This window comes from Ursus americanus, chromosome 4, assembly GCF_024610735.1.
Source record: "Ursus americanus isolate L20-20 chromosome 4, mUrsAme1.1.p, whole genome shotgun sequence".
Classification (NCBI taxonomy): Eukaryota; Metazoa; Chordata; class Mammalia; order Carnivora; family Ursidae; genus Ursus; species Ursus americanus.
The window spans coordinates 77,351,666-78,505,098 of record NC_142130.1 but is presented as its reverse complement, the minus strand read 5'-3'; the positions used below and the strand labels follow the sequence as shown (position 1 = coordinate 78,505,098).

The 1,153,433-nt window shown below is 34.8% G+C and overlaps 1 protein-coding gene, 1 non-coding gene and 3 pseudogenes across 3 annotated transcripts; 2 read left to right on the top strand and 3 right to left on the bottom strand.

The window, feature by feature from the left end:
* Positions 1-4,163: 4,163 nt before the first annotated feature.
* Positions 4,164-4,276, bottom strand: LOC123784446 (U4 spliceosomal RNA; annotated as a pseudogene).
* Positions 4,277-166,011: 161,735 nt separating this feature from the next.
* Positions 166,012-166,555, top strand: LOC123784353 (ADP-ribosylation factor 2 pseudogene; annotated as a pseudogene).
* Positions 166,556-393,255: 226,700 nt separating this feature from the next.
* On the bottom strand, positions 393,256-394,064 carry LOC123784400 (small ribosomal subunit protein eS4, X isoform-like; annotated as a pseudogene).
* A 28,152-nt stretch (positions 394,065-422,216) lies between these two features.
* NCAM2 (neural cell adhesion molecule 2) lies at positions 422,217-929,142 on the bottom strand. Of its 2 annotated transcripts, XM_087861739.1 has the most exons (18): positions 928,911-929,142; positions 635,114-635,188; positions 631,639-631,845; positions 629,081-629,224; positions 622,384-622,521; positions 595,958-596,075; positions 585,204-585,364; positions 582,888-583,033; positions 552,613-552,763; positions 526,453-526,640; positions 521,750-521,846; positions 504,439-504,612; positions 479,917-480,036; positions 475,947-476,068; positions 465,370-465,550; positions 438,166-438,370; positions 428,810-428,929; positions 422,217-425,422 (listed from the first exon to the last, which is right to left on the bottom strand). In XM_087861739.1, the coding sequence occupies exons 1-18, from the start codon at positions 928,963-928,965 to the stop codon at positions 425,311-425,313; spliced, it is 2,514 nt and encodes an 837-aa protein (XP_087717865.1). In that variant the 5' UTR covers positions 928,966-929,142; the 3' UTR covers positions 422,217-425,310. The 2 variants fall into 2 exon arrangements, with proteins under 2 accessions (XP_087717865.1, XP_087717864.1); XM_087861738.1 differs by lacking the exons at positions 422,217-425,422; positions 428,810-428,929; positions 438,166-438,370 and adding an exon at positions 452,862-458,919 and having other exon boundaries at positions 928,911-929,084.
* LOC123784456 (U6 spliceosomal RNA) lies at positions 580,996-581,102 on the top strand. Its single transcript, XR_006777450.2, has one exon. It is a non-coding gene; the product is annotated as a U6 spliceosomal RNA (small nuclear RNA).
* Positions 929,143-1,153,433: the final 224,291 nt, after the last annotated feature.

The following is a 1,153,433-nucleotide window of genomic DNA, read 5'->3' as shown; positions in this document are numbered from 1 at the left end:
AACAAAAAGAACAACAAGGTTAATGATGGGGCTGTGAACTCCTTTGGCGTTTTTGACTCACAAGGTATAGTTTCCTTTTGTTAGGCATTAAAACCAATAGCAGTTTGAAATGTATAATTTGTGATATCTAATTAATCAATCATTCACATTCAATTCTAAAAATTCGTGCTGTAGAATAAAGGGCTGTATCATGCATACAAGTGGAACGGAATAAGTTGCTTTCAGTATCAGCCCAACTTGTGGCCTAGGAAATCATGAATTCCCCGAAGTGTCCAAAATAACCTGTAACGAAGGTTAAAATGCCTCTTAAGGAGGCCAGGCTATGGCGGACAAGCATTCTCTTCCACACTTGGACTGTAACAATCACAAATGTCCCTGGCGCTTCATAAACCAGAGGCAGTCAATGGTTTCTCACTTCTCTGCTCTTAGAATTCTCATCCTTCATTTTCCTCTTTGCTACTACAGTACTATACAGGTATCATTGCATTTATTATGATGTGTTATAATTTATTTCCTTATTTGTTTATCTTCTCAACTAGATGATGAATTATTTAAGGAAAGGAAATCAGTCCTATACTGGTCTATTCACAGTATCTTTCATTTGGGCCATTCCTGGTCAAGTGAGGTGACGTGGGACAACTCAACCCATTTGAGCTTGCCCAAGTTAATTGAATTTGAAAACAAAACAAAACAAAATAAAACAAAAAATAGGTACTGCTGGCATTTTCAATGGGCCTCTTGGATAAAATTAAACAATTTGAAGTCAGAATCAAAGCCGTGTAGCCCACTCTCCCAAGCTTTGGGTTCAAAACATTCCAATTGAAGTATCCAAAAACCCTAGCAGTGTCTTTAAAAACATATTTCCACATCCGTAATTTCTGTGAAGTTGTAATATAAAAATTGGTAATTGTTATTCCAATAGCTGCACCTACTCTTTCCTTCTTATGAAAGTGATTATCAATAATGATTTTAATTTTTCTATACAATTGGCCAGTCTCCTCTTCTGAAACTCAAAAGACAATAGTTGATACATTGAAATGTTGAACCTAAAATTATTTTCTTTCTATAAGAGTGATATAAAAAAAAATCATACCTGACGGCAAAGTGGAAAATTGTCAAGTAAATTGTCAATTAAAAAGCCAATTTTAATATGGCTGTACCAGTTTGCTAGGTCTGCTTTAAGAAAGTATTACATTCTGGGTGACTTAACAGAAATGGATTTTTCTAGAGTACTAGTGGGAGGCAGAAGTCCAACATCAAGGTAACTACAGGCCTTTTTTTGTCTTTTCTTTTCTTTTCTTTTCTTTTCTTTTCTTTTCTTTTCTTTTCTTTTCTTTTCTTTTCTTTTCTTTTCTTTTCTTTTTTTCTTTCTTTTCCCTGAAGGAAGGATTTGTTCTAGGCCTCTGTCCTCAGTTTGCAGATGATCAATTTCTGTCTTCACATCATCTCTGCTTTACATATCTGTGTCCAAACTTCCTCTTACAAGGCATCGGTCATATGTGATTAAGACCCATGCCCAAAGACCTTATTTTGACTTAATTACCTCTATGATGACCTTAACTTGAAAAACACTCATATCTGAAGAAATGGATATTAGGACTTCAGCATATGAATTTTGGGAGTGACAAAATAAAGCTTGTAACAATGGCTAAATCCATTCTGTAAATGCGTTAAATGGTATATAGATTTTACTGAATTACTGAGATTTGCAGTGGATTTTCTCTTCTCTGACAAAAGAGCCTCAGTTTTGCAAATTGAATGCTAAAGAAAATAATGTGATTTCTTTCTAGAAAGATCACACCTATGCAAATATATTTCAAATATATATTTCAAATATATTTCAAAATGTTTATTTTGGACAGCTGCATTAGGAATGCAAAGCTGCCATCACCTTGCAACATCGCATTTTCACTTACTCATGCTGAATGCCATACGCAACATTTTAGAAACACACTCACTTCAGGTGGTAAAAATTCATAGTAAGATTGCCAGGTCTGCTGCCTTAAGAGAACATCTATGCAGCTCATCTTCATTCCTCTGGATATTTTATTTTGCACATTAACAACTGATAATTTGACAAGTACTGACAACTGCTTTTTGTAGAATCACCTATGCCAGGTAATATATATGCCACTAAAATTTCACAATAACATCTGGCTAGAGGAATGTGATATAAATGTCCAGACACATCATTCTGTGATTTTACTTGTATTTCACCTTTATTTGCTAGTGGCAATAAAATGAAATGATAATATACTTATTCCTTCCGTCTGGGTAAAAAGTACTTAAATGTCTTAGAATATTAGTTATTTATGTCTAAAGAAATGCAATTATTTGACTAATAAAACAAACTGCTAAATAAACCAGGCAATCATATAAACTATAAACCTATGTAAAGCTTTCAGCCCTCACAATGAGAAATCTTTCCTTATAAAATGATTGTGAATGATTACTCTGTGCCAGACCAAGGTTGAGACTCTTGAAATATATATTATCTACTAACATATGTCATTTTACAACTACCTTATCAATGAAGTCTTATTATCTTGATTTTTACATATGCAGAAACTGAGGCACAGAGGGATTAAGTAATTTACCCAACACCATACTACTGATTACAAAATTGTGTGACCAAAATTCAAACCAAGGCAATGTGATTCCAGAATTAAGACTATTAGCTACTTCACACACTCCCATCTCTGAGCACCATTTGAAAATGTACTGAAGATTTAAACACATTGACTTTGTTTGCCTGTTTGTTTGTTTAAGTAGGCTCCATGCAAAGCCGTGGGACTTGAATTCATGACCTTGAGCTCAAGACATGAGCTGAGATCAAGAATCAGAAGCTTAACCAACTCAGCCACCCAGGCACCCCAAACCCATTGGCTTTTGATCATGAAACTTGAATTCTAATACTATCACTCATTATCTGCGTAACCTCCCAGAGTCTCAAAATATTACTACCCAGTCTTAACCAAGTCAACCATATCTAGCCAATATAGATCTTCTCTGGGGTTGCCAGTCTCCTTGAAGTTTATTCCAGATGCATCCCTTCAAGGTATTATAACTCCTCCTTCTATGATAAGGTATCTTATGTATTGCTCTTGGATTAAAAGTGATAATAAACTGAAAAAGCTTATGATGGTCCCAGTCACAGAGTAACCACTTAGTTCTTAGCTGTTCCTATCATTAATACTTTTATCAGTATTGTTACCAGTGTACTATTATTAATATTACTACCAGTACTGATTATACTGCTACTAAAATTGAACCACAGACTTAAAATAGGTAATTAAAATTTTAATATTTTCTAATGTAAATCTTCTTCTGTAATATAAAGTTCAATAGGAAAAATACATTTTATACATATAGCCGTGATGCTCAGAAGATAGAAGATAGAAGAACATGTAAGATAGAAGATAGAAGAACATGTAAGTCAAAACTTCAAAAGAAATGCTGCTGTGGTTTACAGATAAGAGGAAGGATTTCCTTGAACTGCCTTTCACAACCACTAATGGTTCCTATGTTGTTTTGCTGGGTGAGAGTTTCTTTCTAGACTAGGGAAAAATAAGAATTTGATTTTGACTGGATCCCCAATATGTTATATATAAATACATTTATTTTGTTAATAAATACACATACTTACACTTTACTGATTCATGGTCTATCAAAATAGTAGTGTTAAAAATTTTGTCAACTTCAGGAAATCATCAACTACTCCTATTTTTCTACGTTTTAATAATTTGTATTATTTTATTTTTCATAGCTAGTATTATAACTTGGTTCATGATGACAGTAAGGAAATGTAGGGATTTAGATTATTCTTTATTTTAAATTTTAAAAACATAAAAATTATGTACAGCTGAAGATTTTTTAAAAAGCCTGTCAATTAGAAAAATGACTCTGATTATTGAGGATAATCATACAAAAAATATGACATAGAAGAATTAGAAAACAAATATGCTTTCCCACGTCAGGGATAGAATTTGCAATTGAAAAAAGTAAATAAAACAAGTAAATTATTAATGTTATAGTTACTAATAATGAAATTTATTTTGTAGTAGGACTATCTGGAAATTTTCATTCTATGCTAAACAATGATGATGATTAAAATCATAAAAAGTATTATTTATTGATATCTTACCAAATAAAACGTGTTATTGTTTCTGAAAAATAGTTTATATATTAACCTGTATATTTTTATTTAGTTTTTAATTAGCAGTAATCGTGCCTCGGAAAAATCTCATTGGCTATGATACTGTCAATGTGCAAAGCTATATATATATATTTTTTTTTAATGTTTTTTATTATATTATGTTAGTCACCGTACAGTACATCCCTGGTTTCTGATGTAAAGTTCGATGATTCATTAGTTGCATATAACACCCAACGCACCATGCAATACGTGACCTCCTTACTACCCATCACCGGTCTATCCCATTCCTCCACCCCCTTCCCCTCTGAAGGTCTCAGTTTGTTTCTCAGAGTCCATCGTCTCTCATGCTTCATTCCCCCTTCTGGTTACCCCCCTTTCTTTATCCCTTTCTTCCCCTACTGATCTTCCTAGTTCTTATGTTCCATAGATGAGAGAAATCATATGATAGTTGTCTTTCTCTGCTTGACTTGTTTCACTTAGCATTATCTCCTCCAGTGCTGTCCATGTTGCAGCAAGTGTTGAGAACTCGTTCTTTCTGATAGCTGAGTAATATTCCATTGTATATATGGACCACAACTCTTTAATCCAGTCATCTGTTGAAGGGCATCTCGGTTCCTTCCACAATTTAGCTATTGTGGACAATGCTGCTATGAACATTGGGGTGCATATAGCCCTTCTCTTCACTACGTCTGTATCTTTGGGGTAAACACCCAGTAGTGCAATGGCTGGATCATAGGGTAGCTCAATTTTTAACTTTTAAGGGACCTCCACACTGTTTTCCAGAGTGGCTGTACCAACTTGCATTCCCACCAACAACGTAGGAGGGATCCCCTTTCTCCACATCCTCTCCAACAATTGTTGTTTCTTGCCTTGTCTATTTTTGCCATTCTAACTGGCATAAGGTGGTATCTCAGTGTGGTTTTGATTTGAATTTCCCTGATGGCTAATGATTTTGAACATTTTTTCATGTGTCTGTTAGCCATTTGTATGTCATCATTGGAAAAGTGTCTGTTCATATCTTCTGCCGATTTTATGATTTCTTTATTGGTTTCTTGCATATTGAGTTTGAGAAGTTCTTTGTAGATCTTGGATACCAGTCTTTTATCTGTAGCATCATTTGCAAATATCTTCTCCCATTCCGTGGGCTGCCTCTTAGTTTTTTTGACTGTTTCCTTGGCTGTGCAGAAGCTTTTTATCTTGATGAAGTCCCGCAAGTTCATTTTATCTTTTGTTTCTCTTGCCTTTGCAGGTGTGTCATGAAAAAGATTGCTTTGGCTGATGTCGTAGAGGTTGCTGCCTATGTTCTCCTCTAGGATTTTGAGGGATTCCTGTCTCACAACGAGGTCTTTAGTCCATTTGGAGTTTATCTTTGTGTATGGTGTGAGAGAGTGGTCAAGTTTCATTCTTTTTTTTTTTTTAAGATTTTATTTATTTATTTGACAGAAGTAGAGACAGCCAGCTAGAGAGAGAACACAAGCAGGGGGAGTGGGAGACGAAGAAGCATGCTCATAGTGGAGGAGCCTGATGTGGGGCTCAATCCCATAACACCAGGATCACGCCCTGAGCCGAAAGCAGATGCTTAACTGCTGTGCCACCCAGGCGCCCCAAGTTTCATTCTTTTGCATGTAGCTGTCCAATTTTCCCAGCACCATTTATTGAAGAGACTGTCTTTTTTCCACTGTATGTTTTTTCCTGCTTAATCAAAGATTAGATGCCCAAAGAGCCGAGGGTCCATTTCTGGGTTCTCTATTCTCTGTTCCATTGGTCTATGTGTCTGTTTTTGTGCCAGTACTATGCTGTCTTTGTGATCACAGCTTTGTAGTACAGCTCGAAATCTGGCATTGTGATGCCCCCAGCTTTGTTTTTCCTTTTCAACAGTTCCTTGGTGATTCGGGGCCTTTTCTGATTCCATACAAATTTAAGGACTATTTGTTCCAGTTCTTTGAAAAATGTCCTCGGTATTTTGATTGGGATAGCATTGAAAGTGTAGATTGCTCTGGGTAGCATGGACATTTTAACTATGTTAATTCTTCCGATCCATGAGCATGGAATATTTTTCCATCTTTTTGTGTCTTCCTCAATGTCTTTCAAGAGTGATTTGTAGTTTCTAGAATATAGGTCCTTTACGTCTCTGGTTAAGTTAATTCCAAGGTAATGTATGGTTTTCGGTGTTATTGTAAACGGGATGGATTCCCCAATTTCTCTTTCTTCAGTCTCATTATTCGTATATAGAAATGCTACTCATTTCTGAGCATTGATTTTGTATCCCGCCACATGACTGAATTGCTCTATAACTTCTAATAGTTTGGGAGTGGATTCTTTTGGGTTTTCCATATAGAGTATCATGTCATCTGTGAAGAGAGACATTTTGACTTCTTCTTTGCCGATTTGGATACCTTTTATCCCTTTTTGTTGTCTGATTGCTGTTGCAAGGACTTCTAGTACTATGTTGAATAATAGTGGCGAGAGTGGGCATCCTTGTCGTGTTCCTGATCTTAAGGGAAAGGCTTCCAGCTTTTCCCCATTGAGAATGATATTTGCAGTAGGCTTTTCATAGATGGTTTTTATGAGATTGAGGAATGTACACTCTATCCCTACACTCTGATGGGTTTTAAACAGGAAAGGATGCTGCATTTTGTCAAATGCTTTTTCTGCATCTATTGAGAGAATCATATGATTTCTGAATTTTTCTTTCCAGATGAAATCTAAGACCCCGATCGATTTGCGAATGTAGAACCACCCTTGCATCCCAGGGATGAATCCCACTTGGTCATGATGGATAATCCTTTTAATGTACAGTTGGATTCTATTAGCCAGGATCTTGTTGAGGATTTTGGCATCCATATTCATTAGGGAAATCGGTCTGTAATTCTCCTTTTTGATGGGGTCTTTGCCTCGTTTGGGGATCAAGGTAATATTGGCCTCATAGAATGAGTTTGGTAGCTTTCCTTCTGTTTCTATTTTTTGAAATAGCTTTAGGAGAATAGGTATTATTTCTTCTTTGAATGTTTGGTAGAATTCCCCAGGAAAACTGTCCGGGCCTGAAGTTTTGTTTTTTGGAAGGTTGTTTATCACTGACTCAATCTCTTCATAATTAATTGGCCTTTTAAAAAATCAATTTCTTCCTGTTTCAGTCTTGGTAGTTTATAGGTTTCCAGGAAGGCCTCCATCTCTTCCAGGTTGCTTAATTTATTGGCATAAAGCTGTTGATAAAAGCTTCTAATAATCCTTCCAATTTCATTGGTGTTGGTTGTGACCTCTCCTTTTTCATTCATAATTTTATTAATTTGGGTCCTTTCTCTATTCTTTTGGATAAGTCTTGCCAGTGGTCTGTCAATTTTATTGATTCTCTCAAAGAACCAGCTTCTAGTTCTGCTGATCTGCTCTACTGTACTCCTGGTTTCTAATTCATTGATTTCTTGGGGCGCCTGGATGGCACAGCGGTTAAGCGTCTGCCTTCGGCTCAGGGCGTGATCCCGGCGTTATGGGATCGATCCCCACATCAGGCTCCTCTGCTATGAGCCTGCTTCTTCCTCTCCCACTCCCCCTGCTTGTGTTCCCTCCTCGCTGGCTGTCTCTATCTCTGTCGTATAAATAAATAAAATCTTAAAAAAAATAATAATTCATTGATTTCTGCTCTACTCTTGGTACTGCTTCCTCGTGCGTGGATTAGGTCTGTCCCTCTGTTGCTGTTCCAGCTTCTTGAGGTGAGAATATAAAAACTGCATTTTAGATTTTTCTATTCTTTTGAGTGAGGCTTGGATGGCTATGTATTTCCCCCTTAGGACTGCCTTTGTACTATCCCATAGGCTTTGGACCATTGTGTTTTCATTCTCGTTGGTCTCCATAAGTTGTTTAAATTGATTTTTGATTTCCTGGTTTATCGAATCATTTCTGAGCAGGAAGGTTCTTTTTTTTTTTTTAAGATATCTTGTTTTATTGACCATCTAAGTGATTAATGAAGAAATCTCTAATAAACAAGATAACATTTTTTAATTAAATTACAATTAATTAATTAATTTTTTGAGAGAGACAGAGAGGGGTGGAGGGAGAGGGAGAGAGAGAATCTTAAGCAGTCCCCACGCCCAGTGTGTGAGCCTGACATGGGTCTCGATCTTGCAACCCTGAGATCATGACCTGAGCTGAAATTAAGTTGGACACAGCCAATTGAGTCACCCAGGAGCCCCTGTTGTTTTTTATTTTTTTAAAGTGGTTCTATATTAGAGAATAATACAACACTTAAATAGTAAGGAATATTGTTATTACCTATAATTTAAAAGTAAGCACTCTGTAAATTACTAGTTAACAGAGGAGACCCCAGTGGTGACATATTTGGAAACTATTCTAGATTGCCTTGGTAGCACCTAAATAAAATATGCCTTCCTTTGTTCTGAGTGTATGTTTATGAGCAAACTAACTGCATTTTAAGTGTGGAATTAAGAATGGGATCAATGCCATCAGTGTTAGTTCTGTAACATTAAAATATATAGACCAAATGATTTCACTTGTGGATCGTATATTCTCATGAAGTAGGTAGAGGACCAAGAAAGAGAAATATTTAGAATCTATACACATAAGCTTCATTTCAAGTATATTCTCATACAGGCCTACATCAGAGGTAATGAGAGACTCTCACTAAGCTTGAGACAAACATGAAATCCATCAGGGGACAAGGTGAAAAACTGAAGTTAAAGAATAAATCAATTGATTAAACCAGCAGGCCTGACTTTTAAGCAACCTGTACCCTTTCCTAGATATACCACCTATCTGCTGACAGGTTGGTGTCATGATAAATTTGAGGTCTTGACCTAATCTGTCAACAGATTTTTTCAAGATAGTGGCCTAGACAAATGCTTCTCAAATTGTCTGGGGGGAAGAACTATACCTGTTAATTTCTAATTCTACATGTGTAACATACAACAAAAGTAAGTAACTAGGAAAACTCAACTAAAAACCGTAAATAAAGAACACAGACTACACTTTTTAAAAAATTATTGGATCCTGTGACCATAAATGACTGTTGTATTTAAAAGTGTTCTAAATGTTTATTCTTACTATCTGTACTTCCATTATCACAAACAGATGACAGAATGAAAACTGACTCAGTTGACTGACCACACCATGAGTAGCAGAGGGCTAGATAATGTAGCTGGAATTGCACAAGAGCATTAGAGACTCTGATTAACAGAATATTATGGTTCATAGAACAGGTGATTGTATTGTTGGTGATAGTGTCAGTAGCTTGCTTGTTTTGATGGTTGTTTAGTTTTGTTTTGAGGTTTCTATTATCTAAACTTCTAGGGAACCAACTTAAAAACAAGTCACACTTTTATTCTGCTTCCTTACCAGTTCCCCTTCTCATTGTCAACTTAGTAACCAAAGACAAGCATTTGTGTGATAGTCGTTCAGAACCATGACATACAGCGTGTAGACAGCATTTTCCTCTGATGCGATGGCAGCAATCTTGCATGGGACTGGAGGCACACCTGACCTCATTAACTCCAGCATTTATCCAGTCAAGTTGGAAAAACGTTTTTCAAAGTTGCACAGATTTTTTTTCCTCTTTAATTAATGTGACACATTCATTGAAAAGCTATGGCAGCACTATAGAACAAGAAGTTTATACTTGGCAAATTATATTTTCCAAGAAAATGGGAACTTCATCTCATTCTATTAGATGCAAGTTCTATCTGCATTTTAACTGCAGTCAAGCACAGACTGATACCGTTAAGTTTGCTTGGCAAATATTTGCCAAATATGCAGCTTTGCAAATGCTTTAGAAAATTCATGAAAGTGCCCTGATGAAAAGTAATTTTAGTTTTGGCATACTTGTTTCTTCTGATGCAGCCCCTTTTTATTTCCTTCCTATACCTAGGCAGAATCTACGTGATGATACAACACTGAAAAAAAAAAAAAAAGATGAAGTACAGCTCCCATAGAAACTTCATTCTCATATAGTTAACTTCTATTAATTTTTGGAACAATAATCTAAGTGAGATAGTATGTGGATAGGGACAGATTTGGGAAAGGTCAAACATTTCAAGACACCAAGAGGAATACCCACTGCGAGGGGGTTTTACTGACAAGTTGTCCTTTACTGCTTTGATTTAAGCACTTGTTATTTCAGTGGCATTTTTTTCCTCATTAATGGGATGAGCAACAATTTATGAAATTAGATAGATCACCTCATTCCACTAAATTACTGATGGCACTTAATTTAAATCATTTAGAATGTTCTCTGTTCCAGAAGCTGTGCTTGGAAAAATGTGAAAAGATGTAAATATTCATAAATTCAAGTGTTTTACATATGTAATATTTGAAATTAAATACATGAATAGTTTATTTTTATCCACAGTGATGTCAGAAAGCGTATCAACCAAAATATTCACAACAATTAACTGGTTATCTTTGGTTTATGGATATTCACTTATTTTAACTTTGTCTTCATATTTTTGTATTGTTTTAATTTTTTTCTATTGAATGGTTACACAAATGTTAAATCAAGATAGATAATGCTATTTTAATTTTGTAAAACACAAACATGTTCCCAACATGTTGGGTAATTATGACTGATTAACATCAACAGTAATTTCACTCGGGGAAGATAGTAAAGGGAATACTTGTTAATCATACTCCATTATGTCTCTGGGCAATTACTGATGAGCGCCACTGGTAAATAACTATGGGGTCCAACACAGTGACTACTAGCCACAAGTAGTTAATGAGAGATTTAAACATTGCTAATCAGAATTGAAATATACTTTAAATATAAAATACATAATTGATTTTAAAGACATAGTGTGAAGTAAAGAACGTAAATTAACTTATTAATTTTATATTTATTGCCTGTTGAAATGATAATGTTTTGTACATATTGGTTAAATAAAACATAATTAAAATTAATTTTAGTTGCTGCTTTTTAATTTCTTAATTGAACATCTGGAACATTCAAAATTATATATGTGGTTTGCAGTATATTTCTATTGGAGAGCATTGATTTAGGGTGTATACTGAGAGTGTGCTCATTCTCAGTGCCGTACGCCTACCATGGCTATGCTGCTGAAATTTGACATTGATTCAGGGCTGTTCACTGTTCAATCTCCCTTCCTTTCTATAAAGAAGATGGATCTGAAGTACAAAATATATAATGTCCAAACATATATCTAACAATATCTGTAGAAAATGTGTACAGTGAAAATTGGAAACATTATTTTAAGAAGTTATATAAAACACAAATAAATGGCATCATTCATGGATTGAGATGTTGTATTTTAAAGATGTCAATTTGTTTTGAAACAGATCTCAAGATTCAGAGTAATTCTAGCCAAAATCTCAATAAGCAGTAATTCAATCTACTATGTGAATTTCTTTGACTATACATGGAAAATGTATTTTATCTAAAAGACCATACTTATTTTAAAAGAATTGTATAACAATTTATGGGATCTGATTTTATGTTTGAAAAATGAACTTCACCTTTCTTTCAGCTCTATTTCATCTAAGCAGTTTCATGATGCTTGAATTTCTACAATTATTTTGTTTCACTAATTTAAAAGCTTCTGTTTTACCAACCATTTTTTACACCCATTCAAATCCAACAACCCCTGAGAACTATAGCTATTTGAGCTATAATGATAATTTACAACTAGTAAGGAAAATGATTTCAGAGAGGACTTTTCATAAGGAAATAGGAAATGTGGAGTATAAGAGAATAGGAAAGAGTCCAAATGCAGCTGATCCTGAACTGAAAACTTTCCTTTATAGCAAAGAAATTAAAATTCCGGTGCACTGAAGATAAACTTTGACTTTTTAACAGTTTTATTCAGTGACAATGTTTTTTGACACCCATTAATTATAGTTGTGGAGTGTGTCATTAATGTATGCTATTAAATATATTGTTCTTCTTTCTTCTGGAAGGTTCAAAGCATAAAAAGGAAATAATTGATCATTTTTGTGGTAAAAGTCATTATTTTCACTGTCACAAAACTGTAGAATAAAACTCACGTGTATCTCACTTATAAAATAAGAAATCATTACCATTCATATTTGATGTTTGAATTTTGTCTCTTCTTAACATCAATTGCACACATTTTCCCATTCTCTTCTTTTGTAAATACTATTTATTGTTCTACATTAATAGCATGTGCTATATCCTTGCATTAAACCCTAAACCATTATTTGAACTGAATATATATCATTGTAACAATAAATAAATATATAATATAAATATAAAAATAATTGTAATTTATTCATTAACTTATGCAATATTTATGGCATCAAGTAATTTTTAAGATGTATTTATTTATTTTAAAGAGATTGAGAGAGTGAGAGTGCACAAGCAAGGGGAGGGGCAGAGAAAGAGGGAAATGATCCTCAAGTAGTCTCCCCACTGAGCTTGGAGCCAACACTGGGCTCTATCCCAGGACCCTGAGATCATGACCTGAGCTGAATCCAAAAGCCTGACATTTAACTGACTGAGCCACCCAAACTCTCCAACATTAAGTTTTTTTAAATTCCAATAGAGGCATCACTCTATATAGATGAGAATATATGAGTGAGTGCTGGATTTCCCTCTATGTGTGGGATGACACAAAAGAAATACACTTCTTTCTCTCCTGATGCAGAAAACTGAGATTTGCTTCATGAGTGGAGGGTGGGAGGCAACTGGAAGAATAGCAGCCAAGACTCCTGGAGGGCTGGAGGACATCAAAGTGACATAGATCCTATTACCCATGTCACGAACCCTATCAGGAAGTCTGCCCGTGAGCTACTTGGGATGTCTCCTTTGCAGATTTCCAAATTAGCCCACAGGTACTGTCGATGCTCTACGGACCTCACCTGCACATACCTCACCCCCAGTCCAAGGCCAACTACTGGTGCATGCCTCCAGTGACACTGAAACTGAGCTTTTACAGATTGCTAATGACCATTCCCAGAAAGCCAGCCCAACTGCAGAATTGGAAGCATGCAAACAGATGAGTATTCACCACTTCCCTAGGGAAAGCAAGCAAACAGGAGGCTGTCTGCATTTGGCCTGGCTTTGCTGGATTGAGAGAAAGCACACAATCTTAAGAGTTCCTTCCATGAGGGAAGAAGGAATGTGGAGCAGGCATATCCATATAAAAATGTTGGAAAATGCCTCAAAATCTCTAACAAGCCTGATGAAGCATATTTCTCTCCCAAACACTAGTCAGTAGAGACCAGAGAAGTTTACTGCTTCTTCAAATGTGAAGACATCAATGCAGGATTTCAAGTAACATGAAAGATTAAAGAAACATGAAAGGTGTCACCAAAGAAATATAATAATTTCCAGTAACTGACCACAAAGAAATGGAAATCTGTGATTCAAAATAATTGTTTTAAGGAAACTTAGTAAACCACAAGAAAAAAAGACAATTCAATAAAATCACGAACACAATACACAATTGAAATGAGTTTATTTTTTTATTGTTTTAAATATTTGTTCATTTATTTATATATTTTAGGGAGAAAGAGAGCATGCATGAGAGGGGAGGAGGGGTAGTGGGAGGGGAAAAGAATCTCAAGCAGACTCCCCACTGAGCATGGAGCCCCATGCAGATTTCAATCCCATGACCCTAAGATCCTGACCTGAGATGAAATTAAGAGTTGGATGTTTAACCCAATGAGCCACCCAGGTGTCCCAAATTGAGAAGTTTAAGAGTGATATGGAAATTATAAAAAATAAAGGAACCAAACACCAAGCTAACTGGAATTTAAATAAAAACTTAAAAAAATAGAAATTCTGGAGCAAAAAGCTTATATATAGAAATAATGGCTGAGAACTTCCCAAATCTGGGGAGAGAGCTGAGCATCAAGTTCATAAAGTATGCAAGTCTCCCCAAAATTCAAACCAAAAAATATTCTCTAAGACATATTATAGTAGAACTGTCTAAAATCAAAGACAAAGTTATAATTTTTAAAGCAGCAGGAGAAAAAATACCTCACATACAATGGAGCCTCCATAAAACTATCAGCAGATTTTTCAGCAATACCTTCTAGGTTGGAGACAGTGAGAGGATGTATTTAAAATACTGAAAGGAAAGAAAACTGCCAACCAAGTCTACTTTACTTGCTAAAGTTGTATTTCAAAATGAAAGAGAAATAAAGACTTCCCCAGAGAAACAAAAGTTAAGAAATTTCATCATCACTAGAACTCCTTACAAGAAATGATGAAAATGTTTCCAGCTGAAATGAAAGGACACGTTAGTAAAAATGAAAACATCAAAGTACAAAACACACTGGTAAAGGTATGTAAATAGTTAACTTTAGAATACTCTACTACTTTAATATGGTGAAGATCATTTAACTCTACTCTAAAGGTTAAAGGACAAAAATATTGAAATAAATCGAACTACAATAATTTGTTAATGGATGCACAACACAAAAAAGGCTAAATTGTGATGTCAAAAACATAAAATATGGGGGGTAGTAAAAGAATAGAGTTTTTGTATATAATTAAATTATCAGCTCAAAATAAGACTGTTAATATCTATAATATGTTTTAGATAAGCCTCAGAGTAGCCACAATGCAAAAACCTACAGTAGATACAAAAAAGACAAAGGGAATCAAAGCTCACCACTGAGGAAAATCACCAATTCAGAAAGGAAGAGAGAAATAGAAGATGAAAAAAACAAAGGAACCACAAAATGGCCAAAAATAAGTTAGTTTAAATTTTCCAATCAAAAGGCAGAGAGCGGACACGTGGATAAAATAACAAGACCCAACAATATGCTGCCTACAAGAGCCTCACTTCAGCATTAAGGACACACATGAGCTCAAGGTGAAGAGATGGAAAAGATATCCCATGTTAAAAGAAACCAAAGAGAGCAGGTCTAGCTATGCTTAAATGAGACAAAATAGACTTTAAATCAAAAAATACAGCAAGAACTGAAGAATGATAAAGGGGTTAATTTTTATGAGGATAAAGCAATTGTAAATATATTTACAACCAACATCAGAGCACCTAAATATATTAAGCAAATAAGACCAGATCTGAAGGGTGAAATAGATGATACAATAATAGGAGGGGACTTCAATACCTCACTCTTAACAATGAATAGATCAGCCAGACAGAAAATCAATAGGGGAACATTGGCTCCAACTATACTTTAGATCAAATGGATCAATACAGAACATTACAGACATAGAGAACATTCCTTCCAATAGCAGCAGAATACACCTTATTTTCAAGTGCTCATGGAATATTATTTAGGATGTTTTCTACATACAACTTTGATCGAATATTCCATATGTCTTTAGACTCCCAAGTCAATGGACTTAACATGTGGAGATTATCTGTGTGGGCATAATCTAATCAAGTATCAGTTGAGCCAGTAAAATTAAGAAGAAAGTTTTCATTAGCTGGTAGCAGAGTAACTCTGAGATATTCAAAGAAAGGGAATTGATATGAGGCAGGTTTTCAATTGTTAAGATAGAGGGGTCACATCCACATGTGATGCTGAGATGAAATATTTGAGGGTATTGTTTAGAACATGAAAGTGGTCCCTGACTCACAATAAGAAAACCAGGACCTCAATCCTACAGTTAGAAGAATTTGGATTCTGCCAACAACTGAATGAACTTATAGATAGTTTTACCCCCCGAGTCTCTAGACGAAGCAAGGTTTCCCTAAACCTTGATGGTAGCCTTGTGAGAACCTAATCAGAGAACCCAGTGAAGCCTAGCCTTCTGTGTGTGGATCTGTGAGCTAGTAAATGTATTGTTTTAAGCTGTGAAGTTTGTGAACACTTGTTACACAGCCGTGGAAAACTAATACAATTTGCTAACTGAGAAGGGCTATTCCCTCTAAGTAGAATTTTGGTTTATTTATTCTCTCATTCCACGGCTTTCTAATATAAGCAAAACAGTAATGTTTGTAATTATCCACGTTTTCATTTTACTGCAGCAGCACTAGGGTCTACCACTACCAGCAACATTCCAACTGCTACCCAAATTTGCACTCTAAAACGTAAACAAATGGATAACAATAAAGAGAAATATAAGTAAAATCGGCTGGATGAAAACGCCTTCTTATAAGAAACTAAGATAAGATTCTGGGGGAAAATGTTTTCAAAGAACTAAAAAAGAATAATAACAAATAAATAAAAAAATAGGACAAAAAAATAAAAATTTTTATTAGTAACCTTGGCATTATAATTATAAAAATATGTTGATTTTATTCATAATACTTTTTAAAAGTTTTATAAGTATGCATTCACTAATTTCTCACAAGAAACTTATCAGATAGGCAATGTTTTATCTGTTTTATTGATACAGAAATTAAAGCACAAACACTAGTCAAGTAAATAATTTGTGTAAATCGAAGCATATAGGTAAAATCAGAAATAGAACTTGAATTGAAAGTTTAAATCCAGATCTGTGAAGGACAATACACTCAAAATAAGGAATATTTAGAAAAACAAATATATACATGCATACGTATATGTATGTATTTATACAGAAATATAAGAAGTTACAAAATATTGAAATGTTTAGAATGGTATCTAGTATAAGAACCATACACAAATATAAGAGATACAAAAACAATAGGGGCACCTGGGTGACTCAGTGGGTTGAGCGTCTGACTCTTGATCTCAGGTCAGGTCATGATCTCAGGCTCCTGGGATTGATCCCTTCATCAGAATCTGCAGGCTGAGTACGGAGTCCACTTGAGAGTCTCTCTTCCTTTGCCCCTGCCCCTACTCTCTCTCTAAATAAATAAATAAAATCTTTAAAAAAGAAAAAATCTGAAAACAATAGGGATATAAAGTGATCTAGATAATGAGTTCTATGAAATTGAAAATATAGAAATCATCAAAGAGTAATTGAAGAAACCTTCCCAGATTTGAAACTCATAGCAGTTGTCCAACAAACACTGAAATGGATAAATTTAGACCCATGCCTACACATACCTCAGTAAAATTTTAGAACACTAAGTTAAAAAAAAAAAAAACAGTTTAAGAAAGTACAAATAGGTTTCTGAAGAAAAAGAAAAAAGAAAAAAACGCCCAAAATGACATTAAAAAATAGTTCTTCAAAAATACTGAAATCTGACTGTCATTATTTGTCATGATAAGAACATTTTCTTTTGAACGGTTCATGTGTTGCAATAGTACACTAATGTTCCTTTAGCCGTGTAGTGAATTATATCTACACTGCTATGATAATGTAAGTGAATTTCATTTTTTTTTATTTTTTTGAATCAACTGTAGCTAAGAACCAGAAAACAGTAATAGCTATAGAACAGAATATAACTATTTGTGAATATGAATACTCAGACAAAAAGAGAAGAGAATGGCAGCATGAGGGCATGGAAGCTAATATCTTTACTTTTCATAAGACAAATAATTATCTAAAACTTATAAATAAATATGTATTGCACAAAACTATGATATAAATCATAAAGGCATGCAGCTAAAAACTACATATAATGATGTAAATATCAAACTATGGGATGGGTATATGAGATAAACAATGGAAATTTAAGTTAGTTGCATCCTTATCTTTCATAGCAGAAAGTGAATAGGTATGTGCTAATCTGAAATATTAAGAAATAGGCAGTCAAGCTTATTGTTAAAATTACAGATGTATCAATCCTGGGGGTGGGTGAGGGCTATGGGGAGAAACAAAGGTTTCTGATTATAAGTACTTATGTATTCCTTTGATACAATAAATGTTATTTCTTACAGAAAAGTTTTTGAACAGCTTTCATCAAATCACACATCTCAACTCTTTTCTGGATTCAAGTGCACAATTATAATCATAGGTCATGTCTTCTTGATTAAATGTATATTAAGAATGTGGAGTAATAAGCTACTTGTTTTTTTACTGTGAAAAATTCACCGGTAGTGTTCCCACCCTATTTTAAATCCTATTAGAGCTGATACATCTAAAATTAATACTTATTTCACAAAAACATGATTTTTAAGATCAGTAGATCAGTATGATTTTATGCCATATCCTTATAAAAGCGTTGAATCAGAATTATAGACCTTAAATCTTCCACTTATTATTTTGATATTGTTATACAAGTACCCCAACTATTTGGTGTCTCAAGACCTACCTGTAACATAGAATAATAATGCCTTACCAACCTATCTAATAAAATTGATATTCAAACAAATTTATCATATCATTTGAAATATTACATATATTTAAAAACTATTTTTGAGTATTTTACTCATCCATTTAAAAGTGTTATGTAAATGACAAAACTCTGTATGATGTTAAGTAATTACTAATGCCAGTTTTATCCAAAGTTGAGATATTGATTCAAGAATGGCTAACATGCAAAAAATAAGATATGGAGAAATTTACTAGGTATGGATTGATAGCATTTCATTTAAAGTCCAATTAAACAAAATAAAGTTATTGTATGTATGTATGTATTTAAAGATTTATTTATTTATTTTAGAGAGAGAGAGTGAGCAGAGGGGAGGGACAGAAGGAGAGGGAAAGAGATTCCCAAGTACTCAAAGCTAAGCCTGGAGTCTGATGCAGGACTCAATCTTGTGACCCTGAGATCAGGACCTGAGCCAAAATCAAGAGTTTGTCGCTTAACTGACTGAGCCACCCAGGCACCCCTAAAATAGTTATTTTAATTGTGAAAATGTTGGGGATACAAACAATCCTCAATTTTGGAATCTAGAATACTGTTAGAAAACAATTTTCCACATAATTTAATTTACATGACAAAGAATAAAGGCCATATTTTTTAAAGTGTTGTAAATGTAGCCTAGAGAAAATGTTATAAATGTATTCTACAGACTTACATAGGCATGTCTCAAAGGTATTTTATATTTCAGCAAAAAGTGACCGTTTTCTGAATGTTAAGGATACTGTCAATGAGAAACAAGCAACTAACAACTTAAGAATTATGAATAGTGGTGTTTGCCCTCAAAAACTGGGAAAACAGGATATTAACTCAACATCAACATACCCTTAATTATAATCATATTATGGCTAAATAACCATTCATGTTTAAAAGACTTTTTGAATTAGATTACCGTGAGTTTCCAAAATACACAGTTCCATTGACTCTAGCATCTAGATACACACAAAGTAATCCAACTTCACGGTACAGTATGTGACAAGTGTTGAATATATTCTAAGTATTTTCATATCTAAAACTGCAATTTATTATTACAACAACATCTTGAAGTAAATCGGATTATGGTCTGAACATAACAATTGAGCAGGTAGGAGATTGAGTCAACTATCACTGTAATTGGTATTGACACCAACCGGGCTGACTGTTTTCCAAAATGTGGAAGCTGTGACAATAATAAAAAGAGCATCTATGTCTGAGTGTTTTACATACATCATCTCATTTTACCCTAATTCAACAATCAGTTATGTTGCAGTTCATCAGCCCATCAAATACTTAACGCTCAGATCCACATTGTATAAAGGAGAAATAAGGTCAAAATAAAACCAGCAGTTACTCTAAATCCAAATAAGCCCCTTGCCAGTTTCTGTTTCCTGAACTATCACATACTTACTGAAAGATTATTTCTTTCAAAATATAAAGGGAGATGCTAGTTAAAATTCCTTTTCCACTGCAGAGGCCTGTCAGATGCTCTCACTCTGAGACAAAGATAGCACCCTGCATTAGCTCCAAGTAACATACAGATTACTTAAGAATTTTGCATGAAAAAGTTACCATATTCTAGGAAAAAAATATCCTTTATGAAAAAAATCAGTAAAAACGAACCATCCCAAAACCAATTAGATTAGTGTTTTGTGACTTATGATATATTGGCTTCTTTTAGAACAGATTTCATCCATTTCAACTCATTTGTTCAGCCTTGAAAATATAAGCATTTTGTGCCATTGTTTTCTAAAGGGCAGATCATGCCTTTTCTATTTGGTATACTATTTTCAAAATGTCACAAAATGGCAAACAGTAAAGAATCCTAGAGACCAAGAGAAACAAGTTTTGCATATTTAATTGCAAAAGAGTGAGCAGAAAAATATTCTCAAGGTTTTTAAGTAATTTTTACCTAAAATATGTGTGAATACTGCATTTATGGATATATCAAATAGAGAAATAATCATCTTGATTACCTGTACACAGATATCATGCTTAAATACATTTATGATTGAAAACATTCAGAAAAATTATTCTAAAGGAGAGCATGGATAGGATTATCATTGTTTTCAAGTCTTTGCATCTGTATCTTCCCACTTCCATGTCTGTTAAGATAGACGATGATAACTGGTGTAAAGTTATGATCAGACAGAATTTGGGGAAAACATTTTGCAACTTTCTCTCCTCTTATCTAAAAATATAATTTCTTCCTTTGATTCCAATTATTTTCATGCTGTCTAATAGTATGTCACCCTCCTGATGATACCCAAATTTTAAGGCCCTCTAACAATTCAAACATATATATTTAAACACTGTATACATTGTTAAATTATCACCACTCGTGTAACACAAGACAAACACGGCCCAAACTGAACTCTTGATTTATCCTGGCTGGATTCTGTTCTTTTCTGCAATTCACGACTCCATCTATGGCATAATCAGTTAGTTACATTCAAGCTGAAGCTTTTGAAGACGACATTGATTCCTTTGTTCCCATCACTTCTTTGTGCATCAGTCTTTAAATTCTGCTGATGCCATCTCAAATTGACCCCCCCTTTTTTTTTGATAACTCTATGTTCACCTTTCACTGTTCCCTGAGTAGGATTATGCACTATCCTGTTAATATTAAATTTCTTTCTACAATCCTGATGATCTTATTATTTAGCCCTGCCCACATTATCCCCTTCTTCCCGACCACATCCATTATTTTCTGCAAATATACTATATCACAATAGTAATTACCTATCTTTTTTTTTAAAGATTTTATTTATTTATTTGACAGAGAGAGAGACAGCCAGGGGGAGAGGGAACACAAGCAGGGGGAGTAGGAGAGGAAGAAGCAGGCTCCCAGCGTAGGAGACTGATGTGGGTCTTGATCCCAGAATGCCGGGATCACGCCCTGAGCGACTGAGCCACTCAGGCACCCCAGTAATTACCTATCTTAAAGAAGATAGGATTTTGCATTATAAATACCATAGCATGACGTAAAATGTTCATCACCATCTGGTTCCAACCATGCTCTCAGATTTTATTTTCTGTTTTGCCCATGTATCTCATGAAAAATACACCATAGGCATAATAAAATGCTCTCCTGTCATTAGTTATACAATTTATTTTATTATTGTCCCTTTACACATACGTTTTCCTTTGCCTGAAATTGCCATTCTGCATTCTTCACCCAACAAGCTTCTCTTTTTAAGTTATGTTTACTATGCCATCTTAACTTTCTATTGGCTTTCCTTAATATTTTTCAAACAATCAAAATTTATGGAAAATTTTTAAGTATACTAAAACTTATTTTCCTGAATCATTTGAACCACTAATGTACCATCCAGAGTACAACCAGGGGAGCAGAACCAGTAGAGGATAAAGATATTGGGAAATACACTATAAGGAATTTGCTTTGTGATTTTGTAGGTTCCCTAAAGTTGTCTGAGATCCACAAAGCAGGTAAGCAGGAAAGAAAGGTCATGAGCAGGCTATAATTCCATGGGCAGGTTTTAAGCTTTTGTCTATGGATAGAAAGGGATTATCTCCCTAGATTAAAGTCAACTAATTATGACTTCGCATTGCAAAATTATTTATCAATACCCTAACTTGTTGTTTGATTGAATGACTGGGAAAAGGTATGTGTTGGCTAAAAAGTGATTGCAACCCTCCCTTCCATTTTAGCAGTTTGGCTTAAACAAGTTGACTCAAAGAAACCATCACAACTAATGACCTATTACCCCAAATATTTAGTGAGTATTTCCAACATCAAGATTTAGAAGTTAACATTACTATATATTATCTTCTAATTCTCGGATCCTACTCCTATTAATGTTCTTAGTAATGATTTGCATAGCTACTTTGAAAGACATTTTGATACTTTCTTACAAGACTTAAAAACACTATTATTATGTGATCCAGGAATTACATTCTTGATATTTACCCAAAGAAGCTGACAACCTATATTCACACAAAAACCTGCAAGCATTTGTTTATAGCAGCTTTATTCATAATTACCCAAACTTGGAAGGTATCCTTGAGTAGCTTAATGGATAAATAAACTGCAGTTCATCCAAACAATGGAATATTATTTCAGGCTAAAAAGTGACCAAGCCATCAGTAACCAAGCCATGAAAAGACATGGACAAATATTAAACGTATAGTGTTAAGTGAAAGAAACCAATTTGAAGAGACTAGATACTTTATAATTCTAACTATATGGCATTCTGGCAAAAAGTAAAAGTACAGCAGTGGTTGGAAAGGATTGGAAGGAATGAATAAGTGGAGCTCAGTAGAGTTTAGGACAGTGAAAATATTCTGCATGATACCATAATGGTGGATATATATTTTCCCAGATCCATAGAATGGACAACACAATGAACCCTAAGGTAAACTATGGACTTCGAGTAATTATGATGTGACAATGTAGATCCATCATCTGTAATAAATGTGCCACTTTTGGGGGGAATGTTGATAATGAGGAAGGCTCTGCATGTGTGGAGGCAGGGAGTACAAGGGAAATCTCTATATCTATCTTTCAATTTTTCTACAAACCTAAAACTGCTCTAAAAAATAATGTCTTTATTCTAGTGTACCTGAGTGGCTCAGTCGATTAAGCATCTGCCTTTGACTCAGGTCACGATTTCAGGGTCCTGGGATCAAGCCCCACATGGGGCTCCCTGCTTAGCGGGGAGTCTGCTTCTCCCTCTCCCTCTGCCCCTCCCCTTGTTTGTTCTTTCTCAAACGAATAAATAATCTTTTTTTAAAATAATGTCTTTATTTAAAAAATATGTGTGCACCCACTTGTTGTGATCTTACTTCAGCTTACTAAGTGTTACCCACAGATTTTGGATGAAGTCAGCAGGAAATGAACAGTATTTTATTATATTTTTGAGAAAAAGGTTTACTCAATTTTAAGGTCTTTTTTTTTTTTTTATTGGTGTCCAATTTCTTCATCTGACTTGCTTTTGTAATTGTTGACAGGCTCGCTTTGCTTTTGTCTCTGGTACTTATATGGTCCCTGTTTCTTGAATACATGAATTCAGACTAACGGGTAAGTGGCAACAGGTTAGCGTTACTCAGGAGTCACAGTGATAAGTTTGTTAAGAAAAGAACCAGTGTATTTTAAGGTACCAGTAATGTCACAGTGTTAGTTCTTTTGTGGCTCCTCAAATAGGAGGGACAAAAAATAACTATAATAATAAATATAATAAAAAATACCGCAGGGAGAAGAGAACGTCAATGGTATGGCTTTCTAGTTTTGGTGAAACTGCTATTGATAATTAATCTTGGCCTCCTGTCAGGGATTCTGAGCCCCTGGGATCTAGTCACCAATTTGCTTATTTCATGTCATTTCTGATTGGTTTTGAACATGCAACTGTTTCTGTATTTAGGTATTTTGCATCTTTCCACATCTATTATTTTCTGCCATGTGTTGGTAAACAAACATCAAGATCTGAGTAGCATAAAGAATGGAAAAATCAGGTGAAACCTGCAAGTCTACTGAGGGCAGAGGTCAAGTCCACCTAAGAGAGCTGAGAGCTGATAGGAAGAGGATGGGGCAGCCCACAGGGAATGAGGCATAGGGTTCAAGCACGTGAGCAGTACTAAACAGACCTAACTAAACTGACCATTGATTCTCAGGTCACAACCTTGCTAGTTTAGCCCTGGGTGGAGACATTTGAAATGTAACCACAAAATATGTTTGAGGCCTACAGGAAATTTCTGTTTCTGATTCAGACCAGCATAGGCACTGCCTGATATTGAATCATATTTCTAACCTGTAATTTCATTCTGACAGAATTTCTGGGCACTGCTAAAGATTGAAGGAGTGTGGTTTGTAGCTTTCATTTGCTGTACTGCTTCCATGTGCAAAAGGCTTGCTTAAAACCCTATTTTAAAACTCCCAGAGCATTTCTTTATCACAATTTCCAGAAGGGTTGAAGAACATGCCACTAGATGAGCGATAAGATTTAAAAGTTTCTATTAGAGAAAAACATTAGTACCATTAAGTCTATAAGGGAGAAAGCTATGGGTATCTTGACAACTTTCCTCATACATGCAAAGTTACTAAAAGTTAGCATCATCTTAATCAACTATTTTCCAGTTCCACCATGGGACTGAGATGTGGAAAGGCTATTACAACAGAGAATGGATGGAAATTAACTATGGAAGAAAAGTAATCTGGCAGCAAGTGTCTTTCTAAATGGAATGCACTAATACATTTTCCTTCCTTAAGAAAGAAGCTAACATCACAGAAGTGTTGTAAGGTCCTTTCTCTGAGAGTTTGATTAGGTAATCATAGGAGATCCTTTTAAATTCCTTAAGTGCAATTTTCGCCCTTGTGAAAGCAGTAACTAATGAACTGAGAGCGAAGAGGAAAAGTAGTCTCAGGCAACTAGAAAGGAATACTGCCCATGCTACATGCATCTTAAGAGCCTTTTATATTCCAAATGAATATATGTCCAAATCATGAAGAATAACATTTAAATGTTATATTTGGATATTATAAGAAAGTCTTACTTTGTATTTTTGTCTTTTAAAATAATTTAAATTTTGTATAATATACAATATTTTCACAAGAGTTATATTTCACATTTGAACACCTATCATCAAAAATAGTAAATTTAATATTTGACTTTACCAAGATATTTAGAGATTTAGGTACATAGCATTTGCCAGGAAAACATAAAAATATTTATTAGTTATTTGTTTCTAACAACATGTAGTTATTTATGTGAAATCAAAATACCAACAAAAGTAAGATTACTTTCAAAAGAGTGGAGGATACACAAAAACAAAGTGAACATTTTTACAAAAAATGAAAAGTTATAAAATAATATAAATAATGTAGTTAGACCAAATTAAAGTTTTACTGTAATTAGGGCACTTCAGAAAAGCTTGCTCTATTGAATGTTATTCTTTCTGCTCTATAACAGTAACTCAGGCTTATCAAAATAGGTCAGTAATTGTTTTCAAATTCACCATTATTCACCACATGCTGTGTGGACATTTACATACTCATTTTCCTCCAGTGGAATAAAAGTCACATTCTAGTTATGATATTCCAAACTAATAAAAAACAAGGTATAGCATTCAAATGAATAAGGACTTCACACTGAAATCACATTGAATGAGATGGAGGAAAATTAATATTTAAGGATTTTGCTATTTATTTTGTTCATATGTAGTTATTGGAAATAAAGTATTCTATATAATTTTTAATCAAATCAATTTATTTGCAAGTCTCTTGTTATATAGATAGCAGGAAAAGTGGAAAGGGTTGTGGACTAGATTCCACTGACGGCCATGATACTTGACTCCTGGTACAAAACTTATAAAATATCAGATTTGAAGCAGGCCAAACCATCAATGAATATATAATGTCACTTTTAAGTGTCTGCTCTCTAGATAGTTCTCATTTATGACAGTAAATATTAGATCAAAGAAATATTTTTAAATTTAAAGTTAAAATATATTGTGAAAAATACGTGATATGAGCAAGAGTAATGAAAACATTAGTGTGGTGTATCAGTTGACCATTGCAGAAAAAAATTGAAAAATGTGCATTTTGTACCACTCATGTAGAAATGACTTTTTTATAATGTGTAAGTACACTGAAAACCATACTTTAAAAAAACAAATACAACATTTTCAGGTCACTAGAAAATCATAAGTATATGTAAAAATATTTTCTATGCTTCCTGTATCAAATTTGTAAGTTGGAAATCAAAATGATAACATTTTAAAATTTGATTTAATAAAATAAACCACAATGTATTTAATGAAAAATGAAGATGTCTACAAAATACAAATGATACAAAATATTTGCTACACATTTTAAAATATGTAATATCATTTAAAATTTCATATAAAATAATAAGATAATTTAAATTCCAAATATAAATAGACAAGGATAATGAAATACGTATATAAAACTGTTGCAAATTATTAGAAGTTAACAAACAAAGATAGAGAAATGAGAACACAAGGTAGGAAGAAGAACATGAGCACATTAAAATGAGAAAGAGTAGGATACATTTAGGAATATTCCACTGGTTTGGTTCTATGTAACCATGTAGACTTTAAGGCTGTGTGGTGGTGAGAGTTAAGATTAAAGTGTAAGCAGCACAGGTGTTAGTGTGTGATAGTGCTTATATGTTCTTTATTTTGTTTGTTTGTTATGGTATTTAATTTCTCTCCCTAAAAAGAGTAGAGTGATGTATCTGACAAATGAATATGAGGATCATGTTTGCAATTTTAAAAGATCACCAAGGAAATTTATGCCAACCAAAACTTAGGAAAATATGATAGCCCAGAAAAATGACTAGCATTAAAAATCAATATCACCCTCAGAGTATTTACTAATAGGAAAAAATAGAGTTTAAAATAGCTGAAAGTTAGCCAGCTTAGTTACTTAAGAGAGACGAAAGTCACAGCCCAATGCACTCCTGGATGGAGACTGCAAGTCTCCACACACCCACACTCACATATGAAACACAAATCTGGGACTCTAGAAGACCATATCCTAGGATTTGGTTTAGACTGAATGGGAAAGAAGTTTGTCTTCCCATGGGCTTGCCAGCCTGAATAGTTTTATAAGGTGTGAGGAACCTTAATTCTTGAATTTGGGTTAAAATTACTCTGGTCTAGTAGGATATGGACTCCTGGGAGTTGCTGGATTCCTGACCCACAGCACATGTAAATTCTCTTCAACAGAAGATTCTTTTGTACCAGACTTCAAATTATTTCTATAAATGATTTTTCAGATAAATGGCTGGTATCCTGTCAAAGATAATCAGAGACACAAGGAAAAAAAATAGAGAAAACATTATGCTCAAGACCCAGCAGTAACAGTCATGCATTGGTTTCCAAATTAGAATTATCATACACAGAATATGAAACAGGTGAAGGGGATTAAGAGTACACTCCTCATGAGGAGCACAGAGTAATGATGTATAGAATTGTTGAATCACTATATTGTATACCTGTAACTGATATAACACTGTATGTTATCTATAATGGAATTAAAATAAAAAATGTAATAAAAAATGTAAAAAGCTATGTTTATAATCTATAAATAAAAGCAAGATTAGAATATCTTCAGGAAAGAGAATACAACAAAAGATTATGTAGCATATTAAAGTACGTATAACAACTTACAAGGAAAAAAACTAAAATTAAGAATTCAATAACTATGATTTATAAGAGTTTAAGCAGAACAAAAGTGGGAATTAACTAATTATAATAAAAATAAAATATTTACAGCTTTCTTCTGATGATATAACCAATAATTTTAGAAAAGAGTAACAGTCTCATTCCTCATCTTTTTATTACGTATTGCTTTATATATGTATGTGTTACCTATACTAAGTATACCATTTATATAGCAGTCAAATATCTAAGATACTTTAGTCAATACATGATACATGTATAGAAATTTAACAAAACTAAAATGCAAAGTGTACTAAATTTGCCTAGACTTTATTTCCATGAATCTAAACAGATATAAAGTGGAGATGATATCTTATTCAGAAAGCGAGAAAACTAAGAAAAATATTGCATCTGGCATTCCATATTGCCTGTTTCTTCCTCGAAATAAAACAAGAATTAAAACACGAGTATTTGTTTCCCTTCTCAAAATGTACAGTTCTACAGTGCTAGAGATTACTTCAGAGACCTAGAATTTAACAAATGGATATAGCTTTGTTATTGATCAAGCTTGCAGAGATGAATTTAGATTCAGTATTTATCTGGGAATTTTATGAAACTCTAGCAATGAACTATTTTTGTTACCAGTCACATTCATCTACCTCCTGCCACGTGTAGGAAGTTTCATGACTTAAACTCTTGGGTCATTAATGATAATTATCAGGACTTTCAACGATGTCATGTTATTCTCATATTTGTGTGTTGTTTTCTCATAGAGGAAGGAAAATTTTACAAAGAATACCATGAATATATTTTCTCATCTCATGCCCTTTTCCTCTACTGCCAATGCTCCTATAAAAACAGGCTTTAAAATTAATTTTTGGCTTAATTTGCATGTTTTATATATAACAAATACATAATATTATGTAATTATATAGTACATAATATATGAATATATAATATATATAAATATGTAATAAAACATAAAATAATTTTCCCATATTTATTTATAACTCCAAAATGCAATTCATCTTAGACCTTAAAGCCATTTTGTAAAACCTTCCATTTGAATACTTTTTGATCATTATATTTGTTAAAAGACAAAAGAATAAAATATTGGACTCCTTGAACATATTGTATTATTAAATATTTTTTTAAATGAATTGCCCCCACTTTCTCTGTTCTCTGATAGTACATGTATGTGCATTGGGAACAAACCCTCCCAGAAACCTCATATAAGCATTATGTTTAAGTGTTCTGTGGATTCATGAAGTAATACAAATTTGACCACTTTAAATACTTTTGAGAGTGCTGATTTTTTTGTCTTGTTATCAGGAGCTTAACCATTTAGTAGTGTGGCTGATAAACATTCTGGTCTTTCCTAACTTGATTTCTAAGAAAAAAATCATGAAGAAAGAAATATTTTGTTATAGCTTCTGTTTTATACAAGATTATTGCATGCACTCAAGGAGAAACTGTTCAATTCCTTATGGTGTGTGTGTGTGTGTGTGTGTGTGTGTGTGTGTGTACGCATGCACTGTATGTGGGGACAGACACAAGGAAGATTGAATAGGGATAAAATTTGATTGATAAATATCTTAAGAGCTAGCATTCTCTACCTAATGATGATAACTGTTCTTCATATGCTCTTAAGTTGGAAAAACAAATGACTTTCATTTGAAAAGAGTGAAGCATCATTGACAAATTTAGCATAGTTAATATATTTGCACTTGACTGTCTTGTGACTGCAAGGTAGGCAAACTTACTGTACCTTGGTCTGGAAGGCAATGAGCTATATTGCTCGGACATACTGCTCCAACGACAATGTTAAATGACTTAACAGAAATTGATTTGACAGTACAAAAATGGCAATCAGATTCTAGCTCTGTCTCCAAGGAGATCATGTTCCTCCCTGGCCAAAGATAGTTAGATTCTCTCTATACACAGCCTTCAGGCTGAGGAAGACCTATCACACTAGTCCCAGGGAATTAAACAGAGCCTTTTGAATGTTGAATTCAGTGGGTGGACAAAGATTAAGAACACTTTAAGACAGTTAAGAGCAGACAGGACACCCAGGCCAAGTAAGAACTATAGGATAAGCCACATTCATTCAAGAGTACAAAATTATTTATTATATTATATTTATGATTTTAATGGAAACTGGCATCCTAATATACTATAGTTCTATGTAGAAGAGATGTTAAGAGCACTGGCTTTGAAGTCAAACTGGTCTTGGAACTCTAGTTACTTCTGTGTTCCTTTTAAATGCCAACACAATTGTGAAAATTCAAATATATAAATTGCTTAAAATAAGATGTGATACATTATAAACACAGGATGAATATTATTCATAGATGACTAAATTTGGTCACTAATACATTGGTTCTTTTCTATGGATTAGTTTATAATATCCTCTCTCAAACCACATAGGGGAAGCACTATTATGTCTTTTGAAAACGTAATAACACAAGGTAACTGAGAGATAGTTCGTGTGACTTGCTCAACTCCCATAGTTTGAAAGTGACAAAACCAGGATTTGGACTCAGTTTGACTATATTTTCTGTTAATGTAAAAACTTTTCCATGTTGCCTATTATTTTGCACACTATAAAGTTTAGACAGATGATAGCTAATGGAAAATATAGATAGATGATAGATAGATGATGATACATAGATGATGATAGATAGATAGAGATGATGATAGATAGTTAGATAGATAGATGATAGATAGATAGATAGATGATAGAGATGATGATAGATAGATGATAGATAGATAGATATAGATAGATAGATAGATAGATAGATAGATAGATAGATAGATAGATGATGATAGATGATAGATAGATAGATAGATAGATAGATAGATAGATAGATAGATAGATAGATGATAGATAAGAGACAGACAGACATGGACAAAACCATGTTAGCAGAGCAAGGACAACCAAGGAATGATATTCCAGAATTCACACTAAACCTACAATTAGCAGTCTGCCTATTCTTCACTTAGATTTTAAGAACTTACATACAAACCATATTTTCACATTGTTGAAAATTAGGGAGTGCTCCTTGTAGTCCTAACTAATAATTTTATTGCCTTCTTTTTATAGTTTAGTCGTGGTGTGACTTTTTTCGTTATTTGGCAAAGAGCAACTGGAAGTATATTGCCATCACCACTAAATTACTTGTAACAGTGGCTGTGAATACAAATTTCTTTTCTCCAAGGACGTGTTTCTTAAAATTTAACACCAAGAATTAAAAGTTAAGAATTCTGTATGGTCTATAGGAGGAAATATAAAAGACAACTATATTAACAACACTGGTGTTAAAGGGGGTGCTAACAGTTCAGATAAGAATGTTACCCTGTAAGTATTCAGAAATGATTCAAAAGAAAAATTTTGTTAGAGTTGATAATATTGAGATCTTATTATACCAATATAGGCATAAATTTTAATGAAATGTTTCATTTACATTTCCATATATTTTCCCTATATTGAATACACTTCTGGAATTCTATGTTAAAGAAGACATTTACGATAATAAGTGATAAAAAATGATTGAAATAGTAGTTAATTTTTATCAAACCATGTTAAATACATGAACAGATTAATGAATAAAGAATTAAAGGTCTGGTGATGATGCATTCATATAATAATCTGAATTTCCTTTCTTGAAATTTGAGTTATTGTTATCCTAAAACCTTAAACACACTTAAATGATATAAAACTTATGTTTGAGAACATTACACAAATATGGTGGGGCAAATCCAAAATTAACTTAATTGCAAGTTTTGTCATTGTTGCTTATGTGTTTTGTTGTGGATTATATTATTTGTTTGTTTTTTAGGACATTCCGAGTTTATACCTCTTGGGATGGAACACTAATTATAATAATTATTGTTATGAATAATCTAATTAATAACAGAATGATTGTTGCTTATATGTTTTGCTGTGAGTTTTATTATTTGTTTGTTTTTAGGACAACCCAAGTTTGCACCTGTTGGAGTGGACATTAATAATAATTATTATTATTAATAATCTAATTAATAACAGAGTTCCTTCCATTCACAAAAGTGCCTATTTCAAAAATAAATTATATGATCACTCTATCTATTATCTACCTATCTATCTATCTATCTATCTATCTATCTATCTATCTATCATCTATCTATCATCTACCATCTATCACCTATCACCTATTGACCTATTTTATAAATTGCTTTTAAAAACAGATTGGCAATAATTTCTAAAATAGAAAATCACATACTGCACATCTATAAAGACTATCTTTGTCTTGAAAAAAAATTTGTTTTCAAGTTGAACAAGAAACAGAATGTTCAAGGGAACAATTTTTTAAATAGGTAAAGCCTGAAAACAACATAGATACTTATAAATAAGACAGTGGATGTTTAAAATAAGGTATACTATTGTCATGCTGTATCATATAATAGTTAAGATGAATAATTTATAGAAAAATAATTTTAAAGCTACATCATTGTATATACGATCATCTTGTTTAAAAAGCAAAAAAATTCAAGAGAGAAAAATTTACATTGTGAGTATATGTGTGGATGCTATAAATTTCGTTTTAAAAAAGTAAGATTATTAGTATCAGCTTTCAGAAAATGATCTTATCAAAGTTAGGATGGGATGAGGATGCAGGGAATAGAATGGAGATGTGTGTATAAATTTACCCTACTCCCAGGTCTTAGCTTGTGGTTGTTGGTGTGGGTGTGAGTGGTTTTATAGGTTCTTATTGCATCATTAAAATAACTAATTAACAATAAAACAGATTATGTGTAGACCTATGATGAATGTGTTTTGTTCAAGAATTATGATAAATTCACTTCTATGGACAGGGTGGCCCCCAACATACCCATACATACAGACCACAGACATACATACGTATCTATAATCAATGCTAGTTAATGGTAACAACACTTTCAAAGCAAATGTGAATCAGTTACACTAAATGTGATTATCATGAGAGCTGTTAGAAGCATCAAGCATAAAATATTTAAAGGTTATATTTGACAAACAAATTATTTCTCTAAATTGCAAAATATTTCTGGGTCATGTCTTACTTTGAGATTATAAAAATGAAAATTCAAGTTCAGTTTTAGAAATAATAGACATTCAGAGGATTCACTTATCTCTCTATGTAACTCTCATGTTCCACTTTTACAACAAGATGTATCAGTCAGATTCACAGTAATAAAACCAGTGCCACTAACAGAAATTGATCTCTTTTAATATATACAATTTCTATTCTTTTTAAAAATATGTGTTGAACTTGGCAGATGAACGTTCAGTTTTAAAGCATTTGACCATATCCATCACTCTCAAATAGTCAGTGGTCTCTTATGGGAGCAATTAGGCTGCATACTCTTCCTTAAACATGAGATCTACAACTGGCTTCAAAAATATGTTTTTCCTTTAAAGCTGAGAGCACAACAAAACGTAAAAGATGTTTTATGTAGGGTACTGTGTCCTTTAATTAACAGAAGTCTCTATAAATTATGAAGCATCAAACACAGGAATGAGCAGATAACTAATTCAAATGGGTATCTGAGATTCAGACCATTTTTAATTGAACCTCACATTATATTTATTCAACACTGACACTAATATTTTCAGATTAGTCAATTAATTTGTCATTTAATTAATGAAAAATGAAAATAGGCAACCTGATTTATTTTTACATGGTAACCAAACACACACACACACACACACACACACACACACACACACAACAAACAAACAAAATGTGATAAAGTCACATTTTTTAAATTGTAGCAAAATACATACACAATTTACCAATTTAACTATTTTAAGTGTACACTGAACAGTATTAATTGCATTCACATTGTGTGTAACTATCACCACCATCCATCCCCAGAACTCTTGTCATCTTGCAAAACTGACGCTCCACACTCGTTAATGATAATTGCCCATTCTTGGTCCCCGCAGTCCCTGACAACCACCCTTCCCAATCTTTTGTAGTGCTTTTGCCCACATCTATTGACAACATTTATTCAATTTTTTTGGTCTGTTTGTTTTGCTTAAACAACATTTATTCGTAACAGTTCTGAAGTGCTGGGAAGTCCAAGATCAAGGCACTGGCCAATCAGGTGTCTGGTGGGACTTTTCTGGTTTGTAGCTGGCCTTCTTCCTGCATCCTACGTGGTAGAAAGCACAGACAGAGAAAGAAAAAGAGAGAGAGAAAGCCCTTATGTTCCTCTATTTTTATCTTCCCAGCTTTGCTGAGGTATCATTGACGACCAAAAATTGTATAAATTTAAGGAATACAATCTGATGACCCAACTGTCCTGAATTCACATAGAAACACATTACTTCTCCTTTAATCACGTTACTATATTCTCTTGCCAAATAAGTTGATACTTATTTTAAAGTTGCTATAATGAACGACTTTCACAGAGTTTGTTTAAAAAATGTTAAAATGTGTTATTTAAAAAAGCATTTACGCAAATAATGAATCATGGAACATTGCATCAAAAACTGGGGATGTACTGTATGGTGACTAATATAACAAAATAAAAATTATAAAAAAATAAAAAAATAAAAAAGCATTTAACACAGAACTTTTCAAATTAACAGAAATCTATAAATATAGATGACTAAAATTTGTATAAACATTTCCATTTTTTGCAAATTGAATAATACATTAGTAACAATTAACCAGAAATATTGTGTTATGAAAAAATATTTTAAATGAAAGAATAACACACTGGGAACTCTGTAAATAGGCATCCTGGAAAATTCCCCTTCGATGATTTTAATTACTTATGTTCTTGCCTATTCTAATAATTAAAGAAATATTTTAAGGAAACTGCATTTTGTTACTTTGTACTGGATTAGCTTAGATTAACTCAAGTTATGTTTTCCAGAATATTAAAAGTTAAATAGTTAACCTTGGACAGTAGGTTTAATAATTACCTATGATAATAATTTGAACCCTTATTCTTTCTTTCTCTGTTTACATATTTTAAAAATGTTTCATGGGAGAATTTAGAGGGCATTTGATGATAGTCAACACAAATAAATTGGTAAGAGAGTACAAATCGGCTTTTTAAGATATCTATACCTGTTGATGTTTTTCACTTTTTTTGGAGCCCAAATAACATATGCCCATTTATTTCTAAGGCTTTTATTCTACCTCACACAGTGCAGGTTCCTTAACCACATATCTGGGAACTGATATTTAACCTTGGCTGCAGGATATTACAGCCAACTCTCAGTTATACAAGACTTTATTTTCTTACTTTCCATTTTTAATTATTATTTTGTTGAGTGTTGTATTAGACATCCGGGGAAAGTGATGTTCCAGTTATAAAATGAATAAGTTGGGGAATGTAATGTATAGCATAAGGAATACAGTCAATAATATTATAATAACTCCCTATGGTGACAGATGATAACTACAATGATCTTGGGGATCATTTCATAAAGTATAAAAATAAGGAATCACTATGATGCACACCTTAAACTAACAGGATTTTGAGTATCAATTATACTTCAATAAAAATAAATAAGTATTTTTTTAGAAAGGAAGAAAATTGAAATGAGTCTGAGACTGTTTCTTTTTTTTCTAGATTTTTCAAGATTTTATTTAAATTCTAGTTAGTTAACATACAGTGTAGTATTAGTTTCAGGAATAGGATTTAGGATTCATCACTTACATACAACGCCCAGTGCTCAACATAACAAGTGCCCTCCTTCATACCCATCGCCCATTGAACCCATCCTCCCACCCACCTTGCGTCCAGCAACCCTCAGTTTGTTCTCTATAATTAAGAGTCTCTTTAATGGTTTGCCTCCCTCTTTTCTCCCCGCTCCCCAAGTTCATCTGTTTTTTTTTTCTTAAGTTCCACATATGAGTGATCATATGGTGTTTGTCTTTCTCTGAATGACTTATTTCTCTTAGCATAATACTCTCTAGGTCCATCCACATCATTGAGATTGTTATTGAGGGAAAAAGGGAAAACTGTCACTGTGGATATCCTACCTCATCTCTATTTAATACAAATCAATATTTTATTCTTTGAAAAGGAGCCTTGCTGAGCTCTGGCAGTCTCTTGCGGTACCAGCACTTCCACTCACATCTAAATTGACATCAGTGTTCTGTCAGTGGTAACACTCCCCCATTTATCATTTGGATCACCTTTGCATCAACATTTTTATAAACAGTAATTCGTACAGTTCTTTAATGACCCACTTCTCTGTGCCAAATATCATACCTTTGCTACCAGCTTGTGATAGAGTTCATATAGTAACTACATGCATGTTCCTTATACCTTCATTTTATGCCTTCAAAATAAACTTAACAACCTTTTAACAGATAAAAATAAGCATTTCTTACTCTATTGCTTCATGAAGAATTTCCCTGAGAAGACTGTCTCTACCATAAATTCAAGCTTTAATTAGGAGGCCATAGGTGTCTTTTATGTGTTTTGATGGATTTATGGCTCCCACTATGGAAGTGAACCAAACCATGCAAAGCTAATCTTCCTAGCAGGAATAAGCCTCCACTACAGGACAAATGAAAGACACCTAAGTAATAGAGGTTCCCTATGTTCTTCATCAAATGTGTGGGGAAGTATTTAATCAAAGAAAAGTACCACCTAATATTAAATGTAAGTATTATTTTATATACCAAATAATGCCTCAAAATCCTACCACCTATAGAAGTATGTATATAGAGTACATAGACATGGCAATTCAATTGTGGCATTTACCTTTAGTTAATTTTCTCAGAATATTTTTGAATGTCACCATTTTTTCAACTTTTGTAAAATAAAATTGCCTAATAGCCTAGCAGGATTGCAGTTCGTTAGCATTTCATATTTATAAGTCACTTGAAGGGATTCATGAACATTCTCTGGTCTTTCCCTACATAATCCCCTTAACTATCCCCTAAAAAAGCATAAACAGACATCCAAGGAGCAATGAAGTGATTACTAGGTTATGTAAAAAACAGAAGCTCCCTAGGAAATATTTTATGACACTTAAATTGTTGAGGGCAGAGACAAAGTAGAAAATAATACTGGAGAGAAGATGCGTGAGTCTGATAAATTTTAAAAGTGTAGCTTTATGAATTCTGTTTCTCTCTTTAAATATCTCTGTTCTGCTGGCCTCTTGTCCATATTTGACACTTTTTTATCCCAAATCCCATATTGAATTATTTGCTATTTCCTTCACATGCTATGAATATTGAAGTCACTGTATAAGATCATTTTATATACTTCTCTTTGTATTATTTCTGCATATTTCCACTCTAGATCTTGCTTAAAATTCCTATTACCTTTACTTGCAACATACTTAGTTTTAATGCCAAAGTAATATTATTCAATTCCATAACTAGGTATTTTATTTGTTTTTAACAATTTTTATATCCTAAAGTTACAACTAAATTGATTACTCTGAATATTTGTGTCTCCTTTAGAAATGTATATAATTGAAATCATATAGTCTGTACTATTTAGTGTGTGGCTCTTTCTGTTCAAGTTCATTCGTGCGAAATTTATCTCTTTGCATGTTTGTGTGTGTGTGTGTGTGTGTGTGTCTGTGTGTGTTTGTTTACATGTAACAATATGTTTCTCTTTCTTATTGATGCATGGTATTAGATGGAATGAACATATGGGAATAAATAATTAATGTTATGCTAATTAAATATTAATTATGTTAAATCAATACATCAAGTTGCCAGGTATACCTTGTTTTATTTTTTCCTAAATTTTATTTTAAGAATATTAAACTTACAGAACAGTTACAAGAATATTTGCCACATTTTTCTGCTTTTTCTCCTTCATACATACATATATTTTGTTTTATTTTGCTAAACCATTTAAATAGAAGTTGTAAACACCTTTAAATTTTAACTCTAAATATTTAACATGTTTCTCCTCAGAGGGGAAATAAATTTTCCTACATAATTGCAACAAAGTTATCACACACAAATGTTAAAGATATTGCAGAACTCTTGGGGCACCTGGGTGGCTCAGTCGTTGGGCATTTGGCTCAGGGCGTCCTGGCGTTAGGGGATCGAGTCCCACATCGGGCTCCTCCGCTGGGAGCCTGCTTCTTCCTCTCCCAATCCCCTGCTGTGTTCCCTCTCTCGCTGGCTGTCTCTCTGTCAAATAAATAAATGAAATCTTTTAAAAAAATTTAAAAAAAAGATATTGCAGAACTCTTATCTGATGAAATATTCATATCCAAATTCTCCAATTATTCAATATTATTATTTTAATATAGTTTTGTTGTCATTGTTGTTTGTTTTCTGTTCTATTTTTTAAATGTTTTAAGAGGTGGGATTCAATTTAAGATATTACCTTATGGTTAAATAACAAGATTTCGTAATGCGTCATCTAGAACACTGCCTCTGATTTCCTTCATTTTTTACCTTTTGCAATTTGTGCCCAACATACTTGATGAAAATAAAACAAAGCAAAAGAAAAAATATAATGTCCTCCGAAAGACATTTTAAAAATGAGTTATCATATAATGAGCCAAGCAGTTCTTTACTTTTTGGTGTAAAATGTCACTACTGAAAAGTAGTCTTTAATCTCTCTAAGAATAAGAGAAGATGAAAACAAATATGGAATTCATTGCTAATACATACCTTCGCCCAGTTAGTTAACTCCCTGAGTATCCTTTGCGTGTCTACTGTCATCCGCGTTCTCTGTCTTGGCGCGTGTTCTTTCTGCATCCTCCAGTTTCGTAGGTCCAGTTAACTTCAGGGAAGATTAGATTAGAAAACCGAAAAAACCTGAAAACTGCACTGTTCCCTGGGAGGGAAGACGTCCCATTTTATTTTCTCTAATGATTTGAATATGTAACAAAATAGCTTAGAAACTGTTAATACAAATGCTCAATATCAAAACAATGCAAAATATAATCTTAAAATTATTTTTACCTTTATTGGCATTTATCTAATAATTAATTTTGTTAAATATCTTGTCATGGGCCTATTGGCCATCTGTATGTCTTCTTTGGAAAAATGTTCAGAACCTCTGTACACTTTATAATTGGGTGATTTTTTGTTGTTGTTGTTGTTGAGTTGTATGAGTTCTTTATATATTTTGGATATTAACCCCTTATAAAATATATAATTTGCAAATATATTCCTCCATTCATTGGTTTGCCTTTTCATTTTGATTATGGTTTCCTTTGTTGTATGGAAGCTTTTTAGTTTGATGTAGCTTATTTGCTTATTTTTGCTTTTGTTTCCCTGGCCTTTTGCATCAAATCCACAAACACACCACTAAGACGTATGTCCAGGAACTTAGTGCCCATATTTTCTTCTGGAATTTATGGTTTCAGGGCTTACATTCAAGTCTTTAATTCATTTTGAGGTATTTTTATGTAAGTTGCAAGGTAGTGGTATAGTTTCTTTCTTTTGCATGTAGCATTCCAATTTTCCCAGCACCATTTATTGAAGAGACTAACCTTTCTCTACTGTGTGTTCTTGGTTTCTTTGTCATTAATTAGTTGCCTATATATGTGTAGGTTTATTTCTGGCTCTCAATTCTGTTCCATTGATCTGTGTGTCTGTTTTTATGTTAACACCACACTTTTTTGATTTTTTTTAAAGATTTTGTTTGTTTATTTATTTAAGAGAGAGAACAAGTGGAGGGGAGACGTAGAATGAGAGCAAGAAGCAGGCTCCCTGCTCAGCAGGGAGCTGGACACAGGGCTGCATCCCAGGACCCTGGGACCCGAAGGCAGACACAACCAGACACAAAACAGGTGTCCCTGTTTTTATTATTATAGTTTTGTACTATAGCTTGAAATCAGGAAGCATGATACTTCCAGATTTGTTCTTTTTTCTTAACATTGTTTTGGCTACTGGGATCTTCTGTAGTTCCACACAAATTCTAGAGTATTTTGCTCTACTTCAGTGAAAAAAAAATGCCATTGAAATTTTTATAGTGATTGCATTGAATCTATAAATTGCTTTGGATAGTAGGGACATTTTAACAATATCAATTCTTCCAATTCATGAGCATGGAATATCTTTCCATTTATTTGTGTCCTTTTCAGTTTCTTATATCGGTGTCTTACAGTTTTTAGTGTACAGGTTTTTCAAATCCTTGGTTAAATTTATTCCTATGTATTTTATTCTTTTTGATGCAATTATAACTGATATTGCTTTGTTAATTTTTCTTTCTGATAGTTTATATTAGTGTACAAAAATGCCACAGAATTATGTGTATTGATTTCATATCTTGCAATTTTCCTGAGTTTGTTTGTTAGTTCTAAAAGTTTTTCAGTGGACACTTCAGGATTTCTCAATATAGTATAATGTCGTCTGTACATAGTGACAGTTCTGCTTCTTCCTTACCATTTTGGATGCCTTTTATTTTCTTTTCTTGCCTTACTGCTGTGGCTAGGACTTCCAATTCTATGTTGAATAAAAGTGGCAAGAGTGAATATCCTTGGTCCTGGCCTTACAGGAAAATGATTCAGCTATTCATCATTGAGTATGATATCAGAAGTGGGTTAGTGATAAATGGCCTTTATTGTGTTTAAGTATGTTTTCTCTAAATCCACTTTGTATTAAGTTTTTATAATAAGCAAATGTTGAATTTTATCAAATTCTTTTTTTTGCATCTATTGAGATAATCATATTATTTTTATTGTTTTATTTTGTTAGTGTGGTGTATCACATTGATTGATTTGTAGATGTTGAAACTTCCTTGCATCCCTGAAGTAAATCCCGCTGGATCTTCGTGTGTGATCCTTTTTAATGGATTGTTGAATTTGATTGGCCAATATTTTGTTGAGGACATTTGCATCTATGTTGGTCTGGAGTTGATCTTTTTTGTGATTTCCTTATATGGTTTCAGTATCAGAGTAATGCTGGCCTCATAAAACAAGTTTGGAAGTGTTCTTCAATTGTTTGGAATTGTTTAAGAAGGATAGGTATTAAATATTATTTGAATGTTTGGTAGAATTCACCAGTGAAACTATCTTGCCTTGGACGTTTGTTTGTTGGGAGATTTTTGATTACTGCTTCATTTTTCTTACTAGAAACTGGTCTTTTCAGATTTTCTTTTTTTTTTTTTTATGATTCAGTCTTAGAAGATGGTATATATCTTGGAATTTATCCATTTTCTCAAGGTTGTTCTGTTTGTTGGCTTATAACTCTATAGTAGTTCCTTATGATTGTAATTCTATCATATCAATTGTCACTTCCCTTTCATTTCAGATTTTATTTATTTGAACATTTTTTTATTCTTGGTGATTCTAGCTAAAGACTTGTTAATTTTGTTTATCTTTTTAAAAACCAGCACTTAGTTCCATGGATCTTTTTATTTTCTTTTTAGTCTTTATTTAATTTTTCCTCTCCATTTTTATTATTTCTTCCTTCTACTAACTCTGTTCTTTGTTCTTCTTTCTCTATTTATTTTAGGTTTAAAATTGATTGTTAATTTGAATTTTTCTTGTTTCTTGAGTTTGACCTGTATTGCTATGCAATTCCCCCTTAGAAATGCTTTTGCTGCATTTCATAGATTTTGGTATGTCATATTTCTGTTTTTATTTGTCCCTAGGTATTCTTTTTTTTATTTCTCCTTTGATTTCTTCAGTGACCCATTAGTTATTCAGTAGCATGCTGTTTATTCTCCACATTTTCCCCAGTTTTCTTCTTACAATTGATTTCTAATTTCATACTATTGTAGTTAGAAAACATGCTTGATATGATTTCAGTCTTCTTGAATATATTGCAATTGTATTGTAGTCTAATGTGATATATCCTGGAGAATGTTCCAAGTGCACTTGAGAAGAATTCTGCCGCTTTTGGATGGAATGTTCTATAATCTACTAAGTCTATTGGTCTAATGTGTTGTTTAAGGTCAGTGTTTCCCTATTGATTTTTTCTATCTAGATGATGTATCCAGTGATATAAGTGGGGTGTTAAAGTTCTCAACTTTTATTGTATTGCTGCCAGTTTCTCCCTTTAGGTCTCTTTATATTTGCTTTATATATTTTGGTGATCCTAGGTTAGATGCATATGTATTTATAAATGTTATGTCTTCTTGCTGGATTTATTCCTTTATCATTATGTAGTGTCTTTATGTTTTATTACAGTCTTGCTTTTGAAGTTTCTTTTGCCTGATATAAGTATAGCTACCCCTACTTTCTTTTCTTTCTCATTCACATGTTTTATCTTTATCCCTTCACTTTCAGTCTGTGTGTGTCCTCACTTCTCATTTCTCTAGTCTTTTATAGGCAGCATATAGCTGGGTCTTGTTTTTAACCCATTTAGCCATTTTGTTTGTTGAATGGAAAATTTAGTCCATTTACATTTAAATTAATTTTTGATAGGTATTTACTTATTGCCATTTTGTTAATTGTTCTCTGGCTTTTGTGTAGTTTCTATTTCTTTTTTCTCTTTCTTTCCTTGTAATTTGATGGCTTTCTTTACCTGCTCTATTATTTCACAAGGAAAATGGAGATCTTTATTGTTTTCTGATAATCTCTAATTTTTATCTGATTAAACAGGAGCATTTACCACATGTCTGAGTGAAACTACTGTACTCTGCTAAGCTTTACATTCATTCTGTTTTTATTAGCATTTTTCAAGACATATCATTCATTTGGTTTCTTCATAATTGTTTTATATTTGCCTGTAAGGGTCTTTGGTATTTTTTTAAATTTACATATGATTTCTCTCATCTATGGAACATAAGAACTAGGAAGATCAGTAGGGGAAGAAAAGGATAAAGAAAGGGGGGTAATCAGAAGGGGGAATGAAGCATGAGAGACTATGGACTATGAGAAACAAACTGAGGGCTTCAGAGGGGAGGGGAGTGGGGGAATGGGATAGACTGGTTGGTGATGGGTAGTAAGGAGGGCACGTATAGCATGGTGCACTGGGTGTTATACGCAACTAATGAATCATCGAACTTTGCATCAGAAACCAGGGATGTACTGTATGGTGACTAACATAATATAATAAAAAAACATTAAAATAAAAATAAATAAATTTCTGATTTCAAACTAGTGTTCCAGGGACTAGATAAATTTTGAATCCCTTAATAAAAATCTGTGTGAACAATTTGTTGTAAGTAGAATAAACACAATGGTATTCTACTTTTCTAGAGGAAAACATACTTCACAATAACATTGACTTTTTAATGATGTGTTTGAATTTTCTACATTTACTTTATGCAAACTTGGCTGTAAACTCTGTTTATTTTTTCCATCATTTGAATCACAGATTCAGTGTTAAGTCAAAATACAGGATAATTTGCCATATAATGTTAAATCCTGCTTCATTGAATGATGTTCCAAATGTTAATATGTATTATGTGATGCTTCCTGCTGTTAGCATTAAAAAGTAGACAAACGTACAGGCAGATTAAGAGACTTCCATCAGCTTTACACAGAAATCACTGTCCTTATTCAAGCAGGACTGTCATTTATCCTGTACATATACTTGGTTACTTTATATGACTTATTACATTTTATTCATTAAGGAGGATATCTATTTGTGCATTTGCATGCAATTACAATTAATTATTTCACCAAATAGTGGTGAATATAGGTATTCTACCAAAATATTTATGGAAACACATTATTTGAGATCTGGGATTTCAGAATAATGCAATAGAGAAGAGTGGGTGGTGGTAGGGATGAAACAGTATTAATCTTGAGTGGAGGATTGTTGAAGCTGAATAAGGATTTATGTAGATTTGTTGTACTTTTGTATATGTTGAGATCTTCATTTAAAAAAATAAGTTTAAAGAAGAGAGAGAGAGATACTGTTAGTTAGAGAAGGTTTTTTTCTCCAGTGAAAAACTACAAATGATCCTTGGATTTTTGATACCAACTTCTGAGTCCAAGGCTTTGCTTTTCTAATATGCGAAATACTTACAACAATTATTCTCAAAATAATAAGTCTCTTTGTTTTTCAATGTTGCTGTCTGGTATGGTCATTTTGCTAAAATAAAGGAAAGAAATGCATGCATTAATAGGAAGCTACCCTCCATGATAATAATACAGCATCAAGTTAGTCAAGGACAGAGATCAGGAAGGAGTGGAGCAGTAGAGAAACAGTCAAATACAAAGATTAGATGAAAGGGTTGCAGAGGAAAGACAGAGAAAGGAAAAACTATGCCCTTCTCTTTCCCCCCAACACAAAAATGCAAAAAAAAAAGGGGGGGGGGAAGATTGGACAAATTTTTTATTTTCTGTGATTTTCATATAGTAATACAGTTGCCTCCACCCTGCCTGGCCTGAAGACTTTCAAACAAAGCTTGTTGCGTTGTATGTGAAACTGTCACAGAGTAGTACCATGAAAAAGTAGGTAAACGGATTTCAAATTCCTCTTGTAGAATTTTGTATAGTTGTCTCTTAAAATATAGCTTGCTTCTATTAAAAATTGAAGTAGAAATAAAATCCTCCGGTTTGGTGGGAATTTTTAAAAATTTGGCCCAAAGAATCTCAATAATTTGGCTCAAAGAATAAGAGTTTCATCCTACTTTTTGTTGTCTCTTTCACCATTTTGCCAATTTTATGCTGGCCCCAGGGGACACTGCCTCCTTATTTTATGCTACCCTCAGGTTCAAACTGCTTCTTGACTTTTAGTAGGGTTTGATTCTTGAATAGACTCATGTCTATTTGAAAGTATACTGCTATAGCTATTAAGCTGAAGGCTAATGTTCCAGTCTTTCCAAGACATCTGCTCATTTTATTAGAAATTTCTTTTTCTTTGCCATGTTAATAGTTGCCTTGCTTCTGATCAGTATACTTTGCAAGTCCAGCCTACTCAATTTATGTTTAGACATCATGACTCCCATGGTAGTGTCCTGGCCACCTGCCCAGAATGTGTTATTGGTGACCCCGTTGTTCTCTTTTTTAAACACAAAGTTAATTATGACTTGTTGGAGCCTCTAATGATATCTGACGACCTTTGAGACATCATACTCTCCCTTGCTAATCTTCTAACAAGTAGATCAGATTCTATGTGAGAAAGTACCTTCTAAAAAGTGCCAAATCAGACTAAGGCAAAGCTAAATGGTCCCTTCTGATGAAATAATGCTATTTGTGAGAATATACGTTCTTAGAATTAGATTGAATTACATGGTGTTCCAAGAGAATGGAACTCTCACTCCCTCACTTCTGATTAGTATGTGCTGAATTAAGTATGAACTAGAGTAATATGGTTGAGGAAAGAGGATTTTACAATACTGGCTAATTTTTTCTAAGAAGCCTGAATTTGTATGGGTTTATATGATATCCCAGTCCTAAATTAGATTCACTTTACTGGTTAATTTTGTTCAATTTGTATCTAGATATATTAGATATCAGAAACAATTTTAGGGATTGATATTAAATTTCATTTTAGGTTTAAAGTGCTCTATGCATATATGAATTAATACATGTTTTTTGTGAAAAATATGTTTTCATGTAAATCATTTAGAATCCAACACAGTAGCAAGGTTAGCAGATGGATTCATATTCATGTGATATTCCTAGTATGTGATTGAAAAAATTTAGCAAAATGTATATCATTTCATTTAACATTTTCATACAAATATGGTATTTGCTCTTAGTATATGAAGATTTCTTGAAGTGATGCATCTTTCCCTTAAAGAATAAAATTGAATGTATTCAATAGGAATATATATTTATTTATTAAGGTATTTCTAGATCATGGAGTATAATTATTTTGTATTGAAATCATAAAATAATAAAGAAGCTATTTTTGACCTGTTCATTTTATTAAAGAGTAAGCAAATCTATATGTATTAGAAAGAGATATACCTTCATCCATCACAACTGCAAATGTATTTATGTTTACCTTATATTCATAACATTGATAGATCTGAATTTGGGATGTCGTGGATAATGAACAGATCTGCATTTAGTTATTATTTACTGCAACCGTGTCATCATTATTTGGGCACATGGTCTGTAATATGACTTTATATTAATGACAAATTAGTTGATAAACCTGCTGCTGCAGAATATGGTATTTTGTCTCAAAAAAAAAATAAACGAATATAAATGATATTTAGAAGATGACTGAAAGGAAATGTGATGCAAATTAAATGATTACATCATTATGCAATTAAGGGCAGGAAACTGGCTGATAGCAGTTGGAACAAGTGGGAGACCAAAAAAATAGATGGTTTTGAAAGACAAGGGAATAATGAGCTAATAAATACTCTCATGCACCTTTCTCTTCCCAAGTAACATTGACACTTTCTACTTCAAGCAGTTACTTGTTGGGACAATGCTCTCCAGAGAGAATTGACCCTACATGTTTTTCAGAGGCTCCTAAGCTAGGTCAGTTGTAGCAGAAGTAGCATAGGGAGCAGATCCTCAGTTTGCAATACTCACCTGTCACTTGGCCACAGGATCCTATTGCTGAAGGTAAGTAGGCCATGTTAATCCAGGGTGTGTCTTAACATTACAATCCTGAGGTGGTCACTTCGAGGGACTGGGATGAGACACAGGTAGAAAAAGAATGAATGAGTTATACTCTTGTTCTAGCTCTTGAACAGAGTGAAGTTAGTAGTGGGGATGAAAACTTCAAAGTTGATTGGTTTCTGTGGTCCTTGGAAGCCTGAAATCAAAAAGATTTATGTGAGCCAAATAGTACTCAAGGCATACTATGGAAGTCAGAGGCTTTGAAAGTTGAAGTTTTGCAAACATTTCTGAGAACCGCCCAAACAACTGCTTTGGTATTGCAGACTGAGAACCTGGATGATGGTTGTACTGATCTTTATCCCAACAATAACTGAGAAAACCTATAATTCTCTTCATTCAAGCCTGCCCTGTCTGGGATACATACAGGGGCTTCTAATTCCTGATTGAATGCAGAAGGGGCCAACCCCCTAAAATATGTTAAGTCCTCTATTTATAACCTCATTGTTTTATTACAACTGTAATTAAGTCATTATATCTATATCTCTATAGAACAAGTGTTAATTTCTTAAAGACAGAGACTATGCGTGTCTGGCTTATTTTTCACTTTATATCCTATGCTACAGTATTTACAATTTTTGAAGTTTTACTCAATAAAAACTTCAAAATAAAAAAGTGGACAAACGAATGAATACCAAAACATGTTATAATGAATACCAAAACATAAGGGAAACCCTCTGAGGTGGTAGAATTAGTCTAAGGCAATTTATAGGCTCAGGAATAAGCTCTGTGCATAGCAGGCTCTTAAGGGAAAAAAAATAAAATGACAAAGAAAGATAGGAGGTATAGGAAGAAGAAACAAATAGAAAGGTGAAGAATTTGAATGACATGCGATAAAGATCAATAAAGATGTTTGCATTAAAAAATGAATGAAATAGTAAAAGCACATTATATATAATTTTACATTTTATTTATCTGATATTTCTGACTGACTATTTTGCTTTATTATTTTGAGATCCTTCAGAAATGAAATTAAAATGCTTTTATAACTCAAGCATTGAAAGAAATATTACTTGTCTATAAAGTCACACGTGTTATATCAAGAAGAAAAGTAAAGGAAATCTGCTCGGATAATTTCTGCTTTTATTAAGTTTTATAAAAACCCAAAAATAAGGAGAAAATGTCAAATGAATGTCAGGACAGAAACTTAAAATAAGTAAATATGAATGGGTTTTTAGAGTTTTTTCCATAAAAAAATTGATTTATAGGTTAAGACAGGTATGGTGACTGTGAGGACTATGTAAGAGGCAGCTCTGAAATCTACTGTGTCTATCTTCTCCCAGCTCATTGTAATAGTAATAACAACAATAGACTGACTGCTGTGTCACCTGTGGCTTGACATTAACGACTAGAATGCCAGGTGTATTGGTTGGCTCCAACTGTAAGTCTGGGTTCCTTTCCTCTTTCTAAACTTTATCTACTAAAATGCATTAAACCATTTGGAGAAAAGATAAATTACCAGGTCTTATTTTAACGATGTAAATGATTTTCCATTCCTGGAATGTTCTCAAGTCAAGTTAATGCTACTTATAGGTTTTGCACAGAAGAATTCTTGTTCATTGGTTTCCTTTTGTTTTGATGTGTGGTTTCACTAACTGATATTACACATCACTTGTGACCAGGATCAATGTTGAGTTCACATTGAACTTGAATTCTGAAATGGCAGCAGAGGTACATTTCTGACAAGAAAGGGAGAGAAAGAAAAACTACGATTATATATGTGGGAAATAAGATGATATTTAAAAAATAAATGAACAGTCAGAAAAATACTAATTCAGGAATAAATGAAAAGAGATTTAAGAGTAAATTTAAAGTGACTCATGTTGGACACCATCTCCTTGCTGACCACTACAGTTTCGTTGTGAGTAGAAACATTTCATTTAGGTCTTTTCAGATTATTTCTCAAAGAAAATTAAGAAAAAAAGATGAAAATTAAATTGTGTTGAATTGGTTAATAAGTAAAGGATAAGTAAAGGTACAGTATCTTTTTTTTTCCTTTGAAGAAGCAACCCTGTGATTTCATTCTCTTTCAAACACAAAGATATTAGTCAATTGTATTAGTTTCTTTTAACTGCTGTAAAAAAATAGCACAAATTAGGAGGCTTAAAGCAATGAAAATGGATTATCTTATACTTCTGGTGGTCAGAAGTCTTATTTATGTCTCATCAGGCTAAAATCAAGATCTAAGCTGTGTCCTTCTAATGGTTCTAGAGGAAAATCTCTTTTCCTATATTTTTTACTTCTAGAGGATCTCTGCATTCCTTGGCTCATGCCCCTTCTCCATCTTCAAAATCTTTACCTTCAAATCCAGCAGGGTAGTGTCTTCCAATCTCCCTGTGACTCTGCCCTGCCTGTCTCTCTCATTCACTTCTAAGGACCCTTGTTACTAAATTGGACCCACATGGATAATCTAGGATACTCTCCCTATCTCAAGATTCTTAATTTAATCACAAGTAAATTCCTTTTGCCACGTAAGGCAAAATATTCATAGGTTTGAGAGATAAGAAGATGGATACCTCAGAGGATTGTTATTCAGCCACCTTACCATTATTTATTTCAAATTATTCATGCTTTCTCAGAAATAGATGAAATTACAATTAAAAATGCATTGCTCTTCAGTGTACTCTATCTTCATTGATCTTTTCAGTACCAAACTGACTATCAATCAGTTTTTTACCTCTCAAAATATTCAATAGGGACCTCATTCAATAGAAGAATTGTAACAGAAAATAAAGCATGAAAGTTGGGATGGTTAATTTGTGAAGGGTCAAACTTGACTGCGCTAAGAGATAGCTGGTAAAACATTGTTCTGGGGTGTGTCTGTGAGGTTGTTACTGGAAGAGATTGGCATTTGAATCTATAGACATAGTAAAAGAAGGCACCAATGTGTGTAGGCATCATCCAATTTGCTAAGGGCCCAAGTAGAAAAAAAAGGTGGAAAAACGGGGAATTTGCTCTCTTTGCTTGAGTTGGGGCATCCATATTTCTCTGCCTTGGACATTGGCTCTTTTGGTTCTCAGGCCTTCAGACTGAGTGAATTATACCACCAGCTTTCATGGTTCTCCAGGTTACAGTCAGTAGACTGTGGGACTTCTGGGTCTCCATAATCACATGAGCCCATTCTTTGTAATAAATCTCCTCATATATATATATGTGTGTGTGTGTGTGTATATATATATATACATATATATATATTAATATATATGAGAACTTATTGGTTCTTTTTCTCTGGAGAACACTGACTGATACATAAGCTAAAATAGGACATAATATCACGTGAATATAGTCATATAGTACAAATAGTTTCCTATCATCTCATATACTCTATATATCTATTGAGATATACTGATAAAGAGATCACTAGAAGTAAAACTAATATTGCCCATTATCTTTCTTGAGCTCTAAATTTCTTAAAGACATGACATTATGAAAAAGACCATGTTCTTTTATTCCAAAGGAGTTTATGTATTTGATGTTTTGATATTGTAGTTCTTAAATATTACAAATTAAGATAAAAATTTATTTGAAATCTACAATGAAGAAACTCCAGCTTTGTTGGGACAAAAGGATTAGTTATTAAAAAAAGAACACAAGTTAAAAAAAGAAAAACAACACAAGGTCAATGATTTTTTTGTTGTGATTTAGAAAAGTGAAAACTAATATTTGACGACAGCCTGAGAATGCTCTGTCTATATGCCTCTGGAAATTAAAAGAATAAAATATAAGTTTTACACTGCCCTTTTTTTTTTTAAGTAGACTCCATGCCCAATGTGAGACTTGAACTTACAACCCTGAGATCAAGAGTCCCATGCTTTACAGACTGAGCCAGCCAGATACTCCCCGTCTTTTTTTTTTAAATAAAGATTTTATTTTTAAATAATCTCTACACCCAATGCAGGGTTTGAATTCACAACCCTGAGACCAAGAGTCACACACTTTACTGACTAAGCCAGCCAGGGGCCCCTAAACACTTATGAATGCAAGTGAAAATTAAATTAGAATAGACTATTTAAAATAATGTAAAAATAATAAAAGTCACACAGTATAATCTTCCAATTATACTTTTTCAGTTTTAAAATAGAATAACAAGGTAAGTATGTTCTTACAAGGCTATAATGGTTTGTTCAAAAGTTATTTCAGCACACATGTATTGATGGCTTATTTTTCAAAGCACATTGTCTTAGATGAGGATGGACCCCAATAAGACAGATTGCTTCTAATCCAGTGGAGGACATCATCAACCTCATCAGTGCAATTCTGTGTAAGAAGGGCTATAAAAAGTTCAAGGAACTATATTTGCTTATATGTGGGAAATCTGACCCAAACTTTGTGTGCCATTGAAGGCTTCTCATAACTTTCATTTCAGTTTGTTCAATAATTTCCAATTCTATAAACGTATTTAAACCAATTGTTAGGCTTGTATCTATGTATTTCTTAGTTTGAAATCTCAAAGCAGAATTCTAATATATTTTTATTTTGATAGATCTTTCTTTATTTTAGCCGAGAATGTCAGGTAGTTTATTATAGAAGAGTTCTGTTAGCTATCTCTCTGAGTTCTTTTGGATCTTTAAAAGTCTTCCTCTTGCTTTCAAGATATCTGGCCCAGTGCAGCAATTTTGGCTAACAACATGTGCTTATGTTTTTCTTCAGATTTCTGTTGACATCCCATTGTCTGCTAGCATTTAATCATGAAGATAAGTTGTAGGCCAATCTGATTTTCTTCCTTTTTCTATCCTTGACTTATTTTTTGCCTGAAAATTTGTGGGAGTTCTTATTTTTGATTTTTGAAAATTATGATAGAATGTCCTTTTCTCCTCCATGTCTACTCTTAAGTTTATAACTAGATTAGGAGCATTCTTTTGTTACAAATAGACTGTCCGTTCTGTTATCTCTGGAATTAAAATTTTCCATAGGGTAAGTATCTTAGATTCATTTTCCTTGTCTTATATGTTTACAATACTTTTTAAATCTATTTTTCAATTTTTTTTCATTTTCTTTTTTTTCATTCTTTAGAACAATTTTTGAATTATTTTTAATGTGACATATTATTGGCACAAAATTAAATCTATTTTTCACTGTTTCCAAAGTGAATTTAATTTATTCATTTAATTTAATTCATTCATTTTTATTCATTTTAATGTGTTGAGTGTGCCTTTTATGTTCAACTTACTTTACTGCATTAAAATTTTTCTCATTAGCATTTGTCAAGGCTTTTTAACGTTTTTGATAGGTTTTTAAATATATTTACATTTTAATGAGCTGAAACATATAGCTTACACACTGAAATATGCTTACCATACATTTAATCTGGGGTACCTTGAACAAATAGTGGCATTTATAAGGAAGAAAATAAGTCACAATTGGACTCAACGATCACAGCAACTTCATGCCACACTTCAGTTAAAACCCAGTCTCTAGGGGCGCCTGGGTGGCGCAGTCGTTAAAGCGTCTGCCTTCCGCTCAGGGCGTGATCCCGGCGTTCTAGGATCGAGTCCCACATCGGGCTCCTCTGCTCGGAGCCTGCTTCTTCCTCTCTCACTCGCCTGCTCTGTTCCCTCTCTCGCTGGCTGTCTCTCTTTCACATAAATAAATAAAATATTTAAAAAAAAAAAAAAAACCCAGTCTCTAGGGCGCCTCAGTGGCTCAGCTGGTTGAGCATCTGCTTTAGGATCAGGGCTCAGGTCCTGAGATCAAGCCCTATGTTGGGCTAGCTGCCCAGTGGGAGTCTGCTTCTCCCTCTCCCTCTCCTTCAGTGCTCTTTCTCTCTCTCTCTCTCTCTCTCAAATGAATAAATAAATAAAAGTTATTTTTAAAAAAGTCTTTACTGACCTAGAAGTTTAGAATGATCTTTGTCTCTCCTAACTCTATACAATTTGAACTGATCTCCTGAAATTCCTCACTTTCTCACATGCTCCAGCCACACTGGCTTCCTGCTAAGCCCACACCAGGTCAGGCTCATTGCACTTAATATTCCTTCTTCATTGAATACTTTGCTGTCTGGTATCTATACTTTAGTTCCCTACATTCTTTAGTTTTCTGCTTCAATTTCACTTTTGGAAGGGTCTTCTGACTTCCCTGTCTAAACTGGAATTCCTTCTTCTTGACCCATCAAAACTGTCACTCTCTAGCTCTTTGTTTATTTTTATTGGGAGTTCCTTTCACAAGTTGACATACTGTATACCATTTTCTTTGTTTATTTGTCAAATCCACAAAAATATAATCTAGCTATAAGATCACTGTTATTTTGAATATCTAGTGTTTCTCCAATGCTTAGAACAGTATCTGACATAAGAGCCTTTTAATTAATATCTGTGAAATGGTTGAATGAAATAGATTGCATTTTAATTTGTATTCTTAATATTTAATTACTTTGCCTTTGTTCAGAGTGATGTGCCAGCATAATGTGATATTCCTTAATTTAATAAAAACATTTTTAAAGAAGTCACTGAAAAAATATATTCTCTGGTTAAAGCAGTTCTTTTGCTCTGAGATAATAAATAAGTTATGACTTCCTAGTGCCTCATTGAACTGCCAAAGGGTAATCATGGTTACAAGAAAATAACAGAAGCTTGTTTAAAATTAAACATTGTGTATTTTATAAATCGAGAGAGCTGCAATAAATTCCCTATCCTCTATACCACAATATGGCAACGAGGCACTTTCTAAATCAAAGCTTTTACTATGTAAGTGGTAAAATAAATCAAGCCATTTACCAACACAACGTAAGTTATTGAATCTTTGTTGAAGAAAATGTCACTTCAGTTAGAAACCTCCTTTGTAAACATGGCACCATCAGGGTAACTTCAACCAACACTAAATAAAGACTTGCACATACCCTGAGTGGCTTTATAAATAGTATTCTTCCAAAAGAAAATGTCACTTTATGAAAATGACAACACTCAGCAAAGTAGCAGCTATTCTGTAGCGCTAGTCATTTAAGAAAATAATAGAATTTAGATGATGAGCTATTCGAGGTAGAAAGAGTATTAATGTGACATTTTTATCAAGCGAAACACGACAAAATAACAGGATAAAGAAAATAGGCGACAGCAAATCAAATCCTTCCATCCTGACTGTAAGATGAATGTTGGTGAATCGTTAATCTTTTAAAACTGTCTTTTGGGAAGAAATTACATTGTCAAATGCATTTGTTACACTACTCAGTGTTGCATTTATGCACTATTAATATACCACACATTAGATTCTCTCTTCACCCCAGCAACTTTAATTGCTGCTTCTCATTTTCTTACTGTGGCTGAAACTGGTATCCTGATGAAGGTGTTACCATACGAAAGGAATATTTGTATATAGAAATGACAAACTGCCCCAATATATCACAGGACAACTACTCTACTCTAGAGTAGCATTAGTTAAGGCCATAAATAAAGTCTTCCATCTGCTAAACAAGAGAAAAACATCAATGACATTAACTGTCCAGTTGGAAAAAAATACGTAAGTGAATATTCCCAAAGGACATCTTAGATGATAAAAAAAAATCACTTCTTCAAGACTGTAATATGAATTCAAAACACATCCTTACAATTGTCAAGGTCAATACATTTTCCCCATGTAAGTTTATTGTTTAGATAATGCAAGTCAAGACTACAAAGTGATATTTGCACATGTTTTTTTTTTAACCTATGCAGTATACTTCAGAGAACTTTATTCCTAATCATAAAATCATATATATATTTTCAATATAGTGGTTGTTTTGTGTTCATCTACTCATTTTTTTCTTCAAATAGCATTTTCCAAGGTGAAAAAAAAGCTTGTCATTAGTCATACTACCACTCCTGCTTTATCCATCTGTGTGATTTTTTTCAGATGTAGGGAGGCCTAATCCTGGTGAACCAAACCAAGTATTCAAATGTTCATTGCATTTTCCTTTTACTTAATTTGATTTCTTGATTTATTTTACTTTATGTTGTCAGAAAGCATGAGAACACGAGAATACAATTTTGAATAATTTTGTATAATACTTTACCTGTTTATAAACTGTCCTATTTCACAAAAATTTTGAGAATGCTAAGGATAAGAGCAGAGGCAAAAAAAAAAAAAGTAAAATTACTAATAGAAATATACCATTAGTGCAAGAAAAAAGATAAATAAGTACACAATATTAAGGATTAGAGAAATCACATCTTATAAAAAGATTACAGAATTGGTTAAATAAACCCTGTTTGAATTTTAACTTCCTAAAAACCAAAGTGAAAGGGAGATGTGACCATTCCATTGGTTTTAGTAAAAAGAGAAGACTACAGATAACTTAAGGAAAGCAAATAATCAACCCATGAGAAAAATCTCAAATACTATTACCACACATTATTTCACATGTTGACAATTAGGAGTCTATTGAGGAAGGCCATTAAAACTATTGCTGTGACAAAATCAAGAATTGGTTTTACATTATTCTTTATTAACATGATTTTTGATCACTGTAAGGTTATTTTGGGAGACTGCGTAATATCCTTTCAGTAAATTGCTTCTTGGGTAAAAATAATTCTTACAGTAGCTTTTAGATAAAGGGATAGATTCCTTTACTGCAAAAGATTTTCTATTAACACCATATTTGTATGTCTATTTATGCTTCTTTAAAAGCTGGGTAGGAGATAGTTTTTAAGGAGCCTGTTCAGAACTGGGGTCTAGAAGGAGAGCTAGCCCCCAGTCCTGGGTGGGTTTTGCTAAAGATATACCATCAGACAAAGTGAGGATCGTTTTTCCTCAGAAAAGAGATGTGAACCTAGTTAAGTACACGAATGATTAATTAACTAAAAATCTAAAATTATGAACCATACAGCATGTTCAGGGTAATTTTACCTGGAGAATTTCAAAATTCATGTTATTATCAGTTGTTTACAGTGGCATAAAGTTAGAAATGATCAATAATTCCTCCATGGAAAGTTAATTTTACGCAGCATTATGTCTCAATAATTCCAGAAAACCTCATTTGCGAGATACATCTGATAAGTATGTGAAAAATCTGGACTGCCATAAACATTATTAGAAAAAACTAAATAAGGAAAACATATAAAATAGGAGATAATAGTTTTATGTAATCGATAATCAGAAATTTTGGATTGTTTTATAGTCATTACTTATTTTAACTCATAGTTAACTGTACTAACTTCCAGTTAATGACTAGCACAATACATAGGATTTATATATCCTGGTTATTTACATTGGACAGCAATAGTTTCTGAGAGTGGTGTGCTGGTAATTACTCTGGGGAGAGAGGGTGGTAAGTTCTGATTTGCAGGTTTGCCAATTCTACAGTATAAATACTCCCAACATAGCAAATTTCAAGCTACCAACATGATGTCGCTAAAAGTAGAAGTGTGAAGAGATCATAGCACACTATTATATAGCATTTTCACCATACAGACCTCAATACAGTTTTCACTGCACCAATATATTTAAATAACCTTGAGTTAGATAAGAGTAAAATGTGATTAAATAATTATAAATGAAGAGTTCTAAGTAGCTTTTATTTGTAAGCCTATATTGTTTAATTTTTAGACCAGTTGTGTTTAACTGGCTAGCAAAATTCCTGACAATTTTATAGTTGACCCTTATGAGTCTGTACAAACAGGTTCTAGCACACATGAAATCATCAAAAGACAATGGAGAAGGACTTAAAAAAAGGGCCAAGCATATATTGACCCTGAATTTGCTAAACAGTAATATATATATATAGTGTGTATATATATATCAAATATAAAACCCTAACTCAAATATTAATAATGTCCCTTTTACTATCCTGAAATAAAATATATAGCCATTAACTTACCTAAGTGTACATTTAAAAAATCAATAAAAGTTACAATTAGAATGTAAAAAAACAAATTATAAGAAAAGTGATTTACAGTAATTATATATATATATAAAATATATATATATTTATATATATTACATAGGATATAAGCCCTAATAACAAATTATAAGAAAAGTGATTTACAATAATTATATATATATAATATATATATATTTATATATATATATATTACATAGGATATAAGCCCTAATGAATCAGATTTTACATCACATCTGGGCAACAATACTATAGACACAAAACTATTCCTAACCTGAGTCAAAAGTCAAGAAAAAGTTTAGAACCAAATAGCACAGAACATGTATCTGTGAAGGGATGTGGAAATAAATTTTTCCTGTTATTTTAGAATTGTGGCTAAATCCACAGAGGTGAACCAGCTGCGGTTTAGTGCCTCTACATTTTAAAGAGAACTGCTGGACACATTTTTCTATTACTTATAAGAGTTAGCAGAACCTGCTTGGTACTTCATGAAGCTACTACTCACCAATCATGCAAGCAGAAAACAGAGGAATTTATGATTAGGGTTAAAAGTTGTAGACCTAAATAATGCAGTAACTCCCCTGGAACCTCAGGTACGTCTTGCCCGTTTTCTTTTTACCATGGACTGATAGATATATGGGGCACACTGACCAGACATTGCAGAGGCAGATGTCAAATACAGGAATAATTTGTCAGCATCCCCTTTTTGCAGAAACTCCTATTTCTGCAATCCCTTCCATGGAGGAATAACAAAGAGCTCATGTATTCAACCACACCTGGAGATGCTTATAGGAGCAGTAGTTAGGTAAGACAACAGTTGTATCCCCCACATCTTCCCTCCTTGCTTTGGACTGAATGTTTGTGCTCCTCCCCAAATGCGTATATTTCAATCGTAACCCCCAATGTGATGGTATTTGGAGGTGGGGACATTGCTAGGTGATTAGGTCATGAGAGGATTAGTGCTCTTATAAAAGAGACTCCAGAGAACTCCCTATTTCTTCTGTATGTAAAGACACAGTGAAAAGATGACCCTCTATGGACTAGGAAGCAGGCTTTCACCAGACATTGAATATGCTGGCTCCTTCATCTTGGACTTCCAACCAGAACTGTGAAGAATAAATTTTTGCTGCTTTTTAGCCACCCAGTCTATGGTATTTTTGTTATAGTAGCTTGAATGGACTAAGATACTCCCAGTCTCCAATACAATAAAAGAGAAAGATCCAAAGAAAGAGATGGTACAGAGTGAAAGATCAAATTGTTATCCTTCTCATTCCAAATTCCTCAACTCAAGCTAGTAATGTGCAAGAAAATTTAAGAATGTGAACCCAAAATTCAAAAATTTGAACTTTATGGAGTAGTTTATGCCCAAATTGTCAGAATCCCTATGGGATCTGTCCAACATGCAGCAGTATAATATATAAATATTATAATATATAATATGTAAATATAAATAAAAAATATAAATATGTAATATATAGATACATATGATTTATATATTAACTTAATATATGAATTATATATAATTATATATACATATTTGAATATGAATTATATATGTATAATTCATGTTTTAAGTTAATATAGCAATTAACAAATCCATCTTCCAGAGAAAATAATTAGTTTTGTAAAACTATAATGAAACTCATATGTTACCCACACAATATATTGGTTTGATAAAAGCTAATAACTACTTAATGTATGTTAGGAAAAAACATGTAAAATTAAGATGTAGTAAAGAGGTATGAAGGCATTGCCTTTTGAAAATGAGAGAAATATACATTTAACATTTCCATACTGGATCATAATCATGAGGTTATTCGGTCTCAATGTGTAATAACCATACCTTCTACACACATTCAGAAAGACCTATTTGTAATTCCATTTAAGACATTCTGTGATGGGAAAACATATATTTAAAAGGAATTCAAGTGAAATGCTTTAATTTATAGCACATTGGTTTCATATTCAAATATAAAACCCTAACTCAAATATTAATAATGTCCCTTTTACTATCCTGAAATAAAATATATAGCTATTAACTTACCTAAGTGTACATTTAAAAAAATCAATAAAAGTTACAATTGTAATGTAAGAAAACAAATTATAAGAAAAGTGATTTACAATAAAAATAAAGGCTCATTTAATTTCATTTCAACTGTTCTGTAAAAGAACAAGAATAAATCACCACAAGACACAATGAAGATTCCAAGCACTTGTAGTTATATGTAGAATCACCAAGAAAGTTACAGCTCTATAGACCAATGAGGTTGTAATAGGTGGATCAAATACCATAAACAGCATTTCCACTGGGGATAAGAGTTTCCAAGATGGTAGGCCACTCTTGAACTTTGAACTTTTTCTTGATTAAAGTGTATTTTAATTAGTGGGAGATTTTGTATATATTACAACTTCAAAATATATTTTATGTTGATATCTATTTTAAATAGGTTCTAAATTAGATAATTATAAAGAGGTGTTTCATTTCCTTGAATGCCCAGTGGTCATTTTAAATACTGGTAGAATGTATGGCATGACCTTCCTTGCAGTCTTCAAGATTTCTTATCTACTACCCACTAAAGGACAGTGATGCTCTCCAGTAATCTGTGACAATTGGAAACAACTCCATAAATAATTTGCAAGCTATCTCCTACCAGTAGCACTACAGGCAATGAAAATACAGTGTTAGTGAGCATTATAATGGGAATCAAGATACCTGGGCTGCGGTTCTGTCTATTAAAATAGCAAGTGCTTCAGTTATCTTTTACCTGAAAGATAGTTTTTGGTGTTAAAATTATTATTTCAATAGTATCCAATTAATGAAAATCAAGGTATCAACAAATTATAAAAAGGCTAATTTCTATTTCCTCCTAGTAATTCCTAAATTCATTAAACTTGAAATTTATGTGTGAACATCATTCAACAAAAATTTACTTTCACTAGCTCTGTATTGCCTTTATTAAAGATAGCCACAATATGCCATTGGGATTGTATTTCTACAATTTGTTGAGGTTATATTCCATAAACCACTTAGAGCCAAAAAAGACGTAAGTATTGATTTCTGTAAGTAAATTAGATTTTGATTGTAAAGTGTTTGTCCATGTGATTGCTCACCCATTTAAAAATGACATTTTGCAGTACCCTAATTGCTACCTTGGTTAATTTATTTCACATAAATATACCGTTAACCACCTAAAGAAACCAAGGGAAGTGCAAGACATAATTGCATCTTAAAAATATAAGTATAACCTTCTGTATCATTCTAAGCTTCTTTTGAGATTACAAAGTAAAACATGTAATTTTCAATAGCTTTTAAAGCAATGGTGCTTTTCAAATAGGCAGTTACATTCTGGTGATATTTTCAAAGCTTCACATGAATTAAAAAATAAAACAAGCTCTTTTCTCATTGATGTATAAATTATTTCTGTTTCACAAGTCTAAAGATTTTTAAACTGTGCAGTCTGATTGTTTTTACTGATCCATTTGATAAAAGCAGGCAAAACACTTTTTTTTTTCTTTTCTTTTTTTTTTTTTAAATGATTTTTTATTATATTATGTTAGTCACCATACAGTACATCCCCGGTTTCCGATGTAAGGCTCGATGATTCATTAGTTGTGTATAACACCCAGTGCACCATGCAATACGTGCCCTCCTTACTACCCATCACCGGTCTATCCCATTCCCCCACCCCCCTCCCCTCTGAAGTCCTCAGTTTGTTTCTCATAGTCCATAGTCTCTCATGTTTCATTCCCCCTTCTGATTACCCCCCCTTTCTTTATCCCTTTCTTCCCCTACCGATCATCCTAGTTCTTATGTTCCATAGATGAGAGAAATCATATGATAGTTGTCTTTCTCTGCTTGACTTATTTCACTTAGCATTATCTCCTCCAGTGCTGTCCATGTTGTAGCAAATGTTGAGAACTCGTTCTTTCTGATAGCTGAGTAATATTCCACTGTATATATGGACCACAACTTCTTAATCCAGTCATCTGTTGAAGGGCATCTCGGCTCCTTCCACAATTTAGCTATTGTGGACATTGCTGCTATGAACATTGGGGTACACCAGAAACAAATAAACAAATCAAAAAATGGGCAGAAGATATGAACAGACACTTTTCCAATGAAGACATACAAATGGCTAACAGACACATGAAAAAATGTTCAAAATCATTAGCCATCAAGGAAATTCAAATCAAAACCACACTGAGATACCACCTTACGCCAGTTAGAATGGCAAAAATAGACAAGGCAAGAAACAACAATTGTTGGAGAGGATGTGGAGAAAGGGGATCCCTCCTACATTGTTGGTGGGAATGCAAGTTGGTACAGCCACTCTGGGAAACAGTGTGGAGGTCCCTTAAAAAGTTAAAAATTGAGCTACCCTATGATCCAGCCATTGCACTACTGGGTATTTACCCCAAAGATACAGACGTAGTGAAGAGCAGGCAAAACACTTTAGCCATGTAGCGTCAACCTTAGACATTACTCTCAATTATGCTTTATTGATCAATGTATACTTCCAAATGAATCTCAGATGCCATCTTTTTTTTTTATCATGACCTCATGGTCTTATGGCTGGAACAGATTCATAAACAGATAATTTGAATACAAAATGTGAAATGTTCATAGGGCATTATGGACTCATAAACTAAGAGACTATGTAAATTAGAGTAACTCAAGTGTCTATAAAAAGTAAATCTTAGAATACCTACATGTTCACATAATAGAAGTTTGTTTTTCACTCACATAAAGTTCAGAAATGGTATCCCTGAGCAGTTCCCAGGGGGAGCCAGAAATGGGGCAGTTCTCGGCATCACTGAGTCACTCAGAAACCGCAGTTTCCACCACTGTTTCTGGAGTCATCAAGGTGCTGATTAGATGCTAGCAGAAATGAGTGGGGATTAGGAATCTGTTTCCCTAAAAAGCTTGGACTGAAAGTGACACCCTTCTTTCAGTTTATACTCCATGGTTAAGACCCAGCCACCTGGCTATCCCTAACTGCAAGAGAGGCTGGGATGTGCAGTCTAAATGAGCTTGATATATGTATTACACACACACGCACACATACGCAAAGAGAAAGAGAAGCGGAGAGGAGGGCATTGAGGGGAGAGACAGAGGGAAAAAGGAAAGAAGGGAAAAAAGAAAAGAAGAAAGAAAAGGAAGTCAATTTTGGAGACTACATAGCATTCTCTGCTATTCTCCTGAGTTTAAAAAAAAAAAAAAAAGCTAAATCACAGCTGTAAGCAATAGGAGATTTTAAAGTTTTAATCAGAGAAGTAACATGATCAGTTGTGCATTTTAGATAGATCATTCTGGCACCTGTGTGTCTGAAGGAATTTGGGGGTGACACATTTCTGGGAAATTATATTTTTAGCCATCAATTAACACCAAGTCTGAACGAGGAGAAATTAAACATAACACAAGTGTCCTCATCTAAATATTCTTAAACTGACGAAGTGGGGTGCATAATAGAAAAATCATTTTAATGAGGGTCACATATTTCCATCAAACTCTTCCACCAGTGTTTTTGTCTTTCAAGTACCAACTCATTAGATAAATGAGACGATTTTGACCAGTTAAGCCAACAGATCCCTTCCAACCCTACTATTGCAGTCTATCTTGAGAAGTGTGGTACACGATGAGTTAGGGCAGCTCTAACACTGCGCACTGGACTTTTCCAGGAACATACAAACCAGTCAGAGTGGAAGGATTCTGATTCCAGCTAATTCCAATGTGTGTGTGCGTGTGTGTGGGGGGGTGCTGTGTCTCACCAACAGGCAATTCTCTGGACACCAGCTGGTGTCCTCAAATTCACCTCAATTCCAACACTATCTACCCAGAAACAGGATCAGATTCTATAGGTGAAGGGTTCGGTCCTACAAGACCTCCTACCCCCAGCAGACTAATCACAAGTCCATGTTGTCACCTGGGTTTCTGACCAAATAGCTATAAATTAGAGGTTCCCATGACTCATCCTGGGGTTCAGTTAGTTGACCAGAGTGGCTCACAGAACTCAGAGAAACATTTTACTTACTAGATCACCAGTTTATACAAAAGGACATAACTCAGGAACAGCTGGATAGAAGAGATGCACAGGGCAGGCTGCATATGGGCTTAGAGCTTGCATGCTCTCTCCCAGTGCTCCACTCTCTATATATGTCTGCATGTTCACCAACGCAGAAGTTCTCTGAACCCTGTCGTCTTGGGTTTTTAGGGAGGCTTCACTACACAGACATGTTTGATTGAACTGGGAGTGAACATTCCAACCCACTAATCACACGGTTGGTTCCCCTGACAACTAGCCCCCATCCTTAGGGAATTTCCAAAAGTCACCTTGTTAACTTACACACAGTTGTGATGGAGAGGAGCTTGTTGTAAATACTAGGACACTCATTTCACCTTTTATGGCTCTGAAGCAATTGCAGGAACTGAGGACAGGAGACCAAATATTATGACAATGCTCCCATTGCTCTTATGGCTTAGGAAATTCCAGGGGTTTGGGGAGCTGTAAGCCAGGAAGTATGGAAGACCAAATACCTATGAAAAAATATATTTTGGTCATCTGAATAACCAAATATATATTATTTATAAATCATAATATCATGGAGGGTAATTTTGAAATGAATAGCAACAGAATTTATGGTGAACTCCACAACCTGAGGTGGAGGATTTGAAAAATAAATATTTTATTTGATTTTAAAATATAAGAAAGTAAGAAAGGTGCTGCTTTAAACACAGGACCTGAGGCAAGTCATTTCACATAATGTCATGTCAGTTTTTGCTGTAAAATGGAGTTTATAATAGTATTTACCAAGTAGAATAGTAGTTTTGATTAAACTAGATAATCCATGCAAAGCAATCCACATATTTCCTAGTACAGAGTAAGGGGTTAATAAAGGCTAGTAACTGTAGGTATTCCAAATTAGGTTTGTTCCACCTCTCTGTCCACCAGGCCTGAAGGTGGGGTATAATTCAACTCAATTGTGACACTCCCCAGATTAGCATCAGATTCCCTAGTTAAGGATTCAGTCTTCCAAAACCGCCCAGTGCCTACCATCGTAGACTCTAATCACAAGTCCAGGTTATCACCCACACTTCCAACCAAATAGCTGTAATTATCAATATTGCTTCTCCTGGCTTCTTCCAGATCAATCTTCCTTCCCTGCTCCTAGGATCTCCAGCTCAGACCTCATGTCATTACACTATCCCAGGGGCACCCAAATTTTAGTGTGCAGCAGAATCACCTGGAATACCTGTTAAAATAGATACCTGAGCCTACCCAGAATTTTTGATAGTAGTCTTGAATGGGCTTAGAGTATTGCACTTCCAGGAAGGTCCCAAGGATGCTATTGTTGCAGGTCTAGGGACCAGACTTTGAGAATCACTGCCCTATAACAAACACAACCTCTCATTGTCACTAACATTTACAAACCTCTAGGCCTCTCCTCATTTCCTGAGGGTTTCAGTTCTTGGCTCACTCTCACTCTCTCCAAAATACTTTGACATTATCCTTCGTCATTTCAATGAACACTTACATGGCCTTTGCAACTCCCTGGACTTGGAGCTTGAGCAACTGCTCTCTTCCAATATTCCCCTTTTTTCCCCACTGTATCGCAAACTTTCTTTGTATGACCAACCCTACGTACACAAGAACGTGCCATTAGCAGTAACTGCAACATCTCCACTACCTCAATTTCACACATCCCTCTCTCAGATCAGTATCTCTTGTATTTCCAGCTCCTTCTCACTAAGGCTTTGCCTCTAATATCTTCTAGAACTTCATTCCACTCAACTTCATCACATATTTATTTGCTTCTTCTCCAGTTTAATTTCATAGTCAGTTATGATCAAAGAACTGTCAACTTCATTGCTTCCAATTCATTTAACCATATTTCCCTGGGAAAACCAAACAAACAGGATTAAATAGAATTCTTCTCCTACTACGCTACATTCATAGGTCTGAGTACAAAAGGAGCGAAAACAGGGACATACTGACTTGCCTTTTAAACTCATGATCCTTAATCTGAAAGTGCCTTTAACATTGCTTGACAATCAAAGTTTTTTTAGTTTACTCTCTGAACGATTATACTTTCTCCTGTCTCTTATCATCGCTACCGTCCTCTCCCCATTTCCCATAGTATTTTTTCATTTACTTGTAAGTCTAACACCTACCCTCTCGTGCACCTAAGGGAATCCACTCATATAATCTGACTCCCATGAGCCATGAACTGTCAGTTCTCTCCAAAGGGATCTCTTCACTCAGTCATTACAACTTGTCTGCTCTCACCAACTCAAAGACAATACCAAAAATTTGCCTGTATGTCTCCTCATCATTAAATACTTCCCCTCTACAGGATTACTGGTTAAGCATCTGCCTTCGGCTCAGGCTCAGGTTGCGATCCCAGGGTCCTGGATGGAACTCCGTGTCTCAGGCTCCCTGCTCAGCAGGAAGCCTGCTTCTCCCTCTCCTTCCTGCTCATGCTCTCTCTCGCTATCCCTGTCACTATCTCTGTCTGTCTCTCTCTCTCTCAAAAAAGCGTCTGCCTTCAGCTCAGGTCATGATCCTCTGGTCCTGGGATCTAACCCTGCTTCAGGCTTCTCTGCTCAGCAAGGAACCTGCTTCTCCCTCTCCTTCTCCCACTCCCCCTGCTTGTGCTCTCTCCCTCTCCCTGTCAAATAAATAATAAAATCTTAAAAAAAAAAAAAGAAAGAAAAAGTGGTCAAAATTTCAATAGGCTTAGAGAACATCACTTTTCATTGGTTTCCCTGCTTCTTCTTTGGCAGCTAATTGTCACTTCTGTTTGGTCGCATCTACCTAACGTCTTAATGTCTGTTTAACTCTGTTATATCACTAATATCTAAAAGAGAGAGTGACACATAATCAGTGATCAAAAATACACATATTGAGGGATGCCTGGGGGGCTTAGTCAGTTAAGCGTCTGCCTTTAGCTTAGGTCATGATCCTGGGGCCCTGGGGCCCTGAATTGGGCTCTCTGCTCAACGGGGAGTCTGCTTCTCCCCCTCCCTCTGCCCCTCCCCACCATTCATGCTTTCACTTGCACTCTCTCTCTCTCTCTCAAATAAATAAATAAAATCGTTAAAAAGTACATATGTTGAGATCATTATTTTTTTTGGTGGAGGATCAGTGCATGTCTCAGGCTCTAAAGCCAGATTTGCATGGATTTGGAATAAGTTGAGATTCATTAATAACTATTTGATTGAAACTACTTAATCTCACTCTAATACAATTTCCTTCTTTGTAGATTCCTAAGCACATATAATAAGAATTCAACAGCATTCTCTTAAGGTTTAAATGAGATAACATAAAGTACGCAGTGCATTAGCTATCATTATTATGAAGCATGACATTGGATCCTCTAGTTCAGGGTCTCACATCACAAGGCTGCAATCAGGTGTTGGGCAGGGCTGTGGTCTCAGCTGAAGCTCAGCTGAGGAACCGGCCTGCATGGCTACTGGCAGCGTTATTTCCTTGTGGACTGTTAAATGGCAGGATTCAGTTTCTTGTTAGCTGTCAGCAAAAGGGCATCCTCAGTCCCATGCCATCTCTGTCTTTCCAGTATTCCCTTGTGCTTCCTCAAATCAAGCAAAGGAAAGTCTCTCTGCAAGAAGGGAATTGCAATTATACACATAATCATATAAATTCTGTTAAACTGTGCTGTCTTCTACTAGTTAGAAGTAAATCAGGGGTTTCATACACACTCAAGGAGAGGGAATCACCAGAACCTGAGAACTGGAAGGCCGAATCATGGGGTCACCTTAGGAGCTGTCTGCCATAGTACTATTCTAAGTAATTTAATTATTTTTACTTAATTTTTTAATCTTCCTTTTAAAGATCAGAAACCCTCCCTCTCCCTCTGCCTCTCTCCCCTGCTCATGCTTTCTCTCTTTCTCTCTCTTCCTTTATCTCAAATGAATAAATAAAAAGTCTTTAAAGATCAGAAAACCAAATCACAGAGAGTTTAAATAACTAGCCCAACTTCATACCATTAGTTGCATTAGAAGTGAGGTAGTCTGCTTCCAGTATCCATTACTTTAAGAGTTATACTGTACTAATTTGATCATTTTCTAGGAACAGATTGATGTGGACTGAATGTATGAAGAGTTTAATTTTATAACAAAATTAAATAAAAAAACAATTTGAAGGAAAACAAAGAAACAAAAAGACAATTTGAAGAAAAATAGACTGAAATTTTAATTAAAGATTATATTCACATGAAAACTAGATGTTTTTATTAAACTCAAACCCAAGAATATTAGGTGCATTCATTAAAACACATCTGGCCTATTCAATTTATTTATTGAATACATGTATATCCATCGCTGTCAATACCCATTATTTCAGGCACCGGGAACACGCTCATCAGCAATTGCACCAGCTGAAGTGACTTGTGTTTCCAGTATTCCTAATATAGTAATAACTTTTGATTTTTGCTGGACAGGTGGGCACCCAACTATAAGTTGCATTTCCCACTTTACCCTGCAACTAGCTCTGGCCATTGACTCAATTCTGATCTGAAAGACGTCAGTGGAAATACTATATACAAATTCTGTGAAGGGTCTGAAAAAGAGAGAGGGCATAGACTTTGCCCCCCCTTTTCTCCCTGTTGGCTGGTTGAAATACTGAGAGAACGGCTCCCATTGGGGCAACTGTCTTAGACCATGAGGGGACAGCTGCATTCTGTGATGGCACACCAAATCAAAACAGGAACGAGAACCCCCGAGGTTCATAGAACTCTTGCCCCATATGCGGACTTTGGTTATGAGAGAAAGAAACTTCAATTTTATTTGTTACTATTATTTAGGGCTTCTTCACTAATTGAAGCAAAACCAAGCTCACACTGATAACAATAAAATGAAAAGTAGTAAGTGACGTCTGACATTGTCCTTACCTTCATGGAACCATTAGTTCTCATTTATTACATATTTTAAATAATAATCTTTTTAAATCCTAAAGAGCAATCCTGTTGACAATTTAATACTAATAATTATTTAAGTAGAAATTAATATTTAGCTGAAGTAGCTGAAGTATTTGCACATTCAAGAGATTATTTAAAATAATACTGACACTTCCTCTCAGGGTGTTGTTTTTTTTTTTTAAGATTTTATTTATTTATTTAAGAGCTAGAGAGGAGCACAAGAAGGCAGAGCAGCAGGCAGAGGCAGAGGGAGAAGCAGGCTCTCCACTGAGCAGGTAGCCTGATGTGGGACTTGATCCCAGGACCCTGAGATCATGACCTGAGCTGAAGGCAGCCACTTAACCAACTGAGCCACCCAGGCACCCGTCAGAGTGGTTGATTAGAAATATAATAGGGCTTACTGGTGAATAGGCTGTGAAATATTCTATAGTTATATAATTAAGGTGTAGATATGTCCTACAGGCTCTTTAAGCAGATACCAATTTTTTGAAACTGTTGAACACATAAGTACATTCCAGTAGATGGTATCTATACACTGAACACAAAATTAATTTTATATCAGCAAACTGCTGTTTTTAACAAGTTATACAATTCATAGAACCATATAATTGTTCTACTTTCCAAATATGCTTTCTTTCAAACAGAGATAATGAAGATAGCTAAAGAGCAATGCAAGGGGGAAAAAATCACGTTATCTGTTCAATGAATTGTACGTTACAGGTGGTTGGTTGAAAAATTAGCACGTCCTATTTTCTGTCGTAATAAATCCTAATATTTGGAGAAAGCAAGTGCGGATGGATTACCAGTTCATTGCTACTTGCCACATTGCAATGAAGATTTAATCTTTACGGTGAGAAATTCAATCTTTATACAACTGCTATAGTGATATTTAATGTAAAATGCCATCATTTCATTTATAATGTGGATATCATGCTCCTTCATAGTTTTGCCCAATGAAGATATTGGCATTTTGAATAATGTTGTAATTTTAAGTAATTGCAATGGTGTTTGTATGTGAGTTATATGCAAGGTTTTAAAATGGAAAAAGGGAATTATGGTTGCTAAATAATCATAACATGTTTCTGCTGTGTTTACATGAAAACTTCTAAACCATTTAAAAGGCAAATATATTTGTGTCAAGACAAATAAATATGCCATGAATGAGATTTATGGAACTAAATGATGAGTCAGCTCTTCTGAACATTCTGCAATGTCTGATCACAAGGTACTATTGCTCACTGGTTCATGACCTCTCACTTTCTAATATTTAAATCAAAGTTGCTTACTCTTTCAAGTGGGCACATTTTTAAAGGCTATTTTCAGTAGATGACTTTTCAAATTTACAAATAAAAAGTAATTTCCTACTGTAAAGTTCACCTTTAGAGATAAAAATTAAAACAAATTCTGAAGTTGGAGATATTGTACATGTAGGCTTGGAATGGTGGAGGGGAGGTGGTATTGTGGAAGCAAGGACCACAGCAAACATGTTTATACAATGTATGTTGTTAACAAGTAGAAGGTGATGTTTGTCTTACTAAAATGGATTTATCAACACTGTGTAACATATGAGAACATTTCACCTCATTTGTATATAGATCACAGATCTAATTCTAAAGTCAGTTGTTTGGATGCTGTTTTGCAATGTATAAAATATAAGTTTGCGTTTGTATTCATCCCAATGGTCTCTCTCTCTCTCTCCCCCTCCCTCCCTTCTTTCTTTCCTACCCTTTTTCCCTAATTGTTATACTTGTGAGCTTTCTAAGTAATCACATAGTCACTATTTCTTTAAATGTAAAATACTGCAGTAAATTCTTCCAAATAGTATATTTTATGTTATTTTCTCCCCAAGGTCTGTTTGTTATTCACGCATTGCTGACATCTGCTTTGTGAATGTTTCTTAGGACATCAGCTCCCTATCAGAGTCCTTATTGTTGTTGTTGTTTCTCACCCATTGTGTAAGAAATTACTGAGATCTATTTAATAACTCCACTAAAAATATAGATACAAAGTACTTAATTTTCTGGGCCGGAAGACATCTCGGTCTTTTTCTCTATCTTTGCATCACAGAACGTTAGGCTAGTTGGTTACAGTCTTATTTCCTTTCAAGTGAGTTAATTAACTGAGGCTCTTTGATTGACAGAATCATGGTCTAGCTTTACTCTTTGCACCCATTGTGTCTTTTCTTAAAAATATATATATACAGAGAAGAAGAATCTTTAAATCTCCCTTGACCTGTTTCTTTGTTTCATACCTAGTGTAAAACTGGTTAGCCTGGAAGACAGTTAATTTGTTTGTTTTCCCAGAGATTTTTTCCAATTTAGCTTTCAGGCGACATTTTTATTTTCAATGAGATAATATTACTAATGGTTTCATTAGGTTAAGACAAGATGGATTTCTTTCAGTATATTTGCTTATTACAGACTCGGCCATGATCTCATCTATGAGTGATTGAGATGCATGCGTAGTAAACAGAGTTCACAGTTGAACATGTGTAATGAAAGATGTGTACTGATATTTTCATCTCTTTTCTCAAAGCTTTCTGAACTCGTCTTAATGAACATTTCTTTTTCAAGCATACCATTCAGAACACTCAGTGATTAAAGTGAAAAAAGCAGCTCTCAGGCACAAGTGGCAAAAAGCAGCCAAAGCCTTGCTGGTGATAGAGGGAGAATTATGCCACACAGTTGTCCTTACTAGTCACTTATCCAAGCCGGTATGCATGGTCTGTCCAAGGCTTATAAGTCTTCAGCCTGACAGTTGGTGAAAGCCAGTAAGAAACAGAAAAAAAAAAAAAATCAATTAGGTAAACATAAAACATGTACTGGAAATAGAGGATGAGTTTTGTTCCTGTCAGATGTGAAGAGAATAGTGTAAACACTCTTCGCTTTGTCAGTTATTACATATTCTAAACCTTTGCTATTTTATTTTTAGGAATGCTTTTCAAGTTTTTTTTTTTTCAAAAAATCTTTAGGCAGCAATTAATGTGAACAAGCTGAAGTGCATGTTAAATGGAAAATTGAATACTAAATTTGTATCTTGAAAAGTCATTGAACATTTCATCCGCAGAGTGTCTTTGTTGGTATTTATCACTCACCTTGAGTACCATACTGATACCATAACCAAGTCAAAAGTCAAAAGAAGCAGGATAATAGTTTCTACTTTAAAAGTCAGTATTTTCAGAAGCTTATACGCAAAAGAGACAATGTTAAAAATTCTAGCTACAGAAGATACATTTACATGTTATCCTGTGAAGCAAGAATTTTTATTTAGACCAAATGATTGATTTCTTAATTTTTCTCATTTTTAAAAATTGAATATACTGTTGTACATAGAGAAATTAAGTGACATCTATTAATGGGCTAGTTTCTTTGCCGAAGAACTTCACAGTTGAATGAGGCCTTCACCATCACCAGGTGCTTCAAATAGAAAATCAATTAAGTAAATTATAATAATGGATCTTTTTTTATTTTTTATGCATTCCAGTGAAAGTAAAAACTTTGGAATATAATATGTCACAGATGATTTATTTGAAATTATATTGAATACTTGGTAAACTGTAAATAATGTTAAAATTTCAGGGTTGGAGATAAAATGATTAGTTTCTGCATTAATAATACAAATACTACAAAAAGAAATCCATGCCGGAGACATGTACTTTAAATTGATAGTGATGAAAACATCATTTGTATTGTATTCAAAAAAGCATGAATATTTTGCCAGTTGAAACTAAAGCTGTAAGTTGTCAAAATATATAATTTTTCAAAAAATATGCATGGAGTATTGAGCTACAAAATTTTTATGATGAAACTGATGTTGATTGTAGAAAAAGTCTTTAGCATTGCAAATATCCTTCCTTTCCTGTTCACTAAGAAGCAAATTTTAGAAAATATTTGAAGAATTACTTTATAAGTCAACCTACATGTCCTATTAATGGTTTTGAACATTATTGCAAATGAATTCTCTAACTTAAGTTTTCATTTTATTTTTCTAAACTACTTGTGAATCTTTAATCAAAGTATTCAATAAGTGCAACACCCCAGAATTTTCACTTTTGAAAGTGATAGAAAATTCAATTACCAAAAATCATTGTTGTAAATGAGAAAATTCAAACTTACATCTATTAAAGCAAACAAAAGGCAATATCTAATTTTGTGGGAAGAATTACTGGCCAGAGCTCCTATTTTTACCTGAATTAGTTTATATTCTGTTCTGGAATGAAATGAAATTGAGACCATTTGGGGGCACCTGGGTGGCTCAGTCTGTTAGGCGTCTGCCTTCTGCTCAGTCTTGATCCCAGGGTCCTGGATCCTGGGATGGAGCCCGGCATCAGGCTCCCTGCTCAGCGAGAGCCTGCTTCTCCCTCTCCCTCTGCTGCTCCCCCTGCTTGTGCTCTCTCTCTTTCTCTATCAAATAAATAAATAAATAAAAATCTTTAAAAAAAAGAGATGAAATTGAGAACACCTTTAGCATCTTCACTTAGCAATATATTCAAATAATAGAAGTTATTTGAGAAGTTTTTTGTTTTGTTTGTTTTTGTTTTTTTATAATAATATTTTTTTATTATATTATGTTAGTCACCATACAGTACATCCCTGGTTTTTATGTAAAGTTCGATGATTCATTAGTTGTGTATAACACCCAGTGCACCATGCAATACGTGCCCTCCTTACTACCCATCACCAGCCTATCCCATTCCCCCACCTCCCTCCCCTCTGAAGCCCTCAGTTTGTTTCTCAGAGAAGTTTTATCTTGAAAAACTGTTTCTTGAAAAATGGCACCATATGTAAAGGCAAAATGACCTACTTAACAAAATATTTAGATAGAAATATTAATATTGAAATAAAGTAGAATAGAAAATATCTTCTAGCAGAATTTTCTGTGAGTTTACCAGGTACCTCAGTTCTTATAAAAATAATTTCTCAGTTAAGTTTATTATGTTACAAAGAATAGAATCAATTAGCCACTATACTCTTTTTCCAAAATATCTAACACATCTTCATCTATTTATTCCTTCTCCCCTAAAATCTGTTGTCCAGGGACACCTGGGTGGCCCAGTCAGTTTAGCATCTGCCTTTGGCTCAGGTCATGATCCCAGTACCCTGGGACTGAGTCCCACATTGGCCTCCTTGCTCAGCGGGGAGTCTTCTTCTCCCTCTCCCTCTGACTGCCACTCCCTCTGCTTATGCATGCTCTTTTTCTGACAAATAATCAAATAAAATCTTCAAAACAAAACAACTCACATTTTTGAGCACTGATTAGAATTTATTGCAAATATGTAGTAAAACTATTTTGTAAACATACATATCCGGATATACATCCCAAATGTATGTATGTGTATAACATATATATATTATATGTGTGTGTGCAATATATATTATATATATATGTATATAGGCATATGTACATTGAGATTTGATGGAAAAAAAGATTGGGAGATATATAGAGATACATCAAATATCTACCTATCTATAGGGATAGATATCTAAGCATATCTATATATGTTTATATATCTGTATATATGTTTTGATATCTATATATATCTGTATTTATATAAATATATCTACATAGATATATGAATATATACATGCAGCTATAAATGTATATAGACATTCAAGGCCATCTTTTTTGCCATCAAATCTCAATCTACTATCCAGAAAACCCAATTTGAACAAAACTTGGAAAAATATCAAACATCTCCAGTTTGAAAAATCTCAAAATTCACCAATAGCAATATGTTTAGTATCATAATAATTGAGCAGAAAGAGGAATGTCCTTTCTGATATAAAATACTCTATTTACTTTTGACATCCTAAGTAAGATAGTTCAAAGTATTTTTGTTGTTTGTTTGGTTTTATTGTTGTATTTCAACAACACCTTGAAGAGTTTAGAATTTATGATTCAGTAATTGAGAGATTTCATATAAACTACAAAAATCAGAGATAGAGCCCAGTAAACAAAATGGTTAGAAATATAAACTTTATACTGAGTTTTTACTTTTCTACCCACAAACACATATAGCCAAAAAAAGAAAAGGAAAAATCAGAACCAAAGTGGGGTGTGTTCTTGAATGTGGAGAACAGAACATTCAACTTCTTTCAAAATTGACTATTATTTGACAAAGATTTTAGAAATTGAGTTTTAAGACTATATTTTCTTAATAGACTATTATATGCATTGCTGACATATTTCTTAAATTATAATTCAGAAAACATTGAAATATATTTTTTTAAGATTTTATTCATTTATTTGAGAGAGAGCATACACACTAGCAGGGGGGAGGAGCAGAGGGAGAAGGGAGCCCTATGTGGGCTCCATGATACAGGCTCCAGGCTCCATCCCAGGACCCTGAGATCATGACCTGAGCCAAAAGCAGGTCCTTAACCAAGAGGTGCCCCATGAAATATTTTCAATACCTGCATATTCTTTTTTCTCAATGTGGAGAACCACTAGCATAAGCAACAGAAGACATTGTTTCATTATTATTAAGGGATAAAATATATTTTAATCTTATCTATTTGAATGTATTCCACCTAAAATTGTATTAGATTTTGCTGAATTTTTCCTCGGTGAATAGAATATTCAGTTTCTTGATTTAAAATAGTGGAACTATAGAAGAAATAGCATCCTAGAAAAGTTTATCTAGATATTTTTTACCCCTCAGAAAAATCAACCTCAGGATTAAACAGAGCATTTGAATATGACGATATAGACAACATTGTAAGAATATATTTTATCCTGAAACAATTTTTTTTTCCTATCGCCAAAACAATTCCTGAGGTATGGAGAAATTTAAACTTAAGTATTAAATACTATAGTCTACTAGAATATGAAAAAAATTAATTATAAATAATAAAATAGGGAAATTAGAAATATATTTAGCTACAAGTAGAGAAGAGTTTCAGGAAATTTCTCAGTTCAAGGAGGATCATTTCTTTCCTTTTCTCCTATAGGAGCATTGTGTTAGTGCAGTTCCTAAGTATTCATTGCAAAACTGTGAAAATTATAAATTTGCAGGTTTGTTTATATTGGTAAGAATACAGAGAAATAATTTCAAGTTTTTGAATCACCCAAAATATAATAGAGAAGGATGAAGTAACCTCAAAGGTAATATTAGTGTTAAAATAAGATATAACTGGTATGTTACATTGGGAGCTTAGGAATTGAAAGAGAATCTAGAATCAGAGGAGGAGAGCGGACTTCCACGCTGGACTGAAAACCACAAATGGTCAAACTTCTTGAGCAAGCACTTTGGATCACTACACACTTTGCTCAGACCATTCCAAGACAGAGTTTCCTTGGCCTCTCCCATCCAGATATTGTTCAGGAGACTTCTGTTCACTATTTGCGTCCAAATCCAGAGCAACTGATGAGAACTCTCCTGTCACACTCGCCCTTGACTCAATCCTCTCTCTCTTTCTCTCTCTCTCTCGCTCGCTCTCTCTCTTGGCCCTCAAAAAACCTTAGAGAAAAGGGTCTATTACTGTGAGCAAGATGAGCACCTAAGGTTTAAAATTCAAACCCAGGATACTTTCTCATAATTCCATGCAGTCTGAAGGAAGACAGAGCTCATCGTTAGGAAGAAACTTTTTATTATCCATCAGAATTCATTTTAATTTTACATGAAGTGAAGTCATATGCAGAAAGATGTAACCACAGGGCTGGGAGCAAAAGTGAAACTAGCTGATTCAGATATGTATTCAAAAGGCAGCGGGAAAATGAGTCCCTCAACAGTCATTGTCCTGCTTAACATCTGAAAAGAGGAAGCTAGGAACTGCAAAATGAATAAGATAAAGACTGAGTAGGATAATACTGAGGAATAATAACCTGAATACATACATACATATGAGGGAGCCAAAATCATACTCACTTGACAAGTACATATCGGACATTGTTCTTATTATCAATAATATTAAACTTGACCAAGAGGGGCAATTATTTATCTCAATATTTTTGGGTGTGTCTGTGAATTTATATCCACTTTATGAAAGGCCATATGGAAAAATAATAATAGTATAGTAATATTAATTTTGCCTATTTCACTAAGGAGTTTATTTAAAGTAATTGCAAAAATCCCTGAAAATTTGATATGCTTGACTTGATAAATACATTAGTTTCCTAGGGTGGCAGTAACGAAGTACCACAAACTGGGTGGCTTAATACAACAGAAATTTATTGTCACAGTTTTAGAGGCTAGAAGTCTGCTTGGGAGGCAGGGCCATGGTCTCTCTGAAAGCTCCAAGTGGGGGATCTTTCCGTATGTCTTCTTAGCTTCAGTAGTTGCTAGTAACGCTTGGTGTTCGTTGGCCTCTAAATGCATCATTCCCATCTGTCTCTATCTCACACAGACTTTTCTCTCTGTGTCTTTAATGTCAAAATTTTCCTCTTCTTATAAGGACATTAGTCATAGGATTCAAACTCACTCTAATGCAGTATGACATCATTTTAATGTGATTACACTGGGAAGACTCTATCTCTGAATAAGGCCAGATTCACAGTCACCTGGAGTCAGGACTTAAACATATCTTTTTGAGAGACAAAAATTCAATTGCACAATAGGTAAGATAAACAAGGATGGGAAAAATAAAGAAAATACTACAAAGTACATGGTAGGCAGTCCATAGGCTGAAGAGGAGAGTGGAAGGCAGGAGAGAGATGGATATGCCAGGAAAACATGAAAGAAAGGTAAAAGCTGAGACAAAGAAGATGAGAAGCATAAGATTCATGTGTTTAAGACAAATAGCAGAATTAAAGAAAATCATAGAAAAAATTTAAATCCATCTGTACTTAAACACAACTACTGAAATAGATAAGCCAGTAAGAAGACAATTCTGCCTCTATTAGACTTATGTTCCCATTACTATTAACCAGGAACTTGGGAAACTGACTTTCTAAAATCAGACAAATGGTTCTTGCTTTTTATAACCCCAAAATATATTTTTTGTTGCAAATTTGTGTCTCTGGAGTTAAAAGACATCTATGGGAACAGGTATAATATCAAGGCCCGTGCGTTTTTCCATCCAGCTCTATTAATTCAGTTTAGATAAGTTAATCTAGTACAAGACAGCCAATAAAAAGACAGTAATATTTGCATACACTAAATCATTCACTCTTGATTCTTTCATAAAAACTCAGGTATCAATACTAGTCACAGAACTAAGGGAACATCCAGTTAGAAGTTCAAATTTATAACATAAAAGGTAGCATAGGAGCTTGCTGGACTCCAACACAAATTTTACTATCAATGTGACATATGAAAAATATGTTGTACTTCTTTAATATACTAAACTATATCTATAGCTGTAGAAGAACTCAGTGAAATGCACCCCTTCAAAGCTACTTAAGTTATACTCTGGTTGGAAAATACAATATCATTATTCAAAATTACTTTAAAAATTCTGAAATACATATGCTATATATCTGTTATATTTTAAGTGGGTTATTATAATGAACTTTTCTCATAAGTCAGAGCACTTGTATCAAATTAATAAAATGGCAATACCTATATCACCTAATGCCTAATGAAAAGAACAAATAAACATGTACCTATATAGAAACATATGTTACTATTACAGCATATTTTATATAAACCATATTTTTGTACGAATCATATGTATTTGTGTGTATATGTACATGTATGTATGTGTCTGTATGCATGTATGTGTGGGGGAATATTTTAAAATACTGAGTTTCTTTTTTTGAGAATCTTGCTTGCTTGTGGAGAAGGAAAGTTTTGCTTTGCTATTCTGCTATGCAATAAGGCACTTGTCTGAGGGGAGACAGAGGAAGCCCCTTCTTGTCCAACTGGACCATTGACCAGATGTGGGGGTGAATGAATCTAAGTAAGTCACGGGAGTATCTCGGAAGATTCAGTTGTCCCCATATTTAACTGCATTTTAATTAGTAATATAAATGGACATTTTGATTGTTATCTTTCCAAATCGTGAGTAATTATCTCAAAAGATTTTTAACTTGTGCAGGAAAGAAAGGTGTGATTTATCCACCCTCCTGGACTCTGAAAATATTTACACATATTTAACTCAAATCCAGATATACAGATTTATCTAAATCAGAAATCTGAGAGTTATCCTAGAATTCCTTCCTTATCTTCAAATTGATGAGACTCATTATTCAGTCACCATGCTGTATTGCTTTGACCTCCAAAATGGAGATTTTTTTTCAATTTCATCACATTTTCTCCATCCCCACAGCCATTGTTTTGGCATGGTTTTCATCATTTGTTATCAGACTACCGAGGTAGCTTTCTTGCTTCCAGTCTTTCTCTTATCCACATAGCTTATAAAATATTAATAAAACTCAAATGTAATTATGCCACTTCTCTACTTAAAATCCTTTTCTCACCTCTGTCCTTAGAGGATAATGTCAACCTCCCCAAGGTATTTGAGGACCCTCAAGAGCCCTTCCGTTCTTCATCTCCCATCACTTTTCATTTCACTCTATGTAGATATCCTACATAGAAAACCTTGAAAGGGCTATTCTTGGAATCACCTTCCTCCATTAATTCACCTAATTCATAGTCTCAAAACTCAAGTCAAGATATGCAGTGACACTTTCTCCAGTTTTCTCTCTACACAGAAACTTATGCTGCCTCCATGCTTCCATACACCTCTATAAATGGCTGAAGTGGAGCTCACATTATCTCTGAATTATCAGTTCACATACTGTTCTCCCCCAGGACACTGGTAAATAGTCGAGGCAAAGAACCACGCCTTATTCATTTATGTAAGATCCTATTCTAGAATATAACATGTCATATCAGGTGGCCTATATTATAACTATCTTACAACTAAAAGAAATAAACAAAATTTTGATTCCAAGTTTGAGGTTAAAATCTAAGAGTATTCACAGTTTTCAAATACAGAGAAAGGACTAATGAACTCTTTTTTATTTATTTTTTAATTTCAGTATAGTTCATCCATAGTGTTACATTAGTTTCAGGTGCGCAACATAGTGATTTGACAACTCTATACATCATGCTATGCTCACCACAAGGGCATCTACCATCTGTCACCATACGGAGCTATTACAATATCATTGACTATATTTCTCACGTTGTACCTCTTATTCCTGTGACTTATTCATCCCATACCTGGAAGCCTGTATCTCCCACTGTCCTTCACCCAGATTGCCCATCTGCCACCCCTTTTCCCTCTGGCAACCATCGGTTTGTTCTCTAGTTATACGTCTGATTCTGCTTTTTGTTCGTTTATTTTTTTTGTTTTTTTTTTAGATTCCACATCTGAGTGAAACCATATGGTATTGTCTTTCTCAGTCTGACTTATTTCACTTAGCATAATGCCCTTTAGGTCCATCCATGTTGTCTCAAATTAACTCTTATTTACTGAAAATTTAAAAGAGGACAATCACTATGAACCAGAGGAGTTGTATCTCCAGGATTGCACTGACTCCTCAAATTGGGACACACCCTTAACTATGTTGAACAAACACTATGGCAATATAGTGGGAGAGTGAAACCAGAGACAAGAGAAGGTGGTCACTTACACATTGAACACAATGGTCATGTACTCCTTGGCTGTGCCAGACTGAACACAGTGAACATCATGGTCACAAACACTTCTGGATGATGTGTGCAGGTGATTCCGATGCAGTATAATTGCTTGGGGGCAAGGAGTGAGTCCCGCTCTATGGTTTAAACATGCACATACACGTGTGCGCATGCACACACACACACACACACACTCACAGGGAAAATGAAGGGTCATGAATAGGTTGGGCAGTAATATTCTCGGTGGTAAAGTTCAATCAAAATCCACATAATCCCTTTAAATACCTTGTTAAGATATTTGCAAATATAATAAAGCCATTTTTGCTTAAGCACATTCTTCAACTCTTACACTTACTTGAAAGAAAAAACAACTTTAAATTTCTGACATTTAGCATCCTACTATTTTCATGCCACATTTTCAGTAGATAGCAGTTTCTAGTGTGACATGCATTACAATAAATTACAGGGTTTTCGTTAAACACTTCTTCAACTCCCATGCATTGATGCATATTCACACACACACACACACACACGAAATCCTCTCAAATTTTCTATCATCTTTTCAATTAGCATACACTGTTTTAATTTCTTTCACAGATCTTTCCTTTTTTTCCCCTTCTGGGACACTGAAACCGCTTAGAATACTTTCAGAACGGAGTATCTGTTTTAAAGTACATACCAAATGCTAAATGCTAACTGGTCCTTTCTAAGAGTTACAAGCATTGTGTTCTCATTAGAAGACAGATTCAGTTTTCCCAAGAGCATAGTAGTCTCAAGGAGGTCTCTCACTTTGTCCTCTGGCATTAAAAAAAAAAAATTCTCTTAATGATACCAATTAAGAGGTGTGAATGTCATTTCTACATCTTTGTTCTGTTTCAGGTCAGCAAGTCCAGGGCTCAAAACAAAGTCATAACAACCTTGTTAAGGCTTGTATGGACTTTTGTAACATTTGATCAGGAAGGCAGGTATTTCAAAATAACTGCAAATGTCTTAAGGGATTCTCAATAAGAGATTAACATTATTTATACTCTATTTTTATTTATTTCCTCTCTATGAAACAAAAAAGGAAAGGCATGAAATGTGTCACTCTAATCTTACCTGAATTTCTCTTTTAGTTTCTATTAGTTGTGAGTTTAACTATAAGGTATTAACTTTTCTTAAATCCCTTTACACAAATAATGAGATTTTTATGTAACATTACTTTGATTACTCTTTTCAAGAATGACAAGGACAGCCATGCTTTCATACTTTTTTTTTTGACCTTCCATCTAAAGATGTTGATTCCCTCCTCCTTAATGTTTACATGTGCTCATTCAGCAATAATATGTCACTTTTATCTGGATCAGCTTGTGTCTAAGTGCCATTCAAAACTGGTTCTGCTCAATGAGGCAGTCAAGATCTATGGCTTCTAGAGTAAACTGGTTGGCAACTAAAAAGTGAAGTATAGAGAAAAGAGGGTAGGGTCATTTTGCAGGAGGCATTTTAATCCTGCAGAAATTGAAAATGCTGTGCCCCCTGCAGTAAAAAGCTATGGGTCCCTTGTACATAAAATTAATGTCTCCTAATGATAATTGAACAAAAATATTAAAAGTATAAATTTTTACAGTGAATTATTTATTTTTACATAAGCTAATTTTATAGTACATATAAAAATAGCATATCTTTGCATAGTATATAAGTTCTTTGAAAGATTTTTTTTTTTATTTTTAAGGACACAGTAAAGCTAATAAATACATCTAGAATCATGATTACCCTAGGTAATATTAATTGTTCCAACCATAATTGTTAAAAAAAACCTATTGCCAAACGTTTCGGATAGAGAGTAATTACTTTTTTTCTCAGATGAGTTGAAATGTGTAGTCAGTTTTTTTAAAGCAGTTTTAAAGTTTGATACAATCAACTCTCAACACTTTGAAATGCGTTAGGCTATTGTTTCCATTTTACTTATAAGCAACCCAAAACCCATAAAAGTTATATGATTTTCCACGATCACTAAGGAATAAGTAAACAATTTTGGAGCCCAATAAAATATCAGCGACATAATTATATTCAGGTTCCTGTATATTATTTTCCTCAAAATATGATGAAATCATCTCTGAATATTAATTTAAGGGAACAGGTTGAATATAATCAAATTCTTCAATATATTTCCAAGAAGCCATTATAACTAGGTTGAATCAAATTTTATATTGAGGGTTATATTCAATTTCTTTTTAACAGAACTACTCAGAAGTATACTTGGATTTCCTAATTTCTTCAACTTTCTTTTTCACCATTAGAATTATTTCTCTTAAAAAAAAACAAAACAAAACAAAACATAAAACGTAAGGGTTTGAGGTGGCTCAGTCAGTTAAGCATTGGGCTCTTGATTTCGGCCCAGGTTGTGATCTCAGGGTCATGAGATCCAGCCCTGCTTCGGGCTCCACGCTGGGCATAGAGCCTCCTTAAGATTCTCTCTCTCCCTCTGCTACACCCCCACAACTCTATCGCAAAAAAAAAAAAAAAAAAAAAAAAAAAGAGAGAGAGAGAGAGAAAGAGAAAAGTAAAGCATAAACATAGTAAAATGAAGTATATTTAAAGTATATTTAAAAATGAAAAGAAAAGTTCTCTCTCTACCAGAAAAGTATCAGACCCACTCCTCTAGAAGTGAGCACTCTTGAAAATTTCCTTGAATATCTTTCTATAATGATATACACAGAGAAATAGACATGTGTGTGTATATGTATTTATATACATATAAATATAATACACATATAATACATACACATGTATATATAATGTTATTTACATATTTATATATTTAAATATATACTTTGAGGGCTTTTTTCATATATCTTGATGATCTTGTCATATGGGCACATATGATTTTGTTTTATTTTTTCTAATACTAACATAGTGTTCCACCATCTTTAAAACATGGTATATAGTAATTGCTTACCCAATCGTATTATGTATTATATTAGTATAATATATAATATCAAATTATATGAAGTATCATATTGGTTATTTGTTTTTCATTTCTTCAATAATGAACACATTTCATAGTAATTGATGAATTCCCTGCTCATGTTCTAGACCCATATTTCTGTCATGTTTCTGATGATTTGGGTCAGTTAGATTATCAGCAACTCTGCAATTTCTTTTCTGGTGTTTGACTCACTCAGAAATCTCTCACGGCTCTTCTTTTGCCCTAGATGGTCCATCAGTGAGTAGGCATCACTTAATTATTTGCATTTTGTTATCGCCTTTCTTGCCTCCAGGTGTTTCCCAGGCACAGAGACTCAAGAGGATGTCAGTGCTTGGAGCAGTCTTCCTGCCTGTCAGTTTGCTACTATCCTACTTCACATCTTACCTTTCCAATCACTTTCAAAAAATAATTTTGGTGGGAGAGAGGGGGCCTGGGTGGCTCAGTCGGCTAAGCACCTGCCTTCAGCTCAGGTCATGATCTCCAGGTCCCGGGACAGAGTCCCTAGGTTGGGCTTCCTGCTCAACAGGGAGTCTGCTTCTCTCTCTCGCTCTCCCTCTGCCCCTCCATCCCCCCATCTTCCCCCAGCCGTTCTCTCTCTCTGTCTCTCAAATAAATAAATAAAATCTTAAAAAAAAATTTGAGGAAACCAGTCTAGATTAGATGTTTGAACTCTACAAGAGTATTTATCATACTTTATTAATGTTTTTCACTTAACTATTACTTTTCAGCACAGGCCATTTAAGTTTTAGGAATGAAGTCAGGAGATGCGTCTGTACCCCCAGCACCTACTACAACGCCTGGCACACAGAATGCATCCAATAGTTTTTTATCTAAGTAAAATCTCTATTGGATTAAATACATTCTGAAGCTTTTATACACATGTTGAGTAATTAAAAAGGAACAGTAGGATTGGGAATAAATTACATTATCTGTTTATTCAATTATTCATGCTTATGATCATTCTATAAACATAAATAGTCACCTACTATAAATTTGACATTAATAACAAAAATAGCAAGCAATAACACTAAACTATTGAGCAAGTGATTTTTATGTGCTAAGACCTTTGCATGCATTTTGCATTAATGGTTACAAAAATCCTGAGTGGAACACTGATTATGGAGGTCTTACCAAAAAAAAAAAAAAGGAAAGTTAAGAAAGTTTTAATATGTTAGTATTGCAGCCCTTATAGGTAACAGAATCAGGAAAATTGAATTCCAGATTTCATTGATGCTGTTGTCTAGATTTCTTAACCATCTCCATAAAGAAGATATTATTTTTAATAGCCAATGATAGCCGATGGAGACCCATCACAAATAAGATTATGAGTAAAATATTTCCATTACATCCCTTTCTTTAATATCCCTTTGTGATTTCTATCTGCATTTATTGAAATAATGCTATGATTTGTTTTTTAATTCTGGAAATGTATTCAAACACAGTGATTGATTTTTAAAATGTTGAAACTCCCTTGAATTCTTGGAATACAACATTCTTGGTGATAATTTATTAAAATTTTCATGTTACTGGATTTGATTTGCTAGTATTTTGTTGAAGATTTCTGCATCTATGTTTATAGGAATTTTGTTTTAATTTTCAGGTTTTTAAAAAATATTTTGTTAGGTTTGTTATTATGGTTCAACTCTGTAAACATCAGTTGAGAATGTTTCTTCTTTCTCTACTTTCTGAAAGAATTTGTGAGGTGTTGGCATTATTTCTTTTTAAAAGTCATAAAAATATAAACATAAATATAAAACTATGGTCCGGACAAGATGACATACACTCAATTTCTTCTTGCTTCTCCTTGCTTAGTACAACCATAAGCCCTGTGAGTAATGCAAAAGGTAATACAAGGAGAATTCTAAAACATGGAAAAAGAAAGGCAGACTGGTTAGAGATTCCAGAACAAGAGGACTGGCAAGTCTTGTAAAGCCCCACCTAACAGAAGAATGTGAGTCAAGCTTGCTATTGTCTATCCTCCAACTTAGCAAGTGGACTTGGCCAGGTCATCACGCACTTAGATCAAATGGGAATACCACCAATAGCAGGTGAGCCACGCAGTACCGGAAGGAGAGATTGATAGAAACTCCACTGACAATGAACAACCAGGGAAGTGCTGTCTTTCTCCACATAACCTCGGTGCCCCTCACACAAAAAAACACCAGGCAGTTGGTGTCACTAGCAAGTGAGAATCGACCAAAACAAGCATCCAGCCAGGGAAGAACTCTGTCTCCTACAAGCAAGGGGGATCCCACCACAAAAAAAGGCCTCATCCACAAAGAATGTTTGTCCCCATGAGCCCCAGTGTCCCCTCCGTCACCTAGAGATAGCCAGTGTCCAGTAGGCAACAGCAAAGGGATTTCTGCATAACAAGCAGTCCAGCTCCAGAAGCAATTTTTATTACCACAAACCAGAAACTCACTTCCCCACTGTGGCCCAGTCTGATTAAACACCTTCTGTCCACTCAAACACCACCAACTGTGACTCTGGAAGCCCTAGTGGAACCGAATAAACCAAGCAGATGAAACCAGCCATGCAAAGATTCTAAAAATCAAATGGTCATTGGACCCACAGCCCACAAATACAGGCCAGAATTTGTATGGTAAATCTAAACAGAGTGAATTCCTGCTAAATAAAAAATGAAATATGACTCTAGTCTCCTAATACAATGGTCAGAATATCCAGAATATAATTTAAAAAATTACTTATTATGCCTAGAATCAGGAAAATCACAACTTGAAGGAGAAAAGACGTTTGCCTGATATCAATATCAAAATGAAGCAAATGTTAGAATTACCTAACAATATTAAAGCAGCTGCACTACAAATGCATTAACAATCAATTGCACATACCTTTGAAACAAATGAAAAGTGGAAAACATTAACAAAGAAGTACAAAGTACAAAAGAGAACCAAATGGAAATTATAAAAATGAAATACAATAACAGAGCAGAAATCTTCCTGGAAGGATTCAAGAGTACAGGGAGATAAGACAGGATATGATCTTCAAACTGGAGTCCAGATCAACAGATTTTACCTAATCTGAATAGCAGAAGGAAGAAATATTGGGGAAAAAATGAGCAGAGCAGTAAGGACTTGTGGGAAAATAACTTAGGATCTAATATTCTTGTGGGAGTCCCACTTGAAGAGATAATGTGGATAATTGGATACATAAGCCACATGACTAATCTCTTTAGTAAATGGTTATTCCTTGGTCTGTCTCCAAACATGTTACCTGGTTAGGCAGAGACTTTTCCAAATCATCAAATACTTACTCCTTTTTACTTAGCATGCCTTTCTTCAACATAATTCTTTCCTCTCACATTTTATTATAAGCAGCAAGGTTCATACTGTACTTTCCATCCTCTGCTTGGAAATCGAGTCCAAAAAAATATCCAAGTTCATCACTTTCCACCCAACATTAGAACACAATTTAGCCAAGATTCCTGCCACTTGATAATACTGATTTTGGCCATGTCAATAATATGCTCATCTTTTTCTTCTAAGGCATCACCAGAAACACCCTTAACATTCATATCTCTACCAAAATTCTGTTCATGATAATACATGTATTCTTTAAGATCAAAGTTCTCTGTGGCTCTCCTCATGTCTTTTCAAGCCTTAACAATTTCTAATTTCTGTCAACAGTCCCTTCAAGGCAATCTAGGGTTTTTCTATTAAACATCTGAAAACTCTTACTAGCTCTATTCATTACCTGATTCCAAAGCCTTATCTACATTTTTAGGTAATTATTTCAGCCACATCCCTACTTCTCTCTACAAAAATCTATATTAGTTTGCTAGGATTGCCATAACAAAGTATCATGGAATGGGTGGTTTAAAACAACAGAAATGTATTTTTCACAGTTCTGAAGGATAGAAGTCCTAAATTATGGTATCAGTAGAGCCATGTCCTCCCTTCCTTGTGTCTTCCTAGCTTCTGGTGGTTACTAACACTTTTTGGCATTTCTTGGCTTGTAGTTGAATCATACCAATCTTTGCCTAGGTAGACACATGGTATTCTTCCTATATCTGTGTCTCTGCTTTCTTTTAAGGACACAGGTCACTGGATTAGAGCACACTTTAATCAGTAAGACTTCATCTTAATTTAGCATTAGTTACCCAATTTCCAAATATGGTCACATTCTGTAGTTGTGTTTCTGGGAGACACTACTGAACATAGTATACTATCCCTCTCAGGAGTTTTATAAATCATATTTGATGATTGAAGCAAAAATTATAACACCATATTATTCTTGAGATAATACAATTTATAGGTGGTGAAGGTAAAAGGAACTAAATGGAGTTAAAGTCCCTACATTTCACTCCAAATATTAAATGTCTTAAACCCTCTGAAACCCACTGGGCTTGAAATATGTTTTGTGGGAGGATGTTGATTATGAATTCAGTTTCTTTAATTGATTCTTTGGTAAGGTCTTCAGATCCTCTATTGCTTCTTGATTTAGTTTTGCTATGTTATGTTTTTCAAGGAATTCTTCCATTTCATCTAAGTAATAAATATTACCATAAAGTTTTCCTTTTCAAAAAAATAAAGAAAAAGAAGTTTTCTTTTTTCTTTAAATGTGTCTGATTGGTAATGATACCATATTTTTTATTCCTTATGGTGATAATTTTTAACTCCTTGACTAATCTTGGTTTTGGTGTATCAATTTTATTTAAACTTTGAAAGAATCAATTTTTTTTCTTTTTTAAATTTCTGCCTTATATTTCATTAATTTCTATTTCTACTTTTATTCTTTTCTGCCTTTTATTTTAAATTTAATTTGCTTTTTAAAAAAATCTAATTGGGTAGGAACTTATATGATTGTTTGAACATTTATTATTTTTTTTAAATTATAGACATTTACAATTGCAATTTGCCTCTAAGTACAGCTTGTACTCGGAATTTTGGTATTCGGGATTTTCCTCATTAATTTTCTAATATTTTAAAATTACCCTTAGGATATTTCCTTTGACTCACATGTGGCTTGGAAATGTAGAAATTCCCTAATATTTGGCAATTTTCTATTTCTTATTGTGTTGATTTCTAATTTAATACAGCTTGTCAGGGAAAATACTGTGCATACTCTGTATGTTGTGAAATTTATTGAACCTTAGTTGATGGGCCAGGGTATGGTCTTTACCATGCACATTTGTGAAGCATGTTTGATTGTCGAAGTTGCAATTTGGGGGGCAGTTTTCTGTAAATAGTATTATAGGTTTATAGCATTGCTCTGATCTCCTATGTGCATCCTAGATTTTAATCGGTTTGTTTTATTAATTACTAAGATGGGGATGTTAGAATCTCAAGTTAAGTTAAGGATTTGCCTGTTGTTTTCTTTAATTCTGTTAGGTTTTGCTTCATGTATTTTCAAATTCTGTTGTTAGGTGCAGACGTATGTAGAACTGTTAGGTCTTTCTAAAAATCTCCCTTTTATCATTATGAAACGTCACTCTTTATTTCTTGTCTGCTATTTTTTGTGAGGTTTATTTTGTCTGATAACATAGTCTTAAGGCTTTCTTATGCTTACTGTCTGTGTGGTGTATTCTTTTACTTTAAACCTAAATGTGTCTAATTTTAATGTATATCTTTTAGGCATTGTCCTCAAATCAAAGCCTTTCCATTGTCTCTGGCTTCAGGCCCTGGGGATTAAGGAGCCCCTAGTGAGCTTCCTCCCTTCAGGCTGGACTGAATCTTTAGGTCCTTGACCTTTCTTACTCCTGCTACTTTGTTCTCAATTTGGTAACAACTGTTCTGTGTAAGCTTCCTGCCTTTTCTCCCTACACAATCTCAGCCAAGCATTCATCAAAGATTTGTAGGAAGCCTTCATGTAGATTTCTGCATCCCCATCCCCAAACCTTAGAAGGGGCTTTACAGAGCCCTGTCCTGCAGATTCCAGGTTACGTCTCGAGTTCAGTGGTATCACCATGTTTTGCTAAGACAGTTTGTTGTGCTGGTTAGATTTTCATCAGGCAAGGAGCCAGGGTGAAAATGAGGTTCACCTCTTGATTTTCCCCTTACTCAGTGATTAGTCTTTTGTTGCTTGTTTTTCTTTGACTGAAGAAAGTAGTCTCATAGGTTCTGTCCAGCTTTGAATATGACAAGGTCAGTACCAGTTACTCTATCATCAGAAGTCTCTGATTTTTGTTGTTATTTCATCTTTTCATCCTCACGTGCCTTGTGGAAAACTAGCTATGACTCAATAGTTTATTAAGTTCTGACAGCTTAATATCCTCCAGGGGGAGCCAAAACATTAGTCTGCAGGTATGCCGCACCTGGATCTCTGAGGTTCTGCTGACCATGAAGAGATTTCAGAGGAAAATCCTAACTAAGAAATACCGTCCTTCACTTTCTAAACCACAATAGGTATCTCCACCGAATTCAGGACACACACTATTTACAGGAAGGTTTCCTCACATCACAGTCACATCTGTGAAGATGATCTATAGCATGAGAGGAGATTCAAGGCCCTAGGGCATTGGAAGGAATTTTGAATCTTTGAAGGTAAATAGTGGCAAATCCATTATTTGATAAGTTTTTGCAATGAAACTGTGGCAATGATATTGTGAATGTTTGCTGTGATAAAACAACAATCAGGTTGTGAATATGGCGAGTGCATATATTTTATGTAGCACTGTTTCTTTATGTTAAGAATATTTAATCATAATTCTTTCCGAGTTTAATTTATTTACATTGACTGAATTTTGCTTTGATTTTTTAAAAATCCAGGCCACTTTCCATATTTTTTGGCACCGTCCTTCCCATTGATTTATATATTTGTTTGTTTGTCTGTTTTTTTGTTTCATTGTTATTTGTGTCTTCTCACTGCCAGACTTTGGCTCAAGGGTTCCAATCTTTCAAATTAAATTAGATTGTGAAAAAAATCAAGTTACAAATTGTTAAAGTCTGAGCAGGTGCTAGGAAATTTGTTAGAAATGGAAGTAACTTTAGTTTCCTATAGTCATTCTCTAACTAGTCTCCACAATGTTAACTTCACCCCTTCTTAATCCGCCCTCCCTGTTTCTCTGATGTGCTTGCTCTAAATACAATCCTATTGAAATCTCTCCCCACATCAAATTTGGGAGTGGCTGACCATAACCTAGAACTCAAAGTTGCACAAATTTAGGAAGAAATTAGGAAGGCATGATGGAGCTCCTCTGTCTCCATTAATCTTATCTCTACCCCTCTTTTCTCTGCACACTCTATGCGCCAGGCTAAAATAGAAGTATGCTAAATTCCCCAACTGTCTGTTTACTCATAACTTCATGTTTTAATTCATACTGCTCCTCAACCTGAAATTCCAACTCCAACCATATCCATCTGTAAAGTACCTGTTACAGTCTGAAAGTTTTTGTTCTTCCAAATTCATATGTTGATATCCAATCCCCAACCTGGTGGGGACTTTGCAATGTGGGGCTAGTTTATAAAAGCAGAGCTCTTATGATTGTGTGTACTGCCTTTATAAAAAGAAGCTCTATACAGTTTTCTAGGCCCTTCCACATTGTGAGGATACGAAGATAAGCCTATGACCCAGAAGAAGGCCTTAACCAGAACCCTGCCGTACTGATACCCTGATCTTGGACTTTCAGCCCCCAGAACTGTAAAAATTAATTTCTGCTCTTTGTAAGGCACTGGTCTATGGTGTTTTGTTATAGCAGCCCAAGCAGACTAAATTAGTGCCTACTTTCTTTTGTATTACTACTTTTTCAAGTGCTGGCTTTTATTTTAAGACTTTATTGACACCCCTTCCTCCCTTGAGGAGTCTATAATTCTTTATTTTATTATAAACAGTATTTTATAAACATTTCTACTATAGTAAGGGGTTGACATTATTTGTGTAATTTATGTTTTATTCCCCATATAGTTTGTGGTTCTTATATCCTTATGGACTGAACCCCACATAATTCTAAAATTTTAAAAGTCCAGAATTCCGTTTTATTTATTTTTATGTCCCCAACACCTTGCAAAATGGCCTGACGCATAACAAATAACCTGGACTTAGTAAAAGAATACAGGGAAGATGGAAAGGGCCCTATTCATATATAAACAAACTAATATTGAAGTCAAGTACAGTGTAAAGTCCTTCTTAATATACTAGAAGTGAATCGAAACTCAAAAAAAATGTATTTTTTAATCATGATTTTGTTCTTAGTCATAATAAGAAATGCAAGAAAAATAGATATATAATGAGAAATGAGGGGGAAATTATTTGAATATCTCTAGAGGATAATTTCCTTCCCATGTCAGTAGTTGAGCAGGGAAATGACCCAGCGGGGCTAAGAGTTCTACAGAGAGATAAAAGCTTTGACTGATCTCAGGGTTCCTGCAATGCAAAACTGTTCTCACAGCCCTCAATGTATAGACACGGTCCTTGCTATACACATTCCCTATATTCCTGGGCCTGGAAATTTCTTGATATATCTTTTATTTCTTAGGAAAAAGTAGTTACCCAACACTTCTTGGCATACCCTATAGATGTGTAAGACGGAGTAGGAAGAGGGCTTATCCTCTTTAGTGGGTACTCTCCGTCACATGTCCAGTCTGCTGGTCTGGACATACTCCTCCCAGTTAGAAATTCTGGGAAAAGTATACACTACTGTGTCAGGGTCTGTGGAATGAGTTTGGAGGACAATATGCACTATATTTCACCACTGTCTGTGAACTTTGCCCAATAAAATGTGTGTTATAGCTGCACCATGAGGCACTCATGGTGTGTTTCAGAAGACATAAGACAATTGGTGCTGAATGTAGGTCACATTCTACTTCCCTGTGCCATGTTTGTTTTGTTTTGTTTTGTTTTGTTTTGTTTTGTTTTGTTTTGTTTTGTTTTGTAAGTGAGAGAATTTTACCTGGCCATCTTATCACATAGGAAAAAAGACAGGTAACCAGAAAGTGTTGTGACTTAGTAGCGTGTAACTCAGGATTGGGCACAGTGGTGACACTGTCCACTAGCCAACAGACCTCAGATGGAACTGCTGTGATGTCTGTTCAGGGTTCAAGAAAAGGCTGGGTGCCCATAGATTCCACTAGCTCAGAACCAGTAAGGTCTCAGAGATGTCTGCTCCAGGTCTCCAACAGAACAACGGTGGAAAAATCTGTCAGTCATTAAAACTCTAAAACAAGCAGAACATTTGAAGCCAAGGTGGATTTGTCAAAAAGGAAAATCAGGTTAGTAAAACATTTGGTAGCCAAGAAGAAACAAGTATAAAACTGCAAAGTATACTTGCTTTCGACCAGACTCGGAGACTGATAAAAATTAAGGGACAAATAGCTTGTTGAGATGGGAGCTTAGCAATTGAAGGCAGCACTGTGTAGATAAGCTGATAACAAGACCCAGACTTGATTTTAGAAAATTCTAGGGATGGGATAAGCCAGGATAAGGGATAGGTAAGTTGTAGTTCCCCCTTCTTATCCCAAACAAAGACGCTAAGTATTCCTAAAATTCCTAGGATAACAGGGCATAGATAGCTATTACTTTTATGCCTGCATATAATTACTGTTCTTTTGCCAGCCCGTATAGGTGATAGGGATGTTTTGATGATCAAATGTATAGACAAGTCAGTTGGTTAGAATCAATGATATCCTCATCTTTTGCTTCTACAAAAGTCAGTAGAACATAACCAAGCGTGGTCTCTACCTGGGAAGCTTGCCAGGATTGTACAGTTGCAATAATGTCCCAAATTAGGAGGAAAAAATTTCTTGGTCTTTTCACAGGAGAGTTAGTATAGACTGAGATCTTACCCAATATTATCTCTAATGTAACATCCCTGACTGGCCAGTGGAAGCCACTAGTGCTTAAAGTCTGTGTGAAATTTAGAAACTTAACCTAGAAAGTGGCTGCTACTGTTCCCCTTTTACTTGATATCATAATGGTTACATCTTCTGCAAATTGGCATTTGTATATGTCTTTGGATATTGTCGATGCTTTATTTTTGATATCCAGTAGAAACAAAACCAAAATCAATTTCCTTTTACATGGAAAGTCATGCCAGTAACAGGCCATTAATGAAATAGACAAACCTAACTACAAGGTGAACTCTGGGTGGACATAAAGATACTCTCTTGCAATGGTAGCTGCTTGAGAATGACCTCTATTGAAAAACTGTTTTTATTGTATTGCCTTCCATCCTGGCACAAATGAGTAATTGTGATTCTGAATGAAGATAAAACTCAAGTTCCCACCATACAACTGATCATATGGAGAGTAACACAAAAAATATAAAAAATGTGTTGTTGCCCTTGCAACCACCAATTACCAAGAAAAAGACTCAAAATTGAATTGACCTCCTTGGGTAATAAAGACAATACATCCCACATCTGCAAATTTTATTCTAGATTCTATACCAAGACACTAGATAGTTAAATTTGCAAGAAAGTGTCTATAGCTAGAAGCCTTAAAAACAATCCAAACAACAACTCGAGCCCTGCCCTGCAGCCTCATAGCTCCTTCAATCCCCCATGAAATTGTAAATATCTGGATCAACTTCACAGTAGGTTGAAACTTTTGTCAAAAAACTTTTGCCACAACTCTTTCTGCTGCCAAATGTCTCCTTAGTCCCTAATAGAGAAAATTCACACAAGGAAAGGTAATGTTATCAATCTCATGTTCTCATTCTATAATTAAATCTCTATTCAGTACCCTTACTGACCCTCAAAGCTTTAGTCTCATTACTAACAGGTGTCTGCTCATCCACTGGATGCAGAGATAATCTTGCCTACTACTTTAGCTAGGCTACCAGATCAATGGGCTATGCCCTCAAGTCTTGATGCATGAAAATACAATAGGGTTTACTGATAAAAGAATCTGCCTTTAAGGTAGACATACCCAATGGAATACAGCAGTCATCATAATATGGAGGCAAACTCTTTCAATATCCATGGTCTTAGGTACTTTGCTTAAGGGTCTGAACTTCAAATGGTGTTGCTGGCCACAAAGCATACTGTCCCAAGTCTTATTAAAGATATATACAAATTCATGGGCCAAAAACTAATGGCTTAATTCTAAGGTAAGGCCACTGGGCTACTAAAGAATATATTTAGAACAACACATCCAGGTCCAACAATTCACTTATAATCTTGAATTGTATGTCATGTAAAGAAAAGTATGGGGACTATTAGATATGTGCAACTATCACCAGCCCTATAGCATTTTGACATATTTGGATGCTCTTATTATTGCAAAGTCTTTATTATTTTGCAACTATACCAGCTTCTCTAACAAGGATTTCTACAGATAGGCATGTTTGCTGTAACCTTGACCATGCAGCATGTAGAATTTGAACCTGGGTTGTAGAACGATGAGAATTTGGGAGACAGAATCAACTCTGCTATTTCTTCACTAGTACATTTCCCAGATGAACCCTGAGTCATCTTTGCATCATGTGAATCTAGTGAATCATGTGAATCTATACATGACCCTGCTTTGTAAAAAATATGAAATCAAATATGTATATAAGTTTTGAAGACATTATTTTCCACTTAATATATATGAACTTGTATGGAATAAATTAGCCAGTCACCCATATTTATGCAATGCTTGCAAATCTTTGGATCAAATGGGAAACTCATTCAAGTTTGGAATAATATTACATGGCAGATCATTAATTTTAACTTATCACCTATCATTGAGTTAACTGGCTGGAATAGTATATACATTTCTATGTTTTAATTTGACTAATGTAAGAAAATTACAACGTAAATTATTCAGATACACGACCTGACAGTATGTGATTAGCTAACAAGTGTTATTTATCGATGACGAGCATTGCTATTCATGCTCTAGGAAATGTCCAAAAGTAGTGTCAATTGTGAATACTGTATGAAGTTGTCCAGCATGGTAATGACACAATCAAATATTTAAACCATTTCTTGTGACAATTCAGTGAGAAAAATTAACTCTGACAGCAAATCTCTACAGTATACATTCACTCTTCACTGACAAAATACTTCTTGACCTTGGCAACCCTAAGTTATTTCAGGTTTTTTTAAGACATGTATTTTAATTGCTAAAATCAATAAACTAAACTTCCTCTACCAGAGGGAAAAATTATGCTATGCTGGAGTTGAGATAAAGGTATTTCCTCAGAGGTATCAGGACCAGCCTGCACTCAGAACAGTCCTTGACAGGGAATAATTATGTAATAATTTTGTACATGCTAGGATGCCATTGTTTTTATGAGACCCAAAAGGACTCCCAGTAAATAAATTTTGGACAGTTCCCAGTTAATAGGAAATCCCATAATCCAGTGTTAAGTTTTATCGCTTTTACTGTATGTTAGATTGCTTTGGAAATGCACTGAATATAAATGTTTAAATTAATAATTGATCATTATTATCAGTTTTTTTCATGTTAATTCATTGTACCTAATATAATTCATTAATTCAATATAATTCATTATATTAAATACAAATAAGTATTTTATGGAATCCAAAATTCTGCCTGCTTTAAGGAACAAACATAATAGATATACTTAGGAGAGAAAGATACTATTATTTTGTTCTTCAGAAACAGCCTCAATCTAACTGTAAATCTAAAATGTCTATGACCTTTTCTATACTTGCAGGTTGAAACAAGTAATTACATTTGTCTCTAAGCAGTTCTTGTCCATAAAGCTTTCAGAATCCAAAGAAACATCACGATTGTTACTATTGCTTCTTAAGTTCTTCCATTTCTCCCTTTTGGAAATAATAGTACATATATAGTGTTCATCTGGATTTATAATAAGAAATTTCAGAATATTTGTAAAATATTCTATACCTCATGGAATTACAAAATGGGAAGGGTTAATTGCATCAAAAGAAAATGGGTTTGTTAGAAATAGCTTTTCTTTTCAATAGTCACATTTTTCTTTGCCTTTTAGCTTCTCTTATAGTTTTCAAATCCCCATTTTGCTCAGTTGGAACAAGAACAATTATGCCAGGAGGGATAGGGTACTCTCACCATGCTTACTAGAAAGAAAGGCACCCACGCTGCATGACAGTTATCACTGGATTTACTATCTGTCAGCAGATGCTTGCTGAAATGAAAATGTTCCCTGAATTCATGTTGTGCCTATCTTCTCTACTCCCTAGTGCCTTTCCTCCTCGGGGAATTATAGGGATAAGAATCTTTCTCTCTTATAACTGATGTTTTAGAGCTCACAGAGCAATATGTCTTTTGCCCCTCTCTGGGGAGTCATTTATCTCCTCTAAAGCACAGTTTTATTATTTTGTTTTAAAGAGCAAGGTTTGGGTGCACATAACCCATTCAGTTATCGGGGTTAGATGCAATTGTTTCCATCTTCCAGGGTGCCTGCTTTTTCCACATAATGAGTGATTTATAAATGCTGCACTATGTGATTTCTGGCTTTGCTACCTATCCACTAGGAGAAAACCATTATTCATTCAAATACACACTGCACACATAAAAATCCAGTGAAAATTATTTTTACTGACAATATCCCAATTAGATGAGCTGGGAAGAAAGAGGCTAGTGGAAGAAACAGGGTGACAGGCAAATTTTGTAACCTCTCCAGGCTCCTGCTGCTGCATTTAGTTCAGAACTTGTGGTATGGTCTTTTATATCTGATATTCCTTACCCTCCCCTCCTCCTCTTCCTTTCTCTCACCATTGCACCTATTCCTTTTTCCCTGATGTATCTGTGGACTAAGGTGGGTTAAAGAGTAGATTAAGGTGTTAAAAAACTGTTTAAAAGGTATTTAAAATACATCTTGCCCACAGTAATGTTACTAATACTTCTACTATGAATAGGACTGCTGGTGCTACTACTACTAGCAACAACACCAAAAAAAAAAAAATGTGATATTCAAAACATACTTGATATATATAACAAGTCTGTGAGGTAGGTAAAATGTACAAGTATTTTATCTCCATTTTGCAGAGGAGAAAAGCAAGGTTACAATATTTAGCCACAGTCACAGAGTGGGAAAGCAGCAGAGAATCAGATCTGACTCACTTCTTTTTAACTCAGCAAGATCTAAAGAGATTTGCTCCTGAAAACCACTTGGTATTGAAATGCACTTTAGAATGGTCAGGAATGTATCATTTGCCTAACATATCAAGGCTTATCATGGCCCTTTTGTTGTATTCCCAACTCCATTATTAGACTGAGATCCAAAGGAAAGGATCTTATGCATATAACTCATTAGGCACAGTACCTCACGGAGAATGAGATTCACGGTGGGCTCTATAAGCACCCTTGTTGAAAGAGTACATCAAAATCATAGAAAACACCAGCTTCCTCTTGAGAATATTCATAGCACACATAGGGACATGGACAATTTCACACAACCGACTGTTGATTCACATTGGTTGGCTAATTGAATGTTGGTAATCTTCAAAATATATACAGTTTATATCCAAAAAGTGAAAGAAAAGAGATCAGTGTGCAAAGTTGGTTTTTTATATTTAACACATTTTTTCCCATAAGATGTGTTCTAAATTGCAGTTAAATTATCAGACTAGGAAAAAGATGACGTTAAAAGAAAAACATATATTACAATATACACGCTGCTTTTCCAACTCAGGTATGTGTCTAGATTAATGTACATTTATTGTTAGAGGTGTGTGTGTGTGTGTGTGTGTCAAATTTTTTTACATTTTCTTAAGGTAAGTCTTTATTCTAAAATAACTGTTACCACATATTTCAATAATTGTGAATATCTGTTAGGGTTTAGAATACTCCTTCTATGTATGGTTATGCATAGGATGGAACAGCAAGCACTGAATTCGTACATATGTTCCCAGGATGCTCTGGTCCCTGGAGAAGAAACAGTACAATGGTCTCTTCTACTTACCTATAGGATCATTTGAATTTTTTTTTTCAGGAGAATCTCCACATTTTTACTTAGTAATGCTGACTTGATTACGATCAGCTGCCTCTTCAACTAAATACATGCCTAATATTACACAAATGGAGCGCAACAGTTACCAGCATTTTGCCAAGAGCTTCCTCTGCATTCCCAATGCAGGAAAAGATAAGTAGTTATAACCACATTGAAGAGTTTATTCAGTACTTGTGAAGGCACAAGCATGTGTAGTGCAGTTGCAGTCCTCACCATGTTTTGATCAAAAGAAGCTGCTCTCCATGCCTTGTGTTACTTAAAATGAGAAACCTTCGTCAGTAAAGCTACCAATTTTCCATTGATGCCCCTGTCACATTCACCTGCGTCTGTCAAATAAGTCATAATATGATTTTTATTTTAAATAGTTTTTGTTCTCAAAGCAATTTAAGTTGTCAGAGAATAACACAGAGCTTAGGTAAATTTGAGAAAAGCCACAAATGAGAATATGAAGGGCCATAAATCATTTGGCTTTCAGTTGACTAAAACTATTAAAGGAAAAAGTATATATTGAAACAATCTGCCATTTCTTCCTCTGTTCTGGAGACCGCTCTTCCATAACCATGCCCCAGCCCACCCCAGTCTGAGAAAATTATATTATTATTATAATGGACAAAGATTGTTAAAAGTCACCAAATTATTACAAATATGTGACCAAACACTCCCATGATTGCTCTGTCTTCCTTTGTCATTGATGCTTGGGGCTAAGAAAGAATGGACAGCTGGCTACATCAACAACACATATTATCTGAAAAGAAAGCTAAAGATCACAGACGTGATATTTTTCTTCTTTGTTCCTGCAATATCTCAGAAGTCATTGTCAAAATGATCGAATTTACGTAGCATAAAGCGGTGCTTTAAGATTACTTCATTCAAGTATATTTCTGTTTATACAGCTAAGTCACCAGCAGTTACCTTATTTTCGCAAAGGCTTATAAATTTAAACTCCGTAATATTCTAGCAATTTACCCTCTAAAATTTTTCAAAGTATCTAAAATCAGAATCAATCTTATTCTTTACCTTAGTTTCATCTTATCACATCTGCATTTATCCCAAACATCAATGCAGTTGTTTTGTTTTTATTCTTGTTTTTGTTAACATACCTAAAATCTTTCTACCTCAATTTTGCTATACTTTCTAGTCTAATGTGATCAATTAAGTGACTGCCCCCAAATGAACAGAAAGGTTTTTTTCACTTTACACCATTTAGACAAATAAATCAGCATGTGTGCACGTGCATGCACGCGTGCCATAAAATAAATAAAAAATCAATCTTAAACTTTGCAGATACAACCTAAAGACTCAGTTTTCTAGTAGTCTAAGTAAAATACTCACATATAATATCATTGAGAAGCAAAGCAGGTGGGAACTTTCTGACAAAGAAAGAAAAAAGAGAATTGGGAGAATTAGCTGAGATCCTAAGAAAAGCTATGTAACACCTTAATGAATTAATATATTTTTAACGTTTTCTTGCGGCTTTAGGTTATTTGTTTTTTTAATTTTAAAAGGAAGAAAATATCAAGAAACAAAGATGTTATAAACTAAAACACTTTTATCCACTTGTTTCTTTTTATAAAGGAAGAGTTCTCAAAGACATTAGTAAATGAAAAGCATATTATAAAATTTATTTACTTCCAAACTATATGAATTGTTGACTTAACTTGCCTTTGAACTCCCCTCTTGTTCCTATAAAAATAACATTTTAAAATTTAAAACTTACTTGTGTCTAATACTGTGACAAAGTTCCTTTTGTTTTGTTTTGCTTTGTTTCTTTAGTGACTTCAAGTAATCAAGGATAGTTCCTTTCAGTGTCTTTGTGGAGGGTCTCACGGTCTTTCCCTGTTTCTCAATTTTAATTCTTTACTGATAGTTAACAAGCTTGTTTTGCCCGGAAATTATTAAAGAGTTCACCTCTTTCTAGCTTCAGGAAATGTTATTCTGTTTTTCTGCAAACTCAATTTAATGCACTTTCTGTTCTACCTCAGAAAATATATGAGAAATTATAACAGTTTTTTAAATTGATTATTTTTTTCTTCTCCCTATCACTGAGTCTTTCATTGACCACTGGTCTAAAAGTATGAAAGTTTACTATATAGTATTAAAAACTTATGATTGTTTGGTAGAATATCTCTCCCCTATAATTTGGAATATTAGAATAGTTTTAAATGTCTGTTGGTGGGGTGCCTGGCTGGCTCAGTCAGTTAAGCGTCTGTCTTTAGCTCAGGTCATGATCCCAGGGTTCTGGGATCGAGTTCCGCATCAGGAACCTTACGCAGTGGGGAGCCCGCTTCTCCCTCTGCCTGCTGCTCCCCCTGCTTGTGCTCTCTTTCTCTCTCTGTCAAATAAATAAATAAAATCTAAGAAAAAAAAAAAGTCTGATGGTTGAAGTGCTTACATTTAGGTTAAACTTTTGTTGTGTTGATGTGCGTGTCTGCATTGCCCACCCTATCTGGAAGCATACCAGAATGGGGATTCTGAGGAATGTCTTTTAGCCTAACTATGCTGATATAACACAAAGCCATCACAAGATACCAGACTTCTTTTTTTTTTTGGTAGCACTGTAGTTTTTTAGTGTGTCATTCTCACACTTCCCCATCCATCCCACAGCTATTAAAGTGGGCTTGTTTCCTCATCTTCATACCATTTTCTTGGGGTGCCTGGGTGGCTCAAGCACTTAAGCATCTGACTCTTGATTCCAGTTCAAGTCAAGATTTCAGGGTTGTGAGATCTAGCCCCATGTAGGTCTCGACACTCAATGGGGAGTCTACTCGAGATTCTCTCACTTTCCTTCTGCCTCTCCCCTCTCCGTGTGTGTCATGCGCACTTTCTTTCTCTCTCTAAAATAAATAAATAGATAGATGATAGATAGATAGATAGATAGATAGATAGATAGATAGATAGATAGATACAGCTTTAAACAAAATGTTTTTTCTCTGAGGGAAATTAAGTTGAAGACAAAATTAAAACACTTTTTTAAAAGTCATGTGTACAACAACCATGATGTCCTTCAGTAGGTGAATGGATATGTAGATTGTGTTACATCCAGAAAATGGATATTAGTCAGTACTAAAAAGAAATGAGCTATGAAGCCATGAAAGACATGGAAGAACTTTAAATGCATGTTACTAACTGTAAGAAAATAATCTGAAAAGGCTACATGCTATATGATTCCAACAATATGACATTCTGGAAAAAAGAGAAGTATGGAGACAATAAAAAGATGAGTTGTTGCCAGGGGCTGGAGGGCAGGTACAGATAAATAAAGCACAGAGGATATTTATGGCAGTGAAATTATTCTGTATGATACCATAATGATAGACATATGCCATTATGCATTTGTGCAAACCCGTAGAATGCACAACACCAACCGTGAACCCTAATATAAACTATGGAGTTTGGGTGATAATGGTGTGTCAATGTAGGCTCGTCGATTGTAACAAATGTACTACTCTCTGGGGATGTTGATAACATGGGAAACTATGCATGTTTGGGGGTAGTGGCCATGGAAAAATCTATACCTTCCTCTCCATTTTTCTGTGAATCTAAAACTGCTTTAAAAAATAGTATCTTTTATTTTTATTTATTTTTGTTTGTTTGTTTGTTTTTTTAAGTAGGTTCTATGCCCAATGTGGAGCCCGAGGCAGGGCTTGAACTCACAACCCTACCATCAAACGTGAGCTGAGATCAAAAGATGGTTGCCCAACTTACTGAGCCACCCAGGTGCCCCCCAAAATAAAATCTTTTCAACAATAACTATATGAAGCACAACAACCTAAGTCATTTATACAAGAGGTTCTCAAAGTATAGTCCCAGAGCTTTGGTATCACCCAGGAACTGCTTAGAGAAGCAAATTCTCAGGCACTCCTCTCGCCTTATTGAATCAGAAATTCTGGGTGTGAGGTCCAATAATCACCACTGAAGAAGCCTTGCTGATCATAGTAATGCACACTAAAATCTAAGAAGCACAGTGTTTGATGACGTAATTCTAACCCTAGACTACTTGCAAGTCGGATTTCCAAATAGTTAGCTCCTTATGTTCTTGATATTCTATCCGGGCCTTCACCTCGCCCTTCTTCAAGATAAGAAATATTACCATTTTGCTATATTATTTTAAAACCTCTTATATACAGTCTTAGAATTGCCCGTTCCCCACTTGCCTGAAAATTGAGTATTAGCTCCTGGTATCTTCTCTCAGCCTCATCCAAATTTCATTGTATCAGGTAGATATTTCAAAATGTGTGGGATGATGCTGGGAGCTTGTCTAGTTTCACTGTAGATGAAGTTTTCATCTCTATTTTATTGTGATTTATATCACCTTAAATGTCTGTCAAACAATTTTGGAAATATGCACCAACTCTCTATCTTTCCTGGAAGTCTCTCAGTGCACTGCATATTTATTAGATACTAACACCTAATGGAATGTAACTTCTTTGCTTTAAAATATAAACTTCCTTGCAATGTCATGGTTTCAGGTACACCTGAGAGCTATTTCAGTGCATCGTTATCTCCACTGAAATGGAAAAGGGATCTAGGGGTTATTTCTCTCTAACAGAAGAGAGGTGTACCCGTCTGCTGGAAAGTAACATAGGTTGTCCCCCAGTATTGACCAAAAAGAAGCTAGGATTTCGAAAGAGCGTAGTCCCACCACGTATTAGAAGGCTCTGAAGAATTACATTTGTTTTGCTATCTTGCTAAGAATACAGGTCACATATTGGCTTCTCACTGGTGTTTTTAATAAGGAAAAGTGTACTAAAGAGAAACTGGAGAAAGAAACTACTTAGGTTAGATAAAAAGAAATGCACGTAAAACAACTGTAGAAAAAATACCTTCTCTCGCAGTCAAAACCTAAGGGATAGCTACCCTAAATGCTGCGCAAAGAAAAACACATGAGCCAAGGTGCTCAGCTGTCACCTGACCTTCTTTCCTTTACTCACTTTGCTGGCTTTTCCTACAAAAACATGCTTTTCTCTTAGTAGGTGTGGCCCTGGATCCACTTGCATTGTTTCTTATCATCTCAGTATTAAGACTTTTACAGGCCTTGTCAGGGTGTAAACTAATTTTCACTTTTCTCATAATGATATATTGATGTTTTTACCAGGATATCAAAAACAAAGATTTTCTGAACAATATTTGGTCTTTTTGTGTGTACTTAAGACCACTGACTGTATGATCCGGCTGTGAGCGTGGAGTAATATTTTTGATCCTGAGCTCCCGCTAGCCGCTGCCTCTATCCTGGAAACATTGACCTTCATAAGAAAATAAGGAGTGTCCATTCAGGGAGCACCATATTTCCTGTGGAGAGAATATATGTCAAAGGCAAAATTCACCTTAAAATTTCGGAGACAGAGCAGTTGACGGTGTGGTGAAGCACCAGGATAAGGAAACGTAGACAAGAAAATGAGTTTTATTATAAATGTATTTGAGGAAATGTGTTTTATAATTATTAATTATATAAATTATAACAATTTATAAATTATTTTACTATTTATGTAAACAATTATTACCTTAACAATTAATTAGCATATTCTGCTTTTCTTGTTCCTGCCATATGTTTCATATACACAAACAAGCTCTCCTACTATTGACGATTCTTTACAAACTTCAAAAAAATGTGTTAATTATTCATTGAGAATACCACAATCTCATAGTTTATCAGGCAACCATTTTTGAAAATTCAGTATTTTCAAAGCATTTTATATATAATAACTACGTTTTAGAAAACAATTTTAGAGATAATATCGGGTGTATAAATTAAAACATTCTTTGTGTAAATTAACTTCTAACACAAAACAATCCATCTTCTCTCATACAGTAAGCCAAATTCCTAATGAACATAATATAAATAAAATTTGTATATCTGAAATTTAATTAAATATAAGGGATAGCATGAAAAATTTAAACATGTAAACGTTAGTATAGTATTATTTAAAATCTTATAGTAATACATAAAGATTGAAGATATGTTGAGAGAAAGTTTCATAATGAAGTAATTATATTTGTGCATCATCTAACATATTTCATTTTGAGAACTCTTTGATTTAGAATGTGGTATACCATAATTCAGTGTAAATTTTACATTTTAATGATAAAACATAATATGGTAAGATGAATATGTCCTTGTAATACAGCAGAAATTGTCATAAAATTCACCAGTGTATTTTAGTTGCGTGACTTTATGCAATTATCTTTCTGAGCTTAGTATTCTTATACAGATATCAAATTTCAAGTGTGTGGGCATGCTTGTGTTTGTGTGTGTATACAGATTAAATTATATAACATTTCTGAAAGCACATACAACAGAATTTTTTCAGCTGGACATATGTTTTTTTATAAATTCAAAGATTAAAATAATAAGTCATATGATAATAAAATTCTGTTTTCTTACCTTTTATTACCCTTATTTTAGGTGAAATGGCATTTTTGGCTTGAATTATGCACATGAATCTCTCCAATTTCTATTATGATTAACATACATAGATAGACATGGCTTATATAGATATGCACTATGGCCCTTGTTTGTCATTTTTATATCGAAAACAAAGCAGCAAATTCATGATATAATTGGTGTCATAAATAACAGATGCACTTGCAGTACTTTTTCACTTGAATAGGTACATTTATTTTTCATCTGGTATTAGATAGTGCTCTGCTTATATACCCTTGGGAAACAACAGAGTTATCTCTTTGTATCTAGAGAACAACTAGACTTTGATAAATGGAATGGGGCAGAGCTCATGTACCATAGATTTCATATATTACTTCCCACAAAAGGGTTTTTTTTGGTATATCAACAATGTTTTATTTTATTGACATTATTAAAAGTTATTAGTTACTGAGTACAAGTTTTGAACAAGCGTAGATTTTTCAGTGGGAAAATTTGTAGTTGGGGGAATTTTCCGAAATAAAGTAGAGAATACTTTTACGTTCACAACAATGCGGGGAACGAAAAGTACTAAACTAAAAAAAAAAAAAAAAAGCAACTTCATAATCCATGTATTGCTACTGTGACCTTGTTTTCCACAAATTACAAGTGTGCACAAATGAGTTAAGAGTGTGCAAAAATATTTATCCCCACTGGGAACCTAGTTAGTTGAATAAGACATAAAATATTAAGCCAGCTGCCTCTAACATCAAGTAACTTACTCATTTTTTTTAATATGTCATATAATTTTAACATTTTCTATACATGCCATGATATGAAATATTTGAGAAACAATTTAATGAAAACAACTCTTTAAAAAAGAATTGTCAGATAAAATATTTTTAAATGATATTCAAAATACATCACTGATCTTTTTTTTTTTTTTCCTTTAATGTAAGGTATCTCCTGAGGCCAATAATAAAGTAAAAGTTGGATCCCTGGAGAATAAGCAAACCCCTAAGGAAATCTTTCTCCCTGTGGCTTTTGGAAAAACTCTGGTGAAATTTAGACTGTGTAGGGCAAGAAAGAAAGGAGAATACCCAAGAATGCCTAGGAAATTCCCAAAGTAATAGTTCAAAGAGTCAACCCATATATAGTTGGGCACCAAAGAAATATATCTTCAGTTTGTGTGAATATATTCATGAAGCAGAAAAGAGCAGCAAGGAATCTTGGCCTTAGTACTAGATTGAAAGAAAAACAATCTTTTCTGAGAAATCATGACAAACTAGCTCAACATAGATTCTGGACTGAATCCATTCTACTTTAAGTTCTGAAAATATTAAATGAAGAATTAAAATGTTATGTGGCTGTTAATACCTCTGGAAACAGAGAGAAACACAAATTCTATTTTGAGGGACACAATTTTATCCAGGCCTCAAATAACAGCCAAAAATAGAGTTTCAAAAAAATAATAATAATCAGCATAAATTCAAAAATTACCAATAAAACACACAGAGGTACAATACCATGAGTAATTACCACAAGGTGCAACGGAGATTAGAATCAAACCAATAAAGGTTTTAGAATTTAAGCTTACTGAGTGTCTGGGTGGCTCAGTGGGTTAAGCATCTGACTCTTGGTTTTGGCTCAGGTCATGATGTCACAGTCATGGGATTAAGCCCCACCTCCTGCTCTGCGCTCAGCATGGAGCCTGCTTCAGATTCTCTCTCTCTCTCCCTCCTGCTCACATCTTTCTCTCTCTCAAATAAATGAATAAGTAGAGAATCTTAAAAAAATAATTTAAGCTTATTAGGAACAAAATTTAAATAAACACTTAATCCAATTTAAAATTTATTTGCGATACCTGAACATACGGAAGAAAAACTAGAATTATAAGAAATAATGGAACAAATTTTAAAATAAATAATATGATAGAATTTTTGAGGTAATAACTCTAAAGATATAAAGCTGAGATGTAATGAATTAGTCAATCAGTAGATTAAATATTATTAAAAAGGAAATTACTGACCTAAAAGATAGATGCAAAGATGCAAATGTAGTCCAAAAAGACAAATAGAATTTCTCAATTTTGCTTATTTAAAACAGATTAAGTTAATTCCAAGGAAATTTGCAACTACATAAATTTTAAAACTATGGATTATTTGGTAGGGAGTTACGAAACTGAACAAGTTCAACTGTATTAAGATAACTAGGTATATCAACATTTAAGACAAAAACACAAGAAGATAATATGATGTTAGAAATAAGCCCAAAAAGATCAGTAATCACAATACAAGTTAACAGATTAAACTTGAAAAATCAAAGGTCAGAAATCACAATAAATAAATAAAACTCAGTAGTCAAGGAAAGGATTTTCAGAATGTAAACAAAAAGAAAATTCAGCTAAGTTTGTGAGGAAAACATTCCAGTGTAAAAGAATTTTAAACCATGCTTTCAAGAATAGCCACCCGCACTTCCAGAAACTGGGAAACATTAGACTTTGTATTTCCAACATAAAAAATTCAGGTTTCTTTTATACACAAGAACAACTTAATACTGCTCCAAAAGTTGCTCTGAGATAACAGTTGGGGAAGGATCTTGTGATATTTAAGTAGGAAAGGTGAGAACTCTTGAGAGCTCAGAGCATTATCAGATCCTGTCTTTATTTAAAATTTAAAATATAGATATTTTCTTTGTTATGGATATTCATATTAAGTTTAATTTTTAAAATATATGACAAAATATAATTAATCTATTTAAACCATTTATCTAAATTTTGGGGAAACCTCACTTGCCTCACCCTGCCCTTGGCAATCCTTATGTATGTAGTAAGCCATTCTTGCCTCAAGGCTAAAATTAGCACAAGGTGATGGCAACATATGTGTGTCTTTCAAAGCTTCCGCAGGGAATTCCATTGCAATATACAGTCATGTGCATGCATGGGACAACTTCAAAGGACCTAGCCCACGTGTTGGCAAGGAACTTATTTTGCTGCAATTCCTTTACATAGATTCAGTCTTCAAGCTATAATATTTAACTTAGTGTGGAGTCCAGTATTAGTCTATCAAATAAGAAATATGCTAACATGATTTTGATATTTTGTGAATCCTTGAAAACAAGATATAAAATTAAATTGCAAATGGGGAACAGACCTCCAACTTCTGTTTTACTCTGTTATTTGCAGAGGTTTTTCCATTTTACAAATAGCACGTGTAAGGCAGCACAAAACATAAGAATTTTTATTGACTGAAAGCCACTGTCCTCTCTACTATATGTTATATGAAAAAGCCACACAAAACATAGAAATGAAGTTAAATATAAAAGAGTAAAAGAGTTTTATTAAGCAACTACTAATACGAAAGAAAGAAACAATAAAGTCAAACATTACTTTTCTTTTATGCAATACTAAAATGTCAATCCCCAATTAATTAATAACGCATATTTATTGCTTAAAAGCCTAAAATATTATATTTTATCTCTTTTTTTAAAAAACATTAAGTGACAAACAACACCCACACACACAAAATGTCAGAGGCACTCAAAAATGCATTCATATTTAGCTCATGATCTATAGGTCACCACGTGGCTTTACTGTGCAGTTTTTCTGGTCTAAAATGAATTTACTCATATAATTGGTCATCAGCTAACTGCCAGTTAGTCTGGATGGTCTTGCTAGAATGTTTCCAAAAGACTGGCCTGGGGATGATCTCATGTTAATCAGCAGATAATAAGAAACAAGCACAATCGATCAAGCACTGTTCAAGCCCATATCATGTTTGCTAAAACTCCATTAGCCAAGGAAGACAAATGCCAGAGTCAAGTGGGAGAGTACTGTAAGGCATTGTAGGGCACACAACAAAGGGTACAGATTCAAAGACAGGTAAAGCATCAAAGTTACTAATGCAATCACTCCTCTATAATTATAAAAGCAACTACAAGGCAAAATCAATAAGTTCTCCATTATGTGCAGGTATTTTAACCCGTTTCTCCCAGTAATTGATAAATCCAGCAGAAAAAAAATGAAGAACTGAAATATTTGAATAACACAGTTAATATGTTTGTACATTTGTAGAACATAAAAATACCCACATTTCTACCCAGCAAGTATGGAATATTACCAACGGTACGCATATGTGGGGCCATGAAGCAAACCTAAATAAAGTTGACATAATTCATATCATTCTCTGACTCTAATGAATTAAGTTAGAAAATAAAAACATATGATTAATTATACCAAACAGATAGAAATTTTTTAAAAAACACACTTCAATGTATTTATGGCTTAAAGAAAAATTCACAATGGAAATTAGACATTACTTAGAACTATCATTAAAAAGATACATCATGACAAAACATAGAAGATGGAGACAATAAGTACCTAAAAGAAAATTTTACATAAAGAATTAATTTAGGGGCACCTGGGTGGCTCAGTCGGTTAAGCACCTGCTTTCAGCTCAGGTCATGATCCCAGGGTCCTGGGATCAAGCCCTGCATTGAGCTCCCTGCTCAGCAAGGAGCCTGCTTCTTCCTCTCCCTCTGCCTGGTGCTCCCCCTACTTGTGTTCTCTCTCTCTCTCTGTCAAATAAATTAATAAAATCTTTTTTTAAAAAAATAAAATCTTTAAAAAAATTAATTTAGAGAAGAATGGATCAAAATTAATGAATAACCAACTTAGAAAGATTAGAAAAAGATCAAAGTAAACACCCAAAAGAAGAGAGGGAACAATAAACTAAAAACCTAAAAAAAAGAAAAGAAAAAATGAGAGAGAGAGAGAGAGAGAGAGGGGAATAACAATTTAAGGAGGGGAGAAAACACAAATTAACTAAAAGAAAGCAAGTTATAAAAAGAAAAATAAAGGATGCCTGGGTGGTACAGTTGGTTAAAGCGACCCACTCTTGATTTTGGCTCAGGTCATATTCTCAGGGTTGTGAGATAGAGCCCTGCGTTGGGCTCTGCACTCTGCAGGGCATTTGCCTGAGATGCTCTCTCCCTCTCCCTCTGCTCCTCCAGCTCATGCTCTCTCTCTCTAAAATAAATAGAGAAATCTTAAAAAAAAAAAAAAAGAGTAAAACATTCAAATTTGATTGTTTGAAAAACTGACCAAATAGACTAACCCCTGGAGTAATTACCAAGTAAAAAGAAAACAGTACATATAAGTAAGTAATGTATACAACAGAGATTTAAAATATAGTGCATATGATATAAAACTTTATACAAATACATTTGAAAAGATAGATAAAATATATAGATTCTTAGAAAATTAAAACTCACCAAAAACTGACTCAGTATGAATAGTATAGGCAACCTAAACATTTCCGATTATTTAAAGGTACTACATCTGTAATTTCAAATGCTTCATTAAAAAAAAATCTGCTGGGTGCCTGGGTGGCACAGCGGTTAAGCGTCTGCCTTCAGCTCAGGGCGTGATCCCGGCGTTCTGGGATCGAGCCCCACATCAGGCTCTTCTGCTATGAGCCTGCTTCTTCCTCTCCCACTCCCCCTGCTTGTGTTCCCTCTCTCGCTGGCTGTCTCTATCTCTGTCAAATAAATAAATAAGATCTTTAAAAAAAAAAATCTGCTACATTCAAATGGGCTTGCAATTGAGTTTTACTTAATATTCATAACACTGATTATTTCAATCTTACACAAACTCTTCAAGAAATTAGATGAGGGATTATCCCTAAATAAACGGCATGCACATGGCACAAACTGGAGACTGAAGGGAAACAGGTATGTTTTCCTCAAAAGACTAATTCAAAGAATAATATCTTCTAGGCTAATTGCACTGCAAATGAGATGTTCTACTTGCCTAGATCTTTTTTTTTTTTCCCCCTAGTTCTCTGATCAAGGACCACCTGGCAAAGGAGTCTGGGTTTACTTTTCCTGAATTTTTGCCCTTTGCTGATTGTTTCCTTCAGCCTATGGGAAAAGAGCTTGGACATTAGGCTGCATACTTATACCTATAGGTCCATTATTTACTCTAGAACTCTTGTAGTCTATTATGAAAACATATTATGAAGAAACTGAAATGTTATCTCTGCTAGAGTAAATAATTTCATTTATTTTAATTTTTAAAGAAAGTGGCAAATTTATTATTTTAAAATACTGTATTCAACTTACATATTTTAAACTTTTATTTATATGTGGATGCACATTTATAGTATTTTAAAGGTCATAACAAATAATTCAGATTGAACAGAAATACTTGAGTTTTCTCATTTCCACAGGAATGCCCCAATATGAGTAGACCATGACAAAGTAAATAATACTCTTTGGGATATTTTATTGATTCTGTTATTTTGATACTTAGTTATTATAATATAATTCTATTCAAATAATTGAAGACAACCTGAATTTTCAAACTGATAATATTCTGCATATTTGCAATTTTTTAGATGCATCTTTTATCCATTTTGAATAAGCCAAAGTTGCCACTGAGATTATGTTTACTCACTAGATAGAAAGTGGAGCTTTGTAATTATTTGGTTAGCTGACAATCAATAGGAGATTATAAGCACTAAAGTGAATTGAGGGGGAAGGTGGTGCTAAATTGTCTGTTTGGTTATGGGTATTGATCAACTTAATAACACAACGGCAGAATCCCTACTTCCTTCTCTAATATACATTCAATTCCAAATGTATTCGTTCATTTATTCCTTCAAGAAATATACAGAGGTCTATGATGCTCACTTTCTCTTTAAAAATATGTCATTTTTATTGTATCTTTATTTGTTCAGAGAGGCATCACAAGACTGTATTTTGTTCTCTCCCATTTTATCCTTATTTAATTATTTACTCATTGTTTACTACTTTGCTCCATTTTCCCACTCTCCCATTTGCTCACTCCTTCCCTATTTAAATTGGCTTGGCCTGTTTATTTTGATGTTTGCCATCTTGTCCTTATCATTTTCCCACCATACTGAGGTTTTCCTCATTCTCAGATAATCACAGTTTGTTGGGATTTCATCACAAAGAAACTAAAGAAGCAGGAATATTTTGGTTACCACTGATTTGCCACCTGCTTTGTCAAAGGCAGAGCTAGCTGTTTCCTGAATACATGAGTCTCTCTACTCTTGGCTCTGTTCTCCATTTGTAAAATAGAAAGTCAGAAATCCTCCAACGCTTGATTAAAATGGAATTTAGAATCTTAGTTAAAACCTCTATGTAACTTATAGCTGAGTAAACCACTTAATACGTAAGTCCTGCTATATTATACTCTACCTCTGTTCCGTGACTGCAATTTTCAACTCTTCCTATGACATTTGTTTGGCTTTTCAGTTTCTCTCCCTGCTCCCCAAATACACAAGAACAAAGAAGCTAAAGATTTCTGCTTTCTTCAGGTTTTATTAGACAGCTGATGAATATAAGCTTGGGGAAATAAAAGTACAATAAATGGAAAATTCCTTTGTTATGGTTTTGACTTCAGAAGTTTTAACATTTAAGTCAGTCTTTCTTTTGTTTCTGTACCACTGGGTTGAATCCCTGATGTCTCATTTCTACCTGCATGGAATTAAAGCCTAAGGTGTTTTAAGAGCTTTATATTCTATTTACAGATGTTATGTCAAAACAAGAAAGAATGTGTTTTCACTCAGTTTATAAGTAGGCTGTTTCTTTTAAAACAAATTTTAAACATATGAATGACAATAAAAATGGCATAATCTTCATAAATTAAGAGAATATAATGAAAAAGGTGATGTTCATAGAATAACATTTTCAAACATCTGCTCTAATAGTGGTATATAGATCTCTAACCCTTAGGGGTAGAATACTCTATTCAAAATGATATATTAAAATAAGCCTTGGGTCTTTAGGTGTCTTTGTCTTAAGAACTTAAAAAAGATCTTTACTCTATGGTAGGAAAAGCAATATATTAGAGCTTATCTGAACAAACCTTACAGCTTAACAAGATATTATATTTTCTTTGAGAGAGAAAGCATACAATGTTCAAAACTGTATATTCTTGAGTTCATTTTATTTTTACTTTGTATCTTGAGGATGTTATCTTTCTTGTGTATTACATTATAATTCATACATAAATGCATGAGATTCCCTAAATCCTTACCCATATCTCTGTTATATGCGGTATAGGCTCTCACTACATAAAAACCAAAATTAAAAAACTGTGATCTCCTGATCTGCTAAAAGCTTGATCATATTAATACTTAAGCTGTAACTGATTTTCCCACCACCAGATCTAACCATCAGGGTGAATGATTTTGTCACCTTGCAGTCTCTGGTGACCAATCCTATTACTCCACCCCATCCATTGAATCCACAGCAATTACTATGACTTCTTTCTGTATACTTTTATGGATCTTTCCTTTTACATCACCACTAGGTAAAGGACAGACTTAAAATCAAATATCCATAAATTCAAATCGCAGTTCTTATAATTCCTAGTTATGGTGGCATGGGTAGTTGACATTTTCCTTGACTTCTTTGTTTTACAAGTCTGGGTATTCTACAGGAAAAAAAGAGATCGATATGATGAAAAAGATTGTGACATCCTAAATTTATTCTCCCATTTCTTCAAAGGTGCTGCACATAGCTCAAGACTCCTGATCTAAAAGAACCTTCGTGTCCACGGAGAACACATTTTATAAAAAAACAAACAAACAAACAAAAAAACAAAGGAGATATCAGTGATCTCATATTTGGATTCCAATATTTTTCTTAAGAATTTTGGGACAGATGTCAAATACCACTGTGAATCCCTAGTCTTTGATCCAAGTAAATTTTTACTGAATTATTGAATCTAGCCCTGGATGCCTTTGTTGATCAAGCAGGTAATTTTATAAACAATAGAAACTACTACAAAGTACCCTGTTTTACTGGAGAAACTGCACTTCAACAAAGAAAATCTGGCTTCCCGAAATGGACACATTAGATAAGGTATTTCTTCTAAGCCTCAGATTCCATGCAAGTAAAATGGAGATAAAATCTTATTACAATAAGATTTTATGAAGTTTAAATGTGGTAACAGGGGCCGCTGGGTGGCTCAGCCATTAAGTCTGCCTTCAGCTCAGGTCATGATCCCAGGGTCCTGGGATGGAGCCCCACATCGGGCTCCCTGCTCGGTGGGAAGCCTACTTCTCCCTCTCACACTTCCCTTGCTTGTGTTCCCTCTCTCGGTGTCTTTCTCTGTCAAATAAATAAAATCTTTAAAAAAAATAAGTAAGTAAGTAAGTAAGTAAGTAAGTAAATAAATAAATAAATAAATGTAGTAACATATGGAAAATACTAAGCCAGTGACTAGCAGAAGCAAAGATTTAAGAAAGGTTAGCTATTATTATTATATGAGCTCTGCTTTTATTATTTTAAAAACATGGGATGATTAACTTTACAAAACTCCAAAGTTCTTCCTCTTGGAGAGCTTTTGCTTGCCTGTCATAATTTTAAATCACACACGAGAGAGAAGAAATTAGTTTCTTCCAAAAGAAGACCATGGATAAACTGCATCTTTAATTATGGGGACTTGTTGATTCTAAGATATATTTTGTCTTATCTGGATTGATTTGTTAATGTGCAGTTTAAATCATCTTAATATGAATATTATTTAAAACACATGATTATAATATATATGTGTGTATATATATGTGTGTGTGCATATACATATATATGTACATATATGTGTATATATATATACACAGTACACATACATATACGTGTATGAGCGTGTAGGGGTGTGTGTGTGTGTCTGTGTACATATATATATATATTTGATTTTGTCATCTCAGTGCCATACTTTAAATTCTCTGAGGGAAGGGAATAAACAAATCTCTAAAAAAATATAAATCCCTTACCACCAAATATAAAGATCCACACTCTTTGGACAAGTTGATTTTCAGCTGATTGCTTGCAAAGAATTTGTGTTGCTTATTCTTTCAACAAGAGAAACTGAATCATTCCTTCCACCTTTCATTGTAACACAGAAGAATAAGTCAGTTTCTAGTCTTCCAAATCATCAGTGTTGGCAGAGTCAGCAGCCCAATCATCTCTATATGAGAAAATCGGCATTTGGGAACTGAGCAATCTTTATGAAATTTGAAAAAATATTTTACTGAACTTTAGTTTTTGAGACCATAAGCTGAGCACTTTTAATCAGAGAGAATGTATAATTTTGCACTTCGCATTATTTTACTTGAAATTGTATTGTAAACATTTTCCATATGTTATAATACTCCGTTATACCTTTATATGCTGCATAATATTTTAAAAATTTATGAATATTCATTTAGCTAAAAATATTTTCCCAGTATTTCACTATTTTTTATACTGCAGTAGTCGGCATCACTGTTCATGTAATTTTGACTTCCTAAAATGTCCTTAAAGTAAAATCTCAGGACTACAACTATTAAGATATTAGAATTTGTACTACTCTTATTAAAAATATATTCCAAAGTTGATGAAAATTTACAACACATATTTTATTGTTTGATAACTTTTTTTCAGATTTTATTTAAATTCTAGTTAGTTAACGTACAGTGCAATATTGGTTTCAGGAGTAGAATTAAGTTCTACTGAATTCATCCCTTACATACAATACCCGCTGCTCATCACAAGTGTCCTCCTTCATACCCATCACCCATCTTACCCATCCTCCACCCACTTCCCTCCATCAACCCTCAGTTTGTTCTCTATCCTAGGAGTCTCTTATGGTTTGTTTCCCTCTCTTCCCCCCCATATGTCCATCTGTTTTTGTTTCTTAAATTCCACGTATGAGGGAAATCATATGGTATTTGTCTTTCTCTGACTTATTTTGCTTAGCATAATACACTCTAGCTTCATTCACATCATTGCAAATGGCAAGATTTCATTCTTTTTGATGGCTGAGTAATATTCTGTTATATATATACCACTTCTTCTTTATCCATTCATCAGTCAATGGACATTTGTGCTTTTTCCACAGTTTGGCTATTGTTAATAATGCTGCTATAAACATTGGGGTACATGTACCCTTTTGAATCTGTATTTTTGTATTCTTTGGATAAATACCTAGTAGTGCAAGTGCTGGGAGCTAGGGTAGATCTATTTTTAACTTTTTGAGGACCCTCCATACTGTTTTCCAGAGTGGCTGCACCAGTTTGCAGTCCCATCAGCAGTGGGAGAGGATTTCCCTTTCTCCACATTCTTGCCAACACCTGTTGTTTCTTGTGTTGTTAATTTTAGCCATTCTGACAGGTGTGAGGGAGTATCTCATCGTGGTTTTGATTTGTATTTCCTTGATGATGAGTGATGTGGAGCATCTTTTCATGTTGACAACTTATTTTTAAGATGTTGCCACGCCCAGGAATAAACCTATCTCTATCATTTTATTTTACTTGACCTCCAAGAGATGCTTATGCTATTCAATGTCATGTTAAATCATCATATTTAATAGACAGAATGTAGTTGTGACAAAAACTATTTGGGAGAATCATACAGAAGCTAGAAGGAAGATTTCATATCTAAGTTCCAGGATAATAAATTGCATTGTATTGAATTCCCATTAAATACTGAGTACTGTGATAAGACTAAGGAATGTTTTCAAGACCTTAGCCAGGGTAACTAAAGAAGACTCTCAACTTATTTTAACTTAAATAGTGTGTCAATTAATCAACTTGTTTTATTGATTTATAAAACCATATCTGCTACTCTATGTACATTATGTACATAATGTACTCTATGTACATTATATCCTCTTTACAATATTGATAGATGGTAGAGGACCAGGAGAGGGGAAGTTATAGTTGTCTAGTAGCTTAAAATTCAGCTCTAATATACAAGTTTTTAATTAAAGTAATTAGTTATTTATTCGACCAACACATACTTATTGAGTGATAACATTTGTCCAGTAATATTCTACACACTAGATTTGTTAACAAAAATAGGCAAAGAACAGCCAGAAATTATACTATTTACTAATTTATACTTCTTTAAAGTAACTACGATGGGATACACGTATATTTTTAAAGTGGCCTTGACTGAAAATAAATTGATGTGTATCTTCAACATGTCATCCTAGAATGTTTAATTTTTCTAAAAGGTAAAAGGAGAGAAGTGACAGCAGGAACAAAGCCTCGGAAATGGGGCTAGAAAGGCTTATGTATGGAGAGTTCAAACCTGGTTTAGAAATGAGCATGCTTACGATTAAATGTTCATACATCCAGATGTATATAGACATAAGCTGGTAAATAAGTAACAGAAAGCTAATAATAATAGTGATAATAACAGGGTGTCTTGGTGGCCCAGTCGGTAAAGCATCTGCCTTCAGCTCAGGTCATGCTCCTGGAGTCCTGGGATGGATGGAGCACCGCATTAGGCTCCCTGCTCAGCGGGAAGTCTGCTTCTCCCTCTGCTCCTCACCCCGCTCCCTTGTGCCCTCGCCCTCTCTAGCTTCTCTCCCACTCTCAAATAAATAAATACATAAATTTGATAAAAAATAATAATGATAATAACAGTAATAATATACAATATTTGTGTATTCAGTACATATTCTGTAACAAGAGCGACCCCCAGGTATTTTACATGAAATAGTTGGGGAAATACAACAACCCTCTGAGTATGAAATGATATTTTCAAATCCATTTTACAAATAAGGAGACTGAAGCTCAGATAGATGAACTAATTGTGCTTGAGATGATATTTTTCGTAAACCGTAAGAAGGGTGTACATTGAATACACTCCTCCTGTTATTAGAGCCTGACGTCTTAGAGCTATAACCTAGATGTGACCAGCCTTCTTAGATATGCAGGGGATGGCAAGATTGACTTATCTGTGAATATCACAAGGAAGCCTATCCTCCTCTAGGGAAGAAACATGTTGAGGCTAAAGAAATGGAGAATTCCTTTTATACCTTGGATAATTTTTTGTGAAAATGTGTTTGTAGTGTGAATGAATTTATCATATCTTTAAATATATGCCCATCTTCCCAAATGGCTAACTTCTCCAGAGTAATGTATCATTTTGTGTGCTGGAACCATTTGGAATTTATTTGCCATAATCTTGTGCAAGTTATAGTGAAATAAAAAACGTAAGCAGGCCATGATAGTCTAGGCATGACCAAATTATAATTAAACACATTTATTCTGCTTTATGTTTTCCCTGAGGAGATAAGTCCTATAGGGATATTACCTAATTATTTAGGTCATAACTTTTTCTTTCTATTTACAAGTAAGAAAATTAAGCCAATGCCAATGCAATGGCAGAATGGTTATTCTTTAAAAAGATTGAACAGTTGCAAAAAAAAACTCCAAAAAACAAAACACTAAAGTTGATGCTCTATTACTGTTACGATGATAGAATCCTGTCGTTTGATTTTCCACTGAGGTTATGGAAGGAAAGTCAGAGTAATGCCTCTGCTGTGCTGAAGCAGAAAGGTCTTTATAGGTCAAATAAATCACAAGAATTAATAATACGTGCACTTGAACTTTGGGAATTGACTGGCACTTTCTGCTTTAGTTTTCAAAATTAATACTTGAAAAGTTTTCTTGGGTCGTATTATGGGAGGTAGTGGCTACAAGGCAAACGTGTACTTAGTTTGTGAAATATAATTTTTGGATACTTTCTCTTAATATAAAGTTGAAATATAAGATAAATTCCCTTTGTAGGAATTTCATGACAAATACCTTCAGACCACAAATAAAAACAATTTTCAGAAATCTGATTTTGCTTGCAGGTCTAAGGAAAGATCTCACCTTAAGTTTGGGAGTTGTGGTTTGGAATTAATGCAATGCATTGCATCTATAATAGCCTTTTTAAAAGCCTGGGTATTTAATCATGTGTATTTGCTATTGAGACTTAAAATTTTATATTTAAAAAAGAATCAGTAACTTGGAGAGTGTTTTACTCGGTGAGATTATAAAAACCTACAAGTGTGGAAGATTATATACCACAGGGAAAACTAGAGTGCCCCATATTATATAATGCTATATAAAAGATTTTAGTAGAGTAATAAAGCTACAGTTTTACAAACCAACCCTAATGGTTGTGGTAAAAAGGATGTCTACATGATTCAGAAATACTGTAACTTTTACTTTATATTAAGTTAATGAATATCAATGAGGAAATGTAATCCCCTACCCTTTACTAAAATATATTTATGATTTGAATTAAATGGAACATTAATATTTTATTTGTATTAAACAAGATGTTTAGTCAAAAAATGAGAAATTGAAAGAAAAACGTGAATGTCATACCATCAGTATTTCTGGTTTACAAGATAGTAGAAGAATTATGCAAATTTCTTAATTCTTTATGTTCACAGCCATCTACATCTAATTATTTTGATCTGTTCCCTCTGAGAGTAGAAATACACAAGATACAGATTTACAGTAGCTGTTTCAAATTCCTTTAAAAATGGTCAGTTATTTTATAACCTAATACTTATGATTTTTCACTCCATTTTTCAGCTTCTATTTGTATTAACTGAAAAATAAGCTCTAATTAAATAAAAATGATTAATTTATTTATACCTGACACCAACTTGTGTGTTTGAAGTTGGCATGCTATTAACTCCACTCATTTTTACATGCATAAGGAAACTCTTTTTCCTTTCCCTTGATAAAATTAATTGCTATTTTGGAGTTTCTTCTTTGTTTTGTTATTTTTTTTAAATTTGCTTTTTGCCTGATCAGAGGTGACCCTACATAGGGGAAAATGCATGGGTGTTGGGGACAGAAAGTTTAATTAATAATTAACCTCAAGGTTTATGACCAAGTAGCTGTGTACTTTATGTCAGTCTTATAAACAAAACACAGAAATCCAGGATCTTTGTGAATATCAGATGAGAAGACATGGATGAATGAAGTTTATAAAATTCAAAGTCACTACAAAATTGCTGATTTTTACATTTTGAAAGACATATGATTAGTCTTTGTAGGCTAATGGAATAATTAAAGTTGTTTAATATTAACAATTAATTTAAATTCCCCAACAAATCTACTGCACTAGATTTCAAAGTACCTGGTCTTAATTAACATTGTCAGTGCTTGGATATATTAGTCAGTTAGAGTGATCTTTTAGCACTATTCAACTTAGAACTCTGCCATATTTATGTAAGGGTGATTTTTCGTGCGTGTTTCTTATATTTGTGAAATTATTGCAATCCAGAGTCAGTGTTGAGGCTAACAGACCAGATCTCTCTGATAATGTAACCTAGTGAGGGGTTGGCAAACTTTCTATCAAGAACCAGGTAGCAAATATCTCAGGTTGCAAGTAATATACCTAAATATACAAGAATAGTAACTATCCTTGCTGGCATACAGTCTCTGTTTCATATTCTTCTTTTGAATATTTATGTGTTTATTTGTTTTCTTATTTGTCTTTTACAACTCTTTAAAATGTAACAAAACAAGTTTAGCTTGAGGGCAGTAGAAAAACATGTTGTGAACTGGATTTGCCCCAGGGTCATCCTTTGCCAAACGCTGGCCTTGAAGTGGTCATGCCATCTGGACCTTCAATAGCTTAAGTTCACAGGTGAGAAATTGAGTTACACTTAAGGAAGATTGACCTGCTTGTCCAAGTACACAATATCCAGGTCTGATCCACTTCTCTGAGTATACACTTACTTTGGAAAACCATTCCTTCCTCATATATTTGAAAATTACATTTGATATTAAAAAATTCAGAAGCCAATGAAGATGAAATAAAATTGATGTTAATTGTTGAAAGCATGTATCTTAATAGAGTTCATGATGCAATGATCTAGGATTTGTAGAAGAATCAATTACGACCTTACGGATATATACATAAATGTTTTCTCATTTCAATTTCAAGTGCTTTCAACAATATCCTGACAGAAGGCAGGTATCCTATTTATGCGTGCACATGGGAAAGAAGAACTAAAATGATTCCATGCAGTGTCAACAAAGAGAAAAATAGCAGAAGTTAGAGTAGAACACATTGTGACATCCAGATTATATCTGGATTTAACTGCCCATAGATGCTAATTTTCAACTGTATCCCAGATGGTGATTAAATTAATAAAATCTTTCATGTGTATTTCAGAACATCAGAGAAGCCATCTGGCTTGACTGTCACCTTAATTTTTAGTGTCTTTATTGTGAATTTTACAGTCCAGCGTACCATTTTAATGCCAGGGAGTGTTGTATCATCCATATTTAATTATTAAGTACCTAAAAGCACTGACATTCTGAAACTAGATACGGTAAGACTGATTAAGATCATGCCCATACATGCCAAATAGTGTGTTGGAAAATTCTTTGTAACTTAAGTCAGAAGAATATTGACCTGAAATAGTCAGGTACCTTAGATGGAAGTATTATATAAACTGCATTATAGCTGTGAGTGTGACAATTCCCCAATTCACTGTGTGCATATAGACTCGGTTATAATATATTGTTAAGTTGCTTTCATAAAAATTCATGAGCAATAATTGTTGTGTGGAAAGTATAATAGATATACTCAGGACCAGGAACTGAGAAAATTCCCTGACTTGAATACAAGTTTGCTATTTGAGGGTAAATTATAGATAATGAAGAATTCATCTGATGCTATTACTATGCTCAAAAATTAAAGATGCTATATGCTTTGGATACTAATTAAAATGTAAAGAAGGTCCTTTGTTGTATTTTATGATTTCTATTGTTATTCTAGAAGCGAGGAAAATATTTGGAAAGATCACCCCACCATCACCACCACCATGCAGACACAAAGTAAGAAGTATGGTTCTTTAATTAATGTCCATAAAGGGATACAGCTCTGAAAGTTTATGGATCAATTTTAAATTTCTATTTTGTTTATATTAAAATGCAGATCTTCTCATAAATTGTACTGTTTATAAACAGCCAGATGAATGTATTGATTTATTACATGAATAAAGTGTGTCAAAAGATACCTGTTTGAAGTGGTAGGTGGAAAGAAAGAAAGAAAGAAAGAAAGAAAGAAAGAAAGAAAGAAAGAAAGAAAGAAAGAAAGAAAGAAAGAAAGAAAAGTCTGTTTTACTATTTAGAGCCTAATGACTTCTACTTTTAGGCGGAGGAGAGCATGCTGTCAATACTGTGTAGGATTTAGGAGCGGAAAGCAGTGTAAGATGATCTGTCAGAGAGATCAGAGGCCAGGACCTATTTTTGCTAATGTATAAATAATTCCTGTAGTCTAGATTGTCCTCAATGGCTCTCTGTAGATTGTGTAACACTAAAGGTGAGGGCTGGAACACGCTGGAGCAGAAGCAATAGTGAAATCGCCAATATTATTAAGTAGCACTTACACTGATTTGCAATTTCCTTTCTTCCTCCCAGCCAAATTGATAGTTCCTTTAACAAGTTGGATGGTGTCTTATTTCTCCCTGTTTCCAGTACACGTAGCCCCGGGCACTTTCGAAATGCTTAACCATATATGGTGAGTTCAACGGACCTACAAAGCTATTATAATCCCATGGGGCATAGGAGTCACCATCAGGAGTTTTATATTTTCAGAGAATCAAGGCCATGTCAAGAGAAAGCAGCCAGTGAAGAAGAAACAGTCAGTCCACAGCTCCATCACAAATGATGGGAGAATAAGGAAACCAAAACTCATAGGGGGAGTGTCAGATGGGAGGGCGGCAGCAGAACTATTGGCATTAGTGACCCAGTGACGTGAGAGCAGTAAAGGGTGTGAAGCCAGAACAAGACCCAGTGGCAATGGTGGTGCATGCAGCAGCTCTGGTAAAAAGTGAAAGAAGTTGATCATGAGGACTAGCAGTGGCCACAGAACCAGTGGAAAATGAGACGGGAGTCAATGATACCGGGGTGGACCCTAAGAATCCATTCATCCATATCGGCTTAGAAGCATCCCTAGAAGTTATGAATACGAGGTAGTGGAGCAGAAGTGGGATCAAAGTGTATTAGGACAAACCGATGAGGACAGTGTACAAAGACCCAAGATTAACCTCACTTTGGCCCAATTAAATCAGTATCCAAGGCAAAGAAAGAACATGAGAGAGCATTTTCCTTTCCAAGGGAATGTGAAACCCTGGAAAGTAATAGACATGATTATCAAGATGCCATTATCAAGGACAGCAACTGGGAAAATTTTCTGACTCTAATTCATGTTCATTTTTTTGAGGCTGAGATATAAACACCAACATGAGACCTGAAAATCCTGAAATAGAATCGGATATTAAACCAGAATATATAAAATTACTTCCTAGAAACATATTCGTCCCCAGAATGTGAGAACAAATACACAAATGTCATTGTTTCCTGCATATACAGATATGCAGCTTTTTCAGCTATATGATGCTAATTAGGCTTCCGTAAGAAATGCAGGTAAACTTCTAAAAGAATGTTTGTGAGACAACCCTGTTTATTCACAAGTGATAGGAAGTAATCTGAGACTATTTCTCTTTACTTGTGAGTTTGTCCACAGTATCTGTAACTCTTTAACATTTTTAGAGTGTACGAACTATATGTAACAATAATGTCAAAGCCAATATTAAGCTTAAAGTTCTAGTTAGTAAAGCTTAGTTTGTGTGTTGTGTTTGCATGCATGTACACCATCTAAATATCTAGCTGAAAAAGAGAATAACGCATGTGATCATAAAGCCATGTCATGAAGGAGTCATGCCAATCAGTTAATAATAATGACTCAGTATACACAGTTCTTAGAAACAAGAGTACGAACAAAAAGCAACCAAGTTGCTCTGTTTTTAAAGACGGATTCTAGGGGGCAGCTGGGTGGCTCATTCAGTAAAGCATCTGCTTTTGGCTCAGAACATTATCCCAGGGTCCCGGGATCCAGTCCTGCATCTGGCTCCCTGCTCAGCAGGAAGTCTGCTTCTCCCTCTCCCTCTGCACACCCCTTCCCCTCCCCCAACACACACACATGCTCTCTCTCTCCCTCTCTCAAATAAATAAATAAAATCATTTTAAAAAAGAGGAGTTCTACTGCCTTCATCATTGAGAATCTTGGTCTTCTACCACAATTACTGGTTCAATAGTGTGGTCCATTTATTTCGTTGCATTGGATGATTCCTATTGATATCACCCAGATGCCGTCACACCATATTACAGACCAAATTCAGTATACCGAAAGACTTTGCTAAAGGTAGTTCAAGGTTTTATTCGTTAACATTCTTTTTTAATTACTAGATCCCCTCATTATAATTTGTGTGTGTTTGTGTGTGGTGACAGGGGTACTTTTTAAAAACTTTTGTACACAAATATAACACTTAGAAATGTATGAAAGCCAAAGGTAACATTTCCATGTTGTAACGGAGGCTGTAACATCTCAAAATGAAGCACTTAAGAATGTGATAGACAGCTGGCGGACCATTAAATTTTCTTAGGAGGTTAGTTAATATTACATGGAACTTCACAGAGAAGATATAAATATTTATACATAATGATATATTCATTGTGAATTGACTTTTAAGTGGGGGAAAAAACTGGTAGATTTGTATAAAGAGATCCACCAGTATTTCCAAAGATAAAAGTTAATTTTCCCAGTGTCTTCTCAATTTGAGGACATCTCAAGTCTCAGGAATAGTTTTTTGTTTTTTGTTTTCCTTTCAGAGAACTCTGTTATTTTATATATGATCTACAACTTAAGTCATATAAAACACAGCAAATAATTAAATTATTTCCTTTTCACCACAATTTCTTATTTCTTACTCCCCTAAAACAGTGTTCCATGTTGAATGGGACAATCTGTTTTGATAGCTATTTCCTTTCTTCTTCAATGTGGATATACTCAAACATCACTAATATAGTAGCATCTTTTACTTAGATCATTTGCTGAAGAATTAGGAGTTAAATTTTGACTCTAATCGGGACTGATAAATGTAAGCAAAGGAAAGAAGGATGTGAAAATGTGACCTTGGAGGTTGAATGTAAGTGTCAAGTCACATCATGGGGGTAAAATTTTGCTAAGAGGATAAAACTGCATTGAATTGATGGCCCATTCCATCCTATTCTCTCATTTATAGTTTATTTTATTTTATTATTTTATTTTATTTTATCTTTATTTAACAAGGAAATCTACAATTCTTTAGAGCTCTGTGCTAGATATTCCCTTCCCTAGTAATGAGTTTGCATTTGGAGAAGACACCAAAATTTTCTAATTTTATCTACTACATAAGAATGAATTCTTTTAAAACAGAGTGGAAAAAAATGCTCTCTTTGATTCGGCCCATGTGTATGGGGGAATCTAAACATCAGGAAGATACGGATTGCTGTGTTTTATCAGATATAATTTAAACTATCTTTTATGCATGTCAACATGGTCAATTTTATGTATCACAGAGAGATATTGAGGCTCTATAATAATCTCATATGTCATTTCTTTTGTCATTGTACAATTATTTACAATCATTACCACGTTATCTCTAAAAGTAATTTGCAATAAAACTATCAAAATTAAACAAATGTCTTAACAGGGATTTCTAGGAGATAATTATATGTAAAATGGAAAAGGAGTAAACATGATTTTCCAGTATGAAATTGTTTTCATTTGTATGCATTTCTCAGGTAACTGAATTATCATTGATTCTGCAGATGTATTATGTCATTTAGGATGGCATAATACATGTCATCAGGGAAATATGTTGTAGTTATCACACATTAAATTAGACTGTCTCCCATTGTCTAAATAAAGCATTAACGAGAATGAATTATAGACGTACCTCAGAGATATTGCAGGTTTGGTTCCAGGCCTCCACATAAAGTATCTCCATTAAAAAAAGTCAAGTGAATTTTTTGTTTTCCCAGTGTATATACAAGTTATATTTTCAGTATATTTCAGTCTTTTAAGTATGCAATAGCATTATGTCTTTAAAAAATGTATATACCTTAATTAAAAGCAGTTTCTTGCTAAAAATGTTAACCATCATGCGAGCTTTCAGCGAGTCATTATCACTGATCACAGATGCCATAACAAATATAATAACAATGAACAAGTTTGAAATGTTGTGAGAATTACCAAAATGTGACACAGAGACACAAAGTGAACAAATGATCTTGTAAAGATGCACTAATAGACTTATTCAGTGCAGGATTACCACAAACCTTCAATTTGTAAAAAATACAAAAAAAAAAAAAAACAAAGCAAAATGGATAATCTGTGAGGGCAATAAAGCAAAGGACAGTACAAGGCCTGTACTGAAAATATCAATGGAAAATATGTAACTTTGTACACAGATTAAATTAAGCTAAATCAATATATTATGCTGTATTATAGTTTTGTAGTTAATTTTGTGGTTTTCACAAGAAACATAGGTATTTCACTAGAAACATAGGTTTCTAGACTGGGAAATGCCATTTTGTGAAGATCTATAAATACAAAGAAGATTTTCTGAGTTATACGATACAGTCATCAGTCACACTTTCTGATGGTCCGAAAGGCTTAGAAATGCTTCCTGTGTTGGTGAAAATGATCATATGGAGAATCAATCCCTACCTAAGATAGAACATCGTCTAACTAGGCTTTCTATCAGTCTTTATTCGGCCATGTGTAATGAGTCCCAGCAATCAGAAATCTCACTTGAGCCTTTTATTCATTGAACTAGAGATGCTAAGAAATGGCCCCCTACCCTTCACGTCTTCTCAATGTCAGTAGAAGCAGAGCTTCCAAAGACAATGCACCTTGTCCAGTATCTGTGACAAACTGAAATGTTCATGCCCAGCTCAGCGCTTTGTGCTTATGGGTCTGGAGGATAGTACTGCCATATGGTTGGAGTATAACTTCTGGTTGTCTAAACTCCAAAACTGATTCTTCAGCCCTTCCTGAGATACCAAATATCATTTCATACATTTATGCTCACTCTAAACCAGTGCTTTTTGTTTCTTTCCTCATAACCAAAAAGTGAAACAAATGATTTAAGACATTGTTTTTCAAACTCATGGGTCATGAAGTCAATTTATCCCTCTCATATCCAAAGAATTCAGTTCTGTCTCATGTTCCAATAACTTTTTACCCCTTGCAGTAGTACCTAAAAATTGTGTAATTGTGCTCATCCTAAAAAACATGGTTTCATCCCCTGGCATGATCTTGGTTTTCTTTCTTAACTCAGAGATAGGAAGCTCTTAGAATTTTTTCTCAGAATGATAAGAATCTATCCTACAGCATTATGTAAGATTATCGAGAGATTCCTTCAGTGAGAAGGTCATATCCAGCTTGTTTGAGTTATTTTATAAAACTCAATAGTTTATTTCCTTTGTTGGGTTCTGTGGTATTTTGTGTTTGAAAAATCTCTCAACAACCATGGATACGTGAAACTATTCCTGGGCAGACAAAATGCCAAAGATCCTCACATCGTGAGGAGATTCTGTCTGACGGGGCATGTGAGAAGTTACTAACATCAAAATAACAACAGCAACTACTGAAGAAAATAAAGTAGACGTAAGCCTCTACCAAATCATTCAGTATGAATAGAATATGTAATTGAAATATATTTGATTTTTCATGTGTTAATTTGGTTGAGAGCAAAACGTAGTTATGATATGGGTGTGTTTGTTCATCAAGAGAGATCAGTATTTGATCAGTAGATCTTGACTTTGGGTTGATTTTATTTATGGCTGGGAAGAAAAACCTACCTTATTAAAGTAAAATGTTTTTAAAATAAAGTGTGCAATTGGTTCACATTTATTAATTTCTCCCTTGCCCCTCTTGTCATGCTTCACTGGGGGAGAATATTCTTTGTCCCATTGACTTTGGGTTTAGTCAAACTTTGATTTGCTCAACGCAATGTGGATAAACATGAGCCGTGAATGTATTTGTGTGGTCCAGTTCTGCTCGCCCCACCACTTCCAACTTCTGCCCTCACCCAGAATAGCTTGCTCAATATAGGAGCTGCTCCTTCGTCATGGGACCTAGAAAGAGAAGACGTAAAAACCTTGGCCCAGCCCAGCCCCACATAGTCGCGTTGCAAATTAAGCATTTCCCTCACTTAATATGGGTAAGAATATAATGAAATCTACTGAATTGTAAAGGCTGTTTATCATTGAATTGAAGACTTATTAATATAGAATGTAAAGTAGTAAAGATTTTCTTGGATGTTTATCTTGTATCATGTAAAAGAGAATTTAAAAATGTAACTCACAAGAAAAATCAAAAGAAAACAAACAAATTTTTTTTAAAAATCTGAGACAATTGGGAGCAGCTGTTGAATTAGTATTTTGGTGCATATAAAAATAAAATCTCTCTACATTTCTAGAAATGTAGAAGCACTTGTGATCTAGATTTTTTAAAAAACATCTTAGTAAAGAAAGAAGGTAGGGCATGAGTTTTGCTTTTCAAAAGGTTCTGTGACCCTCAAAAACAGCTTGATTGCTAATTAGTACTTTGATTTTAACCATTTATGCTGTCACTAAGGGACATATAATAAGCAGTTTAATCTGTTACTGGAAAGGACAAAATAACCATAAAATTTTAGAGTCTATTTTTCCTAATCTGTTAAACTAAGGGGAAATAATATCAGTCTGAGAATTTCTTTCAGTTTAGAATCATATTAGAAAACATACATGGAACAAGGTGATATTAGAACATTTATGATCACAGTTCTCTATTGAGGTTATAGTCCTAAGAACAAAAAGTAATATTTGGTGACTAGCATTTGAGGTAGCAAATTATCTACTGACTTCCAGACTTTCCATGTTTTCCAAATGTCCCCTCCAAGCCTGCTCCTGCAGTGTGCAGCGTTCAACTGCTGCTGACTTTGTCATCCTACTTGCTGAAGTCTCAAACCTTAGTGTCATCCTTGACTCTTCTCATTCACACATGTCTATTTTCATTGAATCGGGTCGACTCTACATTTAAAACATATCGCAAACTTGACAATGTCTCTTCAACTCACTTGTCACCATCCCAGGACAAGTCACATTATCTCTTTGCAGAATTATTGCCAGAGTCTGATAACAGGTGTCCCGATTCCTGACCTTGGGCCCTTCAGAGTACTCTCAACACAGCCATAGTAAAGCATAAACAGGATCATTCCCATCCTTTCCTCAAAACCCTCCAGTGGTCTCTTGTTTATTCAGGGTAAAAAACCAAGAGTCCTTCTTAGTGCCTATTAGGGCCTACTACTGGCAAAGGGTACTTCTCAACCCCACAATTTTACTCCTTTCTACCTCTTTAACCCACTTTATTCCACTGTGTCGACACTGGTTTCTGCAAGATTCCTTGAACATCCAAGCATGTTCTTACCTCAGGGTACTTTGAACATACTACCATTCTGTTTGCAAAGATCTTCTCCTGTATCATCAACAGTCATTTTCTCTCCTCTTTCAGTCTCTACTCAAAAGTCACGTTCTCAGAGAGGCCAGCCCTGAACACCTCTATCTAAAATTTCAACTGCATCCACCCATGTGAATATATATCTTGTCACATTTCCTGCTTATTTTCCCTCTTTAGCACTTATCACCATATAGCACACTATGTATTTAACTTTTATTTTTAAAGTTTCTAAGCTCAATGAGGACAGAATTGGATTTCCCTTTTGTTTTCTAGTAATATTCCCAGTGCTGGCAGTTGTCAGGCACTAATTAAAAAGATGTATTGTCTGGTGAATCAACCTATGTTAAGAACTGCAAAGAAATGCTAAAATTTAATGTTGGCACTCTGACCCTATCATGAGAGCAAAAATGAATAAGCCACCAAGAGGCTTAAGGAGAGAGGGAGTGTGGTTTGGTTGGATGTGGTCTATCAGTGTGTTATCAGAAAGAGTCTTTGTAGAAGGGGTATTGTAAACAGCCAGACCTGGAGACAGTGGCTTCCTCATTGAAAGACTGTTAGTTGGAATTTTGGCAAATGAGGGACCTGAGAAAGCCACAAAGGGCTTTGAGAGAAAGAGCCAGCTGCAATCATCCACTAAGCCAAAGCTATCTTCTACATTGTCTGCCATGTGAGAATGTTTAATTTCTTTTTTTTTTAAAGATTTTATTTATTTATTTGGCAGAGATAGAGACAGCCAGCGAGAGAGGGAACACAAGCAGGAGGAGTGGGAGAGGAAGAAGCAGGCTCATAGCAGAGGAGCCTGATGTGGGGCTCAATCCCATAACGCCGGGATCACGCCCTGAGCCGAAGGCAGACGCTTAACGACTGTGCCACCCAGGCGCCCCGAGAACGTTTAATTTCTAATCCTCACCCATGAACCCAATATTTGGGGAGGTGGGAACAGTAGTAAATGTGCATGCGTGCATGTGTGTGTGTGCACGTGTGCGTGCTGTGCATGGTAGGGCCACTATCTCTAAGGTAGAGATGGGGAGCTGGCTATACCCCCTGCTCCATCTCCCCATCTCTAGACTGAAGCAGTATGTAGCGGGAAGGTGGGGGGAAGAAGATGACCACAAATCTCTGACTCACAGCACATACTCAATTCTATTTCTGGGAGTTGGTAATACTAATGAAAGTGCAGGTTTTCTGCCAAAAGGAGAGGTACAAAAAATATGTACTATCGTTTAGGGAAAAAAACAAAAACAAAAACAAACAGCATTAGCTCGGATGAGAGGGAAGTTTAATGGAGAAAGAATATAAAATTGTCATTGATAATATGGATGGGAAGAGAGATGTTTGGGTTTCAGGGAAGGGGAGTTGGGATTGAGAGAACTGGATGGATTACCCTAAAGAATTCAGGTACAGAAGGAAGAAAAACGTGTTTGTGGTGGACTGAGAACTCTGATACATTTGCTCTGAATTTCTGGTGACTATGTTCAACTGCCTCGTAAATCGGAAACCCAAGGGTTAGTGGTTGTCATATTTGAAATAAAAAAATAAATAAATCAATGTTAAATTCACAACTGTACCAATGTTATTGTTTCAGTAAAAATAGTCTATGTTGATTTATGAGTTGATATGTGTGCTGAGGTTGGCTAGCTGTTCTATGCATCTTATATTCATCAGGCTTTTGATATGTGACAAGTATGTTTTCATCCCAATTTCATCACCAATAGCACTGAAGCATTTTCTTTAAGTGATATAGTTTATCTTAAACTTTTGCTTTACCTTAAACTTTTGCTTATCAATCTAGTCTCTAAATTGGAGTAAAAAGGAATATGTGAATAATAGTCGCCCATAATTAGGAACCAAAGTTAATGATCATTTATGATCATTCACAAAATAAGTGATTGATCAAAAATGTTTTCTTTTTAATGCTCCTATGTGACAATATGTACCAGAGTATAATTAATCTCTAAGTGTATTCAGAGAACATGTATCATGTTTCTATAAGGAATAAGACTAATCTCTGATTTAGGACAAGAGAAAAATAAGTACACTAATTAAAAATAAATTAAACCTAGTTTTATATTTCTTCTAAAAACTTTACAATACAATCCAATTTAAAAATGCTAATAACTGGAGAACTCATGTTGCAGAACAATAGAAATAAGAGCTAGTTTTCTAACTTTACAAAGATGCCCTTAGATAAATTATTAATGTGCCTTGAAAGAAGTTGAACACCTTTTTATGTTTATGTTAAAATGTCCTTTTGTATTTTTACTTATCACTATGGGTTGTTAAGCACATATTGTGCATAAATAATTTTGATAAAAATTTTAAGAGAAACTCATATTGTGTGTGATTGAACAGGAAGGTGGCTACTTCGGTTATATCCCGTAGTAATAACTTTATCTTAGTCAGGGAAGAAGCCCTGAAAGCCTACATTATTGTAGCTACAGAAAATTGCTCTCACATCTCTATGTTAATAATAAAAAGTAGAAATGTAAAATTTGAATGTGCAAATATAACTCCCAAAATTATAATAGAATTAAACATGAAGACATTATGTTTCATGCATATTTAACATTATGCACTAGGTATGTGCTGTATCCTCAATTCTGCTGGCATATTTGCATATTAAATTCTCCTTAGACCTAGTTCACAAAGACATCCTAAGGTGTGATACAGCAACTGCTGTTTCACAACAGATCATTACCATGGAACATCTTGACAGAGAGTATTATTGACAAGCTGAATTTCTGTTTCTTTGCATCTTTGGTAATGACTTTGGTGGCCTTAATCTTCAGCAGCTAAGCTGGTTTGATCACAAGTACAAACCATAGCATGTTATGAATGGCAAGTGTTCAAATTCTCTCTGCAGTTGTATCTCTGAGGAATGCACATAAATTCTCAGGTTTCCATCAAGGGCAGTGAGTTATTTTCTGTGCCCAGTGTCAGCTCTCATGACCAACTGGCAGTTGATGAAGCTCAGTTGTAGGCCCATCTCCCAAGCAGAAAGCCCATTTCTTTGATCATTGCTAGTATTTTCATTTTTCCTTTTTGAACACAATGGATTTTCTTCCATAATTAGTTCAGGGAGCCAGCAGATGCAACAACACAGTTGCAGTGATCTAAATCCTCTGTGAATTAACCATCATTAAAATGGAATCATTTGTGCTTGTAAATAGGATTCTATATCCTTTGGGAATTATATTATTGATCTCATTTCTAACAATCTAAATACTTAAAATATTTAATGCCATTTATCTGTTATAAAGATAGTACCAATTCAATCTGATTGGAATTTTTGAAAATGCACTGAATTGATTAAAGTAGTTAAAAGTAAGTTTAACAAATTCTTAGAAACTGCTGATGCTAACACTAATTACGTTCATGAGTGTTAGTGTGAGACACGTATCTTTGGGACTGAAGACAGCTAACTTTTATAAAATTACGTAGGTTTAAAATAAGATTTTGGAGTTATAAAAACAGACTTTGTGACAAAATTAAGCCATTGGAGTTTTTAACATTTTAAAAATAGTTTTTGTTTTATTATTAGAGGGACATAATCTTTTGCATTCACAAAATGTTATGATTAAATGATATGAAAGGAAATATGGACATTAATAATAATTCAGTGAGAGGACTGTAATTGAAAAGACGACATTTTTAAAAAAGTCTTTGACACTTGTTAATGCATTTATGTGAAGATATGTTCTGGATACAATAGCCTTTTATAAATTTTAAAAATATTATTACTTTTATGCATAAAAATGATCAATATTTGATTCTTTTTTTTAAGCCACAAGACTTTTATTTAATGGAGAGGATGCAAAGGTGCCCAGATTCTGAAACACTTAAGAGTTCATTATATATCTATCATTGTTTCTCAAACTACTGAGGACAACAGGAAGCAATTTTTTTTTAATTTAAAAATCTTGGTCATCATCTTTCAAAATGCTGATACAACAGGTGTAGTGGAGTGCCTGAAATCTGAAATTTTGACTTCAGGGAATTAGTACTCAAGTGATCACAGTTTAAAGACACCAGTGGGGTTATACTCCAGAATATTCTGTATCTCCCTCAAGTTAATACAAAATGGAAAATATATTTATTTTATATTTAAAAAATTAGAAAAACATAAACAAGAAATTTGTAAAAATATTAGGCATGCCCAGGATGGACATCCATTGGTATCTATTTGCTTAAATGTTTTTATCAATAAACAGAAAGTAACAGAAAACCCTGCTTATTTTGCTTAAAAACTAAGAAATAAATCATCCACTATCAAATAGGCTAGAGGTAGAAGTCTCCAGGATTATGAGTTTAGCTGCTAAATTATTTTCTGAAAGACTGATGGACCTTTGAAAATCTGTGATGCCACTCTTAGCGTGTTGGCTTGTGCTCAGGCTAACTCTTCACAAAGCATAGGAAACCTGCAATATTTCCAGCCAACACATCCAGAAATGAAAAGGAACAGTGAATGTGAAGGGAAGGTTTTTTTTAAAAAACATGAGAGAAACCTGTTCTAGAGGTTCCTGGGAAACATGCCTTTTTATCTAATTGGCTAGAATTGCTTCACAAGCCAATGCCTAAAACCATCATTGGAAATAAGAATGGCACCTAAATAATTGATTCAAACTGATCATGTATGAAACCTGGAACTGGAGACAGGTAACTATTGAGTTAGTGAAGGATGAACACAAAAATTTGATTTCTCCAGCAAAGAAGTAAATACCCATTGGTCAGGCAACCGAAAGTTCCTGTTATGGCTTTAGGCTTTTCTTAAAATAGTTATAAAGATTTTATCTTTTTTTTCCCCTGGATCCCATGAAGCATTAATAAACCAGATCTCCATTTTGTATTCCCTGGATTTTTGAATGGATGAGGCAATGTGCTTGCAGAGTGACTAGAATTTGTTGAATATCTCTAACCAATTTGAATATTTTTTTTAATATCATCATTTGCCAAGTCCACTTTGAGAGATTGTAGATGTTCCTTAAGAGTAACAATTGCAGGGGCACCTGGGTTTCTCAGTCTGTTGACACCTGACTCTTGATTTTGGCTCAGGTCATGATCTCAGGACCCTAGGTTCGAGCCCTGCATTGGGCTCTACACTAAGCATGGAGTCTGCTTGAGGATTCTCTCCCTTTCCCTCTGTCCCTCCCCTGGCTTGTGCTGATGCACTTTCTCTCTCTCCCTAAAATAAATAAATAAATCTTAAAATATTTTTTAAAAAGAGTAACAGTTGCATTTGTCCTAAGACTATGTAATATAAGTTCAGCATGCACTCCCCCCCCCCCCTTTTGGCATCGCTGATTATTGTGCAGGATGAAGGGGAGATAACTGATGAAGGCAAGAGTGATGAATGCCCTAGGATAAGGTAATCAGGCTTTCTATTTTAATATAATGTTTCCCAGTCCCACTAGATCCCCCATTAGTCACTATTTTCTATATGCTGTCAATCTCAAAGGATATAAATCACTAGTTAATCACGATGCTTTTTATCGTCCCCTAATAGATCAGCATGCATTTCACACTGCACTAGGCCAGCATGATAGGAATATGGAATGGAGGGACTTTAGGACGTTATGCTTTCTCAGCTGGTACCTATGATTGATGTTATGGCTGCTAACATGGAATTCACGCTAGCTCTTATCAACGTAAGACAATTGGAACAGAATGCTGAAGTAATATTAAAGTGATAAATAAGCCTGTCATCTAAAAACCACATCTTTCTTTAAAGTCTACCCCTAGTTTAACATATATTGCTAAGCCACATGGACTGAGGCTCAGCCTCATACACTAAGACTTTTTCCCTTAAAATGTACATATTGCCCGTGATGATGTTAAATCTACATATTCAGATTGACTAAAATTGGATCAAGACACAGTGAACTAATTTTGTGAGTTAAGAATCACAATTGGCCAAAAGAAGCAATGAGCCCCCAAACTATGGTTTAAACAAATTTTAGAATTGTTTTCACTTACAGGAATTTTTTAAGAAAAGAAATCTGGGACTGATGCTATGGTTCCCACTGGTTTTCAGAGCAAATCAGCCCTTCCTGACATTGTTTCCAACATTTTGGTATGAGTCTCATTCTTACACTTGCAAAATGTCTGCCAGAGGTACAGGTATTAAGCTGGTATTTCCTCTAAAGTAAGAAGGCAAAATACAAATGGGGCTCATGTGGAATTGATGAGGGTTCTTTAAAGGGCTTCTAGTAACTTCTGCATTTATCTTGTTCAGAAAATCTATTATATGATAGCAAGAAGTACAAAGCAAGGTGGAGAAACTTTTTATGGAAATAAGGGAGGAACTTACTAAAGCCAGAAGTGAAGTAAAGTTCTATACTTAGGAGAAAGGAGGGGATGGATATTGGAGAGCACCTCGCTGTTCTGTCACATTTACCAAAGTGAAGGAAGCTTGCTTTTAGCAACTTGCTTAACTGTGCAAAAAAGAAATAATCACATAAATGGATGAAATAAAGTTCACAATCAAGCAGAATTTTGATTGGAATGCTGATAACAGCATAGCCAGTAAAGGGCAAAGGAGAGTAAAATGAATTTTAGCTGCTCCCCTTCAGTCCTACTAGACTCTCATGCACTTCCACAGTCTCATCTATTTTTCTATGCTGATGACTCTCAAATATACACTCATATCTTTTTCTCCTTTCATCATTATTTTATGGACATAGACACCTAAATATCCCAGTGTTGACAAATTTGCATCAATGTGTCCAAAACTCAATCTGATGCTTTTTCTGATTTCTTAATTTCTGTTATTGGCCTGGGCTTTCTTCCTCTAGGATTAAAACTCTAGTTAACCTTTATTCTATATTCCCTTTCATTTACTTTGGACAATTAGCTTCCAGGCCTGTAGATACATCTGCAAAAGTTTCTTGAAATAACCCTTTCATCTGCCCCTGCTACCATTATCTTCAGTCATATCTCGTGATTTTTTTTTTTTCTCCCAAGGACAAATGTTTTCCCAGCTTTTCCTCTTTCCTCTGTACAATTCTTTTATTCAACAACCTTGTGTATTAGTCAGGTTCTCCAGAAAAAATCAACTAACAGGGCTATGGAGGCTGAGAAGTTCTGTGATCTGCTATGTGCAGGCTGCAGATCCAGGAGATGTAATTCCCCTCCAAGCCCAAAGGCCTAAGAACCAAGGGAACAGATGGTGTAACCTTCACCCAAGGGCAGATCAACATCCTAGCTCAATCAGGAAGGCAGGACCAAACTGGGCAAGATCCTTATTCCCCTCTTTTGTTCTATACAGGAGCTCAACAGATTGATCAACACCCACCCACATTACAGAGGGCAATCTACCCTACTGAGTCCACCAATTCAAATGCTAATCTCTTCTTGAAACCCCTTCACAGATAAATCCAGAAATATTTGATCTGGGCACCCCCTTGGCCCAGTCAAACTGATATATAAAAGTAACCATCATGGGGCGCCTGGGTGGTACAGCGGTTAAGCGTCTGCCTTCGGCTCAGGGCATGATCCTAGCGTTATGGGATCGAGCCCCACGTCAGGCTCCTCCGCTATGAGCCTGCTTCTTCCTCTCCTGCTCCCCCTGCTTGTGTTCCCTCTCTAGCTGGCTGTCTCTCTCTGTCAAATAAATAAATAAAATCTTTAAAAAAAAAAAGTAACCATCACACCTTGTTACAATCATGTTGGTCTCGTAAAGAAAATCATCCAAGAATTGCAATACCTAATAAAATGAAAACACCTCTAGGAGGTTTCTAACCTCTTAATAGTATCACCCCAATTCACTTGGCTTATCTTAATTTTTAACCTCCTGTCATGTAATATATTCCAAGTAACTGATGACTTATTCATCAAAAATCCCTTTCTCCTCCATCTGGGCTTATGCTTACACTCTTACCTGTTTGAGAAACAAATTCCTAGCTATATCTGTTGACATTGTAGTCATATTCAATTTAAAATTCAAATAAAGCTTTCTCCATAATGACTTGTCCCCACTGGTTGTATTTTTTTTTTTCCTTTTTACTATTTGGTCGCTAGTAATCATTTATTACAACTTTTAAGGAATTTAACTTAGTATGCCTCTTATTCACGTGATTAGATATAGTTTTATACTCTCTTCTGGATTGTACAGTCTAGAATACACAATTATTAATAGTGCTAATTAATAATAGATCAGTATAGAAATGTGACTCACTTCTATGCCCATACACACAAAAATAGATATTTACAAATCATGAATCAGATCTGTGGCCTGGTGCATAGGATCTAGGTTCAATATCAGAGACCATTATTTATCTTGAGACCACATGAAGTTTCCCTCTGCTACAACATGAAGATAATCTATATCAGTGTTATTTAAACTTTAATGCCCTAATGAATCACTTAAGAATCATATTTAAAATGCAGATTTTAATTCAGTAGGTCTTGGAGAGGGCCCAAGATTCTGCATTTCTTATAAGCTTCCCAGTGATGGTGATTTCTGTCTAAGCCTTGAACCACGTGTTGAATAGCAACCACAATGAATAAAGGAACAGTTCAGAAGAACATTTGCAAGATTTTTTTTTTATGTTTAAGTCTAAACATCTATAAATGGCACTCCAATAAAAATAAGATCTACCTTATGCTATCAATAGATGCAAGTATTAAATTTGATTATGGGTACGAAGGTGTTTTAGAAGCATCATTGTGTTATTCCTTTTAATCAATGTATCAGTTGCAAAAAATAGGTATGAATTTTTCTTTGAGAACCGAAATTAAGTATGTTAAAAATGTAAAGGTATTGATTTGTTGATAAACAAAACACGTATATCTTTAATTGAAATCATTAAAAAACAATATTCTATTGTTACATTTAAGACCTCTTAAAGATCTTTCCACTTTGACTTTTTGATCCAAGTTTTTGGCATCTGAAGTCCCTACCAAAATGATCAAATAAATTTAGAATTGTGGACCCTGGACACTCAGTCCCTAGAAATATTCTAAGTTTCTCTGTAAAATTCTACCTTGTTTAAGCTTTAGAACAACTTGGAAAATTTACACTCAATACACAGTAAGACATATGTAGCTAAAAAGAGGATTTATATGCATTGAAATATTGTCAGTGTGTCAAATCAGCCAAGCCATTTCACAATGAACACCCATAGTCACAAAATGCCGACTAAATCCAGAAGCATGTTTCTCTCATCAAACAGTTCAATTGTTCATACTGATGCATGGTTTAGTCATAGACCAGGTGCTCTGAGCTTTAAATATGAATTCATTTTCTGAAATTAAGTCTGAAAACCTAATGAAAAAAGCTGACTGTAATTGCAAATGACACATTATAATCATGACAATCGCCAGTTGTAAGTGATTCAAACAGCAATTGAGTATGCCTCTAACTTGTTTAACATAGGTAGTGGGAAAAAATTCCTTTAGCCTTACTTTTAGTATTTTACAGCTGTATTTCTGGCAAATATAGAGCCCATTGCCACAACTAAAAAGCCAATGGATGTTCTCTGCATAATATTCCACTGCACTGCCTAATCCCAGCGGGGATACACATTTATCCCATTAAAAAAAAATATTTTGAAAAACCTCTCCAACATTACAATGAAAATTGCAGTAATTGTTGGTGAAGATGATTTCTGTTTTGGTTTTTCACTAAATTAAATGTTTCTTTGTAGCCCAGCATGGTGGCTTTTGTAAACTTTTCAACGCAAAATGAGTTGTTTACTGTTTACTAGAGGGTTTCTTTTTTAAGATAAATGAATTCAACTGATTGAACTGTATGTAGTGAGCAATAAATTCATCCAAAAAAAGTAGAGGTTTATTTGTCCTACTTTGTATCCCCAAGGAATTTAACGTTTTGAAAAACTTCTCCTTTCAACTATGTTATTGTTTTTTGGAAATAAAGGAAGTCATATACAACTTTAGACTTTTTAATTATGAAATGACATATTTATTAGTGACTTGATGAATGAGAAAAAGGTATAACCAAGCCCTAAGTTTAAGTTGGCATGTTAATGTTGGGGAAAAGTCCAAATGGTAAGGGTTTTTTAAAATTATTATATAGTGTTCTTTTTGTAGACTTCGATACTCTTACAAACGATTATCTGAATTTTTAACACATAGACACATATCTGTTTAGTCAGTCTATTCTGAATTTACTAAACATTTCAAACAAAATTGCTAATTTACTTCTCCATGTAAATTCCAAAATGTATTTTAAAAAAGCAATTAATTAAATAGATTACTTTTGATCCCCCAAATCAAAAGTAAATTATATTTAAAGCAATCACAATGATCATGATTTAGCATTCTACGGATTTGAGAATGTGATCAGCAGATATGGTCTTAAAGTTTTCCTGAAACAAAAAGGACCCCCAGTAGTTTATTGTGATTATAAGACCCTAAGGTCAAAGATGAAATATTCTGTGTGTAGATTTTATTTTTCAAAAGTGTTGGAGAGAGCTTCACCCTTTCACAGACACTTCATTGTCTCCTTGGTCTATAATCTGAGGGCACAGTAGCTGCTATTTCAGAGAAGTGATAAAGTTAGATAGCATATTTCAATTCTCTCAAGATGTCTAGTTTTTTTTTTTTTTTAAGATTTTATTTATTTGAGAGAGAGAGAGCACAAGTGGGAGGTGGGGGGAGGAGCAGAGGGAGAGGGAAAAGCAGAGTCTCTCCTGAGCAGGGAGCCTAATGCAGGTCTCCATCCCAGGACCCTGAGATCATGACCTGAGCCAAGGGTAGACGTTTAACCAACTGAGCCACCCAGATGCCCCAAGAAGTTCATTTTTTAAAAAATATTTTATTATGCCTGTATTTTGAAATCTCAGTGAAGGTCATGAACATTATGTTATGGACATTTGTGAAAAAATCGGAGGATTGGGAGTCATACAGAATATTGTTCTAAAAAGTAGCATTCATCATTCTACTTCTTATGATTCTGGCTACTATACCACCAATTTAATAAAAATACGTATTTGTTTTTAATTCGGAAATATAATACTGAGTATTTGTATACTTTAAAGGTCAACTTACTCCAGGAACAATTGAATTTTTTCTAGGAGCCTGCAGGAAAATGTGAATGATAATGCTGCAACTGTGACCCATGAGGGCAGTAATTATATAGCCTGCCTTGAGGAGGGCACTCAACTCCCACACTATCAATTTGAACATTCCCTGACATTGGAATTCACACTAATGAAAGAATGAGTTGGTATTAAAAACTGTAATTCCTGACAGAGGGGAATAGTAGCAGGGAGAGGGACAGGAAAATCAATTCAATTATAAGTGGGATATTTTGAGAACAAAATAATGAAAATAATTACAACTTGACAGATGAAGTTAACAAACAACAGTATTTACTAAACATCTATCATGTGCTAGGAATCTTCATGTGATAAAAACAAGGACAAGTGAGACATTACTTTGTTGTCAGAAGAGCTAGGGCAAGTGTTGCATTGGAAATGTAATAATAATGGAGTAGTTTTGAATGACAGGAATAATAGAATCAAAGAATAATAGATCAAAATCCGACTTAGTTCAACCTGCTATAACAAAATACCATAGACCAGGTGGCTGAAACATTAGGTATTTATTTCTCACAGTTCTGCAGACCGGGAAGTCCAAGATCACAGTACCAGCAGATTTGTTTCCTGGTTTGAGCCCTATTCTTGGCTTTCAGATGGTCACCTTCTTAATGTGTCCTCACAGAGGGGAGCTGTAGTCTCTTCCTGTTCTTATAAAGACACCAATCCCATCATGGGAGCCCACCCCCATGTCCTCTTTGAAAGTAATTAACTCCAAAGGCCCCATCCCCAAATACCATCATATTGGGGATTAGGGCTTCAAGGTATTACTTTAAGTGGTGGAGGGGCACAAATATCTAGTCCATAACAGCTTCCTTCACTGTGAAGAGAAGAAATTTAGTGTTGATTTCATACATATTCTAAATTATTGAAGTTGACCATATCTCTTAATTTTTTATCATCTTCTGTGTAGCAGGGACCTCTTCCATAGTCCTGCACCTCAAATGCTCAATCGGAATAAATCTAAGGAGATGATAAAGAGTATGTATTTTTAGGTCAGAAAAATCCTGAACAGAATCCTGGTTTTACCTTCTGCTGATTGTATAATACTTGGTAAGTTGTTAACTGTTTTGACACCTGCTTTACTATTTGGTAAAATATATCTATTAATATTTACTTAAGAGATATTTCTAAGGATTAAATGAGTTAACATATCCAAAATACTTTGAATCGTTCCTAGCTCAAGGTAGAAGTCTCCGAAAAAGTGGTCAACAAAAACCAAAGGGAAATTGACAGCTCTTTTTCAAACTTAATGATGATTGATCACTCTTTTTCAAACTTAACGATGATCAAATTTAGAAGAGCAGATGTTCCTTGGAATGAAATGCTGATCCTAAAATCAAACAACATTCGTACATATTGAAATAGAAAGTAATCCACTCCAGACCCCATTTCAGAGTGCTAGATGTTACAAAATCAGATGGAATTTTTCAAAGGCTCTAAAGGGTACTCACATTGAAGAGTGAGTTATTGAATGATTATTCTGTAACAAGTGTAAGTCGAAATGCTTTATATGGAGTTTAATTTCACTGTCTTCTTTTGTCTTCGCTGTCTTCTTTTGTCCTCAAAAAAATTCTTTGCAAGTGTTTCTATTATTTTTTCCACTTTAAAAATGAGAAGAGTAAGTCACAGAAAGGTTAATTTACTCGATCATATTCAAACAGCCAGTAGGTAACAAGCCTAAATAGGCAATTTGACTCTGGAGTTTATGCTTTTATAGTTTTCTATACTTATTCTCAAAATTAAGAATGGATATTTAAAGTGGCATATCTATTTTGTTAGGTTGTAATATTTCTAGAATATCTGGAAATCTTATACTATACATGTTAAATATTTCCAAAATGCAGTTTTATTTCTTTAATCATTTGCTTTCTGTCCAGAGAAATAGATATATTTTCAACTCAAATCTTTAAAAATCACAATATATGTCTAGTGATATATAAAATTTTAAGTTTAAGCAATAGCATCTCCTTCCACACTCAACATTTATTATTAAATTTTCAAATATTTTCAATAAAAGTGTAACTTAAAAATGAATTTAATGATGATAATATGGCAATTAAATATCGTGAAATAAATTATATTTTTCACAATATGTATGATCATAACAAGTCAGCATTCTGTATATATTTAGCATTATATTTAGCATTACAAAATAAACTCAGACGAAACCATCTCTTGAAACCTATCCCCCACCCTCATCTTGAAAATATCCAAAGACCTCTAACACTACTAACAATGGGTAAGTAAAAATAATGTCTGAGTCACAATCAGATTTTCTATAGTCAAAATGTTTCAGGTCTCTACACCTTCAGGATTTCCTTCCGCATTGCAATAAATCTTAAAGGAAAGGATTTAGGAGTCACCCAATTGTTTTATCAGGATTGCTCTCTCCAAATACATTTTCTACCACATTGGCATTCACTACAGATCAACTATTAATATCTATAATTCTGATTCAAGACTTTTTTCACAATCTTAATTAGAATTTGGAGCTACTAATTATAATTGGCAACATGAAAATTAAAATACATGACTATATTAAGTTTTTGTTCATAAATAGCAATTTTATAAACATAATAGGCACTGGAAATGTGAAAGCAGCATAATACATATTGCTTTTCTTTATTTTTACAAATTGAAAATTTGGTCAACTTATTAAAAGCACAAGGACTGTTGAAAAGTAAAAAATATACTAATAATTGTGTGTCCTATTTGCACATCTCTTTACTACCATGAATTTTAATATCCAAGCTACTGATTATTTCTTTATTAATTCGTTCAATGTAATTGCTCTTTAAGAAAGATCAGTTAAAGAGACATGTTTTCTTTTCTTAATGTTTTAGGAAAAGCAATGCAGAACAGATTTAATAAACTATTAATCACTTCCACAATCATCTAATGTATGTGATTTGAAGTCATTTTTGAAATGATAGAAAAAATAAAAAATAATTAAAAAATCAAATGATGGAATAATGGAAATAGCACAAAGTTTTGAGAGGTAGGTTATTAACCTAAATGTGTGACAATTGACAGATTTTGTAATTTTTTGAGTCTCATTTCTATCATTTGTAAGATGAGGATTAAAACATATCAAAAACTCAGAAGGCTTTTTGTCAAATAACTACTTTGTGTAAGTTACTTAATATAGTTTTTAAAACTTAGTGGGAATCCAATTTACACCATAATGGATTCATTCATTCAGTCATTCAAAAATATTTATTGAGTATTTATCATGTGCCAGGCACTTTTATGGGTATCAGTAACATGCAATGTGAACAAAATGAACAATGCCTATACTTCATGGTTGTACCTCACACATTATACATGCAGATATGTGCATTGTAGATAGGAATGTTGTAAACAGAGAATATCATCTTAGAGATTTATTTGGATATATCTCAAGTTTCATTAGAATTTAGTGATGTAATAAATTAAAATAAATTAAAATCATCAAAAATCCTTGTCATGATATCTATTTATTTCCTTGAGTTGAATAGAGATGGCTTCTCTGCAGCCATCACAGACTGGATTATTATTATTATTAATACATAGTATTTGTAAGATGAAAATACACCAATTTCTGGGGAGAAAAATGCTTAAGGACTGAGTTAAATTTTCCAAAGAATGCATATTAACACTATAAACAATACCTTTTTATTATTCCAATAATAACCACAATAATATGGATTTTTTTTTAAGATTTTATTTATTTATTTGAGAGACAGAGAATGTGAGCACAAGATGGGGAAGGGGTAGCAGGAGAGGGAAAACCAGTCTTCCTGCTGAGCATGGAGCCCAACAGCGGGTTTGATCTCAGGATCCCAAGATCATAACCTGAGCAAAAGGTAAATGCTTAACTGACTGAGCCACCAAGGTGCCCCTCAAATATGAATTCTTATAACATCTCTCAGAATTTTGTGTGTTTGAGTAAAAATGATTTTCAGAAGCCCTTAGAATTTTGAGGACCTAGAACTTTGTGGCTAGAACTGACGACCTGTGGGTCACAGTTCTCTTCAAACATTTTTTGTTCTAATTAAACAGTTTAGAATTGACTTCCAAAATTTGAATCTCTAGGGACATTAAATTAATATCCAGATTTCAAACTTCTTTCTCCAAACTGGAAGATATGAGCACTTAACCTTCATTCCTACATAGCAACCAGGTCCTCCTTCCTAGAGTATCTGCTACCTCTATAAACAAGGCATATTTTCCAGTCTGCATTGAGTACCTTGGTCTTACAGTCTGCCTACTCCATGTGTTTATTTTTTGTGGTGAAATCCTATAGAAACTGATGTTGAAGTTTCTTCACTTTATCTAAGGAAAAACTTAAGCATTGTATGAGATATGTTTGGTCATTTATTTTTCAAAATTGTTCTTTTACACTTTTTTGAACTTTTGATTAACATGAGGAAGCACAAATTTGGAGCTTATTTTTTCAAATAACTTACCCACAATTGTCAAATAATTAAAATGGATTTATGGTAGATTATCTCCATTCTGCATTGCTATTAATCTCTAAAATTGGAAGACATGTAGCTTAACACAAGACCAATCATATTATAAGAATGTAGGACCATGATAAGGTCTGAACATTTATGTCCTCCAGATTTATATGTTGAAATCCTAACCCCCAGAAATGATGATATTAGGAGGTACGGTCTTTGGCAGGTGATTAACCCATGAAAGTGGAGCCCTCATAATGCCTTATAAAATAGCCTTCTGAGAGATTCACAATCCCCTCCACCATGTGAGAATGCAGTGAGAAGGTACCAGCTCTGAATCAGGAAAAGAAGTCTCATCATAATATGCTGCCATGTTGATCTTGGACATCCCAGCCACCAGAACTTTAACAAATAAATTTTTCTTATTTATAAGCTACCTACTCTGCGGAATTTTGTTACAATAAGTCACAGCTTTAGTGTAGACAAACCAGATAGAAGAGTTCATGCCTTCTTGTAGTTTACATTTTGGTGGCAATACCAAAAACACATCAGCAAAAAAAGTAGATTCTGTTTCTTAAGGAACTTAAGATAACAAATGCAATTTAAAATATTAAAGGTAGTAATAGCAAATGATAGAACATGGGGGATGTGTACCATAAAAGGATAGGTACAGAAAGTCCTGTGTGATGACCCAAGATGTAAATAGTGACATGGAGGAATGTGAGGGATAAGGCTTGTTGCCAGAGGAAGAGCTCTCAAAGCCACTTAATATCACCTTGGTAAAGGTCCAATCACAATACAAACAAGCTTGTTTTCTTGAGAGCTTTTTCCACAGTGTGATAGAACATATAACAAAAATCAATGATGGAAATCCTGTTAACTCCTCATGAAGAATATGTAGAATTATTATTCATAGAGAAAACCAGCATATTATCTGAGACAGACTTGTTGGTAAATTGATATATTGGGAGAGAAGATGTTACCTTTTAAAACTAGTTACATCACACTCTGGAATGGGTAGTAATTGATATCAACCAAACAAGATGGCAGATGAAAAGCAGTAATGTTAAGGATGGTAACCCTGAATTACTTTACACATTGTTGAAAGGAAAGTCTAGATACCAGGATCATAGTATGAAATCAGAGCTACATTTTTGATTCCTTGTTTCAATGGATATTAATTGAGTGACTTTTATGTGTAATGGCTCCAGATCTTGGAGAGTGTGGAGAAAGAAATGATAGGAATTGTGTCTAAGTTTCTGTCTTTGGGGAGGTGGGAGGAGGCAAGGAGAAAAATGTGTAACCAAACCATAACCAGGCTTTGCTGGATATACTTTTCTTGCTTTCAGGTAGAGGACATCATGACAACATTTTAGTAAAGTAAGAACTTAGATGGGCTGCAGATATTCCAATTGGTGTTTCCTTAAGGAAGAATTAGGGGAGGAGAATATGAACTTGCAAAATGTTTTGGGCAGCTATTTGACTTAATATATCAATTAGGAAAGTGGGATTGGTCCTTGGAGAGGGATGCCAGGTGTGAAGGATGTAAAGTACTGCAACAGAATAGCCCATAACCTTGGCAGTCCAGGACGTTGAAATGCCTTCAAGTATTTCTTTTAATCACAGTAGAGATTAGGGGAATTTAAAAACTGTATAATTTTTCTTCATTATCACTTTGAATCTATTTCAAAGCTCAGAGAAAACAGCATATCACATTATAATAATTTGTTCCTTTTTTTTTAAGATTTTATTTATTTATTTGACAGAGAGAGACAGCCAGCGAGAGAGGGAACACAAGCAGGGGGAGTGGGAGAGGAAGAAGCAGGCTCCCAGCGGAGGAGCCTGATGTGGGGCTCGATCCCAGAACGCCGGGATCACACCCTGAGCCGAAGGCAGACGCTTAACGACTGTGCCACCCAGGCGCCCCTATAATAATTTATTCTGTGCATCCAACATTCATAGCCTGAAACACAAATGTGGTATTAATAAAGTATCATTTAACAATTTATAGAGTACTTGTTATGTAATAAGAAAATAGTCATATGAAACTTTGCCCCCTTATTTTAAAATCAGCCCAATTACCAATTGGAAAATTGGTAATTTATAGAACATAACATTTATATAAAGCTTCAGTTATGTAATATAAAATTCATCACAAAATATTTGTGTAAAACTACCTAATGGGGTGCCCAGCTGCAGAATTATTTAATATGTAAAAAGAAATGCCAGGTTATCCAACTATCTAAAATTTATTTATGTTTCCCAAACATTGACAAAGTTGAGTGAGAGAGAAATAAAAACCAAAACATGATGTTTGGTTCACTGTAGCTTATATGTTTTTGGAAGTTATATATTTTTCTTCATAAAATTATGCCGTGTCTTTTGTAAATAATATAACATAGAAAAAGAAATGTAATCTTTGAATACTAAGCAGAACTACTTCAGAATTTATTGGGCATATCTTTGTAATATTTAATAATTTCATAATCATGAATTTTTACTGACAACTTCTACAACCTAAAAAGTCAATTTTGTAGAATCTTCATTATAATTCTGCAACTGTTAAGTTTAAAGTAGTTTGTACTTTTTATTTCCCATTACAATCAAAGATGTTATTTGTTGGGTTTTATTTCATATCCTAACTTCAAATTAAACCCACTGTATACCTGAAAAAATAATCTTGCATACAATAATCTGCTTTTCATATATTTTATAAGAAAACTATATAGTATAAGATTGAAAGTTAACTGTTTACATATATCGATCACAATCCATAAGACCTGATTTACTGATTGATTTTTCTTCTAATTGCGTGTGCAGATACCTTAAAAATAATTGGTATTATATTATTTTTTTAAAAAATATTTTATTTATTTTTTGAGCGAGAGAGAGAGTGTGAGCAGGGGGAGGGGTAAAGAGAGAGGGAGAGCAGAGTGACAGAGGGAGAGGGAACCCTGTGAGGGCCTTGATCCCAGGACGCTGGGATCAGGACCTGAGCTGAAGGCAGATCCTTAACAGACTGAGCCTCCCAGGTGCCCTGGTATTATATTCTACAGTAATAAATAACATGCCCTATCTTTGTCCTAAATATATGTCATGAATACTATAGCTTATTATATAATCTTTCTTATGAGTGTTTTATAAAGCTTCAATATTTTCATGTAAAGTACGTACAATAGATTTTTTCAAGACTTTGTTTTTTCTCTTTGACACATTATAAACAGTCTATTAATTTTGCATAGATTGTTAGAGTATAATCATTGTGCTTTATTTAGCTTTTCTGATTTTCTTATCTATCTGGGATAAAATCTTAGGTTAGCTTATGTAAACAAATTAATAAAATACAATGAAAATCTGTACATACATAAATTTAAATATAATACAATTTCAAATGTAACATGATTACTGACTGGTACCAGTTCTCACACTCTTCCCTTTTCAATAATTGAAATCTATCCTCTTTTGTCTTCTAAAAGTCTTTACTACGCACAAGTCTTGTAGAGAAAGAAAGAAACTGAGGCACATTTATCTGATTTCAAAATGATTTAGCTAATCTTAAAAAGGTACCCCAAAGGGGGGTCCTTGGCTCACTCAGTTAGAAGAGTATGCCACTCTTGATCCCTGGTAAATTCAAGCCCCACATTGGGTGCAGAGATTATGAAAAATAATTTAAAAATAATAAATAAATAAATAAATAAATAAATAAATAAATAAATAAACTTAAATAAAAAACAGAAAAAGAAAGTTACCCTAAACTTGGAAGAATGTCAAAGTCTTATTTGTAAACCTCTGCTCTATTTAAGCAAATGTCTAGATAATTTGTCTTTCTATTTTTTCTTTTTTAAAATCACTTGGTACGGAATGGATATGTTCTTTGTTTTTATAAATGAAAATAAACTATATTTCCACTTTATACAAATAATTTTTTCTATTTTTAATAATGTTTCATTTTGGAATAGTTTTATATTTTCAGAAAAGCTGCAAAGATAGTATAGAGTTCCCATATATCCTGAACCCATTTATCTCACTGTTGACATCTTACTTTAATATGGCACATTGTTCACAACTGATGAACCAATATGAATACAGTTCTATTAACTAAAGTCCACACTTGGTTCTACCTTAGTTTTCACCAAATATCCTCTTTTCGATCCAGGATCCCATACAGGATATCACATTATATTTTGTCATATATTCTTAGAGTCTTCTTGACGATTTCTCTTCCTTGTTTTTCATGAACTTGGCAGTTTTGAGGAGACATGTCTAGTATTTTTGGGGCTGCCTGTCAATTTTGCTTTGTCTGATATTTTTCTCAGAATTAGACTGGGGCTGTAGGTTTTGAGGACGAATACAATAAAGGTAAACTGGCATTTTCAAAACATCATTTCAAGAATTCACGGTATCAACGTGACTTGCCACTGATACTGTTAGCAAAATTCATTTTTATAGTAATTTATACTTAGTGTTATAAAAATTAGAAGTACGTTTCTACTTGCACATATTGATTTGAAAGGTAATGTCAGCACAGTAACAGGAGATGCATATCCCAAGGAAAACTCATTTTTCAAGTATGTGGCACTATTATAGAGGAAAAATGTCATTTTACTTATTTAAAAGGAAAAGGAAAAGCTTTGTGTGTGGAAGTGTATGTACATTTGTAGCATTAAGCAGTCCATTCTTATTTAGGCTATGTGGGTAGTCAGATCATATTTATGGTTGTTGGTGACCATGTAAATAAAACAGACAGGAATAAATGAACTAAGCACTAAAAGGAAATGATGGAGAATAGTTGGTTGTATCCTTCTCTGCATTAAGCAGACCCTTGCTAATAAAACTAGAATAATAATAATTTTAGCCTGGCTAAAATCTTCTGGACAGTGTTTGAATAGGTTTTAGTTAGCGTTTGCTGTAATAATGAAACATAAATGATCTAAGTTTTACTGGTTCACAATTGCCATCATTTATTTCTCACTCATGTACCTGCAGATTGGTGTGATAGTTTTGTTTTTTTTTTTTAAGATCTTATTTATTTATTTGATAGAGAGAGAGACAGCCAGCGAGAGAGGGAACACAAGCAGGGGGAGTGGGAGAGGAAGAAGCAGGCTCCCAGCAGAGGAGACTGATGTGGGGTTCGATCCCAGAACACCGGGATCACGTCCTGAGCCGAAGGCAGATGCTTAATGACTGAGCCACCCAGGTGCCCCCGGTGTGATAGTTCTGATCCAGATGTGGGTTGAATTTGACTCTGATCCTGCAGTTTTCTGATTTCAAAAGTCAGGATGATGGAGCAGTGACATTTGGACTACGTTCTTCTCATGGCAGAGGGAAGAGGCTCAAGGGACCAAGTTAAATCATGGAAATTATTTAAATAAGTCACTTAGCTGTGGAGTGTGTTATGCCTCAAATATTTCAAATATTGGTCAAGGCAATTTACAGTGCTAAGCTCAACACCAATGAGTGGAGATCTGCACTCTTTCCCTAAAGGTCACGGAGGTAGTGAACATTTAGCAAAAAATCAATCTACCAGAGATGAATATTCATATTCTCCTATGCTTCTTGTGTTTCTATATGTAAAGGTCACATGATTAAGGATAGTATTTACCTCATCTTACTTTCTGTTACTCTATCTTACTATATTCATCCAGTTCATATCTAATTTTATGCAGGTTTGAGAAACATTTTATTTCTTTAGAAGTGCTATGGATTCATTATGTGTCATGTAATCTTAATTTTCTTAATTTAAGTTTTTGGTTTGAGTAGTGCCTAATTTTATCTCCTAAGAAATAAAAGCCCATGGTTATGCCATTACACTTTTAAAAAAATATATTTATTCTCTCTGTCATATAGAAAGAAATTTCAAAGTCAACAGATATATTCAAAAATTATAATATATATAAATAAATATGAAATTTATGGACCAAGAATAATTTGCATCATACATTTAAATAATTTTACTAGCAAAGTAATCGATCTCAATATCAAAGTCTGGTTTATACAACAAAATGTCACTCTAGATTTATGATTATTATTTTATTGAAAATATGCAGAAAGGGCAATTCAAGAATAATACATAATTCATCATTAATGAGATAAGAAAATTTAGCTTAGGGACACCTGGGTGGCTTAGGCAGATGACTGTCTGACTTGGTCTTGACTCAGGTCATGATCTTAGGGTCATGAGCTCAAGCCCCAAGTCAGGCTCCATGCTCAGCAGGGAGTCTGCTTGACATTCTCTCCCTCTCTCACAGCCCCTCCCCCCACAAGCTCTCTCTCTCTCTCTCTTTCTCTCAAATAAATAAATAAATCTTTAAAAAAAAAGAAAAGTTAGCTTAAAACTAAAATTTCTATAAAAATAGGAAATATATGTATATGTAATATATGTACATACTAATTTATTTATTTTATGTTAGAAACTCTGGATTGGTTATAATGCTCATTACATGAATCTGAAATGAAAAATTAATGACCTGGAAGACCAAACTAAAATTACGCAAAGTGCTGCATAACTACTTAAAGACATGAGAAATTAAAATAGAAATTTAAAAATATATAATATTAAATGACAATGTCTATTATATGCATAAACTTGGGGTTCCCCATTATTAACACATTCAACCTGGCTGGATACATGGCTCTATCTGCTTCTTTCTACCTCATTAAGTGTCAGTTTTACCTAAGTCATAATAATACCGGCCAGAAATTCATCATTACTTTTTTTCCCCATCTCTCTTCAGAATAGGAAACCCATTTCAGACTGATTTCAAAGAGTCAGTAAAGTCTCACATTGTGCTCTTTTCATTCCTATTACCCTAAAAAAGTCTACTTTGTTTTTCCTTTCTTAGTTTGTTTCCTGATTATGAAAAGAGCAGGCCTGCACGTTTAAACACATGAATTGCTTTGTCTTTAGATAGTCCATGTGTTTTCAGAAGATGTGCTAAGAGAAATAGAGTGATGGGCTCAGGAAATACATAATTTCATAAATATGTAATTGATTAAATAATTATTTGTTAAAAAATAATGAAAAAATAGAATGATTTCCTAGTACACAAAAGCCAAAATAAGTTATTATTAGAACATAAACTACAAGATAGGTTAAAGGAAATTTGTCAGGAGGAAGGAAAATAATACCAAATGGAAATATGGATTTACATATAAGGAATGTAGAATACCAGAAATTGTAACTACATGGATAAAAATATGAGATATATTTCTTATTATATAAGTCTCTTTAAAGATAATTTACTGTTTAAAATAATGCATTGTGGAGTTGATAGCACTCACACATATATGCACACACATATATAAATGCATACATGCATGTAATATTAAAGTACATACACATATATAAAAATGTATAACAACATTTTTATAAAGGCTAGAAAGGAAAAAAAACGAAAGTATACTATTTTACGGTTCTTATAAACTATGTATAATGGCATAATAACTCTTGAAATCAGATGGTGATATGTTGAAGCAATCACTAAAATAAGAAAACAAAGAAATAAAACAGAATAGGCTATCACGGTGATAAAATGCATACATAACAACATTCTGTTCACCCAAAAGGAGGTAGAGAAAGAAGAAAAAACTGAATACAAAGAAGATGAGACAAATAGAACATAAATAGTGTGATATAGACATAAACCTTATTGTATCAACAACATATTAAATTTAATGGTCTAAATACCTCAATTAAAAAACAAGGTTTTCAGATTGTATTAAAAAGCAAGCTCTAACTATATGCTGCCCAAGAGGAAGAAAAACTATGAATGTAAACCCCAAGTTTATAAAAAGTAGAAGGATTGAAAAAGATAAATTAACAGAAAGTCAAAAGAAAGGTGGAATTACAATATCAATATCAAACAATATTGAATTCCAATCCAAGAGTATTACTGGGTATGAAGAAGATAATCTCATAATAATAAAAGGGTCACTTGGTCCAGAGGATATAATACTCCTAAATGTCCATGCATGTAATAACAGGCCTTCAAAGTACATGAAAGTAAAGCCAGTGTACTGCAAGAAGAAATAGAAAAATCCACAATTATAGCTAGAAATTTCAATCCCCTTTAGGATGCCTGGGTGGCTCAGTCAGCTAAGTGTCTGCCTTCGGCTCAGGTCATGATCCCAGGGGTCCTGGGATCCAGTCCCACATTGGGCTCCTTGCTCAGCAGAGATCCTGCTTCTCCCTCTGTCTGCCACTCCCCCTGTTTGTGATCTCTTTCTGTCTGACAATTAAATTAAATAAAATCTTTAAAAAAATTTCAATCTCTCTTTTCCAATAACTGAGAGAACAAATAGACTTTAAATCAATGGATGAAGAAGCCATGACATATATGTACACACACACACACAATGGATTATCACTCAGTCATAAAAATGGATGAGATCCCACTTGTGACAACATGACTGGAACTAGAGGGTAGTATGTTAAGTGAAATAAATCAGACTGAGACAAATATCATATGATTTCACTCATATGTGGAACTTAAAAAGCAAAAGAAATGAATACACAGACAAAAAGCAGAATCTGACCCATAAATACAGAAAACAAACTGATGGTTGCCAGACAAGAGAGAAATGAGGGGTTGGACAAAATGGGTAGAGTTGCAAGAGGTACAGGCCTCCAGTTATAGAATAAGTAGGTCTCAGGAATAAAATGCATAGCATATGGAATATGGTCAATGGTATTGTAATAACATTGCATGGTGACAGATGGTAGTTGCACTTATGGTGAGCACAGTATAACCTATAGAGTTGTTGAATCACTGTTCAAATTAATGTCACATCACATGTCAACTACACTCAAATAAAAGTATTTTTTAAAAATCATTGAGTATATAGAATACTAGAATAACATTACCAAGCAATTTGACCTAATTGACAATTACAAAAATTTCTAACCAACAACAGGAGCACACACAGTGTTTTGAAGTATAAGTGAAACGTTTACCAAGTTGGACCATATATCAAATCTCAATAAATTGAAGAGGATTGTAATCACTTGAAGTATTTCCGACTATTGTGAAAATAAAAACATATATCTGAATTAGTGAGATGTTGCTAAAGCAATACTAAAGGGAAAATTCATGGCAGTAAATAAAAGTCTCAAATCAGTACTTTCAGCTTTGACTTCAAGATACAAGAAGAGGAAAAATAAATAAAGCCCCCAAATAAGGTAATATAAAGCAATGTGTAGAAATCTGTATCTCCCTCTCCCCTTCCTCTATTTTGCTCATTCTCCCCTTCTCCCACCCAACCTGCAGCCATCAGTTAGCTCTTTGTATTTATAGGTGCGATTCTGCTTTTTATTTGTTTATTCATTATTTTTTAGATTCCACTTATGAGTGTAATCATATAATATTAGTCTTTTGCAGTCTGACTTATTTCACTTAGCATAATACCCTCTAGGTCCATTCATATTGTTGCAAATGGCACCATCTTATCTTTTTTATGTGGCTGTGTAATATTCCATACACATTTTCCTTATTCATTCATCCATTAGGTTGCATCCATATCTTGGCTATTATAAATAATGCTATAATAAGCATAGGGTGCATATCTCTTCTCAAATTAGTGTTTCTGTTTTCTTTGAGTAAATACCAGTAGTGGAATTATGGGATCACATGGTATTTCCATTTTTAATGTTTTGAAGAACCTCCATGCTGTTTTCCGTGATCACTGTACCATTTGACATTCTCACCAACAATGCATGAGAGTTCCTTTTTCCCCACATCCTTGGCAACGCTTATTTTGCTTGTCATTTGATTTTAGCCATTCTGACAGGTTTAAGGTGATATCTCATTGTGGTTTTGATTTTTATTTCCCTGATGGTTAGTGATGTTGAGCATCTTTTCATGCGTCTATTGGCCCTCTGTATGTCTTGCTTAGAAAAATGTCTGTTTACATCCTCTGCCATTCTTTAATTCAATTGTTTGTTTTTTTGGTGTTCAATTGTATAAGTTCTTTATATATTTGGGGGATTAACCCCTTATCAGATATATCATTTGCAAATATCTTCTCCCATTTAGTAAGTTGTTTTTTTGTCTTGTCGATGGTTTCATTTGCTGTGCAAAAGCTTATTTTGATATAGTCCCGATAGTTTATTTTGCTTTTGTTTCCTTTGCCTTAGGAGATACATTTAGAAAAATGTTGAGATAGCTGATGTCAGAGAAATTACTGCCTGTGCTGTCTTCTAGGATTTAGTTCTCATATTTAGGTCTTTAATACATTTTGAGTTTGTTTTTGCGTATGGTGCTAGAAAGTGGTCCGGTTTGGTGGGAATAAAAGGCACAGCATAGAGAATGCAATCAATGATACTGTAATAGCAATGTGGAGGACAGATGGCAGCTATAGTTACGGTGAACATAGCATAAAGTATAAATTTGTCAAATCACTAATTTGTATACCTGAACCTAATGCAACATTGTGTGTCAACTATACTCAGATAAAAAAAAAGAGAGAAAGGAAGGATATATAAAAATTACCTAATAGGTTTCTAAAACTCCAAGGTTTTTATTATATTCAGAAGCTAGTTGATTTTATTGCATTATTTTTGTAAATAAAATGATAATTTTTAATTGTAAGTTAATACAAAAGAGATGGATTATTTAAGTTATAGTGTCAGGACAGTATAGTTATTTGAACAAAGAGCTTAGGTCCTTGCCTCAGGTCATACAACAAATTACTTCCATGTGAATTTATAAAGTTAAATGTTAACTCTCTAAAATATCAATAAGGAAGATTTGTTATTGTTCAAAAAAAAAAACAATGAAAATGAAATAACAATAATCAGAACAGAAATCAGTGAAATAGAAAACAGATAAAAAATGAAGAAATATCCACAAAACAAAACTAGTTCTATGAGAAAATCGATAAAATTGATAAATCTCTAGCTAGATTGCTTAGGAAAGTAGACGTCAAAATTCATTATTGAAAGAAATCAGAAAGGTAACAAAATTCAGATTCTTACAAATAATTAGGGAATATCATGAACAACTTGATTCCAATAAGTTCAAATTAAGTTCAAAATTTTAAATTTCTTGAATGGAAAACATGACCAAAGTTTGCTAAAGTAGAAATAGAATTGAAAATAAAAAAGGTCTGGAAAAATATTTCTTTCACATAACCTGAATATTCTATATGAATGAAAGACATTGAAATTTTAGTTAAAATAGTCCTACACAAATAACTCTAGGCCTAAATTGTTCCTCTAGAGAACTTTTTTCTTAAAGATTTTATTTATTTGAGAGAGACAGAGAAAGAACACAAGCAGGAGGAGGGATTGAGGGGGAGAGAAGCAGACTCCCCGCTGAGCAGGGAACCCAACATGGAGCTCAATCCCAGGACACTGGAATAATGACCTGAACAGAAGGCAGAGGCTTTAACCACTGAGCAACCCAGACACCCTCCTCTAAAGAATTTTTTAAGAAGAAATATTTGCACTTTTACAAAAACTCAGAATATTGAAGAGGGTGGAGCACTCATTCTGTGAGACCAGCATTACTTTAAAACCAAGACCAAGAACATTGTAAGAAAAAAATACTATAGTTCAGTATCCCTTTTGAATATAGATGCAAAGAAAATGTTTATCAAAATTTTAGCAAGTAGAATCCAATAATATGTGAAAAGATATTTTACCATGATCATTAATTTAGAAATACAAGTTTGGTTTCACATTTAAAATCATTTAATGTAATTAACCATGTTGAGAAACTAAAAAACAAAAACATAAAATTATCTCATAGATGCAGAGAAACGTTTGAAATTATCCAATATTTATTCATAATAAAGACTCTTAAATTTAAGATATAATCTGATATAAGGCATTGTGGTAAGGAAACTAATGTCCCTTCCCCCTAACTTGCTTATATCCTAAAGCTGCTAAAACTAAAACAATAAGTGAATTTAGAAAGTTTACAGGATCCAAGAGTAACATACAAAATCAATTGTATTTTTATACAGTGACAATGAAAAATTTGAATTAATTAACAAAATTTACATCTACAAAGGCTTTAAAATAGAAAATGCTTAGGGATAAGTCTGACAAAATACATGCATGACCTGTCCACTGTACCCTGTAAAGCATTGCTGAGAGAAATTAGAGACCTAAAGAAATACAAAAATACACCTTGTTCCTAGGTGACAAATCTCAACATTAACATTTAATTCCCCTCATCTAATTGATTGCTCCATAGATTTAATATAATCTCCAAATCTCATTAGACCTTTTTTTTTTTTTGGTAGAAATTATCAAACTAATTCTAAAATTTGAAGAATTTGGAAGGGCCAAAATATAAACAAGAATCTGTGCTAAGGTCGGTTGGGCATCTGCCTTAGGCTCAGGTCCTGATCCCAGGACGCTGGGATCCAGTTCTCCTCTGGCTCCCTGCTCAGTAGGGAGTCTGCTTCTCCCCTTCCCTCTGCCACTTCCCTCTGCTTCTGTGTACTCTGTCTCTCTCTCTCACTCGAGTCTCATTCTCTCTCAAAGTCTATACTAAGGAACAAGGCTTGCAGAGCTAAAGGTTGATTGAATAGAAAGAGATCTCCAGAGACCTACAGTGTTATCTTCCTGGAGATACATGTTTACATTTCAAAGTGAGAGTAAATGTTGAGAATTTGTTTATATTTCAAAGGATTATAAACTAGGGATCTTTATCTTCTCTTCCTAGGGTAGACTTGACTCCACAGAAAAATAAACTGGTTCTTTCTTCTTCTTCCTTCCCCTCCTCCTCCCTCCACTTCATGTCCCCTTCTGTCTCTCTCTGCACTTCAATATAAACCTGAACTTCATTCATATAAGAAAAGGAATTATAATCCAGATCATCATATATTAGTTCTAATAATGCATAAATTATAATTAATATCTGTGATAAAATGAATTCAAGGGACAAATTTAATGTTAGAGACATGGCTAAAATATGATGAAAACTTTGTCTCTTTTTTCAAATTTTTATTAAGACCCTATTAAGATCCTGAACTTTTCTTGGAAGCAGAAACATATCACTGAAAAGGACATACTATTTTCCATTCAACATGTTTGGATTAAAATGGTGTTTTAATCTAAACTTACAAGGTGATTAACAAACTTACAAGGTGATTAAAACTGTGGTGGATGTAACACTGGAGATTCACAGATGATATATGAGCAGCAGAATACAATTGCTAGAAACAGAAATACCAAGATATTTTATCTGTTAGGTGTAGATTTATCTCTCCCACCCCTTTATCCCCCCTTTCCCCATAAGAAGAAATAGGTATGTGCTCATTGCCAATGATGATTCAGGGAAAAGGATGCTAATTAACCTTCCCACCATCCCCTCCACCCAGAACAGAAAGAATCAGCAGCAATAGCATAACATAATGGACAAACAACACAAACTGGTAAAATAAAATAATACAAGGAATGTGCCCTCAATGAAGATCATTGAATTAGAATAGGGATAGGACATACCAGTGGGAAAACATCAAACTGATAGAATGCTCTGACTGTTTGAAGAAGAACTTTTTAGTCCACTCCTGACCTACCTTGTGTAAAATTTAATTTCCCAGAATATTGTAAAAGCAATAAGGTCTATTATTGTGCTAAACTAATTTTGAATAAGAAAGATGAATTGGGGGGGCGCCTGGGTAGCACAATCGTTAAGCGTCTGCCTTCAGCTCAGGGCGTGATCCCAGTGTTCTGGGATTGAGCCCCACATCAGGCTCCTCCGCTATGAGCCTGCTTCTTCCTCTCCCACTCCCCTTGCTTGTGTTCCCTCTCTTGCTGGCTGTCTCTATCTCTGTCAAATAAATAAAATAAAATCTTAAAAAAAGAAAAAGAAAAGAAAGATGAATTGGCCAGTAAAAGATGTAAAATGAAAGCACTGTAACTTGAAATTAGTGATTTTGAATGAATGATTTGGACATGTATCCTAGACTTAAAACAGAAAAAATAGTTATAAACTCAATATCTGAAATCATTAAAATATTTTAAATATTTTTAAAATTGTACTCTGAAAACATAATTTTAAATGGGCCAAATGAGAATAAAAATGGAAATGATGAAATTTCAAAATTAACATATCTAAAGGTTAAGAAAAATGGACAGCACATACCCAAGAAAAAATTACAAATGTCAGGAGTCCATAAATATAATATTAGGAGACCTAAACTTTAGAATTTAATGACTACTTATTAGAAACAGAAGACACAAAAAGAAACTCCTGGCTGTATCTGGAGGAAAAAATGAACAGAGAAGCCATAGTTCTGATATTTAGAAGAGACGGTCAAAAGACAAACTGAAACATAAGATAAAGTCCTCAAATGTTATTTTGAGTCTATTTTCTCTGCAATTTAGGTAGGAGTTGAAAACCACATTGGTAAGAAAACATTAACAAAGTAAATAAAAACAGTAAGGAAAAAAAATGTAAGAACTCCCGTAGCTAACTAGATGAGTTTAAGATTCTTAACTCAGACAAATTACATATCCAGGCACTGAATGAATTTGATAAATTCATTAAACTGATGCCAAATATGTCTGAGAATTATAGGAAGACAAAGAGTTGGTGAAGAAGCAAAATGTAGGCTGAGTTTCAGAGAGGAAGAAGATTAAGCCCAGACTCTGGACTACGTAGAGCTCAATATTAGCCGGTTAATTTGGAGGCACATAGAAAAAGAAATGATGAAAATCTGGAGTGCTATAGAATAGGGATTGTTTAGAAAGATTGTAGATTAAATTTAATAAATCACGGTGTGTAGAGCAAGAGAGAGAATAGGTACACTGTTTTCTGTGCTGGTTATACTCATTTGGAATATTGTGATAAGTTGTTCATGAAATACGTCTAAGAAAAATGCTGACACACTAGAGCAATTTATCTCTAGAAGTAAAAGAATGTTGCAGACAATTAAAGCCAAGAAATTCATGCAGTTTGGGGGACAATGAAGATGTTTAATGAGAAGAGACACTTACGAGTGACAATTGCAAACACATATTTGAAGGGAGAACATTTGGACAAGGACTTGAATGTGTTCTACCTAGTGTCATGAAAAAAAATGCCATAGCAAGAAAATGCTTTCTGATAATTTCCTCCCTCCCCTCATAGTTCACTGGGTATAATTTGATTTGAAAATGTGGATACTAAAGTTGGATTACCACTTACTGGAGATGTTTCATGAAGGATGCTAGAAATATGGAAGCAATAGAACTGCTGACCTTAAGACTTTCTTCCAAATCTTATGAATGAGTGATTGTGTTCTAATAGACACGACTATTGTGCTCACCTGTGCAAGTTTGAGAGAAGAAAGTACAGTCTGCAAATTTCTATACTCTTACTTGACTATTATCGATTTAAAAAAAAATTTGCTCTGGCTATGGAGCCACTTATGAAGAACTATAGCTTATATTATTTAAAACTTGAAAAATTCCTAAAAAATATATGGTGGAGAATACCCTGCATGTCAAGGTGATGATCCAGATGACCCAGTAGGTTTTACCCAACTATGATTTCTTTAGCACTGTAGAAAATACCTGGCAGAAATAAAATATGTAGTGCATCACCCTAAATATCTATTATAGTCATTACATTGCCAAATACAATACATTCTATCCCATTTAATCTGTAAATCTCCATAATTAACATCTTATTCATTATAGAAGCTATATTTCATGTATCATCTATTCACAGGATTAAGTAGCAGAGTTCCCAAGGGTAATTGCTTCATCTATCTATAAAAGAAAACAGAGCAATTGCACATTTTTACTTAAAAAACATTTTCTCTCAGTAAGTGGACTAACATATTTAATTTCATTATAGATATATTTCACTTAGAAAGAAAATATTAGCCAATAAACAATGAATCAAGAGTTATAATTTGACTTCTCTGCTCCACTCTATACACTTAGTGATATTAGAAAAGCTATAAAAAGAGACCATTTAAAGAAATAATCTAAGTTCAAAACAAACATCTTCCAGGACCAAATAGAATATAAACATACAGCAACAGGTAGGTTTAAATATGCAAGCCTACTAGTTTCAGGGCCAGAAACTAGCAGAGGAAGAAAGAAGTGAGGACTCTTTTTGGGTAACAGGATGTAAGAGTTCCCTGAAATACAGGACCTGGATATTTTTATGAAATAAAGATATTGGATTGATTCTCTACTCTGAGAGGAGATGCAAAAAAGTTGTGATGAATCTTCTGGTTGGAGTGATGACTTACATAAAGTGGATATTTAATGAGGTGGAATGAAAGAAGTAGATACAGCCTTGCGGCCAATCATGCTGGGTAAGTTATACACGTATATCACCAGGGGACAGAACTCTGAAACAATCATATATGATTGTTCTGGTTCTCGTTAGGAGAAACTTAAGTATGATATATAAAATCACATTACAAGGAAGGATGGGTACACACACACATACACACAGTTAAAAGAGAAAACCATAAACAAAAATAAAAAGAACCTCTGCTCAGTATAAACTTACAACCCAAAATTTGGAAACTCAAACTGATATTAAGAAATATACCAAACCAAATCAATTGAAGATGAATTTACACTAGATAAAATGAAAATAATAGAGGAAACTGAGAATGACTTTAATATAAATGTTTTGGGGATACTTTCAGGGAAAAAATGGAAGAACACTAATAAAAGAAAAGTTTATAGGGCAGAAATTATGTAAATATATGTAGTATCACGTGAACTCAGAAATCTTGAAAATGAGAAAATATGATCATTGAATTGAAAAAAAAAACAGTTGATAAAACTATAGGCCATACATAATTAAAGGAATTAGTATATCAAAAGACAGTTCTGAGGAATTTGCCTTGAGAGCAACACAGAGAAAATAACAAAAAATAAAGAAATAAAAATGAGCAAAATTTTGAAACAACAGCTCATGTATAAAAGGATGTCTGGAGACTAATTATAGAGGAAATGCCAAAGAAACAGTAAAGTTAAGAATAACCTAGAATTTCCTGATTTTAAATTCTATGAAACCTCAGACAGAATACGTGATGCATGCTGGGAATGATAAACACAAATAAATTGGGGACAATTAACAATAAATAGTAAAGTCATAAGACCTGAAAGGAAAAAAAGAAAAAAAAAAGAAGAAGAAAGAAAAGAAAAGAAAGAAAAAAAAAGATCCTAGAAAAAAAATGATAATTAAATTGGCAGTAAGTTTTTTATCATCAATATACACCAGAAGTCAGGAAAGTAGAATCTTTAAATTTTAAGAAAAAGAACTGCCAACAAAAAATTCCCTATCCAGGTGCATTATTAGTCATAACTGAGGGCAAAAAAAAAAAAAGGCATTTTTCAAATAGATGACTGTGAAGAATGCTCACATACAATATACCTTCACTTTAAAATCTACTAAAGACTGTCAGGTGTGAACTTATGTGGAAGGAGTGAGGTGACAGGAACGATCAATACACAGGGCCCCTGGCTGGCTCAGTGGGTACAGCATCCAACTCTTGATCTCGGGGTCTTGAATTTGAGCCCCACGCTCAGTGTAGAGATTACTTAAAATAAAATAAAAAAATAAAAAAAATCAATACAAAAAAGACCAAATTATAGTAGTAATTTAACTACTACATGCAAGAACAGTAATTGTGACTAGTCCATCATTAAAGCATTAGAAATTAATTCCTAGAAAACTATTAGAAGTTAATTTCTAGATAGAAACATTAAGGAGAATATGGGGAAAAAAACCATGTATTTCCTACATCTGAATATAAAATATTCAAAATATAAAATATTCAAAAATATAAAAATATTTACTCAAATATGTACACTAAAGGTAACTACTGATAGAGCAGAAATGCAGTATTAAAATTCTAAACCATCAAAAGGAAAAAAGGGCTCTGAGCTGGGCATAATATAGCATGGTGGTGGAAAGAGAAAAAATGTACAACTGAATAAAAAGAAGGTAATGAAGAATTAAAAGTCAGCAAGATTAATCCCACCAAAATTACACTAGGATTTGGAGAAATTAAGGTTACTGGCAAAAGGATATGGGCTTGAATCAAGCCTCACTGTGTAATTGGCTCATAGTTGAATTTATTGATTCAGATACTTAGCACAGATGATCATATATATCATATATACATAGGAATATATATATATTCTTATATCTGGAATTCTGTGCACATCATCTAGGTTCACTTTCTTCTTGAAAAAAAGCTTTTGCCATTTTAAAACAAAAATTGGTAGTTAGTTAATTGTATTAGTATTTATATGTCAGAATATACAACACTGTTGATAGTGGCTCCTTCTAGAGCAGTGAACTGAATAGCAGTCATGGGGACAGAATACAGACATCTCTTCCTTTGAATTTCTCACCATGCAGGTGTTTTTCTTGCTGTGCAATGTATCTTCCCTTTGCTACCTTCAATTCACTCTCCAGCCTTCTCTACCTCCTCACTTGCCACGTGAGGTTGACCCCTGTTACCTACATCAGTGAGCATCCTTTAACTCTAGTGTTGTAGTTGGGCTCAGGCAGTGAGGTGCTCTGACAGGAAGTAGAGAAAGGTCAGGGTACTCCTGCCTCTGGTTGCTTCCCTCTGAGGTTGCCTTGAACTGACTGTGTATCTTAATTGAATGTCACTGCTACTCTCAAGGGGTCCTATATTGTACAATTCTCTTCTATCAAGTTATTGTTACTGCTCTCTCTTTCTTTCCTCCAGGGCCATAGCTTGGTGATTGCTCCGTTGCTACCAAGCCCAGGGCACTGCAAGCTTACTTATTCTTCATCCACATCGGGTACAGTATTTGACTGTGCTGTCTGGTTCCTTCAGAAATCTGTTAGGTACACTTTTAATAAATACGTAATTTTTTGAAGTGGTCACAATCTCCATGTGCTAAATGGAAATATTTTATCCTTGACATAGAGGGCATTGAAGGCTTCAGGGAATTGTAGATGAAGAGTCATCATCTTCATTAAAAGTCTCTCTCCTTCAACATCTTAAATACAAAGGCTTCTTACCAATAGTTTATTAACATGTAAATGTCAGATGCTTATCTCCCTAGCAGCCATTTCCCTCCTCCTTTCTCCTTTCACAAAACAACCTTCCATGACCAGAACTGAGGACTATCCAAGTGTGTCTCCCCAGACTTCCTGCAAATAATAGTGGCCAAGCAACTCAGTTTTTATCAATGAGCTGTGTGAGAAGACTGTTTGGGGTGAGAGGGACTTGGAAAAAGATTTTCACTTTAATAAATGTGGGTGTTGAAAGAAGAAAACTTTTGTACTCTATTCTTCATCTTCTTCCTGCTTGAAAAGCTGCCATGTTTGGATCTGCTCCTTTTAGACAGAAACTTGAATTTCACCCATGAGGGAAGATACCGCTACCACATGCAGGATGGAAGAGTGGAGAGCAAGAACCTGAGTGATTTAGGACCTACTGAGGCTGAATCAATTCTGGAACAGCCAAGGTTTAGACTTCTCATTATGTTAATTTAATGTTATTTTTAAGGCATTATGAAGTATTTATTCTGTAATAGCCTAAACCATGTTATTGATAGAGAGGATAAGTTGCAAATGTCACAAAACCTAACTTAAAATATATAAATCAAAATAAGGATTTGAATGAAGATAGTGGGTACTTCTTAGGAACTCAATTATATAAAAACATACTAGTTGCAGGAATAGTTGGAAGTTTTATCAACAATTCTCTCTACTTCTCTGTTCACTGTTGCTTCATTGCTGAGTAGAGCTTGTCACACGACTGAACACTTAGTTGCTAACATCATCCCCGACCCACCTCTACCAAAGCTTTTATATTATTGTGTGAGACACTTAAAATGGTATTCTCAGTTCTAATTTTGAAATTCCACAGAAGCAGCATATTCTATAAACATGCATCAATTTTCCAACCTACAACACTCAACATGACTGATGGAAAGGTGGTGCTGTAGAACGGGAAAGGGGTGGCAGCATTTTGTCCTAAGTGCAACCAGTGGGGTTTGCACTGCAGAGAATTTATGAATAATAATCAAACAGACCAAAAATTATTCTGCTTTATATCGACATCATTTGTCCACAATTCTAAACAATGTTAGTGATACAATAGTCCTCTTTGTTGAGGCAACTACCACCACTCGCTTTTGGCAAGTGACTGGGTGGTTCTAGAAAAGCAGTAAAGAGCATGTAATCCCAGAAAGTAACTATAGTGTTTAGGTACACCGTGAGTATTGAGTGACTCTACTATATAAGCATTGTGCTAGCCAACAGGAAGAAAGTAACATTTAAAATAAGAATATTACCTGCTAGTAGGGAGTTTTACAACCTGGTGTCAGATAGACATTAACCACATGAAACACATGCTTTATTTACATTATATTATGATTATATAGTATAATATATATTATATGTTATAATCTCTATATATGTATATATTTTATATAGGTACAATTATATATTATAATACAAATATATTATACTTTATATTATACTTGTACTTAACACACAAAAAATAATGACAAACACAAATCACTATATTTATATTCTATTTGTATACAATATATTAGCACTAACTGTCAGAACTTCTATGATAGGAAACTAGAACAACTTGACATACATTGGGATTCCAAGAAAGAACTTTGATGCAAGACAATTTTGAGATAACTGAATTATATGCCAGGGGAAGACTAGGTAAGAATGTTATCGATAGTAAATGAAGAATTTGAAATAAGGGAAACCTTGTTTCTACTTATATAACACAGAATAGCCTTTAGAAAAGTGGGAGCAAATTAAACAACAACAACAACAACAACAACTGTATTTCCTTTGGGAGCTGCCATCAATTATCTACTTTATTTTCTTCATTTGAAAAATGGGGATGGTAACTGTACCTGACTCATTAAGTTGTGGTGGCTGATGTAGTAATTATACTGTAGTTATGGCAATACTTGCACAAGAGTATTCTGCAAGCATGTGTTAAGTAAATAAAAATGATGGGCAGGTTGGTAGATAGAAGAAAGAAGAAATGAAGAGAGAGAAGGCGGGACTAAGGGAGAGAGGGAGAGACAGAAGGAAAGGAAAGAGGGAGAAGGAGGCAGAAAGAGGAAAGAGAGAGGAAGATAGCCTTCTTACACATGAGTTCAAGTTTCTTGGCTCAGGTCATGATCTTGGGGTCCTGGGATGGAACCCCACGTCCGGCTCCCTGATCAGCAAGGAGTCTGCTTCTCCCTCTTCTTCTGACCCTCCCCTCCACTCATGCTCTCTCGCTGTCTTGGTCTCTCTTTCTGAAATAAATAAGTAAAATCTTAAAAGTTTCTCGTCTATGATGTAGATAGATAGATGATAGATAATCATAGATCTATTTGAACATGCTTATAACTGTATCTATATCTGTATCTGTATATCTACTGAGAACAGAATTTGTGGCTCTTGGAATTTACACATGTTCAACTCTTTAAGGCTGTTGCCAAACTACTTTGTAAAGATTTTCTTTCTTTTTCTTGTCATTTTCCCCCTACAATTTATGCTTACATGGGTAGTTATGAAGGTTTGTATTTTGCTATATCCCTGCCAACATTTGTCATTATAGGCCTTTTAATTTTTGTTAGATATGAAATGATTTCTCACTGTGTTTCATCTGCATTTTTCCACTTACTAATAAGGTTAGGCATGTTTTTATTCTGTGAAAAGTTTGTTGATGTTCAGTGTTTTCAGGGGATGACCTTTGCCTGAGTTCTTTTATATATCTTATATTCTAGGATTTTTTTTTTCAGTTTTTAGCAAATTTATAAATTTGTGACCTTATTTTCAATCTTTTCATGGGGCACTTTAATTAACAGAAACATTAATTTTATTATATATTCTAAATTATCAATCTTTTCAATTGTATTTGAGATTTTTTTGTCTTGTTTGAAGATATTTTAATACTGGGAGGTGTGCCATTAATCATTTGTATCTTTTTTGAAGGTTTTGAGGTACTGTCTTTCATATTTATGTTATGCTTCATTCTGGAGTTGATGTGCATACAAACCAAATATAATTTTTTCCACATTTATAATCAGTTCCACTGCTATTGACTGGAATGTTTATACCTTTCCCACTGATATGGCTTTAGCTCATGCATAGTTTAAAAATATATATGGGTCTGTTTCTGAGCTCCATGTTAACTTAGTTATATTTCTGAAAAAAAACTATACTTATATATTACTTATTAATGTCTAAATAAATTCATCATGTACCCTGTTCCAAAAATATGTTCTTTTTTGTCTTTTAAGCCTCCATATACACTTTTGAAGCAATTTTCAGTTGTTTTAATTACTGTAAAATTTGGTTATATGAGACTGTGTTCCAAAAAATCTGCATCTTATAAAAGACAAATGTGTATTTTTCTCACTTAAAATCTCCATCCAGTGGAGGCCCTACTCTATGGTATTGTCAAGGGCTGTGAATTCTATTAATTTGTTCATTCGCCCTTCTACAAATTTGCCCTCATCCACATATGCCAAAGCAACTCTGCAATATATCCTTATTCCATATAGAAAGAAGGCAGGGAAGTCAAAGGTGAGGGGCAAATCCCATTTATTTAATGGGAAAACCCTGAAATTGCATACATTTAAAAATTTTTTCTTCAACTTCTTATTGGAGGGAATTTAGTCCTATGAACATACCTACCTGCTAGGGAGTAAAGAAAATGTTATCTTGGGGCGCCTGGGTGGCACAGCGGTTAAGCGTCTGCCTTCGGCTCAGGGCGTGATCCCAGCGTTACGGGATCGAGCCCCACATCAGGCTCTTCCGCTATGGGCCTGCTTCTTCCTCTCCCACTCCCCCTGCTTGTGTTCCCTCTCTTGCTGGCTGTCTCTCTCTGTCTAATAAATAAATAAAATATTTTTTTAAAAAAAAGAAAATGTTATCTTTCTTTTTTTTTCTGGATAATGATATACTCAGGATAAAACTTAAAAATCAAGATTCTGTTACCATGGAAGAACATAAAGGGACAGTGACCTTTTTCATTGTTGTTAATTTATTTCTGTGGCTATCCAAATATCCATGCACTTACTTCTCAGTCATGGAACAAATTCTTTTTCTCCAGCAAGAAAATCCTAAATTAATATAGTAACTAAAAATCCATGAAGAATGAAGAATGTTCAGCAAGTTCCGCTATGGACATTTAGTTTAGACAGCTAAGAGACAAGTAGTATGTTTATACACCCCATGTTGAAATATGGATTAGGAATAGGAACACTGAAATAAAAATTCATTTAGAAAGAGGAAGAAGAAGAAATACAATCGCCTTGTCCAAAGCATTTATCAAATGTCAGTGGGTAGGACTCAGCACTTTAGAAACAACTTTGTTGTTCAGTGTCTAATGCGCCATCTGGCCCTACCTCTGGGGAGTTTTGCCTGTATAGTCATGCCCGAGGTCACATTTAAGAGGAAATTGGAGAATATTCCCCTGAGAGGTTAGTACAGGCTTGGTCTTCTGGAGGATGTTTATTAGTTATATGATGCTTCAGCATATCAAGCTGTCTCTTTGCCAATACAATTACTTGGCTAACTTAAAGTCCCCATCCCTTAAGAGTGTGATGTGCATAGTAACTTCTAAAGGGTACAGTATAGAAAGTTGAGAATAAAAGAATAACTTGACACTGGAGAAAGCTGACAAACACCCCTTCAATCAACTGATGAAAGACAGCATAAACAGTGAAAAGTTATGTTGACAGTAGGTACTCTTGGTAAGACATGAAGAAAACAGCACTTTACCTCTGCAGTCTTTATCCCGCAAACCCATAACCCCAGTTTGACCATGAGAAACACATCAGACAAAATTAAGCTGATGAAGAGTTTATCAATATCTGACCAGTGCTCCTCAAAACTGTTAAGGTCATCAAAAACAAGGAAGGTCTGAGAAACTGTTCACCATCTCGAGGAACCTATGGAGATATTATGAGTAAATGTAATAGGATGTCCTGGATGGGGTACTAGAACAGAAAGAACATGAGATTAAAGGTATAAAATCTTAGTGCGAATAAAACCAATGCTTGGCTCAGAGAAGCAGCCTCCCCAAGGTCGTCGGCGGTCAGGGGTTTCTCTGGCCAGCATCGCTCCCACCGATCTACGTACGGCATGGGGAATTTTTACGCAAAAGTCTTCAAGTGTCTTTTTTGGCAAAAAAGAAATGTGCATCCTCATGGAGGGCCTGGATGCTCTGGGGAAGACCACTACCTTGTAAAACTGAAGCTGGGTGAGATCGTGACCACCATTCCCACCATAGGTGTCAGTGTGGAAACCGTGGAGTACAGGAACATCAGCTTCACCGGGTGGGATGCGGGCGGCCAGGACAAGACCAGCCCTCTGTGGCGCCACTGCTCCCAGACCACACAAGGTCTCATCTTGGTGATTCACAGCAACAACAGAGGGCTTGTGAACCGGACCCCTGAGGAGCTCACGAGGATGCTGGTGGTGGATGAGGTCAGGGATGCGGTCCTCCTGGTGTTGTGAACAAACAGGACCTCCCCAAACCATGAATGCGGCCAAGACAAAGGACGAGCTGGGTCTGCACTCCCTGCGCCCCAGAAACTGGTACAATCAGGCCACCTGTGCCACCAGCGGGACGGAGCTCTATGAGGGGCTGGACCCGCTGTCCAATCAGCTCCAGAACCAGAAGTGAGCCGCGCTCCTCCTCCGCTCTCCTTCTCACTCCCTCCCACCCCTCGCTTTACCTTGTGGGGGGAGCGGGGCTAAGGCAGAAGCTGTCTCCGTGGTCCCTTACAGTGTGCTTCACCACGCTGTAAATGTTCAGGCTTAGCCTGCAGCCGGGTGTTCGTTCAATGTAATTTTGGTTGCCAACGAGGCAGTATTTAGTACTCCTATGCAATATAACTTAGCTTTTTTTTTTTTTTTTTTTTTTTTAAAGAGAGAATCAACCCACTGTTAGAAGGGTTTTTAGGCACACGGGGCCTCTTTAAGAGTCACTGTGTGGGACCAGCCTTGGTACTCCTCCTCTGGGATCCATTTGCAGGGTCTCTGTGTATCCCTGTGATTTGCTCTGTGTCGGGTCATCCCTCATCCCCTAGCGTTTGTGCATGTCCTTGTGATTACACAGCCCCCCAGGAGACGGGTTGGGGGCTGCAGTCACTGCTAGTGGACCCCACGGAGGGCCCCGGCCTTCCCTTGGGTCAGTGTGGGCACTCTGGCTTGCCGCGGGGCTACCTGGGGTCTCACCAGCAGGAGTGAGGACAGGAGAGTGGGACAGTCACCCTAGACCCTCAGCCCCCTGCACCGCCCCCCCACCCCACCCCAGTCTTCATGTGCTTTCACTCCCTCCTCCTGCAAGGGTCAGATTTGCCATCAAAACGAAGACCTCAGCTTTTTTCTTTTGTATTTTGATAAACGCTGAAGAAGCTGAAGCTGTTCAACTTAGGGAAATCCTCGAAACTGGTTTATTTGGTGTCCAGGAACCTCCTAGTGCTTTCAGTACATGATTAGTAGTCAACTGTTTTGTATACTTGTTTTCAGTTTTCGTTTTGACAAACAAGCACTGTAATTATAGCAACTAGGATAAAATCTCTTGAGTGTTAAAAAAGCTATAAAATCTTAATATTTATTGTAGATAAAAATATATCAATAATACTTCATTAGTTTGACAAATGGACCACATTAATATGAGATGTTGATAACAAGGAAAACTGGGTGCAGGGTACAGAGGAACTCTTTCTACTCTGCTTGCAACTTTTCTATAAATCCGAAATTATGCTAAAATAAAATTTACCAAAAATTTTAGTAGTATCTTGTCCATTTGTGAAGGATAACGTCCAAATATTCCCTCTAAATATGATTTAACTCTGAAGTGTTGGGTCTTCAATTCAGTGTTCTCTGCTCTGTCTCGTTTTTTATCCCTCTTGCCCTCCATCAAAATAATAGAAGATGTCTTGCTTTCCCGGACAGAATTTGAATGTTCTTCCACTAGGCATCTATGAAAACTACCCACAAGTGGTAATTATAAGTTAAATTCTAGGCTTAGGGTTTTAAACCACATAAGTACTGTGCATTATGGACCCAGAAATCTGTGAAGGCAGACTTGTCTGTATTTGCCCCTTTACCCTAAACTACTTTCCAAATTTCGATTGCCAGTCATGATTGTTACTTGTCTTTCCCAATGTGGAGAATATTGAGAGATTGAAGATCCCCATAGTGTGAGAACTCTAGTTTAATCAGTAAATTGCCAGGATATAGAATTCTTCCCAGAATGTAAATGCACAGCTACAATTTTAATTTAAGAAAATACTTTTTTAGAATTCATTTTTGTAAAACACCTGCCACACATTTTAAAAAATATTAGAATTGGCTAAGATTGCTCTCATGGCGGGACCACTTGTAGATCTAGTAATCTTGCTGGAAAAATAGAGAATACACGCCCAAGCTCCAAAATTCCAAATGGTAGTTTAATTCCTCTTTATGAAAACCAGGAAAATATGTCAAAATTGTGATGATTTTATTTGCCTTTCTATCTCGGACACCATTAGCAGGTGCTCTTTTATAATGGTTGAGGGACCATAGCAAAGACCAGCAATTACATTGCTAACATCAAAGTAGAGGTTTAGACACAGGGTGGGTAGATTATTTAGTGGAGGATGGAAAGGGAAATGATCATCCAGGATTTCATCTTGTGGATGCATGATTCTGACTCCTACATACCTTCTGTATATATTGTGATCTGTATTCATTTGGGGTTGAAGGGAAACCTACAAATAAAGTTGCCTTTTGTTAGAAATTTTTTCCTACTGTTTTTTCTTTATCTAATTTTTATTAGAATGTCATATGCTCCATTGCTGATAGCCTTCAAAGCAACCCTGTTTTTTTTCTTCGTATGCTCACAGCCCCAATTTTGTCCAGGGTTCTGTCCTGAGACTTTGGTCAATCTTGTTGGAAAGACAGACTATGGTGATTCCACAGTGATCCCACAGTGGTACCACCATGATTGGTACATGAATGAATTCCAGTGACTGACATGTGACTGAATGCTGGGCAGTGAGAATTGGGAGGCAACTCTGCAGTGGTCAGAAGTGTTTTTGGCATAGGTTGTTAGCTCCTAATACAAGAAATGCAAGGTCCTTTACTGGCTTGGTTATTGGTGTGTGATGTGACACCTGACGTGGCTGCAACCATCTTGTGATCATGAGAGAGACTAACCAATACTCCCAGGATGTTAGCATAAAAAGATGAAAATAAGCTGTGAGCTACTGAACTGCTTACTTCCAAACTGCTGCTATGTAATATAATGAATTTCTTTAATGCTTAAATCATTTTGATTTAATATTTATTTCTTGCAAGTGAAAGTAACTACCAATACAGATGGTCTATTATTAAAAAGTTGTGTACTCTGTGAAGTAAATAAAATTTACCAAAATGAAACTGTATGCAATAAAAGTCTGCTCTAATACAGTTAGTTTAAAGTAGGTAGTTATTTTTAAAGGCTACATAGAAAATGGCTTCTTAGAATTTACTTGTTTGATAAATTTAAAATATTGATTATTTAAGTTTCAGTATTTACATGTGTTTTATTAAATTTAAAATGAATACAAAGGAATTAAAATGCATATAGTTGTATAATTAATATGGCAAGCAAAAGTAAATCTCTTTCTTCCCTCAGGTAATTTTTTGTACTTTATAAGGGGAGGAGACTATATGAAGGATACTGTATTCCAAATCTCTGAATACTGCTTTCAAAATATTAGTCTATTTTGTCTCAAATTATTTTCACACATTTTTCATTTACACTTGATAAGTTTTAAAATTGACTCTCACTCTTAACTCTGTAAATTAACTATCATCACATAGTAATAAAATAGAAGATGGTAACAAAGTCCTTAAAAATAGGCAGTATTGAATAATAAGACTAGAGAATTTTGCTATTATATGTGACACAGTCATAAATTATATCATCAATTATGTGATAAATGTATTATTTTCTCCAACCCATATAAAGAAATTAAAAATTCTCACCACCAAAGAGAAGGCTTACTTTTTCACTAAGATGTAATTTTTTTTATTCATTGAAACTCTTTAACTTTATGAAAAACACACTACAGTAATTTTGACAGAGTAATGATAGTAAAGCCCACTGTCTGATATTTCTATCAACGCAAATTACTTCCTTCATATATTGCTTCATTTATTTTATACATTTCCATTCTGGTCATCATTCATTTTGTATCTTAAATCATTTTGTGTCTCAGATCCTAATTCACAGATAGTACCTTAATTATTTTGATTGTATGTCCTGATAACATCCTTTGTGAATTTAATTTTATGAATACATGAATAACTATTTCTCTCTTAATATCTACATTAATGATGAGATTTTATCTGTTTATAAACATCTTCTTGTTAACCTAGAATAAGAATTCACTTCAAAAATAATACATATCCTAACGATTGAAGTCATTCTGATATTAAAAAATAGCCTACAAAATTCTGCAAACTCTGAGACTACTTTTGTTTGAAATACAGTCCAGCTCATTCTGAAATTTGGTCTGAGACAAGGTTCACACAATTGTGCTGATGAAACCATCTCAGAGATGTTAATACATAAAATAAGAATGTTTTATTTTTCCAGATCAGGACACAACCCTGCTTATTAAAACTTGGGAGTATATTGAGTCCAATCTATGATCTTTCAGCCTAATGTTCCATACAGTAGTTTTTATTGTAATTTTATTTCACATAAGCTGTAACTGCTTGGAGTAAGTCTCAAATATGATTAACTGAATTAAAAATCTTATGGGTTTTCCTTATTCAAAAGTCTCATTCACTTACCAAAAAAGTGTATGAAATAGTTTCTATTAACTCTGATTTTAGAAATTTGATGAGACAAAGACCTGCTTTATAATTTTTTAATTTTTTTATTGTTATGTTAGTCACCATACAGTACATCATTAGTTTTGATGTAGTGTTCCATGATTTATTGTTTGCCTATAACACCCAGTGCTCCATGCAATACGTGCCCTCCTTAATATCCTTTTGGTGTGGCTTTATGTATTAATTATATCCCTTTTTGCTGTTTACGTTTCCCCTCAAACTCTTTAGATTTTCAACATAGAGTTTCATCTTCACCTCTAAATCTATTGTGTCTTCTTTTCTTTTTTTTAATTTTTTTTTAAAGATTTTATTTATTTATTTGGCAGAGATAGAGACAGCCAGCGAGAGAGAGAACACAAGCAGGGGAGTGGGAGAGGAAGAAGCAGGCTCATAGCAGAGGAGCCTGATGTGGGGCTTGATCCCAGAACGCTGGGATCACGCCCTGAGCTGAAGGCAGACGCTTAACCGCTGTGCCACCCAGGCACCCCGGGTATTGTGTCTTCTTTTCAATACAATAATTCCATCAAATAGCTTTTTTTTTCCCCAATGGTGGAAATTGTAATTTGAGAGATAGACTGATACACATATATGAATGCATAAAAATACTGTGTATTTTATTTGTGAAGCTATAGTGGCTATTTATTAGATGGATTTTAGTTATAGTCTTTTCATCTTTATGACATCACTAAGTTTGTCTAATTTTCTATCAACCACAGTGAGAGTTGTGATTGCCCAACAGAATGGTAGATTTGACAATATACTTTTATCCTGTTTTTTGATCTTTACTTTACTTACTGTGAAAATATAGTATTAGATGCATAAAATCTGGCATATTGACTTTTCAGTTTGATATGTTTTAATAGTTTATTACTAGTTTATTTGTTTTTCCTGTTGGCTATTATTACTGGTTTGACAATTTTCTTTTTGCTAGTATATTTTCCATGTTTCATTTTTAAATCTGTGTGATCTTATCTTCTGGGTGTGTGGATCATTTATATTGAATATGACATATAAGGGGCCCCCTGACCCCCCCAACACACGCATAGCTAATACAGCAGATTTGGCATCAGAAGACTTTGAATTATTGACACCACATCTCAAAGAAAACTGAAAATTTCTTTCCTGAATGTGAGGAGTGAAATACTTCCTTGACAAACCCAACTTCAAAGACAGCTCTGGGTGTATATATACCCCAGCTCCCTCAGTCCTCTACTAGGTAATTCTGATATCTATGTTTTTGGCAGTTTTCCAGAGGTGCTTTTTTGTTTTGTTTTGTTTTTTGATAAAAGTTTACTTGTTCTGTTCATTAGCAACTGAATGCATATTCTTTCCTATGGCTTCCCCAGTTCCCACTTCTTTGGTTGTGTCCATGAACACACGAAATAAATTACATGTACTTAAATTCTTGTCTTCAGGTCTGCTTCTGGGAGAACCAACATAGATAATCAACTTCCCAATATTCAATTTGTTAAACAGAAAATTTATTTATATTTACATTTATTGTGATTTTTGATATATTAGAATTCATTTCATCATCTTACTTTACCCTTTTAATTTGCCCCATATTTGTAATTTCCTTTATCATTTGGAGTACACACATAGACTAGATACATTGTTTTGGACTTACTTTTGTCCTCATTTAATTTCACCTGAGGGAAAGGAAAATCCAGGAAGTTTGAAGTTGATTTCAGGGGTAAAATGTATTTTTTAAAACAAAGAGGAAAAAGAAGTTTATATGTTAAACTAGAACAAGCATTAGACAAATAAGAGTCTTATTTCAAATTACCACACCAAAAGACATGGAAATAATTATAAATTGCTGAGAAATAGTTTATGCTTGAGCATGTACTTTAAACTTTAAAAAAACAGTTAATATATGAAAATATGATTTATTTTGCAACTTTGAAGGCAGGAAGGAATTGCAAAAATTGAATAAGTAATACTATAATAACTGCAACTATCATTTATCAAGTACTTGCTAGAACAAAGACATAGTGCTCTAACATTATATGCATTCTCTCCTTTACTCTACATCACGACCCTGGGGTTATACACCGTTAATCCCATTTTTTAATTTACAGATGAAGAATCTGAAGTTTCCATACGTTCAGTAAATTGTCTGCATCACAGACAGAACATGCCCAAGTTATTCTGAAGCACATGGTCTCAATAGCAAGAAAATTGAAGCATATTGGAAAAGGATGAAGTTTAAACTATTTTCCTGAAGCAAACATATAAAATGTTTTAAATTATTTAGTACTATTCTGCAGCACAATGTTCTATATTGTGTAGAGCTATAATAAAGATACTGTTACCCAAAAAGCATCTGCTATCTAAACTTTTAAAATTATATTATAAAATTTCAAAAGAGATTATTTTCATTGCTTCATAAATATCCCCCTCAATCTATATTTTAGTTTCATTCTTCAAATTATCATCTATCTATCTATCTATCTATCTATCTATCTATCTATCATCTATCAATATGCTTATCTAACTACATACCTGTCAAAATTTATTCTGCTTCTGCATGGAATCTTCACAAACTGAGTACTACAATTATCTTAGAATGTCATAAATGTTTCTAACTTCCTAGTATGCTGTATTTCAACACCACTAACTACTTAGCTTGAGGTCTAGTACGATAAAATATAAACAAATATTGACTTAAAAGTGAAGTAAACATAGTGTTTCAGAGCAAAGATCAATGCATTTATTCAGAAAAATTTTGAGTTTTCTATGTATTTAGTAATAATAGGCTTCTGATCTAGACTTTTAATATCCCAAACCTCCTCCCCACCATAGCATAAAACTATCTCCCTATTTTTCTGAGTTGTTGTAAAGGTCAAATGAAATCAGGGTAAATGCTGTAAAAATTATCAAGTGCTATATAGGGAAAATAGAATTAGGGTATTATTGTTAATAAAGTAACCATTTACAGGAGTTTCCCACTGATCGTCTCCCCTACTGTCTCTCTGATGGAATGTTTTGCCTTACCCACATAAACTATGTCCACCATAGATAGCCTCTACTATCTTGACTTTTTTCTGATGCCAAAATGATAAAAATCCTGTTCACCACCTGTTAAAATTATAGCAAAATAACCCAATCTGCCAATCCTGACTTTATTTCCCATAAGTTTCCTGTATGAAGATACAGCCTGTCATACTATCGCCCCAACAGATTCAATAGAATTCTCACTAAAAATTTTGGTGATTTTAGTATTAATATTAAAAATCCTTTTAGTTCCTTAACTCTAGAAGTTCTTTAAGTGCCTCAACTCCAATGATCTTGCCCTTCAGCCATTCAATCTGTGGTCATGCCCCCATCTTGTTATTTCCAGCCACCATACCCCTTCCTTAATATCAGCTTCAACCATTCCATTCTCCAATCACTGCCTCCTAACTTCTCAATTTCACTCTTTATTATTACAGTTTTCCAACAACCTCCTTTCTCCATCTGAACCTCCTTCAATCCATTGACCTACAACCAGTATTCATCCCCACGATGTCTTTATTTTCTTTTTTGCCTGACTTGGTTTCATTACAATCACTCTATTTCATGAACTTGCAATCCCCTTCTCTTTTTTTCTCCTTTTTCCTTTATGCAATTTTCGACTTTAGAAAAATTCCAATCTTAGTTAAGTGTGACTCTCTTCCTATTCTGTTGCTGCATCTGAGTGACTCAAAGTGGCTGGAGGAAAACACATACCCCTACCAGCTGATATCACTTTTAACTCATGGCCAGTAACCTCAAATTCCTTCCTGCTCAGAGAGCCTACTTAATGTTCCTTGCCTATATACCCTCCAATTATAACCTCAAGGACTATATCACAACTGTGTCTTTCTTTTCAAACATCTTTTTAAAAAAATGGGAAAGTATATTGAATCAGAAACAAAATTCTAGGATCTCTCTAACTATCTACCTGCATTTGTACTCATATTCTGGTTTTCCTCTTGGTTTAATTTTTTCTTATCTGTATTACTAAGGCCAAATCCTACACTTCTGCAATGAAATTACCCACTCTCAAACTATCTTGTATACATTCTTTGTATTTATTTATCATTTAAATTAATTATTAGTTAAACCCAAATGCAGAATACATTTAAAAATGTTTTTAACTATACATTTCGTGCGTCAGTCATCTGAGGTATTTCAATGGTTAAGCTAAAGTCCCAGTGAAATTTGGTTGTTAAATCAATTGGGCAATTATTTGTCCTCATCTTACTTGATTTATCAGAAACTGACACAGCTGATCACTCCTTTTATAGGAACAGATTCTCCACCTAGTATTCAAGACTTACGTCCTTCCAATTCTCCTCTACCCTCACCTTTCAGCCACTTTTGCTGTTTCCTTTCCTGCATCCTGAGCACTTCATTTTTTCTTAGTCTATATTCCTTATCCGAAATATACCCACAAAAAACATTCCCGTGCTTCGGGGTCGTCACAAACTTAGCATACCTGAATCTGCATTTCTGTTTTCGTTCTCCCCTGAACTTACTTCTCCTTCAATTGTCCCCATTTCAGTACATAACAACTCCATTTTTCCTGTTGCTCCTGCCCAAGACCTTGGATTCATGATGGACTCACCTCTTTCCCCTTCTTTACGTATTAGTAACAAACATTAAATGATTACTATGTGATTATACTGTTCTAGCTGCTATGCACGACAAACACACACATTAACAATCAATTTTTACAATAATTAAGATAGGAAACATAATTATTCTTTTTTTTTTTACAGACAAGGCAACACAGCAAGTTTAAGTAACACCTGGCTATAAAACATGAAACAGCAGTTCTGGGATTTTTAAACCAAAGTAGTCTGTCTCCAGTGTACATGTTCTTAAGTCTGTCTTAGTCTGTTATGCTTTTGAAATATAACCAAGATCCACTCCAAATGGTTCTCAAGATCTTCAGTTACTGACTTGCTCTAAGCAACCACTGTCTATTTCTAGGGTTGCAATGTCCTGTAACTACTCTCCAGGCTTCTACCTTACTCTCTGTAGTTCAAATTCAGAATGATTTGTATTTTAAAAATTTCCATATAATATTATATCTCTCTGTTCAAACCCCTATATTTCCTTCTCATCTGTCTCTCAAAAAAGAGAAAAACAAAACAAAAAAAAAACCAAAAAAACCTTATCCTACAGGCCCTGGTAGATCTGTCCCCCACCACTGTCTCTTTCCTTTCTGACTTCACACCCTACCACTCTCCCCTTCTCCAGCCTCCAGGCTTACTTGCCAAGTTCACTCCTGCTTTCGTGTATTTGCTTGCATCTGCTATTCTTTCAGCCTGGAACACCTTTCCATTAGACACCTGCTTGTCTTGCTCCCCTCTCTGCATCGGGTCTGTTCAAAGGTCACTTTATTTGATAAGCTGCCCCTTAACCCCCAATCTCTCTCTGCTTATTATTTGACGTTGTTTTCTTCTTAGCTGAGGGCTCTGTTAGGACAGATGAGTTTTCCTTTTTTTTTTTTTTTTTTTTTAATTTCCAGTAAGGGAAAAAAATTCCTACAAAAGTACTAGATATTAGTAGATATTCAGGAAATATTAATTGAATAAATTAGTAGTCCATGCATATACTAAAATTATTCTAAGTTGTCCAGATGCCTTCGTTGTTAAGCTAAAGTTTAAATTAAACAAAAATCACATTGTGCATCTTCTTCTTTTAAAGAGAAATTGGCAACATTAGGTATTTATCTAAGTGAAAAAATATTGTTACACATTATGGGATAATTTGATGTGAAGTTTTCTGGAAACTACCTTTCTATCCAAAGGTAGAAGCAGAACAGAATAACTAGTCCACATCCATAACAAGTTTGGAATTCGACAACTTCCTGATTACCAAAGCTGATTTACTAGATCTCCTAAGACAGTTTTGAAAGTCCCCTGATACCATTCAAAAAGCTTTGTGTATACCCTTGGTTGGCTGAGTTTAATTTGTTCTCTGTATTCCCTCAATTAGTATCTTGAAAGTGAGGTGTATGTATTTTCACAGGAGGTGAGCAAGATCAGGGTGCAAGAAGAAAACACTATAATAAATAATATTTAAACATAGAAAAAGAAAGTAATTCTCCTAATGTATAAAATATGGATAAATACTGATCTTCTCATTCCATCCTGACAACAGATGAAGGATTGGCCTGCATGGTATAAAATGTTCCTTGAAGGAAAGGGTGGGAGTTCAACCAGAAGGGATTTACAGGGACAAACTTCTTTTATTCCCCCTGAACAGGTTGTCATGCATTGTGACATACCTGTTTCAGGTTCAGTAAATTTCTGGATAGTATTATCCAGTTTCAAAAAAACGAAGTCTAAAGTGGACTAGAAGCTGAGAAAATACTCCTACAAAGAACCATGAACAGAAAATATCACTAGTAGTGCAAGTAAGAGCAAACAAGAAATAGCAGAGTGTATACTTTTTTACTTAGAGTATAAGTGCTTTGAAAAAAAAAAAAAGCAGAAGCCTATAAGCACTCATCAGCAACTACAGGATAAAAACAGTGCCAGTAGAATAAGATTTAAATGAAAGATGACACAAATTGAAATGATCAGAAAACAATTGGAAAAAAGCATTTAATTCTCATTTAAGTGTGTGTTGTGCCCTGAGATAATGGTTAAAGATACTGTTAAGCCATCATTGTTAACAAAACTGTTAAGAACCAGGTGCTGAGAAGTGTCAATTTTTACTGAGCAATAAATATCAATAATTTATTGTATTGGGATTTTCTTTGTGTCAGTGATGAATGATATAAACTAAAATTTCAAACCATGTAAAATTATTGGATATCATTATTCATTCTTTTAAAACTTAAATTTTTTAAATTTCTATTTTGTGAATATTTTGTAATACACATGCATACATAGCAGTACATCAGTATAAATATATAAAGCATAAACAAGTAGTATACTTTTATTAGGATTATAAACTCAAAACTTTTGATAATAGAGGTACATGATGAAAATGGTTTGGCAATAACTGTCTCAGAATATGAATGGCTCATAGTCTACACATATTTATACAAATCTAAAACCACTAATGGAATTTGTTTATTCAAGCAATTGGTTAATTTGATAAATATTTAAAATCCATTAAAGAGACTGTTTGGCACCATGCAGAAAAAAAGAAAATGATTGCATTAATGCTAAAAAGTCCTGTATTAAAAAATGAGAATTTTGATAATGTTTTAGCTACTTTTTCTCACAACAGTAGTTAAATTAAGCTAATTCATCATATTATACAAACATGAGATTAAGCCTCCAAATACAATATGAAGAAGAGACTTCCTAAAAAATGACAAAAGTAAAAACAAGTAATAATTTACAATAACAGGCTAACAAATTAAAAAAAAACAAAACAGTTGCACATGCATAAACTTACATTGACTTGCAACTTCAAAAAGCTTGAGTCTGTATCATACATTGATAAATTTAACATAAACACAGTATGTAATTGATACTGTATATCATTAAACTAATTTTATTTTTTTTTAAGATATGGGGCTTGAACTCACAACACTGAGATCAAGACCTGAGCTGAGATCAAGAGTTGGATGCTTAACCAACTGAGCCACTCAGGCACCTCTAAACATTACACATTTTAAATACAAATGCTTACATTAATATGAATTATAATTGTTCTTGATTAATAGAAAATACAAACATTTTACAGAAATGCGATTGTGTCTCTAAGGTATTACTAATAATGTTATTTGAGTGTACAATATATATTAAGTTTGTAAAAAAAAATAGTGCAACTCTTAAATTTCTGTACATGCTAATGATTCATATTTGTCTTTTAAACATAAAATCATTTTGTAAATGTAAGAAAAGCAGCTATTGTATTGTACTTAAATATTCAAAATTAATTTAAAATGTGGCTTTGAGAAATAATTTGTTCTTATATGCTTATTATTTAAAGTTCACAGGTATATTGAAAAGAACTCAAGAAACTGCCACAAGATACTAAATCATGCTGTGACACATTGTAAATTTTATTTGCCTAAAATAAAGTCTTTAAACTTCCCAATTAGAATCAATGTATTAATTGTGATTTTTTTGACATTTTGAAGTGAAAAGAATAAAACAGAGCTATTGTACCTTAGAATATTCAAACTCGTCTAAAAGTCTTGGAGAAATTCTTACATCATGCTAACATACATAATATTTAAATTATTATTGTTTTATTTCTTCAGTTGGAAAACAGTGATTTACATTTTATTTGCAAACTGTGGTTTTCATTTTGATGTTTGGAGAATGTTGGGAAAGAAGACTGAAGGGAAAAAGAGTCTCCTGAGCATTTGTAGAATTTTATTAAACCCACTATATTTTTCTCTTAAATACAGAAACTAAAAAATAAGAGAGAAAAAGAAGAGCAGAGAAAGAAACTTCCAATCAAAAAAAAAAAAAAAAAAAGCTTCAAACAAAGAAACACACAATCTATTTTCAACTCCCAGGCTCATTGGTATTTCAATTAAATATGAGATAGTCAAGTAGGATAGTCAAATAAATGTAAGATAATGAAAGATGAAGTGCTCTTAATATAATCATCCTCAATTTAGTGTGCAAATAATAAAGTGAGCGAACTGATGGTAAACCCAAATGCAGAGCAGTCCAAACATTAGTATTTATCATGTTCAAGGGAAGTTCCACATTTGGAGTAACATCAAAGTAGGGTGAAATTTTTTAATACCTTAAACACACAAATTGCATTTCTGTAAAAATGTTTGCACTATCTAATAATCAAGAGCAATTATAATTCACATGGTTGTAAGCATTTGACCCTTAGAGAAAGCTTCTTAGCAAAAAGGCTATGCTGTGCTTTGGATATTAGGATATGGCACCTCCCACATCTAAAATGTTAACTAAATGGGTCAATTTTACCTCCAAAGTACGTGTCCCCACCATAATCCCACCTATCTTTCCCGTGTGCAGTGTACTGTAGTTCCTTTTAGGTGAGATGATTCGATTTCTCAACTTTTCTATTAAAATATCCCCTTTATTCTTAATTGTGGGTTCAAACCAACAACCACTAACACAATCTTTCATTCCTTAAAAACAAAGATACTACTGGCATTCTCTGCTTAAAATAAGAAAATGCACCAATAGTAAGCAAACAAGCATGCCTAAACAAACTTCTATTACCTACCTGTTGCCTGCCAGACAAATGTGTGATCCTGGCTCCTCACCTTCTCCCGAAACATACTAGCCAATTTCCCCCGGACTAATTGTTCAAGATTATCAGTCAAACTCACCCTCCTTTGCAGAGCATCCTGTGATCTTGCTACTCTAAATTTTTTTATTGTTTTTAAATGCCTCTTTTGATTGTCATTCATGAACACATCTGATCTGATCAATGCACTTGGTCTTTACAAATCACAGGTTAAAGAAGTCTCCAAGAAACGGATTTTATGCAATCTAAAAGTATCTTCATCAAAATATGTTTCTATTACTGTAGTGAATTGAACTTGTCCTCCTGTTTGTTGATACTTCTTTTAGGAGATGGAGTTTAATTCTCTTCCCATTGACCTTATTTATGTCCAGTTTGTGCACAGACAGTTTTAGAAGTTTATGGACAGGTATAGGAAATTTATATGTATTTGGAAAGAAACATAAAATTAATCAGATCTGGAACTTCCTAGAATGTTCTAAAAAGGTCCACTTGAATTCGTGTAAATTGAGATTTTTCCATATAATTTATAAAAAGTGAGATCATAAAGGGAGTTATAAAATTACTAGAAAATTATTGAAAACACTCTTGATTATTGATATATTTTTAAGGACGAGATTTGAATTTTTTATTTGTAGTAAGGTAAGAACATAAAACAATTTTTTAAAGTATTTTTTTAAAGATTCATTTATTTGAGAGCGAGAGAGAGAGAGAGGGAGAGAAAGCACAAGCAGAGGGAAGAGGCAGAGGGAGAGGGAGAAGCAGGCTCCTTGCTGGGCACGGAGCCCGAAGCCGGCTCCATCCCGGAACCCCATGATCATTAACTAACTGAGGCACCCATGTGCCCCGAAAGTAAAGCAATTCATAGATATTTTCTTTTCCCTGAAACTTAAATCACACTTTATGGGGAGACTACTGAATTTTAAAAAGCATAGGGAGAGAAAGTTACACTATTTTAAATTAATTTTCAGAACAAATCCATGAAATCAAGTTAAGATACTGTTGCAGGGGTGCCTGGTGGCTCAGTCAGTTAGACATCTGCTTTTAGCTCAGGTCATGATCCCAGGGTCCTGGGATCAAGCCCTGCATTGGGCAGGGAGCCTGCTTCTCCTTCTGCCCCTTCCCACCATGCTAGCTCCCTCTCTCCCTCTCTATCTTAAATAAATTAATAGAATCATTTTTTAAAAAAAGAAAGAAACTGTTGTAGATTTGTTTAAATCATAGACCCATGGGCACATCTAGTTCCCCTCCCTAACTCTTAAGTAACCAGTCAGCACAGACAGATGCTAATGAACTGAAAGACAGTCCTGTGGGAAACTACAAAAACATAGGAAGCTATACAGTAGTGCTTTAGTAGTAGATTTTAAAGTGGAGTTTGTTTGTTTTTTTTCATTTATATCTGAAAATAAAATTACTAGTGTATTAAAGTCTATTTCCTATTGTGTAGTCATCTGGGGACTTGGAAAACTGCATCTCCTTCCTAATTGCTCTATGAATGACTCATTTCTATAATCAGGTCAGTCTTGTCCTTCCTTTCTCTAAGCTAAACAAATCTAATTCATTTAATTTCTATTTGCCAGAAGGTTAATTATCTTTGCTTCTCTTCTCTGACCATCTCCTGTTCTTTCATCTTTTCTTTTTTGCTTTTTAAAGTTCAATATCTAAAACTAGACACAATTATAAAAACCAGATTGATGTAGAACAGCAGGAAGATTACTTTCCACTCCTTCTGTAATTATTTTATTTAATACTTCTCATTATCTTATTGGATTATTTTTTTTATCATGACATTTCACTGTAGATTTCACCTTGGCTATAGATGCCATCTTCAGTGATCTTTTTAATTTTTTTTTCTGAATCTTATAGCATCCTCCCTTCCCAAGAATTTCTCTTCTCTATTCATTCATACATCAACAATTTTGAGGCTCTGACAGTGTCATTTACCTTTGTCTCTATCCTCTCCAACCCCCTTATGTTCTACCCTAAGATTAATCATCCTAAAGTAGCATTGTTCACCATGTCCTATGAGAAACCTCTCCCTGTTAACTGTCAAACTGAGTGATGGCCCTTCTGGGTGCTTACAAGATGTTCCTTATTTCATTCTTGGACATGAAGGTGAGCTACCTATACTAGCAATATCCCTCTGACAATTTCTTCTATAATACTGTCTTCCTCCTCTACTGTAGCATTTATAATACTCTTCTGTGATTTTCTTTTTCTCTTCCCTTCCCTACTCTAAAGTCATTGAGAACTTAGACACTGATTCACTATTTATCTTGATAGCCTGGCATTTTGTACTAGTACTAAGACTGTCAATACGTTTTTGTTACAAGAATAAATGCATAAATTAACATGCAAATGACATTGTGAAAATGTTAAATCGATGTATTTTAAATATTTCATCATTAGAATGTCTCTTCACACCCTTAGACATGTCTAAATCTCAACTTTTGTCTACCTACAAAAGGGGCAGGTGTGATTATTACTTTAGAAGGAGGAGAACATAACAAAGCAATACCCCCTGGTTAAGAAACGCTTGCTCTATGGAGGGTGAAAGAGGAAGAGGGCAAGCAGTCAAACTTGAGGTTCCTGATCACTCATCTGGGTTTTAACTTCATAGAGAAGGGAGTCACAAAACTACAAAATGACCCCAAATAGAGAAGAAATTTGAGTCCATCAGAGCATTTGTTTATATTGCCATTAGGAACTCTAGACCACCTTGAAAACAGCCCCATACCTATATAATTTTAGGAGAAGATAAACAGTGCTTGACTTACTTAGACCCACAGAGGTGTTAAAGAGTATTCTGTCTGCACCTAAGTCAATTTTTAGCCACTTTGAAGAGATAGTTGAGAACCAGTAGGTCTAATGTATTGAGAGAAAGTGATGGCTCCATGGCAAAGGCTATAGTTCAAAAAGCCTAGGACAAGTACTGAACAGAGAACAGGTTGAGTTCTCAGGGCTCAGTAGTACCAGCAAGAGCTGTGATGAGGATGACTTTCTAGGTCTATTTCATTTGTAATTTCAAGAGGTTATTATTTTTTTTTACCATACATTTTAATCCCATACAAATGATTAATTTCCTTCTTAAGTGTACTTTTCTTACTGATTTTGATAGTTGTTTAGACAAATTTAAATTTTTAGTTTATATTGTCTGCTTGTTTTTGTTTTGTTTTTAAATTTTACTATGCAGTCACCTATTTAAAATACACATATCCCTTACATCTGAATATCATTGTAACAAGTCTAAAATATTGTACAAAAAATAAAATGCATGGAACCTGAAGACAAATAGGATCTCTTTTCTTTCCTCTGAGCTACATAGCACTCTCTTAAAAGTATGGGAAATCTAGTCTCTACTTTATTGTAAAAAACGACTAGAAAAATATATGAAGTGCTTTTAAATTATGAAGAATGATAGAAATATGTTATTGTTTGAAAAGATAAGAAATTTAAAGATTATCTAAGTTTCAACTAATTAAAATCCTTTATAAATAATTAAAACAAAAGTTATATCATATTTTGTACATTATTGCAAATGTCAGTAGTTCATCAATTTTTTTTATTATTTTATTATTTGGTTAAAACATAATTGAACATTTAAATCCCCAAATTAGCATGGCAACTATATTGATAGCTTTGATACAGTTATTCTCCTGCAAACTTGCTATATAAGCTATAACCAACTTGTGGTGCATACATGGTCAGAGCATTCATTATGTCTTTATATCTATGAATTTAATATCTTTGCTTCTTTATATCTTCCTTTGAAATAAAAGGAGTGCATGAGGTTAAAAAAAAAGAAAAGGTGGTAGAAGGTGTTTGATGATGGCAATGAGAGCAAATCCAAGTTTAAATGGCCTACCTTCTAAGAGAAGACCCTTGAATGATGTAGAAATAGGTGGTGAGGTGCCAGGAATTCTACCACAGTCCGTGGTTGGGGCATGAAGGAATGTGTGTACACAGATATACATGAACATGCATGAACACACACACACACACACACACACACACACATTTGATCGTTCCTTTTTTTCCCTATATGGAGCACTCTATTGTGCTCAAACAAAGGGCCCTGGGAGATCCTTTACTCTGCCCTCTGTTACCAATCACCATTCTATCCTAACTTATTACAAAAAACAAAAAACAAAAAAGAGTACCCTAAAAGTACCTGGTATCTCAAGCTTGATTTATATATTTCCATTTCATAAACACCCTCATATAATCATATCAAGGTAAGAGAAATTTACTATATGAGATTTATTAGACAATATTGCCTTTTCTTTTTTGTTTTTTAAAATCTTTTAGAATGTCTACTTTTCATGACATAGCATAATCTTCATCAAAATAAGATATCTCTATGTTGTTCATAGAATAAAAAAAAACCCTCATGATTAAAGGCAAATTATAAAGTATAAGTATCATTTCTTTCTGGCTATTAACTCTCTGATCAATATGAAAGTAGCCAGGAAGCATAGGAGGTAATCTATTCACTAATAAACTGTAAATGAAACTCTATGATTTATTATATTTTTAGAATTTAATGTGCACATAAATATTTCAATTTGCTCATTTCAAATATATTAAGAAACATGCTAATAGATATTTGGATAACACCAAAGTCATGAAGTCTGAAGTTTTTCAATTGAATTATTATACTAATGGAAATAACCAGTGATGAAGGACTATTTTTTATAAAGTATCATACTACCTAGTTTTAATCATTTTTTTATTCATATAGATTTTCCCCCATTCTCTCCACTATTCCAAATCCTACAAATCCAGAAAAAAAGGATCTTTTCATATTTTATTTGTGTCTCTCTTGTGGCACACTGCTTTCTATCTGAATTATACTCATGTACCTACATATCTAGTTTTCCATATTAGATTCTATAAAAGGTATACGAGAATATATGTTTATTATCATTTCCTTATTTTCTACAGAACCTTCTACAGTCTCTTATGCAGAGTAAATGTTCCATAAATATCTCTGAGTCAGTATATCTGTAACAGGTTGTTAAAGGGAAGTTTCCTAACTCACTTTTGTCTGAGACATAAAATTATTAGATGCTACATTCCAAAGTAGCTTGTAAGACATAAGTCCAAGAAGACATTTTATAGTAGGTGGTTGAGAACAAGAGGATTCACCATATCTAACATACAAAAGGGTCAGATTTGTCTGCAGAATTTTGTAAGGCAGGGGTTAGCAGAAAGACCTATACTAAAATTCCATTCTACAGCAAGATGGAGAATGCAGGCCACTTTTCTCAAGTCCACAAAAAGCTTACTATTTGTCTCCTGCCATTGGAGATGCAGGGGCTGATGTCTGACTCATGTCTGACAAAGGGAAGGGTTGGGCTGACTAGACCAGGACGGTATCTGGGAATGATCTGCCCTTTTCTCCCAAACCAATCGAAGGTGTGTGAATTCCAACAACCTTTTAAACATTTCCAGTTCCCAAAAGAATTCTACCAGAGGGTGGTATGTCCCCAGAAGAAAGAGATGGAGTATATATTCAAGTACCAAAGCAGACAGGGGATTGAGAGTATGCAAATGAAAGACTGGCATGGTCTACATTGAAAGATTGCAGTAGAAGGGACCCAACATAGGACACATGACCGCAGACCACAATAGCACTATTATCTGTCAGCAAAGACATTTTAAGATAACACTTACGTCCATTAAGCAAGGAAACAAGCTTACATGTTAGGTTTTTGAAAGAACCATCCAGACTAGTGAACATTTACTGTCCTGGCATTGTTGCTGCCACAATGACACAACTTTCACTAGACATGTGGTAGCCATTTCGACTTAGAGCAACCTGACAGAGAAAAACTACACATAGACCAGCCAGTAGAAATTCTTCCAGAGAGCAAGCTTCCCCCGAGAAACTTCAGGTGTCCTGAGGCGTTAAATCAACTTTCTATAAAAAATATTCAAATTTTACATGAAAAAAAAAAAAGATACACCTACGTCCAGTAAAACCTTTTTGACTTTACTTTCCCTTCCTCTCTTCTCTTAGATGACCTCTGGAAAGTCCAGGAATCTTATATTGAAAGGAAATATTAGATAGAAGAAATCAGAAGGACTCCTAATCTACTTCCAAAACTGTAGGCTCTCGGCAGCCTTCAGCTGAAGATGAGGGAGATAATGTCATTGCTTTGTCTTTTAAGAGATTTCTTGAGATGTAATTGATATACAGTAGACCACACAAATTTAAGGTGCAAAATTTAATAAGTTTGACATATGCATGCATCTGTGAAACACACAGGACAACCAAGATAGTGCACATATCATCATCCCCCCAAATTTCCTCATGCTACTTTATAATGCCTTCCTCCCTCTCAGTCCCACACCCTTTTCCATCCCCAAACAACCACTGATCTATGCTCTCTATCACTAGTGATGAGTCTGCATTTTCTTGAGTTTTACATAAATGGAATCGTGTGTATTTTTTTGGGAGAAGGATAGGTCTGATTTCTTTCACTCAACATAATTATTTTGAGGTTCATCCATGGTGTTGATTATATCAATAATTCACCCACAGTTATTGCTAAGATTCCATTTTTTCTGGCATATTACAATTTATTCATGAGGTAATTGACTTTAAATTGTTTTTGCCAATTGCAAGGATCTCTGCTGTGAATAAATGTACAAGTCTTTGTACAGATATACATTTCCTTTTTTTCCTCCTTGGGTAAAACTTAGTAGTAGAATGGCTGTCATATGGCTGATGCATGTTTAAATTTAAAAAGAGAACCTGCTAAACTTTGCCCAAAGTGGTTATATCATTTTCTGTTCATACCAGCAGAGTATGAAAGAGTTTAAGTTCCTTCCCAACTCTCTCAATATTTGATATGGTCAGCCTTTTTTAATATTAGCTATTTGAATAGGCATATCATAGTGTCCTGTGATTTTAATTTTCATTTCATTACAAACTAATGATGTTGGGCATGTGTAATGTATATATTTGCAATATACCTAAAACTGAACATTTCAAATTATAACATTTAGACATTGGAAAAAGAAACTTCTTTGAGTTTGTGATCATTTTGTATTTTACTATGAGGCAAGTTAGTAGAGTGACTTTTCTCTCCAATTTATTACAATCATCCAAGCAGACTGTTGGTACGGATGCTACTGAAGCCTTACTGTTGAGGGTTAATATTAAATCACCATTCTTATATTCTTCTTCCTTATTAGATCAATAATGCAAAAGGTCTAATGCAATATCGAAAGACTTGCATTTATCAAACTGGAAATATCTTGTGGTGCTCCTGCCCCAGCCTGTTTTAAAAAATTACTGAAGGAATTTTATTGAATCAATGAATAACTTTAAGAGATTTTATGAGCCAAGTTAGCAAATAAATTGGGGAAAATGCACAGGCAATTGGTACATAGAATAAAACATAATAAATGTAAGGTTATGTAACATAAGTTCCTTTCTGTCTTATATTAAAAACTGAACATATGTAAGATTTATATGGAAGATCTGAAAAGTTTTAGAACATTCTTAAGTTTTGCTTTTTTAGAAGTTGTAAATACATACATATTTCTTAATTTTCCCTTCTTATGCATATGTTAGCATACAGTATGTACTCTATTGTTGTTGTTTTCACCTGATATTATATGGAAATTACTCCATATCAGTTAATACAGACCTTCTTCAGTTTTTCTATTAACTGCATAGACTCCAGTGTGCCAATATTCTGTTCGTGAATGTGTTTTCCTCCAGTATCTTGCCCTTAGAAACAATGCAGCAATAACTAACCTGTTGCGTATGTATGTATAGTTGAGATATGTCTTCACTATAAAAAGTGAAACTTCTGGATCCAAATGTAAATACATATATTGTTTTAATATATATTGAAACATTCTCTTCCTTAAGAGTTGTACCAACGTGTATTCTTACAATCTGAATGTTCATATTTATGAGAGAGAGACAGAGAGACAAAGAGGGAGAGAGAGCGCGAATTGTTTCAGAGACTCAACCTTTTCAGTAATTTCAGAGATTTGACTTTATCCAGAACTGGTTAACCAGTATTTCTGAATCTGTTCTCTCAGTGTCTGTTTCTGGGTCTTGAGGTCCTCAGGGGCAGGCAGCAGGGAAGGGAGGGCAGATGTCAGGGTGAGAGCAAGCACTAAATAGAACCAAAAGCCCATGAGGAAAGGTTAAGACATGGGTCGGTTGTGGTTGCCTCTACCCTGAGCTGTGTGGGCATTCTACAGAAACTGGGCTCTCCATCACAGAGCTAACAAATACCCGATTTAGGAGCTGGAGAAGCCAAAAAAGGAACAAAGGAAAGATGAAGCTGCTGTCTTACATGAAGATGAGCTAACAGATTAGCAAGAAGGTGTGAGAACAACATAATGGCTCTGCTTCACTTTCACCTACCAGACCTCTCACAGAGTCTCTTCCACAACCCACCCTAACTCAAAACATACAGGGGAGGAAATTATGGAAAACATACTTCAGCATAGTCAGGTTGACACATTACAAAGTCACGTAAGAATCTGATACCAGAGTTTTCTATTTTCAAAATCCAAATTCTCAAGTTCAGTGCTATATGATAATCATTGGAAGGGGATTAGAGACTTCTTTCATGGTTTCTGAGTGTAATTGTACTAGAAGCTGCCGGTATCTGGGGCAATGGGGGAAAAAAATGGAGAAAATGCACTGGAGGCAATGGAGAAAAATGCACTATCAGAGAAATTATATCTAACCAGAATCAGCAATATCTAGCACTGTGCTTAGCGCTATTGTCTGGTAAAAAGTAGGCGCTCAATATGTACACATTAAATGAATGACTAGATTGGGGAAGGTGGAGAAAAGGAAGAGAAACAATTTATAATGAATATGAATGTTGGGCACATGGTGCAAAACAATTGATGCACCTGGGGAACCAAAAGAATGTCTGAGACCCAAATATTCTGAAGTCACAGCTAAAAACCCAGTAAATCAAACTCTAGATTTTTACATGGTACTTGTAATCTAATAAATAGATGACCTTTTTTGGTTTTTAAACTTCTTTCTACATCTTTACATTAATAGGAGCATTTACAAAAGTGTTCTGTGAATTTCATGTTTTCTGGAATATGTACCGGAAAATTATTGTCTTTTCTCTCTACCATCACCCACTTGCACAGATTTGTAAAATACTGATTAGTCTAAAAAATTACAATTCTTCTATTCAGTAAACATCAAGAAGCCAGCAACTGTCCTTTAGAGCTAATGGCTTGTTAGGAAAGAAAAATATTTTATGAAGAATTTTGAGTGAATTAAACCTATAAGTTTCTTTGGTCCATATTTTTTTTGGAAAACATTTTTAGAAATGGTCCAAATATCTTAGTTTATCTAGGAAAACCTTCAGTGCAAATGAAAACTGGTAATTCTTAAAATTTTATTTTTAGTGTTAGATTAGCACAATAGCCTAGTGGTTATAATCACAGACCATTAATTGCCCTAACGAAAAACCATGAAATATCATTGTGACCTGGAGTCCTGTCTTGATGAAGTGTAAAAGCAACCTGCATCAGAGCAAAGTTATTTTAAAAATCAATAGTGTAAGTGTTGGATGGAAAGTGCAAATTTATAACTTTGTGAGCAATAGAGTTTAATGGAACTAACCTACATGGCCAAAAGTGTATCATGTGTCCCAGTTAGAGTTCATGCAGGTGAAAGGTGGGAATTAGTTTTCCAAAAAGCATAGAGAAAAAAATGAAAAGCTAGTCATTTTTTATCTTAAATACCATTGAGTATTCTATTCATTAGACTTTGAAGTTTCCTGTTTTTCCATTGATTATTCAGTGTAATTATAACCATGCATTAAACAAGGTCACCTAGGACACAACTGAATATAGTAAGCTTGAATTTTAGTTTTGGAGCCTCGTTCCAAAATGGAAATGAATGTGGTTAAATAGAAAAATAATTCTCAAACCAATTAACATATTCCCATTCTTTCTTTTATGATGCAAATTACCATTAAGGAGCTGTGCAAAATTTTACTGCACATCACTTAATGAAATAGAAAAGCCTTGCCATCTAACTTTAAGTTGTAGAAGGAGTAGCATTATAAATATTTCTAGCATTCTGAATTGTACCTTAAACATTTCTCACCAAGTAAAACTAATAAACCAGTTATAACTGTTAAGGCACCCTATCATATCAAACATATTAATGTTCCATGAAGTAAAATAGTAGCATTATTGCTCATAAATTCACACACATGTGCAAACACACAACACAACATATCTAGTTCTCAACTTTTAGGTCCTACTTCTTCATTCACCAGAAACTCAGACACCCACTTTTTTTCTTTCTGCCTAGGGTCTGGATTCTTTTTTTTTTTTTTTTAAGATTTTATTGATTTTATTTATTTATCTGTGAGAGAATGAGAGAGAGAGAGAGCACAAGCAGGAGGAGTAGCAGGCAGAGGGAGAAGCAGGCTCCCTGCTGAGCAGGGGCCGATGAGGCTCTCTATCCCAGGACCCAGAGATCATGACCCCAGCTGAAAGGCAGACACTTAACCAACTGAGCTGCCCAGGCACCCCTTAGACACCCACTTTTTAGCTTTTGCTTCATAAAAAGCCATCCCCAAACCCAGGAATTAAAAACACAACCATCTCTTTATCTCTCAAATCTATACCTATACCTTCTGAAAGGTTTCCTGCAAATTAATTAACACATCGATCACCGCACAGGGTTACATTTTTTTTTCATTTTTTTTTTCATGAGAACTTTTAAAATTTCTCCAAGAAAATTTCAATTGTAGAATACAGTATTATTAATTATAGTCACCATGCTATATATGAGATCTTCAGAACTTAATCATCTTATAACTGAAAGTTTGTACGCTTTTACCCACGTCTCTGCATTCTCTCCTATGCTCCAGCACCAAGCAACCACCATTCTAACTCTGTTTCTACATGTTCAGTTTTTGGTTTTTTTGTTTGTTTTTGTTTTTGTTTTTGCCTCATGTAAGTAATACAATGAAGTACTTGTCTTCCTCTTTCTGGCTTATTTTACTTACCATAATGCCTGCCAGGTTCATTCATGCTGTCTGAAGAGGGAGGATTTTTTTTTTTTTTAAGGCTGAAAATATTCCATAATATACATATCACATTTTCTTTGTTCATTCATCTTTGATGAACACATGAGTTCTCTTCATATCTTGGATATTGTAAATAATGCTGCAATGAACATGAGGCTGCAAATATCTCTTCAAGATAGTGATTTAATTTCTTTCAGATATATATGTAGAAGTGGGATTGCCAAATCATATGATAGTTCTTTTTTAACATTTTTGAGGAATCTCCATCTTGTTTTGCATAGTGATTCTACCAGTTTACCTGATATATGGTTTACACACATGTTTCTCCCATTCCGTAGGTTGCCTTTGCATTCTGTTGGTGGTTTTCTCTGCTGTGAAAAGTTTTTTTTTAGTTTGAGATAGTCCCACTAGTTTTTTATTGTTCTTATTCTTTAGCTTTGGGTGGAAAAACAACAACAACAACAAAAAGAACATTGCTAAGACCAATGTCAAGGAGTTTATCCTTTGGGTATTCTTTGAGGAGTTTTAGAGTTTAATATTATGTTCAAGTCTTTAAACCATTTTGAGTTAGTTTTGTGTACAGTGTTAAGAGCTCAATTTCTTTCTTTTGCATGTGGATATTCAGTTTTACCAACACTATTTACTGAAGAGAGCATCCTTTCTGCATTGTGTATTCTGGGAAACTTGTTGAATGTTAATTGACCATATGTTTGTGGGTTTATTTCTGGGCTCTTGATTCTGTTCCATTGATCTGTGTGTCTTACTATTTCAATACCATACTTTTTTGATTACTGTACCTTTGTTGTTTGAACTCAGGAAGTGTGATACCTCCAGCTTTGCTCTTGCTCATGCTTGCTTTAGCTATTTGAGGTCTTTTGTGGTTTCATGCAAATTTTGGGATTTTCTTCTACATCTGTGGAATATGTTGTTGGAATTTGATAGGCATTACATTAAATCTATAGATGACTTAGGGTAGTATGGTGTTTTAACAATATTAATTCTTCCAATCCATAAGCTCAATTATTGTTCCATTTATTTGTGTCTTCTCAATTTTTGCACCCATGTTTTATGGTTTTCAGTGTACAGGATATTCATCTCTTTGGTTTATTTATTACTATGTATTTTGTGGTTTTTAATACTATTGGCAAATGGGTTTACTTTCTTCATTTTTTCTGATGATTTATTGTTAGTATATAGAAACACAGCTGATATGTGTAAATGGTTTTTGTATCATACAACATTACTAAATTCATTCATTATTTCTAACTCTTTTTGGTGGAGACTTTGGAGTTTTCTACATAAAAGTAAGGTTATCTGTGAACAGAAACAATTTTCTTGCTTTTTGTTATGAAAGACTTTTATTTCTTTTTTCTTTCCTAATTACACTGACTAGGACCTCCAGTTATGTTGAATAGAAGTGGCAAGAATGGGCATACTTGTCATATTATTGATCTCAGAAGAAAAACTTTCAGCTTTTTGCTGTTGAATATGATGTTAGCTGTGGGCTTGTCATGTATGGTCTTTATTATGTTAATATATGTTCCCTCCAAACCCACTATGTTGAGAGTTTTACCATGAGATAATGAACTTTGTCAACTGTGTTTTCTGTATCTACTCAGATGATCATATGATTTTTAGTCTTCATTTTGTTAATGTGGTGTATCACATTTGTTGATTTGCATATGCTGAACCATCCTTGCATTCCAGTAATGAATCTCATTTGAGCATGGTGTATGAACCTTTAAATGTGTTGGTGAATTCAACTTCCTAATACTTTATTTGAGAATTTTTTGTATGTTTGTTCTTCAGGAGTATTGGCCTATAGTTTTCTTTACATACAGTCTCCTTATCTGGCTTTGGTGTTAGGGAAATGCTGGTTGCAAAATATATTTGGAAGGGTTCCCTCCTCTTCAACTATTTGGAAGATTTTGAGAAGAATTCATATTAATTAACACTTTAATTCTTAAAGTGTTTTGTAGAATTCACCAGTGAAGCTATTTGGTCCTGGACTTCTCTTTGTTGGGAAGCTTTTGGTTACTGATTCAATTTCTTTACTCATAATAGGTCTTTTGAGATTTTCTATTTCTTCATGATTCAGATGTGTTAGGTTCTATGTTTCTAGGAATATATTCAATTCTTTTCAGTGATTGAATTTGTTAGTATATAATTGCTTATAATAATGTCTTATGATCCTTAGTATTTGTGTATTATCAGTTGGAATGTCTCACCTTTCATTTCTGATATTATTTATCTGGATTTTCTCTTTCTTTTCCTTCATCAGTCTAGCCAAAGACTTGTAAATGTTGTATATCTTAAAAAAAAAACAAAAACAAAAAAAAAAAAACCTAGTTCTTATTTTCATTGACATATTTTATTGTCTTTCTGGTCTTTATTTCATTTGTATCCACTCCAATCTCTATCATTTCCTTCCTTCTACTTTCTTTAGGTTTAGATTGTTCTTCTTTTTATAGTTTCTTGAGATTTAAAGTTAAATTGTTTGAGACCTTTCTGAGTATGTTTATTGTATACTTCCCTCTTAAGAAATTGCTTTTGCTGCATCCCATAAATTTGGTATGTTGTGTTTCTGTTTTTATTTCTTTAAAGACATCTTTGCTTTCCCTTTTTTTTTTTAATGATTTTTTATTATATTATGTTAGTCACCATACAGTACATCCCCGGTTTTCAATGCAAGGCTCGATGATTCATTAGTTGTGTATAACACCCAGGGCACCATGCAATATGTGCCCTCCTTACTACCCATCACCGGCCTATCCCATTCCCCCACCCCCCTCCCCTCTGTAGCCCTCAGTTTGTTTCTCATAGTCCATAGTCTCTCATGTTTCATTCCCCCTTCTGATTACCCCCCCTTTCTTTATCCCTTTCTTCTCCTACTGATCATTCTAGTTCTTATGTTCCATAGATGAGAGAAATCATATGATAGTTGTCTTTCTCTGCTTGACTTATTTCACTTAGCATTATCTCCTCCAGTGCCGTCCATGTTGTAGCAAATGTTGAGAACTCGTTCTTTCTGATAGCTGAATAATATTCCATTGTATATATGGACCACAACTTCTTAATCCAGTCATCTGTTGAAGGGCATCTCAGCTCCTTCCACGATTTAGCTATTGTGGACATTGCTGCTATGAACATTGGGGTGCATATGGCCCTTCTCTTCACTATGTCTGTATCTTTGGGGTAAACACCCAGTAGTGCAATGGCTGGATCATAGGGTAGCTCAATTTTTAACTTTTTAAGGGACCTCCACACTGTTTTCCAGAGTGGCTGTACCAACTTGCATTCCCACCAACAATGTAGAAGGGATCCCCTTTCTCCACATCCTCTCCAACAATTGTTGTTTCTTGCCTTGTCTATTTTTGCCATTCTAACTGGCATAAGGTGGTATCTCAGTGTGGTTTTGATTTGAATTTCCTTGATGGCTAATGATTTTGAACATTTTTTCATGTGTCTGTTAGCCATTTGTATGTCTTCATTGGAAAAGTGTCTGTTCATATCTTCTGCCCATTTTTTGATTTGTTTATTTGTTTCTCGTGTATTGAGTTTGAGAAGTTCTTTGTAGATCTTGGATACCAGTCCTTTATCTGTAGTGTCATTTGCAAATATCTTCTCCCATTCCGTGGGCTGCCTCTTAGTTTTTCTGACTGTTTCCTTGGCTGTGCAGAAACTTTTAATCTTGATGAAGTCCCATAAATTCATTTTATCTTTTGTTTCTCTTGCCTTTGGGGATGTATCATGAAAAAGGTTGCTTTGGCCGATGTCGTAGAGGTTGCTGCCTATATTCTCCTCTAGAATTTTGATGGATTCCTGTCTCACATTGAGGTCTTTCATCCATTTGGAGTTTATTTTTGTGTATGGTGTGAGATAGTGGTCAAATTTCATTCTTTTGCATGTAGCTGTCCAATTTTCCCAGCACCATTTATTGAAGAGACTGTCTTTTTCCCACCGGATGTTTGTTCCTGCTTTATCAAATATTAGTTGCCCAAAGAGCTGAGGGTCCATTTCTGGGCTCTCTATTCTATTCCATTGGTCTATGTGTCTGTTTTTGTGCCAGTACCATGCTGTCTTTGTGATCACAGCTTTGTAGTACAGTTCAAAATCCAGCATTGTGATGCCCCCAGCTTTGTTTTTCCTTTTCAACAGTTCCTTGGAGATTCGGGGTCTTTTCTGGTTCCATACAAATTTAAGGACTATTTGTTCCAGTTCTTTGAAAAATGTCATCGGTATTTTGATCGGGATAGCATTGAAAGTGTAGATTGCTCTGGGTAGCATGGACATTATAACTATGTTAATTCTTCCGATCCATGAGCATGGAATATCTTTCCATCTTTTTATGTCTTCCTCAATGTCTTTTAAGAGTGATTTATAGTTTCTAGAATAAAGGTCCTTTACGTCTCTGGTTAATTCCAAGGTAACGTATGGTTTTTGGTGCTATTGTAAATGGGATGGATTCCCTAATTTCTCTTTCTTCGTTCTCGTTATTCGTGTACAGAAATGCAACTGATTTCTGAGCACTGATTTTGTATCCCGCCACATTACTGAATTGCTCTATAACTTCTAATAGTTTGGGAGTGGCTTCTTTTGGGTTTTTCATATAGAGTATCATGTCATCTGCGAAGAGAGACATTTTGACTTCTTCTTTGCCGATTTGAATACCTTTGATCCCTTTTTGTTGTCTGATTGCTGTTGCAAAGACTTCTAGTACTATGTTGAATAATAGTGGCGAGAGTGGGCATCCTTGTCGTGTTCCTGCTCTTAAGGGAAAGGCTTCCAGCTTTTCCCCATTGAGAATAATATTTACAGTAGGCTTTTCATAGATGGCTTTTATGAGATTGAGAAATGTACCTTCTATTCCTACACTCTGAAGGGTTCTAATCAGGAAAGGATGCTGTATTTTGTCAAATGCTTTCTCTGCATCGATTGAGAGGATCATATGGTTCCTGAGTCTTTTCTTGTTGATATGATGTATCACGCTGATTGATTTGCGAATATTGAACCACGCTTGCATCCCAGGTATGAATCCCACTTGATCGTGGTGGATAATCCTTTTAATGAACTGTTGGATTCTATTAGCAAGTATCTTCTTGAGGATTTTGGCATCCATATTCATTAGGGAAATCGGTCTGTAATTCTCCTTTTTGAGGGGGTCTTTGCCTGGTTTGGGGATCAAGGTAATATTGGCCTCATAGAATGAGTTTGGTAGCTTTCCTTCTGTTTCTATTTTTTGAAATAGCTTTAGGAGAATAGGTATTATTTCTTCTTTGAATGCTTGGTAGAATTCCCCAGGAAAACCGTCCGGGCCTGGAGTTTTGTTATTTGGAAGGTTGTTTATCACTGACTCAATTTCTTCATAATTAATTGGCCTGTTTAAGAAAAATAATTTCTTCCTGTTTCAATCTTGGTAGTTTATAGGTTTCCAGGAAGGATTCCATCTCTTCCAGATTGCTTAGTTTATTGGCATATAGCTGTTGATAAAAATTTCTAATAATCCTTCCAATTTCAATGGTGTTCATCGTGACCTCTCCTTTTTCATTCATAATTTTAATAATCTGGGTCCTTTCTCTTTTCTTTTGGATAAGTCTTGCCAGTGGTCTGTCAATTTTATTGATTCTCTCAAAGAACCAGCTTCTAGTCCTGTTGATCTGCTCTACTGTACTTCTGGTTTCTGCTTGATTGATTTCAGCTCTAATTTTGGTCAACTGCTTCCTCGCGTGTGGATTAGGCCTGTCCCTCTGTTGCTGTTCCAGCTTCTTGAGGTGAGAATATAAAAACTGCATTTTAGATTTTTCTATTTTTTTGAGTGAGGCTTGGATGGCTATGTATTTCCCCCTTAGGACTGCCTTTGCAGTATCCCATAGGTTTTGGACTGTTGTATTTTCATTCTCATTGGTCTCCATAAATTGTTTAATTTGATTTTTGATTTCCTGGTTTATCGAATCATTCCTGAGCAGGATGGTTCTTAGTCTCCAAGTGTTTGAGTTTCTTCCAAATTTTTCCTTGTGGTTGAGTTCCAATTTCAGAGCGTTGTGGTCTGAGAATATGCAGGGGATAATTTCAATCTTTTGGTATCGGCTGAGACCTGTTTTGTCTCCCAGAACATGGTCTATTCTTGAGAATGTTCCATGGGCATTAGAATAGAATGAGTATTCTTTGGTTCTGGGGTGTAGTGTTCTATATATATCTAAGAGGTCCAACTCGTCGGGTATGGTATTCAAAGCCTTTGATTCTTTGCTTAGTTTTTGCCAGGGTGTTCTGTCTATTTCTGAGAGTGGAGTGTTGAGGTCCCCTACTATTAATGTATTTTTATTTATATGTCTCTTTATTCTGGTTAAGAGTTGGCTTGTGTATCTTGCTGCTCCCCTGTTGGGGGCATATATATTTATAATTGTCATATCCACTTGTTGAATACTTCCTTTAAGAATAATATAGTGCCCTTCTGCGTCTCTAACTATAGCCTGTAGTTTAAAATCCAGTTTATCTGATATGAGAATTGCTACCCCAGCTTTCTTTTGAGGTCCATTTGCGTAAAAGATGGTACTCCATCCCCTTACTCTCAGTCTGAATGCATCTTTGGGTTCGAAATGAGTCTCTTGTAGACAGCAAATGGATGGGTCATTTCTTTTTATCCAATCTGCAACCCTGTGGCGTTTTAAGGAAGAATTTAAACCATTAATATTAAGACTGAGTACTGAGAGATATGCTTTTAATGATGCCATGTTGTCAGTAAAGTCTTTGTTTGTATTGGCTGTGACTTTCTGTTCTGTATCACTCTTGGGGCCTTTTTACTTTTATAGAACCCCCCGTAATACTTCCTGTAGGGCTGGTTTCGTGGTTACGAAATTGGTTAGTGACTGTCGATTCTGAAATGTCTTTATTTCTCCATCAATTCTGAATGACAGCCTTGCTGGATAAAGGATCCTTGGCTGCATGTTTTTCTCTGAAAGAGCTTTAAATATGCTCCCCCAACCCTTTCTCTCATTCCAGGTCTGTGTAGACAGGTCTGACGTAATTCTGATGCTTTTGCCTTGGTACGTGAGAAATTTCTTTGCCCTGGCCGCTTTCAATACTGTATCCTTGGATCTAATATTTGCGATTTGTACTATGACGTGACGTGGCGTAGGTTTGTCGTGGTTGAGCTTGGGAGGGGTCCTCTCTGCCTCTTGGACATGAATGTTTGTTTCCCTTGCTAGATTAGGGAAGTTTTCAGCTACAATTTGTTCAAATATCTCTACTAGACCTCTGTTTTTCTCCACCCCCTCGGGGATGCCGATGATTCTAACATTGGATCATTTCGTTGAGTCAGTAATCTCCCGTAGCCAACATTCGTGGGCGTGGATTTTTTTAAGGCCATCTTCTATTTTCATTTTTTCCTCTATTAACCCATCCTCCAATTCACTAACCCTTTCCTCTGCTTCGGTGACCCTGGCCGTCAGAGCCTCTAGTTTTGCCTGCATTTGGCTCATAGAATTTTTAATTTCTGTCAAATTCGCTCTCATTTCTGCCCTTAGGGATTCTATATTCTCAGTAACATTTTCCTTAATACTTTTTTCAAGTCTACTCATCATCTTGACCATTGTTACTCTGAATTCCATTTCTGATAATTTGGTTACATCCATATCCGTTACTTCTGTGGCAGAGGCCACAGACTCACTGTCTTTTCTTTGCTGGGGGGGGGGCTTCTCCTTCTTGTCATTCTGATGAGGAGAGTTTGCGGGGTTGTCCAGAGCCCAAATTATTGACTGGGTCCCAGGCCGTGCCCCTTGTTTTATAGGGATCTTAGAGATGTGGGCTTCTTCTTTAAAGATTTTATTTATTTACTTATCTGAAAGAGGGAGACAGACATTCAGCAAGAACGGAACAGAAGCAGGGGAGTGAGAGAGGAAGAAGCAGGCTCCCAGTGGAAGAGCCCGATGAGGGACTCCTTTCCGGATCACTGGGATCATGCCCTAAGCTGGAGACAGGCGCACAATGACTACGCCACCCAGGCGCCTTGGGTTGTGGGCTTCTTGATTTTTCAGCCTTCCTTCTGTGTTCTGGGGGAGGGGCCTGCTGCGCCGATACTCAGGCAACCCTGTTTGGGTAGAGTCTCCGTGTCCCCTGCGAGGGAGGATGGGGATGGGCACTCTCTGAGCCGGTATTTCCAGGCTTTTGTTCTCTGGCGGCTTTCCCTGGCGGTTTGCTGTGCCTCTTCTGAGGGTCAGAGCAGCAGAGGCTGCATTGTCGCAGAACAGAGGGATTGCGGCCCGTTCTCCACTGATGTTCTGGCCACTTTAACTCTATTACTGTTGGTGCTGCTCAACCCTGCAGCGTCCCGGGATGTGCGCACCAACCCGGCGTCCCTGCCCTCACTTCCAGGGCCGGCGCGTCTCTGTCCTTTGTGTTTCTAATGCCGCCAGCCACCGGCCGCCCCGCGCGCTCCCGGGTCTCCCGGTCTCAGTCTATGCCCGGTGAGCACACCTCGATTCCGGAGTTTCGTGAGAAGCCTGGTGGCGCGCGCGCCCGGTTCAGGGTCTCAGTCTGCTGTTTCGCGGGTGCTGACCGCGAGCCCGCCCGCTCCCCCGTGCAGGTGGCTGCCGCTTCCCGGCGCCCAAACACGGCAGCTCCCTCCCCCTTCCGTTTATCTTCCAATATCTGTGCACGGTTTACAGCTCCCCTTTTGGTACCTCAATACTCAGCGCTGGAGATGTTCATTTGTAGAGATCCAGATGCGTCTTCCTGCGTCTCAGGCTGATTCCGTGGTTATTTAGGCTGGTCTGTTACCTATCCAGCTCGACTCAGGGGACCGGCTGAAAAAGGGGTCCCCTACTCCTCCGCCATCTTAACTCCTCCTCCCTGCTTTCCCTTTTGATTCTTCTTTGAACCATTTTTTGTTCAGGAGCATGCTGTTTAATCTCTATTGACTTTGTGAATTTTCAATTTTTTTATTATTTAAAGATTTTTTCAATTGATTTTAGAGACAGAGAGAGAGAGTGTGTGAGCAGGGGAAGGGACAGTGGGAAAGAGAGAATCTGAAGTAGACTCCCTGCTGAGTACGGAGCCAGGATGTGGTGCTTTATTGGAAGACACTAAGATCATGACTTGAGCCAAAACCAAGACTTGGAGGCTTAACCAACTGAGCCACCCAGGTGCCCTGAGGTAGGTGTTTTTAAAATTGTAGTCATCTTTCTTCCAGGGAAAGACTAGGAGATAGACATTTTGCCTGCTTGTCCTATGAGAAGCCTGCAGTGGATAGTTGAAGAAAGTGATGAGTCTTAAAGGTTTAGGTGCTATCTGTGTAGTCCGGACTCTACTCCTCACAGAGAAACTGGGAGTTTGGGGTTTCCTCTCCTTTGTAAGGTGTTGTACTGGGGATGGGGTTTATGGTTATAATGTACCTCAGTCTTTCTTACCTGTTTTAGTGTGGGTATCTTCTCAGTCATCCAATGGATAGGATTCATTTACCTAGTTCCTGGATTTCTCTCAGAGGGAATTGATGTTTGTAGTTGTATATTCAGTGCATCTGTAGGAGGAAGGAAAGTCAGGAGCCTCCTATTCTGCTACCTTGGCCCATGCCCAAAACAAACCAAAACTTCCTCTCTCTTTATAGATGTTCTTTGGTAGTGCCTTCCCACACTGGAACTGGCCATGTGACTTGCTTTAGCCAACAACATAATAACAAACATTGTACAAGCAAAGCTTTCCGATTGTACTCTGCAACTCTCTCTTTTGTGACAGTTGGAATCATTGTGATTATTCTATGGCATGTAAACAAGATCTGAGTAGCTTATGGATGAAGAGAGGCATGTGGCCAGTATTTCTTGTTCCATTGGCCAACAGCTTACCAACCTCCATCCATGTGAGAAAGAGCTTTCAAGATAGTCCACCCCAGCCAACTCTCCAGCTGACTGCAGACACATGGGAAAGCCTAGACCAAAAATAAGATAGACAGAAATATCATAAGTTTGAGAGATTAAAGAGATGGTTGTAGTTTTGATTCACTGAGTTTGGAGATGGTTTATTATAGAGCAAAAGCTAACATTATGTCAGGCTTTTCTTACCATCCTACTAGAATAGCATTTCCAATACTCTAACATATTATCCCACTTAAAGTTATTTACATAGCATTGGTGAGCAATCATTTTTTTAATTGTTTCTTTTCTGTTTGCATTTCTTCCACTACATTGTAATCTCTAAGAGAGCATGATCATATCTGATTTTTTCACTCATATCCCCCAGAGCAGTTTCTTGATAAATAGTGGGAATTCAATGAATATATTTGAAAGAATGAAGAAAGGAGTGTATTTGTAATCATAAATAGTGTCCATGTCATTCTTTAATATGTTCACTCATTCTTTATGAATTTTCTCAGATACAATTTTGAGTCTTTGCAAGACACAATTGCAAGCATTCAATAAATATTATCTTTATTCTTTTATAGATGAATTTATTTTTGTTTCAAAGTCCAACTCCACCAAGTAGTGAACCCTACATTTCTTTAAGTTTATGGCATCTTGAGCCTCTGATTTTTGAATAAAACTAAAGATATTTTAGGGCCATGGGAGAATAGGCAAAATAGGTGAAAGGGATTGAAAGGTACAAACTTCCAGTTATAAAATAAGTAAGTCATGAAGATGAAAAAGTACAACATAGGGAAAATAATAATATTTTAATAGGGTCATGTGGTGACAGATGGTAACTATACATTAAGTTATGTGTAGAATTATTGTATCACTATGCTGTACACCTGAAATGAACATAACATTGTATGTCAACTGTACTTCAATAATAAAAGAAAAACACTAAAGGAATTTGGGCAGTACAGGTTATTAGAAAGGTGTGATATTTTCTACCTGTTCTTCATCTTCTATCTTTCAAGCATCTTCTGACAAGTCCCCTTTCCTATATGATCTTTGTATATAAATCAGTGTATCTCATAAGCATCCTTCAACATCTGCCATTAATTCTCTCTCTCTTTTTCCTCTGTCTCCTAGCTGTGGAGCACTTTAGCATTACAGAAAATTAGAAAATTCAGTAGGGTTGTCTTAAGCCTTATACTCTCGCAGTCTTACTTTGCTTTACATAGAAAATTATTCTACGCCCTATGTAGTTATGCTGCTGGGGTGTACAGAAAACCTGTGGAATTTTCTAAGACACTCCCACTTTATGGAAACCCAATAACAATTTCTATTCTATTAACTTGAGTCATGATTGTGCATGCAAAATATCTGGGATCATCCCATTACCTTAGGCATAAGTCTGTCCTGAGGTACATTTTCCTACAAGTTTCTGAGTTTCAGTTGTTCCCTTCAAGCCTCAACCCCATGGATAAAACTCTGCTTAGGGACTAGCTTTCTTATCTAACTCTTCCATTTTTCCTATAGCTTTTCCTTTCCTTCCTTAGCCCAGAGGCAAGACAGACTGTCTCTTCTTATCCCCCCAGGGTTTGTAAATAGTATTAGGACCCAAATCACAAAACATGTAATTCTTAACCTATATGTATATATCAAAGGTGAAAATCAAGGTCAAGTTTTCAAGGAATTTTTCTGAACAGACTGCTAAGTCATCGCTTCTCAGCCTTTTGGCTAAGATCAAGTGCAGACTGCTAACTCATCAATCAATTCAGCCACTCCAAATACAGTATGTCAGTGTTTCTCCAAGTACAATACCTAACTCACTTGCATCACCTGGGACTTGTTAGGAATGCAAACTCCTGACTCATACCCCAGAACTACTCAGTGAGAATCACAAGGATGAAGGAAAAGAATCTGATTCTTATGCATTTTAAATAAGTGCATTAATAAATAAATAACAAAACTGAATTCATTAAAAAAGAAACAATGTAAAATGAACATAAGAGCAAGTATGTAAAAAAGATTAGATGACACAACTAATCCACTAATAATTATGTATACACATAAAGTTGTCCATAGGTTGTATAAATAATCCAATTATATTCTCTCCTTTAAAGTAGAACAATCCTGTGCCCTAACAAAAATGCTACAAAAGTGTCAAGAATGCAATGACCACAGAATAGAGATATGTCATGGATCCTTCTGGAAGTAAACCAGACATCTGAAAATAATATCATATTGCTGTTGTTCTAAGGAATTGGAAATTTCAGATACTCTTAATTACCGCTGAATAATTCTGTTTAGCTAATATGAGAGTTCTTATTATTAGCCTAACTGGTTAGCTTTGAGATCCTGACCTTGGATTATTTCCATGGACTTCATATTATAGAAATAGAGTTAATTCATAAACTTGTTCTGAACAAGCTTGCATCTAAAGTAAACCCTAACGCAGTTAAATAACTATTAGCTTTCTTAAAGTAATTAGGTTAATTGATCTATTGAGAGTACCAAGTGTTCACTTTTTTAAAATGAATTTATGCATAATTTCTAGACAAGAATGAACTTTTTAAAGCATCTTACAGACTAAGGTATGGCTTTTCATTTCTGTTAATTCATCTGTAATATTATATTCTTGACTAGTAAAATACTGTTAGTCAAGGCACTGCTGAAGAATGCTGCTAATCAGCATACACTGCTAATACAATTATTTATGCTTTTTGTATCAATTAAAAGCAGATATGTGCATTCAAAAACTGAACAATTGACATGAAGCATCATTTTATTTCTGGAATTGTCTTAACCACATGTGAAACTCAGACAAAAGATTGAGTAAAAACAGACATTAAAGTAATTATGAAAATGCTTATTGAGCTTGCAATATTAATTATTTAGCCTCTATTACAATTTCTAGTCTAAAGCCAATCAACACAAACCATTAGGAAATGGGTTCTGAATTCAGACTTCCTGGTTACAGATTTGAGCCATGTCACAGTATTAAGCTTCTCTAAGTTTCAGCTTCCTAATATAGACAGTTTGAGGATGAAATGAGCTTTAAGTGAAATGTGTAGTTAATGCTCACTCAATGTAGCTATTATGAGAGCCTAGAGGTTTCTTCTTAGTTTTAATCTTTATATATTTCGAAGTAACTAAATATATACATATTTTAAAAGTGGGCCCTTCTAGCTCTGTCATTGTATGTGTGTCAAACACATATTGGAGCTTATATTTTGTGAACTATGTGCCCTGCATCTGATGTGATAAGAAATCAAAATAATGGAGTTGTAAAGATTTCCCAAGGATGGAAGAAAATCTCACATAAGTTATGACATCAAGTTATCTGCAGGCATGATGACTATCTATTAGTTGAAGTATAAGATTCATTTAGAATTTTTCAGTTATCTTAAAACATCTAAAAAAAAAACCCTTTGTTTTGATTTTTCATTTTACAAATGAATACTTATCAAGTAATCAGTATCTCTTACAGCTGATCATCACAGCTGTAGCCACAGAGCCAACAGACAACAGGCTACTCTATTACTTTGTGACGTGCACATTCAGGTGAAAAAAAATCCAAAAGGTGGAGTTCATCTAGTTTCCATTCTCAAGTGATGGTGTATTATAATAAAAAGGAACATGAGAAAGAACTATGGAATCTCAACCATTTTATTAACTACATTAAAGGGAGAGAATTATAATATCAGGTAACAAGAAGGAAAAATATGATATTCTACAGTGAATTTGTATAAAATGGAGTAGTGTGTATTATAATGTGAATGAGATAGGTTTTTTAACAAAGAACAATGTAGACTTCTAATTTTGTAACCTGTGACTTAACTTAAAAGAAATTCTATTTTTCATTTTCCTCAGGCTATTCCAACTAACTTCTTCTTCTAATTTACCAGCCAAATTGGTTTCCCAAATTCTAATGTCTGCCTATGCTAATAGAATCTATAGAGTAATGTAATTACCTAATCCATTCATTATATGGGTTAAAGATAGTACAGTTAAAATGTCAAATAGAATCAAGGCTATCTGAATGAGAAATATTTTCAATTGTAATTTTTCCTTTCCCAAAAGAGATATGAAGGTATAATTTCCTGCATGCATGAAATGTTTTATATTAAGCTTTTGAAAATAAAAGTCTCAGGAACCATTTCAAAGTACAAAGTACATCATATTTGTGACCTTGAGCTAGTTTCCTAAATTTTAAGGCCTCAGTTTCCTCATCCCTAATATAAGAATTATGAACCAAATCATCCCCTCACTATATTAATAACCAAAGATTTTATGAGTCCAGAAATTAATCAATTTTTAAGTAAGAAAAGAATTTAGTGGGATTTAGCAATTTAATGGGATTGAAGGGATTACAATATTAGATTGATTGACATTGGAAGCTGAAATTTAATTGAACAGCATTTTACAGCAAAAGGTTAAAATTGCAACTCAGTATTTCCCCTCATACACTTTAAACAACTCTTATCTCTCCTCGCTACCATGCATCTCCGGAAAAGAATGTGCCCTCGAAGCGAGGTAGAATCAAAAGGGAGAAAAACTGTCTAGAGCCCATTATAGTTATTTTGTGAGAGTTTCAACAGCAATACACTCATTCAGGTTAGAGAATGTGAATTAGAAAATAAAAGTTAATCAACACTTTATGTGCAAAACACACACACACACCCACACACACAAAAACAGATGTAATTCGGGAAATCTCAGTGGGCCCCAAATAAAACAAATTTCTATAAAACCCATAGAGTGTAGAGAATCTAAAGATGAGGACCTCAATTTTAAAGAACATATAGTATATATCCTTTCAATAAATATCTTTGAGTGTTTAATATATTAGACATATATCTAATATAGGTTTGATGTATATTTGTGAACAAAATATTGAAGATACCTGCTCTTGTAAGGACATATGTTCTAGGAAAGGAGGTAGCCTTTAATTACTTGGTTTTTTTATTGTTTTAATTATTTTAAGTAAATAGTAGCCACAATATGAAAAATACATTATATATACATAATATACATATTATATATGATATATACATTATATACATTAACACAGAGACATACAAAAAAATAAAGGATAGTCAGAAAATTGACAACTCAAGGGGATAAAATTCTGAATATCCTTTTGTTTGTTATTTTGGAGTGAGAAAGAGGAACTCTCAAATACCTTGAATCTGACTTTTGATTAATTGCATTTTTGCCAATCTCCATAGCAAAAGTGCCATTTTTCTTACAGCAAAGATTTCAATGATTGTTCTCATAATGGTTGCAATGGTGCCATCCCCATATAGAACACAACGTATCATTTTGCAATTTTACTCTAATGAAAATCCTTCAATGTTATTTTTTCTCTTTGTAATGTAGTAAACAGAGGTGAAACTATTTTATTTCCTCATCTATAGTGAGTATGCATTTAAAATAATAAAGATTAATATTAGACCTTCTGGTTGAAATGCAATTTAACTTTAGTGTTATATTTCAAAACATGCTAAAATCTTCAGCTATAATTGATAAAACTATTTTTATTCAGCCCAATAATTTTAAAAAGAAAAAAATATCTTTTTTCTTAGTGCATTTCAAAAAAATACTAAAATCATCAGTGACAAGGCTAACATTTCAGGGCATTCAATATGTCTTTTGAATATGCATTGTCAGACAAGCCCTAGATACCACCAAAATATGTTTCCCTAACAGTAAATCATCATCATGATTGCCATTATTGATCTGTAGAGTCAGTAACCGAATCTATCCATGAGATTCAACACCATTTATCTTGATATTATATCGCCCCATCCTCCTGCCTAAACCCATTAAACTGTCATCTGTGGGTTTACATCATTTTTATTTGAGGGGCCTAGTGAAACTTTGCACTTTACTTGTTTTCTAAAACACTTCTAAAACCAAACTATCTCATCAGGAAAATTCCATTGTTTCCTGTTAACATCTGTTACCAAGAATGGAGGCCATAATAACTTTAAATGGGAGGATAACCACCATCACTGAACTTAGGATGGCAAAGAGAGTGTGCATGTTTATTTTCATGTCTATACATATACTCATATGAATGTATAATATGATAATAATTTATATCTACTGGAACATAGGAAATATTATTTAAAAATGTCTGCCTTGGGGTACATTCAGAAACAATTAAGAATTGGTGAATGCTATTTAAATAATATTACCTATCTCTCCAAAATAATAAACTAACAACAAGGAAAAGATATTACTTATAAATTATATAGATAATACAATTTGCTTGCAGTTAATTTGGAGATGTTTTGAACTATGCTATAAGGATCTTTTGTTACCTTCATTTCCAAAGATTTTCAGTGATTCATTAATGGGTTTATTTCAATGTGTGCATGGGTATCTTGATAACGCATGTGAAGGATTATATCTATGTGCATTTCTGCTAATTGGTGAGAAAAGTATCAATTGTTTTCAATAGAATCTCAGAATAATATATCATGATCCTTAAATTATTAAGGATACAGGATAACAAGAAAGCATACTTTTTTTAATTTAAAGGATAATCATAAGAATCAATTTGCTGAAAATAAAAATGTGGCATATTTTACTTAGTTTACACTCAAAACATTGAAAGCACTGGATATTGGTTTAATTTCAAAATGAACACAAAACACTGTATATCTGTAACCCAAAGCTCATTGCATGAAATATGTTAAAAGTTTTCAGAAAGGGGCACTTGAGTGGCTCGGTCGTTAAGCATCTGCCTTCGGCCCAGGGCATAATCCCGGGGTCCTGGGATCAACCCCCTGCATTGGCCTCCCTGTTCAGTGGGAAGCCTGCTTCTACCTCTCCCACTCCTCCTGCTGGTGTTCCCTCTCTTACCATGTCTCTCTCTGCCCAATAAATAAATAAAATCTTTAAAAAAAAGAAGTTTTCAGAAAAAAGCAAACACATATAGCATGTAAAAGAAAAGAAATACATATATATACATATATACATAATATATATATGTATATATAAAATATGCCCTTTGGCTTATGAGTAACATTTTATGTTCTTGCCAATATTTTCCTTTTCCATAATTATAAATTCTTTCTTATACTTATAAAAGTATAAAAAATGTTGTTGTAATATAATGCATTTGCCCATTATATTACAGTTGATGAAACTTCGAATTTTTAAATCATAGACATCATATGCAATTGAAGAGACCCATTCCGATCACTATTCTAATTGTGAGATAGGAAAATAAACTATAGCTAACTGAAAATAATCATTCCCATTTACCTTTTACATTTTTTCCCACATCAATACCTTCAGAAAAGATTTGAGAAACAGATAACAACATAGAATTTCCTTGTTCAATTGGAGGGAAAACAAAATCTTACCTGCTCATGTTCGCAAAACTTCACTGTTGTTTCTCAAAGCCCTGGGATCCAGAGTAATGTTTTAACAATCTTTTTTTTTTATTTTTTTAAATTTTCTTTTGGAAAATGTAATCCTTTACATTATGATAAGTTCTCCTGAATTGGACATAATTACGGATTTTCGTCTTTAAATCATCTCTGAAAATTTTCATAACAGATTTAAATGTGCTTTGCTCTAGTAGAATCCCATTTTATACTTTTTTTTAAACAAAAAACATTACTTGAATATATGGTGGATGTATTTCTCACACTAGAGGTTTTAAAGGGAAATAAGAAACTGTCCTAAAAATGTGGACCCAGAAAAATCATTTTACATGAAAGATATCAGGAACTTTCTCAGTTAAACAGATATTTTTCCGGGTCTTAAATTTTAAAAAAAGAAATCATCTTAAACTCTCTACTCAAAATCACTAAGAACTTTAAAGGAAAAAAAGGAGCAACATGTACGAGGGCTCATAGGATGGTTCTTAGAAAGAATCTGGTGCACTACAGGCAGAGGGAGACTGCTCTCTGAGAGTGGGTAAGTGAGGATTGTGGGGGGGGGGTAGTCAGGGAGAAATGCGGCACCAGGTTAATTAATTAAAAGCATTACTCTATAAGCAGAAGAAAGCACTGGAGGATTTGTAAACAGATTTGTTTTTATGAAGTCTGGGTTTAATGCAAGAAAAGGACTCAGTGCAGAGTAGACGCAAGGCAGCAACAAGGATTTTTGCAAGGGCTAAATGAGAGTTTCTAGCTGGCCTAATTCAACCTTTCCAACTTCCCACAATAAAAAAAACACATGAAGACTTACATATCTTCATTCAGTTATGTGTCAAGAATGGCGTAGTGGGAACAGTTTACTCTAGAGAAAGGCAATAAGCAGATGGGTACAATGTCTGTAGGAAAATTGAAAACAATAATAACACTGACTAAAAGTCAGTCTTCTTTTTATTAGCGCCCTGAGCCAACAAAGCTAAATAGTAGCAGAAAATACCTTTCATTAGCCTAAATTCTAAACAATTGCTGCAGTTAATGTTTAGTTTCAGTAATATCTCTGTAAGCCTCAACTTATTACATTTGTAATACTTACCCTTTAATAAACATCAATACAGAGTATTTCTATGTGGAAATTAACACAGAGAATTTCTATAGTTGTAACAGACATCTCCCAGTGCTTTGAAACTTAGCTAGGCATGTTCATCTTGAGAATAAGTTCCTAAGACTTCATAACTGTTTGACCTTCTTTCAGTGCATTTCGTGTCTCCAAACTCAAACTCCAATACTCAAATATATATATATATACATATATATATATTTTTTGCAAGAGATGTATGCAATTTTTCTTTTATGAGTTATCTTTTCCCCCCAATGTGAAGCTTTAAATGAGGTTAATCAGAAGCAAAATATATTCACAAACAGCCTGAATCAGCCTTAAAGCATGTACAGTGAAACACTAAGCTTTGAAATCATTCTTTGAAAATCGGTTCATGGAAATTGTGGAATATGCCATTAATTATGTAGGTACAAAAGTAAGAAAATGGAAACTTCCAAAGAATAGTAGAATCAAATTTCAAAGAAGAATGCTCAGAGAACTGACAAAAGATGCTCATCTTATACTGTCAAAGACATCAAAGAAATATTGTATTACCTTGATTATTTTTATCAGGAACTCATACTCATCCTAAATTAATGAATCAATAATGCCAATGTTCACTATTATTCAGCCATTTTAAAATAATTATTATAAAAGAAAAATAACTTCAGAAGTTTTTAAGAAATATAATTGAAATTTATAATGTTTATTTTGGTTTCAGATATTTTATGGAAAAATTACAAGAATTAAAATAAAATATTATAATAGATCCCTGAGTGAATTTTTATAAATCTCTGCAAAACTTATATTTAAGACTTTTCTTAACAACTTGCATATGTTACTTTATGTGAAAGAATACTTTTGAAAATTAAAGTGCTTTCAAAATTAAAATTAAGGGGGTGCCTGGGTAGCATAGTCATTACGCGTCTGCCTTCGGCTCAGGGCGTGATCCCGGCGTTCTGGGATCGAGTCCCACATCAGGCTCCTCCACTGGGAGCCTGCTTCTTCCTCTCCCACTCCCCTGCTTGTGTTCCCTCTCTCGCTGGCTGTCTCTCTGTCACATTAATAAATTAAAAAAATCTTTAAAAAAAATTAAAATTAAGAAGATGTTTTCTTTGAGAAACAAGGAGAGAAAAAGTATTGATAATTCTGCTGATAATATCAATTGGATGTGAAGACCAATTTTAAAGAAGTCATTGACAAACTTGTGTAAGGTAAGGCTCAAAAACAAAAATTGTAATATCGTCTATCAGTGCAACAGATGAATACATAGGCATGATTGCTTTTAAAAAATACTGCGATTAAAAAGTATTAATCCATTATTTTCCTCTTCATTATACATATATATATATACACATACATATACATATCATATATACATATTATGAAATTCCATAAAATAAAATTCTCACTTTATATTTTTCTGGCCATTATTGTCACTTGTTTCACCTTATTATTATTCCTGAAAAAACTGTGTCATGTAGATAAGGTAGATGTTAAAAAATGATCCACTCCAGCTGTCAAATAAACCAGGCATGCAACTACCTTCATTAGACCTCCAAAAAATTCATTTTAAACCTAACCTTGTGACAACCTCCAAGAAAATTTAAATAAATTCTATCAAAAATTCATCATAGAGATCAGATACTAAGGATACTAAGGAGTTATCATAAATTTTGTTAGGTATGATAATGACACTGAGATTAAATAAGAAAATAACCCTTTTTTTTCAAGATTTATTTATTTCTTTGAGAGAGAGAGAGTTTGAGTAAGGGGAGGAGCATAGGAAGAGGGAGAGAGAATCTCAAGCAGAACCCACACTGAGTATGGAGCCCAGGTGCAGATGAAGGGCTTTGTCCAAAGACCCTGAGATCACGATCTGAGCCAAAACCAAGAGTTGGACACAACTGACTGAGCCATCCAGCCACCCTACCCTATTTTTTATAGTCATACAATGAGTGAAAGGCTAGGAAGTTCTAAATTTGCTTAGAAAAATAAAGGAAAATAAAGGAAGAAGGAAGAAATTAATAAGAGATAAAACAAGTTCAGAAAAATGTTAATCTGAATGATGTATGTTTGGGGGTTAATATCCTATTCTTCCTACCTGTTGAACAACTAGAATTTTTCATAATAAAAATAATCAAAGATGTGTTCACCTTGATATGTGGACCTGGATTGACACACTATGGAATTATATTTTCTGAGAAGAAGCTGACTCTAGCATGACTGAGAAAAAAAAAAAAAAGTGTTATTTTATTGTACTTGCCTCAAAGACCCAAGGTCTAGAGTAAAGGAGTCACAAAAAAGTAGAAGATAGAGAGGCCCCCTGTTGTAATGCATAAAGGGAATTATGAATTAGATTATTCATTAGGCCAGAATCAGTGACAAACTCAGTGGGAATAAGAGAAGAACCCAACTCAATGTGGTAATACCCTACAAATAATATTAGTAGCCTCAGTTTATCACTTTTTATAAACAAGGATCTCTTCTAGTTGATTTGTATATTCCATTTCTATTTCATGAAAAAAATTAAGTAAAGGCTCACTAATTTAAAGAAAGCAAATTGCGCCCCAAAAAAGTTAGGAAAATGTGTGCAACTTGTGTGGCTTTGGACCTAGGAAAAGAATGTGAGTATGCTACACTGAGAAAGCTGAACCCATGTACCTCATCCCTCACCCATGTCAGGTCAGGCAGGGCAGCTAGTACAAAATAGAAAATGTGTTGAGTTAAAGCAATCAGTTGAGTCTTACAAGGCCAAAAACCATAGGAAAACGTGAAAACGGTGAGAAAACTTATGTATATGTAATTGTTTAAGAACTGCTCTGAGTTTTTAGAGGTAGAAGGAATAAGCACAAATCAATTCTGCAGAGGAGGGGGCAGAGAATCTGGAGTTATAAACAGGCAGAGTTCATGGCTGGCTCAGATATGAGCTGGTATGAGACAGAGGAAGTCTTGACAATACAAGTTTTGACAATACTAACACCACCACAGGCTTGGTTATCTATGAGATTGGTGGCTTAGTGGACTGCTAAGGTAGACTTAACAAGATTAGTAGATATAAACAGCTTTAGAATTGAGCAAAAATAAAGTTCAAGATCATATGAACAATTAAAACCAGCAAAAGTCTGAACAGCAAGTAAAGTAAGCAATAAGATCAAGGTTTGGAGCAAACTTGGGGATGTTCCCAGGCAGTATCAAGCAAAAATTAAACCTGAAAAGTTGAACAGATAAGGAAGACTATTAACGATTCTTAAAGAGTGAATGGGAAAGTACAGTCTGAACTCCAATCTGTTGGGGGGGAAAAAGATGGGAGAGTTTTTAAGATGTGGGGTAGAGGATAGTAGGCTATTTCTATTCCTAATCGACTTTACTTAAAAAAAATAAATTTTCATCTATCCTCATGACAGAAAAGAGTTTTACTACTTGGAGTTAGACTGGAAGGTAGAAGTTTTATCTTCCTTAATGATTACATTTCAAAAAGATGGCTCCCAGCTCCTTAAGAAACATAGTCTTTGGTTGTAAAACTGGTAAGAGACTTTTTAAAAAGATTTACATTTCAGTAGGGTAGAGAAAAAATTTTCAGTTACAAATTTTCTAAAATAAATGTTTCTAAAATAAATAAAAGAAGTCAGTAGCCTAGAGTCAGGAAGTCTGTCCAAGATTTAATAAAGTAGAGGGAAATGGTAAGGCTACCTTGGTAAGCAGGCTGTCATTACAATGGGCAACCAAGGAATGAAATGATCTCAATTTGGAAGTTACCTCTGAATTTCTTGGAAGTAAATGCCTTATATACTTCAAAAAGTCTCAGTCGTTAAGATTGGCCGTAAATACTAAAAATTTATGACCTTATGCATTTTTCAGTTGATACTTTTTTTTTCATCAAGGCTTATTTCTCCTTGAAGATTTAGGCAGAGGTATCAAATGGTCCTTCACCAAGGCCTTCAGTAAACCTAGAAGTCAACCAATCCTGGAAGGACATGAATTAATTAAAAGATGAAGGCAAAATGCTGTGAAGATCCTCTTAAGCGTTCACGAAATCATTTTCTTCCTAAATATAAAGCTAAATTAATATGCCTCCCCCCCTACCTTCTAGGAAGGTGAGACGATGTGATCAGGTTTTGGCCAATAGAATGTGGACTGAAAACTTTTAGCTTTCTTCCAGGTCTATTTTTTAAATTTTGTTTACTCCCTCTCTCCCACTGAGGCCTGGACAGATGAAGATGATCCTGTGGAGAATGACATCTTCCTGGAGAGCATGGGAACCACTTATGGAAGAATCAAGAATCAAGAGCAAGATTTCAAGTTGCAAAGAGTAGGACATATGCATTTGTTGTGCTATGCCATTAGTTATTTATTTTGGCAGTATGTGGAGTTCATTGTTCTAGAGCTAGAGTGAGAAAAGGCAAGCCTGGGAATATAAATGTGAAATGTGGCACAAAAAAAAAAAAAAGTGGAAATGCATGATGAAAAAGGAAATGGTCAAACCAAACAACGGTCCAAAATAGAGCCTTGGAAAATAATGAAATTAGGAAACAAAAGGAGAATAACTGTCTATAATGAATGAAAGTAATCTAATTATGGAAGAAAAATATAATAACATAATGTCATTAAAAATAACAGAGTAGAGATTTTCAAATTGAAGCATTAAACTGAATAAATGAGATCCAGCAAAACATTGATTAAATATTTACATGATGGAGATTTCAAAATTTTGTATTCAATTTATTATAAAATTCACTAATGACAGAAGACAATTTATTCAGTGTTCTTAGTTTAAAAGAGATGTGGCTTAATTGATAAAGGAAGGTAAATTATTAAAATTGTGTCATATAACTCTTAAAAACATAGTGTTTTAATCAGAATAACATATCATGAAATTATAAGCCACAAATACTTTTGAAGGATTTGTTTTTTTTTTATATCAAACTCTATGCCAGACACTAAAGGAGTCAATGTAAATAAAAGTAGACAGTGGTTTTGTCCTCTTGTTCCAAGGAAATTATTAGCAATTATTTGGTACTCTTCTTTACATAAGATGATGGAAGCTTTGCTTGTATTATTTTTATTATTAGATAAAAGAGATATCTGCAAATATGCATGTAAAATCCAGATAGAGATAACATATAAATGAAAGCGTGGGAGTGCCAGAGTGGCTCAGTTAGTTAAGCATCCAACTCTTGATTTCAGCTCAGGTCATGATCTCAGGGTTGTGAGATTAAGCCCTGACTCAGGCTCTGCACTAAGTGTGGAGCCTGTGTGGGATTCTCTCTCTCCCTCTGCCCCTCCCACCGCTCGCTCTCTCTCTCTCTCAAATAAATAAATAAATAAATAAATAAATAAATAAATAAATAAATAAAAGAAACAAAGGAGTGATTCTAGAATTTCATGCAATTGTGGATTTTGATTCTGAAATTATCAATTAGAGTAGGGATCTCTAGAGATGATCCCTAAACAAGGTACAGGACATTACTATATTCCTGAAATTAAAAGTATCATTGGAAACGCAAGACATTTCTCCTGGAGAGAGGAGACATAATTTTCATCAAATTTGCCAAATGTTCATGACTCAAAAAGATCAAAAGCCACCATTGTAGTCCATCTTTACCCTTTTTTGGATGAGGTATCTGAAATTCAGACCGATGAAATGTCTTACACAAAATCATGCAGGTAGTTGTAAAACTAAAACCAGAACCTCTGTTTTCTCATCTACAGTCCTTTCTTCTCTTCCATTTATTCTTTTCAGCATCTTTACTATTTTCTGAAGAATTCTAGAAACAGGAAAACATTTCAACTCCAATGATTTAGTTATAGCTATCCTGAGCGTCATGGGATACTGTGCCCTGTTCTTTAAGCTCTCGAAGCCATTATTTGCTGTTGCTTTGTCTATAAAGCTGTTTGGGAGCCATTCTCAAGCACATCCTTACCTGGGCTTGAGGACAGTCATTAAAACTGTGTAGGCCTTTCAGGAAAGATACTTCTGATTCTTCTCTTTCTTTACATATCATACTTTCCATTATTGTTGTATCTCTTCTCTTCTGCAAACCTTCCAAGTCTTTTCCAAGCATTTTTGTGTGCAATAACCACAAATAGAAGGTATGTAAATATTCTAGTAAAATATGCAGTACAGGGAACCTTTTCTATTCTTTGTTCTCTAATTCTGCAGATGTGTCCTTTGTGCAATTATTGCAGTCTCTCTGCAGTTGAAAAAATATTTTAAAAGTATCCATATGTTTATGTGTTGGTATGTGTTTTACTCAGACATGGATTATTTCTTTTTTATTATTATTATTATGTTCAGTTAGCCAGCATATGGTGGTACCTCATTAGTTTTTGATGTAGTGTTCAAGGATGTGATGAGCACTGGGTGTTATATGAAGTATTTTTAAACTACTTTGCAATCCTCTTTCTCACAATTCAATGTGTAACGTTGACTATTTTATTTTACTTCTATGAATCCCCAACTCATTCTTAAAATGGAGGTATTAATACAGAGATTGAAGTTTTTAAACTAGATACATTAATTAGTTAATTATAATGGGTTTAAATTTCCTGGCACTCTTCCTGAAAATTGTATTTCCTCATTAAAACTTAGTGTATCATTTGTAATATATATTAGCACCCTTTCTCAAGGCTACTCATTTATACCAAATGATGACACGAGGCTGGTGATTATATTCATTTATCATCCATATACAGTCTACATTGCTTTTTTCCCCCAGATTTACATGTTCGTGTTGAATTCCACAAATAACTTACTTCAGTGTTTCTCAGTCATACTTAGCCATGAAATTCCTCATTCTCAGGAGATCCTTGATGACCAAAAGATTAAGTAAATAAAATCAAACCTGTCACCATTTAATTGTGAGCTATTCAGTCTGCACCTCATTGTCTCACTTTACCTTTCCCCCAAACCACTAACCCCCCAGAGAATTTATTTCGAAAAGCAATCATTTGGGAATATCTTTATAAGAGGACTATATTTGAACTCTTTATGTTTTCTTAGGTACAGATTTTATTTTCTATAAGAATTTAAATTTTTAAGATTTAGGGTGTGTCTGTGCAGTGTGTGTATGTGTCTGTGATGTATGTGCATGTGTGGTCTGGTGTGTGTGTGGGGGGGGTGGATGGTGATGGTGCCACGTGTCTATCTTCAACCCTGACGTATAGGAACGATAATTTTGACTCCTAAAAAAATTGCTTTTACTTCCCACAACTCCTTATTATCCCATTTCTTTTGCCTAATAATTTATCTTTAAGGAATAATCTTTTTAAAGTTTGAGGAGAAAAAGTAAAATTGTTTTTCACGCTTATACTATTGGCAACCACCACCCCACCATGCCTGAGAAACTTAGATGAAGAATTAGAACACTCTTGTGCAGGCATTGCTTTATTAAAATAGCATATTCCATGTCCCAGAATTTTATTAACTTGCAGCTCTTTGCTTATTTTATTTATGTATTTGCTTATTTTCACAAGTTAATTTAAAATATGTTTGCCAGTATATTATGAAGAATCCCAATAAATAATTGAAACTAGTACTGTGGAAATAGATATATTTTGTAGTCTGAAATATGCAAATTACAGCTTTTGGAGGAAATGAGAATACTATCTTTTTTTCCTAGATAAAGAATAGTAGTCACGTATGTTAATGTCTGAATTACAGTATGATATAGTACAAGGTAGCATAAAATGTCCCAATAACAACACTAGGTACAATGTACCACTGTGCTGTAAACTTTGAATCATTTTATTGATAGCCTAGCAATGTAAGTATGAGTATCTGTTATAATTTAACATGAACAATGCTTCTGCAGGCATTTTAACAGTGGAAATTTTTATTGTTAGTCAAATCTAGGTTTATGGATGGAAGATAAGTGTAAAACAACAAAGACATGTTACTTCATAGTTTAGTGACCAATATTTTCAAAAATATTCTTCCAAATGCAAATAACTTTTGTATTTGTCATGCCAAAGAGATATAAATATTTGTCAATATTGAGTTTAGTAAATGTTTTCTGTTTTACATGTGATTTTTTTCACTGTTCTGTAAGTACATCAATTTTAACCAATTTAACTCTTCATGCTTTGCATTTATATATAAAATATATAATTCTGAATTAATTAGAAAAACATGTCATGGTTCTTGGAAAATTATATGAGTTTAAATATATTAAGTACCTAGCACAGTGCCTGTTACCCAATAGAAACTTATTTCTCTCAGTTTCTTTTTCATCAATTTTAAGTTAATGATTTACTTTCTACAATCTTTTTTTTTTCCTGATGTAAAGTTCGATGATTCATTAGTCGCGTATAACACCCAGTGCACCATGCAATACATGCCCTCCTTACTACTCATCACCAGTCTATCCCATTCCCTCACCCCCCTCCCCCCCTGAAGCCCTCAGTTTGTTTCTCTGAGTCCATAGTCTCTCATGCTTCATTCCCCCTTCTGATTACCCCCCCTTTCTTTATCCCTTTCTTCCCCTACCGATCTTCCTAGTTCTTATGTTCCATAGATGACATAAACCATATGATAATTGTCTTTCTCTGCTTGACTTATTTCACTTAGCATTATCTCCTCCAGTGCCGTCCATGTTGCAGCAAATGTTGAGAATTCGTTCTTTCTGATAACTGAGTAATATTCCATTGTATATATGGACCACAACTCACAATCTTTAAAAAAAATTATTTACTCTCAATCCACAAGTTGTCAGTGCATGTCAATACCCCCCCCCTTTATCTTCAGAGTTAATACAATTATTTTTGGAGAGTCTCATTCAGTTCTTATCTGTAAGCAAATATCTCACAAAATTTAAATTATATCTTATTTTTCTTTCATTTGTAAATGTATTCAGAAGCTTGCAATGTATACATATATCACTATGTATTATGTGTACTATGTGTTATGGTGAACATGGAAAACATAGGGTCAACAAGAAAAATAATTTTCTTGTTCTCATGGGCCTCACATTCTAGTGGGGGAATACATAATGTAAAAAAAGAAAGAAAGAATATAATTTCAGAGAGTACTAAGTACTTTGAAAAACCACAACAGAATCTTGGTCGATGAATGACAAGAAGCCAAGCTACTTGAGTAAGGTGTTGAAGGAGGGAGTCCTTGATGAGGTAGGCTGGTCCTGTGATCTTATTGGTAAGTCATATGAAAATCTGAGGGCAAGACCTTTCATGTAAAGGAAATGCAAAGATTATCCTTTGAGACTAGGAACACGTTTGATTCAGAAAAGGAAAAGAAATTCAGCCAGCTTTAGTTTACATTACAGGAATAATTTTCTATTTCTCTCTTTGCCACCCTGCACAATTCAGACTTACCATACCTGTCAAGCCACGTCAGCTTACATCCTGACTCTCTGCCTGACATCTTCCATCAGTCTTCTCACTCACACTGACTTGATGGTCAAGGGTAGAACCCTTAACAAACGTGTCAGTTCATCGGTTTGCAGTCAGTATTTTTGTAGACTAAGATATAACACTAAAGGTGAAAATTGGTTTGAGTTGGTATATAATCACCATATCTTACTACGTAGTTCTTGTAACAGAAGAGAAAAATCAAGAATGTGCCCAAGATTCTTGGTGTGAGGATCTAGATTAGGAGGTGCAATGTGACCAGGTGCAATCCAGACAAAGACTGGACCTATTATTCCCCTCCCAATTTTAAACTTTTCATCCATTACCAGGAAAATAATTTACTTCATCTTTTTAGACTTTATTACCTACACTGTTCCTATCTGATCAGTAATCAGATTTGGTTGATTATAAGACCTTAATATTTTTTGTACATGTTTTCTGCATCAGAATCACGTATTACCTGTGTTAATATTATCAGCTATCTATACACTGACCTCCCTCCTTTTAATCCTTCTCCCCTTGAAATGATCTTTCCAGAATGCAAATCCAGCTATGCCATGTTCTGAATAAAGTCTTTTGTAACTTTTTATTACCTCCAATATCAAATCTAAAGTTTGCAGAAAGAGATATATATGTGCCTCCATCAAAAGACTTCTGCTTCTACCTCCAACCTCTCTTTTGCTGTATCCTATCTAGACTTCCTGCTTCAGCTATTTTAAAATAATTGTGGGCCTTTAAATCTAAATGTTTCATAATTTTATCTATGCTATTTTTCTGTTGGATGTTTTTTTTCCTCCACCATTGGACATTTATTCACCTTTGAAGACTCAGTTCAAGGGCATATCCTAATGAAGTTCACCTGCCCCTTATTACTCATAGTGTCTTTCATGAACCCATTTGCCATTGTATACTCTTGTTTCTCTTTAGCTTTTTTGATTGCAAGAAATTGTGCTCATTGGCGGCAGAGATGAGTGTTACAAGAATACGGATGGTACAATACGGAAGAGGCAGTTTTCATGGGGATTTAAAGACATGACTCACAGAGAGTCAACCTTCATCAGGACTAGCTTTATAACCTGTTTAGATTCAAGGTCAACGTGGCAAGTTTAACAACATGAATTACTGTCTATTCTCCCTTGCTCTGTATGACCTATTCATATTCTAACAATCTCTCTTTTTTCTTTTGTAAAAAAAATACCTTTTAATTTTTTTTACATTAAATGTAATTTTATTTCAGAATGTAAGGATTTTTTTAAGCTGAAAGTAAAATATTTTATTAAAAATTTTTATTTGAGAATAGTATGGTGGCAGATGGTAGCTATACTTGTGGTAAGCATAGTATAATGTATAAACTTGATGAATCACTGTGTCGTATGTCTGAAACTAAAGCCATCTCACTATCCCTCAGTTTGCTTAAAGTACCTCTTTTTTGTCTTTATAAAACCTCTATTGCTTTGATATACATAAAACTCAATATGTCCCTCTCTGATTCCACTATCCTTGTATAAATCATATGTTTTTAGTTCAAATTTTGGAAAGATAATCAGGATAATCCAGCTAATCTTCCTATGAAATGTGTCACAAAGTCTATATAGGTCAGAGTGAAACTTTTGGATTCCTTGCTTTACATTTTTTACTCTGCATCCATAGCTATGTGACATAAACCAAGGCTTCCTGGATAAAATGGGCTGTGAATCAAAAAGTTTCCAAGATAAGGAAAATGGATGAAATGAACATCAGCCCAAAATATGTAATCCTCTATAATGCATGTTTTCATTTATCTGATACTCATGACATCAGTTATAAAGATGGTGTTTGCTAAATGTAGTCTAACCATCATAACCATAACCATAACCACCTTCCAACTCACCTCACAAAGAGTCTGATCAGAAATACAACTTGTATTAAATCCAGAGGTAAGGACACAAAGCCTCTTTAAAGGTGTTTGCCAATCTTAGAGTCTAGGATTTCCAAGCAGTGTTCATTAATTTCCTACATCTCTCAGAGCCCCATTCTGATATTATTTATAGTTCTTGTGAATCATATGAATAAACAATAAATATAATCACTAGTGGCACTGTTTAAATACAGTATTAGGGTAAGAGTAGAAACCCCAATAGTAAGTTCCATGTATAAAAAGAATTTAAAGAAAGATCAAGGACAGCACAATATATTAGTTGCTGGTTGTATCATTTATTCATTGCTATGGAGAAAAATCACAAAACTTTGTGGACTAAGAGAACAACAGTTATTTCTTTGTCATTTTGTTCATCTATCTGTATTTTTGGCAGGGCTTGGATGGGATTCAGCAGGTAGGTTGTCTTTAATTCAAGAAGTCCAGCTGAAGCAATTCAACTAGAGCTGGAGGATCTACTTTCAGATGGTTAACTCACAGTGGTGATTTAGGACTACCTATCAGTTGGAACCTCATCTAAACTGTTAGCCAAAACTCATGCACACACCGTTTCCATGGACTTTCTCTGGTTTTTCAAGAGCAAGCATCCCAAAAGGTCATGGTGGATGGTCATGGCATTCATATGCTGAGGCAGGAACAAAAAGCGATTCAATTTCAAGGGGAGAGGATACAGATCCTATTATAAGTCACACTGTAGAAAGAACACATGGAATGGAGATATTATTGTACTCATCATTGGAAAACTCAAGACCCCACACTCTAAAATACATCACTGAAATTTCTGGCTCTCATTCTAAAGCAACCAACCAGTACTTAGTGGTAATAAATTTGATCAACTATCTAACAACATGGTAAATAGTACTTTTCCTCATGTGTTTTCCCATTTATACTCATGCCTAGAAATGACATGGTGGGAAGAGTCTCAGTTTATTCCTCATATGAATCATATACAAAATAATGATATTCCAAAGGATTGGAATATTTTGGTAATTCCACTTCCCCCCAAAGTCAGCCCATATTCACCAGTATTATAAAGACTTCCCAACACTGTTTACTTGGAAATAATGACATCAGTGAGGATTCTCTTCCTTAACAGATTTTGTCCAGGCCAACTAATCCCAATTTACCTATCATAGTTCTCAAATACCCAGTGTAACTCAGGTACCAATAGGAAGTAATGCACTTTTACATGGAAACATGGCCCACAATAGCTTTTCTAGCCTAACTCAATCTATTGATCTTTCAGAATCTTATACACCTCTCAGAGTCTTTACATAGGCTTAGCTTGAATTTCTGTGTCAGAAATTGTCCTTGGATATTATCATCTTTATAAGCCCATTTTGCATAAACTGTAGGTGCCTGTAAATTAAATGCTTTCATGATGTATCGTCTTGATCAAATCGCCATGACCATGAAGTGGAAGGTCTAGGTCATACAGTATGAAGCTTAACTACTGAGGCAGATGGAACTAGCGGGATACAGGATGGGGATGAAGCAGGAATAGGCATCTTCTACCACAAAAGTATGTGAGGGAGCAGACATAAATATTAACATATCCAGAATGACAATGGAACTTGTATTTTCAATATGTGGTTTCTTATTATGTTGCATCTCTTTTGCATTCAGGGTACATGTCTAATTCATACTCTGTAACATGGCTGGTACACAGTGATACTCCACTAATGTTAAGTGCATTAATGAAAGAATGAAGAAACCAACGAGTTATCATCTTTACTATGGCACTGGAAGACTATTGTCAATAGAGTTCATATCAAGTCTTATTTAGAATAATATGAAACCATGCTATTTATGATAAAAGTCAAACAATTTTCAAGGACCAAGTCAGGTTCTGTCCACACAATGGAAAAGAAATAATGTGTGAAGTAATTTGCTTATATGCTTGGTTAATTAACTATTTAAATTTTTATTATTAAACATATTATCAGGAGGTATATGTTCTCTAACCTGTCTATTAAAGGAACATTTCAAGCTTAATATCTAATCAGGAGCCAGACACAAGACTTTTCACTTAAGTGCATGCTTACAAATTGATAACATGAATTCTCTTGTATAAAACATTGAAAGACTGACAGAGGAGCTCAATAAATCAGGTTTTAGAAATATTCTGTTCGATTCAGGTGTATCTTCCACATTTTAAAACATTACATGGTTATCTTAGTTATATTTGAGGATGGGCACAGAAGAGTGAGAAAGGCAGGGTTTGAGAAGCTGATCAAGACAAAATGATATGAATAAGTTAGGAGTATTTATTTTGTGTAGTTAGGTCCTGAAAGGGGAAATAACATTGGAATACAGAGAAATAACAAAAAAGTTTGCTGACAAAATGATGCACAAAACACCATATATATTTTTTCTCTGTTATTTTCCATTTAATAGGGTTCTCTAAGTAGAAAAAAAGGACCACTGAATACAAGCCATAATAACAGAGAAATAATTCAGGTTAATGCTTCATATAGAGATTGAAATTCTGGCCAAAATTAGGATTTACACTCTTGGGTGGAAGACACAAGATGGAAATTTTGATCCGCAGATTATAACTGTAGCAATAACATCAAAGATGTGTTTCCAGGAGAAGACCTGAGCAGCTTTAACTTGTCGGTTATATTTCTGCAAATATTGCCCATCCAATGAGGGTTAACTTTAACAACACAATATTTCCATTGATACAAAACACTCATAAGTCCCACAGTCAGCTAATTCTGGATGTAACTATAGTCCCTTTTGAAGGCTAACAGGGCATTTGTCATCTGTTGCGGACCTTCTCTCATTGTGGTATAATACATCGTGCTTCAGGGGCTACAGCACGTGAACTGTTTGCCGCCAGGTGTGCCTATGGAAGGTGGTCATTCTACTGAAATTAAGTCATCCCTGAAAGCACTTGAAGAGGTGGAAGCTCTTGTCTTCCTACAGAGACTTTGAGATTGATTTATTAAACTCACTGTAGCCATGTGTGGGATCATTATATATTTCACTTTGAATATTCATATGTTCAATGCAAATCTGTAATTGTCAATGATTCAACATCAAATTACTTAATTACCAACAAGATAAGACTTTCATTTCAGCACTTTCAGGCATTAAGAACATATATGTGTATTTTTAAAGATATATAGCGCGTATATATGCTTTTTTACATTAGATAACTTTCAAGCTTATGCATCTAATTTATGCATATATTATGAAAGCTATCTAATGTAAAATAGCCTAAATATGAATCAGAAAAAACAAAGGTTATCTGTATTGGCTGTTGTTAAAAATCCTCCTCGATTACTAATCCTTGTTAAGCTGCTTTATACTAAAAAGTTGCATTTTCATCCTTTTCCTAGCAATTTGATGAATGTAGTGTTTGAGGCATTTATTAACACATTCTTTACTTGTGCACTCTGGAAATAATTTTTACATGTTGATCTAGAATGTTTCAAGAAGCTCCTGGAGGCTTCCGAAAGATTTAGACATGACTTTTTTGCATCTCACACTGTGGAAGACCGTCCCAGGGGATCTCTAATAATTCCCACTTCCTGATGTGCACACCTTTGTGTACTCTCCTTTCCTTGTGTGCAGGTGGGATCTTTGAGTTGCTTCTAAACATAGAGTATGGCAAAGGTAATAGAATGTCACCCCTCTGATTAGGTTACATAAGATGACAAAGATGATAGGCTATCCCTTTCATATTTTTAGTAGCCTTAAACAAAAGATTCTCCCTTCCTGGAATTGAAAGTAATCTACCAGGGTACCTGGGTGGCTCGGTGAGTTAAGCATCTGCCTTTGGCTCGGGTCATGATCTCTGGGTCCTGGGATTGAGCCCTGCTTTGAGCTCCCTGTTCGGGGGGTGGGGGGGAGTCTGCTTCTCCCTTTCTCTGTCATGCTCTCTTTTTTGTGCTCTCTCTTTCTCTCTCAAATAAATAAATAAAATCTTTAAAAAAATAAAAAAGTAAGCTGCCATTTCTGAGAGGGTCTATAGAGAAGGCCATGTGGCAAGAAATTACAGATCGTCTCTAAGACCTGAGACCAGCCCCAGCTGGTAGCCAGCTAAAAACCAAGAAGGTTTATCCTACAGACACAGGAGATAAATTCTGTCAATGACTTGAGAGAAATTAGAAATGTGTCTTGTCCTAGTAGAGCCTCTGATGAAAATGCAGAAATGGCCAACACCTGGGGTGTAGCCTCATAAGACCCAGAGAATCCAGTGTATGAATCCAGTTCATCTGTAGCAGGATTTCTGATTAACAGATTCTGAGATATTGAATATTATTTTAGGGGTACATGGGTGGCTCAATCATTAAGCATCTGCCTTCGGCTCAGGTCATGATCCCAGGGTCCTGGGATCGAGCCCCGCATTGGGATCCCCTCTCAGTGAGGAAAGTGCTTCTCCCTCTCCCTCTGCCTGCTGTTCCCCCTACTTGTGCTTGTTCTCTGTCAAATAAATAAATAAAATCTTAAAAATAAATAATAAACATTTATTATTTTAATATGATATAAAATTTGCTTTATATTAATTTATGATAATTTATTACGCAGTACAGAAATTAATACACTTACATATTAATATGTCTGATGCTTAATATAACTCTTCAGTATATCTGAACCTTATGAAATCAGCCATGATTAAAAAAAAACTTTCATCTTTAAATCATTTAACATTTTATAGAGAGATATTTAACGAGGGATTATTTTATTTCTGTAGTTTGTGGCCTATATCCATTAGAATAAGCACCAACATAGGCAAAGAAAAGGAGGTGTTCTTCTCCCCCATTTACCATCTTTAATTGCTATGGTTCTAAAGCAGCACTGTAAACCAGAATCATCTGTTCATGTTATTAGTAAGTCATAATAATAATTAAAACTGATTCACAACCCTTTAAAATTTGGATGGCTGAATGTGTATCTCCACATTCTCTTTCTTTAGAAACACTGGGGAGAGAGCAAGTGGTTAGCCCCTTTCCTCAAATGGAGCAGTTTTTTTTAAGGACTGTGAAGACAAATCTGACATATTCTCCCAATTAACAACTACTATTTTAAGGGCACCCTAGCTCCTGCAAGATGAAATGTGGTCTGACATTCAAGGCTTTCACAGTATGACTCCTCTTACCCTCCTAGTGTCAGCCAGCATTTAAGATATACCAAGATGTTCTGCTCTCCAAACAGCAATAGAATGCCATGATCTTGCCATTTGGTCTATGATCTGCCTGTAATGCCCTTTCTTACTTTGTCCACTAGCCAGTTTCTTTAGTTCCTTCAAGCACGACTCCCCAGGCTATGTCTATGAATACTCCTTTCACACTCCAGTCATGCTACTGAATTCATTCTTCTTTTAGTGCCAAGAATGTTGTGCTGTGATGATTTGTATATATGTTTACCTTTTTCATTGGACAACAATTTTCTAGAGTTCAGGGTCAGTATCTCATTCATCTTTATGTGCTTATGCCTTTTGTGTCAGTGCTTAATAGATATCTACATATTTATATATAAGATGTTATTTTTAAAACAAGTTTTATTTACTTAGGCAATCTATATACCCAAAAAGGGGTTCAAACTCACAACCCTGAGATCAAGAGTCACACGTTCTTCTGGGACACATGGGTGGCTCAGTCAGTTAAAAGTCTGACTTGATTTCAGCTCAGATCATGATCTCAAGGTCCTGAGATCAAGCCTCGCATCATGCTCCATGCTGTGCATGGAGCCTGCTTGAGATTCTCTCTCTCTCTCTCTCTCTCTGTGTGTGTGTGTGTGTGTGTGTGTGTGTGTCTTTCACTTTCCCTCTCTCTCTCTCTAAAAAGTAATTTTAAAAAAGGAGTCATATGCTTTTCTAAATTAGCCAGCCAGGCACCCCTAAAATGTTAGATTGTAAACATCTATGTAGTAGACACTCAATACAGATCTATGGAATCAAAAGATGAAAGAAATATTTAATTTAAATGCCTTCACAAAAATAGAGTCCTTCGGATGAGGATTTTATTCCATAATAATTTACACAAATGTGACAACGGTTCGCTGTCTCTGTCAATTTGGTTAGTGCCCAGTGGTTTAGCCATACATTAGTGTAGATACTGCTGTGAAGGTTGTTGTGGATGTTATTAACATTTAGAGTCAGTTGACTTAAAGTAAAACAGATTACTCTTCACAAAGTGAGTACACCTCATCCAATCAGTTGAAGACCATAAAGGGGAAAAAAAAAAAGGCAAGTTTCCTGAAGAAGAAATTCTTCCTTAAGACTTCAACATACAAGCCCTACTGAATTCCCAGCCTGCTGATTCATCTATAGATTTTGAACTTGAAGACTGCAACATCAGTTCTTACCTGCATCTCTAGCCTGCTAGATTATGGTACATATTTTGGACATACAAAATAAGCCCCCTTAATTGTGTGAGCCAATTGCTTAAAACAAATCTTTCTTTAGATAGGTAATTGATGATAGATGATAGACATAGATAGATAGATGATAGATAGATAGATAGATAGATAGATAGATAGATAGATAGATAGATGATAGATAGATAGATGATAGATAGAAAGATGATAGATAGATAGATAGATAGATAGATAGATAGATAGATAGATAGATAGATAGATGATAGATAGATAGATGATGATAGATAGATAGATAGATAGATAGATGATAGATAGATAGATGATAGATAGATAGATGATAGATAGATAGATGATAGATAGATAGATAGATAGATAGATGATAGATAGATGATAGATAGATAGATAGATAGATAGATAGATAGATAGATAGATGATAGATAGATAGATGATAGATAGATAGATAGATAGATAGATAGATAGATAGATGATAGATAGACAAATGATAGATGATAGATAGATGATAGATAGATAGACAGATAGATAGATAGATGATAGATAGATAGATAGATAGATGATAGATAGATAGATAGATAGATAGATAGATAGATAGATAGATGATAGATAGACAAATGATAGATGATAGATAGATGATAGATAGATAGATAGATAGATAGATAGATAGATAGATGATAGATAGATAGATAGATAGATAGATAGATAGATAGATGATAGATAGATAGATAATGATAGATAGATAGATAGATAGATGATAGATAGATAGATAGATGATAGATAGATAGATGATAGATGATAGATAGATAGATAGATAGATGATAGATAGATGATAGATAGACAAATGATAGATGATAGATAGATAGATGATAGATAGATAGATAGATAGACAGATAGATAGATGATAGATAGATAGATAGATAGATAGATAGATAGATAGATAGATGATAGATAGATAGATAGATAGATAGATAGATAGATAGATGATAGATAGATACATAGATAGATAGATAGATGATAGATAGATGATAGATAGATAGATAGATAGATAGATAGATAGATAGATAGATGATAGATAGATAGATGATAGATACATAGATAGATAGATAGATAGAGATAGATAGATAGATAGATAGATAGATAGATAGATAGATAGATGATAGATAGATAGATGATAGATAGATGATAGATAGATAGATAGATAGATAGATGATAGATAGATAGATAGATAGATAGATGATAGATAGATGATAGATAGATGATAGATAGATAGATGATAGATAGATAGATAGATAGATAGATAGATAGATAGATAGATAGATAGATGATAGATAGAGATACAGATATTTCTTAATAGTTCAATGGTTCCATTTCTCTGGAGAACTTTAATACAGTGACCAAATTGTAATTATTGATGGCTTAATATTTATCCAGTTTTAAAAATTATCAATTCAACAGGAGGTGTAATTCCTTTATTTTGAATCTTAAATAAGATTTTGAATCTTAAGATTTATCCATTGGAATTTAAAAAAAATTTTTTTTTGTCAGTGACAGCAAAGTAAAAATGTCAGATTCATAAAATCTGCTATAGTTGAAAGAGGAAAATATATAAAACAAGGTAAATCTTACTACTTAACAACTTTCCTTATGTAGGCATGTTAATGTATAAATCCAAGTCTTGGATGGCTTGGATGGAAGATTAGATGATTTAAAGATATCATATCGAGATAAACTGCTTTCAAAACGTTTTTGGTTGTTATATGGGCAGGGATATTTTTTATGCCATTGCAATGCATTCTTTGGCAGGATACCTATGTGAAAGGAAAAGAACTATTGCTTTTAACAGATGTATGTCCTGTGGAAAGATGCAGAGCAACAGAAGTTGTGATAGGCCAAGTAGTGCCACCCCCCCCTCAAAAGGTGCCCACTTTCTAATCACCACATTCCATTAATATGTTTACCCTCTATGGTAAAGATGTTGCGAATGTGATTAAGTTAAGGCTCTTGAGATGTGTAGATTAGCCTGGCCCCAATATAATCACATGAATGATAAGAAGGGGGAGAACATTTCCATTTATGATCAGAGGGAGATGTAATAAGGGGAGAAAGGTTGGACAGATGCAAAAGCATGGTCTTTGAAGATGAAATAAGTTAACCATGAGCCAAGGAATGTGGGTGGCCTCTAGAAGCTGTAGAATAGAGGGAACAGGTTCTCTTATGAGCCTCCGAAATATAATGTAGTATGTGACAACATCTTGATTTTAGCCCAGTGAGGCTCATATCAGGCATTTAACATACAGAAATAAAAGGTAATAAACGTGTATTGTTTAAGCCACCAAGTCTGTGGTAATTTTATTATAACATTATTAAAAAATGAATGCAGAGGTTTTCAAAGTAATTATGATATGGAGGCATAGACATAAAGTTACAAATACAACAGAAAGAAACAGAGGATGGATTTTAACGGCGTCTTTCCCATATTCTACAATACTGATAGACCAAAGTTGACAACTTATTTGTTCCGGGGTGAACTTCCCTTCCCCTGCAGTTTAAATAAGGTCATCTAGGACATTGAAAGTGTTTGCTCACACCACTGACATCTTACCATCAGCAGGCAGCTGCGACCTCACCTTCAATGGTTCAGTTGGTAACTACGCACAGTTGAAACTTCATCTTATTCCCATGAAGCAGATCCTGGTTTAGAGCTGTCACCAAGTTATTTGAGATGTGAGGCATTAATGAAGGAAAGAGAAATTTTGGACTTGAAAATATTATCTTCTTTCCTAGCCTATCATGGGCTGGGATTCTTCAGAGTTTCTAGGGAGTTGGTTGGCAATGTTATTGTCTCCAATGGGCAACAGAAGCAATATCCAAAGTGAAATGAGAGCTTGAGAAGTATCGTGAGTCTATGTAGATGGAGAAGTAGCATGTTGGATTCTAAGAGAATGATATCGAGAACACTTTTTCAAAACTGTATAAATTTTGTGAAAGTAAGAAGCGATTTCTTGACTGTGAATGTTGAATGAATGACTAACCTAGGAGTTTAGTTTCTCTAAGCTGCTCTGTTCCCTAGATAGAGGCAAAGGAGAAAAAGAAATGTAAATATAAAATGGAGATAATTTCTGTTTTATCACACAGAGTTATTATGAAGACAAAAATAAAGAAAAAATTTAAAATGACATACATATGGAAAAACAAGATTCTATTAAAAATAATAAAGCTACTGAAGAGAAGCAGAGATAAAAGGAATATCTATCTTTTGTATTGATAATTTATAAAAATTTTGAAAAGATTAATAGTAACAATACCTTTAAAACATTTCCTTTTCTAAAGAAACTTTTGGCTCAATCTTTACAAAATTGAGAGTTTGCAAACAACTAATTATCACCATGCTCTATGCATTGTTATTCTTTGATGTTTTTTAATGCCCAAGTGCTTTGAGATCAGCATTGGCTGTTAAAATGTGAGAATCATATTTACTTTTAAAATTTGGGGGCACCTGGGTGGCTCAGTCAGTTGAGCACCCAACTTTTGATTTCAGCTCAGGTCACCATCTCAGGGTCATGAGATCAAGCCCCACATTGGCTCTGCTCTCAGCAAGGAGTCTACTCGAGATTCTTTCCCTCTTCCTCTGCCCCTCCTCCCACTCTCTCTCTCTTTAAAAATTAATAAATTTATCTTTAAAAATCAATAAATGAATAAATTTTTAGTAGCTGCACTAAAAAGGTAAAGAAAAAAAGGTCAAATTAATAGTAATAATATATTTTACTTAGTCTAAAATATCCAAATGGTATTATTTCAACATGTAATTGATATTCAAAATTATTATTATTGCATTTTACCTTTTCTTTTTAGCATGTCTGTAAAATATGGTGTGCAGATTTTATTTTGTACTAGCCAAATTTCAAGGCCCTAATAACCATATGTGGTTAGTGGTTACCATATTAGGAAGAAGAATTTTAAATGTACTACTTTTATCATCCTTGGCTAAAAAAACAAGCAAAGAAAAAACTAGTCATTAATCAAGTGCAAAGATCTATCCATTTGGTTTCTTAGAAAACAATGTGATGTGCTCCTAGCCAGTAGCTCTCGGAACTCTGTAGTGGAGGTAGGGGTGGTTGTGAGTACTCACCTCTTTCCACAACTTTACAGCTTCAACTAGTATCATCCTAGTTTATTCTCAAAGGCTATATTTTTATATAATTTTTTAACAAACTCTCCTTGATAAAATATATTAATAATAATCTCAAATAACAATCCTTTAAGGTAGCGATCATAAAATAGAAACCATCAACAGAAAAAAAATCATGGATATCATAAATTTGGGGCCTGTACAATATTTTTATTATTATTTCTCACATGAACAGCCACATGTGTAACTTCTTTCAGAAAAAAAAAAGAAAGAAAAAGAAAGAAATGTTAGTTTACACATTCCTTACACATCCCTCCATCAATCACCCAGAGACTCCGCTAGAACTAGTATCTGTTACTAATTCTCAATATTTCCTTGTGTCACCTATCAAATTCCTGGAGAAAATAAAAATTTTAATTTGTGCTCTAACATTAGAAGTAGTATCCGAGACCAGACATCCACAATATCTGCTCATATGAAGAAAAAGTCTGCTTTTTTTTCTAGGTACTTGAACAACACCGAATACTATAACTCATCAAGAAATCTCAAAATATATCACAACTAAACACAAATCCAATTAATAAAAAATTCTGGTAGGTGTGACAGAAATAATAATTCAGGCACAGGAATATCTCAGAGATACTGTAGATTCGGTTCCAGACTACCACAATGAAGCAAGTCAAATGAGTTATTTGGTTTCCCCGTGCATATAGAAGTGATGTTTACCCTATACCATAGTCTATTAAGTATACAATAACATTGTGTCTGCAAAAGCAATGCACATATTTGAATTTAAAAATACTAACCATTATTTGAGTGTTCAGCAAGCTTTTGAGCAACACTTGCCACAGTGCTGATGGCTACTGACTGATCAGAGTGGTGGTTGCTGAAGGATGGGGTGGCTGTGGGACTTTTCTTCAACAAGATGACAATGAAGGTTGCTACATCAATTGACTCTTTCTTTCACAAACAATCTCTCCATAGTACACGATGCTGTTTGATAGCACTTTACCCACAGTAGAAATTCTCTCAAAATTGAAGTCAATCCTCTCAAACCCTGCCACTACTTTCTGAGTAAGTTTTATAATATTCTAAATCCTTTGTTATCATTTCAACAATCTTCAGAGCATGTTTACCAGGAGTAGATTTCATCTCAAGAAACCACTTTCCTTGCTCATCCATAAGAAGCAACTACTCATTCAAGTTTTATTATAAGATGGCAGCAATCCAGTCCCATCTTCAGGCTCCACTTCTCACGCTATCTCTTGCTATTTCCACCACATCTGTGGTTACTTCCTCCACTGAAGTCTTGAACCTTCAATTTGTAAAAAACACAATGTCTTCAAAGCATACAGGTATGCCTACGTAGGCCTATGTGTCAGATTTTAAAGGAACACTAAATAAAATTATATCATTTACCATCCAGTATTATTTGATAAACTGAATTGATAAAATCCAAGAAAAACAATTGATATACTAAGGTCATCCCAACAGAAAAGGCCCCTGTGTAATTGAGAAGTTCCTAGTCAGCTGATTAGTAAGGGAAACTCACTTCTGGCCAAAAGAGTGTAACAAAGAAAGGATTTGCTCTGTCATCTGAGACACCTAAAAATTAGATCAAAATATAAGAACAGGTGTTTTTTAAAACATCAGACATTGGGCAATGAAGGATAGCAATTCACGAGATAGGAAACAAATTGGAAAAACACTGCAATTGTCCTAAATTCTTGCCTTGAGCACGCTGGCTTCATGGCCATGAAACCTGTGCAGTTGCACAGAGTTGAACATTTGGTGCAATGTTTGCTGTCACTGCCTTGAAATCCTTAATAATATTTGAACAAGGGCTTTTGCATTTTCCATTTGCATTGGGCCTGCAAATTATGTACCTGGTTCAGGCTTTGAGACTTTCTACATCACGGTGCAAAGTGGAGGATCCCAGCTAGTGGATTCCCTGAGTGGAAAGGTGGAACTGGGAGTGCGAGGAGGCAGAAGCAGCTGGAATTGACAAGGCAGAATACCAGAAAGGAGAGGACTACACAGATGGAGAACTTCAGAAAACTACAGATGCTGGCCTTTGAGTATTTAGCAGACATGTAACAAAAAGTACAGGAGGCTTGGGAAGAAAAACCTGAAGGGATCAGAGGAAATGGTAATTTGAGACCTGGCTGAGAATAGGGACCATTCTCACTTGCCAAAGTGGAAATCATCTTAATTCATGAGGCACTGGGTTGAATCTTGAGATAAATGCTTCTCTGGTCCAAGCTAACAAAATTTAAAAGCAAATCCCTAAAGGATCAGACTGATTCCAAGTAACTTCGATGCACATTAGAACAAAGTACAAAATTATCTATAGGAGTACACACACACACACACACACACACACACACAATGCAGCATTCAGGAAAATAAACTTCACAGTGTCTGGAATCAAATACAAAGAGGTAAAAAAATTATATCCATAATGAAAAGAACAATCTGTGATTTGAAATTTACATAGAATTGATACATACACTATAATTACTAGATAAGAAAATTAAATTTCAGATATTTAAGCAATTAGAGGAAAGAATGAACATATTTAGAGAGACATGGAAGATATAAGAAAGGCACAAATCAAGGTGTAAGTGCTGAAAACTGCAATGTTCAAAATAAAAACTACATTGGATGGGATTTTCTCCCAATTGGACATTGCAGAAGATAAGTAAATTTGAAGACGTAGACAAAGAAACTCTCTAAAACAAAACACTGGAATAAAAAATAATAGTAATATAAACTCAGAGATGGCTGGGGTGCCTGGAGTCTACTTACCAAAAACGAGAGAGAGAGAGGGAGAGACAGAGAGAGAGATGGCTGACACTTACTTCTTGGGATCAAATTCATAATGTAATTAGAGTCACCAAAGGAAGGGAAGACTAGGAGAAAAAATTAAAAATCTCAGTTATGTTTTATACTGCAAATTAAAGCTCTTACAGGGATATAATATACATTAGTTCTGCTGACAACTCTTGGCCAGATCTTGTCATATGGTCTCTCAAGAGGACCAGTTAGTGTATGGTGTTTCCTAAAGACGGCTAATATTTAGTGAAGAAAACAATGACTACCGGGGCGCCTGGTGGTCATTGTTAAGCGTCTGCCTTTGGCTAGGGTCATGATCCCAGCATTCTTGGATCTAGTCCCACATTGGGCTCCCTGCTCAGCAGGAAGCCTGCTTCTCCCTCTCCCACTCCCCCTGCTTGTGTTCCCTCTCACACTGCCTCTCTCTCTGTTAAATAAATAAATAAAATCTAAAAAAAAAAAAAAAAAAAAACCACCAATGACTACCACACTTGCGGTCTTTGTTATAATGTATATAAGTCCAAATCAGATTTTCCTAGTTCGTTGCTTAGGGAGTTAGAGTAACACTAGCTGATACAACAAAGAAATTCTGCAATTTTGGTAGCTTAACATGATCGGAACTACTTTTTATAACAAAAATTCTACTGTCTGTTGCTTTCATGGACCTGTTTTCTTACACTTAAAAATTCAGGATTTAGGCTATTTTCTTCTGCATTTTCCTAAGACCTCAGATCAGTCTTTAGCCAGGCTTAAAGAAAAAGAGAGAATGGAAAATGCATTCAGGCTCCCTAATTCATTTGGCCTGGAAGTAACACAAAACATTTCCAATCACATTCTACTGGGCATGGACCCAACTTACTGCAAGGGGATCAGGAAATGTACTGTTCACATGGCAAGTTTATTGGGTTCTTACACGCTTTTAAGTAGGCTGCATGCCCAGCATGGAGCCCAATGTGGGGCTTGAACTCATGACCCTGAGATCAATATATGAGCTGAGATCAAGAGTCAGATGCTCAACTCACTGAGCCACCCAGGTAGCCCCAGATTCATACATTTTTTTGTTAGAAGCTATATTTTTTTTAGGGGCGCCTGGGTGGCTCAGTCGTTGAGTGTCTGCCTTCGGCTCAGGGCGTGATCCTGGCATTATGGGATCGAGCCCCACATCAGGCTCTTCCACTATGAGCCTGCTTCTTCCTCTCCCACTCCCCCTGCTTGTGTTCCCTCTCTCTCTGGCTGTCTCTCTTTCTCTCTGTCAAATAAATTAATAAAATCTTTTTTTAAAAAAAAGAAGCTATATTTTTTTTTTAAATCAGCAACAGAAGGAATAATTTCTCAAAAGACCCTGGGATACCACAGTGCACTTCCAACTTAGAGGAAAGACTGAACAACCACAGCACAGGAAGTTCAGGGCTGGAGCCAGAGCACCTTAGTAACTCCCCTCCTATTGCTATTTCTCTTTTCTGTATTTATTTCCTTGTCGCCTTTCTCCTGCTCTGACTTCAGACCGTCATTGCTACATGGTGAAGAAAGTGGTCTCACAGACTCCAAGTTTCACGGTTGATAGCTAGCTCCTCACACCAGAGAAGGAATGGCTTGTGCTTATTCTTATTTCAAATTACAGAAGTCTTGGGGAAGGGCTTTAATTGGTCCATGAGGGTCAGGTACTTCTTCTGGATCACACTACTTGACCAAAAAAAAACCACAAAAAAAAAAAAAAAACAAAGCATATAAGTATATAAGAGCTTCCTTACAGACTCTAGATTTAATGTAGTGCTTAAAAAGATGTTTCTAGAAGTAAGAAAGATGTTCATGCTCAGAGCGAACAATAGCAAACAGTCACTTTGCTATGATCTTTTCTCTTCTTCTAAAGGATTTCTCCCACTGAGATATTCCTGATCTTTACCGAGCCCCCACCACCAAGCATTCCCTGCTATGCAGTTCCATAGCTGGAAGTGATTTTGCCAAGCTCTGTATCCCAATTTCCTCCGTCCCCTTTGTCATTGGGGATGGCATAGCCACTCCTTACCAGAGGGATGTGAGTCTATTGGGCATGAACACTCCAGCTTCCTGCTGCTTTCTGGAGACTCTATTTATATCTAAGTCATGTGTTACCTCCCTTTCCCTTCGTTTCAGAAACTGAGGCACGTCTCATTCAATGTGAAGTTTAGTATCTCCACCTCTACTCTGCCTCCTACAACCTCTCATCACCTCCAGGGCCATTTATTCTATTGTTAGGCCATTTCTTATATTTTCAGATCCTGTTTCTCTTTACATCCTTGTTGACACATTTTTATCCATGTTACATGTCCATTCCCTATCTAGAAAGTGGGCTGCACTTGGACTCAGCTGGAGATTACTCCTACCACCACAGCTTCTGAATTAACTGTAAGGGGTGTGACCTGTGTATCAGGATTCTTCAAAGTTGTTCCCAGATATGCTAATATGCAGAAGTATGAGAACCACTGATCTACATAATTTCTTAGCCAGAACCTGATTCTGATCCTTTAGTCTCTAGTGATACCAATTGCATGTAATTAACAACAAAAAAGCCCTGTTAATCTCATTTTTTGACTATCTAGCAAATTCATTCCCTCTATATATACAAACGACCACCTCTTTATTTGAGGAAATCCTTTTTTCTCGGGATTATTTAATTAACAAAATTAATCTTACTAACCTTGATCTGCCTGTTGGTCAGTAAACACTGCAAATTGTCATCAGACTACTCTTTAATATCACAAAGCAGATATTTCACACCAGCTCAAAACACATGTGGAAATTCACGACTGTGTTTGGCATGGAGTCCACATTATTTATTGGAGACATAACACTATACTTAATCTGGTACCAGCCTAGTTCTTCAGGTCCACTCTTCCTGTAGCCCAGGATTCACCAACAAAGGCCTATGCCCTGACTAGTGTAAACCTTCTTGGATTTCACCACTTCTTAGCTAAAACATCAGCTCATCTATCCAACTTTTTTTGCTTTTCACCTTTTCAACTCCCCCAACTGCATATTCCAGCTTGAGTTTTTATCCTATGCTTTCGTGCCATAAATGAACTTTTTGCCAATTTGCATAAGATCTTTCTGCTTTGTTACATTATTTGCGTATAGGTTTATTTTCATTCTATAGATAGGAAGGCCCTTAAAACCAGGGACCATGCATTATTCATCTTTGTATCATGTTTGTGTCCACCAAAATGGTCATAACTGGATGAATAGACACTATCCCTTTCAAAATATTAATTCAATTCAACAAGAGAAAATATAATGGTGAAAAGTAATGGGTTTCTAATGATGAAATTTCAAATAAGAGGAAATGTTTCATGAATAGTATCCACCAATTAGATGGCAGACTGGCCATATCCAAGCATATGTAGACCTACACTTCCTTCACTAAGCCATTTTATAACCTCGAAGCGTTTCTCCACATACCTGATCTCAAACAATGGTCCTCAAAATGTTTTCCTGGAACTGGCAGCATTATTGCCACCTGGGATTTGGTTAGAAATACAAATTCCTAGGCCTCCCTTTGAGTCCTAATTAACCAGAAACTCAGGGGAAGGAAACAACAATCCATGTTTCAAGTAGTCCTTCAGATATTTCTGATGTCCCAAAATTTGAGAACAACCATAAAGGTCAGGGAAAGAGCTGATATTTGCTACCTGACTGACTTTTTCCCTTTACATCACATGGTGACTGCAAGAGCCAGCTCTGAATGGGAATTATAGCCAACATGCATCATCTCGCTAGCATGAGGAAGTGGCTTAATCTTTTAAACCTAAGTTTCCTTATTTACATAATGGGGTAAAATATTGCCTACCTCAGGAGTTGCTGTGAATATTAAATAAGTTAATCAATAGAAAATGCCTAATACAATTCGTGGAGAAAGTGCTTAGTACAATGCCTGCTGAAACAATTTAGGTGTTTTGTTTTGTTTTGTTTTCTTTGATACTGTGCTATTTCTACTGTTATTGTTACACAGCTCTGTTTAATATCACTACTTCCGTTACTGTTAGTTTTGCAATAAAACTAAAAAGTAGCTACGAGGTGTTGTATTTATTCTCATATTAGGTAGATGGAAACAGGCCAGAAGAGGTAGATTAATAGGATCATAGGGATTACAAAGTGAAACCAAGATTAAACTATGAGTCGGTTTGATACACCGGTGAATACAGTTTTCACGGTAAATATTACTACTTAAATAACTTACATTTCAAGAGAATCAAAATACTTAGAGAAATGATTAGTACCTAAATGAGAAGGAATTTCAGTCATTTGATGAAAGTTATAGATACTATTAAATAATGCAAGGATAGTATCTTTTTTGGAGAGTAGTAACTCAATATGTCAAACTGGACGCATGGTTAAAAGATGACAATAAATATACAGTCTTATGGGCCTATTGATATTTTCTTTTGAGATTTATTTGTAATTATGAATGTCAACCCAAACGCAAGTGTGTAAAAGAAATGATGTATTTTTCACAAGTATTCAACTTATTTTCTATTTTGAGTGCCTATATCGCTGGGGTTGAAGACTTTAAGTCATTCCATCTGGAGTTCTTACTCAGTGCCCAGATGTTGTTCTGATATTTAACCTTTGAAATAATCTCCCAACATGAGAATCCTGAGATTTTCTTCATCCCTTCTGGTCTTCAGTTAGGGATCCATTTCAGTTGTCATTGAAACATTCCCCTTTCCTACCTGTTGACTTTGTTCAGGCTCTATTGTTTTTGCTGCTATTTCCACACCAATACTAAAGTCATGGGCATCTTCTTTGGCTTCTTTGTCACCTGGGGATGGAAATCCTTGGAAGATTATCTGTGACCCTTATCTGCTTAATGCTGAAAACGTCCATTCCCCAATATACATATAAAATAGTCCAAATACTTTGTGTGATAGAGAGGGAGCTACTGAGAGGACAAAATATTATATTTATCACACACACAAAAAATCAGCCACATTTATTAACATAGCATATTTTCTGTGATATTACAAGGCTTAAGTCATACGTCCTTTTAAATTCACCTTCAGTCTGCAGTCACCTAAGCCTATTAGCTTTCCCTCACAAGACAAATGAATAAGTAACCAATCAGCTGATAAACTAATTCAACTCACTGAAACATGAGACACACACAATTCTAATATCTATAATGTGTTTGGCAAAAATGAGAAAAGTTTGTATGCACCAGCACAGACATTCAAATTTTTACCCTGGAGGAAGATGAGGAGAAACATATGGTACTCAAATGTTAGTGATTAAATCTCAAGAAGTAAAGGAAAAAAAAATCATTAAACACTCCTAAAACGTGGAAAAAGGGAGAATATTAATAATGATTCATACATTAGTAGGGAGTTAGAGGGGAAAACAGGCTTAACAAGAAAATGCGAGTTCAAATTTATAAAGTTATTTCAAATGGCAGAAAGAAGTTCAAAATGCCAGCAAGCCCAAGTCTCAGCTGTTGGGAAGAATTGACTTGTAATATGATAATTGGCAGTGGGTCCCTGCACACTCATTAAACAAAAACACACCCACATATACACACACTCATGCACACGTCCTTTACTTTTGATATATGTTTGTAATAACCTTTAGGCCATAGAGTGTAGGTTTATTTATTGCGGCAAATAATTCATACATTTGTTTCAAATTTATCTTTAATAATTAAATTGATATTTTCACCATTAAAGTAAATGAAGTGGTAGTTTATCAGACTGAATGAGCTAACTTCATGATTTGAAACTCACATATCTAATCCCAGTTATTAAGCTAACCCATAAGATTGCTACTGACCCAGAAAGAAAACAAAAATATTCACAATAGGTACTTAATGAGTATTTATTTTTAAAGAAATGAATACATTTTAAAACAGTGAGGGAGGGAGAAAGGGAGAGAAGGAGGAAACTAGAAATAAAGAAAAGGAGAGGAGAGAGTAGAGAGATGGAGGGAAGGGAGAAAGAAAGGAATGAAAATGAAGAATTTTCAGAAGCTCCAGTGAGATAAACATTCAAAACTCCTCCTTGATACTATTCTATTATGGTTAGTTATGTCTTCCTTCAATTAACATAACCTTGTACTATGGTATCAGCCAATTTTTCATTCACAATTTCATTTCACAATTTTTCACAAAAATCCTATTTATTTCAATAGTACCATATTCTTTCATTTCGTTTAACCCCAGAAGCCACTTCTAGAAACTCACTTTTCTTTGACACAGATTTCAATAGCTACTCGTGAACTAATGATACATTCCTCTAAAGCATCCATGTTTCTTTTCAATGTTTGCTTCTACCACCATATTCAGATTGTTATATTCAACACTTTAATGATTTCCAGGCACAAGACTCCCTATAGACCTCCCTACCCAAAAGGCACTTAAAAACTACCAGATTAATTTCCCTCAATACTATTAGCTTGTTACTTCTTTCAACAGTTTCTCTATTTTCTGCAATAACATATCCAAAAGTATACCTTTAGAGTATTCACAATCTGTTCTTCAACTTCATGTCCAAACCAATCTCCCACAATTCCTAGACATAAAAAAATCCATCTCTATGTGGGTTGGCCCCTAAATACTACTTTCATATTCCTTCTTTGCCATCTTTGTTTCTGGGGTTCCCTAATGGGAATATCTTGGGAGCCCTTTCTATCACTTTCACTTTATGAATACTACTCCTTATCCAAAGCTCATCAGCCACCACTCCTACTGCAGACTTTCTGAGTCAGCACAGCGCATGTTACGCTCCAGCTCAGCTACATCCTGACCATAGCCATTGTCAGCACACCCAACCAGCACATGCCCTGTGGTGTTCAGTGTTTCTAGGTAACATTTCCCAGAGGATTGCAATCACCTCCTTGCTGTAGGTAACAATAGCTAACAGGTTTGACAAACAGGCATTATGGCATAGTGGTTAAGAGCATGATGGATACTTAAACCAGACCAAAGTACACACGTTTTGGCATCAGCATTTACTCTCTTGAATAAATTACCTAGCAACTCTGGGTCTCAGTTTTTTGGTTTTGGGGTTTTTTTTTTTTGTATGTCGAAAGGAGATAATAACCATATTGACCTGATAGTTATATTGTAAAGAGTAAATGAGTTGACATATGTAAGGTTCTTTGAACAATACTGAGGCATAATAAATGGTATTTCTAATTTGGCTATAATACTAATGAGCATTATTATTAGCATTTGAAAATAACCAATGTTTTCTGAGAAATTGGACATGATATTTACAATTTACATATATTATGGCATTTCATACTCATAACCCCATTTTATAGAAAGACAAATGGAACTCAGGAATGTGCATAACATTTTCGAGGACTTGCAGTTGTTAAGGCTAAACTCTAAACCCATCTCTGTCTCACTCTCAAAATCTTTAATAATCCCACACTTTGCAGACTTGGCATCAGTTCCTAATAAATGGTTCCGATTTTTTTGTTGTTGCCTTCTTCATCTTGTGAAAAATAATAGTTAATATAGCAAAAGACAAATTTTAAGGCTCTTCTTAGTCATTTGATTCCATAACCCAACAATTAACTTAGTCTAATCTTTTACTTCTCTTTTCCACACCAATTATTTCTGTGACTTTCCACAGTATTGTTTCTAGTTTTTTCCAGTCTTTAAAGATTTGTGATACTCCTGTCTACGTTTTAGTCTCGCTATATGTTGAATTGATATTTCTAAAGCAAGATTAAAAGGTAAGACAGTGTATTAAAATAGTTGGATTACAAGGCAACATAAAATTAATGCATGACTAACAACAATTTAGCTTATAGAAAAAAAAATCGAGAGCTTGTCCATTAAAAATATTGCCAGGTACTAGAATATGTGTTCTGTGAACAAAGAGGGGTAAAGAGTAAAATGTTCTCCTGAGCATATTGCCATATGTGCATTAGGTATGACTTTTTCCTATGAAGGTATCCATGTGTTTGTGTAAACCCAATATGAAAACAGGTCTATAAAATGTATCAATCTATGTTGTCCGACGATTATGTAGCTTCAGAGCTCTATCTACAAATATAGCCAGACTACCTCAAGAAATCAGACCATGTAATATATAAAGTGAAAAAGCACAATATATAATTTGAAAAAACTTAAGATACTTAAAATCTGTTAAACCTTTGAAATAACATTTACCTAAACTATTAGTATCCAAACTCTACTCCAAAAAGAGATTTCACTAAACAAAGTTCGAATATTATGAAACAGATATTTAAGAGAACTAAATTTTCAGCAGTCACTCAACATATTTTTATTCATTGTGACGAAGAAATATTAGATGTTTTATATACAGTTTTGCCCTCCTTTATCATGCCTTGGACCCTCGAACCACTTCAAACATTTCTTAAGCAACAGTATTTTTAGCTGAATATTTCATTAAAATCTTTCTGTCAATCACAATCCTTCAGTTCTTTCAAACAATCCAACTCCAATATTAACTGGTTCTCCATATCCTGCTGGTTCTTTTAATTTTCAAATTAATGAAAAACAACATAAAAACAAACACCTTTTACTGCACAATTTACAAATACCTGATCTTTTATTTAAGAGTTCTATTAACTGTTTTATTAACTCATCATGCATTAGTTTTCTTATCCCTTTAACAAGATTTTTAACTTTTCAGAGAAAATATTTATGATGACTTTTTCCCTAAAAGATTACGAACTACAGAGTAGGTTTCTCAATGACTTTTTTATTTGATTAGGATAAGAATTCCACTATTTTCCTTTCAATCATATAATATTAAATTGGCAATACCTAAAGAGAATGTATCTGACTTGAAATTTATTTCCAAACTAAAATGTGCAAGAGTTATAAAATAGGGTTTTTAGCACTTAAACTGTAATCTGAATTCAATTGGAATCTAAAGCATTTGTATTTCAAGTAGTGATTTCTAAAGGAATTGTTAATCATAATTATACTTAGTTTATAAGATGTCAACTGTGTTTTGTAATCAACTTTATCTTCTGGTTATGGGTCTCATCTATTCACTATATTTTTCCTGTTGTATATTGCTGATGCTCTGGCATCTGGGCCTGGCACTGACCAGAGAGCGACTGTCCATCTCTGGGTTAGCTATTCCCTACAAATGATTAACAATTTTCTAGGAGTGTGCCATTCACATGCAAAGTAATCCAGAACCCATAATCCCCCTACCCCTACCTACATTCTCCATCTGGCTCTTATACTTCAGGTTAATATTCCCTGTCCTAATCACCCCAGGACCAGTAACAAAACAACTCAAGACAGCCCTTGCACCCCACAGACTCCAACTACTCAAACTAGCCTATCCCGAACCTGCTTATCCTATCTCACCCATTCTTTCCCATGGAAACCACAACAAAGGACCAAGTTTTCCTTCCATTCCTTCTGCCTCCTTACTGATAATCCTGGTGCTTCTCCATGGGCATGACATGCCTCCCCCACCCCGATCATTTTGGGAAATGTGGTTAACAAATTATCTTTTTAGTGACAAATCTCTCCTGGTCCATTGTCCTCACCAAACCTGAAAAGAAAAACACCTGAATTTTACAATAATTAGCACACTGAACTGGGTAGTTTAACCTTAGATTGCTCTTGGCTCAGACAGACTGAGATTTAGATGGTTTATGGATGTAGATTTGTCTTTTGGATTGGATTGTGTTTTTACATTTTGAGTGAGAACTAGAATGGTAATTCCTTTTTCAGATGGCTAGAGCCTAGCATAGTGTAGACTACATGGTGCTGTATGAAAACAATGTATAAGTTATAAAATGCCATAAAATATAAATTATTGCTACATCGAATAAGAAAATACCAACAAACATTTTACTGGACAGGTAATATCCCATCATCTGAGATATCGTATATAAACAAGGAATCACTATTATAAAATGATGTGGGAAACAAAGGCAGAAGAAAAATTACTAAATTTCCTTACTACCTATAGCCCATTGACAAGTCCTTGAAACACGCAGCATGATCCTCTAGGGTCTCAACTGTCTTGATGTTGATGCTTTGCTAAGGGCAAAAGGCAACTTTAGCCCAACCCCCCAGGATCCTGTAAGTCTACTTTAACATATAAAAATTCCTCTAGAAATTTCCTTTATCTCTAAACCCCCCAAGACATGTGTTGGCAATCATCCCCCAAGCATATGGCCCATCGATATATATCTGATGGGTCTCATGACTAAGGTTTTATTAGATGGCAATAAATGACTTTTTCCCAATAAGAGCTACCCCCTAAGGGGCCTGGAAACCTTGCTTCCAAAATTCCTTAGAGACTTAGGCCATCTCTAACTCCCTCCCAACTTGAAAGCATATAATGGGCCACTCCTCATGACCCCAGTGCAGCTCTTTCTGCCCATGGGTCCTGTCCCTGTGCTTTAATAAAACCACCTTTTTGCACCAAAGATATCTCAAGAATTCTTTCTTGGCCTTCAGCTTCAAACCTTAACATCTTCCTACATCATAAAATACATAAATATAGGTCATGTTTTCAGTTTTAATTATTTGTAGTCACCCGTGCTTATTAAACTATTCTATACAAGTAAATAAACATACTTAATTTTCAAATTTTTCATAAAATTGATCACTTTACCTTCTGGTAGTATATGAATAATTTACTGTGTATACATAATCACAATATTTATTAAAATCTAATGGCTTGGCTTAAGCTAATATAGGGTCACACCTCATCTAGAATCAAAGAAAGGGCCTGGATGAATAAAAACACTTAACCTCATTTATGAACATGCATTTCTCATTTTTTTCAGTCCCTTAATAGTTAGTATTATGGATTATATATAATGTGTCACAGCATTACATATTCCTTCCCTCATATGTCTTTACTTGTAAACATTTAAAACCTATAAAATGAATACATACCTGTCATTCACCTACCTAGATCCATTAATTTTTAATTTTTTGCAATATTTGGCTTCTTCTACCTAAATGCACATACACAAGCACACACATAATGCTTACACACACACAATAACTCACATGCTGAAATATTAAAAAGCAACCTATACAATTTACAACTGAATACTCTGTATCTACTATGAAATAAAACCCATATTTTCTTCTTCTTTTAAGATACTGGTATTTTTAAAGATTTCAGGCCAGATGCCTTATATGTAGAAATAAGTAGACCACGCAAATGAGAATGAACATTATTATTCAGAGCTTGCTGTACAAGGAAGTCAATCACCATCATTTATGTTTTGGCACATTCAAAGGCAGGCAGATGAGTGGGGAAGCATTATAGCGGAAAAAAGAGAAGGCTTGCAGTATGCCCCGATTGGTGGCATTTACCTGGGGAAGCTGTTAGCTGGGCTAACTAGAAATGAGGTATCATGTGTGATTCGTTAAAGGTACATATTTGGCTTTCACCTGTTAACCTTGAGTTAAAAGTGGGAGCAAAAATTAGGGAAGCTGTCAATTGTTAATCAAGTCCTGGCCATTTGGGGACAATTTTTTACAGGGGTTATTGTTTGACTTTCCAGATTGGTTGCTAAAGAAATGTTCTGATATACAAGTCTTGTAGAGAGAAGGTAGGTAGACTTCCTGGACTGGTTACTATAGATAATGGGTTGACTTCCTGGACATGTCGTTCCAGATTGTAGGTCAAATTCTATTTTTATGCATGATCTAGACATTGCCTAGTTATATATTCTAGACATTGCCCATTTATATATTAGTCTCTTATATGAAATATCACACAATCTGGATATGTGTGATCTGTCCTCATGATTACAGCTACATTGAACTTTATTGCAGATAGTATTACCGTGAGGTATATTTTTGTTGTATAACATATGTAGGTAGTTATATAAAGTCTGTGTGTCCCAATATTTGTTCGTTAAGTTCAGTCACTTGGATACGATGTTCACCAGATTTCTCCATTGTAAAAGAATTTTTTTCTCTTTGCAATCAATAAGTAATTTGTAAGGTGATAATTTGAGATATTGTAAATATCTTATAAATATCCCATTCCCCAATAGTGTTTTATCCCATCTTGAGCTCCATTGATGATTATCACATTGATGGTGGCAAGGTATCTTCTATCACTCTTTCTCTGCATATTAGCTTTCATTGCTTTGTTACTAAGAGCTTTCTCTTTATCCTCCTCCCTTCTTTGTTAAAATATCATTATGGATCCATGGAAACTTTTGTTATTCAAATTTTTAAAATCCATTAACATCAATCATTTTCTTATGTCTTTCTTTCTGTGCTTTTTTTTTCTTAAAATACACAATCTGTCCTAAATTTGTCCCATAAAAACACCTTTGAACCAGATTCTTGCCCTTTTCACACATTCACATTAGAATTTAAATACTCCCTTGCTTTCTGGAACAACATATTACATGCCCATCTTCTACTTTTCCTTACCTAAATATGGAGGAACCAGTCATTTCTCCAAGGAACATTGGTGTCTGTTATTGGAACATATTTTTATTTTGTTTTTAATGCAAAGAAAACTGACATAACACTTTCTGCCTTGCTGGGAATATTTGTGAAGGAAAAGCATATTAAAGAATTAATAATCTTAAACATTAAAAATTCTGCAGTAACCACATAATTAGTATCAATATCATATATATCTCTAAATCACTTAACAATTTTCTAAGCAGTCACTGGTTTATTGAACCATATTGATCTCTGTTCTTTTCTTTGCATATGTAAATACACATGAGTGTTCATGGACTAAATTAATAAAATAGTTAAGACTTGCAAGAGACAAAATTATGTTAAATGAGATGTTTTCCTGACAGAGACTTCCCTTTTCTAATATAGTAGTAAGTAAAAATGACACTATCATTTTTTTTTTCATATTTCTGGGTATGAGAGGAAAAAATGCAGGAGAAGGAAAAATATTTTATGTAATTTTTTAACTACTGCAGGAAGAGAAAATATTTGCTAGTAGTTATCAAAATTTTTGGACTAAATAAGTAAAAAAAAAAGGAATTCCTCACACCTAGCAAAAATTAGAAAATAATTAAGTTTAATTATTTGATTACTTTGAATGAGAATGATGCAGGAAGACCTCAACAATTTTTTTTTTTTGGTATTCTAACTGATGCATGATAAATGAGATATAATTTAAATAATATATACCATTTAATAGGCTTGTTAAAGAAAAGAAAACAGCATGATTTACAGGCAAGTTTAGAAATCAATTAAAATTTGAACAAGTCATTAAAATAATTTTTCAATTTAAATTTGATCTTTTCTATCTTTTATGTCAAGCAGATCACATTTCCAGCATGTTGAACTATCAATAACTCATGTTATATTTTTCCTAAACCCAGAAAAAAAATTCTGTTTAAGCAATAAATTAGTGGGTTGCTATGAAATGATGTTATTACATTTTCATTTAGATTGAAGCAATTGACTTTTCACTTATATTAAAAATAATAATTTATTATGAGAGTTCTTTACATCATTTCCAAGCTTTTTCTTCCCTTTTAAAAGGAAGACTCTGTTTGATATCCATATGGCACACGTTTATTGATTTAATAAACCTCCACTTAGCATATACTGAAAATGGATTAGAAAGAACATGGAGGGGTACCTGGTGGCTCATTTGGTTGGGCAACCCACTCTTGATTTTGGCTTAGGTCATCTCAGGGTCACAGGTTGGAGCCCTCAGTCGGGCTATACATTCAGCTTGGAGGGGGCTCTGTCCCTATCCTACTCGCACACCTGTGTTTTTTGCTAAATAAATAAATAGATACATAAATACATAAAATCTTTAAAAAAAACATGAAGTGCATGAATGATAGTAATCGGAAGAATGAAAATGCATATTTACTATATGCCTGATACTATTGTGTTTGACTACCTAATCAATCTTCCTGACCTCCACACAGGGAGATACCATTACTTTCACCATTTTATGGAGGGGAAAATAAAGTTCAGGTAAATTGAATAATTCTTCTGCAGTTACTTAATCTTGGCTGGTGAAGCTGAGGCCCTAAATCAGTGTTACTCCATCATCTCTTGTCCTAAATCTTGAGATAATAGCTTTGAAAATAGCTTAAGAACAATATTAATAAAAAGGGAAATACATGCAAGATATAATATTAAAATGTCTACACATTTTAACAAAATATTTTGTTTGAAACTTAATAAAGAATGATGAGATAAGCACACTTATTTTTATTTTGCCATTTTTACATAATAAAACTAACCTTCTTTAAAGTTAGGCCACTTGCCAAAAAAATCCAGAAAGTATTGGTACTGGGACCAGATCCCAATCTTCTCAAATTAAATTCAGTTTTACTTTTGTAAGAACATAAAGCCTATTAACGAAAATTATCAGGATTGTGACCAGTTAAATAAGGAAAGAGAGCAAATAATAATAATAATGAACTAATATATAATGCGTTCAGTGTGCTATACACTTCCCTAAGTGTTCTATATTTCAGTGTGTTTAACCCACAGAACAACCATGTGAGATAAGTTTTTATTATTAACCCCACTTCCGAGATGAAGAAACGAAGAACCAAAGAGAATAAATAAATTTCTCAAGGTCACAGAACAAATAACTAGTAAGCTCATTCAGTTTGGGTCCAGAGTTCTTGCTTCCAAGTCCGAGGAAATGCCGACTGTCAGTTTTGTGACTGGGAGAACTACTGGTGGAAATAGAGAGGGCAGAGAAAGCAAATGCTGTCTCAGTTTTTCCCCTAAGAAATGAAGGCGAGTAAACGTTTTACATATGCTAGGCTTGAGTTACCAAAAGGTATGTTATCCAAATAGAAATCACATCAGAAGAAAAATAATATATAAGACTAAATCTTAGCACAAGAATCAGAAGAGATATTTGTGATTCATTTACTAGAGGGGTACTTAGACTGAGAAAGTGGAAATAATAATACTATTAACAAAAATAATTGTTATTGAAAATGTAATATATACTACAATAATTCATTCCTTACATATTTATTTTGTAGTTTACAGCTAGAATTCTTGTCACATATAATCTTATTTAGTTTCATGTACTATTTAATTTAATCTCAGAAATAAAGCTACATATGGAACAGAGAAGAATGCCAGGACAACTCAGGAAACAGTCAGTCAGGAATAAGAAATGGTTGTAGAGATGAGAAATTATCCAAATATAAACCAGATTTCAAGCATTTGAGTAATGAGTGGATGATGAGCTAGTGAAATTGACAAGTTGTCTACATTTTCAAGAGGTCTGCAGAGAAAGGAAAGAGAAAGATTGAGAGATTAATAAGAGTTGGTCAGAACTGAGAAAATAATAACTCTTGGGGTAGAACATACTGGAACATATTTGGAAACAGGGAGAAAGAACTAATGAAGAAAGATGAATTAAAGCATGTAAGTGGGGAAGAGATGGTAAAGTGTTCCTTGAGACATGAGTGAATGAGATCGGAACACCCCATCTTCCCTTCCCATTAGAGGTTATGCAAACTGGTAGAAAAAGGAAGGTTCAGTAGGAAATATGGGGTAGGAATCTAAAAGTTTTTTGCGTTGTCTGGCTTCAGAAAGCTAGCTGATAAATTATTGTGTTGAGAATATGGAATGAGGAAGGAGAGGAGAGTATTGAGAAGAAAAAATGGCGTAGACATGTAAGGAAGTGTATTACAATGTCAAGAAGAGAATCATTTTCAGTAAAGATTGTGGCATCTATTGGTCAGCTTTCTGTCTAAAGCACTTTTAGTAAGAATATAGTTTTTAATCAGTTCAATCTTTTAAAATTAAAAAGAAGGGTGATACTTCAGTGCAATAATAAAATTATTAGTTATTCCTTTAATTATTGTGCCAAGTAGGCAGCCAATGGTAAAATCTAAGAAAGACTGAATGGATTCTCGAATGGGCCAGTAAAGGATTTCTGTCATCATAAAATGTTAAAAGGAAAGAGATTTTTAATAATAATTACTCTAATCTGAACTGGAGCTCAGAGAAGGCAATAAAGTCAATCAATAAATCATTGATCATCAATTAATGTTGCAGTGTCCTTAAGGACCTCACTGTTACTCTATCTCATACTGAAAGTTATATGTGTAACAAATTAACTTTTAAAACTCATTTTTGTGATTATTTAAGCTTTATTTATTTCCATCTTCAATTTGTGAAGCTACTTTCCACCTGTTTGAGTGTCCAAAATATGCTGCATAGCTCTTGTGGGAAAAAATACAAAAATCATTTTTAAAAGAGAAAAAATAATAACTGAATTTTGTTGCTTGTAATACCTAATTTCTTTATAAATTGTGGATTCCACAAAAGTACTAGGAAAATGTAAGCCTGAGATTTTCGAATTTTCAAATGACTCTAGACTAACTGTAGTGCTTTAGCAAAACATATGTTTATTGAATCTCCTAAGGAGTTCTAAGAATATCTAGATACAAATTATGTACAAGAATTAGAGGGAGGAGATGAAGGGAACAGCACCTAATGTGTTTGTGCCAAAATCACAGAGGATATAGTGTCCTTGTGCAATAATGATTATTTTCATTATTGCTTCAGTGTAGAATTATCCTACATACTGAATAAACATCAAGTATACATGAGAATTCTTTATCAAAATGTTAGCTGAAAAAGTAAGGCAACAAACAGAAACCAAATGGAAATTGGTTTTCATTTATAACCAAAATGAAAATTCATTCCCTAAATATATTATGACCTACAAAAGCAAAGTTCACAGTGGTCAATTAAGATAAAACATACCGTTTTTATATAGTTTCTTATGCCTGCTATAACAAATTATCACAACCTTCATGGCTTAATACCATACATATTTACTCTCTTACGGTTCTAGAGGCTGAAAGTCCAAAATCAGTTTCACTTGACTGAAACCAAGATATTCACTGGACCACTCTCTCTTTGGGGACACTAAAGGAGAATTTGTTTCCTCACCTTTTTCCAGCTTCTAAAGTTGTATTCCTTGATTCATGGACATTTCTTTCATCTTCAAAGTCAGTGTCAAATCTTTTTCTCTCTCTGACTCTGTTTCGCTTTGTTTCCATCACATGGCTTTCCTCTTCTATAGTCTGTGGCAAATGTTTCTTTTGTAAGGATGCATGTGATGACATTTAGGGCCCATTTTTTAGAATTTTTTTAGAAAATTAAGACTAATCTACTCATCTCAAGATCTTAACTTAATTTCACTTGGAAAGTTCCTTTTGCCATATAAGGTAACATTCACAGGTTCCATGGATTAGGATGTGGACACCTTTTGGGGTCCGTTATTCATCTTACCACAGCATGTGAGGCACACAATAATCTATCTTGTGATATCCACGTTTTTTTTCTCTTTATCTGGTGTATTAAAGGGAAATTGTGAGGAAAACATTTAATAGTTGAGAACTCGCATACTGAAAGGAGCATATTATGTCAGAGAAGGATGCTTGTACAAACTCATGAAAATCAAAGGCTGAGTTCCCACCCTAAGACCTGTCTCTTCTCCCACAAATCCTTATGAACTGATAACTGTGTGGGCATCCCCAGGCCACAGCCCTTCTATCAAGGACACTACCTAGCTAGTGTTTGCCCATGAACAAAATAATAGAAATACCACAATGAAAGCAAAATATCATGAGATCGAATCAAAATCAAGAACCAAGAGGCTCCAAAATGCAATGTGAATAATTTTTGGAATACATTATCAAAAATCCTGAGAAATTGGCAAAAGGAGGAAATATATATATTTATATGAAATTGGTAATCATATTTCAAGTATGTGTTATGTGACAGTCTGGATTAATGGTGTTGACCTAGTTATTTGTCAGACATTAATATCAGAAAATATAAATGTATTTTAAAATATTTTGTTAAAATCACAAATCACAAATCAGCAAGGGCAGCTGGCATAAACTTAACTTTAATTTCAAATAAGAATAGACAATCATGTTTTGGCAAACAGAAACCTGGATGTATTTTGGCATAAGCTTATTGTGGCATGACAAATATGCAAATTCAGTTTTTCACAAGTTCCTAATCAAGACATGGGTTTCAGTGTCTATGTGCCACTAATTGGGCTATCATGTACTGTTATCTCTCATAGTTAATGCTTTGTGTGTTTATTCAATGTGTCTTCAAGTAGAAGTTTTGTCCTCATGAGATAGAGGATAGCTTAGGCATAAGACATAAGCATGCATAACAATAAATATTCTGAGAAAAATATTGTTTCCCTTTTGACAATAGCAAATCCAAAAGTTCAAAGTGAATTGTGTTCTAAAGTCACTCAAGCAAATCTTTTTCATCTATTGAAATGCCTAGCATAGCACTTGATACACAGAATGTAATCAGCAAAAGGATATTGGGTAGAACTCGTTAATGCAATTTATAGAAAATAATCTGTACCCAGTTAAATAATTTATTTTCAAAACAAGCAAAAAAAATAGTGCTCAACATCAGGAAATTTTTAGACAAATAAGATGCTGTCATGTTTTGCTGTAGAAAAATAATAGCACTCAGCCATGGTTTGAAGACTGTATCCTCCTCACTTTTCATCTACCCTTTAGATTCATGACTTGAATTCATAGACATCACTCAGATTTCTAACCAGGGCTTAAGATAGCTTCTCATAATGAAGGAAGGAGGGAAGATGTTACAGAGACTATTCTATCTGGGCACATAGCCAACCAAAATAAAAATGACATTTCTGAGTGTAGTTTCAGATAGGTATAGTTTTGAAGCTAAATTCTGGACACTGAGGTATAAAAATGCATAACCTTTGCAATGACTGAAATAAGAGTCAAACTTCTCTCTCTTTTTTTTTTTATTCCTTTATGCTGTTTGGAATTTTTACATAATGGTTACAGCTGGAGAGACCATCATGGACTATGAGAAATCCTTGTGAATAGAGCCTTTCAGAGGTTGAGTTGTGGATACTGAAATGGAGTTTGATATTTATTAATGGTGCCTTTTAGATCATCTACAGTAGAACATAGGGCAAGGGAAGAGGATGGAACAGAGGGAGAAGTTGAACTGAGAAGGGGGTCACATAATAGACTCGAACAATCTTAGGAGATCTATCAAGCTAGAGTTGCCCTTCAGAAATAGTCTCAAGGTGGGTTTGAAGTGGTAAGGGCTTTACACTCCTGTATTGATCAGTCGCTGACTGTCGATAACCCTGGGAAGAATGAGACCTGGTAAGAGGCAGTTCTTTGCTCCTGAAACTACCCCTTTAGTGGTTGTTAGCAGTGTGCTGACAGCTCATCAACAACTGGGAAAACAAATCCCTCAGTGATGGAGGTCTAACAGTGCACCACAGTGTTCAAAGCAATGGCGTCATGTCCGATGGATAATAAAATAGAGAAGTATCATGAGTCCTGGACGCCTGACAGAACTTTCCAGTCTTGGACTGCCAAACTCCGTACTTCAACATGAGAAAAAAAAATTCAAACACACTCTCAGTGACATCTCCTCCATTCATAAAGCAATTCATGAATTGACCTTTCCTACCATCTCATGAAATTCCCCATCATACATTCAAAATTCCCTTCAGTTATACCAAGGGGCTATTCTCTCTTTTTTTTCTAATCCTTTGTCCACATCATTCCCTCTTTTTGTATTCTCCTATAATCCTCCCCAGTTTACTTCTATTCACATTTAATATCCCAAGTTAGATTTTTCTGGTCATTATTTCCACATTGTAACAAAATTGTATTTGTATTATTTATCTCCAAAATAAAGCATCATAATCTCATTACATTATTGTGTCTCCAGCTCTACAAAATATGTGGCCCATTGTAGGTCTATATCAATATTGAACAGATAAATGATTGCATGCGTGAATGAAAGAAACCCTTGATTCTATCTATTCCAGTCCCCCCCCCCCTTTGCAGTTCGGTCTTCACAGGTTATAAAAGTAATGAAAAATAAACCTGAAAAATATATTTGGATCAAATAACTGACAATGACAAATATTAGGAAAGGTAAATTAGACTTAATTATTTAGACAATGTGGAAGAATTCTTCAAGCAAAACCTTGAGTTTGAGTTTCAGGCTCTAGGGATGCCGGGGTGACTCAGGTGGTTAAGCATCTGGCTTTGGCTCAGGTTATGATCCCAAGATCCTGGGATTGAGCCCCACGTCTGGCTCTCTGCTCAACGGGGAGCCTGCTTCTCCCTCTCCCTCTGCCGCTCCCCCTCCTCCTGTGCTCTCTCTGTCAAATAAATAAATAAAAATTTTAAAAATAGAAAAGTTCCAGGCTCTAATCAGTTAAAGATAACCAGAATGATAACTGCATACCTGAAATCTTACTAGACGTGTGCGGTCAGTGTTGTGAATCATTTAACAGGAGGAACTCTGAAATCAAGATGATAGAATATCAACTGTGTTCATTAACTCTTCAGAAAACATTAAACAGCAAGAGGGGAAAAGGAAAGAGCTGGAAATTAAGAGAATCTGATAACAATTTAAAGTGACCTCTAGGAGTATACAGACACAGAGAACAAAATGCATTAAAGATAAGGTGAGGGAAATATAAGCGGAGAGGAAAATAAATCTCAAAATGCAAAAATGTAAGATGCACAAGTGTGGCAGATACATAGCTGAGTGTCATAGTAGATAACAAACTAGCCATCATCGGTGGAGCAGCTCCAGGGAAAGCAAATACAGCGCTGAATCCCAAGAAGAAACAGTGCACTCAGACATGATGCAGCGATTCCCAAATTATATTTTCAGGCCCTTGGCTGTCTTTTTTTTTTTTTTTTTTTCCATGCTCTGCATCTAGGAGCTTTGTGGAAAATGCAGAGAAGATTCAGAGGAGGGACATAAAATCTGCTAAGTGGTTTAATTAATAAAGGAAAGTTCAGAAAAGGGAAAGGAAATAAGAGCAACCGTACTGATGGTGACTGAGAGTTAACGCTCTGCAAACGATGGTGTCCAGGCCAGTTCCCCCAAGCCTTCCAGTCTGGAAGGCAGTGAGAGCAAACTGTAACAACTGTGACGTTGATTCCCTAATAGGTGTTTTGTTTTTTGTTTTTTGTTTTTTAATACCAGCAGGAGATGCCACAAAGATAAAAACTAGAACTGTGAGGCTGATTCCCAGTAGGTGTTTTTGGTTTTGTTTTTTTTTAATACCAGCATGAGATGCCACAAAGACAAAAACTAGAACTGATTATAATTGGAATGATTTCAGTAAAATTTTATTGAATAGAAAATGATGAAATAAATACCTTTTTGAACCACCCTTATCCATCATAAACATTTTGATATTATCATTCTTAATATTGGTCTGACAAACTGATTTTTTAAAAAAAACAATGTTTTCCAGTATAGATGTTTATACAGAGAAAAAAACGAGAGTGCTGTGGAGAAAGAGAGTGGCTAACCCTTAGGCAAACGTGATACAGTGGAATGAAGGCCAGCTTCACAGTGATCTTGAAAACGGAGATGATGGCGTTAACAGTGATTTGGTGGGTTCTCATCTGGAACAATACTGATCATATTCAGTGTTTACTCACATTGAATTCTGATGATGATTTTGTAGGTAAATACTATCAGCATTCTCAATTTTACAATGAAGAAACAGAGTTAACTAGACTAAGCAACTTTCCCACACTCATGTACCTGGAGTATATATCCAAATCCATGTTTGTCGGACACGAAAATACATGTTTTTAAGCATAAATAGTACAAGAGTATCAGTCTCAAAAAAAAAAAAAGAGAATTGGGTTTTTTTCTTCTTTTCTTTCTCTATATCCCCACTGTTAAGCACATGGTATTTACTTAAATATTTGTCAAAATAATATTATAATTGAATAAATTAGAAAAATGAGATAAAATGAAAGATCCTAACAAATTAATATAAAGATTACATGTCCTTTGTGATTTTAGATTAGATGATATAAATGGACTGAATCGTGTTCCCCTAAAATGTTGAAGCACTAATTGAAGAAAAATTCTTGAAACTGCATTTAGACTCAAACCCTTTTGTTATAAAAATCATTAAGAGTATTTCCAGTAAGGCAGAATTTCTGGGTTCACAACACCAGATTTGACTTTGGACTTCGTTCTTTCAACAAATTGTAGAGAATGGGGAAAAATAGGTTATTTACAGAAAACAATATCTACATATGCACTCAGGTAAATCTGGTGACAGAAGAGACAAGTACATGTTGGCATCTCACAAGCAATCCTCAAAGAACCTAGTTTTATTTTCTTCAATTGTGACAACACCTAAAACCCTTCTTCATCCTCAATCTTGGGAGCCAAATAATACTTTCCATGTCCCATGCTAGCAATTTTATACTCTACAACAAGGGGTCCATCTGCAGACTTACTGTTGGCTCTAAGAGAGAGCTGGAGTGGCTTTTGTAAAGGAGTCCAGATACCTTAGTGCAACAAGTTAGCTGAAAACTGGCTCATTTCATCTCTACAGCAACAGCTTCCTCCTCTTTATGAACATTACTTATTTCTGACAACTTAATGTTTCTATTTCCAAGTTGTGCATGTGCTAAAGGAATAGACAGGGAGATTTGCTGTCATATCATCATTGTTCTGTTTTTTAATTCCAGGATAGTAACAATGCTCTTAAATTCTCTCTGTGTTTTTATTTTTTATATATTGTTTTCTGCTGATGTTAAACATATCCAATTTTCCAATATGCATGTAATGTATACAGTAATAGAACATTTCCAGAAAAAAATAGCATAAATGTAGGACCATCGAATATCTGTTGGGGTGGGAACACAAAGACATCCCCTTCGTTGTCGTTTTACTTATAATTATCATTCTTTTAATTCTTAATATCACTTTATAGTCTATGATCTTGGTGGAGAGAAACCGGTCTTAGCTTTAAGAGAACCATCCTGACATCTGAGGTTTCTTTAATTCAATGCTCAAGTTGGGATTTGATCAGTACAGAATTTTTAAAACATAGGGTGCTGCCCGGGTGGCTCAGTTGGTTGAGCAACCAGCTCTTGATTTCAGTTCAGGGCATGATCTCGGGGTCTTGGAATCAAGCCCAGCATCAGCTCTGCGCTCAGTGGGGAGTCTGCTTGAGACTCTCTACCACTCCTTCTCCCTCCCCCTCTGTTTCTTTCCCACTCTCTCTCTAAAATAAATAAATAAATCTTTTTAAAAGATGTATATTGGTTTGTCTTTACTTAAAATTCCACAATGAAAAACACAAAACCACCATAATGCCATTTATGGCACTTACTTCCAGTTGGAAAAGGTTTAAATGACAAAAATAAATAAACAAACCACATTGAATTTCTTTCAAAAATGAGACTGAAATGTTACAAGCGATTAGAAGTAAAAATGGGTAAAAATATGTGGAGAGAGTTTGCTCTTTACAAAATATAAATTTGTTGACAGAGATTTGGTTTTATATTCTAAACCATTATTTGATTTTCTGTGTCCCTCATGCATAATTTATTTTCTGAGGAGAAAGACTTTCTGTTATGATGTGATATGTGATCCAATATTTTTAAAGATGTTTTTCATTTCCTAAATATAGAACGAAAAGGCTTTTTGATCATCAATGTAGTTTTTTAATTGCAACTACAAGAAAGAATATTTGACTGACTTTTTAAAAATGTAAACACCTAACAATATATAATCTTAGTTTAATTTTTAATTATTTAGCAATATTGGGAATTTTTACTGTTTTCTCTCTTTAAGTATTGAGCTTCCCTGAAACTGTTGTCCTTATTTATACTTTGAAAAGAAAAATCACATCAATACGGCAGGCAAAACTGACATAAGCAGTACCCCTTTTCCTCCAAAGACATAAAAATACTGCATAAAAAAAACACATTTTAATTCATAACAAAGTTTTTAACATATAGCAACAAAAGATTTATAGTTTTGCTCCAAAAGTATTAGAACAGGTGACATTTAGTCTTATAGAGAACGTTTAATTTTTTGATTCAATTTATTTGGTCTCTAAAATATTTACATGTGTTCCATAAGTGAGTAGTGGCATGTAGATAAAGATTGAAACGTAACCAAAAGTAAATTCATTAAAAAAACAAAATGCATATTCTCGCCTCAGAATAAAGATATTTCAAAATATCATTTTAAAAGGAGAGATTACATAAAGACTCCATATTACAAATATATTAGAGAAATATGAAGCTTGAACCTCATTTTTATAGCCCAAGTAAAATATCTCAGCGTAAAATAATCTTAAATAGCATGTTATGCTACACTAATGGGCAAAGCAAGACCAATTTAATTTCTTGTCAGCTACGTAGGCCAGACAAATCAAGTGGCATTTCGTGAATATCATTTTCAAAATGAAAACCTTTTTTTTTTTTACTTTTTAAAAACCACAACAACCGAATTGATACACAGAAACTTATCATATTTGTAGCAAATTCTATTTTTGAAATGTGCAGTGATAGAAACTTTGTAGCTGAATTTCACTGGTTTTTCAACTCTTAAGTTGCATTATTTCAGCCTCTGAATCTTAATAAGCTTTTACAGACACATTTTTTGCTGTTTGAGTAGCACTTTCCATCAATGTTAATGAATATTTTTACAACATAACTTGTAAAGAACTGTTCTGTCCATTAAATTAGATGGGACTTTTAGCATCATCTTAAAAAGAAAAAAAAAAAAAAAAAGATGCATCAGCTGTTTCCAAGCACTTGTAAATACGAGATGTATAACTTCTAGACTACAAAATGAAGTTGGCAGAACTCATAAAAAATGTTCCTGATACTCTCACACAGAGTTTTCTAAGACTAGTATCAATGGTGAGGGCAAAAGGTTACCTAAAAAAGGAAGAAAACATTGAAAAATCTGAGGAAAAATAAGTAACACTTGGTAAATATGTTTTCAGCCAAAATGGGTGGGGGGAGCAATATTGAGCACACCTGTCAAGGATAAAGAAGATTTAGCATAATATAATGACCTTGAGAAATATACAGGCACAGATAGACTTAACATACGTGTTAGTACATACCATTGATAAAGCTTTTCATTGCTTTTCTTCCCAGAGACTTAAGGAATAGTAGGGAGAGTTTTAAACCTGACTAAATTAAGACTTTTTCTTGCCAAAACCTTTTCTTGCTAGAGGGCTCTGGGAAATAAGTATATGTAACAGAAAGAAAATAAATCTATTATTTGCTCCTGTTTTGTAAGAAAATCCTATTTTTTGTATTTTTTTATAAAAATGTATAAAGGGAAGGAAATCTTTGTTGACTGTTTTCACTGCTTACAAATATTAATAAAAATATTGTGTTTGAAAAGTAAGAATAATTGAAATAACTCAACATTTACTGAATTAAACTGGTGGAAGCATTATTAGAATAAATATTTTATCACACCGTGTTTTGAGTCTACCTTTCAATATTTAAATTTAATAACTATATAGTCCAGAATGTAAAAAATTGAACATGTGTAATAGGTTGCTTCTTTCTCTCAATAAATCTAATGGCAAGTGAATTATGTTTTTGTGTAAGCAACTGTACTTTCTCTGTTCCAGAGGCTTTGGAATAATACATCAGAAAAGTGATGGAAAACAAGTGTCTCCCATGCCATAAAATTATGGCAACATAAAATACATTGTGAAGTCATCCTCTGGACATCAATGAAAAATATATCAAGATGTCTGTATGTGTTTTATGTTTCTCATCCTGCCAGAAACACATCCTCCCATAAACTACAAAAATGTGAACAAGTTTCAATTAAGCATATCTTCTATTTTATGTACATTTCATTATTCAACAAGTTCTCAGATGCACATTAGGGATAGTCAGTATATTCCTCCCAACTCTGTCAATATTAAAATTTAGATCAGATAAAAATTTCACAAATTAAGCTTTTATATATAGTCTCATTTTAGACTTGACAACTAAATCTGCAGGCTTCTCAAAGTATTTCTATCCTAAAAATCCTTAAATTGTTTTTTAATTCATCATGGCAGCCTGGTTTTACCAAACGTCAAGACAGCACATAATATTGGGCATTCATTTAAAGCCATACACCACAAAGTACATTTGAATTCTTTTACTAAGCTTTTTTTAGATTAAGTGACTATATGTTTGCAGCAACTGAGATAAAACATAATAAAATACAGGTGCATAATCACTTATCTGTGATTACAAAACCCCAAAACCTCTGAAAACTGAAAGTATTCTCATATCTCAATGGGCGATAGTATTTGACCTGCTCTGCATTCACTTAGGGAAAGACCTGAGGTTATTTATGGTTTTCTTTCTCACTCTGTGTGACTGTTCATATGATCTTCTGTGAACGTAACACTATGCGTGATGACAGACCTCACCAGGACTGTTAAATACACAGTATATATGCATAGTGCTGCCCAAAGTATCTCCAAAATTCTAAATTCTAAAATAGATCTGGTCTCATAGGTTTCAGAAAAGACATTAGGATACATATAAAGATTTAAGGACATTGGTTGATCTGCATATCTTGAACTATCCTTGTATCTCAGGGATAAATCACAATTGGTCATGATGTGTAGTCCTTTTAAAGTGCTGCTGGATTCGGTTTGCTAGTGTTTTATTAAGGATCATTGCTCCTGCGTTCCAAGGATATTGACCTGTTATTTTCTTTGTCTTACAATGTCTTGCGTTTTGGTATCAGGGTGCTGCTTGCCTCATAAAATGAATTTAATGGCATTTTCTCTTATTTTGGAGAAGTTTAAAAAAGATTGGGTTTTTGTTTTGTCTTGTTCTGTTTAATGTTTGGTGGAATTTACCCCTGGAGCCGTCTGGTTCCGGGCTTTGCTTCCGTGGGAGGTGTTTGATTACCAATTCAACCTTTTTACTTGTTAATTGGCCTGTTCAGGCTTTGCATTTCATCTTGATTCAGAAAAAGTGGTACACATACATACATACACATACACACACATAGGGATATTATTCAGCCATAAAAACATTCTGCCATTTGTAACAATATGAATAAACTGAAGGACATTATGCTAAGTGATAAGCCAGACACAGAAAGACAAATATTGCATGCTCTCACTTATATGTGGAATTTAAAATAGTCAAAGTAGAGAAGCAGAAGGTAAAATGTTAGCTACTAGAGACTGGGGCGGGGGGGAGAATAGGGAGATGTTGGTCAAGGGATACAAAATTTCAGTTTTGCAAGGTGAGTAAGTTTTAGAGATCAACATTGTAACTATAGTTAATAATACTGTATTATATACTTAAAATTAGCTCAGGGTAGATCTTAAGTGTCTCATCATATACACTCAGAAAGAAAGAGAATGGGGGCACCTGGCTGGCTCAGTCAGTGGAGAAAATGACTCTTGATCTCAGGGTCTTAAGTTTGAGCCCCATGTTGGAGATTACTTAAAAAATTAAAAATTTAGAAGTTAAAAAAGGGAGGAAATGGTAAATACATAAGGTGATGATATGTTAATTAACTTGAGCATGAGGATTATTTCACAATATATGTGCATATCAAATCATCAAGTAGTATAACTTAATATATATATATAATTGTTAATTGTTGATCGAACCTCAAGAAGAAAAAAAAAGCAAGGATAATATTCTAGAGTAAGTAAATAAAAGGAGTCTTAATTTTTCCTCATATTCCTCCAATCTGAGCTCATTGTAGCAAGATCAGAGCTATGAAAACCTCTCTGACCTTGGAACTACATCTCCTGCTGTCCTCCCTAGAAGTCGTATATATCTGGTTGACATTATACTCCCTATTTCACTTTTTGGGCAGTCTTATTACGCGTCTTTGGAACCTGGGGTGTCACCAGAGCCCTCTCTTCTATAGTGGTAGAAACGAGCTCCTGTACAATAATTTTCCTTGCTTCCCCAGTCAGAACCCCCCACAAAATGCAGCACTCAGATCTGATCACCCTAGCCTGAGCTGGGGTTACTTCAGGAGACCCCTAGACTGGTGAACCTTTGTCCATGGTTGAGCCTTTAAATTCTCTTCTTAATAAAGCTATTGGTATAAATCATGTAATTCCTTTTATTAAAACCTTGCCGTGGTTCTCATTTCCATCAGAGTAAAATACAAATTCCCTCTGATGACCCAAAGGACTCTTTCTGTCCGGCCTCACCGCCTGCTTCTCTGACCTCATTTTCTATGACACACTCTCTTATTCTCTCCAGCTACATTGGCCTCTGCATGGCTGTTCTTCTCACACAGTCTAAGAATTTTGAACTGACTACTTCCTCTGCTAAACATGTTGTTTTCTCAAATGCCCACCTGGTGAACTTTCTCACACCCTTCAATTTTTTGCTGAAATGTCACCTGTTAGGATTTGAGGGCAACGTGGCTGAGACATCTATCACCCCATTGATCGCCAGGGTCGATTCAGCTGATCCAGCTGGCTAGGCAGGTTTCCCCTTTCTCCCTCATCTCTCCATGTGTGTCCCTCCCAAAGCTGCGCACTCCCTCAAAGAGGACAATCTTCCCCCATAGAGGAGGAGGTTCTTAAGTCAAGGATATAAGAGTAGATGCGTTCCCCTAGTGGAGCCTCCAAACAAGCTCTCAAGGTCCATTTGTAGGAGAAGGTAGGCTAGTCAAGCTTCCAAGACTCCAGACACACCCAAATGAGGAGCTAGGAGTGATAGTCTGCCTTTCCTTAAAAAAAAGAAAAAAGAATAGAAAAGAAAATGTCACCTCTTAAATGAAGGTTATTGATTTTTCGAGTTTCAGCCATCTCTATACACATTCTCTGTGCTCTAAATGCCCCTTAATCTGTTCCATGTTTACGTCCATAGTACAGATAATCTTTTGACGTACTGTATTATTTATTTATTTAAGAGTCACAATAATAGTCACAATAATAGTCACAATAATTGTGACACAGTAGTCACAATAATAGTCACAATAATAGTCACAGATAATCTTTTGACATACTGTATTATTTATTTATTTAATAGTCACAATGGTCACAATTTATTTAATAGTCACAATAGCTCACAATAGTCACAATAATAGTGATTTTCGTCTGTATTGCCAAGATTACGTGACACTTTTTGTCATACAATAAGCACCCACTAAATATTTGTTACATGAATGAATGAATGACTAAAGTAATTGGATTGATATCAATTTTAATTCAGTCTGAATTCAGAAAGTGTCAAATAATTAGAATTAGAAAAAACATTGGATGAACAATTAAGAGGTTTTTTTTATTGTTTGGTTTGTAATTGATTTTGCTAACTTTGGACAAGTTACTTAATATGGTTTCAGTGATATAATCTATTACAACAATAGGAAAAAAAGGAAATTGGATGAGTTCATTTCTATTTTTTCTTTTTTTTTCTCTCATTTTCTACCCTCTTTCTCTACGAGTGTTCTATAGTTTTCCATAAAAAATATAGGAAAAATTCCCAACAGTCAGTTTTTGAATATTTTCAAATCATGACATGTATTTGGGATTGAATAAATAGCTGTTGAATAAATAAATGCATGGATAGATGACTTTTCAAGTGCATCACTTTAAATATTCAAATGATAAGTTATGAATATATTTTGGAAAGTAATTCTGGGACTAAATAGAAATTGGAGATATACTGCCAACTCTTCCATGGTATAAGCACTGAAAAAGGGGCACCAACAATATAAAAGCCATTGATGGGTCACATTCTACTAAGTGCAATGAGAAACGATCCTTGTGGGACCATAGAAAGGATACTTATGGAAATGTGCCATGCCTGGGTAATTCTTTCTTAGTCTTGTTAGTCTTAAAAATGCATCTGTAGTTGAAAATGGATAATGGCCTTTAGGAAATAAAGGATGACTTAAGCTTTCACAATCTTGTTCTGATGAGAGTAAGAAGAAATGTTGCCAACAATTAGTCCATGGGCTGTATTTCTGAAAATGTTGCAGTCACTGTCTCCAAAATAGACAACGTAGTAAATTAATTTGTACTTTCACTATCAATTTGAAAAATAATTGAATTCCACACACCAACAATTCAAACTTGAAAAGTTAGGCAAAGGTTAGTTTAGTCATACTGTTACATAATTTTAAAAAATAATTGGACTCATCAGAGTTTATAATCAGAAATATCTTGACTCAGAATTAGTGGTTTTGTCCTATTAATAATTATGCTATAGTAAAAATAATCACTAAAGATAAATACACTTAAATGTATTAAATCTATTCACATATGAGCAATATGTTGCAGTGAGAAAAATTAGAACTTTGAAAGTATTTTTTTGGTCTCAAATGCGTGATAGATTATTTCTGAGTATTTTCTAAAAGTTCAGGGTAAACCAGGAAGGACCATAATCTGCAGCACATGGGACAACGGAAAGAGACTAAGAGAGTCCTGTGAAATTGGTCAAATCAAGAAGGAGGAAAAATTCAAGGTAGCCTGAAGAAATAAAAATGCAGTGGAAATTTGAAACAAAATTTGAGCAAAGCCAAGTCCATAATCTATGATTCTTAGTATTTATCATATGAAATTGATATAAGTAGTAGGGAATAGAACAATATGTGGAGGTAAAATGTCTGGGTCTTAGGGGTTCCAAAAGGGCAGCAAAGGAAGAGATTCAGAAGCAGACATGGGCAACCTGAGGATAAAATATAAGTGAAATCGGCAGTCCTTTGAGGGTGCCTGTCATATGCTGTCATATACATCCTTTAGGACCCATGTACAACTGACCACACACTCCCACCACCATTGTGTTGCATCTGGGGTTGCATCCCTTGCAGACCCTGTAAAGAACTGCATAGAGCAGATGCTGGAACTATCCTGCAAGAACAGAAGTCTGGGACATTTCTCCATTGACTCCCATCTGCAGGAGACAAGCTTGTTCCCAGTAGTCTTAATGTCTCTGAACTTCTGTGTGGCCCTTCAGGAAGGCTGAGTGACCCTGTTCAGCTTTGGAAAAAGGAGTCTTGTAGAAAGGCAGAGAAACATGACTTTTCAGGTGGGTCAGCCTATTGGATACTGTCTTCGAGGCTGTGCTGAAATCGAAGGTGTGTAGCAGTAACGGGATACAGGGCTTTAAAAACATATCCTGCAACAGGTTAGCTTAATATTATATTTTTTAAATTTCATAAATCATGTTAATGAAAACATAATCTCAGTAAATTCAATGCGTAGTACTATATTATAAAATGCCCATATACCATTTCTATAAATGATCACTATCAAGTGTATGCCTGTATTCCTTCACACAGAGCAGGTTTCATACAAAACAATAGCACCTTCACTCATTAATTTCTTCATTCATTCAACATATAGGTATTGAGAGATAACTATGGTCGGGCACTTTTCAGGCAGAGGAAACACTGAGAAACAGGACAGATAAGAAATTGCCTCCGAAAGATTTTTTTTTTTTTTTTTGAAGGGGAAGCTGGCTCTGGTCTTACATTATGCAAAAGGTATAACCTATTGAATATTCAAGGACTGGCAAGGCCATGGGAAATCCTGTTTTCCTAAATAAAAGTTAATATATCTCATGTTAAATGTTCTGTATTCACCGATAAATAAAGTACAGTGAGTGAGCAAGTCATGAAAATATATTTGATAGGTTGCAACCCCATTTAATTTTTAGCTATTTCATACACTATATCAAATTAAGTGTTTAAATATAACACATTTCGTGCCAATAGTTTGAAGACAATTGAATGCAGGCTCCTTGAATTAAATTTGAATATTGATTGTTCTGGTGATAGTAATAACGGCATCACCAACTGACAGATACTTGCTCAACAGACAGGTAGGCAAGGAGAATTTATATATTGAGAACTTTGGAAGAGGTTAAATGAAATGAGAGCAGAAAAAAATTTAAATTAATAGTGAGGTTAAAAAAAATGATCTGTAAAGCCTAATTCCTTAGTCTGACATGTTATAAATCAGACTCCCTATATAAAGCCTGAGTACACTGTTGCCCAGAAATAATTTTTGCTAAGAACTTAGTACAGGAGTTAGACATTATGAAGTCTGGGATGCAGAGGGGTTCTGTCACTCCAGCTGTGGTATCCATGGGTGAGTAATCTGCTATGCCCCAGTTGCTTCACCAAGTAAACATAATTTTTTACATTTGAAATATCCTCAAAAGTTTCATAACTAAAGTGTTCTCCAGAAGTTCTCTGTTTCTGTGAGTAATTCTTGGGGGGGGAGGGGGTGGGATCTGATCCAATCATGGTCTATATTGGTGAATTGTTGACTTGAATGTAAGCTACAAGACAAGTTTTACTTTACAACAGATCAAGATATTTTCAAGCTAAAAATATCACTTTACACTTTTTATCTTTATTTTTTCAATGCTTATGAATCAAGATTTTTATAGAAGTAATATGGGAAATACTTAAAATGTGAACGTCAGAACTGGTCAATCAATGTGGCTTCTATTGAGATACATATATTTACTCAGGATGAACAAGCATTCAGCATAACTTAAAAGAACTGGAAAAGACACAAAAGATAAATTGCACTTTGAAAATATTTCCAATGTCTTTTCTTTATAGTTGTGAAGGGAGAAAAACCATATCTAAGTTCATACATAGTTTATGTGACAAATGCAACATGCTTTGAAAAATACAATGCACCTTTACTGTCTCCTGGGACTTTAAGAATTCTTCCACTGGGAAGAAATATGTTTACCCTTAATCTGAGTAATGGAGTTTTAGAGTTCAATATTTGAACTACCAAAGAAGGTGCCATTCTTTAGTCTGCTGTCTTTTAACTCCAAACATAGAACTTTTTTTTTTTTTTTTGGTTTGTGATATGAGGACTACACCTTGGCCAAGTCTTTTCCTTCCTTTCTGGCTTTCTGCTATTTCTTCTCATCTTGGGAACCAGATGGAGATCAGAGAGAAATTAGTGCAGAGAAAGGACCTACTCTGCTTTAATTGCAAGCCATTCCTACCAGCTTCTCCCCACAGTGAACATCTGGCCAGGCAGCAGCACGGCAGCTATTGCTTCCAGTTGGAGATCCTTCAGTCCTCAAGGGCCAGCATCAGACACCCTCCCTCCCAGAGGCACAGCAACAGCCAGGCAATGGTTCCTTCTGAGACATCTCAGCCTCGTCTTCAAGGGGTCTCTTCTCCAATTCTCCAGGTTTCCATGAGCACTGCTTCCCCTAGCCTGGTCTGTCTGCATCTGAATGGTTCCCCTTTGACTTTCCAACCTGTCAGCAACTGTGAAACAAATTACCCTACACTAAATTAAGTCTTTCAAAATACCTAATTTGGTATTTCTGTTTTTCTGACTGATAGAAATTATTTCTTTTTTATTTTCATTACCTTTACTTTTTCATCAGATCTCAGGATTTTTTTTCACCCAATCACAACATAGAGAAGAGCAGTATGACAAGCAGGAGGAAAACAACAAGAAGAGAAGAAGAAGAAGGGGAAGGAAGAGGCGGAGGGGAAAGAGGAGAAGGAGGTAAATAGGAAATGAGCAATTTGAGTATCATTGCACTGTTTTGCTACTAATTTTGAAAACTATCTCTTCATTCCTACACTCTGTTTTGTAGGAGATGCATTGCTTTATGAAACGTTGCTCTATGGAACTTAACATTTGCATAGATTTCTCTTATTTTATATCAGGTAATATTGATGTGGAAATGGGGTTCAGAGCAAACAATCAAGAAAGAATTCTTGGGTAATCTTTGGTGCAAAAAGGTAGTTTTACTAAAGCATGGAGACAGGACCTGTGAGCAGAAAGAGCTAAACTGGGGTTGTGAGGGGTGGTCGATTATATACTGTCAAGTTGGGAGAGGTTAGGGATAGGGTAAGTCTCTAAGGAATTTTGGAAGCAGGGTTTTCAAGACCTTGAAGGGCTAGCTATTCTTAGGATTAGGTCACTTATTACTGTCTAATAAAACCTCAGTCATGAGACCCTTCAGGTATAAATCAGTGGGCCATATGCTTGGGGGATGATTGCCAACACATATCTTGGGGGGTAGAGACAAAGGACGTTTCCAAAGGAATTTTTATATGTTAAGAAGACTTAACAGGATCTTGGGGATCAGGATAATGTTAAACTAAGACTGCCTTTTGCCCTTAGCAAACTATCAAAATCAAGGCAGCTGAGTTCTGTTCTTTTCTTTTTTTTTTTTTTTAAGTTTATTTTATTTATTTGAGCAGGAGAAAGAACACAAGCAGGGGAGAGTGAGAAGCAGGCTCCCCAACAAGCAGGAAGCCCAATGTGGGACTCGATTCCAGGAGCCGGGGTCATGACCTGAGCTGAAAGCAGACACTTAACCAACTGAGCCATCCAGGTGCCCCAAGGCAGCTGAGTTCCTAGAGGAAATCACTTTGCCTGTTTCATGGACTTGCCAGTGGGCTCTAAGTAGTAAGGGAATGTAATATTTTCTTTTTCTTTTGTTTCCCACAACAATATGAGAAGCATTTCAATTTTCTTATAACACTTTCAGTCATAAACATGGGCCTTTATTTAAACTTTTACTTTTTGAGACAATCAGGTTGAAAGCAATGACTATCCGCAATGTGAATCAAAGATGGGATTTGCATGTGCATTAGGAGAATGAGAAAAATGATAACGCTCATGATTTCAATATTCGTAGCACATTTCTAAGGCAATTGATGAAGTAAGGTTTGAGAATTTTTGGTCTGCTTTAGACCCACATCAACTTTCACTTGCAAATCAGATGCCCAAAATCTTTTAGTGAAATTTATTCTTCTCAGTCTACCACATTCCACTGAAATTTTTCAACAGAATTACTTATGTGGGCAGTGAGGGCAACATTTAATTTTAAAATAATATTATATCATTATATATTATGTAAGAAATTTTTGATTATGTAAGGTATTGAACAGAAGACTTCTGCATTCTTTTAAGAAATATTTATCGAGTACCTACAGTATGCAAGGCACTATAACAGGTGTTATGAGGGAAGAAACTTTTCAAGACATGTGTAATCCAATGCATAACTATTTTACAGAAACACAGACTTTTCATATAGATTGTCTTCCTTTTTCATAAAACTTTATTTATTTATTTACTTTTGCATGTCTCTGCTTCAACTGCTACATAATCCATATCAACATCCAGAAAGTGAATGGTGAAAGCAGCAGATCTGCCATCTAGTCTCATTTCTGGAAAGGCATTGGTATTCCCAGGAAATAAAAGTCAGGTGATGTGATCTGTTATTCTTGTAAACCTGGTCATGATAGGCTTCCTGGCAAACAAGTTAATGGCATTTGCTAAACATGGCTCCCCCGGAAATGTCATGTAAGCTTGTGACCATCTGAGGATGATGGAGATGGTTTATGACTGAGCTGGCTTTTTTGGGTATAATTTATGTGGCCAGTATCATTTCTTGGAAACCTCACATATTAATCTGAGCCACAACATATTCGATGTCATAAGAAAGCACCTGGTGAGCTCTGTTGCTGTCCCTGACATCTCCCTGCATTGTCTGTGCCTTGTGATTGCTTATATCCTTGTAACTATTAGTAAAACCTAGTTCTGGTTAAAGACTCTAATTTGTGTTACCTGATTTCGAAGTCTGATGCTTTGTGTTATGGCCTCAACTGTGTATTATTCAGGGATCTCCAGAGAAACTGAGCTAATGGGATATATATTTACTATTAGGAATTGGCTCACACGATTATAGAAGCTAAAAAGTCTCAAGATCTGTAGTCAGCAAGCTAGCGACCCAGGAGAGCTGATGGTGCAGCTCTAGTAAGAATGCAAGACCCAGACAGGGCCAATGTTTCAGTCTGAGTCTGAAGGCAGGAAAAAAACCTATGTCCCAGCTCAGAGTAATCAGGAAAGAGGAGTTCCTTCTTATTCATGGGAAGGTCAATCTTTTTATTTTATTCAGGCCTTCAACTGATTGGATGAGGCCTACTCACATAGGTGGGGGTGATGGGCAATCTACTTTCTTAGTCTACCAATTCAAATGTTAATCTCTTCCAGAAACACTCTCACAGAAACATCCATAATAATGTTTGACCAAATGTCTGGATATCCATGACTTAGTTAAGTTGACACATAAAATTAACCATCACACGTAGGATTCAACCTTTTTTTTTTTTTTTGAAATATTGAAATGATACACAACTTTTTCTACACCTTGATTTCCTATCCAAAAATAACTTGAAGAACTCTCTCTCAATTAAACGAAAACAATGAAGATCTCTTCTCCTTAATGATTGCATAATTGCCACGGCACACATATACCATTTTTGTCTACCTATTTTCTTATTGATGATAAAAACTCTATTTCCAATTTTTTGCTAGTTAGAAGTAATTCTGGAATAAATATTCTTATGCATATATCTTTATATACTGTCACTTTTATTTCTTTTGTATGTGTTTCAGGAGTCAGATTGCTGAGTTTAATGATACATGTAGTTTTTTTATTCGAGTAACTGTTCCCCGAAAAAATTCCAAAAATGTATGTGGACAGTCTTATACTTTAAACTACAACATAAAGGACCCTGGGATCATGCCCTGAGCCAAAGGCAGACGCTTAACGACTGAGCCACCCAGGCGCCCCTGCTTTTCTGTTCTCAAGCCCTGGTCATCTCTTAATGACTTCTATGGAACCATGATCTAGAACCAAATGACTCAGGTGGGACATGTAATATCTTTGAATAATCCTCAGTTTAAACGTTGAATCTTCACCCTTTTTTGAAATCAGTGGGCTTTAATTTTCTCTTTCCTTAGGTTAGTTATTTCCCAGGAAGCAACTTATGAAAAGTGGCTCACAATAGCATCTCCCCAAATGTCCCAACCTAGACTCTTTGAATCTCCAAGTATCTCCACCCATGTCTGAATTCTAGAGTAAGCACATCTGGACTGTAGAGTTTTCATCCACACTGTAGAAGAGACTATTGATCTAGAAAAGTGTAACCTTTTACAAAGGCTGCTGAGTAATTGAGGGGGAAAACTTTCCTGTTTTCTGTGAAAGTTGCAATCGTGGAGTCATTGTTGTAGTGGTAAAAGGGTAATGAGGTCAAAATGCAGCAAAGAGTTAAAGACTGGCAGGGAAATTTGATGTCAGTAATAGTGACAAAGAGAAGACTTTACATTAGGGAAAAGTATTTTGAAGGTTAGAAAATCATAAGTTTTTTGTAGTTAGAGAAGGATTTCATGGAGAAAGTTTTGAGAAGCAGGACAGAATAAGGAAAACAGAACAAAATCACCAAAGATGACATGGAATGAAATGAGGACACAGTTGAAGGAATTGGCTTTGGGGAAACTGAAGGTCACTTCTCTTACCAATAGACTAAACTTTCCTACTTGCTACATAACTGGTCCGTACAAAATTTAAATATAAATTAGGTAGGTAAAGCTTTATTTTGCTTTATATCTTTCTTCTCCTACCCAATCAATTATTTCCCATCTAATTTTTGTGTTCTCTATATGTTTTATTGTATAACTTAAGAGAAGTTACCAAAGGGTTCAAACAATTTACTGTTCACCATATGACTTGGTTTTCAAAACCGTTTCTTATAGAAATGTGACCTGAGGCTAGCCATAACACAAATTTAGATATTCATAAAAACAAAATAACTTTAGCTTGATTTATATTATATATTATATGTATTAAAATACATAATATATCTAGGATTCTATATTTATAATTTCTTAATGCTTAATATATATGTATTTATAGTAAGGAATTTATATTAGAATAAAATCTTCAAGGTCTTCACACTTTTTGAAGACTTTTAAGATTTTTAAGACCTTTAAGTATATGTGTGTAGTATTTTGGAATATATTGTAAGTGTATGCCATATGTTTTATGGATGTTATTATGTTCCTAAAGGAAGTAGCTTTAAGCAATGTGAAAACACAAAACACTGTATACAAAATAGTATTTTTCATAATTTGCCTCATTGTCTTCTTCAAATCTTAAATTTCCTTTTCGTAAAAATATGTCACAATTTCATTGTCATTTATGAGGTTTTTATGCTGTTCATTTCTTGATTATCTGTAAGTTCTGTGTTCACATGCACGTGTGGACTCTGTCAATATGTCAGAGCATCTCATTTTAAATAGAATAAGTGGTAAGGCATAGTTCACACAGATAATGATCTAGAATTGAATGGATTTTAAAATTTTTGATTCATATCTGTTAAAGATTCATATGTACAGCATCTTAGAGATATGGTATTACCAAAAAAACCCACCACCACAACAAAAGACACAAGTATTTTAGAAGTGTTATATATATGTTATAATGTCACCACTGATTCTTGAATATAAGTAATAATTAGCCAAATATTAGCATCCTCTGTCATTGAGGTCTAGTATTAGTGTTTTCCACAGAAATGGAACCGATGGGATAGTATTTTATATAAATATGAAATGAGGTTTATTATAAGATACTGGCTCATAAATCCTGAGAAGTCCCACAATCACCATCTGCAAGCTGGAGACCCAGGAAAGCTGGTGGTGTAATTTGAAGGCCTGTGAGCAAGAGAGCTAATGGTACAGATTTCAGTACATGTCTGAAGGCCTGAGATCCAGGAGCATGGAGGGCAGCAGAAAACCAATGTCCCAGCTCAGTTAGGCAGAGAGTAAATTTCAACCTTCCTCTACCTTTTTGTTCTGATTCATGTTCTTAATGGATTGGATGATGACCACCCACATTGGGGAGACTCATCTGTGTTAGTCAAATGCTAATATCTTCCAGAAACACCCTAATAGAGGTACCCAGGAATACTGTTTAGCCAGATATCTGGGCATTCTATGCCCCAATCAAGATGACGCATAAAATTAACTGTCACAGGTCCTATAAACATGTTTTATTAGCCCAAGAACATACAGTGAAGATCTTAATTTATTCAGAATTCTGAATCTTAATCAGGACTCTAAATATTTGATCTTTCTGATATTTCCGAATAGCCTGCCAACTGAGCTCAGTTTTTTCCCCTTACATTCCAAATTCTATTAAAAAAAAAAAAAAAAACCTTTATAATCACAGTCTATTTCAGAGAAGAGAATGTACTAAATTTCATTTTTCATTTATACTTCCATCTGCTGAAATGGTAGCAAAGCATTAAATCAAAGAGTTGATAGAGGTCAGAGTGATTCAGCATACCACAGTTAAATTTTTGTTTAACTATATAAGAAAAGAATGATTTAACCCACCTTTCAGATATCAACCCTTTATAAACATAGTTCTAGAATTTTTTAAAGGCTCATAGATTTATTCCCATAGCTAAATTTTAAACCACTCATGAAAAAAAGATCATGTTATTGATGGATTTTTAACTTTTATTTTCAGTATTGGATATTAAATTTTGTATTGTCCTTTATGGAACCAAATACATTTGTTACAAAAGGGACTATTTTCTTTCCTAAGAAATTGAAATTTCATTAGAAATGACTATAGTGCTCTTATTTTCCAATATTTTTATGAAAAAAATTTTATTCCTGCAGTACATTACGGGTACAAGCTTAGCATAAACTGTGACTCAAAATTGTGCAATGCGCTGATGGGGATAGATAGCTAGAATTTTATTAAGACTGTGAAGAAACTTCTGGGAAAAACTCATCTTAAAGGATAAGGAAGCTGGACAGAGTGAACCTGACCTAACTAAGCCATTGGAGGAAATGGTCATTGTTTCTGTTCTCAGGTTCTTCTCGAGGTCTTAGGGCAAATTTAACTAAATTCAGAAAGAACTATGTCCTTAAAATTGTTGTGAGACATTGAGGCAGAAACAGTAATACTTCAGTACATTTTATGCCAGAATAAATGGTTTATTCTGTCAAAAGCAGCTGAGATTTCTAATATGATATATTAAAAAGTACCCTTTGGACTTAGACACTAGAGAATTTGTTTTGACATTTGACAAGCTTCTTTAGAATAGAGTGACTATACAAAGGAAGGGAATGATGATGACCCTTTCAAAAAATTTTGTGGTGAAACCAGGCGATAAGAAGGATGATAGCCTCATAGATATTGAATGAGTACATTGAACACAGAAAAACTTCTGTTTTGTTTTGTTCAATGTGTGCCTGTTTGTTTTAACAATGAGGAATTTTGAGCCATGTTATATGAAAAGAGAATTAAAGAGTAGAAAGAGAGAAATCAAAGATTTTGAAGAGAAGAAATTAAGTGGCATGATGAGGTGCCAAGAAAGAATGCAGGGATAAAATCCACAGCAGATGTGGAGGGTTTAGTATTTGTTGCAAGCAGATCCTTTCCCATTGTAACAGGAGGGAAAGAGAAAGATGAGGGCAAATACAAAAACCCTTATAAAACTGAGAGCTGAAATTTGAGGTCGCACCCACATTATGTCTTCAATATTCTCTGTAAAGTGAAAGTGAGAGCATTCAGAAAGTTTTGGTGTTCAGATGAGGAAGGAAGCAGGAATGAAGTTCATATATCTGAAGAAAAAGTAAATAGATGGCGGAGAGTTATCTAAAGAGAGATACAAGAATATTTCCCATCTTATACTCTTCCACACTGTGGCATTGCCACTTCCCCATCAATAATTGAAATCTATTTCTTAACTGTATTGAATCTGAGTGGACCTACTGACTGCTTTCACCAATAAAACAAAGGCAAAAAGATTCTGTGCCAGTTCTCGATGTGGCCTTTAATTGGACATTCAGCTTCTGATTCCTGTTCTTGGAAGCCAGCTTCTTAGAAGTGTGGATACTCTGAGCCCAGCATGCTCTAAGAAGGCAAAGCCATGAGGAAGAAATGAGGTACCATGGACAGAGAGATAGGGACAGAATCACCAAAGTACCAAACATCTAAGTTAGGTACCCACTTTGAATGTCTAGGACACTTAAGAATTCAGACTGATCTATCCTTAGACATTATCTGTCTGCAACTAAAATAAATGATTATTCAGTTGAGCAAAGGCAGCCTGTAAAACTATGAGACATAGTAATGAGAGATTATTGATTTAAACCAGTAAGTTTCGGGATTGTTTTTTACATAATTGGAAAAGAATGTAGAATATGTTGTTGTGGAGGGTTCTGGACTGAGCTAACCAGAAAAATACAGTAGGAGCTATGAAGCAGTGTTTTTAAGGCCTAAATAAAGTATGAAACTAAACTTATTTTGGAAACTCTATGTGCAGTTGAGTAAATTAGCCAGATGTAATCATGAGCTAAGTATGAGCACTGAACACAAAGAAAAATACTTGTTCATAATCTAAGGAATGTTTAGCCAGGACAGGTACAAGAAAAAGAAAGTCATTCAAGAGAGTAAAAGATCATAATAAAGAATTATTTAAATTATCTTTTTTAAACTAAAGTGAATGCTTCATTGTCTCTGATTGTTTTTACCATTTTTACTTAAACTGTTCTGGAGTGCTCTAAGTCTCCATCATCGTCACACTGCTATCACCACCACCATCACTATCATCATCATCATCATCCTTACCACCCCACAATATGCTTTTCCGCTGAATCTAATCACGGTTTCTCTCCATAAAAATAGTGGGTGAAAATCACTATACTTTTCTTTTGCTCTGGTGTATAGTTTCTAATCTTCCTCAAATGATTGGCATTAATTATAGATCATCATTCTTTCCAATGGTCTGATTTGGCACTGAAGTTTCTTTTTGTTCCTCCTCAAGTTGATGCTTTGTAATTTAAAATCCAGAAGATTGTATTGAATCTTGAAATAGCAGGCAGGCACTCCTAAGCAACATTTTCCCCCTAAATAAAGTTCTTTTCTTTAATGTAATTTCTTTCTTCCTTCCTTCCTTTCTTCTTCCTTCCTTTCTTCTTTCTTTCTTTCTTTCTTTCTTTCTTTCTTTCTTTCTTTCTTTCTTTCTTTCTTTCTTTCTTTCTCTTTCTCTCTTTTTCATTCTTTCTCCTTTCTTTTTCTTTTTTCTTTCTTTCCTTCTTTCCTTCCTCCCACCTTCCTCTTTTCCTTCCTTCTTTTCTTCTTTCCTCCTTTCCTCCTTTCCTTCCTTCCTTCCTTCCTTCCTTCCTTCCTTCCTTCCTTCCTTCCATCCTTCTTTCCTTCCTTTTTTTTTCTTTTTTTAGGAAATACATCCTGTATTGTTACTTAGGATTATACCTGAAGAAATTAGAGAAACTATCTAGAAAAAGAAATGAACTTTCTCTAGGTTTGCTTTTCTTTTTTTTAAGGCAGTCTTGAGTACATGAAACTGGTGATGATCTTAGCAAGCAACTTTACAATGATTTGTCACACATATGTCACACCTACATTTTCACCACACTCCTGAACTGTGAGTCACAGTCACAACTGCCAAGAAAAAAGAGCACTTTAAATTTTAAGAACTGATTTTCTGTGTTTTCTATTTTGCTGGCTGCCAGAGAGGAACTGCTAGTCTTTTTTTTTTTTATGCCAGTGGAAACCAAAATAGATTGAGACTCATTTACACTGATTGTGCCAAAGGGGAATGATGTGAGAAGCTGATATAAATGAAGTTGAAATGTTCTTTCTAGTTTTATTACTTGTTAGGAAAAGAATTTCCCTAAGAAAATACGAGAATCACATAACAATAATCATTTTGAATTAACTTTTTAAAATGAATTAAAAATTGAATTTGCCATAAATATATTCCCTGTGTCCTTTAGCAATGCACGGGGGTAAATACTTGATGAAAAAAATTTAAAACAATCATTCAAAGAACTATGTAGAACAATAGGCTGGTACTCACTGGATAAAAAAAATGTGACCCCACTTTTTCTCTTCAGCCATGCAGCCTACACAAAATTCCCTAGTTCAGCCATTCTATTAAGTAGTGCAGTCATGTCTGAAAAAGAATAAAATATAAAGGAGGCAATTTGTCTTCTGAGGTACTTTAAACACTAGAATTTATTCCCCTTCCATTTTATAACAGAATCCTGATAGATATTCAAATTTACTTTTATTTACATAATTGGGGATTAGACAAGTCCACATTTATGTTCTCTTTCCATTTACAAATGCCCTATCAGTCATCTATTATTGTCTGATATTCTTCCATAAGGCAAGGACCCCATACATCATTACTATGTGATTTCAATACTACTGTCCATCCTCTAACCTGTAAAGACTTTCATCCATACACAGAAAACATGAGAATCGTACTATCTGTGTTTTAGTAAAACCAGAGGTGCCTGATAGACCACACCTTCCCGTTAGTAAATTATCTTTGAAACATTTTGGACAAACAAATGAATATTGATTATAGTAGTCCCCCTTCTGTGGTTTCATTACCCCCAGTCGACCACAGTCAGGAAGCAGATGATCCTTCTTCTGATGTGTGGCCAGTAGGTCAATAGTAGCCCAGGGCTACGTCACAATGCCTATACCATTCACCTCACTTCATCTCACCCTGTAGGCCTTGTATCATCTCACATCATTACAAGAGAAAGATGAGTACAGTACAATAATATATTTTGAGAGAGCGAAACCACGTTCTCATAACTTTTATTACAATATCTATTATCTTGATTTTGTATGGAGTTCGATGTCACATTGGTAAAGCATTCTGTCTCTCAGATTCACATATTCCCAACAAACCACAATAGATAATATAATCTCAGTATTTTACAGCTACTCAGAAGTAAGAGTGTCAGAGAACTTGCAAAATCAGATAAATAATAACAGAATTAAGATTTAGACTCAGTCAAGACCAAACCCAATATAACCTCCATGAACAAAGAGTAGACAGGGAGAAAGAGAGTAATAAGAAGCAATATGAATTTTATTCTTTTTGAGAGAAAGGAGTTAGACCTTTTTTAAAAATGTAGGTAGATACATGTATTGATACATGATTAATTTTGAAGTGCTAAGTTTTAGTTATATCAAGAAATTTCTTTTATATAACTATCTATAGTAATAGTTTCTAAAAGTTTTTTTCTTTGAAAAATAAAATAAATTGATATGGTCAAGGCAGTATTCTATCTAAACCTGTATGTATTACTTTATTCTTCTTCCCAACTAGCTTTGAGTTTTTTATGAGAATAAAATTTACTGATTAACAAAGTCATCTTAAATGTTGCAGTTTCATCTGTCAGGTGAAACTTTTAAGAAGATACTAACCATAGAAGGAAATTTTAAATAATTCAATACTAAATATTTAAACATAATTCTGGAGCATTTGGATATTATAATTCTTAGTGTTTTTCTAAGATGTAATAAAACGTTCACGGTTAAAATTGTGATTATGCACAGTAATGATCATTCTATAAATAACATTTAACAAAAATATCTTTTATTGTTCTACACTTAATTAAATGATAACATTTAGGAAATTATGCTCAGGGACTATTTTATTTCAGACTTTGAATTTATTCATTTTTTTCATCTCTCTATAGTACATCCTGCTAGGTGAAAAAGTAAATTGTTATTTGTTATTGTTTTCCTTGATGGCTTAAATACCTTAGCCAGTTATAATTTTCTGCATATTTAAATTAAGTATATTTCTACATTAAAGCTAATTTTTCAAGAGCCCTTAGTAGCATTATTTAGTCTGCCTTCCTATATTATCTAGAACAGCACTGTATAATAGGAACATACTACAAGTGACGTATGTAATTTTAAATTTTCTTGTAGCCACATTAAGAAAGGTAAAAGAACAAGGATAATTTATCCAGTAAGATATTTGCATGAACCAATATATTTAAGATATCATCATTTCAACATGTGATCAATATAAAAATTATAAATGAGATATTACACTTTTTATACTGTATATGGAATTTATTGCATATATACATCTCAATTGATATTAGTCACATTTCAAGTGCTAAATATTCGCATGTGACTAGTGGATACCATATTGGACAGTGCAGTTCTCAAAAGCATTAAGTGTCTTTTTTTAAAGATTTATTTATTTATTTATTTGAGAGCAAGAGAGAGACAGAGAGCTTGAGTGGGAGGAGTGGCAGAGGGCAAGAGAATCACAAGCAGACTCCCCTCTGAGTGCAGAGCCCACTGGAGCTCAATCCCAGGACCCTGAGATCATGACCTGAGCTGAAATCAAGAGTTGGCCACTCAACCAACTCAGCGCCCTAGAATGTGTCTTAAGTTACTCCAAATAAACGCATTAAAAAATTGCTTAAACTAAGTGCTCAAGCATTCTCACTTTCTCTAAATATTAACATTGTTTTTAACTTTTATAATGGAAAACTTCCCAACTAATTGAAAAGGAGATGCAAAGAAGAAAGAAAGAGAAGAAGAAAGAAAGAAAGAAAGAAAGAGAAAGAAAGAAAGAAAGAAAGAAAGAAAGAAAGAAAGAAAGAAAGAAAGAAAGAAAGAGAGGAAGGAAGAAAGGAAGAAAGGAAGAAAGAAAAGAAGGAAAGGAGATTCAATAATGTAATAGATCCCTAGCGTGCATTGCTCAGCTGCCACAGTTATCCACTTATAGTGGTATTTCTTCTCAACTCATGTGTCATCTCTATCTCCACCCACTCCACCTCTATTTTCATTATAAAGCACATTAGATACATCATAACATTTCATTCACAGAGTTAAGTATGTTATCTTTAAAAAGTAAGCCTTTTAAAAAATATAACCACAGTATCTTTAATAACCTAAAATATGTGCAAATACTTTAATATTAAGTGTCAGTGTTCAAATTCCAATCATTTCATAAATGTCATAATTTTTTAACAGTGCTTTAAAATATATGTAAATTTCTATTATTTTTTTAAGTTTCTGTTCCTTTACAGATTTTCATTCTCTTTCTCTTTCTCTCTTTCTCCTCCTTCCCCCTTTCTTTCCTTTTCATTTTGTTGATTAAACTGTTTTTGGTTTCTGTGTTATTTCCATTTTGTTTTGTTTTTAAACATTTTCTTCCCGTAGCATTTTCCACATCATGGATTTTGCAGACTGTATTGCAAAGAAGTAATAAAACCACTTTCTCTATGGTATACCCCGTACATTGGTAGGTGAATCTAGATTCAGGCTGGATTTTTTGTTAACAAGATTAAGTTTATAATATATCTGTGTAGTTGTTTTTCAACAAGAGACACATATTTTTCATCAGGCAACACATATGATCTGGTTGTCTTTTTGTGTGTGTGTGATGTTAACAGCTATTGGTGATTAATGCATAGATCCATTATTTCACTGAGGATTGCAAAAAAAAAAATCTTATCCAATTGTTCATTCTTTATGTATTACCTGTAAAATGTCTATACAAAGTTTCCCATCATTTCCTACCTGATTACCTAGTAGGTAGCAAGTACAATTTTTAAGAGAAAAACCTAAACACTTCTTTCTTTCTTCTGATTTTAGGAGCTTTCAACACAGTCTTTACTGAAGCTAAAAAAATAAATTTTTAAAAAACTTAATTAACTTATGGGTGTAAATACATTTGGCGGATTTATTTTTGGTAATGTCAAGCATGTGCTACCTTTGGCCAGTGGAAGCTTTTTCTTTTAGGTTCCTGCATTTTTTTTTTTTTACATGATCCTAGCATTCTTCTAGAGCTTCCTTGCTATCTGATATTCGGATGTATTACCCATAGTTAGGAGACCAGGTGGCTCAGTCAGTTAAGTGTCTGCCTTCTGCTCAGGTTATGACTCCAGGGTCCTGAGATCGAGTCCCACATTGGGCTCTCTGCTCAGCTGGGAGTCTGCTTCTCCCTCTCCTTCAGGCTGCAACTTGCACTGCTTATGCTCTCTCTCTTTTTCCCTGTCAAATGAATAAGTAAAACCTTTTAAAAAAGATATTATCCATAGATATTCACTATAGTTAGAGTAAGACATTTCTCCTCCATATCCTGGCTCAATTTTTGTGGAAAACCTTTCTGGGCACTAGCTAGAGATGCTATTACTAAGGGATAGCCCATTGTTTCTAGGTCTTTTCAGTAGAAAGTGCTGGAAAACTTTTGTTGTTATTTGCTAATTTTCAAGATAAAGTACATAACAAGTTCATGATTAATATTTCCCATTTTGGGGCACCTGGGGGATTCAGTCGATTAAGTGCCAACTTTAGAACTCAGCTCAGGTCCTGATCTCAGTATCGTGAGTTCAAGCCCTGCATTCAGCTCCATGTTGGTATGGAGACTAATTAAAAATAAATAAATAAATAAATAAATAAATAAATAAATAAATAAATAAATAAAACATAAATAAAACATCAAATTATAGGAATTTTACTTAAAATGCTTTACTTTATATTTGTATCTCTTTTACCTGTGATGGGAAGGCTATTTTTCTAGGAGATCAGGAGTGATAGAATTAAAAAATTATACAATTACTCAATTTATATACTTTACAATACATACAACTATCTCAGAATGGAAATATCACCATCACATTAAGGAATATAAATTTTGAAAAATACGAATACATTCACAATTGTTATTTGGTTCTACTACAAATTTATAGTCAAATTACTAAATTCACTTTGCATAATTTCCACCGGTGTGGGTGTGATCAACTTCATGCATGTTTATATGCATTTGTTACACTTTCCTTTTGTTTGTATTATTTTGGATTTTTAATTTAATTTTGTTTAATAATTATATGAAATATTTGCATAGTTCCAAAGTAAAATTTACAAAACAAGGACTATTTAAAGAAGTCTGATTTTTACAGGAGTCCTCTCTATTTTATTTCTTTCTTTATAGGTAACGTTTATTTTTAATTTTACTGTGTTTTTTTCATGCTTCACTTATTATAAGCAGATATTTTTGTATACTTCCTCTTTCTTGGAGTGAACCATAATACAAATCACTTCATAATATATAGACATGAAACGTTTTGACTATTTTTAAACTCAGAAATATTTTAACCAAAAAAAAACTTTTTGCATAGATTGAAAGAGTATGAAACTATTTTTCATATTTTGTATTGTCTATTGTATACTTTCCAAAGTAAGAACTTCACATATATCCAAAGAGATAAAAACTTTATTGTCTCCTTATGAAGGGAAGGTTACATGGTTTTCATATATTACAGACTTTTTATTGGGATATATATTTGAACCCAGGGCAGTCTTTCAGAGAAAGGGACAAATATGTGTTAGAGTTGCTTATCACTTAGAGATAGGGAAAAAAAAAATAGCCATTGTATCCGATTCATCTTAGAAATTGGAGTGTGGTTTCTAAAAACCTCTCATTTCCTTTGAGTTTGAGAATACACCTTTTCTAGCAGGCAGTAAAAATTCCACTCAGCAAGATGAACTTATCTTCTATAAGTATCTTGTATTCAATTAAGCTTTGCTTTTTAAAATAGCATTTATTAATATGTCTCATTTAATGGATGATAGATCCAAGTGAGAACATTTTGCTTTAAGTAATGTAAACCAATTCAGAATTGCCATTAAGTTGTGAATTTGAATTGCTCCAGTCATGGCTAATTACCAAAGAACTAGTTTTAAATTTTTTTCCATTCATCTCCTCTCTTAAATTTACAAAAGAGAGAAGATGTTGATGGCTGAGGTAGAGTGTCATTTGCTCCAATCAGAGAATTTTGTCAGGTGTTTATACTTACCTTCCCCAAAGAAAATTTACATGTCCAAAATGCCTGGAAACAAACCTACTAGAAATTATGATTGTCACATTGCACATCTGGGAATTTTAAATATGTTTGTTTAACCCAAGATGATATTACACACACTGAGAGAGAGCTAGAATTTCTGTAATAACTCATTATGGAAGGTCAGAAATAGATTGATACTTTGCAAATATATAATAGATATGAGTTTGAAAATCAAATACCCTGTCAACTAGACTACCTGTTTTAAAAGTAAACACCTAGGAAATCAGTTCTCTGTCTACTGAATATTCTTTTATTTATATTTTAGTGCTCGAATATGAACAAGGACTTATCAGTTAAAAATAAAGGAAAATTCCCACCAATATCTTAGAGTGGTGCTCGGGCGTGATAAGAGCAGGTGTGAGCAAAGGTCACTAAGGTGTGAGAGAGTAAAATGTTTGATAGAAAGATTGAAGACATAACAAATGCAACTATTCTTTAAAGATAGATAATATTGATAGATAGTATTGGCCTCTAATGAGTATTATATCATTACACGATTCACTTAGTAAGTCATCTTCACAAAGCATTAGTGTATTGAGATAGGGATCAAAGGATGGCATAGATGATGATGATGAATCATGTTTTGCAAAATCCCATAAGCTTATATTGCTTTTGAGATACACTGCTTTTCTAACATCTTGATTTTTGGGAATCCAACCAAAGGAATGAAGTTCAAGTTGTTAGATAAAAAGCAGAGCAATGATTAGCTGAAAGTGTATGCATGGGGTAGGCAATTGAATGTTGAACAAAGTCTCTGTATCTAACCGTATTGCAAAAAAATATTTACCAATTTGCTCCATATTATAATTGTTAAGTTATATGTGACTCTTCCATTACTGTGGATAATTCAGAGTGAATCTAATTCATTTCATTTTTATATGCACCAGCAAATGATTAATTAAAGATTTTATGATATACAAGGAAAAAAGTACCTTGAGGCTTAAAGATAATCATAACAAAAGAGAGCCACTGAAATTGCGGGAAAATGCATGAGTCAAATATCTTATTCCTTTCCATTCCCCGTTACACATTGTCCTTCTGACAATTAAGCTCCTTTTCATTCAGCTCTCCCAGATATCGAATTCTAAATACCGAAGAAACCACATTTCATTGAAAAACGCAACACTTTCATTTTGGGATAAAAGATTTAGTTTATAAGAGATGAAACTTTAATCTGAATCTCCCTTTTAAGGCTATTGCATTCCATTATCTGGATACCCTACATATAAATGGGGAATGATAGATTATTTTTTCCCAACTCAGGATGTTTAGAGATCCTTTCAAAAAATGTTAATTTACTTTTTAGATATGGAGATTTGTTTTTCTGAACTGACAGATTGTTATTTTAAGGCTGAAAATTATTTATCAGTCAACAGAATGCTCCATTCCTCATCTTTAAAGAGTCATCGTCTTCTTTCTCAGCCATTATTTCCAGAAGTGTGGTAGGTGGCCAAATTCCTATTTATAGGACCTTTACTATGCCTCACCCAAGGAACACAGAGACATTGACTATTGTCTTCACTGTTTCAGCTTCTAGTCTTGTCTACTAAAGTATCCAGGAAATGCATGGAGTTCATTGGTGACCCAACGCACCTTATCAACCTGGCTTAAAAGTTCCACGATCAGTGGAAAATGTAGTTTGTGGTTAAATCACTCCATAAAATCTATGTTTGTATAACCCGGAATTAAGAATTTACATAAACTGCAGCTCTAATTTTCAAATTACTGTTAGTACGGAAGTGTAGATATTACTATTTATACCTCACAAGGAAACTCAAGTCCAAGAAGAGTTATAAATCATGCTCAATAAGAAGCAGCTGGAGAGAGTGAAGAAAAGATTTAACCTACAATCTCTAGCTCCAAATCCAGGGTCCCTTGTACCATAGTCTGCTTGAACATGTGTGGACCAGGCTTAGTAAAAAGTGAATGCCTTGAAAGATATATAAACACTTAATTTCTTATTCCCTTTTTACCTCCTAGTGTTGAGCATTTTAGGATTAACTTTAGTCCATTTTGTCCATACCTATTTATATTCATTCCCCAGGCATTTCACCCCTTCCCCCTCAGTGATATCAACAATGGCCTTTAAACTCATGGGATAAAGAAATCAGTACCTCAATCCTGCCTTCTGACTTGTTTTTGTTTTGCTTTGTTTGTTTTGTTTTCATCTTCTTTCCAGCTTTCAGATGTCTCTTTATAGCTGTCCTACTAATGTCTCAAGAGTAAACTCTCAGTTTTTGCTTTTCTTCTTAATTTCTCTTCAATGCCCAGTAGTTCCACATTGCCATTAAACCTTTGTGATTGTCCTTCACCTTGAATATCCCTGATATGTTTGTTTCTTGGGTTAAAGGCATTATTAATCAATCTCTTCTCACCATTGCCATCCTATGCTAACCCTTGGGGAAAAGTGAAATATGACATAGAGACATTTTCCACGGAGTGATAAAAATGTACACGTTAAAAGTAACTTTTAAAAATACCTTCAGTATTTCCTTGCAAAATCTACACCAAAAAATGTCAAGAAAAAATTGTCTTGTGCTACAAAATTTTTAAAAAATCTATGACTGTTCAGCTGAACATATTGCTGAAGCTATTGAGCTTATTAAGAGGTCTCTTACTCTAAGATATTGTCTCTAGATCTTCCAGACTCCTCATTCAGATAGCTCAATCACATATAGTTCACCTTCAGAGGTAACTTGAACTCCAAAGGCTGTTTGTAAAACAGCTACTTCTATTTAACAAAGACCAAGGAGGAAAAAAGAGTTTTAGCAACATATATTGCATTTCCGGTAACCTCACAATTTTCATCTCTCATTTTGTAGATTTTCCACTTTAATTATAATCATTACTTATCACCGTCACAGCCATCTTCTAGTTTATGCAGTCAATCTTTCAAAATCTGCATTGGTCACCCCACCCAGTGATCCTTCCACCCAGCTCTCTGTTGTATCTCTGAGTGGTTTCTAATTTCCCAAGTGTTCTTATCTCAGACAGAAAATGTCCTCAGGTTCATGCTGGATATATTCTTCTATTTTACTTAGGTCATTATTATTTACTTGATCTACGTTCAAGTTGTCTTTTCTTGTTCACCATATGTTAATTCTCTTAGCCATCTCTTCTTGCTTCCATGATTGGCAAATGAACAGCAGCTCCTTCCAGTAGAGGCTAAAATGATTGTTACTCTCTTTTAGAAATCTCTCCATCACTTATAATGGACGGTCACACAGAAACCTGATTGAGATTATTTCTCCTTAAATGTTATTGCCAATAACCTATTTTGCTAAGACATTGATATTAAGCACACTTTTTCTGTTTTCTATTGCTTTCTTTTTCTGTAGGACAATGTCGTGTAGTAAACCGATTGGACTTGGGGTCATATAAATTGTGTGTTACTCTCACTTCTACTACTACTGAATAAATTTATGTCAACTTTTAGGTGAAGTCATTGAAACAATTTGGGCTTTAGTCCTCTCAATTGTGAAATAATAAAGTAGAGTTACTAATATTTAACTTTTCTCCCAGTTTTAAAACATATTGAAATATTTTCATATATCATATTATGTCAGGTCTAGAGTAAATCTCTCAAAATAGAAACAAATTCCATTCTTCTTTCCCTTGTTCATGTGCAGTGCATGAGATAAGATAAAACCTCCCATGCTCCTTAAATATTTAATAATTCAAAAAATTAAGGAAAATATTTCTTGCTATTTGTTAAAGTTTATTTAGCTATTAAATTATTTTCAAAACCTGAATAATGTGCAGCAAGACATGTCACTAGATTCAATCTGACCTAAGTAGACTAATGCTTGGACCAATTATGAATATAAAAGTACTGGAAATAATATTAGTTTCTAGAAATGAAAGAAATATTTTTGATAATATACTTATTTAGTACTTCTAGTACCTAGCTCATAGACTATGCTCATTACATAATTAAGTAATTGTATATTTAAAGAAAATATGATATTTTGTTGTTACACAGATTTTCTTCATTTTTTATGATTTTTCCAGAATATATAGTACTTGCATAGCAATATAAATAAACCTTGCCCAACCTGGCAAAAATGTTTGACCAAATATCAGAAGTATCAGAATATCAGAATTTTAAAAATTTCTTGTTATAATAGTAATTTCTAGAGATGATCACATTTATCCACCTGGGTTTTTTTGTGTTTATTTCTCAAATGTTCAAAGCATTTATTGTATTCTGTGTAAATTTAAACTATCTGCATGCTACTGAGTGACAAAATAAATCTGTAGCCGTCCTCATTCTCTGTTCATATATCTGCATGTTCTACTACCAATTTTTGAAAATACATTTAGCTTTGAATACATTTTACTACTTTTAGCCAATCCTGTCTGAAAGATGTTATTTGGTAAATTCAAATAGAAATCAAGACTTCTGGGGTTGAATTTTGTGAAGGTAGTATTTATTTCACTTTCTGAAAAACTGTACCTTTTAATAAACCAGAGTTTCAGAAGAAACTATATTTTCTTGGTATGCTACCAGAGACCCAGGCATTCTTGTTAAATGTCAAATTTTAATTTACTTTATGGGCCAAAACTAAGGCTGTATTGTGAGTGTGTATTATAAGATCTTTCCCACTCACATAAAATATAAAATTCAGTTAATCTGCTGTCAAAGTAAATTTTCAAAAAGTTAAAAATGTGACTCTCATCCAGGTATAGATTTAACCATATCAGAGATTTATAAACTTATAAATGAGGGAGCCAGTAAGATGGTAAAGCTGCTTCTAAGGGCACTTGAGGAACTGATTATGTATAGACAAAAAAAAAAAAAAAAAAAGCTAATAATGCTAGTTTAGATGTAAAATTGGTTAATGTATGTCTTAGTGGGCAATTAAACCATATCTTTTGAATTACTTTTTCTTACAGACATAAATATATAACTTAGTGTGTAATCCCATAGCCTCTATCCAAATAGCAACATTAAACTAGTTATATTCTCCTACAGCTGGTCCTTAAAATATTTTTCTCAGTAATCCTTTATGATATTAAAAATTATTGAAAACATACAAAAAAGAAAAATTCAAGACACTAATGAGTTTTGTTTTTGTAGGTTCTATCTACTAAAATTTACCATATTAGAAATTAAACCTAACAAATCTTTAAAAATGTTTATTATTTCATTTAAAAATAATAAATCCATTGAGTATTAACATTAATAATATATATTATTCTGAAAAATAAATATATTTCCATAACGAAAAGAAAATGTGACATTATTTTATGGTTATTTGCAAATCTTTTAATATTATAAATAAAACTGCAGAATTTTTATTTCTGCTTCTGCATTCAATATGATGCAATATATTATTTAATTTGAAGTATATGAAGAAAATTTAGCTTCACCCACTACATAGTAGAAACATTAAGGTCCCATAGATGTTTAAAAGGATTTGGGGACTCCTCGGGACCCCCAGACCATACTTTGAGAATCAAATAGTTCTTCGAAGGGTCTGTTAAAACATGCCCAATTAGGAGTGCCTGGGCAGCTACATCGGTTGAGTGTCTGACTCTTGATTTAGGATCAGGTCATGATCTCAGGGTCCTAAGATCAAGCCCCATGTTGTCAAGGCTCCAGGCTCAGTGGGAAGACTACTGGAGATTCCTTCTGTCCCTCTCCCTCTGCCCCTACCCCTCTAAAATAAATAAATAAATCTAAAAAACCCCAAACTTGCCCAATAAAAGAACATTATAGTGAATATTCAATTTTGGCTTATTTCCAAATTTTAGGTAATTTTTCCCAACACTATATTCTTTTGACAAATAATATTATTCTACCATCTTCAATCAATGTCTTTTATTTTGTAGACATGTTTTATTATAGCATTAGTCACATAAAGAGAAAGAAAGGAAGACAGGAAGAGAAGAAAGGAAGAAATTTCATAATCTGTAACAGTGTAAAGCTATTAAGAAACAAAAGTAGTACTTTCAAGAGATATTTCTTCCCACTCTTAAACAGGAAGATGGTGGTGATTCCAATGTCTACCCAAGGCTTATACCCAGCTTAAAGGAAACTGTAAGAGTCTAAGAAATGAAAAAAAATATATTTTTTATTTGATTTGACTTTCAAGTGGTCTATCTACAAAATCTGTGGACTAGAAAAAAAAAAGAAAATGCTCCAAGGACAATGAAGATGAAAAAAGTCCTTACTCAAACTGAGCTTCCAATGGTCTATAACAGCAGTATTCAAATGACTGCGTTCAGTGACAGACTTAGTCCCAGGAAAACTGGAGTATATAACAAATGACCAGTGTACCCTCTTTCATACTGTGAATAAGATTTGCATTACTCGCCATCATCAAGGAGGCATGGTAATAACCACTGAGTGAGTCAAGAGAAGCCAGTACTAACAAGCGGCACAATGGATGATGCACCACCATGAGCAGTGATGTAACCAGCATTAAATAAGTTATGTCAAGAAACCGTGAGGAGAGATTTATTTAGTTGGGGTTTTTTTTTTAGATTTATATAGTTTTAATACAAACAGATTCTGATAAGCCATGACATTGTGCTGTCCTTTTTCAATGTTGGTGACAAGACATTAACCAATGACTCTACATTTGATGATCACACACACACACACACACACACACACATACACATATACACACACACATATTGGTATCCCTATACCAACATAGGAAGAGATGTACCTGAACACTGGAAAAATCTTCACAAGCACTTACTGAATAATAAACAAATATGCCAGTGCCTCTTCTCTACTCATTATTTTAAAACTTCATTGATGAATTACTATAGTTCACATTGACCATATATAGATAGGGCCCAGCAAATACTTGCCTGGCCATGTGTATTCTCTATGTGACTTTCACTTAGTCACAGGTCTGGTCTTCTACTCTTACAGCTAGTTGGCTCCATAAAGTTAAATAGTAAGATAGCATGTTCAAGAGGAAAACATCTATAGCCATAAAGCTCACTGTTTCCATGAAGCTGAATTTACTAATTAAAAACCTATGTCAGGGGCGCATGGGTGGCTCATTTGGTTAAGCAGCTGCCTTCGGCTTAGTTCATGATCCCGGGGTCCTGGGGTCAAGCCCTGCATCAGGGTCCCTGCTCACTGGGGAGTCTGCTTCTCCTTCTCCCTCTGCCCATTCCCCCTCTCATGCTCTCTCTCTCTCTCTCAAATAAATAAATAAAATCTTTAAAAAAATATGTCAAATTAATTTTACTATTCCAGGACATTTCTCAACCAGAAAGATGAGGTTCCAAATAACATTATTGTTTATTTAAGTAGCTTCTTTTATATCTCTTTATCCAAACACTAGTCAGGGTAACTGCCCTCTTCTCAGAGCAATTTATTGTTGTATTTTTAAAAATTATTTCAAAACTCTTGATTCATTCTGAGCACTATACTTAAACTATTACATAACAAACCCTGATTGGGAGACTAATTTTAAGTATCCAATTTAAATTAATCCAAAATTTTTATAAATATCATGACTTTGACGACTCCTCACTGTACACTATCAAGATTACAGTTGTAATAGTGTTTCCTACTGTAGTAAGCGATAAATTTCAGGTGATTTTATTTTATTTTATTCTATTATTTAAAAAAATATTTTATTTATTTATTTGAGAAAGAGAGTGCCCACAGGAAAGGGAGAGAAACCCAAGCAGACTCTGCACTTAGCATGGAGCCTCATGCGGGGCTCAATCTCACAACCCTGAGGTCATGACCTCAGCCAAAACCAAGAGTCAAACACTTAACTGACTGAGCCACTCAGGTGCCCCAAATTTGATTTTAGTGTTGTCTTTGGAAGTTGGCTATTGACATACACTCACAGTTGAAGTTTTTAAATAAATATGTGAATGAATAGATCAGGACATATTTATCCTCTCTGAAATAAGACAATTTTAATAAATATAAAAATTATATATTTTAAACTGTATTTTACAATATTTATTAGAGACCGACTACCATGAATGAGCTAATTAAGCGTCTTTGCATTTTAAGGACAACATTTATAAGAGAGAGGTGTCCTATGTGCATTCTAGTTTCATAACCTATATGTAAAAGTAATACTGTTTTAAGGCAAAAAAGACACTAAAAAATTTACTTCCAAATGGGAGAAAAAGTTCCAGACAAAATGTGTATATTAAATTTATTTAAAACTGTTTATTGTATAATAAGAAAAAGTAGGCCCTTTATCATGCATACCAAATAATTTCAAATACTGATCTCCCTTCTTTGAAGCTATTTTAAGAATTGATTACTAACGTTCATCTTTCCATTTTAATATCATGTTAATCAACATCTTAAAATGTAAAGCTTTCAAAATATCACTTCTTCAATACTAATTTTTCCTCCAGTAGGCTTTCTAATTTTAAAAAAAAGTTTTAGTATTCCTATCTCATAGATTGACATGGTTTAGTCTGTCAAATAAATGTATGTGAAATGTCAAGTCTCACTTTTGCCCACAGAAAGCTCTGGAGCATCCATGATTTTTTTTTTTTTTTTCATCCATGATTTTTAACTTCAGGTTTGGGCAACCAATATGGATGTAAGGATGAATGAGACTCATTCTGTGCCCTAAAGTAATTTATACTCAAATGAAATTCCAGAAAAGTACACAAGAAATTGTAATGTAATTTGCTAAGTATAAAAATTAACTTGGATATTTGGAAATAGATGAGGAACACCCACTCAAGCCTTGGAGATGTAGAGTAGAATCCTCACGAGGAACCACTAGAAAACTAGATGTGATTTGAATATTTCGTGTCACATGCGAGTTTATATAGTTGACAACTATGTTTTTGATTGCCTAGCAATGAGGGGAAACTGCCCATTCACAGAATCTTAGTATATCTGTAACTAAATCATCAAAATATATCTTTAAAATTTTTTACTTCTTTAACATCATATTTCCTTGTTTATTCTTTTTTTACTCTTATTTTTAGAATGACTATGACTCACTTGTTTTCAATATGTATTTAGATATTTCATATGGGGGCACCTGGGTGGCTCAGTCGGTTAAGCATCGCCTTCGGCTCAGGTCATGATCCTGGAGTCCTGGGATCCACCCCTGCATCAGGCTCCCTGCTCAGCAGGGAGTCTGCTTCTCCCTCTCCCTCTGCCCCTCCCCTCTCCTTGTGCTCCACTCTCTCTCTCTCAAAATAAATAAATAAAATCTTAAAAAATAAGTAAATAAATCTTGCATATGTACACTTTATTTTCCTGAAATTTTCCTTTTAAGAGAATGAGTATTTAAATATTTTTTTCAGGTGTAAATTTACCATTTGCTTCAGTCTTCTCCCTTTCCAAAATGTATAGTTAAATCACTTTCCAAATATATATTACTAAGCACTGTAATTTCCTTTGCCTTTGAGTGCAAGGACTTTCCTTTTCCTTTCTAATCTCAAAATTAACAATTGGAAATGTGGGAAAATTTTGAATTGCACTCATAACATTAAAGTGTTAAAACTAGTATGGTATCTCCTGCTTTTGGATGGTGCTCAATCCCTCTTATTTTTTTCTCACAGAAGATTCTCATTAAACAACAAAATACATGCTTCAGGACATGTGCTTTCATTTCTTTAAAGCCTGTGCTTTCATTTCTTTAAATCCTGGCTATACTGGGGGAATTTTCAGACTCCTAAATCCCATCAACTCAAGATTGATCTCAAAAAGCCTGAAAGTATCAGCCTCTATTGGAGTCAAGATTCGGATATATAGCAGTGGTTTACCAATCAGATACATTCAAGAGAGACTTCAGTTTGGAAGGGACTACAGTCGACCCTTGAACAACATGAATTTGAACTCTGTGGGTCTTATTACATGTGAAATTTTTTGATAGACATAGTATAGTACTATAAATGTATTTTCCTTGGGATTTTCTTAACATTTTCCTTTCTGTACCTTACTTTATTATAAGAAGACAGTATATAATACACATAAGATATAAAATATGTGTTAATTGACTTTTATTGGTAAGGCTTTCGGTTAATAGCAGGCTGTTGGTAATTAAATTTGGGGGGAGTCAAAAGTTGTATACATGGATTTTCAATTGCATAGGGGTCAGCACCCCTAAAATCTACATGGTTCCAAGGTCAACTGTAGTTGGAAAAAAGAAACACACGTCCAACTCTCAGAAGTGGTAGTAATTGTAAGTTTGAGTCCTTTCCTATATCTCATCTGCGGCTATGAAACCTTCCTGTGGAGCTTAGTGGGGCATCAGGAGCTTGAATGGTTTCCTCAACAGTCTGTTGTGTGTTTAAGAAAGGTTTGTTTCAAGCCTGGCTCTCTGGACTCCCCCCTCAACTCTTCCACAAACTATCAAAACAAAAACAAAAACTCTCTACTTAATCAGTAGGAGTTATATCTGCTACCAAAAAACAAAAAAACAAACAAACAAAAAAAGACTTTTATGGCTTCTAAATGGTTAAATCATAAAACCTTTGTGATTCACAAACCTATTTTTAAAATCATCCTTGCACTCAAAGAATAAAATTGAAAGACATCAAAAAGTAGCCACAAAATAAAGAGCTTCTAATTGATCTCTTAGAACATGTGCATTCGTTTTCAATGGCTGAATAACACATTACCCCCAAATTTTGCAGTTAACATAACACATAGTTATATTACACTTTCTGTGGGTCAGCTGAGCCCTCTGCTTCTCCCAGGAGGCTATACTCAAGGTACAGGACCAGGGTGCCTGGTCTCACCTGAATTTCAAATTCAGGAAGAAACCATTTATAAGTTCACTTAGTGTTTCTTGTTCAGTCATTTGTGGGATGTTGAATTGAGGGCCTCAGTTCCTTGTGGGATCTTCCCCTGAGGTGGCTAATAGTTCCTTGCTGAACCCCTCTCACATGGCATTTTGCTTCAACAAAGGACAAACTGAGAAGGCAATTGGAAGAGTGTGCTCGCAGTACAAAAGTTACAGCCTTTTGTAAAAAATATGGGAAGTGACACCTCCTCAACTTTCCTGTGTACTGTTCGTAGGAAGCAAATGACTAAAAGGGAGAATATAACTCAAGATAGTATCAGGAACAGGGATGGTTCTTGGCTCTCTTGAAGTCTACCTAAACACAGTTAGACTTTAATCAACCTACAGATGATCCTTCCTATGCTTAGTCAAAAAAATATCTTAACACTACATCAAAAACTAATGATGTATTATGTTGGCTAATTGAACATAATAACAAAAAAATAAGATTTTATGTTAAAAGGTATGGAAGGTATTGACAGATAGATAAAGCAATTGCATTTGTTAAGGCATTAACACAACATTCATTTGGGGGAAGAATTGAACTTCAACCATTTGTGTGGATTGTGCAATTAGAAATTAACGACCTAAGAGCTCTAACATGAAATAAAAAAAATAAATCTGTGTTGTAGTGGAGGGAAAAAGACAGTGTATAAAGTGAGATTTGGAAACTTCAGAAGATATTCACAAACTCTTTAATTACTGCTACAATGCAGATAAAGACATTCCTATTCGATTTGGACTACTGTGAATAATATTTGGCTAAAAACTAGATTGCACAGCAAAATGAGACCAAAAGAAGAAATCCTAAACAATAAAAAGGAAAACACTATAGCCTGGTGAAGGATTTGATCACAACTAGGGAAAATTTTATTTTAAGACTACTTATTATTTGACTGACAAAGGTTTTGTTTTGTTTTTTCACATTTACACATCTTTTTCACATTTACTATGACACAGGCAGCTTAGTCTTTTGACTCCCCAAAAGATCATCAGAATAGCCTATTTAGCAACCAAAGCTGAGTTTACAACCTGGTGTATTAAGTGAAAGTATCAGTTTGACAGGGTTATAGTACTGCCTGGGAAAGGGGAATATAGGGACAAATACTAGTGTCATCACTAATAGGACATATTTTGACCAAGGACAAAAATGTGCAGATAATATTAAATAATTAAAAAATTGTTGGAAAGCGTTTCTTATTCCTAAGGGGGGCGGAAATCCCTCAGAATTTGAGAAATGGATGACAGGAAATTGAACAGCAGTTGTAAAAGGACTCAATTCTATCTTGTCAGGACTTCTATGACTGTTGGCTCTAGATCTCCAGAAGATTACCAGAGTTGATCATGCAAAGTTGACTTTATTGTCTGTGACTACAAGGCATCAGTCTGATGCACCTTAATGGTGTGGCCATGGGAGAATATCAATAGGTGTTCAGTGTCTGGGAGTGGGGAGTTTAAGGTAGACATTTCAATGTGGACACCTGATTGAAATGAGCCAGTTTAATGATATAATTTTTTTTTTAAGATTAATGGACCCAGTCAGAGTCTTGAAAGTGAGTGGGAGCCAACAATGGTTTGTTCCAAAGTTGAATGGTTTGCCTGTTTGAACAAGTTATTGTCCTGTAAAGGGGGCTTTTGGACCAGATGAGAAAACTGCTGCCCTAAAAAGGGAATTATTTGACCACGTTAGTCTTCAGATAAATTGATTTCTGAAAAGTTCCAGAAACAAACAATGAAATTATTTACTGATTTACACACTTGTCTTCTAGGGAAAGAGTTTCCTGGAACAAATAGTAAAATGTAGGCAGCTTTAATTCTTCGTCCTAATAGACGTGTTGTGACTGCAGGCCATATTAGTTCTCAGTATTGTTATTCCCTACACTTCTAAACAGGGAAAATTAAGCTTTTAAGATGTTTTAGTAAGTTTCTACCAAGTATTCTAGAATAAGACCAAAGAAAAAAAGAGCGGGGGAGGGGGAGAAAGTTTTCATTACTGCTAGCAGGAAGATTATTTTGAAAGGAAGAATACTTCGAGTTTCTGAACATGAGTAGACATTTTTTATATATTACACTCATTTAGGTTGGTCATGTGCAAAGGGACGGAAAAGCAAGAATTTGAGTTGGGGGATGGGTGTAAGGCAAAAATGAATGAACAACCCCCAGTCCTGAGAAAGACATGTCCTAAGGGTAAATAATGATTAGGTCTATCAATAAAATGGGTGGTTTAGACCACTGTAAACTTTGCAATATGAGCTTTCTTTTAAGAAGATATCAGAAATAAACACTAAAATTATTGTCAGCACTAGCTCTAAAACTAGAACAAGTATTACATATAACTGATTTTTTATTTAAATGATCTTAAATATGTCATTACTTTTATTTTATTTTTTTTTTTTTAAAGATTTTATTTATTTATTCGACAGAGATAGAGACAGCCAGCGAGAGAGGGAACACAAGCAGGGGGAGTGGGAGAGGAAGAAGCAGGCTCATAGCAGAGGAGCCTGATGTGGGGCTCGATCCCATAACGCCGGGATCACGCCCTGAGCCGAAGGCAGACGCTTAACCGCTGTGCCACCCAGGCGCCCCTATTTTTTTTTTTTTTTTTTTGTCATTACTTTTAAAGTAAAAGTCATATATTTTCCAAACAGGTTATTTATCTGTAAAGTGAGGCAATTATTTACTTCAGTATAAAGTAATATAATGTCCACTATGAAGTTCTAATATGCTCTGATTCTAAATAATAATCAAATCATAATGCTCATGAAAGAAAAACATGAAGAGTAGGGAAAATGTAAAATAAACTGATAGCATTATGCTCACTAAAGTTTACATATAAAAGCAAGAATCTTCAAATTTAAAAGTATGCTTTCATTTTTCTTCATAATGGTATAAGGTTTATTAAATATGTCTGCTGATTGCAATTCACATAGAGGATAGGGAAAAAAGATAATCTTTCATGTACGGGACCCAACTGAAATTCTCAAATAATTTTTCTTAAACCAAGGTCTTTGGAAAATTAGAAGCAGAGTGATTAGGGGGAGCTTATTAAATATAATTCCTGGACAGCACCCAAGACTATTGAATTAGAAACTTGAGGTGGGTCCTAATAATTGTCATTTATAACAGTTGCTCCAGTTATTCTTATAGCTGATGACATCAGAGAACCACCTGGAATTAGAAATAGGGAAAAATGGTAGCCAGTAATAACTACACAATAAAAGTAACAGGCTAATTGGAGACCTCATCATATATGATTTAACTTGTTTTTTAATGAACCTGCCTTGAATCCTTTATTCTGTATCTAGATGACCACTGACTCTATCACTGGAGTGAAGTTAATGAGAAATTTCCAGGACAATATAGAAGTAGATTTTAGGCAACTGTAGCCCATCAGTGGCAGTGCATGTGTTCAGGTAGTTCGAAGGAACCAAAAGGAAGTTTCACATGTTACAATCACTCCCCTATCAACTAACAAACAAAGTTCTCAAGCACACTGCAATTATACTAACTTTCTTAGCATCGACTGTGAAGGGACAAATGGTTCCCCACCACATTTCAAGGGAAGATGTTAAGGACAAAAAAGGGGATATTCCCAAATGCTCCATAGTAAGCCCAATCAAGGGATGACTTATTATCCCCTCAAGCAGAAATGACACGAGTACAAATGTAAGACAAAACCTTTTGTACGACTTTTGCTTGGCAGCCTATTTAAAGCAAACTATTTCAAAGGATTTCATGTCAATAAACATAGCCAACAATTTTAAGAAATACAAGTGAGTTAGAGAATGGTATATTTGGGGGGGGGAATGAGAAGAACTTTAATATTGGATTCTTTCATCTTTCATTGGAGCAATACATTTACAATGTGTATTTGGTAGGATCATTTTGTCATTTGTTCCACAAATGCTCAAAATGCCATTTAAGGTAGTGACCATAACTTTACCAAAGTCGCAGATGAATTGAAAATATGATGAAGATTTTGAACTTCTCACAAACAAAGAGAATATATATATATATATATTCTCTAGGCTATATATATATATATATATATATATATATATATATATATATATATATATATGGAATTTTCATATGTTCCAGAATGTCTTGGAATCTCCTTCCTAAACCTGAATTTTTAGTTTAGAGGATGTTTCTGTGAAATCAGTGTAATAAAGTAATAAATATCAGTTGATCTTATCAAAGATTCAGCTTTTCAAAGTTGGAAAAGTAAAAGGAGCTTTATGATTTTTTAACTGTCAATCACACCATAGCATTAGGTACGTTGTTCTACATATTAGTCATTTAATTTTATCTGTCAAAAGGGGAAATATGTGGGTAGTCACTTGAAAGTTCAAGCAAATTTAAATGAATTAAAGGTTCAAATAAGTAATTACTGTCATTGGATAAAAGGTTACTTAGGATTAAATCTGACCACTCCATCTATTTTATAGTCTCCAGTCAGTTAGGTGGCTGTATATCATTGCCACTCTTTTTTAAAAAGCTGACATAGGCATTAGTATGCTGACATTGAAACTAATTTTACAAGATATTTTGAATGTAACTAAGCATGAGACCTGAGCTCTAAAGATATCCTGTTCCTCTTTAATTCTAAGGACGAATCCCTGACAGGTTAAGTGCTGTAAATCTCCTACAGATGCTGTCATGACCGCCTTCAGATGCCACTCAATGTCCCCAAAATGCTGTCAAGAGAGAAAGATCAATTATGGGTAAACATAAAGGGAAGGTAGCAAGAAAATCAAATTTTTCAAAGAATTATAATGCTGATTTGAATTTTATAAAATGTAAGTCAAAATCCTTGAAGACGGAATTAATGATAGTTAAGAAGGTCAATTACAAGCTCTAAAGCTTTGACAGCAAAATTTTTAAAATGAGAAAAACAAAGGAAACTTATAAATAAGTAAGATTAAGCCTAAATAATGACATGTAATGAATAAATTAAGTTTGTTGAGCATCTACTACGTGCTGAGTATATTTTATTCACAAAGTTTAATCATCCCAAATAAGCACAACACTCCCTTATATACATTGGGACTAATCTCTTATGCTTATGAACCTGAATTTTGCATTTGTAGAAAATAATTGAGCATAATCAATTTCTTTGATGAGCTATATCATCTTCAAAGTTTTCCTGAAATTCTTTGCACCAAGAAGTATTCATGTGCAGTAAAGTTATCACTTACAGACTTTAAGTGTAATGATAAAAGTGTTTCATATTACTAGATTAAAAAATCAACTTTGATTTTTATTGCCCATAACTTTCATTTCCTACCCATTTGTAAGTGACACTTACCAGCACATTAACCTATTCCTTTTAAAAGCTGAGTATCTATCAGCATGTTTGAATCTGTTTTTTCTACAATATTAACTGCTTAATACCTATGATACAGAGATACAGATTTTTACTTTTCCCAGCGTATATACATGAGTACTGCGTTCACAGTATTTCTACGATGACTGATTTTGAAAGTTTTCATAATGGTTATGAATTATTCTAAGTGAAATAAGGAACTAAAATTTCCCCTGAATTAACTCAGAATAAAAATATTTTCTGAAAACACAAAGTTTAAAAGACCTACTTTATGAAAAAAGGAACCACTGTATGTATGTATGTATGTATGTATGTATGTATGTATGTGTGTATTTCTGTATTCATTCATTCGTTATTTTATTTTTTACATAAAATGTAAAGATAATGTGTTTCAATTCCCTTTGCACTTAGCATTTGCCTGGGAAGCTTCAAAATGAAAAAAAAATTGTTAAACAAATTTTTTGTTTGCTAGACGAACTATATATTTGCTAGAAGAACATATACATTTGAGTGAAAAAGGTCACCATGATGCTATCATAAATAGTAAAATAAATAATTCTAGTGTCTTTCCAATATGCTATGTGGACATAAATAAAACCAAAAATGGAGAATTTGCCTTTATTCCTCTTTCTTACACATCCTTTATTAGTAATAAAGACAATACCGTTATTACCTTTTTCTTACACATCCTTTTACTTGTATCTCAACCCAACAGATAATTTTTTTTTCCTAGAAGTGGGCTATCTAGATTAAATATGCTAGATGGGACACTACTTCAGACTCTTTCCTGCTCTGTTTAAGGTTTAGTCTCTCCCCACGCTCACCAGAGCCAATGACAGTTTTCAAACATGACTCCAAATTCTTTGATACTCGTTCTGTTAAGAGTAGTATCTCTATCTCCTTTGCTTACAATCTGCACAGGCTTGTGCCAGCCTCAGCCAAGGAAGTATGGAGGACGTGGTGCTGTAGCACTTCTGAGGCTCATTTACAACAGGTCATGTAACTACCACCTGGTTATCTTGTTTCACCTCCTCTCTGGAGGGTCCCTCTTGAGATGTATCCTCTCATAATCCAAATTCCATTCTGGAAGAAGTTCAGGCTTCAAAGACAGGCATCTGTAGGTGTTTTGGTCTATCTTCCTTGCTGACCCCACCCTTGGAGCCATTCCCACTCAGGCATCAGACATATGAGTAATGGAGCCTCCAGATATTCAATTTTCCCCAGTCATTGGTGTCTTTCCATTAGAAACAAGCCATCCCCTGTGTCTGGTTCTAATTCAGGATGTAGAAAGTGAGCAGTCATCAAGAGATGGAGGTTACTTAAGCCATTAAGTTCTAGGTGGTTTGTTATATCTCAGTAAATAATTTGAACACTTAATAGCTGCTTCTAACCCTGACTGAACTACTGATTATAACCTATCTGTTCTTCTTTAAGCAAGATGCATTTACACGAGCAATTCAAGGTTTTGGATTATCATTGACAATTTCATCATGAAAAGAAAAATAGAGACTGGTAATCCATGAAGGAAAAAAATCTACAACATTGGTAGATCCCTTAAACCACTCCACTTAACATGGGCCCCATAGCTGACTCTCATGCTAGAGGTACTTGCCTACAGATACAATAGGTACTACACTTACAAGGAAGCTTAATTTGTATTCCACATGGCAGTTCAGAGCAAGAAAATAATTATTATAACAAAGTGATTTTATCAAAATGTCCCTTTTAATCTAAAAATTGTTTTAAATATATTGAGCTTAGATTCTCACACACACACACACACACACACACACACACACACACACTAGGAGTTTACTAAACCTAACTGGGAGTAATTTAGTATTCTGCAAGATTAGATGGATGACCAAAATTGATCTTTAGTTCAGCAGTGCAATTAAGTTACAGTCTAGATTACCTGATTTAGTCCTTATTAAGTACGAGAATAGGAAGAAAAATCAGGTATTTTGAAAAGTATATATCTTGCCATTTGAAGAAACTGCCAACATAAATGAAACAAGATAAGTGTATTAAAATCTGTGTGTATGTCAATCGCATTCTAACCCCGCTGGACCTTGGAAAATATATTCACTATTCATACCACTGAGGAACGAACATCAGGCATTCACTGGGAAAATTAAAATTAATCTTACTGTTACATTCCTAAGAATAAAGTAGTTTTCTGTAACTACAGAAATGCCAAAAGTTAATCAAATTTGCAAAGCTGCAAATGGCAGCACTATTATAATATTATAGAAACATTTGTTCCCTATTATACAGAGGAAGCTTAATTTTCAAACATGTATAGCATATATGAGGATAAATTCTCTATTTTAGATTCACAAGGAAACTAACAATGTTATTGAATGAATGAGGATTGGGGGAAAGGGAACAATATATGTAACACAATACTAGTTAATACCTCCAAATACTATCTCATCACACATGCTGTCTTTTGAGAAGTGATTTGCACTTATAAACCACACTTTAAAATAGATGCATTCCACCAGTGACATAAACCAAAAGATAATAGTTTACATTTAAAAAGGATGAAAATCAATACTTAGAGTATGCATTAAATATAAATTTATTTTTTTTTTTTAAATCACATGCTGTTATACAAGGGAGAAGAGAAGGGGACAGAATGAGTGTCACATGAGCACAGACACTTGTAGGACTGTGATTTAGGGTTCTTTACGTTTGCTCATGTTCACACACTTGAGCTAAAAGAGTATCTGTCATCAACTGACGAATGGATAAAGCTGTGGTATATATATATATATATATATATATATATATATATATATACAAAATGGAATATTACTCAGCCATAAAAAAGAATGAAATCCTGCCATTTACAATGATGTGGATGGAACTGGAGTGTATTATGCTAAGCAAAAGAAGTCAGTCAGAGAAAAACAAATACCATATGATTTCACTTATATGTGGAATTTAAGAAACAAAACAGATGAACATAGGGGAAGAGAAGGAAAGATAAAGTAAGATTAAAAACAGAGAGGGAGGCAAACTATAGGAGACTCTTAAGTATAGGGAACAAACTGAGGGTTGTTGGAGTGGAGGTAGGTGGGGGGATGGGGTAATTGGGTGATGGGCACTTGAAGTAATAAGCACTGTGTATTACATACAACTGATGAATCATTAAATTCTACCTCTGAAACTAATAATATACTATACGCTAACTAACTTGAATTTAAATAAAGTCTAAAAATAAATAAATAAAAGAATATGTGTCCCAGGATTGTGAACTATTAAAATGAAACATGTGAGGTGGCAAACATAGGTTACTCATACTTAGAAGTCACATAAATGAATTTGAGATTCTTGAAATTAAGATGAATTTATAACATTCTGGATGTTTGGGTGTGTTTGTGTATTTGCACATGGTTCTCGGACAAAAAGCCACACAGTATCAAATCAGAGGTCTTATGTAAAACATTATAGAGCCTCATCCTACCATAAAATTTCACTTATTTTATTACTCATAAACCTTTATTAGTCATCTTCTTAATTCCAGAAAAATCGGCCATATTTGGTGCTCTACAGAGGGGTGAAGCATATTTTCATTAGGAAGAAAATAAAAATTTGAGACATAGAGGAAATACCCAACGGTGAAATAGTCTTCATTTATTCAAAATACATCTATCACAGCTCCACTCAATGGTAGGCACTAGTTCCAAGTGCTGAATATTATCAGTTAGGACAAGTCTCTGCTCTCATAGAGCTCACATTCAAGTACGATGAGACAGACAACAAACTACAGCCAGTTGTAGTTTGTAGTTTGTAGTTTGTTGTGCTATACCTCTAAAAGTTAGCTGGTGGTATTTTTGTAGAGGACAAAAATAAAATAGCACAAGAGGAAAGGGAATACGGGAATGGAGATACATATGGGTGTGAGAAAGGTCTTTTGAAACAAGTGAAAATTGAGCCTGGAGGAGGTCTCAATACAGCGCATGCGCAGGTTAGCCCAAGGCAGAGAGAAACGCAAATAAAAAGATCCTGCAGTAGGAACAAAGTTGACATGTTTGAGAAAAAAGCAGAGAGGCCAGCAAGGCTGAGCAAAGCAGGGAAGGAAAAGAGTCGGAGGGGAGGGGGAGACTTGCACCTGACACGAGGGGATCTGGAGTAAGAATGCAAGTGGGGGTCAAGAATTTCATGGTCCATATGTAAGATGAATAAATCAGTGCAACCAACTCCCGAATAAAATACAGAGAACCTTCCTACCTTGACAGATTTACTTTCCAAACAAAGAAGTCTGTCTGCATTTAGAATTCTTGGACTCCTTAGTGTTATCACAAAAATACAGTGACATAGAGAAAGCCCGGTAGGGAAACCGGTTAGGATCATACGGCAATAATCCACATGGGATGATGGTGTGGTGGGCCTGCTTGTATTGGTGAACAGTGAGACTTCATAAGGTTCTGGGTGTGTTTCAACGGTAAACTAGATAGGATTTACTGATGGGCAAGATAGGTGACATTGGATAGAAAGAGAGGCCATGGATAAATGCAAAATTTGAACATAAGAAATTGGAAGAATAAAACTATCCCCTCCCTTTTTAGGGCACACAAAAATTTGGATGCCTTAAACATTCAAGTGGGTATCGCAAGTAAACTCTCAGCTATACTAGTCTGGAGTTGAGGGGAAAATTTAGGGCTAGGGTTAAGTCTTTGGGAGTTTTCAGTGAAGAGGTGGTATTTAAACCTGGTGTACTCACTCTGTGAGCAGGTGGGTAATTTGGTGGTCAGAACATGTGGAAGTTCTCTTCAGTTTGCTCATAGCCTCTCAATGAAATAGGAAGCAAGATTATCTTCTGTGAGTAAGGATGGTGGAGGAGCTCTGGAAAGTTTGAGAAGATGGGACAAAGAATGAAATCATCCAGAACCTGGATCAGAGAACAGAATAGAGAAATGTAGCATTCCCATACAGCACTAGAGGTTTATATCTACCAACAAATGCATCTTCCTGAGGACATATGTTATGTATTCACTTCCTTTGTATGCCCATAATATTCATAGAGTATCTAGCATATAACATTTACTAAGGTTTTGTGGAATACACTGAATGAAAGTGAATGCTGCATCATGAGACTTATCCCTGACCTGATAGTTGATGTCTCAGTCTTCTCTAGGATTCTTTCACAGAGTGAGAATCCTTACGTTTGATTTCCTGATTTCCCTTCACCACTAATGCAGAGACTTAGAGATAGAGCCCTAGTGTCTGACGGTGTTGCACTCCATTGTACACGATTTTTGTTGTATTTGTTGCTGACCATCCTTAGAGAGAGATTTGCAAGCTTAGAGTAGTGGAGAACTGCCTTTGCTTACATCATCCACATGGGAGTCAACCGAGGTGATTCTAGGGAAGAAAGCTCAGCAATTTTAGAGCCTTCTTCCTGTGATTGCACTGCTGGTCTTAATCCTTCCGGCCCATTCTAGTATTCTACTTTCTCTTCCCTCTTTAAAAGGTGCTTCCTTTCCAAATATCCTTGAAAATTGAAATGTCCCTCTTCTGTAGACAATTTCAGCTGAGGGAAAGCAAAAATAATAAAGAGAAGCTTCTATCTTTCTGTTTCCCTTTTTCCACTCCTCCCTGGAATCACCTCAGGAACTCATTGTGTGGTACCAGAAACCTGAGAGCAGCTTGCCTAGGGGTGAGGGTATAGTAATTATTCTTTATATGTACCCCTGAGTTTTTTTTTTTTTTTTTTTTTCTGAGCACCCTGGTGATGCTAGTCATGACCATTGAATCAAATTGAATTGTAATTTTAAATGTCACACTGAACTTAATTTAATGTAGTAATTAAAATGACTTATAGCTCAATCATTTTTCACTGCTCAATTTAGATACCCTCCTTTCCCTCCCTTTTACTGAATGCCTCACACGCTGCGCTGTGCTTAGCAGAGAGGGCAGTATTGAGAAGTATCATACTAGATCCTTTTCCTCAGGACATTTACAATGTTAATGGGGAGACAAGAAATATATGCTTAAGAGTTTTAAAACCACTGTCAAATTTCTGTATAATAATGAAGTCTGGAGAATTACATTTTTGGTGTTGAAGATTTTAGTTTAAGTGGTGTCAGTTAAATGGTGTCAGATGATGGAAATGCATTCAAGTGGAAAAGTCCCACCGGCAGTTGAAAATGTAGGACGGATGCTCAGAGAATGGTGAAAATGAGAGATAAAGATGAATTATTCTATTGCATAGAAGTGGGTGGGTTTCTCAAGATGCTTAACTATATAGAGAAAAAAGTAGTAGAGCATTGAAATGACTGGACACATTGGAGAACTTTGAGTCAAACGAGGGATTAGAACCTTACTCTCTATCTCTGACTTCTATATTATGGTACAAATTACTTACCTTCTCAGAGACTCCATTTCTCCATTAAATGGTAAAATAAAACATTTCTACATTGCTATGTATAAAATGGGTGCAAGTTGTCAAGCCATAAAACAAGTGTGAATGGCTGATACCATCAAAAAATAATAGAATAATCTGTTCATCAAGTCAATTTTACTGGTCCTACTACAGTAAGAGAGTCTTAAGAGTCTTTGCAGTGTCTCAGAAGGGAATTATCAGAGGAAAACACTAATAGGTTGTTGGGGTCTGAGATAAAGTAGGTATTTCAGATTACTTTAGATTATTTCCCTTCTTCAAAGAAGAAAATTAATTGGGTTTGGGCAAAGATCGTGACATAATAATTTAAGACTAATGGACACAGTGATTTGAGGGTCTTGAAAGTAAACTGGTGTTTAACAAGCAAGGTGTGTGGCCAGGTTACTGTTGTCTGAAGGGAGACTTCTTTGCCCAAGTGAGCTAACTCTTTGCTTGGAAAAAAAAAAAAATAGCTTGTAAGAATTTCTTGAATAAAAGTAAAATTGTTTATTGATTTACAGCCTTATTTATCTGGGAAAAACTTTGTGGACAAAATAGATAAGTCATGCACCTTGCCTTTAGCTCAGTGAGACTGGTTTTGGATGTCCGACCTCCAGAAATGTAAGATAATGAATTTGTGCTATTGGAAGCCACTATGTTTGTAAAAACTTGCTACAGCAGCAATAGGAATGTAATACAGATACAGCTTCTAAGCTCTTTATATGTCAGGGCTGAAACCAGAAGTCCCAGAGAGATTTTTAAATTTCTCTCCATACTGGGTATACTCGGCTCTTGTAGAGGGATGGAAGTGTGTGAGATCTGATAGGAGGGTAGGAGGCATACATCCCTACCAATATTTTTCAACTCTGACTGCACTGTAGAATTACTCAGAGAATCTAAAACAAAATGGAGTAGGTAGAATTCTAAAGATATTCCCACAAAATTCCCATCCCCTGGTTATTCAAAGACCAGTCTAGGTACTGCTATGAAGGGATGTGACGGGAAAGTAAGGTTATTAGCTTACCTTAAAATAAGGAGATGGTCTTGAATTATCCAGGTGGGTTCAATGTAATCACATGGCCCCCTTCTGATTAGAAGAGGAAGGACAACAGTCAGGGATGTGAAAGAACAGACAGGAGAGATAAGGCAGAGGGCTGCTCAGAGGGATTTGATACATGAAAAGGACTGAATCCAGGGATGGAGTTCAGTGGGTCATGAGCCATGGAACGTGAGAGGACTCTAGAATCTGGTAATAGTTCACAGTTTCTAGCCAGCAAGGACACAAGGAACTCAGTCCTACCTATGCAGGGAATTGAATTCTGCCCACAATCTGAACGAGCAAGGAATTCATCCTCAGATACGAGCACATACCTACTGACACCTTGCTTTTGGTCTTTTGAAATTCTAACCAGAGGGACCAGCCAAGTCATGTTGTACCTGCCCATTTGACCTACATAACTGGGAAGTAATAGATTTGTATTGTTTTAAATCACTAAGCTTGTGGCCATCTATTATAGCAGCAGTAGAAAAGTAGTAAACAAAACAATACCTGTGACCCATCCCGGATCAATTTAAATAGAATCTGTTGCTAGGAGCTTGGATGTATATTGTTCTTGCAAAAAAATCCTAGATAGTTTCAGAAGCAAAACTAGGGTGACCCCGGCTAGTCCTGCCCTGGCCATGGATTTTCCTAGTTTGAGCACACCCTTTGTCCTGAGAAAGACCTTAGTGTTGGACAACAGAGACATCTGGTCAACCCAGAAGTCCTCCCAAATGAAGCTACAGCCATATGGAGTACATAAGAGATAATTTTGGAACTGTACCTTTTAAACTCCCTGCAAATTCTTGTGCAAACATTTTCTTTTAAAACCATTTCAAGAATTCTCGCCCCATCTTCCTAGAAAATGGTCCTCTGCATGTTAAACTTCTGTTTCTTCCAGCATTTTTGTGTTTCTGCCTGGAGCTGAACTAGAACTTTCACCAAATATACTTGGTGTCCTTGCAGGGAGCTTAGTATTGTCATTCACACATTTTTCATCAGCCATTATAGGTTGAAAGTGTTACTGAAACTTTACTATGTTATAATTATACCATGCTGGGCATTTCCACGTAGAATATCGCAATCATAAAATTACGTTAAGAAGCAATATTCTTCCACATTACAGTGAATCCTGGTTCATACATTTGTGAATTGTTTTTACATGATTTGAAAAAAAAATCAAAATTCAGTCTTAGTATACACATGTATGGAATATCTATACAATACCATATAAATGTATTATCTTTTGCAATTCTTGGTGACTAAACTCTTATTGTAGTTAATCTTAAATATGAATACTTATTCATTTGTATTCAAACAATTTGTCCTCAAAAAATTATTTTCTATAATGGACAACATAATGTTATAAAAGCAGCTATTTCCAACTATGCATACCATAAGTACTCCCCTCAATAGTATCATTCTTCACATTTTACTTTAAAATTTTTTTGCTAACCCATATTCAAAGAGGCAAAAAATTTACTTAGCTTTACTGCAGATTTTTCAAGGGAAAAAATACACACACACACACACACACACACATGCATACTTTAAGGCAAAATTACAGGATATTTGCATATCAAGTAATATTTGATAAATGCATCCTCAACATAAAAATGACAAATATATTGATTTAAAAGTTTACATGTTTACATACTAATATAAAATCCGGGGGGAAAATCATAAATTAAAATAATTAGTATGTCAAATTGCTGACTTTGAATTGTATAATCTAAATAAAATAAAAATGTAAAACTAAGCTCTGCAAGGATGTACTGTTAGAATTTTTCCATTTAAAAATGACAATAGTTAAGTAAAGAAAATTAGTCGTTATTTTTGCTAAAGCCACCAAATAAAACTTTGATTAAAGGAATTATAGGCACTAAAATTAATATATCAACCTTCATTTTTCTTTGAGTATACCTTATCCTATCCTTGCTATCACATTCTCAGCTAGATCTCAATAATCATTAAGTTTTGTATTTTACACAAGTCCTTAAGGCAGAATATCTGTTTCAAAAATTGTTATACTTCTTATTAAATATTAATTTTTTTTAATTTATGTTCCATTTGTCTATTTTATGCTTACTCTGAAAAAGTGAAACATGAGGTTAGGAATTATATTCGTCTTTATGTCATATCCTTCTTCATGTATAAATAAACATGATCCTTTTGGCTAAATTGATTTTTAGCTCAGGGAAATATAAATATAGAATGGATATGAATATCCTGTATTATTTTAACCAAAATCTCTCTCTAGCCTCAAGTAAGATTGATTGAATCTTATCTTTTTTCAGACTGTTTCCAAAAATAACTCAAAATTTCTTTTTTTGAAGGACATTTATTCATTATACACTCAAATCAAAGATTTTCTGAACAATTCAAAAGGATTTTTTTCCCACCTTAGAGAGGATCATGCAAAGTTAATATCCTCATATCAAGATAGTTCACACTTTTGAACACTCTCTAAATTTAGTATTTTATATTAAGTTGGATTCTTCATGCATGTTTCCACAATGACATGTTCAAATGACCTGAAAATATTTAATTTGTTCATTGTGATCAGCACGGTCAAATTGCAAGACTGAATCTAATATGAATAAATTGGACTTTGTTAACCCCATCCCCCAATATGGTTATTTTAAAAGCAGGGCTAGTGAGATGTTGAAACAAGGAATTATAAAGTAACTCATGGTGGACATACACAAAGTGACCCCTATGTGTTACTCCCTTGAAAAATCAACTCACCTTCAGTCTGGTGGAAACTCTGACTTGATTGTGCCAATAGAATATAGCAAAGATGATGGGATAGTCACTCCTATGACTATGGTTGTTATATAAGACCCCATCTTAGCAGAGTAAAGCCAAAGAGTCTGCTAGTCTTTAAGAAGTAAACTGCCATGATGAGAGGGCCTTGGGAAAAGTCACATGACAGAAAACCTTGGATGGTCTCTGGGAGCAAGAAAAGCAATACTGTACTCATACAGTAGCAAGGAGATGAATTCCACTAATAATCACATGAACTTGGAAAAGGATCCCAAGCTCCAAAAAGAATTCAGCCTTATTGACACCTTGATTGCAGCCTTGTGAAACCCTGAGCAGAGGACCTATTAAACTGGTACACACACTATGAAATAACATACCCTTTCCAACTCTAGGTTTCAAACTTTATTATTTTGCCAATCCATTATGTATAATATGGTTTCTTCCTCTTTTAATTTGCATTTATCTATTTATAAGTGAATTTGGACATCTTTTATATATTTATAGGGTATTTTAATAGAAACTTTTATTAAGATAATTGTAGATTATATTTTTATATATACCATTATAATACCTATAATGTCCAATATGTATTATGTTTTAAACTAAGTATACTAAGCATATATTGTTATTATTTCTATTTTATTGATTAAATATATGAGCTCTATTTTATTAGTTAAATATTAAAATATGTTTGTTTATTTGGAGAACAAATACACTGAAAAGGCAAAAAATTAAAAATATAATCACATGAATATGTTGTGTTGAAGTCTCTTTCTATAATCACCAGTATTTGGTAACCATATTTCCTCAGTAAATACATCTAATTTATTTCAAGTTCTCTGGTAGCAAGCAACAGCAACCATGTGTGGTACATTAAGCAAGCAACAATCTCAAGTATATGGACTGGCTCGTAGAACTTATAGAGAAGCTAAAAATCATGTTGTATTTTGGACAGAAAATGAATAAGCTTCAAAGATATACTAACAGAGACCAAGGGACAGTCAATCCTAGGTGCCTCTGTAGGGATTAATCAGCTCTAAGTGTTGGGTGCCTATGTCACTCCACTCAAGATCCAGGCAAGTGTAGGGCATCTTGACATTTCTCATCAGCTCTCTGTCCATTCTGTGTGTAGCGGGGAAAGAGGGTAGTAGTTCACAAAGGCTAATTAGTTTGAGTACCCAGAAAAAAGGTCGAATTGATGTGATTCCAGCAGCTACAGCAGATGTCTACTACATCTGTAATGTTATTTTAATGACTTATTAGTATTCCACTTAATGGATTATTTAATCAATCACTTCCTGCTGGACATTAACTGCTTTCTAATTTTTGTCATTGTATTCAACATTGTGATTATTAAACTGGCAGCCAAGGCTTTCTAAGACATCTCCGATGTGCTGGTTCCATGCAATAAAAACTGTTTTCAGCTAACTGTCCATCAGAAAGTTCATACCAATTTAAACTTGACCCCCTAGTTGAAGGGATTTTCTAAACATGTGAAACATTTGATTTATTGTTTTATTTCATTGTTATTTTATTTGTAGTTCTTGGGTTGCCAATTAGATTTTATAAATTGGATGTACTCTTCATGATAAGTTTTTCTTCTGTGTATTGTGTGGCCGAACCATAGCTCAGTTTTTTCACAAGAAAGTTTGTCTATTATTTATTGTTTTATAAAAGGTCTTTAAACGTTTTGTTTGTTAACTCTTTGTATCTTATGCATACAGCAATTATTTTTTTAATATTTTATTTATTTATTTGACAGACAGATCACAGCAGTCGAACGGGCAGGCAGAGGGAGAGGGAGAAGCAGGCTCCCCGCTGAGCAGAAAGCCAGATGCAGGGCTCAATCCCAGGACCCTGGGATCATGACCTGAGCCACACACAGATGGTTAACTGACTGAGCCACCCAGACAATCCTATACAGCAAATATTTTTAAGAATTTGTTTCTGTTTACCATTTTTTATGGTGTATTTCATTATACAGAGGTTTTATACTTATGTATAGTCAAACTATTAAGCTTTGCTTCTGTGATTTCTGCCTTTTGTTGTTGCTTAATATAGTTTCTGGCTGAAATGGAGTTTGTCTTTTTTTGTTTTTAATGATTAATCATTTGTACCTGTATGACGTAGTGATTAATCTATTCTTATATTATTTAGTCGAAATATTCTTCTCATCGTTTTTTAAATGTGAACGCTTGATGTTAGTAATGAAAATTGTCAGGTAGCTGAACACACATAGGATCCTGAATATTCACCTTGGAACTCCCTCTTCTGCCTAAATTGTTTAAAAAGAGGGTTTTCCCCCTAATTTTTACTTAATTGCCCAGCACAGTTCCTTCCCACCACCACATTGAGATGCAGGGGGAAGCTGGTTCTTACCTCCTCCTTAGTGCCTTGCCTGGAATATACAGACTTTGTCACGAGGCGATCTGATGGGTATTTCAAACCTAAATGTCCCAAACAGGACCCTTGATTAACCAACTCTGTCTTCACAAAATCACTCCACTCCTTTCAAAAATATATTATCAAGGAGCCATTCCCATAGTTCTACGCCCACTCCTCTGAGCCTCAAGCTAAACCGGAGATGCTATTTTGAATCTTCAATGGCATTTTGATTTTCCCACAGTAATAGTTTCTGTTTCCAAACTTCTTCAAATTGAGGCTCAACACTGGATAACATGTATTAAGAATAAATGCACAGTGTCCACTCCAAATCCAGTCTAACTTATGTAACACCAAAAGTACACATAAAACTGAAGTTTTGTAGGTTAGACATTAGGTGACCAAAATATTCACTCTTTTTCCTGATTTTTATTATATATTCAAAGGCAAAGTAGATGACAAATTTAAAATGACCATCATAGATAGTATCTTGCAATGATTTAGCATGATAAAACCAACTGTATTTTGGCACTTTATCCCCATAAATGTTTTCTTTTTTTTAAGTTTTCTTTTTTATTTAAATTCGATTAGCCAACATATAGTATGCCATTAGTTTCAGATGTAGTGTTCAATAATTTATCAATTGCATATAACATCCAGTGCTCATCACATCTTAATGCCTTTCTTAATGCCCATCACCTGGTTGCTCCACACCCCACCCACCTCACCTCTAGCAACCCTCAGTTTGTTTCCTAGAGTTAAGAGTTTCTCATGGTTTTTCTCCCTGTCTCCCATAAACTCTTAATCTGAATATAGTTATGCTCCAGAAGTCCTACAAAACTGTGTACCTGTCACTTGCCTGTGAGATACTGACAAAGCACTATTAGCAAAGCAAACTGCATTCCAGAACTGATTTATATAGAGATTTACAAGTACTTGAGACACAACAGCCACAGCCAAACCAACATAAGAACTCTTTTGAATGGTACTTACTTTAAAAAAAAAAAATACGCATGTCCTAATTTCCATTGTTGAAATAAAATAGAAACTCTTGACATTTAAATGTTAATGGAAAGTTCTTATATAGAGTTCAGACACAACTTATGTAATACCAGGTATCACACAATGAACAATTGTATTTTTAAGTTATCTCTTGATATTGTAATATCAAGAATAGGCAGTGTTTTAAAATATCTACTTCTAAAAGATCACTTAAAAACAATAAGATTGGGAATTACTAACAAAATTCATTTCCATTTATTTTCACATATAAGAAAATATGTGAAATCGCAGAGGTCAATACAAAATATATGGTTTTTTTCCTACAGTTTTCTGAATAAACACAAAGGTGTATTTTTTATCTCACAAGCCTGCATTAATGTCAATACATTTTTAAAAGGAAATATTGTCTCATTTCTTTCTCTAGACTATTTTGATATCTCCATCATCCTAAAGCTTGGGAAATTCATTATATAGGTCAGGGTTTTACTATAGTTAATGGTTGGATTTGGCTTTCATAGATTCCTATAATTGTAACAGCAGTGGTATTTCTTCAGTCTACACTCCAGACTCTTAATAAAAAGCATGAAACGTGGACTTTTTTTTTTTTTTTTTTTTTTAATCCTCGATCATTCTTTTCTTCCTTTACTCTCACAAAACACAACACTATTTGGTTCAGGGTGTAAACTATGAAGCAGCTAGTCAACCAGTTTTGGAAGGTCTAGATTTATGCCTCAGCACTTTTTACTAAAGAAGTGACCTATGGAGAAAGGAGTTTGGTACAGTGCATTGAGTAGGAGCTTTGGAAGCAGTAGAAATGCATTCAAAACCAGGTCATTTCTCTTTACAGCTGCGTAAACTTGGCAGGTTACTTAATCTCCTTGAACCTTGGTTATTTTTCTGTAAAACAGTGATTGATGTTTTATGCACATCATTGCTCTGCATCTTAACCAGGAAAACTTTCTAAAAGATTGGACCCAGAAAAAAGTTCTCAAAAAATTGTAGGTGTTTGCCACTTCCCTCACTCTCTGTGCCCCAATTGCTCATCTGTATATAACCCTTCTCTCTGCTTATGTCCCTCTACCCAATTGCCCCATTTCCAGCCCCTCAATATTTTGACCCCAATTTTGTTCCCTCTACCACAGGTAACACCTCTTGAATTCTCATTTTCTGAAAAGGAGACATTTGTGTTTCTATCTGTCCCCCTTACAAACTTCCCTAATTACAGCTGTCATACTCAGCTGGCTGTACTCTCATTTCTAACTCATTAACTTTGGTAAGTTTACACTCTGTACTAAAGCTAGTAGTAGACGGTGTCCATGAAATGATTCTAAAGAATGCACATCAACAGAAAATGCTCCCTTTCCCAATGACTCTGAATATTCTTCAGAACAGAACAGAGGATGAGCAAGGATTTCACTTGTTAACACTTTGGGTTTAATGTCACAGTTCCTGTGCCGCTCAGGGAGAATGTTGATGACATCAAGTATAAGTTATATCTCTGCTTTTAATACCACACACTATGTCTTTAATTTATCCCCAAGATTTTTAGAGTGTCCAGCCATATATCCTTTCCATCAATGCCTCATTTTTACCAAGCAACACTGTTCTCCAGAACCTTAGAATTAAATCAACCAGGGAGCTTTCTGCTCTGTTTCCCTGGTAGTTGTTCTTCTTTCTCCGTATTCATTATTTCCATCTTCTTTATAAAAAGTTCTTTCCTCACCTATTAACTTTTTTCTATCCTCACTGGATATACTGTTTGGAGGAAGATGGAAATGTAGATAAAGAGTTATTTTTTCAGAAATCTTTGTTCCATTGTCTTCTGGTTTCTTACTGATAAAATACCTGCAACCAATTTGATAATTTTCCAGGTCTTTGGTTTACTGTTTGAATATTCTTATGTCATCCTTTGGTCCTAAGAAATTGGGAATCCCACAATGTCATGTATTGCCTATGTATTGCCTCTTTTCGTTGTTGTCCCAGGAATTGTTCTGAACAATCAATAAACCTCTTTCGTCAGAGGCATGGATCCTTAGTCACCAGTGGAAAAGAAATTGATGCTTGATTTTTTTTCTCTGTTCTACTTTCTGATTCTCTATTTTGGAAAATCTCTTAAGTCGGGTATGGAATCTCCTTATATCTTTGCTCTTTTCTTGACTATTTCTCATTTGTCTGTGTTACTGAGGTTTTTCTTAGCTTTCTCTTCCAACCCTACTGTTCTTATTAATTTTAGTGAATTCAAAATTTTCTTTATTTCATGGATGCAATATCTCCTTTCAGTCTTTCCAATGATAGACTTAAGCTTTTTTTTTCTCGTAGTTATATTTTGTCCTTCAATCCCTTCTAATAACACTAAAGTAAAAATACCCCTCTTTATTCTTTCTTAGAGTTTCTCTTTCATATTTTAAAATAAGCATGCCCTTTGCTTAATTTTGAAGTAAAATCATAGAAGTTTTGTTTGTTAGTGGGGTTTTGGTGGCAGGTTAAATCAGTGGATAGAGAGCCAGTCATTTTGCTGAGGGAGATTTATTCTTTATTTTTCTGGAAGGTTGAAGTGGGAAATAAAGTAAAAAGAGATAAATACTCTATTTGCATTTTTTTTCCATTAATTTATATGATTTGGTCCTCACTTCTCGCTATTTCCATACAAGGTATTTGTGTCTCCTTCATCCAGAACTTCCCCAGGATTTTATTAGTAGGACTGCCTCCCTCCTCTGAACAGATCTCCCATATCCAAGTGTCTTCAAGCTATGTCTTTGTGTGGGCTTTCATTTTCATTTTCAGTCAACATTCACCTCTCCTCTCTTAATTCCATTGATTTGTTGAAAATCTCTCATGTGCTAATCCCTATGACACAGAAAGACATCATAGCTCTATTTTACAAATTCCTTTGCTGTCATTTTAACAAACGTTAAGAAGAGATGAATGCATTTTTTTCCCCAATGTAACATCCTGACTTAGGTATCTGAGAATATAGAAATAAATGAAAAAACTGGCCGATGTCTTTATTTGGACTCAGAATTCCACAATTGGATACTTTACAGTGATACTTAGTGAAAGGTGAGGTCCTATCACAACTGCCTGAAAAGCTATAACACCTATGTCCAGCTCCTTTTTGCTTTTACTATGCCCTCCAAGAGAGGGCACACCATTGGTTCCAGGGAGAGGACTCCAAACAAGAATTGAATTAAAACAAAACAAGGGTCCTGGGTGGCTCAGTTGGTTAGGTGACTGCCTTCCGTTTAGGTCATGATCCTGGAGTCCTGGGATCAACTTCCGCATAGGGACCCCTGCTCAGTAGGGAGTCTTGTTCTCCCTCTGACCCTCCTGCCCTCTCTTGTGTTCTCTCCCTCTCTCTCAGTCAAATAACTAACTAACTAACTAACTAACTAAATAAATAAATAAATAAATAAATAAAATCTTTAAAAAAAAAATAAGACAAGACTTGTCCAGGAACCTCTAATAACATTCCTCAAACTTGAAAATCACTGAATACAGACGCGTAGGTGGCTCAGTTGGTTAAGCATCTGCCTTCGGCTCAGGTCATGATCCCGGGGTCCTAGGACTGAGCCCTGCATTGGCCTTCCTGCTCAGCAGGGAGCCTGCTTCTCCCTCTACCCTTCCCAGCTGTTCATGATCTCTCTCTCTCTCCCTCCCCCAAATAAATAAATAAAATCTTAAAAATAAAGAAAAGAAAAAATCACTGAGTACAAAGATTGTTTTTATCTTACCTGTTCAATCTTATCTAAGTACATTCCAACATATCCTCCACTGTTTTCTTTAATCTTTAGCCTGTTGGCACTTTTTCAGAGTTCTAACATCAAACCAAATGGAAGGGGCTATGGTGATAGGCGGGTGTTTAGTATTTCTGCTGCCTGCCTCCAGTGTGCCATCGTCACAGACCTGGTGGAGAGTGTATCAGTTTGCTGCTTCCGGTTAAGAACCGCTGTGGCTCATCTCGCTCACCCTGCTTCCCTTGCTTCCATTTTAAAGTCTCTAGCATTTCTCACTTGTTACTACCTGGAGACAGTAGTTGCTTTCAGCACAAGTTTTAATTATTGCTAAAAGAAAGTCATTTAAAATAGACTCTTTCTTTACATTTCTTAGCTGGTCTTGCTATTAAGAAACTATTTGCAAACCGCTTTTTAATTCCAGAAATATTCCATGAAACCTCTGCCTGAACTTTCTGATACAAAAATGACTGAGAAAGAGCCTGTGGAAATTTCGCAGCAGCAGAAATTCACAAAAAGCCAAGCCAGAAGCCAGCTGCCACATCAACGCGTTAGAAATGCAACATAGACATCCTTTACAAACTTGGAAACAGCACAGTAGGGAGTCTGGAAGCCTGTACCCGTGGTACGTTATAATGGCAAAACTTGAAAGAAAGCATAATGGGAGGCTGAAAGGAGAGGAGAGCTCAGATCCATGGGCAGTGACAGGGAAGGTGTTAGTGTAAAATAGGCCTTATTTTCTTCTCTCAGTATTTCAGGAGGTGAGTATTTGACACTATTATCAAATCACAAGCTTCTCATGAACTCTGAAACTTTGTTTCTGTTGCTTTCTTTGTTCATTTACATCACAATTTTTATGAACATATTCTTTGATGCCCATTTTATTCTGTAGACTCTCCCTCAAATATTTTGATACACAATTAAATACATGTCCTCTGAGTGCCTATAATTCTTATTAAACTAATAGTAAAAATTACTTGTTTCTGTATATGTTTCATATTTTTTAGAATCATATATGCTTACTCTTCCAAATGGAATTATAGATTCCCTAAGGAGAAGTCTTTCTCAACGTGTTTTTTGTACTTTATATATACACAAAATATGGAACGCTAAATGTTGAAAACACAAATGCATCAGATCCAAGGCCTGCTTCTCTTCATATCGAGCATAATACTAGGTGCTAGATAGGGTGTAGTTGTTATAACAAGTGAAAGTTCAACTTCAAAGCCCTTCTGTTTGTGTTTCTGTATACTTCTTTAATGTTCTGGTTCTGTTTACATGCAGTGCCTTACTTCACCAAATGTCAAAATCCATCACTAGATGCCCAGGTTGGACTGATTTAGTGAAGCATGGAGAAGTACGTAGGTGCTGGAAACTTGCACAGAGTAAGAGAAATGCATGGTGAGGCCTCAATTAAGGCTCAATTCTTGGTCTTCTGCTCATTGCTCTATATGCTCAATCCAGGAGAGAACACACACTTTTTTGTCTTCAACTCTGACCTCTTGGCTACTTACAGGCAAATCCCTATCTGTTTCACTCTTCCTCAAAAATCAATTCCATATTCCCAACTACTCCAAGTTGGATGTATTATCTTAGAGACAAATACATATAAAATAAAATTTACTATCTCCACACATTAATTTCCTAACTTTCATCTTTTTTAGTTTATTTATTTGAAACAAGGCCTTAAAATTGAAATTAGAGACATATAACTTGAATAATATTTTTAGTCCTTTGTCTTGTATTTTTTCAATTAAGATTCTTCCCATACTCTTATAAATTATCTGTACATTCTAGAAATATTTAAGCATACCCTCAAATGGAAAGACCACATAATTAATAATACAATAAACTCCCCTTTTTGTCAAATTTTCCCCCCTCCTCTCCTAGCCTGTGTATTCTGTGAGTATGTGACTTATGACTCTACATCCCAGCTCTGGTTACCACTAGGTCTAGAGAGAGCCATCCCATCTATCGACTTTATTTACCTAATTTTCCTATCAGCAAAACCTAGAGAGATTATTGGAACTGCAGACCTAACATTATTATTATCATATCCAATACTGACAAAGGGGATTTGTAAATTTGCATATAACCAATCCAAACAAGGGTGTAGACAGACATGCACTAAAATAAACCAGTAAGGGAAACTGAGCATGAAAACAGAGCATTCATTATGTGCCTTATATAGTCTCCTCATTTCCCACGCCAGCCTTTCTTCATTTCAACATTGCTCTCACCATTATCCATTTTTGTTCATTCTACACATTCACTGTCAAAATATTTCTACCTAGGTGTCAATGCCTTGGGATTCCAACCTCCACTTTCTTTTATAACATAGTTTTGCTACTATCCAATAAGCTTTAGTCAGACCAGAAATCTCTCTCTGAAACATATACACAGGAAATAGCAAAGAGAATAGAGTGATAGCCTCAAATTTCTCCTAAATTCCTTAGGAAAGTCTTGGAATTATTTAAGAATTATACAAAAAACCTTTATATGAAATATTGTATATGGTTATAACAACAGATGAGGAAAACTATTAGTGAGATTTTAATTTCAGCTTTATCGGACACCTTGAGCAAAAAAAAAATGCATTATAGAAAAGAATGCATTGTAGAAAGCTGATATATTTTTGAAGATTTTATTTATTTATTTTAGAGAGAGAGAAAGAGAGAGAGTGCGCTTGAGTACACACACACATCCAAGCAGGGGAGGAGCAGAGGGAGAGAATCTCAAGCAGACTCTGTGCTGAGCATGTCTGGCTTTATTCCAGGACCCTGAGATCATACCTGAGTGGAAACCAAGAGTCCAGCGCTTAACCAACTGAGACACCCAGCCACCCTGAAAGCTGATATTTTGGAACTACTTGTTAACAGTTTGAAGAGGATTATCTTTACACAAATTCCATATAATCACATTTCATTTATTCTTTTTTAAGTTTTTTTTCACATTTTATTTTTGTGATCTCGACCAAAAAACATTTATCTGAGTATGCCAACACTTTTGTTTCCTCTCATTTCTATTTCGATCCAGTTGTGCTTGTTATATCAGTAGCTACATCAATTGGGCAAAAAAGGTAACTGTATAAATATATGAAAACTGCAAAAAAAAAAACCATACTTTAATAAATCATCACTAAATAGTTAAATCTCTTAAACAATTAGTTAATGCATAATAACTCAAGTACGTTTGGATTGTTTTCAAGGAAAAAAAAATCACACTACCATTAATCTAAATTATGTAAAGCTTTAATGACATCAATTTAAAAAAATTCTGGAAAAAATCAAGTTAAGTCTCTTCAAATATGATTATAAACTTACAACATTTCTATCTTACTGGAGTGATCTGCAATTTCATAACAACCATGTTCTGCTCTATAACTTTTCTCCTTTGAATCACTCATAGCAAAATTGGTACAGCAGAAGGGATTTTGTTTATCTCTACAGTATTGTTCTATCCTGCTGCAGGTCATGTTTAATTTCTTCACACCATGGTTTGAAAAATCAGCTTCTGACTTCAAGGGTAGAAGAACAACCCTGAAGGATCCTGTTTGTTTTTACAGCTCTGTAAGACACACTTAATCTTTAGATTCCTACAAGTTCAAGATGACAATGGAGTATGAAACAAGGGTTTTGGTTCTTAATAAAGGTGTTGATATTATAAAATACTTCTTTTTCTGAATAACATAAAATATTTATTAAAATCAGTTTTTAATTTTTGTATTAGCTAGTGTGGTTCTACAAGATAGAGTTTCTAGACTAAATTTATCTTTTAGTTTATTCTCTTTTCCCAGAGGCAGCTCTGAAAAACTACGCTGCCCTTAGAAGTCAGCCTACATAATTGGAGACAAGTGATGTAAATAATTTGCCCTGCATAAGTAAAACTAAAAGACAGCATGTTAAATCTTTTTAGTTCCAATTACTAGGTAACACTGCTATTAAATTATTGAGCTCAAGGTTCCTGGAATAAATTTAGAATTTATACTTGGTATGCAATACCGTTTTTGAAATGTGAAATCTACATCATTATTCTGTCAAGATGTAGGTTTAGTGATTGAACATGTATATGATCAATTTCTTGCTCTGGTTGAACTTCAACCTTATGAGAATTATGGTATTGGCTTAGATTTCTCCGAGAAATATAGTGTGAGAATCTGGGCCAAAATTAATAATCACCCTAATTTTTAACTTCTCCACAGACCCATCTATCTCATCTTGCATGAAACACCCTTTAACTTCAAGGGATTCTCAAAGTTCAGAAAAGATGTATGTGTGCACAAAAAAGGATTATAGGGGACATAACGGCATGTGGCATTAATGCAGCATCTGAATTAAAATAACTTTTCTTTCTTTTCCTTTTTAATAATATATTGATATAGTCATGGCCATTTTTAAAAATTGTAGAGCGGGATAAATGAATGAATGTAGATTTTATATAATGGCTGCATGGTGAAGCTATTGGGTGCAGGAACCAGGTAAGAGCAAACCTACATGAATGTATGTTGTTGTTTGTCTGTATACAGAGAGAATACTTGCATAACAATATTTCCAATGTCCCATATTTCTCTACAAGAGCTCAATCAATAAGATTATAGGTCAGTGGAAGAGAATGGATTCTGAAGTCAAACTTGTGCGTGATCACTGGATCCATTGATGCTAGCATTTCATATAACTTCTTAAGAGTCTTTGAACGAAACTGTTAAGGGCGGAGTTAAACCATAATTCACCTATATTGTGGACAGGAAGGTAGGTTTTCAGTGTAATTTATGTTTCTTTCCTGCTAAACCCTAATTTGCTGAATAACAACTGTCAGTTACCATTAAAGCAGCTTGGCTAATTCATTCAAAAACCAGTTGCAGTGTCTTAGTGAGTCTGGTTTTGAATTACATATGATTATGGTCTGATCTTGGATACCAGCAGTCCCTACTGTGTCTGGTCTTGAATTAAATATGAACTTGATTTGATCTTTGGCACCGAAGCTCACAATGACACAGCTGTTAGTATTTTCTTATCAGAATATCTCTGAAACGGAGTAACAAGCAAAAACTAAGGTGTTTGGGGAAAGAAACATTGGACATCTTTTCACTAGAAACACTTATCTCACCGTTTGTATTAAATATCTTTATGCAGAAAATATTTTAAATATTTTGAAGGACAATAAAATAGCTGTGTGTAAAAGCTTCATTGTAAAAAGAGTAAGTAGGTTACATATTTAGGAGGGCAGAGGCTTTGCTTATAGTTTTGCCTTGAGTGATACTCAGCAAGTGTTGATTGTGTGATTGGCCGTCCCAAGTCAAGAACTAAAATGGGGTTAGATGTTTTTGATGAGTGGGTTCTGGCATAGTGCTTTACTGATTGTGTTTTTAGTACTAGTCAATTTCCACAGTGTCTGTCTCTGTTAGTCTTGTTCATTACAGAAACAATACCTGTGTTAAAGTCTTGTAAATTCTTCTCTGTGCCAAGAACTTCCTTCACATGAATATAGAGTCCCAGCTTCGCAGCCATTATGACTACTGATCCAGCAACATTATCCCAAAGAGGTAAGATTATGGCTTCATGAATAGAAAAGAAATTGTCCCAAATCCTAACCCAATTGAGTGGATAAATTTGACTGACTTTCAAGAAAAATAACTAAAAGAATTGTCACTGCTGTAAATCAACAAATCATGATGTGGGGTGAAGTTCTCAAGGAAAAGGTATAGTCAACATTTGTCTCTATTGTTAGTTTTGCTTTCAGAGATAATGTATTTTTGTTTTTCTCTTTCATCAGGGTCGATACAAACTTTCAAAAGTGTAACATCTTACTGAATGACAACATTGAATTTATGATGAAGGGAATGTTACCCAGACCCCTTATGCCCTGCTACTAGAAATCAAGTTTGCAGATTAGGAAGGATCTATTGTCCCCATCAATAAAACATGGGAAGAAAAAAAAAAAGCATACTCATTTTAGTTATTTGTACTATTTACCTCTTCTCCTTTCTATTTAAATTCTTTTTTCCCTTTTTAAATTAAAGTATAATTAACATACAATGTTGTATTAGATTCGGGTATACTCCACATTGATTCAATAATTCTATACATTACTCAGTGCTCACCATGATAAGTGCAGTCACCATCTGTCACCAATTATCATAATATGATTGACTATATTCCCTATGCTGTAATTTTCATCTCTGTGACATAATTTACTTTATAATTGGAAGATTGTATGTCTTAATCCCCTTTATCTATTTCATTTTAGGCTATCTAAGGAGAATAAACTTTGTTTCCTTTTCAGAGAGATATTAAAGGCTTTTGAGCACAGATCTTAGAGTCATGTAGGTTGAAGGTCTAAATCTTGGGTTTATCTGTGTCTTGTAAACCTCAGTTTATACCTTGTCGAGTGACAATTAAAAAATGCATGCTTCGTGGAGTTGCTATGATTAAATGATATAACGTAGTTAAAATTCTTAGTCTAGAGCCCAGTATATAATAAATGCTTGGTTAATCCTAATTATTGTTCAGTATTATTCAACAATACACATGAAAATTGAAAGTTCAATTATTCAGATTGCCACAGTTATGGGTATTTTCTCTATGATGTGGTATTATGACTTGGATCTGTTCATGATAAATAATCAGGATTTTTTTTTTAATAGAAAGCCCTTGAAGGTTTTTTGTTTTTTTTTTTTTAAGATTTTATTTATTTTGAGAGAGAGAAAGAGAGAATGTGAGCAGGGGGACAGGGAGAGAGAGAATCTCAAGCAGAATCCCCACTGAGTGCAGAGCCCAACCCAGGGGCTAGATCTCACGACCCTGAGACCGTGACCTGGGCTGAAACCAAGAGTCAGATGCTTAACTAACTGAACGACTCAGGCACCCCTAAATATATCAGGACTTTAAGCTACATATGATTGCTTAAAATGTTCCCTTTTCAGTAATAATAATAATAAAAATTTCCACCCCCTTAGACATTTAAAACATAATGTTTGTGTAAAATACCAGAATCTAGTCCCTCAAACCAGTAAGATACTCTTTAAGTTTTATTTTTAGAAGAGATTTCGGACTGTGGTATTTCAATTACTGCCTACCCCTTTGGATGGATATCCAATCGAATGAAAACTAATCTGTCCACAATTACAGTACAGGTCTTGGGACAGCGAAACTACCTCTTTCTTTTAGAAATGGACCATGAATCTTTGCTTGTATCATCTGTATGCAACTTTCACTTGATAAAGAATGCAGCTGATGTTTAAAAATTGCCCTAGATGAAAGGCGTTAGTGTGGGCAAGGTGAAAATCAAGAGCTTGTGAATACATTAAAGGCTTAAAGAATTTTTGGAAACTATTTCTAACTATGTATAACGCAAAATTTCTAAAATGAATAAAAGTTTGAAATAAGCTTTAAATAAGATGTTGAGAAGATGTAAGAAGTGTAGCTACTTTCATCTTAATCAATGCAAGTTGTGATGAGGCAATCAGTCAGAGCCCAATCTACCCAAATGAAACCTCAAACAACAACAGAGGTTATTTTTTTACTTTAGTTTGTGTTAAGAGAAATGGGCAATGTAAGTGCTGTGCAGATTTAATGTGCTAATGAAATCAATTCATCAAGTTTTAAATTATGTAGGAAATTAAAATAAGAAACTGTTCCGTACACAAAAGAGATTTGCCCTAAGAGAATATCCAGCCTTGATTTAAAAAAAAAAAAAAAAAAAAAAAAAAAAGCCCTAACAAATTTAGGTAAGATTTTTTTTTTTTAATGTTACAAATCAGTTGCTTTTAAGGACTTTTTTTTTTTTTTAAGTTTCCTCGTGAGTCTCCAGAATTTCTACTTAGAAGGGAGCCTAGCAATGGAAATCTGAAAGAAGCGGCCAAAAGATCCTTTGTGAAGTTGTGTGGCTAACCAGTGAGGTGCTGTGCCTCAGATCAGTGGTCTACCACTTGGCTATGGGGGGAGTATCTGGAGGCACTCAAGGGTGTGTGGCTACAGACAGTTTAAGGGAATTAATTTTCAAATTAAAGACTTACATCTCTTATATTAAATCTTTCCTAAGAGTCTTTGATGGAATTTTAGGTCCAATCTTCCACCACCATATACTAAAATTGTCCAACTTCAAAAATCAAGTACCTCCTTCCCAACACTAACCTTATAGTGATAATTGATCCAGAATATTAGAATTTATTATTGATTTTGAGAAAATGAAGAATTCTAATGACAAAATAAAAATAAATTTGCTGGGACGCCTGGGTGGCTCAGTGGGTTAAGCATCTGCCTTTAGCTCAGGTCATGATCCCAGGGTCCTGGGATCAAGTTCCGAGTCGATATGCTCTTCCCTCTGCCTGCCACTTCCCCTGCTTGTGCTGTCTCTCTCTCTCTGTCTGTCTCTCGCCAAATAAATAAATGCAATCTTTAAAAGAATAAAAAGTAAATAAATTTAGAAGACCAATGGTTTTTAACTAACTCTCTTAAACCAAATTGGAGGAGTATTTACGTGAATTGTAAGCTGATAGGTCATTTAAAAAGGATATTTGTTGACAAATTAGAACAAGACTTTTTGCATACATCTTAAGAGTTTAAATAATTCAATGACGTTACTAGAATAATACTCTTTTTATTGTAATTTTTTTCTTTTCTTTCTTTTTCCTTTTTCTTTTTTATTTTAATTCCAGTATAGTTAACATGCAGTGTTATATTAGTTTCAGGTATACAACATAGTAATTTAACAATTCCGTATTTCTCAGTGCTCATCACGATAGGGTACCCTTACTCCTCTCTCCTTATTTATGTGAAAAAAGTACTTCAATGCCTGCATGTATAAAAATGAACCAAAAATAAGGAGAACAGAATTTATGGTAAACTCTGTCTCATTCTAACAATAAGGATTCATTCATAGTTATAAGATATAGATATTAGATTTAATGCAACAAAAAAGTCCAACATATTTCATAAAGTGATATGTTTTACATAAAAATCACTTTAATGTGTAAAAGTTATTTATGAAAATATGACTACATTTACATTGTCTATATCAATTAGGTACTAATAATTATCATCATAACTTACAGGCAGTAATAATCACTACAATAATACTCGTGAAAGAATTTTTTAATATTTACAGAGGCTTATGACCACAAAAACAAATTAAGTCAATGAAACTCTTCCTTGCATAAAATATGTCACACAAAGTGACATATTTTATGTGAGGAGTTGAATGAAATTGGTTTTAGAAGAAAAAAATGTAAAATTTCTTATGGTTAAGCAAAACAATGTTGATATTTTCCTAAAAATGGATAATAGTGGGTATTATAACATTAGAGTATCTTGATTCCATTGGAAGTGTTTAAAGGAGTGATACAACCACTTTATTTTTAAATGCCAATATTCACCTTATGCTAGATATTAAACTCTTTGTAATTATTAAAAACTGAGATATAGGAGCGCCTGGGTGGCACAGCGGTTAAGCGTCTGCCTTCAGCTCAGGGTGTGATCCCGGCGTTATGTGATCAAGCCCCACGTCAGGCTCCTCCGCTACGAGCCTGCTTCTTCCTCCCCACTCCCCCTGCTTGTGTTCCCTCTCTCACTGGTTGTCTCTATCTCTGTCAAATAAATAAATAAAATCTTTTTTTATAAAAAACTGAGATATAAAGTATAACTGCTCAAAAGTGTATCTAATGTATTTCATTTATATAAATTCTTGTGTAAACTAAAGCCAGATTAAATATTGATTGGTGTGGCTTAGACATACTTATGGAAATTTGAGCACTAGGAAGAAATCAACACTGAAAACACCCATTTGTCCATTATGAAGTAGAATTTCATTGGTTCAGTATCCTTATGTACACTAAATTTTTTAGTAATCGTTAAAGAATTTACAAATTTTATAGATTTTTATAGTATGCTACCTTTTAAAAAATTATTGAGTAACAAGTATTTCCCATGAATTATTTCATGTAAACTTTCAGTAGGCCTGTGACAGCATCATACTAGAGACATCATATACCTACAAGTGGAAAAGTTGAAATTCAAATCAAAGGACTCTGACCATGGAGTACATATGGATTCTTATCCGTTGGTCTTTTACATCTTGGCATTTCTCAATTTTGAGATAAGAAAATAGAAAAAAAAATCTGCTCACATTATTTGATCTGATTTTTATTTACCAGTAATATATAATAGAATAGTTATAAAACTAAAAGCCAGATTTGGCCACACTTCTACTATGCCACAATAACTTTTCCATACATTTAAGAAAAACTATGGTTTCATTGAATATTATGCTCAATTACTTTGTACCTTGATATATTAGAAAATAATTATATTCTAAATAAATATAATATTAATGTTTCTGTATGTGACTACAGATTACACGTATTTCTAGTAAGTAGGAACAATATAAAAAAAGATTTAAAGTAAAAGACTAATGAAACTATACATATTAAATAAGAAATCTCTTTTACTGAAGTTTCTGTGAAGAATATTCAAAATAATTACTGGAATTGAGAGATTTTATTACTTCCTATGAATTTATTATATTGCAAAGATCTTATTTTTCACAAAATAATTTTATGAAGACAAATGTCAATACAGTGACATATATAAATTTAGTTGTTTAAATTTATCACTCACCCTGTTGATGAATGATGAAAATTTGAAAGGAATTCACATAGACTAAAAGTTCGGAATATTACAGATTCTAACTGCAGAAGACTGAATGTGTCTCTCCCCCCACCAAATTCATATGTTGAAATCCTAACCTCTACTGTGATTATATCAGGAGGTAAGACCCTGCAGAGGTGATTAGGTCATAAGGGCAGAGCCCTTATGAATGGGATTAGTGCCCTTATAATAAGGACCTCCAGAGAGCTCTCTCACCCTCTTTTCACCATAGGAGGATTCAAGAAGATGGCAATCTGCAATCTGGAAAAGGACCTTCCCCAGAGCCTGACCATGCTGGTACCTGAGCTTGAACTTTCAGCACCCAGAACTATGAGAAATAAATTTCTATTATTTACAAGCAACCCAGTCCATGGTAGTTTGTTAGAACAACAGGACTAAGAAAGTAACAATATAAAAAGAAAGGTAACAGAAGCATCAAAGTCTGTACAATTTTCCATCTTTAGCTTAACAATTGCAATGTCATAGAACTAGTTTGTTTTCATTTTGCTTTATTGGTGTTGGATACCCAAACAGATTATTTTATATATAAATGTGGATGTTCAGAGAGCTAATTTGGGCCAAATAACTTATTAAATATGATTTGGTAATTTTTGAGCCTAGAAAATAAATTAAACTCACAATTTTTGACTTAACCATCTGTAACTTCAGCTATCATCATATATTAAAAGGTAGGAAGAAATTAATAAATCTTGGTTAGTTTTAACAGTTCACATAGCCTGTGAAAGAAAATGATTTCTAGATAATGCTATTTGATCTGTTCAGAAATTATTGACCAATTTGCCTCTGATCCATATTCCCCACATTTAACATATCTTAGAAAGCACTAGATCACTGAGAAAGACCAAGAGAAACAATGTTCTTGTCATAATCTATACATTAGACATATGTATATATGTATTGTGTACATGTCTGCATGTGCATGTATATATGCATACATGGATGCGTGTATATGTATGCATATACATGTGTGTATGCATTTGCAGACATATGTGTGTATATGTACACACATGTGTGTCTATATATGTGCATAAGTATGTATGTGCCTGTGTACATGTACACACGTAACTTCATACACCCGTATACTTACACACACACACACACACACACACACAGTGGTTAACTGATGACAAAGAGGATACTGTAATTTTCTTAGACATCGTTAAAGAACATTGCATTAAATCTAATCGGGATTTTTTTTTTTTTTTTTTTTTTTAGCAAAGGACAGCTGTTCTTTTGACTTGCTCAGACTGCCAGGCCTCCTCCTCACCACCATATCCTATTAGCCACAAACACCACACTGAAAAGTATTTACTTCTCTAACTCCCTTCTTCATTTCTATTACTATTTACTAACCTCAGGCCCTTAACATTAGCTCATCATCTCTCAAACCAGAGTCTGCCTTCAACCCAGATACTTCACGAGTATCTGCTAGAAAGATAGCTTTCTAGCATAAATACGGTAACAACATTCAACTTTACGTCTTTACTGACTGTCCATTCCTTTGGCATCACGTTGTATAACACTAATTACATATGCAGACAAAAATTAATTTGGAGGAAGGAATCAAAAGTGGGTTTATGGAAACCAGTTACCGGATTACTGCAACAATCTAGGCAAAGTGATAATAACATGAACCCCAAAAGGTGTGAAACATTTAGAAAGCAGTTAATATATTATAAAGATATTTAATGAGTAAATAAATAGAAACTGATAACCAATTAGGCAAGAAAAGTAAGAAAGTGGACAGCTAGAAAAATCTAGCTCTTCTGACTTTGATCAGAAGATCATTGGAAGGCCAATGAGGACACTTAAAATCTGGGCTACAAGACATTGTAGATGGAAATTCATGGGTTCACTTTTGGATGGATTGAATTAAAGATGTCTGGAAATAACATGGAGATCTGAAGTGAGTGTTTGAACCTAGGAGTATGGATACTCAAGGAGAAGGCAGTGCTGGAAGTCATAGAGGTAGAACAAGGGAAAAAAAGAGTTAATATGGAAAAACTGCTTTGAAAGTAGTGCAGAATTAACATATTAAAGGACCGAGTTGTAAAGTCCAAATAGAAGATGTATAAGACAGGTTAAGCTAAGGTGGAGAAGTGGGAGGAAAGCCAGAAGAGAGATGTTATCATAAAAGACAAGGAAAAAAGGAGGACTTTGGTGGGGCTCAAACATGGGACCCTATCTCCAACGTTTGCTAACAACTGACAATACCTTCTGCAACTTAAAAAAAAAAGTGAGATAAAAAAGATAAGACCAGGGTATATGTAAATATCAGTTGTAAAGAGCTGGTTGGGATGGAGAAGTTGTTTGAGACGTCATGATCACAATTGAAATAAAAGAAGTAATTAACAAGCTTTGGGCAGTGGGTCAAATTTCACTTTCTCCACATTTCACTTGTTTCTAGTGCCCACTTTCTGTTTTAGTTGAACTTTGTGGAATACACCTGCAAGTCCTTAAATTGTGTCGACCACTTTCAGTCTTATGTTTGAGACAGAAAGACAATTTGAAAATCATTACCAATTAAGTGCAGATACGTCAATGCAAATAGAATGAAGCAGAAACACAAGGATTGGGCATCTTTGCATCATTTTTACAGAATTTTTGTCAAATAGTGTTAGCACAGGTAAATAACTAAGGGTATTTGCTTATGTTAACCACTAGTTGTTACTCTCACCCATTAATTACACAAGCACACACCCCCACACACATATGCCTGCCTGCTTCTACAGCAATAAAATAGTAAAACAATGAAAATGATACATAAGCACATTATGGAACAGGTTTCAGTAATGTCTGGCACTTATATTCAAACTTCCCATTCTAAATGATTGGTACGTTGTTTACATAATATATGCAGAGCAGGTGTTCCAACTTCCAAAACAGAAGCTCCACTGAGGTAGAAATAAAGTAATTTTTCTGCTTCAGCAACTGGGAAGATATTTTTTAAGGAAAAAAAATTAATTTTTGCAACTAAAGCAGAAAAGGGGAGGCAAGATAGGGTCAGTCTTATCTTAATTATTGATAACAGACCTGACAAGCTAACTTTCCAAAGGCTTGTGTCATTGACAAGGGTCATTTATTCAAATACTTGCATGTAGAGTTACAAAAAAGAGACTCTGATTTGAATGTATCCAAGTACATAAATATTCAAAGTAACATAAAAAATGCACGTGACTGTATAAATCACTAACTTATTATCTATATATTAGGCTGTAGTTTATTTTGCTGCAGCTGTAATTCCTAGTGAGGAAAAAAATCAAAGGGTAGCAAAAATTTGAAACATTCATTTATAGCCTGTTTTAACTGAAATGAACATTTGGATATTGCAGATGAATTATGATAGTTAAATGCACTCAGTTTTGTGAAGGATTGGCATCAATTAATAATGTATTTTACATTCAATATGTGATTCTATAGCACTTAAAACTAAGATTTTAGATTTTTTCAAGAAAAGGACAGAAATAGTATAAGGCTTTAATTGGTTTTACCAGCTAGGTAACTCAGAACCCCTCTTTGAAGCCAATAAACAGCTGACTATTTTGGGTTTAGAAGTTCAGATACTGCTATAATTACAAGAATCAAGAAACAAAAGACATAAATTTGAAAGTAAATTAATATAAAAGACAATTTAAGATTATGTACACGTTCATGCCATAAATAAAAGAAAAAAAATCAGCTTTGCTTTTACAAAGATACTTGTGTCATTCTTTTTTTTTTCCTTTTCCTATGGTCCATGGAAGTGTTGAAATAACTTTCTAGGCCCAAGATACAGCAGGTCCTGAGCTGAAGCTCAGATAACATTCATGTCCCTATAAATGCTTTGCTTGACGAGGAGTGTAGTACTATAATCCAGTCAGCCAGTGCCCAAGCACAAAGCCCGCTGTGGGTTCCATACTTACTTCCTGGTTTCTCCTCAGTCCAAACAAGGCTGACCATATATGTGGCCTCAGCCAATCAGATAGTTTCTATTTGCCTCTTCCTTGTTTGTTATTCTTTATCTTATAAAAGCTTCCTGCCTTCCTCCCCTTCTGCAGTTCTTAGAATGAAGACTGCAGTCTCATGAATTATTAAATAAATTTTGTTTGTATCACCTATTGTTTTGTTTAATCATTTTTGGAACAAAAGTGAACAAATGCAAATGAAAATAGAGCTATTGACTTTGTTATCTTGAGTCTTGGTATAATAGTAAAAAGTAGCCAAGGCCAACCTATTTATCCATCCTTGACTTGAAATCTGCATAAGAGGCATCCATGGGGTTAATAAGTAAATACAGTCTGTCCTCATTATTCTTGATAATTATGTTTTACAAAGTGTCTGTGAACACTGACGTAGTGAGTACAGAACCATTGTTCTAGGGAAAATACAGAGTTAGGTACTGTGAGACTCTGGTCACAACGTGTGCATCAGCCTTATACATAACCTTTTTTTTTTTTTTTTAAATATGTGTTTCTGTTTAAAGATACTTTTTTTTTTTTTAATATATAGTGCTGGTTGATTAACACTGAACTCAAGGTCAACAACTGTATATCTCGTGTCTGAATGAAGCTTATTGAACACATGTATTTTATCAGTAAGGCGTATCATAATCTTCTTGCCTTTAGGAAATTCAGACCACGCTTTAACACTAGGTAGGGGGCCATTTTAGACAGCTAAATCATCATCAACAACAACCAAAACAAAAATGCAGAAAACATAGCACTAAATAGACTGCAAAAAAGGGTGCTCATTTAGAGTATGAGAGCTGACGCTAGAAGCCAGAGCGGCCTTGGTACATGTCAGCTGGGGAGGTGTGCTCTGGGCAAATCACATTTTTTGTTGTTCTGGGCATGTCTGTGAATGACCTTGAAAGCGCTGGGAATACTGATTTGGGGGTTATATATGAATTTTAGCAAGGAGGCAAATTTGCAAATACGAAATCTAAGAATAATGAGGATTGACTGAATCTCTCCCTTTCTGCTACCAGTCCCTGATAAATGGTTCCAATGGGCATGGACAGCTAGAATTTACCCTGATAAATGGTTCCAATGGGCATGGACAGCTAGAATTTACCCTGATAAATGGTTCCAATGGGCATGGACAGTTAGAATTTAGGTAATTGTCAAAAGCGCTTCAAAGACTTCAGAACTTTAAAAAATTAAACACCTACAGATTAAGAGGAATTTACTCAGAGCTAGTATCATTGAATAAAGATATACAAGACCATAGTTAGGAGCTAAAACTAAGCTGTACATCTATCAACTTTTTCTCTAGTTAAATTAGATGTGAGGTTTTTTGGTGTTTGTTTTGTTTTTGTTTTTGCTTTCATTGGGGAGGAAAAGACGTATGGCAGGATTGATCTCAAATTTGCATTTCTAGAAAAAATAAATAAATAAAAAATAAAATTTGCATTTCTGACCCATAACAGGTCAATGTGTGAAATCAATACCTATTGCATTGAATTGAGATTACCATATCCAGCTGATTGATAGTGAACCTATCTGGTAGCGTGGGACCATCAGGGAGACTGTAAAAAAGCTTTGAAACAGATTATTATCCAAGTTTTCATGTTTCAAACTACCAACAGCTAAAGTTATAATATACCACAGTCTTCTGGGGTGACTGTTTTCTAAGGGCAAATGCCTATTAACTTATTAAGATACCTGTGTATATTTGCAGGCCACTGATTTTAAGGAGATTCTTAAAGTATAGGCATTATTCTATAATCAGTTTTCAAAGTGATTGATGTACCCTTATATGTGACTATAAAGCAAGTCAGGGACGTTACTAAAATCTATTAGCAGAAGCATGGGGACCTGAAAATCATTTCTGAGTTATTTATAATTCTTAATAAAAAGTGAAATGTGGGGACTCTGGAGAATATAAATGGTGAATTTAAGGGACAAAAATGAGTGCATTTGGGGTTAACACTAAGTACCAAGAAGTGACTTTAAGAGATAAAAGAACCTTTTAAAAATGTTTCAAAGATTCTTTGGGGAAAAAAAAAAACAACTTTTCATATCCAAAGAGAATACAGAATATAAAATTCAGATATATGGAGGCAGGAATAAAAGAGATTAAAGTGAATGGGGCAATTTCTAGATAATCAAGGTAGTTTGACCACATGTAGTTATCTCCTCTCCTATTCAAAACTAAAATATAGAAAAGAAGTTTAAATAAAAGTGAAAGTCAATATGTACAAACCCTAATGTGAATTTAACATGTTTTTGTAAAAGTCAGCAGATAGAGATGTAGTAGCCGACTCAGCAGAGAAAGGGGAGGGGCAATTCCAGAGCAAATGACCCCGTTAAAGCCTAGAAAGGTCAGCACTTGGAGCCCTCAGGTATCTTGAAAACAGGACTGAAGATATGAAGCTTGAAGCTGAGATTGAAAAGAGAAGAGGGAGAGCTCCAGAAAGATCAAGAAAGAAAACTGAAGTTGATAGGTTATCGTGATATATTTGAGCATTTGGAAAACAATATTCCTAAAAATTATTTGACAGGTTTGATGGAGCAGAAAAGTAAAACCTATTTGATTAAAAAAAATGCATCATAGTCATAGCCCTGTGTGCCTCAGTAGAGAACAGTATTGACCTAGGCTACATATTTACATAGTCTAAATAAATACTGAGTCATAATGAGACCAAAAATCAAGACTGTATTTGAGCAGAAGTAGAAGTGGGTGTCAACTTGGCAGGAAGACAATAGATGATGTCTGAAATTGAAAATTTAAGATGAAACAGTATAAACATTATGTAGAAATATGAAGCTAATATATAAAGAAACAGCTGGAAGACTTGGAAGTATTTTTCTCTAGGGCTGAAGTCAGGGGTGGAGAAAGGCAAACAAGAAACAGGTAGAAAAAAGGCAGTTTTTACTATAAACTTTGGTAACATTTATTTTTTTTACAAATTCATCTAAATGTGTTACTTTTGCTAAAATAAATATGATACAAAAACAGTAATTAAAGCTGGGGGGAGATTTTGGCAATCCCCTGTAAATGGTTTGAGGTATCATCACATTAAAATTTTACAGGGCCAGTAGCAGGACAAAAACCCATATTCCTGATATATATACAGATATAGATGATGACAGATGATAGATAGATAGATAGATAGATAGATAGATAGATAGATAGATAGATAATAGATAGATATACTTACATATCAAACATTTTTTTTTCCTTCTGATTCGTTATTTGAATTCTTTTTTTATAAGCTTCCTTCACTGATTTCAGTTCTGTGTTCCATTGCTTAAATATGAGTGCCCCTAAAACCATCTGCCAATTGCTACCTCTGCTAAATTGAGTCCTTTCCCTTTCATAAAACTTTGCATCTCTTTCCATACATGAAACCACCCTATATTACAGAAAATTAGACTACAAACTTCCCACTATGGATTTTTGCCCTTTGTACTTTTCCTATCTTAAATATCCTTTTTCATCCTTCCCTCTCAATTGAGTCTTAAACAGCATTCAGGATTCTGTTCAAATCATTCCAAGAAGACCTCTTGGGCCATTTCAGTCTTTTTTTTTTTTTTTTTTAAGATTTTATTTATTTATTTGGGAGAGAAAAAGTGAGAGAGGGCCATTTCAGTCTTCAAGTGATTATTTCTCCTTTGTGAATCAGGACTCATTCATGAATTACGAATAAGAATTTTTTACCAACATGCCTGGAAAAGTCCAGGAGTAGAAGAAACCCTGGGTATAACTACATCCAGGAATACCCATGTTTCTATATCTCTCAATGCTGCTTTCTTTGTCTTAAGCTTTATTCCTAGAAGGCTCTTCTAATTGAGTGACAAAGATGGTCAGGAGGATTCCCATGATTTAATCCTACTAGCCTCTGACCTGCACAGAAATAGTTCCATCAACATTAGTCCAGTAAATCAGGAAGCAGACTTTCATGGGTCCAGCTAGAAGCAGTGTGGCTAGCAAGAAGAATATGCTATTAGCCAGGCAGGAGTCATGTACACACCATTGGGGTTCACTGTGTTCTTATTATATCACATGGTCTGAGAGGGAAGAGGTACATTGCTAAAAAAAAAAAAAAAAAAAAAAAACTGAGTTGATAAAAACATATTTCCACCAGAGATCCTTCCTCTATCATCCTATATTTCTGGTCTATTTAGCATTTAGCATTTACCTTACGTTATTATAACACACTGTATCCATCTACATATATTTATGAATGCATGTGTGTTTTCTCCTCAAGACCATGATAAGCCTTTATGGAAGGCTACATTTTATATTACTTTTTATACCCAGCAATCAGTCCAGTGATCTGTGCAAAATAGGAGTTTAATAAACATTTGTGGTTAATGCAGAATTACAGGAAAGGATATCCAATAATTAATCAGCATATCCTACGCCAACTTGTGTGTGAAAGCCTATGATAGGGAGACGTTTCCATACATATCACATCGCTCAGTATAAGGATCCCTTATTAAAAAAAAAAAACCTGCTATGTGCACAAAGTCTAACCTATTAGCTGTGGCTCTATTCTCCTAAAGACCAAAAATTGATTTAGTTTGTCAAACTGCATATAAACAGGCAGAAAATAATTCTGACCTTATGCAACAATAGAGCTTGGTATTTGTGAAACCAAAAGTTTTAAAGAAACACATCATCTAATAAACTGGAAATGGTGGTGACATTTTATAGCTTAAATGTGAAATGAAAGGGCATTTCATCGACATTCATGATGTTTTAAAAACAAAGGAAATTACCTTGAAATAACAGCATTAAGTAGCCAACCAGTGTTTCTCCACATTGTTGATTATTCATGAAGCCTCTGGATGGGTCTCAGCTGGCTCATACACTGCCCTACCCTGCTCACACTACACCTCATTCTGTGGCCTCCTTCCACTTGGTTACATCAAATCAGCCACTTCATCCTCCAGCTTGGCCTGGACCACCTCTGTGGCTTCTGAAGCCTGCTCACACCTCAGGGCTCCCTGGTTCTTTAGCCGAGACCAGAGCTGCTTATCTCAGGCTCTGCTCTGCATGAATTGAGCTGAGAGTTTCATACAGGCAGAAAGCTCTTAGATTCTAAGACCTTCTCTCCCAAGGGAGCATACACCTACAGGAAAGGTATCAAGGGACATGGAGGGGATAGAAACTCAGAAGCTGCCTAGTTGAAATTAAGATCAAGCTGAACGACGATTGGCAGAATATGGAAAAGCTTCCTCTAAAGAGCAGGGAGACTGTGAGGTAGCTGAGAACAGAGACAGCCATCTAGGAAGTGGTCTCACAACATACCGTACGTTGCAATCATTCTTAAACCATGGTTTGGGGACTGCTAGGTGTTCCAAGACATTTTCATTGGCATCTAAAATGTCAAACTGACTTAATTTCATATAAAAGACTAAGATTTTACTTGTCTTTTACTCTTATTCTCTCAGGAGCATACAATGTAATTTTCTTGTTAGTGTCATCAGTCTGAAGACAACGAATCACATTCTTATGTGTCTTGGATTTTTACGCTTCTCAGTTTAAATATCTAATAAGGTAAGCATCAAGAGATATAAGCTACATAAACAAGTTCTTTGGGTTCCTCAATGCAGGCATTCCTTGCTTTGCATGGTTCTCAGAGACATGAATTTTCCATTAACACTGTACTGTGAAGAGTTGCCTGTAATTTTAAGAGTGTAGAGGTGTCCTTAGACAAAGTGTGTAATGGAAAAAGGATTGTTCTAAGAGACAGAAGGCCTACTTTCAGTCTGACCTAAGATATATAGAATTTATTTGAATTCTTACCTTTTGTTTCCTGATGTAAAGAAGGGCTAAGAATTTCTGTTTAGTCTACTTCATAGATTAAGTGTGGGTGGTTGGTGACTATTAAGAACAAAAAAAAAATGTATTTCTGTGGTGTTGGTTGTGATTTCTCTTCTTTCATTCATGATTTTATTTTTTGGGTCCTTTTTTTTTTTTTTTTTTTTTTTTTTTTACATTTTATTTATTTGACAGAGAGACAGCCAGCAAGAGAGGGAACACAAGGAGGGGGAGTGGGAGAGGAAGAAGCAGCTCCCTGCAGAGCAGGGAGCCCGACGTGGGGCTCAATCCCAGGACCCTGAGATCACGCCCTGAGCCAAAGGCAGACGCTTAACAACTGAGCCATCCGGGCCCCCCTATTTTTTGGGTCCTTCCTCTTTTCTTTTTGAAAAGTCTAGTGAGGGATTTATCAATTTTGTTAAATAGTTCAAAGAACCACCTCCTAGTTTCATTGATCTGTTCTGTTTTTTAAATTTCTATATCATTTATTTCTGCTCTAATCTTTATTATTTCCCTTCCCCCTTTTGGATTTAGGCTTTATTTGCTGTTCTTTTTCCAGCTCCTGTAGGTATAAGCTTAAGTTGCATATTTGAGACTTTTCTTGGTTCCTGAGGAAGACCTGTATTGCTATATATTTTCCTCTCAGGACTGCATTTGTAGCATCCCAAAGGTTTCAGACTGTATGACCAAGTGGAATGTATTCCTGGGCTGCAGGGGTGGTTCAACATATGCAAATCAATCAACATGATACACCACATTAATAAAAGAAAGGATACGAAACATATGATCCTCTCAATAGATGCAGAAAAAGCATTTGACAAAATACAGCATCATTTCTTGATAGAAACCCTCAAGAAAGTAGGGATAGAAGGAACATACCTCAACATCATAAAGGCCATATACAAAAGACCCACAGCTAATATCATCCTCAAACTGAGAGCTTTTCCCCTACAGTAAGGAACCCAACAAGGATGTCCACTCTCACCACTATCGTTCAACATAGTACTCGAAGTCCTAGTCTCAGCAATCAGACAACAAAAAGAAATAAAAGACATCCAAATCCGCAAAGAAGAAATCAAACTTCCACTCTTCACAGATGACATGATACCCTGTGTAGAAAATCGGAAAGACTCCGCCAAAAAATCGCTAGAACTGATGCAGGAATTCAACAAAGTCGCAGGATAAAAATCAATGGACAGAAGTCTATTGTGTTTCTATACGCTAATAATGAAGCAGCAGAAAGAGAAATAAAAAAATCAATCCCATTTACAATTGCAACAAAAACCATAAAATACCTAGAAATAAACCTAACCAAAGAGGTAAAGTATCTGTACTCTGAAAACTATTGAACATTTGAAAGAAATTGAGGAAGACACAAAAAAAATGGAAAAACATTCCATGCTCATGGATTGGCAGAACAAATATTGTTAAAATGTCTATACTACCTAAAGCAATCTAGACATCCAATGCAACCCTTATTAAGATAACACCAGCATTTTTTACAGAGTTGGAACAAACAATTCTAAAATTTATATGGAACCAAAAAAGACTCTGAATAACCAGCGTAATGTTGAAAAAGAAAATCAAAGCTGGAGGCATCACAATTCTGGACTTCAAACTGTATTACAAAGCTGTAATCCTCAAGACAGTATGGTACTGGCATAAAAACAAACACATAGATCAATGGAACAGAATAGAGAACCCAGAAATGGACCCTTAACTATATTGTCAACTAATCTTCAACAAGGCAGGAAAGAATATCCAATGGAAAAAAAGACAGTCTCTTCAACAAATGGTGTTGGGAAAATTGGACAGCATCATATAAAAGAATGAAACTGGACAATTTTCTTACACCAAGCACAAAAATTAATTCAAAATGGACGAAAGACCTAAATGTGATACAGGAATCCATCAAAATCCTAGAGGAGAACTGAGGCAGTAGCCTCTTTGACCTCAGCTGCAGCTATTTCTTATTAGACACATATCCCAAGGCAAGGGAAACAGAAGCAAAAATGAATTATGGGACTTCTTCAAGATAAAAAGCTTCTGCACAGCAAAGGAAACAAACAGAACTAAAAGGCAACCTATGGAAATGAGAGAAAATATTTGCAAATGACACACCTGATAAAGGGTTAGTATTCAAAATCTATAAAGAAGCTCACAAACTCAACACCCAAAAAACAAAAAATCCAGTCAAGAATGTACAGAAACATGAACAAACATTTCTCCAAATGGCCTTCATCCAGAAGGCTAACAGACAGATGAAAAGATGTTCAACATCACTCAACATCAAGGAACTACAAATCAAAAGTACAGTGAGATATCACCTCACACCTGTCAGAATGGCTAAAATCAACAACACAAGAAACAACAGGTGTTGAAGAGGATGTGGAGAAAAAGGAAAACTTGTGCACCACTGATAGGAATGCAAACTGGTGCAGCCACTCTGGAAAACACTGTGGTGGTTCCTCAAAAAGGTAAGAATAAAACTACTCCAGGACCCAGCAATTGCACCACTAGGTGTTATCCAAAGGATGCAGGCATGGTGATTTGAAGGGGAACATACATCCCAATGTTTATAGCAGCAATGTCCATAGTAGCCCAAATATGGAAAGAGCCCAGATGTCCATCAACTGATGAATGGATAAAGAAGATGTGGTATAAATATACAATGGAATATTACTATTACCCAGCCATCAAAAATGAAATCTTGCCATTTGCAATAATGTGGTTGGAACTGGAGTGTAATTATAAGTGAGATAAGTCAGTATGAGAAATGCAAATGTCATATGATTTCACTCATATGTGGAATTTAAGAAACAGATGAACATAGGGGAAAGGAGGGAAAAATAAAATAAAATAAAATAAAATAAAATAAAATAAAATAAAATAAAATAAAATAAAATAAAATAAAATGACAGAGAAGGAGGCAAACCATAACAGATTCTTAAATGTAAGGAACAAACTGAGGGTTACTGGAGGGTAGGTGGGTAGGGAGATAGGGTAATTGGGTGATGGCATTAAGAAGGGCACTTGATGTGATGAACACTGGGTGTTATATATAAGTGATGAATCACTAAATTCTACCCCTGAAACTAATACTACACTCACTATGTGTGAACTAACTTGAATTTTTAAAAATTTTGAAAGAAAAAAAATCATAAAAATGGAAAAGAAGTAATGGTAAATCTAAATGATACACTACCACTAATAACGGCTAACACGTGGGTACTAAAAGACAAGCACCATTCTAAGCAAATCTTATATGCTGATTTAGCCTTATAACTACTGTATGAAATAGGTGTGATTATTATCTACATTCCGCATTTGATAAAACTGAAGTTGAGAGAGGTTAAGAACTTTTTTTTTAATTCATAAATTAAACTTTGAGAAGTTTTATTCATAGAAAAATTGAGCAGAAAGTACAGAGAACTGCCATATACCTCCTGTCCACACACATGCATAGCCTCACCCACTATCTACATCCCCCAGCATAGAGGTACATTTGTAGAAAAATAAACCTACATCGACACATCATTATCACTTAAGGTCCATAGTTCACATTTGCGTTCATCCTTGGTGTTGTGCATTCTATGGGTTTTGACAAATGTATAAATACATTTTTTCACCATTGCAGAATCATACAGAATAGTTTCACTGCATTAAAAATCCTCTGCGCTCTGCCTATCCATCCTTCCCTCTCCCCTAAGCTCTAGAAAACACTAATCTTTTTACCTTCTCCACAGTTTTATCTTTTCCAAAATATCATATACTTGAAACCATAAGGTATATAAAGCCTTTTCAGATTGGTTTCTTTCACTTAGTGATGTGTTGTGTGCTGGCTTCCCACTCTCTGCAAGAAATGGGAGGTAAAGGACAATGTTTCATCCCCAAAATTTCTGTGCCACCCTAGGTACTTAATTTGGATGGCTTACATTTACATTTCCCCATGTCTTTTCATGGCTTGATACCTCTTTTCTTCTTAGCACTCAATACCAGCTCACTGTCTGTATGTACTACAGTTTACTTATTCACTCACCTACTGAAGGACACCTTGGTTGCTTCCGAGTTTTGGCAATTATGAACAAAGTTGCTATTAACATTCGTGTGACTGTACCTTTTCAACTCCTTTAGGTAGTTAAATACTAAGAAGCATGATTGCTGGATCATAGAGTAAGAGTATGTTTAGGTTTGTAAGAAACTACCAAAATGTCTTCCAAAGTGGCTGTGTCATTTTGCATTCCCTGTAGCAATGAATGAGAGTTCTTGTTGTTAAGTAACTTTTTAACTTGCCCAAAGTCACACAGCTAAATAGTGGTTGATGCAGGATTTGAATCTAGTACTAGAGAGCAAGCTTCAGAGTTTGAGATCCTTCAAAGGAAAAATAAAAATAAAATTAAAATGAAATAAATAAAATAAAATAAAATAGTAATTTATATGCCTCTAGCTCTCCACCCCCAATACACATATATTCATATAAAATTGACACACTCAGAGCTTCCTGGCTGTTTTGGAGGCTACCTTGCTTAGTTTAAATAGCCTGGAACACTCTGGAATTGTGTATCAGGAATAGGATAAAAGAATATTGTCTACAAAGATACCACTAAACTAATCCCCGAAGTTTCACATGTATTTGCAAATACCTAGGAAAAAAGATTACAGCTCTAAAATTTCTACTGATTACATAAAATGGGGCTTTTCTGAAAATGATTTTTTCAGTAATCAAGAAGAAACTTGACATAAAGTAACTTAAAGAAAGAATTTCAAATACCTTATAGTGATTCATGACTTTGATTCAACAACAGATTGGAAGGAATGAGAGTGAGTGGAAACATTCAAACTGCCTTTCTTTGGTCTGCAAAGCAAAAACTATGTATTTCGTAAAACTGCTAAAGTGTGTTTGAACAGATATACCATACGTAAGTATTTCATAAAGATTTTCCACTCATCCTAATTTTTGCATTTTGCATTTATGTTTTTGACTTGTCAGTAGTATATCACAAGACAATTGACCAAGGTCCCTGTCCTCTCTCCTTTCTTCTTCTCTTTCCTAACACAGACACATAGATAGAATCTGCAAGAGAAAAATTTAACAAAAAAACATATCTCTGTTACAATATTTGAAGAAATAAATAGTAACTTTTGAATGTAGCCCTGTTGGCTCCACCCTCTGTCATTAATCACTCTGCACTAAACTTAAATGACTCTTTGTCAACTGACTTAGTACAATATGATTGTTGGTGTCTAATGGCTGTTTCTAGCTTGTGCTAGTTGAGTTTTATGCTGGCTTCTCACTCTCTGCAAGAAATGGGAGGTAAAGGACAATGTTTCATCCCCAAGATTTCTGTGCCACCCCAGGTTATTAGTTTTAATCACTTTGGGGTTAAACCTTTGCCCCACTATTTGTATTGGATTTTTCAGTTTTTAGTGAATCGATTTTATTAAAATAAGTGGCATTATAATAAGGCAAAGAGGTTTTGGTAGAACCTTACTTGCATTCCAGCTTCTGCCCAGGTCTCCCTTAGTGATACTGAGGTACATGTACAGTAAACAGAGGTAATTGTGGTTAAAGCTCACCTTGACCATTAATAACACATCAAGAACTCTTTTCTTAGCATTTTCTAATGAGGCATACCTGAAGTCTCCATTTTAAGGTGGCAAGCAACACAGTTGCTTACAAATTGTCTTTAAAAAATGTACCACATGGATTTAAATAGGCAAGGAATACTTTATTTAAGACTACTGCATCATGGGGTGCCTGGGTGGCACAGCGGTTAAGCGCCTGCCTTCGGCTCAGGGCGTGATCCCGGCGTTCCGGGATCAAGCCCCACATCAGGCTCCTCCGCTATGAGCCTGCTTCTTCCTCTCCCACTCCCCCTGCTTGTGTTCCCTCTCTCGCTGGCTGTCTCTATCTCTGTCAAATAAATAAATAAAATCTTTAAAAAAAAAAAAAAAGACTACTGCATCAGGGGAGAGAGAGTGAACTTAACTCCTTGGAAACAAAAGGTCGAGAGCATTTCTAAGCACTGAGGACAGCTAATAAAAAAGTACTGGAGGGCATGAGGGGGCAAGTCTCTCAATGTGATGAGGGCATCTGTGTTTCTAAATTGCTCCTTATTGGTAGTCTGACTCCTACTTTCCCACTGAGACCAGGAGATAGGGACACTATCTTTCTTGATAATTGCATTTCAAAGGAAAGGCTCCCAGGTCCTTGAGAAAAACATTCCTGGGTTGTAAAACTGACAGGTCGCTGGGAAAAGATTTACATCTCAAAGAGGCACCATTGAAAATTTGTGAAAGAAAGAAAAGAAGAGAAAAGAAAAGAAAAGAAAAGAGAGAGAGAAAGAAAGAAAGAAGAAGAAGAAGAAGAAGAAGAAGAAGAAGAAGAAGAAGAAGAAGAAGAAGAAGAAGGAGGAAAGAAGGAAGGAAGGAAGAAGGGAAGGAGGAAGGGAGGGAGGGGGGAGGGAGGGGAGAGAAAAGAAAAATTTTTGAAAATCTTTCAATTTTATGTGATTAAACCATTCACCCATTACCCCTACTTTTAGAATTGTTTCCTCACCCACTGGTCCTCTCCTCAAGGCAAGTCATATAAGAATTCCAGGTGATTTCAATAGCTACAATGATTCTCCCAAGCCCCTGGCCTCTTACTTCCTGGATCTTTTCTTCTCCAAGGAACTTACCCTTCCACAATCTATTCTCATGACCAAGCTTTGATTTTATCATTACCCATAAATCCATAATCCCCATAATCTGATCAAAAGTAAATATTTGCATACTCCATCAATTTGCTTGCCTTTCTCTTGCTCTGTTGTATTCTCTAAGGCACAACCTTAATGAAATCCAGTTTTTTGCTTCTCTTTGGCCCCTTGAACTTGTGCCTTGCTAAAGGAGGAAATAGAACATGCCTTATGTAAATAAAATATAACTATGTAAACCTATGCAGACATTTTTAATACTATACTGAAATCTTAATAAGAAGTTATGTTCAGGTGCGTAAGTTACTTAACTTCCTTCTACCTCAAATATCTCACCTCTGAAAAAGGGTTAATAATAGGCAACTCACAGAACTCTTTTAAGTATTAAATAATAACAACAAAAAATGTGTCATGTAACCAACACAATGCCTAAAACCTGAAAGCCTCAACACCGTTTAGTTTTTTTCTCTAAGTCTATTTTATATATATGCTTTTTCAATCCTTCTTGGTTGATTTTTCTTTATTCAGGTAATAAAGGAACATTCAAAGTTTCTTTGAGGATATTATTTCAGAATTCTGTTTGTTTTTAATAGACTTTCTCTGAGAAAAGCTAAAAACAAAAAAAAACAAAAAAACACTTTTTGATTGAAGATATCAGTCAAAAGATCCATATTGACTTTGAGGTGTTATGGAAACACTTGAATTGGAAATGTTGAACCACACCTTTGATATTTACCCCAGAATCTATGCAGGAGGATATCAAAGGGTGTGTTGAATGCTGTGACCATCACACCTTAGTTTCTGTAGGTCTTTCTTTTCACATTCTTATTCAAAAGGGACTAAACCCAGGTTTTCCAGCCACAACCACACACCCCTACACACAAACACATTTCAAAAATTGTTTTGGAATTCAAAAAGGGGGGAAACCCTAAGTAGATTATATGCATTTGAAGAGAGCTTCAAGTATATATTTTAAACAATAGGAAAGGTAATAGTAATTGAAGTTAAGTACACATTTGAACAAAGACTCATATACGCATTTGAAAACAAAGAAAGTTAGTACACACAGAAGTTTGCATCTGAAAAGGGAGTCATATAAAATAAAAACACACATGTATGTGTATATGCATGACTTTAGGAAGCTGTATGTTTTCAGATTCTAAAGAAATCTGTTTTACTAATCCCAAAATTGATAACTGAAATTTAAAGCCATCAAAACAACATCAATATTTTAGCAGATTAATTTACTTAATTTTAATAAATATTTTAATATGAAAAATCTGCACGAAAAGTGTATGCAGTAGTTTATAACATTAAATGTAGATGAATATCTCAAAATGCCACCAAAATAATTTTATTGAAAAATTACAGCTGTTATTTACATAAAGATTTCTATATGGCAAGTACTATTATAAACTATTTAAAGATTGACTTATTTAGTCCTCTTAGCAACATAGAATTTAATCTCATATTACTCATGTATGAGGAAACCAAGACACACCAAGGGAAAGCAATTTGTCCAATGTCTCCCAGCTAGAAAGTGGTATAGTCAAAATTTGAACACAAACTAGGCCCGAATCCATGCTATTACTTATTTTACTAAAATGTCACAGAAAAGAAAAGAAATAGAATCAAAATATTTCACCCCAAAATGATTTAAAAAAAATGAGTTGATAAAATTTTCCTCTAATTTTGATATGCAGGGAATATTTTTCTTTGAAAAGTCAGTAACAATAACCAAAATTTAGGAGCAATTACAAAGTACCAGTTTCTCTACCAAATGCTTTAACTACATGATTTAATCTCCATCTTACTGTCTATGAAGGTGTTGCCATTCTCCTGTTCCAAAGGAGTAAAGTAAGGCTCAAAAATATAATATATATAATAAAATATAAGGATAGCTGGAAGAAATGCAGGCCGGGACAAGTGGCCCCACCCTAAAAGGAAATCACCCTTAAAGGGATTTTACACCACCCTAGAAGGAACCCTCCACTCTTTCTCACATGACAAAAATTTGACTGGGTGACAGGCTCATGGAGGGTTAATCAGAATAAAAGAGCTCCCCCCAACAAGCCCATAAAACCTCCTAGACTTAGAAACTCCAGAGGCAACCCTCATGGGTCCCCTTCCTTTTTGGGAGCTTTGTACTACTGCTCAATAAACTTTGCTTTGCTGCCCACTACTCTTCATCTGGTCTACCTCTTCCTTAATTGAAGCAGCATGACCAAGAACCTCAGGCACTAAAGGAAAAGAAAACCCATAACAAATAATTAAATAGTAATTTGTTCATAAGCTATGTGTAAATGGTAGGGTCATGACTTTAACCCAGGTTGGCCCTGCTCTACTGGGTGTTGCTTCTACATCATATTGTCTTCTTCCTGTCAGTCATTGTTTTGATGCCAAACTCTGCCTTCTGGTGACCTTCATTCTGCTTGGAATGTGTCTAGAGAGATACCTACCCTTCCTGTTTACCTTTCTGATATTCTAGCCTCTGCTATCCTAACCACTTTCAGCCAACCAACACAATTTCATTCCCAGTACTTATTTATTTAAAGAAAAAGGAAAAGGAAATATCGAATGTTGAACTCTGTTGTTGACAATGCTAGAATGAATAGATTCCCTGCTGGTAAAAGATAAAAGAAGATCAGGGAATTCTCAGAGGAAGATGAGAATCCTAACTATCTCATTGGTTATCAGATGGTATTTTTCTGAATGCGTCCATCAGGCCCATTTTTTTTTGTAGAAAATTGGTCAGTATTTTTCCCACTGACTCCAAGGCCTTCAAAGTTACTAAAGTTGGCTTTTAGGAAAACTGATGCCATCGGTATCATTTCTATCACTCAAAAGATCCAGTCAGATGGGCCCAGGTGTGACTGAGGCATTAGGACACATCACAGCTTTAAAAGGGCAATGGGTCTTCTGGGAAACAGATCTGAGGGATCATCAAAATGTCATATCTCTAGTTAGTAAATCATCAACTGCAAAGTCTGTTCTTGAATCCACTCTAGATTTCTTTAACGATGTTTTTTTCCACATAAAAATGCATATTCAAACATTTATATTCAAGTACAAATTTAATGAGCACAACCAATGTTGATATATGACTTTGATAACCAGACTGATAAGGATATTGGAAAAGGATCACTATGTGTTGTGTTTTCCTAAAAATTGCACATTTAGAATTTTGATCAGTGACAGCTTTGAAAAATTATTCCATCTCTCTCTTGAAACTATATACCTCCAGCCTCCTGACTGAAAGCAATAATGAGAGTTTCCAAGAGGTCTGTATTGTTCCTTCTCTATACCCTTGTCAATTTAATAGTGCTTGACATGGTTTCGGCACATAAAATTCATGCCTTGCACTTATATAATGAGATACTGAGTCTAAAGCTCAATTTGGATGCTGGGCAATGTTTACCAATATTCTAAGACCATTCATGATGGAATAGTTCGTTGAGCTCCTGTTAATGGCATTGTGTCTGGGCCATTTCTAATTCCAATAAAGTGCAACATGTCTGTAGGATACACACAGCTGTAATCAAACAATTTTATACAACCATATATGAGGTCATAGCAATAACCTGAAAGCTGATATTAAGAAATGTGTCATATTTCCTTGATAAATTCAAAACCACCATAACAATATTTTAGAGTTTGTACATAATATAATTATATGCTTTATAATCAGTTGTATGCTATAGGCAGATGTAAAGATAAAAGTCATCTGAGATTTAAAGTTCTAATACTCAGTAGATTGTAAGCCTCTGGAAAGCCTACTATGCTTTGTATCAAACAGCCAAGACCAGTACCTTTTTTAAAACCCCATTCAATTCCAGTGTTTCTTTAGTCCTCTAAATAAAATGTTTGGGTTCTGAATACTAACAGGTTTTCACTTACCTGCAATTGTTCCAATAGCTTTGGCCTTTATTGATTTTTTATTTCTAAACAGTGTTTTGCCTCGTGTGGGCTCCTCAGTGTTTGCCTCACGGTCTTCAAATTACCCTCCCCAACACTATGGCCAGAGAAAAGTGGACCATCCTTTCCTTTCAACCCACACTTGAACAAGACCAGCTACAGTTTTTAATGTTTTCAGAGGTTGCACTTCTAATATTTCATTAGGAAAAGAAAAAAAAACAGGATGTGGAGTTTGCTGAAATACAAGTTTGCAATACAGTTTTCTAGATCATAGTACAGAAACTGCCAATTCAAGGAATCAGAAATAAAGAAATTTTACCTAATTGGTTTATAACTGTCAGCCTCAGGAAACAACACCTTGTGATTCATTCTAAACCATGATACCACAGGCATTTCAAAATGGAATGAAACAAAATTACATGGGCGCTTTGTTCTAAAATAACTAATTATTTGAAGACAGTGATGACAGAACATGAAACCATAAACGAGTCCTCTTGCGTGTGGGATTTCATGTAGTTGCATGGGTTGCAGACTCATCAAGCCCACCATCCTGAGCAGAGGACGAATGTCTATGTGTTGGTATTTTAAACTGTAATTATTAGGAACTGCTTAAAATAGTCTTTTTATACTTTGATGAATTATAAAAGAAATAGTCTTTGGTAAACAAAATCATCCATTTAAGCACACTTCTTTACTGAGAGCCGCACCTCTGAATCTCATGCGGAAAGACATGAACCACATCACGCGTCTTGGAGTGCCAGCACAGCGCGGTGTTGACAATAAACTTGAAGGAGAATGAGGTCATTTATCAGCCAGCTTTGGCAAAGTGCCTCTTCAGAATTCTTAGTTCCTTAACTGCCATAAATATCCATGTTTCCAATCTGTAGAACTGTAAAAGAGAGTTGTAGCCCACTGGAGGTGATTTCTTTGTTAAAAGTAAGGTGAACGGTGGATAGCCCTATCGGGAATAAAGCCCTAGCTATGAAAATAAGTAGGATGGCCACTGCTTGTTCCACAAGGATTACCCTATGTTTTGGAAGCAACTGTGTCAGTAGGAACTTTAATTAAACTAAGTCATTTCTATTCCAGTAGATGTCCAGCTGGAGAGATCATCACCACAGGAAGACTATGAATGTGTTTAATATCCAGAAAGAATGTAAGGAAGCTTTTCCCCCGTTTATGCATAAGTGGTTTTTATACATTTATTTTTGTTGTTCTTATAACTAACATAGCAGTTATAATAAATACATAAACATATAGTTATGTGAAATAAATAGAAAATATAATATGCATAAGTATAATAGTCTTTTTCTTAACTGTTATTTTTAAATTAAACCAAAGAATACCTGTATGGACTAATACCAAAATATAGCTATAACCAAGCTGAATTCAGATTATGAAAGTTTTGGACTCCCAGGTCAGTTTCTTTGAGCATTACTTTAATATTGTGGAGCAGTACATTTGACTAAGTCAACAATTGCTAGTGATTATTATGTTCAAGACATTTTGCTATTTCAAAGGACATACAAAACTGCTAAAGTTATGGTCTCTGACCTCAATGAGCTAACACTTTATTAGGTCTAAAGGGAATATTACTGAATATATGGAGTTTATATTACTGTATGTAACAAGTTGTAATGCACGTTAATATTGACACATGTAATCACATTATAGATAAAGTGTTATAGGAGAGAATGCATGGAAGTGATGATGTATTAATCATGAATAAGAGAATCAAGGTAAGTTTTACAGTGCTGATGACCTATGAGTTAGGTGTTGAGAGATAAAAATTTAGACATAGAGTGAGAAAAGAAATCTATACCAGGAGAGTAGTTGAGCAAAGACACAGACATGGAAGTGTTTGATACATGCGGAAACTAGACATGCAATTTCAAGGGATCCAGGCAGTTTTGCTACAGGCAGAGATAGGTTATTGCAAGATTCCTCTTCTAATACTCCTTTCTTAATTTCTCATAGTCATCATATGATTCTTTCTGTACGAAAATTCATAAAGAAATCTATGGAGAGAAAAAAAGAAGTAATCAGTTCATAAAATGAATGACTTTGGGATAAGCATGTGAATTTCTAATTCAGTTTATATTGTTTAAAGCTGAACCTCTCTTTATCAGATGCCCAAGGGATAAAGGTTATTTAACATGGAGTAGTTAGCTACAATGACTTTTTAAATTATTCATTAATCAAACCATTTAAGATGCTTTATAATATGTTCTTTGGCAGTTATATGGTTTCATAAACGCTTTCACTCTTGTAAAATCTTATTGTTTCCATTTATTCATTCTCCAGTGCCATTTTAAAACAATATAATGAAACCTCAAGAAGAATAACTTAAGAATTGGTTCCAGAAGTTCAAACACATTGCCTCTGGATAGATAGATCTTTGTTTAATTTGTTTGTAGTTATTCTAGTATGTTCCATAAGAACTTCTGAATAAGGGCTCCAAGAGCTGAGATCTTGAAGCACCTCATGAAACATATGGACACTAATCAACTTCTAGTTACTCAAGTGTGAATTTTGGACTCAAATTTTACACATTTTTAGTAACGTCTTCATGATTCGGCTTATTTGTGCCTTCATGGTTCAAATTAATTTTAATAGCTGTTTGTTGTAAGATAATCTTTTCTATAAAGCAAATGATTCCTATTTATAAAAAAAGAGAGATGAGATGGAGACTTATATCAATATGGATTCAATCAAGGTGGGAAGAGAAGAGGAATTTAGGATTTTAGGTTAAGCAACTCATAAGGATATCAGTAATAGTCATAAGGAAATCTGAAAAGGGAGTGCACTGGAAATAGGGAGAATGGGGCCCAGTGGAACACATTAAATTTAAGTTTCTTGGGGACATCAAATTGGAAATACTGAGGAGATGCAGTTGAAAAGGATGCCTGATGAATACTTTCAATATGAGTCCATAATATGAATTAATGTGAGAATGAATAACTACAGTTTTAGAACTCAGGAAAGACTTTATAAACTTCAGTAAGTAGATCACAGTTGAGATAATGAGATTAGATCATCAGGCAGATCATGAGAAGAGAGATGAGAAAACTAACAAAATTAAACCTGAAAAATATCAGTGAATTCTGGTGTGTGAGAGGAATAGGAGTCAGCAGTTTATCCTGAGACTTGGCCAGAAAAAAAGGAGAATCAAAGCAAGCAACGGTTCAGAAACCAAGAGGCATCAAATAAAATGATAATGGAAAGGCCACTGAGTTTGGTTTTATAAGACATATGATTGATCTCAGCCTAGAATATTAGAAATAAAATCCATTTTTCTGTTGAGGTATATTTATTCACATTTATGTTGTAAAGTGAGCAAGGAAGGATATGCGATGTCATGTTGTTACACTGAAATTTTGTTTCGGTTTGATCTAATCATCTCTTGCTTTATTTTATCCATGGTTTCCCAAGCCAACCTAACCCGCTATCCCAGCTGCCTGTGGTCCAGGTCCTGGTCCAAATCTGAGAGCTGATTTTTACTTTGAAATGAGCAGAGATTTGAGGAAGTGCTTAACTTTGAGGAGACAGAGGCAATGGGAACTTGATTTCAAATTGATCCCACTAACAAAACTTAAATACCATTGATATTCATGTTTCCATAACTTATTAAGGCCTAGGAAGACCAAGAAGATTGTATAATTAATTGTTATGGCCCTTGAATATATCCTGGCAGCTGTCATGAGAAATTGGCAAAAGAGTTTTGACTAAACATTTCAGTGTATAAATTCAAACACAAAAATCCAATTAGAGAAGGCTGTTGGAAAATGTTCTGACAGGAAGAAATCACACAGCATGTGTTCAAGTTTTCAGTTTACCACTTAGGAGTTATGTAGATCACATTTTATCCTGAAGCCTAAATTCCCTCATATGTGATACAATGATAATAGTATTTTCCTCACCTACCTCACACAGTTGCCGAAAAACAAAATGTGTGACATTATTTCCATACACTGGGAACTTCTCTGGGGTATGAACAGTCTGTGAGATTTATATCTGAGCACCATGAATATCATAAAAGTGTAATACATTTTTTAAATGTAAGGTAAATTATTTTCAATATCACGGTATCACAAGATTTTCATTTTTAGATGGAAAAAATGCTGAGATAATTCTGGTTAAAGGTTTCTCTTGCAGAACAAAATAATGGGCTATAAAGCTCCATGCCCCTTTTCGCTCATAGAAACATCAAAAACGACCAGAAACTGGCTTTATGAACCTTATAGGGTCTCTGAAAAACAATGAGAAGTCCACAGCAATCAAGCAAATGCTTAATGAAGAACAAGTGTCCTTCAAACCAGTAGGAAATATTGTGGTGTTTTGACTAACCCTTGCCCACACAGATATTTGCAAACCAATGTTCTTAGAGCATTAATCACAATAGCTAAAAAGTGGAAGCAACCCTAATGTCCATCACCAAATGGGTGGACAAACTAACATAATATATATACATACAATAGAATAGCCTTAAAAAGGGATGAAATTCTGGTACATGTTACAACATGAATAAACCTTGAAAACGTTATGCTAAATGAAATAAGCCAGACAACAAAGCGATAAATATTGCATGTTACCACTTATATGAGATACCCAAAATAGTCAAATTCACAGAGACCTGAAAGTACAGCAGAGGTTTGCAGGGCTTGAGGGGAGCAGGGAATGAGGAGTTATTTTTTAACAGGTAGAAAGTTTTGGAATGAGATGATGAGAAATTTCTGGAGAGGGTTATGGGTGATGTAATGCCCTTGTAAATGCACTCAATGAGAATGAATTGTGTGCTTAAAGTGTTTAAAATGGTTAATTTTATAATTTTATGTTATGTATATTTTATCACAATAAAAAGCATCTTCCTAGCATACTTTTTTCTTTAAAATGTGTTTACATTCTTTATTAGTCAATATTTGACTATGTAGATCTTTTTATAATTTAAATTGAATTAGTTAACATATAGTGTATTATTCGTTTCAGAGGTAGAGTTCAGTGATTCATCAGTCTTATATAATACCCAGCACTCATTACATCACATGCCCTCCTTTAATGTCCATCACCCAGTTACCCCATCCCCACACCCTCCTCTTCCCCAGCAACCCTTAGTTTGTTTCCTATGATTAAGGAATGATTCTTGTGGTTTGTCTAGCATACTTTTTTTTTAAGTGTTAGTATTCCTTCACAGAATTGTAGGATTTATTCCTATAGCCCTATTTATCACCAGAGGATAAAAGCATCAATCAATTTGAATTCACTGAGTAGATATTAGTTTTTTCTATTGAAAGGAATTTCAACATTCCCTTCTAGATTCTGTTAGGACAAAAAGGTGCAGAAATATATCAATGTGAGTTTTATTTTATTTTTAATGTCCTTGAGTATAGTTTTGAATGCACAAAATATTATTCAGATATTATCCTTTGGTTTTATAAATTAGTATTCATTAAATATCCAAACACAAAAATTTAGTTCATTCTAAAGGTTTTTAAGTTCCACTTAGAAATACTATTCTATTTACACAGCTGGTGTGTTTTAACCTTTTGCTTATTTCCAAATCTTGAATATATTTTTTAATAATGAATTCAATTCTTAATATAACTGCAAATAATAATTATATCAAACCAATGCAAATTATGCTAAGTGAAAAACTGTTCAAATATTTTCCTGTCATTTTTAAAAGTATAACAATGACCAAATAGAAAACACGGGCCTCAAATGATTACATGAAACTATATATATATATACATATATATATATATATATATATATGACTAGTAACCTACAGAATTATTAGTGTTTTTAAATTTTATATTACCTTGGGTTGCTCAAAATCTACTTCAACAAATTTGATGATTACAACATTCATTTCAACAAGTTTGTTTTCAAAAAATTGCTTAGAGCTGGAAATAATATTAGTGTTATGAAAACATTGCCATAAAATAGAGTAGACATAATTGACTAAAAATACATTTAAATTTTTAAATGATAAATTTGAATATATGAGACAAATGGCTTAAAAAGCTGTTGGCAAAGTAAAGTACACAAATGTTATCTGTCCACTAAATGTTACAATTCCATGAAAGGGAACAGATTATAAATATTCTGTTTTGACCAATTCATTATTTTGATCAATTTGTTTTCAACCAAAATCCTTTCTACAAATTTAGTTTCCATCAGTCCTCCTGGAGCTGGTAGGTGTAGAAGAGGCGAGATATTTCAGCAGCTAGTGGTGGGAAGTTGGTTGGAATTGAACTATTTCATAAGGCAGAGCTTTCCTAATTCTTAGTGAAATAGTCTCTAAAATCTGCAACAATCAGCTGTGAGGACTGGGAGTGAGGAAAGTGGATTAAGGACATAAAAAAGATTGGAACCTGTGTTCGTAGAAGTGAGGACAAAAGAACAGAAGGAAGAGAAAAGAGCAGGATTTATTCAACTGGGGTTTAAAATTACGTACTTAACAGCAGCAGCACATGTATGTAATATGCTGAACATTGTTACGACTCTATAATCTAAACTCATGACCCAGAGGGCACGGTTTGAGACATTCTTCCTCCTCTCTTCCCACTGCAGATGCACCTGCGGCTGTGATTGTGAATGATAGTAACTATTCTAGTGAATCTATTGTATTCTGTGCCTTTTCCTTGAGAGTGGTTTTACTAAATATATATATATATTTTTTTTTCTTTTGCTTCTGTCATCACTCTCTACTTATACAGATGAAATGCTTTCCCCATCATCCAAACCTGTTCTATTCATTTGCCATTCATGATGGAACCACAGCTGCCTGTTTTTTAATGGTGCTTTGTATCCCTAAGGATCTTTAGGTTTGCAATCCATGAAACCTAGGGCTGAAATAACCTCCTACCATTTCCTAAAAACCTAGTAGTTATGAGTACCTGAGGACTTGAGGATATTTATTTCTACATCTTTGTATTCTCCCATAGCATTCATGTCTTTATTTCCCCAACTATTCATCAAGATGCAATTTAAGCCAAGCAATGCATGCGGTCAATTAATGCTTGGTGTTTGACATGCATTCCTTTATTTTCTATTAATTCCAGCCACCGTTTTGTGCATTATGACATGCTTGGTGTTCTGTTGGGTCATCCAGTCACTTCTGGTCCTACTTAAGAGTTGAAAGGGCAGATTGCTAAAATTGGCCTTTTTAATTCCAGTTCTCTGTTTGAGAATGTTTGACTCCATTCAGTATTATTCCTAAAAGCATTTTACTTTTTTTTTTGGAAGTGTGTCTTTCTCAAAATTAAATTTTTATTTAAATTTAGGAGACACAGCATATTTTGGTGAAAGCAAAATTGTGAACTAATATTTTGATTTTGTATGTTGAAATCTCTGTAGTGGAAGATAGTAGAATAGGACCACAATTAGTTGTTTACTGACTTTGGGGAATTAGAAAGCATGAAGGTAGCCAAACAGGAATTATTAAAGCAAGAAAACCTTTCAGCCCTGGACACAACTACAAGACTCTCAGGAAAAATTTTCTACAATGTGTAAATGATAAATAAGATTACTAGGTTTCCTTTCACTGCAGTTTTAGACATTGTCGAATGGTCCTTCAAGGATTATTGGATTTTTTCTGTATTTTCACCTTTGATTGCCCTTCTATTGAATAGATAATTTTATGACTCTGTAAGGGTGGAAGTTAAATTGTAGAATGGATGGAAATGCAAATAATTCTTATCCATTGCAATGTGTACAATATTTTTTAGTGGACATGCAATTAACTTCTGCTCTGTAGAAAATATGACCCCAATTATTGCATTTGCATTTTCTTTCCCTATACAATATGAACCAATTTTGCAACTTTCAGCAAATTTGTTTTGGAATATATAGATATGGCTGTTCTTCAAATTTCTCTTTGAACTGATTTTCACATCTTCCTAGTTTCCACATGAATTAATGAGTTAAAACATTCAATACATGTTAATTTTGTATGTGTATGAAACCCATACTTCACCTTCTTAAAATTATAGTTTAGCAGCACTACTAAGTCACAAATAAGTCACAGATAAGTTTTCTTGACCCTTCCCTCACAGGCTTTGATCCACAAAAACATGGTTTAGAAGGCAAGCATTCCTCAAAGGAAAGAATTGTACAGATTTTATTTATTTATTTGACAGAGAGAGAGAGGGAGAGAGAGTACAAGAAGGGGGAGCAGCAGGCGGAGGGAGAAGCAGACTCTCCGCTGAGCAGAAAGCCTGATGCAGGGCTCAATCCAAGACCCTGGGATCATGACCCGAGGCGAAGCCAGACGCTTAACCAACTGAGCCACCCAGGTGCCTCGGAGTAAAGAGATGTAGACCACTACTTCAAATGAACCGTGGGATCTCTGCATGAAGTTGTTAAAGTAGGAGCACTAGAGCTACTTCTGTCTCAGAAGCAGGAGGGAATCAAGATTAGCTCTTTGCTTTTCCCATTGTTCACTGATCAGGAAGGAGCCTTTGATCCACTGAGTCTGGGGTCTGTGTCATTTATTAACATTTAATGGTACCTTATGAGTCTCAATTGGTTATAATCATATATAACAAATTGTAAAATACAGTTTTGATATCTCTTAGACAAGTTCTGTTCTCAATGGAAAAGTTCGTTTTTACATCTTTAGGGAAAATATCCATCTGAAGTCAAAATTCACATTGGAAATACAAATTTTAAGATTTTTCAAATGAATTTTTTAAATTTTTTTTAAACTGTGCTATCCTTAGATTTCAATAATAATGCATTTTGTCCATAATTCCCATTTTGTTCTTTTGTCCAACTGCAGAGTTAGAGAAGTCTTAATTTATTTTTCTTTTGTTTATAGTAGCTATTCTTTATTATATCTATTTGGAGGATCTATCTTTGAATTTCAAAAATTAGAATTGTCATTTTTCAGTACTTGATATCTTGAATGATTCATTTTCCATATAATTAATTTCCTACAAAGATCAAATCTCTTCTGAACTAAGTTCATTTTTAACAGACTCCTAGAATATATTCATCTCTTTGAAATAACATTTATGAAATAGCATCAGGATAACTAACTTATTAAAGCTCTTCATATTTTGAAGAAATCCAAAAATATTCTCCAACTTGTACCGAAAAGAAACACTAGAGAGCATTTTCATTTATTAACAACTTTGGGGAAAATGGAAATATGAGAGTCAATAAGCAATATTCACATTTTAATATCAAATGTGTTTTGAGTGCTTTAAAAATGAACATTGTACCTAATATCACATTTATTTTGGGTTTTAGTATAGCCAGACTCTGAATAGACATAACTTTTAAACATTGTACATAGATGATTAAGTCCTAGAAATCTGTACAGCGTAATGCCAGTAGTTAACAAATTGTATTCTCTACTTATACATTTGTTAAGAGGGTGGATCTTACATGTCTTTAATCACAAAAAAATTAACATTTATAGGTGATAGATATGTTTGTAGCATTGATTGTAGTGGTGCTTTCACAGAAAGATACTTATCCCCAAACTCATCAGGTTGTGTACATTAAATACAATACATACACCTTTTTGTTTGTCAATCATAACTCAGCAAAGTGGTTTTAAAAAAAGCACTGCACATAGAAATGAATTGTTAGAAATTATTATAGATAAGCAGGCATGGAAATATACAGTTTTAAATTTCACACTAGTTTGATGAAAGCAAACTTAATAATAAATACAAATCATGGACTGAAAAATTTTCTATTTATTTCCATGGAAATTTTACTAGTACATAAAAATTTGACATTTCAACCATATCAACAAAAATGTTGAAGAACCAAACTGAAAATTAAGAACAGAGATATGTGTGCATTCAAATACACATAGCTTGTTTAAATATTAAAGAAAACATTTTCAGCTGTCCAATATTAATAGATGGTTAAAAACATATTTCTCATTCATTCATCTAGTCAACAACATGTAATTATTAAACCAATAAATGAACCATAGTAAGATGAGACTCATAATTTTCCATGTTCATTTGTTTACCGAAAAATAATTATCACTTATGGCACCTGAACATTCCCAAGGTTATATGCTATCCCATTTAATGCCATAATTCTATATGGCTAATTCTATAGAATTTTAAATTTTCCAATGATATTATTATAATAATAGTAATGATAATGCATTTTATATGGATAGGGTTTAAATCTACAGAATTTTTAATTTTTTTTAACTTTTTTTTTTTAAGATTTTTTATTTATTTATTCGACAGAGATAGAGACAGCCAGCGAGAGAGGGAACACAAGCAGGGGGAGTGGGAGAGGAAGAAGCAGGCTCCCAGCAGAGGAGCCTGATGTGGGGCTCGATCCCATAACGCTGGGATCACGCCCTGAGCCGAAGGCAGACGCTTAACCGCTGTGCCACCCAGGCACCCCGTAAATCTACAGAATTTTTTAAATATGATTTTAAAGACCATGAAATATGGGCCTAGTAACTGGTTCTTTTGTTGGCATACAAATCACCAGTGCAGATGTGAATTAAACTTGTAACATACTGTTAAATTATCAAATGGATTTGAATTGGGCAGTAATAAGTCTGTACTTTGAAACTCTAGATACTGCAAAATTTTATGTTCTCTGCCAGTTCTAGTTACCTTTCTGGAGATAATGATGCTTTTGTATCTTTCATGAGCTAGAGACTACTTTAAAATACATGCGGAAAAGCCACTCAGGGACCATGGCCATACAATTGAGTTGGAGTAAAATTACTCACCCACCTTTCAGAGTGCCCTCTTATTCCTCATTAAACACTCAGCTCAGGCTTTACAGATCTCTTCGATTATGTGCATGGAAAAGGCAGTGAGCTATCTTTTCTATTTTAAAACAAAATTTTTAAGTAACAGTACTACAAGAAGTAGGAACTGGGGCTGAAGATGAATTCCTACTTACAGAGGAGAGCATGGGTATCCTTTCTCAACTATTTCATCAATATCTTGGAGTTTTCACTAAACATATCTATCTTTTAGTTTTATTTTCTTATCTTAGCTGGTCCAACAAGTTTTTAGCCTTAACATCCAATTCAACGGTTCTTCTAATTTTTCATACTTTTGCAATTTTCTACTATGTTGACATATCAGGGACTTCTTCTGTAGTTCTAAAATTCATGAAACACTAAAAACTAAAATATTTTTAATAACTCATTTGGAAGCAAAACCTGACCTGACTGACATGAATTTTATGGGGTTTATTTATTGTGAATATTTATTTGTTTTGCTTCAGAATAATATATTGTGAGACACTGTCTTACGACCTGCTGATGAATGCTACAAAATATACCATATATACATTCTAATAACTTTAAGGTCTGCAAATTCAATATTCTGTACACACGTGGTCCTAACAGTTTGGATGAAAGTTTATGGAACTTTACTGTTTATTCCCTAACTTTTTATCTCCATAATTACTTAAGCTAAAAATCTTTACCTTTCTTCTCTCATGAGTCTGTTTTTACTGATTACACTTTCTGTGTCCCCACTGGCATCATCTCCTGCAATGGCTCTACTGGTGGCTGCTGCAACATAGCTAACACAGAACTTAGTGGTTTAAAGCGGCAAGCACTTAACATCATGCATATATGTGCAAGTTGGCCAGGCGCTCAGTGGACCCTCCCTGGTCTCTGCTCCCCATGGAACTCTGCGAGCAGGCTGAGGATGCACAGATTGTGCCCGCAGTGAATGGAGCAACTCCGTTTCCAGGTGCTTCCTCTTCCTCCTGGAACCAGCAGGTGAGCTGCCTATGTTCTTTTCATGGTGAGGCAGAGCTTCCAAAAAGCAAAGAATTACAGAAAAACTAGAAAGATGGAGGAAGTGGGAATAGGGAGGAGAAGAAAGTAGAAATTACAGGAGCCAATGACTGGATCTGATAGATTTTTTTAATGCTAAATTTCTGCTATTTTGGTCCCTCCCATCTACCATTATATCCCTTTGAGTATAGAGATCATAATGGCTTATGGCCTCATGTTATGAGATTATAAGCAGTGCAAATTGGAACGTAAATAAAAACCGAAGAATAAACTATCCTATTTCATTATAACCAACCCCTACCTTTGGAAATTAAGAAATAATGAGATTTTTTACCACCTAACAAAATATTTCCCAACATGACCATTGTGAAGATTACATACGGGAAATACATTTTTCTTTAAAATACTTCCAAGAAGTAAACAAGTATTGATTGCTTTCTGAGAGTTAACTGTATATAGCATACAAATTTGATTTAAGAACACAGTTATTGAATATATGAGAAAAAAAAAAAACCTTGGGGCGCCCAGGTGGTTCAGTCAGTCAGGTGAGCCTCCAACCCTTTTCTTCGGCTGAGGCCATGATATCAGGGTCTTGAGACTGAGCCCCCAGCCAGGCTCTGCACTGGGCTTGGAACCTGCTTGGGATTCCTTCTCCCCCTCTTCCTCTGTTCTCGCCTCCACTCACACGTGAACACACACTCACCCTCTCTGTGCCGCTTTAAAAATATATACATTATAAAAAATTCCCTCTATTTTAAATGAATTTAAATGTTTCATTTACATAAATGCTACTCAACAATTAGAAACTTTTCACAGGTCTGTGAGATTCAATCTTTGTTTTGGAAGTGCAAAGCAATAAACACTTTCAATTAGAATTATTCAGAAACTGTAGGTAACAAAGTTATTTGGCATGAAAAAATTTGGTGTGGTTTCAAGTGATAGAAGAGTTGCTTTTTCAGGTTTTTAAAAAATAAAGTTTAATTTTAATTCACTGGATTTCAAAACTTGTATTTCTTTAAATACAATTCCCTAACCCATCAATTTGGAACAATTGTTAAAAGTGCAGATATCTGCCCCATCTTTTTTCCAACCCTATTGAGGGTAGGATTTTAATGGCGGGGGCCAGAAGTCTTCATATTCATGGGAATTTTGGAAATTCTTAATTGCATTAATGTTAGAGCATTCTGAAAGCTCTATAATGCAAAGTATTTTTGCTTAATGCTACTTAGTTGCTGGCTGAAGTAAATGCATCACTAGTGTTTCAACATAAAACAAATGCTGATTGAATCAAGGAAAGAATGCATAATGATTTATCTTTATGAAAATTACCTTTCTCCAAATATATTTATAATTGTAATAGGAATAAAATGAAAATTAAGTAATCAATTCTACCATCATTATACACTGCAGCTGTGTCTACAAAAGTTGTCAGTCATTCAGGAGTTTTGTTTTAGGTGAGAGCAGCTAGTCCATTTTTGGCCAACATATAAAGATGTTAAGGGGTGCCTGGGTGGCTCAGTCAGTTAAGCACCCAAGTTATGATTTTGACTGAGGTCATGATCTCAGGGTCATGAGATTGAGCCCCAAGTTGGGCTCCATGCTGAGCATGGAGTCTGCTTAAGATTCTCTCCCTCTCCTTCTCCCTCTGTCCCTCCCCACCTACCGCATTCTCCCTCTTTCTCTTAAAAAAAAAAAAGACATTAAGAATTATGTAAGGAAAAGAATATTCTTTCTATATGAATATTTTTATACGTTATAGATAAAGCTTCTCCATAGCAAAAAAAAGGAAGGAAAACTGGCTGACTTTTCAGTAATTAAATTGGCACTTCTGATAGTTTTCTTTGTAATGTAAAATTATAGTATTAATTCAGAGAAGCATCAGGTGTTCGAGCCTCTGATCTGGAACAGTAGGTAAGATTTAAAATGCAGTTAGGTAATTGTGCAGATATTTTTCATTTAGGACACATGGATTAGTCATTTCCACAAAATGGCAAAATAATTAAGAATAATTGTATAAAGACAATTTATAAAAATGGGCTTAACATAGAGTATAGCCTTGGGGGCTACTATAAATAATGGGTCTGCTGTTAGGTTAATCACAGTGAAACATGACCATCAATTTTTGTTTTCACCATCTTTTCAGAAGAAAATCACGAGTAATCCTTTTTCCTAATTAATTTCCCTTCTTATTTTCTTTTCCACTTGAAACAGCAAAAATTGCTACCAGAAAACCTGTAATAATTGTCAAATTTGATATTAAAATTTTATTATGAACATTTTTTTGTTTGCAAATGTTATTACACCATAGACATACGTGTGCATGTTTGAATCATTTTCTATTAGAAACACCACTAAAATATTTATGAATTAAAAAAATATATCCGTATCAGTCATTGTGAAATAATGTATATAAAATTAAAGGGCCTATTTTCTGGTATGAATTGTAAGACTGATGGATGTGTGAATGAGTATTTACTATTACCTTTCCACAGTAACATCCTTTTCCCTTAATTGAAGGCCTGAGTCTACAAAAATCTGGAACAGACCCGATTGCCAGGGAAATGAGGAAACAAAGAAAGGCACAAGAGCTCAGGGAATGTGTTTAAGGTTCCAGCACAGCTCTGATCCCTCAGAAAGCATTCCGTGACCTGGAAATTTGGTTTCACTTACATTGTGCTTATTCTGCAGAAGCTAAAAGTGAAAAATAGTAAAGACAATTTGAGGGCACCTGCTTGGCTCAGTTGGTTAAGTGTCTGCCTACAGCTCAGGTAATGACAGCAAGGTCGGTGGGGGGGGGGGGCGGGAATCTAGTCCCACATCAGGCTCCCTGCTCAGCAGGGAGTCTGCCTCTCCCTCTCCCTCTGCCCTTCTCCCCTGCTCATGCACACTCCCTCTGTCTTGCTCTCAAATAAATAAATAAAACCTTAAAAAAAATTGAGATGTAACTAAAGAAGTTTATTAACTTTTCAAATATCTTATTTTTTCTGTAACTTAATTTTTGAAAATTTAATTTTTAGAAAAGACATTATTATTCACTATAGTGTGTTCCTCTGGCTTCTAGGGTATATAAAAAACTGAACAATACACTGAGAGATGCTAACACCTTCACAAATGCACAGCGATGGGAGGAGGAAATACCTATCATCCAGCATGTGACCTCTTCTTGGCTCGTTTGAGAAACTGGGATGTGGTGGTCACCATTTGTGAGTCTCTTCATCATAACTAACAGTTTGGTGCAAAATCTCAGAGATTCCAATTTATTTCTTTAGGATACAGATCAGCAAATATGGACAAGGAAAGATGATTTTAACAACTTGGCAAATCTTCTTATGTTTTACATTTTATCATGTCAATTATTTATTTCCTACTTTTTCACAATGATTAACAAAAATACTCAATTAAATCAATCTGGACACTTCTTTCCTTCAATACCAGCAAATAGCAGCTGGAAGTCTTGGGCCTAAAAAACACCAAGAATTGGGCAACAGCAGCTTTCAGGGGGAAATGGCAAACAGCTGAGACTTCACAGCCCCTGCAAAGACAGTATGAATCTATAGGCAGCAGCTTGAGCTCCAGAGAGGCAGTGGGCCCAAGGAGGCCCTTCCTAGTGCCCTGTGAACTCTCTCTGCCATTCTGGACAGGTGCCCAGGACTCAAACCCTTTCTCTCTCTCTAGCAAGCAAATGATTGAGAATAGTTTTACAGTACAGAAAACCATTAAAAGGAGGGAGGGAGGGAGGGAGGGAGGAAGGAAGGGGAACACCAATGTCATAATTAGTCATAAATGTCTTGTGGTCAGTGTGTTAGGACTCAGGAGGTGCAAGCTCCTTGCTCTCAGGGTAAGCCACTTCGTTTTTTTGTGACTCAATTTTCTCATTTTAACTGAGACAACTAGATTATCTCTACACCTTTTGAATTTGAGTATTCTCTATCATCCTTCAGTTCTAGTGTCAACACTGGACTTCCCTATGTAGCTGCAAGGACAATGGATCAACTCACTTTAGCTGTCAGTTCCTTCCTCTATAATAATGGGTTGAGTTAATAGTTACCGAGCCTGTCAGATGACCAGAATCACTTGAGGTAGTAGTTAGAAATACTGATTTCTTGGCCCCGGCTATATCTGATTCAGTCTTCTAGAAGTCAGGAAAGCTTGAGATTTTCAACTTTTTGGGTGGGTACAAATTCTAGTCTCCACATAGCAATATCAGCGTCCACTGGAGGAGATATTCAGTTTAAACATACATCCATGATATTCGCCTCAGATCTACTCAGTCTTGATCTCCTGAAGTGATACCAAAAGGTCTATCTTTAACAAATGTTCCAAGTAATTACAAGAGGAATTCAGAAATAGCAACCTCTAGGTTAGATGCCTTCGTATAATATCTACCCATAAGGTAATCTAGCAAAAGGTTACAATCTAGCAAAAAGATAATTTCCAGAGTACTCAATGTTGTGATATTTTGGATTGGCATTGGTCTCTAGTAAATAAGGGTGGATCTCTCAGAGATACACAAGTCTTTTCTTTCATCTGGCTAACACCAGGTACTCCTAACTTGATCCTTTTCTCCTCTCCAGCTGCTTATAGAAGAAACATTTAAGGTGGGCGTGAGGGGAAAAAAGAATGCCTTGAATTATGTGAGGCCAATCAGGTGGTTATTATTACGGTTCCACATATTTCTGGTTATCCTTCTGGAACATAATAGGATTGCATTTTCCTACTCTCATGAAATCAGGTATGGCTGCAAGATTTGTTTTAGACAATGTAATAAGAAGTCATGTGTGCTTATTTTCTATACTGTTTTAGGGTCAGCATTCTTTTGAATTCTGTCAGAAAGAAGGTGACAAGCCAAGGCTAATACTTCTTGTCATCATTACTGCATAATATTATTGTGGGCTTCTCTAGAGAAGGAACTTTTCTCATGAACGTTCAGAATTCTTGGACCTTAGGTCTCTAACACAGCACGTGGAAATATCTTCATGGATTTCCGTCATCATACACATATTGACTGCTGACAAATTTAGCCCAATGAAGTTGTAAGAATACACAAACACACAGAGAAAAATATTTATATAGTGCCTCCAACTGTCCGGATTTGTCCTCCATGAGAAATTACCGTGAGTATGAGATAGAATATGGAAATTTTCTCTTCTCTCTGTTATTTATTTAGGCCTCATGACATAAAATATTTATGGAGTGCCACATTTTCTAGCTACTTGAGATCATTGTTGAACCAAATAAAGATTCCCTGCCTTGGGGAGCTTATGTTCTAGTTGAAAGAAACACAAAATAAATAGTAAACCTAATAAATAAGTAAATTGTGTAACTTAGTATAATTGACAAGTGCTATTGAAAATGGGGAAAGTGGAGTAGAATGAGAAGAGATCTGAAGCAAGGTAGTGTCATTGGAGAGCAAGTTAGGGCATTAAATTAGTTATTTAGGAGGACCCGTTTGAGAAAGTGTGATCTGAAGAAAGACATGAAGGAGGTGGGGGGATTAGCTAATAACATATTTCCATATAGAGGAAAATTTTTTTTTGTAGTTTCAAGTTTTTATTTAAATGCCAGTTAGTTAACGAACATATGCTGTAATATTAATTTCAGGAGTAGAATTAAGTGATTCATCCCTTACTTATAAAACCCAGGGCTCATCACAACAAGTGCGCTCCTTAATCCCCATCACCCATTTAACCCATCCCCTGCCCACCTCCCCTCCAGCAACCCTCAGTTTGTTCTCTGTACTGGAGTCTGCTTCTTGGTTTGCCTCTCTCTCTTTTTATTCCCCTATGTTCATCTACTTCATTTCTTAAATTCCACATATGAGTTTAACCTTATGGTATTTGTCTTTCTCTGACTGACTTTTTTCACTTAGCATAATTCCCTCTATTTCCATCCATGTCATTGCAAATGGCAAGATTTCATTCTTTTAGATAGAAAAGTATTATTCAGCACACACACACACACACACACACACACACACACACACACACACACACATTATGCATTCTTTGTCCATTCGTCAGTCAATGGACATTTGGGCTCTTTCCATAATTTGGCTATTGTTGATAATGCTGCTATAAACATCGGGGTGCATGTGTCCCTTCGAATCAGTATTTTTGTATTTTTTGGGTAAATACCTAATAGTGTAATTGCTGGGTCCTAGGGTAGTTCTATTTTTAACTTTCTGAGGAACCTCCATACTGTTTTCCAGAGTGGCTGCCTCAGTTTGCATTCCCACCAACAGTGTAAGAAGGTTCCCTTTCTCCACATCCTTGCCAACACCTGTTTTTTCCTGACTTGTTAATTTTAGCCATTCTGACCCATGTGAGGTGCTATCTCATTGTAGTTTTGATTTGTATTTCCCTGGTGATGAGTGATCTTTTCATGTGTCTGTTGGCTGTTTGTATGTCTTCTTAAGAAAAATATCTATTCATGTCTTCTGCCCATTTTTAATTGGATTATTCATTCTTTGGTTGTTTCATTTTATAAGTTCTTTATGTAGTTTGAATACTAACCCTTTATCAGATATGCCATTTGCAAATATCTTGTCTCATTCCAAAGGTTGTCTTTTAGTTTTGCTGACTGGTTCCTCTTTGCTTTTGTCGCCTTTGCCTCCAAACATAAATGAAATAGAAATAGATATGATTTGAAGTGGTACCAAAATTTTTAAGCTCAAATTATCCCACTGCCCTCAAACTGATAAGTAACCCAAACAAGTGGTCATGTGAAGGTCAAAGGGCACTGACTTGAGACACATTCCCATCAAAAACAGCTCCTGGCCAGATTTATTTTGCTATGGTGTCAACATATCCAGCAGTCTTCTCTTTCTCTCTCTTTTTTAACATACTTTATTTTCTTATTTTTATACATATTTTTAAATTTTAATTCCAGTATAATTAATTAATATAAGGTGTTATATTAGTGTTGGTGTACAATATAGTGATTCAACAATTCTATTCATTACTCAGTGCTCATTACTGTAAGTATACTCTTAATCCCCTTCACCTGGTTCACAAATGGTGTTGGGAAAACTGGACAACTCCATGCAAAAGAATGAAACTAGACAACTTTCTGATACCACAATCGAAAATAAATGTGAAATGAATTAAGGACTTAAATGTGAGATCTGAAACCATAAAAATCCTAGAAGAGAGCACAGGCAGTAATTTCTCTGACATTGGCCCTAGCAACATTTTTTAGATATGTTTCCTGAGGCAAGGGAAACAAAAGCAAAAATAAACTATTCAGAATACCGTGGTCTTCTCTTAAAACCTAATGAGCTGGGAAAAGGACTCTCATACTGGGCTTTCCCCCTTCAGTCCTGGTGAATGGTCAACTGTGGAACCAGGGCCCCTGACCCCTGGCCAGGCCCAGCTCCTGCCCCCAGAAGAGGTGGCTCCCATAGATCTCCCTTGAAAGAAAAGAGAAATTTGCAGGAGTTCCTGCTTTAGTTCTTGCTGCCTCCCACAAGGACAGAACTCTGCCAACAGCTCCCTGAAGGTGGTACACATGTGGTGGGTTTCCATGTGTCTACAGTGGGTGGCATGCTTCCACAGGGGCCATGTGGCTCCAGTGAGAACAAGTGGAGAGCAGAAGGGGAAGGGGAAGCCCACCTCTACCTCCTAACACAGGATGAATCTGCTGGGGACATCACATCTTCTACCAAGGCCTCCAGGAAGCCAGACAGAGCTAGGCAGTAAAATTCAAAAATATCATATATATATATATATATATATATATATATATATATATATATATATCACTAATCATATATATGATATTTTTTATATTACGTGTATGTGTGTATTCCCAAGAAACCCTTGTACATACACATACAGAGACATAGACAAGAATGTCCACTGCAAATTGTTCATTATAGCAAAATGTTAGAAGTCTCCTAAATGTCCATCAACAGAGGATTCTAACAATGGCCTTAAAGATGGAACTTATGGAAATACGGGCAAAAGGTATCTGTCATGGGGATAAGAAACAAAGTAATCGACACACAAATCTAGGAGAATATAAGCATGTCTTAGAAAGAATTCATGTCAGGTAGAGTGTGGGATTTATAAAGGATATAACATGTGATATATCCATAAAAGGCTGATTAACATCAAATCATGGAAGGTTTTGCATAACATATCAAGAAATGCATACTTTTGTCTACAGACCATCTATAATAAAAGCGTTGAGTCTAAAACACAACCATAGACAATAAGAAGACATATAAATGTACACCTTATGAGGCGCCTGTGTGGCTCAGTGGGTTGAGTATCGGACTCTTGGTTTTCACTCAGGTCATGATCTCATGGGTTGTGGTATTGAGCTCGGCACACTCATCAGGGAGTCTGCTTGCAGATTCTCTCCCTCTGCCCCTCCCCCACCTCAAATAAATAAATCTTTAAAAAAAAAAGTATGTCTTAAAGCAAAAAGACCCATAACAAACATTGGTGAACAAGCACTTTTGCAATGTAGTATCACATTAACAGCAAGAGTATATAATGAAGGAGGAATTATTGTTTAGTAAGAACTAAATCATATTGCAAGTCTTATGCAATAATCTACAAGGTAGAAGAAATGAAAATAATTTTAAAGGAACACATGGCAACATGGTTGATGAGCAAATAGTTCGTGGTTGAAGAGTAATGGCTAAAGTCCTGGGGCTGCTGACTATGTCATTATCACATTGTTCTTGGTCTGACGGACTTGGGTCTGTAGCTCAGTCATCCCCTGCTTAGAAAGAAGTAACGTGTTTCAAATCAGAGACATCTGCTGAAATCATGAATACCTTGTTTACCAAACTCAGTAATAGGAAAAGCCCGCTGTAGCTCAGCTGTTATTGTGCTGCCATAATTAGAAAATAATATCTGAATTCATGGGAAATCAAGAAAACAAGGACAGCATGAAATATCAAAATAGAAAGCTTCAATAAAGAGTGATTTCAAGCATAATTGTTCTAGTCCTCTCTCTTTTATTCAAATAAGTAACAAAAGGGTCATAATCAGAGAGGTGGATACACTTTTTATTTTCTTAGGAACAAAAAGTTTAGAGCTGACTGAAAATATTATGCCAACAGTAAGCTCCACCAAAACAATATTAAACATTGGGAAACATCTGCTAACATATTCCCCAATACATTTTTAAAATATTTTCTTTGACATTTAGCCAAATATGTCTTTCTCTCATTTGCTATTTTTTGCAAGGTAGGTCAGAGCCAATATTCATATAATCAACAAATACATCCCCATATGATTTTTAAAGGGCTATGTTTCCTGAGTGGAAAGTAATGTGAAGTCAATAGCATTACACATGACTTAAGAAGGTATGAACCACTATCACGACTATTGTTGAAAGTCATTTATTAAGCTCCCATGTGTGCAGCTGCTCTCCTGTGCATCGCATAAAGTGAATTGGCATCCATATTTGACAACTGAAGACCAATACCTGTAAAACAAACAAACAAACAAAAGAGGCAACTCTCTTTGGCAGAAATACATATAAAGGCAATGAGGCTAACCTTTTTTGAAACTCAATTTCTTTATACATTTAATAACATTGAATCCTCACCATCTTCTAATGTGTTTGGTTTCACTGTCCTTTTTGTCAAGGTGGAAAAACATCAGCTTGCACAACTGTAACATACAGCCAATGTAGGTAGTGGAAGATTCAAATCCAGACCTCTCTGACACGAAACTTCGGCACTTTACATCAATGTCAAAGCATAACAGTCCAGACATGCTTAACCCTATGTATACCTTTTAGTCTTTGGTCTTGGACACTAATCATTCAGCTGTTCCCTCTTTTGGGACTTTGAACAGGGAGCTTTCCAGATCCATTTCCTCCCTTCAACCACCTTACATTCCTGGGATGTTGGTTCCACGTGCAGATTCGTAATGAAAAAGCCAGAAATTTGCATACAGTCGATACAGAGCAGGACAAGCAACCTGGCAGGTTCAAGCACCAGCGGGTAACTAATGCAGGTGACCTATTAACCAAACTTAGGAAAACACTGTTTTTTTCTCAGGAGCCTTCTCTGATCTCTCAAGCGTAGCAAAGGTGTTCCTCTTGTATTCTCGTTTGTCCTTCTGTTTGTTTATTTTTATTGCTCACCTCACTAGTATTGTGATTGTCCATTGACTTACCAATTCTCTTGAGCAGACTTAAATATGCTTTAGGCAAAGAATTATGTTATTAGTCTTTGCCTACCCTGCACCCAACTCCCTTCTTGGGATATGGTAGATGCTGAGTAAGTGAATAAATGACTGAATGCATGAATGATAAATGCCATTTACAAATGCCATCGATAAACAACTGGCTGACTACTGAACAAATGTTTCTATCAATTTTATCAATTTGCTTCTTTGTTATAAAGAATAGAATCAGTTTTCACTGGTTGAAGCAGAAATATAATTAATTAAAAGTATGTTAGGTGGCATATAGAATCATTATGAGATCTAGAAAAACAGGACTGAGGCTATGCTTCTAAGAAAAGAAAGTGAAAGAAAGCAAAAAAAAAAAAAAGTTCTATGAAGACACTGTTGTTGTTATTGTTGTTGTTGTTGCCACTGCTTTCACCTTCACTTAATGCAAGGAAATTTACCACTCTGCAAACAAAACTGCCCCACACAGATGTTACCTCTGGCTCAAGAATTGACCTTGAACCACTGCTGTCCCCCAACACCAGACACCTCTACCATGGCTTACTCCAGCAAAGGATAGCTTGAGGCAGATCTGTGCTTTCACGCTTCTCACTTAAGGTCTCACATGGGGACATCTGATCGGGGAAACACAGGTTGCATGCCCACATCCTGGCTGTAAGGAAAGCTGAGACTTTGACTTATTTCACTTCTCTGTTGAATAACATGGGAGTTTAGCCAAATATAAGAAGGCTAATCAAAAGATGACAGGTGATGACACATATCCACTCTACCAGTCAAGTCTTTTTCTGCACCTATCATGTGTAAGACATCGAGCCAGACTGGGGATGGGTAGAGTTATCTTCTTTACATTAAAAAAGCTTAGGATTCACTCAGTTTCATAATTACAATGGCTTTAATGTGGTCTTCATGGTGCTGAATTTTTAGAACACCTATACGTTACTGAATTGACACATTTGGATAACCATAAGAGAAAGTATATCCTCCAAAACTTTTTGATTAACTTTAGGAAATAAATTTGAGTGGCACATTGGTATATAAGGGTAAAGCTCTTTCTTGTCTCCTGATAGTATTCATAAAAAGGTGAAAATAAAAACTTGGAAAGACTGACAATAAAATTTTATTGCTAGAATGAACTTATTGGTATGGAAATGAAAGTCAGGTGAAAGTTATTTAAAATGAGGAAAAGTGGAACACCAGATCTTAACAAGAACAAGACAATGCCTCAAACCTGACACACGGAGCATGCAAAGCATCCTCAGAGCATGGCTGAATTAATTTTCAAAATGCAGCCAAAGCAATGATGCACAATTTCTTACATTATACTTTAGTTCATACACACACTGATATATATTATACATTAAATTGATGTGGAATACATTCCTAAATATTCATGCCTGTTTTTCATGAATTCATTCAAGAAAGAAGATTCATTGATTTGCTGAGTTCAATATTTTTCTAATATTTTTATTGGAGTAAAATATATATAACAAATTTACCACTTCAGACATTTTTATGTATAAAGTTCAGTAGACTTTCACATTGTTGCAAAGTATTGCCACTATCATCTCCAGAAATTTTTCATCTCCCCCAACTGAAATTCTGTGCCTTTTGAACACTGACTTCCTATTCCCTCCTTCCCTCAGACCCTGGAAACCACCATTCTACTTTCAGTCTCTGAATTTGACTACTTTAGATACCTCATATAAATGGAATCATACAGTTGTCATTTTGTGACTGGCTTGTTTCACTTAGCCTAAATTCTTCATCTGCAAGTTTTTCCATGTCATAGCATGTTTCTTGAGTTGAATGCTCCTTAAATATGTCCATCCCACTTTTCCTAGGAATCCTGGAAATATTCAAGATAGAAGACATGCTTTCAACAAAGCTGCAGGTCATGCTTGACATATATATGTTTTCTGAACTCCCATATGCAACCAATCACATTGACTGATTATTATTGTATTATTTTATCCCCCAAATAATCAAAAACTATGTTTACTTCATTGCATCTTCATTGGTCCCACAGGAGTACTAGTCAATAAAATCTCTTCACTCTGCTACTCTGATAACTTGTCTACCTTGTTTCTCCATTTCTATTCTTCTCAACCATCTCCATATAACAATCATGGTGATATTTCAAAAACAAATTAGATCATATCATTCTTCAACTTAAAATCTGTCTAAAGGATTCTCAATCTTCTTAGACAAGCTGTTGTTGAAGGCTCTATATGACCTAGCTTCTCCCACCTTCCCAAAAGTTAGCACTTGGCACTCATTCACTCACTTCCCTCTAGCAGCCCCTCAGAGCTCCAAGCTCTCACCCATGTCTCAGCTTCACTCTTCCATTTCCTTGGCATGCTCATCCTGCAATTCTCTCTCAATCTAGCCTTCTTTTTGTTTCTTTACAGAGCATCTGGATGTTCTTTTCACCAAAACATTGACTACAATTTCAAATTTCATACTTGTATGTCTATTTGTTGAAACTATGCATCTCCCACTGGAGTGTAACCTCCATGAACCAGGCACCATGTTGGTTTGTATACTACCATAAAGCCAGGACTTGGCATGGTCCCTGGAACACAGTAGGCACTGTGTGAAGATTAAATGGATGAAGGAGTGACAGTATGTGATAAAGTTGAAGAATAATTTTTCTCTAACATGTATATCTGACCATGAGTAGGTAAGATCACATATAGTTACTGAGAGTTCCAGAGTCACCTCAGGCTATAAATTCCTTCAACTTACTTATTTGAGAAACCAAGCGATGTATATACTTCATGATCATCCTTAAAGTTATTTATATCCACATGCAATGACTTCCTCCCTATGCAAAGTTGCTACCATTGAAAATCAGGTTTAGAAGCTTCCATAACTCTCTTTGATGCCTTAAAGCAAAATTATGAGTCAAATAAATAACCTGGTGCTCAAGGATAAAAAGAAGAAGAAAGGAGGGGATAATACAAAAATTCATATTTTAAAAAAATCAGATAAAATCAAATTTGTTTTGTTCAAAAAAGGACAATGCTTTTGAAGTAAGAATTTGGCTCTAATCTTGACTCTTAACTACTTTGTGAAATTTAATACATTAATTCTTTGCATTTTGCTGTCTTTAATATGAAATGAAATGCTTTTTCTGAAGCTACCTCCCTGGATTGTTGACATCATTAAAACAAAAATGGCATGTTATGCACTTGAAAGGGTTTTACAAATATATTATGATAGTGTGTCTGTGTAGATATGGTTAAGTGCCGAATTCTTATACAATGGTAACACATGTAACATATACATAAAGCAAATCATAATTGCTTTATGGCTAACAGGTAGGAAACATAAAGAAAGAGATTTTTAGAAGAGTAACATTGTCAAATAATGGAATCCTTACAGGTTTGTTAAAGAGATAAATCAGTCAATTCATTGATTTTGCTATTGAATTATTCCAGAGAAAATAGCTGAGAGCAATGGCCACATTGTGTTTGACACGCTCTATTTCACAATATAATTCCCAGTTTTCCACTTCTACTGAGAGTTATGCGAACTGTTTTTCATTAAAACCATGGCATATTTTGATTTTCCACTTCAATTTTCCCAGGGAGAGAATGTCTCTGAGACCACTCATTTGTGCTGCACTCCCCTTGAGAAGCACCACTATTAATTGGAACAAAAACGTTTGGATAGCAAATGTCACTGAGTCTCTCAGGATATCTCATGCCTCTGCAGCTATGTGAAAACATAAAACAAGTCATGGCTGCATTATCTGAATAAGCTAAGGAAACAAGAGGTATCTTAAATTTTGCCAATGAGTTAAAAATAGCCTTACCACTTGGACTGAATTCACCAGTTAATAACATTTACTGCATATCTATTGTTTGTCAGGTATTTAACCTAGTTTTAAGGTTACAAAGATGAGCAAAAAATGGCCCCTGTCCCTATGGGATATATGGTTCACTGAAGAAGAAAGACAAAGTGCAATGTACTGTTGGCACACCAAAAGGAATAAATGTGCCTTAGGAAATGTGGACTAGTTAGTTATTGCTGTGAAACTAATCACTCTGATATTTAGTGGCTTAAAACAACTAGCATATATTTAGCTTTCAAATCTGAAAAGCAGCTAACAACTGGCCTTGCTCTCTGTTCCATATGCTGATTCTGACTTTGCTAGCACATATCTGGGGCTTCAGCTGAGACATTGAGCTGACTCAATTCTGGTCCATGGGGCCACTCCATCTTCAGTGTGTTAGTCCAGACTCGTTTATATGGCTGTCACAGAGGACAAAGACAGAAATGCAGAAATGTGAAAGGAGTCTTGAAACCTACAATGGAACTGGCATTATGTCTTGGCTAAAAAGTCCTATGAGTCAAAGCAAGTTGCAGGTCCAGCTTAGATTCAAGGAGTAGGAAAATGGAGCATGGATACAGGGAGGGGGATAATTGTTGCCGTTTTTGCAATCTGCTGCAGTATACAGTTAAAAAAAAAAAAAAAAGTGATTTTGACCTGTGTCTTGAAGTTCACATTAGACAAGAGAAGGATATTCCTTGATAAGACTAAGGACAAGGATGATTCTGAGTTGAATATATTTTATACATTCTTTCATTTTATTCCAAGAGTATTATACAAAACAAAGATTTTATGGCTAAAAAACGTAAACTCAGAGAAAGAGAAAGTTACTCAAGAGAATCTGTACAGATAACAAATGATGAGTAATAAATTGACCCACGTTGGTTTGACTCCAAAGGTGTTATAATTCCAGTTTTACTGCACCATCTGCTTACAAACAGTACAGGAAATCTCCCGAAATGTAATATTGTCCATGTAGTATGTTCTGAAACTTCTGACCTTCCTTACTAAAAGTAAGATTCTTTACTTTCCTTCGTATTTTTATTTTTTTATTTTTTATTTTTTTTTTAAAGATTTTATTTATTTATTCCACAGAGATAGAGACAGCCAGCGAGAGAGGGAACACAAGCAGGGGGAGTGGGAGAGGAAGAAGCAGGCTCATAGCGGAGGAGCCTGATGTGGGGCTCGATCCCAGAACGCTGGGATCACGCCCTGAGTCGAAGGCAGAAGCTTAACCGCTGTGCCACCCAGGCGCCCCTCCTTCATATATTTAATCACTTATCCATTTGTTAGTTGTATATTATTTGTTCATTTTATACATTTGTTTACCATTTGCACATGACATATACAGTTGTTGCATGGGAAATGTTGACTGTCTACATAGAATCTTTCTTTCATTCCTAAAGGAAATTAATTTGAGCCCATGTGACTCAGGGCCTCTGTCCTTAGCTGCAGAACTATATCCTTCTTATTCTAAGCCAATCAATGCATGATATTCTAATGGTAACTCCCCTTAGTCCAAGGGCAGTCACATGACCTAAATTGAACATGTCTGGCTGAGGTCCTGAACTTTGGAAAGTTGCCTGTTGAGTAGGAACAATGAAATATGTAGTTATGGTTATAATAAGCATTCATTTTGTGACAAGAAAGGAAACCAGACATACATAATTGCTCCCGATTGCTCCCTTATAGGATGGGCAGATGGTGAAAATAATCTGACACTTTATGATATCACTAAGCTATTGATCTCACTCTCACTCCACTTTGGATTTCCAATTATAAGACATAATGCTTTTATAAAAATTGTGTAGGTCAGTTTTGTTTTTGTTTTTGTTGTTATTATTTGCTATTACTTGTAGCCAAGTAAAGATCTGCTGATCTAGTTCTTCTAATGTCCACAGTACCATCCCCTATTCTCTACCGCCACCCTACAGTCTTTTTCTGTTTGGCTTCTTGAATTATTCTTCTGCAAAATAGCTTGACTCCTGTTTACTCCATTATTGACCCAAATTCATTTGGGATCCCTGCTTTTTCTTTATCTTACCCAAAGCTTTGATACCTAACCTAAACTCTTCCTAGAAATTCAACTTCTTACACAGCTTAGACTAGATTTCTTAAGACATGATACAGAGCCCAATACTTGTACCATTAACTTTGGAAGGATAGTAAGGAAGTTGGGGTGGGACATTGAAAGAGGTTAGGTTGGTCAAGTAAATTCAGATTAACTTGTGAAGGGCCTCATTTAAGATTCTAATGAATTTTGTTTTCTTTTTGAGAGTTTAACATTATCACCATTAATGTGAATACAAAAAGGATCTGACAATGGAAAAAAAATTTATGATCCCTGGGAATTCAGAGGGAAAAAGCAATGTTATAACATTGAAGAACTGTCAGTTTGTTTTAAAAATATAGCTAGAAATGTTGATGGATATCATCTAGAATGTAGGTAATATATAAGTCTGAGATAAGATCATTAAGAAATAAATGTAGCAGTAAAGATGGAAATAAGGGAAGAGATTGAATAGTGTTTCTTATTAGTTTCTTACATAATAAAAGAACTACATATAAGCAAAACAACACATATTGTGGCCTTAGCTCACATTACATATATTAAAAGCTATTAAGTGAAATCAAAACTTTCCAAATTATATTCCATTGGATATGTTAGATCAAATGAAAAATGGAAATAAGGTTTTGATTCATAATTCACATCCTATAAAAAGTATTTATCATTATATAAATTGCCATTCAAATAAACATTCTTCCTGGTATGACAAAGTGGTCTCATTTACTGCCTATGATTTTCTGTTTCACGTACTTGTTTTCTACAACTCAGATCAAACTGAACATCTAACTGCATCATCTTAACAAAGACACAATTTGACATTGTAATCCAAAAAAAAAAAAAACCTGATTACTCTGCCTACCATAATGTTGAAATGTTATAATTACTCCATTTAAACTTGATGAATGAATAAAAATGATTCTTCCACTTCTGATCCACAGTAGTCAATAAATGTTCTTATATACCAAACCTCAGTCATTGTATTATATACTTTATAAACCTGGGAAATTTTTTAATCTAAAACAAACATGCATAAAATTTATTTTATTATCACAAAAATGTAAGGCAATATAGCTCATAATAATTTATATTCATGAAATAGATATATTATTAGAATTTTAATGGATAGCATAATCACAAATTTTAAATTATACAGTTAAAATATCCTAGACATTTATGATTGCTTTAGTTTACTCTTGCATCAATATATTAATTCAAACTAGGTTTTAAAAATAAACTGACTTGAAAGCAAAACAAAAAATAGTAGAATTCTTGGAATCAAGGATTACAGTGCATAATTTGTTTTTTAATGGTTCCAAATGTCACTATGTTTAACAAATTTGTTTTGACAAGAAAACTTACCTAGAACTCTCTACTTTAATTAAACTTACATACCCTGATAAAGCATATTCCAGCATAATACATCATTTTCAGAAATAAGACTTTCACTTTGGGGCAAAGAAAGTAATTAAAAACTTGAAGAATTGATTACAAGTAACTTAAGAAAGTGAAGTTTATTTCTGTGGGAAGGGGACAAATTAAGCGAAAAGCATGATTAGCATAAATCAGTATTTGAATGTATGAACATCTGGGAAGACATTTAGTTAGTCTCAGAGAACTGAAAACTTACCACCAGAATGCATAGTCAGCTAAGTCAATGGTTTATTAAGTAAATATTTCTTGAACATGTCGTACATTGCAGTCCATGCCCTACTCCCCTGAGGTTTATTTCCTAGTTAGAGAGGCAGATGCCTTTCACTCTTCTGGATATAAAATGCTCTAAAAAATAATGTAAACAATGATGGAGCAGTAGTATTGAACAGGCCAGGTCAATGTAACATACAAGAACAGTAAGTGAAGTATGGTAAACACCCAACTGGGAGATACCATAACTGTCACAAATGAAAACAGTAAAATAGCTTTGTTTTACTGACATAATTAAATAATAGAATCAACCTACTATGAAAGCTAAATGTGATCCCCTATCAAGGATTTTTCAAGCTCAGCTAACACATCAACCTAGAAATTTGTTTTTATATAAATCGGATATAGACTTTATAATATATTCATATCTGATAAAAGTACAGCATTTATAGAAAGGATTTTGGAATTAGATATAAAAGCACATTTTAATAGCTTGACTGGACTATCTTTAAGGTTAAACTAGTTAGTTACTAAAGTTATTCTCAATCCCCATTGCCTGCTTTAAAAACACAATTTAAATGTTAGCTTCTCTCCTCTACTATGCATTCACTTCAAGAAGATGGCTTCTCAGCTTTGAGTGACAGGGTGATTATTATTCACTAATAGTCAATGAAGGCTTGTGAATATATTCAGGAATGGATAAATGAAGGAATGAATAAATAAATTATGACATTCTGTGCTCTGCATCGAGGAGAGGGAAGGCATGTAACTTCTTGAAGCAGCACACCATTAATATACCTAACAGTTCCCCTACAATGATACTTCCCTAGCTTTTAAAAGTAAATTACTTTAGGGGCCCCTGGGTGGCTCAGTCAGGTAAGTGTCCAACTCTTGGTTTTGGCTCAGGTCATGATCTCAAGGTCATGAGATAGAGCCCAACGTCCGGCTCCCTGCTCAGTGGGATGTCTGCTTCTCTTCCCCTCTCTCTCCCTCTGCTCATCTCCCAACTCATCCTCTCTCTCTCTCTAAAATAAATAAATAAATCTTTTTTAAAAAAGGTAAATTACTTTAAAGTTTCCCAAGGAAGGCAAGTAGTCAGAATATCACATATATATATGTGCTACACACATAGACATGTAATATTTATACACTACATATACAATAAACAACACATGTACACACATATATTTTATATGTATGACTTCCACCAATAACAAAAAGGAAGTCCCCATATGCAGGAAGAAGCCAGGTGGGCATTAAATAACCAGAAGGCCAGAGGGCAGGAGGCTACTTTACACCACTTCTTAACATACCGTTGCTCTAGCTCTTCATTTTATACGCAGATAAAAGCCAAGACACATTCAATCGCCTCGTACTTTGTTGAGTAATTTTGGGATCCACAAAGAAAAGATGCACTTTTACTCAAAAATATACAAACTTTAAAGGATTGGCTAATATCATATATTTAAAAAGTGTCAAAGTACACAGCTTGACAACATAAGAAGCACCAGGAAATGAAGTCAAATCCATATAGATTTTTAAAGGATACTTAAAATATATATTTTGCAAAAAAGGGGAAGCAGAATAAAGGTCAAGTAGAATTTGAAAATACATTTAAAGATATATTTTGAAAATACAGTTAAATGTTATAAAATCTACATTTGTTTAAGAAAATATTTTGTATGTATGCAATGAAGGAGAGTCACAATATTTAAGAAGAATAAATGAGAGTTGGACATTGAGGGCAAAAAACAGTGTTAATGGAAATTTAAACTACTAGAATCTGTGCCATAAACTTCTGCCGATTGTGGAAAAATGTGAATATTATTTGTCATTCTCCCCTTTTGGATATATGAAACCATACATGTATACAGCATATATTTGTTAGCTAGATACTATCAGACTTGGACTGAATTCTGCCACTGTCTCTTCTGGGTCTCCAACTTAAAGATGGCAGACTGTAGGATTTCTTGGAATCCATAATTATGTGAGCCAATTCCTTATAAAAAAATCTCATATATATATATATGTATATAATATATACAATATATATATATTTTATATGCCAATCTCTCTCATATAGATATCCTCATATATATATATATATATATATATATCTAGAGAACCCTGACCAATGCAGGAAGTGATCATTACACTACCTACATTAATTTACGTTATTCCACTTATTCTGTGTAATAGAAGACTCAAGCTCCGAAGTAAGTTAATAATTCAATATTTATCTTCTTTCAACCCTAAAACTTACAATTAAAGTGATCCTAAAAAGTATAATTTGTAGAGTTTTAATGAGATATAGTTCACATAATATATAATTCACCCATTTAAAGGCATAATTCAATTTTTTTAGTATATTCAACGAGTTGTACAACCAAGATGACGATCCAATATTAGAATATATTTGTCACATCAACGTGAATCCTCATATTCATTAGTAGCTGCTCCCCATCTCCCTTCCACCTCCTACAAATGCTTAGTCCTAGTACATCACCAGTCTCCTTTCTGTCGTACATTTGGCTATTCTAGACATTTCAGATCAATGCAATCGTGTGATATATGATATTTGTTGACAGAATTCTTTCATTTAGTGTCATGTTTCTAACATTTATCCATATTGTAGCTTGTATTAATACTTTATTGATAAATAATACCCATTGTGTGGCTCTACCACATTTGATTTACCTATTCATAAATTGATGGACATTTAGGTTGTTTCAACATTTTTGCTATTATAAATAATGCTACTATGAATATTCATGTACAGGTTTTTGTGTGGGCATGCTTTCATGTCCCCTGGGTGTACTTAGGGGTGGAATTGTTAGGTCATATAGTAACTCTATGTCTAACCATTTGAGGAACTTTCAATATATTTTGAAAAACGCTTTGATTTCCCAAGACCATCAGAAATGTGTAAGAGTAACAATATCTCCACATCTTCACCAACACTTGTTACTATCTGCCTGTGATTATAGCCATCTTAGAAAGCCTGAAATGCCATTTCAAGGTTTTGATTTCTATCTCCCTACTGACCAGTAATGTTGAGGGCTCTTTCATATGCTCATTGGCTATTTACATGCCTTCTTTGGAGAAATTTCTGTTCAGACTTTTTGTCCATATTTAATTGTATTCTTTATATTTCTACTCTTGGGCCATAAATTTTTTTTTGAGATCCAAATCCCTTTTCAGAGATCTGAATTTCAAAGATTTACTCCTGTTTTGTGGGTTGCCTTTTCAGTTCTTTGATAGCATCATTTGCAGCACAAAAGTTTATAACTATGATGAAGTATATAATTTATCTCTTTTTTTTTCTTTTGGTGTCATATCTAAAAAATCATTGCTTAACTCAAGGTCAGAAAAAAAATGTTTTCTTTTTCTGAAAGTTCTGTGGGGCCCCTGTTTGACTCAGTCGGTTAAGCATCTGCCTTTGGCTCAGGTCATGATCCCAGAGTCCCAGGATTGATCCTCTTGTTGGGCTCCCTGCTCAGCGAGGCATCTGCTTCTGCTTCTCCCTATGCCCGCCCCCTCTTCCCCACGCCCCACCCCCCAATTCATGCTCTCTCTCTCACTTTCTCTCTCAAAAAAATAAATAAAATCTTTTTTTTTAACCCACTCTGGTAACTGCCTTTTGTTTTTTTAATTTATAATAATTTTTATTATGTTATGTTAGTCACCATACAGTACATCCTTAATTTTTGATGTAGTGTTCCATGATTCATTATTTGCATATAACACCCAGTGTTCTATGCAATATGTGCCCTCCTTAATACCCATCACCGGCCTATCCCAATCCCCCAACCCCCTCTCTTCTGAAGCCCTCAGTTTGTTTCCCAGAGTCCATAGTCTCTCGTGGTTCAGTCCCCCTTCTGTTTATCCCCCCTTCATTCTTTCCTTCCTTCTCCTATCGATCTTCCTGCTATTTCTTATGTTCTATAAATGAGTGAAACCATATGATAATTGTCTTTCTCTGCTTGACTTATTTCACATAGCATAATCTCCTCCAGTCCTGTCCATATTGCTGCAAATGTTGGGTAATCGTTCTTTCTGGTGGCTGTATAAAAAAAATAAATAAAATCTTAAAAAGTTCTGTAATTTTTGCTTTACATGTAAGTCTACAGTATATTTTTAGTTAATTTTGGCGAATGGTGTGAAAAACAACTTCAATGGTATTATTTTCCATGTGCATATCTACTTGTCCCAATATCATTTGTTGAAAAGACTATTATTTCCTTATTGAATTGGTTTTGACACACTTGCCAAAAATCACTTGACTATAAACATAAGGACTTATTTCTGTACTCTCAATTCTATTTCATTGACCTACATACGTCGTCTATACCAACACCACACTGTCTTGACTACTGTAACTTTGTAGTAAGCTATGGACACAGAAAGCGTGAGTCTTCCAACTTTTTCTTTATTTTTAAGATCATTTGTTATTTTTAAGATCATATATTAGTCTGTTGGAGCTACTGTAACCAAATGCTGTAAGTAGGTGACTTAAGCAACAGAAATCTATTTTCTCGCAATTCTGAAAGCTAGAAGTCTGAGACCAAGAAATCAGCAGGGTTAGTTTCTTCTGAAGCCTCTGTCCTTGGCTTACAGATGGCCATCTTCTTGTAGATTGTGTCTTCACATGGTCTTCTCTTTATGTCTGTCTGTGTCCGAATTTCTCCTGCTTATAAGGACACTGTTAGTATTGGATTAGGGCCCAGCCTAATGATCTCATTTTAACTTAATTACCTTTTGAAGGATCCTCCCTTTGAATACGGTCACATTCTCAGGTACTAGGGATTAGGAACTCAACATATAAATTTTGGGAGAATGCAATTCATAATACTTGCAGAACCATATACATTTTAGGATCAGTTTTTCATAAAATGAAAAGAAACCAGGATTTTTCTATGTATTATATTAAATCTGTATGTCATTTTGGGGAATATTGCCATCTTAACAATATTGTTTTCTGATCCAAAACATAGAATGTGTTTCTATTTCTTTAGATCTCCTGTAATTTCTTTCAATAATGATTTGTAGGTATTTTTTAAAAGATTTTATTTATGTATTTATTTATTTGAGAGAGAGAGAGAGAGAGTGTAAGTGAGAGGTGGGGCAAAGGGGGAGGGAGAGAGAATTTCAAGCAGCTTCCAGGCTGTGTGTGAAGCTGGCTCAATCCCATGACCCTGAGATCATGACCTGAGTGAAAACCAAGAGTTGGATGCTTAACCCACTGAGCTGCCCAGGCACCCCTGATTTGTGATTTTCGATATAAAAGTCTTGAGCTTGTCTTGCTCTGTTTTCTAAGTAATTTAGTGTTCTTCGTGCTATTGTAATAAATGGTATTGTTGTTTTAATTTCATTTTTGTATTTTGTATTGCTGGTCTATAGAAATGAAATTGATTTTTGTTTTGTTTTGTTTTTTAAAGATTTTATTTATTCATTTGAGAGAGAGAGAGCACACACAAGCAAAGGGAGCAGCAGAGGGAGAGGGAGAAGCAGGCTCTCCTCAGAGCAGGGAGCCTGATTTGGGACTTGGTGCGGGGCTCAATCTCAGGACCCAGGATCATGACCTGGTCAAAAGCAGATGCTTAACCAACTGAGCCACCCAGGCACCCCCACAATTGACTTTTGTATAGTGATCTTGCATCTTGTAACTTTACTGAGAGCATTTATTAATTTTAATTTGTGTGCATGTGTGTATGCCTATGTGTTTGCATTAGTGTATTCTTTAGAATTCTCTCTCGCTCTTCCTCTTTCTCTCTCCATAGATAGATGATGATAGATAGATAGATAGATGATAGATAGATGATAGATAGATGATAGATATCTTATATAATATTGTATATAGTGGGAAGAGTTTTAATTCTTTCTTCCCAATTCGAATGCCTTTTATTTCACTCTCTTGCCTAATTTCTCTGCGTAGAACTTCCACTGCACTATTGAAGAAAAGCAGTGATAGCAAGCATCCTCGTCTTGTTCCTTATCTTGGGGAGAAAATAGTTGGTCTTGAACTTTCACCCTAAGTGTGAGCTGTGTCAGGGTGATTAGAATCCAGTTTTGTTGCCTGCCTTATTATTTTGGGCAAAGTGAGGGAAGCGAACTCCAGTACTCCTGAATGCACTTGTTAGAATACATCTTCTGCAACACAGAGCTACATGGTATAAAAATTTCTCATGTCCTGTCACTCCCAGATTAGAACTGTGGCCCTAAGACTGAGAGCCATGTGGAGAAGGAGCTCTGTCTAAGCTACGAGCAGAGCAGAGGGGGCAAGTTGAGGTCAAATGCCACAAACGCTTTGTTTTTACTGTGATATAGATTTTCTTGAATAAGTACTTTTCCGTTTGATGTATGCCCTCAGTGCCATTTCCAGAGACTGTTCATGATTTTCGCCTGTTAAATGACTGTTTAGCTGAGACAACATCAACTAAGCTCATTACACAATGACTCTGACATTCCCGGGGCTCTTAAAAAAAGGTAGGTTTAATTGCCTTTAAACCTGAAAAAATTTCACCAGTCTTTCGTAATCTTAAGATCATAAAACTTTTTAAAGATACTTAAAAATATATCCAAGTGCATTCAAGATAACTTGCGTGTCTTCTTGTGCCCAAGACGACAATCTAGAGGATTTCAAATCGGTAAGAGATAAACAACCTCTTAGTTTTATTTACATTTACTAATTTTTATGTTCTTTCTTGGCACAACAATTTAGTGATAACAAAATAATTGATTAGGAAGACTCAGCATAATGCATTCTATCCTCTTCATCTTCATCAATACTGTTGACTAACATCCTTGTGTGTATATTTCATTACAGACTAAAGATTTTTTTAACATTAACTATAAGGCAAATTCAATCCATATTCTTTTGATCTAAAATTATTGCCACTTGGCCAATATGATCCTCTGTTAATTTAGTCTCTGGGTCATTGTCATGAACCAATGAAACTTGAAAGCTGTCTTACCTTCTGACATAGCACTGCATTCTAGGCTTACTCTGTACCTTTCAATTCCAAACATGATGAATTCATTTCTCCAAGGGGTCATGATTCCATTTAGTGGAAAAATGGTAGTATGGAAGAACAAGAGTCTGGATACTTAGATGAATCACAGGTTTGAAATTGCTCCTGGGACATTTCAATGGATATAGCCAGGGAAAAAAGGGAATTTTTAATTTAATGTTATTTAGTAATATTTTACAGACACAATACAGGTAAAAGGACACGGTTCTCTTAAAAATTCTTGTTTCATTAATTCTACTTCTCATTGTCAGTTTTGAAAGAGGTAAGAAAGAGTTAGCTTCTGCTTTGGATCTGCTTGTTAAGCAAAATCATTTTTTCATGTTGTAGAAATTCATCATCCAATGTTATTCCAGTGAAAGCACAGAAATAAAAGGCTGAGAGGGGAGTTTAAGCAGTTGCAGATCCAGACGAGAGAGCAAGGAACAAACACTTGTAGAAGAATTTGTGACAAATATTCCTTTCATGTTCTTTTCATTCTTTCCAAATCTTAAATCTTTGCATGAAATGAGATCTAAACAGGCCTTATTAAGCCTTCGCTAATTGGGATCTCCATCTACTCTATCTGTAGCTGAAACAAGAAAGAGTTGACACAGTAGCGAGTGTCTTGAACTTTGATTCCAGATGGATAAAGGTCAACCTTTGGCTTCGCGACTTTGTAACTACATGATCTGGACAGATTTCTTAAGCAGACTTTGCAGGACTTCCTTTTTTATGTGAAAAGGGGCAGATGATAATTGTTTCTATTAGGGACAGCTGCTATGAGGATTGAATGAGTTCATGTTTACAAATGTATAATCTTAAATGAGTTAATATGTACAAAACACTTATAAACAGTGCGTGGCACAGATTGTTAAATAAACCCGAAATGATCCTTAAAGAATTCTTCCTAACAATGGGAATTGTTAGAACACAGTGTTTTCCTTCATGATGAGTGACAATCTTCACCCAGTCTTTTTCTGAATTATTGAAACCTTTCCTGAGAAAATATGACTAAAGATATTTACAAATATTTTTTTAAAAAAAGCTTGTGCAAAAAGCAAAAGCATGGATAAACTATTTGACAGAAAGTGTTTATCAATCTTAAATACCTATTATTACTACTATATAATAGTTTAAATAAAAATAATTGATGATTTGGGAAAAGAACACTTTAAAAATCAAATTAAAGGTGGCTATTTACTCTGAATATTCATAGAAAACACATAGCACTTCCAAGGAAGATTTATAGCAGTAGAGGAAATGACGCTTAAGGAGGCTGTTCTTCCTTCCACTTGTCTTTTATAATAAGAATTTGCCTCAATCGTTGTCTTTGATGGAGGCTATACCAGATGTGCTCCTGAAGGTTCTTAAAACATACGAGGTTCCTGGGGGTTAATTTCTGCTTCCATGGAAACTACCGTGGTGTGCCCCAGTTTTCAATGACTTCCTGCAGGCTGACACCTGGAGGCACCTGCTCAGAGAAACACCTTTCTTAGGACTAGAGCAACAAACAAAATGAGAAAAAAGTTTCATGTTTACCCTCTTTTGCATTAAATATACCAGTTAACATTTTCAATGTTTAGGAAATGATTTCTTAGCTGTGATATTTTTTTAGCAATGCTGGTATCTTAGCAATCCTGGCAGCTCAAGAACATTCCTCTTGACATGGAAGAGGTGTGTTATCCCCACTGACAAAACAATCATTAGTAGGTCATTTGTTCACTAATTAATTTATCTGACAAGCATTTGTTTGATGTGCAAACAGGATAGGAGGTAATTAGGACCCAGATGCTGACCCCAAGAATCTAGCTATCTGAAAAACAAACCCACAAAAAGGAAATTATTCTAAGAGACTCTGGCAAATGCAATGAGTGCTAAGTATACAGGATAATATGTATTTAGAAAGTATACATTACTAAGCATGGAGAAGGACTGGTCGTGGAAACCTCTTTTAGAGCAGGTAGGAAGCCTAAGGAACAGGGTAGTGAGAGGGCGAGCCAGGCATGGAGAAGAGGAACATTTTGGCTGGATATATGTAGACTGTGGCAAGTTATTGGGATTGTGGGAATAAAAATACAAAGGGGAAATTTAAAAAGTGCTTGAAGATATAGATAATATGAAGAGACACGTTATTGTTATGTTGTGGCGCTTAGCCCATATCTTCTAGGAAAGGGGAGCCCCTGAAAGCTTTAGAGCAGAGAAGCATAGTTAGATTTGCATTTTAAGCAGGTCCCTCTAATGGCTATGTTGAAAATGGGACATTCCAGAGGCCTGAAAGGAGATATATAAGAGGGTTCTACTGTAGGGTTCTAGACCAGAAAACATGAAAGCCTAAAATAACACAATGAAGAAAGCTAGAGGGGGAAAAAGAATAAATATTTGCATGGAAAAAATTCAAAAGAATTTGACCTGAGGAAGGAATGGTTGAGTGGGAGAGTATCCACTGATGTGGGAAGCAAAGGCAAAAAAGAAGTTAAATTTCCTTAGCCCTTATGGTCATTGACAAGTCCTTGAAACAAAGTGACCTTCCTCTAGGAACTCAGCTGCCTCCATGTCAATATTTGGCTAAGAGCAAAAGGCAATCTTAGCTATACATTATCCTGACCCCATAGGATCCTGTGAGCCTACTTTAACATATAAAAATCCCTTTGGAAACTTTTTTTTATCTCTACCCCCCAAGATATATGCTGGTAATCATCCCCCAAGCATATGGCCCCCTAATAAACATCTGAAGGGTCTCATTCATAGGCTTTTACTTAACAGTAATAACTGATCTTTTCCTAACAATAGCTAGCCCCCTCAAGATCCTGGAAACCTTGTTTCCAAAATACCTTGGAGGCTTATGTTATCCTTCACCCCCTCCCAGCATGGAAGTATGTGATCAACCAGTCTTCATGACCCTGGTGCACGGGTCCTGTCCTTGTGCTTTAATAAAACCACCTTTTTGCACCAAAGTCTTCTTAAGAATTCTTTCTTGGCCGACGCTCCAAACCTCACCACTTTAAACCACATCATCCACTAAGACCCTGTGCTCTATTAGGTCACTAGTGATTCCAACAACTGAGAGGGCCAGCCTTGGGTATGATGAGTGCCGGGTGTCCTTGGGTCACCCAGCTAGAGATGACCAGCAGGAAGCTTTATATCTGAGTTTAAAGTGTAGGGAAAACAAGTGAGCTAGACATAAAACGTGGGCTTCACACACATATTGGCAGTCATTAACTTCAAGCAATAGGTGCAGTCCCCCAGCATAAATGAGTAGACAAAACAGCAATGATGCCAGTATAAAGTTCAGGGAATGGTGAACTATCCATGCTGTGCCTCCTAATGGATGGGGTCAGTATAAAAGGGAAAAACAGGTCTCAAACTTTTGGTGAAAAAAATACGGAATAATTGAGAGTTCAGTGGCAACAAGAGAGTTTGGGATTATCATAGTTCATAAATAAGATAGACCATATGCATGAAAATTAGAAGCCTTTCTTCTTCTATCTTTAATCCCAATTCATAGAAATTACCTATGTTAACGGTATTGTTTTTTTATTAATTCTGGTGAATAGTTTTATGACTAGTCTACACCCCCTCCCCTATAAAAGGTTATTAAAGTAGTCCCTGAGTTTTTCTTTTGAATTTTTTCTGTTGTTATACTTATAATATTTATTCTTTGTATTATGAAAGAATATAGTATTTGTATCCTATTCTAAAATTATAATTAAGCTTCCATTTTTAACTATAAATTGTTTCTAACATGAAAAACACATTGCTGGTGTTTACAATACTGTGACTACATAAATATTTATTACTTTCGACCAAACTGTAGGATCGGATCCACAATAAAGGAAATGTAAACTTTGAACCTCTGTGTCCCTTAGAGGAAAATATTATAGACATTTTTAAAATAAAGTGAGTCAGCTTTATTTTATGAGTTGCAGAAAGGGTGACACAAACCAGAATTGTCAATTTAATTTTTAATGTATCACTATTATTATTCTCCCATGTCACATCCCTGCTTTTTAATATTTACTCTGCTTGTGTGTCTTCTGGTTCTACCTAGAAAGGAATTATCTTTTCTTTCTTTCTTTTTTTTTTTTAGAATTATCCTTTCTTTTAGTGTTCTGTGCTGCAGATAATCTGCCAATCTGCTCCCTTTTAATTACCGTTTTCCCCCCAATTTTCCAAATACCTGGTTCAGCATTAGTGTCAGACAAGTAAGATTGAATCACTAAGCTTGGAGGCCAACACTTTTCTCCTGGGCCCTCCTGTACCACAGAGGCTAGAAAGTCAAAAACAAAACAAGCAAAAGCCTAAATTTCCTAAATTCCTTTACAATTTGGGTTGTACAAATTACATTAAAAGGGAACTGATGGGGAAGTGAGTAAGGAAAGGGTTAAGGTATAGGCGGGGAGAGAGAGGGGGCCCCTGACTAGGCTCTCAAGCTATTTCTGGCAGACAGGAGCACTAAGCCTGAGTGAATAAGAAATAAGGCAATAGACCAGACCACCTGGCCCTGGATCCCTGGAGTATTTGCCTTTGGCGGCTACATTGTAATCACAGAAAATGACCAGACCTCAAAGAAGTAAGTCATTAAGGGTGTTGTCAGTTTCCTTGTTCAAACCCACAGGGCACAAGAATCTCAAAGCCACAGGCTTCCTGGTCAAGTTTTCAATAAAAGACAGGCCCTAAAAACCCTCAGTGGCAACCCTGTTGGGACCCCTCTCATTCCTGAGAGCTTTTTCTTTCCTTTCTGCTCTCACCTTCACTTAATGAACTTTCCTTCACTTCATCCTTTTGTGTCCATGAGATTTATTCTTTGACTCTGTGCGACAAGAACCTGGTGATCCTGCCACAGTAGGATAGGTCGCGTGCTCAAGCCATTCTCTGTGCTCCTGAGCACGGAAGCAGAGACCCACTTGCTCTATAGGGCCCACAGTTCTGGTGGATCCCAACAAGGAAGTGCGTGCCTGTGGTCGGTCGGCGTGCAACAGCTGTCATGCTGATTTCAGTAACAGGAGGGGAGTCATTACAATGGAGGTCCAACCTAAAGCCTGCTTTTCTAGCCTTCCAACATGTTAGTGTCTACCAATTTCTGTATATTCAGTACTTTCTGCTTCAAGTGATCATATGCTTTTTGTTATGTGCAGATACCTTTTGCCTGACACACATTCCTTAGTTTATCGTTAGAGTAAAAATACAAAAATATATTACATTTATATGTATATTAATATATTTGAAAATGCATACAAAATGTGCTTAATATAAATCTTTTTTTATCTCCATGAAACTTTAGAAGTTCTGGCATTTAATGAGACCTTGAGAAGGCAAGGAGAAGATATTTGTACCTAGTCTGATATCTAATCTATAAATATTCATATTTTTACTAATAACTGTAAAAGAGGTTGAGCTAAAAGTATACATATTATTATGAACAATTACACCTTACTTCTATGCATCTTTTGCATTAGATGGATTTAACTGTTTCTTTTTTTAAATCTATGTTCTATATACTTCTCACTATGAAATAGATGTTAAAGTTGTGCTGGAATTTGACAGGGAAATATTAACCTCACATGCACATATTCTAGGACTAACGGTTTATGCTCTGTTCTAAATTTGACACTTTAGACTATGAAGAACCTTTGTTTCCATTGTCACTTTATTCATCATTTAAATATAGTATCTTGACAGTTGCTGGAGGCATCTGCAAGGCCCTGGACTGTCTTGATTAAATGCTAATGAGTAATTTTGCCTAGAAATTTCTGTCAGGATAGACTGGTTTGAAAGGCGTATTTTGCTAAAATGTTTCATTGGATACTATCAATCCCTTCTTACAAAAGCACTGTCCACACTGTGGTATAGTTGTTTATCTTTTTCCTTGCTTTTGCAAACATGAAATTCAGCTGTAAAGACTGTTGTTCGATCTGAAAATCTTGGAAAAGAAACAAATGAGAGATTCCTTGGGTTGTACATAACTTTGCAGTTAATTTTGAAATAGACAGAAACACATATTCCAATTAGTTTTAGAAATAGTAACAAGAAAATTAGGGACACAGCAATGGATTTTACAAGAACTTGAAATAGAAGCTGTTTCTTGTCAATGATGGTCTCCCAGGCTCAGTGCTTCAGATGCAAGGTTGAGCATAACAAGGTGATTTAACAAGGCTGGTGAGTTGCACACACGTGCAAAACACACAGAAAATAAAGTGGTGGGGCGCTTGGGTGGCTCGGTTGTTAAGCGTCTGCCTTCGGCTCAGGGCGTGATCCCAGAGTCCTGGGATCGAGCCCCACAGAGTCCTGGGATCGAGCCCCACAGAGTCCTGGGATCGAGCCCCACATTGGGCTCCTCTGCTGGGAGCCTTCTTCTTCTCCCACTCCCCCTGCTTGTGTTCCCTCTCTCACTGGCTCTCTCTCTCTCTCTCTGTCAAATAAATAAAATCTTTAGAAAAAAAAACGTGGCATCTAGAAAGCTCAGTTTTCTATCTAAATAAAAATTAAGTCTTTTATATTAATATTACATTTACTAACTTTCATGAAGTTCTAAGTTCTAATTATATGCTGGGAAATATTGCTTAAAAATATTATACCAAAAGGGATATCAATTTGCATAGGTGAAGACATTATAAAATCTGTGTCAGATAACTAGAGCCACATTTCACATTTTTAAAGTTTATTTCTTTCTCAAGTTTGGGTATAGGACCATAGAGTTATTAAAGGTGGGTTAGGAGAGCAGCAGATAGCAGTTTATTGGAATGGGATTGCTTATTTAAAGGATGAGCTTTTTGCAACAGACTTGGCTTATTCTTTGCAGTGTCTCAGCCTCAAACTAGTTGTGAATGAAAAAATGGTGGCTGAAGCCAAGTCATCATAACGTAGGCCCTTCTGGAATATGTCTGTGTCCAAACCAGGATGGCAACAATCTCCATTCTAAGAACTACAGCAAAGAAATGTAAAAAGAAAGAAAATGCAGAAAGGAGTAGGTACGTGTGTGTGTGTGTGTGTGTGTGTGTGTGTGTGTGTGTGTGTGTGTGTGTGTGTAAGAGGACAGTGGGGATATCTAAGTGTGTAAATATCTAAGGACAGTATGAAGATATCTAAGCAGGTGGAAAAGGGAGGAATGTCAGGGTGATTCCACGATATGCTACTGTGATCAAACACTCACCAGAAGGCACTGAATATCCTCACCATAATGAGACTAAAGCTCTTCTCAGCTCTCATGGTGCATTAATGAGACATAACATTGGGCAAGTTGTTTCAAGAACTAAGATGAGCTTTTCTGTTTTTTGTTTTTCTAACATACTCATATGAAAGAATGTAACCATCACTGTTGAACCATCATGAAAATGAAGGACATTAAGCAAGGAGCCTTATTATTATTAAATACTAGTTAGAATCTGATTAGACAAAATTAAATAAGAACACACATGGCATTTTCTTACCAAAATCATGAAAAGACGCCATTTCCAAAATAGAGCAATATAAAGGTCACATATCCTCTAAAATAGGAATGCATAATTTAAATATGCCTAGGAGCAGCTGGAACTTGCCCTCTAGCTATATAAATGTATTTTCATTCTAATATTTACTCAAGTATTCATTATACATGGTTAATTTTCCATTTGCTTCCCCCCCTAAAATTGCCCACACCATGCCTGAAAACACTGTGTGGTTCTATTTTGAAGAGTTTTTCAGATTTATAAAATGTTTACTACTGAGAGTAAAGAAAAAAACATTACCAAGAGATTACACTTTTGTAGTTTTTTCAGTTTTTATATGCATTTCTATATTAACTGAGTTCCCAAGTAGGTACACTATTAGGTAATTAATGTGTCAACAATTATTCTAAAAGACTTATATTTCATGTTTCCTTTAATTTTTCTGTCACTGAATAATCTTTTCATCCTATTAGGAAAAAATTTACAAACATAACACCAAGTGAAATTGCAAGTAGATAATATTATGGTGCGTGCATGCATTTAAACTGATAGTCAAAGGAAAAAACCCCACATAAAAAATGAACAATGACTGAAAAAAGCAATAGAACTGACCTTTATTGTGCATTTATTATGAGCCAGATTCTGTGTGATGCGATTTCCGCCAGATTATCCTATTTAATTCTCACAGTACTTCTAGGAGATCAACTTTAATAGTCCCCTTAAGGGGAAGAAGAAAACGGAAGTTGGAGAGTCTGATGTGTCTATGACCACACAGGTGAAATACAGAGCAACAGTGATTACTTCTGCTCACCATTATCCCTTTTCTCTGCTCTGGGCTCTGCCAAGATTCCAAACCTTCCTGGGGGTTCACTGGGGCCATGTGACAGTTCTGACTAATGGGTTGTGAGGCAAAGTCCCATGTGTCACTTCTGGTGGGAGCCAGTTCGGAGCCCTTGTGAGTTATCCACATTTTTGGTCACCGATGCTGAAGCCCTTGACATCCAGGAGGCAGAGCAGACTCCTGTGCGCAGGCCCCAAGCAGCACTGGACATACAGTGCAGAGTCAAATGCTTGTTCTGTTAAGCTACTAGAACTTCAGGGTGTACTGATTAATGGAACAGTCCAGTCTTTATTGGCTAAAATATACACAGGAAAGTAGTATCTTTTCCCAGTATTATTAAATAGCAAGAAGAAAAATCATCTTCCAGAGCAAGTATATTCCAGAGCAAGCTAACTTCCTGTGGCCATTTAAGTTTAAGCAAATGAAAATGACAAAATTTAAATTTTATTTAACCACGTTAGTTACATTGCAAGTATTCAGGGGTCACAGGTGGCTAGTGGCTCCTGTCCTGGACAGCAAGGACATTCCCAATGTCACAGATGATATGAAACAGTATGAAGGACTGATCCTCTCTTAACTCCGTACATTCTGGATCTAGACAGGTGGCTTCTGAAATTCTTCTGAGTCATAAATACTTGGAGGAAAAACTATATACTGTACCTAAAAAGAAAGTCATTTGGGGGAAAAATGAAAAAGACAGTCATGGATTTTCCCTCCAGAAATGTCTTTGCCTTTCTGAAAATATAAATATGTACTTAAAAATTGAGTATCCCGATATGATATCTAATTGTAATAGGAAAAGTTATACAGAGCCTCCCAAGTAATGTAAAACTACTAAGTTAATATTTGTTCTTGTCCATGTATCCATATTCAAATGCACACATTCCACTTCTCTGTCCATTAGCATCCTTGATGATAGAATCACTGCATGTAGAAAGAAAAAAAGATTATAAGCAGACATAGGTCTTTTTAATTAAAGTAAAATCTCAGAAGATTTCTTTCTTTTTTTTTTTTTTAAAGATTTTATTTATTCATTCGACAGAGAGAGAGAGACAGCCAGAGAGAGAGGGAATACAGGCAGGGGGAGTGGGAGAGGAAGAGGCAGGCTCCCAGCGGAGGAGCCTGATGTGGGGCTCGATCCCAGAAATCCGGGATCACGCCCTGAGCTGAAAGCAGACGCTTAACGACTGAGCCACCCAGGCGCCCCAGAAGATTTATTTCTTATTACTGCTCCTAAATCGAAGTGTGTGGCTTTTTTTTCTCATGTGAAAGAAAAGGGGGAAAGAAATTGAACCTGAGAAAGGGGTTAACATAAATGGAGAATGAGACACTTTCTAAGCCAAAGACAACTAAGGCATAAATATATCTGTAACATTGCAGCACTGTTTCATCAAAGAGTCAAGCATTTCTTTGATTTTCTTCTTTACCCAACTCTCCATATCAGTAACAAACTAAGAAGTAAACTTTAAGAAATTAGTACCTTGAGCAATTCCCTAGAACAAATTTCTCGATGTTCCAGTTTTGCTTCAAGTTTTAGCCTTCTCTATCCTTATCAAGAAAAAAATGGACTATTATGAAATCCACTTCAGTAACACCTGGAGAAAAAGCAGCAGCTCTTTCCTTCTCAACCCATGAGAGTGGAAAGGAGGAAAAAATGACCACGGGACCCATGGATTCCACTTTTGTTCTGTAGTCAAATGAGTTCTCTTTACCACACGTGGGAGGCTCCAGTCTTGAGTCCTGGTCAGTGACATATGGAGGAAGAGAGGCCATGGGAACAACCTGCAGTGTCTTGAAGAGCATTTTATGACTGACATCGTTTGGAATTGTCAGTATATAGTGACAATAAAAAGTAGAACAAATTTTAGTTGGATGTTTGTGTTTATATTTTTTATCATGCTGTATGATCTTTAATTAAGTATAAAGACTTCCAATCACATCACCTAGGGACCATTCTACCACTGTTCTGTTTGGCTGCCAGTCTCTTTCTCTTCCACCATGGTTGAGGTGGATACCTTTTCCATGGGGAGGGGAAATCCATGGTTTGTTTCCTTTGATGATTAAAAAAAAAATGTTGGAGAGTCGGGTGGCAAAGTTGTTGCCATTGGCAACTTTCATGCGAACTACACCAAAAGAACCAAGGTGTCTCTCTCTGTTGGTGAGCACATCAATTCTTCCCAGGTTGGCACCTCCAGTCACCATACACAGATTACCATATTTGATGAAATCAGTAATCTTTCCACCCTCCAAATCAATCTGAATGGTATCATCCACCTTGATGAGGTGATCAGGATAGCAGATGGTGCAAGCATCATGGGTCACCAAATGAGGGATTCCTTTTGTCCCCACAAAGGTCTTTCTCATTTTGTACAACTTATACTTGGCCTCCTCAGGTGTAATCCAATGAACACCAAAGCGACTGTTGGTGTCATTGATCAGATGGAAATTCTCTCCAGTCTTGTCAGTACTGATGACATCCATAAAACCAGCAGGATATGTCATATCAGTTCGGACCTTGCCATCAATCTTGTTGAAACGGTGTATACAGATCTTCTTTACTTCATCTCCTGTTAGGGCATACTTAAGTCTGTTCCTTAGCAAAAGGATGAGAGGGAGACATGCTCTCAGCTTATGGGGACAAGTAGATGGATGAGGGGCAAACACACTAGTCAGTTTATCCAGCATCTAATGCTGTGGGCCTGCTACATGCTTTAGATGCTTCTTGGGACCATGAACCATGGCTGTACTAGGCACAAAAAGACTTACTGGGTTTTGTTTGTTTGCTTGCTTTGTTTTGTTTTTATTCTCCACAGAAAACTTGTCCCTCAATGGCCTGTATCACTCTTAGAGCCCCATGCACATCTTGGTATTCTCAAACTGGTCACAGGGACATGCTAGTGACATGAGTCTGGGACTGTGTCTGGTTGACAGTGTGGAGGAGGTCAAATATTTACTTTCCTGTAACAAATCTGTGCTCCTATGAACATTAAACAGCATTCTTCTGTTATAGTAGGATTTCTTTTTTTCTCAACTTCTACATTGTGGAATAGCTTCTTTCCATTTTTTTTTTTTTTAAGATTTTATTTATTTATTTGACAGAGATAGAGACAGCCAGTGAAAGAGGGAACACAAGCACGGGGAGTGGGAGAGGAAGAAGCAGGCTCAGAGCAGAAGAGCCTGATGTGGGGCTCGATCCCGGATCGCCGGGATCACGCCCTGAGCTGAAGGCAGACGCTTAACCGCAGTGCCACCCAGGCGCCCCAGCTTCTTTCCATTTTTAATTGACTGTTGATTTAGTCTCAAATACCCTATGAAATATTTTAATTTATTATGTCTATTCAATACTTTCTTGGTTGTTTGTCATGTAGCTTTGAATTATCCTAATACTCTTTAGGGCATAGTTGATATAAACCATACCAGCAAAAGTTAGGGTACGTTGTTTTGAGTCAATGCCAATTAATTTTAAAGGAATGGACTTTCCAACTTTAAGAAAAATGGCTCACAGCAGGCTAAAGATGAGATTTAAAAAAAAAAAAAAAAAACTAAACTAAAACCTTTGAAGCCCTAACATTTATCCTGAAGCATTTAAGAACACCCATGTTAGATAGCTATAGGAAAAAAAATTACTTACTCTCCACATTCAAACAGAATATATCCTGAGATTGAGAAAAGATGAGATTTTATTCAAGTCAATTGCTTTCTTTTTTTTTTTTTTTTAAGATTTTTTATTTATTTACTTGACAGAGAGAGAGAGAGACATCCAGAGAGAGAGGGAACACAAGCAGGGGGAGTGGGAGAGGAAGAAGCAGGCTCCCAGCAGAAGAGCCTGATGTGGGGCTTGATCCCAAAATGCCAGGATCATGCCCTGAGCTGAAGGCAGACGCCTAACGACTGAGCCACCCAGGTGCCCCCAAGTCAATTGCTTTCTATAAGAAAAAAATAGATTAGAGGAAAAACTAATGATAGAAAATATATAACAGTAATTCACTTTAAAGTGAAAAAGTCAGGGGTAAGAATGTTCACTTATTTTCCATTAAACACTAGATATCAAATTGACTGCCATTGAGATCAAATATCTCATAATTTTCTTGTGCCTTTGCTACAGCTTTCCCATTGGCTCCATACCATTTTAGATTCACCATAGCAGTTTCCAATCTAATGGTACTAAACACAGAGAAAAGTTCAGTAAAAGTAAAAACACAGATGGAAGTACAGACTGATTGATAAACTCCTTGAATAAAGGAGAATAACTCAAACAACGTCATGTTGCATTCTTTGATGATGGAAAAGATGGGTACAATGATTATGCAACATGGCACGATGAACAAGTGATCAAAAATCTGTGATAAGCAATCATCCTCTTGCAAATTTCAAGCTTCCCTTCCTCTCTCTTTCTACTACCCTCTGCCAGGAATTCCTAGTCCTATTAATCATAGCACATCTATACAGTATAGAAATTTCTATGAGCTTTTTCTTTTCTTTTTTCTTTCTTTCTTTTTTTTTTTTTTTTCCAATCTCAGGACTTTCTTTGGGATTCAACTCAAAGGAGCTCTAAACTCAAACACTGTAGGTCTAAAAGAGAAGTAAATGAGCACTGCTGAGTTAAATATTTTTTCTTTTAATTTTGAGAGGTTATCATAGACATAATTAGTGACACTTAGAAGGATTTTGGTCAATTTTATCTTGGAATTTAATATAATATTTGCAAATGTCTGGTGGCTTGTGCATAATGCGGAGCCTCATTTATCAAAGTAGTGAAATAGTGTTACTGAGTAGATATCAAAATAGGTAATAGGAAAAACTGATCAGCAGTGATGGGGAGAATAAAGGCCATGGCATCAGACAGGCTGACTCTGACTCCCACTTTTGTTAATTATAACTAGGTGGTGGGATATTGTTACATATTTCACTTATCCAGATCTTTATTTTAGAATCTATATAAAGTGAAGATGTCACTACATGTCTCCATGGATTCTGCTGAGGACTTATTAATGTACAAAAGTGCTACTCACAGGTTTCTGAAATGTTTTAGGGGTCTGCAAAGGTCTAACATTATTTTTGATCATGGGTTTTAAATTGTATGGTGATCTTGAAAATATCAGTGTCAAAATATTCTGTATCAACCAGATGTAGACTGCACAAATGAACATGGCCGTGGGATTTTTGTATTTATTTGCTTTTGTGTATGAGCTTGTCTAGAACAAGTAAAAGTAAAATCATATTATGGTTCAGATTCAAGCAAAGATTTCACTGTGATTTAAAATGAGGAAAAGGTGAAAGAGGTAGGAGACTTAAGTTATCCTAAAGTGCAGAGTAGCATAAACATACTGAACTAAAACAAACTGAACAAACAAACAAACAAACAAAAAACAGGTCACAAAAACTTTATATTTCCAGTAGAATATTATCTGACTATGGTCCTTTTACTTACTAACTTGTAACTGTTCTTTAGAACAGGTATTAATTTAAAATCATCATATTTAGTGGATGCATTATTGAATTAATTGGTCTGCAAGATATGGGGACTGATGAAAAACTAATTTTGTGAAGGATATATAAGCATAGCAATAATAGAAACATCTCACAGGGGAATATATTATGTTCTGAATAGCAATGATCAGGGAAAGAAGTAAAATTCAAAAGATGCATTTTACTGCCAAACCCAACGTCAAAATTACGGTTTCAATAAATCAACAGTATATATCACATAAATGTAATGGTGCTAATTCAAATTTTATTGAGAATGTGATTTTGTTTATAATTAATGCATTTGTTTGGTTTTACATGTGGTTAAGAACCTGAAGCCTAAGAAGTTTTTCATCTGTTTTATGGTGCGCCTGTACATATTTCATTGTGTAAAAATTTAACTTAATAATTGGCAAGATCCTGTTATACAGAAAAATCCCTTTCTAATAAGCAATAATTGAAGCAACTACACAAACTCATAATTGATTTTTAGCTCATTAAAACACCATGTAATGCGAGGATTTTAATTGTGCATGTCTGTTAGTTTTTGCTTAGATTGGTAAGATTGATCTGTCTTTCAGTAATGCTTTTCTCACCCTCCATTTCTGTGGTACATAGACCATTTTTATGTCAAGGATTCCAAACCCACAGGATAGAAAAATCTAGAGTTGAGTAAAACAAACAAGAAAATGAAGGATTTTTTTTTTTAGGAATAAAAAATAAACATTTGTAACATCTTACCTTTTGAATAATTCAAAAGAGGCACACAAGGATATTGGATTACAATAATATTTTTATTGCATCTTCTGCTTATGGAGAAGCAACAGGGTTTTATTTTGCAATTGTGGTATGAAATCACATATAATTGAAGAAAGATGTACATTGACAGGAGGAAATGAAGATTCTGAGAAAAAAAAAGAAAGTTGTTGGAAACAGAGAGCAGAAGATGTGTCAAAATTTGCTGATAAGAAAGACTTAGAGGAGAGAGAGGCACGTGGGTGGATGGAAGCTAGGCGGGAAGCCAGGCCAAAAGAGGAGGAAGAGATGATTCTTTCATTCATTTATTCAGTCAGTCAGTCATGTAGCAAATGAAACAAACACTCCTTTACCAAGAACATATTGAGTTTTGGGTATGTGCCAGGCTCTGAGTTTGAATATGAGTATGTAGTAGGGAATAAAATGAACGCTTTACTCATAGCCTAGTGTAAGAGATAATCAAATGAACAAAGTTAAATGTGTCATTAATTTTACTCATTATAAAAAAAAAACAAAAATGAGACATTGATTTTCTTTAACTCCTGCTTACTTAAGACACAATTGTGCCATCAGGCAAGAAAAGAATATATAGAAATTTATGCCTTAATAGTTTGTCCAAATTTATCCTGTAAGCACACAGGAAAATATTATTCTTCACATTCACATCCTTTTTTTTTTTTAGCTTGTTTTCAGTTTGGGGTGGAAACAGATGGGTTAATGATTTAATTGGAGGTACACTGTTTTTCACATGCTCATATTCACTTGCATTGTCCTTTGAATCATTCATTAATTGCAAAACAGAGCATTATGCGCAGAGCATAGAATGACTGCTTTTATTCTAAAATGTCAAAACCCATAGTTGAACCACAATTTTATTTTTGTCTTTGAGACTGCTAATTCATGCCAACATTTCTAAAAATCTTATTAAGGGTTAGTAATAATTTAGTTTTTGTGGTCATTTTTTAGATCAAATTAAATAAAGCATTATGATCTAGCTTGACCTTTGTGGAAATGTTATCCAGTAAAAAAAACTCAGGATGTACAATGTGAATGTACAGTTTACCCTTGTACCCTTGTACCACCCTTGTACCCTTGTACCCCTGTACCTCATCAACAGGGGTGAGGAACGTGGCTCCCCTATGCAGTTGGAAATCTGCATATAACTTCTGACTCTCCAAACCTATTAATAGCTGCTGTTGACCAGAAGCCTTACCAATAACATAAACAGTTGATTAATGCATACTTTGTTGTATGTACTATATATTACATTCTTATAATAAAGTAAGCTAGAGAAAAGAAAATATTTTTAAGAAAATTCACAAGGAAGAGAAAATACATTTACAGAACTGTACTGTATTTATAGGAATAAATCTGCACATAAGTGGACTCATGCCATTCAAACTGGTGTTGTTCAAGGGTCAACTGTATTTAATGCCATAGAACTATAAACTTGAAATGGTTAAAATAGTAAATTTAATATTATTTTTATTTTGCCACAATAAAAAAGAAAGAAAACCAAAGAAATATGTGAAAAAATAAGATAAGAGTTCCCTACTGTTTCTTGATCTTCAGCCTTCTTAACCTACTCCCTTAGAACCATGGTCCTCAACCTCTGTTGTCCATGGGACACATTTGAGAATCTGTCTGATCAAACGACGGCTTCTTTGTGTACATAAGCAAACATGCACAATGGTTTTGAATAATTTTGTAGGTTTCATAGACATTCTTTAGTCTATCTTTGAGCCTCAGAAAGGATTTGCCGCCCTGGAATAGTCTTGGGATCATTTTTAAATCATTGAATCATTAAAGAAAGATTTCTTGTTAAAAACAAATCTTCAATCAAAGAAACTATACCAAATGAATAACTTCTCTTCTTGTCCAGTTCAGTCTGTTGAGAAATCAGAACAAAATAAATAAAATCAAGGCATGCAGGGGTACTGTGGGAGAATGGGGAAGGAGTGACTGAGTCAGGACAGGAAGTGCATAAATACTAAGCCATGAGCCAGACCATAAGGAATGGAAAGGAGCTTTACAAATTGAGAAGAAAGGAAGAACATTTTAGATTGAAGAATCACCACAAGCAAGGTCTTGAGAGGGTCCACGGTGTAGGCAATGAGAATAGAGATCCCATTATAAATGAAACATATAGAGATTGGGACGGTGGATAGAGAAGAAGCTGGGCTTTAACAGTTTGTATGTATCAGCCTGTGGTGTACGGGACTGATTGTGGGGGTGCAAAATAGGACAGAAATGGAGGCTGAACAAGGAAGTCATTGTCCTTGGCATGGAATTGAGTCTCTTCCAAATGAGCTCACTGCTGGCAATAGAAATAACGTACTTGATCTGCTACTGAGCACAACTTCAGGAAAACCACAATGGAAAATGTGCGTGTGATCATTACTTCCTCCATGGAATAAAAGCCTGTCACCGGGTTTGCCACCTCTCTGGCTATGTGACAGTATGAAGACATAAAATGTGAGGACACATCAGGTTTCATTGATGACCTACCTAATAATCTATAAGAAATATCCATTTGAAATCATACAACTGGAGCCAGAATACAGCTATTTGATAGTTTTTTAAAAAGTATTTTAGATTTGCAAGTCTGGAAAGGCTAAGAATTTAAACAGCATAATTATCTTTTAAATGCTTCAATTTTGATATAATGTATGCTGTTGAGGCAAAATTTTTTATGATCCATAATACAAGTATACTCTCCCTCAACCTCATTCCCATCTTAGGATGTCCTCTATTTAGAGTAAAATTTTGAATAGCAAAACCTTAATGACTCATTCATGTTCATGATCATTTATGGCCATTACAGCATAGGTCACTCACAGCTTCTGTTATTATCAGAACATTAAAAACCCTGCCGGGGCTTTTCATTGTTATTTGTTTGACATCCTCTTATTATTTACCATTGGGAACATCACAGATGGCCCAATTTCCTTCTGATCCTCTTAATGAAGAGTGATCATTATTTTTATGGGTCCTCCTGGGGTACCCTATCTGTAAGTAAATCGCTAGTGGGAAGAGATACATTATATTCAGAGTCATTACCACTTGACCACACCTCAGAAAGAAAGCTGTGCAGTTAAATTGGACCCCAATTCTTTGAACTTTAATCTTCCAGCAAAGTTGTAGACAAAGATAATAGGTTAAATAAAAGTGAAAGCACATTATAATCGTTGCATATACTTAGGAATATTTAGGATACAGATAGAAAGACCTTACTCAAACTGGCTTAAGCTAGGGAATGTGTTAAATTCTCTAATCGAAAATTTCAGAGGCATGGGTGGCTTTGACACAACTTCTTTTAAAGATTATTTGTTTATTTGAGAGAGAGAGAGAGCAAGCTTGGGGAGGGGCAAAGGGAGAGGGAGAGAGACTCCCCGCTGAGCATGGAGCCTGAAGTGGGGCTTGATCTCATGACCTTAAGATCATTACCTGAGCCTAAATCAAGAGTCAGACACTCAACCAACTGAACCACCCAGGCACCCCAACACAATTTCTTTTAGAGGTTCAACTAATGTCATTAAATTTGGTTTCTCTCCAACAATTGATTCTCTTTCTTAGGTTACCCTTTTCAGACAGGAAACCACATGTGAATACAAGATTGGGACCCAACTTTGGGGATTAACATCATCATCTAATAAGAAAGTGTCTTTACCCTGATATTCCCTGCCAAAATCTAAGTATATCTCTTTGCGTGGAATCGCATCTCTTGCCCAGCCCTGAACATAGAGCAACATTCTGGCAGTGTGAAAACTCTTTTACTCGTGGCTCATACAGCCCATATGTGCTAAAAGAAGAGAAAATGGAAAAAAAACAAACAAACAGTTAAAGCAAAAAATTACCACAGCAATGATAAGAAAATAATAAGATACAGTTAAAAAATAACTCTGGTGTGATTGATATCAGTAGTGAATAGTTTAGTCATCAAAATGAATTAAAGCTAATGCCTTTAAAAATCATAAAACCATATATATTTTTAAAACAGCAAATCTTACAAAGGTATATATTTTTGGCTACTCTTTTCATGTAGGCCCAAGACAATTGTTAAAGCATAATGTTCTCAAAAGTATCTTTCTTTCCCAAAACACACATAATAAGCATTCTACCTTCCATTGTTGCTTTTGTAAAGCAAATATTTAAAGATACTTGCAAAACAATCTGATGTCACAATTTCTTTTTTTAACAGTTTTTCCTTCAATTTATATGCTTGTATCAACAGTGAATTTTTTTTAGACACTCAGGGCATTTTGTTACAGGATGTCTTCTTTCCCTAAAGCTCACCTGAAGTACATCTTCTTAGATGTCCATTTTGCTTCCTTTAAAGTACAGTAAGGGACTTCCAGTCCAGACAAGACAGTAGATAGACTCGTTTTTCCCTGTTCTTTAATAAGGCAGTCCAGGAATGTTGATTTCCTTCTTGACTCAAAAGAGAATCCCTCTGACAGCATCAGAGGGAAGGAGGTCAACTGGGAACCCCACAAATAACAAGCAGCCAGCAGGGGGAGCATTCTTTCCTGCCAAATGTAAGACAATCCTTTCAGCAGCCTCTTTGTTTCCCCTCTTTCCTGTCCAGAGACTCTCGCCAGCTTGGGGTAGGAGGAAGTGGGGTTTTTAGTGGAACCCCACCAAATCCCTCTCCTAACCACCTAATCTGGGGAGTTCCCTACTGCCTCCCCGGGCAGCCTGGTCAAGGGAAAGGAAAGTGCTAGTTACAACAGATAAACCAAGTCAACCAAGACAGAATTGCAAAGGCTCTGAAAAGTCCACTGACAGCCTACAAACGTCAGCTAAGACATGGGGCCTAACCCTAAATAAGGAGCCCACTTACTAAAAGAATAAATAAAGGTAAAAACAATGAAATAGGGGCTCCTTGGTGGCTCAGTTGGTTGAGCTTCTGACTCTTGGTTTCAGCTGGGGTAGCGATCTCCGGGTTATGGGATTGGGCCTGCAGGGACTCTCTGCTCAGTCTGGAGTCCACTTGCCCCTCCCTCTCCCTCTTTTCCCTCTGTTCCTGACCACCCCCCACCCAGTCCTGCCCACGCTCATGCTTTTTCTCTCTAAAAAACAGAAAGTGAAATAAGCCCAGAATCTCCTAATTGTGGGGACATAAAACTTCCCTGGTTTCTCAGTATTCCTATAAAAAGGTCATAGTTTCCTAAGACTCTTTACATACCATGAAAATTAGATCTGTAGCCACCTATCTACTTGATTGTTCTGATGCGAAATTATAGTAAAAATTCTTCTCTCTAAGAGGACCAAATGATTCTACGCTGGCTAGGTTTCTAGACAAGTCACCAAGGAGCCCTGAGCACTTGGGGCCATTTTCCTCAATATTTACATTTCAAGGAAAATGAGAACCTGGACCTTGAAAGAGTTCTTCCTTTTAGTCTGAGAAGTCAAGCTATCTGGCACCCATCAAACATTTTATTTACATAACAAATGTCTGGAATAAAGATACATTTTCAGGAATTCAGGAGTATCAACCTCTTTCCCCTTTCTATAAGCAGATAAAATTTTTCTTTCTCCCTCACCTACGAAGAGTCAATCCACTCACAAAGCAAAAAAATCCTGTGGGCTATCATCTTGCTGCCCTAGGAGTAAGATAAAGTCCCCTAGGGGGACTGGCCACTTCTTATTTACTATAAGAGAAGTCACCTGATGCCAACACTGATATGAATTATCTCACATGGATCTTAATGCTTCAGTGATCAGTTACAGAGTCTCTTGAAACAGATTTTAAAAAGAAAAAAGAAAATCCCAACAAAGAGCTAAAATTTGTAAAGCAATCAAATACATACTGTAGAACAGAAAATTAGAATCAAATTTATATTATATAACTGGAAAATAGAATAAAAGATACTTTTGAAAACCCACTAGATGGACTCAATAGCAGAGATGACAAAGGATAGAATCAATAAGCTTAAAGACAGAGCACTAAAATTCACCTCGTGTGAACAACACAGAGAAAAAATAGCCAAAAAATATTGAACGCAGCCACAGGGACTTGTAGAGCAATAATAAAAGATCCCACAGATGCATCATCCTGTGGGAGAGAAGACAGAGAGTGGAGCTAAATGAGCATTTGAATAAATTATGGCTGAAAACTTGCCAAAGTTGACAAAATACGCAAACCTACAGATCCAAGAAACTGAGTGGATCCCTAACAGTTACCCCCCCCTAAAAAAAAACCCCACCACCAACAACAAAAAACAGATATCATAATTAAATTTTGGAAAACTAAAGATGAAGGAACCTAAGTGGAAATGAGGTTTCCACACTCCATGCCAACTAGGAAAATATTATTAGTAGACTGCTGTAAATCAAGTACGTATTTTGTAACATCCAGAGCAGCCCCTAGGAAACTGTAAGAGATATATCCAAAAACACTGTAAATAGAGTGAAAATTTAATCATGCTTTTGAAGCAACCTGATCAAATGTGGAGTTTTTTTTCCTAATTCTGACATTCCTCCCTTCTTTCTTTTCTTTTCTTTTCTTTTCTTTTCTTTTCTTTTCTTTTCTTTTCTTTTCTTTTCTTTTCCTTTCTTTTCTTTCTTTCTTTTTTCTTTTCTTTTTTCTTTTTTTTTTTTTTTGAGAAGGAGCATGCTTCACTGGGGAGAAAGCACTCCATGTGAGCAGCAGATGAAGGTAGCCTGGTGGGTATTACACACATCACCTCAAAAAGAACCAGTGATCCGAGTGCATACTTAGCATCTTCAGTAACCTTTTGTTGAAGAATTCTATGTGTTGCTTTCACATATGGACACTTAGAACTGGAGGAAGGTATATACACAAACATATAAGAAAAAAGGACTGAAATCATCAAGAAGGCAACTTATTATTTTATGAATGGACATTTATAAATTTTGGAGATTTAACCTGTGTTGTAATCATTTCCGAAACAACTCTTCCCTCTCAGCCTTGAACATCAGGAGTCAAAGTAATCTGTTGTATTAAGGTAAACCTTAAAAATAAAATTACTTAGAAAATCATAGTGAGTCAGAATCAGATGTAATAGCCCTGGACATCAACTGCTTGCATTTTTTCAGTTACTGCTTTGTGTTATATTTTTATTTATGTTCGATAATAATTAAACATTTGATAAGAATCTGTTAAATTCTGCTTTTGATAATATTTTTCTTGGGTGGGATTCTTTTCTTCTTCTTCTTTTTTTTGGATTCAAAATCCTGGGGTTTTTTGTTTTGTTTTGTTTTGTTTTGTTTGCTTTTACTGAGGTAAAAATTATATTCAGAGCAAGAAATGCATGCTGTAAAATTAAATGTAAAAATGGATTAGTATTGACAAGTATAATATTAGATAATATTAATAAAACATTGAATGTAATATTAATTAAACAAATAAAACATTTGCATCATCTTAGGAAGCTTCCTTATGCCTCCTTTCAATCAATCCAATAAGCAACCTCTGTTTTTATTTCTATCACCATACATTAGTTTTGCCTGTTCTTGGAGTTCATATATATTAAATCATACACCACATACTTGCTTGTGTCTCTTTTTGCTCAGCGTGATTATGAGATTCATCGCTATTACTGTGTATCTCAGCAGTTCATTCTTCCATATTGCTGAGTAGTATTCCATTATTTGAATGTAACATAATTACTTTATCCATTTCATGTTGATTGACATTTGAGTTATTTTTAGCTTTTGGCAGTTATCAATAAGCTGCTATGAAGACTTATACAAGTCTTCTTTTGTGTACATGTTTCGATTTCTCTTGGGTGCATTTTTCTCCCAGGAGTCCAATTGCTGAGGCATACCCTAAATGTCTACCTTCGGAAATGACTTTTTTTAGAAGTTGACTTTAGAAGTTGTATGTGTAAACTCTAAGCAGCAATGTATAAAAGTTCTAGTAGCTCTCCATCCTCACCAACATTCGATGTGGTCAGTCTTTTCCATTTTAAACATTCTAGTAGATTTGAAGTGGTAAGGTTTACTATGTTTGCAGATTTTTTTTGCAACATGATGACCTAAAATTGTCCATATTAGAGACAGATAATTTAATTTTAAGGCTTATATTTAATTTTTTAAAAATTTGCTACAGATGGAAAGTATCTCTTGAGCTAAAGTCTCCTTCTATAATATAACCAAAAAGGTTTATTTAAAGATAGAGAATGTTTATTTATTTATTTATTTATTTATTTATTTATTTATTTATTTATTTTAATTCAGGTATAATTAACATACAGAATTATGTTCAAACTGGTTTATTTTAAATTATTTAGATCATATAATTTTAAATGATTTGCAATGTTATGGAAATAAATACATGCCTTTTAAATAAAAGTAAATTTCAGGAGAAAATAATAAGAAGTAGCAGAGAAATTTGGAATATAGAATATGGATGGACTTGATTTAAGGTTAGAACTTAAGTAGGTAGACAAAGTAAATGAAGATTATGAAATTCTAGATCAGTATTTGATAAGCCAGTATTCTGAGAATAACTTGCAGATTTTCCATGAGCCTTTAGTATTCAATTCAACTATAGCACCTTTGGCATTAAGACAAAATGAAATGTTACTTCTTCATTAGGCTAATATTTAAATTTTTTCCATTTCTTTTTGTAATATATGCTTTTGATTTTTGTCATTTTTGTTGTTCTATTTTGTCTTTGTTTTATCTTTATTATATATATGTGCGTGTGTGTATATATATATATATATTTAAATTCCAGTATAATTAATGTACAGTTTTATATTAATGTCATGTGCACTATATAGTGATTCAACAATTCTATACATTACTCGGTGCTCATTATGACAAGTGTGCTCTTAATCTCCTTCACCCATTTCATTCATGTCCCCATCCACCTCGCATCTGTTATCCACCAGTCTGTTCTCTATTTTTGAGTGTCTGGTTTTTTTTCTCTCTCTCTCTCTCTCTCTTTTTTTTAAAAGACTTTATTTATTTATTTGTCAGAGAAAGCGAGCACAAGCAGGGGGAGTGGCAGGCAGAGGGAGAAGCAGACTCCCTGCTGAGCAAGGAGCCGGATGTTGGACTCTATCCCAGGGCCCTGGGATCATGACCCAAGCTGAAGGCAGATGCTTAACTGACTGAGCCACCCAGGTGTCTGTGTTTGTCGTTTTTTTCTTTGATCATTTGTTCTGTTTCTTAAATTCCACATATGAGTGAAATTGTATGGTATTTGTTTTTTTCTGACTCACTTATTTCACTTAGCATTATATTCTCTAGATCCATCTAAGTTGTTGCAAATGGAAACATTTCATTCTTTTTTTATAACTGAGCAATGTCCCATTATGTATATATACCACATCTTCTTTATCTATTCATCTGTCAATGGACCCTTGTGTTATTTCCATATTTTGGCTGTTATAATAAGGCTGTAATAAACATAGAGGTGCATATATCTTTTTGAGTCAGTGTTTTCATATTCTTTGGGTAAATACACAGTAGTGGAATTATGGAATCATATGGTACTTCCATTTTTAATTTTTTGAAGTAACTCTGTAGAGTTTTCTACAGTGGCTGCACTAGTTTGCATTCCCACCAACAGGGCACAAGGGTTCTTTTTTCTTTACATCCTTGCCAACACTTGTTGTTTCTTGTTCTTTTGATTTTAGCCATTCTGATAAGTGTGAGGTAAGATCTCATTGTGGCTTTGATTTTCATTTCTCTGCCAGTAATGTTGAGCTTTTTTTCATATATGTGTTAGTCGTCCTTATGTCTTCTTTGGAGAAATATCTGTTCATGCCTTCTGTCTATTTTTTAACTGGATTGTGTTTTTTTGGTGTTGAGTTATTAAGTTCTTTATATATTTTGGATACTAACCCATTATTGGATATATCATTTATAAATATCTTCTCTCATTCAGTAAGTTATCTCTTGTTTTGCTGTGAAGAATCCTTTTATTTTGATGTAGTCCCAATTGTCTGTTTTTGCTTTTGTTTTCCTTGCCTTAGGAGACATATATAGAAAAATGTTGCTACAGCCACTGTCAAAACAATTACTACATGTGCTCTCTTCTAAAATTTTTATGGTTTCAAGTCTAAAGGTCTTTAATCCAATTTGGGTTTGTTTTTATGTATGCGTGGTATAAGGAAGAGATCTAGTTTCATTCTTTTGCATGTAACTGTCCACTTTTCCCAACTCCAGTTGTTGAAAGATGTTTTTTCCCCCTTTGAATATTCTTGCTTCCTTTCCTGAATATTAATTGACCATCTCATTGTAGGTTTATTTATGGGCTCTTTATTCTGTTCCATTGAATACGTGTATCTGCTTTTGTGCCAGTAACATACTGTCATGATTACGGTAGCTTTGCAGTAGAGCTTAAAAACTGGGATTGTGATACCTCCAGTTTTGTTCGTTTCTAAGACTGCTTTGATTATTTGAGGCCTTTTTTGGTTCCATATACATTTTAGGATTATTTGTTCTAGTTCTGTGAAAAATGTTGTTGGTATTTTGATAAGGATTGAATTAAATCTGTAGATTTCTTTGGGTAATACGGACATTTTAACAATATTTGTTCTCCCAATCAAAGAGCATGGAATATCTTTCCATTTGTTTATGTCATCTTCAGTTTCTTTCATCAATGTTTGATAGTTTCCAGAGTACAAGTCTTTCAACTCCTTGGTTATGTTTATTCCAAGGTATTTTGCAATATTTGGTGCAGTTGTAAATAACACTGTTTTCTTAATTTCTCTTTCTGCTGCTGCATTATTACTGTATAGAAATGCAATGGGGGGGGCGCCTGGGTGGCATAGCGGTTTAGCACCTGCCTTCGGCTCAGGGCGTGATCCTGGCGTTATGGGATCGAGCCCCACATCAGGCTCCTCCGCTGGAAGCCTGCTTCTTCCTCTCCCACTCCCCCTGCTTGTGTTTCCTCTCTCACTGGCTGTCTCTATCTCTGTCAAATAAATAAATAAAATCTTAAAAAAAAAAAAAGAAAGAAATGCAATGGGGTTTCTGTATATTGCTCTGTATGCTGCAACTTTATTGAATTTATTTATCAATTTTAGTAGATTTTTTGTTGGAGTCTTTAGGGTTTTCTATATATAATATGTCATCTGCAGATAGTGATAGCTATACTTCTTCCTTATTTGGATGACTTTTATTAATTTTTCTTGTCTGATTGCTATGGCTAGCACTTCCAGTACTATGCTGAATAAAAGTAATAAGAGAGGACATACTTGTCTTATTCCTGATCTTAAGGGAAAAGCTTTAAGTTTTTCACCATTGAGTATGATGTTAACCATGTATTTTTTTAAAAGACTTTGTTTATTGAGAGAGGGAGCAAGAGAACAAGAGAGAGAGAGAGAGCACACAAGCAAGAGGATCTGCAAGGGGAAAGGGAGAAGCAGGCTCCCTGCTGAGCAGGGAGTCCAATGCAGGGCTCCATTCCAGGACCCTGAGATCATTACCAGAGCCAAAGGCAGATGCTTAGACAACTGAGCCAGCCAGGAGCCCCAGCCATGAATTTTTTATATATGGACTTAGTTATGTTGAAATATGTTCCTTCTAAAGTTACTTTATTGAGGGTTTTTTATCATGAATGAATGTTGTACTTTGTCAAATGCTTCTTCTGCATCTACTGAAATGATCGTATGGTTTTTATCCTCTCTTGATGTGATGTATCACTTTGATTTGTGAATATTGAACCACACCTGCATCCCAGAAATAAATTCCACTTGATCATGGTGAATGTTTTTTTTTTTTAAATGTATTTTCGGATTCAGTTTGTTAATATTTTGTTGAGGATTTTTTGCATCTATGCTCATCAGAGATACTGACCTGTAGTTCTCTTTTTTGTAGTGTCTTTATTTGGTTTTGATATCAGAGTAATGTTGGCCTTATAGAAAAAATTTGGAAACTTTCCATCCTCTGCTATTTTTTAGAATAGTTTGAGAAGAATAGGTGTTAACTTTTCTTTAAATGTTTAGCTGTATTCAATTTTGAAGCCATCTAGCTAGTCCTGGACTTTTGTTTGTTGGGAGTTTTTGATTACTGATTCAATTTCATTGCTGGTAATTGGTCTGTTCTAATTTTCTATTTTTTCCTGGTTCAATTTTGGGAGGTTATATGTTTCTAAGAATTTATTCATTTATTTTAGGTTGTCTAATTTGTTGGCACTTGATATTTCTTGATATTCTCTTATAATCCTTCGTATTTCTGTGGTATCAGTTGTTATATCTCTTCTCTAATTTCTGATTTTGATTTTTGAGTCCTATCTCTTTCTTTCTTGATGCATCTGGCTAACGGTTTATCAATTTTGTTGATCTTTACAAAGAACCTGCTCCTGGTTCCATTGGTCTGTTCTTTTGTTTGTTTGTTTTTTTAGTTTCTATTTTGTTTATTTCTGCACTAATATTTATTATTTCCTTCCTTCCACTGGTTTTGAATTTTGTTTGTTCTTCTTCTAGCTCTTTAAACATAAGGTTAAGTTGTTTATTTGAGATTTTTGGGTTTCTTCTTGAAGTAGGCCTGTATTGCTGTAAACTTCCCTCTTAGAAACACTTTTGCTGCATCCCAAAGATCTTAGACTACTGTGTTTTCATTTTCATTTGTTTTCATGTATTTTCTATTTCCTTTTTGATTTCTTTGTTGATGCATCCATTGTTTAGTAACATGCTATTTAACCTCCATGCATTTGCATTCTATCCAGGTTTTTTCTTGTAGTTGATTACCAGTTTCATAGACTTGTGTTTGGAAAAAGTACATGGTATGACTTCAAATTTTGAATTTGTTGAGACTTGTTTTGTGTCCTAATGTATGGTTTTATTATACTTTTTTTTTTTTAAGAGCAGTTCTCAGCTCACAACAAATTTGAGAAGAAGATGCAGAGATTTCCCATATATTTCCTGCTCCCACACATGCAGAGCCTCCCCTATTATCAACAGCAATTGCCAGAGTGGTACATTTGTTACCAACAATGAATCTACAGGAACACATCATAATCAACAAAAGTCCATAGTTCCTTAGGGCTCATTTTTGATGTACATTCTACAGAATTAGAAAAATATATAATGACATACGTCCATCATTATAGTACCATATGGAGTATTTTCCATGCCCTAAAAATTCTCTGTGCTCTGTCTATTCATCTCTCCCTCCCTCACCCAGGTGTCCCTGTGGCTTCTTTTCTTATTCTCTTGATATTGTCTTTCACAAAGCAAAAGTATTTAACTTTAATGAAATCCAGCTTATAAATTATTTCTTTCATGGATCATGTCTTTGGTATCATATGTAAATGGTCTTGTCATACTCAAGGTCATCTAAATTTTCTCTTATGTTATCTTCTAGGAGTTTTATAGTTGTGCATTTCACATTTAGGTCTATGACCATTCATTCATTCATTCATTCATTCTTAATGAACTGACAAAGGTCATTTGTTTTACTTCCTTTTTTTCACCTCGAGTCTTAAGTGATGAAGCTCTTTTCACAAGTATCAGTTTTAAGTATAATTTTTAAGCTACAACTCCTATTCACTTTAATTAAAACTTAATTTTCTATCATAGGTACATTAAAATGTCTCCAAACTGCAAAATAAATATTCCATTTCATTTAGAAAGAAATTCAGTTTTCTTAATTGTCAGAATAAAATAAAGCTTTTTCAGATGGGATATCAAAGAAAGTGAACTTAAAGGCCAAATTATGGTAATGTTTTATAGTATATCTCATTAATTATTCTTAGTAGTTGGATTTTCCTATCTAGAAATTGAAGGGCACTTGATGAATAACGTTTTTATATCTTCAGTGAAAAATGTATGTTCTTTTTTGGAGAAGTTACAACTTAACTTCATCAATTGTTATGTGGTACAAATTTTGTTATATTTCCATCAGTGCCATAGAAATGTATGTTTCATTTTGATGACCTTGTTGAGGCATAATTAGTAAACAGTAGAATGTACATGTGTATTTATACAATATGTCCATTTTTATCAAATGTACATAACTGTGAAAGCATCAAAACAATTAAGATACTAAATACATGTATCATCCCCCCAAATTTGTCCAGTACCACTCTGTAATCTCTTTCTCCTGCTCCATCCCAGTTTCCCCACACCCAAAAAACCCACTGATATTTAATTCACTATGGATTAGGTTATTTCCTAAAATTTGTTTTGTTTTGTTTCTGTTTTTTTAATAAATGGAATCACAAAACCTGTTCTCTTGTTTCTGGATTTTTTCACTCAAGAAATAATTTTGAGACTCACGTACATTTTTTGTTGCAATAATTCACTTCTTTTTTTAAATTCAGATAAAATAGGCATAGAACATTGTGTAGGTTTGATGTATACGATACCTTAACCAGATAATGTGTTATCTAGTCACTTAACAACTTTGAAGTATATAATACAGTATTGTAGGCTATAACCACAACGTTGTGCATTAGAGCTCCAGAACTTATTCGTCTCCTGAATGCAAATTTGTACCCTTTCACCAACATATTCCCAACTTCCTCATCAGTCCCTAGCCCTTGGTAACCACCATTATACTCTCTGCTTCCACAAGATCAGCTTTTTGAGATTCTACATATAATTAATATACGATATTTGTCTTTCTCTACCTTTCTCACTTAACATAGTGCCCTTAAGGTCCATGATGTTGTCACAAATAACAGAATGTTCTTTCTTATGGTATTCTATGCCTGTGCTATAATATTCTATTGTGTGTAGATACTTTATATATGTACTATATATCACATCTTCTTTGTCCATTTATCCATTGATGGGTATTTAAGTTGTTTCCATATTTTGGATTGTACAACTCAATAGAAAGCAAGCAATCTGATTAAAAAATGGGTAGAGGAACTGAATAACATTTCTCAAAAAAAGACACACAAATGGTCAATAGGTACATGAAAAGATGCTCAACATCACTAATCATCAGGGAAATGCAGATCAAAACTACAAGGAGGTATCACCTCACACCTGTTAGAATGACTATCATCAAGAAGACAAGAGATAACAAGTGTTGACAAGCATGTAGAGAAAAGGGAAACCTTGTGCACAGTTGGTGAGAATGTAAACTGATACAGCCACTATGTAAACAGGAAGAAGGTTCCTCAAGAAATGAAAATTTGAAGTACTATATGATCCAACAATGCCACTTTTGGGTATATATTCCAAAGAAATGAAAACATGGTATCAAAAAGATACCAGGACTACCACATTTATTGCAGTATTATTCATGATAGTTCACTCCTTTTATTGGTAGCTAGTATTGTGTCTGTCTTAATATCAAAGCAGATTTCAGAGCAAAGATCTTTTCACAATGATAAAGGAGCCAAGTCATCAGGAAGACATAACAATTCTAAATATTTCTATATCTAATAATGAGCTTCAAAACAAAAGCAGTGAGAACTGATAGAACTGCAAGGATAAATAGACAAATTCACAACTATAGTTGCAGATTTTAACACCATTCTGTGAATAATGGATAGAACCAGGAGACAGAAAATCAGTAAGGATGTAGAACCCTTACATAGTGCTATCAACCAAATTGACATAATTGATATTCATAGAACACTCCACAAAAATGCAGCAGCATACACATTCTTTTCAAGTTTAGATGGAATATTTGCCAAGATAGATGATATTCTGTGTCATAAAATGAGTCTCAATAAATTTGAAAGTAGTCAAGCCATAATAAAGTGTGTTCTCTGAACATTATTTGATTTTTCATTCACCTATTACATAAAATTGAAAATCACAATTATTACTCAATTTGTAAAGTAGAGGATACTTTAAAATCTGGATAAATGATAAAATAACTAATTTGAAATCTCCAAGAAACATGGATTGTTATAAATATGTGTTTTTAAATCCATGACCTATGAATAATTCTTGTCGACAGGAGGAGATAGAACAGACTGCAGAAAAAAAAAAAAAAAGTAGCCAGTTCTCTCCTTTAAAATATTACTGATTTTTAAATATTTCTGGTTTTTTATTATGATATGTTAGTCACTATACAGCACATCATTAGTTTTTGATGTAGTGTTCCATGATTCATTCTTTGCATATAACACCCAGTGCTCCATGGTAGTACGTGCCCTCCTTAATACCCTTCACTGGGCTAGCCCATCCCCGCACCCCCTCCCCTCTAAAACCCTCAGTTTGTTACTGATTATTTTAAGTAATTAGTTTTTCAAACATTCCTAGACTGCAGAATTGGATTTTGAACATTCAGTAACACTCTGGAGTAAAAACAAGGTAGGTGATTATTCAAATTAATTTAATTTTTCCTCTGAATTTTAAATAACCAGGCTTTGACACATGTTCTATAATGTTGTTCCTTATATTTTTTAGAATGTACATATTTTATTTCTTACACTTAAATATATCATCAGCAAGTATATTTTAAAGTTATGTAGCCGATTTTATTAATATTGCTTTATTGCCAAATCTGAGGTATATTCAGAGAGCATAACTAAAATTCTTGAGTTTAAACCAGTTATATTCAGAGATAAATTTTAAATTCATCATTAATATATGTTGTCTCTTGATATGTGATGCTTAATGGAAAAAATCACATTAAAATTTGCTTGACTTGAATTTGAATCTTGTTTCTACCACTTCCCAGGTACATAAAACCAAGAAAAACCATTTCATCTTTCTGCTGATCAGAATTTTAGTTATGAAAACAATGGGAATTAACAATGAGGTGTCTAGTACCTATAGAAACTCTATTATTTATTTCATTTTACTCTGTGATTTTCTTTCTGAGTGTAAAACCTCTTTCTACCTATTGCAACTTTAGTGTTTTGAGCCATTTCACTGCTTGGTAGGATATATTTTATTTGTTGCTGCTAATCCATCATGCCTCTTGATGAAATCCTCTCTCACAGTGACTGGGGGGCCACAAAATTTGGAAGTTGTTGTCATATTAACAAGAGTAATGCAAACAGAAGCTTGATAAATAATTGCACACTGGAATTTGTGCTCCTGAAAAACTCTCTTTTGAAAGCCATTCACCATACTCTAAAGATCTTTGTATTGGATGACAGAATGATTTGAAGCCCTGTGGAGAAAGACCTAGAGAATGGGAGAACATTTTCCACACTCTAGTTTCCCCTGAGGGTCTAGCTGAATGCGTCTGTGTAACTGACTTCAGCACATCTCTAGGGCAAAAAAACATCAAATTGAGCAAAGTCAACACATGAAAATCATAATATAATAAAGTGTGGCTGCTTTGCCATTTTATGTGGGAATGGTTTATAATGTTGATTGATGGGCAGAGCAAAAACCCCTAAAGGATATCCGGGTGCTAATCCCTAAAACCTGCAAATATATTGCCTTACATGGGAGAGAGAGAGAGAGAAAAAAAAAAAGGCTGTGCAGATTTAAGTTAGGAGCTATGAGAAGGGGGGATAGCGTTGGATTATCCAGGTGGACTTAATAGGATCACAAGACTTTTAACAAGAAATAGGGAGGAAGGGAGTATGAGTCAGGGAAGGCATCTTAATAAAAACAGAGGTCTGAGTGATACCGTTGCTGGCTTTGCAGATGGAAGGGTACTGTGAGTTAAGGAATATGGGCAGTCTTCATGTTATTAACTGAATATTTATATCCCCCTCAAATTTTTATGTTGAAACTATAATCTCCAATGTGGTGGTATTTAGAGGTGAAGCTTGTGGGAGGTTATTAGGGTTAGATTAGGTCATGAGAGTCAGGCCTTCTTGATGAGGTTAATGCCCTCATAAAAAGAGAATTATAAATGAGATCTCCCCTTGCCCTTTCTCTCTCTCCTTCTCCCTCTCTCCCTCCCTCCACCCCCTCTTCTTTTACTGTCTGAATGCACACACCAAGGAAAGGCCATATGAGGACATTACCAGAAAGAGGGCCTTCACCAAGAACCCACCCATGCTAGCACCCTAATTTCAGACTTCCAGCCTCCAGAACTGTAAGAAATAAGTGTTTGTTGTTTAAGCCGTGGATACTTTGGTAAACTTGTTATAGCAGCTTCAACTGACTAAGATATTCTAGAAACCTTCAGACTAACAGAATCCTGCTGGCACCTTGATTTTAGCCCAGTGAAGCCCATATCAGAGTCTCACTTTTACAACTATGGAATAATAAATTTGTGGGGTTTTTTTTAAGATTTACTTACTTATTTGAGAGAGAGAGAGAGAGAGCATGAGCAGGGCAGGGGTGGAGAGAATCTTAAGCAGATTCTCCGCTGAGCACGGAACTGAATTGGGGGGAGCCTGATGCGGGGCTCAATCCCAGGACCCTGAAATCATGACCTGATCCAAAACCAAGAATCAGACACTTAAATGACTGTACCATCCAGACACCCTGGGTTTCTTTTTTAAAGTTACCAACTTCCTTGTACTTTCTCATAGCAGCAGTAGGAAGGGCACACAACGCAGGTGAGTGAAAGACAGTCTGTGACTGCAAGTGGGTTACTCCCATAACAAAATCTGACATTTCTGTACTTGGTTTTGTGACTGGATAGGAGCGAGAGGACTGAATGTGGAGAAGTTGCTAGAACAGTTACTATCAGACACTGGAGACAAAGAAAACCACATTTTATACTGATAGAACAATTAGGGAAACTGTTGCCTGTGGTAAATTGGAAAACAGAAAATATAACTAATGAGTCTGTGAATCTGACTAAGGAGATTTCCAGGCAGCATACTGAAAGTGGTTTCTAGCTTTTTTTTTCCCTCTCAGGTATGAGGAGATCTTTCAAGAGAAAGATGTGCTAGTAAGATAGATGCTCAAATTTTCAGCAGAATTTAGAGGAATTATTTTTTACCCAAGACTTGTTCTCTCATTCCCTCACTTAGAGCCGTCACAAGTTGCTCAAAACAATAAATGGCACAAGGATAAATATCAAATTAAGCTATTGTCAGTAAATCATAATCTTGAGGTAAAAAATCACAAGGGTGTCCTTTGTTTTGGTCGCATAGAAATTTAAGGAAGCGCCTTGTACACTTTCTTAATTAGACAAGTGAGCTTTTAAGAATCTAAGAGCATTATTCAATAGCACCCCATTTTGTAGCCCAACACAGAGAGGACACTGTCTTAAAAAGATTTGAGGGTGTAGATTTTTGTCTAATGTAGTGGTTATAATTTGATACATTAAATAAAAACCTCACAGTTTTTAAAGGAGTTGTATCAGCTTGAACTTAATGGGACTTGGTTTAAACGAAAATAGATCTCTAAGTACTAGATATATCTGGCCAGGTAGCAAGATAAGAAATTTGCTCAGCTACAACCACACACCATTTCCTACAGAAAAGGCAGACTACCTCAGAGTTATCCTAAGAGCCACGGAGAGCAGTGGATTTAGTAACTACTCCCAGGGAGAGTAGAACTGGATCCAAACCAAGGAACATGTCCTATGCTGGAGACAAGGGGAACTGGTAACGTTTGATTGGCTGGATTTCAAAATTTCTATAGACACATTAATTGTTGAATTCCTCCATTTCCTCCTTCTTTATTTTAAATGGCAATGTTTATGTTATTTTCTGCTCATGTCTCACAATTGTCTGTAAGGTTTTCCAGGGGCAGTTAAATGGTCTTTTTAGTGCCTCTGTACTGAAAAAGTGCACCCAAGACACAATACCTGAGGAGTCTTATTAACACCTCAAATTTATTTAGTTGAATAAAGTCTGAAATTTAAGCTCGATTCTCTTAAGCTAATGAAATAAGACTGAAAATCTTGGGAAGGGGAGAAGTAAATTTTGCATGTGGAAAAAATGTGAAACATTAGGGAACAGAAGGAGGATGTTTCCATACTTATAATATGAGTGTTGCTCAAATATGTCATGGTCTTGTTACACCCGATTATGCTCACACATTGATTATGTGTTTATTCACCAGTTGAATATTGGAAGTGCGATACAAACAGAGTCTTGGTAAGTATATACACATCGAGGCTTCCATTTGTAGGGTTTCCTCTTGGAAACCAGTAGTCACATTAGTGAACTCAGCTACACCATATGGAGAAAAATAATTGCCAGGCTGAGTCAAGTTAACAGATATGATCATGAAAAATAATATATTAGTGATGTTTTAAGCCATTACATTTTGGCTTGATTTATTATTCAGCAAAAGATCATTGAAACAGAAGTAGAAGAAATAATGAAATGGAAAGCCATGCTTTCAACTTCTCCAATGTCTCAAATTTAACCTACTAGTAAATAATTTAATGGATTGTTAAACAATTTATTGATTTATGGTTAGTCTCTAATGAATGTGAAGTAGCTGTCTAACACAACTTACTAGGATCAGTGTTAAAATATGGCAGATATAGAAATAATCATGGCTACCATTTACTGGTATTTTCTGTGGTAGACACTGCATAAAGAGTTTTATTAACATTATCTCCATAAATCCTTGCATCAACTCTTGGAGATGAATATTATCCACTTTAGAACTAACCACATTTTATAGATGATGAAATCAAGGTTTAAGTTTTTACTTAAATTGCTAAAGTTCAGAGCTAGCAGTAGGTTTAGAATTGGAATGTGAGCCAAGGTATATTCTAATTCTGGGTTCTTATCTGTTTCCTAATATTACTTTAGCAATCTCGGTTCTATCCCTACTGCAAGTTCGTGAGACATTCTTCCCTCGTCTTTTCTTCTGGTGAGTAAAGATATGGGTCTCTTGGTTTTTGAGTTAGTGAAAATTTTGTTTATGCTTTTCAGGTGGTGTTTCTATTAGAATTGTCAGGGGAACTTCACATGGTCAGACTGGGTGACAAAGCTTCCCCAACCCCCACTGAGTGATCTCTAGTATATGTTCCTTTATAAGAGGGAACATTACAACTTCTTTCTACAGCCCTCCACTTTAAAATACGATTCTTCCAAGAAAGTTTGTAATTGCTTGATTTCTCGATGTGATTGGAGTAATTCTGGCAATCCTTCTTTCTTCTATATATCTCAATCTTGCCAGGTCAGTTTTAGACATTGACCATGCTCGTGCAATGGCAGATAAAGAACATAAAAGGATCTGCAGGGGAATATGGAAATTCAAAGTAAAAGAAGAGATGTTGATGTGAACTGAATCATCAAGTTAATCTTTTATTTTCCCCCAAATACTATGATATCTTAATACTAGAAACCTCTGTCTTTCTAGTGGACTAGTAAAATGGATTAGTAAAATGACAGAATAAATTAAATTTTGATTAAATTTAACATTATTCTGGTACAATAGTTCAGTTGCCTTCACCCTGCATCCCCTCCCCCCCCCCAAATATTCTGTCTGTGGAAGATGAGTTAAGTTATCCAGGAAAATGAAAATATCCAAATGTATGCATTTTATTTTGGAAAACAAAGTTATGCCAAGGATAAGAACATATATAAGACACTTCACAATAAACAGAAAACATTATTTATGATTTGAGAACATTCTAACTTGGGTGTTTAAAATTCGTTCAGAAAAATTAATTACATTTAAAAGAAATTTAAAGGGCTGACCCATGTATGACATGAATCTTAGGAGACAAACATTCATTACCTATATTACAAATAAAGAGAATTATAGTAGGTGATGGCTTAGGTTAGAAAGAAATGGAAGAAATTCTCTAAAATATTAACAGAGTTACCTGATCCATTTTTATCATATATCAGAGACTTTGTTTTAGCCTCTTTCTCGTGGCATTTTTTGTATTTTATTATAACTGCTCTTTTAATTAGATACAGGATACTGACAAAGCAAGCACAATATATAAATGCCTTTTTTTCATTCTTCACCACCTATTTAATGTTATTTTTATTCTACATATATACGTACTTTGTGGTATTTGTAAGGCTTATGTTGAAAATTGTTCCCTTGTGAAAATTTGGAATTTCCTTTTTTTTTTTTTTCATTTTAAGAATAAGTTAAAGTTTACACTGGTTAAAAAGTGAAAACACCCTATAAAAGCATGTGAGGAATGGTTAGCTTCTCTTATTTTATAACTCATGAAGTCCTGCAAGAAGATAATCTATATAATAATGAGAAATAAAATTTTAACACGAACTAGAAGTTTTAAACTTCTAGAATGTCACCCAAAATGTGTCCACTGGATCTCAAATTTCTGTGTGTATTAGGATTACTAGAAAGGCTTGTTAAAAAACAAACTCCTTTATATCCCCTTCAAGATTCTTCTGATTTAGGAGGTCTGTGGTGAGGTCCTTACATTTATAAACTTACATTTATTTCTAACAAATTCCCAGGTGCTAATGCTGCTGGTTTGGGGACCACATTTTGAGAATGACTGCTCTTACGTACAGTTTATTATCAAAAGATTATGACTCAGGGTAAGGCAAAATGGCAGAAAGCATTCTTTTTTTTTTTAATATGTAGAAATCAGTTTGGAAATTCTTTAAAAATGAAAATATCTGAAAAAATGAAAATATATGTGAAGTCATAAGCTCATTCACTGCAGAGATGTTATTCAAAATAAACATAAATGCAACACTTTATTAAAGTAAAAGTATCTTTACTATTAATATACAAATGGTGAAGAGTGACAATTTTGATATACTGTAAGCCATACTTTCAATGTCTCTCATAAATACAAAACTTCAACATTTGCAGTATAATTTTTACAGTTTAGACATATATATATACAGCATTTCATAGGGACATACCATATTGAAACAATAAGAAAACTTTGTGGTAGCTAACTTAAGAATATAGAATTTGAATGGATATATATGTTAAAGAAAATAAAAGCATGTTTTAATGCTTACTGAACACAGCATAGAATTCATACACCAAAAGAAAAACAAAAGTTTTTTTTTAACTTTATTTGTAAGAAGTTCATATATTCCTAACAGAGTTTAGAGGCAAAAATGCTAAACCATGAACATTCCTTTAAGAATTGGAACAAATATATTTGCTCTTAACAGTACCATTTATGGTATATAATGCATATTGTTCTTGAAAAAAATCCTATCTGCAAATTTGGATATTAGGTTCTATGTTAATTTTCTCCTCTGTATTTCACTCAATTTTCTCTTTCCATCAATATAATTGTCCTTGATTTTTTATCTAAGCAGTGTTCCTAGTCCTTGGTCCAGCACTTTTCAGACTAACATCCTTCCTATCTATCCCAAATTTTGGAGTTCAGTTTGCCTTTCTTGATTCTTTCAGTACATTGTTCCTCTATTCTACTATGTCTAGCTGTGATTTGAAATGCTCCAACCATTGTGTTACTTATTTTTTTCCCAAAGAAGCCTAAAACAAGATGCAACTTTCAGTGTGTTATGTGTTTTTATTTTAGAAAAAAAGGTGGCAATGTGAAATTTATATTACCAATTTTTATATTAATAATTATGAACATGCTATGGCCAAAATGTTAAAAATTATATAAAAAATTAAAGTGGTGGAACCAGCTAAGGTATTTAAGGTATTGATAAAATTCTATAGTGAATAATAAGCTATTTTTAAGAATGTTAAATGTGTTATCAAATAAATATTAAGCATTATATATAATATAAAAGTTTATGGGGGAAATAATCTATTAGCATTCTCGTATAATGTTATTAAACAGATGCATCTACATGGGTAAATGCAATTTTTTAAAAAGGAGAGGAAGGACCTGGAAGGAAATTGCATTTGTTCAGCAAGTACTACATCTAGGCTCTTTTATAAGTTTCCCATTTATACATATAATTGTTTCATCTCAGAACATGATTAAACCCATGAGTAGAATACTTTCTTGAAAGATTTTCATTTTAGGATTGAAGTACTTCATTTCTGTGACCTTCCATACTTTAATTTTAGCATACTCTGATACTTCCATATGCACTTTCAGTGTGAGATACAATATAATAATGCTTCAAAGGATTAATACAAAGATGCAAACCTTATCTCTCTAAAGATAAAGAATGCAAACAATTCATTTAAAAAAATATCTTCACCTACTCCTAAAGTTTGTTGAGTAAGGACTCTGGGTATGATTGTGAGAAAGAACTCCATGAGCAACTGAAATAGAGACTGTACATCATTCTTCATGAAAAAGAACATTGCAACTTTAATAAGTAATTGTAATATGCTGTTCCATTATTTCTTAAATTAAGAAATAGAGATTATTCTTTCTATCACTTCAGTTGTAGATATTTTTATCAGCGGTTATCTTACCGTCAACGATAAAGGATGATGTATGATTCCCAAACAAATGTACAACAGGGTAATGTAGACCCAAGTGACACTAAAATAATTTACCCTATCTTAAAATGTCACCTGTTGCCATTGTCTCATAAGTGGTAGAACTCAATTTTAACAATAGCTAGAATGTATTTATTATCTAGAACAACAATACAGACAAAATGAAATATATTTTACGTGTGCTTCAAAAGAATTGCTTTGTCATGAGTGAAAATAAGTTACACAGTATAATTCGTTATATTTAGATTTTCTATTCAAGCTAAAGTAATTTGAATTGAGCTTATTCACCACATGTAAATAAGACAGTACCATTTAAGTGTCACAGATATGAGCAAAATATATCAATAAAGATTGCAGTTGTTTTTTTTTCTTTTAATAAAGCAGAATGTCATGCTAATCCAAAGGCACAAATACATCTTAATTATTTAAAATAAGAAGCATAAAATAAAGGTATGATTATAAAGTTACAATTAATTATTGGCACTCAAATAAATAATTCGATTAATAAAATCCTTCTATTTATATAAATGTTTAAATCAAAGACTAAGATTCACATAAACTTTGCTGGATCAGATAGTCTTTGAAAAATGCTTTAATAGGTATTCATATTAAAAATAAGGGAAAACTAGAGAAACATTACATTAATGTTAGACATTAGCATCAATAGAATGGCAATAAATCAATGCACAAAAATAATAAATAAATTTTTAGAAGTCACAATTCTTAAATTCTTTTGCAGATCATTGTAAAATATGTTGACACATTAATTTGTGCCAGTTTTAAAAACAAAACATTTATCAAAATGCTGACAGTACTGTTCTTTCTTATACGTTATTGAACGTAGATTGTCATTGCCTAATTGCACATAACCTATCAAGAAATACCAATATTTTCCGTGATATTTTTCTTCTTTGTTTAAATTAGCATAGGGTTCTGATTATTTAACCCTACTTATATTCAGTCAACTCTTTTGACATTTTATACTAACATTTAAGAGTACTCTCAGACAGTAAAAATAACATTTATACAGTTATATGGCATGTTTAATCTAGAATAAGAATGAAAAATAGGAACAGATTATTTCAGTTCTACTCATATTTTACAATTTACTACAAGCATCTCTTATTTGGAAACTTTTACAAATAGAATAAGTTGGAGCATTCCTTTGAAATGTTATTATTATTATTATGATTTAATCACAGTATTGCCTTGCTCCTGCATGGCACAGATTTCAAGGACAAGAGATAAGGACCACTCAGACAATTGAAACAGTGCACTTGAAACAGTCTGTCTACAATTAGTTTCAAATTATCTGCTAACCTCAGATCATTACTCCACATTAGTGGCAAGAAATTTAACAGCATATATATCTATATGTATATATATCTATGTATATATATATAAAAGAAATATTTAAGAAAATTGCTTTACATGGAAAGTCCAAAGAAATGAGAGAGACAGAATTTTCAAACTGAAGAAACACAAAAATATTTGTTCCTTATTATGACTTCTCTGCTCTTGAAGTATAGCACAAATATATTAATAGTAAACATGCTGAACTGGTTTCTCAGTTCTCCTAATTCTTTCACCATTATTAGTTCAAAACCAGCCCTATCCAGGAAAAATTAGCATTCATGGCTATTGCTTCATGGACATTTTACTAAGCCTGTTTACTTTGCACACACAAATTCAAGTACTTTGACTAGTTATAGCACGTTGGTACAAAAGGGGGAAAAACAGACGAATAAAGCAAAGAGGTGATCAGACAAACATAACTTAAGGAGCAACAGTCAAATCCATCAAAAGACCAGTTGGATAATTTCTACTCAAAGTCCTAGGCAGGTACAGGAATTCTTTTTCTCCAGAATATGCCAGAAAAAAATATCAAGGGGAGATTCCTGCACTATAATCCTGTGAATTATGGCAACGACACTGGAGATTTAGTGCATGAACACGCAGACGGACACATTCTGTCCTGCTAATAACTGAAGGTTTGTAAAATTAGTTGGTTGTCTCTCCTTGCCTGACAGTTTCAAGCACTTGGTAAATAAAAGTGTTCATGGGTAGCATTAATATTGCATTTAATAGATTCATCAAATTACCTCTATAGAGAGACGTACTAAGCAGGTTTCTCTGCACTGTAAAACTCTCCTCCGATGTTCTATTGGTGTGCGTTCCCCAACCAGTCAATATTTGAGCTATAACACCACCTGACTCACCAACGATTAGGAATGTAATGGGGCCTGAAGAAACCTTTGGCTCTCTAGGGTGACAAATAATCTAAAACCTGCTCCCAACTGGCATGTGTATCTAAAATCATAAATACATTTATTTTACCTTACATATGAGTGAAAATCATGTTTTAGTCTTTTACCTCTGGGAGCTTGCATAGCTTGGAAGTTAATAAGTACTTTACTCGGGTATAGGCCCTAACAAGTAATATTAGAAAGTGTGTGTGGAATAGCCAAGGAATTTCTTCAACCAAAGTTGTTTATCAAAATCTTAAAATGACTTCTAGCTACAACATCCAGAAGAAAAACAGATAGTGGCAATTCAGTTGTTTATCACTGACACTTTTATGGCATGTTTAAACGTTAATTTCTTCTTAATTTAGCCACTAAGGATTTTAATTTCCATTAGCCAATTACATTTAAGGATTGACCTATAACACCGCAAAAATGAATTTTTTAAACAAAGATCAACTAAAACAATGGTCAAAGACTGTATCTGAGGATGTGGTGTGAAGTATTTCAACACGAAGAGCTTATTTTTTGATAAAATTATTTAAAAAGTAAAAGATGATCACATATTTATAAATATATCAAGACAACATTGATATTGTTCCCATTTCAATTTACTTTATTTGAAGCTGAGGGCAGAACTCAATATTATTTTCACTTGCAATACATTTATTTTTTTGTGTGTAATCCATTGTGAGTGATTATGGCATATATAAAGAGAGATTTACGGAATCTTTCTAATCTAATTTTACACACGACTAATATTCGTTCAAATGGGTAACAATTTTGATCTGGCACTTCAGTCTATCAAAAATGAACATCGAAATAGCACTGTAACTATAACTTAAAAAGAATTTTCCAAAGTTTCTCTCAATTTTTAATATCTGCTAAAGATAACTGGCTCCTTCAAGCCCAAGTTCCCTGAAATTCTCCTGATAAAAAGTGTACCCTCTATTAACGGTTTTCCTATTAAACTGAAATCCACGTGAATAATTTGTTTGCCCAAGATAGGATGAAAAACATGCAGGGCCTTCTTATGCATTTAGCTCACAAAGCTTTTGTTTTCTTTTGTTTTTTTCTTAAACCCCTGTTTGTTGGAGAGGTTGTTGGGTGAAATATATCGTCCTTAAGAAACAGAGCACTTCAGCTGTATAGTAAACTGTAGTATTTCAATCACAGAATCAAATTGATACCCAAGAGTTGGTTTCAGTCAGGTTTCTATATTGAAATTCATAACAAAATAAACAACAACAATAACAACAACAACAAAAGGTAATGGACCATGGGCAGGAATATTTGATCATATGTATATGTGTACAAGCTATTCCAAGCTAGAAGTTCCCCAAGAATTAAGGTCAATGGAATAGTTTTGGTCATAGGGTCGCTGCAATCGAAACGCTCTGTAGCATTGTTCAAGCCTCTGTGATCTTGGTGTTAGGCTTTGCTGTCGTCTTCTTTTGATTGTATGATGTCATTAGACACCTTAATTTCTATAGTTTCTGGATTTAAGACTTCTTTTCCATTTTCTTCTTTTAAAGGCAATTTTCTGGAAGGAAATATAAAAATAATGAATTTCATTTTCTAAGGCAATTTGAGTGGTACTACTTAATACTGAGTTACTGCCTTCTAGAAGACAATATCTGCAATTATTAGAATGAAAAAATCAGATTTGTTAAACGTAATATCAAAATGATATACAAATAATTAATTAGACGATATTGTCCATTGTAAAATGTGATGTACTGAAGAATGACGAATGAAATAATCTACTTGTAGATTTAGATGCACCAAATCGATCATACAGAGTGACTTAGATTTGATTACCAGCTCTTGATATGAAAAACAGAACTGTTTGAAATCTAAACAAGCCAGTATTTTTATATGTCAACTCGGTGAGTTACTAGTACCTATGTTTTTTCAAATAAAAGCCATTAATAGCTGCTGCCATATTCTGTTACATACTTCAAGAGCTAGGTGAATTAGCTATATTCTTTGGAACTTAGTGAAAGAAATGTATTTCAGGACTTTCTCACTTTTCTTCCTTTACTGTATATGTTTTCTTTAATTGGTCTCTCTCACTATTATTTTTTGTTGTTATTTTTGTATCATTAAAGAGCACATTTTTTGAAAATTGTTTTCAGTTATTACCTATGAAGGAAAACAAGCTTTCTTGCTTTCTTTCTTTCTTTCTTTCTTTCTTTCTTTCTTTTCTTTCTTTCCTTCCTTCCTTCCTTCCTTCCTTCCTTCCTTCCTTCCTTCCTTCCTTCTTTTGTTTTTAAGATTTTCTTTATTTATTTGAGAGAGCAAGAGAGAGAGCAAGAGCAGGGGAAGGGGCAGAGGGAGAGGGAGAGGGGGAAGCAGACTCTCCACTGAGTGGGGAGCCTGATGCAGGGCTCGATCCCAGGACCTTGGAATCATGACCTGAGCTGAATGCAGACATCTGCTTAAGTGACTGAGCCACCCAGATGCCCCTTTATTTCTTAACGATAGCTTCACAAATCTTACTATGATGACAATGATTCAAGATGTATAGTTTTTTCTACCAGTCTTGAATTCAGTGGTTTATGATTATGCCTTGTGTACACAGCTTTGGGAGTTAGATTTCCTCCCTTGACAAAATATTTTTTTCACATCAAAAACAAATTCCAGTTCAATTCTGTACTCTAATGTCACCATTTCATGGGGTAGTGAATGCTACTATGCTAGTTTCTCTGGGATTTACTTGTAATTTCTTTTATATTTTTGAATGAGACAAGCAAGCCATTATATTCTGAAGATCAAAGCTATTACGTGAAAACTAACCAATCAAAAATAAGTCACGGGTAAAAGTTACTACGACTCATTGCTGGGAATGAAATAGCATCTACTTCTTACCTATTAGGGCAGGTGCTTTTATGTATATTATAAGTAATGCCTTCACAGTTATTCCATTCTCCCATTCCCAAGTGCAGCAAATATTGATAATAAAAGATACAACCAACGGGTCACTTCTAAGCAGCAAGACATAGAGAAATTATATCATCCTTTTTGTTTTTGTTTTATTTTTTTGCAAAATGTTGCCCTGTCACATGTTAGGGCATTTTCTTAGCTAGTTTTTTGTTTTGTTTTGTGTTTTTGTATTTTCAAGTTTTTAGTTAAACTCCAGTTAGTTAACATATAGTGTAATATTAGTTTTGAAGTAGAATTTAGTGATTCATCAATTACGTATAACACCCAGTTCTTAGCTAGTTTTCATACACACCAATCTCTCATTGTAAGTGTTAATCAACAGATAGAAGTTTGTTTTGTTGTGTAAAATATTGCTTCATTGAAAAAACTTTTAATTTCTGAAGGGAAAACTACAGAATCCACCTTGTAAAAGCTGCCTCCACAAGAGTAAACCTCAATTTGAAGGTAATAATCTCGAAATGCAGTCACTGACATGACCTCAGGATTTATACTGAAAATTTAGCTACAGAGTAGTACTTTGTATTTCTCTAAATAGTAATTATTTCAGTCCCTCAAGAGCAGATAGCAAGCATTTCTGAATCAAGTTATTTTCTTCCCTTGTGACAACACACAGCCTTCCATTTAGGATGAGAAGCCTAAATCACATTTCTCTGCAAGTGAGTGTTTGCTGGTGAAGACAAAGGGATCCTTCAAACAAACAAACAAACAAACAAACAAACAAAAACAATAAAATTTAGAAGTAATTTTAGTGAGCAGTATTTAAAGAATAATGTGATAGTCATGGTTTTGTTTGCATCCAATATATTCCATAGAATACTATTATCACATCTTAATAATGCCCTTGGCTTTCATCATTTTAACTTTCATGTCGCCTGAACATCATCTTTGCACATGTTCATCATCTTTGCAGATTGAGTTGAAATACCTGCTATGGCTATAATGGCGCTCTGATGGGTACAGAAAGAAAGAAATAATAGAATCTTGAATGGAGAGCAAGCACCACTTCTTATAGACATTAAAATGATACACAATTTAACAGCATTTCTTCCTCTTCCTAATGAACAGTTTTCTTTTTAGGGTAGACTTCTGTACATTTTCATACTATTGATTTTTATTTTAAATTGTGATATTCATATACAGAGTAATGGCTAATTTTCTGACTGCTTTTTATTCCAGTAAAAGTCACATTTTGACACTATCACTTTTTTTTAAGGATTTTTAAATTTTGTTTTTATTTTTTTAAGATTTTATTTATTTATTTGAAAGAGAGAGAGAGCAAGAGCAGAGTGAAAGCAAGATAACACAAGCAGGGCCAGGGACAGAGGAGAAGCATACTCCCCTGTTGAGCAAAGAACCCAATATGGGACTTGATCCCAGGACCCTGGGATCATGACCTGGGCCCTGGGATCATGACCTGGGCCAAAGGCAGACGCTTAACCTCTGAGCTACCCAGGCGCCCCTTATTTATTGATTGATTTTAGAGAGAGAGGGAGCGTGTGAGTGGAGGATAGGGGAAGGGCAAAGGGAGAGGAAGAATCTCAAGCAGACTCTCCACTGAGTGCAGAGCGTGCCCTACACATGGCTCAATCTCACAACCCTGAGATCACAAGCTAAACTGAAATCAAGAGTCAGACCGACGCTTAACCTTAACTGACTGAGCACCCCAGGTGCCCTGAAAGTATCACTTTCTTAAAGAGTAAAATAAGGGAAAGAAAACCCAACTCTAACATGTTCCATCTTTCTGATATGTTTACATAAAATTATAAATATATGTTTGAACAGATTTTCTCTGGCATTGATACAAAATTTTCATGTGGGATGTCTCCATAGAAAATGGTTTTCTATATTCACATGTATTTTCTTTGAAAAAGAAATATTTTTCTACAAATGATGTTATTTGTAAATATATGCTGCAAGTAATGATAATATGTTATCATTTTACAAATATTTATCCAAAACTAGTTAAGCATTTGAAGCTACTTACTCAGGTTCTGTTAGTGGTGTGGTTTCATTTGGCTCATTTACTGGGCTCCCATCCTCATGATTAGTGATTCTTTCATCCTCTGTTCTCATCTCCACTATTGGTTCTTTTGATCCATCTTTCCTAAAAAAAAAATAAACAAACAAAAAAACCTTGCTCATGTAATGTAAAAATAGATGCATTATGAAACATAGTTTAGAATCCGCGCTTAATCTCACCCCCCCACACACACACACTAAAAATCCAACATGGTCAGATTAAGACTACAACTAAGATTTTTTTTTTTCATTTAAATTCATCTCACCCAGATAATTCACATTCAGAAAAAATAGAAAGGGGAAATTCCATTTTATCTAGAATTCTTTTTTTTTCATCAAAATTGTGTTAATTTTTTGCAAAAGTCCAAATTTTACATTTGATTGTGCGGTTTATTTTGGGAAAGAAATAAAAAATATTTTGTTAAAGGAAATGATGACATGAAGTAGCTCTTTCCCCCTAACTAGCCATATGCTTTAGATTTTTTATATTTGAAATATAGCACCAGAAATATTGCTTCTATATTAAAATTTAGAAGATAAAATTTATATATATGTGATGTTTTATTGTTTTAAGTGTTTCTATGAATTATATGAATGATTTTAACTATAATGCGATATTGACTTTACATATTCATGTTTTCAGGAAAATAGTTTACATAAAAACAATATTATAACATATATGCATGATGTTTTCATTCGTAAATTCAAATCCATGACATCTTTATTGGATTTTTAAAATATGAAAATAGGTGTAATTTTACATAATTGTGAAATTTTCATAAAATTAGAAACTTTACTGCAAAGTTTTGTTCCTCAAAAAATGAACAAAACGGAATAAAAATGAGGAAGGCATTTAGTGATGATAAAGGGTAAAGTGAGATATAAGCAGTGGGAATGATACACTCATAATAGAGATTATAATAACACACGTACAAAAAAAATGTAAGGGAGGGTTAGGGGTCCTCACCTCCCCAGGGGCATGGTCTTACTATCCAATCCTGCAACCTTACTCTAACATATTTACAAAAATGAACTGGAAACTTATGCCCATGCAAAACTCTCCACGTGAATGTTTATAGTTTTATTCATATTTGCCCCAAATTGGAACCAACTAAAATGTCCTTCAACAGGGGAATGGATAAAGAAACTGGTACATCCATACAATTGGATATTATTCAGCAAAAAGAGAAATGAGCTATCAAGCCACAAAAACACATGGGAGAACCTAAAATGCATCTTGGTAAGGAAAATAAATGAGTCTGAAAAGGCTACATACTATGTAATCCCAATGACACTGCAGTCTGTAAAAAGCAAACTTATAAAGAACATAAAAAGATCAATGTTTGCCAGGGGTCCGAGGTGAGGGAGGGATATAATGATGGATCACTGGGCACGTTAAATCTAATTAATATTGTAACGACAGATACATGACATTAAAATTGTTCTTAAAAATAAGTAAACTAGGAGTGCATGCAAAAGAAATCAAACAAAACACCAACAATGACAAAAATATTTAACAGACCTTACAAATACTGACTCTTGAACAGGAAAATATTAAGAATGATGAAACACTTCTGATCAGGTGGCAGGTTTGATATTACTCTTATTTCAGTATGTAGGTCCCTCGCATACATACGCATCAAAATCTGAAGAATGGATGCCAGGAGAAATGGAAGAAAATCTGGAACCCTCTAATCTAGAGTTAATAGGGAAGAACCCTCGATACCTCTAAAATGCAAATGTCCGTGAGAACTGATGATTCAGACATGGTCAGTAACCTGAATAGGGACTCGAAGGACGCAAGATCTATATACTAGTAAAGATGATTAAAGAGGCCACCACAATTAAATTTTAGCTTCATGTTGTTTTGTTTGTTGTTGTTGTTATTCTTCAACTGATTCTTTTAAAAAATTCTTCATGATATCAATGCTCTTGATGACGTAGAGGATGATACTGTTTGGCTATTGATGATTCTGAGCAAAAAGAGTGATGAAAGGTTGGATTTTTTGTTTAACTTTGTTGACAACAGGTGCAGATCTATTTGTGTGGATTAAATACGATGGAATGCAAAAAAATTAAAAAGAAGACAGTGAACTTGGATTTTAATTGTATCCTCCTTACTGAAAATAATATGTAAGCAAACCATTTTATGCTAGAAATAATAAACATTACTAAAAGGAAATTAAAGAGTTACAAGAGAACACGGTGAGTTGTCTTAAACTCCTTATTTTTGTTCTTAGTGATCTTTTACATTTTTAACTAGCTTGTCTATTCATATATTATAGAATTCTACAAAGGGCATATAGAGAAAAGTACACCTCCCTAACCATTTCCGATTTACAGGATATTTAGTGACTTATCGTAGAGACGAGCACATTTTCAAATCGTGTTTTCCAGACACATTCCTTCTATTCATATACTAGCATATATGCATGAAAATGCAGGGAGTTATTCTTACACAAATGGTGCATCCTAACTGAATATAATTTTGCCTTTTCGATGAATACTAGAACATTTAGAGCTGCCTCTTCCTTTTTCATGGTGCATACTGTCCCATTGTATGTATGGACCACCATGTATTTGGCCAGTGTCCAACCAACAGACATTTAGGTTGTTACCAATATTTTCTATTGCGATAAACACTATAAGGAGTATAAAGTGCATATTTTACTTACCCGTAGGTGAAAATATCTGAAGTACACATATAATTTACATGAGTCAAATTCCTATCCTGTATAAATTACATTTAATTATACATGAAGTGATATCGGAATTATTACTGATATTTTCTGTGGAATTATAAAAAAGTGATAAGGTAATATTTTATTTAAATTGGCATAAAAATGTATGCCACAATTTATGGACAATTTCACAATGTATAGACTGGTAAAAACTAAATAAATTCCTGCCAGGTTTCTAGATCTGATGATTAAGCAGGAAATGACAAGTACAGCAGAGTGGTTAAGAGAATGTGCCCTGGAACCAAACTAGCTGACTCTCACTAACTCACTGCATAAGCATTTCTGTGTCCTGTTGCCTGTAGAGTAAAACAGAGATGATAATGACACCGAACTAATTTCTTTGGAGTTTAGAATAGCGCTTGACATACACGCGGCACTTAATCAGTAACTGTCTTCAGTATTCTAGGAGGGCAAGGAGGATTTATGTTCCGAAATACATTACTAAAACTTGCAACTTCAACAAAATAAAGGAAAACAAAATGAAAATACCTCAAAGCACACTAAGAAAGAAATATTTATAAAATTCATCAGTTCTCAAAAAGGGAAGATTTATATAATTAATGGCATCATAAGCAAAACCCAAACTTTGGGATAGACTGGGAAAAATATTTGCAACAAATATGACATCAAATAATTAAGGGTCACATTATATAATTAAAAAGTAAGAGAAAAGTTAAATAACTCCATGAACATGTATACAGAATATGAACAAGAAATGCCCAGAAGAAATAAAGTGACCAAAGCAAAATGACAATACAAATAAGCTCAGACTTAACCCAGATCAGAAAAGTGCAAATTTGAAATGATATCTTTCACTTATTATATTGACAAAAATAAAAATAAATTGATAACATTTAATGTTTGAAAAGGTATAGGGAAATATATATGCTCCGATTTTATTAAGGGTATGAATTAGTATAGAATTTTGTGGGAAATTTGTCAGTGTTTTTCAATTTTGATGTACATTCCATGTCTAGGAGCATAATGTATATTTACAACAAGATTTACGTAAAAGTTAAATTCAGACCACGTATTATACTTCAATATGATAAAACATTGAAAGTTTCATCTAAATTGTCATGAAAGACAAGTGGATAAATGCATTATGGTATCTGATACTATGGAATACTAGTTATTTATAAAAAGAATGAGTCAGAAATTTACATGCTGGAAAGGTACCTTTTGAAGCTTCATTGCTATCTGAGAAAACACTGCAATAATAGATGCACATACATATGTGTGTATATATACGAAGCAGTGTGTGTGCATGTGTGCGTAAGCCAGATGTAACTCTTACCTTTGCTTCCTATAGATAAGGTATTTATTTCCTCTAGCTTCCTTCAGGATTTTTTCTTTATCTTTGAATTTCTGTAGTTTTACAATGATAGGACTAGGTATAGTTATTGTTGTTTTCTTTTGTTTTGTTTCAGACATTTGCACTCCTCCATGTTCTCTGAGCTTCCTGGGTCTGTGGTTTTGTGTCAGATACTAATTTGGGGAAGTTCTCAGTCATTAATGTTTCAGATATTTCAGTTCCTTTGTCTATTTCTTCTTCTGGTATTCTTACTATACATATGTTTCACCTTGTGTAGTTGTCTCATAGTTCTTATTCTGTGGATTGTTTTTAGTCTTTATTTTGTTTGGCTTTTTTTTTTTTTTTTTTTTTTTTAGAGAGGGGAGAGGGGCAGAGGGAGAGAGAGAATCTTAAGCAGGCTCCATGCAGCACCTAGCCGACATGGGGCTTGATCTCACAACCCTGAGATCATGACCTGAGCTGAAATCAAGAGTTGGACATTTAACCGACTGAGCCACCCAGGTGTCCCTCTGTTTACTTTTAAGTTTTGGTATTTTCTTTTAAGAGTTCAGAGATTCTATCTTCAGCCATGTCTAGTTACTAGTAAGTGCCTCAGGGATATTCTTCATTTCTATTGGGATGTTCTTGGTCTCTAGCATTTCTTTTGGATTCTTTTTCAGAATTTCCATCTCTCTACTGATGGCCCATCTCTTCTTTCATGCTGTCCTACAGTGTTCTCACCATATTAATCATATACTTTAAAAAAATCTTGGTCGGATAATTCCAATATCCCTGCCTTCTCTGAATCTGGCCCTGATGCTAGTTCTGCCTCTTCAGAATAATTTTTGCCTTGAGTATACCTTTTAGTTTTTCTTGATCCCAGGACATGATGTACTGGTTAGAAGGAACTGCGAAATAAAGGCATTTACTAATGGGGTGGTAAAGTGGGCTGTGAGAGGGTGCATTCGATAGTCCCATCATTAGGCCTCAGTCACTGGTACGTCTGCTCCCCTGGACTCTAAACTTCACAATTGCTTCTTGGGACTCCCCACTGAAGTGAGTCAGGATGGCTGGAGTGCCCTGGAGTTATATTTGCCTTCTTTCCCATGATAGTAAAGGGGGCTGGTTTGGATATCTCTCTCTACATTGAAAAGCCAATTTCACACACACACACACACACACACACACACACACACACACACACTTTGGCTAGTTACTTTCTATTAGTTTTTAATATTTTAGTTTCTTTACAACTTAAGACTAACCAGGAAAATTCTTTCTTTTTTTACATAGCATTTATAACAGAAACTATTTATTTATTCATCCATTTGATTGTTTTTTAACTGAAATGTGTTTCCCAACAGAGTAAAAGCTAGATGATGGAAGGGACTCATTTGCTTTAACTCACAGTTGTATCTTTGGGGCTTAGAATAGTGCCTGATTATGTAGGTGTTCAATAAATATTTATTAGCATAAATTAATGCTTGGGTGAATGAGAGTATAAGCATAGTTTGATAAAGTAGAAATCATTCACCATTTTTATTAGATAAATGATGAGAATGCAGGATAAATATGTTTAATTTAAATTTATAAGAGCCAAATAATGGAATATTCTAGAACTTAACATGAATGACATTCTGTATGTCACTGACTTTAATTTCTCTTTTCTGAAACTTGATACTTTTTAAACAAGAATATTCTAAATGTGTAATTAGCGTATTCTGTAATAAATCTGCATAGTCTTATAATTATGATAACATGAAAGTACTAGTCTAAGAAAGCTTCTGATCATGTTTAGAGGCCAGTAGAGATCCAATCCATCAAATCAGTTATGTTCTATTTCCCATTGTGATTTTATGTAATATTTTTGAAAAAAAATAGGTATAATATTTTCCCAATTCAAACAATGAATTTTTGAAAGAGTTGAAAACTATTTTCCCAAGCAGGGGAAATGATGATATGAAAAGTTATGATGGATAACAAATACAGAATGAACTCCATGTTTTCATCTTCCCAAGTTTTTAAGGTTAATTAAACCCAGCAGGACTTACAAACCAAGTGTTGATGGATAAATTACCAATTAATAGAGTGAAATAACAATAAACGGCAGAACTTGAATATTGCATGCAGTCACCAATATCCCTCCAGTTAATTAAGACAAAATCATGATTTCTCTTTCTTTCACCCTAAAGTCAAATCAATCAATAGTAGTTGACTCTACCTCAGCTATATATATACTTCATACATATGTATATGCTTATAGTACTACAGCCTTGGACCAAAAGAATATTATTTTTTACCAGCAGTATTTCAAGATCCTCTCACTCAGTCTTTCTGATTCTAAATCATTCCTCTACACCTATCGACCTTCCAGTAATTCATTCTTAAAAAGAAACTAAAGTAATCTTTAAGCAGTTATTGGGGGTGCCGAGTCTTTTAGTCAGTTAAGCTTCTGACTTTTGGTTTCGGCTCTGGTCACGATCTCAGGTTGTGAGATCAAGCCCCGCATGGGGCTCTGCGCTCAGCACAGAGTGTCCTTGGGATTCTCTCCCTCTCCCTTACTCGCTACCCCTCCCCCAGCTCACTCTCTCGCAAATAAATTAAATAAATAAATAAATAATACTTAAAAAAAAAACAACTTACAGGAGCTTTCTATTTCAAAAACAATGTTTCTTACTTTGACTGAAGTATTAGATATTTTCGTTCCTAGATAATTCTCTAACCTGACATTTATACTAGACCCTCTCTGATTGGCACTGCTCCTGCTCATCGGCCTTTAACACAGTAAGCTTATTCCTGCCTTAACTTTTGTATCAATTGTTGCACGTCATAGAATGTTCCTGCCCTGATTGTTATATTGTTGTCCTCTATCACTCACTGCAGCTTAAGTTTCACTTCCCCTGAAAGGCCTTTCATGACCCAAACTATAGTAAGAATTTATAACTGTTTTTCTTTTTTCTTTTTTTTTAGTGCTTATTACTACCAGATACTTTCTTTTTAGTTAGTGCTTATTATCTGTTTTCCTAAGAGAACAAGAGTTCCATGTGAATAAAATTCTTACTTGCTTTGGTCATCACTTTACTGCTTGGTTACATAGCAGTGCTTGTTACCTAGTATTTATCCAATAAATATTTGCTCAGTGGTTCAATAAGAATGAAGACATAAAAAATTCAGCTTTATGTGTGTGTGTGTGTGTGTGTGTATGTGGTGTGTGTGTATATATATATATATATGTATATATATATACATATATATATATATCACGTATATATGGTTATGTTATATAATATATGGTGTTCTCAATACGTGAAAAAGAGACTAGAACTGAGTTTGGTATATATTTATTTAGTTAATAAGACAATGTAAAATCACAGCAGGTAATTAAAAAGTAGACTTTGTTCTAATGAGGAAAGCGGGAGATACTGGATAGTGAATTGATTCCACTATGTTTACTATGCACACATTACTATCCCGTTCAAGTGTGAGGTAGAGCCTGATTTCTGTTTGTTCTTTGCTGTGTTCTGTGTCCAACAAGTAAGTAGGTGATATTTTGATTGTGAAATGAATCTAATGTTTTTTGAAATGAAAATGTTTGTTATCTACCTTAGTATCCCATGAGGTGAAACTATCCCTTAGACAGAATCCATAAGAAGTGGTCATCAACAAATTGCATAGGAGGATTGAGATAGCCTCGGGGATGTAAACAAAACACAACACAACAGAGTGCAGCCATGAAGAATGGGTTCTGCTACATCGCTAAGCCTAGAAATTAATGCAGGAGACTCTACTTGTCTAAATGGATGTATAAAAAAACAAATAGAAATGACTCAACAATAAAAATAAATGGATTACTGATAAACAGAAAATCATGAATGAATCTTAAAACTTGATCCTGAATGAAAGAAGCCAGACACAAAAGAGTAAACATTACAGGAATCAATTTTTATCAAGTTCTATAACAGCTAAAAATGATTTATGATGAAAAAAATTAGAATAGTAGTTGCCTGGGGCAGGGTGAGGAAAATGAGTTGTCTGGGTAGAAACATTAGAGAAATTTTGAGGATGATGCTAAGTTTCTGAATTTTGATAGGGCTTGGGTTATACAGATACAAACGTTTGAAAACTTTACCTAAAGAAAACATTAACAAATTTTGAACTGGATGCAATGTTAGGCAAGTTGAACTATAGGGGTTAAGTGTATGGATACACTTTAAAAATGCAAAAAATAAAATAATGGATTGAGGGACAGATAAATATGGGATAAGAGAAATATTTTTTTGTCGAATCCAAGAAGTGATAAATGGGTGTTGGCTATAAAGTTCTTTTTACTCTTTTGTATGTTTTAGACACGTAACAGAAAGACTGTAAGATTTAAAAGGTAACGGAAATGTTCTTAATTCTTCAGAATACTTATTTTTGATTACAGGTTTTAATATACACACATATGTATGTGTATACAAACACACATATATATACACAGAAACATTGTGTGTTTATATGTGAGTGTGCATGCCCTCCCATGCCTTCTAACTTGTGGTTTCTTTGAGCCTATTGTACTCTTGGGATTAGATACAAATCTAGTGAAACAGCACCGAACAAAACAAAAAGTATCAAAACCTCTTTGTTGTTCTTTTACATGACAAAGGAGTTTTCCATAGTGTTCAGCTCTATGTATTTTCTTGGAATTCATATTCTAATTGACTGAGATGCCACACAGAGTGCCAACTTCTAACATTTAGTCATCTTTTGATCAAAATTTGGAAGAGTAAGTTCAGAATCTGTACTAATATGTATTGCATAGCACATATAACATCTCTATACAGACAATCTTGAAACCTCCATGCAGTCATCTCCTACCCTTGAAGGAATTAGCATAATTAATGTTTTTACTCAGTTTACCCAAGTTTTTAACTCATATTATTGTTGGTGTCCTTCTTTTATTCAATATAAACCGAAAAATGATGGAAAATTCATAAATGCAATTGTACCATTGTCTATATTTCTATTTTTTCCTAATTCTACTTAAATCATGACAGTGATTATTTTTTGTGGATCCCATTTTAAGATTTATTTTTTAATCGTCTGTTTTCAAAAGCATTTGGCTCTATACCATGTTATATTTAAGATCATACAGACTTAAGATCAGAAAGCAGACAGTACAGTGTCCAATGGTCTTAGAGTCTCAGAGCTCTTTACTCTGCTCAGAAAAAAAGTCCCTGAACAAAGTATGCAAGTTTGACTATGGCACTTGTGTGATGTAATGCACTGAGAATGTCTGCTACTTACAGGTATGCAGCTTTTCCTTCTTCGAGTTCTTTACTTTTCCCACTAGAGCCACTTTTCTTCCCGCACATTCTCCTCGTGATGCACATCAGTAACCCACATTGTCTAATAAAGAAGCAGCTGACGTCCGTTACCACAAGGATTAGCAAGAGTGCCGCCACGCCCAGGCCAATGACTGCTCCAAGCCCAAGACCATTAAAAAGCGTATCTTAAAAAATAAAAGAAAATAATTTTACTAAGCTCCAAATTAGAAAAAAAATTGACAGTTATTTTGAAAATAAATCTTAACTAAAGAGACAGGAAAAAAGTGATAGTCACTGGTGAACTTTAATTTCATAATTGTTGGGAACCAGTCTCTGGCTGGGAATCATTCTCTGGCTTTCGAACAATATTTTAAGCAACTGACATGTGAATGATTTGCAATATTTTTTCAAACTTTATTTAGAAAAAAAAACCTCTTACGTAGCTCTCTTTCCAATATACTTTTTGATTCCCAGAGGGGAAGATAATGAATATTATCACATCCCCAACTGTACCACAACCATTAATGGATCATCACATTGTTAAAAGGAAAATACAGTCAAAACTCCTGTAAGAGAAGGTTAAGTAAATGTTCTATATGGAATGGAATTATCTTAGTTTTAAGTCTTAAGCTTGCAAATGATGTGTGCTCCAAGCACTTTGTTTTGACAGAGAACACATTTTAAAATATCTGTATATGAATATTTTGAAAATCATCATTTTAGAATAAATGCTTTAGTTGTATTTTTTTTCAGTTAGTATTTTAATAAATCATATTAGACCAGAGGCAAACTATGGTACTTATGATCTTTCTGAAACTTATCATGGGAAGGTAGGGGATGATGGGAGCCATTTTTCCTTGACAGGAGGTTGTGGGAATTCCTGAAAGTCATACAGAAATTATCCATGGAAGGTATGACTGGGTATAAGATAGAATATGCTGACTGACACAGTAGAAATAACAAGAAGCAGAGTGGTAGTGAAAATGAATCAAGTGTTTTATAACTATAGTTGAAGATAAGGGTAGACTACACAGCCACAGGAGTGTGGGCAGTAAAATAAGCACCGTGGAAAGAGATTAAACTGTTGATACTGTGTTATCTAGAGGGAAGAAAAAGAGTTCTTATAAGACAGTTTTAGAGAATTATTCAAAATGATTCTTTTAAAAAAATTTTATTTATTTGACAGAGAGAGAGGGCACACAAGCAAGGGGAGTGGCAGGCAAAGGGAGAGGGAGAAGCAGGCTTCCTGCCTAGTCAGGAGCCCCATGTGGGGCTCCATCCCAGGACTCTGGAATCATGACCTGAGCTGAAGGCAGAGCTTAAGCCACTGAGCCACCCAAGCGCCCCTATTCAAAATGATTTTTTTTTAAAGATTTTATTTATTTATTCGACAGAGATAGAGACAGCCAGCGAGAGAGGGAACACAAGCAGGGGGAGTGGGAGAGGAAGAAGCAGGCTCCTAGCGTTGGAGCCTGATGTGGGGCTCTATCCCAGAACGCCGGGATCACGCCCTGAGCCGAAGGCAGACGCTTAACCGCTGTGCCACCCAGGCGCCCCTCAAAATGATTCTTAACCCAATTACGTTAACATTTGCTTAGATAACATTATAAAATTATACTTATCCTTTGCAATGATAAATGCATTTATTACTCAGCATCATAATGCCATCTAAATTCGTAAGAGGTGTGTAATGCAAGTGACAGGGACAGATGCAGACTTGGTTTGGAGAAAACCACTTCTGGAAAAAGCACATATGTAAAATGAAGTTTTTCTAAGTTATATTTTTAAAATTCAGTGTAATATTTTAATAATGACTTGAAGAGATTGTGAGCTAAAGGAATCAATATAACTCTTTTTATTTTAAATCAACAAGCTGGTGCTGAACGATGACATACCTGTCTGAATCCCAGCAGATTTTTCTACCGAATGACTGAGCTTCACATCTATACTTATTTTATCTTTTTTTCCCCCAGGAAATGCATGCTATATAAAAAAATCATTCTATCCGTGACATGGTTCCTGGCACTTTCCCCAGGCGACTTTGTGGTTCACCTGTGCTAGAACATGGAAGTACTTCTACAGAATCCCTGTGAAGTTGCGGGTGAGGATTCTTCAAGTACTGAACCGACAAACTTGCAACTCTTGTGCCCCAGCAAGTATAAATTTAATTATAATAATGTACTTAACACCTCTAGCACTTATTGCCCAGTACAGAGTAAAAATTTAACAAGTATTGGCAATATTTATTATTATTATTATTATTATTATTATTATTATTACTGCTACTACTATTATTATTTTGCTACTGTAAAATTTTAGGGAAATGAGGTTTTGGTGGAAAAAATAGACCATCTAAAGTTAAACTAGTCTAGAAACATATTTCCTTCATCAGCACCGTAAGGTGGGACACTATCTCTTATTAAACACTGATTATTCTCTTGAGAATAAAGTCATTTTTTTTTACTTAGGTTTAGCTAGTTAGCTTTTAAATGATATTTTATTTGTGACCTTTTTAGCATTAAACCAGTATATTGATCTGTTTCATTTCCATCTTTAGAAAAGCTCTTAGAAACATTATATTTGCAAAGCACCTTATGGTAAAGGAATATTGATGTTAAAATAGCTATTATTTGTTTTCTAACAAAATTATACCTTTTAAACTCATGATTATAAATGTTGAAGGTTACTTGAAGTTATTTTTATGGAAAACCAAATATTTCTTGTCATTGCAGAGGATAGGATATATAGCAAGTAGATTCATGTAATAGATATTTAGTTTTCCTTTGAAAGTTATGGGGTTTTTTAAATTGGCTTAAGAATGTATTTAAATGCTAATATTATCTCACATTCCATGAAATTAGGCTGTAATAACTATGAAAGCCAAATTTTCTAATGTTTTATTTTTATTTTTTCTGCCACCTATTTACTCTGGTGGGGAAGTTTACTCATTTGTCTTTGGTTTTTTCATAAACAAAATCATGACCACATGTAAAATTACATCACTAGGATTTGAGGACTAACAATGATTTATTTTTACAGTAACACGCAGAAAACACTTTCTTTTTAAGTTCAGTCTTAATTATTGAACTAATTGAAACTGAACACAGCAATCATTTAAAGGATTTTAAGTTCAACTTTTTAGCTTTCCAGGATATTTGCACATGTGCTTTATAATATATGATATTTTATGATAGTTTTTACAAGTCCATTACATAGGAAAACAATGTTAAGAGCTCTACTTTACAGATAAGGAAACTGAGGTCCAGAGGATATAGCGGCCTAAGTCATTAGCTTTTATATTGTTTATACCTGTGTTAGATTTACATTGTATATTCATCATCAAATAAACAAGAGAGGAATAACATAGTAAATACATTAAAATGTGTAATTTTCTTACAGAAAAATGTCCATTTTTCCCTACACTGCTAGAGGAGAAGCAACTATTTAAATGACGTACAACAATATAAATCATTTGTTTATGTATTCTTGCTATTAGCTCTCTTTTTAGTGATCATTTTGTATTGTTCTTTGAAAAGGGGCATTTTATATTAGAATTTAATAAGAATAAATAATTTAGGAATTTTAAAGTTCAAACATCTATTTTTTGGTATATATTTTATTATTGAAAGCAAATAGGAGAATCAGACTGACTGAATTTCTATAACTTCCCTCCCACCTGACCTTCCATCCCATGAAATTTAGAAGTTGGCAAGCTGAATCAATACAAGTCCGCAGACCTTTATGTAATCACATCCTAACTGAAATAAACACATAAAATCAAAGCATTAAAATAAGAAAAAAAAACCCTTCATTTTAAATTTGTCACATGCATGTCTTCACGTTTCTGTTGTAGAAGTTAATTCACAAATAAACACTGAATTAATTTTCCATGAAATTTATTACATTTAATAATACTAGGTTTTCAAACACCAGTACACTCTATTCATAAAACTAGACTTGCTTTTTGACTCCTTAAATGGTTTGGTATTTTATTTAACTATTTTCTGTGTGTACGTATCATCTTCTCCAAGTAGACTGGGAATGACTTTCAGGACTTGGAAAAGTAATAAAGACACAAAGAAAAAAAGTTTTTTTTTTTTTTTAATTTAATAATGGAGATTTCATTTTTGCTCCCAGAATAGCAGTAGCTATTTCCATAAAAGATATTCTTAAATATCAGTAAGTAAACAGTGTATGAAAGACAAGAAGACATTCAGAAACCTTTTGGTGTTTCTCATAACATTGCTAGGTACTATACCCGCCAAAATCGCAGTGGGTATACTTGTCTCCTGCTTATATGTTCTTCCTTCATCTTCCTCAGAGTAACAGACTTTCAAACATCAATTGATCTATGGAAAATCTAGGTGTAAATCTATACACCTGTTTACATATATGTGCCCTCCGTGAAAAGAGGTGAAGCAGGTAACTCTCTGCAGCTGGGCTCCACCGAAGCCACAATGATCAGCTACTTTAAAATCAGACATCTGATCATCTCAAGACTTTGTGGCTGCATAGTTAAAAAAAGAGAAAAAAAGGAAAAAGAAAAAAGAGGACTACCAAACCATTTATGCTTCACAAACCTTCATTGAGTACCTGCCTAATTAGCGTAGAAGTAGATGGGCTTCCTGATATGTACTAAAATTGAGCTAAAAAAAATTAACATAAATCTTTAGGTTTATACATCCTTTTAAGTCCTTTTCTACTTACGAAGCACAAGTTCCTAAAATTTAATTTCATTCATTAAGTTCCAAATAATACAACCAAAGAACAAAAGAGTAAGATTTTATATTAACAAGGGCATATGGTTAATAGTAAGGGCTTTCCCCAGAATCATGGTAATCTTGGATTATAGAAGGCACGCTCTAGGGTAATACATCCTTAAAAAAAAAAGACATTGCACTAATTTAAAGACCAACTACTATCCCTAAGGATTTCACACAGTTTCTCATTGTGTTGTTAGACAAGCTGTTTTCAAAAATCACCTGTCACTTACAGAATTGGGAATTATCTTAAATTTATGTTTTGTGAATTTCTCCTAGGATCCCCAAATTAACAAAGAGTAAAAAGGTGTAGCAGGAAGAGTAAAAGTATAGAAATGAGACAAGGGTCTAGACTGTTTCAACAAAATAATAATTTTTTTAAAAGTTCTACAAATTTTAATAAGCCTTTGCAATTTCAAAAATGATGAGGATATTGAAAATAAAGTCTAATCACAACATTCTCCCAGTGTGGACAAAGCTGCAGCCTTTACATTTCTTGACATAACCCACTTTTCAAGAAAGAAAATAATATTCTCCAACCTGTGGAGTTGTGTAGAGAAATGGCTTATTATGCATTTACAAGACTTTCTACTCCCTACTGGGAATCCCGACCTACTAAACAGAACCTAAATCATGTGAAATTTGTCTTTGGACTTGATTAAGTCTTCTCTCAGCTAAACTAAATGGGGAATCAGGCATGTGTAAATGCGATATTTATATATTTTAGGTATTTAGAAAAAAATCATCCAAATATCTGTTTTTAAATATTTGAAAAAACATGACTTTCAGGTCACCTCGGTGACCTGAATCACAAATAAAAGTAAGCTTTGATTTATTAAATATTATAAAATTCACTATTAAAGAGGAAGTGTTAAAACCACTGATATTAGCAATCTGAGCACAAGGTCACGCTATTTCCATTTCTCTAAATACCACATTTCTCTTCTGTGTCATGACCATGGCCTCCTGCATTTATGGTGCCCGGTGTTATCCCTGAATGGATGGATCCATTCCATTTTGATTCATATTTAACTTCCCTGTTTGAAACAAGGGCTTGAACTTCTGAAGTTTCCAATATCTGGTTAGTACCCCTTTAAGTGTATTAATTAGAAAGAAGGAGAATATCATTACAAATTGCATCAGCAAGGAGGATTAAAAATACCATTTTCCATTAATTTAAAAAATTTAAAAATCAAATTGCAAACTTAAGAGCAACTATAATTGGATTTTATATTCTTCCTCCCCTCTAAGCTACTTTTTTTATTGCTTCCCCATACACCCAGAAAAAAAATGGAGTGTACCCTCTTAACATATATGTTTTTCACTTAAAGTATAAACAGGTAATATTTTATAATATATTTATACTTTGATAGCTACAATGCAATGCAACATATTATTTATACATTTTGTGGCTCCCACGCTGCAATTAGATATAACTAAATCATAATTACAATTTTATTGTTTCATTATTGATAAAATACATGTAATAATTCTCATGTATCCTAGCTAAAATATTCTTTGAGATTCATATTGTGAAAACAGTTTAATAATTTCAAAGAACTGCAAAAATACATTATTATTTCATTTGTTATACTTATTACTCTATGCTCACTTTGTAGTAACTTCTTATTTTTGTTGTTTATAGTATTTTCTTTTAAAAAAATAGAATTTCTCTTTTACCCAAAACCTTCCTAGATTTTAGAAGCTTAAACATTTGAATATTGCTAACATTTATGAACTGTGATACATAAATATAATTGTAAATACATATTTACATTTCACAAGTGGTTTTTTATTGTTGTTTCTGATAAACTGTCTTTATTAAGGTCTAAGGTTTAAGGTCATTTTCATTCTTCTGGCTTTAGATGTGCATTTCACTGTGACTAGAACTCAACATGGTTAACATTCCTTTTTCATTTGTTCATTATTCATATAGCAAGTTATCTTTCTGGTCATTCCCATACTTCTGTATGTCAAAATCTTTCCTGAGCTTTGTAAGAGTGATGTTAAATAAATGAAAGCAAAAGAATTACTAAAAATTCTCTTAATGTCTCTGATAGAAGAAACTGACTTTTGCCTCATTTGGGATAGAACATATTCTTTTTTTTGTATGCTCCTGTAATTCACCTGCCTTCCTTACCTCACCATTAGATTCTTTTGTTGCTGCTATTGTTATTGTTTCTTTTGTTGTTATGGTTATTTTGTGCATCTTAGACACATTTGCCTTCACTGAAATAAAAAAGAAGATGGAAACTTTCAACAGATTATTGCTAAGTGAATCAAAACCTCCTCCCTAAAATAAAGACTGTACCTTTTTTGTGTTCTAATCTTTTCTCTCTCATATCTTGGTTCCCTCTTGGACAGCTTCTAGTATTCATGAGATAATGAAAGCATTTACATCATTCAGCGTCCTGACAAAATGCACTTATTAGCGACTTTTTAAGTTCACTCAAGTTCATATTATTCAGATATTTAAGTGCTTACTGAACCAGCTGAATGAAAACTCTGTGGGTGCAACATGAATTTTCAGGCATGAGGTTTTCAATGAACAATGTAAAGATAAAAAGTACGTAATGCTAGTAATATCTGTGATGGCTGTGAAAGACTGTTGTTACCAGTGAAAAGAAAACTGCAGAGTCTTTTATAAGGGATTCCATTTTGGGAAAGGAATCTTGAGACTTTAAAATTTAAAATCTTAAAAAATACATAAAAAATCAAAAGTTACAATCATGAAGGGAGTATACAATTGTATGAAGTTGCACTATTTATAAGTATATTGTGACCATTCTGACAGATTTTTAGTTTTTAGAATCACACAAAATTTGCTGTGCATTAAAGGGACATGTATTGAGTTTACTGGAGCTCTTTCAATAATCTAAAAACAAATTATAAAAGTTCATGTCAGAGATGAACTTGGTAATCCTTGATAATACTATTTGTGGATCCACACATTAGTTTAAAGGTTGAAATTTTCAGATTAAAAAAAAAAGATTTATTTATTCATTTTAGAGAGAGAGGGAGAGAGCATGTGGGGGGAGGAGGAAGAGCAGTGGGAAAGGGAGAGAGAAACCCATGCAGATTCCATGCTGAGCGTGGAGCCCAATGCAGAACTCGATCTCATGACCCTGAGATCGTGACCTGAGCTGAAACCAAGAGTTGGATGCTTAACCGACTTTGCCACCCAGGTCTCCCTGAAATTTTTCGGTTTTTAAATATTATAAGTAAAATTCATCAATAATTTTTCAGCATTATTCAAATACATTAACATAGCCTACTGTTGTTATTTGTATGAGTTTTAAATCCGCAAGCTATTTCAGTATATTTTAATAAGGTAGTCATGTTTTTTCTAGGTATACTCAGTTAAAAAACATTGACGTAGATGGCTTCTTGCTTACTACCAAATTTTTGGGGGGAAGGGAGAAGACTGTATTTTATATCACCTATTTCTTGCCACTGTGTCTCCATTCTTTAGTTATTTTGATTCTTATGTCAAAATGTTCTTTGTATATATAACTATTTTTTACATATATAACTATTTTTTTACATTTATAATTACTTTTTACATATATATACATATAAACTCAATGATAATCCAGAATTCCCATTCAAATCACTTCTCCCTATTAGGAAGTATTATTTGGGAGAAGGTAGGTTAAGAGGGCAGCACAGATAAACCAGACCTTATTTATCTATTTACTCATTTATGTTGATTATCTGATTTGGGGCAAGTCAATTAGCTAATTGAGGATATTTGGTTTGGTAATGGGAAGGGAATTGTAAACATGTATATTATATAAAGGGTATTTCTAATTATAAAACTCTACACATTTTCCTAATAATGTCTTTTCCTATATATGCTTGTTTACAAAGGCAGAGTCATAAATTAACTAACTTTTCAAAATATTTTCTAGTCTTTTGATAGCACAGAAATAATTGTGCCCAAGGATAAATTGGGCAAAAATACATGATCATCCTTCATTTTAGCACAATGTTATTAAACAAGTTTATCAAGCAGTTGTGAAGATAAAATATGAGAAAGGCAAAAGACTCTCTCTCGGGACTCTTATGAATTGGGAGAGCTGAATAAGACATGTAACTTAGAAACTGAAATGCAGTGCAACTGATTGCTTTACTAGTGGTAAAAATTAATGTGGCCTGAGCAGATAGGTGGGAAAAGCATATAAGTTAGTAGTTAATGTCAGGTAAGACATGATAAAGAAGAGAATGTTTGAAAGGTACTGAAGAATCAGAAGCTTCCTGTGTGATGAGAGGAGTCTATTTCAGTCAGAACATGCTGTGACCAAACATGGAGATGTATGAAAATAAATGGTATGTTTTGAAATTAGCATAGATCTACAAATATTAGAGGTAAGATATTGAGGACAATTGGTGTAGGTTGGAGTTAAGTGATAAAAATGATGAAGTTAAAAAGAATAGACCCTGCAACTGAATAGATAAACAAATATATCACCCAAAACAAAATCGACAACCACCACCACCACCACCACCAAAACCTCAAAAGTGTGATCTTTTCCCAAAAGATGGTAGAGGATTCTTAGAGATACATAGACAGGGAAGTAGAACCTGTTGCGGGGGGGGGGGGGGGAACTAGTGGAGGCCTGGGCTATGGCTTGGAATGTCTGTCCAGGCTTCCCTCTCTCCTATTGCATGCCCGTTTCCATAATGCACCCAGGCTTGTCAATCTCTGCTTGGTCTGAAGCAGCGAGGAAATAGTTGACTCAGCCTAGAACATGTGATTAGGGATTGAATCAACATTAGATAAGTAGTGTCCATTAATATATTTAAAAAATAGACACTGTATAAGAGAAAATAATGTTATCATTTACATAATATACATTTACAATTATGTATAATTATTCTGTATACTTTTAAATGGAATGACATTGCAAGTGGCTCATCACCATCACACTTTTTTTTTTTTAAGATTTTATTTCTTCATTTGATAGCGACAGAGCACAAGCAGGCAGAGCAGCAGGCAGAGAGAGAGGGAGAAGCAGACTCCCCGCTGAGCAGGGAGCCCAATGTGGGGCTGGATCCCAGGACCTTGGGATCATGACCTGAGCCGAAGGCAGATGCTTACCTGACTGAGTTACCCAGTTACCCCCCCTTTTCTTAATCTACACAATTCCCCTTAAGGTTTTAGAATTTATCTTTTGAGAATAATTCCTGTAAAAATGAACACTCCAAAATATAAAATTATTCTTCTATGGGAGTGTTAATGGAAACCTGTCACATTCTCAGAAAAAGTTAAAATAATATATTTAACATAAGAAAAGGTATTAAAGGAATAAGATGTGCTAATTTTGAAAAAAATAGTGGGGTAAACACTAATAGATACGCTTTTTTGATAAATGTTTCAAATAACTGAAAACTTTAGAAATGAATATTTGTAAGTGTTGTCACAAATCTGGTGCAACAATAAAACATGAGAGATTGTAAAATATCTGAAGTCCTTACATAATGGAATACCCTATGCTCTTAACTACACGGACATTTCAAATTGCTAAGTGGGCTTGAATGGAAGCCATTGACCATTCCAAAAAAAAGTGAAAGAGATATAAAATATTTTATATGTCATATTTATTCCAACTGCTACTTTTGAAATTTATTCTTGTCTCACTAACTCTATACTTTCTCCATATGCAGTTTAAATCCTATGTATTCAGTTTTCTTTGGTGAAGGTGATTTAGGTATTTCTCATAAGATAATGAAGGTTTTTACTGGCTTATAGAAAAAAATCTTGGATTAGAATGAATGTGACCAAAACAAACATTAGCCAGTGTTAAAAACTGAATAATTTAAATTTTAGTTCCTTGGTTTAACCATTAACTGGCCAAATTCATTTTTTCTGTTAATATTAAAAGGCTGTTCCATATGTAGAAAATGGAATTCTTGGCACAAATACCAAATACCTTTCTTTTTCTTTTCTTTTTTTAAAAAGATTTTGTTTATTTATTTATTTGAGAAAGAGAGAATGCACATGGGAGGGAGCAGAGAGGGGGGGACCAGCAGACTCCCTGCTGAGTGCAGAGCCCCGCATGGGGCCCAATCTCAAGACCCCGAGATCAGGACCTGGAACAAAATCAAGAGTTGAATGCTCTACCAACTGTAACACCCAGGTGCCCCGAAAATACCTTTTTTCTTATACTGTATGGTGACTAACATAACATAATAAAAAATGATTATAAAAAAATACCTGTTTTCTTAAAGACTATGTTACAAAAATGAATCTCACCCATTAAGGATGAAATTACAATTAATATTTTATAATTGAAATTCCAAACTGTTTAATCTATTATGAAATTATTAAATATACATACCTTTGAATTTTATAAATATATGACAATAAATGAAAACATATGAAAAAATATATGGATGGTATTATTTTCCAAGGAATTTATAACATTAGGTTTTGAAAAATTTCCAGTTTTAGACACTCTCTATATTGGGTCTTAGAGACTTCAATTTCTTCATTTGGGTTATATAAAAAAAACCCAGTTACATTTTTAAAATTAAACATCTAAACACATAAGACCACTTATAATTTATATTATTACATAGTGCATCTAAATAATATCTTGTATAGTATACTTCAACTCTTAAAATAGAAGTGCAGATTTTCAATATATTTAAAAATACATCAAGATACCCTACCCTGGGTGAATGGATAAACTGTGGTACATGCAGACAATGGAATATTATTCAATGCTAAAAAGAAATGAGCCATCACATCATGAAAAAACATGAACGAAACTTCAAAGCACGTTACTAAGTGAAAGAAGCCAATGTGAAAAAGCTATGTACTGTATGATTCCAATCATATGACATGATGGAGAAGGAAAAGCTGTAGAGACTGTAAAAAAGATTAGTGGTTGCCAGGAGTTAAGAGAGAAGGAGGGATAAATAGGCAGAACACAGAGGATTTTTAGGGCAGTAAAACTACTTTGTAAAATACTTTAATGGTGGGTATATTTCGTTATGCATTTATCAAAACCCATATAATGTACAACATCAAGAATAAATCCTAACACAAACTTTGGACTCTGGGTAAAAATGATGTCAATGGTGTCAGTTGGTTGTCACTTGTAACAAATGTACCACTCTCCATGTTGATAATGGGGGAAGCCATACATGTATTGGGGCAGGCAGTATATGGGAATTCTGTACATTCCTCTCAATTTTGGCGTGAACCTGAAACTTCTCTAGAAAGTAAAGTCTATCTAAGAATGAAAAAAAATACAGAATCATATCTTTAAAATCTTCCAAGAAATGGCTAACTTGCCTAGATTGACTGGGAATGTCTATAAATTTAATAAATAATCTTTAACGTTCTTTAATAATTAAAAAAAAATGACATGGTACACGATGACTGACACACAGGAAAGTCTGAAACATTTGTAGCTTCCTGTTTTGGTGTGATGGGACCCACCAATGAACCAGACCAGACCCTGGTGCAGAGAAATATTTCTATTCCCTGAAACAAACTTTCCTTCATGACTGACAATTTGATGGCACAGTAAGTCTCAGGCTAGTATATAAAAACCCCCACCATATTTTTTCTGTTTTTCACCCATAAACTGCGAAGCAGAATATTTTTCTTATCATTTTTCAAGAACATCAGAGAGTTTTGCATTTAACCTTCCACGTAACATACATATCCAGTTTAGCCTTTGTGAAATTATATAGAAACAAGAGCAAACTGGAAGTTGTAGTTCATGCATTCATCAAAGCAGAAATGCTAGTTTGAAGAGCTGATTTTTACTTTTGTTAACCTTATCTGAGCAGGAAAAAAATAGCTTATATTTATTATAATATGAATTTTAAAATATTTTAATTATTTCTCTTTATAATAATAAATGAGAAATCAGTAGAGAAGGAAGCAGATAGCCACTATGCAAATTCTGATTTGAAGCCGTTTATTGATTTCTTAAAATGAAAAGGACAGATGCTGATATGAAACCATCTAGTTTAGTTTTTATTAGATAGTATGTAAAAATATTACTTCATATTACTAGAAAATGACCTATGTCTATGAACAATGTAAAAAAGTCATTTTATAGTTTTCAGAAAATGTGTACAAATCATAGAGTGATTACATTTAATTTGATATCCTTTTAGGGTTGTGAACTGAGTGTGAGTGTATTACATTGATCATGGGAAAGCAGCTCTGGGTAGGAGTTTAAGTGAAAAAGGTAACAAGCTGAATTGTTGAAGTACCATGAAGTACCGTGATTGAAGGAACTGCGGTTGGTTAATACGTGGCCTTTCCTGAGCCACATTGATTTTTCATGAGGCAATCAAGAAGAAATCAAAGGAACTAGGTCAAAGACACAGGACCATATAAGTTATGGACTAGGGATTGAGTTATGCCATCTGTGATTCAGTGTAATTTGATAAAACAAAGATAGGAATACTGAGTCAATGAAGTCATTGGGCTTCTCTGATCCTCAGTTTGCTGACATAATAAGATAATAGTATTGATTAGGATATTAGACTAAATTTCCTCAAATCTCTTTAGCTTTTTCCCAGTGACCCCAAATAATAAAGTAATGAAAAGCTAATCGAGTAATGTAAAGTTACGGTGACGGTCACTATAAAAATGTCCAACAATTCCCAGATACTTCCCATTTGATGCCATCTCATTGTCAAGGGGTTTCAGGAAAAACAAGAACAAGAACAACAAAGAAAACATAACTTTCTTTCTCTCCCAATGTACAAAACTTCTATAACTGTTGAATCAATTGAAAGAAGTATAAAAATTTTAACAAAATACAGATATTACATTAAAATTTTCATTTTGAAACGTATACAAATATGTTCTAATCGGGGATATATATATATACATATATATGTATATATAAATGTATATATATATATAAAGATATACATTTGAGGGTGGGCTGTTGTGGAATAAGAATGATTAAGTGTGCCTTAAAATAATGCAAATCTTGAAAATGAACTTTTTCTCCTTTGTAATTTCTATACTATTTCATTTTTATCTGGCAATGCAGCACTTGACTGCATTTATATAAGAGAAATATGTATTCATATCTAAGCCAGCAATTTTTTACTTTATAAAAACTAACTGAATAATGTCCATATTAAAGACGTATTGTTTGAACCCAGGTCTAGTACTAAAACAAAAAGAGAAATATATTTTATTAAGCGCGCTGGACCTGGATGCTAATTGTGACTCTACGTAAATTATCCAACTTCTTTAGGCCTCATTATTCTCCTCTCAAATATGGGAGAAATGATATTTACTTCAGAGGGACTTTATGAGAAGTGGATGAAATGTTCCACACAGCATGTGACACAGTACACATTAAGAAATAGAACCAAAGCCATTTTTGTTTCATACCTTGGCTGTAGATGAGCAGAGAACCTTAGGAATTTTCTACAACTTTATTCTCATGGTGCTTAAACTGAACTATAGTACTACATTAACCAAAGAGATTTGAAAAATCTCTTTAAGCATTTACTTCTGCCTTTATAAGCTTTTGCTAGCAAAGGAAACTACCTAACAATGCTTGCATTATTAAAATTATTAACTATAGTCTTGTATTTTATTAAGATAGTATCTGATTATTTTGATCTCCTACTAGTCATTGAAGTTTCTAAGACGACTCTGTAACTAGTTTACTATGAAAGAAACGGTATTTAGCAGTGTTTCTAAATTATTTTTGCAATCTGAGTCTACTGATGATGTATTATTTGTCTCAAAATAGAAGTCACTCAATGACTATATGTTTATTACACTGCGATATTGGATTTGATCAAGTTAGGAATGAAAACACACAACAAGGACAGAAAAGATTTGTACCAGTAATAAAGAAAACACATATAACAAAGCTTTTCCTCAGTTTTCTTTATTACAACAATGAAGACACAGAGGTACAGAAAATAAAATGACATTTAATATACTATGAAACACATGCATAGGATTACACATAGTGCTGGATATTATGTTGGGGGTTTTAAATAAGAGATGATACTGAAGACAATACATTTATAACATACTTTTTTTTTTCAAGAAAATAAGCTATGATGAAAACAAAGGCAATTAAAATGATCAGAAATAGTCACTTTAAAACACAAGTGTTATACATAAAATCAGTGTAAGATGTGAGATAAAAATATTCTTAAAGAAGCTCATGAATCATGAAGGTTACTTAAAACAGTAATTTGTAACTGCTTGCATTAAAAAAAAAGATTAACTATGAGATTTATTTCATAGTGCCCATTTAGTACACATACAGAATAAAAATAAATGTGATATAATTAAAAGGTGCTATCTCTTAATATTATGCAATGCTTGTAAATGTGTAACTTTATATTTTTATTAGTTAAAATGGAATGATATAGAATAACTTAATTTAACTTGAACATACACAAATTAAGAAACTTCATACCTAAATATACATTCAGTTAGTTCACACTTAAAATGAAATTTGTTTCTACTTGAATCAACCTATCTTTAAAAATTAGGTAAAATAACAGTCTACCAACAAAGCCATAAGGACACCCGTTGCAGTTTAGATCAGCACAGATATATAAGAGAACTCTTGAACATACGTGTTTTCCTCAGCTGTTTTAATGCTTTCAATTTAGGCTTTGAAATTAATTAATAGCCATAGAAGAAAAATGGTTTACTACCAGAAAATCTTTATCTGGTTCATCTTACATAAGGTAATAAAACCAAAGGTATTTGGAAAACCCAACATTGGTTATTACATCCCTATCTCTGTCTTATTTCAAGACAATTAAATTAGATTTAAGGTTACTGAATTTTTTTTGCCTTAGATAAAAATTGAGATGTTGCTTAATATACTATTACAACCTTTAGGTATTTCATCAAGTTTTTAAGTACAATAAATTAAAAGAGATGATACTACTGCTTTATATGCAAAAGTTAAAAAAATGTTAATTCTAAATGTTAACTCTACCAATGTAGATGGTAATACAGAAGAGATCAGGTTAATGAGATGTTAGAAAGATTTTTTTTTTTCTTTAGCTAGGTCCTAAAATTTACTGTGGTGAGACCTTCTGAATTCTAAGATAAACTATCAAGTATTAATAGTGATTAAATAATTCTCTTTATTTTTTATGACATAATCAGCTGGTTTGGAAGTAGAATTTTTACCAATTTCAGTTCACATTGAAATATTTTCAAGGGCTAGTTGTAGAATATTTGTATCTCCAATAATTTGAAATATGCAAATTTGAGCTACCCATTCAATGCATTAGTCTTTCTGAAGGTTTTATGACATATATCCATAGCACAAATGCTAATACTTTAAGATTTACCAGTGATTAATGGAAAAGGAGTAGAAAAAAATAAACCCTGTTTATTCATGGACAGAAACTGAGGGGGAGGGAAGGAAACATGGAGGGGGTGGAGAGAGAGAGAGAGAGAACAACAGGGCAAGAGAGACAAAGAGGAGAAATAAAAGGGAATGTAAGAGAGAGGGAGGGAGGGAGAATATTACAAAGAATGAATTGGAAGGAAGGAAGGAAGGAAGGAAGGAAGGAAGGAAGGAAGGAAGGAAAGAAGGAAGGAAGGAAAGAAGGAAAGAAGGAAAGAAGGAAAGAAGGGAAAGAGAGAGGGAGGAAGGGAGGAAGAAAGGAGGGAGGGAGGGAGGAAAGAAAGGAAGGAAGGAAGGAAGCCAAAATGAGAGAAAACCTACTTAATTTGTAACTATTCAAAGGTTATTTAAAGGATATTACATTATGCCTCACAGATCTGAGCCATAATAAAATACATAAAATGACACATTTAGATATGACCTTCATTATCTTATATCTTTATTCAATAAGTAAAATTATAATACATAAGGGCTAAAGAAAATTATAAATAACATTTAATTTAGGTAGTATTGTAACACACTATTTAAAGCTCTTAATGCTGCTAATATCATAATCAAAAACAAAGAGGGGGAAATTTTCAGATAATTTTACATGACTAGAGAGATTTCTTAATTACTTCAAGCTTAAAGTATTGTTATAGGTAACAAGAACTAACTATTCTTGAAAACTAGACCCAAACATACTTAATGATTGTATTGGTCATATAAATATCTATCTTAAATCACTAAAATAATTTGTAATTTTAAAATTTATTTTTCCATTCCTAGGGTAGGTAAACCATATTAATAAATATGATACTTTTCAGATATGTAAGAGTTCATCCTGACCCAAAAAAGATTAATTACCTCTTGCACACTCTATTTTGTTGAATATAACTGAATAATCACAAATCCAACTGTACAAAGTTGAAACTACTATATAATTGTCCTTATTTCAGTTTTAAATTAAATATGATAAGTGGCCATTCTTATATGGAAAATATTTGAGTTAAATTGTAATGGCTTCCAAACTGACCCAAATTGTATAACCTATGAACTACTGTACATGCTTGTATTTTGAATTCTTAATTAAAAAAAAAACCTTCTGTATATTTAAACAGTAAAAACCATTGCAATTAAATTATTTGTGCATGTATTAATTTTATATGTCCAACTGAAATTATATACATAAACTGTTAATCCAATGTCTAATAATTTGTTTGAAACACTTAAAATACTGTAAGCTAAGGAAAAAAGGGAAATAAATTTTAAAAAATAAGCCATAAGACATTTTAATTTTGTCCATGTCAACCACAAAGGAATGCATTTATGTTCGTTTGTGTCATGTTTTTGAAAATAGGATGAGTGTAGCATTTATAAAATGTACTTATTCCCAATGACTAATATGAGGAGAGAGGATGAAAAATGGCAATTGACATATGATTCTTCTATACAAGAAAAAGTTTCCTAGAAAAGAATTTACTGCTACCTCCAAGGCATAGTCTGTTGGCACATCTGGCACATGATATCGGTGAGCCTTATAGTGATCTGACGAATAATTATGGAGTTTGGTTTGGAGTAAGAAACCACTAAGACTAAATAATAAAAGGAGAAAAGAAGACAGACCAGGCAAAAGCGGGGAGGAGAAAAAAAGGAGATATCCATGTTCATACAAAAAATTAATCCTGCTCTCCACATACAGATGCAGCAATCATCCACAAGCAAATCAGCCTAACTTAATCACTGGTAGACTACGTTCAAAACAAATTCTGGAATTATTTAACATTTGGAGATATGATATACATATCAGTAGACACAGACACATTACATGTAATGACGAACATAAAACTCACCTTAACACACAAGTTCATATTTTATACATTTCAGACACAGGATTTTATTTAAGAATCTACTGGATGAAAAAACTCATTGGATGATATGAGGGAGAGACTTAAAATAAGTTGCATTTTTATGTTTTGCTTACCAACAATCACATTCGTTCAGACCTATAGATGGATATTAGACTACAAAGCACTGTCAGATTACATGGTTGCAATTACAAAACTAAAACTCAGAAAATAAAGATAATTTAGCAACACTTACATATTATTAAGATTTTTTTAAATCTGAGAAGGTAATTTATAATCTCTAAGGTCTCATTTATTGAAATGTTATAGCTGTACTGTTCAGAGTTTTGTGCTTTCCTCTCTCTTGTAGAAATAAACCAAAGCACAGAACCTGTATTTTAAGATTCTAACGTTCTATTTTCAAGAATTTATGCATTTCTCAGAACTGCAAAATAACCATTCTTCTAAGCATAAGTATTTGGTCAAGTGATAGATTGCTTATTAATTTCAGGATTAAAAACTTGATCTGTACTTAGATGTTTATAAAAACTTAATGAAGAATTTATTAAATGTAAATAATTCTGTGAGATGATCAAATTTTAATTTTAGATTATTTTCTCAAGTGTCAAAATATCACTTTAGGTACCATGTAAACCTGACTTTGAGTATTCTTCATATCACTGTTGGTGGCATGGAGTCATAGAATATCAAATTTAAAAAAGTCAACTATGTTATCGGATGAAATACATATTCCATGTTCTCCACAAAAGTATTTTGCTATCATATACTATGTCAAAATAATTTCTACACGAGTCTTGTGGAAACATTTGTCTTATTGGAAAGATCCAGTTCAGGTTATAGTGAACAGGAAAAATTGTTCCTGGAAGAGTTATTGGAACTCTTTACTTTCCCAGCACTTTCTACATATTAGTAACCAACACGTCTACATATCTTCTCCAAATACAGATATCCTGGGACATAATATGCACTTATAATTAGTTCTTTAATTAAAAAAATTTGGCTACGGTGACTTTATTTTATTTTATTTTATTTTATTTTATTTTATTTTGTTTTGTTTTATTTCTTTCTTTGAGAGAGAGAGACAGCACGAGTGGGGAGTGAGAAGAAGCAGCAGACTCCCCACTGAACTCGATGCCTGATGTGGGGCTCAATCCCAAGACCCCAGGATCATAACCTGAGCCGAAGGGAGATGCTTAACCAACTGAGCCACCCAGGCGCCCTTGCTATGGTGATTTTAAAAATAACATTCTGCATAAGCAGGTTAGATTTCCATATTGCATAAGTCTGGAAATCCCTTTCTCAGGAGAGGAAAAGGGAAGGAAGTAGAAGTGTGTTTAATCTGTGGATGGGTTACTTCTGCATTCTAAAGGTCCGTTGCTAGGTCAGAAGAAAGAAGGACAGCAGGGCACAGCAGAGTTTAGAAAAGATAAAGAAGACAGATTACTAAAGGGAAGTCTAGCATTAGATCTTACATATAGGATGCTGTAGCTTTTTTTTTTTTTTTAAGAGTAAGAGAATACTTTCATGCAGCAAAATAAATAGTTTCTGATGAGTGACTCTTAAAGCCTAGCGCCCAATAATTTGATTTACCATATAAGTATGGTCACTCTAGTGATATATGTAAACCTGATTGCTTTCTAATTGTCCTGAATGAGTAGTAAGAATCATTTGCTAGAGTGTGGTTGGGAGTGAAAAGCACAGAACACTTTTCTCATTTTACAACGAATGAAAATGTCAAAACTGAAATCATTACTCAGGATACTCCCTCAAATCCAGCTTCCTCTGAAAAACGGAATGTAGTAACACCTCCTTCTCATCTCAATTTCATCTTCTCACAAGAAGTAGCTAACTAGCTGCTGTCAGTTCACAGCACTGTCCATATCCAGTGAACAGGGTGCAATTTTTTAAACACATTCAAACTTAATTAATTTTTTACTTTGGGACAATTGCAGAGAGATATTTTCAGTAAATGAAAAATGGATATTTTAAAATTGGTGTTCAAATTTAAAAGAAGAAATTCTTTCACTATTATTCCTTATGACATTTTAGGTTAGTTAAGAGGAAAATAGGCAGCACAATAGGGATACACATCTAGTATAATAAAAGTTATAGGGTTTACGTTTTATATAAATGGTAAATGCTATGAAATTTTATAAACGTCCATAAAGTTAGAAATTTACATTTAAAAGAGTAACAATTAAAACCAATTTAAAGATCCACAATTCTACATAATAAAATTACTAATTATACAATGTATGGTCATGGATATTGAATTATATTTGCAAAATAATCAAATAAAGAAGATCAGATGCAGCAAATGCTTACGTTCCAAGTAAAAGTGACATGATATTTAACAAGGTCAACTTCAGAAATTAAAGGAAACTTTAGAATGAAGCAAATTATGCAGTGAACTGTGTCCTGGAAGAAACAATCCTGGTTCTCTTTCTTTCAGTGATTTCCTGACAAATTATCTACTTTAAAGGTTGACAAATTGGGGAAGGGAAAATAGGCTAATTGTTCATGGGTGAAGATACATGCATGATTAGTTGGACCATAGAAAAATTTTTATCATAATTTCAGATTAGCCTTGTAAATTTTCGGGGCATAAAAAGAAATATCATGTAACAACAACATTAAAACATCCAAGACAAACTTATGGCTATAATGAAAGAAAACCCAGCAGCATTCAGCTGCCATGACTGGCTTCCATTTTCGCCTTTATTCGCTTCACAGCATTTATCTGCGTGACGGAAATCGTTTTTGAAAATAGAATAAGAATAAAATAATTAAGGAAGAATAGAGTAGGGTTACAAACATGAAAGTAAAGAAAAAGAAAAAAGTGACAGTAGGAAAGAAAAAAAAGAGAAAATAATTAATGCAAGATTTACACAAAGCCATTACAAATTACCTACAAAAAATTACTTTGATACAAGACATAGAATGGCTAAAATCTGTATAGAACATTTCTAAATAGTTATCACACGTATTAAAATCATAGCTGAGCCTCAATATTGATATTCAATACTAATAATGTTTATTTCACATAAATCAGACAGTAGTTCTGTCATCGATTCTTTAAATGTAAGCATCTTAATTATTCTCAAATGAAGATACAACTTATAAGTGAGAAGGCACCTGCCTTCTTTCACTGTGCTACTGGTAACTTCACATTGCTACTGTAAATATGAGCTCATCATATTCTGCAATGTTTTCGGATAGTACTTTCCGTTGCCATCATATCTTAGAAGAAATACTTAATAAAAGTAGTTATATTTTCAATAGTGAATAAACTACCAAGAAACATCAGTGAGAATTACATATTCACACAATGAAAATTTGCCAATAAGAATAGAAGTAAGGAGACCTGACCCAACCAACCAAAGGCAAAGTCTAGACATATGTCATTGTACCTCTTTAAAAATAACTTCGAGAACAAAAGATCATGAAAAAATAGGTTTACTTTTTCATTATGTGTTAAATTCAAAGAAATATTGCTTTGGGTATAGTATTAACATTTAGCTTTGACTGGGATTTCCAGATAGTTAAAATGAAGTTCTTTCCTATTAACTGAACTTCAGTTTCACTGTTGTTTTAGAATTTCTCTTATTCATATTCTGAACAGATCATAAATTTAACTTTAGGAAGACATTTTAGTATTTGCCATGCAAATTGAATATATTGTTTCTTGTTCATGTTGGGTTATTCAGAACTGTAAGGGTATACTAGTATTGTTTGGAACTAGACAGAGTGCTATCAAAATAATTTTACTCTACAGTTCACTAGAAGTATAATCAAAATGACCATGAAGATACAAAAATAAAAAATCTAAAAATTTTTAACAACATATTTAGTGGTGGCGGTTTATATAATTTCTTTCTTAGCTTCTTAAATTTGAGGAACTCTTATAGATGTATTCCATGCTTGAATTCAGATGGTAGAATTGTTTTATCATCAGATCTTAACAAAGTATTAATGGAATTTTTTGTGAGCAAATTATATTGATAATATTAAAATTAGACATGTTTTCAATTCATAGTAATGAAAGCAGAAAAAGGAAACAATTACTAAGAGAAAAAAAGGTCCTTTGTTTTTGGTTAAAACAAATATTATTAAACCTGTCATACCCCCCCCCCCAAAAAAAGATGGGAAATGTTTTTCAAAATAAGATTATTTATCATCAAGGATTTCTAAAACATTAGCTTATGATTCAATCCATGGAAGTAGTATTTTTAGCTATAGAGATTACAAAACAAGTCCATAAATGTCATTTTATCACACTCTTGTTCCATAGATTTGTAATCATTTCATAAGAATTAATTTGTCCTAACTATTCAATATTCTCATTGTTTATAAATAAAATGAGATGGCATTATGCTGTATGAATATTCCAAAAGAGAATAGGATTATGATTTTGTATTTTAGTTCTACGTAAAACAAGAAACACATCTTTCAAAGTAAACACATGTTTAATAACTAGAAATGAGAAAATATTATTCATCACAAAAGTACTTTTTAAATTAGAATAATAAACTACAGAGAAGTGTGGTATCCACTAAATACATACATAGAAAAGCCATTATTGTCAGTGTAATATATTATATATGAATGTAAGGTGAGCATATTGTTAAAAAAATAGTTCTTCAGTCCAACAAATACATGTACTCTATATTTAGCCTATTGCTTACAAAGGGTTAAATATATTGAATGCACATAAGCAATGACTTTTCAAATTCCAAAGGCTATAAACTTATTTAGACAGTTTACAATGCAGGATACCAAAAATGAATTAAAACTAAATTGACTTGTAAAGTTCACATCTTCTAAAACATTAAAAAAAGACTTAAGGTCTGCTAGTTTATTATAGATAACTTTTTCAGATACGAGTTTGAATTTATAGTATTTACTTTGAGATGGAATAAGAAATCATACAAGAATAATTTTGATGAAGGCATATGCAGATTATTTTCCTTATTTTCCCGCTACATAATTTTAACTCTATAGGATATTGTGGGCGTAAAGTCTCCCAAATTCACCAGCACCTGTCACAGCCTTTAAAATTGCCCCAAGAAACCTTCCAGAGAGAAACCGAACAGCTCTTAAACTATAAAGGCATGTCTTTAATGTGGCTTTCCAGGAGGGTTTAGCAGCCAGTGGATTCAGGATTTGAGTCCATGGCTACTGTTAATTAGACATTATTTTGTGACATTTTTATAGATAAATTAATCTTTTCTTCTTCTTTCCCCTTTACCATGAAGCTGCTATCGCTTTGCATCAGCGGCGCAGTTTAGAGGGGAGGAATTCTTTTCCCTACCTTCTCCGACAGCTTTTTCTGGCTTCCTGACTGCATGATCCCCTTCATCAGCTGTGAAACACGCTCCACCTTTTTTCATCCTAAAAGGCCTTCTGATACTTTTTTTTTTTTAAACTCTGCTCACCTTCATAGCAAACCTTCTTAAAAGCATTAAATAAACATAGAGTCTAAACCTCCTCACCTCACATAAATTCCTCAGCCCACTCCTACCTAATTTCTCTCTCAGCCACTTCAGCAAAATTGTATGTATGAAGGACACTTCACATCTCTTTCGATTGAGTTCCGTTGACCTCTCAGCAGCATCTAAAGTGGCCAAATGCGATTTATAGCTTTTCTTCTTGAAAGATGCCTCTCTCTTAACTTCCAAGATATTAGAGTCTTCGGTTGTTCCAGGAACTCTACAACACCTTCGTCTCATGGGGTGGGGAGTGCTGCTGTGGTTTCCTCTTTCTGTATAATATCTTAGTTCCTTGGGACTCAGTTCTTCCTCCCCTACTCAGTTACCCAAGAAGTACTCCTTGAACATCTATGCTGTGCCAATCACCCTTCTAAGTACCAGGGAGACATCCATGAGTATTTCAGACGTTGACTCCTTTTCACAGAACATAGGCATTACTCATTGTGTAATTTTATCCTCACCCAGGCTTCTGATACCATTCACCTGTTAATGTTAACATCATAGTGTATGTTTCCAATCTATGACTGTCTTCCCATCTTAACACGCACACATATAACCACTACTTGATATTTCAAACTTAAGAATCACCAAGCCAATCTTATGTTTGATCCTATTCTCCAAAACGGGCTCCTCAAATTCTTCATCCTGAGAGACGATGCCAACAGTGTTCCAACTATCCAAGCAAGAAACTCAAAAGTCATCAGTAGCAACTGAATTCAATCTGTGACACATGTAAGGTTAACTTACATCTACACTGTGTCCAGAATTTATTCATGGTTTTCTTTTTTCTACTGCTATCACTTTTTTTCATGTGTTCCTATTCATCTATCTCTTCCTTTTACCCGTATGAGCAAGATTAATCCATCTGTAATGCCTATCTATTCATATAATGTCCCTGCTTCAAATGATTTCTTATTGCCTCTAGGACCTCTTTTAAGAGTGTTTATGTAATTTTCAGAAGACCCTGGATTATCTGGGTCGCAGATCCCTCTTTATCCTTGTTTTTGTTCACATATCTCCAGGTTCTCTGCAGCCATGTTTCATTTAGTTCTTAAGAAGATCAATTCTTTTTTTTCTCTCTCTCTCTCTCAGAGGCATCTTCTATATATGCCACTTTCCCTGGAAGGCTCATTTCCTGTAAGTTTCTTTCGGAAAGGCACTTTCTAAGGGAACCCTTCCCTAACCCCCACTCTCTCACAGGTTACATACAACTGCCAAACCCCTTCAGCATACAGCACCAGCATATCTCTTAGTTGTAATTATTTGATGGTTATTCTAAGCTAGGTTTTATGTCTACTTTCCCTAATAGATTGTAAAGTCTCTGATGGCAACGGCCAGTTCTGTACTTTTCACAGGTCATTCCTCTGTACTCATCACTGTCCTTCTCACAAAGCAAGACCCCAATAAATACCTGGAACAAATGAATGAATCTTAATACAACAGAACCAGAAGAAACTAGCTTAGAGATAAGGAAATGCATAGCCAGAGAAATTAAGTAAGAAGAGCAAAGCTGAAACTATAAACCATAATACTTTCTACTTGTCTTCTAGGTACTGCCCACAATCTGATTGTGTAATTCAAACAAAATATGTTTTTATAGTAAATGTATCACAATATATCTTAGGTGTTTCTGTGCCTGTATTGTATGTGTGTGTGTATATATGTATGTATGTACATGTATGTATATATGTATATACATATATTCTTATTTACTTATTTAAGATTTTATTTATTTATTAGAGAGAGAAAGCGAGCACAAGCAGGAGGAACAGCAGAGGGAGAAGCAGGCTCCCCAGTGAGCGGAGGCCCGATGGGGGGCTCGATCCCAGGAGGCTGGGATCATGACCTGAGCCGAAGGCAGCCGCTCAAACAACTGAGCCACCCAGGCACCCCTTAACAATGATTTTTTTAATAAAAATAGCAGGGACTCTGGAAGTATAACATAAAGGAACATGCCTAAAGTCTATTTTTTTCAAAATTTGTTTGTTACCTATAAAATGTTATTAAAATGCTGTCTTCCAACTTCATACGATATTAGTTTTTATCTTGATAAAACTAATTATTTCCTCCAAACACATGAGCTAAATTTAGGAAAATGGAGTACACTGTTGCAATCTTCCTTTGAAGATTCTGACTCAGATTTAAATCATATTTATACCATGTTGCTGGTATCTGCATAGAGGATAATTACTACAAACATAAAACGTTATAATTGTAGAGATAGTTACTGATGTTTCAAACTCACAGAGGCAATGAACTTGATAGTATATTCAACCACTATTCTTAGGTGTATCACCTTATAAGGGTATTGGATTTGTCATATGACTAAAGTAGCTCTGACCTTGAACAGATCCCTTAACCTTCCAAATTTATAGCTGAAAATGAGTATAACTCTTCCTTCTTCAAGGCAGATTCAGAGATATATAAATGAGATAATGAGACAATAAATGCAAAAGTACTTCGTAAATTTTTAAAAATTCCATTACAACATATCCATTTTAGTTCTAGATGCTCCCAACTTCCTAATTTCACATTATAATCGGAAGCACTTATTAATATTAGCAATACAAAGCCAAATATCAATTCCTTTTAAACCACAGAACCAATAGTAATTATTTTTTAATAGATTAACTGTATAAAGATGATTTCAACTTGGAAAAAAAGATGTACGATATCACAAACTCATAATAATGAGATTAGTATCAATTTGAAGTTACAAGAGGGTTAAACAGCATGACTGAACTAACAACTTTATTTTTTCCCAGTCTCAACAACGTTCTGTAACAACACCGACACTCTACTATGACTTCAATAAGCCATGCTTATGAATACGCTGCTCTCATCTCTACATATATACATATGAGGAATATATGTAGATTACATATATCCATACATGTATGTATAAAATTTACCAGTAAATGTTACGTGTTATATTTAAAGGAATGAGAGATGTTAAAATATGACCCATGTGACAGCTCACAGAGGTAAATATGACTATGAATCAGGACAAATTCTTGCATCTCTACCTCTACAGCATGTATCTGAAAAAAATTTTAATATCCCTCCTGTGGACTTTGATAGTATCACTAGCATATAATGATGCAAGCAGTGTTACTTAATAAAGGTAGAATTCACCAGTGTGCTATGAATACCGACGTTGAGTATCCTGCTACATTGCAAGCCTCCTTGAAACCCTAGTTATAATTTCTTCTGGTCTACATCTGTGGTTGTTTCTGCCTCACCAAATGACTGATTCTATCTTTCCAAAATCAACTGGCATGATCAGTCATGGATGGCCTCATCATTATTTTTGAATGCATTTTTCCAAAAGTGAAGGACCAGCCTCTCCGTGTTTGGTAGAGAGGTCTTCTTTGCGAAAGATTTTCTGGTCTCGACAGAAATTTTTCATGTTGATTTTTGACACTTCACTCTTACCTTCTATCCCCACCCTCTGTTCATTCTCTCTGAATCACTTCAACCACCAAAGTTGCCAGAGTGTGTTTACAAGTTAACTGATACCCCATGGCAAGAACAATTTGAGAAATCTTGAGTAAAACATGTCACAGTAATCATGATAAACCCAGAATTTACACGTCCTTCTACAAAATTATGTTTTCAATATTAAGAAAAAATCCAGAGCACTTATAAAAAGATGATATCACATTTATCTCCAGCCTAAGAAAGTATATAGTTTTGCTTACCTTTAATAATGTTCGGCTTTGGTGGCATGCTGAACTCATAGACTGTCGGTTCTGAATATCCCAATCTATTGGCAGCTGTAATTTGAACTTCATACCCCATCGTCCACTGTAGATGCTCCAAAATAATGTGGTCTTTATTTCCCTGCACTTTTTTCTCTAGCCACTGATCTTCTTTATCTTTCTGTAGAGGCAATAAACAAATATATTTTGTAAATGCACTGAAGTTGTGATTTTTAAAAAATGTAATTTATCTTCAGGTAGAAAAGGTGGTTTTATTAATTTCAAAAAAGGATATTTTATCATCTACAGGGATAAAGAAAGTTGCTTTATCAATGAAGTCATTTCTAAGAATTTTCTATAAAAAATGCAATGTTTTTTTAATTTTAGCCAAAGAATGATTTCATAATTTTTGATAATTCAGTGGCTGATAATTCACCTTCATTAAGATTTTATTTTTATTTCACAGATATCATTTTGCTGTTTGGCCATTTTTTGATTATTAATAGTCATGTGGACAGAAAAAAGGAAACATAATTTACGGAGAAAGCTTAGTATATCCATTAACATAATTGCCAGAGGCTATTGTTTAAGGTTTGGGAGGGGGGAAAGGGAGATAAAGTGTCTTGCAAATAGAAGCTGGATATTTCTTACAGATTTAAATTACCACTAGTATTTTATTACTCTGATGTTTTAGACTCATAATAAAACAATATATAAGAAAAAATATTACCTGTTAAAAATCTTATTAGCAACAGAAAATAAAATGTTACGCTATCCTTGAACATCTACACTTAAATCCTGATTCTCTTTCTAAAATAAATGCTTTAGATCGCATATTTGAATTACCTTTTATTTGAAAAATACACTACGATTACAATTAACACAGAAAAAATAAATTTATACAATTTAATGACTTAAACTATCCTAAACAATATGAACATTTGGCTGTGCCATGTTAACCATCTAAAGACTGGTAAGTTCCTTAACCTCTTCGCCTCATTTCTCTCATCTCTATTACAGAAATGATAGTAACAGCTGTATCTGTCAGCTTTCATGAGAGAGCAATGAGGAAAACCAAGTACTTTGGGTAGTCCAGGGCCTTAGGAATCATAAGCACTTAACAAATGACAGCTATTATTAAGGAGAACCTATTTCCATAATAACTATATGAAAATAAAATAACATTTTTCTGGAATGATGTATTTAATAAATTATCACGGCAATTGCAAATCTCAATTTCTCAGAGATATAATTATAAGTAAATTAGAGCCTGGCTATAGATAGATAGATAGACAGATAGACAGACAGATCAATCCTTTTTAACCTCAGAGCTCAGCCCAGGATTACTTTATGTTTAGCCAATATTTTATGATGTTTCTTTGACTATAAAGCATAACAATGTTTTCAGCATTTACGGTGAAAATTGAGGATTTATTATCTGAAATTAAACTGTGGAAGTTAAACGCATGATTGCATTAAATTGATGGTACTACAAACATGAAGTGTCCATTAAAAGTAGACAAGAAGACATTATTATTTTGATACCATATTATTACTCTATTTCCCTACTTAATTATTTTTGGTTACATACAACTTTTATTACGAAGGCATCGGTTGGCCTATTTTGATATTTCATCTAAAACTAAAGATATTAGCATCTTTAATGCTATGAAGCCATGGGTTTTGTAAAAGCCCTTAAAGTTATCATATAAACAGAAGACATTTCCTTTGTTTTTTGAAATTTATAAATGATTTAAGTTTATAAATTGTTGTCCAGAACTATTTAAGGTATTATGAGGTGTACTGAAGAGGCCATTGAATGCTTACAACTTGCCTACATCACTAAATGACTAGTAAGTCTAAGAACGGAAGTTAAGCGTGCTTTTGAAATGCTTGGGACAGCTGTACCAAATAGCCGTGATTTTCCCAACACTTTCCTTCTTCATCAATTCATCCATCAATTATTCATTCCACCTTTATTGTGTAGAGAGGCTGTTCTAGAACTCTGAACACAATAGTGAACAGTACATGTACGCTCATCCTGGAGTTTACACCAGCCAGGAAGAAAGACATGAGCTTTTTGAAAAACCAACAGTGCTCTGGGGGCATGAAACAGGGAAACTTAATAGAGTCCAGGACCTCAGAAAGCCTCCTCTAGGGAAGTGATGTCACCCTTATTGGAAATAATAAACTCCAGTGCCATTCTTCATTTGTCCTAACTTAGTTAATGAAAAAGTGTGATTCTTTCACAAAGGTTTAGATCCAAAAGTAAGCACAATGATTGAAAACCCTCAGAAAGATGCACAAACACTGGGAGGTAGAAAGATACACACTATAGGCTTATTGTTTTCAGTAATTGTAAAAACACTAGCGGTATTAACCAAAAAATAAAACTTAAAAATATTTATTCAAAAATAATCTTAGGTGATATATTACATGTATATGTGTATATGTGTGTGTGTATGTAGATTTTATTGTGTCTACACACACATATATAGATACAATATATATACACATATATAGACACAATAAAATCTATATAACATAAATATCTGATATATATTCTATACTGCGTATACACATATGCATCTACAGGAAGGAAGGGGTGAGAAGCAGGAAAATTGAAATGTTAGGGATTAGGACAAGGGGTACACAAAGCAGTAAAGAATTGCTCCTATGGCCTTCCTTTTATCCCAATAATTTCACAATTCTCAAGTAACTATGAAGTGCTTGGTGAGAATGAATATCTTGGTGAAAATCCAAAGCTGAGTTTTGCTTTGGATCTGAGTGGAGACATGGTTGAAAGAGCCAGAAAATGAGCCAACAGCTGAGATCTGGATTATCCCAGGATAAAATTTATTCTTCAGAGTGATAGAGAGACTTCTTGTCCTTCACATAATCCTCCAAAAATACTATTTCTGGGAAATGAGCATTTGAAGTGAAACTTCCTGACAAGCACAAGACATGCAGATAGTCTCTTCTGAATTACCCATCATTTAACTCTTAATTGTTGAAGCTCTTAGCATGATAAATTAAAAGCCCCTCCATCATTTTAGATAGTTGGACTGATGGCATAAGAAACCAAAGGGAGTTCTAATATTTCCCCCTATTTAAGTCAATTTCATTTTCCATTCAACATTAGACAAGGAGGCTTTTTAATCCCCTAATTGCTATTCCTAGGGAATAGGAAAAAAAATTAAAGTGGGTGTTACCAAATACTCCCCTAGGTATCAAAATCTCAATTATGCATCTGTAGAGTGCCTAATTTACAGAATTTAAATGCCTAGGGAACGATTTAAGATAATCTAGTTGCAAAATGTTCCCCTAGGTAACTTAATGAGATGATTTGCTGAATAGGGCTATTATTAATAAGCCAATTAAATGTTGAAGGGCAGCTACTAAAAGAAAAATGGTCATTTTGCTTTGATATAGCTTCTCTTAAGCAATCCTTTTTCTCAGAAAATAGATAGCAGGGCCAAATGACAGTTAAGAGCTCTATTTAACAGTTATTTTAAAATCATAATATCAGCATATGGGGAAATATTTGCTATCATCTGTATAGGGAGGAGAGCTGAGAAGAGATGAAGGGGTGTTGGTTTTCTTATTTGTGGATGACTCCCTGACTGCTTTTATTTATAATAAGAAGCCATTCACTAATCCTTCTGGAAGTCTCAGGGAATATGGGGGTCAACATCATCTTACATGAAAACAGAATCAACAGAGGACAATAGAGGAGGTGAGCCTGTACTAACTAGATGAATTTTAAGGTTCTTGTGATTCCCCTGTGTTATGTTTTAAGATTTTGTGTTTCCATGTAAGGTGGTTTCTGGTCCTAGATCTCCTGGTAGCATGGTTCAGCTATTCACTACTTGTATGACCTTTACAAAAGGCCCCAGAATTCTCTACAGCTCCATTTATTACTCTGATTATAAGAGAGGTGATTTAGCAATCACAGACACACACACACACACACACGCACACACACACACACATGCGTTCACGTGCACATGTGCACACATACACATACACTCCATTGTGATTTCAAAAGATGTAAGATTTGGAGGATTTTAGTAAATTTTCAAATTCTAATTTATTTCTTTTTAACTGAAGTAGAGTTGACTCAAATTCTGATTTCTTTTTTTCTATTACCATAACTGATTCAGATGGCCTTTGTTCCACATCCTGAGGCTTGGTAAAATTCTGTAAACTGGACCCTACTTAATCTATCCCTGGCCTCCATCATTCACGTATCTCATCAGGGAAAACTAAAATCTAATTTTTCCTTTCCATCACCTTCTGTGTTCTCACAACCCACAGAAATTCACCCAGTATAACTATTTTTTCTCTTGTGTTCATTATTTCTGAGATTTATTAATCTAATTATAGAATTACATATAATTGCTCAACACAGACCCATTTATTCATTGATTCTTTGATGTATTTATTCATTCAGACAAAAAATAGTCTTTTTGAAGATACCAATACCAGAATGAATAAAACTCATCTACTTCACTAGTGCAAAGAAAAATTATCAGAAAGCTTGGGTCTTTAATGTTCATAGTTATTATTTGAAAATGCTTCAAAGCTTCTACTGATGGCTTTAAATTAATTTCAATGTACACACCTAAATATAAGTTAGAAAATAAGTTATTATTATTAATAAGTAATTAGAAAATAAGTTAATAACAAGAACTCAGTTTTACATATGTACTATTTTAAGACCCTTTTAACATTATCTTTTCTTTTCCTATGGCCATTGGGATACAGCCTTCCAGACTCCAAAGAGCTTAAGAAGGTCAATTAAGACCCAGAAACGTATGCTAGAACACTGTTGCTAGTCCCTAAAGTACCGTCTTCACAATTGATTTTAAGCAACTAATTTTCTTTAGTCCTTCTTAGCTCAGGAAACTTATTTAATGTGCCAACACTAAGTGATAGTTATGATCCCATAGCTATCATCAAATTAGGGAGAAAACAGTGAAAAACTCATGGAAGCATGTCAAAAGCTATTTATTAAATTATATGGAGTTACACTGACTCCACAACACAAAGTAGATGTAAAATATTCTGTACATAAAATAATTTCTTTCATTATTCCGTATACATTATGAAATTCATAAGCTTGCCTTTATTCTTCAAATACATGGTTTAATCCTACTGACTTATTGTCAGAGACATTAATTTTCACAAAGAATCCACAGAGACATCTAATTCTTTTACTACTCTAGTTCTGTTCTCATAAATTCTGTCTTCTTAATGTGTAACTGAACCAAGTCATGTGCTCTATATGTGTTTCCTGATCTACATTAAGTTACACATCTCAATATTAGGATATAATTTGTCTTTCCTCATCCTGGTGAAATGCAGGTTTAATACTTAGATTCAATATCTGCCAGCAATCAACACTCACATAGGGAATATATTATCTCAGTTCTGTTTTTCCTAGGTTGTAAAACATATCGTCCCATGCACGTGGAGAGTTGAAAGATAGGGTCAAAGATGCATTCAAGTTTAAAATCTTTATGATGTTTCTAACTTACTGAATTCCCCTATTTCTTTTTTTTTTTTAAAGATTTTATTCATTTATTTGACAGAGAGAGAGAGACAGTCAGTGAGAGACGGAACACAGGCATCCCCTATTTCTTTTTCATAGAGGCTATACAATTTAAAAATGCATTGCACATGGCTAAATAATTTTTCTAGTTATTCAATTGTACTTTACTCCACTGCGGAATTCATGCAGTTTGAGCAACTAATAAATGGAGTGGCTTGGAATCATACAAAAAGAACAGATGATTAAAAACCTTTTTGAAATAGTTACTATTTCAATATAAGTGCAAATATCAACGTAAAGACTGCCATAAATACCTAGCCGCCAAATCTTAAAATGCAAATTTTTAAATGTGAAGAAGTAATCTGTTGAGAAAGAAAATGTGGAGAAAATTATTCCTTCCCAAGATCTGCTCTTGTTTGACCACGTTAATAGAACTTACATTGAATCATAGAATTTCCTATTAGACGTGTAGAGCATGATGTTTATAGGATGAAGGGAGCAGAGAAGGAAGGGAAAGAAAAAAGAATAGAAATATGGAGATTCTTTTAATGTGCTGAAGCAGAAGGCATACCAAAATTGATATGGTCAAGATAACGTGGGTCACAATGGCTGTACTTTGGACATGCAGAGCTAGCCAAATGAAGTGAGATGGGAGAGTTGAGGGGTCAGTATAATCTTCAGAGGCAGATTTCAATTCAACCCTTACTGCTGCAAAACTGTTTAGATTATAAAGTCTTATGTTTTGGGGCACCTGGGTGGCTCAGTCTTTAACTGTCTGACTTGGGCTCATGTAATGATCCCAGGGTCCTGGGATCTAGCCCAGGATCAGGCTCCCTGAGGAGCCTGCTTCTCCCTCTCCCTCTCCCTCTGCCTGCTGCTCCCCCTACTTGTGCTCCCTCGCTCTCTGTCAAATAAATAAATTAAAAAAAAAAAAAGTCTTATGTTTTGTTATCTGTTCCCCATGCCCACAAAATCACCCACATTCTGTAAGTTTCAGTTTGCCATTAAAAAGTGTTAAAAAGTATCACTTTATTTTTTTAGTATAGTTGAGACACAATGTTACATTAGTTTCAGGTGTACAACATAGTGATTCAACAAGTGTATACATTATGCTGTGCTCACTGCAAGTGTAGCACCCTCTGTCCAGATACATCACCTCTATTACAATATTATCGACTATATTCCTTATGCTGTGTCTTTTATACCAATGACATATTCATTCCGTAACTGTGTCTGCCACTCCTCTTCACTTTATGTTTGATTAATGTGTGAGAAATGCCTTCCTTGAAGTACAAAGGGTGGAGAGGTATTGCTTTTATAAATCTTGCCATAGAAGCCTAAAATTCTGCTACTAAAACTGTGTTCCATCCTAAAATGCTATTAAGTCTGAGAGCAGTAACACAGCAATTGATTATCAGTCAATTGTAGCTATGTTTTAATTATGTAACCAATTATTTTCATTATGATATTTAAAAACAAATCCCCTACCACTTTTTCAAGTTAGAAAGGGCTGGGGATTGGAAATGAAAAGGAGGGGTATGGCAAGACAGAAATAAGATGGAATTGAGAAGGGACTAAAACTTTCTTTTAGTGGTAGGAGAAACGCAGATGTTGAGTAGGCAAAAATAGGGCTCCACTACTATTAGTTTGGTGGGGGGCGGGGGTGGGCAGAGAAAGGAAAAAATGGAAGATACAAATTTACTGAAAATAAAACTTTGTTCAAATTTTAATCTAAGACTAAACCATATCAACTATATATAAAAATTAAAATATTTTCATCATCTTAATGGAAATTTGAATTACTCCAAGTTTTCTAATCTTATTATAGTTAACACTTAAACTTCTTTGTATCCATATATGTTTCACACAAAACTTCTCATAAGACATTAATTCTAATTCCTGTTAAAGAAATCAAAATAAATTTGGTCAGCATTTCAAATGATTTATATTATTAATTAAAATAATACATAATAAAAATAGATAATAATAAAATTATAAAATAAATAAATAATTATAATATATATAATTTCCCTTCGAATATCTAAAATGCCCCCCCCCCATTTTGTGAACCTAATTGGCTCTAAACAGATGCAGTGCTACTCTAGGGAATGTTTTTGGCTTCAATAATGACCAGGGAAACAACTGACTATATAGTGAGAGAGGGCAGGGATGCTAGACATCTGTAATAGGGGGCAGATTTCTGGATTGCTCACTATTATGCTACTCAAAATGCCAATAGTGGGTCCTTTCAGATACAGAGGAGTCATGTCTGATAACCATTGTTATGGACTGAATTGTGTTCCCACCCCAGATTCATATGTTAAATCCCTAAACCCCCAGGTGACTTTATTAGGAGATGTGGCTTTAAGGAGGTCATCTGGGTACAGCTCTAATCCGATATGATTGATATTTTTATAAGATGGAGAGAGATCAGTGATGTATGTGTACAGACAAAAAGTCATGACTCTTAATCATAGGAGACAAATTGAGGGCTGCTGGAGTGGAGGGGGTGGGGGAGGGGGTAACTGGGTGACAGAATTAAGGAGGGCATGTGATGTGATGAGCACTGGGCGTTATATAAGACTGAAGAGTCACTCACCTCTACCTCTGATGAATCACTGAAGCAATAATACATTATATATTAACTGAATTAAAAAAATAAACATATTAAAAAGAAAAAAGTCATGACAGCAAGAAGGCAGTCATCTGCAAGACAAAGTGGGAGGCTTCAGAAGAAAGGAAACCCGCTGGCACCTTGATGGGAATTCCAACCTCCAGACTCTGAGACAACAAATCTGTTGTTTAAGCCATCCAACTATGGTATTTTATTATGGTAGCCCAAGAGGACTGAGACAACTGTTGTGATGATAAAGATAATTCTTTCAACAATTTGCAGCAGACCCCAGACCCTATTGTTTAGTTGACCCAACACCCAACTAACCACTTTTCATTTAGTGACAGTCTTGAGAAATATTTTTGTCTAATGGGACACAATTTTAATTATTCTTGGTAGGGTTTTTAGAAAATATGTACTGTATTGCTGGAAAAGAAAGACAAATTCAGCTTGAACAACCTATTCCCCTTTTGTTCTACTTTCTTCATATTCTGAATGTGGATGTGAATCCACCATCTTACAACACAAGATAATCTATATGAAGTCAAAAGCCAACATGCTAAGAATGAAAGGACATAAAGAAAAATATTTTGGATGCCTGATTTTATAGCTGAAAAAGTCATACATTCTTAAAATATAATGCTATATTAATAAAAGTCATTAGTATATGAAGAAAAGCTACAATAGGAAATAAATAGCTGCTATCATCAGTTGAAATAAATGATTCTGGTTGAACTCAACATAGCACTGGTATTATTTCCAATATACAACTCTTAAAAAAGGATAAGTCAAACATCACTTTTAGTTTTAGGTACAAATTATATTCATAGAAAACATATTAGATGTATTTTTATAACTCGTCATTATATCTCAGTATTCACTATGGGATTTTACTGGGGTTTCCTACAAATTCTTATCATCCACCTGTATTTTGTGCCATAAATTCTGTCTAATTGTAGGCCAAAATCTGCATTGAAGTCTATTCTCCCAGTCCAATTCATGATTCTGTTCAGGCCTATGACCCTTAGAGGCTCTTTCCCTTCCAAAGAGTTTCCAGATGGTCAAATAAGAATGGCCATGAAACCTGGCTTGAGTAGCATGAAACCATCAAATTCACAGAAAGACCAGTGAGCCATTCAGGGCCATTTTGGGGTAGAGGCAGGAAACTTTCATAGACAATTAGCCATAAAACACCTGCAGCTGCTCATCATTCTCAGAATGAAACCTACAACAAAGAGGGGTCTTAGAAAGGGAATATTAATTTTAAATTGAAAGACTGATGTCTAAAATTAATTATTTAAGTATGCTATTCAAAAATTAAACTCCTAAAAAAAAATTAGACTCCTTTTCTTACAAACCTTAAAACTTAGATGTTTGAATTAAAAAAATAATACTATAATTTAGAAAATTATGAATTTGTGGGAAAACAGTTGAAATTCATTTACATATTATTAAGGAGCAATTATTTAAAACATTATTTGCTAAAATATAATAAACTGGGAAAGTATTACTAAGTGTCCAGTAAACATAAACATAAAATTGACACAGTATTATAGGGATAATCATAAATGTTAATAAATAAATTTTACAAAATTTAATTTAAAATTGTGTTTCACTTTTAACATATTCCACAAGAGACACAAACACTCAATGTCACTTATGGCAATGTCAAGAGAAGCCACTTTTAGTGGCCTTGGATCTAATTTTCAGCCGAAGGCAAAGTCTGCCATGTCACTTTCTTCATCACTCTGGTCCTTCACCCCCTACACGTGTAAGTCCCAAGGCAGCTCTTAGCTGTCCCAAATCCCATATTAGCTAGTGCTAATTAAACTTGAAAAAAAAACTAATCCTTCTTCACAAGTTTAATGTGGCCATTCTTTGTTAAATGTTGATGAGTAATTTGTTTTTTAATTAAATGATTAAATATCAATATCAACTCATATCAAAAGGCTTATAAATTTAAGGTATTAATAATTTAATAATTCATAAAATAAAATATTTTTGATACAATAACAACCTACAATACAATAACTAAAATTGAGAAAAGGAGCTTAGCTTGAAATTACTAATATTAAGCAGAATGGAAGGTGAAAACATCCTGTTAAACTTGTCAGAAAAAAAACGAAAATGTTATTTCATTTCTGAAATGTTAAGTTTAGAAATCACAAGATGAATCATGGCATTATTTTGATGATCAATGCTTAGATTTTATACACACACACACACACAAGGCAAGTATTTCACAGTTTATAATGATGAATTTCAGCAATGGACAATTAGTTGAATTTCTATGAGAACTGATTTTCATTGTTACTTAATATACATTTATGCCTAATATGTCTATGAATTCAATGCATATTTAATGCAGTTTGAAAACACTGTACAAAATGATAATAAAAAGGTACTTACACTTCTATACTTAACAATGTATTCCAAAATAGGGGCCCCTCCGTCATCCTGCTTGGTGATACTGAGTTTAAAGCTCTTCCCACTGCTTGGCTGCCCATGTATGGACGGAGGACTTGGTTCACCTAAATAAGCAATACAATATTTGTGATTTTTACACACACCCCAGACACCTGGAGAAACTGCATTTAATAAAGAGAACACTGTCATATAAAAAAAAAAAAAAACACGATGTGATCCTGAATTTACCATTTTCCCTTTGCCTTTTGTTGTGATAAAACCTCTGATCCTTTCTCCCCATCCAAGAAACAGCAACCTTCATATATCTACATGAATATAGAAGTGTCATGACAAAATTGTGACACCTGAAAGCCAAAATATTATTTTTATTGATGAGCAAATGTTCTGAGAATAGTATTGCATTATACAAGTGTAAACTTTCTCTCATGTTAATAGTGTGCAATCCTATTTATGAATGTAAATTTTTGTAAACATTTTGTACATATGTATTAATATAAACATATTGTTATCAAACTATATGGAATGTATACTTACCAGGAAAGATAATTGTTTAGCAATTATATGTCTGCTTTAATGGGTTTTTCTTAAAGATTTTATTTATTTTGAGAGAGAGAGAGAGAAAGTGTGTGAGCATGAGATGAGGGAAGGGCAGAGGGAGATGGAAACAGAATCTCAAGCAGACTCCACACTGAGCACAGCCTGAGGTGGGGCTCGATCTCATGACCCTGAGATCATGACCTGAGCCAAAAACCAAGAGTTGGATGCTTAACCGACTGAACCACCCAGGTACCCCTTAATGAGTATTTTTTTTTTTAAATTTTATTTATTTATTTGACAGAGATAGAGACAGCCAGCGAGAGAGGGAACACAAGCAGGGGGAGTGGGAGAGGAAGAAGCAGGCTCCTAGTGGAAGAGCCTGATGTGGGGCTCGATCCCATAACGCCGGGATCACGCCCTGAGCCGAAGGCAGACGCCTAACCGCTGTGCCACCCAGGCGCCCCCCTTAATGAGTATTTTTAAACTAGATGCAGATTTGAATACATACATTTTGTAGTATCTAAACGATAGACATATGTTCTAATATATATTTTTTTCTTCTGACTTCATGAACATACTTGCCTTTGATGTTATTCTTCCCATCGAGGTGGTCTTATAACAAAGATGCTTATATGTTTAATATGAACAGGGATCTAGTGAAGTGTAAGAGTTTTCTATGTGAAGGACGCCATCTCTGCTTGGCAACTTGGAATGGGAACTTCTTGCTGTGTGTCACTCATGTGATGTCCTTTGACATGAACTGGCATCCTGTACCGTTTTTCCTCCAATTCCCTATAGATAGGAATATAGTAATACTAAGGAACTTTCAGGAAACATGCTTTAGTTTGCAAGGTTCCAGAAACCTGCAGTATGGGTCTACTTAGAGGAATGTCAGGACAAACTAAGCAGAATTGAGGGAAGAGGATTTTATGACTCCAAACTTGGAGAATCTGTTTTTGGTTTTGTTTTTGTTTTTTTCTCAGCAGGTTTATCTTTTTTTAATATCGTGTTTATAACCATATGAAGTGAGTAGTTTATTTGAGAAAAGGCATATCGTTAAAGAAATATGCCAATGGGGTGTGGTGACATGCAAGTATATAATAAAATAGCCTTGTATATTACAGCCCTATAGAAATAAAGTAAATAGAGGTATTTTGGAGTGATTCTTCATTAAAATTAATTAAATTAGTGTGCAGATATTATGATATGACATGATCCGTATTCAATATAACATATTTTCAATAAATGAATTACAATGTCTGTAAAAATCAGTACAATAATTTCTTAAAAAGACTTAATAAGAGATTGTGGGACAATCTAAATATTATAAAATGGATTTTTTACTCTGGTATTTTAATATCATTTCTAAATTAAATTTTAGAATGTACATGTTATACAGTATGAATTCATTTAATAATATTGTAATCATTATTTTGATAATAACATTTTGAGATAATGGTTATATGGCAGGAACTATATTTTCAATTACAAATGTTTTAACATAAAAATTTAAAATATTTATGTCTACATTTAACCTTTACAATATACTAAATTTGTGATTTCATTACAATTGCTACCTCCTTTGAAAAGAAAATAAAGTTCAGAACAAATGTAAATTCTATCAAAAAGGAATTGATTAAAATAATGGTTTCTATTAGTAGTCACAATGGAATTTTTATGCCAAAGTAATAATATAAGTAATAATCAAGAATAGTGGATAGTTATGACATATTAAGTACTTTACATATATTCTCTCATTTGAACCTCAAAAAAAGTCTTGAGAAGAGCTACGGGGTGCCTGGGTGGTGCAGGTGGTTAAGCGTCTGACTCCTGGTTTTGGCTCAAGGTCATGATCTCAAGGTCATGGGATTGAGCCCTGCCATGGGACACTGTGCTCAGCACAGAGTCTGCTTCCCCTTTCCCTCTCCTTCTGCTCCTTCCCCCACTCACACTCTCTCTCTCAAATAAATAAGTAAATAAATCTTTAAAAAAATCTTGCAAAGTAGCTAAAATACATATTTTTTATTTAAAAAACAAAAACAAAAACCCAAAAAACAAAAAAACACTAAGACACAAAAAACAAGACAAAACAAAAAACTAAGACCCAGCCCTTAGAGTCTCGATGTGTAGGACCGTGGTCTGCAAGCGAACAGCAGTACACGAAGAGATTAGAAGCATTGTAGTTTAAAAAGCAAAGATAAAAAAAGAGTGAAAGAGAGGAGTTTTATGTTCGAAGCACCGAGGATGGTGTTCTACAAATGAAGGAAGCGAATTGTGCCTAATTGAAGGACGATAAAACGTTGGAGTGGTTAGCCAAGGTCTTACTGGTCTTGCCCTCTTCGGGGGCTGACGTGCAGTGACCTGGAGAGCGGAATCAAGACAGAATGCACAGTACTTCGGAAACGGGAAACAGTCTGACCAAACTTGAGTTCCACCTACTGATGCCCGAGAACACCATGGCGACTGAGGAAGGAAGTCCAAGGAGGGCAGGCAGGCAAATGTGTGTGTGGACAAAAGATGTGTGGACAGAAGGGGAAGGCTGGCATTGAGGATTAGAGGTAGAGAAGGGACAGATCTGCTTAAATTTGTGTAAAGTCACTCTAGAATTATTTTAGTCTGAAAGTATGGCTGGGAGTCAAGATGTACCAGCAGTTGTCCTGGAGAGAAAACAGATGGGAGTGAAAAAGACATAGGCAACAGAAACGGAGAAAAGGGGACATCTGACAGATTTTATGAGAACCAAGAGTTGGTCACAAATTAGGGTAAGGTTATTGATTGTGGCCAATTTGTGGTATTAGGTGTCTGTAACAAGCAGGGTGATACACAGACTTTGTAACAGCACTTGTTGGGTCACAGTCAAATTTCTCACATTGTCAAATAATTCATTCAACATAAAGGAAATGGAAGTCTTTTCAAATCTGTCTTCACTTTATATAATTCGACTGCCTTACAACAACCCAAAAGAGGACAGTAGCAGGGACAAGGCTATAACCGGTAATCTTCCGCAGTCCCCATGAAAATGGATTAATTCAGTGGGGCCTTTTTCTCACACCTAGGGCCTACAGAATTTATGGGATAAAGGCAATAGTCATGTCTCATCAAAAGAATGGAATAGTGGACATGTGACATAGTCACTGGTTTTACTTTCTCACAGACTATAATCCAATTAATCAGGACACCTTCCTGATGAGGACAATTTCCTGAAGGCAGTTTTACTGTATTTACTGTAGTGCACCTTTTCTTTTTTGCCTCATTCCAGAGCGAAGTTATTTTTATAAAACTTAGATGCCACCATTTTCAGAAACCACTTCAACAAAGACGTAATTCACTTCCCCAAAGTGTTGAAACACCTCCCTGCATTTTAAGATCCCTTAAGTTTGCAAGTGAAGAGAGCAAAACAGAGATGATTACTTACGGACTGGTAACGTCTGGAAGATTTCTATTTTACTGTAGTCTCCTTGCCCTTTTCCATTTACTGCTGCAACCCTGATTTCATAAGTTGTATTTGGTTCCAGGTTGCTCAAAACAACCATTGCTAGAAGATGAAAAAAAGCACATATATGTCTATGGTTAATATATTTTAATAAGTAAACAAATCAACCTATTACAAAGCTGAGTGAATAATTTCACTGTAAATCTTTCCAGAAAATACCCAAAAAAATAGAAAATATATAAGAAGAGAATGATTTGTGAACACTGCCCTTCTTCACCTCTATTTTAGCCTTCTGATTCCATGCAGTTAACTTCAAAGAAGAAAATTAATAGCTTCTTTTATGAAAGTTACATTCACAATATATTCAAGAAATAAGAATGAGCTAAAAAAAATCCTTACTGTACGCAATCCAAATATTTTGTCTACTTTAAATCCATTATTGGGGCACCTGAGTGGCTCAGTTGGTTAAGCATCTGCCTTCGGCTCAGGTCATGATCCCAGAGTCCTGGGAAAGAGCCCTGAGTCAGACTCCCTGCTCACTGGAGAGCCTGCTTCTCCCTCTGCCTGCTGCTCCCCTTGCTTGTGCTCTCTCTCTCTCTCACTCAGGCTCTATCTCAAATAAATAAATAAAATCTTAAAAAAAATAAAAAACAAATTCATTATATCTATCGAACTTCATGGAGATATGGAATTCAATATACAGAACTCTGGCCTCAGGTATAAGGTGTTTCACTCATGTCAGAAAAGTGTCAGAAAGCCAACTACAACCAAAGTAGATCATTTATTTGATAATCTCAAATCAAATCAAATTATTTTTAATGCTGGTTTGAAGGTTGTCACCTCCTGTATTTTCTCTCTGAATTTCTTCTTGATTCTATACTTTATCAGACCTGGATTCAACATGACACTAAGAAGAGAGAATCTGAAAAAGCTCAGGGATGTGAAGGTTATTAGAAATATCTCCTGGGTCATGCCAACCTCTTCAATTTGCCAAAGAATTTTGGGTACAATGGTAGCTTTAAAATATCATATCTTTACAAATTCCTCTGAGGAAGTCAACAAAGTTCCATAGATGCCTTCAGCCTTACTGCTTTTGCTAAATAGTGCAAAAATTTACTAGTGGAAGTGGTAAAGTCTTAATAAACAATCAAAAAGAAATTATGTCTGGCTTATATAATAACTCCAAGTAAAATGATCAATTCATAACACAAGATATAATCAATCATAAATCATAGGTAACCAGGATCATATTTGTAGAGATGTTGTTTCATATGAACCATGACTGAAAATGGTATACATTCAATAAAATTACAATATGATTTATTAACATATTTCTGAAAACTAATTACATTATAATATAGATTCTTTAGATAACATTTTTCATTCCACATTGTATGAATATACTTAATGAATTTGTTTTGATACTTCCTTTTGTTTCATACTTCCCCTGATTTTCATTATCATGACATCTCTTTAGCTTTTTTATTACAATTGTTTAATTTCATTGAATTACTTACTCAGCTACAGAAAAGAAAAAAGTTGCTGAATTCATGGTAAAGATGTTTTCTTTGTCTAAAATGCAGAATTTAAAATATATAAAAATTACATATATAGTTTACATGTATCTGATATATTTTGTCATATATATCAGATAATTATTAATGGCAAAATAAGATCCCAGATATCAACCAGACTTTATTTAATACAGTACAGATGTTCCAAAACCAGCAGAAAGGATATCTTTCCAGTTGGCAAAATTGACATTTGTATTTTTCAGTTTCTCTTCCTCGTAAGAAAACTGACCTTGTTTTGAGAGTACATTGCCTTGTCAAGGCCTCAGATTATAATACTTGGTGTCAAAGTTAAGGGAGGCCGTGTAGGAAAGACTGATGGGCAGGGATATCCTACTGATTAGAGGCTACAAGGATAAATGGGAATACGAAGGCTTAACCCAAGTACTGCTGACAAGCTAGCAAACTGTAAGCTTTTTCAGGAAACCCAAGTCCAAGTTGGTTGGTGACCTGGAATCAATGTGTATATAATATCAGTCCAAGAAAAATAAAGAGCTACAATTGAGAGTTTAGTGCATTAGATCATGCAGATTCCATGAAGACAGAATCAAATGAAAAGCTAGGAAGCTAAATGCTGAGAAGTTGAAATCCTACCGTCCTTGAAAGAAAGTTTCTGTTCAAGACCAGTACAACAAGGAATTCAAGAGTTTAAAAGTAACAGTATCTTATCAATTTTGCCAGTCAATAAATACAACAAATTTAAAGCCCATGTGAACTAGGCTTACTGTTCTGCAGAGATTTTAAAGCTTTATAAAAGCATGTTTATTCTTTGGGCTTGTAACAAAAATGCTTAAGTCTTTGGACAGTCAATATTGTCACGGACCAGTCAATGTTGAATGTGATCTCATGAAGCAGTTGGTGTTTGACTGCCCTTTCCTTTACCCTAATGGAGGATGACCTGATGTAGCACGGGGACATATAAGACTCATGCAGGTATTAGTCTGATTACAAAAACCTTTGCAAGTAGACACTGTCTTGATGCATGCTTTAAAATCATAAAGGAAGGCATTTGGTTCTGAGCTTGATTAGACCACTGACTGACATCCTACCACATCTGAGGGCTGAGTGAGTCTCCCAACACATCAATGAAGACACTTTTATTAAATGTCATAGAAACAGAAGTAGAAAATAAACTGAAAGAAGGTATAGATAAAATAATTTGTGCTCTGTGAAATAATCACCACCATGCATCAATGATCTATGCAAATGGGGATATTATATGGAGACTGAGATAGACAGTCCAAAAGTTGTTCATCTTCAACTCTGTTTAATGGCAAAACACTCTGTATTTAGATATTTATTTATAAATATTAACACTTGCACAGATATGGGAGAGATTGCTAGAGATGCCTTTCCTGCTGCAGACAACTTTGCTACGTGCTAGGCCTTTCCATATTTCTATGATGTAAAGTTGCAACGGCCACCATCATTTTAAGATCATTGATACGCTGTAACTCAGCCGTGTAGGTGAGAACAATTGGTAATGTTTCTATTCATTTGTTTGCTTTCATACAACTCAGCAAGAAAATCAGTAGAATTCAATTCACACAATTTTAATTATAAATAAAATTATCTGTAAATCAAAAGCGTGGAGATCAGACGGTTCATCTTTTTAGGTTAAAATGGATAATAGAGATAGCAAAGGATCAGAGCATAACGAATGAAGGAGAGTTGAGGTTATCAGATTAAACAATTAAAACAACCCCCTCCTACCCCTAAAAAAGCCTTCCACATTTTACTGGGATTATCTGAATGTTTCTAGTAAAAGCCCTTTCTGGCTTAAACTGTCCGCATTCTTCCTCTTCTCCCATTTCACAGGGCTTGTGAGGAGCGTTGAGTTGTCCCTCTATCTCTATCTCTGCCAAGGGGAAACTCATTTCTTTAATTGCATTATAATCAATTCAGAATCAAGTTTCCCCAAGCATCCTCATATTCTTCTGTTCTCCATGTCAAGACTCTCCCCTCTGCTGACTGAGTTTCACAGCAGCAGTTTGCAGAGGAGAAGAGCAAAAAGGTTAAATGGTGGCTGAACTCCTATTACAGCGCTGGGCTACAACACTCAAAGGTAAAGTGGATGAGGGGGCCTCATGGAGGGCCTTCAAATTATAGGGGAGAGACTTGGAAGTAAATCTATTGAAGCAAGTTTTACAAAGTTTATACACAAGAAGAAGTCAGTGTGTTTTTGAGTTCTGACTGTAAGGGTTTTGCTACAATAACCCTTATTATGAGGCTTATTAACGTTGTGTGAACATAAAGATTATTGTGTGAAATAGAAAGAGCTCCATAAATTGGGACCAATTTAAAGAGAGGGAAAGGAAAAGATTCAGGGGAGGCAAAGCCCGGACCTGTAATTTGACTTCCCTTTCTTAAATGAGAGGATACATACATTAAATCATCCCCAATTTCCTGGCATATTACCAAACACAGGGTTTTTGAATACCCAAGGTAGAGTTTGAAAGCAAACTACCACTTGAAAATCGAAAGGCTGTGAACTCTAGAATAGACTCATACCTCAAATTATGAAGTTAGTTAATGGAAGACTTTCTTTCCCCAAATGTACCCATACAATAGAAAAAAAGAACCACAAACGGAGGTGTGGGATGGGTTCTTTCCCTATAATTTGTTAGAAATTCAAACTCAAAAAGTAGGTGAAAGTAGATCTGGATTACAAACCACCTCAAGTTCTCTAAGGACCAATGGCAGAAATTATTTTAGAGTTATGTTCCGTTAGCATGATTTGGAAATCATAATGTAATTCTTCTGAAAATTATAAACCACCATGAATTTTTCTGTGACGTGGCAACAGGTATAGATTTCACAAAGACTCTGGTTTTCTTCATTCATTTAATGTTTCTGCCTGATTTAAATATAATCGAATTTCATAAATGACCATTTTGTCACCTGGCTATAAATGCAAAAGTACAGCAAATATTGAAATGCATAAAAATAATGATATTGAAACTGGCAGATGAAGGAAAACAGAAACTTTTTTACATTATTTTTGCAACTATGGAAACCATATTGCTAGAGAGAAAAATCTGAAGTTTCACTTTTCCTTTTAGAAGGGAATCAGACTTCATTAAAGGGAGTTAATAAAGTGGGTTTTTGTTTGTTCAGATGATGTATTGTAAAACCCATTCCTTTAGCTGTCAAGAGAAGCAAAGGCCACAGAATATTTATGACCCTTGGAGCAAAATAAATTACATATTTGCAAAGTAATTAGGCTGAGCGAAGTTCTAAAGTGAGATTAAATTTAGCCAGGCTCTTTTGGCTCCCTTAAACCTGAGGCCCCTCCATGGGGTTTTCCAGCCAGTCGGTGTAAGCAGGTAAGGACTCCCTGGATGTAGAAATGCTGTATCCCCCACTGAAATGCCACTTATTCAGGCAGCCAGGAACCCTGAGACATGGCAGCTAGCTATGAGAAATCACAAAGCTTAGCTGGGATGGGACTCATCACTCAAAATTATACTTGCTGCTAATCTCCTCAGACAGATCTGAAAATAGAATAAAATGCCCTGAAGGTTGTCACCTAAGATTCAACTTTTCTTCTCTAAACAATGAAAATAAGCCCCCAAAAACCCTTTTTTTTCTTAAAGATTTTATTTATTTATTATTATTTATTTATTTATTTATTAGAGAGAGAGCGTGTGCACAAGGAGGGGAAAGGACGAAGTGGCAGGGAAAGGAAGAAGCAGGCTCCCTGATGAGCAAGGACCTGGGTGTGGGACTCGATCCCAGGACCCTGGGATCATGACCTGAGCTGAAGTCAGATGCTTGACTGACTGAGCCACCCAGGCATTTTTTGTTTTGTTTTGTTTTCGTTTTTTTTGAAAGAATTATCAGACTGTCTTCTGTAGGAGTTTGCAACAGGTTTAAATAAAAGTGTATTCTATCCATTACATAGAATGTTTTCTAGTACTTTCACTCCAGTTATTCCCTATGTACATATGAATGACTTGAGGGATTATTCCTGTGCAATGTCTTTAAATTTTAAGAAGTTTATGTAAGTAATCATCTCAGTTCAGCTAGATTTTCATTTCCTTTTAAAAGTAAAGCATGCATTTTTATACAAATCATATTGTGTTTCAAGATTTCATTAGTTGCGAAAGGATATAATCTCATCTTTTCAAAAGTGCCTAAAAACTTCTATGAATCATATATATAACTGCATGGATATAAATACTTTAAGATATATAACATGTATGAATTGATTCTATATAATACATAATTTATATTGATATGTGTTGATAAAAGCAGAAAAAACTAAACAATTACATGTTTTGTGTGGGGCTTTTACTCAAAACAGTATGTTCATGGCACTATTTTAAGACCACAGCTCATCACTTTTGAAATCGTAATTTTTTCTTTATTGTACTGCTTTTATGTTCTTTCTCATTATGAGTATAAACTGCATAAAATAAATGATTTAACAAGTGAGTTTTAACTGACGTGAGATTTTACACAAGAAGTACATACTGTCTCTTGAAATCAAACGGCTTCCCTTTGAAGTATACTCTACATAAAAACCTTGATTTAAAAACAGGACAGTTTCATCAAAGAATATTTTTTCACAAACAATTCACACTTTTTTCACTTCAAGTATATTTCATAGCATATAAAAATTATTCATCCAAGAAAAGTTCAAATGATACTTGTTTCCAGGATCCACTTAGTACATAAAATATGATGGATCTCTAATTACCAAACATCTCCGTCTATAGTCTAAAACAATAGGTTTTCGTAAAATACTCATGAAATCTCTTGATGATTAAAAGTAATCAGAATATTATTTTCCACTTATAAACAGACTAATTTCTGAAAATGTCTGTGCCACAAAACTTTTAATGCTACAAGCTTTTCGTTTTGTTTTTTTGGCAGGGGTTGTGAGCATAAGCTAAGCTTTTGTAATTAAATGCCCCCCCCCCGCCGTGCCTATAGAAACTTTAAGCCTTTTTTAAGACTTAAATATAACCTCTTAATAAATAACATACATATTTTTCTCAGTTACTGATTATGCTCCCTACTTTTGTATTTGGCTGTTTTATTGATGGAAGTTTTTATTATAAGAATCTGGTGAGCAGGACACACACACACACACACACACACACACACACACACACACACACAGAGAGAGAGAGAGAGAGAGAGAGGGAAAGAGGGAGAGAGTGAGAGGGAAGGAGAGAGGGAGAAGGAGAGAGTCTCCACCCCTCACAGAACCTACCCATTTTGAATGCGAGGTAAGAATTCGGTAAAGAGTTTTTGAATTGATATTTTTAAAAATATGCCAAATAAAACATCTCTTTAAAAGAAGCTGACCCAAAGTGCACACTGCTCAGTCTATAGCTGGTATCCCTTATCACTTACGGACCCTCTCTGGTATTGCTGAACACTGAAAGCACGTTTTATTTCTCCAAGAAAAGCTTCTGGCTAGTGCGAAAAAAAAAATCCATTATTCAAATCCCATTTGATGGTATTTCATTTCACACTTAGACTAGTACAGTTTGGTTGCATTCTACATTTCATAAATAAATAAATGGCAGCTCAGAAAGATCAACCAGCCACTAAGTAGTAAAGCTTAGATTCAAACAAGATTCTGTCTTAGAGTTAAAGCCTTGCACCTTCCCACAGCTGTATCCTGGACTATAAAACCAGAGTACAGAAACCCCTTTGTAAAAAAGGAATTAAAAAAAAAATCCTCATAAACCTAAATGTAGGAAAATGTATTCTCTTCCCAAAGACACTAATTACATATAAAACTAAAAATGATAAACTAACAAAAATGGTGATACTGTATATGCCTTTTAAGATTTAATTTAAGCTATTAGAGAACACAATCTCTTAGAATATTCTACTTAACTTATGTGTTTCTGGATTGTCATCAGAAAGAACAATGTAAATGCATGCTGATGATCTTCATAAATTCCCAGCACCGTAAGATAAATACAACTCAGTGATTTTTTTTCCTTTAGTTCACAGGAGCACGTTATAATAAGAGGAGAAATGCAAGGATGAGAGATTCAGGGCGAAGTCAGATCAGACTATCTGATCACTGAGTTCGGATTCTGAGCCTTCTCACTGCACCAGAGAGGCATTTCCCAGCTGATTCTGCTTGTTGTGCATTTTGGCCAATTTTTTCTGTCTTATTTATTTTTAAACCAAATCAAACAGATTATTGCACCTATCCCACTCCAACCCATATATTCCTAGCCATTTTTCTAAATAATGAGGAATGCAACTGGTTTTGCTCTATTATTTATGTTCTCTATTATTACAACACACCAAATTGTACAGACAGCTTAGAGATTCCCTTAGAATGTAAGATTCAGAACCAAGTGCAACTGGGCAGTTCCCCCCCCCGCCCCCAGTTTCTTTTTAAAAAGTTTTCTTTCTCTATTTTCAAAGAAATTATATACTATTTTTTAAAGTCACAATGGTACCTAAAATTTCACCTAAAAAAGCCATGCTTTTCTGTAGTTTTTCATCATCTTTATCAATTCTAATCAGTTGCTTGATATTTTTCAATGAATATCAGAACACAGAAACATTCTACTTTATCTAGACATTTTGGATTATGTATGTTCCTTTCTTTATCTTGTTTAATATATACGTATTTCATTTTCCATCAAACTTTAAGTGTTTCAAGTAAATTAATATGAATGTTTGCCACTCATATTTTACAGATATCATATCCCTAAACAACTTGTGACAAAAAATTATCTGTAAATATTTTGAATATTTTATGAAAATATATTTCTATACAGCTATTTTTATTTATTTATTTATTTAAAAAAATTTTTTTTAAATTTATTTATTCGACAGAGATAGAGACAACCAGCAAGAGAGGGAACACAAGCAGGGGGAGTGGGAGAGGAAGAAGCAGGCTCATAGCGGAACAGCCTGATGTGGGGCTCGATCCCACAGCGCCAGAATCACGCCCTGAAACGAAGGCAGACGCTTAACCGCTGTGCCACCCAGGCGCCCCTATACAGCTATTTTTAAAGGTATCAAATTATTTGACTTAGAACATTTTAAAATGTTTTTTGGAGAATTTAAATTATGAGGCATATAATTCTATGGCTATATATTCGTGTGTATAATTCATTTATTTACGAATATTTCATATAAACTGAAGATGTTCACCTGAACAATTTCACTGGAATCCCTCATGAAAGTTTTTTAAAAATCATTTGAATCTTGAATTTTAAAGCTGAAAGAATGAATGTCTATAAATTAAAGTGTCAATGAATGTGAGGAATTATAAATGGAAACGGAGGAATCTAGGAAGGTAGTAGAGGAAGAAGCAGCAGGAATCTTGTCTCCCCACCTAAACAACAATTAGACTGACAGAATCTGCCTGATGTAAATATTTTGGAACCTTAGAGTCTATTAAAGGTTTGTAACTTCCAGGGAAAGATATGGGTGGCAAATTGTGGTAACTTTTGGTTAATTTCAACTGTCAGCACAATAGCAGCTACCCATTCCTGCCCCAGCCAAATAGAAGGCAGCTACACATAGCAGGTGGGAGTCAGGGTAGATAAAAAAGGACACTCTCTGCCAAATACAAGGATACCAGGGATCTTGCTCTGATTTTGACTGCTACTTTTGATCACAGAGATGCAGACAAGGAGGTGGGCAACCATTGTTGCACCTCCCCTCACTGTTGCATGCCCCACCTTCTCTTGCAAAAGTGACTTCCCAGGGATTTAAAGAACTAATGCCCCGAGAAGATCTTAAGTTTATGTAACAGTCTGATCCTTGGCACAGACAGAGCCTACAACAACAATAATATAAATAAATAAATAAATAAATAAATAAATAAATAAATAAGAATAACAAGAGTTAAAAAAAAAAAAAAAGAATAATGAGTTAATGCTGTGGAAGGGGAGAACAAATTTCCCCTAGAGTTATCATCATATTGTTAAATTCAAATGTCCAGTTTTTAACACCAATATCACAAGGCATGCAAAGAAACAGGAAATCATAGCCCATTTAAGAAAAAAGTTTTGATCAACAGAAACCTTCCCTGAAAAGTATCTCATGGTAGATATATTAGAAAAAGATTTTGGAACAACCATCGTGAGATGATCAAAGACCTAAAGGAAGATGTGGACAAAGAAAACAAACAAGCAAACAAAACAACAACAGAAAACAATGTATGACCACAATAAAGAGGGAAAATCTAAAAAGACTTCAAAAAGAAATTGTGGAACTTAAAAGTACAATAACTAAAATGAAAAATTTATTCGAAGTTTTCACAGGTAGATCTGAGTGAGCAGAATTGAAGATAGGACAATGAAAATTCCTGAATCTAAGAAACAGAAAGAAAAACGAAGAGAGCCTAAGGGACCAATGTGACATGATCAAGTGGCCACAATCATACTGTGGGAGTCTAACAAGAAGAGCGTGAGAAAGAAACAGAGAGAATATTTGAAGAAATAATAGCTGAAAATTTCAGCCACGAATGTAAACATCCAAGAAGTTCAATGAATTTCATGGTAGCTGAACTCAAAAAGGCCCACACCAAGATACATTACAATAAAATTTTCAAAGGCTGAAGACCAAGAGAGAATCTTGAAAGCAGCAAGAGAGAAGTAACTCATTATATATAAGGCATCCTCAATAACATTATCTTCAGATTTCTCATCAGAAACTGTGGAGCTCAAAAGGCAGAGGGATGGTTTATGCAAAGTGCTAACAGGGAAAAACTGTGCTATGTTGATAAAAGTGTTTGCCAAAAATGAGGGATAAACTAAGACATTCTGGATAAAGAAAAATTGGGTTACTTTGTTATTTCTAGGCTCAAGGGAGTCTTGCAGTATAAAATAAAAGGACACTAGACAATACCTCACAGTCACATGAAGAAATAGAGATTTCAATAAAAGCAAATACATGGACAACTACAAAAGCTGATACTACTGGAACAATGATTTGCAACTGCACTCGTCATTTCTACATGACTTTATTTTATTTTAGAATATTTAAAAAATATTCTAAAAGCTAGTATTATCGTAACTTTAGTTTGTAACTCCAAATTTTGTTTTCTACATCATTTAAGATATTAACACATTTAAAAGAATTATTGGTTTGTATTCTTAGGCATGCAATGTATAAAGACGCAATTTTTTGATACCAACAACCAAAAAGGATGAGCATGAAGCTACAAAAGAGCAGAGTTTTTGTGTATTTCTGAAGCTAAGCTAGTACAAATTCAAATGAAAGTGTTATAACTTTAGGATGTTAAATGAAGTCCCCATGGTAACCACAAAGAAAATAGCTATAGGATAGACACAAAAATAAATGAGACAGGAATTTAAACATTTCACCACACACACAAAAAAACTGACTAAATACAAAAGAAGACAGTAATGTGGGAAAAAAAGGACAAAAAAGCTGTAAGGCATAAAGAAAACAAATAGTAAAATGACAGAAGTCCCCCTTACTGGTAATTACTTTTAATGTAAATGGACTAAACTCTCCAATCAAAAGACAGAGATTGGCAGAATGACTAGAATCATATTATCCAACTATATGCTATCTATAAGAGATTAACCTTAGATCCAAAGACACAAATAGATTGAAAGCTAAAGGATGGGAAAAGATTATCCATGTAAATAATAACCAGAAAAGAGCAGGGCTGCTTCTATTAATATCAGAGGAAATAGACTTTAAATAACAAAGTGTCACAGGAGACAAAAAGGAAATTATATATTAATAGAAGTTTCAATACAGCAAGAAGATAAAACAATTATAAACATATACATGTTACTGACAGACCATCAAAATACATGTGAAGCAAAAACTGACACAGATGAAGGGAGAAATAGTTCAACAATAATTGGAATCTTCAATACTCCACTCACAATAATGGATAGATAAATCAGACAGAAGATAAGTAAAGAAACAGGGGACCTAAACAACAAAATAAACCAACTAAATTTAGAATACTGTCCAATTAGATTATTCTTAACTGCACATGGGCTATTTTCCAAGATAGACCATATGGTAGGCCACAAATTAAGTCTCAACAGACTTTAAAAGATAGGTGTCATATAAAGTAACTTTTCTGACCAGACAGTATGATGTTAGAAATCATTAATAGGAGGGAAATTTAAAAATTCGAAAAATAGTGAAAATTAAACATTACATACTTAAATAAACCAATGAGTCAAAGAAGAAATCACAAGGTTAGTTAGAAAACACTTAGAGATGAATAAAAATGAAAACACCATGTATGAAAAATTAATGGGAGACAGCAAAAGCAGGGCTCAGGAGGAATTCATAGCTCTAAATGCCTACATTAAGAAACAAATATCTCAAATCAACAACTGAACTTTACAACTCAAAGAACGAGAAAAAGAAGAAATGACTAAACTCAAAGCCAGCAGAGTTAAGAAAATAAGAACAATTAGGACAGATAAAAATGAAATAGAGAATAGGAAAATAGCAGAGATAATCAATGATACTAAACGTTGATTCTTCAAAAAAGATAAAGTTAAAAAAAAACTTCAGCTACACAGACTAAGACAAAAGAAGGATACAGAAATTACTAAAACCAGAAATTAATTGGAGACATTACTACAAATTCTACATAAATAAAAAGGATTATGAAACTATTATGAACAACTGTATGCTGACCAATTGGATAACCTAGATGAAAAGGACAAATTCCTACATACACAAAACCTACTAAGACTAAATCATAAAGTAATAGAAAATCTGAATAGACCTGTAACTAGTACAGAGATTGAATCAGTATTCAAAAATCTCCTGACAAAGAAAATCCCTGGACTCAACAACTTCTGATGAATTCTATCAAACATTTAAAAAACAAAAAACTAATACCAGGGTTCCTGGGTGCCTCAGTTGGTTAAGTGTCCAACTCTTGATTTTGGCTCAGGTCATGATCTTAGGGTCTTGGGATTGAGCCCTGTGTTAGGCTCCATGCTCAGTGGGGAGTCTGCTCCAGGATTCTCTCTCTCCCTCTGCCCCTCTCCTGCTCTCTCTCTCTCTCTAAAATAAATAAATCTTAAAAAAAAAGAAAAGAAAAACTAATACCATTTTTTCTCAAAAAATTCCTAAAAAAAATGAAGAGGAAGGAACACTTGCTAACTTATTTTATGAGGCCAGCATTAACATGATACCAAAACCAGAAAAAAACACTACCAAAAGAAAGAAAGAAAGAAAGAAACCACAAATCAGTATCCTTTATGAACAGTGATACAGAAACCCTCAATAAGATACTAGCAAACCAAATTCAGCAGCATAATAAAAGGTTTATACATCATGACCAAGAAGAATTTATTCCTGGAAAGCAAGGATGTTTCAACATACAAAAATTAAGCAATGTAATACACCACAAATACAGGATAAAGGAAAAAAATGTATCATCATCTCAATTGATGCAGAAAAAGCATCTAACAAAATTTAATACCCTATCATGATAAAAACACTCAAAAAAGTAGGAATAAAAAGTAAATACTTCAGCATAATAAAAGCCACATGTTAGAGATCTCCAGTTCATCATACTTAATGATGAAAGATTAAAATTTTTTCCTACAGAATCTGGAACAAGTCAAGGATGCCTGCTTTCAGCACTTCTATTTAACATAGTACCGGACTTTCTAACCAAGGTGAATAGGCAAGAAAAAAATTTAAAGAGCATTTAAATTAGAAAGAAAGATGTAAACTTATCTCTGTTCACAGTTGATGTGATCTTATAAGTAGAAAATCCTAAAAGTTCCACAAAAAAATTTTTAGAACTAAAAAATGAATTCAGTGAAGTGAGAAGATACAAAGTTAACACTCCAGAAAGAGTTGCATTTTTGTACATTAACAATGAACAATCTAAAAAGGAAAATTCAAAAAACGCTTCCATTTTAGTAGCATCAAGAAGAATACAATACTTAGGAATTAACTCAATGAAAGGAATTTAAGACCTGCACGACACAAACTACAGAATATTTTTGTAAAAATTTTGTGAAAGAAATTAAAGGAGATATTAATAAATGGAAACACATCCCATATCCATGGATTGGAATGTTTAATATTGTTAAAATGTCAATAGTACTCAAAGCCTTACAGATATAATATGTAGGATAAGCAGCCCCACCAATAGATGGGGGGATAAAACAATGTTACCCTGGACAGGAGATCACATATCTTGAACTCCAAATCCAAAGTCTGTGCTATGTGTGTCTGTGTCACAATACGCAGTTGTGAGGATGAAGATCTCTAGTAAAACATTCTAAATTGAAGCAGTTTTACAGAGCACACCATTTTTCCTGTGATGTGATAAACATCCTAACTGTCCATTGACATGCCCAGTCTCCAGCTGCACAGACATGTTCTATTACCCAAGGAGGTCGTCTTTCCTTAATGTTAGGTGAGCCAGTAGCAGGAGCACATGGCATACGGCAGTGGTTGGATGCTTCCCTTTGATCTGAAGTGTGGAGGAAAGAAGTAGGAATAATTAAGATTGCTTTTTAGAGAAAGAGAAACCACTATCTCCATTTTTCTCAATAGTCTACTTGTGTCTAGACTGAGATTATTTTTTAAAAAGATGCAATAGATTTTTTTAATCTAGTAATTGAAAGGAAGGTTTTGTTTTCTTTTTTCTTAATATACAATAGAATTAGGTTTTATGGAACAGCTAATTCCATAACATTAGCACCCAGAAAAGCTTGTGGAATCTTTGACAACGCCAAAGAAAGGAAAACGCAACCAACTTGCTTAGATGGTTCCATTTAATTTAGCCTGGACACAGTCATAATTTACAGATGTTTGGGAATAGTTAATAGCTATATAATTTTATTTGAGTATAAGCAAACCCAATAATTAAGTAATCCATTCATTCATCTCAGGTGCTGTAGAAGATTCAAAGGTCCACACGATATGTTACACAAGCTCTCAGATGTGCAATCAAGATAGAGAAATGTGACTTATGTCTTAATATTTATATTACGAGGTGAAAAGCTGACAAATACAGTATAAGCAATATGTACTATAGAGTTTCACAGGAATGTAAAAATATTTCTACTAAAAAATAAATAAACCCTTACCAAAAAGCTCAAATTTATATTGGATGTTGACGGATGGATAGGAAAGAGTGGGCAGCATAATGCGTGTATGCCACAGTGAGTGGATAGGCTTTGATGTGCTATGTGTTTATTTAGGGACGTGTTATAAGATGAAGAGGGACACATGAAGCACACACACACACAGTTAGCATTGTCAACCATTTATAAATGTGATTATCTGAATCATAACTTACATGATTTGATTAGAGAAATGGAAATATTTTCCAGTTTACTTTTACGGACCCCACTGGCTGATCTTTTACATATCCTGGAATATGAGAATCCTATTTTACATATCACTGCTGCATGCAATAGTGATTTCTAAAAAGTGCAGTGAGAAAAATCAAAGCAGTGCATTATTAGTGTAAAATGCTAATCAGATCTGCTTATGTAGAAAAAAAGAAGGAACACACGAGATGGCAAGGGTATGAAAAGTAAGAACATTATCTCCTTGGTCCACACATGATGTAAAAGAATTGAGAACCAGAGTACTGTGAGTCTCTGAAACCATTTCTGATCATGCCAGTCCATGACGGTCATCCTGCCTACAGGATGGCACTACTGAAGAAGGCCTTAGAACCTTCCCAATGATAAAAGAATCCTGAGCCACTCAACATCTAAAGGAAAAGCTCTGTACTCCTCCTTAACTTTGAGAGTATTTATATACTATAATACAGAAAATACTGTTCATAATAATGAACTTTAACAATAAAAAAATCAAATAATGTTTATTTAATAAAGTGGAATATTTTAGGCATGATTTTAAAAAATTTAGGAGTATAAAATTTAAACATGTCTTCTAAGATTCCCTATTAGTTAAATTCACTATTAAAATAACCATGATGGTCAGTCCACAGTGATTCTTTGCTAGAATTAAGAAAAATTATGAATTATATTCCTGGAAAAATCATATTTACAGTAAATATTAACGTGTCCAAAAAAGTATATGTTTGAGCAGTGAGGTGGACTTTTATTTTTTAAGTTTTTAGTAACAATGAATACTTCCATCCTCCTGTGAATTAAATTCCGATAAAACACTCATGAAATATTCATGTTTCTTTTCTCATCACTCACAAACATCTTTCTTATATAAATTAATGTCATTTCTTCATACTATTTATTTCTCTGATTTATAAAATTATATACATACAGTCAGAGTTCATTAATTTTATTAAAAATTTAAAAATTATTTATACAGAAGCTCTTTTTATCATTATAGCAGAGACCAGGCTGAGTACAAAATTATGAATGAATTTGGGTCTTCATATTGAGATATGTGTGCAAGTTTCTAGCATAAAAATAATTTTACATAAGGGTGTTATTTCACTCAATTTTCCTCCTACCCTTGTTACCTGTATATTTTGATCTATGCAATTTAAATTCATTAAGATTGCTATTATATATAAATTTCTAATTTAGCTCATTTTTTTAACGAGAACAATGAAAACAGTCCAAGATATTCTTGTTTTGATTTTTAACATATAGAATTCTTCCCATTACATTCAAATTAGAGCAAATTTCCTTTCACTGAAAATACAGAATTAATGTGGATTACTTTTATCTCCCTTTCTTTGCAATTCATAAGTTTATTGCACTTGTATTTAAAATAGATGATTTTTGAAGTCAATTTCTCTTTTACCATGTGAAACATAGTCACTAAAATGATAACCATTTTTCTTCAGGCACATATATGTTGGAAACGGTATAACTGTAGAAAATATTCCTGGTAGAGAATTTTTAAAAGCACTGGAATTTATTAAGATTTTAAAGTCTGCAGTTTACAGCTTATTTTAAACAATGATTATTTAAAAGTGTTTCTGAAACTGTAACATTGAGTAGTAAGAATACAGAAATCCAGTATCACTCAGGCAACTGTAAATAACATGGATTAAAGAAATATTGGAATAAGAATCTTAAGTGTAATTTGAAATGATGTTATAATAACTTTTAGGTATTGGTAAACTATAGGAAAACCACACATCCTCCTACAGAAAAACCATTCCTACTATACTAAAAAATAATTATGTCTCATAGATTACTTAAAAAACAAACAAGCCAACCCCAAAACCCTCTCAGACCCTTTTAATCACAATTGGTAGCCAACAGTTTGTTGAGACCTGGTATATTACAGCATTGTAACCCTGAAGTAACTATCATGTTCACGTCTTTAGACTACGTGAACTCTTTACTCATTATTTAGAAGAGATGCCTGCCAATATATCACAAACCAAAGAAAATTTATGATAATATGTGTTTCAAGAACACAGACAAACACACACACAAAGGTAAGAGGAAAAAAAGGAAACTCCTTTTTATAGTTAAAAGGGACCATTGTGTGTTTGGTTGATGGACAGGGGAGACAGAAGACAGAAAGACCTAAAAGGATGATCATGTCATTTGTCATGCAGGGACATCTTCGGAGGTGCACTTCCAAAAAAACAAAAGCAAAAACAAAAAGTAAAAAAAAAAAAAAAAAGTAACAAAGACATATCAATTATTTCTTTCATTATTTTTAGTGACACCGTAACAAAACATAGAAAATTCCTGATAAATATTGGAAAGTGACACATTCAAAGAAATACCTGTATGGGTTTTCTCTCCAACTTTTAGTTGATTTCCATGCTCATTCTCATTATTTTCCTCCTGTATTTTAAATAATCGCTAGCCTCTTTTTTAAGTATGAACAAAAGCAAAAAGGTTTTATATTCAATAATGATCACAGAAATACAGTTATAGGCGATAACTTTAACAAAATGTTTCCACTGACAATAAGTAACTTTCTTTCTGAGTCACAATTCAGAACAAAAGAAGCCCAATCCTGTATATTTTCACTACAAAAACAAATTAATAATTAAATAGAAAGAAATCTGCCCTATGTTATTATTCACTCTGTTTATAGATACAGTATTGTATATATACAGTATGTTCCTCGTTTTACCACAGAAGAATCCAGGAACTGTTGAATAATCTGAAATCTATTACAAAAACAGTTTTAAACAAAAAAATTTTGAGATGAATATCAAATAGTATGTTTTTCAATAAAGAGCTGGTTGTATTAAATTATCTTTTGAATTCTAACAGGTTCTTTTACACAATGTAAAAATATCTACCAATAGGCAGAGCTGCTTTTGGATAATTTCAATGGGTTCCACTTACATCATAGTCTATGAAAATAGTTCTTGTGGTTGTATATTATACAATATATGCAACCTTACACTGCGTCCGTATCTGATGGTCTTTGTTATTCTGGGTATTATTGGGAAAACTGCCAAATTCTGGAGCTTAATTTATATTTAAAATTTCTACTGAATGTGCATATGAAGCTAGCCAGTTTCCAATAAAAATGTGAATTTTTTTGCCTATAAGCCGCACAACAGAGCAGAAAGTTTAGCTAATTATAGGTACTAATCATTAGTAAGCAATATTAATATGCTCATTTTTCTTAAAAGTGTAATTTTCAATACTAGGTGTTCAATATATAAACAAATTAATTAAATATTATCTGTTTTAAAAATTGAAAAAACCCACATATAAAAATGTACTGTTACATCAAAAATTATAAAAATCTGTATATGAAGATGAGACAGTCAGGGGAGGTAAACTAGACCTACAGAAATTTCAGAAAAGTCTCAGGAATTTTAAGTACAAAAAGATAAAAGCACAAAACTGGATGATCATCAGACATTTAAACAATTGTACTCTTGTGCCCTCTTCTCAGATTTAAGAGAAGAGGAATTCCTCTCCCGCACCTCGTCAGAAGATGAAAGGTCTATCATCTGGATAAGTGGGACCAAAGAAGTTTTGTACTCTGGAATTCTAAACATGAGGGAGCATGGAGTTTATTTTCTGGACAAACTTTGTGGGAAGCATCTGACACCATCTGAGAGAAGCTGCTTTTCCACAGTGTCCTGGTCGCCAGGTATGCCAGTAATAACTGAACAGCCTCAAAATGATATCCAAAAATAGTTACCATTTCACAGACCTCTGTTGAGGTTAGAAACCCATCTGATGTCAAGGCTTAAAAAAATCCTATGGTTGCACAAAGCTTTTTTGCTTACTTTCAAATGCACATATTCACGCAAGGATCACCAAATACTTGGGGGAAGTTTCCAATGTGAATGATAGAGAACAAAACAAATAACGACAACAAAGTAAGTCTAGGAGAAGAAAACCAAATCACAGAGCAAAAGTAACTCTGAAAATGAAGTATCATTACAATTATCAGAAAGATAAGAGAAAACACTGCATACATGAAATAAATGATCAGAGAATGAAACATCAAACAATTTTAAAAATTGATAGGTAAATTGAAAAATATAAGAGTTAAAAATTTAGGGTAGAGCAAAAGATAAAAGTAGAGACAATGAGAGAAAACACAGGAAACATGGGAAGATTACTTGAAAAAAAGCTAACATTTGATTAAGAAATTCTAATACAAAGCAATGGGAAAAAAATTACCAAGAAATTGTGCCAAAATCTATCTTACTTCTAAAGGGCACTAATGTCCAGTTTTAAAAGCTAAACAATTCTCTGAAGCAAATAATGTAAAAGCACACTTTGTAGGCCATATCAAGCCTGCTGCACTCAGAGAAAGTGACTGGGGGTGGGGGCGATGGGAAGATGGCGGAGCATGGAGGTGATTCCTAGTGAAAAACTAAAACATGGAGGAACTAGGTGTTGTGACAGTGCTGTCTGTACATGCATATAATAAACTTTTCATTGTTGATGCGGAGCCTCAGCCTGAATCTATATAAATGATACTAAGGTTGTGGTTTTGGAGTATTCAAGACAGAAAGATTCTTTATTCCAAGAGAGCTGCTGGTGCCACTGAATTTAGGGGACCCCTTTTGAGACAAAGGAAGGTACTGGAAAGTAGCATCTCTTTAGTTGCATCAAAATCTTTCTTAGTATTTGATCTATTAATCTTTATTCCAATTTAAGCTCCTATTTAAAATCAGTTTGAGGACCTTTTGGGCACAGGCATACAGTTTGTAAATCTAAACCTATACTTCAAAACAACCTTGGAAAAACTCCTTCACAAAGGTGAAAATGGATTTCCTTACTATATAAGTTGATTTTTTCCCTTCAGATTTTAATTAAAATAGAACTAAAATTAAAACCTGGATAAAAAGTTTGGCATTACATGTAATAATGAAGCACGTAAATAACCTTAACCACATTTACAAACTAAATGCTATAATGTTAAAATTACCATCTACAGATTAAAATATACATATACTACAATTGCACCCTGCAAAGCCATATTGAAAGTTTAGTGAAATTATGCAATGAAAGAACTGTAAAGTCCAACTGTGAACTTATTTCTAAATTGTAGTTAGTTATTACAACCTTTGATTAGTAAAGATGGTGAGAATTTGAATAAGTTTCTAATGAATGTCCCATTTACAAAATGCTACTATTTTAAAATAAAAATTATCTCCCTTATTTTCAGGAACAAAGAGAAATTCTACTATAACCTTAGACTCAAATAAAGCAGAGCATATAATAATCGTGGTTGAGATTGGATGACGTCTATGTGTGATTCTAGCTGGCTAAACATTTCACAAATTAAAAGAAATAGATTATGCTATCTGAGAGAATTGTTTTATGCTCTTATGAAAAGAACTTGATATTTTAAAATGTTAATTTTTCATTTTTATTTTGAATACTGAAAAATGAGTAGCTGTTTTGCAAGATTATTATCTTCTCTTCATTTGTGCCCAATGAGGTATACAGAACATGCTTACAAAGTGTTAAATGATAGGGTAATGAAAATGTCATGTATCCCTCCCAGTCAAAAAGTCTTGCAACACCTGTGATACATATTTTTTCACTCAAAATTAAATGTCAGAATGACTCATATTCGAAGTTTGAATAGTTCAAGTTGTTGATATCAGATTTTTTCACAATTCTCCATGTTTCAAAATTCAGTTTTGTGTCACATTAGTGATCGGGATGATCAGTAAGACTTCAGCTAAAACTTGAAGAATATAATAATTGGTCTAGACTGCAATTGCACCCTAAACCTAGGACCAGGTGCAGAGTGAGCAGGTGAAATTCACAGGAAATTAATTAATGAGTTATTTAGAATCAGAATCTACTAATGGGAACAAAATTTTTTTTTTTTTGCTAAAATTTTCTTGCTTATGCCATCACAATCAAGCAAGAGCTGATATTTATTTCTAGGTAGAAGTAGTTACATGAATAGTATATAATGAATTATAGATACTGATGAACAAAGAAAAATAACTGAATGTCAACTAAACTCATATAAATTAAAATAGATAAATAAAACCACACTGAGGGTAAAAAGTCATAGCTGAAATGTTATGACCATAGTAACACTGTCTGTTCACAGATAAACCTAAATCTATATTTTAACAAATGCCTCAAAGGCAATGAGTATAATTATGCTTATAAAACTTTCAAACTTTAAGATGATCAGTTCAAACTATAAAACAAAGGCACAAAAGAAGCATTTCTTCACTATTCAAAACTATGTATGTGCTTTAAAAAATGTCTTCAGAATTTCAACAATACAGTCACCTATGCAGCCAGAAAATCAGGTCTTTTAAATATGCTAACAATTATACATACCATTTTCAAAAGTCTTTTTAAATGCACATACTATCTTATAGAAAAGGAAGGCAAACTCTGAAATATGAAAAAATGATGTGGATGGGGAGACCTGAAGCTAGAGGAGCAGCCACATAATTGTTTTTCTATCAATTACTGCAGTCTTGTGGAAAATCTCACTGGTACTCAGACAGCTCAGAGCTTTTGCACAGATCTGTAATATAGAAGATTGGATTTGAATGTCCTCACTGGGGAAAGAAGAAAGAGGGAGATGTGAGACTTGGACACCTGCACGGAGCCAGGAATCTCAAAGTTCTTTGAAGAAAGTAAGAGGGAGGGTTAGAAAAAAATTTGTTTGGCTTGGCCTTGAACCAAATCCCAATTTGGCAAAGAGGGTTGGATAAAAACTCCTTGAAAATTAGTAACTATAAACCTGCTCTCATAGTACAGAAACTCTCATATCAAGAAATAAATTTAGAGTGTTCAGGTGCTTCCACCTTTGGAATATTCCAGGGCAACTACCTGAAGCAAAAGAATATCTTCTGTGGAAGAAGGTCTTGCATGATTATAGTAAATAGGATTAACAAAATATGAGATCACAATTTTAAATCATAAAATATACTACCAAACGAGCCACCATGAGTGAGATACTGCTGAAACATACAGTGAACTAATATAACATATACATTAAAAATATGATGATTAAAATTTTAATAGAAAGTTTTAATGGCAGATATAAGTAAATTAAGAATCAGTGAACTAGTAGACAGAACTGAAAAATAACATGGTAAAGGAATGAAACACAGTAAAATAAAGGTAAAGAGATATGATAGTCTAACTTCTCAAATAAGTGTAGCATATAACCTGGATATCAGAATAAATGAATAGAGAGAATGAGGGAAGAGATTATATTTATATTGAAGAAGGTAATGATAATAACATTTTCCAGAATTGATGAAAGACATGGATCTTCAGATTGAGGAATACAATGAACCTCAAACAGAACAAATAAAGAACTCCATATTAGGACAAGTAATTAACCTCAAGATATCAAATTAAACTAGATATCACAAAACCAGCTTAAGAAAAAAGTCAAAATATTTGCAAAGAAAGGACAACTTCTAGCAGGCTTTAAAATAACAAGGGAAGACAGAAGAGAGTAAAATATTCTCTTTAGATTACCAAAGGAAAGTAATTATCAAGCTGGAATTGCATACTCAGCTAAACTATAATTTCAGAACAAAGTCAAACTAAAAAAACAATTTTAAGATACATTTTTTTGAGAAATGAATGAGCTGCAGATCTCCTTTCCAGAATATGTGCAGACAATCATAAAGTTAAAGACAATTTTTAAGATTTTCACTATTGTTGAAGCTTCTCTCTGCTCCAGATCATCAAACTTGATGAAACCAAAACCTCTAATATGATAGTATTTAGAGGTGGGTCTTGGGGAAGTAATTGGGCTTAGTGAGGTCATGAACGTGGAGCCCCATGATGGGATCAGTGTCCTTATAAGCAGAGGGAGAGAAACCAGGACTTTGAGTATTCTGGTCTCACCAGCAAGCTTTAAGCTAGCCCAGTCTGAAGGCACTGGATATCTCATTCACATAACGTCCTTGACTGATATTCAAGACTCACCAAACAGGTTTCTGACTCATGTTTTCTTTCCAATATAAAATACTCACAGGTAAAGAATGTACCTATTATATATATTCTGAATGTCTAATTTCCGGGACAGTGATTTCTCATTGTAAATTAGCAAATGTTCTTTCTTGTATATCAGTTTTATAAACATAGAAATATGCTTCTGAGAGATGGATACATGGAGTAACAAAATCAGGTTTTTGAACATGAACAACTTCTTCAGATCACAGATGTTATAAATCCTTCATGTTGTTGCAACTTTGTAAGAAGTCTTGAGGGAATCTATTAATCCTCTTCACCAGGGTGGAGGGGTGAGGTGTAGCAGTACTATTCTGCCAAGTTTAATTTCTTGAATAGTCAGCTTTAACATTACTTTTCTTCAGGGTTGTGCACAAGCACCCACTTCGAGTGTTCTGTAGTGTCAGAAATAATTCATTTTTCTTTCTGTCTCTCACCTTTCATGTCTCTTGTTTTCTCTCTCTTAAAAAATATTATTCCTGAATCTAGGATAACGGTTTCTTCTACTAGAGTTCTAGAATTCACTTGCTTATTCTTTTGGGGTACTATCATCTCTCCTGAACCACATAGCATTTGCACAAAGAACATTAACTATCCAAATCCTCTCATCATTAAAAGAAATGATAAGAGCTGACATGTTGGGGGGTATTATTTGTATTAAATGAATATTTCTAGCACTTCTATCAAAAAGCTATATTTACTCTCAGTAGAAACGGAAACTGGAATGGTTTTATCTGTTCTGTCTCTGCTGTCCACTAGGACAATTCTTCACAGGAGGGCTCATGCTTTTCTTCATAGGACAGCTCATGCCTTTTACAGAGCCCTTACACCATATATGTTAGGATCACGCCAGGGCCAGGGCTAGCAGAGGTGGGACACTATGGAACTACAGTTTCCTCACTATTTTCCTTCCTCTCCTTTTGGACTATGCAATGTAGTTCTATATCCCAACCAATGGCGTCCCCCTCTTGTAATTTATTACCATTTCCTATGTTAGCTTCTTCTTTTAATGGGAAAACAAATCACATTTTCACAATGATGAAATTCTATATGTGAAAAGAAGTGCTATAAATTGTTTTAACTTCTTAGAATTAGCTTAATCTATTACTCAAAATGTCATAATTTGTAGGAACAACTTGAGTATTCAAAACACAATTTTGAAATACATTTTAGTAGACATAATTTTTATAGATGGCTTCATAAATACATATATAAGATTTCTACATTTTACAGTAGGACTTTTACACCTACTTACAGAAGAAATCCTACAAAGAAATGAAAAACATATTTCAGAATATTCAGCCATTAAATCTGACATGTCAGTAGTTTTTGTTTTTTTTTTTCTTCCCACCATCCAAATTCTAAATACTAAAATTTCTCCCCTAAAATGGAACTTTGGTGATTTTGCTAAACTCTTCTGTATTTATTAAAAACGAAAACTTTCCCACTTTCTATTAAAATTATTCTCAAGAAGAATATGGCAGTGGAAATATCTTCCCAACTCTACTTTATTAAAAGAAAAAAAAAAGTACACATTGAAGAAAAATAAAAACCCAATCACACAAGAGCCCTGAAGGTCAGCTTGAATTAACCAACATACTTTGAAATCACTGACTCACTTTGAACTCCATGGGAGCGTACTATTTTCCAGGTTTCTGATGCCACTTCTTTGACATCCACTTGATAGTGATGAATAGGCACACCTCCATGGGAGTCCGGCTTGTTGAAAGAAACCTTGGCTGTGGTCTGTGACAGCTCTATAATCTTCACTCCATAGGGACTGGATGGCACATCTATGAAAAAGCAAAAACAAAGGAAATATAAGCCAGGTAATATGGATGGCCATTATTAAGACTTAATGGTGTCCTGACAATTAGGAATAAAGGAAAATTGCTCCCTATGTCACTTAATATATTTGAATTAGAGAGCTTGCATAAACTGCTGAATGAAGACTTCAAGTTGCAAGAAAGTATACATTAGTCAATCTTCTTTAACTACAGGAAATAAAGAGTAAAATATTCATTATCAAATCTCATTGATCGAAGCAATAATTTTACTTCTGCCTTTTCTATACAATATGGGGATTTTATTTGCATTCAAGGAAAACAAGCTCCTGTGTGTATGTCTGTGTGTGTGTGTGACAGAGAGAGAGAGGGAGGGAGGAAGGGAGGGAGGGAGAATGAAGGTACAATTAAAAATATAAGAAGAAACAAAGACTTTATTGAATTATTAACATAAATATCTTCAGTGAAGATGTGAGATTTATTTTCTTTTAGTCATTAAAATTATATTAATAATTTTGGGGAGAGTGTTAAGTTTAGAGCAAATGTCATTATAAACTAAATAAAACTGCAAACTACCTGTTATTGTTTCACTTATGTGTTACTTAACTAAAATAAAGCTTTATTTGAAATACTTAAGTTGTAATCCCTATATTTTGAAAACATTACAAAATCTGTCTTGTGTGTGTTTTTGTACTAATCCATTACTCGCATTATTTCAAGCTCAATAATGCATCCTGAGTGAAGCTTTATTTTCCACTATATAGAACTTTATAAACAGCTATCCAAAGTGCTAAAGAAGCAAGAGGAGAAAATAAGAGAGAAAAAGTCTCATAAGGAAATTAATGAAACTTCTATTTCAGAAACATGAAGAATTAGAGGTACATTAAACATTGAAGAGATTCTCTCAGTTTCCCTTCCTCTTCCCTCACTGTTTTTAAAAAGTAATCTCTACACCCAACATGGGGCTTGAACTCATGACCCCAAGATCAAGAGTCACACACTCTAGTGACTTGAGTCAGTCAGGTGCCCCTCTCTTTCTTTTCAATGTCACATTTGAAATAATCATAAAGTTGAAAATTTACATATAATTTACTTAAAAAAATATATATATTATAAAAATATACAAGTAAAGGGGTGCCTGGGTGGTGCAGTGTGTTATAAGCACATGATTCATGGTCTCAGATCAGGTCATGATCTCAGGGTCATAAGATCGAGCCCTGTGTCAGGCTCTGCGCTCAGCTCAGAGTCTGCTTAAGACTCTCTCTCCCTCTGCCCCTCCCCCCATCTCTCTTTCTTTAAAATAAGTAAATCTTTAAAAAACATATATAAGTAAATATATCATCCCTGAAATTAATTTTATAAAAACAAAAAGAAAAAAAAACTTGATTGAAAATAACATAGTATCTGCAAATTCCTGTTCTGATATAATCAAACATTCATATAAAAATCTCTAATGGCTGTCAAAAGTCAAGTGAGTCTCATTTGTTACAGTTGAAAGAGAGCACTATAGATCACATAAAAATATGCCTTATAAATGGTACTGGGCAAGAGCCAGGAGGGCAGTTTTCTGGCCTTTTGGATATGAATATTGTAGAGAAATGCAACAGTGTACATTTCAGCTCTAATTAGTAACTGTAAATTATTTGGATATCCTATTAGGTGTGTTATGGAATAACTCTAAGGTCTGCAGATTAATGTGCAGAATACTGATGCATACCAATGTCATATTGCTATTAAAATCTCATCTGGAAATAAAAATTTTAAATGACCTAAAAAATCTATGAAAGTTGCCATACATAAACATTATCATAGTTTCACATTTCTTTAATCCCCAGATTATGACGGTAAATTCTTTTCATCTGTAGGTTTGACCTAAAGTTTGCAGAAAACAAAAACAAAACAACATACACCCACACTCTGATTGTTTATAATAGGACTACCAATTCTTCATCCCATGCCCGTGACTCTCTAATGTCAGCCAGATCTAAATTGAACATCACAGCATTACAATCTTTAGTTTAAAGATACATTTAAAAAGGAAAGATGCTAAGTACTGAGCTGGGGAGACATGTGATACATCTTGGGCTCCACCTTTGACCACTTACTCAGAATGGTCATGGTCCTTGATTCTTACTCTGACCACAGAATTACGCACCATTAGCTAAGCTGTGCCCTTGACATGATACAACTACAGAGAAATAGGAGGCTTTTTTAGCACAAAGGTACCATTACCAAAACTTGAGCCAGCGAGCATCTTTTTCTAGACAGATAGTCTATTTTCAGACGGGCTGACTCTTACCCTGGTTTTTCATTTGTATTTGTATTTTGTTGGCCTCTTCTTTCTGTTACCTAACTAAAAGGGAAGTATGCTTCTGACCTGCAGCTCTCATATTTTCCTAAATATTTTTTCCTTTTATATTCTGATTTTATATGTTTGACCAGTTACTGACTACCAAATTATTCCATATATATATATATATATATCACTGAGAAAAGTGACTGGACTATACTCAGTTCCCAGGAAATAGATGATGAATTAAACATTTCAGTAATTAAAAACAGTATACAAAGGTACAGAACCTATTCAAGTGAATGGGGTCTAAAATGCCTAGAACCAATATCCCTAATTCATCCCTCCACTCTCAATTGTTGTGTAATCACCTTCATTCTCAAGTCTATCTCTTATATACATCACAATAAGTCACGAAGTTATTTTCATCATTCCCACATCATAATTCTTGTGTTCTACTCTTCCTTCCTGTTTCCACCATTAAGCCCAAATCTTATCTACCTCTACGTGCAATGCCATTAGTGGCTCTTGGCTTCCTTTCCTATTGGACATTCCACCAAATTTCAATTCATATAGTGTGTAAATGCAAAATCAATCTTTCTAAAGCACCACTCTAATCACGTCACTTCCTTGAGTAGGGTATTCAGAGGCTTCCTCCTCTTTATAGCACGCTTAGACTTTTCAGTCTGGCTTTCAATATCCTGAATTATCTAACCTCACTGGGTCTATGGAAACAGAGGATCATATTGTAGAAGACTATCAAACACAGCCCTATGTTTCCAATGGGGCTTGCAGATATTGAATTCCATACACAAAGCTCCCATTGTTAGCATATTTTTCTAAACTACTTCCTAGCACCTTCCATCTCAATAATTAATGAATGCCACCCATCGCTAAATGAATAGAACAACTGTACAAACATGTGTTCCCTTCTTGATTCTTCCTTTTCACCTCTACTAGAACCAGAATAGAGTTAGAAGAAGAGCGTGGCTATATATCATCAGAATCCATGGATCCAAAGTCTGGCCTTGCTACTTTTTTCAACTGCAATCTTGGACAAATCCTTTGTCTTTTCTTCAGTATTTTTCTTTCTAAAGTGGAAATTAGAATAATACCCACTGCTAAGGTTGCTATAAGGATCAAGTAATGCAGTGCACAAAATAGAACCTGAGAGATACTTATCAAATGTGAGTCACTGTCACACCATCCCTGATAACCATCCCCCTTCTATTGCATTATTGCATATCCACAATGTCAATATTTTATTTTATTTTTTTAAACTGCGGTATTTTTTATTTATGACACATTTACAGACTTGCAAAATTATTTTTATCCAATACATCACCCTGCATAGTATCTTAAGAATGAACATCATATTCTGGGAGTAAAAAATCCAAGTGTCTTAATAATTTATGCCTAACCCAACATCTTTTGGATCACAAAATACCATCAATTTGGCTTCAGAGAACATAAATACCTGTGTAGAATTTTTTTTTAGTCAAGGAACAAAGTAAATTCAACAACATAAAGTAATTTAGTTGACCCTGAGTGTAATATTTTAGTTAAATGGAAGGTAAGAGATACAACATTGAGGTTCAGCTTAGAGATGTGGACGGTGTATGATAGCAAAGAATTGGTGCCATGATCTGGGAGCAGGACAAAACCAACCTTTAGCAGATTGTTGTAGGAATTGCTGTATGACCCTGGGCAAACTAAATGCATTGTCTATTAGTTTCCTTATAAAAAATAAGGGTAACAATGTCAACACTAAAGTTGCTGTTGTGAGGATAAGTTGGTGGATATAAATCGCTGGAAATTCACAAATACTATTTTTGCTTATCCTTCCTTTAAAAAGGCTGTCAGTGTATAAATAATGTTGATAAACATTTTGACATTTATACATATTATGCTTAAAGCCACAGCTTGATCAAAGTATAAAAGTGAAAACTTCCAAAAATTCTGCCTGGGTGATTATTTTATCTTGTGAAAGTTAAAAAAAAAAAAAAAGGAAAAAAAGGAAGAAGTTGCTTCTCTTACTTTAATTCTGATAAAATAAAATAATGGAATTAAAATAAAGAGGAACTATGGGACTCCTGGGTGGCTCAGTCCATTGGGCGTTCAATTCTTGGTTTCAGCTCATGTCATGATCTTGGGGTCCTGGGCTCCATGCTCAGTGGGGAGTCTGCTTCTCCCTCTCCCTTTGCTCCTTCCCCTGCTCTCTCTCTCAAATAAATAAATAAATAAATAAAATCTTTAAAAAAATAAAGAGGAACTAGTAAGTGGAGTCAAAGGTACATGGAGCCTTATTTTAAAAAAAAGAGCATGGCAATCAGATATGTACAGAGAGGTTTGAAAACAGATTCAAAATAATACATCAAATATATTTCTCTAACAACAACAACAACAACAAAAAAAGCATCCCAAAGTAAAGATACACGTTATAAAGCAAAATTCTGAAAGTACATGTCCAAAGATACACATGCGGAAGAAAAGGAAGGGAGCTCATGAATATAATGTGAGTGCATAGGAGATCGTGGATGAGTAAATGTTTTAGAAATATTTTTAAAGTGAGATGAATCATGGAATTACAAAACAGTATTTCCTCAGGCTTCAGGATAAGCTGAGATATAATGTGTTGAAGACAACAGCAACAACAAAGATTAGTTCTGTGTATGTGTTTTAGCTCTTCATACTCTTCCTCAACTGTACCCACAATTCTGAGCAAATATCAATAGATCTCAATATCAAGAGTGAAAATAGAAGTCATCAAGCAAGTTCATTCAAATTGTATCCTATCACTTCTGAATGAACCTAAAATGGAAGGCTGCCTTCCTCTTTTTTTGAAGGTCAAACCCTACATCTCTGAATGTTAATTTCTTTAACTTTTCTCATCACCAGAGAGCTCTTCTCTTCCCTTTTGTATTTTTAGTCTTTTGTATTTTTAGTCTTTCTTGTGTCTTATTACCATGAATTATAAAGATCTCTCACATGACACACTTTCTTCAGTCCTACTCTCTTCTCATGCCATAAACTCTTCTTTTGCTTCCCTGTCATGCTATTTCAACAGGCTGTTCCTAATTTCTGCCTTAACATCTTTACTTCTGGGAATTTGGTTTTCTCAAATGCTGGGAAGCTGGCGACAAAGGTATGGTTCAGAGTTACTGACTCAGCTTTCTCCGCACAGATGAGGATGTGGTATGGCTAAACTTAGATCCATTGGAAGAGTTTGATATTTGTCAACTTTCCCTTAAGTGGAAGTACTCAAGTGAGTATTTGGCCAGAATGGTGCTTCAAATCTAGGTAACAGAAATATCTCAGACATTTTCTGTTGACACATCACATCCATTTCTATCATCTAAGCTACTCCCCTTTATCATAAAAAATGGAAGGCTAAAATCTTCAATTTCCCAGACTTACTTGCTGGTATGGTTTTAAGTGCAATGAAGGCGCTCAGGGTGAGGTGCTCGAGTAAGTGGTTGAGAATACTGAGGGGGAGGGAACACCACTCCCACTTTTCTGAAGAGGTGCATCTGGACAAGAGGACCTACAGATGTGAATGAAGCCAGAAGCTGGACTCCCTCCCTACTCCACAGCCTATTCACACAATTTCTGGTGCGGGGTGGCTGTCAAGTCAGCAGAGGGGCAGCTCGGCAGTAGGGTTTCCCGACCTCTGGTTAACAACTGCAGACTTGACCTCTGGACTGCACTTTGCTAATTTGTGATCTGAAGCCTGAAGACTGGTGACTCTCTTGTCTTTCCTTTCCTCTGCCTTTTCAATGATTTTATAACCACCCAACTCTCAATATTAAGTCCTTTTCTGCTTGGTTTCTTTGTCAGTCTCCATCTAATGAAAGACACAAATATTAAGGGAATTGTCACCTAAAGGATTGACCTTCCTGGAGTCAGCAAGACCATGTAACATGCAGCCTCACTAGCAATTGCATGCACCGTGGGGACTATGCTGAGATGGGTTCCATCTGCTTCTGCTCTGAGTGGCCACCTTACTTCCAATCAGATTTTGTACATATTTTTCCTATTTCAATTGTAAACTTAATCTAACAGAATAGCAAATTTGCAACACATCTAAAATCTTATGAATTTCTTATTTCACTACCTATCTGGTTTTCTCCAATTGTCAAATCCAAAGAATTATTCGATTGATCTTTCACAACACTTGCTCACACAACTTTAAAATTTTCTTCATAAAAGTGGTGATATTAACTCTCTGAATAATTGTTTTTCATTTTATTTGTTCCTATATTTTTAAGTCCAACGATTAACCTGAGGTAACCCAGGGATCTCTCCTTAATTAGATCATTTTTACCTCTAATAGTCTCCATTGAAGTGCTCATTTACTCCTGAGGTATAAGTGGAAATTATTTCCCTCTAGAACACTCAAGTGTTGACCCTTCTCTCAAGTCATGGACTCCCCATATCCCATTATTAATAGGACATTTCAATTATGAGTAATAAATAAATTAAATAAAACATACTAAATCCTTTATACATTCAATAATTCATCTAAACTTACTACAAGCCAAGCAGTTTTCTTTCTTTCTCTCTTTTTTTAAGATTTTATCTATTCACTTGAGAGAGAGAGAGAGAGAGCGCGCACAAGCAGGGTGAAGGGCAGAGGGAGAAGCAGACTCCCCGCTGAGCAGGGAGCCCGATGTGGGACTCAATCCCGGGACTCTGGGATCATGACCCGAGCCGAAGGCAGACGTTTAACCAATGAGCCACACAAGCGCTGAAGCCAGGCACTTTTCTTTTATTTTTAAAAGATTTTATTTATTCATTTGACAGAGAGAGAGACAGCCAGCAAGAGAGGGAACACAAGCGGGGGGAGTGGGAGAGGAAGAAGCAGGCTCCCAGCGGAGGAGCCCGATGTGGGGCTCGATCCCAGAACTCCAGGATCACACCGTGAGCTGAAGGCAGAGGCTTCAGGACTGAGCCACCCAGGCGCCCCCAGGCACTTTTCTATGTTGGGGATAGAAGTGAGACAGCAATCCCTATTCTTATGGTGGTTACATTGTAATTACATAAAAGTAATTATATATATATATATATATATATATATATATATATATATTTATATATATATAAATATATATATATATTTATATATATATATAATATATATATATATTTATATATATATATAAAATTATTTGTATATATATATATAATTTATTGTGAATACTGTGGTCAAAAATTGAGCAGGCAAGGGAGATGGTTGTGGGAGAATAGGGATGGAAGTTGAAGTGTTGTAGTTTTAAAAATAAAATAAGACAAAATCAGAGAGGGGGACTCTTAGCTATAGGAAACAAACTGAGGGTGCTGGAGGGGAGGTGGGGGGATAGGGTAACTGGATGATGGGCATTAAGGAGGGCACTTGATGTAATGAGCACTGGGTGTTACATGCAACTGATAAATCACTAAACTCTACCTCTGAAACTAACAATACACTATATGTTAATTAATTGAATTTAAATAAAATTAAAAAAAGAAAAAAAAAGAAATTGGGTGAACAAGAATATCTTTGCTATAAAAGGTGATATTTAACTAAGGGCCTAAAGGAAAAAAAAAAAAAAGCAAGACTGATAGAAATGCTAGGAAGAGAAAATAGTAAGTACAAAGATAAGCTATGCCTTGGGTTTTTAAAGAAGGGGGGTGATCTGTGCAGTGGAGCATGACAAGGTGGGGGGATAGGAGACAAAAGTCAGAGAAGCCAAGGAGGGCAGGGGAGGTAAAAACACTGTGAAGCCTCATAGGCTTTTATAATCACTATGGCTTCATCCCTGAACAAAATGTTAAACCACCAAAATGCTTTAAGCAGAAGAGAATCATGTTTATTGTTCATTTTTTAAAAAAATAAGTCCTCTTTTTTTAAAAAAAAATTGTTTGTTTTTAATTTAAACTATACTCTAGGGGGCACAGGCCAAAGCAGGAAGACCAGTTTAGAAATTTATGGAACAATCTACATTAAGAGCAAAGCAGACCAACCAACCAAACAAATAAAAACAACCAGAATACAGAATTTGACTTCATGAAACCAATGAGACTCTTGAAGCACCTTGCTAGTAGAATCAACAAGACTCATCAAGGAGTTGGGCCTGAGTAAATAAGTAGATTCAAGGATGACTGAAAAGTGACAGTTGCCATTTATTGAGATGGAAAGAATGCCAAAGGAAGATAGGTAGGGATGAATATAGGAGATTGGCTTTGGATATCTGGACATCTGGACATTTGCACTGCCTATAGAACATCTAAGGGGAGAGGGAATTAAGCAGTTGGATATAAAAGTATAGCATTCAGGGAAAAGATCCAAGCCGAAGATATATATTGGAGTTACAAGTGGAATACAGGTGGCATTTAAATCCATAAGAATTTAGCATATCAAGGATATGAGTTTATATAAAATAAAAAGAGATCCAAAAATTGAGGTACACTGATTTTTAACAGGTCAGAGATTTATAACGATATCAAGGAGAGATCAAGCAAAAGATATCAAGGAGAGCCCAATGAGGAAGAAGGAAAACCAGAAAAGTATGGTGACATGCTAGCTAAGTTGGAGGCTAGAGAGGTGATTCAAGGAGAAAAAGTGATTAATTGGGTAATAGTCTGCCACTAGATCAGGAAGTATGAGGACTGAGAATGAGCCACTAGGTTGAGCAGGAAGAAGCTCAATGGATACCTTAATAATGGGTTTTATAGAGCAGTAACAGTAAAAACCCAACTGGAAGAGTTTGTGACAGAATGAGAGGAAAGTAATTAGGTACATCAAATATAATCAATTCTTTTGTGAAGTTTATTTATGAAGGAAGAGTGGGGGCAGAGAAATGATGTAGTGGCCAGAAGAATATATAAGGTCAGGATGATTTTTTTTAAAGATAAGAATTATTTTCCACTACAGAAATAAAAGCTTACTTGCTTTTTTTTTTTTTACACTGACACCCACCAGAACAAAAAAAAAAAGCAATCCATCTGCCTGTTATACACACAGACACACACATATACACCCACATACATAGACATACGTATAAAGAATATATACATTCTATTATAATCTCCCTTTCTGGAACAGTAGACATTACTTTAAGATGTTAAGATGTTTGAGTTTACACTTACAAATTTTAGATTATTTAGAGAAACATGAAAATTGGCAATTGGCCCATACCCTATGCCATGCTGAGATCAGTCTCTACAATGTTACCAACATAAAAAGATCATTCTGCTTTGTACATGATGCATGATACATGATACATGATGTAGAATAATGTAAATGTGCAAAATGTTTTTAAGGACATGCATAATGTGACCACCTCACTACTAACCTGTTCTCATCACCACCACTGATCCTCTCACACAATATGGCCGCTAGTCTTCCGTTATTGTACAAGTCCATGCTATTTCACAGGTGGTATCCTTGATTCTTGCCATTTCTCCCTTTCTTTTCAAGGGAGCTGTTTCTACTCAGTCTTCCAGACTGAATTCAGAAGTTGACACCTGTCTGAAACCCTCCCCAAGAATTCCAAACCAAATTCCATTTTGTGTTCCCAAGCATTCCACTTACATTTCTTCTGCAACCCTTTTTCTTTTGTACTCTAACTTCAATGTAAAGATCAGGGGTCATATATTACTCATCTCCTGATTCCCAAAGTCTAAAACAGTGCCTGGTACTTACTAGAAACTCATTATATACATGTTGAGTAAGCGAACTACCAAATGATTAAAAATTGATGCAAGTGGGGCCTCCTTGAAAATAATATCTAGCTATCCTAATCCCCCCTCTCCCCCACCGAGGAGCAGGGGAATTACAAAATCAAGCTGATGCCATACATGGTTTCTGAAGACACACAAAAGTTTGCCTCATAGTTTTGGGAAAAAGAGCAAGGTGTAGACTTTTCCAGGCTAGATAATAAAACTGATCATGTAAGAGAAACCTGGCTTTATATTCAATTGAAGGAAGTTTGTTCTCAAATGAACCAACGTTCACCTGCTTTCAAATTTTATGTAACAAAGGTCTGGATAAAATATGATTCAGATATAAGGGCACACAGATTGAGTATAATTCCATAAACACAGAATTCTGTTCAATTGATCCAGGTTAGCCTGTAAACAGGTTTCTATTCTCAAAAATGACTTGATAGACTTCTCCATGACTTAGGTGAAAATACAGATGACCACACTTCATGATATTTTTGAATTAAGTCAATCCTGGAAAGAGGGCTAAAACATTGGATTTGACAGGGTCTCCGCAGGTTAAAAAGATGAGTCCAAGTGGACAAGATGAGATTTAATAGGGGTAAGTACAGGGTCCTGACTGAGGTTAAAATAAAAATCAATTGTGAAGCACAGCATGGGAGAACTACTTTAGAGCAGTTTGTGTGAAAAAGATACAGGACTAGAAGGAAAAAAAAAACTGGCAAAATTGAATGAAATTTTGTATCCTTTAATAGAAATATAGTGTCCAGTATAAGTGAGGTCATTATCACACAATCAAGTTTTACTATGCATTGGTCTACAATGTTCAGATCTGTGTATTTTCCCCCCTAAACTTATGTATTATATCTAAAGAGACATTTAACAAACTGACTTTTACCCAAAGAAAAGTGGTCAATATGAACTACAACTTGGCCACATCAGTAGCTAGCTAATATTTATTGAGTACGTGCCCTGCGTGGGTGCTTTGGATTCATTTTCTCACTTAGTCTTCCCACAATTCTGATCAGGTGGATCTTGGAATGGCTCGGGTGGAGCACTGAGACCCCCTTTGGCATAGAAGCACCCATTCCCAATGTGAGATGTGTTGCCTGACAGCTTACAGCAGAGTCCCTTCCCTGAAAGTGCCCAGGAGAAGGTGACTTTATCAGAAAAGCCTACCAACTAATGAGGCAAATGGGAGCTCATCATATTCAGATTTAATATGAAAAGGATTACAGTTAAGAGTGAAATATGACAGGGGCGCCTGGGTGGCTCAGTCGTTAAGTGTCTGCCTTCAGCTCAGGGCGTGATCCTGGCGTCATGGGATCGAGCCCCACATCAGGCTCCTCTGCTGGGAGCCTGCTTCTTCCTCTCCCACTCCCCCTGCTTGTGTTCCCTGTCTCTCTGGCTGTCCCTCTCTCTGTCACATAAATAAATAAAGTCTTTAAAAAAAAAGTGAAATACGACAAAGATGAAATGAAGTTAAAATTATCAATGAACTATCTGATAATGTTTAAAAGTTAGATTAAAAATCTTTTGAGAACAACTTCAAAAAATACACATATACATATATAGATAGACTGCCTTGTCAGAGCATGATCTATTGGAAGCAGAGAACTGTAAGGAAGGAATGATAATTGTTCACTATATGGTTGCAATTTGATTTACCTTTATGTGTTCTATATTTTTAATTTGTTCCAAGACAGGTATTTAAATCAAAAAAGAAAATATGTTTTCTAGCTAGAAAGAAAGATTATCACCCTAAGAAGTGTACTTGAAAAAAAAATTCATGAAGAAGTCTTTTTTAAAAAACAACTCTCTGTCCCTCTCTTCATCTAATTGTATTTGTATTTGGTATTTTAATAAAAAAGTTAATATAACAAAATTGGTTATCAAACACATATGGGAAATATCTGATATTTCCCATAGAATTGTAGTTTTCTAAAGATAGAGTAGAAACCAAAGAGGACTGAACCAATCCTTGGTCCCGAATAGGAAGCCAGGGCCTAATAGGAAGATCCTGTTCAGGGGTTTTCGGATTTAATCCAAGCACAGTTAAATGTATTTTATTTAAAAAAAAAAATCATTTGAAAAATGGACTTAAGTTCCTTGATATTAATTGTGAGAATGTAAAAACAAAAATGGAGTTAAAATTAGGACTTGGCCAGTTAAGATCATGTGTTGGAAATAGGACCGGAAAAAAAAAAAAAAAAAAAGGTGCTGCCCTTCCACTGACCCTTTACTCATAGAAGACTTTTGATTTAGCCAATATTTTATCCTACTTTATTATTGAAATCATCATAATAGATATAATAATAATAATAGTAATAATAAATTGTGTTTTTACATATTTGCCCTAATTTCTGAATCTATCTTTCTTCTGTAAAATAAGTATAAATAATATCTCATGTGCGTCCTTGAGCTACTTTGAGAATTATGTCGATGACTACTCAGGATTCAATTTAGCTAATCACTCCTATGCGTCTTCTTGCTAGAACTTTATCAAGCTGTTCTTTCCCAGCAGAGATAAAGGCAAATGAAGTGGGAAGCATAGAGGTGAAATATCCAGCTCTCAAATATAAGTGGTGTCTATACGCCAGTTTCCATACACTGACATATCCTGCCAAATAAAGACTGTACCACCATTGTGAAGAACAGTGCTATTATCACACTTACTAAGATATTTAAAAAGGTGTCTAAATAAATTATTATATTTTAGAGTAAAAATTATTCCTCCATATTCAAAAACACCGGTTGTCTGTGAATCAATGATTATTTAATATGCAAAAATTCTTTTTAATATTTTAAAACATTTATAAGATCATATATAGAAACTATGTATGCACACACACAAAAGACTGGATTTTTTTTTTTTTAATCGAGAATGCTACCTATATTCACATGTTATGTTGCTTTTCTGAAGCTACTGTATCTTAGATGTATTTGTTTATTGGCCTTAGTTTCCTACCTTTTGTTTTTTTTTTAAGTAGGCTCCATCCCCAGTGTGGAGTCTGACACAAAGCTTCAACTCACAACCCCAAGATCAAGACCTGAGCTGACTTTAAGAGTGAGACACTTAACCGACTGAGCCACCCAGGTGCTCCTATTCTTTATTAAAAGCATAATTTCATATTTATAGAAAATTTGTAAGCATAGTGCACAGAACTTACCTTTTTAATGTGAGCCATTTAGAGTAAGTTGACATGGTGCCAACTTTAGTATGTATTTACTATAACAGAACAATCTTCTACATAAGCTCTAGAAAACAATTAATTTACTAGCTAATCCAAAGACTACAATTGAATTTCACCTATCATCCCAGTAATGTCCTTTATAACAAAAGATGCAGGCCTGGCATTTATTTGTTATCTTTACTGTCCTTTAATAAAGAAAGTTTCCTTAATCATTCCTTTGCACGGTTTTGACACCTGAATGCTGGTTATTTTGTAGATAGTACTTCAATTTGGATTTGTCTTCTCTTTCCTCATACTAGATTCTGATTATGCATTTTTGGCAGGAAAATTACAATTGTTATTCTATATTCTTCTCGTTGCCTATTTCTGGTAGCACCCAAGTTTAATTTTCTCATTACTGGTGATGTTAATTTTGATCACTTAATTAAAGTGGTATCTGGTAGGCTTACAACTGTAATGTTGCTGTTTTTCCTTTGTAATTAAAAAATAATTTGGGGGTAGGCACTTTAAAAGTATTTCCATTTATTTATTTATTTATTTTGTCATCTAACTTGCTAAGTTTTTTCTCAACATATACCTGCATTAGCAACCACTGATGCCCCTCAGGTGAGTTCATTTGTATTACGGTATTTGTTTAAAATGGTTGATGGATGTTTTTGACGCGTGTCTTTTTTTTTTTTTTTTAATTTCTTTTCCTCTCGGTAAAACAAATTGTTTCAGGCTTATCCTGTACTTTTTTGTTCCAGTCCTAGAATCAGCCATTTTTATAAGAAACCCTAGTTACTTTTAGTGAAGAATAGTATTTAGAAACCAAGACGTGGATGCCAGCCATGTCTGCTCTTTGTTGTTGAGGTGCTGGAGTTCCCAAGACCTCCCTGGATAGAGCTAGTTCAGAAATTGTTTTCTTTTTTCTTTTTTTTTTTAATTTCAAGTTTTTATTTAAATTTTATTTAGTTACCACATACAGTAAAATTGGTTTCAGGTGTGGAATTGGTAAAATTGGTTTCAGGTATAGAATTTAGTGAATCATAACTTACATATACAGAAATTATTTTCTAAGCAAGATTCCTGACAAAAAGCTCCTTGTAGAAATGACTGAATACACACACACAGACACACACAGACACACACACACAGACACACAGACACACACACAGACACACACACACACACACACACACACACACACACACACACACACACACATATCCCTTTACTTCTTTTCTCCTTTTGATATCTACCTACATACACTAAAACCAGACTTCACACCAGTAACTCCAATACCCAACCATTACCCCAGGGTCATTCTCGTTTTTGTATTTTTATGTAAATACTGATGTTACCCATATGCTTGTAGAAATGAATCATCCATCACTGCACCCACCACTTTACTTGGACCTCTCCTTACACCGATTAGGTTCCAACATTCCTCTCCGGGTTGCTGTTTCTGTCTTGGCACATGCAAATCCTTCTCACCTGCCTCGACTCCAACACCCCACACTAGACCACTGAAACCCTCTTTAGTCTATTAACTCTGCTGAGGGTCTGACCCCCTATGGTAGGCTGCTGTGTCACCACCTGCATATAGATGTCTACCTTGCTCAGATGTGAGACTTAATTGTAAAGGAGGTAAAAAAGGAAGAAATGAAGGAAGGAAAAGAGGAAGGAAAAGAAGATTTTTGAAACAAAGGAAGTTAAAAAGGTAGCTTCTTCCTGTATTTTTCTCTGAATATATAACACATAATTTCATGTGCAGTTGTCACTGTTTTAATTTATTGCCCTTTTAAATCAAAATAATCTATTACAGTATAAAATACCACATGCCAAATGATTTGGACCTTTTACTAGGTCAGATAGGCTAATGAAATATTGAGCTGTGATATTGACATCTATTTTGAAATATTTGAATTTCTACATAACATTTCTCTTACATTTTATTTAAAATCACATTGCACTTTCATTGTTCAAATTCTTCAGGAAAGACTAAATTTTGTAAGCATTAAATAAAGAGGCCCCATCAAAGTAACAATGTTTATAAATGCTGAGGTTTAAACATAATGTTTCCCACCTAAGGCTCAGGGTCTAATTTATTTTTATATCTCTTTTATAATTTCAATTGAATCTATCTCTTTCTGAAACAAATTTTACGTATGTATTTGTCACAAACTTTTGAAATATTAGGAAATTTGCAGTATTCAAGACATATTTCCAATAACATTTTAGCTCTAAGGTTGAGTGAACATTTTCCAATTTTTTTTTTTTATGCTTAGGGCTGAGGGAAATTCATTAAGTTAGTATCTTCATTAGGAGGATAGGTATCAAATATATTTTTCAATGAAAAATATTATAGTAAGAAATGTGCGATATGAATGTATACAGACATTAAATATTTCCTGAGAATTTAATAAGATATAAAAATCTCATGAATATATTCTATTTTTCATATTTTTCCTAGAATTACAAGCACTTAAAAATTTTTTAAAAAGCACTTAAACTACATTAACAAGTTTACTTATACAAACCTACATCATTTCTAAGAAAGCAATGTAAAAGTGTATATCAGTACTAATATAATTGCATATACACATACTGACTGATTACATATTTTGTTATTATTTATAAAAAAGTTCAGAAGAAAATTTGCCTAATTTCCTGAGGCTTGGAATTTATATACATAGTGAATGCTTCTGATAAGTACAGATCATGCTCACTTCAATTTATTATCAATGAATTTTGAAATGACTTCACACATTTCATTTTCCTAGAATTTAATTTCTTGTGTAATAGTTTATTCATATGCCTAAATGTGGAGAGTTTACCTCCTATGATTTTCATTGAGATTAATTTTCTAAAAACTTCATGGTAGGTGATAAATATTCATTATTTCCTTTCTTCCTTAATCTCTTCCTTCCTCCTTTTCTCCCTAAATTCCTTCTCATGCCAATATTTTCCTTCCTCCTTTCTTTCCTAAAGCCCTTTCACACAGTCCCTTCTCTCCCTTCTCCAGTGTAGCAAAACTTGAATTGGAGAAACAGATTTCAGTTACATAATAATTTGAGTATTATTAGCTTTGTAAACTTTTAAATTTCCCTTTTGGTCTTTACAACTCATGACATGACTTTACGTATCAATAGAAGTAAATATATTTCTTTGTGTAAAATTATAGTTAGATACTAGAACCTACTTAGAAAACACTTTAAAATATTTTCATGGAAGTTACCTATTCTTTTAAAACATAACACTACAATAATTTTCTGATATTTCTCTATGTAGTCCTAAAAGACAATAAAGCATGTTTTTGTATCTTCAGAGCTATGCAAAATATACTACAATGTATATTTTCAGACTTCCAATCAGTCTTGTAAAAACATAATGCAAATTCTAGAAATAAATATGTGTGTGTTATATGTAATTTATTTATACAACTAAACACATAACTGGATTTCTAGTTAAAATGAATTGTATCTACATGTTATTACTTCAATATCTTTAAGCTTTTGGGGAAGAACTAGAATGTTTTCATATACAAAATGCAACAGTTTTCAATGAAAATTATATAACTCTAAGTTTTCTATTTGCCTTAAAAATAAGCTTATTATTTGTACTTTCAAGTTTAGGATCTTAAAATAGGTTAGTTTATTTTCTCTTAAGATGTCTTTTTAATTTTTTTGGTAGGATTCTTACTTAAAATATAATTTGTTTTCTTAAGACATACCTTTCCTACTTCTTTTGTAGATAGCTCACTAGTAAAGTTGGGGGATCAGAATCAAGGTCTAAAATTAATCTTAATTAGTAAATATCTTCTACGTCCTCAGTATCTGTCAAATGCAACTGTCCTAAATTTTTAAGCACAGGTTCATTCTTTTTAATAATAACCTATATCATGACTTACAAAAATGAAGCTATTTGCTTGTAGAAATAATTTATGAGATCTCAGAAATTATTGTGCTATACTTACCAGCCAAAGCAAGAATATATTCTTGAAATCTTGTTCCTATACGGTTAGTGGCTGTGCAATTATATCGTCCAAAGTCATTGTCAGATGTAGGTGCTATCTAAAATAATCATAATAATAGAAGTTTAACAATTTTAAAACAATATCATGGCAGTTTTAAAACAGACCCTAGTATGCCTACCATCTTCACACCTGTTCAATTATTCACAACTCTTTGCTATAACTCTTTTTTTCTGTATCAAAAAGTGTAATACATGGACCTATATCTGCACAGGACTAGATGAAATATAGTTTAACTATTAATTTATTCGGTAGACAAATGCCACCATTTTATTATATCTGTTGAATAAGAAGAGATATTTGTGATGTAAAACTCAGAAAGTAGTACACAGTTTGAAAAATATAGATTCTGCAGTTGCCACAGACATGAAAACAGAACACTTGTACCAAAAGCATGGTTAATTAACCCTTCGTTTTCTTTTTTAGCCTAAAGTCAAGCAGATTTAAAGTTCATGAAAGGCTGGAAATACATCAGTTCTTTTCCCCCCCTCATGATTTTATTGAATACGAAATATTAATGAAGGATGAGGACTCATTCTAAAAAAAAAAAAAAAAATCTTTCCAGGAAGGTATTTTGGAAGAAAATGTTGCCCCTGTGTAGCAATCCCTGTAACAGGCACATTATCCTGATGGGTAATAATAGTATCTTGCCTCCATTTCTGTTCAATTTCTATCATTCTCTTTCAGTTAAGGTGGAAAATAGCTGACCTCAGTCCTTACACATTTGAAGTCCGTAATTAAGTTAACCTCCCAGGAATCTATTGCAGAACGTTGGGGCCAACCCTGTAATTCTAATGTACTGAAATTCTGAAGTATCAATTCAGAAAAGAGATTTGATGATAGTAATAGATATAATTTTCAATCCCGGTAACTATTATTAAGAGAGAATATGCTTACAACAAGAGGTGCTGTTAATTTCAACTCTATCCCAAAAGGGGGGAAAATGATTTTGTGGTAATGGGAGGCTATTAACTAAAAGTGCAATTTTGAGGTCCATTGAAGATGGTAATTCTGAAAAAGTACAAAAAAGCTGTGTCATTCATTCTCTGGTTAGCTGTCTATCTAAGAATAGATCATAAGCTTAAGGATTAGAGGCTTCAACCATTCTTATGTAAGTATTCCTGAGTGATTAAAGCATTCATTTTTCTTACATTCAGCTTTTAATAAACCAGGCTAATTTAACTTGGAAATAATTTTACTAGTGAGAAAGGAATCTGCCCCCCAAATTTCTCCATTTTACAGGCACAGGAGAGTTATTTGTATAGTCCATAGGAAACAATGCACGCTGTACTGATAAAAGGCAGACAGGATGGCCATGACAAAGAATCAGGACTATTGTGCAGCCCCTCAATATCAAAAAAGTAATTTAAATATAGCCAGTTTCATTGGAACAACTTTTAAAAGGCTCAATTCAGGGTGTTTTCATTTGTTTGTTTGTTTTCTGTTCCTGGGAGTTCACCTATCAAAAGATAAAAGTTTTACAGTTTTATCTGAAATAATTCCTTTATCATGTCGTATGATTAATAAATACAGAAAACACCCCTAGTAGCACAAATTATTAAAAAAAAATCCCACAGACCTAGACAGAACCTGGTAAATCATGTGCCGTGCAGCCTATTTGATGTGTTCTAGGAAAGCAGTATGAATGCAACGTGCAACCCCAGCACAATGAAATAATAGGTAATTTTATCAAAAAATAAAATATTATACAACAAAGATATATTATAAAACATCAATTTAAAAATATTTAAATGTTTGAAATATACCAATTATTGCTGATATTTGTCCAGGAAGTGCTAGGAACATCTACATACGACACCACTTTTTCACATTTTAATACGCAGTTAAAATAATCCAAGATTACTTATGATACTGGTGATTACTTATGATACTGATGATTTAATAGTATATAATGGATCAACAAATATAATTTTGAACATCAAAATATGAGCTGGGAGTACAATGTTAATAAAGGAGTTCACTAGTCTTTTTCCTAAACTTCATTTCCTCTTTCTATGGGCTCCCTGGTGAGAAAATCATATATTTAATAGTAAGCCTTTTACTTAGGACAAGGAATAATACAGATGATCAAAAGCACAATATTATTCCAATCAACCTCTTAGAAAATTCCTACATCAGTTTTTGCCCAGATATTAAAATGTTGGCTTATTACCTCAGGAAGTGCTCGGGAGAAAAAAAAAAAAAAAGGATCACCTTTACAGATGATTTTATTGGCACCAATCCAATTTATGGAATATTTTATTATGTTTTAAAATTCATAAATTTAGAAGATTGATTTTTATATATTTATTCAATGAAAAAGGAAAAACTTTAAAAATCAATTCAAGAAATCTGTTATTGACCAACTAGTTATCAATTGCAAACTGAATTTTTGTATGTTGTATTATATGTTCTTAAGAACTAGCAATTATGTGACTACTATAATCATCCCTAAACAAAAAATGATAATGTACTATCTAAGCAAATAAGTATGCTATTAATTCAAAATTACTAATACTTATCATTGCTTTTTCTTTTTGTAGTTATTGTTATTTTGTTTTATTTTAAATTGTATTAGCTACCCATTAGTTATTTATTCAAGATTTTAATTTAATTTAAAAAAAATAGTATACACATAAAAAGTATATGTTCTAGGTCAATGCTTTAACCAACAGATCATGTGGTATGTATAAAAAAAATTGCTTAGTTTTCACTTTGGGGTGGAGAGGAATGCCATTTAGGCAGAAGATTAAATAACGTGAGAGCTTTATATGAATAAAATATTTAAATATAAAATGTTTAAAACATTTAAATGTCAGATTTGGAACATGCTGCTTGACAATGACTATAGAGAATTATGAGCTATCCCAGAAACTGAAAAGTGGTGAAATGAACTAAAGCCGAAATTACAGAGTAGTCTGTCATTTAAACATGAACTTAAATCTACCTGTTACGGAATAAATTGTGTTACCCCACAAAATTCATATGTTGAAACCCTAACCTCTAATGTTATTTGGAGACAGGGTCTTTAAGGAAGTAACTGAGGTTAAATGAGAACATAAAAATGGGCCCTGATGTCCTTATAAGAAGACAAGACACCAAAGCTCTCTATGTACAGAGAAGAAAAACCATGTGAGTGTCTGGTTAGAGGGCACATCTGCGGCCCAACACAGAAGTTTCACCAAAACCCAACCCTCCGGCACCTTGATCCTGCACTCCTAGCCTACAGAAATATGTGAGGGGAAGGAGGATCCTTTGTTTGCGCTTCCTGGTCTGTGGTGTTCATTATGGCAGTCTGAACACCCTAACACAGCGCCCAAAACTAAAGTTAAACCTAACCTCAGTTTTCAACCGGTTAAATACCTAAATTTTAAGTTAAATCTAACCAAGTGTCTTTATGAAATTGATCTCTGTGTCAATTCACCAATAGTTCTTCTAATAAAGTTACAAAGAAACCAATTTAAATTCAAACAGATTTAGACATCACCCATTCCAAGGTGTTTAAATCCTTCGGAATGGGTGGTGTGCACAGAGGTTTCCCTTACTAATATTTTATAATATATGTATTTGTTGGGCACATAAGTGATAGTCAAAGCCTTTCTGCCCAAGGCCTAGAAAATCGATGTAAAAAAATAGTTCCTTTTAGAGTCCTACCCTCTTATCTTTTTGGCTGTATTAATAAATAAATAAAATCAAATAAAAATTTTAAAAAAAGAAACAGATTAAGACAATCGCTTAATTAGCAAAGAATCAGTTATCCAGTATTTGGGGAAGTGATGGCTAAATCCTTCTATCAACCTAGCATTTCATGAAGTCCAATTACCAGGTAGAAAAGTTAAGAAGGCACCAATGAGAACACCTTTTAAGTTAATGCATTATAAGCATCAGATGTTATTTTAAAACATGCATTTTTAAAATGTACGTAAATTGAATTACAAGGAAAAACATAGCATCCTTTCAGCTAAATAAGGCTATTTGAGAGAGATTTCCAATTGTACTGAAAGCATAAGTTGGAAGCATTCATGTTTGTGATCATAGACACACAAACTCTGGGAACTGATACACACACATAATCTACAGTTAATAAATAAAAGGTATTATATTCAAACAGAATTTAAAGGCCAGGCACTTGGCAGTATAAAGACAATTATCTACAATCTTAATTTAAAATATAAAATGAAATGAGGCATTGAACAAGTAAATCTGATTTATTCAGAAACTTGTAAATACGTACTCACCAAAAATTATATATGCCAGTCTTAGAAGGAAGGCATAATCTCAGAATCAATAGCTAGTATCAATACTTTTGGCCCTTAACAACTCATTCCCTCACCTTATTTTTTCCTGATATAACTGATTTTTTTCCAGAAAAAAATTATGAAAAGTAATGGCTTTTGCTATACACTCCTATTTCTATACAAGTAAAGAGTGAGATACTAATCATTAATGGGCCATGATCCAAATGCATAAAATTTACTTTTTAAGTGAATACACATGAAAGATACACAATAAGATTTGTATGTGTATATATATTACATAATATAAACATATATAAATGCATTTATATTAACATATTTATATATATTCCAAAATAGTAGGTAACTGCTAAAATAATACAGCTCATTCATATGTACATGAAGACTTACCTCTAATATCATCTTTCTCCCTGCACTATACGTCTTTAAATTAGTGGTGTTTTTAGCTGGCAGGACTAATTTCTCTCTTCTCCAATGGACTGATGCTGGTGGATTAGATTTCACATCACAGCTTATATTGATCGGGTTTCCCTCCCAAGAGTAATAAATTGTTTGGTTTGATATAAACTTGGGAGCATCTGTAAAGCAAAAAAACGTATATTTATAGACCTTTTCTTTAAGATAAATAATCACTTGATTAATATAAACAATAGTAATTACCGCTTGACTACAAAAAGAAGCCACAGCAATTCTAATTTCATATATTTAATATGTGACATTGGAACTCATGAAAATATGTTATTTGACTGTTTCATCAAATAATCTTAAAATTAATATACAAATATTTAAAGTTATCCAATTATTAAAATATGAAACATTAATGCTCAGAGTTGAATTTGCTTTTAATAATCTCACAAAGAATTATCTATCCAGTTAAATAATAGCTATCTACATATGTGAAATCTGTTTCTGGAACAAACCTCATTATAAAGTGTGAGTTTAGGATAACAAAAATCAGTGGCCATTTTTAAATCTTGTCTTACTCATAAAATTTCTTCTATCAAATATTTTGAAACATATACAATCTAAGTTGAAATGTCAATATCATAATTAAGAAACATTTTTTTTCTGAAATATCATTTCCAGTTTTAATTAAACCAGAGATGATTTAATTTAATCCACAAAGTTGAATTGAAAATTAATCAGTTCCTATGAAGCTCTGTCAATTCTCCGGACCCTACATCAGACATCTATAAAAATAGTTAAGAGAAAACAGACAATATTATTATATTATTTTATTGAAATAACCTAGTTGTGAAGACACACAAACATGGTTTTTAGTCTTGCCCCATTCTAGAACTATGATGTAGCACAAATGCCAATCAATCACAACTTCTTTGAGTCTCAGTATTTTGACTATATAATTATTTGAAAGGACTCACCTTTAAAGTTTTTACATAAAAGCAAAGTCCTATATTAAGTGGTAGCTAAAATGTTGCTGGTATTTATATGATTATTGTTACTAATATTAACTATTTGAAACTTAACATCACTTCATAAATTATTGACTTAAGTAATCTAACTTAAATGTTTTGTTTTGCTACCCTTAATTACTTAAAAATGAGCTACACCAATTTTGTTGCTTCAAGAGATTTTATATAAGATACATAAGAACTATAATCTGTAGTACAAATGCACAATTGAAAAATTCTTGTCCTATATTTGTTTTAGTGTGTGTTTATAATGCCAATTTCACACAGTTATGAAATATTAATTGAATGTTTTCTATGTAAGACAGTAAGATTATACATTTTATTCTATTTTATCTTTTCAATAACCTTGCGAGGAAGGTGTTATCCTGTTGTAAGCGTGAAGGATATGGAGTAAGAGCTGTCAAGCTTATTTTAAGTTGTAGGTCTGGGATGGGAATTTGCAGTGATTTTAACCAGAGACCATTCATGATATAACCATTCAACCCAGGAACAAAATTATATTATTCAGTGCTAGCAACATTTTGGTGATATGGATCCTATCATACATTATTGAAGTGAATACAATTTGAACAATTCCTCAGGAAGATAAAGAATCTTAAAAAGCTTTATAATTTTGCTTCTGCAACCCAGTCTTAGGTATCTTTCCAGAGAAAATAAGTAGAAATATTAAAAGTTTATATAAAGGACATTTAATGGATTGTTATCTTAACAAAAACTTGAAAGAGCTTAATGTTCCTCAAAAGAGAATTGTCTAAATAAGTAATAACACATGTTGGCATTTAGATGAGCTAAATATTACACAGACGTATCTGCCTGTGGTTTTCCCTCAGCTTGCAATGTGCCTGTCCGTCTCTTCATCTGGCTGCCTTCAAAACCAAGCTCCACACTTCCTAAACACCCTTTCCATGACCTTCGGTTGTGGATGAGCTTCTGTACTCTGTGCTCCCACAGAGTCTATGTTTTCCCTCAGCATGGTAACAGGCAGTGGAAGGATCTACGTTATTGTTTCTCCACCAAATGATCTGAATCTTATGGGTTAAGATACGGTCACAATTATATACCTGATAGCTTACATTGCGTTGGAGGCTTACTTGGTTCTTAAAAACTGCACATCGAATTCACTTGAAATTAAGCAGTCAATGAATTTTCAATCCAACAGTTCGGTTAAATTGAACAGAAGGCATTCTCAAGGAGAAAAGAAAAAAAAAAACCTAACTTTTTCAAGGCCTGGGAAGATCAAGTCAAAAATCTAAGGACATGTAACTAATTAGGGATGCAACTGTAAGAGAAACCAAACTTCCTGATATTCAGAATCAAAAGCTAAACTTATATCTCTATCTGTATCTCGAGCTCTAGCTAGAAAACATTTTATTACTCAATAAATATGAAATATAATCTCTTTAACATTATAATATTCTAAGGAAAGGTTTATGGAAAATTTATTTGCATATAAATATAGCCCAATACGAAAATCATACATGCTCATAGGAACTATTAATAGCTGACTCACAGTCTACTCTGTCCATGATGTGGAATCTGTGTGAATATGTGTTACATTATTATAATTTAGCCATTAACTTAGGGCAAGATTTGATTTTTCTACAAAAGCAAACAATTGCTGCTAATTGTTTGCCTGATGATCTCAGTAGGAATTTAATTTGGAATCACTGATGTTGAATGCAAATATGCTTACAGGCAATGCATAATATAATGAAAGCCACATTAAAAAATGTATTTGTGGAGTGAGGCAAGAAAATATTGATAACTTCCATCTACAATAAAACATAAAGTAAATTCCTCTACATTACATGCTTTGTAGATACCATACCAGTAGCAAGGCAGCAATGTTCACTGGCACAAGATTGGCATGTTAATAAAATCGCACAATTAGTGTTGGGTCCCTGGTTGAAGAAGGATGTGACTCTGGCACAGACAACATGTGAAAACTTCAGGCTAAAATCCAGTAACCATATTTCATGTTGATAAATCAAAAATAGTAGTTTTCAGAGCACTAGCCTTTGTAAAAAGTAGGCCTTTCATATCATGAAAGCCTTCCAATATTTTGCAGAGGAAATAAACTTTGGCAGTTAATCAAACAGCAGGGGGAAGGAGGAAGAGAGAGGACTATGGCATAAATGGGACATAAAGTAGTGGAAATTTCTCTCAAGGCATTGTATGTCCCCCAAATCCCATTCAAGTCCAAAATAAAATATTCTACAAATTTCAATGAGCAGAAATAACCCTATTGGAAGAACATTTTATCTGAGCAAAGTAGAAGAAAAAATCAGAGAAACTTGCCTAGTGGCAAGATGAAATATGTCATTCACTGGATGGAAAAGGAGAGGAGTCCTTTTAGAAAGCTTCTGGTCACAATGAGAACCAAAGAGAGTGGCAACAATGCCCTCCTCGATAAAATTTTGTCAGGCTTCTGTAAGCCTTTCTATAAGGACTTGGCTTTGTCCTCAGGCCCTTCCCTGGTCTGTTTCTTCCTTTAGTCAAGAATCCTGCTACGTCTGTTTAGTGGGAATTGTTCCATTGATATCCGAGTATCTTTGAAATCTGATCAGGTCCTTTATTATCCACCGTGCCCGTGGCCTGCTTTTAGCAAGAATTTTGTCAGGCTCGTTTAGCAAGAAGCACATTATAGTTGAAATGTAATAAAGCTTCTCTTAGTAATTTTCCATACACTGACTTCTGCCCTTCTTCTCATTGGCTGTAGTACCCACTTGTCCTTGCTGTATTCTGAGTTGAGTTCAATCTCTCTCTCCTATTGCAATAGTCTTAATCCCCATTGCAATAGACTTGAATAAAGTCCTCCTTACCATTTTTAAGTGTCAGCAAAATTTCTCTTTGACAAAAGATAGAGTACACTCCCAAAAAAAGGTAACTAAAGAAAAACTTGTTTCCTTTTAAGAGAAAAACAACAACAACAACAAAAAACAAAAACCCCAAAGATCTGGAGCAAATATGGCAGTGTTAAGAACTATTAAATTATTTTCTATATTTTGTATAGTTGAAGTTGTTAGAATTAAACAATTTTTATTTATTTTATTTTTTAAACAATTTTTTAAATCAATCGCATGATAAAGAAATTTATCCCAATCAGACTTTCAGACAGGGAGATGAGAAAGACTTATATACAACCATGTGTGATTTCATCAGATTCTCATTATGTGAAGAAGTCTTTGTATTTATTATATTTATGTATGAAAAAGCTAAACTTGTAGTACTTTTCTGCACATGGTCATTCAAGTTCTGCAGAACTGGACAGATCTCATAGCATCTAATATCTGAAAAGGAACATGAATGTCATCTGCAAATCTTTGTTCTACATAAAAGAAACCTGATTCTGGGATATTTGGAAAGGTGGTGGCAGAGCCAACCCATAGTCTTTTGGCTTTTTATGATCGTATTATGAAACCATACCACTGTTCCAGTTATTCCATTAGTAACTAAGTACATTTTCAATGAGTGGTTTCTGTAGATTATTGATAGTGAAATTAGTGTTTGAAGTGATATACCAAGTAATCAAGGAAGTACTTTATTAGTCCTATATGCTGTATTCAAACAATAAAGGAAATATGTAATACAGTTAAGAAAAAATTTTGATTGAAACAAGTGCACACTTGCATGTTCACTTTTTTCTAGGTGATGCCAATAAAATGAGATAATTAAAATCATGGCCACTTTTCCAATTTCTCTACTGATGTATGAGAAGCTAAGATGTAAGAAGAAATATATTCTGGGGCATGCCAGTTATTTTCTGCACTAAGGGTTTAACAATTAGAATCACATTTTAGCAACATATCCTTGAATAAAGGGTGCTTAGATAAAAATGCAGGAAAGTTAACCTCACATTAAGAATTGAAAAATAACAAAACCTGGAGTGGGGAGAAAGAGGAAGATGAAGAGTGAAGGAGGGTGGGAGGAGAGAAGAGGAAAAGAAGAAGGAAAATAAGAACAAGGACAAGAAGACAGTAAAGTGTATTTTGTTTTGTAGACTTTACATCTTATAAATATTCCCTGATTTCATCCTGTGTTCCTTTCTGGGTATTGGGGATCAAATGCTGAACATGAAAGATAAGGTCCCCCATCTTCTTGAAATTTTTATGTTCTCTTAAGCTTATTATATAATTTGAGGTAACTTGAAACAATGCAACAGATACACTTATACCAATTTCAGCATCAAGACACAAAAAGCTAAAATAATAAACTATAAGTTTACTTAAAATTGTAAACAGAAAGAAAAGTTAATCCATTGTTTCAATATCAGAAAGTCAAAGATAATCCCTTAAGCTCCAGTTTGGAAATTTGAATATACCTTCATTTGGAATTAATAAGATATATTGAAGTGGTGTACAAAATTTGTTTGGTTACTGCTTATATATAAGATTGGTATTTCAAAGGTAATCTCAAAATTTGCTGTCTAGCCCTCTTGTGGTTAAGAAATTATGAATACGCTAACCACAGCACTTTTGTTCTTGATCTGTGATAACTGAAGTCTTGCATTAAAAGGAAAATTCCTAAAATAAATGGAAGACATCATTCAGTATCTCAATAAAGAATAAATTTAATACCCAGATGAGCATATTTACTAATGCCTTAGAATATAATTGCTTTTTAAACACTGGGTGGCTCAGTCGGTTGGGTGTCTTGACTCTTGATCTCAGGTCAGGTCACAATCTCAGGGCCCCACATCAGGCAAGCTCAGCGGGGAGTCTGCTTGAGAATCTCTCTCTCCCTCTCCCTCTGCCCCTCTGCCCTGCTCTCTCTCTCTCTCTCTCTCAAATAAATAAATACATATTTAAAAAAATGAATTTATTATGTAATTTTTACATCAGGAAAATTCCTAAGAATTTCCCAAGTTGAGCTCAATATTCAACTTCCTATTAGGATATTTATGAAGAAATTAAATTGTTATCCCTTTTCAAAACATTAAGAGTTGAAAATGTGTTACATTGCTTCCAACATTATAGTTCCTAACATGTGCTATGCAATTGCCATTTTGAGTATGATATCTTCATATCTGAATCTGATAATTACAATTTATAGATATTTTGTTAATGTCCAAATATATATATTTTAAAGGGTTTTATTTATTTATTTGACAGAGAGAGCACAAGCAGGGGGAGTAGGAGGCAGAGGGAGAGGGAGAATCAGGCTCCCTGTTGAGCAAGGAGCCCTATGTGGAGCTCAATCCCAGGACCTGGGATCATGACCTGAGACACAGGCAGATACTTAACTGACTGAGCCACCCAGGTGCCCCTAAGTATATTTTTCTTGAGTATACAGTGCCTCTAATAAAAGAATATTCTAGAATTTAAAGAAAACTAAGTGGGTTTTGTTACTAAAAATATCATTCATAGAATATAGCAAAAAATACTAAATGTGACTGCAAAATATTCTCCATAGTCTAAAAACAGCAAACATAAATACTGGTACCTTTCTCAACAGTGAAATTCTAATTTTGATGCTTTTTAGTCTCAGTGAACTTACAAACCTTTGTGTGTGTGTGTGTGTGTGTGTGTGTGTGTGTGTGTGTGTGTGTTTTCTGTAGTGTGAACACTTACATATGCAACATTTCAGGGAAATTTCAAGCTGTTTTATTTATTGAGAGATATTAATTATTTTGAATTAAATCATAAATGGCTTCATTTTCATATTTTAAAAATTCAAGGTACTGCATATGAGGTAATATGCTTGAGAGTTAAAAAAACAGTATTATATTTTTTTCTTGTGTTATCAAAAGGGCAAAATTCATCTTCAATTCTCAGTATTATGATATCATACATTGTACTTGATCCCTTAAACAATAACTTCTACCATAACTTTTTAAAGAATTGAGTATATTCCATGAACTACTGTGAATGATTAACATTTTATTTATGGTTTAGTTGTATTTGGTTTGACATTTTAACTAATATTTAGGGTGCCTTGCCAAATGAAATACTGCAATTTTTAAAATCATTGAATGATTGCACATCTCCAGTCAAAATATCAAAATTTATGTCCACTGACTCTAAGCTAACCATGAGCAAGTATGGCTATAATTGTTTAGGTATAAAACTTTCACCAACCTGGCTATTCATCAAATCATATTTTGAGCTTGTGGATGCCTAAGGCTTCCTCTTAAAGATTTGGAATGCACTGCTCTGAGAAAGATAGCTGCTGCACTACTTATCCCAAATTATTATCGTGTGTCTATTTTATGCTAAGTACTACTAAAATGTGGGGGATTCATATCAACAGGGAATCCTTTCTAGTGGGTCAGGCAGATGCAGAAATACATAACTATAATGAAGGCGATATGTAGTACAATGGAAGTGTAATGGGTACGGGTTTTTGTCTCAAAGGTATTAGCACTGAACCTAATTAGGATATGCAGGGGGTGCTCAAAGAAAACTTCCAGAAGATCATGACCCCTTACCTCTAACATTTTTTGAGCACATAAAATATGATGAATACAGTCCTGTTTCCCATGGATTGTCACATCAAGCCTGACAATAAGAATGTGGACACACAAATAGTGGCTGGACTACAATGGAAGACAGAATTTTGCAGTTGCTGTTTATAAGTGGAATATTATATTGGAAATAGCGTCAGTCCTGCCATTGGATTCAGGACCCACCTCTGCCAGAGAGCAATTATGTCACCTTGATTTATTTATTAATTTAAGCTGTGGGTTTTTTATTTTTTTTTCTTTATAGAATAATTGAACTTGTTTCTTTAATCTCTAGGAGTTTCCTAACAGAAAACAGGAGTCTTGGACAAATTAAAAATATATAGAGAGGGTTATAATATTAACCATATATAAAGAAGCACTGGACCATATAAAGGTGAAATTTGTTTTTGGCTAGAATTATAAATCCTTCAGGATAATGTTAATTATCTCATGTTTATAAAAGCCTCTGTTTGAGAGTTTATACACATACAAGTAATTCCATACATATACATGTACGCATATAATGAAAATGAAGAATAATCCTTTTTACTAAATATCATTTTAATAAGTTAGTATCTTTAAAACTGAACAATGCATGAGAGAAAATCATGTGAGTTCCTTAGCGGTGAAAATATTGGGAAGCACATGATTTTCAGGCTCCTATACCTTCTACTTATGAATATATGATTAACAAGACCATATACATTATTGCACAGACTGTGAGAAGGAGAATATGTAAAACTGGATGCAAAATGAATACAGACCTTGAAAATCAAAATGTTCTCCTAGCTATTATCACAATGGAAAGATCTCTAAAGAGAAATTATTTAAATTTAATCAAATGGCAGCTGAGCTAGGATATTTCAACAGCACTCATATCCATGACCTTGACTGAATCTCTAATTTGAAGTTTCCAGCATAAGAAACAGCAGAGTGTGTCAGGATCCGAATTTGTCATTTTCTCAAAGTGGGGATCAGGAAAAGTATGTTCCAGGTGTACCAGGAGACATTAAAGAACCTTTTAAGACTGCCTTCAGACTGCCAAGTTACTCTTGTTTGGTAAATGTATTTATATTATTTTTTGCCTTATGGCTGAGACTTAGGGCTGAACATGCAGCCAGCACTCATCACTGCAATCCTGACACTGCACGAAACTTCCCTCCTTGATTATTTGCTTAATGCAAGCTTGTCACTTTTTCCTGTCATTGCCTCTCAGGCTCTGAGGACATTTTTCTGAACAATGGTTTATTTGTGGTTGGTACCTGTGACCTGAGTAAAGTCTTACTTCTTGCTGAGTGCTGGTCAGGATTCCTGAATTCTGCTTGCTCATGAGCTGGCAGAAGCTGATAACAAAACACAGCACACAGGCTCTGGGATCTGAACTATAAAAAACTTCGACCTGAATTTCCAAAGGTTCATGAATAATAGAATCAGGCAACTCACTACACAAACTCACTATACACTATCCATTTTGTGAATCAAATTGAAAAGCATAATAGGGTAAGATTTACAGTCAATGAAAAATGAATTTGTCTTTGAAAATCATATTGATGGCACAACACGTATTGCCCTTCTAAAACTGTATTCGGATTATAGCAAATCTGTCTTGCACACTCTCCAAATAATTTCCATACTGCCAGGAAATACCATCCCCTCTTCTAATCATCATACCTTCTGGTATAAAATTTCAAATTTTTTTCTTTAGTATTAGATTTTAAGAACCACAATAAAATAAAATATTCTTAAAAGTCTGACATTCATTCCTCACCAATAATCACAGTTTATATAAAAATACCATTCACTTCTCTCCGTTGCCACTATCACATCCCTGGTTGAGGCCGCCATCATTACCTGGTTAACTTTAGAAGGTGCTCCTACTGGATTATTAGCCTACCAGCTTCTATTTTAAGATAACTTCACAATCCTGATTAATCCTTTCTATAAGATTTTCTTCACACTTCTGAAATCAAAGACTTTTATGAAGATTTATAAAGGTCCACGTTAGCTGGCCTATGTCTATTTCTGTGTCTACTTTGTCTCTATTTGAGTTAACTTCGATCCTGAGACCCTCATCATCCCTAACCTACTGTCCTGCTTTTAGCGCTTTGCACTAGCTTCCCATTCGTCAATTCACTTTTTGATACACTTCATCTTAATGCATTCCACTTCCCGAATTAAAGTGTAAGTTCCACGAGAGCAAGGACAATATTGCTTTTCTCACAGGTCTGTACAGCACCTGAATTTATAGCTGCCATTCAGTAGATGTTCAGTAAATAATAGTTAAATAAATGAGTGAGAATCCAGGTAAGTATGGATTCTAAATACTATCACTGCATTTCATAGAGCAGGAAAGGTATACTGACATGTGTTTCAATTTCCTAGTAGAGCAGAATTTAGGACTTAAATCCAGTATTCATTCTTTGGTAATGCATTGTCTCTTATTGCTTATTTTGTGAAGAAGCCAGCCCCTTAAATTAACTAGGAATTAACTGCACATGTTTTTTTAATATCTAAAACACCTTGATGCTTTTTTCAGTCATTGAATTTTTCTCATTTGATTTATGCTGAGGGAAACTACCAAGGGAATAAAAACTAATATATCCTTTGGCACATTTAGAGGATAATTCAATTAATAATTTCATAGATCGAGCTCTACTGCATGTTCACTCATAGGCAGAATCAGCTATGGCAATTAACTGGACTCAGTCCATGTACCATGGGAATTCTAGTGGCTACATGGAATACTAAATTAGATGTATGCTGATTGCCAATTAACGACCATAGTGTTGAATGTGCATTTTCTCTACCAAATTTGAACAACCAAGTTATGCATAAATCTCAGCATATTTTATGACCCTGGAGTCATAAGTGTCATATGAAGATAATGCCTATACAGGACTTCTTAGTCCACACTGGGTTTCTTTTTAATTTGACTGATATTAGTGATATAATTATCACTGATAATAAGAAAAGCTTGATTATAGGTACAGTGAATATTCTACTACTACTCTTCTTTTTCTTAATATTTCTCTTCCTTAAATCATACATAACTACACAGGTATTTTACTACCTATCGTTATTTTTTCCTCTATGGATGCTTTATATAATTGAATTTTCCATACAGCTACAGTATTTTAAGGACTAAATTATTATTATGTATAATTTTACACAGAAATTTAAGAAACAAAGCTTAAGTGGATCTCTTTTGTAAAAAATTTCTGAATTGTCAAAAGAAGGATGATTGGTCATACGGACATAGCAGTGTTAAAATTGTTTTATAAATAACGATAATGTTTGTTTCTTCAGAATCTGATTTAACTGTAGCACATTCTGTAAGTTATGTAATTTGTTCTTATTGATGTCAAACAATTTTGGAGTTTGTCACTACTATTAGAACTGAAAAGAAAGCCCTATCAAGTTAAAAGTACATTTTTAATGTAGTGATTCAATTTGATGTCTAGGTTAGTAATTTTATATGGAGTACATTTAATTCCTCATGAACTTACCAAAAACTGATGACTTAAAAAATTTCAAAAACAAACTAAAACATTTTCACTGTTACATCTAAAAGTGCATGATTGTGCATTCTAGAGTGTGGCTTAGTATAAGCATAAAGGAATGTCTAGGCCACAATAATGAAAAACAAAATACAAAAACTCTCAGTATTATTGCCATAATACAATAATAGTAATAATAATAATAGCAACATTAGAAATAATAATGCTGGTAACAGTTAATGTGGTGCTTATGACCTGTCAAGCAATGTTTAAGCATATTATGTAATGAGCAAATTTAGTTGCAATTATATTAGGTATTATCATCACTATTTTACCTTTATATTTATTGCCTCTTAATTGAAAGGCTGAAATGTGGGGAATTACATGAAGCTTTTACCTTCCTTTAAATGTCTTGAATAAAAATTAGTATCAAATTGTCATATTTTTTAAAGTTCAAATAACTATAATATTTTATTTATTATTTATTTATTTATTTATAAGATTTATTTATTTGAGAGAGAGAGCACGTGCAAATGTGAACAAGTGGGGCGAGGGACAGAGGGAAAGACACTCAGGCAGACTCCTGCTAAGTGCACACTGCAAGGTGGTGTTGAATCTCATGATCCTGGGATCATGACCTGAACTGAAATCAAGAGTCAGCTGCCCAGCTGACTGAGTCACCCAGGTGCCCCCATAGTATTTAATTGGACTTACATAAAATTTCTTTCTGCTTAACTACTGTTTATATTGACATATATTTTATATATATATATTTAAATATTTTATTTATTTGTGAGAGAGAGAGAGAACACAAGCAGGGGGAGTGGCAGGCAGAGGAAGAAGCAGGCTCCCCGCTGAGCAAGGAGCCTGATGCAATGTGGAACTTGATCGCTTGAGCGGAAGGCAGAGGCTTAAGCAACTAAGCCACCCAGAAGTCCCTATATTTTATATTTTTAATGTGCATTTGATTAGAACATTTTTTATTTAAAGAGGTGATAAACTATTGTTAAAAAATTAGTTTTACATAACATAGCAAAATATTTTAAGCCAAATGGAATAAACACAATTTAAGTATGACTGGAAATGAATCATATTTTCAGAGCACTGAATCATAGTAAACAAAAACAAAAATGTACAACCTCTCCTAAAATAATATTGACATGGATCTCCATTTTTAGCTTTTTTTTTTTTTAGCTAAAAAATGTGCATTCTTTATTTGTATTTCCCTAGGGTCAATATACTGCCTAGCATACAGTAAGCATTAAATAAATACTAATTTAATGAATGAATATGGCAATAAGTATCAAGAAGTTGGTACTATATTATGTACAAAATTTGTATTATAAATAATAAACAGTTTTATAATGATATTATTGGATTTAAGAAGTAGAGAAATTAAATGAAAATAATATTGAGAGGAGCCTGGGTGGCTCAGTTGGTTAAACATCTGCCTTAGGCTCAGATCATGATCTCAAGGTCCTGGGATGGAGCCCGCATCCCGCTCTCTGCTCAGCAGGGGGTCTGCTTCTCCCTTTAGCTCTCCCTCTGTGCTCTCTGTTAAATAAATAAATAAAATCTCAAAAAATAATAATAACATAATATTGAAACAAGGACACATTGTAAACCATAGTCTGAATGGAAAATACCACTATATAACAAAGATTTGATCAAGGAAGCATTTTTTTTCCTTTTATGTTTATTTTAAATTATTTTATTGTCAATTTGATTAAATAGGTAACCAGGTAGTTTCTCAGTCACCTACAATTTTAATTCAGGCAGGTGTACAAATCTGGGAAGGGTTTTTGATTTTGTTTTCCCAAAATAAATCTCTAAATTTAGAAGAAAAAAATAAAGATTTAAAGATATCTATTACATTATCTAAATAGTTGGAATTTCCCAGAGGGCTTCTGGAAAATCACAAATACGTGTTTCTTTTACTTTCTTTCTTTTTTCTCCCCACTTTAGAAAAAGAGAGATGTTAGGAATAATTGGCTTTGGTTTTGTGCATATTATGTTATAGTGGAAACATTTCTACTCATTCTAAGAAAGAATATTTCATTGTGCACATCAAATAATTTCAAATAAAATTTTAAAATAAATGTGTACATATTCAAGTGAAATTATTATCTTGGTTTACTAGGACATGATCTGGAATTTTTACATATCTAGTTTTTATTCTTGGATTAAAATCTAAAATAACACTCTTTCGGAAAATAATTAAAATAAGCAATCATAATGTGAAATGTTGCTCAGGGCAAGAAAAATGATCAAATTAATTGTTAGCATTGATGACTCACAAGAACTGGGAACAAAAATTCATCACATTATGAAATCTGAGAAAATCACAGAAAAAAATAAAATTTTCAAAAATTAGAATACCTTCTATGGTATTGGGCTGACTACAGTGATAATTGCTTTTATAATATGTAAGGGAGTTTTTGGCAAGCCCACGATAAATCCAAGATTTCCTAAACAAACAGGATATTCACTGAATTACTTGTATCTAACAAGTAATATTTGAAATCCTGTTACAGAGGACGCATTTTAAGATAACAAGGGTGATAAAAATAATTATTGTAAAGAGGTGAATTGCTCTTATCAAGCCTTCATCTTCATCAGAGGGGCATACACAGTTTCTCTTATCAGCAATACTAGAGTAGAGAAGACATTTCATTCCGGAAGACCCAAAACATATGAAATAAAGTGATCTATGTGAGTAAATGTACCAAGGCAAATGAGTCACATAGGTTTTTGAAATTGTATGGATACAGAATCAATATTATCTTATCTTAGTTTCTACTTCTTCAGAATATTATGATATTACATTTCTAAGAGGATTGTGTGTGTTTTTTTCTATTGCTCATTTGTATAGTCTCTATGACACATTTTAAATTATAATTGCATTAAATTATATGTTATTTTATGATAGTTTCTAAGCTGATCCATATAAGTAGATTCTAGCTTCCTAGATATACTGCAATATTTGTATACCCCTTCAATCTTTTTGCATCTTTGAAAAGCACTAATAATATACTACTTCTAATGTTATACAATAAATGTTATGAAGCTGAGTAATTATTATGAAGGTTATTAAATGAAGATACACAAATACCATTTACTTCCTTAACATCTTTAAAACAATGTAGTGAAAATTATGTTGGTTTTTCTTATTCAATATGTGATGATACAATTCTGAAGCAAAAATTTAGAGAAAAATGTAAATATACATGTTTTCCCAAACTCGAGTATCATTTTAAAATGATCTAGCATTCACAGATATACACTTCTGATATGGCTTGCTTATGCCGTAGATACTCGCTCCTGAAGCCCTCTCAATAGGAGTGCCTTCCCCTATTGGATTGGTGACAGGCTTAGCCACCGGACTTTCTGGATGTGACATGTGCAGACACCTGAAATCAGCTTTTGTTAAGGGGCTTGTTCTCTCGCACCTCTGCCATTGCCATGAAACGCCTTCTTCCCTGTAGCTGTCACCTCTTCTGCCTGGTTACAAGTGTTATTGGACCCATAGCATGGAGTTAAGAATCACTGCTTGACACAGAGCTCCCTATAGAAAGCCTGCCTGCGTCAGCTGGTTCCAGTGGAGAATTCTTATCAAGGGCAGCTGAGTTTCGGGGTGTTTATTATGTATGATTTTTGTGGCATTAGCTGCTGATACATCTCACTGTACTGCTCGATTTTCTTCTCCTTGGCCCCTCCCACTGTCCCATATTATAGATCTTGCTACTTTGTTTTGTTTAGTGTCTGTTTTCCTTGCTAGAGGGTAAGGCTCATAAAGTCATTTTTGTTTGCTTCATTTAATTCTCTATGCTCAACACCTGGAAAAGTGCTTGGCTTGTAGTACATGCCTGATAAATACTGTTGAGTGAAAAAAACATATAATTAAGATTCTAACCTCAGCGTGCATAAATTCATAAAATAACAAGTTTAGATACATCTCTCCCTCTTTACAAATCAGGAAACTGAAGTTCCGATAATTTCAATGACTAATGTCCTAGAATTACATCTAGCAGATTCATTAAAATCTAAGGATGGTGCTAATACTACAGCATTCAAATATTTTTGTAAAGTCCAATATATTAGAAAAACTAGTGTCTAGTTTAAACCATTACAAACAAAAGCTGACTTCCGTCAGTGCATAGGTATCAAGAATACACAGATAATATTAGGAAAAACTTGTCCTTGCCACTGCTCCACTGAAATTAAAGAACAGAATTCAGAGGATGAAAGGATTTATGGCCACAGAGTTCTGGCTGGTTGGATTCAAGTTGTTGGACTGGCCTTTTGGTGGCCATGCTATTATGGACTAAGGTGTAAAGTAGCCAATCTAGAAAGGTAAATCTACTGGCATCACATAGTAGGGAAGAGGAGGAAAGTGGAGAAGCACTGTTATGAACTGAATGTTTGTACCCCATCCCCATCAAATTCACGTGTAGCAACCCTGCTCCCCAATATAATGGCATTGGGAGGCATGGCCTCTGGGAGATGATGAGGAGCAGATGAGGTCATAAGGGTGGAGCGCTCATGAATGGGATCAGTGCCCTGTAAGAGTCAGGAGACAGCATTGTTCCTGGGCTCTGCTCTCCATCCTACAGGGACAGAAATAGAAGTTGCAGGCTGCGCCAGAACCCCACCATGCTGACTCTCTGATCAAGGACTTCCAGCCTCTGGAACCATGCAAAATAAACTTCTATTTGTTTATAAACCATGCAATCTATGGCACTTTGTTCTAGCAGCTTGAAGGGACTAAGACAGGCTGTAAGCCGTTGGCCACTAGGTCTGAGCGTATCTTTCCGTATCTTCAAGACGGTAACACTCAGTGAAGACAGTGAAGTCTTGGTATGATGTGATCTTGGTGGGCGGCTTCACTCTGTGAGGTTCTACACGAGTTCCATCTCTCAGGTGATCCCTGTCAAATCCAGAAAGCTCACTGCTATGAATTCAATGTTTGCATACCCTCCCTACCCCACCTCAAATTCACAGGTGAGAGCCCTAATCTTTAATCTGATGGGATTTGAAGGTAGGGACCTTTGGAGGTAATTAGTTGTAGATGAAGTTAAGAGAGTAGAATCCCATGACAGCATTAATGCCCTTAAGGAAAGAGGAAGATAAAGGAGGTGTCTCTGTGTACTCGCATCAAGGAAAGGCCATGGAAGGACAGAACCAGAAAAAGGCTCTCACCAATAACCTGCCCACACTGGCATCCTGATCTTGGACTTCCAGCCTGCAGAACAGTGAGAAATAAATGCTTGTGTTTAAGCCAATCAGTCTACCGTATTCTGTTATTGCAGCTCAAATTAAGACACTCACTTGCTAGGGAGAACTGGGATTCCTGGGGCAAGGTCCTCTATCCAGAGGAAGAACAGGAAGCTGTGGCAAACTGGAGGCAGAGCTCACTATTTCTGGGCCGTTAAGTTAAGCAGGTGCCAAGAGGAAGTGATAAATCCAGTAGTTACGCAATATGACTATTTTTATTTCTTTTTTTGATATTTCCTAAAATTCCTTAACTTTTCATCATCATAATTTCTGAAGTACATTTGAGCAAAATGATTTGATGTGAATCAAGTGATATCTATCAGAGATAGACAAAAATGTGATAAGACTAGAATAACTGATGGTATCTTTACATGAGGAGCATGGTATTTCGAATTTTCCCAGGGGATACATATAAAGTTTGGGTTAAAAAAATGCACCTGAGCAGTAAAAGATTTTTTACCTTTTTCTCTTAATATTCTATTCTTATCTTCTGCACATAGAGATGAGCTTTGTATTTCTCTCAGATAGTGTCCTTGAAATTATCATACTGGATATAAAACCTAAACTGTTGTTAGCATTAGAACCAACTTATTTCTACAAATAAGCCATCTTCTTTAAAGTCTGAACAGCTTAAATGTATTATGGTGAGTATACAAGTTAGGACCATAAGACAAGATTTCAATCGCAGATATAAATGTGTGTCTACTATGGCCAACAAGTTTTTCTAATTTCAAAGTATTTACTAAGATTATTTTTTAAATATTAAAGTCCTGTTCACATCTTATCTACCTTATCCTGGACATGCAGCAGACCATGCTACTAGAATCACTGTTATCTTGAGACTGTAAAATGTGAAGAAGAATTATGTGATAAAGCAAAGATACATCAATTCTATGAAAGGCATGTAAATATGGAAGTAACGTGGGTCTGTTATAAGAGAAATTAATATTGGCACATCCTTTAAAGGTTTCTGATATTCCTAGTGCTTTTACACCACAGGAGAAAATGCATGTAAATATTGCTATTATGTCTAACAAGAAATAAAAGCAGGTGCAGAGATCTGGACAAGAAAAAAAATGTAAATGAAAAATTCAATATTTCTTAACATGCATGGTTATCATGTAACTGCTAAATTAAATTTATTGCATAAAATAATTAAGTCTAATTAACAGGTTATATGCAATGAGTAGATTGTCACAATACTTAATGATATTCTAATTTTAATCAAATGTACTATGTAATCGGTGCTTATTGCATTAAACCACATATCACATGCCTGTTATCTCCTTTGTTTTATAAATTAGAACTTTAGTTCAACCTATGTTTCTTAGTAAGGGTAATGCTTTTGAAATGTTGAAAACGAACTGGCAGGAAGCCAAGAAATCTGTTTCAGATGAAACATAAAAGAGGTTTTGAATTTCAAAAAAGGGGGGATTTAATCTAAACACCTTAACTTTAGTGCTATTATAGTAAATATGATTGGTATCAATTATAAATAGCCTGATTCTTTTTCACTCTTTTTTAGAAATAAGAGACTGTAACTGCTTGAGTCAGGCAGTGACGATTGTTCTGGTCAGTGTTTTATGACATTGTATAATGCCTTTGTAGTGTTTATAGTTCCTGTACTGTTTTTGATTTAAAGATGCAGAATAAAAATATTCTTACCATTTCTAATTTATAAATATTTATTTACAAAAATAACTTCTCATAGCAGTGTGTGTCAGGTTCTAAAAGTTTCAATGGTATTATAAATTAGATGCTAAATAAAACATCCTATCTTATAACAACACAGGCTTGAATTATCAAGAAATAAGCTTATTAGACAGCTTCAGTACTTATTATTGGTGCAATATCCAATCAAAATTTCTACTAATCTTTATATGAAGGAATATAAGATTTATTACAATGGTGGTATCATAAACGTAAAAAAAAAGTTCCAAATTTCATAACAAAGTCACACTAATTTACAAGGAAAATAATTATCTCTCTACAGCTGAAGGATACTATTTAAAACCTTGAATATCTATTCTAAACCTCAGCTAAAGCTATCCTGTCTCTTAATTTAAATCTGAAATGATTTACACATGGAGAACTTAATACACTTTTCAGGATAATTAAGGTTTTTGTAGAGATAAATGAAATTGCATAGAAGATCAATATACTGAAAGGGAAAAAAGAAGCTCAACTTCTTTTTAGGACTTTGCATTTTAAATAATCTTTGATCGGTGTAACGGTTTATTTGAGAATATATGATTTCTAAAAAAAATTTTAAAAAATGAAACTTGAAAAAATCTGAAAGAAAAAAATATATGAAAAACTCCAAAACACTGAAATGAAAACATTCGTATCTCAATTCCAGAAACGAGGGAAACCAAATATTTTTATGATTTAAGGTTGTATGAAGAGTAGGATATATAGAAATTTCTGCTTCCATAATGGCAGTATAAACTTGTGGTTCCCCATCTCCCCTACTGGTAATGATTATAAGCTCTAGAGATGACACAAATTAAACAAAAATACAAAAACAATAGCAAAAGTCACTATCTAAGGCTTCTGTAGAGTAAACAAAATCAAGGAGATTGTGGAAGGGAATTAAAGTTAATTTACCACTTCTTATTCTGTCTCATAGTTTTGTCTAGAGGGCCGGCCATAGTTGAGGAGCTTCACAATGATACTGGAGCTAAAATCTGCCCAGAAGTACAGCAGTTCCTTGGAAGAAGCCAATACAGGATGAGTAGGGAGGGAACAATCCCAAATAGGGATCATAGAAAGAGATGCCATAAATTCTTCACATAAACCACAGAAATCAGCCTAAGCCCTGAGCTTTGAATGCATGGGATAGGCACAAACTTGCATAGCAAAGGCTTTAAGAAGTTAATTGAGATTTGAGTCACCACTCATAGTAGGCAACATGGAAATTAGGAGTGAATATCTGCTTAATACACTTTTTCTAGATGTTGGTCAAAAGTCTTAGAGTCTGTACAACATAATATTTACAGTATCCAGGACTCAATCCAACATTTCTTGACATCCAATGAACCAGAAGAATATGACCAATGCTAAAGGGAAAAGACAACAAATGCATTCCAAGATGACCCAGGTGTTGATTCTATCAGATTTTAGATTTATAGATTTTGGAGTGGCTATTCTAACTATGCTCCATGAGATAAAGGAGAGCATGCACAAAATGAGTAAGAATAAAAAAAGTCAGCAGATAAACAGAAAATATAAAACAGAACAAAATTAGAAATTCAGGAAGAATTAATATCTTAAAGAACTCACTGATTGGGCTTAGGAACAAAAAGGAGATGGTGGAATAAAAGGTCTGTTAATTTGAAGAGAAATCTGCAGAAATTATCTAATCTATAGAACAGTGAATAGTTAAAATATGTAAAACTGAACAGTATATCAGGGATTTTTTAGGTAATTTCAAAAAGTCTAACATGCATAAGCAAAGCCCTAGAGATGAGAAAGAGACTAGGAAAGAAACATTAATTGAAGAAATAATGTCCAAAAATGCTCAAATAGATTGACAAATATAAATTTACAGATTCAAGCTCAGTACACCCCAAACAGGAAAACTCAAAGAAAACTAAGCCTAACACATCCCAATCAAAGCAATGAATAACACAGATAAAGGAAGTATCCTGAAAGCAGCTAGTGAATAATGACACATGGCTTACAAGGAATTCACAATTCAAATTATCATGAATTTCTCATCATAAACCAAGGAGGTTAGAAAGATAGTGGAACCAAACCTTTGAAAAAATGTCAACCCAGAATTCTTTCCAGGAAAAAAAAAATCCTTCAGGAATGAAGGATGAGGAGAATATTTTCAGGTGGAAAAAAAAATAGCATCTATCCCAAAAATATATGTTCTAAAATTAATGGAGAAGAAATTTCTTCAGGTCAAAGGACTATAATATCAAAAAGAAATTGGATCTTTAGGGATGAAGAAAGATCGAAACAAATGGTAAATGGATAAGTAAATTAAATATTTTCTCTTCAGTTCCTAAAAATATGAATGACTCTTCAATGCAAAATTTATCATAATTTCGGGTGAGATTTCAGTGGATGTAGATGTAATACCTATTAAATCAGCAATAAAAAGATCAGCGGTGGGGCAGGTATAAAGGGATACATATGGTTGGAAAGTTTCTTTATTTAATATAAGGTACCAAATATTAGCTCTATTAAAGACTGAGAAATGTTAGGTTTGTGTATTATAATTCCTAGAGAATCACTTAAGCAAAACAATACCAAAAATATATTCCCAATACACAAATTAAAATAAATCATTAAAATCTCATATAACTCAAAATAATGTAGAAAAAACAAACAGAACAGGAGAAAACAGAGGGAAAAGACAGAAAACAAAATTTTATGCCTGAATGAAACTATATCAATAACCGCTATTCGATTTAATAGTCTAGTCTATGAACTATGGGCAAAATATAGTCCAAGGACCTCTTATATGTATTCTTATAGTTAAGAATGGTTTTTACATTTTTAATCATTTGTAAGAGAGAAATGCACGAGCCTTTAAGATAGTTTGTAGGTGACGGAGACCATATAAGGAAAACTTAAAATATTTATTACGTGGCCCATTTATTGTTGATCCCTACTTCAAACACTCTAATGTTAAGTTAGAGACTGACAGAATGAATGAAAAAGCAATATTCTGTCATATGCTACCTAAAAAGACACAATTTAATTTCACGTAAAAATACAACTAGGTGGAAAGTAAATAATGAAAAAGAGTGTATAAACAGTAAGCATAGAAAGGTATGAGTAGTTATCTGAATATTAGTTAAGGTATATCAAGACAAATGATTAGTGGAGAGAATAAAAGAAGTAATTCATGAGGCAGACATATGTGGGAGAGAGAACAATGACCTCCCCCCAACCCAGAGATATTCACCTCATAACCTTTGGAACCTGTAAGCATGTTATTTTACATGGCAAAAGGAACTTTGCAGCTGTAATGAAGTTCAAGATGTTGAGTTGAGAAGAATATCCTGGATTATCCAATGTGGGTCTCATGTAATGAAAAGTCAGAGACAGAGAAGATGTGAGAAAAGCAGCAGAATTAGAGTGGGGTGATGTGAGAGAGACTCCATCTGCCATTGCTGACTTTAAAGATGGAAGAGGACCAAGAGCCAAAAAATGTGGGCAGATTCTAGAAGCTGAAATGGACAGAAAACAATCTCCCCTAGAGGCTCCACAAAGGAACATGGCCCTACAGACATTTCATTCCAGTGAAAATCATTTTGAACCTCTGATCTCCAGAAATGAAAGATAACGTATTTATGTTGTTTCCAGCAATTAAGTTTGTTGTCACTGGTTTTAGCAGATATAGAAAATTAATACAACACACAAGCTATCCATGTGCATGGCCTCACTGAGCCTAAAGATACATGATGCAAAACTCATGTGAACAAAAATGTTCACAATCGCGGTAGAGGATTTTTAACACCTCTCACTCTGATAAAACAGCTATACAAAACAAGTAAAGACGGAAGATTTAAACAACTCTGTCACCTATCTGTATCTAATTGATATTTATAGAACACAGCATTCTATGACTGCAGAATACACCTGTTTCTCATATACACTGTGTATTTACTGACATAGATCATATGTTTAGACATACATCTCCATAAATAAAAAAGAATAAAAAATCACACAATGGGGTATTTTTAAACAAAACTAAATTATATGAGTAATAAATAACAGCAAAATCTCTAGGAAAACATTAAATACCTGGAGATTAAATCCTTACAAATACCTATGGAACAATGATGAAATCACGAGAAAAATTAGAAAATATTTACAACTATTTGAATGACAACAGAAATAGGACATATCATAATTTTTGGGTTGCATGAAGTATTGCTTATTGGGAAGTTGAGAGTTTTATATGGTTATATTAGAAAATAAGAAATATCTAAAGAAATGAATATTCCACTTCAAGAATCTATAACCAAAGATCAAAGCAAGTCCAAAATACATAGAATGGAAATAATGAAAATAAAATGGAAATCAACAAATTAGAAAATAGATTTATATATAAAGATTGTAAATTAACAAAGCCCAAAGCTAGTATTTTGTAAATATCAACAATATTGGCAAATCCTTGGTTAGAAAAAGGAAAGTCTTTTTGAAAATAGTGCTGAATTATTTAGATAGATGTATGAAAAAATAATATATATTGACTCCACAAAAATGAATGCGAAATAGAGCATAGACTTTAACACAAAATCTAAATCAACAAAACATTAAAAGAAAGCCTAGGGGTGCCTGGGTAGCTCAGCTGGTTAAGCATCTGCCTTCGGCTCAGGTTATGACCCCAAGGTCCTGGGATCTAGCCCCGTGTTGGGCTCCCTGCTCAGAGGGGAGTCTGCTTTTCCCTCTCCCTCTGCCCCTCCTCACTGCTTGTGCTCTCTCTCTCAAACAAATACATAAAATCTTCAAAAAAATAAAGTAAAAAGAAAACAAAACAAAATAAAATAATAAAAAGAAAGCCTAGACATAAATCTTTGTGGCCTTAGTTTAGGTAATGATTTCTTAGATGGAACATGATAGGAATCCAATTTGATAAGCTGGACTTGAGAAAAATTAAAATCTTTTGCTCCTCAAAGAAACATATTTATTCCAGAAAAAAAGAACAACTATGTCTACATAATGTTCAAAAATGTTCACAAAAGCTTTTTGTAATAGCCCCGCACTGAAAACAACCAAATGCCCATCAACAAGAGACTAAATAAACAAACTCTGTTTTATCCACACAATGCAAAAACAGGAAAACATTATAAATTTTTGATTCGTATTCAACATACCAATGCATGTTGACTGAAAGTGCTTAGCAAAAAATTAAAATTAATGTGCGATACCATATATATAAAGTTTTGGAAGTGCAACTAAGTTATAGTGATAGAAAGTAGACTAACAGTTGCCTGGGGAGGAGAGTGAAAGAACAAATATATTACAAAGGAGCTTGAGAAAATTGTTGGGGGTGATGTAAATGTTTGTTTAGATGATTGTGATAGCTTTGCAGGCACATCCTTATGTCAAAACTGATCACATTTTGCCCTTTATATATTGGCATTGTACTATGGTCTAATTATATTTCAATAAGGTTGTGAATAGGGGGTATTTATTTTTCTAATTATTTCTACTAAAGAAGAATAAAATTAAATATTTAATTTTTAAAAAAAGGAAAAATTGATCATGTGCCTTAAAAGCTATCAATAAAACAAAACAAAAATTATTCTTAAAACAATGGTCTAATAGTTGAAAAAAAACTGTTTTATTATTTTTGAAGTAGTTTTACCTACCCAGCTTCTAATCACCAGGAAACAACAATCTCAAGGAATGTTCAAAGAATTCTCGAAACATTCTTTTACAAAGCGAGTTTTTTTTTAATCCTTCCTAAATAAGAGATACTATAAAATTTGCTCATGAGCTTTAGTCTTCCAAAAAATTAACTTTAGAAAACGAAACAGGCTGACCAATGTCTAAACCTTTAAAGCAATCTGATCAAAAGCAATTTGCACCTTGTTATATCAGTCCTTGAAAACCAGAGAGCCCTACGTATGGTTTGTTCATTTGTTTTGTATTAAAGTATTTAGGTTATTAAAAGATCAGAAGAACATGCAATTTGTACTGCAACATACAATCACGTGTTGACCCATTATTTTCTACCTAGTTGAAATCACTAACAACTAAAAATCTCACGTCATTTTACATCAGCATTTCACATTACCTTGATATTTTTCTCCATCTATCACTGCGAAATTTGAATTCAAGTTGAGGTCTGATTTTAATCTCTGTCAATCCCAGTGTTCTAATAAAGCATGAGCTCTGTTTTATTCATTTTGTGTCCATAATCACTCAGTACTGGTTCTAAATCTTAAACAGCTCAATGAAAAGACCCTAAGTTTGATATGGTCTGGATTTTTAAAATTCTTTTCAATGAGGTTTTAAAACATAGACACAGAAATTATAGATCTTAATTTAACTTTTTATTTATTTCATAATTAAAATGTAGGTAGGTGTGCATGGAGGGCAATTCAGAAGTTCTAGGACACCTTTGAAGGATGTGGCTATGCTTCAATAAAAGCATTTTTAAATGGTTAAGTATGATGAAGCCCCAAGAATTTCTTCCTTCAACCTTCTTAATTTACATATACGGAAACTGAGATCCCAGGGATGCAGGTCACACAACTAATTAGCACCAATCCTAGCACTGGTATAGTAACCTAATATTGCCTATATGACCTAGTCTGCCTTACTGTGTTTTGGAAATATCGACAGAGCTCATTTCTCATGAGCTCCACTTTTCTGAGTACTTACAGCAGTGATTTAGTAATAATTCTATGATATGTCAAATAAGCTTTTAAATATTTACAAAATGCAAAGGAAAAAAAACCCTATATTAAGTTTTATTAAGAGAATATGATTCCTACTACTTTTTTAGCACAGTGAGAAGAGGCTGGAAGTATTCTATGAACTTCCCTTCCAAACTGGTTGGGCAACTCTAATATAAATCATGTTTTGGCACCCTTAAACTTTGCTCATGTAGGTTCACATTAAAGAAAAGGAAAAAAATAATAAAGTAAATTTTTGATTAAAATACATATTTTGAATTACAAAATATAAACAAACATGTTGAAAGTTTGAGAAATATTTATAATTTGCTACAAATGCTGTTGACTTGACAAAAATTTATATATACTAATACATAACATATTAATATATATATAATGGGAAAACAGCAGTAAACAGGACTAGGAAAAAAAGCTAAATAAGTTATTAGCATCACTTCTTCCTCTGTGTGTCCTAAATAATATCATGGCTTTTTTTGTCTCTCTTTTTTTTTTAAGATGTATGATGGCAATAAAACAACTTTCTTAGAAGTTCTCTAACTTTAGCAAATGAAATCTGTAATTTGTGAAATAATTATTTAATATCCTTCATATTTTTTTGTAATTGTTTAATTGGCCTTTCCATGAATTTCTTAACAAGAACACTTATGAATATGTAAAATAATATGGATTATTTGTGTCTGTTCTTGAAGCAATTTTTGCTTTCTAAAGACATTATCAGTAAGAGATACATCTTATTCACAGTTATCATTACATTCTATCAATGTTAGTGTGCTAGAAATTCTCCAATAAAAATGTTGTGTCATTAAGAGCATCTTACACACTCCCACTATGATAGTTATGCCCCCTTGAACATCAGAGAATCTCCAACATTGATGATTCCTGAATATTTATTGAAAATAATATTAAATTTCTTTCTTTTTATGAACATATATGTGAAATTATTCTAAAATCCCATTCAATGATGTAAGATGGATTGTGCATTTACATTACCTTCATATTCCCCAAATCTCACATCTCTTTGTCATAATTCTCACTTACAGACAACAAGCGTTATTCTGATAAAATATGAATGTTGATATATTCAATCATTTTAAAAACACTATTTCATATCTTATGAGGATGTAAAATAATTCAACAAAATAACTACACAGGTGAAACAGAGGACCATTAATATTATAAATAAATAGATAAAACTCTAAGGAGATACTAACCAATTACTGATAACTAATGCAATTCAATTTATATTGCGTTCGGGTTAAACACTACAAAAGAGAAAATCACAATTTTCAGAAAAGCAGTATCAAAACCACTAAATATATAGCACTGTGCAATGTCCTATAACATCCACTAGATGTCTCTAATAACTGACTTTGAATGGCTGCCTTCGTTCTAGGGCTATGCGTCAAACACCGAATCTTGAACTACAGAGGTATTTTGAGGATCCTATCAAAATTCATATTTTTCAAAGCAGAAAAAAGTTGTTTTAATAAACATACAAAAGGAAAATAACTTACATTCAATATCAAGGTACATGCTCTTTTGGTGCCCTCCAATCCTACTTGCAGCTTCACAGTCATATCTCCCTGAATCTGACAACTTCACATCTTTAATACGCAGTGACGAGCTTCCATGCTGCCCTTTGACTTCGATACGGCCGTCTGGGCTCTGTTTACATCGATTCAGGAAAAAGAAAGATTTTACGCTTGTTTTGTACGAAATGATGACCAAACATAGGGTGTTTATCACATATATAATAAATGAAAATAGTCTTACCTGCATTACGTTTTTTTTTGAAAGCAATGTTTCTGTATTTATGACTTACTGTTTTTGGCTTTTCCATTTTACCTGCCCACTTGCTCACAGGGACACTAACATGTAGTAAAAACTTCAACACATGTTTTATCAACCTCTTTTATTTAGTGCACTCTGTGCTTTTCAAAAAGCTTGCATGTTCTTCCAGGAAGCGCTTTGTGGGCTTCCAATTATGTTCCTTGCAAACACAACAGAACAACAATGCCTATTCAATTCTGGCTGAAACCCACCAGAAAATGGTATTCCTCCTTGACTTTAGTTTCCTATTTCACCATGTAAAGACAATGTATCAAGATGTATGAAAATTAAAGGCTTTAAGAAGAATTTATAGTTATTTTTGAATGAATGAAACAGCACTGCTTATAAGCCTATTTAGTACATTACCCATTAACAGATAAATTATTAAAAACAGCACTATATAAGTCATTCTTAGAAAGTCAATGGAAACAACATGGAAAAGATTAATCACATACTCCATGAATATTGATGCAAATCAAGGAATTGCTTGTAATCCAATAGACTATAGATTACACTTCAAATAAGAATTCTTGTGTGCAACCTAATTGGTAAACCTACAATTGTTTTCTTAAATCACTTAAATACCTTTATAGCACACATTTTTAAAGAGACAGTTTATTTACTGAATTTTACTTTGTGCAATCTGGAAATGTAGTGAGATTTGGCATTTTATAATTCATTTGCAACATGTACTTTACTATTATTGAATTATGTTCAATATTTGAGGTTTTTGTGCCACAATAACAACTGCCTGCCACACATTTATTTTGAAATATTTAAGTTATTATGTAATAATATAATGGTTGTTTGATTTTCTATATAACTGAAATTCAAATAAATTTCAATACCTGTATTTTGTATTATTAAAACTTGTTTATTTTCTTTTATTAATATCGACAGACTACTTTAAAGCTCTTTTTCAAACATGAAGTTGATTGGGCACAATATGATCACTTTTTTGCTTTTGAGTTTTATACAGGCATGCAATTACTATACAACCATATCAATCACTCATAATTCATTGACTATCATTATTGTAAAAATGTTCTTCAAAAACAAAGAAACGAAAACATGCTGGGAATGCATTACGCAACCCAGATCAGGCCAAAAATATGTTCCCCAACTCTCAAGTATTGCTAAAAAATAGCAAAGGTGAGGCTTTCAAGCAGAAGGCATTCTCTTCTGCCAATATTTAAGATGTTTGGCTGCCAACCCAACTACTTACTTGAGAGGAAAGAAAAAAATGCAGAAACTCACATAAGTTAAAATTAGAATGAGTAAACTCAAAAGCAGAATGGCCAATGTGTTATACAAAGTAACTACTTTTTGATAACTAAAGGGGTATTAGTTCCTTATCTTGATGCACCTCTATCATTGGACCCTACTTGAGCTACCCCTCCTTCGTTAAGTGCAGACTTTCCAAGGCTTCCAGGAAACCCACACTCTCCTGTGTTTTCTCCCAGTGTCACTTTTCTGACTACATTTTAGTCTGGGTTGCAGCTTCCTCTCTCCCTGGGGGCCCTGGTTTCTGTCCTGGACGTAACCAATGCACTGTGTTTAGACACTCTCATTCCCTCCCATATTAGCAGTTGCGATCTCTAGTCACTTTCTCCAGGCTGGATCCTGGAGAGCTATGGAACCAGATATGCCTCTTTCAGGGCATGCACATTTGAGATGTTTCTCAAACCACCATGTGCAGATCTGAACATATCACTCCCTCACCCAGCATAATCTGCTCTACTCCTGCGATTTTCCCTTCCATGAATGGTATGAATTGTTTCTCATGCCCCACGCTAGACCATGTCTTCAGTCTTGAATCAATTTCTGAACCTTTTTATTTTTAATTTTAATGATGATAAATGTCAGTTTATCGTCTTGTTCAACATTATCACTTTCGATGGTTAGCAGCTGTGTTTCCATGGACTTATCTGCTCTCTGCTTCACCTATTTGTAGTCTTAGTCGTGCCGCTGATTTGGAAGAACACCGATGGGCATCTCTGGATTTCAGAGAGAACAATCACACTCAAAGTGAATGTGACCGGAAAAGATTCCCTGACTCTGCAAAAGCCATCAGCATTATGTTATTTCCTACGTTTCTCTAGCAAAGTCTCATTGCAGATGCAGAAATTATTTTTTGTGTAGCTAAGAATGATTTTTTAGAAAGCAAACTTCTAATTCTCATAACAACTTCATGAAGGTTTCGTATCCCTTGTGCTCTATAATCATGAATAACATTGTATTGACGTCCGAATAAACTCCCAATGACTCAGCCTGACATTTAAGGACTTCCATGTGACATCCTCTTTCTGTCTAAGACATCTTTTTTCTGTCTAAGCACACTTTACAATTTGGATACCGTTAATTTGGCTTCCAATTAATCTGAATTACTGTCATTTCCATAAGCACCCTCCACAGCCCTGTCTCAACCTTTCCCCCTTTACCCCCTCTATATTTACATGGCAGGATTCTCTCATTATTCCTTTAATTTCTTGGGAAAATATCAATTTATATTCAAAAAAATTGACTATTGTATATCATTATTAAATGCACCACTTTGAACTCTGCTTTGCTTAGGACACACTACTTTTTCTAATCTTATTGGAACTTCAGAATTCATCCTGTAGGGTAATATTATACTTGAACAAATGTGAGAACATTTTTATTTTTATGGTACTTTATGTTAAAGTCACCTGGACTAGTACCAAGGACAGAACCATTATATTCTAATACCTTTAAAGCAAATTAAGTTATAGTGAAATTTAGATGTAGTTGAGTAAAGGAAATGTATTCTTCCAGCTATTATTTTCTATGAGTTATAAACTTGCATTTAGTATCTTTATTAATGGGATAAAATACCTTATTAATGATACAAAACAAATTCTTCATTTTTCTATTAAGAAAAAAATTATTCTTTCACAGAATTGAAAGGCAAATATACCTGCTTTGAAAACAAATAGGTCCTCACGTTGCTACCTGTTGTAAATGATATGGTATTTGACTTAGGAAAATCTACTGGTGTCTGTAAAATTAGTATGGTATTAGTAAAGATGTTAGAATTGAGAAGTTATTTTCAATGTATCTGGAATTATTAACAGAAATTCTGGAAGAACAGAATTTCTTTGGGAAGGTGTGTGATTCCCTGGGAGATCATAAGTCATTTTCAGACTTGACATTGGCTCTATAATAATTACAATATTCATTTGTCTCAAATACATACACTAGAAGACCAAAGTCATTCCTTCTCATATCTGACATTTCAAAGGACATCTTTCTCTTTGTGCTACAAAAAGGCATTACACATCTCTGAAAGAAAATTAATTTATATCTTGGCTTTGATTCACCACCTACCAAAGATTCATTTAAGACATCTGATATTTGATTGAGACAGGTTAATGGGCATATTAGCTGTCCATCTAGTATTTTCAGGTTCTATCACTGCATTAAGTAAGTTGATTAGAAAGAAAAGTGCCTGACTATACATTATTATTCCAATCCTTGTAGAAAGGCACTCTTTGAAATTTGATTTAATGTTATATTCTTTGCCTTTCCAGAAGGTCAGTTTAAGAACTGCTTATTTGAATAGTATTTCAATATTTTTATAAAATGGTTATTTATAGAGTTTACTGAAAAAATGGTTGTTTATACAGTTTACTGTCCTTTCAAGAATCACTTGATGAAATATCTATATAATTATCTCCTGGAGTTTAGCTCCAACACAAATATTTTGTTGTCAATTTTAATTGTTGGACGTTTGAAATTATACAGTGTATCACGCTTATAGGTTGTTTTGTGACCTTACCCGACAAGACATTTATTGCCAACTTTAGAACCCAATTGTAGTACATAACAAATTTGAGGTGACAGTATTCCTCATCTTTCTTTTTCATACTGATGTCATTGACCTCTTTGGCCTTTTGGGAGATTGGTGAATCATGTCACTTAGTTACTCAGCAATTGTTTTCTTGTGCAATTATTCTACAAGAAGCACTCAGGCACTGGGGATACATGTTGAGCAAAACTGAACAATTTTTACCCTTTGGTTAATTAAAGTTTAGCAGATATTAATTTTAAAAAATAATACAAATAAATTGAAAAGTACCATGTAGGAATAGCAAAGTTTCATCTTGGGAGTGAGTCAATGGAGGAGTGGAGTAGAGTTAGAGGAATGTTCCCTGATAAACTGAAGTGTGGATTATGAACTGAAAATAGTGAATGAGGAACAGTTTTGTAGAGAGAATTCCAAGTCTGGGCCCCCAGAAGGCATAAGAAGGAACTGAAAGAAGCCAGCAGGCACAGAGAGGAGAGGAAGGGCACATGGGATCTCCTGACGTTGGACAGGTAAACAGAGACAGCATGCCGAACCCCAGACAAATACAGACATCCAGAAAATGTGCATCCCCTTATTATACATTCTGTTTGCCTTTTCCTAATGGCATTATATCTTTATCGACTGTAAATTAAATGCAACTTCAAATACTTAGAAGTAATGTCAAAGCATAACTGCTAATTACATAAACAAGGAAATACTTTCCAAAGGTTACTGGCATTAATTTACCCAAACTAACCTCTCAAAAATGTGTTAACATTGTGTTAAGTTGAATAATTTCTGTGAAGAATTTTAAACAGAAAGAGTCTCTTCCTTCCTTATAAGAACCTATACTTACTCTTAGCATTAATTTCCCTTTCCTCTGAGCTTGCTCCCAGCTTCTTAATTTTCTTGCTATTTGATTTTCCTAAGCTGAATTTTACAATTACCCTTCTTCCTAGCATTGCAAAATCATGTAAGGAAGAGTAATATGTACAATGTAAGTTCTTAACTTACATAATTTTTCCCTACGTTCTAGTGCCCCCTTCTCTTTGTATATAGTGTCGATAATTTATTCAACAAATAGGAATTGAATATAACACTGAGAGCAGGTAACAATGGTAATTAGACACTGTTTTAAATGTTATACATTTATCAGTTCACTTAATCCTAAATAATCCTAGTAATACTACTATAAGATTTAGACTAATATTATCCCCACTTTAAAAATGAGGAAATTGAGGAACAGAAATATTAAACACCCAGCTTCCACACAGCTTACAAACAAAAGCACCAGATGTCAAGGCTGTCTGGCCCTGGAGTTCACATTCAGAATTACTTTCCCTCTGTGGCCCATCACCTCAGCTGTTAACTGTGCGGTTGAACTACATTAACCAAAGCTATGTGATACACATTATGTTGGTTTCTGAGGACAGAAAAATGGATCAGAAAGGCAAAGCCTTTAGTTTCATAGGTCAAAGGGCTTAGAGGAAAGAGATGACAAATCATAATATACGCTGGTATAGATGAAGTTTGGGAAGCACACATAAGACAGTCTACCGAGGTGGGGGACAATGTCTTGTAGGTAACTCTGTCTAAACTGAGACCTGAAGGGTAAGTAATAATGATGAGCCAGGCACCAGACCAGCTACATAATTTGCAGGACCTACTCCAAAATGAAATGTAAGGTCTCTTGTCCAAAAAATATTGTGAATTTCAAGGCAACCACAGTAATAGATTGAAGTAAACACAGGGCCCTTCTGAGTATCAGGCTCTATGTAACTGCATGTGTTACATTCATGAAGTTGGCTCTGCTCAAGCAAAAAGGAAAGAAAAGAAGGAAGGAAATGGGAACTACATAGGCCTAAACCAGAAGGGACAATGGCATATTCAAAAAGATGAAAAAAGCTCAGCAGAACTGGAATATTCAATATAAAGTGGAGGGGTAAGAGATGAAGTGGCTGGAGAGGGACAAGGTTGCTGTAACGAGCCTCAAAAATCAAGGGAAGACCAGTAAGAACATGAAAAGATGCTCAGCACCATTAGCTACCATGAAAGTGTCAATCAAAACCACAATACCATTTCACACCCTCTAGACTGTAATCAAAAAGACAGATAATAGTGTTGGTGAAGCTGTGGGCAAATTGGCACTTTCATGCACTGCTGGTGGGTGAGAATGAAAAATGGAGCAGGTGCTTTGGATAAAAAGTGTGACAGTTATGCAGAATGTTAGACACAGAGTTATTATATGACTCAGCAATTACACTCGCAAGAGAATTAAAGATGTATGTCCACACAAAACCTAATACGTGAATATCCATAATAGCATTATTAATAAAACCAAAAAGTTAAAGCATCACAATGTCCATCTACTAGTGCATGCATAAATAGAAAGTGATATATTCATACAATGGAATATTATATGGTAATAAAAAGAAATTAAGTACTTATACAGGCTACAATACGGATGAACCTTGAAAACATTAGCTTAAGAGAAAAAAGCTAGTAACAAAGAATACAGATTGACTGCTTCCATTTATATGAAGTTTCCAGAGTAGACAAATCTAGGGATACAGAAGTGTATCAGTGGTTGCCTAGGGCTCACAAGTGGTGTGAGGAGATTGGGAGTGATGGCCAAGAAGGGAGGAATTTCTTTATGAGATGATGAAAATACTCCAAAATTGATTTTGTGGATGATTGCACAACTCTGGAAATATACTAAAATGCATTTAATTGTACATTTTCATGAGTGAATTGCATCCTATATGAATTATTTATAAATAAAACTGTTAAAAATGAAAGACAAGTAAGGAATTTAGGTGTTCTAGAAGCAACTGGAAAAGGATATGAAACATGGTAGGCCTACAAGGCAAATGCATATGCTCTTTGAAAAGCTCATTCATGCTGTGGGGTGGAGACAAGTCAAGAGGAGGATGGGAGGCCCATGGGAAGCATACTGCACTGATAAAGTGCTGGGGAAAGATAGTGATAGTGGAGATGGAGAGAAGTGAATGCATTTTAGAAATGTTTTGAAGAGGAATCAACAGTGTTTAGTAAATGATTGAATGAGAAGTGGTGATGAAAGAAAAGAGGAAAAGAGTATTTCTAGGTTTCTGTCACAAAGCCCCAGATGGGAAATATTCTCTATCATTAGTGAACTATCGTATGTCTATAAATTACATATATGTATGCTTATACTCATATTTTAGGATATGTACCCATATTTTAATAAAACTGGCATACATTTTGTCCCATATTATATATTCACTACTTTAAAACTGATATTTAAAATTGAAATGTTAATAAATGGAATGTTGATATAAAGTGAAAGTATAATAAACTTATCAGAGATTTTAATTTTAAAAAATTATATAAGGGGGGTTCAAACTAAGAATTGTCAAACTGATGGTTTTCAGAATGTGATCTGCTTATTTTATATTAATGCCTGGGTATGCTGCCAACTTTAGCATAACATAGCAGCTAAGACTGCAGAACCAGACTGGAAAGTTTATATCCTGACTGTGTCACCTACAACCTTTGTGACCTGGAGTTAATTGCTTAACTTAGATGTACTTCAGTTTCTCTTTCTGTATAATGGGTATAAGAATGCAACATTCATAGTATTGCTGTGCAGATTAAACAAGTGAATATTTGTGGAGCTTAGGACTTGTTAGTACCTGATAAATAAATTGGCATAAAACATCTGATATCCAGATTTATGAGATAAATATATAAGTCTATACAAGATCCATTTCATTGTGATAGCTAAAGGCATTCTATCTCACAAAGAAATAGTAACTCTCCTATCATCTTTTTACTTACCAGCTCATCACTACTGCTAGACTTTTCTCATAATCCAATGAACTACATCTCAATTATTTATAATATTTTGCCAATGAAAAATATGTAGTATATTCAGTAAAGAACAAAATTTAAATTAGGATGAAAAAACTACTATAGGAGAGCAAAATTCCTACTGATAAATGATAAAACATTTCACACATAGTTAAATTACTGAATAATGGGATTTATATTTTATTACATCCATAATGCTACTAATAAAACTCTAGATATTGAATTTGTCTGTAATTGCCATTACATTTGTGGATGGCTTGCATGTATCCTTGACTTTGCTCTTCATTGGGATGACCTTCCCTGTTCAAAGGCCATGACTTTGGTGTCAGGGGTCACTCTGTAAGTGTTACATTGATATGAACTCTATGATACCATTCAATGGTTTTAAAATTTTAAGATTCCAATGATTATGCATCACCTCCCTCAAATTTATACTAGTCAAAGATATATAAAGTAACCTGACCCCATGTCTGTGATATTATTATTACTTATTATGGTCATTCATTGTGATTGGAGCTCCAAAAAAAGTAAATTTGAATAAGGGGAATGTGCTTGACCATAATTCTGGCATAACTGTTGGCTACTTTGCCCGACAAGACACCTATTTTCTTGTTGTGTAGTTGTGTGTGGAATTTTAATCTAAAAGATAACAAAACAAAATATTCAATATCAGGGTTGTTCAGAAAATTCAGAACACATGAATTTAAGTCATAAATATGGGGTGAGAATAGAAAGTCAGGACTTAGAAAATATCACTGATTCAAAATACCAATCTATGTAAAATTCCAGTGTTTTCACCAAGGTTAAGAAACCAAGAAAAATAGGATGGTCACTATCATTTCTGGATTCTCATTTTTTTCTGTGTATCCTTCATAATGGAAAATAAGAAATGTAAGAACAACTGCTTATTAAAAAATCAATAAGAAATAAAGAGGCCAAGAAGATACTCAGATCTAAAAATTATATCCCATATTGAGGTAAAATTTAGTTTCATGTCACACAAGCATGAGAAGACAGAAAAGAGATATGAAAAAATGAGGCATGTTATACTCTAACCCTTCCTAGTCAACACTTATTACAAGATTCTCAGTTGTATTGCAATGACTTCTGTCACATAACTGAACTTAACTTGTAAACATTGATATCATGTTGTCAAATCATACTGCTCTGGCAGTAATGTGAGTAATCACTAATAAGCACAGATTCCATGATTATAAGGCTTTGAAGAATCTGTGGGTCATCTGGTTCCATGTTTTTTTAATCCAAAATTTAAAATGTTTTGCTGTTTAGCACAAGGATAGCCCACTGGAAACAGATGAACCACAATATTAAAAATATTAGAATTGGAATGGCATAATATTAATAACTATTCAAGGTGAGCAACAGACATGAGATTTCATTATACTGTTCTCTAATCTTTGGCCTTTGTTTTTAATTACATCATACATCTTACCACAGAAAATTTTAAACAGCATTGTCAAGATGGATCTGTTCCTTTAGACAATTTTCTGAACTGTTACAACAACGTAGAGAAGATCTGAACCCAAAGTCAGGTCTACAGCATGCTGCTTCAACCTACTTAAAAATCCATAAAGTTCTTTAATTGAAAGGAACTGAGATTTCAATGTGATTTATTTTCCCAGAGTTATCACAGTACGAGTTGTCTAATACACAGTATTTAGCCTTTGTTGCTTCTTTCCACATCTGGTTAGAATCATATAAGATTATGCAAGCTCAGTTCTAGGTACACGAGAAATGTTATAATCAGTGAGGTAACCAGTTTAAGAAGTATGGTAATCCAGTTCAAATTGTAAACAAATAAAAGAAGTTTTAAATGCAAGAAGCACAACACTAGGAAATAGTACAATAATATGAAGTGCTTAAAAAATACCTGACATATACTATATCTTCAACAAGCACTAACTATAGTCATTTCGCTTTTCCATTGGTATATATTTATATAAATTAGTGCAAGATATTCTATAATGGAATTTTTTTCCACTTTAGTATGAAGAAACTAAAAATAATTTGGGAACATGTTTTCTTTGCTCTATCTATGGGACTAATAGGGCCCTAAGTCTTCTTTGGTCAATACTTAAAGCAAAAAAAAACTAAAAACAAAAACAAAAACAGGACTACTCAAAGAATATATTAGTCTGTTTTCTGCCTGTATTTATTTGAATAAGTTATATTATTCCTTGATTTCACTAATCTTTTCTTCTATAATATCTAATCTGCTGTTAATCCCATTTTTCTTACTTCAGACATTTTTTGATCTCTAGAATTTTTATTTAATCTGTTTATATCTTTCATGTCTCTCCTTATTATGCTCAAGCTTTCTTTTATACAGGATAGACAGTATATGTAAAAAATACATATGTGAATGTTCTTATCTACTAAGATACACAACTATCTTCTATGTCATGAATGGATCTGTTTCTATTGATTGATTTGTTTTTCCTAACTATGGGTTATATTTTTGTGCACCTTGCCTATCTCATAATTTTTGATTGGATGCCAGACATTTTGAGCGCAGTATTTTTCTTTTTTAATATGTTTGGTCTCTTCTCTGAGACACTGTTAAATTCCTTGAAAACAATTTTATTCTTTTTAGAATTTTAAATTTTGTTAAGGAAGTTGGGAACAATCTTTAGTTCAGGACTAATCTGGCCACACTACCTAAGGAACATCGTTCAGTATTCCAGTGGTTCTTTCTTTGAAAGTCTCCTCCCACACATACACTTTCTGGTATTCAGCTGAAGAAACTAGGGAAAAATGCTGAAGATCTTTGGACTTCTCTCTGTGTGACTTTCTCTCTTCTCCACAGAGCTCTCTCCTCTCTAATATTACGTACTATGAATTCTAGCACCATGGATCACTTAAACTTAGAACACTGTCTCCACAACTAACAGAAACAACCAGACTGTTAATCTCTTTGCTATAGCCTGGAAATTCTCTCCAGTTATTATGCTTGAGCAATCATAGGACTCACATCATTTGTTTCTCTTCTCTCAGGGATCAATGTGCTGCCCATAATGTCATAAATTGTGTTTGTTGTTGTTGTCGTTGTTTAAAGCCAGAGTGTAAATCAAGCCCCTCTTTATCCCTTATAAAAGAGAAGCTCTAACAAGTATTTTATTTTTTTAAAGATTTATTTATTTGAGAGAGTGAGAGAGATCAGGGGGAAGGGCAGAGGGAGAGGGAGACAAGCAGACTCCCCACTAAGTGGGGAGCCCAACATGGGCCTCCATCTAAGGACCCTGAGATCATGACCTGAGCGGAAAAAAATAGTTGGACCTTAACTGATGAGCCACCCAGGCATCCTAACAAGTATTTTATGTTGCCACTAATTCCACAGTTAACATCAAAAAATGCAACGCATTTACCCTGTAGTGACCACTTTTTGTCATAGATATGAGAAATCTTAGAGTACACAACACATCACTTTCAACAACATCATTTTTATCAGACTGGTACCTCCTTGGCCGAGAGGAGCTAAAATGGAAGAGTAGTAGGAGGACCTTAGGCTTGCCTTGTCCTTTGAACACAGCTAGGTAAATATCAAATCATTCTGTATACCCATGAAACTGATCTGAGGGCTGAGAGAACAAATTGCACAACTAGATGCAGAGAAGAGGCCACATTGTGGAGGTGCAGAGACATGGTTTGAAGAAATGGGTTGAGGGTGCTGTGGAAGGGAGGGAGCCCTGAACACAGAGAGAGGAGTGACAGAGAGAGAGGAGCACACAGGGGGTTGCACAAGGAAAACACTTCCCCAAAGCCACTGACTGGGAAAATGAGAGAATCTGATTTTTGTGAGTTTTTACCATCAGCCAGGCTCAAAGACTGGAGTTTTAGAGGTATGCAGCATGGCTGGTGTAGAGCCCTAAGGGCACTGCAGTGCTCCTTTGGAGGAGGGCAGACAGCCCAGGGCAGATGGCTTGATCTGTGGATGTCCTGGGACATACTGGGAGAGATGGTTCCCCACTCTTGGAGCACATCTGGGAGAGGTGGTATTGCCTTTCCAGGGACAAAAGAGCCAGTGACACCATTTCTCTCCCCCACCCTTCAGTAACTAGCAAAGTACCAACACTGGCTGCCTCAACTGCTTACACCAAGTACTGCTCCCTGGGATCTGCAGGTGCTGTTTTTCTTGGATAAGTGTGCTTGAGAACCAGCACAGTGGGCCCATCCCCCAGAAAAGCAGCACAACACTACCCCTTCCCCACACGCACCATGTCTACTGACCACAGAACTCTGCAAAGCTTCAGCTCTAGTGGAAATAGCATCAATTCTCTTTTATAACAAGCAGATCAGAGCACACCTAGTTAAAACTCACCACACTCTGGCCAAAGTCCAAATACTTCCCACTGCAGGCCAGGAGAAACTGTGCAGAGGACTGACCTGAGGGAAAGAGCAGCTAAAACACAGCAGCAGAGTGCACACAGGACACACCTGAGACACTTACTGAAGTGCCAGGCCCTGGACAGTTTATGACCTCTTCTTAATAAAGCCATTACTCTCAGGAGCAGGAAACATAAAAGCCTTTCCTAACACACAGCAGAAGACAGAGACCTAGACAAAATGCCAAGACAGAGGAATTCACCCCAGAAGAAAGAACAAGAAAAGGTCACAGGCCAAGGATCTAATTGAAACAGATATAAGTAATATGCCTGATCCAGAATTTAAAACAACAATCAAAGAATACTAGCTGGGCTTGAGAAAAGCATAGAGGACAACAGGGAGTCCCTTACCACAGAGATAAAAGATCTAAAAACTAGTAAGGCAGAAATAAAAAATGCTATAACTAAGTTGTAAAACCAAGTGGATGTAATGACCACAAGCATGGAAGATGTAGAAGAATGAATATGTGATATAGAAGATAAAATTATGGAAAATAGCAAAGCTAAAAAGAGGGAAAGAAAAATATTGGAACATGAATGTAGACTTAGGGAACTCAGCAACTCCATAATGTGTAATAAAATTTGTATCATAGGAATCCCAGAGGAATGAGAAAGGGAAAAGGGGGCAGAAGGTTTATATGAGTAAATTATAGCTGAAAACTTCCCTAATCTGAGGAAGGAAATAGACATCCAAATCCAGGAGGCAAAGAGAACTTCCAGCAAAATTGACAAAAGCAGGCCAACACCAAGACATATTATAGTTAAATTTGCAAAATATAGAGAAAAAGAAAAAATCCTAAAGCAGCAAGAGAAAAGAAGTCCCTAACTTAAGGCAAGACAAATAAGGGTGGCAGCAGACCTCTCTACAGAAACTTGGAGGGCCAGAAGAGAGTGGCATGATATACTGACCATGCTGAATGGGAGAAATATGCAGACAAGAATACTTTATCCAGCAAGGCTGTCATTCAGAATAGAAGGAGAGATAAAAAGTTTCCTAGACAAAAACTAAAGGAGTTCATGACCACAAAACCAGCCCTCTAAGAAATATTAAAGGGGACTCTTTGAGTGTGAAAGAAAGACCAGAAGCAACAAGGACTTGAAAGGAACAGAGAAAATCTTCAGAAACAATGATTTAACAAGTAATACAATGGCACTGTTTATATTTATTAATAATCACTCTGAATATAAATGGACTAAATGCTCCAATCAAAAGACACAGCATGTCAGAATGGATTAAAACAAACAAATAAACAAGATCCATCTATATGTTGCCTACAAGAGACTCATTTTAGACCTAAAGATACCCGCATATTGAACGTGAGGGATGGAGAACATTTATCATGCTAATGGATATCAAGAGAAAGCCGGAGTAGCCTTACTTATATCATACAAACTAGATATTAAACTAAAGACTGTAACAAGAGATAAAGAAGGGCACTATCATAATAAAGGGGTCTAACTAACAAGAAGATCTAACAATTGTAAATGTTTATGCCCCTAACTTGAGAGCACCCAAATATATAAAACAATTAATAACAAACATAATGGAACTCATTGATAATAATACAAAAATAGTAGGGGGCTTTAACACCCCACTTTGAGCCATGTACAGATCATATAGGCAGAATATTAATAAGAAAACGATGGCTTTGAATGACACACTGGACCAGACAGACTTAACAGATATATTCAGAACATTTCCTCCTAAAGCAGCATTCTTTTCAAGTGCACATGGTACACTCTCCAGAAAAGATCACATATTGGGTCACAAATCAGGCCTCAACAAATACAAAAATACTGAGATTATACCATGCATATCTTGCAACCACAACACTATGAATCTTGAAGTCAACCACAGGAAAAAATTTGGACAGTTGAACATAGGGATAAAAAAAAGAGAGAGAGAGACTCTTAACTATAGAGAACAAACTGAGGATTGCTGGAGGAGGGGTAGGTGAGGGGTTGGGATAAATGGGTGATAGGTATTAAGGAGGGCACTCACTGTGATGAGCAGTGGGTGTTATCTGTAAGTGATGAATCACTAAATTCTATACCTGAAACTGAGATTACCCTATGTATTAACTAACTGGAATTTAAATAAAAACTTAAACAAAAAACAAGGGAAGAAAAAAATACCTGGTAATGTATGTGTATGTTTTTCCTTCTTTTTTAAAAATCACATCATGCCAAGTATATATTCCAATGTCTACATCATTGGTTATATAAGAAATTTTATATAACTAATGCATATAATTACTATACGTGCCACCAGTATTACAGCAGATATATGCCCTTTTTTGAACACAGAGCTATGCTGAGTGATTAAATACTTTATTTCATGTCTCAGAACCACGCAGTGGGTAGCTGTGTTGCTATCTGACTCATATATAATTAACATAATCATCTTAAATGAAAGCAATGTATATTTATTGGAAAGGCATGAATGTAAAAACCAGAAACTACTTACCATACACCAAAATACCAAAAACCACAATTTCATCAAATCATTACACAGACACAGAAACAACCTCCAAGAAATAGCTAGAAATTAGAACTGTGTATAACAAATATATAAACTTCATTGAGCTGCTTTTGTGTTTGGTTTGGATTTTGCTTGTTTTAAATAAAGTAATCCTCCATAAAGAATAGGGAAGTTAAAAGAAAGACTGCATACACAAACCAAACTTTTTATTATTGTTAGAAGTCTTTAATTAAGGAGAAAGAACTCTTCAGGAAGGATTTAATAGAAGTTAATAAGACAATATTGCAAAGGAGGAAGAGAATTAAAAACATTTGATGGGATAAATGAATCAATACTACAACCCTAAACCATGGAAAAGAGAGGGTACGGTGTGGAATTTGTCAAAAACATTAAGGTAAGATAAAGCATCCTATATTTCTATATTTTATTACTTTTTCTAAAACAATCCTAAAATTATGGATCAGACAGGTCTGTGATGAATCTTTACAGTTCTGTATGTCAATGATTAGATAATGAAAAAATTAAGAATACTGTCATTCAAGGGAAATCTGGTGGAGCTAAAGACCCAGGAAGCAGATATGGTCTGAGAAATTATATTACCTTTGCTACAAGACATAAAATTGATGAGAAACAGCTTTCATCAAGCCTCTAATTGTGTGTTGGAATATGCAGGCATAAGAAGAGGTCAAATAATTATACTACAGGGCAGAGTGTTGTAATTTTATGAGAACGTACTAAAAAAGCATACTATTAGTGAATAAATATGTAAAGTGCTATCTCAAGGTACTGATCAAAACAGCCAGCCAGACATGTTCTTGTAATATACGAAGAGATGGATAAGGCCTCAATAAACCCCCAACATCTCCTTTATAGTACACGCAGGGAAAGTGTGCAATTTAATGGCTTAGTAGCTCCTATTTCTATACATACTATGTATGGGATCCCTTAAGTATCACCTTTTGTATCATTTGACTCCAAAGTATATTTTAATTAATGGATAAACAAATTATTAATTCACTAAGCAATCAAAGGATTATATCAATTCATTCAAATTATTGATCGATAGATATGCTACTATAAACTTTAGCATTACATGTCTGTATTATTAAAATTTTGTCCCTCTATCATCACAGCTCCTATGACCCTGATAGATATAGCGAACTTCAGAGTTGAATGCAAATGTCCATAGAGTAAATGAACTCTCATGTTTCAGACATAGATTAAGTTCTTAACCGGCTTTGAATTTTGTAATTGAAAGAACAGTGGTCTGCAATTTATCCTTCGTTTACCTGAAGAACTCATTAATTAACCTAAATATATTCAAAGTTAATACCTGTTAAAAATCAATCATCTATTATATAGACTTAAGTTTGGCAGTCAAGGACTCTCTCAGAAGACTCAAAAGTAACTGGAAACTGCAGTCAGCACATCAAAGATTTGTGACAGTTGTGACATTGTGACTACACTTATGACTTGCTATTTGCAGTTAATGTTCCAGATGGATAAAGTAGACACACCATTGAAAAACTTGCAAAATCCAAGGATTGATGGAGGAATATGAAATCTTACTTGGTTGGGACTAATTGATTTTCATAGTAGGACATAAGGGGAAAAAGGAGATAACAGAAATTGGAAGAGTAGCCTACCATATACAACTGTGGAGGTAACAGAATGAAATTCCAAATGATGTGAGAAATTACTGGAAGCTTTGGAACAAAAGAGTGATATTATCTGGCCTGTTTCAAGTGGAGCAATCTAGCTATTTTAATGAGACTAATGGGAGGCATTGTGGATGCATCGAGACCTCTTAAAAAGTTATTGCAATAATCTAGGCAAGTAATTATGATGGCTTGGACTAGAGCAGTAACAGGTAGGTGTTAAGAAATGATCAAATTTGAATATACTTAAAATTGGGCTAACAGGATTTGAAGAAAAAAAATAATATGTGTGTAGTAACAAACAAGAATCAAAGGTAACGCCAAGAATCAGTCTATATAACTGCAAAGAAAGAGTCACTATTTAATGAGGTGGGATGACTGAGAAAGAAGCAAATGTGAAGATAATGTACAGAATTGTATCAGATATTTTCACTTAAAGCTATTTATTTAATATCCGAATGAAGTTGTCTGATATACCTTTGGATATAGAAGACTAAAGTTCAGTGAAGAGGTCCATTGGTTGAGATTTAGAGTTTAATGCATCCAAGTGATAATGAAAGCCATGAGACTAGACGAATAAATCAAGGGACTAAGCATAGAGAAAGGAACTCAAGAATGGGCCCCAAACTGGGCCTTCCATCACTTAGAGGTCAAGTAGAAGGCAAAGACTGATCAAAGGGTACTGCAAGGAGAGAGAAGTGTGGCAAAAGAAAAGCCAGGAGCATACTGCAAGCCAAAGAACATGCTTTAAGCAAAAGAGATAATTTCATTGGCAGAATGAAAATGAGGAGAAGGCAGGAAAAAAGAAATGAGGACTGATAATTTGCCATTAAGTTTAAGAAGATGAAAGTTACTGGTAAACCTGTCAGAGAGCTTCAATGCAGTGATATGATCAAAGTTGGTATTCAGGAAATAACTGGAGAAAGAAAATTAGAGCAAGGTTAAACAACATTTCAAGGGATTTTGCTGTGAATATAGAGGATGGAGAATCAGATGGTATGTAGAGGCCATGAGCTTATCTATCTTTCTATCTATCTATCTATCTATCTATCTATCTATCTATCTATCTATCTGCTATACACACACATATATTCACGTGTATGTGTAGTAGGTATGTGTATGTTACAGATATACATATAAAATGTATATGTTATATATAATATATACATGAAAGAAAAATAATAGATTATTTTTGAGTGTTGACAAGAATGATAAATAAGGTACTGAATAAAAATATTGCTGAGAATAGGGATCTGAGTTACTGGACTGATATCCACAAAATGTTAGAAAGGGTACTACTAGGATCCACAGAAAAACTCAAACATTTCACTCATGGTAACACATAGGTTCAGTTATGTATGAGTGTAGATGTGGTAGTAGGCATTTTTAAAAATGTTCTTTGTGCATTTTCTTAGTAAAAGAAAAAGCAGATCATCAGCAAAATTTTGGGGATAGAGGAAATTTGCAAATTTGAGGATGGAGCAAATGCATAAGGTGGTTATATAAAACTGGCCAAGAGAATGGGCCAGGGAAATGTGGGATGAATGGTACCGAACACAAAGAACACACACTAAATACAGGCCACAACTTTAAAGAGAGACCATTCAGAATGATTACAGGCTTTTCCTCCAGGTAAGCTCAGCTGTCCTAACACGTGTAGAATAGGTGTGGAGATTAATTAAACCATGAGTGGTGGTGTGCCAGAAACACTTCATTAAGTCAAAAAAGATTGAGGAGTACATATGAGGTATATGATGTCTGATAATAACAGACAATGAAATTTAGTACGGGGAATTAAAAGAGGTGAGCAAGATGGGTGGTCTAGGTCAGGGGAAAAAATGGTAGAATCCACAAATATTAGAATTATATTGCTTCTGCATATTTGATAGAGTATAAATACATTTTCCTTATAAGTAGATGCCCTATTAAATATGCATCTAAAAATAATCTGGCATCTGAGAATACGAGATTTAGAAAGCTAGATAGGATCTTTCTGTGGATTACAAAGCAACAGTAATGATGCTGCTCCAAGATGCAGATCATGACAATGCAACATTATAGCCAAGGCTGGTTTACATCTAAAACTTTTTTGCCCCACCCACAACTCCCATCATAAACACAACTGTTCAGTAGATGGCAGAATAGTTATTATTGAAAATCTTTGTTTAATGTATCATTTAAATTATTATCTGTTAACCTCTGAGTTAAGCACAATGAAGGCATTGCCGTAACTAAGCTAAGGTGATTTTCATTAAAATGTATTCAATTTTATTCATTAATTATTCTGTAACTAACATTCTTTTACACACCTGTTTCTGTCACATGCTTAAAGTTGACAATGAAATACATTAGATGTATTATTTTTATGCAAGCTGTTTTTAGATGTTTGCTTAAATATTTTCACAGATATGCTGTGTCTATTATATAGTAATTTGAGTTTATTTTTCATACATACTATTTTAAATTATACCCAAACGACTGTATAGCTGTCATGCATTTATATGAATTCACTTCATCTTGTTTCCTGAATTTAGTTAATATTATTCTGAAAATATCGAAGTTACAAATACCAGAAAATACCAGAAAATTTAATGTTAAGTCTGTTAATATTCCCGGCATCTCCATATTTCCTTATAGCTACGTGATTTTATATTTTTTCAGGTATAGGACCAGATTGCTTCATAAGAAGAAATAAGTATCAGTTGAAGTCTATGTAGGATACAGTATTTACAAGAAAAAATATTTTCTGTGACAAAGTCATAGTAAAATCACTTTCAGTATATAAATAACACTTTCCTCCAAAACAATTCCTGTAAAATTGTGAACTACTGTGATATCATCTTACAAACCTAATGATGGTTTCTTTCAAGCAGAAATTCTTATAACACATTTAAAAATAATAATTCATTAATAAATAATGTTTTTTAAAAGAACAATGACATTTTTATTTTTGAAATATTTCACAGAATTTTCTCAAAAGTAGTTTTTAAAAGGATATGTTGAACTTATGACTTGACTTCTTTGATAATTGTTATTCAAGCTGTGGGCTGAAAAAGAAATTTCAGGAAGCTGTAAATGATTGAAAACCCACCTCTCAGCAAGCTCAGTAGCATCCAGGAAGATTTCCAATCTGCCTAATTACACTCTACCACCTACATCAGATGGGGAATAGAAGTATCCATTTTGCCTATTGCCCAGCAGGGACCTATAATATTGCTCTCAGAGCACTAGTATGAAAAAATGCATTAGGAGGACCTTAAAAATGTCATTCAAATACAAAATCCTTCAGAAAAGCCCATTATCTCTACAAAGGGAAAAAAAAAATGCAGGCATTAAAATCTACAGGTGCCAGGAGTATGTTCTTTGGCATTCTTCTCTACAATCAGAAATTGACTTTTTCTTTCCAATGTAAAGATATTACCACTAGTAGTCTTAACTTTCCTTATAATTGAGTTGTATGGAAAAGCTTTATAGAAGAAAGAGATTGCAAATACACTGCCTCACTATACTAAGCCATTAGAAAATCATGAACTGAAAATTAGTAAATAATTTTTATTTTTAATTTTAATTTTTATTTTTTTTAAAGATTTTATTTATTTATTCGACAGAGATAGAGACAGCCAGCGAGAGAGGGAACACAAGCAGGGGGAGTGGGAGAGGAAGAAGCAGGCTCAGAGCGGAGGAGCCTGATGTGGGGCTCCATCCCATAACACCGGGATCACGCCCTGAGCCGAAGGCAGACGCTTAACTGCTGTGCCACCCAGGCGCCCCAGTAAATAATTTTTAAAAGGGCTTAGCATTGGAATAAAAATTGTATATTAAAATGTGTGATTATCTACTGAATTGATAAAGAGATTTATAGAATAAGGAAATGGTAGAGGTTAATGGGGACTTATTGTATAAACGATGGAACGGTAGGTAGCTTTGAAAAATAAGGCAATTTACCTGAAGGGAGAGAGCAGGTAAATGACAAATCTAGGAATTGCTATAAAGAATCAATGTTACAACTACAACATAACACTAATTCATTAGACTGTATTTAATATGAACGGGGAATACCAAAACTAACATGGTTAGGAACCCACGGGTTATGCAAATGATTCATTTTATGTATCTTACTCTACCGGTAACTCTCGGAGATCTTCTAAGGCAAGGTCACATCAAATGAAAGGATTTCCTTTCAGACACTGATGATTTTGCAAATTACGCTAGAGAAACTCAAGAGACTGAGCATTCTCTCATTTGAAATTTAATAAGTTCATTATCTGTAATCCCTGATTCATGGAAAGTCTATGCCTTTTTACAGCTTCCCCTCTTTTGTCATCTGATTACCCACACTAAGCACATGGCTAGCTCACCTATATGTATGGAAGTCTTTAAAATATTTGAACAAATATATCATCACTGCTCTTTCAATTATTTACTAAAACATTTTATTAATTTTATTTGCTTATTTATTTCTTACATTATACTCCTCACCTTGACCTCTGTTCCTGTTTTCATTTTGTTTTATTGGTCTTAGAATCAGGCACTCAGAATTGTCCATAATTTCATACCAAAATGCATTTTCTAGGCTTGGTAAAAAGGTCTAAATAAAATTCATCATAAAAGTGATAAAAATACAGCTGTAAAAAATTTGCCCAGAAGTACAGCTACTTAAAAGATGTATAAAAGATACTTATATACTTAGGTCCTTCATACCTAAAGATGATGCTATAAATATGCCATCATATTTTAGTTTTTCATTTCACCAGAGCATTTACAATAAAGTGCAGATATTTGAAGCTCTACAGTCTCTCCTTTTTAAATAAAAAATTGTGGATTTGTTGATCTCATTTTGTTAATTTCTATTTAAAGAGGAAAAAGAAGTTGAAAATCTTATATTTTTCATTATCATAAAGGTGCTGCCAATTTTACCACTACTTTTGTTTTTGTTTTTAAATCAGAGTCTAAGCAATTTTTATCAGCCTGGAGCAAACTAAGTGGAGATATTCTGATAAAAGCAGACCTACTTTCCAACCTGCATGAATACACAGACCCGTCAGAAGGACAAGCTGAAGCGGGTCTGTGATAGCACAGAAAAATATGCCAAAGCTATATCTGTAGTCTTGTAAAAGTTCACTTATATACTCAAAATTGGTATTTTGGATGTGAAAGTTGCATAATTCAAAATTGCATATTCATAAGGAAAAGACTACTGATTTTAAGTATTCTTTGATTCCATCTCCCCTCCTAAGTTGTATGCACCAGAAAGCAGGAAACTTTTTTCACTGCAGCATTCTTTGTGCCTCGCAAAGTTCATGCACACATAACAGCTCTCAGTAGTATTTGTTGATAGTTGTTAAATGAATTTGGGTAAGTGATAAAGAAAACATTAGTCATATAAAATCCTATCACTTTAAAGATTATTTTACTGCTTCCATTTTATGAAATTTATCTTTTCAAGAAGTCATATTTGCTTTGGAGTTAAAAAAAAGAGAAACACAAGAAAAGGTTAATGTAATCTTCACATTCTAAATATAAAAGATCTAAGAATTTTCAGTGTAGCTTTTCATGTGATGTGAAACATTCACTCCATTACCTTCTGCCTTTTATTAAAAGGGATTTAAATAAATCATTTTTTAAAATAGGAAGTTACCTGAGGTCCAAAGCTGTACATGGACAATAAGGACTAATATCCTAAAACATAAAACAATAATATAATAATGAATGCAGTCATGTAATAATAAATATATGCTGAGATATTTAAATTGTTATAAAATTTGGAACATCATATTTTGTTCCAGTAGTTGTATGAAAGAACTGCCTATCTATATTATTGCCAGAAATCCCTTTGACTTGGTATTTTAGTCTGCAAGAGCATTTTAAGTATCGTCCAGATCACGGTGCCTAAACACATGGAGGAAAATTGTTCACCATTTCTACACTATTAAAATAGAAAGGAACATTTCATTACAACTATGACTTGTACGTAAGTGTAAAACTAAATGTTAAACTATTCATGCTTAGTATTCGTTTTAATCTTAAATTTCAGTTTAAATACATCTATGTGAAGTAACAAAAAGCAATATGGACTTAAAATATAAAAGTTAATGTAGAATCAGGTTGCTCTCTTGGACACGGACACGTTTTTCAAAATGAATGTAAAAGGACAGAAAATCCTATTATTTTAATCACAAAGTTTTGAATTGATCTAAACTTAGACCACTACTAGAATTTGATGTTTCACTTCAGCAAAAATAGGAAGAAATTGTTTTTGAGGTTAACCACTCCGCTTTATGTATTGAGTTTATTGGCATCATTTTGAAAGGACCACTTGTTATTAAGGACTAAAACTAAATGAGTTTCTGTTACTATGATTTGTAATCTCTTTAGCCTTTAATTAATAATGAAGCATATTTATTTACTGGAGTGAAGTGCTTGGTCCCATCAATAGGAGGACAGAGAATGGATTTCTGTCCTAATCAGAATATGTTTGAATGTGCTCCACTCCCCAAAATTTCATAACTAAACTTTATATCATGATAATTCAAACTATGTTTGACACAAAAGCAGTTATCTTAAAAGTATGGTCTGTGTACCAGTGAAGGTACACATGTTAGGTTTAGTATGAATTTGAAAAGCAATTTTTATTTTATAGTTTTATATTTATTTAATGATATTTAAAAGTATAACTAGTGTATATTCATACTTTTTAAAAAATATTTTACTTATTTATTTGACAGAGAGAGACAGCCAGTCAGAGAGGGAACACAAGCAGGGGCAGTGGGAGAGGAAAAAGCAGGCTCCTAGCAGAGGAGCCTGACGTGGGGCTCGATCCCAGAACGCCAGGATCACGCCCTGAGCCGAAGGCAGACGCTTAACGACTGTGCCCCCAGGCGCCCCCCATACTTTTGATTCCACTGATATTTTTGGGTAGGACTAGAATAAATGAAAAACTAATTCAATTTAAAGAAAAAAAAATTAAGTGTGTAACAGTCAGGCAGCACCTGAATACAAAAGAGATGAAGTCAATCAGAGAAAGACAATTATTAAATGGTTTCACTATTTATGTGGAATATAAGAAACAGCACAGAGGATTATAGGGGAAAGGAGAAAAACTGAATGGGAAGAAATCGGAGAGGGAGACAAACCATGAGAGACTCTTGACTCGGGGAAACTGAGGGTTGTTGGAGGGGAGATGGGAAAGGGGATGGGGTAACTGGGTGATAGGCATTAAGGAGAGCATGTGATGTGATGAGCACTGGGTGTTATATGCAACTGATGAATCATTTGAACACTACAGCAAAAACTAATGATGTCCTATATGTTGGCTAATTGAATTTAAATAAGAAAAAGCAAAAGAGAGATGAAGCTGTCAAATGACTGAAGTTTGAGAAATTCTGCTTTAAGACAGTTATAACTTATTGCTATACATTTCAAATACTTCTTATTCAATGTAGGGTGGGATTAATTTCTAGTAGAGGAAGGCCTATAATTTACTATGCAGGACAAGTATACCAGAAATAAAATAATTATAGATTCTGTATCTTAAGAGTAGATAAGTGGCACATGTGAGATGTCATCTCCTAGACAATATTATAAACACTTTATAATTATTATATAAAACATTCTATTCACATAGGCGGGTTTGCATGCTGTTATGTTTACCATTTTGTAAGAATTCTAGAAGTAAAATTGCTCCCTGGAGATCTTTTACTTCCATTTACTCTCAAAATAACAAGTAATAATATTTCTTTAAAAATGTTTAAAAGACACCAGATTTATCAGATGACTATAAAATCCTATTTTGAAAATTTATGGACAAGGCACTGTTGAGTAATCTTCCTTTGTGGAGTGCACCATTTTTTTTTTCCTTCCCATTTTAATGATCTGTTTAGTCTTTCTTACAATGTGAAAGAGTCTATTTAGAATCAATATTTATCATTATGTAATGTGGGAGGTCTACATGGGCCCAAAAGAAGGCAAATCATGAATCACTTCCTAGAGAGGAAAATTTGGGGTTGGGGAAGAAGAGAGACCCGAGACAGCAGAAAGAAATCTGTGGTATTTTGTGTCTCATGAGAAGAAGGACCAGCCTTTCTGTAGCATGAGAATCTATCCTCACCCAACATAGGAAGTTTGAGCCCTCATCTATGCTTCCCTGTAAGGATGGAGATTGACATCAAACATACTGTGAGTGAGATGAATATTCAAATGCAGATTCTGGACATTGTCAATTTCCATGAGGGTTGTGATATATAGTTACAAGATTTGGAATTGATATTGCTAGAGGTGATTTTATAGTAAATTTCTACAGATAGCTATGTCACAGAAGCACAATCTATAACAGCTATAACACCATTCTACTGTTCTTGTGATTTTCATAGGACATATAACCATGCTCACACAATTTTTTTTAATCTGGTTCCCTTTGTGACAGCAGTCATTAACAGGGAATTAATATGATCATTTCCCCATGCATAAAATATCTGAAGACTGGATACCTCCAAGGACAAGAGAAACTAACACTTTTAAGATGTTTGATTTGTGTCTGGGATATTGTTATGTGGACTTTCATTTCACCTTCAGAAACTTTTACAGGGACATCTTATTATCTTGATTTAGACATGCAAAGACTGAGGTCGGCTATAAGAAGTAATATAGTGAATGACTAACCAAAGTGACAAAATTAAGATTAACTTTGATTTGTGCAACATTTTGCATGACTTCCCTACTATTCATCAATACCTATAATCTTATTTATACTAACATTTATTGGTTAATAAGAATGATAAGAAGGAATGATGTAAAGAAATTGGTTCAAAATAGATGACAGGTATTAATGCCAGGGTCTCTGTCAAACACTGTAGAAACATAATCTTACATAATCCATAGATTAACTGTATGAAAGAAGCATGGGTTTATTTTAAAAATAAAGATTTTAATATAAAAAATTAAATTGCTTAGTTTATAAATTACAAAACAATTTATAAGTTTTAATTCATGGCTGTTTTATATTCTACAACAATAGCTTTGGTTTTGTCCTAAACCTTGTTATATACATTTAAATATTTTTAAGATTATGTGTATAGTATCTATTAAATGAAGAGGCTAGGGATTTCTGATTTTTATAAACAAATGTATCTCAAATGACTCCAAAATAATGTGCTAATATTAAGCTGTCAGTGTAATGAATTTCTGCGTAACCCTGGTAAATCAATATTTTTATAGAAAATCATAAATAATACTTAAGTTGCACTAAAGTATCTAGAAATTTTCAATAAATGGGTAACTAAAAGTTAGTGAAAACTGTGAAATTTCTTTAACAATAAAAATGACGAAAAAAACGTTATTCTGAAATAACGAATATTAAGAAAAGATTTTTAAAGCAAGTGAATACTCTTTTTCTTACATTCTACACATATTTTTGAAATTATCTGAAGTTGTAAAAATCACATATACTATTTTAAATGTAGATAAGATGCATTAAAGTGGATTAGATGAAATAGTTGTGAGTTTAAAAGAACTCTGTATTTAAGCACCATATATTTTGTTGTCATTTCTGAAGGATGCTGTATTATGCAAGGATATTTTATGGTATACTAATATATGTAGTTCAATTCTTCTACAAACTATAGATACAGAAAACATATACATGTGACCACATTTGAGGTGCCTCGTGATGTTCACTTCGCTGAGCCTCTCTCAAATTCGTGATCCACAAAATCATGAGCAAAATAAAATGGTTGTTCTGTTCCACTATGTTTTGGGGTCATTTACCATACAGTAAGAATACCAGAAGTTAAATTGCAACAACGTATATACAGTGCTTATTAAGATGTTAATAACATAAAATTTGTCAGGCAGTGAACACTTCTCATGGACTCCTAACATTTATTCCATGGGAAGGGAGCTCTGTGAACGTACCAGTTCTGGACTTTCCAACTCCTTAATTACTCTTCCCCATGAGAACCAAGCAGATGTTTGATTGGTAACTGTGGGGGCATCATACTGAATATACTTTTCCTAGCTACTCTCTTTTTTTTTTTATTTTCAAAAAGAAGCATCCTGTAGAGACCACAGGTTCTCCCTTGCTCTCGGCCATGATGGTAACCTTGGCAGTGATATCTAGTCTCCCACAGTGGGGGGGCTACAAGGTCTAATGCTACTCAGGACTGTGCTGGGTAAGTCTGTCTAGTTCTCTAGCATGGTTTAAGAACATTCACCTACCTGCAGATTTAAGCCACATAACATTTAATTCCCTTTTATTTCTTTTGTCTTCTCTGGTGATTGAGAATTTAGGGAAGGAAAGGAGATACTATTAATTGAGACCCCATCCTTTGAAAATCTACACTGTTGAACATATTTGCTAAGTGCACTGTCATATTTTTGGATGAAGTCATTAGTATGAGCCACATTGCGTTGATGCTGTTTCACTGCCTATGACTTACACAATGAGCAGTTTCATCAAACTTTTTGATAGTGTATGCATGATGGGAAGTTTTGATTTGTTTTGTTCTGTATTTCCCAAGTCCCTATCAGGTGCCAAGTAATGCGTTAAGAGCATTTTTCTGTTGACAGGATTAGCTGTTAAATTTCATGTGACTTAGACAATTGTCTTCCAGATTATGGCCTGAAGTCACTCCATATGATACCAACCTTATGAGTTTATTAAATATGTACTTCTAGGTCCTGTGTTAAACATACTAAATCAACCTCGAGGAGTGGGGTTCTAGAAAGTGCACTTTAACAAGCTTTCCAAGTGATTCTTGTGGAAAGTACAATCTCATGCTTTCCATGACAAGAGAAAATGATCTGAATATACTCTGTGATAGCATTTAATCAAATCTTAGGTACCAGATTTTATGGAGCCAGTAACAACTAGAATTTATTCAGAATAACAGAAATAAGATAAACTATGCCTTGAAAATTGTGTAAAATGAGCAAGTAATACAAAAAGAAAAAATAAACATACTGAATATTTACAAAATGTAAAGAGTTTGGTATACTCAGATTTCTTATACCTTTAAGGGAACTAAATATTATTATCCACATTTTATTTTTTTATTTTTATTTTTTTTAAAGATTTTATTTATTTATGTGACAGAGAGACAGCCAGCGAGAGAGGGAACACAGCAGGGGAGAGGGAGAGGAAGAAGCAGGCTCCCAGCCAAGGAGCCCGATGTGGGACTCGATCCCGCAACGCCGGGATCACGCCCTGAGTCGAAGGCAGACACCTAACGACTGCGCTACCCAGGCATCCCTATTATCCACATTTTAAAGATGAAGAAACTCCTATTAATAAGAGTTCAGATAATATTGCCAAATGGCAGAGTTGAGATTCAAACTAGATATGTCTTGTTTCAAAGCTCAGGTCATCCATTCCGTTTTTGAATTTTGGCTGTTGAAGAAACTAGTCATGTTAGGAGAAATGAGGCTTACTATGCAAAAAATAAGATATGATATCTTAAAATAATTTTGGAGAAATGTCATGATAGAAAGTGAATAACTTTAATTTCTTTATCCACTGGATAAAAGTTACATTTGAAAAAACAAAAGCATATATGGGTTTCTATAATTGTTTTCTAGCAAATAAACCAAAAAAAAAAAAAGATAAGTATTTTAATAGAGAAAGTTCTATTCAAGCAAAGCTAGTTATTATTCTTCATAACTACTAGAGAAGAAATTGCTGTAATATAGTTTTGGGTGATCTGGGGTTTACAGTGTAGAAAAAAATATCCCAGCCTTCTGGTTACTTGACAACTTTTCATGATAAAATAACCGAATATAATCTGTCTCTCATATTTGGTATACACATAAGGAAACATCTATTAAATGAAGAGCAAACACTATCTTTAAGATGAGAAGTTTTAGGTGCTGGCTTGCTTGCTTCAGCAGCACATAGACTAAAATTGGAATGATACAGAGAAGATTATTATGGCCCTTGAGTAAGGACGACAGGCAAATTTGTGAAGCATTCCATATTTTTAAATAACTTTATATCAAATCATTAATCAATTAACAGCTACTAATGAAAAAAAAAGATGAGAACTTTTAGGAATTTTACAGTGGACAAGAATATAATGAAAGCATGAGTTAGGAATATGAAGGTATAATTAATAAGGGCTTACAGACATGAAAATTATTATTTTTGAGTGATCTTGTCTAAAGAAATTACCTACAGTTTTTAATATCTAATTGTTTTTTATTTGTTTTGTTTTGTTTAAAGATTTTATTTATTTATTTGACAGAGAGAGAGAGAGAAAGAGCACAAGCAGGGGGAGCAGGAGAGGCAGAAGCAGACTCCCTGCTGAACGGGGAGCTTGACATGGGGCTAGATCCTGGGACTCCAGGATCATGACCTGAGCCAAAGGCAGATGCTTAACCAAATGAACCACCCATGCACCCCTCTAATTGTTTTTTTTCTATAATTTAAAATAATTTTATGGAAATATAACTCCTTTCAGATTTGACAACTGTGTCTAAATAATATCTGTGATTTTCTGTTAAGAAAATGTTAAAGCAAAGTCTGTATGGTTTCTCTGGGTTGCCAGAAGATATTTTATAAATCTGATTTTCAATTTGTATATAAAAATAAGCATATCAAAATAGTATAACTATTACCAAAAAAGATAAACTCTTAAAAATGCCATCATATGGAGGAAATGAGGCAAAGAAGTGTGATATATATATATATATATATATATATATATATATATATATATATATAAATGAATACATATCATGTATATCTTATATATATATGTATGATACCTACGTATATACATATATATATGTGAATACAATTCTTGCAAAGAATAAATAGTTAATAGGCAGGGAGATGGCTGTTTTGTCAATTTATGGAGTTAGCATTTTCAAAACTACATGATGAGTTGGAGTGATAGAAAATGTCTTCCAGATAAATTGGTTTCAAATTTTTCTGCTATCAATGTTGATAAGTCAAAGGTACTTACATTGTAGAAATCACTGTCTTTTGCAGAACTCGATTTAAATTAATGAAAGGTTTAAAGGGGTTTGTCTTTAATATTAAGGGTTCTGTAAGAGAGACCTCTTAGCTTAATCTTCCCTCTTTTACACGTGTGAAATGTCAATTCATCATATCACTAATTCACTATCTTTTCCTTTCTGTTTCACTTTTGTCCATACTTTGGAGTTTTATATGAACTATGAAAAATAACAATAATGAACATCTATTAATTAATTTCTTAGTAATTTGAATGCATTATGGTGACAGGTCACCAATTTACATGGGAATGACAACTGCCAAAATGCTGCATTTTGTTGTATTTGTGCTTATTTCTCTTTATTAGATTCTAAATTACATGAAAGCAAAAACCTAACCTTCCACTGCACAAAGACAATTCTAAAGAGTGAAGAGTTAATGGTGACAGCAGAATCTGGTGAATTGGAATGACTTTCATTTTCACAGCATGAGGTGGAGGAGGGCTAAAATTGCAATAACAAAATTTATAGATTCAATGTATGCCAAAAGTCCATGCAAGCAAATAAAAGAATATCAACAAACTAAGATTTGTGGCTTAATGAAAAACATCTTTAAATATCACACTTTCGTTTTTATCTCCTCCACTTTTTTTAGGCTGACTGTGGTAGAGTTACCTTTTTAAAATTTAAACCATTTCTTGCATTTCTACAAATTACTTGGTAAACTGGAATCCAATGAGAGATTTCATAACATGCAAAACTCTGAAAATACAATGGTATTGAAAATCACTATATATTGAGTTCCTATTACCTTATCGCCTTCAGAAAATGTGATGCCATCTACTGCTCTTTTCCAAGTGATTTCTGGAATAGGCTCGCCTTCTGCTTCACATATAAGTGTGACTTCACCATTCTCATACGTAGTCTCATTTTTAAGCTGTATTATGTGAGGCTGTACTGTAAAGAATATATACATTACTCAATCTGTATGGGAGGAAAATATTACCATTCAGACTTAAAAGCCATAGTGGGCATTTAAGTACACATTAGTACAGGATAGAGTTATTTGTGGCAGTTTACAGCAGCATGCTTTGCTTAAAAGGAATGCCAAGAGACTCACAAAGTACAGGAAAAAAGCTTTAGAGAACAATTCTCATCGATTATCATTAAAATAATTTAAAGTGGCTTAGAAGGCAACATAGAAATTATAATTCCTTTTGAAATTTTGTAATTTAAAAGACCTTTATTTTTTACTCTCTTAAACCTACAAAATTAAAATTTCCTCTTTTAAAGCCACATGGTGCTTAAGTTTATGAGTGTGCGTGTGTTTGTGCGTGACATCTGCTTGTTTAGTGGTTATCTCTTAAGCTGTAAAAATAATTTCACCCAAGAAGGAAAACGATGATTATATCTTGAATATGTAGCAAGTATAATTATGCACAATATTTAAAATATTTATGAAGTAAATATATATATGTTAGTTTCTTATATAATTCCAATTGACTTATTTTTACTTCAGTTTATTTTAACAATATTTTAGGCATTGTAACTAATCATTTCTTTATAATTATGACTTCAGTAATGAGAAAAAACATTATGTCTACTAATTTAAATTATCTTTATATTAAAAATTATGTTCATCCGCAAATTTACATGATACCACAGAGCTTTATGATTGTAAAGTCTGTATTATCTGCATTTCTTAAATTTTTGCATGGTAGAACTTAAAAAGGATGAAAGCCAGCACTTGGTATTTCAAAAAAGTAACAGTTTATTTAATCTTTAAATGTAATTAAACATGGGATATAAATAATTTGTTTTTAATCTTAGTAAACTAGGTTCCTAATATTGGAAATAATGGCATGTATAATTTTTAACAACTCAGTGTTTACTCCATTGACTTTAATGGATTTAGTTGGATTTCTACTATATATATTTGATTTTGTTTCAAGCACAATGCAAATTTGTTTAGTGTTATTATAAAAAAGTGATTACAACGTGACGTAGCATATCATGAAGTATTTTCCATTTGAAAAGATGAAAATATTAGAATCTTTCTTTTGTTTATCTCTTTGATCTCACTCACTGCCACCCTAGTAAAAAAAACAAATGACTATATAGTATTTCATATTAGCTCTTTGATGTAAATTGAGAATATCTACCCTTTGGGATTATCTCAGAAACTATTGTTTGTAATTAATTAATTTATTTTTATACTGAGTCATATTTATTTAGTGCAGGTTCTAAAGAGAACTATCTTGTTAAGTGGGGAATACTGCTAAAATGAGTTAAGTGGCTTTCCATAATTTCAAACAGTTTTAAATTTATTTACTCTTTCCTCTACATAACTGTGGTCCTTCTTACTTCACAGAATTTTCCTTCCTTTCTTCCCACCTCCCCTCTTTGTTGTGAAAGGATTTTGATAACAGTGTTTTGAAAAATGGAGAGAACACATTAAATGTTATTAGTGCATATAATTTTGTGTTATGCTTTTTAAAGACAATGATATATTCCAAATACACCACTAAATTGCTTTTCTTCTTACAAACATAATGGAAGCTAAATCAATTAAAAACAAAAAACACAAAAACACACACACCTTACCAGTTCTCTGCTTTCTGTAAGCTCCCCAAAGAAGGCAATATGGCTCTTGGTAAATATGGAAGATATTTATATTATATTTCCTTTTAATAGAAAGAAAGGGGAGTATTTTCTTATAGTTACAGGTCAATATTTCCTAATTATAGCTTTATAGATGTGTTGTTTTGAAGTATATTAAAAGTAAAACAAATCTCAATATGTGTCACTTAAAGATTTATGAAGACCAACCCATATATATGTAAATATAAATTATCTATAAGTTATAACAGATCCCAGTATGTATAATTTAAAGTAATTTTCTTCCATCTTCTGTTATCAGTCAGCCAATATTTTATAAGAATATACATGTATCATTTCATGTAATTCTTAAAATAATTCTATCTGGTAGCTGCAATGCTAAAATATATTTCAGATGAGAAAACAGATTTAATTTTAGAAAGTTAGTGACATATAAGTGACAGAGTAGAATTTGACTCAGACCTCCCTGTAGACATCATAATTTTAACCACTATGCTATAATACTTACCAAAGACCTGGAGAAATGCCTGCTTTTCATCTTCTCCTGCTTTATTTGTGGCCCTGCAGATATAAGGACCCCCATCACTATTAATTATGTTCCTGACAGTGAGTTCTGTATTGCTTCCTTTCAATATGTACTTCTCATTTTCTTCAATGAACTTGCCATTCCTAAAGAAGAAAACAGAGGTTGATCTTCACAAATCTGACTTCATAACTCAGAGGATATTGTACTCAATTTTTTGATCAGTAGTTGTTAATCATTACGTGGTTTGGATAGACAAACCTATATTCTAATCACAAGTATACTTTTAGTAGCCCAGTAAAACCCAATTACTAGATAGTAAAATTATACTTGAAAATTGCTTTGAATTTAGAGACAAGAATAACATTTGAGCTATGTCGAAATCTTAACATTGATCTTAGGCAAAGAAAAAGCATATTGGTTCAATTTTTACTTTATTAGCAAAAAAATTTTGTTTTGCTGATTTTAATTCCATATACACTTTTTAAGTTGGTGAGGTCAACACGTATTTATTTACTAGGTCCCTAGGACACTTTTAAGAGAATTTCTATGGGAACATTCTTTAAAGAAGTTTCAAAGTAAATGCAATTAAATTATGTTACCAATTTATATTGTAAATAAGTACTACCAATAAGAGGGTAAGATGAAACACTTATGTGCAAATGCAGTTAGAGAAATTATGCTGAACAGGATGATTTAATTTATGAATGAGAAGAAACTACTTTTCTTAGTTATGTTCCCTCTTAGACATAAATAATTTGCAATATTTTCCAAGTTCTTTCTGAGTCTTCACTCTCCTCCACTTCTAGTTTTTGTTATCTATAAAAATGTCTTTCAAACTTTTTCTATAACTTACTGTAAGAAATACCTTAAATATACTTAAATCTTAAATAATTTCTACAATTCCCCTTAATACGTGTGAAACCTTCTTTTACTGTATATTCCCTTCCATTCTAGTTTATTCTCCTCATTTCCTCTTCTTCCTTCTCTTTTTCTTTCTCCTTTAGTTTTCCTTCTATCTTTTTCTTAAAATGGTATTTTGAAGGATTGAATTGATTGTAAGGCCCGCTAATGTAAAATGTTTAAGATCTGTCCTTAAGGGATGGGATATCTATTTGCCCATACAAGTTTAAATTAAAAAAAAAAAATCTGAAAGGATTATAATAAATATTTCCTAGAATGAAAGAGAACATTTCTTCAATACACTAAATGATCTTTCCAGTGAATTCTGGTTTCACTTTCCAGAAAGCATTGGCACGTATCTTAATATAATACTTATCCCTCTATGACTCATTAACATCTGTTTTTCCAGTTTCTATTGACATCGCTAAAGATATCACGAAATGTGCAAAAATTGCATAAGAGTGGGGTGCAAAAGTAGCTTTTGTAAAATACTAATATATATATGATACATATATTGCTCTATTTCATAATTTTTTAATATTTTTATTAATCTAAAACATAACTAAAAATGATGTTTTAGCAATTTTGTCTAGAATATAACATATAGCTAGAACTTTCACAGCATTAGTGATACAATATATTTTTTACTCTAGTCAGTAGAAAGTATTAATTTGTAGAATAACAATAATAATAATAATAACACACTAGGAGATTAAGCAATTTATGGCTTATAAGACAATTTCCTTATTTATTCTACTTGGTTCAAAACTCACAATTAGCTCATATGTCCATTTTCCCTCCTACCCTCATTCACAGAATGGAGAACTAAAATTTTAAGTATGATTTTCCCACCCTTAAACTCACAGATGAAGAAATCTAGATTTACACAGTAATATAAGCAGCAGATTAACTACATTCTAGTGTTCTTTCTGATAAAGAGAATTATTTCCCTATCTCATTTGGAATATTGTGCTAAATGTTTGAAGTATAGCAAATGAGTGAGACGTGGTTACCTATCATGAAGAATTCATAATACGATTGGCAGTAAGAGCAGTAACAGAAGGTAAGGTAGATCCCATTAATGAATTTATTCATAACTTTTTGTGTGCTGGGTAGAGGCAAGAAGGGATATACTATAGTAGGAGAGAAGGAAAAAGAAGATGGGTGAAATACTCTGGAAATTTTCATGGGAAAAAAAAAGACATTTGTGATTTGGGCTCTGAAGTGGATGGGCAGATCTTGAAGAGATTTAGAGGAAATCAGTATGTAAAGACTATGGTCCCTTCAAGAGCTCAATTTAAAAATATCAGCAAGAGATGTAACCAAAGTAATAACTCTTTAATACTACTCTCCTAATAAACTTGCGATATAGAATGTACTTGTTATTATTCATAGTCCACTTCTGAGGAATGCTGTGTGTGAAAAAGACTCCCAAGGAATTCTGATGGAATTCTGTAAGCCTATACTTTAAAATGCAAACCACTTCTCTAAGTACCCCTTTTCTAGGCATGAGAAAATAGGGATTAGAATCAGGGATTAGTGGAAGAGATAAAGAAGAGAGCACAATTCCACTTTTAAACATAATGGAGTAACAGGGACCATATCTACCCTCCCACTGTAAACAGCACACAATAGACACTTATTAAATAACAGTTTTCAAACACTAATGAACAAGTAGCTCATGACAGTGACCTCTAAAGACCACCACAACCTACTACTTGAAGAGAGTTTCCAAGATATAGCTCATAGAGGCAGAACCCAAACACAGCCAGGCAGAGTTCTCAGTTGGAGGAAGTTAAGGTACCGGAAGTTGTGGATCAGAGAATATAAGAAAAGACAGCTGCACAAGAAAGAGGGTAGAGAGATCTGCAGTGCATCCCCAATCAATCTTTGACTAACTACTGATTAGTGACTGCTTGCCAGTAAGGATTTCCCAGCATAGGAAAAAGTAAAGAACAACAATACCAGAACCAGGAATAATTTGCATCTCAACCATACAGGGTATAAAGACCTAAAATGCAGAACATTGTCACCTCCTTAGAAGAATATTACTTCAGTAATGGAATCAAGTTAACCCTAAAATGAAGATTGCTCTGGATCCACTAGAAGAGCCTAAAAGCAATCCTCAGATGATCAAACTTTTCCCAAGTTACTTCTTATATCTAAAACTAGAGTAAGAGTATACAAGAATATCCAGTACTCCAAAACATAAAATCATTAATACCTGGCACTCAATCAAAAATCACCAGTATAGCATATAAGCAGGAAAATATGACACACAACAAAGAGAAAATTTAATCAATTAAAAGATCCAGAAATGACACAGATGATAGAATTAGGAGAAAAGATTGTTAAAATAACTATTGGAATATATTCTATATGTTCAAAGGAAGTAAAATACGAGCATTGTAAGAGGAATGGAAGAAAAGATAAAGTCCTCTATCGTAGAATGTATAATAAATATTGAGTACATGGAGGGGAAGTTCAAGATGGTGGCGTAGGAAGGCTCTGAACTCAACTCCTCCCATGGACACACCAAATCTTCAGTTACACAAGGATCAATTCCCCTTGAAAAATACTGGAAAACTAGCTTAAGAGCTTCTCCACAACAAAAGTTAAAAGGGCTACATTGAGACAGGTAAGAGAGGCAGAGACATAATCTCACCAAAATCCCTACCCTCAACATAGCAAATCACAATTTGGAGGGACCACACAAATTTGGCATTTTTCCCTGAGAAGTGAGGGGCTTGTGCCCTATATCAGGCACTCCAACCTGTGGAATTTACACCAGCGAGATGAACATCCAAAATATCTGACTCTGCAAAGCAAAAAGGCTTATACCCCAGACATCCATAAGGCTGTGAGAAATGGAAAGGCTGCTTTTAAAGGTCTTACAGACTTACCCCAGGAATCTGCAAAAAAAATGTAGTTTGGAAAACAACTTTCTATATGCAATGGACATCCATTAGCATGTGCTGGAGACCCAGGAGTCTGGTAGGACCTTCTCAAGCAGAGAAGATGCTGGTGGGCACCATTTTTGCATTCTCATTCAACCTTGCTAGTATTGTAGGGCTTGCCCCACATAGTCCTGCTGCAGCTGCTCTCCTATAGCCCTGCTGCAGCTGCCTGGCTTGCCCTGCCCACATGCTCCAGTGGCCGTACTATTGCCAGTGAGCTCACTCCTGTCCTGGGCCCCCTCTGGACTCCCCCAGAGCCTCTCTGAAGCCAGTGGGCTCACCCTGCCCACATGCTGCATCTCCCTAGACCCTACTGCAGCAAGCTGTTCATTCCACCCTTGTGCTCTCCCCTATTAAGAATAAGTCAGACTACATAGGTAAGCTTAAAGTTCAAGAGACAACCTAGAACTAGGGTCATGTTGAACAAAAAGTTTCATCACCTACACAAGGTCACTCCTTTTAGAATGGGAGAGATAGCTGTTTCATGTAATACACAGAAACAAAAATATACAGAAAAACAGGGGCGCCTGGGTGGCGCAATCGTTAAGCGTCTGCCTTCGGCTCAGGGCGTGGTCCCAGCATTCTGGGATCAAGCCCCACATCAGGCTCCAATGCTAGGAGCCTGCTTCTTCCTCTCCCACTCCCCCTGCTTGTGTTCCCTCTCTCGCTGGCTGTCTCTGTCAAATAAATAAATAAAATCTTAAAAAAAAAATACAGAAAAACAAAATGAGAAAACAAGAATACACTAAAAAAAAAAAAGCACACACAATATAAAACCTTAGAAAAGAAAAAATCCTTATTGAAATAGAGATAAGTAATATACCTGACAAAGAGTTCAAAGTAATGGTTATAAAGATGCTCACTGAATTGGGAGAAGAATGGACAAACACAGTGAGAACATCAAACAGACAGAAAATGTAAGAAAGTATCAAACAGAAGTCATGGAACTGAAGAATACAATAACTAACCCGAAAAAAATACAGTAAAGAATTTCAACCACAGTTTTGATGAAGCAGAACAGATCAGCAACCTGGAAGACAGGGCAGTGGAGCTCACCCAAAAGGAACAACAACAACAATAACAACAACAACAACAAAAAGAATTTTAAAAAGTGAAGACAGCTTATGGGACCTATGGGACATCAAGTGGAGTAATATTCACATTATGGGGTCCCAGAAGGAGAACAGAAAGAGAAAGGAACAGAAAACTTATTGAAAAAATAATGGCTGATGACTTAACCAACCTAGGAAAGGAAATAATAATTATTTTAAATGCAAATGGACTAAGTTCTCCAATCAAAAGACATATAATGGCTGAATGGATAAAACAAGACCTATTGATAAGTTGCCTATAAGAGACCCACTTCAGATCTATGGGCACACCGAGATTTAAAGTGAAGGGACAGAAAAAGAAATTCCATGCAAATAAAAATGAAAACAAAGCTAGCACAGCTGTACTTCTTTCAGACAAAATGATGACTTTAAAACAAAACTACTATACAAAACATAAGGAAGGACATTATGTAATGATAAAAGGGTCATTCGAAAAAGAGGATATAACATTTGTATATAATTATGTACCCAAAATAGGAGCACCTAAATATATATAGCAAGTATTAACAGACCTGAAGTTAGAAATTGACAGCAATACAATAGTAGTAGAGGACTTTAATACCTCATTTACACCAATAGATCTATCATCCAGACAGAAAATCAATAAGGGAATATTGGCCTTACACAACACATTAGACCAGATGGACGTAATAGATACATATACAGTACAGTCTATCGAAAAGAAGCAGAATACACATTCTTCTCAAGTATACACAGAATATTCTCCAGGATAAATGGCATTAGGCTACAAACAAGTCTCAGTACAACTAAGAAGACTGAAATCATACCAAGCATCTTTTCTGACCACAATGATATGAAACTAGAAATCAATTACAAGAAGAAAACTAGAAAAATCCCATAGAAAAAGAAGGAAATCTTGTCATTTTTGACAACACAAATGGACCCTAAAAGTATTTTTTTTTTTAAGATTTTATTTACTTACTTGACAGACTCAGCAAGAGAGGAAACACAAGCAAGTGGAGTGTGAGAGGGAGAAGCAGGCTTCCTGCTGAGCAGGGAGGCTGATGCGGGGCTCGATCCCAGGACCCTGGGATCATGACCTGAGCCAAAGGCAGATGCTTAATGGCTGAGCCACCCAGGCAACCCAATCATCAGTGGACCCTAAAAGTATTATGCTAAGTGATATAAGTCAGTCAGAGAAAGATAGATACCATATGATTTTGCTTACATGTAGAACCTAAAAAACAAAAGGAATGAACACAATCTCATTGATACTAAGAACGGGCTGGTGGATGTCAAAGGGGAAGGCTGTTAGGGGGTGGGTGAAATCGGTGAAGGGAAACCATTGTATGGTGACAGATGGTAACTAGACTTGTTGTGCTGATCACATTGTAATGTACATGAAAATCAAATTATTACGATATGCGCCTGAAGCTATTAATGATTTATACCAATTTTGCCTCAAAAATAAAGTCCTCCATCAAACTTATAGGGATAAAAAACAGGATGATGAAAAATTACCCTGGTAGATTTGACAGCAGATTAAACATTGCAAAAGGAAAAATATCAATGAACTTGAAAATATATCAATATAATTTAGTGGACTTAAAAACATAAAATTTGAAAATAGAAAAAAGGACTCAAAGTTCTATCTGGTATCATTTTAATCCTAAACAAAGTTCTTTAATAATTTTTATAATACTGATCTTATGTTGATAAATGTTTAACATATAACAGAGCTTCAAAAGACATGGAATAAAATAGAACAGAGCACAGAAATAGACATTATTTGTGAAATCAGTAAGTATATAGAAGATGTGAACAATATTAATCAACTAGCTGACTTATTTGATATTTAGAGACTCCTCCATAGAATAGTGGAATATCTATCTATCTATCTATCTATCTATCTATCTATCTATCTATCATCTATCTATCTATCCCTATATATAGACATATAGATACACACACACACATATATTGTCAAGTGCAAACAGAACATTTAAAAATACAGATCATAAAGTTAGACCTAGTAAATTTAAATAAATTGATATCATACAAAGTATGTTTTCTGACAGTTAAGGAATTTAGAAACTAGTAGCAGAAATAAATGTGAAATATACTGAAATATTTGGAAACAAATCAGCAACATTTTAAATAACCGATGTCAAAAATAACATTACAAGAACTGATTCAAAGGGACACAGGCATCCTGATGTTTATAGCAGCAAAATCAACAATAGCCGAATTATGGAAAGAGCCCAAATATCCATCAACTGATGAATGGATAAAGAAATTGGATAAAGAAATACCACAATGGAATACACACACACACACACACACACACACACACACACACACACACACACTGGAATATTACTCAGCCATCAAAAACAATCAAATCTTGCCTTTTGCAACGATGTGGATGGAATTAGATTATATTATGCTAAGCAAAATAAGTCAGTCAGAGAAAGACAAATACCATATGATTTCACTCCTGTGTAGAATTTAAGACACAAAACACATTAACATAGGGGGGAAAAGAGAGAAAGAGGCAAACCATAAAACAGACTCTTAACTACAGGGAACAAACTGAGGGTTGCTGGAGGGGCGGGGAGGGGGAAGGGTTAAATGGGTGATGGAGATTACGGAGGGCTCTTTTTATCATAAGCACCGGGTATTATATGTGAGTGATGAATCTCTAAAATTCTACACCTGAAACTAATATTATACCATATGTTAACTAACTAGAATTTAAATAAAATGAAACAAGATAATATTACAAGAAAAAAATTAAAAATATTTGAAGAAGGGGTGCCTGGGTGACTCATGCAGTTAAGCATCTGCCTTCAGCTCAGCTCATGATTTCTGAGTCCTGGGATCAAGCCCTACATCAGGCTCTGCACTCAACAGGGAGCCTGCTTCTCCCTCTCCCTCTGCCCCTCCCCCAACTCGTGCTCATGCAGGAGCGTTCTCTGTCTCTCTTTCTCTCTAATAAATAAATAAATAAATAAATAAATAAATAAATAAAATCTTTAAAAAATATATTTGAACTGGACAAAAAATGGAACTGTGGCATAGTAAAATTAGTAAGGTGCAAAGTATTATTTAAAGGGAAAAATGTATGCTTATATTAGAAAAGTATAAATGATTGAAATCAATGACATAAGTATCCATTTAAGCCACTAAAAAAGAAGAGAATATTAAACACAAAGTAAATAAAAGGAAGACAATAATAAAAATAAAAGCAAAAAATCAATGAACTAGAATTTAGAAAAACAAAATAGAAAATAGTTGAAAAAAAAGCTGATCATTGAAAAGATCACTCTTTCCAAAAACTTATATCTAGACTGATCAGGATGGAAAAGAGAGCAGAACAAATAACCAGTTACCAGGTTATCAGGATGAGAAAGGGAAGATCAATATAGATAATGCACAAATTATAATAAGAGAATACTGTAAATGACTTTATGCTAGTAAGAACAACTGAAATGAAATGGACAAATTGCTGGAAATATATTTATATATATATCACCAGAGACCACTAGAGACAAAGACATAGTACTGGTCTAGATCTATGAAAGAACTTGAAATTGTAATTAAACCTTTACACAAGAGAAGTCCTAGCACAAGCTGTTTCACTGGAAAATTTTCCAAATAATTAAGTAAAAAATAATAAGCATTATATATACACTTTTCTGGAAAACAAAAGAGGAAACCCTTCCCGAACTCATTCTATGAGGTCAGTATTTCTCTGATCCCAAACAAGTCAAGAATAAGAACACAAAAATAAGACAATCTCTCTCATAATGGCGTAGGAAAAATTTCCACAAATTATAAGCATAATGACTGCAGCAATACTTAAAAAGGGCAATACAGCATAATCAAGTGGCTTCAGTTCAAGGAATGCGAAACTGCTTGAACATTTGAAAATCAACGGGATTCACTGATTAGTGGGCCATTGATAAAAATCCGTAGAGTATTCTCAACAGATGTAGAAGAAGCATTTGAATGGGACCAAAGTAGAGATATGTTAGAGCAGCTGCTTTTATTTCCACTTTGGCTTCCATGTCACCAAGTGCTCCTGATTCTCTTTGTGAAAACTTATTTTTCCCACTGTTTGGTCCTCAACTATTTTCTTTATTGGCTTCATTCATATCCCTTGGCTATATTATCTCTGTGCAACAGGTAGTCTGGGTCTTTCTCGTTGGACTGCTGCCCTATATTACCTAATGATTATGGGATTTTTTTTTTCTTTTAGCAAGGATAACATGCTTATATCTACATATGTCAAAAGAAAAACTTCCCTCTAATACTAATTTTAACTTTGTCAATGTCACTATCATATACTCCCGTTCTCCCATATATATTAAATATTCACAGAATAGAACAATTATTATTTACACTGTTAAAGGAAGAACCCAAACATATGCCACATGAAGATATAAAGATTTAAATGACTTAACTATATTAGCCTCTGAATTTGATTTATTCTAGCCTGTATGATAATTATGTTTCCACTTAAATATGAGAATTTTGAACAAATGTTGAACTTTAAGACAGAAATCTAAACAGAAGGAAGTCTCTCTGGAAAGATAAAATGATGAGAATGAGATTCCAGAACAAAATTTGTTCATTGTAATGAATGATCCAAGAGCTTTTCTGGGCTGCAATTAGATGTAACATTGACTCTTAAGGATACAAACCAGAAACCAGAAGTCTCTGAGATACATGATCATTATCTGGGGTGAATATGTTAATGTTTGATGTGTAATCCTTCAGAAAATACCAACAGTATGTCACAAAGTAATTAATGTTTGCAAAGAACATCTATTTACCTTATTTGAAGAAATATCTTGTTTATTGCTACCTGCTGTATTAAACAGATAAAGGTTTGAAAGGAACAGAATATCAGTCAGTGCTTGGGAAGTAAAAGAAAAAAGGGAACTGGATTGCAATTATTCTTCTTAAAATAGTTAAAAAAAAAAAAAACCTAATCCTCACTATGGCTACTTTTGGCCAATTTGGATATATTTCTAATTGTTTTCTTGTGATTATTATTGGCCTATGAAGTGTAGAAGAGATTCTATAAATATCTGTAGCTATACTTGAATGGTAACCTGAATTAATAACTAACATGTATTTATAAGATGGTCCATTTGTAAAGTTACATTGTCTCCCTTTTAACAGAGCCACAACCTAAAAGAATGAAATGTGTTGATATCTGTTTGATGTTAATAGAAGTCAAGTGACATTTAAAAATTCTATAGAAATATATAAAAGTAAACTGTCAAAGAACAGATTTAGAATAGAGTTTATTCACTTAGTGAAGTAAGCTTTTTAAAATTGACATTATATTTATAGAAATTAGACTGTACATAATTAGCATTTTTTCCTGGATAATATGGTACATAAATAAAATATACAATTACATTCTAATAAAATACGATTTTTATACACATACAATGGTGATGCCATTAGTACTAGCATTCCTATTTCTAGGTACTCTCTAGCAGCAACATAAATGTGGTTGAATCGGTCATTGGGCTTCTGGGCCCATTTTGGCCAGAAACATGCCTTGTACAAGAATAACCAGTGCGATGGGTGTAGCCTTTGACTTGGGTTAAATCACTCTGTTAATCTCTTTAACAATTTAATCTAACCAATTTAAATGAAAACAAAACCACCATAACTTTTTAATAAAATTCAAAAGAATGTTTTTATTCTTGATAAAATAAGATCAGAAATCTTTTTCCAGGAGATTGATTCTGGACACAAGCCAGAAGGATGTGTATGCGTAACCTACCTGTACCAGGAGATGGAGGGCTCAGGAGAGCCAGAGGCCCTGCACGATAAGGTCATCTCTTCTCCTCTCTCCGCTGTGGCATTAAAAGATCTCTGAGGCATTGTGATTGCTGGCGGCACTAAAAAAAGAGATGAACATAGATTAAATAGAGATGAAAAACATTTCATCAACACCATGTGACTTTCTTACAACTACTTTTTTGTTGTTGTTGTTGTTGTTGCTAAAATGCTAAGCTTTAGAACTTGATTGCTTACTTCTGTCCTTACATCAATAGGATGGACTTGGTTTAACAGTAAAATGACTTTAAGACCACTGATCTGCCTTCCAATGTACAATAATTAGATAATTCACTCTAATGTTATTTTACTATTCTAATCTATCAAACTAGACTCAATGAGAAACTAGACATTTTAACAAATTTATATATATATATATATATATATATATATACACACTTTTATGAAATATTTCTCACAAAAACAGACAATATCGCCCTGACTGACATCAACACTGAGATCTACTTGGAGCATAAATGGATTTCCTATTTGGGTTCTCATTGGTATATGTAATTGTATAAGCAATCATTCACTGCTTCAAGACAGGGCTTTCAAATTAGGTGTCAAACTATAATGTTCCTTCTGATTAACTGCACTTAATTTCTTCACACAACTATAGAACATTTTATGAAGAGAAACTGCTCAAGCCATAGAGGGCATGAAATAGATTTTCATGAACAATTCAATTTTAAAATTAAGCTTCCCCAATTTCTAACTAATTACATTGCAAAAACTGTATATGCTGCACATTTTGGACATGTTGAAACTGTTACTAAAATGTACTGTTTGCAATAAACAAATCAATAGCATCCATAATAGATGCTAAATTTCAAACTACAGCATAAATTTTTATTTAATGCACATTTTTATGATTTTCAATTGACTACAACAAAATGATATTCCTAAAATTAATTATATTAATAGAATTGTTTTTTATATATCCTAAACAACATGACCAGACAGGCATTTATAAGTGTGATAATAATTAAATATCTCTACAATAGCATTCAGGTCAGCATTGATGCTGTATTATTGCCATTGATGGTGGGGGTAGGAACTGATATGTATCTTAGCAATTAAGCACAAGAAATCAAGTTTCTGCCTTTATGAATTTAGATACAAGGGACATGATCTGACATGCTGTCTCTAAAGTAACATAATAATTACAAGTATTACAATAAGATAGACTGTTTTTCAGACATTAACTCTGCATTTTAAGTACACTGAAATTTGACTTTCTGTACCTTGTTTTACTTCTTTTGTAATTATAGAAAAGAGTATTTTAATCAAAATGTAATGCCTTTCATTTTGTTATAATAAATGTCATTGTAATAGCACAATGACTATTTTTATTACAACAATAAATATATTTAACCCATTAGATAATTATAATGAAAATGAACTCTTCAATAGAAATGATCTCTGTAGTATTTGTGTAAATAGAAACACTTCAAAATGGAGAATCACATGCTCCACTTCTTGTCCTATTATTTTTACTAACTGAAACAAATTACTTATTCTTTATAATAATTTTCTATAGAGTAAACTGCATATGCTGGATGATCGGTAAGAATTGACAAATCTTAACGCTTACATTTTATGATACAGTGACTCTGCTCATGAAATGTGCACTCTTACTTACAGTGTGGATTTGTCGAACAATATTACTATTGCATATTTATATGGTACTTTGAAGAGTAATTCCAGAACTATTCTGAAGAATAATTGTGTTCAAAACCTGCAAAGGTGTTCACTAGTTCTGATGCCAAGATATTCAGGGAATTTGTTAGCCACTGTTTAGACTATAGAGCATTTTTATGTGTATTACCTTGTTGGTTCTAAATTTGCTATTGAGTTAGATTAAATAATTCTAAAAAGGATTACAATTATATTTCATCCAAATTTCTTGCTACCTCATAAGACCCACATCTAGTATATTTTTCTACTCTAATTCTTAAAAATACTTTTCTTTTGTTTGACTATATCTGAAATATCTAGTTTTAATAACTTCACAAAAACATATTCTATATATGTGAAGTAGTCAATGTTTTCTGGTAAGTTTCAGTTTTCATTCTTTAGCTTTAAGAAACATGAGAATGTGGAGGGAGGTAACTCCAGAACTCTGACTGAAACGGAGGTTTTGATCCAACTTCATGTTATAATTACCCTCACTGGCTGCTCAGGCACCAAAGATCTCACTTATTTGACAGCTTAATTCCTTTAATCAACAATGGCATCCAGCAGTCCCACATGCCTTTTGTGTCTTGCAGTTTTCCTCCACATATTATCCCTTAAACATTTCTCAGAAGATGAAGAACATAGTATTAACTATGGAATACTCTTGTGGTTCAAATTGACCACCACCAATAAGCCCTCCAAATTTACTCCGGATAAGGGTAACAACCTCCCCACCCCCAAATCACCACCACTGTCGGGAGAGCTACTCTTTCATAACTCAATGATTAATCAGATCTGGCCAAAATATATATCATCAAATAAATTTACATGTATATCCTCTATCTGCCAGAAGACTACTAAAATTAAGACTCATGGTCCTTTCTTATTTACTTTTCCTTGTGACACTTAGAAATTAGCATAAGTGAGGATTCGAGAAAGATGGTAGAATAGTAAGCACCAGGCATCTGTCTTCCCATCTGGGCAGCAATTACAGAATCTGTCTAATGTGACTGTCTTGGATCTCTGGAGTCTACTGAAAGTTTGCCGCTTCCAGGGGAAGACATGGAAGGTGAATTGCAAGCAAGGTCTCAAAAAGGTATTCGTACAACCATGTTCATAGCAGCATTACTCGCAATATTTTATGATTGAAAGCAACCCATATGTGCATCAATGCATAAAGGAATATTATTCAGCTTTAAAAAGAAAGTTAATTCTGACATATACTACATACGGATGAACCTTGAAGATGCTATACTAAGCAAAATGAACCAGTCAAGAAAGACAAACACTCTTATGATTCCGCTTACTATGCACTTAGAGTAGTCAAAATTATAGAGACAGAAAGTAGAATACATTTTGATTAAAATTCTTGACCTTCCCCTCCCAACAGTACCTTATCCCTTTTCTCCTTAACCACTTAATTAATTGCTTGCAATTTTATGCAAATAATAACACACAGTTTTTTATGTTTCCTTTTTCTTTTACAAAATATACCCTTTTCTGTACCGTGCTTCTTTTCTCAAACTAATAATACATGTAAGAGATACATTTATGTTATTACATAGAGAACTTCTTCACTCCTGTTCAAATTACACAGTTTTCTACCCTGTGGATAAACAATTGGACATGTGTTATGTCACCTGAGAATATCCAAATATTCATCTATTATGATCTTTATCTACTGCAATCAATGCTCCAGTTAATTATCTAGAAGTAAAATTGATATGTCAAAGAGTAAATGCATATATAATTTTGACTGAAGAGGACTAAATCAAATTGCCCTCAGTGGTCATTACACAATTTTCAACTCCAACTATGGATTATTTTTATAACCAGAAAAAAATATTTAATGAACAAATAAGAAAATAAAACAATAAAAGTTGAAATTAATAATTTTCAGATAATTTCCTAAAGTTAATTCATAGCTGACTGTCTATAAGCATTTGAACCCTTACTAAAGAACATCCAAGTGAAAAATTGCTGTTGGAAGCATGAAAAGCACTATTTTGATTTTCTTCTTGTTTCCTCAGTTAAGAGGTGATAACTAAATAAAAGACTAAAGTTAATATAGAAGATACTTCGGGACAAAATTTAAAAAAAAATTCTGAAAGTCTTGGACATGTTGAGGGATACTTTCACGATTAAGCATGGCCATTTTCATGCTTTTTTGAGTACATTCTATGATTAACAATATTCTATAGTACTCCAAGTATGTTTCAAAAACCTCAGAAGTCCTCAACACCCCTTCAGGTGGTCTTATGATGCCTTCCCTTTACCAACCACATATCTGTGTGAATATGGATTTCTCCCACAAAATGAATGTTTTTAAAACTTCTCATTTCAATGCCTAATATGATATACATATGATATATATAAATAGGCATAACCCACATCAACAAAACCTTGAGGAGTCCCCAATAATTTTACTAATATGAAGAGTTCTAAGGCAAAATCTTTTGATGTCACCTTCAGTACAAAATGAGATAGAACACAATTTGGTAATTCAAATGAGCCTTTAAAAAGAAGTCTTATAAAACTGCCAAGAAAAGTAATTTAAAATCAAAGCCATAGTGTATGTTTATAATTAACCTTAATGTGTAAGGTTTCAGAACACATTCCTAGAGAGTTACTAATGATCACTTTTTTTCTTTAAGATTATTTATTTGAGAGAGAGAGAATGAGCAGAGGGGAGGGACAGAGAGAGAAAGAGAGAAGGAGACCTCCCTGCTGAACAAGGGGCCCAAGGGCAGCTGCGTGGGGCTCAATTCCAGGACCCTGAGATCATGATCTAAGCTGAAGGTGGACGCTTAACTGACTGAGCCTCCCAGGAGCCCCAGTAATGATCACTTTTGAAAAATTCTGGAGAAGTGAATCTGTTGGGAAGTTTGATCAGTTGGAGGATTTCAGGACTGATCTTGGTGGCATAGAGTAGGCAATAGGCTTTATTTGGGTGGTCCTTGGACAGGTTGCGTAAGAGGGTGAATTCTTCCTAGCAGGAGACCTTCCAGAGACCGTATGTGTGGGAAGGGGCACCACGTAAAGGGGAGGAGGGCAAGAAAACTCCTAGGAGAGGCAGATTGGAGAAGGAGACTTGTGTGTCTAAGTGACAGCACTCCGCAGCACAGCAGGAGAACTCCAGAGGGCAGCAGTGGCTTGGGCTGGCCCAGAGTTTGTCTGTGTACAGCTAGCAGAAGGTGGGTGCACTTCGGCAAGGTGTGCAAAACACGTGGATTCTAGGTGGTTAAAATATGCATATTTTGACTACATTTAAAACAATAGATGTGTAAAAATTTGACTTGGGCGCTAATGAAGTTTTGAGCTAATGGCTCCAGCATGCTAGGAAGACGAAAACAGCATGAGGACTAAAATAGGAGGAGAGGGTTCTTCTTTGGCTCATTTATATAACAAGACTGAAGGTAATGCTGACAAAAATGTTGGGAGGAAAGGGTTATCCTTGTATTAAAAACTGTTCAGTTTACTATAATCTTAATAGATACCAGAACAAATCATCAAATGGTCATATAGCTCACAATTTGGGGAAGTTACTGTTACATGTTTTTTTTTAAAAGAACAAATTTTATAAGAACAATATCATTTCCATCTGTGATAGACTGCCAGAAAGAAAGAGTTGCAGCCTCTTCTTTTTTCCCCTATTAAGTCCTTTAATGTTGCCCCACTTACTAAAGTAGATATATACGTTCTTAAATACACTCCTGTCAAAAGTTAGTAAGTAGGCTGAGCTATCCTAAAGTCTGAGCTAAACGTTTAGAACCACACTAGAATGACAAATTGAGTATCAATCAATAATTCTGCTGCTGTAAAGAATTTCAGTTAATATCTTTATTGGAAAGATAATCATTTTGAGTTTTAAAAAAAGAACAAAAAAATCCTGATCATATACATGTCAAGAGTTTAAAAATAATATTACAGATTTCCAGTTCTGGGTTAATAAGAGTAACCCCAATACATCCTGTCTGTGTCACTTAATTCTTCCCTAACACTAGGACAGCACACAGGGACAATCTCTTTGAAGATTCTGAAATGTAAAAAGTAGCAGGCCTATCATTACTCAAAAAATATCAGAATTTGAAATACTATAAGGAAAGCTGTGGGGGAAAAAATACTTTTTTTTTTTTCTTCAGAACCCTTTGCCTAGACTGAATGCAGCTGGAAACCCTGAAAAAAGAATCAACATGGCCCAACAGAGATCCAGAGAAGTCTTCTACTTCGGTCTCAGGGAGCAGAAGAGATCCCCCGGCATAGCAGCAGGATCCTGCAAGTGCCTGAGTCTCTGAAGGAAGACATTATTCTGCATCAGTCAGAAGAGCCGAGGTCCCAAGAAGGTAAGGGAAATCCCACTGCGTTCCTCCTTCTCTTTCCTCCAGCTAGTACGCCCTCAATAAGGGCACATCTGTGGCAGTGAGGGGTAGATAAAACCCCAGTTTTAACTTGTTTTTATTTTATTTTTATTTTTTTAAACCCTAGTTTTTAGTCCAAGGGACTGTAAACTGGAGACTTGCAGAACAGGAAAGCATGGGAGGCATCACAGAGTAGAAAGGCTTAGGAAAGTAACTGCATCAAGTTATTCATGAAATCTTGGGCTCAGCTCTGAGCTGTGTATTTGTAGATCTGATCTTAAACAGTACCAAGACTTTGAGAATTGAGCTAAGAGCTAAAGCACCACACAGGTACTGAAATGGCCATTGATACACATACATACAGATCTGAAAATACGGTAAAGGTTTTGAAAATGTAACTAATTTTAATCCACAACCCACAGAAATCTGGTCACAATATGTGGCCTGAATTTGGACAGATTGTTTGGGAAAATAAAAATATCAGCATCACAATCAAGTTGCTAAAAGCTAAAGCCATACAAATACAAAAAAATGTATCAGTTACAGGAAAACAATAATTCAAATAACTGTAGGTTTCTTATCAGAAACCATGGAGGCCAAAAGTGGTGAAACAATATTTTTAAAGTGTCATGAAGAGAGATAATGTCAGAATAAAGGTCTATGTCCAGCAAAAATATCCTTCAGAAATGAGGGTAAAATAAAGACATTATCATTCTCAGATAAAAGACAATTAATGAAACTTCTGCCAGAAGATTTGATCCTAAAATAACTGGAAAAGGAAACTCTTCAGGAAAAAGAGGAATTTTATTAGAGGAAACTTCAGGGATGAAGAAAGAGCAAGAGAAATGGTAAATATCTTTGTAAAAATATGTTTAATGATTGAAGTAGAACATTGAGTATAGGGGTTTTCAATTAATGCAGGTATAATACAGAAGACAACTAAGACAAAGAAGAAAGCGATATAAGGACCTAGATGGTGCTATAGTTTCTACATTTCAACTGAAACAGTAAAATATTGGTTCCAAAATACAGAGGCATATTGTAATCACAATAGCAATGGGAAAAAATAGCACAGATATAGCCCAAACCACAACAGATAAAATAATGTTCACATAATCCAGAAGAAGGCAGGGGAGAGGAAATAGAAGAATGGGAAACAGAAAACACTGAAAACAAATCAAACCCATGTGATGTTCAGGTAAAAGATTGAATACTTAATTTCCAAGCTTGGGAACAAGTAAGGAAGTCCCCACTCAACACTCCTAATTAACATCATTCTGTAGGCCAACACAGTACTAAGCAACAAATAAGAATAAAAAGCAGACAATTGGAAAGGAAAAAATAATTTTTTTCCAATTTGCAGATGCATTGTTGTCTTCACTACACATCCAAAAATCTACAAAAGCATTGCTAGAACTAATAAATACACCTAACACGGTCACAAGATAGAAGAAAAACACACAAAAAATCAGATTTATGAATACATACTTGCAATGAACAATTAAATATATATTAATATATATTTATATTTACAAATATTCATATTATATTTAATGGTTTATTAAGAATATAAAATCATATACAATAGCTCCAAAATATAACACTTAGGTGTTAATCAAACAAAATTCATGTATGGCATCTGAATGCTAAAAATTACAAACAGATTAAAGTGAAAAAAAAGCCTTAATAAATGAAGAGACATACCATTCATATATTTGTAGACTCAACATTGAAAAAAATGTGATATTTCAAAATTGCTATCAAGACTCTACACAATTCTAATTAAAATCCCAGCAGTATATCATTTTGTAGACAGAATTATTCTAAAGTTTAAGTGGAAGGCAAAGAAACTAGAATTTACAAAAGGTTTTTTTAAAAGAAGAACAAAGTCATAGAAATCATACTTTCTGATTTTAAGGAGTGAGTACAGCTATGCATTGGGGAAGCACAATAATGGTGCAGGGATAGGTGCATAGATCAGTGGAACAGAAAAGAAAGTCCAGATATAGACTCCTATGATACAGCCAATGTTTCAAAATTTTAGTTTACGAAGTGCAAAGGCATTTCAATGGAGAAATGATAGTGTTTTAGCAATGGTTTTTAAATAACTAGATATCCATATGCAAATGCATGAAACTGAGGATGGAATTTATCCCTCATACAAAACTGAGCCCCAAATGATTCAAAGACCTAACCTGAAAACATAAAAGCATAAAACTTTTACAAGAAAATTTGGGAGAAAAATCTTTGTGACTTGGGGCTAAGTGAAGAGTTCTTAGACATGACACCAAAAGAATGGTCCATAATAGAAAATGATTAATACTTGGACTTCTTTAAAACTAAAGTTAAGGGGCTGGGTGTCTCAGTCATTTGGCATCTGCCTTCGGCTCAGGTTGTGGTCCCATGGTCCTGGGATCAAGCCCCATGTTGGGTTCTCTGCTCTGCGGGGAGCCTGCTTCTCCCTCTCCTCCCCACTCATGCTCTCTGTCACTATTTCTGTCTGTCCCTCTCTCAAATAAATAAAAAAAAATCTTTAAAAAAAATAAAATAAAACTAAAGTTAAAAGGCTTTGCTTTCTGAATTACTCTGTTAAGGGAATGAAAAGATCAGCCATAGCATGGGAGAGAGTACTTGTAAATCACATCTCTGAGCAAGGAATTGTATCTGAAATATGTAAAGACAATAAATTCAACAATAAGAAAAAAAGTGCAAAAGAAGTGAACAGACATCACTAAAGAGGCTGTCTGGAGAGCAAAACTGCACTTAGAGAAGTTGTAAGGAACCCTAACACTGTAATGAAAAAAAATAATCTAATTAGAACATGGGTACAGACATTGCAAAGAGACATTTCACTGATGAGGATATACAGATACAGGAATGAGAAACAAGCACATGAAAAGGTATGCACTCTCATTGGCCACTGCATAAAGCCATGGCAATACATTGCAGAAATGCACATTAAAACCACAGAGATTTCACTGCACACCTATTTTGATGTGTAGCATTAAAAACAAAAAATCAAAAACTGACAATATCAAGCACTGGTGAGAATGAGAGGCAACTTGACTTCTTACACATTACTAGAAAGATTTCAAAATTATACAGCCATTGTGGAAAATGATTTTGCTGTTTCTCATGAACTTAAAAAACATGCACTTACCTTACAGCCCTGCAACCCAACTCCTGCGAATTTATCCTAGATAAGGTTAGATTTTAGAGGGCTCCACTTATATGACATTCTTGAAAAGACAAAATTATAGTGAAGGAAAGCGAGTGGTGGCTGTGCGGGGCTTAGAGGTTGTAGAAAGATGCAACTTCAAAGGGGAAAAATAAAAGTGTTTGGGGATGATGGAATAATTCTGTTCACTAATTGTGGTGGTGGTGGTTACATGAATCTATGCTTACATTAAAATTCATCAAACTATACAGTAAAAATTTAAAAAACCCTAAATTTTACTATATGTTAATATAAATCAAACATGCAAACTTTTAAAAAATTTACATGGTCAGGTTTTAAAAAATTATAATTATATTAGAAATACTATAATTGTATAACATAAATAATGGTGTTATTTAATTTATAATTAAGTGCATAATGATTATCCACCAGATTCAATAAGGTGATCTACTAAAACAGTCCACGACTCCTGAACAAGTCAGTTCCTCATTGTTTAGAAGCAGGAAAATCTCAGAAATTTCCCAGTCTGAGGGAGTCTTGACTCATGTTCAAGGTGTGCTTGTTTCTACTTTACTTTATCAAAGTGCTCGCTTCGGCAGCACATATACTTTACTTTATCAAATTCCTTCCCTTTCTTTAACTCATTACTCTGATCTGCCAAATGAACTCTGAAAATCCCTTTACTTCTTGCTGCTCTTTGTTATCTATCATGAACTGCAAATTCCACAGCTTCTATAGTCTTCCTGTTCATGACACATAGACTTGTTGGCCTAGAATGTTGGCCATGTTTCAGTTCACGCTGTGGCTCTCTCAGAGTAGCTTTGTGATACCCTGCTATCAACAGTCCAGTGTCAAAACTGAAGTACAATTAATCAACAAAAATAAATTAATTTCAAAGCAAAATGTGTGGGCAACATAGGCAGAAAATGAGATTTAGACATAGATATGTAGAGACAAAATGATTTTGAATTCAGAACAGAACGGAACACAGCAATATTTTGAGGTCAGGATTTAGGTATGAGTGAGCAACATCACATTAAACAAAACATACTGCTAACATTATTCAAATCCTTATCATTCTCTGTAGAATTTTGTTTACTACATTAAAATATTATATACAAGAATGTCAGTTTCCAGCCAAGATGTAGAAAGAGGCACCCAATTTATCCTAAGTAAAAGAACCAAGAAATCGGACATACTGTACAAAACAAGTTTCCAAGGCACTATGAATCAATCAACAAAGCAGTCAACAGTGATCTCTGAAATAAAAAAGGAAATGAGTGTGTCCTACTACTGCCTCAGCTAATTGTCTAGAGAGAGTTTCTAAGCTGCAGTAGAGGGAGGAGGAGCCCAGTTGGAGTCTAGAAGTCTCCCTGAATTGAGGCAGGGAAGGCAGTCAGAGGAAGCAAAGTTCACAGGACAGAGTGTCAGACAGGAGATGGGTGCGCAAGGAAGACTTTCTGAGATCTGCAGTGAGTTTCCCTGGGGTCTGCACGTACGTCTATGAGAAGAAACTACTGAGGCCAGGGAGAGAACTTCCAAAAAAATTCAGGAGAAACAATTTACAAAGCTCAAACAGAGAAACAAATAGTTTTTATTCCCATGAGCCAGAATTAAAAAAAAAAAAAAGAGAGAGAAAAAACAAAACAAAAGCACCTCATAAAATATGTCAAATAAGGAATTTAGAAAGATTTTACCTCAAGAGTGAGGCAACATTAGCTCTGGACTATTTTGATCCCACCTAACAAAACTTAAAAGCGTGAACTGAAAGGATGAAACTGTATCCAAGTAATTCATCTGCATTCCCGAAAAAGACCTAAAATAAATAGAAATATATTCAGCACAGTAAAGGAGTAAACTCCACAAATTCTGGCATCCAATTTAAAATTATTCACCATGAAAAGAAGCAGGAACTATGAGACATGATGAGGAAAAAAAAAAATACATTCAACCATAAGTGACCCAGAAATGGCACAGATGATAGAATTAGCAGACAAGAACATCAAAGCAGTTACTATAACTGCATTCCATATGTTCAAGAATCTAGAGCAAAGACTGATCATGTTACAGACTTAGAAGATATTGAAAAAATCCAATTTACACATATTAAAGCTACAGTGTTTGAAGGCAAAATACACAGGACAGGATTAATGGTAGATTAAACACTGCAGAAGAAAAGATAACTTGAAAGAAGTAATAGAAACCATCTAAAAAGTAATACATCAAGAAAAAAAAAAGGACTGAAAGAAAATGAACAGAACATCTGAGAGATGTGGGGTAAGTTCAGGTGGTCTAGGCTATGTGAACTTGGAGTTCCAAAGGAGTGTGCGATGGAAAGCAATATGTAAAGATCTACTGGCTGAAAGATTTCCAAATCTGATAAAGATTATAATCCGAGTGCGTCAAAAAGACCCAAGTACAAGAATAATGACGAAAACTACACCAAGGTATATCATATCCAAATTGCTTAAAACAAACGATAAAGAGAACAATCTTCAAGAATCTAGGAGAAATGGTGGGTGGGTACTTTAGGTACAGAAGCACAAAACAAAGATGAGAGCAGACTTTTCATCTGAAATAACTCTGGCCAAAGGTAATGGCTCAGAATTTTTAAGGTACTTAAAGAAAAAAAACAAAAAACAAAAAACTTTCAATTTAGAATTCTATACTCAGCAAAATTTTATTTTTAATATGAAGGCAAATGAAGATTTTTCTCAAATATACAGTAGGTGAAGTAAATCATCACTAGCAGACCTGCCCTGTAAGAAATGCTAAAGGAAGTCATTCAGGCATTTGGGAAGTGATACCAGATGGAAATCTGCATATACACAAAATAATGAAGAACTCTAGAAATGGTAACAATGTGGATACATATAAAAGTTTTGCTTTCCTTATTAAGGTCACCTTAAGAGCTCATTGGCAGTTTAAACAACTATATATACATATATACACATATATATATATATACACACACAGACACACATGTTTATATTATTATATATTATATATATTTATATATATATGGAGAGAGAGAAAGAGAAAAGTGGTAGTAGAGAATAATGTCCCCTTCCTCTGTAAAGATGACAATTCCATCAATGCCATAAACCCAGCCATTTATAAATATGTCAAGTTAAATGGCAAAGGAAATTTGCAGATAATAATTAAGATTATAAAGATTAAATGGGAAAACTATCCTAGATAATCCAGGTGAGATCACTTGCATGAGCCCTTCAAAGCAGAGAACTCTTTCTAGTTGAAATACAAAACAGAAGAGAGAAGGAGATGCAGCAGAAGGGAAAGTCAGAAATACTCCAAGTATGGGAAGGATTGACTACACCATTGCTGGCACAGGAACAAGAAGCCTGCATGTAAGGACCAGAGATGCCCCTCAAAACCAGGACAGCCTCCTCTGGGTGATACCTAGAAAGGAATTAGAACCTCAGTCCTACAACAAAAAGAGGACAAATTCTGCCAACAACCTGAATATTAGAAGAGATTCTTCCTCAGAGTCAGTAGCAAGGAGCATAATCCCATAAATACCTTGATTGTGGACCTGTGATACGCTGAGCAGATCCTAGCCGAGCCTACGTGGATTTCTGATCTACAGAAACTGTGAAGTAATAAACCTGTGTTATTTCAAGCCACCAAATGTATGGTAGTTTGTTATCACCAATGGAAAACTAATACAGGGTTTATAATTTATACAGATGCGAAACATACGATGACAATTACACAAAAGCTGAAAAGGAATACTGTTACTCAATGTGTGAAGAGTATAATATCACTTGATGAAGGACTGTGAAAATCAACTACTAAAATAACATAGCAATGATTTATAGTTAATGAGCCAAGATAGAAAATTAATTGATCAATAAAAAATACTCCAAAAAATCTAAAGGAGGCATAAATAGAAGAAATGAACAAAGAACAGATAAGATATATAGAAAGCAAATAGCAAGATTTAAACCCAACTAAATCAATAAGATATTTAATATAAATTGTGCAAACACTCCAATACAAAGTCAAGGACTGTCAGAATTGACAAACAACAACAACAACAAAACCCAAAAAACAAAAACCAAAAAAACAAAACCACTAAACTGACTATATAGTGCTTAATATCCTAATGATCAAGAAGTCAATTCATCAAGAGGACATAATTCTAACCTTTTATGCATGTAATAACAGAGCTTCAAAACACGTGAAGCAGAAACTAATAGAACTGCAAGGAGAAATAGATAAATCTATAATTTTATTAGAGATTAAACAGCCCTCTCTCAATAATTAATAGAGCAAGTAGACAAGAGGTTAAGAAGGATAAAGAAGACTTGATCAACATTGTCAATTGGCCTAACTTAACTAATTATTATTAAAACTTTAAATAAACCAGATCACACATTCTTTTCTACTGCACAGGAAATACATTTGAAAAGATCTAAATCAAAGAAAGTGGGTTTTCTAATCACATTAGAACCAAACTAGAAACTACGACAGAACAATATTCGGAAAATCCCCATATATCTGAAAACAAAATAACGCAAATCTAAATTAACCCATAGGACAAATCTCAAATCAGAAGGGAAACTGCAAAGCATTTTGAACTGAATGGCATTAATATACAACATATTAAAAGTTATGGAATGAAGTTAAAACATTACAAACAGGGCATTCTCAAGCATTCAATGTATACATTAAAAGAGAAGAAAAGTTTCAAATCAGTGTCTTCAGGTTTAATTTTAAGAACATAGAAAAGAAGATCAAATTAAACCCAAAATAAGCAAGAAAAGATAAAATAATAAAGATCAGTTTGGAAATTGATAAAAATAGAAAAAAGGAAAATAGAAAACTACCTAAACCAAATCGATTTCTTTAAGAGACCAATATAACTAGGAAAATACTAGCCACAGTGCCCAGAAAATAAGAGAGAAGGAGTGAGGGACAGAGGGAAAAAAAGTGAGAGAACAAAAGACAGAGACAGAAAGAGGAGAAGAGAGAGAGGATACAAGTTGCCAATACTGGAACTGAAGAGTCAAGATGACTCCAGACTCTAGAGATATTAGCAGGATAATAGAGAGATACTGTAAATCGTTTTATGCCAATAAAGTCAGCAACTTAGAAGAAATGGACAAATTCCTTGAAAGGTATAAACCACCAAATTTTACTTAAGAAAAAATAGATAACTTGAAGAGGACAACCTTTATCCATTAAACACTGAAATAGCAGTTTAAAATCTTCCCGCAATGTAAACTCTAGACCCAGATGATTTAATGATGAATTTTATTAAATATTTAATGAAAAAAATTAAACCAAAAACAAACTTTCACAATATAAGGAAAGTTCTTGCCAATTCATTCAACGAGGCCAGTAATATTCTGGTATCAAAATCAGACAAAGGCATAACAAGAGAAGAAAACTGAAAAAAAAAAAAAAGCAAAAGAGAAAGAAACTGCAGAATAATATCTCCTAAGAACACAGATGCAAAAATTCTTAACAAAATTTTAGGAAATTAAATCCAATATTACATAAAAGAATAGCACACTATGGCCACATGGAAATATAAGGTTAGTTAACATCCCAGAATCGAACAATATACTTTACCAAATTAATCGATTAAAAAATGCAAACTATGTTACTATCTCATTAGATTCAGAAAAGAACTATTTAGAAAAACCCAGAAATCATTATTGATAAAATTTCTTACCAATCTAGGAAAAGGTCACTTTTCAACCTGATAAAGAGCATCTCTGAAAAGCCTACAGTTAATCATATATTTGATATTGAAAGAGTGAATATTTGCCCTGCAAGATTAGGGTCAAGGCAATTGAAATCTCCATAGGAAGAAAATAATCCAGTAAAGAAAGTGGATTAAAGATTTTAGAAGAAAACTCACACACACACACACACAAGCATATGAAAAGATGCTTGACATCCTTAGTCATTAGAGGAATGCAAACTAAATCTTCAAATGTGAAACTACTAAACACTTAATAAATGTTTAATCATAAAATGTCTGACCATAGGAAATTTTGCTAAGGAAGTGGAGCAACTGAAAGGCCAATACACTGCTTCTGGGAATATAAAATAGCCCAACCACTTTGGAAAATGATTTGGTAGAATTTTTAAAAGAAGGTTAAACACATACATAGGATCCAGCCATACCTGTCACAGGTATTAACTCAAGAGAAGTAAAAGCATATATCCATGAAAAGACTCAAATATCCAAATGTTGATAGCAGCTTTATTTGTAAGCCAAAAACCTGAAACATCCCATTCATTTGCATGAATAGATAAGCAAATTTTGAAATATTCCTAAAATTGAATATTACTAAGCAATACAAAGGAATGAAGTATTTTTGTGTGGAACAACATGGACGAATCTCCAAATAATTTTGCTGAGTGAAAGAACTTACTTAGAAGAGTATATACTGTATGATGACTTTTATTTTTTATTTCTACTTTACTATTTTATTTTATTTTACTTTATTTTATTTTTAAAGAGAGAGAGGGAGCTAGGGGGGAGGGGTAGAGAAAGAAGGAGAAAAAGAATCTTAAGCAGGCATAGGGGTGGACTTCACAGCCCTGAGATCATGACCTGAGCTGAAATCAAGAGTCAGACAATTAACCGGCTGAGCCATCCAGGCACCCATGCATGATTACTTTTATATAAATTCTGGAAACTTTTGTGGGTAATGGGTATATTCACTTAAATTCACTATCTTGATTGTGGTGATTGGTTCTTATTATATATGCGGCATTCATACATATAAACATGGCATTTTAAATATGCAGTTTATAACTCAGTAAGACTGCTAAAATACATGCAAGATAACTGAAATTGGATTGGTAGATTGGTAGTATAAGGGGGAAATGTCCTCAAGGTAATAGTAATATAATTTGGATTATTTAACCTAAGGAGAAAAAAGGTAAGCACTGATAATTATCAAATAAAAAATCTTCTGTGATTGGGCAAATGATATAGTTTTGTATAAAATAATTAAAAAGTGAAGAAATTATTCCAAGAGTTGACTGCTTTCTATATCCAAAACTCTAAGGTATTTCTTGATGCTATAAAACATTACCTTTGTTCTTGAAGCATTAATGGTCTAGTTTGAGATAATTTCACACATAAATGGATAATTTCAAATCAGTATGAAAGGTATATTGAGAGACAGATTGTAGAGATGGAGTTGGTTAATAATAGCTCTGCTGAAAAAGTGCTAAAATACCTTTGGGGATTACTTGGATGTCTGTCATTTGACTTCGGACAAATAGAAAGGCTTTGGAATTTATGATGAACTAGAAACTCCTCTAGTAATCCCCAAACATTTTCTGCACTAATAGTTTGTACCTGGACTAGCCAATTTGTAAAACCTGCTTTAATTACTTTAGGACCCCCACTGAGAGCGTCCTGGAGATTCCTCACTCAGATAGTGGTGGTTCAAGGTGAAGTGCATCTTTGTGTGCAAATAGAGCCCTGGAGAGCTTACACAGGGGGCTGTGTCCTGGACACCTGCCTGATATTTCCCTACATTCTTTTCCTCTTGCTGCACTATGCTCTTTCCTTTAAAATAAGACCTTTACATGAGTATACTGTATGGAATTTGGTGAGTCTTTTCAAATATCTGAATTTGGGAAAATTTTACAGAGACAAAATTTTCTAGTGCTATGAGACGTTGAGGGGAAGAAGTCAGATAAAAGGAAGATATAATTGGGAAAAGCTTGCTAGAAATGATCCTTGATCTAAGTCTTATAGGGGAAATAGAAATCAGGCTAGTCGTGTGTGTGTGTGTGTGTGTGTGGGTGGGTGTGTGTGTGTGTGTGTGTGTGTGTGTAAGAGACAGAAGACTCATTTGACATAGAGATTGCATACTCATTTATCCTGGTAAAACTAAGTGTACTTCTATAAAGGGGCAAACCATACTGTACTTAAAAATGTGTTCAGTACAGGGAAATAACTTTATTTACAACTGGGTGTTTATTTAATTTATATCTAACTTAAACGGAATTCTTTCTGTTTCTTAACTGTATCTGCTGTTATAAAGGCACATGTTCTTCCCACCTACACTTTTATTGAAAGCCATTGGACATGATGCAAAAAAAATAAATAAATAAATAATAAATTAATTAATTAAATAAATAAATAAGTGAAAGCAAGAGATACTGGTCATAAGTAACTTTCAATATGAATAAAATAGTGACATTGCTTCCTAAGTCATCCTTTAGTGTAGCCCAGTTTGAAGAACAGGACTCATGAATGTCATGAATGTAATCTAGATACTAATTGTCCTCAATGTCATTCATCTGCACAATGCCAGATAACACACAGATGGTGTCTTTGACTTTACTGATTGATTCCATAAAATGTAAAATATTTTCATCATTGCAGTATCTTGTGGCCTCTATAGATTTCTTGAAATTTTCATTCTTGCTTTCGCAAATGAAGTGTTCACATCTGCACGTATTAACCAAGTGTTAGAGAAAAATTACAAAGACCAATCTCTACCTAACCAGAAGACTGGTTGAGTTCAGAGCCGGGATCTAATTCAAACAATGTGATATTTCTGCCTTCTCTTATAATCAGAGATGGAAAGGAATAGGTTGTAAAACAAATCTATGCCTTTCTACAGCCTTGCAAATATAATATTATGCCCTTTAAGTGTAGGTAGGAAATTCTGGGCAAAAAAGAAATACAAATTGAAGAAAAGGAAGAAACTATATCAACTATTCACACCAATTACTTACGTTGAGAAGAAAGGCAAAGAAAAATGTCCTTAGATATTTGTAAGTGATCCATCTGTCTGTCTCTCTATCTGATGGAGTAGGCAGTTAGCTAGATATGAGCAGGGAACAGGTGATTTGGAACTGATAAAAAAGGGTGGGAGTCAATTTCTAATAGCAGGGAAAGACCCTGGTGGATCAGCATACATTCTTCCCTATAACCCCAGTCCTATAGTAACCTATACCTTCATTATGATACATTACACTGCAATTTTGACCCTCCTCCCTGCAGGGGAAGGCTGCATGACAGTTCTGACAAAGACTATAGAGAGCCAAAATTTCCCCTCCTACCTACAGGTAGAAGGAGTTCCCTAGATGATTCAAAGCAACCTCAGTCAGAGACTACCTTAACTATGACTCATAACCTACGCAAACATAATAAGAAAAGACAACTTTGACACCTTCCCCCTACCCCCATGCAGTCACCTGCCTGCTCCCCAACCTTAAGAGTACTTTCACTTTGACCCTTGCTTGTTTAAGAGTTTGGCTCTGTATTCTTTCTTGGCCGAACTCAAGAACTGAGGCTGGGGAACAGAACTCTCTGCTAACATATCTATCACATTTTCTATATTATGGAAATTTCTAAAATAACGTTGGATAAGAATAAAAAGAAAAAAAAGAAAAAAATTCTTCCTTATAGTCTCAGATGTCTAATCTCTGAAACTTAATGGGATCGTTAGGGGTAAAAATATTTAATAATACCAGAAAATATTCTGGTTTTGACAAATGCTTATTTACTGACTCTTTGGTGAATTATATATTACATATTACTGCTATAAATTAGAAATTCCATCATAACTTCCAGCAATTAAACTGACTTAAACTATTGCTTTGAATGGTTGATTCAATTGTATTATTGATATACAAGAGGCTAGTTCACGGTCTTTTATATTTTTATATATCCTTTATGTTATATAACATTGCATAAAATTTTAGAGAGAAAAATTCTGACTTTTCATTTTTTAAAAAAGAAAAGTACTTTTTCCAATTTTCTTAATTTTAAGAAATAGGTAGAAAATGGGTAGGAATACAAAATCACTGCCAGAGGTCCACTGCATTAACAAAGTGCACTCTCCATTCTGACATGTACTTGCACAAATATCTCTGGCCATTGTCATTTACTGTTGATTTTAATGTTCAAAGGAAGACTAAAGACACAATTGCTTTAAAATTACACTACTAGCTGTTTTTCATCCACTCTCGATTGTTCCTGTCTCCATTATCCCAAGTTTGAATTGGCAATTAGTGGATTGCTCTCCACAAATTTACAAAAGATTCGGAAAATAATGAATCATTATACTTTAAAAGAGCATTTTATAAAAATAACTCTCTATTGGCTACACTTTAAATTTAAAAGTTATTTCCAGATCTGTCATTTATATGGACATTTTCTGAGTAGTTTTAGAGAGCATTCTACTAGACTAAGGGCTAGGAACCTGATGGGGGAGAATGAGCATGGGCTAAAAAGAGAATGATTTTGAATTCTCTTTTAAAGAAATGTAAACAAGATTTTGGATATCACACAATATTATGTGTGTGTGTGTGTGGGGGGTGTAATTATCTAGTAAAAAGAGTCCAGGAATTTATTGAGAGGATGGTCAGCCAATTTATCAAATATGTAATAATATAATAAGGTGTAATAATAAAGGGAAGGCAGCCACTGGGAGATTTGTGAATAATTTTTAGCCATGATAGAAAGCTTACTTGAAAATCCAATAAGGAGAAGATGTAAACACATAAAACTGTGGAGAAAAATTTGAGAAATATCCAGAGTATATCAATGTTTGCTACACGGGGGAAGCCAGGTGATTGGAAATAGAATATGGCAAGATTTCTCTCAAATTATCAACCAGACCAATCTCTGAATTAATTTATTCACATCCTAACTCATTTTTGACTCACTTCCTCCAGGCTTAACATAAAAGATGTTCTCCTTATGTGCAAGGTATATCTTCCTTGTAAGTGTCCTTCCTCTAGTCTTTAATTCAACCTTGTGATGTTTCCCATTTAACATTTGATTCCCATAAGCTGAGGTAACAAATGCCGTGCCTTTGCTACCTTCATTCTTCAGGACATTGCAGTATGAATTTTTTCCAGGCTACTCAAATGATATCATTGACCCTAATGTCTCTTGTAATCTCATAATGGTCAAATTCAGCAGATATATTTCAGTTCACGCTTTGTTGGTCACTTATGTTTGCATTTATTACACTGGAAAGCTAGAACCTACACTAAAAGTCTTCAAATTCCCCTTGATTGCTCTAGCCTCTGTGACACACGTGTAACACAAAGGTTTTGCTTCAAATAATACCCGATTATCTATCTTCCCCTTCATTTCTTTGTCTTTTAGCACAGGCCCTAATTACCTCTCACTTGAACTAATTCACTTCCTCTCCCTGCCTCCATCTTTCTGTCAACTTCCTTGCTCTCTAGTTTCCCTGCTCTTTGACGTCAGCTCATCTTTGCCTCATAGAAGAGTTCATAGTCCTCCATGATCTGGCCTTATCTGCTTTCCAGCTGTATCTTCCCCTAACACTACCATCACTCCCTCCCCAAAATATTACATTCCAATAACGGTTAAGTTACTGGATGCTTTTTCTTTTCTTAAGATTTTATTTATTTGAGAGCGAGAGAAAGAGCAGGAGCAAGCAGAGAGGCAGAGGGAAAGGCAGATTCCCTGATGAGCAGGGAGCCTGATGAAGGGCTTGTTGCAGGGCTCAATCCCAGGACACTGGGATCATGACCTAAGCTGAAGGCAGACACTTAACCAACTACCCAGGTGCCCCAACTGGATGCTTTTTCACATCATACCTCTTTTTGCTTTTGCAGATGCTGCTTTATTTGTCCCTCTGTCTCTCCCTCTCTCTTTTCTACACGGTGACACCTTTTCATCAATAGATTTATCCCAAATACCAACCACGTCTCCCCTTAAGCTACATTAGGTGCCCCTTCTTATTATAAAATACCCTGTGAATATCTATAAAAATTGCCCTTAGTATATTCTTTTGTATCCTGCTTCCCCATAAACCGTAAAGGACTTTAGTAAAGTCGATTATTTTAAGTTATTAACATAAAACTCTAAGTGCCTTGAGGGAAATGATGCTACATTAAGCCTTTTAGTATTCTGAGCATAACATAGTGTGAAACATATAGCTAGCACTTCATATGCACCTGTTTAATAAATATACAAATGCAATATAAATTAATATTGAAACTGCAGTCAAAGTCTTCAGTTGAGATTCCAATATTTTGAGATGCGGTGATAAAAAAATCATAAGAAATGATCACATCAGGGCAAAGTAGGTTTATAAGATGTCTGTGCCATACTCAGGGAAGTAATTTCAGAAGTACCCCTAGGTCAGATAGTATTTAATTTGCTTATTTTAAGTAGGAAAAAGCCACTGGCATTGCATGTGTCTGCTTTGCTGTGATAACAAATGAGTCTTAAATTTCAGAGCTTAAAAAAATGCACTTTACTTCTTATTTATGTTATGTGTCTGCACCTGCATGTCAGCTGGGACTCTGCTGCACATGTCTTCCTCATGGTGTCCAAGGTGAAGGAGAAGTGTCTCGTGTCATGCTAGTTTCATGTCAGAAGGAAAGAACATGATAAGAAATGTGATTCATCTAGCAACTTGATTTCAGTCATAGCGTAGACTGTGTTTGCTTATAAGCCATTGGCCAGAACAAGTCATGTCATCAGTTGGGTGGGGATACACAACTTTCCCACTGGAAGCACCATAATCCACATGTCCATGAGCAGTGACATTTAACCTCTTCAAGGGAGGAGAGAGAAATATTTGTGAAAAACTACACCTAGGCACTGAGAAATATAGTAAGAAGGTCGTAGCGGGAGTTAAGGAAAAAATATTCCTTTTCTTTTTAAGATTTTATTTATTTATTTAAGAGAGAGCACGAGCTGGGTTAGGGTCAGAGGGAGAAGCAGACTCTCCGCTGAGCAGGGAGCCTGATGCGGGACTCGATCCTGGGACTCCAGGATCATGACCTGAGCCAAAGGCAGTTGCCCAACCAACTGAACCACCCAGATGCTCAGGAAAAAATATCCCTAACATTTAATATTGTTGGTACCACAGAGGAACCTAGCAAAAATACCTTTCAACTACTTATTGAAACAAAAGGGTATGAACTGGAAGAAAGGAAACATGTGGGAAAAGTTTTCAAAGAACAAAAAGTAGAAGAGCAGAGCTTCTTCCAGAGCCAAGATTTTACAAGGAAGTAGTGAAATGTCCATAAAGAGTCACCTGGAGCCTTTGGTCAGGACTCCAATGCACTTGAGGGGGAAGAAGACAAGTGAAGGAGGTCCAGGATAAAATCCAAATCAGTTAGGATAAAGATAAATGGCAATGAAGAGAGAGGGCTTGCAACATAAGCAGAGGAAAAGGTCATAGAACAAGTCAAATTTGTAATTGAAGAAAGGTAAGATAATGTGGATAAAGCTATTGCTTTTATTTTATTATTATTTTTTGCACCCTTGAACTTTTCACTGAAATGTCTTCAAGAGGTTTTAAAGGAGAGAACTAATAGGGGGATACTTTTAAGGAGAGTTCGAAATTTAAAAGGAGCCAGTCGCCAGTAAGCGGCACAAGAGTCAATAAGACTGGAGCAGAATGATTTTTCTGGCTGAAGTAAAGGCAGAATGTGAGAGCAAAGCACAAACGAACTGGTGGCATTAGTCAATGCATTCCCTTGACAGGGTCCAACTGCATCATCCAGAAGGGGGATAAATCAATGGTTGATCTTTGTGAACACTGTTATTTTGAAGAAAAGTGGTGCCGGGAATTCTAAGGTATGAGAGTTTGTGACCATGAAGGGAAAATGTGACTAATTAGAAGAAGTGGAGATAAAGCAGTGTTCGAGCAAAGGTCAGATTAGGATCTGTAGTTGATTCTGTTAGAGGAAATTGGGATGTGGAAGGAGAATGATTTGCCTTTGGGAGGCTCAGTGTGATGCTGACAGAACAGAAAACCACCTACGTGATTGATTTGAGTGGCACAAAAGAACACAATCCCATGTTATCTACTTGTGAACCTGACATAATAGGAACAGACATACAGAACTAACTACTGCAGTTTGAGTGCACACCATGATGGACCTGAAGATTCAAACCCTGTTAATTGAACACACTCATACCCGAATGATGCTTCCTTCGAAATAAATGTAATCATGTATAAACATTCACAGATAAACTAGTAAGGAAACAGATTAGAACGCTTATTAAATATATTAAGGTAGAAGTTATAATAGCAAAATAGTTAATAAAAGGTGAACATGTTATGTCTGCTACATAACACTTCCTTTTTAAAATTTTTATTTTATTTATTTATTTTTCAGAGAGAGAGAATGAGAGAGGTAGAAAGCACAAGCAGGGAGAGCAGCAGGCCGAGGCAGAAGCAGGCTCCCCACTGAGCAAGGAACCTGATGCAGGACTCCATCCCAGGACCCTGGGATCATAAGCTGAAGGCAGATGCTTAACCAACTGAGCCACCCAGATGTCCCAATACTTCCTTTTTAATATCAGACTCGAGTTCCTGTTTTAGTGTAAAAATACATGCATAATTTGACATACATATATATATATCTATATCTATAGATATAGATATATATATAACATATAATAGTAAATATTTATATACTGCCTCCAAAACTTTACATGTAAAAACTAATATTATAATCCCCATTTTCATAAAAGAATACTCAGCACAATGATTTGTCTGTGACAAAATACACTTTTATATGCCAACATAAATTATTTTGGAAATAAAGCACAGTAGAGAGCTGTCAATAGTTACACTAAATAGTACCAGTTATCTTTGTTTACTGTATAAAATAGACAGAAATAGTTTAGAGATGCTTACTGGTAATAGAAATAGATGGAGATACAGACTAGATACATACCTCCATTTTAAACCTATTCTTCATGCACTGAAATCTTCCCCCTGTGTTGAAGGTCAAAACCTCTGGATTATGGTACTCGTGATAAATACCAGACTCTGCCCTTCTAAAAAAGAAAAGCTTCTCCTCTGAAGGCCTGGCCCTTTGGCCGCCTCCATGAGCATGTGTAATTTCTACTGTCATACTGTCTGGTCTATTCCATCATATTATCCACAAATCTCAATTAATTACAAACTTAGAGAAGAGAGAAAAAGACAGCAGTGTTTTTACATTCTCTTTCTCTTTCAGCATGAACGTTGTGGTCAAACTACCTTTGTTGCAGGTAGTGAAAAACCAATGAACTCTTTTATTTTTATTTATTTATTTTTCTTATTTTATTTAAATTCCATTAATTAACATATAGTGTATTATTAGTTTCAGATGTAGAGCTCAGTTATTCATCAATTGCATACAACAGCCAGTGCTCATTATATCATGTGCCCTCCTTAATGCCCATCACCCAGTTACCCCAGCCCCCACTCACCTCCCCCGCAGCAACCCTCAGCTTGTTTCTTAAGATTAAGAGTCTCTTATGGTTTGTGTCACTCTCTGAATTCATCTTGTTTTATTTTTCCCTCCTTTCCCCTATGATCCTCTGTTTGGTTTCTTAAATTCCACATGTGAGTGAAACCATATGATAATTGGTTTTCTCCGACTGACTTATTTTGCTCAGCATAATATCCTCCGGTTCTATCCATGTTGTTGCAAATGGTAAGATTTCTGGCTAAAATTAACAAGTCAGAAAACAACAAACGTTGGCAAGTATGTGGAGAAGGGGGAACCCTCTCACACTGTTGGTGGGAATGTAAGCTAGTATAGCCACTCTGGAAAACAGTATGGCGGTTCCTCAAAAAGTTAAAAAATAGAGCTACCCTATAACCCAGCAACTGCACTACTAGGTATTTACCCAAAGGATATTAACATTGTGATCCAAAGGGGCAACTGCACCCCAATGTTTACAATAGCAATGTCCACAATAGCCAAACTATGCAAAGAGCCCAGATGTCCATCCACAGATGAGTGGATAAAGAAGATGTGGTATATGCACACAATGAAATATTACTCAGCCAAAGAACTCTTTTAGATCTATATGCGATTCCTAGTGTTCAGTCTAAGAAACTGGAGCAATAACTCATGGCAGGATGAGGATAGGATACAGAAGAAGGCATAGATTTATTTCTCCATCCTTGCCCTAACTCATAGGAAACATGTGGCTAACTCCTTAATTTTATATTTTGTCTATCCTAAAAAGAACAAATGACATTCTGCTTATAGAATCCTGTCATTATAGTTCTCACTAATTTATTTTATATTTTATTTTATTTTATTTTTTAGAGGGAAAGGAGCAGAGGGAGAGAGAGAGAATCTTAAGCAGGCTCCATGCCCAGCACTGAGCCTGATATGGGGCTCCATCTCATGACCCTGAGATCATGACCTGAGCTAAAATCAAGAGTCAGAAGCTTAATGGACTGATCCACCCAAGAAAGAGCCCCTAACTTCTTATTTTAAAGCAGAAGAAAAAACAAAAGTGCATTTGTGTAGTGTTACTACTAGTATTTCCATATGGCTGAAGCACAGGCTGCTCATGGTTGAATGTTAGGGAAGAGGGCTGGTGATCATAAAAGGCTTCCTATGCCAAGAAAAGTGGTCTTGACTTTATCTCGAAGATAATGGGAAGCATTGGCAATTTTTAGTGTTGAAAGTTTGGATGGAGAAAAAGTTGAAATTATGAGACTGACCGTAGAGGAAACAACTTGTAGCAATTCAAGAAAAAGAAAAAAAAACACAACAATTTGAAAGGGCTGCACTCTTATGGAGGGCATCATGGTAGAATATATTCGAGAGATGTTGAAAAATGCGGTACACGTGTCATTTACAGATTAGATTACCAAGACAGAGACAACTACGATAATGTTAATGTATCTTCTGGGCTCACAGAATGTCATGTTAATACAGGGAGGTAATATAGCAGGAGAAGCCAAGTTTGGAAGAAGAGATGTCATTGTGATGCCATAAAGTTAGTTATTAATCTCTTTGTGGAATCAATTATTAATTTTAATTTGAAAAAACCTACTAAACTATTAAATAGATTAGTTTAAACAACAAGTGATTCAAGCAATTTAAAAATTAAATCTAATATGATACTTTACTATGTTTCACTCGGCATTCTCTCAACAACTACAAAGCCAGCAAAAGGCAACTACTCTCTTACCAGACTCTTCGTAAAAGAAGATGATGGTGTTAAGTAAGTTAAGGATCCTGCCCGTGAGGCTACAGACAATGTAACAGATGCTATCACTGAGGTGAGGAGATTTCCTCCAGGTAGAGAAGAGGTGTATTAGAGTGCTGCATTTGCATGGCTGCCTTGTCAATAAACGTATTGCCAACATGCGATAATAAAAGAGGTACAAATTATTCTCTGCTTACCATTAACAATAACGATGATATCACGGAAGTCAATTTCTCCCCTAGCCTCCACTCTTCCTTCACACCTGTATATACCTTCATCACTTTTATTGATGTTGAGAATCTGCAGATTATTGTTGGCTAGCATAGCAAAGCGATCTGGAAAGTAAGCAAAGAGGAGGAAATGATATCAGTAATTGAAAGCAGAGTCCAGCGTGCTCTAAATTGCTGAGAGTTAAAATATGGCACTTGTCTGACACTATCAAACTTTTCATCAACAAACAAATTCAAATTTGAAAGTAAAATGTAATTTCATGGCTTCAATTTTTCCACTCCACACTGCCTTGTTACACCTTTTTTTCTAAAACACATTCAAGACTTTATTTCCACATAAAATGGTTAGGCTATTATTTTCCCCTTGGTACTTTGAATGCAGAAATGATATACAAAAGAACAATGCTGAGAGATTAGATATTGCAGACATGAAGATATTCTGACTGCAAATATGTAGCAACTTGAGTATGGAAAAGGGTTAGAAAATTGATTGAACAGCCTTCCTCACACAATAATTAAACTAATAATTTTGCATACCCTGAGGAGGCAGCTAAATGATACAAAAGTATTCAAGTCACATAGAGGACATATAAAATGGCCATATCTTGAATTTATTTGAATTTGTTCCCTAAATGCAGATAATCCACTTTAGGAATGAACAGATTAGACTTAATTTTATTTCAAGATTTCATTTTAGGTGTGAGTAGACGCACATGAATATACATTAAAAATAAGCTGTTACAGGTCATGCATTAGTTGATTGCTTAAAATAATCTGGCTAGCCTAGGCAGCGTCTCAGCCTGACAGTGTTTCCACGATGTCTGGACTGAGTTTTTAATCATCACAATTTTGTTGCAGTGTTAAGACCTTTTCCCTTCTTATCAAATAAAGAATGGTCTGAACTCTAGTCCTATTTTAAAACATGTTGCAAAAGCAATATCTTCAATTAATTAATTAATTAATACATCACTGAACATATCTATTTGTATTAATTAATTAATACATCATTGAACATCATCTATTTGCTTTGTACAGTATTTGAGATACTTTGGTAAATAAGAGAGCTACATCCTTGACCCCCTTGGACCTTTTGGTAAAGTAGAAATGCCATTAGTTTAAGGTGTTCATCTCTGGGATATTTACTGTTATACCATCAAAGGTTACTTTTTGGACCTATTCCAATGTTTATTGCTCTTCCCCTATCTGCTGGCTTGATAGGTTAGGGCAAACATGGAACCCTGAGAAAAAGGTAGAGGCTCCCCCAGCCTGGAGCTTTAAAAGGATGCATGGGGTACAGTCCTACCCCTATCCCTGCTGCCAACTGGACTTTGTATACCTGAGAAATTAACTGCTATGGTATCAGGCAGTTTGGGGTTCAATTCAGATTGGGGTTTCATCTGCTATAGTGATTCTTTAATGCAATTCCTTAATGCCACACCAATTCTAGTTTGGGCTGCAAATACAAATAGGGGAGTGATCAGACTATGGGAGGACTATGCTTTCTATGGGTAAGCAGGAGAAAATTAACAAAGAGTGGAAATATGTAGATTCAGAGGATCCCAGAAATAGAAAATATTGATTATAGAGCAACAGATATAATTTTCAGCTCAGGAAGTACAGTAGTCCCCCCCCCCCCATCCATGATTTTGCCTTCTGCAGTTTCGTTTGCCTGCAGTCAACTGTGGTCTAGAAGCAGATGGTCCTCCTTCTGAAATTTTATCAGAAGGTCTATAGTGGCCTAACCCTACATCACCTCATTGCATCTTATCATGTAGGCATTGTATCATCTCACGTCATAAAAGTAAAAAAGGTGAGTTCAGTACAATAAGCTATTTTGAGAGAGTGGCCACATTCACATAACTTATTATGGTATATCGTTAAAATTGTTCTATTTTATTGTTAGTAATTGCTGTTAATCTCCTAATTTATAAATTAAGTGCCTAAGCTATAAATTGAACTTTATCATATATATGTGTTTTTGTTTTTGTTTTGTTTTTTTAGGAAAAAACACTATAAGGTCTGGAAATACTTGTGGTTTTAAGCATCCACTGGGGTCTTGAAATGTATCCCCCATGGACAAGGGGGGGACTACTCCACAAACTTTCCCATAATGTTTATTTCTTCTTTAGGTTGACCCTAAGAAGAGAGACACAAATATTTATGCAGATACTTTCCCTTGGTTAATTTTCCTTTTCTCTAAGAAAAGCCTGGAGGAAAAGAATCTGTAAGAAATTTTAAATTTAAACTCATAAGAAGTACTGGAGTAACTCAGAACTCCTAAAAATTCAGAATTGCTTCAAAGTCAGTTAAAAGATCTTCTATTCAAGCATGTGGCTGGAAATTAGGGTGGCAAGCAATTATCAATTTAAGAAGTTCAAATTTAGAGAGGGATGCACATAATTATACCTTGATCACCATAATATATTTTTAAATTACTAAAATATGTATTATCCTTTAACTCTAATGTTCCTTAATGTTTATAGTGTATTTAGTTAAAAAAATAGTAAGGGGAAGAATTATTTTAATCAGGAAGGCAATACTTGTTACAAAAAGGAAAATAATTTGAATGTATATAATACATAATTTGATGGGAATAAATCAGTGTTTCTTTTAATTGTAAAATTTTAGTTTCAAATAGCCATTTTAATATATTAATTTTACCAGTTGAGAGAAAACTATTAGAATATTAGGAATTCAGTAGTTGCCTGCTAAATCTAAATAGATATCGATGTTTCCAAACAGAAAACAAACTACATGAAAATCGCATGTCAAATTCTAGGTATGTATGTAAAGTCCATGGAATGATGTTAAGTAAACTATCAAACAGAAGTGCGTCGTGATTATGCGCTAGCAGAAAACATTTGAAGAAGGCACTGCTTTAGTCAATCACAGATAACTACAGATATTAGAACTATTTGATTATTAGAGATTATTTGTTTCTCTCAATTATACAGAACTTTCATTATTAAAACCCAAATTTTCCTTATTGCATTCAGAAAAATAAGTGAAATAAGGTAATACTCAATAGGCGATCTGCTTTATGCTTCTTCAGGCAGATCTTTTTTTCTAGCCCTCTTTGCTTCTCATTCCCAGCTACTGATGGTTGGTCTCATCTACTCCTACGGCTTCAATCACCCTCTATATTTTGAGACACAATTTTTCCTCAGATCAGAGATCTATTACATGACTATAAAAGTGTTTAATCGTAGACCAGATATAGCTACTGAGAAGGCTAGTTAAGTACTTTAATGTCAGCAAATTTAAAGTTTAATTTACTATCTCCACTTGAGATTCCTCATAAGGTCTCGTCTTCACATGTCTTTACATTGAACTATTTGCCCAAGTCAAACTCCTTGAGTCATCCTTGACTTCTCCATCTCCCTCCATCTGCATATCCAATCAAACCCCATGTCCTGTCACTTCCCTCTTTATCATCACTTTGTCTAAATCTCCTTCTCCTTCAGCAATTATTTCATAAGTGTTTGAACTGTTATCAGTGCCTAGAGTTTTGCCTTGACCACCATCCAATTCATTCTCCTCACTGAAGCACTAATAGCCTTCTCAAATTCATATCAGGTCATGTCATTGCCTTGATTAAAATCCTTTAGTGATTTTCCCTTTGGATAAATTCCAGATTTCCTCACAGAGATGTCAAGGCCATAGTGACTTGGCTCAACTTTCTTTTCCAGTTTCCTCTCTTAGTCCCTTGTGATCAATCCTGGTTTATATTTATCTATTAGTATAAGTATTCTAGTTGCACTTATTCATAAATTCTTATTATAATTAACTAATTCTAGTTTCTGGAAAGCACCATTCATGGTGTCTTTCACCTCTGGGCCGCTGCAGATGGTGTCTTCCCTTCCTGAAAAGTCCCGACCACTCTTTGCCTGGTTAACCCCTTTTTCATATTTAAGAGTTATTTCTCTCTTCTGCAGGCATCTTGGACACCCTCCTTAGCCCTAACTGGTTGAGATGTTCTTTCTTTATCATCCTCTATCATTGCACTTTCCTTCTCATAGACCTCGATATACCTTTTCACTGATTTCTCTATTATCTTTTCTATTAGATTATTAGTATTTTGAAGGCAGTGAGCTTGTTTATCTTAACTAGGACTAGCCACCATCCAGCATGCTAGATGACACATACTAGGTTTTCAATAACTAGTTCAATTTTAATGAATTTTTATACTTGAAGTAGATTACATAAAAAATATTGAACAAGATTATTTTATTTATGGTTTTTGATACAAACAGGGTACTTCATTAGGCAACGATCAAAGCATTTAGAGTATTCCAGGGATAACTTTCAAACGGGCTGGGGTTGATTGAGCATCTGGAATAGCATATTCCTCCATTGGGATATTCAACTTTTGTAACAAAATGCCACCTTCACTCCCTAAATGCTTGGATTCTTTAGCAGATGGATTTCTTTCAAGAAGCAACATGGAAAACCTCCACTCAAATATTCTATTGGAATTTTAATTATAAGTATTTACCACGCAGCTGCTACCAAAAGCATGGATAATAAGATGGACATTTCCAAACCTTCATTATATCATCTGGAGCCTGCAAATTTTACTCACGTACCACATTAAGGCTTCAGAAAGTTACCTGGACACACTACATTATTCTAAATCCCCTTACATGTTCCTTTCATAGTTATACACTTAATCTTATTCCATTAGCTCTACTAAAGGGGCCATCCAAGGTATAATCAGGTGAAGAATATTATTTCTTATAAATCCATTATGAATGTACAAATTGTTCAACAATGAACTATGTGGTGAGTTCCTCCAATATTAAAAGGTTAGAAAAGTTTGTCTTTCCTCACAATTCACCTAAATCCTTTCTATCCTAGAGTTAAAAAGGAAAAAAAAAATTGTCACTTTTTTCTTTGCTTGTCATGCAACTCAGAGCCAGGTTTCATGCTTACTCTAGACTAGTCACTTCCCCTGCATTAGATTTTTTAATTCTAGTTATAACCGGAGTACATATAATTCTGGTAACACTGATTCTCAAGATTTAAAAACTCAGTGAGAAGGAAGGAGAAAGATAAATGTCATTGTGTTGAGAAACTGATATATACGCAAATATTTAATTCATTCATTTAACAAATATTTATTATGTGCCTCAAATCTTATTTGAAACTCACAACTATTGTTGAAATTGGAGATAATAACCCACTGTTTACAGAGAAAGAATCTGAATTAGATACAGAGCAGTTAGAAAATTCAAAGCTTCTGGGCCAGGGAAAGGAGTAGAGCCATAAAGGCATTCCAGCTTCAAATCATCTTGTCCCTGGATACTGGGAAAAAATGTGTGAGCTGTAGCTGAGTAGCGCTCCTCCATCAGCATCCCGCTTGACTATCAATCTCTGCTTTGAGGCTTTTGTTCTCTGTGTCTTTTAAAAACTATAATTCATTTCAAAACCCTTATGTAATTAAGGTTTACAATAAACCAGATGTACACTTGAAGTCTAAGATGAGGCAATCTGAAAATGTTTAGACATTGTCATCTAACTGCTATAAAAGAGCTGCCTTTTCTTTACTATTGAGGGCAAAATAGCTGAAAATACATTGCACATGTACTCATGTGACGTGTTAATGAAATATAAAGCAGTTATCCTGAAATAAGAGGAAATAAAGTATGATTTCTTACTAACTTATTATAATAGAAAAAAAGAGAGGTAGTCAATAAGTGACAAGTGCTGAAAATGCTAAGATGAGAAAAATTGTCTCAAAATTTAAAAAATGACTATTAAACATGATTATGATACGTTCTCCATACATATTCAAAAATAGATACTATCTGCTTTCTCTCCTTTATGCTATAAGTTTTAGCTCTTAGAAACACACAACGGAATCATCCAAGAAGGAAAGTATTTGAAAAGATTCAATTATTTCATAATTCTCTGCAATGCAGGTGCATTGAAAAATATTCTAAATTGAAAATGCTCCCAATGCACAATGGTAAAGTAGCATAATGTAAGCAAATTATGCTTTCAGTTTCAGATGTCATATTATTCTGGAATTTTAGCTCAATCTGAATCAAAATTATGAAGACAATTTGAATGAATGTACTTTTCTGTCTATTACCCATATGCATCTTACCATAATATTTAGAACATGTAGGTGTCTTTGAAAGAACAGTGCCAGAATAATAAACGGGGTTCATATAGATATTATTTTAAGATTACATAGATGAGCCCAGGGGATGATGTTTGAACTGTAACATGCAGAATTCGAATGCATCAGGACTGATTTCTTCATTTACTTATTATCCTTATACTTTTGTACTAATTTTTTCTTAAATAGGATGGGGTCAGCAAAACTTCTCTGTAAATCTCCAAATGATAAGTATTGCAGGCTTGGTAGGCCACACCATCTGTGTCACAGCTGCTCAGCCCTGTCCCCAAAGCAGCCATGGATACTATGTAACAGGTATGGCTGTAATCTCATGACGCCATTCAAAGACAGCAGAGGGGCTGAATTCAGCCTGTGGTCGCTGGTTTGCCAACTCCTACTTTAGAGCTTTAAGATTCTCAAAACGTTTGATGCTTGGGATCCAAAAAATAAAATTTCTATATGCAGTCAGGTAGATTCAGTCTTTTTAAAAATTGCAATATTATGAGAACATATAATTTAGGGAGTTACCAAAATACTAACTGTCGGAAATAGCGGTGACTTCCTCGTTATGATACAACCAACTGACAACAGGGGCAGGTGAGCTGCTAACTCGGCAGACCACTTCTGCATCTTCTCCTTGCTTGAATTCTTGAGGAGATACCACTTCTTTGAAAGTGAGTTTTTCTGTATCAAGAAAGTAAAACAAACCACAAAAGTATTATTGCTCTCTTCTCCCAATAACATATCCCCAAATCTGTGCTGATTAATGCTATGATAAAATCATTAGTTAACTCTAGATCTTTAAAACCTTAGGCCAGATAACAGAATTCCTCTACTCGAGAACTTCCCATCTCACTGAGAATTAAATTCAAAGTCCTCACAATGCCATACTAAGTCCTATGTGAACTGGAGTCAGCCCCACCACTCTGATCCCGATTTCTTCTCTCTTTTCCTAGTCCCTGTGATCCAGACAAACTGTCTTCTTTGCACTCCCTTGAACACTCCAGGTTTGTTCTCATGCTTGGGCCTTGTGCTCCTTTGAATTCCTTCAGATTTCTGCTCGACCTTCACAGATAAAATAACACCCCCCCATTAAATTCTCCCTCTCTTTACCGCACTTTCTTCACTATGGAATTCTATAGCATGTATATCTAGCATCCATGTATTTTTCTAAGTTCGTTCATTATTTGTGTTTCTCTGCTCACTAAAATAATAAGCACCAAGTGGGCAGTGACATTTTCTGTTTAACTGAGTGTCTAGGACTTAGCATATTGCCTGTCATGTAGTAGACACCCAATAAGTGTGTTGAATGAATGAATGAACATGGATATTAATGCTTGTTGAGAAATTTGCACAAAAGTAATTCATGGTGCCTGACAGGAAAAAAAGTCATTTCTTGAGTTTACAAGCAAAACACCAGGCACCTTCCTTTTCATCATTCAAAGTAATGAAAAATCTTTCCAAATACTATGTCTGTGAAACGATCACCTCAATTTATGTTTCTTCTATTTATGAAATAGGTACAGTAGGGCTCATATAAACAGATACACCATCTTTTCTTAAGGAGCTTTGAAACTAACAGGAGTAGGGGCAAAGTCTAAATCAGGAAAAATGAGGGCAAAAAAGTGGCACCAAATTGTGCTGGGTATCAAGGAGGAAGTCATGCTGTGGGAATGCTTTGCCTTTTTTTTGTCTTGTTTCTATAATAATAATAATAATAATAATAATAATAGTAATAATAATAATTATTATTATTATTTAAGGAAGAGATGCCTTTAGTATTTTAAAACTTTTACAGTTTTTCACATATTTCTCATTAACATGTGGTACAAATACTATCACATATTAACTGTAGGGCATTGTTCTAAGCACTTTATACAATATTAATTAATGTAGGGCTCAAAACAACTCTATGTATGGGGTAGGTAATACTATTATATCTATTTTATAGACGACAAAACTGAAGACAGAGAGGTTAGGTATTTGCTCAAAGCCACAAAAGTAAGTGATACAGCCTGGTTTCAAGCCTAGGGAGTGTTCTTAATGTGTTCTTAAACAGGGTCATGATTCCTGGGGCGCCTGGGTGGTGTAGTTGGTTAAGAATTTGACTCTTGGTTTAGGCTCAGGTCATGATCTCAAGGTCATGAGATCCAGCCCTGCACCAGGCTTCTTGCTCAGCCCTGTGCCAGGCTTCCTGCTCAGCAAGGAGTGTGCTTAAGACTGTCTCTCTTTCTGGGGCACCTGGGTGGCACAGTGGTTAAGCGCCTGCCTTCGGCTCAGGGCGTGATCCTAGTGTTATGGGATCGAGCCCCGTTATCAGGCTCTTCCGCTATGAGCCTGCTTCTTCCTCTCCCACTCCCCCTGTTTGTGTTCCCTCTCTCGCTGGCTGTCTCTATGTCAAATAAATAAATAAAAATCTTTAAAAAAAAAAAAAAAAAGACTGTCTCTCTTTCTCTGTCTGCCCCCTCCCCCTTTTTAAAATAAATAAATAAATCTTAAAAAAAAAAAAAGGTTAATGATTCCTAAATGTAAGAAGGGGGAAGGAATGTAGAAAGCAGTCAATCTCAAGTCATAAGATGAAGTGTAAATGTGGAAAACTTTATTAATGAAAATTCTGATGGTGAAGAATCCAGCTAGATATTATTCTCCACTAGATGAGTTTTCAAAGTTTCCTGTTCACTGACCTTTCCTCAATTCTCATTCTAGACTGGTCACTGCTATCATATATGTAATTTCATTTGTTGTAATCCTGACCTTTTATTTTAGTGTGAAAAAGTACTCCCTATAAATTCATAATACTAAATAATCTAACGTTCTCTAGTTACCCAGGTTTTTAATGGCTGGAGAATATTAAATCATTTCTGTTATTTAACCAACAGAATTGGCGCCATCTATGTGTTTATAATAAACTATTTCTTATTATCTGTTCTACTTTAGAGATGCACTATGGTAAAATATAAATAAGCTGATATTTGTAATGGTCTCAGGACACTGCCTAGCACATAGTTCTTCATGAGTGTTAGTTTATATTAAATGCATTTTTTTGTTCAAGTTTTTCTACAACCCCACTGCAATCAACTAATAAATGCATGACTTACGGTAAATTTCCAAAACAACTGTAGCTTCTTGTGTCTGTCCTTTGGCATCTGTTGCTTGACAACGATATATCCCTGCATCCTCTATATTTGCGTTGTAGATGGTTAATCGTGATCTAACACCTTCCTTTTGCACTGCTACCCTCTGTGTTGAAATTATCTTCTCTCCTTGAGGATTATACCAATCTATACTCTCAGGTTCACCAATTGCTGCAAAGAGCCATGGAAAATAAATGTTTGAAAATATGTTTCAAGTGTTTGTTTTGGCATTGACATTTACTATTATGTGACAACTTTTAACAATTTTGGGGGAAAAATGTAAATAAGAGAAGGCTGGAAGTCTGAAAAATCTTACAAAATTGAAAGTAAACACAAATGTTAGCACACATGTTCATCCTTATTTATTCAATGTTGAGGATTCAGTCCCATTTGCGTAAGCGAAACCCAAAAGTTCTACAGGAAACTTCCAGTATGGTATTTAATCTCTGATAGTTGAAGCTTTACCATAGCAATCTATGAATTATTACTACAGTTAAGTTTGAAACTGCCTTGGCCACAGAGTCAGATATAAATTAAATATGATCGATACATCTGAACAGAAACACAATTACTAACATGATTTCACCTGTTCCCTGTTCTCTTTGCCAGGGTCAGAAGATAGCACTTTTTCCCCAATAAAGCAAAGCTCAAAACAATGTAAATCTTATACAAAATAAACTTTGGCTTTTGATAATACTGAATTTGGAATTAATTTCCCAAGTTGTTAAACTTGTACAGATAAGGCTAATAACTATTTTTTAAAATGCAGCCCTAATCTCTTTTCTCAACTGAAATGAATAGTTTCATCATTTTAATCTAAAACTGTTAACTATTTAATCATATGATAATTAGAATGCATTGAAATGATACTTATACTGCTAGGCAATTACAACCAAATCATTACAGGGTAAACATTTATTTAAGTTTTCCAATTCAGAATCCAGGTTATTATCCTCCTTGTAAAAGCTGAAGCTTCCAATGTTTGCTTTTACTCACCAAAAGGATGTATTTCACCTAATTACTTGAGAGATAATTTGTGGAAGCAGTATATACTATTAATTTAAAAGTATCAGGGGAAAATGCATAAAGTTAACATCTACAGGACCACTTTGAAAAAATTGTTCCTTCTTATTTTTTCCCCAAGAAATAGCTTTAGACACAAATTATTGTGCTTTCCATATCAAATTAGACATGCTTGAGCAAAAAGTATGAAAGATAGTTTAGTTAAATCTTAAATGGATCTTAGTTATATTAACTTCAGTTCTTTCTGGACAGAACCATAAAACCATAGTGCTTATGGGATGACTCATTTGGGGAAAGTATTTGTTTCGATTCCCTTCTCCAGAGAGAAGTTACAAATGAATAATTTAAATGAGCAGCACTTTAAATTTGAACAATACAAAATCTCATTTTATACGGTAAATTATATAGGACATTCTGTGAAATATTTTAGACATTTTCTTTCTTAATAATATGGTATAAAAGTTCATTATCATGGAGAGTTTATACAGGATTTTCATAGAGCAGTCAGTCATGATTCTCCTTTATAACATCTCTAATAAATAATAATTTCCAGTGAAACTTCCCATGTTATTTTAAGACTAGACTACTGGACATACTGATAAATAACATTAAAATTTTTATTTTCTTAAAAATGTGGTATACAAATTCATTTGCTGTTTATGGCATACTCTTTAGCTCTCTGAGGGTCTGACTACCTGATAGTGTAAATTTAAGACATTTATTTTATTGAGTCTAGATGTCTATGTTTTAGTGTATCAGAAAACTTCAGAGTTATAGCAACTTGGTCAGCATTGTAGCAGGAAAAATACATGAAAGCATTCTGATTTTCAGGGATTCCATACATCCCTTTTTTAGATTGTTGTCTTACTACTCTATTCCTATATAAGGCCACTTATATGACACCAGTATGGCTCTTGGTTATATATCTTTATATAAGAAAAAGAAAATATTTCATTATTTTGCTTTGTTTTACAAGCAAAACTTAGCACACTAAATGATGCTAATTCATTCTTTTAAATTATGTCTTAATTTGACCTTATGTTATACCCAGAGAGGTAATAACATTATATAATTTAAATCATTGTGATATGCAAATGTAAGAAAATAATAAAATTTCATTTTCAAAATTCATTTTTAAACTACTTCAGTCTTCTGTAAATATGTGACACAACTGAGCTATGTTTGTGCATGTGTGCATTTGTGTATATAAAATATGGATGAGATTTAAAAACAATGATCTACATTCTTATGCCAAAGCTCTGTTGACATAATAAATGACGTTGAACCAATATCTCACTTGCTCTCTGCCTTTCTATTTGCCAATATGCAAATATATGTATCCATAGACCTATCAATTCAGCCTTTAGAAAGACGAACATATGAAGAATCATGGGTTATTAGTTTTTCATACAATGTGATATTATACATATATAATATCATGTAATATGTGTATTATATATAGCATATGTGATTTATAAATGTTATAACTCTTTCTATTTTCATTAATTTTAATAATAATTCAAATAAGTCAAGAAATTCTCAAGACTTATATAATGCATTTTATATCAGAAATGTCTATTTTAACCCAGGTTTGAATTACTTAAGCATAATCAGGAATACAAACAATTTTAAAATACCCTAAAAAACAATTTTGGCTCTAGATGAATATTTTTTAAAACTTTAGATATGAAGGCTTATATGCATAAAAATTAATTTCATGAATATAAATACAAGTCAAATGTGTGCATTTGTGAGCTCTACAATACTCTGAATTAGAATTTGTTGCTTAAGCATTTAAATGTTTTCTGAAAAAATTCTGCATGTGTATGATTAAACTAAATGAGGTCCATAAAATTTCTCACAGGTATTATGATATATGACACTTTTGATCAATAGTCACAAAATTCTTGTAAAAATTTTGCTGGTTAAATATCTACTTCTTTTTTTCACTCACTCTTTATAAGGATGGATTTGATTTGCTTTGTCCCAAAGTTTTCATTCAGGTGCAACTGTAGTGCAGTGTGCCGTACCTAATTTATTCATTGCATATTTACAAAGATAATTCAGTTATAATATTTACATTCATCCTAATATTACTATTTATACAGGAATAATATTTGAATTTATTTAAGTTCTTGTGCATACATTATATTTGATAACAAGTTATTTTAAAAATAAATGAGCTAGTCTGTTTGGCAGTCAAAATTAATAACTTGAAATTAACAGAAATAAAATTCATACTTTTTAACATGAAAAATATGGTTATTAACACTCCCAACCTCATAAACCCAATGAAAATATAAGGTTTTATTTTCAGAGAATTGTTTTTCACCATCTAAATTTTGCCAATATATAATATTAAATAATTAAAGCATAAAACAGGATGTCATTGGAAAGTATTTGTACAAATACATACCTGTACATGTGAAGAATTTAGATTCGCCCACACTAAGCTCTACTTTGCTAAGTGAAATTGTCACTTGAAGAAGAGCTGGAAAAAATATTTAAATCATAATTAAGTATGGCTTTCAACATGAATTCTAAGATTTTATAATATGATCTATAAGCTACATGATCCAAACAGCAATTATTTTCCCTGTAAATTTTTATTGCCTGTAAAAAGAAACGAAAGTTTTATAAAATACAATCTAATTATAAAATACAATCTAACAACATTATGGCTGTTACATTAATATGCAACTCACAACCAGACCAAATGCAGGACTTATTTAATATAACATGTTGAAATTGGTTTGTCACGCAAATGAGTAAATTCATACTCACTTCCATATTTACATTCTTGGTTGTATATGTGCTACCACATTGGGCAATAACTACAGAAAATGTTTGCCCAACATCTGGAGCCTTGTTTGCAAGAGTAAATAGTACACTGTTATCATAACAATAAAAATATAAACTACATTTTGACTACCTACTAAAATATTTCCATGAAAAGAAGAAAAGCATTGCATAAGAAATGTGAATGAACACTCTTTCCATAAGATAAATAAATTAAGTGAAGGAACCAGGACAATGGTAATAAAATAGAGGAGATGTTCAATAAGTAAGTTGTCCAATTTGAAATAAAATAGCTGAACATTCTAAAATTTTAGAAGAGAATTTGAATTATATTTTAATACACATTGAAAGACTTATATTTCTAAGACTATAGTAGACAAGATAGTGTGACCACACTCCAAAACCCATCCCACCACCCCTTCCTTCCAGGTACATATAGCTGAGCTTTCAGAAAAGTAATGGAGCATCAAGGGGGAAAAAAGGAAGAAAAATCTAAAAATCAGAGTATAAAGTGATACTGGAAATCTGTGGATTGTACTAAGCAAAAGGTGCACAGATTGCACAAAGATGGGGTCAAAACTTGCCTATAAATGGGGGTGCTATAGAACACCAGATAACACTGGATCAGAATAAAATTCACCCTTAGTACGAGAAGGATATAGAATAAATCAGCTCACTGGCAAAAGGGCAGTGATAAGGAGAGCTGACTCTCCTGGCCGGGGGGAAATGTTTCTATTTAAGTAGATTAACCACACTCGGCCATATCCCAGGTTCCGGAATTTAATTATAAACACATGTTCTTTGGGAACCTCCAAGCTAAGAAATTAAGCAAAAAAGCAGTGCCACACATAGGGCTCACAGCTAACTAGAAGACAAATATAATCTCCTTCCAAGCAACTGTATCATTAGCCCACACTGCCAGGATGTTTATAAATTATGTTCTCTTCAACCTAAACTCATATTCTTCATAAAAGACATGGTGAAATAAGGCACTGTGAGCAAGAGTCAATTAAAGCATCCAAAAGGAGAAACAGACCCACAAAATTTCAAAAACTGGAATTAGACTAAGAATGTAGCTTAACTAAATAATGAATCATGGAACACTACATCAGAAACTAAGGATATATTGTATGGTGACTAACATAACATAATAAAAAATTATTATAAAAAAAGAATGTAGCTTAACTATATTGAAAACATTTAAAGAAATGAAATGTAAAATCAAAAACATGAGAAAAAAAGAAAACTTTTATCAAGGACTTGTTGGGTATGTTTAAGCTCTTTAAAGTACATTCTCTTGTACTCCCCATCATCAATAAATGCCTTCCTTTTCACGATACCTCTTTGAGGAAAAAGCCTGGCTTACATGGTTTTCTTCTCTCCCCTCAGTCTCAGACCCTATTTTTATTCATAATTCCTTAATTCTCAAAGAATGCTTGGCACATTGTAGGGGCTCAACAAGTTTTGAAGCAAGTCTGATATTTCAGAGAGAAACAGGTTAATAAAAGCACAAGACTCATTCTATGAGGCCAATATTACCTTGATCCCCAAACCAGGGAAAGACCCCATCAAAAAAGGAGAATTACAGACCGATTTCCCTAATGAATATGGATGCCAAAATTCTCAACAAGATCCTGGCTAATAGAATGCAACAGTACATTAAAAGGATTATCCATCATGACCAAGTAGGATTCATCCCTGGGATGCAAGGGTGGTTCAACATTCACAAATCTATCAGTGTCATAGATTTTATTAGCAAGAAAAAAGCCAAAAATCATATGATTCTCTCAACAGATGCAGAAAAAGCATTTGAGAAAATACAGCATCCTTTCCTGATTAAAACCCTTCAGAGTGTAGGAATAGAGGGTACATTTCTCAATCTCATAAAAACCATCTATGAAAAGCCTACAGCAAATATCATTCTCAATGGGGAAAAGCTGGAAGCCTTTCCCTTAAGATTAGGAACACGACAAGGATGCCCACTCTCGCCATTATTATTCAACATAGTACTAGAAGTCCTTGCAACAGCAATCAGACAACAAAAAGGGATAAAAGGTATCCAAATCGGCAAAGAAGAAGTCAAAATGTCTCTCTTCGCAGATGACATGATACTCTATATGGAAAACCCAAAAGAATCCACTCCCAAACTATTAGAAGTTATAGAGCAATTCAGTAATGTGGCGGGATACAAAATCAATGCTCAGAAATCAGTTGCATTTCTACACACGAATAACGAGACTGAAGAAAGAGAGATTAGGGAATCCATCCCATTTACAATAGCACCAAAAACCATACGTTACCTTGGAATTAACTTAACCAGAGACGTAAAGGACCTATAGTCTAGAAACTACAAATCACTCTTGAAAGACATCGAAGAAGACACAAAAAGATGGAAAAATATTCCATGCTCACGGATCAGAAGAATTAACATAGTTAAAATGTCCATGCTACCCAGAGCAATCTACACTTTCAAAGCTATCTCGATCAAAATACCAGTGACATTTTTCAAAGAACTGGAACAAATAGCCCTTAAATTTGTGTGGAACCAGAAAAGGCCCCGAATCGCCAAGGAATTGTTGAAAAGGAAAAAGAAAAGCTGGGGGCATCACAATGCCGGATTTCGAGCTGTACTACAAAGCTGTGATCACAAAGACAGCATGGTACTGCTACAAAAAAAGACACACAGACCAATGGAACAGAATAGAGAACCCAGAAATGGACGCTCGACTCTTTGGGCAACTAATCTTTGATAAAGCAGGAAAAAACATCCAGTGGAAAAAAGACAGTCTCTTCAATAAATGGTGCTGGGAAAATTGGACAGCTACATGCAAAAGAATGAAACTTGACCACTCTCTCACACCATACACAAAGATAAACTCCAAATAGATGAAAGACCTCAATGTGAGACAGGAGTCCATCAAAATCCTGGAGGACAACATAGGCAACAACCTCTACGACATCGGCCAAAGCAACCTTTTTCATGACACATCTCCAAAGGCAAGAGAAACAAAACATAAAATGAACATGTGGGACTTCATCAAAATAAAAAGCTTCTGCACAGCCAAGGAAACAATCAAAAAAATGAAGAGGCAGCCCACGGAATGGGAGAATATATTTACAAATGATACTACAGATAAAAGACTGGTATCCAAGATCTACAAAGAACTTCTCAAACTCAATACACAAGAAACAAATAAACAAATCATAAAATGGGCAGAAGATATGAACAGACACTTTACCAATGATGACATACAAATGGCTAACAGACACATGAAAAAATGTTCAAAATCATTAGCCATCAGGGAAATTCAAATCAAAACCACACTAAGATACCACCTTACGCCAGTTAGAATGGCAAAAATTGACAAGGCAAGAAACAACAATTGCTGGAGAGGATGTGGAGAAAAGGGATCCCTCCTACATTGTTGGTGGGAATGCAAGTTGGTACAGCCACTCTGGAAAACAGTGTGGAGGTCCCTTAAAAAGTTAAAAATTGAACTACCCTATGATCCAGCCATTGCACTACTGGGTATTTACCCCAAAGATACAGACGTAGTGAAGAGAAGGGCCATATGCACCCCAATGTTCATAGCAGCATTGTCCACAATAGCCAAAGCATGGAAGGAACCGAGATGCCCTTCAACAGATGACTGGATTAAGAAGGTGTGGTCCATATATACAATGGAATATTACTCAGCTATCAGAAAGAACGGATTCTCAACATTTGCTGCAACATGGATGGCACTGGAGGAGATAATGCTAAGTGAAATAAGTCAAGCAGAGAAAGACAATTATCATATGGTTTCTCTCATCTATGGAACATAAGAACTAGGAAGATCGGTAGGAGAAGAAAGGGATAAAGAAAGGGGGGGTAATCAGAAAGGGGAATGAAGCATGAGAGACTATGGACTCTGAGAAACAAACTGAGGACTTCAAAGGGGAGGGAGGTGGGGGAATGGGATAGGCTGGTGATGGGTGGTAGGGAGGGCACGTATTGCATGGTGCACTGAGTGTTATACGAAACTAATGAATCATCAAACTTTACATCAATAACCAGGGATGTACTGTACGGTGACTAACATAATATAATTAAAAAATATTAAAAAAAAAAAGAAAAGAAAAGCACAAGAAGTTAGATGGAATAGGAAGTAAACGAATAGAACCAAGGGGCAAGAGAGTTATCTAAAATCTATAAACAAGGCCAGTTCCAGTGAGTACTTTTCCTTTTGAAGAGTAACTAATCCTTCAGGTCCATTTAGTTTAAGCATAATGGGGTCAACTGAGACAAATTGCAGAAGTTAAGGAAATTAAGATTGCCCCTACAGTAAACTTGAATCTGAAGAGATGGCTGAGGTTTTTGGTATCCACAATTCTGGGCATGTGGTCAGGGGTTTTATAAATTGGGGAAGATCTGGGCATACCTAGATCTAGGTATACCTAGGGAGGTATATACCTCATACCTAGAAGGGAGGGAGGCAGAAAAGTCATTATAAGATTGGAAGTAAGAAAGGGAATTGCCATTCTGTTCCACTTTTTCTTTCTTTCCTCCCCTTTCTTTCTCTTTTAGGATGTTATCCCATTTCCTTTTCTCTTTGGATCTTTAATATGCACTTTTCCAAACCTAATCCTGTGATTTCCAATCCTCAGTGAGAATTCAGTTGGATAGCATATTTTAATATCAAACTTTCTGTGTGAAACTAAATTCATTTCCCTTCCACCAAAAGTTGCTCACTGTTCATACTCCATTTTTGGCATCATCAATCAATTTTCAAGTCTTGAAGATAGAGCCTCCATAATATCATTTGCTTGCACTCTTAAAATTTATTTACAACACTTTTCCCCTAATATGTGTACTCATTAATTTTAACATGAGATGTTTATTTTAATCTGAGATAGTGATATATCAGATTCTATATTTATTCTTCTGACTTATCTCTTCAACCTCTCTTTCCATGAAGTATTTCTCAGGCTGCTGCATGCATAAGTTTTTAAAACTGTTTAATTTCACTGCCTGTTTCAAAAATCCTCAAAGTGGATTTGCTTAGCTCACTTAGTTAATTATTATACAAATTTTAATTGAAAGAAAACTTGCCTTTCCAAGTTTATTTCCAAATACTCTTTTCCAAGGCTCTGCAGCTACAGACACCACAATGAATTATCCCTGCCCTTTCTCCATGAACTGTTTTACTTTCTTGCCACTGTCTATTTGCTCAAACTATTTCCTCTGCTTTTCTCTCCCTTTCTCACATGTCCACGTGGCTGGTTATATTCTATCTTTGAAGCAAGAGTAAAATATCAATAACTATACAAAACATTCTTTGATAGCCTCCTCTATCGTATCAACAAATAAATATCTTCAATCAGTAGGCATTTTCATTAAACAAATGAAAGTTAAACAATAGCTAATTATATTAACTTCTCTATCTTATTTAAATGTTTTCTAAAAGTGAAAGCTCATCAACCTCACTTCTGTTTCTCCTTTAATTAAACTGATAAAATAGGAATACATGGCAGAACAATGGATAAACACTAAGAGCTTATCATACAGTAGGTACAGAACACTGACATTATTGACAATATAAAACTGTGGGATGACTTCATTGCTTTAAAAAGAATTTAAGGATATCAGACAGTTTGAGAAATGTCTACCAATTATTATTTAAATGCTTTCCATCTTTGGTCTTTGTAGTAAATTTGCTTTTCTAAGGAAAAGTTTATAGAAAAGACAAAACTTGAAGGATGTGGGGCGCCTGGGTGGCACAGCGGTTGGGCGTCTGCCTTCGGCTCAGGGCGTGATCCTGGCATTATGGGATCGAGCCCCACATCAGGCTCCTCCGCTGTGAGCCTGCTTCTTCCTCTCCCACTCCCCCTGCTTGTGTTCCCTCTCTCACTGGCTGTCTCTATCTCTGTCGAATAAATAAATAAATAATCTTTAAAAAAAAAAAAAAAAAACTTGAAGGATGTAAGTGCTTTAAATGTTAAATATAGTTCTGGATAATTTTACACTGATTTGCTGATGGGTATAATAAATAACCTATTCATTGTAATAAAATGAAATTGAGCCTGAAATTAATTAGTTAATTTATATTAAAATACTTGGTTAATTTTTCATTCAGTAAAAACTATCAATACACCCATTAATCAAGACCATATTCTTCATGGACATTTTGGTGACTAGACACATTGCTATGTTGCAGGTATCAAAGCATATAAAGAAAATACATAATTCTTTAGTTTAATACATTTCCCAAAGGCTAGATTTCCTCTAATTGACCTCTATAGATACATTAAAACATGTGCATATTAGAAAAAACCTGGGGAACTAAAATTTAAGGTCATGTCTTAATCATGGCTCTAGTGATTTAACATCCAGAGTTTCTTGTAATCATTCTTGACCCATGGCCACCTCCAACAGTCTCATTTTGGACCCAAATGTCAGAAGAAAATTAAAGTTTTGTAGTGTCAAAAGTTGTGTTCAGAGAAAACTGGATAGGACTGATACATTTGATACCTACTTAGTTAATCTCTCCCTTTTTGGTGTTTTAAGTTACACACAAAGAAACAAGTGGATAGTAACATGAGGCTTTTATTTCATTTAGAAAAAGTAATAAGCATTTCTAATTACAATTTCCACTTAGGACTGGAATTTGAAAATAAAATGTATTTGGAATAGATATAATAACTTTAAAGAAAACTGTGAAGGGTATAATATTTCATAGATTCATTTCCTATAAGGGCCATTATTGATTAAATAATGGCATTCCTTATAAATCAATCAATAAGCCATCTTTTTGTATTAGAATTAGGGTTGAATAGTTTAAAAAAATGCCAGTATCTTCACAATAGATTCTTTTTTCAATTTAAGTAATCTCCACACCACACCCACGGGGGGTTCAAACTCACCCCCAACATCAAGAGTCACACGCTTTTCTGACTGAGCCAGCCAGGCACCCCTCTTCATGATACATTCTTAAAGTAAGATAAAGCTTTAACTCACAGACTGAAAGGTGGAGCCATGCTAAATCTATGTTCTCTGTGAACTATTCTCAAAGAAATCCACGTAATATCAACCTTAAAAGTAGAGTTAGGTAAATTAAAAAAATTGTCTACAAAAATCAGTATTTATTAACTATGCACAGTTTGTAAATCACTCTTTTAAATGCAATGGTATATAAAAATAATAAGCCACAGTTCCAAATGTCAAAGGAATTACAATTTATTTGGAAAGACTAACACATAAAATGATAAATGATAAAATAAGATGGCATGTATCAGTTATGGCCATCATGAGATTTATAATCAGGAAGCTTGCATAGAAGGCAATAAAACCTGAGAAAGATATGATAGATATTGTAATAGACAGAAAGAGGGTAGACATTCCAAGTAAGGAATATATATGCTGGTGGACATTCCAGGTAAGGCAAAAATATTCAAGGAACATTCAGAGAACCGCTAGGAGATCAATATACAAGAGGTTAACTTCATGTATAATATTGGTAATATATTATCATTGGAGAAATAGTTTTGAAAAGACATCGGAGGATCTCAAAAGCCATGGTAAATATCAAACCTTAAATTTTTCTTCATTAATTATTTATAGATACTGACATGACAAAGTTGGCATTTAGTAAAGGTTAAGCAGAAGATAGGATGACTGACAACTGTATTAAGGGGACAAGCACTTTAGATAGAATATGTTATGTTGAGTATCTGGGTTGGCCAGTGGCAAAGAATATGGAAAGACAGGAATGGATATAACAACAAAGAAAGATCATAATAGAAGTTACCTCTGTGATCAATTAGAAAATTGGTGAAAAAGGGAAAGTCAAAGATGTTAAGATTTTCTACTTCAATGAAACAAGGGTCACCAACGTGCAAAAGAATATCAGGAGAAGAGCTAACAGAGGGAACATACGGAACTGCAATTTATTTTCTAAATGAAAATTATTTCTCAAAATAGAACACAGGGAACATTTTAGCAAAGATAACTGCTATTAAAACGAAGCTTAAATTAATACTTTAAGCACGCATATCAAATAGCAGATATTCAAACGAGACTTTCTTAATTTATAGGAATATAAATGTAATGAAGTCACTGGCATTTCTAAGTTCCATGAGGGGCCCAAGTGCCCGTTGCAATTTGATACAACATTTAACAGTGGCATTTAAAATGGCCAGTTTATCACCTGCAGAGGTTTAAAAACTGACAACTTAATCAGTCTACTATATGCCTGACACAAAGCAGAGTTGGATTCCCTTAAAATTCAACAGACAGGCAGAGAGAACTTAAGGCACTGATTTATCTTGATACAATGACTTGTAACATTTTTCAAGCAAGCACTTTTATTCCTTGGCCTCTACATCGAGGGAGTTGGGAGAACTAAGGCACTTATGTAGTAATTATAGAAACTCTCAAGGAATCTTACTCACTGAAAGTCCTTAAAATTATTGATACCAAATTAGTATGATTTTCTCAATTTTTCATTGAAAACATTTTAAAACTTATCTGCTTTAAGAAAATTATGTATATAGTTCACTTACTTTTTTATTATTGAATTTCCACATCACCATACTATGAGTCTAAGTGGTTTACTAGATTTTAAAATGTTCAAGAAAATTCAGAACGTTTGAAGCATATAAGAAAGAAATACTCCGTTGTCAAATACGTGAGGAAATTTGATGGCTATGAATGTTTTATGAAAATTATTTTTAAATACATTCTTTCATCTAAGTTTACAAAGATGAAGTTAAACTTTTTTAGTGTAATTCCTCTCCAACCCCATGTTGTTGTTGTTTTTATATTTGAATTCAATTTTCCCATCCTAAGTTAGGAAAATAAATGCCCCAGTTGCTAGATCTCCTGGGTCCTTCTGAAAGAAACTGGTCTACCTCCTTAATGCTTTTGTTTCAATTGGCCCTTTCCTGTCAAGCTATAGACCCTGTCTAATCATTTCCATCCTAAAACATAAAAATAATTAATGACAATAAGCAAAATAAACAAAAAAGGAAACAAAACAACCAAATAAGATCAAAAGAAAAACCATCCTTACCTTGCTTCTCTCTCAAATTACTATGGTATAGCCTACTTGTCTTCATCACATCATATAGAAAACAAAGAAGGAAGGAAGGAAGGAAGGAAGGAAGGAAGGAAGGAAGGAAGGAAGGAAGGAAGGAAAGAAAGAAGGAGCGAACTCTCAAGGTCCCCAGTCATTCTTTATTCTACTCCTATTTACTTCTGTCCTTTTCATTCAACTGATAAGCTTGTTGTTCCTAAGGTCAACCACAACCACCTAATTTTCAAATTCAATAACAACTTTCAGCTTTTAAAAAACTTGATTTAATGAAGGATGAGAAACTGCTGTTTCCTTTTTCAACTGTCCCATTCCTTGGTTCCTACGTATTTATTCTCTGCTCACTTTTCTGTTTACTCCTATTTTAGTCTTTTTGGATACATCTCTTTTTTCCATATATGCCTTAAGTTTTTGTATTTCTCAGCAATCTCTTCTTTGTTTTTTCTTTTTGTTTGTTAGTCTTTTCTTTTTTCCTCTTGGAGTTCTATATTCACTTTCTTCTACTCCAAACACATATATGATATTTACTATGTGCTGGGAAATGTTTTAATCAGTATATCTAAAATAACTTATGTAATTCTTAACGGTCCTATTAAGCAGGAACTATTTTCATTCCTATTTTAGAGATGAGAAAGTTGAAGAAAAGGATGTTTTGTGAGTTGCTAAAAGTCACTCATCCAATATATGGTGACACCAGATTTGAATCCAACAATTTGTGCTCAGCGTTTGTGATCTTTACTTCACTATGCCCTTCATATGTATTTTAAAAAATATTCAGTATAATTTGGCTTCATTGTAAACACTCAAAACTCAGCTTCCATTTGCCCATCACCCCCCTCCTACAGTCAATTATACATAAAATTTGTGTGTATCTCCCTCTCAACATTTTTGAGACCTAGAAACATATTTGCTAATGCCTATTACACTTACTTATTTTAAAAAAAAACCTTTTATAGCTCTCAAAATCAGCACATCAAAACTCAAGAGCATTCTCTCCCTGTCATATCCCATTCTTTATTCTCTACCTTAAGTTATGGTATTATTATCTATTAAATCTAGTTTGCCAGAAAAAAATAGAAATTTCCAAGATTCTCTCACCCTCTCCTCTCATTGACATAAAACTCATAAAATCCAACTCACTCTTCATTTAAGTGTCTCTCAAATCTGCTTCTGTTCTGTATCCTCACTGACTTAGTTTGGTTTGGAAGAAAGTCCATAATAAATAAATGTATACTACTCGGTATTTACCCAAAGAATAAAAAAATACGAATTCAAAGGGATACATGCATGCCAATGTTTATAGCAGCATTATCTACAATAGCCAAATAATGGAAGCAGCCCAAGTGTCCATCTACTGGTGAATGGATAAGGAAAATGTTGTATATATATATGCAATGGAATATTACTTGGCTGTAAAAAAAGAATGAAATCTTGCCGTTTGCAATGACATGGATGGAGCTAGAGAATATTATGCTAAGTAAAATAAGTCAGTCCAAGAAAGACAAATACCATATGATTTCACTCATATGTGGAACTTAAGAAACAAAACAAGTGAACAAAGGGGAAAAGGAGAGAGAGAGAGAGAGAGAGAGAGAAACCAAGAAACAGACTCTTAACTATGGAGAACAAACTGATGGTTACCAGAGGGGAGGTGGGTGGGGGATGGGTGAATTAGGTGATGGAGATTAAGGAGGGCACTTGTGATGTGCACCAGGTGACATATGGAAGTGCTGAATCACTATATTGTACATCTAAAACTAATATTACACTACATGTTAACTAATTTGAATTTAAATAAAAACGAAAAAATGTGTGCATACGTGAAGTGATACTATAGGAAATAAAACAAAAACAAGTGAATATTTCTTTTTTTTTTGAGTTTTTAAAAAAGATTTTATGCATTTATTCATGAGATACAGAGAGAGACGCAGAGGCAGAGGGAGAAGCAGGCTCCCTGCAGAGCAGGGAGCCTGATGTAGGACTTGATCTTGGGACTCTGGGAAAATGACCTGAGCTGAAGGCAGACCGTAACTGACTGAGCCACCCAGGTGCCCTGCAAATGAAACTTTCTTATTCATATTTCTTCATGAATGTTTCTGTTGGCTGAATTGAATAAAATGCAGTTTTACATCTACTTTTATTCTCTGTAGACAATTCTATTTTTGAGAATCCAGGTCTTACTAAATTTACAAATTGTGCATAAATTATTTAGTGACATATTAAGTGTCTTTTGAATAAAATATTTTGCTATCATGGATTATTCAGTAATTGTGGGTGTTTGTGTTTCAATCCAAACATGCGTTTTGCTTGTGAATAGAAGTGTACAAAAATGTCATCCAAATGACTGGTACTTAAAAAGTATCCAATGTTCAGAAAAGAACATGTGAAGGAAAAGAAAGGGCAAATAAGGATAAAAAGAAAGAAAGAAGTATAAGGGAAAGTGAGAATGTCTGTAAAGAAATGTCAAGAAATGATGAGCTTGGGAAGACCATCATGGTGAAACAACATATTTTATGACAATTACACTCTCATATGTCATAGAACTGCAGCACTGAGCAAAGAATCAATCACTTATGTATTGAGATTCACCCACATGTTAAGCATTTAAAAACCTGGGCTTACCAAGAAATTATGAATAAATCATAGCAAAAAGGAAATGTTTGTGAAATGAAGTTCATGCAGATTCAAATATATTTTTGTTGTAAAAACAGATGAAATGATTTTTTCCCCAACTACACTGTCTGAAATTAAATAACATGCAATAAGTTTAGAATGAGATATAGAAGTTGAAACTCCAAATTTGTCTATTTAGTTTTTTGAAACTCCAAATTTAAATAAACTTCAACACATAGCATACTCAGCAAAATAGTTTATTAATAAAAGTAAAACAATTACTTTAATATTTATAAACCTGGAAGCAATAAGACCATATGTCCCATATTTTAAAATAAATCCTTTTTATTAAATCACTTAATGTAAATAAAAGTAAAAAATATCCCTTCATGCCAATTAGTCTGGAAAATGTCGTCTGAGTGATGAGTGAAGCAATCGGTGCTTATGTGGTAGGTAGGCCTGGAGTCCATTACCAGACCAAGCACAGCTCACTCATCACTTACTTTGAGTGTGACATTTAATTAAAACTAAAATATCCTGAAGCGGCAGCTAAGTCCAAGTTCTACATCCAATCCAAGTTTATTTCAACAGACGCCACTTAGACATGTAACTTATTAGCTGCCTTGATGAAACCAGCATAGAACATTGTGTGAAATTTTGAATCACTGCTAATACTATGCGGTAATAAATTAAATTAAGAAGAGTGTTTGCATTGGGCCTAATTCCTAAGTGTCTGGATGCCTATGTAAGTGCTTTGTCTACTCCAAGTGTGTGGACTTTCTCTCCAGATTAAGGTTAGCCTAAGTGTTATTCATAAGCCTGACAAATCAGAAATCAAGCATCTGTCACAGCCCAGCTACGCCAGAGTGCTCACCTGCCTTCCCTGCCTGAGTCGAATCACAGAGCTGGCTAGTCAACACTCACAGGCTTATCAGCGTGCCTTGATAGACATTGTCAGAAGATGTGAAACCTGTCAGGATATTGCAAATTCTAGCATGAAATAGTGCTGAAAAAAAGGAAGGAACATGTCTTCCTCAGCTATAGGAACAAAAATGTTTTAAATTAGAAGCACTATTATAAGGGACCAATGGAAGATGCCGTCCCTAATGTAAGACTATACTAATTTCCTTTGCTCAGTGCAAATCATAAAATTACTGTAACATGAGTACATTATGTGCCAGAATCCAAAAATTTCTATAGGAATACACTCCTTTAAAATAAACAGTTTTGAAAAAATATTATAAGCATGAGTCATAATATTTTTAAAGGTTTTCAATAGCACAGGGTAACTAACAAGGACTACTAGAATAAAATTGACATTTATAATTCAAAGATATATGCAATTATTTACTCATTGAGTGGTTCACTCAATAACCACGTATGGGATCACTGAGTAGATTCACCCGAGCACATATATAAATTTCGCTTTTACATAATGACATGAAAAATATTTCACTATGCTTAAAAGTTTATAGTTTCATGAAATAAACAAATTATATGTTTTAAGAAGTCAACAGCAATTGTGTTTCTTAGGCCTCCAAATCAATAACTTTATATTATGACCAGGGGCATATAATACTAAGATTAAGTATTACAAAAAGAAAACATATTTTACAAATGATTTATTCAAATGTATTCATAGAGACATGGAGGGAAAGCCAGAGAAATTTAAAAAGAGCAAATTCGTTTGGATGGTTAAATACACAGAAACCTTTTGTGTTTTTTTATGAAAGCATTTTAAACATCTCAGTTTTAGATTATGATCACCTGAAGGTGCCTACACAATCTCTAGTCTAGTGATCTCAGGTTTCAGATGCAGAAATGAGTCCAGAAAGTTCATCTGTTTCAGCAGGGCCCAGGATAAAGCAGAAGTGGATCCCTAGCCTGAAATAACTTTAGATTTCCAAGATACTTGGTGCTATTTTGTGGAAGATTTCGACTGAAAGAGCAGACTGGTTACCTCCTCAGAAGGGAGGAAACATTAACTTGGAGATAATCCCTTCCAGATGGGAAGAGAGCAGAAAGCCTACCCCCTTCTCCCAGGGAACTGAGTGAATCAGAAAAGAGATGTAAAATACGGAGTTGCCAAGACCCATTCTCCAACGGATGGCTTCCTACTTTGGGCTAACAGAATGAGAGGATGTCCACAGGTTGAGAGGAAGGCTGGAATCAGAGAAATGGGACCTCCCAATTTTGCGCAGCTCTGTGTGTGAACAGGCTCTATATGTCAACAGCAGGAACTCCATAAATGGTGACTGCAACAACCCGAGGCAACAGAGAAGAACTCAGGGAAGTACAGTGAATAAAGAGAGTAAGAGTTAGTACTGTTGTATATTCTGGACTCCTATGTGGTGTGAGAACATGTAATGTCCCCAAACCCACACAAGTCTCACATAGCTGAAAGCAGTGGCAATCATGAGGCTTGCTGTGGGGGTTCCCTGGCGTGAGGTGACTGGCCGTGCGGCACACGTGAGGTCCACATGCCAGGGACAGGACCAAAAATGTAGGGCTCAAATGCAACTGAGGTGGCACGAGAGAATCTCTCCTCCCTGACCTAGTCATAAGTATAAACCACGCATTCACCAGCAATTTCTCTAAGATACCAGTTCAAGGGATCTGGAACCCTAGCGGAGCTGGAAATAAAACAAAACAAAAACCTTAGCTGAAGCAAGGACCACAGTAAGAGCTTGTATCTAAGAGTCCTGCCAGTGGCTACAACCTTACAAAGGGAAGTTTCCCCTCAAGGCACCTGGAAGCTCAATCAGTTGAGCATCCCACTCTTGATTTCGGCTCAGGTCATGCTCTCAGGGTCATGAGATCGATCCTTGCTTCAGGCTCACATGCTAGGTGTGGAGCCTGCCTATCACTCTCTCTTTTCCTCTCCCCCTCTGCCCCTCTCCCCCCCCCCGTCTCTTCTACAAAAAAAAAAAAAAAAAAAAAGAAAGGAAAGGTTTCCTCTCCACACCAGACAGACAGAGGCTACTCTCTGAGGAAAGTGGTATTAAAGATTCAGAGTTTACCTTAAAGCTACTGAATTAACTATACAAACATCACTGCAATGCCTCCTCTTCATTAGCTCTAGAGGTGCTCACAAAGACACATTTAGTATCTTCGTTCCTTAAGACATAAGACAACTGCTCCAGGTTTCCGCACTACGAAGACTGCCATCTCAAACTGTATTTGTAGTTTTTCATTCCAAATAAACTGAGAAATTGTTTACTCAATCCAAATTTAATTAGAACACATTTAAGCAAAATTTGTTCACTTCTATCTCAGTCCACTTCGGCCGTTCTAACTAAATACCATAAGCTGCGTGGCTTATAAACAACAGACATTTATTTCTCAGTTTTCAGGGTTGGAAGTCCAAGATGGTGGCACCATCATGGTCCTGTTCTGGTGAAGGCCCTCTCCCAGGGTGCAGACTGCCTACTTCTTGTGTCCTTCACATGGTGAAAAGAGAATGAGAGCTCTTTGGGGTCCCTTTTATAAGGGTACTAATCCTATCATGAGGGCTGCACCCTCATAACCTTATCACCTTCCAAAGACCCCACTTTCTAACATCATCATCTTGGGCATTAGGATACTACCATGCTAGTTTTGGAGGGATACAAACATTCAGATCAGAGAGGCCTGCATTCAATAATGCATACTGAGGTGCTAAATATTTCTTCTCTTGGGAAGGATTTTCTACAACAGGCTGTAGAATTTGCTGACACATGCACAAATAATACAAAAATTTCTGGTGCTCATTTCCTTGATACTCATTACCCTGGTGAGGGGTAGAAAATGTAGTGCAAAATTTGAAGTTTTATCCCTACGAACAAGAAAAGTTATGGTCTCAGTCACCATTTGCAGAAAATTATGGACTAGAGTTATTATAAAGCTTATTATAATGTAATAAATACATGGAAGTAATCAAATTTCTAAATCAATATTAAGAGAAATTATAATAGTATCAAAGTGATTAATTTCTGCCAAACTAGTATAGTAATAAATATTTAAATGTGTCCTATGTTTCAAATTCTATCACATGTAAGTATGACTCCTTCTCCAATGGGACCCCTGGGAAGTTGCTATTTATACATCAGACATCTCCATAGACCTTGTTTCATGCAGCCCTCCTCTTCAACATGACAAGCTTTCTATTTCTTCCCTTCTCTTTCACCTTCTAGAATTAGGTTGTCTGCCTCTCTCTGTCTCTTTCTGTCTATTGTTCCTCCAGCATACCGCTCTGTCTAACCTACCACATTTAAGGGATAATTATTTGTTTATATGGCCATATCTCTAATTAGAATTTTTGCTGAGAAAAGACAACGCCTTAGTAAATGTATTAAATGCCCTGGAACATTGCAGGTATATATTTCATTTCTTAAAGAATGAATGCATACACATGTTGGATATTTAAAAAAAAATCAACACATTTAAATCTAAATTTGCCAAATAAAAAGATGCAAATCTATTCCCCACTCACACCCCCAGGATAGAGAGGGTACTTGTTTTAACTTATATTTTTAAAAAATTTTCTAGAATCAGAACTTTTTGTTTTAATGGCAGGTAAATAATGAAAGAAACAAATCTGAATATACACTATTTGACTGACTGATTTGTTGATTGCAAAGAAAGATGATTATTACTGCATAAATGAGTTCTATGATAGGTTTCAAACCCAAAATAACACCCTCACCTATTCATTATTTTTTTTTTTTCATTCAAACCAACTACATCTCATGCAACTGAGTACTGAGTATGGGGGATGATAAAAATATTTTATACTCTAATATTTTGTGACCTAGCTTAGAACCTTAACAGAAGTAAAGAAAGAGTACATACCAAATACGTATAAGTACTAGTACATTTTGAATATGTATAGTTTAAAATAGAATATTAACAGTAAAACCACATATTGTATAACACATAATGTTCAACTTTGTCTACTTTTTCAATATGAATTAAATTTAAGTGACTCTGCCTTATAGCTATGCTTCTAAACTTCATCAGTTAGTCTCTTTAGACATGAGTCCAAGGGGTCAGGAAACTAACCAGAACCCAAGAGCGATAGAATGATGCATATATCTATGGATTCCCTAACCACTGAAAATTTACATAAGTGGGTTCCCCCGCCCCGCTATATTTGCATGAGTATAGCTGGCTCAGAAAAAATCAACAGTTACACGTTCTTTCTCTTTTGTCTCTGGTTCCTGGATTCTTGATTTTATTTTTTGTACCATTTGATCTGGTAAAAATTTAGAAGACACTTAGATTTCTTGAGACTTTATAGTCTCAGATGACAAGTAACCTGCTCTAATCACAGCCACAAGGATTCCATAGGAAATTTTATCCAGTTTCAAAGGTTCCTCAAGTTTCTGTCTCTCATACAGAACGGCAGATAAGATTATATACAGTTTACCTGACTCTCCACTTAAAAGACAGAAGGGAGTGCTTGGCTGTCAATTCTGTGATTACTCCAGTGACCACCACTCTTTGCTCCTAAACTGCAGAGAAATTGGTTGTATTCAATCCATCACTTAATTTTACAAGCCAAAGAGTTTACAGTTTAATGGTAATCCCAGGGAAGTGGTTTCTTTTTTATCTTGTTTATCTGAATAACTGGAACAGGGTGAAATTCTCCTCCTACATAGAGAAAGCCTATGATAATGACTCCTAGGACATACTAAATCACTGTCGAGTTCTATTTTATACCAGCAGCTTGATTAAAAAGATGAATGATTGCAGGTCCAATGCAGGAAAGCCAAAGGAGGGAGCAACGATGACATCTTCAAAGACACTCCTGGTAAAGAAGAGAGGACTACTGCTTTTCTGGTGTTACTGAGTATCCACTGCTCAGGTCATGACTCTTTCTGTAGTGTTTCATGAAGCTGGACTTCCAAGGTATATAAGATCTCCTCTGGATGGGGATCATGGGTATGTCCAACACACAGAAGTGACTTCTTCTAGAAGTTCATTAACAGGTTAGTACTTGAATCTCTAGGCTGAGGAACTATAATATACTTGAAATATATTGTAACAGAGCCTCTGTTCTCTGCATTTGGAAACATGGCATTCCTCTAGAAATGCACATGACTGTACACAGGTTGAATTTTAGGTCATCGACAAGATGGAGGGGGAGGGACTCTATTTCGGTCTCTAAGTGTGGGAGACTCTCCAACAATCAAGGACATCCAATAGCCCTTGTGTATGCAAGAAGATGTAAGGAGTCCACCACCCAATTTTACACAATCCAGCTAAAATAACTGACCTCTATATGCAAGGAAAGGGACTAGTCTGATCCCCAGTAACAGCTACAGTATTCTAATAACTGAAAATATTATTTCTGCCCCCATCCTGGTCTGCCCTGCAGTGGACTGAGTGTATGTGTTCCCCTGAAATTCATATGTTGACCCCAAAGTGATGGTAGTATCAAGTGAGGTCTCCCGGAAATAATTAGGTCATGTGAGTGGAGCCCTCAAATGGGATTAGTGGCCTTATAAAAGGGACTCCAAGGAATTTTTTCATTCACATTCTATCATGTAAAGATACAATAAGAAGTAGGCAGTCTGCAGTCTGGGAGAGGACCCTCATCAGGCTTGACTGTGCTGGCATCCTGTTCTCAGCCTTTCAGCCTCTGAAACTGTGAGGAATAAATGTTTGCTGTTTAAGCCACCCAGTCTCTGGTAATTTGTTATAGGAGCTGGGATTAAGACATACCTTAACCCAGTCTACCCTAGCTTATAGAAAATTCATCTTCACACATGGACTTAGGTGGGCTATATACCTATATTAAAAAGGCAGTTACCTCAGTACTTTCTCATCTAGTGTCAGTCACAACCAGGGACCATATCTGAGGGCTAACTTTTCAATGAAACTATATTCTGGGGGAAGATGGCAATTACTGAAAGAGTCTGGCACCCTGAGGCTCTTAGGCCTAATCACCATAGCCTAGGGTAGGTAGGGCACAGCTCAGCCTATGCCAAACATGTTGGGCCACATTCATTCAGGAACTATTTAGAGAATCTACTACATGCCAAGTACTATTCTAGGCAGTCAGGTTACATCTGTGCAGAAAACAGAGATCCCTACCCTTGTGAAGATTACATTCTATCAGGTGGGAGACAGACAAACATGAGAAAGAAGTAGTGCTATGGAAAAAATACTAATTATGGAAATAATCCAGGCTATGGGAAAAGAAAAAAAAAACATAGAACATTCTTCAGAATACTTTGATAAAGTGTTTTTAGTCAAACGCTTTGAAAAGCAGTCTATCACATAAGCTAAAACACCATCAGCTGAAGGACAGCATAAAATGCTAGCAGCAGATTGCTTCCTGCTGGCCATGGTGCCAGGGATGCAGAAGTAAGCAGAGACAGCACAGAGGGTTCATAGCATGGTGCAGCCCTGCTTGACTAAAACAGCGAGCCTTAGATCTTGGGAGAGAAAGTCTTTAACAAAATAAGACACAAAAAGCACTCCGGCCCTTCAATAAATAGGGTATACCTTCCAGGGAAGTCTGGAAGGTACTGATAAGCTATAGTTCTCTGCAGAACAGGAAAACATGATTCTAGTGCCAAGGGCCATGACCAATCCCAAAAAGCATAGAAAGATATTATGACCCCAACCTTTAAAATACTTCAGATACCAACACTTCTGCTGCATCCTAGCTGTGTTGTCAATATCATTTTGACAACTTGGGGTTTATTCTACCCAAGATTTCACTTGGAACCAAACTCTTATGATGAAAAAATTTGTAAAAAACCCTAATGCATATTCTAACCATCAACCTCAAACAGATTGAGGATACACACATTGGGAATGATGTCTGTTTTCACAACAACTATACAAAACCAACCTTGCCAACAATGGAGGACCTACCACCCTGAGTCTTGTGAAATCACTGAAGTGGTTCTATCATTCCAACACCCCACACACACTTCATGTATATTTATCCTGCTTTGTTACAACTCTTTACTCCAAACGTAGCCTTGGGCAACTGCAGAAGTGAAGCATATTATACAGTAGAATAGGGTCAACTTCAGTAACATGCATGAGAAGACGACTATGGCCAGATGACTGGTTATGGTCTAGTCTTTAAGCCCAATCTCTTTCCAAAAGATGTTCCAGAGGTGAGAACCTCAGCAAGAGGGAATGCCAAATGACCAACATGCCATTTTCTGATCATTCACAAACATGACTCATCTAGCAAATAAAATCCAAGCCACAAATAACAGTTTTGATTACAGGCTATCAGTCAAGATTTCTAAGAAAGTTTTATGAGTGATTATGACTCGGGTTTTGGCATCAGACTTGATTAAGAGATCCTGGCCTTGCCATCCAATAGTTATGAAGTGTCAGTTTTCTTGATGTCTCCTAGCTTCAGATTATTCATCTGCAAGGTGGCAGATGAATACCACTGAATTCATAGTCTTTCTGAGAATTAAAATGAATAATAATGTGACAAGCTTAATGCACTGTTTGACACATAGTTAAGGAAAATAGGTAAGACAAAACAAATATAATGAAATTAAAATTTGGACTATCTTGGTTTTTGAACTCCTGCAGTTGACTTCTTATTTTGGTATTTGCTACTGATCAATGGTTTTGGTCTGATTATTCTTTTTTAACATTCTACTTTTTGATTGTTTTATTTGGGAATTCAGTAAAGGTCTTGGATTTTATAATTCCTCTGTGTTTCAAAATTTCTAGTCTCCTCAGATGAAAGTTAACATATCTCACTGAGTTCTGATGCCAAAGTCTGAGCTCATAATCATTAGCAACCCTGTTTCAGAAACCTTGGCTAGTTGCCTATGGGGCCTTAGAACACCAGTGTATAAGCTGTTTCCTGATACCTGCAAGTTTGAAAGTGTAGGTAATTTAGTTTAATAATTTTCTAATATAAGAACTCAACAATTTTCTAAAGACTGGTTGATTTTAGGAAGATTCAGTTAAATGGTATTTATTAAGGATTTACAATATAAAGGAAGAATGGTTCTAGGTACTGTTGGGATTACAAAAATAAATCAGCTGCAGTTCAAATTAAGTAATTGCATGAGTTTGTTAACTTCATCATTAATACATGAAGGACACATCACAAAAATGAAATATTCACACTCCGTTAGGAATTTTTGCAAAACAATGCCATGAAGAGATTCTTTAGTACTCAATGTTTCTGGACATTCTCTTTGATAACAAAAACTAACATTTAAAGAGGGGAAAAGATGATGAGATGATGCTCTACTTAATTTAGTGGGAAACATAAGCCAAACCCAACCATATTAATATTGGAGAAAGAACGTGGGAAATGTGCATAAGCGAAGTGTGATAGTAGCAAAAAGAAGGCACTATTAACACTGACAGCTGTCGATGGACATTAGAAGAAGCAGTCTGAAGACCTACTTATTCAGCAATCAGAATTGGAGAGAAAGAAAAATACGTCTAGAACATGGAAAGAATATAATCAAGAATACAAGAAGGGGGAAAAAAGCCATTTTCCAGTGGTTTTGGTAGATTTGACAATTTAGAGCCAGATGGTGGTGATGCTTCTAAGGCCACAAAAATAGGCTGAACATCAGTATAGCTAGAACTTAGATGGAAGCCTTGGACCTGGCTGAGTGGTAGGAAAATTATGACTCTGCAAGGACTGAGAAGGAAGGAAGTGAGGAGAGGATGAGTGGGAAGGAGAGAAGAAAGAAAAAGAGAAGTTTTGGAAAACAGACAGAAGATGATTTCATTTTCACTCTATAATTGATTCTGGCTACTAGCTTAGCCAGTGTAGTTTTTCATATTTAAGTACACAATAAGAGCATGAGTATGGGAATATTTTTATTTGTTTAAGTGTTTGATTTAAAATAGCATGAATACTTAAGCCATGAAACTGTTGTATTTATGTCACTCTTATTTTGATTTATTTTGAATTAATTTTTGAAAGATTTTCCTGTGCATCTTGTGTTTTGGTATCTTCTATAATCTAATTTATTCTTTCTTTAAAGAACATATTTGGATAGCTTATAAAGCAAAGATAGTCAGATTCAATCGTAGATAAAGTTATCTGTTACGAATAATTCTGGCTAATGCATGTTAGAGAAAGAGAAAGAGCACTTAGCTTTTTTCTTCTTTTAGCACTTAGCTTGTTTAATGACACATAAACAAAACAAAACAAAACAAAACACTGCATTTAATTCTTTCCCCATAAGAGAGAATAGGCAAGTCAGGTGTTAAAAAGAATCATGCACTTAGTTTAATCTAGCTCTGTACTAGTGAAGGACATATTATCTAATAATAAGTAAATATAATCATGTAATATTAGATTAGCTGTAGAGAAAAACTTATGATCAAAATATTTTTGTGAATAAAATATAGCCAGACCAGAAAGGGAATTTGTTAGTTACTTGTATATCTCATAAAATAATCCTTACAATTACATTGGATGAAATTTAATATATTTAATAACATATTCACAAATTAAGAGAAAGTTTAGAGTTGAAATTTTCTCTAAGGGTTACAGACTGATACTCCGAGGATATAAGATGGCCAGTAGAAATGTCTTGTTTGGTTCACAATATTGTTTTAAAAAGTGAATTTGAGGGGCACCTGGGTGGCTCAGTTGGTTAAGCTCTGCCTTCGGCTCAGGTCGTGATCCTGGGGTCCTGGGATTGAGCCCCATCTCAGGCTCCTTGCTCAGCAGGGAGTCTGCTTCTCCCTCTTCCTCTGCCCTTACCCCCGCTCTTGCGTGCACACACTCTCTCTCTCTTGCTCTCTCTCACGTGCTCTCTCTCTGTCTCAAATAAATTTTAAAAATCTTTTTTAAAAAAAGTGAATTTGAATGTCTTCTGGGAGATCACTCACGCTCAGGTCTATGGGGGTCTCTGCATTTCCTCTCTTCACTAATGGAGTTAGCTGCAGGGTCTGTATAAACATTAGACTTGTTGACCCATGTACTGCATATCTTAATATGTTTGCTTATTTCTTTTTTTTTTTAATTTAAATTCAATTAGCCAACACATAGTTCATCATTAGTTTCAGATGTAGTCTTCAACAATCCATCAGCTGCGTATAACACCCAGTACGCATCACACCATGTGCCCTCCTTAATTTCTTTTTCCCTTTTCGGAAAAGTGTTTGAAAAAGACTGATCATAATTCTTATATTTTTAAAATCACTCTCCATCAAATGCAAATTTTGAAACATGCAGCACATGTGGTCACATTATATAAGTCAATTGGAATTTTTTCCAATTTGATAATCAGTAATGAAAGTAAAATTTCTAGGTAAAGTAAGCAGCTCCCTTGACAGCATGCACTGAGCAAGACTGAAGTGCTTCTATCAAATTTGATGCAAATATAATTTTTCCTAGCATCCATTTAGAATTTTGGCGACTCCAAGTATACTTTCTTCCTTATAAGCTTTGTCTTGCCCAATTAGCTTTCAATGGTGCTTGAAATTCCCACTTGAAATGCCTTATGTTGACCTGTCCATTTTAATCAAGTTAAATACTATCTGGGAGGAAGATATATTAGCTATCACTTAGGCACAAATTAGTCTATCTGAACCTATTACTGCACATTATCAACCAGCACAAAAAAAAGGCCTTAGGGCACTGGTTCTTGAAATCATTCAAATGCTAAACCACAGAGAGGAGAGGCATGGTACACTGGTGGAAAACCATGCGATATTAATCTGTTACTCTTGTAACTATTAAATATATTTGGTTGCGTTAAATCTAATGTCATTTCATCCTATAATCCATGCAGTAGAAAAAAAAAACACAGATTTAAAGAATTTAACAGAAGAAACAATTCAATTATAAATATTTCATCCAATTTAAATTTTAACAATTGTTATAATATTTTATTTAGAGAAAAATCTTGTTTGCTGCAGGGACATTCTATTTTAGTCCCAAAGGATTGAGGGAGAAAAATAAATCTGTAAGGGGATGCTGATGGGGTGCAAAAAGAAGGTATTCAATTTTCTTGACCCTAATAAGACATTTATTGTAAGGTAGTCATCATCTTAGCAAAAGTGTATCAGGAAACAAAGAAAATACTACTCTAGTGAATGTACACATTGGCTACACAACGCATCCAAATTTCGGAAATATGAGAATACGTTTATAACACAACTGAAGAGGGAGGACCTAATGAGGACTTCAATTGCTTTCCCCAGTTGATCAAATAAGGAGGGAGGTGGGGCAGGCAGATAATTTTTTGGTACCTTGGGAGTGGGACAGCTCTTCTGAACCACAGTTCTACAGGAGAATTAAATTCCAGCGCTCAAGGCATTGTATGCAACCTATTAATTCCTCTCAAATGCATCAATAATGATATTAGCAATATGCCATGCTTGAAAGAATTAGTCAAATCACTTTCTATAAAACTTAATTCTCTTGAGGAATCCCACATGAAAATGTTGGAGTACGAGGCTATTGAATAATTGGTTCAGATGCAGAAAAAAATCTACATTCTTTTTGATTTACCTCCTAGGTAACATTACTTTATCACCTTGATTTATTATTATTACTATTATCATCATTATTATTATTACTATCCTTTACCACATTATTGGAAAAGATAAAAGGAGCTAGAAGATCAGGAGACATAAAGGCTTTCTCGGAAATTAGCATTATCTGAGTTTCGAGATATTTTTTTAACTCACAGAGTCAATCAACCCAATGGATACCTGGATTTTTTTTATTTTTATAGTATCTGAAAGTTTTAATCAAAGTCTTACATTTCTAATTTGAGAGCAAAGTATTTTGGTACATGAAGTAAGCTGTAAATCTTAACGGACTCATACTTTCATAAGAAAGCAAGAACCCTTAGGCATGATGGTTTGTCTTATGAGTCAAAGAACATTTAGAACAAGAGCACTAAAAGATTATAAAGGGAAAAGGGAAAGTTACTCAATTGTTTAATGAGAAGTAACATGATATTCTTTAAATCGTGAAAGGATAATAACAACTAGTTAAATGGACAGAAAGCAAAGCAAAGAGACTTAGAGATCATCATTTGGAGTTAGAACAACTACACTGTCTAAACATGACTGCTGCTCTATGAGAGTAGGAGTCAAGGATCAGGGAAGAACTAAGCAACTGGATCAGCAAATTAGATTCTCACTCCTGGAGGATTAATACTCTACATGCAGATAATACGGTCTACGATCTTTCTTTATCTCAAGGATCTCTCTCTCTCTCTCTCTCTCTCACAGACACACACACACATATACAAGCGCGCGCGGGTGCATGCCCCCCTTCTGTCACCCCTCTGTCTATTCTTTCCCCCAACCTTAGGACTTTAAAGTCAGTTTAAACCCATGTTTTTAAAATAGAAGAAAGAAAGAAAGCCTCTGTGCACTAATGAGCAGTAGTAGAAAAAAAATTCTCCTCTCAGTTAATCACATCGAACAGGATGATCGAAGAAAGCAGGTGTGAATAAGAATGAATGTGCATTTGTCCTACTTTATACTACAATACTGTAATTACATGGCAATATGAATCTACAAGCTCTGGTTATGATAAACAATATGATTATGTAGTGACTCATTTCATTCAACACAGAGTTCCTCAGGGGATAAAAAATAATTCATCATAAATTACAGGGTAGTTATATTTCACTTTTGCAGTAATTATTTTAGGAATACCTAGATAGATTTTCATTCATCAAAGACACAGTAAAACACAAATATTCCAAAATAAAATAGATTTTAACTTTTAAATCAAATTCAAAGATTCGTTCTGAATTTTTCTTCTTGTCGTCAATAGATTTCTCTGAAGTAGTCAAACAACCACTGTCTCTCTCTTTAATTAACATTCTTTAACACCTAAAACTCTGCTATAGAGACGGGGCAATGAAAAGAGGGCCCATAATTCACATACTAGTTACATACTAGCTATGAGGCTTTAGAATTCTGAGTCTCCCCATCTACAAATAAGGTTTACATTCATGGTTCTCCAAAAAGTAGATGGAGGTCATGACTTACAGCTTTCTGTTCTGTAAATTGTGAACGCATGTGTTTGATGTCTAAATCAGGGGTGGTGATAAATATTGTAGTGAGTTTGAATGTACTGGGGAAAATGAAATAGAGGTATTAGACGATCACAGAAATGCTAACATTAGGCAGATAAGCTAACGTGGCTCAAATGAGGGAAGATAATGATGGTGTCACTAAATGTATAAATTAATAAAGTGCTGGAAATATCAGTTAATACCAGTTATTCAGCAAAATTAAAAAAAATCATTTTTAAAATTTAAAAATTTGAACCAAATGAGTAAGGAAGCTTTTCACTGATTCATTTTGTTTCCTTTAATTCATTGTGGTTATTGTGAATATCCAGATAATGTAGCAAATATGAAATAGGTGAGAAAAAGGAAAAGTTTGCAGATTTCTGTGAAATTGGCTATTAAAAAAAATCTGCAGGCAAAACTAATTTATAAAAAAATGGTAGTTGTAGCTCTGTTATTGCATATTTTTATGAATTTATAAACATAAATCTGTAATATATCTTTCTAAATTTCTACTTCTCTCTGATGTATCATCCATCTATTTATCTCCAATTTACTATAGTATCTAGTGATGCAAATCATTATTACCCCAGACATAATAACTTAAAACAACAAATATTTATCTAACAGTTTCTGGAATCAAGAAATCAGAAATAGCTTAGCTGGGTGGTTTGGGCCAGGGTTTTTCATGTGGTTGCAGCTGGGATGTCACCTGGATGATTCACTTCCAAGACAACTTAGTCATGGGGCTGGCAACAGGAAATCTCAGTTCCTGGCCACATCAGCCCCATTACAGGCTGCTTGGGTGCCCTTAGGACATGGCAGCTCACTTCCCCCACACTGAGGCATCCAAAACAGAGAAAGTGAGGAGGGAAGTCTCAGTGCCCTTATCACCTCCTCTCAAAGCTAGCACATTGTCATTTCAGCTGTATTCTATTTGCCAGAAGTGAGCCATTAACTACAATCCACTCTAAAAGGGAGAAAATTAGGCTCCATCAACTTGAAAGGAGAACTATGAAAGAATTTATGGGCTTATTTAAAACCACCATATCTACTATCTATGTACTCATCTCTCACTTCCTACCATCTACCTGTCTACCTATTTTCCTTTTATCGTTCCTTTGTTCTTTCTCATTCCCGCCCTCCCTCTTTCCCCTCCATCCCTTCCTCCCTCTCCCTTTCTCAGAAGGAAGAGGAGAAAAAGAGAGAATAATGCAAATAAGATTTTCATAAGAAAAATACCAGAGAAATAAATGGTATAAAATTAACCAAAAAGTTATGAGCTCTGATATTTGTAACATGATTTTAGGGGAGTGGTACAGTGAAATACTTTGGCACATGTTGAAAGAGCCAATTTCATGTAATTTGGGTCCAAAGAAAAAGATAACCTGACCCATATTATTTTCGTGTCTCATCCCAGCAATCTTACTGAAGAGATGGCTTATCTGGCCATTGAAGCTTTCTGCCATTCGCAAGTCTATCTGGGCAACAGAACAACTTTTCATGTGCACCCAACAATAGGGAAAAAAACTTATGCTTATGGAAAGGCAAAAGACAGTCATGTTCTCAAATAACTTACTCCCCCTCAAATAAGCGAGATATCTCACACACACACACACACACACACACAATTACACAGATATAAACATACAGTGTGATAAAACTGGAAAAGTTCATGGAAGCACAAGGGAGTAAGTCATTAATTTTCTCATCCACTGAAGTGGTGAGTGAAGTATAAAATGAAGTGTATTTAATCTCTGAATAAAGAATGAGAGAGACAGGGAGAGAAAGGGCATCTAGGCAGAGAAAACAGCTTAAAGCTTGAAGGAATGCATGTACATGAACTGCGATTGTAGTAGATGATCTGGCTGGCCCATGGAGACGTGGAGAAACATGTAAGGAGTGGTTCAAGATGTCTCTCAACCTTACTTCAATCACCAATCTTACGGATAGTACCCTCCTCGGATACTGCATATTCTCAACTTATTTCAAAATGGTGATTTGAAGAATTTTGACTTTTTCTGGCAGTGCCTGTTACTGAAGAGGCACATCATTTGTCATGGATTCAATTCAAGGGGGAAGCTGGGAAAAGAGTTAACCAATGAAGTTCATTTTTATTTTAAATTTTTATTTAAATTCTAGTTAGTTAACATATATGGTAAAAATGGTTTCAGGTGTAGAATTTCACAATTCATCACTTACATACAGCACCCAGTGCTCACCACAACAAAGGCCCTCCTTAATACCCATCACCCATTTAGCCCAGCCCCCACCCACCCCCCTCCATCAACCCTCAATTTGTTCTCTATAGTTAAGAGTCTCTTATGGTTTGCTTCCTGCTCTCTTCTTTCCCCTTTCCCCTATGTTCATCTGTTTCATTTCTTAAATTCCACATATGAGTGAAATCATATGGTATTTATCTTTCTCTGACTTATTTTGCTTAGCATAATACACTCTAGATTCATTCACATTGTTACAAATGGCAAGATTCCATTTCTTTTGATGGCCCATTATATATATGCCCCCCACATCTTATTTACCCATTCATCAGTGAATGGACATTTGGGCTCTTTCCATAGTTTGGCTACTGTTGATAGTGCTGCCATAAACATTGGGGTGAACGTGTCCCTTCGAATCAGTATCCTTTAGTTAACCAATAAAGTTAGCAGATATCACCATGAAGTACTGTGATACAGAATGTCCTTATTTTGTTGTTGTTTTGTTTATACATGATTTTAGCATTTAATGTGGAGGTTATATGTAAATTCAATTGAAAATAAAAATTTTAAAAGCTGTTTATTTTCCCCCAGAAACTTCATAGAGTTCATAACAAAATTTCATCTTTTTCTAAGAAGAAAAAGCAGCAAGATCCCTGAGAGTCTACACTGGGATATTAGAATCTGTATAGATTGTGTACTTGATGTCAAAACTAAGTTAACGACACATTTCCAATAACTATGGTTTTTAGTGTTGCTATTCCTTTCACTAAGTTTGTTTTTTTCCTTCTAGGAAGGAAAATTTTCCTTTCACATTGAAGGGAATTTACTCTTTTGATTAGCTAGCTAAAACTTCTAATGCAGAAAATAGGATATTCTGTGTCCTTCTAGAGCTTTCCACCAACTTTGACCTGGTCTCACCTTAGTATAGGTGGGCAGAAAAATATTCTTTCTAATCTTGACGAGTGGTTACCAACTCTGTTTCTATGTAAGATTACCTAGGCAGCTTTTAAAATATGCCAATGTTTGGGGACCATCCTAGATCAATTAAAACAGAATTTGGGGAAAGCATAGAGAACGCATTCCTCAGCTGGTGTATCTTGAAATTAGAACCCTTGCTCTCTATCTTTCCCCATACTGTTTTTTTTTTTTTTTGTCTTTGTTTTTGTTTTTTATGTGTAAAATAGGCTCTATCTTACTTTCCTTGAATAATACCCATCACTTCTCCTCTATTCTTTCCCAGAAACATGTGTTTTATGACTGTTCTAGAGTACAAGCTATGGCATTTGCAAGTAATTTACATTTCCATCTTCTTATCAGCATCTGAGTGCTGGCAAATGGCCTCAGTTATGTCTTAAGCTACAAAGGTCATATGACTGCACTACTGTGATCACCCATGTCAGGACCAGGTGTCAGGACCAAAGTCAAAGCTGGCCAACTACAACAGAGAAAACGGCTTTGAAGACTTACTTTTCAACATATCGTAAGAGTAAAATAAATTCTCATCAACTGGTAAGCCCAAGCATGTCTATACTTCTTAAAATCCAAAAAAAGGTAATACAGCCCCAAACACTTTTCAATCAGTAATAATAGAACCTCTGCTAAACTTTATGAGCTATAATATTTCCCCTACAAAGAATTAATAGTATTTTATGATTTTTTTCAAAGTGTAATTCTCTTTCTCAAATGGTCTGGAACATATCTATGCATTCTAAATGATTCCTTCCTACAGTTCTAAGACTTTTGCTCTTCATTAATAGAAATATTGAACCTCTGGGACACTGAGTTTCATGCAAACATCGCCTGCATGCACTGACATTAGATCATTTCTTTGGTTTTTAAAACCTTGGAAGCATCTGCCCTATGGGTTTTCTGTATTTCTTTTAAGATCCCCTGCTTTATCTCTCAATTATCTCTTTGTATGAAGTATTAATTTAGGTATTTAAGATACCTTAGCTGATAGCTCGTCTGGTTTTGTTTGAAATAAGAAGGTCTAAAATACACAGATAAATTCCCCTATATCTTTTCTTCTGCCATTTCTCCTGCTATTCTCATTTCTTCTCTGACTGACTGGAAAAGCTTCACTTACTTCTTATACACTTCTTTCCCTTGGTAGTGACTCCAAAAGCCTTACCTGCTACTTAAACTTAAGAACAAATAGTCAGTAAATATTTATCAAGAGACTTCCTATGTTGTCTTTGTATTCCTACCACCCAAAATAGTGCCAGGACTTTGATGGGTGCTCAAAAATTGTAGTATAATGTGGTATAACTCACTGAGCGAATGAGTTAATTTCCACAGCCTTTTTCTGAGATACATTATTTTAATAATTTCCAAATCTTTATTTAATGACATTATCCTCAAGCTCTCAACCCAGATTTCTAGCTAGAGCTTATTTACAGTAAGCAGTGTTCTGTTTTTTTCTTTTTCTTTTTCCTTGTACCATCAATTAGTGGGGAAGCTAACCAAGTAATGAAGACAGTTTTTGGACTCTCAGGACCAAACCTTACTGATCATAAGCACAATACCCTGTAAGCAGACATTTTTGGTCAACAGGATGCTGAGAGGTATGCACGTTTTTGTACCAAATCATGGGTTACATTTTAAAAAATTAAATCAGTCTCTATTTCGGCTCCTTAAATTACCTGGAATAAACCCTTTACAACCTGGCAAGTGCTTCACATGAATGGAGTTGGGAAGACTTCCCAGACAGCTTGTCATCAGAGCCCTCTCCACCATCTGCCCTACTGCAGTGGGGTAAAGCACGCGCGACTTGGGCAGAATAAATCTGGGTTACAGCGTAAACTCCATCACACACCCTCAGTGAGTTTGGCCAAGTTCATTTGCACATACATGTTTTAATTCCACAATTTATAAAATATGGAAAGTAACAGTTATATGCAAAACACGTCATAGAACTTGGAACTTTTAGCAACTAGGACCAGCCTATATAAATTGTAAAATGATACTTTTATCATAATTTAGAATGGTGTCTTAAAAGCCTTTTCTCATAGACAATTCATCAGGAAACTATGAATGTTTTAAGGTCAGTAAAAATCATTTCCAAAAGCACAATATATATATTTTTAAATCTTTTTTTGTTGTTGCCATTTTTTTACTCCCATTTTAAAAGTCAGGTGATTTTTTGTTTGTTTTTAACTGAAAATGTCTGAGACACATTATGGTCCAAAGTGTGCTCTGAATTTATTAATAATACTGTACAAAAAAAGAAGGTTATAGTTCCTAAAAAACTTCCAGATCCTTTATGTAGATTTTTAATCTAAGCACTGTAATACAGTCCTGCCAGAGATCTGGTCTTAGTTTTAACTGTATCACGGCAGTGCTAGCGATGCTGCTGTTTAGAACAACAATAATAACTGTGATGTTTATTTGGTACTTACACGTGCCCAGGACTGTTCTAAAAGTTTTATAAATATTAACTCAATTAATCCTCACAACCCTGTGAAATAGATATAATTATCCTCATTTCTTCCAATGAGAGTTGATATAGAGAAGATAGATAACTTGCCGACGTTCATTTTCAATGCTCAACAACTCATGACATCTTAATGGGTTACAGAGTTAGCCTAAGTGATAGGATTTCTCACTGGATTGATGTAAGAAGAATATGAGATGGTAGATATAAAAATGTAAATGTATTTTTTTAAGATTTTATTTTATTTTATTTGAGAGAGAGAGAGAAATTGAGAGAACAAGCGGGAGGAGGGGCAGAGGAAGAAGCAGGGAGCCCTACATGGGACTGGATCCCAGGATCCTGGGATCATGACCTGAGCTGAAGGTAGACGCTTAATCAGCTGAGCCACCCAGGGACCCTAGATATAAAAATATAAATTTATAAACTATTATAAATAGCACAATTTTCCAAAAGGATAAATTGTCGCTCAAATAAGAGATTTCCCCAGAGATGATTTAAATAATTAGTGACAGAACAAGAATTAGGTTACATATACTTTCCACCACACCACCTGTCAGATGGAGAAAAATGAAGTAGGCTTTCCATAGGCAGGATATGCAACAGTGTAGTACAAAAGCCAATTTTCTTCTAGAAGCAGTTAATGTAGAATTGTAGACTTTTGCTTTTTAAAAGTATTTTAACAAATTCATCTGTAATACTTTTGCACGATAATATTATTTTAAGCTTTAAAACCTTTTTTTGAGAGACAGCAAGCATGTGTGCTACTGGGGCGGGGGGAGGGCTGGGAGAGGGAGAAAGAGAATCTTAGGCAGGCTCCATGCCCAGGCGGAGCCTGCCGCAGGGGCAGGATTCAATCTCATGACCCTGAGCTCATGACCTGAGCTGACATCAAGAGCCAGCCCTTACGACTAAGCCCCAAGTGCCCCAATCGCTAAAACCTTCTAAACTTTTGGGAGAAAGCATTTATGCTTTTGCACATTACTTTTTAGGTGTATACTCCACCATAAATGGGAATACTTTACAATTCATAAATGGGTAAAAGAAGTCTGTGGGGTGCTTGACATAGTCCCATTTAACAGAGTTTTATTTTATTCTTTTAATATACTTCTTCAGTAGAAGCACTTTGCAACATTAAAAATATGTATTAGCTAAAACTTCTTCTAGAAGAAATGGAAGCTAGGTAACGGTGTCATTTCATGTGTATGTGCACAAAAGACAGGGACAGAGACAGAGACAATTAGCCACAGATTTTCCTAAAACAATGGTTGTTTGGAATGAAAAAAAATGTGAGATTACCTGATATAACATTTTTATTTGTTTACATATTTATTACTTATAATATTAATATATATTTATTATCATATAATTTATTTATATATATAATCTTAAATTATCTTTGACCTTCTTTGATATCCTATTCCATAAAATGCTTTGAATTTAAATCACATATATTTCATACATTAGAGTATTTTCATTTAAAGTCTGCCATGTCTTGTAGGTACAGGCTGACCACAGAAACAATGTGCTGTGAGAGCAGAAAAAATTCCCACCATTTTAGGAACGAATGTCTAAATGTTGTTCCTGAATGGTCCCTAATTTGTGGTCACAAATGCATCACATACAAATTTGCAAAAAGCTTCAATAATTAGATAGATGATCTATGTGATACCTGCAAATTCAATGCTTAAACAAAGAAAGCTTTACATTTTACTAGTACCACCCTAAAACCGAACAATCATGACACTGAACCATTATCAAGAATATCCAATAAGTTCTTTACAGGTAGGCCATTAATTTTTATGAATATGTGTTGGTTGCAAAGCATAATACCCTATATATAGATTATGGCTAACAGACTGCTTGCCTACTGTTTCTGCCATCAACCACATTTTTTCCCTCTAAAAATTTTCTGCTCCAGATGTCTCCTTGGATGCGTGTTGCCTGAAGATGACTGGTGGCATGCACACTCTCCCTTTTCATACAGAACTTAAAAAAATACATATATATGGGTTGCAAATCCTCAGGGAAAAACTCCTCACCAGCCCTTTTAGCATTGGGCTTGCACAGCATCTGAATTTACAGTTTGCATAAATGTTTAATTTAAAGAACAAACATTCTAGAGACGAAGCTAAAGGAGATGGGGGAGCTCTATGTCTCGCTCTCTTTTGTACAATGTCAACACCCCAGTTTATTGCTCAATAAATGCTGACAACATTAGGAAATATTCTCATATGAAGGAAACTGGGAATCTAATTTCATTTAGTCCAATTTTATCTAGAGATTACAAATGCTTCCATTATTTGCTGTAATGACCCACCAAGGGGAATTGCTCTGAGAAGATTATGCCACACGATTGAAGCCTTTATCAGTATTATAATACATATTTGAGGAGCTGCCACTTTGCAACCCTAGGAAATTGAGGTAAACAACTCCCTGAACTGCCAGTTGATTATGTCAAGGGAAAATGGCCGTCTTATTACAACTCTTTACAAGAAAGACTACTGCCCTAATGTTTGTTGCTAAAATGACCTAAAGATTCTATTTTTATTTTTTACATGTTTTACCCTCTTCAAAGGTGGTTTGATGTAGGATTGAGCTAACAAATGCTACTGGTAAGAGGAAAAACTACTGACGCACCCTGATTTTACTCAATTTAAAACAAAAACTTGCTTTTAAAATTAAATTTAAACTCAAAACTAAAATGTTCATGGTTTTTTAATGTTTCTATGATTTCATCTTAATCTGCTTTTGAATTTTCATATATGATAATATATTTGGTCTTCTACAATCTAAAAATAAACTGTACTCCATAATTAGAAGGCAATTTCTAAAACTTCCAATGTTCAGTGTCAGAAGAATACTGTTAGACTAAGAAAACAATGCATTCAAGTATCATTTTAGGGGCGTCTGGGTGGCTCATTTGGTTATGTGTCTGCCTTCAGCTCAGGTCATGATCCTGGGGTCCTGAGATCTATCGGATCTAGCCCTACGTGGGGATCCCTGCTTAGCAAGGAATCTGCGTCTCCCTCTCCCTCTGACCTTCCCCCAGCTCATGTGCTCTCTCTCTCTCTCTCAAATGAATGAAAAAAAAAAAAAACTTAAAAAAAAATTAGGATTATTTTAAAGGAAACAAAAAGAAGTAAATCTAGATAATTTTCTTGTTTTGTCCTAATGACAAACTTTTGTATGGCAAACTTTTATAGCAAATGAAAGTAATTCGTTTTGCAAATGTATCATGATGTTGTGGGTTTTGGTTTTCAGGATTTTAATGTGTTGAATAAAATATTTCAAAGGAATGGAAGATCCTCCAAAAATCCTATCCTATTTTTTTAGTATCTGCAATTTAGTATTTAATAATGTTAAAACTTTCAAGCAACACTAAATATGAATATTGTTTTAAAAACTCCACTTAAACCATAAATATACTGCATGATTTGATGAAGTTTTTTTTTTCTGTAATGTTCTTCATTAGGATAATATAATGTACAGCAAATAGAATTTACCTTTAATTAAAATTTCTGTAAAGACAAGTCTCAAATTAATCTGGAGAACTGTAAACCTTGAACTGATTACTACTCAGTAGAACATGTACTTTGACGAAATGGGAAACAGTATATAAAAGAGATATTCTTAATCTGGGAGAGAAATCCTTTCTTTCAATATAAGCTTCAGGGTATAAGGCAAGCTAAAAGAGCATTTAAATGGAGACTTTGTCAGAAGTTAGCAAAATGGGGTTCTGATTCATACAGGAATTGAGAATTTGGAGTTAGAATGCTGAAAGAGAAGATAGTAGTCACAAGATCCATCACTGTTCCATCAGCTGCTATGAAATATTTAAATATGCCAAAAGTTTTATGTGCTACCTACCTATTGCCATAGCTTATTACAGAAAGTAGTTAGAACTTTTCTTCAGATGTAATGATACGAACCCTTAAAAAATTCGAAACCACAGTGACAATATGAGCTGATCCCTCCGGGCTCTCTGCAGGATTAAATACTATACTAAATGGGATGCCTGACTAATGAAAGGATTATGGAATTAGGTAGTCATGCCCATTACAGCTGTATTATTTCTGTTCATTCTCCTGAAAATACCAACCATGTGCCTCTAGAAATAGGATTAACTATCAATCAGTAATTAATGGCTTGGAAAGCAGAGAAACCAGGGATAGAAACACAAATAAGGGACAGAATTCTAAGGTTAACAGCTTTGGCCTTGAGGGGGAAAAAAAAATAGAAAGACAGAAACTTTGAAAATGGACACGTAAGACTGAGAAATTGTGCTAAAACAGAATTGTGTATTCAACACTCATTTTCTGTCCAACACCTCCACATTGTCAAAGTGTCTACGTTATTCTTAATGATATTTTAGGTAATAGGGAAAATGTATGGACTCCAAATTTTTTTGGTAAAATGCACACACACACACACACAGTGATATCTCTGGGTATGCGTTGAAGCTGAGTGTTCGCTATTATTATGTGGGTTTATTAGGTCATCCAATATGGTGTGGTCTCAAACAATCCTATATAAAGAGTTTTGGGCACCTGGGTGGCTCAGTTGGTTGAGTGTCTAATTCTTGATTTCAGCTCAAGTCATGACCTCAGGGTCTGGGAATGGAGTCCCATGTTGGGTTCCACACTCACATGGAGTCTGCTTCAGGATTCTCTCTCTCCCTCTCCCTCTGCCTCTCCCCCTACATGTGCTCACTCTCACGCTCTCTTTCTCTCTTGAAAATAAATAAATAAATCTTTAAAAAGAGTTTTATAAATACTACAGTGTCATAAGCTTAAAATCAATGCTCCCAAGTTTAAAGATTTTATTTTGAAAATGCCTATAAAAATAGGAAACAGTGGTCTTTTAATAGTTTGTATCAATAATTATATCTGAGCACAATGTTCATGATTTAAGAGTTATACAGAAATAACCAAGTTTCATAAATAAAAGCAAAACTACTGAGTATAATGATATAAATTATTTCGAAAACAGTTTACTATCACTTATCAAAATCAACATCTCCACTTATTAATGGCTATACATATTCCTTAGATATTTAAAAAAACCCACAAAATATTTTTTTAAAGAACCACTGTTTGAAAACCTACAGAAACATTTTCATATTATACATATTGGATTTAGTAACTACCTATGTTGCATATATATTATCTAGCGAAACTGATTTTTTTAGGTCTTACATATCTACTGATGTTATTGAGATTCTATGTCATGGGAAAGAGAACCAACCAATGAAGTTACCTAGTAAGTATTTCATGTTTATGAAATATAAGGTATCATAAAAGAGAACTGAGTTTATCTCATTCCATTTTACTTACAAATGGATGTGGGGAGACCATTATATAACAAAAATCTATTTTGTTATTTATTTTTTATTAGAGGATAATTCTTTTAAAAGAAGGCAGTCTTATGTGATGTAATTTGCACAAATTTGATTAAATATGATATTGTAGAGCACTAACTACCCAAATCAAGATACAGATCCCTTTCACATTTTCAAGGAAACACTGGTAGTTATAAACAACATCAAACTGTCAAATAAGAGGAGTGCATCTTTAATTTATTTATTAACTCAAATATATTTATTTATAGCTATGAATTCTCCACCACGGAAAATTGAAACATGAGACATTTATGTTCTCCAAATTTAATGATTTAGTAGGGAAAATAGCACACATCCCCAAATCACTATTGGATATTTCACCATGACCAGTGCTAAAGGAAAGATAATATCTCATGGGGTTTCAAAGACAGAGACTAGTTTTTGTTTTGTTTTGAGAATCAGGGAAGTTTCAAGAAAGAAAGCATTTCAGCAGAGAGCAATGCAATACACTGAACAAAGGCCAAGAGAAAGCAATGCTGACAGTATTGATGTTCACGGTCATGTTATGTGTCGAGAATGGTGATGGGTGTCTGACTTCATTGAAGCATTCATTAGACTTAGTAAGACTGCATGCCTAAGACATGCCAGGCAAGGAAATAATTAATTACAAACTTTAATAATAAAGAGATTACAACTACTTTTACACTTATTACTACTAATAAATAGAATGAGAAAACAACAGAAGCTGCTGTGAGAACATATAACAAGGGGATTTCCTGTAGTCCAATAAAGATAGAGGTTGATGACAGGTGGTCTTACGTGGTTTTGACCTTTGAGCCAAGATCTGAATGTAGAGGAGGGACTAAACAAACAGCAGTGGGCAGATGGAGGAGTGAATTTTCTGCTGAGTTCGAGCAGTTGGATAAAGGTGCATCTATAGTCAATCATACCACTATACTTTTAATTAGGTGAGTTAATTAATTCCATTCATTATATACACCAGTTTTATTTGAATTTTCTGTTATATTCAATACAAAGGGTCCTAATTGATTTGGAAGTATATTGACCACTTGCACTTACACCATTTTCAGTTCATAATTTTAGATATCTCTGGAGAGTTTCATGATTAATGATTTTAATTTAATAGAATTTCTAGAAGTAATGAAGTGGGATAGGTCCATCAATTGATGTATTATTTTCGACTCTGGTCAATTTAATTTATATATAAAATAATAAATAATGTTGATATTATTCAACCCCAGAACAAATAAACGATGCATTAAATATCCTTGTAAATTTCTGGAAATGTTTCAACCCCAATTATTTCTTACTTGCCCAAACCTAAAATGTGAAATATATGAACATTTATATTTCATTAGGTTCTAACAGAAGTTTAAATTGGTGAAAAGCAAAAAGATAAAGCTATTTTTCTTTGTTACCAAAGCATGTAAATATTTCATGTTAAATACCCTTTATTTTTCCTGTATACCCACCATAAAATTATCTAACACTAAAGGTGTTTGAATAATTGAATTTGATGTCCTATTTTGACTTGCCAGATGGATAAGTGGAAATTACTTGAAGACTCTTTTGCTGCAATGTCTCACTTTTAAAATTGGAAAATATTGTAGACGATATTATGTTATTATAAACGTAGACACTATAAAAGTAAAATATGGAACTAAAATACCATTAGCTGCAATTTACTTTTTACTAAATATCTATGTGAATTGCAAAAGAATCTATTGAGCAATTTATTCATCATTTATTTAAATTCTCAGCACAATAACAGCAATAATGACCTGTTGGTCAGGCATTTCCTGTAAGATTATGAACATATGGGTCAAGGGTCCTCAACTCTTCTTAAAAGCTCCTACTACTCCAGATGCTCATTAACTCTTAGGGAAAGCTTGCGCTAAGAGGTCACTAATGCCAGGGAAAAAAGTGCATATATGGTTCATACCATGGATAATGTGCAAAGGAGAAATGTCACCGCTAAAAAAGTTATTACAGAATTGAAAATCAGCATCTTACTTTCTCAGAGTATTTTAACAGAAAAATTTTTCTTGGGAACAAATCAATACTTCAAACACTCTCTTAAGAAGAGGAGTTCATTCAAATTCTGATTTAATTTCTTTCATATGCATATGCCCATTTAAAAGATATGTCAGTGCTTATTAGTATCCTTTCCTACAGGAAGTCTTTCCTGATCCTGCCTCTAAAGTAAGATATTTTCAGTGCATGCTTATATAGTTTCTTGTATTTTTCCTATCGTTGCACATATCTGCTCATTTTCTTACTGCTTGTACAGTGTAAATTTCATGGGGGCAGACGTCCTACCTTATTCCTGTACCAATCATGGCACCTCCCAGGCAAGGTGCTTTTCTGGTACATAGGATATTGTTAATAAATGGATAGGTAAATTACCGCAGGAATTTCCAATGTCCTTCAAGGGGTGATTATTATTTTTTCCAATATTAATAAGTTTACTTTAGGCTATTAGTAAAACCTCTGCAAGTATTTCATTTTATTTATTTATTTTTAAGATTTTTTTGTTATTTATATATTTGACAGAGAGAGAGAGGGGGCACACAAGCAAGGGGCGCAGGAGAGGGAGAAGCAGTCTCCCTGCTGAGCAGGGAGCCCAATGCAGGACTTGATCTCATGACCATGGGATCATGCCCTGTGCCAAAGGCAGACACTTAACTGACTGAGCCACCCAGGCGCCCCTCTGCAAGTATTTTAAAAACTACCCCTCAGATTCTCCTTTTCTTTACTAGGGGTGTATATTTATGAAACATTCATAGATAGCATCAAAGAAATTATGAATTAAGGTGAAGTAATGAATACATAGTACTCTAAAATAGTAGACCCACACATCAATTTAATCATAATTCTTAATTTATTTTCAATGTGTTTGAAAATTATGAACTTTATGTGTGCTATTAAATATATACTTTCCATTACACTATATATAAATTATATCTTATTTCAGATGGTCAGGTATGTATATTGATAGCTATTTGGTATCATTACCAGATTTAACTTCCTTACTGAATACAAAAAAGATAAAACTCACAATTTATCTTTTTGGTTACTATCTGTACATAGCAAGAAAAAATATGTATTATAACCAAAATTACTAATTTCATGAAGATGGAAAAGCATATATAACTTCTTGTGGTTTTATATTTCATTTTTATCCATAGTTGGTGATGCCAAAATTTCATCTACCACACAAAGTACATTAAAACAGTTCCAATTTAAATTTAAGTATGCACGATATCAGTGTCTTGACAGCAAGAAATCCTTAATACTCACAACAGTGAGTTGACTGGAAGGTTAATGATGCAAAGGATCTTATGTAAAATTGAAACAATCTTATATTACACCAGGGAATAATTTTAAAAGATAAAACCCCTTTTAAAATCTTTTAAAAATAATGTTTATTCTTCATTTAAAAACATGCAACCTATGGAATGGGAGAAAATAAGTGCAAACCACATATCTGATGAGGGATTAATATCCAAAATATACAAGAAACACATACAACTCAATAGCAAAAAACAAATTACCCAGTTAAAAAATGGGCAAAGGACCTGAATAGACATTTTTCCAACGAAAACCTACAAATGGCCAAGAGGTGCATGAAAAGATGCTCAACATCACTAATATCAGAGAGATGCAATTTAAACCATGAAGAGATAATGTAATGATGTGTCTTATCAAAAAGGCAGCAACAAAAGCTAGAGAGGATGTGGAGGAAAGGAAACCCTTGTACACTGCTGATGAGAATGTGAAGTACTACAGAGCAAATGTAAATCATTGTGGAGATGCCTCAAGAAATTAAAAATAGAAAACTACCATATGATACAGCAATTCCACTTCTGAGTATATATCCAAGGAAATGAAATCACTACTTCCAAGAGGTATCTGTACTCCCATGTTCATAGCAGCATTATTGACAATAGCTAAGGTATGAAGACACTCTAAGTGTCCACTGACTGGTGAATGAATTTTAAAAATCTGGTGTACACACACACACACACACACACACACACACACACACACACACACACACACTGTACCGTTACACAGTCTTTAAAAAGAAGGAAATTGTCATTGCAACTACATACATGAACCTGGGAAGCATTATGCTAAGTGCAATAAGCCAGGCAGAGAACAGAAGCATGGTATTTACCTGTGGAATAATAAAAAGCAGCAGTTGAACTCACCCAAGTAGGGAGTAAAAAAGTGGTTGCCAGGGGCTGGGAGAGGGGCAGATAGGAAGAGATTGGTGAAAGGGTAACAACTTTTAATTATAGGATAAATAAGGTCTAAAGATCTAATATATGACATGGTGACTACAGTTGATAACACCATATTGCATAATTAACATTTGCTAAGAAAGTCGAACTTAATTGTTTTCACACACACACACACACACACACACACACACACACAAGATATATATGTGAGGTAATGGATGAGTTCATTAACGTGATGGGTGGAATCCTTTTAAATGTATACGGACATCAAATCATCATGCTATACACTTCAAATATCATACAGTTTTGTCAAATGACACATCAATAAAGCTGGAAAAAAACTGCAGGTAAATATATCTCTCTAAATCCAGCAAAAATTAGTCTTGGTAGTTGATATTATTCTCCACATAACAAGTTTCATTTTCCTAAGATCACTGACTATGTGTCTAAATCATCTAAACCCCATTCACAGGAAGAGAAGCTAACTGCCCTCCTGATACCAAAAGCACGACTGCCATCAGGTGGCAACTCAAGCAATATTCAAACATAGCTGTACAACTTATTCACAATAATTATTGACTGATTTCTCTAATAAGAGATATGAAAGTATTTCGTTCAGAGACTTTATAATTAGACTAACATTAATCTTTTAAGTTATTATAATTCTCGTTCTTAAGCCATCAAAATCAGCTTGTTTTCCAGTACCAACGAAATATAAATCTGTATTTGCATACATTTTCTTTTCAGAACTATTTCCTTATGTTTCTGTCATATAATTTGAGTGTAACAGAAACTTCAGATATGCAGGACTGGTTTATATTTAATGCTAGGATTACACGTATGACAGGAACCTAGTACCATTACCCACCTGAAAACCCCTTGTGAACCTCCTTATGGATCCTGTATTGTCACAGAGCTTGCACTCAAGTGCAAGGCTTAAGATTTTTTAAAAGATTCCATTTATTTGAGAGAGACAAAGAGAGGGCGAGTATGAGTGGGGGGACAGGCAGAGGGAGAATCCTGAAGTGGACTCCCCACTGAGCGGGGAGCCCTACCCATGGGTGAATCCCAGGATCCTGAGGTCATGACCCAAGTCAAAGTCAGATGCTTAACCAACTGAGCCACCCAGGTGTCCCGAGAAGGCTTAAGATTATCTGTAAAATTATGCATATAATAAGGATGAGGTGGATATGCAGAAGTGTTCTGAAGTTAGAAGCTAAAAAAAAACCCCTGAGAGCCTGAAGCGAAACAGCCAATATCAAGACAACATAATTTCATTAAAATGAACAAAGTTGGCTTTTATAATGATACAAGAAGACTCAGTACTGTGTTCTCTGTTTGCTGTTTAGGTAAGCATAGAACAAAAAATGCATTTGAAATATTTATGAAAAACGGTAATTATATACACCCCTAAATGAGGTTAGATATGTAAAGAAATGTACATCAGTTTTTGTAACTCTTGGCCTCCAACAGTTGGAAAAGTGACACATTAAGGTAAGATCATTTTGGCTGGAAACAGTATGAACTACATAAAATCCATAAATAGTATCTTCTCAAGATTGTTTCTCAAATCAAACAGAAAGATCCTAAACAAGATTTACTTCAATCATGTTTTCAGGTTTTCAGAAACAAGATGTGTTAACTTCCTCTTATATTTTGCCCTTTTAATAATTTCTGGCAATGATTAAATCATGAAATATAGTAGAGTTCTTAAACAGCAATAATCTACAAGGATATGCATTCACGCTATAGTATAAAATTACAGTTAAAATAAGCCAAGTCTTTTGGCACTTATATTTAATTTTATAGTCTGTTACTTTCTCCAAAAGTGCATATCTCATACTGTTTTCCCAGGAAGTATATGATAATGATACATATATTCCTGTAAGTTTTTTGTCAGAACTTTTCCCATTAAATTATAAAAGAGCGAACTGTCATATAAATTCTACAGCAGTTCAATTTATTAGGCAATATTTTGGATGTTCCACGCACATCTCTGTTTTATGAAAAGTTCGGTTAAATTTACTGCCCCCTCATCTACTAAATCAGCTCTATAGCTGCAATAGTTAGACAACCAGGTACTTTTGGCATTGTACTTTTAATTTTTTCTTAGTGCAAATCAATATACCACTTCTACGTTTTTAGCAAAGATTAATTTCCAATTGCTAGTCTTGCCATCATTCTTAATTGCTTGGCAATTTTGTGAGGATGTCAAAATTTTAGCACCCAGCCCACATTGGAGTAATGTCTTCAAAAATATTTTATAATTGTACAAATTATTACTACACATATTTCTCATTTCTCTTGCTATAGTGAATATCCTATCCACCTACAACTATATGCATAAAGTGGGAAAGAACACCCTATCTGTGGTTCTGAACTTCATAGGTATTCTCAGCAGTGTTACTGAAACAACAACTAAGTATATTGTATGCAATATTTATGTTCTTAAATCATAAACCCCCACAATAAACTTTCATTAAATCTTTGTTTTTCCAATTTTCTGAGCCTAATATCACCTGGAAACATTTTAGAGGACAACACACTTCAATTTTGACAAAATTCCTAAAGGCAGATTATAGATAAGTATCTTACTAGCAATAAAAATTTTACAAAGATGAATAAGGTGGACTTACTATTTTTCATCATAATGAAGTGAGAGTGGGGGGGAAAAGGGATAGAGGGGTAAGAAAAAATATCACAAAATAATATTTGTACTTTTAGTATCAAAGCACATTGTGATTAGAAGGTGGGGCTTTGACGTCTTTAGGCCACAGACTTGGATTTCATGGTCCAGTAGAATCACATAATAAAAACAAAACAATAATTTGGGGGCCCAGAGGTTTCTAATTTTAATGTTTTTAAGCAAGGACAGTAAAATAAGGCAAATCTGAAACGGTTTCACCATCCACAATTTCAAAAAATAAAAAAAATAAAAGAGAGAGACAGTTGTGACCATGAGAGACTATGGACTCTGGGAAACAAACTGAGGGCTTTAGAGGGGAGAGGGGTGGGGGATCAGGATAGGCTGGTGATGGGTATTAAGGAGGGCACGTATTGCATGGCGCACTGGGTGTTATACGCAAGCAATGAATCATGGAACTTTACATCAAAAACTTGTGATGTACTGTATGGTGACTAACATAACATAATAAAAAATTTTTATAAAAAAAACAAAAAAAATTAAGTATAAGGAAAGGAGGGGAAAGAGAAAAGATATGAGACTAAGACAATGCTGGTATCACAGCAAGTGAGACAGCAGGGCATCGACTACAATGGCTAATGTTCCCTGGAAAATTTTTAAAAATTTTTTAAAATAATAATCATTTTAAAACTATATTGACTAAATAACCATAATAAATATTCTTTTAATTTATTAATGAATTCTGGCTTTATTAAAGTAAAACAGCATAATTTTTCATTATGCAGGACTGGCTTATATTTATGTAATGCTAGGATTACACATATTACTTATTATTAGCATAAGGTGGTCAAGAGCAAAGATAGATCAAGAAAACAAGTTGGTTCCAACAAACTGGAGTAAGTGGAATACGATGAGACTCAAAAAATTTTGGAGGCTTGCTTTTGAGAATCAGTGAAGATTGGATTAATTTGCATATACCATGAGTTTAGGGAGCTAAGAATGAGCCAGACAGACATTGCGCTGTACGCTCTATCCCTATAGTATGCAGCAGGATTTTTCCATTCACTCAGTAGATAAAATACCATGACATGGTTGAGTTCCTCTTGAAGTAGAATACAGGTTCTCAATTTTTTTCTGAAGTATTGTATAACATGTATAGATAATTATATTATACTTAACATTCAGAGTATGAAATAAATTCTTATAAAAACAAACCCTTCTGTTTACACCTCCCGATATTATCCCCCTCTTGTCCCACAAACAAGAAACCACTGCCCTGAATAGAGTGTTTTTATTTCCATGTTTTCCTTAAATCTATCTATTGTGTATGTATGTATGTATGCATGTATCTATCATCTATCTATCATCTATCTGTCTATCTATCTATCTATCTATCTATGTATCTATCTATCTATCTATCTATCATCTATTGGATATATTTGTGCTTTATAGAAGTAGTACTACTATACTGTATATAACTTTATGTACCCTCTCCCTTTCATTTAACATGTAACATTCTGTGTTTGGGGTTTATACATAGAGGCTGGTAGTTGCAGCATTAGATCATATGTTTTAATTGTTCTGTATTTTAATTGCTCTTAGAAGCTGTGGTCAACAGTTTCTAAGATGTATGCCAGTGATCCCTACTTCCTACTCACTTGTCCTGAATGAAAATCAAAAGCAATGAGATGCCACTTGTGAAATTAGATCACAAAGTTCCTGGCTTCTCTCTTACACACCTTCTCTTACTTTTTCACTTGTTTGTTCTGATGGAAATCAGCTGCCACTTGGGGAGCTGCTGCATGAAGAAACCCATATAACAAGGAAGTAAGGGAGGCCTCTAACAGCCATCGAGGATCTGAGGCTCTCAACCCAACAGCTCACAAGGAACTGAATCCTGCCAACAAACACTTGAGTGAGCTTGGAAGCTGATCCTCCCCAAATTTAGTCTTGAGATGAGATGACGCTCTGGCTAACGTCTTGACTATAGTCTTATGAGAGATCCTGAGGCAGAGGACTCAACTAAGTCACGCCCAGACTCCTGACCCACAGCAACTGGAAGATAATTAAATGTGTATTGTCTTAAGCAGCTACATTTTAGGGTTATCTGTTACATAACAATAGATAAATAATAAAATTCCATTGTATATATAATAAAATACATGCATTCACATATTGATAAACATCAAGGTAATTCTTTGTGGAAGTTGTTTAGCTATGACAAAGTATTATGTGCTGCACATTCTTGTTGATGTCTCCTTGAGAAGATGGGCAAGTGAATCTGCAGTGTGCCTACCTAGGCGAAGATGTGCTGGGTTAAAGTAAATGTGAGACTTTATCTTTGCAAGGTATCGTCAGATTTTTTATCAAATTGTTTTTGCTGTTTTGAACTCCCATTAAAAATATATGACAGTGATTCCTTCATCATATCCTTACCAACACTTTGCATTAACATAGTTTTACTGTTTCATCAAACTGACAGGTTTGGAATGGTGTCTCACTGCTGTTTTCATCTGCATTTCCCTGCTTGTGATGAGAGTGTTTATCATTTCATATATTTATTGACCAATGGCCATTATTTGGTCATGGCGAATATTTAGTACTTCTTTCATCATGAGCTTCAGTTCCTCTCTATAATAAAATTGTAGAGCTGGACAGATAGTAAAAATTTGGTGGATTAGGCATATATGGAATTGTGGACCATGTCTTGCTTCCTTAAGGAATAGAGAAACTGATGGAGAAATACTATGGTTTGATAATTTTGATGGGGAAATACTATGGTTTGATAATTTTCATAGTCTTTATTCCTCTTTTTCCTTCACAGCTGACATGAAATAAATCAAAATCCTTACGGGTTTACCTTGAAATGATATTTAGAATCTGATCCCACCACACCATTTCTACTGCTAAAATTTTCTCATAAGTCAATTCTCTCTCACCCTGGATATTTGCCATAATGTCCTAATTGGTTTTCCTCTTTCAACATTTGATTCCATTATCAATAGTGTACTAAGTTCAATCACTTAAAAACAGAAGCTTGATCAACACAGCAGGAAGACTGTGTATTTGAAAACTAATTACTTAAAAACATAGGTTAGATCTTATGACATATCTAAACAAATTTTATCAGTGCCTCCACTTTTCAGTCAGAGTAAAAATCAAAGACCTTTTATCAGTCCAGCAGCAAGACAGATCACTCCCTTATCTTCTTCAGTGTTTGCTCAAGCGTCCATCCTGACCCTCACAGTGACCACTCCAACTTGCTTAATTTGCTATTTTTATTTATAATCCTAACCAGCATTTAACACATTGTATAACTTACTTCTCCTAATATCTCTTTAGAGTTAGTGGAATAGATGGTCCATGAGTACCAGTATTTTATCTATTTATTCACTAAGATACACCCGGAATAATATGTTCTCAATGAATATCTGCTGAATGAATAAAGAATCACAAATAATTTTAACTAGTAGCCTTCTCACTTTTTTGTAGGACACCCTACGTGACGAGGGGATGACCAAAGAGTGTCTCCTAATTGAATCATCTCTCTATACACAGGGAATGGCACAGAACAGTTTGTATAGCTCCTGGAGTACTCGCGAATGTTCCTGAGTGGCCAGTATCCAAAGACAGCAGCTATCACTCAAAGTTTACAGATTTTAAAAAGGAAGCAACTCCTGGGAAAAGAAATGACAAAGAGTTCCCTTGTCCTATCAGCTGATGCGGCCCTGAACCAAAGTCCTGAGTTTGGGAAGCAGAACAACATCTGGGTTCTATCTCTCACTGGCCTGCTTGCTCAAGGTAATTTGTGAAGGACAAAACTTGTACAATGGTGGCTGAGCAGAGACCTCTCTCAGACACTGACTGACTAGTGTGGTGATGTTACAAGTTGTAGGGACAGAAGATGTAGATATCAGGGAATAGTATTTTCCTGGATGAAAAATGTAAAGATATATTTTCTTAAAGTATCACTGAGATGAATGAAGGATATTCTGCGATCTGTGAATTAATGTGAAAATATCCAAATCTACATAACAAAAATGTATCCTTCAGTTAGTGAATTTAGAGTGCCCTTTCTAAAGTGATTCAACTATAAAGATGCAAATGTTCTACTCTTTATTATTTTCAGATATAAATACATATATTTTTTGGTTTTGAGCAAGTTGTTCTTTCTGAATAACAACTGCTGGGAGTATATGTATACGTACATGCATATGTAGATGTATATATACATACAGATATAGCTGCAGATGATCCTAGGCAAAGCCACAGTGACCTCGTGAGGGCATTCGCCTTCTTGCTATTCTCTAGGGTAGGTGGCACTTTATACGTCTTGATTTCTGGAATATGCACAATAGCACTTACAGCATTTAGCCCACAAAAACCTCCTGTCCTGAAATTCTCATACTAAATTCTCATACTTTCATATCTTTTTTCTATTTGCAGTTGGAATTATGTCAGGAATTTCTAAGTGTTATTCTGAATTTTATTTACTCAAAATTAAGTCTGAAGCAATAGATATTAATGTATCTTATGGACCTGTTTCTCAGTCTCTCTTTGTGTTGCTATTATAAATCCTAGAATACAGTTGTTTTAAATGTTACTATGGATGAAAGTAGATAAGTACATCTGTAAATTCTTTAGTGTGTTGACCTCATTCAAAATTAACATCAGAATATTGTTATTGGACAATAACAGTATTGCAAATTCAGTTCCATTTTGATTTGCTGTATATTTATAATTTTAACTTTAGGTAAAGTTTAAAGGTAAAGATTAAGAAATTAAATAGAATATAATGTAAAAAGAAAATTAAAAGGAATAATTAATGGATTCATATCTAGTACCAGTGTTATAATATGCATACATATTCTGACACCTATCATAAATTATTCAGCATTATTTTAATTAGTACACTAAGGTAGAAAGGTTCAACTATGACTTTAACACTGTGAGCTTGAGTGAGTCCGTAAACTTTCTTATATGTGAATTGTTTCACCTTCAAGATAAATAATGCATGCCAGATGACTCTAAGTATTTTCTAGGATTTTTAAGTTGATTTACTCTGTTGTGCAAAGGAGTGAGCCTTTTGTGGCTGCCATTCTAATATATAAAGAATATATAATGAAGCAGAGCTCTTCACATATTTCTACTGCAGTTGATAATGTTTTATTATTTTAACTTAAAGAATGTGCAAGGACCTTTTTCTATTTCATCATCAGCTTTAATCACTTTAAAAATATTCAAGAGAAATGATTATTACTGACAATGGTTCCATATAAAAAATTTAAAATCTATTATTTTTCCATAAGACTCCCCAAGAGTATCTGTCCAGGTTACATCTTTGCCTGCCAATCATATATTAAAAATATGATTGTTCCAAATGCTGCCTCTGTGTATGTGAATGCTAATCTCCTTTTTAAAATTTTCTTTGGGTTTAATGAAAATTCAAAATATAAAATGAAGATGGTTAAGTGTATTTTATGGATAAAGTTATATATTACCTCTAAAATAAATTTAACATAAGTCTATGTGTTTCTATAAAGATTACAAGTATTTGCACAAGAAATTAATTCTTTAAAAGAATCCCTTGGTTAAGGACATCTACTTGAAAATATGAGATATCAGTATCTAAACATTTGTTTACAATCTACCTAGATTATCTTTAAATGTTCTATATATTCCATATACAACAAAGACATCTTAAGCACAGTGGAAATTCAGTAGCATCTGAAGTAGAATGGAAGGAGCCACTATGCCAGTTACAGTAAATAAGGTTGTTTTTCTCCCTTGGAAAGATTCATATCCTATTCACAGATGAGAACAAATATGAAAAACCTTTAAGTCATAAAGGCTTTGCAGTATTTGGTAACACCCATGGGGTGAAATTTTGCCTTTGACTTTCTGAGCTAACATTCAAATTGCTGCACATTTGTGTGGCTAGATTGAAAACTCAGTATCAGTGGTTTCATAAGAAAAGCACTTACGGAACTCCACTATGAAAACAAATGTTCTACAGAGCTCTGAATCTCCCACTCCCCCGCCCTGTCATGCACTGTGTTCAGTGATTGCTTTTTCCTTCCGATGGGCTATATTTCAGATCTCTCCGGTTGTGTTTGAAATGTGATGATTGCAAATGCTTTTTCTGCTTTATTTTCTGTTTCTAGACTATGCTTTATTCTTCTTAAGCATGTCACTTTATCTCTGTTTACATTGTATTTAGTTTGGCAGTGTTTTGAGATAAAGCATAGTTTCTGAATCTCATTAATATAACTATTATCTTTTTCAATTGTATGCCTCACTCAAGCTCTAGTCTGAAAAGAACTTGCAAAGCAAGGCTGTTTCAATGGTACTGACAAAATTTTCTATATATCATATAACATTTCATGGTGCATTAATTCAAGCTTTATGTTCTCCTGTTTTATAAATTCTTTAGAGGCACTGCATGGCTCACAAAAACCCATTCTAGTACTCTCCAAGGTGGCTATTACTGATCTGAAGACATGTATACTTGGCTTGAAAGAAAGAAGGGCAATGTTTTCTTTTCTACTTCTTCACCATTCCCTTACATACCTAAAACTTCCAAGTTTTGTTGAGAAATGAGAAAGTAAGTATGTCCTTTTAGAGAATAAAACAGGATGGCCAGGATTTTAAAAGCACAGTATTGATGTTTCTAATGGTTCTCATAAACATGAGAGGGGGAAAAATCAGAAAGGTAGGGCAGAATTTTTAAAAACTACTAAATGTTATTGAAACTATCTTTACTGTTTAGGTATTTTTGTTATTCTAGAAAATTGTTAATTAATTTTCAATATCATTTCTAGAATCAAGAACCATGTATGAAATTATATAAAGGTGACAACACAGTGTGACATCTAATCAAGACAATTTAATGAACAGTACAGGAACAAAATGTACATGTCATGTACATATGTGTGTTGTGTACAGTGAAAAGAAGAGTTTTAGAGTAAGTCTTCTGGGAAAGTTGTTAACAAAGTATGTAATAAATAAAAATGTGTGATGAGGACATGATCTCTTTAGAGAAACCTCCAATAACTTTATTTATGGGGAAGCATTTGATTTAGTCTTGAAGAATGAGTTTGATTTCAAGAATAGAGAAAATAGACGATGTTTACTAGGAAAACAGATTTCAGGGAGATATTCAAATACATTTAACATCTTGATAGATATGTTTTAATTTTTTTGGATAGCAATGGATAGTTGCTGGCGATTTTGGAATTTGAATATTAAAATAAAATGTATGCATTAAAGAGTATTTTGAGAATGGAGTATAGGACACAAAATGAAGGAAATAGAGCATAGATTAAAGCAACAGTCAAGTAAGCAATGAGAAAGTGAGAGCAGTACCTAGAACATAAGAACAGAATAAGTAGAGGTAGTCAAAAAAAAAGCCATATTTAGAAACATGATGTGGATAAAATGTACAAGAGAAATAAAACATGTGCGAGAAGAGTGTTCGATGGCAGAACTTTAGAAAACCCATAGGTCTCATGGTCCCATTCTCAAAAATAAATTAGTAAGGTAAGGCAACCAAATGTTGAAGTGTCATATGAACTATGTTAGATGCTTTACAAATGTTATCCATTCAATCTTCATAACATCCTTGCAAGATAGGTACCATTATTATCCACTGATGAGCAAACAAGGTTGAGAAATAGGTGACTTGCCTGAGATTATAGAATTCTAATCCAGGTCCATGTCCAGAGTCCATTCCCATTCTACCACAATATGCTACAAGTTAATGAGACTACCAGTGAGAGAAGGGTAGAACTGAGGGTGTGTAGGATAGCAGAATGTTAAAAAAGGAGAAGGGCTTCCACAGTGTCAATGGTTTTACAACATAAAATAAGATTAAGAAAACTTGGATTTTGTAATGTTTGAGATATTGGCAATATTTGAATGAATGATGTCAATGGCTTAAAAGAAGCAGATGGCATGTTGAAGAGGAACAGACTACTAACATATGAAAAATAAGGTATTGTGCTGCAATGTAGGCTCTATATTGTCTTCCACATGAATTTGTGACCATTATCTAGAGGCATTAGAAATGTTTATCTTTGAACATCAGTTAATTTATCAATAATGGGGAGTAGAGTGTCTATCTCATTGAGGTTGTTATGGATATTGAGATAATATATCTAAAGCACTAAACACAGATGATTATATGATAGATAATTTTACATACCAGGATATAAAGAATATTCTTTAAAATAATAATCTGAGAGAAGGACATGTCTTACATTCGCATATGATTTGTAAGGATGGCTTGGTGGGTGTATTTAATCTATATCAACAATATAATACAAACTTGTCATTTATATATGTATTAGTATAGGCATGACGGATTGAATATTTATTATAGAAAGTAATTATAGTTGATCCTTGAACAATGCAGGAATTAGGGGCGCTGGTTCTACCCCACATAGTTGAAAATCCACATATAACTTCTGACTCCCCAAAAATTTAACTTCTAGTAGCCTACTGTTGACTGGAAGCCTTACCAATAACATAAATAATCAACACATATTTCATATGCTCTATGTATTATATATATATTTCCTTACAATAAAAGTAAGCTAGAGAAAACAAAATGTTATTAAGAAAATCATAAGAAATAGAAAATACATTTCCAGTACTGTATTTATCAATACTGTAAGTTATACCTATTGAAAAAAAAAATGTGATCCCTCATAGTTCAAACCCATGTTGTTGTTCAAGGGTCAACTACTTAGAGCATTGTCTTTTATCACAACCATGTAGAAAATGCTCTTTTCCCTATTTTACAGATTAGTCTTCTTAAAATTTGAGAGAAATTAAGTCACAGTCATTGACTATCAGAAGGCCTTAAATTCACCTTTGCCAGGCCCTTTTCTTTTTTTCTTGCTTAATCAGTATTGCAACAATGACATCACGACTTCACGAAAAGGACCTTACTACTTAGATCAACAGATTTCAGTCAAAGAGACGGGGAGTTAAAGAGACAGAGTGGTCATCAATTTAAAACCAACACTGTTTTTCTCATTTTTCGTGATAATATTGAAAATACATGGGATTCTGGTTGAGTATGTATAATATGAAGTTCTGCTTTAAAAGAATCATGAAGCTATTTCATTTTTAAATCTTTTAGCTTCACTTTGCTAATGATTTGCATACCAATTAGTTCATTATATTTTCCTTCCACTGTATTCACTCAATTAGTTTTTGTGCAATTGGCATTAATGAAAAGAATTTTATGATGTGCTCTAATAGGCATTATCAGGATATAAGAAAATTAAATGTTTTAGTGGATAAAATTACATAACTGTTCAGTTCTATCTATTAACTTACTCACTGCTTCTAACTTCAGTAAAGTCAAAGTGTTAAAATTATGAATGATGCTAAAGAAATAAGCCAGAATGAATAGAAACATTCCAATATGGCAAGAGAACAATACCAAGTTGGAAATTAAATACACTAAATACATTGATAGAAGACCAAATATGTAAAAAGCTAGTTGACATTTTATTATAGTAAGACTATACCAAAAATGCATTATAGCTACTTCATAGTCCAATGAACACTACTTAATGTAACCATGTTTAAATGAGAGAAACAATTAGAAGCTAGAACTTTTAGACTTGTATAGTGACCTGAAATCATTACTAGTATATGTTTTTCCCCCAAGCTAATAGGATGTCCTTCACCTGTACTGCCCTTACTTTCTGTATTTATGGACCTATGTAATATGGAGTATTCCAAAGTGACATCTTTAGTACTTGTCTTAATTCTATACTTCCTAACTGATAAATTACCCCAAATATGTGTTTTTTACCAACAATTCTGTAGTTCTATTTATAAAACAAAATTTTAAATTTCATTTATTTTAATGAAAATCCCTCTAAATGACCCACATATATACTTTATATGTATACTTTATATATATTTATATATATATATTTATATATATATATATATATATACTTTATATATATTTATATATGTAATGTGTCCACTTTGCTAGGTGCCCATGGTAGCAGTTGTTTGTTCAAATACTAGTCTAGTTGTTGCTGTGACAATATTTTGTAAATATGACTAACATTCACAGTTAATATAAGTAAAGAAGACTGCCCTCAATAATGTGGGTAGGCCTCATTCAATCAGTAGATCTTACAAGCGAAAACACACTTGCAAAAAACAAAATAATTCTGCCTCAAGACTATAGCACAGAAATCCTCTGTTTCCAACCTAACGGGCTATCTTAAAATTTCAGACTTGCCATTCCCATGATGACATGAGCTAATTCCTTAAAATAAATCTCTTTCATTAATATGCCCACATACATCCTATTTTTGAGATATTATTGACATATAACATTATATTAGTTTCAGGAGTACAACATAATGATTTGATATTCATATACAATGTGAAATGATCAATAGAATAAGTCTTGTTTCCCCTGTCGTGATAAAAAGTTGCATTATATAGGATACAATATTATTGACTATGGTCACCATGCTGTACAGTACATCCCCACGATTTATACGTTTTATGACTGGAAGTTTGTACCTCTTGAAGCTCTTCTGCCATTTCACCCATCCTTCAACCCCACTCCCCTCTAGCAACTACCAATCTGTTCTCTGCATGAGTCTGGTTTTGTTTTGTTTGTTTTACTTTTTAGATCCCACATATCAGTATTTGTCTTTCTCTGTCTCACTTATTTCACTTAGCATTAGACCCTCAAGGCCCATCAATGTTACAAATAACACAATTTCATTCTTCTTTATGGCTGAGTATATTCCCTTGTTATATAGTTTTTTATATGCAAAATAAATATAAATAATATATGAATATTTCTAGTGAATAAATATATTCATAAATAAATATATAAAATTGTATATATATATATATATATATATATATATATATATATATACATGCACACATTTAAATATATATCACATCTTCTTTATACATTTATCCATCAATGGGCACTTAGGCAGTTTCCAAATCTTGACTATAATGATTAATTCTGCAATGAACACAGGAGTGCATATATCTTTTCACATTAGTGTTTTTGTTTTCTTCAGATAAACACCCAAAAGTGGAATTGCTGGATCATATGGTAGTTCTATTTTTAGTTTTTTGAGTAACCTCCATACTCTTTTCTATTATGGCTACACCAGTTCTCATTCTCACCAATAGTGCACAAGGATTCCCTTTCCTCTACGTTCTCGCCAACTCTCATTAATTCTTTTCTTTTTAATAATCGTCATTCTGACAGGTATTAAATGATACCTCACTGTGGTTTTGATTTGCATTTCCTTAATTATTAGTGATGTTGTGCCTGTTTTTTTTAATTGGGTTGAATATTTTGCTGTTGTTATTGAGTTGTATGAGTTCTTAATACATTTTGGATCTTGACCACTTAGATATATAATTCACAAATATCTTCTCCCATTCAGTAGGTTGCCTTTTTATTTTTTTGAGAGTTTCCTTTGCCATGCAGATACTTTTTAGTTTGACGTAGTCCCATTTGTTCATTTTAGCTCTTGTTGCCACTTTCTTTGAAATCACATTAAAAAAAACATTGTCAAAAGCAATGTCAAGGAGCTTACCTCCTATGTTTTCTTTCATAAGCATTATAGAAGAAGGTTTCTGGTTTTAAATGCAAGCCTTTAATCCGTTATGAGTTGATTTTTATGTATGGTGTATGATAGTGGTCCAATTTTATTCTTTTGCATATGGTTGACCACTTTTACCAAGACCAATTATGATGAGACTGTCCTTTTCTCATTGTATATTCTTGCCTCTTTTGTCAGAAAATAATTGACCATACATGCATGGGCTTATTTCTGAGCTCTCTACTGTTCCATTTATCTGTCTGTTTTTATACCAATAACATTGTTTTGATTACTACAGCTTAGTAATATAGTTTGAAATCAGTGAGTGCGATGCCTTCAGCTTTGTTCTTTCTTAAGATTGTTTTGGCTATTTGATATCTTTTGTTGTTTCATACAAATTTTAGAATTGTTTCTTTAATTTTTATGAAAAAAATGCCACTAGGATTTTGACAGGTATTATATTGAATTTATATATTGATTTTAAAAATATTGACATTTTAAAAATATTAATTCTTCTAATCCATAGCATGAAATATATTTCCATTTATTTGTTTAATTTCTTGCATCAGTATCTTGTACTTTTCAGTGAGCAAGTTTTTCACCTCCTTGGTTAAATTTATTCCTAGGTATTTTATTCTTTTTGATACAATTGTAAATGGGATGGTTTTCTTAACTTCTCTTTTTTATAGTTCATTGTTAGTGGTACAAAAATGCAAATAGACAGAGAGGGGGTGGGGAGGGGCAGAGGGAGAGGGAAAGAATATCAAGCAGACTCCCTGCTGGGCACAGAGCTCAAAGCAGAGCTCAATCTCATGACCCTGAGATCATGACCTGAGTGGAAGTCAGAGTCAGACCCTTAACTGACTGAGCCACCCAGGTGCTCCCTAGCAGATGTTTGTAGACTGATTTTGTATCCTGCGTTTTACTGAATTCGCTTATTATTTGTGTGTAGAGTTTTAAGCATTTTCTTCATATAAAATTATGTTGCTTGCAAATAGTCACAGTTTTACTTACTCCTTTAAAATGTATATCCCTTTTATTTATTTTTCTTGCCTAATTGCTTCACTAGGACTTCCAATACCATGTTGAATAAAAATAGAAAGAATAGGCATCCTTGTCTTCTTCCTAATCTTAGAGAAAAAGTCTCAACTTTTCACCAATGAGTATGATGTTAGCTGTGGGCTTGTCATATATGGTTTTAATTATGTTAAGGTACATTCCTCTATACCCACTTTGTTCAGAGTTTTTGTCATAAGTGGATGCTGAATTTTATCAACTGCTTTTTCTGTACCTACTGAGTTAATCATATTATTTTTACCCTTCATTTTGTTAATTCAGTGTATCACACTGATTGCTTTGATTGATTTGTGAATGTTGAACCATTCTTGCATTCCTAGACTAAATCCCAGTTGAACATGATATATGATCTTTTAAATATACTTAATATATTATTGAATTCGGTTCACTAATATTTTGTTCACAATTTTTGCATCTATGTTCATAGGATATTGGCCTGTAATTTTCCTTTTCTTTGGTGTCCTTGTGTTCTGATTTTAGTATTACGGTAACAATGCGGGCTTCATAAAAGGAGTTTGGAAGCATTTCACCTATTCAATTTTTTGGAAGAGGCTGAAAAGGGTAGCTATTAAATCATCTTTGAATGTTTTATAGAATTCATCAGTGAAGTTGTCTGGTCCTGAACATTTATTTTTGGGGTGGTTTTTGATTACTGATTCATTATCTGTTCTAGTAATCAGTCTATTCAGATTTACTATTTTTCCACGATTCGGTCTTGAAAGATTGTATGTTTCTAGGAATTTATTCATTTCTTCTAGGTTGTCCAATTTGTTGGCATATGATTTTTCACATTAGTCTCACATCCCTTTGTGTTCCTTAGGTATTAGTTATAACTTCATGAACTCTTTCATTTCTGATTTTATTACAACCCTTTTTTTTTCTTACTGAATCTAAAGATTTATCAATTCTGTTTGTATTTTCAAAAAATCAGCTCCTAGTTTAATGGATCTTTTCTACTGTCTTTTTAGTCTCTATTTCATTTATTTCTACTCTGTTATTATTTCCTTCCTTCTACTAACTTTGGGTTTCACTGGCTCCTCTTTTTCTAGTTCCTTTATGTATAAAATTAAATAGTTCATTTGATATTTTTCTTGAACTTGAAGTAGGTCTGTATGAACTTTCCTCTTAGAACTGCTTTTGCTGCATCCCACTGAATTTGTTATATTGTATTTTTATTTTCATTTGTCTCAAGGTATTTCTTTTTTTTTTTTTTTTTAAGATTTTATTTATTTACTTGACAGAGAGCAAGAGAGCAAACGCACACAAGCAGGGTGAGCAGCAGGCAGAGGGAGAGAGACAAGCAGGCTCCACTGAGCAGAGCCTGACATGGGGCTCAATCCCAGGACCCTGGGATCATGACCCGAGCCAAAGGCCACCGCTTAACCAACTGAGCCACCAAGGTGTCCCTATTTTTGATTTTTTAAGAACCTCCATACTGTTTTCCATAATGACTGTGCCAATTTACATCCCCACCAACAGTATACAAGTGTTCCCTTTTCTCCACACCCTTGCTAACACTGATCTCCTATCTTTCTCATAATAATCATCCTAACAGGATGAGGTCATAGCTCATTGTGGTTTTGATTTTCATTTTCTTGATGATTAGTGATATCGATCATCTTTTCATGTACCTGCTGGCCATTCGTGTGTCTTCTTTAGAAAACTGTCTATTTGGTTCTTGGCCCATTTTTTTTTTTTTAAATGATTTTTTATTATATTATGTTAGTCACCATACAGTACATCCCCGGTTTCCGATGTAAGGCTCGATGATTCATTAGTTGTGTATAACACCCAGTGCACCATGCAATACGTGCCCTCCTTACTACCCATCACCAGCCTACCCATTCCCCCACCCCCCTCCCCTCTGAAGTCCTCAGTTTGTTTCTCATAGTCCATAGTCTCTCATGTTTCATTCCCCCTTCTGATTACCCCCCCTTTCTTTATCCCTTGTTCCCCTACCGATCATCCTAGTTCTTATGTTCCATAGATGAGAGAAATCATATGATAGTTGTCTTTCTCTGCTTGACTTATTTCACTTAGCATTATCTCCTCCAGTGCTGTCCATGTTGTAGCAAATGTTGAGAACTCGTTCTTTCTGATAGCTGAGTAATATTCCATCGTATATATGGACCACAACTTCTTAATCCAGTCATCTGTTGAAGGGCATCTCGGCTCCTTCCACAATTTAGCTATTGTGGACATTGCTGCTATGAACATTGGGGTGCATATGGCCCTTCTCTTCACTACGTCTGTATCTTTGGGGTAAATACCCAGTAGTGCAATGGCTGGATCATAGGGTAGCTCAATTTTTAACTTTTTAAGGGACCTCCACACTGTTTTCCAGAGTGGCTGTACCAACTTGCATTCCCACCAACAATGTAGGAGGGATCCCCTTTCTCCACATCCTCTCCAACAATTGTTGTTTCTTGCCTTGTCTATTTTTGCCATTCTAACTGGCGTAAGGTGGTATCTCAGTGTGGTTTTGATTTGAATTTCCTTGATGGCTAATGATTTTGAACATTTTTTCATGTGTCTGTTAGCCATTTGTATGTCTTCATTGGAAAAGTGTCTGTTCATATCTTCTGCCCATTTTTTGATTTGTTTATTTGTTTCTCGTGTATTGAGTTTGAGAAGTTCTTTGTAGATCTTGGATACCAGTCCTTTATCTGTAGTGTCATTTGCAAATATATTCTCCCATTCCGTGGGCTGCCTCTTAGTTTTTCTGACTGTTTCCTTGGCTGTGCAGAAACTTTTAATCTTGATGAAGTCCCATAAATTCATTTTATCTTTTGTTTCTCTTGCCATTGGGGATGTGTCATGAAAAAGGTTGCTTTGGCCGATGTCGTAGAGGTGGCTGCCTATGTTCTCCTCTAGAATTTTGATGGATTCCTGTCTCACATCGAGGTCTTTCATCCATTTGGAGTTTATCTTTGTGTATGGTGTGAGATAGTGGTCAAGTTTCATTCTCTTGCATGTAGCTGTCCAATTTTCCCAGCACCATTTATTGAAGAGACTGTCTTTTTCCCACCGGATGTTTTTTCCTGCTTTATCAAATATTAGTTGCCCAAAGAGCCGAGGGTCCATTTCTGGGCTCTCTATTCTGTTCCACTGCTCTATGTGTCTGTTTTTGTGCCAGTACCATGCTGTCTTTGTGATCACAGCTTTGTAGTACAGCTCGAAATCCGGCATTGTGATGCCCCCAGCTTTGTTTTTCCTTTTCAACAGTTCCTTGGAGATTCGGGGCCTTTTCTGTTTCCATACAAATTTAAGGACTGTTTGTTCCAGTTCTTTGAAAAATGTCCTTGGTATTTTGATCGGGATAGCATTGAAAGTGTAGATTGCTCTGGGTAGCATGGACATTTTAACTATGTTAATTCTTCCGATCCATGAGCATGGAATATCTTTCCATCTTTTTATGTCTTCCTCAATGTCTTTCAAGAGTGATTTATAGTTTCCAGAATATAGGTCTTTTATGTCTCTGGTTAAGTTAATTCCAAGGTAACGTATGGTTTTTGGTGCTATTGTAAATGGGATGGATTCCCTAATTTCTCTTTCTTCGGTCTTGTTATTCGTGTATAGAAATGCAACTGATTTCTGAGCATTTATTTTGTATCCTGCCACGTTACTGAATTGCTCTATAACTTCTAATAGTTTGGGAGTGGCTTCTTTTGGGTTTTCTATATAGAGTATCATGTCATCTGCAAAGAGAGACCTTTTGACTTCTTCTTTGCCAATTTGAATACCTTTGATCCCTTTTTGTCGTCTGATTGCTGTTGCAAGGACTTCTAGTACTATGTTGAATAATAGTGGCGAGAGTGGGCATCCTTGTCGAGTTCCTGATCTTAAGGGAAAGGCTTCCAGCTTTTCCCCATTGAGAATAATATTTGCAGTAGGCTTTTCATAGATGGCTTTTATGAGATTGAGAAATGTACCTTCTATTCCTACACTCTGAAGGGTTTTAATCAGGAAAGGATGCTGTATTTTGTCAAATGCTTTTTCAGCATCGATTGAGAGGATCATATGGTTCCTGAGTCTTTTCTTGTTGATATGATGTATCACGCTGATTGATTTGCGAATATTGAACCATGCTTGCATCCCAGGTATGAATCCCACTTGATCGTGATGGATAATCCTTTTAATGTACTGTTGGATTCTATTAGCAAGTATCTTGTTGAGGATTTTGGCGTCCATATTCATTAGGGAAATCGGTCTGTAATTCTCCTTTTTGATGGGGTCTTTGCCTGGTTTGGGGATCAAGGTAATATTGGCCTCATAGAATGAGTTTGGTAGCTTTCCTTCTGTTTCTATTTTTTGAAATAGCTTTAGGAGAATAGGTATTATTTCTTCTTTGAATGTTTGGTAGAATTCCCCAGGAAAACCGTCCGGGCCTGGAGTTTTGTTATTTGGAAGGTTGTTTATCACTGACTCAATTTCTTCATAATTAATTGGCCTGTTTAAGGAATCAATTTCTTCCGGTTTCAATCTTGGTAGTTTATAGGTTTCCAGGAAGGATTCCATCTCTTCCAGATTGCTTAGTTTATTGGCATATAGCTGTTGATAAAAATTTCTAATAATCCTTCCAATTTCAATGGTGCTTGTCGTGACCTCTCCTTTTTCATTCATAATTTTAATAATCTGGGTCCTTTCTCTTTTCTTTTGGATAAGTCTTGCCAGTGGTCTGTCAATTTTATTGATTCTCTCAAAGAACCAGCTTCTAGTCCTGTTGATCTGCTCTACTGTACTTCTGGTTTCTGCTTGATTGATTTCAGCTCTAATTTTGGTCAGCTTCTTCCTTGTGCGTGGATTAGGCCTGTCCCTCTGTTGCTGTTCCAGCTTCTTGAGGTGAGAATATAAAAACTGCATTTTAGATTTTTCTATTCTTTTGAGTGAGGCTTGGATGGCTATGTATTTCCCCCTTAGGACTGCCTTTGCAGTATCCCATAGGTTTTGGACTGTTGTATTTTCATTCTCATTGGTCTCCATAAATTGTTTAATTTGATTTTTGATTTCCTGGTTTATCGAGTCATTCCTGAGCAGGATGGTTCTTAGTCTCCAAGTGTTTGAGTTTCTTCCAAATTTTTCCTTGTGGTTGAGTTCCAATTTCAGAGCGTTGTGGTCTGAGAATATGCAGGGGATAATTTCAATCTTTTGGTATCGGTTGAGACCTGTTTTGTGTCCCAGAACATGGTCTATTCTTGAGAATGTTCCATGGGCATTAGAATAGAATGAGTATTCTTTGGTTTTGGGGTGTAGTGTTCTATATATATCTATGAGGTCCAACTCATCGAGTATGGCATTCAAAGCCTTTGATTCTTTGCTTAGTTTTTGCCAGGGTGTTCTGTCTATTTCTGATAGTGGAGTGTTGAGGTCCCCTACTATTAATGTATTTTTATTTATATGTCTCTTTATTCTGGTTAAGAGTTGGCTTGTGTATCTTGCTGCTCCCCTGTTGGGTGCATATATATTTATAATTGTCATATCCACTTGTTGAATACTTCCCTTAAGAATAATATAGTGCCCTTCTGCGTCTCTAACTATAGTCTGTAGTTTAAAATCCAATTTATCTGATATGAGAATTGCTACCCCAGCTTTCTTTTGAGGTCCATTTGCGTGAAAGATGGTACTCCATCCCCTTACTCTCAGTCTGAATGCATCTTTGGGTTTGAAATGAGTCTCTTGTAGACAGCAAATGGATGGGTCATTTCTTTTTATCCAATCTGCAACCCTGTGGTGTTTTATGGGATGGTTCAAACCATTTACATTAAGACTGATTACTGAGAGATATGATTTTAATGTTGCCATGTTGCCAGTAAAGTCTTTGTTTGTATTGGCTGTGACTTTCTGTTCTGTATCACTCTTGGGGCCTTTTTACTTTTATAGAACCCCCTGTAATATCTCCTGTAGGGCTGGTTTTGTGGTTACAAAATTGGTTAGTGACTGTCGATTCTGAAATGTCTTTATTTCTCCATCAATTCTGAATGATAGCCTTACTGGATAAAGGATCCTTGGCTGCATGTTTTTCTCTGAAAGAGCTTTAAATATGCTCCCCCAACCCTTTCTCTCATTCCAGGTCTGTGTAGACAGGTCTGACGTAATTCTGATGCTTTTGCCTTGGTACGTGAGAAATTTCTTTGCCCTGGCCGCTTTCAATACTGTATCCTTGCATCTAATATTTGCGAATTTCACTATGACATGACGTGGCGTAGGTTTGTCATGGTTGAGCTTGGGAGGGGTCCTCTCTGCCTCTTGGACACGACTGTTTGTTTCCCTTGCTAGATTAGGGAAGTTTTCAGCTACAATTTGTTCAAATATCTCTTCTAGACCTCTGTTTTTCTCCACCCCCTCGGGGATGCCGATGATTCTAACATTGGATCGTTTCATTGAGTCAGTAATCTCCCGTAACCTACATTCGTGGGCGTGGATTTTTTTAAGACCATCTTCTATTTTCATTTTTTCCTCTATTAACCCATCCTCCAATTCACTAACCCGTTCCTCTGCTTCTGCGACCCTGGCCGTCAGAGCCTCTAGTTTTGCCTGCATTTGGCTCATAGAATTTTTAATTTCTGTCAGATTCGCTCTCATTTCTGTCCTTAGGGATTCTATATTCTCAGTAACCTTTTCGTTAATAGTTTTTTCAATTCTACTCATCATTTTGACCATCGTTACTCTGAATTCCATTTCTGATAATTTGGTTACATCCATATCCATTATTTCTGTGGCAGAGGCCACAGATTCACTGTCTTTTCTTTGCTGGGGGGGGGGCTTCTCCTTCTTGTCATTCTGATGAAGAGAGGTTGCGGGGTTTCCAGAGCCCAAATTATTGACTGGGTCCCAGGCCGTGCCCCTTGTTTTATAGGGATCTTAGGGATGTGGGCTTCTTCTTTAAAGATTTTATTTATTTATTTATGTGGCAGCCAACCAGCGAGAGAGGGAACAGAAGCAGGGGAGTGGGAGAGGAAGAAGCAGGCTCCCAGCGGAGGAGCCCGATGAGGGACTCCTTTCCGGAACGCCAGGATCACGCCCTAAGCCGAAGGCAGGCGCTCAATGACTGCGCCACCCAGGAGCCCGGGTTGTGGGCTTCTTGATTTTTCAGCCTGCCTTCTGGGGGAGGGGCCTGCCGCGCCGATACTCAGGCAGCCCTGTTTGGGTAGAGTCTCAGCGTCCCCTGCGAGGGGGGATGGGGATGGGCACTCCCTGAGCCGGTATTTCCAGGCTTTTGTTCTCTGGCGGCTTTCCCTGGCGGTTTGCTGTGCCTCTTCTGAGAGTCAGAGCAGCAGCGGCCAAATTTCAGCCTCTGTCACGGAACAGAAGGATTGCGGCCCAATCTCTACTAATGTTCTGGCCACTTTAACTCTGTTTCTGTTGGTGCTGCTCAACCCTGCAGCGTCCCGGGATGTGCGCCCCACACCCGGCGTCCCAGCCCTCACCTCCAGGGCCGGCGCGTCTCTGTCCTTTGTGTTTCTAACGCCGCCAGCCGCCAGCCGCCCCGCGCGCGCTCCCGGATCTCCCGGTCTCAGTCTGGATCCAGTGAGCGCACCGGGATTCCGGGGTTCTGCGAGATGCCTGGTGGCGCGCGCACCCGGCTCACGGGCTCAGTCTGCTGTTTTGCGGGTGCCGTCCGCGAGCCCCGCCCGCTCCCCCGTGCAAGTGGCTACCGCTTCCCGGCGCCCGAACGCGGCGGCTCCCTCCCCCTTCCGTTTATCTTCCGATATCTGTGCACAGTTTCATGGCTCCCCGCTTCGTACCTCAATACTCAGTGCTGGAGATGTTCATTTGTAGAGATCCAGATGCGTCTTCCTGCGTCTCAGGCTGGTTCCGTGGTTGTTTAGGCTGGTCTGGTACCTATCCAGCTCGACTCGGAGGACCGGCTGAAAACGGTGTCTCCTACTCCTCCGCCATCTTAACTCCTCCTCTCCTCAAGGTATTTCTTGATTTCTTCACTGACCAACTGGTTTTTCAGTAGCATGTGGTTTAATCTCCACATATTTGTGGACTTTTCCACTTTTCTTTTTATGGTTGATTTCTAATTTCATATCATCATGCTCTGAAAAGATGCTTCATTATGATTTCAATCTTTGTAGATTTATTGAGACTTATTTTGTGGCCTAACATATGATCTGATCTGGAAAGTGTTCCATGCACTCTTGAGAAGAATGTATATTTTGCTGCTTTGGGTTGGAATGTTCTATATGTATCTGTTAAGTCCATCTGGACTAATGCGTCATTTAAGACTTCTGTTTTCTTATTTTCTTTTTGAATGCTCTATCCATTGATGTTACGGCATCTTAAATCCCCTACTATTGTTATATTACTGTTGCTTTCTCTCTTTAGATCTGTTAATATTTACCTTAAATATTTAAGTGCTTCTAGGTTGGGTGCTTAAATATTTACAAATATATTAGAAATATCTATTACAAGTTAATATTTGCTTTAAATATTTAGGTGTTCCTACATTGGGTGTTTAAATATTTACAAATATTTGCAAATATATCTTCTTGCTGGATTAACTCCTTTATGATTCTGTAATGCCCATTTTTGTCTTTTATTACAGTTTGTTTCAGAGTCTATTTAGTCTGATATAAGTATAGCTATGCTAGTTTTCATATGGTTTTCATTTGCATGGAATAACTTTTCCGTCCATTTACTATCTATCTACATGTGTCCTTATATCTGTCTCTTGAAAGCAGCATATAAGTGGGTCTTGATTTTTTTTTAAATCAATTCAGGTACTATATACCTTTTGACTGGATAATTTAGTTCATTTACATTTAAATTACAGATAGGTATATACTGATTGCCATTTGTTAACTATTTTATGGCTGTTTTTAGTTCTCTGTCTCTTTCGTCTTCCCTTGCTCTTTTCTTTTGTGGTTTTATACCTTTCTTTAGTGTTATATTTAGATTCCAGTCTCACTAGCTTTTGTGTATCTACTATAAGCTCTTGCTTTGTGGTTAACATGAGGCTTAGATATATCAGCTAATATATTTACCAGTCTATTTTAAGTAGATAGCTAGTGAAGTCTGAATGCACTCTATACTCTACATTTTTACTGTTTTTCCGTCACATTTTATAGCTTTTTTTTTACTTTGTGTATCTCTTGACTAATTGTTGTAACTATAGTTATTTTTGCTTCATTTAGCTTTTAGCCTTTAAGTTAGCATTGAAAGTGATGAATCAGCTACCTTTATTATATATTTGCTTTCATCAGTGACATTTTTACTTTGTTTTTTTATTTTTTTAATTTTTTAATTTTTTATTTTTTATTAAAGATTTTATTTATTTATTTGACAGAAAGAGACAGCCAGAGAGAGAGGGAACACAAGCTGGGGGGTGGGAGAGGAAGAAGCAGGCTCCTAGCGGAGGAGCCTGATGTGGGGCTCGATCCCAGAACGCTGGGATCATGCCCTGAGCCGGAGGCAGATGCTTAACAACTGCGCCACCCAGGCACCCCGACATTTTTACTTTCATATAATTTCTTGTTACCGATTAGTACCTTTCCTTTTCAATTTATAGAAAGTTCTTTAATATTTCTGTAAGTCCAGTTTAGTGGTGGTGAACTCCTTCAATTTTTACTTATCTAAAAAACTCTTTACATCTCCTTCAATTTTGAATGATAAGCTTGCCAGGCAGAGCATTCTTGGTTGGGAGTTTTTTGCTTTCAGCACTCTGAATATATTTTGCCACTCTCTTGTGGCCTGCAAAGTTTCTGCTGAAAAATCTGCTGACAGTCTTAAAGGGGTTCCTTTGTATGTAACTGATTGTTTTTCTCTACTGCTTTTAAAATTCTATTTATCTTTAACTTTTGACATTTTAATTATAATGTGTCTTGATGTGGATCTCTTTGGATTGATCTTATTTTGGAAGTCTCTAAGTTTCCTAGATATGGATGTTTGTTTCCTTCTCCAGGTTAGGGAAGTTCACAGTCATTATTTCTTCAAATAAGTTTTGTGTCCCTTTCTTTTCCTTCTGGAACCCCTATTACATGAATGTTGTTCTGCTTGATGTTGTACCAGAAGTTCCTTAAGGCATCTTCACATTTTAAATTTTTTCTTTTTGGTGCTCTAAGTGAGTTTCACCCCCGTCTTCCAGGTCACTTATCCTTTCTTCTGCTTCATCTAGTCTGCTATTGATCCCCTCTAGTGTATTTTTCTTCAGTTCAATTATTTTATTCTTCAACTCTATGATTCTTTTTGGCATTTTCTTATATTTTCTGTCTTGGTTGAAGTTTTCTATGTTCATTCATTCTTGAAATCAGTGAGCATCTTTATGATCATTACTTTGAACACTTTATTGGGTAATACTTTCCTTTGTTTCATTAAATCTTCCCCCCTAGGGTTTTATCTCATTCTTTTGTCTGAAACATTTTCCTCTCTTTCATTTTGCTTGAACCCTGTACTTGTTTCTATGAATTAGGCAAAAAAAAAACTACCCTTCCCAGTCTTGAAGGAGTGATTACAGGAAGATGGGTGTGTTTCAGTCTGCTGTTTGTGCAGTGCCCTGAGGATGGTAATCTGCCAAGAACTGTCTCTGTAATTGTTTCGGTCCCCTAGGGCCCAGAAATGCAAGCTCCTTTGGCCACCAGAGGTAGGGTCCCCTGTGTGAACTGTGCTCACTCACTGGCTTTGGTGGGGCTGAGGGCTTGGACAAGACTGCCCACCAAGTTTAGCAGAGGGGAGTCATGGGGAAATGCCAGTCTGGGCCATGCCTGCCTGCCTTCTGAATTTAGTGAGGTAGGGTTGTATAAGAGCACAGTGGTAGAGCAAGCCTGCTTGCTGAGTTTAGCAGGAGAGGGCCACGAAAGAGCACAGGGGCAGGACAAGGGGCACCAGCAAGGCAGAAAGAGAGTACAAAAATTGCAACTGCCAAAACCTGCATCCCCAGAATTCCAATAGACCCCTGCCTGTCCAACAAATGTTTTAAGATCAGCCCATGAATCTCCTTCACATATGTTCTAGATACTTTTCAACCTGCTGCTTATGTGCTCAGTTTTGGGGCAGGTAAGTCTTCACAAGCCCTTTAAGATATGAGGCCCAGTTTCCTACAGCATTTTGGGTCTCCCCATTGGTTTTCAAAGCCAGATGTTTTAGGGGTTCATCTCTTTAGTCAGATCCCAAGCTTAGGGTGCCTGATGTGGGGCTCTCCACCTTTACTCTTCAGGGATATAATATATATTTGTGAGATCCCTCCTGATCCCTTGTGAACCACCACACCAGGGGTGGAGTTTTTGGTGAGACCTCATATCTGCATCACCTACCCATCTTGATGTGGTCTTTTCAGAGAGAAGTGTTACATATATAGCTGTAGATCTGGTGTGTCTGTGGATGAGATCAGGGTCTTCCTATGCCACCATCTTGAACTGCCCCCCACATATATCCTACTCATTCTGTTTCTGTGGAGAACCATGACTAATACAATAAATGTGTGCATGTGTGAGTGTGTGTGTGTGTGTGTGTGTATCATAAACATGCTTATACATATACGCCCAAGATGTGCATAATTTTAATTCTTAGTAGAGATAATTTTTTAAAAACTCTCATATGTCATGTATTCACTGGAAAATAATTACTTTTCTAAAAGAGAGAACAGAAGTAATAAAAAATACCTAGAATACCAGCTAGGCTTCAGATGGGTTAAAAAGCCTCATGTCCCAAAAGAAAAAGGGTAGAAAAAGAGTGAAAATGAGAATGAAAGAGTATATAATATTTTCCTTAAATTTTCTCATAAAATAAAAGGGGACTGACTGAGGAAGTAATCTCTTCCAACAGAAGAATAGCAATTTGTCTAGCTCACCTGATAATATACAGTCTTAAAAGGTTTATATTCCCACTTCTCTGCAAATATGAATGGAGTTGAGAATAGAGAAGAAACCAAAAGGCAGATAAAGAAGAGAGTGGAAAAAACACATGTAGTTATTGTACAAATGATTCCAGATTACCATATTCCTTTTGCATATAAGAAGCCATGATCATTTTCCTAAATAAAGGTTACTTTTTTCCCCATTTTATTTCACCAGTAATTAATAATCAGAGTTCTTCAGTTATTATATTTAAAGGGAGAATTTTTCCTGAAAAATATTTTTGTAGAATATTGCTATACATCATACTGAGATATATACTGAAACTTTCCTGGCATAAACAATCAAATAATGAATTCATCATTTGTGGAGTCTACATATTCATGGAGAAATAGGAAGAAGAAAAGTTCTATAAGGAAAACCTTGGAGATGCTCATGATAGCTGACTTGCTTCACTCAATGTCTACTAAAGTAGCAGTAGGACAGTCTGAGTACCTGCAGTTTGACATACAGTAAAAGACAGAATGAAGTAACATCAGAAGAGAGAAGTGCTCTGTGAGTTAACAGATTAGAAACCTATATGACTTTCTAGATGAGCACTGAACAGAAGAATTAGGCTTTTGACTCTGGGTAACAAACTGAGCGTTGTGGAAAGGGAGGTGGGTGGGGGGATGGGGTAACTGGGTGATAGGCATTAAGGAGGGCACATGATGTGATTAGCGCTGGGTGTTACATACAACTAAGGAATCGTTGAACATTAGATCAAAAACTAGTGACGTACCATATGTTGGCTAGTTGAATTTAAATTAAAAGAAGAAGAATTAGACAAGACACAAGTGTAAGCCACATAAATTAATTTTAAATTTTCAGGAAGCTACATTAATAAAAGTAAAGGGGCCCTTAGGTGGCTGAGTTGGGTAAGCATCCTACTCTTGATTTCAGCTCAGGTCACGATCTCAGAGTCATGGGATGAAACACCCCCTGCTCCACTACCGTGTCGGGCTCTGCACTCAGCATGGAGTCTGCTTGAGATTCTCTCTCTCTCTCTGCCCCTCCCCCCATGTGTGTTAAATAAATAAATATCTTGAAAAAATAAAAGTAAAAAGAAACAGGAGGTGTTAATTTCTATAACATATTATTTGACCCAATAGATCCAAATTATTTTCATTTCAACATATCAATACAGAAATTACTAATGAGATATTTTACATTCATTTTTCACATTAAGCCCTCAACATTTGGTGTGTTTTTACATATAGAATATCTCAATTTGAACTACACATATGTCAAGTGCTCAATATTCACACGTGGCTAGTGGTTACTATATTAGACAGTGCAGTTCCAGACCAATGAACCTCAGCCCTGACCTGACAGACCACTGGAATCACCTGGAGAGCTTTGAAAAAAAATACTAATGTTTTAGGTCCAACACCAGAAATTCTGTTTTAGCTGGTCTGGAAGGAGGCTTAAATACTGGTTTATAAAAGGCCCCTGGATGATTGGAAACCATGATGTGATATATACTGGTCTATTTAGATCATCTCCTGGAATTACTGGGAAGTTATTATTTCTTTCACCACTATCTAACTATAGCTCTCCTTGGAGATAATGACTATGTGTGAAGATAAATGCAGACTTTCAAAGGGAAGTGGTTATCTTTGCGCTTAGTCATAATAGCAGACACATTCAGTTGATTTTGTAATCTGTACTGAATTTGGAGAGCACATCAATTAAAAAGCTACAATGTAAAAGAAATGCCATATTCTGGTATGTATCTCTAAACACTAATCACTAATTATCAAAAGCTCTAAACAATTCAGAAAGGTAGCCAAACTGTCTTGTTTTTCATTAGAACTCTGGATGATTTGTAGCACAATATTTTGGGAGATTTGCATAAGCAACTCTAATCCTGATGATGTTATTAAACCTCTCAAACCCATTTATTTTCTCAATATGGAAGTTAGAGGTTTAGAATTTCTAGCATATATAAGACTTTTCCAAAAAACATGCCTTTGTTTTCTATATATAATGTATATGTTTATTAACAAGTTCTTTAAAAATATAGATATAATCATGTCTGACTCAGCCAGTGGTTTGAAAATAGTGACACCGGCAGCCTCTAAGGGGAGAAGAAAAGGTAGAAGGCTGTGTGCCCGCTAAAGAGTGGTTTCTCTTGATTTCTAGTAGGAGAAAGTCATGGAATAAAAACATACAGGATATTAGCTAATGGGCCTTCCATTTAGAAACTACTGTGTAAAAAATTCTCATTTTATTACAGGTGCTATTTGCAAATGGGTGTATTTTTGCTTATGAGCCACCCACTTAAATGTTGTTACTCTCTTTTTAAGATAATATGTAGACCAATTTAATGAGCATTATAGTGGCAGAAATATCAAAAAGGAAATCTACATGATGCTGATTTTGGGCAAACGATTTATAATCTTTGGGCCTCAAGGGCTCAATGATAACTGGTATCTATAAGAGGATCTTCAAAACTTTGAACCTACTCTATGCTATAAAAGCTTATATGGCATGTAATATCAAAAACAATGTCCCTATAAAGATTTCATCTCATTTTCTCTGCATATCGATGAATCTAATGCTTCCAAATTTTGTCCATAATCTGCAGTACTGATATGCTGGTGCATGTCTGGGAAAGGTAAGCAAATGGTATCTTGTTTCACAAAAACAACACACAACATGATTCTTACTGTCATCCACTGTTTTTTGTTTGTTTGTTTCCTTTGTGAAAATTCTGGAAGGGAACTTACTTCCAAAACTGTACTAGATATTTAGGCAGTATTAGGATAGCTCCCTGCCCTTCTTTTAAGGGCAAATTAAGTAATGCAGTGAGTGAGGCCGCACAGCTGAGCTGGCCTGCCCTGCAGGCTAGGATTAGGCCACGTATTTGGTTTATTTCCATACAACTTCTAGCCACTGAATACCCTTCCAAAGTGCAAATCCACAATATGAAAGTCTGAATAGCAATGAACTGGAACTCCAAGAAGGCTTTTTTAAAGTGTACTCTGTTGCAAATCTTAAAAGTAAGAATTCTATTACTACTATTTCAGCACGTGCTGGCTGGAATCTGGTGATTAAGTTTTCTGTGCACAGGATTGCTCTTGGTGCAACATACTGGTCATGCTTGGAAACACAGGTCGGCCCCGCCCAAGAGCATATTCTAAATGCACTTGTGCAATGTGTCTGGTTTCTATTGCTGCTGCACAAAATGGCCACAAACTTAGTGGCTTAAAGGCACCCATTTATTACCTCTCTGTTTTTGTGGTTCAGAAGTATTGACAACACATAGAATTTATCCTCTGCACAAGGCCAAAGTCAAGGTGTTGGTTGGGCTGGGCTTCTTTCTGGAGGTTCTAGCATTGTTTACAGAATTCAGTTCCATGTGGTTATAGAACTGAATTTTCCATTTTTTTTTTTTCCTGGCTTTTTTTCCCTGGGATTATTGTCATCTTCGCACTCGCCGGCTGTCGTTCCTTTCCTTCATCTTCCATGCCAGCGGCCGTGCTTGAGTCCTCCTCATGCTTTGAATTTCTGACTCTCCTTTTGTTGTGTCTCTTCTCTGACTCTCTTTTCTCCTGACATTTCTGTTTTCCTCTGCTGATTTTAAAGGCTTATATGATTACACTCAATCCAGGATAATCTTCCTATTTAAGGTCAGTTGATGAGTATTCTTAATTCTATCTGCAAAGTCCCTTCCCAGCAATACCTAGATTCATGTTTGAGTGAATAACCACAAGATGAGAATCCTGGAGGATTATTTTTAAAGTTCCTTCTACTACTTGTAGGAACTATATTTAAGATTTTCTTTTCATTTTTACAGTGCCTTACACACCTCCACTTTTGCAACAGTGATAATGATTAAGTAAATCAGAGAAATAAAAATGTCTACCTAAATACAGCGTCAACATCAGTAGCATATACTAGTTGGTATTTAGGATTTCTATGCTCCAAGGCCAGATGGATGGTTGCCTTTCACATTGATGTGTCAGACTCTGTGCTCTAGAGTTTGTACACAGATGGAGACCACCGTACTTAATTAACTTCAGCAGTGATTCTCCCCAAATGTTGCTCATACTGAGCTATCAATGCCCTGGTGGTATGTTATATTATTATTATTGTCACTGGGTGTCACATTTATTCTTCTCTACTCCTTTAATTCTTGCCTGTCTGTATTCACACCCTGTCACAGCAGAAGCTGTATTTGCTACCCAGAGGTAAATTGCAGGACACCCTTGGGATTTCCCTTGTCCTATGAGCACCTGTTAGATCTTCAGTCTGCATCAATAGTCTTACCAAGTTAAAACAAAACAAAACAAAACAAAACAAAACAAAACACAGCTTTATTTCTTTGGGGAATTTCTGCTCGCCAAAGATTATCACTTGCCTTGTGATCATAAAGCAAACTTCAGCCACATTTTCCAAATTGCCTGCTCTACCAGTAGACCTTTGCTAAACACATCTGGACTTCTTTCTCTTCTGATTTGGCTAATGTATCACTGGTCTATGCTATCCAAGTTTTTCCTATATATGCCTAATAGAGGAGAGCCTGAAACTATCCCTCTTCACGCTTCTAGAGGAAAGGGATTCCCATTCCAGTCAGCAGCAGGGTCATGTACTGGACACACAGGTTTACCTTTCCTGTCAAGGAAAGTGAAGAACAGTGTGATGGCATTAACAAGCTCGTAAGAAGAAGCTGGGCATGTGTGGTTCAGCCTTTTATGCATTCCTCTGTGTCCTCCAATCCTACAATAATCCTACTGGAAAAGGCCTGCAGTTTTGGATGGATAAGTTCATCTCAGAGAGCAAGTATTAGAGCCAGGCTGTGACCATATACCTAGGTCATGCCATCTAAACCAGTGTAGCAGTGATGAAGCTAAGTTTGTTCTCCATCTGTCCAACTCCATGTTTATTTTCAGTTGGTTTGGAAGAAAAAGATGATAAATTATGACCCCTCAAAACCCAGCAGTATCTTATATATGCTCTTATTTTTATTCACCTCTACCCCACATACTCCATTTATTCGATTTGTGCTTTTCATACATAGGTTGTTACTTTTGTCTTTCCCAGGTGTTATAAACTCCTAGTGACTGATAATTAAGTGTCTAGCTCTAGGCTACCTGATATTTTCCTGATGCCATAGGGCAGTGGCTGACACACGGTCAAAACCCACTAAATATTTCTTAACTATCTCTGCTAAAATTAGATCTAGAGGTCTGAGACCCAAAGGCCTGGGAAATAGACAATGTCTATTTCTGTTATCAAAATAATTATTTTATCAGCCTTCTACCTCAGCTTAGCTTGAATTTTCTCTCTAGGTTTGGTGAGAATTATTTTGCCAAACTAGTTACATTTCTCCCCATGCAAATGGAAGTAGGAAAAAGAGATCAAAGATTTTGTTATCAGAGTGACTTTTCTTTTTTCCTCCATGGAAAGAAACTTTATCAAATCTGATAACCTATATATACATATATATATATATGGCTTCATATATATATATACATATATATATATATATACACACATATATATCCTTTTGTAGAGGATGAACAAATGTATAAATTCTATTTTATTTATTAGAACAACATTTAAGAAATACTAATCTTGTTTAATGAACTGACTGCATTAAAAATAATCCTTAAGTGTGTTCTCCAAACACCTCTTAACAGTGTTGCTGCTTTAATGTGAGTACATCTCTATGGCTCTGTTCTGTACAGCATTGCCCAAATTGTTTTATCCTGAAAGTTTTTAACATAGCATGTATTACTCTTTGTAGAAAAATGAACACATACATATATGGAAAATCTTAAGCACATAACTTCACTAGATTCATGGAGCTTCTTTTAGAATATCTTTAACATCTGGAATTGGTTCTATAGAAGTTCCTTATACTCTATGATCTTTCCATCACCATAGGTTTTTATTTTGTAGGTTCTTATCTTCACAAATGTAATGATTAGTAAAACTTCAGTACCAGCTTTTCACATTCAATGTTTCATATTGTTAAATATATTCAAGACCTAAAACCAGCGTATTTCCAGAGTTCCATCATTCTTCTTGCCAAGAGTTTGTTTTAGTGCTACTTCAAACTAAAATTAATTATATCAGAGTTTAAATCCCTCTAAGAAACTAATCCTAATTTCATTATCCTTTTCTTTACAAACTTGTTTGCTTTACTTGAGGCAGTCGTGATTCTGTTGATATTCTTTAACGCAAATATCCAAATAAATTTCAAGGTCTAAAACTTGATTGCAAATATTTCTCCTTCCTCATAATGTCTTGTGCTGAGAACATAGCTCGTGTTGTATCAAGAAATAAAACTCTCTAGGAGTTTCTCAGGAGTTAAAAATAATTGTTTGGACTGGGGAGAAAAAGAAAAAACTCAAATCTTAAGACATTGTACTTACATAGCCAACTGTCGTGGCATCCATATTAAACATGTGACTTTACTCAAATTAACTTTTCACCAAGTGTTGTATAATTTAATAAGTACTTCACAGAAATGAGATATCATGGAAAGAAAATTGGAGCTGGCTATTTAGAAATACTGACATTACTAAAGAATGCAAAGTATGGGTAATTACCATACTTATTTCAACAATCTGGACTCCACGAGCATATTTCATAAAATGCTTTACTTGGAAAGACTGTAATTCTCAAAAATTGAAAAGTTACACAAAAATAAGTGGAAAGTACAAAAACACCCACACAGTACCATGAGCTTCACTTCCTACACATCTTTAGTGTAAGTGAAATTCATTCACAGAAAGAAAATAAAACAAACACTTAGAATTTAACTTTGGTATATCTTAGCAGGTTGAGCTCAAAGTAGAAATTGATTATCAAATATTGTCCTCTCAAATCACAAAAATTTCAGATGCATATGTATATTCAGTGGCAGCTGTCAAAATGTGGTTGTCAATTACTCAATTCTGTTGATTTGAGTTATCAAGAGGTTCATTTGTAGAATATCGGAAATGTCCTTCAAGCAATCACCCCAAATATTGCGTGTCTGTTTACGTTAGGCAGTTTTTTAAAAAAATCTATCAAAAAATGGATAAGTACTCCTTGATTGCGTGTGGTGTACACCTAGTTATTTTATGTTGTCAGTTGATGTTACATTTCTATATTGCTGTGACGTTTTAACATCGTGGTTAGCCATGTTCATATGAAACCTGAAGATTTACAGATGTGTTTCAAATGGGAATGAGCCTATGGAGAATGCAGACAGAAAAATAAGATTCTTCTTTGGTAAAAGGTATAAAAAGCCTGTAATGTGAACACATCTCAAAAGCACTGTTCCTAATAGCATCGCCTAAATGCTTTTATCTTGAAAGTTCTTGATATAGCATGCGATACTCAGAGTTTGAACAATATGGCTTCCTAGTATATTTTATGAGGTCATGAACTACATACCCTATTTTAAATGTGGTAACAGTATAAAATGTTATTTACAAATCAGTTGAAGACTGGGAAGCATTTACCAAAAATTATGACTTTAAAGTATTTAAAACTGTAGTTTTACCTTTGCTCAATAATTGGCAACTTCGAACTTAATGCTAAAGTTACAAGTTAGATACACTAAATTCGTACCATTCACATGAGAGGAATGCCTGCCCTTCTATGTGCTATAGCCATCATGAATGTATCTAGAAAGTCTAGAAGTGATTTTAGGTTATTAATAAGCAAGTTAAAAAGAAGGTAGTCATAAGTCATCATAGATCCACATATGGCTAGAAATTGCTCACTGATTTATTCACTTATACATTCATGGGACAAGTTTTACTTAGTTATGTACATTTTTAAGTTGAGATTTTAACAGGGATTATTGAAGAGTCACATGAAGATATGAGAAGTAATACAAAAATACCCCCTATACACATTGCCCAATTTTCTCTGATGCCAGCATTTTTTAAAACTATAGTATAATATCACAAATAAGATATTGTCATTGGTGCCATCACCTATTTTATTCAGATTTCCTCAAGACAGCTTATAGTCATTTGGGTATGTGTGTTATGTGTGTATGTTTATTAAGCTCTCTACAATCTTATTAACTGTGTAATTTTTTAAATCCACCACTGTAGTCATGATAACACTACTAACAATATAGAATGCTTCCAACACCACAAGGAACCTTCCTCTTGCTTTTTATTCTCATACACACTCTTCTTTCACCTGCCCCAACAACATCCCTAACCCTAAGAATCAATAACATGTTCTTATTTCTAAATTTTACTATTTCAAAATTTTTAGATAATAAAATCCTATAGTATACAACTTTCTTGGATTGGTTTTTTTTCATTCAGCACAATGACCTGATATTCATCCAACTTGTTGCAAATTTAACCATTCCCCTTTAAACAGAATAGTATTCCATGGCATGTATGTTCTACAGTTTATTTAACCATTCACCTGTTGAAAGACAGCTGAGCTAATTCCAGTTTGGGGCTATTACAAATAAAGCTGCAATGGACATTTGTATGTGGGTTTTCTGTGAATATACATTTTCATTTCTCTGGAACACATACTGAAGATTGCAATTGTTGGGTCATATGGTTAACTGCATATATAGTTTTATAAGAAACTATGAAACTAATTTATAGAGTGACTGCATCATTTTAAATCCCCACCAACAATGTCCAATTGATCCATTTTCTGTGACTCTCCACCAGTATAAAGGTATAAAGACTCAGGGTAAAGAGCACTAATAAGGCCCTATCTGCCAAGTTTATAATCTGGCCAGACCAGCATTTTGAAGGCTGAAGGTGACAGTATATTTCTACTACAGGACCATGGGACAAAGGAAGCTCATTTTCAGAGAGAGAGAAGACAATGAAAGGGACATGAGGAGAGAAGCAGTGACTACAGCAGAGAGAAAATTAACAGCGGCTCAATCTTGGACCCAGGTATTTTTTCAGAAAATGTGTGCTGCCCTTTCTGTAACCTGGATTTCATAAGGTATTTCAGTATATTTTACTCTCTTTATCTAGCTAACTTCTATAGCTCAACACAAATCAAACAAATAATCCTTTCTAACACGCTAAGTGGTAAAGAGTGTAACTATGGGTTATGGTACCTAAATTAAGGCTATTTCCTGAAATACACTGAAAACACCAAGGTGCTAAGGACTCTAGGATCAGGCAGATTTGAACTGGACTTGAATCCTGGCTCATAACATATGTTATCTATGGCTGTTGTAAGGATTAAATAAAGCTTATTCCTAAATGATTTATTATAATGCCTGGTGAATATGACAGCATATTGTTTCTAAAATAAAAATGCTTTACAAAAAAATCAGATGTACTATTGTTAAGCAAGAAGCTTTCATGCATTTTGGATGAAACTGCCCATCAACTGCGAAGTCTATATTTAGGGAAAGGATGGTATTGACCTTGGAGCTGAACCTAAAAAAAAAGGCGTAATTAAAAAAATAATATTTAATATTTAGCATAAAGATTATCAAAATTTATTTAGTGATTTATGAAAGAAAGATGGGAAAGAACTGCTGGTAGCAATTCCTGATATTAGTAACGTGTGTGTGTGTGTGTGTGTGTGTGTGTGTGTGTGTGTGCACGCGCGCACGCATGTGTGTCTATGTTTGGGAGAGTAATAAAAAAATAAAAAGCCCTCTCCCTCTCTTAAATAGAAGGCCCCTTAGTGTCCAGTTTGATGGTTCCTCCCCACTTTCCATCCTCCTCACTCTCTCTCTCTTCCATCTTAGGCCAACACCACTAGTGACTTATCAAAGGATCCCCTTCAACTACAAAATGTATTCTCCCTCTAGGGGAATTCTGGTAAATAAGATCTTCTCCACCTTATTGTCTTTCAAAGATATTCTAACACTCCTTATAGATTACAGCCCTGGGCAATTGTCCAGCTGACCTGTCCTATACTCAGTCTCTGGTTGCCCTTTTTCAAGATAGAATGCTTGCTTCATCTGTTTCCAGTCAACAAAGAAATCTTGACTGTTGATTAATACAGGTAGATTTGTCCTCACAAATACAAGCTCACCATTCACCACCATTCACAGTACTCTTGAGATAACTCTGGAAAAGAGTTATTTGTGTCTCTTATTTTTCTTGAATTTTTAAGAATTTGTATTTCATGAAGTATTCTTACAGTAAATCGGTCATGGAGTGGCCAAGTGCTCTTAAATATTTCACTATTTGAAGGAGGGTTAAAGAAATTACAGTTGACCCTTGAACAACATGGGAGTTAGTGTGTAGATCCCCAGGGCAGTGGAAAATCTGTGTATAACTTTTGATTACCCCCAAATTTACCAGCTACTAATAGTGTAACACTGACCAGAAGCCTTATGAATAACATAAATAGTAAATTAACACATATTTTGTGGGGTATATATATTAATACTGTACTCTTACAATAAAGTAAGCCAGACAAAAGAAAATGTTATTAAGAAAGTCATAAAGAAGAGAAAATACATTTACAGTCTGTACTGTAAAAAGTCCACATACAAGTAGGTCCATTCAGTTCAAACCTGTGTTCAAGGGTCAACTGTAGTTCCTTCAGCTTGTAGAACGTAGGTGATTAAAACTTTAAGTTTTGACCATTAAATGATATGATAGCTTAGAATTATCACAACTGGTAAATATAGTGTATTTTTATTTTTTATATATTTCTAATCTATTACCAATTTTAAGTATGGTAAATACCAAAATGGTGATGTTCAGCAACTAATAAAATGTCTCAAGGTAAAATGAACTTGACTGGAGATAAGGGAAAACAATGAATTGCACGGCCAAGTTTGATCTATTATAGTATTTCAACTGTAGTTTTTTGTGGCAGAGGGAGCAACTGTTTATTTCTTGTGTTCTCATCCAAACTCATTACAGTGACATAAACTCTTGAATTTATAATCAAATATTAGCCAGCATTTCCAGTCCCAGCCTACTCCTCAGAGGCTATGCTCTGGACAAGTTTCTCAGGATCTTCTACTCTGACCACTTTGCCATAATAATATGCTGCTTTTGAGGGGGTTGGAGGTAGGTGGGCAGAAAAAGTGTGGCAAGCACCATTTTTTTTAGAATAGTGGGCTTCTAGTATCTGCCACTGTTCCTTCCTTTCAGTCCTCCAGTGAAGGGATACCACCAGTCCTCACTCTTTGATCTCATATGTTGGAACACACACTTTCCCTTAATTTTTCAACACAGGGCAAAGAGCCAGAACACTTATGATAGCAGGCTATCACAAAATGGAATCAAAAGGCAGACAACTTCTGGGGCACCTGGGTAGCGCAGTTGTTAAAGCGTCTGCCTTCGGCTCAGGGCGTGATCCCGGCGGACCGAGATCGAGTCCCACATCGGGCTCCTCTGCTATGAGCCTGCTTCTTCCTCTCCCACTCCCCCTGCTGTGTTCCCTCTCTCGCTGGCTGTCTCTCTGTCACATAAATAAATAAAATCTTTAAAAAAAAAAAAAAAGAGGCAGACAACTTCTGCAATGAACCATGTATCTGTATACAGATCCATTCTCATGACTGGCTGAAAATTCTAGTCTTCCTGCCCCATGTGACCAAGACCTGCTCCCCCATCACCAAATGTACCACTATGCTTTCAAACACAACCTAAACCCATTATCAACACCTGAAATGGGAATCAATTCTTAATTCTTGTCCATGACCATTTCATGTTCTCAAATTAACCTTGACAGGATGCTGACAGCAGAGATTTCAGGGTGTAAATAAAGCAAGCAGATGGAAATACAACACAGATATAGATTATAGACTCAGGATTATTTTTATGTTAAACCCGAACATAAACAAAGTATCAGTGTATGAATCCAGATTTTTTTAAAATCCTGTTCAACCCCTGTAAGGGTGAAACTCTTACAGTCCACTCTCAGCCACATTTACCTCACTGAACATAAACCACAGAAAGAGAAAACATGCTTATAAATTTAAGTAGATAATTTTCGTTGAATATAAGAACACTACGCATGAGACGAAATGATGCAATAAGAAAATGTATGCTGGGAATTTTAAGAACTAAATAGCTACATATTTTTCGGTCTTTCTTTGCCCATAAGCTAAGGAACTACAGATGAGAATGTCCAAGATTTTTTTACTTAAGGTCTCTTCTATAATAACATCCACATGGATAATACCACTTCAAAGCATTCATATTATCTTATAATCAAAGTGTGATCTACTGTCAAATGCATCCGTTAAATAAGAGCTGAAACTTATATACATTTTGCCATAAAGAAGCTAAAATAAAAAAGATTCTAAGTATTTTATCCAAGGTCATTCTAATTTAAAAATGGACTAAGAATAAAATCATGATATTTAATAGATGTCTGCCCGCCTAAGCTCTCAATATTACAAAATCTTTTAATTGGTATTAATAGTACAACAGAGAGGGACAATTCCATCCTCCCTTGCTGCCTAGTACAGATTGCATTTTATTAGTCTTGAAGACATTTAAATGGTTTGAAGTGATAATTAAAATGTTTCTTTAATATGTTCTATTTTATTCATTATCAATTGATTCAAGGTCACATTGCATTGTCCAGTGCTACATTCCACACTCTAAACATTTTTCTATTCCGCTTTATACCCTGGAAATATTTATAGCTTGTTATACTTTCAATATTCCTTGGAAAATTCTTTCTAGCAACTTATTGTAATCAACTTCAAAGGGGCTTATGATCTAACAGCACTTCCCTTAATTTGGTTACACAAGTTCATAGTCACAAAAAAATTAATAATGTATTAAACAGTTGTTTCATAATTCAGAGGCACAGTTTAGCTTATTTAACTTGGAAAACTGACAGTCGTACCTTTCTTAAGAAACAAATTGTATTATAGCTTTCAGTTGAATTCTTCTTGACAAGGTATATGAACAAGAAGAGATTAAAACACTTGTATCCCATTATGATATGCAGTTTACCTTTAACTGAGATAATTTTGCAGTCAACCAATTTCTATGCACATGAATTATTTGATATTTTATCATTTGGGGAGGGTCTTCTTATACTGATAGGCTTAGCTCTCTGCCACGATATCCACTCAATCTCCTACCAGCTGACAAGTTCTTATGCTATCCCTGACTTGGGAATAAGTACCTGGAATGGGTACTGAATAAATCAACATAATTCATAGCTGCAGGATACAGTACAGGTTAGTTATTTGCAGACTCATAATAATGTTGTGCCCTGCTCCTAATAATCAGGTTCTTATTCAGCTCTCTGTGAGCAAACCCCACCTGACAATCTAGTTTGCTTGCTTGTGCTAGAGTCCCAGACCTGATCCCCTGGCCCGACATGACAGATTCAACAGAATGGCTTTAATTTCTATCAAGCACTGAAGTCCCATCTTTTCTAATGCCTGGTCACAGGAAAACTGTGCAAAGACATTGACAAACACGTTTCATAGATAACACTCTATTTCTTCTTGGATGCCAGAACTCCCCCTTGCACATGTTCCTTCCTACCCTTTAATTTAAACCTCAATTTTGCTGAAGTTTTCCCCAATTAATGGGACAATTTGTGTTTTAACATAGCAATATTTTGGTTCACCTGTGCTATGTGTCACATGCATGCAAACAAATATATAATCTATAACATATCTTGTTTCTGTTTCCCCTATTTTATTTTTTGTAGACAATTATAGGGTGATTTTTTTTTTACAATATTACATCAATTTTATTTTAAAAATCTAGATTAAATGTAAATTTTGTCAAGCCATCTGATTTAGCAGGTTCTAAATTCCATGCAAAATTACTATATAGTCCTTGATGTAATAAAACTAAGAAAACAAAAATAAAAATAAAAACAAAAACAAACTAAGGTAGTAAAGCAATTAAGTCAGCAAATAGTCAATTATCATGACAAAATTCTCAAAGAAGGTCTGATTTTTGATGAAGTAGCCAAGGCACACTAAAACTTGGCTTTGGATTTCTGCATACAGTGCACTCTCATTACGAGTTCCTAGCACTTGGAATTTGTTGCTTTCCGATTGGGTAGTATCTTTTCTTGGGGCACAAAGTCCATCTTGAATGATATGGTTCTTTAATACCTACAGTTTCATATCTAATTACTCAGCAGAGAAGGCAGATAATAAAATAGTTCATAAGCAGATACATGTTTCAGGTTATCCATTTCTGAAATGAGGATTACTACTCATTTTCAATTTATTTTAGCAATATACATTTCTTTCTTTCTTTCTTTCTTTCTTTCTTTCTTTCTTTCTTTCTTTCTTTAGTTGACACACAATGTTACATTAGTTTCAGGTGTACAACAAAGTGATTCAACAACTCTGGTTGTTATGCTACCTTCAGAAGTGGTAGAGCAATTTATTTTCATTACAAAGCCTTTTACCTCCCAGAGGGTGTTAACCAAGAGGGTTCTGATGTTATGTAAAATATGATTTAATTTACAAAAAGTCAATATACACACAATTGACTATTTTACATTCCCCTGCTTTTTGCATTTGTTGGATTTAGTGACAATGTATTAAATGCAAATTCTCTTATTTAGCCCAAAAGATCCTTAACAATTATCTATATTTCCATTACTCCCTAGTAAGTTGTTTTGTTTTGTTTTGTTGTTTTTTGCCTGTTATATGTCTTATTGCCCTTATCCTTTTTTTTGCCCTGTCTTGGCCTACCATACCTGTACTCATATTTCAAGATGAGAAGTCTCAAAATGGCAGCATCTTGGCAAAACGTTCCAGCACTCCCCTGAGCAGAATTAATTGCTTCATTCTTATGACTGCAGACTCTGTATTTAGATTACAGTACAGTATACTATATAGTATGATTATAAGGGAAAATATTTTCTAGGCTTCCTGTTTGTAAATTATAATACTTAAAAACATACAAGTATTAATTCTAGAGTTAACAAATTAAATACAAGGAAAACTAAAGATGATGAAATTCAAATACCAGGAGTAATTCAACTTGCATTAAATCACTGTTCACAGTGCACTCACGGTACTTATTACTATGGCCCAAGTTCCTTGGAGTCTTAAGAAGAGCCAACTGTCCCAGAACTTTTCTTTGTCAAAGCTAAAACCAAGTTTGGTTCATTAAGTGAATCAAACATTATTTAAGCTCTGCTTGGTATAAAAAAGCTTCAATTTGAGGGGCGCCTGGGTGGCACAGTGGTTGAGTGTCTGCCTTCGGCTCAGGGCGTGATCCCGGCAATCTGGGATGGAGCCCTACATCAGGCTCTTCTGCTGTGAGCCTGCTTCTTCCTCTCCCACTCCCCCTGCTTGTGTTCCCTCTCTCGCTGGCTGTCTCTATCTCTGTCGAATAAATAAATAAAATCTTTAAAAAAAAGCTTCAATTTGATTTTAATATTCAATAATTATCAGTATCTTTTTTGAAAATTTTCTAAAAATAATGTTAAAATTCTGAGAGATGTACATTAATATGATTTTGGCTTATTAGATATTTATTAATACCTTGTACATTCTAAAGAAAGAGATATTGGCTATCTCCTCATCCATATGCAAATTATCCCTTCACAATTTTAATAAGACATTATTTAATATCTATAATAATCTGAGTTAACTGCAAATGTTATAGATACCAAACCAAGCAGTACTCTATATAATTCCATTGGGTTCCTACTGAATGAATCAGTGCTTTTATCCTTTTATTTAATAATCATTACAAAAAGAGTTACATTATCTCCAATTTATATGCCGAGAAACTAAGGTATAAATTTAAAATAACTTGGATTCCAAATTGTGACAAAATCAAAAAAATTATTAAGCATGACATTTTATGTTGCAGAAGCATATAACACATAACACAGAGTCATAAAAAAATCAGTATTTTAAAAATGGATTCCTTAAAAAAACTTGTCATAAGAATTTACTGGAGATAGTATTTCTGATGCCATTAAATGTTCAAACTTAGGGCTATGTGACATTTTACCGTGCTGCAGGGGTCTGTCTGTTAAGGTCATAGCAGCATTGTAGAGCATAATTAGCTAAGAATAATTACGTGAATCAACTATAAAGTGGGCTGAATTTTGTATTTCCATATATAACTGTAATTTAAATAGTTGTTGAATGTAGTTTGAAGAGTTCAGTTATAATAGAAGTTTCCAAGACCCAATTTTCAACTTTACTTATTTATTTTATTTTTTTTAAAAAAAGACTTTATTTATTTATTTGAGAGAGAGAGAGAGAGAGAACGAATGGTGGGAAGAGCAGAGGGAGAAGCAGATTCCCTGCTGAGCAGGGAGCCAGACATGGGACTCAGTCCCAGGCCCCTGGGATCATGACCTGAGCCGAAGGTAGGTACTTAACTGACTGAGCCACCCAGGCACCCACAATATTCAACTTTATACTATGAAAATCTATTCTATCAAGACATAAAATTGAACTTATTAATACGTATAAACAAATTTACAACTATCATGTGGAATTCAATGCACTGCAAGTTAAAACATACACAAGATAATCATCATTCTATCATCCATATACTCTTCTAAACACCCTTCATTCATTTAATTTACAGTTGCTAATCACCTACTATGTCCAAGAAAACATAGCAAATATTTTATGTGACATGAAATTGGATAAGCTGCTAAGAGTACTCTTAAAGTTTCTGGAAACTTTAAAGTTTCTTTAAAAATTAAGGATTTGGGAAATTACTGTTGAGTAATCAAATGTATGAATATAGGTTATTTATTGTGTTGATTGTATTTCATTGTTATTCAATTTAAATGAAAAAAGTAGGCTCTATAACATCATTATTTATTAAAAACTCTCTAAACTTAAAATAAGATTTAAGGATATAATCTACATAAGAAGCAGTAGGTTTCAAGGATGTTAATGCGCTCAGAATGACATGAGAAACTTAAGAAATTATGTCTCTAGACCATATTCCAACATATTCTGATTCAGTCAGTCCACAGTAGTATCCAGGCACTAATGTAAATTAAAATATAATTTTAAAGACCCACAATTAAAAGGTCCACAGTTCTGATATACTGAGTATTTCAATACTCAGTTGTAAACCTCTTTTATTAGACACTTCTGATTAAAATGTCTGAAAATATATTAGAGAAAAAAGCTAATGTTCAGTTCTAATATTAAAATATATTTAAGTTTCATCAGCAGGTAAAATATTACAAAATCCACATCATTAATGGTACATTATGTGAACAAGAAATGGATGTCTTCCCATCAGAATTTTTAGTGAATGTGTGCACATACATTCATACACATGAACATAAATACATGTATATATGTCCATAGGAATACTTAATTTTTATCAAAACATCCATTAAATATCTCACATGTCTACTATTACAAAGAATCATGCATGTGCCTATAAAAAGGAAATTAGAAATTAAAGGGTATAAAGGAAAAATGGAAAGTGGAAGTAACTGTCATCACAGGATCAAGTTCCACATTAATGTAAAAACTGTAGTCAGGAGAGAGCTACAACAGTTCCTTGCTATGCATAACACCCCAAAAAGTAATTAAGGAAAATATTTGCCAGATGGCTGTATGCAATGATAGCAATAAACTGGCAACAAGCCAATTTTTCTAAAATCTTTTACTATATGTTAGAAAGCAGAAGTATCACCAGCCTGACAAAGGTTATTTCAAATAAACTGGACAATTTCATTTCAGTCTATGCAAATATTCAGGGTACAATCTAAGGGGTCCATTTAACCTTAGTGCCAAGTTTAGAGGGTTCTTTATCAGGATTTTGGCTGGAATCCAGATCTGATTTCCAGTGTGGCCTTTTTTCCAGTTTTAAAGATTACCCCAGGTTTGAAAATGTTATTTAAGAAAAATAAATGAACAAAACAGTCTTCCAAAGAACTCTCTATCCTCATTGATTTATATAAATTATGTACACAAGGTTATAGAGTGTTTATTATCAAATATAACAAAGCTATTGGAAATCTCAAAGATAAAACATGCCCATAAAAATAATTTCAGCAGTAACTATCTTGAGCACCATAAATATACATTTTATATTTTTATTATGCTGGCATGGGTCTCTGTGAATAACTGCCATGCTTAGATGTTAGAAGTAATAGTTATCAAAGTCAGAGCTTAAAGCTAAAATTGTAAGAATCAAGAAAGACAGTAGTAAAATCACTTTTAGATGAGCGTTCCGACTCAGTAAATAAACACATTTCAAATTTGAAGATGGAGCACTGTAGTAACCAGAGGTCAAAGTAACCAGCTATATCAGGAAATACTTGCTAGTACACTAGCAAGTGTACAAATACTTGCTAGACACTTAATGAATAAGTGAATGACTTTCAGTGTTAAAAAAATGTCAAATATTGTACAACAATCTCAAAATCTTTTAATGATTAATAAGAAGAAACACAAACAAAAGTAACTGATTTTAAACTGGCATGGTCCAAAGAAAGAACTCAAAAAATAAATGCTTAGTAAATGTAACTTATAAATAAGCCTCTACATTTATAAATCAATCAATTCTGAATCCCAGTGATGCAACAAAAATCAATTTCTCAATATCAATACATTTTCTGAAGGAATTAGGACAGCCATTAAATTTGATTTGTTTCAAATACTGAGTATTACCCCCAGGCAAAGTCACCTGTGAAACCCTCACACCGTTGTGTGGTCTAGGCTTTCTACAACAGGACAGCATCTCCTCATGTTTTCTACTTCCTTATTCATTAAATATCGATTGAGCATCTACCATGTGTTAAGAAATGCTCTAGACTCCTGGGATTCAGGAATGAATAACACAAAATTTCTATCCTATAAGAAATCATACTGTTGGAGGATATTATGGGCAATTTCAAACTTACTCTGAGATCATTTACTGTATATATGAAATGATACTTCCCAAAAAAACTTGAAACTGGCAAAATAAATGTCATTAAATCCATGTGTGAAAAGTTTGTACAGCTGACTCTTACGAGCTTTCAGAAAATTATTCTAGAGTATAAAGGCTAGTTTTTCATTTCCTAGGTGAAATACACAAGGGCAAGTAAATAAATAAGCAGATCTAGAGCTAGTTATTAACGAGAGAGACAAGAAAACCAAAACAACAAAAGAGATAAAGACCATAGCTATGAGGAGCCATTTTAATTTAAAAGTCAAATTACTCTCACAGGGGGATCCTTAACCTTTTTTTAATTTTTTTGAAATTTTTGTGTCAATGATTCATTTGACAGTCTGCTAACTCTGTTTTCAAATTATAATTTAAATAAAATATAAACATTAAATACATATAATATGTACAGTACAATTAGATTGTATTATGCATATTATATATAACTATATATTTATATATTGCATATAAATATAAATAAATAAATATAAAATTAAGTATAAATTAAAATAGAATTCAAAATACTAATTACATTTAAATAAAGTTCAATTCATGAAATCACTGGTGTTCTTGGACCGCAGGTTAGTTTGCCCAGTTCAGTAGCCTCTGTAATTGGAGGCAAAGAACTGGTATTCATAGTGATGACCAGAGAAGCAAATCATTACATCCAAAATGCTCTGATTAAAAGGTGGGAAAACAGTACATATTCTAGAAAGTTACTTCTCTGAAACTGATCCACAGCTTCTGCCTTCAATCAATGGAAACAGAAAATCTGAGGGTAGGTATATCTCCTCAAAGGATTTAAAAATTCAGGTCAGGCATGAGAACCACTGCTTTATACTATCTACTTCACTGCAATTGTTGGAAACATTTTTTAAAAAATATACATTAAAAACAACTGAGGGTGAACTACACTGTGTACCCAGTTTAAGGACCACAGATATCCATTTAGTGAATGTTGAAACTGCCTGAGTCTTCCAGTTTTTTTCTCTTTTTCCTGGAATATGCTTTTGTTTCCCTTAATTGACTGTATGAAGATATCATTATTGTCCTTTTTGTGTCAGGGAAATGTCTGTGGTCATTTGTTGTTACTGAGCCATTTTTAGGTTATCTGCGCTGAGATCCTTAGGTGGTAAACTTACTGTTCTAGAATTCTGGCCTTCTAATCATAGGGGATGACATCTGTCTCATTAAGAGAGGCATTCCTGGCTAAAATGGAATGGGAGCAGCGTAACTCGAGATCATGAACTTGGAGAGTTGTCTTTGTCTTTAGGTCCTGATCAACTATTTCAATCAACCCAAAAACAAGAGCCTTGAAACTAAGGCTATAATCACATTTGTAGTCTTAGTTCCCACATCGTCTAATATCAACTCATAAGATAAACTATAAGCATATATGGTAAAGAAATGAAATAAAAATGGGAGTATTGTTTTACTATGGAGGTCGGCTTAATTAGCTGCACCTATAGTATCGATTAGCAACAGAAGATTACATTATGTTATTCCAGCAAACTGCTTAGGAGGTGGAAATATACATAAAATCATGGAATGTATTCTTCAATCATTTACTCATTACTATGCACTCCGATACAGTTGTAGAAAATAAGATCTATAGACACATTACCACTGAACCTAAAAATTTATAGTCTAAAGTTAGAAGACTGTAAGATAAGTGTGTGTCATGTGCATACACACACACAATTTAAAAGGCTAATTTTATTTCTCAAAGAATCAAAATGTTGCTGAGAGGTTTGAGGTTCAAAGAAGTGAAGGACCACATTAATTAGATTGTTTGTAGAACAATCATATTCTGAGGCTTTTCACTAATTTAGCCAAATCATAACCTGATAAACAGAAGATAGCATTACAAATCAAACAGCAAATGCATTGTGTAAGACGTGATCTGCATTTTCTGTGTGTCTGATTCCCTGTTCCACAGTGACCAGAAAACTCTAAGGCTTTACAAATTGTACCTGACGGTTTTATCTGGCCACTTATTGTTTCCTATCCTTTTAATCTCTTAGAACTGGAAAAAATAATAGCTGGGAAAACTACTAATGAAAGACAAATGAGGATTTCAGTTTTCTTACTGGTATGATGTTGTCTCATTTGGAATTCTCAGAATCCACTCCTGAGGGTTGATGGGCTACGTGAGTCATGAGACTTCTGAGAACCATCCGTCAGTGCTTCCTGGTATGAACTAAGTGTTCACCCCAGTGTAAGTTCATTTCATTGTTACACAAAGTAAAGCACCCCTTCTCACATTTTCTACTTATCCTTTCACGGTACAGTTACTAGGGCTCAAGCCAGGAATTCATGGCATAGTTATTGGATCTATCAGCTAAGTTAGTCCAGTCTCCACCCCGCCTTGGTTTGTTTTCTCTTTCCTCTACTTTTAGGTCTGCCTCCTTGAGGATTTAAAAAAAAAAAGAAAGAAAAAAAAAAAAGAACAGTTTCTTATTAGAACCCCCTCAAATTTGGGGGGGGCAGTCTTGATGTAGTGGCAAAAAAAAATATAGTCAGTTAATATGCACACCAGTAAAAATTATGAACAATTGAATTATCTTAGAGTTTTATTTTCTTTTTCAATGGCCATTATCAGACTGCATAAGTCACTGTATAAATGCTGTGGGATATTCAAAGGGTCAGGCTCTAGCCTTGAAGAGTTTTGTCTAACAGGAGACACAAGATATGACATAAACAGCTTACGATAAGTATTTTCTAGGCATTTTAGGCAATCACATAACAAAAAGATGAACTTGTATAATAAAGCTTTTACAAACTATCTGACATATACTTTATCCTATTATACTGCAAACAGTCTCTATGCAGTATATACGTGCATTTTTTGTATATGTTAAATTCATGTTATTCTTGTTCTCTATTGGGGTCATGAAGTAAGGTAATCCAGTTTATTGGGGCCATCTTCTGAATAAGGTCACTAAGTTCAAAGTTAAAGGTGGAATGTTAACTTTCTATGTTAGCATTCCTTTTGTTTTATTCCTGAAATAATAGTAAAAACACTTCTTAATGCTCCATTTTGGTGTCTGACATTTATGTTCATTAAGAAATTATGTATCAAGTATTTGTTATATGGGGAGCTCCGTGCTGTTGACTGAGGTATACTGCATATAATATACAGAGGAGCACAGGCAAGTTTATAGCCACAGGCAGGAGCCTTAAAGAATACACTGCTTTTTTCTGCTCCATCTCCTCAGACCAGTAGTTATTATTAACAGACCTTGAGAAGAAAGTTAATCTTGGGGACAGGAGACAGAATGGTAAAAATTCTTTCTCCTCCATTGCTAGCCTTGAATGACCAGTGTTTGATTTTATTAAGTGAACCAGCAGGTTTCCATATAACTTCCAAAGCATTTTAATTCATCTTTCTATAGGGTCATTCTCTATTCATGGTATGAATGTGCTAATTCAACTAATTTTTTTTATATAGTTTTCTTTCCTGTAAAATACATTCTGGCTACATTGAAAGGACATATTATTTTTCTTTGTATTCTGTGTGGTTATGCTAAATCAAAGTAAATGCAAAAGAGAGACTTATAATAACTTTAATTGCATTAAAATGCAAATAGATGGAATAGAGTTAACAATATTAAAAGTTGAAAAAGGAGAGATCTCCAAAGGGAAAGTATGTGTAAAAAAAAATAAGTGAATTCTCCTTGGGTATATGAGAAGCAGCTGAAAAAATTCTAAAGAATACATACATACATATGTGGGGGGGAGGGGTGATGAAACAATAAATACTGATAAAGTATTTTCATATACATTAACTCCCATGATCCTCACAAGAGTGTTATGAACCAGGTAAAGTGGAAAGTATTCATATTAGCGTAATTTAACAGTGTAAAAGACCAAGGCATGTGAAGTACGACTTACATCCCTAGCTGCAGTAACTATGGAGACAACCTTCAGACCAAATCTTTTGTCACCAAATGTGCAATGCTTCCACTTCACCAAGCCTAACTGATATTTCAGTCCCAAGTTAACCGTGTTCAAGAGAGGTTTTGATTTTTCTCTCAGTATTTTCCTGGCAAATTCCTCAACTCAGTCTACTGTATGAATTTCACTGACCTTCATCATTTCTATGCTGACAACTCCTTAGCCATGCAGTTGGAAGGAACTTGGCAAAGTATATTCCTTACACAAAAAAGTGCAGAAATAATTTGCATTAGGTTTTGTATTGTCATATTTTAGTTAGAAAATGTCACACGTTATTTAGAGTTTAAGATTTGAAATCCCTGAGTATTGCTTTATTTCTATTCTCCCTCCCTTTCCACACATGACTTTATGCATTGAAGATGTAGCAACAGTGAGAGTCTTCCCTTTTGGTTGTAAAACATATTTTGTTTGCCTCACATTATATTTTGATTAAGTTTGTCTGTTTGTATGTTTTTAGAGGAGACTTGTGCTCTCCAGCTTCTCGTCCCCATGGTACCACTGCCATAGTTACTATTATTTTATATTTAGACTGATTCACTCGGTAAGTTACCCACTGGCCTCCCACTGTGGTCTAAATATGTGCATCCCTGTAAAATGCACATACGGGAATTCTAGCACCTAGGGTAATGGTATTAATGTAATGGTGAGGCCTTTGGAGGTGATTAGGACATGAAGGTAGAGCTTTCACGAATGGGATTATAGCCCATTAAAAAAAGATCCCACAGAGCTCCCTACCCTACAGCCATGTGAGGACATAAAATGTCCGCTGACAAAAAGAGGCCCCTCACCGACCATGCTGGCATCCTGATCTTGGTTTTCCAGTCTCTGTTACTGTGAGCAATTAATTTCTGCCATAGGTAAGCTACCCAGGCTGTGGTATTTCAGGATAGCAGCCCAAACAAATGGAGACAGCTCCTATAGAATTTGATCCTGGGACCCTAGGGACTAGATGGTAACTTTGTTACGAGCTCCATATCCTTACATCATAACTTGGATCCTCTGTGCAGCAGACTCCTAGAAATATTTAGTGTTCAGAAGTCAACCCCTTCAGAAAGGAAGTGAGGAATGCAGCATGATGTGGAGAAAAAAATTCAACTGCAAAGCCAGAAGAAGATCCAATGGGTTCAGCAATCCTCATAGGGAGCTGTTGAATTTAAATGGTCCCTCAGAGTTATCTTGTACTGGGCTGCTCGAGTCTTTTTATTCCTACTTTAGCCATTAGATCCACACTGTTCCAAGAAGGCCATGAGTAAGGGTGAAATGACTCTACACTGATGCAATCCCTAATTGGGCTGACAGCTGAGGTCTGTATCTTCACAAATCTCCCAGAAGCAGGAGCAAGTCCGTCCTTGGGGGTCCGAGGGATGCCTGTCCATGTTTATCACACCATATGATCTTACTCAAACCGAAGTGTGATTGGTTAGAACTTCAATCAACTAGCTGCACAAAAGCTTCACACTCTGATGCAGCTTAAGATGACTGAGAATGTGAAGTACTTTTATAGAAGTCAGATTATTTTAATAATCTAAACTCAGAAATTAATCAATCCTATCAAAATTTTCAAGTCTAGGGGTGCCTGGGTGCCTCAGTCGGTCAAGTGTCTGCCTTTAGCTCAGGTCATGATCCCAGGATCCTGGGTTCCAGCCTCAGTGAGGGTCCCAGCTCCACAGGGAGCCTGTTTCTCCCTCTGCCTCTACCCCTGGCTCTTGCTCTCGCTCTCTCTCTGTCAAATAAACAAATAAATAAAATCTTAAAAAAAAAAAAAAGTCTTTCTATCCCCACTACAAGTTTCTAAGGTCAGTTTAGCTCACAGTTTTACTTCTCATTCAATCACTTCCCTCCTAGGTTTGGTGTATCTGAAAATGTAAAACGAAGGAAATGTTACTGGAGGCTAACATTCCATATTCGCACATTGAACTGTTCATTACAGTTACAGCAAGATCTGCAACACTGCACAGACTGTCAAAATACATGTTGAAGAGTTAGCTGATCAGACACACATCAGAATAATTTTTATTCGATCTTTTTTATCATTTTATATGAAACACAAAATGTACTCCACATTTCAGATCTTGTTTTTCACTCCTATAAAAAATTACTTCTTGTTAATGATGTTGTATTAATGTAAATTTTAGAATTTTTAGAATTGCGAAGCCTTCAGGATGATCTACTATAGACAGAGTCTCATGTTATCATAGAACAAAAACACAGTGATTTTGAAAAGAAAATATGCACAGTCACATAATTATTTTACTTTCCCTTCTGACTCTGTTTTTTAACTGATTATTTTAGGTTCTTACACATGTACTTCTATATGGATCTTTGAGAATAAAGTAAATACCCAAAGCCCTTCTTTAGAAAAAAATTTTCCTTAAAGAACGGAATACTTTTAATTCAGATTTATACTTTTTCTTTTATTCTAAACTTTAGGACACTAAGTGAAATGTTATAGTTCTTATATCTTAACATTTATTCACATTTATTTCCTTTTGTTTCTATTTGTTTTTCTACTGAAATATGGCAATAAAAATGAACGATGTTTGTTAATGTTCTCCCTTCCTTTATTGCTTCAGTGGTTGCTATAAAATTTATTCCCTCACCCTCAACTTACAATATCACTTCTACTCTATCATTATCATCAAGTCTCAGCCTTCTCCATTTCAAAATAGGGTCAGCTCTAGTTAATTATTAACACCCAGAACAGAGTCCGACAGGGGGCTTGATCTCATGACCCTGACATCATGACTTGAGTCAAAATCAAGAGTCAAATGCTTACCGAACAGCCACCCAGGTGCCCCTCCAGTTAATTATTTATATTCCAAAACATTGAAATCAATTGTATATAAGCTTGATTTCTTATTTTAATTTTTTAAATTTTTTTGTAAATTCTTAATATCATAACTACCAGTAAAATTTACTACTTCTATTGGGCTCTGTGGAAACACCTGGGTGCATAATTGAGTGGTTATTTGCCCCTTTCTAGCTAAACCACTTTGGACAAGTTAGTTAAACTCTGTGTCTCTGTCTCAGTTTTCTTGTCTTTAAAATGGGATCTATACCTACCCATTATGAAAATTAATGAATTAACAGATGTAAAGAGCTTGAGTCAAGTCCTAGCATATTATAAGAACTCAGTAATTCTGATTATAAATGGAATTATATGTGCATGTATCATATGTTTGTAAGTGTCTATGTGTGTATGTGTGTGTATATATATATAGCCATACTTCAAATTCATTCCAACCTGGAATGTTTTTTTGATACATTAAAGAAATGATCAACCATATGATAAAGAAAATTATACACTAATTACAATTATGGTTTTAATAAAGAGAAATTAGAACTATTCACTAAAGTCAGACTTTGTCCTATTAAAGGTAAAAATTATACACTGGGAACCTATTTCAAATGATAAAATTAAATGTGGGTTGTTTAATTATATTTTATTCTCTCTTTTTAAATTTATTTTTGAAAAATTGTGGTCTTCTCATATGAAAGAGAAACATATGCCACATGTAACATAATTTACTACAAGATGATCACTAAGAGAAATAAAGATGTTTTAAGTTCAATACCAATATTTAATTGTAACAACTATATTTACCTCTACATTTGAAATAATAACTCATTCTTGAAAATTCCTGCATAAAATCTGTGATATTAACTGTAATGAAAATGAAACGAAGTATATACACCCTTTCTACTTATTTTCAGCTTTTCTTTGAATTTTTTCATGCTTGTCTTTACTGTCATGGCCATGATTATTCCCAGGACAGGCTGTATTTTCCTTAACTTTTCTGCCACAGATAGGTAAAAAGCTTTATCTTTTCTTCCTCTTAGCATGGTTCAAACAGGTCAGATTTTACAGGACATTTTAGTAAAGAATAGGAAGGAAATAACCAAATAAAATATAAATATTTTACATTAAAATCCATTCATTCATCCAGTTGAAATTTGAGTGTTCATTATGTACCCAGACTGGCCTTGACATAAATGATAGAGACATATCTGTTCAGACGGACAGGGATGAAAGAGAGAGATGGGCACAGAATTAATATTTTAAGTAACGGGCATAATCAAGAAAAGGAGCTTAAGTTTAAAGCCAATATCGGTTGTATTCAAAGCTAAGTATTTTACACAAACTAACTACCCTGAAGAAGAAGAAACAGAAATAGCCCATTACTTGTAAGTATATAAAAGAATTCCTTTATCCCCCTTAAAGTCATGTACCTTGGCCTATCACTCGATCCCACTAGCCCTACCACACAAGAGATACACATAAAACCTCGAGGCTGGTGCTCAGGCCCATGAAATTTCTTCCCTTTCTAGTCTCTTCCCATTAGCAACAGATTGGTATTGCTGACCTCAACCTGTAATTTCGCTCCGCCTTCCTCCCATGCTAGAACCATCGTTCATTCATTCTTGGGTTTCTCGCGTACATCATCATTTCAGCCCCACAGGGCTCATTTTGTCATGCTCTAATATCCACTGTCTTTAAGACTCACTCTGGATTAAGAAGATGTGGTCCATATACACAATGGAATATTACTCAGCCATCAGAAAGAATGATTACCCAACATTTGCAGCACATGGACAGGACTGGAGGAGATTATGCTAAGTGAAATAAGTCAAGCAGAGAAAGACAATTATATGGTTTCACTCATTTATGGAACATAAGAAATAGGGAGATCGGTAGGAGAAAGAAGGGAAGAATGAAGGAGGAGGGTAAACAGAAGGGGGAATGAACCACGAGAGACTACGGATTCTGGGAAACAAACTGAGGGCTTCAGAGGGGAGGGGGGTGGGGGATTGGGATAGGCCGGTGATGGGTATCAAGGAGGGCACATATTGCATGGGGCACTGGGTGTTATACACAATGAATCATGGAACATTACATCAAAAACTAAGGATGTACTGTATGGTGCCTAACATAACATAATAAAAAAATTAAAGCAATAACAACAACAACAACAACAAAAGTTCTTTAAAAAAGCATTATTATACTTTAGAAAAATGTAAAAATAGTTCATATCAAGAATGACTTCTTTCACATGTACTTAAAATATGATGTTTTTAGTTAAATATATGACATTTTTCTAAGAGATTGTGAAATTATATTGAATAGCAAAAGTAATAAAAATCACTTAAGCAATTAAAAAAAAAGACTCACCCTGAGCCCACATCTCCCACCAGCAAACATCCCAATTCTCTGCATCCTGTTTGCCTAAATTTTGTGTGAGGAACGGTTCCTGTACTGTCTTCTCTTCTCTTTTCTGATTGAGTCCTAAATCCTCTTCAGTTTACTTTCAACTGGTACCCTGGCCATGAACAGGCTCTGTGGAGGTTTCCAATAACCCCTATGTTTCTACATCATACAGAAGTTATCAGTGGCATTTGTGGACTTTACTACCATCGCCCTTTGGAAACAATCTCTTCTCTTTTTTAGAGCACTCAGGATTTTCATCCCACCTCACTTGTTTCTCTTTCTCACTCACTAGCTTCTTCTCTCTTTAACTTTTAAAACCAAGCCTCTTCTCAAGTTTCCCCAGGTGATCTAATCCATGCCCTCAAAATACCAGCAAGTCACAAATATAAGACTGTTGACAGTCCAGTTCATCCTTAGGTTGTAAGCATCATTAGGACACTGACCTGGCCTGCTTTTTGTTCACATTTTTATCTCCAGTACCTGGCTTTATGCCTGCTTCACAGCAGAAACTCAATAAATACTAAGAATGTACTAATGGAAATAATTTTAAAATAATCTTAAAACAGGGGTGTCTGGGTGGCACAGCAGGTTAAGGGTCCAACTCTTGGTTTTGGCTCAGGGTCATGATCTCAGGGTGGTGAGATCGAGCCCTGCAATGGGTTCTATGCTCAGCATGGAGTTGGCTGGAGATTTTCTCTCCCTTTCCCTCTGCCCCTTCTGCTCATGATTTTTCTCTGTCTCTAAAATAGTGAATCTTCTTTAAAAAAATCTTAAAAAATACTTTTACACAGGTGCATCTAAGGTATCTCTTACCAAAGACAAGAGAAATTGGGTAATTCCTAAAATTGCTTTCATCACACATTTAAGTAAAAATAAATAAATAAGGATCAAGGCACATATAGAAAGACAGATTCAAAATAAAACATGTAAGGTTATCCTATGGCATGCAATACATATTTAAATATATAATTATGAAACTTTTAGTTGTTTCTGAAAATATTGCTACATGCTTGGATATGGAAAGGTCACAACAGGATTTGAGAACATTAAGAAAAGAAGTCAAGGAAATCCATCATTGGTCTTATAGCCTATAATCAGGACATCATTACAAGCCAAATGAGCATAATTTGTCACTTTGAAAATTCTCAGGTTGAGAATCGGGTCATTTCAAATACTAATTTTCACAGGGCAAAGAGGTCGTACAGTCCACCTGTTCTGTGTATTTCTCCCAAATAACTTTCAAAGCAGCTGGCTCTCTATAAACTATCATTCATTGCTAAAGGAACCTCCTGATGTTTTCCTTCACATGGCCTCCATTTATATGTAGTTTTTGCTTTTAAATCTAAAGGGAGATTATTTGTAAATGGCTTTTCAGAGCATAGTTTGACAGTTTTTAATAAATATGTAAATATGTCTGACCTCTGATCTAACATTGTCAGTAACAAGAAATCCAACCAACCGGCACTCTCATTTATACCAGTGTTAGCAATAATAAATACTTTTATGGCACTTTACATGTGCTGAGAGTTGTCCATCTTATCCATTCCTTGAATAGCAGGTACTATTCTTTTTTTTTTTTTTAAAGATTTTATTTATTTTTTTGACAGAGATAGAGACAGCCAGCGAGAGAGGGAACACAAGCACGGGGAGTGGGAGAGGAAGAAGCAGGCTCATAGAGGAGGAGCCTGACGTGGGGCTCGATCCCAGATTGCCGGGATCACGCCCTGAGCCGAAGGCAGACGCTTTAACCGCTGTGCCACCCAGGCGCCCCCCCCCAGCAGGTACTATTCTTACACATATTTTACAGGTAAGCAAATTAAGGCACCAAGAAATTAAGGAAATCACTGGAGGCCACACTGTTTGTTAGTAAGCGGTACAGCTGGAATGAAATCCCAGCTAGTCTTGATCTAGAGTCTGTTCTCTTAATCTCTTCACTTCCTGCACTAGGCTCCTAAGACAGACAGTGAGAAAGACAGACAGACAGACAGACAGACACACACACACACACAGATGTACACACCGAATTCAGTCAGTGAGAGAGAATCCAGAAAATTTATAATCTTAACTAGGAGCGTGGACTTAATCTTGCTCGCGAATGCATTATTACTATCAATGATAAATTCTTACATCAATAACTACAATACCCAAAAAAACAAGATTCAGGGTCTAATCATAAAGCAAATTTATTTTTCTCCCATTGCCTCATTTCAAATTTGTTTAGTGGGGAAATTTGTTCTCTTGGCCCTGGATTAAACCTTGTGGGTTAGAATAGGTAGTGGGAGTGGAGTGTGGATGGGTGAGTGGATAAGAGAGATAAACCATCTTCTCATTTGATACAGCAATGTCTGGAGATGGTCCTGTGCTTTCTGGAACTAGGAAATAGTTAAAACTAATTTATTTATTCACAGCACACTTTTGCTGGTATTTGGAGACCTGTCCTCACTTGAGGTAACTTTTCCAGCTGCTGCTTGCTTACTTCTTAACACCTAGGAATCCAATGGTCTCTTCCCAGCTCTGTTTTGTCATTTTTCAGTACTGAGTTGGATATAGCCTAACACAATCCCTTTTCCCCAATGCATCTCTTCTGCATTGCCCAAATCTGGTCACTAGTAACACATATGCATTCTTCTCTTGGATAATTCTAGAAGTCAAGAATGACTGCAATTTAGCAACTACTTCCTTTATTCCATCACCAATACAACTTGTTTGCCCATCTCTCTCCTACAGAATATTCAGAGACTAGGTGAACATCAATTTCAGTGTTCCCCTGACTGCTAGGGTCATATCTCTAAGTGGTCCCATAAAAGGCTGATCAGAGAAGACAGGAGCACCAACCTGCATTTTTGCCTTTGGCACAGAAAGAAGTAAATTCCTAGCAGTTTTCTCCAAAGAAAAGCACTTCAAAAATACCTTTCCACCACAACATAAAGCAGTTCATCACTTTTATACCCTTTAGTGGGTGGGGATTCAAGAGTAATCCAAAAGTAATCAGGTTTAAAATAATTGTTTTGAAAAAGTGAATCTTGCTTAACTTTGGTTTATGATACCATTTAAATCTTGTGACTTCAGTCAAGTCTGGAAACTTTAATGTTCAATTAGTAATCCTTGACACCCTTACCTACACAATATTTAAATCTTATCTAGAAGTAGTTTTTTAAAAAATTTTCATTATTAACTTCAAAGCTACTCTGTAAGCGACGACCCACTTTTATTCTTCTTATTTTTTATTATATATTTAAAAGTTGTCTTCAAAAATGATTTGCTATTAAAATAGGGACCAACTGAGCAAATTTTTAAGAACAAAGTGGTTTTAATATCCCTGATTTGGTTTCAGAAGACAGAACGTTTGTGACTACTACCTTGGGATTAAAAGGCAAACCCCCAAACCGGAAGAACTTTAATATTGCATTTGTACAATAAATGAGTGGGATTAGATAAACGCCGAAGTCTTACTGGGTCTAACATCGTGTAATCTAAAATGCACATGTGTTTTACTGAAGGCCTGGGATCCCTGGAGGTTTCTCATAAGTTTCTGGGCTGGTTTCCAAGACACCTGCCCCATTTTAATCAGCCCTCCTTTTTATACTTTGTGTATCTGGGGACCCTACATAAAATTGCACTTGAAAAAAAGGTTCTGTACTTTGAAGGTTTACATTTCTTTTGTTTTCAACTACTGCTCAAGTCACAGTGAACGAATCTTGCTCTCTTATGCTGTGGTGTTTTTTTTTTTTTTTAATGGACTAAACTATTCACCATTGGACAGAACTTTTCATCTCTTTTCACGTGTCTCTTTGTGATCTATGGGACCCACATGAGGCAGTCAGCCCTGTCCTTCCTTGCAATTCATGGCTTTATTTACTTTTGCCATCAGCAAACAGCATAAATGTCAGTCCTGCTTCATGGCTTGAAAATCCAAGGGCCCGTATGAAATTATTTATCAAACACTTACTTTAATTCAGCGTCTTGCTGATTGTTAATGGGGCATCTCTAGTCAAAATTATATCCAGCTTTATTTTAATAAGAGCTTCCTTTAGAGATAAACACCATGAAATGAGATTTCTGGTTTTTTAAAGCACAGCCAATTACAGAAATATTTCAATCTTCCATATGAAATAACTCATTTTTATTTCAAAATACATTTGTTAAAGAACTTTAATGGGTAGTAATTATACCTTTATTCCATCATTGAACATGAAAACTAATTACTTCCAAACTTTGTTCTGATTTCCATACACTACTGAATATTTGCTAAAACCCACAAGTACTTATATATCTATTAACAGCTATACTAGACCAATATCTAAAGAGTTATTCCCTTCATATTTTGCTTTTTTTCAATATAACTTTTGTACTCAATTTCCAGTCCTTTATTTGTGCTTTATTTGAACCCTGTAAAGCACACGGAATTTGTGAAATAAATGAATATCCTCCATATTTGCCAAAGTATTTATTCTTAATAACACAGTTAATATTATGTGTAGCACATGAATTTATTTTAAGTAATAAAGTTGTCTAGAAATATATTTTTATAAAGTTTGAAGTACAGAATTTCACAGATATTATCTATCTGACCATGGTGACCTAATCTACCCTTTTGATTTCAGCTCTCATGACAATTTGATGTGTTATTTCACTAATGCGCTCATTCACCAGGGAGACAGGTTTAATGAATACCCAAGACACAACAATTACACAAAGTCATATGGCATAATCCCAAGGAAAGGATAAAGTTTTAATAACTAGAACCACTTGTGTCATGACCTTCTATTTGCTTGGTTTATGTCATACAATAGTTATATTTAGATCAAAAAATTATTTAGCCCTTGACTTTACAATGACATCATTAAAAAAAAGAAAGAAAAGAGAGAGAGAAAATGATGAATTCTCCTTTCAAAGCCCTTCATGACCCACAGCTTACTTATTACTGAGGATGAACGTTTGGGTATAATCAAGATTCATGTCCAACTAATAATTCTTTTCACATTATAAACTTATACTGGAGGAGAGGTATATTCAAAATTCTCACAATATAATTTCCTAAAGTTCACATTTATTGCTGATTTGTATAGATGGAAAAAGGATAAAGTTAATTACTGCCACTAAAGTAAACAGTTTCTTATATATTAGTGGTATGAGATACCATGATCTTATGCATTTATTAATTTATGAAGTTGAAATTAACTTCTGAAATTGTGAATGTAATCGGATGTCATAGAACTCAAAAAAATCTTGATTTTTTTCTTTTATTTTATTGAATTGGACCAATTTCAAATATAACCTTGAAATGCATTTTAATAGAGATCATGTTCTATAAACTTCTGGCCAATCTGGGTGTACGTTTCAAGTTAATTAGAGAAAGAGACAAAAAATATTAGGAGACACAGATTCTGGTCCTTATCCAAACAACTATTACCCTTGTGACCTTTGGAAAGTCATTTAACCTATCAGGCTCCTAATTCGCTTCTCTTTATAATGGGATTAATAATAATTTATTTTTCCTACTCTTTAAAATTTCCCTATAAACAATACATTTGAGAATAATAAGAGAAGGAAAAATGATAAACACATGCAAAAATTGTAAATTTTTAAACTTGTGGAGTACAGTATTTACTGTTTTATATAGCTGTCCTCAGAGTACAGCACTTGTAGACTTTTACAAATATTTAATCAGTTTTAACACACGCAAACTCACAAACACTATATGATCATTGATGTTTAAACATGACTAATAACAATGCTTCCTCATTTTTAGGACAATCAAATAAACTATACCCAACCCCCCCCCATCATACATAGTTACTTAATCTAGTCTGTTCCAGAATGACAAGGGCTAATAAGAAAAACATTTTCAAATGTTGTCCACATTTGCAGCACTGGTGGTATAGTGGTGAGCATAGCTGGCTTCCAAATAGTGTCCATATAGCTTTGCTAATAGAAAAATGTTGCCAGTACATTAAAAATAGTAAATGTCTACAAACTTTTCTTGAAATACAATAAGTATTCTTAAAATAGATATTTGTTGGGGACAACTTTCAGGAGTAGTAGCTAACGCAAATTTCATTATTTTACAAGTATTCAATACAAAATATAAGGTCTTCTTGCAAAGCATCTAAATAAAAAAGGAATCAGTGGAAAAAAAGATAAGGCAATATAAGAGAGGAACTGATCGAAGCTCAACTCTCTTTTCTTCATGATCACTTGAAATCAAGAGTCATAAAGATTTCAAGTAAATATCCTAAATGTGCATATTTTAATGATATATTTAAAATGTATTTTTAAATGTCATTTAAGTTAGTAATTCACATACATACACACACACCACACGCACACACACACACACACACGCATACACACATTCTTTCTCTTTCTCTTTCTCTTTCTCTTTCTCTTTCTCTTTCTCTTTCTCTTTCTCTTTCTCTTTCTCTCCCTCTCTTTTTCTTCTAAGACTGTTATGCTTCCAAATCCTAAAAATATCTTGGGATAAATTATAAAACAAAAACTATTGTATATTTGAGATAATAAGAATACTTGAATTTCCAGAAAGACTTTGAAACCAGAAGTTTCTAATCATAATATTATTTATGTGCATAATTATTGCAGTTAAGAATCTCTTAAAAATTGGAATTTGTTCTTTAAAAATTACATTTAAATGATACTATGTCTATATAAGGCTGTCACATGTCTCTTTAAAAAAGACAGTATGTTTTGCTAAGATTAGTTTATTCCTGGGGCAATTCTGCAGACAAGATATATAAATAAGAAACAGGTGATTCTGTCATACATAAAAAGCAAGTAATACTCTACTACTTGAATTAATTAGCATGAGTTACCCTTTTAAAGAACAATGATAATAAGACTACATTTTAAAATCAGGAACACATTTATTTTCTTATACTAATAATTTCTAAATTTTAGTAATCTTAATTTCCATTTACTACTTTTTATATCATGATTATGTAATATAAAAACTACCTAAGTTAGTTACCAAGAGACAATGAAATTGAAATAAAAGCAGAAAACTTATTTTTTTATAATTCACAATGAATTCCAAAAAACAGTTTTCTCATTTGCCAACCACGTGAAGTCTCACTTTTGAACCTTATAAAAACTCTCTCTATATATATGTATATATGTATATGTGTGTGTGTATATATATACACACACACATGAGGTTAGTTTAAACCTCATTTATCCTGTACATAAGGCACATAAGTTGGTATACCTAGAATAAATCCTGTCTCCTGCTGGGTCACATAAATGACTAAACCTCCGGTTGATCATTATAGTATCAGTTTAAATATCACAAATATAAAAGTAAAGGAGTTGTTGATTTTTTTTAAAGATTTTACTTATTTGAGAGAGTGTGTGCCCACATGCGCGCCAGAAGGCGGCGGGTCAGGAGAGGGAGAGAGAATCCCAAGCAGACTTTCTGCTGAATGTAGGAGCCTGATGCTGGGCTCAATCCCATCACCCCGAGATCATGACCTGAGCTGAACTCAAGAGTCGGATGCCCAACCAACTGAGCCACCCAGGCACCGTGGGAGTAGTTGATTTTTGACCTGTGAAATATTGATGCTTTAGAAAATCTAGAAATATATTTTGCTCCTTGCAATAATTACAAATTCCACACTTTTGTTTGTATTTTATTTTTCAGAAAATTCTGAGAAAAGAAGAAAAAAACAGCTATCCTTATTTTGGTATTTTCAGGGTTGCAGCTCAGGTTCTAACAAAATTTTGGATGTTTCTTTTAACATTTCATTAAAGTATGACAGACACGGCGAAAAATACACACATTGTAGTTACGTCTTTATGAATTTTCACAACTGAAAATAACTAGAGTCTAGATCAAGAAAGATGACAGTATCTGTGCCCTAGAAGCACCTGCTGTGTTTTTTGTAGTCACAACCTGCCCCAGGCCATTTATCCTGTCTTCTAAAATAATACAATAGTTTTTTTAAATTGTATGTTAATATAATTATATATTATGTGCTTTTATTTTTCTCATTCCTTTTCTTCAACATGATGTATGGAAAATCAACTCATATTATGCATGTAACTCTAGGTCTCTCTTTGTTATTGCTGTATAATAATTATTGTGAATATATCGTAATGTGTTTTTCCATTTTAACACTGATCAGCATAGCTTTCCCACTTGGGATTGATTGAAATAGTGCTACTACAAACATAACTTTTTCATTTCTGTTGCCAATATATATAAGACCAGACAAGCTGAGTGATAGCACAACATAAGGGAAGTTATGGAAGATGTTGTCAAACAATTTTCCAAAGTGGCTATAAGGCAAACTTTTTTTTTCTTTAGTCTTACTCTTATTTTGTGGCTCGTGGATTTTATTTTCATTTTTTTTTTTTTTACTTTTGTTTTATTTTTATTTTTTTATTTTTTTTAAATAATGAATCATGGAACCTTACATCAAACTTTTAAAGATAAAAGCAAATAACTAACTTTAATAATTATATTCCCATAGAGGGTTAGTGAATATAATGGAAAAGGTAATTTTCTGTAAGTAAAGTGTTTCTAATCCTAGAAGAAAAATAGCAATTTTAAGAGTCAGAAAGGATAAGCTTGAAATTAAATATGATGAGCAAGTTAGTCAAGGATAAATTTGCTGAGTATCTGAATAAAAAATGGCTCATGAACACGTGGCATATGAGTTTCAATACCCTCCAGCATGAGTCTTAGCTAACCCCCATCTAATGCCAAAAGTAACAAGCATAGAACAAAACCACATCTAGAGTACACTGGATGAATGTGATTTTTTGGCAGGCATTCTTAAAAACTTATATGTATACATTTGAAAACCAAAATACTTATGGTAAATATCTGAATGTATAAGAGTGTGTTAAGTGTCAGACTTAATAACTGTAGAAGAATAAGCCACCATTTTTACTTGCTATATGGTACTATCAAATTTCTGAAAAATGCATCATTTTGCATGTGTATTTTGCATAATATTTTGCATATTACTCTCCTCGTACTGAGAATATGGTGTCATTTGTCCAGATTGACCAAATTAGTGCCGACTCCTCTGTCACCTCTGACAAATGCATCTGTAAGTGTACTTTCTGTACAGTTATCCCTCCACTTGAAACCTTAAGCACCTTTTGTAAAAATAGGTTACAGAAGTGCTAAAATGACAGTATTTGCTGAACAGTTTCCCAAAGAATACATTTCATTTGCTCTTCCTAGAAACAGCCTAGGCATTTCAATATTGATTTATTTCATTAGAAGTTCCCTGGGAATAAGGAACAATTTAATTATTAACACTCTCAGTACTTACTAGATTGAAAACCTGGCAACAAATAGGGATACCACATAATGACACAGTTATCTGAATATTAACTCTTCCCAACAAATAACCCCCCCAACTTTAATTTGCTATAAAGTTCCGAATTATTAGTTTTCAACAACGGTTGTGCCTTAGAATCACCTGGGAGCTTTAAAAAATTATATTCATAACCAGGTCTTCATCCAGGCCCAATTAAATCTTAATCAAGAGGGGAGTCCAGGCATCAGTATTTCTAAGCATTCCCATGGTGACTGTAAGAAGCAGCCTGTTTTGAGAACCAGGGCATGATGCCATCAGCCTTTCAAGTGACAAAATATACTCTACAGTTAAAGCAGAGAATGTTCAAGTACTCTTTAAAGTTAAGAGATACCTTCTTGTTTTTCTTTTCTTTCTGTTTCTTTTTTTTCTTTCTTTTTCTTTTTTCTTTACAAATACCAACCTTAAAGCACTCTCTTGGCATACGAAGTCATTAGCATTTCCCATATCTCACAGAAATCGCCTCCCTAATTTTTTTCTCTTCTCCAGATTCCTAATCTTAACTGTATGTTTTTGTCAACAGTATGACCTCAATAAACTTAATTACCTCTCTTAAAAGCATTTTAAACAAAACAGACCAAAAATGTACACTAGTAAAACCCCTCCAGAGCACTGAAACAAAAATGCTGAAGCACTGTCTTCCTGTAACATTTTTATGGGTATCTATGTATTACTGAATATTTTCTCCCTTCTCATATTTTAATATCTTGCTAATAATATTCTGTTAAATTCTTATTATGGTCAGAAACTTCAAAATTTGGTGATTAGCATCCAATTCTATCCCTCTATTAAACTGCTGTATCATTAAAATGAAAATGTGAGATTATGGAGTTAGTAGGATTTACTTTGGTTTTTATTTACATTTTTGTTATTTTTCTAATTTGGCCTCAGTACAGTAAACTGGACTTTGACTACCTAAGTCTTCTTGGTCAGTAAAGACTATGGTATTCTTTTAGAAACAACAGATTAAGACTATGACATGAGCTAAAACAAGTACTTTCAGCTCATCTCAGCTCAGATCCACATGAAATATTCCAAAAGAGAATCCTCCATATTTCATATTTGAGGTTCCTAAAATTTTGTTTAGTTGGCACATCTGTTTAGGGCATCCTCCCACAAAGTACTGTCATGGCCAGGCTGGGGAATGTAAAATGAAAAGACAAACTAGGTCTGTATTCTCACCAAGTTTCCTCAACTTATTGCCCTGCCGCTCAAAGCTCCTTCAGCTGGCTGCTCCAACATGTTCTCATGATATCCCTTACTTACCCTTCTCATAAAACTCACTGCACAGTAAATACAGATCTGTTTGTTTCTCTCTCTCATTGACAATAACTGCTGTGGCTTGGTTATTCACAGTTATGTGGGAGGCAGCATAGCACTGGGATTAAGAGACTGGCTTCTACCATCAAACCACAAGCATTTGAATCTTGGCTTCATAATTTATCAGTTGTATGACCCAAGCAAATTATTTAACCTTGGTGTCCCTGCATTTCCTCTTCTGTAAAATGGAAATAATAAATGCCTGCCTCATAAAGTCGGAGTACAGGATGCATAAAAAGTAATTTATAGAAAGTAAGAGCACAATGCCTAAGATATAGTAAATTCTCAAGAACTGCTACCTGCTATTACATTCCTGTTTTTAGCACCAAGTGTGTCATGGAATATATGCACAGTTGATGCTGGTTGAGTGAATTATCATCTGTATTGCACTATTTAATATAAATATCATAAATACATTTTCACAATTTAATTTTAAAGATTATTACAAAAATTATCTTACTTTTCCTAGACTATTTTATTTCACATTAGAGAAATTATTATTACTAGATTATTTCAAATGTTCCATAGAATATTTTGAGCAAGTGACAAATGATTTGGACAAGGCATACACATATTGTAATAGAAATAATACTGCCCAGCCTGTCAAGCTGTCAAATGCCAATCTCCATCAAAATCATAACTAAAGTATATTTTTACAAAGATATTGGCTTCCCAGTGCATTAGGACTATGATAGCAATTGTGTATGAAATAATATTCTAAATTGAACAGCTAAAATAAAACTGGGTTGGCGAAGATTACGAATATGATTTTATCAAAGCCAATTCAACTAGAGCAAAACACTAATGAATATTTTAAAACAGACACATGATAAAATTTATAGATGTTATTTAGGATCATGAAACACATTAATAGCTGGTATAATAGAGATGAATATCAAAGTTGAAGTTACTGTCTCTACAATCCAAGACCAGAGTAAAACTATAGGGATTTATGTCCTATGAGAATATGTATTCTGAAAATATGGGTTCAAACTTCAGTAATCATCAACTTAATATAGACTGCTATATGCATAAGGTGTTATATAGGAAACTAATGGTAACCATAAATCAAAACTCTATAATAGATACACAAAAAAATAAAGAAAAAGGAATCCAAGTATAACACTAAAGCAAGCCATCAAAAACCACAAGGGAAAAGAGCAAGGGAGGAAAGGAACAGAGAAGAACTACAAAAACAACTGTAAAACAAGTAACAAAATGGCAATAAGTACATACCTATCAATAATTACTTTAAATGTAAAAGGAATAAATGCTCTGATCAAAAGACACAGCGTGACTGAACGGCTAAAAAGTATGTATTCTGAAATTACCATGAAAATAGCTATCACACTAAATCTAAACCAACCGTTAAAACATTTTTATACTGTCCAGAGACTTCACGTTATATATATTTGTTTCTTACATTTAGTGAGATGTGTCAAAGTGCAAATTAATATGTTATTTCCTATTGCTGATGGGAATTCCACCTTGTCATAAGATTACTAAATAATTCTCTAAAGGAATCAACATAAGAAGGTATATGTGAACATCAGTTAAATATATATGTTAAATATTTCATTAGTATTAATGCTGAGTTATCATTGCTTTAATAATGATCTATTCGTTCATTCAAGAAGATTACTAAGTGACTACTATGTATCAGTAGCTATTGTAGGTGATAGGAATAGTTATGAACAATATTAAAATAAAAAAATATTCCTGGTAGTCACAAATATTACATCTAATGGGGCATGGAGAGAACAGACTGATAAGTTAATACAATATATTATTCATCTGAGGAGTGACAAAAATGGGGAAAAAAATAGAAAAGGGGATAAGAAATACTGGAAGACTGAGAGGTGGTCACAGAGAAGGTAACATTTTAGTAAAGATCTGAGGAAAGGACGAAGAAGCCAAGTTATGAAAGTATCTGGTGAGAAACATACCAGTAGAAGTTTCAGAAAGTGCAAAGGCCCTAATACAAGAATGGGTACGACTGGCGAGCAGTTGTCTTACAAAGGGTGTATGGCCATGACAGTCATCAGCATACTCATAAAATGCACATTGTAAAAGAACGATTTTATTTTTATTCATTGCAATGCACACACGGAATAAAGGTTTAGGTAACTATGAAAACAGCATTAGTTATTGTAAATTATATATTTCTGTATCAGCATTGCTTATTCCTCTTCTATTAAATAAACCTTGTATGATGAGAACAGAATAGGTTTTTACTTGCATAAAATGCTGAGATTATGTGCTACAAAGCGGTAATTTTGTGAAAAGACACATTCAACTACTATATATTTACAGAAAAACTATATAGTTGTGTTCCATAAAAGACAATATGATTTTAGAACGTAAATCAAAAGTAATTTTCCTTCTATCAGTACATTCCCTTATTGCATTGAAATTCAACACTAGGGAATAACATGTAGGAAAAGAATACAAAACTGAGTTTGTTTCTTTATAAAATGAAATTCAATCAATCACTTTTTTCTAATGTGAAAATGTATAGTTGTATCAGTGAGCTAAGTTTGAGATTATAGCTTGTTTTCAACAAACCTGAAGCTGAAGTACCCATGAACAGAGGACATAAAAAAGAAAAATGTCCCTTTCACAGAGTTGACATGATTGCAGAATACCACAACATTCTTTAAAACACACATGTGCATACACCCACCACACACTTCTAAGAAAGATCATATTGCTAGCTTTATAAGAATGTTCCTGAACTGCCAGACAGCTTTGTTATAGTATGAGGGCTAAGACATCAATGTAAGGTATGTATTTTTCTATATGACCTTCTTCCTACTTCCTAGGATGATGGCTTACTATATGGTATTGCTCTGTTTGTGATATTGTTTTAGTGTTTTATCACAACCTACAATAAATATGTTAACCTTTTGTGAACAAGGCAAAGAGTAAGTAAATGAATGAGAACAACTCATCTTTAAGCACTCAAAATCTACAAGATATTTCAATATAGCAAGCCATTAATTATTATTTGTTGATAAATAAATTGTATCTACTCATAGTCAATGGGAGGAAAACCTATTTTACTTCCCTTTCTATGTCTCGATCCATGAACTCTTTTGAAAAAATTGCATGTGGCAAGAGTGACACTGTGTAACTTTGAGGTCTGGATCTGTAGAGTCACATAACTTTTGCCAACATTCCTCCTTGGGACTTAGCCATTATTCTTTGAGGAAGCCCGTGTAGTGCTGAGAAGAAGTCAATGTGGAGGACAAATGAAGTCCCTGCCCCAAAACTCTGGCTGATCTCTCCTATGGCAGTGGCACAACAGTTAGGCATTTATATGAGGTCATTTTGAACCTTGTAAGTGCCCCATTTGACAATGAAAGAGAATTCCCAATGAACCAACAACATTATAAGGAATAATAACTTGATTTTTTTTTAAAGATTTTATTCATTTATTCAACAGAGATAGAGTCAGCCAGCGAGAGAGGGAACACAAGCAGGGGGAGTGGGAGAGGAAGAAGCAGGCTCATAGCAGAGGAGCCTGATGTGGGGCTCGATCCCTTAACTCCAGGATCACGCCCTGAGCCGAAGGCAGACGCTTAACCGCTGTGTCACCCAGGCGCCCCAACTTGATTTTTTTTTTAACCAACTATGAAGTTTGGGTCTGTTTGGGTTACATACCAGTAGATAACTGAAACAACACATGAGTGGTCCCTCTATGGTGGCTACCACAGTGCTGCCAGGAACAGCCCTGACACTGAAATTTACAGTAGCATTAGCCCATAATGTCCTAGTTTTGACTTATATTCCCCTGATGATGAGTGATGATGAGATAACATTTCACACCTGTCAGAATGGCTAATATCAACAACACAAGAAACAAGAGATGCTGGTGAGGATGTGGAGAAGGGGGAACCCTCTGGCACTGTTGGTGGGAATGCAAACTGGTGCAGCCACTCTGGACAACAGTATGGAGTCTCCTCAAAAAGTTAAAAATAGAGCTACCCTACCACCCTGCAATTGCACTACTAGGTATTTATCCAAAGAATACAAAAGTGCTGATTCGAAGGGCCATATGCACCCCAATGTTTATAGCATCACTATTACTAATAGCCAAATTATGGAAAGAGCCCAAATGTCCATAGACTGATGAATGGATAAAGAAGAGGTGGTATATATATACAATGGAATATTACTCAGCCATCAAAAAGAATGAAATCTTGCCATTTACAATGACATGGATAGAACTAGAGGGTATTACGCTAAGTGAAATAAGTCAGAGAAAGACAAATACCATATGATTTCAGTCATATGTGGAATTTAAGACATGAAACAAATGAACATAGGAGAAGGAAGAAAAAAAAGAGAGAGGAGGCAAACCATAAGAGGCTCTTAAAGATAGAGAACAAACTGAGGGTTGATGGAGGGAGGAGGATGGGGGATGGGCTTAATGGGTGATGGATATTAAGGGAGGCACTTGTGATGAGCGCTGGGTGTTGTATGTAAGTGATGAATCACTAAATTCTACTCCTGAAACCAATATTAACTGTATGTTAACTAACTAGAATTTAAATAAAACCTTGAAACATGAGAAAGGTCTTAAAAAATAAAATAAAACAATTACATATTCCTCATGGAAATCATACATGTAATAACCAGAGATATTTATTTCTATCATAAAGTAAATATACTTTCTAATTGGAATAAAACTGCCCAGATACACCATAATAAGCAAAAGTATGAGGATGGGTTTTTGGCAAATGTCACACATAAAAGAAGACAACAGCTGTTGGAATTAATTATAGTTAACACCCATAGCATTTTGGGAAAATGTCATTTTAGAATTGACTAGAATGCCTCATTAGTATTTTTACAGTAAAAATAAATAAATAAATAATTTTTAAGGCAACATAGTTTGTGAGGGGAGAAAAAAGAGGAAATCAGTCTTTGTCAGATATATATGATTTTGTACTGCTTTCAAATATACAGTCAGAAAGATACATCAAGCAAACTATCAGAAAACATTAACAATGCAATCAGCAACTATAGTTAGTGTACTTCCCCAATAGCTTTTAAGACACAAAAGCTCTAAAGTTCTTTACAAGGAAAAACATTTCAAACCTTAATTTCATGAAAACATTCTAAGGAATTAACTCAGAGGATATGAGTGCAAAGTACTTATCAGGATATGAGTAAGACCGTCAAAAGACTGAGCAATGTTCAGATATTATAGTCCCTCACCTCTGAATCTGGCCTCACCAATTCTAAGACAACTCGTAAATATTTTTAAGGTATACCTGACCTTTGTGAAAAATTTTTGCCAATATCTGATACTGCTCTGCAGCCAAAATAATGCTTTTCAAGTGTGAGCCCTAAGAACAACAAGGCCACATCATAGGTAGGGACAATAGGTAATTTCTATTTTTTAAAACATTAAAATGTATGATTTGAAACAACATAATTACAATACTATTATTTTAAAATAATTTCTACCAGTGTTAAAGAATTATGTAAGACCAGATTAAGAGTTTAAACCAAATGATTACATAATATAATGCAGGTGAAGACAGATTATAAATCACAACTCACTTTAAAAATGTCCATTTGGAAATCCTAGAGTATGAGATCAGAAGCATGTCTAATTCATCTCTCTAAGCCCCAGGAATAGGTTCATAGTATGGACTCAAAATACAGTATTATTTTGTGTTAATGTCTTTCTTAGAGAATGTCTATCTTACTGACAAAAATTCAGAAAAATTAAAGTCTTCCTGAACTGAATGAACAGTTTATGTAAGCATTGAAAATTGTAGAAGGAATAACAGAGAAATCAGAAATTAACTGAATAAATCTAAGTCTTTAAATTAAAATGAAAAGAAAGCAGTGCTTACTATGTTTAATGTTTGCCATAAGCTGAACTTGTACATGCTGCCTCCCTCTCTCCATCCCTCCCACTCTCCGCCCACCTCCTCCCTGTCTTGGACTCTGTCTTTCTTTGGACAAGATAAATCGGGGCACTAGCCAAATTCAGGATTGTAACTGCTTTATCAGAAATGAAAATGAGGATGGAATAATACATCCAGATTGGTTACTTTGGTGAGAAAAATTTTATGTGAATTATCATTACAAGAAGAAAATAGCAATAATATGCCTTTTATTAAGTAAGTCATTTGCTAATATCCTTATTATTATTATCCTTATTATCTTTAATCAGACACAAAAGACTGATTTTCAACTTAAATTATTAACTTCAAAATAATGGTGTTAAAATTGGTAGTACTTAATTCTTATCCATTCCTACCCAAAACAGAATTATAAACATGTGTAAAATGCTTTCCCAAAATATATGTCAGACATTATAAAGTAAAATACTCTTCTTTTTATATTATAAACTTACCTATCAGTAATATTATCCCAGGGCAAAAGCAGTGATGGTCAGTATGACAAGGAAGATGGAGTACAGTTCATTTCATTGAGGGGAAAATGTTCCATTCATTGTTGGAAGGAAGGAAGGGAGTAAGGGAAGGAGGGAGAGAGGGAGGAAGAAAAGGCCAGAGAGAGAGAGAGAGAGAGAGATGTTAATATATTATATTAACATATGTTATACAAAGTAAGTTTTTCACAAAAATTGAACATATGATTTCCTTTCATTTTATTGGCTTCAAATATATATATGATACATAATTCATTATTATTATTATTATTTGTTCCTCTTGTGAAATGATAAGCATTTCAAAGGTATTTGCTAATCCTAATTAATAAATATTTCTGTAACAGTCCAAGATAACCCTATGAAGAATATAATAGTAAGTTTCTAGATATTCCATAGTCATTTACACACATGAATAAACACAAATTTTGAGTCAGAGATATATGATATATTAAGCCTTTAAAATATATATAACATAATTAGGAAGTAGTCACAGGAATACAAAGGAAAAACAGATGAAGCTTAACATTAACTTATTTGCAGGAAATAAGTCACTAACACCAAACTGGTAAACATAGGGTTCTGCACAACATGGTCTTCCTCTAAGTTTCTGATAAAGCTAAAGATGATTTCTTCAAAGAGAAGGAAGGAAGGAAGGAAGGAAGGAAGGAAGGAAGGAAGGAAGGAAGGAAGGAAGGAAGGAAGGAAGGAAGGAAGGAAGGAAGAAAGAAAGAAAGAAAGAAAGAAAGAAAGAAAGAAAGAAAGAAAGAAAGAAAGAAAGAAAGAAAGAAAGAAGAGAGAGAGAGAGAGAGAAAGAAAGAAAGAAAGAAAGGAAGGAAGGAAGGAAGGAAGGAAGGAAGGAAGGAAGGAAGGAAGGAAAGAAGGAAGGAAGGAAAGAAGGAAGGTAGGGAGGGAGAGGGAGAAAGAAAGAAGGAAAGAAAAGAAAAAAAGTTGTTTGGGAGATAACTTTCATAATAGCTCCTACAATATATCCATTCTGTCTCTCCCTCTCCTTATCTGTCTCCCTCCCTCTTCTATTCCTCTCTGTCAACGTGGTTGGCATTGTCTTATGAAAATACATTTAAGTTGTGCCAATGAAATAACTAGAAATATTCTAGATGAATAGGCATTGATACTTAATATATGGCTTAGATAGTCCTATTTAAATGCACTTTTTGGTTGTAATAGAGAATGATGTTGGGAAGATTTTAATTTCTAAGGTTTAATGGGGGTTTCTCGTTTGTTTTTCTTTTTTATCATTACATCAACAAACAGCTCTATAATCCTGAGCAATAAATAACTAGTACAACAATTATCTAGTACAGTTAAATGTTGATTCTGTAAAGAAAACATATACCACATAATCTAACTGCTTTAACAAAACCGTGGTTTACTACAATTTCATGATTGTGTATAATAGCTGGAAAATAAAGTATATGATATATTTTCAGTTGGAAAAGAATTTATCACAAATCCATAAATATATATTTAATATATAAAATTTCAAGCCTTCTTCATGAAAAGTGAAACTCAGAAAAACATTTTAAAATATTTTTTCAGATTTTAAAAATATTTTACATAAAAGCTATCTCAACTATGTTCTTATTTTCTTCCTTTAAATAAGTTTACTTACATTTTGATCATGTTTTAGTTTTCTATTGTTAAAAACAAGACAACAGGCTCAAAAGGGAGTCACTTATGCTAAAACTCCACATCACCAAATCAAGCCTAAAATTCCAGTTTCAGCTCTCCCAGAAATGGAATCTTAAACCAGTCAGTAATCACCTAATCAGAGCTAGTTAGGTCATCTGCCTGATAGCCCCTGCCAATCCCTAAAGGAAAGTTCCCCTGCAATAACCAACCTGCTTTTTTTTTTTTTTTTTTTTGCCTTGTACAACTTCCTTGTTCCCATTCCCTTCTGCCTAAAAAAGTCTTTCATAGCCTATAGCACTTCCTATCTGCTAGATTGGATGCCACCCGATTCAAATCGATTTTTGTTCAGATAAACTCTTAAAATTTTTAATATATCTCAGTTTATCCTATTTAACAGTTCTGGAGTCAGAAGGGGGAACTGAAAAAGACCCCTGAAGGCTCCCAGGAGCACTGAGCGACCACGCTTAGGTACCTGTGGACCCTGTTTACTACTTTCCTGCTGCCTCTTAAGGCTGTGGGTTAAGTCCCTCGCAGATCTAGCTCTGAACCTTTTGCACTATGTGCTTTCAGATTTTATTTGAGAGCATTTCTTTTTTCAGACTGGGCCCAGAAATCAGTCAGGATCAGACTGGGTCTGACTTAGAAACTGGACTGGGTTCAGTGTGAGGCCAGAGGGAAATAAAATTTTGTTTAAAGGCTGAACAAGCAGGTTAACCTTACAAAAGATAATCCTGACTTACAGTGGCCACAGTGAAGAACTTTTAACCCAGATAACCTCAACCATTTATGAGGTATCTAGAGAAAAAGGGGTCTCAGCCAAGTACTCACCATAAAGGGTAAAAGAAATATTATTTTTCCTCCTCTACAGTTTCTTGTGACCAGGATGAGATTCAATGGGACACCCCACTCACTCCGCAACTATAGATGGGATTCTGGGAAAGCTAGCAGAAGCTGGCAAAGATTGGAAAATGTTGCCAAAGCCAGCTCTCCCAAATCTGATCAGTGCCCGGTCAAGAGAGGAAGGTAATATTTCACATTGTCCCTTTCTTCCCAAATTCAGACCGGCAGGCAAAACAACCAGCAAACCAGAACCGCCCCCTCAAAAAAACCAAAAAAAAAACATTTGTAAGAATTAGATCTTTGAATTATGACTCATGGATTTGTTTTAGATATCCATATGCTGTTGATCCTTTCTCTCCCAGGGATAACTACTGCCTTTTTGTTCATCCCATTTTGTGTCCTGAGAACTTGGCATGACAACCATCAGGTTGGAGACCCCAAAAATATGGCACAGTACATCTGGCCCTGTGGAAATACTGAAGACCTCAAAAGCAAAGAGAAGTTGCTGACATCAAGGTAGACTCCTTCCTCCCAAGATGCGGAATCAAGAATGTTTTATTCTATTCTTCCTTCACTCTCTGAACACCCTTCTCCTGATTCTTACATCATGAAGGCCTTTAGGAATCTTTTGGACACTTTTTGCTTTTCTCTGGCCTGGAAAGGTAATGCCATTGTTCACATGTCTCAGGCGATTGCAAAGGAGGGTAATCCAACTTCTACACCACTGTTGTATTTCCACGTTGATGGTGATCCTGTAGTTTCCCCTGTCACAAACTTCTCTCTGATTTCTAATGCCTCAGTTCTTCTGGAACAAACTCAGCCCCCTCTCTACTGTGTCAAACTCGCTAATCCCAGGGACCATTTCCCATTCTCCAGTTAACAACTCCCAACCTGGGGAGCCTTGAGTCAAGAGTCTGTACAAAGAAAGGGACACAAGGCTAGGGTAACCAGAATAAAACCACCTGTGTGGTTTACAGATCCTTAAATTCTAGTGGCCTCCATGGCTATCACCTTCCCTGTCCCAAGCCAGGAATTACCAGGAGGCAGTCATGATTCAAAATCTACTACCCTTGGCAGATTCCTAGTCCCCTGGCAAGAATAAGTACAAATGAGATTCTCATCAGGAATCTATTAACTCTTGAAGATATTTCAGGATCTGCTGTGAAAGCAACAGTGGCCCCCAAAAATCCCTAAACTCTCTGTGTCTGTTCTTGATAATAGGATAGCAGTTCACTATCTTTTAGCTGCGTAAGGAGGCATTTGTATCATGGCCAACACCCTTGCTGTACTTGAATTAACACTTCTGAGGAAGTTAAAATCCAGTTACGTAAGATCACTGATTAAACAAGTTGGCTTAAAAAAGTGACTCCTTGAATGGGGTCTTCATTTGACTTATTTGATTGTGATTGGTTTGGGTTTTGAGGATCAAGGCTCCCCAATGCACTCTGGACATTGGGAATTATCCTGCTTATAATAATCATAGTAGTCTCCCTAGTATACCGTATTCTCTCAAAATCTTTAAATGCATGTGCACACCCCCTAACCACCAAGCAAATGATCTCCTTATGAATAGAATACTAAGAAAGGAATGAAGAGTATGAGTGAGTTAAGACTGTGAACCCCACATCATGACCAGTGAATACCACACAGAGATCCAGCAAAAACTGTGAGAACTCCAGAACAGTATATGGGAATAGCACTAACACCTTACATTTTTTATCACATCTCCCAGTTTAAGCTGAGAGGCTGATCAAAAAGGAAAATTGTCAAAATTAAGACAACCCAAAATGAGTTGCTTATGCAAAGTCCTGTGTCACCAAACTAAGACTTAATTACAATTTATTATAGTTTCAGCTCTCCCAGAAGTGGAATCTTAAACCAGTCAATCAGGAATCATGTCATCGGCACTAGTTAAATAATCTGCCTGAGAGACCCCCTCCACCCCCTAAGATAAGTAACCACAATAACCAACGTGCTTTTTTGCCTATAAAAGTCTCTCATTTTGTGAAGCTTTTAGGAGTTCTTTTTATCTGCTATATTGGATGCCACCCAATTCAAATTGATTTTTGTTCAAATACACTCTTAAAAATGTCAATGTGCCTCAGTTTATCTTTTGACACTATGTTACATTATCAAAATGTATGATGCCCAATTACATTTTCATAGAAAAGTTCTAAATTCAATATGTTTCTAAAAACCAGATTGATATTCATCATGATTTTATTAGAAAACCAAATCAGCAAATGGATGTGAAAGACAGATGGCTAATAATGAAATTCAATTATGATTATCCATCACCATTAGAAGGATATCTCAATTATATATAGATTTTTGAAATGACAATCCTGTTTCTCAATATTTATGGTTATAGAACTTTCTGTGAATCATTCTGATGATAACTTTTAGTCAAATAAACTGGATATGGGACTGAAGTTACCAATACTATACTTATGAAGTATTATTGATTTAATCTAAGATCTCTAGACAAATGAATGAGAAAAGGTAACAGAGTAATACAAATAGCCCATTTCTTCAAAATCAAATAATTCACAGGTGTTATCTCTTGACTGAGAAAACTGGGTTTTTCAGAATCATTTCACAGCTACCTCAATGCTCTTTTTTTAGAATACCATGCAATGCTTAAACATGCTTCGTGTTTCTGAAATTTAAGGAAAGTTAATTTTTAGACATTTCTGTTTTTAACCAAAGTTGCTACAGAGAATTAGTCCTCTAGGAGATAAGGGGGGGAAAGTTAAATTAGTTGTTTTGACTATTGGATGGAAATGTTGGGCTATTTTATTGTAGGAATCAAACAAAAAATTATTAGAGGGCGCCTGGGTGGCTCAGTTGCTTAAATGTCTGGCTCCTGATTTGGCTCAGGTCATGATCTCAGGGTCCTGAGATCGAACCCTATGTAGAGCTTCCTACTCAGTAGGGAGTCCACGTAAGATTCTCTCCCTCTCCCTCTACCCCTGCCCCACTCACAAGCTCTTTCTCTCTCCAAAAATGAATAAAAGAAAAAATAATTAGGATACCTACCACAGCATATTTGCATTTATCACTACTAAAAATTAACATTTGATGTTATTTCATGACCCCCTTCTTCCTATGACCTTCCTTGTCTAAGTGCACTGGTACTACGCTTAGCTAAAATGCTGAGTCATCCTTTATTACTGTTTTCTCTTAGTCTCAACAACTAAGCCCTTAGCAGGTTTCACATGCCCTTATTGCTACTTCCAAAGCAAACCTTGCATTTCTCCACTTCTTATCATTTTTACTGCTACCACTCTGGTTTTCCAAGTCTGCCATATTCCCACCTGCCCCCCAGACTATGCATCTGCATCTTAACCTGTCTCCCAGTCTGTATTTGTGCTCCTCTCCCATATATTCTCCCTATGTTACTTAAACTCATCTTCTGAAAATAGAAACCAAAGTTTGTTATTTTTCTGCTTTAAGGAATCCAATGGCTTTCCACTTACTATGATTTGCAAGGACCTATTTAATTCTTCCATAAATGTTTCCATAAAATGTTTCACTATGTTCCATAAATAATTTTCCTTTACATTCCATATTAAGTCCTTTCTTGATATACGGCATTGTTATATAGGAATTCCCACTCCCTAGCATGCTCTTATCTCAGATTTTCATATGACTAATTCAGATCACTCATAATTTTTAGGCCTCAGTTCAAGTCTATTCCCTCATACAGTCTTTCTCTGGCCTCTTCATTTAAAGATGTCCCTTCTCTCTCACATTACTGTTTTATTTATTTCGTACCATCTTTCTCCATTTATAATTACTGATCCATTTTGCTTATTATCTCTTAGCTAATCTGTCTCTCGCTAAAGTCAGTGATCCTATGTTTTCACTGCCAAGTACCTTGCAGAATTCCTTATATCTGGTAGGCACTCAGTAAATATTTGTTGAATGAATTGAATTTTTAAATGAAATTCATGTTTATTGACTTCCAGAAATATAGATTTTTGTGGGAAGCTCATTATCCCTCAAACAAGGCTGGTCGTGTTGGCAGAAATGGTGTCCATCTTCATCTGCCCCTAGATATCTCAAGTAAGGGTTACCTGATTAAATTTAGATACCCATAAAACTTTCAGATAAAAACTGATTTTTTAAAAGTATAAGTATGTCCCAAATATTACATGGGAGATACTTATACTCAGAAATTACACATTGTTTATCTGAAATTCAAATTTAAGTAAGCATTCTGTATCTGCATTTGCCTAATCTGGCAATTCTACCACTAAACATATTGTAAATAGGGGGGTGAATGGCCCACTGTTTAAGGAAAAGCTTTACTTAAACCTCTAAGTTTCAAAATTATAGGTCAACTCTAGGTCTCATGACTTTTAAAGCCTATAGATAATGCTACTTTCTAGCCACATGGATAGTTATGATCTAGGCTTGCTAGAGAGTGTGACTGTGAGCAGATCCCTGCTAATTTTCATCAGAAATCTGATGGATAAAAAGTGATAATTACGGTAGACACTTAGAAAGTATCAGGAATATTTATCTATCTAAGCATACTACTTATTTTCCCAAGGATGTAGTAAAACGCAGGATTTAATACCCCAGAATATTCGTGTATTCATGTGAAATTGTCTAGGCCTCCTACAAAAGAAGTTTCATGGCATTGCCTTTGGAGTTATACTCTTGACTTACTCCAAGGAAACCTAAAGAAACAACTAAATAAAGCCAGCTCAGCATGTTTCATAGTGATATTCTTCAGGTCATTCTCTACTACCTTTGTCAATATTCACTAAATGCATTGTTTTACTTCACTGTCATAGCGCCCATCTAAGTGGGTATCAGGATCAATGTCACTGACAACTTTGGAAATCGAAAAAAAAATTATATTACTATGTCTCTAAGGAAGTTTGTGTTACTCTGATACACAGCTATTCTAAAGTATAGTACTATATATGTAACTCTTCATTACACTGGAGTACTTAATTCTATTGAGCTTCAGCCACTGTCTTTCCAATGAAGAGCAAAAACTTAACACCTGAATACAAACAGTTCCTTTCTGAGATACATTTCTGTATCAACAGAGAAATTTTCTTGTGTGTTCATAAATAAAAAAACAAAATGCCATCATTTTATAATTCTTTTGTACAACTCTTGAACACCCTACCCTCCCTGCTGTAGGCATTGTGTTATATTAATTATTCACATTACTCTGCACTCTCAAATCCCCATGCAAGAAAGCAAAGTGAAGATACACTTTACACTATAACCATTAGTCAAGTCCACTATCATCGAGTCTCATAAATAATATTACAAGGTAAAAATTGAAAGCAGCAGAAGATCACATACGAGAAGTGAATTAAACAATGATATTTTATCTTTACTGTTTATTTCTTCTTTATAAAATATACATTTGGAAAACATTATGAGATATATATGAAAAGTGATTTATATGTCTGTAAATTTTATGAAAAATCTCAGCCAATAGCATGTTTGATACGTTTATGTCTTCAGTTTTCAGTTAGATAAATATTTTAAATGTCATATATTCATCTGCTAAAGTATTAATGAATTGCCTGAAGCTCTAGATGAAATTGATGGTCCCATTTAGTTAGTGAGAGGAAACACTATACCCACTTAAATGTCAAAGTACTTTTAAACCAATGCAGTTGCTTCTCCCATATAATTACGTCAAACCTTATAAATGGCAACCAACTGATTATATATTTATATGTGACCTCAACTGTGCAATATGCAATGTGTACATAAAATATATACTAAGAAGCTATTATTTTAATGTGTCTTTCTACAGGACAATTTTCCGCACTTACAGATAGAACATGAGTAGGAACAAAAAATCTAAAAATACATATGTATTACTTTAAAAATTTCTCCTAAAGATCAAAATTAAGTTAGATCAAAATGATATAAATGTATCAAAGAAGAAGATGATTTTATTACTGGGTGATTTGTAAGACATCACAAACTGTTATGATATTCTTAAATAAAGGTGCTGTCTGAAGAATTTTTTTTTAAATTTAGCCTGAGGCTCCAGATGTGAAAATCTGTTTTTTCCTCCTAATTTACCAAACTGATGACTTTGTCACTATTCTGTCAGAAAACAATTGGAAACAAATGCAAGCTTGCTAAAAAAAGTTTAAATAGGACACTAGACTAGGAAAAAAAAAAGATTATATTTGGTAAGGCAAATAAATATGTGGAAAAGTCATATTCTGTCTGGGCTATGCTGATTTATTAAGGTTACTGGGGAATAAAAGACATAAAAAGTGATTCATTTGCTTACAATGATTAGACTTTTTAAAATATAAAGTTCTTGCAATATGGAAATAGAAATAGAATATAAACCTGCTACTACGCTAATTAGTACAATTCCATTTACTCTAGCTACCAAAACAATATTCTACTGATTTAATATCGAACTTTCTGTCCGCCCACATTAGCATTCTCAGTTAAAATAGTTTGTTATTCAATCAACAGTACAGGGCAATCTTTAAGCTACAGAAAATATTTCTGAGATATTTTTTGTTTTGTTTTGTTTCTCTTTACCCATCAACCTTCTCAAATGGCTACTGACCTAGAAAACTGTGGAATGAAATATTTTCTTTAAAACTCACTGCCTCCTGCATTTCTAGTCAGTGATAGTCAAGAGGAAGGTGGGAGACAAGATCATGAAATAGCTACAAGGCATACTCTGGAGGCAAGACCATCATCATCTGACTCCAACCTTCCCTATCTGTGTGACTTCGAGCAATTTATTTTAGGTCTGGGTGCCTCACAAGTTCCTCAATGCCACAACAGGGCAAAATATACCCTACAAAATAGGCATATCACAGGAAAAAATAATATTATTCATGTGATGTCTCATGGAGTGCCCAATGCAGTTTAGGTTTTATTCCTAGATCGCTATTACTAATGTCTCAAGCTTTACAAGGCATTGCAGCACGGGCATTTGTAATTTGAAATAGTTTTCTAAGAAAACGTACTACAAGTCTTTGTCTTCCTCCAGTTGAGAACCCTGCTCAAATAGTGATAATCCCATGATCATTACTAAGTGTGGTTTCTCGGCCAATGTTTAATGCATGGCAATTAATCACACCAGAAGCTGAAAGTGTCACATTATAAATGTATTACCACACCCTTGTCTAATTGACCATGTAATCTATTACAATATCAAAATTTAAAGCTGAAGATGTGTCCAAGGATCTTTAAAACAAAAGGAAGAAGTTTGACACTGATCACGTAAGACTTCTTTTAATAAATAATCTTTATTTTAGAGTCGTCTTAGGTTCACAACAAAGTTGAGTGGAAAGTATAGAAAGTTCCCATACATGCCTTGTTCACACACACACAACCTCCCTTGATGTCAACATCCCCTAGCATAGTGGTAGTTTTTTACCAATGAACCTACATTGATACATCAACACCCAAAGTCCATAGTTTACATTATAGTTCCCTCGTGGTATCGGTAAATGTATAAGGATATGTATCCACCATTGTAGTAGCATACAAAATAGTTTTACTGCCCTAAAAATCCTCTGTGTTCTGCCTATTCATCCCTCTCTCTGCCCCAACACCTGGCAAACACTGATCTTTTTATCATCTCCAAGGTTTTGCTTTTTTCAGAATATCATATGGTTGGAATAATGTGGTATGCAGCCTTTTCGGATTGCTTCTTTCACTTAGTAATATGCATTTACGTTCCCATCATGTGTTTTCATGGCTTGATAGCTCATTTATTTTTAGCATTGAATAATATTCCACTGTCTGAGTGTACCAGAGTTTACTAATCCATTCACCTCCTGAAGGACATCTATTTGCTTCCAAGTTTTGACAATTAAGAATAGAGCTGCTACAAAAATCCAGGTGCAGGTTTCTGTGGTAAACAGGTTTTCAGATCATGTGGGTAAGTATCAAGGAGTGTGACTGCTGGATCATACAGCAAGACTGTTTAGTTTTGCAAGAAGCTGCCAAACGGCTGTCTTCCAGAGTGCCCTTATCATTTTGCATTCCCACCAGCAATGCATGAGAATCCTTTTTCTTCACATCCTCACCAGCATTTGGTGGTGTCAGTATTTTGGATATTGGCCTAATAGGTTTGTAGGGGTATCTCGCTGTTTTAATTTCCAATCCTCCAATGACATAAAAGATCGAACATCTTTTCATATACTTATTTGCTATTGTATATCATCTTTGGTGAGGTTTCTGGTCATGCCTTTTGCTATTTATTAATTGCATTGTCTGTTTTCCTACTGTTGAGTTTCAAGAGTTCTTTGTGTAGTCTGATTAACAATCTTTTGTCAATTGTGTCTTCTGCAAATATTTTCTCCCAGTCTGTGGTCTGTCTTCTCATTTTCTTGACAGTGTCTTTTGTAATTTTTTTTTTCAGTTTTAGTTTTAATGACATCTAGCTTAATTCTTCCTTTTGTGGATAATGCCTTTAGTGTTGTGTCTAAAATGTTATTAGCATACCCAAAGTCATGTCAGTTTTCTTCTATTTTGTCTTCTAGGACTTTAACAGTTTTGCATTTTAAATTTGACATTTAAGTCTACGATCCATTTTGTGTTAATTTTTTGAAGTGTGTAAAGTCTGTGTCTAGATTTTCTTCCCCCTGCATGTTGATGCCTCGTTGTTCCACCATTTGTGAAAAAAGCTGTATTTGTTCCATCGTATTGCCTTTGCTCCTGTGTCAAAGAACAGCTGACTCTACTTATACAGACCTATTTGTTGCCTCTCTGTTCTGTTCCACTAATCTATTTGTCTATTATTTCATCAGTACTACAGTGTCTTGATTATAGAAGCTCTGTGGTAAGTCTTAGAAGTTGAGCTGTGTCAGTTCTCTAACATTATTCTTCTTCAATACTGGGCTGGATATTCCAGGGTTTTTGCCACACCACATAAGCTTCAGAATCTGTCTATTGATACTCACTGAATAACTTGCTGGGATTTTGACTGAGATTGCACTGAATCTATAGATCAAGTTGAGAAGAACTGACATCTTGACAATATTGGGTCTTACCATCCATGAACATAGAATCTATTTCCCTTTATTTAGTTCTTCTTTGGTATCTTTCATCAGAGTTTTCTTGTTTTCCTCATATAGACTTTGTATACTTTTTATTAGATTTATAGCTAAGTATTTTTTTGGTACTATTGTAAATTATAATGTTTTTAATTTAAGTGCCACTTGTTCATTGCTGATATATAAAGTTCTTTTTGTACTTTAATTTTGTATCCTGTGACCTTGCTATTACCACTTAATAGTTCTAGGAGGCTTTTTTCATCAGTTCTTTTGGATTTTTTATATAGATACCATGTAACCTGAGAACAAAGTTTCGTTTCTTCCTCCCCAAACTGTATGCCTTTTACTTCCTTTTCTTCTCTTATTAGATTAGATAGGACTTCTGGTACAATTTTAAAAAGCAGTGGTGAGAAGGGATACCCTTGTCTCATTCCTGATCTTGGTGAGAAAGCTTCACGTTTTTCACTCTTTAGTATGGTGTTAGCTGTAGGGTTTTTGTACGTTTTAAAGAGGTTCCCCTCTATTATTAGTTTGCAGAGAGATTTTAGTCATGAATGAGTGTTGAATTTTGTCAAAATCTTTTCTGTTTCTATTAATATGACTATGTGATTTTCTTCATTAGCCTGTGATGTGATCATCAATTGATTTTTAAATGTTGAACCAACCTTGCGTATCTAGAATAAACCCCACTCAGTCACGGTGTATAATTTTGCTTACACATTGTTAGATTCAACTTGCTAACATTTTATTGAAAATATTTGCATCCATATTAATGAAAGATATTGGCTTGCGGTCTTTTTTTTTCTTTCTTCTTTTTTTTTTTTTTTTGTAATGACTTTTGGTTTTAGCAATTCAAGACTAACGAAATAAATTAGGAGGAATTACCTCTGTTTTTATTTTCTGGAAGAGATTGTTGAGAATTGGCATAATTTCTTCTTTCAATGTTTGATTGAATTCACCAGTGAACCTATGTAGACCTCCTTCTTTCGGTTCTGGAAGGTTATTAATTGTTTTAATGTCTATAATTTGGATTGTGTATTTCTTCTTAATGAGTTTTAGCAGATTGTGACTTTCAAGGAATTTGTCCATTTCATCTAGATTCTCAAATTTATAATTATAGAGTTGTTCATAGTATTATTTTAGTATCCTTTTAATATCCATGACCTCTGTACTTGATAGCCCCCCTTTCATTTCTCCCGATATGAGCAATTTGTGTTTTCTCTTTTTTTCTCTTAGCCTGCTAAAAACTTTTCAATTTTTTCACGCTTAAAAAAAAAAAAAGCTTTTGGTTTTGTTGACTATCACTACAGATTTCCTGTTTTCAATTTCATTGATTTCTGCTTTAATTTTCATTATTAATTTTCTTCTGCTTCCTTTGGATTAATTTGTTCTTCTTTTTTCCAGTTTTCACAAGTAGAAGCTCATAAGATTTATAATGTGGTATCTTTCTTCTAAATTATTCAAACTAAGAACAAAGATTTACTTGTCATGTGAAGGTAAATCCTATCTCCTTGGGATATGCTTTTTCTCCATGTCAAAATCTATATCTAATCATGAGTAAAGCTTTTTGATGATCTGATTATAAAGTATAAATAAATTTCAAGAAGAGAGAGAGAGAGAGAGAGAGAGAGATGATGTCATTCTGTCTTAGGTAAGATTAGCGGGCCTCTCTGGAAATTGCACAAAAACATTCACATTAGTTCCCATCCACTCATTGGTAAGCCTCTTTTCCATACTTCACTCCCCCCAAAAACTGAAAACCACTTCTACAGAGATTAGATAAGAAAAAGAGAACGAGAAAAAAATGAAACAATGAAACTAAGAATATCAGTGGGAGATAAGGCAACAATTAAAACAGAGTACTTAACAGGTTATGGCAAAGGAAGTGACTATTTCTTACACTGGTAGTGATAAAATTAGATGAAATGGAATATTCTAACTAACCAGAATGATTCTATTCCACCAAAAATATCTTTTAGGAAGAGATGTACTACTGTAAAGGATAAACAGCTGCTTAGGGACCCATAAAACATTAAGGAAAAGCAACAAAAAAGAATTTTATTATATGGATTACAACTAGAAACCCAACCAGGTGAAGAAAATTGGTATTGTTCTTGAAATACATCACAAAAAGAAGCAAATTAGAGTTCAGAGAAGAGGATCAAGTTACCAGAGAAATAACAGACCTATTGGCTCCAATGCCACTTTTTCCATGAGACCACACTGACCACTCCAGTCAAGGTAGTGCTTCTTTTTCATCCTCTACTTGTAATCTTTCTTCCCTTGTTCTATTTTCCCATATTACTTACATCTTTAATATATAATTTGCCTACTTGTTATATTTATTGTGTCTCTCTCATACAGGATGTAAGCTCAGTAATAAAGCTCAAAGTTTTATTGCCTCATTTTTCACTGATGTATCCTAACCATGTCCATGTGTGCTCTGGATTTTATCTTCCAAAAGATTAACTCAAATTTATCTCTTGTTGCATTGCTCACCATTACCCTACCTAAAACTTCAACCTACTCCATCCATCATCTTTTCTTCCTCTACCATAACCCATCACTTATAAGAAAGAATGATTCTTTTTGAAAAATAGATATCATCATATCATCCTATAATTCTTTATTCTTATAAAAGCTTTAAAAGTTCTGCATAATCCAGCATATTGAGGGTTTTCTCCTATCTCAGAGACTTTATACCAGTTACTCCCTCATTTGGAGTGCCTTCCATTCCATTCCTTCTAAGATTAGCTCCTTTTCATTTGTTAGGCTTTGTTTAAATGTCACTCCTTACTTCATTGATCAACCTTTCTAAAGCTGCATCATTGGACTTTGAAAAGGTTATTAACTTTATTTCCAAATTGAACTGACAACTGGGGATACAAATGGTAGCCAAAATCTGGGCAGTAAAGGGTGATCTCCATAGTCCTGCAATGTTCAAACTCTACGTATTCCAAAGAAAGGCCTGTAGCGCAATTATACCAGACGCCCAAAAGGGTGATGCCATGTGTTTTCCAAGACAATCCTTACTTTGAGAAAGTAACAAGTTCAAACAAAAAACGTGTAAATCTGAGTTGCATTGTTCTGGGCGACATTTTGGTCATACAATATGATGGTAATCCAGAGCAATCACTGATGACAGAGTGGAATTCTAGTAATGTACCAGAATCTTTTGGCTCCCGTTTTTCTGGTTACATCTACTACAAAAGATACCATTTGGGGAGAAATCTGTAAAAACTATTCCCCACTAGGCCATCAGAGTACGAGGTGGTATATAAGTCTTAGCATACTAATCACTCTGTAACTATAAACAGTGATAACTAAATGCTTAGAAAGGTCCCTGATTATATGGAAAAAATAGGTAACCGCATGCCCAACAGGCCACAGTGTGCTGTGCAAAAATACTTATCACCTGTGTTTTTGTAGGCAGAAAGCTATTAAGCAGAATTGTAATGATTTCTAATGAGAATAAAGCAGTAAGCATCACAGAATGGATCCGAAATGCCACAGAGGATAACCCTATCTTAAAAAGATACGGAAGGCTCAAACTAAATTATTATTGCCCCCAACCAGTCTCAATACAGGCCTGGGATTAAGATAGAGTGACTGGTTTACCTCCAACTGACTTAGAACCTGGAAATAACTGAATCATGGCCAATTTTAATGATACTTGTCCATAATATATCTGGTATATGTGCAAGGGCTGATTCTGGTGGGAAGGCATAGCAAATACATTTGTAATTCTCATTGATTTGTTGTGTGATTGAAATATAAATGCTATACTAAATGTAGATGTTCAGAAAAATATAATTGCTTTATGATAAGAGACACTAGGACAGGACCAGGCAGGTGAAATGGGAAGTTAAATTTAATTCCGCAGGCTCAGGTTGTTCTAACCATTCACACTCCAAAGAAAGAAAGAAACTGACTCATTCTTGGAGGATAATCATCTAGCTCTTGGAATGATCTGCCTGATAAGAGTGTTTTTGCATGCGTGAGGCCTTTGGCCATGTGGAACCAGTTTGGACAAACTGTGCGATTTATGGTCAATGTTTATTTTTGCTCTGGGAGGGGGCTGGAGTCTGAGTAGCTATGGTCAGTCATGGGGGTAGTGCACAACTATGTGACTGATGTCAATAAAATTTCTAGATCCCAAAGCTTGGGTGAACCTCCCTAGCTGACAGCACTTTGCATGTACTGTCATACATCATTGCTGGGAGAATTAAGTGTGTTCCAGTGTGACTCCACTGGGAAGAGACACTTCGAAGATTATACCTGGCTTCTCCTGGACTATGTCGTACATACCATTTCCCTTTGCCCATTTGAATCTGTATCTGCTCACTGCAATGAACAGGAACACAAATACTAGAGCTTTTCGGAGCCTTCTGAGTTCTATCTAGTGAATTATTGAAGGTGGTTTAGGGGACAAACACTAACTCGGTTGTTGTAAGAATGAAATACGATAGCACGCGAAGAGTATTTACAACAGTGTCTGTCACATGATAAGAACTGTATTCTCTTATTTTCATTATTACTATCTCAAATCTTTCTCTGTTTCATTCAGAGAACTTAACATGATCTATAATCACAATGTTTATCTGAGAACTGCCTGTTTCTCCCATTAGAATATAAATCCCACAGTGGCAGGGGTTTTGTCTGTTTGACTCACCATTTGACTCCTTGACCATTTGACATCTCACACAGTGTCAAGCACAGAGTAAATCACTGGATTAATATTTCTTGGATAAGCGAATTAATAAATATAAACATGACTAAGAAGCAAAGGAATTGTGATAAATTAGCTTTGGAAATAACTCTAAAGAGTATCATAATATTTTTATTTAAATATCAGAAGTAAAGTTAAATTGGAAAAGATTCATTTGGTTTTATCATACCCCCCAAATTAGAACTAAGAACAGTAAAAAGCAAGTTATTTAAATGTAGATTTTGGCTAAATTTTAAAAGAGCACTTTCTGTGGTGTCTGGGTAGCTCAGTTGGTTAAGCATCCAACTCTTGATTTCTGTTAGATCATGATCTCAGGGTCATGAGATGTAGTCCGGCATTAGTCTCCACGCTGGCTGTGGAGCCTGCTTAGGATTCTCTCTCTCCCTCTCTCTGTGCCCCTCCCTCCCCTGCACTCTTACTTTTTCTCTCCCTCTCCCCCCGAAAAAGGAGCACTTGCTAACTGTGATTTGACCAAAGATGCCATAGGTAGTCTTCAGAGACTGAGAGAGGTTCAGGCAACAACTCTACTTTTTGTTTTAAACAGAACTATTACAAGGCAAATTCAATCATTCCATCTGTTTAGATTAATAGTTGTTAAACTTCCTTGCAAGTCTCAGATACTGACTCAAATGACCAAATACAGTTTTCTCTAAAAGTATTTGCAATCATCCACAAAATTTTGATATTCTTCTTTCTGGATTTTTTTTCAATTTCTAATAAAATATAGAAAACCCCACCATAACAAGAATATGAGAAGTCCAAAATTTCTCAATAGTGTAAACTACAGAACTGCCAAACATTAAACGGCTGAACACTACCCTCAAGGACCTGATGTCTGGGAGTGCTAGCTTATCTATTTCTGATTGTATTTGGCGCCATCTGCTGGCAACTGTCCACTCGAGTTTAAATACAATTAGAGACTTTTCTGGGTTCTGGAGTGTTAGCTGAGACCCCCAGTAGACGGGCAGTGATGCAGGTTATAGTTTCAGTTTTCATTTCACTGCAGTAGTCCAACCCAGGGATATTGGGACAGGATAAAACTGGAATTATCAAGTCCCTATCCGGTCCCACTGCAATAATTAAGGTCTAGAACAAGACTCTGCGAGCAATGTAAGGCTCACATCTTAGTCCCACCACTTGCTAAATGTAAAACCTTTCATTTACCTAAATTTGTTTGGCCTTAATTTATTTCTGTGTAAAAGAGGAGTAATAATAGTAATTTCTCCATAGGGTTTTCATTGTGATTAAGTAGATAATTTATAGAAGTTCTTACAAGTGTCCCCACACTCTAAAAAAAAAAAAAAAAAAGTGCTTTAGGTGGTTTTATGTGTTTCCCTTCATGTGGAACAAGAGGGTAGAAGCAGACCACTCTGTGTATTAACCTAAAAAATTATAGAAAAGAGAAAACTGCCTTTAGAATGAGTTGGCCCATGTAAGGTGGCAAGAAGATATTTTTAAAAAGCTGATTGCTTGCATTAATTTTTTTAAAAGATGTTATTTATTTCTTTATTTGAGAGACAGAGAGAACATGAGCAGGGGGAGGGGGAGGGGCAGAGGGAGAAGGAGAAGCATACTCCTCGCTGAGCAGGGAGCCCCACAGGGGACTGAATCCCAGGACCCTGAGATCATGACCTGAACCGACTGAGCCACCCAGGCGGCCCTTGCATTAATTTTTTAAAATTATGAGTTGAAATGCCTTATGAACATTACCATCTGTGGGGATAATTTTTCTTCCTGCCTTTCTGAGCCCAAATTCAGCAATCAGATACTTATCGCAAACCTATCACACTATTTTTTCTTGTTGTTTTGCATGCTTCAAACCACTGGTGATTCATCCTTCGCCTTATCTAACAAAACTTTTGCCAGGAAGGTAGAAAGGAAGTAAGCAGGGTCTTACTGTGTAACTCAGGGCTGCTGCCCACATCCTATGGAAACATGGGTGCAATCAAAGACTTGTCCAGCCTGACTCTTACTGGCTTTTCACGACTTTAAAATAAGTTGTGATCAATAATAATATATTTGATTACCCATTTATGACTGTGTCTCTCGGATGTATTGGGTCTCTCTGATGTAGGTAAAAATTAAGCAAACTAAAAATATGTGAGAATGTTGGGTTTGCAGAATGTGTGTGTGTGAGAGAGAGACTGAGAGAGACAGAAAGGAATTAAAACCATAAAATAGGGGCATGTGGGTGGCTCAGTCAGTTAAGCATCTGCCTTCAACTCAGGTCATGATCCTGGGGTCCTGGGATCGAGCCCACATCAGACTCCTTGCTCTGTGGGGAGCCTGCTTCTCCCTCTGCCTGCCACTCTCCTGCTTGTGCTCTCTCTCCCTCTCTGACAAATAAATAAATAAAATCTTTAAAAAATAAAATAAAGTAAAATAAAACCATAAAGTATCAGTTTACAAAACAAAATGTCTTCCATGTGAAGGCAAATACAAAACATTTAGCATAGTAAGGGAACCAGACAGGCACGGGCTGGACAACAAAGGAGTTTTATTCTCCTATCTTCCTCCATCTTTCTCTTCTAGGGAAGGGACTTTGATGTACTTCAATCATGCTTTCTCCTACAGGTAATCACTGACCTTGATTTTGGCGGTCACCACTGAAAATAATGCATTTAATCTTTATTTTTGCTGGAGTGTAAGCTTCTTCAGGGGAATTGCTGAGTTTATTTCTTAGTCTGTGTCCCTGACATCATTAATTCAATGCCATACATCAAGGACAGAAATATATGATTATATAAACGTCTCTTTTTTGCTTCAACATTACTATTTAGGAAAGGGGATGAAAGAATATGCTAATTGGACACTTCATTATTTTAAGCACAAGGACTGAGTAAGCAATTGGGACTTCCCTTTTTTATCTATTCATAAAAGCAGTTTAATCTCCTCACAGGAACTGCCAAATTTCTTCCAAGTGAAAAACTTAAACTACTTATTCATGATACTTTTTGACAGATTAAACGTCAACCTGTTTTTTTTTTTTCCCTCAATAAAGGATATATTTCAGATCACTGTTGATGCTGGTAACATTTAGAAATAACAATTACTTGCTTACTAGGGTTTGGGGTAATCCGACAGGTTTTTTACAAGCTTTTGTCTGTATCTTGGTACGTGCCAATCATTACCAAGATTTTTTTTTTTCTTCTTCTTCATGCCCGTAATCATTTAAGTACATATGTCAAAATAAGACTGGGACAGAGTAATGCAAAATTTGGGCTTTTAAAGTAAGCGTGAGGAGGGAGTGTATGAACTTGAGAGGACCTTTGTTTTTCACGCAGAGTTTCTGATGATCTAAATATACTCCAATCCCTTAACAGCCTACAGTCATATGTAAATTGTGATATTTTATGCTAGTAATTTGCTAAACTGGTATTTAAACAAAGTTTTAAGCACAACTGCTCATGAAAATGTACAATCTGGTGAATCAGCAAACATTCGTCCCTATGTTTTATGTATATTTTTCAGACATATGACCCATTTTATTTTCCTATTTCACAGGAAGAATATTTTTTTAAACTTCTGTAGAGAATTGTCCTTCATTACATGAAATAGTTCTGAAATCATGTCCCAGAATTTTATTTTGTGAAAATATGATTACATTTCAAATGTGGTGCAGATGAGTATCTGTGTGAAATAAATCATTCTCTGAATCTGCTTTTCAGTTGGCTGTGGGGTCCGTTTTTTTAAAGTAGTATAAGAAATGATATGCAAATATGAGTATTATAATAAATATCTCTAAATATATCGTAAATTGAGTGAGACACCCAAGGAGATTCTAGTCACAGAATTCTTCCTGTCAAAATTCCAATTATTTTTGAGAGATATAATGCAGACAGTAAATGAGAAACAATGAGAAATGAAATATTTTTACTTCTTACATTCTATCATGTGTCTCATGAACCAAATTATTCCAAAACTGTCCCAACTGTACCCATCTACTACATACTTCTAATCCTCAGAGCTCTCACTTGAATTCAAATATGATGTAAATGGTGGCTGTTATGTAATAAAGATTTTGACTACCTTCGTCCCTGGTTCCTGGGAAGGAGATTCTAACTCCTTGGAATTTGGCCAATGCTTTCAGTCACAGGGCCATTGATTTAATCAATCATGGCATAGGTAATGCAACTGCAACTCTGAACCTCATAGAACGAAGCTTCCTGGTTAGTGCACACATTAATGTGCTGGGATGGTGACTTGCCCAGATTCCACTAGCAGAGGGCACCCAAACACTATCTGGGACTCTTCCAGACCTTACTTTCTATGTGTCTATATATTTAGCTCTTCCTGACTTGTATCCTTTATAATAAAATGATCACTGTTGAGTGCTTTTCTGAGTTCGATGAGTTATTCTAACAAACTGTTAAACCTGAGGGAGTCATGCAAATGTCTGTATTTGAATTCAGGCCCTCAGAAGAATGGATGGACTGGTGACCTCACTTGCAGCTTGTCTAGAATGAGGGCAGGTTTGTGCAGCTCTGAGGCCTGCCTTCACGGGGTTTGCCCTTCCTCCAGGTGGTGGTCTGTGTCAGAAGCAAATCACAGTACACCAACTGGGGTTGAAACAGAATGGTGGGACAGCATTTTAAAACCATATATCCTAAATATACATTCCATATAGTAAATTTTAAAGTTTTTCCTAACATAAATATACACACAAATCCTATAGGAAAAAGATTCTCATGTGCACCCAACATTGACTAACTTGATAGAAACTCCTCAAACAAGTATCAACTGACTACAAAATCCAAGTTAATTTAAAAATATTAAAGTACAAAATGAGTATCATTAAACATGCTATTGGGACAAATGCTTTTACCATCTGTCATATAGAACTGGAATGTTGCCTGATTTGAATGACTGCAAATCTCTGTTCATTTGGCCTTCCCTGGGTCTGAATGCATCAACTATCAATTATACAGGGTGCCTGTAGCTTCCTAGCTCTTCTTTTTAGCTTATGGCCTTCATGTTTATAATTGGCCCTGATAATAACACTAAAATATATGAATATATAATATATGATATATTCACTCAGCTCACTCAACCTCCACAATTATGATACTGTCATAAATATAGTAGAGTGGACTATCATTTGAAATAAATTTTTAGTGATCATCTAATTATGAATATACTAAAAACAACTTTAACTCCTAATAAATTACTCCCAATAAATTTGGACATCATAAGGGCTTAATTCATATTTGTCAAACAAATACATGAAAATTATATAAATAAAAAAAATGCAGCAAATGCCACATAGGCATTTTAATTCCTAACTTAGTCCTTTTTTTCTGTGTGTTAAGATTACTGATCTTTTTTTCTATCTAATCGGTTGCATATTCATGTGTCATAACTTTGTTTTCAACGATCTATTTCCTTTTGTCTAAATTGATTCATAGGAAAATTTCTTTCTGTGTTTTGTAATGGAGGTGCGCTAGATAGCAAGAGAAAACCCATACATAGGTTGATAGTTCAAAGTTCTCAATCAATATTTCAGGGACTTCTTGGTTACAGCATGAAGTGATCTTATGCATTTGCAGCCAGAATCCTTTTAATCAATAACCTAAACTGAATCAAAAATCTTTCCAATATTTTTCAGTGTTTCAGTGCTCATTCAGTAGAATATACATCAAGACTAAAAGATTACACGAACAACTGAAGCAAAATGTCACTGCAAACAAAGACTAAAAAGTAATGATGTTGAAGCCTTGTTTTCACACTTCACATGATGTCCTAGAAAATTTACCTTATGCAATATTCTCTTGGACACGCAACACTCTATTATGGAGTTAAAATTTAAAAAAGGAAATAGTAAGATATTAAGAAATGATTGCACAGATCAGATTTATTCAGTTTTACTGATAATGAGGGCATAGTATAGTCTGTTCATCTTTTCACCTTTAAATTTGTCTTTCACCTTTAAAATTTGACTAATTTTAACATTCTTTTGAACTTAATATTTAGAAATACTAATATTCAACTACTTAATATAAAAATATTTTGAACTTAATATTTAGAAAATATTGTAAGACTTTAGAATCTTGTATGGGAAAGAAATAAAATATTTATCTTTAATAAAATAGCCATTCTTGAATTTAGCTTCCTCTCTTGTGTAGCACAAATATTAACTGAAACTAAATTTTGTAAAATTCTTAACTGTGATAAGCATGGATTTAAAAAATAGTTTTGCTGCAAGGAAATTATATTTAAGTCAAATTTTATAGTTTGGAAATAGGTGGGTAAAAGACATTACTAGGTGAGCTATCGTTTCTCTATGCTTATCTTAACTTTTCATACACTATCTTTTTTTTTCCAACTTCACATTGACACTATTCACACTGTGAAGATTAAATAAAATAACAATTGAGTCTGGTAGAAAAAAATTACACAATGCATATAGTTAGAGGACTCGATAATGAGAAATGGTGAAGCAAGCCCTCAGTGGTCTAATTAGGGTCCACAAAGGCACAACAAAATTGGAAACATGGTAAGTAGAAACTGACTTTTCTCAGTTGTTCCTTACTTCAATAATAACAAATGCCTACCTTTTGGAGGCCCTTTCTTCGCCTGCATATATCACTCATCCAATCCAATTCCAATGTTAGAGTTCAATATTTTATGTCTATATTCTTACATTACTTGATAAGATATTCACATTGTAAAAACTAAGTAGAATAAAATGCACATACACAATGTGTACACACGCAATTTTTATACACATATATACATCCACACGTGGGTATGTAAAATTATGTAAATGAGTTTTAAATTATAATAAACTTTAGATTAATGCAGAAGAGGAAAAAATTAAACTTTTATTCAGCAATACTGTATTCCAAATATATTTAATTCATTACTCTAAATCAATTATTATATTTAAATCTTACAAGCCAAGAAGGTAGGCTTGTTGGTATTTTATATTTATGCCTATCATAGTTCAATAATTTTTTGAGTAAACAAATATATGAGAAACTACTGAGGTTAAACTTTTAAGGATCACACAGCCAGTTGAAGTTTCAGAGGTGAAATTCAAACCCAGATCAAGGTAAGTTCAAAATGCAGAACCTTAACCTAAACGGCTCCCTTCTGTTAAGGACAAATATCTATGTCTGAGAGCATGCCTCTAAGTTTTCCCTTTCTGCAATGAGAGGAAGAAGCTGTTGTAAAGGACGTTCAATTTAGCTAGAAATTAAACAACAAGAATGACAACAAAACTTCAAAGACTTCACCGTTTTGCCTAGAGTGGATGCATCTAACCTTCACCTGCCTCTGCACAAACAGACACTGTGTACTGAAATAGTTCTGTCTTGCAGCTGTGAGTACAGGCAGCTGTTCTTTGCATGTTTTATGAAGATCTTTTTTAAAAACGCAGATGATTCCATATAAAGGAAGTTCTCAGTCTGAAGATTTTATAACAGGGCACACATTATAAAGTGTAATGCACTTAATTCTCTCCCTTCATTGACTTGACACAAATGTGATGATAATACAAATATGGTGATATATGATTACTCTCTAAAATTTAAATATATAATTGTTTTGCGATCATAAACCTACATAGCATCCTAAAGACTTCCAACTGTCCTGTGTTCAAAATAATTTGTGATGGTACGAAAGCAGAATTTTTACCAACTCATAGAGCTACTACAATCCATAACATTGTGTGTAAAACACAGTTAAAACAAATCCATAGTGCAGTAGCTGGGGAAAAATGTTCAATGGTATTGCATAGGATACAACAAGGTGTTCATATTTCCAACCAATGTGGAGGCTAATTTTAGCTCAGATTCAAGCGGTGAGTTACTCTTCCTGCCAAAATTCTGGGCAGGATATAACTCCTTCCTATTAACGCGGCAGTGAGTAACACATCAGTTGAGTGAAAGATACAGCCATGAGTCGATGAGTCCACAGATGAATAGAGAAGCCATTCCACGGGAATAAGGAACACGTGGCAGGCATGTTACAGAGTCTATTAGAGAAAAGTGAAAAAAAATCCATAGGAATACAGCTGCTCCTCTGCGGTAAAATGAAAAACTGTGGGTACAGAAACTTGGAAATTTCTACCAGTAATAATTTGGATTCTGATAAAAAGAAGAGGAACTAGGCAATTGTGAGAGAAGAGAGGTGGGACTTAGACAACAAATGAAGAAGGGACAGTAAGTCCTTATTAGAACAGATGCAATCTTCTTAGCCAACCCTGAATAAGATTTTCCCCTGGTGTCTTTGTTAGGAGATAAATTACAACTACATCATAGTCATAGTTTTGTATACAGTCACAACTGTGGTTTCTGGAAGAAACTCTTCATTCTTTTTGATACGTTCAGGTGTTCTCAACTCATTTTCTTTGCTATTTCTGGAAAAATGTCCATAAAAGAATACTGTCTAGATAGTATGACATATACGTATAATTACAGCCATATCTACATTTACACCTTAATCTATGTATCTATATATTTATCTATGGACCTATGCATTTATTTGTGTCTATATGTCTAACTACCTATCTACAACTGATCCTGTAGTTATGACTTAGTATTAGAGGTAAAGAAACAAGCAACCAATTAGTATCACTTCATAGGATTATCAAGAAGCTCCTGACAAGCTATACCACACTTGTATTGTCCTATATGTTTCCCGTATCCAGACTAAACAGGAAGAGCAAATATTTGTTATGAAATGACTTAATGTCAAAATATTGTTGTTCTTGCTGACCCTATTACCATCTAGTCAAATATGTTTAGGTGTATCCAGAATAAATGTATTCCCTTGGAATTCAAACACTACTAATTTGGAATTTACCTTATTTTGGTCTGTTTCTGTTAAACAGAAGAAAAACGCTTCATTGTTTATAATAAGAGACAGAAATATTATAGAAGCAGCTATAGTAGCAAGACCATTTTTATTTTTGACGTCATTGTGTATAGGTGTCTGAAAAGACTGATGGAGATTCAATATGGTTTGGCGTGGTCTCCAAACACTTTCCAGATATTGAGTCCAAGGGTAGGAAGCAGAGTGTACAGATTACTACAACCTTATCAATGATAATTTAACTAAAGAAAGGTCTTTCTCTATATATGCAAATAAAAGTTTAATATGGCCATTTTTCATACCAAATTAGACTAATTATTAAATGTCTTTAAACTATTTTAAAGGGTGTTTCCCAAGGTTTTCCTCGTATTTCATGCATCTTCACTTGGGATTAAAATATTTTTAAAAATCTTCTTATAAAAAAAAAGTACCCCTGGTTTTAAAGGATAGAATCAATACTTGATTTTATTTGGGAAGAATCTAATCAAACAAAATTGTGTTGCAATTACAAAACCCATGTTTAAGTGATCTAAACTTGTTTAGCATATTTTGTATATTACAATAATTTCTATCAAAATTTTATTGATTTAAATAAATTTTATTTATTTAATTTTATTTTTTTTTTAAGATTTTATTTATTTATTCGACAGAGATAGAGACAGCCAGTGAGAGAGGGAACACAAGCAGGGGGAGTGGGAGAGGAAGAAGCAGGCTCATAGCGGAGGAGCTGATGTGGGGCTCGATCCCATAACGCCGGGATCACGCCCTGAGCCGAAGGCAGACGCTCAACCGCTGTGCCACCCAGGCGCCCCTTAAATAAATTTTATTGATTATTAATTTTGATTATTTCAAAAAAGGAGCTCATACCATATGTTAAAGCCAAAGTAAATGCCCAAATTTCATCATGCCACTAATAAATCATTTATTTAGCCAGAAGTTGACAAAAAAGAAGAGTAAAATACAGCATTATAGTCATAGTGATACTATGAAAAATCACGATTAACACATGACTACAGTGTCCTGTACTAAATTTTTTTAAAAGTGAAAAGAAAGTACAAAAGATCCACAAGATACAGACACACATATAACTAATTTCAACACGTTAATGAGTTGTTATAAAATGTCAAAATTTACATGAATCCAGTTTTTAAATATATTCAATGTAGGGAGAGATAATGGGCTGTCACTCACTGCAGTGAGGACTCATACGGCAAGCATTTTCTGAAGGGCTTTTTCTTCGATGTACTATTTTACAATTAGATAATACCCATCCATTTTCCTCCTAGGGCTACAATTCTTTCCCTGTTTGCTATTTTGGCGGACAGCATCACTAGAGTCAGGTCCAAAACCTTGGTTTCAAAGCTGAATTTGCTCCCCTGTTTTGACCCCAAACTTGAAGCAGGTGCCAAATCTTTGGATTTTACCAAAACAATGGTGTATTCTTGAGTCTTTCCTTTCTTCATAATTTTTATTTTAATTATTATAGTGAAGGCCCCCTCTCACTACCATTTCTCCAGATGTTTATATGGCTTATATATCTTACTTTTTCCAACTACCTAAATGATTGTTAGCTTCAAGATATCTGCTGTTGGTCTTCTAATTCTATATTTCATTCTATAGCAATATCATACAATTTATAACTGAAAGTGTCATATATACACAAATATATATGTACATATAAGTATATTTGTATATTTCTCTAAAACCTATAATCAAAAGCTTTCTTTCAAATGGCACACTGGAGGTTTAATATAATAGAAATTGTTAAACATAGACAAAACTAGAACATACGGCTTCAAGAATGATCAATATTTTCACACTTGTTTTGTATGTCCTTCCCTTACTGACTTTTTTCTACAGTATTTTAAAGCAAATCTCAGATAAAATGTCATTTGTCATCATACATCTCTTACTAATGCAGACCTATTTTTTTAGACTTCTTTTTTAACAGGACCACTATGCATCCTTATACTAAATTAAGTTAAAATACTTCTTCAATATCAAATAATATGCTATCTATATTTAATTTCCCTGATAAATACTTTTTAGAATTGATTTGTGCAAATCATCATCAAATAACATTCACATATAGCATTGTTGTCAAAGTACATAAAATTTTTATTCAACAATTCTCCTTTTTTTGGACATAATTGATATGCTAGATAAAATGGGTTATTTTATCAATGTAATTTCCCACATGAAATTGACTACCTGCTTTGTTATGGTGTTACCTACCTAGTTATTCTATACCCTATACTTTTTTGTTATCTGGAAAATCCAATTGCCAGATAGATATATCTATCCAAACTTGAAGCAGTCTTCTCCAATCTTACATGCTAAAAGTTATGCAATCTCATCCCCTCAACTTTTTATGTATTGAGTATTCTCTAGCTCAATTATAAAAGCATAAGCAGATATCAGGCAAGAAAAATGGACACTAGGCATACACTTTGTACATTCCACCTTTTCTCATCCCACACATCTATTTGAGTATTATATCTTGACTTTGCTACTCTAACCACTTCCCATTAAGTTTGCTTCCTCTACCTTTATGCTACCAGAAGTATCTGAACCCACTGGTCTCTTGCTGAAAAACTTTGATGAGTTGAATGTAATTTTCCAATCATCATTGTGTTATTCAAATCCTTCAGATTTTCCCCAAGTTATATTTATACTCACTTCTATGTTTTCAAATTTTCAAGTTTCTGTGCCTTTGTTCACCTCATCTCCTATGCCTATAATGTGGCTTCCTTCCATTCATATTGCTCACAAACAGTCATGTCCTATAAAGATCATGATGTTTTCTTTCCCAACTTCAAATTCATTCCTTTCTCCCCTAAACTTGGCTTAACTATTCACATTTATGGGACTAAATATTTCATTATTTTCTATTACAATATTTTGACCATATTCTCCAGTTATGCACATAAACAAGTCAATGTCAAATAAACATGGTGTAATATAGTAAATGGACTGATGAAGAAAGTACAGAATACCATGGCTGCAAATAAAGAGGATATACGGACTCACAGATCCCAGACAGCTTCTCGGGGATTGGGAGAGAGGGGGAGGTGGGGTGGATGGCATTTAAACTGAGATCAGAAGGATTCACGCAAAATGACAAGGGAATTATGTTCCAGATTTAAAAAATAAGGTTTTGTAAAGGCCTCAAATAAAGAATATATTATTTAAAAGAAGAATAGTAGATTTCCCATTGCTGACCATGATGGTATAATTGGTTCCAGACAAGCCCTCCAAACTAAACAACTTAAAAACAAACAGAATAAAATATTTAAAACATATATTTCCACAATTAGACAACAGGCTGTATAGCACACTGATCCATGAGAAATGTAAAAATAAATAGATGAGGCTTAAGATCACCCTAACTTTCTGCCTGAAGGCACATACTAGACACTAGTACAGGGTGGGGACAGAGCACAATAATATCTATAATTTATGGAGACAGAAAATTAAGCTCAGAGGAGCTGAGGTGGCTAAAATTTGTGTCAGAGTATTAGAAAGAGAAGGCCACACAGATAAAGACCTCCAGTATCTCCATCAGTCCCCTTGAGTCTTTTGCTGAACACTAAACTAAAGTTTCAGAGAGAAAGAAAAATTATTGAGGAATGACAAGCTTAAAAACCACTACAACTTAGAAGGCTGAAAGAGTTCCAAGCTTGAATAAGGCAGAGAAAACTGTTGAGTATATGGAACATTCAGTAGGGACTTAAAAAAAGGCCAATACTTTGAAGTTGAGCTATGCTCGTTCTAAACTACTGCCTCTTCAAATCTTCCATAAAATTCTTTAAAAAGGTGCTTAAACAGATCAACTTAATCCTCAAATAAATCAATTGTCATCACAGCAAAACACGATCGTCTTTAGAGGAAAACATCAAGAACCAGAAACTTGACGACGTGATATTCATGATGACCAGTATACAACAAAAAATAGTAGACTAATGAAAAATCATGGACCAGGAGAAAAATATATGAAAGAAATAAATGGAAATGACAAAGAAAATGGAATTAGTAGACATGTTGAAGGATTTAAAGGGAAATATGAATTATAATAAAGAGAGAAATGGAATTATAGAAAAAAGAAATCAAGAAATCAAATGAAATTTTAGAGTTGTCAGTACAATATCTAAAATTAAATATTCACTGGATAAGTTTAATAGCAGATTAGAAACTGCAGGAAAAAATACTAATGAACTTGAAGTCATATCAGTATACAATTAAAATAGTATACAATTAAAATAAATAAATAAATGAGTAAAGTATCAGTGGTCTGAAATAACACCAAGAAATACAACATACATGAAGTAAGAGTCCCAGAAAAGTGGAGCAAGACATGCTTAAAGAAATAATATAAAATTTCCACATTTTATGAAAAAATACAAACCCACTAATTCAAAAAGCTCAACAAACTCTAATTAGGATAAATATATTAGTCAGTGATATTTCTAAAGATCCACATAAAATGATAAGGTATGACTAATTAGCTTTATTTTAAAAATTAAAAAATCACATTGAGGTACATCATGACAATAGTGCTAAAAATCAATGATAAAGATAAGACCTTACAAACAGAGAAAAAAAATAACTTTATACATAAAGGAATAAATTTAAGAGAATCATTGATACTGCATCAGAAAAAAACACAAATCAGAAAACAGTGAAAACACGTATTTAAAAATATAAGCATGAGAAAAAAATACCATGCAAAGACAGCAGGAAAAGCTATATTCCTAGGGGCAAAACCAAGTTCATTACAATATGACCAGATATAGAGAGGGATGTTTCAATATAATAAAAGACTAATTTCACAAGAATGACATAAAAATCTTTTATGTGTAAAAAAAATTTTTGTGAGTATGTCACTAAAAATGGAAGTTCAACATAAATGAAGAACTGAAAAGAAGTATCTGACAGAACTGAAAGAAACAAATAAACAATTATTGTTAGAGATTTTAACACTATTCCTTGCTTAATTTAAACAAGTAAACCAAAATAGGAAAAAAAAAAAAAACTGGAAGATGTGAATGGCTCTATTAACAAAGTTCACATAATAAACAGTAACTGTACTCTATAACCAATCATTGTTGAAATAGACCTCTTTTCTAGTATACCTTGACTATTCTCTAAAATAGATGATTTTCTGGGGCATAAAATAAATCCTAATAAGTCTGACATAACTAAATCATCCCAAGTATATTCTCTAAACATAAGGTAATTAAATTCAAAATAAATAAGAGATTTGGCCTATTCCAAATATTTGATACTAAATAGCCACTTCTAAACAACCCACAGATCGAAAAAGGAAATTAGAAAACATCATGTGTTAATGAAATATATCAAAATTTGTCAGATGCGAAAGTATTTTTTAAAATGTTTTCGTTTGAATGAATATTAGAAAATAAAGATGCAAATTTAATTATCTTTAAAAGACAAAAGACAAAACCTTCCAACTGGCATAAGAATAATATCAATGAAATAAACACATAAATATTACAGAAATAAAAACTGTATTTTAAAAATATTTCCACAAAGAAAAGTCCAGATCAAGATGACTTTGCTGGTGAATTTTGCCAACTAATTTAAGAAGGAAATAACATCGAAAGAAAGAAAGAAAGAACATCAAACACATAGACTCTTTCAGAAAACAAACACAGAACACTTCCCAACTAATTTATAAAGAAAGCATTATTCTTATACCAAATGCAGAAAAAGATATTACTAGAAAACAATACCACAGTCAGGAACATAGACATGGCAATCAAAAGGAAACATTAGCAAAGTGAAACCAATACATAAAATAGATAATATACCATGACCAAGTTGGATTTATCCCAAGAATAGAAATCAAACAATGTTAAGTTGCCACATTTATAAAGTAAAAGAGAAAAATCATATGATCATCTGCATAGATGTCAAAAAAACATCTGACAAAATTCAACATTCATTAATAATAAAATATCTCACTAAACCAGAAACAGAACATTTCCTCCATCTAATAAAGAATACCTGCAAAATACCTACATTTAAAATTATATTTAATGGTGAAAACCTGAATGTTTTCTCCATAAAATTAGGAACTAGGCAAGTATGTCTGTTCTCACACACTTCTCTTCAACGTTGTCCTGGAGTTCCCAAGCAGTAAAATAGGCAAGACAAATATACAGGGGCACCTTGGTGACTCAGTTGGTTAAGCATCTGCCTTCCCCTCAGTTCATGATCTCAGGGTCCTGGGATTGAATCCTGCATCAGGCTCCCTGCTCAGCAGGGAGTCTGCTTGTCCCTCCCCCACTGCCCCTCCCCCCCAACTTGTGTGTGCACACAAGCTTTCTCTTTCTCTGTCTCAAATAAATGAAATCTTAAAAAAAAAAAAAAGAAGACAAATATACGGAAAAAGAAACTATAAATATTGTAAGAAGTAAAACTACATAACTGACGGATAATTTGTAACAAACTTATAGAAACTACATAAAAAACTAGAAGAATAGGTAACTATGTCAGCAGAGCACAGGTCAATATACAAAAATTAATTGTATTTCTATATATCAGCAAACAAATATATCTTTGCTGGAAAAACAATACCTTTTAAAGTAATATAAAAATAAAAGATACTTAGGGAGAAGACTAACAAAATACATGTGAGTGACACCTGAACACTTAAAAGTAGCAAAAATTTGTAAGAAAAATTAAAGATCTAAGTAAATTGAGAAAATTGATTTATAGATTCAATGCAATCTTCCCAAAATTCTCTAGTCATTTTTTTGAGGAAATTTTCAAGAAGTCTCTAAATTTATAAGAAAAAGAGAATAGCTAAAACAATTTTGAAAAATTAAAGTAAGAAAGGCATGATACCTAATTTCAATAATTTATATAAACCTATAGATATCAAGATAGTTTGGTGTTGGAATAACAGAAATATAGATTAATGGAACATAATAGAGTCCAGATATATATCCACATATACATGGTTGGTTGGTTTTGACAAATCTCTATTATATTAAAGCTGGAAAAATAGACTTTCAAAGAGTGTTGGTGGATGAAGTGGATTCTCATTTGAAAAGCAAAAAAACAGGGGCGCCTGGGTGGCGCAGTCATTAAGCGTCTGCCTTCGGCTCAGGGCGTGATCCCAGCGTTCTGGGATCGAGCCCCACATCAGGGTCTTCTGCTGGGAGCCTGCTTCTTCCTCTCCCACTCCCCCTGCTTGTGTTCCCTCTCTCGCTGGCTGTCTCTGTCAAATATATAAATAAAAAAATCTTAAAAAAAAAAAAGAAAAGCAAAAAAACAAAAACAAAGGTAGCTATGTATGCATTACTAGCACAATCAATAGATGCGGTAAATATTGTATGAGATGTACAACTTTAGAATGACAATTTTTTAACTTCTGCTCTAATAATTATTTGAAGATTAGTAAAAAAATTCAAGTCAATGTGTATGCAAAAATCTGAGCATTAACTGAATATATTGGGAAATCTCAGGGAAATTCTCAGAACTATTAATAACTATGACAACTTAAGCACATGTGAGAATACTTCTCACTGCAGTTACCAAAAAAGCTTTCCACAAAGAAAACTGCAGCCCAGCATTATTCTCTACTTTTAAAGATTCTAATAAATAAATAAATAAATAAATAAATAAATAAATAAATAAATAAATATTTCTGGAATGAAATGTTATATAGTTGCCTTCTTTTGGGTTTGTTTTAAAATCTCCATTCTAATAGTATCTTCTCCTTTCAGGAGAAATCTTTTTTTTTTTTTCCCAGAGAAAATACAAAGCAATGAAAGAAAGGTTAGACTAACTGTGAAGCATCAGTAACTGGCCGTCCTGCCACACTAGGCTTGCGCATCCCCCGTTCCTGTTCAACGATATTTAAAATAGAGCAAGCCTTCATTTCTGTGGTCCTAGTAATGAAGTGCAAACCTTTCGGGTAATTTCAGTCCATGCAAGGTATTTAAGTTCACCACAGAAGGCTTAAACACCTGCTCAAAAGAATCAGATCATATTCATGTCAGTTAACTGACATGTTAGCTTTTTATAATATGTAAGAGTCCATGCAAAACAAACAAAAGAAATCTGAATATAAGCTAAAGGTAAAGTAAGGCTGTGATTTTACCTGTAGAAAGAGCTTATCTTCTTAAAGTTAAATGAAATTTAATATTTAGAAACATTTTATTCAGGAAAAATATGACTATTTTAGATAATTACAGATGCTTATTCTTACATTTTAAATACTTTTGTAACAGCATCCAGTGACAGAATTTATTCAATTCATATTTTCACTTTATCCATTATTATTTTTATTTTTGAAGACTGTAGAAAAATGTGCCTCTCCATTGCAAAAGTTTCCAGGCACAGCTGCTATTTAAAGATATTGCCATCTTTACTGTCTATAAGCCTGCTTCTCTGTGAAGCCTTCCTGGCTCTCTTGCTTCCCTCAGGCACATTTAATCATAGTCTTCACTATTTTCTCAAGCTCCTTAAGTACACTGCTATTGTTAAATGTATCACACTTCACCTGAGTCATTGCCTATCTTTCCTACTAGACTGTAAAATCCTTAGGTTAAAAAAAATCTTATTTATTCATCTTTTTTATCTTCAGTGTCTTGAATTGTTCCATGCATACTGGAGATCATAAACCTCTTACAGATAAATCTTTAATTTATAAATTCTCTTCTGTTGGTCATAGTTTACTATTCATAGTTTCCTTTTGCAAAAATCCTCTTACCCTCTTCTATTTTGGCTTCATCTTGTTGTTTGTAGCATACAGATTTACAAAATACCCTAAACCACTGGAGAATAACAAAAGACTAAACTTATATTATATAACAAAACCAAAATCAAAATAGTTTTCATCAATATTTAATACCGTAGAAGACAATGCATGGTTACATGGGGAACATAAAGATTGTTTTCATCATTGTGATTACATATATAAATTTCAGTAAGTTGTTAATAATTCATACTCCATTTCATAACTATTCAACTTAAAAACATCTAAGTAATAGTCAAGAGAGTGACAAATTTTACCAATAAAAACAAGAAACACAATTTAAAATTTTTGTTGTTTTTCTTGTCAAATTGAATGAAGCCATTGTAAAAATAATTTGCAATTCATATTAGCATTAGCTTCTAAGCCTTCATTCTGCTTTTGCTTTGTCATTACCAAAGGTTTTCTTGTTTTTCAATGATAAGAAACTTCAAAAAAGTTTAGTGGAATAATCATAAAATGAAATGACTGATGTCTCAAAATGCATTGGAATTCTCTACTAGGAATTCATTCATGCAGAGAGTAGGATTGCTTAATGTTCATATCAGTGGCAATGAAGTTTTTCAATTCTCAGTGATCATTCTTTCTTTCAATTTCTCATACACTGGTTTGCTTTTCATACGCGTTCCAATCCTTGACTTTTCAAGGAAATTTCCACTAATGTTGGCATGCTTTCTGCTTGTTTTTCTAGATTTCCTTGTATTTCAGTTACTGATTAAGCATTTCATTAATCAAGATGTCTTAGATTTTGTATCCTTGCTCGTCTATAGTTTAATCTATGAATGTTAAAGAGGGAAAAAGGAATGATGGAGGCATTTGGACAGTTGGGAGCAGAGGTGTTGATCTGAGTTGGGGAGGATTTCTCCTGTGTTGTATGATGGTAAGACAAAAGAAATTCAAAGATGTGTCATGAATGGAAATCCTAAATTTAAAAAATATATATTTATTTATATTCTATATAACATATAAAATAATATGAATTATATATTTTATTTTTATATTCACTTTATAAAATATAAATTTCTATTAATTATACATAAAATTTTTATATAATTTATATTAATTATATATGATTATATATTTTATATATTTAATTATATATAAAGATTGGGATTAAGTGGAATGTATAGATCAATTTGGAAAGAAGTGCCACCTTGATACTGTTGAGTCTTTCAATACATGATCACGGTGTCTGTCTGCATGTGTTTGGGTCTTGATTTCTCTCACCAATGTTCTTTGGTTTGCAGTATACATGTCTTGAATTATTTTTTTTCAATACATCATTTTTTAATATATCATTTTTACATTTTATTTTAAATTTCTTTTTAATTTTTTACCAGCCTTTCAACTGTATAATGCTGGCATATAATAAAACAATTTTACTTTGAAATATTAGAAAAAACCGATCATAGACAGGCATAAAAGTAACATACAGTACTAAAAACTGAACACTATATCCTGGGGTAGGAAGACCCCACATCATAAAGATGCGACTTATCTATAAGTTAAGCATTTTTGGCAATGCCAATAAAATCACTTTTTTAATTGTTTGAAGCATAAGAATAGGATTCAAAACTTTATTTGAAAAAACAAACAAATGGAAGTAATTATTAGCCAAAACATCCTGAGGAAAAATGAAATAAGCAAAAAGGAAAAAAGGCCCACATGAAGCCAAAAATTTTAAATACTCTAACCTGTGTTTGGGTACAAGAACAGATAGAAGAAATGGGGCCAAAAGAGAAAATGGCATATTAGAAAAAAGACAAAAGGTATTCTTAAATAAGCGGTGCTTGGATAACTGGAGACAGTAAGGAAAAGAGATAAAATATCTGTTCATTTATCGAACAGATAAAATATCTGTTCATCATATCATACATGAGGATAAATTCCAAAATGGCTAGAAATTTAAATATAAAAGGATAAAACTATATACATAACAGAAGAAAACTTGGTTGCCTTTTTTATAAATGGGAGAAGAAAAATTATTTTAAGCTATAAATCCAAATCCAGAAGCAATAACGAAAAAGTGAGATAAACTTGATTACATTTAAAAACCTGCATAGCAAAAGACACCATAAATAAACAGATAGATGTCAAATTGTGAAAAATATTTGCAACTTAAAATATCAAGGAGCTAATATGCTTAATGAAGAGCTCTAAAGTTAGAGAAAATCTTCAACAACACTAAAAAATAGAGAAAGGAAAGCACACATCCTACAAAAAGAAATGGAAATAATCCAGAAACTGAAACGCCATTTTCTCACCTCTTCCACTGGCAAAAAGTCAAAAATATAACAACATATTCAACTAACTAGGGGGCAGCTAAATATTAACCTTCATACATTGCTGGTGGGATGACACAATGATAAAATCACTATGAAGAGTAATTTGGCATATGTCTTTGGAGGAGGTCATCAAGAAGATGTGACCACCAGTTGACCCATGAACTAGACCCGGGTGATCAGAGGCTTGACATCCCCTCCCCTGTCCTTGGAATATGGTTCTGCTTGCTTTGCCTGATCCCAGAGACTGCCTGAAGGAGATAGCCTTGATATAGTAATGTGGTATTAAGAGCATCTGAAAGGGACACTTGACTGAACCCAGTCAAGGACTCTGTAAACTTTTAAGGCTTGGCAGGCAGGTGTGGAGACCTGCTCATCTTGCAGCCACCCAAGACAAGCCTCGTATGTAAATTCCCTTGCTTATGAAAAGTGCCACCCTACCAATCTGGAGTGGCCTGCCTCTTTCTTCAGTCTCTCTGTGCCCTCTGAGTACAGAGACCAGTTTTGGAGTATACCTGGGAAGCATCCAAGGACCTTGGGAACCAACAATGGGACAAAATCTTAAATTATTTACCCTTTGCCCCAGCAATATAACTTCTAGGAATATATCTAAAATATACACTAGCAAAAATATTTTTGAAAAATATATTTTTTGAAAACTAAGCAAATAATGGCAATACTCCATGTGATGGGGTGGGACCCAACAGACCTAGCAATAATCCAATTTTTTTCCAATGAAGAACCAGTTGAATAAAGTGTGCTATATCTCTGAAATCACAGCTCGACAGAGGAATGAGTACTCTTGTATATAACTATAATTTGATCCCCACGTATCATAAGTGAAAAAAAAAGGAGAAAAGTAGTACACCCATATTATAAGCACTTTTCTCTGCTTTGCTTTTTGACTGGAAACCCATGCAAAATATTTTATACAAACACAGTAAGAAAGAACCAAAAATATCAGAAGGAAAAATGACAAAGCGAACTTAAATATGTGTCTAGTTATTGAACAGACATACACACACACACACACACACACACGGATGAATGATTCCAAGTAACTTTAAGCATAGCAATTTGACTATATGTTTATAGCGAGATATAACCTAAGGACAGAAAGAATTATCAAAAAATAATCTTAAACTTTTTTACAGCATTCATTATTGGTTGTTCTCTTGTTCTTTGCATTGCTGAGACTCTTTTATGTACATCGTTGAGTATAGCAAATGTTACTCTAATTCAAGTATTTCTAATGTTGCTGAAAAGCAGTAGAAAGGTAATATGAATCAATTATGCAAAAACCCTTAACAGCTGAATTTGAATAGGAAAACTCAGTATGGACTCTTGACTTATTTCATCCATGTATCTATGTCAAAGAGATCAGAGATCTATCAGCTACCTATTTTCATAGCTCTGTTTTCTGAAGTGTGTAGAAACAAGGTAGAATGCAGTAGCCATAAACATCCCTAGCACCCAGATTACAGTGTCCAGATACAATTGCCCCATAAAAGTAAGCAGTTCATTCTGGAGACATGTCTGACTTCTGGTCTGTGGAAGGAGATACGTAACTTAAACCTGGAACACCATTACTCCAGATAGTCTGGAAAGCTACCAAAGACCTGCTCGGGCCAAAGACCTACTCGTCCGAAGAATTTAGCTAAACTGAAGAGGCTCCTCTGAGAAGTTGAGAAAATCTGAGTATCAGAAAGGAGAATAACCTGAGTGGGTAGAAATCTATCAAATTCATTTATCACCAAGTGTTCATAATGACGTTTATGAAAACTACTAATTGTTCACTCATGAAGGGTCTAAATAAGCAAATCTTTATTTTGAAAACTAGTCACTGATAGGAACAAATCAAGCACTTATCCTGACTATCAACCATGTGGTTGATAAAGGGACATTTTCCTTTTTTTTCCCCATTTACATGTGAATGGAGATGACCTCTACAGTGAAGGGAAAGGAAAATAATGAGGAAAAGGAAAGGACTGGAAGGCCCTGAGGAAGACTGGCACTTCCCTGAGAATGCCTGGATGTCAGTCCCAGCCCTACTGTTTCCCAGCTTTCTTGTCCATGAGCAGACTGACCTTGAAGCCTCAGTGTCCTCATCTGTAAAACAGAGATGATGATACCAGTCTCTCCTACGTTACAATGCTCTTCTTAGATTCAAATGATGTAATCATAATTGTGGAATTATAGTTGTGGGTGCCTCATGGCCCACAATTTTGAAATCTCCCCTCATTAACTGCACAGAAGTTCTAGAAGGCATTCAGGAAATACTTAAAACTAAAGTTCATTATTGTCACGAAAGCAGAATTGTATCATAGCAAAGCGTCTCATACTCGGGACATCCGTACACCTGAACTGTAGTGGGAGCAGCCTAGGGTAAAGGACGTGGGCAGGTGGTGTGCGGGTGCGGTGAACTGTCCATGGTAGAGAAATGTGTGCTTGTAACTGATGTGGTCATTTTTGTCCTGTCAGGGCACAAGTGGCTCTTATCTCTTTTATTATGTTCAGTTAATCACTAGAGCCCCGAAGGGATGTTTTTCATTATAAAAATATGTTAATAAGTGAGGAAAGAATGATGGAATTAAAATGGCATCATTTTTAACTGCTGGTGAATTAATGGATTTAAGCAAAGATCACCAGCAGCTGTTAGCATCATGAAAGGAGACACCAGACAGGCTGTGCCTCCTGATGGAAGAACGATTTACAGGAAACAGAAAAGTATGTCAAACAACAACAAATCATGTTTATACACACACACTCATAGCCACTCTATAAGTTTTCTAGCAACAAAATCTGAAAAATAGTTTACATAAATATTATTATAAAATATTACACAAATATCCTATCAATTTTGAAATGATGAAACGTCATGTCCTCCAATTTTATCAGGATCAAAAAGTCAAACTTATAAAAAATGTGCAAAGATGAGAAAATATTCATTGATTAAAATACTCTCTCTCCCCCAATGGAGAGAATCTACTGCCTCCAGGACTATGGGTAAACAGTCCATTTGGATAGTTACAAAAGGCCTTCAGGGCCAGTGCATCTCAAGTCAGAGTTAAATTAAGAAAACAGGTTCTCTTCATTCTCGGCTGTTCACTAGAAACCGCCCCAGAATGACCTCTGCACCCCCGGCACCAGCAATATGCAGAGATTTTTGTTATTAACTAATTGATTTGACAACCCTTAAACTGAATTGGGGTATTCCTGATAATCTGTGGATTCAGAAATTGTAACCTGTTAAAAATATTGAAAAAATAAAGTGATTTTTCAAGATTTTCTGGGAGGCAGTTCGAACAAAAGTGAGACAAAAGAACACTAAAGAATAATGCAAGCTCTTGCTGAGAACCTCTGAGTAAACCAACAGCGGTAATCAGAGTACAAGATTCTGGACCCTGGTGAACCACTAAGAGAAAGCACTTGATGAGACTTGCACTGAAGAACAATCTGTCGACCTCATGTGATTTTTACTCTGCATTTTCAAATTAAAATACATCTTGCTTGTTAACATCATGATGATAATTTACTGAAGCCCAAAAGGAAAATAGCACTAATGGTAGGATACAAATTATGTTTCTGTTAATAGTTCTATTTTCACTAAGAATCATTTACTGAAGGTACTGGCTTACTGAATGTATTAGCTGTAGCCAGAGGCCCCATATGGAGTTTTCAGATGCTCTAGCCAACATGACTAAAATAGTAACTTTCATCTTTGATATCCAGGTATTGCAATATAATAATTTATCTTTGTATCTCGCAAAACTGTGTTTAAATTTTCAGTACCATTTTTTTCAAGACTTGTTTTCCTCATATTTATTATTCTCTGACTTCTGAAATTGATACAAAGCAACAACATTATACCAATTCTAATGACTTAGAAGTGGATTTTAATATTTTTTTAATTTTCTAAATAGTAGCCAATTTATTCTAGTAATAGAGAAATATTCTTTAAAAAGAAACTCTGGATAAATCTGAGAATCCATCATTACTATGTCCTAAATTCTTGGGCCATCATCCTCAGTGAAAAAATTGTTCATGGTAAATACTTTATTATGAAAGTTGCCAGTGTATTTCCAACAAAGCAAATCTTTATAACAACAAACTACAAATAATTTTAGATTTATTTATACTAGATAATGAAATTTTATAATTAACAGCATTAGCAAATGGAGTTTAGCAAACAAGGGTAGTGGTATTTTTCACACGTAGAACTATTCATTATGCGTTAGCATTTTAAGTATTTTAATATATAGGTATAGGCATTTATGTGTTACTGGCAAATCCTTGTAAATTTGTATTGTAGACTTCTTTTCTGTACACATATTTTCAAACAATCTTGTTTTTCTCCAGCATCTTGGAGATGCTAAAAGTAAGAATTTAAAAATTTCTTGGCTATTTATCCTACGCCAAATGCAAAAGACACGAAATAAAGACATCTATAGATTGTTGCAATTACATATGCATATATATGTATCTTATTGTGTATCTTGTATGTTAATTTCCTTCTTGTATTCTATAGAAACAATTAAGTGGATTAAGGGTGTATATGAAAAATCCTTCTAAATCTTCAGGAACAGGTGCCAAGAACAAGAGACATTAACAAATCTATATTAGTTTTCTGAGGCTGCCATAATAAATTACCACAAACTTGGTGGCTTAAAACAACAGAAATGAGAAAAAAAAAAAAGAAGAAGAAGAAGAAAAGAACTGTATTCTCTCACAGTTCTGAAGGCTAGAATTCTGAAATGTGACAGGGCCACACCCCATGTTAGGCTCTAGGGGATAACCTGTTCCTGGCCTCTCCCAGCTTCTGGTGGACATGTGCATTCCTTGATTTGGGGGCATCACTCCAATCTCTGCTTCTGTGGTCACACTGCCTCCTTCTTTTCCCTTGGCCTCAAATCCCCCTCTCTACCTTTTTCTTAGAAGGATACCATAAGCACCCAATGTTCATAGCCGCCTTGTCCACAATAGCTAAATTGTGGAAGGAGCCGAGATGCCCTTCAACAGATGACTGGATTAAGAAGATGTGGTCCATACATACAATGGAATATTACTCAGCCATCAAAAAGAACGATTTCTCAACATTTGTTGCAACATGGATGGGACTGGAGGAGATAATGCTAAGTGAAATAAGTCAAGCAGAGAAAGACAATTATCATATGCTTTCACTCATTTATGGAACATAAGAAGTAGGAAGATCGGTAGGAGAAGAAAGGTAAGAAGAAAGGGGGGGATAAACAGAAGGGGGAATGAACCATGAGAGACTATGGACTCTGGGAAACAAACTGAGGGCTTCAGAGGGGAGGGGGGTGGGGGAATGGGATAGGCTGGTGATGGGTATTAAGGAGGGCACGTATTGCATGGAGCACTGGGTGTTATACGCAAGTAATGAATCATGGGACATTACATCAAAAACTAGGGGTGTACTGTATGGTGACTAACATAATAAAAAAAATTTATTAAAAAAAAAAGAAGGATACCTGTCATTGAATTTAGGGCCCACCCCGATAATCTTCATACCCAAATCCTTAATTCAATTACATCTCTGCTAGGGGCTGAATTGTGTCCCCACAGTATTCATATGTAAAAGGCCTAATCCCCAGTACTACAGAACATAACTGCATTTGCAAATAAGGTTTTTAAAATGGGAATTAAGGTAAAATGAGGCCATATGTTTGGGTCCTAATACAATCCGACTGGTGTCCTTCTCAGAAGAGAAAATTTGTACACACAGAGAGACACTAAGGGGGCACACATGCAAAGGAAAGACCATCTCTAAGCCAAGAGGCCACCTGCAAGCCAAGGAGGATCGCCTCATAAGGGACCACCTCTGACACCTCAGTCTTGGACTTCTAGCCTCCCAAACTGTAAGATGAACCTGTATATTTGAAGTCATCCAATTTGTGGTATTTTGTTAGGGTAGACCTATCAAACCAATAAATCTGCAAAGACCTTTTTTCCAAAGAAGTTAACTTTACAGGTTCTTGGGAAGGCCACCATCCAACTCACGACTTAATACAACTATTCTTTATTGTGAAAATGTCCTAGCATGAACAAAGTGGTGAATAACTACACAAAATATTACTATATAATGACTGCATTATAAATGCAGAGATATTTAATATCACCTAAAGTCAATGACCACCATGTCAAATAAAAAGCCAAGTATTGAAATATGCAACATATTTCTGGCATTAAAATGTTTGGCTATAAAACGTGCTTTAATTATTAGGAATATTCTTCAACATTACAAAAACCGACATATACCAGTTTTTATATGAATTTGCCACAGCTAAAAGCAGTTATCTGTTAAGAGTGTAATGATAGTATATAAAGACTGCATTCTGTTTGCAATATTGCTGTAGATATGGGAGGTGATAATATGAAAAAAGGCAACCATGTAGTTCACAAAACGGTGGGGAGACATTTAGTCAACTGATATAAACAATTACTTTTTTCTTTTTAGGTGTTGTGTTTTTTTGTTTTTTGTTTTTTGTTTTTTGTTTTTTGTTTTTTTTTGACAGAAAGACAGCCAGTGAGAGAGGGAACACAAGCAGGGGGAGTAAGAGAGGAACAGGCAGGCTCCCAGCAGAGGAGGGAGCCTGATGCGGGGCTCGATCCCAGGACCCTGGGATCACGACCTGAGCCAAAGGCAGATGCTTAACGACTGAGCCACCCAGGCGCCCCTAAACAATTACTTTTAATTGATTCCTATGATGCAGTAGGCAAATGAAAACACTGAACAGAAGATACAGCTAAAGATTTGGGAGCTATGATTATCATTATCATCTTCAATTTACAGATAAGGAAAATGAGATATAGAAAAGGCAAGTCAAACACGTCTGTCTCTCTTTAAAGCTCCTAGTTTTGGGGGTTTTTTTTTTTTGGTTTTTCTAATTGTTTTTCATTATCACACCCAGGTTTGAAAAGTGCTATAAAGGCTTTTTGCAGAGTGGATTGGAGAGAATTCTAATACCTGGGTCAGCTCAAGGCAAACCAGTGGGGGAAATTTCACTTTGACATCTTAGCCCAACAATTAATGAAGTCTGTGCTTGCAAACATTTAGGGAATGTGAAATGCAGCTTTTCCCAAGATAAGGCATTAGCATGTGGCCGGAGTTGCTTTTTGAAATGCCTTGATAAGAGTTTGGAAGGGGGACATAAGACGTGTTTCTCTTTTCCAGGAATATAGAGCTTAGATGAGATGACGATAAGCCGAGGTCTGGAGTGAGCTGAGTTTAAGGAAACACTGCTATAAATGCTCTTGCTAAGTATACCAATACTAAATTATGGTGCCACTTTCCAGCTAATACCCTACACCCATGAAGGGAAACAAAAGAAGCCATAACAAGGAGCACTGAAAAGAATCTCAGCACACACACACCAAAAAAATCCTCCAACCTGACAACTGTCTTCAAAGGATATCCTCTAAGGCTTGGAAACAACTAAAAGGAACTCATGCTTATGCTATCAACATTTTCCTAAGTCATACTGAATGACACAAAAGTCTCACCTGATTTAACATATTCTATAGGCACTTTAAAGTACTAACATTTTTTAAAAGTATGCTATGATGTGAAATGTCACAATATAGAAAGCATGCTTTTTCCCAATGTTCTAATTTTGTAAATTATTTTTCTAGGTAAGATCATATTTATATATTCTGGCATATGCAGTCCTATTTTTAGCACAATACTGGTAGTGTAATGTTCTATCTTTTAAATTTTACTATACAAGCAGCCTGTTTTACCCACATTTTCAGATAGGTTCACAAAAATTTAACTTGCTAATTTCATTTCCCCAATGTTGTTACCAATTAATACTGTACAGTGACCATGTACTTGAGGATTATTTTGTGAGCAGAAAGAATAATAAACTGAGTATTTACGACTAATGCTGCAGTCGCAGAATTGATTAGTGTGGTCCATGAGATCCAGCCAGGTCTCTCCCCTCCAGCTACACAAAATAACTATACTTCCCTGCTTCCTTGAAATCACATATGGGCCTGTGACCTACTTGGGTTACGATTAGGAGTGGAAGTTCTGTGTCAGTTCTGGGAAGAAGCTTTAAAGGACAAAACCCAATTCAAACCATTTACTTGTTTCCTTTGCCACAGAAATTGTACACGTCCCAGATACGGCTTCTGCTTCAAACTCAGAACATGTTGTACAGACTGGTGATAGAAGTGTAATGAGACAGGAAAGCCACCATAACTCTTTATTATTATCATCACGATTATTATATCTTGTTATTTCAATGTGTACTTTTCAATATGCTCCACTCTAAGACTATTGGATTATAAATGAAACCAGTGCAATGCTGTATAAATATCACATAAATAATCCAGATTTATATACAAAATGATGGATGGATTTTACAAATATAATCTGAGCAAAGAAAGCAAGACATATCATAATATATAGAATGTAACTTGATTTATATTATAAAAGCAGGTATGAATATATTGTTTAGGGACATATGTCTAAGGTTTAAAAATATCAAGGAAATGATTACTGAAGGTAGGGTAGTGGTTATCTCTAAACATTATTCCCTGGAAGCAACATGCAAATGTTTCTTTTTTTTTTTTTTTTAAGATTTTATTTATTTATTTGAGAGAGAGAGAGAGAGAAAACATGAGTGGGGTCAAGGGCAGAGGGAGAAACAGGCTCCCTGCTCAGCAAGGAGCCCGATGCAGGACTCGATCCTGGGACTCCAGGATCATGACCTGAGCCGAAGGCAGACGCTTAACCCTCTGAGCCACCCAGGCACCCCAACATGCAAATGTTTCTACACTGCTGGCAGAGTTCTCTTCTTATAGGGTTCCCTAGTGTGAGTGGTTATGTGGGTGATCCTTTTTTAAAATATTAATTATGGTGCAAATTTCTGCTTTATGTACTTGTCTCTGTTCTATATTCCATAATAAAATGTTTTTATAAAAATAGACATTTATCTATGTTGATAGTACAAAACCAAAATCTGTGTTTATACTATAAAGAACCTACCATTAAAATCTTTAGCAAGTTTTATGGAATTTAATAATAACTTATTTTAGTATGTACAAGGACTCAAATCCAACACTGGAATATTGAACATTTTGGGGCGCCTGGGTGGCACAGCGGTTGGGCGTCTGCCTTCGGCTCAGGGCATGATCCCGGCGTTATGGGATTGAGCCCCACATCAGGCTCCTCCGCTATGAGCCTGCTTCTTCCTCTCCCATTCCCCCTGCTTGTGTTCCCTCTCTTGCTGGCTGTCTCTATCTCTGTCAAATAAATAAAAATAAAATCTTTAAAAAAAAAAAAGAATATTGAACATTTTTTCTCCCATTCAATATGCACACATATATTATAAATGCAAGTTGTAACAGAAATACAGACATATTTCCCTCAATAGACAGAAAAGTGCTCCCCCTCATGGAAGATGTCCATTTATAATCTCTAGAACCCATAAATCTGTTAATTTACGTGGGGGAAAAAAAAGGACTTTGCTGGCGGGATTTCATTAAGGTTTTGAAATGAGATGGGAAGATTATTGGGCATTATTTTTGTGGATCCAATGTGACCACAAGGGTCTTTATAAGGGAACAAGGATGGCAGGGGAGTCAGAGACCATGCGACTAATCAGAGGTCAGAGAAAAAGAGAGAAGGAGAGCAAGACTGAGAGTGAGGGAGCGCAAGAAAGCCAGATTTGAAGACTCCACACAAGCGTCTCTAAAGACGGAAGTGGCTGTGAGCAAATGCATACAGGCAGCTTCTAGAAACGAAAAGATAAAAAAAAAGGATTCTTCACTACAGCCTCTAGAAGGAAAATATGCCAATACCGAGATTTTAGTTCCTTATGATTAATTTCAAAATCTAGCTTCCAGAATGATATATCTGTGTTGTTTTAAACTAACTTTTATGGCCATCTGTTACAGTATTGATAGGAAATTAATATACCTACCTAGCTATTTACAGAGATACATATTTTATATTTTTCACTTCTATATATCCATAATCTTGCATAGGATCTTGCACATAGTAGGAGTTCAATATAAATTGATATAAATGAATGAAGTACAAGAGATAAAATGAGTATCAAGGCAAGAAAAAGAGAAAGAGAGAAATTAGGAGACGTTACTATAGGAGATAACATTTTTAATTAATCCTGCAAGAATATTTTAAGTGGTAATTTTTATTACATTCATTTTTAAGTTAAAATCTTTTGAATGAAATACAAACTGAATATATGAATATGAATATAAACTGAATATAAATTGATGTTTGTTTTTCATATAGCACTATTATGTAGGTAGTGTCACCTATATATAGAATTGCAGTAATTAACAGATCTCTAATTAGGGAAAAATGCGGCATAATTCTACACACAGATTATAAATCAATACACAATTTTTAAATTTTTTTCATTTTTCATTTTATTTTTAGAGAGAGTGTGTTTATTTGTGCATGTGCACATTCACGTGTGAGTGGAGCAGGGGAAGGGCAGAGGGAGAGAGAGAGAATACCCAGCAGGCTCCATGCCCAGTGCAGAGCCAAATGTGGGGCTCAATCCCACAACCCCGAGACCATGACCCTAGCTGAAATCAAGAGTCGGATGACCAACCAAATGATCCACCTAGGTGCCCCACAATACATAATTTTTAAAAGAGTAGAGCATAAAGATGAATGTGGATATATATATTATGCTGTAGTTATAAAGTTACTATTCTGACATTACTGCTAGACATGGTTACTGAATGGTGATACTTCAATCTTTTCCCACCATTTTCCCCAAACATCAATCAGGTATGTCTGTGTCAGCTACTATTTTCATAGGTAGTAGCATAGCTTGACATTCTAGATGACAATTTCAACCTTTTTAAAATTAACTATTATTTTTTATGGTATAATTACATTTTGGCATATGTGGGTATAGATAATAGAGGGAAACAAAACATCTAAGGAATTTCACAATAAAATTTTAAGTATGTTGTCCCCTATTTTTTTAAAAATCAAAAGTAATGACTAAAAACCTAAAACATCCAGTTTAACTGAACAGCATTATTTCTGCATGGCTAATTCATATGCATATGAACTAAAATATTAATAAATTTATGGCTTATATTTTTGGATACATGTTTTACCATTTTCAATATTCAACTAAATCACACTGTCAACTGGTGTTCATTTAATAAACTAATATTTTTGGATACTATAACAATTTGGTAATTTATAAAGAAGCAAATGTTATAGAAAACTGCTTTTGTTGAATAATATTCCATGGCATGGATATACCACATTTTATTTATTTATTTATTAACTGATGGACATTTGAGTTGTTTATACTTTTTGGCTCTCATAAGTAATGCAACAAAGAAGAATGAAGTACTGATGCATGCTACATGAATGAACCTTGACTGCATCATGCTACATGATGGAAATCAGAAACAAAAGTTCAAAAGGATTGTTTGATTCCATTTATATGAAATGTCCATAGTAAGCAAATTCATATAGATAGAAAGTAGATTAGTGTTTTCCTAGGGATCTAGGGATAAGGGAAGTATTGCAGGGACAGGGGTAGTGACTGCTCAGGGATAAATGGATATGGGGAGATGAAAATGCTTAAAAACTGTGGATTTTTTTGAGGGGTGATGAAAATGTTGCCAAACTGATTATGGTGATGGTTGCACATATACTAAATGTTGATGGTTGAATATACTAAAATCAATTATTTTAAATTATTGAACTATATGTGTGAATTATAGCTTAATAAAGGTGTTCTTAAAACAAAACAAAACCAAAAAACAAAAAACACACACACAAAATCATTTTTGTTCACAGATGATGACATTGTCTATGTAGAAAATCCAAAATAACTGAAAAAGAAAGTCTACTAGACTACCAAGCAATTTAGCTAGGTTGCAGGACACAAGGTTAATATGCAGAAGTCAACTGATTTCCTACACACCAGCAATGAACAAGTTGAATTTGAAATAAAAAATACAATATCATTTTCATTAGCATGCCCAAAAATGAAATACTTAGGTACAAATCTAAATAAATAGGTGCAAAATCTATATGAAGAAAACTACAAAACTCTGATGACTTAAATAAAAAAAGAACTAAATTGTTGGAGATAGTCCATGTTCATGGATAGGAAGCTTCTATATTGCTAAGGTGTCATCTCTTCCCAAATTGTTCTATAGAATCAATGCAATCCCAATCAAAACCCCAGCAAGTTATTCTGTGGATATTGACAAACTGAATCTTATGTTTATACAGAAATTTAAAAGACCCAGAATAGCCAATACAGTTTTGAAGGAGAACAAAGTTCTTCATGTCTTAATATAAAGCAACAGCAATCAACATAGTGTTAGTATCAGCAAAAAGAGAGACAAATAGATCACTGAAATAGAACAGAATACTCAGAAATAGATCAACATAAACAGAGCCAACTGTTCTTTGACACAGAAGCAAGTGCAATACCATGGAGCAAAGCACTGTCTTTTCAACAAACAGTGCTGGAACAATTGGAGACACACACACACACACACACACACACACACACACATCTAGATATAGACTTCAAATCCTGTACAAAAACTAATTCAAAATGGATCATGGACCTAGATGTAAAACTATAAAACTCCTTGAAGTTAACATAGGAGAAAATCTAGATAACCTTGAGAATAGTGAAGCTTTTTTGGATGCAACATCAAAGGCATGATCCATGGGGGGAAAAAAAAGAACTGACAGGCTAACTCATACATTGTTGGTGGTAATGCAAAATGGTACAGCCACTTTGGAAGAGTTTGGTGGTTTCCTGTAAAACCAAACATACTATTACCAATGATCCAGCAATCGTGCTTCTTGATATTTACCCCCCAAAATTGATCCTTATGTAAAAAAAAAAAAAAAAATCTTCACTCTGATGTTTATAGCAATGTTTATTCATAATTGCCAAAACTTGAAAGCAACCAAGATGCCTTTCAGTAGGTAAATGGGTGAATTAACTACAGTACATCTAGAAATGGAATATTACTCAGCATTAAAAAGAAATTAGCTATCAAGCCATGAACAGTCACAGAGGAATTTTAAATACATATTATTAACTGAAAGAGGCCAGTATGAAAAGACTACATATTGTATGATTCCAACTATGTAAAATTTTGGAAAAGGCAAAACTATGCACACAGTAAAAAGATCAGTAGTTGCCAGTGGGTGGGGCTGAGAGGAGGAATACACAGGACAGGGAGCAGTGAAGCTCCTTTGTATGATATGATAATAATGAATACATGTCATTATACATCTGTCCAAATCCACAGAATGAACAGTACCACAGAATGTACAGCACCAAGAATGAACCTTAAGAGAAATTACAGGCTTTGGGTGATAATGATGTGACAGCGTAGGTTCATCTATTGTAACAAACGTACCACTCTGATAAGTGATGTTGATAATGGGGTTGGCTATGCATGTGTGCAAACAGAGCATATATGGGAATTCTCTATACTTTCCTCTCAAATTTTCTATGAATTTAAAATGGCCCTAAGGGAAAAAAAATGCCTTTGAAAGAACATATTTTCAACTGGTTTTGATTTAATAAGTTAATGTCTTTAAAAAATACCACAGTAGTTACATAAAAGCAAAATTATAGAACAGTAAGCAAGCAATTTTAAAGTATTTCTTCAGCTATGGATAGTATTCCATGTATTACCATGTCAAATTAATATTTAATCATATTAACTCATTTCAACTGACTATCCCCTATAGGTTATCAGTTAACATTTGGGATTAGTTATAACTATATAACTATTATAACTATAATAGTATATACATATTATAGTACATATTATATTATAGTACACATATTATAGTATATATATAACTATATATAATTATATATGCTTCCTTTTAATATATTATGTTGAGGCTTTTATATATATTAATCTTTAAAAAATTATGAGACAATTACACAGCCAACTAAGATTTTGGGATTTTGATGCACATAAATTTATACTTTGTTCCGCAATTTAGAGGGCTGACCAATACTGACTAAAAATACTCTAAAATAAGAGGTAGTCCACTAAATATTTTATTAAATGTCTTTAATAAAACACTTTTGAAAATATTTATTTCCCACAATGAACAGGATAATTTTTCCATAATTTCCCATTGTATAAAACACTGAGTTACAAAGTGCTCAACCCTGGCAAATGATTATGCTAGCATTATTTCATACAGCATGAAATTGTAAGAAATAACCGAAAAGACATTTCATGCACAATTTTCTGGTTTAAAACATATTTAGACCATAATAACTATTTTAATTGTTTTTTTAATTTATATATTCATTTTTTCTTCCTTATTTAACATCTTTATAAGTGTGCCTATCTGACAATATAATTTAGAAAGGGTAGAGAGGTCCATATCTAACAAAACATATCCATTCTTCTAAAGACACTGGTTTCATATTCTTATTTAAATTAAATGATATTCTGGGGTGCCTGAGTGGCTCATTCAATTAAAGTGCCTGACTCTTGATTTTGGCTCAAGTCATTATCTCGGGATCATGGGATCAAGCCCTGAGTCAGGCTCTGCGCTCGGTGCTCTGTTCCCCTCTCCTTCTGCCCCTCACCCCCTTTTAAATAATAAATAAAATAAATCTTAATAAATAGAAACATAGATAGATAGATAGATAGATAGATAGATAGATAGATAGATAGATAGATAAATGATACTCCTTCAAGTCTCAGGCAAAGGTTCATTTATTCTTGCACAATGATTGGATTTTCTAAGTCCAAAATCCACCTTGCATTTCCCAAACCAGTATTACAGAAGCTACATGGTGGATTCTTGTAAAAACTGTAGATTCATCATACAACATATTTATCATACTTTTGATAATTTCTTATGTTAAACTTTCCACTGCCTGCAGAATTAATAGGCAGCTTAAAAATCAAAAAGACAAGTTATCAATTTATGGAGACCAACGAGAATGAAAACACAACTGTCCAAAACCTATGGGATACTGCAAAGGCAGTCCTAAGGGGGAAATACATAGCCATCCAAGCCTCACTCAAAAGAATAGAAAAATCTAAAATGCAGTTTTTATATTCTCACCTCAAGAAGCTGGAACAGCAACAGAGGGACAGGCCTAATCCACGCACGAGGAAGCAGTTGACCAAGATTAGAGCAGAAATCAACAAATTAGAAACCAGGAGTACAGTAGAGCAGATCAACAGAACTAGAAGCTGGTTCTTTGAGAGAATTAATAAAATTGACAGACCTCTGGCAAGACTTATCCAAAAAAATAGAGAAAGGACCCAAATTAATAAAATTATGAATGAAAAAGGAGAGGTCACAACCAACAACAATGAAATTGGAAGGATTATTAGAAACTTTTATCAACAGCTTTATGCCAATAAATTAAGCAATCTGGAAGAGATGGAGGCCTTCCTGGAAACCCATAAACTACCAAGACTAAACAGGAAGAAATTGATTTTTTGAACAGGCCAATTAATTATGAAGAGATTGAGGCAGTGATAAACAATCTTCCAAAAAATAAAACTCCAGGCCCGGATGGTTTTCCTGGGGAATTCTACCAAACATTCAAGGAAGAAATAATACCTATTCTCCTAAAGCTATTTCAAAAAATAGAAACGGAAGGAAAGCTACCAAACTCATTCTATGAGGCCAATATTACCTTGATCCTCAAACCAGACAAAGACCCCAACAAAAAGGAGAATTACAGACCGATTTCCCTAATGAATATGGACGCCAAAATCCTCAACAAGATCCTGGCAAATAGAATCCAACTGTATATTAAAAGGATTATCCATCGTGACCAAGTGGGATTCATTCCTGGGATGCAGGGGTGGTACAACATTCACAAATCTATCAGTGTCTTAGATTTTATTCAGAAACAAAAATTCAGAAATCATATGATTCTCTCAATAGATGCAGAAAAATCATTTGACAAAATACAGCATTCTTTTCTGATTAAAACCCTTCAGATTGTAGGAATAGAGGGTTCATTTCTCAAACTCATAAAAGCCATCTATGAAAAGCCTACAGCAAATATTATTCTCAACGGGGAAAAGCTGGAAGCCTTTCCCTTAAGATCAGGAACACGACAAGGATGCCCACTCTCACCACTATTATTCAACATAGTACTAGAAGTCCTTGCAACAGCAATCAGACAACAAAAATGTATAAAAGGTACCCAAATCAGCAAAGAAGAAGTCAAACTGTCTCTCTTCACAGATGACATGATACTCTATATGGAAAACCCAAAAGAATCCACTCCCAAACTATTAGAAGTTATAGAGCAATTCAGTAATGTGGCGGGATACAAAATCAATGCTCAGTAATCAGTTGCATTTCTATACATGAATAATGAGACTGAAGAAAGAGAAATTAGGGAATCCATCCCATTTACAATAGCACCAAAAACCATACGTTACCTTGGAATTAACTTAACCAGAGACGTAAAGGACCTATATTCTAGAAACTATAAATCACTCTTGAAAGACATTGAGGGAGACACAAAAAGATGGAAAAATATTCCATGCTCATGGATCAGAAGAATTAACATAGTTAAAATGTCCATGCTACCCAGAGCAATCTACACTTTCAATGCTATCCCGATCAAAATACTGAGGACATTTTTTAAGGAACTGGAACAAATAGTCCTTAAATTTGTATGGAACCAGAAAAGGCCCCGAATCACCAAGGAACTGTTGAAAAGGAAAAACAAAGCTGGGGGCATCACAGTGCCGGATTTCGAGCTGTACTACAAAGCTGTGATCACAAAGACAGCATGGTACTGGTACAAAAACAGACACATAGACCAATGGAACAGAATAGAGAACCCAGAAATGGACCCTCGGCTCTTTTGGCAACTAATCTTTGATAAAGCAGGAAAAAACATCCAGTGGAAAAAAGACAGTCTCTTCAATAAATGGTGCTGGGAAAATTGGACAGCTACATGCAAAAGAATGAAACTTGACCACTCTCTCACACCATACACAAAGATAAACTCCAAATAGATGAAAGACCTCAATGTGAGACAGGAGTCCATCAAAATCCTGGAGGACAACATAGGCAACAACCTCTATGACATCAGCCAAAGCAACCTTTTTCATGACACATCTCCAAAGGCAAGAGAAACAAAACATAAAATGAACTTGTGGGACTTCATCAAAATAAAAAGCTTCTGCACAGCCAAGGAAACAGTCAAAAAAACGAAGAGGCAGTCCACGGAATGGGAGAATATATCTGCAAATGATGCTACAGACAAAAGACTGGTATCCAAGATCTACAAAGAATTTCTCAAACTCAATACACAAGAAACAAATAAACAAATCATAAAATGGGCAGAAGATATGAACAGAACTTTTCCAGTGAGGACATACAAATGGCTAACAGACACATGAAAAAATGTTCAAAATCATTAGCCATCAGGGAAATTCAAATCAAAACCACACTAAGATACCACCTTATGCCAGTTAGAACGGCAAAAATCAACAAGACAGGAAACAACAATTGCTGGAGAGGATGGGGAGAAAGGGGATCCCTCCTACATTGTTGGCGGGAATGCAAGTTGGTGCAGCCACTCTGGAAAACAGTGTGCAAGTCCCTTAAAAAGTTAAAAATTGAGCTACCCTATGACCCAGCCATTGCACTACTGGGTATTTAGACCAAAGATACAGATGTAGTGAAGAGAAGGGCCATATGCACCCCAATGTTCATAGCAGCATTGTCCACAATAGCTAAATCATGGAAGGAACCGAGATGCCCTTCAACAGATGACTGGATTAAGAAACTGTGGTCCATACATACAATGGAGTATTACTCAGCTATCAGAAAGAACGAGTTCTCTACATTTGCTGCAACATGGATGGCACTGGAGGAGATAATGCTAAGTGAAATAAGTCAAACAGAGAAAGACAATTATCATATGGTTTCTCTCATCTATGGAACATAAGAACTAGGAAGATCGGTAGGGGAAGAAAGGGATAAAGAAAGGGGGGGTAATCAGAAGGAGGAGTGAAGCATGGGAGATTATGGACTCTGAGAAACAAACTGAGGGCTTCAGAGGGGAGGGGGGTGGGGGAATGGGATAGACTGGTGATGGGTAGTAAGGAGGGCACATATTGCATGGTGCACTGGGTGTTATATACAACTAATGAATCATCGAACCTTGCATCAGAAACCAGGGATGTACTGTATGGTGACTAACATAATGTAATAACAAAACATTTTTAAAAAAAGGGTAAATTTTACTGTATATTAACATCATCTCAATAAAGAAATTAATCTGTAAAATAAAATTTAAAAAAATTAAAAAGACAAGTTAAATTATTACTTCAATCTTCTCATTTGCTCTGATTAAACTAATAAGGTATTTGGTAAAGAAAACTATATAGTAACTGATCTAAATTATTTTCAATCTACCAATTTTAAAAGGTTGTTAAAACTGTGATATCATACAGATTCATGTGATCAATAGATTTGCAATAAATAGCATATGCAAATTCATGTTTTAAAATCTACCTGCAAAATCGATGACTGCTATTCAAAAAGCAATTTAAGCACGTTTTATAATTTAATATGTTACACACATTTGCAGCATTTGCTGCATTTATTTTAAATCATTTCTATCCACTATTCTTTGGTTATTTTTACCTTGGGTAATATATACCTAGGTAATATATTACCTAATTGTACAATTCTAATTCAATTTTTACAGTAATAATTACGTTCTTCACCATCTCAAAGGGTAGATTTAATTTAGCTATTGATCTTTTGTTTCATTACTATCTTGTTATGTCAAACCACTTCTTATCTTGAGATATGCTTTCAACTCATTTTTATTTCTTGCCTTACAAAGTCCAAATATTTTATATTTATTTCATATTTCACCCAGAATTAAATCAAATGTTTAAAAAGCGGGTGCCTGGGGGCGCCTGGGTGGCACAGGGGTTAAGTGTCTGCCTTTGGCTCAGGGCGTGATCCCGGCGTTATGGGATCGAGCCCCACATCAGGCTCTTCTGCTATGATCCTGCTTCTTCCTCTCCCACTCCCCCTGCTTGTGTTCCCTCTCTCGCTGGCTGTCTCTATCTCTGTCGAATAAATAAATAAAATCTTTTTAAAAATAAAAATAAATAAAAAGTAAAAAGCAGGTGCCTGGGTGGCTCAGATGGTTAAACATCTACCTTCAGCTCAGGTCATGATCCCAGGGTCCTGGGATGGAGCCCTACATTGGTCTCCCTGCTCAGCCAGTCACCCCATCTCTCCATTTGCACACTGATGAAGTTTCCCTATCAGATGTTAAGTTGGAAGTCATGGTGACATGTATAATACTTAGATAATTCTCCTGTGAATACCAGGCATGCATCAATTTTAATTCTGAACTGAAGACTTCACCTTACTATTATGGCCTTGTCCTTGAAATATAAGAAAAATAATTATCCCTGCACAAATCTGATTTACTCTGTATTTCTTCTTTGACCAACACAATAAGCAAAGCCAGTATTAATCACCGTCTACCATTCACAGTATATTTTCTGTCTGATTTCATCTTTAAAATTCTCATCCCAGATGTAGTATGTAGTGGTGTGGTGACACTACTTCAGTCCTGGCACACAGTTTTTTTTTAATCGAAGAGAAATGAGAGGTAGTAACATGGAGTAGCAAACATACCACACTTGCCATCACAAAATACCAATCCCATCTGTGAGCCGAATGCCAGCCAAGTTTCCAGTTGTTAATACCATTGCGCATTCTCTAAGTAGAGTTTGGACATTTTATTATAAAGTATACATGTTTAGATAGACATATAGCTATATTTCTATTTAAATGGGTTTAAATAAAAATATAATCAATTACGTGACCATACTTACAAATGTTTCACTTCAGCCTTTTTCTTCTATTTGAGGATGTCTGTTTTCTGATATTTATTTATAAATATAAAGTATTCATTTTATACCTGTGCTAAATTTATTATTTATGTAATAATTTCCTTAGCGGTTAGGTCAAAACTATTTATAAATAAAACAAAATCATGTAAAAATTATAAGGTTGATATATACTAGTGACTGATTCTTACTCTTTTTTAACAATGGAAAAATATAGATGAAATACAGAGAAACGATGTATATGTATTATTGTTTTTTGGAAGTTCTTATGATAAAAATACTTGAAAGAGTAAAATTTAGTTGCAGGTTTTTTTTTTTTAAAGATTTTCTTTATTTATTTAAAAGAGAGAGAGAAAGCACCAGTGTTGGGGGGAGGGGCAGAGGGAGAGGCAGAGGGACAAGCAGACTCCCTGCTAAGTTAGAAGCCCTACATGGGGCTCGATCCCAGGACCCCAAGATCATCACGTGAGCTGAAGTTAGACGCTTAACTGACTGAGCCACCCAGACGCCCCTAGTTGCAGTTTTTTGATATATATTTTGTTTGTTTGTTTGTTCCTGGAAGGCAAGATTACCGTTACGCTGAGCATTAAGATGTTTCTTTGAACTTACAAAATAAGACAATGACTTTTAAAATGCCCACATACATCAGTTAGAAAAATAACATTGGAAATATAAAAATACATTCTTTTCAATATTACTGCTTAGCAAATATATTGGTATTTATTTAATTGCTATTTCTATTACGAGGTCATTAATTTTTATAAAGCTTATGTAGTAAGATTTTTCATAAGATGAGCTTCTCGTTCTACAAAAGTGCCAGTGACATTTCACTTTCATAAGACTAAGTGGGCTTCAACAAATGTATCAAATACATGATTTTCCACAAATAATATACAAATACAACCACAACACACATATATGCACCCATACCCCACATAAAGCATGCATATGGGGCTTACTAAAGATATTTAATAACATGCTCATATTTTGGTCATTATGTCATTGTGACAGAAATATAAACATATAGCTCAAAGAATAAAAAATAATCTCTTGTATTTAAAGTACATGTATATGCGTGTGTAGGCATATGTGCATATGTATGTTTAGCCCAAATGAATAAGCAAATCTATCTGGATGTATTCTACCACTTTGTACAATCTGAGAAGGGTACCATAATAATTTCAAAATTATTTTCATTAGGTTACATTAACTCAAAGAAAATTTTTCCCCATAAATATTTTTAATGTTCCATGACAACATGACAAATGAATCTCAAATCTGACCTCATCTTTTCATAGCACTTACCTCAGTCAGAGTTCCCTCACTAAACACTGTCAAAGGCAATTATTTCATTATGTTTTGCTAAGAAAAACACCCTTTATAAATGAGACTAATAGAACATTCTTATTAAGAAACATAATTGGATGTGGCCAATTTTTGAAAGCATGTTATCTAACATTACAATATTAGTAGGAGCTTAGGAATTCTCTGGCACAAACAGAGTAAGTGCTAAAGGAAAACTTTACAGACAATTTGTTGTTGTTGTTGTTGGGTAAATTTGATACACTGGAGAAGAAAAAATGAGGTATTTGCTTAACTCCTTTTCCATCATTTCTTTCTATCAAATCTGAAAATGAATGAAATATGAAGTTCATTCAAGTTCAATTTAGAGACTATTGTGCTGTGCTGATTTCACGCCAGTTCAACAATTCTGCAAAACCAGGTTTTTCTGGAGTCTAAGGGGTTCGCAAAGAAAAGAATATGTGGTTTCTACTTTGGCTGAAATAGCCTGATTTAAAAAAAAAATGTTATTATCTCCATGCAGAAATTTTAAATCAGGTTTCCACGAAGCAGTCTGATTAACTAAATCCCACACCAGAGTATGATATAGTTGAAGGAAGATCCTGTGTAGAGAAATAGTATGAATTCATCGGGAAATAAATGCATAGTAGGTCCACACAAAAGCAGTTAAGCAGCAACAAAATGTGACATTACTAAATGTGGTATTTAAAGAAGATGTCGAGTAATACTAAATTATATAGTATTTCTGTCATAGATATACAATAAATGTAAATAACCTAAAGAAAATAGATAATAGAGATATGTAATGAAATAATTACAAATTGAGGAGTGTTGAGTATTTATTATCTTCATTTTTTTACAGATTTATTTATTTAGGGGGGGCGGCAGAGGGAGAGGGAGAGAGAATCCCAAGCAGACTCCCTGCTGAGCTCAGAGACCAATACAGGGCTCAACCCCATGACCCCGAGATCAGAAGTCAGACTGTAAGAGATGGCCAAATGTACACTCTATGGTTTCTCTCATGGAGCGAATGCCCAAAGTATCCCCATGTTGTCTCTTTTTATCTGGCTTTGAGCATCAAAGACATTCTGGTTATAAAGTAAGCTGTGTGCCCTGGATTACTGTTTATGAGCTCTGCCTAGCAACAGTGACTGTTGGAGGGGATTGGTACAGGCTCCTACAAGACCTCGCCCTCTAGTTTTATATTCCATTCTTTTTCCCAAGGTAAAAATGGTGACATTAATAACTCACTAAGACCATTCATAAGAGAAGCAGGATCCAGTTTTATTCTTAATCCTAATAGGAAGGCTGCAGAACTAGGGTAGAAACTCAGGTAACTGAAGGAATGGTGTCATACCCTACAAAAGAAAGCCTAGAGGAAGAAAAAAACAGTCCTTAAAATAACTACAATATGCAAGTTTTAAACTATTTGTTAGGTTTGGTTCATGGTTCAGAAATTCAATGCAATGGGTTTATTTAAGTTTCAAAGTTTTCATGAGCATAAGGTTTTTCCCTAATTCTATGTCTCCATGATATTTTGCTCTTTCTATTATTCTAGTTCAATTAGCAAACATAACCTTCTAATACTAATGGTTAGTTACTATTTTAGAAACCTACACTAACTACTGAAAGGTCAAGGTATCTCAGGTGAGTAACAAAGTAACAATGCTGTTTGATATTGCTTTATGTAAGCCAGACAAAATCCAAGTTGTCTAATCATGTGTGTAGATAGTGTTAAATTCTAAATATTGTATAAGAATTCACTATAATTTCACCGTAGATGATTGAAGAGCATTGTGTTAAACAGCGTAAGTTTGGGCAACATAACCTGGTATGCCACTTTTTGGGTAATCTTTGCCTCTACATTTGCCAAAGATAATCAACTTGAACATAATTTGAAAACAATCAGGAATGAATTTATTTTTTAAAGATTTTATTTATTTATTTGAGAGAGAGAGAGACAGAGGGAGCATGAGCAGAGAGAGCAGCAGAGGGAGAGAGAGAAGCAGACTCCAAGCTGAGCAGGGAGCCTGATGCGGTACTCGATCCCAGGACCCTGAGATCATGACCTGAGCCGAAGGGAGACACTTAACCAGCTGAGCTACCCAGGTGCCCCACAGCAATTCTTCAATTACAATTCAGGATTCCCTACCTAGGCACTGGCTTTTGAGGACATTTCAACTCCGCTCAGGTAAGTTGTGATTCTGTGTCCACCTGTCAGTAAACACCTGTCTTCAATTGGGGGGGGCCTTATTTCTCTTACAGATATCTAAGAAATGTTTTTGTTTCTGTTTTTGTTTTCAGTTTGTTCTGGTTTTTACTTAAGATAATGTGAAAACTTCCAAGTTCTTACAGGCTATACTGGAAGTTGGATTACTGTTTTCTGTTTTTCAATTTTGTATTGTGGATAGCAGAATTTTCAAATAATACGTGCTCAATAAATTTTAAAATTTACTTGTGTTTGCATAGTTTTATTAGTAAAGACAATATATATCCTCCTTAGAGATGTGTTTATTTGAAACTGAGTTGCTATTTTAATAAGGGATAAGTTGTTGAGGAAAACTCATTGAGGATAATGAGCTTGCTTGATTTGTTTCTAAAACATGTATAGGAGAGTATGGTAAATGGTCTGCAATGCAGCTTTGCAAAATCTCCTACCAAGAGTTGTAGTTTATTTCTCTCTTACTTCTGGGATAGTCTTTAATAACTTTCCTAGGCTCCTAGAATGTACGTGAAGTCACAGTGTATCAGCTCTAATCCTAGGGTTCAACAGGTCTGGCATGTTTCCAAAACTCTTGGACCCCTGCCTCTGATTTGAGAACACAGGGTGGTCTTGCTAGAAAATGTGAGACCAAGTGAAGGAAAACTGATTAGTACAGCTAAGACTCAGCTACCTGACTGCAGATACCTAAGCAAGCTCAGCCCATATTAGCCAATGTAGGCTCAGATCAGAAAGATCACTCAACCAACCACAGAATTGTGAGAAATAGTAAATAGCTGACGTTTCATACAATAATTAGTGGGATAGCTTTTTGTACACCATTGTGGAAATTCACAACTAATATAAGGAGAAATAATGCACTGTGGGACAAAGGATTCACAACTATTTTTCTTCTGCCTGTTACTAAAATTAAGGCTCTAGATTGCAAGTCTTATGAAACTTGGCTTTATACAGTATATGGAGTACCTTTGACTACATGCAGAAAACAGGATCTTTTTCTATATTGATCCATGTGGCATCTCATGTAATCACCTTACCTGATTATATTAAGAAGTTTAATAAAACGTGTCATCCATCATTATTAAATTATTGAATTATTATTAAATTATGCATGAACAATCAGAGGACATAAATCCTCTGACTAAAAGGTCGATTCTTCCTAGCCTATCAGTGTTTGCTACTTCTGATATCGTATTTCATAACTTTTAAGCATTATCAGACCTCCAGTAATAATAGTAATTGGTTTTAATTCCTTATAAAACCCAAGTGGGTCAAATGCTCATCAGAATGTGTTGTCTTTAAAGCTCAGACTCATATATTTCACAGCTGTTTTTGGAAACAGGTATATTAACTCTTTTGGATTCAGCTCAATGAATTGTCCTTTTCCCTTCAAACTGTCTCACCACCTCTCCTGAAGCAATGTGGATCTGCAGATAAATCAGGTATTAGCTTCTTGATTTATTATATACCACATCATGATGGAGGCATCACATCCATTGGTGGGCCACCTGAACACCAGGATTCTGGCAGACATTCTTGAAGGCTCTGCCTATATATATATATATATATATATATATATATATATATATATATATATATATTTTAAGATTTTATTTATTTATTTGACAGAGAGAGAGACAGTCAGAGAGAGAGGGAACACAAGCAGAGGGAGTGGGAGAGGAAGAAGCAGGCTCATAGCAGAGGAGCCTGATGTGGGGCTTGATCCCATAATGCCGGGATCACGCCCTGAGCCGAAGGCAGACGCCCAACCGCTGTGCCACCCAGGCGCCCTGGCTCGGCCTATATATAAAGCCTTTTCCATCAGCTCTCAAAACACTTCAGTGAACAAGCTATAATCCATGATAAGCCCTTCTCTGTTTAAACTGGCTAGAATGGATTCTCTTATCTTTAAGAGCTCTGGACTTAAAAGAAGGATCATAATGACTTTTGTATCCTTAGTCATATTTGGACACATCTTAATTGCTTAATAAATACAGCAGAATAAATAAACACTCATAACTTTACCAATCATAAGTAGAGCCTCATCAAAGTTATTCAAATTTTTAGCTATGATATGCAACTAAATATAAAATTATGACACAAAAGAATTTCTTTCATCATTTGGAGTTTATATCAAACAGCAAATATTAACTAAGACTAGTAATTTCATCCGCTCTCTCCTTGGCATCAATTAATGTACTTGGAAGATTATAACTAAATTAAATACAATTTAAAGAATAATTTTTAATAAATAGCTTAAAGACAAAAAGGGGGAAGGTCAGAGAAAAGGAGGGAGGATCTGTGATGCTCACTGTAAAACTCAGGGTTGTTGAAATCAACGATGTCAGAGCATAATCGTTCACACTTTTATAAAAAGAAACTACTGTGATATTTGAGAGAAACTTCTGAAATATTAGAAAACATTATCCTAAAGAGTAATCATATGAAATAGCAACGAAAAACTGAGAAATCCAACAGGCATATAAAGAAAAAAGATATGTTCAGAAAAATCCTTCACAGTATACAAATAAAAATCAATTTCTTTTTTAAAACAAATCAATTTCTTTTAAAATTTTAATTGCCTTTAAAAAGGACATTACATTTCTTTCCAATTTGGACCAAGCTGGTCTTTTCCACTTCCTGTTGAACCCAAGCTCCCTTTTATTGCAGGGGGTCTACATAAACAGCTTCCGCTGCCTATAAATACATATTTCCTACTTTCACCTCACACTTCCAATATCATCTTTAAACCATGTCCGAGGGAGACACACACACACACACACACACACACACACACACACACACACACAGACATACACACAGTGACACCACAGAAATTCCCTCTCTATCCCCAGATCAATGTGACTTTCTTCTTCATCATATCACTTGTACTTTTTACCATGATATGACTGCCAACAGTCAAGTGAAATCACTTTCTTCTCCAACTTTTCATTTTTAAACAAAATTCTGGAAAACACAAATTTGTATGCCATTATCCTCAGAAATCATTAATAAAGCTATTAATATAAACAAAATCCCTATATTCAGGAAATGCATTAGTTCTCCTAATAAAATAATGAAGCCTAAAAAAGGATCTTTCATTCTCTATAACACATAAGGAACAAAAGGAAACAGGTAAAACCTTCTAACTAAAGGCAATATATTTATTAAAGCAATTATAACAATGATGGAGCTTCAATATAATCATTACTACTAACTGGGCAACAAATCAAACACTGAGGTAATGGAGAAAAATCAGTGCTTAGGGACCAAGAAAGGTCAAGGTCACAATGGGATTTTGCAAAAACTTAAAGTAGACAGATTATACCTGAACACAAACAATAGAGTTTACTTTAATATGAAGCTTATCTATTTATGTTTTGAGATTCAAAATTTTCAGTGGAATGAATATAAAAATACAAATTTCAATATTTGTAAGCTGCATCTGTAATTATTTTTTTTCTAATAGTTTAGATGTAGTATTAATAAGGTGTCTCTAGAGACTCTCTTCTTTTGTTCCTAGATGTTATTATCAAAGAAAAAATTGAGTTCATAAACAAATCTTCTTAAGGCTTCTAAAAAATTTGCATTATTTTCTATATTGGCTTATTAAATAGGATGATAATAAAATAAAACAGTTATTTTAAGATACATCTGATTAGATTTTGTACATTTTCTGCCACTTTATAAACTATGCATGATTCCAGCAATAACAAAAATATATTAGCTGAAGAGCAATTATTGCTTAATATGCAACTTAGGGCTATGAAACAATACCACAGTTCTTTTAAAATCAAATACCTAACAGGATCGCAGAAAATCCTTCATTAAAACACTAATTTCTTCTTATTTATGGGAACACAGAATAGCTATATGACTATCATACCCACCAGAAATCTGAGCTTACAGTCAGCTAATTTAAGAAACAAGATATGAAATTAGTACCCTGGGGCTGAAAACAAGCACTTAGAATTGAGATGTGACATTAATTAAAGTAAGAAAAAGACTATAATATTACTGTGAAGTAATCATTATGCTAAAAAGAACATACAAAAAGAGAATTAAGAACTGAAGGAAAATGCCCAATTACCTTGCTCTGAATAAGTTCCAATGTAGTATCATGATCTTCCAAATGAAAAATCAGAGTTGAACTTCTGAAAAAATAATCTACAATATGCTCAAAACAAAAACAAAAACAGGAACCATTAAACAAAACAAGGTATATATTTAAACCATGTCCGAGGGAGACACACACACACACACACACACACACACACACACACACAGACATGCACACAGTGACACCACAGAAATTTCCTCTCTATCCCCAAATCAATGTGACTTTCTTCTTCATCATATCACTTGTATATATATATATATATATAATAGTACTCACTAGTCCAAAAAACTAGGAGTGAACAAAGTAAGGACCTGCAGTACATAAACATAATTAAACATAATTGGGTTCCTAAAAACACTGTCATCTAGAAACACTGGGAATGAAGTGCTAATCTTTTCATGATGGAAATTAGTGAGTGTGGGGAGAGTGCAAGCAAGCTATCTTGAACAACTGCAACAGGCCCAAGAGTGTGTGTTTGGGGGGCAGGGATGGAGAAGGGATTTTTTGCCACTGGAAATGTTGGAAAGGGAAAGATAAGAATGAGACGGAAAAAGAAAAAGAGAAGAAAAATGAAAGAGGAGAGAAGGAGGGGATGAGCAAAAAAAAAAAAAAAAAAGGACAGGAAAAAGAGAAGAAAGAAAAATAAAGGAAAAGCCTTTCTTTCAGTGTTACTCTAACTAGTATGGCTACTGATCAGTTCAGACTGTACACTGATTTGGAGTATTCTTCCTTAAATTATTAATTTCTCTCCACCTGCAATGTTCCTTCCTCTTAGCTTGTCTGAAATGGTTAAGCCTTCAGGGTCCCGTTCAGACCACCCATCTTTCAGGAAGACAGAATGACCTCTCCCATTCTTACACTATTAAGGCACCTGTTCTTCAACTCATTTTCAGTTTGAATCCTATCCTTCCTCTGTATGCCCTGGTGGTTGTTTGTGAGAAGTTAATTCATTAGAACAGATGGATGGGCATGTGCAGTGATAACCTGAACTCTTTTCCTGCTGGTGACGTGATCCATTTAGCCAATCAAGGGTACTGAGCATGAAAAAGAAGGTATGTCAAAAAGAAGGTACTTCAAAATTCTCACTTTGAAGAACATACAAGGGTACCAAATAATGTCATCACAAGAACTTACTCTTTATTTTTCTGTTGAGTCTCAGTAGGCACTCTAACAGACAGGTACTTTAACAAGGGAAAATTGAGGATTTTCTCCAACTTAGTGTTCACTGATTGTCCCATTAACATTTGAAAAGTTATTCCTAAATAAACGTGCAGTCCCATCAGTATAATTAAGTCATGAATACCATATAACTTAATCTCTTCATTATTTCAATAATTAAACAGAACCGAATTAGGTTTTTTAGTATGTGCCTAATACTGAGCCATGTTCTTGTTTAAATTGTCAATCAAATGAAACACAAGCTCTATTTTCATAGAACTTGAAATCAAGTGAGGAAAACCACCATTAATCAAAGAAACACACATATAGGGGCGCCTGAGTGGCTCAGTCGTTAAGCGTCTGCCTTCGGCTCAGGGCGTAAGCCCAGCATTCTGGGTTCAAGCCCCTCATTGGGCTCCTCTGCTGGAAGCCTGTTTCTTCCTCTCCCACTCCCCCTGCTTGTGTTCCCTCTCTCTCTGGCTGTCTCTATCTCTGTCAAATAAATAAATAAAATCTTTAAAAAAAAAAGAAAGAAAGAAAGAAAGAAAGAAACACACATATAAATATGGACCACAAACTGTGATACATCCTTTGAAGACTAGGGACCAGCTCCATTAATTCTCAATAAATCTTCACAAGCCGAATGAAATGATGGAAGAGCAGAGCCTGTACAAAGAGTAGTACTGGTGGTTTTCCACTTTTCTTCAAAGACTACTGCCTTGTAATTTTAATTATTTCTGTGACTCATTCATCCATTCATATATTTGTTGAGTCAGTCAGTGAACAACTATTTCCTGCAGCACTCACTATGCGAAATGAGCCAAGTTCAATAAGGTGAAAGCCATCAAATCAATGATTACCCAAATGGTGTTTAAGTTATAGAAAAAAGATACAGAAGGATTTGAAGTAATTTGGAAGATCTAGGAAGATTCTTCAAGATCCCTCAAGAAAATGATCTGAGGAAACTAGTGAAGAGACTTTAATAGACAAATAAAAGGAGTGTCCCAGAGTGTCAACATAGGAAAGGACTTAACACTGAAAGAAATGGAATGAAGGCCAGTATGTCTAAACAACTTGACCAGCTCCCTCTAGCCATCGTGTATTATATATAAAATATATATAATATATATATATAATATATTATATATATAATATATATATTAATACACTTACAAAGTACTTAAGGGTACATTTTCTTTATTGTATGTCATGTCCCACACAATGTAACAACATTCTAGAAAACAACTATTTCCCCCTTCAGTACTATACTAGTCAGAGTGGTGGTTTCCCCAGATTATCCATCCAAGCAATCATGATAATCTGTTCATACAAGGCACATAACTCACTTCTGGTAAAAGAGACATCTGCTGGGAGAATCAGAAAATTCATTAATTGATCCTGAGGTAAGAAATGCAAGAAGAGGAGATACAGTCTCTTCCTTTGGACATTACTGTACCTTGATATGATGCCTGGAACTTATGTACCCAAACTGGAAGCAGTCCAACTGAGGAAAAACCCAACCCATGAAAAAGGAAAAAGAGAATCTTAGAGAAGTGGAGCTGGAACCCTGAACTCCAGTCCTACTCATGAACTTCCTGTTATCTCACAAGGTAACATTTCAGCATCTTTGAGCCAATTCAAGTTGATTTTACTCCTCTCCATGGAAGACATTGCAAACCTCTCTCTCGCCCACACACTCATGTACACACACACACACACATGCACACACACACAATTTCCATGGTTCTGAATTCATAATTAAACTTTATCCAGGAAAATAATGTATAATTGTTAGGAACGAAGATTTTAGCGTCAGGGGTACCCAAAAAACGAAGGCGCTTAATGCACAATATGGAATTATAGGAGAGCAATCTGGAAAAAGTCATGTTAGGGAAGATTTTCTCAAAAGACTCTGGAACCAGGAAAATGAACATTGAATACAGAGACATTCCATGAACCTACTCACAGAAGCTGGTAATGGGACTTAATTGCCTCTAAGAACAGCAGTTTTAACAACTGATCTGGCCGTTAGGACCAGAATGAACCTAATATTTTACCTGCCGAGAAGAGATGCAGTGAAGAATTAAATGGGATGGGGAACTGAAAATAAATTTGACATTTTTAATGCTTCTATTTAACTTAACTAATTCCTATAGAATTTGTACCTTGAGTCTGCACTATATGGTAATTAAACAACAAGGGCACTAAATGGTGACTGAGCATTCAGGGCTGGGGCAGACAGTAAAGAGGGATGCTAGAAGGATGGACTACAAAAAGGTCCAAGAAATTTTCTTACGCTAGTTTTCTTTTTCATGCTAGTTAATATTTGGGGACAATTTTTCAAGTAAATGTAACAATGACCCGCAGGAGCAGTCATTAATTACGACTTCCTTGCATCTTTTTCACACTATTTCATGTAAGAAAATTGTGTCTTCAAATGAAAGCAATAGACAAAATGAGTAAACCAGGTTATTAAAAGAAAAAAAGAAGCAGAGCTGCTCTAGTTGAAAGTGAGGAAGCCCTGGAAAGCTCTGAGCTCTGTTTGGTCTGTCATTCAGTCTCCCACCCTTGCCCTAGGAAGTCTGCTCAGTGGTTCATTGTCACAACTTTCAATAAACCACTTTTTCAGTACTCTTGGCATCATTGAAATAGCCTAAGCCATACTGTTTGCCATGCTCTTTAGTTTTAAGAAACAGCTTTTGGCACCGATGACACTTTCACCCTTATTACTAACCTGTTCCTATGGCAGCACATCCACACCGACCCTTGTAAACTAAGGGTTATATCCCTGGAGATTCATTAGTCTATGATCACACTTGTATTGCCAAACAATTTTAGAAAAACATTCATGCAAAACCACTTGCAACTTATAAATGATACTTTTAAAAGTACCATATAGGAAAACGAAATATTGCTTGTAACAGCCCACATTCTATTTAAATAATAAGGTATTGTACAGAACAAAGGCCCATTTAAAAACTAATATCAAAAGAAAAAAAATGTATCGGATGTTTTATGTTACTTTCGAGTGTGTATATGCCTGGATATTCTTGCGGAAGCTGGCCATGCTCTTCTCCCAAAACCCGGGTAGAGAATGAGGATCTTAGGCAGTCAGGTACACTCAAAAAGTTTATCATTTTTCTCATAAATGCTATGGAATATAAACTGGGAGGTGTTTTTCTTTCAGTTCATGAGTATTCACAGACTAAATAGTAAGAATATATTATAGAAGCACAGATTAAACAAGGGAGAGAAACGGGGGCTAAAAAAGACATGGCAAAAATAACTGATTCACGTGAATGATTATAATTTACATGAGTGATTATAACTCAGAGAACAGTATGGCACTTTTAGACTGTCTTAACTCTAAAATACAGCAATCAGAATGAAGTTGAGGTCATTCAAATTGAAACTGACTGCCTAACAATATGCCTATACCTAGTTAAAACCAGCATTAATATTGGATTACCAGAAGGTCAATCGAAATGAAAAGAGGCATTAATTTAAGTCGTAAAACCTTGGATAAATAACTGGAGAAAAAAGCCCACATCAAATATTCATAGTGCAGTATAGATCTCATTATTTAAGATTAGCTGATTAAAAGCACAAATTATATGAATGACAACAAATACTGTTTGTAGTTTCCTTGAAGTGACAGGCTTGCTTTGCACATTTTAGGGAAAAAGAGAATGTCTGCTAACCCAAATCTGAATAACCATATTTTGTCAGTCATTTTTTTCAAGTAAGAATAACGTCCCATGTTAAAAAAAAAAATAGCTAGTTCAGCTCACACTCAAATAACCCACATTTGCTTCTTCCTCGAGATAATTATAACTTTGTTTGCAGCAGAAATGCTCTATATGTAGTTGCAATTTTGTCACACTAAATATTGAAAAGATGCGTAGTCAAGTGTTGAGATGTAAAACATTACATTTCCCTGCTTATTGAAGAACATTCTTAAATGAAATTGGCTTTCCTCTCCCTGTGGATGTGCGATAGTGAAGAAAATGACCACTAGAATAATTTCGCCGCCCTGTCTGATTCTTGCTAAGGGGCAGTTTTGCCCGCCCCTGCTTTCCCACCTCTGGAGCAAAAGTCAACATGCTGAGAAAGTCCAATGCTGCCTTAGCATCATTACGAAAACTGCTTGTTTAATTCACAATCCCCTGAAAGTTGTAGTCCATGGATTTGGAGGATATTCTCGCTTTAAGAACCACCGGTGTAGGTCTTAAATTCTAAAAGACCCAATACCTTACGCTAATTCTTAGCAAAGAAGTTTTGTGGGGAAAAAAAAAAATGGCTATGTGCAGGACAGAGGCACCGCATTTCAGGACCATGTGTAGCAAAGCCATAGAACACACTGCCTTCCTTCTAATCCTGGCAAGCCAATTCTAAACCTAAGTAGTTTAAGGAGGCCTCAAGATATGCTGTTACTAATACTGGTTATTGATTCAAGAGTGGAAAGATGAATCCCGTGCAACTTGTTCAATCTTACTGGCCAATCTCCTATAATAATCTGCTTGGGGGCATTCTTTCTGATCGGCACTATTCTTCTAGCTTGACCACTTGCTTGTGGGTGATAAGGCCTGATGGTGACAAACTGATAAAGTTTTCTCTCTGTACATTTCTTAAATGGAGTTATCAGGACTGATACCATCTGGCAATCGGTGCGTCACAAAGTAAGTGCCATAGAGCAGTGACTGGAGGCCTTGAGGTATGAGAAGGAACTGAGACATTTCAATTCCCTTTGAGGTATATTTAAAGTACATTCAGGCTGCCTGGGATGGTTCAACTTTATTTCAAATAGGAAAGCAACACTGTTGATAGAAGTTATAATAGAAACAGGTAAGTAAGAGAAGAATGGGAAGGATGGGTCATGCTTTTAGAAAAATAAGTTACTTTTTTCAAGCCGCTTCTCTATTCTCCACAGGCAAAAAAAAAAAAAAAATTCTAAACACAAAATGCAGAATTCAGAGCAGAATGTAAGGGAAAAAAAAAACCCAAAATATGTTTGAGGGGGCAAAAAAGGAAAAATATATATAGAGAGAGAGAGCGAGGGAGAAAACAGTGGCAAAGTTGAAATAAAACACAAGGGATCATTATAGATTACGTCTTAAAAAAGAAACTTCAAGTGTTAAGGATACAGTATTTTAACAGAGAAGGCAAAAAAAACCTGAATTTTTTCTACGACAAAACAATGGTAAATAAAATGATAATGGGATATCTATACTAAATCACAATTGTGCAAGCATTCAGAATACTAATAAAACAGGCTTTAATACAACCATAGGCACACTACCTCAGAGATAACTGTGGTTGGTCCCAGATAACCGCAATAAAACAAACATAATAAAGTGAGCCAAGTGAAGTTTTGGGCTTTCCAGGGTATATAGAAGTTGTGTTTACACTATACTGTAATCTCTACTAAGTATGCAATAGCATTATGTCTCAAATAATGCACATACCTTGATTAAAAAATACTTTCTTGCTAAAAAATGCTAACCATCAAATCTTCAATTTGTAAATACACAGTATCTGTGAAGTGCAATAAAGCAAAGAGTAATAAAAGGAGGTATGCCTGGATTATGTGTTTCATTAAAATAATGGTTGAGTAATTCATACAATAAACATTAATCTACTATGCCATAATTTGTCTATTACACTGTATATCTACTAGTCGTGAGACTCAGTTTTTGCTTTGAAAAATGCACAGGCCAATGAGAGGACACAGAACCTCCTTAATCAATGAGTTCTGAGTCTTCTGGTGGAGTGCTCCGCACCTTCTCCATTTTCCTCGCCTCAAACAGTCCTCTCACCTCTTCATGTTTATCAGATGAATGAGACTCTACTGTTGAAAAAAGAAATAGAATCAGAAGAGAACTTCCACCTTCCCCATCTACCCACTGGTTTTACCAAGCATCTGGTTTCTGAAACCACGACTTTGTCTTTCTTCTTGTTCCAGTGAGTGGATTATTCCTGTTCTGTATCTGATCTGCCCTCATCTGTAACAGGATTCCATCAATTTCCCCCTCCTTGAATCACTTTCTCTAGTTGATTTTTGGAGCTATTGCTCTTCTCCTCCATGTCAGTCCTAAGTCTCTTGTGAGACTAACCTCATCCTGAAGACCTCCAAATGCTGGAATGTCCCAGAGCTCAGCCTGGAATCTCTTCTGCCATCCATTTTCCCTCCTCTGATGGATCACATCCAATCCCACAGCTTTAAATAACATCTCTGAACTTTCGGTTGCAAATGCACAAGTCTAGTCTTGATCTCTCTACTGAGACTGGATGTTTTAAAATAAGACCAGTATTGCATGAAAAGTAAAACAGAATAATTAAAACTTGGAAAAACACAGTTACTGTAATTTATTATTCATTTAGGTTTGAGTTTCTTCAAAATGTAGAAAGATTGGTTAGAAAGGAAAACGAGGGATATTATAATATCCTATTTCAGTTGAAAGTAAGCATACTCTTTTGTTTGGAGAGTAATACTTTGCCTGAAACGATATTCTATGAAGAATTAATTTCATTGCCTTTTAAACAAGGGATAGTACTGATGGACCAGAGAGGGCAGTGGTGGGGGAGGGGTAAAGGAGGTAATGGGGCTTAAGTAGTACACTTGTTGTGATGAGCACCCGTGCGTTGTATGGAAGTGCTGAATCATGATATTGTATTCCTGAAACTAATATTACACTGTATGTTAACTGGAATTTGAATAAAAACTTTAAAAACAAAAGAAATAATATTTACATAATGATTTTTCATGTTTAGTACTTTGATATGTCCCTTTATTCAACTGTTACTGAATATGCACAATATCCAGATACTTTTTTCTCCCAACTTTTTTATAATCTCGCCAATTCTGTAGTTATTATCTGTATGTACTGGAATAAGAGCTGAAGCTTCTAGACTAAGGTACTATATTTCCTCCATCTATAAGTAGTAGAGCCAGTATTCAGTCACAAACTCTTTCTTGTCCTTGTTCAATGTTCAATGATAGTTTTGTAGTTGGGAAACATGCAGTCTCCAAATAAATGTTTTAATAAAATATTAGAATGTTTAAAAAAAGTAACCCACGGAAAAAGGCATTCTGTGGTACTTGCATGAAAAGTATAGATTAATGATAATTTGGTATGTTAATTTGATAAGCCATAGTTATATAACACAAAGGAAATTTTTCTTTCATTATATACCTCAATTTAAAGAATCAGTGTGTGTGTGTGTGTGTGTGTGCTCAAAGATGGGGAGGGGCAGAGGGATCTCAAGCAGACTCTGCACTAAGCACAGAGCTCAGTGCGGGGCTTGATCCCAGGACCCTGAGTTGATGACATGAGCCAAAATCAAAAGTCAGAGGCGTAATCACCTGAGCCACCCAGGTGCCTCAACGAGTTGACTATATGGTTATAAGAAAGTTCAAGCTTAACAAATAAGTTTTTAGAAGTCCATCAAGTTGTCAGTCTTACAATGACATTAAAACATGAGATGAAATAAAAGTATTTTCACTGAATTTTAACAACCATTTTTTGTTTCACTAAAATGAAATGTTAGTTTTATTAACACTAAAATGAAATTTTAAAAAGGACAAGGAATAAAGTATTAGGAATAGTGACAGAAAATAGAGTTACTGTGATATACCTCTACGCAGGAATAAAAAAGTTAAATTTTATCCTGTGAAAGTTAATCATGCATTTCATGCATTAAGCAAACTCTAAAATTAAAAAATCTAAGATATGTGTGTATGTATATATCAAACAATGCAACTCAAATATTTGAGTTACTTTGTTCAAGAGTTTCCAGTAAATGCAGAACCATATTTACCTGGCTATTTATATCATTAATCTTAAACAACAGAACCATATCTCACTTATACCAGGCTTATCTTGGAAAGACATTTTAAAGGCAAGATGTTTTCTTTCCAATTAAATCTAAATATATATTCCAACCACTGCAAAAAGCATTATCTTTTCCTAGCAGCAGTGACCCTAGCCACTAAACAACGCTTTCATATATGTTGTGTTATTTTTATAATAATTTAGATATCAGAAACATGTATTTTTAAAAAACACACAAAAACTAGAGACCATTACCATAACTACAATCAAAAACATTGACTCTCGCCCCAAACACAACCTTGGGTGATATCTGAAAGTTAGCAAATAGTGAGGTTGATTTATCCTGTATTTTTGAATATATATGCTGATTCAGAGAATAAAAGCATATGCTTTCTGAGTTTGATTACTAATTCCTGAAATTCAGTATTTTGTATGCCAGATAGTCCTCCAAAATCAACAGAAAGCAAGGAGAAGATTCATGAGCTATGGGAGTAAGGAATTTTAGACCCAGGTAGAAATATCCTTATTCCAAATTTTATGCAGTCTTCACAACAAATCAGAAATTGAAAAACCCATCTACTGTAGGATTTGCTAATTGTGGTCCACTCCTACAATTTGATAAAATTCAATTCACCTCAAAACCCACACAGTATTATATACAGTTCTTATCTCAGCTTGATAAAATCGCAACACTTCATTTCATAGCCAGAGCTTTTCAATTAGTATACTCGTTTCTGACAACCATTTGGATGGCAGTGTGACAGCCTCAGTCTAGCTTCAAAATTAAAAGTGCCATTGATGGCCAAATGTATTCTACATTGCTGTTTTTCAACTTTTACAACAGAAATTAAACTGTGAAAGAAATTCAGTTGTCTAAAATATGGCCTCACTTTGTAGAATTCCTGAGTGAGACTTAAAGCCTGGCATACAGTGCATTTTAATGTTTTTAATGAAAAAGAATGAAGTATAGGGGTACCTGGGGGGCTCAGTCAGTTAAGTGTCTGCCTTTGGCTCAGGTCTTAATCCCAAGGTCCTGGGATTGAGCCCTGCATCAGGCTCCCTGCTCAGCAGAGAGCCTGCTTCTCCTTTTCTCTCTGCTGCTCCCCCTGCTCATACTCTGTCTCTCAAGAGCTCTCTCTCTCTGTTAAATAAATAAATAAAATCTATTAAAAAAAAAAAAAAGAATCAGTACTTCTGAGCCAAATAGCTTTTTAAAAATACCTGATTATGATTGGGTCAAACAACTTAGCTTTTCAAACATAAAGCCAATTTTTGAGACATAATATACAAAAAAAATGATTAAAATAAAAATACAGGATTTAAATAATTAAACTTCATGGTCATTCATATATTGCAGGTGTTTTACATAGAACAAATATATTTCCATTCACCATGTGCAATAATGTATACTGGGAGCTTTCAAATGGTCATTAAAATACTAAGAAACTGTAGAACAATACTAGATTATATCCAAGTACTACCTTATGAATAAGTTCCTGAAGTGACCAGATTAAAGAAGACAGATATATAATTCCTACTCCAATAAATATATTTTAAATCTTAGCAATGACATCAAGGTTGAAGTAAAGTCAGTTCATATCATATTCACTGGGCAGTGCTAAAGAGATAAGACCCAAGTTGTCAATAATCAATGCACTCGACTGCAAGCTGCTCTTTCTGTTCAAGGATTTCTCTAACATGCCTTATATTCCCAATTCCCATTGTAAGCTCTTTAGGACTACAGTCCTATCTTAAATCCTTACATGTAGTAAATACAGTATATCAGGACTTATAGAAAGTTACTTTAATTGAATTAATAAAACAAGTATACTCAAAACAAATATTAAATAGAAAATACAGCAACTGAAATAGTCACTATACAGACAGAAAAATGTAGGTTGAGAAACTGGGGTGGAAAAACATTTTTCAGAAAGAATTTCTTGTCCCTGTTCAATAGCGAAACCAAATGGGACATTTTGAAAACTGTGTGAAGAAGTATACAAGCTTTGAATGGAAAAAAAAAACAACTGATTTTTTGGAGACATTATTTCATTCTGGGCTCTGGAGTCATTTTCTTGCTCCACTACTTACTAGATTTATAAGGGTGAATAAAACATTTAACCCCTCTGAGCCTCAGTTGTCTGATTTCTCAAGTGGAAGCTATTAATCAAAGTTACCCCAAATTATGGTAGAAATAAAATGAAACACTGTATTTAAAGCACAAATGAGACTAGTAATTACAAAAGTAACACTTATTATTATGGCTGTTATTGCCAGATTAAATTGCCAGATATTTTAAGACCTCCAATAAACCCTAAACAAGATAAATTACTATCAAATAAACACGAAAAGCAGAATTTTCTTACTGATTTTAGATTTGATTCTTGGTCACTCTCAAAAGCCAAAATTATAAAGCAGTATTTCAGTGGATAACATTCTCATAATACAGATCTACAGATCTTGAATAAACTACAGATCTTGAATAAACTACAGATCTTGAATAAACTACTTAAAGTGGGAATAATTTTTGATAAATTGTTTTTATCCAATTAAATTGTTTTGCAAAAATTGACAACAAAAACATCACTTTAGCAATCTCTATGAAACATTTGTGACTGACCCATGATTTATTTGAAAACCAGGATATTTGGTATCTGTAATAAATCTGTAGTGAATATATAAAGCTTTTTTCCTTTCTTAAAAAATTACATGTCCTGATGTTTTATTTTCTCCTCAATGATCAATCCTGTTTTATTTTTTCTTAATATTCTTATATTTTTCTGCTCTAATTAAAACCAATACATGTAAACAAAGTTTTCTAAAGACTTGAAAAAGTAAATAAAATAGACTACCAAGAATCCAAAATTATCACTATAAAGAAAACACTTGGATGGGGAAAATGACTACTGCAATAGAATTATTTCTGTAGTTATTTGTTACAATAGAAAATCATGATATAGATTAAGATTTTTAAGTATCTTTCCTTCAGTTAGTTTCTTCTATTTTTTCCATAGTTTTGGATTATCTGTATGTGCACAAAAATGTCAAACAAAAGGCACAGTCCATGAAAGAAAGAATTGATAAGCTGAACTTCAATGAAATGAAAACTTTTGTTCTGCCAAAGACACTATAAAGAGACTGAGAATAAAAGCTACAGACTGGGAAAAAAACATTTGTAAAAGACACATTTGATAAAGGACTGTTAGCCAAACTATACAAAGAATTCTTGAAACTCAGCAAAAAGAAAATAAACAAACCTACAAAAAAATGGCCAAACACCTTAATAAATACTCCATCAAAAAAGATATATGGATGGCATATAAGCATACGAAAAAAGGCTCAACATCAAATTAAACAGAGAAATGCAAGTAAAAACAACAATGAAATACCACTACACACCGCTGAATTGTAAAAACCTAGAACACTGATAACACCAAATGCTGATGAGAATGTGGAGTAACAGGAATGCTCATTCATTACTGACGGCAATTCAAAATGTTACAGCCACTTTGTAAGACATTTTGGCAGTTTTTTGAAAAACTAAACATACCCTCACCATATGCTACAGCAATTAAACTCCTTGGTATTTATTTACCCAAAGCAGTTGAACTCTTATATCTACACAAAACCCCGCACACAGATGTCTACAGCAGCTTTATTCATAATTGCCAAAATTTGGAAGCAACCAAGATGTTCTTCAGTGAATGGGTAAATAAATTGTAGGACATCCAGACAATGGAATATTATTCAGTGCTAAAACAAAATGAGCTATATAACTTTAAAAAGTCATAGAGGAACCTTAAATGCATATTATTAAGGAAAAGAAAGCAATCTAAAAAAGGCTACACACTGTATTTTCCAACTATATAGCATTCTGGAAAAGATAAAACTATGGAGACAGTAAAAAGATCAGTGGTTGCCAGGAGTTAGGTGGGAGGGAAGGATGAATAGGCAGAGCAGAAAGGGCTTTTAGTGAAAGTATTCTGCATGATACTATAAAGATGGATATATATTATGCATTTGTCCAAACCCATAGAACATACAATATCAAGGATATCTATGAACTTTGGGTTATAATGGTATGTTATAGGTTCATTAATTGTAGGTTCATTAATTGTAACAAATATACTACTCTGGTGGGGGATGTTAATAATGGGAGAAGGAGTGAGGCATATTTTGCAAGGGTATATGTGAAATCTCTCTACCTTTTCCCCAATATTTCTGGGAGCCTAAAACTTCTTTAAAAAATAAAGTCTCTATACAAAAAACATTGGAAAAAAATGTTAGCAATAAGAACCTTAATAGAGAAAAATCTAAAGAAAGTAAAAATAATCTCCAATGAACATTCTTCTAAATATTACCTTTTAACACACACACCATGGGAAAATGGCATGGATGTTTTACATACATGGGTTCATGATAAACACACCATCTTGAAACCCTTATTTTGCTTAACATGATGCAGTAAGCATGATTCACTACATATACAAGGATGAGCCTATAAACGACTTCCAAATTTCCACCAACATAATCTTGCAATGAAATATGTGTACTCATTAATATTGCAAAAATTTCATTAGAATAAATTCCCACAAGTAGAATCCCTAGAACAAAGTATATGTACTTTGCAGACTAGCTTCAGAGAGTTTATATCAATTTAGACTCATATCTACAATAAATGAGACGAAATCGTTTTCCAGTCTTGCCAATGAAGAGTGTCATCAGTCTTTTTAAATCTGCAGGATGAAAAATGTCATTATTATTGATTTTTTTCTTTTGCAAATGCATTTTTGTCATTTATAAATTCATTAGTTACTTGTCTTTCATTTTTCTCATCGATCTTAAATAATCATGTATATTAAGGATATCCCCATCTTAAAAGCGTTTCTTGCCAGTTCCATCACCTTTGTATCCCAAATAGCTCTACTTATGTTTATTGTGTTCAATTCTAATCATTATCTCACACACATCTGTATTACTCTTATTAACTTGATATCCTGATTAATTCTTATGGTCTTCCAAATTACTGTGTCTTCAGGAATAAGTTTAGTTTTATTTATAACAGTCAAATTCCTTTACATGTATACTTCATAATTACGAATCACTTAATAACTTCAGTTTTTTTAATAATTTAAAATTCAAACTCTACAAGGATCTGTGAAATCCTACATCACATCATTTCATTTCTAAGCACTCTTCTTTTATGTATTCATTATTTATGGCTGCATAAAAAGAATCCCTAAACATGGGTACTTGAGGCAATAGCAGTTATTTTTCCACACTATGTCTAAAGGTCAAGAATCTGGGAGGAGCTTAACCAAGCAGTTCTGGCTCTAATAAAATTGCAGTCAAACTGTCTGCTAGGGTAGCAATCTTGGAAGTCTTGTTTGGGGCCAGAGGATCCACTCTAAGATCACTCTCGTGGTTGGTGGCAGGAGTCTTTAGCTCCTCCCCACAGAATCATCCCCACTGGACTGTTCACAACATGGTTTCTCCCAGAAAAAGAAATCCAAGACAAAGAAAAAGTAATATCCAAGAGAGAAGTCACAGTGTCTCTTATAACTTGATCTCAGAAGTAACATGTCATCGATTTTGCCATATTGTGCATATAAACCAATCCTGGCACCCAATGTGGCAACCAATGTACACAATCGGGGACCATTAAAGGCCCACTGGTGGCTTGTTACTATACCTTGATAACTATATTCCAGTCACAGGACCTTCTTCCTACTCCTTACCATCCCAAGTTTATTCTCTCATCTCCAACATCCAATTTGTCAGCAAGTTGTCTCAACTCTATTTTGCATTAGCTGTTCTTTTTGCCTGAAACAATCTTCTCCAGATTATACCATGGTTGATTTTAATGTATCATTTAGTTCTCAGTTCCAATGCAACCATCTTGAAAAAAAATTTAAACACTCCAATTTTTTTTGAGTCTTTCAAGTTTTTATTTAAATTCCAGTTAGTGAACATACAGTGTAACATTAGTTTCAGGTGTAGAATCTAGTGATTCATCACTTACATACAATAACCAATGCTCATCACAAGTGCCCTCCTTAATCCCCATCACCCATTTAAACCATCCTCTACCCACCTCCCCTCCAGCAACCCTCAGTTTGTTCTCTATAGTTAAGAGTCTGTTTTCTGGTTTGCCTCTCTCTCTTTTTCCCTTATGTTCATCTGTTTTGTTTTTTAATTCTACATGAGTGAAATCATATGGTACTAGTCTTTCTCTGACTCATTTTGCTTAGCATTATACTCTCTAGCTCCATCCACGTCATTGCAAATGGCAAGATTTCATTCTTTTTATGGCTGAGTAATATTCCATTCTATATAAATACAATGGAATACACACACACACACACACACACACACACACCACTTCTGTTTTGTTCATTCATCAGTCAATGGACATTTGGGCTCTTTCCATAATTTGGCTATTGTTGATAATGCTGCTATAAACATTGGGATGCATGTGTGCCTTTGAATAAGTATTTTTTGGTAAATACCCAGTAGTTCAATTGCTTATTAATGTTCTCATTTTCTCTTCTTCACTGGAATATGTGGTCCACGACAGAAAAATATGTTTGCCTTGTTCAATGCCATGCCTAAAGTAAATGCATGGCGAGTAGCAAATACCTCCATAAAAGCCTTTATATAAGGAACTATGAGAAAAAATACATAGATGATAGGAAACCTTTATTATATAACATATATGGCAAATATTTTCCTTATTTTTATTTTTCCATCTTATTTATTTTGCATTTGACATGCAAATATACAAAATACACTAATATACTTATAAAACATATATATATTAGAATATATACATTATCTGATAATGATATATACACATATATATCAAATTATAGCAACTGCTTAAAAAGAATTTACCTAAGTCTCTATGGGAAGGGACAGTAGAAAGGGTGATAACATTTACTAAAAACTTAAGATAGTATCTCAATAAAAACTGTCCTAAACCCATCTAAAGTAATTATAATGTCTGCATTTTTCACATAAAGAAACTGAGTTTCAGAGAAGTTACTGAACTTTTCCAAAGTCCCAGAATATTATTGAAAAAAACAATTTTTTTTTTCTGTTTAGATCTGCTGGATGTCAGACATTCCTCTTTGTTGCTCTACTGCACTGTGGCAAGCATGAATCAACATGCTGAAAATTCCACAAGCATGTTTACTTTCTCAGCTGTTATTTTTTTGTTGTTGTCAAGGAAATGGTTCTAGAATTTAATTTTTCATTCTTAAGTGTAGGACTGTTTCTCATCAAGATCCACTGATAATAAAGCAGTCATTAACACACACAAATGAAATGACTAACATTAGGCAGTGTTCACCTAATTACAAAAATTTAATATTCCCACGAAAGCAAAATGTATAACCATCTTCCACAGCAGCATGGAAATGTAAAACAGGTACATATTTCTAAAAAGCAATATTCTATTGTACTGTTCTCTTAGCATCGAAAAGAGAACATAAGTAACAAACTGAGCATGCTAGACACTTACAAAAATTAAAAAAAAAAAAAGAAAATACCATAGAATTTTTTTCTCTCCATAGCAATTTTGAAGCTCATTTAGCTCAAGCTCTTAATTTCATGGACAGAAACTGGCTATTTCATGTATTGTTAATTTTTATATTTTAGACTTTGAAATACATATTTCTCTGGGATGGATATACATTTCTTCTAATTAATTGCTATTATACTGCCTCATTAATGATTCTGTTCGTGCCTACTGGATTTGTATTTTTTTTCTGTGTTTGTTTGATGACCATTCCCTTCAAATAATCAGCCTTTTGTTAAGTTTCCTGAGTTTAATTGCAGTTCCACACAGATCAAGGAATATGGAAACTGTCCAAATCTGGGTTTTGTTCACTTTTTTCTTCTTGCAACAAATGGCTAACCATTAACACTATATAAGTATTTCTTAGACTAAATTTAAAAATAAGGTGAGATTGCAGGGAATGCTTCTTTGGAAGATTTTACCCCCAATAATAGCTGTTTTGTAAAACTTGGACTTTCTACAGCTGCTGAATTTTTGAGTTTCCTAGGAGACTGTAAGCTAGCGTCACTTTCTTAAAAACGATGAAAGCTCTCTTTGGTCTGGGTCTATGCCTTGTTGATTCACAAGAATGAATCCTTTGATAAAAAGGCAAGACAAGAATGCATGCATTAGATGATGAGACTTAAAACTATTTATGACAGATTTTATTTTAAAAATGGCAAAATCACAAAAGAATGTATGATAAGATACTTGGATATATTATGTAATTACATATAAGGATTTTTTTTTTTTATTTCTCCTTAACACCTATCAGGAAAATAGCAACAGCCAGAGAATGGTGTCTTTCTCTCCCTTTCTTTCTTTCTGTCTTTCCTTCTTTCTTTCATTTTTACTCTCATTTTAAATAAATCCCCAAACCAAAGACAGGTTGATTCACTGAAAGACCTTTTCAAACTGTTTCACAATACATGAATGATAGTTCCTACTGGAATTTTTATAACTCAGCATCATTAAGTTAGAAAACCATCAAATGTGGATGCATTTCCACTATTTTATTTTTTTTTCCTTCAAAAATTTATCACAGTGCTTTACACATATTTTGCACTTGAAATCAATTTTTATTGTAATTTTTTTGGTGCATACCCATGAATTATGGATATGTTAAGTGCGAAAGAATCTTATTCAACGTCCAATTCACTTCCCTTGATCTGCTCTGCTTAAAGTTTTCTCTAATACACTAGAACCACACCATACAAGAACTAGCACCTGAGAAGTACCATATTTTGAGGAATTAAAAAATTAAATTGTCAAGTTCTCTCAACCTTTCAAATTGAGGATGATAAATAAATAGTGTTTCCAATAAAAAGTTTTATATCATGTCATATTATATCCTATGTCATAGCGTATTACTACACATTTAGATTTAAAATCTAAATAGATGCTGTGACAGTCACGACAGCTTAGGCTTGCTGTGATGTAGTTACCTACAACCCCAAAGTGTCCTGTTTTAACTCAAGGGCTTATGTTTTGCTCTTGCTTCATCTCAGTGAAGGTCAGCAGGGGGCTCTCTGATCATGGTCACAGTCTCAGGATGATGGAAGCGTCCCCTTGACTGGAGATCAACAGACTAGAGCAAAGAAAGGTGACCACTGCCATTCCTTGCACTTTACTGGCCAAAATTTGTTAAATGTGAGGCCTAATTTCAGAGGCAGGCAAATACAATCCTGAAACGTACCCAGAAAAGATGAGCGCTGGAGAGGTTTGGGAAACACCACTAATAATTGTCAAACCTATGGTTTCAGGTAGCAGTCTTGTGTAAACTCAAAAAATAAAAGTGGGATCACAAAGCTAATGATTTTAAATGATTTTTTTTTTTCCTTTGGGTCATGTAGTTGTTTGTGCAACAACCTATATTCATTCTTCAATTCTGGGGCTTTTGTTCCTTTGGTTACCTCAAAAACAGAGAACACTATTCTGATTTTTTTGAAAAACGGTTACATTTAAATATATTACTTATCCATAGTAGCTTGTGAGTCATAAATAACTTCTTTTATTTGTCCAACAAATTGTGCCATGTTTTACCCTATGACGTCAGGATTATAGATTTAAAAGAAAAGAAAGCTTTAAAGTTATGAGTACCTATAAAAAAAGAATAATCATAAATAACAATTATTTAGTGCTTACTAGGTGCTTCACATTATCCTGTTTAATCTTCAACACATAAATTATATATGTTATCATCACTTTTCAGGTTAGGAAACTGAGGCATGGAGGGATTCGGTGACCTGCACAGAGTCAAACAGCCAGAAATTGAAAATGGCATTCAGACACAGGCAGTCTGACTCCAGAATCAGAAAACCATTTGATGATACTGAATCGGCCTTGATTCTTTGAGAACATGCATGTTTCATTATAAGTAGGTAGTAGGCATTGCTTATGCTTCCAAAAATAAAAAGTGGTATCTAAGTAATCATAATCACAGAAGGAAAAACACAAGAGAAATGAAACATCATTTCTGTTTTATAATTAACTATGATTAAGCGTTTGTTATGTTTTTCATGCATATTTTCCCATGTCCAATCAACATATATTTATTGTCTATTATCTGTATAGCATGCTTCTGCATGTTATTTTTTAAGGAAAACTGACACATGCTATTTATTATTTATTCACATAAAAGTTTAAATTAAGATAATGTTTGTGAAAGTATTTGTTAAAGAGTAAATATTATAGACTCACATTAGACCATTATTAGATAACTACTTCCTCAGAAAATAGATAGTATCCTACATTACGTACTTACTGTGTCCTTAAATACCACCATGTTATGTAGATTTCATTGGAGGATACCGTCAGGACATTTAGGGCTTAGTCAGTAAGTCAATGTCACAGGTCAAATATATTAGGCCTAGCAAACTGAATCCTAGGGAAGCACATCTGTTACATTAAGAAAATGAAGTGGCAAAGGGATGCCTGAAAGAAGTGTGCTCCCAAGAAAGTGGATATTTATGTACGTATCTAGGCCCTGCATAGGTGAGGAAGGAGATTTACTAGAAGTCACAGGCCAGAGAAACAAAAAAGGAGAAAGAGAAAGCAGTCTAAGCAGAACGAGAGGCCAAGTACATCAAAAGTCCATATTTGGGGAAACTAGACTCAAGTTTGAAAAATGGAAAAATATGAAGGAAAGAGGGAAGGAAGGAAAGGAGGGAGAGAGGGAAGGACTGGAGAAATAAAAGCTATAAATTAAAAATATAACAACAAACAAAACATTGCCTAATTCCTTAGTCTGTGCTGGCAGCAGAAGACAAAGGATGCCAAAAAAACATGGCAAGTTACAGCCAAGGCAAAGGAATCAAGTTGGACTACAGGCAGCTAGAGGCTAGACAGCTTTTTTTTTTTTCCCCCAAAATAAATAAATAAAGGCAATATAAGCAGAAATGTCATGACTAAGTTATGGCCCGCGGTGTAGAAGTAAAGATGGTATGACAGCTGGGTTAGGTGCACTGGGATATCTACCACAAACTTCAGGTTCAGGAAAGAAATAGAGGAATACTGCCAATACTCCTCTGGCATTTGAAAATGATTTAAGCTAACAACCATCCCTTTTCTTAGAGCCCATTTTCTTACTCTAACTTTATACATTTAATGTAGCTTGGCTGAGCCAGGTTACCCCAAAACTGATGATAAATAAAGGCAAAATATATATACTTCACTATCATTCAAGTCAGCATCCAAGATCCACCTTTCTATGGCCTAGACTTCTGTCTGATTACTGATCCTTAGGTATGACTTTCTCACTTCGTTTTACTCCTTCCACCCCCATGGCCCTTTGGATAATGTTTACCACATTGTCTGAAAGCTCATCAATACATACCTATTGACATACTGGTGAACAAATGAATTCACGGATGGTCACCCTACCTGGGTGTGGGTACCCCACTGGATTCCTATCATTCTCTAAGTATTGTCACCAAACTTCATCCCTTAGCTCTTCCTATGGCCTGGACATTTTGGACAGGAAATTTTCCCTTCATCAGCCGCTGGAAATCTCTTAAAATTAGTGCTCTAGATGAGGCCATTTTAGGCCTCTGAGCAATAGCAGATGTAAAAAACTGCTTTCCAAACAATCCAGTTAAGAAACGGGCAGAAGACATGAATTGACATTTCTCCAAAAAAGACATACGGATGGCCAACAGACATATGAAAAAATGCTCAACATCACTCATCATCAGGGAAATACAAATCAAAACTATGATGAGATACCACTTCACACCAGTCAGAATGGCTAAAATTAACAAGTCAGGAAATGACAGATGATGGCGAGGATGTGGAGAAAGGGGAACCCTCTTACACTGCTGGTGGGAATGCAAGCTAGTGTAGCCACTCTGGAAAACAGTATGGAAGTTCCTCAAAAAGTTGAAAATACAGCTACTCTATGATCCAGCAATTGCACTACTGGGTATTTACCCCAAAGACACAAATGTAGTGATTCATAGGGGCACCTGCACTCCAATGTTCATAGCATCAATGTCCACAATAACCAAAGTATGGAAAGAGCCCAGATGTCCATCAACAGATGAATGGATAAAGAAGATGTGCTTTATATATACAATGGAATACTACTCAGCCATCAAAAATAATGAAATCTTGTCATATGCAACAACGTGGATGGAATCCAGAGGGTATTATGCTAAGTGAAATAAGTTAATCAGAGAAAGAAAATTATCATATGATTTCCCCCATATGTGGAATTTAAGAAACAAAACAGAGAATCATAGGGGAAGAGAGGGGAAAAATAAAACAAGACAAAATCAGAGAGGGAGACAAACCATAAGAGACTCAATCATAGGAAACAAACAGAGGGTTGCTGGAGGGGAGGGAGGTGGGAGGATGGGGTGATGGGCATTAAGGAGGTCACATGATGTAATGAGCACTGGGTCTTATATAAGACTGATGAATCACTGAACTCTACCTCTGAAACTAATAATATACTATATGTTAATTAATTGAATTTAAATTAAAAAACAAAAACAAAATAAAACTGCTTTCCATAATGATGTAAACTTCAAAGGCACTTCTTTTTTGTCAATCTTTACATCCCAGTCAAGTACAGTTAATGAACATTCAGAGAAAGTTATGAAGCACATTCTTTCACAGCTCAGTGCACATCACAGAAAATAGTTCAGCTTTGGAATAAAATGAAACCAATTCCTCAGCTCAATCATTGAGCCACAGCTTACTTGTCTGTAAAATGGGGATAATAATTATACCTCCCTAACAGAGCAAGTGTTAGCAAGAAATCTGATAAAAGGTTTAATATCTAATGTATGGTAACACACTAAAAATGGATCATCCCTGTTCTGTTCTGGAATACATTTGAATATTTTTAATGTCATGTCAGATGTGAGTAAGAATAATAAGGCCAATTCTATGAAGATAAAGAAATTCATCACATTACAAAATAGGTCTATTATGAAGATACATAGAGAAAAAAGCTAATAATTTTAATAGTTAGAAAACACAGTGATAGCATTGAAGTTATAGCATTATAGATCTTTAAATTTGCATTTATTTATCAATGCAAATCTTTATGAATATTTGGTTTTCCAAAAATTGACTTCAATACTACAAGAGCCAAAAAAAACTACAAAAACCAAAAAATTGAAACGAAAATATTTACCAAAAATTTTATTCATACAATACTAAAAAATTAAAAATAGTTTAGAAATATATGATATAATGTGTACTTTCAATTTTATAAAATTAAACTCTAAAGGCATATATCGTAATAAGAATAAAATTTACAGTAGTTCATTTAATATTTACTGTTCTTTGTCATTTAAACTACACTTAATGTAATTCTAATAAATGTAAAAATACGACTATAAATTTATATAAATTATAATGATTAGTATCTAAATATCTGTATGGTATATATTTTTGTGAGGCAAATTAGACAAAAAAATCTATGTCAGACTTAAGAAAAAATAACACCACTTACGATTCCAATCTAGAGAACCGTTTTCCATTTTTATTCATTAAAAATATCTGCAGGGCACCTTGGTGGCTCAGTTGGTTAAGCATCTGCCTTCAGCTCAGGTCCTGATCTGGGATCCTGGGATCAAGCCCTGAATCAGGCTCCCTGCTCAGCAGGGAGTCTGCCTCTCCCTCTTCCTCTGCCCCTCCCCAGGCTGGTGCTCTCCTGCACTCTTTCTCTCTCAAATGAATAAATAAAATCTTTTAAAAAATCTATTAATGCCTAATACTGTGCATTCAATTGCTAAAGTACTTATTGCCTCCTGCAAATTTAAGAAAAATCAAGAAAAACTGCAGATTTCGGAACAGAGGAACATTTTGACATTATAAGCTATATCTTTCATTAAAATTTCTCTTTAGTTTATATTTGAAGCATAACATTTAATTATATATCTTGTTAATGAAATCTTTCTGTAAATGAAATAAAAATGACAATACAAATTCTGATTTAATAAACAGGGTCAGAAATATTTTATGTGCTTTTTTAAATTTAAATTTAATTTAAATTTAAACTGTGCGCTCTTAAAAATGTGTATGTTGAAGTCTTAGCCTCCTACACCACAAAAAATGTGACCATATTTGGAGAGAGGGTCTTTGCAGGGGTAATTAAGTTACAGAGAGGTTACTGGGATAAGCCCTAATCCAATATAACTGGTATCCTAATAAGAAGAGGAAACTGGACACATCAGGAGGGAAGACAATGTGAAGACACATGGAAAAGAAGGCCATCTACAAGCTCAGGAGAAAAGCCTCAGCAGGAGTCAACCCTGCCAATAACCTGACCCCAAACTCTAGCCTCCACAACCGTGAGAAAGAATACTTTTGTCGTTCAAGCCATCCAGTTGTGGCACTTGTTATTTGTTTTTTATTAAGGCCACACTTTCTTTTTACCCATCACTTTCACCTACAGAAAGATAACATTTGAAACAGACAAAATATTTTGTGTTCTATTTAAAATTACCAATAGAAGAGGATATTGTTTTGTGCTTTTAACTGTTTGTGCTTTTAACTGCAAAACCAAATAATAATTATCTATGACAATATTAAAGGCTGATGGCATATGTCATAGTGCTATCGGTCTAGCAGATGATAAAAATCTTAAATTACTTTCTTTACTTTTTGAATTAGGCATGTTTTGAGACTAGCTGTAATTGTAATCTTTTCTCATTACCTGCAGACCCCAATGTAGAGCTCAGTGTTAAAATATCTTCTTCAGGAATTGATTAGGATACTTCTTCATCTGAATAAATGTTACTACAGAGATTCTCGTTTCCTTTGTCCACATGATTAAAAGTGAAAATAAAGTCGAAAAAAGTGGGAAGGATTACTCAGCCATCAGAAAGGATGAATACCCAATATTTGCAACAACATGGATGGAACTGGAGGGGATGATTCTAAGTGAAATAAGTCAAACAGAGAAAGACAATTATCATATGGTTTCACTCATATGGGGAACACAAGGAATAGCACGGAGAACCATAGGGGAAGGGAGGGAAAACTGAATAGGAAGAAATCAGAGAGGAAGACAAACATGACAGACTCTGGACTCTTGGAACCAAACTGAGGGTTACAGAAGGCAGGGGATGTGGGGGGATGGGGTAACCGGGTGATGGGTATTAAGGAGGGCATGTGTGGTGATGAGCACTGGGTGTTATACACAACTAATGAATCACTGAACACCAAAAGCTGATGTACTATACAGGGGCTAACTGAACGTAATAAAAAAAGGGGGAATGATACCTTCTAAAACTTGAAATTTATTTTACAATAATTATTTGCCACATATTTGTTGACTATAAGAATTTAGAGTTTAAGGACATAGTTAAGGTTAAAGCCTTGGGAAATTCCAGTTAAAATAACTAGCAAGTTTAACTGGAATAAATAATCTATTCTATTACTTAATGAGTATTATTAGCTCATTAAATGGATACTTAAATCGGAGAATGTAATATAAAATGAACAATAGAAGATGAATTAAGAGTGACAAAGGTTAACATCTGCTGTAGAATTATACTCATAGAAATGTATTTAGGGAGCATGGCAAATGCACACCTGGTAAAGCATAATTTGATTAATTATAGCCAACATGAATTGAGGCAGGAGAATTCATGCTTAGCAAACCCATTACAATATTTTGAAGTCATTACTCCCTCAAATACATTCAAATTCAATTCATAAAGTATAGTTTTAGACTTGAGGAATGCTCTAGATGAAGTTTATCATCTGATATTAATAGATAAATTAACTGACCATAGAATGGGGAGTAAAATGAGTTAGGGTAAGAGGGTATCTTTTTAAGAGAAAACAATAACATCAGGATAAAAATATTTCAAACTGAAAAAATTCATAACTGAGATTAAAAACTATGCTAATGCCTGTGTTCTTATTGACCATAATGAATGATAAATGTGGTTACCTATGAATATCTATTATGACTACATCATAAGCCGTAGGCATTGAGAAAAAGAAAAGGATATAGAAACACTAGAGTCATGTCATTGGAAGCCTGTGTTGAAGAACAGTTATTTTGGAATATGGTTATTCCAGTTGTAGAAGTACTGCTCATTAAATAAAACACAGAAAGAAAATTGATACACAGCTCATCACTTATGGTGAAGAGGTACAAAATTATATTACAGATATCTAAAAGAATTGTTTTCTCAAAATACCTCAACAGAGAATTTTTAACATAAAACAGATAAGAATGCAATTCATCCTTGATTTACCACAGAAATCTAGTTAAAGACAACTACATTTAGAAATGATTTCCACACTAAAAGTATTTTTGAAAAATATATCTAAAAGTTAAATTCATCAGTCAATGAGCCTATAACCTATAAATCTATGGTTTATACACCACCTATGGTTATGTGGCACTATGACAGGAACCACAGAACCACACACTAGTATTAAACCTTATTATATTTAAAATTCCACTTAATATTTACATATTACAATTTAATTTTATATTAAATGTAAATGAAAAGCGATTTTTGAACTTGTAATGAGTACCGACTATTGCAAATAAGTGTTGAAACACTAAATTGTACACCTGAAACCATTATTACACAGTATGTTAATCAATAGGAATTTAAATAAAAACTTAGAAAAATTAAAATTAAAAATTAAAAAATTAACGTATGTGTAGATGCCTAGTGAGAAAAAAAGTTACTTTTGAAACTAGCACCATCATTTCCTAGCTAAGAAGCGAGTTCCCATAAAAAATATAAGAGCTCCCATTATTTTTCTCACATCCTTTGGTTAGGAAAGTAATAATTATTAAAACACATACATACATACACACAATGGATACAATTATTATACACAGAAGTAAACCAAAAAGTAGTAGAGTGTGTGAATATGCTTGTGATGAAATATAAACACGATGGTGATGAAAAAAGCCATCCTTTGGTTAGGAAAGTAATAATTATTAAAACACATACATACATACACACAATGGATACAATTATTATACACAGAAGTAAACCAAAAAGTAGTAGAGTGTGTGAATATGCTTGTGATGAAATATAAACACGATGGTGATGAAATTGGGCTGCGTTTCAACTCTGTCAACAGTCCTGTGTGAATTCTTAGGAAAAGATGTCTCAATATAGCTGATGTAAAGCAAGTGTAATCTGATCTAATTATACAGCAATATGCCTGGAAAGAGTAAATGGTGCTGATTGTAGGAACACAAAAATACAAAAGAGTTTAAAAGAAAGAATATGTTCAATGCATTTCCCCTATTGGTCAATGCTCAACAACAGTAACTAACCTTTAGTGCTTAAGTAAATATCAGGCAAATATCTAAGTGCTTAATACTTATTATTAACTTATTTAAATAAAGCTTTTTTTATTATATTCTAGTAATCGTTATTTTCTGCATTTGACAGATAAGGAAACAGAACAAAAGGGTTATGTGCCAGATCTAGAGTCAAACGACAAGGAAATTGTGAAGCTGGGATTTGAACCTAGTTCATTACGGCCCTGGAGCCATGCTCCCCCCCATATACAATGTGAGTCACATAATGCAATTTTAAATTTTCTGTAGTCACACTGAAAAAAGAAAAAAGAAACAGGTGAAATTAATACTAACAACGTATTTTATTTAAACCAATACATCCAAATAATATTTCAACATAAAATTTATATAAAAATTATTGAGATTTTTACATTATTTTTTCATAGCAGTCCTTCAAATTCAGCATGTGTTTTACATTTAAAACACATTTCAATTTGGACTAGCCATATTTCAAGTGCTTAAGTGCCATGGTGGTTAATGGCTACCATAATGGGATATACTGCCCTGGAATATGTGCTTTCAGGTGTCAGACATCCAGCCTTTCGAGGGGCCTATCAATGTGAACACGTACTCACTTTTTCTTTGAAGTGAGCCTTCTAATTCTAGCTCTTTGTCCAAGCCTATCACATGATAACTGAAAGTAGTGTTGAGATTCCTATCTGTGGAAGAATGTATCACAAAACCCAATGTGAAAATATTCATCCAATTCATGGTTATATTTTTGTTATCAATTCGAACATTTATGTTGAGTTATTGTTTTTTTGTGCTTTGGTCAGAATGAATCAATCCCAGAGGTCTTCATGGTAAATGATTAGTGTTTTGGTGTAACAGAGTTTCCTCAGACTTCCTTGCAGACACTGGCCTTGGCATGCTTGAAATAGCCAGACAGGTTTTTACTGTTCACTCAACAGTATCTAATATGTGTCAAAGTTAATGCAACATAAATAGGACCATCACTGAAATCTATGTGCAATTTAAAATACAGAGAAGTCTATCTTTAAAATAGTAAGCCTATGAGAAGTTTTAAGTGACATCTCTGTTAATAATGGATAATTCTAAGAATTTGTTTTTTGGTTTGCCTCTCTCTTTTTTTCCCTTTACTGATTTGTTTTGTTTCTTCAATTCCACATATGAGTGAAATCATATGGTATTTGTTTTTCTCTGGCTGATGTATTTCATTGAGCATAATACTCTCTAACTCCATCCATGTCATTGCAAATGGCAAGACTGTGTTCTTTTTATGGCTGAGTAATATTCCATTGTATATGTATACCACATCTTTATCCATTCATCAGTCAATGGACACTTGGGCTGTTTCCATAATTTGACTATTGTAGATAATGTTGCTATAAACATCGGGGTGCATGTATTCCCTTGAATTAGTATTTTTGTATTCTTTGGGTAAATACCTGGTAGTGTAATTGCTAGATTGCAGGGTAGTTATATTTTTAACTTTTTGAGGAACCTCCATACTATAGAGAACAAACTGATGGTTACCAGAGGGGAGATAGGTAGGGGGATGGGTTAAAGGGGTGATAGGGATTGGAGGACACTTGTGATGAGCACCAGGTGCTGTATGGAAGTGTTGAATAGCTATATTGTACACCTGAAACTAATACTATCCTGTATGTTAACTAACTGGAATTTAAATAAAAACTTAGGGGCGCCTGGGTGGCACAGCAGTTAGGCGTCTGCCTTCGGCTCAGGGCGTGATCCCGGCGTTATGGGATCGAGCCCCACATCAGGCTCCTCTTCTGTGAGCCTGCTTCTTCCTCTCCCACTCCCCCTGCTTGTGTTCCCTCTCTCGCTGGCTGTCTTTCTCTGTCAAATAAATAAATAAAATCTTTAAAAAAAAAAAAAACTTAAAAGAAAAATAAAAGAAGTAATCCTGAGAAGTAGAAGAAACAGACCTTAAGCCTCTGGGCCAATGGACGAGGCAGGACCTGTACTTAGTCTTATTAGGCTCTATATTCATTTCCATAAACTCACATATTTTTATTTTAGAGAAAATAAAAAATAAAATGGAAAAAATGGATAATTTTACATATATGTCTGCACAAAAAATAAAATACTCAATATTCATAGCAAATAATAAAAATACAGGTAATCCTTGCAAAGTTCCAAGGTGTATGAATTTTGGTTACCACAGTTCAATTAAATAATATCAGCCCCTACAACACGGTATATTGTCACAATGGCATATTGACAGTAATTGCATTAAGTACACAGTTGGCTGCTAGCTCCTCAGCACATAAATTACTATGTAAAGAATAGATGCTTATCATGACCAATAATGTCACTTCTTTCATAGTCTGTTGGTGATCGATCATGTCAGTCTATTCAGTTCATGAGCCAAAAGCAAAGCTGATGGTTGTATTGTCTCTTTGTTTCCCAGTGATGAACACATATGACATTTAACAGAAATGATCATGAATGAGGGAAATGGCCAACGAAAACTAAGGAGGAAACTAAGAGCAATAATGCTGAAGTGAAGTAAAATTTAAGTCAAAGGCAAATGAAGTTGTAGAAGAAATAACTTCCTTGGGAATGTAGGTACTGCTGCCAGTGGAGAGGCTCTAGACATGAATCCAGAGGAGCCTCGTTCAGGCAAAACCTGGCATAGATGAAAAAAACTGATTTTGATAAAAAAGAGGAAGATATTCCAATGGCAGTGATGCCAACAAAAACATCACATTAAAGGAACTCTCAGAAATATTTCATGACATTGAAAGAGCAAAGAATAAGGTATTGGAAATCGATCCAAACTTAGAAATTCGACAAGCCGGGGCGCCTGGGTGGCTCAGTGGTTGGGCGTCTGCCTTCGGCTCAGGGCGTGATCCCAGAGTCCTGGGATCGAGCCCCGCATCAGGCTCCTCCGCTGGCAGCCTGCTTCTTCCTCTCCCACTCCCCCTGCTTGTGTTCCCTCTCTCGCTGGCTGTCTCTGTCAAATAAATAAATAAAATCTTAAAAAAAAAAAAAAAATTCGACAAGCCACCAAGGCATCAGAAAAATGAGACTAACCATGAATGAAACAACGATAAGGCAACCACTGTTCATACAAGTCTGGAGAAGTATTTTACAAAGAAAGAAATCACTTTAATTCGTAATATGCCTAATGCTTTAAACTACAGTGTATTAAATAAATATTAGTTTTACTATCTTTTCATGTCTCTAATGCATTCATGACTACAGTAAGAGACGTCTTAATGTTTTGACAAAAAAAAATGTTATATGTGTCAGAACAATGATCATTTTCCCATTGACTTGTTTGCATAGCTTCATCTTGCACTGTCATTTTATGGTCCTGCACTTCCATGCAAATGCACATTGAGAGGTCATTCCAGTGAAAATGCAAAAAGAAATTCCTACTAAACAATTGAGAATTTAAAACAAAGTGAATTAAAACACTCAAAGTCAACATCTTATCTATTCTGTCTGAGATGACGAACTTTGAAACAACCTCGCAAGCACCCTTGTTGATCAGAATTTGTGGCATTGTTATATAATGTATTAAATAAAATTAACAGTAATAGCTAAGGGTAAAGTTTAAGGTAAGACAAAGACAAAACACAAGAGGAAATGAATCTGCATGGTTATTCCCATCGGATAATTAAAGACTTTCCAGTTTCCCATAAACAGATGTTCTGCTCGCGTTGCCTTTGATACATACATGCCTCATTAGTTTTTCTCTCTTGTCCCTCACTTCCATTTATTTTAAAAAGTACATCTGTCAATTTCTGATGGGAAGGCATAATAGCCAACAGCCAATCGCTAATGAGTTCTACTCTATATCAGATACTGTACTAGATTAGAAATATAAAGAAAAGATAAATCATAGCTCTCTGAAATACACTATGGGAAAGCTGATACTTTGAAATTTGAAACAAAGAATAAAAATTAACATGATTTTCTTTAAGGAATGATACACAAGTATTTAATATTTTCTTATTCACTGATGGTTTTCTTTATAATATTCATGCTCCACTGATTTTGTTTATATTTTCACATGTACACAATACCTTCATTCTTTGTAGAAATAGGCATATTTGAGAAGTATTTTATCAGTCTTTCTACCTTAAAGATCTTACTTTTTTAGTTTCACTTTACTTTTTGCTTCCATACTTAGTTTTTGGACATGTCCTTATTGTCTATATATTTCATGTTTTCTCCCTTTTCTTTTGTTAAAGGTGAAGTTAGCTGTGTCTTTCAATAGATAGATGACTTTGAAAAACTTATGAAATATTTTATATGCTTACCATAATAGTCACACTAGTGCTCCAACTGTATCAAAAGTCTTATGTATATATGTGTGCCTTAATTCTCCTTCTGTTACTAGTAAGTCACTCATGCACTCTATACCAAAAAACATATCCCCAAATGAAAAGATTAAACTGGAGCATACATGCTTTGAAAGAATCTATTTGTTGACTTATATTTTTTGACAATAAAGTTAACACTCTCATTTTAGAACTGGTATATACTTCAATTTTTAAAACACAGAGACCTAACCTGAATTGACTTTACATTTCTTATTTTTTTTTTTTAAGATTTTATTTATTTGAGAGAGAGAGAGAGAGAGAGCACAAGCAGGAGGAGCAGCAGAGGGAGAGGGAGAAGCAGACTCCCTCCCCTCTGAGCAGGGAGCCAATGTGGGGCTCATCCCAGGACCCTGGGATCATGACCTGAGCAGTAACCAGCTGAGACACCCAGAGACCCCTGACTTAATATTTCTCAAGATATTCAAGACAACAGTTCTACTTCAGGAAAGTGATCATATTTAACTAATCAAATGTTAATTAACAAACCTATCTACAGAAAGCTAATGAACTGATTCCCCTTTAATAGTGAATATCAATGCTCACAGAAACTTAAAACTCTCTTAGAAGTCAATAATTATGTCTGTAATATGCACCAATATTCTTTATTATTCACTGATTATGATTAATATCCCTATGGAAATTTTGCCAATTAGACGTGTTTAATTTGAATTTTCTTAAATCTTTTAGTTAATCCACCCTTTGAGAATTGTCTTTAAACATGTTCACTTACATCTATACATAAGCCTTCAAATTATGCCCTAATATCCCTGCAGAAAGCTACCTTGTAGTACACATGATCTTTTAAGTTCAAAACAAGCTTATATTCACTCATTCTGAAAACATATTTTAAAACCCTGAAATAAGTTAATTTATAAAACCACATTGAATTTTTTTCAGTCAAGCAAATCTCTATTTCTTGAAATACACTTGGCATTCTAATACTTTATCTAGAAGAATCATACTTAATGACTGAGCAAATTCCTTACCTTTTCAGTAAGGGGGGGGGGAAGGTCCAAGCATTGAAATTATCTTTATGTTACCCTTCCTATAGACTTGTTTAGGGGTTTTTCTTCCCAAATACATTTGCTTTTTGAACTATCTAATTATGTGTTTTCTTTGTTGTTTGTATGCTTTTAAAACAACTCCATTTCTCTATAAATTAACATCAAATGTATATCTGTGCATATAAATTTGACAATGAACACTTTAATTACATTATCTATCAATAAATTTCAATTTTCAATTTGTGACTCTTTTTCGATATTCAACCTAGACAGCTAGTCACAATGCTAAGAGGTCAACTGTATAATCTGTGGCAAAATGAGGTATTGGAGCTCTTCTCATGGAGCTGACATAGTGGAGAACGTAAGCATATCCTTGGAAACAAGATAAATATAAATTTGCAAATTTGATGAGAGATATAAAGAAGTACAAAATGTAATGAGAGTTTAGAGAAGTACAAATGATGGAAGTACAAAGGACCAAAATATGGATAGCAATTGGAGCTAAAGACGAACATGAGTCACAGAGAAAGATGCTGCTAAGGCCGAGCGATGGGAGAGATAAGGCAACGCAAAAGCAGACCATGGTAAAAGAACTGTCCCTACCATAGTCTGTTTATACTTCATTCTAAGACTGAGAGGTGACTAAATGAATTTTTTTGGCAGCAAAAGTGTGGTATAATCATACCTCCTGTTTTAAAAGGATGTTCTCTCTAGAAGAGGGACTAGAATGGATGTGAACAATTATGAAGTGATTATAGCACTGATGGCTTGGTCCATGAAGGAGGTTGTGACAATGGAAACTAGTGGATGACATCCAAGATAATTTTATTTAAGAGGTCCAGTGGGCATGGTTTGTGATGGACTGGGTATGGGAGGATTAATGGATAGGAGATGATTCCAAGTCATCTTTTTGGGCAACTGAATGACTGGCAATGGTATTCACAGCCATAAAATAACTAGAAGGTCAGAAGTTTGGGGATGGGAGTATAATGAGTTCTGGACTCAGGGAAAGCCATCTTTATATCAACCATGACTGGAGCCAAAAAGAGGGACAAGTAAGCCAAGTATACCTTCTTTAGACCAGAAAAGCAGGGTCCTTGATGAGGTCTACAATCACAGAGACCCCAGACTTCCTGATGCCTTCTTGAAAATTTTCCTAAGTTCCCCTTTGGTCCTTAAGACTGAGCATGGCTGAAAGTGACCTTTGGATGGGGTCCTCTGAGCTAAGACCAGGACCCACATGAATTCCTTTCCCACATTTCTGTGTTTCATGATGCTCTCTTGCAACCTGTTTAAGAAGTCGATCTAATGCCCTGAAGATCTCTGAAACTTGTGTGTATGTCACCTCCTGGGGACCCAGTGGAAAGGTAGGTTTCAAGAGAGTGGCCTGGTGAAAACATCACTCACTCTTGCTGGTCAGTGTGGGCTTTCTTTTCTGAAATTACAAAACTGGCTCACCAGAATTGTCTTGATATGCAGATATGGGGACTCAAAATTATTCATATAGGCAAGAATACTGCAAAATATTTGGCTGGGTCTCCTTTTTCCTCCATACTCACACAGTCCTACAATGGGCCCTGTGGCCAAAACCAAAGGGAAAATTTGTGATTTAAAGAAAGATCCATAAATGCTTCCCAAACCAAAGCCAAAGGAGAAAGAGTACTGAGAAGAGAATTTGAATGCTAGGCTGGAAGGAGAGAGACACACATTGAACCAAAATATTAAACAATCCCTATCTCGGTCAAGGTTAGAAGCTACAGAGTCCTGTTCAAGAAATAACTATGACAGACCTTGATGGACTGAGACCTAGGTAGAGGACAAATCTTGATCATGCATATCTCCTTTTTATTTGGGTTCAGGCTGTTGCTTGATGATCAGAGAGTTCTGAAAGGAGTAGTTTTCTATGAAATGTGGGATTCTAGATCTGAGGCTCAATATGATGATTCATTAATTATATGAGCTGGGATATCTCATTGAAAATAAAATACTGGTGGAATTTTTGCTTCATTTTCCGTAATAATGGATACTGAACTTCATGCCTGCTAGTATCTTTATGTTCTATTTTCATATATTATATTTGTTTCCTGTTTCTTCTGTACCTTAAACTGTGGGTTCAGTACAGCCCATCCTAATATATAATCTGACCTCAAACAGCACTATTAAGAACTGTTCTTCCACAGAAGATGCATTAATCAGAACTCGAGCGAGAATTAAAGAATGAACCTAGTTTTGGTCTAAGCAAGAATTATTGGCTCATGCAATCACATCAAGAGAAAGGCAAAGTGAAACTGAGGACTAGTGGGGCAAGGACCTATATGCTATCAAGAATTTTATTATCATTTTTTCTCGGTTTCCCTTGAAGGGTCATCTACAGGACCTTTTGTGTATACATCGTATTAGCCCATAATCCAAAGAGGAGCAGGCTTTTCCTGCCATCTCCACTTGTACATGTCCATTTCTGGGTTGGTGGCAGTGTCCAATAGCAACTGTCAGTTAGATCCCTAACTGGAGATGGCAGAGAGGCAGTTCCCACAGTTCTAGGGAAGGAGAAAGCAAAGAGGTAAAATAGTAAGTCAGGAGGCAGATGCCAGAATCTCAGACTCCTTGTTATTCATACACCATGCCTACTTTGAACACCACATCATTTAAACCTTGACCCAACTTATTATTCCTATTGATTAATTTTCCTGGGTATGACTAATTGTCTTTCTGATCTTCCTCTAATTCCTATATTTTCTGATATCCTTGGACTTGACACATTATAAAAAGTTATTAAAAAGTCATGAAAACTACAGGTAATGTCAAGCAACTGATATTCCACTCATTGCTACAAAAATTCTGCTGAACACTTGTAACTGACATTGTTTTTATTTTAATATTTTATAGAATATTAAATGTAATTTTACTATATAAAAGAAAATAATATAAAGTATTGTTTTCTATTATACAGTAGTTGAATTATATATCAGTTTAATATCTCTGGAGCATGTCTACAATATGTAATTATATATAACATGGCTTGAGAATCAAGGGATTCAAGTTCCTATCCAGATTTCCCAATTTGTATTACTCCTTTGCCTCATATTTTGTTTTCCACATTAAAATAGAAATAATAAGTCAACTAACTTGATATTCTTTTAACCTAATAGCTCTATAAGTATTCTGAGAAATGCTACTCATTTTTGTGTCTTATCACTAGCATCAAAGAGGTACTACTATGAGTTGCCATTATTTATAAAATAAAAATAACTATACATGCTAATGGACATTTCTATTAAAATTGAAACGTAAAATCAATTAAACTATTAGTGCAGCAAATTCTTCTAGCCTAACTATCTGTTTTGCAGCATATAAGAGTAAAATAAATATTTGAAATTATTTTTAATACTTAAATTGAAATTCAATTCAAAAGAAGCTATAAGAAAGCTACTAAATCTTTTTTTTTCCTTTTTTTTAAAATAATTTTTATTTCGTTATATTAGTCACCATACAGTACATCCCGTTTCCAATGCAATGCTCCATGCCTCATTACTTGCACACAACACCCAGTGCACCATGCAATATGTGCCCTCCCCAATACGCATCACCAGCCTATCCTAATCCCCCACCCCCCTCACCTCTGAAGCTACTAAATCTTCTATGTCATTAAAGAAGATTATATGAGAATTCAAAATTTTCCTCCCTTTAAGATTATTTTTGTCTATCACAGTGGAAACATTTGACAATGCTTCAGAGAGTACATTTTAATTAACTCTTTAGTCAAGAGACCCTCTACCAACCACTTAACTACCAATTCCATTTTATATAAAGAGCTTCACGACCCTTCTCATGACAGGCAAGTTCCCCACCTATCACTGAGAACTCAGTGCAAGAATTTACTTATTCTATAGACAAATACATATGTTGACCACAAATTCATTTTTTAATGAATTCATTTGTTACTTATAAAATATTTATTGAACATCTAGTTTGTTAGGGCTTCGTTTATGTATTAAAAACAAACGTTTCTTTTTTTTAAAGATTTTATTTATTTATTTGTCAGAGACAGAGAGAGGGAGAGAGCACAAGCAAGGGGAGCAGCAGGCAGAGAGAGAAGCAGGCTCCCCATCTAGCAGAGAGCCCCAGGACTCAATCCCAGGACTCCAGGATCACGACCTGAGCTGAAGGAAGCCACTGAACTGACTGAGCCACCCAGGCGTCCCATAAAAACAAAGGTTTCTAAAACCAATTCCCTAACTGAGGGAGAATACGTAAATGAATATTAGTTTTCAAGACGTTCCTGTGTACATCTCTGCAGCATTTTATAAAAAGTAAAAAAAAAAAAAAAAAAAAAAGAAAGATGTTTTTTTAAAAAGCACCATTTCTTGAACATTGAGATTTAATTATAGTAATAAATCACATTGTGCATTTTAAGATATTCTATCTAGAGTAACCTATTCAGTGTCAGATAATTATGAGGCTAGCTAGTGCACTTGAGAAAAGTAACATACAGTTTCAAATCTCTTTCTTAGGATGATAACTGAATAGCACTTGGAACCATACTTGTTATTCTCAGTAAAATGTAAAATATTTCAAGAAAGAGTTACATAAGCTCATTTCATTGCCATTCTCATTTAAGGGGAAAAAGAACTTTTCTAAGGATAACTGGACTTTTTTCATTATACCGTATGAGATTTCCTATTTTATTTGAAGTTGCATTTTGTTCAAAAACCAATAATAGAGCTCAGATATGCAATTTAGAATAGAGTTGATAACCACAATTTAGCACTCACAATGTAAAAGAATTTTATTAAAGAAGATATGGGCACATTTAAAAGTAAAGTAATATAGTCATCAAACTTTCAGCATAGCAGAGGAATAAATAACTCACAGATACACATAACGTATAGAATAAAAAAGATTCTGATTACGTTATATCTGCACTACACACTTACTTAATAAAATCACCTTCACACGTGCCAAGCCTTGTACTCACACCAGGGACACGGCATGAACAAAAGACCAACGTCCCTGTCACAGGATGAACATTCGAGTGGTGGGAGACAGGGAATGAACAAATAAACCAATTTACAGAAGTCTGACGGTGGTGAATGCTCTGGAGGGAAAGCATCAAAGAGGGGTGGGGGCTGAAGTGAAAGTGGGGGGGCTCTCCATTTGCAGTTTTCATCGGAGAAGGCCTCATAGTGAAAATTACATTTGAGGCAGGACTCACGCAGCTGAAGAGCAAGGCCAGCCCACATCTGGGTAGACGGCACTGGGGCAGAGTTTTTCTAGGTGGCTGAGGGAATAGCGAGCTTGCCAGGGTGACTGGACGTCATTTTAAACAAGAGAAACTAGAGTGAGAGTCTTTCAAAAAGCTTGCAAGGTGCTGACTTTTATTCCTGAGGAAGACAGAGGCCATTGGAGGAACGGATAGTTTCGACTTCATTTCTAATAGGGTCACTCTAGCTGCTGTATGACTACAATACACAGGGTAGTAGAGTGAAAGGGGGAAGCATTATAGATAAAATGAACTCGGGCCACTTATTAAAAACTAAACAAAACTTGGCATATCTACTGATGGCAACACTTGATTTTTTTGCTATTAATAGTTTTGTGTAGTCATTTAGGTATTACTGTTTCCTGAAAATACAACAAGGCTTCCCACGTTCACTTTCGACATTGCATGTTTTAGAAAAGTTTGCAAACCGGTGGCCTCTCAGACCTAATGATATTTTCAGTTTGTTTTATTGGTCCCCGACAGGAGAGAGAGAAAAAAAAATGACGGCAACAACAAAAACCAAATTAGATAATTTCTGAAAATTAAGAACTTCCACGTTAAAAATCCACATATCTCAAAAAAACTTTAGCAGATCTGACAACGGTAGATAGAAAGACACAAAGCAAGTAAAAAAGGGGAAAGAAAAGCAATGCTTCTCATCCTTTATTGTGTATATACATCACCTGGGAAATTGTGAATGCCAGATTGTGACTGAGTATGTCTGGACTAGGACCTCAGAGTCTGCATTCCAACAACCTTCCAAGGGCTGCTGATGCTACAGGTCCCCAGACCAGACCTCAAGTAGAAAGGGGCGGGAGGGTAGTAGCAGTTCACACCCTCTCCTCTGATCTCCACATTCCTACTCATTCACTGTTGTTGCTAATGTTGTTACTGTTACTGCACGGTGATGCCTGTTGGCTTCCGAAATGTTTATCCCTGATTCAGAATATGCTCTCTTGGATGAAATAAGTAAAGAGGATGACAATTTTTAAACTAGCAGTTGCAATTTAATGCACACGGGATATACTTATAAACTCAAAAGAAAAAAAATAGTAGCATGTTTCCCCACTGAAGTACATACTCAGTTGACTTTCAGGAACACATGGGCAGGCAGCTTAAATATGCTATGTCAAGAGCAGTGACAGATCACAGTGGAGGATCCCATGGGAGAGGGGAGGGGCATGATAACAGAACAACATAAACACAGAGAGAAAGAAAGGAAGCAGAGAACAGTTGTTTTAGATGTCATGGGCATCCATGCTCAAATCTCAGTTTCAGACAAATTCATTCTGATATAGGGTATCCAGTTTCAATTACAAATAGATGTTCAAAGAAATATTCAGCCTGCATCACTACCAACAGTGTGAGAATTTCAGAAAACTAACAGAAAAAAAAAGTGGTGGATTTTAATGTGATTCTTTATTGTGGGTTTGATTGCCACTAATAGCCAGCAGATGGGATAGATACATGAGGGAGAAAAAAGCTCATAGAAGTTTTCTGGCCAAAATAAGCAGTTATATTCTAAATTGCACCATAACTTTGAGAATAGCAAAATGCTATTGGGGAAAGTTTTTCAGAAAACAAAATTATTTTTAAAGGTAGGTTTCTTTATTAACAGTAATTGTTCCAAATACTTCTCTATTGGGGTAATTTTTTATTGTACTTTCAAATAAAGATTCCATTTGCTTGCAAAGCATAATTCCTCTAGTTCTAAACTCCTTGTATTGAGTGGAAGGCTTTCAACAGCCAGTTTTTTCCAAAAAGCAAAAACAAAACAAACGAAAAACTCACAAAAGATTACGATAATATGGCTGGCTACTCAAATTGTAAATCTATGATCCCTAAAGCTTAAAAACCACTACCTATGAAGGCCTCTAGCTGTGAATGGATGTGTTCAGTAAACAGTTTCACTGAACACTGATTGTTAAAATCATAAATATGTTCTGCAGATCCATGCACAGCATAGCAATTATAGTCAACAATACTATATTATAAACTTCAAAACTGTTAAGAGATCAGATCTAAATTGTTCTCACCATAAAAAAGAAACGATAATTGTGGGACATGATAAAGGTGTTAACTAATGCTATAGTGGTACTCATATTGCAATACATAAACGTATCAAATCAACACATGTACACCTTAAAGTTGCATGTCAATTAAATCTCAATATAAAAAAAACTCCACAAAGCTGATTCTAAAGTTTGAAAAAATTAATCACAAAATAAACCCCTGGGATATAAGACTATCCAATACTTGTCTGAATGCAACATGATTGATCACAAGGGCTGTTATATGTGATTCGGAGTTTTCCTCTAATATGAAAGTAGGAGGTAAAAACATGGACATTCTGTTTTTAATTCAGTTTCAAAATGTGAAGAATTCCAACACAACTTCTTGAAAATTTACAGCTGATCAATGCAATTATATATAATTTAAATATAGTTCTTGAACATTATTTTATTTGATATCATCGATATTAGTACATTAATGTAACATGAATTATAATTTTGGCATACCTAATATCTATTATGTTGGCTTTGCATTATTTAAATTTTTATTGACATCTGCTTAGCTTGAGAAGGACATAATGCTTCTTCTAAAGTGAGCTGGGTAGTACACTTAATATTTGTATTGATTGCTAATATGGATCATATTTAACTATTTGAAACCTATTAACTTTGGATATAAATTAAGAGTATTTAATTATTATTTAATATAGTGTCATATTCTTGCTGTAATATAATTACACTTCCATATCACTTTAAAGAACTTCCACATATAAAACAAATGAGGAGATACTTATTTCAAGGTATATTTATATTATTTATATGTATTTGAAAAGTGATACTCAGATAGTAGGGATAAATTTGAGGACATGACTAATTCCTCTTATATTACTCTTAGTTACATTGAGTCCTTACATGATCACACAATTATTGATTCTACACAGATCAGCTTTGTCAGAAATGATGCAAAAGCAGACCATCATTTCAGCCTTCCAAAGGCCAAAGCCAAACAGAAGACTCTCATCTGAATTTTCAGCCCAGAATCCAAACAGGATACATTTTTAGTACCTTATGCAATAATCTCACAATTTCCTGTCTCAGTGGATTCCACATCCTGTCAGTGCCACCCAAAATGCTGTATCTCCTCATGGCCCCCACAGGATACAGCTGGTACACTCAAATTAAGATAATACCTTATGTGCAAAGGGACTAATTACAAAGATGTGGACAAGGAACAGATGAACAATAAGGGAAAGTTCAGGAACCAGGGCTGACAGCAGAGGAGCAGTTGCCACTACTTGTCTCCTCAGTGGGAGGAGAGGCTATCGAAATCCAGAAGAAATGTGTGGATGACTTGCCTGAAGGGAAACAGTGGCATTAGAGCAGGACATAGTCTCAAAGAGTAAGTCATGGAATAAATACTCAGACCCCCTTCTCTTCCGTCTCTTGAAAGGACTCCTTATTGACCAACCCCAACTGACTAAAATACAAGTCAGTTTCTGGGACAAGAGAAGGGTGCAAAAGTATAGAAGGGATCTGAAGAAGTCAATGAAAGAAAACAATATAAACCCTCAAGGGAATAATAAAAGTATGCTTTCATTCTTTTCAAACATGAAATTTCCTTTCTAATCCTCACAATTATCACGAAAGAATTTAAGAGGAAAAATAACAATGCATAATCTAAATGTTAGACAAGACAACCTAAATTCTCATACAATTCTTGTCTTGTGAGGAAGACACTACAGTGTTAGATATGTCCACAAAAGGGTAAATATCATTATGAAAAGGATGGATTGATTTTTCTATTTGAAAAAAATTAATAATAAAATCTTTTAAATTTGAAAAAATCAGTATAACATAAGCTCATTGAATAAAACTGTAAAGACTAAGAACAGGAAGAAAATTACACACATACATATACACACTTGAACTGGGAACCTCTTAAGTATAAATTATGACATTTTAAACCAAATTAAACTGCTCTATTCACTATTCTAGTTGAGTTAACTGTCCATTTTATTTAGGGCTCACATTTAAGTACCACTACAACCACTGTTACAAATTTTGTTGTGTTTGTCTTTCAAAATGACTAATCACAGTTTCTCAGGTGGTGTCACGGTGCTACACTGAAGCACCCTGCATTGCTCTTTGATAGCCCTGATCCTTGCAGCACCTCAAAATCAACCTTATGCATCCTAAGCCCTGTAGTACAGACAAACAAAGTGGTATAGGAAAATAAGATAAACCTCTCCAGGCCACTTAAGATACAGTAGGCATTTTGAACAGTGAAGAACAATGGATGAACACAGAGAGAATTTCAACAAAGACATAGAAAATATAAGAAAGTACCAAACAGAAGTAATGGGACCGTAGAATATAATAACTGAACTAAAAAAAAAAAAAAAATACACTACAAGCTGTGCCTGGGTGGATCAGTTGGTTAAGTGTCTTCCTCTGCCTCAAGTCATGATCCCAGAGTCCTGGGATTGGGGCTCAATCAGGCTCCCTGCTCAGCGGGGAATCTGTTTCTCCCTCTCTCTCTGCCCCTCTCCCCTGCTCACTCTCTCCCTCAAATAAATAAATAAAATCTTTTAAAAAAATACACTACAAGGGTTCACCAGCAGACTAGATGACACAGAAGAAAAAAATCAGCAACCTGTAAAACAAAGCAATTGAAGTGTCCCAAGAGAGCAGGAAAAAAAAATTCAAATGAAGATATCTTAAGGGACCAATAGGACAATATCAAGTAGAATAAGAAAGAAAACAGACATCTAGGTCCAAGAATCCCAGAGAGTTCCAAAGAAGATCAACCCAAAGCGATTCATACCGAAACACACTATAAATAAAATGTCAAAAGTTAAAGATAAAAAGAGAACCTTAAAGGTACCAAATAGAAAAAGGAATTGTTAAACACAAGAGGAACCCATAAGGCTATCAGCAGATTTCTTAACATAAATTTTGCAAGCCAGAAGAGAAAGGCATGACATATTCCAAAGGCTGAAAGGAAAAAAAACTCCAACCAAGAATACTCTACCCAGCAAGATTAATATTCAGAATCGGAGGAAAGGTGAAGAATTTTCCAGAAAAGGAAAAGCTAAAGGAGTTCATCACTGCTAAACCAATCTTACAAGAGATACTGAAGGGACTTCTATAAGCTGAAAAGGTATTACACTAATTAATAACAAGAAAACATATGAAAGTAAAAATCTTACTGGAAAAGGTAAATATATAGTAAAAGCAATACATTTAATCACTTATAAAGCTACTGTGAAGGTTAAAACACAAAAGTAGTAAAATCAATACAATAGTTAAGAAATACATAAAATAAAAAGATGTAAAATGTGACATCAAAACATAAAATGTGGAAGGAGAATAAAAAGGTAGTTTTTGAATATGTTGAAATTTAAGTTGCTATCACTTGAAATAAACTGTTCTATACATAGGATAATATATGTGAACTTCACAATAACCACAAAACAAAAACTTATAGTAAATACACAAAAGAAAATGGAAACAAAAAGAATCTAAATATAACCACAAAGGAAATTATCAAACCACAAGGTAGGAGATAAAGAGAAGAGAGAACAGAGAGGAACTACAAAAACATCCAGGAAACAACAAAATGACAGCAAGTGCATATCTACCTATCAATAATTACTTTAAATGTAAATAGACTCCCAAAAGACAGAATGGGTGAATGGATTAAAAAAAAAAAAAGGACACATCTCACATTTATATACTGCCTAAATTTAAGAGACTCACTTCAGAAGCAAGGACACACAGAGAATGAAAGTGAAGAGATGGGAAAAGATATTATATGCAAATGGAAACAAAAAGAAAGCTGGGGTACCTATAATATGTCAGACAAAGTAGACTTTAAAAAGGACTATGGAGGGGCACTTGGCTGGCTCATCTGGAGTACTGTATAACTCTTGATCTCAGGGTTGTGAGTTTGAGGCCCACACTGGGTATAGAGATTACTTAAAAATAAAATCTTTAAAAACAACCGTAGAGGTGGATAAGACAAAGAGGGGCACTACATAATGAGAAAGAGTTCAATTCAGCAAGAAGTTATAATATTTATAAATATATATTCATATTTTTATTTATATTTATATCTCCAACATAGAAGCACCAAAATATATAAAGCAAATATTAACAGACCTAAGGGGAGAAATTGACAGCAATACAATAATAGGGGATTTTAAGAACTCACTTACATCAACAAGTAGATCATCCAGATAGAAAATAAGAAACATCAGCCTTAAATTACACATTAGATCAGATGGACTTTATAGATAAAGACAGAAGTAGAATACACATTCTTCTCAAGTGCACATGGAACATTCTCCAGGCTAGATCGCATGTTAGGCCACAAAACAAGTCTCAATAAATTCAAGCCTGAAAACATATCAAGCATCTTTTCCATACATGATGGCATGAAACTAGAAATCAATTACAAGAAGAAAACTGAAAAAAGCCACAAACATATGGAGGTTAAAAATGTTAGGAACTGGGGCGCCTGGGTGGTGCAGTCATTAAGCGTCTGCCTTCAGCTTAGGGCGTGATCCCAGCATTCTGGGATCGAGCCCCACACATTGGGCTTCTCTGCTAGGAGCCTGCTTCTTCCTCTCCCACTCCCCCTGCTTGTGTTCCCTCTCTCGCTAGCTGTCTCTATCTCTGTCAAATAAATAAATAAAATCTTAAAAAAAAAAAAAATGTTAGGAACAACTACAGGGTCATAGAAGAAATCAAAGAAAAAATATAAAAATAACTAAAGACAAATGAAAGTGTAAATACAATACACCAAAATCTATGGGATGCATCAAAATTTCCCTAAAAGGGAAATTCATAACAATATAGGCTTACCTCAGGAAATAAGAGAAATCTTAAACAATTTAACTTTACATCTAAAGGAACTAGAAAAAGAAGAACAAATGAAGCCCAAATGTAGTAGAAGGAAGGAAATAATATAGATCAGACTGAAAATAAAGAAAATATAAACTAAAAAGAGAATATAGAAGATGAATGAAACTAAGAGTTGATTCTTTGAAGACATAAACAAAATAAACAAACCTTTGGCTAGGCTCACCAAGAAAAAAGAGAAGGCTCAAATAAATAAAATCAGAAATGAAAGAGAAGCTACAAATTATATCACAGAAATACAAAAGAACACAAGAGACTACTATGAACAGTTACATGCCAAAAAATATGACAACCTAGAAGAAATGGAAAAATTCCTAGAAATTTACAATGTTCCAAGACTAAATCAAGAGAAACAGAAAATCTGAATAGACTGATTACTAGTAAGGAGATTGAATCAATAATAAAAACCTCCCGATAAACAAAACTCCAGGACCAAACAGCTTCACTGGTGAATCTGCCAAACACTCAAAGATTTAATACCTATCCTTCTCAGGGTCTTCCAAAAATTGAAGAGAAGGGAATGCTTCCAAATTCATTTTATAAGGTTAGCAAACCAAACAAGGATACCACAAAAAAAGAAAACTACAGGCCAATATCCCTGAGGAACACAGATACAGAAAATGTCAACAAAATATTATTAAACTCAATTCAACAATACAAAGAATCACACACCATGATCAAGTGGATTTTATTCCAGGGATGCAAAGATGTTTCAATATCCTTGAAAATCAATCAATGTGATACACCACAATAACAAAAGATTAAAATCGTATGACTGTTTAATAGATATAGAAAAGGCATTTGACAAAATTCAACATCAATTTACCCAATCTCAACAAATTGGGAAAAAGGTAACATACCTCAATATAATAAAGGCCATATATGACAAACTTACAGCTAATCATACTTAACAGTGAAAGTTGAAATCTTTCCTTCTAAGATCAGGAAAAAGACAAGGATGCCCATCCTACCTAATTTTATTCAACACAGTATTAGAAGTTCTAGGCATAGCAACAAGGCAAGAAAAAGAAATAGAAAACATACAAATAGGAAATAAAGAATTAAAATTGTCAGTATTTATAGATGACATGATACTACATACAGAAAATACTAAAGACTCCACCAAAAACTATTAGGCCTAATAAATGAATTTAGTAAATTTGTAAGATAAAAAACTAATATAAAGAAATCTGTTGCATTTCTATACACTATCAACAAACTATCAGAAAGAGAAATCAAGTAAACAATCCCATTTACAATTTCATCAAAAATAATAAAATACCTGGGAATAAATTTAACCAAGGAAGTGAAAAATCTATACATTGAACACTCTAAGACAGTGACAAAAGAAATTGAAGAAGACATACATAAATGGAAAAACATTCTGTGCTCATGGCTCAGAATAATTAATATTGCCAAAATGCCCATACTGCCCTTGTATATAAGATCAATTAATATCTGAAAAAGGAGGAAAGAATGTACAATAGGGAAAGGACAGTCCCTTCAACATAAATGGTGCTGGGAAAATTGGATAGCTACATGTAAAAAATGAAACTAGACCACTATCTTACACCATATACAAAATTAACTCAAATAGATTAAAGACTTAAATGTAAGATCTTAGACCATAAAACTTACAGAAGAAAACATGGGCTATAAGCTTGGTTTTAGTGACTTTTTAAAAAATCTGACTCCAAAGACAAGGGAAACAAGCAAAAAAAAAACCACGGGGACTGCATCAAACTAAAAAGCTTCTATACAGAAAAGAAAACCATCAACAAAATAAAAAAGCAACCTACAAATGGAAGATGTTTGCAAATCATATACCCAATAAGAAATGTGGTGTTTACATATAAACATACATACTTACACAATGGACTACTACTCAGTCACAAAAAAGAATGAAATCTTGCCATTTGCAACATGGATGGACCTTGGGGGTACCATGCTAAATGAAGTAAGTCTAAAATCAAAACAACCAACAAGACAAAACTCAGACTCCTAGATACAGAAAACAGATTAGTGACTGCCAGAGGAAAGGCGGTTGAGGAAAGGCAAAATGCGTGAAGGGGATCAAAAAGTACAAACTTCTAGTTGTAAAAGAAATGAGTCATGGGGATACAATGTGAAGCATGGAGAACACAGTCAATAATATTGTATTAATATTGTACAGTGATGAATGGCAACTTGACTTTCCATGGTAATCATTTTGCAACGCATACAAATGTCGAGTCACTATGTTGTATACCTGAAACTAATACTGTATGTCAATTATAACTCAATTTTTAAAGAAGATTAAATTTTAGGCTTCTGAATCCTATGATAATGTGATAATGGAAGAACTTTAACCATTGATTGAAGAAGAAGTGGAAAGAGGAGGACAGTGCATAGGTTTCTCTAGTACCTGTAAAACCCACCAGCACAGTGACCAACTATTTTAACTCAATACAAAAATATTTAAATTACATAAGCGATGATTAGCAAACATCAAAAGGTCCTGTTTTTACTATAAACCGAGAATATAAAGCTCTACAATTTTAACTACAAATTTATTCATTCTTTTAGACAAATATTTATTATCAACTATATAATGTGTGCTGTACAAGTCAGTTGGAAAGCCGCAGAATGGGGGGGTGGGGTCGGGAATGACAGTCCCTGTCTTTATGGCATGGAGAGGAAATATCCAAGTATGACAGTCTCTTAATCAGTGATATCTATATAACATGCACAGATGAAAGTAAATTATTAATAATATTATTACTACTACTTTACTGATTACCACAGTATTTTCAAGTGAAGAATCTTAAAGATTACATGCTATATAATTCCATTTATATAGCATTTTTGAAATAAAGGAATTTTAGAAATGAAGGCAGATTAGTGATTGCTAGGAGTTAGGAACCAGGGAGGAGGGGGAAGGGAAGTGTGTGTGGTTGTCAAATCACAATATGAAAATCCTTGTCGTACAGGAACTGTTCAGTATTTCTACTATGCTGGTTGATATAGGAATCTACACAGGTGATAAAACCGTATAGAACTCATTGCACCCCAAACACACACAAATGAGTAAAAGTAAAACTGAAAGAAATTTGAATCAGCTAGGTACATCAATGTTAATATCCTAGTTATAATATTATACAAGAGTTTTGCAAAATCTTACACTGAGGAAAGCTGGACAAAATTTACAAGGAATTTCTCTATTTCTTACAATGGTTAATTTTATGTGTCAACTTGACTGGGTCAAAAGGGATCCCCAGAGAGCTAGTTAGACATTATATCTGGGTGTGTCTGTGAAGGTGATCTAGAAGAGACTGGCATTTGAATTGGTAGACTCAGTAAAGTAGATGGCCCTCCTCCATATGGTGGGCACCATCCAATCCTTTCAGGGCCTGAACAGAACAAAAAGGCAAAGAAGGGCTGAATTCGCTCTCTCTTGTTTAGCTGGGACACTGATCTTCTCCTACCCTTAGAATTCTTAGCTCTTAGGCTTTCAACTTGGATTGGAATCTACATCATTGGCTTTCCAGCTCTCAGGCCTTCAACCACTACCACCTCTCCTGGGTCTCCAGGTTGCAGTATGTGGATCATGACACTTCTCAGCCCCGTACCCAGCTGAGCTAGTATCTTATAATAAATCTTTTCTAGATCTCTCTCTCTCTCCATCCGTCCATCCATCCATCCATCCATCTATCTCTTATTGGTTCTGTTTGTCTGGAAAACCCAAATACAACACTAAATCTACGATTATCTCAATAAAATCTCAACTAAACAAAAAAAATGGATTTTAGAGTTCACTGGTCTCTAGATTCCAAGCTCAGCTAATATGTCTGCAAAGAGATAGTTTCACCTATCTAAACCTCAGCTTTCTCCCCTATCAAATGGAAACATTATTTGCACAAAGTCATCACTTTATCCATTCCTTCATTCATTCATCCACTCAAACATCAGGCCTGCACTGAGTTCCAGGTGCTATACTAACAAGTTGGAAATACAAATTTTACTACTATTAAAACTGCTACTACCATTATTACCAGGACTGCTGCCATTACTACTGTCACTACTACTGACTATAATGGAGATTCCTGATCTCAGGGAATAACAGAGCCAGTTGGACAGCCAAATCAACACATGCTGTGTTTGAAAAATGCCATGGTAGAAGGAAAAGACTCTGGAAGGAGCAAACAGTAGGCTTTCCACTCTTATTTTTAGGAGAAGCTAGGGAGATTTCTGGACTACACAATGCTTGGATATTTGTCCCCCAACCTGAGATAGAGGTCCAGGGAAAGTGGAACGGCTTTTCAGGCACTGGAAGCAAATAAAAGTGCAAAAGCTCAGAGGCCTGAGAGACTGGTGAATCAGTGAAAACGTAAAGCATCTAGTAGAGCTGGAACGTAGAGAAGGAGACAGACAAACTAGGGTTCTACTACAATGGAAGATGTGATATACAGATGACATCAGGGGCACTTGGGTGGCTCAGTCGTTAAGCGTCTGCCTTAGGCTGAGGTCATGGATCCCGGGGTCCTGGGATCAAGTCCCACATAGGGCTCCCTGCTCGGCAGGAAGCCTGCTTCTCCCTCTCCCACTCCCCCTGCTTGTCTTCCCTCTCTCGCTATCTCTCTGTTAAATAAATAAATAAAATCTTTAGAGAAGATGACATTAGCAAATCAGTCCAGTGACTCCTTGAGGTGACAGCAAAGACTCAGATAAGATCCAAAAGTACTTTTGACAGTGCATGGCAAATACAAAGCACTTCTGCTATGGTTAGCTGGCGTATCATTAGGTGTAATAACTGCAGTAGTAACAGCAAAAGTAGTAGTAACGTCTAGTACACTTTTAATGATGTCTTTGATAAAAGCTAATTTTTATTGAGCTAGCTACTTTTCAAACTAAATTTAGCTGCCATCATGTTGAGAGATTAAATATTCTGTAACACAGGACACGTAAGTGCCACTTACGTCAACGGTCAGATGATGACCCACGATTTAGAGAAAAAAAAAAAGTCAGAAGTTACAATCAATTTTTCAGTAAAGTAAGCTGAATCCATATAGAACCACACGGTTTTACATGATAAAACACACATATGGCCAAGTCTCAAATTTGTATACAAACATTCAAATACACGAGCACATTATATGTGGCCCTAAAAATAACTAACAATAGGTACTAATACTAAATACTTCTATTTTATTGTATGTTAACATAGAACAATACACTCCCTTACATGTGAGATAACATCTTTACTGAAAATTAAGCCCTATTCATAGAGTGCTATGAATTAGAAGTTCACTGACTTTAATTTTACTATCACTATAAGACAATTCTGCTATGATTCCTGTTCAGTTAAAACCAAAATTTGATTACAGTATTCTCTAAATTATAATCTTCAAAATTCACTGTGGGACCTCACCGAAACCTTAAAGAGTTAGTTGCAATTTGGCCTATGAAAGTCACATGACAATGTGTGTAAATGTGAGTAAAATGGTGTTTCAGTAAATGAATAAAGCTGTATGCCATAAAATATTGACCCATGGTCTGTTATGAAAGGTCAGTTAAAATACACCTGTAGCTCTTTTACAATGGGGTCAGTGAAAGCTCATCTCAAATGTATCTTAACATTTTTTGTTCCTGCTCCTTCTATGTGTTTGAACTATTTTATTTCTTCGTACAGGAGAAAAAGGATTTTCATTCTGTACTTCCCTTTAGTTTTTACTTATGAAATTTGTAAATGTGAAAGCAAAGGTTCTGACTTTTTAGGTTATATAACATTGATGACATATGGGCATTATCCTTTAAAAAATGTTACAGTCTCAAAATGTGATGAGTCTCATTAAACTGAAATGGAGGAACAAGATAGAAAAACAGGGGTTTATCATTTTTACTTTTGTACAAGGACCAGCAGATGATTCCTTTTCAATAATCCTTCAATTATCTTTGAAAGGCAACTGAGGGCCTATCCTATTAAGGAAAAGAAAAAATTCAAACCTAAAATCTACAACAGAAAGTGGAATGGTTTCTTTGCTTAGGTTGAAATCATTTAATGTAGAAATACTGGAACGAAGTAAAGCAGTAAGTCAATTCCAGTGCTACCTGTAATCTACCTTAAGTAATCATCACCCTGAGTTGCAAATTATGGAAAAACTCATCTATGACTTGCACTACATCTACAATACCTTGTCATAAAGTTTTCTTAAAAGGCAGGGGTTGTCCCCTTTTTTCTTTATTTTTTTTAAGATTTATTTACTTATTTATTTATTTGAGAGAGAGAGAGAAAGAGCGAGCTGGGCGGAGCAGAGCAAGAGGGAGAAGCAGACTCCCCACTGAGCAGGGAACCCGATGCGGGGCTTGATCCCAGGACCCCAGAATCTTGACCTGAGCCAAAGGCAGCCGCTAAACCAACTGAGCAACCCAGATGCCCCGTCTCCCTTTTTTCTAAATAAGAATCTGAAACTAAGAGAAATTGAGTACTATGATTTGAGATCTCCTTTTTCTGACTTCTCTACTCAACACACTGCCTCCTTTCCCCTGACAATCTCTGATCATGGAAAGAAATCATCCGTAACAGTACGGCCAAGGTTATAGTCACCTCATACTCTCTGTCAATGTACTCGTTGCAAAGGAGGGTCCTCCTCTGATTTTCTGAGCCTCCCTAACCAGATGAAAGAGGAGAGCTGAGAACGAATTTGTGCCTTATGGGATTCTAACCATTTTGTTCCAGGAAAAGGGGCCAGTTTGAGCAGAATTAGGTTTTCCCCCCACTGGGCATGAAAAAAAGTAGACAATTAGGAACCTGGAAAACATTATATACCACATGGCCAGTTGTGAGGACTCTAAAAACTATTTTATGAATCATATATAATATTGATGTCAGGGAGCTTCTTTATTTTGGAATCAGTAATCTTCAGAAAGCAAGGAAATGAAATCAAAGCAGACTGACCCAGTTTTAAAACAAATGATATTTAGGAAAGAAACAAAGGAAAGAAGAGGGAATGACATGTCTCAAACTTAACTGACAGAGCTCTAAAGATCTTTAAAAGAGAAAACTAGACAAAGCGAAATGTGCACAAAAGAAAACATTAAAAAAATTAAATGGCTCTAATTTTCTAACAAATTTTTGCAAGTATAAGCCTGAAATAATTAGCAAAGCACTCAAAGAGATCAGAACAGAAACTAAAGACATCCTTTTTGTTTAAGTTTTTTTTTGTTTTTTTTTGTTTTAGTAAATTATAAGGGCCCAAGTTTCATTATGTGCAGCATTAAATGCATAGTCAGCTTTTAAAAATCTCATAAAAGCACTACAGAAGAATATTTTCAGTCCATTTCCCTTGTAACACAAACTATACTTTTATCGAACTTCTTTTGAAAATGCTGATCTTCATGATCATATTCGTAAACTACATCACCATAAACAACAAAGTTTTTTATTTTTTAAACATGTTTCTCAGTTTATCTTTAGAGAAGGTTTTCATTTGTTTAGTTAAGTTTCTCCCATTTTATATTTCTGTATTGAATCATGTTCATACAGGATTTAAAGACTGAATACTCCAAAAAGGAAAATCTACGTACATTTGGAACATGAGCAATTATACCAGCTTATTGTGACTTGGGACAAAGTAGAGGTTTACTTAAACAACATGCTGAAGTTTCATGGCATTGCCATTTATACCTACCAAAACCTCTCTACATCGCAGCAAAGTCAGGCTTATCTGTAAGCCTCTGATTTCATTTGGGCATTAACACAGGTAGATCCAAAGGTACCACAACACTCAGAACTGATTATGAATTAACAGAAGGTCTCCTTGAATAAGTTCTTGCATTCCATCACCTTCTTGCCATCATGGCTGATATAGAATTATTGTGTCTCCTAGGCTTTGAACCTATCCATGTAATCCTGTATGGGAACTGCTTATGTTCACTGGGTACCGCATCCACAAATACATATTGATTCTATTCATCTCAACAAACATTAATAGGATTGAGCTCTTGGTTATCTATCACAGTCTGTCTCAGTATATGAGGAATCTGTCTCCATGCTGTCACTAAGGCAAGACTCAGGTAAGAGAATGAGGCTCTGTTAGCAATTGTTAAAATGAGAACTGAGTCTCACATATGTAATACCCACACATAAAACAATCACCATCATCAACAAAGACACGACATGATTCTTTTGTATTTCCCCCAAATCGATCCTGTCATAGAAATGTCTTTAATCTGATTTTATTAATACCAAAATGAACAGAGAATAAAGAGAGGAAACAACAAAGAACACATGTTAGCTGAACTCCATCTAATCATAGGGATGGTTCTCCAGAAGCAAACTGACTCATGCTTCTCACCTTGTCCATTTACCAGACCCTGACCCACTGATGAATTCTAGATCCTGACCCAGCGGAAGAGTTCCAGTCAACTGACCTGGATTCTAAGATTAAAACAGCATTCCACCTGATACTGAATATTAAAGAACATCTTCAAGGTATCATATGAATTCATTTAATTTATTTTAAATTCATTAAAAATATTTTAAATTATGTGTTACTTTTTTGTAATATCAGCAAACTTATGACAAGTACTTTTATTTCTTTACATATCATATCTCAGACAGGAATACTTGGATATTTTTCTAGGGAGATAAGGCATTAAAAATGGCTTTAATTAAGTGATAATTTCGAGACACAATTATGGAAGTGTGATTATATCAAACAAAGGTTAATCAACGAACTTGTAATAAAAATAATACATTAGAAACTACAAAGAACACTGTATTATAGAAAGGGTTATGGCTAGAGAATCAAGAGATCTTAGTTCTATTCCTGACTCTGACAAAAGCACTTGACCGTCAACAAGTCGCTTAAATCCTCAGAGTTTCAGATCCCTTTCTATAAAATAGGAAAGATGAACCTGCCTAAAACACACTGAGGTCACAAAGACAAGAAATATAAGCACATATTGGACTTAATGATCATGTTAAGTAACTTATAAATGCCTGCTCTTGACAGGCTAGGGGAAGATCACCTGGAGTGGGTCCAACAAAATGGCCCACCATTCTACTATGCCAGAGTGGGGAGAAAACCAGTGATTGATAATTTCCAAAGTTAAATTGGACAATGTGGTTATATACAGTGGGCTCCAAGGTCCTAAATATGAATCTCTTAAATACTTGCTCAATTTGGGTATACTAAAGGTGCAGTGAAAATCAGAGACCCAACTCTTCTGTGTACACAAGTAAGCGTGTGCAGGGCCTCATGGAAATGCTAAGTTATCATACCATATTTGCTGCAATTTTGCATTATGCACTCACTGAATTATGCATTATGATTGAGGAGTAACACATCGGATATGACAGGTTTTAATGCAATGTCAATAAACTTTAAAATTTTATGGATAAAATTTGAACAGATAAATAACATATATATGTATATGTTTAAATATACATATATCTATGTATATTGTGTATATATACAATATGTATGTGTATATATATACACACAATGAAATATTATTCAGTCTTATAAAATGAAGGAAATTCTGACACATGCTACAACATAGATGTACCTTGAAGACATTAACCTAAGTGAAATAAGCCATCACAAAAACCAGAAATCTATAAATTTATATTTTATAGGATATATTCTATTTCTAGTCGAAATGGTTGAAAGGAAATTAGAACTTATAGATAAAATTATTTAAAGTGATACAGTGAAAATAAAATTAGATAGATAGGTATAAGTCTCATATATCTATCTAATCCAGTGTTTCTCAACACTCCCTATAGCTTGGTACCATTCATCCTTCATTCAAATTATAACTGAGTGCCTATTCTCCGGTATATGTCACACAATAATTCAAGAATGTGGAGTGGAATGTTCCTATATGCTTTTAGGAAACACTCTGTTTTGATCAATTCCTTTCATTGAATGATAGCAGTCATTCTGATCACCTTCATATAGAGTCAAATTCAAACTTACTTTTAAAAACTGAAATAAAAATAAATAATATTTGTTACAACCAATGATTTTTCCTTATTTTTCAAGAAGGAAAAGAGAGTCAGAAATCCAAATTCTTACCTCCCAGGAGGGAAGATTGTATCTAATAAATTTTAAATGTTTTTTTTTTTTAGGTCTACCCCATCTACTTTTCTCCAAAATTATTAGAGGTTCTTAGTTCAAACCAAATTTGTAATGAATTGTAATATTTAGTATTTTTCTGATAAAAAGACTCCCAAGCAGTGCTAATAAAATCAAATTCTCTAAAATTGAGAGCATAATTTAAACTAAAAGCCAAAAGGAAAAAGTTTCTTCTATATTTTCCGAAATATGTCAAGTTTGTTACACATTATCTTCAACATAATGACTTAAAGTGAATCACTACTTGTCTAGGTGTATACACAGCTACCATTACAATTAAGGGACAGATAACTAACTCTTCAGTTAATAACCCATATTATGGAAAGCAAAGTTAATTTTGCAAATATAACAAGCTACCAAGAGAAGTTAAAGAATTTCATTCATATTGACCTTAAAAATCAGACTGCTGTTGACCTCTAAGGATAGCTATTAGAGATGAACTTGAAAGAAAGGAAATAAAACAATAACTTTTGTGGAGGTCTTCACATATTGATAGTATGTAAACTCCACATGACAAATATTTACTCCACCTTAATCTTCTTGAAAATGAAGCACCAGTAGGTGGATGATAGAAATATATATTTTCATCTTGCTAGGACTTAGTCAAGATACTTAGAATCCTTTCTTACCATGATGGTGAGGGGAAGGGTGTCTGAATATTTGTAGATATTGTTTTTATAGAAACTTATTATAACCTGAAAAGTTAAAGTAACATATTAGATACATGAAAACTAAGCTTTTCAGTTATTTCTTCCATCAAGAAAGCAAGCTTGATAAATACATCACATTTTTGAAGAAATTAGTTGTCCCTTATGTATTCCTGAAACAACTCCTCACCCTATATCCCAATATACATAATCCTAGCTCCCTATTATAGCAAAGATTAATTAACAACTCAATGTGCTACATTCCAAAATTCCTATGATTATACAAACATATATATAAATACATATATTAATTTTGTGTTTATCAAAATACAATTACTCTATAGATACGCTCCTTTCCTTTAATTGTTATATGTCATGATAATCTTCTCAAGTAGCTTATAGAAGTCTACTTTTTTCTTTCTTCCAAGTAATATAAGATAATTTTATATAATTAATATAAGAAAATTGTGTTACATTATACAAAGGGTTTGCTAGTGTTTGAAGAATGGCCTGTAGAAAAATATTATGATGCAAAGGAGTACACAGCATGTTTTAGATTTTAATTTATGAGTAATATCAAGGTTCAGATTTTCCAAAAGATTTCCATATGTATTTAGAGTTGAGTGACCTATCACTGGAAAATGCTCATTCTTAAGGCAATTCTCATCATTCCCACGTTAAACAGGTATCCATATTTTAAGATCAACATTCTTCTTTCTCTATATATGTCACAAACATATTGTAAAATTTATACTCATAATATTCATTTACTTAGTTCTTATATTTTATATGCAAATATAGCATACTTTCCTTCCTGACACACATTTATAAAGAGTTTATCTTTTCCTATAAAAGTATTTTTCAGTAATGCCTTTTTAATTGAAGTATTATTCTCCCTCACATGCCAGCTTTAAAGATAGTTAATTACATTTGACAATTAAGTCTCACATTCACATGTACTGCCTAGTAAATTTTCATATTTAAATAATTTTTGAGCTGATAAACATATCAAATAATTTTACTAACAAGTTGTTCATGCAGACAGCTCCTTTCTTAATAATGTATACTCCAGGTGTATATAAACCTACTTAGCTGGATGTACCTATTTTTAAAAATTTCCAATAACAAGGTAACAGTTAGATAACATTAAGTAACATGGTCAGTAGATGGGTAACTTATGTTGTGGTTCTCTGAAAGTGCTAAGACTAAATGAGCACATTCAATCAACAGAGTTATTTGGGATTTCTGTAGAAACATTAAGACCACCTAACAATGCTATGGGCACATTAAATACTTGTCATCAAATTTAGCTCCCATTTCATATAGTTTTTAGAGCTCTCAATGTGAATACTCGTATAATACTTTAAACGTGTAACTGACTCTAAAGTCATGCTACATTTCCTATTGGATTTTAAGTAGAAGGCAGAACAACAGAAAAGCCAACAACCTAAAATACACCATTAGAAAAATTAATTTTACAATGTTACGATTTTATTTTATTTTATTTTATTTTATTTTAAAGATTTTATTTATTTATTTGACAGAGATAGAGACAGCCAGCGAGAGAGGGAACACAAGCAGGGGGAGTGGGAGAGGAAGAAACAGGCTCATGGTGGAAGAGCCTGATGTGGGGCTCGATCCCAGAACACCGAGATCACGCCCTGAGCCGAAGGCAGACACTTAACCGCTGTGCCACCCAGGCGCCCCTACAATGTTACGATTTTAATATCTACATTGAATTTTCCTGTACCATGGAGGCAATATCGGTAACATGACAAGATCAAGTATTGATTTAACAGCTATATTATTTCATAGCTAACAGAAACCTATAAAACCAATCACAATAGCAGAAACAACAACAGTAACAACAAACAAATAATGGTTTGATTAGATACCTTAAGGTCTTATGTATGTTACAGAAAACAGTGCATTCACAGTGATTAATACTATGTACAGAATAATTCAAATCAAATATTTTAAAATGTGGTAATATTTACAAAAATGAACCTAAAGACTGATCTCCGTTGCCTGAAAAGGGTGTCTTACTGAAAAAAACATATTCAGTAACTAAAATCTGATTATAAATCAAGCATTTATTGACTTGTAAAGAAGACGACAAATTCATCAGCAAAAGATGAATCTTGTTAAACGTTTCAAATTTTGCCAAACTGCATAAAGAACATACCATGAGGAAATATCGTCCTTGTGTCTTTAATTGGGGATTCATTCACTGATCATAGGGACACTAAAACAAGGACACTCCCTCCTCAGTAAATCTGGAGACAGGTCATAGAGGCATCTGTTCTCCATATACCTATTTAATGAGGTCATTTGGTACACATGCCATGCATTGGGGAGTGCTTAATTTTTATTAGGAGCATTAATCTAGCTAAGAGTTAGTGAATTAAAATTATCTTTGAAATGAAATAGAACACTCCTTTTTCTAATTTGCTCAAATTTATTGACATACAACTCTTACATATAAACCATTTTGTAAATGGCTAACAATAAATACATTAGTCATAGCACATATTTCCATCAAAATAACCAAATACTTTCATGACCTTGAATAATAATTAGTACTCACCAATTTTAAACTATGAATATTGAATTAATTAGTAATAGCCATCCTCAATGATTTGGGACTCTGGACACCATGTCATACAGGAATACATAAATAACATTTTAAGCCACCATTTTTAATAACAAGGAATATTTACATGAGTAGAAACTCCCTGTAAAGGAGAATCACCCACTCAAAAATGAATAAAAATGTTCATGTAATACCAGTATGCATACAAGTTTATGATGCTTCAGCTGTGGACTTGTTTAAAGTTTTTGTTTTTGTTGTTATTTTAGGGGGCGTTTGTGATTCTCAGATATAGATGGAAGCAGTAAAGCTTGAATTCTTTAAGTGTTTGGTGTTCACATAATTAAAATGAAAAACCAGGGTACACAGGACTTGGGATTTTCAAGTTAATATCTGTATTAAATGGAACTCAAGGAACAGAAGTACTATTGGCCTATAATTTCTATAATATTCTATTATTTCTAAATGAGACTCTTGACCCTAAAAGAAAAACAGGTGGTGGTGGGTAATCAAGCAGTCAACTGACTGAGATCTTACAGATTTGATGCCTAGATTAACATAAGGAAAAATCCAGTAACTGCCCCAGCACTCTACAAAGTTACAATAAACTAAAAACTATGTCTGGAGACCTAAGATTAACATCTCTCACAGGATACAGAATTTTATAGAAACTGTCCATATGAATTTCTAATAAACAAGCAATCAAAGTGACAGAGAAACTACACTTGGGTCCTAACCTACAGCAATTCCTAGAATGACTAGTGTGGCTTTGCAGATGGAAGCCAGGATGCTTTGGGTGGAGAAAAAGGAAATAAATGACAAGAGACCATAACGTTGGGAACTGCGTCAATATATCAATGACAGAGAAGGAGTGCAATTTTTAATGAGTGTTGTGATTGAGAAACTGGAGAAAAGATATCTGAGAAAGTTTTCTGTATAGCACATTCCATGAAAGTGCTAGGTCTGTCTTTTTAAGAAGCAGAATAAAGATTAACATTGTTCTGGGGCACCTGGGTGGCACAGCGGTTAAGCGTCTGCCTTCGGCTCAGGGCATGATCCTGGCATTGTGGGATCGAGCCCCACATCAGGCTCCTCCGCTATGAGCCTGCTTCTTCCTCTCCCACTCCCCCTGCTTGTGTTCCCTCTCTCGCTGGCTGTCTCTATCTCTGTCGAATAAATAAATAAAATCTTTAAATAAAAAAAAAAGATTAACATTGTTCTTGGGACAGCTGCACTTGGGTCTCCTTTTATTATACTCAAAGCTTAAACTGAGACCTGAAGGATGATTAAGGTTATGTACTTGGATTAATATCAAAGTTTTTAACATGTCCTTCAGGGATTGGTGTAGTCTCAGCCCTGTCTATATCTCCAGCTCAGAGCATCCACATTCACTATGCTATGGCCACACTGACCTTACTTTATAGCCAGCATGTACTAAAATCTCACAGCTCACAGTTTTCATAGGTCCTATTCCTTCTACGGACATTTGTGCTTCCCAGGTCTTTGCCGGGAATCTTCGGTATCACTCACGTCTCAGATAATGACATGTCTCTTCCTATATGTCTAAACCAAAAAAATTGCTTGTTATTATCTCTCATTATATCTTTCAATGTTGCCTTCTTCCTGGCTGTCATCAAAATATAATTATTAATGCAAATATCCCATACCCACTGCAGACCAAAAACTTCACTGATATAAAAAGTTTTTGGGGTTTTTTTTGGTTATTCTACCCCCAAAACTTAACAATGTGCTTCACAATTAATAAGCTCTTAAAGCTATTAAAAGGCAAATATATATTAATGAGAATGGATACTACCACTAACAAATATTATAAAAAGCATGTATAATAATTTCTGAAGCACATTTTATTGCATGAGATTTGATTTGTGTTTTGTTTGGCTTGTTTTTTTATGTTGTTTTTCTTTTCCTTTTAGAGTCTCTCACACATATTAAGGTGGGTATTTTATTAACTGGGAAATTTATTCTTTCCTCTGACACTTAAATTTATATATGATTTTTAAACTTCACAATTATACATTTCATCATTTCTATGGTATTAAGACTCTAAAGATAAATAGTTTTCTGACTTGAAGGGCAAGTTTAAGATTCAGCACTGATATCCAGAGATTATAAATCTATTTACTTGTATGTACTATAGAGCTGGTTTTGCCAGCAGTGGGTAAAAGAAAATACTTAAGTAGGATAACTTTGGACTAGAAAAAAAAAAAAAAACACTAAAGTTTTTTATGCCAATGTTCATTCTCTCTTTTCACGTGTTAGATTTCATTATGATAAATTATAGTGTAAGGTTAACACTCACTGCAAAGATCAGAAAATGTAAATGCATTACATTCTGAGAACTCAAAACAGTATTCTGTTCTCTTCATACATATTCCTTCATATGTATATTATATATAATCATCTTTCTGTCTGACATAGAATAAGCTTTTCAAATCCAGATAAGCATAATAATTTTGTTTTCTGAAAATGATTATATGATTATTTTCAATCATAGATATGAGGGCTTTCTTTTCTAGGCAAGCTACAATTGACCTTTTTATTAGTACAAATATAAAAACAAACAATACATTTTTCCCATTCAAAACATTTGCTTATTAGTTGATGTGTTAGTTTGCCAGGGCTGCTGTTACAAAATATCACAAATGTGGTGGTTAAACAACAGAAACTTGTCTCAAGGTTCCGGAGGCCAGAAGTCGGAGATCAAGAGGTCAATAGGGTTGGTTCCTTCTGAGGTCTTTGAGGGAGACCTTGCCTCCTCCTGAGGGAGTTCCATGCCTTTTTCCTAGCTTCTGGTAGTTCACTAGCTATCTTTGATGGCCCTTGAATTTTGCTGAATCACTTCCATTTCTGCCTTCACCTCCACAAGGCATTCTCCTTGGGTGTTTATCTCCAAATTTCCCCTCTTTATAAAGATAACAGTCACACTGGAATTAGGGCCAACCCTAAGTACCTCATTTTAACACAATGAGCTCTGTGAAGACCCTGTCTCCACAGGGGGTCCGGTGCTGAGGTACTGGTAGTTAGGACTTCAACATATGAATTTGAGGGATACAAATCAGTCTCTCACTGTTGGTTTGGTACAGCACCAGCGGCTGTTTTAAGACATCACATAACTTCCCAGGCCATCAATCAGAACATACAGAACAAACAGTTAAATGTCCTAAGTAAATTAATTCAGGATAAATTTAAAAGATATTGCAAGTAAACATTATACAAAGTAAACCAGATCATTGTAAAATAATTTTGGAAAAAAATTCTCAACTGATAGACCTATGTCACACTCATTAAAAGAAAAAAAAGTCACTAAATACATTAAAACATAAATAAATAAATGTAAATACTATGAAAGCCCCCAAAGGGGCTATAAAACCAGAAATAAAATAGGTCTGAGCTCAAATTCTACTTTTTACCAGTCTAACAACCTAGCTGGAGCCAAATGCTTTCCCTGAGTCTCAGTATCCTTACAAATAAAATAAAAATATTATCATCTCTACACCTGCTTATCACAATGCTCCTCCTACTTATGTTAATTGTCTCCCTCTAGCCTCCCCTATAGTCATCAAGTCCAGAAAGGGCAGGCATGCTGCATCCCTGACTGCCTAAGATACGGCACTGAGGAGATTCCAACAACTGTTTGTTGGGTGTATATCATGGCGGGATAATGAAACTGTGTATAAGTTGTGATTTACCATCAAATGTCATTTTTTGTGTGATTTATTGATGTTATTAAAACAGATGTTCTATGGCTATGACACTCAACATGGGGATGATGATTTCTGTATATTTAAGAAAAAATAAACAAAAAACAAAAAATATTTTGATATGTTGCCATTAGTGTTTTGCAGATGGTGATAACTTTATGTATTCCCAACTACTGTCCTCAGCTTTGTTTACATTTATGTATATACTGATAGTTAAAAATAAATATTAAAAATTACAAAAAAAAAAACCACCACTCTTTTCTTCAGGACATTTTCTTCACTTAAAAAAAAAAAAAAAAAGCCTCCCCCAATTAATGTTTTAACTTTACATTTGACCACTTCTGATAACCAAGTAAAATATAAGTGATATTTTGCTTTATCATCTAAATGAGGAGAGCTGGAATATCTAGAGTAAAGGTGCTTGGACAATTCTTATTTTGTAAGTTGGCTCTCCCCCACCTCTATTACACCTGCTTTCCAATACAGAATGTACAATGTGATGATAATTGCTATTACATTAAAGTACTACTATTATTTCTGTGATATTATTATAATTGAATATCAGAACACTGTAAATAAAGATTATTTTTAAAATGCATCATGAATATTTAATAGATTAACAGAATTAAATAACAGCAGTCCAGACCCAAATAGAGGACTATAAATAGACATTTAAGGCATAACCACATATCAAACCAAATTTATATTTTGAACATCCAATCAATACCAATAACTATTTAATTTCTATTATTTTGCCATAGTTAGTATATACTTTCAAGGACATAAAAGATTAAAAAATATTTAGTTTTTCCAGCATCAGGGAAATTATCTGTCTAAATTCTAACTCATCACTGAATGAATGAATTAAATGTTTCCATTCAGATTATCTATTGAGAGTTTCATCGTTTTAATATAAGAAAGCTCTCTCTCCTTCAACTCAGATAAGAAAGGGATCATTAACATTTATTAAGTCTAGTAGTATAAAATGCATCTAAATCTAAATGATCTTTATCTTTAAAACTGGAAAAAAAAACAATACACCTTACAATAGAAAAAAATGATGTGTTCAGTACCTATAACTGTGGTTGTTAACAGCAGCCAACTAATAATCAAGCCAAGCCTCAGCAATAACTTGAAATGACACTAAGACTATATTTTCAAGAGCCCTCTCAAAGAGACTGTTTAATATTTAATACGGCCTTTAACTCTCTTTTAGAATAGAAATATCACAGTAGCTGTATATTATGTAGATTGGTACCATTCAACTGAACTCTTCAGACTCCCAGCTTATGTCCATAGCTGGTTTCTTTGCTATTCATAGCTATTCTGAACCTTCACATCTTTTCAAACCTTATACTATTCCTTCCTCTCTTTCCACTAAGCAACTTTATACCTTGGGGAGAAGAGGAAGAAGCCAGCTGAGAAGATCCCTTAAGAACACAAGGTGGGGGCGGAGGGAGGGGGGGAAGAGATGCAAACCAGAAAACAGACTCTTAACTATAGAGAACAAAGGGAAGGTTGCTGGAAGGGAGGTGAGTGGGGGGATGGGCTAGATGGGTGATGGGGATTAAGGAGAGCACTTGTGATGAGCACCAGATGTTGTAAGCAAGTGATGAATCACTAAATTCTACACCTGAAACTAATATTACACTGTATGTTAACTAATTGGAATTTATATAAAAACTTGAAAAAAAAGAAAAAAAACAAATTTAATTTTAGACCCATCTTCATTTGGATTTCTCCCTTCCCGCTTAGCATTTCTTGCTACATGCCTACTGCCCACAAAAGTCTCTTTTACTAGGACGCTGGATGACTTGCCCTCCATTCATGAGCACTGTCCATCAAGAAGGTCCTCATCATTTTATAGCTCCTACGTCTTCCCCTTTACTTGTCCTAGTTTGTCACACTGAAATTTGCCAGTGAACAGGCAAAAATACTTCTTCCTTTTCCCAATAAGAATGCATGTATACATCTATATCTCTATCTTTGTCTCCCCTGCTCTCTGAAAGTAGAGCATTTCTATGAAACCTTTCATAAGCCAAAACGGTAAAAAGCAAAGAAACAATTACCATTAATTTATATGGAAAAATATTTTGAGCTTCCTCGGGCCTAAAAAATAACCTTTCTTAGGCTTTTCCAATGCCTTAGGATGCATCTTGCTAAGAGATGCACAAAATAAATCAAGACAGAACACAGATGCTCACAGACACAGCTCAAGCTATGGCTGCTTGATGCTGAGATGCTGAATATAGTTTCCAGGGAAGGAGGTTGGCAGGGCCACTCTTGATGCTTGGGTGTGTGCTGCCTCTAATAACAAATGGCTCCCTGCAAAACACACACTGAATGATATTTTTGCTTTTCAATTTTTTTTTAATAACAGTGAAAATCCTTTTTGGATTTTTCAGTTAGCAAAAACAGGTATTAATGTAGGTCTTTTGTAAAACTGAAGTAGCTAACATCAGCTTTCCAAAAGTAGGGGATACCTGTATACACAGATATATATATATATATATATATATATACATAGTATATACACATATATACTACTCATGCCTCCCATTAAGCTGTGGTTATTGGAAAACAGATATATCTCAGTATTCCAATTTTGTCACTCTCCACCTCTGCTTACTATTGTGTGATAGATTACACCTTGTCCTGATAGACAGTTTTATTTGGCATTTAATATTATTAATGTTCCTATATGTCTTGAAATGGTTCTGATCTTTTGATGCCTGAAATTACTTCCTTCAGAATAAATTTAAACATCTGGATAGAAAATTAAAGGGGACAATTAAACATGTATCAACTGACATTTTTTTCTTCAGACAAAATAACTTTTTAAGGAAAGTGTTCTAAACCTAGGGGATTTGGACGAGAAAATGCATAGACGCAGATACGATGCATTTGTATCGTAATACGTTTACGTGTCATTGAACGCTAGACTATGTATTAAAATGGTTTGACTGTGGTGACTCTTTTCACTGATGATGTGATCCTTTTGTTGCTTTTCAGTGATGTCGTAAGTTGAAATGTATCAAATTATTACTACTTCAAACTGGGTATTACGCATCAGAAATCCTATTAAATTTAAGACCAATGGAATTAATATACTGTTATCGGTGTATCTATATAGCCACTCTTTATAAATATATGCCAACCATGTACAAACACAACCCTCACTTTATAATCAGATTATAGTTCAGACATGTGTACAGTATATTTCACATAATCAATTATAATTATACAAAATCCATTAAGTTGGGCATTTCCACATCTGAACAAACACACTGCCAAAAATAATCATTCAGACACTACAACCTTTTAACTTCTACAGCAGAATTTCTCAACCTCCACTCTGTTGACAATTTGCATCGGATATTTCTTGGTTGATGGTCGTGGTGCTATTCAAGGCAGAAGATTAGCAGCATTGTTGGTTTCTATCCACTAAATACTAGCAGCACCCCCACACTCATGCACAATTGTGACAACCAAAAATATCTCCAGACATTACATCTGGGGAACAAAACATCCTCTCTGAGAACCACTATTTTAGAGATTGAAAATAGGTTAATTTAAAATCAAAGAGGATACTGTGCAAAACCATTTTTAACTACTCAATAAAATATGACTTGTATCATAAATGCTATGTAAAACATAAAGACCACATTAATACGCACAACAGGCTATTGTATTCTAAATATAAAAAGGTTCTTAGGTTAAAATGTTCCCTAAGAGTATGATCATTTAATACCGTTCCTATTTACAAAACACCTCCTATATACATCTTCTCAGACACAAAATAAAGAATGAAATATTAATTTCATTTAAATTAAGCTTTTTAAAGGTAATAGATTTTTTTAAGAACACTTAATATAAGATCTACCCTTCTAATAATGTTTAAGTCTACACTAGAGTATTGCTGACTACAGGTGCAATGATGTACAGCAGATTTCCAGAACTTACTCAACTTCTTTAACTGAAACTTTATGCTCATTGATTAGTAGCTCTCCATTCCCCCTTCCCCCAGCTCCCAGAAACCATCATTCCATTTTTTTTTATTCTATGAGTTTGACAATCTTAGATACCTCATGTAAATGGAATCATGCAGTGTTTGCCTTTCCATGAGGTTCATGCATGCTGTCGCATGTTTGCAGAACTTGCTACTTTATTAAAGCAGAATGATATTTCATTATATTTTCTTTATCCATTCATCTGCTGATGGACATATAGGTTGTTTCTACATCTTGAGAATAGCACTGCAATAAACATGGGCATATTAATATCTCTTTGAGATCCTAATTGCACATCTTTTGGATAAATACCCAGAAGTGAGATTGCTGGATCATATGGCAGTTCTATTTTTAATTTTTGAGTGACCTCCATAGTGTTTTCTGTAGCAGCTGCACCATTTTGCATTCCCACCAACTGTATACAAGATTTTCAATTTCTCTACATCCTGGCCAGCAATTAACTGTCCTTTTTTTTTTTTTTAATAATAGCCATCCTAACAGGTGTGAGGTGATATCTCATTGGAGTTTTAAATTAAGCTAACCAAAGTAAAATTGAAATTCTGAAATACTCTATCTCCGCTCACACTATCTTCTTCCAATACCATATCTTATTAATGTCCTCAAATTTCTGACTTATTTAGCTTCAAACTTTGGCTTTAAATATTTCCTTCTGAATCAAGTGACATAGTATAAGGTTCTTTCCCTGCTTCATCTATATTTCTCTTATATTTCAAACGCTATGCACTAGATCAAAAAACACAAAAATGCAAAGAAGTTGACATATAAGCTAAAAATGTCTCCATTTCAAGCTAAAAAGAGTCAAACATGTGACATAGTAGATGAAATAGCTAATGAAAACTGAAGTTGCTTTAATAGAAATAACGTCCATGCCACAGGAAGAGAGTGAGAGTGGGCAAGTCAGCTGGAGGAGGAGGAGGTGGAAGAGAAGGGACAAGGGAGGAGGAAGAGGAGGAAGAACAGAGGAGGAGAGGGAGAAATACACTCACCCATGGTCAAGGAATATCTGGGTTATTAAAGTCAAGTTTGAGTGTCATATTTTAAGCAACTATTGGAATGGATAGAAAATTAAAGGGGACAATTAAACATGTATCAACTGACATTTTTTTCTTCAGACAAAATAACGTTTTAAGGAAAGTGTTCTAAACCTAGGGGATTTGGACGAGAAAATGCATAGACACAGATACGATGCATTTGTATCGTAATACATTTACGTGTCATTGAACAGTAGACTACGTATTAAAACAGTTTGACTGTGGTGACTCTTTTCACTGATGATGTGATCATCAGTTCCAATGACAGTGGATGGCCCTTCAAACAAGGTAGGAGAGAGTCTGAAAATAGTGTAATGCAAATTAATATAAAGACATCTGTATTTGGGTGGTTGCAGTAAGAAATGCACTGAAGAATGGGAAAGCTATTTTCCTATATCAAAAAATAAAAATGGACTATAAGAGAAAAAAATGGTTTTTGTTTGTTTGTTTAGCCAACATGGAAAAGTATGACCCAATGAGTCAATATATAAGTGAAATAACAATAAAACTAATTCTCATGAATTTCAGTGTAAGCCTGCTTCCACAAATACCTGAATGTATGGCTGACAAAACAAAGTGTTTCAAAATCTATGTAAATCATATCCTTGACATAACATACTTCTAACTCTGTAACCAACTGTTATGCTTCTGTTGATTTTTCTTTGACCGTATCAACAAATGTTTGGTGATGCCTTTAATATAGCAACAGTTAAATATACTTTGCTTTATTATAGAGTAGATGGGTATTTAAGGTGTTCTCAGCATAATAATGTGAAAACTGCTCTTAGGTTTCCATGAGCACAATGAAATAACATCACAGAGTACACACACACACACACACACACACACACACACACACTCAACTCGATCCCAGTATTTCTGAAATTTAAACTATTGAAAGTGGGAATATAGTATAGGGAATAGAGTCAATTGTATTTTTTTTAAAAACGAAAGTAAACTACTGAAAGTGGGAACAAAGTGTTATTTAATCTTTCATCTTTTTTTCTTTTTCCTTTGGAAAGCTAGATTTTTTGGGGTGGGAAAGAAAGGTACTTGGGGGCGACTTTGGTATATTCTTTTTGTTAAGCATTTGTCATCAGTCCACCGAGAGTTCCTGAGCATGACCAATCACTGGTGCAGGTGGTCCTTGATGAAGTGTTAAGCATTACGTCCATTTATAGAGAAGTTTTGACTGGGAGCAGGAAATTCTTTGCAGGAATATCATGTTCTCTTCCCAGTGGCTGAGGTCTGGATAGAGGAGTTGGCGTTTATGGTCTTGTGTAGCTAAGGCTAACATCTGGGAATATCACATAATGAAAATGAGGGTCTGAAGAGAGAAATGGTTGTTAAAAAAAAAAAAAAAAAAAAAACAAGGAAGGTGAGAGGACTGAAGCCTCTAGGAGCAGAGGCAAGTGATCCCCAGTTTTAGCTAGTTAACGTTGTCACTGCATTATATTATCTTCAACCCTTAGGGAAAAGTCTTTTTAAAATGACAACTTTAGAAATGCCTTGGTTAATGTAAGAGCATCAATTGCATGAAGATGATCCCAAGAAGACCAGTTATAACTGGGAAGCAATTATGAGAAAGATCAGATGAGAGATGACAAGTAACAATCAGAATTTGTAGAATGTGTAACTATCTTTTCCTGATTGGGGATCACTTAACACTTGTGGAATATAATAAGTATTCAAGTACAGGACAATACAAGTAGAGGTTACTCCTGTGAAGTCTGGAAAACTTGAATATAGTAGGGTTATAGATATGATATCTTGAAAATGGAACTGTCATTATATGGTAAACCATTCAAACTATGAAAGCAGAATATATAACTGGTTTATCCACTGACAAAAAATTCCATCTCTTTAGTTTATTTGTACTGTTGTGATCACTCTTTCTCCTCTTCCCGTAATCTTTTGACCTTCATGTAACTGCTACTGTAAATTCTGTATGATATTTGCATCAACATTTAAAAGGTGAAGTTTAAACTGCTTACAAAGAAAGCAATTTAACTCCTTCTAGATGTGTGTCTTTAAATCTTTTTTAAATATCTGAATCTTTTCCAATATTATATATTTTATATTTTATACATCTTATATGTTATATATTTATATAAGCTTATTTATATAAGTTTATTATATAAGTTTATCATAGGTTTAATATTACAAATTTTGCTCTTTAAAGTTGTGCTTTATTACGTTTTTTAAAATTTTACTTCCAGTATTATTCACATACAGTGTTATATTGGTTTCAGATGTATAATATAGTGATTCACCAATTATATTTAAGGCTTTTTTGGGGCAAAACATATAACAAAGAAATGCTCCTTCAAAGGTATTTCTCAAAGGAGTAGGACTATGGATAATAAAATGTATTCATTCCAACATATTATTAAAGAGTTTATATAATGCAAAAAAAAAAAGTCCAAAGAGTCAACTGTTTGGCTTCTTTGGTGTTACATGATTCCAGCTCCAATTACTGAAGTGTACCCTTCCCAAATCTGTAGGTTGCCCTTGGCCTTTTCAACATGATAGCCTTTTCTATCTCTGTTTATTCTCAATTCTTAAATGTATAAATCAAAGCTACACTCCAACTTTCTATAGTAGCAACAATTCGGTGAGTTAAGTTACCTTGAAGAGGACTGACTCCTACTTGCCTTTCAGATCCATTTTTTCTTTAGGAGAAGTAGCAACAGAAGTCTTTTGTGATAAAAACAACACATATCTTTGTCACTTGCTCTCCACAGGCAATTACCTATTTTAATTTGTCTCTTGAGGAACTTTTGCAACTTGATAAATGAGCTAGAAGAATGGGCAACATAGTCCTACAAATGTAAAATAAAATTACGCTATAGGAGAAAATAAGAAAAAATCAAATAAAATCTATTTCCTCATTAATTTCTGTTGGAATTCCACAACGTTTCTGCCACTTTTCTTCATAAATATATTCAATACATGTTGTTGATCAAGGTATACACTATTGGGAAGTTTCGTGAATAAATACGACAACCTGACTTCACGTTGAGATCCTAAAATGAATCCTGTCAGCATTTGTAAGGTTTCTAGTATATACACACTGGCTTTTGTTCTTGTTGTTGTTTTTCTGTTTGTTTTTAAACTATGGGCACAGACAGTAGTTGATTCAGTGTAAGTAAAAATGCCTAAGCCAGAATTTCTATCCCCAGAGAGAAAATAGTTTATTGGATATAAACGTAGTCCTAAAATGAGGCAATTTAGGAACAGCTGTACTATTTTATCTTTTATTCATCCTAATGGATTTCTGGTTCCATAGAAATGTGTAATATACATTTAGGGATGTGTAAGTGTAATAATAACGGTGATAAGAGCTAATAATTACTGAGCATGGGATGTTCTAGACATTGTAGTAACATGGATTTTCTCTTTCAATTCTTCTATCAAGTCTGTGAGTTAGGCTCCTTATTACGATTTTAAAAATGTGGAAATTAAGGCTTAGGAAGTGTAAATAACAGGCACAGAGTGATGAGGTTATTAGTCTAATCCCACATGGGGGGCTCCCGGGCCTTCTTCTAACCTCTAACCTCTACCGGCACTTCCCCCAGTGCTTCCCACTTTGTTTTGAGACGTGATAGACTTTTGTACTTACACACAACTAAAGAAACAACTGTCCTTCTGAGAGTTCATTCTACTTCAAATTAATGAGCATAGACTAATTAGACACTGGTCACGCAGGACTGCTCTCAAAGTATCTCGGGTTCCCCACCACTATCCTCTACTGAAAACGTATCTTATTAATACATTGAAACTATCATCATTTTTAGTAAAGGGAATCATTAGTGTAGATTCTTGCTCATGACGTATCAGATAATATCCTGCTAGATTAAGAGAGATGATAAAGTTACTTTTAAACTATCCTACTAAGTTGCCCAGTGGACATAATCACATATACACACACACACAAATTATTTGAATGATTTCACAGGATGATTACACAGTTGATGTCTAAGTGTTTGGGAGGTAATTTAGATTATTTCAGTGGCTCCTCTTGTTTTGTTTTGTTTTATTATTTTATATATATATAATTTTTTAGAGAGAGAGGGAGAGCGGGGAGGTGAAGGGTAGAGGGAGAAGGAGCCCTAGGTGGGGTTCGATCTCATGACCCTGAGGTCATGACCTGAGCAAATCAAAAAAGTTAGATGCTGAATCGACTACGCCATGCAAGTGCCCCAGTGGTCTCCCTGTTTGAACCTCTTTTCTCTGTTTATCCAGATAAATCAAATATATACCAAACATAACAGATAAAAACGTTGGGTTGTCCAAAATTTAAGAAATGCTAGAGAAAGAAATACCATACATGAATTTCCTTCCTGTAGCTGGTATCTTTGTTTCATTTCCCGTTAAAGTGTTGGTGATACACATTTTCCCGTGAATCTTAAAATAAAAGGATCCAAACTTAGTGTTTTAAGTGATAGCTTCCTTATTTCTGCATTTAAGAAATTTCGCTCTAAAAAGGTTTTTATCTGTAAAGATGTATGAGAGACATAAACACTCTCATCAATTATTCTCTCAGGACTAGAAGAGTTTAAAAAGTTAAAGGTTAACTTCAAGTAAGTAGTACACATTCTGCTTTCGTCATGCTTTTCCCACACGCGTATTTCTCTTCAAGACAATCACTCAGAATCTAAATTTAATGGGCAGACTTGAATTAACTCTTATAAAAATATATTGCTTAAGTCAAATTTTCAATTCATTTATCTTCTAACAATTTAAAGTGGAGCTTGATATAACTTCTTTTGGAACCAATTTATTTATTTTTTGAATTACTACTATAGAGTTGCCAGCTATAAACTAACCTGGAGACAATATTTTCTCTCATATTTTGAAATCTGGCATTGGAATTTTATTTCTACTTATGCACAGACTTGCAGATGGAACTCTCAAATATGTCTAATAACTGAGTGTCTAAAAATCATAGATCATGAACATTTGAGGTATTAACATATACTGATTCTATATGTATGTGTGTTCATATTGATATTTAGATAATTACTCTTCAGCAGTACATCTTAATAGATTTTATTAAGTCTGTGATTACAAACCATGCCTCTACATATTGTTCTAATCATCATGAGCTAGCATACATGAGTAGTATATCTTCATGTACAGAATCAAAGTTATAATCTTAACATTTTACATTAATTAGACCACAGGAATATATTAGTAGAAAGTTTTACAATTTAAAGTAAAAGAGTTAAAATGAATTTTTAAAAGCAAATCATCCATCTGAATACCTTATATCTTATATAGTATGGCAACATTGTCTAAACTATATTCAACAGTGAATTTATATTTATGCCTAGACTCCTAATATGTAATGTTATTGAAAATATTTGTAATCAGATTATGCGATAGCACAAAATGACAAAAAGCTTTGGTGATGACAGTTGACTGGGGAAGAATGACCTGTAGTATACAACGCTTATTTTATCAAAATTAGAGTTTCTAATTCTGAAGTCAAAACCAGTAAAAATATGAAATTTTATTCCAGATGTTGGGTTGGGCGAGTAATTGGTGTTTCTAAGGATCATCTTCTAAACCTACATAGAAATAAAAACTGAGATTCCCAATTATATAAAGATAGAGTTAAAAAGCGAATAGTTCAAATGTAAACCTATGGGAACAGCATATTTGTGTGTGTGTATATCTATATACACACACAGTATAGTGTATACTATATATGGAGAAGAAAATGAGCAACAAATTAAAGAAAAATTTAGAAGGCCAATATGGATGAAAAATTAATTTAATGTAACAGAAAATAAAACACAAAAAGAAAGAGGTGAATAATAATAAAAGCTAGTTTCTTAAAAAGTATACTTGTGACCAAAAAAAAAAAAAATAGAGAAAAATATACAACATTAGGAATAATATAAGGGGAGATAAACATATATATAGAAATTAATAATTTAAAAGGCGTCACATGAAAATAAATGGCAAAAAATTAAATTTAGAGATAACAATACATTATTTATAAAATGTAGTCCACAAAGTTGACCTCCAGAATTCATGAAGCCTAAGCAGGGAAAAACACATAAAAAGAACTAGAAACTAATAAAAGTTAGCTATTTAAAATGTATCTGGTCCACACACTTCACAGATGAGTTTCATCAGAATCTGTAACGAAAAATTATTGGAGGGGGCGCCTGGGTAGCGCATCGTTAGGCGTCTGCCTTCGGCTCAGGGCGTGATCCCCGCGTCCCAGGATCAAGTCCCACATCGGGCTCCTCCATTGGGAGCCTGCTTCTTCCTCTCCCACTCCCCCTGCTTGTGTTCCCTCTCTCACAGCCTGTCTCTCTCTGTCAAATAAATAAATAAATAATCTTTAAAAAAAAAATTATTGGAAATACAGATAACATGAAGAACGAGAAAAAGTTACCAACTATACCCTGATGCCTACCTCCAATTTTTATATTACAAATTCATTATCTGTTTCAACATTTAAATGTATAAATACCATATAAATACTCAGAAGCAAATTTTACCCAATTTTAAATTAGGCCTAACAATATAATTTGTTAATTCTATAAAATCATATACCTGGTTCTCAGTGTCTTCACAATAGAACATAAAACAAAAATCACATTTTTTTGGCTTTTTTTTTTTTTTGCTGCTATTCAATAAAGCATTTGCTTGAAGTAAAAGAAATTATATATGTACACTTAAGGGTGAGTAAATGGTCAAAAATGGTAATGAGAATACTGAAGCACAGCAAAATACAAAAATACAACAACAACAAAAAATCAGAATTGACTGTCTAAGGCTTATGAACCCTTTATCTTCCCTAAATTTCCTTAAAAAGTCAAGAGTTCTGTGCTAAATAGTCTAATATTATCTATTTTTATTTTTTGCTTTAAAGGAAAAGAATAAGCAAGAAACTATGCAATCATTTACTTGCTAATTATAGTGGAAACTCCAGCTGGAACCTAAATTAGGTTCATTACAGGGTTTCTAACCTGTCTGAGCCTGTCTGGGTGGCAGGATTATTGTGTGGGCCACCAGAGGTCTATTTGCCTAAGGGACCAAAAGTCCTCCAGGGAAGAAATTCATGCTAAGGAAGATGGAGTTTACGGGTTTGGGGAAAGGAAGCATTTCCAGTGCTCAGTGTAGACAATGATTCCTTAGACTCCATAGGCCCCACCGAATCTCTTCTCTGTGCTAGAAAGAAAGATGCTACAAGTCACACATGTAGTAGGACTTGGACAAAAAACTCTAGAATGCACTGAAGAAAAAGGCATCATGAGTTCGAGTCCCCAGTTACAAAGCTCACTAAGATCATGGGTAAAAGATTCTCTCCTTACATTGGAGAGACTAGCCTGATATCAACAATAACAACAATGGAGAAATGTCTTTGAGGCTGATTACCAGAGCCACTGTTTCTGTTACCTCTTTGCCATGGAGAGGAGCAAAACAGGAAATTAGTAATTGTCTTGCAGTAACAGACATAAAGATATTCCTACACTTCTGTGAGAACCTAAAGGGTTGACATGGAAGAGGAGGGGGCAACAGAAGCTGTTAAAAAGGAAATGTTACAAAGGTACAGAAACGTTCTGTCTGCTCTTTCCCACAACAGTATTTGCCATTAGCCTGTTGGGCTTCAGACACTGTGCTAGGTGCCAAAGCTACAACACTAAGCAAAACACCTGTTGTGACGAGTCTCATCCCCAGCCTCACGTAGCCTAGGAAAACTGAGTTGCAAAAACTTTGGATGCCAAAGATAGAATGCTTTGTATTTTGTTTTTCAGCTCAATTTTATATCTGTTTATTAAACATGCACTACGTGGAAGGTTACAGCACTGTGTATCTCAGGCTGGGTGGCCTGGAAACAGCCTCTGAGGTGCTTTAACATTTAGGATGTTTATTAAGGAATGCTCTTGGGATCAACACCTGTGAAAATGAAGGGAGAGACTCAGGATTAAGAAGAGGGAGATACTGGGGGCGCCTGGGTGGCACAGTGGTTAAAGCGTCTGCCTTTGGCTCAGGGCGTGATCCTGGCGTTACGGGATCGAGCCCCACATCAGGCTCCTCCGCTATGAGCCTGTTTCTTCCTCTCCCACTCCCCCTGCTTGTGTTCCCTCTCTCGCTGGCTGTCTCTATCTCTGTCAAATAAATAAATAAAATCTTTAAAAGAAAAAAAAAAAAAAGAAGAGGGAGATACTGGTGCACCTGGGTGGCTCCATGGGTTAAGCGTTTGACTCTTGATCTGGGCTCAGGTCATGATCTTTGACCTGTTTTGAGACTGAGCTCTGAGTTGGGCTCAGCACTGGGCATGGAGCCTGCTTAAGATTCTCTCTCCCTCTGCTCCTCCCCCCCTCGCTCACAAGCTCTCGTGCTCTCTAAAAAAATAAATAGAAGAGAGAGATGTCAAACTGCAATATGTACCCAATGACGGTTTCAGCTAACCCCATGGGAATCTCTGGAGTTAGAGGAGTGCTTTAGAATTTTTCTGAGGTGGGCAGTAAAGGCCAGACCTTTATATCCCACCTCTACTGGTTATAGGCTATAGACAAACCCAGAGAAAGGGAATGACCTTAGGCATGGGACCATCTACAACTGAGCAGTTCCTGAAGAGACAAAAATCTAGAGAACAAACTGATAGTTATCAGAGGGGAGGTGGGTGGGGGATGGGGGAAATAGGTGATGGGGTTAAGGAAAGCACTTGTGATGAGCCCCAGGAGTCGTACGGAAGTGCTGAATCACTAAAGTGTACCTAAAATTAAGTATATACAGTATGTTAACTAACTGGAATTTAAATAAAAACTTTTTAAAAATCTGCTGTTAACAGCCCTCTCTGCAGCTGGTACCAACTCTCCTTTCAGTGCAAACCAAGTGTTGTTGGGCCCAGATTACTTGGTCTGAAGACTGCCAAATTTAAACTCACACGATAAAAAGAAATCAAGTTTCTCATATTGTTACCAATAAATATTTAATAATTCTCACAAATTCATTTTGGATAGCACTATCAGAGTTCCTACAACTTTTAAGAAAAGAACACTAATGATCACCAATAATAACTAACATTGTTAATGCCTATGTATGCCAAGCACTGACTTAGGCCATTAACTCATTTAACTCTTTAATGATCACACAGAGACTTACATAATGTGTTCATTTCCCTGATCAAGAAAGTGAGGCACCAAAAAGGTAATACACCCAATACTAAAACATCTTTCAGCCCCTTGCTAGACCAGTGATGAAGCCTATGGGGAATCCAAAGATCAATTAGACACAGTCTCTGACTTTGATATCTTGCATTCTAGTAGGACAAACAGAAGTGTTACAAATCCCAAAGTGAAATACTAGACTAAGTGGGGTTGGCATAACATAGAGCTGGAATAAAAAAGAAGGAACAAATGGGGTCAATGAAGAACACAGAAAGCAATACGAATCAATGCATATTATTTATTTTGGCCAAACTGGTGGTATTTGAGACCCTAGGGTTCTGTTGTCATTCATAACCACCCCCCCAAAAATAGTCACATGAGTAGCACATAATCTCTGACTTAAATCCTGCTAAAAGCAGATTTTGGTATAATTAAATTACATGGATTCTAAAATGATAGTTTCTCCAGGGCATCCTTAAAGAAATTTATAACTTTCACTTTTCTGTCTCTATTATAAATGGGAGAGTTTGTGAAATACAAATTAAGGAGTGATCATATTAAAATGGATTCATGAGGAATAAACCCAGTTTTGCACTTTACAGTACTCAGTGTGAATTAAACATCCAAATTTTGTAAGTTCTAGTCAGTCAATACAAGTAATCGTTCAGTCACTTGACCTGAGACAGACCGGTAAGATTACTATGTATCTAATAATCTAGGGTAATAATTAGGTTGTCTTCAGACACTCCTACCCCAATATTAATACCTACACTTGCATACTATTTACATTTTCAAAAGCTCATTTCTATGCATAATCTTATGTAATATTAACTAGAATATTAAATGAAAACTTCCTTATAGTAACACCCAGATAAACTCTTTATAGTAACACAGAGAAAGTAAGTGGCTATGATACTCAGTAGCTGTTTCCAATTCTCACGCTCCTTTTATTAGGCAATTCAGAAGGGTCTTTGCCATCAATTATAAATCCATTAAAAAGAATCAAACATGTAATTAGAAACTTAATGTTGTGGTATTTTATGGACATGAAAAATTACATTTGAATTTGATCATTATAGAGTATTTAATGTGTGTGGTTAAGCTGCATCAGTATATAAATTAAATATAAAAATAAAAAATATGTTAGCCTAATACTGTAAAATTTCCTTAATCACTACAGAGATAAATTATGGAATAAATTATGATTAATTCAGCTGTGTTACTCCCCAAAATGTGTCCCATATTTAGATCGAGTGGGGGTTAAATAAAACAATTCAATTTCATCAGCAGGCACAAGGTAAAATTCAGAGAAAAGCTGTAATTTTTGCTTTGGTGATTACTGTAGGGAAGTAAAGTAAAATTACAACCAATCATTAATAAAATGTAGTGTTTAAGGGCCCATAAAAGGAAAATATTTGCACAGATGGACCATCAAATGATTTTTATTAAGGAAAAGGGATGACACCTTGCTTCTTTGAAAAATTTCACTTAGGAGACCAAAATTTAGGAGATCTGTATCTGAAAATTAGTTTTAAATGATAGACCAAAAAGAAGAAAATGAAAAAAATAGCTGTTTCAAAATGGAAAAGTCATCTGAAGATTGGGATTTTTCCCTTTTATAAAATGCAAATTCATTTAATCGATCTTCCAAATATTTTACTATTAAAGGTGTGAGCAAATTTTACTATTGCTTTTCTCGTAGCCTTGTGATTATCTTATGAGAGATGCATAGTGTATAAGAAATCTCAGGTAAGTAAACTTGAACCCAAGATGGAGGAATCCATGGATATGTAGAATTTCCTACCCCAATAAATGAGTAGTAACATGGCGATTACCTAATGAGATACAAAAAGGGCAAGAAAACATTGCATAATATATTGAACATGAATTGGTTACATTTGTTTCTTTAACTTTATTGATGCTATTTGTGTATTACTTTCATTTATCTCTGAAATACTTTTCTGAAATTCTAATGAAAGTTTCCAAAACATATTAAATTCTATTATTAGAATGTCTTTCCATTGAGTCACATCAAATTGGATATTTTTTAGGTTTTTTATTTCATCAACTACATCTATACCTTCAGTCAGTGTAAAATAAACAAACAAAAAAAACCTGTCTATTCATTTTTGTTGCTCATTAAACATCTGCTCATTAGCCACCTCCTGGTTAATGAATACTTAGAATCTAAATGACAACCCATTAGCAAAACTAGTTTTGTTTTCAAGCATATTTTTCTATTTTTCAAATAGTTGTTATTCAGAAAAAATATTTATTTAGCCAAAATTCATGTAATCATATCAAAGAAATCACTGAAGAATTACAAGCTTTGTCTTAAATACCCCAATAAAAATAGAAATTTCCTTAGTGCATTTTAAAGTATATAATCATTATCATTTAAAGCAAATCTAACAGAACTATTTATGTGATAGCTTCCCTAACTTGTACAAACCACTGATAACACAAAACCTTCCTGAAAAAGGATACAGACTGTTTCTTAAAGCAACTATATGAATGCAGACAGAGTATTTCAAATGGTGTTTAGGAAGTTGTTGTATGTCTTAGCAGCAAACACTGACTCAATTCCTTTAGAGGTTAGTTTATTTTTTTAAGGATTTTATTTATTTATTTGAAAGAAAGAGACAGCACAATGGGGGTGGGGGGCAGAGGCAGAGAGAGGAGGAGACTCCCTGCTGAGCAGGGAGCCTGATGTGGGACTGGATCCCAAAATCTTGGGATCATGACCTGAGCTGAAGGCAGATGCTTAACTGACTGAGCTACCCAGGTGCCCCTAAATTCCCTGTTATAGGTGTTTATAATGCCTTAAATTTCTGGGTCCCCCCTAGATGACCAGAACTAAATTTTATTCAAAATGCCATTGGATTCTCTCTTCACAAATCCAAACATTTAAATCTCAAATAGTGCCCCATAAAATCATATATATTTTTCTCTTAAAACAACTTTTAAAATAAATCCTTTCTTTCTCCTTTCCACTTATTCTTATTACCACAGTCCAGCCTTGTGTGATACAGATTTCCCTAACTATTTCTGCTTCATCTCTTGGTTTAGATTTTTTGCCAGCACCAAAAAGTGCCTATAGCTCATTTCTTAGTTGCATGTCTTCATTGATACTACAGTTCAGGGACACATTATTCTTATTGATTTTTTTTTCAGTTTAATTAAAAATAATGTCTATAAGGGCATTATAGCCAAGTAAAGAAACTGAGCTTGGCCTTCTTCCTCTCCCGCTGCCACCCCTCTCCCCACTGGTGGGTCTCTCTCTCTCTCTCTCTCTAATAAATATGTAAAATCTTTTTAAAAATTCAAAACAAAACAAGTAAAGAAACTGAGCTTGGCCTTCTTCCTCTCCCGCTGCCACCCCTCTCCCCACTGGTGGGTCTCTCTCTCTCTCTCTCTAATAAATATGTAAAATCTTTTTAAAAATTCAAAACAAAACAAAAACAGGGAATTTGCATTCAAGAAAACTCTTAAAATTAAGTATAACAACAGTCAAAATACTAACTTTCTGCCATTTGCTTGAAATTAGAATAGACTTGAAATACAGAAAGATAAGTAACATTTTCCTTACTGTTTCAGGAACTTAGACTCTCCTGTAGAACACAGACATACAAACTAGTATCATGAGATACTGCTCTACATGATATAGAACACAACAGGTAGCATCTACTGAGATCTGAGTTTTTCTAAGCGCTTTTACGCATTAAACATTACCTTCAGTCCTCATGCCTATCCTAGGAGTGGACCCATAGTTATCCTCCTTCTCCAGGCAAGAAAATGAGCAACAGAGAGGCTAAGTAACTTTTCCAAAGGCAGACAACTAGTAAGCAATGTTATTACCAAAATTTAAACCCAGACAGTGTGGATCCGGTAGTTGTAAAGACGATATATCTGGTATAGATCTTCTCACTATTGGTATACCAGATAGGTCAAAGAGAATGGTCATGCTCTTGAAAAAATGCAATACTTCTGCAGATAGGCAAGGAAGAAGAGAACATGGCTGACATTATGTGATATATGTTGGCAATGTTAAATTGAAATAAACTGACATCACAGATTATTTCCCTAAAACCCACTTCAGCTTTCAATGCAAGCCAATCTGATGACAGAAACACTGATTTATTCATTGCCACTAATATTTAGTTCTACTTACTATGAGACAAGTCTTGCATATTGACTTTGACTTATATTAAATCAGTTAATATCCATAATAATTCCATAAGGCAAGTATTACTATATTCTTTTTACAGAAAAGGAAACACTGATCCTATGGCATTTCTATTTCACCTTTATGTTTTAAAGGCATACAACTTTTAAAGGCATACAACTTTTAACAGGAGATTGAAGTGGCATCCACAGTGGGATGGAGTGGGCTTGCATTTCCTCACTATGGTCATCATCTTAAGCTTACAGATCTTAAATATAATACAGAAGTATCGGATAAACCAGCAGAGTAATAGGGACCAGCTATTACAAACCCTGCTCTTCTGTTGCTATTCAAACTATTCCACAGCCTTGAAAAGAAAGACCAACTCCTTCCAGCATAAATCTGCAACGATTATATTTTTTAAGATTGTAGCAGCTATAAAATATACCCTTAGGATATATTGACTAAAATTCATATTTTAATAGGTAAAATGTACTCATATATTTTCCAGTGAAATTTCATAATAAGCACATTCTCTCTCCCTCTCTCTCTTTCTCTCTCACACACATACACGCACATGAGGTCTTTAAATAAAATATTTGGAAAAAGCACTCTTTTTATAGCTAAAATAGTCAAAATTATCAATTATCCAAAATACTTAATTAGCGTTTTTCAGTAAAGCCTGTTGTTAAGTTCCACAACTTATGTTTTGGTATTGTTTCTATCTTTTCAAAGACTGATACGCATATTTTACCTTTTAAATTAAAACATAATTTGACAGCATCACCCTAACGAGACAAATTACTACCATTGTATATAATACATTTCTTCATAAATACTTTTTTCCCTTAAAACAAAATCTACTTACTAGGTACCAGAAATGTACCATCTAATTTATCTATATTATCTCATTTAATTCTCAAAACAACCCCATGGGATAAATATTATAATCGTTCTTATTTCACAGAAGATTAAATTACTCATCCTAGATTCTACCCTGTATCACTAGAATTCTGTATTAGTTATACTGAGTCCAGAGTCCTGATTTTGTTTTGTTTTGCTTTTTAGAGAGGGGAGGTGAGGAGGAGGGGGAGAGGGAGAGAGAGAATCTTAAGCAGGCTCCACACCCACCATGGAGCCCAATGAGGGGCTTGAACTCATGAACCTGAGCTCATGACCTAAGCCCAAAACAAGAGTCAGATGCTTAACTGACTGAGCCACCCAGGTGCCCCGAGCCCTTGTTTTTAACCACTGAACTAGATTTCCCACATAAATCCAATTACTGGGTTTGTGATATTCATGGACTTTAATTTAGCCATTTAGATAGGGCATGAGACAGGGAAAGGAATAATCAGTCCCCTTAATCAGACTGAGGCTTTATATACACCTGTTTACCGGGCTGTAATTCATATTTGTAAATTCGTTACCACTTGACATATTTAAAAAAGCTAAAGTAGTTAAACAAGGAAGCCAGTCATCTGAGGTGGTTCTAAAGCCTTTGGTAGCCAGAGTCAATGAACTTAAGTCCAAGAAAAATTAAACGTAAGAACACCCAGTCACAAACAGCCAACTAGGCTTTCCCAAATAAGGGACCTGCTCAAAACTGTAGCCAGGCAAACAATGTCTTTGCTCTGTTTCCCCATCTTCTCTACAAAACCTCTCCCTTAGCTCCCATTTGTGGAGTCCTCATAAGCCACTCTGAGTCTGGCACTGCCCGAAATGAATCAATGTATGTTCTGACTCTGAAAAATTTTAATGTGCCTCAGTTTACCTCTTAACAAAAAGAATGCCTGCCATTGCTTGGTATAACGATTTCGCAAATGTTAATTGTGGGTAAGTTATGTTGATGGCAGATGTTACAATAAAATTGAATATTGATATTGATATTTGGATTTCAGGCATTTTATTTTGTTTCTCTTGCCTTTTTATAAAGCTTCAAAGACAAAAAATGTAGTAACGTGTTCTCTAAGAAAATTAGGTTTGTTGTTATTTAAAGATCAAGAACAGCTCTTGCAGAAAATAAGATCTATATAAAGCTTGCATTCCATTTACCTAGCCAACTCAATTCCTCACTATTTAGAACCTAGCTGATTTCAGGTGCCTAATATCAACCTGTATAACAGCTGCTGTATGAGATGAAGGGTCTGAAGGGAATAATTCACACTTCATTTTGTAGTTGGCAACATTCCTCATTTACAGATAAAAAACTTCAAGCTCAAATAATTTAAGATACATGAAAAGACGAATCCGTGAGATTTTTGCACATTAACACTTACTTCTAAATTTAGAAAGATAAATCTTACTTCCCTGTTAATTCCTAGAAATATCAAATGCCTACCCCATGAGCAAGGAGAGTTTTATGTCTATTTACCCCCCCACACAACAGTCAGATTGAACAATCTCCAGATACTTTCCAAATTTTAGATTCTTAATCTGTTTAAACAGCATAATCTTTGTCTTTGTATATGTGTTACTGTTTAAGAAAAATGTGTAAGTATCTTCAAAAGTGTTCCACTGTGCTTAAAATTAATAAAGGTTGACACATTTAACCTATTACAAATCAATTCTTCTATCCAATTTCTCCATATCACCCACAAGGTAAGCTTCTACTAAATGGTGAGCTCACATTCAGATATACCAGGTTTAAAAACTTTTCCTACTCATCAGTCCAATGACTAACCACAAAGTAAAAAAACATCTGAACAATCACTGCTTTCCCTTCTCCAGCTCAAATGTTTGAGGGTACATGCACGCACACACACACACACACACACACACACACACACACACACACACACTCATGCTATCTAATGTCCTTTGAAGCCTTTCCCAGAATCCAAGTCAAGTTCACGTAAGTATAGTTTGTTGTATCTACCCAGTGAAAATCTCAAAAGGTTCACACCTTCATAGCAATTTTCACTACTTGAAAGACTGCCAACTAAAATGCTCTCACCTAGGTTCAGGTATTATTCTGTCATATAATCTATTGGAATAAGGACGATGAAAAGCATTTAGGGTAATTGTTTTCTTAAAGACTATTCACCTCACTCTACCATCAGTGCTCCTGAACTCTCTCTTCTGAAAATCATTCTCAAAGAATTGAAAAAGAACTGTGCATCTACTTTCTGTCATTAGCTGACCATACAGTTGTTGTATTTAAAACCACCTATTTACATAATTAACGAGTGACAGCATCTTCTTACATCACAACACAGCTTCACCAAGTGACTTTTTATTGTTGTCAACATTTTCCAAAAGCCTCACCTTATTCTTGGCTGTAGTACTTTTGTAATATTCTTATAGAAAGGGAATGTCGTTTTGTATCTTTGGTTCTCTGTTACCATTACGGCCCTTTTGAAAATGTGCATCTATCAAAAACCCCTTTTTCAATTGATTCTTTTCTTTTTTTAATCTGGATAAAGTACATTAATTTCTGTGAATACTATTGTAGAATATGGCACTATTTCTATACAGACGTTTCCATTGGCTTATTACAAAACAATACATTAAAATTGAAAAAGCAAATTTTTTTTGTAGGTAACGGTGCATTGAGAGAGACAGAGACAGAAAATGAATGAATTGGATGCTAGAACAGGACAAGTCAGTTGTGTAATTTGAAGCAAGCAAATTAAACACCTTCTCTAGGCCAGAGTGTAGTAAGTCCTCAGTAATGAAAAGGCATCAATATATTCAACAGGAAAAGGAAGACTCATAAGGTATCCTGTAAGGTCCCCCCCAACCGGACCCTTTCTAAAATTCTATAACTCCATAAAACTGCACTTGGCTGGCAGCTGTTAGCTTGGTAAAGGGAGTAAATAACTTTGTGGCGTGACAAGAATTAAAATGGAGGACTCTAGAGAGAATTACGACGTGCTAGCTGAGGTTGCCCTTAACAGTAATAACTGGCAATGTGTAGCCTCCTTACCGGTGTAAAATATCTACTGCTACTCATCACAGACTCCCCTCTCTGGGAAGCTGTCAGAATAAAAAACACTCCTAACTGTTTTGAAATATAATAACTCTAGTTAATATGCTTCCCTGATCTGACAAGTGCTGATTTATGATGTTAACTGAGGATTAGATATCAACAAGCAATCCTAACATTTAGTGCCGCACTTGAGAGAGAATACACCATAAGTGACCCTCTGGCAACTTCAGTGATTTGCATACGTCCAAGGCAGAAAGTTATGGAGTGGCTGGGAAAATATTCTCATTTTAATTTTTAATGTGTTCACACATCAAAAACCAAAATGATTATTAAAATATTAATTTAACATATGCATACATTTTAATATAACCCTGGGTTTTTCCTCAAGTTACATTATTTGTCTACAAGATTTCCTGTTCCCACTAAAAAAGATATCCCTTACTAATTTACTATGTCAAAGAATAAATTTATATTAATGCACCTGTTACATCTACTTTCTTAATTAAAGGAACCATCAAAAACTGTAAAAGAACAAGTGTGGGAAACATTTCTTTTTTTTTTTTTTTTTAAGATTTTATTTATTTATTTGACACAGAGAGAGACAGCCAGCGAGAGAGGGAACACAAGCAGGGGGAGTGGGAGAGGAAGAAGCAGGCTCCCAGTGTAGGAGCCTGATGTGGGGCTCGATCCCAGAACGCCGGGACCACGCCCTGAGCTCAAGGCAGACGCTTAACGACTGAGCCACCCAGGTGCCCCGGGAAACATTTCTTTACGGAGATGAATGGAATAAACAAACTTCATAGTGATAGGTCTTAGTTTCTCTGACCAAGAAATATATCCGCTGATAGTGTGGCTGGAAAGGTGAGTGGTCTCGTTAACATTCTAAGATGATAAATATTGGAAGAACGTCTTCCAGGAGAAGAAAGAGGCTCTGCCTTGTCAGAGTGTTCCCTGTGTGGAGTCATTCTAATTGAAACCTACTGAGCATGAAGACTGCTTGTGCATTCACTCCACAGTCAAAATGGGATTATATAAATCAGTAAATTTCAGAAGTGACAGAAGATGGGGATTTAGGTTCTCTCGGCAAAGAGCAATTTACAATTTTTATTTCTTTCACAGAATAAAATCATTTAAAATATCGAATTAATCAATGGGTTTCCTTTCATACACAAAAATTTCAGGTGAAACAATTTCTGTAGATCTGTACGTATTCTTTTTTGGGGTAAATGACTAAACAGTTCCTAGCATGCCGACTGATCTGCGTCTTAATCTCTGTATTCTCAATAAAAACCAATCTTGTCAGACACTAAAACAAATTCAGATTTGGATCATGGCACTGGTAATTTAACAGCGGCAGGAAAAATCTTAAGACAATTGTGAACAGAAACAACTCACAGTAAACCATAAATTAAGGCTAGAAAACAGGAGAGACCATCTTCAATATCTTTTCCTCCCATTTTTCATAATCTCACGAGCAGATAAAGCAGAATAATTCATAAGATATCCCAAGACAAATGATATTATCCGTATTAATAGGTCTCTAAAATGGGCATTCTGCTTTTCAAATAGAGAAGTTCTGTTATCACAAGTTCGAAATTATCAGAAAATTGAATCATTCTACTCTATAGTTTCCAATTTTAATCAAGTAAACATAAAGTACCAATTTAGAGCATATGGTATATAAAGGAACTATATGTCAAAATGAATCAGTCCATTCAAACCAAAACCCATACCACTTTTAGGTTAGAATTTCTAATTGATGAAATCTGAGCTCTAGTAATATCTACATAAGGTTTCCATACACTTCATTTATGGGAACCATGAAGCCTTAACAATCAGTCCTCAGCTGCAAATCAGCAAATTAGTGCTCATCTGTAGTATCTTATTGGACAAGTAGCCTAACACAGATCCTGTAAATGCCAATAAATCCCTCACATTTCTTATTATTTAAGAAATATATGGAATAGAACTTGAAGTGAATAATCGGTTGTAAATCATTTAATTTCACTCTCTCATTTTGAAGAGTTTAAATATCATCCTTAAAATCATTTGTCTGCTTGGAAATCCTTAACTGGTTTAGTAGCTTTAAGGAGAATACAAACCTACAAAGTAACAAGAAAGCAGGGACTAGGGCTTCAGAGGGGAGGGGGGGTGGGGGAATGGGATAGGCCAGTGATGGGTAGTAAGGAGGGCACGTATTGCATGGTGCACTGGGTGTTATACACAAGTAATGAATCATCGAACTTTGCATCAAAATCTAGGGATGTACTGTATGGTGACTAATATAATCTAATAAAAAATTATTATTAAAAAAAAGAAAGCATGGACTACTACTGAAAATTGCGTTCTACAATCAATATCATTCTATACATTAGAAAGACATGAATATTTTTTCTGACACCATCATCTCAGCTACGGTCACTTAACACTTTATCATCCCATGTGCCTAAACACAATGTGGTGTACATTGTGTATTTTGTATTAAAAAAACAAAGAAACTAACAAATGTGTTGTTAAGAACAAAATGGAACAGCAGTTCACTAAGGTGTGTGGATACATTTCCAAATGTATTTTATGAAAAAGAGATTCAGGTCACAATACAGTACTGATGAGTTTGTTCCTAGCTACCAATAACCATTAATTTACCTCATGAAATAAGTTAATAATTGTGTCTCTGACTATTCTATTGTTTGAGTAAATTAGTACTTGACTACATCAGTGAAATAACATTCTGTTATAGTTTCATAATGCACTGTAATTATATTCCTCCAAAAAAAAAAAAAACACTAAGAGCTAATCCATATTTTAGAACTAAGGCAAAATACAGAATGTGGATGTGAAATACTGTACTGAGAGGTTTATTTTGATTTGCTAAAGTCGACACATATTTTTCTATTCAAACTGAGGTACTATAGACCTTAGGATTATTTGCTGATGGTGTTTCTAGCAATTACAATAACAATTTCTGGTGTTAATATGTAGACACCTTGTAATTCACAGACTAATGCCAGTGGTTTTCTGGAAAAAGGAATCATAGAGATGTATTAGCCTATGTGACAAGGGTAATCTCATAGAGGACTTTAACTTTAAAATAGCCATTTTATACATTATACTTAAGTAAACATAACTTGTAATTTAATTTCCTTACTAAATAATAAATAAAAACATTTTAACTGCTGTAGTTTTATTTCCATTTCCATAATCACTGGCTATGATGTGTTGCCACTAGGTGGAAATCACTTCCTAAAGAAAATTATCTATGGAGCAATTTGGAGTGAAACCAATTTTTGTAAATAAATTAATTTAAAGGGGTCAAAACCAGCTATATATTTTCCTAAATTAGTATGTTCACTATTACACTGACATCACATCAAAGAGTGTAACAGACCAAATTTTATCTTTGCTAAGTTTAAAAATATCTAATCAATACTGAAATTTAGCAAATCACACTTACCTTAAAGTTCCTCCACTATGAAGTATGATCTATATTAAGATCTCTACATGAAGATTACTAAAACAAAAACTCTACTGTAACAATACAAAGACTATGTGACAACAGCCAACATGTACTTTTACAAATAAAGATAATGAAATTGTGTGTGTGTGCTGCGGGGGGAGGGGGTGTGTGAGAGAGGGAGAGAGGGACAGAGGGAGAATATATTTAATAAAAAGTATGTCAATATATATTGAGGTAAAACTGATCAGTTAACTTAGCAAAAGCTTATTTGGGACCATTAACTATGCCTCTAGTTTACCTGCCAATTCCATTGGCAGCACTGCTGTATATGAAAGGTCTACTTTGAGTTTCATATGATGCAGACTTCCTCCATCAAAATCAAGATGATCTAAATCACAACAAAGAAGACTAACTCTTGCCAATTACTATATTATACATATGAACCTGAATAGGTGGAAAATCAGAAGGTTAAGGGCTCATTAAGTTCTCTCTTAGAATTTGGGAAGTGGTGGGACCCAGCAGCAATCATTTTAGAGTGAGAGTCCAGTGAATAAGGTAGCAGGTGAGGCTCTTTTACCAATTAGCTGTGTGACTCTGGGGAATATACTAAAACTCACATGCCTCAAGATGGCATTTTCTTTATTAGGACTAATACCCTGTCTAGTCTTTAAAAATCATTACAGCAGATTATAGAACAACTCAACATAAAATGGCAAATACAAAATTAAAAATGACTGGAAAAATAAATGGTAAAACTAACGATACGTGTTAGTTGTCACGCCTCAAGAGAGGTAATATGTATGTATTAATGTATTAATTAATTAATGTATTGATATTAATATTTATCAATTAAAATCACCATGATCCGTTTCTTGTCATACAATTTATACAGCTTTTGAAGTCCACTGTATCTTTATATTTTTGCATTATTTTAAACAACATTGGTTGCTGAATTCAAATGTGTTCACATTTCTCTGACTAATCAATTAATACTGAATAATCTCTTTTGAGCTCTTCACAGAGAAGACTAGTATGTTCTTTAACTTATCTCCTTTAACATCAGGCATTCTAAAATATACTTGTGGTCGGAAAAAAAATGACCCTCGAAGATGTCCTCATCCTAATCCCCAGGATCTATGAATGCTGCCTTATATGGCAAGAGAGAATTTGAAGAAATGATTTAATATCTTGAGATGGGGAGATTACCCTGAGTTCTCTACATGGACTCATAATAATAGCAAGGGCCCTTATTTAAAAGAAAAAAAAGAAAAAAAAAAGGGAGATGGGTGATTCAGATGAAGATATAATGACAGAGAGAGGGAAGGAGAGGGAGAAACGTGAACATTCTACACTGCTGGCTTTGAAGATGGAGGAAGGGGACATGAGCCAGGGAACTGCAGATGGCCTTTAGGAGGTGGGAAAGGAAAGGACACAGATTCTCACTTAGAGCCTCAAGAAAGAATACTGACCCGCCGACACTTTGATTTTAGCCGAGTGAGACTTCTGACTTCCAAAACAGTGAGATAATAAATCTGTATTACTTAATTACAGACATATGAAAAAGTGCTCAACATCACTCAGCATCAGGGAAATACAAATCAAAACCACAATGAGATATCACCTCACTCAGGTCAGAATGGCTAAAATTAACAACTCAGAAAATAACAGATGTTAGCAAGGACGTGGAGAAAGGGGAACCCTCTTGAACTGTTGGTAGGAATGCAAGCCGATACAGTCACTCTGGAAAACAGTATGGAGGTTCCTCAAAAAAGGTAAAAATAGAGCTACCTTACTATCCAGCAATTGCACTATTAGGTATTTACCCAAAAGATACAAACATAGTGATTTGAAGGGGCATGTGCACCCTGATTTTTATAGCAATAATATCCACAATAGCCAAAAAAATATGGGAAGATCCCAGATGTCCATCAATAGACAAATGGATAAAGAAGATGTGGGGTGTATACACACACACACACACACACACACACAAACCCACAATAGAATATTACTCAGCCATCAAAAAGAATGAAATCTTGCCATTTGCAACAACATGGATGGAACTAAAGGGTATTATGCTAAGAGAAATAAGTCAGTCAGAGAAAGACAAATACCATATGATTTTGCTCATATGTGAAATTTAAGAAACAGAACAAATGAACATAGAGGAAGGAAAGGAAAAATAAAATTAGATAAAAACAAAGGACTGCAAACCATAAGAGACTCTTAACCACAGGGAACAAACTGAGGGTTGCTGGAGGGGAGGTGGATGGAGGGATTGGGTTATTGGGTGATGGCATTAAGAAGAGCACTTGATGTAATGAGCACTGGGTGTTATACGCAACTGATGAATCACTAAATTCTACCCCTGAAACTAATAATACACTACATGTTAACTAAATTGAGTTTAAATTTTTAAAAGTCTATTTTGCTTAGGCCACTAACTCTGTGGTAATCTGTTAAAGCAGCAAAAGGAAACTAACATCATGTGGTCAAAGACATGGCCTTTGAAGTCAGGCTACCTTGTCTTGAAATTTAGAAAAGTCACTTAAAGCTTCTGAGCATTGTTTTCATATTCTGAAAATGTCTCAGTAATAGTATTTACCTTATAAGATTATGTTTAGGCTCAAGAGAGATTATATATGTCTAATGCTTAGCACAGTGCCTGGGATAGTTAATGCTCAAAAAACAATTGTATTTTTACAGACCTTTGCCCAAATATTCAATATTACTTCCTCCCTTCCATCACCATGAAGCTAGTAAGAAGTGAGAGTTGAAGCTGTAGCCACAGGTACCTAGAGTCACGACTATCTGCAGTCATGTGAACAAGAATTTTGAAAGCAAACAGGACAATCACAGTTTTTGAATTCCAGATTCTTCCCTTAGCAATTGGACAACCTTGGAAAAGTGATTTGCCTTTCTGAGACTTAGTTTCTTAATTGGGAATTTATACAAAATGAACATTCCTCATAGATTGGCTACTAGGATTCATTCAAAGTGACTAAAAGAAATTAGGATATAGTAGTTGTATTTACTCAACCTGAATTTTCTTATTTTCCATTCCTACTCAGCACTAATGATGTGAATACACCCAAAGCATGTAACGAAAGTAAAGTAGATTTATATAGATGAAGATATGGAAGCACAGAGAAATTAAGACAGCGCTGGATATGACCCCAGGAATTTTGTCTTGAACCCAAGCGTTACTTTTTCACTAAATCACATTTGGCTAGAATATTAACTAATCATTCAAAGAATTAAAGCAAATCAGGTAACACTGTTCTTGCATGTTGCTGACTTTCACCTCCAACTAAAAAGTAGGGAGTTCCAGATACTAGAACACCATATGTAATACAATTTTTAACATAATTTGTATTATATTCCACCATTTTTTACATGAAATTTATTGAACATTTAGATTACAAGCATAGGACAATTTTAAAAAGCAAATGTGATGCCAAGCAAACTTTTAGTTGACGAAGATAATTATTTGTTTTCTAATTCTGAAAGCTAACACTACGGTTAAATATGCATTAGATACAAATGCACTGTCCTGAGTTCTCCTGCCCCTACATTTGTTTTGAGCTGACAACCTCAAAAGTTAATCGCAGACATAGATTTGGCAGGCATCCCAGCACAGAAAAAAGGATGTATGGATTAAAACTACTTTGCATTCTAGTCACAAACAGCACACTAGCAACATGACAACTCAGAATTTCACATCAGAAAGAATCTATTGTTCTCCGATGGCATTAAATGCTTGTGATTAAGTCAAAATATACCTTGACCACTGCCACAGATTTCATCTGAAAAATATAACGAAGTTGGAGGCAATGCAGGAAGTCAAAATAGATGGGAAAAGCAAACTGTAAACATTTGTACAAAAGCATACCTTTGGTTAATGAACAATTTCTGTTTTTAAAAATCAAAGTGTGTTGATTGGAATTTATGGGTTACGACCACAACCTTTCTACAGAAGCTACACGTTACTCATTCCCCTAAGTCCACACTTCAAGGCAGCCAAAGAAGAGCTGTATTTTCATTCAAATGACTTCTCTCAGAAATTAGTTTCTCCCATACTGAATTTCAATACTAAAAGTAATTTTAAACATTGGTTCTTATGAAACACATGGATTATATATCTCTAATTGTAGATCACATAATTTTAAAAATTTTATAATAACATTAAACATCCCCCCCCACACACATGCACAGGTTTTGTTTCCCTACGCTCCAGGAGAATATTAAGTACAATCGGGTACCCTCATATGAAACACTGATTTTTATTTAACAATATTAGTATATTATAGATACGTATACATATATACGTATTACCAAAGACAATCTGGGCATTTTGTGTACACTTTTAATATGTTTGTCTTGTGTAAGTCTACATATCGTATGGCCCTGTCTCATTTTAATTCAGTTAAGGTAGTCTATGCTGCAGTTTTAGGTCCCTGATTACATGCAGGCTGCACACCAAAGTTTGCTGGCAATAACGATGAGATGCTGGGAAGATTAAGTACAATGACAACAACAAAGTGACCTCAAATATGACTCAAAATCATTTAGACTGAAGGCCTGTTTGGGAAATGTAAATCACTGCATTTGGTTTTCACTCAAAAGAGCTGGCCAGGCCTCATTAAAGAATCTAATAAGTAAATAGTTTCACACAACATAAATTTTTGAATAGGATTATGAGTTTAACGTTATTTGTTCAATAACAAGATGATTGGAATTGGGAGACTCAAATCATTTCTAAAGAATCAAAACAACAAATTTGGTACATATGAAAAATGTCAAAATTATCAAGCAATCAACAAGCCAATGAGCATAAGAGATATTTCAGCAACAACCTTTTTCACTCAAGAAACTTAAGAAATAAATACAATTTAGAGAAAAGGGCATGAAGAATCATGTATTCATATTCAGAACTCAGTTTGGTGTATTAAAATTATTGGACTAGAGAAGTAATATACATAACACAGGATACGTCCCTGAGTAATTAAAAGGAAGTGAAGAGGACTGAAGCAACGTGTCCGTTTTTTGACACATTTGCAATGTGACACATCTGTAATGTGAACTCACTATATGTGTTAAACTAGAAAAAGTATTTTTATTCACAGTTCCTCCCTCAAATAAAGCTTAAAATTAAGCTACATTCTCATTTCCACACTTCAATTCTAAAATTGAAAGCAGACTAGTCAAATAATATGACAAAATTATGTTTCAGTATTAGTTCATGTTCAAAAATTGTTTCCATATTTGAGAGTTTGGTTAAAACTAGAATAATTTATTAGAACTGTTTGCATAAGTATTTTCTCTATTGAAAACTTAAAGCTCCCTGAGGGAAAAGATGAAAGTTTCATTCATCTCTACAAACTAATTTATATCATAATGCTTATCAAAATGACTGGTAAACACTTGATTCTCCAAAGATGTCTTAAAGTAAGTAAATACACAAGGGAACTCACATTAACTAACAATGGAAAATATACAGTAATACCCCAGATGCCTATGGTCAATTAAAAACAAACAAAAACAAAAACAAAAAAAACAGGACTAAAGGATATAAGAACGTTGTCATGGTTAAACACGGCTATAGAATGAATGTTTGTGGCCCTCCCCCAGCTCCCTCTGCCTCAAATTTATATGTTGAAATCCTAACCCCCAATGTGATGAGATTAGGAGGTGAGACCTTTGGGACATGATTAGATCATGAGGGTGGAGCCCTCATTAATGGGATTAGTGCCCTAATGAAAGATGCTGAAGCAAGCTTCCTAGCTCCTTCTAACAGGGAGGACACCGCAGGAAGACAGCTGTCAATAAACTAGGAAGTGGGCTCTCACCAGACACTGAATAAGCTGGTGCACTGATCTTGGATTTCCCAAGATTGCAAGAGAACTTTCGATTCTGAACATTTAATTTCAAATGTTTTCACACCTTCTTCTCCAACCCCCTGCTTTTCTCAAACAGACCTTAGCTATCTCCAGGTAAGTATTCTTCTGTTTGCCTTTAAAGCAATGTTATGAAATGGGCAGCTTGAACTTGGCTTACTTCCAAGCATCCCATTGGTCCCTCTCTTAACTACCATCACCATGTTTTCAGGATGAGTCCACCTTACACCAACATTTTCCAAGTTCTCAATGCTCTCATTAAACTTATTTCTGGACTTTAACCTTTTAAATGACTCTACCATAGAAAATGGCTTACGTTATTTTCAGTCTCCTGTTATCACTCACAAGTTAATAAAAAATAGTGACTGTCCTTGAACTTACTCAATTGTATCTTCACATAATTTGCCCAAAGACATTATCAATTTGCTCAACACTCTTTGGCCAAGACTTCATATATACTCGTGGGTACACGTCACAAATCAATTCCCTCTTGACCTACTCTCTCACTCTGATTCACAACAGCTCACACCTCTAGAATACTCAGTTCATTGGTTCCATCCTACCAACACAACTTCTCTGTCCTGGAAGTGTGGCAGTAGTTCTATTATTTTCTTTTAAAATGTCTCCTCTTTGTGAGAAAATAAACATTTACATCACAGAGTAAATTCCTGGAAGATAAAATATACTGGTTTGATTCCAAGTAAAATTGAAACACTTACTTCAGATGCAATAAGGACTCTTATCTTTATTAATAGTGATTTTAGTATTTAAAAAGATAGGATTTGAATTCCTCCAGCTAATCACAAAATATTAAAGAAACAGTGGGATAATCAGTATTCTGGAAATGTCTTCTCTGATACAAAGGTACTGCAACTCCTGGAGAGAGAGAACATATGACAACAGCCCTACTCCTTAACTTTTAAATTCTTTCCCTTTGGAATAAAGGATTATAATGATATTTGGATAAAACACTGGAAACAATCTAGCACATTTAAAATAATTTTTAAAAGCACATAAAATTTTGGCCAAACACAATTTTTCTCCTAATATGAGAACTATTTAAAATTTTTCTACTGAAGTTGAAAGTCAAGTTAGATCAAACCATGCTACTTGCTAGCTGTCAATAATTGGACAAGTCACTTATCCCTCTAAGGGATTTTTTTTCTTTTAATTTGTAAAATCAGATTGTTGATTAAAATACTTTGCAACTCTTTCTCTGATAAACAAATATTTCAAGTTGCTCTGTTTTTTATAGGAATTCTTGGAAAACATAAAACCTAACCATCTTCTTTGCTCCAGGGAGAAGTGCATGGGCAAAAAGCAAGGTGCCTGACCCCAGCAATAACGGCACCATAAAGGAATTGGTATGCTGTGGGTGGCAGAATAAAACTAGTTGATTTTATGGTTCTTCCTGAGTCAGAGTTTCATTGAACTGTGTTGTTTCAATCAAATTCTTGGCACTTGGTGGACACCCACATAATCAAATTGCATTCACAAGCTGATATCACATTTTGTCACTTATATGGAAATATCACATATTCTTCGTATTATTGCTTTGGGAATAAGTGTATTATTACTGATGCTAGATGGTAAATCCCTTGAGAAAATGATCCAGGGCTTATATAGCTTTTTATTACCCATAGGCTCCCATGGCTACAAGGATTTGACAAATAGGAATGAGTACAAGATGTACAAGCCCAATTCTAAAAAATGCATTTGTGAATTTTTCTGTTCATTATTCATCACTCAAACGTATGCTTTAACACCTTGCTTTAATGTAAAAAATCTGCACTGTCTAAAAATATAAACTAAACAATAAATGCTAAACAATGCTTATCTTTTTGATTTATATTATATATGTATAAATGATATAGATTTCTTCAGCCACATTGTTAGTGTATAGAAATACAACTGCTTTCTGTGCATTGATTTTCTATCCTGCCATGTTGTTGAATTGCTGTAATCTGAGGGTGGAGTCCTTGACCATTCTCTTACACCATACATAAAGATAAACTCAAAATGGATGAAAGACTTAAATGTGAGACAGGAATTCATCAAAATCCTAGAGGAGAGCATAGGCAGTAACCTCTTCGACATTGGCCACAGTGACCTTTTTTAAGACATTTCTCTAAAGGCAAGGGAAACAAAAACAAAAATGAACCTTTGGGATTTCATCAAGATAAAAAGCTTTCACAGCAAAGGAAACAGTCAACAAAACTAAGAGGCAACCCACGGAATGGGAGAAGATATTTGCAAATGACATTACCAATAAAGGGCTAATATCCAAGATCTATAAGGAACTTCTCAAACTCAACACCCAAAAGACAAATAATCCAGTAAATAAATTGTCAGAAGACATGAACAGACACTTCTCCAAAGAATACATACAAATAGCTAACACACCCAGAAAAAATGCTCAACATCTCTAGCCATCAGGAAAATGCAAATCAAAACCACAATGAGATACCACATTACACCAGTTAGAATGGCAAAATTAACAAGGCAGGAAACAAGAAGTCTTGGCAAGAATGTGGGGAAAGGGGAACCCTCTTACACTGCTGGTGGGAATGCAAGCTGGTACAGCCACTCTGGAAAACAGTATGGAGGTTCCTCAAGACGTTAAAAATAGAGCTACCCTATGACCCAGCAATTGCCTACTAGGTATTTACCCCAAAGATACAGATGTAGTGAAAAGAAGGGGCACATGCACACCAATGTTCATAGCAGCAATGTCCACAATAGCCAAACCGTGGAAGGAGCCAAGATGCCCTTCAACAGATGAATGGATTAAAGAAGATATGGTACGTATATACAATGGAATATTACTCATCCATCAGAAAGGATGAATACCCACCACTTGCATCAACATGGATGGAACTGGAGGGGATTATGCTAAGTGAAATAAGTCAAGCAGAAAGACAATTATATGCTTTCACTCATATGTGGAACACAAGGAATAGCACGGAGGACCATAGGGGAAGGGAGGAAAAACTAAATGGGAAGAAATCAGAGAGGAAGACAAACCATGAGAGACTCTGGACTCTGGGAACCAAACTGAGGGTTACAGAAAGGAGGGGGATGGGCGGATGAGGTAACCTGGTGATGGGTATTAAGGAGGGCACATGTTGTAATGAGCACTGGGTGTTATATACAACTAATGAATCATTGAACACTACATAAAAAAAATGATATAGATTAATACAATCTGCTCTGCCCTAGGCTCTTTCCAAGGATGGCTATATGAAACGGGGCTATTAAAAAATATCTGGATCTTTCCTAAAACTAGTATGGGAATCATCATCTATTAAACTGTTTAAAACGATCTGACCTCAGAAGTCACACATTAAATCAATTTTAATCTTCTTTCTGGATAAACAGTATGGTATAATTTGATCATTTGATAATAAAAATTACATACCCTATCTTCCCCTTTACCCAGAAAACTCTGAATTAAATGTAACTTTAAATGCACTAACATTGCTAGTTTCGATTTTTATGCTATTACCTTTCTTGTCTCTTATGTTCTTATTTAGGTTTTTAGGAGTACTGTTTTGTGTATCTCTTTCACAGTGTGACCACAGATAAATTTTCACATTTGGAGGCTATAAATCTTAATGCATTTTAAAGTAAATTAAATACTTAGGAATATTTTATTTTAAATCACAGATATTTTTAGGATGGCTAATTTCTCCTACTTTAACTTTTAGTGTGCTTCTGTTATTGCTGTTTTATTTATTTAATTAATGTAAGATATATATTCATATACAAATCACTTTTAACTTTCTGACCTTTTTCCTGTTAAAATTAAACTGAAAAGAGATTATAAGAGTTTTGACATTTGTTTCATCAGAGGGAAACATTAAAAATAATCAACAATGGATTACTCAGAAATGGTCAATACTCTATATTACATAAACACAAATGGACTAAAAAATGATGTTTAAATATTTTGCAATTATTTAAAAATACATACGTTACAGAGCATTCTTTGGACACATTTAGTAGTCGGAATGAATTAACTTGGGTGTGAGTATTACTAACATAAAAGTTTTAAGTAACAAAATAATTCAAATATTTATCTGGGTGGTACCATTTGAAAAGTCATTCCATATTTTTTATAACTCATATAGACTTGCTATGGAATATTAAGAGTCAAGGAAAAAAACCAAATTTAGGTAGGTAGGGAAAGTTCATAAGTAACTAAAATATATAACCAGAAGATAGGCTTCTGGGTTTATACTTACTTGCTGTCTTCTCTAAAAATTTGTAAGAGAGATCACTGAGAAAGAAAAGTATAAATATTCCTTAGTAAATTGCTAACTTAAACTACTGACTTAATATGAAGAGGAAAAACACATGAGTTTAATATTTAAGTATATATTTTCAGAGAATTTACAGACAACTTTGATTATTTAATTTAGATTTCCACCAAAACTGTTCTAATCAGATAAAAATATATGTTTGGGGCACCTGGGTGGCTCAGTAGGTCAAGCTCCTGACTCCTGATATCGGCTCGGGTCATGATCTCAGGGTGGTGGGATTGAGCCCTGCATTGTGCCCTGCACTCAGCAGGGAGACTGCTTGAGGATTCTCTCTCCCTCCACCTGCTCATGCTCGCTCCCTCTCTCAAATAAATGAATAAATCTTTGTGGGGTTTTTTTTTTGGAGGGGATGTATATATTTATTTTTTTAAGGTGATGGATATATTTATTTTATAAATCTTTAAATATATATATGTTTATCTTTTTAAAAAGTACTCTCTTAAAAAAGAGCAAATACTCTATTAACATTTATCGGTAAGATGTGCTAATTTGTAACAGTCCTCACAGCCAGATACTTATCTTTTTTATTTAACACAAATTCCTTTTGTCACAGTTTTAAATCTCTACCTTCATTATAAATATAAATAGCACTGCAAGAGCATCATTCATTTATTTTTTTCAATAGCTCTTTACTGAACATCCACTATGTGCATCCCATAACATAAAGCCTTTGTCTATAAGCTTAGAATCTGATTTAGAAGACAAGATTAGTGAAATTAAAACACTTACAACCCAGAACTTTATGAGATTATAAATGGGTGGTACTAATCTATATTCTAGTGGTTTATAAGAGAGAAAGGTAGTTTGGAATGACTAAGAAAGGTTTCAAAAATTAAGCAAGGTTTGAGCGTCATTTTATATGATAAATTGAGAAAATTCAAAACTGCCATCTTATGAACGGTTTAAAAAACTATCTCTAGAAAATTATTCTGGAATTTCTAGTGGGGGATCAAGTCAATCCTTCTACTTTATGTAAATATAATGATCACAATTTGCTCATTGTCCCTTCTTTCGTATTTCTAATTCCTTCTGATATGTCTAAGCAGAAGGGGGAATGAAGCATGAGAGACTATGGACTCTGAGGTACACACTGAGTCTTAATCCTCTTGCAACTCTCTGAACCTGCTGCCTGGGCTTTGCTCTCAGTCCGCTGAGCCATCCAGCCCTTGACAGGGAGTGCAAGAGTGGAGAGCCAACCTGTCACTATTAGCTTTGATTTTCAAACGGCACTTTTAAGTAGCGCATGGCAGAATGGGTAGCTTTGAATGCTAGGATGTTAGAGTTAAAATCCAGGTACTTGAAAGAAAAGCATATTTTCATAACAAGTGTCCCTTTAAATATCAATAACTGAAGACTCAGAGCAAAGAGGTTAGAAAACATGATCCACAGAGAAGGAAGAGTACACCTGCTCTAAGGACAGTTTCCCATTCCCTAAAAAGAGAAGAACTGCAGCCAGGTGTAGGGAAAGAGGAAAACAGGTGATTGTCAAGTGTGTCCTAAAGAGTTACCTTTTCCTTCTTTGTATTGTCATTCTTGGCGGGACCCAGAAGGCAACTAACTGGCCAGGTTGCCCTACCATCCCTACCACCATAATGTCTACTACTACTACTATCACCACTCAGAGATTTGAGAGAACAGGGCTTTTTCTTTGTTTTCCATCTGCAAGCACACAAAGGGCACCAGCATGACTGACTACAATAGGGAACAAAGATGGATAAGGTTAGTTGGCCCCAGAGGTTCCCAAGGTATGCTCCTCCCCCAAGTCTTCACTAACTCTACTGCAATGTGCAAGAGATTTAACAAGTGTTCCTATATTATGATGCAAATATTAGAGGAGAATAAATTGTCACTAAACCCCTTGGCCAGGGGAAGGGGATGCTGAAGATCACTAAAGCTTAAACCAGAAAACCCAGTAGCGTAGGAGATGGGAGGGGAACATTACCAGCTAGGTCATGAGGGAGGAACTGCTAATGCTAAGCCTCTGAGCATTATCAGAGTCAGTGGGAGCTGAGGTGGAGCCTTACTCAGGAGTGTGGGAACCACCTGCATTGATCATGCTGTGGAAACAGACAATATGAAACATCAGTGTTGGAGGAGGTCATCAAGAGGACATGACAACCAGCTGACCCACGAGTAGGACATGGGCAATCAGAGGTTCTTCACCCCCTCCCCAGGCCTTAGATAGTACACTATGCTAACTGTTCCCACGATGGGAGTCATTTTCAAGTATGTGGCCTTAAGAAAACAACGTGTTGGCGAGACCGTCTGGATAGTACACACAACTGCACCCAGGTAAGGCCTCTATATAAACTTTCAAGAGTGTGGCCAGTAGGTGCAGAGATCTACTGCCTGTGGCCACTCAAGACAAGCCTCGTTTGTAAATTTATTAAGCCTTACACCTACCACCAGTCTGCCTCTTTCTTTAGTCTCTTCTTGCCTCCCCACCCCCACCATGTATATGGGCCAGATTGCAGACTAACAGCCAGTAGTACAGATTCTGCCAAAATTCCAGGCAGAACCAAGAGCCACATTTGAATTAAGGATGAATAAGAGTAGAGAAACAAACAAGGACAATAAGCTTCCACCTAAACCCAGACACGAGTCTGAGTAGGCTTATGGGAAGAGGCGTCCTTGAAAGCAAGACAGAACTTGGCACTAGATTCAGGATTTAAACAGTGCTGAGTTGGTTACATAATAAATGGTGTAATTATCCTTAATTCCTCGTTCTGCCTCAGTTGTGATGCCCTGCACTATGATAGCAAACAGCTAACAAAGAAAAGCAGAGACCCTAGATACCATAAAGGTCCCAAATGCCAAACTTACTAGCTGCCATCCACCCTTCACAATGTGTGGGAAAACTAAACAGAATGTAATCAGTGGTGCAGTGATAACACAGCTCTCCAAAAGTAATAATTACCTCAAAAACAAAAATTCCGACATCTTAACACAGCACTGTTTTCCATAGAGCCAAATCTTTAGAAGCCTTTAAAGGAAGGCTGGTTAATAAATTATAAAAAATATGTAATTATACCTTGGCTTTATAGTAATATTAATAATGACAGCTAATATTAACTGAACACTTATTATGTAAGTAGTGCTATTATTATCCCCCATTTTACAGATGAGAATATTAAGGCATAGAGAAGTGAATCACTTGTTTGTGATCTCTCCTTAAGCAACTAGGTGAGCGGGATTTGAATTCAAATCTGCCTGAGTTCAGACTCTGTGCTCTTCACCATCACACAGCCTCCGACATGAAAGAATATTTTGAAGGCTCAAAGCATTTGCATGCCCACAAATAAAAGTAAAAATGTTTGCAAGTAAAATTAACAAAACTTTTGCTTTGACGCTAAAGGGAATGTAAAGATATTTAGCTCTAAGTAGAGATCTGGGCTTCAGTGAGTACAGAACAGAGCTGGAAATAAAACACAGATGTTGAGTTATTTCTTGAAGACATCATTTGGGCCACAGGATCCAAATTTATTCGCAGGAAACCACTACCAACTTGTGCATGGGAAAGAGTTTTGCCCCAGCACTAAGCAGCCATTGGCCTCAATGGCTGGAACTGCCATGTGCTGGCACGAATTTATTTAGTACCCAACCATTCAGGCAGAACACTTCAACAACCAGCCACGCGATGTGAATTCTGAACATTTAGAAACAATTTTGACTGGTGTCACCAAACCATAAGGACTAAAAGAATATCAAAGATATCTTTTAAATTGGGACCATTCAATGCCATTTATAGAAAAGGGAAAGCTCTTCTCAAAACACTTTTTATCTCCATTAAACCATAAACCAGTCCATGATAAAGTTAATAGAAACTATTTAATTTGAACACTATTACTTGGCTGCAAATAAGTAAACTCAGTTGTCTTGAATACCTGCAAATACAGAAATGCTTTATATGAAAAACATTAGCACCATATCTCACAAAAGCTCTTTACACAAATGAATTTGTTCTCTGTCATCAGAAATAGAACCAGATTATCTATTTAGTAATCCTCAAAAGGGACATGGCAATCAAACACAGATACAAGAGAATGTGTATCTACAATTTTATGATCCAATCTTTACTGTGATATTACAAATATGTTAAACAATTTGTTCAGCAGCTTTGAAACAAATGTTATAACTCAGTTGTACAGTGCAATGTAAAAGAGAGCATAACACTGCGAGGAACTTCCCAGCCTTCATGTCTTCAGTTACAAATCGGGGAAAATGAAAATGAAGAATTTTTCAAGCATGTGCATGCATTTCAATCAAAGTTCCTGAGCTGGAACCAAAGCATCCATGCTCCAAAGGCTGATTTTATCTATATTCAGGGAATATGTTTTGATGGAAAACATCATAAATTATGAATGTTTATGTGCTGGGAGTTTGTTTAAAAAAATAAGGTGGGAGAGCTGTTTAGCTGTTCATTTTTTGTAACGCAGAGACAACAGATATTGTTTTGTAGTCTTGAGAAATTAAACACTAGCTAATTAGTCTTCAGTTACACTAAGTGTGAATAATAAGTCCAATGTTTTATCGTGGAATACATTCTCTTCTTAGAGGCAAAAAGCAGCAAAGAACAAATCACTTAAAATATTCATGAATTTCAGCCCTAATGAAAATAATGGAATAAATACAGCAAGCATTTTGACACAGCATGGAATGATGGAATGACTTTCCGAAGTTTTTTTACACCTATGTATAACATAGGTGTACACACAGACACACACACACTCCCCCCTCCACTATATATATATATATATATATATATATATATATATATATATATATATATATGTATAATTTTATATATTTGGCCATTCATAAAAAACAGTATTGGTGAGCATACCTGGCATGGGACTGGGAAGCAGAATGGCTTTCTAAGAAAAACTAATTACAGAGAACGCAGAGTTTTATACCCTATGCATCTTAATCTCTATCCTGCCTTTTAATTCGTTGTGTAGTCTCAGGAAGAAACCATCTAGAGGCCAGGAACGGGTGTGGTTCACGTCTTGGTCTAGGCATGTGGCAGATTAACACCCTGATTAGTGAGTCTACTCATTTCAGTACTTAGCCTGTCTCATCAGTCAATATCAAACACTCTTTGTTTTCAGCTTCCACTTCTCTTTCTAAAGGAGACCCTGGCCTCCATCTCTTTTTCATCCAACTCCTTCAGAAATCAAATGAATATTTTTCCTTGGCCTCCTTAAATTTGAGAACATTATTCTCCTGTCTAGTTGCGGGGGAGGGGGTAAGCAATGAAAATGAAATATATTTCCTTTAAAAATTTACCTTCTTTCATATCATAAGATTCTGGAAGACCAGTCAGGTTTATATAATTTGTTTTATCCCAAATCTATTACCCCAGCCCTACCACACATACATACAGTCCTCAAACACTGTATGGTGGGAAGCACTCAAGCCCTCAAATTCAAAGTAAGCCTTTATTCAAATCCCACTTTGGCCACTTCATAGTTTAGTGACCTCTGGTAAACTGTTTTATCACACTCTCTCTTTATTTCATTATCTGTCAAATTAAAAAAAAAAAGAGATAGTAAAAAATGTGTGAACACAGATATTAAATAAGATCAAGTATAACAGTTTCTCAGGAGATCTCCTAGGATATACCCTATTCACAAAGGAAGTTAGTATCCTTACCTACCCTTCTTCAACTTAACAATAGTAAAACTATGCCCAATGTTAACAGTTTCCTTTTACAGGGGCCTGGCAGGGAAAGAGGACTCTGTTGCCAGCCAGCCAGGGTTCCAATCCCAACTCCGCCACTGAGCAGAATTTGACAGGTCATTCAAACACTTCAAAATCTGTTCCCATACCCTTCTCTAAAACAGAGTCATCCTCACAAGAAAGTCTGAAGAATGAAATCAGATCACACAAAGTACACTGAAACGGCACACTGTAAGTGCTTAATAAATATTGACTTCTGGCGTAGTTTACATTCTTTGTCAAAAAGGGCCCCCTCAACACCTCTGTGGCAGACATATCTGACCACTCACTGCACCCTATCTCCTCGCCCTCTTTCTTCCGTAAATGAACACTGAATTTGATGGAATAATCATACGCTTGACGCGAGGCTGACCTTCCCCTCAGCAACAGAAGGGAGTTGATTCGTTGGGGGAAATCATGGTGATAACATTCTCCTCACCAGCCATTGGTTCAGGGGAGTTCCTATGATACGATTTGAGCCAATGAGAACGGAGGGAAGTCTGCTGGACGATATATGAAAATTTATCTTTTTTTCGTAATACAAGGCCAGTGACATATTTATTTATCTTTTCTAACTTCAGATTTTATTGTAGAAGAACGTGATACATGAAACTGTTGCAAACACCTTTCTTCCATGAAGTCAAGGAAAAATAGCAAAAACCAAACAGAAACATGAAGTCCAAACCTGCCTCTGGATGATTGCTTACATGCTATAATAGATTTTTATTTTTAAGCCCTTCTAAATGTATCCTTTTCTTCTTTGACCCGAAAGCATCCTACACTGACGTAATTTCATTATGAAATTATTTAGTAAGTCAACCACAAACTGATGACTTACTGAATTATTAATGACTCCAGTTTTTACAATAAGAGAAGCCATTTAAGAATATAGCTTATATTTAAATATTAATGGTATATAGTCCTTAATGAATTACACTAACCTGGACAATCCAACTGCCCCACCTTGCAACCACCATGAACCCAATATTTCTATACCCTATTGGTTCTCTGGGCTCATTAATGTTTTAGGTCTCTAAAAGATTTACTCATTTGCTAATTGGGAGTCACTCACCTAGAGTTTAGCCATTCAAAAGAAACAGCCAGAAAGAGTGGTAAAAACCTGAAACTAAATCTACTGCTAGGACTTCCCTTCTCCCTACAGCTATCCCTTGCTGCTTCAAAGATACCACGTTTCAGTCAGAGAATGAGTAGTTTTAGAACCAAATATTAACTAAATTTGAATTTCAAGTCCTTGACTTATTAGATGCCACTTATCTTTTATGAAATTCAGTTCCTTCATCTGTAAAATAATACTTCAGAAATCCTATATATGTTGTGAATATAAAAATGAGGTAACCCTTAAGAAAGTACTCTGCAGGGGCGCCTGGGTGGCACAGCGGTTAAGCGTCTGCCTTCGGCTCAGGGCGTAATCCCGGCGTTCTGGGATTGAGCCCCACATCAGGCTCCTCCGCTATGAGCCTGCTTCTTCCTCTCCCACTCCCCCTGCTTGTGTTCCCTCTCTCGCTGGCTGTCTCTATCTCTGTCGAATAAATAAATAAAATCTTTAAAAAAAAAAAAAAAGAAAGAAAGAAAAGAAAGTACTCTGCAGAGTAACTGACAGATTTTTTTTTTCTGACATTCTCCCCTTTACCAAACTCTAACCAGGCTTCTCTGAGCTCTCTTCTGAACTAGGTCTCAACTCTGACCTATAAAGATTTGAATGAAGCACTAACATTATTTTTAACAGCTCAAGGCTGCATCCCTGGGGTGACTTAAAGCGCCTGAGAATACTCAAGGCTGTCAAAAGACTTTCCTGTTTGTTTCAGTCCACACCTCAAGGTAGGACCCCTGTCTCCCAACCTCTGTGGGAAGGTAGGAGCCTCACTTTGATAACCACCAGTTAACAAATCCAGGTGGATTTCAAACAGCCCAAACCACCCCTTCCTGCTTTTTGTAATTTTTCACTTCCCTGACTCTACTGAGCCCCCATGCACCTTCCTCCCTACTCCCTTATTCTTCCTTTAAAACACCCAGTCACCTCTGTACAAAGCAAAGCTGAGTTCAGCTCACACTAGGCTCTTTACCCTATTGAATATAGTAATATACTTCCTTCCCAATATGACATATTATGCTAGTTACAGTACACTGTAACTAGCATCTGGCTTTGTTGATCTCTGACTGCTTCCTTCATTCAATTAATTCATTAAATATTTACAAACAGACAGTTCGTTGAGGACACAAGCTTCTGTGGTCCCTCTGTTTTCTTGGGCATCTCCTTCTCCCCTTGCACGCATATAACTGTCACACTTTATCCCAGCTCTTCAAAGTCTGACCCCACCACCCCTTCCCTCATTACCTTTTAGCTGATGAATTACCCTCGAAACAAAGCCGTGATTGATCTTTACTAATAGTATTTACTTTTCTTTCTCATTCTTAGCTCCCTGCATGCCTTTCTGCTCAGGAGTCAGAATGTGTTCTGGGGTCACAATTAGTCAAAGACAATTTATACTTCTTAGGACAACCTCCCTTCTCCCATCACACATCCACGTGCAGGTACAGCGCCTGAAATATGGAGACTTCTTAATGAAGTGCCTTCTGAGAGGCAGCCAAATGGGAAGAGACGAGTGGAAGTTAACCAATTAAGTCCCCTTCCCCACCACAGACAGTAAGGTTAATCCTTTGATTTTCCTAGCAAGAAAGAGCGACATTCTGCTTGAAGAAGTCATCTTTCACCAAATAATCTGCATTAATGCACAGAGTAGGATGGAGGCTATTTTTAATAAAATGTTTCATACAATAGAAACAGAACAAGGACTTGAAAGAGGGGGCGCCTGGGTGGTGCAGTCATTAAGCGTCTGCCTTCAGCTCAGGGAGTGATCCCGGTGCTCTGGGATCGAGCCCCACATCAGGCTCCTCCGCTATGAGCCTGCTTCTTCCTCTCCCACTCCCCCTGCTTGTGTTCCCTCTCTCGCTGGCTGTCTCTCTCTGTCAAATAAATAAATAAAATCTTTAAAAAAAAAAAAAAAAGGACTTGAAAGAGAAAATACATTAGCAACTTACGGTACTTCATAATTACTCAGGATTCTGTACTATTATTTAACTATCATGAGAATACTAGGGTTCAACAGTACCTATCCACTTTGGATATGGCTGTGAAAGTTTCCAGTAAAGCACAGAGAATGACATAATATCCTTTAATAACCTGTGCTGAGTTTTGTTGCTAAATTGCAGACCCCGCACCCTGCCCACAGAGGTAAAATGTATTAGCATGGGGCTCATGACCGAGCTCTGAAACAAAATGACTCACATGGATAACCAATTAAAGTGATTATAAATTATGTGAAATTTGAGGGGGGAAATGAAAGTAAAAAAAGGATGAATCAGAAGCAGTGGTCATATCTCTAACTGCAAACTGTGTTTCAAGTTAGAAGTGGCATACACAATACCGGTAACATTAGTGGGTAAAGGCAAGGCAGACAGATAAATCGGTGATAAAGACATTCTGGCGCATCCGAAAATGTATTCTGTCCAATTAACTTAAATGTTCTCACCACGGAAGTCAGACATAGAAAACATCACAAAATCATGACAAAACATGGCTACCAGACAAGAGAGGATTGTTTTAGGTTAAACTGAATTTGTTTTTAAAAAAAGAAAATCTAAGTGCCTATGAAAAAATAAGGTAAAAAACTCTTATCTTGTTTGTCTTCCTATACATACAGTTTAGAATTGGCTTCCAATAATCATTGACTGAATAATCAACTTTTAATTAACCCCAGGGATTATCTTGATTTTTGAGGACTTTAAATACTTGCTCTATTGACAAATCAGACATTTACTATTGACAATATCTAATCTGTTTTCTTATACCATTATCAACATATTAGATCTCCCTCATTTATTTCTATGTATTGAAGACTTTGAAACTTCAACAACATAATGGTCTCTTATGTCTCAGATAAGGCTTCAAAAGAACAAATCTTAAAGCAAGATTTAAAAGTCTCCTTTACTCCCAGTCTAATTTATTTACAGTACAGGAGATAAGGCAGGTCATCTTTTCTTTCCTTCTGACCGGATTATTTTATATATACTCAAATATTTATTGAAGGTCTAGCACATGCAGTAGTGATATAAACAAAATTTTTAAAATGAATACCCAGACCAACAGATAATATATTCCCAACAGTCAAAACTAAATATATTGTTAAATAGTTTGTTTTACTCCTGCTGGGTAATATTTAAATATTCATTTAGCACACATTTACTAAACATTTACTATGTTTCAGGAATACACACATGAATTTACAGTGAACTCCCCTAACCAAGTACATTGTATTTAATGGCAAGCCAGCATGGGAAGGCATTGTTGCTCTCGGGGAGTTCACGCAGAAGGTCCCATACAGTTACAGTGAAGTCTGACATGCAGAATTCAGGTATTTACCATCTATGACTGAATGTTCAGTGTCTTGCACATTGACTGGGGATTAGTGTATATTTGTTGAGAGAGAGAAAGATGTCTTCAGTGGTGAAATGAGTTTTGAAGAAAAATAAGAGGAATTGTCCGAGCAAAGGAAGTTAGGAAAAGTGTAAAATACATGAGCTGTGTTGACACGGGGCCCAAGTCTAGGAATTTCAGAAATGGTGCAAAAGTGTTTGGTGTACACAGCAACAAGCATGAGGCTATGAAAACAGGATCGTACAAATGAATAAAAGGTAAAAGTCTTAACAGTTCTAAGTTAGGAACTCCCAAATAAATTAAGTGAAAGGGAGTCCTCTAAAATGAATAGCATGTGTCCTATAAACACAGTCCAAGAGCAACTTTGAAGAGCAGAGTAACAAAAAGTATGTACTGTACCACAAAGTTATTTCTGAGATTTGCTCCATTAATAGCAGTAAATATATATTTCTGTAAAAGCACAGACATTACAATAAGAAAAATGCTGCATCTAGAATAAAATCTTTATATCAAGTCCTAAGCCAACCATTTCCAAGTCTTTCTTCTTGGACAAGTCTTTTAACCTCTTCGAGGTTCATTTTCCTCTTTTCTAAATCAGGAATAGTATCTACATTTTGGAGTAATTGTGGGACTTCAAGTAGATTTGTAAATCTAAGTTGACCACCAAAGTTTTGTTAACTAGTACGTCTCGGTATATAATATATACATTTGAAATCATTAAATTCTACAATGTAACTCTAACCCTTTGATAATTCAAAAGTTTAACCTAGTTTAAAATATAAGTATATAATTTATACAATAGGTAGGGTGAAGCCAGTGATTCTGTAATAAAGAGTATGAAAACGAAGTGAACAGGATTGAAAATGTACTTAATTTCAGTTGGCATTAGAAAATTATAAATGGTTCACATAAGTAAAGAAAGAAAACTAAAAAAAAAAAAATGGTCAATATCATTGATCAGTACCTTGACAAAGATTATGGATGGCATACACTTCATGTTATATTTTAATTTTCACATAATCTGTGTTCCACATTACTCTCATCGATGACGTAAGTTATCACTATAATATAAAGATGCAACTGCTCTGCTCAGGCAGTATATTCAATATTTGTCATTGATAGATAATAATAATCAGAGAGAAATTAAGCAGGGCAATAAATTAAAAATAATCAGAAAGAGTAGTACTGTAGTAATTAAAAAGCTGCCTGAGAATGGAAAAGTTACAATATTAGAAAAACTGTCCACAACCCTCATTAATACTTAGAACAAAGTATATGTGTGCTTATTTTCTTAAATTAGGATGTATGGCACTCTGTAAGTCTTAGCTTTATTACATTGGTTTATTTTACAAGTGGTGGCATGCATTTCTATGCTAACACCATATTTGCATCTCTGAAAAATGCTGGTGCCTGCAAAATTACGCAGTAAAAAATATCATGGCTTATGGGAAAAGACAGGATTAGAGGTCAGAACATTCCAAACCTACAGAAATGTGTAACCAAGCACTAACAACAACCATAACAATCTTAATTAAAATACTAGCACAGTTAAATCTCTACTGATGCTTCTACCTCGCATTTGTATCTTCTTTCAAGATGCAAGGCCTGAAGGGCATTCACTTTAAAATGAAAACTATGATCCAGGGTGTAGCCTTTAAAAAAGTAAAGACAAATACATCATTTTAACACAGGAGAAAGTGACTTTCCAGTTTTTTGTTTTTTTTTTTTTAGCTGCCTTCTCAGTATTTCCAGATACATATTATACTGGAAATCAAGACGGTTCTTAAACTGCTAAACAAACAAATACTAGCAGTAAAGGAAAGCACTTGAGTTGATTTTTCATATTTTTTATTAACATTTTCATAGATTGCTAAGGCTTTCTCTTTAATAGTGTGAAAGCTTGCTCTTGATCACTTCAAAATTAATGAGCTGAATAAGTGATACATGGAGCACCACAGTTTCTGCATCCTCCTCCTATTAACCAATCCTGTATCAAAGAAACACACAAAGAAACTGAATTATATCTTAAATGCAAACGATGCTCTTTGGCTACAACTTTGGGTGTCAGCCGTAGAACATACTTAATAGTCCAAGGCCAATCCAACACTCTCAATCTTAAGACATCATCTATCAAAGGTGATTTTATCAGGATTACATGAGACAATGAGTGACAATGACCAGCACAGCTCCCTGGCATACAGTAAGCACTCAAAAATATTAGTTCCCTTGAAGACTAACAGAAAAATGTCTAAGTCTATATATTTCATAGCAAACTGTTTTTAATTTTTGATTTTAGTTATTTTCATTTCTTTTTTATTTTCTTATTTCTTCATGTTTTGTTTCCCCAGAATAAAAGAAAAAGGAAAAAAAGCTATGCATAAGCAGTGAAAATGAATGAAAAATATATAATAAGAGCAAATTTGACCTACATGCTTCTGAAATTTTACTCAAAATTCCAGACACACATATACCAAATAATATTAGAGCAAACAGTGATGGAAGAACGAGAGAACAAAGTTAAATAAAAGTGAAGAAAAATTCTGAAATGAAAAGATCAACAGTTGGCCTTTCCAGAGTTGCTGATGACATTTCTATCTAGATGTTCCACGGATACCTCAAACTCAACGTATCAGCGTAGAAAGTTACAAACAAGCAAAACAAAAATAAAAACACCTCTCACCTAAAATAAGTGGTCTTATTTATCTCTTTCCCTATTTCTATTAAGATAACCATTCTTTCTATCAAAAAGGCTTAAAATTAAAAAAAAATCTAAAAAGAAGGCTTAAAATTTCAGGTACCACCTGCCTCCCAATTTCCCAAATTGAATGCTAAGATCCATTAATTTTTCCAGAGAAACATATGACATGACCGCTCCACTCCTTTTTCATTTCCCTCTGGTCCAGCCCATGCATGGCCAGACGACTTAAAAACAAACAAAACGTTAAGTATGTTCTTTTCCTGCCCAAACAATGGCTCCTGAAGTTCTACACCCAACCTGACCTCAAAAGGCCTTTCTGCCTCTCAGTCCCACCAGTATTTCTACAGTCGAGTCCACCAACTCACCCTTCCAAACTCTTAAATTAATTAATTGTATTATTTCCGTCCTCTGAACACTGGGGGCATCCTTTCTCACAATGTGTTCACCTGTTGTTAACTCCTTGTCTTATCTTCTCCATCTTCCATGTTGAGTCCCCTTCACCTTCAGTGGCAAGGTGGTGTCCTGGTTAAAGGCCAAGTCTTTGCACATGTCCTGAGTTCACATCTTTTGTTTCCTGACTGTGCAACCTTATCACAGTTATTTAAACTTTCTATGCTTCATAGCCCTCAAGTGTAAAAGCGGAATAGTAATATTAATTAGAGAGCTGTTGTACATATTAAGCTACTTAGTACACATAAAGTGCTTCCAATAGAGCCTGGCAGTTAGCAAACACTCAATAAATTTTAGTACGTTCTAGGTGCCGAATTCCTAAACGCTTAGTTAGACCCTTCAATTTTTAATTAATTATAGGTCTTTTCTCATTTTGCAACATTTTGCTGACCGGTTTATTGATCTTTCGTATGCTTATTTGGCTTTTACATCTTTTGCCTTCTCAACTACCAACGTTGAATTCTACGCACTACCCCTTCCACACACATGCAAATTTTCACACGAATACATTAAATACATCAAAAAATAGGCATTGAACTGGAAGTAAGAAAATCTAATCCTAATTCCAGATGACAACTAACTATAATTGATAAAGGCAAATCAGGTAATTCCTCTGTACCTCACCTTCTTCATCCATAAAATAGTTAATAGTCTCTTGGTCTCTTGCCGATCATTCGTTACAAGGAGGTGAACACACTCTGAACCAGTGGTCTGCAGGTTACAAGGCGCTGGCAGTATACTGATTGTAAGGCCTAAGCAAGTATTTGTTAACTGATTTACAAAATAGCACATAATTTAAATATTACCATTACTTTGAACTGAAGAAATGTTAATTTTTTTAAACTGATGCAAAAGTTTGGTATTCAGGGAACTGAATGAAGAGTTTAGAGACCAGAGCTCTAGCTACTATTTCATCTTTAGTAAATCACTTATCCTAATTGCGTGCCCACCCTAAGCCTCTCTGCCACTATTCATCAACCTGGTGCTGGCCCATAAAAGGGATTTGTGATACAATAAGAAACCCATTCCTCAAGACCCTTTACTGCCATCTGCTGGAAAATTGTGAAAATAAAGATGTATTCTATCACCACAACTATGACGGCGCCCCCTGGAGTTGTTCATCACACAACCTATACAACCAATCCTAGAAATGCTGCTGAATAAGGTGTCTGAGGCACTACAGGCATTCAATAAATGTTTGGTAAATGATGAATGAGTCACCCTTATCAATGAATTAGATTATCTCTGCCCCCTTGATAATTGTTTCTATTCACAGATAAGTTTTTGATGACTTAAAAAAAATTGAATAAATGGAATGTTTTTAAATCATGGGCAGATTTGTCTGTATTCATAATATACATCGGACATAATAATGTCTGGCATAGCAGGGTTGACGTTTTATAGGAGCCCTACACATTATCTATCATCACAGTTGCTCCTCATGGCAGTATAGCAGCTATCAGATATATTTATGCCGGATTTTCAAATAAGCACATGGTGGCTCTGAGAGTTTAAGTTCTTTCTTCAAAGTCAAGAGACTTGATGGTCTAAGTCTTCTAATTTCAAACCCAATGTTCTTTCCCCTTTCCTGCCAGTTTTAATAACAAAATGGAGCCAAGAAAATTTTGACCAACTGACCTGCAATCCTTAAAACTGTCATCAGTTGATTGTTAACGCTTGTAAATACCCTTAAAATTCCCTATCATACCTCTTAACTATTTAAATTCAGACAGTCTGTTTTATTACATCACAGCTTTCTAAAATGCCTTGTAATGGTTGATGAATTGTTAGTGGCCCAAGTGAATATGTGACACCAGGAAGTACTTTGATAGCCATTTGGAATCAGCACTATTACAACTCTAACACTGTAAATAGTTAAAAGTTATTAAAATATCTTAAATAGTGCCATATCGAAACACTTTCATTTGCTGAACAATTAAAGATACCATGGCTCTATGAAGCTCAGGAATATTACATTTAATAAAAGTATAAAAGCACTGGGTGCATCTCAAAGTGTTCTCATAGCATATAATTTGGAAAATTAAAACTATTTTATAATCTTTTAAATAGGACTACCTTCAATATAATTGGAATAGTATAAAGGGCACAGAGAATTTAGAATCTAGATTAATAAAACTTGGAAAACAATGATCAGAATATTAAAATTATTAAATTAATTTTACGTACACCAACACTCGGAGGACTCATTTTATTCTGGACCAAAACAAAAACAAACGAACAAAAATATTAGCAATTCAAACTTGTGCTACCACTTATCGAGCACTTTCTTCATGCTTTCAAAAGTTCACTGCTATGAGAGTGACCCTGAAAACAGATAAATTAAAATGATTTCCCAAATGTCGAAAGCCAGAGAAAGCAGCAGGACTAGTTCTGGGGCCTTCTGATTGGCAACCTTGTTTCCATTCGCTTTCCTGCCTCCCAAGGAAATAGACAAAAACAAATGACACTGTTCGCTTGGTTACCAGCCTCAATTTCTAGAGCTCATTTCTCAGTCCCAATACAAACTAGCTCTATGTTGGAAAGAAAGCCATTTTATTTACTAAATTATATGAAGTTTGACTTTCTTCTTGTACTGAATGAGGTTATTTTCTTCCATTAATTGCTTCTCTAATAGGACATTACCTCTGGAAGAACATTAGCCCTCTGTGTCACTGAAAAGACTCACTGGACCCCTGGGGCCCACCACCTTCCTTTCTTGCTCTTCTCCTGGGCTCCAATTCAGCATTAGAAACTAAAGTGGCCAAATGCTCTGCTTAACTCCTTTGACATAAAGCAGGAAAGGAAATCCTCTGGGTTGTTCATTGACAATAACGATATTAATTCACACAGCCTATCTTCTCTAAGTGCAAATGCATATGGAGTCGATTCAATAGAAACGTTGCAAAAGAGGCTGACATCAAAGAATTAGAGCAGAGTAGATTAAAAAGGACGTGAGAGAGGCTGTCTGTGTAACAGCCTACACTAAAGACAGGTTTGTGGAGACCATCCTATAGAAGTGAAACTCACAGTCACCCACACACTAGTAGTCACCCACACCCCCGCACACATACACCCACGCTTTATTTTTAGAAGGTACACTTCTCTAGTGAAGGATGACTTACTAGCACTTCACCAGAGAGAGAAAACGTAAGCAGATGCCTGTAAGTTCAACTAATTAACTGGGCAATTCACCTCCCTCTCCCCATAATTTTGGCTTAGGTAAGGTTCTAACTGTATGATTGAACTGGATTGCAAAAGAGAAGAAGAGCTCTGTTCTTACCTTACAGTTTCACACAAAAATCCTTCTGTTTCAAACATAGAAGGATCCAGTAATAGATGTTTCTTAATCATACGTGAGTAATTTTTGAAAAGGAGAAGACAATAATTTCAGAAAGTGATAAAGCTTCAGAAAAGCAGCCCATATGTATTACAGTTTGGGAATTGAAATTTACAGAGATCCAAACAACAAATGCACTGTGAATCACAGACTCGGGTGATTACTTGAGATTTATGATGACAGAGACTGTGACCAAGTTTTGAACACAAAAAAATAAATAAATAATTACAGAAGTTAAGAGTTATAGAATCTCCTTTCCATTGACAATTAAATTCAGACTTGACAATTAAATCCCAACCTTACTTCATTAGATATTAATCTTGCAGTGGAAATGAGAGGCTTTTAAAGGAGCATTTCTGCTATAATAAAAAAGGCTCTCACTACAGTAGAACAATAATGTTGTGTTGAAAGTTAGAACTATTAGACCTTGTTAGCTAATTATGGTATTGGCATCCACTTAAGTTGCTCAGTTTTTCACTTCTGTCATTTTCTGCTGTTCAACTGCTGCAGTTCAAAACGTTTTGACTACTTAAAACGGAATACATCATCGTTGCCTTTCCCCAGTCTAACTGCACACCACTTTCCAAAGCAATAGCTTCAATCATGCTTCATAAAATCCCCTGCAAGTATATTGTTGGAAACATAAATCAGCAAGCTGGGATTTTAGTATTTCTAAGGCAAGCCCTGGGATCACTAACTGGAGGCTTTTCCATTGCCCCCTTTATAAAAGAATAAACAAAATTATGAGTTACACTAGATCCCCCCCTTTTTTTTTTTCAAAATCTGCTCCAGTGGTGTGTATGATACTTGCTTCTGCATCCTTAATTGGAGGACAAAACACTAGCATAGGAGAAGTGGACTCCAGGATCAGGACTGCTGTTTCCCAGCATCTCCGACTTCATTAGGACACATGGCACAGAAGTACTACATGTTCAGTTTCACAAAAGCTAGGTCTCTCTGATATGCATCTATGCCTCTATGAGTGCCATGCATTTTTAAATCGCAGTAGATAGAGAGATCTGTAGAACGATGCTCTTCTCCTTCCCTGTTTCATTACAGTGAATATAGGCTCCCTTTCAGGCATGCTTTAGTTTTAGAGCCCCTCTTTACAATCACACTGCATTCTGAATTATAAATTAGGGGAATCACAATTTCAGATATGTCACATACACAGACCCAATTAAATTATGTCTGCGTATAATATTTAAACATTCCTAGATTTCTCTTTTGTCCCTCAAATTCCAACACACTTAGTGTCTCTAAATATAAATTCACAGACTCTTATCACTGAGATATATTTCTTCTCCAAACCAGTCACAATGTAATCATAAGTCTGCATAAACTTGCTTTCTATTATGCCCCCATCTTACTCCACACTAGCTACACTCGGTTAATTGAAGTGGTATTTTAACTGCAATTTTCAGGGAATTCTTCTTAGGATTCACTAATACCTGTCTATGTTATAAATGAACAGTTAAACATAATCAGCAGCTCTGCAAAAATGAAAGCAGCGTTATCTGTAGGGCATAAAGTATATGTTGATCTTTGCTATAATACTGATTAAATTAACTGGGCTAATATCAGCTTCAGAAGGATATATCTGCAATTTTGCTATGACTGAAATTTTGCATACTCTATGTTATTAAGGGGAAATGAGCAGCATCTTACCAAGACACTTTATAAACTATACCAACATTCAGTGTTTGCATTCTGATTTCTGAACATAAAATCTGCATCCAATCATGTTTCATCAGCCACTAACACTATATAGCTTTAGGGAGGTGAGGGCAGAGAAAGGAAGGCTTCATATCCAAAATGTCAAGCCCTGCTGAAGAATGATAGAAGGACCCGGTGAGTGTGGAAGAACAGAAACAACCATTTCTGCGTTTACAATGGAGTTCTACCACCCCCTGCTGGACCAAATGAGCAACACAGAAGAGGCTAGAAAAATGCTTAGAATTGAATATAGTGGAGATATTTTAACTTGTCTTGTAATTTATGTTTTCTCAAAAAACAATTTTCATGCCATACTAATAATATAACATTCTATGCAATTATTACACATCACAAAATTACAGCTATTTTTCTTTTTCTTTAAAGACTTCCACCAATGCATGTTTTAGCATTTTGTGTTCCCAATTAAATGTCCAAACTTGTCTGGACAGTTGAAAATGCTTCCATTTATTATAAATATATTTTATGTGAACATGAACTATCCAAACAAAGCAAGATAAATTCAGATCTATCTCTAGACGGATAAACAGAGGTAGCTTCCACAAATTCTCTCAGGTTATTGCAGTAAGCTATTCATTTTTTTTTTTTTTCTCAAGAGATAAAAATCTCACCAGTTCTCCACAAGCTAAAACATCCCTTACAGGTGTAATTACAATCTGACGCTATAAAAATTTTCAACCTTGATGTATTAACAAGGGTGGGGGGGGTGCCGAAAATGAATGACTGCAACACATGCCTAGTTTTATACATTCGCCGTCTTACACACAACATCCATGGCCCCTCTCCTTAGTTTCAATAGAAATAAACCATCATCGTTCACTTCCTAGTCAGGAATTGGGGTCTTGGGAAAGGGGGAAAAAAAGAGTCTCTAAGAATTGAATTTCTTGCACACGAGAGATATGTCACAAACGAGTTTAAGGCTGATAGTTTTCCCTGCTTCTATAAAACATCGTCGTTCCCCTTCCTTCCTCAACCTCAGATATTTAACTGTTAATACACATCAACATACTCATCCAATTTTTGATCATGAAAATCAGAGCAAGCCAAGATCCCAGAAAAAGAAGCAGTTTGCCTCGATCTCCTGCTCACTGATGCCAATCTCCAATTCTGTATTTTCTCTTATTTAAGGGTGTCCACAGCACAGATACAATTTTTAGCGGCAGCTAAAATAAACAGTGAAAATAATAACAACAACAGTAACTATAACTTTAGTTTTTTCATTTAATTCCTCTTGTGCCTCCCTCTGCCTCTCTTGGTTGGGTGGAAGGGGGAGGGAAAGTAAATGCAATAAAGCACCACACTCCTACCTTGCCCGCTACTGACAAGCAACCCGAGCAGGTAGAAGGAGAGGAGGAGGCTCATGTTCAGGACGTGACACTGGAGGACAGTTCCAAAGTTATTAAGTCCAGCCCTGGAGAGAGAACCTTCCGCTGCCACGGCCGCCTCAGCTAGAGCCGCCGCCGCTCCCGGGGTGCCCCAGCCGCCCGCAGCCCGCGCGCTCCTCCTCGCAAAGTGACTGCAAGCTCCGCTCCTTGCCGCACTATATCCAGGCAGCAGCGGCGGCGGCGGCGGCGGCGGCGGCAGCAGCAACACCAGCAGCGGCCGCCGCGGCGGCAGCAGAGCCGGGCGGGGAGAGAGGCGGGGGCGGGGGCGCGGGGAGGGGAGGAGCGGCCGAGGTGTATCCCTCCGCGCCGCACGGAGGCCGCTTCTCCCAAGACGCGCGGCCCCAGGATTCGTCCGCAGTCGAGCTCGCAGAAGCGAGTTCGGTTCCCGGTGCCTCCAGCTAGAGTGGCCGCCGCGAGCGGGCTGGCACGAGCACGTCTGCGAGAGGAGACCGCACGCTCAGCCTGACGGCGACCCTCACGTTGGCGGACGCCCCTGGGCCGAGAAAGGAGGGCAGCCTGGAGTTCCTGCACCGGCGCCGGCCAGTTCGCGGAAGTGGGCAGCGGGAGCAGAAGCTGATGCTGCAGGCGGCCACCCGGCCCCGGGCTCTAAACACTCCCGGATTTAGCGGGAGCGGGGAATCTGGGGACGGGCGGTGTATTCTGCCGCTCTTTTTCCTCCAAGGGCGTGGGAGGGGATTCTGTCTCTCCCAGGCCTTCCCTCTCGCTCAACCCTTCAGCAGGCTGCCCCCTTCCCACGCTTTCCACTCTGCAGCGGTAGAGGGGAAGCAGTTGTCCTCTGGTGTGTACACTGCCTGTCTCCTCTGGCTGTAGAGGGTAGGCAAAAGAGATAAATGGTGTTTCCCATCCACGTAGACCCACTGCCGTTAAGAGCAGGTACTTAAGGGAGAGAGATTGGGGAGGAGGCGAGATTTTGGAGGGGCTGCGTTAAACTCGGGTGTCAGCGTTAGCCGCGTCCTTGGACAAGTCCAAAGTCTCTCCTAGCCACCCTCAGCGGGCTCTGCCCGCGGTCCCCAGCGCACAGCACGGGCCAGGTCCCCGCGAGGAGTGCGGCGAGGGAGGTCCTGGAAATGTACAAAGATGAGTTGCGCGGGGATTTTTCCCCAGCCCGCCCACCACGCGTACACACACCTGAGTGTGAGCGCGTGTGAATTGGAGTGATGGAGCCGTGGTAAGCGCCCATAACAAACTCTGTTCCTCTGAAGGTTGGGGCATATCATTATTTCTCCTGGAAGGCTAAGAAAGGTTTGTCAGTGCTATGCCAAGCCTGCGGCAAGAGCGAGAGGCCGACTACCTGGCCCCAGGGCCCTGGTGGGTTGGCCCAGGTCAGAGCTCCCGGCTGGAACTGACAACGGATCCTTTCATCAGCACATTCGTTTTGGTTCCTAAGGGTACTCAACTACCTCACCTCGCACCCAGAGAGAACACTGGCCATTTCCTTATCAGTGAGGACGCTGAAGTAGGAAGTAGGAAGGGATAGAAATATTGTAGAGCTCAGAATCCAGCCCCCCACACCCCTCCGGCCCCAAACCGGGATTTGCTGCCGAAATGCGGGTTTTCTTGCTTCAGGGAGGCCAATGGGGTAGAGTAAAAACAAGCTAACACGGATAGGGGAGGTATTGTCTGCGATTTGTGTTCCCCAGGCAGAATGCAATCTTCTTACACAGAAGATTCACTTACTTGGCATCTGGGATGGATTTTTGAGATGAGTGGAGGCAAAGGCAGCTGCCAACGTGTATGATGGTTGAAGTCTAACCAATAGCTCTCTCAGCACCTCTCAGCTTGAGAACCTCTTCTTTTGCTTGGTTTTATACTAGTATATTTAGGACAATATATTTAGTTCTTTTGTCAAAACCCCCACCTCACACCCTTTCCTCATTCTGGGCGCCACCAACTGTACTTAAGTAAGGTCACAGTCAACTCTTTTCAGGAAAGGGTGGAAACAGCACAATTACAGGTGTGGAAATGATTCCTTTATTTTCACCAGTTCTTGATTTCTCTAGGGAATCAAGAAATACTACACACACAAACACACACACGCACAGGGTCGCAGAAGAAATTTGAAAGCATACTACCTGTGCCAAATAGACTCTTCACCACAAAACCTGAAATTTTTCAGTGTGATACCAGGAGTGGTCAAGTGCCTAGGACATACAAATACACACACACACACACACACACACACACACACACACACCTGGTAATCTTGACAGTTGGATTCCCCTCGTTATTGTTGGAAGTCGAATTACTTTTATTTGAGACAAAGGGTTGCACTATGCTGGAGGAGAATTTGACTGGTGCCCTTTAAGGTAATTTAGTTACTAAATCTTCTTAAAATATGTTGGAGGGAGGAGAGAAGGTAGCAATGATCCATCAGACATTAATGAAATTTCTGAGTAGAGGTTTACATTATAAGACCATGTACAAAGTATCTGTGAGAGAGAGAAGGGAAGAGAAAGGGAAAGTAAGTGTGTGTGTGTGTGTGTGTACACCTGTGTGTATGGAAACAATGAACAAATAAAGCACTGGTACTCAGGAATATGCAAAGGTGATATAGGTTTGATCCTACCCTCAATTTGCTAATAGTGTTATTGAATCGATCAAGAATAAACACAAGATTCGATCATATAAATCAGGTTGTGAAAGTGTCGTAAGAGAAAACAAACTTACTGGGGCACAAGAGGAGGAGGTCATTTCTGAATAGAGGATTGAGAAAGACTTCAGGAAGCTTTGAAGAAAGAGGAGGAATTAAATGGATAGAGACATGGGCAGGACAGAGAGGAGCTTACGCAGAGCCTGTGGGTGTGAAAGCACACAGCTTGTGTGGAGAGCAGAGAGAAGTCTAATTTGAAAAAAGTGCAGTGCAAAATATAAAGACTGGACGGAGTTGGAAAAGGGGTCTAGGACCATGTTATGCCAAAAAATCGTAATAATAATTACAACCTCTCAGAAAAGAAGTCCAGACATGCGTGGTCAAGAAGAGCCAGAATGGCTGTCGCTCCATCCCTGAGGCATAAATTGTGAGTTGTGAGCCCATGGGAAGATTATCAACACAGGCTCTCAGGGGTTTTATACGTAGTTAGCCTGAATTTATGTTGCCCTGAGGTCTCAATAGCAGGGTGACATTCACTCAAAGAAAGCCTTCCACATTTGCTCAGACTGCTTCTTAGCCAAAGGTAGAAATGCCTCTCCAGGACCATCAGAAGCACATCCATTCCCCATTGCGGTGACAAAATGATGTACAACCTGACATTTGCCTTGGTCAGTTCTGCTCCACAACAGATTGCCAGCATGAGGACAACTTGCAGAAAAATTGCCTTTGTCCACTGTCCTCCTCTCCACTCCAAATGCATGCTTCCAATGTGCAGACATTGAGGGCTATTACCAAATGTACCAAATCTCTGAGTGTGACTAAGCCATGTGTACTGGGCAGGATAAAAAAGGTATAGAAATGCATTCTCCCTCCTTTCTGTGACTCATAATTACATTGAAGACAAATTGTCATAGTGTCGTCCATCTACCTGAGGAAGTGTTTCAGAGGTTTAGTTGGGGCTTTCGTTATTCCATTTATAAAAATAAGAGAAAGTTGTACAGAACTCAGGAAGCTACAAAGAGCTGAGTAGTAGGAAATATCAACAGGACTGGATGCATGGTTAAATGAAAGCAGATAAATTTGTTTTAAAATAATCAATAAAATGAACATGAAGGAATAGCAGAGAGATAGAAAATGATAAGGTGAATTATGTGTGGAAATTATCCTCCTAGAGAGATTCTACCTCTTCCTTCTGCAATCGGTTCTTGCAAAAGGCATGCAGGTGTACAATCCACACATAGACCCCAGGCATGAATGGTGTGTTGTGGGCAGGATCTAAACTTTATTTCTGTTTGTGTATTTCCAATGTTATTTTTGTTTAGTCTCTGTTAACAGAACTCACGTGTGTTAAGATCGTACTATGAGGAAATGGGACATTCTGTGTGTTCATTTATATTTTTGAAGTGTTATAACCATTATACCTATTCATTTACTTGTCTAGAAAATTATCTGTTTTGACTTTTTTTTATTACCACAAAGGAAAAAAAAATCACTGTATATATATAGGCAGATAGCCTGAAACCTCTATAAATAGATTATCCTGCTACTGCTTTTCCTTCTCCATTAACGCCACTTTTTCTAACGGTCATGCCTTTGAAAATAATTTCAACTTTCTTGATACAACAGCACTTTAGATGTTTTACCAGGCTTTTTGTGAGCATCTGACAGTAACTACAGCAGCAGTAGAATTTAGATTTGTAACACATTCCTTAGTAAATGTTTTACTTTCTTATCCATTCTATTTGAAATTAAGAAACAGAAGGGAGAGATTTATGATACTTGAGGCACCCTAATTGTCACAGATTCTTACTTTTTAATTTCTTTCAAGATACATGGGGTCATTTTCCTTCATGGCTACTTCATGTTCCCTCTGGGCAAATAACTGCTCACTTCGCTCTGAAATTATGCAATAATTGCCTATAATTTGCCACTTGCCAGAATAATATTTTCTTAACTCTAAGGGGTATTATATTTTTCTTTGCCAGGACATTCCTGGCAAATATAATGATGGACAGAGCAGATAATGTAACAAACCGATAACGCCTTGACAAAACCGTGATTGACACAACTTCAAGAATATAGCTGGGACAAAGTGAGGCAGGAAAAAGGAATCAAGCATTGGCTAGCAATGAACCTATTTGATATGACAAGGATCATAATGGGAAGCGCTGGTTGCCCAAATATTGATCACAGCACTCAGAAATCGTATTTTTTGTCCATAGGTAGTATTGACCCAGGTGATGTCTGCACAAATCCTATCATATGGAGGGCAGTTATTACATCCTGGATAACAGCAAATCCTTCATATCTGGCGAGTGATCCCATACAGGTATAGGTTTGAGAGGAAACAGAGCATTAACCAAATCCATTTTGGCAGGACAAATACAATAGAGAGTTAAATTTGAAAATCTCTTATTGCATAGGATTATTTGCTTGTTTCCTTAATAAAATTATGTTTCTATTAATTTTCAAGTTAGATAAGCAATTCTACTAGTAATAGGCAAGCTACTGGTAGCAAGTGGATTTGCGCTTATATATCCACAAACCATTATTAATGTCCCTAATAATTAACCAATGCACATTATTTGAATATACACATTCTTTTAATGTGAATTATTTAGGTTAAAAACACTTGTATTTCACATTTACATGAGATGATCCTCATTCATTAAAAAATAATGATACATTTTCCCTACAGCCACTTTTACTCATTAGTCCTCATATTTAAATGAATATGTACTTAATACCTGTTACTGGATTTGATAACCTTCCTAAAACTGAGGGAGTCCACACCTATGGAAGAAATTGACCTGATAATATATAAATAAGAGAAATGAAACAATATATCTATACATGTCTTATTGCAAATTAGTATTTACTATTCCCAACTTCCTGCATTCTCATAATTAAAAAATTAGAAATGTCTATACCGTATCAACCAGACAGACATTACCTTTGAACACTTTGGCCCATTTTGTTCACTATTTCATACATATATATTTTTTTTTCTGAACATGGCTTGAGATAATACTATTTGGCATATTTTACCTTGTTTCATATTGGAATAGTATTTTACATTGTCATTAATTTTTGCAAATATAAATTTAATAACTTCATTTGATTTCATGAACTACACCCTAACACATTTAACAATTCTCCTACACAAAGACATTTAGTGGTTTTCTGTAATTTTTATTCTTATGAAAAACACTGCGATGTGAATATCTTTGTCCATGGAGCTCTAAACATGGTAGAGATTATATCTGTAGGCTGCTAGAAGTTGTATAACTTGGTTTAAAAATATGACCATTTGTAGGTACTGGATTTATATTGCATACGTTGTTATCTTAAATGTATAATTTATCCTGTGATCAAGAAAAACTAAAAACACTTCACTCACATTATCATAACTGTTTATTTTATTTACATTTTATATTTTGTGAATTTCCTGAGAGTTTCTGTTCTGTGGTTTCTTCCTCTAATCATCTTCAACTCAAAATCAGACTCTAGAAAAATTGTCAAATTTAAGGTGAACTGAAGGACTTCTCCTTAATATCCTATGTCTTTTTAATGCTATTTTTCTCCTCCAGGATCCACAGATTCTCATTTTCTTTATTAGACTAAGATGTTGAAAAACTCTGTAATTGTCATTGACCAAATTTCTCTAGTTCACCATGAAGCTTTCCCTTCTATTTCCACTCTATACCTGCAGGATAAACAGTAGTCTAAGTATCCCAATGCATTTGCTACCAGGGATACCTGTGCATGCCTGAGAAATGCAGGCGTCTTGCACGCATAAGACCTGGTGATTGTTTGTAATCCCAGCACCATCTTGCACTATTCCCTCCGTGGAGGTTACTTTTTGCCAGTTTATCAATGGCTACCCAAGGGTGTCCCCTTCTTTTTCTATCATTTCACTTGAAGCCTAAAACATAGCCACCTGCCTTAATTGCTCAGAGCTCTAGCAGAGATGTTCAGTAAAGCATATTGAAAGTTTGAGAGTAATAGAGACACAATAAAACATACAAAGAAAACCCAACCTTGAGTAACGGATACTACAGTACAGCCACTTTGGAAGACAGTTTGGCAGTTTCTTGCTAAGCTTAACATAGTCTCACCATATGATCCAACAATTGTGTTCCTTGGTATTTATCCAGAACAGTTGAAAATTTATGTTCACACAAAGACCTGCACACATGTATATATAAAGCTATAAAGCAGCTTTATTCATAATTGCCAAAACTAGAAGCAACCGAGATGTCCTTCAGTAGGTGAATGGATAAATAAATTGCAGTACACCCAGAGAATGGAATATTATTTGGCACTGACAAGAAATGAACTATCAAGCCATGAAAAGTCATGGAGCAACTTTAAATGCATAATATCAAGTGAAAGAAGCCAATCTAAGAAGACTACATACTGTAGGATTTCGATGATAGAACTTTCTAGAAAAGGCAAAATCATGGAGATGATAAAGATCAGCAATTAAGGGAAAGATGGAGCACAAAGGACTTTTAAGGTGATGAAAATACTCTGTGTGATAGTATAATGATGGTTATATGTTATTATACATCTGTCCAAAACCATAGAATGTACAACACCAAGAGTGACCCTCAGGTAAACTATGGACTTTGGGTGATTATGATGTGTCAGTGTACCTTCATCTTTGGTAAGAAATGTACCATTCTCATGATTGATGTTTATAACAGGGGAGGCTCTGCATGTATGGGGGCAGGGAGTAAATGGGAAATCACTTTACTTCCCTCTCAATGCTGTCAACTTAAACTTTTCTGAAAAAAGGTAAATCTTAAAAAAATAGATACCCGTTCTAGAGACTATGCGCCCCTTTGTCTCTCCACATTGAGTCCCCTTCATGGATTCTCTTAGTGCCGTGAATTGTTTTAGACACCAATTATCTTCCCACAAAGAATTTCTCTAACCCAGTCCTTCACAGCTGAGGACTATTTAGTTCTCTAGGAAGCATTTAACAATGTCTGGAGCCCTTTTGATTATCATGATTGGGAGGATGGTGCTATTGGCATCCAGTAACATCCTACAATGCACAGAACTGCCCTCCACAATGAATAATTATCCAAATTGTCAGGGTGAGAAATCCTGCTCTAAACTGTCTTTCTCAGGATGCCTGGGTGGCTCAGCTGGTTAAGTGTCTGCCTCCGGCTCAGGTCATGATCTCAGGGTCCTGGGATCCAGCCCTGCATTGGGCTCCCTGCTCAGCAGGGAGTCTGCTTCTCCTCTCCCTTGGCCCCTCGCTCCTGCTCATGCACTCCCTCTCTCTCTCGCTTTCTCGCTCTCAAATAAAAAAATTAAAAATGAAAATGAAAATAAATAAAATACGCTTTCTCAGGATGAGTCTTGGAACAACTGCCTTGTGCCCCCAGAAGAGCAGTTTTTTTGCTTCTTTAAAACCAAAGCCTGCGCCATTTTCTTCTCAGAAATATTTTTAATACTTCTGAGTGCAATCCTCATCTTCCAGAGCAAAATTTGACCCTACATATAGTGTCATCTTTTGTGGCAATAATTATAATGGAAATTAATTTACCAAAGGTTTTTCCCTCAATTTAAATGATATGTGCTGGACCCCAAAGGGAAAAATGCATTCAACAGAGCAACCCCAAGGGGGCTCCATATTCTTTACATGAAATGTCTTTATTTATATATAACTCTATGAGCATAACAACCTATAAGAAGCCCAGTCTGGCAAGTCCTTCTGACTTGACACATTGCCCCTCAATCTCCTTATAAACTAATGTTTTGAAATGACATGATTTGGAGACAGAGATAGGGAAAGCAACTTTAAAGAACCAACTATTGTTATAAAGCCAGCACAGTCCATCTGCATTAAAACAAAAAGACAGGGACGCCTGGGTGGTACAGTCTTGGTTTTGGCTCAGGTCATGATCTCAGGGTTGTGGGATCAAGCTCCGCCTCAGGCTCCACACTCAGAGAGGAGTCTGCCTGAGATCCTCTCTTCCTCTTCCTCTGCCCCTCTCCCCCACTCTCCCTTTCTCTCTCTCTCTCTTATTCTTGCTCTAAAATAAATAAATAAATCATTTTAAAAAGCAAAAAGACAAACATTATATTTCTGGAAACATCTAGTTTGCTAATTGATTTTTTTAAAATATCTTCAACGTTTCAGGTGGAAAGAGCTACACAGAGGTGACTTCATTAGGTCAGAGATAGCCCAGAAAAACAGGTGTATATGTGCCTTATATCTCCATATTGAAATGTATTCATCAATGGGATCCCTCCAAGAATGAAAACATGTCTTACTCATGCTCAAAAATGCAGAAATTGCTAACAGGCTGCTGACTCGGCTACTTACAAAACATTATGATCCAGACCCCATTTAACAAACTGATACATGTCCAGAGTAAGATAATTTTATCAGTTTATTTTACTTCGACTACTAAGCTGTTGAGGAAATAGTTCATAGATAAGAAAATGCATCAAGAAAAAGTAAAAACTTGGTTTGGTTTCCAGAAGGATCCATCAGAGACATCTCTGTAGATAAAAAGCATGAACAAATAGTTTATTTTGTTTACTGCTAGACTTCCAGTGCATAGAACCCAGAGAATGACAAGGATTCAATAAACATATGTTGAATGAATGTGTCAAAGTAAAAACAAGGGAAGAGTACAGAAAACTAAGGAGAAGGACAATGCAGATAAGCACTGCTTATATATTTGTTGCCTTTTGATTGCAACCCACATTCAAGATCAAAGCAGAATTCAAAGTTTCTTTAATCATCTTTTGGAGGAATTTTTTTTTTCTACAAAGAGTTGTTATTTAAAGAGTATTTTACCATTAAGTGATATGAGCCCGGCTTCAATATACTTAATACTCTGCCATTTACTAAATAGAACTGAGAATATTGTCATGCATACTGTCTTACAGACACCCAAGTAACATCAGGGATGTAGGTGTCTCGCGGTCATTAAAAGTGAACCCAAGTAAACCAGAGTGGGGACATGCCTGGGGGCTTCTGATCTGTCTATAGAATTGCTGTAGACTCGCCTACAACCTCAGTGTCTTTCTTAGTTTCTCTACTCTGCCTTTATGGTTACCCATCTCCTTTTAGCATGTCAACTTTGCAGGCCCATTTTATACTGGTCTTTCTCAGGTTTGATATTGACTCCATCCCTTCCTTACCACTTCAAATCAGGTCTTTTCTGAGATTTCACAATGATCTCATGGCTCCTACCTTGGAAACTGTCCCTTTCCTGGATTCACCCACCACTTTAGGGCTCAACCCCTCCCCTACCCTCATAACTGTTTCCATAATAGCACTAATGAATAGCTCTCAAGACCAGCTCCCAGAAAAGCGAACATAGCAGTTCTCCTATTAAGTTATAGTGCTTGTCCTGAAGCAAGCAGAAACAGAGCAGTTGTATTTAAGAATCTTGTGATATTGAGAAACTGGTGCTACTAAGGGCTACAGACGGGAAAATGCTGTAGGGAGGAAGCAGGAAAATGGCAACTTCCATGAAGCCTGGTACTTGAATACACTTTTTACTGCTGCCCTTATTAAAAAAATAATTATACCTAATGCACCTTGAAATTAGCAAATGGCAATGTTAAAGAGTGGTCATAAAACGTAACTTCAAAATTCATTGTTCATACAAGATAGAAAATCAATGTTCAGAAAATCTGACCTTTAAGTAGATCTTCTTCAAATTACAGGTGGTAACTCAAGAAAGTATCCCAGCAACACCTAAGTATGGTATAGTAAAATCAGGTTCATTCAGTATTGGAAAGGCCAAAGTGTTGTTTAATTCAATGTTTCTGTCTTAACTCCATTTACTTGAATATGTTATTTGGTAGATTTACAAGACATTTTTCTTCTTTGAAATCAGAAGACCTACTAATCCTAATTGTTTATAAGCCTCTTATGTCTGGGTTTCCTTTTACTTACAAACAAATGTACAGTAGTACACCAAACATTTTGTTCTACACACTGTCGTCATTTGTATTCCATACTCAGTCAAAGGGATGAGAAAGTTTAGATGGAACAGATGAGTCTGACTCCCTAAATTTACAAATGAAAAAAATTGACACTAAGGAAGATTAAATGACCTGCCCAATTTCATTGAGCTTCTAGAGCAAAACTATAACTTGAATCCAGAGTAATAATTTTTCTGCTACAGAATGCTTAAAAATGGAAAAATGCAAGATCAATTTCCTAATCACTACATAATATAATTCTATAATTTATTTCCTAAATGAAGTGTGAGAGTATTGCCTGTTAAGATATTTTTTAAAAGTTAGATTCCACTCTAATGATTTCAGAGGAGCGGTTTTATTTATTGGTGACTCTGATGCCATTATTATATATTAATAGATTCCTTCTTCTTAATTCAGCTTTTATCTCTAATTACCAAAGTGACTATAGCTACCAATGCCAAAAGCTGATTTAAAAGTGCAAAACCAGCCAAATCATCACAGGCTGACAATTTATTGGCTAAAATTCCCAAATAACTAGTTTATATATTTTTTTCTAAATGTGTCTGATCAACAAAATCGATGCTCAATAAATAATAGGTAATTGGCTGTAAACAACTCTTTAAGCATAATGCGAAGAGAGAGCACGCAAGTTAGAGTAGGGTTTATTTAATGCACTTAGGTAGTTGAGAAAGCATTGTACTATCAGTTCTCAATAGTAGACCTCTTTTCCTGTGCTGTCTGTAGCATACGGAATTGCTTTTTGGGGGGCGCCTGGGTGGCTCCATCAGTTAAGTGTCTGACTCTTGATTTTGGCTCAGGTCATGATCTCAGGGTCATGAGACTGTGAGATGAAGCTCCACATCTGGCCTCCACACTCAGTGAGGAGTCTGCTTGGATTCTCTCTCTCTCCCTCTCCCTCTGCCCCTCCCCACACATGCTTATTCTCTCTCGCTCTAAAATAAATAAATAAATAAATAAATAAATAAATAAATAAATAAAATCTTTAAAAAATTGCTTTTTTGATTGTAGATGCTTACTAGACATCTATTGAAAAGAAAAGTTTGATTTGCCTATAATTTAAATGACTAAACTGTAAGCATGATGGCTATAATGTAATGAGAAAAATAGCGTAGAGTAGAGGTAACTATAGAAGGAAAATACCTGTTAATTATGTTTTCTAGTATAATATAAAGAAAGCCTCCTATGTGCAGCTAGAGAATATGCTAATACTGACATGTGTTGGTTTGCAACCTTGAGAGCTTCCCAGGTGAAGTCTGAAACCAACCCCCTGGCCCATGCAGGGCAGGGAGAGAACAAAGAAAGAGGCAGGCCACTCCAGATTGGTAGGTTGCAGGTTTAATAAACAAGAGGATATACACATGAGGCTTGTCTTCGGCAACAACAGGATGAGCAGATCTCTGCACCCACCCTTGCCGGAACCTTAAAAGTTTCATGTAGTGGCTTTAACATGGTTCCATCACGTGTATCGTCCAGATAGTCTCAACAACACATTGCTCTCTCAAGGCTACAACCTTGAAAGTGGATCCCACTGTGGTAATGGTGGGTAGAATATATACTCCAAGGACCGAGGAGAGGGTGAGGAACCTCAGACTGCCTGGCCCAGCTTGAGTGTCAATCAGAGGTCATGTCCTCTCCATGAGCTCCTCCAACAAGATCCGTTAGCAATTTGGTAAACTTTGAGCAGTTAATATGCCCTATGTACTGAGTAAAGCCCTTGGTACACATCATACAAGTTACTCCTCACAGAAACATTATGACACGCATTATTATTCCCATTTTATATCTGAGAAGCTAGAGAACAGAAGGCTCTAGCAATGGGGTAAGATCAGAGTCATGAAGTGTCAGAGCTATGGTGCGGACACAGGCATACCTGACTGCAAAGGTCTGCATTTCAACCAGTTTACAACCTCTCCTTTAAATGTAATGCACTTCTAAGCCATTTACTAAAGGCTGTTAGAAAAACAAAGACGTTGTAAAAAGAAAAAAGTGGAAAATGTTCAAAATTCTCCACACACAGTACAATTTTGATTACTTAGATGACCTAAATGACAAAACAATCTAATTAAATTAACAAAAATTCTAGATGGGGAAGTTAACATCGAAAAAGGTTGACAATATTAGGGTGTTGATCTCCAATAGTAACTATCAAGTTTTGACACATTAATTATGGCATATGCAATAGATATATACATATGTACATAAAGTTATATAAAATTTACAATTTTAAAAGCTATTATTTTATTGGTTGTCAACAATTACAAAGAATAAAATAACTTACAAATAAATTATACCCAGTGTGCTGTTAAGTAAATATTAATGACAGCACATCTCTATATATGTAGAGATATGACAGTTAGTAATTTTATTATGCATGTTCAAATTATTTATCACCTATAAGTATCTTTAGCATATTCTTAATTTCCCCTAAGTCATAACATTTATAATTTTTTAAGTGTGTGGCATAATAAATTGTACACATAAAAGAAGGAAAATAACCGGCTCCCTTTTTGCCAAAAAAGACATTCTTACGAACAACTTAAAAGCACAAAGACACTTAGAAGAAATTTCTTAAAATATTCTGGTAGAAAGAGGATGAAAGACGCACTTATTTATACTTTGTAGGTCTGAGTGTTTGTGGGAAATTCTGTTCTTGCAACATTTTGAGTAATTTTCTGAAGTGTTCATGAACCAGATTACCGATCTTCACGAAGATGAGTAATTATCCAAACAGAATGCTTCCTTGTGAATACTGCAAACACGATTAAAGATGCACTAACGTAAATTATGCTGCAGGGTACCGCTCTATCCCTTGTATTTTTTCACTTAGTAAAAAAATCTTGAATACGGCCACAGATCTATTACTGGTTCTATTTTCATCCTAACATCTTTAAAAAGCACTGGCGTACAAGATACATCTGGCCTGAGAAAGAGACAGAAATTCAGGTGCTCCATCCCTTCACCTTAAGGACCCCTTCACTCTCAGAAATGACCACTGTGTTTGGGAAAGCTGTCAGTGTTTGTGTTGGTTTGGTTTACCTGTCTAATTTGGATTGTAATTATGCCCACTGGGCGGGGAGTGGGACTAACTTTGTGTTCCGACAGCACCTGGTGCACAGTTGGATTTCCACTAAGTGTTGAATAATCATCTACAGAAATCAATTTAATATTAGCAAACTAGGCCTCTGTGCAGTGAAATTCTTTTTATCTCGAGGAATTATTGGGGAAAATTCTAGCTTCGCCAAGAATGTGCTATACTTGGGGTCATTCTGTCCTCCAGGAAAATGCCATGTGTCTTCCAAGTGCGCTTTCTGTCTATAACAGACAAGAACAAAGCAGTGAACTCTGAAATGAATGAAGTGCAAACGGGAGAGGGAAAGAGCATGCTTCCCATGCCATATTCTTTCGGTGTGTTCCCTGAAAAGGCTGGCGTGGAGACTCACAAAGCAGATGCAGCCCTCTAGGCAATGCATGTGCCATGTGTTGTCTTCTTAAAACCATGTGGCCATTGAGAGTACCTAAAGAGCGTGCCCTAGGATGATAAGATTCTAGAGCCGCAAGACCTTCAGCAGGACTGAGCCAAGACCAGAAGCTTGAAATGGAAGCCCAGAGACACGAAGTGGTGTGCTCAGAGTCATGCCTATGATGGAGAGGTGCCTTTTTCACAATGCTACCGACCCTCTCCTAAACCAAAAATAATAAACACACGAATCTGTCGCGGGCATAAGCAGAAAGCTCTGTGCTTAAAATGGTTATTTTATATATTGCTCTTAAAAAAATAAACTTTATCTCTGTTCGTATTTATATTTAGTTAGAAAGAAAATAAGTCAAACAAAGACTGCTATCCCACTGTTCAGTGTGGAAAGTAATGTCATGGTGTTATTGATCACTGGATATCATTCAAGTATTTGTTAGAAAATCTGGTATTTTGTTGTGACTTGCAGGTACCTGCCTTTTCTCCCCTGCTATTTTGAACACTTATGCGAAGCGATTTCTATCTTGCCTTCTTCCCAGTGGGGTGTTGATTGCCCATCCAAGGCTCATAATTGGTTTGGTTCTCCAGACCCATTACTCTGATATCTGAAATATCAGAATGATAGTAGCATTGGATACATTAACAACTGCATTTCAACACTTCTTTCTTTGGGTAATGGACTCAGGGCAGAGTGCTTTGATCTATCCTGTATTATGGTAGCCACTGGGTCTTTTTCTCTTTCAACAAAATTATGATACAAATGAAGTAATATTGTTTAAAAATCTTGGTAACCATACACAATGAAAGCTATTCCCTGTGTGTTATTTGCTATGTACGATAAAAGTCCTCTACAACCTGTCTGATTGTTGAATTATAGGTAACACTTTGGAACGAACAATTGAATGTGATTTTATAATTTGGGATCGTATATAACTATGACTTTTGGAGAAGATGGGTTATCTACTTAGAAAGAAAAATGCATTCTGGTTCACCATTCAATTGCCTTATCTAACTTGCTGGACCTTTTCTCATGCCCCTTTGAAATAAAAATAATTAGAATAATTAGTGATGCCACTATTTTTGCCCCAATACTAAATCCACATGTGGGAGTTATACATATCCTCCTTTAAATGGACATGCCATCACTTGATCAATACCTGGAGATTTATTGAACTTAACACACATTATTTTACTTTTTTGCACTTTTTCTTTTCCTGAACTTAGAGAAAACACCGTGACAGAGTTATATGAAAATTCGTACTTCTATCTTGAAATGTGTTTATGCCTGATAAAAAGCATTTTTATCAGAATTATAAAATATAATTTTATATATATTATATATTATAAAATATAGAAATTAAATTAGAAATACAAGGCAATATTATCCTGACAGACAGGACTACCAAAAATAATACAACTAAATATGGTATATATTCAATTCATAATTCACGTTTTTTTTTTCAGAGAGGCAAAAAATAATTGCCAATTTATGTCAATATCTAGATGGAACATGATAAGTCCCTTAGCTTTCTTCCCAAATGGTGGTTTTTTGCTAATTGTCAGGGAAGCCTATTTCTGTATTTGTATTCCTGTCTCTCACATCTGGGAACGGGAGAAGTATTGCTGGGTGATAGTTCCGCCTCTAGTCCTTCCTCTGCTGTCATGGCCTCTGGTGATTCCGCAGGGTAACCTAGAATGAAAGCAGAAAGAATTTATCTTATCTGTGGTCTGTGAAAGATGAATAATTACCTTTCCTTTCCTTTCCTTCCCTGAGAATCTAATGCCCTATACAACTTCTCTAGTCTACACACATGCAGAAATCGAGTCCAGGTACATAAAGTTGTTTACTGCGTGTCACGTGGATTTCAAATGAGCAAAAGAAATTGTGGGAATTTGAGATTAGAGTTTGCAGCTCCTTCTAACAGAGTAGTGCTTTTTACCATAAAAGGATAAAGCTTTTAGAGCTAGGCTTTTTAAAAGATTGATCATTAACGAGGGGCTCCCTCCTTCCCAAACTCTTTTTTCACATCTCTCACTATAATCTCCCTGTCAGTGGGAGCACCTCAGACTTTCACCTGATATTAAAAAGAGCTACTCTCTGTTCCTATGTCCTGGAGCCATAGGAACAGGGAGAGCCGAAGGCGACACTCAACTCCATTCTTCCTGCCAGAGAGATCTGGAGTTGATTTTCTCACTTGTTAACCTCAGAAGCAAACACATCTCACGGAGGAAACCTTGCATTTTTTTTTTCATAGATAATATACTAGATTCTCAAAGGAAGAAAGGACGTCTCTCCTGTGTTTTTTTAAATCCTTATAGTGTTACTTAAAGGCAACAATAAATGATAAAAATATCACTGTTGTACAAAGGAGCTATAGATTTCTGTCTTGACCAGGCATATTTGACAAGGGTTGACAAAAGCACAGATCCTGGGCTTTTCTGTTGTTGTTTTTTTGTTTTCTTGTTTGTTTTATTAATTTCAAACTTGCCCTCACCTTCATTAGAGGACTCTTATTTTTGCATATGTTTTTCCTTCTTTAGGGCAGACTTTCTACATATCTAATATGGCAGTCAAGTAAGTTATCAGCAATATGAGATATAATCATGATGTATTAGTAGAAGGTATGTACTTATAAATATATATGGAGCACATGCCTTTATTAGCGTCCCTGGATGGAGTGCTTTGGGGCTCCCAGGCTAAGGTCAGATTGGTGATTCAAACCAACAGGTCAGAGTTTTGGTAAGTTACACAAAGGATTTATCTATGGGGAGATAGGGGGAAGTCACTGCGAGGCAGGGGAGACTGTTGACCATAGGGGCTGCTAGGGGGTGATTTCCGGAATTTATCTTTCCTCATGCCTGCAGGCTGTTACCTAGGACCGGTTCTTGCCTGAGGTGACTAGCCTCAATTTGAGGTTCCAGCAGGCTGTTACTCAGAGAATGGATGCCAAGGCAGCAATACCACAACAAAACTTAACCACGTGACGGTCACCATCCAATCATTATTTTCCTCTATGTACTTTCTACTTTGGAGCTGAATTATTTTGTAAACTAATGATGGCCTGATTCTTACAGGAGTAGTATATTTAATTCTAGAATTATATTTGTATTTAGAAAAGAAAATTTAGTTTCCTGCATATCTTATCCAACTTTAATTATTTACTTTTGAAATAGCACTACATAGATGATAACCAGTGATATTATTATTTGTAATAAGAAATATATATTAGGTCTTTGTCCTTGTTTTGTTTCGGCCACTGAGTTCCCAAAACTTTTAAAATTTCCTATGTTGAGACTGATCAAAGTGTCTCTTGTTGTGCTAACACGGTGACTTTTAGAATCTGCCTAAAACTGGCTGGTTGCCTGAAGAACCAACTGTGATTGGAGGGTTGGAACTTTTAGTCCCACCCTCAACCCCAGAATCCGGAGAGGGGAGAAAACCTAAAAGTTGAATCAATAACGAATTGGTGATTTAATCAGTCCTACCAATGTAATGAAGCCACCATAAAAACCCAAGAGGACAGGGCTCAGTGAGGTGCTGGGATGATGAACACAGAATTTTAGAGAGAGTGGCACCCTGCAGAGGGCATTAACGTTCCGTGCCCTTTTCCTATACCTTGCCCTATGAATTTCCTTCATCTGGCTGTTCCTGAGTTATATCCTTTTTAATGAACCAGTATACTAGTCAGTAATATGTTTCTGTGAATTCTGTGAGCCTCTCTACAAACTCACTGAACCCAAGGAGGAGGTCGTGGGAACCTTCAATCTGTGGCTGGTGAGTCAGGATCACAGGTGACAATCTGGGCTTGCCACTGGCATCTGAAGTTGTGGAGGAAGGGCAGTCATATAGGACTGAACCCTCAACTCGTGGAATGTGATATTATCTTCCGTAGGTAGTGTCAGAACCCAGGTGAATTCTTGGAAGTCCTGCTGATTTCTGAGAATTGCTTGGTGTTGTGTGGGAAGCCCCCCACCCCAGCAAACATGTTGAAATTGGATACAGGAACCTAATTTATAATCACATATGAGAAAATGTCATTTATATATAATAAATAATATATAATATATATTAGATAATAATAAATTTATAATATATAAATAATAAATTTATATATAATTGTCATTTATATATTTTTAAATGTATAATTATACAAATACTGACATTATTAATCTATATAAAGTTGCATAATTTATATTAATATATAACATGATCACATAAACGTATATAATTTGTATTGTATATATCATTACATACATACATATGGAGCAGAGATCCTAGCCTGTGTAATTGGTAAGTCAAAGTCAAGTAGATTTAAATGTACTCATTCACACCAGAATTTAATGAAATAAACAAGGTAAAATATCAGGACAAGGAATATCTTCCAAATAATTATAACTGTCACCTCTTCTCTTTGTTACCTTTCTTAAATCACATAACAGCCTTTTATAAAGTTGGTAAAATTTTTTCTAATGCTTCCTGAAATTGTCTCTATTCTTTTCTTTTTAAAGATTTTATTTATTTGCTTGACAGAGATAGAGACAGCCAGTGAGAGAGGGAACACAAGCAGGGGGAGTGGGAGAGGAAGAAGCAGGCTCATAGCAGAGGAGCCTGATGTGGGGCTCGATCCCATAACGCCGGGATCACAACCTGAGCCAAAGGCAGACGCTTAACTGCTATGCCACCCAGGCGCCCCAGAAATTGTCTCTATTCTTAAATAAAGGCTTTTTGGGACACAAATATCGGTGGTTTTTGTAAAAATAGTTTTGATTTAATATACGTGATATTAATGAGCTCAGTTATTAAATATAAATTTAAGCACTGACTCTTTTCGCAATGAACAACTTGTTTCTACAGTTTAGTGACTTGAATGGCAACATTTCTAAAGACCATTCATAAATTACATTGGTCTTATGTTTTCACTTTCAGGAAACAGTAGTCTGTGAATAATAAATGTCCATCATAAGAATGCCTATTCTCTTGTTCCAAATTAATCTAAAAGTCATGCTCACTTCTTATGGAAGGCTTTATAAAAATGTAGGTTATTCTTGCTCTTTTTATCATAGTTTTTATTATAGAAGTTGATATTTTAAAACTTTGATCTTTTCTTCTGTGCCTTTTAGGTACTTCAGAAGCAACTAGGCAGACACCAGAGGGAGCCCGAGTTACCTACCTATCTCAGGAGCTAAAGTGACATCATCCTTCAGCTTATTTATAAGTAGTAGGTTTAATATTCAGACTCAGCCCAACACACCTAAGAATGGGAAAAAAAAACGAAAAAAAGGAAAAACAAGTAGCTTAACTTATTGAGGTTTATAAAAAATAAACTGCACTATATATTTTCACTCTTTAATACTATCATTTAAAAGATTATTTTAAATGTAATTACTCTGAAATTTTCCAATAAAATGCAAAGGCATGAGCAATTTCTAAACTACTTGGAATCTAGAGTGAGAGAAGGAGACATGAGGGGTAAAGTCGGCTCCTCTAGGGTTTGAATGTCAGTGTGGTTGGGACATAGGGTCTATCTCCCTGCCCTGTTGTAAGAACACGTTGGTTTGCAGTATTCTCAGGCTATCATTTGCCTTTTTGTTTTAAAGGTGATGAAATGCTTCTTTAAGCCCCTTTGCCACTTCTGCAAAGGGCACCCACCACCCAGACTTTATTTTTTCCCTAAATCGAATGTATATAAAAAACAACACCTAACACTCAGGCAATTCACTTTTTATTCGGGCCTTGGGCAATAACAAAATAGAGATTGCAACATTTTACTATGCTCATAAGTTAGTGATACAAGGTCTCTGAAACAAGCACGCCAGGCAAAAGACAGGGAGAACTTGTGTTTGGGCTGATGCTTTCTGGAGCTTCAGCTGTTCAACAATAAAAAGAATTCCTAAATTCCCTTTAACAGCTTCTCAAAAGTGCTTATTGATTTCATGTTTTTGAAATAATTCTAATGCCACATCATATGAAAATAACATCCTATTTGCCATGAATGTTTAATGCTCTTTGGTTTTGTTGTTTTTGTTTTTTGGCATATTCTGTCAGAACAGATAGATAGTGTGTTTCATAGCGGTAGAGGGAAAAAACAAAAAAAAAAAAAACAAAAAATTCTGGCTTATTTAGAATTAATCCAGAAATGAGATTCCCAGAACTCCTTTTGGAAATCATTCTTCCAAATTCCTAAAGAAGGTTTTTTGTTTTTGTTTTTGTTTTTTAGATTTTATTTATTTATTTGAGAGAGTAGGAGAGAGAGCACGAGATGGGGGAAAGTCAGAGGGAGAAGCAGACTCCCTACTGAGCAGGAAGCCTGATGTAGGGCTTGATCCTGGGACTCCTGGATCATGACCATGAAGGCAGATGCTTAACCTACTGAGCCACCAAGGCCCCCCTTCCTAAAGAAGTTTTAATTAATGTTGTTAAAACCTTTTTAAAAATAATTTTGTGAGTGATTTTAAATGTGAATTATTTGGATACACCTTCAAAAATCAAGTTTATGATAATTATAATGCATATCTCTTTTGAAATAATTATAATGCATATTTTTTTTAAAGATTTTATTTATTTATGTGACAGAGAGACAGCTAGCAAGAGAGGGAACACAGGCAAGGGGAGTGGGAGAGGAAGAAGCAGGCTCCCAGCGGAAGAGCCCGATGTGGGACTCGATCCCGGAATGCTGGGATCACGCCCTGAGCCGAAGGCAGACGCTTAACAACTGGGCTACCCAGGCACCCCTATAATGCATATTTCTGATCCTTTTCATTAATCCATTTTCCCTTCTGGTCTTTCTGTCATCCGTTGATAACATTTATCTTAATTCCTGAGAGCTTCTTTTACTGCCACCATTTCCCCCCAAAATGTGGTGACTTCCTGCCAACCTCCCCTTCCTCACCATTGCCAGTCCTCTCTACCTGTTTCTAAAATAATCTTCTGTAAGAAAAGGAATAGATATCAGCTGTTGCACTAAATAGCAAATTAAATCTGTGTATTTACAATGTAGGAAATATTTTCATTTCTTGAATTTTTAAAACTGACGAGAGCATTATTAGGCAGGAAGAGGGGATCTTCAGGGGTGAAGATGTTACTTCTTGATTGCACGTGACATTTTATTGTGGGCAAATACTTGTGCATCTGGAAGAAGCAATGCTTTATTTTTTAAAATGTGTACACTGTCAGTACAACCAGTGTCTAAAAATATGTATATTCTTCTCATAATCATTCATTTGGGGGGGGAAATATTGAAATATGTATTTTCAGGGAATTAGTCCAACCTTTTTTTTTTTTTTTTTGCTAACAAGACTCGACAATATGCAAATGTTTTGAAGTTTTATTAGGCTAATGGCTAATTAAGCTATTTATCAACAAAATGCAATCATTTTATAATCTGGTGCCACTCACTATTAACCACGTGATCTTGATCCCATTTCTTAGATCCTCTTATTCTCAGTTTCCATGTTTGTAAAATTCTAAAAATGTTATGTATCTCATTGAAATGCTTTCAGAATGTAATGGATAATTTATATGAAATACTTAGCATACCATATTTCTTAATAGCCCCTGAATAAATGTGAGATAACTTTACACTATTCTCTAAATGAGTACTTTAATTATATTGGAAATAAATTGTCACCTTCATAAGTTTTTCCTCCAGCATACTATATTGAACTTTTACCAAAATAAGTAGGTAGATAGATAGATAGATAGATGATAGAGGTATTGTATTGAAGTGTACCAAAGAAGATATTACAAATCAATCAGAACGTGTATCACACGTCCCTTCCCCCCCAAATCTCTCATATATTTTTGTTTTTTCTCAGTAATAAATCAATAGGGAGTAGAAATCTTTATTAGAGATGTTAAATCCACTTATAGGGGCTCCTAGGTGGCTCAGTCCATTAAGCCTCTGCATTCCGCTCAGGCCATGATCCCAAGGTCCTCGGATGGAGCCGGGCTTAGGGCTCCCTGCTCAGAGGGGAGTCATCTTCTCCCTTGCCCCCCCCCCCACCCCCAGCTTGTGCTCTCTCTCTCTGTCTCTCTTTCTTTCTCTCAAATGAATAAATAAAATCTTTAAAAATAATAAATAATAAAAAATAAAAATAAATCCACTTATAGTCTGCAACATACATTCTGTGTTAACCTAAATCCTGAGTTTCTATTTCCCATCCGTAACTAGAGTCCACTTCCCATGCTCCTCCCTCACCTGTCCTGGCCCCTCACATCCCCCTGCCAGTAAGCACAGCAAGCACCCTTGCCTGAATTCTGCGGTTTCTTTCGTTACATTGAGCTTTTTATTGAAGAAATAAAACAAACAAAAACCAGAAGCTCATTAAAAGTGTTTCACGTTGTACTGTACCCTTTGTGCTCCACGCCTTTTGCGTAAGAAAGAAAAGCCCTAACCCGGGATTTGCGATTCTGCAAGCCGCAATGGCGCATCTGGTCTCAGCTCTATTTTCACTTCGGCTCAAGGTACCAGGCAGCCAGTTTGGCAGCTGAGCATTCCTTCCATAGCTCAAAGTGCCTTTCCCAGTATATCTAGTCTAAGTTTATAAGCATTTTCTGATTACTTGTTTGGGATTTAAAACCACATCCATGAAAAATATTAAGGGAATGTTCAAAAACATGTCACAGAATTGATAAAGAGGATTACTATTTTCTGTCGGCAGCATATGTCTTAGTTTAATTTAAATACTTGATGAATAAATATGTACCACAGTGCCATGAGTGTTGAAAATATAGTCAAAATGAAAAACATGGCCATCTTCTTCAATATTAGCTAGGAAAAACATCCTAGGCACGTAGTGGGCATGCAATAAATACAGAAAACCATTGATCCCAGGTGCAATTTACTGGAAAAAAAATACTTATTCACTATAAATCAGATACAAGAAAGTAGGAATAAAAAGTATATCCTTAATTTTTAAAATATAATAGCTTCTTCTCACATTAACCGTTGTATATACTTAAAAAGACAGAAAAAGTTTCAAAATACAGTAAGCTACTTATATCAAGCAGTAAGGAAGTGTCCCCATAATTTGGACACTATTTTGCCAATACTCTATTTTTAAAATGCTGCTAGAAATTATATTGGTGCATTTTAGCCATTTTACAAAACGTATAGCACACTCCTAGTGACGAGGTTTCTCTGTCTTCATGACTTTCAGGTGGTGCATTTGCTGCATACTGATTTAGAGACGGGGCATTCAATTATAGTGAAGGGAGCTGTATATCCAATTCCCTCTGCGCAGGTTGTGCTTGGGAGTTGCCCCTTCATGCTCCTTTACTCTCCATCATTCAGACAGAACAGGTGGTTGCCATGGGCAGCGCAACATTAGAGGAGGCATGATCGTTTAGGGACTGCTGATCGTACGAGCCACTGCAGTCCATGAGGACTTGAGTTTCTGTGTTTATTTTCTGAATTAAAAATCCTAGAACTATTTAAGCCTAGATAACTGGAAAAGGCCTGCTTTCCAAAATATCCTTATTTTTTTCCCCTCATCCTGGAAAAGTTTAGCCAGCCTTTCCGTGTGGGGCAGGTAGGAAGTGGGGGGTACCGAAAGCTTCATTTGGAAGCTATCAGTAATGTTGTGAAGTCATCACATAGAAACTAAATAGAGTTTTTCTTTCTCTCTTTTTAATTTATTTCGTGGGTTTTATTATGCTTTCAATATACCTGCATGAAATGGTTTGTCAAGGAACAGCTAATTCATCTCTCCATGTAATAGATTACATTCCTTTTCAATTGTTTTGACTGATAAGCAATTACTCCAAAATTCAGCTTTCAGTAAAATTTTGTTTATCAGAAGGAATGGAGTGTAACCAGAACATAGGTAATCCAAAGTGATTAATAATACAGAAATCTTTAATATTAAATTAAATTTAGCTTTGCATTTGCAATTAAAAAATTAAGCTGGCATCATTTTTCCTTTTATTTATTTATACTTAACAAAATAAAGCTCTTTTCGATGACTGTTTTGAATGTTCTAAATATTAGGACATGTTACACCTCATTTTATATTTTAGATACATGCAAATACACACATACACATTTACTTTCATCTTCCTAGAATAATACCCAACATTATAACCTTCAGTCATTTACTGTGTCCCACCTACTCCAACCGGAAAACCTCATCAGTCACTTTTTTAAAAAAATGCTTTCTCCGCCTTACTATGTTACAACTCTAATTCAGAAAAAAATACATATATATGCAAACAAACCTAGGAAACAAGAATGAAGGCATACTAAATACAGCCCGGAACAATTATCAGACGACATCAACACTTTGGTTATAGAGTTGTTTGTTTAGTCGCTTTGATGGGAATTTGAAACCACATTGACTATTTGTCTCCAGGTACTCTCAGTTATAGACATGTTGAGAATTGTTAGATAATATTAAAGATAAGTCTAAAACTTTCCAGTACTAGTTATTGAATCTGATAATCTTTCCATTGAAGTGTTTTCCCACCGTAAAATGATGGGCTCAAACATAAACAGGGGCATCTCTGGGGCTTCCTTTGAGGCATTTCATCCTACAATCCAGTGACTGGAGCTGATTGTGAGGGGCATTTGACATGTCTGAAAAATGTACAGTTATGTAGATAAGACACACATTTTTATGGAAATAACGAAAAATGATAGGAGGAAGTGGGATAACTTTGATTAATTAAGGGTAAAATACCTACATATATATTTATGTAGTGTAAAGAACATCAAAAAGGGTGATAATATATGTAAAGAATTAAAGAGTTTAAAGAACAAAATTGAGTTTGCCAGAATTATTCCTTACACATAAAATTCTATACAAATGGAACATTTTAAGCTCTAAGTCTGAAAAATAGTTTATATATTTCTTTTTTTAAGATTTTATTTATTTATTTCAGACAGAGAGAGAGAGAGCATGAGTGGGAAGAGGGACAGAGGGAGAAGCAGACCCCCCACTGAGCAGGGAGTCCCATGCAGGGCTTGATCCCAGGACCCTGAGATAATGACCTGAGCTGAAGGCAGACGCTTAATCAACTGAGCTACCCAGGCACCCCTATGTATTTCTTAATATAAAATTTCTCTTTTTTCACAATTACAACTAGCATACCAAGAGCTCTAGCTTCTTCAGTTTACAATCAAACATGGAGATAACGCTACATGTTTTTTTTTTTAATGCTTACTTCTCATGGAAATAAAGAAACCAGCTTGTTTTGAAGCTGCAGAGACTCCAAAAGAAAAAAAATTGTGGAACAGATTTAAGTGTATGGTCTTTTATTATATGTTTGGATTAAGGGATAAATTAACAGCAAAAGTAAGAAAATAAAGAAATTGAACTTTATCAAAAACACATGGCAAATCACAGGACAAAAGTGAAAAGAATTTGCTGGAGAGAAAAAAGAGCATGTGGGTTGCAAGAAATAATGCAAAAATAAAAACATTTTATTAAGAAGTAAGTATGTGGTCATGAGTTACGACTACCGTTTAGAAAACAGACTAAATTTGAAGAGCAGCAGCATATCAATAAACACAAGGGCCAAATTTTTAAATGATGACTCAGACTATTTAAAGAACAGTTAAGATTCATTAAAGTATAAAATGTGAAAACACAAAAGAAAGTGCATAGAATGATGAAAAGAATTTAATGGCAGAAATGAAAACATTTGCAATAAAAGTCAACCAAGATTAAAAGATTGTGCAGAGTGTATTTCTCCTTTGTGTGAGAGTCTGTGAGAGTTTCAAATGGAAAATAGGATGTTTTGTTCTGTGATGTTAAAGTCTACTTTCTAAAAATGTGCACCCTGATCTCATGGAAAACATGACATATACTGAATTATGTCTGTCAAAGATGCAGTATTACACTGGGTACCAAATCTTATTCACCGGAACAGTGTCTCTGTAGACCCTAGAGTCATCCGCTGGTCATTAACTTTGTGTAGATCTCAGAGGTCGTATGACTGTGGGATTTCTAGGACATATTACTACGCTTTCATTCAGGTCATCACAGAGTTCAGAAATTCCATTAAAAATTAATCAATGGTGACAACTAAGCACTTAATTGTTTGTTTGGAAAATGATTTCGCACCAGGTAACAGCGTAACCTCCCTTTCTATTCCATCCTTTGGCCAAGACCTTGGGGACCCTTCAGTGCATCAAAGGCTTCTGAAAATGCTCTGTGCCTGACAATCAAGCAGGTCCCTATTCACCATCTTGTAAAAAGAATGGAGGATGAAGATTGGCCTGAACTTCTCTTAGGTGATTTAGAGGTTTCACCATTCCATCGTTGTTTTGGCATGAGGAATTTATGCTTTCAAAGCCCAGTTTTAAAAGACTAGAAGTGAAGGGATTTTAGAAATTTGTCAATTCCCTGTTCATAAAGGCTTGGTAGCAATAGGAATTGATCACTCTCTCTGTCATTCCTTTTTTATTTATAAGAAACATTTGGCTCTTTATTCCAGAGCCTCTTTTCTTTTTACTCATAGTGAGTGCACTGCATATCTATGATCATCAAATAACTGCCTAGAGATTTTTGAATCTTAATTTTGTCAAACTTCATATTAACTATTCATCTAAGTGTAACAGGGTGCCTATGAAGAGAGAGATTAAACACAGTGCCCTTTCATAAAAGTCTTTAAAATGCCAGCCTCTTCTTTAAGTGCCTGGAGCTGACTAGATTTAGGAAACAAGTAAATGAAATTATACTTAATTTACAGAGCAAAGTTGTTTTTTTTTTTTTTAATTTAACTTTGTGACAGTTATGTGTGCTTTGCCTGGGTTACTCATTCAATTGTCGTAACAAATCTTTAAAGCAGATGCTAGTTTTACTCCCATTTTATATATGAGGAATCTGTCTTGTAAACATTAAATGCCTTGCCCAGAGTCATACAGATATTAAACTGTAGTAGCAAGATTCTATGAACTGTATTCTTCACTACAATTCCATACTACGATAATAAAATTAACAGATGGTTTTCACAATAGGTGAATGACCATATTTGACTCTACCACCTGAGAGCTTCATGCTAGGTGGACATCAGCTAGTAAGGTGACTTGTAATACCCACTGATAAGAAACTTTATTTAAACAGTGTAAATTAGTTGACATTATATTTACACAATCTCTAGCTTTTGCTTTTCTATTACACACCAAGGACGTGCTAAAATTTTTCATGATAATGTGAATTATTTTCAAATCAGATCAAATTTTGACAAGTCAAGAATTTAAAATTAGTAAAGAACAATATGCATATGGAATTAAAGAAGTCATCATGAGGTTGAATTGTGTACCGCTTAAAAATAGAATAGCTGCAAATAAAGAGAAGTATTACATACATGAAGGCACAGAGTCAAGATCACCATTGGCTTTACTACTGCTGTCTTCCCACCTCTTTCCCCAGTGCACTCCTGCCCCTTCAATTATACACTGTGCTACTTGGGTACCAGGACCTCAGAATCTCCCTACAGCTCCACAGGCCTCTTGTTCAGAAAGCACAGAGCTAAGTGTGGCAGGTAGCTGCTGGAAAAAATGCCACGATTGAGCATGTTTTTAGCGACAAGTGAACAGAACATCAAATTTTGGATTTTCCTAATGTACACACTGCCTGCACGGTCTGGAGGCGTGAAACCTCAGATCTTGCTTCTTGGTGTCACTCTTTGAGATACGACTGAGGCTGCTTCAGAGGAGCAGTGACTAGCCCATGATCCCTGGCTGCCCGGTCTCTACCATGATGCCCTATAAGCTAAGGTTATCAGTTTCTTCATGTGCCATCTGTTACTCATTTGGGACACATAAGGATGCCATAGTGTATCATCTAGAAAGCTCTCCCCTTGAGCATTTTCTGGAATACCATTGTTATTCTGACCTCTGTTAATGAAAACTATAAATTAAATTAAAAATACAGGCTAATGACTACCTGCTTTGCACCTAAAACTGAAGATAAAATTTAGTTTATGCTATATTAGCAGTTATTTTGATTCACATCTATATGTGTTCAATTGGAAGTTACTAATATTATCAAGCATTGTTGTTTAGTTTATGAAGACTACAGAAAAAAATTTGTACTCCGCTGAAAAACTATGCACTGTCTACAATACCCTTCTGAGTTATTTGATTCTAGTCTTTTATTATCTTTGAGCTATTTTACAATCATAGTTTGTAGGTCACTGTGGAGCATGCAAATTCCACTCCAGCTGGTAGAGGTTCCATTGACTTTTCTCTCCCACCCGAGGGAAATCCAACTTTGCCTCCAAGTACACATTGATTTGAATATTCCTAATCTATAAATGTGTCTACTTTTTGTATTCTCTTTTGAAACAAATGTAACATCTGCCCAGGCCCTTCATTAAATAAATTAAATAAAATGTTAACAATTATTTATTTTTTTCTGAAAAGGACTTTTTTTTTTAACAAAACTGACTGATTTACTTCTATCTTGTAACCCATATTTAAAAAATGTAAATTTAAATGAGATAATGTATGTTGAAAATGCTTTGCCAGTTCTGAAGCCCTTTGCAAACAAAACATAGAGTTATTACAATAACAAATTCAAGGGATATAAGAAATACCTTATTGGAAAAAAATCTACTATTTTCAGTAGAAAGGGAATTGTAAGTTTTATTTCTCTGTCAGAATAAATTCAGGTACACCGAAAATAACAGGAAATGCTGATCAGAGCTGAGAAAACAGCATTCAGAGCGTGATGAATTGTTTAAAGAAAATCAGCCTGGATCACAGGAAGACAACCACATCTGACAAACCTGATAGTATTTTGCTTGATAAAATAATACAGTTGTCAGAGAAAATTGGGGACATAATTTTCCTACAGTACAAATCGTTCCCTAAATGACCAGATAGAAAACTAAATCTACAAGGTCAACCATTATGGAGGGATGTGGAAGACAGCTACTTGGATAAAGAACTGTCTTGAAGAATGAAGACAAATGATAACAAAAGAAGAAAAACCTTCGCATGGGTAGGAGTGACAAGTGCAATGTATCAAAGACCCACATTAGTTCCAATTGTAGAGAGTTACATACAAGGGATGTGAAAGGCAGAATACTCACCAAGATAAACAAGTGTTCATTTGAAAAAACTTTGAGTCTAAAGTCAGCAATTCATTCAGGGATTAAGGTCACTAACTTTTTGAGGATTTGGCAAGGCTGTGTTGAACAATGATTTTAATAGACCAATGACTTGAATGTTATTTGTTGTAGTAAGACTGGACAATTAAGCCACTGACAAGGAAAGAAAAGATAATGTACAATTCTTTAAGGTTACAATATATTAAACAAAGAAAAAGTATGTTGGGTATGTAGTGTGTGTGTGTGTGTGTATGTGTGCATGCGTGTGTGTATTCTCATTCAGACATGCAATAGAATAATCCTTGCCTTTTGTAGTGTCCTTTACGTTTTTACCCGAACCAGACAAGCTGATGTCATCATTTCAAATCTCAACAGAAAGTTGCCTATTTATTTTAGCAGACCAGGACACAGTAATAAAAAAATAGTGCTGAAATCATGAATGTAGCAAAAAGCAACCAAACTGAAATTGCTGTACAGCTTCAGTGTTTTTAAAAGTAGCCAATCATCATGCTACTTCAAACAATTTGATAATTGAACAGATACTAGCTGCAGACAAATACTAAAGTTAATAAAAGATCTGTATTTGGTAAGGGCAGGTGGTAAGTCAGGAAATGAACTGTAGGGAAGATATTACATAATCCTTTCAAATGAACTTAAACTGTTTTGTTTTCCTAAGTATACATTCAAGACATGAAAATTATGAAAATATAGCAAAGCTTATGGAAGAAAAGACCTTTAAAGGATGGATATTTGATATTTAACCTGCATGTATGTAATGTTAGTTTCATTGGTCGCTGGTGGTGGTGCTGGTTTCCTTTAAGATTAAAGAGAGTTACAATATTGTACTACTGACTCCTCTAGGCATCTTTTTAACAAAAGTTATGTCAGTTTTTAGAAAAAAAAAATTGAATACCCAGATGTAAAATACATAGAAAAGAATGGAGCCTACGATTTTTATATATAATAATATAAGTATGTCCCACACTTTTCTCTTTTTCCCCCCAGCATGATGCACAATATATAGGCTCAATAAATGACTCTAAATTTAAATGATTAAGATTTTTAAGAACTAAAACTCCAAGTGAGAATATTAAAATTTTACAACCTGATTACTGAATGGAAATGATGTACAGTATGTGTCTGTTTACCTCTTTCAAAAAAAAAAAAATTAGACCAGCACTGTCTCCCAAAACTTTCTGCAATGATAGAAACGTTCTAGAATTGTTGCCATCCAATAAAATAGCCACTACCCACATGTACTATTGAGTATTTGAAATGAGGAACTGATTTTTACATTTTATTTAATTTCCAATACTTTAAAGGGCCACATGTAATTATTGGTTCTCATATTGGACAATGCATATCTAGAGAGCTGTATTTTTCCTCTAGTTAAGGATATACATGATTTGTCTTTTCATAATGCTATCCCCATGGAAATGAGATAACTACCCCCTGGATAATTTTATGACACCCAGGAGTGATCAGATCCTTAATATCTATGTTCTCAAAAATAATCTTGCTCCCTATGTGAATTCTGACACTTGTATGCATTTTAATAACTTAAAAAAACAAAGCATCTATGAATGTTTATTAGTTCCTTTGATAAGACCTGTATAAATGGAAAAAAAAAATAGGTGCCCTGAGCTTTAAAGAACGTAGGAAATATCAAAAAGTCACTGCAATTGCTAATACCACACGATTTTCAAAGCCTCTTGTTTACCTTCTCTTCACAGCTCAGTTCAGCTTGAATTCATTGAGTATATTCTAATGGATGTCATTTTGTTTGAATCTCAGTGGAGATACAGATATTAATGGGAGATACTCCTTTTCTAGTGTGTGCGTCCTGGGAAATGTACTTTAATCACTTTGTTTCATTTCTAACTCATTTTTTGTTGGTATGTTTAATATCCCTTCAGATCCTGGGGATAAAATGTGGGATATGTGTTGCTCAAAACAGTTAGAACTTCTCTCAGGGTATTCACAGAGTAGAGAAGGATCATATCCATGTAGCACTATAATGAAAATGCCAACCGAAGTTTGTAGGATATTGTGGGATTTAAAAAGAACTTTCACATATTTGGCCAGTTTTGAAATCCATAACTTAGTGGGTCAGGTAAAGCATTAACCAGTGAGAAAATTGAGACTCCAAGTCATTAATTGATGACTGAGGAAGCAAGAACTTGAACCATGTCCTGATTTTAAATCTAGGATTCCTTTCACTGCACCAATATATAGTTAAGCCAGAGTAATGTCACTATCTTTACACTAGAGGGCCTGTATTTGAATGATTTTGAATTATTACTGAGTGATCTCAGAGACACTTGAAAATACTCAGATAAACAGTGCCATTTGAAAATAAACTCAAAATATTAATGGTTCAAATGGAAAATACATTTTTAAAATCAGTGAAGATTAGCTTTACGGGTCAGCCTAGAGATTCTATGCATTTATAACTCCCCATAGACTTGCTTTAAAATGTGCCTCTAGCTATAATATACAAATCACTATCCATGTACTTTAGGGTTGACTTGTTAAATGGTTTCAAGAAGGTGTATTTTATTCATAATAAATTATATGAATATTTGCAATAAACGTATTTCAGTAAATAAAATTTAAAATCTAATCTAAACTAATCCTCTAGTTTATGGGTTCAAGGAAAACTCCAAATGCGTTAAGGAAAGCAATACCAGGATGGAAAGTCAGACAAATGGTAACTTTCTCTGAATCTGAGCTCCTGTTTGACTCTCACAAATCACGGGGAATGGACACAAAACTGCAATTCTCAAAACATGTTCTGTAACACAATAATGTCTAGGTCGTCAATTAAATATTTGCATAAACTATAAACAAAAATGTGTTAATTCTAACAGTCAAGGGGTTGTACCAATTTGAATGGTTTATTTACATCAGGGTATTTCTGATCCCTTAACACACTACCACAGATATGGAGAGGGATGTCAAAGAAAACCAGAGGAGGATAGATGTTCAAGTTGTGAAAGCAGATATTATTTATAAACACTATAGCAGTTGGGAGAAAGAGACTTTAGTATTGAACTGGGTTCCATTCTGAATACAGCATGAACAAGTGGGAATGGACAGCGAAGGAGCAGGGTGGGAGTGTTGGATGGAAAATTACTGACAGGAATCATCAGAGACATGGAGGGATTATGGCTATAGTAACCTAATAGGATTCTTGCTCAAGGCCTGCCTGGGTGATCAGATACCAAGGATGGGGGTTGTGGAAGTTGATCATATATCAAGGGTTGACATTTTTACAAAATTGACTTAGCAGGATTCTTGCTAGAACTGCACTCTACAATGAAGGACATGGAAGCCCTCATCAAAAAGAGAGCTCAGAAGAGCCTGTTCAAAATTTGGTCAAGGAGAGAATCTTGCCAAAGACTGTGTTTCTCAATGATTTAGATGCCAAAGATATTGTTGTTTCCCATTAAGCCTCTCATAGGACCTGCTGTCACTTGCAACAGACTTTGAGAAATTAGTGATGGAGCATTATTTCTGTCTGTATTTCATAGCTTTGGGTTCTCCAGTTTTAACCCTAAGGGCAATAACTGAAGGCCTTATGGCTTTTGCTGTTCCTGTCATGATGGGATAAGAAAGACAAAGGATAATTTATTAAGAAACTTCAGTTACAGATCTAGCTCTGATATTATCTACTGTAATTACCCTATGCAAACAATTTAAACTCTCTAATCTTCAGTTTGATCATATGTAAAATACAAGCTGAAATTTGTTGATAGCAAATTTATTTCCCTCAGGGGTTACTAGCTGACTCTCTTGTTCACTTCTAAAAATTTTATTTGACTGAGACACTTCCCTGATATTACTTTGAAAGCTGTTTATATTAACTTCCCTTACTTCTTACTTACCTGTCTAGTTTTTCACATAACTCTCTACACCTGACCAGGGTAGAATAAAGGTAACTGAATCCTTTAAATTCTTCTTATATACCTCTTTCGAAATTGTGAAAATCACATTCTGGCAACGATCTGAACTTTAATTTCAAAGGGCTGTTCCAAAGGGTTAAGAAATATCTTGCAGCTAAGAGGCTTAAATTGCTGTCTCCCGAAATTAACTGAAAACTCTCAGTCATTCCTGAACAATTCTAGGGGCTAAGTCTCTGAATGCAGAAACAAAACAGTTGTCCAAAAACAAAAAAAAATGTAAAAACAAAATAAATATCCCCTACCATATGTTATACCATTTCATTACAATTTTTACAACACATAACATTTATGAGATGAAGGCGATAATAACAAAAGTTTAGGTAATTGAAATATAAGACAGGGAAGTAATGGGATGAATGTACCATCTATTAAGCATTCCTTGATTTTAGGCCACATGCTAGGGACAATACACTGAACACTTGGACATCTCTCCCTCAAAGCAATCTTTTTTTTTTTTTTTTTTTTTAGATTTTATTTATTTATTCAACAGAGATAGAGACAGCCAGCGAGAGAGGGAACACAAGCAGGGGGAGTGGGAGAGGAAGAAGCAGGCTCATAGCGGAGGAGCCTGATGGGGGACTCGATCCCATAACGCTGGGATCACGCCCTGAGCCGAAGGCAGACGCTTAACCGCTGTGCCACCCAGGCGCCCCCCCTCAAAGCAATCTTATAGGTCATGTTTTGTATCATGCTCTTGCAGATGAGAAAACAAGGGTCAGATGTTGTTAAAGAACACTTGTCTAATAATTTGGAGAACCAGGATTCAAACAACATCTTCCAGACTCAACATACTTTAAATGCAGAATTTTGTACTACACTGAAAGGCAAGAACAAGCAGAGATGAATACAAAAATGGGGTGGGGGGGGTTGCGGAGACACAGGTTTGAACACACACAATGTGGTGGGTCCTTCCAGGAGTGACATCAGAAAGACATGCTTAATAAAAGGATTTTCTTTTGGAATAGGACATCCCAGAAGTGACGTAAATGATAACCCTAGGTTGGAGAAATGAAGGCCCAGTGCCCAGATTACACCCTGAACTTCTGTATCACTTCATAAAATAAAAGCACCTTAATTAGTGGTTCTCAAGTTATGATTACACATATTGTATTTCTCTAAAACCAGATTATAAAAAGTTCTAAATTATAAAATACATTATGCAATAAACAGACTATAGCCCAATACTCATCTTTCTTTGATTATTCCCTTGCAAAACAAACAAGCAGGCAGGAAAACAACAAATAAAAAACAGTGGCATTTGCTACAATACTGGACCCTTCAAATTTTTTTTAAAAATAGTAACCTCAATAATAACACATTACACCTTCCTTCTTTTCTATCCTATTAAGATGAAGGTAGGAATATAGAAAACGCATATGTTTCCTTGGGCAGCTTTGCATTCTAAAACATAAGGGGAACCTAACTTTGTTCTGAACACTTATATTTACGGGAGAACATCCTCCCTTTATCTATTATAAAACAGTTTCTTCCTGACAAATTCAAATGTCTCTAAAGGCTTAAGTAAAAGGAAACCCTTTGTTCCATAGATACTAACTCACACTTTTATTGTTTATAAAAGTTTGGGCAACTAGGATTTTTGGGGGTTTTTTTCTCCAAAATAGTACAAAACAAATAATCCCATAGATGACGAAAAGGACAAACGCAGCATCACATGCAAGTCCTATCTTGAGATCCAATCAGAGAGTCATTGAAACTGAGGAAATTAGACCTGTACTGTGAGAGACAATTCAGTTATTTTTCAGTGTTTCATTTTTCTAGAAAGGATCAAGATTTCCTGCCCAGACTAAATGAAATTTAGAACAAATAAGGAAAACTGACCCAGATCAAAGCAGGAAAATTAGTGAATTGGGACCTACATGTAAAAGTTAGTATACATTCACAGAGTTCTCTGTTTTTTGTTTTTTTCTTTTTACGAGTGAGAGAGAGAGATAGAATGAGGGAGTGGGGTGGGAAGGGCCAAAGGGTGAGAGGGACTTTTAAGCAGGCTCAATGCCCATTCCAGCACAGAGCCTGACGCTGTTTGGGTCTCAGGACCCTGAAATCATGACCTGAGCCAAAAGCAAGAGTCAAATGCAGGATATTATCCTAGTTTCTTTTATTGTAAAATCAAGGTAAGTTTTCATCCCACAATGTATGTTGAGTCATGTCGATGATATGCTATAGATTTTAATTGCCATATTGACTAATAATTAGTGCTTTTATCTTAGAAGGGTTATGAAAACTTAAACTTCCTGCAGAGACGAAGTAATTTGAATTTCTGAAACATGCACGGTAATTTATTAAAATTGAGAGAAACTGAGGCTTTACATATAAATATTTTGGCAAATGTTTCGTTATCTTTGTAGTTTTTGTAGTCTTTTCAATTTTAACATAATAAATGCATAAATGTCATGTGAAAGCAAATTGAATTCTCTTTCACAGTCAATGCAATCTTCAAGTTTTTTGGTATAAGATAGTTTATTATTTTGCCATAGGAAGCCATTTTTAGTTTGCAATAGGATAAGAAAAATGGCTTTAATTAACTAGTTTTTAATGCTAATTACAGATACTCTATTATACTTTCATCTTAACTTTAAAAAGATTCAAAGTACACACAAATTTTATTTAAAGAAAAAAGTTTTACAGGAATATTATATTATATGGGGAAATTTTTCTATAAATTCATAATAAGAACAAGAGAGATAATTGGCATATTCAGGGACCATAGTTGAGAGATAAAATTAGTACCTGACACAAATTCAAATATACTCAAGTTTTAAACTAAGATAGCATTTAGAATATTGAATCTATTTTTCCTTAACTTGTTAGAAAAGTAAGCTTGAAATCTTAGTGGGGCTGATTTTCTGAGATTCACGAAAAAAAAAAAAATCTTGGTTTCCAACCACATTTTTATTTTAAAAGGAGAACTTTAGAATTTTTAAATACAAGCAAAACTTCAAAATTTAAAAAGTCAGATTTTTTGTAATAAATTATGGAAAACAAACATTTGCCACCACAACTGTTAAAAACCGTATCCCCTTAGCTACTATTCTGTATTGCAAAATATTGGAATTTCGGTTGTAGGTAAGTTCGGGATGATCACTGAAGTAATTTAAATGCAATAGCTAATATTGCTGATCAGTAAGACACATGCATTTAGAAATTTATAATATTTGGCTGAAGTAGATACTGCATATGAATTTATTTTTAGGGGAACAGGAAAATAGTTACTGTTGAAAATGCTAGATCAGTAGAAATGTCAGATATATACTTGAACAGACAGTATTCAATTTTTGACTGGTGTTGATAGGGGTAACATGAATAAGGAAAAGTAAGAAATTGTCTTGGGGAGCTCTGAATTTATACAAAATAAGAATTAAGATAAGAATTTTAAAATATTTATGATTTATTTTGCTGGACCTCCTTGTTGAGATGACTTCAAGCTTCCAGAAACTAAGTGGGCATTAGCTATACCTGAATTTCAAAATAAATACATCTCATGGGCCTCATTCTTTGTCACACTTAGCCCTTCTTTCCCTACTCTTTATCTGACAATCATTTCCCAGTAAATAATTATTTCTCTTCCATGCTTTCCGAAGAAGTTTCAAAGGCAAGTTTGACCTCTGGTCCCTGATGATCATTGGTTTTGGACAGTGATAATTAAATCTTAAATTAAAACACTTGGGAAGTGAAAAAAAAAAATTCTAAAAACATAATCATGTTAAAGGCAAACAAAAATTATTATAATTCAATGGCTGGTTAATTTCCAGAGGTAAATTATCTTGTAGAAGCAATAATAACTTGAGAATGCATTTTGTAATCTCCGGTTTCACCATTAAACATTTTATTTTTTTTAAAGATTTTATTTATTTATTTGAGAGAGAGCACGTGCACGCGAGTGTGCACAGAAGAGTGGGGGAGGGGCAAAGAGGGAGAAGCGGACTCCTTGCTGAGGAAGGAACCTCACCCACAGTCCTGGGATCATGACCTGAGCCAAAGGCAGATGTTTAACCAAATGAACCACCCAGGCGCCCCACCGTAAAATACTTTAAATATCTCTGTAACTAATAGTTTAAGGAAAAAATAAAAACTTTGTTAATACATGAAAGAATAAGACAAAGAAGAATACAAAAAAGGTGAGTAAAATAGAAAAAATATATTAGAAAGGAAGACATAAATGCCAAATGTATCCTTAAGTGATCATTTAATTAGGAACTAATGCTCAGAATAAAGGTTCGACATTGTCAGCCTTGACTAACATGAATACAACCACAGACTGCATGTAAGAGTCGTAAATCAAGTAAACGCAGAAAGATTTAAGTAAACGCTAGAAAAGATACATTATACTCTGATAAAATAAAATTCTTGTATCTGTATGTAAACAAAATAAAGGCAAGTAACTCTTATATCAGTTATGAAAAATGGCTTAACATTCAAAGATAGAGCCCTTTTCACTAACGACATGGCAGAAAAAATTACAGAAAAAATTGTATCAATACATACAGAAAAGTCTATAATAAAATACAACACATACTCATGATACAATCTCCCAGCAAACTGGAGATAGAAGGAACCTCCGTTAATTTGTTAAAAAGGACACACACACATTTAGAAATAATGCATAATTAATAAAAATGATTACAAGAATTCCTTGGAAATTAGGAATCAAACAAAAATATCTGCTATCACTACTTCTGTTCAAGTAAAATCTTCACACCACAAAACATGAAAATAAACAAAAAGCAAATAATTAGACAGGAAAAATTAATATGGCAATTAATTGCAGATCATACAATTTTGTTCACAGAAAACCGTGAATTTTACAGAGAAATATTTAGGATTAATAAGAGTTTACCAGGTTACCAGATATTAACAAATTTACATAATTAAAAAAAATCAATAGTACTTCCATCTGCCGGCAGCAAAAACATTATATAATTTAGAAAAATGATTTCCACTTACTATGTTACCCCAAAACATCAAATGTTCAAGAATAATGAAAGATGTACAGGATATATACATTAAAAACTACAAAAGACCATTGGGGCACCTGGATGGCTCAGTCAGTTAAGTGTCTGCCTTGGGCTTGGCTCATGATCTTGGGGTCCTGGGACTGACCCCCCATCAGGTTCCCTTTTCAGCATCTGGCTCCCTGTTCTGCGGGGAGTCTGCTACTTCTTCTCCCTCTGCCCCTACCCTCACACCCATCCTCCCCTGCTGCTTGTGCTCTCTCACACTCTCCCTCTCTCAAATCAATCAGTAAAATCTAAACAAAGAAAAAAAAACATTGAGTAAAATTAAGTTAGAGTGGAAAAAATGGAGATAGAGGGAGAGAGGAATAGGTAGAGCACATAGAATTTTTATGGCAGTGAAACTACTTTATATGATACAATAATAATAAGTACATGTCACTATACATTTGTCCAAACCTATAGAATATACAGCATCAAATGAATCATAATGTAAAATACGCAGTTTGGATAGTAATGATTTGTCAGTGTAGGTTCATCGATTGTAATAAATGTACCACTCTTGTGAGGGATGTTGGTAATGTGGGAAGCTATGCACATACGGAGGCAGAGGGTATATGGGAAATACTTGTACCTTCCTCTCAATTGTGCTGTGAACCTAAAACTGCTTTTAAAAAGTCTGTAAATTAGAAAAAAAAAAAGAGGAATTGCACAACTCTATAATGTTCACTTACTTTTCCCCATAGATACAGATATAGATATAGATACTATATAGATTCAGTGATAGCCCAACTAATATTCCAACATTTTTCATATTGTTTCTGTGTGTGTGCATAACAAGTTCAATCTAAATTTACATGGATCTGTTAGGGCCAAGAGTAGACGAGGCAATCTGAGAAGAAATAAACAGAGAAATTGCTTACTATAAAATTGTAGCAATTAAGATAGCTTAGTAGAAACAAAGGTAGACAAAAGGACTAATTGAACTAGAACATGGTGTCCGATGCACTCCTAAACAACCACCTGACCACGACAGTGGTGACGTTGTGGTATATAGTGGGTCAGGTGCGCTCTCTCAATAAATAGGGAAATGATATGTTGACTATTTATACAGAAAATAAAATTTTCCTGAGCTCCGCTTTCCATCATACTATTTCCTCCCCACCCTCACAAAATATTTGATGGACTTTAGACCTAAATGTAAACCAGAGAAACTAAGAATATAGAAAAAAAAAGTTATATGAGAATATATTTTTGACCTTCAGTAGGCAATATATATAAATATATATTCATATATAATGTATAAAATATAATACATATTATTAAAATATATAAATATAATTATTTTAAAAAATTAATTTAAAAATGAAATATATGTACATGTATGTGTATATGTGTGTGTGTGTATATACATATATGTATATACGTGTATATATATATATATATATATATATATATATATATATTTTTTTTTTTTTTTAAGTAGGCTCCACACACAGCATGGAGTCCAACACAGGGCTGAAACTCACAATCCTGAGGTCAAGACCTGAGCTGAGATCAAGAGTTGGACACTTAACTGACTGAGCCACCCAGGGGACCAGGCAAAAGATATTTAAATAAGACACAAAAAATGCTAAATTTGAGAAAAAATAGTGGCTACGTTAACAACTTCTATTCATCAAAAGTCAACTTTAAAAGAGTGAAAATAAAAGCTACTGAGTAAAAGAAGGCATTTGCATGTCCAAAAAGTATAAAACTCTTGCACTTCAATGAAAAAAAAAAGGCTTTAAGAATGTAATTTGGTAATCCCTTTTGGGAAATTGTTTGGCATCATCTATCAAGCTAATAATGTGTAAACTCTGTGACCAACTGTTTCACTCCTAGATGTACACCCAAAAGGCACACATATTCACAAAAAGACATATAAAAGAATGCTATGCCTAACAGTCCAAAATTGGAATCAACCAAAATTTCTGTCAATTGTCAAATGGACGAATTGTAGCGTATTCATAGAATGAAATACCGTAAAGCAATGAGAGTGCGTGAATTATCGCTACAAGGAAAACCTGAATTTCATCACTATAATGTTGGGTGAAAGAAATTTGGTATAAATAGCTGACAGTGAGTAATTGTGATCATATAAAGTTCAGAAATAGGCAACATTCCTCCACAGTCTTAATCAGATCATCATTACACGGTTTCAGGATGCAGTGGCTAATTGGGGGCATGTCAGGGGCTCCTGTAATTCTGAAACTACTGTGTTTGATGAGACCGTTTTTCACATGGGTGTTGTATTAGTCTTTGATTTTGATGTAATAAATTCCCACAAACTGAGTGACTTAAAACAAGATACTTTTCTCTGTTGGGGTTAATGTAGAGCATGAAATCAGCCGTAATACCTGGCTCGCTAAAATGTAACACAGAGGCCACTGAGGGCGAGGAGAGTTTTCAGAGAAGGGCGTAGGCCTTTGGAATGCAGAGGCCTGTGTGAACACTGCCATTGGCATGCCGCAGGGAGTGGCCTTCCCGAAGCTCTCTTAGCCCAAACAGCTGCCCTGTGATCTAAGAGATGTAAATATTGTCCCTTAGGCTATGTTTAGCAGAACTCCTAGAACACGCTATTAGCCTATGGTATCTTTCCTGTAAACAGAGCCTCCCAGTTGCAGTAAGACCCCTTGTCACCCATCATGTGCTTGAGAAACAGTGATAAGGATTTGTGATTATCCTGAAGGACCAATAAAAGTGGGCGCAAAGAAGAGCAAAGGGTCTTGTCTCTGAGCCTTGACCCCCCACCCCTCTTTCACAGCAGAGTTTGGAGTCATCTTTCACCCGTCATACAGGGATTGCTGGCCATTCCCAGCATTTCTTATCACACAATTTCAAGTCCAACAGGGCTTAGCAGGGTCCACACGCAGTCAAGGTGTTGGCAGGCCTGTGTTCCTTTCTGGAGCTCAAGGTCTTCTTCTCAGGTAATGTGGATGTTGGCAGCATTCAATTCCGTGGGGATGCGCGTGGAGTCTTTACTTTCTTGGGTGTCAGCGAGGGCCTCCTAGAGGCTGCTCACAGGCCCTGTCACAATGTGGTGATTTGGTTTTTTAAGGCAGTGGGAAAAGATCTCTGATTTTAAATCTCTTCCTTCAGAGAAGGCGTGGATCCTCTTTAGATGGACCCTTTTTAGTTATTTTACCCAGATAATCTCCTTTTGGATTAACTCAAAGTCAACTGATTTTGGACCTTAATCACATCAACTAAGGAACCTAATCATAGGAGTGAATCCCATCAAATTCACTTGCTTGAGTCTTGTTCACACTCAATGTGAAGGAATTAAACAGGCATGTTGACTAGAGGCGGGAATCTCTCAATTTACATTCTTCCTGACACAGGTGTGTTCACTGTGAAAATTCATTAAGCTCTATCTTTCTAATACACATACATTTCTATATGTTCTATTTGTTTTACCTTAAAAAGGAAAAGAAACTAGTAAAGCAAGCCAGAAGTTAAAGACTAAAGCAGATGCCATAGGAGAACCAAGAGTAGATATTCATAAGACTGAACAAGAGATACTTGATAACTTGAGATACTAGAATGTAGAGAACCAGAGGAAGGGGATTGGTAGGAAAGAAGCAGTTCTAGGGTAACAGCATCTTGAGGCGATATTTTATTATAGTCAGAATCTTTTGCTTTCTTCTAAATGGAAAGCAACCTCAAGAGTTGAAGAGAAGAAAAGGAGTCCGTGGTTGCATATATGTGTTTAAATGAACTATGCACACTTACAGCAAATATTAATCATTGAATATTCAGGAGAGTAGGGAGATTCAAGAAAACAGATTAAGTGAGTGGAATCTGTTCTTCAGAAAAGTCAGTTAAATTGGGGTTTCAAGTAAAGATGTTTAATTGATCTGAAATATTTTATTGGTCATCTTTGCAATGGCAAATTCAATGAAGTAATGAAAGCATAAACTAACTTAAAAGAAATTCTAGAGATAACGTTTGGAGAGGTAGATAAAGATTGAAACACGTAGTAGTTCATAACTTTACCATTTCAAAGTACGAAAGTTAAAAGAAAATGAAAAAAAAAACTTAAATGACAGAAAAGTGATACTTTAAACTATAGTACACCCATGTATCATACAGGAAATTTTAGAAAAGTTATTTTTGCAATCATACAATATTTTTCATGGAAACAGAGATTGGATATAGTCTGTAGACTTAAGAATTTTAATAATAAAGAAAAATAATAAGTTGCACAGAATGTAAAGGAAATATTTTCATTTTTAAAATTGCTTAAAATAATAACTGCATATAAGTTAAGGGAGAAATAAATAGCTCTCTATAAAACATAAAACTGCAGACATCAGGGGCGCCTGGGTGGCACAGCGGTTAAGCGTCTGCCTTCGGCTCAGGGCGTGATCCCGGCGTTCTGGGATGGAGCCCCACATCAGGCTCTTCTGCTATGAGCCTGCTTCTTCCTCTCCCACTCCCCCTGCTTGTGTTCCCTCTCTCTCTGGCTGTCTCTATCTCTGTCGAATAAATAAATAAAATCTTTAAAAAAAAAAAACTGCAGACATCAGAGGATAGATTGTAGAGCTCTTCGGAATTGAGAGAAGACTTAGAACTAGAAGAAACTCAGAGAATAGGTTCAACAGACACTGTTACTAGCTGGCGAAGACATTTCTCTGGTCCTGAGAGAGTGAGGGATGGGATGGCCAAGTCCATCACTTAGCCATTGAGCCTATGTCTATATAACATTAAGAAATAGAGTTAGGTGTAGAGCAGGGAAAATTCTTCCAATTAGTAGATATTTTTAAACTTGAAAGCGCTTCCTTCACAAATATCTGGCCTCCTTCGTTCAACAGCCCTAACAAATGGGAAAGGTGAGGCAGTCTTGGACACCTTATGTTTTTAGGTAACATTTTCCAAATTGCATAGGTTAATTTAAAAAAAAAAAATTTCGACAAGGCTTTATGCCTTTTTATGCCTTACGTGTTGCCTGCTTTGTAACAATTTAGATCATAATGCTATTGCTCGAAAGTGATCCTGTTTTTAATATTTTTAACAGAATAGTGGACCATTGTGACTCTAATTTTCTACTTTGATCTTTCTTGCTAATATTAGGGTCACATTTCCACACATTCTCTTATCTCAGTAACCTGCAGATATGATGAATCCACTCTCCACAAAGGGATTTCTCACAATGTTTCAAAGGATGGCTTAAGAATTCCTTTGAAGAATAATGCAGTCATGGATTATTTTAAATTTTCCTGAGCTTTATTTTATTCTCCTTCTTCTTGATAGAAAGTATTGAGGATGAACTGAATCTGCATATGAAAAAGATGTCAGATGCAGAATTTTGTTTAAATTAGTAGTGGTATTGTGGATTGAGTGGTGAATGTGGTACTGAGCATATGAATAAAAGTGATTAATTATCTAGCTAATCAATATATTAAAGGCCGCATGGGCTTATATCTGCCTAGGGAAGTGCTGCAGCTTTGAACACTTTTGCATACATAAGTATTAAAAATAAGGACCTTCCATCAAATGCCTATCATCTAATAGACATCAGGAAATAGAATTCCTAATAAAGACCCATCAGGAAATCGAATTCAAATTCAAACTGAGACAGCCTATGCCAACATCGTCATCAGTATTTTCTTAATTTGCTAAAAATAATAATGACTTTAGTGGAGCCAATTCTTTATGCAGGAAGGAACAGTTCAAAGAGAGAACTAGGTTTTCTTTACTTTTCATATTGTAGCTAAAACCAACTTAGGAATTAAATAGGAACTGACTAAAAAACAACGCTTCCTTCCTCAAATCAGAATCACTTCATTGATTAGAGACTTGTAATGAGTTATGGAACATTTCATCTCTAAGTTACTAGTCCAAACACCATCAAGATTAGTTGTGACTAAAAGTTGCTGGAATTTAATGGGCGCTTAATGACCCATGAGAATTGGCTAGTGGCCTGATTTCAAGTTCTGGAAGGCAAACTGTCATATCTCAAGCCCATGCATGTGACAGTCATAATTTAATGCATCAACCTTTAATAAATAGTCCTTTGGAGTGAACTGTCTGCCTCCAATAAGGTAAATCCCACAAGAAATATTAGGGATTTATGCATTTGCACACCTTATTGCATGAATAAACATATCATTCTATGATTTGCCTTGATTTGAATAGAACTTAAAGGTTTTTTTTTTTTATTTTTTAAAAAACTAATCAAATAAAATGGGGCCAATGCATTATTAAAAGCAATAGATGAATGTTTTCATTAAATTTTTTTTCACATGCTAGGATTGGGAGATAGTTTAGTGGCAAGCTTGCCACCATTTATTCTTCAGCGAAAAGTAGCAGGGCAAGCTAAGCATCTTGACATATCCATTTAACCTCTGCTTTGTATCTAAAAGCTGAACATTTATCAACCTCCACAGCCTTGGCTCTTTGAATTGCTTAGAGTGAGCATCTGTATTCAAACATATGCCGTGGATAACTACTAAGATATTTTAGCCAGTTTGGTTTAGCAGCTGTTCTGTAAAAGTGAGATGAGTAATTTAATAAGCAACTCTCCTTGACTCTGATACTCTTCCCCCAGTGTATGCCAACCTCAGCCAGAAATGCAGCCTAAAAAGTGTTCACTGCTTGTGAGACGTAAAGACAGGATAATGATTTATGCAGAGGACCATCTTCCAGGCGCTGACAAGCACTCACTGTCCCACACAAGTCATCACTGCTGCTCTAAAGAGAACAGATGGCTTTGCACACACCACTAATGAAGAAGGAATTCTGCACAGATAGCGTGAAACTTCACTACTTTTCTGAACACATCTTGTTTGAACCAAGTAATAAAAAGAACTTGCCAAAGTACAACAAATATGAACCTTGGTCTTGCTCCTAGAAGAACATAACATAGGTTAAAAAAAAAAGTTTTAAGAGATGGATGAAGATGGACTGCCGTATCGGTTGTTTCCTATATTAAACCAAATTGATAGTCTCACAATATGAATCCAAAGTAAATTCTCTGATGTATTTGAAAGGTTATGACTATGAAACTATCAGACAAAATTCTGAATTAAGTAATAGGATGACCAGTATTTGTTCATTCATAAAGTGTTTGAAATGCTTCGGAATGTAATTAGATTTGTATTCTAGTTGTGTATTTTAGAAAATATTTTATTTTATTTTATTTTTTATTTTTTTATAATTTTTTATTATATTATGTTAGTCACCATACAGTACATCCCTAGTTTTTGATATAAAGTTCCATGATTCATTACTTGCATATAACACCCAGTGCACCATATAATACGTGCCCTCCTTAATACCCATCACCAGCCTATCCCATTCCCCCACCTCCCTCCCCTCTGAAGCCCTCAGTTTGTTTTCCAGAGTCCATAGTCTCTCATGGTTCATTCCCCCTTCTCTTTAACCCCCCTTTCTTCTTCCCTTTCTTTTCCTACCGATCTTCCTACTTCTTATGTTCCATAAATGAGTGAAACCATATGATAATTGTCTTCCTCTGCTTGACTTGGAAAATAGTTTAAAAAGAGAAAGTAATAAGCCTCCTCTTTAGTAATGTTTCTGGTGTTCCATGGAATGATTATTCAGGGAGTATGCTCTCCAGCAATGTCCCAATAGACTGTGCTCTGTTAAGATGCACCGATCAATTTTCATTCCATTATTACCTGACAGCATATTCAGTATATCAGGCCTTATAATACATTCCAAAATTTATAGGTAGATGTGTAACTTTATTCAGAAAGCGTTATTTGTTCATCCTTGGATCCTAGAAACGTTGAGTGTAGATCACATAACCAATTGTGGACCAATGTGGCAAAGCCATATAAATGTCCATTTGAAAACAAACACAAATTTGCAATTGGAAGTTTTGAGGCTTCTGTATGACATTGTTAAAAAAGAGATCGGACGGGCACTTGGGTGGTGTAGTCGGTGAAGCCACCAACTCTTGGTTTCGTCTCAGGTCATGATCTCAGGGTCCTGAGATCGAGTCCCTTGTGAGGCTCTGCACTGAGTGGGGCACAGAGTGTGCCAAAGTTTCCCTCTCCCTCTACCCCTCCCCACCTGTCTTTCTCTCTGTCTCTCAAATTAATAAATAAATCTTTAAAAAAGAGAGAGAGAGAGATTGGGCATTATAGCCACTGTTAAAACTGGCATTTTGGTGAGTTTGCAATCATAGCTGCCATATCTTCTTGCCCCTGACTACACAGCATGTAGTTCATGTGACACTGGCATCCACATCCTAGAGGGACTTTGTGGAAATACATACTTTCAGAAGCCGCTCAATACCTAGGAAATCAGAATCAGCATTATAGCAGGATAGCCAGGGGGCTTAGATGCACATTCAAATTTTGGAAGCACTACTCTAGTGGTTCTCAACCTTGACTCCACCACGCTGCAAGACTCTGAGCAGCTTTGAAAAATTAGGCATGCCTGGGAAGTATGCCCAGGCCAATTAGATCAGTCTGTGAAATAAGAGTGAACCATACAGTCAAGGCCCCTACTCCTTTTGAGAATGCATACATTCTAGTATTTTTACCACTTAAGTGCACATGGTCCATATGCATGGCATGGTCCAAAAATGGTAATAACTGAACAATACCAACAGTAAATGCTAATATTTCAAAAGCCAAACAGCTTTAGTTGAAAATATGAGGTATTGCTTGATCCCTTTTTATTGACAAAACATTCTGAAAAGCTCTCTATTCTCCACCCACTTAACAATAGAAACACAATTCCAGATTTCTGAGCCACAAATTGATCTGTATGCCATTGTTTCTCCAGTCCATATCTTCATCAGTATATGAAAACATGCTTTTTTTTCATCCTCTTTTTGCCATCACTCAAACGTAGGTCAATATAGAGTAAATACACAGACACCTTCTTCATGGAGCTGGATAAGTAAGTTGGCCACAAAGACAAAACAGAACGAAACAAGGCAAAAACCTCATAAACAGCAAGGGAACCAGAGAGGTGTCCTGAAGTATATTTGAAAAAATCTGAAATAATTTTCAACTGCAGATACATTGTGTAGATTCCTAACAGTCTGAAGTGGGGTACTAATAGAATGAAGATACCATCTGCTATGAAAACAATGCCATAATATTTGAAATCCAACTATAATTATTCATGTGGAATTAAGTAAATTATAATTCATTTTTTGGCATTCTGGGATATCGGTGCCAATAACACTATATTTTGAATATGTGAATTGCTGCTTATGGATGTGTATATGTATGAGCGGATGGACATGTGTATGTGTGTGTGTTTATGTAAAAAATGAAAAAGCAAGAACAAAATTTTTTCTGAACTTGGAACATAATTTATATAATGGAAGGGACTGTCAGCACATAGCCTTAAGGTTTGAGGATAGAAATACAGTTCATTCTTCATCAGTGGTATATGGAACCTAAAATCACTTTATTTTTTAAAAATATTTATTTATTTTAGAGTGAGAGAGAGAGCGGTGGGGGGGGGCAGAGGGAGAAGGAGAGAGAGAATCACAAGCAGACTCCCCACGGAGTGAGGAGCCCAACGTGGGAATTGATCCCAGGACCCTGAGATCAGACTGAACCCAAAGCAGGCGTGGGTGGCTTAACTGACCACACCACACAGGGGCCCCAGCCAAAATTCACTTTAACCAGATATCTATGCTAGTTGGATGTCTCCCTAAGAAAAGAAGAAACTGGTTTTAAGCATCTCTGTGCTGCTGAAATAAATATTCCAGACCAGAGCTTTTTTTCCATCCAAATAGCTTCAAGCACCCTGCCATCACCTCTTCAATGTAATAAGAGAGTGCCTTGTCACCTGGAGGCCTCATTGACCTGCTCTTCATTTCATACCAACAAAAGTGCCGTTTCTCCCTGCCTGGGTCCTATGCAATATCTGGTGATTTAATTTCTGGTTGTAAATATAGACTTACCTGGTCTGCATGTTCCCTTCTTGCAGATAATCTGAGGAAGTAGAGTCACATCTGAATGGGCTAGGTCAGACAAATTGCTGACAAGGCTCTCCCCGTCCCTACCACAATCCACCTTGGGTAGGAGCTGACAAAGCTTTCCAACCCTAGAATTTATTTATCCCCTTGTCAGGAAGTGTTGATTTAGCACAGGGCCAAACATTCTCATGTATGGTTAAATAAGTTTGAGTCACAAGATGGAAAGATGATGGATACTGAACTCCCCTTGCTGGGGTTTGGGTGATGTATTAGTGACAGAAAAGGCCCTTGGTGTTTAAAATTAAGTAAGGTTTAAGGAGTAGATGAAAGTATAGTGGTCAAGTTCAAAGGCCTAGAAAGAACATGTGATTTACTGCCCTTCCCACAATATAAAAGAGAAGACTATTTGAATTAGGATTATTCTAAAACCTGACATTGATAAGATAGTCTTGGTCAAAACAATGAATAAATGAGCACCTATTGCAGAATTCCCGACTCAGGAGAATATGTGATGGTTGTGGTCTTTATCAAGTCCATTAAATGTGTTTCAGTAGAGAAAATTTGTGTCAGGATGCTAATCTCCTCAAAACCGTCTCTTATTCTGGGCCACACTATGTCTAGGTCGTAGTATTGTGTCTGGAGCAGACCAGGCCCTCACTGAATATTTATTGAATAATGTGTCTTTAGGCGTTATTATGGATTGTATACCAGCTTCAGACAGGTCCTTCTAATAAAATTATTCAGTTTATTATCTCCCGGACATTCAGAGAACATAGGGAATTTCAGTGTGCAGAATTCTGTAAGAGCTACCGTGTTCAGTTGCACGCAGTGGCAATATCACACTTGATCTCATCGTAAATGATGCTGGCTCTCAATTTACCCACCAAAAGGAGAACAAGGTGCCTGAGTTCGCAAATAACATTTAATCAGCTGCCAGACTGGTAGGCTTTTCTTGACAACTTGAATTTTAATATTCAGTGTTCTTCCAGGCAAATGCAAGCTTCTTTATGTAGATAATTCCCAACACTTTCACAAAGGTCTAGCTCACAAAAAAGAAAGAAAGAAAAGAAAGAAAGGAAGGAAGGGAGGGAGGGAGGAAGGAGAAGAAACAACTAACTGAAAGTAAGTTATGGAAATTAGTAACCAACTGAAGAAACCAGTAAGATGAGAAGACAGAACAAGAGAGCACCCTGTACTTGAAAACTTTTTTTTGTGTGTGATCTTTTACTCTACTTTGAAATTGCCATTGGTAAAAAGCACAGCTGCAAAGAATACTTATTATGTTAACTTATAATATTTGTTATTCTGCATGCATGTTGTTATAAAGCATAGCTCTTGGCAAAAATGTTTAAAATCTGTCAGAATCAATGATTTTTTTTTTTTTCAATCTCAGCTATATTTCCATGGTTGGGGAAAAAAAAAGAAAGATAACAGTAGCCCAAGAAAAAAACACTTTTTTTTTATTTGAAAGCTCATTTCACATTCTTTGAAGAAACGGTACTATTAGAATCTTGGGTGAAATCTAAGTCCTTATACCGTTCAAAGAGAGCAATAAATAATATGCTACACTTGGCTTCGTACTTGCCAATTCCAGTTTCTCAGTTTAATATTATGAATAACAGAATACAAAATGTTCTAGCTTTCGGGGCAATAACTTTTAAAAATCTGGATGTCTTAATTCTAAAATGCCATATGGGGTGTGTGTGTGTGTGTGTGTGTGTGTGTGTGTGTAAAATAAACTCTTTAGAATTGAACTCTGGTGTACGCCAGGAGCTCCTTTGCCTACCCCAGTGATCCAGTTAATGAAGGGTGCACTGGGCCAACCTGCAAGCCTCCCTTCGCTACCTTTCACTTTGGAGCTCCTTGAAGAGTATCTGCTAAGTGTTGCTAGTCTACAGAATCACCCGGCTACACACACGGCGAACTCTCATGTCATTTTCTGCTAAGAGGTTTTATTGCCTCTTATTTGAGAGCCTTGCTGACGTATTTGGTGAGTACAAAAAAATGCTGAAAGAAGATGAGTCTAAGTCTGTTACACAGCCTCCATCTTTATCATATCTCAGATGGGTAAAACTTCAGTTTGAAAATGTGTGCTCTTTGAAGGTCATTTTTACTAGAGAATAAAGAAGTGCTTCTACAATAGGTTAATCAGTGTGCGTGGTTTTGGAGAGAACTGCTTCACGTCATCATCAGTTCTTCAGAAAAACTGCGTACTCAGGTTCTTTGAACTCAATTTTATTCTTTCATATTACATGACATTATTTGTACAGGCATTGTAGTACATTTATTTGAGGTCACATAGATTTCTAAGATGGTTTATAATTTTTCACAACGACTGTCATTTTACATTTAAGAATATTTTCTACTTTATCTTTGATACGTTCTAACAACTGAAACCACCTGTGCATCTCTGTGCAGGGATGTCGGCTCTTTACTCACACCTTCCCCATCCCCTTCTGTACTTTTTCCTGGGAACACAGGCTAATCATTTTAGGAGCGTTCTAAGTTAGACCCTGTTCAGGAGTAGCATTGAATGAAAAGCCATTATTCGTCAGTGGGTTCCGTGGGTAAGAGCATGGAAATCTGAGGTTTTCCTACCTGTTTCCAGAGTAGCAAAATATTCATTTTTGTTCCATAGGAAGTTGAGATAATATGCCAGAGTGTTTTTCAGATCTTGGAACCCCAAGCTCTTCCAAAATGCTGTGCCAGTTTAAAATTCCCTACAAGATATTCCTTCCTGTTAAACGTACCCAGAGTGTTCTTTGTTTTCCTGACCTGCACACTGTTTTTAATATTTACGTGCACTGTTGAGATCTAATATCTAATTACCCTTCACATTAGTATAAAGCAGGTATAAGACGTGCTTACTATCTGCTTTTCCCATTTATGACCACAATTTTTATGGCTGGCTGTGGTATCTTGACAAATGGGAAAATCTTCAGTTGCTTGTAATATAGGGCTTAAATTCAATCCTTCCAGCCTGAGTTTAACTGAGGAGCTAACATCAGTAATAAGAGTCCAAAATTAGTAAATCAACATGCATAGAGTTTTAAAGGAAATGTCTAAGAACTTATTTCATGACTCTTAACACCCTTCTTTTGTTCAAATGACATTTTAAAGCTCGGCAGGGTCTTTTGAGGAAGGTATTCTGTGGAAAGATATGCTGTTAATCCCATTTCAATCTCCCATCAAAGAGAAGTGATTGTTGATCCCTCCTTCAGCTCAAAGTTAAAGGGTGGAGGGGCTTCACCTGAGCTCCAGTTGTTCTTCTGCTCTGGGCTCTCTCCGGCACCATGGACTTCTGTAGGGCAGAGCCAAGACAGTCCTAGTACCCAAGACTGGCCAGAGTATTGAGGCAAAGGATATGTATATCCTATGATTCTGATGCATCCCATGTTGTTGAGAGCAATCTGGTAAACAGTTGCTTTGCGTCCTGTCCAAGATGGCTGTCCAGGTGGTTGGGGAAATCTCAGCCAAAAGAAACTGCAGGTAGCTACCAGTTTCACAAGTGACCACCTTTATTAAAGTGTGGAGATGCCTCCACCCAAAGCAAAACAATTGCAAAAGAAAGGAGAATGAGCAGGCAACTTCCAAAGAAACCTTTGCCAGACCCAAGAAGAAGAAACCAATTCATAATAGCATCTGTTCAAATAAGATCTTTCCTATCCTCTGGCCCGTGCCTGCCCCACTCCCCCAACACTGACGCACAGGTAAACTAGCTGGTTAGCTTTTGCGGAGGAGAGGGCAGAGAGGAGAATCAGTGCATGGAAGATGAAACACAAAAAGCTGTTCGGTCTGCCTACGTCACGCAGCAGTCTCTCACACTCCACCAGGCCCTAATCTCAAAGGGGGGAAGATTTGAAACTAAATCAGGTCCATAGTATTGGTTAACGTCTTGGATTGGACATTCCTCTGGTATGAACTTATGACAAGTTCATAAGAGTGCATTTGGGTTCCAGTTTCCTCGGTTCAGAAGTAGGATAGTCATTCATTGTAGGCATATCTTTGGTTATCATTTATTGGAGGTGCAAGGAAGAAGCACAGCGAGAGCCCCAGGAAAGGGATACTGCTAAATTATCATGGGAGTCCTCCAGTTGGAGACATCAGTGACTGGCAAACAGGACAAGCTTGGAATCAGAGCACATGTGAGAAATCTTTGCTTACTTAGCTCTGCAAAGAAGACCTTCCAGGTGTTTATTGTTCATCGGACACTGAGGCTACCTTCAGTACAACTGCTAACTCTAGGGCAGTCTCGGAATAGTGGCCTTCTGGCTTGTTTCCTAACCTATAAACCAGAGATAGTCATCAGAATTCTCGGTCCTGGATTGGTTATGAGGATTCAGTCAGATGGTCCATGCAAAGTGTTCTCTATACTGCCAAGCTCTCTACATACTAGGTGTCTATTCTGTTAGTCTGGTAACAGACCTGAAGTAGTTCTCTGACAGATCAATATGTGGAGGGGACCTGCCAACTCTCACCTACTACAGATTAAATTCTATATACTTCATGTGGGCATTAATAGCTAGAAATAATATTTGGTCCATTAGACTTACAATTTTCATAATTTGCCCCTGGGATAAAATATTGGCCCAAGGGTGAAGCCCTTCTCAGAGCCGTTGTTAACGAACATTAGTGAGCACTGATTACATGGTACTAGAGATAGAGATGGTGAGAAAGCTGAGCCAAATATCTGTTGAATCCAGGTTTCTTTTAAAAGTAAATCACAGGGGCGCCTGGGTGGCACAGCGGTTAAGCGCCTGCCTTCGGCTCAGGGCGTGATCCCGGCATTGTGGGATCGAGCCCCACATCAGGCTCCTCCGCTATGAGCCTGCTTCTTCCTCTCCCACTCCCCCTGCTTGTGTTCCCTCTCGCTGGCTGTCTCTATCTCTGTCAAATAAATAAATAAATAAATCTTTAAAAAAAATAAAAGTAAATCACAATCAGGATATTTTGTATATAATGCATATCTTTCTTATAGAATCAATTGTAAAAATGGGAGGGAAAATCCATTTACTCCGTTTGACAATGGGAAATTTACACAATTTGATTCACTTTTGCACACTCACGCAGACACACAGACAAAAACACACACACATACTTATACACCATTTGTTTCAAGATTACCTTATAATTCAAATAGAAAGCTATATTAGTCAGTTAGATAAGTTGCTATAAAAAATAATCCCAAATATCTAATGGATTAACATCACTTAAGTTTATATCATAGTCCAATATGGATGTTCTTGGTCAGACAACTCTCCTGGGCCACTCTCCTTCAAGGGGTAATTTAGGGAAGGAAATTTCTTCCACTTTTTGGGTCTATGGAACTTTGGCTCTTGCCATCCTGCCACTGAAAACAAAGGGATAAAGTGTAAGAACGTGTGATATTTCAGGGACAGGAGTGAAAAGTTCGCTACAGCACTTCTGCCCATATTTTGGCCCCATCTCGTTGATAGGGGAGTGATGAAATGGGATCTTCTCATGTGCACAGGAGGAAACTGAAGCAGTCCAAACAAGTTGTAGCATTGCCTTTATCATGGAAGCTCATTACTATGACTATATACAGATTTTTAGAAAGCAACATACTATTGTCATTATCAATAACTGAGATGTTCTCTAAATAAATACCTTCCATTTGCTTGCTATAGATTTACAAATTAATGGAAGAAATCACGAGAATTTGTGATCTGCAATTCCTTTGCCAGATGTTCATCTTATGCTTTAGCCAGAAGTGGACAGTTCAGATCACTAAAGCTAAATCGCTGCATATCTTTTTATTCACAATTTTTGGTAGAGTGCATAAGATAATGATATTCTCTAAATGACTTCCCATCTACACTTAAGCTTGGAAACAGGACTTATACACCAGAACTCAGGTGTTTTCATAAAACTAATATAATCTCATTTTGTTTTACTGAAATTGAAAAATACAACTGCATAGAAAACCTCTTTCCTTTTCTTTTCAGCCATAACAAATTTGAATGAACATAACATTCAAGCTGTTTAGTGGTGATTTCTTTTCCTGACATGGTGAATAAAATACATTTCATTGTGATCTGAGTAAAATTTCATAGGGTGAAGCTTTTATACAATAAACACACACACTTAAACGTTGTTTAGTCTTTTTAGGTTGTTATAGGTCTCTATACTTGAGATAGTCCATAAAAAAATAATATGGCAAATCTCCTATAATTTCACATTTATCTTAAAGTTCATAACTGATGAACTGTTGGAAATGTAAGGGCTATTTATTTGTCAAAAGACATGATTTAAGTTTGTGTTAGATAACCTCTCTTATCTCATCATCAAAATTAGAGCAACGACACTATGTATCATGTTATCTGTCTCAAACTCTATTTCATGTGTGATACAATATAATCTACCTCACGCTTTTTAAAAGAATGTTGTCATGATAGATAATTATTTGGCCAATGATGTTTGAATCTTTCATAATTTTAAATAAAAAAATAATTAAGTATGTTTCATGTATAATAGACATGCAGTCTGATAGCATTGTGGTGCAGATGACTAGTTCATTAAAAAGTCCTTAACAGAAATGAATTTAATAATTTTCCTTTGGATTGTTGGCTCTGTGGTTAATCACAGAAAAATTCTAATTTTCCCCAATTAGTGTGTTAATCTAGTCAAGAAATTAGAATACATACTTTATTTAGAACACAAGTATTCATGACAAAGGATTGATAAATAACAATCGGTCTTAATCTTCTAATTTTATTTTAATAATATATTCACCAAGAGGCTAGGAGTAACTTTATACATTAGTAGCAGTATCAGTACAATGTTTTTCTTTTTGTCTTGGTGAAATTTCAAACTTAATAAAACATTGGGGCTGCCCGGGTGGCTCAGTCGGTTAAGTGTGGATTGGTGATTTTGGCTCAGGTCATGATCTCATGGGTCAAGAGATGGAGCCCCACATGGGGTTGCATGCTCAGCAGCAAGTTTGCTTGAGATTCTCTCCCTCTGCCCCTCCCCCAACTTTCTCTCTAAAATAAATAAATAAATATTTTAAAAAGTAAATAAAATATTGCAAGCTTAGTATGAAAATAGTACCATAAACCCTTCACCAAGACATCCCATTCAAGTTCACCAACCTTCTCAACAATGCTGGTTTGGGGAAAAAAATCTAATCCTTGATCATTCCTTGCATTGATCGCCATGTTTCCTACACTATGTTAAGTTTGTGTGCTAGCCTTATCTACACTTTCCCTCTAACAATTAATAAAAATTCTGTTGGAAAGTACTTTGAGACTATGCAAATATCCCAATGCTCATCTAACTTTCACATAGTAGCTCTACCATTCATTGATGCTTGGATTAATTATTACTATGACGATTGCCAAAAGGAGATTTGCTATTTCAGTCATTCCTTCTACACTTATTACTTATTTTATCTTGACAAAGAACTTTCCTCTTCTCTCCATTTATAATTAACTTGATTATTTACATCAGTGTAGACTCATAGATTCTTATTTTTTCAAACGGATGTATTTTGTTAGTATGAATATACTGATGTTCCAATTATCTTCACAAATATGATCTTTAGAAGTGGGTAGGATGAGGAGATACTCACAAATGGTGAATGTGTGAGGCGATTCAATATACCTTATGCTGGATTTTAGGAAGACAATATCTTCCTAAATATATAACACCAGGGAAAAAATCATTTTAGAAAGTCTTTGACAGTATTGTACTTCTTATTTTACTTTACTACATATTTTCTTTTAGTAATCCCAGAATTATCTTATTCAAACCAAGGCATGATCTTGTGTTGTGGAATCGAGCCCCATCCATGTTGGGCTCCCTGCTCAGTGTAGAGTCTGCTTGAGATTCTCCCTCTCCCTCTGCCCTTCCCTCAACTCTCTCTCTCTCAAATAAATAATTAAATCTTTAAAAAAAGATAAAAAATGTACATTGTGTTGTTATTTCATTCCACATGTAAAGAAACATGTTGCGATACACCAGATACTGTGTGGTGACTCATTAAAAGAGCTAATATCCATATACCTGTTTTCATAACCAAAGTAGTGCCCTTATACTGTGCTCACACCACTGCATATTTCATAGGATCTCCTATGTGAGTATGATCATTTGTGAAACTTTAGGCATGAAACAGAGTTTTCCATAAATATATCAGGCTAATATGGTTGATAGTCATTACGCTATAAGAATACTACTTTGTGACTTAGCCAAATTCTTCGTAAATGAAGAACCAACCTGGGTTTCTATTTTGCTAAATCAATAAATAATTACCAGTAAAAACTACACCAAAATGAATTGCTGAGTATCACAAAATGACGCTTAAAATATGACTAAGCAGAAGTAGCTAAAATTAGCCATTAAAAACACATTTAAATTCTTTGTTTTGCAATCTTATTCATTTTGGCTATTGAATTTATTAAATCTCTTTAAGGAGATTTTCATAAATACTTTTAAATGCTTTCAACTAAAATTTAATATTCAGCATTTGAATCACAGATTTTAGGGGATATTTTAGGTCAAAAAAGAACTATTAAAAAACTGGGAAAGGAAAGTTTATTTTTAAAATGTATAACAATTCAAAGTGGACATTAGGCTATTATAATGTTATAATTTTTATAATCAAATCTATGGGTGAGTAAGAAATATTATTTCACCATGGCTTGTTTTATTATTACAATTAAACAGGTTAGAAATATTTGTATTAAAAATCAAAACAAAACAACTTCCTTTCTTTTTGGATAGGTTCTTCAGAAGACAAAGGAAACTGTCACATTGCAATATGGCCGTCGACATTCTATCAACTGCTTATGATAAAGAGCATTTCACAAAAATTAAAAAAACAACGAGCAACTTGGGAGAAATAAAGGCAACTTGGAAAAGACTGCTGAATTTGAGTGAGAAAAAAGCCAACAGTTATAACCTAACCTTTGTCCAGAATAAGTTTGGTATTAGAACAATTTCATCTGGGGCGCCTGGGTGGCACAGCGGTTAAGCGTCTGCCTTCGGCTCAGGGTGTGATCCTGGCGTTATAGGATCGAGCCCCACATCAGGCTCTTCTGCTATGAGCCTGCTTCTTCCTCTCCCACTCCCCCTGCTTGTATACCCTCTCTCGCTGGCTGTCTCTATCTCTGTCGAATAAATAAATAAAATCTTTAAAAAAAAAAAAAAAAAAAGAACAATTTCATCTTTATCTCCATCTCTCAAGTTAGTTTTGAAAATAACTGGATGGATATTAAAGTGTGAAACATATATGAATGTATAGGTAAAGATTCAGAAATATAGGGGTGCCTGGGTGGCTCAGTCCATTAAGTGACTGACTCTTGGTTTCAGCTCAAGTCATGATCTTGTGGTTGTGGGAGCGAGCCCTGCGTTGGGCTCCCTGCTCAGTGAAGAGTCTGCTCGAGATTCTCCCTCTCCCTCTGCCCCTCTCTCAACTCGCTCTCTCTCTCTCAAAAATAAATAACTAAATCTTAAAAAAAAGAAGATTCAGAAATGTACACTGGGTTGTTATTTCATTGCACATGTAAAGACAACAGTTATATACTCTTCAGTGGAGAATATTCTTCATTGATTATAAACATAGAAAGAAGCTTTCCAAGATCTTAATTGAGGGAATATTTTCTACTCAAATTTACATCAGATTAATTTACACCTGCATTTTAGAAAATGAAATCTTTATGAATATGTTATTCTGTTACGATATGTGAATTAGACAAAATATTCATTAACCATCATTGCCGATGGATACAGAGGAAGGTTTGCACACATACATACACACCACACATACATACACAGTATCCCAGTGTTTTAATTTGTTATATATTTTCAATATACAAAATAGTTTTTAAATACTCAACATGTAAATTTTATGTTTTTATGTATTATTTACTTTTATTTTCTGATACAAGATAGTGATTAAATTACTTAAAATTTAGTTCATTAAGTTTAAGTTGTATTGTGATGAAAAAAATTGTATTTTACTTCATGATCTTCTTTTAGGCATACTGCATTTAATCAGTGGGAAATCTCATCATCGTTCCATGCCAAAAATCTGTGTTTATGTGGTTAATAGCTTACTAAACTTATTACTGCTAAATCTGCACATATATTAACTAGCATTAAGAATAGTGAAATTTACCCACTGGTCCTCTCTAATCTGAACTATTTTAACAATATTTAAAAGAGATGCATTACTTCCTACATTTTTTCCCATAATCAGTGTTTAACATTTCCATCCAACCTGCATTTGCTATTTCTTCAACAACTACTCTTCTGACTGCTTCTAATTTGCCCTTTCCTGCCATTAGATTTTTTTCTGGAGTGATTGCAATTCAACTAATCCTTAAACCTCTAGTACTTTACTTTGAATTTTAATGCCTAAGTTTTATTTGCTTAAAAATAATTGCTGTTTGTAAGAATCTTCAACAAAATAAATTTTCCTGCTTGTCCAAAGGGAAATTCTCAGCCATATCATTTTTCAAAAATGACTTGTCTCTTGTGTATATTAATTTACACAAAATAATAATGACCATAATAATATGCCTGACACATAATTGGTATTCAATAAATATTTGTCAATTAGACAAATATGTATTAGCCTCCATTTTTATAACTTCCATTTTTAGCTGCTTATATATTAAGTACTTGACATTGATATATAGAGAGATCATATATATTGATATGTGTATGTGTATATATACACACATATGTGTATCTATAGATAGATGGATGGAGAAAGAGAGAGAGAGAGAGAGAGAGAGAATTATCCCCACTCCCCACTCCTAGAGGATAAAAGTGAAGTTGGAGGATTGGACATAGGCTAAGTTCTATGGAAAAATTATCTGGACTCAAAAACCTATGGACTTTCCATTATAGCCCTTGCTCTAATAATATTTATCTTCTTATGCAAAAGTCCCACATTTAGAAGGAAAAAAACTGAGTAAAAGAGGAATTCATTGAGTATCTCTTGGATCTTTAAATTTGCTGAAGCATCCTCATGAAAATAAGGCCTGGCGAAAGGACTTGATACATTTAAGTTTAAATACAAAAGAAGTCACTGTATTAAAACCAAAGTGCTCTTTTCTGAGAAAAAGAGATTCTGAGAAGCTTAGAACTCAATGTATAAAATGAACCAGAGCAGGAAGTCTTAGGAAAGTTACCTCTTTTTCTTTCAAGTGCGCCCTTGAAACAATGTATTTATGAAATATTTTTTGTTTTTAGCTTTAACCATATCCATTTGTTTCCCATCTGATACGGATTTGGAATTCCTTTTTATCTTTACAAATAAATCAGTGATGTGAAGAGAATTTGATCATAAGAAGGAAATGTTTTCACAGCTGTCTGCCTTTCAGTAATTAACACTTGCTTCTCAATATACAAAATACCAGCTCGCACATGCACATGTTTATAAAATATTTCTTAGGTGAGTAATAAATATAATTCTCCTAACATATTATACCCCAGATTGGTATATTTTGTGTTAACTTACATGGAACAAAGAACATGGCCTTCAAATATCCCCCAAAACAACCAATAGCTTACTATAGAACAGTGTATTTACATCAAGAACAAAAAATAAATGCTGAAAAAAAAATACATGCATTAAAAGTCATGTGATATAAGGAAGATTTAGTGATTTTTCTTCCATTTGAGTATTTTTTTTAAAGATTTATTTATTTATTTATTTATTTGACAGAGATAGAGACAGCCAGCGAGAGAGGGAACACAGCAGGGGGAGTGGGAGAGGAAGAAGCAGGCTCCTAGCGGAGGAGCCTGATGTGGGGCTTGATCCCATAACGCCGGGATCACGCCCTGAGCTGAAGGCAGACGCTTAACCGCTGTGCCACCCAGGTGCCCCCTTCCATTTGAGTATTAAAAAATAATATCAATTTAGGGAACTTATAGCTAAGATCGCAGGGGGATCTATATTAAGGGCCAAATCTGAAAAGCTGTGAAATGTTAAGCTACTAAAAAGGGTTTTAAAAACATTTTTAAAAGTCATTTTTTACTGAATTAGCCAGGATGTAAAGTCTTACCTTATCAGCACACAAGTGTTCGCTCAAAAGGATGATTGAGTCAATGGTCACTACAAACACCATTGTTAGGACTATGGCTTTTAGACCTGATTATTATTGTCTGTCAGTTGATCAAGAGTTCCAGATTGTTTTTCCAACTCTGGCTCTAAATTTCTTCAGCTTCTACCGCGCAAAGGGTTCCTAGCTTTCAGGTTCAGCTCGTCCCTGCTCTTCTTTGCCTCCTGTCTCAGGACCTCTGGCTGCTGCAATTCACAGAGCTTAGCGAGCCTGGGTGAGCTGGCTCTGAGACCTGGAGGTCCGCACGCCTACCCTTGTGCTCACGCTTCTCAAAGTGATTCTGGGTCTCCTGAAGTGGATCCAACATCTGCAGTTGCTGTTTTCCCCTGTTCTCCAATCCGCATGTTAATTGTTTCAAAATAAAACAAATGAAATACGAGGATCGTGTTCTTATCAAAATGAATGCATAACAAACATATCATCAAATGATAATCTTTAATGTCACTGAAATGGGAATCCCTGTATTACATTTCATTAGTAATCAATCTAGAAAAATAGAGAAGCCATGATAGATAAAATCTTTTGACAACTTCTTGGACCCCCACTCCCCCCGATTTTAACGAGGTAACACATTAAAATTCAAAGGTTAAAAAAGATCTGTCACGGCAACTCTTCCTCCCACCTCAGACCCTAGCCACTCAGTTTTCCCCACACTAACTACCGAACCCATCTATTATTCTTTCACATTTTTTTTTCGGAGATATTTTATGTGCATACTAGAAGAACTAACAACCTACCTAGATAGTCCCGTTTCTGGGACTCTGTGCAGCATTTCCCTAAATCCTTACCACTTTGTCTTGACTTTTGTTTATATGCTTATTTATCTTTTCAAAATGTGTAAATATATTGGAACTAAACAACTCCATAATTGGGTCTTACTTATTTAAAGCTTATATTTGTTATTTTGAAAGATGATTTGCCCACATGCAGTTTTGGTGCTTTGCAATCCCCCAGCAGCACAGGGGAGTGCCTCTTACTTCCTTCCCATCCTGCTGACCCATATTACCCAACATTAGCATCTTGGCCCCTGTGATGGGTGGAAAACCATACCTGGAACATTCTGACAACTATATATTGTTTTAGCTATGTGTTGTAAATGCTTTTCCCCATTTGGCAAATTGTCTTTTTTATGGTGATTTGTTTTCTGATCTAGGAGATTTTTGGTTTTTTGTTAGGTCAAAAATACTTTCTTTGCAAGTAAGCAAGTAAGTTTTTTTCAGTTTCATACAATTTGGTCATAGTAGGATCTCATCCACTACGTGATTTTACACCATCATATGGTTTCTTCTGTCCTCACTTTTATGAATCTATTTTCTGTCTTTAAATTTATTTTCCATTTGCAATGGATGTGGATTCAAGTATTTTTTCCCCCAGACAACTGTCATTAATATATCAAATGATCTACTTCCTAACCTCTACCATGTACTAAATTTTAATTGGTATTTAAGTACATTTCTAAACATTTCATTGTTTTACACTTACCTGTCTGCTCACAGACTATTATCATATTTTTCTAATTTGATTTTATTACAGAAATCTTCATCTATTCATATTTTATTAATAATTTAATTTCCTGATTTCCTATTAATAATTTTATTTACTTATTTTATATGTTAAATATATAACATCTCTTCATAATTATTAAATTATATAGATCACATATGTATTCATATGTGTGTATATATAATGTATATGTGTATAATACTTATGGACTAATATATGTACTCCTCACTAAATAGATGATTTTGCCATCCCGAGGATGGAAAAACTGCTTTTTTGTCATGTTTCATTATTATTTTAATATGTTTCTGGTTTATGTTTGCTAATACATGGTATTTTTGCTTGTCTGTTAATAAATTAGATTGGCTTATTGTTTTCGTTTTTTGCAACATCTTTGAAGAGTTGGGGCATTGTGCCATACAAATTTCAGAAAACAATGAAAAAAATCTTTTTCTGTTCAGAAATAATTTTAATAGCTGTGGAAATTTCTGTTCTCTAAAATTTGAATTCCCTATTAATATTCTCTGGCCCTTGGGGTTTTTGAAGATTTGGGGACAAATTTATCTGTTTTTCCAATGAACTATTTATTTATTTATTGTTTTATCTGAACTAGTAGTAAAGTAACATATGTTCATACTAAATTGTCTGTTTCATTCAGGATCTCATTTATTTTCATAGTTTTGAACAAAGTTGTTCCTCAGTTTCTTCAGGTTTTCAATGTACAATGGCTCTTTTCCCATTATAATTCTATATGTGTATTGTACGTGTTCCTACTTATTTCTGATTAGTATTGCTGTTCGTGTATTTTAATATTTTATCTAGAGAATTGGCTTACAGATTTAGTTACTAAGTGTATAACACTATTTTGCCACTGATCTATTACTTTCTGTGATTTAATATTGTTCTTCCATCTTCTTTCTTTATTTTATAGTTTTTCCTTAAGCTCTTGAGTTATATGCTAAAAATATTAAATTTTCTTTTTAATTTAATTAAAAATTTGGAATTATCCATTGTTCTCATAATAATTACCTTAGTTGTATCCCAGGTAAAAATGCAATTTTGATTTCCTTTTGAACCAGGAATTGTTTGAAGATAAATTTTGTTGTTGTTGATTTGTTTTGTAATTTTTATGTGTGGTGGCCTTTTTAAATTCTGATTTGTTATCCATAAGTAGTTTTATTTTATTGAAATTAAAGAATGTTCTCTGTACTATTTTTTTTCTTTTCAGAATTTATTGAAAATTTCTTTGTCAAGAAATAGGTAACATTGTTTAAATGTTCCACGTATAAGTGTAAAGAACGTCTAATTTATGTTTTCAAGAAATACAATACAATATATTGGAATTAGATCTGACTTGCTGTTAAGTCTTTACATTATTATCTCATTTGGTTTACCATAGACTTACGGAGATATAATAAAGTGTTTTTTCCTACACTCCGTCTCCATCTGTTTTTCTGTTTTGTCCCCTACGGTTGTTACGAATGCAGATGCTGTGTTATGTGTCCCATAGACATTTGTATAGTACTTTGATATAAATTTCAAGTGTTTGGGTATAAACGTGGTTGCTTTTCAGTTATTTAGAATAGTTGCCACCTCCACGCCCACCATCTCTTCCAAATGTAGACGCTATTGTACTGTTTATCTTTTAGTAATCTGCTGGATGCACAGTTGGAGTTCATTGTGAATTTAATTTTCATTTCCTTGACTATTAAGAAGATTACACACCATTTGCCATCATGTGTTAATTGGCTATTTGGTTTTCCTATTAGTAATTCTTTTTCATACAATTTTTTTGTTTATATGTTGTATTGGATTTAATTTTGTTATCAATATACATATGCCTTTGTATAATAGAGCTATTAACCATTTGTTTGCTGAGTTTCAAACATTCTTATTTATTTTTATATCTTGGATTTGTCATATATTTTTGTTTAATAAAAGTTTTAAATTTTATATAGCTAAATATGTTTTCTTTTTCTAGGATAGCTTCTAGATTTCCTATGTTGATTAGAAAGTCAAACCCTAGCATAATCTCGTCCAGTCCCATCCATGTTGCAGCAAATGTTGAGAAATTGTTCTTTTTGATGGCTGAATAATATTCCATTCTATATATGGACCACATCTTCTTAATCCCGTCATCTGTTGAAGGGCATCTCGGTTCCTTCCATGATTTAGCTATTGTGGACAATGCTGCTATGAACATTGGGGTGCATATGGCCCTTCTCTTCACTACATCTGAATCTTTGGGGTAAATACCCAATTGTGCAATTGCTGGATCATGTATCTTTTTGACTTCCTAATGTGTCTCTAATAAATTGGACCTTTGTTTCCACCATGAACTAAAACAATTTTCAAGTAAGCCAGCCATATTGTTTCTCCCACTGTATGACTTTTACTTAATTTGAGTTTTGTAGTTCTTATTTAAGAATGTGTCATATCTCACCATTGACATAAATTCTTTTTTAATGTGTATGTGCTTCATGTATTTTTGTTTCTGTTGTAAATTGTCTCTTTTAAATTATTAAAGTAGGAAGGTGGACATAGCCTTTTAGAAAACTAATTGTTCTGGGGCACCTGGATGACTCGATTAAGCGTCCAATCTTGATTTTGGCTCAGGTCATGATCTCAAGGTGGGGGATCGAGCCCCCGAGCTCTGAGTATCGGCTCTGCACTCAGTGCAGAGTCTGCTTGAGATTCTCTCTCTCCCACTCCCTCTGCCCCCTCAAATAAATAAATAGATCTTTAAAATATTGGTCTAACTTTGCTTGAGAATATTATGCATTTTAAATTGTTGGGTGCAATAATCTGCTTATATTCATTAGATAACTGAATTGTTTTCTAACTGTGTTGATTTTATTATACATGCCTTTGTTAGTTTTTTTCATCTGCTTAATCAGAGAGAAATATGTTTTAAAAGTGGTGAAGCTGGGGCGCCTGGGTGGCTCAGTCGTTAAACGTCTGCCTTCGGCTCAGGGCGTGATCCCGGCGTTCCGGGATCGAGCCCCACATCAGGCTTCTCCACTAGGAGCCTGCTTCTTCCTCTCCCACTCCCCCTGCTTGTGTTCCCTCTCTCGCTGGCTGTCTCTCTCTGTCTAATAAATAAATAAATAAATCTTAAAAAAAAATAAAAAATAAAAGTGGTGAAGTTTATCCATTTTCACTTTCATATTACATTAAATTTTCTTGTCTATACTTTGGAGTTATGTGATTCTTTACCAAAAATTTTGTATCTGTATCTCCTCTATCTACCCAGAAACTATTCTATTTCACTGATGTCTTTAAGGAATCGGTATTAGACTTGTATATTATAGGCATTATGATTTAGTTATTAAGAGCATGTGCTCAAGTAAAATTGGTTGAAATTCCACATTCACTATTTACTTTCTGTTTGACCTTGGCACTTCCTTCCTTTCTCTAAGTCTTAGTTCCTTATGTAAAATGGAAATAGGTGTCAGCATCATAGAGCTGTTAAGGGGATTCAGTGCAATAAGGTATTCAGAACACTGAACACAAGGTCTGACACTGAGAAGAGTTCAGGAACTTAAGGATAGTGTCATTCCTCAATTTTTCAGTTTGCAACTTCATTAAATTACACATTTTTAAAACTGCATCCTAACTACGTCCTCTCTACTATTAATTTGTTATTTGTTTTACTTTCTTGAGATAGATAGATGCCTTCAGTATTCCTTTTTTAAAAAATAAGATATTTTAAGGATAATTGTTCTTATTTTGACACAGCTTTGGTTATACTCTTAATTTTTTATTGGTGATATTTTCACTTTTGCTATTTTTTTCAATAGATTTTAGTTTTAGAACAGTTTTAGGTTCATAGCAAATCGAGCAGAAGATACAGTTGTTTCCCATTTACCTCCTGCCCACACATATACATAGCCTCACTCATTGAGAACATTACCCACCAATTGTGACTGTTGATTAAGCTACTGACACAATTTTCACCAAAAGTCCATTGTTTAGAGTTCACTTAGTGTTGAACACTCTATTTTTTAAAAAAATGTATCCATAATTGTGATTTTTGCATAATGTTATAGGAAGATTATTTAGCATTGTGTATTAATATTTACTAATTTACTTCAAGGTTATCATGTATACATCACAAATTTAGGTCTCAGATTCATAGCAGCTTTATTTATTATAGCATCAGCTGGAAAACCAACTAAATCTCTAGCGATTTTGGATTGATTTGAAAAAACAGTAATTTAAAATATTCATATAATGACTCCTTTTGAAATTACATTGCAATATATATTCAAGCCTTTATTATCACTGTAATCTTTTTCATATTTATTTTTATGCAAAACAAAATATTTGTATGCTCGTGTACATACATACATACATGGCATGTGTGCCTACTTACAATTATGAAATGAAGCAAATTGAAAGCTCAGAATGGAGGATACAGAGCTAGCCGTTTCATTTTCCACGAGAAGTCTAATCCTGCTCCAAGCACTGCTGAAGGATTATTGTTTGGACCAGTGGAAATGGCAAATCACAATTGTATCAGGAATCTTCAGAAAAAAATGATACATATTCATGGTATATTGTCCTCAGTGAAAACAGTAAGTAGAAAAAGTAAAAAATAGTTTTAAAAATACAGATACAGTTGCTATTATATTAGTAATGTTTAGAAACTTTCGTAAGTACGCCCAGCTAATAGAGCCTTCTATTTAACTCAAGCCCTGGAGGTGTATTGATGGGACTTCTGGGTTCTGCAGATCATTTGTTGAAAACCATAGGCTTGTGAGTAATATAGCACCAACATTGCCCTTCATTAAACCCTCTTAAGTATGTTGTTAATTTGGGGCTCAAAATATGGAAAATCCTGAAGTATGAGATATAGGTATTTTTGGAACAAATATTATGTGGGCAGTATTTTAATTTTAAGACGAGCTTTTAAAGAATGTATATAATAAACAAAACATGTAACATATAATCAGAGCATGTAAGATACCACTCAGGAAATACTGTATAATAGAAAATAACATGGATGTCTTTAACTAAAGGAAATTCATCGATAGCTTTCTTTTGGAAAAATGAACAGATGCTGTTTTTCAGTGTAAACACCTAACTTGCTGTCAAGTAGATTCCATAAGGAAAAGTTAGTTCTTTTTCTGGCAAGAAAAGAATAGATAATTAGGAATTGCAATATTAATGGACATAGACTTCTTGAACTTATGTCTTATGAGAAAATTGGAAAGCATAAAAATGACAAATAACTGTCTTGTATTGAATATTCCTTCTACCATAAATTGAACTTAATTTGACTCTTTCTGGATGTACTACTCACATGCTATTTGCTGTTACACAGCAATTTGATCTAAAAGGCATGTGGGATATTCCAAAAAATGTCAGCATATTTTTCCAGCATTTCTTGTGTGCCTAGCACCATATCTGACACACAACAAGCAATTAAGTGATAACTGAATAAATGCATTAACGAATTAAGGAATGGGCGAAAGAAAAATGTTCAATATGTCCGTAATGTATATCACAAACATTTGACATAGCATTATTTCTTCAATCTCCTAGGATGTGTACAAAAGACTTACTGCCTTCTCTCTCTCTCTTTCTCTTTCTCTTTCTCCCACATATATTTGTATGAAACCCACTCAACCCAGACACAACCTTATACAATCCTCAGTGAAGACATATTGCTTTGGCTACAGAACTTCGAGAACTGTTACCACAACCAAATGCCTCCCTCCCTCAGACTCAGCTATGAGGGAGCAGGGCAGGGAGACTGGAAGAACTGGTGTCACTCTCATTTCTCAATCTCTAAGCTCTTCCAGAATTCATCACCCTTACCACTCATTTGACACTTCAAATATATACAGCTTCATGCTGGTAGAAATTGTTTTATTTCTATTAACCGTGTTTCCTTTGCAAAAAATAAACCTAATTGCACAGGAGGAAACACCACCTTATACTTAGTGGGTACACAGTTCTGATTGCTTAGAAGACTTGCAGTTGCAACAAAAGCAAATTTCTAAGTCAAATGCAACCCTTAAACAGCCCAAATCTCATATATAGAATTATAAGATTCTTATCACATCTATAGCTAAGTACTCTCTCCTGACATGTGGGTGGCACTTTTAAAATGTTCCCCAAACTCTTTAATCTTGTGTTGAAAGGTATTTTGAACTGCAGAGATGGTCTCCCACCTCAGGTCTTAACTTCCATCTGCCACTCTGAATTCCAAAATCTTTGCAATCAGAATTTTCTTACAACTCATTTGAATGACAAAATATGGTTGAATTATAATGAAGTTATTTAGAAGGTTTTCTTTGTGTTATGTTGCTATTTTTAATTCTAATTAACGTGTGTATGTTTCACCCACTTTCCTTCAGAAATATTACCGTGTACTGCCAAAACCCTACTGATGTGTCAAGCAGTAAATATCATATCTGTGCCACTTCATCCTACTAAAATACAGAAAACCTGGATTTTGAAACACATTTGGTTTCAAAGTTTTTGAGTAAGGGATTGAGAATCTGTACTAATTTATCGACCACATACTGGAGGCCATGCTTTCTCAAAAGTGTGCATATGCAAGCAATTGATAAAAAACAGCAGAAAATAAAGTCTGCAGTAAATTGGACCAAATAATTCCTAGCATGGTGAATCTGAGCCTCCTTTATAGAAAAGAGAAAAGACTTTTTCAGATTCAGTAGTTTAATAAGAATTCTAACAATAAAAATGTTCTTCTAAATAATTCAGATTATGTAGAGTCTGTTTTTGTGGAGCAGAGAAAATATACAGTGAGAAAATAATCCATATACTATCTTCTACATTCTGTATATGTTCTCATATTGGTAATTCATTTTGAGGTTTGGCATAGTTTATTAATATTTAGTGTATCTAACTCAGTGCTTTGCACACTGACTTGAAAATATGTTTGAGAAGTAAATTCAAATGACATTTTAAATTAAAACCAAATTAGAAAACACTTTAAAAGGCACACACAATAAAAACAATTTTATAATACCTATTAAAACAGAGAATATTGAAAAATATTCTTTTTTCCATAGCTAAATATAAATGTTTAGATTCTTTTGGTTTAATAACTCACTCAATGACATTTAAATCTATTGCATGTTTAACTTACTCGATTTTTTTTGGTGGTATATCCAAATCTTTAATATTTATTATCTCATTATTTATTATTCTTTGCAATGTACCTGCCATCTTTGAGAAACAGAGAGAGGTGCTGCCAGAGAGACTCAGAAAGGGAAAGAAAGAGAGAAAGAGAGAGATGACACTCACTCTTACAATGAACATGATCTTTGCATTTATTGATACAAAAATGGAATTATTATGTGACTGACTTAAAAAAGTCATTAGGGGTGTGGATACAGAGACAATTTATTTCTGATGCTTCTAGTTTTTCTTTCTTTAAATTGCACAGAATAATTTTAAAAAATAGAAAATCAAAGCCTTATAAGCTGAGCTGCCTTTTAGCAAAACTAGAATGCAGAGAATATCCTCATAATTCACATTACTTTTGAGTCATCACACATCCACTCAGAGTAGTAGAGCCCTTGTGGGAAGATATTGAGAACTGTGACCAAAGCAGCAAGGACGAATAGGAGCAGTCAGGAGGCCTTAGCAGTGGCAGATCTCAGAAAAAGTCATTAAAAACGTATTCCCAGAAGGGAATTACTACACCCAAAGCGGGAATTGTTGTGAATAGGGCCAAGGTCAACCAGAGCAGGAACACCCAACAAGGTAGAGTGAGAAGGCTCATAAAGGAGAGATGTAGCCTGGAGGTGGAAAATCCCAGAATGCACCAGCAAATCTATCCACTCTAAAAGATAGGCATGGTCTGTGCTTTGGAGTCAGGAGCAAGTGGGTAACTCGGGGCTGGACAAGAAGTCGTCCTTAACCAGGGGAGGTGTGAAGGGAGGAAGAAGGACTACGCGGATGCATCACGATTTACTGACACTGTCCCTCAGAGTAGCAACAGAGAAGGAGGCATTAACTTGAAAATCCTGGGGTCTACCTGACCCCTTCCAATGTCCTCTTCTCCAAATATCCTGCAGCTAGGACAGGTAAAATCCAACTAGGCATGAAATTTTTAAAAGGAATTGTCACATCTACAGCACTATAAAAAGTTTGAGGGTGGGGACAGCCAAATTTTCCCACAAGAGAAACAATAAAAACAAAACTAAAAAAAGAAGAAGGAGCAAGAGGAAGAGGGGAAGGAGAAGACGAGGAAGAAGAAGAAGGAAAGGTAGCTTTGGGCATAGGTAAAGTTTGAACATATTGAAGTGGAACTTGGGAGAGTTACGAAATTGTCACTCCAGGAGTAACAATAGGAACAGACCAGGGCAAATAAAATCGAGTTGCTGGAGTTAGGAAAAGCCCACTTGAGCTTAATGGCTATAAGACATTTCCCCAGCTATGCGAAAGTAGAGCAAAGTAGAGTGTTCCTTTGAAACTTTTCCTAAACTGAAAGATGACCCCCACTTTCCGGAAGTTCACATTATGCCACTTCATTTTTACGAATACCTATTTTTCACTAATCAAAAGAAATCCAGAAAGGATTTCTGCTTTTGAAAAAAAAATGGCATTAATATCCTAATGTGGGTACTTTGTAAAAGGCAAGTGACAAAGCAAACTTTCAGAAAGCAGAGGATACCTGCAACTGGAAATGAGATCGATCAGCTTGGTTTGTGCTAAAAATACGTTTTTTTTTCCAAGTCTGGTGATTGATTCGAAGTATAGCACATTACTTCCTGTAACCTCTCCTGTTAAAGGAATCAAGGTTGCATTATGAAATCAAAGTCTAAATTTTTAGACCATTTGATAGTTACCATTTATAATTAGATAAAGAACGACAAAATAAAAGTGAATATTGTCAAGATTTAATTTTATTATCAAGGGTTCAAAACATAAAAACACCATTGCCCTGAAAAACAAATATAAATGTAATTAAAATGAGTTATATTTTTAGTATAAACTGTAGTAAGGTAAAACAGAAAAAATAAGTTAAAATTATAGTAAGCTAAAAATGATTTTATTACTGTGATAAAAACAAAGAATTCTATTTACATTAAAATCACAACCTTTAAGATATATTTTTTCATCACTTTAAATATAAATTATTAAAATAATTTTATACAAAAGAACAATGTCACACTATTTTTTTCTTACTACTGAACTCCTGACATCACTCTCTACTGACCAGCATAAAGAATTGTTTGGGTAGAGAAGAATTTTATTCATGCTTTGAATTACTGAGGCAAAAGAAGATATGCAAATAAAGAAAAACTGATGTCTAGTATATTTTTTAAAGATTTTAGTTATTTATTTGAGAGAGAGTGAGAGAGAGAGAGCACTAGAGGGGTGAGGGGCAGAAGGAGAAGTAGACTCCCCTCTGATCAGAAAGCCTGATGTGGGACTCGATCCTAGGACTCCGGTACCATGATCTGAGTTGAAGGCAGACGCCCAACTAACTGAGCCACCCAGGCCCCCTTAGTATTGTGTTTTTGAAAAAGTTTTCACTGCTTTGCCACTGTTCTAACTTTATGCAGATACCTGCTTTGTCAAATACTACATTTTTAAATTTATTGGATATTATAGAAATCAATAACATTTTCCTGCAACATATATTTCACCTTCTGCTGGCAATACTATTTAGCCCCTAAAGATATGGGAGATGGGAAAGGTGATGATTAAGCTGTAGAAATGACTCTTCAGGAAAACAAAACAAAACAAAACAAAACAACAATAAATATGTTTGCCAATATGAAGAGGTAAAGGGAATTACAAGAAAATACCATGTGCAAACTTGCTACCAACATTCCAGATGGTCTGAGATAAGTTAAGACAGATATGTTGCCAGAAAAGCATGTTGCTCTTGTGTGTAAACCTGGGAATCAAATGACTTCTGGGTACGTCTTGTGAAAACCTCTGATCCCATTGTACTAGAATGGCTTATACAAGCCAAAACCAAGAATTTGAAGATTACTTCCTGTTTTTCTCTCCAACTCTCCAACTCTCCAACTCTCCAACACACTACAGTTCAAGTAAGCCCTCTAACACTTTGCAACTGAAACTAGATCCAGCTACTGAATGTATGGGCTTAAAAAAAAAAAAAAGTTGTAAATTGCCCTTTTCACTCAGTCTGTGCTTTGGCCCTTGGCTCAGGTAAAGAGCTTTCTCGGGTCATCTTTGATTGTGTGTGGCTTATAGGTCATGTGACCAATTTTCCCCATTGGCCAGCACAGTGTTAGTTTAAATCTGTTTTCCCAGTGTAATTATTAATAGCATCCCTTCTAATTCAGGAACTGGATTGGTTTGAATAATAAACTGAAAAGGGTGTAAGGAGTCTGCTATCTACTGGCTTTCTTTTCTGTCTGGGGACAGGATGAGGGATCAAAGGATCTTCTGTCGTAGAAGGCATTACTTCACAATCACCAGCATTTTGCTTCCCAAGGGACATTTGGCAATAATTGAAGATAGAGAGATGATAGATAGATAGATAGATAGATAGATAGATAGATAGATGATAGATAATAGATAGTTTTTTGGTTGTTACAAATTAAGAGTAGGAAAGGAGGCCATTGTTACTTGAATCAAGTCAGAAAAGGTCATGAATGTTTCTTTTTTCTTTTTAAAGATTTTATTAATTTATTTGAGAGAGAGCATGAGGAGTGGGGGGAGGGGCAGAGGGAGAGGGACAGGCAGACTCCCCACTGAGCAGGGATCCCAACACAGGGCTTGATCCCAGGACTCCAAGATCATGACCTGAGCTGAAGGTAGACGCTTAACCGACTGAGCCACCCAGGCTCCCAGGCCATGAACGTTTCTAAACATCCTTCAAAGTTCAGGACAGCCCCCTCAACAGGGAATTTTCTGACCTAAATTGTCAATAGTGTGGAGGTTATGTTTTAATGGGATGAATGTTACGCCATCTACGGTAGTAACTCTCTGCCACCAGGATTCGGACCTCTCCTTATGGATGCTTCTCCGCTAGTATCCTTTACAGCAAACCCAGCTCTTCCCTGGTTCCTTTCTCCCAGGATGACCCTTAGGACTGGCTATATAAATGTACAGGGTCTGATGGAAAGCGAAAATGCAGGGCCACTTGTCTAAAAATCAATCATTACAAACTTGAAGATAGTGTCAGTGACATACTAATCCAAGCTTAATCCTGAGTGATTGCAGAGGTTGCGCACTCATGAACTGGGTGCTGATGCCCCATCAGCAGTAGAAAGTTAATTTCTAATGACTTAATTTTATGAAGATGCAATCAGAAGGTTGAATGCTTAATTATCTTTGATTCCATGGTAGTGTTATTTAAAGAGATGACTTTGTAAATTTAAAACATTCTGCTAATTGGGTTAACTTGACCAGTTATATATTATTTTTTATTAAAAAAATTGCTGGAGGGGGCACCTGGCTGGCTCAATCAGTATAGGATGTGACTCTTGGTCTCGGGGTTGTGAATTCAAGCCCCACACTGGGTGTAGAGCCTACTTAAAAAAAAAAAAAAAAAAAAGAGTGAAACCTTTTGAAAACTAAAAGCAATAATGTGGAATTTCTTTCTCCTTATGTTTTAAATTTTTTTATTTGAGTATAGTTGACACAATGTTACATTAGTTTCAGGTGTACAACATAGTGATTTAACATCTCTGTACCTTATGCTATGCTCACTGCAAGTGTAGCTACCATCTGTCACCATACAGCGCTGTTACAATATCAGTGACTACATTCCCTATGCTGTGCCTTTTATTCCCATGACTTACATATTCCATAACTGGAAACCTGAAACTCCCACTCCCCTTCACCCATTTTGCCAATATCCCCACCCCCCTCACCTCTGATAACCATCAGTTTCTTCTTGGTATTTACAACTCGGATTCTGCCTTTTGTCTCTTTATTCTTTTTTTTTTTTTTAAGATTCCACATATGAGTGAAATCATATGGTATTTCTCAGTCTGACTTATTTTACTTAGCATAATACCTTCCAGGTCCATCCATGTTGTCACAGATAGCACAATTTTGTCCTTTTTGTGGTTGCATAAAAAATGTTGGCATATTATTCCGTTATATATACATATATTGATATATATCCATTCATCTATCAATGAACACTTGGGCTGCTTCCAGATTTTGGCTGCTATTGTAAATAATGCTTCAAGAAACATAGGGGTGCATATACCTTTTTGAATTAGTATTTTCCTTTTCTTTGGGTAAATAGATGCCCAGTAGTAGAGTTATTGGATTATATGGTATTTCATATTTAATATTTTGAGGAGTCTCCATACTGTTTGCCACAGCGGTTGCCCAATTTACATACCCACCAACAGTATGAGAGTTCTTGTTTCTCTACATCCTCATCGCACTTGTTTTTTCTTGTATTTTTTATTTCAGCCATTCTGACATGTATAAGATATCTCGTGTTGTTGATTTCCCTGATGATGGGTGACGCTGAGCATCTTTTTCATGTGTCTGTTGGCCTTCTGTATGCCTTCTTTGGAAAAATGTCCTCTGCTCATTTTTAAATTGGATTGCTTGTTTTTTTTAAGTTGTAGGATTTCTTTATATATTTTGGATATTAATCCTTTGTTGGATACGTCATCAGTTTGCCTTTTTGTTTTGTTGATGGTTTCCTTCACTGTGCAAACGTTTTTTTTATTTTGATCTAGTCCCAATTGTTTAATTTTGCTTTTGCTTCCCTTAGGAGACATATCTAGAAAAATGTTGTTACATCCAGTGAGACAAATTTACTACTTGTGTTCTAGGATTCTTACTGTTTCAGGTCTCACATTTAGGTCTTTAAACCATTTTGCGTTTGTTTTGTGTATGGTGTTAGAAAGTGGTCCAGTTTCATTCTTTTGCATGTAGCTGTCCAGTTTTCCCAGCACCATTTTTTGAAGAGATGGCCTTTTCTCCATTGTATATTCTTGCCTCCTTTTTCATAGATCAATTGGACTTATATGCATGAGTTTATTTCTGTGAGCTGTATTCTGTCCCAATGATCTAAGTGTCTATTTTTGTGCTAGTACTATACTGTTTTGATTACTACAGTTTTGTAGTGTATCTTGTAATCAGGTTTGTTTTCCATTCTTTGCTTTAGCTATTTGGGGTCTTTTGCGGTGCCATACATATTCTAGTATTATTTATTCTAGTTCTGTGAAAAATGCTGTTAGTGGTATTTTGATAAGAGTTACATTGAATCTGTAGATTGCTTTGGGTACTGTGGACATTTTAACAAGGATGTCTACTTTCACCACTTTTATTCAGTATAGTACTGGAAGTCCCAGCCACAACAATCAGATGAGAAAAAGAAATAAGAAGTATCCATATTGATAAAGACATTAAGCTGTCACTATTTGCAGATAACATGATAGTAAACATAGAAGTAGTAAATGGATTCATCAAAGTTGCAGGATACAAAATTAATGCCCAGAAATCGGTAGCATATCCATACACTAATAATTAAGTTGCAGAAAGAGAAATTTAGGAAATAATTCCATTTACAACTGAACCAAAAGGAATAAAATACCTAGGGATAAACTTAACCAAGGAGGTGAAAGTCCTGTACTCTGAAAACTACAAAACACTGATGAAAGAAATTGGAGATGACACAAATATAAGATATTCCATAGTCATAGATTAGAAGAATTAATATTGTTAAAATTTCCTTGTACTTTTAAGGAGAGGAAAACCCATAGTAATATTTAGCCTAAAAATTACCTAATGTACAAACAGACACTTGCTTCATTATCTCCTCTGGTCCAGCAAAGTTAGAGCACTTTATGCAGACCATTCAGTATGTCCTTTGGCAACATTTATGCTAGTGGTCCACCAACATGTGGTTAGAATACTGATAGTTAGAAATAATTGATATAGTCATTCTCCATCACATGCCAGAGCATATCTATATGAGCTAGTAGATTCAATTCCTTTTGCTACTTCAAACATTAAGGCTTAAGATGTTGGATCAAGTTACCATCAGCTTTTGTAAGAAATCTTCACAGTATTTCCAGACAGGGCATTATCAAAGGGCACACTTGTCACCATTGGCATCTATTTCAAAATGTTAAGGATATACTTCTCAAATGTGTTGTTTTATCTACTTTTTTTTCCCTTCCCCAGCTTACATTATACCCACCCTAGCTAACCAAATCATAAATAGTGTCCTTTTTACAAGTACACTTTCTTTATATCTGGTTGGCAGCAATATTTCAGAAATTTTCAACCTTACCGCTAAATCCTAATTTGGTCACAGAGAAAAAAAGTCATACAATCATTTGTTTTCTCAAGTCCAGGTCCATAGAGATTTTTCAGAGATACAGTTTTGATTTAGAAATTATGTAGACATCTGAGCACATCCAATAACAAGGTTTTTGTAGGGAGACAGGTTTTCACATTCTACACAGCAACCTTTCTTTCTGAAAGGGTAGGCAGCATCCCTACTTTTAATTCATTTAAACAGGGCTTCTCAACCTCTTGTGCTGAATAATCACGGGAAGGTTCTTCTGGGCACTGTGGGATGTTGATTAGCATCTCTGGCTGTTACCTACCAAATGGCAATAACACCTGCCCAGTTGTGAAAACGAAAAATATTTGTAGACAAGGCAAAATGTCCCCTGGAGGGAAAAATCACCCCTGGTGGAGAACCACAGCTTTAAAACAAATCTAAAACGAATATATCAAATTTTCAGGCCGAATTTCCCTTTATACTTCCCAAAGGAGCTCAGTGAATTTCATGTGATAATCCATAAAGCTACCCTGAGAAAGCATATTAGACAAATGAAATAGAGATTCTATTTTATTGATATAATAACAAATCTTCCCAATCCGATGAATGTGTTTATTTTTTTTATATTAAGTTTAAAAAGAGTTACTTTTAAAAGGATGTGGCCTGCAGTTGTGCCTTGGCATGTTAAGCTTGCATATTACTCCCGCTGTCATTGTACTAATGTCACAAACTGTACTGAGGTCAAAATGTGCTCTTTTTCGATGCCAAAACAGGGGAAGAAAGGCAGCATTGTCTTTGGAGCTGAACATTTGTTCACTTCTCACACATATTCATATAATCATGTCATCTCAGGCTGTCTCTACTTAACAATACAACCATTTGAACAAAGAAGAAAATCAAACAGCTGCATAAAAGATGAACCCATAACTGTTTTCACTGATTGTTTTTTACTGTCTCCTTGCACAAATTCCCTGGATCTCTTATGTTTGTGATTGTCTTTACCTTCAAAGGGTGAAGCAATCACACTGTTGTACTTGAAGAGTATAGATAAAGCATGAATTAACTGGTCGTTTGGATAGATTCAATTCAATTGGCTGACCTAGAAAATGTACTTAGATATATTTCAGTGAAGACTGAATTACATACATCTATACAGTTATGTTCCCTATTTTAAAAAAATCTCCTAATAATTAGCCTTTACTTAACATTTCCCTATTTTCTGTCATTCGAGATAAATTCATCTGAAACCAGAATTCCAGAAAACTCAAAAGCAAATATATTCACCCTGAAAAATGAGAGCTGGAGCAGGACAGACAATTATGGATTTAACACCATTTCTACACATTTTCCATTAATGGAAATTAAGAAAATGATTAAGAAAGAATAGTTACTTCAACCACAAACTAGTAAGTTTAAGTTATTAAACTAGTAAAATTAGATTATATAAAACTTCAAGTTTATTTTAAACATCTTTCTACTTATATTTTTACATGTTGATTGCTTTGTTGTTTTTCCCCTTAAATTAAAAATGAGAAATGATACATGTTTAAACTATCAATGAAAAAATCATTTCTCTATCTTGACTTTTATTGCATGATTATTTTTTTACATCACACTGTGATTAAAATTTGAGGAGAGGTTACAATGGTTTACTAGGCATGATTAATAATTCACTAAGTCTGCACTTTGCTTTAAATGATATTTATACTCCAGGGAGGTTCTTGAGTGACATTTAGTAAAAACATTGGTTTTCTAGTATTGCTAACAGAAGACCGTGAAACTCTGTTGAAAGGGAACTCCCTTAATGTCTTATATTCTTATAGCATCTAGAAATGCCTCTACCTTGTAATCCAGAATGAAAAAGGATAAGAGTATGCAAATATGAAAACCTCTAGCATATAGATTTCTGAGTCACTCTTGGTATTATAGTCCTACCACTTAAAAGTGAATTATTTCGGAAAAATATTGCAATCAAGACATAAAATATAATAGACAATCAATATGCAGGATGCCAGCAAAACATCATATAAACTATGCATTTTTCCTTGTTAAAGTCTTATGTGAGCTATGAATTATGCAAAACAACCAAGAGATCCTATTAAAAAGGCGATACATCTTCGGGATCCTAAGACATGAAAGACCATTTGAGCTTTCCTCTCAAGGTTATTACAGAGTTATCAGAAATCCTCAGAGTCTGAAAGTTTTAAATGGAAGTAAGAATATACTGCAAATCATATGCTGGTAGAAGAGAAACACTACAGAAAAAAATTATTTTTGATGAAGTAATAAAAATCATCTATTTAGTGGGCCACTGATTTGCTCGAGAGCACAATTTGTAAAGCAATAGCCTGATGGCCTCAGTGACATCATTGGTCAGAGCATGAGCTTTGAAGAAGCTTCCGTGAATGTGCACAACATACCACCCAATGAAAATTCATATTTACTTATCTGGTAAAATTCAGTCTATTTTAGATGTCTCTTTTAATACTTTAAAGTATGATTGCCAAATTACTGGTATTACTAGTAATAACACTGCCACTCAAGCATGACTTAGGAGACTGAATAATTTTGAGAAATCACAGAAGAGTGAGTTCAGATGGTCTGTTGTGAGTGAGATTATGGATTTAACACTTAGAACCAGTGGCTTGTTTGTAAGCTACCCAAATTCTTGGACCAGATGTAGCAAAGCTAGATCATCAGTGGTTTTTTTTTTTTTTTTGATATATGTAATCTTCCCTTAAATTATTTTCACAAAACTAATGCTGATGGATTTCAGTCAGATGTGTCTACAGAAGCAAAAGAGTAGATATCTGCTTAGCCAATAAAGGAATGACAAAATGTCTTTCAGTACAATTTAAACAATATAATTTTTATCCCATAAGATGTCTAATTTCAATAATCTTGTGTGCTGTTGTTCAGCACCCCTCCACACACAGTTTCAATTTAAATGAATGCATACTACCATGGTACTTACATAAAAAGGATTAGAAAGAAACAAAACATAACATTAAACGTGATACTACTATTTCAAACACTTGGAAAAAGCTTAATTGAGTCAGTTTGGGATTACCTTCCATAGGGTTTATATCACACACACACACACAGACACACACACGCTCTCACACACACACACACACACACACACACACACACACACACACACACACAACCCTGACACTCTCTCTGTGTTTCCATTAGTGTTGTGCCATTACCCTATTCCTTGTAGCCCACAGGGGCTTTCGAACCATAAGGAGCTGTGATCTCAGGTGAGTAGGTTGAAGCATCTGAGCCTTTGAAGAGCTGTCTTCTCTTTAAGATGGGATGAGAAGATAGCATAATACTTAGGGTTGCTCCAATGCATGCTGCCCCGGTCCTTTCAATTGTTCTGCTTTCTATCACAAGGGGCGCTACTCTTGTAGGCAGCACATTCATTCTCCAGCAATATTTGCCCACAGGAAGAAGAGACGGGGGCCTTCCAGCTAGAGGATAGAAGCCAGAGTATATCCTTAGCCCCTGTATATTAGTTTGTTAGGGCTGCCATAACAGAATAGCACAGACTGGGCAGCTTAAACAACAGATTTTTCTCACAGTTCTGGAGGTTAGAAGTCTAAAATCAATGTGTTAGCAGTTTTATTTTCTCTGAGGACTTTCTTCTGGCTTGTAGATGGCTGTCTTCGCACAGTGTCTCATATGAACTCTCTTCCGTGGGCACACACTCCTGGTATCTCTTTTGTGTGTCCAAATCTTCTCTTTCTATGAGGACACCAGACAGATGGATTAGGGCTCACCTGTATGATGTCATTTACCTAATTACTTCTTAAAAGGCCCTATCTCCAAATACAGTCACATTCGGAGGGACTGAGGGCCAGGACTTCAACATATGAATTTGGGGAGGATGCGGACATAACTGAGACCACAACACTCCCTCTGCTTCTGTGGTTTCCCTAAGAACCACTGCTTATCCTGTGTGGGTTCATCTCGTCCTGGATGTGTCTGTAGCTCTCCAGGGACAGTGGCTCTAGCTACCACTGAAGGGATCTCTGTTTTCCTGGATTCTGTTAGTGACTTGGACCCAGGGCTCTGGCAACCCCTGTTCCTCTCATTTTTCCTTCCACTTGAAAACTGGTACAGGTTTCTGTAGTTGCTAGTTGGGATAGTCCACCTTCCCTTGTTTAGTTGTTCAGCTCTTGATCAATCCCCTGGATTAAATTTTCTTAGTTTCAAATACAGTTGAATCACCTCCTCCTATAAGAGAAAAAGTAAATAGATACAGATGAGTAAATGAATCAATGCTTACAAAGTCAGGAAAACAGTGTAATAAGCACGGTGCGTGTGTTTTAGTAAATGACCAATATTTCCTTATTCTGTGAAAGATCTTTGAACATCTTTATCTCACAGGAAATTTACTTTATGAACACTTCAAAGTTGCTCTACTCAAGCTCTTTGTTATTTGTTACTACTTCTCTCTTTTGATACGTTGTACCTGAAAACCAAAGATTTGGAGCAAAACTTGGAAAATTTTGTTTTATTTTTCAAAAAAAAAAAAAAAAGACTAGAACAGGTTTCCTGGGCCCAGTTATAGTCTTCGTTCTGCCACTTCTAATAAGATTTTTTTTCTCTCTCTTTTACAGTGATGAATGAGTTAACATATGGGAGTTTTCACAGGTTTTTAAAATCTGTATTTTCATCCTAGTTGTGCTCTTTTACAACTGTGCTAGTCACCACTTTCTCATCTGTAGTTCATAAAGGGCCATATACACTTGAAATTTCATGTAAAAAGATTAAATGTGAGTTGCTCTTTCAATCTCACTCCTTTGTTGTCTTTTTCTCATCATCATATTGTTATAACTTGACTAAATTTTGCCCCCTTTACAGAAATCTCATTATGCCATGCTTTTAAAATGTGAATAAAATCTTACCCCCAAAGACTTAAAATTTGGCAAAAAAAAAAAAAAAGGATTACACCACAAAGAGGCATTTTATTAATATATCCTTTTGATGTATTTCACTTCTTAATTTCTACTGTGTAACCTCGCTGCTGGCTTCTCCCTGAAAAAAAAAAAAATTCTCCAAATTGAAGAGACTTATTCTCTCTTCTCTTTCCCTTGATCCTTCTGGTGATTTCACTGTCTTGCTCAATCCATTTTCCAATGCAAATCAACTGCTTAGATTCTCCTCCTCCTTACAGGTTTGTTTTGTTTTTTTTTTCTCCAACCCATGATCAGAAACAAAGTAGCATCAACTCAGCAAAACACTCTATAACAAACATACTTTGTCATTTTTGTCCCTATAGTGTAATTGTGTAAGTATACTCATTCCTCTCAGCATAACAAACAAGTAAATAAAAAAACCAGCAAAGAAGACACACACACACACAACTAGACAGCCCTTATACTTTCGCTTCTATGATCCTGGATTTTAACCTGATATCACTAAATATCTCTTTTGCTTTACTGCAAGACTTTTTGGGAAAGTGATTTATTTTCACCATTCCTTCTCCCTTATCAATTATTCCATCCTCAACTCCATCCATTGCAGTTTCTTCCCTTGTCATTTTATTCTAAATACTCTTACCAATGTTTCCAATGTCTTAGGGATTATCTCCATAAGTATTCGGTCAATATGATCTTTGACCCCTCGATAACCTTTAGCACTCTCAGCCACTGAACTAGGGCATTTTCTTATATTTCCTGCCAAAGCTTTGGTCATATCTTCTATCTTTTTAGAGGCTACTTTAGTGGACTGAAAAGTTGATTTTCTAGTTTCTATCCCATGTTTTGCTGCCTCTACACAGTTTGATATGTAAGACCTTTCTTATATTATGTAAATAATGGCTACAACCATGGCATTATTTATTGTCTATGTATAAAGACTTACAAAATACTTATGTCTGAAGTAGATCTTTCCCTCAGGTACCGGTTGTTATCCATATAATTAACTATATGTGAAATATCTCCTAGTGGAAGACCTTCAGGCAGAAACATGTAAACTCATCACATTCTCCCCAAAGCTGTCACTATAGCTATGAATAGTTCTACAATCCAAAATTTTTTCTAAATCTAAATTATCTACTTCCAATACTCTAAGTATTTTTAGATATATAATTATAGCCCCTAAATACATAGACTGTCTTCTTTCCATTAACATTACTATAAAATTTCCTCATATTCTCATCATTTTTATTTAGTGATTTGCAAATACCCACCTCATCTCCCTGCTCATTGTCTTGTGTGCCCTCTGCCTGGAGCACCCACTCCCACCCAAACCATGTTTCATATAGTTGTGGACTGTCCTTCCATAAATGCAAATATGATTAGTTCTCTGTACTTAAAATAATTCCAGGAACTCCCTAATGACGCAGGATAAAATTCATGTTCTTACTATGACTATAAGCCTCACCATGCCTTGATTTCTTCACAGAATTTCCAGTTCATCATTTCATGTTTCAAATTCTGCTCTCTAGCTATACAAACAGAAGTAGCAAACAGAAGTAGCTTCTAGAAAACAGAAGTAGTTTGGGAATAAATAAATATGCCATAAGATCTCCATTCAGCAATTTAACTACAGTTCCCTTCTCTGTCAGGGATCTCCTAACACTCTTTTTTTTTTTTTTTGCTACTAACTCCAGTCAGTATTTTTGTTTGTTCATGTGTTTTTTAAAAATACGTTTGTGTGCATCCACTGTTAGGAGGCCTCTTTTGATTACCCAATCTGTATAAATTTTTAAAATTAAAAGAAGACAGGGTGTCATCCACTACATTATATTAGCATCCTTTATAGCAATAACCTATGTCTTGCTAAATTTCCTTCCCCAAACCACCTTGCGACTGGGGTTATTGATATATTGAGGTTCTGTCAATCAAATGCAATCTCACAAAATCTATTTATGAAAAGATAGAATGCCACCACTTTGTACTACATGAGCCATCCATTTGCAATTAATGATCTAACAGAGAGGACGTGGTTCTAGAATGAAATAAGGAAGCAGTGGGTCCCTGATCCATGGACAGAAGTGGCAATGGTATATTTCAGGAGACAAGAGCCACATTGATGGTTTATTGATTCCCCAACTCCCTGATTGTGACACACAGGCACCCATTTTCAAAATGTTTTTGGAAGTCCTAACCAGACCTTAGAACACTCCACTTTGGGTTTACCAGTGATTGTGGAACACGCTGTTCCCTATCTTAAATCCCATTCTGCTTAAACAGCTGACTATCTTCACCACAATTCCATCAGGTAAATAACATAATTGTTTTAATTTCATAGATAAAGAAACTGAGGTATAGAAAGTAAGTCTTCCAAGGTTACACAGACAGCAGGCAGTGGATCCAGGACATGAACTATTGAATTTTCTCCTGAATTCTGCCCGAACTTCTACATCTAGAATTTCTTCTATGTTGCAAAATTTGCCACAGTCTGCAGTCTTGCAGGCACTGGAACTTGATTTCTTTAGAACATTTTGGAACTCCATTCCTAGTGGTAGATTTACGTTAAAGGAATTCACCTCAGAATGCCATCTGTTAACACAAAAAGAGATGTCATTTCCACATAGATGGAAATGTTTATCTCAGCCTAACTAGCACTGTTTTTCTGTCCTGTGGGAGATCTATTAGGAAAACAACATCATAATCAAAGTTTGCTTGGTAATCATCAAATAATAATGAAAAAAATTAAAAGAATAATGTATTTAATGGCTTCCATATCCATGAGAGGTGCTGTCTTATACATGGGAGTGGATTCTTGGAAGTTATTCGGCTTTAACTTCTTGTACAACTCTTAATGATATAATGAAATTTAACAATAAAACTAGAATAATATTTTAAAATTTAGTTAAGCCCACCCCCACGGATAGGTCTTTGATTAAAACTGTCTACATTTGGGGTGCCTGGGTGGCTCAGTCGGTTAAGCAACTGACTCTTGATTTCGGTTCAAGTCATGACCTCAGGATCATGATCCCAGAGTCCTGAGATTGAGCCCAGAATTGAGCCCTGTGTGCTCTCACTCTCTCACTCTCTCACTCTAAAACACAAAAACAAAAAGCTGTCTACATTATCTTCTATGAGCCCTTTGTATCTTAATTTTTCCATTGGCTGACCTTTCTTCTGAGTAACTTTTTCCGTCTTTAGATCTGATACTTACATTCAGTAAATATATTGCTTATGTCTTTAGGTTTTGGGACTATTGTTTTCTTCGTGAATTCATTTATCACTCGAAAGCTAATGTTATTTACCTTAGCTTGAATTTCTTACAGAAAACAGTGTCACCTCCCTTTACCTAATAAACTTACTGTCCTTAATTCTAATCATCCATTATCTGTTCCTCCAATGAAAGTGAAAGCTCCAGAAAAGTAGAGACTATGTCGCATTTATCTTTGTAGCCTCAGTTCTTAGCATAGCACAGGGCAAGATCCCCAAACACCCAAAGTATTATTATGAATGAAACAATAATATATTTGAAGGGACTTTGCCAGTTATAAAACGCACACTAATATAAGATATTGGTATTGTGAGGTTTGTTGTTCAAAACATACTTTCAGGATTTAAAGATAATTTCAACTGTGTTTGCCAAAAAGCAAATTGTTAGAAAAAGTTTTATGTTCTTTATTTTCTCATTCACTTCCATAGTGCTAGCTCCCAAGAACTGAATATGGTAAATTATCATTTTGAGTTCTGAGATAAGAGAAAAAAGATAAATGTATATTATTTCAGCACTTCACACTTCAGAATTGCTCCTAAAATGCATTCTGAAAAATGTGAATACTCAATTGCAATTTCCAAAGACGAATGAGCTAAAGAAAATACAAGATTAATTCAAAATATCTCTACTGGGGTAATAACTTATTCCCAGTATTGTACCATAAATATACCATGGCAGCCTTATTAACTGATTTAATCTAATTAGTGTCAAAGGCAAGGTGCACGTCCTGAATGTAAGATTGCATTCAACAATAACCATTAGGGCCAAAATACATCTAATGAGGCACATTTTTCAAAGAAATGTTTTCATTGTGAGGATTTCTGAAAAAATGTTATGGGATGTCAGTTTAGTTTACTCCAACAAATATTTCCTGAGAATTTACCATGTACACAATGTTCATGATACACTGTTCTAGGCAGGCACAACTGAATGAAAAGCAATCTCATTGAAGAGTTTATAGTTGGAAAATTAGATATTCAAAAAGAAAATCCTAATTACATGTGACAAATGCTTTAGGGAAGAATAAGGGCTCTAGGGAAGAATAAGGCTCTAGAGCCCTTATACTTGAAGACTGCCTTGAAGATTGAAGTTGGGTTAGTGATGAGAAATATGGAGGATTTCTGGTTAAGGAGATATCTGAGCCACATGCTAAAAAATAAGAAGTCTGTATCCAAGAGAATGGGAAGGGAAGAAACTCTTTGCAGACTAAGGGACTTGTGAAGTTGCAGAGACTTGAAATTAATTGGTAGGTCTGGGAACCAAAAATAGATCATCAAGTTGGAGTATAAATTGTGAGGTGGGGACTAAGGGAAGATTATACCTTTTTTCAGTGACAGAAAGCATCCATGTCACGGAAGTCCTTGTCCACAAGGATTAAGAGTGGATGGTGGAGGCTGCCCAAAATATCACTGCAGATATAGTCTTTTGCACAAAGATGTTCTATGCATGTTATCGCCATATCATATGCTGTGCAAACATTTAGTGATAGAGACATAATGTTAGAACCCATTTAGTTTGCTTTTAAAAAGTTATCTAAAGTGAACCCCCTTCAATATTTCAGTAACATTGAATTTAGTAAAGTATTATAGATAATACTTGAACCTCAAAAGTGTAGAATCAGTGGAGATTTCTGCATTGCCATTAAGCAGGCTTTCACTGGTGGGTTACATTTGTACCCTATTATTTTATAAAATGTATCTTTCTAATCCTGTCCAAAACTATAACTGGTCTAGCATCCAGGCCACCAGGCAGTCTGAAAATTAATGCTGGAAAAGTGAGGGCATAAGCTTTATGGTAAAGTTGGAAGATCTTTCTAACTCACTCTTGTGGAAACAAATCTTACACAGAGATCGCCTCCTTAATCTATCATCTATGTCTGTATGCTTCTCCCCACAAGATCTTTTTCCAAACTGCAGTCTAAAATACTCTTTTTAAAACAGTAGTTTTATCCTCCACTTCTATCCTCAGTTTAGAACCCTTTCATGGATTAGCCCTGCAATTAAGATTAAAAATTAATGTTTAACAAAGCCAATCAGGCCTTGCATATTCTGTTCTCTGCAAGACTCTCTGGCCTCAAGTTTTGCTTCCAGGAATCCTCACTTCAAAACCAGCCCCACTGGTCTGTTTTTGTCTGTCCCAGCACTAAACCTTTGAATGAGAAATTCTCTCTGCCTAAGATGTTTTTCCTAACTCTCCCCAAACTCCCTCTCTTTCATCAAGTTCATTTGCACTCAACTCTCAGCCCTCAACTAAATGGTCTCTTAAAGAAACCTCAACCAACTTCTTTATTGGTCCAAACCATCTTTAGGGTGTGGCTCAAAGCAGCCTTTACCCCTACCTTCCAAGCAGTACTCAGTTGTAATTTCACACTTTATTATAATTGTTATCATTATCATTTGAATAATGGTAATCCCCCTTCTACAAACTAAGCTCCATGGGGACAGGGACCAAAACTCTTTTAGTTTACCATTGCCTCTGAATGGCAATGTCTAATATACAACAGCCATAACAAAAAGTTAAACTCAAACTTTCAGTAAGTATAACTTTTTTTGTATCTTGAAAGATTTGTTGGTTCATATGGATCTTTAAAGTGGGTGACTGATAAGTGGTTCCCTTACTCCAATTGTGATGCAAAGTGTTTGAAGGAATGAATATTGAGGGAGGATTTTTGAGCCAGATTGATAGGAAATGTTTTGAGGCTTAATCGGTTCTCTAGCAAAGCAAATAGTGATTTAAGGATGGGGTTCTTTTTCTAACTTCAAGCTTAGTCAGAAGAGGTTTCAACTAGGTCACTCCTGGAGCTAATTATATACTTTATGTCATTGGAAAGCCGTAGAGAATGAGATTCTGACTCATACTTAAGAAAAGTAGTGACCAATGGCAATAGGAAGAAGGTCTAAAACTTTCAAGTAACTACCCACCAGTAGCAAAACAAAGACATGTGATTCCTGGGGCCAGCTAAGGCAAACACCGTAAGGGAGTCAGCACAAGAGATAGTCTACAGGGTGATAGGACACCAACAGTAGGAGATTGTAGCCTGCTCCACAGGGAGAAGACGCTAAAGTGTGTAAATCTGGGCAGCTGGTTAAAAGAAAAACAAAGCCCATGTCCCAACAATTGAGGGAACCAGCAGAGAACTCAGAAAATATCTGTGAAGGAAAAGCTTTAAACATATTACTCAAGAGAATGAAAAGCCATCTTTCATACTACCAATGAATTAACTCTTTCTGATTTCCTCACCTCCTAATTCTCCAATCTCTTTGTTCCTGATGGCGTTAAAATAGCTGCAAAAGAGGAAAATTGTGAGTGATAACTGACAGTTGAAGACTCATAGCTCTACTTCAAAGTAGTTGGAAACCCACCACAGTTCACTTTAGCTGGGAAAAAAAATCTTATCATTGAATTATGCTTGCAGTATTGATCAATATATTGGATGCTTTTAAATCGTGAATTGAAGGTATATTTTCATTATAAAGTGACTATTTGACTTTCTGCTATTTAATAGATAAAAAACGTCATGGAGTCATTTTAGCTTTTTAATCAGGATTAAAGGGAGGACTATTCACTTTGGGAAGGTTTAAAAAAATAGAAGAAAGAATTAAGTTAATGTAAAACTACACCCCATGAGTACCGCCAATTCAGTGTACCTGTTGCATAGCACTTTATGCACATTTGTTGAGTAAGTGAGCTGCCTTTTCATCTTGCCTTTTACTAATAAGCTGTATGACCTCGGAAAATATCTGATACAATTGGCCTCATGTGTAAAAGTAAGAAAGTCCTTTGGATCTCATAGTCCATTTCCAGTCCCGAATGTCTACTATTCTTTAGTAACCTCAATTGCTTGGAAATCACTTTGTAGAGAGTTTAGAATACTATAATGTTGCCAACTCCTAATAACTACTTTGCATTTTTAATACAGAGATACCAAAGGAATAGATTTTTATACCTGACATCATGGAGCTGAACATTTAGCTGCAGAGAAAGAAAATAGATAATTGCAATATATTTTATAAATGAAAGAACATGGAATCTAAGGATATCATATGAAACATATTTAACATCTTTAAAAAATAGGTGTTGGCTCTTGGGGCTCCTGGGTTGTGCAGTCAGTTGAGTGACTGACTCTTATTTTCCACTCAGGTCATGATCTCAGGGTTGTGGGACTGCGCCTGGTGTCAAGTTCCTGCTCAGCGGAGTATCTGCTAGGGATTCTCTCTACCTCTCCCTCTGCCTCTCCTGCTCATGCTTTCCCTCTCTCTCTCTCTCAAAATAAATAAATAAATAAATCTTTAAAAAAAAAACTTAATAGCTTAAAAAAAATAGATGTTGGCTCTTTGTATGCAAAACCTTAAAACCAGAATTATACTCAGGATATCGAAAACTTCCAAGTCAACCTAAATTTGAAAACAAAATAAGTACCTATTATTTAAACCTAAGAAGGTCTTTTTTAGCACCATGTTTTATATAATAGATTTATTTCTTTATTTGGTTTCATGAATTGCTTATTTGTGTGGGCAATCGCAGCTTAATAGCATGTTTTTTCCCAGCACCTTTGAATGCTTGACCAGTTTAATCTCCAGTTATATGGATTCAACCTGGAAAGAAAGGGCATGGTGCGAAATGCTTAATTAGTTGTGTAGGGCAGCATTTCATGAGTATGTAGGGAATGATATAAACTTCATATTTTGTATTTGTTTCTGAGAAAAGGAAAATATTTGGCTCCTTTCTTGCTAATTCCAGTCAAATTTTATTTTGATTAATATTATAGGTGTGTGAGATAGACATCATAAAATGTTAAGTAATATTATATCATGAGTAAATTTTATTTAAAAATATCTGGGAAAAAGTTCAATAAGATTGAACTTTGAAAAACACAATCTTGGGAAAATAACATAAGAATAGCTTTCCAGTGGGAAGGAACAACCTGGAATATTGTACTGCCAGAAGATACCTAATAGTCACAGATGGTGGATTAGACATCAAATATAACATGAATTTTTTAAAGATTTATTTATTTATTTTAGAGAGAGAACACATGAGCAGCCAGGGGGAGGGTCAAAGGGAGAAGGAGAAAGAAAATCCTCAAGCGGACTCCTCACTGAGCACAGAACCCACAGCAGGGCTTGATCCCAGGATTCTGAGATCATGACCTGAGCCAGAATCAAGAGTTGCCGTTTTAACCAACTGAGCCACCCAGGTGCCCCTACAATGTGAAATCTTCAAAAAAAAAAAAAAAAAAAACTTAAACACTCATGTTTTGAATTTTCTATTCACTTTATTTTGAAGCATGTAAAATTTTCAGTTCAAGTACATGAACTTGTGTAGTGCTAAGAGACAGAAGTCATAAATCTATAAAATACTGGTCATTCACATAGGCCATTGACCCAAATGAAGGTACCCATTCCTACTGAGGGGGGGAAATGACACAAAAAGTCCAGATTATCTGTTTTTTTTTTTAAGACTGCTGTCTTGGGTTTTGGTCACAAATTTCAGTGTGTGTGGGGTAGGGGGGTGATTCCCCACACGAACAAGCAATGCTCAGGATATCGGCTACGTGTCCTGCATTTCAACTCAATTCTGACACTCTCTACCCAGGAATAGCATCAGATTCCACAGAAGGCAGAGCCCCACAAGACTCCTCTCTCCCCGACTTCAAACACTAGTCACAAGTCCAGGTTGTCCCTTGGTGTTTCTGACCGAACAGATTGCAGATTTCCATCATAACCTCCTCCTTGGGTTCTATTAATTTACTAGAGAGGCTCACAACAACTTAAACGTTTTTCTTACTAGATTACTGATTTATTACAAAAGGATGTATCTTGGGAACAGCCAGATGGAAGAGATACATAGGGCAAGGTATGGGGAAAGGGCACAGAGCTTCTATGCTCTCTGGGAGTGCCACTGTCCCCCATGTTCATCAGCCTGGAAGCCCTCCAAATTCCGTACTTTGGGGTTTTTATAAAGGCTTCATTACATTGGCATGATTAATTAAATCATTGGCCATTGGCCATTGACTCAACCCCAGTTCCCTCTCCCCTCCTTAGAGGTCAGGAGGATGGGACTAAAAGTTTCAGCCTTTAATCATTTGGTTGCTTCCTCAAAGGACAAGCCCTCATCCTTGGGTGAGCACTAAGTTGCCTCAATAACATAACAAAAGACTTTTTTTTTTTCTCTCTCTCTCTCTCACAACTTAAGAAATTCCAAGGGTTTTAGGAGCTCTGTGCCAGAAGGGATAAAGACTCAATATATATTTCTTATTATAAATCACAGTATCATAACAGCTTAAAACTTTTTCATACTATTAAAGACACAAGAACCACATTTTTTAACAATAGTAAAGTTAAAGACATTCAATAAGTTTAAAAAATATTTACAATATTTTGGAACAATTAAGCACATGAGGACACTAGTGAGAATAGCTTTGAGAATAACATATATCGTATTAGGCATAAATTAGGGTACAATTTTAAATATTGGTTAACCATGTAGAGCAATACTCTCAGTAAAAATTCAGAATGATATTAACAAATCCAAGTTTTAAGAAGTCTGACAACGGAGAATTAAAAGGAAGTACAGGGTCACCTGGCTGGTAGAGAGTGGGACTCTTTATCTCAGGGTCTTGAGTTTAAGCCCCATGTTGGGTGTGGTGCCTATTAATTAATTAATTAGTTAATTAATTAATGGAAATGCATAAGAGGTTTTATAATAGTCTCAGTAGGCATTGGATAGAGCGTGAAATACTGACATGACAGCCTTTTTAAAACAGAGTCAGAGCTGTGCCTGCAGAGAAACTTCTGTAGCCATCTTTGTTTGAACTGGGCGAAAACCTTTGGATTGGGCAAAATGGCAATTGTCTAAAGCAATTGCTTGAGAAATCAGAGGGAAGAGGGACATCCTGATCAAAAGGCTGATGGTTGAGGACTTCCTAAAGATAGAATCAGTAGTCAATCAATGTATAATCCAGAGTAATTCAGCTTGTTAACACCCATAGAAAACTTTTTTCCCCGCATTTCTTCAACTCACAGAATTGCCCCCCTTCCTTTTCCTCATAAAAACCCCTTACTTTCACTCTATCAGCAGGACACTGTTTGGATTTCTACCCAAATCTGTGCTCCCTGAAATGCAGTTCTTTGATCCCAGATAAACCTTCATTTGCCTCTCATTGTGTGGTTCTTTATTTTCAGGTTAGCAGATGGTAAGTAATACAGTATATAAGAGTTCAAAATGGCAGATGACTTTCGCTCAGATAGAGGGTGGACCAAAATAAATGCTGCTCTATCCAACATATTCTTTCTTCACAGTCCTATATATTGAGAAGAAAAACACTTTCATAATTTACCACACACAATTTAGAAAAATTATTGCTTTCATAATATATCGTACATTACACAATGCATTTTAAGGTCTCTTCAACACATTCTGTAAGAATCTACATAATTCTTTGGACACATCAAAGTGTAAAGACAAGATGGATGCCGTCTAATAAATGGTCATGCATTTAGGCTCCACTAGAGCTTACAGTTCCTTTAAAAAAAAAGGCATCTGCCAGGGACTGAAATTAGTAAATAATAACATGAGCACTCACCGTGTGTAAGGAAGTCTCGGGTTTTGTTCAGTTTGTTATATAACCTACCAACATCCACAGATTGCAGCAGGAATATATCACTAATTCAATCTCTATGTTGGTTAAATTGTGCCTAAAGAAAAATGATGTCTAGAGAAATTAAGAATCTCCACACTTTATTTTATTTGGCTTATCCAGTCATTTCCTTTGTCCATTAACAAAAATGTTTTACAGATCTTAAAAATGTTCTAAATATCTATACTTTCCTTGCAAGAAGATAAGACTTGTAGGACTTCATTACTGCTGTGGAAGCCAGCCTCTGGTATTGCCCCAGTAACGCTCACCTTGTGGCAGTCAGGCCTTTGTCAGGTCCCTTCCAACATGGCATCAAGCTGACTGGTGTAACCAATAGGATGCTGACATGTTACAGAACATGACTTCAAAGCTAAATCATAAAAGGGTATTGATGTATGTGTTTATTGCATCACTCCCTTTGTTTGATTCAGCTGCTCCATTTTAAGTCATCCCTAACATCCCTAAGGATAGGGCTGTGTGGTTAAAACCTGAAAACTCCTGCCAACAGCCTGATCAGTTTGCCAGTTCTGGAAATGAGCCCATCGTAAAAACAGATCCTCCAGCCATAGTCAAGCCTTCAGATGTCTGCAACCACAGCCATAAGCTTAACAGGAACCTTATGAGAGATTCAGAGCCAGAACCATTCAGCTAAGCTACTCCAGGATTCCCCACCCACAGACACTGTGTGAGATGATGTTTATTGTTTTAAACCATTAAGTTTTTGGATAATTCATTGTGCAGCTAGATAACTAATACAAACACTAACCATAGTGGCAATTTACACACTAAAATTTGTTTACGAACTGTATGTATTGGTATATTTTATTCTTTATGGTCACATTTCCACTTGTTCTCCAGATATTTAATTTTTTTAAATTTATAGATGTTAGGAAAAAAACTACTCGCAACACACAGTGGGTGATTTCCTCAAGAGAAAAATAGTGAGTCAATATTAATTATTAATTTCTTCCAAATTCCTGATATTCATCCCTCAGAAATATTTTTGAGATTCTATCATGTGCAGATGGAAGTAATAACATATAAAATGCTTTCCCCCATGTAGATTACATTCCAGAGTGGGGACATATAAAGTAAACAATGAAGTAAATCAGACTGTGCTAGGTATTATGCAGAATAATAAATCCTCTGCCAGGAGGAGAAAGTTTCTGTGTGACATGAACTGACCTATGTTTTAGTAGAATCCTAGGGCTGCCAACACCAATAGGCAGAGTTCTGGCAGCTCACATTGTTGACACAACTACCAATGGATGCTGGAAAATGCAACTGCTGTGTCTAGAAATTCAATATGGTACCTGATTTTTCATATGAACATTTCCAGTTGAAAATGGGTAAGGTAGCCAATTGTTGGATTTAGTCTTGCCACTAACTTCTAGCCATAAGATGTCAAAGATGTGGAAAACAAGAAAGAGTCTGTAATTTTACCCCACTTGCCAACTAACAAGTTAGTCTGCTGTAGGAAGTCAAGGACCCGGGTGCACCTGGGTGGCTCAGTGGGTTAAGGATCTGACTCTTGATTTCAGATCAAGTTTAGATCTCAAGATTGTGTGATGGAGCTCCACACTGGGCTCCCACACTCAGTTGGGAATCTGCTTGAGATTCTCTCCCTTCTTCTCCCTCCACTCTTCCCTGCCGCCCCCCACCCCACTCACACTCTTTTTCTCAAATAAATATTAAAAAAAAAAAAAAAAAAGTCAAGGACCATGCTGCCATGCTGAGTCCATTCTTCCTGTTGAGTGTTGGGACAGAATGTTGAATTCATACCTGAGGCAGGCTAATAAAACACAGATGACACCTTGGTCAGAGACAAACACCATTTATCACTTTTGTATTTGTTCCCTATACATCAATTCCCACAGGGCAATATAATGAGAGCCAGAAGTTATCTGCATATGCCGTGAGGTGCATCACAGGAGAGAAATGTCAAAATTAGAAAACTCTGATCTTATGTAGGACTGCTCGTGACCTGTCTATCCTCCCCTTCAGAAAAAGAAAAAGCAACAGGAATATTATCTTTATTGTGGAATGTAAGAAGATACGACGGTGAGGGAGAAGCCATCTCTATGTATGTTATCCTGAGATATAAACAAATCTCCTCCAAAAAAAAAAAAAAAGAGGAAAAGACTTAAATATCCTGGACTGTCTCCATACACAAAAATTGACTGTACATGCTTTTGCTCAAGGGACTCCAGCTGTACAGGAATGCAATCCATGAGAAAAGTCTTCCAACACAAAGAAGGCTAAGAAAAAGAACATATGGCATATTTGGATTTGGTAGTGAGTTTTGGGCTCTTCTTCAAAAAGGTGGAAGATTCTGCAAATATATAAAGCAAGTCAGAGGCTGGATAAACAAGAGGAATGCTAATATCTGCTAAAATTGACCTCAGATGTGGCTGATGTATTGCCACCATGATGTGGACAGAAACTTAATTTCTTTTCATGTCTTCATTATTCCACCATTTTGGTTGATTTCAACCTCAAGCTGTTAAAAATATAGTAACATCAGTCCCAGAAATCATGTAAAAAATAACATCAACAGCTGTAATGGCAGAAGCAACAATAATAAGTTTTAAAAATAGAAGAGTTACTGTACTTTCTTGTGGCTCTATTTTGTGAATGAGGAAACTTTTATTAGAAGACTTCCAACAGAATTTGTTTCTGGTTCTATTGTCTCGAATTGAATCACATGCCGTTTTTTGAAACTGCCAGTGATGTAGAGTAGGAATACAGTGGAGTTGGCTTAAATTAATCAACCAAGGTGGATATGGAAATGACCACCAGAGGGTGCAATGGGAATGGCAACTTCCCTGGATTGGGAGGATCAAGAAACCTTTCTGAAATACCAGAGGGGTAGGTTAAGTAGGAACTAAATAGTTGAAGGGAGTGAGAGAAAGTGTCACACGTGGAAAATACAGTATAGGAAAAGGGTGGGGCAGGTATAGAGTTTTTCCAGGAATAGAAGGGAATTCAATTTAAATGGAACTTTGATTTCAAGAGTATAGTTTCCAGAAATAAGACCAAAGAGGCAGGTTAAGTTTAATTCCAAAGAATCAAGTATAAGAATGTTTAAATTTTCCTAAGGACTATATTTGTATATGATCCTAAATAACAATTCCAGAATAATTGATTCTTTAATTCTATACAACAGATATCCTACAGTAACATTAATTTCAAAATTTGGAGCTACTGTTATAAAATTTATTCATATTTATTTCCGTTTTCTGTCTCCTTAACCGAGAATAACTTTTTATTACTTCATACTGTCTTACATGATACTTGAATTCAAGATGAGACCAATGCTTATGGGTAATGAGGGAATGGCATACATTAATCATGACAAAACAGAAATGTTGGAAAGGATAGTAACTTAGTGGTTTTCAATAAATTTGTAACGTGATGGTTTTATTACCTCTATAGAATAGTTAATGTCTCTTCTTCTTAAATATTTCCAAGGGTCTTAAGGAGATTTTTTTTTTTTTAATTTGCCAGGCATTAATTTTGAGTTTCTGATCTTCTTTACCCTACTTGGAGTCACATTGCACAGTTAAACAAACAAGGTAGCAAGGAAGATTTTTAAGGATAAAGAGTTGTGACCAATTATACTTTCAAGTTGGTTTTAGTGACATTAAGGTCCTCTGAGGTTTATTCTCATAAGTAGTAACTACATGAAATATTCAGTCCAGATAAAAGATTGTTTCTTCTTTCTTCATTTTTATCCCATTACAGTGTAGTAAGATATTATCCTCTCATCAACAGTATCAAAATGGGAAGCGTTTTTTAGAAGAAACCCCCTGAGTCAAAATGAGTAAGAGAACAAAATCTTAAAACACATGCAGTTAAATTAAAATTCATTTTCATTAGAATTTGATAAACATGGGGCGTCTGGGTGGCTCAGTCGTTAAGCGTCTGCCTTCAGCTCAGGGCGTGATCCCAGAGTCCTGGGATCCAGCTGAGCCCCGCATCGGGCTCCTCTGCTGGGAGCCTGCTTCTACCTCTCCCACTCCCCCTGTTTCTGTTCCCTCTCTCACTGGCTGTCTCCCTCTCTGTCAAGTAAATAAATAAAATCTTTAAGAAAAAAGAATTTGATAAACAGTGAGTCAAAAAATAATTTTGCAAAAACACAGACAATACACATTTTTTTGTTCTAAAATAAGACACATTTCTAATTGAACACCCTAGCCAATGAGACATTTTATGGTACGTTGCTTCTTGAAAGTAAGTTATCACCTTACCTGATTGTAAGAGATTTTGGTTGTTCCATATTTCCCCTTCAAAGGCAGTCTGTGGGGTTGGGGTGGGGTGGGGTTGGGGTCTTAAAAACATGAGTATCATATGAAGAAGGATTATAAAATAAGCAGCTTTCATAGAATTGCCAGAAACCCTAAACTCTGATATAATAGTTATACATCTTAGAAATAAGCAATTACTGGAAGCAAAACATGTTACTGTAAGTTAGAAAGAAAGCAGATGTCCTCTCACACTTTGCTTCCCATCCTGCCTTTGGGGAGGATACCACAAAACTGTATATTGTGGTTTAGGAGAATTTTTATCTTGAGAAGACTATGATTGGTGGGCTCACTTTAGTATCAAGTGATCTAATTAGCTCCTGAGAAGAGGAAACTAAATTTTAAATTTTAAATTTACTTCTTTGGTTTAAAGAAGTAACATGAACACACGATCATGAGTCTTTCCCCTAGGTTGGCCCTGTCCTGCTCACCTTAGTATTATGGAATTTAGGATTTCATGACAGATACTCCAAGTAAGAATAAAAATTATGGCTCTGAACAGACTCATTCAGAACCCAAGCATAGGAAAATTAAAAGGTAAAGTATACAGCAGACATAGGAACTGAAAAAAAGGCTCTGTCAACAATGTCATCACCTCTTCCTGCTTCATTTGGCATCAGCAGTGAGTGCTGGAGACTACTGGAAAGAGGCAGAGCAGGGACAACTCCCAGAAAATCACTGGAAGACATTCGAATAAAATCAAGTGATAACTAGAAAGTACTAAGAACATTTCACTAACATATTTCACCAAAATTGCAATTCTTCTTTTCCCCACTCAAAATGAGCATCAGACACCAAAGATGACAACTAGATTATGATGTATGTTTTTGGAAGTAAAAGTAAGCAGTTCTGTTTTCTTATTTTGTGGCTTTTATTCTTTTGATGACTTCATAATATTATCACCACTTCCACAATTTTCTCTCATATATTTACCTCTGAAACTAAGCTTCTAGAGTAGCGTCTGGCAGATGGGTGGGAAGGTATAATTGGATTAGGTGGTGTGGAGTGTGTTCATGGTTGGTAAGAGAAGTAATTAATTTTTCCTTCCCATCCGTATTCAACTCTCAATTTCTCATAGAAAGATGCTGAAAATAACATTTCTACTTAAGTATTTATAGCATGTCAACTCCTTGTATCCTAGCAGAAAGTATATAAAATTCGTTCAGCAATGTCCAGCTCATTTCAATACATGCAAAGTGGAATAATTCATACATGCATTAAAAAACCACTGAAAAAGATGTCATGAAAATTTTGAAGCCCTGTGCATTTTATTATCTCCAATTTCCCTCTCTTGTAAAATTCTATTCAATTACCCATTCCTTTATTCTTAGCACATATGTTCTCAATTTGCACTGTATCAATTTGCATTTATTTGTAGATCGCTGTTGGTAAAACATTTCTTAATGTTGTGTGAATGTACATTTATTTTTTTATCTCCACAACTGGATTGAAATTTCGTGCAGGACAAGCGCTTAATTGACTCTCTCCTCCTCTGAGCTAGGACAAGTGCTCAATAAAAGTTTATTGAAAATGAAAACTCTTGCCTCAAAACCACTCTTTACCACCAAACACAGAAACCATAAAGGAAAAGATTGATTGATTGGACCACACAAATATTTTAACTTCTGTGCTTTAAATAATGGTGAATGAGCAAAATTGAAAAGTAAATAAAAATTGAGAAAACATAGACAGCATTTATGATGTACAAAGCTTTAATCATTACTAAAGGAGTTAATTAAAATCAGTAGTAAAATTGAATACTTCAATATATGAGTGAGAAGGGGTTATGGTCATGCAGTTTGCAATGAACATGACAGATACATACATAAGTACGTGGAGATAGATAGATGATAGATGATAGATAGATAGATAGATAGAGACATAGATATAATCATAAGAAAAAGATACTGACACCAATACTAATGAAAGAAAATATTATTTAAACAAATGCAAAACTTGGGACTTCTGGGTGGTTCAGTGGGTTAAGCATCTGACTTTGACTCAGGTCATGATCTCAGGGTCCTGGGATTGAGCCCTGAGCATTGGGCTCCTCACTAATTGGGGAGATTGCTTGTCTCTGTCCCTTTGCCCCTTGCCCTGTTCCTGCTCATGCTCTCTCTCTCAAATAAATAAATAAATAAATAATCTTAAAAAAAAAATGCAAAACTTGTGCTTATCTCTTAAATTGGCATAGAATCTAGGAATAATAAAGCTAAATATCAGTACAGTTGTGGAGGAATCAAGAACTTTCTTAGACCTGTGAGAGGAGTATCACATGCTACACATTTTATAGAGGAAGCTTTCACCATGTGAATCATATATTTAAATACATATTCAAATTTTGGTCCGTAATTCTGCTTCTATGAATTTACTGTAAAAAATATTGAATGTATTTAATAACATAAACTTGTAAACAACTAAATGTATTATCTGAAAAGGTATTGTTTTCAGAAAATTAGTGGTAAACATAAAAAGATTGAAGATCTGTCTACAGATTGCTGGTTGGTACATTGTGTAAACATATTGCATATGATGGACTTGGATTTCATTTAAAAAGTGAAATATATATTCTATCAAGAATAGCTGATAGGGGGCGCCTGGGTGGCTCAGTCTGTTAAACATCTGCCTTTGGCTCAGGTCATGATCCCAGTGTCCTGGGATCCAACCCCACATCAGGCTCCTTGCTCAGTGGGGAGACTGCTTCTCCCTCTCCCTCTGCCTGCTGTTCCCCCTGCTCATGCTCTCTCTCTTTTTAAAATAAATAAATAAAATCTTTAAAAAAAAAAGAATAGCTGATATTCATACTTTAAGTTTTTATTCAAATAATTCCTTCACAATATTTCCTTTATCAATAACTTAGCCCTTCTAAACTTAGATTTTGCATGCTAACATAGAATAATTATCCAAACGCAATCTAAATGAGACAGACAATAATTAATCCCCTAATAAGATCAGAGTGTATAAAATTGTTCATATTTGTGACTATTTCTACTTCTTTTTTCAAACTGTGTTCAGGATTATTTTAAACTTGTCTAGTTTCAGAAATTAGGTAATATCAAATGCAGTATATATTTTTTCTTGAGAGAATAACGGATAATACTGATGATAATGTTACAAGTAACTGAATTTTAAATTACACACTATTACATATTAGCTGAAGTATCACAGAAAGTCTGTCATTGATGTACAACTGTCGTTATGCTAGATTCAGTGCGACCAAAGAAAAGTAATTTTTTGTGTAATAAGTAATCAATCAGCAACTTTCTAGAAACATAAGAGTAGCATAAACAGGTCCCTTTTGGGGTAATCACCTTTAATGGATTAGAGAAAATAATGCTAACTGCACATTATGTTTGCTGTTGTTTCTCTTGGCCTAGCATATTTTCTACATGTTTTTGTGACATAAACATCTGTTTGCTTTGCTTGTAGTTATAATACCAAGAGAAAGAAGCGAGACAGAGGTAGCAATTCGGTGGTTATATTTTTCCAAGTGCAAAGATAAAGTAATAATAAAAGTAGTGATCATGTTTTCAAGTAACACAGCATGTAATCCCTTAAAAAGCTGAAGTGCCTCACACGTAGCAGAACAACTGTGGCCAATTCAAGTTGGTGGCTACAGGGTACATTGGAAAACTACTCCAGAAAAGATTAATGGAGCATACCTTTTAGGAGAAATGGTATGGTTAATCATAATATTTAACTGTGTTACAGAGTTATGAAAAGGATGAATTTGAAAGCCTGTTTACTTATGGCTCTTATGCCTATTCCCTAACTCTGACTCTCAATTGTGACTTTCCACCCATAATTTTTGGTAGATTTATGGCTATATATATCCTTTTTTTTTTTTTTTTTTTTGCAATTTTTGTTCTCCCTGGGGCAAGCTGTTCATGTTCTCAACTGCTGCTGAAGTATCTCTTGAAGGTAAATAGAACAGTTGAAAAGCTGTGAATAACTTATTTGCTGGAAGTAAGAGAAAGGTTCTCTTACCACTTGTAGTTTTCTACAAAGGCTCATACCAAGAATCCAAAGACTCTGCCTGAGGGGCTAACTCTACAGCCCAAGATAAATCTCAGCACTCCTCAAGTCTCTGAGCTCGTTGTGATGACAGCCTCAGAAGTTAATAAAAGGGGAATGTGGGTCCCACTACATGATATTCTGGAAAAAGCCAAACTATAGAGACAGTAAGAAGATGAGTTGTCAATGGTTAGGAGGGAGGGATGAAGAGATGGAGCAGAAGGGATTTTTAGGGAAGTGAAACTATTCTGCATGATACTGTAATGGTGGACAAATGGAGGGAGGGATGAAGAGATGGAGCAGAAGGGATTTTTAGGGAAGTGAAACTATTCTGCATGATACTGTAATGGTGGACAAATGTCATTATACATTTGTTAAAACCCATAGAATGTACAATACAAATATAATGTGAACTTTGGACTTAAAAATATATCACTATTTGTTCATCAATTATAAGAAATGTACCAAACTAAGGGTGCTGACAGTGTCTGTAGAAGTTCATCCCTTGTGTCACTCAGATCCACTTGTTTCTCACAATAAATTATCTCTGTGATGACAATACTTCTTTTTCATGATGGCAGCAAAGCATAATTTCTTTAGAAAAAAAATCTTATAAGAAGAGAAGTAATAGAATGATCCATAGTAGTCACTGTTGCAATTGGTACTGAGGTTACAAATAATACTCATCATGTTCTCTTCTACCATTTGGTCAGGTGTAGGTTGCTCACTTCATGGGATAACCCAGACCTTCATTCTCAAGGGACTGAGATCCTGGTTTCCATACCGTTGTCAAATTATGGTTACCTATGATTGTTACCCAACACAGATATGCCAAGAAGAGACCCAAAGAGTCAACTCAGGTCCAGCCATCCATCTTCCTGTTCCTACTGTGTTGCAACTACCCACCCTTCCATGAAAACCAGAGTCAATTACCCCTGTAACAATGTTAACCCTGTATGGTGCTTACTGGTTTGCTGTCAGGTGACCACGGAATGACCAAATACACCAATAAAGATAGATTTAGTGAAACCTTAAGAAAGGTTCAGTTGACCTAGAATGGGTTTGTCTGGAAGATTTAGCTTGGCTAGGTTCTGAAGTTGGAGGCTGGGTTCAGGTCCTCTCAATGTGTTCACTTTGGCTAAAGAAAGAGTGCCCAATATATCACAATAGCATAAGAAGTAAGCCAAAACATGCAAGCACATTGAAGAACTCTGTTCCCATCAAATGTGCTCACATTCTTGTAAGTAAATAAACCCATCCATTGGCAAAAGCATGCTCAAGTCCAAGCCAAGCTTCATTGGGTAGGGTAATAAACTCACCCACAATGGGTGGAAAAGAGAATGAATATTTGCTGAGCAAAATTAATCCAAATTATCCTACAGTCTTCTAAGGTTGTTAAATGTTTAAATTAATGAATGTTTTATTTTCTTAGGGCAGTTCCTGACCCAAAACACATACTATGTAAGAGTTTGCTGAATAAAAATAAATGAATATATAAACCAGTGATCATTTGCAAAATCAGTCATTTTTCCAGTAACATATATCCCTGGTACTTTTAAAAGAAATAGTGATTCTATTGCTATAACTCTTTAAACTATCAGAAGTAACTAGCCAGATGATAACTTGATAGAACTAGAAAAGAAAAGCTTTTATCCCTGCAATATGAATATTATACTGGGTTAGGAAGAAACTCTTTTCCAGAATACTGAATGCTTAAATTCATTTTTCTTAAATAAAAATTCTTGAGGCTAAAGTAAATCTTCAAGTTCAGTTCAGCTTCCTTAAAAGAAATGTAAGTTCATTGTAGAAAAAATGTTACTGAGGCAAAATTTCAAATATAGCAAGTTGAACGTCCCAATTAAAAAAACAATTGTTTATGTCAGAGATTGTTGGCAAGGAATCCGTATCAGTGGGCTGTACAGTTATTACTTACATTGAGAGATACTACTCAAAAGCATCATTTATGCTTTAGGATAATATTTAGAGTTTGTATTTGGAATTCAAAGTTGATATGTTGAAAATAATAAGAAAGAGATTCAAGATATCTTTCCAAATCTTCTGCTCTTCTTGTGATAACCACCACTATGTTGTAAAGTGTACCCTTTAAGTACTGATGTATATGATAGAGCACTTTTTTTCTCTTAATCATTTTTATAGAGTCTGTTATTCCATCCATATACAGCTAGGTTTCATATCTATAAACAAAGTAGCTATTTCCAAGACAATGATCATAAATGGCTTTCTAACGTACAGCCATCCACAAGCTGGTTGCCGTGTGGGACATAAGCAATAAGACTGCAGAAATCCTGAATGGAAAGACCTCATTTTTCTCTAGGTGTGAAATTAAACTAGAACTATTATAGATATCTTCACTCAAGCCCTTTTGATTATCTATTATTTCTCCCCATAATATCCAACCCTTCAACTGAACACCACACTCTGGAATGATGTTTAGATCCTCCAAGACAGCAGAAATCCAACCAACATGAAGTTAGTGGTGAGCTTTGTAGCCAGTAGGGGCTGCTGTTGAACAATGTGAATGGGAACCATTTTCCAGGAGTAAAATGAGATCGACGCTTTGATTTTAATGTATCATGAGGTAAGAAAGTAAGTCTGGAATTTAAACTATGATTTTAGCAAGTAAGGCTTCCACTATATATTATATTTCATGCCATCATAACAAATTCCATGGTAACCCATATGTTATTTAAAATACTTTCCATAGATTTATCAGACAAATGTATTATTCTGTTTAGAAGAATTAGAATTTGATGCTCCATTTTGCTCTATTTTCCTGTGTGTATCATTGGTAAAAATAGAAAGCTCTTAATTGAATACACTGTTGTCCTATCTTTTTAATTGTGACACATATGCAAGTTGATGACCTCTGCTTTTTTGAATAATAAGCTATAAATAAGGAAAACAAGAAAATGACTTACTTTAGCTGGAAAATATCTGAATTCAGTCACATTCACGTATGAACTATTTTCTCTCAACCTCAGAGTCATTTAAAGGAAATTTGTGTTTTCTCTTGGATGATATTAGATCTATAGAAATACTGCTGGCATTATGTCATTTCAGCACCTCAGCACAATGATGATAATGGATTCCTCTTTTTGCTCCATTTTAAAATCTGCTACCAGATTGAAAAGAAGAATGAGGACTTGTGATATCATTGTGTATAAAATGAAGTCATATAAACTAACTTCACAATTAAGTTGATCAGATAAAATGCTACATGCTACCTTAAATTCCTAACCACTAGCTTTTGTCAAAGCTGAAAATTTTTTTATGCAGACTAAAAGGTTTGCAACTTTGTGCTGCCATGTGTTCGTATAAATATATTCACACACATACACATTCCCATATATAAAAACATGCCATACATATTATATGTTTGGACATATATGCATTTAGGACTTACATGCGTGACATGTATGGTTTGCATGACAGTGTCTGTATAATATGATATATAGCATAATATATATCCACAACTATAAGTAGAGATCACAAATCTAAATGCTTTCTGTTTTGAGTTGAATTGTGTCCCCCTCCCAAAAATACGTTAACATCCTTACTTCTAGTACCTCAGAATGTGACTTTATTTGGAAATCGGGTTTTTATAGAGGTAATTACATTAAAGTGAGGTCATTAGTATTGGCCCTAATCCAATATGTCCTGCATACTTATCAAAAGGAGAAATTTGAGCACAGGGACAGACACACAATGAGGAAAGACCAAGTGAAGCCACACAGGGAAGAGATGGCCATGTGACTGGAGCAATGTATCTACGAGCCACAAGATGACAAGGATTGCAGATGTCAGGGAGGGAGAAATGTTTTGCTGTCCATGGTTCCTCTAGCTGGATTAAGAATCAAATTTACATGGGGCACATTAACAGGAGAAAAAAATCAAAGTTATCATGTGATCACAGAGGCCCAGCAATGACATCAAGGCCTAAAGAAATGGCCAAGGCTGGCAGTTCTTATGCTTTTTAAACAGAGACAATAAATCTGTGAGGAGTAAACAAGACAATAAAAACTTAACTTTGGACTTCAGTTAGTAAGGAATTCTAAACAGCATTTGGGTTGTGGTAGTAAATTGGTAAAAAGTAGCAAGTGTGTCTATAGCCTTCTTTGCTTTGAAGTCCCTCTCTCTAGTGCTAAGGGATCTATCTCTTCTTTGCCTCCTGGTACAGGGAGGGTAACTTCACATGGGAGTTTTATTTCCTGCTTTCAGGGGGATAGAGGAGGGTCGAGTATCCCTTCTTCACAGATGTTTCTTAAGTAACTTTTATTTAAAATAATCAATATGCCACAGTGGCACACTTCGGGCAGCCTGTCCTTGGCCCCTACACAGACAAATAGCAGAAGTTAGAAGAGATAAGTAAGGATTCTCCCCTGGAGTCATCAGAGAGAGCACGGCCCTGCCAACATCTTGATTTCAGACTTCTAGCCTCCAGAACTAGGAGAGAAGAAATTTCTGTTGTCTTAAGCCTCCCAGTTTTTGACAGTTTGATACAACAGTCCTAGAAAACTAATACACCTTCCCGGGCATTTAAAACAATAACCCTACTGGCTAATGAAAATACTTACATGAATCAAATTTAGCCCTGGAGTCTTTGTTTTGCATCCATAAGCATAGATGCATTTTAATCAAATTTGTGGTAAACATAAATGTGAAATTGCCACTTAATATCATAGATGTCAGCATTAAAGATTTAGAATTATCTCAATACCCTGGAAACACAGGATGAAACCTACAGCTATCATCTTAATGGGGATAAATGAAGTGTGAAAATGCACAAACTCCCATTCATGTTAAAAATTGTGGAGGGTTTGCTAGTTACAAGTATGAGGCAACAAGGACATCAATTACTTAAAAATTGACACAGTTTTAGAAGACAATATTTAAAATGTTTCAATCATAGGAACTATTATTATTCCAGGCTGCATGGAATAATATATAAAAATCATATCTAATTAGAAATGTCACAATATAAGTGAGATTATGCAAACTCCAGTTGTCAGGGTAAAGGCTGTGTGGTAAATAGCAACAAGGCCTGGAATCAATGAACTGACCTGCATTTTAGTACAAACCTGGCTGCAAGCTGTATGATTTAAAGCAATGCACACGTCTTCTTGTAGCTCAGTATCATATATCAAACAAGGGGCTTAAATTCAGTGCTTATTCCCTAGGATCATTTAGACCTACAAGATTCATCCTTTTATTCATTCATATAATAGATATTTATTGAATATACTATGCGCCAAGAATTGTGGCATATTTTAAGACTTTAATAATGAAGAGGGCAGGTAAGTTTCATTTTGCAGGGAACTTATTTCAATGTATGAAAAGAGACAATGAGTAAGTGGTAAGTAAAACTAACATGGCTGTAAGCACTATAAAGTTAGGGAAAAAATATGAGACCATGAAGAATGAACATGGCATAAGGGATCACAAATTTGTTGAGCTGTATGGAAAGCATTTCATGAGAATAGTTCACTGACTTGTGGATATCATCTTGAAAAGAAAATGTTAATATAAGAAATCATAGTACCTTGAAAATATCTGAACAGGTATCATTTTTCAGAAGACTTGTTTTATGTGGCCCATAGGTAAAAATAATACCAGTAGGTGGAAGATAATAGTCATAGTTTTGGATTCAATATAAGGTCTTTCTGAAAGTATACAAATAAAAATAGGATGGGTTATCTTAATACCATGAGTTCCTTGATGAAAATTTGATAAGATATTATATCAGAAATCCAACATTGAGCATGGTACCTTCAATCACTGACATTTAGCATAATTCTTATAAATAGTATTGGGCTCATAAATTTGAATGAGATGCTCAAAAAAAATCTGAGAAAGAATAGCAAACCAATAGAGGTTTTCATTTCAGTTTTACAACCTGAGCGAGGAACATAATTATTCCAAATGTTGTTTGTTTTATCTAAAGGTGTTGGTGTGTATCTGTGTGTGCGTGTGCGTGCGCACAGACTTCCCTTGAAGCTATACATAGTTGTTCAATCACATTTTTGTGGGTAGATAATTAAGAAAAGAGTGGGAAGTGAATAGAAGTAGAGTAGCAACTATTTTAGAATGAAGACATTATGAACAGGAGATTTGGGAATGGAGTGTGCCTGAAGGATGGGCAAGAAGAATGCCGAGTTTATTAGCATTGTGTTGGAAGTAGGCTCTCTTTTTTCTGTATCCTTACTGCTCTGGGACTTTAATGTATTCTCCCTCCAGAAATGTCAGACGTGGAGATTTAAGGGTGTGATAGAGAGACTGAAGAAAAAAAAATCCAGTAATAGTATATCCACTACATCATAATTTCAGGCTTACCCGAAATATGGGTTCAATATGACTCCAAAGACCAACTCTGAATATTTGATTCAAAATCTTTAAAACAATTGTTTTTCACACTAAATTTTGAAATTATTTTGATTTCATCATATCTTATTTTTTTAAACCACGACTGCTGATTTTCATTCTTGGTTCTATGTCTGAATGTCTGGGAGGCCGTTTCTTATTCTCTCATCAGTACAGTAACCCATTTATAAATGGACATAATATTTAAATAGAGACAAAGGGCCATGTTAAAATTAATACATTTTTACACGGCACACTAAGATTTTTGCTTACTGCCTCATTTAAGAAAAAAATAATCTCAGCCTAAAAATATCTTAATGATATAATGGACTTATCACGAAAAAGTGATAAGCTCTGTCCCAGTAATTTTTCAGAACTAAGTAGATATCTGAATTTCAGCTAGACATTTTATTTTATTTTTTTATTTTTTGTTTTTAAAGATTTTATTTATTTGGCAGAGAAAGACAGCAAGAGAGGGAATACAAGCAGGGGGAGTGGGAGAGGGAGAAGCAGGCTCCCCGCTGAGCAAGGAGCCCGATGCTGGACTCTATCCCAGGACCCTGGGATCATGACCTGAGCTGAAGGCAGACACTTAATGACCGAGCCACCCAGGCACCCTCAGCTAGACATTTTAAAGCAAGGATCTCCATCCAATATTCTTTGATGAGTCCTAATTTGAAGAAGACTATTGTTTACAAATGGTGTGGTGTAGCCGATATAAGCTTAAAGGTGTTCTTTCTTGGTTTCTGAAGGAAACCCATGCTCATGTACATCTTTACACTGACAAAGTATGCACAACAGTTAAAAAAAAAAGATTAAAAGCTTACTGAATTTTAGTTTACAGGTTGGTGGGAAAGTAGTAAATGTGCATAATGGTGGCTGACCTGTGGCCATGGCAAACTAGGCAGATACAGAATTGTCATGAACCTCTCTCGATGATGCAGTGGAGACTTATGAACAATAATTACAGTACAGACTGCACGGCTGCAGTTACGGGGACTTACAATAGCCTTGGGCATCCTAGTAGGGTGAGGATTTTCTTCCTTTTTTTTTTTTTCATATTCCCCTGGAAAATCTACTTAAATAAAGGAAGCAATATTCCATAATTTTCCAATTGTATTCAGTAAAAGGGGAAAAGGAGAGTAATACCACCAAGTTGATAACATAGAAGATTTTCTGAATTTCCCTCCTCCTGTGGATGCACAGAATACACAGCTACACATGGTGCAATTCCTGCAGAGAGAAATCCAAAAGCCAGATTTGAATGGCTCCTACACACTGAGACTAAGAAAATGCCCACATTGAAACAAGTAGAAACAGATGAAACACTCTTACCATAAACCCCACCCTAGGCACAATGCCTTACAACTGGTTACTCCCAACTCCTGGGTTTTCCCTGATGAGCAAAGGGTTGGACCACACATATAACTCCCCAACTTTTAAGATTGTCATCCAAGGGACAGGTCCCCAAATCATCCAGCTCTCATAGCCAGTGAGGGTTGTATTCATAAGTCCCACAGAAAAATAGAAAACACATAAGCAGTTGTTAAAGGGGCACATAAGCACTACCTCTGGCTATTGCCTCCAGACTCAGTGCAGAGGGAGCAGACAAAAATAACCATCTCTCAATTTTTCCCTGGAAGATATTGAGTGCATACATTGCCAGCTATTGCTTGAGGGTCCAGCTTCTAATTAGCCTGCATCTAGTGCTGATTGAGATCCTTCCAGGAACTCAAAAAAGCCAGTCAGCCCCATCCTCCCTCGTCTTGCTCCAACAATAAAACCAAATCTCCAGCTTCATCCTAGGAGGATCTTGTTCATACTTTTAATAATTTAATAACACAACATTTAGGACTGTCACCCAAAGGATGCCTTCCCCCAAATTACCTATCTTTGATGGGCAATAGGGCATGCATTCCTGAGTCACACAGAACAAGAGCAAGCAAAGAAGCAGTTTTTAAAGAGTGTGCAAACACTCCCTGCAGCTACCCACCTGGGCTCAGTGCAGAGGGCACAGGCAAAAGCTCCCATCTCCCAGTTTTTCTCAAAATGAGTTGACTGAATACTTTCCTAGATGCTGGCAAATTTTCCAGTTTCTAATCACCCTGCACATGGGACCTGATTGGGATCCTCCCCAAAGCCTGGAATTTGTGGGCTTGTCCCCACTGTACTTTGAACCCTGCACACACATTTCTCCAACAGTAAAATCAAGTCTACAGTTTCTCCCTAGAAGGAGATTGTCCACATATATAGCACCTCAACTTTCACAGCTTCCATCAGAGAAACTGGATCCCAAATCACTTAGCCCGGGAAGCTGATGGGGCTTAGCAACTCCCAGGATCACCTGAAACAAAGAGGTGGTTCTATTATGTAGCACAAAAATTTTCAGCAGCTATTCTCTCTGGCTCAGCACAGTGTGGGTGAGCAAACACCCAGTTCCAGTTTCTCCCTGAAAAGGAGCTAGGCTGCATTATCTCATGTCCACTGCCGCCTGAAAGTCAGGCTTCCAATTTGCCTGCATTGGAGAACCAAAGGACCAGGCAATTATGCCTGGGATCCTGAACAGGCAGATGGGCATTTCCCTTGCTTTTGGGACAATGATGGGTCTTGGCACACCCTCAACTATTAGAAGCTATTGAGAACAAAAAAATAGCTTGGACAAATCACCAAGGTTTGAGAGGCAATCAAAATCTCAGGGAAGGCTGATTGACAAGATTCAACTCCTACATATGACTGCTCTGTCAAGAGTAGAAGTAGCTGTTTTTCCTAAACGAATGGAAACCAACATAGAGAATCAAAAAGAATAAATAGGGAAATATGTTTCAAACAAAAGAACAAGATCAATATCCAGAGATCAACCTAAATGAAATGAAGATAGAAAATTTACCCAAGAGAGAGTTCAAAATAATGGTCATACAGATGCTCACCATGGTCAGGAGAGCAGTACATGAACAAAGTGATAATTTCAACAAAGACGTCAAAAATATTAGAAAGTATCAAAACAGAAATCATTGAGCTGAGGAATACAAGAACTAAACTGAAAAGCTCAGTAGGGGAGTTCAACAGCATACTAGACCAAGCAGAAGAAAGGATCAGTTAACTGGAACACAGGGCAGTGTAAATCATGTTACCCTCTTGTTACATGATGGAAAAGCAGAAGTTCAGTTTTGCTTTTTTCCTTTTGGTAAACCAATATGTGTTCATCAACATAAAAGAAATGGGCATTAAACAACTCTAATAACTGTTGTGTCCATATCTTGCTTCTTTATCATTTTCTCATTAGCACATTTAGACTTCTCTACACAAAACATTTTTAATAGGATTTGTACCCAAACAAATTCCTCTGTACCCAACCCACTTGTACCCAAGCAAGTTCCTGATGGTCTTTATGAGTAAATATAGATTCTTTTTACTGCTCCATAGAAGGTTATTTATATTCTTGCTTCTAATATCCACTACAGGATGTTCTCTTACCATTCTGTATGATATGTCCTTTTGTCATTCTGTGAATCGTTAGGCATTGTTAGAATTCTTCTCTTTGTTTTCCATCTCCACCCTTTTGTGTATGGTATTCCAGTTGTCTGTAATACTCTACATTGCACCTCCCACCCTGCCCCAACATATTAACATGTACATATGTATGCACACACACAAACACACACTCTGACATAATTTAAGCTAGATTTTCCCAGAGGCAGACCCTGTGAAAAAGATTTGAGTTCAAGTGGTTTATTTGTGTCCCCAAGAAGTAACACAATGCCTGTCATATAGTAGAGGCTGTATCGCATGTATTTATGAACCAAAGAATGATAGTTTATGATGATAAATGATAACTTACTAATATTTGCTTAGTATACTTCCATTACTGAAGTGTGTTTATGTCCACCATATTAATTAAGGCCGTTGGAGTCATTTTCCACCTTTTTACTAAAACAAAACTAATAAACCAGAAACAGAAATGTATACTTAACATTTTGGAAATTTCTGGCTCTGCAGTTCTGCTCAAGAAAGCTGGAGTTGCTTGGCAAGCTTCTAGAAGAAGAGCATACTTAACATTAGTCTTTATACTCTCGAGGCTTAGTTTTACAAAACCAGCTGGCTTCCATCTCCACATAGGCCCATGTTGTCTAATTGAGAAAATCATCTCCACCAGACCCTGGAGTGCCCACTCTCAATTTCCATTTTAACAGTTGATATTATATATTCTAACCCAGTGGTCAAGTTGCAATATTCTCAAAAATTTGCTCAATGGCATTCTCACTGTGCATCTTGACTCCTACTCATCCTGTGGAGTTAAATCCCAAGTGATAGACTATAATGACTGAAAAGGATTTGGAAGACTATTCAGCTCAAATTTCTTGTTTCACAGCTGAAGCTGAGAAAGGATTAGTTTGCCCAAGTTCACCAGCAGAGGAAAGGTGATATTTAAAATATTTAACAACTTGTACAGCTGGGTATAAACCAATCAAAATGGGGCATCAATCCATCAGAATGACCACTGGTCACTGAGCACAGCCATGCTCATGCATGGAGAATAAATACAGACCCTTCAGCAGAGACTGTATCATATCCCGGCAGCTCATGATGCTGCTGATTACGCACCACCATAGCCTCTTCTCTGCTTATCCCTCTTCTGCATACTTATAAAATAAATAGAACTGGTGTCTTTAATGTGTAACATTCACTATTTTATACTTGCTTTCTTCTTAGAGAATAATCTAAGAGCAGGAACCACCTGTACAGAAGTTTATGTATACAGGTGGGAAGTGATGTAGTGAAGAATATGGAAAAATATTTGTTTTCTAGAATGTGTGTCTTTCTGGCTCATTTCCAAATCACACAGAATATTCCAAACCAAATCTAATAAGCATTTAAAGTAAAAATTTAAAAAAAGAAATAAATAAAAAGAAAACAGTGGTTCTGAGACAAAGAAAAGTAAGTTACCAATGCATGATGGCTCAAGTATAACAATTGAGTACCATAATGGTCTGAAACCTCAAATTAAAAAAAAAAAATTGTGAAATAATCAATAGCAGTGAAAAGGGAGGTCTTATATCAGTAATGGAAATTAAATATTATTTCTGAAATTCTTTCTTTTATTTGTTTGAAATACCTCTGAACATTCCTGATAAATGAGCCTCACTGTGATCTTAATCTTGGTATATAGATTAATTTCTCTAAACATCTTCCAACACTTTAAAAATGTTTAAAAGGAAAAAAATATAAGGTGAGTACATCGCAGCCTACTTTTGCTTTAATGCTATGAGGGCTTAACTTGGAACTTAATGTGTAATTCTTTATTTTAATGCACTAATATTATTTTTTGAGGAGATCATTTTTGGAGCTCTCATTGCAACATTAATTTTCATAGAGTTCTATATTATCACATTTGTTAGCAGGAAATTCAGCCCAATGTAGCTTGGAAATAATGATTACCTTCTGAGTGGAAATAAGGGTGATTGTATTTTGAAATAATCCCTTTTCTATAGTGATTCTTTATCTTAGCAACCGTAATTATAGACCACGAATATTGGTACCTTGTTTTCTCTAAGAAAATTATATGGAATTTTTTAACTTTGATATTAAATATGATTAAATTCCCATTTTTCTTTAGGTAACATAGTTATAGGGTAAAATAGTTCCATCTATTGATTATATTAAAAGTAGTTAAAGTAATTTCAAACTTGTGTATAAATTTGTACGCATACACATATACACGTCATGTAAACTGCATTTTTCGACGCATAAAAGTAAAATAATTAGCTAGGAGGATACTAAAATATTTAATGCAACATAGGGAGAGATGTTTTGAATTGGTAGACATCCTTTTTGTTTGTAATCTATCTCCTTTAGTTAGGTGATAGGCTCTTTGAGGTCAGAGAGTTTTGAAATGATTGTGCTATCACTTAGTTTCTCCTGCACCTGGCACAATGTCTCGCATATTAATGGATTTTCAACAATAGTATCATGATTGAAATTATTGAGATTGTTTAGCAAACAGGACTCTTCTGTGAAAATTAGAGATGACACATGCTAAATTCTTACACAGTAATGTGATTTACAGTAGAGACTACTATTATTAACACCAATGGGATGCATTCCCTGTAATAGAAATCTTGTTAATATTGTGATAGAGAACTATCTTTGAAATAGATAGACCATTTTATAAACTTTTTTTTCATCTAACAGTAGACATGGTTTATGAATTTTGTACACAATTGATCTAAACATTTTCAGAAGAACAGTGTGTATCATTGAAAGATTCTTAGTATATTTATGTAACCATTTAGAACAATAATCAATAGTAGGGTGGCATTCTTATTTTTAATTCATGCCAGGATGCCTGGAAATGTTTTTATTTAATATTGTACATAAATTAATAATGGATAATATGTATAAATATGCTCATCTGGAAATTATATTTAGGTAGCACTTGAATTTCAATGTAGTCAAGCAGTTTAACTGCCAAAACACATGATTGCTCTAAGAATGTTGCGTAGAAAAATCTACTCTTCCCAACCACTCTCTTGAAAAGGTTGGGACAGAAGATAAAAATGCTCAACATGTAACTTTTCTTTTTCCTTGTTTGTCCATATCAATTTTTATCACAAAATTTATATTTTTTATACCCCAGGCATTTCTTTTTTTTTAATCAGTAAAATAAAGAAAAATAATGAAGAGTAGAGACATGAAAATAAACTTGGGGTTAAGAAAAAAAAGCCTTTAATGAATTACACATAAGCATGACTCATGGGATGGGTCAGTTCAAGGTCTAACGAAGGTCTATTAGCCTTTGTGGATGTTTAACATGCTTTCTGCACCTTTCAAATGCTGAACAGCCCTTATAATTTAATGTTTAAATTCAAAAACACTCTTCAGAGTTGGTGGGGAAAGTAAGAGACAAGTAGAAGATGAATGGAGAACTGGATAAAGCATAATTATAAACTAGGTAAGATGAATTCCTGTAAATGAACTTAACATTTAAGGGAAGTGATGTCACACACAAAAATAAAGGCTTCTGGTAAAAAAACAAAAAATTAGAATTAGTAGCTCACAGACAAATAGATGACTACTATTAACTGACTAAACTTCCTGAAGTTTTCACATAAAATTAACTTTCAAAAAATATTATATTAAATAATTTTTGTTTTTTGAATATATGTATATGTTTATATATGCACACACACAGAGATTCATATATATAGATAAATATACACACAACACATGTAATATGTATACTTTTATCCAAGGCATCCATTTAGAGACTAAAGTTTCTTAGCCTTCAGCTGTGCCCTAAATTTCATCTTTGGGCCAAGTTACATGGTTAAGCATGAAAGACTGGGCTTTATAATAGGGATCCCGACAGAACTTTTTGATTGACTTCAATACATTGAGAAAGGATATTTGCTATTTGCTTTATACTACTTCCTTCTCCCTTCTTCCCCCATTGGGGCATGACATTTTTAGGTAACCCAGTGTATTGTGTTTTGACTCAGTGAGTGATGTCTTTAGATAGGATCCTCTAATCAATCCAACTGGTTGTATTTATGTCCTATGATTACAACTTGGAGCTTATGAGATAACCAGCTATCTCAAGACATTTCCCCATAATATCACTTCTAACATCTTTAATAGTGAATTCTTAAACTAACCAAAGTATTAACTAAATATCAAACATTGACTAGAACTCTATAAAAAGGTTTCTCAAATTAGCTCCAGACTTTCAAATTTCAAGGAGTACATGTCATGTTTGTACCACAATCTGTACTGCAGACCGTACCCAGGTTATTGAGGACAAGGTCATGTCATAATTTAATATTCGTAGACCTAGTACAGATGTGGTTTGTTAAAGGTAATAGCAAGAATTCATGTAAATTTATGCAATGATTTGGGGGGGACAGTGTTTGATGGGGATTGTACATAACTCATTTGCTTTGTTTTGGAAGTTATGTATATGAAGGTGTTCAGTTAATTCCTGCCTTTCTGTCTATCCATGTACTGTTAACTCATTAATCCCCCACAGCTCCAACCATACCATTTCATCATTCAATCATGTTCCTGTTACTTCCAGGATTGTGTTTGGATTTCCAAACATGAATTGAATGCATAGAGTCTATGACTTGGTCCTTCTTCCCTTTCTCATACTATTTCCAACTGTCTGTCCCCTCCAAACTCATCCAAAAGTCAAGGTCACAGTTGAATTTCTTTCCCATGCTGACTGTGTTTTTATTTACTTGGTGAGGAAAAATATTGAGTCAGTAATACCCTTACAAAAATCCAACAGAGTAAAGCTCAAACGCCACCTCCTCCAAGACACCTTCCTCACCCCATGAGACAGTAGAACTTCTCTTGGTTTGTTACTTGTCTCATAGAGATGACTTAATGAATCTGCACTGCATGGATTTGAATCATGCCTCTGTCAGGGACCAACTGTGGAACACTGAATATGGTTTTTTTTGTTTTTTGTTTTACTCTCTGTGTCTTGGGTTCTTCCTCATAAAACTGGGTTGTGAAGATATTTTAAGTCTATAACCTCTTGTCCTATTTTGAAATCCAAAACTCTTCAAGAAGTAAAAACTTCATTTGTTAACTCAGCTGCAAATTCGACCTGATCTAAGTTATTTCAAAAGCAAAAGCTGAGTTGAATTAATCTTATAATCTTCATCACATTTAGTGTGAATATTCACATTTTACTCCAGAAGTACTAATGTATTTTATTACAGGTTGCTGTCTCAGATCCTCCTGGGCACATTAAAAATACTTTTCTGTATCCTCAATAGTGGTGTGTAAACAAAATATTTAGAAACCAATGAACTGCAGTCTTAACAATTAGATGGTGATAGTCTCAGTCTGGTCTAATTGTATATATCCAGCATAAATCTTCCACCCGCTCATGCCCTGCATTTTTCAGAACTTGTACATTAAATTTAAAATGAATGCTTAGATTAGATAGTCACTATCTTGGTAAATATGCCTTAATAACAAACTTAATGGAGAGCAAATCTAATATAGCCTTAAGGTAATTTAACCTGAGGTTCTGTTTATTTAAGGACAAATACAGCATATAAGAAGTGCTGTTCTTTATCAAAAAGGCTGTTCAACTGGGAGGGAAAAAAAGTGAGTAGAAGCAGGTACATTTGAACAAACATAAGGAAGATCCAAGTTGAGGTTAGGTTAAAAAAGCATCTCTCTCTCAAATGTCCACCATGAATTTCACTACAATTCTGATTAAACACATCTCTTTTAACCTCTCCTTAATATTCTTTGATCTCATATTAGAAGTTTCCCCCCAAAAAAAGCTTTACTGGTTTTTGTTGTTTTTTGTTTGTTTGTTTGTTTTGATTTTTGTTTTTATAAGTCAGGTGAAATTTATGTTGAGCCCATCCAAGTTACCACATCTCAGTCAACTCATAAGTGGGACATAGGGGAAATCTAAAATAGGTCACAATTACCCAAGAATATATACAAAACATACGGCATTTTAAAAGCTGGGGGACTGTGGGTCAGTTGTACGTTCAGCCTGTTCATCCAGAGTTGAGGATTTAGCTCCATAATTAGAGAACCAGAGAATTCTAAATGCAGAGGTAGATGGTGTGGAAAAAGTAGAAAAGAAGAGCCCATGTTCCTCCTAAGCATTCACAGTTGAGAGTGCCCAGCACCATACGTAAATTTCCAAATTCTTATTAGAGAAAAAAAATATAATAGCAGGTATATTAATCTGCGTAGACTGCCCTAACAAAATATGACAGACTAGGTAGCTTAAACAACAAAAATTTATTTTCTCCCAGTTCTGTAGTCTAAGATCAAGGTGCCATCAGAGTTGGTTTCTAGTGAGCTCTCTTCCTGGTTTACAGACAGCCGGCTTCTCATTATGTCCTCAAATAGCTTCTACTCAGTGTGTGCAGAGAGGGATTCCTGGTGTCTCTTCCTCTTATAAGAACACCAATCTTATTGGATTAAGGTCCTATCCTCAAGACCTCACTTCACCTTTACTACCTCCTTAGTGTTCCTATTCCCAAATACACTCACATTGAGAATTGGGGCTTTAACATATCAATCTATCGGGTGGAAGGGACACAATTCAGCCCATAACCCAGAAAAAGATACCTTGCAGACATTGTGGATTTCTTGCAGACATTCATATTTTTCCTCTTTCATCAAGAACCCTGATTTCATCAGGGATCCCTCCCTTCTTCATCTCACACTTATGCCCCAACAAAACCTGATCACATTTCAAATTTCAGGGTTTGACTAGTATGACTTTAAATAGAATAGCAATATAACTTATCATCCAGACTAGGACAATTTTAAGAATGAAAGGGGACATTATTTGGTTATGACAGAAAACAGGTAACATTTTGGGGGAACCTGGGATGTAAGGTCACTGTTGGGCACATTTGGTTCAAGAATGAGCTCATGGTACAATTTGTGGCAGTGCATTGTAAAGGTATTTGTGAGGGGCTTTAAGGAAGTCCTTCCTCATCATCCTACTTTGGACAGGATCTTCAACCACTCCATGTAGAATTTTTAAAAGCTGTTATTTTGTTGTTGTGATTACCACCTAAAAATAAAGTAGCCACATGAAGAGTATCTTAGGCCAGTAGAGCTAGAGCTACTATAGGACTGAATGAGTCAATCCTCAACCCCCAAATTATCCCAGTACATACAGCTGCACTTCTAGGAATAGGAAAATTTTCTTATAATTTAACTTAGAGAAGACTTTTCTGTACAGCAAGAGGCATTGTAAATGGTTTGGATTTGCATTGAACCTCACTATCTCCATTCCTTTCTTCCATTTTTTTCTTTTCTTGCCATGATTATTATTCCTTATTGGCTTGGTTCAGGTGATAACATTACAGTTCCAGTCTTCTCGAGCTTCCTTGGGCCTTAAATCTTGTTCTGCCAACCACATTCATAAGCCCTTCTTTAAACTCCAGCTTTCTAGGACACTGGATGCTTTTAGCTAAAACTAATTAAAATGTTTGAACACAAAACACAGACACTTGGGGACTTAGGGATGTAGAAAAATAAATCACCATAAGAGTAACATAGAGTAACCCTAATAGTGGCTACATTTGAGTAAATAAGTAACTTTTAGCAGAATATTTGCAAAAGGGTGTTTTTAAGTTATTTAGAGTTAATTGAGATATTTTTAACCTGATTCCAACTTCACAAATATGTCTATTTTTATGTCTGCATCTATGGTGGTGTCTCTCTCAATCTCCCAGAGTCTGTTTCTCTTTCTCTCTTTCACTGTTTGTCTAATATAATCATATTTATAATTATTATGTATAATATTAATTGTACAATTATTAATGAATTAATATTTAATTATTAGTTAATGCTAATATTATAAACATTAATTGTATATAATAGCATTCCATGGAGGATTTGCAGAAGAGATAAACTGATGTAGAGGTACACTATTTCTAATATATTAGAAATACGTATTACAGGGGCGCCTGGGTGGCACAGCGGTTAAGCGCCTGCCTTCGGCTCAGGGCGTGATCCCGGCGTTCTGGGATCGAGCCCCACATCAGGCTCCTCCGCTATGAGCCTGCTTCTTCCCCTCCCACTCCCCCTGCTTGTGTTCCCTCTCTCGCTGGCTGTCTCTATCTGTCAAATAAATAAATAAAATCTTTAAAAAAAAAAAAAAAAGAAATACGTATTACATATATACTTTTTAAATATCGCATATAACATATTAGAAATAGTGCATCCAATTATATATTAGAAAGTGTCTCCTCTATACCAGTTTATCTTTTCTACAAATCTTGATTATAATATTAACTGTCCAACCATAATAGGAAGTATAACAAGATCATTCTGGATAATATGCCCAATGTTGTAACTGATAACTCTGAAAAGACAGCTAAATGTGGCCAGTCTCTAAGACTTAAGTCACACAAGACAACGTAAGCATAGTTAGAAACAGTGTTTTAGACTATTGCCTGTAGCACAATCAGATAATAACATTCTGAATTCGATTTGGAGTGATAGTCTTTAATCTCTTCCAAGTTATTCTGAGTGGGAAGAGACTACAGGCTAAGAGTGCAAAAAACAAAACAAAACAAAACAAAACAAAAACCACACTAAAAATCAGAGAATTTTAAAACTTTGCCAGACTTTACAGTGACAGATACAATGACATCTCTCAGTATGCATTCTCCATTTCTTCCTTTTAATTAATAAACCTGCCATCCAGAATTTAAACTGAGCACATAGCACTACACAACTTTCCTTGCAGTTAGGAATGGTTGCATAAATGAGTTCAGGCTAATTGGGGGTGGACTGAAATGACATGTTTCACTTCCAGGACTTAGCATTGAAGTATCATGTATGAGTGTGATATCGTGACTTGCAATAAGAAATACAGGGGTGTCTGGGTTGCTCAGTCGTTAAGCATCTGCCTTCGGCTCAGGTCACGATCCCAGGGTCCTGGGATCAAGCCCCGCATCGGGTTCCCTGCTCAGAGGGACGCCTGCTTCTCCCTCTCCCACTCCCACTCCCACTGCTGGTGTTCCCTCTCTCTCGCTGTGTCTCTCTCTGTCAAATAAATAAATAAGATCTTAAAAAAAAGAAAGAAAGAAAAGAAAAAAGAAATACATATTTGGTCTTCATCCCAGTTCCCAGCATGGAGCTTCTAAAACTCCTGGAATTTTCTAAGTGAGGAGAGGGGCAAAGGTGTCTTTTATTATGTTAATGAAATGAGTTTGGGATTCCACCTAAGTTTGTGAGTTGGTTGCCAGGAGCCCAACCATAGATTAGAGGGTTAGAACTTTCAGTCCCACCCTAGACCTTCAGGGAAGGAGCTGGAAGTTGAATCAATGGCCAATGGTCAATGATTTAATCAATCATGCCCTTGTAAGGAAACATCTATAAAACCCCCAAAGTGTAAAATGTGGAGAGCTTCCAGGTTGGTAAACATGTGGAGGTGCTGGGAGAGTGGCATGCTTGGAGAGGACATAGAAGCTCTGTACCTTTTCTCCAGACCTTATTCTATGCATCTCTTCTATCTGGCTGTTCCTGAGCCATATCCTTTTATAATAATCTGGTTTTCCCTGAGTTCTGTGAGCCACTTTAGCAAATTAACCCAACCTAAGAATGGGGTCATGGAAAACTGAAATCTATATCCAGTTAGTCAGAAACACAGGTGGTAACCTGGACTTAAGATTGTGGTTTGAGGGTGTGTGTGGGGGGTGAGTGTGTGGGGGACATCTTGTAGGATGGAGCCCTTGCTGTGGAATCTGACAATATCTCCAAGTAGATAGTGTCAGAATTGAGTTGAATTGTAGGCCACCCACCCAGTGTCTGAGAATTGCTTGGTAGTGTGGGGAAAACAAACCCCACACATTGGAAATGGGCACAGAATATTAACGAGGTAATCCATTCTCTTTTTTTTCCTCGCTGTGGGCTGGCACCAGAAGATGACTGAACTCATTCTTACTGATGCAGAAGAGAATCGTGGCCTACATGATGGTGGGGGGCGGGGGGGGGGGGGACACAACAAGCTGAACCCTTGCTTAACTTTGTGGAGCAGTGTTGAACTACTAACGATTTTTTATAAGCAATTAGATTTTTTCGGACACCAATTTATCCTTCAGTCTTCCTCATATACTCAGTAAAATTCGGTGCCATTTTAGTGCAAATAGCCAAATATCTGCATATGGTAAACAAATCATGCCTTTATCCCTCTCTTTAATTTGTGTGTGTCCAATGTAAGATCCAATGCAGTCTTTTCTAAGTATATTAATCCAAACATTAAGCCCATGGACACACACACACACACACACACACACACACACACACTCACACTTACACACTTACACACACAAAGAATACAATAAAGAAACCAAACCATTTTCATTCACATAAGCAAATCTTACTTTATTGAATTTGTTTAATGAGTATTCCCTTCTCAGAGCCCACCTGTAAGTCAGTGTTAGTTTCCACAATCACAAGGCACAGGATACTCACAGAGATCTCCCTTACTATGGGGCTTAAGAAGATCTGATTTATACATTTATTTCCAGGATTAGCTTTCCAAAATCCAAATTGTAATGAAGTTTTGAAAAGCATTTAACCTTCATAAGGCATCTGAAAATAAGTGCTTATGAAAATGAAGAGCTTGGCACCCTCCAGAGGTCCTGTATCAATCCTCATATTCACTCTCTTCATTTTCATATTCACATGAAATTCCTGATAATAGTGTAGGCAACAAAATCTTCAATTACCACTGGACAACAGTGATGTATGCATGCTGAAACTTGATCAAGCTGCACTTAATAAAAACTTGAATCTCAATATCTATGTTGAGTTTTAAAATGCATTCGATTGCAAAGGGAAATTTTTTCTGTTTCATTAGTTTTATAGTGAATGGCAATTTCCCACACATCTCATCCTACTGAATAAATTTGTTCATTAGCACAAAACAATAATTCATATAATGCTCATCTAGGTGAGTACTCGATTTTTATGTGCAGTCATGGTGCATTTTAAAAATTTATTTAACATTTTACTAATGAATTTTTATCATACCTTTGATTTCTTCTGTCACGTGGAGTCCTTTCAAAGAACAAGGATATGCTAGGTATTCTGATTTAAATGAACAAACAAGAAATATCCAGTTTGGAAAAAATATATTCATATATGATTTTATATAAACACAAACACATATGTATGCATATACGTATAGATATACGTAACTACATATGCAGATATGTATATGTGGGTGTATATATTTGGTAAATATGTATTGCCGATGTAATTGATAATATATAAATTGGTGTCTGTATACATACAACTGTATATTATTAAATGTATGTGCAATGCAACAACATTCATGGCAGAAATAAAAGTCATTAATCCTAAAATTCCAAGCATCTTCAAAATGTCAATTATTATGACAGGCTGGTGGTGATTCTGATATAAAATAGTCTTCATTTTCGAGGAATTTTTCATTTTAGAGGGTTTTTAATTTTAATTCAGAAAAAAACCTGTTTATAGCTCAGTGTGATAACTGTTATCATACCTATAAATGCTGGGTATTATGTAATTTCTGGTAAAAGGCATTTAACCAGGTCTGATGTGGGAGACACTGGAAGAAGTAAGATTTTTAGAGTGGATAATTTTGAGATTATCTTGAACTGTAAACAGGCGATAGAGGAATAAGCACAGGCTCAGGCTATTTCAATACAAAAGAAAAGCTTGTGCAAAGACGACAGAGTATAGGTGAATGGAATTTGCTGCCCCACAGTGTGTCTCTCTGACATGTGGATTATTTGCGGCCAGTCGTTTTTAAGAAACAGAAGTCTCAAGAAGCTTTTCATTTTGCCTTCGCCGCTAAATGCCTAAAAGAATTTAGACAGAGGACCTGTTCCAGGTAGGGAGCTATCACTGAAGAGAGCTACAGTATAATATTAACTAGGTATGGTAGCTGGGGAGGAACTTGGCAAACTATGTTAAAATTTCTAAGTCCCATTTTTTTCTTTATGTCCCATTGTTTCTGTATGGCCTGGCTAAATTTGTTTACCAAACATTTACTCTTTTTATCTTCCTGTCAATTGTCTTTCTTCCCAAACCCCTGCCCTCTTCTCCTTAGTTCAGGATGACAAATAAAAGCCTCAACAGCCTGACTGCCTATAGGCTTCATATTCTTTTGGAGCCCCATATGTATGTAATTACATGTTATTTTCTCCTGTTAATCTATTCCATATTGATTTAATTCTAAAATGGCCAGAAGAATCTTGAAGAGTAGAGAAAAATTCTTCCTCCTGAACACAGAGCAAGCCGGTGATTGCATGTATATTGCTCTGTGTGGAGAACACTGTGCAAATGAGGTCATGGTCCTTGTGGAACCAGATGCTGTTACTCCACCCCCCAGCATCCCTGTTTCCATCCTCCCAACAACAGTTTTGAGCATACAAAGAACGATTGTAATGAAGAGGATAATTTTGAATTTAAAAACATGGGGAAAATAATCAGTTTAAACTGATAACTAATTCAGTGGGAAACAGGGGTGGGGAAAATGGGATAAAATGTTTTTGTCTCCTCAATACATCTTTTACTTATTTAATGTGTCATAATTATTAAATGATAGTGCCAGTACATAGAAATAAATGTATCTTTTCCTTGAAAAGAGTATGCCCAACGCAAAGAAAGTTTGTTTGTAAAATTATGCATTTAAAAATTTCCCGATTAAAAAATAATAAATAAATAAGTAAATAAATAAAATTTCCTATGATTTTTATTTTAGCTTCTTTTCCCCACCCTAGTGCTTAAAATATAGAGACATGACTTCTATAGCCATTTATGCTGAGACTCCCTGAAATTCACTGAAGTCCACACTGCAAACTATAAATACAATTTCCTCTTTAAAGTATTTTTCCTTAATAGTAATAGTTTTCCCCAAGTCTGTTTTCCTATTCACTCTTATAAATTTTTGCTTTCAATTTCATTCCAGGGGATTGCCCCTTCACCCAGAAAAAATTTGGTTATACTTTAAATACGATTTAAGTTTTATATTTATAGATTCAATGTCATATGGCAGAATACTATAACTAAAATGAGCAATTTTCAATTTTAACTGCTTATATTGGTAAATATTATTTGTCTTGCAATTCAACTCACATGTGGCAAATTGCCTTTTAATGGTCTACCTTACAAACAGGTGTAGTGTGCGGGAGTTACAGAGATTTTTAATGGCTTTGCCTGTGGCATCTTTTTGCAAAGAATGAATTGCAGCTACTGCCGAATTTAAAAAAAAACAACAACATAGTTAAATATTGCAGGTATCCAGATTTTCTATAAGCCTAAAAGAATTAAAAATAAGAGTAATAAGAATAATTTATCATTACTTCCATTAAAACAACCACCAATTCTATGCCTAAAAATAAGATAATTTTGAGTCAAATGTGAAAATAATGTCACACAAAGGGAATAATCTTTTTTTTAAAAGATTTTATTTATTTACTTATATATTTGACAGAGAGAGAGAAAGCACAACACTAGCAGGGGGAGTGGCAGGCAGAGGGAGGGGGAGAAGCAGGCTCCCCACTGAGCAGGGAGCCCAGGACCCTGGGATCACGACCTGAGCACAAGACAGATGCTTAACCCACTGAGCCACCCAGGCATCCCCATAGGGAGTAATCTTTGGGGATTTAAGTGCCAAGGTTGTTTGGCTACACCTTGACACTTTCTACCCGTATTTTTTTTTTTTTTCTTTTTGAATTCTACTGTCAATAGTAATGCTTGATCATTAGTTATTACCCTGGCCAGTAAAGAGAGGCAGTAACACACTTGTCCCAAAATTCTCTGTGCAAGTTTAAGCTTTGGTAACTTCAGATGTACAAACAGTATAACTTTAAACAGAATTGAAAACTGATATTTAATTTTCTTGAACATTCATTTATTTTTGTAAATTTCTAATAACAAAATTATATTTTATTATTATTTTTCATTTTGGTCCCTCAGATTGAAGGTGGTGACATTGTCCAAAAAATACAGTTTTAAAAAAATGCTTATATTTCTAAATCTAAAACTACATTCATTTATTCTTGTAAATTTCTAATAACAAAATTATATTTTATTATTATTTTTCATTTTGGTCCCTCAGATTGAAGGTGGTGACATTGTTCAAAAAAGTTAAGAAAAAAAAAAAAACGCTTATATTTCTAAATCTAAAACTGTCTGTTCTTGCCCTTTGCAAACTATACACTAAGTTTGGATCTTAATTCTCGTACTATTTGTGGAAATTTGGAGAAGATATCAATTATCTCAAATGAAAACACTGAACCAATAATACTGCGTTTCAGGATTCCTGTAAATTTTAATAAAAATATATATGCAGTTTCTACAATGGTATCTGAAATTTGGTGGATACTACTTAACTTTAGGCATTGTAATTATTTTTGTGGATTATTCATTTGGTTTTCTTTCATTTAAAACACACTAGATGGTTAAAATCAACTAAGTAGAAAGCTGTAACATGTAAAAGGAACACACAATGAAACATATTATTCAATTAATAATGACCTTTCTAATTACAAACCACACTACATTTTTTAAAGCACAGACCATCTTTTGATATGCAAAGTAATACTAAGACAATCAATTTAACTTCCACTGCATTCCTCATCACAACTCAATATAGTGCAGCAAGGTCATAGGATCCTGGTTTGGGAATCAGGCAAAATTGAATTGCATTCTTTGATCTAACATGTAATAACTGCGTGTCTGTGGGCAAATTTCTTAATCCACGATTACCAAAACTCAATTCCCTCAGCTATAATATGTGGGCAATCAAATCCATATATGTAATCCAGATCTTTGCAATTTAGAATAAACAGACTCAATCAACCTAATCCACATTCTGTCCAAGTCCCTTCCCAGGGTTTCCACACATACCTAGGATGTAAGGTGACTCTTGTTTTCTGTTCCAGGAAAATGAGTGTTTCTTGCAGCCAGAACATTAGCACTCAGAAAGTCTGGGCTTTTTCTGCTCTGTTGGCTATTGATTTCCAGTGTCCCAAATACTGCAAATCAATAATAGAATTTTTATTGAATGATTTAATTAATAGACTTACTCTCCTTATATGTCTAGGTTCTTTAAATTCTGCTGTTCAAAACAAAAATAATCATTACTGAGATTCTCAGCATTTAACAGTATAAGTGGCAAAGGATGTAAAATCCCAATGTCTTCTGTCCTATCACAAGAATGTCAGCAGTACAGAGATTTCTGTTCTTACTGTTACAGATTGTCCTCCAACATCGAAGAAGGCAAGAACTTGTATAGACCTTTCAAAATAATAATAACAATAATAAATATTGTTTTCTTCTTAGAGTTGTTATTTAAAAAGGGGGGGATATGGGAGAATCTTTATAAAATGCTCAACACAGTGCCCATGTGCATAGTAAGTTCTCAATAACAAGAGTTACCGTGAAACAGGTGGAGTTCCATCATATATCAGTCAGTCTCTTGCAACTTGGAGATACAAGAATATACATGATATTGGAGTTCACAATCAGCAGTCATTCAAACATGAGGGAATTGAGGATTGGAGAGGTTAGTTAACTTTCCCATGGATACACAGCTTGTAAGGAGTAGATAGAATCAAGACTAACTTCGCTATTCTGGCAATGACTAATGGTTATAAAAGTTGGTAAGGCTCACTTTCAATCTGTTGTTTATCATCTTAGAGACTGGAAACCACTCAGACAATGGCAGTGAACCACAATCAGAGAAGCATGGATTGTTCAACTATTTCCTAGAATCTTTTTTGCTCTTGAAGGACAACTGAATATAGTATTACTTCTTTATAAAATGTTTAAAATATTAACATGGACAGCTTATTATCTCTAACCCTATTCATGTAGGAGGTTTTTCAACTTTTTGCCTACCTGTTTTCTCACCCTTTTTTTTACTTCAAAGTCAATGCTAAATGGAATTATTGATGTGAAGAAACACATTTGTACAGAGAAGACTGGATCTAGGTTAAATAATAAATATCTCATCATCTCCTAACATCCTTTTGGAACAGATTTCTTTGGGGCTGGACGATTATTTGATGTGAGGGGGCTGTTTGGTGCACTGCAGGCTGTTTAGTAATAACCCTGGCCTCCATGCACTAAATGATGGTACCATCTCCTCACTTGTGACAACAAAAAATGTCTCCTAAAATGCTGGCAAATGTCCCCTTGGAAACAAAATGGTGAACAAATACTTTAGATTATGAATCAAGATATAACCTAAAGTGATTTTTAAAATTTGGTGTGTGTCAGAATAATCAGAAAAAAATTGATCAAATAGCTCCAGCTGGGCCCAACATTGGGAGATTCTGATTGAGTAGGACTGCTGTGGGTCCACACCGTCACTTTTATACTAAATCCCCAGGTGATTTGGACACACACACAAGACAGAGAAACACCATTGTAGAGAATATGCAACATGTGGCCCTGTTGTTAGAGGAACACAAAAATAGACTCTTAGTAGCAAAGGCATCACAGGAAGTCTGGCTTGGTTGCTCCACATTATCAAGGACACCTGAGCCAGGGAGATATTTGTGCTGACATATACACTAATGACACAGACAGAAAAAGCAGCCAGCTCATCCACCCTCAGTGAGCCCACTTCAGGCCAGACCCAATATTGTGACATAGCATCCTTGCTTAGAAGTGACGACTACAATGCATCAGCCAAGGTTTCAAATTCAGGGTTTTATTCTACCTCAATTAGCATAAAGTCAGAATGACATGGTGGTCAAGAACTTGAGAATTACTGTACTGGATTTCAGGCTCTACCATTTCACTAGCTAAATAATCTTACACAAGTTATTTGCTCTCTTTCTAAACCTCAGTTTTCTCATTTATTTATAAAATAAAGATAATTCTAGTTATCTGTGGTAGACAGAATAATGCCTCCCTCACATATATTGAAGTCTGAATCCTCAGAACCTGTGAATATGTTACCTTACATGTTAAACGAAATGTTGCAAATATGATTAAGGATCTTGAGATATCAAAATTAAACTGGATTATTTGAGTATAATGCAATCGCAAGCACCCTTCTAAGAGGGAGATTTGACTATTGAAGAGAAGAAGGTGATATGACAAGGGAAGCAGAAATTAGGATGATGTGACCGGAAGCCAAGGAATGCCAGTGCCCTCTAGAATTTGGAAGAGGCAAGGAAGGGATTCTTTCCTGGAACTTCCAGAAAGAGTTGGCCTTGCTGACATCTTGATTTTAGCCTCATGAGACTCACTTCAGGTTTCTGACCTCCAGAATTGTAAGAGGATAAATTTGTGTTGTTTTAGGCCATTAAGATTATGGTAATTTATTACAGTAGCAACAGGGAACTAATGCATTATCTCATTGGTTTGCTGTGAGGATTGAGTTAATACATGTAAAGCATTTAGAAGAATGTCACACAGGAAGCATTAATGTGTTTACTTTTATTATCCATAATGTATTGCATGTCTCTAAATCATAATTTTGTTCTAAATAATCTATCATTACTAACTTATTCCATTATGGTTTCTCAATAAACACATCAATGGCTTATGTGGTGGAACAAGTAAAGTCTACATGACACTGTCTTACATGTTCCAATAGCCCCAGAGCTTCTCAGATTGGGAAAACTTTGATCCAAATTGTATTAGCCCATCTGAATGCAGATAAAGTTTCCCTGTGAAGAAGTAGGATGCCATTGTATAAGCCAGAGTTGTAGGGCCACCCAAGACCAAAAGTCTAAATTTATTGGTGAAATCTTCAACTTGTAATGTGTTCCTAATTCCAAACTATAAAATTAAGTTCTATATGCAGGATCTTTTTATTTTTGCTTAAAAATATATTTGGTTAGAAGTTATGTTGGAAAAACTTTTCTTTCTTAAAATTTATCTTATGTTTTGTCTTTCAAAAATTTGTCACGTAAACAAATCATATACATTTTAAATAGAAAACAAAATAACTTCCTACTCTCCTGTCTTTCTACAAAGGAGGCCTCTTGATCTAATGGTGAAATTACCTTATAGTCCTTTTTAGTTGCGTAAAATAGTTCAGCTAATTTCCTTATACTATGTTCAATTTAAAAAGCACTTTTGCATATGGTATTTTATTTGCATCATATCTATGAGGTAGGTAAGGAAGGGATTTACTATTAGTCCTATTTTATAAATAAGAAGACTGAGGCAAAAGGATTTTAATGACTTACTTCATGCTACCTCCTTACTCAATAGTAGAGAAAAGGTTATAGATCTGATTCCTAGTTCAGCCTTTTCGATATTTTTGATATAATTGGTTAGATTTTTGGGCCAAGAGGAAGAGACACATTAGGATCACCTGTATGAATCCAGTGCAAGGAAACAGATGTAATGAAGAAAAGAATGTATGGTTTTAGCAGCGCAATCAACACAATTCCTAGCCTCAAGGTATAGAACAAGAAGAGACTTCACAAAACACCAGGGAAGCTCTTCAGCACTGTGTGTGATGAAGGCCTGTGCTGACTGACCACACTATCTTGCCTTACCAATGTTCTTTACATGGAGCATTTTCAATGACTCTTTCTGGTGCTATTTATTATGAGCTCCATATTCTTAAAACACTATGAGAGAAAGCACTGATATGATGGTGCTACTCACCTCTGGCTTGTTCCAAGTGCCTAGGACAGTCCATTGTGGCTCTGGCAATAGGTGATCTCTTATCAGGGATCCAGTTCTGTTAGAACTCAATGAGGGTCACTATCCAAGGGTGAACCCATATGGCTCCAAAGCACCTGTGTGTAGCATTAACCAAGGATAAAAGCACATTTCTTTTCCTCTGTTCAGAACTTTACTGCATGACACTGTGCTATTGATTTATGTTCATAAATACTTTCATTCTTAGATGAAGGAAAAAATGGGAAAGTTTCTTATAGAACGCATATTATCATTTAAAACAAGAGTAGGCAGTGTATTTTTAAAACTTTATACAGGAGAAACAAACTTCAGATATAGGGTGAAAATACTCTTAGTATTCCATAAGAATGTCAGATTTAATGCATAACCTTCCTGACTTTTTAATAACTATGTCATGTCTACTGCTGGTAATTATCAAATAAAGTGAAGACCTTATTTAACCTTCTTAGCATAATCACGGAAACAAAGTGACACCTTTGCTAACATCTGTTATTTGGGAGTTTACACCCTCACATTTGTTAAAGCAAACATCAAGTGGAAATTTGACGCTCCTATTTTTTTTCTTGTGGTTGTTACTTATTGGTTTAATCATAACAATGTACATCAGAAGGATTTTCCATTTTTCAAGGGAAATATTAAATATTCATTGAGAGAGTTTTCTTCGTTTGTAAAGGATTACTCAGTACACTGTCATGACAGTTTCACAGAAGGAAAGACACTGCTTTAAGTAATGGAACATAGTCACCCACATCAAGTGAAAACAATTCAGAATTTGCTCCCCTTTATCCCATCAATTCTCACTCATTCTCTCTTTCCCTGTTACTCCCCTAAAAGCAGAATCCAGAAGCCTAAGTTCTGGATGTTAATGTCTGCTCTAGGAAATTCTGCAGTCAATTTTCCCCCCTCTCTTATATTTTTTTTTTAAAGATTTTATTTATTTATTCGACAGAGATAGAGACAGCCAGCGAGAGGGAACACAAGCAGGGGGAGTGGGAGAGGAAGAAGTAGGCTCATAGCGGAGGAGCCTGATGTGGGGCTCGATCCCACAACGCCGGGATCACGCCCTGAGCCGAAGGCAGACGCTTAACCGCTGTGCCACCCAGGCGCCCCTCCTCCTCTCTTATATTTTTAATCCCTTATTCCATTGTCTTCCTATTCTAATTGAAGAAAAAGTCACCCTTTGGCTTTCTCTGTTTCTCAAATGACGCACTTTCAATATCATTCATAGAATTCAGAGTAAAGTCTTCAGCTGTGGGCATAAACCACTGACTGGACCATATGACTATCGCTGATCTTTCCCTCATTCTTACATTTCATTTAATATTTGGTTCATTTTAAGCTTTACCTGAAAGAGGAAAGAGAAAATATACTTGATTTTTATTTTCTGTTTTAGATGATCCTTAGCATGCCTCCCATTATTTTCCAGAGCTTCTGAGTTTTCCATCTGTGATTTTGTGATTTATAAGAAATGTATATTTGGCTATTCAGAAGACCAAAATATATTTCTCATATATATCTGGGCTTGGTCCACAGGTCCAGGTTCACAGCTCCTAAAAACCTTGGAAATTCCTATGATATGGACCATAAAGTTGTCTTTTGTTATTTTAATGAGCGACCTTTAGGAAGCCCTTGGGTAACCTAAAGATGGAGGCTCATTGCCAGAAGAACTAACCAAGTGATTACAGGGTTGGAACCTTAAGTCCCACCTCCCTGAACTTCAAGGAATCAATCACCAACGGCTAATGATTTGATCAGTGATGACTGTGCAGTGAGCATCCATAAAAGCCAAAAAGTACTGGGTTCAGAGAGATTCTGGGTTAGTGAACACGTGGAGATTCAGGGAGAGGGGCCTGCCTGGAGAGGGCATGGATGCTCTGTGCCATTTTTCCATCCCCCTTCCTGTGCATCTCTTCTCCTGGCTGTTGATTTGTATTTTTTACCATATTCTTTAAGTAACTGGTAAATGTGTTAAAGTGATTCCCTGAGTTCTGTGAGTCTCTCTAACAAATTAAAAGAACCAAAGGAGAAGCTCATTGGAACCTCCAGCCCATCAGAAGCACAGGTGACAGTCTGGGGCTTGCGACTGGCCTCCGAAGTGGGGGTGGGTGGGGGTTATTCTTATAGGACTGAACCCTTAACCTATGGAATCTGATAGTATCTCCGAGTAGATAGTGTTAGAATTGAGCTGAATTTTTGCACACTTGCTTGATATTATGTGTGGGGAAACTTCCCTTAGCTTCCTCACATTGGAAGTGGATCTGGGAAACTGAAGGGACTGTCAAAAAATGAAATATCTTTCACTTGATGCATATTTACATTTTATAAACTCATCTATGACCTATACCAAGCTATAGTTTACCATGGAGTTATGGGTATGTATCCTGAAAATTCTGTTTTCCTTACGTCTGTGCATCAGAGTGGTGCAGCTCAGTGATGAAGAGCATGGATGCTGAGGTAGGATGCTTGTGTTTGTATATTTTCTTTGATAATGTATCGGTTACATGACTGTGAGCAAGTTGCTTAAAATTAGAGGTTATGTTTGTGTCTTAGAGATAATGTCTATAGTTTGAGTAAATATTACACTTTAAAACAGAAGCACAAATACATTCCTATTTCAGTGAATATTCATTTAAGATTGGTTTAAGGAAATTTTGCTTAAGTGAGAGCTATAGATCTATGAAGTTTGGGTGTAAAATAACAAGTTCAAATTTCCTGTGATGCTTATCAATGCTTCAGAATCAAAATTCACGTGAAATCTTTTGAATTTATAAATGTCATAAATGATATTATAAAATGAGAAATAAATGGTGTTCCTCTTTGCAATACAGGTCCATAAAATTACCATTTGGCATTCTGTTTTATATTAGGTGTATCTTTATATTCAGGCATTTTTCAAGAAACTAGAAGTACTTACCTGCTTAAATTATCCCACTATCATTTTTCCAACTAAAAAGTTTTCTGAAACGTTTAATGATTTTTTTTGACAGTGGATACCTAAAACGTAAATCAAACATCCTTTAGACTTCATCGTATTCAATACTGCTGTAAAAATATTGGTGTCTTAGGGTATATTTTGTCTCTCCTTTTAACTATAATATAATTTAACTAATGAATTCTTGGGGGGCTACTTTCCCATGGATGGATGAATGTATAGATAAGTATACATATAAGTAGGTTCAGCTAACTCTGAACATCTGCTATATTAAAAATGAATTTAAGTGGTATGTTTTGTTTTATTTTTAATGCTAATATAATGAATTTCTGTAAGTAAAAATAATTAACAATTTTTATCATTGGAACACAAGTTTTGCAAATATTTCTTGAAATTATAGATTGTTTTGAATTAGAAAAAAATTTGTTAATTAGCAGATCTGACTCTCTAGTTCTAAAGATGGAAATACTAAAAGCTTGGAGAATTAGAGAAAAATGTCCCAGAGACAGGCTCTATTCTAGACTCAGTCTGGGATCTGAATACATCATCATTTTCTCTCTCTCTTTTTTTGAAACCAATTTTCCTCCAATATTTTTACATGTTCTTCCAATCTAAATAATTAATTTCCTCTAGAGAATAACACTTAGTTTCTGCTGTTTGAGTACATTGCAAGTTATCCATTGTGAAAATGGATTTAAGAAAACTCCATTCTCATCAAAACTTCTTAATGAATGCAGTCTTCTAAGTCACTTTAACACGAGCAGTCTAACTGACATCAACCAGATTTACTGTAACTCAAAAAGGGGGGGAAATCCTCTAAAATTTAAAGTGCTGCTCTTGTAGATTTAAAAAATGCTGTCTCTGCTGCCAAGAAGTTTTAGATTTCAGATGATTTACCTTTGAGAACAACCAAGGATCAATAAGAGGGCTTAGGAGTATAGAATGAGTGAATAGGGGGAAAAAGACCTGAAAGAAACACTATAGAAAAACAAGATCTGTAGTATGGGAAAAAAATAAATCACGCGCCGATAAAGGAGTCCTTAAGTACCAAATTGAGAGACCTGTTCTTTTTTTTTTTAATATTTTATTTATTTATTTGACACAGAGAGAGACAGCCAGCAAGAGAGGGAACACAAGCAGGGGGAGTGGGAGAGGAAGAAGCAGGCTCCCAGCGTAGGAGCCTGATGTGGGGCTCGATCCCAGAACGCTGGGACCACGCCCTGAGCTGAAGGCAGCCGCTTAAGGACTGAGCCACCCAGCCCCCCCCCATCTTTTGGATTAAAAAAAAGAGAGAGAGAAAGAAAAAAAAAATACAAATTAAAGGAACAGCTCACATATTTTCTTCACCATAAAAAAAAAAAACAAGTCATGACATTCGCAGGCAGATTATGAAGTGAACATGTCTCCCAAATGCCAATGTAAGCATATTAGCTGTCCTGAGAGTGCAGATAGTAAATAAACAGTTGTATCCAGTGAACAGTAGGCAGATCCCTGCGTTCCACCTCTGCACCTTTTTTAGCCACACTCCCAACAAATTTCTCAGAAGGAATAGTACAAAATTAGCTATAGTTTAAAAGAAAACCCAAAAGGTAGGCTCATCTCCATCTTTCATAATGATTACATTTTAACATCTTCAGAAACCTTTCCAAATCCTTAATACTCATTTCTCAAAACGACATGACCTTTAATCTCAGCTAGCAGGTGTATTTATTTTGCCCGTCCTCTAGTGAACAGCCAGACCTTTTCATATTTAGGTCTACAGAATTTGGATCCAAATCATATTTGATTCTCTATTCAGATAAATCTCTGAGATATTATAGGTCATTCAATAGAAATTCTCACCTCTAACTCTTGCTGATAGTCACCACTGCTATTAAATCTGAATTTTCAGAAATTTTGAACAACAGCTCCTGAAATCTCAAGATCCATTATCTCTTTCTAAAATGTCTTACATGGACAATTATGTTCAAAATTGAATTGCCACAGCTACCATTGGCCAAAAATTGCAATTACCTAAATTTCATGTAGGATAAATCTAAGTATAATGTCTGAGAATTTGGAATTCTATATTCTATGTGGTATGAATGGGATAAAATTAAAAGTTCATTTTCATTTATACGGAATAGACTTAAAAATTTGGAAACATAGAATATATAATTTTATCTTGCAAAATCATTTTGTAATGTAACAATTTACTATGCACATGCATCTATTCCTGACTTTATCTCCACCCTGAACTGATATATTGGGTACATCTGATGTACAGAGATATTTCAAAGAATTTTGCAGACTTCAAAAACATAATAAACTTAAAATTTCTTGGAATGACCATGATGCAGTCTCCTTTCATATTAGGGAAATCCCTGTTGAAGATTCCTGACAAAAATTTATCCAACCTCTTAAATAAATCAAAAGAAAAGGAGATCAGAAATATTTTAAGCCTCTTAAATTGTTCAAAAATTCATATTTCTAGAATCATTTTCATTTTATTATTCTAAAATCTTCTTTGAAGTTTATGACCATTGGTCTTAGTTCCTCCCTTGAAGGAATTCGGAATATCTCTTTCCTTTTTGATTTGCTTGTCTTCCAATGTTTGGAATAATACCTTCTACTCTGCCTCAAGTGTCATGTACTCTATAAATCATGATTTCCAGTCTTAATCAACATTGGTTAAGGTATCATGCCCAGAACTTTTCATATTATTCCTTTCCTTCTTTCCTATAAATCTAGGATATAGCTTCTGATATATTATGTATAATATTCATATATAACATTTTATAGATGAAGCTGAGTTTTAGAGAAATCAAGCAACCTTTAAAGAAGTTGGTTTATGAATCCATATTCTGACTCAACGGTATTGAACTCTGTCACATCATTATTTTCAGAAATGTACTGAACATTGTGAAGATAGCAATAAAATGAAATTTTCATATGCCAAATACTAAGTTAGGACATGGTAAACAGATAGTGCAAGTATAGAAAGATTTTTACCTACTCTGGACATGTTCTACTTCTGGGATTTAATTTCCCTACCTCTACTTTGCATTATATTAACCTTCATTTGAATCAAGGCTAAGAATATAATGGTTAAATGTATAATCTTACAAGTTAGAACAATGTTGGGTTCAATGGTCTGTTCTGTCATGTTGGAAAAATTTTTAAATATAATAACTGCCAGTGTCTTGTGACTATAGGAAATAAGCATTCATAAACTGATGGACAAATTGGTATGCTTTTTATATTCCATGTTAATTTTATTAAAATGCTTACACCGTGTGTAAGATAGCTAAGTAAGCTCATGCTTTGGTTCTATATATTGGTGCTACCAATGCATAGATTGGTAGAAAGAATTAAAATGAGAATATAAAAGGATATCCTTGTCAGACCTACATAAGATAGACATTTCCAGAATTTAGGAAAGGGACCAAAATATAGAACATGATTGGGGCTATAACTTCACACCCACTTGATAAAAAAGAAATAGCCAGGGAGGAGACAAAAAAGTTTACCTTCAGGAAGCTATAAAGAGAACAACTGGCAACAGCCACGTCTTTTGTTTTCCTATAGGCATCTTAATTAGGGGCATTTCATAAGTTAAGTGTAACATATAAAAGTGAACACAGTAAAACTACCTCTTTTTTTTTTTTTTTTTTTAGTCTACAGTCAAATTTAAATTTGGAGTAACATGTTGAGAGCCGTTTCATTGTTTTTGAAAGAAAAGTAAAATAGATGGAATACAATATCAAATAGTATCTTGCCAAGAGTAGCATTATGCCCATAATGTTTAAATTATCACCTCCTGTCATTGTCTCCCCCGAAAAATAAAACTTTCAACTAGAGCCTACTAATTCATAAGCCAGACAGCATAAAAACTCTAAGACACGAATAATTTTAGAGACAATATATAAATAGAATTCTAGATCAGCAATTTCAGGAGATTAGCAAATGGTGTGCTGGTTTACTCGCTATGCCCATTAATCCCCTACAGAATTATTATTTACTGACTTATGTAATGGACATGAAAACACATTAAGCAGAACTCTAAAGGAAACTTTATGGTTCCAATTTATGAAATACCATCAACATTTCATTCAAACAAGAGCACTTAGGCAAAGACATGAAATCTTTATTGGAAAGAATACCCCTTGAAGGCAACATGTGGTTTATCAAGAAATTAGATTTCACTAATAATAAAATGAAAGAGACATTTGTAACAAAAAGTAAAACTCTAGTAAAGATGAATATCTTGTAGGGAAACCTAAGTAAAGAGGTATTTTTCTATCATGCAGGTAACATTTTAAGGAACCTCATGTTCTAATTAAATGATGGCCAAGATTTATTTGCATTATAGAGAAAAGAAGGCTTACAGCAAACGGCATAAATGTCCCCATACCACACATAGTATTTTTTCTCTCAATATTTCATATCATATGGTATTTCAAGCTAGTTTATTAACATAATCAGAGCTTCATTTCTCCAAACTGCTGCTACATAATTTATGAAAAAAAGAAAAGTGAAATAAACTAAAAAGGTGGCTCATACAATGCTTTTCAAATTTAATCCGTTAAAACAGTGACACTAATATTTTAAACTGTCTTGTATGGCAGTCATGAATACATATAGTTTAAAAGTAAAATAATTCTAAAGTTTCTTGTGAAAAACAGTAGTTTCTGCCACTCACTCCCTCTGTCCCCGTCTTCTAAGGTCTCATTTCAGTTAGCTCCCTATTTTTTATTTTATCTCTGTATGGCTAAGTTATGCGATTATATTTTGATTTTTTTAGGTTTAAAAAGAAACCCAACATAGAAGATGAAGAATTAATTCTATGTTTCCCTCCCCATCACCTACTTGAATGCTCTCATCCTCCCAATTCATTGCATAATTTGTGGTAGACCAATGTTTACTTTACGAAAACAATGTAAACGCTATTCCTAATTATTCAGTAAAGTATGAGTACTTTAAATTTTTACTAAACATCTTCCTATTATTCCTGTAATTTTTTTTAGTTGCCTTATTTATTATTGGTTTTGGGATTTTTGCTTAGTTTTCAATGTACATTTTCTACTACACTCATTCATGTCTAAATCACTTTTTAAAACATGGAAACTATCATCAGAGACTATGGACTCTGGGAAACAAACCGAGGGTTTTAGAGGGAAGGGTGGGGGGAATGGGCTAGCCCGGTGAAGGGTATTAAGGAGGGCATGTATTACATGGAGCACTGGGTGTTATATGCAAACAATGGATTGTGGAACACTACATCAAAAACTAGTGATGTACTGACTGTATGGCGACAAACTTATCATAATAAAAATTTTTTTTAAAAACCCAAAAACAAAAACAAAAAACCATGGAAACTATCATGTATGCCACCCAGTTTCATCTTTCTAAAAATGTCTCTTGGAGCACTTGGGTGGTCTGTTCTGGACTAGTTGCACTCTATGCCAGATGCACAATTGCCATCCTGAGATTTCCTGGACACTCCATTAGAACTCTAGTTTATGTATCCTGAGGCAGCTTCTTCCTTCCTTTGCTCCTTTGTTCCTTTGTTTTAGTGGAGAACATCTGTCAGAACCATCTAAAAAAGGGCAAATGGTAGAAAAATATTTGAGGATGTTAAATAAAAATGTATTCATTCCTTCCTGATGCATGCTAGGGTGTTTACGTTTTGAAAAATATTCACAGTTGAAAATAATTTTAATTCAACATTTTGAAGGCACTGTCCCATTGCTTTTGACTTCCAGTGTCACCACTGAGGAATCTGTAACCATTGTGTTTCCTTATCATTTGTATGTGACTATATTTTTCCCTCAGATCTTACAGAATTTTCTCTTTGTTCATAATGATCTGGAATTTCATGAGCTTTGATGTGCTTCTACTTCAGACATGCGCTGGGCATGTCAAATTATGTACTTGTTTAGGGGAACATTTTGTTTTAATTATTTTATGCATGATATTCTGGATGTTTTTATTCTTTTTTCCCCCAGAAATAGCATATATTCAGATATTAGGTTTCCTAGAGCAGGCCTCTGATGATCATACCATCTCCTTATTTTTCCTATTCTTGTAATTTGCTCCCTTTCAAGGAGATTTCTCCAACTTTATATTCTAATATATCTGTTACTTTTATTAATTCTGCCATCCCTGCTTTAATTTCCTATGATTGGTTCAATTACCAGAGTGTCCTTTTATCTTTTAAATAGTTACTTTGTTGCATGGTTGCAATGTAATATCTTTTGACTCTGTTATCAATGCTAATTTCTTTTTTTAAGCTCTTCCATTCTTTGCATAATTTCTACTTCATCCAAATTATTTTCTCTTTGTTTTATTATCTTTCCTTTAGAGGTTTCTCTCAGATGTCTGGTAATCCTTCATTGTTTGCTTGCATTTAAAGTGGGGAATGAATAGCTGATTTTAAACTCTGGTTGGGCTTATGGATGTAACTTGTCTTCTGAGTGCCTCACTCTAGGGTGTTGTGATTGGCCTATTTAGTTGGGGAAACATAGCTATCAGGGTCTTTGTGTCTTTGGGGCTCATTAGATATCCCAGTGGAGAATTGGGCAATTTCCTATCTATAGAGAAAAGATATGTTTGCTGGCAATTGGGAGATTGTGTAGAATTGTGTCTGGGTATCTCAGAAAATGGAATACTTAATTAGATACTTAATCCTACTGTATCAATAGAGCCTAATTAGGAGACAGAAACCACATAGTAATTTGAACAGCGTATGTAATATATAAAGAATTATTAATTATAAAGGGTAAACAAAATTCTAAAGAATATCCTTTGGCAGAGGGAAAGTCCCAAAGAAGGGAACAAACGTGGAAGATGGGCCCCTTCGTCAAGTCTGGAGTTCAGATCTCATTGGAGAAGGTATGGCTGCAGCCCCACTGGATAATGGAGAACCTGAGTTTCTCTAGGCCAGAGCTTGTCTTCTGGGTAAACAGAAATACTACTTCTGGGGTATAGGTGGCTGAGTCTGGTGGGCGGGGAACCACAGCCAAGACTGGCAAGCAAGTAACATCCCTTCTTGGTACAGATGGTCAGGAAACTAAGGCCTGAACAGGCAAACAAGAAACACACCTCTAAGGTATAGATGAGTGAAGCATCAAAAATGACCTCTGAGGCCCACTAGGGTGGACTCACTAGAAATTTACCCAGAGGAGTGCTGCTGAAACTTGACTGGGGGTGAGCGTCACTATGCATCTGCCTCATTGGCTGCTGACAGCTTCGTCATAAGAGAAAAAAGAAGCCAATGAAAGTGCACCAGGACCAAGGTCATGATGAAAGGTATGGGAGTGTGTGCATGGCTGATACTTTGTGGGAAGTTTATTGGTGTGTCACATCAGATCTCATTCCATTGGTTCAAACTTAATCATATTATTCCTCTTAACTATAAGAAAAGCTGGAAAACAGTCTAAATGAAGATAAAAGGGGTTTGATGATTACCATGCAATATGTGCTACACCAGGATTGTATAAAAGTTCTTTGATCTTGTTTGATATCAACTAATTGCCTACAACTGCTCAGTTTTAAGTGATGTATGGTAGCTCTGCAATATTTTTTAACTCAAGTTTATGAAGTGTCATTATCTAGAAATAAAGAAATCTTATCACTGTTTCTCTCAAATTATTGCATTGCCAATAGAACTTTGACCTGAGTATACATATGATATTATGATAAAGTCAATTTTATATTAAACACTGTCTCTCAATACTGTGACTCCTACATTAAGAGAAGTCATTGGGTTGAATGAGAAAAATAAACTGTAAATCTCATTACATTACCTCTTGTAGTCACTTCGTTACCAAACGCATTAGTTTTTCCACAAGAGAAAATTGATGCTGAGTATCTAATTGCTACAGGTCTGATGAATTGATTTATTTCCATGAGCATTCATCAATGCTCATGTGGTATAAAGTTTTAAATGCTAACATCAGTGCCAAAAGAAAGTGAGAATAGTATTGTTGAAAGGAGCAGAGGCACTAGTGCCTAGGAACTCATCAAATAAAAATGAGAATTAATGAGACAGCCAATTGAGATTCCCTGGAAATCACAGCTCCATGATTTTGCTTTAAGGCAAGAAGAGTTAGTGTCAGTCACAGCTACTTCAGTAGAGAAACGGGAAACTGTTCATTAGTCATTTAGGACCAATATGGTTGACTTCTGCTTCTTGTCAGGGGAAGAGCACTGTGGTTTCCATTAATGTTCTAGTTAATATTTCATCTTTTAATGAAAAAGAGTTTACTAAAATTGTCCTAAAACCTCATTGCAGATTGGATGTTGCAGAGGCAAAATTAGATTCAAAAACCATACATCTCAAAATCTGTCATAAAGTTTTGCAGTTCTTCATCTGCAAAAACAAAGCAGGATAAAGGTACTAAATCTAAGCTTCAGTATTAAATTTTTAACAAGTTTCTTCCACTTACAATGAGATACTGAAATAATTAAAGGCTGACAAATATATATTTAATATTTTTCTCTTCTATGATTATATCCTTAGAGTACTCCTTGCAAGTATTGTGGGAAAATACAGTTATACACTGATCATCTCCACATGTGTTCCTTTCTGATGGTTCTAGGACTTGGTTCTCAGATGGAATCCATTTTATTGTTTTGTATGTGTATTACGGGGCCACTTGAACTTCAGCGATTCTTTCGAGTAGATTATTTGCCACACTTTATGCATCGTTATCTGGTGCTAACTACATACATACTCCAGGCCAGTTTTTGGAAACCTCTCTTTAGTCACCTTTCTCTTCCCTGACTCTAGAATCTCCAATGACCTTTTCTTGCCCAAAACATGAATGGAGTCAAGACTGGTCTCCTCACTGATCCACAGGCACAAAATATTTATCCTTATAACCACGGTTTTGCTCACGCCATTCCTCGAACCAGAAATGCCCTAATCAACTTTTCCATGATCATTAAATGTTATTCCAACCAAGCCATGGTTGAATTCTTATGTTTCACAGTGATTTCTAAGGTTTCTGTAGGTCACAACCCTCTATGCATCCTCTTTTCTTTTGTTGTATTGAGTTTGTCTCCAGTGACATTTATGTTTTAGTCCTGAACATTGGTCTTTATTGTAATAGCATGCTGTTAAATTGTCAAATATTTTTTTAAAGATTTTATTTATTTATTTGACAGAGAGAGAGAGCCAGCAAGAGAGCGAACACAAGCAGGGGGAGTGGGAGAGGAAGAAGCAGGCTTCCAGGGAGCAGGAAGCCTGATGCGGGGCTCGATCCCAGGACCCTGGGATCACGCCCTGGCCCTAAGGCAGATGCTTAACAACTGAGCCACCCAGGCGCCCCTAAATTGTCAAATATTTTTAATATTAAAAATTATAGCATGGAAAATCTTACAGTATATTAAAAAATTCATGGAAGTTGTTGGAGATAATTTAAATTGATAAGACTTTCTATAGTGTAGATTTGATTATTTCTATCCTAAGCTGAAAAATTTCCATGAACCAATCAATTTATAAGAAACCATCCTATTTTTCTGCACAGTATTAAATACCTGAAACTCAAAATACTTGAATGAACCTTATTAAATACAATTCTTATAACAAATGCTTTATTTCTTCAATATGTGATAAGCTGTCATAAACAATAAAGAACAGGGGAACGATGTGGTTTTTAAAATTGGCATTTTGTAGAAAGTCTATGACATTGTAAGTTGGATTTCACCTATTCTTAAGACCTTGAAGTTGATAAGAAGAATAAATATATATTCCAAAGCTATGCTAAGATTCTATTATTCCTTAGTAAATTTCAATCTGAAGTTTTAAATGTAAGAGATATTTCGTAGACAAGTTACTCTGCATGGCTGGCCATGAAAACAAAACAATAGAACAACACCAGTAACAAAATAACTGACTTTCTAACATGGTAAACTCATATTAGGACTATACATGTAAAAACCTTTATGTATTTTGGGATATGTTTTCCAAGAGTGGGGCATGAATTGGATAAGAATATGAAGAACATTCATTGAGAGGCTAGAAAGGTCAGATTAGCTCAGATGTAATAGGTAAAGAAAAGTCTTGTATGTTGAAGGATTCTTAAATCTGCTTGTGAAATGGGAGTTTTATTTGCATGTGTTTTTATTTTTTTATATAATTATTATGTTCATATTTCCCAGTCAGGGAAGAAATTATTATAAGCAAAGACCATTCTAATAAAATTATTTCTTGCTTGAAAGTATGTCAATTATTGCTTTCCAAATGTCAATTATTGCTTTCCAAATTAAAACTCTAGATTAAATCCTTCTCTGTGAAGTTCTTAATTTTTTCTCCCTCCTTTCCCGCTCTTTTTTGCCATAGATCTCTGGGTGTTGTTCACATTGTTCTATTGTTAAGGAATTTTCCCAAAGACAAATGAACCTTTACCATTTTGGCCAGCCTGGCAATCTTCAAGCATTATCAAATAAGAAAAACTTGTCCCCACAAAGAGCTGTAAAATGTACTTGAAAATGAAGTGTAATTGTATTAACATTTCTCAGACCACTGCTGCTAACATCACTCTCAGCATACAAAGGTGACAAGAGTATGGGATGTGGAGAAACTGGCATGTGGTAGCACATTTTATAAAACAGGATTTCTCTATATGCTTCTCTCTAGTATAAAAGAAAAAGTGACATGATGAAGTGGGGCGCTGTGGAGAACAACCATTATTTTAAATTGCAATGACAAATTAAACCAGAGACAAAATTATTTAAAGATTCTTTTTTTGGCCTAAGTATATACTCACTCCACTAACTACTTACATATACTTTAAAACAAGATGTTTAGTCTTAATTTTCATGGACTATGCCTCCTTGATATTTTCCTAGACATGTGCAGTTAAGAGAAGGTCTGCTTTATTTAACCTCGAGGAGAAGAGAGTAAATACTCTCGGAATTCTATTGAATTAGGGTGAGATAAATAGAAGGTAACAATCAGTCACACATTCAGAGAATAATTTTCTAAGAAACAGTTGCAGAGCTGGACCACTATAAAGAAAACCATCAGCTCCATATCTGACCGTTTCTACTGAGGACGCATGGTCATGCCCCTTCAGCTGGTGCTTGTTCAAAAGAAAGCTCCGCTTCTGAAAGGTCTGCCCTAACAGTGCATCAGAGTCTGTACCTTTAGAATAGGAAAGGGAAGTTATAACTCCTCCTTAAGACAAAAAAGCATTTCTAACAGTGAGAAAGAAGCAGTTCAAAATACAGCTGTCATGGATCTCTTGTAGGAAAGAAAAAAAAATATACAACAAATTCTCATAGTACCTGCTTTGCCAAAATTACACAAGACAACAACTAAAACTGAAACAGAAACTAAAATGCATTGGATCAAGTTAAACACTTGCCTGTTGAAGACATTTTCATAGCATAGATTATCTGTATATTTTCAGAGTCAATTCCAAAACATTTGGGCACCAGGATGGCTCAGTTAGTTAAGCATCTGCCTTCGGCTCAGGTCATGATCCCAGAGTCCTGGGATCAAGTCCCTCAACCGGCTCCTTGCTCAGCCAGGAGCCTCTCTCCCTCTGCCCCTCCCCCCGCTTGTGCTTGTGCTCTCCCTCGCTCTCTCTGACAAATACATACATAAAATCTTAAAAAAAAAAAAAAATCCAAAACATTTAAGGGGAAATAGTATGAGAGGAGTGTCACAACCTGCAATCCATAGGGTCACTGAGGATATTTAGTCGTGATGGAATTATGTTCGGTCTTCAGCTGTATTTTTCAATCTGCACTTTTATTTATTGAGTGCCACTTTGGTAGGTGCTACACATTAAAAATTAGAGATGTTTTTAAAAATAACAGATCAAAAAAAAATTAAAAAAAAATAACAGAACATTCTTCAAGTGTGGAGATCTAAGAATCCCAAATGTATGTCTGTGTGTGCTGCTGTGTTGTGTGTGTGTCTGAGTGAGAGTATTAGTCAAGATTCTCCAGAGAAATAGAATCAATAGGAGATAGAAGAGCAGACAAACCAGTAGATGATAGATAGAGATTAGACATGAGGAATTGGCTCACATGATTATGGAAGTTGAAAAGTCCCATGATGTGCTGTGTGTACCTGGAGACCCAGGAAAGCCACTGATATCATTCAGTCTGAAGCCTGAGAACCAGGGAAGTTAATGGTGTAAATCCTAGTCACAGGGCCAGCCAGGAGAAGATAAGAGGAGGTGTCCCACTTCAATAGTAAGGCCAGGGGTGGGGGTGGGGCCGTTAATCCCTTCTTCCTCAGTCTTTTTGTTTGTTTGTTTTATTCAGATTCTCATTGGATTCCATGCTGACCACCCACATTGGGAAGGGCAATCCACTTCACTGAGTCAGGTTCTCTGATTCCAATGTAAATCTCATTCTGAAAGCCCTGACAGACACACACAGAAATAAGGATTAATCTGGTCATCCTGTGGCCAGGCAAGTTAACACATAAAATTAAACCTATTAATGTGTGTGTGTGTGTGTGTGTGTGTGTGTGTGTGTGTGTGTGTGAATATTAGAAGAACTTCCTTACACTTTTGGTGATAGCCTGTGTCTATAGCATTCCACAAGTTCTTGAATTCTTGTTTTCCTTCACTAGAAAAAATATTACTTTTCATATTATTTCAGATACACATAGAAGGGTAGTTGTCCACCCAGACATGAACTCTTGAGGAAAAAAAGTGGTAAAGATAGACATTTCCCCTGGCTGAGATCAATATTTTGTCAAAAAAAAAAAAAATTACTAGATGTCTTTGTCACTTACCACAATTATGACTTTGGGCAAACTACCTTATCTTTCCTCCATTTTATCATCTGTAAACCTCATATGGCTTTAACAAGGATTAAATAAAAATTAAGTTAAATATTTTAGGAGAGTGCTTAGTAAAAGGCCCTGCATACAATATGTGCTCAGCAAATATTAGCTATTGCTATTTTCACAACAATTAGTCTTGATGTTACCACTGCTGTTAGTTTGTTATTACTATATTTCCTAAATTATACATAGCCTGAGTCACTTACCTCCACACATTATCTTCATCTCATACTGATCTGTAAGCTTTTTGAAGGAAACTCCATTTTCTTACTCATCTCTCCTGAAAAGAATGGTTAAGGACAAGAGATCTGGAGTCAGACCGTTCAGTTTGATATTTTGATTACAATATTTTATTTATTGGAATATTTTGGTGTGTATTATCCTTGAGGTTTTCTCATTAATATTTTATCCCAATTCTTTGCTGAGTTTCTGTGGGAGATAGTTTATACTTAGGTGAGAAAAAAATAATCACATGAGGATGTCTTTAGGAAATATGCATTGACTTGCCATAGGCTCAAAAATCAAGCTGTTCTTCAATATGATTGAAAAGGAATAAATTGAGTCATTCTGGTAAAATAAATGTATAGATACATGGACATAATGTAGTAAAGAGAAAAATATTTTATAGCACTTTGGAGTAAATTATAATTTAATGTTCTAATTATTCTAGGAGATACAGATCACTGAATGTAATACAACCTCAAAACGATACATATATACATTGAAGATTCTTCTTTTTATACCCACGGGCATCTCTATGACATTTGCTGAGTGAACAGAGCCAAATTCTTTACTAATATTAACATCAGAATACAATGGGTCCTGCATTTGAAAGAGAAAATGAAATCTTAGATGTAACTGCGTTTATAAACATAGGGGAGGGGAGGGGGAGCAGGTCCACATAGAATAGGCTAGTTTGTTGAAAAGAAACATTGGACAAGTGTCTAATTTCAAAAATAATTAGATATAAGTGCCCATTTATCAACAATATAGTGCAAAGAAGGGTTGTTACTGAAGAGATCAGTTAATTAGTTTATAGCCAGGCCATTTTATCTGACACACATGTCCCTGTTAAACTCACATTTCATCAGTTTTTAGATGTCCTATGAGAATTTAATGCAGATAATTTCTATTAATTGACATATTTATTACTTTGTGACCATTTCTGATATCTTTTAGTGTATTTCTCAGTGCCAGTCTTTCAATATAAACAACTAATACAACTTTAGACTGTTAGAACGCATAAGCATTCACCCTAAGAAGCCATCATTGTTCATAACTAGCAAAGTGACCACAGAAAAGAAGTACCCCAAATTTTCATATTGTACATCCTAGTTCAAACATGATATGCAACAAGTGCAGTAACATCACTGCCTTTTTTACAAGGTTGTCAAAGAAAATTACACCAGACAATGTTAACCTGGCAAGGATGAATTTATTCGAGGCTATTGTAATAGGGGAGAGAGGCCATAATTAAGTCTGAGCTCAATTCTGCCAGAACAAACAATGGTCAAGTTTTTAAGGGCTGGGATGAGCTAGTGGAAAAGTACTTGAGGAACTGAATCCAAGTGCATTTGTCTGACAGGCAGCAAAGCCAGTCACTGAGACACCAAGCATGCAGCAAGGAAAGGCTTTATTCAAGAGGGAGCCAAAGGAGACAGAAGGGTAAGTCTGAAATCTGCCTCCCAGAAGAGGGAGAGAACAAGTTTTTATAAGGGGTTGAGATTACATGTATATTGATAAAAAGGGCAGGGAAACTTATGACTATTCATAAGGAAAGATGGAGCATGCACACTGAGCAAACATATATATATATATATATATATGTGACATCTGTATCTGTATTTTATATATATATATAAAATATACATCCCATGTTCACTTTGGGTTGGAGACTTAACATTAGAACAAGGCAAAGTTCAGTTATCTTGGGATAAGGAGAGGAGCTAAGGCCTGCTCCAAGAGCCAGTATAAACTGGATAAGGTCTTGGGCTCATTACCTTAAGTAAAGAATGCAGGGCCTTCTTGTTCATAGGCTGGAAGCGTATCAGTTGACCTTAAGTTCAGTGTTCTGCAGAGATAGCTAGTGGATTTGTAAGTGGGGTATGAAAAGACATACTAGCTGCTAAAGGAGAAGTAATTCTCTGAAAAACAAGCTTTAAATTTTCTGCTAGTTTCAACCTCATTAACCTTATGGGGTAGGGTTTCAGAGTGTATAAGGGAATGTTGATCAATGAGTGTGCTGATGGGTTGTTTATTGAGTTCATGATTAGGGCCTTGGGTATGGAATGTTTTTCTCTGTGTTTAGGCTACCTCTATTCTGTAAGGTCCAGAGTGAAAAGAAGGTCAGGGATCTATGGGCAGAAAGAAGCCTGTCTAACTTTTAGTTAAACTGTGGGAGAATATTAAAGACATCTTGGTCAACACCATTCATCCTAAACTGCCCCCAGAGACAGCAGGAAAGCTTTTTTAGAGTAAAATAAAGGTATATCCAAGACTCCTCAGAAACTACTGTTCTAGAAGCTTTCTAGCACTGACCTCAAATAAAGTAAATTTTTCCATATGGGAGAGAGAGAACAAATTAGAAAATACAGCAATATAGAATTCAAAGGGTATATGAAGTTGAAGCATTTTATGACATTTATTGTGGACAAACTAGTTTCCCTGGAAAATTCTCAGTGAAGCTTTAAAAAAAATTACCTATATTACGATCTGGTATTTAGTGGGTTTGGCTTTAACTAGACTTGTTTATTTCAATCCAAAATATAAGACACTGTTATTCTTAGCCCGAGTTCATCACTAAGAACACACACAGGCGATAGATAATGTAGCTTTTGTGGCAATGTCAGAACCATGTATGTTTCAGGATTTCTTTTCCTTTAGTGCCTGCTGCTTCGAAGACTGAAGAGGTGTACCAGATAAAGAGTGGTGGGAAGCAGAGCAAAGTTTATTGAGCAATAGTACAAAGCTCCTGAAGAAGATGGGGACTCAAGAGGGTTGCTGTTGGAGTTTCTAAGTCTAGGGGTTTTTATGAGAATGTTGGTGGGCTGTTTTAATCTGATTAACCCTCCATGTGCCTGTCACCCAAGAAGGTTTTTGTCTGTGTGCTCATCTACCTATCAGGTAGTTGTTTACCTGAGAAAGGGTGGAGGGCTCTTTTTCAGGATGTTGTAGTGTAACAGGGTGGGGTCTTTTTCATTTTAAGGGTAGTTTCCTCTTTGGATTGGAGTAGAGGGTCAAGGGGTTGGGGAGTGTGCCTTGCCCCTGCCTGCCTTTCTTCCAACTAGCCTCCATTTTGTAGATGATGAAGAAGGGCACCGGCACCTTTCAAATAAACTTGGAGGCCTCTTTTAGTTTCACAAGTTCTAGAAGATATCTGTTAAATTCAATAGTGATAAAATTACCAACAATAAAATCAGGAAAGGTGATCAGTACTGAAGTTGTTTTGTTGTTTTGTTTTTGCTTTCCACCCACAGCCTTTTAGGGTCTCCTGGCTTGAGATCCCCTGAGTTAATCACCCCTGAAAGGGAGCTGAATATGTGAATTGACATAAGCATCCTTTCACACAAGGTCTACATTTACAAATGTACTCCACTTGTCAGTGCGAATGTGAAAAAAATTAATTAAGATATTACTTTTGGTATGCCTAAGTAATTAACATGTGTTTCCAGCCAAAAGTAATGTTTTGAAGTTGGAAACAATTTGGATTCCCTGTGTTTCTGAACCAAGTTTCAATCTGATGAGTTCTGAAATTAATTAAGTTTGGATTGTTCCTTAAATACATAATTTAATTGATTAAAAGATTACTCTTCTAGAGTTTATAATATGAAAAGATATATTAGAGAATGATCACCTTGCTGATGCATAGCAGGGGACTTCAAGCTTGCAGAGAAGCAGATTAATTATAATAGTGTTTTACATAATACCAGTAGAAAATCAGTAGTGGTCTTTACTGTTGTTTTAATACATTTTAGGTACGTTTGCACTTATAGAATGTAAAAAAAGCTTTTCTGATAAATTCTAGAAAGGTCATTACTTCTACATTTCTGTGTGTGTGTGTGTTTTAATTAAGAGCCGAAATAAAAACGTATGAATATATTTTAACATTTATCTCACTTCATGGCTTCTAGTAAGCAAGCATGTGTTAATTTGTGCGACCTTTTTATCTTTAGCATCTTTCCTTGTGGTTCCTACTTTCAGAAGAATTGGCATTAATTATAACAGAAGTAATTTAAAATATCAGTCCAAAATTTTACAGCTTGAAACAGCTCATCCTTTAATAATTAAGTCAATAAAACTAAATTTAATTTGAACAGTAATGCTGTTTTTTAGGCCTGTGGAGTCATTATAATTAGTAATTCATAATTAGTATTTTATTGACGTCCATGCACTGTGTTGTGAGCACCATCAAGAAACTATGATGATTGGTGGGAATTTGATAAATATTCAGAGCCATTGCATTAATTATGTGCCTTCCAATTACATCTGAAGTTAATGAATGTATGTGAATATTATGGATATGAATTTAAAGGACAGCCTAACCTTAATTATAAGACAGTTTTTTTCTCATATTCTAATTATAACTTCCCTACTTACCAACTTTTAGACAAAATGAGGCTTATCTAAAATATTAAATTTGACTATCATTCATACACAACAATCTGTTTTCAATCTGTTACCAAAAATGGTAACAATTGATTCAAAACATCAGTCATTGTATAAATGATGAATAAAAAAGCTATCACGTGTCTTTTAGAATGAAACAAAATCAGAAAAAAATCCATAAATACAGTGACTAGAAAACTTGAAAGTAAATGATTTTGCTAATTTTGCCTCTATTTTGAATGTAAAACCTTTCTAGAAGCTATGCTGCATTTAACTTTGTTTAGCTGATAAACTGAAAGAATTACAATAAGAAAAATGCATATTTTCATAGATAAAAATCAAGGTAATAAAAATCTTTTTCTTTGTTGATGGAGTGAGGTTTCTTTGTTGATGGAGGGGGCAGGGTTACCTGTAGTTGGCTTCACTTAGGCACAATTAGCAGAGTGTATTTTGAATTGCCATTTTAAAAGCCAGTCAGCTGGAAACCAGTAAGCTTTCAATTTGAATGAGAATGGAAAGTTGTAGCAAGGTCTATAGAATTCAGATGTTGTACCTCTTCAGAGAACTTTCTGTTGGATTCTAAAAACTCAAATGTTAGTTAAAACCCTTCACTAGAGATGTGATGGCTCACATCAACACACAACTGATGCTTGCTCTTGACCGCTTCCTACTGTTTCCTTTTTCTGCCCAAATCTCTAAGTTTGAAGGGCACTGACCAGGCAAACTAGCATTGCAATGTTAGTAGTCTTGACAATGTAGGGCACACTGTTCCCATGAGTAGAGAAAGAAATTTAAAATTAGAGAGAGAAAAAGAGAGCCAGAGAAAGAGAGAAGAAAAAGCAATAAAATGCTGATGTTAAAAAAAAAAAAAATCCCAAGGAACATGTTTTTCCAAATTAAAAAAAAAAAGTGGCTTCCTAATACACAAATAGAACCAAAGTCATTAGCTACTATCTAGAATTTAATAATTTTCCAAGTATATTTTAATTGATGGTGAGGTTATAGGCCTAGGATTTGGGGGGATTCATAACAAGATACTACAACTGGATGTGTGGTTTTTATTTTTATATATATTTTTAAAAGATATTTATTTATTTATTTATTTATTTATTTATTTATTTATTTATTTATTTGACAGAGAGAAGGAGAGAGAGCGTGAGAGTGCCCAAGCAGGGGGAGCAGCAGGCAGAGGGAGAAGCAGGCTCCCGTCTGAGCAGGGAGCCCCATGACGCTGGGCTGGATCCCAGGACCTTGGGATCATGACTTGAGCTGAAGGCAGACGCTTAACCAACTGAGTCACCCAGGCGCCCCTGGATGTGTGATTTTTAAACAATTCATTGAGTTTCTCCAAAATTAGATGTTTGGAATATATAGGCTACAAAGTCCCTCACTAACTCCAAAATTCAATGCCTATCGAAACAAAACCATTGCCAAACACAATGGTTTATGTTTGGAATAACTTGTTATTCTCACACTTAAAAATCTTAATTAAGGAGTACCTTCAAATGGTCAAAGTTAAGAAAGAAAACCAAAAAAACTACTACATTATAGAGTCATGGATTTTGGTGGTCACTGTGAGCAGTTGTATTTTGTTACTATTTAAATGCACTCGTTTAAATTTAGGTCCCTAGGTTACTTCTTTCTAAACTTAACCTTGCTTACATGCTGTATTCGTTTCCAAAGCCTGCCAAAACAAACTGGGGGATGTAACAAAGGAAATTCATTCTCTCACAGTTCCCAAGACCCTACGTCTGAAAGCAAGGTGTTGGCAAGATTGGTTCATTTCAGAATTTACTCCATAAAGTTGTTAAAGAATTAAATACGAGCATAGCAGTAAAGCATTTACAACTATGCCTGAAAATACGACACGAGTTTGTTAAATTAAAAGGAATATGCATGCATCTGTTTATTCATTAAATACCTCTACCTTAAGTGCTTATTATAGGCCAGGTGCTGGACATACAGCAGTTGATAAAGACTATAGACTCTGAAACCGGGTTCTTATTGTTCATTGACAATATGGACAATAGAACAATGTCTACCTTTGAGAAATTATCTCACCAAATCTTTCATTGTGTCAATATTTGCCGTTTGTATCTTTATATAGTTTTATTTCAACAAGATTTACATAAATGGAAAGGAACCTTCAAGGTATTTTTTTATTTCAGTCTTTCTATCATTTTGTGATAAATATGTGTATGCACATACAAATGTATGTATATAAAACCAGTAAGTGCAGCAGTCTCACAAAAGTTTGCCTAATCTAAAGAGCATTCAATCAGGTACACTGGAAGCTTGTAGAGGAAGCTATGGTACGGGCAAAGGAGAAGTTACCGATACCAGGTCTAAATTTCGATCTAAAATTCTAAGCAAAACTTTAAAGTCTGCATGGTTCCTCCCCTCAGTGTCATCTCATGCTCGTAGCTAGCTCACTCCAATTACAACGAGCTACCGAGTACTTAACAATTTCGAATGTGATGTTCAATCAGAGTGAACTTAATATATAAGATAGTAAGAATATTTGAATATCTAGACCTCCTTAAATTTATTGAGTAAGAGGTTTCCTGTGCTTACGGAAAATGTCTTCAGTTTGGTTATGGTGATGATAATGATGATTTTGATGAGGATAACACTGATGGATGAAGAAAGAATTTTTTTGTGGTTATTATTACTATGGATAATTTTGCTATTACTGCTGCTGCTGCTACTACTATCACTACATACACCAGCCATAAACTATGCATCAACTCAGTGATGTCCTATTTAAGACAGCTTCAACGCCCAAGTAATATGAATTATTATTATTTTTTCCTTTTCATACTTTGTATCACTGTCAGAATATTCTTTCATTCATACTAGGTAGTAGGTGACTTTTCACTTGTACTTACATTATAGGTACCATTTCTCCAGTTTGATAGGATGGAGAAATGGTAGTCTGGTCTAAAAGAACCAATGGAACTTTCTAAATATAACAAATGTTTTTATATCACTAGAATTATAGCCAGTTACCTTATGTCTTGATAATCTTAGAAAACTCTTACACTTTTTGTAAGGGAAAAGCCCAGAGACTTACATAACTATTGGGGGGGGGGGTTCTACCATTGCCACTGGGTGTATGCTTATGTGTGTGTGTGTGTGGGGGGGGTGTTCTACCATGCTGGAAAACCCCAACCAAATGAATCCGTAAGATAGCCTATTAGGTAGATTTGAGTAAAGAGGGATGAGTCTCTACCCTGCTAATATGAGGAGATTGACTATATCTAGTAATGTAAGGTTATATATCCAATTGTGTATCAAAGATTTGTTGTTTGCAGGCAGGAGGCTTATGTTGCAAGAAAGTAAAGGAAACCGATTTCTTTTTTTTTTTTTTTTTAAAGATTTTATTTATTTATTTGACAGAGATAGAGACAGCCAGCGAGAGAGCGAACACAAGCAGGGGGAGTGGGAGAGGAAGAAGCAGGCTCATAGCAGAGGAGCCTGATGTGGGGCTCGATCCCGTAACGCCGGGATCACGCCCTGAGCCGAAGGCAGATGCTTAACCGCTGTGCCACCCAGGCGCCCCGGAAACCGATTTCTTAATGATTTAGGTTTATACCAAAGATTGCAATGCTTCAGGTAGACTGAAAAAAAGATTTAATTGAAAGCATGTATCATAATGTCCATAAAAACCTACATTATTGAGAACTTTGGCTAATAACATATTTGAAAGTAGCTGTTTAAAAGCAGTAGCTATATTTGTGTAATTCAAAAATGTGGACATAATACAACATCCAGAAAATTCTCTTAATTTCCCTAATTGCTATTTGTGAGGTAAATGTGTTTAAAAGCAGTATTGTATCATTTTTTTTCTATTATATTCAGCTAAAAGCAAAATTTTAATGTTCCTTTCAATTTCAAATGCTTGGGACAGAGTTTTGATTTTTCGATGGCTGTTGTTATATGCTCTGTAGGTGAATCTGTATTAAAAGTAATATTTTAGCATGAAAACAATATTATTTTATAGGACTCAATGTTTTTCAAATGTTCAGAATAGAAATTTCAGTGACAATTTCTTTTTTAGTCTCAAAATACAGCCTTAAAATTATCACTTGGACAAAAGCCTTAGAAAAATACGAATGCCTTATGTGCAAGTGGGCCACAATCCCTCAAGTTGCTAAATTGTAGTCTGACATAATGGGTGCAGGGAGCTTCCTCCGAGGAGTTGCCCCCTGGAGGAAGGTTTATTATTCAGCCCAATGATGAAAGTGATTGTGTCATCCTTGATGCCAGTGAAAGATGCTTCCCACACAGAGTGGGAGCTTTGAAGTCTTAGTATTTCAGTCCTTAAGTTTCCATGTGTCAGTTCTGAAAACAAAATGTAGAAAAAAAGAGCTCGTACAAAAATCTCCAGGAATAGCCTGAGTCAGTAGCAAACGAGCAGGCATTCTGTTGGACATATTGATTTAGTTTGTAATTTTCCTGTTGCTTGTTAAAAACCAGAATGTACTTAGAACCTTCAGCTATGTGCAGCATAATATGTCATTGATCTTTTCATAAGAAAGTGTTTGTTGGAGAATGTCTGTCCACTTGAGCTTTTACATGGGCATTGTTGGTTCCAAACGTAAAGCTTAATCGAGACATATGCATAGTATTATTGAATGGGCACATGAACGAAGAGAAGGGAATGAATAGAAAATTATTCCTACCAAATTTCCAGGGTCATGTAATGCAAATGCAAATCTCACAGTGATGAGTTGGAAAGTGCTACTTGTAAATCCAGCCCTGTTCGGTGAGGATAAGGCACTCTTTTCATTTCACTGCTTCTGAAACTTTCACATTAATGGTTAGTACTCCTGCTATAAAGACTTCCTAATTTATTTGTGTTGCATAAATATGGCAATTATATATATGAAACATATACATGTATTTTTTTAAGTGATAGAACACGAGGAACCAAAGAAAACAGTGCAGAAAATACATAACCTTAAAGGAACATCCTTAATGAAAGCAATAAATATTATCGAGTGCTTACTTCATATGCTCTAATGTTTAGGTTTGGTGGGGATGGAGATGGAAGTACAAAGATGGATAAAATATTTCCAGCCCTGCAAATATTTAACATATTTAAACAGTTATTAAAAATTCAAACTGGAGATATAAATTGGAAAAAAAGATAGGGAATGCAATAAGGCCATATGGTTACAATTATAATCATAGTTAAGACAGTTACTGGTACATGAAAGATGAAGATGGTCAGAAAAGGCCTATGAAGGAGAACACATAGACACTAAAATAGGAAATGATAAGGATGGGAGGAAGGCAGGGTTTGGGGAGACACTGTCTGATGAAACATTGTATAAAAGATGAAACATTGTATACAAGAAAATAAAGAAATAAAATGAGTAGAAATGTTTGGTAAACTTTTAATACACCACCTTGGCTAGAAAGAAGCATTCAAGAAAGATTTGGGAAAACAATAGTTGGGTAGTAATATTACTGATCTCTGAGATCTCCTTGATTGAGAGAGAGGATACAGTGCAAGGCAATATTCTTTGCCCAAAATAATGGCCTATGATTACTTGGACTATCTCTTTTTCTAAGAAAACTTTTCATGAGTCTTCTTTATTTCGGTACAAAAACACTTATTGCAGAGTTCAGTGAAATTATTATGTCTGATGAATTGAGAACTATACTTCTATTGGTGCATCTTTAGTTCTTAATTTTGTAATGCCCTCCCTTGCTCCCCGCCCCCAGCGGTTTTTCTATCTGCCTCTATTCATTATGACATGGAACTTGTAAATAAGTTTCAGCTGACTCCCTTGCTAGAGTGGGGTTATATGACATAGTGTTAACTAGACCTTTAGGGTAATAGAGAGCTGGATTCTGACTCTACCACTTTCTGGCTGTATGACATTTGTCAAATTCATTTAATCTCCCTATGTCACTATTTTCTTCCCTGGAAAAGAAGAAGTATTGTAATAACAATAATGCCTATCCTCAGGTAGCTATGAAGGTTAAACTATATAACAAATAAAACATATAACTGCAACATCTAAATTAAGGCAATACAAGATATGATGATGATGATGACGATGATGACGATGAAGATGGCGATGATGACATGATGATAATATTATAATCGCCATTATTACCACTACTGCTGAGGCTCTGATGCGTTGCTCTGTGATAAGTTTCCAGTTTGCACAGACAGTTCTGGTTTATTCTTGCCCTAACATATAGCACACTCCTTTCACTCTCAGAGTGTCCTACTTTGAGCCGTGAATTACACGATCATGCTCCCCATGGAACTGCTGGGGATGAGTCCTTCAATAATCACCCAACTTCCGCTGCTAAAAAAATTCCTGCTTGATTTGCCCAATGCCTTGCTCCCCTGCTCCGAATCCCAACATTTCACATCAGCAATGTAATGGATTTGACAACGTCCCTGCACTTTTCCACCCACCCAGCGTTTTTTCCTTCCTTGTCAGTAAAATAGGTCTTTCGAGACAGAGTCCAGGTTTCATCTTTCCTTGTTTTATTTATTGCCTTATTTATATATTTTACTATTGTCTTATTATTGTTGTGGTTTTGGTACCACAGAACACTTCACACAATAATTTCCAATCTGTTCACTTATTTAATAAGTTCCTGATAAACTCGTGGAGATGTGTTCCTAACTACCTCTCTAGCTAACTTTATCTCCCTTGCTTCCCAAACACTCTGCTTTCTAGTTAGATTCCCTCCCTCCCTCTTTTCCACACTTTCAACAGTCAAATGAAGTGAGAAAAATATATAGACAAAACCAAAACAAAACCAACAACAAACAGCAAAACACCAAAAAAACCTAAAACCTAATCCCCTAAACTCCCAAACCAACAATAGCAATAATAAAAGAGATTTATCCACTACTACAATGACAGAAGAAGCACATTAAACTTGGTCCAGTCTTACTATGGTACCGACTCCATGAACTACACACAACCCCTGGCAACTTGACTCAGAACTTTCCAATTAAATCTTGTTTTAAGGTATGTATCTTACCTCTCTCATAGTTAACTCTCAAATGCTTTCTATAACAAAAATAGCAATTCCTGTTTGTGTAATTATTTTGTTCCAGGAAATTAAGAGTTACCCATGTGACGTTCTAGCTTACCTAAGTTTTAAGGATTTTTGTTGTTTTGTTTTTATTTCACTTTCTTTCCTTGTGTTTATAGATGGTGATGGTAAACTTAGGAGTAGGGATACAGGCATAATGAGTTGTCACAACAGTAACAAAAACTTATTCTTAGCTCAGTCATTATAATGAAAGACATTCTTTTCTTCCTGTCAGGAAAAGTTATAATCAACATGTGGTATTCCTAACTTGGTAATCGACATGTACAAATTTGTAGAAACTGAATTTATTTTCAAACTTCCTCGGGGTACACTTGATGTCAGCAGCCTGGGCAACATTGTGGGGAGTAGACCTAGTGGGCCTGTAGCATCTCCCACATTCATGATTCTTTGCTTCACTCATAGCCCTTGCTGTATTCTAGCCCTCTACTCTCAGAATACAGACCTTAAATTTCCTATTTCTTACCCAAATATACTGATCTTGCTCCAGTTCTTTTAAGAAATGAGATAATAATTACGTGGTCATTATAATTATACAAGTAAATAATCTTGGGGAACAAAGGGATGTCATGGTCTTTCCGTTAACTCCAGGAATATTATTTTTGTCAATATATCAGAAAATGATACATTAACTCTTTTTTTATTCAATATATATATTTAGTCATCATCTATGCACATATTTATCTAGATGATTGGATTTATTGGGTCAGAATGGAAGCCTTAGACATTTAGGTTTTTCCTGATTTGAGTTGTGCCTAAAATTAAAGGCGCAAATCGCATAACATCTCAGGATTTTAATTTGTTTCTTTTGTAAAACAAGATCATTGGACTTGGAAACTTCCTTCTCATTTAGCTTTAATGGGAGGTAACTCTTAGCAACCAATACATATTCACTTAATCTTTTTATTTATTTGTGACAGATTGTGTCAATTTCAATCAAGAAAAAAATTAGGAAATATTATTTTAGAACTTAGACATAAAGCTGGAGAAAAAGTTTTTGCCTGGACATTGGTTAAACAATTACACATTTTAGCTTACCTTAGATATATACAAGTCCTACAATTAGTTATAGCTTCATAATTTTCTGATTTAAAAGAACAATGCTACCTTAACTTATAAATTATTGCAGCTACTTAATATAATGTTGGTTTTCAAGGGGAAGGATAATAATGGAGAGCAAGAACTTTCCTAACATCCTATCTTATATTCTGAACTTATTTTTTCACTCTTATTCAGGTTAGTATCATTAAATCAAATCTCAAGAAATTTGAAATTGATAATTCCTTCTTCCATTTAACTATGCCCAATATATGTGTAGTTCAACTAAGGGATAAAAACATAAAATGACCAAGGCAAAGGCTTACAGAGATTTTTAAAGGGGCAAATAACAAGTTTGACAAAGTGTGAGATAGAAAAATGAATTTCTTGACAAGAGAGGTTGTTAAATATGTGAATAAGCTCCTAAAGGATTTTGTAGAACTGGAAGACTTTAGAACTTGAAATATTTCCCTATCTATATTACAGGTAATGGTTTGGGTGAGATTATGACTAAAGGTAAAATAATAGGCCTGATGAATACAAATGGAGTTTGCTACCCTTGTGGGTTTTAGATTTATGTTGGAGGCTATGATAAAATCAGATTTAAAAGTCATATGTCATTACAAAATCCAGCTAGGGAAGAAATTTGATTTTGAGATATTTTTGAATAAGTAAAATGACAGGAAATTGTCTACTTTGTGTTATGCAGTCTCTGCCATATACAAAACAAAAGTTTTGCATTCCCACAACACTCATGAAATATTGTGGGAAACATTCAAGTGTGTATAGCCAGGAGATAAAAAGTGACAACAGAATTGGAGAAATGGAGAAAGACTGTCTTTGTTTAGCAAAATATTTTGATGGTCCATTTGGTTATAGAAAATTAACACACAGATTTTTCCCCGAGGTCAGGAATTAGGTAATTATGTAGATTGTGGGGTGAACTGAAAGTGAGCAAGAAAAGGGTCAGTAGAGGAGAAAAGTGATTCAGAACCATTTACAATCCCAGGGCCAGGGCATGTGGGTGCTCTGCCCCAGCCCTGGCCTCAGCCTCTTGCCCCCACACTGAAATGTTGTAAAGCCCCCTCCAGTGCCTAGGATATGCCCGGGTCTTCAGTGGTCTTACCTCAGCACCATGAACCCTGAAAAGGATTTTCATGGGTCCAGGATCCTTTTCTCCCTTAAAGGCCTCTCACCTACTTTTATAAACCTCATAGTGGGGTCAACCAGATGCCTGGAGGAGCTCCAGGTTCACCCCTATGGGGTCATGTGGAATCCTGTGGCTGGCTGGGTTCCAGGAGGGTAGCACGGGAGCTGTCACTTCCATTGGTTACAACTATATTTTTCTATAGATTCATTGGAGATGGGGCCACCAGGAATGGGTGACTCTGATCGTGTGGCTGACTCTCCAAATGCAGGGCTCTGGACTAGTTATTTTCACCTTTTGAGGTTTGACTTGAGCTGTGAGTGAGTGGGAGCATGCGTTCAACAAGGCACTGCCTCTGGCTAACATTGGGTGACTACAGGGGGTAGTAGGCAACCCTTACTCTGTGTGCCACCCCATGCAGGCACACCAGCAATCACCTCACCACAGTTGCAAGTCCTGGCACATATCCACCAGTCTATAGACAATAGTTGGCAGGACCACGGGGATCTCACTCCTACAACCATCAAGAAGTGATTCTGCCATCATCATGTAGTAAGCTTGAAAGAAGCCCAGATGAGAACGACAGTCCCTGCCCACACCTTCATTTCAGTCTATCCAGGCCTTCAACAGAGAATCCAATCATATTGTGTCTTGGCTTCTGACCTTTAGAAACTTAAGAGATAATAAATTTTAGTTTTTTAAGCTGCTAAGTTTGTGCCAATTTTGCAGCAGTAGAAACCTAATACACCCAGGAAGGGCACAAATGACAACAAAGTACATAAAGAGATGGTTGATGGCCCTGCACAGGAAGAGATAGTGCCTGGACACTAAAAAATCTTCAAGTGCACTCTTAGACAATGAACAAATATTTATGGCTGTCTTCTCTACCATTAAGATAAACAGTCATCAGTAAATCACTATACCTCACATACGCCATGATAGTTTAACACAGTTGTAAAAAAAAATCAAATTTTTCATAATGATGGGTTCTCTGCCAAAAATATTTTCCCAGGTCTATGCATACCCTTATGGGTGTCACTACACTCTGACCATGCATTTTCTGTTCTGATGGTAAATCTTTTCATTCAGACATAATTTAAGTTGAAGTTTGTGTTACTTGCACTCAAAAGGTTATTAAATAATAAACCAATATTATTTACATTAAGGTATCATAGATGATTTTAACTCTCAATTTTGCCAATATGAATATTCAGTCAGTGATCAACTGTATTTTTATCCTGATTTCTTTTCTCTTCATAACGGGAGATATAATGGTTTTTATCATAAATGAATTTATGGTATTGACATAGCTCCCAAACCTATGGAATCGTGGACAAATGTAATGATTGAATTATTTGTGATGGCAGTTAGGCACTTGCAGGGATTGTGGTTCTATTTATATATCATCTGAGACATTTAGAAAAAAGGCCTCTTATGGATTTTTAGCATTGCATCTCTATTTCTTAAAAGCACAAACTGGTATCTTAGAATCAATACCACATAATTCAGACAATATATTTCTGTCAAATCCTAAGGACAATGGGGCCCAATAGAGCTAGGCCATCATTATCAAAGAGAGTTAGTGAAAGAAAAGGTCAAATTCATAAAATTTTCATTCAGTTGTATCTTTAAATACTAGGTTTTTCTTACTAGAATTTCACCAGTCTATATAATATGGGTTAGAAATAGTGAAAATTGTTTCTTTAAGATCACACTTATCATGCCTTAGCTCCTTTCATTGTTGCTAGTAATAATATAAGCAGACTTTTAAGGAAATACAGTTGGAAAAAATGTGTTAATGGAGTACCTGAACTTTGCTTGGAAATCCTCAAGATTCTGAGGTAAGCAAGAGCTTTACAATGAGCTAAAACTGGAATAAAATTACCTGCAAGGAATTTTCTTCAGATTTGTTTATCTAGTCATATAAAACAATACACTCTATAAACATTAAATTATCTTCTGTGATAGATGGGGGTGCTAATTGATGGAATATGCATGATTGATGGAAATCTTTGCAGTTCACTGTGCATTTATATATGTATATAACATAAGGTACTATTACACACAGTTGTTCCCCCTTATCCACGGTTTTGCTTTCTGGGGTTTCAGTTACCCAAGGTCAACCGCAGTCTGGAAACAGGTGATCCCCCTTCTGATGTATTCTCAGAAGTTCAATGGTAGCCTAACACCGCTACATCACAACGCCTATGTCATTCACCTCACTTCACCTCATCGTGTAGGCATTTCATCATCTTACCTATCATGAGAAAAATGGTGAGTATGGTACAATAAAATATTCTGAGAGAAATAGACCACATTCACATAACTTTTATTACAGTATGGTGCTATAATTATTCTATTTTATCATTAGGTATTGTTGTTAACCTCTTACTTTGCTTAATATATAAATTAAACTTTATCATAGGTATGTTTGTGTGGGAAAAAGCATAGTATACATGAGGTTCAGTACTATCCACAGTTTCAGGCATCCATGGGGGTCTTGGAATGTATCTCCCCATATATAAAGAGGGACTACTATTCTAAAAAAAAGGGGGGGATACTATTCTCATAAATAGAAAGATAATGAAATAAAAATGTAAAAGTGTCAAGTCAAGATGAAATAAATCTGCTTCAAATTTTTAACTTTATTAATGCAATTAAACAACGTGTTCTAAACGTATTACTAAGTCATGTATTAATTAATTGGCTAATGAATGAATGATAATCTGTTTTGTGAGAAGTAACTTGTCTTATTAGTACTAGAATTTAAGGTTGGTTTAAGAATTTGTAACACAGAGAGTAAAAAATCAGGTTCTAAATTTAGATCATTTGGATATTTTATCCTAATGGTTGTGATAGTTCAGAAAAAGGTGTTGGAATTACATACATATGTAAATAAACAATTTACTACTCTCTGCCCATGTTCATTTTTTTAAAAAACATATTTTATTTATTTATTTGAGATAGACAGAGACAGGGAGAGAGAGAGAGAAAGCAAGCACAGAGGGAGAAGGAGAAGCAGACTCCCCACTGAGCAGGAAGCCTGACATGGGGCTATCCCAGGAACTTGAGACCATTACCCAAGCCAAAGGCAAATGCTTAACCAAATAAGCCACCTAGGTGCCCAGAGAGGTTAATTTTCAACCATAAGAAATTTAACAAAGTCTGTAGTTTTAATTTAGCTATGAAATTTCTAATTTTCCCTAATGTCTATCAGATACTTTAAATAGCTAATGGTGTGAGATATTTTGCTGTCACACATTTATATGACATTTTATATTTGTATTATATTTATATTATTTTTATAAATACATGCAAAACATATTGAAACTCTTAAGGCACTAGAATTTCACCAGTCTATATAATATTTTATATTTGTATTATATTTATATTATATTTTATAAATACATGCAAAACATATTGAAACTCTTAAGGCACTAGAATTTCACCAGTCTATATAATATGGTTTTAAAGTGTTTACATAAATGAGAATTTTAGTAAGTGATACATTTAGCACACACATGATTTTCAATAACAAAATATAAACGACAAAAAATTTCTAAATTCTCTTTTCAAAATGATCTCTCCATAGCATAAGTCTCTTTCAGAGATATTTCTTCTTTATTTATTGTTAAAGTATTTCTTATATATTGAAGAAAACATTTTAAATTAAATTGCTACTTACCAGCCCTGTGTCATCATAGGAAAAAGTCAGCAAATACGGAAACAATTTTTTTCCAAAAAAATTGTTACTCATATTTGCATTTGACATGTTTTATAAATGCTTCATAGCCAACAGCTCAGATTCCATGCTCAAAATTTCACTCTTTCACAGTTAAGCGACTACCAGTATTTTCTCTAATCTATATTCCAGTTGATTAATTTGTTCATCAGCATTTTATTAGCTTGTTTATTTATTAATTGATTTAGCCAGGCGTTTATCATCTCAACTGTGAAATGTCTGGGGAGTGTTTACAGTTTAATTATTAAAGAACTTATAGTTAATCTAAAATATACTTGTGCTGTATCATAACTTCCAATTTATATTTCATTTTCTAGGCGCGCCTGGGTGGCACAGCGGTTGGGCGTCTGCCTTCGGCTCAGGGCGTGATCCCGGCGTTATGGGATCGAGTCCCACATCAGGCTCCTCCGCTATGAGCCTGCTTCTTCCTCTCCCACTCCCCCTTCTTGTGCTCCCTCTCTCGCTGGCTGTCTCTATCTCTGTCTAATAAATAAATAAAAAATCTTTAAAAAAATATTTCATTTTCTAAAAGTTAGATCTAAATTATGTATCACTAAAATTTCTTCAGTGACCCTATTGCTTATCTCCATCCTAAATGTGTATGATATTACTAATTTTTTTTTTTTGAAAACATCAGATTAGGCCTTCATTATTGCTATTATGTGCTGAGCACGGTGCAAGCAAAGGAGTATATGACAAGGACCTAATCCTCCTGAGATCAGAATCTAGTAAGGAACACAATATGTTTAAGCACAGAAAAAATAACGATGATACAAGTCAGCACTATCTGCTCTTCTTAGGAAATATGTGATTATGAGTTCCAGTAGCATTGTAGAGACTAAATGCTGTGAGTTTATAATAAATGAGTACACCGAAATGATCAAAAATATCCTCCGATGAAGAAAGACTGGAAGTGCCCTTTAAACACAGGAAGTAGTATGGAGAAGTGCAGAGGAGAGAAGAGATTCCATCGGGACAGAATTCCAGGTGAGGGACCATACATGGAAATGCCGATCACAGACTAGACATAGCGAGTGAATCAGGCACTGAATGGTGTGTAAAATGCCGGTAGTCAGAAGACAGGTTGCAGCTGGGTCAAAAGTGTTAACTTACTTGTAGGTTCTATAATGAAAGCGTTGTTTAGAGACGACCTCTTAAAACCTTGAAATGGTGAAGCTTGCTTGCCGTTGAGGTGCCTCATGGATATGGTAGCAACATAATGATGTTCAGGGAGATTTTATTGGAGGAACAAATGAACACTAATGAACCAAAGATGTGGTAAATATCAGATTTAATTATTTGAAAAGCTTAAGTGAATTCATGACTCAATTTTCAATATGATTAAAATGTTATTCCAGTGAGTAGCACATATGTGCTTCATTTATTTTCAGAGTGGAGACTTGAGTTAAGTAACTCATTCTTATAATACAGGAAATGACTCCCTTTATAATCAGATGCTAAGTTGCTGTGCGTTCCCAAGTTCTCCAAGTTGCTTGTCACCTTTTCTTTTATTATTTAGGTAAAATTGTCTTAAACCAACTCTCCATATACAGTGGGGGTAGGGGAAGATACTTTGTTTCCAATGTCCTTAGAGATTCCTGGGGATTTGGAGGAAATGTTGCCTACACATTTCTCCTAAAGGCCTCAGGCTCTAAATTCCTACTTCAGGTTTTCTTTCTTTCTTCTGGATTTTTTTTTTTCCTTCTTCTGCACCTATCGTTCACTTTCTAAGTGATGTCACTCCCCAGAAGTCATTCCTCTCCATATTGTGTCACTTCCCACAAGCCATCTTTTCTCAGAAACCACAGACCCACCAAAGCTGTGTGTATACCAGAGTTTACTGAACATGAGGGGCAATAGAGGAGCTTCACAAAAGAGTTTGGCAAAACAACAATGTAATATTAAATATTTAAGAATGTATTCTTAAAGATCTCTCAAACATTTCTGCCTCCAGAAAATTTTCTCTCTTATTCAAGGACCAATCTTCTACCAACATAGTTGTAGTAGTAGTAGAGTACTAGTAGTATACCTATGGAACACTAGACTAGTAGTAATAATGTAGTAATAATAACAGCCAACAATTACTAAATGTTCTATATGGGTAATTAGTGTTCATACCATACTAATGATATAAGAAAAGTAAAAAGAAATACATTCCGAAGAGGTAAAAAGAAATACAAAGGAATTAATTTCCCCCAAATCTCATAGCAGTGAAACATGGACCAGATATTAGAAAGTAGATTCCAGATCATGTGATCAGACTGGTATACTCTACCAATACCATATTTCTAGGCTGGCCCAAGGGTATGTGAAGCTATAAGCAGAGGATTTTTACAGGGACCCTATATATCTACAAATAGTTTGATTTTTTAAAAACGTATTAAAATGAATGGACCCATGTGAGGTAGAGTGATTTATTAATGCAGGTTTAAAATAATGGACAGGAGTGAGGTATTTATGTATGTATTTATTGTTCCATAGTGCACAGGAAGATTCTTTGTAGAGTACTGAGCCATCTTTTCTTTTCTTTTTTTTGTTTTTTAAAGATTTTATTTATTCGACAGAGATAGAGACAGCCAGCGAGAGAGGGAACACAAGCAGGGGGAGTGGGAGAGGAAGAAGCAGGCTCATAGCAGAGGAGCCTGATGTGGGGCTCGATCCCATAACGCCGGGATCACGCCCTGAGCCGAAGGCAGACGCCCAACCGCTGTGCCACCCAGGCGCCCCCATCTTTTCTTTTCTTATTCAGGCCCAGAGACCATCTATTCTCATTCTTTATTGTTGAATGTGCCATTCCCTGCTAATTTCATCACTTCCACCGTAAGAAAAAAAGGTAGCAATATTATTATTACACCTAATGGAATGGCTCTTCTCCGCCTGTTTGAACTGAAACTATATGAATCTTTTTGCATCTGCAGTACTTGAATGCCATTTATTTAATGCCGCCTACATCATGACTCATGATACTGTATCATTCATTGCGCCATCCATGAGTACTGCCTTCCAAGGGCTCCCTTAAATAACTAAACAAAATAATAAAGAAATGTGACTTTGCTTCATTGATAATGATCACACTTACAATCTTAATCAGAGTATGCAGGAAAATTTGAATGAAAAACATTTTTTTGGTCAAATTATATTTACCACTGGGAGTTTATAATGTATGTGTAGAAGAATACATACGCAACCACGTAGTCATTCTCTTAGATTTTTTAGGCCATAACCACGGCATTTTAAAACTATAATCTCTTTCAATGCTGACATGTCACACTACTTTTGTACAAATCATCATGTAGGAGGGGGAATGGAGACCAGGTGGGGGGCCCGAATGGAGCTAGAAGAAGGTTCCCAATCACCTAAATAATGTCCATTCCTGCTCTAGCTCAGCTTATGAACTACCTGGGAAAGCATGATATCACATCAATCAGAGGCAAGTAAATGGCATTGTGTAGAAGAGCCGTTTGTTACTGTGGAGCAATAAGGTCTGAAAAGCCTGCAGAAAATATAAGCATGGCTATCCCCAGAGATAGCCTAATGGGGGTCAAGGAGCCTGAAGTGAGAGTTGGTGGACTATGCCCAGTGAGAGTGCTGGGAAACACACACATGGCAAAAGGGTGCCTGCTACCTCCCCAGAGACCCTTGGATGGCGTAGTCAGAGGCAGCACTTTTGTTGGAGCATGGTTGGGCAAGAACTATTATGTAAACCTACATATGCAACTCAAATCCCAGGGTCAGTGGTGGATAGTCAGTAATGCAGAGCCCTGCCCTCTTCCTGTGAGTGAAAATCACTCAAAATTAGCATATCAGCAATATCCTGCATCTCAAGGAAGAGGTGCTGTGGTTAGGAAACAAATTTCCCAGCAAGATTCCCAAAGAAGACTTACCCATTATTCTTTAGTAGCATCAGAGTTTTGCTATCATGTGAATATGTTATTGCTGATGATAAATAAAATAACTAATAAAATACAGAAAACCTGACCTGCAAAAAATATCTACTCAAAATTAGATTAAACATATTCCATTGTAAAAATGTGTTAAAATCATCGCCTCATTATAATAAGTAAATAGATAAGCTGATAAAAGATGGATAGGAAATAAATAAATGAATAGATGCACCAAGATTCAAAACACTTTTCCAATTCCTACTCCAAATGTCTTGGAAGTAATCCACACTATACACATCGATGTTTCTTCCAATGCTCACAATAAAAGACAATACATAATTTAATATGTCTACCAATTCTAATGGAACCCCATGTAGCCTTAACTCTTCACCAAGTTCCTCATATTTCAGTCATACTGTAACCAATTATTCTGTCCTATAGCAATACCTTTGTTATTTTTATTTTTATCATAATAAAATGTTACTTCTTCATGAAATTTAGAGCATCAATGAATGCTCTTACCCTTATACCAACCATCATTATTATTTCATTGGGGGTGGGGTAAATGGAGGAGGGAAAATAATTAAGATCCTCAAGGGCCTTTTTGATAAGAGACACATAGATTTGGCTAGTATTTTTTTTTTTTTTTTGGATTTTTGCAATGCATTTGCATTTTTATTTTTAATTACTTCACCTTTAAGTTACTTCTGCTGGCAATGAAACAACGTCCTTGCTCCCTATTTAGACATGACATAAATTCACATCTCATTTATTTTTAGAAAATGTATAGCTGGTGGACACTGCCCAAAACAAGATATGTGTTCTCTTATTCATAAACATTTTTTCCCTTGATTTTGATAACACTGGTCAAAAAAAATACTTGAAGTTCCCCCTTATTAAATAAATAATCATCATCCTCTTTAAATAAAACATATCTTCTACTGAAATAAATATTAAAATAGCTAAAGGATTTGAAAAGCAAGTATATCTTAATCATCTTAGTCAAAACACTAGCTTGGCACATGGTAAGCATATAATGTGCACTCAGTCATGGCTGCAGAATGATTAAATAGGTAAAAAGAATGTTCATATGATTTCCGTAATGATTTTAACTTTCTGTTTTATATATCCTTTTCATAGCAAAAAATAAAAAGGACAAAATTTCCTGCAATTTCGGTATTTCCCTCCCCTCTTCCTCACTCTCTCTCTCTCGCTCTCATTCTTTTTCTCTCTCTCTTTCTTTGTATTTTATAAAAGCATTTGTGATGGTTCCCTTTAAGCCCATGTATGAAAAGCTGATAGGAAAATAACTTGATGGGCTCAATTCAGGAAAGCTTGGAATTGGTTTCCATTATCTAGAAACTTGGACCTAGGTTAAAAATTGATCACTAAAAAAAAATTTTTTTGAAACACTCAAACACGAATTTTAGATAAATTAATAACTTCTCAACTCAATATAATGTAAATATGGGCAGTGACTCTTTTAGTTGTTCCCAGCAAAAAAGTTTTATCTTGCTATTCTTTATTTTAGCCAATATCAAGCCCCAAGCTCAGGGTGAATTATGATCTGTGGTCCCATTCCCTTTGCCAGGGATTGGACATGTCATGGCATTCTGCATATTGGAATGTTGGTATGCATTACATGGAGGTTGCTTACTCCTTTCATATCCGTGAGGTTTTCCAGAAGTACACTAGGAATGACAGAGCAGAAAGATAAAATGGACTCAAGTCTTTAGTAATATCATTGAGCCAGTAAATTGACCAGTGAGCCAGTAAATTGACCAGTAGAAAAGCCATCCTTCCCTGGATCATTCTTGTTACTCAAGATAATAAATTGCAGTACTATTTCATCCATGTTTTTTTCCCTATAACTTATACCTGAAATCAACCTCATTAGTAAAACATACCTATTAGGAAGACTTATTCCCATTGCTGAAATCTTACATGAATGGCTTGTTAATAATTAATTAATGGATGAATAAAATTATAGACAGTAAAACAGTGATTGATTTAAGACTTATTTATATATTCATATAAAATTCATTAAACATGTACTATGTTACACATTATTTGAAGTACCATAAATCACAAAACATTAAAAAAGAAATTGTTTCTGCCTAAAACCATGATCAAATGAGGTTGTAAAATTATAACCAAGAAGTATTTGAGCCACGGGTAAACTTGACCTCAAGATTGGTAATGCTGGGGTGCCTGGGTGGCTCAGTTAGTTAAGCATCTGCCTTCAGCTCAGGACATGATCCCAGGGTGATGGGATAGAGACCCACATCAGGCTCCCTGCTCAGTGGGAAGCCTGCTTTTTCTGTCTCCCTCTACCCCTCCCCTCCTGCTCTCATGTTCTCTCTCTTGAGCTCAATCTCAAATAAATAAATAAAATCTTAAAAAAAAAAGATTGGTAATGCAAAGAACTTGTACATTTATTCTCTGCAAATTGATTCTTTCAAGCTTTGTCTACATGCAGTTGTTTGACTAAATTGAATATTCAGTTGATTTATTTTTCAGATGGCATCTATTTCCTCACCTGTAACTTGGGAAATCTACAAGCAGCTTTTGAAGAATAACAAGGAATAAACATTCCAAAATAAAAAAATCTATCAGAGACTATGCTGAAAAATAAGTGTATAAAGGAAAATGGAAGAGAAATCAGATTGAATCCATTCAATTGACCAGGAAATTACCAATTACATATAAAATTTGATACTGGAGATATCCTTACCTACAATTCCAAGATTGGGGTTAGTCCTTAAATAGCTGTGTGGTCTTCATCAAATGATCTTCTCCACGTAGTCTTAATTTTACTCTTAAATCAGACAATTGGAGTGGTGATAGAGATATGGTGCCTTGGAAAATTGTCTTTCATTGAGGAAAGTTATAAAAAAAATGTAATTGGAACTTGATATATTATTTTCAGGACTTCTGTCTCTTCATCCTAAGGGAATTCCTAGAGACATTTCATTCAGGTATAAGTATCAGGAAAACAAACAAGCAAGCAAACAAACAAATTTTGCTTTCCCTATACAAGTGGTTTCTTTCTTAGCTTAAACGAATTAAGAATCTAAATATCAAGCATATTTACTCTTTCGATTTACCTACCAAGAACCTAAAGAGATAAATTTGAAGCTGCTGTCTCCTTAGTTTTCTCCCCAGTGTTATTGAGATGTAATTGACATATAATGTTGCGTGGGTAAGCTGTACAATGTGATGAATTGATATATATATATATATATATATATATATATATATATATATATATATATATATATATGGAAATGTTTACCGTAATAAAATTAGGTAACAGATCTACCACCTCACATAATTACCATTTTGTTGTTGTTATGGTGAGAACATTGGAGCTCTACTCTTGTAGCAACTTTCAATTATACAATATTAACTATAGTCCCATGCTGTACATTAGATGCCCTGAACTTACTCACCTTATAACTAAAATTTAGCACTTTGACAATCATCTCCCGTTTGTCTCACCCCTTAGTCCCTGGCAACCACCATTCTACTCTTTGAAGCAATGACAGTAGATAAGTACTCCCGGCTTTGATTTTTTCTCTGACATTCACATTCTTCTTTCTTATACAGCTTAGGTTCCTCATCTGTATAATTTAAACTCACGTAGTATATCTATTTTTGCTGAGCTGAGAGCAGATAGATGCCTGATTTCTTCAATATAAATCAGTAAATTATGCATAAATGAACTAGTGACATCTTTGAATTTTTAAATTTCCATTAGTCTGTTTCTTCTTTCACTTAATTTGATGCTGATAAGTTGTGGTATATATTTATTGATATTGATATTTCAAAGGAAGCCACTTCATCTCTAGACTTAAAAAAATCAAAGAACATAATTTGAAATAGAAAGATTAGTTGAACTAATCCAAACTTGTCATTAAGAAAGGTAATTAAGAAACTATCTAGTTAGAAAAAACATGTATACATATTTATTTTATTAGCATTAGTTTTTCTTTCTTGTCTGTAAAACTAATGATTATTATTTTGCCATAGAATATTTGTTTTTCTAAATATAGTGATATTTTTAAAAGGTAATAATTACAACTTGTCATGTTCTGATTTTTCTAATGGCACACTTTTAAAGAATTATTTAGGCACGGGCAATTTAATTTCCTTAACCATGTTCATATATCAATGATTCATATATTTCTATGTATCTCTTACAGTTTTAAAGAAAAATCTTGCTCTAAAATGTATTCTGCGGGGATAAAATATAATGCCATTTCTCAGCTAAAACACAAAATAGATTCGGGAAGTCCTTCAATATAAATTAAACTGCAGAATTCTATTTTTCAGATTATCTTCTACATCTTTACTCTTCTTCAACATCCCATAGAGTCCATTTCACATGTGGATATCAAGTTCCACATAAGAGAGAAATATATTGGTTTAACTGAATAAAATATCATTTATTTTTTTAACTTTTAAAAAATTAACATAGAATATATTATTTGTTTCAGGGGAACAGATCTGTGATTCATCAGTCTTACACAACACCCACCACTCACCACAACACATACCTTCCCCAATGTCCATCACCCAGCCACCCCATCCCCCCAGCCCCCTCTCCTCCACAACCCTCAGTTTGTTTCCTAAGATTAAGAGTCTCTTATGGTTTGTCTCCCTCTCTGGTTTCATCTTGTTTCATTTTTTCCTCTCTTCCCCTATGATCCTCTGCCTTGTTTCTTAAATTCCGTATATTAGTGAGATCATATGATAATTGCTTTTCTCTGATTGACTTATTTCAGTTAGCATAATACCCTCTAGTTTCATCCACTTTGTTGCAAACGACAAGATTTCAATTTTCTGATGGATGTGTAATATTCCATTGTATATATATACCACATCCCCTTTATCCATTCATCAGGAATAAAATATCATTTAAATGTAAGCATTCAAACACAATGTTTCTAATTTCATCAGACTTTTTAGTGATAGGACTAAGAATAAGAATTAGAAAAAATAGGTATTTTATGTAACACAAATCCTAATGTTTTTGAATGAATGCTTTTTTTTTTTTTCCCAAAGACCAAAGCAGAAAGTGATTAGTTTAGGCTTAGGGGAAGTGGAACATCTGGCACAACATTTCTATTACACATCTATTCCCCCTTGTCTGAAGCTAAAACTCTTAGACAAACTTTGGCGGGTGAGTCCATTTCATTTTGCTGTAACCACATCTTCGCTTCCTTGTTTGCTAATTAGTCTATTACCTAAATTTCTACTTAATACTTATGAAAATAATATGGCACAACTTGTAAAATAGTTTTATAGGTTGCCCGTGATCTCTCCAGTTTCAAATATTTTATTTAATGTGATTTAAAATATTTCGCATGTCATTTTAAAAAATGACTTACCCCTTCCAAAATTACTTAACCCAAGAGAAAAAAAATATTGCTGTTACCTTGATGTTTGTCGAATATTAATACATCTGTTTAACAGAAATAAGTAAAATGCACTTTAATTTCCCTTTTAAATTATATCCCATTGGTGGCTGAATCATAAGCATAACATCCCAAAGCATGTGGGTTACTTGATCCCTTTAGTAAAGCAGTAGTTTGAAATCCAGGTTCAGACAAAGAAAGAGATGTTCCAAATTCCTGAAGAATCAGTCAGAAAGATTCAAAGCAGAGAATTTCAGCAGAGAATGAAACCTGTATCAGTTGGGCTACATAATGTTTGTTCTTGAGTAAAGGATAATGTGACATGGCATAAATAATGCTTTTCCTTTCTCATGTGGATTAAGAAAAGAGAAAATAGAAGGAAAAAGAGTGAAGGTAAGTGACGAAAATTGTTATTTCTGTTTTCCCATCTCTTGGTTTGGTGTTAGATAAGTCGAGCTGAGGATAGAGACACAGAGACTCTCTCTTTTTGTCTCTGTCTCTCTTCTATCTATCTATCTATCTATCTATCTATCTATCTATCTATCTATCTATTATCTATCTATCTATCCATCTATCTATCATCTATCTATCATCTATCTATATCTAAGTATCATCTCTCATCTGTCTAACCATCCCCTAAGAGGAGGTTAGGCTAACACAGAACAGGCAGACAAATAGGTTCAGTCTATGATCTCTACCTGAAATGATAAAATGACAACACATTTGCTGAATAGAAAACAACACAGAAACAGAACTTGTAATGAAATATTTTGTCTGGTGAGGGGAGATAAGGAGGAAGATTGAAAGTAGGACCTTGAATCGTACAATTTGAGCACTCTATCCTTTCTATAGTTTACCTCCTTTGTCCCCAAGATCCATGCTTCTCCACATACTGCCAAGAATTTGCCAAACTGTTGTTAAAAAAAAAAAAAGAAAAGAAAAAGAAGAAAAGAGGGAAAGAAAAACAGACTACAGATCAGACATTTTCAAAACTTGAATTTTGTCATTTCCTTAAGATCTCTAAAGTGAAGGATATGAGTAGATTGAATCAGCCAGAAGAAAAGGATCTTTGCTGAGAATTTTGAGAAGTGTAAACATTATTAAAGTAATCTCTACACCAATGTAAGGCTCCAACTCATGACCCCAAGATCAAGAATCACATACTCTACCGACTGAGCCCATCAGGCACCCTGAAAAATGTATAAAAATTTTAAGCAAAATTCTTCTGTTTAGACAGTTACTTCATAACAAAGTTCTAACTACTTAAGAAAATTGCTTATATAAATATAGTCTACAAACATCTTTATAATTCCTTATTTCTTTTTTTTAAAAAAGATTTTATTTATTTATTTGACAGACAGACAGCGAGAGAGGGAACACAAGCAGGGGAAGTGGGAGAGAAAGAAGCAGGCTCCCAGCGGAGGAGGAGCCTGATGTGGGGCTCGATCCCAGAACACTGGGATCACACCCTGGGCCGAAGGCAGATGCTTAACGACTGCACCACCCAGGCGCCCCTATAATTCCTTATTTCTTTAAGATTTTTAAAATTACAGAAGCAGAGTGATATGACATTTATCTGTATGAGCACTTGAGACAGATAACGTGGTTTTGAAATCTGGCTCCAACACTTATCAGCTGTGTCCCCTGAGTTTGTTCCATCACTTAATGCTAGTTTCCTCATCTGTAGAAGCAAATAAGAATGATTCCTATTTCATAGGCTTATAAGGATGATAATGGTGGTTCAGTTGGCTAAGTGCCTACCTTTGGCTCACGTCATGATCCTGGGTCTTGGGATTGAATACCCCCCCCCCCATGTGGAACCTCTATATCCAGCTCCCTGCTTAGCGGGGAGCCTGATTCTCCCTCTCCCTCTGCCACTTCCCCTGCTTGTACTCTCCCTCTGTCAAATAAATAAATAAAAATCTTAAAGAAAAAGAAAGTACATCGAATACTACTTTTTGCACAGTATTATTACTCAATACCCATGAGCCATATTAGTAAGTCAAGACATATTTTAATAATTTGATATATATTACCAAATCATCTTCTAGAAATGAGGCATGTTTTCATTTTTTGCTTCAACAAGATATGAAAGACCAATTTTCCAACATTCTTAACATTTCTTGTATATTCATTTTTATTTTTCTTTGACAATATGGTAGAAAATATCATTGTGCTCAAATTTGCAATTATTGATTATTAGTAGTTTTCTTTTCACATTTGTTTTCTTTATATGTTTTTTTTCTTTCTCCTTCTTACCCATTTAGGGGGCATTTTTTTGAGTTTTTAAAAATCATTCTGAAAATGCTTTTTAAATTAGCAATGATATATAAGTATTCATAAAATAAATGGCAAGTATTTCAAGAGCATTTTCATCTACAGTTTTTTCTGGTGCTTTATTTTGGTCATGCAGTTTTAATTATATATATTTTCCTCTGTGATTTCTCTTTTCCTTAATGATATTGCTTTTATGCTGTGATATAATCTGATCCCAAAATTGAAAATATATTCTAATATCCAGCTTATAGCTTCATTTTTACAATTAATTATGTTAATTATTCTGGAATTTGTGCCTTAATATGACATGAGACTGGGGTATACGTTGGTTGTTTTCTAATTAGTTAGCTTATCATCACAACTCTTCTGACATTTTATATAAACATTATCATTTATTCTACCTTATCTTAACTGTCCCATTAAGTTGTCTGTCATTCATTCTGCCAGTTCTTCAGGCAAAATGACGTTTCTTAATGTTTTTGCAGTTTTGTGCAATGTAATTTGATATTTGTGGAAGAAGTTTCTTGTCCTCGTTCTTTCTTTCTTTCCACTTATTTTCATATCCCTTCCCTTGCAGCAGAAGTGTGATCATGTGTCCCAATCCTATAATCTGAAGTGAAGTCTTCTGGGAGGATTTCTGGAACAGTGTGTCTTTCTGATTGAGAGAGAGATATGAACAAACAAAACCACCTTCTTAAGTCTTAGATTGGACCTGGTCATATGAGTATGTGGGGCTTAATCCACAGGAAAGCAATCTTGTCAACAAGAGAATAGTATAAAGGTGTAGAATCCTGACAGTGTTAAGTAGCTGAATTATATAACCCTTGAACCACCTGCTCCAGACATCTTTTAATATTGGATAATTAAAGTCAATAAGAGGGCGCCTGGGTGGCTCAGTTGGTAAGCATCTGCCTTTGGCTCGGGACATGATCCCGGGGTCCTGGGATCTAGCCTGGCATCGGGGCTTCCTGCTGAGTGGGGAGTCTGCTTCTCCCTTGCCCTTTGTCTCTCCCGCCTTACCCCAGCTTCTGCTCTTTCTCTCACTCACTCTCTCTCTCTCTTAAATAAATAAATAAAATCTTTTAAAAAAAGTAAAGTCGATGATAATGTATCCTGCACCTAAAACATTCTAGCTGGGTTACTTTCTCTAGTGATATTACTGAATTGAAAAGTCTTTATTAAATCATCTTTTGATTGATTCCCCCCCACACCTGCAATTCTTACAAGGTAAAAACCAAAGTCCTAAGGTCAACAGAATTCTTCAGAATCTCTTTCGTAACTTTTTTCTAGCCTCATCTCTGGCTACTTACCAATGGAGCTAAATATTCACTTTCTCTCCCCAGATTACAGTTTCACATGCTTTCAATTAATTCTAGTTAGAACATCTTTTCTACTCATGCCTTCCTATTGAAATTTTTTCTTGTCTTCAAGAATAGTCATGATTTCCAACAGAATTGCGAACATGCTTTCTCTCATCATAACTGAAATATGATGCCTCTTTACTCTGAACACTAACAACATTTGGCTTACAGCATTTAAATGGCAATTTTCTACATGAGAATTGAAACCGTTTATAGCCACACAGCTTGTTGTCTACACTAACATGAATTTAATATTCCACTGCCTGCAATTAACATGAATTTAATACTTCAGAAGTGTTTTACGCAGAGAGGAAGTTGTAACAACTTTATTAATTGGTTTGGGAACTTATCGGATATCCATTTATCTGAAGAACAGGCTTGTCTACTTGCCCCTGTGAGAGTAAATAGCTCCTTCTCAGAAAAATAATGCCCAATTCAGTCCTGAACAAACAAATCTTTACTCATCAAGACTCACTTAAAACCATTCTCTCCCTGTGTCCACCAATCCTAAACTACTATATCACAATCTTTGCCCAGCCCCAAACAGAACCCCTGCATTGGAAGTGTTGGGCTAATATAAGCACAAACAAAATGTCCCAACCCAGAAATCTTTTCTACAAAGGTAAAGGAGAAAGAGAACACGTTCATTATTGAATGAACATTAATTAAACCAGAACTTGATATGGATCACAAGCAATCTGCTAAGAGATTGTGAAGACAAAAATAAATCTCACCTATAGGTCCACGCAGATAGAAGCCATTACTTACATGTTTTCAATAAGCAATGACTGGCCCTCAAGTCGGAGGACTTAACAGCGTTATTTGTCACACACAGTTCATCTTAACCTTATCTTATTGTTGGGGTGACCATCTGTGTGAGTTAATTTGCTTTATGCAGAAGAAAAATAAATGTCTAATATATTTATGACAGGAGGTAGTTTTGCAACTCGGAGCAAGGTGCCCACGGAAGTTAAGCTTCTACACTCCCACAGAGCCTGGGAGAGAGGGGTGCTATCGCCCTTGGTCATCACGACTTAAAGAGATAGTTCCCAGGTCCTTGAGAAAGACATTTCTAGGTCTTATACTAACAAAATGCCAATCTAGTCTTCTAAAGGATTTATATACATTTCAAAGAGAGGAGAAAGTACTTAAAATTACAAGTTTCTAAAGTAAATGCTCCAAGAAAAAGAAGGGAAGCAAGATCTCTTCCCTTGTTTTCAACAGGGAAAATTAAGCCTCTTATTTTTAATTTATATTTGTCTTACAGAAGACCTGTCCTAAATGAGATCTCCAAAACCTCTTGAATACACCACTATTGATGTCTCCTTCTGAGACTCTCCTAAAACTCTGTCAAATCAGTGGCTCCCCACGCTGCAGGTGTGATAAACTTGGGTTTTGCTTTCTCTGCAGGTTATTGTGGTGGCATGTTTCCAGACCTGGCAGTAGACACCTATTGTCTCATTCTAATTTCTGAAATTGCCATGTATACTCTAGTAGATTATAAGCTACTAGAATGTAGAAAATATTTATGTAAATTTATTTTTTCTTTTTCTTTTCTCTGTGGTTAGCATAAGATCTTACAGTCATTGGAATATTCAACGAATCAAATTTTGTTTCATAGTTTCAATGATATCTTGTTCACATTTTGAGCTGTGAATGGGACAAAATTAACTAACTCTCCCTGGAAGATAACTCATATAACTACTCTGAATACAATTTAACCACAAATACAAATGTAATAACTGTCTCTTTAATGTAAACTGAGAAAAATGACTGAAGCAACCAATTACAAAATGCCTGCCATTAATTAGTATTATTTCATCATATCTTCAGTAAAATACATGCACGTAGAACTATTTTAACAGAAGTTATTAGATTTCCTAATGGACTTTTGAAATTACTTCTTATTCATTAATAAATCCCTTGTAATTCTGATCCTCAGGATTTTTGGCTGGTTCTCCATTTTCTAAAAGAATACGCTTTTTATTTTTTAAATTTATTTTAATTTATTATTATTAATTATTATATTATTATTATTATTTTAGAGAGAGACAGACCTTGTGAGCAAGGGGGGGGGGCGCAGGAGGAAGGACAGGGAGTGAGGCAGAGAGAGAATCTTAAGTAGGCTCCATGCCTAGCAGGAATCCGATGCAGAGCTCCATCTCAGGACCCTGAGATCATGACCTGAGCTGAAATCAAGAGTCAGATCCTTAATTGACTGAGCCACCCAGGTGCCTCTAAAAGAATATGCTTTTAAAAAAACACTTCAGAGATGCATAAATCCGTATCCTTCTAAAAATGACCTCCCCAAAGAGATCTGCTTTGTGAGATTTTCAGCCTTTTAATTCCCAATTAACCCCCTACCCAGGCATTGTACAGTTTCTCAATCATCATGAGAGCCACAGATTTCTTTTCTTTAAGCATTGCAGAGAACAATGGCTCCTGCTGTGACGAGACAAAGGCAAGATGCCAATGCAAAGTTAGCGATGACCTTTCTTCCTCTACCAGAGTTATCAGGCAGTAGCTACTTCAAGAGCACAGAAGAAATAACAATACTTAAAATGGTAATAAAAAGTTCTCTAATTAGGAAAAAAAAGCCTGCTACTGCAATTTCTTATTTGATACTTGTATTTAACTTGCAGGAAGGCAGCTAAAAGTGCTGAAAAACATACTAGGAACTTTATTTGACTTATGCATTGCAATTACCAAATATCTGCCAAGACAGGCAATTAAAGTGGGCTAGTGAAGAGCTTGTATTCACTGCAAATATCATTCTCAAATGGAGTAAGGCTTTCTAAAAATACTCAGGAGAATTCATCACCCGTCTGTTTTCTACATGCTAGACCTTCTCCTGAGTCATGTTTGGTTTTGTAGTGCTAGAATTCAGCCATCTTTTCATTTTAGCCACAAACACTTTTTCTCCAACATTGGTAACTAGTAACAGATGAATTAATTAGAAACACAATTTTTCCCAAATTTAAATAAATAAGAAGGAATTGGCAAACATGATAGGTTATCCCATATTATAGTCTTAAAGATAAATACACGAATTAAGATGAGAATATAAATACTAGGAAGAAAGATATACTCTTTTTGAGAGAGTATTAACGGAAGCATCTAATCTAGTCTAGAACTTCAGAAATATTTTCGGAGAGAAAATGACCTAAGTCCTGAAAAGCGCAGATTGAGGTGACATTGGCTGGGCAAAGATGGGTGGAGGAATGGTGCTCTAGTACTTGGAGGCTCTGTGATGCATGAAATTTAGAGGAAATCAAAAGAAGACCAAAGGGACCAGATGTGGCTGTGGGGTGTGGAATGCATCTGCATAGTGATACAAGGAGCAATCTGTAAAGGCACTTTGAGATTACATAATATATGATACAAGCAAGGAAAAGCTTTAAAGGGTCTAAATAGCATTTGAGAAGTACTAAAGTACATGACAAGTATTTTGATAAGGTTATAATTTTTTAAATTTCCAAGCATCCAGACTCTAAATAGGAATAATAATACTTGGAGTTCCATATACTTCCTCCCAGGAAGCAGAAATGGGGTAAAGGGGAAGAGGAGTTAGTTGGTATCTGGAAACATTCCTTTTTAAAGATTTTATTTATTTATTTGACAGTGAGAGAGGCAGCGAGAGAGGGAACACAAGCAGGGGGAGTGGGGGAGGGAGAAGCAGGCTTCCCAATGAGCAGGGAGCCTGAAGTGGGGGGGTGGGGAACTTGATCCCAGTTCCCTGGGATCATGACCTGAGCTAAAGGCAGAGGCTTAAGGGCTGAGCCGCCCAGGAGCTCCTGGGAACATCTCTTTTGAGTCCGCAGCAGGCATTTGCAGAAAGTCTCCTGAAAACTTGAATGCCACTTTGTCTATATTCTACCCTTAGAAGGTGGGGGAGGGGCAGTAAGATATCCCAGAAACTGAGAAGAAAGACACTTTGAGACTGGAAAACGAAGCAGGTGACTCCATCCATGTTACACAGAATTTTATTTAGGGTAATTTACTGATGGGGGGATTGGGCAGGTGATGATCCACGTAGCTGCACAGCTATTCTCCACAAAGTCCAGACCTTAGTCCAGAAATTTTATACAGTGAGGGGACTTATGGAAGGGCACTGTTGTGAGGTCAAAGGATTCTCATGCACCTCTAAAAGCTTGAATGTACCTGACAACTAATCCTTAATCAGATCTTGTGGCACCATATGTGCATCAGGAAGGGGAGAGACTATATAAACTTTAACAAATTTATGCAGGGCCCGAGCAAGCATCCCCTCATCCTGGCCCTGATGGACAGTTCTAAGGTATGTGTATTAATCTCCAAGGGACCCAAAACGGGTAGCCACAAGAAAGGCCATGAGCAAACACGAGCAAGATGGAGGGCCAAACATGGAGTCAGTATTGTCAGCAGTCCTACAGCTATTATGGAATGAAAATCTTAACTTATATTACTAAATCAAATAAACTAACCAAGTTTCATTTTCAACTTTCAATGTTTAGGTAAATGCTCTACAAATTACTTTAAATGCATAACTATGTAAATATGAGATTTAATGTTAAAGTAATATGACTGTTTTTTTTTTTAATGTGGTCGCTAAACCAATCTCAAAATTATACTGTACAGAGAAAGAAAAAGTGAATGGCTCATTTTTCTGTAAAGTAACATCTTAATCAAAGGAACTGAGCCCACCACTAGTGATTAAAAAATAAAATAACTAAATTGAATCAATAAATCACTGATTACTGAATTGAGCCACACTGTCAAATACTTTAATAGCTGCTCATGTTAAAACTCTTCTTTGTGGCAACAGACAAAATTGCATTATTTGGAAGATGGTTCAGTCACCTAATGACACAGGGAGTTCATAGGTTAAATAAAAACAAGCATCAATTTCACTTTTGCAGACTACTTACCATCAAGAAAGGATAAAAAAATATTAACTATACTGAAAAATCATCATTTCTAAGAAACAGAAAAAGAAAAATTGCTACAAAGCTTACCTGTCATTTTGAAATAAACTCATGTCCCCAAAACATTGGCTCTGATGACATTAAGACTGAGAGGAATGTCACTGATGGCTCTACCCTTTGGACCACAAAGCATTAGGTCACATAGTTCAGATAACCTTTCTCAGTAGCTGACAGTGCTGTTCTCTTATTGAATAAAATACTACTACTACTACTGTTTTACACAAACTAATATATATTAGTATTTAGCAGTAAAAATCCAGTTATGTAAGGGAGGTAGCTGAAATGTTGCTTTTTGCCATTTGATTACTTTTTTCTACATTCAGATTAACGTTAAGACCAATTCTTATGGATGGTGAACTCAGAGTCAATGAAAGTTTAAAAGATTTCACATTAACAAATTAAGATTTGAATATGTTTCAACAAATCATAATGTGAAAATGAGAACCTTGAAAGTATCCTTGCTTTGCTAGAGCCCACTTGTGAAAATTAGGGCCACTCTGGGGGGACAGTAGTGTGGCATACACACAACAGAAACTAGAACACATCGCCATGACGTAGGCTGGCTGTGTTAAATTACTATGCCGTTCAGAAAGCCCCAAAGATGGTGGCTCTTACCAACCTTCATGGAGTTTCTGTGCATATCTTGTTCTTCATCAAACAATTTGTTCTACAATCAGAATTACTGTTTTATTCTTTCTGCAACAAGCCAACTTTACTCCCATTAACTTGCCTTTGCAATTGCTCTTAAATTTCCTTCAAATATATTTTGCTTCACCCTTTTATTTATGCAGATGCCACATGTTTGTTAAAGCTTTTCCTGATTATTCTTTCTTTATTGCAATAGGAAACATTTGTTTTTACGACGATAACATCGACTCTACAGGTTTGCTGGAGGTAGGCTATATAGGTCAGTGCTGGGTTAATTGAGCTCTGCTCTATTAGGCTGGACTTGACTGGACTCAGATTAGCTCCATGTGTCTTCTAGCTCCTGAACACAGTGTGTAAGATTGACCAACAGCTGGGATAATTTGTTTTTAAAGTAAGAAGACTCCCAAATAAATTGCATAGATGTACCAAAGATTCAGCTTGAATTGTCATCTTGTGTGTTATGTCTACGCTCATTCCATTGGCTAAAACAAATTACTTACTCATACCTTACACTGGAGTAGGAAAGTATACTTCACTTTCTGGGAGATAGAGTTATATAATACTCTTAAGGGGGAAAAGCCCATATTCAAAAAATAACATCAACTATTTCAATGTCCACCCTTGATGCCATATACTGGGCTTTTCTCCTGCACAAAAAATGTACTCAATACTTCCCCAAATGGGTTTAGTGGAGGCACAAAATGCAAAGGCCTATATTTCATGATTTAAATCATTTCCTGATATAGTTAGTTCCTTTTGATCTAAAAACAAATGAACAAATAGCACAAGTATACTCCTCATCTACACCCAATGTTTTATGGTGAAACAGGAGTACTGTAATCAAACAGACATACTCATTTAGAAAGAGGAAGAAGAGGAATTAATCTCTATGTCACAATAGTGCAAGTCCATCATTACTAGACATAGACAATGTTTCCTGAGTAGACCCCAATTCTACTCACTCCTGTGTAGTAAATCACCAATCTTTGTTTCTCATTTTTTTTTTTAAAGATTTTGTTTATCCATGAGAGAAAGAGAGAGAGAGTGGGAGCATGAGTGCGGAAGGCGGCAGAGGGAGAAGCAGACTCCCTGCTGAGTGGGGAGCTGGACACAGGGCAACCCTGAGATCATGACCTCAGACACTCAACCAACTGAGCCACCCAGGTGCCCCTCCTTGTTTCTCATTTGACTCTGCCCTTAGAGAGGCTCTTTTTCCTTCACTCTCCTTGGTCCCATCAGGAAGGTACATGAGCTAATATGTCCATCATAGAAGCTGAGTAATTTTGGTTGTTTCTGTCATTAGAAAATTGAGAGCCTGAGGATTGTTTCACCTTTCGGTCAGTCTCTTTTAAACTTAGCTGGTGACACTTTCGGAAATAGAACTTTCAAAAACTTGGTGGCATTTAGCTATTTGATTTCAGTCAACTCCTTGGGCCAATAGTCATACCCACAACTCTTTTTGAGACATATCTTTCGTCTAGACTTTTCCATAGGTATTTTGATCTTACCAGGCTTCTTTAGAACCACACATGTGGTTGCTTTAACATGACAAGTCAGTGAAAAGTCTTAGCAAACAGCTGGATGATCATCTCTCCTTCTCTGTCTTAATTTGGTGTTTTCAGCAAGGCTTTGTCTTCATTGGCTTTTGTGGCTTATGTCTTTTCTATAGTTTATGCTTTAGTGATTGGAGTTGAGTATATCTTCCAACCTGATTAATATATATTATAAATATAATATTGTTATAAATATAATATTTTAACAAGCACAAATGTATAAATATAATATTTATATGTTTATAAATATATTTTTTATTTTCAGATATAATATATAACATTATATATATAACATTTTATAAATATAAATGTATAAATTTATATATTTTTTCATATATATATATATACACATATGTGTGTGTGTGTGTGTGTGTGTATGACTAGAAAATAACATGTGGATTAGATTCCAGGAGCTATGTCAATTTGAATTGCTAGAATATAAAGTATAAGAGAATGTATAGAAGAAACAAGTTTGGAAAACAAGGGAAAACATCATGATGGACTTGGAATACCATGTTGCAGAACTTGAAATAAATTATGTGGGATGTAGTGTTAAATATAATTTTTATTCTTCAAAATGTGTACTCTTTTAGCAGAAATATAGTTTTAGGCCTAGCGCTAATTACTGATGGATTTTTTTGTTAAGCCAATGAGAATCAAGGTACTTTTCAGTATCTTTACTGAAGAATTGGAGTGTTTAAAAATCTAATGAATTTAAAATCAGTAATGTATTTCTGACTTCTATTTATATAATCAATAATTAGACAGAGTCAAAGGATCCCAAACTGGACCAGAATGTTTATAAAAATTTCCAGGTAGTTCTTGAATTCATAAGCTTCCCTCTCCCCTCCACCCCAAACCTTAAGCCTTAAGCTTATGTCATCAGTTTCGAGGCAAAACATTTTCCTTTAGTCCAATTAGCTCCACTTGAATCTGAGCACACCTATTGGGGAGAAGCTTTGTAGTTCATATGTATCCTAACGAGTTTTTCTCATCTAAATCAGTGACTCACTTTTAACATTGTGACTTAATAATCAACAAATGGCTCAGCAATTCTTGAAATCATGATTTATTGAATTGAAGGCACTTCAGCCAAGAAGAACTGTTTCAATCTGAAACTACCTACAGCTTAATCAAGTCTAAGGTTGAAGATATTTAATCTCCTAAACAAAATCAACAAAGCAGTTTTTTCTCTGCGATTGCAGGTTCATTGGTTTGATGGCTCCTGTCCCAGAGGAAAGAGATGGTAACCATGTTAACCACAGCTGAGGAGCATATATCAAAATAAATAAAATCTTTATAACCCTCTTAAAATTCTCCAATTGATTTTTAAGAGTGTGAATGTCAAAATATTTATTGGTTTTTTAAATTTCATTGTCACTTCTAGCAGTGAATCTGACTCACAAACTTAGAGCACAAATTTCCATAATAAAGAATATAGTAGAAACCTGGTACATGGCCCCTTTTGACCAGAACTTTCTTTTCTTGCACATTTCAGATGCTCCATCTAAGCTGTCTATGAATGTAGGCCCCAAATTTTATACTCTTTACTTAAAGGTGGCTGAGATAAACTCCATTAGCTAAACTAGTTCATCAGGGAAAACATACTTATTAAAAATAAGAAGAAGGTTGAGCATAGTGGTAACACAGATAAATTTCTTCCCAGAATGCCTGTTAAATTTAATCTCATCTTGGGTTTGGAAGTACAAAAGAGGTGCTATCCCATGATATCCTCCTGCCAACCACAACCTCACTGTGGGCTGATTATTAGAGGTAAATAGAAAGCGACTGGAATACATCAGTTGCCTATAAAGCCGGGATGATTGTTATTCATTGTTTTGTTCTTTCACATTAATGTTAGAAACACTTTCTGGATATTCATTTCTGCATATTAATAAAACATATCCCTTTTTATATTATTTATAGGAAAAGTTTTAAACTTAACTTTACGATAACGTACTACTTCTGCTTCATGCTACTACAAAAATGTTGGTCTTTTATAACTGGCTTAATTCAAACCTTTTATTTTTAGAGCAGACTATTTAATTGGTCATATGAAATATGCAATAGAGATGTTTATTGTATAAACATCTATTAATTCAAATTTAGAGAAAGCACTCAGGTTGATCTAATCGGTAGGGAGTTCATTAGAAGTAAAGATGGGGAAAATGATGCTTTTAAATTACAGGAAACTAAAAAAAGGTATGTGATAAATTAAGTGATTTAAAATTTTTATTTTCTCAAGTAACCATTTACTGGGTCAGAAACCAATTGTATCACTATCTTCTTTAATAGCTTTTCATTCTAATCCCTTAGTCGAATAGATCTATTTTTTAAAATAATTACCTACTCAACAATGCTGCTAGATAAACCACACAGGCAAAAAACCTCATCACTGTAACAAATCTTTAGCAATGAAATCATACACACAATTCCAGCAATTTCTCTGGTCCAACATCTAATTATGTATATACCCATTACTTATTTCACAGAAGTCAACATCAAGCTAATTAGGACTTTTATTAGGTTCTTCGTCCATGTAGAAAATTAAACTCTGGTTAGATTTCCCAGTAAAATGAAAGGCTACCTTATATGGGACACTAAATGCATTCTAGGATTTTATTGTCTGAATTCGTTGCTGCTACTGTGCACATCTTTTAAGCAATTGTCAGGACTATCCTACAGCTCTGTTGACTTCTTCACTTCCGATGGTGAAGATGGTACAGATTAGATGGAGCCAATGAGTTCTCTGTGCTCCTGGAAAGAGTCTTTTTCGTCTCTCTCCAAAATATCACCACTACAATCAGTCTTGGAGAGCATGGACACAAATCTCATTATGCCCTTTGTCTTCGTGCATCAAGCATAAGATGCCCAGAAATCCACAGTCATGCCTCATCCCCTGGAAACACATCCCTATATGGATTTGCACTTTGCTAAATCTGACTCCATCTGCTATTCTCCCCAACTTCTGAAATCCTTCCATTGTGCCCTCTAAATCACATGATCCTTTAACAGTTAAAACTTTTCTAACCCCAAACTCTTCCCTCATCATTTTACTTACCTTTTTGTTTCAAATGATACCTGGTTTTCACCTGAGATCTTTTACCTATAGCTCTCATAAAACTGACCAGGAAAGTAGACAATTACCTTTCTTGCTCCTCATTTTCTCAGACTGAACCCACCTCTTCATCTTTGCTTTAAACCACTTTTTCCCCCTTAAACACTTATTAGATTTCACTACCTGCTCTCCACCTCTTTAAAAAACTCATTTATAGATTCCATGATCACCTACCTTTTGTTTCTTTAAGAGTTTAACCCTTCCTTAACTGAACCTTACTCTTCTACAGATCCTATCACAGTTTTTCATGATAGCAGCGCGTATACAGATGATTCCTCCACTTGTAAAGTGTGGCAAGCACCAGTGTTGTTACCAGATACTCTATTTTTTCCTATTAGGTAGGATTGCATTTTCTGGTCCCTTTGCTTTGTGTGGGGCCTTTTGCTTAGCTCTGCTCAATGAGTTCTGAGTGTCCCTTGAAACTAGAGCATTTAACTATCAAGTTCAGACCTCCATGAATATAACTAATCATCCTGACTACGATGGACCCATAACAAGAGAAAGAAATAAACATGGATTATTATTTTTTTAAATTGGATGTTTTAAGCTTCTGAGTTGTATTTATTTTATTTTCGGCAGCATGACCTGGCTCATTTAACTGGTGCACCTGGTATTTCCTTTCTTTGCTCCCTGATAGTAAAAGGTCTACTTTGGTTCAATTCTATTCTTTATGATAACTATAAGCATGCAGCTGAATGTGGCTGAAAAAGAATAAAAAGCCTTGCTGACTGATCTTACTTTAAATTCAGGACTTCTAGCAGCATGTGACCCCTTAATGCAGCCCTGCAATCCGGCCCTATTTTCCTAGTCTGTCTAACCTCTCACTCACAAGCAACTATAATAGACCTTTTCTTCTGTCCTTAAACATCTGCTATAGTTGTAAGTAATAACTGTATTAGAAAAAATGGTATTAATTCATTAAAGCTAGAGATCAATCACAGTTTGTGATCATTGTTTCCATGACTTAATAAATATATTTGGGACACAGAAACGTGAGAGTTAAAACACACACTCCTCAGCCTCTTCTTTTACTCTCTGACTTAACCGATGCATTGTATTTGTTTTTTCGAATTTAAAATAGCTATTATTTGTTTAGTTTCTGCTGTAGGTAATATCTCATTTAATTTTCAAAATAATGCTATTACTTACTATCGTGATCCCCTTTTCAGATAAGGAAATATAGGCAAAGATATTAAATACGTGATCTCAGATGACACAGTCAGTCAGCAATAGATGTGGGATTTGAAGAGGGGTTGATTATGGACCTGAGAGACCGTATCTAACCATATACTTTGCTTCCCACAACATCCTGAAAAGAGTTTGAACAGTTTGGCTAAGGGGAAAGAGGAATAAGGAAGGTTATATTGCCTTCTGAGGTTCCAAAAGTAAGAGCTGTTGATTTTCACGCAGGAAAGAAATCTCTCAGACTTGAGTTCATTTGATAGTGTTCGTCCATGTGCTGGGGCTACAGAGGAAAAAGGATATGCCGCACTGTATCAGTCTTGATAGTCAACTGTTAGAATAACTCCAATGACATTCTGAGTAACGATATACCTATTTGGAGGGTTAGAAATACCTGTTTTACTCCAACTTTGCTACTTTCTATGTGACTTCAATTTATCCTGATTTGTTATAAAATATGATTTGGTAATTCTAAACATGACTGAGTTATGGTGAGCATTAGGAAGATGATGCATGTGTAGGGGGCTGTGTACCATGTTGCCCTTTCTGAGCTTTAGTTGAGTTTGGGATATGCTGGCTACACTGGTCAATGGGATTGGATTGCCTCCTAAGGATTAGCAAATGGATTTCTGGGCAAGCACAAACAGTAATTATCAAATGCTTAATATTTTTATAAACTTGTATCTAACTACTTCCCCAGATTTAAAGTCCCAGATGTCCATGGAATGTAAGAGGAAGAGACTCAAAACCCATCTGACAGGATGGTGGTTATAGAATGTTGTAAAACACAGGTTATAGGAAAAGATCCTGAAATTCCTTAGAAAAAAAAATAAATTAGTGAAAAAAGGTCCTGGTCTGGGGCCCAGACTGAGCAGAGGGTCTACCTGGTAGAATGAAGCAGTCATTTTGGGTAGAATGCAAGGCTGTTCATTAACTTGTTAACATTCTAATTTCCAGCATCTTGGGAAGGAGAAGACTATGTGATAAGATAAAAAGACTATATCACTGGGGGGTGGGGGGTGGGAACAATTCTACTTTGTAATCTCTTTTTACAAAAGTCATATATGGGGTGCCTGGGTGGCTCAGTCGGTTGAGCGGGTGTTTTCCGCTCAGGTCATGATCCCAGACTCCTGGGACGGAGCCCACATGGATCCCTCCTTCGCTGCTTCTCCCTCTCCCTCTTCCTCTACCTGCAGTTCCCCTGCTTGGCTCTCTCTCTCTCTCAAATAAATAAATAAAATCTTTTTTTTTTAAAAGTCATATATGTTGAAAGGAATATATTTTCCTATCTTCCAGAGAGAGAAGTAAAACTCTGGAACACAGAAACAGGCAGAGATGATGAACTCAAGAGTGGTGACTGCATATGGAATAGTTTCCCTAAGGTTGTCAAGGTCAAGCGAGAGCCAAGAGTCTGCTCAAGGAAAGCACTGTTCACGGAGTAGACCCCTGCAAGTGGGTTAATGCAGAGCAGAAGTGACACAGACAGAAAGGCAATGGATGGTGAGGGAAAAAGGAGGTCAGAGAACTAGAGGCCACCAGGCAGTAATTTAGATTCCTGGGGCACTTCTTTGGGGATTCCTAGAATCACAAGCAGCGCAGTGGCCTCAGAGATTTTTTTTTTTTTTTTTTGGTGGGCAATGTCTAGTGATCCAAGAAATTAGAGGTTAACTGCTATAATGCCTTCCCTATGATCCTTGAGCTAATATGATTTAGGGCACATTTGTTTATACCAGGTAAAATATCTGGTAAATATTGTTATCATCAAATATGCATTCCTTCCCTCACAGCTCTACAACCCATTCCATGTAAGTAGGAAAATAGTTTTAGTGTACACATTTTTATAAGGCAAGAGTTTTCATACTGTATGAAACCTTATGTTGGGTGGGAAGCAGAAATGCATTTTGGCTGTTTATTGTAACCTCTACTTTCTTCTCACTAAAAGCCAGAGTTCCATTCAACTAACCGAAGGAATTAACTTTCCACAATGTTTTTATAAAGGCCTGTTTGCTTACGGTTAGTCCAAATGTGCTAAAAATGGCTACTTTCTTCCTTCTTTGTAGCAAGTAAACTTGTCCTAGAAAATGAATGTAGGGATTAGTATACTTTTTCCACTACAGGCTGTTTGTGTAAACCTTTCTACATTGCCAAAATAAAGATCTCAGCAAAGGAAAGTGAAATAGAAAAGAGGCAAAAAAAAAAAAAAAAAAAAAAAAAAAAAAATCAGGTTGATGGATTAACTCAGTATTTCCCAGCAGAAATTTTTTATTCTCTTATGTTTGGTAGTTTCTTATCTCCGTGGACTATATCTCTAGTTTTTATCAATTACCTGAGGGGCACTTCTCTGCAAATACTTTCAATTCTATAGACTCTTTTGGCAGACCTCCCTGTTACCTTTGGCTCTTTATCTCTGCATTCTATCAGATGCTTTCAAGAGAACTATTCTGCAGCCAACTTGAGGAACCGAGCAGGAGACTATTTCAGATCTTTTTTCTGTGAAATAGCTAAGGGTCCCAAGATACCTACTTTAAAAGCAAACATCACATTGCATCAAAAACTGGGGATGTACTGTATGGTGACTAATATAACAAAATAAAAATTATAGAAATAAAAAAATAAAAATAAAAGCAAACATCATTTTGTAAAGGCAGAAAACTCTCTTTGATTCACTGATGATAGCAAAATTTTCCATAAAGTTCATTTTTGTTAATTTGTATTCTTTTGCAAAATTCCTATGGAGTGTTATATAGATAAATAGAGAGAAATAGAGAGGTGGATAGATATAAATATACAGAGTCAGGTCATTTATTCTTTACGGTTACTTTTTAAATTTTATTTGAAGTAGAGTTGACATACAATGTTATATTAGCTTTAGGTGTAATAACAGTGATTTTGACAATTCTGTACATAACACTATGCTCACTGCAATAAGTATAGTTACCATTGTCACTATACAACGTTATTACGATGTCATTGGCTATATTTCCTATGCTGCACTTTTCATCCTCGTGCCTTATTTAGTTTATAAATGGTAGTTTGCACCTTTTAACTCTCTTCACCTATTCTCTTCCCCAGCCCCCTCCCCTACGTCAATTACCAGTTTATTCTCTGTATTTTTGACATTGTTTCTGGTTTGTTTGCTCATTTGTTTTGTTGTTACTGACTAAATTTTTACAGACTACTCTCTACTATTGAAAATGAGTAGCATTTGAAAAAACCTGTTTCTGTTAAGTAGAGTTTCTTAATTTGGTGTCTTCAGTTGTTCAAGAGCTTCACGGATAGAAGATAAGGAGTCCATGAACTTAGATGGGGAAAAAAATTACATATTTGTTTTCACTAGTCTCCAAGTGAAATTTTGTACTTTTTTTTTTCAATTATAAGCATGGATAGCAAATCATAGCAGTATTTGCAGTACTTTGTGACCAAAAGAAATCATACATATTTTTCTATTCCAATCCCATTAGAGATATTATATATGTACTTTATTTTACTCTTGTTGCTAATTTGTAATTATTAGATTAGATTACATTAGATTAGAATCTTTCTGCTAATGCATATTAATATATTTAATAATGAAGTATTAGTTAATAAACCATGTAATTTAAAAATTATTTTAGAATCTTATTTCAATATATTTGTGTTTGTATTTATTTTTAATATTATGGTTTAAGGATTTAAAAATATTCTGAGAAGGAAACCAAAGGTGTCGTAGGATAAAAATAAATAAATAAAAGCTTAAGAACACCCAGTGCAAAACCTCAGAAGTTAAGGAATTTTAGATTCTTGATATACCTAAAAAATTGCAATGATAATAAGAATCTTCATTCCTATGATGAAGCCAATTAATAAAGACTTTTCATATGTTATTGTTCATTCAACAGATACTCATTGAGCATCTGATATTTGCCTGTATTTTGTACTGTATAATTTTAAATAGAAGTGGTAAGAATGGACATTTTTGCTTTGTTCCTGATCTTTGTAGGGAAGGATTTAATCTCCTCTCATTAGATACATTGATAGCTGTATGTTTTTGGTAGACTCCTTTGTTTTTTTTTTTTTTTTTAATTAGGGTAATTATGGCCTCATAAAATAAGTTGAACAGTGATCCCTTTGCTTCTATTTTCTGAAAGAGTTTTTTGTAGAATTTATATTATTTCTTCTTAAAATTGGTGGGCTATGCCAGTGACATCATCTGGGCCTGGATTTGTCTTTGTAAGAAATAGCCTAATGATTAAATTCAATTTCTAGGATTTAGGGCTACTCGGCACACCCATTTCTTCTTGAATGTGCTCTTGAGTACTTTGTATCTTTCAATTAATTTGCCATTCCACCTCAGCTGTCAAATTTAGGGACATAAAATTACTCAAATAATCTATTGTAATACTTTTAATGTCTTTATGATCTGTGACAATGGCTACTCTTTCCTTCCTGATACCAGTAATTATATACACTCTCTTTCGCCTCACCAGTGAGCTAGAGGATTATCAATTTTATATAACTTATGTAATATTATAAATTATTTATAATATATTAATTATTATATTAATATGTTATGTATAATGTATATTTTATATAATTTAATATAATATTGATATGGTCAAATGAAATCTATAACCTTGTTCTTACTTGTTCTGTTCTTTCCTTACCCTGATCTTATATTTTTCTTTTTTTGCTCGACTACGGATGAATTTTGTGTGTTTATTTTTCTCATTACATTTATCTTCACTACTGCTTTATATTTGTACCTTTGTAAAAAAAAATTAGTGATTATCTTAGGGTTTACAGTAGCATCTTTAATATATCATAGCTTTTCTTCAAATAACATACTAGTTTATCTGTAATGAACTTACAGCTTTATGCTTCTAATCTCACTCTCCCAATTTTTGTGTTACTATACTTACTCTTTTTTAATTTTACCTATGCCACAGAACGTTACCACCGTTATTCTTTAGAACATCAAATATCTTTTAACAGAGTATCTCGCTGTTGGCACTGTTAACATTTTGTATCAGGTAATTCTTTGGTATTGGGACTGTACTATTTACACTATGTTAGCGGCGTCTCTGTCTCTACCCACTAGACTCACCCAGTCATAAAAGCAGAAAAATGTCTCCAGAAATTGCCAAATGTGTCCTGGGGGGTAAAATTGTTCTTGGTTGAAAACTTCTGCTTTAAAGTCATTTAACAAAAGAAAAAAAGAAGTACTTGTATGTTTACCTATATTACAACAAATTCCAGAGCCCTTCATTTTTTGTGTTTGAATGTACTTTTTGTCTGGCATCATATTCTTCTGGCCTATTCTCTCTCTCTCTTCTCTATCTTGTATGTGAATTACATGCATGTTAGATTATGTATCCTTGTCTCACAGTTCTATCTTCAGTAATGTGTTTGTGTTTTGTTTGGTTTTTTGTTTTGTTTTTTTTACCCTGAGTGTTTTCATTGCACTGTTTCTTACAGCCTTCTTATTTCTGTTGAAATTCCCCATCTATTTTTCCATGCTCCACTAGGTAGTTTACCATATTAATCATAGTTATTATAAATTCTCTCTCTGGGATGGGCTGCCTGGGTGGCTTAGTCAGTTAAGCATCTGACTCTTGGTTTCAGTTTAGGTTATAATCTCATGGTCCTGGGATTGAGCCCAGCTGTTGGGCTCCACACTCAGCATGGAATCACTTGGGATTCCCCTCTTCCCCTCCCTCAACCTCCCCCTCTGTTCTTCCATGTTTGCTCTCTTACTCTCTCAAATAGATAAATAAATGAATAAATAAATAAATAAAATCTTTAAAAAATTATCTCTCTGGGAATTCCTACATGGGGGTCATCTCTGAGTGGTCCTCTTGATTGCTTTGTCTATTGGTAATATTTTTTTCTTTCTTCTTTCATGAGTTTCATGTTCTGTGATTGAATCTTAAACTTTCCAAGTAGAACATTTGAAACTGGCGCAAGAAAATTTGTAACATTGTAGTTTATCTGGGTTTTTATTACTGTTTAAGTGAGTGCAATGTTCTTTCCTGCTTTCTATATCTTAGGCAGAAGTTGAACTGGAAAACCATTTTGAACACAGAAGTGACATGCTCTGATTTATATCTTTGCCGGAAGATAACTCTTGCTGCTCTACAGAAACTATAAAATAGAAACTGGAGAAATAAGTCAGCATGATATTGAAATAGTTCAGACCATGGTTGACCATGTGAAAATTTGTCAAATCATGATATAATTTAAAGAAAAAACTGAGAGAATTTTTCTCATGGATTAATGTGGGTTGTGTAGAGTGGAATGAAGAAAATTCACAGGTAAATGTCCTGAGTAATTGGATGGATTGCGGTGACATTTACTGAGATAGAAGATAATGGGTAAGGAGCAAGTGTTTCCCAGGAGCAGGAGGAGAGGAGAGTGAATCATCCATTCATTTATTCAACCAAATAATTGTTTTAATTTTATTTTATTTGGAATGTTAGAGGCCATCTAGATGAATCAGAAATACAGCCATTATCCTTGAAGCATAAGTGTTATAGGACTATAAGCAGGAAATCACAATCCAGTGAGGCAGATTAGAAGACAGAAACCATTATGAGGACACAGGAGGAACACCAGTCTTATCTGACTCTAAATGTTGTTCCTACAACATTTAGGAAGTAAAAGGAATCTAACTACTAACAAGAAATTAAAAGTGCTCATCCAAGCAACTAAAATTTAAAATATGAAACTAAAATTAAGAGTGACATTTCCATACTTTATTTTTTCAATACTTCCTGATTGTCAAAGATTTAAATATCTTACTGTTAACACATACGTCTCTCCCTGATCTGACCTTTTTTTACTTTTATACTTCAAATCTACAAAATTATTATTCCTCTCTCTCTCTTTTCTACACTTTGTCATATGATATTGTCTCTGGTAGAAGTGGCTACTCCTACATCCTCAATTCCAGGTACCACCTGGTAAAATCTCACTCGACCTAAAATAATCAACTCAATTTTGATCTCCTCATAGAAGCTTTCTTGCCAAACTGCAGAAAGAGTTGGCATATCTTCCTCTATGTCTTCTTCTCTTTTCTTACACTGATTTTCTAATCTTTTTTCCTTTTATTTGTTTGCTTAATTGTCTCTTCTTCAGATTCTCAGTTCCTTTCATCTTTTTAATTCATAATGGAGTATGTGATATATGTGAAATGGCTTATAAATGTTTCTGAAATGAATAAATGCATGGATGAATAATCCATTCCTGAAATAAGTGCATTTTGGAACTACACATTGGAGAAGACACATTGACTAAAACATTTCTTCATTCTATAAATGAATTACCAATTCTAATTTCAATTAGAACTGAAAGGGATAATTATGAAAGAATTGACTTGGGCTTGCTTGATATAATCAACTTTGCTCTAGAGGGATCCTACAACGTCACCTATATGACTGTGTGTGTGGGTGTGTGTGTGTGCGCACGTACGCGCACATGTGTGAATGTGTGGCCAAGAAATGGAATGAAAGTGTTGGTAAGTAAAGAAACTATGTTTGCAAGAGAAGCATAGAAAAATAGGGAACATGAAAATAAGACTGAATTTCTTGAGGTAAGCAATACATCTTGATGATTTTTCTATTCCCAAAGACTGACTCAAGAAAAAGCGAAAGAAAAATGATTTTCTAAGATGGTTATGATTGACTTTCACATCTCTTAGGACTTCCAAATCAAAGTATTATCTCTCCACCATCTATCCACCTATAATTTAAAATTTTTATTTTTTATTCTCTTTGTATCACTAGAATAAGAAGCTAAATGGAGAAGTACAGATACTTTTGTAGCAATAATGCATTTACTGATTAGCATGTCATAATTATTCAATTCTGCACTGTTAATAAGATTATCCATAACATTATTTTTCTAAAGATTTTATTTATTTATTTTACAAAGAAAGAGAAAAATAGAGGGAGTGCACAAGCAAGGGATGCTACAGACGGATCCAGGCTCCCCACTGAGTAGGGAGGCCGATGTAGGACTGGATCCCAGAACCTTGGGATCATGACCTGAGCCAAAGGCAGACACTTAACCTACTGAGACACCCAGGTGCCCTGTTTTGTTTTGTTTTTAAGATTTCATTTATTTGATAGAAAGATAGAAAGATAGAAAGATAGAGAATGCGCACAAGCAGGGGGAGCTGCAAGATTACCCATAAATTTTTTTTTTTTTTTTGAGCATTGAGATTTTATCATGAAACAGTGTTTCTGAGCATTGATCACAGGACTGTGTCTGGGGGGCATGAGTTGAAAAGATAACGCAAATAAATCCCTAAAATCATTCACCCATGTTCTTATGAACTAGTTGACAAAGAAAGCAGTGACTCAAGTGATTTAAAACTGGCATGCTGCAATTGTCCAGAAATTTTTCATTTAAAAAAAGGTCATAGTTAATGGGACTGAGCAGAATCTGGGACAGATTATCCATAATTTTATCTCAGGGTCATGAGATCAAGTCCTGCATTGGTCTCCGTGGTCAGTGGGGAGTCTGCTTAGGATTCTGTCTCTCCCTCTCCTTCTACTCACCCCACTCCCTCTTTTTCTCTCAAGTAAGTAAATAAATAAATCTTTAAAAAAAGATTATCTATGGATAATATGGATAAGTTATGACTTTATTAGTTGGTCGAATGTGGGAAATGTGTCACATCTTCTCATACCGCCTAGATCACAATAACCAAATAGAATTTTTTAAAAGAAAATGTAATACCATTCTAATGTGTAAAAATTTTGGCACAAAATTCCTCAAGCAATATTCTATAGGAAATTTAATACCTTGGATAGAGGCTCATTTAATACTGATGTATGTATTGATTAATAATATATAATAGTAATATTATATGATAATATATATTAGTTTTATCACCACAATGAAGAGATTTGAAGGTCCTAAAATATTTCCAAATAAATTTATGGAAATTTAAATAATTGTTTAATCAAACTGAATCTAGGAATGGCAAAAAGCCTCTCTAGACTTTCCTTTTGTCATCTCTGCTAGTTACCACACTGAAGAGAGAGACGTTTCCATCAGTTACTATGAAACTGCGATGTTATAGTCTCTTAAAGAATATTGACTTTTCCTTTGAAAACTGATGCTTTGAGCTGATCTTTTAACCTGATTCTTAAAAACTAATTTTGACAATAGGAATTGAAAGCAATTGCATTAATCACTTTTGTAATTTTGTATGTGTGGAAATTTAAACTTGTGGGCCAACTACACCATACAAACACCTTCACTTCAATGAAACAAAACGGAAACTTTGAAAATTTTTATTGAACAAGTTAGTCTATATTTATTCAGTGTCCTAGAGTTTCCCTATAAGATTTTTCTGCTGATATTTGTTATTTTCTGTACTAAGAATTATTAAGGTCTTTAGGGAAATTTAAAAATTTGCTTTGATTATTTGTAGGAAAAAATTGTGTGTCCGCACGTGTGTTTGTGCGTGTGTGTGTGTGTGTGTGTGTGTGTGTGTGTGAGAGACAGAGTTAGAGACAGAAAGAGGGATGAGGAGACTGTGTGTAGTACCCAGGCTGAGTTCAAGAATTCATTTCTAATGAACAAACTCTTTTGATTTATTTCAAGTTCTATGAAGCACCAAATTTTAGAAAACTCTAACTATACTAAATTCCTCCTAATGATTCATAACTTGATAACTTGATAGCAGGGAGTAAATTGTTGTATTCTCTCCCTCTTTCTGTGTGCCTGTGTGCGTGTGTGTGTGTGTACTAAAATGGGACAGTTTTCCCAAGTTCAAATGAAAGTATACAAAATGATAATTTGCTGTGTAATTCAGGTAAATATTTTTTGCTTTGTCAAAGTTGTCATTACCTTTGAATTTGGGAATGGATAAAGGACATTTAAAAATTAACAAGCATTTATTCCCTCAGTAAAGTAAAATTGCATAAGATTCTTGTTTAATTTAAAGAGAATTGTTGACTCACTCCTACTCAGCTGTTTATGTGTGTCTCGCGCATTATTTTTGCTATAGCTATAGTATCCTTTTTCATGATAGTCATATTTTAGCAGTATTTTGATATCCATCTGACAGAAAAATATGTGAACTGGAAGCCTTACATATGTATTTACTTAAAATCATTATCAACAATGACAAAATCTCAGGGAAATGCAGTTTCCACAGGGCATTAACCTTGTTCGCGGTATTATGCTGCATGGCAAATTTTGTCCCTCTGCTGAACTGAATTGCTATTGAAATACCATTTTCATGATTCTCAATTTTTCAAATTTATGCAGGTGTTGTACTGCGTGAGAAAATCTGCATTTAGTATGCGAACTGGAATTGGCAAAGGAGGATGGCTGCTCTCCTGCTAACTTTAAATTAGTCATGTCACAAATTGCATGCAAGCCTTATAAAATATTAACATCGGGAGACACTGAAACAAATCAGTATTACTATTAACCTGGGAAAAGATCTTCCAAATGTATACCCAAACAAAATAAATAGTGAAAAAAAAGTTTCAGTTTTCAAACCAAGTTTATGAAATATTTTCCTGAAGTTTGTATGATTATTAGGCAGGTGACTCAAATGGTAGAGAAAAGCTGGAAGCTTGTGTGTTTCCAAGCAGTTCCTCCTACACTTTGTTTCTTTGTTACCACGGACTGGCAGATCTGCAGACATGAAACAGTTCCTAAATTAACGAATGGAAAAGGTGCAGATAACACATATGCACTTTTATTTCAGGCTTCTTTTTTTTTCTTTGTCTTAGTATTAGAGCTTACTTTTGAACATCTTAATTAATGGGACTTACACAAAAACTCTTGTGGTTATAATAGTGTAGCTGTCTTTTCGAAGGAAGTACTGATTATAGTTCATAAAAGTTTAGGGCATACACCATCCAGTGGCAATTAGTTGTTTTTATTTTTGTTTGTTAATTTTCTGTGATAAAAAGGATAAGTTACCACGAAAAGACAGGTAACTATAAACAGCATAACTTGGTGTCTACATCCAATTTGCTCTCTTGCTAATTAGTAAAAAAATGAGGGGAAGAATGAAGATATAAGGAATTCTATTTTATTGACTACACCAGACATGCAGGAAGGAGGGGGACTTCATTAAGTGTCAGCCTTATAACTTAAAGTACAATTGAGCTAGCTTATGAACAGTCTAGACTTTGTAAAAACAGATAGGTACATAGATGATGGATGGATAGAGGGATAGACAGATGCGTACACTACTACATAGAGTGAGTGAACAATTAAAACCCCTTTTATGTAAGATTGATTAATTGGTAACCTACTATATTTTACTATATTATATTGGTAGATATTATTGTAGATAGAAAAGTAATATATCATCTCTGTCTTCAAGGGAAATATAATCTTGTCAGGGAGGTAAGCCATATTTGAATGTAGTAAATTGAATAGGTAGATTATGGGAGAATCTTGAATGCTATACTTAAAATTTTGAACTTGATTCTGAGTACAAAGGAGAGCACCACCTTTTATGAGCAGAATTTGGCCATTGATACGATTCATTTTAGGAAAAGGAATCTATCAACATTGATTTCCAGAGGTGAGGACCATTTTGCATTCATATTTTACTGAAATATTCTAATATACTTGATACTGCCAGTCATTTCCTCTTTGAGTTGCTCTTATCTTTTAGCTTTGGTCCCCAGGATTCTGCTGATTCTCCTCAAATCTCTCTGACCATTATTTCTTATTCATCTTTATGCACTTATCTTTTCCTTTGCAATGTTGATATTTCTTTGCAATATTAATATTTCATAGCATTCTTCCCTCAATTAAAGGTACTTTTTATTCACCCTGCACTCCATGGGTGATCAAATGAAATTACCTAAACTCAAATACGGTCTAAGTGCTGATGCCTCTCAACTAAGTCTCTGGTCTCTCCCATGTAAGTTTCAGACTCACATATTAAACTGTGCATGCACGTCTTCACTTGGTTGGCACACAAATGTGTTTAATATTGAATTCCTTTCTCTCAGACAGTGGACATTCATTGTACCTTGACCACCCAACATCAGTTTACATGCTGCTCTTGATAGCATGTCAGTTTTATCTTGTAGAAATACCTCAATCTCATTTGAATGTATCTTGTCAGTCTGGGAGTTCTGCTCTTTCACAACAGAAGCCAAAGGAGTTTTTGGAGAATAGAAAGGCGGTCTTTGCTAGATCCTTTCTTTTACCGTCCTGTGTTGTCTGAGGGTGAGCATGTGACCAACATAGTCACCAGATTCTCTCTTTCACTTTTGAAAGTCATCATGCGTGGACTGAAGACTCAAAGTCTATTGATTTCCATGGTGGCATCCTTCTTGCATGATTAAGCCATTCTAGCAGCCTCAGTTCCTTCTCTGGTTCCTGTTTTTGTGGGTACTCTTCCAAATATAGTGTATCTGATATCTTCCTCTATTAGTTGTTGCTATAGAACAAATCATCACAAAATGTAGCAACTTAAAAGGATAAATGTCTGTTTTCTTTTTTAGTGTCTGTGGCTCCAGAGTCTGGGAGTGGCTGAGTTGGTCGCCTGCAGCTCGAGGTTTCTGGAAATCATGCTGTTGGTGAAGCGACGGTCATCACCAGGTTCAATAGGAGCAGGTGAATATAATTCCAAGCTCATTCACATGGCTGTTGGCAGGCCTCAGCATCTGTTTCGATGCTTGCGACACAGGCTTCCCCACAGAACCTTCTGAGGACATGGCAATTAGCTTTCACAGGGGGGAGAGGGGGGACGATTGAAGAGGAAGTGAGAGAGAACAGCCAAGATAGAAGCACAGTCTTTTTACAGCCCAACCTCTGATATGACAGCCCATCACTTCTGTTTAATTCTACATATTCCAAGTGAGTCAATAAATCTAGCCCATGCTCAAGAGGAAGAGATTATGCAAAGGTATTAAACCCGAGGGGGATTAGATCATCGGGGCATCTTAGAGGCTGCCTACATACCTTTCTTTGTATTTTATTATTATTATTATTATTATTATTATTATTATTATTATTAACATATAACATATTATTTGTTTCAGGCATACAGGTCTGTGATTCATTAGTCTTACACAATTCACAGTGCTCACCATACCACATACCCTACCCGACGTCCATCACCCAGCCACTCCATCCCTCCCACTCCCCTCCACGCTAGCAACTCTCAGTTTGTTTCCTGAGATTAAGAGTCTTTTGTGGTTTGTCTCCCTCTCTGGTTTCTTCTTGTTTCATTTTTTCCTCTCTTCCCCTATAATCCTCTGCCTTGTTTCTCAAATTCCACATATCAGTGAGGTCATATGATAATTGTCTTTCTCTGATTGACTTATTTCACTTAGTATAATACCCTCTAGTGCCATCCACATCGTTGTGAATGGCAAGACTTCATTTTTGATGGCCACGTAATACTCCATTGTGTATATATGTGTGTGTGTGTATATATATACACACACATATATACACATACCACATCTTCTTTATCCATTTATCTGTTGATGGAGATCTGGTCTCTTTCTATAGCATACACATTTCCTTTCTGTCTAAGATAGCCAGGGTGCTTTCTATTGCTTATGGCCTCATGTTTCCAACTGGCAAACTACATCAGCATTACCCTTCTGCATTGCTATCTGTATCTTTGGGTGCTACCATGAGCCACCCAGGCACCAAATGTGCAAATCTTGGATTAATGTTTGTCACTTCACTCTCCCCAATTTCTCTCATCAAATATATTCCTACATTCCAATTTACACCCTTCCTTCAGTTTCGCAAATCAATTTAGTTGAGGGAAATCTCTACCACCTGAACTTCCCTCCTTTATTCTCTAAATTTCCTGTCTCTAGAATTTAGTCTTATATTTCTGCTCTTTAATTCCTTGAATGCCTCACACTGTGCTAATTTTCTTTTTTTTGTTGTTGTTCATGTGCTTTTCTCAGACAAATGCTTTCTCCGCCATTTTCCCAGCTCCACACTAGATTATTTTCTTAGTTCATGCTTTTGGTGGGCTCCTTATGAGAAATCCACTTCTTACTCAGTCTGAGTAAAGTATTATCATGGTGAACCCACAATGCAATGTGACTATCTTTGGTATTGTAATTTTTATATGTTATTGAAATAATCTGATAAGTATCTCTCTTCCTCATAGGACTGGATATCTAACTCTAGTTTTTTTTTTTCATTTTGGGATCTTCATGTCTTGCATATGTTTCTTTTATATAAGATTCTCAAAAGATGATAAATCATAAACAAATTCTACATCAACCCTCTAGATGATTCAATAAAGATAGTTATATTGAATCATAACTAAAACAAAATAAAGTGAGTGTCTGTGTGGAGAATAAATCATTGAAAATATCCTATGTTAAGTTTAGAACACACATTGAATTGACAATGAATTCAGAAGTCTACTAGAAAATAAAAATGGAGAATTAAAACAATTGCAAATATATTTTGGCATACCTGCAAGTTTTTTCCTATATTACATATGCAGCTTATTATATGAAGTAGTTTTATAAGAATTACTACAAGTGTTTAGTGTGAGTGAAGAGCTAAATATCAGCAGAGGCTCAAAGAGCAAAATGAAGAATTTGAAATTTTGGATGATTAGAGATTATGTCGACTTTCAATGTGTAAAGTTATTTTCAAAACCCAGATTCTAGAAATGACTCACATCAACACAACATAGAAACAAAACAGAGACAGAGGAGTTTGTGACATAAACGAGATGTAGGTCATGACGTGTGTCTAAAGGATAAGACACTAGGAAATCATACTTTAGTGGCATCATTTCTATAAAGGCCAACTTTCTGCCCACTTTTTGAGAATTGATTTTTTATGCTTTGTGGTCTTTGTTTAAGCATGGCTCCCTCCTGAAAAAAAGACTTTCATATTTAAATCTGAAAATCAAATTTATTCAATCAGAGTAGGAGATCTTATTGGTACACATATTTAGCCTAACTCATTTTTCTTGAAAAACTTATCTGCAAATTAATATCTTTGATGCCTAACCCCTTATTTTAAATTATAAAATAAGAAATGATCCTTGATCACTGTCCTGCCAAGAGGTTGTTTTAACATCCTTTGTGGAAGTAAAGTGAGGCTCTCCAAAGGTTTTTATTTTTTAGTTTAATACTTAAAATATTTATATTTACATGATATTTATTTCATTAGGAATGAGAACAACTTTTTTAGAAGTCCACAAGTGACAATAGATTTTTCTCGTCTGAGCACACACGTCATTAAAAAAGAAAGCATAACATTTATGCTTAGTCTATATTTATTCAGATTTCAAAATCTGAGTCATTAAGAAGTTTTCATTTCATGTTTATACGTATTTGTCTATTTTCATTGAATATGAATCTCGGTTTTAAAAAATGTTTATTTATGGAATTCAGTTACATGCCCTAGCTCCTACTTATTGTCATCACTTAAAACATTGGCTTTTGAAATCCTTAACATAAAAATGGACAACACTTTTATTTTTAGAATTTTCCTATTTTACCTTTGAAACTGATAATGTTATTCAACCACGCATCCAGATTTTTATACTATTTGGCATATTCTTTCCAGAGTTATAAAAATCTGTTCTTCGCATAATGAGACTTCCTTTAATATCCATTAAAAAACCCATAGAGATCATATTCTTTAGATAGGTGAGTAACTCAGGGTAATTTATAGCCTCAAGAACATGCATTGCACTTACATTTTTGTGTGTTGTGTGTGTGTGTGTGTGTGTGTGTGTGAGAGAGAGAGACAGAGAGAGAGAGAGAGAACTGGTTTCCAGCTTAATAGCATGCTGTTGTTAAGCCATCTTTAATATCTTTCTGATTAGATATTTGTTTCAGGTCTAGCTCTCAAGAGTTTCCCACAGAGCTGTAAACTAAACTCTTTCAACACTTTCACTGAAATTCTGATAATAACATTTAAAGTCTATAACAATTATGTTGACAATGTTTTCTGTTTAAAGTAACATTTTATAAAAAATAAGAAAAAAATAATTTTACATAAATTTTACCCTTTATTCAGAGAAATCTCTGGATAAAGATAAAAAACTCAATTTTGGTAGACTTTGTTTAAAGGAAAATATTATAAGACATGTTTTCTGAAAATCTCTATATGTATCAGATTATATTTAATAAAGCAAATTTAAAACATAGCTTTTCTTGAAAAATTTAGATATGCATATCAGACATTTTATCTCTTTCCCACTAACCCTATCTCTTTTCACCTTCTTCCTTCCTCTTTATTATCCTTACATCCCAAAATTCTGAACATTGAGGTTTGTTCAACGTGCCACGTCTTTTTATGTCTCCGTATATTTTACTCTACTAATCCCTGTAACCATATGAATGCTCTATTCAATTGGCCTTTCCTCACTAATGATCCAACTTTCAACACCTATGCAATATAATCGTGAAGATACCTTTTCCAGTTGCCCTAGATTTGGCAAGTGGGATTCAAGGATAAAGAAAAAGAAACGATAAATACTCCATCAAAGCATTTTAATAATCGGTCATAAACATTTCTGAGAAGTTACTAAAAGATTATCACACTAGGTCTGTTACCCCACAACCATTGGTCTGGCTTCCCATTCATCTTCGTTTATATAGATTGCAAAGAAGAATAAATGGAGAATCATGTTACCTGGAGAGTTCTGAAACAGTTCCTTTCTCGTGCCTGAACCAAATCTAGAGATAATCAGTCTTAGATACCGAAGTGTCTACAGACAAGGAAAATGAAATCCAGATCCCTGGCAGGAAGTTTGGTAAACTGTGGAATTAGCAGTTTATCCAAGCTGGGGAGAGTATGGGGGGAGGGTCCACAGGACAACTTGATATCATGCGATTTGAGGGGGACCACTGTGACTACAGAGACTGGTGCTTGGTTCTTAGCTAGAAATGTTTGAGCATGAAATTGTGGTTTAAGCAGACCACGCCATCAGAATGAGAAGGGATGACCAAGAAACCCTGAGTTAATTCACAGCCCATACGAAGAAGAATTAGAAGACTTTGGAAGTCTCTGTGAATTTTCTTATTTAAGACAACACTCAAGAATATTTTCCTTGTGAGTTCATTGTTCATGGATATTTTCTTAGGGAAAATATGTAATAATATTTTAAAAATAGTTTTATGAATGTATTATTCACATATCTTTTCCTGATTATATTAAAACTATCTTAGTTAATATAATTATATTGTCAAAAATGTAGGCAATATATTCCTATATTCTAGTAATGTATACATTTATTGAATTTGTATTGAATAATACATTTATTGAGCTTTATACTTATGATGGACTTATTATTTGTGTACTTTGTCTCTGGATGCACAAGCAGAGAACTCTGATAGAGACAAATTAACAATACTTAGAATGTTGTTATTAAAAAGAGAGAGAACCCTGGATACCAGAAGTTGAAAGAGAAGAGGTTTTTCTAGAATGAAATCATACCCCCTCCATCTCCCACTCAAAGAGACTGGAGTTACAAGCCTAGTGAAAAACTGGCTACATTTCCTTACCCACTCCACACCCTCGGTACAAGCTTGCAGAGTGCTGGGGGAGCGCAGGAGATGGAATCAGAGTTAAGCTTAAGATTGGTATTCTCATCCAGGCTTTCATCACAGCCTTGGGAAGAGGGATGAGGGAGCAACTTGATCTCATCGAGTGGAAAGAGCTTGAGCTTCAGAAAATGATTGAAGTCAATACTCATCTATTTCCTAACTTTGTGACTTAGTCATATTATTTTCTCTTAGATTTTTAGTCATGTTAGAAAACTGGTCCATTAATTCTATCCAGCTAGACACATCTGGCACATGGTTGGTGCCCCAATCTTTTATCTCTTTTATTGGTACACAACTTGCTGACATACTTCCTTCTGGCAATTACTTTTTCCTCTTCTCTCTTTATCATCACAACTAGCTTCATTATCATATTATAATAATTAATAATTGCAAAATTTTTCCTATTACTCTGTCATCTCCTTGACAACAGTCACAGTATATTCATCATCTTGGAATCCCCACTTTCCAGCACAGTTTTTGACATATTTTAATTTAGTTATGATGTCCAGGCAATATTGCCTCCTTGCTGTGTTCTAGCACTTGGTGATACAGAAGTCAAAAGAAAGTGTCTCTTACAAAGTAAAGACATAAAAATATACAGGAAACTTCAATAGAATAGACATATGCTTAAAGTATATGGTTGTTCAGAAGAAACACTTGCTCAGACAAGTGGTGACGACCCAATTTCAGCATGCAGTGTGCACATTTCTTATATTTCTTGTAGAACTACTGCCCATTTGAATCTGAAACATAAGTAGGGATTAGATAGTTGAAAGAATAAAAGGATGTTTTCAGGGAATAATGGAGAAGGGAGTGGGAGAGGTTGGGAATACTCATGTTAAAAAATTTCTGTAGCTAAGCTTATCCATTTGAGAAGCACCATAATGTATGCCAGGATGAAATGGAAGAGTTTAAATCAGGGTTATGGCATGGCCATATTTCCTTTTAGATATATTATTCTTGGGAGCTTATAGACACTTCTTTAAGTGGATCAAATAGTTAAGAAAAATTCTGAGAGAGTCCAAGTGAAAGATGATGAGAAATTTTACAGGCCAGGAATGTTGAGGATGTGAGGATGTTGAGGATGGTAAAGACAAACAAAAATTATTAATGTTTTGGAGATGAATTTTGCTGAATGGGTAATTCATAACCAACAGGGAAGACTGAAACAACACTATCTAGTCTCTGTATTTTAACTTGAGCTAATTATTGGATATTCAAGAGGTAAAAAATTCAGGAATGGAGGAAATTGGGTGTATGTGTGTACAGGGAATTCAATGACTTCATTGTTGAGAATGTTAACTATTTTCATATTAATTAGATAATATAAAAACAAATAATGACAATAAAATTAGTGTTTTCAGTAGGAAAAACAGCTTGTTTTCTGGTGGAACTGCAGACTTGATTTGCCTATGAACTCTTGTCTTTTCAAGTAAGAATTAAGGTTTGGAGAAATGTTTCGTTCATATACTTGTCTATTTTCTGAAAAATTAGACTTCACTTGGGGCAATGTCAATGTTGAGTTATCAGTCTTTTCCCCTTGGAAAGATAAATGCTGTATCACATCTAAGTCATTTTTTTTTTTTTCTCTCACAGTGGGGAGAGGGATAGGGAGAGACAGGGAGAGACAGAGATAGACAGAGAAAGGGAGAGATGTGCACTATGGGGAAATGAGTCAAAGGGGTTTGAAGAATAACTTTATATTCCCATGTAGCTAATTATAAATTTTCAGGGGCAGAAATTTGACAATGATTTTAATAAATCTTGTGATTTTGTACGTATCTGTTTTGACATATGCCTCTAGTTGAATGTCACTAAAACATTTGGTTTCTTCTTTCCTTGGCAGCACAGAGCTATTCAGTGCTAAGTATGACAAGAATGATTGGTAGAGGGTCTTTCAAAGGATTTAAAGCCACTGCTGAGGGAAGAGTGAGAAGGAAATTCCATTTATAAGAACCAAAGAAGAACAAAATCCCCATTAAGAACCGAAACTTGAACATCATTTAACAGTGTCTCCTATCTGGTCTCATGTATCACTTGAAATGTATTGAAACTTCAAGGACAAAGTGGGATAGGGTAAGATTAAAGGTCTAACAATATCCTTTCTAGAGTGAGTTTCCAGGAAGGATAGCTTAAGGTGAGGATTCATCTTGACTATTCTTTGTAGTTATTGTTTTGGGGGCATGCAAATCATACAAGTCTTTACATTTTACTTATTATTTGTAGGCATCATGCTTACATTTATAGTTTACAAAGTGGCTTGAAAGTATGATACAGACCAGGAATAGCTCTAATGTCACAGGATGCTGTCAGAGACCAATATGAGTAAACTTTTCTATCTTCCTCAACACATCACCTGTAACTGAAAGAACAGAGACAAGTTGGATACTTTCTGCATATGTTATCATTCTTTTTGAATTTGGGGGGGTTTAGATAATAGAGCATTTATGACTTCCTTTTTCCTTTAATATGTTTGTCTGAAAGATTAGAAAATGTCATCCAAATGAGGTCATTTGAATTATATTTATTTCTATCCATTTTATATACTTATTAGCACATGAACTTTGTTCCTCAAAATATTGAAGTAACATAAAATTACATACAATTTAAATATTTTTTCTTTTTACAATGTAATATGTTAGCTGAAAATTCAGGAAGTAAGACTAATATAGATTTAAATCTATAAATCTAGGGAAACATGATTAGTTACAAGAAAATAAAGTATATGGCACAGGATAAAGCATATGATTAATTTAGCTGGGATGTCAGGAGTCAAATTCCTGACATCCCAAGCTGTGACCCTGAATCAGCTGTGAACCTGAGTAAGTTATTTTACCTCCCTCTGCCCTGTGTTATCCATTTATAAAATCAGCTACTTCCCATGAATGTAATGTAGATTTAATGAGTTATTAAATATAAATCACTTAGAAAACCAGACAGTACATATTAAGTAATGAATAAATGCTAGCTATTTTCAACTATTAGCTATTAATATCCCTTCCCATAAAAAATAATTTTGAGAAAAATCCACTTGCTGTATTTCTTCCATTGTTTTCCATGCAGTGTAATATAGTTTATAAAGTGAATAGGACATGAACAGATACTAAATTTCAAATTTAATGCTCTACTATAAAAAACACTCTGTTTCACAGAGAAATTAACCTAGACTGTTTTCATGTAAACTTCCATGAAATGATTGATGTTGTTATTCAAAATAAAATAAAGAGTTAGCATATTTTCTTGGTTAATATAGTCTCAAATATTTATACTGAAAGTCAGCTCTTTATACTACTTCTAGCTTCTGTTCTTGCTAGAGGTTATTTAGATTTATAGTAATCACTATGTTAAAAAAAGAAATACACATTAAATATCCAGGTAAGTGTTTAGGCACATGGATATCTGTAATTATAAACACGTTTGGAAGCTTCTGTCCCCAGTATACACATATTCTCTCTCTCCGTCTAATATTATGTTAATAATTATTACATTAATGTATTATAGCAATAATTCCAGGAAATATATGTATATGTATATATATATGTATGACCAAGTATAGCTAAACATATCTATAAAGCTAAATATATAGATACATATGTCAATATAAAGCATATTTATTTATTTATTTATTTATTGAATTGACAGATATCCTCAATCATGCCTCAGTATTCAGGGATAATCCAACAGAAAATTACTGAAAACAACTCGTATTTTTGAGACCAAGAAATAATCTAAAATTGTCCAAATTAAAATGGGAGCATTACTTTGTTTGTTTGCTTGTTTGTTTTAACACTGAGGCACCTGTGGCAGCTGTGTTCTTGCCACATATCAAATTCTGTAGATATGATAACATCAGCGTAGTTTAGTTTAGTGAATTCTCACCTCTCTGTGTTGCCTATTTCCTTTATTCTTTGCAGGGTGACTGGACATACCTCTTCATATATAAGTCAGCCTAACAAAACTGTCAACAGATCATGCTTAATAAAAACAGAGTTGGAGCCATCTTTCTGTGCAGACTGAAGGCTCATCTCTGCCTGTGAATGGGAATGAAGGGCATTACTTTGATATTAGCTTATTTTTAAATCTCTCAGATTTCCCACCTTCCCAAGAGAATCAGTCATCTCTTTGGCTCAACCAGAAGACAGACATAGAACTCTCCTCTCAATGACTTTACATCGCCATTACTATCCAGGAGACATGAGGGGAAAGAGACCTGAAGATTGAAAAATGTAGCATGACTTTTTCTATATCTCATTTAAGAAGGTCCCTTTCTGAAATCTTTTCCATCTTATTAGAGATATCTGAAGAGAGGGGTTGCTATGGTTTTTTGTGTTTTTTTTTAATTTTTGTTTTTTAGGGATGAAAAGAACCTGGTTCAACAAGGACCTACATCAGGTGAAGTCTCTGGAAACAGATTACCATTTAGAAATGCACCTGACGAAGGGATTAGAATAGACATCCTAGAAATTTAGGTTGGCAGGTTTATGATAGATTAACAGCCTCAATATTTTTGGTTCCTCCAGTAAAGATCAGGAAAAATATTGCTAAATTGCTAAAACACCTTTGCAATAACATAAGTGCTTACAGCTTTATTCCAGTGTATCTCAGTTACTGAACTGGAGCAAAAGCGTTTCTCTTGTGTAAAAAAAAGTTGGATGACTGTGGCTTTACAGCAGATTTGCAATTATTAATATTTATGCCAATAATAGCTTAATAGCACATCAATTAATATATATGGAGATATAATGCACATAGACAGATGTGTAAAACTGGAAAATAAACATGTAATAAAAGAGATCCATCTATTGAACAGATAATGTATACATGCCCATCAAATAAAGCAACAGCTGTAGTGACCATGATATTTATTTCTCATTTTAAAATTGGCTACATTATTGACAACCTGGAACGAAAATGGACAATGCAGCCAGAGGGAAAGTCTCAATTAAAGTCTAAAAATAAAGACTATGTACAAAGTGTATTACTTTCTGCTTTTGTAATCTTAAATTGCAGAAATTTATACACTTAAGTAGCCATCTGTTTTCTTCAAGTAGAACTCATTCTCTTTTCTCTTTTCCTTACCCTGAAAACAGCTGTCAGCCAGGAAGGCAGAGCTGAAATGCATTGCTCGCATCACATGAAGCATGGGACAGACTTCACTATTCCTTCGGACTCAAGGGGGTGCCAGACTGGCTCAAAACTTGGCCCCTTACAAGGTTAACTTTGTTTTGTCCGGTTGATCATCACCCCTCCTTTTTCCTCTTTTGTGCTTTTCCTTTTTTCTTTTTCTGATAATCCATTTTGCGGGTGACTAGATTCTGTGTTAGTTATAATAATTCTCTCAAGAAACACTTAAATGCTAGTAATTGACAATTAGTCACTATCTGCATGTTTTGAAAGGTAACCACCATTTTGAATTTTAAAGCCATGTGTTAATTTTTAGGTCTCTGTTTTGCTGGGGGTTTTTTGTTTGTTTTTTGTCTTTGGAGTTGGTTTGGTTTGGGTTTGCAGTGTGTGGGTTTTTTTTTTTGTTTTTTTGTTTTTTGTAATTGTCAATTCGGTTTTTTCCTAAGGCATGCAACAGTTCTCTCATGTATTTTTTAAACTGAGTTAAAATCTGCACACAGTTAAGTATACAAATATTAAGTGTACAATTTGACAAGTTCTGACAAGCATACATTCCTGTGTAAACAACACCTCAATACAGACAGAATCATCTAAGGACTTTTTTTCTGTGTGTGCCCTGTTCTAGTCAGTCCATGCACACCATAAACAAAGGCTTTTGTGATTTCTGTCACCTTAAATTTATTTTGCCTGGCTTTAGCATTTCATATAAATGGGATCATATGGTGTGCATGTATTTTTTTGTGTCTAGCTTCTTTCTCAATCAGCATGTCATAATTAAAATTCATCCATGTCACTTCATAGTTCATGGGCACCAGCTAGCCAATTAAGAAAAATGGTTTGTAGAGTTCCAACCTTAGCCTTTTGAACATAGAAAGCTAGGCTTGAAGCAGAGTCACAACAGTTTAAAGAGATGAGTATGAAGGCTATTACAATCATTGATAATGCATGGTCAAGAATGAAGAGAAGGTAAGAGAAAAAAGAGCATGGATTAAACAAATACAAAATGATTTTTGACTTCAAAATAGTTGTGGTAGACTGAGACCAGAAGCTGCTTAAACAAACAACTAATTAACTAACCAGAGTGGAAACATGGAGATATTGATATCAAAATTTGGAAGTGATTTCCATAAACTACAATTGTTCAACTATGATTGAACTAGATTGGAAAAGTACTTATGGGCTAACCCATACTTTACTGGTGAAATCAAGCAGACTTACCAGCAGAAACAGAGAAAGAAATTTCATTTGTTTTCTAACTTTAAAGTCTGACCCAGAGACCCAGATCTCCACTAACTGGAAAACCAGATAGTTATCATTATGCTGTACAGTTGATACAGTTTGAAGAGGTTTTTTGTACTCTTGCCCATAGTTGTATAGCCATTTGGGAATTGCAATGCTAAGAAATCAATGCAGCAGGGAGTCAGGAAGACTGAAAGTGGTGAAGAAGGATACAACACTGCAACCTAGAAGCACTTTCATCCAAAATAAAGCACTTTCAGTGGGGTAGAAATGAGAACATTCCTGGAAATAGCACATTCTCAGCATCCTGCCGTCCCTTATTTTTGATTATCAGAAAACTAAGCAAGATCTTAGTTAGAGCTTAGTACAGGAAACCTGTGTTCTATGGATGTAGTTGGCTTATGGGAATAGGGCAGAACACTGCATTTTGTAAATCAACTTTCAGGTCTAGATATGAGGAGGGAATTTAACTAGTGCTTATATGAAAAGTGTGCCCAGAGAAGGCACATTCTCACATCTCGATTAATGAAATGATGTACCTGAATAAATTTCTACTTTGTCAATCTCTAATAAAGAAATTAAAGAAAAAAGGGCAAAAGTTCCTTTGAAATTCTAGGTAAAGTGAGGTAAAGAGCACTATCAGGAAGATGCAAGAGAAGAGCAAATTTTGAAAATTATCTATGGAAGAAACCCAAAGAAAATTAGGATATTTTTGTCACAGAAAAAAAGTGGCCTTTATAAAAGAAGAACATAGACTAGTAAGCACAAAGTAGGTAGCTTGCCTAAGTCTAAGACCTTTGGGTTGTAAGAAATAGAAATCCACTTCTACCAAGATTAAGGTGGGGAAAAAATACATGGGAGATTTTGTGAAAGGATCCTGGCTTTGCCAGGGAATCCAAGGGTAGCAAGCCCTCAAAGGGTGTCTGTCTAAGCAATGGGAAATATTTGGGAACCTCTAGCATGATGGTCATTCTGTTTGTCTTTCAGTCATATGTCTTCACATTTGCTTTTCTCTCCACAGAGCAGTTGCTCATGCCACACAAGCTGCATTGTTCTGGCCAAAACAACTTGGCGCCCTGGAGCAAATATCACTCACCGGATGTCACTTGTTCTCTATCAGTCCTTTATATTTCTACCTCTCTCAGTCATCAGATATGGGCTATCCCAGAATGTGACGTTCAGGCAGACAGCTCTCTATGGCGGAGATGACAGATGAAGAAGCCGAGCCGCAGTTGCTTTCTTGAATGGGATTATGAATGGAGCATCTCTGTGACTACCACACTCCACCCCCTGTGCCTCTTAGATCTACTTCTCCATACACTTTCGGTGATCAGCTCCTCCATGAACCCATGGGGCTCTTCTCCAGGAGGGAAACAGAAGAGATTTTAGTTGGATGAACTAGACTCAATACTATGGCTATTCTCTGGCCCAGCTGATGCTCATAGATTCTTTCCTCTACTATCAGTCTCTTGTACCTTCATCCTCAGCTACTACTTCTACTGGCTTCCAGGACGACTTAGTGATTGGGTCCATATCCCCAATCCCTGAGGGTTTGACCTCCTTATCATCGTGACTTCTGGGGCCAGGTTGCTGTATTTGTCTTTTTATAGTCACTATTGGGCATGGAATCACCTAACTGGACAATCTGGTTTCCATACATAGTCTTAACCTCTCTTACCTTTTCATGATGATCAAGATCAATTACCACTGCTAAGATAGTGACTTTACTTCTTATCCACTTGTCTCTGGCACAAGGAACCCAAAGTGCCCCAGGGGCAACTATAGTTTATAGGTAAGTGGGACACTCACTGTTTTCCCTGGCAAAAACATTGATCTTTTAGAAACCTAAAGACTCTATTCTAAAGAGCCCAGGGTTGCAGAGAAAGGAAGTACAAAGTCCCTTAGTGGGTCACTGGAATAACAGCCCCTAGGAATCCTCCTGATTCCTGTCCTTGTATTATTGAACCATGTATTCTTTCTATTGGGACACAGAGCCATATAAAGGTTTTTGAATCAGTGTATATCCTGCCTCCTGGTGATGACATCCCATTTTCAAAGAATATTGCCTCCAGACTGCTGACTAATATATGTATCAGCCATTGTTTCAATTGCATATTAGGTCAGTAGATCCTGATTGGTATAGAATATAATCTGATCAGTGGATCCCATGGCTGTGGGTCTACTCATGTACTTAAAACTGTGTCTCTTGGTCCCAGAGAATATTAGGTAGGATCCAACCCAATGGATTAAACACTCTGCAAAGCCTCAAATAGTGGTACTTGTTGAGGTCTTGAGGCCGAGAAAGGCAAACTCATATCCAGAATATGTATCTGTTTCTATGAGACCAAACTGGTGACCATATTGGTATGGAAAGAACCTAACATAGGTATCTTGCCAGTGAGTGACTGGATTTTCTCCTAGAATAGTGTCACACTGAGTCCTCAGCACTCATCTTTATTTCTAGCAGGATAGATTTGATAATGGCAGTAACTAGATCAGTCTTAATGAGTGTCCATTCTGTTGGACCCATACATATTCTCCATTTTTGCCATAGTGACCACTTCTTTCTTGTGCCTATTGTTAGTGCTGGGGTACTCAATGGCAGAAGCTGTTAGATATTAATCTACCCAGTGATTTTGTCCTCTTGTTGTTTAAGATCTGTCGTGGAATGTCGTCTGGTGGTTGTTAACATGTAGTTGACAGATCCTGACACTTTGTGTCTGCTCCAATGTGTCATCTTCATGCCTCTCCCCCTGAATTCCTTTCTTCTTCCAATCTTTTTCTTTCCAGGCCCTTGACCAACTGACCAAGGCATTGGCAACTGTCGTATGACCATATATTTGATAAACCTGGGTTCCCTTTATTCTACATAAAGTAGACTATGTGATATTGCTCCTGAAATTGCTCATTTGGAGCATTTTTACTCAACTATCTTTGAAGATCACCATTGAAAGAAGCATAATGCAGTCACCATCCATTTTGAATTTTTAATCACATAGAAATCCAGGCCATCTATGACCAAATGGGTTGTTTTTTTTTTCTCTTTTCCTAAAATGCCCCTAAGGAATGACCTATGTCAAGGCATGAGTTGAAAGAAAGCACTGATGTAACAGTGTTGAATGCCATGGAGTTCTGGTCTACCTCCTTGTGCATCTTTCATCTGCCTTATAGTCACACTTAAGGGCTCAATTCGAAATGTACCATCTCTTTGTTAAAATGGATGGTGCTGGGTCCATCTGACCTTATGACTTGGTAAATCTGATAAGATCTAGCTAATCATGGGCTGCTCTGGTCTTATGGTCACATATTATTGCATAGCCAAGTATTCCTTCTCTACAAGTCCAGGATCTGTTTTTCACAAGGTTCATAATTCTCTACTGCTGACAATATCATCTTGTTCTATAACTCCAAGGGCCTGTGTTATGGTTTTTCACTGGGTGTTAATACAACCCTTACATTTCCATTGACACCTCCTATAGTACAAGGTCTATTGGGTCATATGGGCCACATGATAGGGCTGCTTCCTCTGAAGGCTAGACCTGCTGCAGACCCTTGTTCTTCTCTGAATCCTACTTAAACCTGGCAAAATCAAAAGTGTATGAACCATAACAATATTCACAGGTATGGAACATGTTACCACCAGAAACCCCAAAACCTAACAGACATTATACTTCCTTCTTTATGGTAGGACTACAAAGTGTGCTTACTTCTCTTTTGTATTTGAGAGGATGCCCTTGATGAGTATTTCCCTAAATATTTTACCTATATAGTAGGCCATTAAGTATTCATAGTGCTTTTCTCACAGCCTATGAAGCACATGTGACCTACTAATCCCATTGGTGGATTAGCCACATCTAGCACATCCAGACCAACCAATAAGCATGACCTCATCAATAAAAAGGATCAATGTGATATTCTGCAAGATTTCCAACTGGTCTAGGACAGAGAATACTATAACAGAGGTGGACCAAATTCTAGATGTATTTTATTAGCATTGCAGGGTGATTCTTCCTGATCACATAAGCTGACACATAGTTCAGAGTGCAAAATATTCACTAGGGAATAATACTTTTAAAAGGAAAGGAGAGGACGTAGGATTATGCAGAGGGATAATTTGAACCGCAGTGCAGGCTTACCACTTTGGTAAATGTTGAAGTGAGTATTGTTCACGAGTTTGTCCATCTGAGCAGATATGGCTAGGCATTTATACTCCCGCCATACTCTGTCACCAGGTACGGGTTGTCCCAGGAAAATCATGACCTGGAGCAAGACAGGTGTTTTTGTTGTTGTTGTTGTTGTTGTTTTTGGTTTTTTTTTTTTTTTCCTTGCAGTGGAGATTGACCCTGAAGAAATCGATAGCTGGAAGCTGAGTGATAACTGTCTTTCCTGCAGGTGAACGGTGTGTTTTTTCCTGAGTACTATCTAAGTGACATATCTCACTATCTATAAAAAAGGGCTGTATCTTTAGGAAAGAAGCTGTTTGGAAATTGTGCAGACACCCAAAAATGTATTTAATATAGGAGTAAATATGAAGACCAGATAAGAGGAAATAAAAAGAGAAGATGGTAAAATAAGATAGAATTGCAAAAACTTCTTAAATCAATTTAAAAAGAGAACTGACCAAGAACATTAAAATTTAGGATTTGTTGAAGTGCTCTGCCCAAATTTAAGCAAAGTCAAATGAGATGAAGGAAAGAGATAGACTTTCATAAATATTAAGTCAAAGAAACAAAGAATTAATATCCCAATCTTCCCCTTACATTTTAATATTCTTGAAAAAAAAAAAAAGAGGCTTACAACAAATGTCATAGTTTGATTGGCAGGACTTCTATTTCCATAGTTAAATATAAAATAATGTCATGTTGTACCCTTGATGGGGATATGGAATTGATAAAACTGAGTAAGTGAAGAAAAGAAACTATCAAAAAAAAAAAAAAAAAAGGAAAGAAACAAAATTAAAAAGACTGAATTTTCAATCTGGATATATTTGAAAGGAACCCTCACATCAAGAAAAGACCAGAACCTAGAATCTAAGTTCTGTGAAGTCAAGTACTTATTTACTATTGTATTCATAGCTCCAAGAATGTTGCCAGGCATGTAATTGAAACAAATACATATTTTCAATTAATTGCATTAACTCTGAACTAATACAAGGAGCACTGCTGCCTTGAAAATTGTGTGATTCTGCACCAGAATTTTTTTACAAAAAAGTAAACTTTTATGGATTTCTGTAGTTGTTAGTAACCACAACATAATTTATTTGTATCAACTAATAAGGCACTTATGCATTGAGGGACATTATATAAGATATTTATCCTTCTACAACTTAGTTTTCTTATCTTCAAATGGTTAATGGCTATATATACTTCAAAGTTTTTCAAGGATTAACTGTGCTAATCTAGGTAAAGTAGATATGAAAGTTCCTGGCTCATATTCGAGCTTATTAGGCAAAGGAGCATTTTATAAGGACAGGAAGGTTATCCACATGGGAGGAAAATGAGATGGGCCATAATTTGAGAATATAAAGGAGTAAGGTGTTCAGAATTAAGAAGGAAATAATCTGCTCCTGCAGTAATTTTATCACAAATGAACTTGTCTTTTACATGTGAAGGCCACAAAAATATTGTCTTATATTAGAACACAGAAATTACAGACATTTTGAAAAACAGATGATAGACAAAAGCAAAGAGTTAATCAACAACACTAGGAACTCAAGATTAAGAGAATTATAGAAATGGCTTATTTAGAATTATCTCTCCTGGTTTGAACCCCAGTCTAATAAATCTTGTTAGATGGTATTTTATAAGTATTTCAGTTGGATTCCATATCTCTGGGGTAAAACTAAGTTCTGCCTGACTTTGCACCCAATTTCTTCTCCTTCTCTGTCAAGTAATTAATAGAAGGAAGAGAGTAAAGATGTATTCTTAAGTGGGTATCATGCCTAAATTAAAAAAAAAAATGTTTGGGTTGGAAGATTTTAAAAGCTAAGAATGTTTTATGTGTGTGGTAGGTTGAATAATGACCTCCTGAGTTGTCCCTGTCCATCCAGATCCCCAGAATCTGTGACTGTCACCTTATGCAGCAAAAGAAAGTTTGCAGATGTGATCAAGTTAAAGATTTTGAGATGGGAAGATGAATGTGAGTTTTTCAGGTAGACTTGTAAGCACAATGGTCCGTGTAAATGGGACACAGGAGTTTGTCAGAAGCAACACGACTATCAAAGCAGCAGGACAAGGAATGACGCTTGAAGATGCTACACTTCTAGGTTTGAAAATGGAGGAAGGCCATGAGCCAAAGAAAGTAGGCGGCCTCCGGAAGCTGGAAAGGGCAAGGAAATGGAATCTCCCTAAACCACAATCCTCGTGACCCATTTTAGATTTCTAATGTCCAGAATGGATATGTTTTGTTTAATTTGTTACAGTAGTAACCAGAAACAAATACATGTTATTTTGGAAGATGATTTTTATGAAGATCATTGAGTTCTTTTATTTTTTTAAACAGTTTTGAGCTTGTTGGTTGTTATCAATATCTTGTGTCATTGAAATATTTTTGAATATTCAGTTGTCAGTAATATAAGTAGTGTGATACACTTGCCATTTTTACCTTTAGTTCCTAACTTATTTGTTTTCTCATTTTCATGAGCAAAAATAATCATACACAGCTAACATTTTATATTTCTTTGAATTATATATCTGTGTGACTATATAACTTATAGTCATATTCATGTAACACTAATAAATAAGCATATTTGATAGATCAAAAATGAAATAAAAATGGAAGAGACAGGACACATGTGAATAGAATATCTAATACCTTCACTTCCTTCAGCACTTCACTGGGTCATATTGTAAATCCCCCGGAACTTTGCTCCTTGGATTAGAAAGCACTGTATTAGATAACCAGTACAGATCACTTCCTACTGTTTAATGATTCTCTCCTTTTTCTACTGTGAGATATTAATGCCAAATGTAGTACAGATTTAGTTAGATGCTATGGGGTATGATACTGAATAAGCAATGTGACTAATCCTCATTGTGTATTCCCAACCTGACTCTTAATACTCTATTTTCATGTCTCTTGAGCACTATAGCTTATTAAAACTGCAATGTTTCAGTGAAAGGTATTATGATGCAATGCATTTTCTTTCTCAATTTGCAAAGGTGATGAACTAAAATTATATGATCATTTGGCTAATGACATTAATTCATCTGTGTGAATATATATTTTTGAAAAATCACATGCTGTTATGGCAGAAAATAAGATTAAGTTTCTCACATTTTGAAAAATCAGATAATATACATGCCACAACTAAAAAGACATTTTGTTGAATGAGTCTATGTTAATCTCAGTATGATGATGCCAATCTTGTGGTTTTTCATATGAGAGTGAAATGTAGAACAGAGCTTTTCTATTTCTAAAAATCCTGGGTTTCTTTCAAAGTTTCTGGCCTTCAGACACCCAAAGTGACCTAACCCATCATTACAATGGGCCTTAATTTACATGAAAGAGGAAAAACAACCCATAGTTGCTGCCATTAATGAAATGGCTCCGACTGTCCGCCAACATAGAACAATTTAAGTGCAAAATGACTTAAAAAGGACTGTGGTGTTTTGAAATTTAAAACCTCTGCTAAAACTTGCTTTTCACAAAGGACCCTAGTAACCTCCTGTAGGTGACCGAATTCCTGGCAGTAATATTAAGGTCATTAATAACAAAGACAGAAATAACAGGCAATCCTCATTAATGCATCTTTGCCTTCAACTTTAAACTTGATTTTTTTACCTTAAAATGAGTTATTTTGCTACCTTAAGATACAATTATGTCTATAGACTATTACAGGTTCCGTCTTGCAGTCAATACCCAGAAATCATCTGTCTTGCCTAAGATTCACGTGGACATTGGTAATTATAAAATATTACATCTAACTGACACAAAGAGTAGAATTGTCTGAAAATGACCCTGAAACTTTGCCTTTGGTGCATGGAAAATGATCCAAGGGGATCTGGAGGGAAATGGCACCACCATGCTCCTCTGGCAAGCTTTCATGTATCTACTCTGGGAATGGGGGCAAAAGCTTGAAGCATTATTGTCTGAATCTTGGAAGATTTCCTTGTGGTCTCCTCTGAACAGGAGAAGATGAGAGGCTTGTGAGGCACTACACTCAGGGCTATCTCTCACTTGCCCCCTTTCCCCCTGGGAGGCCATAATGAGACAGTTGCCTCCAAGGTTCTGAAGAGGTGTCTCCACTCTGTTCAGGATATAGCTACAGTCTGTGAAACCGATGTGTTGCAGGTGAGAATTGATTCTCAACAGGTTTGCCAACAACTGGCACTGCAACAACCATTTGGTGCTTTTTGTTTAAGTGTCATCCCTTCCGGTATGTGGGTAATAGATATAACCACCTTCGGCTATTTCTTCCCTTCATTGTATATATTAAGTAATAAACTGAGTCTTAAAGTGGCTGTTGTATCTTTACTGGTTGAACTGTCAGACTTGGCCGTGGCCTTGCTTACTGTGGCCTTGCCTTCACAGGACCATGACCATCATTCTCCTGACAAAACTGACTGCAATGACGTTTAGCTCCTGCAGAACTGAGAAGGATTCAATTTTCAAGATGTCCCTATTTTCAGACAACTCTTGAAAACAAACGCAAGCCAATCCAGACTGCCTAGCCTCCAAATGTATATCTTGTGTGTGTTCCTCCATGGATCAGACTGCTTACCTGAGGCAGTCTTTTCACTAGAGTGTAAACCCATCTTGTGTGCCTGGTGGATCACATGATCACCAGCATGTCCCTCTGGAAGATGATGAGAAAATGGGCAAAACATGCCTGTTTTCCCTTTGTTGAGTCTTGGCTTCTAAAATTCTCCTTTCTCTAAGTCTATTCTATTGAAGGTATGAAAATTTTCCTGACACCTAAGGTATGAGGGGTAGTGACCCTGATGAGATTGACATTTTAGAACCCTAAGATTTAAGGAAATAGGCTGAATTGTGCCCTTCCAAAATCCATATGTTGAAACTCTAAACTTAAGTACCTTAGAATGTGACTGTCTTTGGAGACGGGGCCTTTAAAGAAGTAATTAGGGAGAAATGAAGTCATATGGGTGGCCCATAATCAAACTGAGTAGTGTTCATATAAAAAGAGGGAATTTTGGACATATAAGGAGACACCAGAGATGTGTATGCACAGAAGACCAACACGTGAAGAGGCAGCAAAAGGGCAGCCATCTGAAAACTAAGAAGAGAAGCCTCAGAAGAAATCAAACCTGCTGACACATAGATATTGAACTTCTAGCCCTCAGAATCATGAGAAAATAAATTTTTGTTTTTTAAGCCACCCATTCTGTTGTATTTTGTTATGGTGGCCCTCAAAAACGAATACACATGCTAAATAGGAAAGAACATGATGGAGCTGAAATTATGAATGTATTGGCATGAGAAAAGCCATATTTATAGAAATTCTTTATTTAATAACTACCAGCTTCCATTTGCTTTTGAACTTAGAAAACCCAACTCACACAGAGAGGGACACCTCAGGAGCTAGAGAGGTCATGAGGTATCATGCTGATACTTTCTTAGGTCAGAGAGTTGCTGCTCTAGCCAAAACTGTCGACACCGGCCACACCACAGCAGCCCTTGCAACTAACACATGCCATGTTTTCAACTTTCTGGACCATCTGAAATCTGACAGGGGTGGGCTTCTTGATACAAAACAATTCAACAATAACTGATTCTCAAAATATTCAGAGCGTCTTCCATGTTCCTTCCCATCCATAGACATCAAGTATTTTTGAGTATTAGAAAGATCTCTTCAAAAACTGTTGTAAAAAGTTTCTGATACTACCTTTATCTCTTCTTTATTCACACTTCTTAATAAGGGAGTTTTGTCACTGAATGTAACTGTAACCAGAAAGGGATAATCCACTCTCAGTTGCTTCCTGGGTACTGATTAGGATGAACAAGTTGGGAGCTATATGCACCCATGTCAGGTTTCTGTCCTCACCGTTCTTGGATATGATGCTTCATTCTTTTCCCTAAAGGCAGCACCAGGTCAGCCTGATTGGTATATACTCTGAGTGGCAGGTTGGACAAAAAGCTCAGTTACCTGGATTCTATATTAAATCAGCCTAGTCCTAGATCATAAAAACAAAGACTACATGGTCAAATATACTACTGTGTGTCATGCCCACAGATTTTATCCACAATTTGATTACTGCACTCCTTCATCTTATAGATAAGTTTATGGACAGCTGTAGAGGATGGCTCCTGATCTTGCATCTTCCAAGCAAAACATCTGTCAACACAGTTGTATTATCTTCTCCATGCCCATTTCTATGGCTGTCACTCCTGTCATTTCATTTGGAGAGGAAAGCTCCCTGGCTGATAGTGTAGACAGATAGTATAAACTGAACTCAACGCCCTCAATAGGCTCCCCAGAAACAAGGACTAATTCAATTTATTCAAACTAAACTGGGAATTTCTGGACTATAATTCTTGAGTGGAAGCCAGGTATTCACCTGCACCTTTCTAAAAGCATAGTTGACTTGTTCATCAATGTTTAAGGAAATACTCCTCTTGCCCTGGAAGACTTTCAGGTTATCCTCAGTTCACTGGCCTGTTCCAGATGTTGATACGCCCTAGAATTCTTTCTTGCAGGCAGGGATGGAGTCTGTGTAATTGGTAGTACATCCAGATACTACATCCGATGGCCCTGGATTAATGCCTCCGGCCATGTGGAATAACCGGTTCAGACACCTGGGGAGAGCAGTACATGGCTTTCTAAGGTACACCCTAATTTGTTCAGCTGGCTAAGACTGAGATGCTAGGGCATGTTTGAAATATGAAGGTAGGCCTCATCCTGCTGCATGGACCCATGTCGATAACAGTCGGAGGTGAATGCTGAAAGAGAAAAGTTGAACAGATTTGGTTCTAGCCATTCACTATCAGATTGACCACAACAGTCAATGGAGAGGTGTACTTATGAGGAAATTTTGCAGAAATCAAGATTATAAAAAATGAGGACAGATATTGTTGGGAGCAATCCCCGATGGATGTCTTTTATTTCTGCATATCTTGGTATAGATTCCTTTCAGTGATGTTTGATGACTTGGGAGATAAAAATAACATCTCCCTTCAACACAAAGGACATAATTGTTAACTGTCCAGTACAGTAAAATAATGTCTATATCTGGAGCAAAGATATAATAGAAGTGCCTATAATAGAAGGTGAAGTTCCGTAAGCTCACAGTTTCTTTCCTGTTAACTCATGTGCAAGCTTCACCTGGCCATCTTTGCCATGCCTTGCGGGAGTTGGAACCTGAGGAACTTACTCAAGAATGCTGATATTCTGGCTACTGCAATTGTTGTGTCTAATAAAGTCATTTTTGCCTCACCGGGGAAAGTCATATCTTGCTAGCATCCACAAAACAGAGACAGACTAACTTCTCAGCTTGCAAGAAGGAGAACATCTAAGCCTCTTCTCAGTACTTGACACTCTGAGACGTGATGCAAATACAGATAACCCAGTTCTTATTCTTTAAAAAAAAAAAGAAAAAAGAAAAAAAATTATTACAAAACCTATAGAGACGATATTACTTAATATTATTATCTCAAGTAGAAAATTCAAAGAAACTTGCTTCAAACTCCCTAAGAATATGTCTGTCTTTGGGATTTTTAAAATTCTTTCTTTGGTACTTTTACATAAAAAAATCCCATTTAATTAATTTAGTGCAAAGCATGTAGAAAGGAGTATCCCTTGTTCGGGAAATAAGCCTATAAGAAATTGAGCAAAAGCACTATTGAATAATACAATAGAAAGAGTAAGAGGTCTATTGATGCAAAGGACTCTGGGAACTGGTGTGAAGGGAAAAGGCCCCCAAACCTCTATCTCTAATACAGCTTGTTCTCATAATCAGCAGGTCCACATATGGAAGGTGGTACTCATCCTGGTTGCATGGGTATGGCTGTGAACATGTGAAATACACTATATGAACTAGTTAAAGCTGCTGTCCCATACACTTAAGCACCATATGCTTGGCCTGGAGATCCTCGCTGCAGCCCTGTTATAATGGACTGCCAGCTATCCAGCACTTAAGCTCCTCTTTCTCTCCCAGCTGACCAGCAGGATCTTATTCCAGGGAATTAGCTCTCCACTCTGTTTAGCCACCACTGCTTGTGCTATACCAGTTATTAAATTCTTTGAATAGCATAAGTATTAACTTAGGGATCATACTGAAATCTCAGTTAACATATCCAAAATCAATATCCTTTTCTTCCCTCCAAAACATATTTTCCTCCTCCTCTGAATTCTAATTCAGAGGGAGTCACCACTAAACCCAATCAGCCTGTTGCCCAAGAAATTTTTTATATTTTCCCTCTCTTCTCCACAACCAAATCCTTTCTACTCTACTTGTTATCCCTGTAATATACGTCTTACTTCCCCCTTATCCCCTTTATCACTGCCTATTTCCCTCTGTCTGTTTCACCCTCCTCCAATCCATCCATGCTCGAGACAGCTGCTGGAACAATCTTTCAGAAATACAGTCTTATTTGCTTATACTCGTTTAAATTCTTCAATAGCTTCAGTATAAATTTTTTACCTGGAATTTTGAGGTCTGGTCCTGGTGATCTAATTAACCCATTTCTCACCAATCCACCACTCGTACTTTAGCTTCAGCCATAGAAGATTACTTATTATTTTCTACAGTTGGTTCATTCTCTTAATGCCTCTGTACCTTTACCACCAGGAACAATTTCTTCCCCTCTTTCTTGTGTTAATTTCCACTCAACTTTAAAAAACTAAGTGAATAAATAATACCTCTTCTCACCTGTATTATATCATTTATATATTTCACTCTGTATCTGTTGTTTGGTTACTTTTTCCAGCTCTTACAGTTCTTTTTAGTGTTCGTTCATGACACACTGTAAGATCTCAATAAAGTTTTGTTAAATGAATACATTTATTCCTACTGAAATATCTTAAAAGTTAACTGTGGGTATTGTGTCAATTCTTAAAACTCTACATGACCGTGTTATGTCCCCAAAATTCCTGAAATCTTGATAAAGAGAGCAGCTATCAAGTTTTCATCATGTCAGAAAGTATTCATGGTAGTATGATACAATTAGAATATCAATAAAAAACAAAAGATGTCCAAGCTACAGGAAACTCCAGGAAAATATAATAAAGTATCCTTGTACCATTATGGACATAGTCCCCCAGACTCCACATCCTCTTCCCAAATGTTCATATATAAAAGGCCCATAAACATTAATGAAAATTTTTCACATGAAAATGAAGCTGTATTCTAATAGATTATTTTCCTTAGATTTAGGTTAGGAGAGTGCTCACTCATTTTATAATTGTTTTTAGTATTTGTTTAACAGTAAACATTTTAGGAACAGGAAGACCTAAAGAATAATTGTCCTAGAATGTGAATACGTTTGAGTATGTCAGTAGAAACTGGTTGATAATTTGCCTTAAATGGTTAAAAATATGTCATTTGCCTTTATTTAGTACTAGTTTTAAACTTGTCTACATTGAATTTATTGGACTAGAAATAAAGCTATGAAGTGAGTCATGGATAACTACCCATCCCAGTCCCCAACCAGAACGGTTTCTTTTTCTCAGTGGAGAGGGGGAAATTCCAATTATACATTTAAATTTCAAGGTCATCTGTGTATGGTTTCAGGGTTCAAGGTAAGTGAAGGATAAGATGCTGATATATGTGGAAACCTTCAGTAGTTCATCCAGGTAATTTCTGAGTGAGCAAATACAGTCCTGGTAAATTATAAAAACTTCCTAGCTAGATGTGTTGGTGAATTACATTAAATTAAAAGTGGAAGAAACTCTGTATTCTGGTGAATTTTTAAGCTACATCAATGCTGTTATCCAAAGATTACTATAGTGTTGTTCAAGTTACCATACAGCCATTTTCTTATTCTTTTCCTTCCTGGCAACTAAATTTAATTGCACTGAGTTAGGAAAAAATTATTCTATACCCATAAGGTTCAAAAAGAGAAAACCTTTCCATGTTTTAGCTTTCTGTCCAGTTATTTAAACTTTATACTTTTCGATTATGTTTTTTTCTCTGTCTTATATTTAAACCACGACTCGTCTCATCCATTTCTCTTAATGCAAGATTCGAGAGCTGTGGGTATTTAAAATATTGCTACTTGGTTTTGTGCAGTCAAGGCATGTTCCAGAATCAACATGGACTCAGGGAAATCAGGCAAGTGATTTTCTCTTAGTTAGAAAGTGTATCCAAATT

Excerpts from the sequence above, each read along its gene's own strand:
- NCAM2 (XM_087861739.1), bottom strand. The coding sequence starts at position 928,965 with ATGAGCCTCCTCCTCTCCTTCTACCTGCTCGGGTTGCTTGTCAGTAGC. Across the intron at positions 585,365-595,957 it reads CCCTCCATCTCCTGGTACAG|GAATGGCAAGTTCATTGAAG; the intron begins GTAGGTTACGCA and ends TTTCTTCTTTAG. Across the intron at positions 438,371-465,369 it reads AAAGCCGAACATTATTAAAG|ATACGCTTTTTAATGGTCTT; the intron begins GTAAGCAAAACT and ends TTATTTTTTAAG.